The following is a 1,153,433-nucleotide window of genomic DNA, read 5'->3' as shown; positions in this document are numbered from 1 at the left end:
TCAAGAAATGGCTTTCATGTAATTTGAAAAAAAGAAAAAAAAAGAATACAAGAATACTCACAAACAGCTAAAATAACTAATTTATGATCTTCAAGTATGAAAAGGAAGCATACCTTGATTGCCACTGCCTTTTTCACTTTTTTTCTCTAATTCATTTTGGAATTGCCTCCATTCATTTTCGCTCTGTTAAAAAGCAGATAGGGAAAATGGTAACTAAAAAACATGAAGAGGAGAAAAAAGGAAAATTATTTTTAAAATGTGCAGAAATGAAGGAAGATTCTCTTATACGTTTTCACATTAGGTAGAAAATGTACTAGGAAACATTCAGAAAGAACTCTTTGCTGAAAAGGGATAGACATACATTGACAGAATGCAACAGAAAAGTCTTTGAGGCCATGCTGTGATAAAGCAATCTTAGCTGACTAACATCTCTCTGTCTTTCTTGTGACCTTTCATGAACCAATAATCCATTTGATTGAATATCACCATTCTACATGCAGAGCAGGTTTTGTTAATGTGGATTCCTTTTGTTGCATGGTTATGAAGATATTTATTATTGCTAAGTTCAGCATAAGGAATTTGCTTCTAGCTTTTAACAAAAAGCTTTATTGTTAAATTTGATTATTTGGAAAAATGTGAAAGTATCTAAGTGTCTGAAATGTAAGGACATGGCAATAATAATATTTGCATAATTTTCAGATGCAAAGGTAACCTTGCTCACTAGTGTTCTCTGAGGTATGAAACATGTGTGATTCAATGTGAAAATGTGCTATTGCATTAGCATGACTCCTGAAGGCATGCTTATCTATTTTTAAGTGCACCAAAGCACTTGTCACACCAATGGGAAATACACAGGATTCAGCAATGCTTTCAAATATGATGAAGTCTACCTTAATTGCCTTGCAGCCAAAATTTGAACTTTAGTTTTCTATAATGAGCTAATATTCCATAGTGATCCAATATTAGCTCATTTCACTAAAACCTTGTCAGTAGCAGTCACAAGTTTGTCTCAGCTTTGCGTGACATGAGTCTTTAATTAGTTTGGGAAATTAAAGGTGGCCACAACCCCTCCTAAGCAAGGAAGTCCTTGGTTTACTACTAAGGCATGTAGCTGGGTGGGCATCTTCACATATCTTCAGAGAAGAGGGAAGCAAAATGAAATATTAATGTTTTCTTTATTTTCATGTGTGGAGAACAATCAAGATGTTGATTTTTTTTTTCAAGCTAGGAGCAGGTGATGATCGGTTGGAGGGTAGGAGATCCCTGCAGAGGGACCTAGACCGGCTGGATGAGTGGGCAGAGGCCAGTGGGATGAGATTGAACAAGGCCAAGTGCAGGGTTCTGCATTTTGGCTTCAACAACCCCAAGCAGTGCTACAGGCTGGGGACAGAATGTCTGGAGAGCAGCCAGGAAGAAAGGGACCTGGAGGTACTGGTAGATAATAGGCTAAAGATGAGGCAGCAGTGTGGCCCAGGTGGCCAAGAGAGTCAATAGCATCCTAGCCTGGATCAGGAACAGTGTGGTCAGTAGGAAAAAGGAGATTATTCTTCCCCTGTACTCAGCACTGGTCAGGCCACACCTTGAGTACTGTGTCCAGTTCTGGGCTCCTCAATTCAGGAGGGATGTTGAGATGCTGGAACATGTCCAGAGAAGGGCAACAAAGCTGGTGAGGGGCCTGGAGCACAAACCCTATGAGAAGAGGCTGAGGGAGCTGGGGGTGTGCAGCCTGCAGAAGAGGAGGCTCAGGGGTAACCTCATTGCTGTCTACAACTACCTGAAGGAAGGCTGTAGCCAAGTGGGGTTGGTCTCTTCTCCCAGGCAGCCAGCAATAGAACAAGGGGGCACAGTCTCAAGTTGTGCCTGGGGAAGTCTAGGCTGGATATTAGGAGGAATTTCTTCACAGAGAGAGTGATTGACATTGGAATGGGCTGCCCAGGGAGGTGGTGGAGTCACCGTCCCTGGAGGTGTTCAAACAAAGCCTGGATGAGGCACTTAGTTCCATGGTCTGGTTGATTGGCTAGGGCTGGGTGCTAGATTGGCCTGGATGATCTTGGAGATCTCTTCCAACCTGGTTGATTCTATTATTCTGATATCAAATGAAGCTTCAAACACAGTAGTTTAAGCTTGAGCTTTAAAGATTCAAATAGATTCTCTTCCTGAAGTACGTGGATTTTGTTGGTACCTTACAGGTGATGGAGTTGCCATCCCTGGAGTTGTTTAAGGGGAGAGTGGATATGGAGAATGAACTTTTTGAAAACCAATATTTTCAGTAAAAAGTGATCTAAAGATTTGCATTGCATGCTTACTTGCAATGATTATGTATAACTAGAGCTACGGATAAGAAAAAAGGAAGATAGGATTTGCTGTGCTGAGAAGGAACAAATTAGATATGTTACATATTAAAGCTAGCTGAAAAATCAGTGATTTTGTTTTTAGTTAGTAATTTAAGACTAAATTTTATTAGCAACAAACCCGGGAAATTTACAAGTTAAATTAGCATTTTGCCTTACATTCTTGGTTTTGTCTTAATTGCTCTCTATGTGTAAGAATGGAAGTAGTTGCACCGTTTTCAATGATATACACAAACTAATGTTATTCACACACTAAGATGCTGGTCATGTTATTTTTGTATTCTCCTGTGGTTTATTTAAAGAAAGTGATTACACAGGAATAAATGACAATTAACTAGGCAGTGTCTAGAATTTATTTAATTTGCTAAATCTCCCAATTTGTCATGTAAACATCTCCAGTTGTGCGTGTCCAGCAGGTTTAGGGAGGTTCTCTTCCCCTTCTACTCTGCCCTGGTGATACGATACTGTTGTGTTATACCCGATGGGCCAGAAATAGACTTATACATGTACTGGCTTGCCTAGGCATGTTTTTCTCATGTGGCAAACAAGATACATACACTTAGCTTGTGCCTGCCTTGTGCAAGGCCTATGCTTTTGCCACATTTGTGTAAAGCAAGCCTACAGCTTCATCTAATACTGTCAGGCTTTGCTAATGTCCTGGAGTCCTGTATATTCCAAAATTCCTCTCCCTCTGTGGTTTGAGTTGGAGAGGAAAAGGTGCGAAAAGACCTGTTTCATCCCCCCCCCACCCTGCAGACATGAAGGGGGGGTGAACAAGGGGCCCTTCTGGCATGAGGGGTGCCCATTAAGTGCCCGCACTGGAATTGGGTTGGGGATTGGCTGTGGTCTTTGCACCTAGGAAGAGGTAACTCTGCTCTTTGTCTAGGGAGGGTATAAATATTGGGGAACTTTCTGCTCTTGGGGTTCCCGCCTTAGAATTTGCCCCTGCCTGGGATGTGCCCGCCTGAGACTTCCCCCCCTCGGATAGACTGGCGTTCTTCTCCGAAAGATGGTTTCCCACCATTAGCACCCTTTATGCAGGCTCTTAAGGCCTTAATGACCCTTGATAGCTTCTGGAGGAGAAGCAGCTGGACCAGCCTTTCATTTCAGCCAGCCCAACTCTGAGTTATTTTGGCTCAGCTTTATTATTAAGTGAGAAATGCTAATATTTAATACCTCAACAAGCCTTTTCCAACTACTGACTTCCAAAATAGTCAAATTACCTAAGGCATCCTGTAGATTTTCTCAAATGAGCTGAATCTGCTAATTAAAACTAAATTATTTTCTGTATGTAGTTTTGGGGGTGGGTTTTTGGGAAAATAAAATAACTCTGTTTTTATATAAATTCCTGACTTGGCCACATTAATTCCCTGCCTACACAACAGCTAACTGTCATTCTGATTGGCCACTTTGAAAAAAAGAGATACGCAAGCCAACACGGTGTGCTCTGCCCTGCTGTGCCATTCTATTTGTCCCTGCTGTTGCCTGCTGCTGTTGCTTAATGCCTTATTGCCTGCCTGGAAACTCCACAGTCATGAGTTTACCAGAATCTGACTCTAAATGCCTCCATGTGATCAGCCTGCATAGCCAGTGTGACATCATGCTGAGACTGCACATCGCAAGACATCCTGCCTACATCTGAAAGTCTCCTGCCAAGAGGAGAAGTCCTGGAGATACACAGATTGTCCAGAGGAGCCAGGAGACAAGGTCAGAGACAGTCTGCCTCCTTTCCCCAGAAGCCTGGGAAAAATCACATCTCAGCAGCCGAAAAGACAGAGTTCCCTGAAAGTATTTGGGCATTGTCTGGGACGGTGGCTTGTTCTGCAAGTCAGGTAATAATAATTTTGTGTGCAAATACTTAGAAGCCTTTTTTTAATTCTCTATTGCCTTCTGCCATAAGCAGAAAAGAGCTCCTTGAGTCCATCGAGTGGACAAGAGGTGTATTGAGCACAAGTGACATTTAACTGCAGGAATCTTCTCTTCCAGTTCAATTAATGTCTATATATTTTGCTGGTTATTACTAGATCTAGTTATTATCTCTACAATATTTCCATGACCACACAAATAACCAATTATTACTATTAAAATTAGTGGTCAGGATGGTGAGAGATCTGAATATCAAAATTAATAAACAACATTCATTTTGGAAAAGATATAACCGCACATTAATTAATTTCCCCTTCATAACACTGATATAGCCCAGAATTGTCACGATATGGTACATTTAAGTTGTTTTGTTGTTGTTTGCATTTTTTTTTTTAATGTATGGCTAGATGTCACAAGGCAAATGAAATTACCTTGGAGCCACCTGACAGCAAATGCTGAACTGCTTATGTGCCAGGTGTCAACTGTTCTCCAGTTCTAAAGAAGAATGGGCCAAGGATCTGGCTCACATATTTTTCCGTGCAAAGTGCATCTCAACATCCCATATCAGATGAGGAGGCTCAGGGGTGACCTCATTGATGTCTACAACTACCTGAAGGGAGGATGTAGCCAGGTATGGGTTTGTCTCTGCTCCCAGACAACCAGCAATAGAACAAGGGGACACAGTCTCAAGTTGTGCTGGGGAAGGTCTAGGCTGGATGTTAGGAAGAAGTTCTTCCCAGAGAGAGTGATTTGCCCTTGGAATGGGCTGCCCAGGGAGGTGGTGGAGTCACCGTCCCTGGAGGTGTTCAAGAAAAGACTGGATGAGGCACTTGGTACCATGGTCTATTTGACTCGGTAGGGCTGGGTGCTAGGTTGGAGTGGATGTGCTTGGAGGTCTCTTCCAACCTGGTTGATTCTATGATTCTATGATTCTATGAATACTAATCTACAATTACAAGTCTGTTAAGAATCTCATGGAAAAGTGAGTTGGTTTTCACTGGAATTCCCAGCCCCTCACACTTCCATTTTTGTCTTTCAATATATATTGATTAAGCACATGAATTCTAAGGAACATATTGCACACCTGCAATTTGCTTTATTTTTAAAAGAATCTTCAAATATTCATTAAATACTACCCATGCCTAAATCAGTACAGCTAGTTTTGCAGACAAGTATTTCAAATTATTATGAAAAGTGTTAAACTCTTCTAAACTCTCCAACCAAAACAGAGTCATTGAATGCTTTCATTTTTTGCACAGTATTGGTGCAGGATTCCAATTCATCCTTAGTGTTGATCTTGGAGAACTAATTTATTTTCAAGTATTAGTTAATGCAGCATTTTAATGCTTTCATATGCTCAGAATAGCTTTGTTGTGGATACAAATCTGCCTGGATTGTGCTTGCAATGGACAATCATTTTAGTGGATTATATGATAAGGTAATGAAAATCTTTATAAATCAGTAGTCAGTAGACTATCTGACAGATCAGAGAAGGCTTTTTGATCCAACTCTAACTCACTAAAGCTACTGTAAATCCCACTGAACTCTGCCAAAATTAGCTTTATGTAAACTCAAGTGACTTAAAGAAAATTAGTAAAAGTTTTCCAGAGATCTTCATCAAATCCTAATGTGGATGGGTTTTCCCCCTATTTTTATGAACTGACATGGGATGGAGAAGTGTTCTTTCATTTACCTGAATTGTGCTCAAGCATAGGCAGAAGACTGACATTTGAAAATAAGTTAGTGAACAAATTTGACTGAGCATTAGGTCTGATGTATGACTAGTTCTGAACACAGCCCAGACCCTATTAGGACCAAAATCTGTGACCCGAAGCCCATTAAAGTCAAAGAAATTACTCTTATTATATCAATGGCTATTAGACAAATCCACAAGCAGGAAAATATCCACTGAAAACAGTGGGAGTTCTGGCTGCATAAACTCTCCTTCAAAGCTACTAGAATGTTTCCATCTTTCAATTCTTCATAAATATTTTATGCAGCCAATAGAGAATTACAAAAAGGCTTCTAAGTATTTACACACAAAATTATTATTACCTGACATGCAGAACAAGATCATTTGTTTGCTTAGAAACATTTAATATCTCTTTTAATTTATTTTTGTATTTGTATCAGGAGTGTAAATTATCAGTATTGCAATCTAATATACTTAATGACACTAGAAAAAGTTTGTTCTTCTAAGATGGCATGGGTAGGGATTATTATGTAGTGATGGTTTTCTACAAGACATACTGCTTTGATGGCTTGTTTGAGGCTTTGCTTTCACCATGTAATCATAATCCATGGACTTGACTAATGCTAAGTTCTTGTTTACTCTCCCACCTGCTGTAAGGCACAGGTGCATCTAGAAATAGGCTACACATTTCTCTGTCAAAGTCGGTGCTTTAACAAGCTCCTTTGCTCAGGTGCATGCTGTACTTCTGGATTGATGTATGTTAAAGTTTTAACAAGAAAACAAAATAAAAAAAATTATAAATGCTTGAGGTTTTCTCTCACAAGGCATTTCCCACAAAACGAAAAACTCTTGTGCCTTTCGTCTGCATTGAAAACCGTGCCCCAAAAATGCTACGGGACTAGGCAAGACAACCATGTCAAATAGTCTCCTGCAAAAATCTACTGAGATGCAGAATGGAAGTGGAAAAAGCAGGCCAGCTGAAATCATAAAAAAATACTGTCAGTGTGTGCCAGCCTTTTCAGTTTGACTAGTAAAGAAGATTAATCAAAGAAACGGGGACACTGACATCCTTTACTTAGCTCTCTGCAGAAATCCCTATTGAATATTGTGATGGTTTGGGCTCTTACCCACCCCCTACACTTTTGGAATTGCCCCAGCTAACTCAGACGGCCTCTGGGAATATAAATGAAGCTATTTATTTTACAGCAGCAGATATACAAGCAGCTATTTACAATATATACAGTTATATACAGAAATATACAAAGGATAAACAATACAAAAGCACAACTCCCCTCCCAAAAACCTGAGTCCCCAGGCGGGGCTCTCAAACCACCCCAACACCTCCCCTTGCCCTCTCAACCTTACCCCAGTTCTCAGGAAGAAGCTTGCTTCAAACTAGCACAATCCACCTCTGTCTACCTCGCTCAGAATATAGCTGAGAATTATCTGATCTAATCTAAACCAATATTTACACCAAAACACTTCAATCAGATGTAGGTGACTCAAAAGCTCAGAACAGGGACTCCTAGGTGACGTCGGGTTCGTGCTCACTTACTGTAGATTCTCTTGTAGATTCTTCCAATGTTGGGCGCTGATGTTACCTAGAATAGAAAACTCCTAACAACTTGTATTATACACTCTGAATTTAAACTCTCTCAGCTAAGGTTAGATTTCTCTGTGGAATACACTGGATTTCACCATTCTCTTGCATTACCCAGTATGTATGACCAGGACCTTCAGCAGAAACCACCCCTCGGACAGGTTTCCCTTCACCCGAAGGAGAAAATACCCAAACAGTTTTCTCTAACAGATTATTTTCACACACAACAGGAACTTTATCACCGTCTACTGTTTGGACCAAATCTGATTGTGCAGGTCCTGCTCTGTTTACTGAACCCCTACTATTTACCAACCAGGTATCTTGTGCTAAATGTTTGTCCCAGTTTTTCAGAGTTCCACCCCCCATGGCTTTGAGGGTGGTTTTCAGCAAACCGTTGTAGCACTCAATCTTCCCTGCAGCTGGTGCATAGTAGGGTATGTGATAGATCCACTCAATAACATGCTCTTTGGCACAATTTCACAAGATTGTTCTGGAAATGAGTGCCATTGTCTGACTCGATTCTCTCTGGAGTTCCGTGTCTCCACAAGATCTGTCTCTCCAAGCCAAGAATGGTGTTGCGTGCAGTTGTGTGTGGAACTGGATAGGTTTCCAACCATCCAGTGCTGGCCTCTACCATTGTCAGCACATACTGCTTGCCAAAACAAGATCGAGGTAAAGTGATGTAGTCAATCTGCCAGGCTTCACCATAATTGTGCTTTGACCATCTCTCACCATACCATAAGGGCTTGATTCACTTAGCCTGCTTAATAGCAGCACAAATGTCACAGTCATAGATGACTTGGGTGATAGCGTCCATGGACAAGTCAATTGACCTATCGTGAGCCCATTGGTATGTTCCCTCTCTGCCTTGATGTCCAGATGAGTCATGGGCCCACCAGGCTAAGAACAGTTCACCTCGGTGTTTCCAATCAAGGTCAATGTCAAGATCAGAGTTGGTATCAACTTGAGCAATCTTAGCAGCTTGGTCTGCCTGCTGGTTATGTTGATGTTCCTCAGTGGCTCTGCTCTTAGGCATGTGTGCGTCTACGTGCCGCACCTTCACTGGAGTTTTCTCCAGCCGTGCATCAATGTCCTGCCATAGATCAGCACACCAAATAGGCTTTCCTTTCCTCTGCCAACCATTCTTCTTCCAGTCCTTTAGCCAACCCCATAGAGCATTGGCTACCATCCACGAGTCGGTGTAGAGGTAAAGGATAGGCCATTTCTCACATTCAGCCACATCAAGAGCAAGTTGAACAGCTTTTACCTCAGCAAACTGACTGGATTCTCCTTCTCCATCTTTCGCTTCGGTAACTCTCCTGGTAGGACTCCAAACCGCTGACTTCCATATTCGCTTGTTCCCAACAAGACGACAGGAACCATCTGTGAACAAAGCATAGTTCTTTTCCTGATCAGAGAGATCACCATAGGGAGGAGCTTCCTCAGCACGAGTTATTTTCTCCTCTGGAGGTTTGGAACAGTCTGTGCCTTCCGGCCAGTTGGTGATCACCTCCACCAGACCAGGTCAGTCAAGATTACGCATTCGTGCTCGTTGGGTTATCAAAGCCATCCATTTAGACCAGGTTGCATCTGTGGCATGATTTGGTGCTGAACCTTTGTCTTTGAACATCCAGTTTAGAACTGGCAACCTAGGAGCTAAAAGCAATTGTGACTCAGTTCCAATCACTTCAGAAGCTGCTTTCACTACTTCATAGGCTGCTAGAATCTCTTTCTCTGTTGCGGTATAATTTATCTCTGAACCTCTGTAACAACGTCCCCAGAAACCAAGTGGACGACCACGTGTCTCATTCGGAGCTCTCTGCCAGAGGCTCCAAGTTGGACCATTGTTACTGGCAGCCGTGTACAGAATGTTCTTAATGTCCAGACCAGATCGCACAGGTCCCAAGCCCACTGCATGGACTATTTCTTTTTTGATCTGATCAAAGGCTGCTTGTTGTTCAAGTCCCCACTTGAAATTGTTTCTCTTACGAGTCACATCATGCAGAGGTTTGACAATCTGACTGAAACCAGGAATGTGTAGTCTCCAAAATCCCACCACACCAAGGAAAGAAAGTGTGTCCTTCTTACTGGTGGGAACTGCCATAGTAGAGACTTTGTTGATCACATCCTGAGGATTGTAACGACGACCATCTTGCCACCGCACTCCCAGAAACTGAATTTCTCTGGCAGGTCCTTTGACCTTGTCTCTCTGAATGGCAAAACCTGCTTGCAACAGAATGTCAATGATTTTGTTGCCTTTCTCGAAGACTTCCTCAGCAGTTTGGCCCCACACAATGATGTCGTCGATGTACTGGATGTGCTCTGGAGCTTTACCTTTCTCCAGTGCATTGTGGATGACTGAGTGACAGATGGTTGAGCTGTGTTTCCATCCCTGAGGCAAACGGTTGAACTGGTACTGGATTCCTCTCCAGGTGAATGCAAACTGAGGCCTGCACTCCTTTGCTATGGGAATAGAGAAGAAAGCATTAGCAATGTCTATGGTTGCATACCATTTAGCCTCCTTCGATCCCAGCTCGTACTGGAGTTCCAGCATGTCCGGCACAGCTGTGCTCATGGGTGGAGTCACCTCGTTGAGGGCACGAAAATCAACTGTCAGTCTCCAGTCGCCATTAGCTTTGTGCGCAGGCCAGATGGGACTGTGGAAAGGTGAATGAGCTTTCTCGATGACAGCCTGACTCTCCAATTGACGAATCAGCTGATGAATGGGCAACAAAGAGTCATGGTTAGTTCTGTACTGCATATGATGAACAGTTTGAGTTGCAATTGGCACTTCCAGGTCCTCTATGTCATGATGTCCCACAACTGCAGATTCATCAGAAAGTTCAGGTCTAATGGACAATTTCAATTTACCATCCTCAGTCTCTACAGATGCTATTCCAAAAGCCCATTTGTGACCCTTAGGATCTTTGAAACAACCTTGTCTCAAAAAGTCAATTCCCAAAATGCAAGGCACATCAGGACCAGTTACAATGGTATGTTTCTTCCACTTTTTACCAGTTAAACTGATCTCAGCCTGTATCTTAGTTAACTCTTGAGATCCACCAGTGATTCCAAAAATAGATATGGACTCTGTCCCTTTCCAATTGGATGGCAATAAAGTACATTGAGCACCTGTGTCAACTAAAGCCCTGTATTTCCGAACTCTTGAACTGCCAGGCCACCTAATGAATACATTCCAATAGATTCAGTTCTCTCCACTATCCTTTTCCTCCTGCTGGATGGAGGCAGGGGACCTCTAATGCTGAACATGGCATGTGGGGTGTACACAGTGATTGGTGTTGTTGTGAGAGGAATTGCAACTGTTGGAACAATTGCAGTTGCTCTCGGGAGCTGAAGAAGTGACAGCTACTTTCCTGGCATTGCTGCCTCTGTTTCTGCCACTCTGCAGATCCCTGACTCTCTTTGAAAGAGCTGAAGTAGGTTTACCATCCCATTTGTTCATTTTCTCCCCATATATGTCACGCAGATTTATCCACAGTGACGCACGTGATTGCTGATGTCTGGGTGGAATTTGTCTCCTCCTGGGCTGGAATTGCCTTGCAGGAGGTGGACGTCTGTTCCTGATTGCAGAAAGATGAGCCCATTCAGATGATGCAGGAATGGTATCCTTTACCAGATTGGAAATGTTTTTAAGATCCTCCTTCAGTTCTTTCATGCTCTCTTTGATGCCTTCTCTAACACCATCTTTAAGCTCTGTAGTCATAGTCTTTATGGCACAAATTATACCAGAATGGGACAAGCTGTCCTCTATCTGCCTGAGCTGATCAGTGAATTCACCAACAGTGAAAGACCTTCCATTATCACTCCTTGCTAGAAACTTAATGGCCAAGATTTTAGCATAGGATGAAGGAGCAAGCTTAATAAGTTTCTTCATGAGACCTGTTCCCAAAGGAATATCATCAGGCTCATGAGTGCCATGATCTCCATAAAGCACTTCCTTCACAGAAAACTCCTTCAGAAGCTTAATTCCCTGCTCAATGGTGTTCCACTTCTTGGCAGCCCATGGCAAATCATCTCGGGAAGGTTATCTCATAGCCACAGCCAACAGAAGGTGTGTCCACAAGCTAACCCTACCAAGAGGACTTGCTAGGTATTTGTCCAGTCCACTCTCCTTAGTGAGTGGTCCCAGCTGCTTGGCAGACTTGTCTCCTACCTGCAGAGCATTAGCACCAATGCCACGGCATCTCACTAGCCAGCTTAGGATTGGCTCACCTGATTCCCTTGAGTATTCCTTTCTAACCTCCCTGACTTCTCTGAGAGGATCATTGGAGTCCTAGATATCATCTCCCTCCTTTTCCTCCTGTTGATCTGGTGGTACCGGGCCTAACAGAACCTTCCTCATAGCACTCTTAAACTTATTGGAACCATCCTCTCTCTTGGCAGCCAACCTCACAATGCTCCTCTCATTTGAGTATTGGTGTCTCAGCACATTTGCGAGGTCTCGCAGACTAACTATCTCCTCTTCCTCTTCTTGCTAATCTACAGAGGTCCCCTCTCTTATATCCTCTTGTGAACCACACTTTGTCTTAGCTTTTGCCTTAGCAGGTGCCAGAAGGGCCTGAGCAGCAACAGACTTTGACGTGTCTGCTGGAGGGTTTGAATCATTAGGGGTCTGACCTGGAGGGTTTGAATCATTAGGGGTCTGACCTGGAGCTTGTGAGTTCAGATCTGCCTTACTTTTAGCAGCAGGGCTCTGATTCTGGTCTGCTGGATGGGGATTTGAATTGGCTGAGCTGGTGTCATTAGGATTTGGACTGACTGGGCTAGCGTTACCAGCATTAGTGTTATTAGCATTAGTGGGATTATTTGCCTGTCCTCCTGGGATGCCTGCCAACCCTGATGTGTTATCATTGTTGCTAGGAACATTCTGATTTTGGGTACCTGCCTGTGCTCCTGGGACTCCTGCCAAACTCTGCCCATTGTTATTGTTATCCTTGTTGTTTATATTACTGGTGGGAGCATTGGCCGTGTACCCAGAAACTGGAGAAGGAGGGGCAGAGACTGGCAGGGGGGAAACAGATAACTGTGTTCCCTTGTTTTGCTGTGAAAGAGACTGCTTTTGAGACACAGAATTTTTCCTAGTTCTTACAGAAGCTAGTTTTGAATTTTTCACAAATAATGCCAAAATTAATATGAATATTAATCCCATGAGACATACATTACAAATTGAGAGAATTAGAACAGTTTTGCAGGAGCAATTTCCTAGACAAACCTCTGGAATCCCAGTCTTAGGCTGAATTATTCGCATCAAAGACATAGATAAAGCAGAATTTTGATTGATTGTAACATTATTGATAAGTGCTCCTGTAATATTACTTGTAATATTCTCAGTGACACTAAAACCAGCATAACCAAGGATAAAATCACCCCAGGCCCAGAACATGCTTGAAACTTTGGTTTTAGCCTTCTTATAATCTAAATCAATGAAATAAGCAACAATTTGAGCCTTTATCCAACTAAATGCCAAGAAAACAAAACCAGACCAGAGTAATGCCCCACACAAGTACAATAGCTACTTTATTAGCTTCATCTTAATTCCCAGAGTTAATGAACAGTCACTCAAATAAATCTAGCCCCATGTTGGGCGCCAATTAAAAATGTGATGGTTTGAGCTCTTACCCACCCCCCCACACTTTTGTAATTGCCCCAGCTAACTCAGATGGCCTCTGGGGATATAAAAATGTGATGGTTTGGGGGTTACCCCGCCCCCCCACACTTTTGTATTTGCCCCAGCTAACTCAGACGGACCCTGGGAATATAGATGAAGCAATTTATTTACAGCTAGCAGAATTTACAAGCAGCTATTTACAATATATACAGTTATATACAATTATATACAGAAATATACAAAGGATAAACAATATAAAAAGCACAACTCCCCTCCCAGAAACCTGAGTCCCCAGGAGGGGCTCTCAAACCACCCCAACACCTCCCCCCGGCCCTCTCAACCTTACCCCAGTTCTCAGGAAGAAAAGAGGTGCAGCCAAGAGGTTAGGGAGCAAGGTTAGTAGGAGCAGGGTTAATGAGATGTGACCAGGTCTAAGGCAAAAGCAAGAGTGAGAAACAAAATGGAGAATGTTTTCTTCTTCTTCCCAGAGTTCTCAGCGTGACTGTGAGAGAAGTAGACACAATTGTTTTTCATTTCACTGCCCGTTATCTAGTTCTGTTACCAAAACATTCCAGCTTGCTTCAAACTAGCACAAAATGAAGCTATTTATTTTACAGCAGCAGATATACAAGCAGCTATTTACAATATATACAGTTATATACAGAAATATACAAAGGATAAACAATACAGAAGCACAACTCCCCTCCCAGAAACCTGAGTCCCCAGGAGGGGCTCTCAAACCACCCCAACACCTCCCCTTGCCCTCTCAACCTTACCCCAGTTCTCAGGAAGAAGAGAGGTGCAGCCAAGAGGTTAGGGAGCAAGGTTAGTGGGAGCAAGGTTAATGAGATGTGATAAGGTCTGAAGGCAAAAGAAGAATGAAAGACAAAATGGAGAATGTTTTACTTCTTCTTCCCACAGTTCTCAGTGTGACTGTGAGCGAAGAAACACAACCATGTTTTCATTTCACTGCCCATTATCTAGTTCTTTTACCAAAACATTCTAGCTTGCTTCAAACTAGCACAAATATGAAAATTTGGTTTATCATAGAATCATAAAATGCCTTCAGTTCAAAAGAACTTTAAAAATCATATAGTTCCAACACCGCTGTTGTAGGCAAAGACACTTCATACTAGACCAGAACACTGAAAGTCTCATCAGTCTGATCTTATACATTTCCAGGAATGGCACAACTTCTCTGGGCAAACCGTTGCAGTGTAACACCACCCTTTGCTGTAAAAAATTTCTTTCCAATGTCCAATCTAAATCTACTCTTCTCTATTTTAAAACCATTGTCCCTCATCTCATCACTAATTGCTTTTACAAGAAGTCCCTCTCCAGCTTTCCTTCAGGCCCCCTTCAGGTACTATAAGGCTACTACGAGGTCTTCTTGGAGTCTTCTCTTCTTTAGGCTGATCAATCCAACTCCCTCAGCCTGTCCTCACAGGACAGTTTCTCCAGCCCTCTGATTATCCTTGTTGCCCTCCTCTGGACACTCTCCCATAGGTCTTGAGTAAGGCTAGAAATGCCTCAAGTTGTGCCAGGGCAGGTATAGGCTAGATGTTAGGAGGAAGTTCTTCACAGGGAAAGTGATTTGCCATTGGAATGGGATGCCCAGAGAGGTGGTGGAGTTGCCATCCCTGAAAATGTTCAAGAAAAGCCTGGATGAGGCACTAGTGCCATGGTCTAGTTGATTGGATGGGGCTGAGTGCTAGGTTGGACTGGATGATCTTGGAGGTCTCTTCCAACATGGTTGATTCTATGATTCTATGCATTTTGTACTGGCACAGGAAGTGTGTACAAGAAATGAAAATGTGAGTATGACTGAAACGAGAGTCAGCTGCTGTGATGGCAGCTATCAGTGTCAAAAAAGAGATAGTCTTGTGTACTTTATTGTGATTAAAAAACACCAAAAAGGTAACGTTACTGTTTCTTCATATTCCTCAAAATTTACTGGTCTGCAAAGAAAGCCCCAAAGTCAGTCTGTAAAGAATCTTGCTTAGACCGAAATATTTTGCTTCACTTTAATTTCATCGTGCAAAATGCAAATAATGCCTATTTAGATGTTGTGAGATGAAAAATGATGCATAAAAGAAAATACATTAAAAATAATATTGCTCTGGTTTAAATTGAAAAGAAACTTGTATGAGTTTGAGAACTCAATTTTCCTTGTAAAAATAATGAATTGAGCATATATTAGCAGAAATCAAAAGACTCTCAGAGTTTTCTTTCATCATGCAGGCCTTGCTGGTTACCATCTCCTGTTCGTAGTCCTACTAAAAGCCTATTCAACTGCTACAGTGATGGGCTAGAATCGCTTTGCCATCTGAAAATCTCTTATAGATTTGTTAATCCAACTTTCTTCTCTCCCCTAAATTGCAGAAGTGAAGGAGAGAAATTGATGTCCTTTGTGAATCTTGCCCAGTATCTTCTCAGGCTCCTTTGATGAATTCCATTATCTGCAAAGTGACCTTTGCAGTTCACAGCTCTTTTGCACTTAATGCAGTTATACTCCATTCTGTTATAATGAAAGTGTTACACGGATAACTATCAAGCATTATCTTCCAGAAGGAGAACTAATTTGAGAAAGAACTTAAGTATTTTGACATGAAACTTGATTTATTTTTTTAACCTTGTAGGTGCCTGAGAGCGCTTAGCAAGTTCACAGACATAGTATAAATACTTTGAAAGACCTATGTACTACAAAGGTAATCTCCATTTCAGAATTTACGGACAGATGAATCAATTCCACTCTTCAATTACAACACTTGTGTGAATAGTTTGCACTGATAGATATACTGAAAATAGATGTGTTTGACTTTTTGAAGTATATAATCATGCAGATTATATACAGATATTAATATTCCTCAGATGTATGATCCTTGACATGACATTTTCGCTTTTGTGAGCAGCATCAAAGAAAATAGTACCTGCAGTAATTATTAATTTTATACCTTCTTAAGCTTCAGATTGTTTTGAAGTATCTATGCAGCACAGTGGAATTTGTTCCATAAAGAATTATGAATCAGGTAAAATTTAGGCTGTGCAGGTTTATGTTGGTACAGATGCTAAGTTGTAGCTTGACTTCAGCTGGTTGGCTTAGGAGAGATGAGAGTGTGTCTCACTTCTCATGTAATTTACTCCTCTGTGAAGATAATTAATAGTATCCAGGAATTTCTAGGAGGGATGAGTCACTGTCAATTGACATAAATATGAAGGCAAGCCTGAGTACAGGACAGAATGAGCAATTATGTGAAGTCATTACATGAGATACTCTTATGCATTTTGGTGGGTTGAAATTACCTCCAAAATAAAATAACTATCTCAGACTAGCTCAGAAGGTTTGGAAGTGAGACGAAGCTGTATTTTACTAGCAAGGTAAAATTTAAAAGCATAAAATACAATGTATATGTGCAAAATGTACTTACATATATGTGTAATTATTTACAATTCAGAAATGACAAAAAGACTCCAAATTGTTCCTCCACCCCTTTGGGGAAGGGAACAAAGGAACAGCTCTCCTCCCAGAGAGAAAACAGGCCTATTGTTGGTACTCAGCCATAACAAGAGTCTCAGCCAAGGTCAGCGTAGCAAAAACACCAGCCAGAGCAGAGAAAAGAAAAGGAAGAAAGAATAGTTTGTGCAGCAAATTATATAGTAAACCAGCAAGTGAGTGGAATGATATAGACTCATCTATTTTTTTTCTTTTGTATACAATCCCTTATTTTATTTACTTCTTTTTCCTTTTTTTTTTTTTTTTTTTTTTTTTTCTATTCAAAGTCTTTGGAATTTTTCTGCTTCTAGTTCATAATTTAGAATCAGGCTACAGGATTAGCTTTAAACCACCTCAGCAGTGAATTACATGGATCATACTTCTCTGAATAATAATTTTCTTTTTTTTCCACTTGGATGGAAGTTGGCTAAAGACAAAGTAAAACTGTCACATTGTACCATTTGATAAAAAACTTCAGTCGTTCCATACTCCTTTTGTGATTTTCCCATCTTAAGCACAAGATATTAACTGATCATCACTAAAATGGTAGAATTATCTGCTATGTAAGGACCAGAGGATAAAGTCCCTCCCATTTTAATGGAAGATCAGGTTTGTCACCACCTGAGGAACTTGAACACACATAAATCTATGGCACTTGATAAGATGCGTCCTAGAGTCCTAAATAAATTGGTTAATGTAGTCACAAATCTACTCTCCATGATATTCAAAAAGTCACAGCAGTAAGGTGAAGTCCCTGGTGACTAGAAGAGGGGAATTATGATGATCATTTTTAAAAAGGGTAGAAGAGAAGACCCTGAAAATTACCAGCCTGTCAGTCTCGCCTCTGTGCCTGGGAAGGTCATGAAACAGAAACTCCTGGAAGCTATGTAACAACGTACGGAAGATGCGGAGATGATTTGAGACAGCCAGCATGTATTAGCCAAGGGCAAATTCTGACTCACCATCCTAATGGTTGGGACAGATTCACTCTGAAATTGGTCAAGAACTGGCTGAAAGACCAGGCCCAGAGAGTGGTGGTGAATGATACCACGTCCAATTGGGAGCCAGTCACTAGTGGTGTACCCCAAGGATCAGTGCTGGGCCCAGTCGTGTTCAACATCTTTATTGATGATCTGGATGAGGGGATTGAGTCCAGCATCAGTAAGTTTGCAGATGACACCAACCTAGGAGCAGGTGTTGAGCTGTTGGAGGGTAGGAGAGCCCTGCAGAGGGACCTAGACAGGTTGGATGGGTGGGCAGAGGCCAATGGGATAAGATTTAAGAAGGCCAAGTGCAGTGTTCTACACTTTGGCCACAACAACCCCAAGCAGTGCTACAGGCTGGGGACTGACACCAACCTAGGAGCAGGTGTTGAGCTGTTGGAGGGTAGGAGAGCCCTGCAGAGGGACCTAGACAGGTTGGATGGGTGGGCAGAGGCCAATGGGATAAGATTTAAGAAGGCCAAGTGCAGTGTTCTACACTTTGGCCACAACAACCCCAAGCAGTGCTACAGGCTGGGGACTGAGTGGCTGGAGAGCAGCCAGGAAAAAAGGAACTTGGGGGTACTGGTAGATAGTAGCTGAAGATGAGCCAGCAGTGTGCCCAGGTGGCCAAGAGAGCCAATAGCATCCTGGCCTGCATCAGGAACAGTGTGGCCAGTAGGACAAGGGAGGTTATTCTTCTCCTGTACCCAGCACTGGTCAGGCCACACCTTGAGTACTGTGTCCAGTTCTGAGCTCCTCAATTCAGGAGGGATCTTGAGGTGCTGGAAGGTGTCCAGAGAATGGTGACAAAGCTGGTGAGGGGCCTGGAACACAAACCCTATGAGGAGAGGCTGAGGGAGCTGGGGGTGTTTAGCCTGGAGAGGAAGAGGCTCAAGGGTGACCTCATTGCTGTCTACAACTACCTGAAGGGAGGCTGTAGCCAGGTGGGGGTTGGTCTCTTCTGCTGGACAACCAGCAACAGAAGAAGGGGACACAGCCTCAAGTTGTGCCAGGGGAAGTATAGGGTGGGTGTCAGGAGGAAGTTGTTGGCAGAGAGAGTGGTTGGCATTGGAATGGGCTGCCCAGGGAGGTGGTGGAGTCACTGTCCCTGGAAATGTTCAAGAAAAGCCTGGATGAGGCACTTAGTGCCATGGTCTGGTTGATTGGTTAGGGCCGGGTGCTAGGTTGGCCTGGATAATCTTGGAAGTCTCTTCCAACCTGGTTGATTCTATGATTCCACGATTCTGTGAGGGTAATGCAATACCTGAACATGTTGCACAGGAAGATGGTTGAGGCCCTATCCCATTCAAGGTTAAACTTGAAGGGGCCTTGAGTAACTTGATCTAAAGAGGTTTTGCTCTCTGCAGGGTGGTTGGACAAGATGACCTTTGAGGGTCACTTCCAACCCAAGTGCATTCTATGTCTCCTAAGGTAGGGTTATCAAATACTAGCACAGGCTCCCCAGGGAGGTGATTGTATCACCATTCCTAAAGGTGTTCAAAAGACTCAGAGAATCACAGAATCATAGAATCAACCAGGTTGAAAGAGGCCTCCAGGATCATCTAGTCCAACCTAGCACCCAGCCCTCTCCAATCAACTAGAGCATGGCACTAAGTGCCTCATCCAGTCTCTTTTTGAACACCTCCAGGGATGGCGACTCCACCACCTCCCTGGGCAGCCCATTCCAGTGCCAAAGACTTTGTGGAATGTAAGAGCTGGACCTTCTACTGTCTCAAACAATGTGTGGCAGTGCCTGGTCTTCCAAGGTTCTTGATGACCCTTGGTGGCTTTCGATGTTCCTGAGAGATGCTTTTTAAAAAAGAAAGAGATAAGTTCTTCTGAGGTGGAGTTCCTTCTTTCTCTGCTTTAATCCTTTGCAATAGACATGAACTGGAGGGCTCTTGTGCAAATCAGCATGACCTGTCTTTGAGAATAAGGGCGGGAGGAAGTTAAGGTAATGAAAGATCTGTGCTCTGGCATGTTTCGAATGGCTGTGCTATTTCTTAGACCCATTTTAGCATCAATTAGCCAACATGGCCTTTGCTAACCTGGTAAAACAAATAAGAAAATAAAAAGTAGCAAAGAATCAGATGTAATGGACATAAACTAAATGGAGCATCACAGACAGGCACTAAATAGGAGACATGGATGTGCAAGATACTAATTTTTTGAAGTCTTGTTTCACTAGTTCATAAAAAACAGCAGCATAAACAAATTAAATATACTGCTGAAACCTGCCAAATTTCTCACTATAATCATCTTCAGAGAATCAGTTGTTTGTTGATAGGGCACATTGAATCTTTCAATCTGCTGTTATGCCTAATTTCAACAACTAGAAAAAGTGTTTACCAATTCTTCTGTGAGATTGTCAAACTGTTGCTTCCACTAATACCACTGTACTTTTGAGAAGAAACAGAGTCTCAAGATGATATTTTAAAATTCTTATAAATGGTATTTTTCTGTATAATTAATATTTTTATCTTTTTGGCAATTAATCTGAGAACTAAAACATTATTTGGATTTGTCTCAGCAAAATGTTCTCTTTAATACAAAACAGAACATTTCATTTGTAGACATTTGAAAAGAAAAATAGATTAAAAGATGGTTTAAAAATACTGGAAAATGCAGATCTCTTTCTTCTCAGTCTTTAGGACTCAGAAAAGTTGCTGGAGAGCAAAGTTCTTTCTGCCTGAGCCTGAACTCCTCAAGGAGTGTCCTAGTAGTCAGGCCACTGAGCAGTCAGTTCTGAGGGTAGTATCCATTTCTTCTGATGATGATTTTCTCTTTGGCATAAACAAAAAACTGATGTGATATTAGCAATCCTCTTTAAAGTTATATATTCCCCAGTGAAAAGTGTGAGGAAGAGAGAGACTGAAGAAGATGTTTTCTCAGCAGTAAATTGTGTTCTGAGAAGAGCTTATACTTCAGCAAGTAGAGATGACAGCAGGGCATTATTCTGGTAGCTCAGGTGTCATTCAGCACAGCAGGAAGCTTGGATCAGGTCAACAGAAACCAAGGAGGAGAATGAATTTTGGTATCATCTCACAGACAAAGGTTTAAACCTCAGACTTACTTTGTCAATGAGGCAGTATTGATTTTTCTTAAGGGTCCTCTTTCCACCACTCATTTCTTTTTCTCAGTTAGAAGAGACTGATGAATTTACAACGATATCTTATCTTCAATATATTTTCTTAGTGCCTGATTCTGCAACGGTAGAGACAATTATGTTGTTCTATCATACCAAGTAAGGACTTGGCAGGGACCACAGGAGACCACATTTTGTTTTGCAGCACTCATGTCTGCTGCTTCCACATGGGATTTTTGCAGATCCTCCACACAGTCCCTCTGAAAAATCATGTTGACTTCATGGTGCTTTCTTTTATTGCAGATACTGTAAAGTTAGACCCAAGTTAAATGCTATGATGAATGAACAAAATAATGACTCAGTAGATGCTACTTGCATTTCAGTAACCAAATAGGCCACTTTCCTGGTATGCGTTCTCAAGTGCTGAATATTTTCTCTTCGTGCTGTAACAACTGCATGTTAAATACTCTCCTCAGCAGCTTTAATGATGCTTATTCATGTTTCTGACACTTCTATTTTATGTATGGCTCTTTGGAAACAGAATTACAAGAGGGCCAATGGGATCTTGGGGTGCATTAAGAAGAGTGCATCCAGCAGATTGAGGGAGGTTCTCCTCTGACCTCTATTCTGCCCTGCTGACACCCCATCTTGAGTACTGCATTCAATTTTGGGCTCCTCAGTTTAAGAGAGACAGACTCTCTCTGCTGGAGAGAGTCCAGAGGACAGCTACGAGGATAATTAGGAGACTGGAACACTGCCTTATGAGGAGAGGCTGAGGGACCTGAAGCTTTATAGTCTGGAGAAGAGAAGACTGAGAGAGGATTTAATAAACGTCTGTAAATATCTGAGGGCTTGGTGATCAGGAGTGGGGGAACAAGCTCTACTCACTTGCTTCCTGTGATAAGACAAGAAACAATTGATATAAGCTGCAGCACAGGATGTTCCACCTCAATGCAAGGGGAACTACTTTACCGTAAGGCTCTGGAGCCTTTCAAGGCCCATCTGGATGTGTTCCTCTGTGACCTAAACCAGATTGTGTGGACTTGCTCTAGCAGGGAGGTTGGACTCGATGAACTTTTTGGGTCCCTTCCAACACTTGACATCCTGTGATCCGGTGAATCACATAATATATAAGATTGTAAGAGACCTCAAAGATCACCCAGTCCAACCCTTCACCCAACAATGAAGGCTCAACATGGAGCCATGTCCCTAAGCTCCAGGTCCATACACTGAATGAACAAGCCCAGAGATGATGATGAAACCACTGCCCTGGGCAGACACTTCCAATCTTTGCTAACCTTTTCAGTGAAGAAGTACTTCTGTAGTAGTTTAGAACTCATCCTCTCTCCTATTTTTAAATTATAAAGATAAAATAGGAAAATTTTAAAGATGCTGAATAGAAAAAAATAATAGTAAAATTGCAAAAAGTAAATAAAATAGGACATTTGATGCAAAAGAAAAACATTAGATAAATCTATATCATCCCTATCATTTGCTGGTTCAGGATAAAATGTGCTGCACAAACTGTTCTGTCTCTTTCTTGCTCCTTCTCTGTGACTCTGCTTCACATTGCTTTCTTATTTCTTTCCTGATCTGCTGTCTTATCATGTCTGCGAGGTACTGAGAAGGGAAGGAGGTGAGGACAAGAGAGCAATTACCTTGTTCCCTTGTCCAGAGAGGTGGGGGAACAATTTGAGTGTTTTTTTTGGTGTTACTTTTGTATTTATAAATAATCGTAAATATATTTAAATACATTATGTACATCAATATTGTATTCTATGCTTCTAGATTTTAGTTTGCTATAAATGTGTGCTAGTTTGAAGCAAGCTGGAATGTTTTGGTAACAGAACTAGATAATAGGCAGTGAAATGAAAAACAATTGTGTCTAATTCTCTCACAGTCACGCTGAGAACTCTGGGAAGAAGAAAGACTTATTCTCCATTTTGTCTCTCTCTCTTGCTTTTGCCTTAGACCTGGTCACATCTCATTAACCCTGCTCCTACTAACCTTGCTCCCTAACCTCTTGGCTGCACCTCTTTTCTTCCTGAGAACTGGGGTAAGGTTGAGAGGGCCGGGGGGAGGTGTTGGGGTGGTTTGAGAGCCCCTCCTGGGGACTCAGGTTTCTGGGAGGGGAGTTGTGCTTTTATATTGTTTATCCTTTGTATATTTCTGTATATAATTGTATATAACTGTATATATTGTAAATAGCTGCTTGTAAATTCTGCTAGCTGTAAATAAATTGCTTCATCTATATTCCCAGGGTCCATCTGAGTTAGCTGGGGCAAATACAAAAGTGTGGGGGGGCGGGGTAACCCCCAAACCATCACATTTTTAAATTGGCGCCCAACGTGGGGCTAGAGATTTTTGAAGGACTGGAAATTAGCTCTGGGAATTAAGATGAAGCTAATCAAGCAGCTATTGTATTTGGTTGGTGCATTGCTCTGGTCTGGTTTTGTTTTCTTGGCATTTAGTTGGTTAAAAGGTCAAATTGTTGCTTATTTTATTGATCTGGCTTATAATAAGGTTAAAGCTAAGGTTTCAGATATGTTCTGGAGCTGGGGCGATTTTATTCTTGGTTATGCTGGTTTTAATATCTCTGAGAATATTACCAAGGACATTACAGGAGCTCTGGTCAATAATGTGACAATCAATGGAAATTCTGCTTTAAATATGGCTCTAATGAGAGTTATTCAGCCTAAGACAGGAATTCCAACTGTTTGCATAGGTACATGCTCGTGTAAAACTGTTTTTCTTCTCACAATTTTTAATATTTGCCTCATGATTTTAATATTCATATTAATTTTGGCATTATTGGTGAAAAATTCAAAACCAGTTTCTGTAAGAGCTAGGAAAAATTCTGTGTCTCAGAAGCAGTCTCTTTCACAGCAAAACAAGGGAACACAGTTATCGGCTTCCCCCATGCCAGCCTCTCCACCCTCCTCTGTAGGTTCTGGGAACACAGCCAGTGTTCCTGCCACTAACGTAAACAATGATAAGGATAACCAAAACAAGCCACAGAGTTTAGCAGGAGCCTCAGGAGCACAGGCAAATACCCAAAATCAGAATGTTCCCAGCAAAAATGATAACACCTCAGGGTTGGCAGGAACCCCAGGAGGACAGGCAAACAATCCCACTAATGCTAATACTACTACTAGTGCTAGTAACGCTAGCCCAGTCAGTCCAAATCCTAATGACACCAGCTCAGCTAATTCGAACCCCCAGCCAGCAGACCAGAACCAAAATCCTCCTGTTAAAAGCAAGGCAGATTTGAACTCACAAGCTCCAGGTCAGACCCCCAGTAATACAAATGCTCCAAGTCAGACCTCCAATAATTCAAATGCTCCAGGTCAGACCCCTAAGGATTCAAACCCTCCAAGTCAGACTCCTAAAGATTCAAATCCTCCAGCAGACACATCCAAGTCTGTTGCTGCTCAGGCCCTTCTGGCACCTGCTAAGGCAAAAGCTAAGACAAAGAGTGGTTCGCAGGAGGATGTAAGAGATGGAACCTCTGGTGATCAGCAGCAAGAGGAGGAGGATGAGATAGTTAGTCTGCGAGACCTTGTAGATGTGCTGAGACAACAATACTCAAGTGAGAGGAGTGCTGTGAGGTTAGCTGCCAGGAGAGAGGATGGTTCCAATGAGTTTAGGAATGCTATGAGGAAGATTGTGTTAGGCCCGGCACCACCAGAACAACAGGAGGAAGAGGAGGAAGATGACATCCAAGGCTCCAAGGATCCACTCAGAGAGGTCAGGGAAGTTAGGAAGGAATACACAAGGGAATAAGGTGAGCCAATCCTAAGCTGGCTAGTGAGATGCCGTGGCATTGGTGCTAATGCTCTGCAGGTAGGAGACAAGTCTGCCAAGCAGCTGGGACCACTCACTAAGGAGAGTGGAGTGGACAAACACCTGGCAAGTCCTCTTGGTAGGGTTAGCTTGTGGACACGCCTTTTGTTGGCTGTGGCTATGAGATATCCTTCCCGAGATGATTTGCCATGGGCTGCCAAGAAGTGGAACACCGTTGAGCAGGGAATTAAGCTTCTGAAGGAGTTTGCTGTGAAGGAAGTGCTTTATGGAGATCATGGCACTCATGAGCCTGACGATATTCCTTTGGGAACAGGTCTCATGAAGAAGCTGATTAAGCTTGCTCCTTCATCCTATGCTAACATCTTGGCCAGTAAGTTTCTAGCAAGGAGTGATAATGGAAGATCTTTCACTGTTGGTGAATTCACTGATCAGCTCAGGCAGATTGAGGACAGCTTGTCACATTCTGGTATAATCTCTGCCATACAAACTATGACCACAGAGATGAAAAATACTATGAAAGAACTGAAGGAGGACCTTAAAACCTCAATTTCCAATCTGGTAAAGGATACCATTCCTGCATCATCTGAATGGGTGCATGTTTCTGCAATCAGGAACAGACGCCCACCTCCTGCAAGGCAATTCCAGCCTAGGAGGAGACAAATTCCACCTAGACAGCAGCAATCACGTGCATCACTGTGGATACTTCTGCGTGACACATACGGGGAGAACATGAACAAATGGGATGGTAAACCTACTTCAGCTCTTTCAAAGAGGGTCAGGGATCTGCAGAGTGGCAGAAACAGAGGCAGCAATGCCAGGAAAGTCGCTGCCACTTCTTCAGCTCCTGAGAGCAACTGCAATTGTTCCAACAGTTGCAGTTCCTCTCACAACACCACCAATCATTGTGTACACACTACATGCCATGTTCAGCATTAGGGGTGCCCTGCCTCCAGCCAGGAGGAGGAAAGGGATAGTGGAGAGAACCGAATCTATTGGAATGTATTCATTAGATGGCCTGGCAGTTCAAGAGTTCGGAAATACAGGGCTTTAGTTGACACAGGTGCTCAGTGTACTTTATTGCCATCAAATTGCAAAGGGACAGAGTCCATTTCTATCTTTGGAATCACTGGTGGATCTCAAGAGTTAACTAAGATACAGGCTGAGATCAGTTTAACTGGTAAAGAGTGGAAGAAACATACTATTGTAACTGGTCCTGATGCGCCTTGCATTCTGGGAATTGACTTTTTGAGACAAGGTTGTTTCAAAGATCCTAAGGGTCACAAATGGGCTTTTGGAATAGCATCTGTAGAGATTGAGGATGATAAATTGAAATTGTCCATTAGACCTGAACTTTCTGATGAATCTGCAGTTGTGGGACATCATGACATAGAGGACTTGGAAGTGCCAATTGCAACTCAAACTGTTCATCATAGGCAGTACAGAACTAACCGTGACTCTTTGTTGCCCATTCATCAGCTGATTCGTCAGTTGGAGAGTCAGGCTGTCATCGAGAAAGCTCATTCACCTTTCAACAGTCCCATCTGGCCTGTGCGTAAACCTACGGGCGACTGGAGACTGACAGTTGACTTTCGTGCCCTCAACGAGGTGACGCCACCCATGAGTGCAGCTGTGCCGGACATGCTGGAACTCCAGTACGAGCTGGAATCAAAGGAGGCTAAGTGGTATGCAACCATAGACATTGCAAATGCTTTCTTCTCTATTCCCATAGCAAAGGAGTGCAGGCCTCAGTTTGCATTCACCTGGAGAGGAATCCAGTACCAGTTCAATCGTTTGCCTCAGGGGTGGAAACACAGCTCAACCATCTGTCACTCAGTCATCCACAATGCACTGGAGAAAGGTAAAGCTCCAGAGCACATCCAGTACATCGACGACATCATTGTGTGGGGCCAAACTGCTGAGGAAGTCTTCGAGAAAGGTAACAAAATCATTGACATTCTGCTGCAAGCAGGTTTTGCCATTAAGAGAGACAAGGTCAAAGGACCTGCCAGAGAAATTCAGTTTCTGGGAGTGCGGTGGCAGGATGGTCGCCGTTACATTCCTCAGGATGTGATTAACAAAGTCTCTACCATGGCAGTTCCCACCAGTAAGAAGGACACACTTTCTTTCCTTGGTGTGGTGGGATTTTGGAGACTACACATTCCTGGTTTTAGTCAGATTGTCAAACCTCTGCATGATGTGACTCGTAAGAGAAATAATTTCGAGTGGGGACCTGAACAACAAGCAGCCTTTGATCAAATTAAGCGAGAAGTAGTCCATGCAGTGGGCTTAGGACCTGTGAGATCTGGTCCGGACATTAAAAACATTCTGTACACGGCTGCCAGTGACAATGGTCCAACTTGGAGTCTTTGGCAGAGAGCTCCAAATGAGACACGTGGTCGTCCTCTTGGTTTCTGGGGACGTTGTTACAGAGGTTCAGAGACGAATTATACTGCAACTGAGAAAGAGATTCTAGCAGCCTATGAGGGAGTGAAAGCAGCTTCTGAAGTGATTAGAACTGAGTCACAATTGCTTTTAGCTCCTAGACTGCCAGTTCTTAACTGGATGTTCAAAGGCAAAGGTTCATCACCACATCATGCCACAGATGCAACCTGGTCTAAATGGATGGCTTTGATAACCCAACGAGCACGAATGGGTAATCTTGACCGACCTGGTCTGGTGGAGGTGATCACCAACTGGCCGGAAGGCACAGACTGTTCCAAACCTCCAGAGGAGAAAATAACCCGTGCTGAGGAAGCTCCTCCCTATGGTGATCTCTCTGATCAGGAAAAGAACTATGCTTTGTTCACAGATGGTTCCTGTCGTCTTGTTGGGAACAAGCGAATATGGAAGTCAGCGGTTTGGAGTCCAACCAGGAGAGTTACCGAAATGAAAGATGGCGAAGGAGAATCCAGTCAGTTCGCTGAGGTAAAAGCTGTTCAACTTGCTCTTGATGTGGCTGAACGTGAGAATTGGCCTATCCTTTACCTCTACACCGACTCGTGGATGGTAGCCAATGCTCTATGGGGTTGGCTGAAGGACTGGAAGAAGAATGGTTGGCAGAGGAAAGGAAAGCCTATTTGGTGTGCTGATCTATGGCAGGACATTGATGCACGGCTGGAGAAAACTCCAGTGAAGGTGCGGCACGTAGACGCACACATGCCTAAGAGCAGAGCAACTGAGGAACATCAACATAACCAAAAGGCAGACCAAGCTGCTAAGATTGCTCAAGCTGATACCAACTCTGAACTTGACATTGACCTTGATTGGAAACACCGAGGTGAGCTGTTCTTAGCTCGGTGGGCCCATGATTCATCTGGACATCAAGGCAGAGATGGAACATACCGATGGGCTCGTGATAGGTCAATTGACTTGTCCATGGACACTATCACCCAAGTCATCTATGACTGTGACATTTGTGCTGCTATTAAGCAGGCTAAGCGAATCAAGCCCTTATGGTATGGTGATAGGTGGTCAAAGTACAAGTATGGTGAAGCCTGGCAGATTGACTACATCACTTTACCTCGATCTCGTTCTGGCAAGCAGTATGTGCTAACGATGGTAGAAGCCAGCACTGGATGGTTGGAAACCTATCCAGTTCCACATGCTACTGCACGTAACACCATTCTTGGCTTGGAAAGACAGATCTTGTGGAGACATGGAACTCCAGAGAGAATTGAGTCAGACAATGGTACTCATTTCAAGAACAATCTTGTGAAAAACTGGGCCAAAGAGCATGGTATTGAATGGATCTATCACATACCCTACTATGCACCAGCTTCAGGGAAGGTTGAGCGCTACAACGGTTTGCTGAAAACCACCCTCAAAGCCATGGGGGGTGGAACTCTGAAAAACTGGGACAAACATTTAGCACAAGCTACTTGGTTGGTAAATAGTAGAGGTTCAGTAAACAGAGCAGGACCTGTACAATCAGATTTGGTCCAAACAGTAGACGGTGATAAAGTTCCTGTTGTACGTGAGAAGAATCTGTTAGGGAAAACTGTTTGGGTATTTTCTCCTTCGGGCAAAGGGAAACCTGTCCGAGGGGTGGTTTCTGCTGAAGGTCCTGGTCATACATACTGGGTAATGCAGGAGAATGGTGAAATCCAGTGTATTCCACAGAGAAATTTAACCTTAGCTGAGAGAGTTTAAATTCAGAGTGTATAATGTAAGTTGTTAGGAGTTTTCTGTTCTAGGTAACATCGGCGCCCAACACTGAGAGAATCTACGATAGAATCTACAGTACGTGAGCACGAACCCAACATCACCTGGGAGTCCCTGTTCTGAGCTTTTGAATCACCTACATCTGATTGAAGTGTGAACTGAACTTGTATATATTGTTTTAGTGTAAATATTGGTTTAGATTAGAGTAGATAATTCTCAGCGATACTCTGAGCGAAGTAGACAAGGGGTGGATTGTGCTAGTTTGAAGCAAGCTGGAATGTTTTGGTAACAGAACTAGATAATAGGCAGTGAAATGAAAAACAATTGTGTCTAATTCTCTCACAGTCACGCTGAGAACTCTGGGAAGAAGAAAGACTTATTCTCCATTTTGTCTCTCTCTCTTGCTTTTGCCTTAGACCTGGTCACATCTCATTAACCCTGCTCCTACTAACCTTGCTCCCTAACCTCTTGGCTGCACCTCTTTTCTTCCTGAGAACTGGGGTAAGGTTGAGAGGGCCGGGGGGAGGTGTTGGGGTGGTTTGAGAGCCCCTCCTGGGGACTCAGGTTTCTGGGAGGGGAGTTGTGCTTTTATATTGTTTATCCTTTGTATATTTCTGTATATAATTGTATATAACTGTATATATTGTAAATAGCTGCTTGTAAATTCTGCTAGCTGTAAATAAATTGCTTCATCTATATTCCCAGGGTCCATCTGAGTTAGCTGGGGCAAATACAAAAGTGTGGGGGGGCGGGGTAACCCCCAAACCATCACAAAATGTCACTTTACTTTTCTTCAAAACCATCTGATCTAGTCTGATGATTTTATTTTGGGGGTAATTTTCAATTCTACCACATTTTTACTGGCGCCCAATGTGGGGCTAGCTTGATTGATTTATTAATCATCAAAAAGGAATCAAAGATGAAGCTATTCTGGCTTCTTTGGCATCTGATTTATCCAGTTGTGCTATAGCTGCTTTGTAAATGGATTGTTTCCTCATCCTGTGACTGTACTTGCTGGTATGTTTATAGAAGGCTGTGGAATTTGATAATGGCAATGTTTGGGAAATTTGGTTAATTACTACCTTGGTTATGTGCTACTGTAAGTGTCCCACATGAGTTTATTGAGTTTGCTGTCCTGGTAACTAAGAGCTTTGTGGAGGAGCTAAGTCTTACAGGTCTTAAAGCAGTCTGTATTCTATGCCTGAATTTGCTGTTCTTTGTTGCTATAATAGCTTTAGTTATCGTTTTGTAGTAGAAGAAATTCTACACTGTTACTTTAAGGACAAACTCACCTTCTTCATGCAGAAGGCATAAGAAGTCTGAGTCTGAATCTAGTGAGGTAGAAAGAGTAGAGGGGGCAGCAATCGGCAACATGGCCATTGGCAGCACTGAGCTGTGTTGGGGGGCAGTTGCAGGCTGCAGCAGATAGTGACACCACCAACCCCACCTCAGGAGGTGTGCAGAGGGAGAAGACAGAGTAGGGTAATGGCACAGTTTGAGAGATACATGCAAATTGTCCCAGGTGCAGGGCCAAGCTGCACTTGTCACCCTCAAGCACCAGCATAGAGGTTAATGAGGCAAAGCAGCTTCTGCCTGCAGCAGATTTGGGGACAGCCAGTCTGAGAGCTGAGGCAGGGTCCACCCAGGACACACCAGTTTCATCTGACTCTGCTGGACCAGCTGCGACTGTGGTTAAGGCTCCCTCAACTCCAGTCCCCACTGCTGCTAAACCTTCTCCTGTTCCTCCACTGACAAAGACTAAGCAGAAAAGAGACAGAGTAGTGTTAGATGACAACGACCCCCTTAAGGGTATTTCTAAGGCTACAGCTTTTCTTGATCATTAAAGGGAAAGACAAGACAGCAAACTCAGAAAGACAGTAATTCTCAGAGCAAAGAGGATGCAGGAGAGAGTACATTTGAAGACACAGCTAAGGACAGTGAGAAAATTAGCCTCAGGGACATTGCTGAAGTACTGAAATCACAATATAATAATGAAGACCAGAGGAAAGTCTATTTTAGAGACCAGTTAAAATGAAGGTTCTGAGGAGCTCAAGGAGATTCCTCAGAGATTTGTAGCACCAAACTAAGCAGAACATGACTCAGACAATGAGGATCATATTCAGAGTTCTAAGGGGTCTAGAAAGGAAATAAGTGAGAAAAGACGACTTGAAAAATTATAATGAACAAGTACTGGGTTGATTAGGGAGATGTTATGACACAGGAGCTAGTGTTCTAGAGGTAGATGACAAGTCTGCACAACAAGTTCACTTGCAAAAGAAAGCAGAATTGATAAACACATAAAGGGTGCTCTTGGTAAATTCACCTGTGGACATGCCTCTTATTGGCTGTGCTAATCAGGTACTCTTCCAGGAATGATTAGTGATGGAACTGGTATGGGGTAAAACTGTTTTTGAGAAAGGTAACAAAATAATTGACATTCTGTTGAAGGCAGATTCAACTGTAAAGAAAGACAAGGTAAAAGGTTCTACCAAAGAAATCTGATTTCTGGAATTGTGATGGCAAGATAGTCACCATCACATTCCACATTCTCTCTTTGGACACTAGTTAGGACCTAGAACAGAAAACTCCTAACAACTTGTGTTATACACCCTGAACTTAAATTCTCTCAGCTAAGGTTAAATTTCTCTGTGGAATACACTGAATTTCACCATTCTCCTGCACTACCCAGTATGTATGACCGGGACCTTCAGCAGACACCACCCCTCAGAAAGGTTTCTCTTCCCTTGAAGAAGAAATACCAAAATGGCTTTTCCTGGTGGATTCTTTTCATGTACAGCAGGAACCTTATCACCATCTACTGTTTGGACCAAGTCTGATTGTGCAGGTCCTTCTCTGTTCACATAACCCCTACTATTCACCAAGCAGATTGTGCTAAATGCTTGTCCCAGTTTTTCAAATTTCCACCCCTACCATGGCCTTTAGAGTGGTTTTCAGCAAACCATTGTAGCACTCTTCTCTTTCCTGAAGCTAGTGTATAGTAGGGTATGTGGTAGATCCACTCAATACCGTGCTCTTTGGCCCAGTTTTTCATGAAATTGTTCTTGAAATGAGTGCCACTGATTGATACAACTCTTTCTGGAGCTCCATGTCTTCCTATGATTTGTCTTTCCAAGCTAAGAATGGTGCTGGCCTCTACCATCATAAGCACATACTACTGGCCAACATGAGAACAAGGTAAAATAATGCAATCAGTCTGCCACATTTCACCATACTTGTACTTTGACAATAACTCACTATATCATAAGGGCTAGATTTGCTTAGCCTGCTTAATAGCAGCACATATGTCACAGTCTTGTATGACTTGGGTGATAGCATCCATGAATAAGTCAACTGACCTATCATGTGCCTGTCAGTAGGTTGCATCTCTGCAATGATGTCCAGATGAATTACCAAGCTAAGAACAGTTTGCCTTGCTGACTGTGACCATCCTGCCACAGCACTCCCAGAAACTGAATGTCTCTGAAAGGTCCTTTGACTTTGTCTTTCTTAATGCAAAACCTGCTTGCAACAGAATGTCAATTATTTTATTACCTTTCTTGAAGACTTCCTCAGCAGTTTGGCCCCACACAATGGTGTTGTTGATGAATTGGATGTGCTCTGGATCTTTACCTTTCTCCAGTGCATTGTGGATGACTGAGTGACAGATCACTGAACTGTGTTTCTGCCCTTAAGACAAACGGTTGAACTGGTACTGGATTCCTCTCCAGGTGAATGCAAACTGAGGCCTGCACTCCTTTGCTATGGGAATAGAGAAGAAAGCATTAGCAATGTCTATGGTTGCATACCATTTAGCCTCCTTCGATTCCAGCTCATACTGGAGTTCCAGCATGTCCAACGCAGCTACGCTTATGGGTGGAGTTATCTCATTGAGGGCATGGAAGTCCACTGTGAGATGCCAGTCTCCTTTAGGCTTGCACATGGTACATGGCAGACTGTTGACAGGTGAATGAGCTTTCTTGATGACAGCCTGATCCTCCAGTTGATGAATCAGCTGATGAATGGGCAACAAAGAGTCACGGTTAGTTCTGTACTGCCTGTGGTGTACAGTTTGAGTAGTAATTGTCAGTTTCAGATCCTCTATGTCATGGTGTCCCACAACTGCAGATTCATCTGAAAGTTCAGGTTTAATAGAGAATTTCAATTTACTATCCTCAGTTTCTACTGATGCTATTCCAAAAGCCCATTTGTGACCCTTAGGATCTTTGAAACAACCTTGTCTCAAAAAGTCAATTCCCAGAATGCAAGGCGCATCAGGACCAGTTACAACAGTATGCTTCTTCCACTCTTTACCAGTTAAACTGATCTCAGCCTGCAACTTGGTTAACTCTTGAGATCCACCAGTGATTCAAAAAATAGATATGGACTCTGTCCCCTTGCAATTTGATGGTAGTAAAGTACACTGAGCACCTGTGTCAACTAAAGCCCTGTATTTCCGAACTCTTGAACTGCCAGGCCACATTCCAATAGATTTGGTTCTCTTCACTATCCCTTTCCTCCTGCTGGCTGGAGGCAGGGCACCCCTAATGCTGAACATGACATGTGGGCTGTACACAATGATTGGTGCTGTTGTGAGAGCTGTTGCTCTGGGGAGCTGAAGAAGTGGCAGCTATTTTTCTGGCATTGGTGTGTCTGTTTATGCTACTCTGCTGTTCTTGACTTTCTTCAAAAGAACTGAAGTAGATTGACCATCCCACTTGTTCATGTTCTCACCAAATTGGTCATGCAGGATTTTCCAAAGTGACACACATGATTGCTGATATCTAGGTGGAATTTGTTTCCTGAGCCTGAATTGCCTTGCAGGAGGAAAACATCTGTTCCTGATGGCAGAAACATGCACCCATTCAGAAAATGAATGAATGGCATCCTTTGCCAGATTGTATATGGAAGTTTTAAGTTCCTCCTTCAGTTCTTTCATGCTATCTTTCATCTCTGTAGCCACAGTTTTTATGGCAGAGACTAGGACAGAATGCGACAAGCTGTTCTCTATCTGCTTCAGTCGGTCAGTGAATTCACCAACAATCAGAAGCCTGCCATTTTCACTCCTTAATAGAAACTTGCTAGCCAAGATGCTAGTATAGGATGAAACAGCAAATTTAATAAGCTTCTTTGTGAGACCTGCTCCAAGAGGAATGTCATCAGGCTCACTTGTACCATGATCTCCATAAAGCACTTCCTTCACAGCAAACTCCTTTAGAGGCTTAATTCCCTGTTCAATTGTGTTCCACTTCCTAGCTGCCCATGACAAATCGTCTTGGGAAGAATATCTCATAGCCACAGCCAACAGCAGGTGTGACACAAACTAACCTTACTGAGAAGTGTTGCCAGGTATTTACCCATTCCACTCTCTTTTGTGAGTGGCCCTAGCTGTTTAGAAGACTTGTCTCCTATCTGTAGGGCATTTGCACCAATAGCATGGCATCTTGCCAGTCATCCTGACTCCCTTCAATATTCCAACTTCCCTGTTCTCTTTGAGGGGATCATTGGAATTCTGAATATCATCCTCCTGCTCTTCCTCTGGTTGTCCTGGTTGTCCTTGGCCTAGAAATAGAACTTTCCTAGGAGCACTCTTAAATTCCTGATAACTGTCATCCTTGGTAGCAAATCTCACATAGCTTTTCTCATCACTGTATTGTGATTAAAGTGTATTGGCCAAATCTCTAAGACTGTTTTTCTCCACTTCTTCCTCTTGTGTACCAGTGGTCCCCTCCCCTAATTCCTGTCTTGAATCACTCTCTGTCAAATGTTTGGCCTTAGCTTTATCTTTTGTGGGAGCAAGAAAGGTGGTAGATGTTCCTTCTAGCCAGTCTGAATTACTGAAGGTCTAAGTGATGCCTGTGAGTTTGAATTTGGTTTAAGGGTTAGAAACTGCTGCCTGTGAATTTGAAATAAGTGAAGAAACAGCAGACACTTGAAACACTGGATGTGGTCTTTGGCTGCTTGACACATTATTGTCAAAAACCAAGACTTTGGCAGTTGTCCCAGAACCTGTGGGAGGAGCTGCACTCTTGGACGTGGCAGCCTTCCCATGCTCTCCTCCCCAACAGATTTTCTTGTGAGAAAGTTGTCTGTTATCAGTTCTGGAACTCTGGACAAGTGCTCCTAACTCCTTTTCCCCAACTTGCAAATTCTTTGAACACTGCCTCCTGCCTCTCCCAAGATGTTTTTTTTAGGAGATGACAGCTGAATTCTTGATACATAATGCAGCGATTAAACATAAACCCAGAATTATTAGGGCTCAAATGACATATTGTGCTAGTTTGAAGCAAGCTAGAATGTTTTGGTGAGAAGAACTAGATCATAGGCTGTGAAAGGAAAACAATGGTGATGTCTACTTCCCTCAGAAGTCTCGCTGAGGAGTTTGGGAAGGAGAAATGAAAACATTAGATAACACTCTGGGCATTTTTTTTCTCTCACTCTGGCTGGGCTGCTGACTTAGCTGCATCTCTCTAATACACCCTACACTCACCTTTGCTTCTTAACCTCTTGGCCGAACCTCTATTCTTCCTTGGGACTGGGGTATGGTTGAGAGGGGCAGGGGTAAGGCACAGGGGTGGTTGGGAGCCCCTCCTGGAGACTCAGGTTTCTGGGAGGGAAGTTGTGTTTCTGTATTACCTTTTTACCTTGTATATTTCTGTCTATAACTGTATATACTGTAAATATCTGCTTGTACATTGTGCTAGCTGTAAATAAATAGCTTTATTCATATTTCCAGAGCTGGCTGAGCCTAGTCTGGGTAATTTCTAAAGTGGGGGGGGGGGGGGGGGGGGGGGGGCAGGCAATACCCAAACCATCACACATATGATAAATATACCAATGTATTACTCGTGTAGAACTCACTACAAGTTCTGGAAGTTCAGTTTTGGGCAGAGTTACTCTCATCAGTGATCATAGAATCATAGAATCAACCAGGTTGGAAGAGACCTCCAAGATCATCCAGTCCAACCTAGAACCCAGCCCTATCCAATCAACTAGACAATGGCACCAAGTGCCTTATCCAGTCTTTTCCTGAACACTTCCAGGGTGTTGACTTATTAAAAACAGAGTTGGTAACAGTTTTACTAATATTAAAGACAACCCATCTGAGACAATAATTTTCAAAGTCTAAGAACATCCCTTGAATTTTAAATCAAGCAGAAGGGAATCAAGCTTTGCAACAATCCAGTGATGGAGGTACCATAGACCCAATGGATAAAATATACTACCAACTAATCAGAGAAGCTTAATCTTAACTACCAAACTTAGTGAGCAATCAATCGGTTTGAATTAGCCCCACACAGGGTGCCAAAATAAGATGTTATGGTTTGGGAGTTATGCCCTTCCCATATGAATTCACCAGACTAGATTTAGTCATCTGGAAGTTAAGGAAGCTGTATTTACAGCTTAGCACAATTTACAAAAGTATTTATATGATATACACAAATATTTATGGTTGTATACAAGTTAAAAGTAATACAGAAACACAAAATCCCTCCTGACACAGTCAGACTGCCAGAAGGTCTCTGACCCAAACCTCCTGTCCCTTTCCCCTCTTTCCCTCCCTTCAAAAATAACCACATCAATCCTCATATATCTCACATGATAAATCTGCAGAGATCTGAGGTGAGGTGTCAAAAAGATGACAAAAGGTTATAGGAAAAAAATGGGTTAGGTCAGATTAAAGAGTTAAGGTAGATGCAACCACACAGACTGTCAGAGAGAAGGAAAACAATTGGGAACTAACTGAGAAGTGTGTGAGAAGTCAGTGACATCTATATCTTGATTAGTTGTGTTTCTCAGCAGAATGAGTGATATAGGTCACTGTTTTCTCCTCACAGACAAAGATTTAATTTCTCTCAGTAAAATATTCCATTTAGCCTCAAACCAGCAATCCCTCCCTTGTTGTGATATACCTAATGATAATGTTTCTCATTTACAAGGGCATATGGAAATTCCTTATTGGGGAAAAATCTTTTAACTACATTGTACTGGGTACAATTGATAAGTTGTAGAAACCAACAAGATGGAGCAGTAAAGTAACCAGATTTTCATAACACATAAATAACATACCCAGAATTTAGTCAAAACATTTACTTTTAAAGGATCTTTACAGTAATACATATTTCTCTGGAAATTAATGTAGAGGGAAAGTAAGATAATTCTCTGCCTACAAACATATATGAAAACGTGCCCAGTGTTCAGTGCTACCAACTGGGCTGTGGAAACTTTTGTAGCTGGTTGCAGCAGAGTGGGGTAGAGTATATGGGCCAAGTGCATGCTGGAAAAGTGAAGATAAAAGGTGATAACATATCACATTATGACAGGAACCTCAGCAACGTAATATATCAGAACCACCGTGGACAGTAGAAAAAGAGATGAAAACAAGAAATCTCTCTTCTCTGCCTAAATCTCTTCTGGGGAAACTGAGAGCAAATATGTTTTGAAATGAGATAAGCCACTCAATAAAAATGGAATGAGATGACCTGAAAGAGCCATGAAGCAATCATCTGCACCTGAAATTGACTCTGGAATAGCAGGTGGGTGAAATTACATGAGCTGATAGGTGAGTTATCTAAACAATCTGTAGATGATTTTTGAAAGAGGCCTATGGCCTTTACCTCAAAATTAAAATGAAGGAACTAATCTATGGATTGGGTTACACGTAATAAAGTAGAGGGTGTTTATGCCAGAGAATCATGGTTACTTATGGCTGAGATTTAATGGAATTTTAGAACAAAAGCTGTTTGGAACTCTAGGTACCAAGTTTGACTCACACCAGTGTAACCACCAAACCCATGATTTTAATACATTTTAAGTGTAATATATGCAAAGATAGTTGATGTTGCCCAAGGTATGTAGGGCATATACCAGAAGCAAAAAAGAGAGATATTTACAAGGTAAATGATACTAGGTATAACTGGCAGTGTAATACACAGCTAATATTTTCTAGATAAAACTTGTTTCAGAGTTAGTCCACCTTCCCTACAGAACGTATCTGAAAGCGAGTTCAGCACCTGGAGAAAGCTGTACTGAAAAAGGGAGACTTAGCTATTAAGTGCCAGATAAGACTCAGGACTGATGCCTAATATTCAGTCTTATTTGATATTTGTAATGAAAAAGTGAATAATATGGGGTAGTTCTAGTATGCAATAATAAGACTGACTGTGTTATGGCAAAAGACAGAATGACAGGTCTAATCAGTTTTTATATGTTTCTGACTTCCAATCTGTCCTTCCATCTTTCACTTAAGTGGTCATTTCAGGCACTTAAGTGCAGAAATTAAGACTGGTGAAGAGGCAGGATCATGGTGCAAGGCTGTGTTGTTGCAAGACAGTGAGGAGGGTTGTTTTCTAAGTAAAACTTAATTGGAGAACAGAACTTTTAAAACTCTGAGCTTTTGTGTGGATTCTGGTTTTTTTTTTTTCTCAGTTCTACCTCTCAGTTTTAATATCTGATTCTCAGTAATTTTTAATTTACTTGGGGTATGTGGTATTAAACAAAAATATTAACAGATGACTTTAAATTATTTTAGAAACAGTTAAAATATCAGGTGAGTTTTTTTTAATGTGTTTATAAAATGTTTCAGGTGGTAGAAACTTTTTTTTAGGTAAAGAAGTGTAAGGAATTTTTGGTAAACAGGTTGATTCTACCTGTAGAGGCAAGAATTTTACCTTTTTTTAATTTTTTTTTTAAAAAATAGTACCCTTTCCATCTAAAAGATTTCGACCCTTCTTGGCTGAGTGATCAAAGTAATTGCACATGATACATGGGGTAAAGGTTAGGAGAATATTTGTGAATTAAAACAAAATCTGGAACTAATGATGGGATCTATTCTTGCTAATATAATGAATAAGACACTTGAAAACTTGCAGCTGGACCACATACTTGTGAAAATGATAAAATTTGATAACTTTAACATTCTCAAAATCTTTCCACGTTCTATTGTGGTAATTTTGGGTAAAATATTTGTGAACTTTAGCAGGAAGCAATGTTAGTTGCAACCTTGTAACAAGATGACCTGATTGAAACACCAAACTCCTGAATTCCTTTGCCCCATAGAGCTATTAAGTCTCTTTACAGAATTCTGCATCTTATTGATGCTAACATTTCAAGGCATAAAATCTTACTACAGGAGATGCAGTCAGAAGGACACAAGAAAACACAGCCTAAGGTTTTTTTGTGCATGTGTGTTTTGCCCTTTTTTGTTTGTTTGTTGTTTTTTTTTTTTTTTTAAGCAATTTTTTTTTTTTTTTTTAGTATCTAGATGTGATTTTTTTATGTGGGTATTAAAAAGTTAGTTAGCACTAACACTGCTGTCCTTTTCTTTCTTTTACTTGACAATATACAGAATAGACAGAAAAATGGCTAACCAAAATGTCAGAACCTGTCTAGCCTGATAGTTGCTGTATTGCACCTGTAGCTATATGATGGAAAACAAAGATTCAAAGAAACCGACAAAAATAGTATGGTAAAAATCTATCAGAATTTGAAGGAATAAAGCTGAAGGGTAAAACACAACTTTTTATTTCTACTTGAGGATTAGTATTTATCACTATATAATTTACTTAGAAAGAGAAGTAGTAGTGAATTAATATTTCCTGTACTTTGTAGAGCAACAGTATTTAAAAACATATTTTAGATTAATAACCTATTGTCTGTATTGTGGTTAAACAAGTTTCCTACTTGTTTTAATTAAAAAAAAATCCTCTTCAAACATAGTGCCATGTGGTAACAGTACAGACATTCAAGGTCCAACTGTGAGGAAACTACTTTAACAATTCTTGGCAAATAACTAGGTCTTATTATTCAGTAAAAATGAAGAAGAAATATAATAGTGTGAGCTTCTAACCTGAAAATCAAACTAAATACCACTGTAAAGGTTTCAATGCTCCAAAAATTACCTCAAGCCTTCTTTCTGTTGGGAAAATTTACAGGGCTTATTTCTCGTGTGAAGATGTACTTCATACTTTTTCAAGTATCCTCTGACAGCAACCTCACCGAAGTGCTTCCTAGATATGAAACTATACCACAATTAATTTTGCTTCTCTAATAGGTTCAAAGCAGACTGCTGAACCGGACAAGAGAATAATATAATTTCTAAGTTAAAATCCTTGTTGCAAGTACTGATTTGCAGTCAATATTTGGAGTAGTATTTGCATGAAAAGCCTGTAATCTTCTTCATCCATCAACTTATTAGGCTGGTGATCTGGCAGGGTAGGATTCCTTTACCCTTCACTAATGCAGGTTTCTGTCTTTGAAAGGGTGAAATGTTTCATGGAAGTGTCCAAAAAAAACAGCATGGTATTCAATGTCTGCAAGAGAGGGCCAAGGACAGTAAAAGAAGAAATAAGGCAGAACTTAATGAGGGAAACTTTTACTCCTCAGATCTGAATTTTCAGCAAATTTTAGAAAAAATAAGAGGTTAGAGCTTCAGTCTGAAAAAGACAAAGGATAAAGCTGTGAGAATTCTCTATTTTGTGCTTAGAAGTTTTAGAGGTTGTGAATCTTTGGCCCAGATCTCCACCTGGTGTTAATTCCACAGAACTGAAAGGAAATATTCAAGACTGCATGAGAAAAAGATTTAAGACTGTATTCTTGAAGAAGAATATGAGTTCAAAGAAACAGAGCATGTCTAGACAAATAGATTTGCAGATTCACCAACTGTACTGAGGGACTCTCAAAGGTCATCTTGTCCAACCACTCTGAAGTCAAAACGGATGTTTCCAACTAGATCAGGCTGCTGAGGGCCACTTCAAGTTGTGAAGGTTTCTGGTGACAGAGCCTCAACCACACACTTGGGCATTCCAGTATTTTACCACTCTTCATAGCAAAGAACTTCTTCCTTGTGCCCAATCTAAATCTACCTGGCTCCAGTTTAAAACCACTGCTCCTCATACTATTTTCACTTCTTGTAAACAGACTTTTCACCCCCTTTCTGTAGGTCCCCTTCAGATATTGAAATGTAACTAAAAGTTTTCCCTGAAGCCTTCTTATCTCCAGTCTGTCTTCATGGGACAGGTGCCCTCTAATCATATCGCTTGTGTTGGAGGCCCTAGAGCTGGACACAGTGCTACATGTGAGGTCTCATCAGAGCAAAGGGGCAGAATCACCTCTCTTGAGCTGTTGGCCATGCTTCTTTTGGTGCAGCCCAGGATTCTATTGCCTTCTGGTCTACAAGAGTGCATTGTTGGCTCATGTCGACCTTTTTGTCCATTGGTAGCCTCAAGTCCTTTTCTGCAGGACTACTCTCAATTTTATCCTCCCACAGCCTGTATTGATATTGAGGGTTGCTCCAACATATGACCTCTTTGCCTCCTTGAACCTTATGAAATTCTCTTCAGCCCACTTTTCCAGCCATCCTGGTCCCTCTAGATGGCATCATTCTGTCTTATCAACATCTTCTTGTCATCTGCAAATTTGCTAAGGCTGTACTCAATCTTGCTATCTCTATCATTGATGAAGGTGTTGAACTGTACTGGTCCCAGTACAGACACCACTTGTCACCTCTATCCATCTAAATATTGAGCTATTTCCCACTACCTCTTGGATGCAATCATCCAACCAATTCCTTATCCTGGACCGTCCACAAGTCAGATTCATAACTCTCCATCTTCAAGAAAAAAATTGCAGGGGACTGTGTCTAAGGTTTTACAAAAGTGCAGATAGATGACATCTATTGATCTTTCCTTGTCCACTGACATAGTTACACCATCATAGAAAGTTACAAGTGTTGTCAGGCAGGAAATATCGATGGTCAAGCCATGTTGCTGCCTCAAATCACCTCCTTGTCCTGCGTGTGCTCCAATATAGCTTCCAGGAGGATCTGTTCCATGGTCTTTCCAGGCACAAAGGTGAGCTTGACAGCTTAGTAATTTTCAGAAGATTTTTTTTTAACTCTTCTTCCTGTCTTCAGAAATTTCACTGGACTTCCAGAACTTCTCAAATACTATTGGAGAGTGAGTTCTACTTCAGACAATTCTTTTGGAACTCTTGGATGCATCTCATGAGGTCCCATAGATGTTGGTTATGTATGTTGAGGATGCTCAGGTGGTCCTGAACTTAATCTTCCCTTACACTGGGAGGGACTTTACACCACTGGTCTGTACTCAGTTGTAATAGGGCATTCTAAACTCCCTTTGCCTTGGCCTCTGTCAGCGAAGATTTGAATGGGGAAAAATGAAGGCATGAAACTGCTTTCCCTCACCTCTATGGGATTGAACAGAGAATGGCAAAAGGCATACTTTTCCCACATGTGTAGGAAAGCCTATGCTAGAATCTAGAGTTGTGATTGGCTGGATTCTTCACACCCACTTTATATTGTCACTGGACACATTGTCTAGGAAAGGCATAAACAGAGTCACCAAAAAGTGTGAGCAGTCATGCAAGTCCAGTAGGTCCATTTGAGAGAGTTGTCTGGGGCACCCAGACCTGGCTTCTCCTTGGATCGGCCTATCCTGGCTTCCTGCTCACAACCCCCAAGCTGGAACAGCCTTGCCTCTGCCATAAACTGACACTGTTCTCAGGAACATGCCCACAGTACTGTTTTCCTCTGTGCCTCTAAGGCAATGACACCCCTCAAGATTTGCCTCGTGGAAGCTGTGTCTGGAGATACTGTGGCAGATTCCATTCATGATGGATTTTTGAGCTATGGTTCCACAATTGGATTGTAGCTTGCAATTTCCAGAAGCTGCTGCAAACGAGATCCAGGGACCACCTTCAAATTCCTACTCCATCCTTGTGAGTAAATTGGTGTTCTCTTGGCCTTTCCCTAGGCTCTCTGCTCTGCTTAGGATTTCTAAGTGGTGTAAAGCTATCTTGTGGCTTAGCCTTTTCTATTTTCTGACTTTCTTAAATTATCAAAATTTGATGATAAACATCCTTGAGAAAATCCCTGACTGAATTCGAACCTATAAATGTACAAAATTGGTTTTGTATATAGTTCTGTGGTGGGGATTTTTTTGGAAAATAATAAATAACTATGTTTTTGTAATTCCTGTCTCATCAAATTATTCCAAGTCAAATCACTTGTGCTCCATCAACCCTGGAGCAAGATTACCAGTGAAGATTGAGGCAAAAACAGATGAGGGCTCTCCTCATCTGTTGACATTGACTCTCCATAGATAATTATAAGCAACTAGTTATTGTAATGTTCAACATAATGTTACCTAGTACTGCAATGTTTACTGTCGCTTGATGTTAACAGGGTAACTGCTTTAATTATGTATCTCTTAATTCCCTTTAAGCTTTATCTTATTCTCAGATGGGTGGAAATAAACCTTCTATTATTACCGCATATGCGTCAATCCTTGGAGATATAGAAAAGAAGAAAGTGCTAGCTAGAGCATATATGTGTGTATCAGTACTTTCATCATAGGGCTTTGCTAGATCTTTATATACGACTGTTCACTTATCCAAGGGAACATGTGAAAAACACATTAATACATGCTATACATACATAAAAGCATTCAGTTGAGCTTTCCTGAGTTTGCTATGTGTTTTTAAGCTTTTACTGTTTGTTTTCTTTCCTCTTAGTTCTTTCTCACACAGAAGCAAACAGAACATAAACATTCTGACTTTTAGGACAAGATTTTGTCCTAAATTTGCATTATTAAACTCTACAAACTATCTAGATAAAATGTTGGGTTGTTTTTGTTCTTTTGGTATTTTTTTGGTATGTGCTTTTTTGGGTGTATTTTTAATATAGTTTTCATTTATTTGCTTAGGTTTGTTCTGTTGTGTTTTGGGTTTTTTTGTTTTCAATTTTTGCATTAGTAACAACAGATTTTGATTACTGTGGATGCCTTCTGGAGTGTGCATTGAATTTTGACTTTATCTTGTCTTTATATACACTATTTCTGTTTTCTTCCTTTCTTTATAGACATTCAAGTGTTTTATAGAATATCACTATATGAGTTAAAAAATTTATATGCATTAAAATTGTCATTGTCTAACTCTGTGAAATCTGGTGTTAAACCATGTCCCTTGACACCACATCTCCACATCTTCTAAACAGATTCAACCACTTCCTTTGTGAGCCCATGCCAGTGTTTAACTCAGCATCCTGGAGTCTGGTATACCCCAAAATTCCTCTCCCTCCGTTGTTTGAAAAGGCTGTGGTGTTTGTGCCTAGGCAGTGGTAACTTGACTCTTTGTCTAGGAAGAGTATAAATATTGGGGGACTCCCTGCCTTGGGGTTCCCGCCTTAGAGTTCTTCCCCACCTGGATAGCTCCTGCAGACAGAATCCCCTGGCACTCCCAAGGACAAGCTCCTGAGGGACAGGACCGTCCCCACTTTGGATGGCTTCCCACCATAAGCACCCCCTTTATGCTGGCTTGATGGGCCCTGGACGTCTTTTGAAAGAGAGCAAGGGGACAAGCATCTGCATTGCCCTTTCTCTCAGCCAGCCTGACTCACTTGTAAGTTTTGGCTCAGCCCTCAGCTAACATTTACAAAACAGGTAGTATAGAATTACTCTTCTTAGCACTTTTTTTTTCACCCAGTAGGGAATCAGCTGCTATTGAGAGCAAAGGTGAAGCATTATTGTAGTCTTTGTAGTGTCTCATGGGTAGAACTTAGCTAGGTTTCACTAACACAAACACAGCTATCCTGATTATGGCAGTAACACTAAGAATTTAGTGGCATTTTTTTCTGAATATTTTCACAAGCATATTTGTTCATGAGATGAAGCATATTTGCTCAGCCTGAAGTATTTTTTCCATGTATTCTACCGCAATACTTTCAGAAAGAGACAATTTAATCAAGACAAGTACAGGTCAAGATGCGGGGAAATGCTGAAACTGATGAAATTATTTTCCCAACATTTTTTCTGCTCAGTCCACAGCTACAAACTTGCAGTTTCATCTGCATGGATAACAAAAGGATATGTTTGCAACTGCTGGGCATTTCTTGATTTCAGTTAGTTACAAGAAGTCCACCTCACAAGAAAAAGTCATATGAATTATGTCAGGTGTATTGACAGTGTGTATTATAGTGAAAAGGGAACTGGAAGTTGGAGGGGAAAGAAAGAGAAGAGAAAGGGCAGAAAATGAAAGATGGAAGAGTAATCATGGTGGAAGTGACATTGGCTGTGCTGACAGCTTGTAGTGACACAGAAGGGGAATGTTGGCTGGAAGTGGGTAGAAAGGTCCCTACTTTAGAGGCCCTTGAATGGCCTTCTGATAAAAAAATATCATGGGGAATAAATAACTTCTAAGATGAAGTTCAGTAAGACTATGAAAGTGATTAGGTGATAATAAAGGAGTGGAGGTGATGATTCAAGGAATTAATTTATTTTCATTACTGTAACTTTCAAAATTTATTTCTTTCTTGTAATTGTGACATAATTTTGAACAATAATAGACTGTTTCATGCCAGGAAATGTGAGAGCATCATTCTATTCATGTGATTTTTTTTTTGTCTTTGACATGAGACATCACAATGCTTGTAAAACATAGGAAATTGCTCTTGCACTATTTAAAGGAGCAAAGCTCCTTGTATGTCAAGTTGTTTTGTCTATTTGGGAACATGCTGGGTTAGGCACTTCTCTCCTCCCTCCCCCACTCCTATCCCACAGATTAAAATTTACCAGACCCTCTCAGATGGCTTGGAAGTAAGATTAAGCTATATTTACAGCAAAGCTAAATTTGCAAGCATATATACAAAATATATTTACATGTATTTACAAGTACATACAATTTAGAAATACAGAAATCAAATCTTCCCCCATGAGCAAAGAAATCCTAGAAGGGACCAACATCACCCTTTCTCTCCCCAGTTAGAAAACCAGCAAGGCTTACACGTTTTCTGGAAAATGTTAATGTAGGAGTTAGAGAGAAATGAAGAAGAGAGCAGATTCAGTGCCCAAGAGCTAAGAAGAACAAATTGTTCATATATCGGCTTTTTATTCCTCTTAACAAATGAATGAATGATACAGACTTTATCACTATTATTCTTTTATAACCAATAATCTATTTTCTCTTATTAGAATATTCCAATAAGCCTTGAACTATGACAAGGAAATACAGAAATGTCTGTCCATGCAATTTTTTTTTAATTAGTAAAAGATGGTTAAATAGCTTGCAACTTGTAACTGTCAAAAACAAAGGGGAAATGTAGCCATGTCCATTTGTTATCCAATATTGTGTTTTCCACATCTTGCAGAGTTTATATCAGCTCATTACCTCACTTGCTTCCTACTTCACATACATCTGCAGGGCCTGGGTCAAATGCAGTTTTTTAATTATCAAAATTAATTTTTTTTTTCATGCCACTGAATTCTGCAGTGGAGAGGTTTTTGTACAAAACCATAGACTTAGGCAAGAACAAAAGCCTCATTAGACAAAAGTATCATTATCTTCTACCTGTAGCTTTTTTGTCCTATAGTTGTTGACTGATTTGGGAAATAATTTGATAAGGCAGGAATTAGAAAAGTATAGTTAGTTTCTACTTTCCCCAAAAGCCCCGCCCCAAAACTATATGCAAAACTAGTTAAAAAATTATTTACAACTTATAATTTGATTGGGAATTTTCATAAGTATGCTTATGGGCAATTTTCACAATTTAGAAAGGTAAAAAATGGAAGAGACTAAGGCACAAAATAGATTTACCCACTTAGAAAACAGAGCCACCAGGACCCTGGGGAAAAGCCAAGAATGACAAACTACTCATGAGGGTGGAGTAGGAATTTGGAGGTGGTCCCTTGATCTCCTTTGCTTCAGTCTCTGGAAACTGTAAGTTATAATACAGTTGTGAAACCATGCAGCATAGATGCAATGTGAATGGAACCCACCAAAGAGGAAGCATCTTCAGACACAGTTTCCATGAGGCAAATCTCATGGAGTGGACCTGCCTTAGCAGTGTAGGCACAGCTGCACTGCTGGCATGTTCCTGTGAACAGCAGCAGCTTACAGCAGAGCCAGGATTGTTGCAGCTCAGGGGTAGCAAGCAGGAAGTCAGTGTACATCAGTCTGATGAGAAGCCAGGAGTGCTGCAAATAAATCTCTCGAATGGATCAAATGGACCCATGCATGCTTCTGGTCACTATATTTAAAATCATCCCTAGACAACGTGTTCTGTGTCAATATATACTGGGCATGAAGAACCCATCCAATCACAATTCGGGATCCCAGAATGGGCTTTCCCATGAGTGGGTACACAGGTGAGACCTTTCTCACGCAGGGCCCACAGGCCCAAAAATAGGCTTATATATGCCTTGTCTTGCCTGGACATGTTTTTCTGCCCAAACCAGAGGTAAACACATAAAGTAAACACAAAGGGGCACAACAGACCTGGTGTCATAAAGTCTGTCCTGCCCAGGGCTCCTGACTGTATAACATGGTTGTATAAGCCCATGTGCCTAGCTTGTGGCCCATCGGGTGCTATGCCCATGCTATCCCCATATTTGGGAGGTCCAAGCCTACGGGTCTTGCCTGTTCTGGTATTGCTTTGGCTAACTGCCAAGCTGATTGGTCATTTTAGTGGCCAAGGGGCAATTAATCTCAGCCCACATTTGATAAATAGAGGTACACAGGTAAACAACATTCTCGCTCACTCTCATTATCCTGCTTAGGCTCACCTGCACTGCTTTTGCCTGCCTTGATGCTTGTCTGCTGGCCTACTCATCCACAGTGCTCACTCTAACACCTTGTGGTGGTTTGGCTGTTACCCGCCCCCCCCACACTTTAGAAGGTATCCCAGCTAACTCAGCCGGACTCTGGGAATATAAATTAAGCTGTTTATTTACAGCAGCACAATATACAAGCATCTATTTGCAGTATATACAATTATATACAGAAATATACAAGGTAAAAGTAATACAGAAACACAAGAGCCCTCCCAGAAACTTGAGTCCCCAGGAGGGGCTCTCAACCACCCCTGCACCTTCCCTCTGCCCCTCTCAACCTTACCCCAGTCCTAGGAAGAAAAGAGGTTCAGCCAAGAGGTTAAGAAGCAAAGGTGAGTGGCAGGAGATGTTAGGGAGATGCAGCTCCGTCCAAGCCTAGCCAGAAAGGGAAAAAAAATGGCGAGAGAGTTATCTAATGTTTACATTCTTCTTCAGCGAGACTCTGAGGGAAGGAGACATCACCAATGTTTTCCTTCCACAGCCAATTATCTACTTTTTCTTACCAAAACATTCTAGCTTGCTTCAAACTAGCACACACCTGCTTGCTTCCCGCATGCCACTGCAGTGAGTTACTAGGACTTGATCCTGTATTGCTATTCTCTATGGAGCTCAGTTTCCTGTGCAGATGTGCACAGGAGCCTCGTAAGCTCCACTGCCACCAAGTTACCAGGAGCAGACCCTGGATTGTCTGCACGCAATCAGCCTGTGTGGTCAGCGTGACACCATGCTGAGACTGCAAGACATCCTGCCCCTGCTCCTGAAGGTCCTGCCTAAGAGTCCCTGGACAGAGCATCCAGAAGAAGCCAGGAGAACAAGGTCAGAGACTGTCCCTTCCCCCAAAGTCAGGAAGATTCCAGCCTCAGAGTCCACGAACAGAGTCCCCTGAAGACTGGACATTTGTATAGGCTGTGACGTAGCCCCAGAGGGTGACTGATAATAGGAATTAGTAAGAATTTGTGACTACATGCTTTAATGCCTCTGTAATTCTCTACTGTCTTTTGCCATAGAGCAGAAAGAGCTTGGGCCCATCTACTGGGCAAACAACATATTGACTCCAATATGTCTTCCATAACCGTGTAAGATCCATATTAATATTAAAATTCAGTGGTTGGGGGTGGCAAGAGTTTAGAATATTTAAGTTAATAAATCATATATTTTTATAGAATATCCTCTTGCACCGAATAATTTTTTCCCTCCACCACAATTGGCATAGGTGGCAGAATACCCTCCATGACAGCCTTAGATATTAACAGGAGAACAGACAGAAGGGAAAGGGATTTTTGAGCACTCTATGACATTGACTTTTTTATCCGTCTCTGAATTAAGATAGGAATCCTTTGCAACACCATTTTGTATTGTTATTGTATGGCAATCTACTTCTCAATGATTTGCAATTATTTGAAAAACAATTATTAGGAGTTAGGCAGACATACATAAAAGTTGGAGTGGAATACAGAACTTTTCTTAGACCAAATATTTTCACTGTGTCTGACAGTAAAGTAAGTAAGCACAGCTGGATGGAAAGGCTACTTTGAAAACTGCTTTCAACCCATAAGATGAATACATTATAACTCAGATAGTGGATATGCAAGCAACTAAAATAATGTATTTTTGCCAGCAAATTTATTTTTCTGAACAATTTTTTGTTCAGAAACATGTATATACATGAGAAGATAAAAGGTGTGGCAACTAGTCAAGTTCAATTTGTTAGAAATTACTAACTTGATTTATATTAATGGAGAGAAAAATCCAGAAGCATTTGCTTAACTGAGATGTTGTACAATTCATATTTTCTGCCAACTGTTTATAAGTGTGAGAGTCTAAATCCTCTCTCCCTTGTTCATTAACAAAGATAAAGATTGCCTTTGTTAACCCCCTGGGCTCAGATGAGGTGCCTGGCTGAAAGCTCAGAGATGTAAATAAACAGATTTGCAAAATTTGTCAAAATTCCTGGACCTCAGCCTGGCTTGAATGCCCAGCATGTGTACATGTTATGTCAGCTACTCATAAGAGAAAAGGCTTATGTATATTTGAGGTATGGACAGGTAAGAAGCTCAGGGAGGGGATGGAGGTCCTCCTCTGGTGCTGCCAGAGACCCCTGCGAATGCATGAATACACAGGAAGATTTCCTGGGGAGCTGCACCTGACACCAATCTAAAAAACTGTGTAAAAAGACATGAGCAATGCCTGCCAAAGTGTGGGCCTCCATGCGTGCACCTCCACGAGAGCACCACTGGAGCTGCACATCCACCAAAAGAACTCCTGATGGACCCCACAGAAGAACAACCCTGGGCCATGGATCCATCTCTCTCTCATCCCCATCTGTGGCTGATGGTAGTATAATCCCTGCTGTTTTCCTTCCCTGCTTCTTCTCTTTTTCTCCTTTGTTCTCTCTCTTTCCCTGTCCCCTTCTCCCTCTCTCCCTCTGTTTTGTTCAAATTTATCCTTTAATAAATAGTTTTGTGGTGATATATGGTCTTGTTTGTACCTTAATTTCACAACATGGAAATCTATAAGAACAGATCTTGCTCTTCTGGACAGAGATATTGTTAATCTCTGTTCTCTGGACCTTGAAAATAGGGGAATATTTGTGTCGTTCTGAAGAACTAGTTTTTCATAGGCTGACTTTTTGAGAACTTGAAGGTCATTCAGTCCTTACCACAGGTCAGTTTATGGTATAGAGGTCATTTATTTTATTTTAGTTTTGTTTTAAACCACACATACTCACACTGTCTTGAGAACCACCAGATTTAGATACAACAGAGTGTTTCTGTATAATATTGTTATAAAAAATGTTGGATAATTCAGATCTTGACAATTTAACAAAAATATTCTCAGGATTTAGAGGGTTCCCTGACAGTTGGCTGTTTCTTTTCCAGGTGGGGTGTTGCATTTTTTTCAGTGTGGTTTGGTATTTTTTGTTACTGCCTGCTTTTTTTTTTTTTTTTTTTTTTTTTTTTTAAATAATCTTAGTTCTGTAACTTTATTTACTACTACATAATACATGTCAATGTGTGCTTATAGTATTTGTATTTAAGGATGCTAACCTGTCTGAGCTGTCTGTGGATGAGCTAATAGGCCAAAATAGGCCTTCTGTTCTCCTTCTCTCTGCTGTGGGGAAAAGCAACCACGGCAAAGAGGACGAAGAATCTGGAGCCATTGAGTCTAAGGATTTTGGCTTGCCCACACTTGTTTTACCCCTTGTCCTGGGTTGGGGGAGGTTCCCTCTGGGGAGAAGTGGACTCAGCACAACACAAAACCCTTCTTTTTGAAAAGTCAGGGAAAGATGAAATTGTATTTTCTTATAGTATAAGTATAACAATGTAAAGAGAGATGATAACTAGAGAAGGAAGGAAGGGAAAAAAACAATACAATAACCTTAAGGGAGATGGGGAAAGGGTCAAGCGGCGGCGAAGCAGCAGAAGCAGCAGTAGCCAAAACAGCAGCTGGGGAAGATAGGCGAAGCTGAAGCAGCCGAAGCCAGTGGGAGAAGGGGGAGAAGAAACTGTGCTTCTAGACATTAAGCTCTTGATGCTCCAATGAAATTATATTAATTTATCTATTGTTGCCATTTATGTGGCCTATCCCTGGAATGTTCACCTCTCTGCTATGTCTGAGCTAGAGGATCAGCTCAAACGGCCACACTCCTGTTTACCTCCTGCGGTAAACAAGGTACATACACTTGGCTTGTGCCTGCCTCATGCAAGACTTATGTTTTTCCCAAATTTGGGTAAAGTAAACCTATGGTTTCACCTAAGAAAGTCAATCTTAGCTAATTTCTATTCTGATTAGCTAATCTGTGTCCAAAGGCACATTAGGTCTCGGGTGACATTGATAAAAGAGATGATCAATTAGAGACAACAAGCTTCTGCTCCTGCCACTGCATGGTTGCTGTTTGTGCTGCTGCCGTTGTTCCTGCCTTATTATGCTCTCTGCTTCTGGCAGTGCTATGCCTCACTGCTTCAATGTGCATCCTGCCATTGCCTTCTGCAGCATTATGCTATGCTAAGTTATAAGTTAGCCCTGATGCATAAGAAGCCCTGATGCTTTGGGCTTATCTGTCTGGAAACTGCCTGCTTTGAGTTTTCCAGGAACAGGCATAATTGCCTCCATATGACAGGCTTACTTAGCCATCATGACATTGCGCTAAGACTGCACATTGCAAGACGTCCTGCCTACACCTGCTGAGAAGGCCTCTAAGGGACACATAGATTGTCCAGAGAGGCCAGGGGTCAGAGATTGTCTGACTCCTTTCCCCACCATCCTTTGAAGCCTGGGAAGAATCAAAAAACTCAGTGGCTCACGAGATTGACAGAACTATTTGAAAGTTTTTGGATACTGTCTGAAACTGTAGCTAGCTTTGCAAGTGGGGGGCTAATTTTTGTGAGTAAATACTCAAAGTCTCTTTAGTAAAATTCTGGTATTGAATCTAATTGAATCCTAGCCTTCTGCCTTAAAGCAGAAAGAATCTTCCTGAGTCCATCTAGTGGACAAGTGGTATTTTGACTGCAAGAATTTCTCTTGCAGTTCAACTCAATTAATGTTATATTATTGCTAGTTATTTCTTAAACATTCTAGATCCTATGCTATTATCTGTAAAATGTTTCCATGACTGTTGCAGAAGAACATGATTATTATTAAAATTAGTGGTTGGGGGGGCAGGACTCCTGAATACTGAAAATTAATAAACAGTATTAATTTGGAAAAAATAACATCTCACATTAATTAATTAATTATCCTTCCATTACACTCTCCTAGACATGTTCCTGAGTGATTTACTCTAGGTGATTCTGCTCTAGCAGTGAGGATGGACTAGATAATCTGCAGAGATCCCTTCTAACGCCTACCTGCTGTGACTGTGGTTGTGTTAGTGCTGTTTTCTATAAGACAAGCTAACAGAGCCTGATTGTAGCACTATGAAATTGATTTATTCTCATTGTTTACTATCTATTTGTGCTTTAACAAAAAATAGGGGAGGTTTCTTACTTGGGGTTTGGCTACCAATGCAATGGTAGCTTATATTTTGGGTGATTTGGTACAATCAGCATGTCTTCACCAAGGGCAAATCCTGCCTGAAAAACCTGGTGGCCTTCTATGACCACGTCACAACATTCATAGATGAGGGGCGAGCAACTGATGTCATTTACCTGGACATGAAGCCTTTGACACTGCCCTCCACCACATCCTGGTCTCCAAGTGGTGAAACATGGGTTTGATGAGTGGACCACTAGATGGATAAACAACTGGCTTGATGGCCACATCCAAAGAGTGGCTGTCAATGAGTTTTTGTCCAAGTGGAGGCCAGTGACAAGTGGAGTCCCTCAGGGATCAGCCCTGGGACCAGTCTTGTTCAACATCTTTGTCGGTGCCATGGACAGAGTCACTGAGTACACACTCAGCAAGTTTCCTGATGACACCAAGCAGCGTGGTGCAGCAGACACACTGGAAGGAAGGGATGCCATCCAGAAGGACCTGGACAGGCTGGACAGGTGGGCACAAGCCAACCTCATGAGGTTCAATAAGACCAAGTGTAAGGTCCTGCATCTGGGTGGAGGCAATCCCAAGCACAAATACAGGCTGGGCAGTGACTGGCTCACAGCAGCCCTGAAGAGAGGGACTTGTGGGTGCTGATGGACAAGAAGCTCGACATGAGTCAGCAGTGTGCGCTTGCAGCCTGATGAGCCAACCATATCCTGGGCTGCATCAGGAGAAGTGTAGCCAGCAGATCAAGGGAGGTGATTTTCCCCCTCTACTGCACTATGGTGAGACCCCATCTGGAGTACTGCATCCAGTTTTGGAGCCCCCATTACAAGAACGATGTGGACATGCTGGAGTGTGTCTAGAGAAGAGCAAATGGGATGATCAGAGGGCTGACTGAAAGAATTGGGGCTATTCTGTCTGGAGAAGAGGAGGCTCCCAGGTGACCTTATCGTGGCCTTTCAGTGTCTGAGAGTGGCCTAAAGGGGGTCTGCGGAGGGATTTTTTTAGGCTGTCAGGTAGTGACAGGACTAAGGGGAATGGAGCAAAGCTGAAGGTGGGTAGATTCAGACTGAATGTGAGGAAGAAGTTTGTCCTGGAGTCCTGTACCCCTAAATTCCTCTCCTGCCCGGACTTCGGGGGGAAAGGGGAAAAGCCGCCTGGTTCCCCCCCCCCGCCTCGCCTGCCCTGCAGCCGTGAAAGGAGGGTGGGGACTGCCCCGTGAAGGGGGTGACTGCCCCGTGAGTTCCCGCGCTGGAGCCAGGCTGGGATTGGCCGTGCGCTTTCGCGCCTAAGGTGTGGTAACTCTGCCCTTTGTCTAGCGAAGGTTATAACTATTGGGGGTCTTCCCACCTTTGGGGTTCCTGCTTTGGAGTTTGCCCGTGCCTGGACCTATGTGTCTGCCTGAGCTCACACACTCCCCTGTACCTGGACTGCAGAGAGACCAAGGATTTGCTTTCCTGTTAAGCACACCTTTGTGTGCCTAACGACCCTTAACGACTCCTGCAGCTGCTGGAAAGGAAGAGGAACACAGACCGCACAAGCCAGCCTGAGTGAGTTATTTGGCTTAGCTTAATTTAGTAAGAAACCGCTATTAATTAATAGCTGAGTCCTTTTCCAAATTCTGACTTCAAATATAGTCAGATTATTGATGGTATCCTCATAGATTAATTCTCATGTAACTGAACCTGTTTATCAAACGAAATTAATCTTTGTATATATAGTTGTGGGGGCGGGTTTTTGGAAAAATAAAAAAAAATCTATTTTTGATAAATTCTCGACTCAGCCACGTATTACTGCCCTCTGCAACATTATGGCGCAGCGAGCAAGGCAGTTCAGTCATAGAATTTCTACATGAAAAGGGATGCCTAATCACAGGACTTGATTTAATTTGGGCTCAGCAAAATTGTAAGAATCTGGAGAAAATCCTGGAGAAATTAGCTGAGTGCTCAGACCCTGTGTTTACTGAGTCTCCAATGGAGCATTTCTCTGTTGTTCTGGGGTCAGTCGTGACTCAGACTCTGGCCGAATTTGAAAACTATGAAAAAAGAATTCAGGCCTTGGAAAAGGATTTATTAGCAGAAAAAGCTAAGAGCCAAAGTATCTGGGAAAGCATGCTGGCGCAGACAAAGAGCCTGACCGCGGCACTGACTGCCCGGATGAAAGAAAGGCTTGTAACGCCTGCAGACACTACCTCTTCAGTCTCCGTGTCTGAATTTGAATGGAGTGATTCGCGGGAATCGGGGAGAAAGGCAGAGAATGCCCCGAGGGGCTCTTTGGGGGAGAGGAGTTCCCCGAAACCAGGCACAAAAGACTCTGCTAGAGACTCAGAGAATTCCTCTGCACATGCCTCTGTGCAGCAGAAAGCCTCAAAGCCATGCAGAAAGCACAGGTCCCGACCGGACTCCCCCGTGGCTAGCGGCGAAGAGAGCTCCGGTGAGGAGGGTGCCATGGTGCAGAAGCACGTGCTGCCTGTAATAAGGACTGAGTCCGTGAAGGGCAGGAAAGGCGGTGCAGGGACCACCGTGATCAAAAAGCAGTTCACAGACGCACAGCTCAGTGACTTACAAGTCAAATATGCGAGAGATCCTGGGGACTCAATCGCTGACTATGTGTATCAAGTGTCCCGAGCCAGTGGGGACCGGGTCCTTCTAGACTCGCAGGAAGCGGCTGGAGGCTGGGGGGACGATGTGTTCCTGACACGTGAACCCGAGGGGACACACAGCCTCACCGCCCGGATAGCTTACTGGGCAAGCAGTGTCCGCCCAGCCTACCGGGGGGAGCTGACGGAACTAAAGGTCATCAGCTCCTCTGAGCTCATCACTGCTCCCCGCAGACTCGCCTGTGTCCAGGCTATCTATGATAAGGGACATTATGATTGCCCGTTTTATGCCCCTGTGGACCCGGAGAGACTGCACCCTATTCTGAAGGGTTTGCTAGCAACTCTGCAAATCCAAGTAATGAAGAATGTTGAGAAAATTGAACGTGTGATTGCAAAGAATTCAGAGGATGATGCTACAGAGCATGTAATGACTTGGGCTGAACTGTTAACTGACTTAAATGCCTACGGGTTGCAGTTTGGGTTCGGGTCTCCTGAAAGAAAAGGGGATGGGGAGAGACAGTCTCGTGCTTCTCCCCCAGAAAATTCCAGGACTCTGCGCAGGCAAGTCCGGCCAGTGCAGGACTGCCCCCCCGGGGGGACGGTTCTTGCAGGCTTCTCCCCGAGGGGAAGGGGCAGAGACCAACAGAGTGACTGGAGACCCAGAGGAAAGAACAGTTGGTATCTACAAGCCCTGACTTTAGGGGTACCAAAAACTGTTTTAAGGCATCTGGCAGACTGGCAGCTGAAGGATCTAGTGCGGTGCCTTCAGAAATCAGCTGCAAAATCCAGAGGCAGCCGCGAGAAGCCCAGGGCCAGCGGCAGTGACACGCCCAGCAGTGGCTCCAGGAGCGGCTCACCCAGAAGCAGCAGCCCCCCCCCCGCTGGGAACTGCAGCTCGCCCCCATACAGAAAGGTTAACCCTTTCTTGTCTCCCATACGGGAGGCAAAACACTGAATTAGTGTAATAGTGGCTCGGCAGCTTTTAATGGTCAGCAGTCATGGGGAGAGCTACAGAAGCCCCCAGAATAAAGACCTGCTGCCTAGGTGAGCCACATGGTCACTGACCACCTGCCCCAGTACAAAAGGCCACCGGATTAGTGCACGGTGGATCGTCCCCAATTATTAATTGTCAAGCCTGGCCTTTATAGGCCGAGGCAGGTTTTGTCTCCTTACAGGTTAAGGTCGAGACAGAGGACCAGTTCCTGACCACCTGACCAGCACCTGGGAAAGGGAGAGCCAGCTACACGAGAGATGGAGTCATATCACCGGGGTGGCCAGTGGATGATGGCATCAGGACCCACGGACTGTGACCTCCAGCCATGGACTCAGAGCATCTAAAGCTCTGCCATGAACTTGGTTGCTCTACCAGGAACAGAGCAATCTTCAAATTGACTGTGTAGCTTTATTTAATACTGTTTGAGCTATTGTTAAGCCTTGTTAAGTGTTGTTAAATATTGTTGGGGCGATTAATGTGTTATATATTGTTGATGTTGGAAAAGGCTAAGCTATATATATATATTAATAGGTTACTAAATTGAAGGGGGATCATCTATCACTCAAGTTCTAGACAAAGATGCTCATTACCACTGGGGTGGGATGTCCTGGAGTCCTGTACCCCTAAATTCCTCTCCTGCCCGGACTTCGGGGGGAAAGGGGAAAAGCCGCCTGGTTCCCCCCCCCCCTCGCCTGCCCTGCAGCCGTGAAAGGAGGGCGGGGACTGCCCCGTGAAGGGGGTGACTGCCCCGTGAGTTCCCGCACTGGAGCCAGGCTGGGATTGGCCGTGCGCTTTCGCGCCTAAGGTGTGGTAACTCTGCCCTTTGTCTAGCGAAGGTTATAACTATTGGGGGTCTTCCCGCCTTTGGGGTTCCCGCTTTGGAGTTTGCCCGTGCCTGGACGTATGTGTCTGCCTGAGCTCACACACTCCCCTGTACCTGGACTGCAGAGAGACCAAGGATTTGCTTTCCTGTTAAGCACACCTTTGTGTGCTTAACGATCCTTAACGACCCTTAACGACTCCTGCAGCTGCTGGAAAGGAAGAGGAACACAGACCGCACGAGCCAGCCTGAGTGAGTTATTTGGCTTAGCTTAATTTAGTAAGAAACCGCTATTAATTAATAGCTGAGTCCTTTTCCAAATTCTGACTTCAAATATAGTCAGATTATTAATGGTATCCTCGTAGATTAATTCTCATGTAACTGAACCTGTTTATCAAACGAAATTAATCTTTGTATATATAGTTGTGGGGGGGGGGGGGTTGGAAAAATAAAAAAATATCTATTTTTGATAAATTCTCAACTCGGCCACGAATTTCTGCCCTCTGCAACAAAGTTGTTCAGCATGAGAGTGGTGAGAGCCAGGAATGGGTTGCCCAGGGAGGTGGTTGAGGCCCCACCCCTGGCAGTGTTCAAGACCAGGCTGGACGGGGCTCTGGCCAGCCTGCTCTAGGGTAGGGTGTCCTTGGCCATGGCAGGGGAGTTGGAACTAGATGATCCTTGTGGTCCCTTCCAATCCTGACTGATTATATGATTCTATGATTTAGAACTTCAAGGTACAGAGAAGTATTATGAATTATCTGTGATAGGTGTCTATGCCTCATCCCACAGCCCAAAGGTTGTGAGGCTCCATTCCCCAGATCCAACCAGCAGCAAGTCTTACAACATCATTCCACTAGGTGAATAAACACAGAACAAATGCATACACTGCTTAGAAATTTGTATATATATATGCTTTTACAGATAATTCTAATTGCACATACCACAAATGTACACATTGAGCACTCAGATGAACTCAAATAGCACAAATGCACACTACTTCTCTCTGTGACACATCAGAATCACATAATGTTAGGGGCTTGAAGTGACCTTGAAAGATCATCTAGTCCAACTGCCCTGCCAGAGCAGGATACCAGAATACGGTGGAATACATCCAGGTGGGGTTTGAATATCTCCAGAGAGGGAGATTCCACAATATCCATGGGCAGCCTGTTCCAGTGTTCTGTCACCCTCACAATGACAAACTTTTTCCTTCCTATGCTTCAGCTTTCACCATTGCCCTTTGTCCTGTTATTAGGCATCACTGAGAAGAGCCTGGCTCCATCCTCTTGGCACTCATCCTTTACATATATAAAAACATTAATGATGTCACCCCTTAGTCTTCTCCTCTCCAAACTAAAAAGATCTAGTTCCCTCAGTCTCTCTTTGTAAGAAAGACGTTCCACTCCCTTAATTATTTTTGTAGCTCTGTACTCGACTCACTCAAGCAGTTCCCTGTTCTTGAATTAAGGGGCCGAGAACTGGACACAATATTTGAGATGCAGCCTTACCAGGCCAGAGTAAAAGAAGAGGAGAATTTCTCTCACCCTACTAACCACATCCCTTCTAATACACCCCAGGATGCCACTGGCCTTCTTGGCTACAAGAGCACATTGGTGGCTCTTGGTCAATCATCCATCTGCTGGGACTCAGAGATCATTTTCCCCTTCACTGCTCTCCAACAGGTCAGTCCTCAACCTATATGCATACATGAGGTTGTTCTTTCCCAGGTGCAAGACTCTACACTTGCCCTTGTTGAACATTATTAAATTTCTCCCTGCCCAGCTCTCCAGCTGGTCTAAGTCTTGCTGAATGGCAGCACAACCTTCCAATGTGTCAGCCACTCCACCCAAAATGAAGGTACCTTGATGAAAGAATATGCACGGCTACAGTGTGTATCTGTCCACTAGCTGCCACAGGATCTCAGTCTCCTTAGTCGCTGGTGCTGAAGCACCAGAGCCTCTGAGACCTCTCCTTCTGCTAATTCAGACCATCGTACTCACCTGCTGTGTTGATTGAAGATGACCACAGTCTCCCCATGAGTTGTCACCTGGAACAGTCCTGGGAGGGCCTGGACAGGATGTTCTTCTGAGAACCCTGGGTTCCCACATTTGTATCTCTGCACTCTGCTTGGCTAGTGCAGGTGGTTGTTTGAGGGACTGATGGGCCATGTGCAGATGGGCCTAGGATTAATTTGTCAAAGGGGAAGGGAACTTCCTGACCTCACATTGTGTATACGCTCCTTCATGGATATGGAGGCTAGCTTTTAAATCACATAATCTAAGTTTGTCCTATTAATTTCCCCAGATTGCCAACTCTAGGCAGTCCCTAAAGTGACACAGTTTAATAAGTCTTGTTATTTCAGTCAGAAATTGAGCCCAAGTTAGTTAAATATACCAACACCAGAGATCAATAGCTCAAGATCTGTGCTCAAGATCCCAGGGGAAGACCCTGGGAGGAAAATGACAGGCAATGTGGCTGAATGTAACCATTGAAATTGGATGTGTGCATGAGTCAATTAATTGCCCATCAAGAACAAAAGGCTTTTAAGTAGCTGTTGCGGACAGGATTCTGCTGCCTACGCCATTTGTGGCGGAGGTGAGAAATTAATTGGTGTAGAGATGATATTCTATAAAAATATATGATTTATTAACTTAAATATTCTGAACTCTTGCCACCCCCAACCACTGAATTTTAATATTAATATGGATCTTACACGGTTATGGAAGACATTCCAGGAATAATAGCAAACAGTAACTTGTTAGTAACTAGCATACATTCAAACTATAAACAGTGAGGAATTTCCCCACAGTCAATTGCCATTTGGGGTCAATATGTTGTTTGCCCAGTAGATGAGCCCAAGCTCTTTCTGCTCTATGGCAAAAGACAGTAGAGAATTACAGAGGCATTAAAGCATGTAGTCACAAATTCTTACTAATTCTTATTATCAGTCACCCTCTGGGGCTACGTCACAGCCTATACAAATGTCCAGTCTTCAGGGGACTCTGTTCGTGGACTCTGAGGCTGGAATCTTCCTGACTTTGGGGGAAGGGACAGTCTCTGACCTTGTTCTCCTGGCTTCTTCTGGATGCTCTGTCCAGGGACTCTTAGGCAGGACCTTCAGGAGCAGGGGCAGGATGTCTTGCAGTCTCAGCATGGTGTCACGCTGACCACACAGGCTGATTGCGTGCGGACAATCCAGGGTCTGCTCCTGGTAATTTGTCAGCAGTGGGGTTTACCAGGCAATAATAAGGCCTATGGACACAGGTTTCTGGGAGGGCTGTTGTGTTTCTGTATTACCTTTTAACTTGTATATTTCTGTATATAAATGTATATGTTGTAAATATCTCCTTGTATATTTGCGCAAAGCTGTAAATATAAAGCTTCATTCAATTTCCTGAGCTGACTGAGTCTAGCCTGGGTGATTTTCAAAGTGTGTGTGTGGGGGTAAGACCCAAACCATCACAGAAGTGAACATCTATTTTTGTTCTAGACCCAAATGGAATGTTCTGCTCCAGAGTACCAAACTAACAGTAAACCCCACAGTGTTTAATCAAGCTAAAGAAAGGAAGTACAGAGTAGATTAGTGGAAGTTGAAATTTGAACATCATAAGATATAGCAGATAGAATTTTTAGAGATAAATATGCTGAATTTTAGAGAACTGTTATAATTGTTATGCACCTCACTGTGAATGTGACTACTAAGAAGGAACTTAAAAATTACTTACAGTAATTACTGTAAGTTAGGTGTTGCTAAAATTAAAGCTTTATCTTATCTTAGAGAAACACATCTGTGAAAAAGATGCCATGTAGTGTTCTTCACAGATACCTGTTTACAGGGTGAGATATATGTTCAGACAGATGTTTTGACAGGGTAGATTACTGACTTTAAAGAACACTCAATTTATCAGTAAACACTATTAGTCAAATAGAAATTACTAAAGCTTTAAATGCCAAATAATGATTGCCAGATTCTTTAAATCTTACATACTTATTGCATTCTTACAATATTTAAAGTGTGTATTTACTTCTAGAAGACAGAATAAAACTGAGCATCCTTGAGCAAGAATATCTGTGTAAAGGCTTAAAGCTGTTGTCCCAAATGTAACAACAGTCTCTTTCATGAGTATCTGTCTTTTACTATGCACTGCAAAAATGAGATTTCAGGTGGTAGGAGGTCCAATTTGCATAAGTACAGCATACAGTGTAACTTATAAATTTTGAGATTCATTACTGGATCAAAATGTTACCTAGTCTTGCTCAGTTGTGCAATCCAGAGCAGCCTTGTCACCCACTGGTAACATTTTTCTGCATTATCAGCACTATACTCCCACAATCAGTACATTTTTCTAGAGTCCTTGTACTTACTTTGCTCAAGATCTTGCTTTCAACTGTTCCCAGAAACTCCACGAGGCATTTATTGATCTCCCTCTGACTTTTCATTGACTCTTCCTACCTCTGGATGAGAAGGACACTGATTTTTGCCAATTCTTTTTGATCTCTCTTGCGTAGCTTTCCCACTGAAGGAGTCACAACAAACATGGTGTATAGGCAGAAACTGTTTTCAGTGATACTCATAGTCCCATGAGTGCACTTGCAGGCATGATAGATGAGTAGAAGCACAGTCAGAATTTTTATAGCAGGGATAAAATAGCTTGTTCTCCAGGGACTGTTGTTGACTGTTGTGATGAAGGGCATTATGTAACACTTGTTATTCTATGGGAGCTGAAAGTCATCAAAATGGCTTTTGTCACATTGATGCAAATTCTGCAAATCAGATAGTAAAGCAACAACATACCTTGAAGAAGCAACATGGGTTGTTTTCTTGCTGGTCTGAATTAAATTGAGATCAAGACTTCACAGAGAATGTGAAAAAAAACATGCAGGAAATGTCTAGTAACAATCTCTTGAATTTAATGACAATAAAGAGTCTTGGGTATAAACTATTATATAGTCAAATCCCAGCCCTTCACTTTGTAGTGAAAGGTGTTTCTTGGAGTCCTTTTTGCTTTGAAGTAGATAGAAGATTTATGAGATGCAAATGCACTATTAATTGTCTTATGTGTGCCAGCATATGCGCTATTGGGAAGATCGTACATTATGAGCTGCTTATGCCATAGGGTTGTTTCTATGTGAAAAACAGTTATCAATCCTGTAAATACTGAACATATTCACTAATGTTTTCTTCCTTCCTTCCTTCCTTCCTTCCTTCCTTCCTTCCTTCCTTCCTTCCTTCCTTCCTTCCTTCCTTCCTTCCTTCCTTCCTTCCTTCCTTCCTTCCTTCCTTCCTTCCTTCCTTCCTTCCTTCCTTCCTTCCTTCCTTCCTTCCTTCCTTCCTTTTCCTTTTTTTCTGTTTGATTTGCAAATTGGACTCTGAGGTAAGGTTGCAAGGTTGCATTTCTGGAAACTGGCGTTTGTCTTCTTGCTAACTGAAGAAATCGTGGTCTTCCATTGTGTTATGGTTAATTAGGTGACATAGTTTAAAGAGGTAAACTGCTATTAACTTCTACAGTGATTGAAGATTCTTTGTTCCTGTGCTAGTTTGAAGCAGGCTAGAATTTTTTGGTGAGAGAAAGTAGATAATTTGCTGTGAAAGGAAAACAATGGTTATGTCTCCTTCTCTCACAGTCTCACTGAGAGGTATGGGAACAAGAAAGTAAACATTAGATAACACTTTTCGCCATCTTCTCGCTCTGCTTCTGGCTTCAGACTGAGCTACATCTCCCTAACCTCACTGCCACTAACCTTGCTTCTTAACCTCTTGGCTGCACCTCTATTCTTCCTTGGGACTGGGGTAAGGTTGAGAGGGGCAGGGGGAAGGTGCAGGGGTGGTTGAGAGCCCCTCCTGGGGACTCAGGTTTCTGGGAGGGGAGTTGTGTTTTTGTATTACTTTTAACGTGTATATTTTTTGTATATTTCTGTATATAACTGCATATACTGTACATATCTGCTTGTATATTGCGCTAGCTGTAAATAAATAGCTTCATTTATATTCCCAGAGCCTGTCTGAGTTAGCTGGGGTTCTTTCTAAAATGTGTGTGGGGGGCGGGTAACAGCCAAACCACCACAGTTCCTCATAAGATTGCTTTAATGAAAATGAAATTCCATTAATACAAGTTAAGGAGAGGGCCTCAGTCTTATTCTTGTCAAAATGTGCAGATAGGCAATAAATTACAGTGGAGAGAGGCCATAAGAAACACCAACCTTACAAAAATCCCTAAGTGCACTGTTGAACAGTTGTATATGATTGCTGTGTGAGTTTATGATAAAGAATCAGAACCTGCTTTCTAAAACTCATTTGATTTCTTTTTGAATTCTTTTTAAAGTCCAAATGAAAACTGGTAGAAAAGTATTTCCAAAATTTGACCCACCCTTTCAAGCCAAGAGAGACTGCCTGACACATTAGCACAATCAACAGTTTGAGAGAGGTAGCACACTCAACCTGTTGAGACCTTTTGTGTTCCTTTTTTTTTTCTGCTTTTAAATTGCAGAAGATTAAGTAGGCTGAAATTCTTATCCTACCAACAAGAAGGTTTCTGTTTATTTTTAGTTTATTTTCTATAAAATGCATTAGGCTTTGTTTGAAACTATCTCAGTAGACAAACCAGAAAAGAATCCATGCCTTGTGAATCTGTCAATCTAACCTCTCTCCTGTAAAGTTAATGACATAAGTCTTCTAGAGAAGTCATTGTGAATGAAGACATATTGATGGACTTTTAATCAAGTAACTAATAAAACAGACAAGAAAAGTGTGATGGCAAGAAAGGCAGTATGAGAAAACCACTGTTTACAGAGATATTTTGTTTCTGAGTTTGTCAGGAAACTTTCTAGACATAAAGACAAGCCCTGTTTTCATGAAGTTTTGGTAAGTATTTGATAAGGACCACAACAGTTTCTTGTATTGCAATGTGAGAAAGGCTCTTTTTGCCTATCTGACCTGGGCATAACCAAAGTATTTCCATTCCTTGGAAGTTACTCTGTCCTGATCCTCAACGGGATAACACCAGAGCTAGGATGGATTATTCAGCTGATGATGAGGAGGCATCCTTCATTTTCAGTTATTTATTCCTATACTAGAGAAAGTGTTCAGTGTTAGCCAGTGAGTATGCCACAAGAAAGGCTATAGAAAAGCATTACTTTGGGCAGGGTAACTTTAGGTTTCTTATAAGCAGGCTTACTTTTAATAATTCTGTACCATGATTTCAGGAAAAAAAATTGTTCCATATGACAGAATTGGTTGCTATGAGATATTGTAATGTTTTTAAGCATGGCTTTAACAAAAAAGTAGGTGAAGCCCTGGTCTGACCAAGAAGCCTCTTGGACAATGGCAGCACTGTGATCACATCTCTTGACGCAGATTCATGAGCCAGAGCAGCTGGTGGTAATGGGTAAAGAGGTGACTAGAGGACACACACTGCCCGAAGAGTGCTGAGGGAACTGGAGGACATTGCCGATCTGCTTTCCATCATCTATCAGATGTTCTGGTTGACAGGAGAGATGGGGCCAAAAGGAAAATGTGGAGAATTACAGGCCTGTCAGCCTGACCTTGATACCAGGGAAGATTATAGGGTGCCTCACCTTGGGTGAAATGACAGGGCAAGCACAGGATGATGGTGGGATCAGGCTTCAGCAGCATGGACTCATGAAAGGCTTATCTCCTCCTTTGACCAAGTGACCTGCCTAGTGGATGAGGAAAAGGCTGCAGACTTGTCTACCTGAACATTAGTAAAGCCTTTGACACTGTCTCCCACAGCTTTCCTCTTGAGAAACTTGTGGCCCATGGCATAAACAGGTGGTCTGCTTGCTGGATGAAAGCTGTCTGGACCCAGAGAGCTGTGTTAAATAGAATTAAATCCAACTGGCAGCCAGTGATAAGCAGTGGCCCTCAGGGCTTGGTATTTGGGCCAGTTCTGCTTAATATCTTTATTGATGATTTAGATGAGAGGATAAAGGGCACCATCAGCGAGTTTGCTGATGACACTAAACTGAGCAAGTGTGTTGATCTGCTTAAGGGTAAGAAAGAACTGCAGAGAGACCTAGACAGGTTAGATCCACGGGGTTGGGCCAGTGAGATGAGATTTATCAAGACCAAGCACTAATTTCTGTGCTTTGATCACAACAATCCCAAGCAACACTACAGGTTTGGAGAAGAGTGGCTGGAAAGCAGCCTGGTGGAAAAGCATCTGGGGGTGCTGGTAGATGGCTGACTGAACATGAGCCAGCAAAGTGCCTAGGTGGCCAAGAACGCTAACAGAATCCTGGCCTCTATCAAAATAAGTGCATCCAGCAGGAGTAGAGAAGTGAGAGTGCCCTTACACTCCACCCTGGTGAGGTCACAGCTTGAGTACTGTGGTCAATTCTTGGAGCCGCAGTATAAGAAAGAAACTGTGGATAATCAGAAAAGGGTAACAAGGCTGATGAGGGGTTGGGAGGGCATGCTGTACAAGGAGCAGCTGAGGGAACTGAGGTTCTTCAGTCTGGAGAAGTCTAAGTGAAGATCTTTATCTCGGTAATTACCTGAAAGAGGGTTGTAGTGAGGCCAGTGTTAGTCTCTTCTGTCAAAAATTAGTGACACAGATAACAAATGGACTTAGGTTGTGTCAGGGGAAGTTTAGATAAGCTATTGGGGAAAATTACTGAAAGAGTGAGGCCTTGGAATAGGCTGCTCAGGGAGATGGTAGAATTACCATCCTTTGAGGTGTTCAAGAAGTGTGTAGATGTAGCTCTTCAGGATATAGTTTAGTGATGTCTTGTCTTGCCTTGCCTTGCCTTGCCCTGTTCTGCCCTGCCTTGTCTTGTCTTACTTTGCCGTGCCCTTCTTTGCCTTACCTTGCTTTGTTTAACCCTGCCTTGCCTTGCCTTGCCCTGTCTTGGCTTGCCTTGCATTGACTTCTGAGTTAAAAATACTTAGTTTCTATTTACAAGACATTCTATTTATTCTGATTAGTATTATCAGCCAATATACTCTAAATTATTCAAAAGAAAATGTGACATAGTCCTATATGACATAGTTGAAGGGAAGAAACTCTGTGATTTTTGTGTGGGTCTAGTGGTTTTGGTATATTTCCACTTTTCACAGTTTGAAGAAATTTTTTTTAGAACTCTATCCATATTCACCCTTAGAACAAAAAGTCATTGGTGTGCTTTAGAAAGAACTCAAGGTTACATGGTAACTTAACAAAGGGTGCAGATCATAAGATAAAATTTGAAGGATTCTCATTGACTGGCTACTAGGAGCTTTGGTTTTGGAACTTGGTTAATAATGAATCCAATTCAAATAAAACTTTGCTACATGTTTTTAGTATGTATAAATAGAGTGAAGTGAGCTTCTAACTTAAAAAAAGTAATTCACAGAATCACAGAATTATCAGTGTTGGGAAGGGACTTCAAGGATCATCTAGTACATGCAGGGACACTTTCCACTAGATCAAATTGCTCAGAGCCCCATTCAGCTTGGTCTTAAAAACATCCAGGGTTAGGGTTTTGACTACTTCCCTGGGCAACCTGTTACGTTGTCTCATCACCCCTACGTTGGGGAACTGTTTTCCAACCTCTAATCTAAATTTCCCCTCCTCTAGCTTGGATCCATTCCACCTAGCCCTGTCACTACCCAGCACCCAAAAGGTCCCCATCAACTTTCTTGTAGGTACCCTTCAGATATTGGAAGGTGACAATACAGTCTCCTCATAGCTTTCTCAGGTATACAGAGTGCTCAGACCCTGATGGCTCAGACCCCCACGCTTGGACTCCATTGCACAGCTCTGCTACTCAGAGGCTCAGACCCTCATGCTCTGACCCACTTGCAGCTGTCTGCCTGCATATCTTAGTTGCAGAGCTCATTTAAGCCTGCCTATACATATATATGCGGAGCCTATAGTCTCCTAGCCAGCTGTGCACATCTGCACACCACTGTGTTATCAGGACGAGATCCTGTCTTGCCTGTCTTTACCTACGGAGCTCAGATTCCCAGCAGCCATGCACAGCCTGCATGCCTGCTGCCTATCAATGCCTGGTAAGTGCCGTTGCTGCTGAGATAACCAGGAAGCAGACTCTGAATTGTCTGCACACACGATCGGCCTGCTAGCCATGTGAGAACCGTGCTAGAGACTGCGTGATATCCTACCTGAGACCCTGCCTAAGAATCCCTGGACAGAGCATCCAGAGGAAGCCAGCAGCACAAAGGCAGAGATTGCATCCATCGCCAGGAGAATCAGCTCAGAGATCACCATTTCCCCACAAGCCGGGAAGATTCATTCTTTCCCCTGAAGACGGGAGGATTCCAGCCTCAAAGTCCACAAGCAGAGATCCCCTGAAGTTTGGACACCAGGCATAGGCTGTGACGTAGCCCCAGAGGGTGATTAGTAATCTATAAGACTTGTGAGTAAAAGCTTTAATTCCTCTGTAATATAAGTTTCCTCTGCCATAGAACAGAATCAGTTTCATCCCACTCTGCTGGGCAAATAGTACATATACCCCAAGTGGTATTTGCCGTGGGGAAAACTCCTCTCTCTGTTTATAGTTTGAATGTTTGCTAGTTATTAACAAGTTTCTGTAGATATTTTATCCTAGAATGTTTTCATAACTGTGTAATAATCCTTTTAATATTAATATACAGTGTTTGGGGGTGTTGAGAGTCCAGAATTTTGAGTTTGACAAATATATTTTTTAATAACATTATCTCACCCCAATTAATTTCTCCCCTCCACCAAAATTGGCGTAGGTGACAGAATACCCCTCCGCAACACCAGGCTTCTCTTGATGCAACCCAGGACCTGGTTGGCTTCCTGGACTGCAAGCATACACTGGTGGCTGATACTAAGGTTCTCATTCACCAGCACCCCCAAGTCTCTCTCCCTGGGGCTATTCTCAAATCAGTTACTGCCCAGCCTATATCAGTGCCTAGGATTGCCCCAACCCAGATGCAGGACCCTGCAGTAGGTATTGTTGGACCTCATGAGGTTGGCATGGGTCCACCTCTCCAGCATGTCAGGGTCCCTCTGGATGGCATCCCTTCCTTTCAGCATGTCAGCCACATCACACAGTTCCTACGATATGTATTTTTAGTAGAACTGTGTGTGCGTAGGATCCTGACCATAGACAATGGCTCCTGGAGACAATGGTAGACAAGGTTCCTAGAATGTATGGAAAATGGCTTCTTATCTCAGCTGTTATGTGAGCTTACCAGGGGTGCAGCCCTGCTTGACCTGATATTCACAAATAAAGAGAGCTGTTGGGAGATGTGGTCAGAGGATATCTGGGGTCCAGTGACCATGAAATTATAGAGTTTTCAATATACGGTGAAACCAGGAGGAGCATCAACAAAACCTCCAAACTGGACTTCTGGAAGGCAGACTTTGGCTTATTTAAGGAACTAACTTGAGAAGTTCCTTGGGAAACAGCCCTTAGAAACAAAGAGGTCCGGGAAGGCTGGACCTACTTCAAGAAAGAACTCTTCAAGGCACAGGAGCAGGCTGTCCCATTGTCATGGAGGGCCTGTAGGCCCGAAAATAGGCTTATTTATGCCTTGCCTTTCCTGGACATGTTTTTCTGCCCAAACCAGAGATAAACACATTAAATGGATAAAAGGGCCACAATAGGTCTGGTGCCACAAAGTCTGGTCTGCTCAGGAGCCCTGATTGTAAACATGCTGTGTAAGCTCCCACCCAGCTCATGCCTGCCTGGTGTGATCCCATGTGATTCACCATATTTGGAAAATGCAGACCGGTGGCATTTGCCTATTATGGTAAGGTTTGGCTGACTGCCAACCTGATTGGTCATTCCAGTGGCCAAGAGGCCATTAATCTCTGCCCACATTATTGAATAGAAGCACACAGGTAAACAACGTTCTTGGACTTTCCTGATTGCTCAGACTCCCCACATTGCTTGCCTGCCTGAGTACTCACTTGCAGAGCTCACTTAAGCCTGCCTATATATATGTGGAGCCCATAATCTCCCAGCCAGCTGTGCACACCTGCATGCCACTGTGGTGAGTTACCAGGACCAGATCCTGTATCATCTGCCTTTACCTATGGAGCTCAGACTCATGAGCAGTCGTGCACTCCTTGCACACCTGCTGATTTACCATTGCCTGACAAGCGCCACTGCCCCTGAGTTACCAAGAAGCAGACCCTGGATTGTCTGCACGCGATTGGCCTATGTAGCCAGCATTACATTGTGCTGAGACAGCACGACATCCTGCTCCTGCACCTGAGATCCTGCCTAAGAATCCCTGGACAGAGCATCCAGAAGTAGCCAGGAGACATGTGGTGGAGGGGCAGCAGCCCCAAAACTGAGGCTTCTCTATGCCTCTACATGCCTGGACATGTTTTTTCTGCCAGGACCCATGGCAGTAAACAGGTTGTGTAAAACACGCACAGTCCGTGTACCCCTGGGGTCCTCCCAGGTAATTCCTTATTAGGGAGGGTCCAGGCAAACATCTACTGCCTATTAAGGTAAGGTTTGGGCTTACTGCCAACCTGATTGATCACTTTAGATGGCCAAATGAGCCATGAATATAGGCTCAGTGTCTATAAAGAGCAGTGCAAAGGAGCACCATGTGTTCAGAGGGTTCAGACTTAGAGGTTCAAGCTCAGCTCTCCGATCCACATAGCAGCACAGATCTGCTTGCATGGCCAAGATACAGGATCAGGCCCTCACTCGCTTGTAGACTCACTGAGGCTCAGACCTTTTGAATTGATCTCAAGGTGCAGTTATCCTGTCTGTGTACCCTTTGAGAAGCAGAGCACATGCATGCCTGCACTTGATACATATATAGGGAGCCGAGAGCCCCCTGCCTAAGCCTAGAGCTATCTTGTATTTATCTACGGAGCTCAAGTTTCCCTGCAGCCCGGCAGACCCTGCTTGCCAGCTGCCCCGTATAACCTGAAGAATCCAGACTCAGCAGACCTTCCAGATTGTCTGCAAACCACAAACACAGCCTGCTAGCTGTGAGACGACCGTGTCAGAAGTTGCACGGACAAATCCTTCTCCTGCACCTGGATTCCTGCCAGCTGATCATCCCTGGATACATGGCATCCAGAAGAAGCAGCAGCACCAAGGCAGAGACCACTTCACACCAGGAGTGAAGGTCAGAGAAATCCTGTTTACCCCAGAGACTGGGAATACTCATCATTCTCCTGCAAACAGGGACAGATTCCAGCTTCACCAAGACCTGAATACTGGGCACACGCTGTGACACAATCCCAGGAGGGTGATTAATGATTAATACTTAGAAGCAACACATTTAAGCAAGTTTTAATTCCTTTGTAATATAAGTTACTTCTGTCTTATGAGCACACATAGCTTTCAGCCCCTACTGGGCAGACAGTATAGTTGTTAAGAGGCATTAAGCCTAAGGGAATCTTTCTCTCTGTCTATAGTTGTTAATTTGATAATTAATAATCCAATCCCTGTAAATATATCCCAACTGTTTTCAAAACTTTGCACAAAAGAACTATTCAGTGGTTGGGGATGGTATAGATTTGTCAATATTAATTTTAATAAATAATTTTATAAAAAAGTAATACCACCTCAAATTAATTTCTCACCTCCCCCTAGTAGGGAAGGAATAGAGAAATCCTCTGCATTACAAGACAAGAGCAGAGATTGCATCCGTTGCTAGAACAAGGTCACGCCACAATCAGCGTAGGTGGCATAATACCCCTCTGCAACACCCATTGTACTGGAATATGAGCTGACGAGGGAGACATCCAGACTGGATGGGCAAGGAGCTTCTAAAGAAATTCAGGAAAAAAAGAGGGTGTATCACCTCTGAAAAAAAAGGAGAGGTATCCCAGGAAGAGTTCAAGGATGTTGCTAGGTCTTGTAGGAAAAAAATTAGATAGGCAAAAGCCCATTTAGAACTTAGACTGGTGGCAGCTGTTAAGGAGGACCTGTTACAGCAGAATTTGTGTTGAAAGGCCCAAAGCTCCAGCTCAAGCTTTTTATTCACCAGTACCTTGAAATTCTTCTTACGTGAAGGGCCCATAGGCCCAAAATAGGCTTATACATGTTCTGCCTTGCTTGGACATGTTTACCTAACTGCCACACCAGAGGTAAACACATTAAAAGGACACAAACGAGCACAAAAGGGGCACAATAGACCTGCCGCCATAAAACCTGGCCTGCTCAGGGCCCAGGTTGTGTAACATGATTGTATAAGCCCATGTGCCTAGCTTATGGCCCACCGGGTGCAAGGCCCATGTTATCCCCATATTTGGTGGAACCAGACCTGTGGACCCTTCCTAAAATGGTATGTTTTGGCTGACTGCCAAAAGCCGATTAGATGATATTGTGGGCAAATGGCTGTTATCTCAGCCCACATCTGATAAATAGGACAATTCAAGAGCAACACGATGCTCTATGCTCTCCGCTCACTGCTCACCGCTCATGTCTTCTTGCCTGCCCACTGCCTGGGGCTACTATCTTAGTTTGATTTACATGCTTCTTTGTTCTGTAACACTTCACATCGATCCAGCGGATGATCAAACTACATATTCCTGGCCAGCTCGCCAGTCCAGCCCGCTGTGCCAGTCCAAGGGCTGCCTCCTTGCTGTACACAGCACTCAATCAGACTGCTCCAGCCCACAAACCTGGAACCCTGTTTTGCCCAGGTGGCTGACCACCCGATGACGTCCTGAGAACCATGGAAGACCTCTCTTGTGCCTGTGAAACCTTCTCAGACAGCATGCCCCAATTTGAATCAGACTAGCAGCTTCACATAAAATCAACCACATGGCTTTCACTGTATATATTTGGGGAACACAGAAATTTAGACTTCCGACTACTAGTATTTGAAATCTCTTTATTCAAGTTGCTAGAAGAATTTCATTAACTTTACCAGCAGCAGTTCATGCCACAAGACTCTGTAATCAGAAACATTTCTAAAACCTTTACCAAATTGCTTAATTTGGTTATATATAGACATTCTGCAAAATGGTTTTACCAACCACATCAAAGAATTTGTGTGGGTTAGTTGTATGTAACTCCTCTTTGTATATATTAATAAATTATTCCATAACCTCTACATAAGCATCATTATATCTTACCCCAAACCCAGACTCAAACCCCTCTATAACACCTTCCCTGTAGTGCTGATCTCCATCACGTCATCACTCAGCCTTTATTGATAACTGATTGTACCTACCCAGGTGTAAGACCTTGCACTTGGCCTTGTTAAGCCTCATGAGGTTCACCTAAGCCCACTTCTCTAGCTTGTCCAGGTCTCCTAGGATGTTATTTTGTCTCTCTGACATATCGACTGCACCATTTATCTTGGTGTCACCTGCAAAATTGCTGAGGTCATGTTGAATCTCCTTGAATCTATATTATTGAGGAAGGTACTGAGGAGCCTTGTCCCAGTATGCATCCCCGAAGGACACTACTTGTCACTGTCATGGAGGGTAGCAGAAGCCCTTAGCAGGCCTCCCTGCTGTAAAAGTTGCAGTGTCTCACATTAATGCCAAGAAGCATCGTAAACCAAAACAGTCCTTCAGCCCTATGAGAAAGTCTCTCCCTAGTCGAGATAAAAGGTAAACAATGGCCACTGTTTTGGCTAGGGGGAACGGCAGTTCTCATGCCTGCTCGACACCTGGTGTGGGCCGAGCTTTGGGTGGTCCTACAGGTTGTTTTGGTAAGAACTATCCAATTATATAGGTTAATTGTAATTTTGTGCCAATCTGCAAGAATAACGTAAAGTAGCCTGGACTGGAGGGTTACACCTCTTTTGAACATTATAAAAATGGTGTGCCTTCCTGGATCGGGGCGCTTGCTGGCTTGAGCTTGCTGGTATCTGCTCCTACCGCTCGCTCGCTAGCCTGCCTGCCTGCCTCGCTCCTGCCGCGGTGCCCTCACGTTCCTGATCGGCCCTGCCCGACGAGGGGCTCGCAGAGGCCTGAAACCTGCTTGGGCCCGATCCTGACGAACAAAGGGATACCGCCCAAAACCTTCGAACTTTGCTGAACTGAACTACGAACAGTGAGTAAATTGGAGAAAGAACTCTTTACCTAAAGACTGAGTAACTTTAAAGACTCAAAAGAACTCTAAAGAAATCACAGACTCTCTTTTATCTGCTATTTTCTGAACTGTTATTTTACAACTTCAATCCAAAAGAACTCACGTGGGGAATTTAGTTCGGGAGGGGGATCTCCGTGTTTGAGCAATAAATCACTTGAAAATCCACAAGTGAGTCTCCACGTATTTTCCCCGCAGCCTCCCAAACTACCTTCCGTGACAGTCACCCATTTCCATATGTACATTGAGTAATGACCACCACCCTCTGGATGCAATCTACTGGCCAATTCCAGCCAGCAAATCCATATATTTCCAGCTTACAAGGATGATGTAGGGGTACTATGTCCAAGGCTTTGCAGATGTCCACATGTAGTTAGATCTCATATAGGTCTATTTGAAATCATAAAAGCTTAAGATATAGGCACTAGGTCAGATGAAGCAGTTTTCTGATTCTCCACTGAGGCAATAAAACCACAGGAGCTTTACTTAGATTTGCTTTGTGTGATTGACAATTTTCTCCTACCTCAAGTTAATACTGCATTTTTATGAAGTGAAAGACCTTGATGTTCATTTTATTGTTTAAAGATTGTAATGTGGAAATTAATGTAAATGTGAAATATCATGCTCTTTGTAAACCTATTTCTAAACTAGAAAATACTACAGGAGCTTTTCACCAGCACCTTGTGAATTCATCTCTTTCTACGTCCAGTCGCTTTGGATATACATTTTTGCTTTAATTCTTCTACTTAATATTTTAGCCTCAGTCCCTCTAAAATAACCTGTTTTCTAAACAGTGAAGCTCTGGATTTATGTTATGACATGGACATTACAGAATCACAGAAACACAGAAACATTCAGGTTGAAAAAGACCTTCAAGATCACCAAGTCCAATCAATAAACCCACTCTTAAAAGGTTCGCCCCTAAACCATATCCCCAGGCACCACATCCAAATGACCTTTACACACATTCAGGGGTGGTGACTCAACCACCTTCCTGGGTGCCCATTCTAATGCCTGACCCCTTTCCATGAATTTTTTTCCCCCAATATCCAGTCTAAATCTACCCAGTCTCAGCCTGAGATAATTTCCTCTTGTTCTATCACTAATTACTTGTGAGAAGTGACCAGCACCAGCCTCTCCACAACACCCTTACACATAGTTGTAGAAAGTCTTCCTGCAGCCTCTTATTTTTCAAACTCAACAGCCCCACTGTTCAAAAGATATATTTTCCAGGCCCTTTACCAGCTTTGATGCCCTCCTCTGCACTCACTCCAATACCTTGATATCTCTCTTGCACTGAGGTGCCCAAAACTGAACACAACACTCAAGGTATGCCTTCACCAGAGCTGAGTACAAGTGGACAATCGCTTCCCTACTCCTGCTAGACACAGCATTTCTAATACAAGCCAGGGTGCCATTGGGTTTCTTGGCCACCTCAGCACACTGCTTGCTCATACTCGATTGCTTGCCAATGAGAATCCCCAAGTCCCTTTCTGCTAGACAACATTCCAGCCACAAGAAAGAGCAGGAGAGAGGAATCAAGATTGAAATGGGGCTCACTATAGTGAAAGCATACACAAAATTTGATGAATATAATATAGTAGATAGGTATTCTCAGGCAATCATCAAAACTAAGATAATATTTTATCTCATCTTGCCAAAATATCAAACACTGGAATGTAGATGTGAGTTTAGAACTTAACAATAGCATAGGAAGTGAAACAGGAAATTTTCTACAAATTATCAGAACTATCTGTCTTCATTTAAAGGGGCAGTGGGGGGAAGACAGAGTGCTAAAATTACTCTTAAATAATTAAAGAACACCCTCCTTTCCGTGCAAGACTTGATAGAAATATGGAACATATTTAAAGATTAAACAGAAGGTGTTACTAATAACAGCAAACTACAATGCAAAGCAGTGTAGAAGCATATGAACTACACACAGAATCCCATCAAGTCCAAGCATTCTCCAAAACCTCTCACCAGGCAGACCAAAACCAAACTCCCAGAGCCACTTTTATTTTCCCACCTGGGGTTCACTTAGTATTCTTTCTTGCCCCCACCCCCTCTACTGCTAGGCTAGCTCAGGCTGTCTAGGCCTGAGCTGCCCTCCTGCTTTAGTCAGGACAAACAGGCTTGTGATACTCCCCTATCATTACCAGATAGGAGAGCATATCTCCCTGGTAGGAGAGGGAAAGAAGAGAAAGAACTGGCTTAATTGTCAGACATTATAAGATAAAAGAGTTATGGAAGTGAAATAATATCAACACTACAATTTCCTGTGTACTCCTGACCACTCTGGAGCTCTTGGAGATTTGTACCTCAGTGAGATGTAAGGCTCAATGCAAGACACTGTCCTTTTACCTAGTGCAACAATTATATTTGTACTATCTGAAACAATGCGCTAGGGGAAATTTAGGCTGGAGGTGAGGAGAAAGTTCTTCACTGAGAGAGTCATTGGACACTGGAATGGGCTGCCCAGGGAGGTGGTGGAGTCGCCGTCCCTGGAGCTGTTCAAGGCAGGATTGGACGTGACACTTGGTGCCATGGTCTAGCCTTGACCTCTGTGGTAAAGGGTTGGACTTGATGATCTGTGAGGTCTCTTCCAACCTTGGTGATACTGTGATACTAAATTGGTTTTTGCATGTGTTAGACCTAAAATAAAGTTTATACCTCTTAAAGAACTTCCAACCTAATGTTAATACCTGCCTTTTAAAGTTCTGGCTCTGTTGTATTTGGCTTCAGTAGAAGACCACAAAGTCCCTCTGTTTAGAGCCTGATACTAGTAAAAATGTGTTTCTTCCTAAACCTGAACATATGATACCACATAAAGAAACAGGCAAATGTGTCTGATAGCTCCATCTTGTGACATCTGTTTTATTATCTTTGGTTGTGTAGTTGGAAGAATGTCTGTGACACTTTGAATGACCTCCTATACATCTTACATTTGATCATTGTTACTCCTTGGGCTTATGACTCTGGAGTTTCATCACCAAAAATGAAATTCCCTTTCTGCTGAGATTTTTTTTGTAAGAGAAACAATAAGCTATTGCCTGAGTTTCTATCCTTGCCATTTATATGTCAATGAAATGAGTTTTATGAGGAGCATTTGGAAGCAGCTAGGTCAAATAAAAGAAAGCAAGATTAAGTTACCTATAATTTATCTTGAACCATTAAAACAACCAGGAAATGGTCCTGTCTCCCTCCGCCCCTTTTTTCTGGAGAATGCATTTTATTCTGTATAATAATCTTTTTTTTCAACTTGACATGAACCTAAGTCTTTGAACATAAATAAATGAGACAAAGTTTTTATATGTTTGTGTATAAATCCATAAAGAGAGATGTTCTGATGGAGTAGTTATTATTGACCGTATTAGGAATTCACATGCACTGTGGCCTCCAAAATTCTAAATAACTATGCAGCCCTGAGCAGTGTGGTGATCAATCTGTGAAGAATAATAAATATACTATCTAAAACATTTTTGTTTATTTTATTGTTGTCAAATATATATAAAAAAGATATTTCCTTCTGTGCCAACACCTAGACTATTCTGTTTTGCTAAATACATAACTTGAATCTAGTCACATCTGAAAAAAAGAAAACTGAGTTTTATGACTAGTTTTCCCGGTAATGAAATAACTTACTACTTGAATTACCACCTGATTGACTCTTAGAAATGACAGCCTGCTTCACAGCCTTGCATGTCTTCATTGATTGCTTCAGCAAAATGAGTGGATGAGCTACAGTGACACAATAGGATAAAGGTAGTTAGGAAAGTAGCATTTTTTCTTTAAACTATAGGGTACATCCTCAGATTGATATAGTGTCCATTATTTCTCAGACATGAACTATATATTTGTTGAAGAGAGAGATGTTAGAAAAGACTGGAAATGTTCATGATACAGGTCTGCTTATGAGAACTGTCAAGAATCAGCATCCTTTTGCTTGTAGCAAACATATGAATGACTGGGACATATTTTGTATCATGAGATAAAAATGAGATATTAATGCTAAGAACATAATTGTTATGGATTAAAAAAACATTTTAACATCATCTTTTCATTGATCTAAATCTGCTTCGAGGAATTAATGCAACTAAGATTTATCCTCAGCTGAGTTTAAGTGAAGTTTCTGATACTACAAATTAGAACTAAATGGGAGACTGATATAAAGAAACTAGAACCTTCTCAGCTGTACTAATAATGAATCAAGTCTCTGAGATGAGACTTCTGCAGGTGTGAGAGATGGGTTTGGAATATAAGTGTCTGTGTTATTATTAACAAATCCACTTCTAAAAGCAGGTTTGTAACTGATATTTACAGTATCACAGTATCACAGTATCAACAAGGTTGGAAAAGACCTCACAGATCATCAAGTCCAACCCTTTACCACAGAGCTCAAGGCCAGACCATGGCACCAAGTGCCACATCCAATCCTGCCTTGAACATGCCCAGGGACGGTGACTCCACCACCTCCCCGGGCAGCCCATTCCAGTGTCCAATGACTCTCTCAGTGAAGAACTTTCTCCTCACCTCCAGCCTAAATTTCCCCTGGTGTAGCTTGAGGCTGTGTCCTCTCGTTCTGGTGCTGGCCATCTGAGAGAAGAGAGCAACCTCCTCCTGGCCACAACCACCCCTCAGGTAGTTGCAGACAGCAATAAGGTCAGCCCTGAGCCTCCTCTTCTCCAGGCTAACCAATCCCAGCTCCCTCAGCCTCTCCTCGTAGGGCTGTGCTCAAGGCCTCTCACCAGCCTCGTCGCCCTTCTCTGGACATGCTCAAGCATCTCGATGTCCCTCCTAAACTGGGGGGCCCAGAACTGAACACAGTACTCAAGGTGTGGTCTAACCAGTGCAGAGTACAGGGGCAGAATGACTTCCCTGCTCCTGCTGACCACACCATTCCTGATGCAGGCCAGGATGCCACTGGCTCTCTTGGCCACCTGGGCACACTGCTGGCTCATGTTCAGGTGGGTATCAATCAGCACCCCCAGATCCCTCTCTGTCTGGCTGCTCTCCAGCCACTCCGACCCCAGCCTGTATCTCTGCATGGGGTTGTTGTGGCCAAAGTGCAGCACCTTGCACTTGGAGCTATTGAACGCCATCCCATTGGACTCTGCCCATCTGTCCAGGTGGTCAAGGTTCCACTGGAGAGCCCTTCTGCCCTCCAACCCAGCCACATCTGCCCCCAGCTTGGTGTCATCTGCAAACTTGCTGATGACTGACTCGATGCCCTCATCCAGATCATCTATGAAGATGTTAAAGAGGATGGGGCCCAGCACTGATCCCTGAGGGACACCACTAGTGACAGCTGCCAGCTGGATGTGGCACCATTCACCACCACTCTCTGGGCTCTGCCCTCCAGCCAGTTCCTAACCCAGCACAGAGTGTTGCCATCCAAGCCATGGGCTAACAGCTTAGCCAACAGTTTGCTGTGGGGGACAGTGTCAAAGGCCTTGCTGAAGTCCAGACAGACCACATCCACAGGCCTCCCCACATCCACCAAGCAGGTCATCTGATCATAGAAGGAGAACAGATTGGAGAGGCAGGATCTGCCCTTCCTAAACCCATGCTGGCTGGACCTGAGCTCTTTGCCATCCCTCAGGTGCACTCTTATCACCCCCAAGATAACCTGCTCCATCAGTTTCCCTGGCACTGAGGTCAGGCTGACAGATCTGTGGTTCCCAGGTTCCTCCATCTGACCCGTCTTGTGGATGGGGACCACGTTGGCAGTTTCCAGTCTCCTGGGACCTCTCCGGTGAGCCAGGACTGCTGGAAAATGATGGAGAGTAGCTTGGCCAGCTCAGCTGCCAGCTCTCTCAGCACCTTGGGATGGATCCCATCTGGTCCCATGGACTTGTGGGTGTCCAGATGGCTCAGCAGGTCCTGAACTAATTCCTCATGAATTTCCAGGGCAACACACCACTCCCCGACCCCATCCCCCAGTTCAAGAGGCCACTTGCCTCCTCCTCCCTCCTTACTGTTGAAAACTGAGGTGAAGAAGGCATTCAGGACCTCAGCCTTTTCTTCATCATCAGTTATAGTGTTCCCCTCCTGGTCCAGTAAGCAGTGGAGGCTCTTCTTGCCCTTCTTTTTAGCATTGATACATTTATAAAAGTGTTTTTTTGTTATCTTTCATGGAAGTGGCAGCCTAAGTTCTAGCTGGGCCTTGGCCTCTCTAATTTTTCTTCTGCATAATCTGGCTACCTCCTTAAACACGTCAGGAGAAGCCTTCCCCTCCTTCCAGAGGTGATACACCCTCTTTTTTCCCCCCAATTCCTTCGGGAGCTGTTTACTCATCCAGGCTGGTTGCCTTCCCCGCTGGCTCATCTTTCAGCACATGGGAACTGCCAGCTCCTGTGCCTTCAAGAGCTCCTGTTTAAAGTAGGTCCAACCATCCTGGACCCCTTTGTTCTCAAGGACTGCTGCCCAGGGGACTTTGGAAATAATTTTCTTGAGCAAACTGAAGTTTTGCCCTCCGGAAGTCCAAGGTGTGGGTTCTGTTATAGTTCCTCCCTACCTCCCTGCATATTGAAAACTCCACTATCTCACGATCACTACACCTCAGGCAGCCTCCCACTGTCACATGTCCCACCAGACCTTCTCTGTTGGAAACTGAGCTCTCAAAGAGATAAAGCGAAGTCTGTGTAGGGAAGCTGAAATATATTTCTTTGTCTGCAGCTACTCTAATTGAATAGTTCGACATAAATATATTTATAAATGAGAAAACCACATTAAAAAAGGTTATTAAGACTTAAAGTCAATACAGAAAAAATAGGTAAGGCATGAAAATAATATCCCTGTGGCATATTTGCACAATGAGGTGGTTTCTTGTCAAGTACTGCTGTCTGACAGTACATTGCTCCTGTTAAAATGGTGATTGATACCACTCAATGGAGAGTTGTTCAACTTTTTATCTACATGTGTTATGCAAAACTGTAATTTGCCTATTATATATTCTCCAAATTCTGCTTTAAAGAGTTTTTACTTCCTTCATTTCTACTCAAGAAGGGTATTTGCATTTATGCAAGGGCAACAGAGGCACAGACACAATAAGAAAAATATCTGTTATCTGCTAATTTTAGAGAATATAAAAGGATCAACACATTTTTCCCCCAATATTGTCATGTTCATTTTTATCCATCTGTGGTGGAGGGGCTGCAGCCCCAAAACTGAGGCCTCTCTATGCCTCTACAGGCCTGGACATATTTTCTGCCAGGACCCATGGCAGTAAATATGTTGTGTAAGAAACACACGCCCAGTTTGTGTACCCCTGGGGTCGACCCAGGTAATCCCCTAATCAGGAGGGTCCAGGCAAGCAGCTACTGCCTATTAAGGTAAGGTTTGGGCTTACTTCCAACCTGATTGGTCACTTTAGATGGCCAAATGAGCCACGAATCTCGGCTCAGTGTCTATAAAGAGGAGCGCAAAGAAGCACCACGTGTTCAGAGAGTTCAGAGTGTTCAGAGGATTAAGCTCAGCTCTCTGATCTGCATAGATGCCCTGATCTGCTTGCATGGCCTAGACACAGGATCAGGCCTCACTTGAAAACATTACTGAGGCTCAGCCCTCTTGCATTGATCTCAAGGCACAGTTAAGCTGTCTGTGAACCCTTTGAGAAGCAGAGCGCCTGCACGCCTGCATTTGGTACATATACGGGGAGCTGAGAGCCCCCTGCCTAAGCCCAGAGCAGCCGTACATACTGGCTTGCTACCCTGCATTTATCTATGGAGCTCAAGTCTCCCTGCAGCCTGGCAGACCCTGCTTGCCAGCTGTCCTGTTAGCCTGGAAAGATCCAGGCTCAGCAGACCCTTCCAGACTGTCTGCTTACCCACAGCCTGATAGAGTGTGAGACGACCGTGTCAGAAGTTGCACAGATAAATCCTTCTCCTGCACCTGGAAACCTTGCCAGCTGAGCATCCCTGGACACGGCATCCAGAAGAAGCAGCAGCACCAAGGCAGAGACGACTTCACTCCAGGAGAGAAGGTCAGAGAAATCCTGTTTACCCCAGAGACTGGGAACACCTTATCATTCTCCTGCAAGCTGGGACAGATTCCAGCTTCACCAAGACCCGAATACTGGGCACAGGCTGTGACACAGTCCCAGGAGGGTGATTAATGATTAATACTTAGAAGCAACACATTTAAGCAAGCTTTAATTCCTTTGTAATATAAGTTATCTCTGTCTTAAGAGCAGACACAGTTTCAGCCCTTGCTGGGCAAACAGTATAGTTGTTAAGAGGCATTAAGCCTAAGGGAATCTTTCTCTCTGTCTATAGTTGTTGATAATTTGATATTTCCATTTAATAATCCAATCCCTGTAGATATATCCCAACTGTTTTCATAACTTTGCACATTGAACTTGATTACATAGTGGTTGGGGATGGTACAGATTTGTCAATATTAATTTTAATAAATAATTTTATAAAAAAGTAATATCACCTCAAATTAATTTCTCACCTCCCCCTAATAGGGAAGGAATATAGAAACCCCCTCCATAACACCATCACTCTAGATACTTAAAATACAATTCCTAGTGACTTCACTTGCAGTTCTGAAAATTCAAGGGGGAACAGCTTTTTTGTGCTACTGTGTGAGTGATAGAATAAAGAAAATATGAAGTTGTTATGTGGGGTTGCTTTTCTCCTCAGTAAACTAGTTGAATCCTTTTAGCTCTTTCATGAGGAAGGACAACTGCCATCTTTTGCTACTTCAGTTAAAATAATCCACTGACCTTTTGCTCAAATTTGTGTGAAACTTTTGTGGACTGTTAAGTCTAGCCATGGTAAAGTAGAGCCTGTGGAAAAGCTTCCCATGAGGAGCAATATGATGTGATATTAATGTTTTATAACCGGCATTAGTGCCTGTCTGTGACAGGAGAAGACTGAATTCAATGAGGAGAATAAAAAATGTTTCTATAAATATATTAATGATAAAAGAATGGGCAAGGGCAACCTCCAGTCCTCATCAGATGGCGAAGGGAATATAGTAACAAAAGATAAGGAAATGTCTGAGGTACTTAAGACCTTCTTTTCCTCAATCTTCAATGGTAGGGCAGGTTGTCTCCAGGACAACCGGCCTAAACTGGCAAATGGAGCCAGGGACCAGTACAGTGCCCCTGTAATCCAGGAGGAAGCAGTAAAAGATGTGCTGAGCCACTTGGATCCTTACAAGTCCATGGGACCAGATGGGATCCATACTAGGGTGCTGAGAGACTTGGCAGATGAGGTGGCCAAGCAGCTTCTCAATTCAAGAGAGATGTTGAGGTACTGGAATGTGTCCAGAGAAGGGTGACAAAGTTGGTGAGGAGCCTGGAACACAAACTCTATGAGGAGAGACTGAGGGAGCTGGGAGTGTACAGCCTGCAGAAGAGGAGGCTCAGGGCTGACCTCATTGCTGTCTACAACTACCTGAAGGGACATTGTAGCCAGGTGGGGTTGGCCTCTTCTCCCAGGCAACCAGCAACAGAACAAGGCGACACAGCCTCAAGTTGTGCTGGGGGAAGTATAGGCTGGATGTTAGGAGGAAGTTGTTGTCAGAGAGAGTGATTGGCATTGGAATGGGCTGCCCAGGGAGGTGGTGGAGGCACCATCCCTGGAGGTCTTCAAGAGAAGAATGGATGAGGCACTTAGTGCCATGGTCTAGTTGACTGGATAGGGCTGGGTTGGCCTGGATGATCTTGGAGGTCTCTTCCAGCCTGGTTGATTCTATGATTCTCTGACTGCAAATTTCTTCCCAATCTGTGCTCTTCTATTCACCATGTTTTGTGAATATTTCCTAGATGAAGTGCTTGAAAGAACTGGGGTTCAGCAGCACCTTCTTTACAGGCTTAAACTGACAAAACTGACAATACAGAACACAGGGAAAAGTTAAGTTGAACTACATGTGGCATGCAGGTATTCCTAGTGTTAAAAAGTTACTAACTATAGAACATTCTGGGTTTTTTTCAGTTTTGCAGATTTAATGTTTATACTGAGTCTGTGTGGGATGAAGTTATGAAATTTGCTTTGCATTTATGGATAAAACAATGATGATAACATGTCAATGTTTTCAGTGCTCCTGAGCAGTGCTGCAGTTTTATCTCTTTTGCTACCCTGCCCAAATAAGAATAAGCTGGTTGTGAGCAAGAGACTAGGAAGGGTTATTATCAAAACAGCTGACATGAGCTGACCAAAGGGATATTCCATACCATATGGCATTGTGCTCAAGCAGTTAAACATCAGGAAAAACGAGAGGAAAAAGGCATATGGGGGTTATGGCATTTGTCTTCCCAGTTCTGTGTACTGAGGCCACACTTCACAGGAAGTGTCTGGACATCTGTCTGACAACGGGAAGCAGTGAATTAATTCCCCTTTTTCACTCTGCTTGCATGCATGACTTTTATCTTCCTCATTAAACTACCATTATTTTGATCCATGGGTCATTTTGTTTTTTCTTTGAATTTTTTCACCCTGGGAGAGGGAGGGAATGAAAGAAAAGCTACATTTTCAGCTGCTGGCTGGTATCAGTCTTTCACAGTTTTTAAGATAAGCATCATACTTATTTTTTGCCTTTAAAAAATATAATTATAAAATTATAATTTTAAAACTAATTATAGTGTCAGCTTCTTGCTATTCTGTACTTAGGTAGAAGATAAAATAAGCGTGGATTAGGTGTCTGGTTTCCATTCAGAATTAGAACTGTAAAGTGATATTATTTACACAAATAATGTAACTAATGTATGGCTTCCTGTAAAAGTTGTAGAAATGTTTGAAGCTTTCTTTTTTCCCCCTGAATTTCACTTTGCCTGGACTAATACTGAATCTTGTCATGGCCGCAAGCAGAAGACTGTAAATTCTTCCTACACTTACAAATTTTTGATCAGATGAAGGGAGTGAAAGTGAGAGCATGGGAGAAAGCTTACATGATGTCATAAATAATTTATACATGCTCCAAGCAAAGGTGATATGGGTATGTAAGTATGTATATTTTAACAAAAGCTCCCTTTTAACTAGCTGTGTAGGCAATCTTTTTTCAAAGCCTTGTGGAAATATTTAATCACAGAACTAGCCTATTACCATATGTTCTCAGCTTTCTTGATCTAGATATTCTGAGTAAATTCTGCATGCTTTCATTGATTTTAAAATAGTTTAACCTGATGTCATCATCAGGTCTTAATAATCAAGTGTACTTATGTCTCGATGCCTTACTCTGAATGGCAGTGTCTAAAGATGTCTCCTTATGATCATAGGGTCACAGGATGTTAGGGGTTGGAAGGCACTCAAGGACATCTTCGAATCCAACATCCCACTGCCAAAGCAAGTCCATGCAATCTAGTTCATGTCACAGAGGAACACATCCAGACAGGTCTTGAAAGTCTCCACAGGAGGAGACCCCACAACCTCTCTGGGGAGCCTGTGCCAGTGCTCTGTGACCCTTACAGTAAAGAAGTTCCTCCTTGTGTTGAGGTGGAACCTCTTTTGTTGCAACTTCCACACATTGCTCCTTGTCCTGTCCCAGGGAGCAGGGAGCAGTGAGCAGAGCCTGTCCCCCCTCTCCTGACACCCAGCCCTCAGGTATTTATAAACATTTATCAAATCCCCTCTAAGTCTTCTCTTTTCCAGACTAAAAAGTCCCAAGCCTCTCAGCCTCTCCTCATAAGCTATGCCCTCCAGTCCCCTAATCATCCTTGTAGCCCTCTGCTGGACTTTCTCCAGCAGATCCCTGACCCTCTTTGGGCTTTGGGGAGCCCAAAACTGAAGGCAGGATTCAAGATGAGGTCTCACCAGGACAGAGTAGAGGGGGAGGAAGACCTCCCTTGATACACCCCAGGATCCCATTGGCCGATTTTAGATTCCTTTAGTGATCTAATACTGATACTACTATGACTCAAGTAAATTAATCCATTAACCAATTATTAAGTTAAAAGACTTCAAATTTGCAGTATTCTCTTTTATTAAACATTATTTTGAGTAAGCATCCAATGATTTTTTTAATCCAAACATTCATTTAATACTTTATACAGTGTTTTATCAAAAGATGTGTGACACTAGTATGAATTTTAATCTTACTATTTATCAACATCATTTTAATTGTTTTTACTCAGGACATCTCACGAACTCTCACAATATGGTTAATAGTTATGTAACTATGAGTTGCTTAGATTCCACACGACACATACAGGAGGTTAAATATCATATCTGCCATTGTGCAGTCTGCATGCGTAGCTGAACAGAAAGTTGCATTATCACTCTGATCATTAGTTCTCCCAGGAAGAATGTTTGGACAAAATCTGCTAACTAGATAGGTTTTTCATTCCTAGGATGGCATAGATTTTTTTTCTTGGGCATTTAGCTATAGCTTGATGTGATAGTGAGTGAAGTGTGCTGGATTCTGTTTGAGTTTGTTCCGATGTGTGTGGTTTTTTGGTGGTTTTTTTTTGTCTTTTTTTGGTGTTTTTGTTTTGTTTTGTTTTGTTTTATTTTTAAAGAAAGGAATTAGTTGCCTTTTCACATTTTACCAGAGTAGCTCATATGTAGCTGGAGCATGCTAGTGAATACAAATCGTGTCATATTCTTCTAGCTTTCACAATCCAATGGCACAGAGAAGTAAGACATATGAAGCACAGAAGTTTTCTTTATGTGTTTCTGGTAGGACTGTCTATATTCATAGAATCAAACAGGTTAGAAGAGACCTCCAAGATCACCCAGCCCTATCCAGTCAACTAGAACATTAGAGCAAATCACCTTGCATTTTATATGTCCTCCTACTCCCTCATTTAGATAAGGTGGAGATAAGTCTCATTTGTCTTCAGATATTTGATTGGTACACACATTGTCCTCTGTAGTTTATATTTTAATATTCTGACATCAGCATGCATAATTTTCAACAACAAATAACTACTGTATGTACTAAATTCTATATGAAAATAAAATAGAAAAGAATAGAACTGACCAGGTTGGAAGAGACCTCCAAGATCATCCAGTCCAATCTAGCACCCAGCCCTGTCTATCAACTACACCATGGCACTAAATGCCTCATCCAGGCTTTCGTCAACACCTCTAGGGATGGTGACTCCACCACCTCCCTGGGCAGCCCATTCCAATGCCAATCACTCTCCCTGCCAACAACTTCCTCCTAACATCCAGCCTATACCTCCTCCGGCACAACTTGAGACTGTGTCCCCTTGTTCTATTGCTGGTTGCCTGAGAGAAGCCCCACCTGACTACAGCCTCCCTTCAGGTAGTTGTAGACAGCAACAAGGTCACCCCTGAGCCTCCTCTTCTGCAGGGTGCACACCCCCAGCTCCCTCAGCCTCTCCTCATAGAGTTTGTGTTCCAGGCCTCTCACCAGCTTTGTCACCCTTCTCTGGACACGTTCCAGCACCTCAACATCTCTCTTGAATTGAGGAGCCCAGAACTGGACACAGTACTCAAGGTGTGGCCTGACCAGTGTTGAGTACAGACGAAGAATAACCTCCCTTGTCCTATAGGACACACTGTTTCTTTATTTTGATGTAAAATCAGTTGTGAAAAAAACAAATCCAGGTTCAGTATGTGTTTAATTCTCTAAATACATTCATATGCATACACTGTTTTACTTTAGATGTCTTGTCTGTGTAACTGTATGTATGCGAGAAGTGTAAATTCAAACCAGTTTTGTGTAGCATAAATGTAAAAAAGGATCACTTGCAAACACATTGGCATTAATTCCTGTATGTATTCTAAGATGCTTTAACAATTCATGATCCAAGCATTGTTGAAAACAGCCCAGTCATTTGCTCACACTGGCAAGTTTTGGTACCAGTAGGTTATAAGTTGATTAAAATTGAATATCCTGAAATGGTTCCTTTTCCAAATGAATCATGACTCATCTTTCATGTCTTGTAATTTATTACAAGTTTGTATCTGGCAGAGGTCATAGGTCAGATGTCAAAGTTCATAAAGTCGCCACAGAAAAGCTAGGTCTGCATTTTCCCTGATACATAAAAAATGTCCCCAGGATGAGCTCAGAATTCTAACTGTTGCCTAAATGAACACATTCACTTTGCTGTGACAGTCAAAAACATAGAAAATCTGGCCTATTTTTTAACCAATGCAGACTGTTGGATGGAAGATAAGGACAAATGAGGTTTGATTTGTTTGTGTAACAGCTGTGACTGAGGATAGCCTGAAGAAGGAGCCAGAGTCTGAACAAATTATGCAAATCATTATTATTATTTTCCATTTGTTGGAAACATAAAATACATCTTATATACAAATGTACAATGAAATCACTCTGTCTTTATTTTGTGAACTTTTCTGTTACAATTTCTATGTTTGTCTTAATCCCAGTGCTCCTTGGCAGCAGTGAATGCATTCCAGGACAAAGTTGTGGATGATGTACTTGTATTTGGTATACCTGGTGAATGCAGGTAAGATCTCACTACATAATTCAGTTAAAGAGATTTAGTAGAAGTTCTTACTTTACCTTTCTGATGTTAGAAAACTTTTAAATTTGATTTTGTGTTTTGTTTCTGGAATATTTCTGTTCACATTCTCTTCACTATTCTGAAGAAGCATGCAAGTAGAAGCTCATACAGTTTAAAACAAAATTAATTCGATTGGACAAAGCCTCCAACATCTACTTGATCCGGAATCAGGAAATGAAAGCTGCAGGCTGGAATCAGTCTATACAATGATTTCAAACAAACAAACAAACCCCAAAACAAAACTATTTGCATCTGTTTTGTAGTTCAAGCTGGTTTTGTGTCCAACACCCCTTAGAATTTAATTTGTACTCATTTTCAGTTTTGACTACGTTAGAATTTAATTTTAGTAGTCTCGGCACTTACCAGTCATTAAGCTCTTTTGTAGCCAGCGTTCTCACAGAGCTTTCAAATGTGGTCTTTAGTTTCACTGGCAATTTATTAGAACTTGATTGCACAAACACAAAAACAGTTGTAAGCATTAAAGTTTGCTTAATGTTGACATAAACTGAATTTATTCTGACTGTGTTGGGAACTGGCTAGAAAATGGGGTGCATGAGCCCCTGGAAGCTTGTACAATCAAGCCTTGGATGTGAGGTCTGAGTGTTGGAACTGCAGTAGACCACAGCGCTGTGTGTGTGAAGAAGCTCAGAGGAATTTGTCCTTGAGCCTTCTGATAAACAGCTTCTGTGGGACTGTGTGCAGAGCAGGAGGCAAATAGGAGGAATATTGAAATTCCAGTATTTAGGTGCACTAAACACTTTTGCAGTAACTGTAAGTAGGGAGGATCATGCATATTCAAATATTTAGATGTGCCAAAGCTAGTGAAAAGTAGCACATTGCATGCTGCGTGTACTCACTTTTCTCACCCTAACTGAAAAGTATGTTCTTTGTAACTGGAAGTCTGATGCTCTCAGTAAAGTGTGGATTGCTTGGACAGCTAAATCAGATTGAGTCATCTCCTTGCTTTCCCATTCCCTTTTGCATGAGCGTCCATACATCTGAGTGAAGTATGGGCAAATATACATCAAGGCAAACAGATCTCTCTGTTTAATCTTTGTTATCCTTTGTTTCATAAATTCATAAATTAAAAGCAAATTGATTTTTTGTGGATGTTATATGCATCTATTGTATATGATTCATACTAAAATGAATTCTACTGGGAAACAAATGCTTGATATGTTTTTGTTATTAAATTATACCAACATTATACTTTTCTGATGTCATAGAGGACATGATACTCCATATCGGAATAATTAAAAAAAAGTATGGAAAACCCACCTATTGCCTCTTTTAGAAGAATAGCATGGATCAAATCTCTGTCTGAGGGTTTGTTCTCTTCATTGAAGGCACTTTTAAACAGCTCAAATCTATAACAGAATACGTAAGAGCTCACACTGACTGACTTTTGACCGTATGCAGAAGCCTGCTTTGTCTCCCTGTAAGCAACTGTCAGAAAGAAAGAAGAACAAATGGAAAGTGTTTCAGATAACAGGACAAAAGCTGGTAGTGATATATTGCATTTTGTGCAATGATATGTTACTCAAAAGGCCAGGGACTATATCTAGCATTTTGAGAAAAATGATGCTGCATGACATCATTAAATCACAGTGACTTAGATTAGGTAATAATTTGCTTACTTGCAGGGCAAAATATATTTTATTATTGCATAATAAATATCTTCATAAAGTAACGAAATGTTGTTGCTCAGATTTCCTTGTGTTTATTTGACTAGTTCCAAATAACTCAAAAGAAAGCTACTTGTAAAAAGAAGTTTGAAAATCATGGCAGCTCTTTAATTCAAGAGGAGTTCACCTTGGAATTGCCTTGCATAATCCCTATTTTACTATGCTTGATAAACTTTACATTTTCTGTGGAAATCAGGACATTACCCACTGAAGCACATATTATAAATAAAAATAAAGTTTTGCTGAGGATGTAGGTGTGATGGTTTGGGCATTAATCTGCCCCCCCCCACTTTGTAGGTACCCAGCTAACTCAGATGGGCCTCCAGGAATATAAATGAAGCTATTTATTTTACAGCAGCAAATATACAAGCAGCTATTTACAATATATACAGTTATATACAGACATATACAAAGGATAAACAATACAGAAGCACAACTCCCCTCCCAGAAACCTGAGTCCCCAGGAGGGGCTCTCAAACCACCCCAACACCTCCCCTTGCCCTCTCAACCTTACCCCAGTTCTCAGGAAGAAGAGAGGTGCAGCCAAGAGGTTAGGGAGCAAGGTTAGTGGCAGCAAGGTTAATGAGATGCAGCTTCGTCAAAGCCCAGAAGCAAAGTGTGAGACAAAACGGCGAAAGTGTTATCAAATGTTTTACTTCTTCTTCCCAGAATTCTCAGCGTGACTGTGAGAGAAGGGGATACAAGTATTTTCATTTCACTGCCCATTATCTAGTTCTTTTACCAAAACATTCTAGCTTGCTTCAAACTAGCACAGTAGGTAACTATAAGTTTCTGCTTCTATGGTCTAATAACCAACTATTGCAAGTTACAAAGTAAGAAAAAAACCACAAGCATTCTTATGCAAGTAAAAATTCTGCCATCTTTCTCTTATGATGCTATAATTAGCATCAGCTTTCACTATACTGGGTATCATATATAAGATTAGAAACTGTTCCTGGCAGTAAGTCAATGACAGTACAGTCTTGAAAAAGGATATAGAAAATTCTTATCACAGGTAATGATTTCAGTTATTTTTTTCACTTTGCAGATTGGAAATTCTTTAATTACTGTGGCAAACTTGCTCAGTCACAGGTTGCTCACTTATTCTAAAAACCTACAATACTCTTTTTGAAGAGTGTTTCATGTGTTCAGAGTCATAAGAACAACAGAGAACAGAAAAAAAACAGCTGGCTGTGAACTGCTGAGGCTGTGTTCAACCTTAACATGGAAAACAAAAATGCCAAGCTGTTTTTCAGCCTTCTCTTTCTCTGCTATTTCCTACAATGTCCTGGCCTCCCTGCTCAAATTATTTAGTATATAATTTGCCTATTGGTAAAGGTGTTTACCATTCTTACACTTACTTATCTGCTCCTGACTTGTTTGAGTCTAATTTTATAATGCAAAAATAGAGATTTATAAACCAAATACGCCCTTGCTATGCAGTTATAGTTTCCCACTGCTGTTGAACTTAGGACTGATGTCCTTGACCTTCTTGTACATTTAGTTCTCTATTTCCCACATACACGATCCTAAGAAGGGAGATACTAAGTAAGGACAGTTCAAAGTCATTATGCATTTGATGGCCATACCCTTTGTCGTGGAGGGGTATTCTGCTGTCCACGCCAATAGCTAGCAAACATTCAAACTATAAACAAGAGAGAGGACTTTTCCCTGCACCAAATACCACTTTGGGTCAATATGCTGTTTGCCCAGTAGAAGGGCCCAAGCCCTTTCCGCTGTATGGCAGAAGGCAATAGAGAATTACAGAGGCATTAAAGCGTTTACTCACAATTTTTTATTAAGTTATCAGTCACCCTCCAGGGCTACATCACAGCCTATTACAAGTGTACAATCTTCAGAGGACTCTGCCCGTAGACTTTGAGGTTGGAATTCTTCTGGCTTCAGGGGAAAGGAGAATCTTCCTGGCTTCTGGGGAAAGGACAGTCTCTGACCTTGTTCTCCTGGTTTCTTCTGGATGCTCTGTCTAGGGATTCTTAGGCAGGACTGTCAGGTGCAGAAGGAGGATGATGCCATGCAGTCTCATCATGTCACACTGGCCATACAGGCCGGTCGCATGCAGACAAGTGGGGTCTGCTCCTGGCAACTCAGAGGCAGTGGCGCACACCAAGCAATAATAAGGCAGCGGATGTGCAATAGGGTGCATGGCTGAATGGGAGACTGAGCTCCATGGATAAAGGCAGGCAATGCAGGATCTAGTCCTGGTAACTCAGCACAGTGGTGTGCAAGTGTGCACAGCTAGCTGGGAGCCCATGGGAGACTCTGTCTCTGTAGAATAAAGTAGATGCACTGTGGATGAGGCTTCAGGCATGCATAAGCAGACATAAGCAAAAAGCAGTGCTGGTGAGTCCAAGCAAAATAATGAGAACGACTAAGCACCTTGTTTACCTGTGTATCCTTATTTATTAAATGTGGGCCGAGATTAACGGCCTCTTGGCCACCAAAATGACCAATCAGTTTTTGGCAGTCAGCCAAACCTTACCATAATAGGAAAAAGCCACAAGCCTGGACCTCCCAAATATAAGAATATCATGGGCCTAGCACACGGTGGGCCATAAACTAGGCTCGTGGGCTTATACAACCACTTACACAACCACATTGCACAACCTGGACCCTGGGCAGGCCAGACTTTATGGTACCAGGTCTATTGTGATTCTTTGTGCTTGTGTATCCATTTAATGTGTTCACCTCTGGTTTGGGCAGGAAAACATGTCCAGGCAAGGTAAGGCATATGTAAGCCTATGGGGCCTCCACAGCACCCTTACAGATGGAACATAATTAGATTCGGGTTCTTTTTCATCTGTGTTCAGTTTATCTTGTAATGATACTGTGTCTTAGGCAATAGGAATGAACATACATTACCAGTCCAGTGGCTGGCTACTACAGCCCAATGCATGCCATTGTCTTCTTTTTCTTCATCTAAAATGCTATGCTTCACTCTCCTCTAACTTTCTTTACAGTCAAAAGACTTTACTGAGGTGTCTGTACCAGTATTGGTATTTTCTTCCCTTTCACGCTATTGAACTTTTTGAGTTTTCTTACATTTTCTTCAAATAGTAATTCCCTTTTGAAAGAAAAGTATAATTATAAATTAAGTATCTAAGTTTAAGATCACAGAATTATAGAAAATAATAATACAATTATTTCATTTGGAAAAGACCTTTAAAATCATTGAGTCCAACCATTATCTACCTACCAAGGCTGGTGATAAACCATGTCCCTTGACACCATATCTATGTTTTTTAACCACTTCCAGGGATAGTGATTCAACCACGTCCCTTGGGAGTCTGTGCCAGTGTTTAATAACTTTTTTATTGAAGTAGTTTCTTTTAATTTCCAGTCTAAATTTCCCCTGTCACAACTTGAGGCCATTTCCTCTTGTTACTTGTTACAAGAGAGAAGATACTTGACATGTTACTACAGTCTTCTTTCAGGGAGTTGCAGAGAGTGCGAAGGTCTCCCTTCACCCTCTTTTTCTCCAAATTAAAGAACTTTGGTTCCCTCAGACACTCCTCACAAGATCTATTCTCCACAACCCTCATCAGCTTCATTGGCCTTCTATGGATCCCTTCCAGCACCTCAATGTCTTTCTTATAATGAGAGCTCAAAGACTGAGTACAGTACTCAAAGTGTGGCTTTTTCAGTGGTGACATCTGTGTAAACATATCACTGAAACAGATGGAAATTCCAAGGTTGGAGTTTTGGGATATACGAAGAGTAATAGCCTTTATAGCTAATTTTAAGTTTAGAACAGATTTTAGTCAGTGTGATCTTGTATAAATCTATAGTAAAATTAACTGAACTTTCTCACATATAAAAATGAAACAAAACTCCATAATCAGGAGTTAACATTATGCAAATCATTTCCTCTCCCCTTCCTTCCCTTTTCTGCTTTTATAATCTCAGAAAAATTCTTGGGGTGAAACCTGCTTATAGTAGGCCTTGCATGAGACATTTTTAGCCTGACTTAGGAACTCAGTTTCCCTTTACAGCTGCAAATATTCTAAATATGCACTTTTTTAACAGTTCAGATTGTCAGAGTTGGATATTTACCTGGACCTAATCAAAGTTTTCAACATGTTCTCACGTGATATCCTGATTTCCAAACTGGTGAAACATGGGTTTGATGGACCACAAGATGGATGAAGAATTGACTTGATGGCTAGATGGCAAAAGAGTGGCTGTTAATGGCTCCATGTCCCAGTGGAGGCCAGAGACACTTGGAGTCCATCAGGGATCAGTCCGGGAATCATGTTTTTTTAACATCTTTGTAGGTGACACGGACAGTGGCATTGAGTGCACCCTCAGCAAGTTTGCTGAGAACATCAACCTGTGTGGTGCAGCAGAGATGCTGGAAGGAAAGGATCCATCCAGAGAAATCTAGACAGGCTGGAGAGGTGGGCACAAGCCAACCTCATGAGGTTCAACAAGACCAAGTGCAATGTCCTTCATCTGCTTCGAGGCAATCCCAAGCACTAACATAGTGTCTGGCTTGAGAGCAGCCCTGATGAGAGAGACTTGGCAGTGGTGATGGATGAGAAGCTCAGTATGAGCCGTCAATGTGTTCTTGCAACCCAGAATGCCAACCAGATCCTGGGATGCGTCCAGAGCAGTGTGGCTAGCAGGTCAAGGGAAGTGAACCTCCCCCTCTACATTGCATTGGTCAGACCCCACCTAGAATACTTCATCAGGATGGAGCACCTCTCTGATGAGGAGAGACTGAGGGAGTTGAGGCTGCTCAGTCTGGAAAGAAGAAGGCTCTGAGGTGACTGAGGTTGAGAGACATTCTGCCTCTCTACTCTGCCCTGGTGAGGCTGCATCTGGAGGACTGTGTTCAGTTCTGGGCCCCCCCATTCAAGAGGTACATAGAATGCTTTAGAGTGTCCAGCACAGAGCCACAAAGATGCTGAAGTGCATGGAACATCTCTCTTACAAGGAGAGACTGAAGGAGCTGGGGCTCTTTAGCTTGGAGAAAAGGAGACTGAGAGCTGATCTCATCAATGTTTATCAATATGTAAAGGCTGAGTTCCAGGAGGATGGAGCCAGGCTCTGCTCAGTGATGCCTAATGACAGGACAAGGGGCAATGGGTGGAAGCTGAGGCACAGGAAGTTTCATTTAAACATGAGGAGGAATTTTTTCCCTTTGAGGGTGACAGAACACTGGAGCAGGCTGCCCATGGGAGTTGTGGAGTCTCCCTCTCTGGAGATATTAAAACCCACCTGGACACGTTTCTGTGTGATCTGGTATAGGTGATCCTTCTCTGGCACAGGGGTTGGACAAGATGATCTTTCGAGGTTCTTTCCATCCCCTGACATTCTATGATTCCATGACCTTATCGTGGCCTTTCAGTATCATAAGGGGGCCTACAAGAAAGCCAGGGAGGGATTTTTTAGGGTGTCAGGTAGTAATAGGACTGGCGGGAATGGAATAAAGCTACAAATGAATAGATTTGGACTGGATGTTACAAAGCTCTTCACCATGAAGAGCTGAAGGGAGGCTGTATCCAGGTGGGGGTTGGTCTTTTCTCCCAGACAACCAGCAACAGAACAAGGGGACACAGTCTCAAGTTGTGCTGGGGGAAGCATAGGCTGGATGTTAGGAGGAAATTCTTCACTGAGAGAGTGATTTGCCATTGGAATAGGCTGCCCAGGGAGGTGGTGGAGTCACTTTCCCTGGAGGTGTTCAAGCAAAGACTGGATGAGGCACATGGTGCCATGGTCTAGTTGACTGGATAGGGCTGGGTGCTATGTTGGACTGAATGCTCTTGAGAGCAACTTGTTTGATTCTATGATTCTATGAGCGTGGTGAGACCTTTCAATGGGTTTCTCAGGGAGGTGGTTGAAGCCCCATCCCTGGAGGTCTTTAAGGCCAGGCTGAATGAAGCTCTAGACAGCCTGGTCTGGTGTGAGGTGTCCTTGCTTACAGCAAGTGGGTTGGGACTAGATGATCCTTGTGGTCTCTTCCAACCCTGACTGATTGTATGATTCTATTTTATGATTCTATGATTTTTTGCTCTTCTATTTTTATATTGGAATTGACAAATATGGATATATTGATTCTTAGGAACAGATTAAAGACAATGCATGTTAACGTGATAGCGAAAGTGGGTAGTCATACTCAGACCACTTACATTATTATGGTTTTCTTGTTTAATCTGAGCAAACTTAATTGTTTTCTATATAGTCATGGTAAGATAGAACTGTGCTTCAGAAATGAAACATCATTCAGAAATTACATGAGCTGCAGTTTAGAAGCCTTCTAACTTGAGAAGGATTGGCATATTGACAAAGAATATAAAAACACAAGTCTGACTTCAAGTGAAAAAGTTACTGTCATGATCTGGTTATCCCGCACCAGCTCTGGTCAGTAGGAGGTCTAAGGGAGTCATGCTAAGGTTCAAATAATTCCCTTAGAGTAAATAAAAGCAGGATGATGTCAAACAGTTGATGAACTGTATTTGTTAGACTGGACCAGAGAAAAGTAAAAATGGGAAAGAAAAGTAGTGGGAAAAATATATATCAAAGAAAAGTAGTGGGAAAAATATATATCAAAGAAAAATAGTGGGAAAAATATATATCAAAGAAAAAGGGTATCACCATTTCCCTGGCTTGAAACCATGGCATTGTTGGAGAAGCAGTCCCAAGTTTCTCAGCATCAGGCACACATGCTGCTAGGAGCTGCACTCAGAGCACAGGACCAGGTCTGTGCCACACGATCTTCTCTGGGTTGCAGGCAGCATGAAGTGAGGCTGTGCCATGTGACTTTTCTCCAGGATGCAGGCAGCAATGGGAACAGAGTGGGGTGGGGCTGACAGTACTGCCTGCCTGCTATGAAGTCCTCTAGGCTTGCGGGCAGCTGGAGGAATGGAGGGGTTTGGGGTCATGAGGAGTAGGCAGAGCAGAACAGAATGGAGACAGGATGCTGTGGCATGGCTTCCTCTGGCTGCCTGCTCCCTCTGAAGTCCCCATTTTTCCCTCAACCATCATGTGGCAGGCACTGAGGATGGTGACACCTGCAGAGCTGTGCAGAGTGTTGTGTCCACACCCATCCTTCAGTGGCATGGTTTGAGACAACTAAAACTCTTGGAGTTACATTTTTTTTTCTTTTTGGTGTGTGTGCTTGTTTGTCATTTCAAATATGTGTTTTTGATTTACAATACTCTTTCAGTATTGTGGTGGTAGGCCAAAACAGGTTCAATATGAGTCCTGGCATGTTCAGGCATGGTCTTGCCCTCCCTCAACCACTTCCAGAGTTGGGAGAGATCGGAAGGAGGAAAAGGGACCTGGAGCCCAGGAAGTCTAAGTTAGGGCTTGCCCAGACATGTTTTGTTCCTGTTTACACCTTGAGGTAACCAAGGCACACACACCTGGTGTATGCTTGCCTCGTGCAAGGTCCATGCCTTCCCAAATTTGGGTAAAGCTTGGTTCATGCCTTCACCTAATACAGTTAAGCTCTGCCATCTTACTGGCTAATGGTTCTGTTTATCTCAGTTGCTAATTGGCACAATTGATCCTCACGCAATGGGTAAAAGTAGGCCAGAGTTGTAAACAACTTGGTTTGCTGCTTAATACCAAGCCTTGTTACTTCAAGCTATGCTTTAAGCTATGTTTCCCAGAATTCTGACATACTTCAGTTTACCAGAGAGAAGCATAAAAGCCCTACATTACCATAGCATGTAGCCTTGCATCCTAGACCTCACTTCTTCAACACGTAGTGTGAAACAGGTCACTTCCAGCAGCCTGAATCCCACTGGAAGGTAATGACCATTCAGCCTAGACCATGTAAAATGGATAAGACCAGGAGAGCCAAGGGCCTGTCCTGGAGTCCTGTATACCCCTAAATTCCTCTCCCTCCGTGGATTGAAATGGGAGAGGAAAAGCCGCCTGGTTCCCCTCCCCCCCCCACCCCCCCGCCTGCCCTGCAGGCATGAAGTGGGTGAGCAAAGGGGTTCTGCCCGCACGAGGAGTGCCCCGTGCAATGCCCACGCTGGAATCGGGCTAGGATTGGCTGTGCCCTTTCATGCCTAAGGAAGTGGTAATTCTGCTCTTTGTCTAGAGAGGGTATAAATACTGGGGGCTTCCCACCTTTGGGGGTTCCCGCCTTGGAGTTCGTTCCACCTTGGAGTTCATTCCTGCCCGGACGTTCGTACCTACCTGAGAGTTCTCCCCCCCTCTCTCCTGACCTGGATACAGAGAGAGGTTCAAAGAACTGCTTCACCCATTGACACCCTTTGTAAAGTCTAATGACCCATCTGCAGCTTCTGAAAGGGAATGAGAGGGAATGAAGTCAGCCTGATCGTGAGTTATTTTGGCTCAGCTTTATTAGTAAGTGGGAAATGCTATTAATTAATAGCTAAAGCCTTTTCCAACTTCTGACTTCCAAAATAGTCAGATTATCGATGGCATTCTTGTAGATATTCTCAAACGAGCTGAATCTGGTAATTAAAACTAAATTAATCTTTGTATATATAGTTTTGGGGGTGGGTTTTGGGAAAATAAAATAACTCTATTTTGTATAAAAATTCCTGACTTGGCCACATTAATTCCCTGCCTCCACAACAGTGCCCCTTGAATAAGCTGCACTACTGCCACTCACAGTTACAGTCATTGAAAGTGATAAGCCCCTTCCAACCTGAGCCCCTGCTTAAACAGACCTCACCACAGTCTGTGCTGAGAGAGAAAACAGGTTATTGCCTGCAGCCTAGGACACAGTTGGCTATTTGGGATGCAAGTGCACATTGCTGGCTCATGTTGAGCTTTTCACCAACTAAGACCCCCAGGTCCTTTTCCTTGGGGCTGCTCTCCAGCCATTTGTCACCCAGCCTGTATTTGTGCTTGGGATTGTGCTGACTCAGGTGTGAGACCTTACACTTAGCCCCTCCAGCCTGTCCAGGTCCCTCTCAATGACATCTTTTGTCTTGTTAGTTAATACATTCATTTGACCTCATAATGTACATTCTAAATAATTTTGGAGAGCTGAAAACACAAACAAATATCACTATCTTACAAAAATGTGTTGCTATACACTGAATCCTCTTTAAACACCACAGGAGGCATTAATGTCTTGCAATCATTACAGTGATACTGAAATTCTAAGGTTATTAGGGAGAGGAACTGCTGGGTCCATTACAAAATGAAATTATGATATTATAATAGCCCATTGACAGTGAGAGAAAGAATGTATTAAAACAGAAAGGATTTTTAACTTCTTAAATGGAAAAGTTTGTTGTGTTTTTTTTTTTAATAGTGAGGCTGAGGGAGCTGGGGGGTTGTTTAGCCTGGAGAAGAGGAGGCTCACGGGGGACCTCATTGCTGTTTACAACTACCTGAAGGGAAGTTGTAGCCAGGTGGGGATCAGTCTTGTCTCCCAGGCAACCATCAACAGAACAAGGGGACACAGTCTCAAGTTGTGCTGGGGGAGGTCTACACTGGATGTTAGGAGGAAGTTCTTCAAAGAGAGACTGATTGGCATTGGAATGGGCTGCCCAGGGAGGTGGTGGAGGCACTGTCCCTGGAGATCTTTAAGAGAAGACTAGAAAAGGCACTTAGTGCTTTGGTCTAGTTGACTGGATAGGGCTGGGTGCTAGGTTGGTCTGGATGATCTTGGAGGTCTCTTCCAACCTGGTTGATTCTATGATTCTATTTGTCCAGTTGAATGAGCACGTTTCTGGAGAACTGAATGAGTTTTAGATTCTGCACCATCTTCTGAACAGAAAATGCAAAAAAAGATGCATTTACTTTTATCTATCTTTATAAACATCTAAGATTATTTTATGAACTTCAGATGACTTCATTAACTTTCATCATAAAACTGTTTATTATTCAGTTAATGGTACACCAAGGGTCAACTGAACAAATTATTGATTTGGGAGTTTATTTTGTAGTTAATGTGCTGATTTTTTCCATCACTGTGTATACTTCTTCTGTCAATCAGAAAGCATAAAAAAATGTAAGATGGTATTTACATATCATGTAGAAATACACAGATCAGTATTTCTGTTTTTGTTAGATGAAAATAATTTTTGCATGTTGTCAAGTTTCTTTACTTAAATAAGTACTAGCAACTTCAGAATAGAAATGCACTTACTTTAATAGATATTCATAGAATAAATTAAACAATTTCCTCCAAAGCTTCATGATTGGCTTAAACCCTGATATTTATTAGCCCTCATCCATTTTATTGTTAAAAAAAATAGACTGAGTGTAAATCTAGGGCATTTTGTCATTGACAAATCTACAGACATACAATCTTGTGAATCCTACTGAGCTACTTGCTGCAGTTATACATTGTGGTGGGATAGTACATGCATAAACTTGCCTTTGGATTGGGCTGTCTAAGGAGGTGGTGGAGTCACTGCCCCTGAGGTGTTCAAGAAAAGCCATGGTCTAGTTGGCTGGACAAAGCTGGGTGATAGGTTGGACCGGATGATCTTAGAGGTCTCTTCCAACCTGGTTGATTCTAAGATTTCAACTATACTGATATACTTTCCCATGTAATGAAGTTTTATCTAAGTCACCTAAAGCAATATTTTTGATATTTAAGAAAGTTAAACAAACAACTAGCAATAATAAAGGACATTATTTAATTTGTAATAAGGGAGCACCTTAAGAACTGTTTGCACATGGAAATACACTGATGCTATTAATAAGAGTGTAGTGTGGTAGTTTCCCTGAAACTCTTTCTCAAGACATCCTTGTTTTGAAATAAGAACACCTTTTCCCAGATAAGGAAAAAATTCCTTCCACCTGCACAAACAATTGTACAATTATGTTGTGTATTTTAGTTAGACTAGATTTATGTTGTACATTTTAGTTGGACTAGATGACCTTTGAGGTCCCTTCCAACCTAAATCATTCTATGATTCTGTTCTGGCAAAGATCTTAATCTCTACTAATATCTTAGTGTGATGGTTTGGGTGCTACCCACCCCCCACACTTTAGAAAGTACCCAGACTAGACTCAGACAGACTCTGGGAATATAAATGAAGCTATTTATTTACAGCTAGCACAATATACAAGCAGCTATTTACAATATATACAGAAATATACAAAAATATACAAGGTAAAAATAACACAGAAGCACAACTCCCCTCCCAGAAGCCTGAGTCCCCAGAAGGGGCTCTCAACCACCCCTGCACCTTTCCCCTGCCCCTCTCAACCTTACCCCAGTCTCAAGGAAGAAAAGAGGTTCAGTCAAGAGGTTAAGAAGCAAGGTTAGTGGTAGTGAGGTTAGGGAGCTGCAGCTGAGTCCGAAGCCAGCCAGAAAGAAAAGACAAAATGGCGAAAGTGTTATCTAATGTTTTCATTTCTTGTTCCCATACCTCTCAGCGAGACTGTGAGGGAAGGAGACATAACCATTGTTTTCCTTTCACAGCCAATTATCTACTTTCTCTCACCAAAACATTCTAGCCTGCTTCAAACTAGCACACTTAGTTATAAGGCTTAATATATCTCTTTTGATGTTAGTGGTAAGATTGTAACTTACATATGAAAAGCAATTTTAATATTTAAAATTATTTTAAATATTCAAATTGAAATCCTTTGTAGGTCTTAGGAGCAGTAAACATTCCTAGTGTATTTTAAATTTTTAAAATGTGATCTGAGGTATTGAACGTGACATTGTACACAGGTGTGAATACAAATATCTGATCATATCTGACCAATTTTTTCCTGCTCTTATTTAAGGAGACAATATTTTTTTCCTAAGTCTACATAAATTTTGAAATATGTATTCCTATGTTCAAGGTGTAATATTTGGTATTTTGTGAGGTTAAACGGATAATGAAAATAGGCAAATGTAACAGAAGATGTAGGTTTTGTCACATAAGTTTAATACTGGCAGAATTCATAGAATCATAGAATCATAGAATCAACCAGGTTGGAAGAGACCTCCAAGATCATCCAGACCAACCTATCACCCAGGCCTGGCCAGTCAACTAGACCATGGCTCTAAGTGCCTCATCCAGGCTTTTCATCAACGCCTTTAGGGATGGTGACTTCACCACCTCCCTGGGCAGCCGTTTCCAATTCCAATCACTCTCCCTGCCAACAACTTCCTCCTAACGTCCAGCCTATACTTCCCCCAGCACAACTTGAGACTGTGTCCCCTTGTTCTATTGCTGGTTGCCTGGGAGAAGAGACCAACCCCCACCTGGCTACAGCCTCCCTTCAGGTAGTTGTAGACAGCAATGAGATCCCCCCTGAGCCTCCTCTTCTCCAGGCTAAACACCCTCCCAACTCCCTCAGCCTCTCCTCATAGGGTTTGTGTTCCAGGCCCTTCAGCAGCCATGTTGCCCTTCTCTGGACAAGTCCATCACCCCAACATCTCCCTTGAATTGAGGAGCCCAGAACTGGACACAGTACTCAAAGTGTGGCCTGAGCAGTGTTGAGTACAGGGAAAGAATAACCTCCTTCCTCCTACTGGCCACACTGTTCAAATCCTTAATGACATATAGAACAGAGTTAGAAGATCTGGTGCGGCAAAGGCTTTATATATGCTTCAAAATAATGAAAAACACCTATTGGAAAAATGTCATGTATTTAATCTTATCTGTACAGATATGCAAAATATCTACCAACCACAGTTCATCTTCTCTGTTGTTAAGATATTATATTAATATCTGCAAATTAAGGTTGATATGTAACTCATATGTAACAATGGCTTTAACTTGAAGTATATGAAAATAGTTGGCAGAATGATCAAGGGAGTGTGGAACACTTATTTTATTCTTTCACTTTTGTATGCAATGGAAGAACAGCAGTAAAAAGGGTGAATTTTCTAATGACAAGTGTATGTTGTTACAAATCTTAGATATATAGTTATGAATTTAGAATATTTGATATCTGTATTCATTATTCTTTTACTATTTTGAGAAGAAAAATATTATGACTTTGGTTTTTTTGTCTATCCATAGCAAAAGATTGTTTACACTGACACTATTAGAGGAAGGTGATTTAGTTGTGCCAATTAACGAGGCAGCAATTATAAAATATGTAGCTAATTTTATTTCTGGAAAGCCCCATCCACAACTACATACAAATTAGTTACATTTGGGTTCCAATTTGGTTACAAAAATCTTCACAAGGATGCTTATGGGCAATTCATTCATTTAGGAATATCAGAAAACTTGGAAAAGTTTAGCATCAAAATGGGTTTGCCCCATGAATAGGCAGCCTGGAGCCCTAGGGAAAGTCTGTTCTACTCACTGCAGTGGAGTAGAAATTTCAGTCACTGCCTGACTCCTTTGTGGCAGTGTTGGAACTACTCAGACATTGAGAGGCTTCTAGATCTTCCCAGGGTGCTGGGAAAGAGGCAGATGATCTCTGACCTGATCCTGGTTCCTCTTGGCATGGAGGTTTGCAAAGGTGCCGGTAAGATCTCTTGCAGATATGCACTGAGCACAATGCTGGTGTCACTTCTTGTCATATTGTGAGGCACTTAAATGCCGCCTTCTGGGAAACTTGAAGCACTTAAGTTTCCAGGTAGTTCAAGCTCAAAATATCAGGGTGTGCTAGTTAGAAGCAAGCTGGAATGTTTTGGTAAAAGAACTTGATAACAGGCAGTGGAATGAAAACAATGGTGTCTCCTTCTCTCACAGTCACGCTGAGAACTCTGGGAAGAAGAAGTAAATTTTCTCCATTTTGTTTTTCACTTCTGCCTTTGCCTTCAGACCTAGTCACATCTCATTAACCTTTCACCTACTAATCTTGCTCCCTAACCTCTTGGCCGCACCTCTCTTCTTCCTGAGAACTGGGGTAAGGTTGAGAGGGCCGGGGGAGGTGTTGGGGTGGTTTGAGAGCCCCTCCTGGGGACTCAGGTTTCTGGGAGGGGAGTTGTGCTTTTGTATTGTTTATCCTTTGTATATTTCTGTATATAATTGTATATAACTGTATATATTGTAAATAGCTGCTTGTAAATTCTGCTAGCTGTAAATAAATTGCTTCATCTATATTCCCAGGGTCCATCTGAGTTAGCTGGGGCAAATACAAAGTGTGGGGGGGTGGTTAAGAGCCCAAACCATCACACAGGGCTAAGCTGGTCTGAAGTACGAGGCAAAGTGGAACACATCATCCAAGAAGCAGCTTTGAGAGGCAGCAAGGCAGAGGCAGTTCAACTGCTTGCAACTTAGCTCAATTGATATTATTTGCCTGAGTGTAATGGCTCCTTTGGAGACAGAGATTCACCAATCAAAATGGCATTTTCAAAACTGACCATATTAGGTGAAACCAGGGCTTACTCACCCTTATTTGGGCAAGACATCAACAAGTACCTAAACACCTGTTTATCACTTTGAGAGGGAATATAATGGCTCAAGCCTTTGCTTTCCTCCCACCCTTGCTTTCACCATCAGCAGAAAGGTGGGGCAAGCCAGGACATCTAATAGGCCTTCCAGGACAGAAGGTAAATTAATTTCTTGTTTCATCTGTTATCAAACACGATATTTATACAAGAAAATAAGGGTGAAAAAAAATCACACCATTTTAATTTTTTTTTTCATGTTGTCCCTTTTGTAAAAATTAGAAAACAAAGTACAGAATTAAAGAGAAGTTTTTTTTTAATAAGCATGAGAATTTCACTTTAACAAAACAAGAAGCCATTTCATTATATTCTCAAACAGGTTTATCATCTCAAATATAGGAGGTTTAAACAATTACACATTTTATCTATGAGTCAACAGTAATTCTGAAATTTGTCACCCAGCAAACAAAATGTTCAGAAGTTATTCTGCATATGTCCTGGCTATGTTCTAAGGCATGTTAATTGTCAGTGAGAAGTCCTTAGTTAATGGCTATAGAACAATGCAATTGAATAATACACACTAGCATATATTTGAAATAACAAACTTTTAAATGGAATTAATGTTTTAGTCATTCTCTAATTCATTGGTTTCAGATAAAGGAAAAAACAGACAAAAGTAGCATGTTTTACTCCTTAGAAAGACAAAGCAAAAGTAGCACAACTGAACCTTCTTTCATCCAACTTGTTTTCAAATAAAAAAATGGAAAAGTGAGAATGAGATGAAATAAAGAAAGTAAATACAAAGGTAGCATCAAGGAAAAGACTATCGTTTTGTACTACACAGAGTTAAGTGGGCAGGACATATATATATATATATCACAGTATCACAGTATCATCAGGGTTGGAAGAGATCTCATAGATCATCAAGTCCAACCCTTTACCACAGAGCTCAAGGCTAGACCATGGCACCAAGTGCCACGTCCAATCCTGCCTTGAACAGCCCCAGGGATGGCGACTCCACCACCTCCCCGGGCAGCCCATTCCAGTGTCCAATGACTCTCTCAGTGAATAACTTTCTCCTCACCTCAAGCCTAAATCTCCCCCGGCACAGCCTGAGGCTGTGTCCTCTTGTTCTGGTGCTGGCCACCTGAGAGAAGAGAGCAACCTCCTCCTGGCCACAACCACCCCTCAGGTAGTTGCAGACAGCAATAAGGTCACCCCTGAGCCTCCTCTTCTCCAGGCTAACCAATCCCAGCTCCCTCAGCCTCTCCTCGTAGGGCTGTGCTCAAGGCCTCTCCCCAGCCTCGTCGCCTTTCTCTGGACACGCTCAAGCATCTCAACGTCCCTCCTAAACTGGGGGGCCCAGAACTGAACACAGTACTCATATATATATATGCTTGCATGATGAAGGCAGCAAACTGTCCATAGAAACAAATTACAGTGTGACATGAAAAAGTCTGTAATTATACTATTAGGCAACTAAGAAAAGCCCAGTAATGAAATATATTTTACAATCTTGGAGTAAATAGGCAGAAACAGCAGGAGAAGGTGCTATTAAATTAGTTCATCACTTACGAGCAAAACTTATGAATATGCAAATGAATGCAAAGAACATATGTTTTGACCAGTGTGGAAGATATGTTCAGATGAAATCTTGGAAGTGCATATATTGTGAATGAAAAAGTTTATTAATATTACAGAATCACAAATGAAAGTTTAGTAAACACCTACTTAAAGCTGGTGTTGTTTCCCAATGACTTCTTGGAATAAAGGCCATGGGTTGGTGTTGGATATTTTTTTGTTTGTATTGTTTTGGTTTGGGGCTTTTGTTTGTTTATTTATTTAAATTTTTGATTGTTTTGGTTTTGGGTTGTTTTGTTTTGTTTTTTTTCCCCCTCCAGATTAGGAAATGTATGGAATAAGCACACGTTTGCTTCACAAATTTTGAACATTATATGGTGAAAAGTCAGAAGTTCAACATTTTAAGTGCTATTTTCCCTTTTTAAACCTCTAGTAAAACTGCTCCGTCATAGTATAAGTTGACAGCAGTGCACTTTTAACTGGAATGTTTTAGAGAAAGAGATAGGAAGCTTTGACATGATTAAAGATGACTATCATGTAGCCATCCACTTATTCAGTGTTCATCTATCAGTATCTGAGCAGAAAATTCACTTGAGTACAGATATGTAAAATATACAAATAAAAATTAAAGAAAAATATATATAATTAAGTATCTCTAATAAAATGACAAGCAGAAGTCAGCTTTTCTGTGTGCAGGAGATTGAGATAAAGACCTCAAAGTTCCCTCCAGTCTAAAACATTCTGTGATTCTAACTTACATGTCATTATAGTAGCAATATTAATATAGAGATATAAAAATATATATGTGTGTGTGTCATGGGGTGCATGAAACTCCCTTTCTCCTCCCCTTTCAGCGGAGGTTTGAATGCAGGAAGATGAAGGCGTGAAATTGCTTTCCCCTCCCCCTGAAGACTTGAACAGGGAAAGGCCAAAAGTGCCCTTTTTGTCCCACTCCCACATGTGTATGCACTCATGGGAAAGCCCACTCTGGAATCCGGGATTGTGATTGGCTGAATTCTTTGTATCCAGTATATATTGGCACTGGACACATTGTCTAGGAAAGACTTTCAATAGAGTGACCTAAAATTCATGCAAGTCCATCAGGTTTGTTAGGTTGTTTCTGATTCATTAGAGAGATTTGTGTGCAGCACATGGACCTGGCTTGCCCTTGGACCAGCATATCCTGGTTTCCTGATCCTTATGTCTGAGCTGAAATGACCCTGCCTCTGCCATAAACTGCTTCTGTTTGCAGGAACATGCCAGCAGTGTGGCTGTGCCTGTGCTGCCAAGGCAGTTTTGCTCCATGAGATTTGCCTTGTGGAGCTGTGTCTACAGACGGTTGACTTTGATGGGTTCCATTCACATTGGATTTACACCACATGGTTCCACAACTAGATTACAATTTGCAGTTTCCAAAGGTTGCCACAAAAGAGATCCAAGGACCATCTCCAAACCCCTGTTCCACCCCACAAGTAAATTTGGTACTGTCTTGGTCTTTTTCCAGTGCTCTGCTCTGCTTCTGATTTCTAAGTGGGGTAAAGCTATCTTGTGGCTTAGTCTTTTCCATTTTCTGACTTTCATATATTATCAAAAATTGTCCATAAGCATCCTTGTGAAAAATCCCAACTGAATTAGAACTTGTAAATAAATTTTAATTAGTTCTGTATATTTTTGGGGAGCGAGGCTTTTCAGGAAAATAAAAACAACTATTTTTTACAATTCCTGCCTCATTAAAGTATTATCAAGCAAATCAATCTGTTAAAGATACAGTTTTCTGTAAGTGTCACATAGGTAATTCCTGTTTCAATGGAGATTTTATAGGTTGTAGTGAAGAAGGTAGAAAACCATGAAATAACAACCAGTTCCAGACACCAAGTAACTAATTGTCAAAGAAATGTAGGAGATTTCATACCAATTTAAAGAAGATGTGTGGTTAAATATATCACAGTACAATTAAGGAGCTAAGCTGACAGGAAAATGAGATTTAGATGGATGTTGCATAATTGAAATTTCCTCTAGGCTATTAGGGATAAAACAAATGCAGCATTATCAGTAGCAAAAAGCCCAGCTTTACAGTTCATGTAAAAACTTAGCATTGTGTCTCCTGCTAAAACTTTGTCAGTATTTAATAAAAAGGAACCAATTCCAGATGGAATATTCAGAAATGTGCTAAGTTTTCTGCTTCATATCACAGCTACGACAGATTATTTTGAATGTCCTGACAGAAGTTATGATTATAATATCATTCACTTTACAAGGCTCCTTTTCTGGGACGTTGGGATGCAGTTATGCAGGTCGTTTGTTGGACAAGCCCACTGTATTTGACTAAAAAAGAGAGCAATATACATCTGATTCCAGGTCATGAGATATCTAGACTTTATTAATAGATAGACTTTTTTTAGGCATTGTAGAATCATAGAATCAACCAGGTTGGAAGAGACCTTGAAGATCATCCAGTCCAACCTATCGCCCAGCCCTGTCCAATCAATTAGATCATGGCACTAAGTGCCTCATCCAGCCTTTTTTTGAACACTTTCAGAGAGAGCAACTCCACCTCCTCCCTGGACAGCCGATTCCAACGGCAAGTAGTCGGGGTCCGGAGGCTGGCGAGAGCCGAGATTGGGGCACTGATGACTCGAGATAGCAGCTTCTATGCATCAGTACAATTTATTAAGGTAGTGCAGTGTCTTACATAGTGCTCAGAGGAGGTGTACCCAGCCAGCCTGGGGCTGGCACAAGTGGGCAATACAGAGTGGCTCAAAGTTATGTGCAAGGCACAGATAGGTTATTCCTTATCAAAACAGCCCATGGTTCCACCTCAGGGGGCTGGCAGGGTCAGCCCCCTGGAGCTGTGTCTGCCCCAGGGGCCGGCAGATTCCAGCCCCCAGCAGGTGTGCGTGGGTTGCTCACAGTGCCTTCCAGCTCAAGGACTTTCTCCCATCAAAAGTTCTCATGTTTACAGCTCATGCCCCGCTGTGGGAGAAATTCTCCCACAGCAAGTCACTCTCTCTCTGAAGAACTTCCTCCTAACACCCAGCCTATACCTCCCTTCAGACTGTGTCCCCTTAGGCATTCAACATACAGTTAAAGAGTGTTGAGGAACGTTTTGGCCTCTAAAGCCTGCTAATTGGCTCTGTTGAAATCAAAGCTGTGGTGGAGGGCCACATAGGCCCAAATAGGCGTGTTTACAGGCCTATGCTTGCCTGGACATATTTTCCCGCCAAAAGGTGTTTTTCTGTCTAAACCAGAGGAAAACAAATTAAGCAGACAAAAGAGCACAATAAGCCTGGCGCCTTAGAGTCTGGCCTGCTCTGGTTGTAAGGTTGATGTAAACAGGTTTCATAAGCCCATGCGCTTAGCGTGTGGCCCACCTGTGCTCTTCCCATATTTGGGGGTACCAGGCCTGTGGACTCTACCTTATTTGGCATGTTTTGGCCTGCTGCCAGACACTTATTGGACAGTATTGTGGCCAAAGGACCATCAATCTCGGCCCACATCTTATAAATAGGGCAATTCAGTGCTCCTGCCATCCTCCTCCGCCCACCGCTCCTAGCTTCTTTGTCACCTGGGGCCACTATCACTGTATATGACTCTATCCCATGGTACTTTGCACAATCGACCAAGGTGCTCTCGACCAGACGCCACTCCCAGCCTGTCACCGCTCCAGCTCACCGTTCTCAGCCCAATTGGGCCTGTAGAGCCTTCTCAGACAGCATGCCCCAATATCCGAACTGAACTATTTAAATCCATGAGGATCAACCACGTGGCTTTCACTACGCATATTTGGGATCACAGAGGCTGTGATTCCAATTAATGAGTGGCTGAACATTCTTGATTTGAGCAGCTAAGAAATTTCAGTGACTTTACCAGTGGCACTTTATGCCACAAGACTCTCTATCCAAAACCTTTCCAAACCTCTGCCAAATTCCTTAATCCTGCTGTAAATAGACATTCTGTAAAATAATCTCGCTAACCGCATACAAAGAATTTGTGTGGGTTAACTGTATATAAGTTTGGGGGAAATTCTCTTTGTATATATTATTAAATTATTTTAAAACCTTTCAAAATTTGGCCTCATATCTTACCCAAATGCAGACAAAACCCCTTCACAACAAAAGCCTAAGCATGGAGGTAGAGATAATACATAGTTTACAATAAGTTGTCCTGGAGTCCTGTATACCCCTAAATTCCTCTCCCTCTGTGGTTTGAATGGGAGACGAAAAGGTGCAAAAAGGCCTGTCTCCCCCCTGCCCTGCAGGCATGAAGAGGGGAGAGTAAGGGGCTCTTCTGGCATGAGGAGTGCCCCGTGCAGTGCCCGTGTTGGAATCATAGAATCATAGAATCATAGAATCAACCAGGTTGGAAGAGACCTCCAAGATCATCGAGTCCAACCTATCACCCAGCCCTATCCAGTCAACTAGACCATGGCACTGAGTGCCTCATACAGCCTTTTCTTGAAGACCCCCAGGGACGGTGCCTCCACCACCTCCCTGGGCAGCCCATTCCAATGGGAAATCACTCTCTCTGTGAAGAACTTCTTCCTAACATCCAGCCTATTCCTACCCCGGCACAACTTGAGACTGTGTCCCCTTGTTCTATTGCTGGTTGCCTGGGAGAAGAGGCCAACCCCCACCTGGCTACAATGCCCCTTCAGGTAGTTGTAGACAGTAATAGGATCACCCCTGAGCCTCCTCTTCTCCAGGCTAAACAGGCCCAGCTCCCTCAACCTCTCCTCATAGGATTTGTGTTCCAGGCCCCTCACCAGCTTTGCTGCCCTTCTCTGGACACATTCCAGCACCTCAACATCTCTCTTGAATTGAGGGGCCCAGAACTGGACACAGTACTCAAGGTGTGGTCTGACCAGTGCTGACTACAGGGGAAGAATAACCTCCCTTGTCCTACTGGCCACACTGTTCCTGATGCAGGCCAGGATGCCATTGGCTCTCTTGGCCACCTGGGCACACTGCTGGCTCATCTTCAGCTTACTGTCTATCAGTACCCCCAGGTCCCTTTCCTCCTGACTGCTCTCCAGCCACTCAGTCCCCAGCCTATAGCACTGCTTGGGATTATTGTGGCCGAAGTGCAGAACCCTGCACTTGGCCTTGTTAAATCTCATCCCATTGGCCTCTGCCCACCCATCCAGCCTGGCCAGGTCCCTCTGCAGGGCTCTCCTACCTTCCAATATATCCACACTTGCTCCTAGCTTGGTGTCATCTGCAAACTTACTGATGTTGGACTCAATGCCCTCGTCCAGATCATCAATAAAGATATTGAACAGGACTGGGCCCAGCACTGATCCTTGGGGAACACCACTAGTGACTGGCTGCCAACTGGATGTGGCACCATTCACCACCACTCTCTGAGCTCTGCCATCCATCCAGTTCTTGATCCAGCACAGAGTGAATCTGTCCAAACCATGAGCTGCCAGCTTGGCTAGGAGCTTCTTGTGGCAGACAGTGTCAAAGGCTTTGCTGAAGTCCAGGAATCGGGCTGGGGATTAGCTGTCATCTTCGAGCCTAGGAAGTGGTAGCTCTGCTCTTTCTCTAGGAAGGGTATAAATATTGGGGGACTTCCCGCCTTTGGGGTTCCCATCTTAGAGATCGTGCCTGCCTGAGCGTTTGTGCCTGCCTGAGAGTTCTCCCCCCCAGCCTGGATAGCCTACAGCTTCTGAAAGTGAACCCAAGTAGACAAGCACCTGGACCACCCTTTTCAGCCAGCCTGACTGTGAGTTATTTTGGCTCAGCTTTATTATTAAGTAAAAAATTTTATAATTTAATAGCTGAAGTCTTTTCCAACTTCTGACTTCCAAAGTAGTCAAATTATTTCTGGCATCCTGTAGATTTTCTCAAATGAACTGAATGTGGTAATTAAAACTAAATTAATTTCTGTATATAGTTTTGAGAGCAGGTTTTTGAGAAAATAAAATAACTCTATTTTTCTATAAAATTCCTGTCTCTGCCACATTAATTCCCTGCCTCCACAACACAAGTGGACTAAAAATTAGCAAAACCAAACCAACCAACCAGAAACAACAAAATTGTAGACTTCAGAGTTTCTTTTGGAGAAGAGCATTTAACTGCTACAACAAAATGAGTCTTGATAATGAAAGGTATTAAGTCCATGACGAACAAGGCGACATACAGTAGAAAAAATCATATGCATCCTTTGGAGGTGCAATTTCAGTAAAGATTTTCTATGCATGGAAAACATGACCATTTAAAGATGAATATGCTATTTATTGATCTATGGTTACAGCTTAAAGACTTTGTCTTTTTTTTTTTTTTATTTTTGAACTACATCTCAAAAGATAAACATTTACAGTTTAAAGAATAAAATAGTAATTATTAAATCTCATAGGATAGCTCTGACTCAAACAGATATTTATTGTAAGCACCAGTATTTTTTTAGACTTTTGTTTGTTACTTGTGGTAAGAAAATTATGAAATATTTTTACAATAAAATATTTTTTATTCAGCCATACATAATTTTGTTAAACACATGCATCTATCTCCTGAATTTATGGCTGAATTTTAAAGTTTTGATAAAGGTCTATTCTGGCAAAGAAGGTCTTTCACATAGTTCAATATTGTGATACCCTGAATGATGTTGATAACAATAGAACAGCTGTAATAAGTTAAGCATGTGAATGTTTATAAATGTACATCAGAGATAAAACCAGTAATCTGGGATGTCACTACCAACACATTTTTGGGGCTTTTGGTAGTTTGTTCAGTAGCATTACTCCTTGTTTATAGTAGCATGAAATAAGAATTACAGCTTGGGCACTTCCGTTTGAATGACTGCCAGGTTCCTCAAAGTCCGTACAGGAGGCTTGAAAGACGTGAGCTTATACCAATGTGATACATAGAAGGTCAATCTGTTTATTGAAGCTAAGAGTGGCACTTATATAGTGGATTTGATACAGACGTGTGTACTTTTGATAGGTTCTGAAACAGAAACATTCAGTGGCTCCTAGGGATGGCCAGCTTTCCCCCTTCAGGTACCCCTCATACAACTCAGCTACAGATAGCAGCTAACTTTCACAGCTTCTCTGCTAGCCTTCCCAAGGCTGCTTCCCTGCAGCTGTGCTCCTTATCAGAATGACCTTTGCATTACCCTTTTCTTTTTCACTTCACTTCACTTCAGCCTTCTTAATTCTGTCCAAATCCCAGAAAATGACAATTTTTCCTTCACAAAAATCTGTATTGTGATCTCAAAGAACAAACCCAGTCACACATACTTTTGCGTACCGTGTCATGTGAAACTGATGGACTTGTTTTTTTGTGGTTCCTTGTAGAATAGGGGAAAAAATCCACAAAAAATCAATTGGTTGAAGTTTACAAGCAGTGTATTTTATAAACTGGTTTTAGGTTTCACTAGAATACTCGTTGAGAAATGCAAACTTAAAAAAAGCTTTAAATAAAATTCAACAGACAGTTAAAATGTAGTGAACAATTGCTTATTACCTTTGTAAACAGATAATTTCAATAAAAATTATTGCAGAGGGGGTTCTCTATGCCTACACCTATTTGGCAGAGGTGAGAAATTAATTTGAGGCAATATAAATTTTATATAAGAGTATGATTTCTTAAAATTAATATTTATGAACTCTTGCCACCCCCAACCACTGTGTATTAAAACTTAGTCCTGTGCAAAGTTATGAAAACAATTTGAGATATAATATATACAGGGATTTGGTTAATAACTGTGAAACATTCAAACTATAAACAGAGAGAGAGGTTTCCCTTCTGGCTTAGTGCCACTCGGGAACTTAAAGCTCTTAGTCCAGCAGAGAAACTGAAACTCTTTCTGCTCTATGGCAGAGGCAACTTATATTACAGAGGATTTGAAGCTTTACTTATAAGTGCTGTTATTAATTATTAATCACCCTCCTGGGGTTGTGTCACCCTCCCGGGCACAGCCTGTGACCAATGTCTGGACTTCAGGGGCTCTTTGCCCATGCACCCTTGGATGCCGGAATCTTCCCGGCTTGAGGGGAAATGGTAAATCAATCTTCCCAGTCTCTGGGGTCTTAGGTTTCTCTAATCTTTTGTTCTCCTGGCGTGGAATGATGTCTGCCTTGATGCTGCTGTCTTCTTCTGGATACTGCGTCCAGGGATTATCAGCTTGGTAGGATTCCAGGAACAGGAGAAGAATATCTGTGCTGGCTCCGGCATAGTTCTCTTCACGGATTCAGGCCATGTGTGTGTGTGTGTGTGCAGACAATCCAGAAGTCTGCTTTCTGGATCTCTTAGCTACAATGGCTTTAACCAGGCAATAAGCTGGGAGTCTGAGTTCCATAGATAAATGCAATATAGCTTGCAGATATGCACAGCTGATGCTGGTTTAGGTTTAGGAGGCTATCGGCTCCATATATATATAAACATGTGCAGGATTGAATGAGTCCTGCATCTAAGGTATGCAGACAGGTTAGCTGCAAATTGAATCAAAGCATGAGGTCTGTGCCTCAGTGAGCATCGGAGCTATGTGATGGCATCCGTGCGCATGGGTATGAGCGGCTGAGCACTTCAGATGAAGGTCAGACTCCGTGTCTGATCCTTGCAGGTGGGTCAGAGAGCTGCTCTGAGCTGAGCTGAATCTGAACACGTGGCTCTCCTGTGTACTCCTCTTTATGGACTGTGGGCCAAGATTAATGTGCCCTTTGGCCATCAGAGTGACCAATCAGGTTGGTGGCAAGCCAAACCTTACCATAATGGGCAGGAGGCTCTTGGCTGGACTCTCCCAAATATAAGGATCACATGGGCTTGCCCCAGAGATACACGAGCTGGGTGTGTGTGGCTTACACAACGTGTTTACAATCAGGGGTCCTGGCAGAAAAACACATCCAGGCATGTAGGGGCATAAATAAGCCTCTGTTCGGGCCTAAAGGCCCTCCATGACAAAATATATTTAAAAAAAGGGGAAAGGGAGTTAGAAATATCTTCATTTAAATTTAAAGGCATCAGAAATTGAATTATTATTATTATTATTATAATCAAGGACCATTCCTACTTAACCATTACCTAGAATCTTTTTGTATCTCTTATGATAGAGATCATCTATATAAATGTGCAAGAAACAATCTGAGTTTAGATTTTTAAGGGACTACATTTCAATACTCTCTTGAGAAATCTAAATTTTGTTATCTGGTATCTCAGTTACTAAATACCAGTAGAGTTGATTTGAAAAGTAATTAATGTATTTATTTAACAATTAGAAGACTTATACTGTGGGATAATGTTCACATGTAGGGCTGGTTGAAAGATATGTTCATGTTACTTAATAGAAATTCAGAGAACAGTTCTTGTTATTCTCAGGACACACATTCTTTTCTTGGTCATGTACTTGTTAAGGAGGGGTTTGAATCTGGGTTAGGAGTGAATTGTAATGAGGTCAATGTAAAAAAATATTAAATAGTCTATTAATTATACAAAGAAAATTTCCACAAACTTATTTACAATTAACACAGGCAGATTCTATGATGCAGTTGGTAAAACAGTTTTGCAGAATGTCTATACAGTCAAATTAAATGATCAAGGAAAAGTCTTTAGAAATGTTTATAACTAGAGAGCCTTGCAGCACAAACTGCCACTGAAAGGTTAAAGTGTAAACTTTTACAAACTTGAGTGAAGAGAGTTTGGCTGCTTACTGGTCAGAAGTCTCAATATCTGTGGTCCAAAAGCATAAACAGGAAAATATATATAGTGAAAGCCATGTAGTGGACTTCATGTGGTAACGAAGTGATGGGACTTTGCTGCTTTTTCAGTCCAAATTGAACATGCCATCTGAGAAGGGCCACAGACACAAGGGAGGTCTTCAGTGGATCTCAGGAAGTCATTGGGTGGTCATCAGCCACCTGGGAAAAGCAGGGTCCAAGTTTGCAGGCTGGAGCAGTCTGATTGAGTGCTGTGTATAGCAAGGAGTCAGCCCTTGGACTGGCATGGTGGGCTGGAGTAGTGGGCCGGTAAGTCCCAGTGTTGAAACTTATTGCTAGGTCATTGCTGGGTTGTGACCTATATTCGGGCTCTATCAGGCAGGGTTAGGCTACCAGTTGTAGTCAAGTCCTCACACATGATGCAAAGTGTGCTGGTACACAGAGGCAGTAAGGCAAACAGGTAGCCAACAAAACAAAGCAGCAGCAGCACATAAGCAGTTTGCAGGGTTTGAAGCATTTTGGCAAATGTCTTCCACCAATAGTAACAGGTAAAACCATCCCTGGAACCAATCCTGAATTATTTCTCCAAGAAAGGAAGAAGCACAGGCCTAGGATTGTGACCTATGTTTATCACAAAACAAAGCAAGCTGAAAAACAAGGCCAAATATGGAGTCTGTGATAGACTGAGAGGTATCAAAGCTTTTGTCTGCTTTCCTGCTCTTCCACCTGGCAAGAAGTGGGAAGGCAGGGGCAAGGTGGGTGTTTAGACAAGTGTTTAGGGCATGTGATGGATTTGTGTTCTAGGCAAAATTTGGACCTTCCGCCACAGTGCTGCATTAATTAACTCCTGCATTTTACAGATGGGGGAGGAAAATGTTCCTTATTATCCAGTGAACCCATTAAATAGGCCTTCTTAAAATTGTTAATTTTAAAATGTAACATGTTGATTCTCCCTCTCTCTTTTTGGGAGGGGATATTGATCATAACTGTTACAAGTTTATTAACTTGGATGTTTCTCCTAATTTTCAGTTTATATTAGCAGCCTCCTTAACCTAAGAGCCTATATGCTTCTATTCATCTGGTTCACATAGCATACCTGGTTGATTCTATGATTCTAAAGAATATCTCTCTGTCTGAATGAGCTAAATGCTGCATGAGTTGAACAAGCTAGATGGGCTGAATGTACGAGTATGTGAACCAGGGAATACCAAGGAGAATACTGCATCCAGTATAAGTTGCTAGAAATTGTAACAATCAACTAAAGCAAGATTTGTTTCTCTTTTAAATAGGGATTTTTTTTTTCCCAATTCCTTTGTCACCACCCTGACACGTGTTGGAAGGACAACACAGCAGAGCACTAGCAATCTAAGAAGTTCCTAGAATTCATTGATAATAACTTCCTCCTCCAAGAAGTAAAGGAATCCACAAGAAAAGGTGCTATACTGCACCTAGTCCTCACCAACAAGGAGGGGCTGGTGAGTGAAGTGAAACTGAAGGGTAGCCTTGGCTGCAGTGACCATGAAATTGTAGAGTTTAAGATCCCAAAGACATCAAGGAGGGTGCATAGCAAACTCACTGCTCTGGACTTCAGAATAGCAGATTTCAACCTCATTTTGGACCTTCTTGGCAGAGTGCCATGGAAAAAAACCCTGGAAGGAAGGGTGGCCCAGGAAATCTGGTCAGTGTTCAAAGAATACCTCCTCCAGGTCCAGGAAAGAGAAGGAGGCAGGTAAGAATGCCAGGAAGCCTGCATGGATGAATGAAGAGCTCTGGAACACACTTAGATGCAAGAAGAAAGTCTACAAAAAGTGGAAGCAAGAACATGTAACCGGGGATGAATACAAAGAAATTGTCTGCTCAACCAGAGCTCAGGTTTGGAAAACTAAAGGACAGATGGAATTAAATCTGGCTGGGGACATTAAGGGGAACAAAAAGAACTTACTCAGGTATATTAGTGAGAAAAGGAGGACTAGAGAGAATGTGGGACCCTTCCAGAAGGAAAACGGAGAGCTGACAACAAAGGATATGGATAAGGCTGAGGTGCTTAATGACTTCTTTGCCTCGGTCTTCAACGGCAAGGGCTCCAACAACAATGTCCAAGTCGCAGAGAGCAAAAGTAAGGACTGGGAGAAGGAAGATCTCCCCACTATAACTGAAGACCATGTTCATTATCCTGAAGTCCTGTATACCCCTAAATTCCTCTCCCTCTGTGGTTTGAATGGGAGGGGAAAAGGCGTGAAAAAGACTTCTTACTCCCCTCCTCGGCCCTGCAGGTGTGAAGGGAGTGAGCAAGGGGCCCTTCTGGCATGAGGGGTGCCCGTGCGGTGCCCGCGTTGGAATCGGGCTGGGGATTGGCTGTGGTCTTCGAGCCTAGGAAGTGGTAACTCTGCTCTTTGTCTAGGAAGGGTATAAATATTGGGGGACGTCTCGCCTTTGGGGTTCCCACCTTAGAGATCATGCCTGCCTGAGCGTTTGTGCCTGCCTGAGAGTTCTCCCCCCACATCCTGGATAGATTCTACAGAAGCAGCCTGGTGCTCAGGATGGCTTCCACCCATTAGTACCTATTAAGGCCTTAACGACTCTCCTACGGCTTCTGAAAGAGAACCCGAATGGACAAGCAGCTGGACCACCATTTTCAGCCAGCTTGACTGTGAGTTATTTTGGCTCAGCTTTATTATTAAGAAAAAAAAAAAAAGCTATAAAATAATAGCTAAAGCCTTTTCCAACTTCTGACTTCCAAAATAGTGAAATTATCTATGGCACCCTTGTAGATTTTTCAATTAGAATCATAGAATCATAGAATCAACCAGGTTGGAAGAGACCTCCAAGATCATCCAGGCCAACCTAGCACCCAGCCCTAGCCAGTCAACCAGACCATGGCAGTAAGTGACTCATCCAGTCTTTTCTTGAAGACCCCCAGGGACGGTGCCTCCACCACTTCCCTGGGCAGCCCATTCCAATGGGAAATCACTCTCTCTGTGAAGAACTTCTTCCTAACATCCAGCCTATACCTACCCTGGCACAACTTGAGACCGTGTCCCCTTGTTCTATTGCTGGTTGCCTGGGAGAAGAGGCCAACCCCCACCTGGCTACAATGCCCCTTCAGGTAGTTGTAGACAGTAATATGATCACCCCTGAGCCTCCTCTTCTCCAGGCTAAACAGGCCCAGCTCCCTCAACCTCTCCTCATAGGATTTGTGTTCCAGGCCCCTCACCAGCTTTGTTGCCCTTCTCTGGACATGTTCCAGCACCTCAACATCCTTCTTCAATTGAGGGGCCCAGAACTGGACACAGCACTCAAAGTGTGGTCTGACCAGTGCTGACTACAGGGGAAGAATAACCTCCCTTGTCCTACTGGCCACACTGTTCCTGATGCAGGCCAGGATGCCATTGGCTCTCTTGGCCACCTGGGCACACTGCTGGCTCATCTTCAGCTTACTGTCTATCAGTACCCCCAGGTCCCTTTCCTCCTGACTGCTCTCCAGCCACTCTGTCCCCAGCCTGTAGTGCTTCTTGGGGTTGATTTGGCTGAAGTGCAGAACCCTGCACTTGGCCTTGTTCAATCTCATCCCATTGGCCTCTGCCCACCCATCCAGCCTGGCCAGGTCCCTCTGCAGGGCTCTCCTACCTTCCAACAGATCAACACCTGCTCCTAGCTTGGTGTCATCTGCAAACTTACTGATGCTGGACTCAATGCCCTCGTCCAGGTCATCAATGAAGATATCGAACAGGACTGGGCCCAGCACTGATCCTTGGGGAACACCACTAGTGACATCTGCCAACTGGATGTGGCACCATTCACCACCACTCTCTGAGCTCTGCCATCCAGCCAGTTCCTGATCCAGCACAGAGTGAATTTGTCCAAACCATGAGCTGCCAGCTTGGATAGGAGCTTCTTGTGGCAGACAGTGTCAAAGGCTTTGCTGAAGTCCAAGTAGACTACATCCACAGCCTTCCCCACATTCACCAGGCGGGTAACCTGATCATAAAAGGAGATCAGGTTGGTGAGACAGGACCTGCCCTTCCTAAAGCCATGCTGGCTGGGCCTGATCCCTTGGCCATCCTGTAGGTGCTTTGTGATGGCACCCAAGATGACCTGTTCCATGACCTTGCCTGGCACTGAGGTCAGGCTCACAGGTCTGTAGTTTTCTGGCTCCTCCTTACGACCCTTCTTGTGAATGGGTATCACATTGGCAGCTTCCAGTCTTCAGGGACCTCTCCAGTGAGCCAGGTCTGCTGATAAATGATGGAGAGTGGCTTGGCCAGCTCAGCTGCCAGCTCTCTCAGCACCCTAGAGTGGATCCCATCCGGTCCCATGGACTTGTGAGGATCCAAATGACACAGCAGGTCCCTTACTGCTTCCTCATGGATTATAGGGGGACTGTACTGGTCCCTGACTCCATCCACCACTTCAGGAGTCCAGCTGTCCTGGAGACAGCCTGTCCCACTAGCGAAGATTGAGGCAAAGAAGGTGTTAAGCACCTCTGCCTTTTCCTCATCCTTTGTCACTATGTTCCCCTGTCTATCTAATAAGGACTGGAGGTTGTCCTTGGCCCTTCTCTTGCCATTCATATATTTAAAGAAACACTTATTTTCTCAATGAACTGAATCTGGTAATTAAAACTAAATTAATTTCTGTATATAGTTTTGGGGATGGGTTTTCAGGAAAATAAAATAACTCTTATTTTTATATAAATTCCTGACTCGGCCACATTAATTCCCTGCCTCCACAGCATTCATGAGCACCTAAGGAATCTAAATGTGCACAAGTCCATGGGACCTGATGAGATCTACCCAAGGGTCCTGAGGGAACTGGAGGATGAAGTTGCTAAACCACTTCCCATCATATTTGAAAAGTCATGAGAGACTGGTGAAGTTCCTGCTGATTGGAAAAGGGCAAACATAATCCCTATCCTAAAGAAGGAAAAAACCTCTGAGCCTGGCAAGGTCATGGAGCAGGTCCTGCCGAAGGCTCTGCTAAAGCAAACGGAAAACGAAGTGGAGGTGATTGGTGGTAACCAGCAATGGATTACCACCATGGAATGGAATTTTCAGGCATCACGAAGGGCAAGTGATGCCTGAAAAATTTGGTGGCACTTTATGATAAAGTCACGGCAACAGTGGACAAGGGAAGGACAACTGACATCATCTACCTCGATCTGAGTAAAGCATTTGACTCTGTCCCACATGACATCCTGGTCACCAAACTGGAAAAACATGAACTTGGTGGGTAGACCACTTGCTGGATAAGGAATTGTCTGGATAGTTGTACACAGAGAGTAGTGATCAATGGCACAATGTCCATCTGGAGACCAGTGACAAGTGGCATCCCTGAGGGGTCAGTGCTAGGATCAATGCTATTTAACATTGTCAGTGATATGGACAGAGGAATTGAGTGCATCCTCAGCAAGTTTGCAGAAGACACCAAGCTGTGTAGCACAGTTGACTTGCTAGAGGGAAGGGATCCATCCAGAGAGACCTGGATGGGCTGAAGAGGTGGGCCCAGGCCAACCTCATGAAATTCAACAAGGCCAAGTGTAAGGTCCTGCATTTCTGTTGGCACAATCTCAAGCACAAATACAGGCTGGTACCAAATGGCTGAGAGGAACCCTGTGGAAAAGGACCTGGGGGTCTGGGGTGATGAAAAGCTTAATATGAACTAGCAGTGTGCATGTGCAGCCCAGACAGCCAACCATGCCCTGGGCTGCATCAAGAGAAGCATGGCAAGCAGAGCAAGGGAGAGGATTCTCCCCTTTTACTCTGCTCTTGTCAGACCCCACCTGGAGTACTGTGTGCAATTCTGAACCATTGGAGGGAGTCCTGAGGAGTGCCATGAAGATGATCAGGGTGCTGGAGTACCTCTGCTATGAGGACAGGCTACAAGAGTTGGGGGTCTTCAGCCTGGAGAAGAGAACTCTTTGAGAAGACCTTGTAGAAGCCTTCCAGTATCTGAAAGGTCTTTTAATGACACATTGAGGTCTTTTAATGACAGGTTGAGGGATAATGAGTTTAAACTGAAAGAGGAGAGATTCAAACTAGATGTTAGGAAAGAGTGGTGAGACACTGGAACAAGTTGCTCAGGGAGGTTGTGGATACTCCCTCCCTGGAGGTGTTCAAAGCCAGGTTGGATGAGGCCTTGAGTGACCTGTTCTAGTGGGAGGTGTCCCTGCCTATGGCAGGGGCTTGGAACTGGATGATCTTTGAGGTCACTTTCAACTTAAACCATTTTATGATTCTATTTGTGATTTGTAAGTTGACTGTCAGAACTGTAATGAGTACATGTTACTACAGGGTAAGATTTTAAAATCCGCCTCAAAGTTTTTAGGATATCTTTTAATGCAGAATGCACTGACTTCAGTGCTGCAGTGCCTGCCCTGGGCAAGGTTAGTGGGACCTCTGCACAGGTAGAGTAGCCCTGCCTTTCCTCCATGCTTAGTTTGCTGTCTTTTTCCATTTTGATACCTTAAAGATGTGTTTAGTATTTATGGGAGTAATAGGGAGTAACTATTTTATATGAACATATACAGATTCAGGTTGAATTCCTTACAAATCAAAGCTGCTAACATAATCCCAAGACGGCTGTGGAGGAAGACGTGATTCATTCACAATCTCTAGTAAAATAGATGAAGTTTCAAAATGTCCAAACCAAGTATGAATGCAAGTTAATTTTCAAATATTCTCTCTCCATCCCTCCATCCCTGTTTTTATTGTAGAGTAGTGTAAAATTCGATGGTAGAAAAGATCAAGTCCTTTCTTCAAATACTATACAGTAAATGCAGCTCTTTTTAAAAACTCAGGCACAGAAATCTCCATAACATGAAAAGAAATTAAATGAAATATTAGTGGATGCAGACTCTGTTTCTGACATGAAGTCCTAAAAGATCTCTTGGATACTGACTCCTTTATAATCTCATTTTCTTCATCGGTTCTGTGTCACATAAAATAATGACGTCTATAAAAATAAATAGGTATTATCAACTTACAAGTTCATTTTTCATCCCAAGTCTAATACGTGAAACAACAATGTTGGTGTACATGTGCAAAGTCTGCCAATCCAACCCAGAGGGTCTAACTGTAACTGCAATTTGAATATGGAATTGAGCTAGTTTGAAGCAGGGTAGAATGTTTTGGTGAAAAGAACTAGATCATAGGCTGTGAAAGGAAAACAATGGTGATGTCTACTCACCTCAGAGTCTTGCTAAAGAAGAAATGAAAACATTAGATAACACTCTCGCCATTTTGTCGCACTCTGCCTTGGGCTGCTGGGTGTGCAACATCTTACTCCCTAACCTCACTTTCCATTTGGACTAACCCACATTTGCTTCATAACCTCTTGGCTGAACCTCTATTCTTCTTTAGGACTGAGGTAAGGTTGAGAGGGGCAGGGGGAACGTGCAGGGGTGGTTGAGAGCCCCTCCTGGGGACTCAGGTTTCTGGGAGAGGAGTTGTGTTTCTGTATTACCTTTCATTTGTCTATTTCTAACTGTATATACTGTAAATATCTGCTTTTATCTTGTGCTAGCTGTAAATAAATAGCTTCATTTATATTCCCAGAGCTGGTTGAGACTAGTCTGGGTGATTTCTAAAGTATGGGGGGGCAGGTAACACCCAAACCATCACAGGAATATATAATCAGAAGAAATAATTATTTAACAAATTGCATGTCTAAATGCCATATAATTTAATATTTGCAAGTGAGGCACAACCTAGCCAAAGTATTTGTTGCCTGAAACTACTGCTTTAGTAGTGCAGGGCTTGTTTTTCTGTTTCTGTAGAAACTGTTAGAGACAATATCTTTTTGTCAGTCCTAGCAATTCCTTACTGTGGCCGTTTGAGCTGATCCTCTAGCTCAGACATAGGGGAGAGATGAACATTCCAGGGATAGGCCACATAAATGGCAACAATAGATAAATTAATATAATTCCATTGGAGCATCAAGAGCTTAATGTTTGGAAGCACAGTTTGTTCTCCCCCTTCTCCCGCTGGCTTCGGCTGCTTCAGCTTCACCTGTCTTCCCCGGCTGCTGTTTTGGCTACTGCTGCTTCTGCTGCTTCGCCGCTGCTTGACCTCTCCCCCATCTCCCTTAAGGTTATTGTATTGTTTTTTTTCCCCTTCCTTCCTTCTCTAGTTATTATCTCTCTTTACATTGTTATACTTATACTATAAGAAAATACAATTTCATCTTTCCCTGACTTTCAAAAAAGAAGGGGGTTTGTGTTGTGAATTTTCTTCCCGGGGAAGGGATCAGCCCAAACCTGGGACAGGATTTCTTGGCACCTTAACGTGGGGCACGATCTTGGCTTGTTGTTTTTTTTTCTTTCCCCCTGTTGATTGATAATCAGAACAAGAACATCAGGGAAAAATGAAGTTGTTTGATATATTCTGGCCTATTATTGCCTCAATTCTGACTCTATCGGTTCAGCAGTGTTTTACAGCTATGGTGCACTACCAGGTGTATTCATTCTTCACTAAGATGGTCTGGGACTCGGTAAAAGCTGTGCTAATGAAGGTTGGAGATGTTGTTAGGAATATTTTAGGGTTTAGGAATGTCGTTGAGGGTGTGCCATATGTGACATTGGTGTCAGAGACTAGGAGTTATTTGGAAGAGATGAGCTACCCAGTAGCCTGCCTAATATGTGTGAACTTGCTTTTTTTGGCTGCTATTGTAGGTCTGGTTGTAGTGTGGAGACGAGAGAGATGCAGGAATAAACAGGCTGTAAATGAGGTTTTTACCTTCTCTGGAGGCAATAGCAGGGAGCTAAGGGTTAAAGAAACAGTCTGCAATGGAAGCGGGGGAGGGAGGGCCACGGCACCGGGCAGATGGACTGCTCACAGGGTAGTAAAATGTCCTGCCTCGGAGCCTTTGAGAGGAGGAAAAATGGTTGGACATGGCCCGTACCCCACTGACCCTGAAGCATGGAGGCAGGAAACAATCTGGTTCCCATTCGTACCTAATAGAATGGAGGAAAGTAAAGGTAGAGGCGATGGAACCCCTGCAGAAGTGCAGTCACAAAGGGCTGCTGCGGCGGCGGCAGATTTGGCTGCAGACGGTGTGGGCTGTGGCAAAGTTCCTCGGACAGATAAAGTTGAGGAACTGGTTTGTGGAAAATGCGTCTCGAATGTTTTGATCTGTAGGAGGGTCGCTGACACCAGAGCCTCTGCCAGCAGAGAGGCTGCTGAGGCAAAGACTCTTTCACCTGCAACCAGGGGACTGGAAGCGGTCCCAGGGGAGGCGGCGAGGTCCTCGGAAGGCGAACCACTAACGCCATCGAGCCTGCTAATGCCACTGCTCCTGCCTTAGCCCTGTTTGTCTCTGCTGAGCCGGCTGCTGTTGCTGCTGTGGGGAAGGGTCCTTCTGCCTCAGCCTCAGCCCCACTACCACGTGAGGAACAGAGCCAGGCAGACAAACAAAACTCAGATGATTCAGTGAAAACCACATCCCAGAGTAAGACACAGTTTAACTTAGATAAGGTCTCCCTTGTCCCGGTTAAAACTAGGAGAAAAATGGCAGCTAGCCTTGGGGGTCGAGATAGCTCAGAAGATGATGGGGATAAACCAGAGCAGGGTGAACAAAAGGAAGAGGATCCAGGAGAAGGTACATCGGCTGGTGTGAAGGCCAGTACCCTTGTGGGCACAAGGAGTGGAAAGACAAATCCTGTGGTGACATGGCACTCCAGAAAGAATTGAATCAGATAATGGTACCCATTTTAAAAACAATCTCATAAAATCTTGGGCCAAAGAGCACGGCATTGAGTGGATCTATCACATCCCCTACTGTGCACCCACCTCAGGCAAAATTGAACGTTACAATGGCTTGTTGAAAACAACTTTAAAGGCAATGGGGGGAGGAACCTTAAAGAACTCAGAGAAACATCTAGCCCAAGCCACTTGGGTAGTGAATAGTAGAGGTTCCACCAACCGAGCTGGCCCAGCTCATTCAGAGGTCTTACAAAAGGTGGAAGGTGACAGGGTTCCTGTCATTCATGAAAAGAATTTGTTGGGCAAGTCTGTGAGGGTATTCTCCCCTTCGGGGGAGGCTACACCTGTCCGAGGGGTGGTTTCTGCTGAAGGACCTGGTCATACATATTGGGTTATGCAGAAAAACGGTAAAATACAATGTGTGTCACAAAAGAATCTGACATTGGCAGAAAGAATGTAGATATGTTGTTATGAGTTCTTTTGCAGATGATTGTGGTGCCCAAAAGCCATGAAGAGCCCGCTATCCATGAGCATGAGCCCTGAGAGTGCCAAGAGTCCTGCTCTGTTCCACTCATTGAAAAAAAACATTGAGCTAGCCAATGCCTGAGACAGATGGAAATAAGAAGATGAATAACCGAAAATTGAAGAAAGATGCTTGAAGCCTGGAAAATGACCATCGACGATACTGATGTTATTCCTAGTTACATAGAATGACTTGATGCTGCAATGGTAAATTATATTAAAGGGGTGAATTGTGGCCATTTGAGCTGATCCTCTAGCTCAGACATAGGGGAGAGATGAACATTCCAGGGATAGGCCACATAAATGGCAACAATAGATAAATTAATATAATTTCATTGGAGCATCAAGAGCTTAATGTTTGGAAGCACAGTTTGTTCTCCCCCTTCTCCCGCTGGCTTCAGCTGCTTCAGCTTCACCTGTCTTCCCCGGCTGCTGTTTTGGCTACTGCTGCTTCTGCTGCTTCGCCGCTGCTTGACCCCTCCCCCGTCTTCCTTAAGGTTATTGTATTGTTTTTTTTCCCCTTCCTTCTTTCTCTAGTTATTATCTCTCTTTACATTGTTATACTTATACTATAAGAAAATACATTTTCATCTTTCCCTGACTTTCAAAAAAGAAGGGGGTTTGTGTTGTGAATTTTCTTCCCGGGGGAGGGATCAGCCTAAACCCAGGACAATTACTGGTTTAGAAAATCTCCCCTAAACCTTCAAACCCAGCCACAAATCAACATCTCAAATCCTATGTAATAATCTCAAGTAGTTCTGCTCAGCTGTGGGCTTGTTATTTTTAAAAAGAGAAAAAAACCCTGTGCTGTTATTTTTCACTGCCCCTCACTACAAGAAAGACATTGAGGTGATGGAGAAGGTCCAGAGAATGTCAGCAAGGCTGATGAGGAGACTTAGATACAGTTCCTCTAAGGTGTGGCTGAAGGAGATGGGGTTGTTCTGCCTGGAGAAGTAGAGGCTGAGGGGAGACCTAATTGCTCTCTACAATTACCTGAAAGGGGATTACAGTAAAATGGGGGCTGACCTTTTCTTCCAGTATGAGAGGTTGTGATAGGTTGAGAAGAAATGGACTCAGGTTGCATCAGGGAAGGTTTATATTGAATATTAGGAAATATTTCTTCATCGAAAGTATCACTGGGCACTGGAAGATGCTGCCCAGGGAAGTAGTAGAGTCACCATCCATGGAGGTGTTTAAAAGACATTTGGATGAGGTGTTCAGGGTGGTCTAACAGCTGTGCACAGGGTGATGTTAGGTTATGGTAGGATCTTAAGGTCTTTACCAACTAGGTGGTTCTATGAACAAAGCAGAATTTAGATAGATATTAGTTGATTATGAAACCACAGACTTAGATGAAGAGTTTACTATTTATATATCTCCTGTTAAAGAATTACATGTTAGAATGTACACTTTAGTTATTTAAAAAAAAAACAACAAACCCACATATTTTGTCCTTATTTTTGGGGTTAGAAGTTGAGGAATAGAAATAATAGGCACTTAGTGCCATGGTCTAGTGGATTGGACAGGGCTGGGTGATAGGTTGGACTGGATGATCTTGAAGGTCTCTTCCAATCTGGTTGATTCTATGATTCTATCATGTCTGTAGAGATCAGCACCGTATGACTTAATGTAGTTTAGTGGGAAGTTGTAATGGTAGGCCGATGCAGGCCAAAATAGATTTATATATGTCCTGGCTTGCTCAGACAAGTTTTCCTGCTCTCATTCCCTTTGCCATGGGGAGAAGCAACCACAAGAAAGAGGACAAAGAACCTGGAGCCACTGAGTCTAAGGACTCTGGACTACCCAGACTTGTTTACACCCTGTGATAAACAAGATACACATGGTTAGCTTGTGCCTGCCTTGTGCAAGGCCTATGTTTTTCCCAAATTTGGGTAAAGCAAGCCTGTGGTTTCACCTAATATGGTCAGGCTTGACTAACTGCCATTCTGATTACCTATTCTGTGCCTAAAGGCCAATTATTCTTGGGCTGTATTGATAAAAAGAGTTGAGCAGGTAATGCAATGTGCTCTGCCATTGTATTCATGCCTGCTGTTGCTTGCTGCTATTGCTCTCTCTTGCTGGCATTATACTGCCTTACTACCTTATTGCATCTTGCCATGCTATGCTAAGCTATAAGCTAGCTCTACCACAAAGTAACAAACTCTGAATCTCTGAGTTTATTTGTGTGGAAACTACACTGCCTCAAGTTTACCAGGAACAGGCTCTAAATGCCTCCATGAAATTGGCCTGCACAGCCAGCTTGACATTGTGCTAAAACTGCACATTGCAAGACATCCTGCCTACACCTGAAAGTCTGCTGTCAAGATGGGAAGTCCTGGAGATATACCAATCATCCAGGACCAGGCCAGAGATTGTCTGCCTTCTTTCCCAGCACTCTGTGAAGCCTGGGAAGAATCACAAGTCTCAGCAGCTGAAAAGACAGACATAATTCCCTGACAGTGTTTGGGTACAACCTGAAGCTGCAGCTAGCTCTGCAAGTTGGGAAATAATATTTTGTGAGTAAATACTTAAAGCCTCCTGTAATTCTGTTGTGGAGGGGTTTTCTCTATTCCTTCTCTGTTAGGGGGAGGTGAGAAATTAATTTAAGGTGGTTTTGATTTTTTATAAAATTATTTATTAAAATTAATATTTACAAATTTATATCACCCCTAACCACTATGAAATCCATTTCATTGCAAGTTTATGAAAATAGCTTAGGATATATATATTTACAGGGATTGACTATTAAGTGGAAATATCAAATTATTAACAATTATTGGCAGAGAGAAATGTATCTTAAGCTTAATGCCTCTTAACCACTCTAGTGTTTGCCCAGCAAGGGCTGTAACTGTGTGTGCTCTTCAGGTAGAGATAACTTATATTACAGAGGAATTGAAGCTTACTTAGGTGTGCTGCTCTTGAGTATTAATCATTAATCACCCTCCCGGGAATCTGTCTCAGCGTGTGCCCAGTATTGAGGTCTTGGTATAGCTGGAGTCTGTCCCGGCTTGCAAGGGGAATTGATAAGAGTTCTCCCAGTCTCTGGGGTAACAGTATTTCTCTAACCTTCTCTCCTGGGGTGATCTCTTCCTTGGAGCTGCGGCTTCTGGATGCTGTGTGTGTCCAGGGATGATCAGCTGGCAGGAATTTCCTGATGCAGGAGAAGGATTTGGTCCGTGTAGCTTCTGACACGGTCACGCAGCTACCAGGCTATGTTTGTAGGTTTGCAGACAGTCTGAGGGTCTGCTGGGCCTGTGTCTTTCCAGACCTACAGGATAGCTGGCAAGTAGTATTTATGCCAGGCAAGCAGGGTCTATGCCGTGCTGCATGCAGATTTAACTCCGTAGATGAATCAAGATAGCTCTAGGCTTTAGGCAGGGGGGCTCGTCTCCCCATATATGTATGGTGCAGGCATGAATATGCTCTGCTTCTCAAAGGGCTTGCAGATAGCTTGGCTACGCCTTGAGGTCAATGCATAAGGTCTGGGCCTCGGTAATGCTTGCAGGTGAGCGAGGCCTGATCCTTTGTCTAGGCCAATGCAAGCAGGTCAGTGCAGCAAGGTGGATCAGAGCTGAGTCTAAATGTTCTATGCTTCTGAACTGGTAAACAGTCCGGACTGTCTGAACAGACTGAACACGTGGTGCTGCTATGCACCCCTCTTTAAAGGCTCTGGGCCGAGATTCGTGGCTCGTTGGACATCTAAAACGACCAATCAGGTTGGCCATAAGCCAAACCTTGCCCCAATAGGCAGTAGAGATATGCCTGGACTCTCCCAATGGGGATTACCTGCCCAGACCTCAGGGGTACATGGGCTGGGCGTGTGTGTGTTATGCAACTTGCTTACTGCCTCGTGAGTCCTGACAGAACAACATGTCTGGACATGTAGAGACATGATGAGGCCTCAGTCTTGGGGCTGCTGCCCCTCCACCACAAATTCACCATTGCCTTCTGCCATAAATAGAAAGGACCTTCTTGAGTCCATCTAGTGGGCAAGTGATATATTGATTGCAGGTGGTGTATTGACCACAGGAACCTTCTTTTCCAGTTGAATTATTGTTTATATATTTTTGCTAGTTATTTCTAAATCTATTTATTTCTTTGTATAATGTTTCCATCACTGTGTGATGAACTGATTATTATTAAAATTAGTAGTCTGGAGTGGTGAGAGTTCTGAATATCAACATTAATAAACAATATTACTTTTGGAAAAATATATCATATTAATTAATTACTCCTCCATTACAGAAGTCAAAGCAGTCATCTAGTAATAACAGTCTAAACCCCAAAATCATTAATAATCTCAGTACATTTTTTTCTGTATTCAAATTTGCTTATTCAATATTAATTGAGATAAAATGGAATGCTTTATTACCAAATTATACTTCACTTTAGGCTTCTGTTTTACAGTATCACCTGGTTTTGGTTTAATAATGCCATCATATTTCTCAAAATAATCCTATTGTGCTTATTCATTTTTGGTTGCTCCTGTTAGCATTTATACTACAAATTTCTCCCTGAATTTTGCTCTCCTTTTGAAATCCTGCATGTGTCACAGCTACTTACAAGTGTAATTGTGGCTTTTGTAGCATTTCTAGTCTGCTGCAGCAGTCATGAAACTTAGATGACAGGTTGAATTTCTACTTGAATTCTGTATAGGGTTAACCCTCTTGGGGGAGTGGTATTGAACCTGACCCCAGGAGGTCTTGACCCCTCCCCAGGGGTGGGTCTGAACACTACTAGGTGATGATGGTTTGCCCACTCTCCCTTCCTGTCTAAGATCCATAAAAGCAGGGGGACTTCTTTTTTTTGCTCTCTCTCTTCCCTGCATCTCTGCTCAATAGCAACCACCATCCTGTTCCTGGCTCTTTTGTCTCACCACGTGGCCATTACTCATGAGGCAGACAAAACCCATTGCCGTCAAATCTGCTTGTATATTTACATATTTTGTATCTTGTTTCTCCTTCCCTCTATCTTTGTAACTTACCTGCCTCATATACCTTTTATTTATTTTTATACTTTCTTCTTTTAACTTTCAAATCACAGTGAGATTATTTATTTGGGTCTGCATACTTTTTCCTCTCTCTCCATCTAATTCCTTTGCTTTTGAGAAAGAAGGGGGAAGAGCTAAGTGCATCCTATAAAATGTTATTGGTTCTATCAGCTATATTTGAGTCTCTGGGAAATTTAAATTAGAACTGAGATAAATTCCATTTTTAGATACTCCCCGAATAATAAGTAATAGAGGAAAGTGACAGATCAGAATGTAAGTCCTGAGAAGCAGAAGCTCTTCAAAGCTAGTCAGTATGTCACTTTTTAAAAAACACTAATTTTTCAGTGCCTCACAACATGGTAAGAAGAGCCACTGACATGTTGATCTCTGCACATCTGCAAGAGATCCTGCCTGCACCTCTGCAAACCTTCATGCCAAGAGGAACCGAGGTCAAGGCAGAGATGATCTGCCTCTTTCCCAGCACCATGGAAAGATCTAGAAGCCACTCAACAGCTGAGCAGTTCCAACGCTACCACAAAGGAGCCAGGCACTATCTTGACATTTCTACTCCACTGCTGTGAGTAGAACAGATTTTCCCTAGGGCTCCAGGCTTCCTATTTATGAGTGAGGCAAAGCCATTCCTAAATGAATTAATTGCCTATAAGCATTTTTGTGAAGATTTTTCCAACTGAATTAGAACCCAAATTTAACTAATTTGTATATAGTTGTGGGTGGGGATTTCCCAAAATTAAATTAGCTACATATTTTATAATTTGTAGCAAAACAGAGTGATAAGTGAATTAGATGGGGCAATGAATTATAATGAATTATAAAAGATGTGATAGTTCTATTTCCAAAATGTCCAGCCCACAAACTAAATACAAACTAGTTAAATTTGGGTTCTAATTTGGTTGGGAAAATCTTCGCAAGGGTGCTTATGGGCAATTCATTAATTTCCAAGAATCAGAAAATAGGCACCCTGGAGCCCTAGTAAAGTCTGTTTTACTTACAACAGTGAAGTAGAACTTGGTGATAATCCCTTGGCTCCTTTGCAGCAGTGTTGTGACTGCTCAGCATCTTGGTAGCCATTGAGAGGCATCTAGATCTTCCCAAACTCAAAGAGGGTGCTGGGAATGAGGCAGATAATCTCTGACCTGATTCTGGTTCCTCTTGGCATTGAGCTTTGAAAAGGTGCAAGCAGGATCTCTTACCAATGTGCAGATAGCATGACGTCGGTGGCACTTCTTGCCACGTTGTGAGGCGCTTAATGCCTTCTCCTGGTAAACTCAAAGCACTTAGGTTTCCAGGTAGTTCAAGCCCAAAACGTCAGGGCTAAGCTGGTCCAAAGCACAAGGCAGCGTAGAACATGTCCAAGCTGAGAGCAGGGAGACAGAGCATGTTGTCTGAACAGAGCACAACATACATCAGAGCAGCACACAGTAGGCAGAGCTGTGAGGCAGATGAAGCACAACTGCTCATGACTTAGCTCAATGTATATTATTTGTGTGAGTGTAATGGCTCCTTTAGCCACAGATTCACCAATCAGAATGGCATTTGGAAAACTGATCATATGCGGTGAAACGAGAGCTTGCTTACTCTTATTTGGGCAAGGCACTAACAAGTACCTAAACACCTGTGGGTACTTGTTTATCACTTTGGGAGGGGACATAATAGCCCAAAACTTTATTTTCCTCCCACCCTTGCTTCCTCCATCAGCAGAATTGTGGGACAAGGCAGGACATGTTTTAGGCCTATCAGCCTTCCATGGCAATAAGTAAAATTTCAACTCTGGACTTTAAGAGGTCTAAGTTTGCCATCTTCAAAACACTACTTAGATGTATGCAGTGGGCTAGGGCTCTAAAATGAAGGGGGTGCCAAGAAAGCAGTTAATATTCAAACATTACCTTCTCCGAGCTCCAGAAAAATGCATTTCCTTGACAAAAAAAAAAAAAAAAAAAAAAAAAAAAAAAAAAAAAAAAAGTGAGGGAGGCAGAATATTTGCAGATAAGCAGGGAGCCCTTGGAGAAAAACATAAAAAGAAAAAGCAGGTTTACAATACTTGGGAAAAAAGGTCAGGGCAGTTGGGAAGAATATAGAAATATTGTCAGAGAATGCAGTGATGCAACAAGAAAGGCCAAGGCCCTCTTGGAACTGAGTTTTGCCAGACAGGTGAAAGAAAACATGAGGTTTTTAAAATACATCTGTAACAAAAGGAAGATCAAAGAATCAAAGAATCAGCCCTCTGATTATTACCCCTTACTGGTAATACAGGCTGGCAGGGATGAAATCGAGAAGAAGGGCACCAGGGCAATTAAAAAGGAATTCAAGGCCCTGGGGAAATTGATAGATGGGGCAGGAGCACAGGTGGTGTTCTGCTCAGTCCCCCCTGTGGCAAGGGAGTTCACAGGGAGGAACAGCAGAACCTATGACATCAACAGCTGGCTCAAGGGATGGTGTGAGAGGAGGCACTTTGGCTTCTTCCACCTTGGGGGGGGGGAACTTTTACTGAGCCAGACCTGCTTGATCATGATGGGGTTCAGTTTTCTAAGAGGGGCAGGAGAGTCCTGGCACTGGAGTTGTCAGGGCTCGTTAGGCGGGCTTTGAACTAGATCTGAAGAGACTGGGTGAGGCAATTACTCTCTGTGAGAAGGAGAGAGTGGGAAGGAAACTAGGGACAATTGGGGAATCGAGAGCCCAGCTGAAGTGCATTTACACCGATGCATGCAGCTTGGGTAACAAGCAGGAGGAACTGGAAGTCCTGGTCCACCAGGGTGACTATGATATAGTTGCCATTTCAGAAACTTGGTGGGATGACAGGCATGGTTGGAGTACTATACTGGGGGGATACAGCCCCTTCAGGAGAGATAGGCAAGGGAGAAGAGGAGGAGGAGGGGTGGCCCTGTATATTAGGGAGTCACTCCTTGCCACAGAGCTTGAGGTGAGGGACAAAGGGGTTGAGAGCTTGTGGGTTAAAATCAGAGGGAGGACTAACAAATCTGACATCCTGGTTGGAGTCTGTTATAGACCACCCAACCAGGATGAGGAAACAGATGAGATATTTTACAAACAGTTGGAGGCTGTCTCAAGATCATCAGATCTTATCCTTGTGGGTGACTTTAACCTGCCAGATATCTGCTGGGAACTTAATTCAGCAGAGAGGAGGCAGTCCAGGAGATTTCTAGAGTGCATGGAGGACAGCTTCATGACCCAGCTGTTAAGTAAGCCTACTAGGGGTTTGACCTGCTGCTGTCCAACAGAGAAGGGCTGGTGGGAGATGTGACAGTGGGAGGCTGCCTGGCGTGTAGTGATCATGAGAGAGTGGAGTTTTCAATATGCAGGGAGGTAGGGAGGAGCTATAACAAAACCCACACCTTGGACTTCCGGAGGGCAAACTTCAATTTGCTGAAGAAACTTATTTCCAAAGTCTCCTGGGCAGCAGTCCTTAAGAACAAAGGGGTCCAGGATGGTTGGACCTACTGTAAACAGGAGCTCTTGAAGGCACAGGAGCTGGCAGTTCCCATGTGCTGAAAGATGAGCCGGCGGGGAAGGCGACCAGCCTGGATGAACAAACAGCTCCCGAAGGAATTGGGGGAAAAAAAGAGGGTGTATCTCCTTTGGAAGGAGAGGAAGACTTCTCCTGACGTGTTTAAAGAGGTAGCCAGATTATGCAGAAGAAAAATTAGAGAGGCTAAGGCCCAGCTAGAACGTAGACTGGCCACCTCTGTGAAGGATAATAAAAGCACTTTTATAAATGGATCAGTGCTAAAAAGAAGGGCAAGAAGAGCCTCCACTCCTTACATTATAACTGATGATGAAGAAAAGGCTGAGGTCCTGAATGCCTTCTTCGCCTCAGTTTCCAACAGTAAGGACGGAGGAGTTCAAGGCAAGTGGCCTCTTGAGCTTGGGGATGGGATTGGTGAGCGGTGTGTTGCCCTGGAAATTAATGAAGAATTAGTTCAGGACCTGCTGAGCCATCTGGACACCCACAAGTCCATGGGACCAGATGGGATCCATCCTAGGGTGCTGAGAGAGCTGGCAGCTGAGCTGGCCAAGCTACTCTTCCTCATTTTCCAGCAGTCCTGGCTCACCGGAGACTGGAAAGTGGCCAACGTGGTCCCCATCCACAAGAAGGGTTGGAGGGAGGAACCTGGGAACTACAGACCTGTCAGCCTGACCTCAGTGCCAGGGAAACTGATGGAGCAGGTTATCTTGGGGGTGATAACAGCACACCAAGGGCTCAGGTCCAGCCAACATGGATTTAGGAAGGGCAACCTGATCTCCTTCTATGATCAGGTGACCCACTTGGTGGAAGTGGGGAGGCCTGTGGATGTGGTCTATCTGGACTTCAGCAAGGCCTTTGACACTGTCCCCCACAGCAAACTGCTGGCTAAGCTGTCAGCCCATGGCTTGGATGGCAACACTCTGTGCTGGGTTAGGAAGTGGCTGGAGGGCCGGACCCAGAGAGTGGTGGTGAATGGTGCCACATCCAGCTGGTGGCTGTCACTAGTGGTGTCCCTCAGGGATCAGTGCTGGGCCCCCTCCTCTTTAACATCTTCATTGATGATCTGGATGAGGGCATGGAGTCAGTCATCAGCAAGTGTGCAGATGACACCAAGCTGGGGGCAAATGTGACTGGGTTGGAGGGCAGAAGGGTTCTGCAGTGGGACCTTGACTGCCTGGACAGATGGGCAGAGTCCAAGGGGATGGGGTTCAATAGCTCCAAGTGCTGGGTGCTGCACTTTGGCCACAACAACCCCATGCAGAGATACAGGCTGGGGTCAGAGTGGCTGGAGAGCAGCCAGACAGAGAGGGATCTGGGGGTGCTGATTGATACTCACCTGAACATGAGCCAGCAGTGTGTCCAGGTGGCCAAGAGAGCCAATGGCATACTGGCCTGCATCAGGAATGGTGTGGTCAGCAGGAGCAGGGAGGTCATTCTGCCCCTGTACTCTGCATTGGTTAGATCACACCTTGAGTGCTGTGTTCAGTTCTGGGCCCCCCAGTTTAGGAGGGACGTTGAGATGCTTGAGCGAGTCTGGAGAAGGGCGACGAGGCTGGTGAGAGGCCTTGAGCATAAGCCCTATGAGGAGAGGCTGAGGGAGCTGGGATTGGTTAGCCTGGAGAAGAGGAGGCTGAGGAGTGACCTCATTGCTGTCTACAACTACCTGAGGGGTGGTTGTGGCCAGGAGGAGGTTGCTCTCTTCTCTCAGGTGGCCAGTTCCGGAATGAGAGGACACAGCCTCAGGCTAAACCGAGGGAAATTTAGGCTGGAGGTGAGGAGAAAGTTCTTCCCTGAGAGAGTCATTGGACACTGGAATGGGCTGCCCGGGGAGGTGGTGGAGTCATCGTCCCTGGGGCTGTTCAAGGCAAGGTTGGATGTGGCACTTGGTGCCATGGTCTAGCCTTGAGCTCTGTGGTGAAGGGTTGGACTTAATGATCTATGAGGTCTCTTCCAGCCCTGATGATACTGTGGTTGCAAGGGACCGCAAGGATCACGTAGTTCCAACCCGCTTGCCATGGGCCACCTGACCCATTATCTTAGTTCTTCCTCTATTCCTCTCTCACAGGGAAGCCTCTCTAACTCCTCAGAAGCAAAGCGATTCACAGCTCAAGACAGCTCATTATTTTTCTTTCTTGTGTTTCTTTTTCTTGCATTCCCACAGTGGAGCATCAGCACAGGTTGCCGAAGAAGGTGGTTGAGGCCCCTTCTTTGGAGGCATTCAAGGTGAGGCTTGATGGGGCCCTGTGTGACCTGATCTACTGGGGATGTCCCTACTGACTGTAGGGGGTGCAGACTAGATGACCTCTAAAGGTCCCTTCCAGCCTGGACCATTCTATGATTCTATGATTCTGCTGAAGGTCCTGGTCATACATAGTAGGTAATGTGAGAGAATGGTGAAATCTAACTTTATCTGAGAAAGTTTAAATTCAGAGTGTATAATACAAGCTGTTAGGAGTTTCTGTTTCAGGTAAAGCATGGCATCCAAAGAAAGAGTCCACAAGGAATCCACAGTACACAGGTGCAGACTCTAAGTCACCTGGGAGTCTCTGTTTTCATGTTATCTGTGAAGAGACAAACCATTTCCTATTTTCTGAGCTTCTGAATCAGCAACATCTGAGATAGCTGGAATGAAGAATGAACTGAAAATATGGACTTTACTATTCATCACTGTAAGTATTGTTTTAGATTAGACAGCTAATTTTATGCAAACAATGAATGATGTAGAAGGGGAGAACTGTAGTAGTTTAAGGCAGTATTGGAAAATTCCAGTAAGACAAATTGGGACTTTCCTGAAAGTTCAGTGCAGAATGTAAATTAATTATAGCATTGATTGTAAAAGAATGATAATGATAAAGTCTGTATCATTCATTGGTTTGTTAACAGGGTTAAAATTGCAATGTATAAACAGTTTCACCTTCCTGGGCTCTGTCACTGTTCCTTCACCTTTCTACTCCTTCACACCATGTACTAACATTTTACTGATAACATGTTAGCCTTGCTGGTTTTCTATCTTAGAGGAGAGAAGGTGGTGACCTTGGCCTCTTCTGGGCTTTCTTTTTCCAGGACGTATCATTGGACATTTGTATTATTTCTAAATTATGGGTAATTGTAAATACATGTAAATGTACTTTGTAAACATGCTTGTAAATATAGCTTGCTGTAAAATAGAGCTTTATCTTACATCCAAGCTGTCTGAGATGGTCTAATAAATTTTATTTTGGGGAGTGATTTCCAAACCCACCACACTTAGTCATGCTATGTTAATCATTGGATTTCTAACCTAAATGACGTTATAATCCCGTAATAAAATATGACTCTGATGTAACTGACATAGTAGATTACACTGTTTCTTGTAACACATTATTTACTGTGAAAAAAAGTCTTTAGGAAGTGTAATAGATATTGTATCACTGTTTATTTCACTAATACTCACTGGGTAATACTACGCAATCTTTACACATTATGCTGGAGTAATGCAAAAGGGATTAGAACTCTTCCATTGCTATAGATAACAAACATATGAGTGAGCATCCCTGTTATGGAGATGTGGTGTCAAAAGTATTTTTTGTTTTAATATGAAAAATAAATTTTCCTCTTTCTTTCCAAAGATGCCATCATGTACCATATTTTCCTTAGTTTTATTTAAAAGGGCTAGAATTATTTCTGATTGCACTGTTTGTGTATTTTCTTGAGATATCAGAGTCAATTATACTATAGTAAAGAAAATTATTGTGCATTTGTTATCTTAAATATTTTTAAAATTAAAACACATGGCATATTATGACGCACTGCATATTAGTAGTTTACGTCAAACAGAGCTAAGATGAATCAGTGAATTTGGGATGACTAATTCTTTCCTAATTACACTCTGTTATCCTCACTAAATAGAACAGAATTGCTTTTATTGTATATGCATGCCAAATTCGTCAAAGAGATTGACACTATATTCTACTGACATCAGATCAAAATCTTCCTCTGTTAAATAGAAATACTGATATTCTGTGTTGAATTCTGCAGTCAGATGAAGTGCTTTAGTTTTAATGTCGAACTCAACTTCAGTGTACTGCACATACTTTCAGTAGAAAACATAATTAAGAAAAATGTATCTTAAAAAAATAAATAAATTGAGGGCCATGTCCTGCCATTATTGAGCAGACCAGACAACTGTTTAACACTATGACATTCACTCAAGATACCTTTTCTACTGTCTGGGTGTGAGATAAATTCCAACCCAACTTTTGCACAAACAGTACGTGGTCTGGCAAGCTGGTGAGTCAGTCAGACCAGACCTGACCTAATCACATAGTGGTGAGATGTCTCAGCTTCTCCCAGATGATCTTAAACTCTCTCCATGGTTTTTCAGTATTGTCTCTGTGCAGCAAATCTGGTTCTTTTACATTTCATAGGTGCAGTAGCAGTAGCAGAACCATTTGCAATATCTGGAATAATCACAGCCTAACTTGTTCAAAACCTAAAATGCCTCTGTAATTTCTGAATTATTGCCACTTCAATTGCTTTGTTGTCTGCCAAAGGTTGTATGTGATCTGACTACTTTACTCCCATTTTTCTGTGTCCAGTTTCTACTTTTGCTACAGTGGAAGTGAATTTACCATATGTTGCTTCCCATAGGATGTTGTTTCTTGATGCATAAAAGATGATGGTTCAAAAATGTCTCTAATCTGAATGTCCAACTATGATGAGGAGTTGCTAGACACAAACTCTCGCAAACCATGTTGCATTTTAGAGAGTGTCTGCAATCAAAAGTTCCCATATTGTATGCCAAATTGTGGTTTATGGTCTTGTGTAGGTACAAACTGAGAAAAAAAAATGCTGAAAAAAAGCTATTAATATGAACTTTTGGCAGTACTTTGCTTTATTTTTTATATGTTTACTAAGTAGTGAATCTTTAGCTAAAGAAGGTATTGTTGTATCCATTCTTGAAGATGGAGAAGTGACTAGGAATTATGCTATTTTGCTGGAATACATAGCTTGTGGAGCGGGATGTTGGGAGTCTCCAGTTTTGAATTACTTTTAATCACATGACAATTAATTATCTTAAAAGCTTTAAAAAATCTCCCTCCATGTTATATTTTTTACTTCTATGGTTAGAGTGGCTAGGAAAAAGAGTAGTTCACAGTTCCTAAGAGACTTCTAATTTTCAGTTCCTATGAGTCTCATGATCTCCTGCAATTCTTAGGCATCTGTGCATCTTACATGCCGCACTTTCACTGGAATTTTCTCCAGCCGTGCATCAATGTTCTGCCATAGATCAGCACACCAAATAGGCTTTCCTTTCCTCTGCCAGCCATTCTTCTTCCAGTCCTTTAGCCAACCCCATAAAGCATTGGCTACCATCCATGAGTCAGTGTAGAGGTAAAGGATAGGCCAATTTTCACATTCAGCCACATCAAGAGCAAGTTGGACAGCTTTTACCTCAGCGAACTGACTGGATTCTCCTTCTCCACCTCTCACTTCAGTAACTCTCCTGGTAGGACTCCAGACTGCTGACTTCCATCTTTGCTTGCTCCCAACAAGACGACAGGAACCATTTGTGAACAAAGCATAGTTCTTCTCCTGATCAGAGAGATCACCATAGGGAGGAGCTTCCTCAGCACGAGTTATTTTCTCCTCTGGAGGTTTGGAACAGTCTGTGCCTTCCGGCCAGTTGATGATCACCTCCACCAGACCAGGTCGATCAAGATTACCCATTCATGCTTGTTGGGTTATCAAAGCCATCCATTTAGACCAGGTTGCATCTGTGGCGTGATGTGGTACTGAACCTTTGCCTTTGAACATCCAGACTGGCAGTCTAGGAGCTAAAAGCAATTCACTTCAGAAGCTGCTTTCACTCCTTCATAGGCTGCTAGTATCTCTTTCTCTGTTGCAGTATAATTTGTCTCTGAACCTCTGTAGCCATGACCCCAGAAAACAAGTAGACGACTATGTGTCTCATTTGGAGCTCTCTGCCAAAGGCTCCAGGTTGGACCATTGTCACTGGCAGCCATGTACAGAATGTTCTTAATGTCCGGACCAGATCACACAGGTCCCAAGCCCACTGCATGGACTACTTCTCGCTTGATTTGATCAAAGGCTGCTTGTTGTTCAAGTCCCCACTCAAAATTGTTTCTCTTATGAGTCACATCATGCAGAGGTTTGACAATTTGACTGAAACCAGGAATGTGTAGTCTCCAAAATCCCACCACACCAAGAAAAGAAAGTGTGTCCTTCTTATTGGTGGGAACTGCCATGGTAGAGACTTTGTTGATCACATCCTGTGGAATGTATTGGTGACCGTCCTGCCATTGCGCTCCCAGAAACTGAATTTCTCTGGCAGGTCCTTTGACCTTGTCTCTCTTAATGGCAAAACCTGCTTGCAACAGAATGTCAATGATGTTGCTACCTTTCTTGAAGAATTCCTCAGCAGGTTGGCCCCACACAATGATGTCGTCGATGTACTGGATGTGCTCTGGAGCTTTACCTTTCTCCAGTGCATTGTGGATGACTGAGTGACAGATGGTTGAGCTGTGTTTCCACCCCTGAGGCAAACGGTTGAACTGGTACTGGATTCTTCTCCAGGTGAATGCAAACTGAGGCCTGCACTCCTTTGCTATGGGAATAGAGAAGAAAGCATTAGCAATGTCTATGGTTGCATACCATTTAGCCTCCTTTGATTCCAGCTCAGAATCGTAGAATCACAGAATCATAGAATCAACCAGGTTGGAAGAGACCTCCAAGATCATCCAGTCCAACCTATCACCCAGCCCTAGCCAGTCAACTAGACCATGGCACTAAGTGCCTCATACAGTCTTTTCTTCAACACCGCCAGGGATGGTGCCTCCACCACCTCCCTGAGCAGCCCATTCCAATGGGAAATCACTCTCTCTGTGAAGAACTTCTTCCTAACATCCAGCCTATACCTACCCTGGCACAACTTGAGGCTGTGTCCACTCCTTTTATTGCTGGTTGTCTGGGAGAAGAGGCCACTCCCCACCTGGCTACAATGCCCCTTCAGGTAGTTGTAGACAGTAATAAGATCACCCCTGGGCCTCCTCTTCTCCAGGCTAAACAGGCCCAGCTCCCTCAACCTCTCCTCATAGGGTTTGTGTTCCAGGCCCCTCACCAGCTTTGTTGCCCTTCTCTGGACATGTTCCAGCACCTCAACATCTTTCTTGAATTGAGGGGCCCAGAGCTGGACACAGGACTCAAGGTGTGGCCTGACCAGTGCTGAGTACAGGGGAAGAATAACCTCCCTTGTCCTACTGGCCACACTGTTCCTGATGCAGGCCAGGATGCCATTGGCTCTCTTGGCCACCTGAGCACACTGCTGGCTCATCTTTAGCCTGCATTCTATCAGTACCCCCAGGTCCCTTTCCTCCTGGCTGCTCTCCAGCCACTCAGTCGCCAGCCTATAGCACTGCTTGGGGTTGTTGTGGCCAAAGTGCAGAATCCTGCACTTGGCCTTGTTCAGTCTCATCCCATTGGCCTCTGTCCACCCATCCAGCCTGGCCAGGTCCCTCTGCAGGGCTCTCCTACCTTCCAACAGATCAACACTTGCTCCTAGCTTGGTGTCATCTTCAAACTTACTGATGCTGGACTCAATGCCCTCGTCCAGGTCATCAATAAAGATATTGAACAGGACTGGGCCCAGCACTGATCCTTGGGGAACACCACTAGTGACTGGCTGCCAACTGGATGTGGCACCATTCACCACCACTCTCTGGGGTCTGCCATCCAACCAGTTCCTGATCCAGTACAGAGTGAATCTGTCCAAACCATGAGCTGCCAGCTTGGCTAGGAGCTTCTTGTGGCAGACAGTGTCAAAGGCTTTGCTGAAGTCCAAGTAGACTACATCCACAGCCTTCCCCACATTCACCAGGCAGGTAACCTGATCATAAAAGGAGATCAGGTTGGTGAGACAGGACCTGCCCTTCCTAAAGCCATGCTGGCTGGGCCTGATCCCTTGACCATCCTGTATGTGCTTTGTAATGGCACTCAAGATGACCTGTACCATCACCTCGCCTGACACTGAGGTCAGGCTCAGAGATCTGCAGTTTTCTGGCTCCTCCTTACGACCCTTCTCGTGAATGGGTATCACGCTGGCCAGCTTCCAGCCTCTGGGGACCTCTCCAGTGAGCCAGGACTGCTGATAAATGATGGAGAGTGTCTTGGCCAGCTCAGCTGCCAGCTCTCTCAGCACCCTAGGGTGGTACTGGAGTTCCAGCATGTCCAGCACAGCTGCACTCATGGGTGGAGTCACCTCGTTGAGGGCACAAAAATCAACTGTCATTCTCCAATCACCGTCAGGTTTACACACAGGCCAGATGGGACTGTTGAAAGGTGAATGAGCTTTCTCAATGACAGCCTGACTCTCCAGTTGACGAATCAGTTGATGAATGGGCAACAAAGAGTCATGGTTAGTTCTGTACTGCCTGTGGTGAACAGTTGGAGTAGCAATTGGTACTTCCAGATCCTCTACGTCATGATGTCCCACAACTGCAGATTCATCAGAAAGTTCAGGTCTAATGGACAGTTTCAATCTCTACTGATGCTATTCCAAAAGCCCATTTATGACCCTTAGGATCTTTGAAACAACCTTGTCTCAAAAAGTCAATTCCCAGAATGCAAGGCGCATCAGGACCAGTTACAATAGTATGTGTCTTCCACTCTTTACCAGTTAAACTGATCTCAGCCTGCCACTTAGTTAACTCTTGAGATCCACCAGTGATTCCAAAAATAGATATGGACTCTGTCCCTTTGCAATTAGATGGCAATAAAGTACACTGAGCACCTGTGTCAACTAAAGCCCTGTATTTCTGAACTTTTGAACTGCCAGGCCGCCTGATGAATACATTCCAATAGATTCGGTTCTCTCCACTATCCCTTTCCTCCTCCTGGCTGGAGGCAGGGCACCCCTAACACTGAACATGACATGTAGGGTGTACACAGTGATTGGTGTTGTTGTGAGAGAAATTGCAGTTGTTGGAACAATTGCAGTTGCTCTCGGGAGCTGAAGAAGTGACAGCTACTTTTCTGGCATTGGTGCCTCTGTTTCTGCCACTCTGCAGTTCCCTGACTCTCTTTGAAAGAGCTGAAGCAGGTTTATCATCCCACTTGCTCATGTTCTCACCGTATTGGTCACGCAGAAGTATCCACAGTGACACACGTGATTGCTGATGTCTAAGTGGAATTTGTCTCCTCCTGGGCTGGAATTGCCTTGCAGGAGGTGGGCGTCTGTTCCTGACGGCAGAAACATGCACCCATTCAGATGATGCAGGGACAGTATCCCTTACCAGATTGGAAATTGAGGTTTTAATATCCTCCTTCAGGATATTGGTATATTTAATGTCCTTCCTTATCTCTTTAATTTCTGTAGTCATAGTTTGTATGGCAGAGACTAGGCCAGAATGTGACATGCTGTCCTCTACCTGCCTGAGCTGATCAGTGAATTCACCAACAGTGAAAGACCTTCCATCATTACTCATTGATAGGAACTTGCTGTTGGGCGCCAAATAAAATATGTGGTTGTTTGGATGTACCCCGCCCCCCATACTTTTAGAAATACCCAGTTAGACTCAGCTGGCTCTGGGAATATAAATGAATCTATTTATTTACAGCTAGCACAATATACAAGCAGATATTTACAGTATATACAGTTATATACAGAAATATACAAGTTAAAAGTAGTACAGAAGCACAACTCCCCTCCCAGAAACCTGAGTCCCCAGGAGGGGTTCTCAACTACCCCTGCCCCTCTCAACCTTACCCCAGTCCTAAGGAAGAATAGAGGTGCAGCCAAGAGGTTAAGAAGCAAAGGTGGCAGGAGAAGTTAGGGAGATGCAGCTTAGTCAAAGCCCAGCCTGAAAGTGAAGCAAAATGATGAGAGTGTTATCTAGTGTTCACTTTCTTCTTGTTCAGCAAGACTCTGAGGGAAGGAGACATCACCATTGTTTTCCTTTCATAGCCTATAATCTAGTTCTTTTCACCAAAACATTCTAGCCTGCTTCAAATTAGCACAGGGAGGCCTCTGTTTTGGGGCTGCAACCCCTCCACCAGAACACCAAAGACCCCAAAAAAAAAAAAAAAAAAAAGATATCTTCTTTTCCCTCTCCCCCCAGTGTAGATCTTGTCTCTAGTTTGTCAGTTGCAAAATAACTTCACAATAATTTAATTTGTTATGAATCCAAGCCCTGTTTCTGCCTTCTCTGTATCTTTATTTTACTGTTAAAATAACAGTGTTATAGAACAAGCCTGTGTTTTCTGTTCTATTGTATTGAAAAATGAAGAAATATGTCTTGATTACCTTACAGATAAATCTGGTTAACTGTTACATTAATTAAAATGCTTGGTTTTGATGCTACTCTGAACTATTTATATGTGATTTAATTCGTATCAGCAGCTAATTTGTATTTAGAGCAAACTAATGGGTTTTATGTAAATGAAGCATGTAGCAGTCTATTAAAAAAAAAAAACAAAAAAACAAAACCCAAAAAGAACCAACAAATTATCTGTAGTCCCATTTCAGTTATTTCAATTAAATTTATAGTGTGTGTGCAGTGAGGATGGATAAAGGATATGTTATATTCAAAGTGTTGATGATTAAAACCAATTTAAATATATAGAATAAGAAGTAAGTGATTCTCTTAGCAGAAGCTAGCATTCATTTTCTGACTGTGCTGGTTTGAGGCTAATTGGAATATTTTAATGACAGAAAATAGAATATTGGTTATAAAAAGAAAATAATGGTAGAATCTGTATCATTCATTGGTTTACTATAAGAGCTAAATAGCCAAAATGTAAAACGTTTGTACCTCTTTGGTTCTTGTCCTTTGTTCAGGTTTAATATCTTCCACTAACAGATAACAAATATGCTTTGCTAATTGTTTACTCTTTCTTTGGGAGAAAGAGTGGCTTTGAGCCCTTTCTGGGCATTTCCTTTACCTGGGAGGGAATTTGGATTTCTGTATTATTTCTAGTTTACATATACTTGTAAATACCTGTAAATACATTGTGTATATATGCTTGTAAATCAAGCTTTGCTGTAAATATAGCTTTACGTTACTTCCAAGCCATCTGAGCCGGTCTGCTAAATTTTAAAAGTGAAGTTCCTTAACCCATCACACTCTTTATTTGACATGCCAATGTGTGGGGCCAGCTTGAGTTGATTTATTATTAATTAATTCTGGAAGCTATTATGGCTATCCTGGCATTTCTTTTGCCAGGAGGTATTGAGGAGATTCTACAAATGTATTCTTTCAAATCTTTATCAGAAAATTGGCTGGCATCTGATACAATATATGTGGAATGGAGTGAAATCTATTTTGCAAAGTTTGCAAATTATTGTTTTGGTTGGATGGGCCATACATCTACTGTTCATGAGAATGCTACTGTGAGTGTTTCATTTGAATTAATGGATTTGATTCTCCCTGTGAGTGCAGGAGATTTTGTGGGACAGCTGGACTTTAACCTGCCAGAGCAGGACCGCACAATCTAGCACAGCTCACAGGGGAACACATTCAGACAGGCCTTGAAAGTCTCCAGGGAAGGAGACTCCACAGCCTCTCTGGGGAGCCTGTTCCAGTGCTCTGGGACCCTTACAGTAAAGAAGTTTCCCCTTGTGTTGAGGCAGAACCTCCTGTGCTGCAACTTACACCCATTGCTCCTTGTCCTATCACAGGGAGCAAGTGAGAAGAGCCTGTCCTCTAGCTCCCGACCAGCCCTCAGGTGTTTATAAACATTTACTAAATCCCCTCTCAGCTTTCTCTTCTCCAGACTAAAAAATCCCAGGTCCCCCAGTCTCTCTTCATAAGGCAGCCCTCCAGTCCCCCAATCATCCTCGTAGCCTTCTGCTGACCCTCTCCAGCAGATCTCTGTCCTTAAACTGGAGACACCAAAACTGAATGCAGCCCTCTGATTATTACCCCTTACTGGTAATACAGGCTGGCAGGGATGAAATCGAGAAGAAGGGCACCAGGGCAATTAAAAAGGAATTCAAGGCCCTGGGGAAATTGATAGATGGGGCAGGAGCACAGGTGGTGTTCTGCTCAGTCCCCCCTGTGGCAAGGGAGTTCACAGGGAGGAACAGCAGAACCTATGACATCAACAGCTGGCTCAAGGGATGGTGTGAGAGGAGGCACTTTGGCTTCTTCGACCTTGGGGGGGGGGAACTTTTACTGAGCCAGACCTGCTTGATCATGATGGGGTTCAGTTATCTAAGAGGGGCAGGAGAGTCCTGGCACTGGAGTTGGCAGGGCTCGTTAGGCGGGCTTTAAACTAGATCTGAAGGGAGTGGGTGAGGCAATTACTCTCTGTGAGAAGGAGAGAGTGGGAAGGAAACTAGGGACAATTGGGGAATCAAGAGCCCGGCTGAAGTGCATCTACACCAATGCACGCAACTTAGGTAACAAGCAGGAGGAACTAGAAGTCCTGGTCCACCAGGGTGACTATGATATAGTTGCCATTTCAGAAACTTGGTGGGATGACAGGCATGACTGGAGTGCTATACTGGGAGGATAAAGCCCCTTCAGGAGAGATAGGCAAGGGAGAAGAGGAGGAGGGGTGGCCCTGTATATTAGGGAGTCACTCCTTGCCACAGAGCTTGAGGTGAGGGACAAAGGGGTTGAGAGCTTGTGGGTTAAAATCAGAGGGAGGACTAACAAATCTGACATCCTGGTTGGAGTCTGTTATAGACCACCCAACCAGGATGAGGAAACAGATGAGATATTTTACAAACAGTCGGAGGCTGTCTCAAGATCTTCAGATCTTATCCTTGTGGGTGACTTTAACCTGCCAGATATTAATTCAGCAGAGAGGAGGCAGTCCAGGAGATTTCTAGAGTGTATGGAGGACAGCTTCATGACCCAGCTGTTAATGGAGCCTACTAGGGGTCAAGCTCAGCTTGACCTGCTGCTGTCCAACAGAGAAGGGCTGGTAGGAAATGTGACAGTGGGAGGCTGCCTGAGGTGTAGTGATCATGAGAGATAGTGGAGTTTTCAATATGCAGGGAGGTAGGGAGGCACTACAACAAAACCCACACCTTGGACTTTTGGAGGGCAAATTTTATTTGCTTAAGAAACTTATTTCCAAAGTCCCCTGGGCAGCAGTCCTTAAGAACAAAGGGGTCCAGGATGGTTGGACCTACTTTAAACAGGAGCTCTTGAAGGCACAGGAACTGGCAGTTCCCATGTGCTGAAGGATGAGCCGGTGGGGAAGGTGACCAGCCTGGATGAACAAACAGCTCCCGAAGGAATTGGGGGAAAAAAAGAGGGTGTATCACCTCTGGAAGGAGGGGAAGGCTTCTCCTGACGTGTTTAAAGAGGTAGCCAGACTATGCAGAAGAAAAATTAGAGAGGCTAAGGCTCAGCTAGAACTTAGGCTGCCACTTCCACGAAAGATAATAAAAAGCACTTTTATAAATTTATCAATGCTAAAAGGAAGGGCAAGAAGAGCCTCCACTCCTTACTGGACCAGGAGGGGAACACCATAACTGATGATGTAGAAAAGGATGAGGTCCTGAATGCCTTCTTCACCTCAGTTTTCAACAGTAAGGAGGGAGGAGTTCAGGGCAAGTGGCCTCTTGAACTGGGGGATGGGATTGGTGAGCGGTGTGTTGCCCCGGAAATTTATAAAGAATTAGTTCAGGACCTGCTGAGCCATCTGGACACCCACAAGTCCATGGGACCAGATGGCATCCATGCCAGGGTGCTGAGAGAGCTGGCAGATGAGCTGGCCAAGCCCCTCTCCATCATTTTCCAGCAGTCCTGCCTCACCGGAGGGGTCCCAGGAGACTGGAAAGTGGCCAACGTGGTCCCCATCCACAAGAAGGGTCGGATGGAGGAACCTGGGAACTATATACCTGTCAGCCTGACCTAAGTGCCAGGGAAACTGATGGAGCAGGTTATCTTGGGGGTGATAAGAGTGCACCTGAGGGATGGCAAAGAGCTCAGGTCCAGCCAGCATGGCTTTAGGAAAGGCAGATTCTGCCTTTCTAACCTGATCTCCTTCTATGATCAGGTGACCCGCGTGGTGGATGTGGGGAGGCCTGTGGATGTGGTCTATCTGGACCTTTGACACTGTCCCCCACAGCAAACTGCTGGCTAAGCTGTCAGCCCGCGGCTTGGATGGCAACACTCTGTGCTGGGTTAGGAAGTGGCTGGAGGGCCGGACCCAGAGAGTGGTGGTGAATGGTGCCACATCCAGCTGGCAGCTGTCACTAGTGGTGTCCCTCAGGGGTCAGTGCTGGGCCCCATCCTCTTTAACACCTTCATTGATAATCTGGATGAGGGCATGGAGTCAGTCATCAGCAAGTGTGCAGATGACACCAAGCTGGGGGCAGATGTGGCTGGGTTGGAGGGCAGAAGGGCTCTGCAGCAGGACCTTGACCGCCTGGACAGATGAGCAGAGTCCAATGGGATGGCGTTCAAAGCTCCAAGTGCAAGGTGCTGCACTTTGGCCACAACAACCTGTGATGGTTTGGGGGTTACCCCGCCCCCCCACACTTTGTATTTGCCCCAGCTAACTCAGACGGACCCTGGGAATATAGATGAAGCAATTTATTTACAGCTAGCAGAATTTACAAGCAGCTATTTACAATATATACAGCTATATACAATTATATACAGAAATATACAAAGGATAAACAATACAAAAGCACAACTCCCCTCCCAGAAACCTGAGTCCCCAGGAGGGGCTCTCAAACCACCCCAACACCTCCCCCCGGCCCTCTCAACCTTACCCCAGTTCTCAGGAAGAAAAGAGGTGCAGCCAAGAGGTTAGGGAGCAAGGTTAGTAGGAGCAGGGTTAATGAGATGTGACCAGGTCCAAGGCAAAAGCAAGAGTGAGAGACAAAATGGAGAATGTTTTCTTCTTCTTCCCAGAGTTCTCAGCGTGACTGTGAGAGAAGTAGACACAATTGTTTTTCATTTCACTGCCTGTTATCTAGTTCTTTTACCAAAACATTCCAGCTTGCTTCAAACTAGCACAATCCACCCCTTGTCTACTTCGCTCAGAGTATCGCTGAGAATTATCCAATCTAACCTAAACCAATATTTACACTAAAACAATATATACAAGTTGAGTTCACACTTCAATCAGATGTAGGTGATTCAAAAGCTCAGAACAGGGACTCCCAAATGATGTTGGGTTTGTGCTCACGTACTGTAGATTCTATCGTAGATTCTCTCAGTGTTGGGCGCCGATGTTACCTAGAACAGAAAACTCCTAACAGCTTGAATTTAAACTCTCTCAGCTAAGGTTAGATTTCTCTGTGGAATACACTGGATTTCACCATTCTCCTGCATTACCCAGTATGTATGACCAGGACCTTCAGCAGAAACCACCCCTCGGACAGGTTTCCCTTCACCCGAAGGAGAAAATACCCAAACAGTTTTCCCTAACAGATTCTTCTCATGTACAACAGGAACTTTATCACCGTCTACTGTTTGGACCAAATCTGATTGTGCAGGTCCTGCTCTGTTTACTGAACCTCTACTATTTACCAACCAGGTAGCTTGTGCTAAATGTTTGTCCCAGTTTTTCAGAGTTCCACCCCCCATGGCTTTGAGGGTGGTTTTCAGCAAACCGTTGTAGCGCTCAATCTTCCCTGAAGCTGGTGCATAGTAGGGTATGTGATAGATCCATTCAATACCATGCTCTTTGGCCCAGTTTTTCACAAGATTGTTCTTGAAATGAGTGCCATTGTCTGACTCGATTCTCTCTGGAGTTCCATGTCTCCACAAGATCTGTCTCTCCAAACCAACAATGGTGTTACGTGCAGTAGCATGTGGAACTGGATAGGTTTCCAACCATCCAGTGCTGGCTTCTACCATCGTTAGCACATACTGCTTGCCAGAACGTGATCGAGGTAAAGTGATGTAGTCAATCTGCCAGGCTTCACCATACTTGTACTTTGACCATCTCTCACCATACCATAAGGGCTTGACTCGCTTAGCCTGCTTAATAGCAGCACAAATGTCACAGTCATAGATGACTTGGGTGATAGCATCCATGGACAAGTCAATTGACCTATCGCGAGCCCATCGGTATGTTCCATCTCTGCCTTGATGTCCAGATGAGTCATGGGCCCACCGAGCTAAGAACAGTTCACCTCGGTGTTTCCAATCAAGGTCAATGTCAAGTTCAGAGTTGGTATCAACTTGAGCAATGCACCAACCAAATACAATAGCTGCTTGATTAGCTTCATCTTAATTCCCAGAGCTAATTTCCACTCACTGAAATATCTGGCCCCACGTTGGGAAAGCCAATTAAAAATGTGATGGTTTGGGGGTTACCCCGCCCCCCCACACTTTGTATTTGCCCCAGCTAACTCAGACGGACCCTGGGAATATAGACGAAGCAATTTATTTACAGCTAGCAGAATTTACAAGCAGCTATTTACAATATATACAGCTATATACAATTATATACAGAAATATACAAAGGATAAACAATACAAAAGCACAACTCCCCTCCCAGAAACCTGAGTCCCCAGGAGGGGCTCTCAAACCACCCCAACACCTCCCCCCGGCCCTCTCAACCTTACCCCAGTTCTCAGGAAGAAAAGAGGTGCAGCCAAGAGGTTAGGGAGCAAGGTTAGTAGGAGCAGGGTTAATGAGATGTGACCAGGTCCAAGGCAAAAGCAAGAGTGAGAGACAAAATGGAGAATGTTTTCTTCTTCTTCCCAGAGTTCTCAGCGTGACTGTGAGAGAAGTAGACACAATTGTTTTTCATTTCACTGCCTGTTATCTAGTTCTTTTACCAAAACATTCCAGCTTGCTTCAAACTAGCACACAACCCCATGCAGAGATACAGGCTGGGGTCAGAGTGGCTGGAGAGCAGCCAGACAGAGAGGGATCTGGGGGTACTGATTGATACCCGTCTAAACATGAGCCAGCAGTGTGCCCAGGTGACCAAGAGAGCCAGTGGCATCCTGGCCTGCATCAGGAATGGTGTGGTCAGCAAGAGCAGGGAGGTCATTCTGCCCCTGTACTCTGCACTGGTTAGACCACACCTTGAATGCTGTGTTCAGTTCTGGGCCCCCCAGTGTAGGAGGGACATTGAGATGCTTGAACGTGTCCAGAGAAGGGCAACGAGGCTGGTGAGAGGCCTTGAGCACAACCCTACGAGGAGAGGCTGAGGGAGCTGGGATTGGTTAGCCTGGAGAAGAGGAGGCTCAGGGGTGACCTTATTGCTGTCTACAACTACCTGAGGGGTGGTTGTGGCCAGGAGGAGGTTGCTCTCTTCTCTCAGGTGGCCAGCGCCAGAATGAGAGGACACAGCCTCAGGCTGCGCCAGGGGAGATTTAGGCTGGAGGTGAGGAGAAAGTTCTTCACTGAGAGAGTGATCGGACACTGGAATGGGCTGCCCAGGGACATGGTGGAGTCACCGTCCCTGGAGCTGTTCAAGGCAAGATTGGACGTGGCACTTGGTGCCATGGTCTAGCCTTGAGCTGTGTGGTAAAGGGTTGGACTTGATGATCCAACCCTGATAATACTGTGATACTGTGTGATACTGTGATAAATAGGAGGTCTCACCAGGACAGAACAGAGAGGAAGAAGAACCTCCCTTGATCTGCTGGACACACATTGTTGTCCCATAGTTAATTTGTTACCCACCAGGACTGTTGTATGCCTTTGTGCTGGTTTAAGGCTAATGGGAATATTCTAATCAGAAAAAAAAAATAGATCATTGGTTATAAAGGAATAATAATGATAAATTCTATATCATTCATTGGTTTGCTAAAAGAGATAAACAGCCAAAATGTAAACAACTTGTTCTTCTTCATTCTTTGCTCCTAAGCATTGAATCTATTCACTTGCCCTTTATTTTGCATTAACATCTTCCACTAACAGATAGCAAGTAGGCTTTGCTAACTGTCTGTCTGGGAAAGAAGAGGAGGCTTTGGCAGTTTCTTTGTCTGGGAGGTAGTTTGGATTTTGGTATTATTTCTAATCTGTATGTAACTGTAAATACTTTTAAATATATTGTGTATATATGCCTGCAAATTTTGCTTTGCTGTAAATATAGCTTCATCTTACTTCCAAGCCATCTGAGCTGGTCTGGTAAATTTTAATAATGTGCAGGGAGGGCAAGTTCCTAACACACCACTGCCTTTTATGTTTAAACCTAGTCTTTGTAAATGTAATAGTTGGGCTATTTATAGCGTGGTGTGTAGAAAAATCATATAATGCTACTTTAAGAATGTCCTCCTCTCTCAGATGGCAGAGAAGCAGGACTTCTGAGACTAGTGAGGTAAGATTACTGGAAGACCAAGGTCAGAGGCAGCAACAACAGGCAGTTTCTAAGAGCGGCTGTGAAAACCCTGCAGTGGGGTGAAGGGGAGATTCAGCCATTAAAGAGGAACAATCGTATGAGTCAGACATTACTAATGAGGCATGGACACTTGCCCTCAGCTGCTAGAACAGAAACAGAGCTAAATGGAAACTAATGGAAATGGCAATAAATCTATGAGTTATTTATAACAACACTGTGAAGATTAGCTGATGCAAATTTATAAAATGCTTTGAAAATTATTGCCAAATTACTCTCTGAATATTCTTGAATATTGGACTGAAGAAACTGTTCCAAATGCAGTATGCAAGCTCTAGGTTTTACCTTATAACTAATGAGGCCTACTATGCAAAATGTCCATCAAGGGTGATGTCAGTTAAACATGATGCCAGAGAAATCTCACAGGTGACCCTTCTCATAAATAGGACAGGTTGTTGTCACCGAGACATGAAATTAAATGTTGAAAAGTCAAATAAACAAGCAAAAACTACTAAAGATGAAAAGGTGTTCCTCCATGGAAGTTACTGGAAGCAGTGATCTTTGAGATCACATCTTTTTATCTTCTCTTGACCTATCACTATAAGATATAATTAAGCTAAGTTGGTCTATATCAGGTCTATAACAGGACTGCTGGATTTTATTTCTTTTCAGAATGTCATAAAGCAATCACATAATCGCAGAAATGTTCAGGTTGGGAAAAAACCTCAGGAAAGAGTATCGCTGTACATTACTAAAGCTCCAAACATAGGATGTGGACATGATGGAGCATGTCCAGAGAAGGGCCATGAGGATGATCAGAGAGTTGGTTTGGCAGGAGAGCAGGACCCAGGCTAGCTCAGCTGAAACGCGCTTTCTCGCAGCCTTTTTTCTCCTCTTTTCTTGAGGCTCTCTCGATCTGAGGAGCCCAGAGGGAGGCAGGGAGCGGCAAGCAGGCGCTAAGTGCTCGCAATAAGGTGAGTCAGAGGGCGGTGCCTGGCGAGCGGCGCATTTAAACGAGGAGTGGCAGAGGCGAAGACACAGCCTGGTTCGGCAGGAGAGCAGGACCCAGGCTAGCTCAGCTGAAACGCGCTTTCTCGCAGCCTTTTTTCTCCTCTTTTCTTGAGGCTCTCTCGATCTGAGGAACCCAGAGGGAGGGAGGGAGCGGCAAGCAGGCGCTAAGTGCTCACAGGAAGGTGAGTCAGAGGGCGGTGCCTGGCGAGCGGCACATTTAAACGAGGAGCTAGGTGTCTCTGCTGAGCGCAGCGCAGCGCGCGCCACTGGGAAAAAAACAAAACAAAACAAAACAAAAAAAAAAAAAAAAACCCAAAAAACCACCACCACACCTAACAACTCGCACCGGACCTTCAGGATAGCAGACATGGTTCGAACTAGGTCCAAGCTGTATAATACTTGTAAAACTGTGGGCACCCAAACAGAGCCCACCTGTAGGAGTGCAGGCGTCCAGACGTCTGGATATGAGGAGTGCTGGAGCCTGGCACTCGACACAGGCAATGGCTGCATTAGGTGTGAGCAGATTGATTGTCTGCTTAACCTGGTGGCTGAACTCAAGGGAGAGGTGGAATGACTGAAGGCTGAAAGGGAAGGTACAAAAGAGCAACATGCTCTGCAGTCCCCCTTGCCAGAGGGAGATGAACAGAGCAACCAAGAAGAATGGATGCAGGTGCCTGCCAGAAGGGGCAAGGGAAAACCCTTCCAGCCATCATCACATCCCCAGCTGCCCTTACATAACAGATATAGGGCACTAGAGGTTGAGGATGAGGTGATCCTGGAGCAGGCAGAAGCATCACCGGCTGGGAGGGCAACTGAGACAAATCAGTTGCCCCCTCGCATCAGAACAAGTACCCAGAAGAAAAAGAGGAGGGTAATTGTTATTGGTGATTCCCTTCTGCAGGGAACAGAGGGCCCCATATGCCGGCCAGACCCCTTCCACAGGGAGCTCTGCTGCCTCCCTGGAGCCCGGGTCAGGGATGTTACCAGGAGGCTGCCTACTGTAGTGCAGCCCTCTGATTACTATCCCTTATTAGTTATACAGGCAGGGAATGATGAGATTAATAACAGAGGGCTAAAAGCTATCAAAAGGGACTTTAAGACACTGGGGAAAGCAGTTGAGGGAGTAGGGGCACAGGTAATCTTTTCATCTATACCCTTAGTCACAGGCTGGAATACAGAGAAGAATAGGAAAGCATATTTGATGAACAAGTGGCTCAGAGGTTGGTGCATCCAATATTCTTTGATATTGGGGAACTTCATCTTGCCACAGGTCTGCAATCAGCAGATGGGACACAACTATCACAGAAGGGGAGAAGGATCCTGGCTGGCTGGGCTTGTTGAGAGGGCTTTAAACTAGAATGGAAGGGGGAGGGGGTTAAACATGACAGCACCAGGGATAAATCAAAGGAAACTGAGGATGGTAGGCTAGAGCTAAGAGTAAAAGCAGCAGCCCAGCTGAAGTGCATGTACACTAATGCACGCAGTATGGGTAACAAACAAGAGGAGCTGGAAGCTCTGGTGCTGGAGGAAAACTATGATATTGTCGCCATCACTGAAATGTGGTGGGATAGCTCACATGATTGGTGTGCTGTAATCAATGGCTACAGACTCTTCAGGAGAGACAGGCAAGGGAGAAAGGGCGGGGGAGTGGCTCTGTATATTAGGGATGCTCTGGATGTCGTGGAGGTAGAAATCAAAGATGTTCAAGTTGAGTCATTATGGGTGAGACTTAAGGCGAATGCTAACAAGGCTGATATCCTGGTTGGAGTCTGTTACAGACCACCCAACCAGGAAGAAGAGGTTGATTTATTACTCTTTAAGCAACTGGAGGCTGCCTCAAGATCACCTGCACTTGTTCTGGTGGGCGACTTCAACCTACCAGACATCTGCTGGGGCTTAAACACTGCAGAGAAGAAGCAGTCTAGAAGGTTTCTGCAATGTGTGGAAGACAACTTCCTATCCCAGCTGTTACGTAAGCCTACCAGGGGGGCAGCCCTGCTTGACCTGCTGCTCTCAAATAGAGAGGGGCTGGTAGGGGATGTGGTGGTTGGAGGCTGCCTGGGGTCCAGTGACCATGAAATTATAGAGTTTTCAATCCATGGAGAAACCAGGAGGGGCATCAACAGAACCTCCACACTGGACTTCCGAAGGGCAGACTTCAGCCTATTTAAGGAACTAATTCAGAAAGTTCCTTGGGAAATAGCCCTTAGAAACAAAGGGGTCCAGGAAGGTTGGACCTGCTTCAAGAAAGAACTCCTGAAGGCACAGGAGCAGGCAGTGCCATTGAGCCGGAAGATGAGCCAACGAGGGAGGCAGCCAGGCTGGATGGGCAGGGAGCTGCTGAAGGAATTAAAGATTAAAAAGAGAGTGTATCACCTTTGGAAAAGAGGGGAGGTGTCCCAGGAGAAGTTCAAGGAGGTTGCTAGGTCTTGTAGAGGAAAAATTAGAGAGGCAAAAGCCCACTTGGAGCTCAGGCTGGCCACGGCTGCCAAGGAAAATAAAAAGTGTTTCTTTAAATATATGAATGGCAAGAGAAGGGCCAAGGACAACCTCCAGTCCTTACTAGATAGAGAGGGGAACATAGTGACAAAGGATGAGGAAAAGGCAGAGGTGCTTAACACCTTCTTTGCCTCAATCTTCGCTAGTGGGACAGGCTGTCTCCAGGACAGCTGGACTCCTGAAGTGGTGGATGGAGTCAGGGACCAGTACAGTCCCCCTCTAATCCATGAGGAAGCAGTAAGGGATCTGCTGAGTCACTTGGATCCTCACAAGTCCATGGGACCAGATGGGATCCACCCTAGGGTGCTGAGAGAGCTGGCAGCTGAGCTGGCCAAGACACTCTCCATCATTTATCAGCAGTCCTGGCTGACTGGAGAGGTCCCCAGAGGCTGGAAGCTGCCAATGTGATTCCCATACACAAGAAGGGTCGTAAGGAGGAGCCAGAAAACTACAGACCTGTGAGCCTGACCTCAGTGCCAGGCAAGGTCATGGAACAGGTCATCTTGGGTGCCATCACAAAGCACCTACAGGATAGCCAAGGGATCAGGCCCAGCCAGCATGGCTTTAGGAAGGGCAGGTCCTGCCTCACCAACCTGATCTCCTTTTATGATCAGGTTACCCGCCTGGTGAATGTGGGGAAAGGCTGTGGATGTAGTCTACTTGGACTTCAGCAAAGCCTTTGACACTGTCTGCCACAAGAAGCTCCTAGCCAAGCTGGCAGCTCATGGTTTGGACAGATTCACTCTGTGCTGGATCAGGAACTGGCTGGATGGCAGAGCTCAGAGAGTGGTGGTGAATGGTGCCACATCCAGTTGGCAGCCAGTCACTAGTGGTGTTCCCCAAGGATCAGTGCTGGGCCCAGTCCTGTTCAATATCTTTATTGATGATCTGGATGAGGGCATTGAGTCCAGCATCAGTAAGTTTGCAGATGACACCAAGCTAGGAGCAGGTGTTGATCTGTTGGAAGGTAGGAGAGCCCTGCAGAGGGACCTGGCCAGGCTGGATGGGTGGGCAGAGGCCAATGGGATGAGATTTAACAAGGCCAAGTGCAGGGTTCTGCACTTCGGCCACAATAATCCCAAGCAGCGCTATAGGCTGGGGACTGAGTGGCTGGAGAGCAGCCAGGAGGAAAGGGACCTGGGGGTACTGATAGACAGTAAGCTGAAGATGAGCCAGCAGTGTGCCCAGGTGGCCAAGAGAGCCAATGGCATCCTGGCCTGCATCAGGAACAGTGTGGCCAGTAGGACAAGGGAGGTTATTCTTCCCCTGTACTCAGCACTGGTCGGGCCACACCTTGAGTACTGTGTCCAGTTCTGGGCCTCTCAATTCAAGAAAGATGTTGAGGTGCTGGAACATGTCCAGAGAAGGGCAACAAAGCTGGTGAGGAGAGGTTGAGGGAACTGGGCCTGTTTAGCCTGGAGAAGGGGAGGCTCAGGGGGGATCTTATTACTGTCTACAACTACCTGAAGGGGCATTGTAGCCAGGTGGGGGTTGGCCTCTTCTCCCAGGCAACCAGCAATAGAACAAGGGGACACGGTCTCAAGTTGTGCCAGGGTAGGTATAGGCTGGATGTTAGGAAGAAGTTCTTCACAGAGAGAGTGATTTCCCATTGGAATGGGCTGCCCAGGGAGGTGGTGGAGGCACCGTCCCTGGGGGTCTTCAAGAAAAGACTGGATGAGTCACTTAGTGCCATGGTCTAGTTGACTGGCTGGGGCTGGGTGATAGGTTGGACTCGGTGATCTTGGAGGTCTCTTCCAACCTGGTTGATTCTATGATTCTATGATTCTATGAATTATCCAATTAATCTGACCTCTGCTATAAGGACAGACTGAAAGAGCTGGGGCTGTTCAGTTTGGAGAAAAGGAGGCTCTGAGGTGACCTTCTTGTGGCCTTTCAGTATTTGAAGGGGGCTTACAAAAAAGCTGGGAGGGACTTTTTAGGCTATCAGGTAGTGACAGGGCTAGGGGTAATGGGGTAACACTGGATATGGGTAGGTTCAGACTGGACATGAGGACAAAGTTCTTCACCATGAGAGTAGTGAGAGCCTGGAAGAAAGCCACTCCAGGGAAGTGGTTGAGGTCCCATTCCTGGAAATGTTTAAGGTCAGGCTAGATGAGACCGTGGCCAGCCTGATCTAGAGTAAGGTGTCCCTGCCCATGGCGGGGGCATTGGAACTGGAAATTTCGGCTCGAGGTGAGGAGAAAGTTCTTCACTGAGAGAGTCTTTGGGCACTGGAATGGGCTGTCCGGGGAGGTGGTGGAGTCGTCGTCCCTGGGGCAGTTCAAGGCAAGGTTGGATATGGCACTTGGTGCCATGGTCTAGCCTTGGGCACTGTGGTAAAGGGTTGGACTTGATGATCTGTGAGGTCTCTTCCAACCTTGGTGATACTGTGATACTGTGATACTGTGATCTTTGTGATCCCTTCCAACCCTGACTGATTCTATGATTTTATGAAATTGAGAAAAATATCTAATAGGATATCTGTGACTCGTGGTTCTTCTGCTCTAGCCTACCTTCCAGATAGCTGAAATTTTCCTTCTTTGAATTTTTTCTTATCTCATTGATGACTTCTTCATCACTTCTGTCAGTCTTATGATTTTTTTTTTGTTGTCATTTTTTTTTTGTGAATTGGGAGATTGGATTGGATGTATTGCAAAATGACTGATTTGTTGGTTCCAAACCAATGACATATCGAAACGCTTACTTCGAATAATGGGATTTGCTGATATTATTCATTATTTCATAGATTTACAAGTCATACTGAGTTGGACTCTGTTCCAGTTATATTCTGGGTTAATTTTTTGTGCTGCCTCTGCTGTCTTAGTTTCAAACTGGTGTTTAGTAATGAATGAGGTATAATTAACTTTTCTTTTTTTCTTTTTGATTGTGTGTGCTATGATATTATCAGATATTGTAAACATGTAAGACAAATCCTTATCTGCTCCTACTCCACTGAGGTAATTGGTTTTACAGTTGACATACCTGCTGTATACCTGAAGTGTTCCTTAGATCTTAGGCACTATTTTATCTGTATTAAACTATTTTACTAAGAAAGCTGTGCTTAAGAATTAGATTTTTAATTGCACAACTTGTTTATTTTGGCCCTAGTGAAACCATATGCTCAGTCCATCTCTGTATTTTATTCATATGTTTAAAATGTCAATCTGTGTGTTTCAAATATATGAATCATAGTCTCATATTTTATCAAGTTTTTTTTTTTAATGTATTTCAAAACATTCATATATGCTTTAATATCTTTACTGGACCATATAATAAGAGATGGCAGCCTTGTATGCATTTTTGCAGGCTCCATACTCCACCATTTCAAATGTCTTAATTTCTGATGTGGGGAAACCCTTTTTATCCAGTGAGAGATATTTAGGCAACTTGGTAGCTTTCCTTAGTCTCTTAATTTGGATAATGTTAAAAAAAAAAAAAGTTATTATTTTCAAAGATAGGGCCCCTTAAGAATTAACCATCCAGTAGTTAAAACATTGCTATTTTGCTAGTAAAAAATTAAAGAGATTGATACAGTTTCACTCCAGATACAAATAAAAAAATAATTGACAGCGTAAAGAGATTAAATTCTCTCTAGCAAATATGCGAACCCTTTGTTTTCCGCACTATCGTGAGGTAACTTCTCATTTATCACCTTCTGGTATATCATATTTCTTTGATGTCATAGAAAGAGATAAATCTAGAACTTTTTGATTTCCACCTTGGGATTATCAGAGTTAACAGTGATCTGAGAGAGTATCTTGATTCTCTGGTTTATCTGATGATAAAAGTAAGTGTGAAATTACATAGCTTGGAGCGCACACTCCACAAATGTGACTGTTTTCCTTTGGCATGGTAAAATCATTGAAACTTATATCAATGTCTCCATTTTCATGAGAGTCATGTGGAAAAGCAGTTGAGAATGAAAATGTCTGGGTAGCTGTGAGAAAGCTGAACAAGGTCAGGTAAGTATAAAATACAAACAAATTATATAACATCATGACTGTCATTATCTGGGCTACCAGAGGAGACACAAATCACTGAGGAAAATGCAGGAGGTTGTTGTCAGTATGCATATAACTTGCAGGTATGGGTCATAGCTCCTACTAGTTTCAGCGTTTTCTTGATATTAGGCTGAAAATGTCTCACTTGGTACATTATTACGGAGTCAAGAAGAGATATGCAATTAACTTTGGGATATTGGAATATATGAAGACAAGTCATGAGACAGTTCAATTTTAAGGACCAGATACAGAAAAAATGGATCCAAAAAGTGATAATTTCCACCCTGAAGGCATTGTCAAGATAATCCTAAGACTTACATTGCAGTAGAGTTACAGACTCAGACTTCAGCCCAAAGTGCAAGTGAAGATCAGCAGTGAAGGTGCGAATTTTATGTCTGCAAATTATGTTGTCTAAAATAAAGCCAAAAATGTACTAAGTTTTTGAAAAAATATCACTTTGCTGAAAAATTACCAGATTCACTGATATGCCCCAGGAACATTTTACAACTTATATCTTAAGAATTAAACTGTTGCTATGATTTGATTCCCTTTTCTGTGTATTTTTATTTTGCTGATGGTTTCCACTAAACTGAAATGCAATAAAAAATGTTAAATATTCAACAAACCTTCACTGTGTTTAAAAGTAAAGGTACAATAATCATCTCTAAAGAGAGGAAAAAACAGATATGTGGGAGAATTTCTCCCGCAGTGGAGCATGAGCTGTAAACATGAGAACTTGTGATGGGAGAAAGTCCTTGAGCTGGAAGGCACTGTGAGCAACCCATGCACACCTGCTGGGGGCTGGAATCTGCTGGCCCCTGGGGCAGACACAGCTCCAGGGGGCTGACCCTGCCAGCCTCCTGGGGTGGAATCACAGGCTGTTTTGATAAGGATAACCTATCTGCACCCTGCACGTGGCTTGGGGCCAATCAGTACTGTCCACTTGTACCAGCCCCAGGCTGGCTGGGTACACCTCCTCTGAGCACTATATAAGACACTGCATTACCCTAATAAAATCGTACTGATGTTCTGATGCATAGAAGCTGCTGTCTCGAGTCATCAGTGCCCCAATCTCGCCTCTCGCCAGCCTCCGGACCCCGACACAGATATTTGCTTCTATCCACATTATTTGCAGTGAATATATATTTAAACAGTTTGAATTGAAAACTAGAAATCTGGAAAGCAAAGTAGTAACTATTAAAAAAAACCCCAAAACACTCTTATTAAAAAGAAAAAAAAAAAGGAAATAATTACATTCTTTCCTGTCTGTCTAATATATGTACAGACTCAACTACTTTAATGGTTGTTCTGTGGTGATGCAAGTTGCATAGCATTTTTTTTTTTATTATTATGAGATACTAGATCATAGAGAATCTCACTTGTACAGAGGATTCTGAACCATATTGCAATAGTGTGCTAGCCTAACGTACAGCACAGAGGTGAGGGAAAGTAACACACACAAGAAACACCTCCGTGTCAAGTTAAAGAGTTGAGAGAAGCGATTAATATAAATGAGACAACATAATGCAGGATGGCTTTAGCCCATCTGTAGAAAAAGTGAAACATAAAGCTGAAAAGCATAAGGTGAACTACCCAAACTCCGCTTGCCTCACTGCCATTCCTGCGGGAAAAATACAACACCTAAAACTCAGAACCCAAAAGCAGCAACTGCAACAGGAAGCCTCTCATGTTAAAATCTGAACTTCACACCCCATAATACTTTGCTCCAACCAGCATTTTAACTTTGAAGCTGGCATGACAGCAGCATGGAATTGAATACTAGCAGCACATTCAATTTAACCCATGACATACCATAATCTTAATTGGGATCCAGTATGGACCTGTGCTATATCTGCTATACAGCTTTCTTAATCATAAAAAGGGGAAAAAGTATTGCTGCATTCCTTTAGTCTGCGTGCTTGTTCGAGTGAAAACATCTAAAATCTCTGTCTGGTTTCACTTAAGGAAATTAATGCTTACGTATCTTTTGGGACATATACACCAAAGTTTTGTTTAAGTGAGTAAAACTCCTTCTGGACTGTTGCAGTGTGTATCTTGAGGACTCAAAATAGTCACCATTTGTGGAAAAAGGATGATGGAATTGTTTTCCTTGAGCTGGCTTCATGGATGCACCCAAAGAATGGCTGTCAATGGCTCCATTTCTCAGTGGAGGCCAGTGACAAGTCAAGTCCCTCAGGGACCAGTCCTGGGACCAGTCTCATTCAACATCTTTGTTGGTGACATGGAGAGTGGCACTGAGTGCACCCTCAGCAAATTTTCCAAGGACATCTAGCTGTGTGGTATGGTTGACAAGCTGGAAGGAAGGGATGTCATCCAGAGGGACCTTGACAGGCTGGAGAGCTGGGCTCAAGCCAGTCTCATGAAGTTCAAGAAGACCAAGTGCAAAGCCCTCATCCGGGTCAAGACAATTCCAAGCACAAATCCAGGCTGGGCAGGGACTGGCTGCACAGCAGCCCTAAGGAGAGGAACTTGGGGGTTCTGGTGTACAAGAAGCTCAACATGAGCCAGCAGTGTGCACTTGCAGCCTGAAGAGCCAACCAGATCCTGGGCTGCATCAGAAGTATGGCCAGCAGGGTGAGGGAGGTGATTCTCCCCCTCTATTGTGCTCTGCTGAGACCCCACCTGGAGTACTGCGTCCAGTTCTGCAAACCCTATTACAAGAGGAATATGGTGTGGTGGAGGGTTGCACAGGCCTCAAATGACTATGTTTACAAACCTATTCATGCCCGGACATGTTGTCCCCCCAAAGGGTGTTACCCTGCCTATACCTGGGGTATACAAGTTAAGGGGACAACGGGACACAATAGCCTTGGTGCCTTCCAGTCTGGGTTGCCTCCTCGAAGGTTGAAGTAAACACGTTGCATAAGCTCACATGCCTAGGGTGGGGAATCCACCTGAGCCCTCTACCATATTTGGGGGTACTGGACCCTCAGACTTCACCTTATTTGGTATGTTTTGGCCTGTTGCCAAGCCCTCATTGGAGAGAATTGTGTCCCAAGGACCATCAATCATGGGGCCAAATCTCATAAAAAGGGACAATTCAGTGTCCCTGCCATCTCGCATCTCTCGCATCTCTCGCATCTTGCCTCTTGCTCCTTGCTCCGCTCTACCACCAATCTGCTACTCCTAGCCACTTCTAGCCACTTTTGGGGACCACCACCGCTGCATGACTCCGGCCCACGGCACCAGCCCAGGGAAACTGACCAAGGCACTCACAGCCAGCCACCGCTCCAGCCGCCGTTCCCAGCTTCACTGTGCCGGTGGAAGCCCCAGACAGCATGCCCCAATAACCCCTGAGTTGAATTATTCAAACCCATGATATTTGGGACCATGGGAACTGACTCCAGCCAGTGAGTAACTGAATGAACTTGATCTAAGGCAGCACAAACTCTCAATAATTTACTAGTGGCACTTTCATACCACAGACTCTCTTCCTAAATCCTTTCAAACCTCTGCTAAATTCCCAATTTCACTGTATATAGACCTCTTGTAATATAGTCTCGGAACCATATACAAAGAACGTATGTGGGACAGCTGTAAATAAGTTTGGGGAAGGGGGGGAATTCCTTGTGTATATAATATTAAATTATTTAAACCCTTTTAAAATTCGGCCTCATATTTCAGTCTCCCAAATCCTGGTCGAATCCCTCCATGACATACAGATGTGCTGGAACATGTCCAGAGAAGGGTCACAAGGATGATCAGAGGGCTGGAGCCCCTCTCCTACAAGGAGAGACTGAGGGATTAGGGCTGATCAGTTTGGAGAGGAGAAGGCTTTGAAGTGACTTATTGTGACCTTTCAGTATCTTAAAGGGGCCTACAAGGAAGTTGGGGAGAGGTTTTTTTAGGAGCACAGGATGTCAGAGGTTGGAAGGGACCCAAAGCGATCATTGAATCCAACCCTGATGCCAGAGCAGGACCATACAATCTAGCTGAAGTCACAGAGGAATGCATCCAGATGGGCCTTGAAAGTCTCCAGAGAAAGAGACTCCACAGCCTCTCTGGGGAGCCTCTTTCAGTGTTCTGTGACCCTTACAGTAAAGAGGTCTCCCCTTGTGTTGAGGTGGAACTTCCTGTGCTGCAGTTTACACCCATTGCTCCTTGTCCTATCACAGGGAGCAAGTGAGCAGAGCCTGTCCCCCCCTTCTGACACCCAGCCCTCAGATATTTATAGACATTTATTATACTCCCTCTCAGTTTTCTCTTCTCCAAACTAAAAAGCCCCAGGATGTCAGGCAGTGATAGGACTCGGAGGAATGGAGCAAAGCTAGAAATGGTTTGATTCAGACTGGATGTTAAGAAGAGGTTCATCACCATGAGGGTGGTGAGACCCTGGAATGGTTTGCCCAGGGACGTGGTCAAAGCCCCATCCCTGAAGGTGTTAAAGGTCAGACTGGATGAGGCTCTAGACAGCCTGATCTAGTGTGAGGTATACTTGCCCATGGCAGGGAGATTGGAACTAGATGATCCTTGTGGTTTATTCCAACCCTGATTGATTATTTGGTTCTATGGTTCTACGTTGTACAAGAAAGATTTGTAAACAGAGTGGAACCACTGCCTTGACTCACAAATTGAGTAATACATCTGTGAATACCTTTACATAGCCTTTGAAACAATTCTTACCCAAAGGACTTGTCTGGTAGTATTAAACAAGATAGAAAAGACTTGATCTAATTTTAATTCTTCAGATAAAGGCAGTGACAATACTGTATCCCAGTCTTGTGTAAAACAAGTATCTCATATCTTTATTTTGGTCTGATTAACTCTCTTCATTTAATAGTAGCATTTATTGACAAATAACCAAGTATGCTTAAGTGTGGTGAGACAGAGTAGAATACATTAAGTGGTAGAGCTTCTAGATACTTATACTAAAGATAAGTAGCAACCTGTTAAATGCAAAGCCTTATTGATAAAGAATGGTGATTTCCCCTGGCAGGAAGATTTTTATAGCAGATTTTCATTTAGGATGGTGTCACTGTCTCATGGAACAATGATTACCTTAGCTAGAATGCTGTTTTTTCTCAGAGCTGACCAAGTGTAATTAGAGTGATAGTTAGCTACAATGGGACATGAACTGTAATTGATATTAGAAAGTTGGCAGAGAGCTGTTTGGAGAGGGTACAAACCAAAACCCCAAACTGTGATGTAAGGTCATGTTTTATATGTAGGGTCACATTTTCTCATGACAAACACATGACTTGACAGATGTATAAAGACTCATCTTTCCAACTACTTGGAAGCAATGCAGATACTGTTTTGTGTTACGATTTTTGAAGCATCTAGCCCTTGCTTGTATTTGACACACCTAGGTGATGATGAGTTGAATATTACTTGATGATATGCTGCTACAATGTAGCTGTATCTACAGCCAGTGTATTATGAATATCTTTTTTCACCTGAAGTGATTATCTTATTTTATGCTCTCACTGGCGTTTTGGTGCTACTTTTTTTTTCAGAAACTGGATAGAATCACGTGCAAATCTGTGGGGCATGCAGGTCCTTGTGATCCTATCTCTCAACAGCTAGCTTTCATAATTTTCAAAGTCACTGCTGCCATGGTGGTAATTTCAAATGAGCTGCAACTTTTAAAGTAATGCAAAATTTTGCTGATTGATCATAAGACTCAATCTTGTAAGTCAATAACAGACTATCAAGAAGCTTTTGCAGAGGTTTTGGCAACACAGCCAGATAAATTAATGACTGTAGCTGCAGTTGGAAAAAAATGGGGAGGATGAGAAGGACACTAACCAGCTGCTTAGATCAGTTTCTCAGATTGGTTTATCCTGGTGCAGCAATGTTTATGGGCTCACAAATGAAGAACTGAACAGAATGAAAGGCCATGATATAAACCAGTAATATACACAGCATTTCAGGATGTTTAACAGAACACATTTTGAGGGTTTTACGTTAATTCCTTCATAGTATCCTGGTGCATGTAAGCACACTGGACTGAAAGTCTTCACCTTGCAGGTGTTACCTTGTGAATTCTGTCATCTTGTATTGCAGCTACTCAATAGATCATTTATTTTGGGCAGATAAACTATTGGGGTGGTTGTGATAGAGGCTATTGCATAACTTATTAAGGAAAAACTGTTATTGTGTACTTCAAAGCCTGATGGGTTTTGGAGATTATCAATACATTATCTGACTAGGACAGTTGATTCCATACTGTTCTTCTGCTTCGGTCTGTTGTTGTGGAGAGGAGTTTTGGGGAATGATATTGCGAGGCCGATTTTTATGAAAGTTTAAATGATTTATTACTGAAACACTAGAAATTCCCTTCCCCAAATTTATTTATAACTATCCCACGAAAGTTCTTGGTTTGCGGTTGTGAATTAAAATGCAGAATGACTAAATGAAGAGAGCCTACTATTTAAGAGAGTTCATTGGAGTCTTGAGAGATTATTCAGTCTTTAGATTAAAATTTTGTCAGTTAATCACTGTCCGAATGCAGTTCTGAAAAGTCTTATAGTATTATGAATTGAGGCATGTTGCCCAAGCCTCCACGGACCCGGGCCGAGCTGGACACTGGCTTCCGAGGCTGGCGAGGATCGGGGCACTGCCAAGTTCCGTGCCGTCCCGAGCCAGCTGTAACTTGAATGCTGCAGTGCGAATGCCGAGTGAGTGTTGATGTGTGCGTGTGCAAGCAAGCAGGGTAACAAGCAAAAGTGCAAAAGGGGAGATGCCCAATTAAGGTAAATGCAGTATTTTTATAGTGTCCAGAAGAGGTGTGTTCAGCCAACTCAGGTGGACTTATGTGAACTTTACAGATTGGTACAAAGTTATAATTCATACATTAGATAATTTTTACCAAAAACAACCTGTGGTACCACCCAGGGGTCAGCCCCCAACAGGTGTTCATTGGGTGGTCAGAATGCATGAGAACCTAGGTCCCTTATTGCAAAACAATAGCCTATGTTTATATTTTTGCCCCTCTGGGGGAGAAAACTTCCCAGAGGCTGTGCAGCTGCTGGGACAGCGGCTGCCATCATACAGGCAGATAGAAAGCAATGTTTTGACTTTTTCGATGGCTGGCCTTTATGTGAGCCACAACCCTATGTACAAATGAGGGTTTTGCAATAGGGCTCTGCTACCTTCCACGACATCTGTGCCAAGCTTATGATTTCAAAGTCAGAATGAGATACTCCTTAATTAAGCTTCATATCCTGTGACTGGATAATTAATGTCAATGGAGGTTCATACAGAAGGGGTCAAGAAATCATAGGTGGATTTATGAAATGTAGGGTATTATAAAGCAAATCTTTTCTGCATATCACAGCAAGAGAATGTAATGGTAATAGACTGTGATAGCCTGGCACATGAGCTATTAGATATTGCCCTAGCTAACAAGTCACATGTCACAGAAAGATATTATTTTACTTTACCTAGTTGTGTAATGTGTCTTGGGGGTGTAGGAGTCAAAGGATGAGATGTGTCATGGTAAGACTAAAGCCTGGACACCACCTTCCATGAACGAAGGAAATGAACTGTCTTCTATGCATCCTATATATGAGAATCATAGAATCATAGAATTAACCAGGTTGGAAGAGACCTCCAAGATCGTCCAGTCCAACCTAGCGCCCAGCCCTATCCAGTCATCTAGACCATGGCACTAAATGCCTCATCCAGGCTTTTCTTCAACACCTCCAGGGATGGTGCCTCCACCACCTCCCTGGGCAGCCCATTCCAATGGGAAATCACTGTCTCTGGGAAGAACTTCCTCCTAACATCCAGCCTATACTTCCCCTGGCACAACTTGAGGCTGTGTCCACTTGTTCTATTGCTGGTTGTCTGGCAGAAGAGACCAACCCCCACCTGGCTACAGGCTCCCTTCAGGGAGTTGTAGACAGCAATGAAGTCACCCCTGAGCCTCCTCCTCTCCAGGCTAAACAACCCCAGCTCCCTCAGTCTCTCCTCATAGAGTTTGTGTTCCAGGCCTTTTGCCAGCTTCGTTGCCCTTCTCTGGACACCTTCCAGCACCTCAACATCTCTCTTGAATTGAGGGACCCAGAACTGGACACAGTACTCAAGGTGTGGCCTGATCAGCGTTGACTACAGGGGAAGAATAACCTCCCTTATCCTACTGGACACACTGTTCCTGATACAGGCCAGGTTCTGTTCTTACTGTTATAAATTGAGAATGACTCAAAGTCAAAGTTTCCAGATTACAAATTTATTCATAATATTAAGCAAGTAGAATATGAGCAAAGTTGCAGCGCTGGACGACAGGGGAGTCACCGCTCCTGCCAACTGTCGTGTCAGGTTTCTCAATCAGCCTATATTTATACTATGTTGTCTGCTTTGTTCCACCTATAAATCCATCCTTTCTGCGCATGTTCCTTCTTTTGGGTTAGGGTCTTCCTTCCCTTCTGGTGGTCGTTGAGGATGAAGTAAGCGGTCCTCCTCAGGTGTCCTCTGGTTAACCCATCTCAAATATGGGTTTCCTTTGGCTGGTTAACGTCCCAAATCCCATATGTGGCATGTTTTCTCAAAATTAAGGATGTACCTAAAGCTTAGTCCTTGAAATTTTTAGCAATTAGCTAGCTTATTCTTTGCACATTACCATATATAGCATGACCTCTGCAGTTAGGCATATTTCCTGATTTGCAACAGCTGTATCTACACTGCCGTTTGCGGCTAGGCATACTTAACACTCTATTAAAATGTTTCTTGATTAAACAATTACAATTACCTATTACATTACAAATCTTCAGCCTACTATCTACCATTATCACCAGGTCCCTTTCTTCCTAGCTGCTCTCCAGACACTCTGTCCCAAGCCTGTAGCACTGCTTGGGGTTGTTGTGGCCAAAATGCAGAACCCTGCAGTTGGCCTTGTTCAGTCTCATCCCATTGGCCTCTGCCCACCCATCCAGCCTGGCCAGGTCCCTCTGCAGGGCTCTCCTACCTTCCAACAGATCAACACCTGCTCCTAGCTTGGTGTCATCTGCAAATCTGTCCAAGCCATGAGCTGCCAGTTTGCCAGGAGCTTGTTGTGGCAGATGGTGTCAAAGACTTTGCTGAAGTCCAGGTAGACTACTAGGATGATACTCATGACAAGTTGGAATATGTGAAATTTTGGAAGATCTCAGGACTCTAGACTTTGTGCATTGTAGATGCATCCTGCCTAATTGAAGTATCTTCTCCAAGATGACAATGTTGTGGCAGGTATGATGTAGGAAGTTTTGTAGCTTTACTTTTTTTTTTTTTTTTTTTCTCTATTAAACAGCAAAAAATCAGTGGGTGCACAGTTTCTGCTGTGCTCTATCAAATATTCTTGTGTACCTGGTGATAATACAACAAATCATTCCATTGAATGTTGAAATTATGAAGAGTGTAATTCCTCTGTGTGCAATAAGGTGTGATTATGCTTTCTGTACCTTTTTTTTTTTTTAAATGTGTTTCTGTCAAAAAATGCTGTTTTTAGAGACTCAACTTGCCATGGAAGGGTAATAGGCCTTCTGACTATACACAGAACATTAAAAAAATAAATAGCAGTGCTCATTGTTCTATTCATTTGCTTTACTATGAGAAATTTACCATGGATACATCAAAAAATAAGGTGGTTTAGGAATAACGATGATGGTAGTAATGGTATTTAATTATAAGGTTATGAGGACCTTTAATTAAGATGCTCATTAAAAAGTCACCTATGAGAATACAAGCTACTCAGTATTGCTTGCTCTTAAAGATCAGACAATGCCTAGTGCACAATGAGCCTTACCATCCTTCTTAGAATCTTCTTAGTTTGAAAAAGACCTTTAAGGTTGTTTTGGTCTTGGCTAGGATATAGATAAATTTTTTGTTTATTTCACTAGAATCTGGGAAAGAACATAATCAAGACAGACAGTTGAACTAGAAGATGGGGTATTCTGTATATGTCCTCATGCCTGCTATATAAGGTGTGAGAGTGTGAGGTATTTCCTACCTTAGAGACTAATTGTAAATGGAAAATTACTAGAGTTTTTGAGTAAAAGGTAAATGACTCTAGCAATGGCACATAAAATGACAATAGGTAAGTTAATATAATTCCATTGGTGTTTTTCATAGAATCATAGAATCAACCAGGTTGGAAGAGACCTCCAAGATCATTCAGGCCAACCTATCACACAGCCCTAGCCAATCAAGTACACTACGGCACTAAGTTCCTCACCCAGTCTTTTCTTGAACACCTTCAGGGATGATGACTGCAGCACCTCCCAGGGCAGCCCATTCCAATGGCAAATCACTGTCTCTGGGAAGAGCTTCCTCCTAATATCCAGCCTATACTCCCCCCCGCACAACTTGAGACTGTGTCCCTTTGTTCTATTGCTGGTTGCCTGAGAGAATTTAAAATCATGTATCTTGCAGCATAGTTTGTTTTTTCTCACTGCTACTCTTACTGTGCTTTGCTCTTGGCTGTTCATTCTGCTACTGGTGTCTGGACTGTGCTTTTTCTTTTGACCTTGGTGGCTTCTCTATTTTGACTTATTTCTTAGGTAAAGAGGGGGTCCTGTGTTGTTACTATGCTATATACGAATATATGTACATAAACTCTGTATAAGTTTATTACTTTTGGTTTATTTTTATATTTAGGGATTTTTGTAAATACAATTTCATTTTGACCATCCAAATTCTGAGTTGTGGTGGATTTGCTCTCTGGGGAAGATTTACATAAAGTTATTGGAGGGGATCCAGTCCAACCATGTGCTGTTTTGAACCTAATTGGAATATCTTTTCTGAGATAAATTAAATCCTTAACTGTGAGAAATAAAAAAAACAATACCCAACAGTAATCTATATCCATCAGTTTTCTGCTGAGAAATGCACCTAGTTAAAATATAAATAGCATGGTCACTTCTCACACACTTCTTAGCTCTCAGTTCTGGCTGTGCCTTCTTTCTGATGGTCTGGTCTTTGTGGCTGACTCTGCCTTTAACTCTCTAATCCGCCTAACCCTTTTTTCTCTAATCTCCTTGTCATCTTTGTCTGACATCTCACCTCAGATCTCCAGATTTATCACGTGAGATATATGTGGGTTGATCTGTTTATTTCTGAAGGGAGGGAAAGAAAGAGGGGGAAGAGGATTTGGGTCGGGAGCCCTCCTGGAGACTTTGATTGTTTCTGGGAGGGGTACTGTGTTTCTGTGTTACTTTTATTTGTATATAACTGTATTTATTTGTTTGTATGTGCTTGTACATTTGTTAAGGAGGGGATTAGGTTTGAGCCTGGGTTTGAGGTGAAATGTAATTAGGCCGATGGAAAAGTTATTAAATAATTTATTAATATATTACAGAGAAAACTTCTCCAATCTTATTTACAGCTAACCCACACAAATTCTATGATGCAATTGGTAGAACTATTTTTGCAGAATGTCTAAATACAATCAAATTATGCAATTTGGAAGAGGTTTTTGGAAATGTTTCTAATTAGAGAATCTTACAGCATAAACTGCCCCTGGTAAGGTTAATCAAATTCTTTTAGCAACTTGAATAAAGAGAGTTCAGATACTCACTGGTTGAGAGTCTTAATATCTGAGTTCCAAGAACATATGCAGGAATATGTATATATACATATATATATATATATATATATATATATATATATATATATATATATGGTGAAAGCCGTGTGGCTGAGGCTCCATGTGTGTGTGGCTGTGTGGCTGCTGTGATGTGGCTTGTTGCCAATTCAGTCCAAACTGGGGCACACCATCTGAGGATGGTTCACAGGTATGAGAGGAATCTTCTGTGGCTCTCAGGAGGTCATCAGATATTCAGTCGGATGGGCAAAAACAGGGTCTGGGCTCGCAGGCTGGAAATAATCCAACAGGGTGCTGTGTAACAAGGGGTTCGGCAGCTCTCAGGCTGGCATGGCAGACTGGAGCGGCAGGCCAGCCAGGAATACATGGTTCAATCTTCCACTGGATTGTTACCGGTATTTAGGCCTGGTTACGATGCAAAGTGTCACATCACACAGAAGCATGTAAAGTGATAGCAACGGCAAACAAACAAAGGTAACAGCATCAGGCAGTGAACAAGTAGGGAGAGGTGAGCAACTTGTTTACCTGGATTGTCCTATTTATCAGATGTGGGCCAAGATTAATGGTCCTTTGGCCACGATATTATCCAATAGGCTTTGGCAGTCAGCCAAAACACACCAAATTAGGAAGGGTCCACAGGCCTGGCTCTCCCAAATATGGTAAGAGCACAGGCCTTGCACCCAGTAGTCCATAATCTAGGCGCATGGGCTTACACAACCGCGTTACACAACCTGGGCCCTGGACAGGCCAGACTTTATGACGCCAGGCCTTTTTTGTCCCTTTGTGTCCGTTTCCTGCGCTTGCCTCTGGTAGGGCAGATAGGGAAACATGTACAAGCAAGGCAGAACATGTATAAGCCTATTTTGGGCCTATGTGCCCTCCACAACAATATAGTGCTAAGCAGTAAATATAGATTCATTCCCTAATTTCCAGCATGGCTAAGACTATTCTGGGTGATTTTCTAAGAGTGAGGGGGCAGGTAACTCCCAAACCATCACAAGCCCTTTAATGTATTTTTGATGCTATTTCAAATGTGGGGCTCAACTTTGGTTTGTGTTTTTGGGTTTTTTTTGATTGATGGTTGGGGTAAAGAAGTAAAAAATTATATAGTTTGAGATACTGTGGTCCACTATTGTGTCTATTCTGACTTCAGCTATTTATCAGTGATTCATTTCATTGCTATAATACCATGTTGTGATGGTTTGGGTGTTATCCGCCCCACCCACACTTTAGAAGTCACCCAGAGTAGTCTCAGCCGGCTCTGGGAAAATAAATGAAGCTATTTATTTACAGCTAGCACAATATACAAGCAGATATTTACATTATATACAACTATATACAGAAATATACAAATGAAAAGGTAATACAGAAACACAACTCCCCTCCCAGAAATCTGAGTCCCCAGGAGGGGCACTCACAGTATCACACAGTATCACAGTATTATTAGGTCTAACCAGTGCAGAGCACAGGGGCAGAATGACCTCCCTGCTCCTGCTGACCACACCATTCCTGATGCAAGCCAGGATGCCATTGGCTCTCTTGGCCACATGGGCACACTGCTGGCTCATGTTCAGGTGGGTATCAATCAGCACCCCCAGATCCCTCTCTGTCTGGCTGCTCTCCAGCCACTCCGACCCCAGCCTGTATCTCTGCATGGGGTTGTTGTGGCCAAAGTGCAACACCCTGCACTTGGAGCTATTGAATGCCATCCCCTTGGACTCTGCCCATCTGTCCAGGCGGTCAAGGTCCCGCTGCAGAGCCCTTCTGCCCTCCAACCCAGCCACATCTGCCCCCAGCTTGGTGTCATCTGCAAACTTGCTGATGACTGACTCCACGCCCTCATCCAGATCATCTGTGAAGATGTTAAAGAGGATGGGGCCCAGCACAGATCCCTGAGGGACACCACTAGTGACTGGCCAGCAAGTGGATGTGGTACCATTCACTACCACTCTCTGGGTCCGTCCCTCCAGCCACTTCCTAACCCAGCACAGAGTGTTGCCATCCAAGCCATGGGCTGACAGCTTAGCCAGCAGTTTGCTGTGGGGGACAGTGTCAAAGGCCTTGCTGAAGTCCAGATAGACCACATCCACAGGCCTCCCCACATCCACCAAGTGGGTCACCTGATCATAGAAGGAGATCAGGTTGGAGAGGCAGGATCTGCCCTTCCTAAATCCATGTTGGCTGGAACTGAGCTCTTTGCCATCCCTCAGGTGCACTCTTATCACCCCCAAGATAACCTGCTCCATCAGTTTCCCTGGCACTGAGGTCAGGCTGACAGGTCTATAGTTCCCAGGTTCCTCCATCCAACCCTTCTTGTGGATGGGGACCACGTTGGCCATTTTCCAGTCTCCTGGGACCTCTCCGGTGAGCCAGGACCGCTGGAAAATGATGGAGAGTGGCTTGGCCAGCTCATCTGTCAGCTCTCACAGCACCCTGGCATGGATGCCATCTGGTCCCATGGACTTGTGGGTGTCCAGATGACTCAGCAGGTCCTGAACTAATTCTTCATGAATTTCCAGGGCAACACACTGCTCCCCGACCCCATCCCCCAGTTTAAGAGGCCACTTGCCCTGAACTCCTCCCTCCTTGCTGTTGAAAACTGAGGTGAAGAAGGCATTCAGGACCTCAGCCTTTTCTTCATCATCAGTTATAGTGTTCCCCTCCTGGTCCAGTAAGGAGTGGAGGCTCTTCATGCCCTTCTTTTTAGCATTGATAAATTTATAAAAGTGCTTTTTGTTATCTTTCATGGAAGTGGCAGCCTAAGTTCTAGCTGGGCCTTAGCCTCTCTAATTTTTCTCCTGCATAGTCTGGCTACCTCTTTAAACACGTCAGGAGAAGCCTTCCCCTCCTTCCAGAGGTGATACACCCTCTTTTTTTCCCCCAATTCCTTTGGGAGCTGTTTGCTCATCCAGGCTGGTCGCCTTCCCCGCCGGCTCATCTTTCGGCACATGGGAACTGCCAGCTCCTGTGCCTTCAAGAGCTCCTGTTTAAAGTAGGTCCAACCATCCTGGACCCCTTTGTTCTTAAGGACTGCTGCCCAGGGGACTTTGGAAATAAGTTTCTTAAGCAAATAAAATTTGCCCTCCAAAAGTCCAAGGTGTGGGTTTTGTTGTAGTGCCTCCCTACCTCCCTGCATATTGAAAACTCCACTATCTCATGATCACTACACCCCAGGCAGCCTCCCACTGTCGCATCTCCCACCAGCCCTTCTCTGTTGGACAGCAGCAGGTCAAGCTGAGCTTGACCCCTAGTAGGCTCCATTAACAGCTGGGTCATGAAGCTGTCCTCCATACACTCTAGAAATCTCCTGAACTGCCTCCTCTCTGCTGAAATAATTTCCCAGCAGATATCTGGCAGGTTAAAGTCATCCACAAGGACAAGATCTAAAGATCTTGAGACAGCCTCCAACTGTCTGTAAAATATCTCATCTGTTTCCTCATCCTGGTTGGGTGGTCTATAACAGACTCCAACCAGGATGTCAGATTTGTTAGTCCTCCCTCTGATTTTAACCCACAAGCTCTCAACCCCTTTGTCCCTCACCTCAAGCTCTGTGGCAAGGAGTGACTCCCTAATATACAGGGCCACCCCTCCTCCTCCTCTTCTCCCTTGCCTATCTCTCCTAAAGAGGTTATATCCCCCCAGTATAGCACTCCAGTCATGCCTGTCATCCCACCAAGTTTCTGAAATGGCAACTATATCATAGTCACCCTGGTGGACCAGGACTTCTAGTTCCTCCTGCTTGTTACCCAAGCTGCATGCATTGGTGTAGATGCACTTCAGCCGGGCTCTTGATTCCCCAGTTGTCCCTAGTTTCCTTCCCACTCTCTCCTTCTCACAGAGAGTAATTGCCTCACCCACTCCCTTCAGATCTAGTTTAAAGCCTGCCTAACGAGCCCTGCCAACTCCAGTGCCAGGACTCTCCTGCCCCTCTTAGATAACTGAACCCCATCATGATCAAGCAGGTCTGGCTCAGTATAAGTTCCCCCCCCCCTCAAGGTCGAAGAAGCCAAAGTGCCTCCTCTCACACCATCCCTTGAGCCAGCTGTTGATGTCATAGGTTCTGCTGTTCCTCTCTATGAACTCCCTTGCCACAGGGGGGACTGAGCAGAACACCACTTGTGCTCCTGCCCCATCTATCAATTTCCCCAGGGCCTTGAATTCCTTTTTAATTGCCCTGGTGCCCTTCTTCTCAATCTCACCCTGCCAGCCTGTATTACCATCAGGGGGTAATAATCAGAGGGCTGGATTAGGTTAGGGAGTCTCCTGGCGATGTCCCTAACCCAGGCACCAGGAAGGGAGCAGGCCTCCCTGTGAGATGGGTTGGGACGACAGATGGGTCCCTCCATCCCACTCAAAACTGAGTCCCCAACGACCAAGACTCTTCTCTTTTTTTTTTTTTTTTTGTCGAGCTAGTAACCACAGTTGGTGGGGACTGCTCTACCCTAGGCATCCTGGCTGGATGCTCCTCAGCTCTCCCATCTTCCCTGCTCTCTTCGTGAAGCGCCTCATACTTGTTATGCAAGGGCAGTGGAAGAGGAGGAGAGGGCCGGGGTGGACTTCTCTTACTGCCTTTGACAGGGATTTGTATCCATCCCTCCCTGTTTCCAGGGGCAGTTCCCTCATCAGGGGCGATCTGCAGAGCCTGCTCCCACAGATCCAGCTCCCATTCATTTTCCCTTATCGACCTGAGCCTAGATACAGCTCAGCCACCTCTTCTTTCAATTCTGCAACCAAAGTGAGCAGAAAGTTCACCTGCTCACACCTGGTGCAATTGTTCTCCCCTTCCCCTTCTACAGTGAGTGAGAGGCTCCAGCACTCCCTGCATCCAGTAGCCTGGACTCCCATGTGTTCCAGGTTTGAGTCTGTGTGCTTGCACACGCTTTTCCTGCCCTTCGTAGTGCGAGTTGCAGGCATAGTGCACAGTGATACTGACAGTCAGAGACAGAAGGAAAAAAAAAAAGCAGGCAGCTAGCTCTGCAGCCAAAATGGCGGCAGGTGCGGCACGCAGCGGGGTTTTAAATCTCCCACGGCTGACGTCACTAGCCTCCGTCACAGCCTCGCTCTCTCAACCACCCCTGCACCTTCCTCCTGCCCCTCTCAACTTTACTCCAGTCCCAAGGAAGAATAGAGGTTCAGCCAAGAGGTTAAGAAGCAAAGGTGAGTGGCAGGTGAGGTTAGGGAGCTGCAGCTCAGTCAGAAGCCCAAGCCAGAGTGTGACGAAATGGCGGAAGTGTTATCTAATGTTTTCCTTTCTTCTTCAGCAAGACTCTGAGGGGAGTACACATCACTATTGTTTTTCTTTCACAGCCTATGATCTAGTTTTTCTCACCAAAACATTCTGCACTGCTTCAAACTAGCACACGTTTAGTACCATGTTTGTTCCCTTCTTGCTAAAATGCTGTGGCAGTTGTCCTGGAGTCCTGTACCCCTAAATTCCTCTCCTGCCCAGACTTCGGGGGGAAAGGGGAAAAGCCGCCTGGTTTCCCCCCCCCCTCGCCTGCCCTGCAGCCGTGAAGGGGGCGGGGACTGCCCCGTGAAGGGGGCGACTGCCCCGTGAGTTCCCGCGCTGGAGCCAGGCTGGGATTGGCCGCGCGCTTTCGCGCCTAAAGTGTGGTAACTCTGCCCTTTGTCTAGCCAAGGTTATAAATATTGGGGGTCTTCCCGCCTTTGGGGTTCCTGCTTTGGATTTTGCCCGTGTTGGGCGCATGTGTCTGCCTGAGCTGCTCACTCTCCTGTGCCTGGACTGCAGAGAGACCAAAGGATTCACCTTCCTGTTAGGCACACCTTTGTCTGCCTAACGACCCTTAACGACCCTTAACGACTCCTGCAGCCGCTGGAGGAGGAAGACAGACCGCACGAGCCAGCCTGAGTGAGTTATTTGGCTTAGCTTAATTTAGTAAGAAACCGCTATTAATTGATAGCTGAGTCCTTTTCCAAAAACTGACTTCCAAATATATATAGTCAGATTATTAATGGTATCCTTGTAGAATTCTCATGTAACTGAACCTGTTTATCAAACGAAATTAATCTTTGTATATATAGTTGTGGGGGCGGGTTTTGTAAAAATAAAAAATATCTATTTTTGATAAATTTTTCGACTCGGCCACGAATTATTACTGCCCTCCGCAACAGCAGTGAATGCTAATACAGAGATAACAAGATATGAATCTCTTGTCATTTTTCCTGTGGTAGGGTCTGCATACGTATCTGTGATATTTGAATCTGTGGTATTTCTATTGTTTGGAGAATATTCTGAAAAGGCATTTATCCCATTAAGACAGAAAAATAAAACATGTAAGAGTTGAGGGTTTTTGTTTGTTTTTTTGTTTGTTTGTTGCTTCTTTTTTTTTTTTTATCAAGATCCTTGTGTCTTCTTTATGTAACTGTAAGATGTTAATGTCTCTTTTCACACTAAACCATTGTCATGGAGGGCCCACGGGCCCAAAATAGGCTTACACATGCCTTGTCTTGCCTGGACATGTTTTTCTGCCCGCACCAGAGGTAAACACATAAGAAGCACAAAGAAACACAACAGACCTGTTGCCATAAAGTCTGGCCTATAATCTCGCACCAATTAATTTTCCTCCCTCTGTGACAACCATTTACTGAAACTTCGCAAAGTTTAATAAATAACAATTAGACTTTGACTTTTCAGAGGAAACTCAGAAAACCTTTAGTCAGGGGTGATTTTTACTCTGCATGGAACCATTTTATGCTTTTTCTTCTTTGTCCTGTCTTCAAAATTTTTCATCAACCCTCTCTTCTACCTGTTCACTTAGTGTGATTTTTTCGTTGGTTGTTTTTTTTTTTTTTTCCAAATTGACATCATCCTTTTCAGAGCATGCCTAATGTTTACCCTGCCTTCAGAATCATTGCATCATTGTAATTTTGAAATAACCTTTTATGGCCTGACTGAAGACTGAAAAACATAACCAAAATTGCATAGGGATGCTGTTACTAGAGAAGCCTGTATTATTTTAATATATTTATTTTTATAAATTTAAATCTCCATTTTACTTTTCATCTCATTACCTTGACTGTTCCACTTTCAGCTGTGAGGATAAAGTGTGCATAAACAGCAGCAGATTCTGACAAATATTGTTGTAATTTCTCTTTCATAAAGCAAAGTGATGAGGTCTTGTAGTGAACTGGATTTTTTGACTTTTTGAACAGGTAGATGTAATGCTTACATCTTGGAGAGGAAACTGCTCATACTTTTAAGACAGAAATATTCCTGTAATAAATAGATGTGATCTACTGAAAGGCTGCAGAAAATCTATGATCTCTGTTTATTTCAAACACATTTCCTTAGATATTGCAGTTTTGCAGAGCTACATTAAAACAGAAATAAAGAGAAATGAAGAAAATCAGTTAGGTCAGCCAGACTGCCCCTTAGAATTTCAGTATAGGATTGTTCCCTACGGTGTACAATAATAATTGTACTGAATTATGCAGCTTAACATCCAATCACAAGCTGCTCAACTAATGAAGCATTCTATGAGTCTTTTTCAATACATTGGAGAGTTTTGATTCCTAAGGGAGGTACTATAGTTGAAGGAAAAAACCAACATTTTGAAACAAACTTTTTACAAAGATCAAGGCTGCTTTGAAATTATTTTCAGGTTTAAGGACAAGACTGCATGAAGCACTGCAATATTGTGTAATTATGTGTATTAAGTTGTGAATCAAGTATACAACTGAGAATGAACATTTTTCTTCCTCTTATGAAAGGAGATTTCTAAATTACATGTCTGACAAGAAGAATCCTCAGTTCTGGACAGTTTGATGTTTAGCCTTTCCAAGTTGTAATTTACCACAGAAAGTGTATTCTCAGTGTACACTTTTAGTAACTATTTTAGAGCTGATTGAAGCTGATACGAATTAAGTAAGTGCATGGCTTGGGTGTTACCTATATTAATCACAATCACAAATCACCTTTTGTCTTAACAGGATCTTATTAACTGTTCTGTTATTAGTTTCCAAACGAGTTGTACTCTATTTGCTCATCTACCAGCTTTCAGATTTATTTTCCTCCATTTTGAATATTAATTTCCCAGTTGAATTAGAGAAGTTAACATAGAAGAAGCTATGTTAATTTTATTGTCTAAAGCAGGATGCATTCTTGCAAATAACTGAGATTTAGTCATCCATATCTATCACCTTTTGTTACTTGATGACAATGTAACCACTTCTCTTGCTTTACTAAACATTCTGTTTAGTTGTCATTGTGACTTAATGAAGTTTCCTCTTCTAATCAGATCTTTCTATAGATTGCTTTCCCTTTGAACAGGAACCCAAACTGAAGAAAATTTACTGCGCAACTGGACTGATAATCTTTGTCCTCAGTTCTATTTAAGGAAGCTATATATTTTTCCTACTAATGTAGTTGGGTATTGTGCTAGTTTGAAGCAGGCTAGAATGTTTTGGTAAGAAAAAGTAGGTAAGTGGCTGTGAAAGAAAAACAATGGCTATGTCTCCTTCTCTCACAGTCTCGCTGAGAGGTATGGGAACAAGAAAGTAAACATTAGATAACACTTTTTGCCATCTTCTCACTCTGCTTCTGGCTTCGGACTGAGCCACAGCTCCCTAACCTCACTGCCACTAACCTTGCTTCTTAACCTCTTGGCTGAAGCTTTCTTCTTTCTTTGGACTGGGGTAAGGTTGAGAGGGGCAGGGGGAAGGTGCAGGGGTGGTTGAGAGCCCCTCCTGGGGACTCAGGTTTCTGGGAGGGGAGTTGTGTTTCTGTATTACCTTTTCATTTGTATATTTCTGTATATAACTGTATATACTGTAAATATCTGCTTGTATATTGTGCTAGCTGTAAATAAATAGCTTCATTTATATTCCCAGAGCCCGTCTGAGTTAGCTGGGGTACCTTCTTAAGTATGTGTGTGGACAGATAACAGCCAAACCACCACAGGTATTTTGTCTTAGTCATAGAATTATAAACTGTTTTGAGTAGGAAGGACATTTAAAGTTTATCTAATTCAACTCCACTGTAATAAGCAAGGACATCTTCCACGAGACCGGGTTGCTCAGAGTCCAATCAAACCTGACCGTGAATGTTTCCAAGGATGTGGCATGTAATGCCTGTCTGGACAACTCTGTTTCAGTGTTTCCCTACCCTCATTGTAAAAACATTCTTCCTTATATTTGGTCTAAATCTATCTTTTAGTTAAAAACATTACCATTTTTTCCTCTTCAACAGGCTCTTCTACAAAGACTCTTCCCATCTTTCTGAGGAGCCTTTTTTAATTACAGAAAGGTAGCAATAAGGGTTTCCTGGAACTTTCTGTTCTCCATAAGAGAACAACCCAAACATTCTGTCTTTCTTCACAGGAGGGGTGATCCAGATCTTGAACCATTTTTTTCAGTCCTCCTCTGGACTCACTTGTTTGCTTTCACCTGAAGAGGTGTCCAGTACACATTCAATCATTTGCCCCAGAAGTGGAAACACAGTTCAACGATTTGTCATGTGGTAATCCATGATGCATTGGATGGAGCTCCAGAACATCTGCAGTTCATTGATGACATCATAGTGTTGGGTGAGACTGCTGAGGAAGTCTTCAAGAAAAGTGACAAAATAATTGACATTCTGTCAAGGAATGATTTTGCCATAGAGCAAGACAAAGTAAAAGCATCTGCCTGAGAAATTCAATTTCCTGGGGTGTGAAGGCAAGATGGTTGCCATCACATTCCAGAGGATGTGATAAATAAAGTCTCCACCTTGGCAATTTCCACAAATAAGGACAGTCTATCTGTCTTGGGTGCAGTGGGATTTTGGAGACTACATATTTCTGGATACAGTCAGATTGTTACACTTCTTTATGATGTAACTTGTAAGAGAAAGGGTTTTGAGTGGGGACCTGAGTAGCAATCAGCCTTTGACCAGATAAAGCAAGAAGTTGTCCATGCTGTGGATTTTGGACTTGTTCAAGCTGGTCCAGACATTAAAAACATTCTGTATACAACTGCAAGTGAGAATGGTACAACTTGGAGCCTACGGCAGAGAACCACAAGGAGACATGTCAACCAATTGGTTCTGGAGTCATAGATACAGAGGTTCAGAGAAAGAAAAAAGCCTGCAAAGAAGGAAAAGTGGCTTCTGAAATAATTGAACTGAGTTGCAACTTCTTTTTCCTCCCAGATTACAAGTTCTGAATTGGATGTTTAAAGGAAAAGATTCATCTCCACATCACGGTACAGGTGCAATGTGGTCTAAATGGATGGTTTTGATAACACAATGAGTTCAAATGGGAAGTCTTGAACAACCTGATCTTGTGGAATTCATTCTGAATTGTCCTGAAGGCACAACCTGCACAAAAACCTGCAGAGAAGAGATTAACTTGTACTGGGGAGGCTCTTCCTTACAGTGATCTAACTGATGAGGAAAAGAACTATGCTTTGTTTAGAGGTGGTTCCTGTCATCTTTTTGAAAATAAACAGAGATGGAAGCCTGCAGTTGGGAGTCTTACAGTACTTCACAGATTCATTAGTATCACTAAACCAGCTGCAGTTAAAAGTAAAGTTGATGGAGGACTTGGTAATGAGCACCTCTTTTTTGTTCTCTCATATGTCTGTGTCCTGGAGACCTGTCACCTCCCCCCCCCTGCCATGCAGGTGTGAAGGGGGTGAGCAAGGGGTCCTTCCAACACAAAGGGTGCCTGTGCAGTGCGCGCACTAGAATTGGGCTCTAATTGGCTGTGGTCTTCGAGCCTAGGAAGTGGTAACTCTGCTCTTTGTCTAGGAAGGGTATAAATATTGAGGGACTTCCTGCTCTTGGGGTTCCTGCCTTAGAGATCATGCCTGCCTGAGCGTTCTTGCCTGCCTGAGACTTCTCCCCCCTCCCTCACCTGGCCTGGATAGATTCTACAGGAAGAACTCAGAGCTCCGAAGGACGGCTTCACCCATTACTTAATGAAGTAAACACTTAAAGCTTCTTGTAATTCACCGATTCCCTTCTGCCATAAGCAGAAAGGAGCTCCTTGAGGTCATCTAGTGGGCAAGTGGTATATTGACTGCAAGAGCCTTTTCCAGATCAATTAATGTTGTGCTATTGCTAGTTATTTGTTAAATGTTCTAGATCCTATGTTATCATCTGTATAATGTTTTCATGGCCATGCAAAGAACCAATATTATTAAAAATTAATGGTCAGGAGTGGTGAGAATTCTGAATAGCAATTTAAGAAACAATATTAATTTAGAAAAAATACCATCTTGCAGTCCATCAATATCCCTCAATTACAACAGCCCTAGGGGAATGGGCGGTAGTTGAGGCATAGGAAGTTTCATTTAAACTGAGGAAGAAATTTTTCACTGTGAGGGGGGTCAGAACACTGGAACAGGCTGCCCAGAGAGGTTGTGGATTCTCCCTCTCTGGAGATATTCAAGAGGTGCCTGGATGTGTTCCCGTGTGATCTGGTATAGATGATCCTGTTCTGGCAAGGGCATGAGATGATATTGTGATATCAGTTCCAGCCCCTGATATTCTGTGATTCTGTGAAGCCTAAGGACACCCATGAGGATAAGTTGATCCATTATCTTTCTGGGGATGGAGGTAAGGCTGACTGATCTATAGTTACCTGAGTCCTCTAGTACCCAGACACCTCTCCTGTCTGCCATGACTTACCAAAGCTGGTGGAGAGTGGTCTGGCAATGGCTTCTTCCATCTTTCTCAGCACCCACAGGTGCGTGCCACCAGGACACATGGATTTATGGATGTTTGGATTACTTGTTGACTAACCCAATCCTCATCAACACAGTCCTCTTCAACCAAACAAAACTCCTTTTTTCATGTTTTTTTCATGTCATGTTTTCTTCTGAAGCCTCATGGGTCTGGGGCTCCTGAGGAGTCTCCAGCAATATAGATCAAGAAAAAAAAAAGCATTTAGTAACCGCCTTCTTTGTATCCTCTTGTGACCAAGGCACCCACCTCATTCAGCAGTGAGCTGACATTGTCTCTAGTATTAGTTATTTCTGCAGTATGTTTGAAGAAGCCTCTTCTGTTTTCCTTGACCTGCATTGCAAAGTTGAATTCCACTGAGGCTTTAGCCTTCCTGGTTGCTTCTCTGTTGTCAAAGAGTCTTATACTACTCCAAATTGGCCATCTCCTCCTTTCATGTGTAGTAGAATCTTCTTACACTTGAATTTGCTCAGAAGTTCCATACTTGACCATGTGGGTGTCATGGCTCCCTTTCTCAATTATTAACAGTCTCTATCTGGACTTTGAGCCATTGACCACGGTTCTCTGGATGTAACTATCCTGCTAATCTCTTATCCATCAAACAATTCACCCATCCAATTAATATCTCTCCAATTTAGAAAGAATGATATTGTGGGTCTTGCGCCTGGATTGGAACAATGCTCACTATTAATACAGGCCAGGGGATAATGTGATAGAAAGCAACCCTGTATAAAAGGACTTAGACAAGAATGTGGACATGAGAAGACAGCATGTATTTGCAGCCCATAAAGCAAATGACATCCTTAGCTCAATCAAAAGAACTGTGTCCTGTAGATCAAGATAGCTGCCACTTTACTGTGCTCTGGTGAGACCTCATCTGGAGTACTGTGTCCAGGTCTGGGACTCTCAATACAGAAAGGACATCAACCTGGTGGAGAGGGTTCAGAGGAGAGCCAAAAGCTGGATCAGAGGAAGACTTCTCCCATAAAGACTGGCTGAGGGAGCTGGAGATATTCAGTCTGGAGAATAGAAGGCTCTGGGAAGACCTAATAGTGACCTTTCAATATTTGAAGTGAGCCTACAACAAGGTTGGAGAAAGACTGTCTACAAAACCCTCTACTGGTAGGATGAGGAGCAGTGGTTTCAAGAGAGAGAAAAGTAGATTTAGATTGGGAGTTAGGAACAAATTCTTTACCACGATGATGGTGAAACATCAGAATGGATTGCCCAGGGTTGATGCCCTACCCCTGAAGGTATTCAAGGTCAGGCTTGACAATGTTTTGAGCAACTTTATTGTGGGAAAGCAGAATGCAGAAGAGTTGTGGGGTGCAGGTGCAGGAGAGCTGTGGGAACAGAGTAAAGAGAAACGACAACAGGAAGATTCTTACAATAACAGACCTTGGTTCTCACATGCAGTTGGCCATTTTATCTCAGAAGGAACAGATAATGGGGACTTTGCTAACGAGAATAACAAGGCATGTATGTATGCAGATGTGGTGGGTTGTCCTTGACTAATTATGCTAATGTGTAGGTGTGCGCTCTACTGGTTGAGTATATATATGTTTTGGGCTGTATGTAATAAAGTGTCTCTAGCATAATTCACATTGAATCATCTGGAGTTCCATCATGGTGACCTCTGACCATACTGGTCAATAAGTTTGTTTACCACAGTCCTACCAGCAAGCAGAGATAGCAGGTAGAGTGGCCTGCAACACCTTATCTAGTGGAGGATGTCCCTAGTCACTTCAGGGTATTTGGACTGGATGATATTTGGAGGTCTCTTCCATCCCAATCCATTCCATGATTCTATGATTCTATGACATCAAAGGCCTTATGGAAATCCGGTTGGATCACATCCATAGCTCTTTCCTTGTCCTCATCCACCACAGAAAGCCAGAAGGTTGATCAGGCAACCTTGGTAAAGCCATACTGGCTGTCTGGCATCACCTCTGTATCTTCCACATGCTTTCGCATAGCTTCTGGGAGGATTTGTTCTATGATCTTCCCAAGACCTTTCAAATACCATGGAGTGTTCAACTATGTTAGCCAATTCACTCAAGATTCTGAGATGCATCTCAATGGGTCCCATTGACTTACATGTGCTCTCATTCTTCAGGTTATCACAAATTTATCTTACAGTGAGAGGGATTTTGCTTCCCTACTCTCTGTTTTGTAATCCATTGACTTGGAAGCTGTGAGAAGAGTTTGCCAATGAATACTGAGGAAAAAATGGTTTTGAGCACATCAGCCTTCACCTTGTCTGTTGTTACAAGCTTGCCAGTCTTGCTCAATGAGTCAGGAATGTTTTCTTTCACCTTCTGGTGAAGGTGAAAGAAGGCCTTACTATTCTTTGCATCCCTTCCTAAGCTCAGTTTCAGCTACATCTTGGCTTTCCTGACCCCATCCATAGATTGGACAGTGTCCCTACACCCTTCCCAGACTACCTGCTCCTGATTCCATTGCTATTTATTTTCCTTTTTGCCGATTAGTCTGACCCATCAGGTCTTGACTTAGTCATGTTTGTCTCTTGGTTTCCTTGTATGATTTCTTACACTTCATGATCAAGATCTCTTCTGCTCTAAGGAAAGTGCCCTTAAACATCTGCCATCTCTATACTGCTCTCTTGTCCCTGAGGACACTTTCCCAGGAGATCATATTGACTAATTCCTTGAGGAAACAGAAGTGTGATTTTATAAAATTTGGGGTCCAGACTATACCCTTTGTCCTATTCATATACCTTAGGACTGGAAACTCCACCAGTGTGTGATCAATCAGTGTAGCCCAGGCTGCTGCTAATGTTGATGTCACAAATTTTGCATTGGTGGCCATTGCGCCCAGTATTGGATCCAGTCTGGTAGATGGCTTAACAGACAAGTTATTCTCCATGCATTCTTTCAATATTTGCACTATTTCCACTATGAATCCTAATTTCTCTGTGTGTGTGTATCCTGCTGATGTTTATGATGTAACTTTACCAACACTATCACGAGTCCAGGTAATACTTAAATACATAGAATCTCAGGAGATTTTTAAGGTCCTTTTCAACTTCAATATTTCTATGAATCTATGACCCTATGAAATAATTCTATCCCAGCAACTGGTCTTTTACCTGCTTCTGAAAGCTTCAATCAGTGTCTTTATCCTTTATGTTTTTGTTTATCTGTGGCAAGGCTAGCTTGTGTAATCATTTACATTTTCTGTATCTTTCTGTGGAGATGGATGAAGAATTCCTGAAGAATTCAACAAATGTGGGTATCATTTCAAAGGCCACCACACCATGAATACTTAATAAAAGTATTTAATTTTATTTCCATCTTTAAAGATTCTGAAGATTGTTTAATATGATTTGTTTATTCCTCACTTTTTTTAAGTGCAATGTTAACACTTTAAAAACACTTTCTGTGAAGAGGTATCTCCCAGCATCCAGTCTGAATGTCCATTGCTTCAACTTGACCCCATTTCCTCTAGTCCTGCTGCTTGCCACCAAGGAGAAGAGGCTGTGCCCTCCTTGCTCCAACCTCTCTTTGAGTAACTGTGGAGAGGATTGCGGTCTCCTCTAAGCTTCCTTTTCTCCAGACTGAAAAACTCTAGCTCACTCAGATTCTCCTTGTAGGCCATGGACTCCTGGCCCTTCATGAGCCTTGTTGCCCTTGTCTGAATGTGATCCAGAGCCTCAATGTCCTTCCTGCAGTGAGAGGCCCAGAACTGAACACAATATTCAAGGTGTAGCCTCACCAGTGCTAAGTATAGTACCTCTCTGTTCCTGTTGGCAATAGTGTTTATAACTCAAGCCAGGATACCATTGGCTTTCTTGGCCAGCTGGGCACACTGGTGACTCTTATTTAATTGACTGTCAACCAGAACCCCCCGGTCCCACTTTGAGTCATAGCTTTCCAATCACATATCTCCAAGCCTATAGCTTGCCATGGGTTTGTCGTGACTCTAGTGGAGAACTTTGGACTTGACCTTGTTAAATTTCATACAATTATCCTTGGCCCATCAGTCTAACCTGCCCAGGTCCAACTGCAAAGCCTCTCTACTCTCTAGCAGATCAACACAACCACCCAACTTAATGCCATCTACAAATTTACTGAGGGTGTACCCTCATACAGATTGTGCTGGTTTGAGGCTGATTGGAATATTTTAATGAGAGAAATTAGATCACTGGCTATGAAAAGAAGATACTAGTGATGTCTATATCACCACACAGATCATTGATAAATTTATTAAAGAGGACAGGTCTCAGTACTGAGCCTTGGGGGATGCCACTAGTAACTGGGCATCAGATAGCTTTAACTCCATTTACCACCACTCTTTGGGCCCAGTTACCCAGCCATTTTTTTTATCCAGTGCAGAGTGAATGCACTTATCCAAGCCTTGTGCCTTGACTTTCTGAAGAATGCTGTGGGAGACTGTCGTGGAATGCAGTTTCACGGGAAATTTATGGGGAAAACACACGAGGCTGACTTGTAAAGATCAAGTGATTTATTGCTAAAATACGGAGATCCTCTTCCCAAAACTAAATTACTCATATGAATTCTTTGATGAGGTTGCAGAGTAACATTTCAGAAAATGGCAAATAAGAGAGAGTCTATGAATTAAGAGTTCTTTAAGTCTTCAGAGGTTTACTCAGTCTTTAGATAAGAGTTCGTTGGTTACTCACTGTTAAGCAGTTCAACAGGGTCAAAATATTATGGAGTTCGGACGTGGTCCCTTTCCCTAGTCAGGATCGGGCCTAAGCGGGCCCTCAACCTCTGAGGATCGAGTGTTGCCAGTCTGGTGCCGAGCAGGCCAACCAGGAGCAGGAGCGAATGCTAGCTGGAGCTGAGGCTGGAGCAGGCTAAAGCAGGCAGGCAGGCTGAGGCAGGCGAGCAAGTGTCCCGATCAAGGCAGATACACCATTTTTATAATGTTCAAAAGAGGTGTGCTCACCAGTTCAGGCGATTTTTACGTTATTTTTACAGATTGGTATAAAGTTATAATCAACCCGCACAATTGGACAATTCTTACCTAAAACGACCTGTAAGACCACCCAAAGTTCGACCTATCAGCAGGTGGTCAGCGTACATGAGAACCAAGGCCGGTAGCTGGAAAACATTGGTCAATTTTATCTCCACTAGAGAGGAAACTTCTCATGAGTACTGAAGATTGTTTTGTTTTTTTCGATACTTTGGCCTTCAGTGTGAGACACTGCAATATGCACAGCATGGAGACCTGCTAGGGAGCTTTTGCTACCCTCCATGACAGAGACAGTGTAAAATTCTTTACTAAAGCCCAGACAAACAATGTCCATGGCACTTCCCTCATCCACTAGGAGGGTCACCTTATTGTAGAAGGTGATGAGAGTACTCAGACAGAACCTGTCTTTCATAGCTTCATGCTAACTTGTCTTTATCATCTGGCTGTTTGGTAACCACCATGTGATGACACTCAAGATGCCCTGCTCCATGACCTTTCCAGGCACCGAGGTCAGACTGACACACCTGTAGTTCCCTGGATCATCTTTTTAGCTCTTCTTGTAGATGAGCATCACGTTTGATAACCTCCAGTCAACTGGGGCCTCCTTGGTTAACCAGGACTGTTGACAAATAATGGTGAGTAGCTTGATGATCACATGTGCTAGTTTGAAGCAAGCTAGAATGTTTTGGTAACAGAACTAGATAACGGGCAGTGAAATGAAAACAATTGATGTCAACTTCTCTCACAGTCTCGCTGAGAGCTCTGGGAAGAAGAAAGACTTTTTCTCCATTTTGTCTCTCACTCTTGCTTTTGCCTTAGACCTGGTCACATCTCAGTAACCTTGCTCCTACTAACCTTGCTCCCTAACCTCTTGGCTGCGCCTCTTTTCTTCCTGAGAACTGGGGTAAGGTTGAGAGGGCCGGGGGGAGGTGTTGGGGTGGTTTGAGAGCCCCTCCTGGGGACTCAGGTTTCTGGGAGGGGAGTTGTGCTTTTGTATTGTTTATCCTTTGTATATTTCTGTATATAATTGTATATAGCTGTATATATTGTAAATAGCTGCTTGTAAATTCTGCTAGCTGTAAATAAATTGCTTCATCTATATTCCCAGGGTCTGTCTGAGTTAGCTGGGGCAAATTCAAAAGTGTGGGGGGGCGGGGTAACCCCCAAACCATCACCTGTCTTTCATAGCTTCATGCTAACTTGTCTTTATCATCTGACTGTTTGGTAACCACCATGTGATGACACTCAAGATGCCCTGCTCCATGACCTTTCCAGGCACCGAGGTCAGACTGACACACCTGTAGTTCCCTGGATCATCTTTTTAGCTCTTCTTGTAGATGAGCATCACGTTTGATAACCTCCAGTCAACTGGGGCCTCCTTGGTTAACCAGGACTGTTGACAAATAATGGTGAGTAGCTTGATGATCACACCTGCCAGCTGCTTAAGTAGGCTTAGGTAGATCCCATCCAGTCTCATGGACTTGTGCACAACTAAATGGCACAACAGTCCATTGATCATTTCCTCCTGGACTGTGGGGGCTGGTTTGTGCTCTCCATCTCTGCCTTTCAGTTCCAGTGGCTGATCTGTCATGGAACAGCATGAAGTCACCTGGTTTAAGAGGTTACCAAAATCAGGTATTCTAGATGTGCAGAAATGCAATGGAATTAAAATTTTGTACCTAGGAAAGAAAAGCTAGTGAAAATATTCTTTATGAAGATCAGAACATTTATTATTACTGATGAGGATTTCTGTCTGTGACTGTAGTTTCTTCCTTTTATTTCATATTGCTTGAATTCCTTATATTTCCCAATGCATATATAATAGTATCTTTTTAAATTAGATACAAATTACCTTATGTTTCTTGGATATTGTAGCTCCATTTGTTAATGTGTTTTTCAAGTGGGCTAAGATCTGTAGAATTGAGATGTCAGGCACATTCACAGATGTCTTTTCTTCTGAGTGACACTTTCATTGTCAGTAAAATTACTACTTGATGCTGCTTTCCAGAATGGGTGGCAAGGGTCAGCTAAAAAAGTGGGATTGGAACTGAGTGAGTGATAAACCAATTATATCCTCAAAGATTCATTGTATTTCCATCACAGCAGTAAGTTTTCATATTTTATGTAAATTTCATGTTGAACATTAGAATTACATGCTGCTCAGCTGTCCATGTTTTTAAATAAAAGAAAATACACCGTGATGTATGATGATATGAATCTATTCTACAGATTACAATCTTTCTCTTTCAACATCCTTTCATCTCTTGCAGGCTGGAAGTCCTTAATGTGAATTGGAAGTGCAGTCATTGTACTCATCAGATTTTTTTTCTAAACCAGAAGAAATGTCTCCAGTACACAAATAAGAAACCTTTCCTACCCACTGAAGTGCAGATGCAATAATAAGGAGAGATGTTTTTATTTTCATTTAACTTGGGGTATCTGTTGTGACAAAATAAGTATAATTTTCAGGCATTATTTAAGATTTATTCTAAAACTTTTCCATTTCTTGCTTCCAATTCACATGAAATTTACTATTAAAAAATAAGAAATGAAGAAACTGAACAGAAATTCATGTGCAAAGAAAGAATACAGATTCTGCAGTGTTGTTCTAGTTTAAAAAAATAATTTTTATTACCTTGTAAAAAATCAAGTATATTAAGCTATAGGAACTGAGAAATATTCTGCTAGTTAAGGGATTCAGCTAAGAAACCCTGTCGATGTGTAGCTTGTAGATGTATTTTCATAGATATTGTTAAATGTCAATTTTGAAGCAGATTTTGTTGAATAGCACTCATATTTTTTGTGATCTTTGTAAAGTTACAGAATTTCTTTCTGCCATAGTTGTTTCCATTTAATTATAGCACCTTGAGAAAGAAAAAACTATAATCTGTCTTTAAGTGTAGGTTGGTACTTTGCTATTCTTGTTGTTGTTGTTGTTAAATAAGTAAACAGGGTAATTTATAAAACGAAGCAAACCAACCCATCAACAAACTTTCTGTCTTTCCCTTGCAAGATACTCACTAAATGGAAGAAATACATGTTTTTTCAGTTTTGTCACTTTGGTTGAAAGAAAACCAGCAGTGGGTATGTTAACAAAAATCACAAATCCTCTAAAGATTGGAATTTGGCTATTGACAATGAGACCAACATGGATCACAAGAGGGAAAGACACTGCATGGTGTAGGAAACACCTTCACTTCTTTGAAGTGATCTCTTCCTCAAATGCTTTGTCTTGCAAGAATTAGGAAAATTAGTTGAAATGTGACTTCTGAGAATTGGAAGTACAAAAACATTGGAAAGGTAGCAAAAAACCACCTGATTGGAATTCTGGTTAGAAAACTTGCTGTGATGCTGGCTACCACATATATATATATATATATATATATATATATATATATATATATATATATATATATATATATTTAACTTCTCAATCTCTGAGGTATGCATATGTATAAGATAAATAATTTATATTTTCTGTGAATATTATGGTTTATAAACTACAAAATCTCCAAAGACCTGCAATAAAACTGTTTCATTAAATGAGTAGTAACATTTAATAGGGGGAATTACATATGGAAAATCCCATTTAAAAATAGAAATAAAAATATATTCCTATAAAGCTGGAGTCAATACTTACTTTCTCTGAATTTCTTTCAGAAATTAAGTTCCACTGTTATTTGTTTGGCTTTGTTTTGTCTGCATAAGCCCATCTGCTGATGGAGATGCATGGAGGAATAGTCCTGTACTACTTACAGCTTACTCATAAACAGGAGGTAGACAAAGATTAACAACACCCTGGGAATTCTACCTTTACTCTTGAAGACAAACAAGTCTGACTCATAAAAGCAAGTTTTGGTACTAAAATGCTACCTATTCTCACAGAATTACAGCAAATCTTTATTATCACAACTAGACAACTGGCTGTTTTTTTTCTGAGGTGCAGATTCTGCACTCAATTGCAAGGGAAAAAAGAGAAGGGTGAAGACAGAAAAATGAAATCTTTCACTATCAGAGATAAAATTATTCAGATTTGTTAAAATCAAACCTGGGGTATATCCAGGGACTTTTGAGTGGAAAAGAAGTTTCAGAAATTGCTCAGTTCTAGATCAGACAAGAACTTTTTTTTTTTTTTTGTAAAATTGAAAATCATGTTTCAGTGATGCAGTTTTAAAATGAATAGATTTTTTATTTCAATGAAATCAAATTTACAGTGAAACAGTTTTTTTTTCCCACAATGCAATGTCAGTGTAGACTGTACAGTATAAACAACAAAAAATGTGTTTCAGATGATGTTTTATTATGTAAATGTGAATTTTTTTATTTTTAAAATTTTAAACTAGTGCTAACTCTCATTAGGAAACTGCCTTTCAAATCAGGTCTTATGGGTGGTAGAAGGGTCACTTTTGCCTTAGAAAAAAATTGTTAATTAGTACTTACATCTAGTGGTTCCACGGTACAGTTTAATGTATTCCCATAACACACCAAGTTGTGCAGAGATACTGAAATAATGTTTTTGAAACAACACAGACCAAATGCTGTATACAATTGTGTTGGTTTGAGGCTTATTTGAATATTTTATTGAGAGAAACTAAATCCTTAACTATGAGAAGAAAGAAAATAACAGTGACCTATATGACTCATTCTTCTGCTGAGAGAAGTAAGTAGTCAAAATATAAAATAAAGCATTCACTTCTCACACACTTCTCAGTTCTCAGTTCTCAATATGTGGCTGATGGCATCTGCCTTGTCTCCTTTGCATGAGATCTTTGTAACCCAACCTAACCTTTTTGCCTCTACCTTCCTTGTTGTCTTTTTGACATCTCATATCTCTGCAGATATATCATGTGAGCTCTACAGAGATTGATTTGGTTATTTCCGAGGGGAGAGAAAGAAGGAGAGGCACCATCCCACCTGAGGGATGGCAAAGATCTCAGGTCCAGCCAGCATGGGTTTAGGAAGGGCAGATCCTGCCTTTCTAACCTGATCTCCTTCTATGATCAGGTGACCCGCTTGGTGGATGTGGGGAGGCCTGTGGATGTAGTCTATCTGGACTTCAGCAAGGCCTTTGACACTGTCCCCCACAGCAAACTACTGGCTAAGCTGTCAGCCCACGGCTTGGATGGTAACACTCTGTGCTGGGTTAGGAACTGGCTGGAGGGCCGGACCCAGAGAGTGGTGGTGAATGGTGCCACATCCAGCTGGCGGCCAGTCACTAGTGGTGTCCCTCAGGGATCAGTGCTGGGCCCCATCCTCTTTAACATCTTCATAGATGATCTGGATGAGGGCATGGAGTCAGTCATCAGCAAGTTTGCAGATGACACTAAGCTGGGGGCAGATGTGACTGAGCTGGAGGGCAGAAGGGCTCTGCAGCGGGACCTTGACCGCCTGGACAGATGGGCAGAGGCCAATGGGATGGGGTTCAATAGCTCAAAGTGCAGGGTGTTGCACTTTGGCCACAACAACCCCATGCAGAGATACAGGCTGGGGTCGGAGTGGCTGGAGAGCAGCCAGACAGAGAGGGATCTGGGGGTGCTGATTGATACCTACCTGAACATGAGCCAGCAGTGTGCCCATGTGGCCAAGAGAGCCAGTGGCATCCTGGCCTGCATCAGGAATGGTGTGGTCAGCAGGAGCAGGGAGGTCATTCTGCCCCTGTACTCTGCACTGGTCAGACCACACCTTGAGTATTGTGTTCAGTTCTGGGCCCCCCAGTTTAGGAAGGACACTGAGATGCTTGAGCGTGTCCAGAGAAGGGCGACGAGGCTGGTGAGAGGCCTTGAGCACAGCCCTACGAGGAGAGGCTGAGGGAGCTGGGGTTGTTTAGCCTGGAGAAGAGGAGGCTCAGGGGTGACCTTATTGCTGTCTACAACTACCTGAAGGGTGGTTGTGGCCAGGAGGAGGTTGCTCTCTTCTCTCAGGTGGCCAGCTCCAGAACAAGAGGACACAGCCTCAGGCTGCGCCAGGGGAAATTTCGGCTCGAGGTGAGGAGAAAGTTCTTCACTGAGAGAGTCATTGGGCACTGGAATGGGCTGCCTGGGGGGGTGGTGGAGTCCTCGTCCCTGGGGCAGTTCAAGGCAAGGTTGGATGTGGCACTTGGTGCCATGGTCTAGCCTTGGGCACTGTGGTAAAGGGTTGGACTTGATGATCTGTGAGGTCTCTTCCAACCTTGGTGATACTGTGATACTGTGAATGGGGGAAGGTTTGGTTTGGCAGCCTCCTGGGCAGTCTGACTGTTTCAGGAAAGGTTTTTGTGTTTCTATATTGCTTTTAACTTGTATGTAACTGTAAATATCTGTGTATTAGATCTATATTCTTTTAAATTGTGCTAAGCTGTAAATATAACTTCCTTAACTTCCAGTCAACTGAGTTTAGTCTGGATATTTTGGGGCGGGGGGCAGGTAACTCCCAAACAGTTGTTTTCTAACCTAATATTATTCATTTAGATGGCATGATTTATTTTGTTTGCATAATTGTTTCCCAGTGAACACACTTGTGATCACTGTATCTTGATTTAATTTAGTCTGTAACCTTCAATTACTGAAAAAATTCCTATCAGGAGGATTGGTGTCCTAAAGATATGGTCGAGAAGCCACAAGTATTTTTTAGTCCAGTGATTTCAGTACTGCATGAATACTTTTTAAGTTAAGATTTTCCATCGAGGGTGACTCGGAAGGCAGGAAAATAAAGAGGAAAGGGAGAAAACATGGAAGAGTAGGGAAAAAATATCTTTAAATGAAATTTATTCTATTTGAAAACAGCAGATGAAGAAGACAATATTGTAATGGTAAGCCTTTATAAATGTGATTGAAATAAGGAGAAAGAAGAGAAGTAGAGAAATATTTACAAGGAATAAACAAGCTCTTCAACAGTTGATGCAATAGTTGGAAATTGATAGATCAGCCAAGCTTGTGAAGTCTTTTTGGAGAGAGTTGTATGAAAAACTGATTAGATTGATGAGTAACAGATTTGTCAGATACTGATTGATACCGAATTCTTTAGCATGCATTATAAATGTTATTGATGAATGACTCTTCTGTTATTCACAATGGAGAAAAACATTATTTTGATTTATTTATAGTCAACTGAAATTATATTTATAGATACATTATTAGAAGTTTCAGGAAGTCAACTGTATGTTAAATTTTCCAGAGATACTACCATTAAACTTCTGTAATCCAATGTTAAATTTAGCAAAGGAAGAGTGTTTGACACAGATTAAAAAAAAATACTAGTAAGCCCTCTTGGCTTAGTATGTAGACTTTATGATAAATTTGTATTTATGATTTCAGATGACAGAGGCCCATTTTCATTAAAGTTTACTGCAATTATGGAAAGGCTGTCACAATAACCATTAAGTTTGATCCATTTCAGTCCATTTCCACTTTTTTTCTGGCCCCCAGAATTTTCACTCCAGCCACGATTGCTAGTGTTCCTTAGTTATACATCTGGTACAGTGTTCCTGACACCAAAATCATTCCAAAGGGACTGAATGTGCCATCTGTATGACATACTTAGTATCTAATTGTTTAAGAGATGGAGACTCACAGCTGCTCCAAAAAATTTCACTTTCCATGATTCTATTCTTTTTGGTCTGGGATCTACATTTTTGCAGAAAAGTATTTATTATCCAATGTGACAGCTCAGTGTTTCCTTCTTTTAAAGTATGAGAAATCAGGAGAGGAAGCACCTCTGACTTTATCATCCAGGACATCCTTATTATGTTTAGCTGAAGACAAAAGTAAAAGAAAGGTTCTAAAAGACCTTGCCAAATAGAATATCAAGAGATACCTGACAAGAAGTGTATTGTGAAATCATCTTGTGATTAAACAGCCTCAAAACAATTTTTTAGCACTGCCTGTAAAACCTGCAAGTGTTGCTTTAAACTACAGTGCTCCAAAAGATGAACCACCATTTCCCAAATAAAAAACTTTTTAGATTCAAAATTAAAGTAATAATAAAATATACATTAGTAGACATACCTTACTCCTACAACCAAGATTTCTGCAAGACTTTTGTACTTACCTGAATTTCAGAGTGACTAGGAAGTGGGAAAGAAGATCTATGTAAATCAGAGTCTGATGTAATTTTATAGGAAACATTTTCTTCACCAATTTCACTTTTTTTTTTTTTTTTTTTTTTTTTTTTTTTTTTTTAGAACAAGAAGAAAATGTCATTTATAAAGCTCTAGTCAGATAGAGGGGAAAGTACTGATTAGTTAGCAGACCAGCTGAACTATAGGCAAAGGAAATATGTATTACTGGAAGGTAGGAAGTTTTCTGATGGCCTTTTAGGATTTTGCTTGTTTTAATTCTCTTAAATTCCCAGTGTTCATTAAGGAACTCTTTCTATACATTGTTTTCAGTAAGGTTTATAGATACATAATTAAAAAAAAAATTAAAAAAAGCTTAACATTTCTTAACATTTGAGGTTAAATCTTTTTAAGTTAGTAATGAAATTCACATAGAAGCAGTCCTGGACTACTGTATTTTTCTCATTACTCCACCTGTGGCTTATTTTCACCTTTAGTTTAGACGATAAAACAAGGAACCTTTTTTTTTTTTTAATACATGTCTTAGATGCTTGTGACTTTGTTTCATTGAGAGAAATTTACAATAATTGAGTCAAAAGACAGACATTTCTTTACAGAACATGTAAAAGTTTTATTTGTTGTGATTTGCTTGTCAATAGTATTACTATTTCACAGGTATTTGTAATGTAAGAAAAAAAAAAGAAAAAGAAAGATGTAATGGAACTGAGTTAGGGGCTAATGTAATGTGATTTTCACTACCTCTCTCCTGTCCTCTCCAAAAGGCCCAGAAGGTAGAGTTATTAATTGACATAATTTACTACTGTATTTCTGACGTAAGCAGAAAGGCGATTCTCGAGGCCCTCTAGTGGGCAAGTGGTATAATTGACTGTAAGAACCTCTTTCCCATTCTAGTTCTTTCTAGTTCTACTATTGCTAGTTATTCTTAAGTGTTCTAGATCCTTGGTTCTCATTTATATAATGTTTTAATGACCATTGCAAAGTACATGTTATTGAAATTGTGGCTGGTAGTGAGAGTCATGAATATCAAAATTGATAAACTACATTAATTTTGAAAATCCTATCTTGTACCATAACACCTGTTGATACACCCAGTTAGACTTATTTTAGCCTGCAACTTAGCTTACTATTACGACCCACCAGTGATTCCTAAAACAGCTATATACTCTAGCCCTTTACAATTTGATGGTAATAGGGTACACTGAGGACCTTGAGTACTGTGTTCAGTTCTGGGCCCCCCAGTTTAGAAGGGACATCGAGATGCTTGAGCATGTCCAGAGAAGGGCGACAAGGCTGGTGAGAGGCCTTGAACACAAGCCCTACGAGGAGAGGCTGAGGGAGCTGGGATTGGTTAGCCTGGAGAAGAGGAGGCTCAGGGCTGACCTTATTGCTGTCTACAACTACCTGAGGGGTGGTTGTGGCCAGGAGGAGGTTGCTCTTTTCTCTCAGGTGGCCAGCACCAGAACGAGAGGACACAAACTCAGGCTGCACCAGGGGAGATTTAGGCTGGAGGTGAGGAGAAAGTTCTTCACTGAGAGAGTCATTGGACACTGGAATGGGCTGCCCGGGGAGGTGGTGGAGTTGCCGTCCCTGGAGCTGTTCAAGGCAGGATTGGACGTGGCACTTGGTGCCATGGTCTGGCCTTGAGCTCTGTGGTAAAGGGTTGGACTTGATGATCTGTGAGGTCTCTTCCAACCCTGATGATACTATGATACCTGTGTCAGTCAATGGCCTGTAGTTCTGAACTCTTGAGGTATCAGGACACCTAATGAAGACATTCCAATAGATTCTATTTTCTCCATCATCCTTCTCCTCCACCTGTCTGGAGGCAGGGCCCCCCTAATGCTGACCATAGCATGTGGGAAGCTTTCTCCTGCAACGAGGTATGGAATGTAAACATCAGGCCCTGTGATGGGAAGTGTCCTTGGAGCCTTACTGATTCCCAGAGGCCTAGGCTGACAACAGTGAGCAACCCACGCACAGCTGTCAGGGGGTGAAATCTGCCACCTCTCCTTCCCCCCCTCCCCCCACCCCGCTCCCTCTTCCCCCGCCTCCCTCCCCTGGCACGGGCGGTGAGCTTGGCTCACAGCCCTCCCCCCACCCCTGCACTTCCTCAGCGGGAAACGAACCACTTAGTTCTTACTGTAACAAACTCGTATTTTTGTATCTTGCTACCTATATGAACTATTGACGTCAATATTAATGCTGTTTTCTTTTTTTGATTGTACTGGATCTTACAGGTTAGGAGTTTACTGAATAGGATGTTAAATGATTGTTAATTGCATCAGAATTTCTAGGAAGATCTTCTTTTCCCCTCTGTTCTGATTCTGACTCTCCTGTGGTACCACACTTCTTGAATTTTTCTTTGCCTTTTTTTCCCCTATTTCTTTCATTTCCTAGACCTTTAAGCTGCTACAATAGTATAGTTAAGGCTAAGAGTTTGTAAAGTGACAATTATGGGACCTTTTTTTTTCTGATATGGGGAAATCATGGGATGTTTTGGTCTTGGGTTCTTTCGGTATATCTGGTTTTTTTCCTGGAGAAAAAAAGAAAAAAAAAAAAAAAAAAAAGGAGGGGGAAAAAGGGGGTAGAAAGACAAGGGAGCAGGTATAAAAAATTTCTGCAGACAAGATCAATGGGTCTGTTAGCCTAGGCACTCAATATGTTTGTGTTTGTTTCTGTATTTGTTTCTGTATTTGTTCACTTGCATTTGTCTCTGTATTTGTTTGTGTTTGATCCCTTATTTTCACAGGCATTGTAAGATGGGGGTCAGCTTGAGTATGATTAGCCTGTCCTTTCTTAAGGTGAGCAGAAATCCTGCTGAGATGGCAGAATTGTGGTGAGATCTTGAGAGGAGTATTGAAATAATGGCTATATGTGTCTATGGATGATAAGGTCTGATCATGGTTACTGAATTTGGGTATTTTCATGAGTTTCAGTGATTGTGGTTTAATGGAATAGATTCAGTTTAGCATCCTTTTGTAAAGGCCAAAGCCCACTCAAATTGGCATAAGATGGTAATGTGACCTTTCATCTCTTGCAAGGGCCCTGCAAAAGATAAAAGACACTGCCCTAAATTCTTAAAGTAGATGAAGAACTGTGGGAAAAGGCCTAAGCAGAATACTCTGAATGCAATATCTAAGGCATATCTTTGTACCGTATTTAGAGGCTAGTAGTTCTTAAAGCACAATGGACAGACGCAACTCATAGCTAAGAAGTGTGATTAGAACATCGAGATTTCTGAGAACTACAGACTGAATCCAGAACTGTGGGAGTCTGAGGAGAAATACTGGACAGTTTGGTGCATCTGCAGCTCTACAATATCAGCTGCCATGCTGAACCAATGAAGACAACGGATTTGCACTCTCCAGTGACTGTGATGTTTGTCTGGACTTTTGGGTTTTTGAACATTTGACTCACTGTCGCTTACAGGAATAGCTTTTGGGATTGTTAGCTAAGCTTGGGTTGTTAGTTTGCCAGACTATTGCCACTAGCAAAAAGGTTCTTAACAGATGCATTCTCTTAACTTTAGCATTGTTGACCTGCACTTGTATCATCCATACCTGTATCAAACACGGCCTGTATAAGATCGAACGTGGGTTGCTCAAAGAAAAGAAGGGGGTATTGTGGGAAGCTTTCTCCTGCAACGAGGAATGGAATGTAAACATCAGGCCCTGTGATGGGAAGTGTCCTTGGAGCCTTACTGATTCCCAGAGGCCTAGGCTGACAACAGTGAGCAACCCACGCACAGCTGTCAGGGGGTGAAATCTGCCGGCCCCCGGGGCGGACACAGCCCCAAGGGGGCTGACCCTGGCCAGCCCCCTTGGGTGGTAAGGCAGAGATAGGTACCACAGGTAACCTATCTCTGCCTTACACATAACTTGGGGCCAATCTGTACTGTCCACTTGTGCCAGTCCCAGGCTGGCTGGAAACACCTCCTCTGAGCACTATATAAGACGCTGCACTACCCTGATAAAGTTGTACTGATGTACTGATGCACAGATGCCTAGAAGCTGCTGTCTCGAGTTGTCAGCACCCCGATCTCTCCTCTCGCCAGCCTCCGTACCCCAACAATAGCATGTAGGGTTCACAGTGCTTAGTGTTATGGTGGGAAGAATTGCAATTGTTAGAATGATTGCAGTTGTTCTGGGAAACGGTGGTAGTAACAGCTACTTTTCTGGCATTGTTACTTCTGGTTCTGCCACTCTGCAGTTGCCACACTCTTTCTGAAAGAACCAAAGTAGGTTGACCATCCCACTTATTCGTGTTCTCACCAAATTGGTCATGCAGGATTATCCAAAGAGATCCACATGATTGCAGTTATCTAGGTGGAATTTGCCTTCTAGGCTGTGGTGGAGGGTAGCAGAGCTCTCTTGCAAGACCCTCATTTGGACAGAATTATGGCTCAAAATGCCTTCCATCGAGAAGTCAAAATATTGCTTTTATCTGCTTGCATGATGACAGCTGCTGTCCCAGCTGCTGTTTTCTAGCCATGAGAGAGCTTCTCCCTGGTGGGATACAGGCTGTAAACACCTAGTTTGTTTTGGGAAAAGGACCTTGGGGTTTTAGACACTGTGAGCACCCATGAACATCTGTTGGGGGCTGACCCCTAGGTGGTGCCACAGGTTGTTTTTGGTAAAAATTAGCCAATGTGTGTATTAATTATAACTTTGAACCAATCTGTATTATTCACATATATTCATTCGAGTTTGGATAAATACACCTCTTCTGGACACTATAAAAATGCTGTATTTGCCTTAATTGAGCCCCCCTTTTTCTGCCCTGCTCGCTCTCCTTCTGACTGGTACCCTTGCTCGCACGCACGGCACAGCTCGGCACTCGCTCGGCATTTGCAGCAACCAAGCTACAACTGGCTCGAGACGACACGGTTACAGGCAGCACTTCCATCCCCACCAGCCTTGGAAGCCAATGCCCAGCTTGGCCTGGACCCGCAGAAGCTCAAACAGTGCGCCCCAAATCCACGATATTTGAGACTTTCCAGAACTGAACCCAGTGAGTAACTGAAAACTTGATCTGAACCAAAATAATCTCCCAATAAGCTTATCAGTGGCATTTTCAAGACACAGACTCTCTTCCTAAATTCTTTTAAACTGCTGCTAAAATTCCTGATTTCTTGTACATAGTCATTCTGTGATTTAATTCGCAAACCTCATATAAAGAACTTACGTGGGGTAGTTGTAAATAGATTTAGGGAGGGGGATTTCTAGTGCATATAATATTAAATCATTTAAACTTTTATAAAAAATGACCTCGTATTTTCATTCCCCCAAAAACCCAGACAAACTCCCCCATAACAAGGCCGTGTTCTGAAGGGCCAATTAATTAACGCAAGATGGTCTTTTTCCAAAATTAATATTGTTTATTCATTTTGACATTGAGAACTCTCACCATTCCCAACCATTAATTTTAATAATAATGGGTTCTTCTCATTGTCATGGAAGCATTATACAGATAATAACTAGATCTTGAAATAACCAGCAAAAACATAAACTTTAACCTAGCTGAAGAAGATTTTTGGGGCCAAATACTGCTTGCAGTCAGTATATCGCTTGCCCACTAGATGGACTCAAGGAGCACTTTTCTGCTTATGGCAGAAGGCAATGGGTGAATCACAAAGAGACTTTAAGCATTTGCTCACAAAATATTATTACTCCAGTCACAGGGCTAGCAACAGCTTCAGACAGTAACCCAAACGCTTTCCGGGAAGTCTGTCACTGTCAGCAGCTGACACTTTTGACTCTTCCCAGGCTTCTGGGGAAAGGAGGCAAACAATCTCTGACCTGATCCTCTAGATGGTCTGTGTATCTCCAGGGCTTCCCATCTTGGTAGGCAAGATGTATTGAGATGTGCAGTCTCAGCATGATGTCATGATGGCTATGCAGGCCAATTGTGTGAAAGCATTTAAAAGCCTGTCACAGAATCATAGAATCATAGAACCAGGTTGGAAGAGACTTCCATAATCATCCCTGGTAAATTCATGACAGTGGAGTTTCCAGGCAAACAATAAGGCTGTAAGCAATGGCAGCAGGCAACAGCAGCCACGAATAGAAAGGCAGAACACATTCTGTTACCTGCTCAACTTCCTTTATCAATGTAGCCAAGACTAGTGGGCTTTTGTACACAAAACAGCCAATCGGAATGGTAGTTAGGCAAGCTTGACTGCATTAGGTTAAGACATAGGCTTGCTTTACCCAAATTTGGCAAAAGCATAGGCCTTGCACAAGGCAGGCACAAGCTAAGTGTGTGTACCGTGTTTACCACAGGACAAAGCCAAGTCTGGGCAAGCCAAAGTCCTTAGACTCAGTGCCTCCAGGTTATTTTGTCTTCTTTACCATGGTTGTTTCTCCCCAAAACAGAAAGAGGGAGAGCTGAAAAACATGTCTGGGCAAGCCAGTACATGCATAAGCCTATTTTTGGCCTATCAGGCCTACCATGACATGCTGAAATTGTGTTCTGGGAGGTGAATGTCTGTTTCTGATGACAAAGACATTTAAGCACTGATAAGATGAATGAATGGTATTTATTTTCTTTGCCAACTTGGATATGGAGGTAGGTATGGAGATTTTAAGTTCCTCATACAGCTCTTTCACACCATTTTTTGTTCTGTCTTTTCTCTCTATAGCCAAATTTTTTTATGGCAGAAACTATAGAAGCCTGGGACAGACTGTCCTCTGTCTGCCACATTTGGTCAGTAAATTCACCAACAGTAGGAAGCCTTCCATTATTGCTTTTTCCCAGAAATCTGCTTGCTAAGATATTAGCCTAGGATGGAGGAGCAAGTTTAATAAGCTTCTTTGAAAAACCCCTTCCAACAGGAATTTAATCATCATTCTGTGTACCATGAGCTCCATAATGTATTTCCTTCACAGTAATCTTCCTCAGAAGCTTAATTCCCTGCTCAATTGTGGATCATTTCCTAGACACCCATGGCAAATCATCTCTGGAAGGGTACATCATTGCACAGCCAAAAAGGGGCATGTCTATAGAGTAACCTTACCCAGAGAGTTTGATGTGTATTTTCTTTTGTGAGTGGTCCTATTTGTTTTGCAGATTTGTCATCTGTCTCTAGAGTGCAGGCACCTGTATCATGGCAACTTCCTAATCAGCTCAGAATTTGTTCTTCCATCTCCTTCTGGTATTCTTTCCTCAGCTGTCTGATTTCCTTCATGGGATCTTTAGAACTCTGGATATTAATCTGCATCATCTTCCCCTTGGTTTGGAATTAAAAGTCTCTTAAGGACATTCTTAAACTCCTCAGAACCTTCATCTTTTTAAATGTTGTTGCTTGGGTGTTTTTTTTTTTTTTTTTGTGTGTGTATGTTTTGATTTTTTTGTTTGTTTTCCCCATTAGCCTTTCCCTTTGTTCTCATCACTACACTGACTTCAATACCTTAGCAATATCTCTGAGGCTTTCTCATCCTCCTTCTCTGTCTGATCTTGTCTGCTAGATATACCTTCTCCTGTATCCCCTTCCTCCTTACAATGACTGTCTGTCTGAGTCTTATCTTTTGCTTTTGCCTCTGCGGGATCTAGGAAAGCTGTGGATTTAGAAGTACCCGCTAGGGGATCATATAACACAGGTTTATCTCTTTACTGTTTCACATTCCTGGGAGGAGGAATAGGAGCAGTTTAGTAGTAGCGGAGATAGAAGTAGCATCAGCCCTACCACAGCTGCAGCTGGACCAGCAGACACAGATGCTGCTTGGCAGTCTGCCACCTTATGAGTTCTGGACAAACTTCTTCTCATCTGCTGATCTCATTTCCGTATCAGCAGCTGCGGGTGGAAATGCCTTTGCCTCACTCATAATGACTGCCTCAGCTGGACACCTGTGCCTCTTTAATGGCTGCCCTCCCACCTCTACCTGACTTTCTGCCCTTCCACAGGAGTTCTGCAGCTGCTGCTGCTGTCTCTGACCTTGGTCACCTAGTGATGCTATCTCACGTGTCTCCGAACTTAACCTCTTATGCCTTCTGTGCTGGCAGCAGAAGTGGCTTCTCCATATGCAAAGCTACAAACACCCCTATTATTACAATAACAAGGACCAGAATTAAAGACAAAGGCATAGAATGATATTATTTCTAAAAAACTCATCTTCCAGTTGTTCCACAAAATCTCCTGTACTCACAAGGATAATGTTGTGGAGGCAGGGAATTAATGTGGCCGAGTCAGGGATTTATACAAAAATAGAGTTATTTTATTTTCCTGAAAACCCACCCCCTAAACTATATACAGAAATTAATTTAGTTTCAATTACCAGATTGAGTTCATTTGAGAAAATCTACAGGATACCATAGATAATTTGACTATTTTGGAAGTCAGAAGTTGGAAAAGGCTTGTTGAGCTATTAAATGAATAGCGTTTCCCACTTAATGAATCTGAGACAAAATTACTCACAGTTGGGCTGACTTTATCCAGTGGGCCTGTCTTCTCTCACTCTTCTGATGCCATTGTTAAGAGAGTTGTTAAGAGGTATTTAGGTGCACAAAGGGCGTTAATGGGTGAAGCCGTCCTTCGGAGCGGAGTGCTGGGCTCTTTCTGTAGAATCTATCCAGGCTTGGGGAAGGGGGGGAGTCTTAGGCAGGCATGATCTCTAAGGCAGGAGCCACAAGAGCGGGAAGTCCCCCAATATTTATACCCTTCCTAGACAAAGGGCAGAGTTACCACTTCCTAGGCACGAAGACCACAATCAATCCCAGCCCAACTCTCAGGTGGGCACTGCATGGGCACCCCTCATGCTGGAAGGACCCCTTACTCTCTCTCCTTCACGCCTGCAGGGCAGGGGGGGGAAACAGGTCTTTTCGTGCCTTTTCCTCTCCCATTCAAACCACAGAGGGAGAGGAATTTAGGGGTATACAGGACTCCAGGACAGATAACTGTGGTAATACAATGTGAGAAGAGATAATAATAAGCAAAATGGAAAATGACAACCTTGGTTCCCACAGCTGGAGGTTATATTCTGTCATGTAGGGTAGCAAGGCCCTCTAGCAGGCCCCTGTTGTGCATGCTACAGTGTCTCACATTGAAGGCCAAAGCAATTGCAAAAACAAAAACAATATTTCCAGCAGCTACAGTACCCATGAGAAGATTCCTCCCTAGGAAGGGTAAAAGGTAAACATTGGCTTTGTTTTGGTTTGGGGGGACCTTGGTTCCCATGTCCGCTCAACACCTGTCAGGGGCTGATCTCTGGGTGGTCTTACAGGTTGTTTATGGTAAGAATTGTCCAAATATGTGAATTGGTTATAAATTTGTACCAATCTGTAAAAATAACGTAACCAGTTAAGCACACCTCTCTTAAAAATTATAAAATGGTGTGTCTGCTTTGATCAGGAGCTCTCTCTCGCTCCTGCCAGTTCCCGCTCTCCAGCTCTCTTGCTCCTGTGATCTCTCACTCTCAACCCTGCTGAACCTGCTCGGCATGGAATCAACAATGTCCGACCCTCAGAGGCCAGGGGGGCCCACCTTGGCCCAAACTTGCAGGAGGCCCGGACAACACTCTGAACTCAATCATAGAATCATAGAATCATAGAATCAACCAGGTTGGAAGAGACCTCCAAGATCATCCAGGCCAACCTATCACCCAGCCCTAGCCAGTCAACTAGACCATGGCACTGAGTGCCTGATACAGTCTTTTCTTGAAGACCCCCAGGGACGGTGCCTCCACCACCTCTCTGGGCAGCCCATTCCAATGGGAAATCACTCTCTCTGTGAAGAACTTCTTCCTAACATCCAGCCTATACCTACCCTGGCACAACTTGAGACTGTGTCCCCTTGTTCTATTGCTGGTTGTCTGGGAGAAGAGGCCAACCCCCACCTGGCTACAATACCCCTTCAGGTAGTTGTAGACAGTAATAAGATCACCCCTGAGCCTCCTCTTCTCCAGGCTAAACAGGCCCAGTTCCCTCAACCTCTCCTCATAGGATTTGTGTTCCAGGCCCCTCACCAGCTTCGTTGCCCTTCTCTGGACGTGTTCCAGAACCTCAACATCTCTCTTGAATTGAGGGGCTCAGAACTGGACACAGTACTCAAGGTGTGGCCTGACCAGTGCTGAGTACAGGGGAAGAATAACCTCCCTTGTCCTACTGGCCACACTGTTCCTGATGCAGGCCAGGATGCCATTGGCTCTCTTGGCCACCTGGGCACACTGCTGGCTCATCTTCAGCTTACTATCTATCAGTACCCCCAGGTCCCTTTCCTCCTGGCTGCTCTCCAGCCACTCTGTCCCCAGCCTATAGCGCTGCTTGGGGTTATTGTGGCCGAAGTGCAGAACCCTGCACTTGGCTGTCATGGAGGGTAGCAGAAGCCCTTAGCAGGCCTCCCTGCTGTAAAAGTTGCAGTGTCTCACATTTTAAGCCAGAAGCATCGTAAACCAAAACAGTCCTTCAGCCCCATGAGAAAGTCTCTCCCTAGTCAAGATAAAAGGTAAACAATGGCCACTGTTTTGGCTAGGGGGAACGGCAGTTCTCATGCCCGCTCGACACCTGGTGTGGGCCGAACTTTGGGTGGTCCTACAGGTTGTTTTGGTAAGAACTGTCCAATTATGTAGGTTAATTGTAATTTTGTGCCAATCTGTAAGAATAACGTAAAATAGCCTGGACTGGAGGGTTACACCTCTTTTGAACATTATAAAAATGGTGTGCCTTCCTGGATCGGGGTGCTTGCTGGCTTGAGCTTGCTGGTATCTGCTCCTACCGCTTGCTCGCTAGTCTGCCTGCCTGCCTGCCTCCTGCCGCGGTGCCCTCACGTTCCTGATCGGCCCTGCCTGACGAGGGGCTCGCAGAGGCCTGAAACCTGCTTGGGTCTGATCCTGACGAACAAAGGGATACTGCCCAAAACCTTTGAACTTTGCTGAACTGAACTACGAACAGTGAGTAAATTGGAGAAAGAACTCTTTACCTAAAGACTGAGTAACTTTAAAGACTCAAAAGAACTCTAAAGAAATCACAGACTCTCTTTTATCTGCTATTTTCTGAACTGTTATTTTACAACTTCAATCCAAAAGAACTCAGGTGGGGAATTTAGTTCGGGAGGGGGATCTCCGTGTTTGAGCAATAAATCACTTGATAATCCACAAGTGAGTCTCCACGTATTTTCCCCACAACCTCCCAAACTACCTTCCGTGACATTGGCCTTGTTAAATCTCATCCCATTGGCCTCTGCCCACCCATCCAGACTGGCCAGGTCCCTCTGCAGGGCTCTCCTACCTTCCAACAGATCAACACCTGCTCCTAGCTTGGTGTCATCTGCAAACTTACTGATGCTGGACTCAATGCCCTCGTCCAGATCATCAATAAAGATATTAAACAGGACTGGGCCCAGCACTGATCCTTGGGGAACACCACTAGTGACTGGCTGCCAACTGGATGTGGCACCATTCACCACCACTCTCTGAGCTCTGCCATCCAGCCAGTTCTTGATCCAACACAGAGTGAATCTGTCCAAACCATGAGCTGCCAGCTTGGCTAGGAGCTTCTTGTGGCAGACAGTGTCAAAGGCTTTGCTGAAGTCCAAGTAGACTACATCCACAGCCTTTCCCCACATTCACCAGGCGGGTAACCTGATCATAAAAGGAGATCAGGTTGGTGAGGCAGGACCTGCCCTTCCTAAAGCCATGCTGGCTGGGCCTGATCCCTTGGCTATCCTGTAGGTGCTTTGTGATGGCACCCAAGATGACCTGTTCCATGACCTTGCCTGGCACTGAGGTCAGGCTCACAGGTCTGTAGTTTTCTGGCTCCTCCTTACGACCCTTCTTGTGTATGGGAATCACAAGACTCAAAGAACTCTCTTAAAAAATCAAAGACTCTCTTATTTTAGTCATTTTTATGACCGCAGACCAAAGAATTTATGTGGGATAGTTATAAATAAGTTTGGGGAAGGGGATTTCTCATACTTTAGCAATAAATCATTCAGTTTTCTTTTATATTGACCTCGCATGTTTTTTTCCCATAAATTTCCCCAAGCAACATTTTGTGACACCTTCTCTGGGGAAGGATAGCTAAGTGGACATCTCATTAATGAGAAAAACAAGGCATGGTGTATGTAAAAGACTGAGTTGTTCTTGCCTAATTATGCTAATGTGAAGGTGTGTGCTCTATGCTCAAAACTGTATAATGAGAACCAGAATGATTAATAAAGGTCTCTGGTAGAATTCACATTGAATCATGTGGAGTCCATGTGGCATTGCTCTGATCACACTAATCTGTGTGGGCCTTGTTTGCGTTCTCCTGCAAACTGCTACAGATAACTAACTGAATTAATTATGTGAGACATTAACAACAGTAGCATTTAAATAAGCATTAGAATTATAGTTCATAAAGCCAAAATAGGGGCTCAAAGCCACCCTTTCTTTCAGATAGACAAACAATCAGCAAAGCTTGCTTGTTATCTGTTACTGGAGGATATTAGAGTGGAGCAAAGGAGAAGTGAAAGGAGCAGGGCTCTGAGGCAAAAGAGGGACAAATCATTTACTCTTAGGCTTTTTATCCCTTTTAGCAAACCAATGTATGATATAGACTTTATAATTATTATTCCTTTACAACCAATGATCTAATTTCTCTTGTTGGAATATTCTAAGTAGCCTCAAACCAGCAAAAAATGGGAGTCTCTATCAATCTGGTACCCATGTTTCCTGTACTGGTGCATGGTAATAAATTCTCCCCTAAGACTTCTCAATGCTGAACAAACTCAGTCCTCTCAACCTTTCCTCATACAACATATCTTCCAGTCTTTCTTTCCTCATATGTCAGGTCTTCCAGTGCTTCCTTTCTTCCACCTTCTTCTCTCTTGCTGCTCTTTATATTCTTTAACATAAAGTATAAATGCACATTAAACTGGTGTGAGGAGTAAATATTTTGTATTTGGAAGGAGCTAATGATCTCAATAGAAGTTTATTGTTGCTCTCTATCTCATTTGCATTTGGCCTGTCATTCAAGGAGACTGGAGACACATACATATAACTGTTACTGGAGAAATGAAATTGCTGCGTTGACTGAACAAGACAGAAATGTTCATTCACCCTCCTAATGTGAAGGACAGCCTAGAAGTCATGGTCTGGCTGTCATTCTGCTGTATATAAAGTGACAGTATGCCATACAGCTTTTTGCAAGAGCAGAAAGACTGGCTTTTGTAATGACAGGAGTAGATGGAAAATTGCTCACCTTGTAATTTGATTAGGTTAGCGTGAATGCACTTTGATTAGTCTAGAATAGAATAAAATATGAAACTGTCCAACTACAGTATTTCTAATAAGCCTTCTAATGCTGGATAACCAATAGTAATGAAGTAATGGAATACATTGTTTCTAATCCCTGATATCATCTCAGCAGCTAAAGAGAGTTTTATTTTCAAAACAATCACTCTTTTAAAGCAAAAGTATTAAACTTTATTTTCCAGTATTAATAGCGCCTTGTGCAGCAGCCTTCAGAGTAACAGGTGATCTGGTACTGAGTGGATCACACACCAGATGTAGTTTAGAAATAACAATGCATGCCAGATTTAGCCCACCTTAAAGTGCAATACACTGAAGATGAACTGTCTCTAGGGTTTGATATAGCACTGATCACTGGCAGTGCATTTTTCTAGGTATGTTCAGTTTCTCTCTTGGATTTAGCTGTGCTATCTCTGGTTTGATCTTTTGTTACTGTGCCATAGTCACACCTAGGGGAATAGTCAGGCTGTAAAACATGAGAAAAAACAGGGCCTTTGGAAGATGGTTAGAGTCGTCTTGACTCACCTAGTAAATACCTTGACTTGTATTGAAGAAAGAAGCTGAGAACATTTTCTATCACCCATGTGCAATGGAGGCGAGGATGTAAATATTAAAGTTGGTTTTATGCCATTAGCCTGATGCAGGAAATAGAGAAAATTTTAGCACATTCTTGGATATGGTTGCTTAGCCTCAAAGTAGCATATAAAAGTAGTAGAAATCAATTTAACCCTAGACTGACCCATAATGAGTGGTTTGTCCTAGAGGGAATAAATAGCAGGAGTAATGGCGCCTAATATGCATTGAAAAAAAAAAAAACCAAAGGAAGAAATTGACTCAGGAATTTGTAGCAGTGTTAAAAAGGCAGATTCTCTTTTCCCTTGCTGTATCTGTAGCTGTATCTGTTCCCTATGTAACTGTAGGTGTCTAAAATCCAACATCTTATCCAACCTAGGCTAGAGAGTGTTCTCCTGAGAACAACTTCTGAATTACTGCTGAGAAACCCTTTTAGCAGAAGTGGATACTTTCTAGAGGCTTTTCAATGTCCTAAAAAAAGTGTTACAGTTTAGGTCCAGTGCCGTAGCTTGGCGTCTTAATTGTAAATAAGTTTTTCCAGAGAATTCTGGTCTAAACAGCTTTAGTGACTGGATGTAGAATAATGTAAGGTAATTTTATCTGATTCCATTGGCCTCCTGAAAATTTTACGTTTTGCAGCACAAGCTTTTTTCTACTTTCTCTGTCTGCTTCCTGCCTGGCTTCTGGCTGCTCTATCTTTGTTCTTCACCTTGTATGCAGGCTGACTTCATTCTGGTTTGGCTTTGTGAGGTTCAGGGGGAGAGGTGGAGTTAGAGACAGTGTGCTGGCTGCAAATAACCTCTCTGGACATCTTTGAAGTTCACAGAGGTGGCTTTTTGTGCCACTGTTGAACTGTAAATATATGTAAATGTATTTAGTACATATTTATGGCTTTTTATGCTTTTATATTTAGTTTACTTTTGCAAATATAATTTAATTTATCTTCAAAAATTCTGAGTAAATGTGGCAAATATACTCTGAAGGCTAAATTTCCAGCTCATTGGAACACAAAAACACAACAAAAAAGAACAATACATTAGATGTACATGTCAATATATCCTGAACAATTTCCCATCAACTGAGAATAAATGTTGAAGCATTACAATTTATTTTTCATGAGGAAAAATCTATTGCATGTGAAGAACTCCAGTCATATTCTGTTAAAGACAATTATTATTAGAGTTTCTTATGTCTGAAATAGAAAGACAGAAAGTTTCTTGTACTTAGGGTATTACACTTTGAAAACTGATAATGAAGAATGAGTTTCATCATTATGCTGAGGTCCAGAATTTTTGTGGGAATGTGGTGGAGGGGCAGCAGCCCCAAAACTGAGGCTTCTCTATGCCTCTACATGCCTGAACATGTTTTTTCTGCCAGGACCCACGGCAGTAAACAGGTTGTGTAACAAACACACACCCAGTCTGTGTACCCCTGGGGTCTGCCCAGGTAAACTCTAATTGGGAGGGTCCAGACAAACAGCTACTGCCTATTAAGGTAAGGTTTGGCTTACTGCCAACCTGATTGGCCACTTTAGATGGCCAAATGAGCCATGAATCTCAGCTCAGAGTCTATAAAGAGGAGTGCAAAGGGGCACCACGTGTTCAGAGTGTTCAGAGAGTTCAGACTCGGCTCTCTGATCCACATAGCAGGACCCTGCTGCCCTAACCTGCTTGCATGGCCTAGACACAGAGTCAGGCCCTCACTTGAAAACATTACTGAGGCTCAGCCCTCTTGAATTGATCTCAAGGCGCAGTTAAGCTGTCTGCAAACTCTTTGAGAAGCAGAGCGCCTGCACGCCTGCATTTCATACATATAAAGGGAGCTGAGAGCCCCCTGCCTGAGCCCAGAGCAGCCATACATACTGGCTTGCTATCTTGCATTTATCTATGGAGCTCAAGTCTCCCTGCAGCCTGGCACACTGCTTGTCAGCTGTCCTGTAAGCTTGGAAAAATCTAGGCTCAGCAGACCCTTTCAGACTGTCTGCTAACCGGCAAACACAGCCTGCTAGGGTGTGAGATGACCATGTCAGAAGCTACACAGACAAATCCTTCTCCTGCACCTGGAAATCCTGACAGCTGTTCATCCCTGGACACACACGGCATCCAGAAGAAGCTGCAGCACCAAGGCAGAGACCACTTCACTCCAGGAGAGAAGGTTAGAGAAATTCTGTTTATCCCAGGGACTGGAAACACCTTATCATTTTCCTGCAAGCCTGGACAGATTCCAGCTTCACCAAGACCCGAATACTGGGCACACGCTGTGACACAATCCTGGGAGGGTGATTAGTGATTAATACTTAAGAGCAACACATTTAAGCAAGCTTTAATTCCTTTGTAATATAAGGTACCTCTGTCTGAAGATCACACACAGTTTCAGCCCTTGCTGGGCAAACAGTGTAGTTGTTAAGAGGCATTAAGCCTAAGGAAATCTTTCTCTCTGTCTATAGTTGTTGATAATTTGATATTTCCATTTAATAATCCAATCCCTGTAAATATATCCCAACTGTTTTCATAATTTGCACATCGAACTTGATTACATAGTGGTTGGGGGTGGTACAGATTTGTAAATATTAATTTTAATAAATAATTTTCTAAAAAATTAATACCACCTCAAATTAATTTCTCACCTCCCCCTAACAGAGAAGGAATAAGAGAAACCTCTCCACAACAGGGAAATACAGTGAAATATTTATTTGGAAAACCTAAGTGATTTCTGTGAATAAGTGTCATAGCTTAGCTATTCATACTTCCTTCCAGTTTTCATTAATAAGGATCCTAGAATCAAAGAGAGTGTTATTCCTGTGTTTCACTCTCTGATGCTATTTTCCATTTCGAGGCATCTGTTAGTTATGTATTTATTATATTCTTCTAAGGTAAGAGGTAAGACTTTCAGGTGGGTGTAAACAACAATGTAAGAGGGACTTACATCTCTCACCATACAAAACAAACAAAAAACATTGTTAACTGTTCTTTCCAGTTTCTTCCTTCCAAATTCATTTATTTTTCCCACAAGGTATTAACTAGTGATAAGATGTACTGGGTTGGAAAACTGGAACGATTAGGAAAAAGATGGTCTCTCAAACAAGCTCAAGTAGCTTTTTATGTTGCTGTTACTAAAACCTTAAGTATGAGAATGAGTAAATATAATTCAGTGAAATATCTGACACTGACACTGAGCTAATCTGCAAGAGAAAGTTCTAAAACTCTCTTGCATTTGGCTATGGTGTGCACTTATTTGAATTCTATTTACGTACTACTACACAGCACAGCTGAATCAGAGGATGATTTTCTTGGGGAGAGTAGAGCCTGAGTTTTCCCTAAAATTGATGCTGGGAAATTCACAATAATGCTACACCAGTTATTTCTATCACTAAATTTGCCCCATAAGAAAGCATTTGTTTTGTTTTAGAAGAAAGGAGATGTGGACTATCAAGTTGTTATCGTGTGTGCCTGTTCTGATACTTTCTGACACAAGGGTAAAAATGATACTACAAACACAAGGTTAGCATGTCAGAAAGATACCAGATTGAAAAGCCAGATATCTAAAATTAATTTCCTGCCTATTAACCATTACATTTTGAACATTTAGCCATTGTATGTTTTACAAAAGTGTCTGATGATATAACTGCACATGCAAGTAGTGGAAACTACTTTTTATCTTTACAGATGCTGTAAAGATATATCTGTAAAGCTGTACGAAAAATGTCCAACGTACAGAGAACTGCTTTCTGAAGTGCAGTTCCTAGCAGTACAATGTGATATATATTTAGATTTAATTATTAAGTTTTTTTTTATTTTTTTTTTATTCAAACTTTGCACAGGAATGCTAACTACCAAAAAAATTATAACCAGGGCTTAAAAAATAATTCAACAATGCTATGTTTGTGTATAATGTAAGTGGTTCAGATTATAGAGTGTTGGTTTTGCTTTGCTTTATTTGTATTAGATTGTGTTATGAATTTTTGTAAATAATAAAACCAGAAGCAATGAAGAAAATGGCTTTCTAATGTTCAATAGCTTTTGTACAGAATATTACATTTTAAAAAAAATCATAGAATCATAGAATTGAATCATAAAATCAGTCAGGGTTGGGAGGGACCACAAGGATCATTTAGTTCCAACACCCCTGCCATGGGCAGGGAAACCCTATCCTAGATCAGTGTCTTGGGTTCAAATGCAGGTTCCCAGAGACTCTAATAAATTTAATAGACCCAATGACAATTTATAGAATTTATAGAGTGCCCTCCCCTTTCCCCCTCCTTTTCCCAAAAGACAGGGAGAGAGAGAAAGGTAGGGACACCCAAATAAATCAATCTCACTCGATTTGGAAGTTAAAAAGGAAAAGTTTAACAATAACTTAGAAAAGGTATTGGAGGTAGGGGAGTTTACAAAGGATAAGGAAGGGAAAACAGCAGAATACAAAAAGGGATGGATACAACCTGAGCAATGTGATGGTGTCTCTGCCTCGTGGCTGCCACGTGGTGTGCTGGTATGCTGTATGAGTGTGTGTGTGTCAAGAGGGAGCCAAGGCAAAAGAGGATGAGGAGCAGGAAGTGCTCCTCTTTTATACCACAGGAATTGGTGAGAGTGGGCTAACCATCACCTGGAGTGTGGCCCACCCCTGGGGAGGGGCCAAGACCCCTAGGGTCAGGTTCAGGGTTACTCCCCCAGGAGTGTTAACCTTATACAATCAGGCTGGCAAGAGCCATCATCCAGCCTGGGTTTAAACACCTCCAGGGATGGGGGCTTCAACCACCTCCTTGGGCAACACATTCCAGGCTGCCACCACTCTCAAGGTCATCTAGTCCTAAACTCCTGTGATGGTTTGGATACTACTCACCCCCCCCTTCCCCCACTTTGGAAATCACCCAGACTAGACTAAGCCAGCTCTGGAAATTGGAAGAAGCTTATATTTACAGCTAGCACAATATACAAGCAGATATTTACAGTATATACAGTTACAGACAGAAATAGACAAGGTAAAAGGTAATGCAGAAACACAACAGCCCTCCCAGAAACCTGAGGAGCTCCCAACCACCCTTCTACCTTCTCCCACTCTCCTACCTTACCCCAGACATTACCTTGTACGCCAATGAAGAATGGAGGGTCGGCCAGAAGGGGTTAGGAAGCAAGTGGATTAATCAGGAAGACAGAGGGTGAAGTTAGAGAGAAATGCAGCCCACAGCCTGGACAAAGAGCTACTCCCTTATCTAGGTTTGGATTCTTGCACTTATACCTCTCAGCAAGCCTATGAGTGAAGTAGATATCACCATTGTTTCCCTTTCACAGCCTGTAATCTAGTTCTCCTCACTAAAACATTCCAGGTAGCTTTAAACTAGTACAACCCCTCTGCAGTAAGCAGAGACATCCTCAATGACATCAGATTGTCCAGAGCCCTGTTGAGTCTTACTTTGAATATCATCAGGGATGGGATCCTAATCACCTCCCTGGGCAACATGTTCCAGTGTTCCACTAACGTCATGGTAAAAAACTTGTTGCTAATACCCAGTCTAAATCTGCTCTTCTGTAGTCTGAAGCCATAGCCTCTTGTCCTGTCAATGCAGGCCTTTGTAAACAGTCTCTCTCCACCCTTCTTGTAGGCTCTCTTAAGGTACTGGAAGACTGCTGTTAGGTCTCTCTGGAGCCTCCCCTTTTCCAGGCTGAACAACCCCATCTCCCTCAGCCTGTCTCTGTAGCAGATGTGCTCCAACCTTCTGATAATTTTCATGGCACTCCTCTGGACCCATTCAATCAGGCCAGTGTCCTTCCTATAATGAGGACTCCAGACCTGGATGCAGTGCTCCAGGTGAGGTCTTACCAGAGCAGAGTAAAATGGCATAATCATCTCACTCAATCTGCTGGTGATGCATTTTTTGTTGCAGCCCAGGTTGTGTCTGGCCTTTTAGGCCAGAAGTACACACTGTCTGCTCATGTCTAGTTTCTCATCTCTCACAAAGTCTTTTCTCACGGGGCTGCTTTCTAACGCCTTGTCATCCAGTCTGTTTTGATAATGAGAATTGTTTCAACCCAGGTGCAGGACCCTGCACTTGATCATTTTGAACCACATGATGTTTACTTGGGATCACTTCTTCAGCTTGTGCACATTCTTTTGAATGTCATCTCTTCCCTCTAACATATCAACCGCACCACTCACTTTGTTGTCACTTTCAAGCTTTCTGATGGTGCACTTGATCCCACTGTCTATATCATGAATAAAAATATTAAATAGTAGTGGTCCCTGTATGGACTCCTGAAGGACACCACTTGTCACCAATCGCCATTGACCACTACCCTCTGGATACAACCATTCAAACAATTCCCTATGCACCGAACAGTCTACCTCTCAAATCTGTATCTCTCCAACCTTGCAAGTTCAAGACCACGTCAAAGGCCTGGCAGAAGACCAAATAGACAATATCCATAGGTCATCCATTGTCCACTAATGTAGGTACTCCATCATATAAAGCCACTAGGTTCATCAGGCAGTATTTACCTTTAGTGAAGCCATGTTGGCTCTCTGCTATCCCCTCCCTGGCCTCTACGTGCCCTGTGTTCTGAAGAAAAGAGGGGGTGAGGTGAATAATTAAGGTGTTGGGAGAGAGGTTGTCAGTGAGAAACACAGCCTTCTCTTCATCTGTTATTACTAGCTCACCATTCTTGGTCTTCATGGAGAGTATGTTTTCTTTAACCTTCCTTTTCTTAATTGATATAGCTGTAGAAACCCTTCATGTTGTTCTTTGCATCCCTTGCCAAGTTCAGTTCCAACTCTGACCTTCCTGACATCAGCCCTGCACAATTGGACAGCATCCCTATACTCTTCCCAGGTCCTTTCTTCCACTGTCTGTGCAGCTACTTTTTGTCTTTTAGCTTGACCAGTAGGTCTCTTACCTTCCTGATTTCTTATACCTGGGAATCAAGATCTCTTGCATAGTATGGGACATGGCCTTAAAGATCTGCCAGCTCTGTTCTGCTCCTTTTTCCTGAGAACTGTTTCCCAGTGTGTCCTACTGACTAGTGCCCTGAAGAGCTGGAAGTATGCTTTTCTGAAATTCAGAGTCCTGACTCTACTCCTTGACTGATTTGTGTCCCTTAGTACTAAGAATTCCACCAGTGCATGATCACTGCAGCCCGAGCTGCCTCCAGTCTTGACATCTAGGACAAGCTAGCCTGGGTTAGTGACCAATGGATCCAGTATTTCATCCTCCCAGCTAGGGTTGTCTATTTCTTGCTTCAGGAAGTTACAATTATGGCAGTTCAGGAGCCTCCTGATGTTAGTATGCTTTGGAAAACTGTGATACAGCTGTGATTCACCAGAATCATGACAAGTGATCTAGTGAAGAGGAACAATGAGGTCACGGGAAGCCAGTGGAGGCGGGAGGATCGGGGTACTGATGAAAGGACTCGATATGAGCTAGTTGCAAGCAGTATGCTTTATTGAGGCAATACAATGCCTTATGTGGTACTTGGAAGAGGTGTGTACAACTAACATAATTTGAGATTGGTACAAGTGGAAAGTACAGATTGGCTCAAGGTTTTGTGTGAAACACAGACAGGTCAATCTATGTCAACAATACTGTCATGTTCACCCCCTGCAGCTGGCAGGCTCTGCCTCCTGCAGCTGCATGTGGAGGGGGTGCCACCAACCACCTGGTATCCTGAGTCTGAGATGGACTTAAGGACACTTCACAGCACGAGTTTGCTTATTGCTTACCAGCTCATGTCCTGTTAGCAAGAAAATTCTCCCACAGAACAACAAGGTACAGTTGCACAAAAGTTCTGTGTTTCTGTTAGTTAATGCAAACCAGAGGGGCCTAGTCAGTTTGGATTTTTTGTGTGTTTAGCCAGGTCTTCACAAACTTTCTGCTAGAGGACTGAGTATCTGTAAGTAAAGGCATCTTAAAATTTGCACTCATGTCCTAGTTCAGCATTAATCATTAAGTCATTAAAAAAGTAAAGAAGCAGAGAATAGAAAACAATGACCTTGATCTTGAGAACATTAATGTGGTTTATGTCAATTCTTCAGTTTAAATACACACACTAACTTCAGGGGACAGGATAATTACATAAACATATGCAGACTTGAAGGATGATGGTCTCTCTTGGAGATTAAAGATGTGGTGCTCATTTTTATTAAATCCAACTAAAAATAAAATGTCTAGAAAGTTGTCTAATTAAAGGAAGTCAAAATGGTCTTGTATTTGTTCAATGTTTCCACAATTCCAATTATTGATATACCAATAACAATGGCTTTCAGTAGCAAATTAGCTACAGTACAAAATCCAACAGGAAGTTGTAAAAAATGTATTATCAAAATAATAAAAACAGGGGGGAGGGGGGAGAAGTGGTAGAATAACAACTTTTTTTTTTTTTTTTTTTTTTTTCAGTGGGAAGAGCACACAAAACCAAAAGCAATATTGAATACTGATAAAGTGTCAGCAAAGAAGTGAAATTCTGGAATTACCTTCAGCTACCATGGACCATAAAGGAATTGTTACCTAGAGGTGCCTTGCTTATCTTATTCTTTTTCAGCTATCCATGTTGACAGCCAGGAAGAAAGGGACCTGGGGGTATAGGTTGATAGTAAGCTGAAGATGAGCCAGCAGTGTGCCCAGGTGGCCAAGAGAGCCAATGGCATCCTGGCCTGCATCAGGAACAGTGTGGCCAGTAGGACAAGGGAGGTTATTCTTCCCCTGTACTCAGCACTGGTCAGGCCACACTTTGAGTACTGTGTCCAGTCTGGGCCCCTCAATTCAAGAGAGATGTTGAGGTGCTGGAAGGTGTCCAGAGAAGGCCAACAAAGCTGGTGAGGTGCCTGGAACACAAAGCCTATAAGGAGAGGCTGAGCGAGCTGGGGTTATTTAGCCTAGAGAAGAGGAGGCTCAGGGCTGACCTCATTGCTGTCTACAACTACCTGAAGGGAGGTTGTAGCCAGGTGGGGGTTGGTCTCTTCTGCCAGGCAACCAGCAATAGAACAAGTGGACAGTCTCAAGTTGTGCCAGCGGAAGTACAGGCTGGATGTTAGGAGGAAGTTCTTCCCAGAGAGAGTGATTTGCCCTTGGAATGGGCTGCCCAGGGAGGTGGTGGAGTCACCATCCCTGAAGGTGTTTAAGAAAAGGCTGGATGAGGCACTTAGTGCCATGGTTTAGTTGACTGGATAGGGCTGAGGGATGGATTGGACTGGATGATCTCGAAGGTCTCTTCCAACTTGGTTAATTCTATGATTCTTGCAGCATCTCTACTTGCATGTTTTATCCAGGGCAGTGGGTATATGGATAAATACATGGATATTTGTCATGTGCTTTTAATTTGTATACCAATATTCTGTTTTTTAAGAAAACATCAATCAATACCTATGAATATGTCATGAAGTCTAAAAGATACACATTTAGTTAACCTTTGTATTCATAAAGGAACAGCAACATAAAATATGGTCCATCAAGGCTACCTATCTAAACTTGGAGATCAGAAAGAGATTACTGTAAAATTGCAGTGATAGTAATGAAATGATTTATCCTGAAAAACATCCATGGGTTATGACACTGGATATAGGACTTTGCTATTCTACTGCAGAAGAGCTGAATCTATTTTCAAGATGAAAACAAATAAATGCAATTACTAAAATAAGATTTAAAAATCTTTGTCATGACAGAAATCACATAAACTTCAGAAATTATTTTGAATATGAATGTTTCATGTATACATAACTATCTTTTTGAACAAAGCCATTCTGGGCAATGTGAGCTATTAACAGTGAAGTACAACTCTATGACTTCATTTTCAGAAATTAATCTTTACCTGGATGCAGTGCCAAAAAAAACCTATTTTTTCTGAATAACTTTTTAAAACAAATACGTAGATACATCTTACTTTGTGGGTGTTTGCACTGAAAATAAACACAGTAAAAGAAAGGGTACATTTACCATAGAGGCACTGTTACAATGAGAGATTTTAGAGTAGTAGAAAAAAATATAGCTCTTTGGAACATCTGTGTCCTGTTCAAAAGGAAAGTAATGCACTAATGGTTGGTTGTATACCCTGTAAGGAAGTGTTTGGGAATAATAGGTCTGCCCAAGCTAATAGCAAACATATGTATGGATTTTCATTTGTGATAGCTAACTGCTTAAAGCAGAAGGTAAAACAAATTTTGTGCTACATTTGCAGAATGCATGAAGACACTTTACTTTTGTTTTTCCTGGTTTTCTGACTCCATTTATTGCATCACTGAGATCTATCAGAATCCACTTGGGAAACATGGATGGAATCATTGTTAGTTCTCTCAAAGTTAGCATTTGATTTGGAGCTAATGTCTTAGTTACTGAGTTTTGGTTCAATTTACAAAACTTTTGTGTGAAGTATTTTTTTTTTTTACAAAAAACAGACAACTATAATCTTCTCTCAGAGTGTGAACCAGATGTGTTTCAGCTTTTCAATAAAATTTTAGAGTTTGGCTGTTGGGGTTTTTTGTACACCATGGCTACATTTGTACGGTATGCTATACCAGGAGATCAGACTAAATGTGTCTGAAGAAAGGGCCTGGAGCTGCAAATAATGTAATTGTGGCAATCAAGCACCAGCTGCTTCAACCTACTGATCAGCTCATATTTAACTAAATTATTGTAGACACAATATACACATACCACAGGATAACTTAGGACAGTTTTAGTCAATCAAACATATCAGGAAATAAATTGCAGGTTGAGGTGCAGCTGAAATTTCTACATTCAATAGCACACCAATCATTCTGATATCTGAAACTGTATGTCTAGATTTGCTCCCTTCAGTTGCAAAATTAGTTTCAATATCACAAATCAGAAATACGGGAATGAAATCTAGTCTCACTGAGTGCCTGGAGTATATACTTTAAATGTCATTTTTGCCCTCAATACAGAAAGGATGTGTACCTGGTGGAGTGGGTCCAAACAAGGTCGTGAAAATGACCAAGGGGCTTCAGCACCTCTGCTACAAGAACAGGCTGAAAGAGCTGAGATTGCCCAGCCTGGAGAAGAGAAGGTTCTAGGCAGACTAAATTGCCACCTTCCAGTACTTGAAGGACAAGAGACAATAGTTTTAAGTTATGGAAAAGTAGATTTAGATTGGGTGTTAGGAAAAGGTTGTTTAAAATGAGGGTGATTGAGCATTGGAACGGTGTGATGGGTTCGAATGGATCCCTCCTCCAGCAGAGTAAATTCACTACAACTCAGAATTTGGAAAAGTCAAAAAAGAAAATGAAATTTTGTTTTTACAACAGTATAAGGAGAATAAACTACTACAGAATATAACAACCTTAGAGAAGATGGGGACAGCAAAGCAGCAAAGCAGCAAGCCCAAAGAGTGTTAGGGGAAGATAGCAGTGGGCACAGCAGAAGCAGCACGGAGGGAGGAAGATACAAACTGTGCTTCCAAACATAAAGCTTTTGATGCACCGATGAAATTATATTAACTTATCCATTGTTGCCATTTTATGGCCCATCCCAGGAATGTTCACCTCTCCACTCAGAGACTCCAATACTCTTCCACTTCTGAGTTTCTCTGTTCCCATTTTTTTTATGCCTGAGCTAGAAATCTAGCACAAACAGCCACAAACAGGTTGCCCAGAGAGGAGATTGAGGCCCCATCCCTGGAGATACTCAATGTTAGGATTGATAGGATTCTGGGCTGTAGTTGAGGATGTCCCTGTTCACTACAGGGGGATTGGACTAGATGACCTTTAGAAGTCCCTTCCAACCTGGGTGAATCTCTAATAATATGATTACTTTGAAGACGGCAAAGGTTATTACTCTGATATATTCACATTTCAGATAAAATCAGTTTAGATAGTATTTCAGTTTTAGAGTAGTGATCCTGGAGAATAAAACACTGTTCAGCACCAAAACCCTCAGTTTAGTGAGGGATTCAGCAGGCTTCCAATGAGAAACACATGCTTCAATTTGACACTTTTACGAGTGAGAAGCTAATTTTTGTTTTTTTAAATATTCAAGATTTAGCACTTTTGTCATGCATTGCCACAAGAAGCTCCTAGCCAAGCTGGCAGCTCATGGTTTGGACAGATTCACTCTGTGCTGGATCAAGAACTGGCTGGATGGCAGAGCTCAGAGAGTGGTGGTGAATGGTGCCACGTCCAGTTGGCAGCCAGTCACAAGTGGTGTTCCCCAAGGATCAGTGCTGGGCCCAGTCCTGTTCAATATCTTTATTGATGATCTGGACGAGGGCATTGAGTCCAGCATCAGTAAGTTTGCAGATGACACCAAGCTAGGAGCAGGTGTTGATCTGTTGGAAGGTAGGAGAGCCCTGCAGAGGGACCTGGACAGGCTGGATGGGTGGGCAGAGGCCAATGAGATGAGATTTAACAAGGCCAAGTGCAGGGTTCTGCACTTTGGCCACAATAACCCCAAGCAGCGCTATAGGCTGGGGACTGAGTGGCTGGAGAGCAGCCAGGAGGAAAGGGACCTGGGGGTACTGATAGATAGTAAGCTGAAGATGAGCCAGCAGTGTGCCCAGGTGGCCAAGAGAGCCAATGGCATCCTGGCCTGCATCAGGAATAGTGTGGCCAGCAGGACAAGGGAGGTTATTCTTCCCCTGTACTCAGCACTGGTCAGGCCACACCTTGAGTACTGTGTCCAGTTCTGGGCCCCTCAATTCAAGAAAGATGTTGAGGTACTGGAACATGTCCAGAGAAGGGCAACGAAGCTGGTGAGGGGCCTGGAACACAAATCCTATGAGGAGAGGTTGAGAGAACTGGGCCTGTTTAGCCTGGAGAAGAGGAGGCTCAGAGGTGATCTTATTACTGTCTACAACTACCTGAAGGGACATTGTAGCCAGGTGGGGGTTGGCCTCTTCTCCCAGGTAACCAGCAATAGAACAAGGGGACACAGTCTCAAGTTGTGCCAGGGTAGGTATAGGCTGGATGTTAGGAAGAAGTTTTTCACAGAGAGAGTGATTTCCCATTGGAATGGGCTGCCCAGGGAGGTGGTGGAGGCACCGTCCCTGGGGGTCTTCAAGAAAAGACTGGATGAGGCACTCAGTGCCATGGTCTAGTTGACTGGCTAGGGCTGGGTGATAGGTTGGACTGGATGATCTTTGAGGTCTCTTCCAACCTGGTTGATTCTATGATTCTATGATTCTATGATTCTACATGTTGTGAAGTGTATTAAAGTCTCCCAAAAAGACAAGTGAGACAACCAAATTAATTTTTTTTCAATGAGAAGAAATACAGTAATAATTTTGACAACTTCCATTGAATTTGTGTATGAAAATATTTCTGTATGTTAAACTGTCTGCTATGATTAATCTCTCAAAAAATCTTGTCTTGGAAGCCAAGCTGGAAATTAAGAATGAAGCTTTATATCTGCAGCTTAGCACAATATACAACCAGATATTTATGATAAATACAGCTATAAAAAAGTTAAAAGTAATACAAACACAATACCCCTCCCAGAAACAGTCTCCAGGAGGGGTCCCAGCTCAATCCCCCCTTCTCCTTTCCTCTTTCCCTCGCTTCATAAATAACCAGATTGACCCACGTATATCTCATGTGATAAATCTGGAGATCTGAGGAGATATGTCAAAAAGACAAGAAGGTTAGAGGAGAAAGAATTAGGTGGATTAGAGAATTAAGGCAGAGATGGCCACAGAGACCAGAAAGCAGTCACAGCAAGAAGTGTGTGAGATGTGACCATGTCTTATCTATATTTTGACTGGTTGTGTTTCTCATCAGAAGACTAGGTGATATAGGATAAATGTTCTTTTTTTCTTTCTTCTCGCAGCTAAGTATTTAATTTCTCTCAGTAAAATATTTCAATTAGCCTCAAACTAGCACATACACTTAGAAAATTTTTAGATCATTTACAAGTTATGCTCAAATATTAATCTGATAAAGAATTGTCTTGTCAAAATATCCTAGATGAGTTTTCAGACCACCTTAAACATTCAAGAGCATCTTCTGCCACAAGCTTTCCAGCGTAGTGAGGAGGACTTTAAACTAGGATTGCTAGGGAAAGGGCTCCCCAGTCCATCCCACATCAAAGTAAATAGACACCCTGTCCTAAGGCTTGGGCCTTTGGAGTGCTGACTGATTAAGAAAACATGAGCTGTCAATGTGTGCTTGCAGACCAGCAGACCAGCTATATCCTGGTGTGCATTAAAAGAAGAGTGAATAGCACGAGAAATTACTTGATTGTTTCTCTCTATTCTGCTCTCAGGAGACTCTACCTGGAGTAGTGTGTCCAGTTCTGAGGCCTGCAAAACAAGAAGGACCTCAAACTGCTGGAACAGATCCAGAGGAGGACCATGAAGACAATTAGAGGGCTAGAACACTGTCCCGTGTGGGGACAGGCTGCAAGAGTTGGGTCTGTTCAAGCTAAACAAGAGAAAGCTCTTAGAAGACTTTATAATGGCTTTACAGTACCTGAAAGCAGGCCTACAAGAAAGCTTGAGGAGGGCTTTTTACAAAGATTTGTATTGATAGGATAAGGGTGAATAGCCTTAAGCTGGAAAAAGTTGGATTTAGACCAGATATTGGAGAGACCTTTGCAGTGAGAGTGGTGTGACAATTTCATACTAACTTAGTAACAGACAATGTCATTCCATTAATATGCTGCTCAAATCTGTACTAAAATCTCAAATCTGTACTAAATTACCTGTACCAGAAACTTGAAGGTATAACATGGAATATAGCACTTAGATAACAATGTTGTCCAGATTTTGCTCGAATATTTAACTTAGTTTATAGTATTTTAGGAATTAATGTGACAAATTAGAAAGGATTTTTTTTTACCATGGAGGGTCAAGGAAGCTGGCTTTTACTTTTAACAATGACTGGCCATACATTAACAACAATTTAGGGGATTAAATTTATGTCATTTGTGATTTTGGTGAATGGGTGCTGTTCTCTTCTCCTCAGCTAAACTAGAGGGATTCTGCTTAAACCGTTGATTTCCAGCTGACTGAAGCAACAAACTAGCTTTAGGCTAAAAAGAAAAATGTTGAGAAATTATAGTTGAATAACATAATCAGCTTTCTTTGAAATTTGACTTTTTTTTTTTTTTTTTTTGGTCTGAGATGATTTCTAAAAATAAGAAAATAAAGTGTCATTCTTAGGATCAGCGACTCTGTAGTCATTTCATCTCATGGGTCATCTCTTCACCCAAGTGAATTTATTGAAAACATTGATTTTTTTCAAGAAACACTCAGCCTCCTTGAGATTATAATCTGCTTTCTTTTACCAAAATAATTTTAAAAGTGATGATGTGAATAGTTTAAATAACTGAGTATTTTCCCCCCATGATTAAAGTATCACTGACATTAACCCTTATTTATAACCCCCAAAAAAGAGCTTAAGTTTTCTGGAGAGGAAAATGCTTTAGATTTTTAATCCCCCATCTCACTAAATTATAACCCACAGAAACTCATTAGAAAAACTACTGTCCTTTCAGCTATTGAAATTTCTGAAAACTATTTTCTGAAGTGATAATTACCTTAAGATAGAATCATTTGGCAAAAATGCATTGAAGGTAGTTCTCAGTACAAAAGATAGACAACACAAGTGTTCTAACATGAGTGACTACTTACAAGCAAAACTAAGCAGCAATGAGAGAAGAAGCAACATGACAGCACCTCATTGAGTGCCAGCCTGGAATACAAGGGGTAGCTCTTTGGTTAGTTCCTCTGATTACCTGATGTTCAGGGTTTTTAAGGTTGCTCTAAACAACTCACTCATGCAAGTCAGAAAAACAGTGAGGGTTATGCTGATGACCTTCACTGTAAGGCTAAGAAAAAGTGTGCATAGTCTTACAGTTGCATAATTGTACTTTAGTACAAACCATGTTGTTTGCAGCAGCTGTAATACTTAGGAAAGTGACTGCTTTGTTAAAGTACATAAAACATTTGGCTGTGGGAGTTGTCATTTTTGTAAAATAAATCCCTATGTAGCTGTGAAAGTTAAATGTTGACACAGGAGGAGTGGTTCCACTTCAAATCACTTAATTAATTTGTTGGGAATTCTATTTTAGGACTCTACTTACCACATAATGAGTGAAACGCACTTCACCAAATGAAAACACAGCATCTCTGGGCTTACTTTTCCAGCTAGTCTAGGTCCTTATGGGTGAAATCCTGTCACTCTAACATGTTGTCCACAACAATGACTGCCATGATTTTTCAAATATCATGAAGAGTTTCTTGGGAACTGCATCAGACAATTCCACCAGGTCTCTGGGATGCATCTCTGCAGCCCCAAAGACTTGTGTATATTCACATTCTTCAGGTGATCACAAATCTTGTTTTCACTTACAGCTTGAAGGACATTGTCCCATGTGTCCTCATCCTGTGAACCTTCAGCCTTGGAGGTATAAGGAGAGAGGCTGCCAGAGAAGAATGAGGAAAAATTTGCAGAGAACCTTAGCCTTCTCCTTCTCTGTGGCTACCTACTCATCATTCTTTCTCATTGTGAGTTGTACATTTTGTCTAATATTCCTTCTCTGATTGACATACCTGTAGAAGCCCTTCTTGTTATTCTTTGCATTTCATGCCAAGTTTAGCTCCTGACATGCCTTTTCTGACCTCATCCCTACACAAAGTAAAGAGTGTTCTTCTGCTCTTGCCAGGTTACCTGTCCCTGCATACTCTGTGTGTGAAGTTCGCTCTTGCTCTTTATTTTCACTAACAGAACTCAGCTTAGCCACTCTGATCTCTTCCTTGCCTGTTGCGATGGGTTAGAAACTTCCACCCCCATCACTTCTGGAATTTACCAGACTAGCTCAGATGGCTTGGAAGTAAAATGAAGCTATATTTACAGTAAAGCAAAATGTACAAGCATATATGCACAATACATACAACAGCATTTGCAATTATATACAAATAAGAAATAATACAGGAATCCAAACTCCCTCCAGGACAAATTAAGCTGCCAGAAGAGGCTTAAAACTACCCCCTTTTTTTCCCCTTTACTTTCCCAGGCAGACAAACTAAATAACCAGCAAAGCTTACATTGTTTTCTGTTAGCCAAGATTAGTAGAAAAGATATAGGAGCGGAGTTAGGAGGAAGCGAATAGATTCAGTATCCCAGACCAGAGTGAGAGAGATTATTTATATTTTGTCTTTTTATCCCTCTCAGCAAACCAATGAATGATATAGACTTCATCATTATTTTCTTTTCAAAAACAGTGATATTTCTCTCATTTAAATATTCCAATTACCCTCAAACCAGAACATTTGTTTTCTCATGCTTGGGGACTAAGAGCTCTTGTGCTCTATGGAATGCATTCTTGAAGGTCTACCAGCTCTTTTCTGATCCCCTGTCTCTGAGGACTATTTCACAGTGTACTGTTGACTAACTCCTTGAAGAGCTCAGTGTTTGCTTTTCAAAAATTCAGGGTCCTGATTCTGCTCCTTGTCTGATTTGTATCCCTTAGGACTTTGAACTCCACTAGTGCATGATCACTACAGCCCAGGCTGCCTCCAGTTTTGACATACCTGATGAGCTCACCTGCATTGGTAACAGGCAGATTCAGCATCACATCCCATCAGATAAGACAGTCTATTTCCTATCATTTTTTCAAGGAACTCCAGGAGTCTCCTTGGATTGCCTACAGTTTGCTGTGCTTCCTTTCCAGTAGATGTTAAAATGGTTGAAATCCCCTGGCAGCATGAGAGACTGTGAGCACAATAAATAGACCCCCTTGCTCTATGAACTCCTTCAGAAAAAGGTTAGATCTCTCCCAGTTCTAGACTTGGTCAATGATTTGTGACTAAGAGGATTGGAGTATTTCCCAATAGTCACTTCAATTAAATGTTTTAACGTAGTACTGTGCATCTTATGGAAAACTGAGATGACAATAATTTAAAGAGATGTCAACATTTGCGGTGAATAGTCCTAAAGGACATAAAATGGGCTTAAGCATGTCCTGTCTTATTTACCTGCCTGTCTGCATTGCAGCCAGAGGTGGGAAAACAGGACAAAGAGACCCAGGCAACCCAGCCTGGTTTAATCTGGTTGCCTGAGAGGGGTTTCATGGGGACCACGCCCCTGTGGCATGGTAGGTTTATGCAACCAACCATTTTTTTGGAAGACAACAGCTTGTGGGTTCTTCCGTTTTTGGGTCTACTTGGGTGATTGCCAGAGGTGATTGTGTGATTGTGTGGCCAACAAGACCATTAGCCTTGGCCATTACCCTATAAATGGGGGTGAACAGGTGAAAAAGGTCTGCTTACCTTTCCTCTCTCTCCATCTAATTCCTTTTCTTTTGGCAAAGAAGGGGAAACAGGGAAGGGCATCCTATAAATTGTTATTGGTTCTATCAACTAAATTTGAGTCTCTGAGAAATTTAAATTAGAACTGGTACACTTATGATTAGAATGAGTCTTTCTGCTGACTCTGAAAAAAGACTTCAAAATTTTCAGATTAAGTTGCAGATTCTCTAGACAAGTATCAATCACAATGGCCTCTTATATTTCTTAAGCCTTCTCATTTTCCTTTGATGAGCCATTTAAATTTGCATGTGTATGTGAGTTGCAACACTATATATAACAGATTATGCTATGGTGTGCAAAGTGTTCTTTCCATTCAGCACTGCAAGGAAGAAGTAGCATTTTCCAACCAAGAAGGATTTTAAACCTGCTACAAACATGTAATCTTCTTGTTTTCGTAAGTCTTTTAACTTGGTGCAAAGGGGGAGGCTATTACTGCTCTTCACTCCAGTGAGACCTCACCTGGAATGCTGCGCCCAGCTCTGGGATTCTCAGCACAACAATTAAATCTGTTGGAGCAGATCCAAAGGAGAGCCACGACAATGATATAAAGTGGGTTGTAGCACCTCTTCTGTGAAGGAAGGATGAGAGACCTGAGGTTGTTCTCTTCTGGAGAAGAGAAGGCTTCATGGAAACCTTATTATGTCCTTTCAGTACTTAAATGGGGCCTGTGATAAAGACAGGGACAGTGTTTTTAGCAGGTCAAAGGTACAATTTTAAATTAAGAGGTAGATTTAGACTAGACATAAGGAAGGTTTTTTTTTTTTTTTTTTTGTTTTTTTTTTTTTTTTTTTAGTATGGTAGATGCCATATTCCTGGAAATATTCAGGTTCAGGTCAGACAGGGGTTTGAACAGGGCTCTGGTGTAGTTAAAGACGTCCCTTCTTACTATAGTGAGGTTGGACTAGATGATTGTAAAGAACCCTTCCAACTTACTCATTCTATAACTCTATGTCCCCAAAGAGTAATCTTCTCAATGTGGGATACTCCTCCCAAAGTAGCAAAAGCAACAAAGAGAAGAGGACATTTTACACTGATTTTAAGCTACAGCATCAATAAAGTCAGGACTTCTAAGTGCACTGCAGGAACAGATTTTTGGGTTTTATGTCCCCAAGAATCATGAGTGTCTTGAACATAATTGTTGTGAAGGCAGGGGATTAATGTGTCCAAGTCAGGAATATGTATAAAAATAGAGTTATTTTATTTTCCTGAAATCCGCCCCCAAAACTATATACAGAAATTAATTTAGTTTTAATTAGCAAATTCAGTTTAAGAGGATCTTACAAGAATACCATATGTAAATTTGACTATTTTGGAAGTCAGGAGTTGGAAAAGTCTAAGCTACTAAACATAGAGTTCCTCACTATTAATCAGGCTGAGCCTAAAGTTTACTCACAGGTGAGTCAGGCCAGCTGAGAGAAAAGGCGCTTCAGATGCTTGCCCATTTGTTCTCTTTCAGAAGACCTCCAAGGCTCATTAAGGCCTACCAAGCTGCATAAAGGGCATGCTTATGGTGGGAAGCTGTCCAAAGCAGGGACAGTCCTGTCCCTCAGGAGCTTGTCCTTCGGAACACCAGGGAACTCTTTCTGCAGGAGCTATCCAGGCGGGGGAGAACTCTAAGGTGGGAACCCCAGGGCGGGAAGTCCCCCAATATTTATACTCTTCCTAGACAAAGAGCTGAGTTACCACTCCTAGGTGTGAAGACCACAGCCAATCACCAGCCTGATTCCAGCAGGAGCATCTGCTCAGGGCACCCCTCGTGCCAGAAGGGCCCCTTGCTTCCCCCCTTCATGCCTGCAGGGCAGGGGTGGGAAACAGATTTTTCATGCCTTTTCCTCTCCCATTCAAACCACAGAGGGAGAGGAATTTTGGGGTATACTGGACTGCAGGACAATAATTAGTGTGCCTTTTCTGAAGTTCAGTACGATTTCTACAGGAGCTTGAATTTAGCTAATTTTAGAACTACATGCCCAGCTGTTTTATAAACTTACCCTCCATATGTTTTATCATTCACATTCACAGTACACTACTAGCATAATTTTCCCATCTTCTTTTGAATTTTACAAAGTATTGGAGTTTACATTTAATAATAAGTTATATATTGTGGAGGTTTGATGGTGTTTATATTTCATGAATTGGAGTGGGTTGTTAAGGATAAACTCATGTGAGGGTGAATGAATTCTTCCATATATATATATATATATACACAATTTTATTTTACATTTTTTTGCAGAGTGATGCAGATGTAAAACCTGGCAGCCTTATTCTTCACAGCTTCAGAGACATGGTGAATGTGGCTTACGGTTCCTGTGTGCATTTTCTAACCTTGCTCGGGCATTGAAAGCCTAAAATGTGATGTATTAATTTTGTGAAGATAGGCCTTCATTTATCTAGTGTCTTCTCAGTTACTGTTCTTGGAGTTTACGTTTGGTTTTGTTTCTACTTATTTCAAGAATGATTCTATTTTCTTTGTGTTGCACTAGAGCTCTACAAATTAACTAACACCACACCAAAGGGTCTTTAATCAACTCTACTAGTACCTTCTGTAGAGCTATTGTGACTTTCAAGTTCAAACTAAATGTAGCATCATTAAACACTTCTAGCATTTTCAGATATATTTCCAGAGTATTCTGCACAACTACTTTCTTTCATTGATGACATTAATGCAGTCCTCTATGTTAAGAAATAAAACTGCGAATAATATTTTTTTTTTATATTTAGTGTCTTAATGCATTTCAATTTTTACGTAGTTGACAGTTTAAGGCACAGATTTAAGACCTTCCTTCTTCTGAGGCCTCAGGGAGAAATGCAAGTAGAATTAAGTTAATCTTTACACAAAATTAAACCTCTCTAAGATGCTAGGCTAAAATTCAAGGGAACTTCTTTGCTAGCATGAGGAAGCTATGATCAGCACATCTGTGTCATCTTTCTCTAACTATCATGAGCATCAACTAAACTGAAGCAGAATGAGCAAGGTGTCATTATGCACCAGCAAGCACAGTATAGAGTCAGCGATTCAGGAAGAATTAGTTTCCTGGATACCAGTACATGTAGAAACACACCAAAGCACTTCACAGTATTAAATCATCAGTGCTGTACTACAGTGACACATTAATTTTGCTGTAGTGACTTTATATCACATGTCAAGAGTCGAAGGATTGATACTGCCAGCAGAAGACATTCATTTATTGTTCACTGTCCCTGAAGCAAAAATTTCTTGCTTCAGGCCTTTTTGTAGTCTATTATCTTAATACAGCTCGACAGGCTGGGCAATGACTTTACCCTCCAAATCCCAATTTCAGCAGATGGATCCCCATGTGACCAATGAACCCAGATGAAAATTGTTACTAATAAAGCAAACTCTGTAATTCCCCCTTTCCCTGTTTGAATACAATGCTGTAAGTTACCTTTCATCACATATATTTAGTGAAATAATGCCGCGAGGCAGCACACTGCATCTTACTATATTATTGAAAAGCTCATTTGAAAAACCTATTAGACACAGCCCAAACTATTACAAAAGGCTACTGAACAATTATCTTAAATTGGAATAGGCTCACAGTACATTTTACTGCAGAGGATACACTGACTTGTAACAGAATCCGACACTAATATTATTGTATTACATTAGCACTGTTAGAGAGGTGGAGGGATTTTTTTTTTTTTTGTGATTTTTTTTTTTGGTTGGTTGTTTGGTTTTGGTATGTTTTTGGTTGGTTTGTTGGTTTTGGTTTTTGTTTTATAGAAAATTGAGGTAAAAGCTGTGTTCATACACATATAATAGTTCACATACTCAGAGCCTAATAAACAACACTATTCTTCAAGTTATATCACATATTTAAAAGCTTTCTTTTTTCCTCCTGTAGAAATAAAAACTTAACCAAGATATTTTACTCAACAAAACAATAAAATGATAATCAGCTGTATATGAAAATGTCAGTAATATTAAAGAAGATTCAATTATTACTTTAGTATGTTTAATATAAATTACTTCACAGTTGTAAATGAGTTTGTTTCCATAGTAGCTAAAGTTTACAAATCCTACATCTTCACGACTTTTTGTGAATCTCTGGTCACTTTGTCTTGGGATGGACAACCGGATTTCTTGAACAGAGAAGGCAATTCCTTTAAATGCTATCTGCCATTATGAGCTTTTTCAGACTTCTTCTAGAATCCCCTCATAGTGAATAAAGGGTGAAAGTAAAGAACAAAAAAAGGTAAAAATCAGAATCTCAGAGAGAGCAATTGTCGGGGTCCGGAGGCTGGCGAGAGGCGAGATCGGGGCACTGAAGAGTCGACTCAGCAGCTTGCTATGCATCAGTACGCTTTATTGAGGCAATACAGCAGCTTATATGCTACTTGGAAGAGGCGTGCACAACTAACTTAGTTTCAGATTGGTACAAGTGGAAGGTACAGATTTGCTCGAAGTTATGCGTAAGGCACAGATAGATTATTCCTTATCAAAACAGTCCGTGGTTCCACCCTAGGAGGCTGGCAAGGTCAGCCCCTTGGAGCTGTGTCCGCCCCAGGGGCCGGCAGGTCGAACCCTCTGCAGGTGTGCGTGGGTTGCTCACAGTCCACAGCCTAACTTCCTTGGAGCCTGCGAGACTCCAAGGACATCTCCCATCACGAGGTCTCATGTTTACAGCTCATGCCCCGCTGCAGGAGAACTCTCCTACAAGCAATGATACTGACTATCAAATGACTAAGCTTTTATTTTTATAATGGATCATAGAATCATAGAATCAACCAGGTTGGAAGAGACCTCCAAGATCATCCAGTCCAACCTATCACCCAGCCCTAACCAATCGACTAGACCATGGCACTAAGTGCCTCATCCAGTCTTTATCACAGATCATGAGATGATCTGTGATAGAAAGCACATTCATAATAATGTACTTTAACATTTGCTATGGACATTTGCTTTCACATTTACAGTAATGATTATATGGCTTACCATCAACAATTCAATATTTGTCAGCAACTGTCACATCAATGCAACTGAAATTATTTAACATTTATCTTTGCCATTGGATTGGGCTGCCCAGGGAGGTGGTGGAGTCGCCATCCCTGGAGGTGTTCAAAATAAGACTGGATGAGGCATTTAGTGCCAGGGTCTAATTGATTGGACAGGGCTGAGTGATACGTTGGACTGGGTGATCTTGGAGGTCTCTTCCAACCTGGTTGATTCTATGATTCTATGAAATAGATTATATCTGTGGCATCTTTGTGATAAAGAGAATACCACACGGCCCCCCTGTTATTGCAGAGAAAAAAAATGCAATTTGAGATCTGATCCTTCTCTTACTGCTGCAGAAAATTTTCATTCACAACTAATGATACTATTGAAATAAGTATGAAGTTTGGGCATGCCCTGTAACACACCTTTCTTTGCTTATGGTAGTGCCATTCAATATAATAAGTAACTGGGCCTGATGGATTTCTTCCAAAATTATTGTGGATTTAGGTGTTATTGCTGTAAGTCTACTGTTCTTCCTTCAAATTCTCTTCTGATGAAAATGAACATGTTACTTGTTGGACTCTAGTATTTCTCTCTCTCAGAACTAAACTGGAAAGAGATTTTTAAATTTTAATTTCTTTACAAGATCATGATAATACTCCATACTTAGGGGTCTGCGCTGATTTGCAGAGAGTTAGAAGTTCCTCTAGCTCTACATTCTAATTATTTTGTTTACAAGAATACCCATCATCCCAGATGTCAGAAGTACACGGCGTACATAAAAGCATGAGGTTGTCTAAATGAGACACTATAGACTATATTCTAACAGTAATACAATAATGGTTTGAAGATATGTCTCTGGTGTCAATTGTTGGTATAAAAAGGTTTGAGAGATAGATTAAATGTGCATCAATTTAAAAATAGTTTATGTTGATAGATTAAATGTGCATCAATTTAAAAATAGTTTATGTTATACTGAGAAAAAGAAAGAGATTTTGAAACAATGGAGCTTTTAGCAATGTTTTATCCACAGATTGATTACCCACTAAAGGATTTCAGTGGATATTTACATCTTGTTGCCTGAAATATTAAGTGATTTACTTACATGCATGATCTTGACAGCAATTACAAGTATTAAAGAAGGAAATACACAACTACAGTTCTAGCTTCTAAGTACCAGCGGATTTTGTTTCCAATAACATAGGAAGAAAGTAATGTTTCCTTCTAGCGTGATAGTTGATGTCAAAGACATTTCTGAAACTTACTTTGGCATTTATGTATAAATGTTTATGAAACTTCATTAATTATGAAAAATATGATTTTTTTCCTTATGTTTGACTTTTGTTTTATAAATGATCATCAGTTGAGTTAGCACATATAAAATGTTAAATAGCATTGTGGTTTTGACTCAGCTAACAGCAGCATTCCAACAGCTGCTCTCACAAGGATCTCACATCCACCCCTTTCTACCTCATGTGGGATAAGAAGGAGGGTTGGGAGCAAAAGAATAACAGAAAGCCCTGGGGGGTGAGTGACATAGGTTAGGAACGTCCCACACATGCCATTTGAAATATACCAGACTAGCTCAGATGGCTAGGAAATAAGATGAAGCTATATTTTCAGCATGGCAAAATTTGCAAGCATATATTTATATAGTATTTACAAGTATTTACTAGTGTTTACAAATATATACAAATTAGGAATAAATCAGAAATCCAAACTCCCTTATGGACAAAGAAACCACCCAGAAAGTCTCAAATCTACCCCCACTTCCTCCCCCTCTATCTCAGACAGACAAACAAAAAACCTACAAACCAGCAAAGTTTACGTGTTAGTTGTTAATCGAGATTAAAGAAGAGCTTAGATCAGATCAAAGGAGAAATAAAAAGGGCAATGTCCCAGAACAGAGTGAAGAAACATTATTCTGGCTTTTTATCCCTCTCAGCAAACCAATGAATGACATAGACCTTATAATTATTTTCTTTTCACAGCCAATGATCTAATTTGTCTCATTAAAATATTCAAATTAGCCTATGGCCAGCATAGGTGAGATAAGGGGACTTTAGTGGAATAATGAAAAAAAAAAACCGAACTACTAGATTTTGGTAGCAAGCAAGGGAGAAGATAAACCAAGCCAATACACCAGCAAGTGGAAAAGGGACACATTCAAGACTGGAAGCAGAAGATCCAATGAAAAATGTAAAGAGAAAGTGTGACTTATCACAGTCTAAACTCCAAGTTCCATCACCTTTTGCCCCGGCCAGCCCTTTCCTTATACAGTGGGCATGACATTAGCATGGTATCAAATATTCATTAGCTGATTTAACTGGCTGTTCTCTGTTAACTGAGTAAGCAGATTAAAAAAAAAAAAAAAGTCAGAATTTTTTTTTTTCTTGTAAATCATTCCAATCTTCTCAGATTCTCTGGAAGGATCCACTGGTGGCCTTGAGAATTACAAGACCAAAGATGATGGTGAATAGAGTATTCTCTCCTAATTCCTGGAAAATGGCAGCCAAATTAGTCATTAGCAAGTGAAAAACAGCTTATCATTGTTACATTCTTTCTGCCACAACTTGAGCTCTTGGAAGCATGCTTTTCTGTGGATAAATCATAGCTTCCTAGAAAATGGCAGACACCAGAGAATGAGTTGTTGGACAATTGTGTGAAACCTCTTTCTCCCTGCTCAAAAATGAAATCATGATTTTAAGCATTGAATTACTTATACTCCTTGAGAGTGGTCATCTAGTCAATTCCTTATCCAGTGAGATGTTCATACATCAAATCTGTGTTCTTCCAATTTAGAGACCAGGATGATATGTGTGTGGAGTATTTCCCACAAGTCAGTTGCTCTTCCTTTATTCTCTGATGTCATAGCCCACAGAGTCACAGAATTTTAGGGGCTGGAAGGGACCTCGAAATATCATCTAGCCCTACCCCCACTGCCAGAGCAGGATCATCTATATCAGATCACCCTGGACCACATCCAGGCAGGTCTTGAATATGTTCAGAGAGAGAGACTCCACTACCTCCTTGGGTAGCCTGTTCCAGTGTTCTGTCACCCTCACCGGGAAAAAAAAATTCTCACATTTACATAGAACTTCCTATGCCTCAACTTCCACCCATTGCCCCTTGTCCTGTCACTGGGCATCACTGAGAAGAGCCTGACTCTATCATCTTGTCACTCACCATTTACGTATTTATAAACATTAATGAGATCACCCCTTAGTATCTTCCTCCAAACTAAAAAGCCCCAGCTTCCTCAGCCTTTCCTGAAAAAGAGAATATTCCACTCCCTTAGTCATCCTTGTGTCTCTGAGTTACACTCTCTCAAGCAGTTCCCTGTCCTTCTTGAACTGAGGGGCCCAGAACTGGACACAATGTTCCACATATGGCCTCACCAGGGCAGAGTAGAGGGGGAGGAGAACATCCCTCAACCTACTAGTGACACCCCTTCTAATACACCACAGAATAGCATTGGCCTTCTTGGCCACAAGAGCACATTACTGGCTCATGATCAACCTTCCATCTGCTGGGACTCCCAGGTCCTTTTCCCCTTCACTGCTCTCCAGTAAGTCCACAACCTATACTGATACCTGGGGTTGTTCCTTCCCAGGTGCAAGACACTACACTGGCCCTTTGTGGTGAAGGGCCACATAGGCCCAAATAGCCTTGTTTACAAGTCTATACTTGCCTGGACATGTTTTCCCTCTGAAAGGTGTTTTTCTGTCTAAACCAAGGGAAAACAAATCAAGTGGACAAAGGAGCACAACAAGCCTGGCGCCTTCAAGTTTGGCCTGCCCTGTTTGCAAGGTAGAGGTAAACAAGTTGTATAAGCTCACGTGCCTAGGGTGTGGGCCCATCTGAGCCCTCTCCATTGTTGGAGTAATGGACCTGTGAACTCTATCTTATTTGGCATGTTCTGGCCTGCTGCCAGACACTCATTGGACAGTATTGTGGCCAAAGGGACCATCAATCTCAGGCCCACATCTCAGAAATAGGGCAATTCAGTGTTCCTGCCACCTTCCTCCACCCACCGATCCTAGCCTCCTTGCCGCCTGGAGCCACCACCGCTGTATGTTTCCAGCCCACAGTATTTTGCACCTATCCAGAGAGACCATTGACCAAGGTGCTCCCAGTTAGCCACCACTTCAGCCCATCGTTCCCAGCCTGATCGTGCCCGTGGAGCCTTCTCAGACAGCGTGCCCCAATAATACCCAAACTGAATTATTGAGACCCACGAGGGTCAACAATGTGGCTTTCGCTACACATATTTGGGACCACAGAGATTGTGACTCCAGCTAGTGAGTAATTCAACAATCTCAATTTAAGCAGCAAAGAATTTCAGTGACTTTAACAATGGCACTTTTATGCCACAAGACTCTCTATCCAAAATCTTTCCAAACTTCTACCAAATTCCTGAATCCTGCTGTAAATAGACATTCCGTAAAACAATTTCCCAACTGCATACAAAGAACTTTTGTAGGTTAACTATATATAAGTTGGGGTGGGGAATTCTCTTTGTATATAATATTAAATTATTTTAAACACTTTTAAATTTGGCCTCATATTTAATCCCCTAAAACTCAAACAAACCCCCTTCACAACACCCTTGTTGAATTTCATCAAGTTTCTCTCTGCTAAACTCTCCAGTCTATCTAAGTCTCACCGGATGGCAGTACAATCCTCTGATATGTCAGCTCTTCACCCAGTTTTGTGTCATCAGCAAACTTGCTCACAATGCACTCTGTTCCCTCATTCAGGCGGTTGATGAATATATTCAATAGAACTGGTGTGCTGGTTTGAGGCTAACTGAAATATTTTACTGAGAGAAATTAAATCCTTAGATATGAGAAGAAAGAAAAGAAAACATGTACCCTATATCACCCATTCTTCTGCTGAGAAATGCAACTAGTCAAAATACAGATAAGACACTTGTCATACACTGCTCAGCTCTCACTTCTGTCTGTGCCTTCTTTCTGGCATTCTGGTCCCTGTGGCTGCCTTTGCCTTAAGTCTGATCCCTTTTTTCCCCCCTCTAACCTCCTTGATGTCTTTTTGACATCTCACCTCAGATCTCCAGATTTATTATGTAAGATATATGTGGGTTGATCTGGTTATTTCTGAAGGGAGGGAAAGAGGGAGGGGGAAGGGGAGATTAGGCCAGGAGCCCTCCTGCAGACTCTGTTTCTGGGAAGGGTATAGTGTTTCTGTGCTACTTTTAACTTGCATATAACTGTATATATCTGTGTGTATCTGCTTGTATATTGTGCTAAGCTGTAAATACAAAGCTTCATACCTTAATTTCCAGCCATCTGAGTCTAGTCTGGGTGATTTTCCTAAGTGTGGGGGTGGGTAACTCCCAAACCTTCAAAACTTGTCCTAGTAGTGACCCCTGAGGTTACAGGGGCCACTGGTTACAGGCCCCCAGCTAGACTCTGTCCTATTGGTCACAACTCTCTTCCTGTAAGGATGCTGTGGGAGATAATGTGAAAAGCCTTATTGAAATTCAGATAAACTATATCCACTGCTCTACCATCATCTATCCACCTGCTTCTGTCCTCATGAAAGGCTATCAAGTTGGTGAAACATGACTTAACCTTGGTAAAGCCATATTGACTGCTCCTAATGACCCTCTTGTCCTTGATATGCCTTAGAAGCATGCTGAGGTGTGATGGTTTGGGTGCTCCCCGCCCCTCCACACTTTAGAAATCACCCAGACTAGACTCAGCCAGCTCTGGAAATATGAGTGAAGCTATTTGTTTACAGCTAGCACAATATACAAGCAGATATTTACAGTATATACAGTTATATACAGAAATATACAAATGAAAAGGTAATACAGAAGCACAACTCCCCTCCTAAAAACCTGAGTCCCCAGGAGGGGCTCTCAACTACCCCTGCACCTTCCCCCTGCCCCTCTCAACCTTACTCCAGTCCTAAGGAAGAATAGAAGTTCAGCCAAAAGGTTAAGAAGCAAAGGTGGATGTGTTAGAGAGATACAGCTCAGTCAGCAGCCCAAGTGAGAGTGAGAGAAAATGGTGAGAGTGCTATCTAATGTTTTAATTTCCTCTTCCCATACTCCTCAGTGAGACTTCTGAGAGAAGTAAACATCACCATTGTTTTCCTTTCACAGCCTTTAATCTAGTTCTTCTCACCAAAACATTCTAGCTAGCTTCAAACTAGCACATGAGGATAAGCTGCTCCATTGCCTGTCAAGGAAGGGAGGTGAGGCTGATCAGTTTATAGTTACTTGAGTCTTTTTATCCTTTTTCAAGATTAGGGTGACATTTGCCTTCCTCCAGTCCCCAGACACCTCTCCTGTCCACCGTGACTTACTAAAGAGCATGGAGAGTAGTCTGGCAATGACCTCTGCCAGCTCCCTCAGTACCTGCAGGTGCCTGCCATCATGACCCATGGATTTATGAATGTTCAGTTTACTTAACTCTAACCTGATCTTCATCTAAGCAATTCACATCAAGCAAACCTCCCCTTGTATCATGTCCTACAAGGCTCCAGAGGTCTTGGGCTCATTGTCCCATCATAAAAAGCCACTAAATTTGTCTGGCAGGCTTTACCCTTGCTGAAACCACAGTGGTTGCCACTAACCACCTCTTTGTTTATTATATGCCCTAGCATAGTCTTTAAGAAGTTCTCCATTGCCTTGCCAGGCACTGGAGTGACATTGCCTTGTAGTGCTATGCACTTGAGGTCTGTAGTTGCCTGTGTCTTCCTTATCTCCTGTAGATGGGGTTATATTTTCCCTTTTACTCTTAATAGAAACCTCACAGACTGTCATAACTTTTCAAATATGATGGGAAGTCACTTTGCTACTTCTACTAGTTTCCTCAAAACCTGCAGATGGATCTTGCAAGCTTCCATGGACATGTGTAATATCAGGTCCTTTAGAAGGTCTTGAACCTGGTCTTCACTTACAGTGAGAAGATCTTCATAGTTCCAGCCCCTGTATCTGCCTTCTGCAACGTGGACAGTGTAGTTAGAGCCTTTATTGTTGAAAACGAAGGCAAAAAAGTGGCTGAATATCACAGCCTTCTCTGAATACCATGTGACCAGGTGTCCCACTTTGCTTTGGAGAGGCCCCACATTTTGCTGGTTTTTCCTTTTGTCATTGATGTACCCATAAAAACTTTCCCTCTTATCCTTATATTGTTTCTTATACATACTGTATACTGTTGGAGACAGGAAAGTAGTGAGAGGCGAGATCAGGGTACTGACGAGTCAACTCAGCAGCCTCCTATGCAGCAGTACAATTTACTAGGGCAGTGCAGATTCTTAAATCGTGCTCAGAGAAGGTGTGTACAATCAATTTGGGGCTGGCACAAGTGGACAGTACAGATTGGCTCAGAGCTATGCGCAAGGTGCAGATAGGTTGCCCTGTGTCAAAACAACCTGCAGTGTCCACCCCAGGAGGCTAGCAGGCTCAGCTCCCTGTAGGTGTGTCCACCCCAGGGGGCCGGCAGGTCCAGCCCCCTGCAGGTGTGTGTGGGTTGCTTACTGTCCGGAGCTCAGCTTCCAGCTCAAGGATGTGGGAACGCAGGTTGTTAATGAAGAACAATGGTCAATCAGGGTCAGTGTCAACACAAGCCTTGGCTAAACTATCTGAGTTAGAGTGATCTGATTAGAAGAAGCAAGGAGACTGTCCTGCCATCTGATGAATATGTCTGTCCTTCTTATCTAATGAATATGCTAAGATCACTGCTCCACGGGGAAGCAGATGTGGCAGACAAGAATTTAGATTAGAAGAAGAGACGGTTTTGCATGTGATAAAATGACTAATCAATATGTAAAAATGTTAAGCCTTCTGATGCCTTCTAACAAAGTATATAAGTCCTGTATGTTGCCTAATGAAGTTGGAACTTAGCTTGCATCAAGCTGCCTCCCCGTCCCTTTGATGCAGCAAAGGACACCTCCCAGCATGAGTTCTCATGTTTACCAGCTCACATCCTGCTGTGGGAGAATTCTCCCACAATACCCTTTTTTTTTCCTTTTGAGCAACCCACGTCTGATCTCACATAGGCCGCGTTTGACACAGGTGTGAATGATACAGGTGCAAATCAATAATTCTAAAGTTAAAAGAGAATACATCTGTTAGAGCCTTTTGCTAGTGGCAATAGTCTGGCAAGCTAACCACCCAAGCTCAACTAACAATCCCAAAAGCTTGATCTGCAAGCGACAGTAAGTCATATGTTCAAAAACCCAAAAGTCCAGATGAACATCACAGTCACAGAAGAGCGCATATATGCCATGTCTTTGTTGGTTCTGTGTGGCAGTGTCCTGGAGTCCTGTATAACCCTAAATTGCTCTCCCTTTGTGGCTTGAAATGGGAGAGGAAAAGCCACCTGGTTTCCCCCCCTTCGCCTGCCCTGCAGGCGTGAAGGGGGTGAGCAAAGGGGTCCTGCCTGCACGAGGAGTGCCCCGTGCAGTACCTGCACTGGAATTGGGCTGGGATTGGCTGTGCCCTTTTGCACCTAAGGAAGTGGTAACTTTGCTCTTTGTCTAGAGAAGGTATAAATATTGGAGGCCTCCCGCCTTTGGGGTTTCCACCTTGAGGTTCCCGCCTTGGAGTTCGTCCCGCCTTGGAGTTCGTTCCTGCCTGGACATTCGTGCCTTCCTGAGAGTTCTCCCCCCCCTCTTGCCTGGCCTGGATACAGAAAGAGCTTCAAGGACTGCTACAGCCATTAAGGTCCATTGTGAAAGCCTAACAACTCTTATTGACCCTCCTGCAGCTGCTGAAAGGGAACAGAGAGACAGATCGCATGACGAAGTCATGCTGATTGTGAATTATTTTGGCTCAACTTTATTTGTAAGAAAACCACTATCAATTAATAGCTAAAGCCTTTTCCAATGTCTGTCTTCCAAAATAGTCAGATTATCAATGGCATCCCTGTAGATATTCTCAAGCCACTGAATCTGTTAATTAAACTAAATTAATCTTTGTATATATAGTTTTAGGAGTGGGTTTTGGGAAAATAAAATAACTCTATTTTTGTATAAAAATTCCTGCCTCGGCCACATTAATTCCCTGCCTTCACAACAGGCAGTCGATGTTGTAGAGTTGCAGATGTATCTGTTCTCCAATATTCTTCCTCAGACTCCCATTGTTCTGGTTTCACTCCATAATTCTCATAAATCTTGATGTTCTCATTGTATTCCTTAGCTATGAGTTGCATCTGTCCACTGTGTTTAAGAACTACTAATTTCTAAATATGATACAAAGATATGCCCTAGATGTTACCTTCAGGCTTCCTATTAGGCCTTTCCCCACAGTTCTGTATTTATTGTAAAAAAAAATTAAGGCAGTGTTTCTCATCTTTTTGCAGGGCCCTTTGCAAAAAGATAACAACCATGTTGCCATCTGTGCCAATTAAGTGGGCTTTGGCCTTTACAACAGGTGCTAAAGTGAACCTCTATTTGACTGTTACCTATTCCATTAAACCAGAATCACTGAAAACTCATGAAAATACCCAAATTCGTTAACCATGATCAAAACCTTACAATCCATACACATGTAACCATCATTTCAATACTCCTTTCAAGATAGTGCCACAATTCTGCCATCTGAGAAAGATTTCTGCTCACTTTAAGAAAAAACAGGCTTGTCATAATCAATTTGGTCTCCTCTTTAAGGCCTGTGAAGATAAGTAATCAAACACAAACAAATACAAAAACAAATGCAAACATATTCAGTGCCTAGGCTAACAAATCCATTGATCTTGTCTGTGTGATGTGTCTAGAGAAACTGCAGACTTTCTTCGTACCTCCTTCTTTGTCTTTCTACCCCCCTTCTCCCCCCCCCTTTTTTTTTTCTTTTTGTGATCCCAGTCATATACAGGAAAAAAACAAGAAAAAAATCCCATGATATCCCTATATCCTAAAATCCCACAACTGTCATATTACAAACTCTTAGCCTTAACTATATTATCTTAGCAGCTTAAAAATCTAGGGAATGAAGGAAATAGAAGAAAAAGCAAAGAAAATTCAAGAAGTGTGGTACCACAGCTGAGTCAGAATCAGCACAGAGGGGAGAATAAGATCCTCCTAAAAATTCTGATACAATTAGTAACCATTTAACATCCTATTCAGTCAACTCCTAACCTGTAAGATCCAGTACAATCAAAAGGATAGAAACATCATCAAGATTGTTGTCAATAAACATATAGGTAGCAAGATACAAAAATACAAATCTGTCACTTTAATAATCAAGCCGCCCGTCTGCTGCCAGGGGAGGGAGGGGTGTAGGCGGGCCGTGCTGACCTCACGTCAGAGGAGGGAGGCAGGGGGGGCCTCTCAGTCCCATGGGGAAGGAGGAGGGAGGAGGGGGAGCACACTGCTCCAGCAGACACGGGGGGAGGAGGGGGCATGTGGGCATGAAACCGACAACAGAACCACAAGTGGGGGGGAAAGGGGGAGGCTGCTTTGCTGATCTCCAACTCTGTAAGCGGGGAGAATGGGCTTGGCTGAGTTCCACAGGCATAGGAGGTGGGGGAACAGGGCTCTGCTGAGCTCTGCAGGCAGGGGTGGGAGGAAGAGGGGGTGGCTCTGCCGGTGGCAGGGGGCTCACATTCTGAGCAGATTCGCAGCTTGTCTGGACCACCCGCTCTCCCAGACCCCACGCCGTACAGTCTCCGCTGCTTGTCCCTCTGTCTCTTTGCTGTTTTCCTTTTCCTGTGAATATGACCGGTGGGAGCACGGGGGGCCGTACCTCCAGACAGTGAACCAGACCATCAGGGTCCTCAGCAAAGTACCTGAGTGGGTTATTAGTGGCACCTAGCAAGTCAGTCAGTACGCAGGGCTGTAGGATTTCTTAAGAAACAGTTTAAACTGAGAGAATTCCTGTTGCTTTCACCGGCCGCCATTACTTAAGCAGCTGGAACGGACCCTGGTCACGTGTGGCGGCCATAGAGATGTGTCACCAACCACCATGTCCCCTTTGTCTTCCTGCAAGTCCACGTTTTTCTAAAAAAAGGCTTAAGAAGAGAGAGAGCCACTTCTTCATCCATCGGTGTTTATCTAGCTTTGACCACATATTCCCTGGAAGGAGCCGCCCGTGTGTTACGGCAGCGACCCTGGAAGGTGCTGCCCGTCTTTACAATAGTTGCTGCTTCTGAAAGGCGCCTGTCTCTATTGCAGCTGCCCCAGAAGGCACCCGTCTGTACTTTAATAGCCCTATTTTTGTAGAAATTGCTGGATTTAATGGCTCCTCCCAATCTAATATCAGGATGCCTGAAAAAAAAACCAAAACTCTCCTGGCAAATCCCAGGCCGCCTGCCAGCTGCCCACCACCAGCAGGGCACGCCTGAAAAACGGCTCTCCCTCCAGTAGAGGGCACCTGAGAAAGAAAAAGGAATAAAAATGGCATTCACCACCAGGGGAATCCTAGCATCTGATCCCTCCCATCTGTGCCAGCTCCTTACCACATGGAGGTGAAGTAATGTTTCAGGCCCTTATTGGTGCCCCAACGGCCTAACGGCTGGGCTTAGGGCTTTGTTGATCATGGCCTGGAGGCCTCTTGATGGTCTGGGATGCAGGCCTCAAGGCATGGCCACGCAGCGATACGATGGTTCAATCAGCCCGTTCGGGCACCATTTGGTGGAGAATGTGGGCAGGAAGGTGGTGAAAGGCGGGATCGGGGTACTGACGAGTCGACTCAGCAGCCTCTATGCAGCAGTACAATTTACTAGGGCAGTGCAGATTCTTAAATAGTGCTCAGAGAAGGTGTGTACAATCAATTTGGGGCTGGCACAAGTGGACAGTATAGATTGGCTCAGAGCTATGCGCAAGGTGCAGATAGGTTGCCCTGTGTCAAAACAACCTGCAGTGTCCACCCCAGGAGGCTGGCAGGCTCAGCCCCCTGTAGGTGTGTCTGCCCCAGGGGGCCAGCAGGCCCAGCCCCCTGCAGGTGTGTGTGGGTTGCTCACTGTCCGGAGCTCAGCTTCCAGCTCAAGGACATCTGCCAGCATGAGTTCTCATGCTTACCAGCTCACATCCTGCTGCTGGAGAATTCTCCCACAGTATACTATATAAAAACTATCACTGTTACCTTCATATTCCTTGGTTTTTGATCTGCCTTTTCCTTCTAGAAAGGAAAACTTCTGTGTACAATTCAAAACGATTTTTCATAATGTGACAGGTTAATGCAAAATGAACAGGTTAACTTGCATGCTTTCCTTCCCACTTTCACCCTCCTCTTTCTCTGCTAACAGGGGTTAACAGAAGGAAAAGTAAAGACTTTCAGTTGAGATGTACAAATTGATTTAGTACTCTGTTACAAGGATATGAGATTACAACAAAAGAGACAGAGGAAAACCAAACCAACCAACCAAAGCAAAACAAAACAAAACAAAACAAAACAAAACAAAACAAAGTAAATACTTAGCCAAAATCTGTACAGGAACCCATGCCATGTTACCTGCATGAAAACTCAAACCAGAAAGAAAAGAGCCCTGCCCACACTCTGAATAAGGAATTTTACAAACTACACATTCAGAAAGCTACATAAATCCATCAATGCCCACTTCTATCATATAGCGAGCATTGCTTAGAATGGTGTAGGACATATACATACATGATTTTTTGTCTCAAACCATTACCTGTAATGAACAATTTAGAACTGCTAAGGCATAACCTATGGAAATTACAGATAACATGTTCTGGAGCTCAAAAGTTGTGCTTTTTAATGACCTTGGTTTAGTAAAAAGTGAGCTTCTGGAAATATTTGCCTCTAAAGTAGGCAAACTATTTTAGTTTAAGGAGCTGATGTTCAGTTTTAATTTGTGTAACTGGGAAATTAATAGGTTTTTGGAACCATACTTGAATTCTTCAATTGTGATTTCATGCTACCATTGTTTCTTTCAGCTTGAAGTATTTATAAATCTTTACAGAAAGAAAGGAACGAGTTCATCATTCTTACATGCTGTCTGACCTGGTAAGCCAATACGCCTACACATGTACACATGCCAAAAGGAATAACTACCTAGTGCCATTTTGAGATTACAGCCTAGAGTTTGTTACATCAGACTTAAAAACCTAATTAGGTCAAAATGTAGTTTTGTTTGGTTGCTTCATTGTTCATAAAATCATAGAATGGTTTAGGTTGGAAGAAACCTCAAAGATCATCTAGTTCAAACTCCCTGCCATGTCACTGCTGTCATTACTGCCTCCTTATCTCATTGCCTGCATTCTCCACTACTTGTTGCTGCTTGGAATCTGACAGATGCAGCAACACACTTTGGATTGAAGCAGATGCTCCATGCTCCATACAGGACAGAGGATCAAAAGCATAAGAACCAAAAAGGCCCAAAAGAAGGCCCCTGTCACTCTAGTGCTAATTCCTTTTATCCCATCCTACAAACAATGTATTAGCATAATCTAGGTGAGTACAGCCAGTCTTTTACATACATCACGTCTTGTTGGGCCAGATGTCCCCCTATCTTTTCCTTCTTCATGGGAGGCATCTTGAAGCTGTGGGAACGAAGGCCAAGTGCTCATACACTGCTTATTATTTTTCTTTCTTATGTTGGATTCCCACACGACCATAGGCAGGGACACGTCTCACTAGAGCAGGTCATTCAAGGCCTCATCCAAACTAGCCTTGAACACTTCCTGAGAGGGAGCATCCACAATCTGCCTGGGCAACCTGTGACAGTGTTTCACCATCCTCCCTGTAAAGAACTTCTTCCTGACATCTAGTCTAAATCTCCTGTTTGACAATTTAAACCCATTGCCCCTTGTCATTACAAGACCTTGTACAAGGCCACTTCAGATACTGGAAGGCTACTACAAGGTCTTCTCGAAGCCTTGTCTTCTCCAGGCTGAGGAGCCCCAACTCTTGTAGCCTGTCCTCATAACAGAGCTGCTCCTGCCCTTCAATCATCTTTGTGGCCCTCCTCTGGACTTGGTCCAACAGTTCAATGTCCAATTTGTGTTGGGGGCTCCAGAAGTGCACATAGCACTCCAGGTGGGGACTTGGGAGAGCAGAGTAAAGGGGGAGGATCTCCTCCCTTGCCTTGCTGGCCACACTTCTCTTGATGCAGCCCAAGATACAGTTGCTGTCTGGACTGCATGTGTACACTGCCAGCTTTGGTTGACCTTTTCACCAAGCCAGACCCCCAGGTCCTTTTCCTCAGGTCTGGTCTCCAGCCTTTCACCACCCAGCCTGTATTTGTGCTTAAGATTGTGCCAACCTAGGTGCAGAGTCTTACACTTGGCTTTGTTGAATTTCATAAGGTTGGCCTGGGCCCACCTCTCCAGCCTGTCCAGCTCTCTCTGGATGGATCCCTTCCTGTTAGCAAGTCGATTGCCACACAGCTTGGTGTCATCTGCAAACATACTGAGGGTGCACTCAATTCCTCTGTTCATATCACTGACAAAGATGTTAAACATCACTGGTCCCAGCACTGACCCCTGAGGGATGCCAATTGTCATTGGAGTCCAGGTGGACATTATGACATTGATCACTACTCTTGGAATGCAAACATTCAGCCAATTCCTTATCCAGAAGTGTTCCACTCATCAAGTCCATGTTTTTCAGTTTGGTGGATGTCAGTTTTTCCAGGATGTCATGTGGGACAGAGTCAAATGCCTTAGGTAGATTGCATCAGTTGTCCTTCCCTTGTCCACTGTTTCTGTGACTTCATCATAAAAAGCCACCAAATTTGTCAGGCATGATTTGCCCTTGGTGAAGCCATTGCTGGTTACCACCAATCACCTCTGCTTTGTTTTCGATTCACCTTAGCAGATCATTTAGAAGGATCTGCTCCATGATCTTGTCAGTCATAGAGGTGAGACTGACAGGTCTGTAGTTCCTGACATCATCTTTTTTTCCCTTCTTGAGGATAGGGATTATGTTTGCCCTTTTCCAGTCAGCGGAAACTTCACCAGTCTGTCATGACTTTTCAAATATGATGGGCAGTGGTTTAGCAACTTCATCCTCCAGTTACCTCAGGACACTTGGGTAGACCTCATCAGGTCCCAAGGACTTGTGCACATTCAGATTCAATCCTTTAGATGCTCACAAACATGGTCTTCAATTTTAGTGGACAGATCTTCCTTCTCCCAAGTTTTGCACTTTGGCCACACCAACCCCAAGCAGTGCTACAGGCTGGGGACAGAGTGGCTGGAAAGCAGCCAGGAAGAAAGGGACCTGGGGGTACTGGTAGATAGTAGGCTCAAGATGAGCCAGCAGTGTGCCCATGTGGCCAAGAGAGTCAATGGCATCCTGGCCTGCCTCAGGAAGAGTGTGGCCAGTAGGACAAGGGAGGTTATTTTTCCCCTGTACTCAGCACTGGTCAGGCCACGCCTTGAGTACTATGTCCAGTTCTGGGCTCCTCAATTCAAGAGAGATGTTCAGGTGTTGGAACATGTCCAGAGAAGGGTGACAAAGCTGGTGAGGGGCCTGGAACACAAAGCCTATAAGGAGAGGCTGAGGGAGCTGGGATTGTTTAGTGGAAGCAAGCACTGGATGGCTGGAAACCTATCCAGTTTCCCATGCTACTGCACATAACACCATTTTGGGCTTGGAAAGACAAATCCTGTGGCGACATGGCACTCCAGAAAGAATTGAATCAGATAATGGTAACCACTTTAAAAACAATCTCATAAAATCTTGGGCCAAAGAGCACGGCATTGAGTGGATCTATCACATCCCCTACTATGCACCCGCCTCAGGCAAAATTGAACGTTACAATGGCTTGTTGAAAACAACTTTAAAGGCAATGGGGGGAGGAACCTTAAAGAACTGGGAGAAACATCTAGCCCAAGCCACTTGGGTAGTGAATAGTAGAGGTTCCACCAACCGAGCTGGCCCAGCTCATTCAGAGGTCTTACAAAAGGTGGAAGGTGACAGGGTTCCTGTCATTCGTGAAAAGAATTTGTTGGGCAAGTCTGTTTGGGTATTCTCCCCTTTGGGGGAGGCTACACCTGTCCGAGGGGTGGTTTCTGCTGAAGGACCTGGTCATACATATTGGGTTATGCAGAAAAACGGTGAAATACAATGTGTGCCACAAAAGAATCTGACATTGGCAGAAAGAATGTAGATATGTTGTTATGAGTTCTTTTGCAGATGATTGTGGTGTCCAAGAAAAGCCTTGAAGAGCCCGCTATCCATGAGCATGAGCCCTGAGAGTGCCAAGAGTCCTGCTCTGTTCCACTCATTGAAAAAAAACATTGAGCTAGCCAATGCCTGAGACAGACAGAAATAAGAAGATGAATGACCGAAAATTGAAGAAAGATGCTTGAAGCCTGGAAAAATGACCATCTACGATACTGATGTTATTCCTAGTTACATAGAATGACTTGATGCTGCAATGGTAAATTATATTAAAGGGGTGGATTGTGGCTGTTCGAGCTGCAGACATAGGGGAGAGATGAACATTCCAGGGATAGGCCACATAAATGGCAACAATAGATAAATTAATATAATTTCATTGGAGCATCAAGAACTTAATATCTAGAAGCACAGTTTGTTCTCCCCCTTCTCCCTCTGGTTTCTGCTGCTGCAGCTTCGCCTATCTTCCCCGGCTGCTGTTTTGGCTGCTGCTGCTTCTGCTGCTTCGCCGCCACTTGACCCCTTCCCCATCTCCCTTAAGGTTATTGTTTTTTTTTTTTTTTTCTTCCTTCCTTCTCTAGTTATTATTTCTCTTTACATTGTTATACTTATATTATAAGAAAATACAATTTCATCTTTCCCTGACTTTCAAAAAGTAGGGAGGTTTGTGTTGTGAATTTTCTTCCTGGGGGAGGGATCAGCCCAAACCTGGGACAATGGCCTAAACCTACTCTGCTCTAGTTTAGAACCATTGCCCCTTATCCTGTCACTACGTACAGGGTTAATCCTCCTGTGGGGGAAGTGATCTTGAAGCTGACCCCAGGTGGGCTTGACCCCTCCCCAGGGGTGGGTTTGAACACTACCAGGTGATGGTTATTCCACTCCCCCTCCCTATCTAAAGATCCAGAAAAGCATGGGGACTTTCTGTTCTCTGGCTCTCACTTCCTGCTCATGAGATATCACCATTCCTGTTTCCCTGCTGGTCTTTTGGTTTACCACGTGGCCATCATCACCACGAGGTGGACAAAACCCATTGCCATCAAATCTGGTTGTATATTTACATGTTTTATATCTTGTTTTCCCTTCCCTGCACCTTTGTAACTTCCCTACCGCATATACTTTTTATTTATTGTTACACTTTTCTTCTTTTAACTTCCAAATTACAGTGAAATCATTTATTTGGATCTGCTTTACCTTTCCTCTCTCTCCATCTAATTCCTTTTCTTTTGGGAAAGAAAGGGGAAGAGGGAAGGGCATCCTATAAATTGTTATTGGTTCTATCAACTATATTGGAGCCTCTGGGAATTTAAATTAGAACCGAGACATGCTACAAGATGTTGTAAATAGTCCTTTGCCTGTCTTCCTGTAGGTCCCTGTGGGCAGCTAGGGCCCAGTAGCTGGAAGATATCATGCTGTATGGAAATATAGGGCCCCTCTCCATATTGCCATAACCAATAATATTCAGTTTATGATGTAAGCAGATGGAAATGATGTATCAACCCACACTATATAACCCAGTGTTGCCCACTAATAAACGACATTTACTTTCCACCGCATCGGAGTCTGTGAGCTGATGGTCCGTGCGGCCAAGGGCTGGTCATTGTGCCGTTCCTGAATGTTGTGGAGGCAGGAATTAATTTGTGGCTGCGTCAGGAATTTTATACAAAATAATTATTTTATTTTCCCAAAAACCTGCCCCCAAAATTATATATACAAAGATTAATTTGGTTTAATTAGCAGATTCAGTCGCATGAGAATTATCTACAGGGATACCATCAATAATCTGGCTATTTTGGAAGTCAGACATTGGAAAATGTTTTAGTTATCAATTAATAGTGGTTTTCTTACTAATAAAGTTGAGCCAAAATGACTCACGGTTAGGCTGGCTTCCTGGTGAGGTTTGTCTCTCTCGTTCTCCTGCAGAAGCTGTCGGAGAGTCGTTAAGAGGTATTCAGCTCTTACAAAGGTGTCAGTGGGGAAGCAATCCTTTGAAGCTTTCTGTATTCACCTTAGGTGAGTGAGGCGGGGTGGAGTCTCAGGCAGACACGAACATCTAGGCATGGACAAAATCCAAGACGGGAACCCCCAAAGGCGGGAAGACCCCCAGTTTATACCCTTGCTAGACAAAGGGCAGAGTTACCACACCTCAGGTGCGAAAGCGCACAGCCAATCCCAGCCAGATCCCAGCTCGTGCACTGCACGGGGCACTCCTCATGCGGGCAGGACCCCTTTGCTCACCCCCTTCACGCCCGCAGGGCAGGCGAGGGGGGGGGGGGGCTGTAACCAGGCAGCTTTCCCCCTCCCATTCAAGCCACGGAGAGAGAGGAATTGAGGGGTACACAGGACTTCCAGGACACTGAACCAGGTTGCTGCATGCCCTTCCAGGGCAACAGGTCCCCTTCAGATATTGATAGTTCTCCCCAAAGCATCCTTTCAAGGATGAACCGCTGAAATTCTTTTAGACAGCCATTCTGGATATATGCTGGTAATTCCCTCTGAAGCAGTGAAGCATTCCAGACATCCCTAATCCTGCTCAGTTATGTGTACTCCTGTCATCTCTATCCATCCTGTGAAGATGTTTTGGTAACTTCTCGCATTTCAAATACTAGTAGATACCTCTGTTCACGGAGACTGAATCCTGTCACTCTGGCCATGATTCCTTCCATATGAAGGAAGAACTATTTGACTCATTGTGAGGATCAGTGAAGGTTTTCACTTTCATCATGGTCACTGGTAACCTGTGGCTGACTTCCATGGAGTCAGTATAATAGTATGTTCTAATGTTTTATAAAACCAATGAACTAATTAAATTCAGTGATACCGTAAATCACCCAGTGGGGCAAATTGCTTCTGCAGAATCTCAGTGACAAATGTGTAGATTGCTTGTTGTAACAGAACTTGTTCATTTGAATCCTGCATTTCTTTGAAGTGTGAACCTCTGCATAGATCGACAAGCACTTAAACTTTGTAGAAGTAAATTTAGGTGAAGATAATTGTGGGTGAAGTTTAATTAGCAGTCTTCTTAGAGTAGAATAGGCTTCTTATCAACTTCTTATCAACAGTTAAACAATGCTCAAAAAGAATAAAAACAAGTACAAAATTTCCTGTATTTGTGAGGAAAATAAACAGGCTATAAATCAGAAAATGTGCAAAGAAAGATTAAGCTGCAGAAAGGAATTTTTTGCAAGGCTGACAATAAAAATATCAGCTTGCTGAATTGTTAATTAATTTATTTTTATCTCAGAATAATCTATTTTTTATCTCAGAATTTCTTTTGATTCACACCCCTCACTTTTTCACCCTAAATACCACCTTTTCTTCAGGAAGTTCAAAGCTCACCTCCTGAATGTGAAAATTTAATTATCAACTCAAACTGTAGATTTGGTGTTTAGAACATGACCAATAGATTGTGAACAAGTACTTTGTATGAGACAAGAAAGAAAACTGGAAATTTTTAGGCAGCTAGGTGAATTGTGGGAACTCTGATAAATCCCACAGATGGTTTTAGATATCTGTCTGCAGATAGGAGACTTATATTTTTTTTTCACTAGAATATGTATATAAACTAGTTTTTTAGATAACATATGCTGAATAACTGTAATTTTTCATATCGCTGACAGTGGAAAACAAGAGTATTCTAAGTGTCCTACATGTGAATTACACATAGAATCATAGAATCATAGAATCAACCAGGTTGGAAGAGACCTTCAAGATCATCTAGTCTAACCTATCACCCAGCCCTATCCAATCAATTAGACCCTGGCACTAAGTTCCTCATCCAGTCTTTTCTTGAACACCTCCAGGGACTGTGACTCCAGCACCTCCCTGGGCAGCCCATTCCAATGGCAAATTGCTCCCTCTGTAAAACACACAAAAGCTAAATGCAAATAAACTTATTTCACACTATGCAGTTATCTGAAGGCATTTCTCTCCAATCGATGAAAAAGAGATCAATAGTTTTCAACAATGCATCAATTTCCCATGTCTACTGCTTCAGTTTCTACTCTGTTTCTATGCATTTGTTGTGACTTTTCTAAGGTATTCCTAAATATGTGTGTCTTTCCAAATGAGACATAACATCAGTTATGGAAGTTCCCAGAGGGGATACTCCACAGAAAAACAGAGAAGCTCTCAAGCTGAAAAGAGGCAGAATTTTTAGACTACAAGAGTACTAAAGTACTAAACTTCCCTTCCATTGGGTGACATATAGGGTGTTTAGTCTGACAATATCCTATCATTGCAAAATAAAGGACAGGCATCTCCGCAGATTTTCTCAATCTCTCTCTGAATTGTCTTCCTGTCTCTCAGACTCTTGGCCATTTTTGTTAATAGTGTTACAGAGACTGGAAAATATGTTCATGCTGAGGAGGGAGGGAAGGGTGAGGAAGGATTTTCCATTATTTTTAACCACAAGAAGTCCTTTCGTTTCCTTCAGTTCTCCAGTTTATTAAGTGCACATGTTCCAGCTTTTGAAATGAACGAGGCACTGTTCTGCCTGCTGAAGTGTTGAGAAATGGAGGAAGGGTTAATTTACAAGCAGAATTTACCTCCAGAAACATGATATTTACCCCACATGCTTTCTATAATGTCAGAAGCCAAGGATGAATAAAGTAGGACATTTGATATATTCTTGGGGTTCAGGTGATGTAGTATGTTGTGTTAGGTTTATCGGACAACATTTTGGTTGGAAGAGGAGAATAAAAATATGTGAGAGAAACAAATATGTGGACACTGAAGTCAATGAAGAGAGGAAGGAGGTGTTTCAGGCACTGGAACAGAGATTCTCTTGAAGCACATGATGAAGACCATGGTGAGGCAGGTTGTCTCCTTTCACCTCATTGAGGTACACAGTGAAATAGATATCCACACTGTAGCCCATTGAGGAACCCACTAGTTGATGTGTCCTGATCTAAGCTGTGACCTCATGGATAGCCCATGACTGGGGAGGCTCCTTTCAGGACCTTTGATCTCATGGGGCATATGCTGAGGACATTTTCTGGCAGGACCTGTGATCTCATTGGGGATGCATACTGGAACAGTCTTCTGAAGACTTACACTCAGTGAAAGGACCCATGGTGGAATTGTTCATAAAGAACTGCACTGCATAGGATGTACCTTCGGTGATGTAGTTTCGGAGAGACTGTAAGAGGCAGAGGGGATCCATGCTGGAGCAGAGCAAGAGTGTGAGAAGAAAGGTGTGACTGAAACAACATAAGATGAATTGACTGCACCCATCATTTTTCTTCCCACTGGGCCACTCAGTGGAAAGAGACAGAAGAGAGGTAAATGAAATTGAACCCATTAATAAAGGAGAAATGAGAGTAGATGGTTTTAGATTTGGGGTTAGTTTCTTACCAACAATTTATTTTCTCTAATTTGAGTCTATTTTTTCCCTGTGACACTGATTAGTGAACAATGTGTCTCATCTTGACTAATAAGCTATCAGCTGAGAAGGGGGAATGATAGAGTGGCTTGGTAGGCAAGGAAAACTCACTACATCTCTAGATGGCAATTTATTGTCATACTGTGTGAGATGAGATGAAAATGGATGCAGTAAGTACATCATCATAACTTTGAAATGTCCCAGGACAGCTCCTCATTATGACATAGACTTAGCTTACCACTCTACACTGCAGAGCAGATGCTTGTTTGTATCATATACCTCTGCAGTACAATACAGCAGCTCTGTTGATAAGTAGAAACTTCAGTCTTCAAGCAAAAGGAGGCTCATTTAGGTATTACCACTTCTATTGAAGAAACATTTTGACCGAGAATCTGAACAATCAACCATATTTAGTCAATGCAAATTAAACTCTATGAAGTTGTACAGGCATTAATGTACAATTTGGAATATATATATATATATATATATATATATATGGGGAATGTGAATATTTATACTTGCTATAGACAAACTGAAGAAGGAAATAATATAAGGAAGAAAATAGGTATGATCTTAACAACAAAACTGTTCTGGAAAACAATACTCATATTGTAATTATAAAAAATATACTGCAAAAGTAATAATGCTGCAAAGTCTTTCGTTTGTTTTACTGTTATATCCCGTGGCAAGCACAATGGACAGAAAGCTCTATAAATTTTCATTTTACTAGCTTTCCTTGAACAACACCATGTAAAACCTAGCTTTGTTTCTATATCATTTGTATTAAGTTTTCATGAAAGTAATTCACTTTATGTTGCATTCTGCTTTGTGGTAATAGTTTCATCCCCACTTTTTCACAAGCCTAGCAAGTATTTGTTTACCACCATCATATTTTCTGAACTGCTTCTAAACTTGAAATTCTTTTTGCCTAAGCCACAAGACAGTATTCCTAGGAGTGTGACATTGAATATCCAGAGGTTATTAATTGTATACAGACCATCATTTAATAGAAGGTTGCTATAGGATTACCACATGGAATTTTCCCATACTTAAACTACATTGAAATATCCAATTAGTGTATTAGTAGAGAGGCATGAATTTCATCATGGTTAAACATTTGATGACAGGCTGGCCTTTCAGTTTAGCTTTGTGTTTTGAGAGAAGAAATCTGATCTCATCTGGTTTTCTTTTGAGAAAATTCTCAAAATCCTTCCCCATTAGATGCACTCCCTTCTAAGAAGCCTTTATATGTGAACAAGAAGAATCCTTCATATTCTCTGATCTTATTGTTTGCAAATACCGTCTCTGAAAGGAAAGTATATTACTTGCATTCACCATTCAAAGCAAAAATCTCTTGAAGAGAAAATAGAAGACGTGGTTTGAATTGAATGCTTGCATACTTCTAGCTGAAGTTTTTAAAATGGTATTATGCTAAATTAAGTTTCAAAGGAATAATACTACAACACATTTTCTGGCTTTTTTTTTTTTTCCTTCCCTTTTTAAAACCATATTTTAAATATTTTAATATTTGACTACTATTTACAATTTAAGTCTGAGTATTTTCCTGAACAAGGTTTGCCATGTGAAATCGAAGAGATACAGCAATTTCCCAAATTTTCTTTAGGCAGTATACTTAAATAGATCTTTTTTTTTTCCCCTTTTTCTTCCTTTTTTGTTTTCAGTGTGGACGATCATCAAGAAAGTAACTGTGTTCTTGTCTTGGAGTTACCAAATATCAAATAGGATAAAAAAGGTATGTTTTGGGTCTTTGTTATATCTCTAAAAATAAATATTTCAGACACATTTATATAGTGAATAGTCAAACCCTGAGGTTGGAATATTCTTTAACTTGTTTAGTTGGAGTTAGTTCTTTTGTTTTTTTGAATGACAATGTATTTTGGTCTAGAATTACTCCACAGAAAAGCTTTTTTGTGAACACATGTGGGGAAAGTCTGTTTAGTGAGTGTAAGTAAGTCAGCCAAGTGAAATCTCTGAAGTCTGGACTTTAAGGAACAAAAGCTCAGGTAAGTCTGTGTTCCTCATTTTAAATTTTACTTTTAAATAACTCTGAAATGTTTTTTTGACTGATAGAAATTTTCTCTCATGTCCTATCTCACCTAAAATTATATAAATTGATGGATTTTTCTTTATTTTCATAATTGCTTTGAAAATACAATTTATGTTTTAAGGCATGTTAGCAGCTTATGCATTTGTATGTTTCAGCAGACTAAATTATTGACAGAAGATATTATGCTTGTGAACATTAATAAGTTTCATTGAGAGTTCAGTTATTCACTTAATCTAACATAATGGAAGGATGCATTATATTATTTTTTTTATTTAACATAGAGCTAAATATTACAGGTCTTTTATATTATTGTTTTTTGGTGATGTAGTTTAACTTTAATTGTACACTTGGTACTCTAGGATATTAGATATAAAAATTTTAGTTCCATCATTTCCTATGACCAAAAACTTTTCATATATGGAAAAAAATGTTATTTTTTCCATTTTTCATTGAAGGAGAACGTTGAGTTAGGCTAGTCTTCAGACTGTTCAATAGATAATCCATTATCTGTAATCAGATTTAGAGCTGAGGTTAAATATGCAAAACTGCATAATAGCAGACTTCAGTTTCTGTTCCTGCTCACTCAAATGTATGTCAACAATGGAAGAATATAATGAATAATGATGCTCTTGCAAGTCACTCACCACCATAAGTAATTAATGTGCAAATGTGGTCAATGCTGGGAAGTCTTAGGCATAATTTTTTGTATTTGATTGTGACTGTATTTTATCCTAATATTTTATTGTTAACAAATTGACAGCCTTGGCAACATCACTGAGCATTTATTTAGTTGCACAGAGATTATATGAAATTGTCCTTTTTTTTTAATATATATAAATATATACACATTATATCAGTGTGGTAAAAGGGAACAATTGTATATCTTCAAATACTTTCCATATTGTCAAACATACTATTGCTGGTCTTATTGATTTCTTAACTTGTTAACTAGAACAGCTGGACACAATACTGCTGTCTCATACTTCCCCATCTGAGGGTACTAATCTTTACTTTTGGAGGAAATTAGTATATATTTTATTGATTACTCAAGGTGATTGTTAAAATGCTTCAGAAGCAGCCATTTATGGTATCTATTGTCAGTGAGCTATGAGCTGATCACTGTTGCTTTATTGTTGCTTCAGTATGGAGTCATGTTGCAGATCTGTCAAAGTCCAGTTCAGTCAGTGCCTGCAAACTGGTATGGTTATGGATCCTTGTGTTTATGAGACTTTGTTCTCTGAGCACTGTGCATTTTGTAAAGCCTCAGTATAATCTCTTGTTTACTTGAAATAAGCTAATTATGAACAGAAAGGTGAGAAAGCACCTGCTACTTTTTTGTTTGCTTAGGTGTTTTTTGTTTGTTTATTGTTAAATTTAGAACATAGTCCCTGACTAAGCAACATCTCTTACTGCAGTAGATGAATAACATGAATGTCTGTAATATCCAAGATCTTCAAAATCATTAATTATTTTTCAAAGAATGATTTGTTTGTAGAGGAGAAATATTATATAAATTTTATAGGCAGATCGTTGAGACTCAGATTTCCAGCTCTGTGAGAGAGCTGAAAGGGAAGCACTTATCTTCTGTATTGAAGAACCAGTGAAGATTTTCCAACCTTTCATTTAAGCTGAATGCTTACATTTCAATGCTTGAAATAAAATTTCTGTTGCTGACAGATACAAAGTCAGACCACTGCTAAGCAACAGGAATTTCATCAGACTCCATACTTCAAGCCCTATCACAATCTCCAGCAAAATATAGCAGAAAAGAAGATGCATCTTCCATTTTACCTGAGTGCAGTTAGACGAACTTCAAGTACCAAGTTCTAATCTACTCTGTTTTGAGACAGAATTTGACTGTTTTCCTTTCTGGTAGGTGGGAAAATGAGGTTCATCTCTTGGTCCAAGTCAAAAGAATATCTCTTCTGTCCTAGACTGAATGATTGCCCTGAAAGACCAAAACAGGCCAATTTAGGCCTGACCATGTCCTGGCTTGCCCAGGCATGTTTTTCTGCTCTCCCTCCTTTTGCTGTTGGAGGACGCAAGTGCAGTGAAGGAAAACAAAAGGCCTGGTACCTTTGAATCTCCTTTATGTTCCCTTCCAAACTTGTAAGCAGAGCACCTCATGTGTTTATACATTTATTTGTGTTCTGCCCTAAAAAAGAAAAAGTAAGCCCTGATTTTACCTAATATGGTCAGTTTTGGCAAAATGCCATTCTGATTGGCTGATCTGTGGCCAAAGAAGCAGTTAGTCTCAGGCTACATTGGTAAAAAGAGATGAGCAAACAAACACAATGTGCTCTGCCTTAATGTGATTCTGCCAGTGCTTCTGCTTCACTGCCATTGCATCCTGATATGCTCTGCTAAGCTGTAAGCTAGCTCTGCTATGTAATAACAAACCCTGATACTTTGGGTTTGTCTACCTGGAAATTACCTTGTCTCAGTTTACCAGAAGATTGGCTTTAAAGGCCTTCACTCAATAGATGTACTTAGCCAGTGTGACATCATGCCTGCCCACACCTCTGCAAGCCTCCAAGCCAAGACTGCACACTTGCAGTCTTCTGCTGAGACTGGGAGCTCTAGAAGGAGCACAGATCATCCAAGAGGAACCAAAATCAGGTCAGAGATTGTCTACCTCTCTCCCAGCACCCTTGTTAGAGCCTGGGAAATTCTACAAGCCCAAGTGTCTAAGAAGACATCAACAGAACTCCCTGCAAGTGTCTGGGTACTGTCTGGAAACTGTAGTTAGCCCTCAGAATCCAGAGATTCTGTATTTTGTGAGTAAATACTCAAAGTCTCTTTGTAACTGAATCCAAATGCCTCCTCCCTTAAACAGAAAGGAGCTTCTTCAGTCCATCTAGTGGGCAAGAATCTCTCTTCCAGTTCTAATAGTTTAATGTTTGTTATATTATTGCTAGATATTTCTTAAGTGTTCTAGACTCTGTTTTCCTATGTGTAATGTTTTCATGGCTGTTACAAACAACCCATTATTAAAAATACTGGTGGGTAGCAAGAGTCCTAAATACCAAAATTAATAAACAAGATTAATTTTTGAATATAAAACCATCTTGCAGCCGCACTTGCTGCTACAATAATGCAACACATTTCACAGAATAGACCCTCTTGAGGTGCTGTGAGACTATTTACTAAGCAAAGCCTTGAAACACAAATTAAATATCTTCCATGGACAGAAAATTGTCGATAGGGTTGCAGAATGTTAAGATTTAAGAGCATTTTTTTCAATGTATTTCTTCAGAAACTGAAGTCATATGGAGATTCACATGCTTCAGGGCTGTGTGCATTCAGAGATTCGTATGTCACTTCAGTAGTACTTAAAGAACCTGAGTGACATCCCAATACTTGTTGTGAAGGTTTGGGAATTACCTGCTCCCCTACTCTTATGAAATCATCCAGACTGGACTCAGCCAGATAGAGGTTAAGGAAATTTATAATATCTGCAGCTATAGACAGAAATATACAAATTAAAGGTAATACAGAAACACAACATCCCTCACAGAAATCAGAGTCTCCAGAAGAGTCTCCCAACCACCCTTCTGCCTTCTTTCCACCTCTCTACCTTATCCCAAAGTTTGCTTTACATGCAAGGTGAGTTTGGAGGATCAGCAAGGTGGGGTTAGAAAGCAGAAGGATTAGTTACACAGAAGCAGCCCAGAGAGAAAGCACAGGCTCCAACAGAGATCCACACACAGTCTTATTTATGTTTTGTGTTTTTGTTTTTATATGTCTCAGAAAGCCTATGAGTGAAGTAGACATCATCACTGTTTCCTTTTCACAGCCCATAACCTAATTTCTTCCACTAAAATATTCCAGTCAGCCTTGAACTAGCACACTTGTGTTCAGCACTAAGACTGTGAATTTAGCTGTATGTCTCTTGCTGGAAGGGGAAAGAACCATTTTTTAGGTCTCTCACTTTTACAACAGTTGCAACTTAAGAGGTTGTAGGTCTACAGAGGCAATAAGCTCCATTCTCCTATACATATATACTTGTAAGAGACAAGATTATCTAGGCAATCTTTTTGCATTACTTCCAATTTCTTGTAGATTTTTGTATTCTATTACTTGAAAGCTAAAAATACAAATTGTCATTCCATCAAGTTTTAGAGCTATTAGCCCAGACTGTTCTTGTTTTACTCATTATAACATTTCAACCATTTTACCAGTATTTAATGTAAAGTACCTGTTAGAGCACCTAAAAAACTATGACACTGAATCAACTAGGCATCAAAAGAAGCATGGCCAGTAGGTAGAGAGAAATGATTCTGCCACTCTACTTTCCTCTGGTGAGACCTTTTCTGGAGTACTGTGTCCAGCTCTGGAACCCCCAGAACAAGATAAACATGGCCCTGTTGGAGAAGATCCAGAAGAGAGTCACTAGTATAATCAGAGGGCCCCTCCCTGTGAACACAGTCTGAGAGAACTGAGACTGTTCAGCCTGCAGAGCAGAAGGATCAGGGGAGACCTAAAAGCTGCATTTCCATATGAAGGGGAACTACCGGTAGGGGAAGGACTATTTGAAAGGGATTGTAGCAGTAGGGTAAGAGGCAACGGCTTTAAACTGGAGCTGAGTAGATTTAGATTAGGCACAAGGAGGAAGTTCTTTACAATGAGAGTGCAAAATGCTGGAACAAATTATCCAAGGATATGGTTGAGGACTCATCCATGAAGATATTCAACATCAGACTTAATGTGGCTCTGTGGAGCTTGATGTAGTTGGAGGTATCCCTGTTCACTTCAGGGGGATTGGCCAAAATGGCCTTTGAGGGTTTCTTCTAACTCAATGGAATCTGTGAATCTATGAACTATTGACCTGACAATTTAATAAAAAAAAAAAAAAAAAAAGAAACCCAAACCTACTTGCTTTATTGCATAATTCTTCTGTATCAAAATATTTTCTAAATAGTCTAATTCCTAAGGAAAAAAAAATTGCTTTTCCAGTAGGCCATTTGTCACAGGGCAGCCCTGACAAGTGGGTCCTCTGGTGATAGAGTATATTTGACCATTGATTGCTACCAGCTGCACACAGTATCATTTGTTGTAGTGTTTGTGCAGATGTAGATCTCTTTGATTTTATCTTTTTTATTTTTTTTCTTTTTTTTACCTACAGCATATAAAAACCTGTGCTTCCTGGAATTTGATTTTAGAGAAGATAATTTTAACAAAAACATCAAAAGAAAATCACATTAATTCTACAACATTTCAAAGAAAATAAGTATGGTGTTGTATTGAGAGTGCTTGTATCGCTGAAACTGCAGACCAGAGGGGCTGATGTGGTTTGTAATGTGACAAATGATGTTAAGATTTGGATTTTCTGTAGAGCACTTAGTGCAGGCTCAAGGTAGAGCTGTTCTGTAGCCTGTACAACAAACGCATGGAAAAAATTCTAACAATACAGGTAGGTACCTAACATTACAGAATTGTTGATTAGACACTTCCTACCTTTTTTATTTTGTTATGTTTTTGCTCATTTACACTCTTCTCTTGAAGTGTGAGCTCTATCAATTTTCCTGAGACAACTGACATTTTAGCATGCTTGCTTCTTAAGCAGAAATTGAGGACATATCAGTATATTAGATCTGGAATATTCACTTGAAGAACTTCAGTAAACTTGAGAAAATAGACCTTAGGAACATGAGAGAAACACATGTCTCCTGTTTGCATTAAACCCACCATAATAATAAAAAAAAAAAAAAAAATCAATCAATCCTTTGTTGGATTATTTAATCTTTTAAAAGCAAATTACATAGGGCAGGCAAAAGGTGATTCTCTTTGATGTTACTACCAACAGATCTCACAATGAAGTTATTGCCAGTACTTCAGCCAGGATTTGGGCTTACTGTGACCCACACATAAAATGAAAGCATATATATATATATATATATATATATATATATATATATATATATATATGAGTACTGGAATGTCATTCACTATTCAGAAGTTATTGCAAACTATGCAAGTTAATTACATAAAAGCATTGAAATAAAAATTATGATAAGGAAAATCTCTTCACTCAAAATTCTGATCAGCAAAAAGAACAAACTTAACCCACAGAAAGTAGGAAAGTATGCAAGTCTTTTCTTGGTAGACTAGTGTGTACAAATTATTCTGCTGAATGTCCCTCATTCTCAGTAGAGGATACTATTTCTTGCTACCAACTCTTCTCACAAAATATGTTTTCTGCAGTATTCCTTTTTTTAAGATAGAAAAGTAACGTTTTTCATGAAAACACAGCACTAGTTCCTCAAAATATGGTGGAAGTAATGGCTCATGGAAAAGCAGTCCAAGTTTTTGAGGAAAATGTGATATACGAATGGGAAAAAAAATCATGTCTATTTTTGCCACCACCAAGTGAATTGGAAGAACCCATTTAAGAGATAACACGTATAAACTCCTTCTGTATTATAAAAAGCATGTATTTGTGGTCTTTCAGAAGACCTTTTGAGTTTTGAAGTATGAAGACTGAAGTACAGACCACAGATATAATGATTTGAACCACATCATGTCACAGTACCACACAGTATCACACAGTATCATCAGGGTTGGAAGAGACCTCATAGATCAGGAAGTCCAACCCTTCACCATAGAGCTCAAGGCCAGACCATGGCACCAAGTGCCACGTCCAATCCTGCCTTGAACAGCTCCAGGGATGGCGACTCCACCACCTCGCCAGGCAGCCCATTCCAGTGTCCAATGACTCTCTCAGTGAAGAACTTTCTCCTCACCTCGAGCCTAAATTTCCCCTGGCGCAGCCTGAGGTTGCGTCCACTCATTCTGGTGCTGGCCACCTGAGAGAAGAGAGCAACATCCTCCTGGCTACAACCACCCCTCAGGTAGTTGTAGACAGCAATGAGGTCTCCCCTGAGCCTCCTCTTCTCCAGGCTAACCAATCCCAGCTCCCTCAGCCTCTCCTCGTAGGGTTATGCTCAAGGCCTCTCACCAGCCTCGTCACCCTTCTCGAGACATGCTCAAGCATCTCAACATCCCTTTTAAACTGGGGAGCCCAGAACTGAACGCAGTACTCGAGGTGTGGTCTAACCAGTGCAGAGTACAGGGGCAGAATGACTTCCCTGCTCCTGCTGACCGCACCATACCTGATGCAGGCCAGGATGCCACTGGCTCTCTTGGCCACCTGGGCACACTGCTGGCTCATGTTCAGGTGGGTATCAATCAGTATCCCCAGATCCCTCTCTGTCTGGCTGCTCTCCAGCCACTCCGACCCCAGCCTGTATCTCTGCATGGGGTTGTTGTGGCCAAAGTGCAGCACCCTGCACTTGGAGCTATTGAACCCCATCCCATTGGACTCTGCCCATCTGTGCAGGTGGTCAATGTCCCTCTGCAGAGCCCTTCTGCCCTCCAACCCAGCCACATCTGCCCCCAGCTTGGTGTCATCTGCAAACTTGCTGATGACTGACTCGATGCCCTCATCCAGATCATCTATGAAGATGTTAAAGAGGATGGGGCCCAGCACTGATCCCTGAGGGACACCGCCAGTGACCGGCCGCCAGCTGGATGTGGCACCATTCACCACCACTCTCTGGGTTTGGCCCTCCAGACAGTTGCTAACCCAGCACATAGTGTTGTCATCCAAGCCGTGGGCTGACAGCTTAGCCAGCAGTTTGCTGTGGGGGACAGTGTCAAAGGCCTTGCTGAAGTCCAGATAGTCTTATGTGTGTATGTATATACACACGTAACCCATACTATTGCGAGCAATGTTGGCTGCATGGTATGACACTAGGGGGATGCTATGTTGGAGGGTGAGGACTGGGGTCTCTCTCTCTTTCTGGTTTCAATTTTCACAAGGCATAAGTTCCTATACAGATTTTGGTCAGGTGTGGTTTTTTTTTTTTTCTTTTTCTTCTCCCTTGTCCTGCAAGAGTTGTAAACTGGTATCTCTGCAGTAGAGTAATAATTCATTTTGTGTAATACAACTAAAACTCTCCACATTCCTTCTTTTTATCTCCCACCAGTAGGGGAAAGGGAAAGGGAAAGGGAAAGGGAAAGGGAAAGGGAAAGGGAAAGGGAAAGGGAAAGGGAAAGGGAAAGGAAAAAGGAAGAGGGGGAGGTGGAGGTGGAGGTGGGAGGTAGTCAGGTTAACCTGTCTGTTAACCTGTTACATTCCTTTTTCAGGGAGGTGACCAGTTGGCCAAATACTGTCATGGTGCACCTACTTTGATAATCATAGTTAGATAAATAGAAAAGTGTGTTTATGTTGATAAATTCATTGAATCTATTGAAAAAGCTACTCTTCCTTCCTTATATATAGTGTTCTTAGAGAGATTATGCTTTTGAAAATGTTATTTATATTTCTTAAAAGAATTAATCAATCACATCCGTTCTGTACTTAATTTTCTATAGACAGAAGAGAAATTATGAAATTAACTTATCATGGATAGTATTGGCTTGACATGTCCACATAGGCTGTTTTTTTGTTATGTTCGTAAGATTACCTCTCAAAACTTCTGGCAATTACAAATCCAATGTAAGTTTCTGTCAATGTAGTGACTTCTAGAGTTTGAAAAATATTTAGCCTGGTTTTAAGTGTGGAGTTAAACTAAAAGAAGATGTCTCAAAATGCTTGCTTTTATGAGGCTCAGTGGTTTGTTAGTATTTATTAGGCTTAAATCTGAAATTGTATATATGAAATAATGCTTTGATTCTGATACTCTACTAGCTTACTTAATTTACTATAACAGTTTGTGAATAGTCTGAACTGTCTAATGATGTTGATGTCATAGTGTGAATACTATCATTCTTAAGATGCTAAAACGCTATAGTCATTCAACTATGAAACATTTTATTCAGGATGAACAGAGAGAAGCATAAGGTTTAAATGCTAATTTTGTTTTTGCTTATAAAACAAAATATTAAATGTAAATTACTTAAGCTATGACTTTTCTGGTATCACAGCATAAATGAATAGAATTGCTAAATAAATGGAGAAATAAAATGAGAAGAGTTGCTTAAAAAAAAAGTAATTAACAAATCACATATTTCTTCCACCAGGGTGTCTATTGTGTCCTAGATCGGGAATTATTCCAATGAGTGATATTAGTCAACTAAGGACAACAAAAACTGTTTTTCTAAGACTGTGTAAAAGCAAGAGAAGGAGATACTCTTACTATGAAGATTCCTGATATCAAAATACACAAAAGCAGTAAGTCAAATTTAGGAAAAAATCAGTGTTCAAATCAAGAACAGATGAGTGCAAACCTGGCTCTGAATTTGGCAAGGTTTCTACTAATGCCAATAAGACTGATCATACTTACAGAACAATGCTTCATCTGTAAAAAGCATCCTGCATTTCTTTAGCAGTAGGCCAAAAAATGTTCTTCAGACTTTGATTCTGTGTAAAAAAATGCTCACTTTAATTTACTTAAACTTAAAAAAAATACACAAACGAAAAACATCCACTCCACAGGGTGATCAGACACTGAAACAGGCTGCCCAGAGTGGCTGAGAATGCTTTCCTCTGCCACCTGATCTAGGCATACCTGTGTTAGCAGGGACATTGGACTGTACCATTTCCTGAAATCCCTTCCAACCTCTGCCATTCTGAAGTTCTGTGGTTTTCTGACTCTGTGATTGCAACCTGCTCAGTGATTTTCCAAGATCACCCTGAAAATATAGATGGTCTTCTTGTTTTAGAGAGGAAAAGGAAGAGAATAATTTCCACCTCTGCACACACAGATCTGACACCATTGATGTAAAGTGTTTAAATTATTATGTTTAGAAATATCTTCTTGCAAAAATGTTGTGGAGGCAGGAATTAATGTGTGGCTGAGTTGGGAATTTATACAAAATATTTATTTTATTTTCCCAAAAACCCACCCCCAAAACTATATATACAAAGATTAATTTAGTTTAATCAGCAGATTCAGTCGCATGAGAATTATCTACAGGGATACCATCAATAATCTGACTATTTTGGAAGTCAGAAGTTGGAAAATGCTTTAGCTATCAATTAATAGTGGTTTTCTTACTAATAAAGTTGAGCCAAAATAACTCGCGATCAGGCTGGCTTCCTGGTGAGGTTTGTCTCTCTCGTTCTCCTGCAGAAGCTGTTGGAGAGTCGTTAAGAGGTATTCAGCTCTTACAAAGGTGTCAGTGGGGAAGCAATCCTTTGAAGTTTTCTGTATTCACCTTAGGTGAGTGAGGCGGGGTGGAGTCTCAGGCAGACACGAACATCTAGGCATGGACAAAATCCAAGGCGGGAACCCCCAAAGGCGGGAAGACCCCCAGTTTATACCCTTGCTAGACAAAGAGCAGAGTTACCACACCTTAGGTGCGAAAGCACACAGCCAATCCCAGCCAGATCCCAGCTCAGGCACTGCACGGGGCACTCCTCGTGCGGGCAGGACGCCTTTGCTCATCCCCTTCATGCCTGCAGGGCAGGCGAGGGGGGGGAACCAGGCGGCTTTCCCCCTCCCATTCAAGACATGGAGAGAGAGGAATTTAGGGGTACACAGGACTTCCAGGACAAAAAAGTAGTCTGTATAAAAGATATAACAATTTCTCAGCTATGTAACATGGCACAATTATGAATGATTTTTCCTTTGCTGTGCTTGGAACACATTCCAGATTCATGAATGTTCTCCACAAATGTCCTGTTGTTGATGAAGATTTTTGAGAAATATTTAGTAAATATAATGTAATATACTTGATTTTGAGCTAGATATCTCAACACTGAAATTATTCTATCACTCTGGCCATATAAGAAAAGAGTTTTAGGGAGCCTTTTTGAGGAAACTTACATTGCTAGTAACTTCAGGTAACAAGTCAATGGAGGATCCAAGGATCAAAACTGACGTGGATAATATGCCTGAAACAAATAACCAAAGGCAGGAGGGAGATAATGGTGGCAGTAAGAGAACTGCTAATCATCATGTGCATTTTCAGGCAACTTCACAGTCCTACACTTTGGTTTCTGTTAATGGACATGTCTGCCCTTTTACAATCTTAGCTGATTCAGGGAAGAAAGTGTTGGTAATACATCTAAGATGACACTAGAGTTATTTTTATAGTATTGAAGGGATTCTAAGTGCATAAGGTTATAAAAATTTTGTCTGAACTTCAGGAAATGCCCTTTAATTATATTTATGGCAGCAATGCTATTAATTATATACCATTATCTATAAATAAGCTCTTACTACAATATTTTGCTTCAAAACAAAATCTGCTAACAAAATGATTAATTCTTAATTTCCCACTCTCCCTTCCATTCCTACCACCCTACCCACCCCTCACACTTTATTATCTCCTTACAGGATGCACAGAATATAATTTGCATGTAATTTGTAGTGACTGCCTTTTTAGTGTTTCTATTCAAACTTTCTGATAAATGCTTTCTGAGGTCTGTCTCTGCTTTGCAAAAGTAATAGATGAATAAAACTGTCTTTCTCTAGTGGATGATATTGATTAGACATTACCAAGTCTCTCAAGTCTTTCAGTTAAGCAGTTAACCAGGAAAAGTTGATATTCCTGCCTAAGATATTGATAAACCAGATCTTTGAAATCTTTCTATAATGATACAGAACTCTTTTCAGAAAGAAGGGATGTAGATGTCAGAAATCATATGGCTGCTTCTTCTAAATCTCATTGAGTGTGAAAACAGTAGGAATCTCTATGCTTTGGCTGTCAGATATATTCATGTTCACATTCTGTGATAACCAAAAATTACTATCATTGAGATTCTTCCATCCTTTATTATTATTTTTGCCTTTGTGTGAATTTCTACAGTTGAAGGTGCATTGCATTTTTAGTTTCTATCTTCCCCATACAAATGAGGCAATTGTAATTGTTATACTAGTAATACTTAGAAAGCAAATTGAAATATGTGTCAATTATTAACAAATAATTATTGTTACTTAGCACAAGATTAGGATCAGGTTGGTTTAATTCCTTACTTTGTAGTTTTTTGAAAAGTCCATAAATCATTAGCAGAAAATACAAAAATAAATTTTATGGATATTCAACAATATGTAGCCAGAGGCCAAAAAAACATGCAGCAATGCTGATTATCTGGTTTCTCATGAGAAGCATCTTGTGGAGTTTATCATAGGTGTTTGAAATAAGAGATTAGCAAAATAGATGAATTGTTTTAATTGTTGATTATGCATTTCATTTTGTCAACAATGACTTACACTAAGGGAGAAATTATTCATCTCTAGCATTTGACCTGGAAAGATACATGTAACATGTAGAACAGTCAAAAAATTTTGCTCCTTTGTAGAGGAGAGATGGATAATTAATATTTTTCAGTAGCAGCGTCACATAAAAAGTGAAAGATTACCTTCAAAGGATAAACACGCTTAGCAGAGATGTCAAAGTAGATTGCACAACTATAGTCTTTTTGCCAGATAAAAGATCTTTTTGTTCTCAGATAAATATCCCTTAATGACTACTGTGCATTTAGTATTTGTAATTGAAAGAGTTTTCCTTTCCTTTGTACACAAATTCATCATACCTCTTTGGTCACTATAGAGAGCAGCTCTATCGTGTGAGATATGGGAGAGGGAAGGAGAACAGAATACAAGTAAATGCTATTTCTGTGTTGTGCTATTGCTGCTGTTCCACGTGTGGTGTGATGCCTGTGAAATCTGTCCCCTACTTGACCTGTATACCATATGGGTACTGGTGCATTTGAAGATGTCACAGAGGAGTATTCAGCCTCCTGTGCCGTATTTGGTGGAGGGTAGAAATTAATTGGGGCGAGACTATATTGTATAAAAATATATATTTATTAAACTCAATATTCTGAACTCTCGCCACCCCTTACCAGTGTATATTAATATTAAAAGTATTCTTTACATGGTTATGAAAACACTCTAGGATAAAATATGTACAGTAACCTATTAATTAATTAGCAAACATTCAAACTATAAACAGAGAGAGAAGTTTTCCCTACGGCAAATACCGTTTGGGGTCTGTACACTATTAGCCCAGCAGAATGGGCTGAAAACTCTTTCTGCTCTATAGCAGAGGCAGCTTATATTACAGAGGTATTAAAGCTTTTACTCACAACTCTTATTAATCAATAATCACCCTCCAGACTCCGTCACAGCCTATGCCAGTGTCCAAACTTCAGGGGAGCTTTGCCCGTGGACTTCGAGGCTGGAATCCTCCTGGCTTGAGGGGAAGGGATGAATCTTCCCATTTTGTGGGAAAAGGGTGCTCTCTGACCTTGTTCTTCTGGTGATGGATGTAAACTCTGTCTTGGTGTTGCTGGCTTCTTCTGGATGCGTTGTCCAGGGACTCTAGCAGGCAGGATCTCAGGTATAGGAGGAGAATATCATACTGTCTCTGGCACAGTTCTTCACAGCTAGCAAGCTGTGTGTGTGCAGACAATCCAGAGTCTGCTTCCTGGTTTATCTCAGCGGCAATGGCATGCTTACCAGGCAATGATAGGCAGTGGGCATGCAGGATGTGTGTGGCTGCTGGGAGTCTGAGCTCCATAGGTAAAGCAAGCAATACAGGATCTGGTCCTGATAACACAGTGGCGTGCAGATGTGCACAGCTGGTGGGAGACTATGTTCTTTATATATATATAGGCAGGCTTAAGTGAGCTTCTGCAAGAAAGGTATGCAGGCAGGTGAGTTGCGCGTGGGGCTCTGAGTGTGAGCAATGGCATCCAAGCCTGGGGGTCTGAGTGGCTGAGCTATCAAGGTAGTGTCTGAATGGCTGAGCATCTGAGCTGCAAGTGAGGGTCAGAGCACTTTGTTTACCTGTGCACCCCTATTTATTGAATGTGGGCCAAGACTAATGGTCCCTTGGCCACTAGAATGACAAATCAGGTTGGCAGTCAGCCAAACCTTACCATAATATGCAAAAGGCACTTGCCTGGACTCTCCCAAATATGGGGATCACATGGGCTTACACCAGGAAGACACAAGCTGGGCATGTGGGGACTTACACAACCTGTTTACAACCAGGGGTCCCGGCAGAAAAACATGTCCAGGCAAGACAAGGCATACATAAGCCTCTTTTCGGGCCTACAGGCCATCCACAACAGAAGATTTCAGCAACATGCAGAGAAGCCTGCTTAATCCATTGTCCTGAAAGTCTTGTGTACCCCTAAATTCCTCTCTCTCTGTGGCTTGAATGGGAGGGGGAAAGCCGCCTGGTTACAACCCCTCGCCTGCCCTGCGGGCATGAAGGGGGTGAGCAAAGGGGTCCTGCCCGCACGAGGAGTGCCCCGTGCAGTGCCCGAGCTGGGATCTGGCTGGGATTGGCTGTGCGCTTTCACACCTAAGGTGTGGTAACTCTGCCCTTTGTCTAGTGAGGGTATAAATATTGGAGTCTTCCTGCCTTTGGGGGTTCCCGCGTTGGATTTCATCCATTCTTGGATGTTCTTGCCTGCCTGAGACTTCTCCCCCACCCTCGCTCACCTAAGGTGAATACAGAAAGCTTCAAAAGGATTGCTTCCCCATTGACACCTTTGTAAGAGCTTAACGACTCTTAACGATCCACCTGTGACTGCTGAAAAGGGAACGAGAGAGACAAACCTCACCAGGAAGCCAGCCTGATCGTGAGTTATTTTGGCTCAACTTTATTAGTAAGAAAACCACTATTAATTAATAGCTAAAGCCTTTTCCAATGTCTGACTTCCGAAATAGTCAGATTATTGATGGTATCCCTGTAGATAATTCTCATGCGACTGAATCTGCTAATTAAACTAAATTAATCTTTATATATATAGTTTTGGGGGTGGGTTTTTGGGAAAATAAAATAACTACTTTTGTAAAAAATTCCAGACTTGTACACACATTAATTCCTGCCTCCACAACATCCATGTTTGCAGTAATTTGCTGCAAACGTTTCTCTGCATAGTGCATTTTTATTTTGTTAAGCTGCTCATCTGTTGTTTGCATATAGGTAAGGATAGGACATACATTAACCTCTGAATAGCTCTAGCTAGTGAGTGTGTCCAGGGAAGAAGTGAATCTGCAAAGACATTATGAAATCACAAAATAATGGAGTGGAATGTAGTCTGTCATCTTCCATGCCACTGAACTTCAGGTATCCTTCTCAAAGGGCAATTCCATGCATTACCCTGCTGTATGAGTCCCATCTACAGTCTAGCTCCACATTGTAACAATAACTTTTGTTCCATTCATGGCCTCTCTTAGGAAGAGTAAGTGATAGCATGCACGATGACCTTGTGGTCTTCGAGGCACTGTGTTGGTACAATGCACACAATTATTAAGGCTGGCAGAAAACATACTTTTTTATATTTCAAATACTCTATTTTGTGTTGTGATACAGAACATCAGAAATCTGCCTATCCTTGCACTCTTATATTACTCCCTTTTCCTCTGAACAATGTGACATCTCACATTGAGTATCTAGATACTTTACCTTTTGAGTCAGATGTCTTTATTTTGTGGAGGAGGAGATTGAGAGGTGACCTTATTAATGTTTATAAATATGTGAAGAGCCAGTGTCAAGAAGATGTGTCAAAATCTGTTTACATATATAGGGGGAAAAAAAAATCACACCATGTATACTAAGAAGGCTTTTCTTATTTCCTCAGCTAGGACCTCACACTTTGATTACCTCATAACAATTATAGAAAGGAATAGCCTTTGAAAAATCGTATTCTGTAGGCAATTTTACATTGGTTGAGACCAAGTTTGATATACAAAGTCAATTTATCTCTCTTCTAAATCTTTGTGCTGGAATTTCATTTCCCTGATGTAAAAACACAAGTGTCACGGTAGCAGCATTTTTACAAAGGTCATGCTAGCACCATATTTTTAAAAGGTTTCTAACTTAGCTATAAAATTAAAAAAAAAATACCTTAGGACAACATCTGTGGTTCACAATGCTGTTCAAAATTAAAATTATATATAGTCATGCATGGAGTTAAAGACGGGACAAGCAAAGACAGGACAAGCATTGAGAGATATTTTTCTCTGGTCATAAGTTTATTTCCTTTTAGTAAGTGAAAAAGAGCTGTAAGTGTTTTTTGCAAAATTATTTCTTTATAATATTCTAGGAAAAAAAACCACATATTTCACACTGTTAAAGCACACACACACACAGTAGCTGATTTATTTTATTCTTAAGTGATGATTACATTTGGTCTTGCCATTGTTCATGTGGTAGTTTGATGAAAGATTGCGTTTATGGAAAGAGATGTGTGAGAGTGGGGTGCAAAGTCCAATGAAAGTTTGGAAGACAAGAAAGTGAGATAAATGATGAAAAATAAAAACAAATTAAAAAAATAAAACAAATAAAGCCAAATAAATCAAACCAACAAATAGGGAGGGAATGTAGAAAAAGAAAGTAGCCTTAAATTTTATTGTTAAAAAGAGTGAAAACAATATGAAATAGTGAATGACAGATTAAAAAAATTGGAAACCTGATCAAAAGCAATCAAATATCCAAACATGGATATCCAAATACATTTGAGTCATATATATAATAGCATTAACCCCCCCAAAAATAATAAAATTGGGCAAGAAAAAGAGTGTATTTGAAAATTAGAAGTGAAATATAGACTACATATTTCCAATCTAATTCTCTCTCTACAATACATTGTGTGGTGGAGGGGCTGCAGCCCCAAAATTGAGGCCTCCCTATGCCTCTACATGCCTGGACATGTTTTTCTGCGAGGACCCATGCTAGTAAACAGGTTGTGTAACACACACCCAGTCCGTGTATCCTTGAGGTGCGCCCAGGTGATCCCCATATTTGGGAGGGTCCAGGCAAACTGCTCCTGCCTACTAAGCTAAGGTTTGGCTTACTGCCAGCCTGATTGGTCACTTTAGATGGCCAATAGGGCCACAAATCTCAGCCCACAGTCTATAAAGAGGGGTGCAAAGGAGCACCACGTGTTCAGAGTGTTCAGACTTAGGTGTTCAGACTCAGCTGTTCAGACTCAGCTCTCTGACCCTGCCTGCAGCACAGCTCAGTTCTCTGATCCACATTGCAGCATCCTGCTGCTCTGACTTGATTGCAGAAGCCCAGACATGGAGTCCGGCCCTCACTTGCATGTTCACTGAGGCTTAGACCTCTTACTTTGATCTCAAGGTGCAGTTAACCTGTCTGCAAACCTTTAGAAACAGAGCACATTCAAGCCTGCACCTGAGACATATATGGGGAGCCGATAGCCCCTTAAGCTGAGAGCCAACCGTGCATACCAGCCACCTATCTAGCATTCATCTATGGAGCTCAGATTCCTAGCTTCGCTCTGGTAAGAAGGACTAGGACGGCAGACCTTCTAGATTGTCTGCAAACCCACAAACACAGCCTACTAGCTGTATAGAAGACTGTGCCAGCAGCTGCACGGACAAATCCTTCTGTTCCTGGAATCCTGCCAGGTGATCATCCCTGGACATGCAGCATCCAGAAAACCAGCGGCATCGAGGCAGAGACCACCTCACACCAGGAGAAAAGGTTAGAGAAAACCAGTTTACCCCAGAGACTGGGAGATTCATCTAGTTTCCCCCTTGCAAGCTGGGAAGATTCCAGCCTCACGGAAATCCGGACACTGGGCACAGGCTGTGATACAACCCCAGGAGGGTAATTTATAATTAAGAGCAACACTTCTAAGTAAAGCTTTAATTCCTCTGTAATATAAGTTATCTCTGCCTTAGAGCAGACACAATTTCAGCCCCTGCTGGGCAAACAGCATAGTTCTTAAACAGGCATTAAGCCTGAGGGAAATCTCTCTCTGTCAATAGTTGATGATATTTAACAATTATTAACCAAATTCCTGTGTGTATATATATATATACATATCATATCCTAATTGTTTTCATAAATTTGCACTAGAACAAATCAGTGGTTGGGAGTGGCAAGAGTTTGTAAATATGAATTTTAATAAATAATTTTTATAAAAAATTAATACCTCCACAAATTAATTTCTCACTGCCCCCTAATAAGGGAGGAATAGAGAAACCCCCTCTGCAGTACATTGGATCTGTAACAGTTACAGCCAGAATAACAAAACTACTGATTATTCCAGAATTAACCAATATACTTGATCTGGAAAAAAAATGATTAAAAGCTTTTGCTTTTTTTTTTTTTTTTTTTTTTTTTTTTTTTTTTTTTTTTTTTTTTTTGATGCCAAGCTTGCACTAGCAATATTTCAATTTCCAAAGTTGGTGGGCTGGGGGAGGATGCAGGAAGTTTCTAAGCCACCACATTCACTGTAGAAAGAAAATTCAAAGACTATTTTCCTGAAAAAGCAAATGACATCCTTGTAAACACTAATGCAAAGTCTGAATAACTTTAATTTATATTTTTCAGATTATTTACAAAGTGGCCATCTTTTCTGCTGTCAGGTCCAATGACTCATTTAATCAATTACAATATCCACTATATTATCATACTATTAATTTGGGTTGATGTTAGTGGTCATGTATGATACTAGATGCCTTAGAAAATGATGGTTAGGTAGAGGAATTCACACAGCAAATATATTTCATGAGCCCAAGCTCATGAAATTCAGTAAGGCCAAGTGTAAGATCCTGCACCTGAGTTGGCACAATCCCAAGCACAGCTACAGGCTAGGTGGCAAATGGCTGGAGAGCAGCCCTGAGGAAAAGGATCTGGGGATCTGGGTTGATGAAAAGCTCAACGTGAGCCAGCAGTGTGCACTTTCAGTCTAGACAGCCAAGTGTGTCCTGGGCTGCATCAAGAGAAGTGTGGCCAGCAGGGCCAGAGTGGATTATTCTCCCCCTTTACTCTGCTCTTGTGAGACCCCACCTGGAGTACCATGTACAGTTCTGGAGCCCCTGACACAAGAAAGGCATTGAACTGTTGAGTGAGTCCAGAGGAGGGCCACAAAGATGATCAGAGGGCTGGAGCAGCTCTGCTATGAGGACAGGCTACAAAAGTTGGGGCTCTTCAGCTTAGAGAAGAGAAACTTTGAAGAGACCTTATAGTGGCCTTCCAACATCTGAAGGAGGCCTACAGAAAGGCTGGGGAAGAAGTATTTATGAGATCCTTTAATTACAGGACAAGGGGTAACGGGTTTAAACTGGCAGAGGGGAGATTTAAACTAGATGTTAGGAAACGGTTCTTTCCATTGAGGGAGGTGAGACACTGGAACAGGTTGCCCAAGGAGGTTGTGGTAGCTCTCTCCCTGGATGTGTTCAAGGTCAGGTTGGATTAGGTCTTGAGCAATCTATTCTAGTGGGAGATGTTCCTGCCTATAGCAGGGGGTTTGAAGTGGATGATCTTTGAGGTCCCTTCCAACTTAAACCATTCATAAACTCTACGATTTTATTATTAGAGAAAGAATTCTAATTTCTCTACTAGGTATTTTATCAGAAATTTTAAGGCTCTGAAGACATTAAATTGTAAAAGTAAAAAAAAGCTTTAGCTGCTCATTAATACGATCTGAAGAGTCTAATGCCATATAGTAGAAATTATATATATTACTATTCTATCAAAAGAGAAAACTTTTTAGGCATGTTAGAGTGAATGGAGATAAAGTTAAAATGAATATATGAAGTAAAAAATTATGTTACTTTGCTTAGAAATGCAACAGAACTTTTGGCATTGGGTTTGATTTTAATTATCTAAGGACATATTTATAATTGTTAAAGCAAATAGTGAAAAATTTTGGCAAGAGTGAATTTATTTTTTGTTGAAGATTTTTTTGTAAGCAAGATAGATAAGAAAGACTGACTTCATGATCTTTGTAGAGAATATCAGCTCTTCTGCTTTAGAATATATTTCAAATATTTCATACAAATAAGTAAAAAACATTTAAAAAAATAAGTTAATTTTATCATATCTCTTTAAATCTGTAGTATTTGTCTCACTTATCTTTTCACCAGAAGCCTAGTGTTAGTAACTCAGGCAGTCTGCTGCAGCCAGATCATCAAATAGGGGAGTGGTAATGATATCTCTGAATTCCATGGAGACAGCTTGAAACTCCTGACAGTTGTTTAATGAAATGAATACTTACTTTTTTTTTTTTTTTTTTTTTTTTAATTTTATTTATTTCACTAATTGGACTGTATTTTATGGTCAGGTAATAGATGATTCAAGCTTCATCTGTATTGTGCAATTTCTAGTTTCAAACTCTATGTTCTTAATCTGTTTATTTACCAAGGACAGTTGTTATGTGTTCTCAATAGCTCAATTGGCTCTTTGAAGTTAAAAGAATCTACTTTTCTATCAGATTGACAACAATTCCTATCTGATAAAATTCTGACCATTAACTCAAAGGTGGAGTTTGTTCTACAGGAAAGGTTGATACATGTCACTGAGTACCATGAATGGATTTACAAGTAGCTAATTGTTCCATTTTTCTTAACCCAAATAATTAGAAGATTTGGTCACTAGGTCTGCCCGCTGTGAAGTAGCTTTTTGTCCACTGCAAGATGCAGTGTAACAAGAACAGAGATTTGGAGCTGATATTCATTCCACAAATAAAGTCAGTGCATCCAGATTTGGAAAATGACAGCAGTAACATTCCCTTAGTAAAGCTGGAGCTCTCATACTTATTAAAAACCCTATTCATAAAAATTAAATCCATTCCATATCCTAGCCTCTGATGGCAGTTCCATTTTTTTTCTTGTCTTTTTGGAATTACCTCAAGTTTGTACCCAGAAAGAATTTATTCCTTTCAAGAGACTTCTTCAAGCCCATAATAAATTCACATGGGTTGTCCCTTCAATGCAGTGAATTTGCATTATTATTTCATTATGAGAAGGAATGAAAGAGGATTAGATCTCTTGCAGCATTGGCAGTGTCTAATTCAGCCCAAATACATGATTAAAGCTGGCATTTATGACTTCAACTGTCAAAGAAAACTAATTGTAAACTGAGAGCTGTGGATAATTATGGCCTTTGCTACTAAACTATTTTTCTCCTATTTATCACAGGATAAACTACAGAGAATATTACTGTCTACATTTAGCTCTCAGTTACTTGGAGCCTGTTTATGCAAATGAAAATTGATCTGCACTCTCTCAAACGAACAGCTTTATGCAAACCTAGTTTCAATCATGATGTAAAAAGCATGAATAAAGGTGGCACTTAGGCTGCAATATCAATGACACTACATTTTGTGCTGTCTCATTTGCAAGTTCCCTTGATTTTAGCATTTGCCTGGTTAATTTGTCTCAAATGAATGCTTTGGAATTAGCAAGTTACTTAAACTACCTTCTCACTGCAGATGTTTCCCTTTGTCTACCAGGACTCAGGCTGCTTGCATGGATTTATTATCTTGCAGAGCTGTATGCAATGTGGTTTAAGTGGTTGTCATGGAGGGTAGCACAGCCCTCTTGCAAAACCCTCATTTATACAAAAAATCGTGGCTCAAAAGGCCTTCCATTGAGAAGTCAAAATATTGCTTTCATCTGCTTGCGTGACGGCAGCCGCTGTCCCAGCGGCCGTTACAGCCTCTGGGAAGATTTCTCCCCCAGAAGGCAGAAACTGTAAACATAGGCTATTGTTTTGGGAAGAAGGCCTTGGGATTTTAGACATTGTGAGCACCCGATGAACACCTGCTGGGGGCTGACCCCTGGGTGGTGCCACAGGTTATTTTGGTAAACATTAGCCAATTATGAATTAATTGTAACTTTGTACCAATCTGTAAAGTTCACGTAAGTCCGCTTGAGTTGGCTAACACACCTCTTCTGGACACTATAAAAATGCTGCATTTGCCTTAATTGACCACCTTTCTGCTCACTCTCCTTTTGACTGATACCCTTGTTCGCACACACACACGCATTGGCACAGACCAGCACTCGCTCGGCATTCACACTGCAGCATCGAAGCTACGGCCGGATCGGGACGGCACGGTCACAGGCAGCGCTACGATCCCCGCCAGCCTCGGAAGCCAGCGTCCAGCTCGGCCCGGACCCGCAGAGGCTCAGACAACGTGCCTTAATCCATAATATTCTAAGACTTCTCAGAACTGAGTCTGGACAGTGAGTAACTGATAAAACTTAATTTAAAGACTGAATAATCTCTCAAGACTTCAATGAACTCTCTCAAATTACAGATTCTCTTCATTTTAGTCATTCTGTACTTTAATTCGCAACTGCGGACCAAGAACTTAGGTGGGATAGTTATAAATAAGTTTGGGGAAGGGGATTTCTAGTGTTTATAGTAATAAATCTCTTAAATTCTTTCAAATTCGGCCTCACATTTAATTCCCCAAAACACAAACAAGCTTTTCCCTCTGCAACAGCGGTGGAAGTCCCACCTCTTGCTGTTTCTAAGGCCAGGCTGGAGGCACCTCTGAAGTAACAGCCTGATCTAATGTCAGGTGTCTCTGCCCATGGCAGATTGGGGGTTGGAATGAAATCATCCTTGAGGTCCCTTCTAGCCCTAACAATTCTATGAATCTATGAACTCTACAAGCCTCCTCATTTGTTCTTGGGGGATTAAACCTGTCACTCTCAAAGACTTTTTAAGAAAACATGATAAACCGTTATCTGGCTGTTTGTAAAGTCTCAACAAGTTTTAATCAACACAATCTGCTTCTAGCATGATGCTGCAAGTCTTGAAAATACCAGAAGGATACTCACAATTTTCATAGGCTAAAAATAGTATTTTTTTTTTTTAGTTTCCCAGTATGATGCTTTAGAATACTTATTCAAGATTTTGATAGTTGCTTCCAATATTCCAGAAACATTCTTAACTATTCTTGCTTGATTTTTGTGGTGGTGCTTATATTTTCCATTTGCAGTATTTGCAAATTATTTATTTTCTAATTGCCATGGTGAAAATTATTTTGACATGTGATGATAGATGACTGCGTATTTTAAAGCTGCAAAAAAAAAAAAAATTTCAACAGAGAAGAGCAAAAATAAATAACTTTGGAATAAGTTACTGGTGACTGAAAGTTGTAGTCTGCATTCAAGTGTGTGATGGTTCAGGCTCCTACCCGCCCCCCCACACTTTTGAATTTGCCCCAGCTAACTCAGACGGCCTCTGGGAATAAAAATGAAGCTATTTAATTTACAGCAGAAAATATACAGGCAGCTATTTACAATATATATGGTTATATACAGAAATATACAAAGAATAAACAATACAGAAGCACAACTCCCCTCCCAGAAACCTGAGTTCCCAGGAGGGGCTCTCAAACCACCCCAACACCTTCCCCAGCCCCTCTCAACCTTACCCCAGTTCTCAGGAAGAAGAGAGGTGCAGCCAAGAGGTTAGGGAGCAAGGTTAGTGGGAGCAAGGTTAATGAGATGTGACTAGGTCTGAAGGCAAAGGCAGAAGAAAGACAAAATGGAGAATGTTTCCTTCTTCTTCCCAGAGTTCTCAGAGTGACTGTGAGAGAAGTTGACACAATTGTTTTTCATTTCACTGCCCACTATCTAGTTCTTTTACCAAAACGTTCTAGCTTGCTTCAAACTAGCACAAAGTGACAAAATATTCTGGTCCCACTGTCCCAAAATATTCTGGTTCCACTTTATCCAAGATATATCAATGAATGTACAGTTAGTTTAGTAAAACAACATCTAAATGAGATCTTTTTGAACTCGTGCACAACCTTTGGTCTCTCCTCCTCATTCCCTATACATATTTCCACACTAGAAAATAAGTACCCTCTGGAACTTGGTTGTGAGTTGTGAATAGAAATTAATTACATGACAGAGCAGGCATTGCAAACTTGGCAGTGATGAACACCACTGGAACATGGGTTAGAAACCTTAAACCTTGACCCTTGTCTTGTGTGTTTCGCTGTTAGCCTTCATCAGTCTCATTCTGACTCTGTGCAGTCCAATAGTCTTTAGCTTTGCCTAGACTGAGATGCTTTCAAAGTACTCTAACAGAAGAAGACTCATCTGTTTTTTGCAGAAATTTCAAGTAATAGAGTGGCTGAGGAATCCACTGTAGTTTCCTTTTTTTCTGTTTGATGTGATTAAAAGTGATTTTGATTCACATGGAAACCCAGTGCCATAGACATACTTTTCACTTATCGTATTTGCAAATCAGAAAGAAAATATTGCTTCTCTTTTAAAAAATATAAAATCCCAACATAATCAATACATATGACTTACTTTATACACAGACAACCCTTTTCCTCCAGTAGAAATCAGTGACTGAGGTTTTTTTGTTGTTGTTTTTTTTTTACCTATCACAAAAAAATATTTCTACACTCAGTTGTCATTGATTTTAATCATAATTGAAGTTGTATGTCAAAATTAGGGTCTGAATACCTTGGCTGAATTCAACCTGATTTTTCTCATCTCTTTATAATGAAAGACATCTTTAGTCACTGCCACTCTGAAACTTGAGTATGAGAAAACAGCTTGAAATTTCTGTTAAAAAACTCCAGAAAATGCAAGTACAAGTGTGGTGGAAACAACTTGAAAATGTTAGAACTAGTGGGTAGTTTTCTAGCTATAGATGCTTCTCTAAGATGGAAAACCTTAAGAAAATGTAAGGAATTAAGATGAAGGTGAGAATGAAATCATTACTATAACAGAATATTGCTGCTTTCTCTACGTGCATTTCCAGATCTATTGAATTTTCTGTCACCGCTCTGCATAAATATGTTCTGACTATACAATGGACTTTGGCAGGGCCATAGCTTTCTTGATTTTTTGTAATTCACTCAAATGTTGGCTCAACGACATTAAGCAGAAAAGTAGAAAAAATGCCTTCATTTCTCCACAGAGACTATTTTGAAAACACATTTACATGAAAAATAAAGAAGCATTAAAACCAGTTCAAATCTGCAGGTGAATACATAAATCTGAAAGCATAATTTTATTTTTTTTATATAGCACAATACAAGCTGTTATTTACTTCCTGAAAAGGCTAAAGTGTTCTGGGTTCTGTGGAAAGGGGCTGTCTTTCTAATGTGGTAAAATTACTGTCTAAATACTTTTTGATTTTATTTTTTTATTTAAGAAAATAAATATTAAACAAAAGCTTTAATGAGAGTTTTAAAAACTCAAGTATTACTTTTTATTAGATAGCTTTTAATTTTTATTAGTTAATGATAATGTTTCTCAGATTGTTCATTTCTTGAAAGGGTGTTGTAAGAGTTTCACTCCTAAAGGTCATTTTCCACTTGCCAAGCTGCAGAGCTCAAATGAATGTTCTGTAAGACGTTTTGCTGAATGTTATTATTAACAACACAGTTAAGGCAGAAAAATATTTTTGTACTAAGAGGAAAACAGCTAACCAATTTCAGTTCAATAGAAGAAAGTAGAAAATACATTTATTAATATTGCAAGTATTTAGTAAAACTCTGCTTGGTGCTAACCTGAACTCAAGTGATTCAATGTGGGAGCTTCTATCTGGCTAGCACTAGTGAAAGCATATTTCAGTGGCTTGGGTACATCTGTCAGTTCCCAAGAAACAGATCATAAAATCATACAGTCACAGAATGGCTTAGGGTGGAACAGACCTTGGACACCATCTGCTCCAGCCTCCTTACCACGGGCAGGGATGCCACACAACTAGAACTGGTTGCTCAATGCCTCCTTCAACCTGGCCTTGAACACCACTCTGGGCAACCTATTCCAGAGACTCACCATTCTCTTTCTCTAAGCTTAAAATCATTCCCCTTTGTCCTGCTGCTGACACCCTTACGGAAAGTCCCTCTCCAGCTTTACTGTAGATACCTTTCAGGTGCTGGAAGGCATCTATAATATCACCCCTAAATACCTTGCATCTGATCCTGTCTAGGCTGAACAACTCCAACCACCTCATAGCAGAGGTGCTCCAGACCTTGGATCATCCTTGTGACCCTCCTCTGGACTAGCTCCAGCAGGTCTGTATCTTTCTTATGATGGAGACATCACAATTGCATACAGTATTTGAGGTAGGGTCTCACAAGAGCAGAGCAAATGAGAGAATCCCCTCTCTTGGCCTGCAGGCTACACTCCTCTTGCTGCATCCCAGGATATGGTTTGCCCTCTGGGCTACATGAGCACACTGCTGGCTCATGTTAAACTTCTCATCAATGAGCACCCCTGAATCTTTTTGTTTGGGGCTACTCTCAACTCTGCACACTCACCCTGTATTTGTGCCTGGGATTGTCTGAGCTCAGATGCAGGATATTGCACTTGTTAAATCTCTTGCACTTCACACTGGCCCAGTCTGCTGAGAACCCTCTGGATTGCATCCCTTCTGTCAAGTGAGTCTGCTACAACAGACATCTTGGAGTCATCAGTAAACTTGTTGAGGGTGCACTCAATAATATGTGTTACTGACAGATGATAAACATTACTGGATGAAGAACAGACTACTACAGAACTCCACCCCTCACTGGTCTCTACTTGGACATCTAGCCATTGAAAAAACTCTTTGAACAGACCATTTAACCAGTTCCTTATTCACTAAGTAGTCTATTCATCAAGTCCATGTTTCTCCATCTTAGAGACAAGGATGCCATGAGGGATAGCATCAAATGTCTTGCAGTTAAAGAGCTTGTAGATTTTCTTGAAGATCAAAAAAGTTAGGGCTTATTTCCTTATATTCCAGGTGGACATTTTTTGTAGTGTTATTTATATGTTGCTCTGAAAAATGAATTTGTACACCCATAATAGCAAAGAAGCATTGTGATGGTTTGGGTGTTACTCATCCCCCCTCCCCCCTCCCTTAAAGAAAATCACCCAGACTAATCTCAGTCAATCTCAAAACTAAAGAATGAAGCTATATTTACAGCTTAGCACAATATATAAGCAGATATTTACAATATCTACAGCTATAGACAGAAATATACAAGGCAAAAAAGGTAATACAGAAATGCAGCAGCCCTCCTAGAAACCAGAATCCCCAGGAGGGGCTCCCAACCACCCTTCCACCTCCTTTCTGTGGCTCTACCTTATCCCAGACTTTGCCTTATGGTTAAGGTGAGTTTGGAGAATTGTCCAGGGGGGTTAGGAAGCAGAAGGATTAGTCACTGGATAGCAGGTTAGAGAGTGAGAAGAGCATACAGGCAGAGCCCAGAGAGCAACTCTGTTATCTATATTTATGTTCTTCTTTGTATGCATCTCAGCAAGCCTATGAGTGCAGTAGCCATCACCACTGTTTCTTTTTCACAGCCTATCATCTAATTCTTCTCACCAAAATATCCCAGCTAGGTTCAAACTAGCACAAGCATGGACAACGTACTTACTAAGGTGTCTTGTACCAATGCCAAAAGATCTGAGAGATACAACAGTTCTGCCTTCTCTGAGTTCCTGTATCTTGGTTTTCCTTGAAGGACCTGGAGAATGTGATCTTGTCCTTCAATGTTTTAAACTCGATCATTTGTCTTGGAGAAGTTTTATCAATAAGGTTGCATGAAGTGTAAGAAAGACTGCTTTCAATAATAAATTGAAAGTCAGTATTGGCACTTAGATTGAAGTCCCAACAGTTTCAGTTTTGAATATTCATAAAATTAGATTTGTCTTGATGCAAAAGTTCTGTATATATTCCACATCAATTAAATCCCAGACTAAGAGGAAAATTTTCAAAACATGAGAGAGGGGGAAAAAATTGACACTCACAAAGAAGGCAGCATTAATACAAGCATTCAACCCAAAATTTAGCTTCAGCCATTAATATTAATATCAATTAAATACAGAATTATCTCCTAATGGCAAATAAAAAGTACTTAAAAGACTAAGGAATGAGACACTCTCTGTGCCTTTCTGGGATTTTGCTTCAGCCAGCTGAGAAACAGTCATATCCCAGCACCACACACAGAGTAATATTTATGGTTGTGATTGTAGAGTAGTATGGTGGTAGTGATAGAAAAGTGAAAAACCTTAAAATAGAACAGTGAATTTTTTGTCAACAACAAGAGATGGAATATTAAAGTGGAAAAGGTGACATTTTTTTTTGTCTGATATTTTTCTTAAAAAATCACAGAATCACCAAATTGTCAGGGCTGAAAGAGACCTCAAGAATCAGCTGGTTCCAGCCCTGTCACCACGTGCAGGAGCACCTCATACTAAATCAGGTTGCCCAGAGCTAAATTCAGTCTGGCCTTAAAAACATCCAGGCGTTTCCATCACTTCCGTGGACAACCTGTTCCAATGTCTCACCACCCTTATGGTGAAGCACTTTGTCCTAACATCTAATCTAAATCTACATTTCTCTAGCTTGAAGCCATTCCCCCATGTCCTTTCATTACCCAACACCCTAAAAAGACTCTCACCAGCCCTCTTGTAGCCCCCTTCACATATTAGAAGTCCACTATAAGGTCATCTCTTCTCCAAACTGAATAGCCCCAACTCTCTCAGTCTGTGTTCATAGGACAGGAGTTCCAGCCCTCTGATCATTCTCATGGCCCTTCTCTGGAAACATGCTATCATGTCCATATCTTTCTTGTAGTAGGATTTCCAGAACTGGACACAATATTCTATGTGGGATTTCACAAAGTGGAATAGATGTTGGAGAATCACCTCTCTTGAACTGCTGGCCACACTTCTCTTGATGCAGCCCAGTATACAGTTGGGTTTCTGGGCTGCGAGTGCGCACTGTTGACTCATGTTGAACTTCTTGTCCACCAGTACTCCCAACTCCTTGTCTTTGGGGCTGTTTTTAAGCCAGTTACTGCTCAGCCTATATCAGTGTTTGGGATTGCCATAACTTAGGTGCAGGACCTTGCGCTTGGTCTGGTTGAACTTTATCTAGGGACCAGGGAGACAGCAGAGCTCCCTACAGAGTGAGTTCAGTCTGCATATTGGGCCTTTCACTCCTCTCAGCAGAGGATCTCCTATTACAATGACTCCTTAAGGGACGTGCCTTCTTAATGGAAAACAGTGACTCTAATATGGTTTCAAAATGTGTTTTCTGTTACTATTTCATATGAAATAATGTTTAGAAACAGTTCATTAGGTAACAACTGTGACTTTTTTTTTTTAAATACTGCCACATTATTTTTACTGGGCAGCCACTTACACTGCAAAAGTGCAGGAAACCAAGCTCCTATATACAAAGAGAAGATTCCAGATTCTGATATGTATTTTATACCAACAAGGCCATGAGAATCCAGCAGTTTGCCTTATTTTCTTTCATATTTAAGCTTTTGTTTTTGCAGCAGCCAAGTTGCATTCTCTTTCTACTTTTGCATTTGTTCTCCTTTAAGAACTTATTTTGTGTCCCCCTTTCTAGAGATGGTAATGAAAACACATGGTGATTGTTATTTAGCCAAACATTGCTATGGGAGTGTATCAAGTACGTAATTATTTTCATCTGGCATAAATCTGGAAATTAAGAACTTTCCAAGTGGCACACATAAAAGGTAATCAGGTATTTATTCATCCATATTAATGTAATAATTACATGCAAGTGTAAACATGAATCAAAAAGAAGAAAATTCTTCTCATGGTTCATTGGCTGCAGCAAGAATCAACAATTGATAAGTCTTGGTATTCAAGAGGGTTACTTATTGCTAGCAACCTAAGCATGATAACATTTCTAAACATGTTATTTGTGTCTACTTTCAAGAGATTGAGTGTAAATGATCTGCATAAGACACAAACTTTGAAAAGATTCTTAGTTCTGTCTAAACTCCTGATTGTCGCCATTCATGGATGAATTCCTTCCATAGTGACTTAGTCATTTTTTTCTGACTTTTATTTTTTTTCCAAGTTATTTTCCTTCTCTCTCAGAAAACTACCAACACTGCAATTTTTTTGGGGGACAAAAAGATCTTCTCACATTGGGACTTTGGAACACTAACACATGCTCCATGGCTGCAGGTCCTGTATAACTTTGAAAGATGCACATGATGTGTACACATGATGTTTTTAGTGTGGGTTTCCTTGCATATGAAAGGACAGAAAGATGGCATGACAGCAGCTTCCATTCAATCACACACAGCACAGACAGCAGATGCTCCAGCAATTTTCAGTTCTTGCTCTGCTTAGTTTTTCCCAGCAGTAGCAATGGCAGAAGCACTATGAGTCAAGTGTTGAAAAACATGATCCTCTGGAGAAATCTGGCACAAAATGTTGTTGCACCAATTCAACTAAGACACAGGGCAGCTGCTGCCTGAAATGGTTCTCTCCTACCTTGCTGCACTATTGACAGAAATCAGAAACTATCCAGCTGAAAAACTTTCTGCTGGCCTGATCTTGCCAGTTTAGCCTGTTGGATTGTTCATTTACATATCCAAAAGCATACAGACATTTGGTATGAGTGGATATGTTCAGTATGACAGGAAGTATTATAACAGACAAGAGATTCATACTCCTACTGCAAAATGCAGAGCATTTGGTGGATATAGAATCATAGAATCAACCAACCAGGTTGGAAGAGACCTCCAAGATCATCCAGTCCAACCTAGCACCCAACCTTATCCAGTCAACAAGACCATGGCACCAAGTGCCCTATCCAGTCTTTTCTTGAAGACCTCCAGGGACGGTGCCTCCACCACCTGCCTGGGCAGCCCATTACAATGCCAATCACTCTCTCTGACAACAACTTCCTCCTAACATCCAGCCTAGACCTACCCTGGCACAACTTGAGACTGTGTCGCCTCATTCTATTGCTGGTTGCCTGGGAGAAAAGGCCACCCCCCACCTGGCTACAGTGTCCCTTCAGGTAGTTGTAGACAGTAATAAGATCATCCCTGAGCCTCCTCTTCTCCAGGCTAAACAGGCCCAGCTCCCTCAGCCTCTCCTCATAGGGTTTGTGCTCCAGGCCCCTCACCAGCTTTGTTGCCCTTCTCTGGACATGTTCTAGCACCTCAGCATCTCTCTTGACTTGAGGAGCCCAGAACTGGACACAGTACTCAAGGTGTGGCCTGACCAGTGCTGAGTACAGGGGAAGAATAACCTCCCTTGTCCTACTGGCCACACTCTTCCTGATGCAGGCCAGGATGCCATTGGCTCTCTTGGCCACCTGGGCACACTGCTGGCTCATCTTCAGCCTACTATCTATCAGTACTCTCAGGTCCCTTTCCTCCTGGCTGCTCTCCAGCCACTCAGTCCCCAGCCTGTAGTGCTGCTTGAGGTTGATTTGGCCGAAGTGCAGAACCCTGCACTTGGCCTTGTTAAATCTCATCCCATTGGCCTCTGCCCACCCATCCAGCCTGTCCAGGTCCCTCTGCAGGGCTCTCCCACCTTCCAACAGATCAAAACCTGCTCCTAGCTTGGTGTCATCTGCAAATTTACTGATGCTGGACTCAATCCCCTCATCCAGGTCATCAATAAAGATATTGAACAGGACTGAGCCCAACACTGATCCTTGGGGCACACCACTAGTGACTGGCTGCCAACTGGATGTGGCTCCATTCACCACCACTCTCTGGGCTGATCCCTCCAGCCAGTTCTTGATCCAGCACTGTGGTGGTTAGGGCTCTTACCCGCTCCCCCACACTTTGTATTTGCCCCAGCTAACTCAGATGGACCCTGGGAATATAGATGAAGCAATTTATTTACAGCTAGCAGAATTTACAAGCAGCTATTTACAATATATACAGTTATATACAATTATATACAGAAATATACAAAGGATAAACAATACAAAAGCACAACTCCCCTCCCAGAAACCTGAGTCCCCAGGAGGGGCTCTCAAACCCCCCCACACCTCCCCCGGCCCCTCTCAACCTTACCCCAGTTCTCAGGAAGAAGAGAGGTGCAGCCAAGAGGTTAGAGAGCAAGGTTAGTAAGAGCAAGGTTAATGAGATGTGACTAGGTCTGAAGGCACAGGCAGAAGGGAAAACAAAATGGAGAAAGTTTTTTTCTTCTTCCCAGAGTTCTCAGCGAGACTGTGAGAGAAGTTGACATCAATTGTTTTCATTTAACTGCCCACTATCTAGTTCTTTTACCAAAACATTCTAGCTTGCACAATCCACCCCTTGTCTCCTTCGCTCAGAGTATCGCTGAGAATTATCCAATCTAATCTAAACCAATATTTGCACTAAAACAATATATACAAGTTCAGTTCACACTTCAATCAGATGTAGGTGATTCAAAAGCTCAGAACAGGGACTCCCAGGTGATGTTGGGTTCGTGCTCACATACTGTAGATTCTATCGTAGATTCTCTCAGTTTCGGGCGCCGATGTTACCTAGAACAGAAAACTCCTAACAGCTTATATTAGACACTTTGAATTTAAACTCTCTCAGCTAAGGTTAGATTTCTCTGTGGAATACACTGGATTTCACCATTTTCCTGTATTACCCAGTATGTATGACCAGGACCTTCAGTAGAAACCACCCCTTGGACAGGTTTCCCTTCGCCCGAAGGAGAAAATACCCAAACAGTTTTCCCTAACAGATTCTTTTAATGCACAACAGGAACTTTATCACCGTCTACTGTTTGGACCAAATCTGATTGTGCAGGTCCTGCTCTATTTACTGAACCTCTACTATTTACCAACCAGGTAGCTTGTGCTAAATGTTTGTCCCAGTTTTTCAGAGTTCCACCTCCCATGGCTTTTTGGGTGGTCTTCAGCAAACCGTTGTAGTGCTCAATCTTCCCTGAAGCTGGTGCATAGTAGGGTATGTGGTAGATCCATTCAATACCATGCTCTTTGGCCCAGTTTTTCACAAGATTGTTCTTGAAATGAGTGTCATTGTCTGACTCGATTCTCTCTGGAGTTCCATGTCTCCACATGATTTGTCTCTCCAAACAAACAATGGTGTTACGTGCAGTAGCATGTGGAACCGGATAGGTTTCCAACCATCCAGTGCTGGCTTCTACCATCGTTAGCACATACTGCTTGCCAGAACGAGATTGAGGTAAAGTGATGTAGTCAATCTGCCAGGCTTCACCATACTTGTGCTTTGACCATCTCTCACCATACCATAAAGGCTTGATTCGCTTAGCCTGCTTAATAGCAGCACAGATGTCACAGTCATAGATGACTTGGGTGATAGTGTCCATGGAAAAGTCAATTGACCTATCACGAGCCCATTGGTATGTTCCATCTCTGCCTTGATGTCCAGATGAGTCATGGGCCCACCAAGCTAAGAACAGTTCACCTCAGTGTTTCCAATCAAGGTCAATGTCAAGTTCAGAGTTGGTATCAACTTGAGCAATCTTAGCAGCTTGGTCTGCCTTCTGGTTATGTTGATGTTCCTCAGTGGCTCTGCTCTTAGGCATGTGTGCGTCTACATGCCGCACCTTCACTGGAATTTTCTCCAGCCGTGCATCAATGTCCTGCCATAGATCAGCACACCAAATAGGCTTTCCTTTCCTCTGCCAACCATTCTTCTTCCAGTGCTTCAGCCAAACCCATAGAGCATTGGCTACCATCCACGAGTCGGTGTAGAGGTAAAGGATAGGCCAATTCTCACGTTCAGCCACATCAAGAGCAAGTTGGACAGCTTTTACCTCAGCGAACTGACTGGATTCTCCTTCTCCACCTCTCGTTTCGGTAACTCTCCTGGTTGGACTCCAAACCGCTGACTTCCATATTCGCTTGTTCCCAACAAGACGACAGGAACCGTCTGTGAACAAAGCATAGTTCTTTTCCTGATCAGAGAGATCACCATAGGGAGGAGCTTCCTCAGCACGAGTTATTTTCTCCTCTGGAGGTTTGGAACAGTCTGTGCCTTCCGGCCAGTTGGTGATCACCTCTACCTGACCAGGTCGATCAAGATTACCCATTCGTGCTTGTTGGGTTATCAAAGCCATCCATTTAGACCAGGTTGCATCTGTGGCATGATGTGGTGATGAACCTTTGCCCTTGAACATCCAGTTAAGAACTGGCAGTCTAGGAGCTAAAAGCAATTGTGACTCAGTTCCAATCACTTCAGAAGCTGCTTTCACTCCTTCATAGGCTGCTAGAATCTCTTTCTCAGTTGCAGTGTAATTTGCCTCTGAACCTCTGTAACAACGTCCCCAGAAACCAAGTGGGTGACCACGTGTCTCGTTTGGAGCTCTCTGCCAAAGACTCCAAGTTGGACCATTGTCACTGGCAGCCGTGTACAGAATGTTTTTAATGTCCGGACCAGATCTCACAGGTCCCAAGCCCACTGCATGGACTATTTCTCGCTTGATCTGATCAAAGGCTGCTTGCTGTTCAGGTCCCCACTCGAAATTGTTTCTCTTACGAGTCACATCATGCAGAGATTTGACAATCTGACTGAAACCAGGAATGTGTAGTCTCCAAAATCCCACCACACCAAGGAAAGAAAGTGTGTCCTTCTTACTGGTGGGAACTGCCATGGTAGAGACTTTGTAGATCACATCCTGAGGAATGTAACAGCGACCATCCTGCCACCGCACTCCCAGAAACTGAATTTCTTTGGCAGGTCCTTTGACCTTGTCTCTCTTAATGGCAAAACATGCTTGCAACAGAATGTCAATGATGTTGTTACCTTTCTCGAAGACTTCCTCAGCAGTTTGGCCCCACACAATGATGTCGTCGATGTACTGGATGTGCTCTGGAGCTTTACCTTTCTCCAGTGCATTGTGGATGACTGAATGACAGATGGTTGAGCTGCGTTTCCATCCCTGAGGCAAACGAGTGAACTGGTACTGGATTCCTCTCCAGGTGAATGCAAACTGAGGCCTGCACTCCTTTGCTATGGGAATGTGATGGTTTGGGGGTTACCCCGCCCCCCCCACACTTTGTATTTGCCCCAGCTAACTCAGACGGACCCTGGGAATATAGATGAAGCAATTTATTTACAGCTAGCAGAATTTAGAAGCAGCTATTTACAATATATACAATTATATACAATTATATACAGAAATATACAAAGGATAAACAATACAAAAGCACAACTCCCCTCCCAGAAACCTGAGTCCCCAGGAGGGGCTCTCAAACCACCCCAACACCTCCCCCCCGCCCCTTTCAGCCTTACCCCAGTTCTCAGGAAGAAAAGAGATGCAGCCAAGATGTTAGGGAGCAAGGTTAGTAGGAGCAGGGTTAATGAGATGTGACCAGGTCTAAGGCAAAAGCTAGAGTGAGAAACAAAATGGAGAAAGTTTACTTCTTCTTCCCAGAGCTCTCAGCAAGACTGTGAGAGAAGTTGACATCAATTGTTTTCATTTCACTGCCCGTTATCTAGTTCTTTTACCAAAACATTCTAGCTTGCTTCAAACTAGCACAGGGAATAGAGAAGAAAGCATTAACAATGTCTATGGTTGCATATCATTTAGCCTCCTTCGATTCCAGCTCGTACTGGAGTTCCAGCATGTCTGGCACAGCTGCGCTCATGGGTGGCGTCACCTCGTTGAGGGCACGAAAGTCAACTGTCAGTCTCCAGTCACCTGTAGGTTTACGCACAGGCCAGATGGGACTGTTGAAAGGTGAATGAGCTTTCTCGATGACAGCCTGATTCTCCAATTGACGAATCAGCTGATGAATGGGCAACAAAGAGTCACGGTTAGTTCTGTACTGCCTATGATGAACAGTTTGAGTTGCAATTGGCACTTCCAGGTGCTCTATGTCATGATGTCCCACAACTGCAGATTAATCAGAACGTTCAGGTCTAATAGACCATTTCAATTTATCATCCTCAATCTCTACAGATGCTATTCCAAAAGCCCATTTATGACCCTTAGGATCTTTGAAACAACCTTGTCTCAAAAAGTCAATTCCCAGAATGCAAGGCGCATCAGGACCAGTTACAATAGTATGTGTCTTCCACTTTTTACCAGTTAAACTGATCTCAGCCTGTATTTTAGTTAACTCTTGAGATCCACCAGTGATTCCAAAGATAGAAATGGACTCCGTCCCTTTGCAATTGGATGGCAATAAAGTACACTGAGCACCTGTGTCAACTAAAGCCCTGTATTTCTGAACTCTTGAACTGCCAGGCCACCTAACGAACACATTCCAATAGATTCGGTTCTCTCCACTGTCCCTTTCCTCCTCCTGGCTGGAGGCAGGGCACCCCTAATGCTGAACATGGCATGTAGGGTGTACACAGTGATTGGTGTTGTTGTGAAAGGAACTGCAACTGTTGGAACAATTGCAGTTGCTCTCAGGAGATGAAGAAGTGACAGCTACTTTCCTGGCATTGCTGCCTCTGTTTCTGCCACTCTGCAGTTCCCTGACTCTCTTTGAAAGAGCTGAAGTAGGTTTAGCATCCCATTTGTTCATGTTCTCACCGTATGTGTCACGCAGAAGTATCCACAGTGACGCACATGATTGCTGCTGTCTAGGTGGAATTTGTCTCCTCCTGGGCTGGAATTTCCTTGCAGGAGGTGGGCATCTGTTCCTGACTGCAGAAACATGCACCCATTCAGATGATGCAGGAATGGTATCCTTTACCAGATTGGTAATGCTTTTGAGATCCTCCTTCAGTTCTTTCATACTCTCCTTAATGCCATCTCTAATACCATCTTTAAGCTCTGTAGTCATAGTCTTTATGGCACAGATTATACCAGAATGGGACAAGCTGTCCTCTATTTGCCTGAGCTGGTCAGTGAATTCACCAACAGTGAAAGATCTTCCATTATCACTCCTTGCTAGGAATTTGCTGGCAAAGATGTTAGCATAGGATGAAGGAGCAAGCTTAATCAGATTCTTCATGAGACCTGTTCCCAAAGGAATATCATCAGGCTCATGAGTGCCATGATCTCCATAAAGCACTTCCTTCACAGCAAACTCCTTCTGAAGCTTAATTCCCTGCTCAACGGTGTTCCACTTCTTGGCAGCCCATGGCAAATCATCTCGGGAAGGATATCTCATAGCCACAGCCAACAAAAGGCGTGTCCACAAGCTAACCCTACCAAGAGGACTTGCTCGATATTTGTCCACTCCACTCTCCTTAGTGAGTGGTCCCAGCTGCTTGGCAGACTTGTCTCCTACCTGCAGAGCATTAGCACCAATGCCACGGCATCTCACTAGCCAGCTTAAGATTGGCTCACCTGATTCCCTTGTGTATTCCTTCCTAACTTCCCTGACCTCTCTGAGTGGATCCTTGGAGCCCTGGATGTCATCTTCCACCTCCTCTTCCACCTGTTGTTCTGGTGGTACTGGGCCTAACAGAACCTTCCTCATAGCATTCCTAAACTCATTGGAACCATCCTCTCTCTTGGCAGCTAACCTCACAGCACTCCTCTCACTTGAGTATTGTTGTCTCAGCACATTTGCGAGGTCTCGCAGACTAACTATCTCCTCTTCCTCCTCTCCTTGCTGATCACCAGAGGTCCCCTCTCTTACATCCTCCTGCGAACCACTCTTTGTCTTAGCTTTTGCCTTAGCAGGTGCCAGAAGGGCCTGAGCAGTAACAGACTTGGATGTGTCTGCTGGAGCATTTGAATCATTAGAGGTCTGACTTGGAGGGTTTGAATTATTGGGAGTCTGACTTGGAGCATTTGAATCATTAGGGGTCTGACCTGGAGCTTGTGAGTTCAAATCTGCCTTGCTTTTAACAGGAGGATTTTGGTTCTGGTCTGCTGGCTGGGGGTTCGAATTGGCTGAGCTGTTGTCATTAGGATTTGGACTAACTGGGCTAGTGTTACTAGCACTAGTAGTATTATTAACATTAGTGGGATTATTTGCCCATCCTCCTGGGATGCCTGCCAATCCTGACGTGTTTTCATTTTTGCTAGGAACATTCTGATTTTGGGTACTTGCATGTCCTCCTGGGGCTCCTGCCAAACTCTGCCCGTTGTTTTTGCTATCCTTATTATAAGGATATTATTGCTTCTAACTAGCACAAGCGCAGAGTGAATTTGTCCAAACCATGAGCTGCCAGCTTGGCTAGGAGCTTCTTGTGGCAGACAGTGTCAAAGGCTTTGCTGAAGTCCAAGTAGACTACATCCACAGCCTGCCCCACATTCACCAGGCAGGTAACCTCATTGTAAAAGGAGATCAGGTTGGTGAGACAGGACCTGCCCTTCCTAAAGCCATGCTGGCTGGGCCTGATCCATTGGCTATCCTGTAGGTGCTTTGTGATGGCACCCAAGATGACCTGTTCCATGACCTTGCCTGGCACTGAGGTCAGGCTCACAGGTCTGTAGTTTTCTGGCTCCTTCTTACGACCCTTCTTGTGTATGGGAATCACATTGGCAGCTTCCAGTCTCTGGGGACCTCTCCAGTGAGCCAGGACTGCTGATAAATGATGGAGAGTGTCTTGGCCAGCTCAGCTGCCAGCTCTCTTAGCACTCTAGGTTGTATCCCATCCAATCCCATGGTCTTGTGAGGATCCAAATGTCGCAGCAGGTCCCTTACTGCTTCCTCATGGATTAGAGAGGGACTATACTGGTCCCTGACTCCATCCACCACTACAGGAGTCCAGATGTTCTGGAGACAACCTGTCCCACTAGTGAAGATTGAGGCAAAGAAGGTGTTAAGCACCTCTGCCTTTTCCTCATCCTTTGTCACTATATTCCCCTCTCTATCTAACAAGGACTGGAGGTTGTCCTTGGCCCTTCTCTTGCCATTCAGATATTTAAAGAAACATTTTTTATTTTCCTTGACAGCCGTGGCCAGCCTAAGCTCCAAATGGGCTTTTGCCTCTCTAATTTTTCCTCTACAAGACCTAGCAACTTCCTTGAACTTCTCCTGGGACACCTCCTCTCTTTTCCAAAGGTCATATACTATCTTTTTAATCTTTAATCCCTTCAGCAGCTCCCTGCCCATCCAGCCTGGCTGCCTCCCTTGTCGGCTCGTCTTCCGGCTCAATGGCACAGCTGCTCCTGTGCCTTCAGGAGTTCTTTCTTGAAGCAGGTCCAACCTTCCTGGACCCCTTTGTTTTCAAGGGCTTTTTCCCAAGGAACTTTCTGAGTTAGTTCCTTAAATAGGCTGAAGTCTGCCCTTCGGAAGTCCAGTGTGGAGGTTCTGTTGATGCCCCTCCTGGTTTCTCCATGTATTGAAAACTCTATAATTTCATGGTCACTGGACCTCAGGCAGCCTCCAACCACCACATCCCCTACAAGCCCCTCTCTATTTGTGAGCAGCAGGTCAAGCAGGGCTGCCCCCCTGGTAGGCTCACGTAACAGCTAGGATAAGAAGTTGTCTTCCACACATTCTAGAAACCTTCTAGACTGCTTCTTCTCTGCAGTGTTTAAGTCCCAGCAGATGTCTGGTAGGTTAAAGTCACCCACCAGAACAAGAGCAGGTGATCTTGAGGCAGCCTCCAGTTGTTTAAAGAGTAATAAATCAACCTCTTCTTCCTGGTTGGGTGGTCTATAACAGACTCCAACCAGGATATCAGCCTTGTTGGCCTTCCCCTTAATTCTCACCCATAATGACTCAGCTTGATCATCCTTGATTTCTAACTCCATGACATCCAGAGTATCCCTACTATGAAAGGGAACTGCCAAGAATACAATTCTCAAATTGTTTTCTTTTCTTCCACAACTGGGGCTTGATATTTACTGCAGTTTTGGACCACTGCATTTTAAAAGGAACAATAATAAAGCATTAAAGAGGAGTTTTTCAGAAATGCTTTATTAATGACAATACACAAATTCACAAAATGATAGTGTAGGAATAATGAGATGATGTGTCTGTTACTGGTTTGTGTTGGGTGAGTTCTGTTATAAGATTGAATCCATCATTTACTGCAGTTTACAGTCCACTGAGTTGCATTTTAGTTTTTCTTACATTGTATTTCCGAATCTACTACTATTACTGATAATTATATCTATAACCTTAAGATGTTCTACCACAAAGAAGTTAAACTGATCTAAGTACAAAGAATATAAATCATATGTTTGTCATTAAGTAATTTACAAAGGGCATAAATAGATAAACCAGGTGTTTAAAAGCATGTCTCGGGGTTCTGCTTTTTGCTCTATGACAGCCTGAGTAACACTGACTGTGTACCATAGTTGTTCCATATGACAAGATGAAGAGTTAGTGGAAGGATGATTGTGGCCATGGTAACCTAAGAAAGACACTTTTTCTGACCAACAAAAAAGTGTGAGTGTGAGCAAATGAAAGTCTTCATATTTATTGTATGGCATAACCAGCCTACAGAAGGATTTGAAGTATTTTCTTGCACACCTTCTCTGGTGTCACCACACACAATGATGTCATGAGTGTACTCAGGTGTTCTATATGTCATCATTGTATTTCATGTGTCTCAGAGCTCCGCTCTTTTTCAGTACAGTCTGGATCAGTCCAAAACAAGTGGTGGGGCTGTGTTTACACTTCTGAGACAGTCTGTTCCAGGTGTACTGGGCATCCTTCCAGGTGAAAGCAAACTGTAGCATGTATTCTGATGCTATAGGAATAAAGATGTATTAAGGACATAATTTGTGGTGTACCACTTGGTTATCTTTGACTCCAGTTATCACTGAAGCATTATAATTTCACACTGGCCATATAAGGCTGTTGAAGGACAAGGACATTTTACTGATCACCCCTTGGCTTTGGTCCTTGAAATACCTGTGGCTTTTGGATAACCACCACATGCTATGTACAACACCCATTCCTGCTTAGACTCTGTCATGACCCATCTTCCCAAGCCAGTCCTGGGCAGAGAGGGGCATCATGTTAACATTCAAGGACCTCAGACAGTCCTGGATTTGCATGGCACACAATTTCAAAGTGTCAGGAAGGCCTCTGTAATGGGCTAAGGAACAAACAAAAATAAGCCCAAAAAGGGGCTCAATGCTGCAATCTCTCTCTCTCTCCAAGTGGAAGGAGGTTTATATCTCAGGGGTTGGCTGGGATCACTCATCATGCTTTAAACTAAGTTGGAAGGCGGGGAGGGTGGAAGCCAGGCTTACTACAAGCAAGCCTGAGACAACTGTGGGGCCATGTGTCAGCTCCACTGGAGGCTAACAAGAGCCTTCAGCGTATTATTCTGAAGCACACTAGGAACTCATTAGAACTCTTTAAATATTGCAGAGGTGGACCACGGGGATCAAGCAATGAGGAATCAGTACATGCAAAGCTTACTGCTAGGTTTGGGGCCATGGAAGGGGCTGGGAATGGCAGGACAGAGAGAGTGGAAGCTAATGGAGTAGCTCCGTCAGTGAAATGCTTATACACCAATGCACAGAGCATGGGGAATAAGCAGTAGGAGCTGGATATCTGTGTTAGGCTGAATGACTATGATATAATTGCCATCACTGAAACATAGTGGGACAATTCCCACAGCTGGAATGTTGACATGGATGGCTTTGTACTGTTCAGGAAAGGTAGCCCAGCAAGATGAGGTGGGGGGAGTTGCTCTCTATGTGTAAGAGCAACTGAAATATGCTGAGTTCTATCCAAGGGGGGAGGTAGAACAGGTTGAAAGCTTGTGGGTAAGAGTTAAGGGATGTGGAAAAGGAGATGAAATTGTTGTGGGCATCTACTATAGACCACTGGACTAAGAGGAAGATGTCAATGAGGCCTTCTACAGACAACTGGAGGTAGCCTCTAGAGCTAGCTCCTTGGTACTCTTGGGTGACTTCGATCACTGATATTTGCTGGGAAGCTCACACAGCCAGGCACAGACAGTCCAAAAGGCTCTTGGAGAGTGTCAGTGATAACTTCTTGATGCAGGTAGTGGAGGAACCAACAAGGAGAGGTGCACTTCTGGGCCTTGTATTAACTAATAAAGAGCGACTGGTTAAGGACATTTAGGGTTGGGAACAGCCTTGGGGACAGTGATCATGACATGGTGGAGTTTAGTATTCTACAGAGTAGAATCAGAGCAACAAGTAGAATTGCAACCCTGGACTTCTGCAGAGTTAACTTTGTGCTCTTCAGAGACATGCTTACAGAAATCCCATGGGCTAAGGCTCTAGAGGGGAAAGGAGGCCAAGAAAGTTGGCTAATTTTCAAAGACCATTTCCTCCAAACCCAAGCCAGGTGTGTTCCCCTAAGTAAAAAAACAGGTAGCCATGCTAGGAGACCTGCATGGTTGAATAGGGACCTCCTGAAGGAAATCTCAGGGAAGAAAGAAACTTACAATTCATGGAAGAAGGGATTGGTACAGGATGGGAGGTGATCTGCTGTAAAGCAGTCCTGTGGAGAGAGACCTGGGGATCCTGATGGATAACAAGTTGACCATGGCACAGCAGTGTGCCCTTGTGGCCAGAGGGCCAATGGGATTCTGGGGTGTATTAGGAAGAGTGTACAGCAGATCAAGGGAGGTTCTCCTCTCCCTCTACTCTGTCCTGGTGAGACCTCATCTTGAATACTGTGTTCAGTTTCGGGCTCCCCACGATAAAAGGGAGAGGGATCTGCTGAAGAAAGTCCTGCAAAGGGCTAGGAGGATGCTTAGGGGACTGGAAGTCATGGCTGATGAGGAGAGGCCGAGGGACCTGGGGCTTTTTAATTTGGAGAAGAGAAGACTGAAAAGTGATTTGATAAATGTTCATAAAATCTGAGGGCTAGCCAGGACCAGGGGCACAGGCTCTGCTCACTGCTCCCTGGGATAGGACCAGGAGCAATGGGTGTAAATTGCAGCAGAAGAGGTTCTGCCTCAACACAAGGGGAAACTTTTTTGCTGTAAGGGTCCCAGAGCACTGGAACAGGCTCCCCTGAGAGGTTGTGGAGTCTCCTTCTCTGGTGACTTTCAAGGCCTGTCTGGATGTGTTCCTGTGTGATCTGTGTTGGATAGTATCGTCCTGCTGTGGCAGGGGGGTTGGACTAGATGATCTCCTTGGGTCCCTTCCAACCCATAACGTCCTGTGATCCTGTGATCCTGTGATCCTGTGATATTGTTTGCCAGAATGAGAATAAGATAAAGTGATGTAGTCAATCTGCCACACTTCATCATACATGCTTAGTCTGCTTAATAGCAGCACAAATGTCACAGACATGTATAATTTGCATGATAGGGTCCATATGTATGTCAATTAGTCTGTCACTTGCCCATCTGTATGTTGCATCTCTATGGTGATGTCCAGATGAATCATGAGCCCATTTAGCTAAATAACAACTCACTTCAGTGTTTCCAGTCAAGGTCAAGATCACAATTTGTATCAATTTCAGAAATCCTAGCGCCTAAATCTGCCTGATGATTGTGTCAGTGTTTCTCAGTAGCTTTGCTTTAAGGCATGTGTACGTCTCTGTGTCACACCTTTACTGGAATTCTCTCCAGACATGCATCAATGTCCTTCCACAGATCAGCACACCAAACAGGCTTTCCTTTTCTCTGCCAACCATTCTTTTTTCAGTCCTTTAGCCAACCCCATAGAGCATTGGCAACCTTTTATGAGTCAGTGTAAAAGTAAAGGATAGGCAAATTTTCACATTCAGCCACAACAAGAACAAGTTGGACAGCTTTTAACTCAGTGGTATAGAATAAGGAGTGGAGAAGGTCATGCGTTGAAATAAATATGCTGATGAATATTCAATCCCATGCAGCTGTCACACCAGCTTCAAAATGGAAGTGCTGGACGGAGCAAAGTACCATGGAGCTTGAAGCTCAGATTGTAACATGAAAGGCTTCCTGTTTCTGGTTGCTGTTTCTGGTTTTTAGGGCACTGGTCTTTTCTGCTATGTTGCCTGCTTCTGCTTCTTCTTTTGCTAAGGTAATTGTGCATCAATTGTGCATGAAACTGCTTAGCTCTGGTTTTTTGGTTGCTTTTCCTCCCATCAGTATGTGAAGGAGGCTTGTGGGAATGGATTGTATTAACCCAGGACATGTTTGCAGTGAAAATATGGTAAGAATTATAATAAAATCAAGGGTGTTTTTATAGTATTGTTTCTGTACTAAAAAACGATCCTATGTTTTTATGCAATAGCAAAGCAAGACTGCAATAAAGTTGAAGTCTATAAATATTAAACAGTTGAAGCCTATAAATAGAGAGCTGTAGACAGCAGTGAGGTCTCCCCTCAGCCTTCTTTTCTCCAGACTAAACAGTTTAGACTCCTTCAGCCACTCCTCATATGACATCTTGTTCAGAGCCCTCACCAGCTTCATTGCTGTTCTCTGGACCTGTTCCACCAACTTGTTATCATATACTGTGATGCCCAAAACTGAACACAGTATTTGAGGTAGAGCCTCACTGGCAACAAGTACCGGGGCACAATCACTTGCATGATCCTGCTGGCCACAATATTTCTTGTCTAGGCCAGGATACTATTGGCCTTCTTGGCCAGGATACTATTGACCTTCTTGGACACACTGCTGGGTCATATTCAGCTGGCTGTGAACTAACAATCCCAGGTAATTTTCTTCTGGGGAGCTCTCCAGCCACTCACCCCCAGGCCAGTAGTGCTGCTTGGAGTTCTTGTGATCAAAGTGCCAGAACCAGCATTTTGCTTTGTTTGTTCAACCTCATGCCCATCATTCCGTGCATCATTCCAACCTGTTCAAAAGTGCCATATTTGGTGCTTAATGTAGTCATGTGTGACACAAAGAGCAGAAATATTTAGGAACTTTAAATCACACAGATCATTAAATGCTTTCAATACTGCAATAAATTGCTTCAGCCTCCCCATGGAAAGTTAAGGAGGAAGAAGGCAAAAATTGCCTAATTAAGGAAGATGATGGACTATATTCTGAAATCTGAAACTGTTCAGCTTTCTTAACTTATAGTCTTCCTATGACAATGTTATATTAATATGTTTTCATTCACTGGTCCTAATACAAATTTAAGTCAGGAAGTAATCAGAGAATACAACAGGACTTGGCTATTCACAAACAAAAACCTTATAACTTACTCAAGTGGGTCCAAGCTATTTTCTCTCTAAGAAAATTCTCTAATTTACTGGATATTCTGTTTCTGTATTTCTTTTTACTGAAGTAATCTTCAGTGTTTCAGCTGACACTTTTACCCAGAGTGGTCTCTTCAGAAAATTCCACAAGCTCCTAACTTTGCAATCTTTGAGAGACATTCCTGCACAATTATTCTTTGAAGTCTTTGAATTTCCTCTATTAGTCACCAGAAAAGTTAAATATCAGAGAACTGGGTTTAAATTTGTAAACTGCTAATATGTAAAGATAGATAGAATAAGGGAATATGAAACATTTCTAGAGGTCTCCTTGAAATAGAAAACAGAAATCTCAAGCTAATGCTGACTGAAGCATACAAGCTAGACATTCACAGAGGCTCAAGTAATATACAGCCAGATTCCCTTCTGGTAGCACTATATAGACCATTGACGAGCTCCTGCTGCATTAAAATGCTCCTAGAAACATAGATTCTCTAATAGAATCATGGAATCAACCAGGTTGGAAGAGACCTCCAAGATCATCCAGTCCAACCTAGCACCCAGCCCTATCCAATCAACTAGACCATGGAACTAAGTGCTTCATTCAGTCTTTTTTTGAACACTTCCAGGGATGGCAACTTCACCACCATATGGGTCAAGAACTGGCTGGAGGGCCAGGCTCAGAGATTGGTGTGGAATCGTGCAACATCCACTTGGCAGCTGTCACTAGTGGCATTCCCCAAGGATCAGTGCTAGGCCCAGTCCTGTTCAATATCTTTATTGATGATCTGAATCAGGAAATCGAGTCCATCATCAGTAAGTTTGCAGATGACACTGAGCTAGGAGCAAGTGTGGAGCTGTTGGAGGGTAGGAGAGCCCTGCAGAGGAACCTGGACAGGCTGGATGGGTGGGCAGAGGTCAGTGGGATGAGATTTAACAAGGCCAAGTGCAGGATTCTGCACTTTGGCCACAACAACCTCAAGCAGCACTGCAGGCTGGGGACTGAGTGGCTAGAGAGCAGCCAGGAAGAAAGTAACCTGGGGGTACTGGTAGATAGTAGCTACCTCTCACAGTACAGCCAGTGAAATCAAGAAGCCCTTCCAACATGAGTGCTTGTTTACAGAGACCTTGCTGCATCTTGTGCTGAGAAAGCAGGTTATTGCCAAGCAACAAGTCACTGTAATTGCTTGCACACCTGGGGAAGTCTGTGCAGAGCCCAGAGGCCTGATAGGATACAATTAGTCTGAGAACAGACCAAGACTCAGTCAGAGGACCTTGCACGATCTGGACAGCCTGTGAGACTGCTTGGGAAGCTGTAAGAGCTTTTACTGATTACCAGACAGGTGACAGCACCCCTCTAAGTGTTTTGAGTATTGTTAAGTGCAACTCTAGTTGTGCCAGGGTAGGTATAGGCTGGATATTAGGAAGAAGTTCTTCACAGAGAGAGTGATTTCCCATTGGAATGGGCTGCCCAGGGAGGTGGTGGAGGCACCGTCCCTGGGGGTCTTCAAGAAAAGACCGGATGAGGCACTTAGTGCCATGGTTTAGTTGATTGGTTAGGGCTGGGTGATAGGTTGGACTAGATGATCTTGGAGGTCTCTTCCAACCTGGTTGATTCTATGATTCTATGATTCTATTCTAGTCAATTCTGGAAAATTCAGTAGTGAGTAAACTGATTCTTTCCTCCTTGTAATTGAAATTTGTTTGCTTTAGCTCTATTCCTACTCTGTACCTAGCCAATTTCAGCAGAAAGGAGCCTCATGAGTCTGCCTAGAGGGCAAATGGCATATTGCACCACAGGGAAATCTTTCCAAAATTTTACTGGTTTGCATCTTCCTAGTTTTGTTAAATTGTTTGAAATTGTTTTTACTGCCCTATGCATCATACATATCCTGTAATCTCTTTGCACAAACAAGCACAAAAGACCCTTTAAATAAGTTTTAAAATAAATTCTTTTAATATTAATAATAATTAATAATCTAATAACAATCACATTAGAAGTACAGCAGCATTTCCCTGTTTGAGTCAGTGAAGTATCCAAACTGAATCATGTCCACTCTGTTTTATAAATAATATGCTGGAAGATAAACCTGTATGTCTAGAACAGCTGAATTTATTATGCAACAGCCTATTGGGTACAAATTTGCATCATCTTAAACAATTAAAAAATGTAATATGTTGAAATCTCTAAAGTGTATAATCTAATTATCTAGATCAACAGTCTATTGTGTGGTTTTCCAAGTAGTAAGCTCCTTGAGGATGCCTACATGCAGAGATACAGGCTGGGATCAGAGTGGCTGGAGAGCAGCCAAACAGAGAGGAATCTGGGGGTGCTGATTGATACCCGCCTGAACATGAGCTAGCAGTGTGCCCAGGTGTGCAAGAGAGCCAGTGGCATCCTGGCCTGCATCAGGAATGGTGTGGCCAGCAGGAGCAGGGAGGTCATTCTGCCCCTGTACTCTGCACTGGTTAGACCACACCTTGAGTACTGTGTTCAGTTCTGGGCCCCCCAGTTTAGGAAGGACATTGAGATGCTTGAGCATGTCCAGAGAAGGGCGACGAGGCTGGTGAGAGGCCTCAAGCACAAGCCCTATGAGGAGAGGCTGAGGGAGCTGGGATTGTTTAGCCTGGAGAAGAGGAGGCTCAGGGGTGACCTTATTGCTGTCTACAACTACCTGAGGGGTGGTTGTGGCCAGGAGGAGGTTGCTCTCTTCTCTCAGGTGGCCAGCTCCAGAACGAGAGGACACAGCCTCAGGCTGTGACTGGGGAGATTTAGGCTGGAGGTGAGGAGAAAGTTCTTCACTGAGAGAGTCATTGTCTACTGGAATGGGCTGCCCAGGGAGGTGGTGGAGTCACCGTCCCTGGAGGTGTTCATGGCAGGATTGGACGTGGCACTTAGTGCCGTGGTCTAGCCTTGAGCTCTGTGGTGAATGGTTGGACTTGATGATCTGTGAGGTCTCTTCCAACCCTGATGATACTGTGATACTCTGATACTGTGATACATGGTGAATGCTTTTGTCAAAAAGGCTACAACACATCTCAATGCAACTCTCTCAGAGCCAAGGAATTCAGAAAATTTTGAGCATATTATGATGTAAAACTAGTTATTAGAAGTTTCAATTAATATTTATGAGACTGATTTTAGATTTTTTTTTTTCAGCCTTGGTGAGATTTAAATCTGAGAAAAAGCTCAACAGTCATCTTAGTCATGATATTCAGTCTTATTGGAGTCAATTTTGTACTAAACCAAGAATTTGAACCCCTGCTTCTTTTTTTTTGTGTCCTTAGTTTCAAGCTTTTGAATGCTTGTATGAAGTGAGAACACTAATGAAAAGTAGAATGTGCTAAGGCTAATAATAATTATATTGTTGCTTTCTCTACTTTCTAGAAATCGAAGAACCTGAGTGACTTGCTAGGTTGAAGGCTATCAACTTTACAATATGTTCAATGGAAAACGTACTCCTAGATATTGTCCTATTCCTGTATTTGGTGAAAAAAAACAGGGATCCTGGCTGTCATATTCAAATTTCAGAATATTCTGTGTTTAAGTCTTTTGCTGTCATTGCTCCAGTACCAACAAAAGCCTCAATGACATGCTTATTGAAATCCACAAGGAATTGATATGAAATGCATGATGCGTACTACTACTAGAGATCACACCAGCACCAAAATCTTTGAAAGCAGTTGTGTTGTTTTTGTTTTGACTGAGCTAGTTTGAAGCTAGCTAAGACGTTTTGGTGACAAGAACTAGATCATAGGCTGTGAAAGGAAAACAATGGTGATGTCTACTTCCCTCAGAGTCTTGCTGAACAAGAAATGAAAACATTAGATAACACTCTCACTATTTGTCTCTCACTCTTGCTTGGGCTTCTGGCTGATCAGCATCTTACTACCTAACCTTACCTTCCATTTGACCTAATCCACCTTTGCTTCTTAACCTCTTGGCCAAACCGCTACTCTTCTTTAGGACTGAGGTAAGGTTGAGAGGGGCAAGGGGGGAAGGTGAAGGGGTGGTTGAGAGCCCCACCTGGGGACTCAGGTTTCTGGGAGGGGAGTTGTGTTTCTGTATTACCTTTTATCTTGTGTGTTTCTGTATATGACTGTATATATTGTAAATATCTGCTCGTATCTTGTGCTAGCTGTAAATAAATAGCTTCATTCATATTCCCAGATCTGACTGAGTCTAGTCTGGGTGATTTCTAAAGTGTGGGGGGTGGGGGGAACACTCAAACCATCACAGTGACTCATGTTCAAGCTGCAGGTGAAAAAAACTTTCAACAGTCACAAAACAACCACAGATTGTCTTGTCACTGTTAATTTGAAAATATTTAAATTATTTATGTTTAAGACAATTTTATAAAAAAGTTGCTTAAGTTCATTGCCTGATTTTCTATAAGCAGAAGATCCGTTTTAAACACATGTTGTACTAAGAAAAAGCAACCAGGAAAAACATGCTAAAGTCTGCTTAGCGAAATGAAACTGAGAGAAAGTAGACACAATGTCATAATCAAACATTGCGTTATCATACTGTGGCAAACAGGATTTCAATATGTTTAGGCTTCTTGTCCAAAATAATTTTGCACAATTCCATAATGGTTTGAGGTTAGTACAAAAAGCAAAGTTTTGGCTTTAAAAAAAAAAAAAAAAAAGAGCAAAACCAGCAAAAGACCAATACAGACAACATTTGCTTCTTCAGCTTCATAAGTAAATGTTGGTTGGATTGGTCTTTTGCTGTTCTTTATTGCAAATTAGACAAATTTTGCAAACTTTTAAAACATATTTATTTTTTCCTCACATTGTTCCTGTGTCCTGTCCTGCTCCATAACATCTTTTAAATAGAATAGAGGAGGAGCTAGTGGTCGATTTGCTGTCAGGCAATCCACTTTGTCCCCAGAAGGAATTCAATAGTTAGCTGCAATTCTTGGTGCAGGCCATGTACAGACACCTGAAAGAATTGCAGAAAAGCAAAGACAGAGAATTCACTTTGTATCATTCTAATGTCATTGGAACAGGTTCCTTCTGTTGCATCTAGAAGCAATTAAATTGAAAAATATGTATTTCTGTCACTTGTGCACTTCCAAAAGCAAACACAGAGCTGCAGTACGAATCATATGATAAAGAAAGGCAGTGCTGAGCTTCTTTGTTTCCTACCACTAAATGAGGACATGGCAGCTTCTTTAAAATGGAGTCTTGTGCTAGTTTGAAGCTATCTAGAATGTTTTGGTGAGAAGAACTAGATTACAAGCCTGTGAAAGAGAAACAGTGGTGATGTCTACTTCCCTCATAGTCTTGCTGAGATGTATAAGAGCAAGAATATAAACATAGATAAGGTATTCACACTTGGGGCACTGCCTATCTCTGGGCATTTCTCTCTCTAACCTCAGCTGCTGTCTCTCTGATTAATCCACCTGCTTCCTAACCCCCCTGGCTGACCCTCCATTCTTCCTTGGGGCACAAGGCAATGCCTATGGGAAGGTAGAGGGGTGGGAGAAGGTGGAAGGGCGGTTGGGAGCCCCTCCTGGGGACTCACGATTCTGGGAGGGGAGTTGTGTTTCTGTATTACCTTTTATCTTGTGTATTTCTGTCTGTAACTGCATATACTATAAATCTCTGCTTGTATATTGAGCTAAGCTGTAAATATAAGCCTCATTCAAATTTCCAGATCTGTCTGAGTCTAGTCTGGATGATTTCCAAAATGTGTGGGGAGTGGGTAACACCCCAAACCACCACAAGTATAAAGCATGAATATAAGCAGCTGTATGTCTTTCTCTTTTCTCCTGTGCTTTCACGAAGAATGGGTCAGAATCTACTATCAAATAACGAAATGTCTCTCTCTCTCTTTTTTTTTTTTTTTTAATTGTAACGATTACAGAGGTAAGAAAATTACTAAGTTCTGAATGGTTTTGTGACTCACATATGCCTCAACTGTGATTTCCCCCCTCCTTTTTAGCAAGCTCTGTAAGCGTTTTTCTTCTACTTTTCCTCCAATAATATTTCTCTTTCAGTAGCTGGCTTTATGTCACCTCTGATCCCAGCACCTTCTAACTCCAAACTCAGACTCCCCCCAGGGGGGTTGTGGAGTCTCCTTCCCATAGGTATTCAAAACCTGCCTGGATATATTCCTCTGTGGTCTGGTATTGATGATCCTGCTCTGGCAGAAGGGGGCAGACTAGATGATCTTTTGAGGTCCCTTCTGTCAGAAGGACTAGTTGGTAGGTGTTTGATCAGAAGTTACAATGAGCTGATAATCACTAGGTTACTAGAGAAAAGCTCTGGGAGAAATGGGGCTTGCAAGTATGCACATGAGCAGTAGGGAAAGATGGTATGTAGCATATCCCAAAATAAAGGAGGATCTCTGTTCTCCTTTATTCAGCCTTCTGTGTCTTTCTGGCCATACTTCACAGAATTCTGAACCCATATATATTAAGATCCTAGGTAGCTGGGTTGAAGTGGAACCAGCCTTACCATCATGATGGTGTGGTTCCCAGTGGGAACACCTACCTTAAGAATCTAAGTGCCTGCCAGCCCTGAGATCTATGCATTGCAGGAGTTTTGCTAGTCAGTTACACAGGTGAGTATAACCTGCTCCTGGATCAATAGAGTTACTTGGAATTCCTTGTCATATACCTTTCTCTCTATGATTTTAGAATTTGAGCTATAAGCATAGTATTTTCCAGTATACCTTTCTTTTTATGGTTTTAGTATTTGAGCTATAATAAAATCTTGAAACTGTACCCAGAGAGGGATACCCATGTGTGAGAGCTTTCTCTGGTCCCCAAAGAACTCACTGGAACACTTTCCAGCCCTTGACATTACATGATTCTGTGAACCAGGGCCATCCGTGGAACAAGAAAAAGAGCCAGGGCTAATCATTTGGTCTTTATCCCTGGATGAGTTGCTGGACATACAGAAGGACTATGGTTGCCATCTGGACAAGTCCATCATCATCTGACTGCTCTGATGCAGGGATAGTGCTGCTAATAATTTGGAATTAGAAGGCAGGGAAGCCAAGCAGCTAAGATTCCTATCTAGGGAATGGGGCCTTGACAAGTTATTAGAAAACTGGTACAAATCCTCAACCTCTGGAGATGGCTTCCAGCAGGTGTAAGAGATAGGTACCCCTTCAAGGACGATGTGATGACTCATTTTGAAAATTGGATCACCATGAAGAAAAGCATCCAGTAATTGAAGGAATTGGCTATTCTAGAAAGGCTTTCTAATGAGACAACTTACAATCCTCAGCCTGTAGACCCAGATGTACACCAACCATGGGTAGAAAACTTCTACGAGGTGCACCAGCTCATTGGCAATGTCAAACTGGGCAATGAGGGATGGTCAAGGAGAAACAGTGGATGAACTGGTTAGCCTATCCAGCAATGAGGGACTGTCCTGAAGAGTCAACAAACTCTGAGAGAATATGTCCACCTTACAGTCTAATATTTTGACTATTAGAAGCAGGCATCTCCCTGTCCAAGAGAGAGATTCTGGGAAGCATGCATCACAAAGTATCCTCTGGTTTTACTTACATGGCTGGAGCAAGGACATGAAAAAGTGGGGTGGAAAGTCTACTTCAGCCCTTGCTGCATGAGTGTGTGAATTGCAAAGAAACTATTCTTAAATGAATGTTGCCTCAGTTTCCAGTAGAAAATATTTTTTAAAAGATCAAATGAATTGATACTGTTTTGATCCTCCCAAAGGTACCTCTAAAGCATTCTTAGAACAAGCAAGTGATTCTGATTAGGGTTAGAGTTGCCCTAACTCCAAAAGGTAGTGTAGAGGAACAGTTTGTTCTATCGGACTGTATGGGTCAGACGGTCTGGTACACCAAAACCACAAGAATATAAAGCTTTAGTAGATACAGCTGCACAATGTGCTCTGATACCATCACACTATGAGGATGTGGAACCTATTTGGATTTCTTGTGTGGCAGTATTATGAAATTTTAAAAATATGAATTATAAGGGAAATATTAATAAAATTATTAATTATTAATTATTATGCATTACTTAAAAATATTAACTTATTTACAACATCATTCATGTTCAGTTGTGCAGACAGATCACAGGATATGCCTAGTGTGTAGGGCAGTATCAAACAATTTCAAACAATTTTGAAAAGCCAGGAAAACTCAAAACTGAACTTTCGGAAACTGTATTCTGTGGTGCAATATGCTGCTTGCCCTCTAGTGGACTCAAGAGGCTCCTTTCTCCTAAAGGCAGCTATAAGGTACAGAGTAGACAGCAAGCTTTAATTTCAAAGAGGCTTTATAGAAATGTCTTTGCTGTGAGGGTGGTGGAACCCTGGAGAAGGCTGTCAAGAGAGGTTGTGGAGTCTCCTTGTCTGGAGAAATTCCAAACCCACCTGGCCGTTGTGATGCTGGGCAAGCTGCTGTAGGTGCCCCTACTTTAGCTTTTCATTACATCCAGCGTTGAGGAGGGAAAATGAATTGATGTGAGATGCTATTTTTCCAAAATTAATATTGTTTATTAATTTTGCTATTCAGAACTCTTGCCAGTTCTTACATGATCATGGAAACATTCTATGGATAATATCTAGATCTAGTAATAACCAACAAAATATATAAATGTTAATTGAACTGGAAGAGAAGATTCCTGTGGTTGAAGGCTGCTTGCCCACTAGATGGGCTCAAGGGCTATTTCTGCTTATGGCAGAAGGCAATGGAGAATTACAAAGAGGCATTTAAGTATTTACTTGCAAATTATTATTACCTACTTGAGGGGCTTAGCCACAGTCCAGACAGTGCCCAAACACTTTCAGGGGACTCTGTCTTGTTGGACACTGAGACTTAATTCTTCCTGGTTTCTGGGGAAAGAGGCAGACAATCTCTGACTTTGTCTCCTGGCTTCTCTGTGTATATATCCAAGACTACTAAGCAGGATTTTCGAGTGTAGAGGCAGATGTTGTGCAGTCGCAGCATGATGTCAGGCTGACCACATATGCTGATTGTGTGCGGGCATCCAGGATCTGCTCCTGGTAATTCGTGGTAGTGGAGTTTATCAGGCAAACAATAAGGCAGCAGGCAATGGCAGAGCACAGCTGAGCTCAGCAGAGAGAGCAAAGCAGGGAAGCAAAGCCCATTGTTTCACTGCATATCTCCTTTTATCAATGTGGGCCAAGATTAATTGTCCTTTGGACACAGAATAGTCAATCAGGGTGGCAGTTAGCCAAACGATACCATATTAGGCAAAGTCATAGGCTCACTTTTCCCTAATTTGGGAAAAGCACAGGCCTTGCACAAGGCAGGCACAAGCTAAGTGTGTGTACCTTACCACAGGACCCTGGGCAGGGCAGATTCAGTGGAGTGAGCGTCTAAATCTTCTCTCTTGTTCATCAACAAAGACAAAGATTGCATTGTCTCTCCCTAATCAACAAAGATAGAGTGCCTTTGTTAACCTCAGGGACTCAGACTAGGTGCTTGTCTGAAAGCTCAGGGATGCAAATCAATGGACCATGCCTTGGAAATTCCTGGACCTCAGCCTGGATGGAATGCCCAGGATGCCTACATCTTATGTCACCTACCCCATAGAGAAAACGCTTATGTGCAATCAGGGTATGGACAGGTACAGCCAGGGAGGGGGCGGAGGTCCTCTCCCTGGCGAATGCTGCCTGACGCCTGTGAATGCATGAATACACAGGAAGTTTTATGCAAGGCAGGAGGAATGTCTGCCAAAGTGTGCACTTCTACCAGACTATCAAGAGTGGACCTCCAGCAGACTACCAAGTGTGCACCTCGGCTACACTACCAAGTGGACCTCCAGCAGACTACCAGAGCTGCACCACCACCAGAAGACGTCCTGATGAACTCCACAGAACATCATCCCTGGGCCATGCACCTGTCTCTCTCCCCCCCATCTGTGACTGAGGGTAATATGATGCCAGCTCTTTTCCTTCCCTGCTTGTTTTTTTATTCTCCATCATTCTCTTTATCTCTCTTTCTCCCCCTTCTCTCTCTCTCCCTCTGTTTTGTTCAACTTTATCCTTTAATAAATAGTTTTGTGGTGATCTCTATTCTTGTTTGCACCTTAATCTCACAACACAGAAACCTCTAAGAACAGATCTTGCTCCTCTGGACCTTGACAAGTGGCTACAGGTTCTTTTGTGTCCATTTCCCATGCTTGTCTCTCTGGTGGAGCACAAAAACCTGCTTGGGCAAGGCAGGACATGTATAAGCCTATTTTGGGCCTATGAGGCCTACCATAATGCCCAAGAAGACAGAAACTTGAAGCCTGTCTTAAACCACCTAGAACTCTGAGAATATCTTCAGCTGGGTGGAATCCACAAGACCCATGGAACTGTTTTGATTGGAAGAGACCTTCAATATCAAGTCCAGCTATTAACTCAACACTGCCAGGTCTGCGTTCTTCCAAACCATGAGTGAAGGAGTCAAAGGAAAACTGGGAACAGCTCAGTTTTCCCACCCAGGCTTCCAACAAGTCCTTTCCTCAATGACCAAAGAACTTCTTGGAGCAAAAGTGAGGAGGGGTTACTCACTGCCTGAATTCTCTAGAAGTTGTCAGGGTTTCCTTAACAGTATCCAAAACATTTGGAGGAGTGCTGTCATCAGTCTGGTGACTGGTAAAAGCTTTTAGAGTTTTCCCAGGAGTCTCACAGGATCCTCTGATTTGGTCTTAGTCCGTTTGGTAAACCGAAGCATGCCAGATTCCAGAAAACATGGCTTAAAACATCACGGCACAGCTTGAAGCCACAAGGCTTTGTATTAAGCAACAAGGCTGTTTACAACTCTGGCCTACTTTTATCTATTACCTAAGTATCAATTGGTCTGATTGGCAAGTGATATAAATAGATCATTAACCAATAAAAAGGCACTAAGTCAAAGCTAACCATATTAGGTGAAGGCACAAGCCAAGCTTTACACAAATTTGGGAAGGAATGGGCCTTAAATGAAACAAGTACATGCCAGGTGTAAAAAAGATGTAAACAAGAGCAAAACATGTATGGGCCCCATCCTCTTTAACATCTTCATAGATGATCTGGATGAGGGCATCGAGTCAGTCATCAGCAAGTTTGCAGATGACACCAAGCTGGGGGCAGATGTGACTGAGTTGGAAGGCAGAAGGGCTCTGCAGCGGGATCTTGACCACCTGGACAGATGGGCAGAGTCCAATGGGATGGCGTTCAATAGCTCCAAGTGCAGGGTGTTGCACTTTGGCCACAACAACCCCATGGAGAGATACAGGCTAGGGTCGGAGTGGCTGGAGAGCAGCCAGACAGAGAGGGATCTGGGGATACTGATTGATACCCGCCTGAACATGAGCCAGCAGTGTGCCCAGGTGGCCAAGAGAGCCAGTGGCATCCTGGCCTGCATCAGGAATGGTGCGGTCAGCAGGAGCAGGGAGGTCATTCTGCTCCTGTACTCTGCACTGGTTAGACCACACCTTGAGTATTGTGTTCAATTCTGGGCCCTCCAGTTTAAAAGGGACATTGAGATGCTTGAGCGTGTCCAGAGAAGGGCGACGAGGCTGGTGAGAGGCCATGAGCACAAGCCCTATGAGGAGAGGCTGAGGGAGCTGGGATTGGTTAGCCTGGAGAAGAGGAGGCTCAGGGGAGACCTTATTGCTGTCTACAACTACCTGAGGGGTGGTTGTGGCCAGGAAGAGGTTGCTCTCTTCTCTCAGGTGGCCAGTGCCAGAACAAGAGGACACAGCCTCAGGCTGCGCCAGGGGAAATTTAGGCTGGAGGTGAGGAGAAAGTTCTTCACTGAGAGAGTCATTGGACACTGGAATGGGCTGCCTGGGGAGGTGGTGCAGTTACCGTCCCTGGGGCACTTCAAGGCAAGGTCGGACATGGCACTTGGTGCCATGGTCTAGCCTTGAGCTCTGTGGTAAAGGGTTGGACTTGATCTGTGAGGTCTCTTCCAACCCTGATGACATTGTGATACTGCGATACTGTGATGTCTGGGCAAGCACTGGTCCTTAGACTTCATGGCTCAAGGTCCCTTTGTCCTCCTTCCTGCATCTCCCTAGTACAGGAGGGATGTGGGAGATCATGCCTGGACATGCCAGGACTTGTATTGGGCTTGTTTTGCCCTACAACCACAGGCAGGGGGATCCCAATATCTGAGTGTGTTAGAAGCTGAGGTGGCCCTAACCAGAAATTAAGGGCACAAACATCTCATTGCGATTAGTCCAGGGGCCTCATGCATCCCTGGAAAAGATTGATTAGGAGAGGGTATTTCAAGGATCTAAAAGGATACCAGTGGGAGTTTGGTATAGTGTAAATGAAATTGAATGTCTTCTTGAAAGCATTCCCAGAGTCAGAAAATTATTCTGTTTCCAAACTGTGGGCAAATGCCCCCTCCCCAGCTTGTTCAAACCCACAAGCCATCTGGAAAAGATTTTGCTGAGGCAAAATCTTTTGAATTGCTAGCAGCCACAGATATACTGATTCTGCAAGCTATCCCAGGAACTGTACGTAGTTTTGAGGACCTCCATGCTACGTATTAAAAAAAAAAAGTTTTACTGAAAAAAAAGCAAGCTCTGATTCAGCTTTACTGCATGTCAGAGACTTGTTCAGCTAATCTAATTGCTCAACACAGCTTGAGTTAGTCCATGCACTGCAAATTGAAACATAAACCACAGAAAAATGGCTGTGACTCAGCCATGCCAAATGCAATGGGTTAGAGCAGATCCCTCTCCCTGTAGTGTAAATTCACTACAATCCAGAATTTGGAAAGTAAAACAAAACAAAACATCTGTATTTTTTTTATAGTTTAAACTAAATATAACAGCATAAGGAGAATAAACTACTGCAGAATACAGTGACCTTAAAGAAGATGGGGATGGGGTCAAGTGGCGGCAAAGCAGCAAAGTAGCAAAGTAGCAGGGAAAGATAGCAGTGGGCACAGCAGAGGCAGCAGGAGCAGCAAAGGGGAAGATACGAGCTGTGCTTCCAGATATAAAGCTTTTGATGCTCCAATGAAATTATATTAACTTATCCATTGTTGTCATTTTATGGCCTATCCCTGGAATGTTCACCTCTCCACTCAGAGACTTCAGTATTCTTCTCTACTCCTCATGTAACTGATGCCGCACAGAGCAAGTGGCTCGCATTGATAATACAATGGGCTCAAATAGGGAGTCCAAACCACCTTAGAATTCATCCCAAAATAGCCAGAAGGCAAAGATTTTGGGATGTTACTGAGAGAAACAGAGGTGACATATGCTGAAGAGGCTCCCTCAAACAACAAAATGCCAGAAAATTAAAAGCTCTGTTTGCTGACAGGACCTGCTGTATGGACATCTACATGATTGGTTGCAGAAGCCGCTGAGAGAGAAGGTGAATTGAGTCCATTTGCAAAGGTGGATGACATTCCACTGGTTTCAGACATCATTGAACAAGAAAGGTGGTCAGTGATCTATTTCTGTACAGACTTGTGGATGGTGGAAAGTGCTTTGGTGGGGGGGTGGCTACACAACAGTGGAAAGAAAACAACTGGCAGCACAGAGGTAAACTTGTCTGGACTGCTGACTTATGGCAAGATATTGCTGCTTGAGCAGAGAATTTAGTGATTGAAGTATATCACATGGATGCCCACGTTCCAAAGAATTGAGTTACTGAAGAACATAATAACAACCAACAGTTAGATCAAGCTTCTAAGAGCAGAGTGACTCAGGTGGATCTTGACTGAAAAAGTAAGAGTTAATTATTTCTAGCTTGGTGGCCCCATGATGCCTCAGGCCATCAAGCAAGGGATGTGACATACAGATGGGCTTGAGATTGAGGGATGGACTTAACCATGGACATGACTTCACAGGTTATTCAAGAATGTGAGATGTGTACTGCAATGAATCAGACCAAGAGGGTAAAGCTTCTGTGGTATGGAGGGGGGCAATGGTTGAAATATAAATATGGGAAACCCTGGCAAATTGATTACATCAGTTTGCCCTTGTGACCTAGAAGGCCAAGGGGATCCTGGGATGTATTAAGAGCAGTGTGGCCAGCAGATGAAGGGATGTTCTCTTCCCACTATACTCTGTGCTGGTGAAGCCTCACCTGAAATATTGCATTCAGTTTTGAGTTCTCCAGTTCAAGAGGGACAGGGATCTACTTGAAAGAGTCTAATAAAGGCCACAAAGATGATTAAGGGTCTGGGGCACTTGCCCTGTGAGGAGAGGCTGAGGGACCTGGGGCGTTTTGGTCTGATGAAGAGAAGGCTTAGAGAGGATCTAATCAATGTTTATAAGTATATGAGGGGTAGGTGTCAAGAGGGAGGGGGCAAACTCTTCTCAGCTGCACCTTGTAATAGGAAAAGGAGTAATGGGTATAAACTACAGCACAGGAAGTTCCGCCTCAACATCAACAAGACCTCATTTACTGTAAAGGCCACAAAGCACTGGAACAGGCTCCCCAAAGAGATGGTGGAGTCTCCTTCTCTGGAGACTTTCAAGACATGTCTGGATGCATTCCTGTGTGACCTGAGCTAGATTCTATGGTCCTGCTCAGGCGGGGTGGTTGGACTCAATGGTTTATGGAAGTCCCAGAGACTGGGATGTACCTGATGGGTAATGTGAGGGGATGGAGAAGTTTGTTGTGTGTTACAAGATGATCTCACTTTGGGTGGGATTACACAGTAAATGATACATGCTGTGTGATGCTAATTGCTGCTAGGCATGATATGGGTGGTGCAGAATAAGGGGTGAATAATATGTTGGTTTAAGCTGACTGGTCCCACTACTGGGGCTTAGTGATGGAGAGATGGGGCTGCTGGTGGTTCAGGGCAACAGAGAAACCTAGACCCTATATTATACACCATACTGAGCCATGCCCACTGCCTGTCAGGAAAGCAGTTTCCTGATGTTTGTGTGATTTTCAATATGCTATGTAGTTTAAAATAAATAGGTGGTGGTTTGTTTGTCTTTTTTTTTTTTTTTTTGGGGGGGATGGGGGATGAGATGGTTTGGGTGTTATCCATCCCCCCCCCCCCCCTACTTTAGAAGGTACCCAGACTAGTCTCAGCTGGCTCTGGGAATATAAATGAAGGTATTTATTTACAGATAGCACAATATACAAGCAGATATTTACAGAATATACAAAAATATACAAGGTAAAAAGTAATACAGAAGCACAACTCCACTCCCAGAAACCTGAGTCCCCAGGAGAGGCTCTCAACCACCCCTGCACCTTCCACCTGCCCCTTTCCCAACCTTACCCCAGTCCTAAAGAAGAATAGAGGTTCAGCCCAGAGGTTAAGAAGCAAAGGTGAGTGGCAGGTGAGGTTAGGGAGATGCAGCTCAGTCAGCAGCCAGAGAGAGAGTGACAAAAATGGCGAGAGTGCTATCTAATGTTTACATTTCTTGTACAGCAAGACTCTGAGGGAAGTAGACGTCACCATTGTTTTCCTTTCACAACCTATGATCTAGTTTTTCTCACCATAACATTCTAGCCTGCTTCAAACTAGCACAATCCACCCCTGCCTACTTCACTCAGAGTATTGCTAAGAGCTATATGATCTGATCTAAACCAGTATTTACACTAATGAATATTACAAGTTCAGTTCACACTTCATTCCAGCTATCTCAGACGAATGTGATTCAAAAGCTCAGAACAGTTTGTCTCCTCACAGATGAGACAAGAACAGGGACTGCTAGGTGACATTGGGTTCGTGCTCATGTACTGTAGATTCTCTCGTAGATTCTTTCAGTGTTGGACATCGATGGTACCTAAAACAGAAAACTCCTAACAGCTTGTATTATACACTCTGAATTTAGACTCTCTCAACTAAGGTTAGATTTCTCTGTGGAATACACTGGATTTCACCACTCTCCTGCATTGCCCAGTAGGTATGACCAGGACCTTCAGCAGACACCGCCCCTCGGGCAGGTTTCCCTTCACCTGAAGGAGAAAATACCCAAACAGTTTTCCCTAACAGATTCTTTTCATGTACAACAGGAACTTTATCACCATCTACTGTTTGGACCAAATCTGATTGTGCAGGTCCTGCTCTATTTACTGAACCTCTACTATTTACCAACCAGGTAGCTTGTGCTAAATGTTTGTCCCAGTTTTTCAGAGTTCCACCTCCCATGGCTTTTAGGGTGGTTTTCAGCAAACCATTACAGCACTCAATCTTCCCTGAAGCTGGTGCATAGTAGGGTATGTGGTAGATCCACTCAATACTGTGCTCTTTAGCCCAGTCTTTCAGTAGATAGTTCTTGAAATGAGTGTCATTGTCTGACTCGATTCTCTCTGGAGTTCCATGTCTCCACATGATCTGTCTCTCCAAGTCAAGATTGGTGTTAGGTGCAGTAGCATGTGGAATTGGATAGGTTTCCAGCCATCCGGTGCTGGCCTCTACCATCACTAGCACATACTGCTTTCCAGAACGAGATTGAGGTAAAGTGATGCAGTCAATCTGCCAGGCTTCACCATACTTGTGCTTTGACCATCTCTCACCATACCATAAAGGCTTGATTCGCTTAGCCTGCTTAATAGCAGCACAAATGTCACAGTCATGGATGACTTGGGTGATAGTGTCCATGGAAAAGTCTATTGACCTATCACGTGCCCACCGGTATGTTCCATCTCTGCCTTGATGTCCAGATGAGTCATGGGCCGACCGAGCTAAGAACAGTTCACCTCAGTGTTTCCAACCAAGGTCAAGTTCAGAGTTGGTATCAACTTGAGAAATCTTAGCAGCTTGGTCTGCTTGCTGATTGTGTTGATGTTCCTCAGTGGCTCTGCTTTTAGGCATGTGTGCGTCTCTGTGCCGCACCTTCACTGGAATTCTCTCCAGCCATGCATCAATGTCCTGCCATAGATCAGCTATCAAATAGACTTTCCTTTCTTCTGCCAGCCATGCTTCTTCCAGTCCTTTAGCCAACCCCAGAGAGCACTGGCTACCATCCATCGGTGTAGAGGTAAAGGATAGCCACTTTTCATGTTCAGCCACATCACGAGCAAGTTGAACAGATTTTACCTCAGCGAACTGACTGGATTCTTCTCCATCTCCTCTGCCTTTGAATATCCAGTTTAGAACTGGCAGTCTAGGTGCTGAAAGCAATTGTGACTCAGTTCCAATCACTTCAGAAGCTGCTTTCACTCCTTCATAGGCTGCTACAATCTCTTTCTCTGTTGCGGTGTAATTTGCCTCTGAATCTCTGTAGATATGACACCAGAAACCAAGTGGATGACCACGTGTCTCGTTTGGAGCTCTCTGCCAAAGACTCCAAGTTGGACCATTGTCACTGGCAGCCATGTACAGAATGTTTTTAATGTCTGGACCAGATCTCACAGGTCCCAAGCCCACTGCATGGACTGCTTCTCGCTTGATTTGATCAAAGGCTGCTTGCTGTTCAGGTCCCCACTCAAAATTGTTTCTCCTGTGAGTTACATCAGGCAGAGGTTTGACAATTTGACTGAAACCAGGAATGTGTCGTCTCCAAAATCCCACTGCACCCAAGAAAGGCAGAGTGTCCTTCTTATTGGTGGGAACGGCCATGGTGGAGACTCTATTGATCACCTCTTGTGGAATGTAACGGCGACCATCTTGCCATTCTGCTTCCAGAAACTGAATTTCTCTGGCAGGTCCTTTGACCTTGTCTCTCTTAATGGCAAAACATGCTTGCAACAGAATGTCAATGATTTTGTTACCTTTCTCGGAGACTTCCTCAGCAGGTTGGCCCCACACAATGATGTTGTCGATGTACTGGATGTGCTCTGGAGCTTTACCTTTCTCCAGTGCATTGTGGATGACTGAGTGACAGATGGTTGAGCTGTGTTTCCACCCCTGAGGCAAACGATTGTACTGGTACTGGATTCCTCTCCAGGTGAATGCAAACTGAGGCCTGCACTCCTTTGCTATGGGAATAGGGAAGAAAGCATTAGCAATGTCTATGGTTGCATACCATTTAGCCTCCTTCGATTCCAGCTCGTTCTGGAGTTCCAGCATGTCTGGCACAGCTGCGCTCATGGGTGGAGTTACCTCATTGAGGGCACAAAATTCAACTCTCAGACTCCAGTCTCTGTTAGGCTTAAGCACAGGCCAGATGGGATTGTTGAAAGGTGAATGAGCTTTCTCGATGACAGCCTGACTCTCCAGTTGATGAATCAGCTGATGAATGAGCAACAAAGAGTCACGGTTAGTTCTGTACTGCCTGTGGTGCACAGTTGGAGTAGCAATTTGCACTTCCAAATCCTCTATGTCATGATGTCCCACAGCTGCAGATTCATCAGAAAGTTCAGGTCTAATGGACAATTTCAATTTACCATCCTCAATCTCTACAGATGCTATTCCAAAAGCCCATTTGTGACCCTTTGGATCCTTGAAACAACCTTGTCTCAAAAAGTCAATTCCCAGAATGCAAGGTGCATCAGGACTAGTTACAATAGTATGTTTCTTCTACTCTTCACCAGTTAAACTGATCTCAGCCTGCATCTTAGTTAACTCTTGAGATCCACCAGTGATTCCAAAGATAGAAATGGACTCTGTCCCCTTGCAATTTGATGGCAAGAAAGTACACTGAGCACCTGTGTCAACAAAAGCCCTGTATTTCCGAACTTTTGAACTGCCAGGCCACCTTATTTGCAAAGTCCCCTGGGCAGCAGTCCTTAAGAACAAAGGGGTCCAGGATGGTTGGACCTACTTTAAACAGGAGCTCTTGAAGGCACAGGAACTGGCAGTTCCCATGTGTGGAAAGATGAGCTAGTGGGGAAGGCGACCAGCCTGGATGAGCAAACAGCTCCTGAAGGAATTGGGGGAAAAAAAGAGGGTGTATCACCTTTGGAAAGAGGGGAAGTTTTCTCCTGACGTGATTAAGGATGTAGCCAGATTATGTAGGAGAAAAAATTAGAGAGGCTAAGGCCCAGCTAGAACGTAGGCTGCCACTTCCATGAAAGATAATAAAAAGCACTTTTATAAATTTATCAATGCTAAAAAGAAGGGCAAGAAGAGCCTCCACTGCTTACTGGACCAGGAGGGGAACACTATAACTGATGACAAAGAAAAGGCTGAGGTCCTGAATGCCTTCTTCGCCTCAATTTTTCAACAGTAAAGAGGGAGGAGTTCAAGGCAAGTGGCCTCTTGAACTGGGGGATGGGGTCGGGGAGTGATGTGTTGCCCTGGAAATTCATGAAGAATTAGTTCAGGACCTGCTGAGCCACCTGGACACCCACAAGTCCATGGGACCAGATGGGATCCACCCTAGGGTGCTGAGAGAGCTGGCAGCTGAGCTGGCCAAGCTGCTCTCCATCATTTTCCCGCAGCCCTGGCTCACCAGAGAGGTCCCAGGAGACTGGAAACTGCCAACGTGGTCCCCATCCACAAGAAGCATTGGATGGAGGAACCTGGGAACTACAGACCCGTCAGCCTGACCTCAGTGCCAGGGAAACTGATGGAGCAGGTTATCATGGGGGCAATAACTGCACACCTGAGGGATGGCCAAGGGACCAGGTCCAGCCAGCATGAGTTTAGGAAGGGCAGATCCTGCCTCTCCAACCTGATCTCCTTCTATGATCAGGTGACCCGCTTAGTGGATGTGGGGAGGCCTGTGGATGTGGTCTATCTGGACTTCAGCAAGGCCTTTGACACTGTCCCCCACAGCAAACTGCTGGCTAAGCTGTCAGCCCATTGCTTGGATGACAACGCTCTGTGCTGAGTTAGGAACTGGCTGGAGGGCCGAGCCCAGAGACTGGAGGGATGAGTGTCACATCCAGCTGGCTGATGGTCACTAGTGGTGTCCCTCAGGGATCAGTGCTGGGCCCCATCCTCTTTAACATCTTCATTGATGATCTGGATGACGGCATCGAGTCAGTAATCAGCAAGTGTGCAGATGACACCAAGCTGGGGGCAGATGTGGCTGAGTTGGAGGGCAGAAGGACTCTGCAATGGGACCTTGACCACCTGGACAGATGGGCAGAGTCCAAGGGGATGGTGTTCAATAGCTCCAAGTGCAAGGTGCTGCACTTTGGCCACAACAACCGCATGGAGAGATACAGGCTAGGGTCGGAGTGGCTGGAGAGCAGCCAGACAGAGAGGGATCTGGGGGTGCTGATTGATACCCACCTGAACATGGGTCAGCAGTGTGTCCGGTTGGCCATGAGAGCCAGTGGCATCCTGGCCTGCATCAGGAATGGTGTGGTCAGCAGGAGCAGGGAGGTCATTCTGCCCCTGTACTCTGCACTGACTAGACCACACCTTGAGTACTGTGTTCAGTTCTGGGCCCCCCAGTTTAGGAAGGACATTGAGATTCTTGAGCATGTCCAGAGAAGTGCAACGAGGCTGGTGAGAGGCCCTGAGTACAAGCCCTACTAGGAGAGGCTGAGGGAGCTGGGGTTTTTTAGCCTGGAGAAGAGGAGGCTCAGGGGTGACCTTATTGCTGTCTACAACTACCTGAGGGGTGGTTGTGGCCAGGAGGAGGTTGCTCTCTTCTCTCAGGTGGCCAGTGCCTGAACGGGAAGACACAGCCTCAGGCTGCGCCGGGGGAGATTTAGGCTGGAGGTGAGGAGAAAGTTCTTCACTGAGAGAGTCATTGTCTACTGGAATGGGCTGCCCAGGGAGGTGGTGGAGTCGCTGTCCCTGGGCATGTTCAAGGCAGGATTGGATGTGGCACTTAGTGCCATGGTCTAGCCTTGAGCTCTGTGGTGAATGGTTGGACTTGATGATCTATAAGGTCTCTTCCAACTTTGATGATACTGTGATACTGTAATGAATACACTCCAATAGATTCGGTTCTCTCCACTATCCCTTTCCTCCTCCTGGCTGGAGGCAGGGCACCCCTAATGCTGAACATGGCATGTAGGGTGTACATAATGATTGGTGTTTTTGTGAGAGAAATTGCAACTGTTGGAACAATTGCAGTTGCTCTCAGGAGCTGAAGAAGTGACAGCTACTTTTCTGGCATTGCTGCCTCTGTTTCTGCCACTCTGCAGTTCCCTGACTCTCTTTGAAAGAGCTGAAGTAGGTTGACCATCCCACTTGTTCATGTTCTCACTGTATGTGTCACGCAGAAGTATCCACAGTGACGCATGTGATTGTTGATGTCTGGGTGGAATTTGTCTCCTCCTGGGCTGGAATTGCCTTGCGGGAGGTGGGCATCTGTTCCTGATAACAGAAACATGCACCCATTCAGATGATGCAGGGACAGTATCCCTTACCAGATTGGAAATTGAGGTTTTAAGATCCTCCTTCATTTCTTTCACACTCTCTTTCATCTCTGTGATCATAGTTTTTATGGCAGAGACTAGGGCAGAATGTGACAAGCTCTCCTCTACCTGCCTGAGCTGGTCAGTGAATTCACCAACAGTGAAAGACCTTCCATTATTACTCCTTGATAGAAACTTGCTAGCCAAGATGTTAGCATAGAATGAAGGAGTAAGCTTAATCAGATTCTTCATGAGACCTGTTCCAAGAGGAATGTCATCAGGCTCATGTGTGCCATGGTCTCCATAAAGCACTGCCTTCACAGCAAACTCCTTCAGAAGCTTAATTCCCTGCTCAATGGTGTTCCACTTCTTGACCGCCCATGACAGATCATCTCGGGAAGGATATCTCATAGACACAGCCAACAGAAGGCGTGTCCACAAGCTAACCTTACCAAGAGGACTTGCTAGGTATTTGTCCACTCCACTCTCCTTAGTGAGTGGTCCTAGCTGCTTGGCAGACTTGTCTCCTACATGCAGGGCATTGGCACCAATGCTATGGCATCTCACTAGCCAGCTTAGGATTGGCTCACCTGATTTTCTTCAGTATTCCTTCCTAACTTCCCTGACCTCTCTGACTGTATCGTTGGACCCCTGGATGTCATCCCCCTCCTCTTCCCCTTGTTGATCTGGTTGTCCCTGGCCTAGAAACAGAACCTTCCTAAGAGCACTCTTAAACTCATTGGAACCATCCTTTTTCTTGGAGGCCAACCTCACAGTGCTCTTCTCATCAGAGTACTGGGATCTGAGCATGTTCGCCAAATCCTGAAGACTATATGCCTCCTCTTCCTCCTCTTGCTCACCAGAGGTCCCCTCTCTTACATCCTCTCTTGAATCACACTTCATTAAAAGCTGTGTCGTGGCTTTTGTTTTAGCAGGTGCCAAAAAAGCTTGCACAGCGACAGACTTTGATGTGTCTACTGGAGGTTTTGAATCATTGGGGGTCTGGCCTGAGGTCTGCGAGTTCAGATCTGCCTTACAGCTAACAGGATTCTGGTCTACTAGCTGTGGAGGATTCAAACTGGCTGGGTTAATGTTACTAGTATTATTAGTATCATTATTTGCTGTGTTCCTGGGACGCCTGACAATCCTGTCTTGTTGTCATTCCTGCTAGGAGTGTTGGCAGCATTCCCAGAATCTGAAGAGGGAGGTGCAGGGGCTGCTGTCCCTGAATTTTGCTGGGAGAGAGATGGTGTTCCTGAGTTATCTGTGTTTTGATTTGGTTGCAAAACTGTCCCTGAATTTGGCTGGGGAGAAGGTAGTTGTTGTTGAAACACTGTCCCTTTCGCTTTCGAGACAGAGACCTTCCTAGTTCTTACAGGCATTGCATTCGAATTTTTTCACACATAATGCCAGAATGAATATGAAAATCAAAATTACAAGACATAAATTGACAGCCACCAGACATGTCACAGTTTGCCTTGAGTAAAATTCTAAACCAGGGTCTGGCATCTCAGTTTGGGGGTAAATTACTCTCATTAATGCAGTAGTTAAAGCAGTATTGTGATTGGATGTAATATTATTGGTAAATACCCCTGTAATGTTACTGGTAAGATTTTCAGTGACATTAAAACCAGCATACCCAAGAATGAAATCACCCCAGGACCAGAAAATGCTTGTGAGTTTAGCTTTAGCCTTCGTATAAGCTACATTAAGAAAGTAATAAACAATCTGGGCTTTGATCCAATTGAATGCAAGAAAACAGAAAACAGAACACATAAGAGACCCCACCAAGTATAATAGCTGGTTCATTAGCTTCATTCTGATTCCCAGAGTTAATTAACAGTCACTCAAATGACTCTGCCCCACGTTGGGGAAAGCCAAATAAAGTATGTGATGGTTTGGCTGTTACCGCCACCCCCCACACTTTAGAAATCACCCAGACTAGTCTCAGCTGGCTCTGGGAATATAAATGAAGGTATTTATTTACAGATAGCACAATATACAAGCAGATATTGACAATATATACAGAAATATACAAAAAATATACAAAGTAAAAAGTACTACAGAAACACAACTCCACTCCCAGAAACCTGAGTCCCCAGGAGGGGCTCTCAACCACCTCTGCACCTTCCACCTGCCCCTTTCCCAACCTTACCCCAGTCCTAAAGAAGAATAAAGGTTCAGCCCAGAGGTTAAGAAGCAAAGGTGAGTGGCAGGTGAGGTTAGGGAGATGCAGCTCAGTCAGCAGCCAGAGAGAGAGTGACAAAAATGGCGAGAGTGTTATCTAATGTTTACATTTCTTGTACAGCAAGACTCTGAGGGAAGTAGACATCACCATTGTTTTCCTTTCACAACCTATGATCTAGTTTTTCTCACCATAACATTCTAGCCTGCTTCAAACTAGCACAGGGGGGCAAAAGGGGGTTGTGTGGGAGGGAGTGGGTGTCTTTCTTCTATCTGGTCTGGAGTTTGTTCTGATTTTACATTTTATTGTGTCTGGGACTATATCAAAAGCAGGGTATAGAATCATATAATCATAGAATTAACCAGGTTGGAAGAGACCTCCAAGATCATCCAGTCCAACCTAGCACCCAGTCCTAGCCAGTCAACTACACCATGGCACTAAGTACCTCATCCAGGCTTTGCTTGAACACCTCCAGGCACGGAGACTCCACCACCTCCCTGGGCAGCCCATTCCAATGCCAATCACTCTCTCTGTGAAGAACTTCCTCCTAACATCCAGCCTATACTTCCCCCGGCACAACTTGAGACTGTGTCCCCTTGTTCTATTGGTGGTTGTCATAACATTGTTATGAAGAACTAGCTATAAAATTTGTGCCTTTGTTTTTACCCTCTGAACTGTATGTAATGTTGTTACTGACTCATCTAGTAACCTTGAGATGTTATTTGTATCCATCAGGTTTCTTTTTAGACCAATTAGAAAAATAAATCATTTCTATTTTGTATGAGGTGTTGATATTTTTTGATTTAATGTTCCTATGATGCCTTCTAGGGAAGTAGTTGTAAAATACAAAGTCAAAAGACTGGAAATTGAGAGGTAACACTGTAATGGATTTAGAAAAGTTCACGGGATCACAGAAACACAGGATGTCAGGGGTTCGAAGGGACTCAGAGATCATCAAATCCAACCGCTCTGCCAGAGCAGGACCATACAATATAGCTCAGGTCACAGAGGGATGCATCCGTACAGGCCTTGAGAGGCTCCAGGCAAGGAGAGTCCACAGTTTCTCTAGGGAGCCTGTTCCAGTGTTCTGGGACTCTTACAGTAAAGAAGTTCTCCTTTTTGTTGAGGTGGAACCTTTCATGCTGCAACTTAAATCCATTGCTCCTTGTCCTATTACAGAGAGCAAGTGAAAAGAGCCTGTGTGTTCCCCTCACCTTGACCTGCAGCTCTCAGATATTTGTAGATATTTATTAAATCCCCTCTCTTTCTTCTCTTCTCCAGACTTAAAAGCCCCTGATCCCTCAGCCTCTCCTCATAAGGCATGTGCTCTAGTCCCCTAATCATCCTTGTAGCCCTCTGCTGGACCCTTTCCAGCAGATCCCTGTCCCTCTTAAACTGAGAAGCCCAAAACTGAATGCAGCAGTCAAGATGAGGTCTCACCAGGGCAGAGTAGAGGGAGAGGAGAACCTTCCTTGATCTGCTGGATACACTCTTCTTAGCATACCACAGGATCTCATTGGCCACAAGGGCACACTGCTGTCCCATGCATAACTTATTATCCACCAGCACTCCCAGGTCCCTTTCCACAGGGCTGCACTCCATAAAGTTATCATAAAAACTACAGAGAAATAGCTAAATAAGACAGATTTTCTGAATATATATAGCATCCTTGCTGATAAACTTAGATTTTTTTACATTTTGCTTTAGAGTGATTTACTTTTTTATGTGGGTTTGATTGGTTGGTTTGATTACTGAGGGTTTTGTTTGGTTTGCTTGTTTGTTTTTGTTATTGTCTTGAGTTGGGTTAGAATGTTTTCCATAGAAAATAATAATTTCATTCTACTTTACAATATCCATCTTAATAATGGGAGTCAGAATTCTGAAACACCTATTGAAAAGCATAACCAGCCCACTGGAGGTGTGTATTATTTCTTACCATTTCACTGTGAAAAGTTTAAATGAAAAGTGGCAGGAAATTAAAGTAGTAAAAAATTTAGAGTGAGAAGGTAAGAAAAGATTAATTGACCATAAAACACTGCCTTTGGATTCAGAAAGTTTCTGCTTTGCTTCTGGCAAAGGCTGCATCCTGAGCAAATCAATTAGATGCACTATATTCACTTTTTTATGTCTGCAGATTTAAGGTCTTCCCATAACACAAAATTTATCCAAGTAGTGATGAAAAGCAACAAAGTAAACTATCATTGTACAAGACATTATTTTATAAGAATTCATTTTTATATGTGTATACTCATATAGACATGTACTTAGAAGATATGTTAGATTTTTTTTTCCAACGTCTTTTCCACTTTTTACAAGAATATGAATTTTTAATCTCTTTCACTTGCATAAATATTGAACACAATTCACCCAAAGAAAGAATGCTTGGAAGCTGTATTGAAATATCAGTCATAAGGAATCAAGAGATTAACATTCTTAAGGACTCTGAGATACTAGACATTATTAATAGTACCATTTTTAACTATATAATGTTTCAAAAACATAATGATGGATTCCTACAGGTAATTAAGCTATTTGCTAGTCTTTGTATCTTTCATATTCTTAATTCTGTATGATCAACTTTGTACTGACAGCTCTTATCTGCTGAAGAGATTCTTTCTTTTGAATTTTTATAGGGGGTGTTTGTCTTTTCCCCTAATACGAAATTTTCTAGTTTTACCTTTAGGGCAAAGCACTGATCCAGGTGTATGGGCACTTTTCTAATCATCATGTAGCTGTGGTGAGTCTACTTTTTGAAAGCAATATTTTCCATGCTTTTTGTTTTTAAGTAACATCTGAATTCTTGTAGCTGAGGCAGAGAAAATTACCTGAAAACTTGTAGTAAAAAAATAAATTGTTCCTTTTTAAAATTCCTATTGGTCATGCTGCTTGAGTAGTGTTCAGAAAATGGAGTTTTGACAACTTATCTGCATTCTCAAAATAACCACTTCTTTACCTGAAATTGATTAGAAATACTAGCTTGAAGGCATTTCTGACTTCCCTACTTGCATAAATTTATTATATGGAGGAGAGGAAGAGGTGCTTATATTTTCTTCTCCTTTTTATAGACATTAACCTGTACTTAAATTTTAAGTGCAGGATAAATGCTTCAGTCACCTCCGCTCTCAATTTAACACAGACATACACAAAACAGAAGAAATGTTGTACAGTATTACTCATTTTCACACTAGATAGGGAGAACAGGTCCTGAGGTGAAAACTGAAGCCAAGCTGAGCACCAAATGCATTTAAAGGTTTGGATGGGAGGACACTTTGCTGGGTAAAACAATTAGCTGGATTACAGAGTCAAAGAGTGGTAGTGAATGGACATAAACCCAGATGGTGGCTGGTGTCAAGCGGTGCTCCCTGAGTCTCAGTATTTGGAACAGTTCTTTTTAAAATACTGTTATGATTTAAGGCTTAGCTTAGTTTTTTGTGTCTAATTGTAAACAAGGGATAGACTTTCCAGAAATGTTGAATAGAAATAAAAAAGGTTTAAAAAGTAAATTATTGCCTATGGGATGCAAAAAGAATAACAAAGATAAATTTGTCTAATTCCTTTTGCTTGCTGATGGTGATAAAATTCAATTGCATGAACAATTCTCTCTCTTCCTTCTTCACTCCTCTCCTTTGCAAAATTCTGCTTTGGATAGCCCCTTATCTCTGACCTTCTTGCTAGCACAAACTGTCTGGAAGGTGACAGGAGATGTAAATAAGGGGGAGGGGAAAGAAGGAGGCTTTTGGAAGCTCCTCTGTGTTTGCCCAGAGGCATGAATGTGGTCTTTAAGAAGGCCTTTTTGTTGTGTCTTGTTATGGTTATCGAATATGAATATTAATACAAAAATTGTTTTTTATTTATTAATTTGAAATATTTTCTTTACTTACAGCGTCTTTATGCTTGGTTATGCCACTAGATTACAGAATGTGTACAGTGCATAGGGCAATATCAAACCATTTCAAACAATTTAGTAAAAGTAGCAAAATATGAACAGTAAGTTTTTGGAGATTCTTGCTGTGCAATATACCACTTGCCTTCTAGGGGGACTCGAGAGGCTCGTTTCTGCTGAAGCAGAAGGCACAATGACATTTATAGAGCAAACAGATCTGAAGGAAAGTGCTTGAATTACAAAGAGGCTTTCTAGAGTATTTACTCAAAAATTAGTATCTCTGAATTTCTGGTACTTCATTATAGACCAGATAGTACCCAAAACACTTGGAGTGGTATTGTCAATGGTACAATAACTGTTCTCAGGCAGATGATGTCCTTCTAGGGCTCTGGCACAGACATTCACAGGTGTGCAAGCAAGTATGATGTCTTGCAGCTTGGCAGCAACCTGCTCTCTCTCACCACACATGCTGCAGTGAGGTCTGTGTAAGTGAGCTCTCCATCTGGGAGCAGCCTAATTGCTTTCAATAGCTGTAACGGCCAGTGACAATAATGCAGCTTGCTTGGGGGCATTTGGCTCCCCCCATCTTACTCTTTCTGCATGGTCTAAGCTGTCATTACTTGCCAGTGGGATTGTTCATACTAAGGCTGGACCATGAGTATCAGGCAGCTTTTGGCAATGATTATTGCCTACAGCATGAAGGGCACTTATGCTTCTCCCTGCTAAACTGAGGCACGATGAAGTTTCCGGGTAGACGAGCATGAAGCTCAAAGCTTGGTATAGCAGTAAGGGTGAGTATTAAGCAACAAGGCTTGGCAAGGCTAGGCAACATTTATCAAGACGAGTTGATTCATGACGTGGCAAGCTGTTTGCATTTTTGGTCTACTTTAGTCAATTGCCTGAGTCTTAATTGCTCCAATGGGCAACTGAGACTACCACATCCCTTAACCAATCAGAATGACACTTTGAAAGAACTAATCATATTAGGTGGAGCTAGGGGCTTGCTTTACCAAAAATTGGGAAAACATAGACCTTGCATGAGGCAGGCGCCAGTTAAGTGTATGAACCTTGCTTACCACAGGATGTAACCAGGAGAAAAACAAGTCTGGGCAAGCCATGGTCCTTGACTCAGTGGCTCGAGATTCCTTGTCCTCTTTTCCACATCTGTCCCCACTCCAGAAGGGGAAGTGGGAGTGTGGGACCATGCCTGGACATGCCAGGACACATATTAGGCCTATTTTTTTGCTTAGCACAACATCTCTGCTTTTTAAGTAATTGTAAATACATGTAAATATATTTTGTGTATATACATTGTATTTTATGCTTTTATGTTTTACTTTGCTGTAAAATACAGCTTCATTTTGCTTCCAAACCTTCTGAACTAGTCTGATGATTTTATTTTGGGGATAAATTTCACCTTGCGTATATGGCTATCTGTGCTCTGGATGAGGGGATTGAATGCACCCTCAGCAAGTTTGCACATAACATTAAGATGGGAAGGAATGTTGATCTACTAGATTATAGAAAAATTGGATCAATGAGTTGAGGCTAATTGTATGTTTAACAAAGCCAAGTGAGTACAGCGCTTGAGCTGTAACAACCCCATGCAGCTCTACAGGCTTGGGGAGGAGTGGCTGGAAAGTTCCTAGATGAAAAAGATCTAGATTTTTTGATTGACAGCCAACTGAAAAAGGTCCAGCAGTGTGTCCAGGTAGCCAAGAAGGTGAATAGTATCCTGGTCTGCACCAGAAACAATGTAGCCAGCAGTACTAGGGCAGTAAGACCTAGGGCAGCGCAAGACATATCATTCCGCACACATAAGAATCAGGCAAGGAAGGCAAGAGACTACCATGGCTGAGCCATGACCTGCTGGTCAAACTATAAGGTAAGTTGGGATTACACAATAAATGGAAGAAGGGACAGGCATCCTGGGAAGAGTACAGAGACATCACCTGTTTGTGTAGGTATGAGGTTAGGAAGGCCAAGGCATAACTAGAACTGAACTTGGCAAAGGATGCAAAGAGAAAATAGAGTTTGGAGAGGAGAAGGCTTTGAGGAGACCTTGTAGTGGACTTCTAGTATCTGAAAGGGGCCCACAAGAAGGCTGAGGAGGGACTATTTATGAGGTTTTGTAATGATAGGATGAGGAGTAATGGGTTTAGATTGGAAGAGGAGAGATTTAAACTAGATGTTAGGAAGAAGTTCTTTACAGTGAGAGTGGTGAGACACTGGAACAGATTGGCCAATGAGGTTGTGGATGCTCCCTCCCTGGAGGTGTTCAAGGCCAGATTGGATGAGGCCTTGAGCAATCTGTTCTAGTGGGAAGTGTTCTTGCCTATGGCAGAGAGGTGGAACTGGATGATCTTTGAGGTCTTTTCCAACCTAAACCATTCTAAAGACTTCTACAGGTACATTAATCAGAAAAAGAAGGTTGAAGATAGCTTACCTACCATGATGAGTAACAGTGATGAATTAGTAATAAGAAATGATGAAAATGCAGAGATTCTCAGCAACTTTTTTGCCTCAGTCTTCACAGAGAAGATCAAGACCAGTCAGCATGAGTTGATGATGGGCAAGTCCTGCTTGACCTACCTGATCTCCTATTTCAAGGTGACCCACTTAGGAGACGAGAGAAACGTTGTGGATGTTGAACTAGATTTTAGTAAAGCCTTTTCCACAGTCTTCCACAGCACCTGTTGTGGAGGGGATTTCTCTATTCCTCCTCTGATAGGGGGAGGTGAGAAATTAATTTGAGGCAGTTTTGATTTTTTATAAAATTATTTATTAAAATTAATATTTACAAATGTGTACCACCCCCAACCACTATGAAATTGGGTTCTTATTCAAGTTTATGAAAATAGCTTGGGATATATATTTACAGGGATTGATTGTTAAATGAAATATCAAATTATTAACAATTATTGACAGAGAGAAAGATTTCTTAGGTTTAATGCCTCTTAACAACTCTAATGTTTGCCCAGAAAGGGCTGAAACTGTGTGTACTCTTTAGATAGACATAACTTATATTACAAAGGTATTAAGGCTTACTTAAGCGTGATGCTCTTGAGTATTAATCATTAATCACCCTCCCGGGAATCTGTCTCAGTGTGTGCCCAGTATTGGGGTCTTGGTGAACTGGAGTCTGTCCCGGCTTGTAGGGAATGATAATGTTTTCCCAGTCTCTGGGTTAAATAGGCTTTCTCTAACTTTGTCTCCTGGGGTGAAGTGGGCTCTGCCTCGGTGCTGCGGCTTCTGGATGCTGCACAAGTTCAGGGATGGTCAGCTGGCAGGAATTTCCCAATGCAGGAGAAGGATTTGTCCGTGCAGCTTCTGACACGTTCTCACAGCTAGCAGGCTGTGTTTGCAGGTTTGCAGACCATCTGGAAAGGGGTCTGCTGGCTCTGGGTCTTTCCAGAGTTACAGAACAGCTGGCAAGCAATATCTATGCCGAGCAAGCAGGATCTATGCCATGCTGCATGGAGACGAGCTCCGTAGATTAATCAAGATAGTTCTAGGCTTAAGTAGGGGGTTCTCGGCTCCCCATATATGTATGGTGCAGGCATGAATGTACTCTGCTTCTCAATGGATTCACAGATAGCTTCACTGTGCCTTGAGATCAATGCATGAGGTCTGAGCCTCTGTAATGCTTGCAAGTGAGTAAGACCTGATCCTTTGTCTAGGCCATGCAAGCAGGGTCAGGGCAGCAGGATGCTGCTGTGGATCACAGCTGAGTCTAAATGCTCTAAGCTTCTGAATGGTTTGAACCTCTGGACGGTCTGAACGGACTGACCACGTGGTACTGCTGTGCACCCCTCTTTATAGGCTCTAGGCTGAGATTCGTGGCTCGTTGGACATCTAAAATGACCAATCAGGTTGTTCACAAGCCAAACCTTGCCTCAATAGGCAGTAGAGACATGCCTGGACCTCCCAATAGGAGATTACCTGGGAGGACCCCAGGGGCACACGGGCTGGGCGTGTGTGTTTTACACAATTTGTTTGCTGCCTCGTGGGTCCTGGCAGAAGAACATGTTTGGGCATGTAGAGGCATGGTGAAGCCTCAGTTTTGGGGCTGCTGCCCCTCCACCACAGCATCCTCTTGTAGAAAGTGGCTTCTTATGACTTGGATGAGTGGACACTTTATTGGGTTAAAAGCTAGCTGGATGGCATGGCCTGAAGATTCTCATAGATGCCATGCTAAGGCACATGGAGAACAGAGAGGTGACTCAAGTTAGCCAGCATGACTGTACTAGGGACAAATCCTGCCTGACAAACCTAGTGGCATTCTATGAAAAAATGATGATATCAATAAGGGACAACATAGGTATGTGATCTATCTGGACTTCTGTATGGCCTTTGACACAGTCTCCCACAATATTGTGCTTGGAAAGTTGGAAAGATAAAGATTTGGTGGGTGGACTGTTCAGTGGATATAGACTTGGAAGGATGGTTGCATCCAGAAGATGGTGCTCAATGGCTTCAAATCCAGATGAAGAATAGTGACAAGTGCTATTTCTCAGGGGTCCATACTGGGACCAGTACTGTTTAATATTTTTACCAGTGATTCAGACAGTGGGTTCGAGTGCACTATTGTCCATTTGCAGATGACAACAAGCTGAATGGTGCTGTCAATCCACCAGAGGGATGGGATGTCATCCAGAGGGACCTATCCAAGCTGGAGAGGTGGGCTCAGATGAACCTTATAAGGCTCAACAAGAGCAAGTGCAGGGTTCTGCACCTTGGATGGAAGAATCCTCACTATCAATACAGACTGGGGGATGAGGTGGTAAAAAGCAGCCCTGAGGAAAGGGACTAAGGGCTGCTGATGGAAGAGAAGCTGAACATGAGGAGACAGTGCACACTTGCAGTTCAGAAGCCAAACCACATCCTAGGCTGCACCTAAAGATGTATTGCTAGCAAATGCAGAGAGGTGATTCTGCCACTTTGTTCTTGTGAGACCTGGAGTACTGCATCCAGGTCTGGAACCTTCAATATAGGAAAGACACTGGCCTGATGGAGTGGGTCCAGAGGAGGGCCATGAAAAGGATCAGAAGGTTGGAGCACCTCTGCTACAAAGACAAGCTGAGGGAGCTAGAGTTTGGCCTAGAAAAGAGGAGGCTCCTGGGGGACCTTAGTGGCCTACAAGAAGTATGGAGAGAGATTGTTTACAAAGGCCTGTGGTGATAGGACAAGTGGCAATAGCTTCAAACTAAAGAAGAGAAGATTTAGATTGAATGTTTGGAAAAAGTTCTTTACTGTGAGGGTGGTGGAACACTGTAACAGTTTGCCCAAGGAGGTGGTGGGAGACCCATCCCTGCATATATCCAAGTTGAGGTTCCATGGGTGTATAGGGTTAACACTCCAGGGGGGCGTAACTCTGAACCTGACCCTAGGTGTCTTGGCCCCTCCCCAGGGGTGGGCCACACTCCAGGTGATGGTTAGCCCACTCCCCCCCACTTCCTGTCCTATAAAAGACAGAGAGGCTTCCTTGCTTGCTCTCTTTTCTTCGCTCCCTCTCGACACACACACACACACACTGCATACCAGCACACCATGTGGCAGCCACGAGGCAGAGACACCATCACATTGCTCGGGTTGTATCCATCCCTTTTTTGTATTTTGCTGTTTTTCCCTTCCTTATCCTTTGTAAACTTCCCTACCTCTAATATCTTTTCTAAGTTATTGTTAAACTTTCCTTTTTAACTTCCAAATCGAGTGAGATTGATTTATTTGGGTGTGCTTACCTCTCTCTATATATATATATCTAATTCCCTATCTCTGGGAAAGGAGGGGGAAGAGGGGAGGGCACTCTATAAATTCTACAGATTGTCATTGGGTCTATTAAATTTATTAGAGTCTCTGGGAACTTGCAAGTGAACCCAAGACAATTTATTTGGCGCCCAACGTGGGGCTAAGTAGAAAGAATTCTTTCAGAGAAGATTTGGAAGTTAAAAAATGGATATTCTGAGAGTCTTAATCATTCACGCTTTTGGATGGCTGTTTTGGTCCTTGCTGTTAAAGTTTATAAGTTACCATGTCTTCTGGATTGTCATTGATATGGTCTGGGAATATTCTAAGCATTTACCTGTCCGAGTCTATGCCTATTTCCTGAATTCTGTTAGTAATCTAACTGTGTTTAGAAATGTTTCTGGAACATGGAATCAATCTGAGTATATGTGTTGGGATACAGAAGCTCCAGATATTTTGGGGGAGAAATGGTACTGGATAGCAGTTATTTCACTGTGTTTAAATGTGGTTTTGGGAATTTACATTGTAGCTCTGAGCTGGAACACGTGGAGACCTCTTGTGGGCACCACCATTAGGATGCTTAGGGGGAGGGGTGCACACTGCCCTGGCTGCAGCTGCAGGGGGTGGGAGACAGGTCAGACCGGTCCGACCAGTCAGGCAGCCCTGAGCACAGGCACCACCCATAGCGCGGCTCCGCCCTGAACTCCACCCCCGGTCCCACCCAGAGCAGCCCCCCGGACCCTCCCTCCACAGCCCAGCCCTGTCCACCTTGCCCCCATTACCACACGGCAAGTTAGATCACACCCGAACCCTGCCTCAGACACAGATCCAGGGCAAGGTACCTCATCAGGAACCAGCACCCCCTAGCAACAGCAACCAGCTGGAAATGGACCTGATAATGGAGTTATCTTTATCAGCTCCACACCCAGAAAGGAAATCAGGCACACAAGGCAGGAGTATGCAAGGGCAAACAGACAATCCCTTTTAGCCTGCCTTTTGAGATGTTGGGATGCAGGAGCAGAAACCGTGGACCTAGATTAGAGGGAGGCAAAGCAGCTGGGATCCTTGTCAAGGGATGGGGGTGTAGATAAAAAGCTGGGGAGGCTCGATGGTACCCACTCACTTTGGGCCAGGCTTCTCATAGCTGTGAGATACCGATATCCCACCAAGGATGACATGATTTTCCATCCCCTTAAATGGACAGATATGGAACAGGGTATCTCATACCTGAGGCAAATGGCTGTACAGGAGATAATCTATGGAGCCAGCCAGATGCCCTTGGACTCTGATGATGTCCGCATGAAGCCAGCCCTCTTAAAGAAACTGACCCAGTGTGCCCCTTCCACATATGCCCCTACACTGGGAGCACTGCTGCTGGGCAGAGACCCCAACAACCTTCCCACAATCAGGGAGTTTGTGAATGACCTGAGACAGTTTGAAGACAGTTCATCGAGGAAAACCTTAATTGCCACTGTAGAGACCCTCACCCAAGAGGTGAACGAACTGAAATCCTCTTTCTCTGAACTGCAGAAGGCAGAGGACGACTGCTCTTCACCTTCAGAATGGGTGCAAGTCTCAGCTGCAAGGACCACATGTCGCCGTACTCCTCCTCCTCCTCCCCACAGGAGACTAGCCCAGAGCAGACAGGGTACACATAGGGGTTCACCTTGGAGAACACTGTGTGAGCATGGGGAAAACATGGACAGATGGCATGGCCAGCCCACCTCAGCTCTATGGGCCAGAGTAAGGGAACTGCAGGGGACAAACACAGGGAATAACTCCTCCAGAAGAGGGGTTGTCCCAGTGTCCTGCAGGCAGCCCTCTTGCCCAAGGGGTGGTGAGGCCAGTAACTCAGGTCCATGTGCCTCATGCGGTCACACTGCTCAGCATTAGAGGTGCCCTGTCTCCAGCCAGGCGGAGGCCAGGGATAAGAGAGTATATTGGGATGTGTTTGTGAAATGGCCTGGCACTTCTGAAGCCGAGAAGTACAGAGCGTTGGTAGACACCAGTGCCCAATGCACTCTGATCCCCTCCAGCCACAGGGGGACAGAAACTATTACAATTGCAGGAGTCACAGGGGGGTCTCAGGAGTTGACTGTGCTGCAGGCTGAGATAAGCCTCACCGGGAATGTGTGGGAGAAGCACACTATAGTAACTGGTCCTGATGCACCTTGCATCCTGGGGATCACCTTTCTCCAGGAAGGGTACTTTAAAGATCCGAAAGGGAACAAGTGGGCATTTGGCATAGCAGCTGTAGAGACTGCCAATAAAGAGCAGCTGTCTATCGTGCCTGGCTTGTCAGATGACCCTTCCGTGGTTGGTACCCACAAGGTGGAAGATGTTAAGTTACCTGTTGCTTCTCGTGTAGTTCATCGTAGGCAATACCACACCAACAGAGACTCCCTGCTACCCATACAGCAGTTGATTCTCTGCCTGGAGCAGCAGCTTGTCATCAGCAAGATCCACTCACTCTTCAACAGCCTGATATGGCCAGTGTGGAAGGAGAATGGGGAATGGAGACTGACTGTGGACTTCCGAGGCCTGAACGAAGTGACTCCTCCAATCAGCGCAGCTGTGCCTGATATGTTGGAGCTGCAGTATGAACTGGAAACGAAGGAGGCCAAATGGTATGCCACAATCGACATTGCTAATGCTTTCTTCTCCATCCCCATTGCAGAAGAATGTAGGCCACAGTTTGCCTTCACCTGGAGAGGAGTCCAGTACCACTGGAACAGACTGCCTCAAGGGTGGAAGCACAGCCCTACAATCTGCCATAGCATCATCCAGACTGCACTGGAGAAGGGTGGAGCTCCGGAACATCTGCAGTACATCGTTGACATCATTGTATGGGGTGAGACAGCAGAGGAGGTCTTCGAGAAGGGTGAGAAGATCATTAATATCCTGTTGGATGGTGGCTTTGCCATTAAGAGAAGCAAAGTGAAAGGGCCTGCCAGAGAGATCCAGTTCCTGGGAGTTCGATGGCAGGATGGCCGACGCCACATCCCTATGGATGTGGTGAATAGTGGCCACTATGGTGGAACCCACTAACCGGAAGGAGACACAATCCTTCCTGGGGTTTGTGGGCTTTTGGAAGATGCACATTCCCAGGTACAGCCAAATTGTGAAACTCCTCTTTGACATTAGAAGAAAGAGGAATAACTTTGAGTGGACACCTGAGCAGCAGGTGGCATTTGACCAGATCAAATGAGAGGTGGTCCATGCCATGGCCTTGGGACCAGTTCGAACCAACCCAGAGATTAAGAACATTCTCTACACAGCAGCCGGTGAGAATGGTCCTAGCTGGAGCCTATGATAGAAAGCTCCTGATGAAACACGAGGCCACCCACTCGGGTTCTGGAGCAAGGCATACAAAGGCTCAAAGACCAATTATGCCCCCACAGAGAAAGAAATCCTAGCTGCCTATGAGGGAGTTAGAGCTGCCTCTGAGGTGACTGGGACAGAGTCACCACTCCTTTTAGCTCCAAGGCTTCCAGTCCTGACTTGGATGTTTAAAGGGAAGGGTTCAACTCTGCACCATGCCACAGATGCCACTTGAAGTAAGTGGATGGCTCTGATAACTCAGAGGGCTAGGATGGGGACTCTCGAGCACCCAGGCATTGTAGAGGTCATCACCAACTGGCCGGAGGGCACTGACTTTGGAAAACCAGCAGAAGAGAAGGCAGTGACCCGTGCTGAGGAAACCCCCCCATACAGTGACCTCCCTGAGGAGGAAAAGGCATATGCTCTGTTCACAGATGGATCCTGCTGCCTGGTAGGCAGCAAGCAGAGATGGAAGGCTGCCATCTGGAACCCCACATGCAGGGTTGCAGAGGCAAGGGATGGAGAAGGTGAATCCAGCCAGTATGCTGAGGTGAAAGCCATCCAGCTGGCCCTGGACATTGCAGAACGAGAGCAGTGGCCCATGCTATACATCTACACCGACTCATGGATGGTAGCAAATGCCTTATGGGGGTGGCTGAAGGAGTGGAAGAGAAATGATTGGCAGAGAAAAGGGAAGCCTATTTGGGCTGCTGATCTCTGGCAAGACATTTCTGCACGCCTGGACAAACTACCAGTTAAAATCCGACACATCAGTGCTCACATCCCAAAGAGCAGAGCCACTGAAGAACAGCAGCATAACCACCAAGCTGACCTGGCTGCCCACATCTGCCAGATTGATCTGGACTGGAATCACAAAGGTGAACTGTTCTTAGCTCGGTGGGCACATGACTCTTCTGGCCACCAAGGAAGAGATGCCACATACCAATGGGCCCGAGACAGATCTGTGGACATATCCATGGAGGCCATAACTCAGGTTATCCATGAATGTGACATCTGTGCAACCATAAAGCAAGCTAAGTGAACGAAGCCTTTGTGGTATGGGGGACAGTGGTCAAAGTACAAGTATGGGGAGGCCTGGCAGATCAATTACATCACTCTGCCTCGGTCTCGCAGTGGCAAGCAGTATGTGTTAACCATGGTGGAAGAAACTGATGCTCCTGGAACACAGTTATCTGCTTCCCCCCTGCCGGCCTCTGCCCCTCCTTCTCCAGTTTCTGGGAACATGGCCAACGTTCCCGCAGGGAATGTAAACAATAAAGATAACAATAACAACGGGCAGAGTTTGACAGGAGTCCCAGGAGTACAGGCAGGTAAAATCAGAATGTTCCTAGCAACAATGATAACATATCAGGGTTAGCAGGCATCCCAGGAGGACAGGCAAATAATCCCACTAATGTTGGTAATGGTAGCCCAGTCAGTCCAAATCCTAATGACAACAGCTCAGCCAATTCGAATCCCCAGCCAGCAGACCAGAACCAAAATCCTGCTGCTAAAAGTAAGGCAGATGTGAACTCACAAGCTCCAGGCCAGACCCCTAATAATTCAAACCCTCCAGCAGACAGGTCAAAGTCTGTTGCTGCTCAGGCTCTTCTGGCACCTACTAAGGCAAAAGCTAACACAAAGTGTGGTTCAAAGGAGGATATAAGAGAGGGGACCTCTGGTGATCAGCAAGAGGAGGAAGAGGAGATAGTTAGTATCACAGTATCACAGTATCATTAGGGATGGAAGAGACCTCACAGATCATCAAGTCCAACCCTTCACCACAGAGCTCAAGGCTAGACCATGGCACCAAGTGCCACGTCCAATCTTGCCTTGAAGTGCCCCAGGGACGGCGACTCCACCACCTCCTCGGGCAACCCATTCCAGTGTCCAATGACTCTCCCAGTAAAGAACTTTCTCCTCACCTCAAGCCTAAATCTCCCCTGGCGCAGCCTGAGGCTGTGTCCTCTCGTTCTGGTGCTGGCCACCTGAGAGAAGAGAGCAACCTCTTCCTGGCCACAACCACCCCTCAGGTAGTTGTAGACAGCAATAAGGTCACCCCTGAGCCTCCTCTTCTCCAGGCTAAACAATCCCAGCTCCCTCAGCCTCTCCTCATAGGGCTTGTGCTCAAGGCCTCTCCCCAGCCTCATCGCCCTTCTCTGGACACGCTCAAGCATCTCAGCGTCCCTTTTAAACTGGGGAGCCCAGAACTGAACACAATACTCAAGGTGTGGTCTAACCAGTGCAGAGTACAGGGGCAGAATGACTGACCTCCCTGCTCCTGCTGACCACACCATTCCTGATGCTGGCCAGGATGCCACTGGCTCTCTTGGCCACCTGGGCACACTGTTGGCTCATGTTCAGGTGGGTATCAATCAGTACCCCCAGATCCCTCTCTGTCTGGCTGCTCTCCAGCCACTCCGACCCTAGCCTATATCTCTGAATGGAGTTGTTGTAGCCAAAGTGCAGCACCCTGCACTTGGAGCTATTGAACCCCATCCCATTGGACTCTGCCCATCTGTACAGGCAGTCAAGGTCCCGCTGCAGAGCCCTTCTGCCTTCCAACTCAGTCACATCTGCCCCCAGCTTGGTGTCATCTGCAAACTTGCTGATGACTGACTCGATGCCCTCATCCAGATCATCTATGAAGATGTTAAAGAGGATGGGGCCCAGCACAGATCCCTGAGGGACACCACTAGTGACTGGCCGCCACTAGTGACTGGTCTGTGAGACCTCGCAAATGTGCTGAGACATCAATACTCAAATGAGAAGAGTGCTGTGAGGTTGGTGAGCCAATCCTAAGCTGATTAGTGAGATGCCGTGGCATTGGTGCTAATGCCCTGCAGGTAGGAGACAAGTCTGCCAAGCAGCTAGGACCACTCACTAAGGAGAGTGGAGTGGACAAATACCTGGCAAGTCCTCTTGGTAGGGTTAGCTTGTGGACACGCCTTCTGTTGGCTGTAGCTATGAGATATCCTTCCCGAGATGATTTGCCATGGGCTGCCAAGAAGTGGAACACCGTTGAGCAGGGAATTAAGCTTCAGAAGGAGTTTGCTGTGAAGGAAGTGCTTTATGGAGATCATGCCACACATGAGCCTGATGATATTCCTTTGGGAACAGGTCTCATGAAGAAGCTGATTAAGCTTGCTCCTTCATCCTATGCTAACATCTTGGCCAGCAAATTCCTAGCAAGGAGTGATAATGGAAGATCATTCACTGTTGGTGAATTCACTGATCAGCTCAGGCAGATAGAGGACAGCTTGTCCCATTCTGGTAAAATCTGTGCCATACAGACTATGACTACAGAGCTTAAAGATGGTATTAGAGATGGCATCAAAGAGAGTATGAAAGAACTGAAGGAGGATCTCAAAAGCATTACCAATCTGGTAAAGGATACCATTCCTGCATCATCTGAATGGGTGCATGTTTCTGCGGACAGGAACAGACGCCCACCTCCTGCAAGGAAATTCCAGCCCAGGAGGAGACAAATTCCACCTAGACATCAGCAATCATGTGCGTCACTGTGGATACTTCTGCGTGACACATACGGTGAGAACATGAACAAATGGGATGCTAAACCTACTTCAGCTCTTTCAAAGAGAGTCAGGCTGGGGACTGAGTGGCTGGAGAGCAGCCAGGAGGAAAGGGACCTGGGGGTACTGATAGATAATAAGCTGAAGATGAGCCAGCAGTGTGCCCAGGTGGCCAAGAGAGCCAATGGCATCCTGGCCTGCATCAGGAACAGTGTGGCCAGTAGGACAAGGGAGGTTATTCTTCCCCTGTACTCAGCACTGGTCAGACCACACCTTGAGTACTGTGTCCAGTTCTGGGCCCCTCAATTCAAGAAGGATGTTGAGGTGCTGGAACATGTCCAGAGAAGGGCAACGAAGCTGGTGAGGGGCCTGGAACACAAATCCTATGAGGAGAGGTTGAGGGAACTGGGCCTGTTTAGCCTGGAGAAGAGGAGGCTCAGGGATGATCTTATTACTGTCTACAACTACCTGAAGGGGCATTGTAGCCAGGTGGGGGTTGGCCTCTTCTCCCAGGTAACCAGCAATAGAACAAGGGGACACAGTCTCAAGTTGTGCCAGGGTAGGTATAGGCTGGATGTTAGGAAGAAGTTCTTCACAGAGAGAGTGATTTCCCATTGGAATGGGCTGCCCAGGGAGGTGGTGGAGGCACCGTCCCTGGGGGTCTTCAAGAAAAGACTGGATGAGGCACTTAGTGCCATGGTCTAGTTGACTGGCTAGGGCTGGGTGATAGGTTGGACTCGATGATCTTGGAGGTCTCTTCCAACCTGGTTGATTCTATGATTCTATGATTCTATGATTCTATGAAAGAGTGGCAGAAACAGAGGCACCAATGCCAGAAAAGTAGCTGTCACTTCTTCAGCTCCCGAGAGCAACTGCAATTGTTCCAACAGTTGCAATTCCTTTCACAACAACACCAATCACTGTGTACACCCTACATGCCGTGTTCAGCATTAGGGGTGTCCTGCCTCCAGCCAGGAGGAGGAAAGGGATAGTGGAGAGAACTCAATCTATTGGAATGTGTTCATTAGGTGGCCTGGCAGTTCAAAAGTTCAGAAATATAGGGCTTTAGTTGACACAGGTGCTCAGTGTACTTTCTTGCCATCAAATTGCAAGGGGACAGAGTCCATTTCTATCTTTGGAATCACTGGTGGATCTCAAGAGTTAACTAAGATGCAGGCTGAGATCAGTTTAACTGGTGAAGAGTAGAAGAAACATACTATTGTAACTAGTCCTGATGCACCTTGCATTCTGGGAATTGACTTTTTGAGACAGGGTTGTTTCAAAGATCCCAAGGGTCACAAATGGGCTTTTGGAATAGCATCTGTAGAGACTGAGGATGGTAAATTGAAATTGGTCCATTAGACCTGAACTTTCTGATGAATCTGCAGTTGTGGGACAACATGACATAGAGGATCTGGAAGTGCCAATTGCAACTGAAACTGTTCATCATAGGCAATACAGAAATAACCGTGACTCTTTGTTGCCCATTCATCAGCTGATTCATCAACTGGAGGATCATGCTGTCATCGAGAAAGCTCATTCACCTTTCAACAGTCCCATCTGGCCTGTGCGCAAAGCTAACAGTGACTAGAGACTCACAGTAGATTTTTGTACCCTCAACGAGGTGACGCCACCCATGAGCGCAGCTGTGCCGGACATGATGGAACTCCAGTACAAGCTGGAATCGAAGGAGGCTAAATGGTATGCAACCATAGACATTGCTAATGCTTTCTTCCCTATTCCCATAGCAAAGGAGTGCAGGCCTCAGTTTGCATTCACCTGGAGAGGAATCCAGTACCAGTTCAACCGTTTGCCTCAGGGGTGGAAACACAGCTCAACCATCTGTCACTCAGTTACCCACAATGCACTGGAGAAAGGTAAAGCTCCAGAGCACATCCAGTACATCGACGACATCATTGTGTGGGGCCAACCTGCTGAGGAAGTCTTCGAGAAAGGCAACAAAATCATTGACATTCTGTTGCAAGCAGGTTTTGCCATTAAGAGAGACAAGGTCAAAGGACCTGCCAGAGAAGGACACACTTTCTTTTCTTGGTGTGGTGGGATTTTGGAGACGACACATTCCTGGTTTCAGTCAAATTGTCAAACCTCTGCATGATGTGACTCATAAGAGAAACAATTTCGAGTGGGGACCTGAACAACAAGCAGCCTTTGATCAGATCAAGCGAGAAATAGTCCATGCAGTGGGCTTGGGACCTGTGAGATCTGGTCCGGACATTAAGAACATTCTGTACACAGCTGCCAGTGACAATGGTCCAACTTGGAGTCCTTGGCAGAGAGCTCCAAATGAGACACGTGGTCGTCCACTTGGTTTCTGGGGACGTGGTTACAGAGGTTCAGAGACAAATTACACCCCAAGAGAGAAAGAGATATTAGCAGCTCATGAAGGAGTGAAAGCAGCTTCTGAAGTGATTGGAACTGAGTCACAATTGCTTTTAGCTCCTAGACTGCCAGTTCTAAACTGGATGTTCAAAGACAAAGGTTCATCATCACATCATGCCACAGATGCAACCTGGTCTAAATGGATGGCTTTGATAACCCAACGAGCACGAACGGGTAATCTTGATCGACGTGGTCTGGTGGAGGTCATCAACAAACCTCCAGAGGAGAAAATAACTCGTGCTGAGGAAGCTCCTCCCTATGGTGATCTCTCTGATCAGGAAAAGAACTATGCTTTGTTCACAGATGGTTCCTGTCGTTTTGTTGGGAACAAGCGAATATGGAAGTCAGCAGTTTGGAGTCCAACCAGGAGAGTTACCGAAGCGAGAGATGGAGAAGGAGAATCCAGTCAGTTTGCTGAGGTAAAAGCTGTTCAACTTGCTCTTGATGTGGCTGAACATGAAATTGGCCTATCCTTTACCTCTACACCGACTCATGGACGGTAGCCAATGCTCTGTAGGGTTGGCTAAAGGACTGGAAGAAGAATGGTTGGCAGAGGAAAGGAAAGCCTATTTGGTGTGCTGATCTATGGCAGGACATTGAAGCACGGCTGGGGAGAACTCCAGTGAAGGTGCGGCATGTAGATGCACACATGCCTAAAAGCAGAGCTACTGAGGAACATCAACATAACCAGAAGGCAGACCAAGCTGCTAAGATTTCTCAAGTTGATACCAACTGTGATCTTGACATCAACCTTGACTGGAAACACTGAGGTGAACTGTTTTTAGCTTGGTGGGCCCATGACTCATCTGGACATCAAGGCAGAGATGGAAAATACCGATGGGCTCGCGATAGGTCAATTGACTTGTCCATGGATGCTATTATCCAAGTCATCCATGACTGTGACATTTGTGCTGCTATTAAGCAGGCTAAGCGAATCAAGCCCTTATGGTATGGTGAGAGATGGTCAAAGCACAATTATGGTGAAGTCTGGCAGATTGACTACATCACTTTACCTCGATCTCATTCTGGCAAGCAGTATGTGATGGTGATGGTAGAAGCCAGCACCAGATGGCTGGAAACCTATCTGGCTCCACATGCAACTGCACACAACACCATTCTTGGTTTGGGGAGACAGATCTTGTGGAGACATGGAACTCCAGAGAGAATTGAGTCAGACAATGGCACTCATTTCAACAACAATCTTGTGAAAAACTGGGCCAAAGAGCATGGTGTTGAATGGATCTATCACATACCCTACTATGCACCAGCTGCAGGGAAGATTGAGCACTACAACGGTTTGCTGAAAACCACCCTCAAAGCCATGGGGAGTGTAACTCTGAAAAACTGGGACAAACATTTAGCACAAGCTACCTTATTGGTAAATAGTTGGAGTTCAGTAAACAGAGCAGGTCCTGTACAATCAGATTTGGTCCAAACAGTAGACGGTGATAAAGTTCCTGTTGTACATGAAAAGAATCTGTTAGGGAAAACCGTTTGGGTATTTTCTCCTTTGGGCGAAGGGAAACCTGCCTGAGGGGCAGTGTCTGCTGAAGGTCCTGGTCATACCTACTGGGTAATGCAGGAGAGTGGTGAAATCCAGTGTATTCCACAGAGAAATCTAACCTTAGTTAAGAGAGCCTAAATTCAGAGTGTATAATACAAGCTGTTAGGAGTTTTCTGTTCTAGGTGACATCGGCGCCCAACACTGGAAGAATCTATGAGAGAAATCTACAGTACGTGAGCACGAACCCAACATCACCTGGGAGTCCCTGTTCTGAGCTTTTGAATCACCTACATCTGATTGAAGTGTGAACTGAACTTGTATATATTGTTTTACTGCAAATATTGATGTAGGTTAGATTAGATAATTCTCAGCGATACTCTGAGCAAAGCAGACAAGGGGTGGATTGTGCTAGTTTGAAGCAAGCTGGGATGTTTTGGTAAAAGAACTAGATAACGGGCTGTGAAAAATGAAAACAATGGTCATGTCAACTTCTCTCACAGTCTCACTGAGTGTTCTGGGAAGAAGTATAGCATTCTTCATTTTGTCACTCACTTTGCTTCTGGGCTTTGATGAAGCTGCATCTCATTAACCTTGCTCTCATTGACCTTGCTCCCTAACCTCTTGGCTGAACCTCTCTTCTTTCTGAGAACTGGGGTAAGGTTGAGAAGGCAAGGGGAGGTGTTGGGGTGGTTTGAGAGCCCCTCCTGGGGACTCAGGTTTCTGGGAGGGGAGTTGTGCTTCTGTATTGTTTATCCTTTGTATATTTCTGTATATAACTATATATATATTGTAAATAGCTGCTTGTATATTTGCTGCTGTAAAATAAATAGCTTCATTTGTATTCCCAGAGGCCATCTGAGTTAGCTGGGGCAATTCCAAAAGTGGGGGGGGGGGGGGGGGGGGGGGCAGGTAAGAGTCCAAACCATCACATTTAACCATCACAGTTAACCATGGTGGCTGGAAACCTACTCAATACCTCATGCTTCTGCCCGTAACACCATTCTGGGCCTGCAGAGCCACATCCTGTGGAGACACAGTACCCCAGAGAGAATTGAGTCAGACAACGGGACCCATTTCAAGAACCACCTTGTAAGCAACTGGGCAAAAGAGCATGGGATAGAATGGGTTTACCACATCCCATACTACCCACAAGCTGCAGGAAAGACTGAGCGTCACAATGGCCTGCTGAAAACCACCCTGAAGGCTATGGGAGGTGGAACTCTCAGAAACTGGGAGAAGCACCTTGCAGAAGCCACTTGGCTGGGGAATAGCAGGGGACCAGTTAACAGAGCTGGTCCTGCTCAGTCTGCCCTACTGCCCATAGTTGAGGGAGATGGAGTTCCTGTAGTTTGTGAAAGGAATCTACTGGGAAAGGCTGTGTGGGTTGCTCCCGCTTCTAGTGGGGGAAAACCTATCAAAGGGGTGGTATCTGCAGAGGATCCTGGTCACACATACTGGGTAATGCTGGAAACTGGTGTTATCGAGTGTGTCCCTCAGAGAAATCTCTCTTTAGCTGAAAAGGTTTGAAATCTCAGAGTTGATTCCATATGTTCCAGATATTTCAGGTTATCTTGTATTATAGTTGTATAATAGTTGTATTATAGTTGTATCATAGTTGTGTAATACTTGTATTATAGTTCATAAGGGGTTACAAGTTGTTTTTGTAGTTGTACCCTCACCACTACACGGTGTTCAACAGAATCTACATCACAGCAGCAGCTATCCAGAGTCCTACAGCATCGCATCACAATGAGGCATTCAACCAGAACCCTGCATCTGATTTGTCACTGATGCCCTACAGTGAGAGACTGTTCCTGATTTCCCTCCAGAGGATGTCTACAGCCATCTCACCTATACATGTTCCCCTGATGCCAGACACCAAGAGACTGTTCCTGATGTTTTCTTCACAGAGGGAAAAGACTCTTTCCTGAGTTCCAACAAGAACTGTTTCTGTTTCACTGACTTTTCTTCCGTTCCTGTCCTGCTCACACCTCACCAACCTGCACCGGACCAGAGGAGCACATCGCCTTGGGATACAGCCGGGGACCAAGAAGGACTTTAAGAACTCTTAACCCATGGACACTTTTTCCCATCTTTGGAGAAGAAGACTGTTCGTAGGAAGGTGGAAGTGGTCTAACCAAGGGGTGGAATGTATAGGGTTAACATTCCTGGAGGAGTAACCCTAAACCTGACCCTAGGTGTCTTGGTCCCTCCCCAGGGGTGGGCCACACTCCAGGTGATGGTTAGCCCACTCCCTCCCACTTCCTGTCCTATAAAAGATAGAGAGGCTTCCTTGCTTGCTCTCTTTTCTTCACTCCCTCTCGACACACACACACACACACACACACACACACACACACACACACTGCATACCAGCACACCACGTGGCAGCCATGAGGCAGAGACACCATCACATTGCTCAGGTTGTATCCATCCCTTTTTTGTATTTTGCTGTTTTTCCCTTCCTTATCCTTTGTAAACTTCCCTACCTCCAATACCTTTTCTAAGTTATTGTTAAACTTTCCTTTTTAACTTCCAAATCGAGTGAGATTGATTTATTTGGGTGTGCTTACTTCTCTCTATATATATATCTAATTCTCAATCTCTGGGAAAGGAGGGGGAAGAGGGGAGGGCACTCTATAAATTCTATAGATTGTCATTGGGTCTATTAAATTTATTAGAGTCTCTGGGAACTTGCAAGTGAACCCAAGACAACAGGGCTCTGGGCAATCTGGTCTAGCTGAAGGTATCACTGCTGACTGAAATGGGGAGTTGGATGAAGATAGCCTTTGGAGGTCCATTCCAGCCCGAATCACTCTATGATTCAATGACTGTCCCCTTGTATGCAACAACGATTAGGCCATACTTAGAGTATTATTCTCAGCTTTGGAGCCCTCACTTCAAGAGGGCCATTGAGTTGCAAGAGTGTGTGCAGAGGACAACAAAGCTGGCGAAGAGCCTTGAGAACAAATCTTATGACAAGTGGCTGAGGGAACCTGGATTGTTTATTCTGGAGAAAAGAGGGTTGAGAGATATTATTTGTCACTACCACAGTTAGATACACACGTTACTGAGCTGGAGCTCTTGGACTGCATGAGATCTACAACTACCTGATGGGAATCTGTAGCCAGATAGTGTTGGTCTCTTCTGCCAGGCAACCAGCAACAGAACAAGGGGATACAGTCTCAAGTTGTGCTGGGGGAGGTATAGGCTGGATGTCAGGAGGAAGCTCTTCCCAGAGAGAGCGACTGGCATTAGAACAGGCTGCCCAGGGAGGTGGTGGAGTTGCTGTCCCTAGAGATGTTCAAAAAAAGAATGGATGAGACAGTGCCATGGTCTAGTTGATTGGACAGGGCTAGGTGATAGGTTGGATTGGATGATCTTGGATGTCTCTTCAATCTGGTTGATTCTATGATTCTTTCTGAGGTCTATGCACCTCTCCTATATGGGTTTGCATAACTACCATAACAACTGAAATGTCATTTATCTATGATAGAAAATTCTCTATATAGAGTGAAAGTTATGAACAAATTCTTACTTCTATCCCCTCAAATTTGATACTGCTTGGTAATAACTTGAACACTGGATGAATCATCTTGCTTATTAAAACTGGAACCATCAATAAAACTGACACAGAAAATGGAGTCCTTCAGGGAAGCACAGACAGAGTCAAGCATGGTCTAAGCCATACTATTCAACTTAAAACCGGAAAAAAAAGTATTCAGGACTACTGAATCCAGGCTTTTAAAATGTGGAAGTACCGATTCTATGTGGAATTACTACTCTGTGTATCACAGAATCAATCATAGAATCTCAAAATGCTAGAGGTTGGAAGCGACCTCAAAAGATCATCTAGTCCATTCCCCCTGCCAGAGCAGCACCACTTACAGTAGATCACACTGGAACACATCCAGGTAGGTTTTGAATATCTCTAGAGAAGGAAACCCTGCAACTGCCTGGGCAGCCTGTTCCAGAGCTCCATTGCCATCAAAGTGAAAAAAGCTTCTCATGTTTACATGGAACTTTGTATGCCTCTGTCGTGGAGGGGTATTCTGCTGCCTACGCTGATTTTGGCAGAGGTGAGAAATTAATTGATGCGAGATAAGATTCTATAAAAATATATATTTATTAAACTCAATATTCTGAACTCTCGCCACCCCCAACCACTGTACATTAATGTTAAAAGGATTCTACATGGTTATGAAAACATTCTAGGATTAACACCACACTATAACTTATTAATAACTAGCAAATAGTTAAAACTATAAACAGAGACCCCTGAGGCTTAATGTCACTTGGGGTCTATATACTATTCCTCCAGCAGAGTGGGCTGAAAACTCTTTCTGCTCTATGGCAGAGGCAACAGACATTACAGAGGCATTAAAGCATTTACTTACAACTCTTATTAATTATCAGTCACCCTCCGGGGCTATGTCACAGCCTATTACTAGTGTCCAAACTTCAGAGGAGTCTTTGCCTGTGGACTTTGAGGCTGGAATCCTCCCAGCTTGAGGGAAAATAGTCTCTGACTTTGTGCTGCTGATTTCCTCTGGGTGCTCTGTCCAGAGATTCTTAGGCAAGATCTCAGGTGCAAAGGTAGGATGCCGTGCTGTCTCAGCATGATGTAACACTGGCTACTCAGGCCGATCATGTGCAGACAAGTGGAGTCTGCTCCTGGCAGCTTGTGGCAATGGTGCACACCAGGCAATGATAAGGCAGCAGGTGTGCAAGGTGTGCACGGCTGCTCGGGAGTCTGAGCTCCATAGGTAAAGGCAGGCAATACAGGATGTGGTCCTGATAACTCACCTCAGTGGAGCACATGTGTGCACAGCTGGCTGGGAGACTATGGGCTCCACATATATATAGACAGGCTTAAGTGAGCTCTGCAAGTGAATACGCAGGCAAGCAAGCAATGTGGGGAATTTGAGCAATCGGGAGAGTCCAAGCACATTGTTTACCTGTGAACCTATATTTATTGAATGTGGGCCAAGATTAATGGCACCTTGGCCACTAGAATGACCAATCAGGTTGGCAGTCAGCCAAACCTTACCATAATAGGCAAAAGCCACAGGCCTGCATTCTGCAAATAGGGTGAATCACATGGGCCTAGCACCAGGCAGGCATGAGCTGGGTGTGTGGGGCTTACACAACATGTTTACAAACAGGGGTCCTGGGCAGACCAGACTTTATGGCACCAGGTCTATTGTGGCCCTTTTATCCATTTTGTGTTTAGCTCTAGTTTAGGCAGAAAAACATGTCCAGGCAGGGCAAGGCATAAACAAGTCTATTTTTGGGCCTGCAGGCCCTCCACAACAGCCTCAACTTACACCCACTGCACCTTGTCCTGTCATTGGACATAACCAAGAAGAGCCTGACTCTATCATCTTGGAACTCATCTTTATATTTTTACAAAATATTCATGAGGTGACCCCTTAGCCTCCTCTTCTCTGGGCTAAAGAGACTCAGTTCCCTCAGTCTCTCCTCATAAGAAAAAAGTCTACAGAATTCAGTAAGTGGACATAACCTAAGTTATCTCATGTTCACTGTCAGAAATCCCTTGCTTAAACCCTGGCTGTTTATATGCTGTTGCCATATCACCACAACATACTAGCAATCTTTGTTAAAATCTATCCAAGTATGATGTCTTTCTCACATTCTTCTCACTAACAGGTCCCCAAAAGCTTTGTGCATACTTGTAATATTTTTAGTCTGCTGCTATTTATACCATCTTGCCTCATGCCAAATTAAAAAATGAATGTTCTGGCTGGAGCAAAGTAATATGTGGCTTGAAGTTCAGACTGTAATGTGGGAGGCTTCCTGTTTTGGTTGCTGCTTCAGAGTTCCATGTTTTGTTTTGTTTTTTTTTTTCTGAGTGTTGGTTCTTCCACTGGGATAGTTGCAAGACAGAGAGGGATGAGGCAGTAGTTTTCTGTCTTGGGATTTTAGCTGCTTGCTTCTGCTTGCTGCTGTTTTCTACCATGCTTTTTCTGCAAATAGGCTAATGTAATTATACATTTTGTACTATGAGTATCTGATTTGCTCATTAAATTCTTCTTGTCTCAATACACATATGTTGTTTTTTCCCCCCCCTTCTTCTGTGTTGGGGAAAGTAGACAAGTTAACTCACTGGCTTGCATTAAGCCATTACAATATGCTAGAAAATTGAACTTTGATGCAGATAACCATAAGAGCAGCTGAACACCTCAATGACCACACAGAGAGGGGTTGCTTATTAGGTTGCTCATCTTCTTATAGATCAAGTCAGAGAAATCAAGATGTGGACAACATGGTAGTGGTTAACAAGAAGAATGAAGTATATGACCTTTTAATAAGACTGTACTTATCCATGAGAATTTTTCCCAGCCATCTTTATGTCTTACTTGGGTTTGGAATATCTAATGAGTCCTAGTGAGCCCTTACAAGTATCTTCATTGAACCTATTGCTAAAGATAACCACCAGAAGCTCTTGCAGCAGCTGTGGCTGATCTGGTTGTCCCATACTTCTTCATGGATTTCTTACAGTGTTCTCTTCCAGACTCTCTGTACTCATATGTTTCAATGGCCAAATGTACCTCCAGTAATGGTGCTACTTTCTTTCCACCTACCTGCCCTTCTGGAATTCCTTTACTCTATGGTATTTCTGGTCTCCGTGGCAGTAGTAGGAGTAATAGACTGTTGTGGAGGGCCCATAGGCCTGAGAATAGGCTTATTCATGCTTTGTTTTCCCTGGATATGTTTTTCTTCCCACACCAGAGGTAAACACATTAAATGGAGAAGAGGGACACAATAGGCCTGATGCCGTAAAATCTGGCCTGCCTAGAGTTCAAGTTGTGTAATGTGTTTGTTTAAGTGGTTGTATAAGCCCATGCACCTAACTTATGGCCCACCGGGTGCTAGGCCCATGCTATTCCCATATTTGGGAGGTCCAGGCTGTGGCTTTTGCATATTATGGTATGTTTAGCTGACTGCTAAAGCTGATTGGTCATTTTGGTGGCCAATGGGCCATTAATCTGGGCCCACATTTGATACATAGAGATACATAGGTAAACAACATGCTTGCTCACTCTCTCTCATTATTATGCTTAAGCCTGCTTGTATCTGCAGAGCTCAGTCTCCCATGCAGCTGTGCACCCTACTGCATGCCCACTGCCTTATTATTGCCTGGTGCGTGCCACTGCCGCTGAGTTACCAGGAGCAGACCGTGGATCGTCTACATGCAATTGGCCTGTGTGGCCAGAGTGAGACTGTGATGAGACTGCATGGCATCGTACTCCTTCTGCACCTGAAAGTCCTGCCTAAGAATCCCTGGACATACATACATATCATCCAGAAGAAGCCAGGAGAACAAGGTCAGAGACTGTGTGTATATCTGCGTCCTTTCCCCTGAAGCTGGGAGAATTCCAGCCTCAAAGTCCATGGGCAGATTCCCCTGAAGATTGGGAATGTGTATCAGCTGTGACGTAGCCCCGGAGGGTGATTGATAATTAATCAGAATTTGTGAGTAACTGCTTTAATGCTGTTGCGGAGAGCAGGATTTGATACGTGGCCGAGTCAAGAATTTATCAAAAATAGTTATTTTTTTTATTTTTCCAAAAACCCGCCCCCACAACTATATATACAAAGATTAATTTAGTTTAATAAACAGGTTCAGTTGCATGAGAATTAATCTACAAGGATACCATCAATAATCTGACTATATTAGAAGTCAGAAGTTGGAAAAGGACTCTGCTATTAATTAATAGCGGTTTCTTACTAAATTAAGCTAAGCCAGATAACTCACTCAGGCTGACTCGTGCGGTCTGTGTTCTTCCTCCTTTCAGCGGCTGCAGGAGTCGTTAAGGGTCATTAAGGGTCGTTAGGCACACAAAGGTGTCGAAAGGAAAGCGAATCCTTGGTCTCTCTGCAGTCCAGGCAAGGGGAATGTGTGAGCTCAGGCAGACACATACGTCCAGGCACGGGCAAAATCCAAAGCGGGAACCCCAAAGGTGGGAAGACCCCCAATAGTTATAACCTCCGCTGGACAAAGGGCAGAGTTACCACACCTTAGGTGCGAAAGCGCACGGACAATCCCAGCCTGGCTCCAGCGTGGGAACTCATGGGGCTGTCGCCCCCTTCACGGGGCAGTCCTCCCCCCCCCTTCATGGCTGCAGGGCAGGCGAGGGGAGGGGGGAAACCAGGCGGCTTTTCCCCTTTCCCCCCGAAGTCTGGGCAGGAGAGTAATTTAGGGGTACAGGACTCCAGGACAAATGCCTCTGTAATTTCTATTGCCTTCTGCCATAGAGTGGAAAGGGCTTGAGCCCATCTACTGAGCAAACAGCATATTGACCTCAGGTGGTATTTGCCACAGGATAACTCCTCTCTCCGTTTATCATTTGAATGTTTGCTAGTTAGTAACAAGTTACTGTTTGATATTATTCCTAGAATGTCTTTCATAACCATGTAGAACAAATATTGATATTACAGTTCAGTGGTTGGGTGTGGTGAGAGTTCAGAATATTGAAGTGAATAAATTATATATTTTTATAGAATATAATCTCACATCAATTAATTTGTCCCCTCCTCCGCACTTGGCATAGGTGGCAGAAACCCCTCCATGACATAGACTCGTAGGCAAAATGTTATATTGTGAGAGATATGAAACATAGAATCCTGGACATTGAGATCTGAGTAGGCTTGAGAGCCGAGAGAGGGCAAACTTTGTGAAGTTTGATAAGGACAAGTGCAGGGTCCTGCATCTGAGGAGGAATAGCAACAAGTACCAGAACATACTAGGGGCTGCCATGGTGGAAATCAGTTCTATGGAGAAAGACCTTGGATCCCTCATGGACAGCATGTTCACCATGGGACAGCAATATGCCCTTGTGACCAAGAGAGCCAATGACATTGTAGGCTGCATCAGAAAATGTGGCCAGAAGGTCTATGAAGATTCTTCTCTCCCTCTGCTCTGCCCTGGTGAGACCAAACCTGAAATACTATGTTTCGCGCTTCCCAGTTCAAGAGAGACAGGAACCTGCTGGAAAGAGCCCAGCAGAGAGCTGTATGAATAACTGGGGTACTTGAATATCTTCCTATGAAGAGAGACTGAGAAGCCTGAGGCTGTTTACCATGGAGAGGAGAAGACTGAGAGGAGATCCGATCAGTGTATACAAATATCTGAGGAGTTGGTGTCAAGTGGATGAGTCCAATCTCTTCTTGGTGGTCAGCAGCAACAAGACAAGGAGCAATGGCTATAAATTGGAACACAGAAAATTTCAGCTCAACATGAGGAGAAACTTCTTTACAGTGAGGGTGATGGAACACTTGAACAGGCTGCCTAGAGAGGTTGTCAAGTCTCCTCTTCTGGAGACTTTCAAAAACCATTAGGATGCATTCCTCTGCAAACTACTCTAGGTGATCCTGCCTTGACAGGAAGGTTGGACTTGATGATCTCTGGAGGTCCCTCCCAGCCTCTAAAGTTCTGTGATTCTGTGATGCTGTGACCCTCACAGTGGTGAATCTGGTCTGTGCAAGAACTGAGAATGATGCTGCATGTGGTGAATATAAGTACATAATATTTGAACTATGTTACATCCCTATGTCTCTGTATAAACACATGCATGATAGGAAAAATTGTCTGGTGGATTCCAACACTACACTTCTCCCACCATGCCTCTCCCATATGAGTCAGCAGCAAACAGAAATAAGGAAAAATAAAATTTGTAATATTTGGCCTCATTGAAGTACTGTTTGCAAAGAAGGTTCTAAAGCTTGGCCAGCTTGCCCAGAGAATGATGGTGTCCACCCAGAAAAGGGCTGTGACATCCCTGGCCACTGCACTCATCAAGTCTGATGAGCCATGACATCTCTGACTGCTGTACCCATCAAGCCTGATGTATCTTTTCAGATGGAGCTCTGGTGGGAACATGCCATCACCCAGGTATCAGGCTGCAGTGTGTGCTCCACACTTGCACCACTGTTCAGATGGCAGCAGTGAGTTTACATCTTCATAGACTTATAGACCCATAGAACTGTTTAGGTTGGAAGGGACATTCAGTTCCAACCCTCCCCACTATAGGCAAAAACACCTCCCACTAGTACAGTGGGTGTGTTCAGGCAGAGGACCTCCTCTGCTTAGTGATGAAGCTCTGAGAGAAGGTAAGCAGGCTGAGGACCATCAGAAAATGTAAGAAGATAGAGTCTTGAAGTCACACCCTGCCTGCCATAAAAGAACCTCAAGAGGCAAATGGAGCTCATGCTACAGAGTGCTCCTTGTCTGCTCCTCTCTTGACTAGATGTGGTAATTCATAAGGTAGTGGATAATGACAGCAAGTTTCTGGCTGGTGCAACAGGCATCTCATGCATGTCTGCCAGTAACTACATCACCTTCCTAGATGCCTTTGGAAAGCAGGTACAATGCTCTACAAAGGAAAGCAGACAATGACAAGAGTGGAGAACCTGCCAAGTTTTAGTCAGTCTAGACCTCACATCAAAATCTCTTTAGTTAAGAATTAAAAAAGGGTCATGGCTGACTGACTTTTGTGTCTGCTGGCTCCTGAATGAAAGCAGACTCTTGAACAGAGGACCTGTGTCCTTGTCTGGTCATCAGCTGTTACTTGCAGATAAATAGTTGTTCTCCTAGGACAATTGTGAGCTTAACTCATTACAGACTTCTCACAACAAAAAAGTGGCAGAACCTTCAGACTAAATGAAGTGCATATACGCAAATGCACACAGCATAAGAAACAAGGAGGATGAGCTGGAAGCCATTGTGTATCAAGAAAATTATGATATAGAGGGCACCACAGAAACATGCTGGGATCTCTTTCAACACTGAAATGCCACAATCAATGGCTACAAATTGTTCAGAAAGGATAGACAGGAGGAACAAGAGGTGATGGACTGATTTTGTATATCAGTGAGTGGTTTGTATTGAAAATAATGATGCTGATAGAGTTGAATGTTTACAGATAAGGATTGAGGCTAGCAGTCCTTTGAATTAAATAATGCAAGAGCAATTTCTTTTAATTCAAGATTCTTGAGTTGCTTAAAAATGAATTTTCACAGAATGTTCAGTCCCTGTATAGAAGATTCCCTTTATTATTTGTGGGAAACTGTAAAACTGAACTACACTGTAGGTTAACTGGAGAATGTGACGGTTTGGAAGTTATGTGCCCACATACACAATGAAACCATGCAGACTAGACTCTGCCACTGCAAGTTAAGGAATGAAGCTATACTTACAGCTTAACACAATTTAAAAGCATATACATACAAATATATACATTTATATACAAGTTAAAAGTAATATAGAAACACAATATCCCTCCCAGAAAATCAGGAGGGTTCCCAATCCAAACCTACTCTTCCCTCCCCTCCCTTTCCCTCCCTTCAGAAATAACCAAATCAACCCATGTATATATCATGTGATAAATCTGTAGAGATTTGAGGTAAAATGTCAAAAAAAATGACGAGGAGGTTATATATATATATATATACATAAAATTAAAAATAACCTGATGTAGATTTCTATTTTATTTCCTATTTTTATTCATAGATTGAATTACTTTAGTCCTTAAGATTCAGGGCTGAATATAGTCCCTTGAGATTTTGGAAACTAATCTCTGTTTTTATATGGCTCAGAGTTTCTCAACAAGATGTAATACAATAATGAAAATGAAATGTAGTTGATTTGTGCATATAGTTGTTTGCCCTTCTGAAATACAATTAAAGTAGACTGTATTGGAGCAGTAGAGCTCTTATTAATGGTGATACTCATTATAGTGAGAGTGAGATCAAATTGTGCTATAGCAGGTACTGCTGCCACCCCCATTTTAAAGGGATCTAAATTAGATTGTGTTGAAGACAGGGATTTTAACACCTTTTTTCCTCATAGTGAGTTCTAGTGAATGTGAAGCAGCATGAGACACTGGAACCTAAAATGACATCAAGAAAGATCCTCTTTTCTGCTTTGTTCAGAAATTACTGTAGAGGTAGTGTTTGCATTAGTTTCTGTGAGTCTATGTAACAGTGGTTTTCTGAGCAGGTTTTGAAGTATATGTTTATTCCAGTGAGGTATCTTCTGCATGAAAACTGTAATAACACCTATTCATGCTGCAGTGGGCTATGCCCTGCATGAACAGGCTTTCCATTTGAAGTGTCTGTATCTATGTGTCTGATTGTTGAGCTGAGGCTGAATTACATTTCCTCTTTTTTTTTTTTTTTTTTTTTTTTTTTGTTAAAAAATGAGTGTAGAAGCTACATTCAACTATTCCTAAGACACTACTCATGAAATTTAAGCTCAGTAAAGCTCAGAATTACAGAAGCAATAAATTTCTATGTGGCCAAAGGTTTGGGAAGATAGAATTATGGCCTAGATGTGATAGACTAGAGTATATGAAGCCTTTTATGAGATTGTTGCCACTGTCAGTTGAGGCACTTTCAAATCCTTTGTGTTTTACGTGTGGTATATAATGATCATGTGATTAACATACAGGCCTTTTGGCCCTTCTTTGAGATCTGTTGCTAAACATTTATTACAGTCCTCCTGTGAGGACTGGCTGAGGACATAAATTGTTATCTTCAGCTAGAGAGCCTGGATATTAATCTTAGGCAGCACTGGTTTGAGATTCTCTGCAGCTGCAGGAAACGGCAGGATTGGGGTACTCAAGAGATGACTCGTTCTGAGTTAGCTGCAAGTAGTATGCTTTATTGAGGCAATACAGCAGCTTGTATGCTACTTGGAAGAGGCATGCATAACTAACTTAGTTTAAGATTAGTACATGTGGAAAGTACAGATTGACTCAACTTTATGTGTGTGGTACAGATGGTTAACTTTACAATAACAACCTGCAGAGTCAGGCCCCTGTGGCTGTCTGGCTCTGCCTCCAGCAGCTGCATGTGGGGGGTGCCACCCTCTGCCTGGTTTCCTGCCTCCGAGATGTATTCAAGGACATATCCCAGCGTGGGTTGCTCATTCTTATCAGTTAGCAAGAAATCCTTCCACAGTTCTCTATGAGATTAAACTTCTGTGTGATTTTCCGGGAGAGTGTCTATTTCATCAAGTTGTCTGCCTATCTTTGTGCTTCTGATGGCTGTACTTGCAGATTACATCTGTTTCACCAAGGTGCTGATCCATTTTTGTTCTGTCTTCATGTTAGGGCAAATTAGTAAATTAGTAAGAAAGTAACTTTTTTAATTCATCCTTCTAAGCTAAAATGATGGAATGAATTTTTTTTTTCTTTTCTTTCCTTATTTTTTTTTTATCTGGTTGGTTGGTTTGTTTTGTTTGTGTGCAGTTTCTTGTGCTAGGATGACTCTTGAGGAGAAATGATTAACCTAAAGAGGTAGTCTACAACTTCCTTGAAGGAAGTAACAAAACTCAACATGCTGACCTCTCTCTGATCGCCAACAGGACACAAAGAAATAGAATGAAGCTCTGTTATGACTGGTTCAGATAGTCCTGCAAGGAGCAGGGAGATGGTCAAGTTGGATTCTTTGTGTATTCTGAGATTCTACAACTCTAGGTGGTAAAAAACCTCTGAGACTGCATAGCAATGACTTTCCTTCCTTATCACATTTTTACTTCTTTTTAGAGCAAAAGGGAAAAAATGCAAGAAGACACAGTCAAATTAGATTTGTTTGCAATATACATTTAATTATGACATGTATTTAACATACTTGTGTATGTAATATTTTACATCATATATGTTTAATATACTATATTTTAATATAACAAACACATATTAATTTGTTAATTCATTAATCTATTAATATATGTCTAATATATATACTTACATAATCCTAGTGTTAGTTGTCATTTAAGCTATTAAAGCAAGGTCAAAAGCAAATCAGGAGTACTGAAAATAAACTCAAAAATAGTGATGAAAGAGGTGTTACGTAGATTGCAATATTAGCTCAATAACTGGACATGTGCAAATTCACCTGTTGCCTATTTTGATTGGGAGGATAAAGATACCATGGCTCTGTTTTCACTTTTATCACTTCTTCGCATACTATATATTGTGCAGGAGTATATATTAGGTGATGAGTGAAGATGTATTAAAAAAAAAAAAAACAGCACCACTTCAGTAGTGACAGGATAGATACCTGCTTTTAAGGCACAGAGTAAAAAAAGCCCTATTCTTTCAATAGTTAAACTGTTTCAGCATTGTGCTGATGCCATAATGTGGGCATTTTTTTCCCTTTTTCTGGGATGGAACTGTTGCTATTCCACCTGAACATGCTTTCAAAAGAAAAATACAGTGACAAGAAAAACAGTAAGTAACTGCATGTAAAAATGCAAAAAGGTCATTTTGCTAATAAATCTGTCTAGATTGTGACTTAATTCACCACTATCAGCGTCCTGAGGTTGAAAATTGTGCTCTTGTTATAATAGATTAATCTTCATTCCAGTGCATTCAAAGTCAACCTACTTAATCAATGCTTTTGATTTCTTCTTTTCCACCCTTGGATGCAGGAACATATGTAGAAGAGTGTAGCCCATTTCAAGATGACTGTTTTGAAGGCATACTCAAAGAACTTGGAAATTTATTGAAACTTTTATATGAATTATCATAATCTTGGGGCTTCCCCAGACTTAATAAAAAATGTATTAAGCTCTATTCCTCTTCCACTGGCAAACCTCTTGCATTTCTGGGCCGTAGTAAAGATGTCCTTGCTCCTTTTGAATCAAAGGTAGCTCCTGTCTTGTCAACATGAAGTACAGGCAGAGCAACCTTATGTCTGTCTTCAGCGATCATAGTGTTTTAGAAAAAGTGTCATGGAAGGCCAAATTAGGCCTAAACATTGCGTAGACATGTTTTCTGCTCTCCCTCTCTCCTGTTATTGGGGGAAGCAGGGACCAGAAAGGAAAACAAAGGCCCTGGTGCCTCTGAGTCTTTCTCTCCTTTGAAACTTGCAAACAGGGTACTGGCACGTGTTTATACACTTGTTTGTTTTCTGCCCTAAAAGGGTAAAAGTAAGCCCTGGCTTTACCTAATACAGTTAAGTTTGGCAAACTGTCATTCTCATTGGCTAATCTGTGGCCACAGAACCATTAGTCTTGGGCTACATTGATAAAAAGAGATGAGCAGGTAAATACAACATGCTCTGTCTCATTGTGCTTTTGCCATTACTTCTGCCTCATAGTGCTCTCTACCACTGCATCCTGATGTGCTCTGCCTGCTACATAATAACAAACCCTGATACTTTGGGTCTCTCTACCTGGAAACCTGCCATGCCTCAAGTTTGCCAGGGGAAGGCATTGAGTGCCTTCACATGATTGGCTTGCTTAGCCAGTGCAACATTGTGCCTGTTCGCACATCCACAAGATATCCTGTCTACCTGTCTACCTCCTTGCCAAGACTACACATCTGAAAGTCTTCCGTTGAAACCAGGAGTCAAAGAGGAACCAGGATCAGGTCAGAGATTATCTGCATCTCTCCCAACACTCTGTTACAGTGTGGGAAGATTCAGAAGCCTCAACAATTGACAAGACATTGAGAGAACTCCCTGCAAGTGTTCAGGTACTGTCTGGAAACTGTAGTTAACCCTGAGAATCTGGAGATAACTTTTCTGAGTAAATACTCAAAAGCCTCTTTAAGAAAGCTCTGTAACACTTTATAATTGAATCCAAGTGCCCTCTGTCTTAAGCAGAAAGGAACTTCTTGAGTCTCTGTAGTGGGCAAAATCTATAATTGTCTGCCGAAACTTCTTTCCAGTTCTAATAGTTTAATGCTTCTTATATTATTGCTAGTTATTCCTTAAGTCTTTGTGATTTTGCCTTTTCCTCTGTGTAATATTTTTCATGTTCCTGCAAACAGCAGCAGTTTATGGCAGAGGCAAGGTCATTCCAACTTGGGGGTAGGGAGCAGGAAACCGGAATATGCCAGTTCAAGGAGAAGCTGGGTCTGGATGCCACAGGGAAATCTCCTGAATGGATCTAATGGACTTAATGCACCTAATGGACTTGTGGACTTGTTGGACTTGCATGCACTTTCTGGTCACTTTGTTTAAATCTTTTCTAGACAATGTGTCCAGTGCCAACATATACTGGGTGCAAAGAAACCAGCCAGTCACAATCCCAGATCCCAGCACAGGCTTTCCCATGAGTGAGTACATGTGTGAGAGCAGGAGGAAAAGGGCACCTTCCAATGTTTCCTATTCAAGCCCATAAGGAGGGGGAAAGTAGTTTTGCCCCTTTGTCTTTCTCTATTCAACCCCCCACTGGCACAGCAGGGTGGTGCCCTGAGGGAGCTTGGAGTGCCCCATTACAGTCGTGGTTTCAGGTCTATCTGCACTTGAGCCCCACAAGACCACTCATACAACTGTCATCACCTCCCATCTTTAGCAGGATGAGAAGGAGAAATTTTCAGCAAAGTGCAAAACCCTGTGCACTGAGATAAGGAGAGTTTAATAAAACAATACAACAAAACAAGCAGGAATAACAATAATAAAAGGATAACATACAAAATGTGTAATTTACCCACTGCAACTTCGCCTTTCACATGAAAACCTACTGCCAGAAAATGATCATGTTGACCTCACCAGCACCTCTTAATATAGTAGGCATGACATTTATGTTATCAAATACCCCACTGGCTGCTGGTGTCTTGATCTGGAAGTCAGGAGGGAGAAGTGCTTCTTTTGAACATTCCCATGAATGAAGACACAAATGAGGTCATACATAAAAGTGAGACTATTTATTAAAATACAGGAAAAAAAGGGAGGGAGAAAGAGAGAGGAAGAGAGAGAGAATGGAGGAAAAAAAGAGAAGGTGAGAAGGAAGGAAAGAAGGAAAGAAGGAAAGGAAGGAAAGGAAAGAAAGGAAGGAAGGAGGGAAGGGAGGAAGGGAGGAAGGAGAAAGAGAAGAGGAGAGAGAAAATGGAGAAAGAGAGAGCAAGAGAGAAACTTACTACCCCATGGACCTTCATTGACAAAGTGGAAAGCAGATATTCCTGGGCTACTGCCTCCATCCTGAGATGTCCCAGGTGACTTTTCACTATCCCTCACCCCAGCCTCTCAGTTGGGTGACTGACATGTATGCAGAACTGGCAATATCAGGAGGGTAGTTCGTGATAATCCTTATGTTCTTAATGTAATCATGTTCACAAGGTGATTTCTACAGCTGGCAATACTTTTATGTGAAGAAAATTAACCGTTTCCTACCTGTACCCATAACATCATCCACTTCTTATTCTATATCATCTACCAGTAGAGTTATTTAACAGTTGTCATCATACAATTTAATTCACTGTCCCTTCTCACCCAAATTTAAATCCGTACAAAAAGATTCTCCACCCTCCCACATCACCTACTATGTGCACCCAGATCCTTGGACAAAAGCAATTCAATGGATGGATTTGGATTTGTCTGCAGCAGGATCAAACTGGACCATCAGCACTAACCTGTTCTTCATCTGCACTAGTAGGACACTGTTCTCTTCAGCTGTATGTGGGAGTTTGGATCAAGCAGGATTACCTGCTCTCTGGTGTTACCTAACCATGTAACTTGTTCCAATTTTTCAAGGTCTCAATGCCCCTTTGCTTTCAGTATAGATTCTAGTGTTCCAATGTAGCATTTGATCTTCCTGTCTTCCAGTACATGATAAGAAGTGAGATTCACTCAATACCATGTCCTTAGGCTCAGGTGTGTATGAGGTTGCTTCAAAAATGAGTTCCTTTGGCTAAGTTCTTTCTGGGGTGCCAGGTCACCACAATATTTGATTTTCAATGTCAAGGGTAGGTTTCCAGTCACCCAGTGGTTGCTTACATCATTGTGAAAGCATGGTGCTTGCCTTGGCAAATTTGCATAAAACTGACAGTCAGTCTACTAAGCTTATCTAGATTTGTGTTACAGTAATCATCTTCTATCCTATGAAGGCTTTAATCACTTGGCTTGCTTGATTGTAGCACATTTCATATTCACAGATAGCGTGAATGGTTAAGTCCACCCCTCCTTATTGTATCTACCTATGTGTTTCATCTCTTCCTACCAAGCTATAAATAGTTCACACTTCCATTGTTAGTGCAAATCCACTTGATTTACTTCAATGTAAGCAGTTGTTAAATCTGCTGCTTGTTTTGATGTTGTTCTGTGGCCTGACTTTTGGCTACGTAGGCATCCATGTGACATACTTTAGCCACCAGATTCTCATATCTTGCCATAATTCAGCAGCCCAGATGGTGTGACAAAAAGACTTGACTGCAAGGCTCAAGCAAAAAAAAATATCTGAACTTGACTTTGTTTAGCCACGTGGCCCAAGCAAATGTTCACTTCCCTGCTTGGACTTGCCAAAGTGTTACAGCATGCAGAATCTCCTGTTTAGTTTCTTCAAAGGCTTGGACTTGCCAAAGTGTTACAGTATGCAGAATCTCCTGTTTAGTTTCTTCAAAGGCTTGTTGCCATCCAGGACTTAATTTAAAAGCATTTTTCTTCCAGGTCACTTGGTGGACAGGGCTCACCATCAGGCTGTAGTCTGGGATATGCAACCTCCAGAAACACACAATGCCCAAGAAAGCCTGGATTTTCTTTCTATTGGTGGGCAGAAACATAGCTACTACCTTTCAACAACCACTGGGGTAATCTTTCCATTTTTCTGTTTTACACCTGGATACTGGATCTCCTGTGCAGGACCCTTAACTTCCTTTGGAAGGAATTTAAATATTTTCTTCCCTTTCTCAAAAACTTCTTATGCTGTGCTGGTGATGAAGTCATCACCACATTGCAGATGTTTTCAATTCTACCTTGTTTCAGTGCAGTCTGGACCCATTCATAGCAAATAGTGAGGCTGTGTTTCCACCTCTGGGACAACAATTGCAGACATATTGGATGCCCCTTCAAGTGAAAGTAGACTGTGGCCTCTATTTTTGTGCTGGAGGAATAGAGAAGTATGCATTAGAGATGCATTTTGTATTAAAGTCTCAACATGTCTGGAACAGAAGCACTCATTGCTGCCACAACTTCATTCAGGTCACAGTAGTCTGGTGTTGGTCTTCATTCTCCATGAGAGTTTTGCACTGGTCACATGGGCCTGTTGAAGGATGAGCAGGCTTGCTAGTCATCTGTTGGGTCTCCATTTCACAATTCAGCCCAAGGAGAGAAATCGGTGTGTCACCTTAATTGGAGCTTACATTCCACAGTCTCACATTTCAAAGGCTTCAGTCCTGTGTTTCAAAGCAAGGCTTTGTTTTCCTTGCATACTGGTTCATTCTCAGGACCTTAATAACTGTATTGGAATATCTAAATAGATTCTAATAATCTATAGCATAAAAATATTTCTTTCACATGCTGTTTTTGGGAGGTTTTTCTTCTGTTAGTATAAGGTAAACATAGATAAGAAAGTGAACTATGCTCTTTAAGGGTATGAGAATTGCCTTATAAGAGAGTCTGTGGGGCTCTCTGTGTGGGTGCATATGAAAAACTGCTTCAATGAGTGGTATTCCATGAATGTGCATCAGGTTGGAAGAACAATTGTATTAGGCAGATGTGACTTTGTGAAAGCTCTTTTATAAATAACTGTAAAAAATTCACCTTGGCCCCTTGGACTTTCGGGAGTAATCCAGACAGGGGGCCTTATTTTTTAGCACTAAATAAATGGAAATGCCCCTTCTTATCTAAGAAGGATTTTGATTCTGGCATCAGACGGTACTATATCACTTCTGGTGCACTGTTGTAGTAGTGATTAGTACCTGCTGTTTTTCAACCCTCAGCAGCTTTACCACAGAAAGTTGTTCAAGAAATTGGGTAAAAAAGATAGCGTTCCCTCCATCTTCAGAGCAGCTATACCAAAGACCTATAGGTACAGTATTTTGGTCATTGAAATACCCTCTCTTGAGTTAGTCAATAGCAGGGATATATGAGGGTTTTGGGCTAGTCACCTCAGGTGTTTATTCCACTCATTCCCAGTTAGATACCAGTTATTAATACAGAATCACAAAATCACAGAATACATTTGAGAGGAAGAGACCTCAAAGATCATTCAATCCAACCCTTGACCAGTCACTGAAGGGTCAATACTGAACCATGTACCTAAGTGCCAGGTCTACATGCCACTCAAACACTCCCAGGGATGGTGACTCTGCTGTTGCCCTGGGCAGACCATTCCAATGCTTGATAATCTTCTGAGTGAAGAAGTATTTCTTACTATCCCCTGGTGCAACTTGTAATAATTTCCTGTAGTCCCATTGCTTACCATCAAGGAGAGTAAGATAGCCTCCTTCTCACTCTGACTGCCTTTCAGTTGGAACAATAAAGTCTCTCTTCAACATTCCCTTCTCCAGACTGAACATCCTCAGCTCCCTCAGATGCTCTGGGTCAGATATCCTGAGGGAGTTTTCCTGTATAAGGATGCTTCCAAAAACCCATGATTATAGTCCTGAGGGTAAAAATACAATATATTCCAAAGGCAGAGGGCAGGAGAGAAAAACTGGACTGCTCAGACATGCAGCCACTGTGAAACAAAAGCTATCAATTCTATGAATCATGCTGCTGTGGGCACGAACCCAATTGATGAGCTGGTGATGGAGGGGGAGAGCTGCTAGGAATTCACTAAGGGAATCATCCTAGAAATTACTAGAAAATCACCTCAGAGTGAGTTGTAGAATCATGGGCCTCTTCTAATCTGATTGTTAATTAACTCTGGTAATCAGAATTAAGCTAATGAAGCAGCTATTTTACTTAGTGGGGGCTACCGTGTGGCCTGTTTTCTGTTTCCTTGTGTACAACTGGATCAAAGCCCAAATTGGTTATGTCTTGCTTAATGTAATTTTTAAGAAGGTCAAAGCTAAACTCACAACCTTCTTCTGGAATTGGGGCGATGTCATTCTTGAATATACTAATTTCAATGTAACTGAAAATTTTACTAGTAATATTACAGAGGTATTTACCAATAATATTACGGGTAATCAAAGTACTTCTACTGCTTTATCTACTGCATTGATGAGGGTTATCTTACCAAGAACTGAGATGCCAGACTCTTGTTCAGAATTTTATTCAGGTCACACTGTGGCATTTCTGGTGTGTGTGATCCTAGGTGTTATAATATTTGATTTTATAATACTTTAACATTCTGTGTGAAAATTTCGAGTGCAATGACTGTAAGAACTAGGAAACTTCTGTGTCCAAGAAGAAAGATAAACACCGTACCTGTCCAAACCAAAACAAAGATAACTCAGGGGTACAGCAGGGAGATACCACTACATCTCTCTCTCCAGATTCTGGGAAAGCTGCCAATCCTCTTTGTTGGAATGATAACATGGCAGGATTGGCAGGAGTCCCAGGAGTACAGGGAAATAATCAAAGCCATGATGTTCTCTCTATTAATAACACTAACTCAGCCAGTTGGAATCCCCAGCCATCAGCAGACAAGAACCCTATTAGCTCTAAGGCAGATCTGAACTCACAGGCCTCAGGTCAGACCTCCAGTGATTCAAACCCTCTAGTAGACCTGTCAAAGTCTGTGGCAGCTCAGGCCATTTTGGCACCAGCCAAAGCCCAAGCAAAGACACCACAGTTGACAAAGTGTGATTCAAAAGAGGATGTAAGAGAGGGGACCTCTGGTGAGCAAGAGGAGGAAGAGGAGGCATATAGTCTTCGAGATTTGGTGAACATGCTGAGATCCCAGTACTCTGATGAGAGGAGTGCTGTGAGGTTAGCTGCCAAGAAAGAGGATGGTTCCCATGAGTTTAGGAGTGCTCTTAGGAAAGTTCTGCTTCTAGGCCAGGGACATCCAGATCAACAAGTGGAAGAGCAGAAGGATGACATCCAGGGGTCCAACAATCCTCTTAGAGAGGCCAGGGAAGTTAGGAAGGAATACTCAAGGGAATGAGGTGAACCAATCCTAAGCTGGCTAGTGAGATGCTGTAGCATTGGTGCCAATGCCCTGCAGGTAGGAGACAAGTCTGCCAAGCAGCTAGGACCACTCACCAAGGAGAGTGGAGTGGACAAATACTTAGCAAGTCCTCTTGGTAAGGTTAGCTTGTGGACACGCCTTCTGTTGGCTGTGGCTATGAGATATCCTTCCCAAGATGATTTGCCATGGGCTGCCAAGAAGTGGAACACCATTGAGCAGGTAATTGAGCTTCTGAAGGAGTTTGCTGTGAAGGAAGTGCTTTATGGAGACCATGGCACTCATGAGCCTGACGATATTCCTTTGGGAACAGGTCTCATGAAGAAGCTGTTTAAGCTTGCTCCTTCATTCTATGCTAACATCTTGGCTAGCAAGTTTCTATCAAGGAGTAATAATGGAAGATCTTTCACTGTTGGTGAATTCACTGATCAGCTCAGGCAGGTAGAGGACAGCTTGTCACATTCTGGTATAATCTGTGCCATAAAAACTCTAGGTACAGTGACAAAAGATGACATTAAAGACAGCATTAAGGATGGCATTAAAGATGGCATGAAAAAACTGAAGGTGGATCTCGGAAACATTTCCAATCTGGTAAAGGATACCATTCCTGCATCATCTGAATGGGCTCATCTTTCTGCAATCAGGAACAGACGTCCACCTCCCGCAAGGCAATTCCAGCCCAGGAGGAGACAAATTCCACCTAGACAGCAGCAATCACACGCATTACTGTGGATAATTCTGCGTGACCAATACGGTGAGAACATGAACAAATGGGATGGTCAACCTACTTCAGCTCTTTCAAAGCAAGTCAGGGAACTGCAGAGAGGCAGAAACAGAGGCAGCAATGCCAGAAAAGTAGCTGTCACTTCTTCAGATCCTGAGAGCAACTGCAATTCTTCCAACAATTGCAATTTCTCTCACAGTAACACCAATCATAGTGTACACCCTACATGCCATGTTCAGCATTAAGGGTGCCCTGCCTCCAGCCAGGAGGAGGAAAGGGATAGTGGAGAGAACTGAATCTATTTGAATGTATTCATTAGGTGGCCTGGCAGTTCAAGAGTTTGGAAATACAGGGCTTTAGTTGACACAGGTGCTCAGTGTACTTTATTGCCATCAAATTTTAAGGGGACAGAGTCCATATCTATTTTTGAAATCTCTGGTGGATCTTGTTGTGGAGGCAGGGAATTAATGTGGTCGTGTCAGGAATTTTATAGAAAAATAGAGATATTTTATTTTCCCAAAAACTCGCCCCCAAAACTATACACAGAAATTTATTTTTAATTTCCATATTCAGTTCATTTGAGAAGATCTACAGGATGCCATAGATAATCTGACTATTTTGGAAGTCAGAAGTTGGAAAAGGCTTTATCTATTAATGAATAGTGTTTCCCACTGAATAATAAAGCTGAGCCAAAATAACTCATGATCAGGCTGACTTGGTCCTGTGGCCTGTGCTCTCGCTCTCTTCTGATGCCATAGAAGAGTCGTTAAGGGTTATTAAGGTCTGCACAAAAGATATTAATGGGTGAAGCAGTCCTTTGGAGCACTGGGCTCTTTCTGTATCCAGGCCAGGAAAACAGGGGGAGAAGTCTCAGGCAGGCACAAACGTTCAGGCAGGCACGATCTCTAAGGCAGGAATGAATCCAAGGTGGGAATCCCAAAGGCAGGAAGTCCTCCAGTATTTATGCCCTCTGTGGTGGAGGGTTGCACAGGCCCCAAATGACTGTGTTTACAAATCTATTCATGCCCGGACATGTTGTTCCCCCAAAAAGCGTTGCCCTGACTAAGCTTGGGGAAAACAAGTTAAGGGGGACAATAGAACTGGTGCCTTCCAGTCTGGCCTTCCCTGCTTGAAGGTTGAAGTGAACACGTTGTGTAAGCGCACGTGCCTAGGGTGGGGATCCGCCTGACCCCTCTCCATATTTGGGGGTACCAGACCCCTGGACTTCACCTTATTTGGTATGTTTTGGCCTGCTGCCAAGCCCTTATTGGACAGAATTGTGTCTAAGGGCCCTCAATTGGGATCAGACCTCATAAAAGGGGCAATTCAGTGTTTCTGCTATCTCACCCCTCGCTACCTCTCCTGCCACCCTCTACCACCCACCACTTCTAGCCACTGTGCCGCTTTCAGGGACAACCACCACTGCATGACTCCAGCCCATGGCGCCAGCCCAGGGAAACTGACCAAGGTGCTCCTGGCCAGCCGCTGCTCCAGCCCACCGTTCCCAGCTTGACTGTGCTTGTGGAAGCTCCAGACAGCATGCCCCAATAATCCCTGAACTGAACAATTCAAACTCATGATATCTGGAACCATCGAAACTGACTCCAGCCAGTGAGTAACTGAGCAAACTCGATTTAAGCCAGCATAGACTCTCAGTAATTTTACCAGTGGTGCTTTCATGCCACAGGCTCTCTTCCTAAATCCTTTCAAACCTCTGCTAAATTCCCAATTTTGCTGTATATAGGCATTCTATAATATAATTTCGAAACTGCATACAAAGAACATATGTGGGATAGCTGTAAATAAGTTTGGGGAAGGGGGAATTCCTTGTGTATATAGTAAAACATTTAAACTCTTTTAAATTTGGCCTCATATTTCACTTCCCCAAAACCCAGGCAAACCCCTTCACAACATCCTCCCCAGATAAAGAGCAGAGTTACCACTTCCTAGGCACAAAGACTACAGCCAATTACAGCCCGATTCCAGCACAGGCACTGCACGGGGCACCCCTCGTGCCAGAAGGACCCCTTGCTCTCCCCCTTCACACCTGCAGGGCAAGGCGGGGGGCAGGGGGAAACAGACACTTTTCCCTCTCCCATTCAAGTCACAGAGGGAGAGGAATTTAGGGGTATACAGGACTCCAGGACAGATCTCAAGAGTTAACTAAGTTGCAGGCTGAAATCAGTTTAACTGGTAAAGAGTAGAAGAAACACACTATTGTAACTGGTCCTGATTCACCTTGCATTTTGGGAATTGACTTTTTGAGACAAGATTGTTTCAAAGATGCTAAAGGTCACAAATGGGCTTTTGGAATAGCATCTGTAGAGATTGAGGATGGTAAATTGAATTTGTCCATCAGACCTGAACTTTCTGATGAATCTGCAGTTGTGGGACAACATGACATAGAGGATCTGGAAGTGCAAATTGCTACTCCAACTGTGCACCACAGGCAGTACAGAACTAACTGTGACTCTTTGTTGCCCATTCATCAGCTGATTCATCAACTGGAGGATCAAGCTGTCATCGAGAAAGCTCATTCACCTTTCAACAGTCCCATCTGGCCTGTGCGTAAGCCTAACAGAGACTGGAGTCTGAGAGCTGATTTTCGTGCCCTCAACGAGGTAACTCCACCCATGAGTGCAGCTGTGCCGGACATGCTGGAACTCCAGAACGAGCTGGAATTGAAGGAGGCTAAATGGTATGCAACCATAGACATTGCTAATGTTTTCTTCCCTATTCCCATAGCAAAGGAGTGCAGGCCTCAGTTTGCATTCACCTGGAGAGGAATCCAGTACCAGTTCAGCTATTTCCCTCAGGGGTGGAAACACAGCTCAACCGTCTGTCATTCAGTCATCTACATTGCACTGGAGAAAGATAATGCTCCAGAGCACATTCAGTTCATTGACGACATCATTGTGTGGGGCCAAACTGCTGAGGAAGTCTTCAAGAAAGGTAACAACATCATTGACATTCTGTTGCAAGCATGTTTTGCCATTAAGAGAGACAAGGTCAAAGGACCTGCCAGAGAAATTCAGTTTCTGGGAGCGCAATGGCAGGATGGTCTCCATCACATTCCACAAGAGGTGATCAATAGATTCTCCACCATGGCCGTTCCCACCAATAAGAAGGACACTCTGCCTTTCTTGGGTGCAGTGGGATTTTGGAGACGACACATTCCTGGTTTCAGTCAAATTGTCAAACCTCTGCCTGATGTAACTCACAGGAGAAACAATTCTGAGTGGGGACCTGAACAGCAAGCAGCTTTTGATCAGATCAAGAGAGAAGTAGTCCATGCAGTGGGCTTGAGACCTGTGAGATCTGGTCCGGACATTAAAAACATTCTGTACACGGCTGCCAGTGACAATGGTTCAACCTGGAGCCTTTGGCAGAGAGCTCCAAATGAGACACGTGGTCATCCTCTTGGTTTCTGGAGTCATAGCTACAGAGGTTCAGAGACAAATTACACCGCAACTGAGAAAGAGATTCTAGCAGCCTATGAAGGAGTGAAAGCAACTTCTGAAGTGATTGGAACTGAGTCACAATTGCTTTTAGCTCCTAGACAGCCAGTTCTAAACTATCCAGTAAAAAGGTTCATCACCACATCATGCCACAGATGCAACCTGGGCTAAATGGATGGCTTTGATAACCAAACGAGCACGAATGGGTAATCTTGATTGACCTGGTCTGGTAGAGGTGATCAACAACTGTCCGGAAGGCACAGACTGTTCCAAACCTCCAGAGGAGAAAATAACCCGTGCTGAGGAAGCTCCTCACTGTGGCGATCTCTCTGATCAGGAAAAGAACTATGCTTTGTTCACAGGTGGTTCCTGTCGTCTTGTTTGGAACAAGCGAAGATGGAAGTCAGCAGTCTGGAGCCCTACCAGGAGAGTTACGGAAGTGAGAGACGGAGAAGGAGAATCCAGTCAGTTCGCTGAGGTAAAAGCTGTCCAACTTGTTCTTGATGTGGCTGAATGTGAGAATTGGCCTATCCTTTACCTCTACACCAACTCATGGATGGTAGCTAATGCTCTTTGGGGTTGGCTAAAAGACTGGAAAAAGCATGGTTGGCAGAGAAAGGAAAGCCTATTTGGTGTGCTGATCTATGGCAGGACATTGAAGCACGGCTGGAGAAAATTCCAGTGAAGGTGCGACACGTAGATGCACACGTGCCTAAGAACTGAGACACTGAGGAACACCAACACAACCAGCAGGCAGACCAAGCTGCTAAGGTTTCTCAAGTTGATACCAACTGTGATCTTGACCTTGATTGGAAACACCGAGGTGAACTGTTTTTAGCTTGGTGGGCCCATGACTCATCTGGACATCAAGGCAGAGATGGAACATACCGATGGGCTCGCGATAGGTCAATTGACTTGTCCATGGATGCTATCACCCAAGTCATCTATGACTGTGACATTTGTGCTGCTATTAAGCAGGCTAAGCGAGTCAAGCCTTCATGGTATGGTGAGAGATGGTCAAAGTACAAGTATGGTGAAGCCTGGCAGATTGACTACATCACTTTACCTCGATCTCATTCTGGCAAGCAGTATGTGATGGTGATGGTAGAGGCCAGCACCGGATGGCTGGAAACATATCTGGTTCCACATGCAACTGCACACAACACCATTCTTGGCTTGGGGAGACAGATCTTGTGGAGACATGGAACTCCAGAGAGAATCGAGTCAGACAATGGCACTCATTTCAAGAACAATCTTGTGAAAAACTGGGCCAAAGAGCATGGTATTGAATGGATCTACCACATACCCTACTATGCACCAACTTCAGGGATGATTGAGTGCTATAATAGTTTGCTGAAAACAACCCTAAAAGCCGGGGGGGGGGGGGGGGGGGGGGGGAGGGGGGAAAGGGGGAGGGGGAGTGGAACTCTAAAAAAAATTTAGCACAAGCTACCTGGTTGGTAAATATTTCAGTAAACAGAGCAGGACCTGCACAATCAGACTTGGTCCAAACAGTAGACGGTGATAAAGTTCCTGTTGTATGTGAAAAGAATCTGTTAGGGAAAACTGTTTGGGTATTTTCTCCTTTGGGTGAAGAGAAACCTGTCTGAGGGGTGGTGTCTGCCAAAGGTCCTGGTCGTACCTACTGTGTAATGCAGGAGAATCGTGAAATCCAGTGCATTCCACAGAGGAATCTAACCTTAGCTGAGAGAGTCTAAATTCAGAGTGTATAATACAAGTGTTAGGAGTTTTCTGTTCTAGGTACCATCGGTGTCCAACACTGAAAGAATCTACAAGAGAATCTACAGTACATGAGCACGAACCCAATGTCACGTGGGAGTCCCTGTTCTCGTCTGATCTTTGAGGAGACAAACTGCTGTTTTCTGAGCTTTTGAATCACCCATGTCTGAGATGTGCCAGAATGAAGAGTGAAGTGAACTTGTAGTATTCATTAGAGTAAATATTGTTTCATATTAGATCAGTTCAGTAGAAGTAGACAGGGGTGGATTGTGCTAGTTTGAAGCAGGCTAGAATGTTTTGGTGAGAATAACTAGATTACAGGCTGTGAAGAAAAAACAGTGGTCATGTCTAGTTCCCTCACTGTCTTGCTGAGGAGTATGGGAAGAAGAAATTAAAACATTAGATAACACTCTCACCATTTTCTCTCACTCTAACTTTGGCTGCTGGCTGAGCAACATCTTACTCCCTAATCTCTCCCTCCATTTGGAGTAACCCACCTTTGCTTCTTACCCTCTTGGCCGAACCATGACTCTTCTTTAGGACTGGAGTAAAGTTGAGAGGGGCAGGGGGGAAGGTGAAGTGGTGGTTGAGAGTCCCTCCTGGGGACTCAGGTTTCTGGGAGGGGAGTTGTGTTTCTGTATTACCTTTTACCTTGTATATTTCTGTATATAACTGTATATACTGTAAATATCTGCTTGTATATTGTGCTAGCTGTAAATAAATAGCTTTATTCATATTTCCAGAGCTGGCTGAGTCCAGTCTGGGTGATTTATAAAGTGTGTGTGGAGGGCAGGGAACACCCTAACCATCACATATGTCTATGTAAATTAGACACTTTGAGAGACTGGCTTTAAAGTGAATCTGATGCATTGAGTTTTCAAAGTTACACATACTATTTTTTAGAAAATGTAATGTTGATTCTCATAAAATGCTCTTCTAATTCACATCAGCCAGCCAGCCTCTGAAGAGTTAAAAAATAACAACTCAGAACTAGTCTTGGCAACTTGTTCCTGATCAAGGAATGGTTTCCTCTAAGTGAAGTTATAGGGCTTCAGATCCTTCTCATTCCTTCAGAGTTGCTGGTGTTTTCATTACTCCCCTCTCGTGTCTAGTGTTAGAAAAAGATGAGTCTATGATGAGAAGGCATGTAATGTACGGTTAGGCAGCAGATTACACTTTCCTATTCAAACCTGTGACAAAACACTTTCTGCATGCAAGATCTATGTGGGAGTTCAGAAGACTGAAGTAATGTTCTAAGAAAGGGAAAAAGTGGCAAAGGCTCTGAAAAAAGCGTAAGAAACACAGAAGAAACAAAGAACTTGAGCAAGAGGGGAAAGGAAATGAGCATAGAAAGTACAAATAAGAATCTTAAACACAAGAGAAGAAAAAGACAAGGAAGAATAAAGACAAAAAAAAAAAAAAGAACAGAAATTGGGAAGAAAATAGCAAAAAATAGAGATTGGAGAAAGAAGTCTGTGTATCATGCTGAAGATTAGATGTTCAGGTATTGTGTCTATGCTTTCAGAGAAGGAAACAGAAAAGCGTACTGCCGTGTAGGTGGTTAATGTTCATTCACACCTTTTTTTCCCCAGTATTATGAGATACTTTTGTGGTTTCTCTGGAGTAAAAGGATGGTTATCTAGAAATAAATGAGTTTTGGCTATTAGTGACTGAAACAGTGGTTCTCAAATGCACATTTGCTAAGTGGGATTTAGGAGTCACTTCCCTTCACAATGCACTTGCAACAGCAGAGAAATTACAAGCTTTCAGAAGTTGAGAAAAAAAAGTGTTATCAATTTTAATAGTTCTGATTATTGACAGTGATGATAGTTTTTGTTGGAAAGTGTTTTCTTTTGATAGTTTTTTTTTTTTTGTGTGTGTGTATCTAACAGATATGTGGTCATGGTACTATAAAATATTAGTTTTTTTTTTTTTTTCTTGAAGTGTTGAACTGAATTTGAAACACTGATATGCCTGTTTTAAACATCATGTGTTGTTATTTTCAAATTTGTTTTTGAGAGCTCTCTTGATTATGAAATACAGAATATTTTATAGTTTGTGAAAATGAGGATTCTGGAAAATGCATCTCCCTAACAAACTTAGGTAATGCAAATTTGGTCTAGAAAATCTTTGACTTTAAGAAAACTCTACAAGCACTCTGCCAGGAACCCCTGACAAAGTGACAACAGGATAAAAGGCAAGGCAACATCTGGCACAAGTCACAGCTAGGATTTTTTCGTGTTGCAGCACAGCTATCTGAGCATGATTTGAGGTAGGGCTTTTAAATAACCTATCATTCAAACCAGGGCTGTAGTCATGTTCTGACAAGATGTCACGTGTATCCACAATTTCCTTAATTGTTAAACATGAACTGCATTTGCGAACTTAACTCTTAGGGAAGTAAGCAAACTTTAATAAAGAAAAGAATATGTTTGAAACTGTGAGGAGAAAAGAAAAAAAAGTAATGCTAAGTCTGAATGTTACTTGGGATATGAGGGAGTATAAAAGATATTCCTAACATCAGAGTGTACAAGGTAGCCTTAACCTCAGTCTTCTAATAACTGTGCTCTACTACACCCTCTATGTTACAGATATAATTTTGTTAATAGCTTTTATTCAGGCATCATATATTTCCACTATATAACTATATTCATGTAACAAATTACCAGTTGTAAGTGTTACCGGTACAAGAGGATCTCAATCTTCTTGTTATCTGCTTAATCCTCAGTCAATGTTGAGATTACAACTCATACAATTTACATATTAAAAAAACCCAAACCCTTACACCCTACTCAGTCATTTTATGGATTTGGAAAATAACCTGGTCCACAGTGAATATCTAACAGTTAGGATTACTAGATTCCCACTGCAGTATCTTTCTGAGGCGATGCAGAGTGGACATGTGTACTAAAGTTGAGTTTTTTGTATGTGTTAAGGAGGATGTTTTTTTTTTTTGTTTTTTTGGTTTTTTTTACTAGAAACATCAATAGCTATTATTCAAAGTGTTGGAAATAAAGCTTACAGAGTAAAACATAAAACATTAATAAAATGGATAAAATTAAATATGTTCAAATACCGTCTTTCAGATACTCTGATCTCTTAAGTAAGGAGAGACATGGTGTCATGGTCTAGCCTTGAGCTCTGTGGTAAAGGATTGGACTTGATGATCTATGAGGTCTCTTCCAACCTTGGTGATACTGTGATACTGTGATAGTTTTGGATGGAAACATTTCTGATATGAGCAAACCCAATTTGCTTTATAGCTTATCTCCTCTTATCTCTATATTGCAAAGAGTTGCCTGATGTGGGAAGAGTTCTCCACTGGTAGCACCATCTATGCAGGGACAATTTTCACTAGACCAGTTGCTCTAGTTCTCATCCATTCTTTTCTTGAACATCTCCAGGAATGGCAACTCTACCACCTCCCTGGGCAGCCCATTCCAATGGGAAATCACTCTCTCTGGAAGGAACTTCCACCTAACATCCAGCCCCTTGTTCTGTTGATGGTTGCCCGGCAGAAGAGACCAATCCCCACCTGGCTGCAACCTTCTCTCAGGTAGTTGTAGACAGCAATGAGGTCACTGTGGTGGAGGGTTGCACAGGCCCCAAATGACCGTATTTACAAATCTATTCATGCCCGGACATGTTGTCCCCCCAAAAGGTGTTACCCTGCCCAAGCTTGGGGAAAACAAGTAAAGTGGGACAAAGGAACACAATAGGACTGGTGCCTTCAAGTCTGGCCTTACCTGCTTGAAGGTTGAAGTAAACACATTGTGTAAACTCACACGCCTAGGGTGGGGATCCGCCTGACCCCTTTCCATATTTGGGGGTACCAGACCCCTGGACTTCACCTTATTTGGTATGTTTTGGCCTGCTGCCAAACCCTTATTGGACAGAATTGTGGCCAAAGACCAAGAATCTCGGGGTCATACCTCATAAAAAGGGACAATTCAGTGTTCCTGCCACCTCTCTCCTGCCCCTCTCCTCCACCTACTGCTTCTAGCCTCTTTGCCGCTTTTGGGGACCACCACTGCTGCATGATTCCAACCCATGGCACCTCGCACCAGCCCAGGGAAACTGACCAAGGCACTCCTGGCCAGCAGCCGCTCCAGCCCGCCATTCCCAGCTTGATCGTGCCCATGGAATCCTCAGACAGCATACCCCAATAATCCCTGAACTGAACTATTCAGACCCATGAGGGTTAACAACGTGGCTTTGCCGCACATATCTGGGATCATTGAGACTGACTCCAACCAGTGAGTAACTGAGCAACCTTGATTCAAGAAGCATAAACTTTCAGACTTTACCTGTGGCACGTTTATGCCACTAGACTCTCTCTATCCAAGCCTCTCTATAACCTCTGCTAAATTCCTGATTTTTGCTGTAAATAAGACATTCTGTAAAGTTATTTCATAACCGCATACTGAGGACTTGTGTAGGTTAGCGGTATATAGTTTGGGGAAGGGGGGAATTCCTTGTGTATATAATATTAAATTATTTAAACCCTTTTAAGTTCAGCCTCATATTTCATTCCCCCAAACCCAGACAAACCCCTTCACAACAGTCACCCCTGAGCTTCCTCTTTTCCAGGCTAAACAACCCCATCTCCCTCAGCCTCTCCTGTGCTCCAAGCCTCTCACCATCTCCGTTGCCTTCCTCTGGACATGTTTCAGTACCTCAACATTTCTTGAATTGAGAGGTCCAGAACTGGACACAATAATCATTCTACAATCCATTCTCTCTCATTCTTTCATTACAAGCCCTTACAAAATGTCTCTTCCTGGCCTTCTTGTAGGTCCCCTTCAGATAGCAGAAAGCCACTATAAGGTCTCTTCAGAGCCTTCTTCATTCCAAGCTGAACAACTGAAACCCTTTCAGTCAACAGGCAAGGTGCTCTAGCCCTCTAACCATTTTCTTGGCCCTCCTCTCTACTTGCAGCAGTTTGACATGTTAGATGCATTACTCCAAATGTGGTCTCATAAAGGCAGAGGAGAGAGATAGAATCACCTCCCTCTTCCTGATGGTCACATTTCTTTTGGTGCAGCTCAGAATATGGTTTACTTTCTGGGCTGCAAATGCATTTTGATGATTTATGATGAGTTTTCCATCAACTGACACTCCCAAGTCATTCTCAGCCTGTATAGTGCTGTGATGGTTTGGGAAATCACCCAGACTAGACTCAGACAGCTCTGGAAATTGAATGAAGCTTATTATTTACAGCTTAGCAGAATATACAAGCAGATATTTACAGTACACACAGTTATAGACAGAAATATACAAGGTAAAAGGTAATACAGAAACAGAAGAGCCCTCCCAGAAACCTGAGTCCCCAGGAGGGGCTCCAGACTGCCCCTTCACCTTCCCCCTACCCCTCACAACCTTACCCCAGTCCCAAGGAAGAATGGAGGTTCGACCAGGGGTTTAGGAAGCAAAGTGGATTAGTCAAAGAAACAGCAGAAAGGGGTGAGGTTAGAGATGCAGCTCAGCCAGTTCCCCAGCAGAAGCAGAAGTGAGAAGTACCTTATCTATGTTTTGATTCTTATTCTTGTACATCTCAGCAAGCCAATGAGTGAGGTAGACATCAGCCTTGTTTTCTTTCCACAGCCTATAATCTAGTTCTTCTCACCAAAACATTCTAGCTAGGCTCAGACTAGCACATGTGCTTGGGATTGCCCTGACCCAGGTGTAGGATCTTACACTTGGCCTTACTGAACTTCACGATTGGCTCAGGCCTGCCTCTCAAGCCTGTCTGGATGCTGTCTAGGTGATGTGCCTTCCCTCTAGTGAATCAGCTGGACACAGCTTTGTGTTGACCACAAACTTGCTGACAGTGTACTCAATACCACTGTGCATGTCACTGGTGAAGAAGTTAAGCAGCACTAGTCCCAGTACGACCACCTGAGGGATGCCATTTGTTACTGACCTTCATTCAGATACTGACCTGTTGGCTGTAATAGTGGTTATCCACTCAATTCATTATCCAGCAAGGTGCCTTCTAGAAAGATCAAAAGGAGGTTATCTTTTTTCAGGGTTTTTGTTTGTGTGTGTTCATGCTTTTCTTCTCCCTCCCCAACTTAAAATGTTCTCGCTGACCTTGGCTTACACAGTTGCTTTTCTTTAAGTGGAATTGGACAATACCATCACACAATTGCATTTTTCTGAGTTTAAAAGCAGAAGTCAGGGTTAAATTTACTGTCAAGAATTGTACATTAATTACATCAGTGAAAAATGTCATAGTCTGGACCAACTCCTGTCATGATTCTGGGCCAGCAGTCTAAGTGAAAACTGATTGAGCAGCAGTTAAAGGGAAAAGATTGATCACTTAATAAATTACAAAATGTTCTGTCTCTGAAAGATAAATTAAAATGTAAGATCAGATTAAATGCATATATAATAACATTTGAAAATCAATCTTTAAAAATGTATTATTTTTTAAAATGGTAGTAGCTAGGAATAAAACTTCAATTAAACATTCTATGATTTAAATACTGAAAACTTGGATCACAGGTTTCTACAGTGAACTATGTGCATTAGTAATTTTCTATCACAAGTACAACTGTGCTGATAAACACAAAAGCTTGACAGACATCTTACTAAGGGCTGAGTCTTGCTAGGAGCAGATAAAGGTTATGTGGGCTCTCAGAAATTAACTGGCACCTCCACCCACAGAGTCTTTCTTACCTTGCTTTTGTCTGGTTCTCTCTAGTTGATCACAATGCACCATTGACTTAGGGTATAAATGGAGTCCGGTTACAAAGGTATTTTGAGTTGGTCTCCATACAACAAGCGATTTGGCAGTTAGTTCCTTTTCCTTTAGAATGGGATGCAATCTAAGAATGCTTCTGCAGACTGAATGAGTCCTTATCCCCCATTTGGTTGGTGTATAATTTGGATACATTTGAGCCTGAAGCTTCCCCTTTAGAAGTGTGAGTGTATTTTGGATCATGTTTCTAGAAAGAATATTCCTTAAAGCTTAAGGCTGAAGCTTACTTAGTTGTGTAGTAGTACATTCCTGGCTGACGTCTGAACTTTTGTAATACAATTGTGTCAGAAGGAGTGCTGAGTTATTCTAGTTACAATAAATGCAAAATTATGGGTGGTTGTGGGCATCTGTTTTGTGGGTGATATTTATGTAAGTCTTTATGAAACACAGTGTCCTGGAGTCCTGTATACCCCTAAATTCCTCTCGCTCCATGGCTTGAATGGGAGGGGGAAAGCTGCCTGGTTCCCCCCCCTTGCCTGCCCCGCAGGCATGAAGGGGATGAGCAAAGGCGTCCTGCCCGCACGAGGAGTGCCCCGTGCAGTGCGCGTGCTGGAATCAGACTGGGATTGGCTGTGCGCTTTCGCGCCTAAGGTGTGGTAACTCTGCCCTTTGTCTAGTGAGGGTATAAATATTGGGGGGCTTCTCGCCTTTGTTGGTTCCCGCCTTGGGGTTTGTCCCTGTCTGAGCCTTCGTGCCTGCCTGAGACTTCTCCTCCCCCCTTGCCTGGTGCTCTGCTCCAAAAGGATTGCTTCACCCATTGAAACCTTTTGTAAGAGCTGAATACCTCTTAACGACTCTTCGGCAGCTTCTGCAGGAGAACGAGAGGGGCAGACCGCACAAGGAAGCCTGATCTTGAGTTATTTTGGCTCAACTTTATTGGTAAGAAAACCGCTATTAATTAATAGCTAAAGCCTTTTCCAACTTCTGACTTCCAAAATAGTCAGATTATTGATGGTATCCCTGTAGATAATTCTCAAGCAACTCAATCTGCTAATTAAACTAAATCAATCTTTGTATATATAGTTTTGGGGGCGGGTTTTTGGAAAAATAAAATAACTATTTTTGTATAAAAATTCCCAACTCGGCCACACATTAATTCCTGCCTCCACAAGACAGAGGAATAAAAATTAGTTTTAATTAAGAAAAAAGTTAGTTAATAACTGTTACAGGAGGAAAAATAACAAAAAATGATGTTACTGACAAAGAAAATCTTATCTATTTCTTTCTTCATAAGATTGCTATTACAGTTACTTGAAAGCAGAATTTTTCTAGAAGTTTTGGTCAGTTTGAGAGAGGTGGACTCCTCAGAGTTCACATTATAAGTTAAATTAATCTCACTCAATTCGTCCAAAGAAAACCTTCATATATTCTGAAATAGTTTATTTTCTGTGGAAAAAGCTACTATCTGTCTATTTTCTCACTGCTCCACTTGGCTTTGGGCTCTGCTTTCCTCCCTCTGATGTTGCAGTTTCTGTTTTGCATTTTGTAAGAAAGAGTGGGAACTGAAAATGGAGCAAGTATGGTAAAGCCTTTGGGGCCTTTATTCCCAGAAGGGGATAAAATGCTGAATTAAGGAATAGTGGGGTCTGTGCTGGTGTGCAACTGTGTGTATGTATATATATATATGTAAACACTTCGTACATTTGTTATTACTTTTTGAATTCTTTTATTTATTTGGTTTTGTAAACACAATTCTATTTTTTGCTTCCAAGTTCTGAGCACAGTGAAATTGCTCTTTGGAGAGCAGATATCCAGAAAAGATTGTTGTGGAGGGGATCCAGTTGAACCCATAACAAGTGCTTTCCAGATTCCATAATCCAAGATGAAGGTGGGTTCTTATGTATTTTCTAATTTCCAACTATCAAAATTCTTAAATCCTAAAAAAATATACTGTAATTAGAAGAGGTTACAAATATGCTAAAATACCAGTCAGAAGTTATATTATGAGAATGAATAATAAAAAAAAAGTAAAAAAAAAAGTCAACAAATATATTTTTATACCTTTTTTGCCTTATGTTCAGAGTTAGGAAGAATTTGATTAAACAAATCTTCAACTTTTTTTTTTTTTTTTTTTTTTTTTATTTTAATCTGGGAGCATCAATGTAGTACACTTATCTGTGAAGCGAACAGAGGAGACAACCATAGATTAAGTGGTCATAATATCATCTAGATATCTATAAAGGAGGAGATGTTTGATGGACAATTAGGCAGCAGCAAATTTTTTAATTTCATTTGTAATTCTGGCAAGGCAGCCTAGATGAGGGATAATGTAGACGTGCAGTATGATACCTTCGTTAGCTAAACATTTGATGTAGTGTTTAAAATATTTATTCAAAAAGATTAAGTATACTTTCTCCTACATATGTTTAATAGATAAAATATAAGGTTACTTGCCTGGTTTGTTCTGATCTACGTCTTAAAAAAAAATGGAGAAATTACTGTTCAATGATTTGACAATATCTGAGATATTTAAAATATCTAATTCCAAGAAGACAACAAATTCACAGTTCAAAACAAAACAAAACAAACAAACAACCACCACCACCAACAACAAAAAAACCCACACATCTTTTTGAAGTAGTTAAGCATAATTTTAAATTTGATCCACTGTGGCAGTACAATGCGTATTTAATCCACTTTCATATATCTTGAAAATTAAGCACACTTCACAGAAACATTAAGGTTGGAAAAGACCCTCCAGATAACCAAGTTGTGCTAGTTTGAGCCTAACTAGAATGTTTTGGTGAGAAGAATTAAATTACAGGCTCTGAAAAGCAAACAATGGTGATGTCTACTGCACTCATAGGCTTGCTGAGATGTATAAGAACAAGAACACAAACATAGATAATAGAGTCACTCTCTGTCTCGGCTTTGGGCTGAACTCTCTCTAACCTAAATTGCTGTCTGACTAATCCATCTGCTTCCTAACCACCCTGTCCGACCCTCCAAACTACTTTGAGCTTAAGGCAAAGTCTGGGTTAAGGGAGAGGGGTGGGAGGAAGATGGAAGGGTGGTTGGGAGCCCCTCTTGGAGACTCAGGTTTCTGGGAGGGCTGTTATGTTTCTGTATTACTTTTTAACTTGTACATTTCTGTATATACTGTAAATACCTGATTGTCTATTGTGCTAAGCTGTAAATATAAAGCTTCACTCAATTTCCTGAGCCACTGAGTCTAGTCTGGGTGATTTTTCAAAGTGTAAGGGGGCAAGTAACACTCAAACCATAACAAAAGTCCAACCTATAACCCTACTGTACAAGGTTCAACCTAAACCATATTTCCAAGCACACATCCAAGCAATTTTTAAATGCATCCAAGGTTGGTGACTCAACTACCTCCCTGGGCAACCCATTCCAATGTCTGACCACTCTTTCTGTGAATTTTTTTTTCTTAATGTCCAGTCTAAACCTACTCAGTTGCAGCTTGTGGCCATTCCCTCTTGTTCTGTTACTAAAGACCTCTGAGAAGACATCAGCACCAACCTCTGAACAACATTTTTTCAGGTAGCTATAGACAGTGATGAGGTCTCCCCTCAGTGTCCTCTTTTTCAAACTAAACAGCCCCAGCTCCTTCAGTCACTCTTCACAAAATTCATTCTCCAGATCCTTCACCAGCTTCATTACCCTCCTCTGTACTTGCTCCAGGACCTCAACATCCTTCTTGTATTGAGGTGACTGAAACTGAACACAATACTTGAGATGTGCCGTCACCAGTGATGAGTACAAGGGGACCATCACCTTCCTACTCCTGCTGGAAACAGCATTTCTAGGACAAGCTAGGATGCTACTGTTTTAGTTTGCCACCTGGGCATGCTGCTTCCTCATATTGAGTTACATGTTGATTAGGAGCCTGTGATGGTTAGGGGGTTACCCCGCCCCTCCCACACTTTGTATTTGCCCCAGCTAACTCAGACGGCCTCTGGGAATATAGATGAAGCAATTTATTTACAGCTAGCAGAATTTACAAGCAGCTATTTACAATATATACAGTTATATACAGAAATATACAGAAATATACAAAGGATAAACAATACAAAAGCACAACTCCCCTCCCAGAAACCTGAGTCCCCAGGAGGGGCTCTCAAACCACCCCAACACCTCCCCCCAGCCCTCTCAACCTTACCCCAGTTCTCAGGAAGAAAAGAGGTGCAGCCAAGAGGTTAGGGAGCAAGGTTAGTAGGAGCAGGGTTAATGAGATGTGACCAGGTCTAAGGCCAAAGCAAGAGTGAGAGACAAAATGGAGAATGTTTTCTTCTTCTTCCCAGAGTTCTCAGCGTGACTGTGAGAGAAGTAGACACAATTGTTTTTCATTTCACTGCCTGTTATCTAGTTCTTTTACCAAAACATTCCAGCTTGCTTCAAACTAGCACAATCCACCCCTTGTCTACTTCGCTCAGAGTATCGCTGAGAATTATCCAATCTAATCTAAACCAATATTTACAATAAACCAATATATACAAGTTCAGTTCACACTTCAATCAGATGTAGGTGATTCAAAAGCTCAGAACAGGGACTCCCAGGTGATGTTGGGTTCGTGCTCACGTGCTGTAGATTCTATCGTAGATTCTCTCAGTGTTGGGCGCCGATGTAACCTAGAACAGAAAACTCCTAACAACTTATATTAGACACTCTGAATTTAAACTCTCTCAGCTAAGGTTAAATTTCTCTGTGGAATACACTGGATTTCACCATTCTCCTGCACTACCCAGTATGTATGACCAGGACCTTCAGCAGAAACCACCCCTCGGACAGGTTTCCCTTCGCCCGAAGGAGAAAATATCCAAACAGTTTTCCCTAACAGATTCTTCTCACGTACAACAGGAACTTTATCACCGTCTACTGTTTGGACCAAATCTGATTGTGCAGGTCCTGCTCTGTTTACTGAACCTCTACTATTTACCAACCAGGTAGCTTCTGCTAAATGTTTGTCTCAGTTTCTCAGAGTTCCACCCCCCATGGCTTTTAGGGTGGTTTTCAGCAAACCATTATAGCGTTCAATCTTCCCTGAAGTTGGTGCATAGTAGGGTATGTGATAGATCCATTCAATACCATGCTCTTTGGCCAAGTTTTTCACAAGATTGTTCTTGAAATGAGTGCCATTGTCTGACTCGATTCTTTCTGGAGTTCCATGTCTCCACAAGATTTGTCTCTCCAAACCAACAATGGTGTTACGTGCAGTTGCATGTGGAACTGGATAGGTTTCCAACCATCCAGTGCTGGCTTCTACCATCGTCAGCACATACTGCTTGCCAGAACGTGATCGAGGTAAAGTGATGTAGTCAATCTGCCAGGCTTCACCATACCTGTACTTTGACCATCTCTCACCATACCATAAGGGCTTGATTCGCTTAGCCTGCTTAATAGCAGCACAAATGTCACAGTCATAGATGACTTGGGTGATAGCGTCCATGGACAAGTCAATTGACCTATCGCGAGCCCATCGGTATTTTCCATCTCTGCCTTGATGTCCAGATGAGTCATGGGCCCACCGAGCTAAGAACAACTCACCTCAGTGTTTCCAATCAAGGTCAATGTCAAGATCAGAGTTGGTATCAACTTGAGCAATCTTAGCAGCTTGGTCTGCCTTCTGGTTGTGTTGATGCTCCTCAGTGGCTCTGCTCTTAGGCATGTGTGCATCTACGTGCCGCACCTTCACTGGAGTTCTCTCCAGCCGTGCATCAATGTCCTGCCATAGATCAGCACACCAAATAGGCTTTCCTTTCCTCTGCCAACCATTCTTCTTCCAGTCCTTTAGCCAACCCCATAGAGCATTGGCTACCATCCACGAGTCGGTGTAGAGGTAAAGGATAGGCCAATTCTCACGTTCAGCCACATCAAGAGCAAGTTGGACAGCTTTTACCTCAGCGAACTGACTGGATTCTCCTTCTCCATCTTTCGTTTCGGTAACTCTCCTGGTTGGACTCCAAACCGCTGACTTCCATCTTCGCTTGTTCCCAACAAGACGACAGGAACCATCTGTGAACAAAGCATAGTTCTTTTCCTCATCAGAGAGATCACCATAGGGAGGAGCTTCCTCAGCACGAGTTATTTTCTCCTCTGGAGGTTTGGAACAGTCTGTGCCTTCTGGCCAGTTGGTGATCACCTCTACCTGACCAGGTCGGTCAAGATTACCCATTCGTGCTCGTTGGGTTATCAAAGCCATCCATTTAGACCAGGTTACATCTGTAGCATGATGTGGTGATGAACCTTTGCCCTTGAACATCCAGTTTAGAACTGGCAGTCTAGGAGCTAACAGCAATTGTGACTCAGTTCCAGTCACTTCAGAAGCTGCTTTCACTCCTTCATAGGCTGCTAGAATCTCTTTCTCAGTTGCAGTGTAATTTGTCTCTGAACCTCTGTAACAACGTCCCCAGAAACCAAGTGGACGACCACGTGTCTCATTTGGAGCTCTCTGCCAAAGACTCCAAGTTGGACCATTGTCACTGGCAGCCGTGTAGAGAATGTTCTTAATATCCGGACCAGATCTCACAGGTCCCAGGCCCACTGCATGGACTACTTCTCGTTTGATTTGATCAAAGGCTGCTTGTTGTTCAGGTCCCCACTCGAAATTGTTTCTCTTTCGAGTCACATCATGCAGAGGTTTGACAATCTGACTGAAACCAGGAATGTGTAGTCTTCAAAATCCCACCACACCAAGAAAAGAAAGTGTGTCCTTCTTACTGGTGGGAACAGCCATGGTAGAGACTTTGTTGATCACATCCTGAGGAATGTAACGGTGACCATCCTGCCACCGCACTCCCAGAAACTGAATTTCTTTGGCAGGTCCTTTGACCTTGTCTCTCTTAATGGCAAAACCTGCTTGCAACAGAATGTCAATGATTTTGTTACCTTTCTCAAAGACTTCCTCAGCAGGTTGGCCCCACACAATGATGTCGTCGATGTACTGGATGTGCTCTGGAGCTTTACCTTTCTCCAGTGCATTATGGATGACTGAGTGACAGATGGTTGAGCCGTGTTTCCACCCCTGAGGCAAACGATTGAACTGGTACTGGATTCCTCTCCAGGTGAATGCAAACTGAGGCCTGCACTCCTTTGCTATGGGAATAGAGAAGAAAGCATTAGCAATGTCTATGGTTGCATACCATTTAGCCTCCTTCGATTCCAGCTCGTACTGGAGTTCCAGCATGTCCGGCACAGCTGCACTCATGGGTGGCGTCACCTCGTTGAGGGCACGAAAGTCAACTGTGAGTCTCCAGTCGCCCGTAGGTTTGCGCACAGGCCAGATGGGACTGTTGAAAGGTGAATGAGCTTTCTCGATGACAGCCTGACTCTCCAATTGACGAATCAGCTGATGAATGGGCAACAAAGAGTCACGGTTAGTTCTGTACTGCCTATGATGAACAGTTTGAGTTGCAATTGGCACTTCCAGATCCTCTATGTCATGATGTCCCACAACTGCAGATTCATCAGAAAGTTCAGGTCTAACAGACAATTTCAATTTATCATCCTCAATCTCTACAGATGCTATTCCAAAAACCCATTTATGACCCTTAGGATCTTTGAAACAACCTTGTCTCAAAAAGTCAATTCCCAGAATGCAAGGCGCATCAGGACCAGTTACATTAGTATGTGTCTTCCACTCTTTACCAGTTAAACTGATCTCAGCCTGTACCTTAGTTAACTCTTGATATCCACCAGTGATTCCAAAGATAGAAATGGACTCTGTCCCTTTGCAATTTGATGGCAATAAAGTACACTGAGCACCTGTGTCAACTAAAGCCCTATATTTCCGAACTCTTGAACTGCCAGGCCACCTAATGAATACATTCCAATAGATTCGGTTCTCTCCACTATCCCTTTCCTCCTCCTGGCTGGAGGCAGGGCACCCCTAATGCTGAACATGGCATGTAGGGTGTACACAGTGATTGGTGTTGTTGTGAGAGGAACTGCAACTGTTGGAACAATTGCAGTTGCTCTCGGGAGCTGAAGAAGTGACAGCTACTTTCCTGGCATTATTGCCTCTGTTTCTGCCACTCTGCAGATCCCTGACTCTCTTTGAAAGAGCTGAAGTAGGTTTACCATCCCATTTGTTCATGTTCTCACCGTATGTGTCACGCAGAAGTATCCACAGTGACGCACGTGATTGCTGCTGTCTAGGTGGAATTTGTCTCCTCCTGGGCTGGAATTGCCTTGCAGGAGGTGGGCGTCTGTTCCTGACTGCAGAAACATGCACCCATTCAGATGATGCAGGAATGGTATCCTTTACCAGATTGGAAATTGAGGTTGCAAGATCCTCCTTCAGTTCTTTCATGCCATTTCTAATGCCATTCTCAATACTATCTTTCATCTCTGTAGTCATAGTCTTTATGGCACAGATTATACCAGAATGTGACAAGCTGTCCTCAATCTGCCTGAGCTGATCAGTGAATTCACCAACAGTGAAAGATCTTCCATTATCACTCCTTGATAGAAACTTACTGGCCAAGATGTTAGCATAGGATGAAGGAGCAAGCTTAATCAGCTTCTTCATGAGACCTGTTCCCAAAGGAATATCGTCAGGCTCATGAGTGCCATGATCTCCATAAAGCACTTCCTTCACAGCAAACTCCTTCGGAAGCTTAATTCCCTGCTCAACGGTGTTCCACTTCTTGGCAGCCCATGGCAAATCATCTCGGGAAGGATATCTCATAGCCACAGCCAAAAGAAGGTGTGTCCACAAGCTAACCCTACCAAGAGGACTTGCCAGGTGTTTGTCCACTCCACTCTCCTTAGTGAGTGGTCCCAGCTGCTTGGCAGACTTGTCTCCTACCTGCAGAGCATTAGCACCAATACCACGGCATCTTACTAGCCAGCTTAGGATTGGCTCACCTGATTCCCTTGTGTATTCCTTTCTAACTTCCCTGACCTCTCTGAGTGGATCCTTGGAGCCTTGGATGTCATCTTCCTCCTCTTCTTCCTGTTGTTCTGGTGGTGCCGGGCCTAACACAATCTTCCTCATAGCATTCCTAAACTCATTGGAACCATCCTCTCTCCTGGCAGCTAACCTCACAGCGCTTCTCTCACTTGAGTATTGTTGTCTCAGCACATCTACAAGGTCTCGCAGACTAACTATCTCCTCTTCCTCCTCTTGCTGCTGATCACCAGAGGTCCCCTGTCTTACATCCTCCTGTGAACCACTCTTTGTCTTAGCTTTTGCCTTAGCAGGTGCCAGAAGGGCCTGAGCAGCAACAGACTTGGATGTGTCTGCTGGAGGGTTTGAATCTTTAGGAGTCAGACCTGAAGGGTTTGAATCCTTAGGGGTCTGACATGGAGCATTTGAATTATTGGAGGTCTGACTTGGAGCATTTGTATCCTTAGGGGTCTGACCTAGAGCTTGTGAGTTCAAGTCTGCCTTGCTTTTAACAGGAGGATTTTGGTTCTGGTCTGCTGGCTGGGGGTTTGAATTGGCTGAGCTGGTGTCATTAGGATTTGGACTGACTGGGCTAGCGTTACTAGCACTAGCAGTGTTATTATTTGCCTGTCCTCCTGGGATGCCTGCCAACCCTGACGTGTTTTGATTGTTGCTTGGAACATTCTGATTTTGGGTACTTGCCTGTGCTCCTGGGGCTCCTGCTAAACTCTGCCCATTGTTTTTGTTTTTGTTATCATTGTTTAAGTTAGTGGCAGGAACACTGGCTGTGTTCCCAGCACTTGGAGAAGGAGGGGCAGAGGCTGGCAAGGGGGAAGCCGATGACTGTGTTCCCTTGTTTTGCTGTGAAAGAGACTGCTTCTGAGACACAGAATTTTTCCTAGCTCTTACAGAAACTGGTTTTGAATTTTTCACCAATAATGCCAAAATTAATATGAAATTTAAAACTACAAGAGCCAGTATAATGCCCAGCAACCATGCCATGCTCTGTTTCGAGTAGCAATCCTTGCAGGGATTTGGCATTTCAGTTTGGGGCTGGATGACCCTCATGAGAGCAGTAGATAAAGCAGACTCTCGATTGATTGTAACATTATTGACAAAAACTCTTGTAATATCACTAGTAATATTCTCAGTGACACTAAAACCAGCATAACCAAGGATAAAATCACCCCAGCTCCAGAACACGTTTGAAAGCTTAACTTTAGCCTTCTTAAAAACTACATGAAGCAAGAAATAACCAATTTGATCTTTGATCCAATTGTACACAAAAAACCAGAAAACAGGCCACACAGCAATCCCCACCAAGTACAATAGCTGCTTGATTAGCTTCATCTTAATTCCCAGAGCTAATTTCCGACACTCAAAAATCTCTAGCCCCACGTTGGGCGCCAATAAAAAATGTGATGGTTTGGGGGTTACCCCGCCCCTCCCACACTTTGTATTTGCCCCAGCTAACTCAGATGGACCCTGGGAATATAGATGAAGCAATTTATTTACAGCTAGCAGAATTTACAAGCAGCTATTTACAATATATACAGTTATATACAGAAATATACAAAGGATAAACAATACAAAAGCACAACTCCCCTCCCAGAAACCTGAGTCCCCAGGAGGGGCTCTCAAACCACCCCAACACCTCCCCCCGGCCCTCTCAACCTTACCCCAGTTCTCAGGAAGAAAAGAGGTGCAGCCAAGAGGTTAGGGAGCAAGGTTAGTAGGAGCAGGGTTAATGAGATGTGACCAGGTCTAAGGCCAAAGCAAGAGTGAGAGACAAAATGGAGAATGTTTTCTTCTTCTTCCCAGAGTTCTCAGCGTGACTGTGAGAGAAGTAGACACAATTGTTTTTCATTTCACTGCCTGTTATCTAGTTCTTTTACCAAAACATTCCAGCTTGCTTCAAACTAGCACAGAGCCCCAGGTCTCTTTCTGCCTGGCAGTCCTCCAGCCACATTTCCCTCAACCTATATAGTTTTTTGGGGCTGTTGTGACTCAAGTGCAGGACCTGGCATTTGGCCTTGTTGAAGTTCATGCCATTAGCATTGGCCCATCAATCCAATCTATCCAAGTCTCTCTGTGGAGCTTCCCTACCTTCATGATGATCAATATTGCCACTTTACTTGGTGTCATCTGAGAACTTACTGATGACACTCTATATGTCACTTACTGCACATCCTTTTATTTAATTACAAATCACGACTTTTAGTTAGCTACATCTTCTGTTTATGTAATTACATGCACAATACTAACTTTAATTTATTAAGATATGTAAATACAATGTACAGGTGTCTATTTGAAGATATTAATGAAAATCTGTTCTTAACATTAAAAGTCCCTTAAGTGGTAATCCATTAAAGACAGTTTTGGGAGTAATAATATTTTTTATTACATATGAACCAAAACATGTTAAGTCATTACTCTGGTAAGTCCTGTTCCCATTGAACTGTTTATGTGTAAAGGGACATATTTATGAAAATTATTTACTGGATTGATATTTGGTCATCTTCTGGAATTTCTACATTTCATAATGCTATCCACTTAATTTTTAGATATTCCTGGTTTATTTGTTTTTCTCTTTTACATAAAAAAAAAAAAAACCCCTTACAAATGTCAGAGGTATCTGCATTATTTATGCATGACTGTTTGTTTGTAAGAAGGTAGTTGCACAAAATTCAGGATGAGCAAAGGGAGTAAGGCTCATAGAAGAAGCATATTTCATATAATTTGATACATCAAGAGATACTCAACAATACTTATCAGAGTAACTCTGATAAATACTAGTGGGTTGTAGGAGATTGTAGGGGTTCTGAGTGTCACACCCCCACCCAACCAATGAATTCATGCAGGCTAGACTCAGCTGACTGGAAGTTAAGGAATGAAACTTTGTGTATACAGCTTAGCACAATTCACAAACAGATATTTACAATATATTGCAAGTATTTACAACTATATACAGTAATACGTAAGTTGAAAGTAATACAGAAACACAAAACGTTTCCCAGCAGCCAGAGTGCCCAAAAAGGGCTCCCAACCACCCTTCCACATTCTTTCCACCCTGCTCCCCTATCCCAGAGTCTGCCTTACATGCAAGGTAAGTTGGAAGAATCAGCAAGGAAGGTTAAGAGGAAATTATTTAGTTGGGTTATGTGCAGGGTCAGGCAGAAGCAGTTAATATAGCAGAAGCCTGGGAGAGATACAGTTTTATATATGTTTGTGCCCTTGCTCAGTAAACCTACGAAGAAATAGACATTACCATTGTTTTTTTCAGTCTATAATCTAATTTCTCCAATTAAAATATTCCAATTATCCTCAAACCAGTACAGAGATGTAGCTAAAAAGGGAATTCACACTGTTAAAGAAATATCATTCCATGGAAAGAAAATATTTCAAATAGAGCAATAGAAACAAATATATGTGAAACTTTGATTCTTTTTTCTTTTGGTTTATTTTGGTTTGGAGTTGGTTTGTTTGTTTGTTTGTTTTGGTGGTGCAGGTGATTTTGTGGTATTTGTTCCATTTTGACAATGGAATGTTGGTTCCTGGTTGCCAAATTTCTCAGAAAATCTTTTTTTTCCAAGCAGACGATGCACTGGAGATTTGGGCAGCATGGTCATACAACTACTAAGAATGTACCTTCAGTTCCAAGAGCTGTATAACCTTTCCTTTATCTTTCTTCTTTACAGATGTAATGTTGAAATTGGGTAATTTCCTGTAGAAGCATGCTTCAGTGGAAACACTGGTCAGTCATGCATAGAATGCATTGCAGTACTTTTACATGCGGTCAACTCTTAATTACTGTGAATTTTAACATATAAGGAAAAAGTGTCATTTTAAATAGTCTTTCTGAGACACACTGTTAGTGAATGATATAATTATGCTGCTGTTGCTCAAGCAGGAATTCTTGATGGGCAAAAATTATGTTACTTGTTATATATTGTAGAAATGCTGTCTTTATCTCTTTAACATCTTCATAGATGATCTGGATGAGGGCATTGAGTCAGTCATCAGCAAGTTTGCAGATGACACAAAGCTGGGGGCAGATGTGACTGAGTTGGAAGGCAGAAGGGCTCTGCAGCAGGACCTTGACCTCCTGTACAGATGGGCAGAGTCCAATGGGATGGGGTTCAATAGCTCCAAGTGCAGGGTGCTGCACTTTGGCTACAACAACCCCATGCAGAGATACAGGCTAGGGTCGGAGTGGCTGGAGAGCAGCCAGACAGAGAGGGATCTGGGGGTACTGATTGATACCCGCCTGAACATGAGCCACCAGTGTGTCCAGGTGGCCAAGAGAGCCAATGGCATCCTGGCCTGCATCAGGAATGGTGTGGTCAGCAGGAGCAGGGAGGTCATTCTGCCCCTGTACTCTGCACTGGTTAGACCACACCTTGAGTACTGTGTTCATTTCTGGGCTCCCCAGTTTAAAAGGGACGTTGAGATGCTTGAGCATGTCCAGAGAAAGGCGACGAGGCTGGTGAGAGGCCTTGAGCACAAGCCCTATGAGGAGAGGCTGAGGGAGCTGGGATTGTTTAGCCTGGAGAAGAGGAGGCTCAGGGGTGACCTTATTGCTGTCTACAACTACCTGAGGGGTAGTTGTGGCCAGGAGGAGGTTGCTCTCTTCTTCTCTCAGGTGGCCAGCACCAGAATGAGAGGACACAGCCACAGGCTGCGCCAGGGGAAATTTAGGCTCAAGATGAGGAGAAAGTTCTTCCCTGAGAGAGTCATTGGACACTGGAATGGGCTACCCGGGGAGGTGGTGGAGTCACTGTACCTGGGGCACTTTAAGGCAAGGTTGGATGTGGCACTTGGTGCCATGGTCTAGCCTTGAGCTCTGTGGTAAAGGGTTGGACTCGATGATCTGTGAGGTCTCTTCCAACCCTTATGATACTATGATACTATACTATGGTACTATGACATTTCACTGCTCAACTATGTATGTATGCACGAAATCTAGCTCCTAAGATGTGGACAGCTAGGGTCTGGCGTCCGGAAGATAACGGGATGTACAGAAAGACAGGGGCCCCTCTCCTTACTGCCATAACCCATAATATTTAGTGGTGATGCAAGCAGACGGAAATGATGTTTATCTTCACACTATATAACCCAGCACTGTACATGAATAAACGCCATTTGTTCTCCACTGTATTGGTGTGTGTGAGCTGTGGTCACGAGTGGCCAAGGACTGCTCACCGTCTCGTTCCTGAACCAGGTCGCTGCTTGCCCCCACAAGGGCAACACTAAGAGCTCACTTATACCAACTGTATAAATGCAAGGCAACCTGGTTTCTGACATGAAAATTTGTTGCTGTGGATATGATCATGCCACAAAGCTTCAGGTAGGATGAAAAGGCATATTCAGTAGATTAAAAAAATTGTTATTTTGATTAACAATTTTCTTGTTGGAGAGTAGGAAATGTTTATAAAATATAACTGATGTCAAGATCAGAATATAAGGTTGTGATGGCCTTTGCACTTTGAAAAAAGCACTCACAATCACATGAAATTCAGCAATGGCAAATAAGAAGTACACAAAATACAGCAGAACTTCAGAAAAAAGGGGCAAAAAGGATGTAAATAACACTGAAGTGTAATGATTATTCTATTTGTGTGTCCTTTTGTGAGACTTTTGACTCCAATTGTTATGGCTAGCTAGAAATACATTTTATAATAACTTTGAAAGCATCGAGAAAGAAGAAAGGAAAAAAAAAACCAAACCCAAAACACTTACAGATTTTAAAGCATAACTTGTAAAGAAAGACTAGAAAAACTGGCATTTTTACTCCAGTATAAAAGATGAAAGAGGAACATAACTGTCTTCCAAAAAGGTGCAGCATCTTTGCATGAAGAACAATGAGGATACATTTAATTTAGACAAAAGAATATTTAACTTAGGTGCTATGGGAGCAAAAAATAACCATTAAAATCAGCCATTATGGTGAATTCTTGGAAAAAGATGCCCATCCAGGTAGGATTATGTGATACTCTTCTCTAGGTTCTTAAAAAGTGGATTAGGAAAACAACTGTTATTTTTGATCTTTCTTTCATTTGTTTATTTAAATGCTTTTCAAAGGCTTGTCTAGACAGATGCAAGGACCATCTCCTTTCTATTATCCAGAAAAATGTTATTGCAAAGCTCCAGAAAGAAAAGGAGAGATAAAGAAACTATTCGCTTTGAGGTGTTTACCAACGAAAGGTAACACCAAAGTACATATTTAATGTGCCTTAAACACTTCCTGGAATCCCTAAACTCTACATGATTCTGGATTTTATCAACTCTTCAGTTATAAAAGAAAGTTGATAAAGTATAAAAATACAAAAAGTGTATGAAATTGTAGAAACATCTACAATCTGATTTTTAATTTTTTTTTTTTTAAATATAGTCCTAATGTGTTCTGGTTTTAGTATGTGATTACATTTAATAACAACAGAACATAAATTCTTAGATTTTTGTCTGAGCCTTAGGCCCCAAAATGTAGCATGGAATTTGTAGGTAGGTATATTTTGTGATTTTTTTCAACTACTCTCCTCTAATGCAATGATAAATTTTGCCAGTTTTAGACTGCAGAAAACATTGTTCAAGACTAGAATTTTTAAATCAGAACCTAGGTTTTACTCATGATTTTATTAAGAGAAAATAATTTTCCAATACTTTGGTGGAGAGTTGATCATTAAGAGGATGTTTCAGTGTTTCTCATTATGTACCACATGTTCTATATTTACTGAATCAAACAAGAACAAGCAATAGCTTAATTTCTGCATCTTTGTTGAAAGAGTAGCAGTTAGTAGTAGCAGTAAGTCAAGGAATTAATGTTCCATCAGTACATAAATTACTAATAAATGAAACACTAAAAGCTGTAAGAAAGGCAACCTCTCTTTCATATGGGAGAAATGAAGGGCCAAGTATACTAAAGTTTTTATATAAAGTTGGCATCAGTGACCAACCATCTTTTAAAGCAGAAAAAATATGTTGCCAACTGATTCAAGAGATCTAGCACTGGATTACTGTTCAGGAAACATCTGTTCTGAAGGATGATTATAATCATTAAAGCTGTGTTTACTGTCAAATAATTTGTAGATGAAGAATTAGCACTAGTTTACAAGAAGAGTATAATTTCATTCTAAGTAGTGTTGCGGAGGGGGATTCTCTGTACCTACGCCTATTTGGCGGAGGAGAGAAATTAATTGGGGTGATATAAAAGTTTATATAAAAATATATATTTATTAAATTCAATATTCTGAACTCTTGCCACCACCAACCACTGTATATTAATACTCATGTTCAGTACACAGTTATGAAAAAAAATTAGGATAAAATATGTACAGGGATTTGTTATTTAAGTAGCAAACATTCAAACTATAAACAGAGAGAGGAGTTTTCCCTGTGACTTAATGCCGTTTGGGATCTTTATGCTATTTGCCCAGCAGGGCAGGCTGAAACTCTTTCTGCTCTGCAGCAGAGGTAACTTATATTACAGAGGTATCAAAGCTTCTACTTACAATTCTTTATCAATTATTAATCACCCTCCAGGGCTGTGTCACAGCCTGTGCCTAATGTCCAGGCTTCAGGGTCTCTGCCTGTGGACTCTTTGAGGCTGGAATCTTCCCGGCTTGAGGGGAGAGGATAAAACTTTGTTCTCCTGGCGAAGGATGATTTCTGCCTTGATGCTGCTGTCTTCTTCTGGATGCTGTTTCCAGGGGTTATCAGCTTGGCAGGATTTTGGGAGCAGGAGAAGAATATTGGTGCTGCCTCTGGCATGGTTCTTAATGGCTTCAAGCTGTGTGTGTGGCTGCTAGGAGTCTGAGCTCCATAGGTAAAGCAATGCAGGATCTAGTCCTGATATCAGGATAGTGTGCAGATGTGCATAACTGGATTAGGAAGCTATAGGCTCCTTATATGTATATTATGTGCAGGCTTAAACAAGCTCTGCATCTAAGGTATGCAGGCAGGTGAGCTGCGAATAAATCAAAGCATGAGGTCTGAGCCTCTGAGCATTGGAGCTGTGCAATGATATCTGAGCATGGGGGTCTGAGTGGCTGAGCGCTGCAGCGGAGTCAGAGCTATGTCTGAAGCATGCAAGTGAGTCAGAACAGCAGGGCACTGCAGTGTGGTCCGAGCTGAGCTGCGGGTGGGGTCAGAGCAGCTGCGGGTAGGATCAGAGCACGTTGTTTTCTGTGCACCCCTATTTATTGACTGTGGGCCAAGATTAATGGCCTCTTTGGCTACTAGAATGACCAATCAGGTTGGCAGTAAGCCAAACCTTACCATAATAGGCAGAAGGCTCTTGCCTGCACTTTCCCAAATATGGGGATCACATGGATTTGCCCCAGGGAGACACGAGCTGGGTGTGTGGGGGCTTACACAACCTGTTTATAACCAGGGGTCCTGTCAGAAAGACATGTCAAGGCAAGGCAAGGCATAAGCAAGCCTCTTTTGGGGTCTACAGGCCCTCCATGACAAGTAGGTAATCTTGATTTTTTTCTGTAATACATGACGTTTTCAAATATATGTTTATGTTTCACATATGAAGCCTATACTGACTTTGACAGATACAGTAAAAGATTGAAATGATCTCTTAGTTAAAGGAATGTAATGCGAGTTGTAATGGCATGTACTTTGCATGGTACTGATAATCATGAAGGCAATGAAATTTGCATTTGGCTAGAACAAGGCCTCTCTGAGTACAGATACTTTGTTACTGCTCTTTTGAATACGTGGAGAAGACAAAATGTGCCAATATGGCTGGCTTCATTGAGATACCTGCTGCTGTTAGAAGAGATTAAGCCCCACTCCATAAGCAGAGAAGGAGCACTAAAAGAGACCTTAGACAGGCAGTAGTTGCTTCCTTGGTTTTATCTGTCTGCCATTCTGGTCATCTCAAAATTTTGGACTAATTTTGCCAAAGTAGTGTGCTAGTTTGAAGCTAGCTAGAATGTTTTGGTGAGAAGAACTAGATTACAGGCTGTGAAAGGAAAACAATGGTGATGTCTACTTCCCTCACAGGCCTGCTGAGATGTATAAGAGCAAGAAATAAAACCATAGATAATCACTTCTCTTCTGCTGCTGAAGAGCTCTGAGCTGCATCTTACCCTCTAACCTCACCCTCCATATTTTCCTAATCCACTTTGCTTCCTAACCTCCTGGCTGAACCTCTATTCCATTCTTGGGAATGGACAGAGGTAAGGTTGAGAGGGGTAAGGGGAAGGTGAAGGGGCAGTTCAGAGCCCCTTCTGGGGACTCAGGTTTCTGGGAAGGTTGTTGTGCTTCTGTATTACCTTTTACCTTGTATATTTCTGTCTGTATCTGTATATACTGTAAATATCTGCTTGTATATTGTGCTAGTTGTAAGTATAAGCTTCATTCATATTTCCAGAGCCGACTGAGTCTAGTCTGGGTGATTTCTAAAATGCAGGGAGGTGGGGAACACCCAAACTGTGGGAGAATTCTCCCGCAGCAGGACATGAGCTGGTAAACATGAGAACTTGTGCTGGAAGTGTCATTGAGCCACTGTTAGCTCAGGAAGCTAAGCTGTAAACAGTGAGCAACCCACACACACCTGCAGGCAGCTGAGCCTGCCAGCCCCCTGGGGTGGACACTGCAGGTTATTTTGACACAGGGCAACCTATCTGCACCTTACACATAACTGAGCCAATCTGACTGTCCACTTGTGCCAGCCCCAAACTGATTGTGCATGCCTTCTCTGAGTACTATATAAGCTGCACTGCCCTAATAAAGTTGTACTGCATTGCTAGCTGCTGGGTCGACCTGTCAGTACCCCAATCTCGCCTCTCTCCAGCCTCCTGCTGACTGCATCAAACCATCACAATACTCCATTAAGTATTTCTTTAGAACTCTGTACCATGAGGTTTGCTATTTCTAAATTGCAGAGCATGTGGATCCATCATTGATATGTGACACAAGCCCCTTTTGTGATTTGCAAGCCAGATCCATCCCACAAGGATGTCTACTGCTTTGCCTGTGGCATAGGTTACAGACATTTGTAAGAGATTTTCCAGTCTGGTGCAGCCACCAGACTATTACCCACTGCTGGCTATACAGACTGGGAGTAACCAGGCAGTGGATAGGAGTACAAAAATAATTGAAAAAATCTTCAGGACTTTGGGGAGATCACTTGAGTGCTCAGGAGCACAAGCGATGTTCTCCTCACTCCCTCCAGTGACAGGAGGAGAGACTGAAGGAAGGGAAAAAAGCCATGTGATTAATACATGGCTTAGAGGTTGGTGCCGCCAACAGAACTTTGGGGGTTTTGACCATGGAGAAGTTTTCTTGGCACTGAGTCTAGTGGCAACAGATAAGGTTCATCTGTCCCATAAGGGGAAAAGAATTCTTCAGTATGAATTGGCTGGTCTCATTGACAAGGCTTTAAACTAGTCTTGATGGGGGATTGGGACGTAGATGTCCTTGCCACTGAGAAACCTGGATGTAGTAGCCCAACACTTGTGGAGCAGTGTGTTGGCATCTCAAATAACCTCCCTTCAAGGTTGAAAACTACTATTTGCTCAACTTCATCCCTGAAATATTTATATAGCAATGCATACATCGTGGCTAATAAACAGGAGGAGTTGGAGGCCATTATGCAACAGGAAAACTATGATGTAGTAGCCATCACAGAAACCTGGGAGGATGATTTCCACAACTGGAGTGCTACAATCAATGGATACCTACTTTCTGGAAGGAATAGGTAAGGAGTGGCCCTTTATGTTAAGGACATATGTGAAAGTCTACAAATTAATGAAGGTTTGTATTGTTTAAGCTTCATGAAGGCCAAGCCTAACAGAACAATGCAATAATAGGATGCCTTCCAGTCTCCTCCCTTTGGAGAGAAAGGAATTAGATGTAGAGAGTGAAGAATGGTGAAATACCCAAAGAATAGCCTAGCTTCAAGTTGAAAGTTAAAAGAAAAACTTTAACAATAAATAAAACATATTTAAGGTCAGTGGAGTTACAAAAAGGTATGGGGAAGGGAAATAATATACAAAATATATATACATCAGATTGATGGCTATGGATGGAGGTAGATTCAGGAGGTGATTGTTCCACCACGTAGTAGGGTGGAACACATGGTAAAGCATGAGCAGCAGGACAAGGGTGATGCTATCAGGCAGGCAGGGTAGAGAGAGAAAGAAACAGGAAGTACCTCTGTTTTTATAAGGGATCTAGACAGAAAGTGGGAGTGGGCTAGTCATTGCACTTGGGGTCAGGTTCAGACCACCCCAAGAGAGGAGTCAGGAGGACCTGGGGTCAGGTTCAGACCACCCCCTGGAGGGGTTAACGCTTTACATGGTTGAGTCTCTATGGGTAAGAATCAGAGGTGAGGCCAGCAAGAGTAATATCATGGTGGGAATTGATTACAGACAACCCAAATAGGGTGAAGATGTTGATGAATTTTTTTATAAGCAGATGAAAGAGGTCTCACAATCATTCCCTCAGGTTTTCATGGGACACTTCAACTTTCTGGATATCTGCTCAAAATACAATAGAACAGGCAGAGAACAGTAAATGGAGGGCAGTAAATGTGACAACTATCTACAAGAAAGGAAGAAAGGAAGAAAGGAGGATCTGGGAAACCATAGACCTATCAGTCTGACCTTGGTACCAGAGAAGGTCATGGAGCAGGGTATCTCAAGCACCATTACACACCATATAGATAACAACCAGAGCATGATCCCCAGTTAGCATGAGTTTATCCTGCCTGACAAACCTGATCTCCACTTATGACAAGATGACCTGATTATTGGATGAGGGAAAGGCTGTGGATACTGTCTACTTAGACTTTCAGAAAGCCTTTGGCACTGTTCCCCACAGAGTTCTTGGGGCCAAATTGACTGCTCATGGCTTGGATGAGCACAGCTGTGCTGGATAAAGCACTGGCTGGATTAAAGGGCCCAAAAGGTAGTAAGTAGAGTTAAATCCAGATGGTGGCTAGTCACAAGTGGTGTGCTCCAGTAATGTCATGACCATTTCTGTTTAACACCTTTATTGATGACTTTGATGGAGACATACAACGTGTCATCAGTAAGTTTGCAAATGACACCATGTTAGGTGGTAGTGTTGATCATCATGAGGAAGGCTCTACAGAGGCACTTGCATAGATCAGAGTGATGGGCCAATGTTAATGGCATGAGCTTCAGCAAGGCCAAATGCCAGGTCCTGCATTTAGACCACAACTCCAAGCAATGCTACAGGCTTGGGGAAGTGTAGTTGTAAACTGTTTAGCTGAAAGAGATACGAGTTCTAACCAACAAGCAACTTAACATGAGCAAGCAGTGTGCCCAGGTGGCAAAGAAACTCAATGGCATCCTGGCTTGGATATTCTTTTCACCCTCACTCTCCTCTGAGCCCCTTTTCTGGACACACTCCAGCAACTCAATGTCTTTACTGTAGTGATGGCTCCAAAACTGAGCACAGTACTCAAGGTGTGGACTTTACACTGCTGAGTACAGAGGCACAATCACTTCCTTGGTCCTGCTTTGTCACACTGTTCTTGATACAGGCCATATTTTTACCTAGCAAAGCATCCACCCATCCAAGCAGTGAGCCACCAGTTTCTCCAGAAGGATGATGTAGAAGACAGTGTCAAAGGCTTTACTAAAGTCCAGGTAAGCAAAAAATGAAACTTTTCCTCACCCACTAAGCAGGCCATTTTGTCACAGAAAGAGATCAGGTTCATTGAGCAAGACATTGTGAACCCATACTACCTAAGCCTGATCACTCAGGTATTCTGCATGTGATGCTCAATGGGACTCAAGATGATCTGCTCAATAACCTTCCATGGCACTGAAGTCAGACTGACGTGTCCATCATTCCCTGAATCTTCCTTCCAGCCCTTCTTTTATACAGGTGTCACATTTGTCTCCAATCAAATGGGACCTCTTCAGTTAGCCAGGACTGCTGATAAGTGATGGAAAGGGGTTTGGTGAGCACTTCCATCAGCTGTTTCTGTGCTCTTGAGTATATGCCATCTTGCCCCATAAACTTATTTATGTCTAAGTGTTTCAGTAAGATGCTAACCATCTCTCTTGAATTATGTGGGCTACATTCTCCTCCCCATCCTTACCATGTAGTTCATAGATGTTGATATCCAGTAAACAAACCACTAAAGACCTGAGGCAAAAAAGGTATTAAGTACCTCAGCTTTCTGCGTACCTTTGATCACCATGTTCATCTTTGCATCCAATAAAGGATAGAGATTTTCCTTAGTCATCTGTTTGTGACTAACATGGCAGCAAGAGCATTTCTTCTTCTCTTTAACAGCTGGAGCCCACCTAATTTGTAGTCACTGTCCTCCTGAGTGATCTGCCCCTTATTCCAAAGACCATAAATTCTTGGTTTTCTCTAAGATGCAACCAAATCCTTCTATTCAGTGAGTCTGGTCTTCTTTCTCACAGCCTTGTCTTTAACATATGAACACAGCTTGTTCCCGTGACTTTAAGACTTCCTTCTTGAAAAATATTCAGCCTTCCTGGACAACACGGGCCTTCAGAACTCCCTCCCAAGGGACTTCCTTGACCCATCTATTCTTCTTTATTGAAGTAGTTTTAATGGAAAGTGTAGAACAAGTAAATTTCTTCAACTCTTCCCATTTGGGTGATTCATCATCTTTGTCATCATTCACTTCACATTATAAAGATTATATTTGTTTTGCAAGAGGAGCTGAGAAGGTGGGGTAATTACTGGGACACACACCTTGGTGCCTTCTCCATCAAGCAAGAATTTGTTGCCATTGCCTACTATCCCTAAGCTGCCATGTTTAGTTAGGTGGAGAGTGGACTGGCAGCTCTTTGTATAATGGCTCCATCTGCCTGCTGCATTTGCTTTAGGGAGGTTAGGGTATGAACCCAGAAATCTCTCTCACACTCATTGCCTGGTAGTCTTCAACATAATTACTTCCTTCTAGAGTTTCCTCGTTAGGAGGATGAGTTCCTTCATCAGACTACATATCAAACAGGTGTGCTCATTGCTCCCACCTGTCTCAGTTCTAATTTAAATTTCCAGAGGCTGAAATAAATTTGATAGAACCAATAACAATTTTTTTAGAGTGCCCTTCCCTCTTCCCCTTTCTTTCCCAAAAGAAAGGGATTAGATGGAGAGAGAGGAAAAGTTAAGCACACCCAAATAAATAAATCTCACTCGATTTGGAAGTTAAAAAGAAAAGTTTAACAATAACTTAAAAAAGGTATTTGAGGTAGGGAAGTTACAAAAGGTAAAGTGAAGCGAAAGCAAATACAAAATGTATAAATACAACCCAATTTTGATGGTGATGGCTTTGTCTGCCTTGTGGGTGATGGCCACGTGGTGAAACAAAGAGAAACCAGGAACAGGATGATGATGGTGGTAAGCACAGAGGCAAGGAGTGCAGAGAGAGAAATAGGAAGTCCCCCTGCTTTTATGGATCTTTAGATAGTGTTGTGGAACGTAGTTTAGGGGAATTGATGGGGAAAGACATGTGAGGCCATTTTTTAAAAGATTAAAGGATTTATTACTAAAATATGAGAAATCCCCTTCCCCAAACTCATTTATAACTATCCCACATAGATTCTTTGGTTCACGGTTGCAGATTAAAATGCAGAATGGTTAATATGAAGAAAGTCTGTTGTTTGATAGAGTTCTTTTGAGCCTGAAGAAGTTGTTCAGTCTTTAAGTAAAAGTTCATCAGTTACTCACTGTCTAATGCAGTTCAGCAGGGTATCGGAGTATAATGAAGTTCAGGGCACTGCCCCTTTGCCTGGACCTTCTGCAGGACCAGGCCAGGCCGGGCCCAGGCCTCCGGGGATCAGGCGTTGCCGAGTAGGCTGTAATTTTTAGGCTCTGGTGCGAATGCCCAGCGATATACAGGCAGGGTGTCATTGAAGAGGGTCTCGAGGTGTAAAGAGTAGAGATAGCAAAAGAGCGCTCCCGATTAAGGCAGACACACCATTTTATAATGTTTAAGAGGGGTGTGCTCAACCAGTTCAGGCAATTTTACATTAAATTTACAGATTGGTAGAAAATTATAGTCAATCTATACAACTGGACAATTCTTACCATAAACAACCTGTAAGACCACCCAGGGTCAGCCCTGAACAGATGTCCAGCGGGCATGAGAAGCAAGGTCCCCTTAATTCAAAACAAGGCCAATGTTTACCTTTTACCCTTCCTAGGGAGGAATCTTCTCATGGGAACTGTAGCTGCTGGAACAACGGTTGTCGCCATACAGACAGATAGTAATTGTTTTGACTTTGCGATGTCTTGGCCTTCATGTGAGCCACTACTTTGTGCAGAAATGAAGCCTGCTAAAGGGCTTTGCTACCCTTCATGACAGATAGGAAGGGGGAGTGGGCTAAACATCACCTGTTAGTGTTCAGACCCACCCCTGGGGAGGGGTCAAGACCACTTAGGGTCAGATTCAAGGTCACTTCCCCTGGAGGGTTAATTCTATACATCAACTAACATTGGTACGAGAGTGGGACACACCCTGCAGCCCAATACCTGGATTGCAGCATGTTGCCACTGGACCCCTGTTTGAGAAGCTGCATCAAACTTGGTGGGTGCAAGAATGAGAGATGACATGGTGGATATTAGCAGTCCCTGGTTAAACAGACCAAGCTTCTGTACCTTACCTGGGTGCCTTTCTGACTGACATCTTGCATCATGTCCTGCTGCACCCCAGCTAGAATACCACACTCTGTTTGCCCCTTGAGATACAGTCACTGTACTCCCTGATGACTTTGTTTAAAGGTGTGGGTATGGTTGTGGTCATTGGCAGGGCAATGGCAACTTGCCAGACGGTCCCACGAGACCTGCTGGCCTCTGTTAGGTCTCTCTGCTTCGTTGGTGCTTACCTACCAAGGATCAACCTTAACAAATCCTCTAGACAGAGATCTATATCTCTGCTGCTGGCCAGGAAGGTTCTGAAGCAGCTGCTTTAGAAGTCTGGCTAAAAGCAGTATGTTTTCAATCTATTACCCACTTGCTGATGACTTCAAGTTTGGAAGACTTTTCATTAGAGTCTGATGTTTGAGACTTGTTTCAGAAATTATTGTCTGAGGGTCCTTGCATTCATCTCTATATCTAAATCATAATAATAATTTCTTCTGATCTGGAAAACTAAAAAGCTTTTTACAAAATAAATGTGCAACCAGAGAAATTATGCAAAAATAGTAATAATAATCTCACTATATGTTGAAGGACCAGATTTAAAGTGAGAACAGTATATTTGACCTTCTTTCAGAAGGGACTGCTCTGCAGTGTGTTACTTAGATTTGTATAAACCAATTATACTATAAACTAAAATTATCCAGAATCTATAATCTATTAATTACCAAAAAATGCTTGTTATAACTATAATTCACTTTAATTTGTCAGTCTTGAACATAACTAGAACAAATCATTGACAATATTATTGCCAGGAGTAAAGAGTGTTTGCTGCTCACATCATAAAAACAGTGCAATGTCTGTAGGTAAGGTACTAAGCATTTTACAAATATTGTTGTATGAAAAGTTATCTTCCCATACTTTTTTCTAAAACTTTGAAATTAGAGAAATGTGCATTTTCAGATAAAATAAAATACTTATCTTCAACTTCAATTTAGAGCAAACCAGATTTCTTGTTTTACTGATTATTTAAAGTGATTAATATTTCTTGCCCTTGCTGTTATGCAGTCGTCTCAGTCAATCCTTGATCAAAAATACATAAAAAACTTAACGAGGAAACTATATAAAATCCTATCTGGAAAAGGAAAAAGATTCCCCAGATTGCAAATTTTGAAATGATCAAAACACACTTCTGGTGAAAAATCACTAGATTTTTCTGTGATGACTTATCTCACCTGCTTCCAGATTTCCTACAACTTCTTTGATTGCCCTCCCAGATGGTTATTTTTTCCTACTTGGAAAAGTTATGCCTTAACTCTCATGATGGTTATAGAACACCTTAATGAAGTCTACCATCTGCAGCATATGTGGGTAATGCATAAGCATATCACATATTTAGATCACATACTGAAATATTACCATCAGTAAATGCTAGTCCTCATCACATTGGAGTGTAATGTCTTTATAAAGTTCCATGTACATGTCATTTTGATTCCAATAACACTTAGCTAATTAAAGTACTTCATATATGCCATTTAAGTAATTTCTAGTGTTGCAGTGTCAACAAAAGCATATTGTGCACTATATTACCTATGACAAACTATAATTTCTCATGTTTGGACAAATTATTCTAGACAAGTTCCTGCATCTTACTCTGTTCTAACTGGATCTTCAGCTTCATTCCAAAATGTGTTTCTGTCTTTCAAGCTATGATAGTGAACTTAACACATTGATCTTTGCATAATAATCTTAACAGGCAGAATCATCAAGCAGCAATGTTCCTTCACTGACTGTTGAGTAATCAGAAAATATTTGAGTCAGGAAACTATCCCTGTGTTGAGGAGACAGCTGAGACTGTTTATATTAATCTCAGGTTTGTGTTCTGTCCTTTCCAGTGATTAAAGTGATTGGAGAAAAAAATAAAATAAAATTTTAAAAATAAAGGGCAGACAGCAGGGCATTGAAGTAGTTTTGATACATGTATAGGGTTAACACTCCTGGGGGAGTGACCCTGAACCTGACCCTAGGGGTCTTGGCCCCTCCCCAGGGGTGGGCCACACTCCAGGTGATGATTAGCCCACTCCCCCCACTTCCTGTGGTATAAAGACTCTGAACCTGACCCTAGGGGTCTTGGCCCCTCCCCAGGGGTGGGCCACACTCCAGGTGATGGTTAGCCTGCTCCCCCCACTTCCTGTGGTATAAAGACCCTGACCCTGACCCTAGGGATCTTGGCCCCTCCCCAGGGGTGGGCCACACTCCAGGTGATGGTTAGCCCGCTCCCCCCACTTCCTGTGGTATAAAAGAGACGGGAACTTTGCCTCAGTGGTAGAATTCTCACCTGCCATGCAGGAGACTCAGGTTTGAATCCCGACCAATGCACGTAAGAAGAGGGAGCGAAGTGAGAGAGAGAGAGGAAAAAAAAAAAAAAAGACCTAGAAGCAGGAAAGTGCCTGTCTCTTTTATACCACAGGAAGTGGGGGGAGCGGGCTAACCATCACCTGGAGTGTGGCCCACCCCTGGGGAGGGGCCAAGATCCCTAGGGTCAGGGTCAGGGTCACTCCCCCAGGAGTGTTAACCCTATACAATACAGTTAAGCAATTTCTAAATACGGGAAGTATTGATAGAACAAAAATTCATCTGAAGTCACAGGATTCTTCAATCCATAGGATATCATCATTCATGTTAACAAATCAAAATGTCAGAAGATTTTAAACACTTTCTGTATTATTCAAGGTGAAATATTTTATACTTTGAACTGCAAGATGTTTATATGCTGTAGGATTTCACACATTTCAAGCTGACTCTACAGGACTAATGTCTGAAAAACATCGGTTGTTTACTTTTGAGAAGAAATCTAAAACTGTTTAGCCACAAATAGAATGGACTTAACACTGTTTTCTACTTGCAGATCTGTTCCTTCCCAGGAAATTAAGGAAGGGAGAGATCCCTGCAGGAATTGGCAGGGAAATCCCTGCTGCAACCATGCATGGTTTATGGGTCTCCTAAGTCCCAGTATGACAAGGATGCACGAAATCTCTCTTTACAGAGTGAATAGTCAGACACAAGAATTAATCCAATTATGAAAACTATATTATTGATCAAGTAATATTCTAAAGTAACTGAAACAACAATAAACCCCCCGAGTTCATATATATTAATCTTTGTCTTTCTCAGAATATGTTCAGCAAGGTATTTGATCAGACATTGCATGACTCTGATCCACAGATTTCAACAACAGGTGATAGATTACATAATAAGCTTTTAGTGCATGCTGAAGTATTTTATTTTTTTTTCTCTTCAGATCAGTGCATATCATAACTTGGATATTTTATTCAGATACTTCCTCATATTCATACAGCTGGGATATGTTTTATTCAATTTCAAACTTTAATTGAAAAGTAATATAAACTACTTTTTCCTGCATAATTTTCCCACCTTAGCAACATCTGATTATTAGAGAAAAAGTCAGACCTGGCTCTCATCAGATTAAACCAGAATTTTGCTGATGTGGTTGGACCAACCAGGATTCACAAACAAGGTAATTTAAAGGTAGTTTGGGCAGCTTTGCATAACAAAGCAGTCAGATTTGGCCACCTAAATCTGGCAAACACAGTTATAAAATTGTTATACTTTTTTTTTTTTCAGTCCTTGGATTCTCATTCCTAGTTAGAGAACTGTCAGTAAATAGAGTAATTTGAGTATCTGCATCTAAGATTCTCCAGATGTCATTAATTTAATATGATGTAACTGACACATACCATAATTTTTATTGTCCTCTAGGACATGCAGGAAGAAAACAAATTGTATTTCCTGGGGGAAGGAGATGGAAGAAAAACATTTTAATGAGAAAACAGAACAGTATAAAGCAGAGTTTTAACACCATAATCGTGACCACATTTTTATGTTTTATAAAACATATCACTTCTGTGGTGTAAAATAGAAAATTTAAATAGGATATTTGAACTGTGGTTTGTTCAAATACAAAAATATAAAACAATACAGACAGTTGGGCACTCAAGTGAGACAAATACAACTCCATAAAGAGATACTCATAACATGGAATAGTCTGTCTGTTCACAAAGCACTTGTCAATGCATACCTCCAGAGATGCACTTCACTTGTTAAAAACAATTTTAAAACTGAGATGAACTAGCAGAACTATTGAATGTTTTCTGCTTTCACTGTGAAATGATGACAATCCAAGGAAATACTGTGCTTGCACTGAAGATAAATGTAGTGAATGCAGTGCAGCAGTGATGACATTCTATCTTGTAAGAATAGCATTACTTTTCAAATTTCTACTGGCTTCAAAGTGGCAAAAATTATTATGTTGTCTAATTCATATCAATTCAATATCTGACCCAAGGTTTGCTTTAGAAACCCAGGGAAATATACAAAAAGAGAGACAGTTGCACTGATGAAAAAAAGAAGAAAAATTAACAGAAAACAAACCAGACAAATTACAAAGTCTCAGATGCATGCTGGAAGATATATCAGATTTTTTGGGTTTTTTTTTTGGGGGGGAGCGGTGTACAATTAAAAATAAATGTCCCAAGGAAATTTTTTATGGTGAATTTTCTGTATACCATCAGTGCTCCAGGGAAGTCTGTACTTTCTTATAATGAAAAATTCAAAATATGTCATGTATTCAAAGATCATATGCTGCATTAGTTAGTATCTAACAGGTTCCCAAACATGTACAAAATTAAAACTTTAGTTCCTGCTTCTAAACAGTTACAATACCAATAGACCAATGCTAATGGGATCAGCTTCAACAGGCCCAAGTGACAGGTTTTGCACTTTGGTAACAACAAATCCAAGCAATGATGCAGGCCAGGGGAAATGTGTTTGGAAAGCTGTCTAACAGAAAGGGACCTGAAGGCTCTAATTTATAAACTGCTTAATAGGAGCCAGCAATATGCCCAGGTCAAGAAAGCCCATGGCATCCTGACTTGTATTAGAAATGCTGTATCAGCAATAAGGAGGTGATTGTCCACTTATACTCTGGATTTATGAGGCCACACCTTGAGTATTGTGTTAGTTTTGTGATTGAGTACTGAAGTGGGTGCAAAGGAGGGCAATGAAGCTGGTGAAGGGCCTGGAGAATAAATCTTAAGAAAAGCGACTGAAGGAGCTGGAGTTGTTTAGTTTGTAAAAGATGATACTGAGGAGAAACCTCATGATTTTCTACAATTAGCTGAAAGTATGTTGTGGAGAAGTTGAGGTTGACTTCTTCTCATGGGTACCTGATAATAAAACAAAAGGGAACGGACTCAACAGGGTAGGTTTAGATTGGGTGTCATTAAAAAAAAAAAAAAATCACAGAGAGGGGTCAGACGTTGGAATTGGCTGCCCAGGGAGGTGGTTGGGTCATTGCTCCAGATGTGTTTAAAGGTCATATAGATGTAATGCTTGGCAATATGATTTAGAGGTGAACTTTACAGAGCAGGGTTATTAGTTGGACTTCATGATGCTTAGGGTCTTTTACAACCAGAATGTTTCTATAATTCTGTAATTCTCTAATATGTTAACTTCAAATGTAAAACATCCATTTTATAGAATGGCTTTAATGGGGAATCACATTCAATAAAGTGCTGGCTTTCAAATTAAATGGTTAACTCCATGTGACTATTTCTGTTCAGTTGCTCACTGTTTTGCTGCCTTTCTGAGACCCACAGTCTGTTACTACATTTTTTATGAAACTACTACCTACAACTTTGAAATCACAGAGGTGGACAGGAGGAGATAGAAAGTTCATTCTCCATCACCCCATGCAATAAATCTGTAACCAATAGAATATTCTGTAAAAGACTGATGCAGAAAACCACCTCATTTCACCTGACTATGTTTTCTGAATGACTGACTGCCTCCAACTAAATTTTTAAAAAGTAAACTGTCTATGTTCTAATGGTTTTATGTACTGTGTGTGTCTGATTAGTGGAAAGGCCACAGCTGCATGCTGTCTCCTATGCATTAGCTTCCCAAATCTTTCTCATGTTGAAGTAACTCTTACCTGAAAATTTGGCACAAAGACCAAGAAACATTCTTAATAGTTTCACAAACAGAATTAAGATGGCTCCTTTAGCCTGTGCTAGTCTCTTAGCAGCCTGAATATGAACTGTTCTCACAAAGTATCTTTCTGCATGGCATTCACAGGAGCATTACAGTGAAAGACCTAGTGCTCCACAGGATCCATTTCCAGGACTTTACAAATTACTTGCACCAAGTAAGATAATTAGCTCAAATAAGGATGTGCTGAGTTTGCAGCAATGAAGCTGAGTACTCAATACTTGAAGAACAAATATTAAAATGACAAATATATAACTGAGTTCTCACCTACCACTAAGTCAGCTCAGCTCTGGCAGATACTTGACATACTCCATTTTACTAGGATGAGAAGGCACACATAAGGGTCTAGGATCAGTAGTAAAGTGTTATTTGTAAACAAAAGATTCAATTCATACAACAAAATATCAGCACAAACAAACTCCAACTTCTACAAACCATGTCCACTTATGTCCCTTTCCTAAGCTAACTCACAAAAGACCAGCACACAAGAAAAAGGTCTGAACAATGGTCCTTGAAGGCTTCACTTCTAACAAATATTCTGTTAGCTCGCTGTCTAAAGATGAGCTTCATTTAAGATCCATGTAAGATTTATACATGAAAAATAACTCATTCCAACACTTCAGCCAAAAAACAGACAAGGAAGATGCTCTCTAATGCCTCTTAACATTATGTACTGGGCTAGCACTGCAAGGTTGTGATAGTGGGAGACTAGAGGTGTGGTTTCTGTGAGAAGATGTTAGTAACTTTCCCCATGTCCAACAAAGACAGCGCCAGCTGGCTCCAGGATGGACTGACCCACCACTGGCCAAATGTTCCAGAGTACTTCAAATTCCTTTCTTCTCCATCACCTCCCCTTCCCTCTCCCCTGTTTGAATGGGGAGAAGGCATGGAAACTGCTTTGCCCCCACAACTTGCAGGCATGAAGGGGGAACAGCAAAACTGTCTTTCTGCACATGTGCTGACCTGTGTGGAAACTCGCACTGGAATTGGGCTGATGGTTGGCTGGGTTTTAGTGCCCAGTATGAAATGGCAAGGGGACACTTTGGCTTGAAAAGCATAAATAGAGCAAGACCGAAGGCTAAGAGATTCCCACCTTGACAAAGGTTCCTGCCTTGAAAGAGTTCCCACCTGAACAGTGTTCCAAACAGGACAGGTTCCTGCCATGACAGAATTCCCATTTTGGACCATTCCCACTTTTGGACAGCTCCTACCTTTTTGCACGGCTCTTGGTTTTACATTATCCCTCCTTTCAGACAATTTGTCCCACTTTTGCACCATTCAGTGCAAACTTGCAAGCTTGGCAAGCCCTGCAGTCTTTTGAGAGAGCTTCCAGTGGCACCTGGACCAGCTACTCTCAGACCATATCAGCAGCCAACTTCCTGGCTGCCTTCCAGACCAGGGGACCATAGCAGTTTGGCTCTCCCTTTCCACTGATAAGACAGCATCACCTCCACAAATCCCTGTGGAAGCTGTGACTTGAGATGTTTCTGACTTTGGCGGTTTTGCCACTTGCCTTGGGCTTCTGCCACGTGAATCCAGACCGTTGGATATTGCTTGCAGTGTCAGGAGGCAGCTGAGAGCAGAGAAATCCAGAAAGGGATCACTGCCGAGTATCTATCTCATCTCCATGAGTAAAGGCTGCTGTTCCCTTAATTCTCTGCTCAGTCTGATTGATAGTGGCATAAAACTGTGTTTATAGCTTAGTCTTTTCCTTTTCCTGACTTCCTAAATCTCTAAATTTGTCCATAACGTCCTTTGGAAGAATTCTCAATCAAACTAGTATCTGTAAATAAACCAAAACTAGTTTTGTATATAGTTTGGGGACAGGGTTTCAGGAAAATAAAGCAATTCTGATTTTTATAATTTCTGACTTGGCCACATTAATTCCCTGCCTCCACAACACCAAGGCAATCAGTGATGGTGGTGGGTTTTTTTTTAAAATATATTTAAGAAAGAGGAAAAACTACAGTGCAATGGTGTGCAGAAAAGAAGTGAGAATATGTGAAAGCAATAACTCTGCAGGCACAAAGTTCAGTGAAGGAGGGCATTAGGTACTCCAGGCACCAGAGCAGAGATTCCCCTGTAGCCTGTGGTGAAGACCATGGTAGAGCAGTCTGCCTCTCTGCAACACATGGAGATTAACAGCAGAGCAGATATCTACCCACAGCCCACAGAGGACTCCATTCTGCATCTGAAGGAGACTGTAACCCTGTGAGAAACCCTCACTGGAGCAGGATCCTGGCAGGACCTGTGGACTGGTGAAAAGGATTCAACATTAAGTCGGATATCTTGTCAGGACTAGTGACCCTGTGGAAGACTTCTGTTTCTGAAGGACTGTACTCTATGGAAGGGACTCACTTTGCAGCAGTTCATGAAGAATTATAGCCTGTGGGAAGGACTCACAGAAAAGTCAGTGGAGAACTGTTTCCTCTGGAACTGACCCTACACTGGAACAAGGAAATAATATGAGTACTTTCCCTGAGGACCAAGGAGCAGGAAAAACAATATGTGTTGAAAGGACCACAACTCTGATTCTCTTCCCATTGTGATCCTGGAGTAAAAGAGGAGGGGAAAAAATGGAGTAAAGTTGCACTTGGGATAATAGGATGAGGGTGGATAGGGTGCTTTTAAAATATAGGTTTATTTCCCATTATCCTAGTCTGATTTAACTGGTCATAATGAAACTATTTTTTTTTCCCCGAGTCATTTTTGCCCATGACAGTAATTGGTGAGTGGTTTCCCTATCCTTATCTTGACCTATGAGCCTCTTATTTCCTCTCCTTTGTCAGGCTTAGGAGGGTGAGTGATAGAATGGCTTTAATGGACACCTGGCATCCAGTTAGGGTCAATCCACTATACCTTTGTACCATGACATTGGCAATGCAGGCAATGAGAGATAGATGTGACTGGAAGTTTGAACAGCAGATGTTCACACAAAATAAAAATCTGCACTTCTTCTACTGATCATAAGACTTGGTTCATTCTCTTTAATTCTTTTTCTTTTTACATGTTATATGGGTATACAATAGGTAATTAATTTGTTTCCAGATAAACAGGGAACCAGAGAAGTTTTTCTTCCAAATTTTGGCTACATTGCTAGTATATTATCATCTATAACATATATGAACCACCTGAATTGTCATCCTTCACTCTGTTAAACATTCCTATTGCATCAAATACTGCTTTTGTGGAAAAAATAGCTACACTCTCAATCTTCTACTGTATGATAGGTGGTTTTTTTTTTGTTTGGTTTGTTTTTTTCTTTTGGGGGGGGTTGGGTTTGTTTGTTTTTTTTTTTTTTTATTACAAGTCCATCTCTTTCATTTAAATTACTATTTCTCCATTTTTGGCAGTGGAATGATGTGAAATAGAGAAAAGTGGGGAGGTTAGATATATCTTTAAACTCTATGCTAGGATGAGAAGTTAGATTTTGAAGATCTCATGTTGGAAGAGGAAAATAGTTGTAATTTACATGAATAATATGAGAAATAATAAAATTAAAACCATATATACATTTATACATACAGAAATCCCCAGATTTAGTATCTTTTTTTTGTCATATACACGAAGGAAGAATAAGAAAATATTACCATTTTTCAGTTATACATATTTGTTGTATCATGTTTCAACATAAACTTTTAAAGTGTGAGATGGACAAACAGATAATCTGTTTCTGAGAGCTTTATCACGGTGAAGGTATAGAAATAGTTGCAATTATTCTTCTACATTTCTATTTCTTTCTACAAGAAATAAAAATAACAGTTTACATTGCATAACCACACAGTTTTGCCACTTCTGCCCTGCCTTTTTCCTCTCTTTTTCCATATTTTCCCTTTCTTTCCTGGCTGTGTATAATACGGGTTTATTCCTCTGTATTATATCTCACTATCTCTTTGACAAGATATCACATTTTTCTGAGATTCAATACCTTTTGATGAGATTTTTCATTTGAATTAAAAAAAAAAAATATACATATATATGTTTAGATCCAAACCTTGTATTTGAAAAAAAAAAAAAAAAAAAAAACCAAAAAACAACAACTTCATTTATCACACAGTATCATACAGTATCATCAGGGTTGAAAGAGACCTCACAGATCAAGTCCAACCCTTTACCACACAGCTCAAGGCTAGACCATGGCACCAAGTGCCACATCCAACCTTGCCTTGAACAGCTCCAGGGACGGCGACTCCACCACCTCCCCGGGCAGCCCATTCCAGTATCCAATGACTCTCTCAGTGAAGAACTTTCTCCCCACCTCCAGCCTAAATTTCCCCTGGCGCAGCCTGTGGCTGTGTCCTCTCATTCTGGTGCTGGCCACCTGAGAGAAGAGAGCAACCTCCTCCTGGCCACAACCACCCTTCAGGTAGTTGTAGACAGCAATAAGGTCACCCCTGAGCCTCCTCTTCTCCAGGCTAAACAATCCCAGCTCCCTCAGCCTCTCCTCGTAGGGCTGTGCTCAAGGCCTCTCACCAGCCTCGTCGCCCTTCTCTGGACATGCTCAAGCATCTCGATGTCCCTTCTAAACTGGGGGGTCCAGAACTGAACACAGTACTCAAGGTGTGGTCTAACCAGTGCAGAGTACAGGGGCAGAATGACCTCCCTGCTCCTGATGACCACACCATTCCCGATGCAGGCCAGGATGCCACTGGCTCTCTTGGCCACCTGGGCACACTGCTAGCTCATGTTCAGGTGGGTATCAATCAGCACCCCCAGATCCCTCTCTGTCTGGCTGCTCTCCAGCCACTCTGAGCCCAGCCTGTGTGTCTCCGTGGGGTTGTTGTGGCCAAAGTGCAACACCCTGCACTTGGAGCTATTGAAAGCCATCCCATTGGACTCTGCCCATCTGTCCAGGTGATCAAGGTCCCGCTGCAGAGCCCTTCTGCCCTCCAACTCAGTCACGTCTGCCCCCAGCTTAGTGTCATCTGCAAACTTGCTGATGACTGACTCGATGCCCTCATCCAGATCATATATGAAGATGTTAAAGATGAAAGAGGTAAACTGGAAAGGAAACTATGGATCATGTAACAAATGTCTGCCATATGATTCTCTGGATTTCCTTGTCCTTTTGAACATGTGATGGTTTGGGTGATATCTGCCCCACCCCTCCAACTTAAGAAAATCACCCAGACTAGACTCAGACAGCTGGAAGTTAAAGAATGAAGCTATATTTACAGCTTAGCACATTACACAAGCATATATACACAAGCATATATACAGTTATATATAAGTTAAAAGTAATACAGAAACACAATATCCTTCCCAGAAACAATCAGAATCCCCAGGAGGGCTTCTGACCCAGCCCTCCCTTCCCCATCCTTCTTTCCCTCCCTTCAGAAATAACCAGCTCAATGCACATATATCTCATGTGATAAATCTGGAGATCTGAGGTGAGATGTCAAAAAGACAACAAGAAGATTAGAAGAAAAAGGATTAGATCAGATTACATTTAAGGCAGAGACAGCCACAGAGACCAAACTGCCAGAAAGAAGGCATAGCCAGAAGTGAGAGTTGAGCAGTGTGTGAGAAGTTACTGTTTTATCTATATTTTGACTAGTTGCATTTCTCAGCAGAGGAATGGGTGATAAAGGGTTCTGTTGCTTTTCTTCTTTCTTCTCACAGTTAAGGATTTAATTTCTCTCAGTAAAATATTCCAAATAGGTTCAAACCAGCACAGAACATTTAAATTTTACTATGATTTTCTTTTATTATGATTGATATTTTTATTTGTTTTATAGAAAGTGTAATCCCTACAAAATCTCAATTTATTGAACCACAAGGGTTACCACTATATGTTTATCTATAAGCATCTACCATGCTGACTGATTAAATGCTTACCCCCAAAGAATTGCTATACCTTTTCTCTCTGTCTGCTCTGCTGTTCTGAAAGTGCATAGGATTCAGGTTCACAAGCCATCTAAGTGATATTCTTCTGCCATGGTCTAGTTGATTGGATAGGGCAGGGTGATAGGTTGGACTGGATGATCTTGGAGGTCTCTTCCAACCTGGTTGATTCTATGATTCTAACAGATGTTATGGGAAAAAATAACAAAGACATTGTATAGAAGTTTCTATATCACAAAAATTGCCCTGCATTTCAAATGAATGTCTAGCCTACTTCAGACCTGTAGTAAACTGTGAGTCATAGAAGGGCTATTTCATTTTCCTCTCTGCCCTAGCACTGTCCAGTTCTTGAACAAGGACACCAAGATGATGGATCACTTCTTACAGAATCACAGAATTATAAGAGAGCTCCGGACATCATTGTGTGCTATGAAGAGCATACCAGGATCTCGTGGGGTAGGAACAGGATACTAAGCTGGACCACAACATTGGACTTTATCAGAACCAATTTTGGCCTTTTTAAGCAATTACTAATGGAAATCTTGTGGGATAGGGTACTAGAAGGAAAAGGAGCCCATGGCAGTTGGCTAATATTCGAGAATCACATCTTCCAAGCCCAAGATCAGAGCATTCCAACAAGTATGAAATAGAGAAAGGGAGACAGAAGACACATGTGATTAGGTAGTGAATGCTGATCAAACTCAGTGGGAGAAGAGAGTCTACAGATCATAGAAAGAGGGGCTGGCCACGTGGGAGGAGTATGAGATTATTGTCAGAGGATGTAGGGAGGTAACTAAGAAAGCTAAGGCCTCCTTGGAACTCAACTTTGCAAGGGAAGTCAAGGACAACAGAAAGGAAAAAAACTAACACTAGAGGCCCACTGCTGAATGAGGTGGGTGCCTTGGTGACAAGAGGATACAAAGAAGGAAGAGCTACTAAATGCCTTCTTTGTATCCATCTACACTGCTGGAGACTCTCCTCAGGAGTCCCAGAAAAAATGTGACAAAGGAGGAGTTTTCCTTTGTTGATGAGGACTAGGTTGATAAGGACTGATTTAGGAAACAGTTCAGTAATCTGCTGTGACAGTTTGGGAGTTACCTTCCCTCACACTTTTATGAAATCATCCAGACTAGACTCAGATGGAAATTAAGGAAAGAAGCATTATATTTACAGCTTAGCACAATATACAAGCAGATATTCACAATCTATACAGCTATAGACAGAAATAGATAAGTTAAAAATAATACAGGAACACAACATCCATCCCAGCAATCAGACTCCTGAGGAGGTACTCCCAACCACCCTTCCACCTTCTTTCCACCACTCTATCTTATTCCAGAGTTTGCCTTATGTGCAAGGTGATCTTGGAGGGTCATCAAGGGGAGGTTAGAAAGCAGAAACATTAGTTATGTAGAAGCAGCCCAGGGAGAGAGAGGCACACACACATTGACTCTCCCACTTGGCCTTATCTATGTCTATGTTCTTCTTATACATCTCAGCAAGCCTATGAGTGAAGTAGACATCACCATTGTTTCCTTTTCACAGCCTGTAATCTAATTTCTCATTAAAATATTCCAGCTAGCCTCAAACTAGCATATCTGAACATTCAGAAATCCATGGGTCCTGATGGGATGTACCCTCAGCTGCTGAGGGAGCCGGCAGAGGACATTGTCAGACCACTCTCCATTATCTTTGGTAAGTCATGGCAGAGGAGGTGCCTGGGGACTGGATGAAGGCAAACATCATTGTGATCTTCAAAAAGTGTACGGAGCAGGGCTCAGGTAACTGCAGACCAGTCAGCTTCAAATCCATCCCCCAAAAGGTAATGGAAAAACTTACCCTCAGTGTTGTGCTTAGGTATATCAAGGACAAGAAAGTCATTAGGAGCAGTTAAGATTGTTTTACCAAGGGGAAGTCATGTCTGACCAATCTGATAGCCTTTCATGAGGACATACCCAGGTGGGTAGATGATGGTAGAGCAGTGGATGCGGTTTATCTTCATTTCAGCAAAGCATTCGACACCATCTCCCACAGCATCCTTGCAGCTAAACTGAGGCAGTGTGGTCTAGATGATCACACAGTGAGGTGGATTGCAAACTGGTTGAAGGAAAGAAGTCAGAGAGCTGTGGTCAATGGGATGGACTCTAGTTGGAGGCCTGTATCTAGTGGAGTCACTCAGGAGTCTGTACTGGGACCAGCACTATTCAATATATTCGTCAATGACCTGGATGAGGGAACAGAGTGCACTGTCAGTGAGTTTGTTGTCAACAGAAAACCGTTCTCCATTTTTTAACTGGAGTCCTGGCTAACTGGGGAGGTGCCAATGGATTGGAGAGTAGCAAATATAACACATATCTACAGAAAAGATGAAAAGGAGGATCCAGGAAACTATAGACCTGTCAGTCTGACCTCAGTACTAAGGAAGGCCATGGAGCAAGTAATCTTGAAGGCTACTCCATAGCATATAGAGAACAAGCAGGCGATCAGGCCCAGTCAGCATGGATTCATGAAGGGCAAGTCCTGCCTGACATATCTGATCTCCTTCTATTACAAGGTGACCTGGCTACTGGATGAGGGAAAAGCTGTGGGTATTGTCTACCTAGACTTCCAAAAAAGCCTTTGGCACTATTCCCCACAGAATTCTTATGGAGAAACTAACTGCTCATGGCTTGGATGAGCACAGCTCTACTGGATAAAGCACTGGCTAGAAGAAAAGGCCCAAAGGGTGGTCAGTGACGTTAAAGCCAGCTGGTAGCTGGTCACAAGTGACATGCCTCAGGGCTCAGTGTCAGGACCACTTTTGTTTATTAACTTTATTGATGACCTGAAAGAATGTGTCATCATTAAGTTTGCTGATGACACCAAGTGAGATGGCAGTGTTGATTTGCAGGAGAGTAGGAAGGCTCTACAGAGGGACTAAGATAGATTGGATTGATGGGATAATGTTAATGGCAAGAGCTCCAATAAGTCCAAGTGCCAACCAACGATACAGGTTTGGGGAACTGTAGCTGGAAAGCTGTTTGGCAGAAAGAAACCTGGGGCTTGTAACAGACAAACAAGTCAATATGAGCAAGCAGTGTGTCCAGGTAGCAAAGAAAGCCAATGGCAACCTGGCTTGCATTACAAATGCTGTGTCCAGCAGGAGTAGGGAGGTGATTGTCCCCTTGTACTTGTCGTGGAAGTCCCATAGGACCAAGATAGGCTTATAAATGCTTTGCCTTGCCTGGACATGTTTTTCTGCCTGCACCATAGGTAAACACAAAAAGAAACACAACAAACCTGGCACCATGAAGCCTGGCTTGCTCAGGGCCCAGGTTGTGTAACATGGTTGTGTAAGATACACACAATTGGCTTGTACCTGCCTAGTGCAAGGCCTGTGTGATTGCCATATTTGGAAGGTCCAGGCCTGTGGCTTTTGCCTATTATGGTGTGTTTTGGCTAACTGCCAAGCTGATCGGTCGCTCTGGTGGCCAAAGGGCTGTTAATCTCATCCCATATTTGATAAATAGAGGTAAACAACTTGCTCTTGCTTATGCCGTGCTTACCAGTTTATGCTTGCCTACCTGCCTGCATGCCTGCTTGCTTTGCTGCTATTTGCCTGTGTGATTTACATTCCTCTACGGAGACAGAGTCTCCCGTGGGCTCCCAGCCAGCCGTGGACACCTGCCTGCCACTGCAGTGAGTTACCAGGACTAGATCCTGTATTGCCTGCCTTTACCTACAGAGCTCATTCTCCCATGCAGTCGTGCACCCTATTGCACACCCTCTGCCTTATCACTGCTGGGTAAGCACCACTGCTGCAAGTTACCAGGAGCAGACCCTGGATTGTCTGCATGCTATCAGTCTGTGTGGCCAGCATGACACTGTGCTGGGACCGTACAGCATCCTGCTTCTGTAGCTGAAGGTTCTGCCTAGGAATCCCTGGACAGAGCATCCAGAAGAAGCCAGGAGAACAAGATGTGGTGGAGGGTTGCAAAGCTCTTATTTGGACAAAATTGTGGCTCAAAGGACCATAATCGCGAGGTCAAAAGCCCATGGCACCAGACCTGGGAACTGACTACAGCCGCTGTTTCTAGCTGTGGGAAGATTTCTCCCCCAGAGGGGAATAAGCTGTAAACATAGGCCGTTGTTATGGGAAAAGGACCTTGAGTCGAAAACACTGTGAGCACCCTACGCACACCTGCTGGGGGTTGATCCCTGCCAGCTCCTGGGGTGGTACCACAGGTTGTTTTGGTAAAAAATAGCCTATCTGTGCCTTACACATAACTTTGAGCCAATCTATATTGTTCACTTGTGTCAGCCCAAGTCTGGCTGGATACACCTCTTCTGGACACTATAAAAGATATTGCATTGTCTTAATAAAGCACTTGCTCTTGCTCTCACTCTCGCACTCGCACACACACATGGCACTAGCATTGTACTGATCACACGGCTCGGCATGGCATGGTTACACAGCCTACTCATCAGTGCTTCAATCCGCGTATCGCCAGCTTCCGGACCCAGCACCCAGCTTGGCCCGCACCCGCAGAGGCTCGGACAGCGCACTCTAATAATCCCTGAACTGTTCCAATCCATGATATTTGGGACCTTCAGAATTGACTACAGCCAGTGAGTAACTGAAAACATGATATAAGCCAGAATAATCTCTCAAAGCTTTCCAGTGGAAGTCTTTCAAGCCACAGACTCTCTTCCTAAATCTTTTCAAACCTTTGCTAAATCCCTAATTTGTTATACTTAAACATTCTGTAATAATAATCTCGCAAACCGCTTACAAAGAACTTGTGTGGGATAGTTGCAAATAGGTTTGGGGAAGGGGATTTCTAGTGTTTATAATATTAAATCTTTAAATTCTTTCAAATTTGGCCTTGTATTTCATTCCCCCAAACCCAGACAAACTCCCTCCGAGACAGAGAACAAGGCCACAGATAGTCTGCATCCTTTCCCCCTGAAGTGGGGAGGATTCCAGTCCCGGAGGGTGACTGATAATTAATCAGAATTTGTGAGTAAATGCTTTAATGCCTCTGTAATTTCTATTGCCTTCTGCCATAGAGCAGAAAGAGCTTGGGCCCATCTACTGGGCAAACAGCATGCTGACCCCAAGTGGCATTTGACCTCAGGGAAATTCCTCTCTCTGTTTGTTTGAATGTTTGCTAGTTATTAACAAGTTACTTGTCGGGGTCCAGAGGCTGGCGAGAGGTGAGATCGGGGTACTGAAGACTCGACAGAGCAACTTGTATGCATCAGTACAATTTTATTAGGGTAGTGCAGTGTCTTATATAGTGCTTAGAGGAGGTGTACCCAGCCAACCTGGGGCAGGCACAAGTGGACAGCACAGATTGGCTCAAAGTTATGTGTAAGGCACAGATAGGTTAATCCTTATCAAAACAGCCCATGGTTCCATGCCAGGGGGCTGGCAGGGCCTGCCCCCTGGAGCTGTGTCTGCCCCAGGGGCTGGCAGGGTCCAGCCCTCTGCAGGTGTGCATGGGTTACTCACAGTGCCTTCCAGCTCAAGGACATCTCCCATCACAAATTCTCATGTTTACAGCTCATGTCCCTCTGCGGGAGAAATTCTCCCACAATACCCCCTTCTTTTTCTTTGAGCAACCCACATCCAATCTTATATAGGCCGTGTTTGGTACAAGTGCAGGTCAATAATGCTAAAGTTAAGAGAATGCATCTGTTAAGAACCTATTTGCTAGTGGCAATAGTCTGGCAAACTGACCACCCAAGCTCAGCTAACAATCCCAAAAGCTATTTCTGCAAGTGACAGTAAGTCAAACGTTCAAAAACCTAAAAGTCCAGATGAACATCACAGCCACTGGAGAGTGCAAATCCGCCACGTCTTCGTTGGTTCAGTGTGGCAGCCGATGTTGAAGACGAGTTGGCTGTCCAATATTTCTCCTCAGACTCCCATAGTTCTGGTTTCACTCTGTAGTTCTCAGAAATCTCGACGTTCTCATCACACTCCTCAGCTATGGGTTGCGTCTGTCCATTGTGCTTTAAGAACTACTAGCCTCTAAATACAGTACAAAGATATGCCCTAGATGTTGCTTTCAGGCTATTCTATTAGGCTTTTTCCCACAGTTCTTCATTTGCTTTTAGATTTTAGGGCAGTGATTTTATACCTTGTAGAGCCCTTGCAAGAGACAAAAGTCACATTGGCATCTTGTGCCAATTTGAGTGGGCTTTGGCCATTACAAAAGGATGATAAACTGAATCTATTCCATTAAACCACAGTCACTGAAAACTCATGAAAATACCCAAATTTGTTAACCAAGAACAAAAACCTTATCATCCATACACACATAGCCATCATTTCAGTACTCCCTTCAGGATCTTGTCACAATTCTGCCATCTGAGCAGACATCCCCTCTGTGGGAGAAATTCTCCCACAGTTATTGTTTGATATTATTCCTAGAATGTCTTCTGTACCGTGTAAGAACAAATAGTAATATTAAAATACAGTGGTTAGAGGTGCTGAGAGTTCAGAATATTGAAATTAATAAATTGTATATTTTTATAGAATATCCTCTTGCACGAATTAATTTCTCCCCTCTGCCACAATTGGCATAGGCTGCAGAATCCCCTTCGCAACAGTACTTTACTCTGGTGAGGCCACATCTTGAGTATTGTGTTCAATTTTGGGCACTTCATTACAAGAAGGATGTTGAGGTGCTGAAGTGAGTGCAGAGGAGGGCAACAAAGCTGGTGAAGGGCCTAGAGAATAAATCGTATGAGGACTGACTGAGGGAGCTGGGGCTGATTAGTTTGAAAAAGTGGAGGCTGAGGGGAGATCTCATTGCTGTCTACAGCTATCTGAAAGGATGCTGTGGAGAGGCTGCTGCTGGTCTTGGACTAGACACTGGGAAGCATTTTTTCACAGAAAGAGTGGTCAGGAATTGGAATGGGCTGCCCAGGTAGGTGGTTGAGTTGCCAACCTTGGATGTGTTTAAAGGTCATTTGGATGTAGTATTTAGGGATATGGTTCAAGGGTGAACTTTGTAGAGTAGGGATAGAGGTTGGACTTGGTGATTCTGGGTGTCTTTTCTATATGGAATGCTCCTGATTCTATGATTCCGTGATTGTGGCCAAGAAGGTGAATACCATTCTTGGATGTATTAGAAGTGCCATGGTTAGTAGGTCAAGGGAGGCTTTCCTAGCCCTCTGCTCCACCCTGGGGAGGCAGCATTTGAAAGAGCATGTCCAGTTCTGGGCCACTCAGTTCAAGAAAGACATGAAACTACTTCAGACAGTCAACACAGTACCATAAAAATGTTTAAGGGAATGGAACATCTTCCTTATGAGGAGGGGTTTAAGGGGATGAGTCTCTATAGCTTGGAGAGGAGACTGAAGAGTGACCTCATTAATGTTTATAAATATGTAAAGGATGAGTGCCAAGAGGAGGGAGTCAGGCTTTTCACAGTGACATCCAGTGACAGGACAAGTGGCAATGGCTGAAATTGAGGCACAGGCAGTTCCATGTAAACATGAGGAAAACTTTTTTCACTGTGAGGGTGAAAGAACACTGGAACAGACTGTCCAGGTGGTTTGTGGAGTCTCCTCTGGATATATTCAAAGCCTGCCTCCCTGTGTTCCTGTATGATCTACTCTAGGTGATCCTGCTCTGTGATTGAGCTTACATCTACTGCTCCTCATCCTGTTTCTGAGTATCACTGAAAAGAGACTTGCTCCTTCCTCATGACAGCCACCCTTCAGCTATTTGTTGGTATTGATAAAGTCCTCTTCAAATTTCTCTTTTCCATACTAAACAGCCCCAGGTCTCTCAGCCTTTCCTCATGGGAGAGGTGCTCCAGTCCCTTAATCATCCTTACTACCTCGCCACTGAATTCTCTCCAGTGGGTCTCTATTCCTCTTGAACTGGGGATCCCAGAATGACATAAAATATTCCAGATGAAATCTAATTAGGGATGTATAGACAAGGAGGACAATCTCCCTCAACCTGCTGGATTGACTCTTCTTAATGCACCTGAATAAAGCATTTGCCTTCTTGGACATTGGGGATCATTGTTGTCCAATGGATAACTTATTATCACCAAGGACTCAAACGTTCTCTGTGGAGCTACTCTCCAGCATGTCAATAGCTAACCTGTACTGATTTATGATGTTAGTCATTCTCCTGGAGTCCTGTATACCCCTAAATTCCTCTCCTGCCATGACTTCCGGGGAGAGGGGAAGCCGCCTGGTTCCCCCCCCCCCCCCCACCTGCCCCACAGGCGTGGAAGGGGCTAAGCAAAGGGGTCCTGCCCGCATGAGGAGTGCCCCATGCAGTACCCACACTGGAATCGGGCTGGGATTGGCTGTGCGTTTTTGTGCCTAAGGAAGTGGTAACTCTGCCCTTTGTCTAGCGAGGGTATAAATATTGGGGGGCTTCCCGCCTTTGGGGGTTCCCGCCTTGGCGTTGGTCCTGCTTGGAGTTGGTTACTGCCTGAACCTTCGTGCCTGCCTGAGATTTCTCCCCCCGCCCTTGCCTGGTGCTCTGCTCCAAAGGGATTGCTTCACCCATTGACACCTTTTATAAGAGCTGAATATCTTTTAATGACTCTTTGGCAGCTTCTGCAGGAGAACGAGTGGGACAGGCCGTGATGAAGTCAGCCTGATCGTGAGTTATTTTGGCTCAGCTCTGCTTTATTAGTAAGAAAACCACTATAATTTAATGGCTAAAGCATTTCCCAACTTCTGACTTCCAAAATAGTCAGATTATTGATGGTATCCCTGTAGATAATTCTCAAGCAACTGAATCTGCTAATTAAACTAAATTAATCTTTGTATATATAGTTTTGGGGGTGGGTTTTTTGAAAAATAAAATAACTATTTTTGAATAAAATTCCCAACTCGGCCACACATTAATTCCTGCCTCCACAACAGTCATTCCCTAGTGCAAAACACTTAACCTTGCTGAACTTCATCAGGTTTGTCTTTGCCCATCTCTCCAGTCTGTCCAAGTCTTGCTAAATGGCAGCACAGATTTCTGGTGTGTCAAACACTCCTCCCAGTTCTGCATCATGAGCAAATTTGCTGAGGGTGCACTTTGTCTCTTCATCTAGGTCATTGATGAACATGTTGAACAAGGCTGAATCCAGCACTGACCTCTGGGGAGCACCACTAGCTACAGGTCCCCAGTTGGATTCTGCACCATAGATCACAATCCTTCAGGTTCTGTTGTTTAGCCAGTTCTCAATGCACCTCATCATCCACTCTTCTAAGACATGTTTTCTGAGCTTTCCCATAAGGATGTTATGAGAGACAGTGTCAAAAGCCTTAGTAAGTCAAGGAAGACAACTTCCACTGTTCTCTCTGCATCCACACATTCAAACACACCATCATAGAAGGCTTCCCCTTGGTAAATCCTTGTTGGCTGCTCTTGATAAGCCTTTTTTTTTTTCTTCCATGTGATTAGAGATGACATCCAGAATGAGCTGCTCCATCACCATTCCAGGGATGGAGTTGAGGCTGACTGGCTTTTATTTTCTTGGATCTACCTTCTTATAATTTTGAAGACTGGAGTGACATTATCTTTCTTTCAGTCCTTAGGGCACCTCTCCCATTCCTCATGATCTTTCAAAGACGATGTCCTGTGTATTTTCTGAGATACAGAAGGACAAGATAATTTGTTGACAGAGTGTGTTACTGGAAAACAACAAAAGAGACACTAAAATTATTACCTTAAATCTATATCTCAAATAGAGGTGTGCCTAAGAAGCAGGTGTATTTCTGTCCTTTTGCTTATAGCTTCTCTTATTGTAATTTCCCTCTGTCTCCTGTTCCAGTCCAACTGCTGCCCTCATCTGCTTTCTTTATCAATAAATTTCATGAGTTTTCATTATGCCACCACTTGACAACACGTATTCTGCCTTTGCATGCTCCACTTAGCAAACACCTCACTGATCAATACAGCAGCCAGCCCTCTGCATAGATCTCACTAGACAGAACAACCTTAAACCAATTTCAAGTTGCTCAACTACTGCCCTGCATCTCTTTGGAATCTAGAAGGAAAATTATAGAAAAGGCCTTGCTTGTTTCCTGAACAGAAAATGTCTGCTTCACCCAGCCCATGATATCTCTTTGGAAACTCAGCATGTACATGACAATTGATAGCGTAAAAAAATGTAGGAGTCAGTCTCTGATAATTTTTTTTCTGATGTCCCATGTCCTGAAATTTCAGACAGTTGTACTTTATTAAATCTGGACAACATTTTTTTGCAGTCTCAGAGGAAATTCACTCTGTGATTATTAGCTGGAATGTTAGCAAATGGCACCTCTTTTCTATACAAACATCTGAAATGGCATAACTGCATGAAGTTTGTCTGTCGTCTCATGCCCTTAAACACAGGCATAGACCCATGCACAAAGGCACTCACATACGCACTCAAATAAGCAGAGTGTACAGTGTACCCTTTTATTAATTCCCAGCATGAACATTCCATCCAGAAGCTGAGGTTGAGGGTCCCATAGTAGACATCATTAGAAAATTAATATTAAATATCATTGCCAGTGTCATCTGTTGCTTAAAACACTATTAGAAGAAAATAAAAATGCAATGCTGATGCAACATTATGTTTTAGGTAGAAATAGATCATGATACGAATGTCAAAACAAAATGTTTGAGGTGTGGGTTTCTTCCTTTTTTTCCCCCTTACTCTGCAGAAACATCATTCTTTCCATATATACCTGTCTCAGAAGCTCATGAAGCTCTTTGCCTGCCAATGCAACTTTGAACATCTTCAATAGTATACTCCTCAACTAGACATGGCACTTAAAGATAGAAGCTGAAGTTTTCTGACTTCTACAACTTCAATTTCACATGTACATCAGATTTCATCCCAGCTACAAACTCCAAACACAGTGTGTCACTTCAGTGTTGTCTAGTGCTAGACTCTGCATGAGCCATACAGATCTAATTTATTTCTTTTTGTCAGTTTAGTAATTGAAAATAACTCAATTACAGACAAATAACTCTTTTAGATTTGTCTGGTAGGAATTTGGTAGCAGGTGAGGAGTCTACCAGCAAGGCTTATGTAAGCAGCTTTGAGAAGCTCCCTCTATACTCCAAGTTGTCTTCTATGATCAGATGACCTGCCTAGTGGATGAGGGAAAGAAAGGTTGTGGGCATTTCAGCCTGGGCTTTTGTAAAGCCTTTGGCACCATATCTAACAGCATTCTTCTCAGGAAACTCATAGCCCACGGCAGAGACAAATGAACTTTTTGCTGGGTTAAAAACTGTCTGGAAGTCTAGTCTAAGAGTTGCTATATATGGAGTTATATAATAAAATCACAGAAATGTAGAATGGTTTAGGTTGGAGAGGAACTCAAAGGTCATCTAGTTCCAACCCTCCATCATAGACAAGGACACCTCCCACTAGAACAGGTTGCTCAAGGCCTCATCCAACCTAGTATTGAACACCTCCAGGGAGGGAGCAGCCACAACCTCCCTGAGCAACCTGTTCCAATGTTTCACCACCCTCACTGTAATAAACTTCTTCCTAGCATCCAGTTTAAATCTCCCTCTGCCAGTTTAAAACCATTACCCCTTGTTCTGTCATTGCAAGACCTTGTGAATAGTCCCTCCCCAGCCTTCTTGTAGGGCTCCTTCAGATACTGGAAGGCCACTACAAGTTCTACTCAAAGCCTTCTCTTCTGCAGGCTGAAAGCCCCCAACTCTTGTGGCATGTTCTCATAGGAGAGCTGCTCCAGCCTTCTGATCATCTTCATGGTTCTTTTCTGGACTCACTACAGCAGTTCAGTGTCCTGTGTTGAGAGCTCCAGAACTGTACACAGTACTTCAGGTGGGGTCTCACCAGAGATGGCAGCCAGTCACAAGTGGCGTTTCCCAGTTCTGTTTAATATCTTTATCAATGATTTGGATGAGAGGATCAAGTGCACCCTCAGAAAGTTTGCTGGCTACACTAAATAAAGCAGAAGTGTTGATTTCCTCAAGAGTAGGGAGGCACTGCAGAGAGGCCTGGAGAAATCAGTGCACTGAGAGCAAAGCAATAAAGTTTAAAAAGACTGAGTGCCAAGTCCTGCACTTTGGTCACAACAATCCCAAGCAACACTACACGCCTGGGGAAGAGTGGCTGCAAAGCAAGATGGTGGCAAAAGAACTGAGTGTGCTGGTGGATGGCTGGCGGATCATGAGCAAAACCAGTCTGGCCCTGTTGAAGCCACAGCTTGAGTACTGTGTCCAGTTCTGGAAGCCACAGTATAAGAAAGTTAGTGAGGTGCTGGAGCATGTCCAGAGATGAGCAAAAAAGCTGGTAAGGGATTTAGATATGTCATATGAGAAGTAACTGAGGGAGGTGGCATATTTTAGCCTGGAGAATAAAAGGCTAAGTGGAGATCTTATTGCTTGCTACCACTACCTGAAAGGAGGGTGTAGGGAGGGTGATGTTGCTCTCTTCTCCCAAGTAACTAGAACTAGGATGAAAGGAAATAGGTTAAAGTTGTGTCAGGAGAGGTTTGGATTGAACATTAGAAAAAAACTTATTTACAGAGAGTGAAGAAGCACTACAATAGGCTGCCCAGGGAGGTGGTGAAGATGACGTTTGCCGAAGCGTTCAAGAAGCATGTGGATGTGGTGCTTGAGGATATAATACAGTGACTATGGTAGCTAGGTTATGTTTGGATTTGATGGTCTTCAAAGTCTTCACTGATTGTAATGATTCTATGACTCTATAATTCTGTAAGTCAGACCTGCCTCTGGCCAAGATTAAGTCAATCAGCAGATCTGTGACAAAGTATTTAAAAGTATTTTTGTTTTGGAGTTTCTGTTTGGGAAAGGAGTGAGATATGAGAGAGGCAACAATGTGAATACCCAAGTCATGTAGTTGTGGAAAGAGAAGGAGATGTGTGCTGAGGAAGCCATTGATCTTTAGATCATGGTGAGAAAGCAGACTGAGCCCTTGTAATCCTTTGTTCTCAGATTCCAAAGGGGGTCTGTTCCCCATAGACCCATGCACAAAGGCACTCACATACGCACTCAAATAAGCAGAGTGTACAGTGTACCCTTTTATTAATTCCCAGCAGTTACATGTATACCTACCCAAATGCAATCATAGAAACAAAGATCCACTAGAAGTTACTGCTTTTCTCCATTGTAGCTATGCTGATAGGATGTTGGTAGGAGTGATTCTTCACAGGCGTCCCCATGGAGGTAATCATGGCCCTCAATACCACACTGCCCAAGCTCCTGGGGAGAAGTCTCCCATTTTATTGTATTATGGTCTGTCTTGGGTTCAAATGCAAGTTCCCAGAGACTCTTATAAATTTAATAGACCCAATGACAATTTATAGAATTTATAGAGTGCCCTCCCCTCTTCCCCCTCCTTTCCCCAAAAGACAGGGAGAGAGATAAAGGTAGGGACACCCAAATAAATCAATCTCACTCGATTTGGAAGTTAAAAAAGGAAAAGTTTAACAATAACTTAGAAAAAGGGATTGGAGGTAGGGGAGTTTACAAAGGATAAGGAAGGGAAAAACAGCAAAATACAAACAGGGATAGATACAACCCGAGTGTGTGATGGTGTCTCTGCCTCGTGGCTGCCACGTGGTGTGCTGGTATGCAGTATCAGTGTGTGTGTGATCATGAACACAGGAAAAAGAGAAAAAGGGAAGAGACAGGAAACTCCTGTCTCTTTTATACCACAGGAAGTGGGGGGAGTGGGCTAACCATCACCTGGAGTGTGGCCCACCCCTGGGGAGGGGCCAAGACCCCTAGGGTCAGGTTCAGGGTCACTCCCCCAGGAGTGTTAACCCTATACATGGTCCAACCTCTGTCCCTGCACGTATGGCCAGCATGCGCAGGAAGAGGTGCCAAACTCCACCTCCATGCACATAAGACCAAAGATTTATAGTAATCCCCCGTTTTGGGGTTCAATTGGGTAATGAATATATGAATCCCATTTGCATGCAGAATTTCAGAAAAGCAGAGAGAAGAGAATCTCAGAAGTCCTCTCAGAAGTCCTTTATTGCAGCATTGCAGAATCCCCAGCACTACAAAGTATCTATAACAGAATCTTAATCCATCCCTTACAGAAATAATCCCAGAAGCCTTTAGCAGAAGAATTAGCTAGCAGATGTAGAAGTCCCAAATATATCCCTACCAGAATCCCTAACCCTCAAATTCTACCCATTTAAATACACTTTCTTATCTTGCAATTAACCAGTAGAACCCAGCCCTGTATACAAATTCAAGCATTCCCCTATCAAAGATGCCAGTATGTCTGGAATGCTGGCTTCTGCAGGATATTTTGCCTGGCTCATGCAAACAAATTTTCAGATTGTAGTTGGTTTGCTAGGAAATATTTTGAAATCCTGTGTGTTCTGCATGTGTCCCTGAAGTTCATGTTTACAGAAGAGCAGATGAAACAAAGGCTCTTGTGCATGCATCCATTTTGTCTGGGAAGGGTGGGGGTGCTGCAGGCGCTAGTGGCATTTGTTACTAAATTCCCAGCTGTTGTTTCCCAACCAGCCTTGCATGTTTTCCCAATCAGCCTTTCCTCCAATGCTGTCTCCTGTCAGTTTCTTATCTTCAGCCTACACATTCTAAAGTATTTGTCAGACAACGGTGTACCATTTGTCAATTAATCCATTCTAATACATGGCCTGTTAATTTGTCCTAATATATCCTTAGAGACCAACACTGGAGCAAAATCCTGTCTACAGCCTGTGGAGGTGCCAACACCAGAGAAGGAAACTGCCTGAAAGAATTTGCATCTGAGGGGGAAGCCTGTGTGAGTAGTCTGTCTCCAAGAGTAACACAGTCTGTGGAAAATACCTATGCAGGTAGGAATAAATCAGTGAGACCTGGAAAAGACAGAGAAGTAGGCCCAGATGAATCTCAAGAGGTTCAACAAGGCCAGATGCAAGGTCCTGCACCTGGGTCAGACAATTCCCATTGTCAATACAGTCTGGGGGATGATTTGATAGAGAGCAGCCCTACAGAAAACGACATGGGGATACTGGTGAACAAGAAACCAGACATGAGCCAACAATGTATACTTGCTGTCCAGGCCAGTTATATTTTGAGCTGCATCAAAAGAACTGTGGTCAGGAGATCAGAAGAAGTGATTTTGCCACTCTATTCTGCTCTGAGGTTGCTTTGTTACCAGCTGAATGGGCTTAAACCAGAACAGTAAGTCAAAGGCTTAGAAACCTGTAAATGAAAGGAGAAAATGTTGGATTTATTTATTAATTTTATTGAAGTGTTGTGATTTCACTTGCTATTTGAAACTACTTTTAGTGACTTTAGAAACTATTTGACTCTAGAGACATAGATGGAAAACAAAAGCTACTAGAAAATATTTTATTAATGAAAGTGATGATTACCAGTGCTATATAACTCCATTTCTACTTTTCCCCAGAAAATATAAATGATCTTATACAGAATAGGCAGTTAATAACATTACAGGGATAAATGGTCCAATTTTTCTATCTGACATCCTTGTTAACTGTATGAATCCAATCAAGTACTCAAGATCCTTGTAAATGAACTATCACAGACTAACCTGGGATTTCAACATTGCAAACATAATGATTAGCAACTTCCTGGAACCTCTAGGAAAAAAAAACACACACACACAAAAAAAAAAAAAAAAAAAAAAAAAACCAACAAAACCAAAAGCCTACAAGAAACCAAAACCTTTCTTTAATTCTGTATTTTCATTGTGTAAATTAAGCCAACATGCTTTTATCTTTCTCTGCCTAACAAAACACAAGTGGAAAGGAGTCAAAGACAGAAAAATGAAAGCAAAAGAGGTAACTATCATTCTGGTGCTTATTTGGGACGTAAGTCAGTCTCATAAAACAATAAACACTAAGTCACTGAGTTTCCATAAACCGTCATGTTGCCAAATAAAAAAAAATACTTGGTTTATATCACCCTCCTCCTTGTCTTTTAAAGTAACCCCATACACAATTAAGTAGATAATGCCATATACCATAGCAAGACTGTGTTATCAAAATACTCTATTTAGGTCCTAAACGGCACCTACTCTGTTCCGGAAAACTAAATCTCTTCTTTTAATTTAACTCAATGTATTCATTTAAAATAATGTTGTGGGTTTAAGTGGAACAGATTGCTTTTTTACCTCCTCCAAACAGGCAAAAGAAAACTTCTCACTCAGAGAATTGGATAATTGGAAAATTTAAATGGAGAAGCAATTCTATAGCGATACAATGCTATAGCGATATAGTGCAAAGCATATAAAATACAAAGAAATGCATAGTCTAGCCTTAATGGGGCTTAACACAGAAGCTCATTAAGCCAAAACTTCACACGAAATTCCCTTTACACCAGGCCAAAATCCCCAAGTTTCCATGCTTTTGCCCTGCCCCTCTCCCTCCTGTTCCAGTACCACTCCATTTGTGACACAGCACAAAATTCAGCTAGACAACTCCAGGCCCCAGTTAGGCAGCTCCAGCCCTAATTGGTGACATTGCCATGGTTGAATAGGCCTTATTCCCCTGCCAGAGAGATAAGAACCTGCTCATAATTCCCAGGAGGAGAAAGAAAGGAAAAAAGGAAAGAATATAACTTTTCAGATGTATTTATAGGGAAGCAGGACTTAAGGGTATGAAATCGAAAGATTACACTTTCCAATACACCTCCTAGACTTTTCTAGCTTCTGGAGGTCTGAAACTCTGTGGTGCTCTTAAAGGCATCTAGCCTCAAACGGCCACAAATAAGAACAAATTTTGTGCAATGCAATGACAGTAAAAGGCAACAGAAATTTACAAAGTCCTAATATTTATTAATATTGACATGCAAAAACATGTATTTGTTTCCTTGCTGTGAATATTCTACCCACTCCTTTATATTTAACTTGAGCTCTTGCAATCAGAGAGACTTATTTCTGCTGAATGAAATTTGAATTCTTCACACCTCTCTTGTTAAAATGTATGATCTGACTCAGTTCAGTCTTCAATTATTACAAAATCTAGACATAACCATCCTTCTACTTAGCCAAGCCTATTTGATATGATAAAGAAACATAGGCTAGATGAATACAGTGCTCATTTACATCAGTGGATGACAGGATGAAGTCAAGATAGTCTTACAACTAATAGAGTTTCACCCCCTTATATCTCTGATTAAGAGAATTCTCGATAATAGGTGGCTACTGCTGCGTTCAGTTTAAGTTTTAAACATTCTTCTGCCGTACAAAATCCTGACTTTCAATACAGACACCTACAGACACCTTGACTATAGATCAGAGCAGAATTTGATGTCTGAAAATGTTGGAGAATTTCTTGCTAACAGGACATGAAATGGTAAACATGAGCAACCCGTGCTGGGATGTGTCCTTGAGCCCATCTTGGGAGTTAAGATACCAGGCACACGGTAGCACCCCCCACATGCAGCTGCAGGGGGTGGAGTGCCAGCTGCATGTGGGCAGAGTTAGCCAGCCCCAGAGGCTGACCCTCAGATCGTTATCACAGAAGCAGATGTAGGCATCAGGCCAGGTTGGTGTGGTAAAGGTCAGGCTGGTTTGGCTCCATGCAGGGAGAAGATCTAATGCAGTGTCCCCCTTCAGTCCCCTGTCACCTGCGTGGCTTGGCCGTCTGAGGTCTGGTTGGTGGACTGGATGAACATGGGCTGGGTGATGTCCTGGCCTGCAGGCATGGTCACTTGCTGGATCTGGTAAAGTTGCTGTCCATCTGTGAACTGGCTGAACTGCTGCTGTCCTTGCTGGACTTCTGTCTGTGTTATTGGGATCTGTTTAATCTCCCCAGTGTTGGTGATGATTTGCTGCATGACCTGCATGGTCTGCCCAGTGCTGCTCTGTGCCTGCTGGCTCTGCCCTTGGGGTTGGGCCTGCACGATCTGGACCTGTTGACCTTCTCCAACCTGCATGGTCACAGGGGTGCTCTGTCCCTGCTGAGGCTGGGCAATGATGATCTGTCCTGGCTGGATGGTTGTTGTAGAGGTGGTGGTCTGCTGGCCCTGCTGCTGGCCCTGAACCTGCACTGCAGCAGGCTGCTGAGCCAGGGTGAAGTAATACTGCACAGGCTCGGCAGGGGTGACAGCCTGACGGACTTCCTCCTGTCTCTTTGTAGGCTTCAGCTCATCTCTTGGGATGATGTCGATGAGGAAATCGAACTGATCAAACTTCGTGATGGCCACAGCGATGTCGTTCCTCTGCAGAGTCCTCGTCTTGTTGTCTTCTGTGTGTATCCAGGCTCTCAAAGTCAGTTCTGTTATGAATATCTGAGCTGCCTTGGCAAACAGCACAGGAGCTTCTGCACTGATCATCTTCACATCTTCATCCAGCTTCATGATCTTCTTGATGCGAGCCAGAGGCAGCTCCTGGACTCTGAAGTCTTTCACGGTCAGGTTGCGGATCTCCTCCATGACTCATGGACAGAAGGACTGGAGGCTTTGCTGGGCATCACTGTTGCCAGCTGTGCCAAAGCCACCATCTGTGGACATCCTGGTAGCCGGTTCCTCCACCTGTAGCCGTTGGGCTGTGGAGCCGCCGTGACCGGGCCACAATCACCGCTAGCCCTGCCTGACGATCGGGGGGAGGTTGCGGCAGGGGGCGGTATATGGTATATTACCTTATCCATGCCTCACATGTAACCCTGTACCCTCTATATGTAACCAATCTTAGTTGAGCACGCCTCTTGCAAGAAAGCATATAAGTCTCTGCATCACAAAAATAAAATGGACTATGATCATCTAACCATATTGGTGAACAAAGAGTCGTTTTACACAGGTGCTCCACCGGCAAATGGCTCCTGAACAGTGAATCAGGCATGCGGGCCAGACCACAGCAGGCCTGCAGGGGGAAAGACCATGTTCAAGAGGGCCGGCGTTGGCAAACATGCCAATCACCCTGCAGACATTTTTGTATCGAAATCTAATGTCAGCCAATAACACCAGACCGGAGGGTGTTGCCCGAGCAAGGGGGGCAATAGCTGGATGCTCAGGGCCGCAGCTGGGCACTCCAAGTTAAACAGGTAAGGCCGCTATGGAAATGGACGTGGCACTGTCCCCGCTGATGTGTTTACTCTCTGAGAGAGACGTTCCATCAGACGTGAAAAAGCTCCATGAGCTGAGCACATAGGAGGTTAGAGGACTCTGTGTACCGGATCTAGCCAGAGCACTGGAGAGACATGGGAGACTCACTAGGGACTGAATTGCTGATGACAGTAGAGCTGTTAAAATTGCTCAAATGCACAAATCCGCCTGGCAAGATGTAAATCATTGCCTTAGCAGACAAAAAAATGCTGCTGACAGGCAAAATGGCTGCCTCATTGTCTCATTAATAGCATATGTGCCCTCTCCTGGGTCATATTCCTTGTGGTTTAGTTGTTTCATTAGCCAAGTAATATCCTCAAGAATTAATTCACCTTCTTTGGTACACCCTGTCCCAGCTTTCCCTCCTCAACATCTGAACCACCATTATCTTCTGTCACTGCCTTCTGTTTAGCTTTCACTGGGGAAAACAAGTCTATAGCCTTAGAAGTTCCTTCATGTGGATCATCTGGGTCATCCAACACTTGTCTATTTGTCTTCTCTTTGTGTAGAGCAGGGACTAGACCTGTGGCTGCAGCTACAGCTGAAGCAACTGGATCAAGTGGGATCTCTCCTGCTGCTGGTGCAGCTGGGGCTAGACCTGCAGCAGCTGGAGCAGGCCAGGGCTAGGAATCTGTGGCTACTGCCATGACTGGAGCAGGCAGGACTGCTGCTATGGGACCAGGTACAGAAGAGTGTATACTTGCAGCAGCATCAGCAAGCACAGCTTCTGCTGACCCCATATGCAAATACATTTATGCATATAGAAGTAGACAATAGTCCAAGAAGTAGATGATAGCCCAGCTAATTCCCCTAGTCCAGAAGTCCAGACCCTCTGCCCTGTACAATTCCCAGCTAACAGAGTATTTTCTGTTCCCCACTATCAGCATTCTTACCAGCCTAAATAATTCTCAATACAGAGAAGCAGTCAAGGCCACAGGGATAGACAGAGGGAAGAAACAAGCAAGCAAGGGAGACTGAACATGAGAAAACTAGAAAACTCTGAATCTCAAATTACATAGGTAAATAACAACCCAATGAATTGGCAAAAATTTATAGCTGATGTTCTGTTCAGCCCCTTTTTGAGACATAGTTTTCAGTCCTCTCAAAAATATTATTTACTATTTATAATTAAGACACTAGGCTTTAAAGTAGTAAGAAGTTACTACCTATTTTTCTCAGCAGAAAACAATTAGTAAATCCACTGTATTTAATATGGTGAGAATATTCAAATGTGATTAACACATTAATGGAACACTCCACTCTTAGAGTAAGGTATTAGTAACGGGAAGAGCATATTCTCCAAATTCATATGGAAATTCAACTGTGCAATTCAAGCCTGATCTAGGGTAGGGTGTCCCTGCCCATGGCAGGGGGGGTTGGAACTAGATGATCCTTGTGGTGTCTTTCAACCCTAACTGATTCTATGATTATATAATTCTAATTTCCATAACCAACAAGACTCAAGCAATAGGTTTCAAATCAACTCAGCAAATCTATGAGCCAATTCAGCACAGATGATGGCACACGGAAACATAGAACCACTTATAAAGCAGATAAGTCACAACAAGATAAAGCAGATGTCAAAAACCCCAGAATAACATCATCTTAGCATCCTAATTCTGATTATCAATCAATCAGTCTCTAAATTATGATCAAGCCCCCACATTGGGAACACCAAAATTGTTGTGTGGTGGGTTTACACCACTCAGAACTTGGGATTTAGCCCCACAGATAAATAACCAAACTACTCGGAATTTTGGAAGTAAAATGAAACTATTATTTACAAAGTTGGCTGAATATAAAAGGTACTAAACATATACAAATACATATATGTTGGAAACTGGCTGAAGGAGAGGGGACAAGAGTCAGCTTGTACAATCAAGCCTTTGGCATGAGGTCTGAGTATACTGAAATGCAGCTGCAGTAGTGTATGTGAAGAAGCTCAAAGGAATTTGTCCTTGAGCCTTATGATAAACAACTTCTGTGGGACTGTGTCCAGATTAGGAGAGAAGTTATCTTCAGCAGAAACCACAAGTAGGAGGAACATGCAAATTCCAGTCTTTAGATTTGCCAATCACTAATTAACAATACTGTATTCCATTCTGGGTTTGCACTAACTGGGGTCACACTAACCTAAAAGTTGATGCTCTGTAACTTGAAGCCTGATGCTCTCAATAAATTTTGGATTGTCAAGCAAGCTAACTCATATTGAGTGGTCGCTGAATTTCCTGCCCCTGCACATATATACAATTGCAACTAGACAAAACCCCAGTTAATCCTCTTGTGCAAAAGTCCAAACATCTCTCTCTCTCGCACTTTGGACACTGTTGCTTGCAAGGCCATGTTGTATTATCTCACCACTGCAATGTAACCCAAACAATGTTTTGGCACTGAACAAGCCCAGAGGGCCAGAAACAGTGGGAAAAGGCAAGCAAGCAGGCAAGCAGGAGAACACTCTGAACTTCAGATTGTATGGAAAAATAATAGGCCATGAAATGAGATAAATATATCCCTTATGTTCTGTTCAGCCTGAATTGGAACATATCTTTGAATTGTCTCAAAATTCATGATTTGCAATTAAATCCCTAATCTTAAAACTGTAACAGAGAAGAATTACAGTGTAAAAGTCTTGCATGTTAGCCAGTCATGAGTTGAATTCATAGTGCAAAACCTCCTCAGATAAGTAAGCATTTTAGAGAACTCTTCAAGTCATGGGCAGAACATGTACAGATTGTAAGCTCTTGAAAGAAGTAAAATGGGGAAAAAAAAGGAATAAAGATCTTCAAAATAAATTTCCAAGATCACAGCATGATTAAGAGAGGTCTGATAATTTGTCTTCATTCTCTATGAAGTTTCTTTCATAGAATGTAATTTATTCCTTAGTCTGATGGTTTGGACTCTTACCCACCCCCCCACCCTATTGAAATTTTCCCCAGCTAACTCAGACGGCCTCTGGGAATATAAATGAAGCTATTTAATTTACAGCAGCAAATATACAAGCAGCTATTTACAATATATATAGTAATATACTATATATATATTAGAAATATATATTAGAATATATATATATATATTAGAAATATATATATATATTAGAAATATAATAGAAATATACAAAGGATAAACAATACAAAAGCACAACTCCCCTCCCAGAAACCTGAGTCCCCAGGAGGGGCTCTGAAACCACCCCAACATCTCCCATAGCCCTCTCAACCTTACCCCAGTTCTCAGAAAGAAGAGAGGTGCAGCCAAGAGGTTAGGGAGCAAGGTTAGTGGCAGCAGGGTTAATGAGATGTGACTAGGTCTGAAGGCAAAGGCAGAATGAAAGAACAAAATGGAGAATGTTTTACTTCTTCCCAGAGTTCTCAGCGTGACTGTGAGAGGAGACACAATTGTTTTCTTTTTCACTGCCCATTATCTAGTTCTTTTACCAAAACATTCTAGCTTGCTTCAAACTTAGGAAAGACAAATACTATCATTCCAGAGTAGGACAAAACTCAGTTAAAAAAAGTTATCATACTAGTGAAATTTGTGCTAGAATATCTGATGTCAATTCCATCCTATGTCAGATAAATCAAGAGATGACTTAAATAAGCCCATCTTTAGTTAAAAAAGTTGTGCAAGTATGATTTTAGACCTTTTTCATCAGCACTGAAAATACTTCCTCTGACTCACATATTTTTCCCTAAGTTCTCTCTCGTAAGAAGGCGCACATTAAAGACTGTTACTTGGCTACTAAGGCTCTGAATCAAGTGATGCTGCATATTAAGTGTGAACTCTCATTCATTTCCAACATTTCACTAGGGCCTGCAACTTTAATCTAAAGAAGTGAAATACAGAACAAGGGGGCACAGTCTCAAGCTGTGCCAGGGGAAGTGTAGGCTGGATGTTAGGAGGAAGTTCCTCACAGAGAGAGTGATTTGCCGTGGGAATGGGCTGCTCAGGGAAGTGGTGGAGTCACTGTCCCTGGAGGTGTTCAAGAAAAGCCTGGATGAGGCACTTAGTTGTCGTGGAGGGCCTGTAGGCCCAAAAATAGGCTTATTTATGCCTATCCTTGCCTTGCCTGGACATGTTTTTCTGCCTAAACCAGAGGTAAGCACATTAAATGGATAAAAGGGGCACAATAGGCCTGGTGCCACAAAGTCCAGTCTGCCCAGGACCCCTGTTTATAAACATGTTGTGTAAGCCCCACATGCCCAGCTCGTGCCTGCCTAGTGTAAGGTCCATGTGATTACCATATTTGGAAAGACCAAGTCAGTGGATTTTGCCTATTATGGTATTGTTTGGCTGACTGCCAAAACCTGATTCTAGTGGCCAAGGGGCCACTAATCTCGGCCCACATTCAATAAATAGGGGTACGCAGTTAAACAACATGCTCAGACTCCCTGCATTGCTTGCCTGTCTGCATACTCACTTGCAGAGCTCCCTTAAGCCTGCCTTGCACACTTGCACGACATTGTGGTGAGTTGTCAGAACCGGATCCTGTATTGCCTGCCTTTACCTATGGAGCTCAGATGCTCGAGCAGCCGTGTATGCTATTGCACACCTGCTGCCTTATCACTGCCCGGTAAGCGCACCACTGCCACTGAGTAACCAGGAGCAGACTCCACTTGTCTGCATGTGATTGGCCCCTGTAGCCAGCATGAGACTGTGCTCAGACCACATGGCACCATACTACTCCTGCACCTGAGGTCCTGCCAAGAGTCCCTGGACAGAGCATCCAGAAGAAGCCAGGAGACAAGGGCAGAGATTGCATCTGTCGCTCCGAGAACAAGGTCAGAGACCATCATTTTCCACAGAAGCCAGGAAGAATATCCTTTCCCCAAAGCCAGGAGGATTCCAGCCTCAAAGTTCATGGGCAAAGACACCCCTGAAGTTTGGACACTAGTAATAGGCTGTGACATAGCCCCAGAGGGTGTTTGAAAATTAATAAGAATTGAAAGTAAATGCATTAATGTCTCTGTAATCTTATTGTCACCTGCCATAGAGCAGAAAGAGCTTTCAGCCCACCTGCTGGGCAAATAGCAAATTGACCTCAAGCGGTATTTACGGCAGGGAAACTCCTCTCTCTGTTTATAATTTGAACTGTTTGCTAGTTGTTAATAAGTTACTGTTGATATTAATCCTAAAATGTCTTTCATAACCATATAGAATCCTTTTAATATTAAATTACAGTGGTTGGGGTTGGCGAGAGTTCAGAATATTGAGTTTAATAAATATATACTTTATAGAGTATTATCTCACACCAATTAATTTCTCCCCTCCACCACAATTGGTGTAGGAATCAGAATAACCATCCGTGACATTAGTGCCATGGTCTAGTTGAATGGATAGGGCTGTGTGCTGGGCTGGACTGAATGATCTTGGAGGTCTCTTCCAACCTGGTTGATTCTATGATTCTATATGTCTTATTTCTATAAATCATAGAATCAGAGAATCAACCAGGTTGGAAGAGACCTCCAAGATCATCGAGTCCAACCTATCACCCAGCCCTAACCAATCAACTAGACCATGGCACTAAATATCTCATCCAGTCTTTTCTTGAAGACCCCCAGGGATCGTGCCTCCACCACCTCCCTGGGCAGCCCATTCCAATGGGAAATCACTTTCTCTGTGAAGAACTTCTTCCTAACATCCAGCCTAGACCTCCCCTGGCACAACTTGAGACTCTGTCCCCTTGTTCTATTGCTAGTTGCCTGGGAGAAGAGGCCACCCGCCACCTGGCTACAATGCCCCTTTAGGTAGTTGTAGACAGTAATAAGATCACCTCTGAGCCTCCTCTTCTCCAGGCTAAACAGGCCCAGCTCCCTCAACCTCTCCTCATGGGATTTGTGCTCCAGGCCCCTCACCAGCTTTGTTGCCCTTCTCTGGACATGTTCCAGCACCTCAACATCTCTCTTGAATTGAGGGGCCCAGAACTGGACACAGTACTCAAGGTGTGGCCTGACCAGTGCTGAGTACAGGGGCAGAATAACCTCCCTTGTCCTACTGGCCACACTCTTCCTGGTGCAGGCCAGGATGCCATTGGCTCTCTTGGCCACCTGGGCACACTGCTGGCTCATCTTCAGCTTACTATCTATCAGTACCCCCAGGTCCCTTTCCTCCTGGCTGCTCTCCAGCCACTCAGTCCCCAGCCTATAGTGCTGCTTGGGGTTGTTGTGGCCAAAGTGCAGAACCCTGCACTTGGCCTTGTTAAATCTCATCCCATTGGCCTCTGCCCACCCATCCAGCCTGTCCAGGTCCCTCTGCAGGGCTCTCCTACCTTCCAACAGATCAACACCTGCTCCTAGCTTGGTGTCATCTGCAAACTTACTGATGCTGGATTCAATGCCCTCGTCCAGATCATCAATAAAGATATTGAATAGGACTGGGACCAGCACTGATCCTTGGGGAACACCACTAGTGACTGGCTTGCAACTGGATGTGGCACCATTCACCACCACTCTCTGAGCTCTGCCATCCAGCCAGTTCTTGATCCAGCACAGAGTGAATCTGTCCAAGCCATGAGCTGCCAGCTTGGCTAGGAGCTTCTTGTGGCAGACAGTGTCAAAGGCTTTGCTGAAGTCCAAGTAGACTACATCCACAGCCTTCCCCACATTCACCAGGCGGGTAACCTGATCATAAAAGGAGATCAGGTTGGTGAGACAGGACATGCCCTTCCTAAACCCATGCTGGCTGGGCCTGATCCCTTGGCTATCCTGTAGGTGCTTTGTGATGGCACCCAAGATGACCTGTTCCATGACCTTGCCTGGCACTGAGGTCAGGCTCACAGGTCTGTAGTTTTCTGGCTCCTCCTTACGACCCTTCTTGTGAATGGGTATCACATTGGCCAGTTTCCAGTCTTCAGGGACCTCTCTAGTGAGCCAGGATTGCTGATAAATGATGGAGAGTGGCTTGGCCAGCTCAGCTGCCAGCTCTCTCAGCACCCTAGTGTGGATCCCATCCGGTCCCATGGACTTGTGAGGATCCAAATGACGCAGCAGGTCCCTTACTGCTTCCTCATGGATTATAGGGGGACTGTACTGGTCCCTGACTCCTTCCACCACTTCAGGAGTCCACCTGTCCTGGAGACAACCTGTCCCAATAGTGAAGATTGAGGCAAAGAAGGTGTTAAGCACCTCTGCCTTTTCTCATCCTTTGTCACTATGTTCCCCTCTCTATCTAGTAAGGACTGGAGGTTGTCCTTGGCCCTTCTCTTGCCATTCATATATTTAAAGAAACACTTTTTATTTTCCTTGGCAGCCGTGGCCAGCCTGAGCTCCAAGTGGGCTTTTGCCTCTCTAATTTTTCCTCTACAAGACCTAGCAACTTCCTTGAACTTCTCCTGGGACACCTCCCCTCTTTTCCAAAGGTGATACACTCTCTTTTTAATCTTTAATTCCTTCAGCAGCTCCCTGCCCATCCAGCCTGGCTGCCTCTCTCGTCGGCTCCGCACCACCAGAAAACCTCTGGAAAAAAGAATTATTTCTCAGGATCTGTTACTGAGTTGAATTTGTTCAGAAAAGTATATTTGGTGGATTTAAATTATCCCCAAAATAAATTCACCAGACTAGCTCAGAAGGTTTGGAAGCAAAATGAAGCTATGTTTACAAGCAAGCTAAAATCTAGAAGCATAAAATACAATATATATTTACAAAATGTATTTACATGTATTTACAATTATTTAAAAAACAGAAATGATGCAAAGACCTCCTCAAATTGTTCCCCCTTTCCTCTGGACAAACCCAGAAGGGGCTACCAGCAACCTCCCTTCCTCCCCTCCCAATATCTCACATATGGCATCAGCAGAAGGTCAAGAAAGAGATAACGGAGCAGTGCAAAGCAGATTCACAGACAAAAGAAAGCAATAAAGGAGAAGGAACAATTTGTGCAGCAAATTGTATGTTAAATCAGCAAACAAATGGAATGATATAGAATTATCTATTATTTTTCTTTTGTATGCAGTCCTCTATTTTTTCCTTTTTTTCCAAATATGTTCAGAAAGTTTCTATGCCTTGTTTATAATTTAAAACAATGCTAGGGGGTTAGTTTAAGCTACCACAATATATTAAACAGATTGTAAGCTATATCTGTAAAGGGAAAGATATGAAATTAGGTATAGAGAGAGGTACTGAAAATCTAGTAGTTATTCTAAGAATCAAAAGGGACTCTGTAGGAAATACTTGCAAAACTACAGTAACGAGACAGTTTGGATGTTATTTTTTCAATTACTAATGAAAGCATCATGTAGTTAAAATGTAATGGTTTTTGTCTTAAAAGCCAACATATTATGATACTTCATTAAGGTGCCTGATGCCTCCATGTAAAATACATACAAGGAAGTGCAGAGAAATTGGAGGGCTCAATTCTTTGTTTCTTAAGATTGATGACAATGGTAACTCTGAGTATAGAAAAACTGGCTTATGTCACAACAGAGGGACGGGGAGACTCTTGGATGCCAAGAAAGTTCCATTTATTGTAACAAATCTACTATCTTTTATAGTCAATACAGTTCTGACTCCATACAGAAGGCTCTCAGTGATTGGTTCATTAAGCTTCTCACGTATACTGCTGATTGGCTATTCCAACTCAGCTTCTTGCTAAAATTTCACAATTTCTGCTTAGCTAAGATCTCTTATCAGTACAAGAAACCATACGTTCTGACTCCTTGTTAGTACAACAGACCCTGCAATAAAATTAGGTCAATGTGTCGTAAATTCCTCTTTCTTATCAGTTAAGTAGGTGTTATTTTGCGCAGCTCTAGCCCAAGGTTTATGGTGTAACTCCTCCAAGGTTATCAGTTGTTCCTGGCTCACAGCGCGCGACCCTACATCTCCCCCTTTCTGTTGTACAACAAAGATCTTAGCAGTAGCTCTATCAATCATTCTTTGCATGCATTGGAATATACAAGGCAATAATAAAAGCATTACTAACACTACAATAATAACATAGCAAAATGTTTTTACAAGACTTCTAATCCATCCCGAAAGACCCCATCCCAGAAATAGTTTGTCAAGCCAGTCCCAATTATCTTCCTGTTGCAGTCTCGTCACTCCATCCCGTATTCTTTGTATGCTGGCGTGGATCGATTCAGAGTGATCGGACAAGTTCATGCAGCACATTCCTTCGAAGTCTTCGCAACCATGTCCTTGAGCTAAAAGCAAGAAATCTATAGCAGCGCGATTTTGTAATGTAGCATGCCTAACACTATCTACATCCACTAGTAGTCCTGACAGTGCAATGCTAGTTGCATTGCTTTGTTTTGCAAGCCAACAGCCTAATTTATTTAAGGTGGCTAATGATTTGCTAGAGGCAACTCCTGGTGCAAAAATTGATGCAGCAACTATTTCTCCTCTATTCCAAAAATCAACATTATCATCGCAAGATTGATCAAAAGCATGTGTAGCTCTTTTATCTCTAATTTGCGGGTGCCTCTGATACTGTTTCCGCCACCGCAGAACAGTAGTGTCATTGGGTGTTAAAATTGTTAGCCTACCAATTGTACAGGGTCCTCCTATAATACGAGAAGGGATAGATTGCCAAGCTCTATCACCACAAATAAAAAAGACACCAGGAGGTAATTTAAGAGGCTTGTTGGAAGATTTAGAAATGTTTTTTGTTGTGTAATTACACCAAGCTGATTCATTCCTAAATATACCGTGAATTGGGGTAACATTCCAAGCTTTAGTTTTGTTTTGTCCCGTGTAGTTAAACCTAAGGCAATAATCTGCTTATATTGATCCCAATAATTCAAGTTCTTGGGGTTCTAAGGATGCCGGAGGTAAATATGGCACCCATCCATCCCAATTATCTACAACATCATTGCCCTGAATCATATCTCTCAGCGACTCAGGGACTGGCCATTGATCTACTGGTACCCCTACTAGACATGTAGAGAAAGGATTCTGAGGTGTGGCTGTAGCCAGACACAACGATTGTGATCCAGTAAGATTGGCCAGTGTGAACCAAACATTAGTTTTGGACAGGGTAAAAATACCAACTCTTAACTCAATTCCCCATATACAAATTAAAAATACTGTAACATTCTTCATTTCGTCGATGATGTTTGTGCATCAGATGAGGGTTCTATATATGGGTGTATGTTCTTTGCCGGAAACCACTTGGGTCCTGAATCTGTGGAAACACAAGCATAACCCCTTCCCCATGTTATTAGAGGGAATGGTCCTTCTATTTTTCCTGATTCCATGTTTCGTACCAAGACGGGGGGTTTTTCCTGAAATTTGAAAAGGTGATTACTTGCAAAACGCCGTGCAATAGGGGGGGGTATCTTCTGCAAAGCAATTAAAAAAATTGAAAGTGTACATGGCTTTCTGTAACCGTTCCTCCGGTGTGTCTATCATACCCCCTCCCCCTTTCTGTTTTCCTAATAGTGTTTTTAGTGTTTGGTGTGATCTCTCAATGATGGATTGCCCTGTAGGCGAGTGCGGGATGCCAGTAACGTGGCGTATCCCCCATTCCATAAAAAAGTTCTTCAAACACTGGGATGAGTAAGCTGGACCATTATCAGTTTTTATCATTTTTGGTACGCCTAAAGTGGCGAATGCTTTTAAGAAATGTCGTTTAGCATCTTTAGCTCTTTCTCCTGTATGACAGGAGGCAAAAAGTGCGCCTGAAAAGGTATCTATGGAGGAATGTATGTATTTAAGTCGGCCGAATTCAGAAAAATGTGTAACATCAGTTTGCCATAGCTCAAGGCTCTGTAAACCTCTGGGGTTGATCCCTGTGGCTTGAGATTGTACACTGAAGCACTGGCACTCTGGGCAGGCAGAGATGATATCTGCCGCCTGTTGTGCGGTTAGATCGAACTGCCTCCTTAATCCTTTCGCTTTAGTATGGAAAAACGCATGGCTTGCTCGCGCCTGCCCTAACCTATCAGGTAGGGGAGAGGCTGTCAAAACCGGCATGGCTAAAGAGTCAGCAACTCTGTTGCCTTCGGCTATAAATCCTGGAAGGTTTGTGTGAGATCGAATGTGCGTCACAAAAAAGACACATTTTCGGTTGTTAATAAGCGTGATCAAATCTTTAAGCAGATGGAATAGCTGTAAATTAGAAACTTCTTTAAGGGCAGAAGCCTCCACCCTCATTACAATACCTGCTACGTACACAGAGTCCGTTACCAGGTTAAAAGGCTGATCGTGGAACAAAGTAAAAGCTCGAACAACTGCAGCCAATTCCACGATTTGTGGAGAGCCTGGATGAAAAGTAATGTCAGATTGCCAATTCTCATCAGTAGAGCACTTCCAAGCGACAACTGCTTTATGAGAGGCTCCTGACCCGTCTGTAAAAAGAGTAACAGCCTCCAACGGTGTTTCACTTCTTTTCGGATGTTCAGTTAAAGTAAAAGATAAGTGGAAAAGTTTATGTGGCAAGGGATGATTAGAGAACTGTCCTGAAAATCCTTGAATTGCAATCTGGAAAAGGAATGAGTTCTGCATGAGAAAAGAGAGGTATGAGTCAACCACAGGCACATAAATAATTGCAAAGTCTTGGCCGGAAAGAGATAACATTCGGCTCCTGGCTTTCATAACAATGTGTGAAAGCATTTCTGGGAGTTGCCAAATTGCCTTTGAGGACTGATGAGGCAAGAAAACCCACTCTATTATCAACAAAGGATCTTTCATCTTAACGTCCCATTGGAAAATCATCCCTGAAAATTTGTCATCATCTTTTAAGACTATTAAGTTAACAAGTAAATCAGAATCCCACCGAAAAGCTTTTCGTTCTGAAATTGCATCATGAACCTTGCTCAATGCTGTTTCTGCAGAAGGCGTCAGTTTCCTCTGGGCTAACAAGTTAGTAACCCCTTTCAATAGGTCAAACAATGGGGCTAATTCCTGATTAGAGATCCCTAAGAGAGGTCATATCCAATTTATAGAGCCCAAAAGTTTTTGAACATTATTAAGGGTCTTAATTTGGACATCTATGTATATTTTTTGTGGTGTAATTGACTGATTTGTGATCCTCCACCCCAAATAATTGTACGGTTCTGTCTTTTGGATCTTTTCTAAAGAAACATGTAGATCTGCCCCCTGAATTGCCTGCATAGTAGCTTGTGTAGCATTTTTTAACTTGTCTTCTGATGCTGCAGCAATGAGCAAATCATCCATGTAATGATACAATATAACAGTAGGGTACTCTGAACGCACAGGAGTGAGTATCTTTGCCACATACCATTGACATATAGTGGGACTATTTTTCATGCCCTGAGGTAACACAGTCCAATGATAGCGTTTTAGCGGCTCACCCATGTTAATGCTTGGCACTGAGAATGCAAACCTAGGAGCGTCCTCAGGGTGCAGTGGAATGTCAAAAAAGCAATTTTTTTAAATCAATCACCATTAAATGCCAATCTCGGGGAATCATTGTTGGAGAAGGGAGACCCGGCTGTAAGGGTCCCATGGTTTCCATTGTTTCATTTATTTTTCGCAGGTCCTGAATTAAACGCCAATTTCCTGTTTTCTTCTGTATTACAGAAACAGGGGTGTTCCAAGGACTAAAAGTAGGAATCAGATGTCCTTTTTTCAATTGAATTTGGACTAGTTGTTCCAGGGCGCTAAGCTTTTCTTTTGATAAGGGCCACTGATTAACCCACACTGGGTCTTGTTTTTTCCATTTTAATTTTGAGGTCTCATGCCCTTCTTCAGTGGCCCCTATTAAAAAAGCGATTCCAATTGTATTCCCCATTGAGACAAAACATGTCTTCCCCACAAGACCAGTGGTATGGGCATTACATATGGTCGAATGTTAGCTATTCTACCCTCAGGTCCAACAATTTGAACAATCCCCACACTTTGATAGCTGTTTCCCACACCCCCCACCCCCACTAATGGCTGAGAGGTATGAGTGAGTGGCCACTGACGAGGCCATTTAGCTCGAGATATTACTGTAACATCTGCTCCAGTATCTATAAGTCCTGTAACAGAAACCTGCTGACCATCCTGTTTCATTATACACTGTTTCAGAGGTCGATCTTTTGATATTGTTTGTGTCCATAGAACCTGGGGTTGGCCCGTGGAACCAAAAGCACCTTGTCTGATAACACCTGTGGACGGAGAAACACTGTCCAAGGGAAACAAAATAAGTTGTGCGATCTTACTGCCTGCTGGTACCTCACAGGGCGGTGTAGGTGTCCATGCCATGATCTTGATTTCCAAGGCATCGTTGTCGATAATGCTGGGCAGCACAAAAAGACCCGTTAAAGTAGTCAATGATCTCCCTATTACGAGGGCGAACATCCCCTCTGGCAGTGGTCCCTGAAAAACTGTCTCTAAGAGATGCACAGAAGAGTCAGTTATGACAACTGTGTACTGGGTTGACAAATCCAATCCGGCACTGCTGCTGGTTGCTCGTTCGAGACCGAGTTTATCAGCGGTAGCTGTGTTGTCTGCAGCTGAGGGATTTGTGTCTGAGCACGGCGCCATCCCGCGCTCTGCCTCCAGTTTCCCTGCTGTGAGATCAGCTGACCTTGCTTGTTAAATTTCGAGCGGCATTGACTAGTGAGGTGTCTGCCCTTATGCATCTACTGCAGATGGGTGTTTTAAAGCAATTCTTTTTTATGTGGCCTCTTTGTCCACACCCATAGCAAGTCAACTCTTCTTTTGCTGCTTGTATTGGCCCCCTCATTGCCGCAAAGGCATTTGCCATTGTTTCAAATTTATATTCTGAAGTTCCGAAGCGGTTACATGCCTCCATCATCTCCACCAAGGTAGGATTTGGATTTGGTAGAGACTTTAGGAGTCTTTCGCAATCTGCATTGGCATTCTCGACTGCCAGCTTAAGCAGCAGAATATTTCTGGCTTCCAGATTATCGATCTGTTTCTCCAGAGCCTCTTGCAGTTTTGAAATAAAGTCCATGTAAGGCTCTTTAGGTCCCTGCATGATTGTAGTGAAGGCCCTCTGCGGTTTATTTACATCTGGAATTTTTAAGAAGGCTCTCTTAGCCTCTTGTGTGGTAGCGATTAAGGCTTCTCTTGGGCAGTCTCTCGCCTGAGCTGTCGGGTCCAAAAACTGCCCCGTTCCCAGGAGGTGGTCTGCGGTCATAGCCTGCAGAGCCTGATTGTTGCCGGCGGCAAATTGTTGCAGCACCTTCTCTACCCCCTGCCTCCAGGCAGATTCCCTGTGATGGTTTGGGGGTTACCCCGCCCCTCCCACACTTTTGTATTTGCCCCAGCTAACTCAGACGGCCTCTGGGAATATAGATGAAGCAATTTATTTACAGCTAGCAGAATTTACAAGCAGCTATTTACAATATATACAGTTATATACAGTTATATACAAAGGATAAACAATACAAAAGCACAACTCCCCTCCCAGAAACCTGAGTCCCCAGGAGGGGCTCTCAAACCACCCCAACACCTCCCCCCGTCCCTCTCAACCTTACCCCAGTTCTCAGGAAGAAAAGAGGTGCAGCCAAGAGGTTAGGGAGCAGGGTTAGTAGGAGCAGGGTTAATGAGATGTGACCAGGTCTAAGGCAAAAGCAAGAGTGAGAAACAAAATGGAGAATGTTTTCTTCTTCTTCCCAGAGTTCTCAGCGTGACTGTGAGAGAAGTAGACACAATTGTTTTTCATTTCACTGCCCGTTATCTAGTTCTGTTACCAAAACATTCCAGCTTGCTTCAAACTAGCACAATCCACCCCTTGTCTACTTCGCTCAGAGTATCGCTGAGAATTATCCAATCTAATCTAAACCAATATTTACACCAAAACAATATATACAAGTTCAGTTCACACTTCAATCAGATGTAGGTGATTCAAAAGCTCAGAACAGGGACTTCCAGGTGACATTGGGTTCGTGCTCACATACTGTAGATTTTTCTCAGTGTTGGGCGCCGATGTTACCTAGAACAGAAAAACTCCTAACAGCTTGAATTTAAACTCTCTCAGCTAAGGTTAGATTTCTCTGTGGAATACACTGGATTTCACCATTCTCCTGCATTACCCAGTATGTATGACCAGGACCCTCAGCAGAAACCACCCCTCGGACAGGTTTCCCTTCGCCCGAAGGAGAAAATACCCAAACAGTTTTCCCTAACAGATTCTTTTCATGTACAACAGGAACTTTATCACCGTCTACTGTTTGGACCAAATCTGATTGTGCAGGTCCTGCTCTGTTTACTGAACCTCTACTATTTACCAACCAGGTAGCTTGTGCTAAATGTTTGTCCCAGTTTTTCAGAGTTCCACCCCCCATGGCCTTTAGGGTGGTTTTCAGCAAACCATTGTAGCGTTCAATCTTCCCTGAAGCTGGTGCATAGTAGGGTATATGATAGATCCATTCAATACCATGCTCTTTGGCCCAGTTTTTCACAAGATTGTTCTTGAAATGAGTACCATTGTCTGACTCGATTCTCTCTGGAGTTCCATGTCTCCACAAGATCTGTCTCTCCAAACCAACAATGGTGTTACGTGCAGTAGCATGTGGAACTGGATAGGTTTCCAACCATCCAGTGCTGGCTTCTACCATCGTTAGCACATACTGCTTGCCAGAACGAGATCGAGGTAAAGTGATGTAGTCAATCTGCCAGGCTTCACCATACTTGTACTTTGACCATCTCTCACCATACCATAAGGGCTTGATTCGCTTAGCCTGCTTAATAGCAGCACAAATGTCACAGTCATAGATGACTTGGGTGATAGCATCCATGGACAAGTCAATTGACCTATCACGAGCCCATCGGTATGTTCCATCTCTGCCTTGATGTCCAGATGAGTCATGGGCCCACCGAGCTAAGAACAGCTCACCTCGGTGTTTCCAATCAAGGTCAATGTCAAGATCAGAGTTGGTATCAACTTGAGAAATCTTAGCAGCTTGATCTGCCTTCTGATTATGTTGATGTTCCTCAGTAGCTCTGCTCTTAGGCATGTGTGCATCTACGTGCCGCACCTTCACTGGAGTTTTCTCCAGTCGTGCATCAATGTCCTGCCATAGATCAGCACACCAAATAGGCTTTCCTTTCCTCTGCCAACCATTCTTCTTCCAGTCCTTTAGCCAACCCCATAGAGCATTGGCTACCATCCACGAGTCGGTGTAGAGGTAAAGGATAGGCCAATTCTCACGTTCAGCCACATCAAGAGCAAGTTGAACAGCTTTTACCTCAGCGAACTGACTGGATTCTCCTTCTCCATCTTTCGTTTCGGTAACTCTCCTGGTTGGACTCCAAACTGCTGACTTCCATATTCGCTTGTTCCCAACAAGACGACAGGAACCATCTGTGAACAAAGCATAGTTCTTTTCCTGATCAGAGAGATCACCATAGGGAGGAGCTTCCTCAGCACGAGTTATTATCTCCTCTGGAGGTTTGGAACAGTCTGTGCCTTCCGGCCAGTTGGTGATCACCTCCACCAGACCAGGTCGATCAAGATTACCCATTCGTGCTCGCTGGGTTATCAAAGCCATCCATTTAGACCAGGTTGCATCTGTGGCATGATGTGGTGATGAACCTTTGCCCTTGAACATCCAGTTTAGAACTGGCAGTCTAGGAGCTAAAAGCAATTGTGACTCAGTTCCAATCACTTCAGAAGCTGCTTTCACTCCTTCATAGGCTGCTAGAATCTCTTTCTCTGTTGCAGTGTAATTTGTCTCTGAACCTCTGTAACAACGTCCCCAGAAACCAAGAGGACGACCACGTGTCTCATTTGGAGCTCTCTGCCAAAGACTCCAAGTTGGACCATTGTCACTGGCAGCCGTGTACAGAATGTTCTTAATGTCTGGACCAGATCTCACAGGTCCCAAGCCCACTGCATGGACTACTTCTCGCTTAATCTGATCAAAGGCTGCTTGTTGTTCAGGTCCCCACTCGAAATTGTTTCTCTTACGAGTCACATCATGCAGAGGTTTGACAATCTGACTGAAACCAGGAATGTGTAGTCTCCAAAATCCCACCACACCAAGAAAAGAAAGTGTGTCCTTCTTACTGGTGGGAACTGCCATGGTAAAGACTTTGTTGATCACATCCTGAGGAATGTAACGGCGACCATCCTGCCACCGCACTCCCAGAAACTGAATTTCTCTGGCAGGTCCTTTGACCTTGTCTCTCTTAATGGCAAAACCTGCTTGCAACAGAATGTCAATGATTTTGTTACCTTTCTCGAAGACTTCCTCAGCAGTTTGGCCCCACACAATGATGTCGTCGATGTACTGGATGTGCTCTGGAGCTTTACCTTTCTCCAGTGCATTGTGGATGACTGAGTGACAGATGGTTGAGCTGTGTTTCCACCCCTGAGGCAAACGATTGAACTGGTACTGGATTCCTCTCCAGGTGAATGCAAACTGAGGCCTGCACTCCTTTGCTATAGGAATAGAGAAGAAAGCATTAGCAATGTCTATGGTTGCATACCATTTAGCCTCCTTCGATTCCAGCTCGTACTGGAGTTCCAGCATGTCCGGCACAGCTGCACTCATGGGTGGCGTCACCTCGTTGAGGGCACGAAAGTCAACTGTCAGTCTCCAGTCGCCCGTAGGTTTACGCACAGGCCAGATGGGACTGTTGAAAGGTGAATGAGCTTTCTCGATGACAGCCTGACTCTCCAATTGACGAATCAGCTGATGAATGGGCAACAAAGAGTCACGGTTAGTTCTGTACTGCCTATGATGAACAGTTTGAGTTGCAATTGGCACTTCCAGGTCCTCTATGTCATGATGTCCCACAACTGCAGATTCATCAGAAAGTTCAGGTCTAACAGACAATTTCAATTTATCATCCTCAATCTCTACAGATGCTATTCCAAAAGCCCATTTATGACCCTTAGGATCTTTGAAACAACCTTGTCTCAAAAAGTCAATTCCCAGAATGCAAGGCGCATCAGGACCAGTTACAATAGTATGTGTCTTCCACTCTTTACCAGTTAAACTGATCTCAGCCTGTACCTTAGTTAACTCTTGAGATCCACCAGTGATTCCAAAGATAGAAATGGACTCTGTCCCTTTGCAATTTGATGGCAATAAAGTACATTGAGCACCTGTGTCAACTAAAGCCCTGTATTTCCGAACTCTTGAACTGCCAGGCCACCTAATGAATACATTCCAATAGATTCGGTTTTCTCCACTATCCCTTTCCTCCTCCTGGCTGGAGGCAGGGCACCCCTAATGCTGAACATGGCATGTAGGGTGTACACAGTGATTGGTGTTGTTGTGAGAGGAACTGCAACTGTTGGAACAATTGCAATTGCTCTCAGGAGCTGAAGAAGTGACAGCTACTTTCCTGGCATTATTGCCTCTGTTTCTGCCACTCTGCAGATCCCTGACTCTCTTTGAAAGAGCTGAAGTAGGTTTACCATCCCACTTGTTCATGTTCTCACCGTATGTGTCACGCAGAAGTATCCACAGTGACGCACGTGATTGCTGCTGTCTGGGTGGAATTTGTCTCCTCCTGGGCTGGAATTGCCTTGCAGGAGGTGGGCGTCTGTTCCTGATTGCAGAAACATTCACCCATTCAGATGATGCAGGAACGGTATCTTTTACCAGATTTTTGAGATCCTCCTTCAGTTCTTTCATGCCATTTCTAATACCATTCTCAATACTATCCTTCATCTCTGTAGTCATAGTCTTAATGGCACAGATTATACCAGAATGTGACAAGCTATCCTCTATCTGCCTGAGTTGATCAGTGAATTCACCAACAGTGAAAGATCTTCCATTATCACTCCTTGCTAGAAACTTGCTGGCCAAGATGTTAGCATAGGATGAAGGAGCAAGCTTAATCAGCTTCTTCATGAGACCTGTTCCCAAAGGAATATCATCAGGCTCATGAGTGCCATGATCTCCATAAAGCACTTCCTTCACAGCAAACTCCTTCAGAAGCTTAATTCCCTGCTCAACGGTGTTCCACTTCTTGGCAGCCCATGGCAAATCATCTCGGGAAGGATATCTCATAGCCACAGCCAATAGAAGGCGTGTCCACAAGCTAACCCTACCAAGAGGACTTGCTAGGTGTTTGTCCACTCCACTCTCCTTAGTGAGTGGTCCCAGCTGCTTGGCAGACTTGTCTCCTACCTGCAGAGCATTAGCACCAATGCCACGGCATCTCACTAGCCAGCTTAGGATTGGCTCACCTGATTCCCTTGTGTACTCCTTCCTAACTTCCCTGACCTCTCTGAGTGGATCCTTGGAGCCTTGGATGTCATCTTCCTCCTCTTCTTCCTGTTGTTCTGGTGGTGCCTGGCCTAACACAATCTTCCTCATAGCATTCCTAAACTCATTTGAACCATCCTCTCTCCTGGCAGCTAACCTCACAGCACTCCTCTCACTTGAGTATTGTTGTCTCAGCACATCTACAAGGTCTCGCAGACTAACTGCCTCCTCTTCCTCCTCTTGCTGCTGATCACCAGATGTCCCCTGTCTTACATCCTCCTGCGAACCACTCTGTGTTTTAGCTTTTGCCTTAGCAGGTGCCAGAAGGGCCTGAGCAGCAACAGACTTGGATGTGTCTGCTGGAGGATTTGAATCTTTAGGAGTCTGACCTGAAGGGTTTGAATCCTTATGGGTCTGACCTGGAGCATTTGAATTATTGGAGGTCTGACTTGGAGCTTGTGAGTTCAAATCTGCCTTGCTTTTAACAGGAGGATTTTGGTTCTGGTCTGCTGGCTTGGGGTTTGAATTGGCTGAGCTGGTGTTATTAGGATTTGGACTGACTGGGCTAGCGTTACCAGCACTAGTAGTAGTATTAGCATTAGTGGGATTATTTGCCTGTCCTCCTGGGATGCCTGCCAACCCTGACGTGTTTTGATTGTTGCTAGGAACATTCTGATTTTGGGTACTTGCCTGTGCTCCTGAGGCTCCTGCTAAACTCTGCGGCTTGTTTTGGTTATCCTTATCATTGTTTACGTTAGTGGCGGGAACGCTGGCTGTGTTCCCAGAACCTACAGAGGAGGGTGGAGAGGCTGGCAAGGGGGAAGCCGATAACTGTGTTCCCTTGTTTTGCTGTGAAAGAGACTGCTTCTGAGACACAGAAATTTTCCTAGCTCTTACAGAAGCTGGTTTTGAATTTTTCACCAATAATGCCAAAATTAATATGAATATTAAAATCATGAGGCAAATATTAAAAACTGTGAGAAGAAAAACAGTTTTACACGAGCATGTACCTAGGCAAACAGTTGGAATTCCTGTCTTAGGCTGAATAACTCTCATTAGAGCCATATTTAAAGCAGAATTTCCATTGATTGTCACATTATTGACCAGAGCTCCTGTAATGTCCTTGGTAATATTCTCAGAGATATTAAAACCAGCATAACCAAGAATAAAATCACCCCAGCTCCAGAACATATCTGAAACCTTAGCTTTAGCCTTATTATAAGCCAGATCAATGAAATAAGCAACAATTTGAGCTTTTAACCAACTAAATACCAAGAAAACAAAACCAGACCAGAGCAATGCACCAACCAAATACAATAGCTGCTTGATTAGCTTCATCTTAATTCCCAGAGCTAATTTCCACTCACTGAAATATCTAGCCCCACGTTGGGCGCCAATTAAAAATGTGATGGTTTGGGGGTTACCCCGCCCCTCCCACACTTTTGTATTTGCCCCAGCTAACTCAGACGGCCTCTGGGAATATAGATGAAGCAATTTATTTACAGCTAGCAGAATTTACAAGCAGCTATTTACAATATATACAGTTATATACAGTTATATACAAAGGATAAACAATACAAAAGCACAACTCCCCTCCCAGAAACCTGAGTCCCCAGGAGGGGCTCTCAAACCACCCCAACACCTCCCCCCGTCCCTCTCAACCTTACCCCAGTTCTCAGGAAGAAAAGAGGTGCAGCCAAGAGGTTAGGGAGCAGGGTTAGTAGGAGCAGGGTTAATGAGATGTGACCAGGTCTAAGGCAAAAGCAAGAGTGAGAAACAAAATGGAGAATGTTTTCTTCTTCTTCCCAGAGTTCTCAGCGTGACTGTGAGAGAAGTAGACACAATTGTTTTTCATTTCACTGCCCGTTATCTAGTTCTGTTACCAAAACATTCCAGCTTGCTTCAAACTAGCACATTCCCACAGCATGTATTGCGATGAGTTTAAGAGAAGACGAGCCAAAGTTTTTAAATTGAAAGGAGTAAGTACCTGACCTTCACAAACTGATTCTAACAGTCCCGTGAAGTAATGCGAGCCCAAGCCGTTCTCAGCAGCAACTCTCCTCAGTTCTTTTGTGATGGAAAAGTTAAGCGGCCCCCAGACAGGGTCTCCTCTGGCAGGGTATGTTACCGGGGCTACAAAGGGATTATTTCGGCCAAACTTACGGCGTGGAGGACGTGGGGGAATTTGAATGGCAGAAGCCATGTCCACGTCCCCAGCCTCCAGAGCTTGCTTTTTAATCGTAGCCCATATCATGCCTGGGTCGTAGTCATCGGGAAACAAGTCTGGCTCTTGGTCAGGATCAAAGGGATCGGGTTCGAAGGGATCCTCACTAGGAGGTGTTGATTGAGCTGCAATAGTTGTATTTATGTGTTTGGTCTCTTTCTTTTTCTCCGGGGGGTTTAGAGCCCCACTCGGACTTTCATCGTTTAAAGGAGAAGCTGACGGTGGTGTCGCCTCCTTTCCTAGAGTCTGATGTTTAACTCCTTCATACACTTTCCGCCATGGGGAAAGCAGCTTTAGAGCATCAGAGTCTCCCCTCATCCCAAGGTCCCATAGTCGAACCCCCACACGATCCCAAAAGTCATGCTCAAAGATGTTTACCGAGATGACATCTGAAAATTTATCCCGGACCCAGTTTAGTATCAATTTCAGTTCATGGCCCGATATGTCCTTATTATGTTTCTTCATTAATTCTTTCATCATTTTATAAACGTCCCTTTCTTCATGGGAACTATGATTACCCATATTAAACGGTTTCTCCGAGCTCACCTGCCAATCCTTGGCGGGGACAAGACAGGTGGCCACCCTTTAAGACTTCTTTCAGTCTTCCTCCTCGGTCCTCGGACACTTGTGACCGGCCGCCTTATTTTCGCAGTTGATAGCCTGTCGTCACGTCAAGCTCCCTTCGTAATCACATCGGGGGTCACCATTTGTTGCAACAGAGGGACAGGGAGACTCTTGGATGCCAAGAAAGTTCCGTTTATTGTAACAAATCTACTATCTTTTATAGTCAATACAGTTCTGACTCCATACAGAAGGCTCTCAGTGATTGGTTCATTAAGCTTCTCACGTATACTGCTGATTGGCTATTCCAACTCAGCTTCTTGCTAAAATTTCACAATTTCTGCTTAGCTAAGATCTCTTATCAGTACAAGAAACCATACGTTCTGACTCCTTGTTAGTACAACAGACCCTGCAATAAAATTAGGTCAATGTGTCGTAAATTCCTCTTTCTTATCAGTTAAGTAGGTGTTATTTTGCGCAGCTCTAGCCCAAGGTTTATGGTGTAACTCCTCCAAGGTTATCAGTTGTTCCTGGCTCACAGCGCATGACCCTACAGGCTTAGACTTCCAGTGAGTTGGGTTCAAGGTTCATTGGTATAGTGGGAAACTGGGCTAGAAGAGGGAGAGGGGTAATGACAGACTTATCTGTGACAAGCCATGGGAAGACACTGTGTTGTTAGATGGACAAAGTGCAACAAGGGCCATCAGTCTATTGCTTCAAGCTATTCTGGGAACAATGCAGCACACTCCGTGTCTTACAGATGTGAACTGGAGTAAACTGGAGCCAACAGGGAAATATTGGTAAAGTCCTTCCAAAAGGTACATGGGAAGATTTTACAAGAAGGTGACATGGCTGACAACCCAGTTGAAGTCTCTCTATGTGAGCACATGCAGCATGGGCAACAAAGAGCAGAAGCTGGAAGCCACAATGCAGCTAGAAAGCTATAATCTGGTTACCGTTACTTAAACTTCATGGGACAGCGCCTATGACTGAAGTGTGGCTATGGTGACTACAGGATGTTCAGAAAAGAAGAGACAATGAGAAAGGATGGGCATAGGTATTACCTTCTATGTAAAGAAACAGGGTGTGAAGAGCTGTCCATGGAGAACAGTCATGAGCAGGTGTAAAGGTTGTAAGTAAGAATTAGAAACTGAGATAAAAAAGGAAGTCTGTACTTGAGATCTCTCCTACAGGCTTCCTGATCAGTGGGAGCTTATTAATTAAGAATTGTCACTCCAGCTGAAAGAAGTTTCACCTTTGCATACTCTCATCCTTCTAGGGATTCTCAATCAGAGAATCAAATCATCATTTTGGTTGGAAAAGAACTCCAAGATCACCAAGTGCAACCATCAACCTAACACCACGACTGTAGCTACTAAATTTTGCTGGTGAAATTGATACCTCAGCTCAAGTTCATCTACCCTAGTGTATGCATCATTAGCAGCAAATAGGAGGAGCTGGAAGCCATTGTGCAGCAGGATAGCTCTGGCTTAGTTGCCATCACAAAAGCATGGTCGTATGACTTTGTTGACCCGCGTGCTGCAGTGGGTAGATATAAGCTCTTCATAAGGGAAAAGTGAGGAGGGAGAGGCAATGAGGTAGCTCTATTTGTTAGGGAGTGTTTTGATTGTATAGAGCACAATGAATGTGATGGTAAGGTCCAGTGTTTGTAGCTAAGGATGAGGAGGAAGGCAAACAAGGTAGGTATCTGGCTGGAAGTCTGTTATAGACCATCCAACTGGGATTAAGAGGCAGTGAAACATTCTACAATCATCTGACAGAAGTCCCAGAGTCAATAGACATTGTCCTCATGGAGGATTTAAGTTTAGCAGATGACTACTTGTAGTACTTTGGGTGTTACCCGCCCTCCACACTTTGGAAGTCACCCAAACGAGACAGCTGGCTCTGAAAATTGAATGAAGTTTAATATTTACAGCTTAGCACAATATACAGGAGCTCTTGAAGGCACAGGAACTGGCAGTTCCCACGTGCCGAAAGATGAGCCACAGGGGGAGGCGACCAGCCTGGATGAGCAAAGAGCTCCTGAAGGAAGTGGGGGAGAAAAAGAGGGTGTATCGCCTCTGGAAGGAGGGGAAGGCTTCTCCTGATGTGTTTAAGGAGGTAGCCAGACTATGTAGGAGAAAAATTAGAGAGGCTAAGGCTCAGCTAGAACTTAGGCTGGCCACTTCCGTGAAAGTTAACAAAAAACACTTTTATAAATTTATCAATGCTAAAAGGAAGGGCAAGAAGAGCCTCCACTCCTTACTGGACCAGGAGGGGAACACTATAACTGATGATGAAGCAAAGGCAGAGGTCCTGAATGCCTTCTTCGCCTCAGTTTTCAACAGTAAGGAGAGAGGAGGAGGAGGCAAATGGCCTCTTAAACTGGGGGATGGGGTCGGGGAGCAGTGTGTTCCCCTGGAAATTCATGAGGAATTAGTTCAGGACCTGCTGAGCCATCTGGACACCCACAAGTCCATGGGACCAGATGGCATCCATCCCAGGGTGCTGAGAGAGCTGGCAGCTGAGCTGGCCAAGCCACTCTCCATCATTTTCCAGCAGTCCTGGCTCACCGGAGAGGTCCCAGGAGACTGGAAAATGGCCAATGTGGTCCCCATCCACAAAAAGGGTCGGATGGAGGAACCTGGGAACTACAGACCTGTCAGCCTGACCTCAGTGCCAGGGAAACTGATGGAGCAGGTTATCTTGGGGCCAATAACTGCGCACCTGAGGGATGGCAAAGATCTCAGGTCCAGCCAGCATGGGTTTAGGAAGGGCAGATCCTGCCTTTCTAACCTGATCTCCTTCTATGATCAGGTGACCCGCTTGGTGGATGTGGGGAGGCCTGTGGATGTAGTCTATCTGGACTTCAGCAAGGCCTTTGACACTGTCCCCCACAGCAAACTGCTGGCTAAGCTGTCAGCCCGCGGCTTGGATGGTAACACTCTGTGCTGGGTTAGGAACTGGCTGGAGGGCCGGACCCAGAGAGTGGTGGTGAATGGTGCCACATCCAGCTGGCGGCCAGTCACTAGTGGTGTCCCTCAGGGATCAGTGCTGGGCCCCATCCTCTTTAACATCTTCATAGATGATCTGGATGAGGGCATCGAGTCAGTCATCAGCAAGTTTGCAGATGACACTAAGCTGGGGGCAGATGTGACTGAGCTGGAGGGCAGAAGGGCTCTGCAGCGGGACCTTGACCGCCTGGACAGATGGGCAGAGGCCAATGGGATGGGGTTCAATAGCTCAAAGTGCAGGGTGCTGCACTTTGGCCACAACAACCCCATGCAGAGATACAGGCTGGGGTCGGAGTGGCTGGAGAGCAGCCAGACAGAGAGGGATCTGGGGGTACTGATTGATACCCGCCTGAACATGAGCCAGCAGTGTGCCCAGGTGGCCAAGAGAGCCAGTGGCATCCTGGCCTGCATCAGGAATGGTGTGGTCAGCAGGAGCAGGGAGGTCATTCTGCCCCTGTACTCTGCACTGGTCAGACCACACCTCGAGTACTGCGTTCAGTTCTGGGCCCCCCAGTTTAGGAAGGACACTGAGATGCTTGAGCGTGTCCAGAGAAGGGCGACGAGGCTGGTGAGAGGCCTCGAGCACAAGCCCTACGAGGAGAGGCTTAGGGAGCTGGGGTTGTTTAGCCTGGAGAAGAGGAGGCTCAGGGGTGACCTTATTGCTGTCTACAACTACCTGAAGGGTGGTTGTGGCCAGGAGGAGGTTGCTCTCTTCTCTCAGGTGGCCAGCTCCAGAACAAGAGGACACAGCCTCAGGCTGCGCCAGGGGAAATTTAGGCTCGAGGTGAGGAGAAAGTTCTTCACTGAGAGAGTCATTGGGCACTGGAATGGGCTGCCTGGGGAGGTGGTGGAGTCGTCGTCCCTGGGGCAGTTCAAGGCAAGGTTGGATGTGGCACTTGGTGCCATGGTCTAGCCTTGGGCACTGTGGTAAAGGGTTGGACTTGATGATCTGTGAGGTCTCTTCCAACCTTGGTGATACTGTGATACTGTGTGATACAAGCAGATATTTGCAGTATATACAGTTACAGACAGAAATACACAAGATAAAAGGTGTAAAAGTAATACATAAACACAACAGCCCTCCCAGAAACCTGAGTCTCTGTGGTGGAGGGGCAGCAGCCCCAAAACTGAGGCTTCTCTATGCCTCTACATGCCTGGACATGTTTTTCTGCCAGGGACCTATGGCAGTAAATAGGTTGTTTAACAAACACACGCCCAGTCCGTGTACCCCTGGGGCCCGCCCAGGTAATCCCCTATTGGGAGGGTCCAGGCTAACAGCTACTGCCTATGAAGGTAAGGTTTTGGGCTTACTGCCAACTTGATTGGTCACTTTAGATGGCCAAATGAGCCACGAATCTAGGCTCAGAGTCTATAAAGAGGGGTGCAAAGGAGCACCACGTGTTCAATGTGTTCAGAGCGTTCAGAGGATCAAGTTCAGCTCTCTGATCCATATAGCAGCACCCTGCTGCCCTGACCTGCTTGTATGGCCTAGACACAGTGTCAGGCCCTTACTCTCTCGTAAACATTACTGAGGCTCAGCCCTCTTGAATTGATCTCAAGACGCAATTATCCTGTCTGCAAATCCTTTGAGAAGCAGAGCGCATGCACGCCAGCATTTGGTACATATATGGGGAACCGAGAGCCTCCCGCTTAAGCCTAGAGCAGCCGTACATACTGGCTTGCTATCTTGCATTTATCTACAGAGCTCAAATCTCCTTGCTTGCCAGCTGCCCTGTAAGCCTGGAAAAATCTAGGCTCAGCAGACCCTTCCAGACTGTCTGCTAACCCACAAACACAGCCTACTAGCTGGTTGACAACTGTGCTAGAAGCTACATGGACAAATCCTTCTCCTGTACCTGGAAATCCTGCCAGCTGACCATCCCTGGACACACACTGCATCCAGAAGAAGCAGCACCAAGGAAGAGACCACTTCAAACCAGGAGAGAAGGTCAGAGAAATCCTGTTTACCCCAGAGACTGGGAACACCTTATCATTTTCCTGCAAGCCAGGACAGATTCCAGCTTCACCAAGACCCGAATACTGGGCACACGCTGTGACACAATCCCGGGAGGGTGGTTAATGATTAATACTTAAGAGCAACACATTTAAGCAAGCTTTAATTCCTTTGTAATATAAGGTACCTCTGTCTGAAGAGCACACAGAGCTTTCAGCCCTACTGGGCAGACAGTATAGTTGTTAAGAGGCATTAAGGCTAAGGGAATCTTTCTCTCTGTCTATAGTTGTTGATAATTTGATATTTCCATTTAATAATCCAATCCCTGTAAATATATCCCAACTGTTTTCATAACCTAGAACAGAAAACTCCTAAGAGCTTGTACTATACACTCTGAATTTAAACTTTCTCAGTTAAGGTTAGATTTCTCTGTGGAATACACTGGATTTCACCACTCTCCTGCATTACCCAATAGGTGTGACCAGGACCTTCAGCAGACACCACCCCTCAGACAGTTTTCCCTTCACCCGAAGGAGAAAATACCCAAACAGTTTTCCCTAACAGATTCTTTTCACGTACAACAGGAACTTTATCACCATCTACTGTTTGGACCAAGTCTGATTGTGCAGGTCCTGCTCTGTTTACTGAACCTCTACTATTTACCAACCAGGCAGCTTGTGCTAAATGATTGTCCAAGTTTTTCTGAGTTCCAACGCCCATGGCTTTTTGGGTGGTTTTCAGCAAACCGTTGTAGCACTCAATCTTCCCTGAAGCTGGTGCATAGTAGGGTATGTGGTAGATCCATTCAATACCATGCTCTTTGGCCCAGTTTTTCACAAGATTGTTGTTGAAATGAGTGCCATTGTTTGACTCAATTCTCTCTGGAGTTCCATGTCTCCACATGATTTGTCTCTCCAAACCAACAATGGTGTTACGTGCAGTAGCATGTGGAATTGGATAGGTTCCCAGCCATCTGGTGCTGGCTTCTACAATCATTAGCACATACTGCTTGCCAGAACGAGATCGAGGTAAAGTGATGTAGTCAATCTGCCAGGCTTCACCATACTTGTGCTTTGACCATCTCTCACCATACCATAAGGGCTTGATTCACTTAGCCTGCTTAATAGCAGCACAAATGTCACAGTCATAGATGACTTGGGTGATAGCGTCCGTGGACAATTCAATTGACCTATCACGTGCCCACCGGTATGTTCCATCTCTGCCTTGATGTCCAGATGAGTCATGGGCCCACCGAGCTAAGAACAGCTCACCTCGGTGTTTCCAACCAAGGTCAAGATCAGAGTTGGTATCAACTTGAGAAATTTTACCAGCTTGGTCTGCCTTCTGGTTGTGTTGGTGTTCCTCATTGGCTCTATTCTTAGGCATGTGTGCGTTTCTGTGCCGCACCTTCACTGGAATTCTCTCCAGCTGTGCATCAATGTCCTGCCATAGATCAGCACACCAAATAGGCTTTCCTGTCCTCTGCTAACCATTCTTCTTCCAGTCCTTTAGCTAACTCCATAGAGCATTGGCTACCATCCATGAATTGGTGTAGAGGTAAAGGATAGCCACTTTTCACGTTCAGCCACATCAATAGCAAGTTGGATAGCTTTTACCTCAGCGAACTGACTGGATTCTCCTTCGTCATCTCTCACTTTGGTAACTCTCCTGGTAGGACTCCAGACTGCTGACTTCCATCTTCACTTGTTCCCAACAAGATGACAGGAACCATCTGTGAACAAAGCATAGTTCTTCTCCTGATCAGAGAGATCACCATAGGGAGGAGCTTCTTCAGCACGAATTATTTTCTCCTCTGGAGGTTTGGAACAGTTTGTGCTTTCCGGCCAGTTGGTGATCACCTCCACCAGACCAGGTCGATCACGATTCCCCATTCATGCTTGTTGGGTTATCAAAGCCATCCATTTAGACCAGGTTGCATCTGTGGCATGATTTGGTGCTGAACCTTTGCCTTTGAACATCCAGTTTAGAACTGGCAGTCTAGGAGCTAAAAGCAATTGTGACTCAGTTCCAATCACTTCAGAAGCTGCTTTCACTCCTTCATAAGCTGCTAATATGTCTTTCTCTGTTGGGGTGTAATTTGCCTCTGAACCTCTGCAGCTACAACCCCAGAAACCAAGTGGACGACCGAGTGGCTCTCTGCCACAGACTCCAAGTTGGACCATTGTCACTGGCAGCCGTGTACAGAATGTTCTTAATGTCCAGATCAGTTTGCACAGGTCCCAAGCCCACTGCATGGACTACTTCTCTCTTGATCTGATCAAAGGCTGCTTCCTGTTCAGGTCCCCATTCGAAATTGTTTCTCTTATGAGTCACATCATGCAGAGGTTTGACAATCTGACTGAAACCAGGAATGTGTAGTCTCCAAAATCCCACTACACCCAAGAAAGATAGAGTGTCCTTCTTATTGGTGGGAACTGCCATGGTGGAGACTTTGTTGATCACATCCTGAGGAATGTAACGGCGACCATCCTGCCACCGCACTCCCAGAAACTGAATTTCTCTGGCAGGTCCTTTGACCTTGTCTCTCTTAATGGCAAAACCTGCTTGCAACAGAATGTCAATGATTTTGTTACCTTTCTCGAAGACTTCCTCAGCAGTTTGGCCCCACACAATGATGTCGTCAATGAACTGGATGTGCTCTGGAGCTTTGCCTTTCTCCAGTGCATTGTGGAAGACTGAGTGACAGATGGTTGAGCTGTGTTTCCACCCCTGAGGCAAATGGTTGAACTGGTACTGGATTCCTCTCCAGGTGAATGCAAACTGAGGCCTGCACTCTTTTGCTATGGGAATAGAGAAGAAAGCATTAGCAATGTCTATGGTAGCATACCATTTAGCCTCCCTTGATTCCAGCTCGTACTGGAGTTCCAGCATGTCTGGCACAGCTGTGCTCATGGGTGGTGTCACCTCGTTGAGGGCACGAAAATCAACTGTGAGTCTCCACTCTCTGTTAGGCTTAAGCACAGGCCAGATGGGACTGTTGAAAGGTGAATGAACTTTCTCAATGACAGCCTGACTCTTCAGTTGACGAATCAGCTGATGAATGGGCAACAAAGAATCACGGTTAGTTTTGTATTGCCTGTTTTGCACAGTTGGAGTAGCAATTGGCACTTCCAGATTCTCTATGTCATGATGTCCCACAACTGCAGATTCATCAGAATGTTCAGGTCTAATGGACAATTTCAATTTACCATCCTCAATCTTTACAGATGCTATACCAAAAGCCCATTTGTGACCATTTGGATCTTTGAAACAACGTTGTCTCAGAAAGGCAATTCTCAGAATGCAAGGCGCATCAGGACCAGTTACAATAGCATGTTTCTTCCACTCTTTACCAGTTAAACTGATTTCAGCCTGCAACTTAGTTAACTCTTGAGATCCACCAGTGATTCCAAAAATAGATATGGACTCTGTCCCTTTGCAATTGGATGGCAACAAAGTACACTGAGCACCTGTGTCAGCTAAAGCCCTGTATTTCTGAACTTATGAACATTTATGAGCATTTTGGCTGCCGAGCCGAGAGAGTGAAAAACTCCGCAGGGATTGCTGCTGTGTTCGGTTTTGCTGCTCCATTCTGCTGCTCTCCGTGGCTCTGAGACATGATAAGGTAAGCAGAGGGGACGGCTGGGCTGTGGTCTCGCACGAGAGAGCGAGACTGTGACGGGGCTGGTGACGTCATCCGTGGGAGATTTAAAATCCCGCCGCCTGCCGTGCCGGATGTCATTTTGGCTGCCGAGCCGAGAGAGTGAAAAGCCAGCCTGCCTGCGACTGGGAGCTTTTTTTTTTTTTTTTTTTTTTTTTTTCCTGTTTCTGACTGTCAATATCACTGTGCACTATGCCTGTCACTCGAACTACGAAGGGCAGGGGAAGTGTGTGCACACAGACTGACATGACCTGGGAAAGCACAGGAGTCCAGGCTACTGGATGCAGGGAGTGCTGGAGCCTCTCACTTGCTGCAGAAGGGGAAGGGGAGAACAATTGCACCAGGTGAAAGCAGGTGAACTTCCTTCTCACCTTGGTGGTGACGGAATTGAAAGATGAAGTGGCCGAGCTGAAGGATGAAGTGTCCAGGCTCAGGTCAATAAGGGAGAATGAAAGGGAGCTGAATCTGTGGGTGAGGGCTCTGCAGATCCCCCCTGCTAAGGAAGCTGCCCCTGGAAACAGTGAGGGATGGGTACAGATCCCTGCCAGGGGTAGTAAGGGAAATCCACCCTGGCCCTCTCCTCCTCTTCCTCTGCCCTTGCACAACAAGTATGAAGCCCTGCATGCAGAGGGCACAGAGGATGAGAGTGCTGAGGAGCATCCAACTGCGACATTGCCTAGGGTGGAGCAGTCGCCACCAACTGTGGTTGGACACTGGAATGGGCTGCCCGGGGAGGTGCTGGAGTCGCCGTCCCTGGGACTGTTCAAGGCAAGGTTGGATGTGGTACTTGGTGCTATGGTCTAGCCTTGAGCTCTGTGGTTAAGGGTTGGGCTTGATGATCTGTGAGGTCTCTTCCAATCCTGATGATACTGTGATACTGTGATAACTGCCAGGCCACCAAATGAATACATTCCAATAGATTTGGTTCTCTCCACTATCCTTTTTCTTCTCCTGGCTGGTGGCAGGGCACCCCTAATGCTGAATATGGCATGTAGGGTGTACACAATGATTGGTGATGTTGTGAGAGAAATTGCAATTGTTGGAATAATTGCAGTTGCTCTTGGGATCTGAAGAAGTGACTGCTACTTTTTTGACATTGCTGCCTCTTTTTCTGCCACTCTGCAGTTCCCTGACTCGCTTTCAAAGAGCTGAAGTAGGTTGACCATCCCACTTGTTCATGTTCTCACCGTGTTGGTCACGCAGAATTACCCACAGTGACACACATGATTGCTGATGTCTGGGTGGAATTTGTCTCCTCCTGGGTTGGAATTGCCTTGCAGGAGGTGGGTGTCTGTTCCTGACGGCAGAAACATGCACCCATTCAGATGATGCAGGAATGGTATCCTTTACCAGATTGGATATATTTCTTTGATCCTCCTTCAGGTCTTTCATGCTGTCTTTGATACCTTCTTTAAGCTCTGTAGTCATAGTTTGTATGGCAGAGACTAGGCCAGAATGTGACAAGCTCTCCTCTACCTGCCTGAGCTGGTCAGTGAATTCACCAACAGTGAATGACCCTCCATTACCACTCCTTGACAGAAACTTGCTAGCCAAGATGTTAGCATAGGATGAAGGAGCAAGCTTAATCAGCTTCTTCATGAGACCAGTCCCAAGAGGAATGTTATCAGGCTCATGTGTGTCATGATCTCCACAAGCACTTCCTTCACAGCAAACTCCTTCAGAAGCTCAGTTCCCTGCTCAATGGTGTTCCACTTCTTGGCCGCCCATGGCAGATCATCTCAGGAAGGATATCTCATAGCCACAGCCAACAGAAGGCATGTCCACAAGCTAACCTTACCAAAAGGTCTTGCTAGGTATTTGTACAATCCACTCTCCTTGCTGAGTGGTCCCAGTTGCTTGGCAGACTTGTCTCCTACCTGCAGGGCATTAGCACCAATGCTACAGCATCTCACTAGCCAGCTTAGGATTGGCTCACCTGATTCCCTTGAGTATTCCTTTCTAACTTCCCTGACCTCTCTGAGAGGATCATTGGAGTCCTGGATGTCATCCTCCTCCTCTTCCTCTTGCTGATCTGGTTGTTGCTGGCCTAGAAACAGAACTTTCCTCAGAGTACTCTTAAACCCATTGGAACTGTCCTCTTTCTTGGCAGCCAACTTCACAGCGCTCTCCTCATCAGAATACTGGGATCTCAGCATGTTCACCAGGTCCTGAAGACTAAATGCCTTCTCTTCCTCCTCTTGCTCACCAGAGGTCCCCTCTCTTACATCCTCTTTTGAATCACACTTTGTCAAATGCTGTGTCTTGGCTTTCGCTTTAGCAGGTGCCAAAAAGGCTTGCACAGCAACAGACTTTGACGTGTCTACTGGAGGTTTTGAATCACTGGGGGTCTGTCCTGAGGTCTGTGAGTTCAGATCTGCCTTACAGCTAACAGGGTTCTGGTCTGCTGGTTGGGGATTCGAACTGGCTGAGTTAGTGTTACTAGTATTATTGGTAGTAGTGGGAACATTCTGACTTTGATTATCTGCCTGTACTTCTGGGATGCCTGCTAATTCTGCTGTGTTATCATTCCCACTAGGAGTATTGGCAGCATTCCCAGAATCTGGAGAGGGAGCTGTCCCTGATTTTTACTGGGAAGGAGATGGTGTTCCCCCTGAGTTATCTTTGTTTTGATTTGGATTGCTTTGTTTTCGTGATACTGCCCCTTTCGTTTTGGACACAGAGACCTTCCTAGCTCTTACAGGCACTGCATTCGAATTTTTCACACAGAATGTTAAAAGTATTTTAAAATCAAAAATTATAAGACCTAAGATCACACACACCAAAAATGCCACAATCTGACATGAACAATATCCTGATCAAGGTTCTGGCATCTCAGTTCGTGGTAGGATAACTTTCATCAGGGCAGTAGATAAGGCAGTGCTTTGATTGCTTGTAAAATTATTGGTAAATACCCCTGTAATGTTACTAGTAAAATTTTCAGTGACATTAAAACCAGCATACCCAAGAATGAGATCACCCCAGGACCAGAAAACTTTTGTAACTTTAGCTTTAACCTTCTTAAAAGCTACATTAAGAAAGAAATAGACAATTTGGGCTTTGATCCAGTTGTACTCAAGAAAACAGGAAATTGGCCACACAATTGCCCCCACCAAGTAAAATAGCTGCTTCATTCGCTTCATTCTGATTCCCAGAGTTAATTAACAATCACTCCAAATGAATTAGCCCCACGTTGGGGGAGCCAAATAAAAATATGTAATGGTTTGGTTGTTACCTGCCCCCCCACACACACTTTAGAAATCACCCAGACTAGACTCAACTGGCTCTGGGAATATAAATGAAGCTATTTATTTACAGCTAGCACAATATGCAAGCAGATACTTACAATATATACAGTTTTATACAGAAATATACAAGGTAAAAGTAATACAGAAACACAACTCCCCTCCCAGAAACCTGAGTCCCCAGGAGGGGCTCTCAACCACCCCTGCACCTTTCTCCTGCCCCTCTCAACCTTGCCCCAGTCCTAAAGAAGGATAGAGATTCAGCCAAGAGGTTATGAAGCAAAGGTGGGTTAGTCCAAATGGAAGGTGAGGTTAGGGAGATGCAGTTCAGTCAGAAGCCCAAGGCAGAGTGCGACAAAATGGCCAGAGTGTTATCTAATGTTTTCGTTTCTTCTTCAGCAAGACTCTGAGAGGAGTAGACATCACCATTGTTTTCCTTTCACAGCCTATGATCTGGTTCTTCTCAACAAAACATTCTAGCTTGCTTCAAACTAGCACATGGATTAATCAGAGAGATGGAGGGTGAGGTGAGAGAGAAAAATGCAGCCCAGAGCTCAGGCAGTGCCCGAATGCCGAATGCCTTATATGTGTTTGTACTCTTGTTCTTATACATCTCAGCAAGCTTATGAGTGATGCAGACATCAACACTGTTTCTCTTTCACAGCCTGAGATCTAATCCTTCTCACCAAAACATTCTATCTAGCTTCAAACTAGCACACTACTGGAAATACACCACTGCACAGGGAAAATAGTCTAGGAGGTTCCTCAACTGTATGGAGTATGACTTCTTGACACACCTGGTGAGCAGGCCTGCCAAGGGAGGTGGCTCTCGTGACCTGCTGGGTTGGAAATGTGATCAGAAGGTATCTTAGAGACCATGAAATGATACGTTCCTTGATTCTTAGTGAAGTAAGAGAGAGGATCTGTAAAACCACTACCATGAACTTCCAAATAGCACTTTGGCCTGTTTAGAACAGAGGTTGAGAGACTTCTTTGGGGGACACTCCTGAAGAAGAAAAAGAGTCCAGAAAGGCTAGATAGTCTTCAGGAAGGATGTCTTAGAGGCACAAAACCAAATTACCAGTGTACCATAAGATGAACTAGAGAAGACAATCAGCTTGGCTGAGTAGGGAGATTTTTCTGGGATTCAGAAAAGGAGAGTTTACTATCTGTAGTAGAGTGATTCAGAACTCCCTTCCCCCATCTCTGTCTGTGGAGGTTTTAATGGAGGAAGAAAAAGGCATGAAATTCCTTTACTCTCCCCCTGTGAGCTTCAAAGGGGAAAGGCCTTGCCAGTAACAAAAGTCCCACATGTGTGCTCACGTGTGGAAATGCCCATGATGGGATCTGGAATTGTGATTGGCTGGGTTCTTCATGCCCAGTGTATATTGGCACTGGACTCACTGTATAGGGTAAAATTTAAACAGTGACCAGATAGCTCACGTGGATCCATTTTGATCCTTTGGATTCAAGAGATTTTTCTGCAACACCCAGACCCAGCTTCTCCTTGGGCCTGTGTGCACTGGCTTCCTGTTTCCTATCCACAAGCTGGAACAAGCCTGCCTCTGCTGTAAACTGCTGCTGCTCCCTGAAACATGCCAGCAGTATGTTTTTCCTAGCACTGCTAAAGCAGTGCTGCTTCCATGGGATCTGCATGATAGAAGCTGTGTCTGGAGACACTTTAACTTTGTCGGGTTCCTTTCTGATTGGATTTATGTCGCATGATTCACAAATTGGCTTATAAACTGGCAGTGTCCCGAAGGTGCCACAGAGGAGATCTAGTGACTGTTTCAAAATTCCTGCTTTGCCCTCACAAATAAATCCATCTCTCTCAGCTTTTCCCTAGGGTCTTGGTTCGTCTCTGATTTTTAAGTGAGGTAAAGCTATTTTGTGGCTTAGCCTTTTCCATTTTCTGGCTTTTCCAAATTTTCATCATTGCTTATAACCATCCTTGTGAAAATCCTGATCAAATTAGAACCTGTAAATAAAATTCAACTGCCTTTTATATTGCTTTGATGTGAGGTTTTTCAGGAAAATAAAATGATTATATTTTTACAATTCCTGTCCCATCAAATTATTTCCAACCAAATCACCACCTGTGGAAGAACATGGAGGTCTTGTGTTATAGGTTTAGGACTAATGTATTGTTGTAAATTAAAGTTTTCCAGAGTATTCCAGAATACAGGAGGATTGGACAGGATGTTATGAAATATTTTTCATCCTGTCTCATTTTCCTGCAAATCTCTGTATAATCTGAAGTTGTAGTTTGGTTTTAGTCTCTTTGTTCTCTCCTCTCCTGCAGTTCTCTCTTGCACTCTTGATCCTTCCTTGCTTATCTTTGTTTGGGTGTGGGAAGTAAGGCCTGGTGCAGTGGGAACAGAGAGGAAATGTTTCAACTGTGTAACACAGTCTCCAGGCCTTGTCCAGGGGGATCTGGGCTATTGTTGGGTTATGTTTGTATATATTTATATGTACATATTTATTACGTTTTTGCATTTACTCTGCTTTTGTAAACAGTAATTTCATTTAACTTCCAAATTCTGTGTAAGTGTTGCTATTTTATTCCTCTGGGGTAAATTCTACATTTTATCTGGTGCAGAACCACATATCTCATTAGGTTATGCAGGAAGATAATAAGGAAGGTAAAAGCCTGTATAGAGTGAAGTTTGGTCACTGTCATAAGAGATAATAAGTAAGGGTTTTCTAAATACATTAACATCAAAATGAGAGACAAGGAGAATATTCATCCTTTATTGAATGAGGCAAGGACAGCATTGCAACCAGGGATGAAGAGAAGGATAAGATGCTTAATGCCTCAATGCTTTAATAGTCATATCAGTTATACTCAGGGTGTTCAGCTTCTTGAGCAGGAAGATGGGAACAGAGAGCAAAATAAACACCCCACAATTCACAAAGAAGCAGTTAACTTGCAAAAGTCTTTGAGGCGGTATAGAACTGAGGCTGTAGAGACTTGACAGAACAGATTTCCAGGCCACTATCTCTGTCATTTATCAGCAATCCTAGCTCACAGAGAAGGTCCCAGGTGACTGGAGGCTTGCTAATATGTCAGTCATCTACAAGAAAGGGCAGAAGTAGGATTCAGGAAACTAAAGGCCTGCCATCCTTACCTCAATTCTGAGGAAGCTGTAGTGGTTTAAGGCTATTGGAATGTTCTAATAAAAGAAATTAGATCATCAGTTGTAAAAGAATCATGATAAAGTCTATATCATTCACAGGTTTGCTAAGAGGTGTAAAAAGCCAATCTGTAAACAATTCTTCCTTCTTTGCTTTTAGGCACTGGATACCTTCACTTCCATCTCTAATCTCTTCCACTAACCAGATTGTACAGGAGATTTACTAGGGGCAAATCCTGCCTGACTAACCTAGTAGCTTTGTATGAAAAAAATATTAGTAAGGGATGACATATAGATGTGATCTAGCTGAACTTCTGGAATGCCTTTGATATGATGCCTCATAATATCCTGTTGCCAAGTTGGAGAGATATGGATTTGATGAGTGCACTGTTCAGCGGATAAAAAAATCAGCTGGATGGCTGCATCCATCCATCCAAAAATCCTCAATAAAGCACTTAGTGCCATGATCTAGTTAATTGGAGAGGGCTGGGTGATAGGTGATAGGCTTCTTTCCAGCCACTCACTGCCCAGCCTGGATTTGTGCCTGACATTGCCTTCTCCCAGCTGCAGGACATTGCACTTGGTCTTGTTCAAGCTCATAAGGCTGGCTTGTGCCCACCTCTCCAGCCTGCCCAGGTCCCTCTGGATGGCATCTCTTCCCTACAGCATGTTTGCTGCACCAGACACATAATGAAGTTGATGGAGTGTGTACAGAGAAGGACAACAAAGATAGTGAAGAATCTGGGGGACAGATCTTCTGTGGAGCAGCTGGAGAGACCTGGGATTGCATAGTGTGGAGAAGACAAGACTAAAGGGAGATGTCATTGCTCTCTATAACTACCTTAGGTTATCATGGGATCAGTGTCAGTCTCTTCTCCTAAGTAACTAGGAACAAGTGGAGAGAAAATGGCCTCAAGTTGATGTGGGGAAATTTAGATTGGATATTAGAAGAAGCTTCTTCACTGACATTTGTTAAACACTGGAGCAGGATGTCCCGAGTGGTTGTGGAGTCGCCATCCCTGGAGGTGTTCAAAAAATGTGTAGCTGTGACACATGGTTAAATGGCCATGGTAGTGTTGTTCCAAAAATGGATTCTTCACCCGGTATGTAAAGTCCAATCCACACACAGAGATGAGACAGCAAGTTCTAACAGGTTAATAATCCTCCTGTTTCCCAACATCTGAGAAGAGAGTGAAAAGTAACAAACAAAAAGACTATAGGTTGAGATAGAGAGCTGAGATAAAAAGAGTTTGATAGAAATGAGATAATATAACTCAGAATTACCGTGACCTATTTGTAGAAAAAGCACAGCGAGATGCAGAAAATCAGCAGTGTGAAGTAGAAAACAAACCTAACCTTTTTCCACCTATCCCACCACCATTCCCAGGGAAAAGAAGCCAGTGTCCAAACCTAGAATCCAAAAGCAGCAACCTTAATGATTCAATGGTTCTATGATATTTTTGGCAGAGTCTGTTGTGACTGGACTGGGGGTGATGCTTCTAAAAAGAATAGAGATTCAAACTAGATATAAGGAAGCCATTTTTAACAATGACGGATGTGGAACACAGGAATAGGTTGCCTAGAAGACTGGTAGATGTCCATCCCCGAAAATATTCATGGACAAGTTAGATGGGACTCAGCATCCTGGTGTAGGTAAAGATGTCCCTGATCACTGCAGTGAGGTTAGACTAGATGAGCTTTAGATATTATTTCTGGTCTAAACCGTTCCATGATTCAACAATTCAATTCTGTAAACAAGCCTTTGCATAATGTAAGGCTGGCAGTTACTAAAAATGAAAGATAATTTGGTAGAAAATAGCACCTTCAAACTGTATTTTTAAAAAACAGTTATCAGTATTTTGTAAGATTTTCTCTATTTTTAATATTTGAATTTTCATAATTTATGAAACTGAAAATGTTCTGAATGCCTGGTGCATAGTGCACTGGCAAAAGAAAATTAATTTGATGAAATTTGCATGATTATTTCATTCTTGCAATTATATTGAATATATAACTTTGAATATATTGATATTATTGTGATTAAACTGAATTAAAAGATATTTCAAAACAGGAATGTTCTAAAAAAATAAACTCAGTGAAGACTTTTTTAATTACAGCAATGTTTTCATTAACTACAACTGACTTTTGTGAAACCATTTGTTATGATATGTCACTTTCTGAAAGAATACACCATTGGGAACTTCCAGTCAGCTACACTACAAATTTAAATAATCTTTAACCAATTTACATTAACACAACCCAGATGAAAAAAATGAACAACTTTCCATGTTTTCTGTCTATCCCACTAATAATAATACTACCAATGCTGGTAACGCTAGCCCAGTCAGTCCAAATCCTAATGACACCAGCTCAGCCAATTCGAACCCCCAGCCAGCAGACCAGAATCAAAATCCTCCTGTTAAAAGCAAGGCAGATCTGAACTCACAGGCTCCAAGTCAGACCTCCAATAATTCAAATGCTCCAGGTCAGACCCCTAAGGATTCAAACCCTCCAGGTCAGACTCCTAAAGATTCAAATCCTCCAGCAGACACATCCAAGTCTGTTGCTGCTCAGGCCCTTCTGGCACCTGCTAAGGCAAAAGCTAAGACAAAGAGTGGTTCACAGGAGGATGTAAGACAGGGGACCTCTGGTGATCAGCAGCAAGGGGAAGAGGAGGAGGAGATAGTTAGTCTGTGAGACCTTGTAGATGTGCTGAGACAACAATACTCAAGTGAGAGGAGTGCTGTGAGGTTAGCTGCCAAGAGAGAGGATGGTTCCAATGAGTTTAGGAATGCTATGAGGAAGATTGTGTTAGGCCCGGCACCACCAGAACAACAGGAAGAGGAGGAGGAAGATGACATCCAAGGCTCCAAGGATCCACTCAGAGAGGTCAGGGAAGTTAGGAAGGAATACACAAGAGAATCAGGTGAGCCAATCCTAAGCTGGCTAGTGAGATGCCGTGGCATTGGTGCTAATGCTCTGCAGGTAGGAGACAAGTCTGCCAAGCAGCTGGGACCACTCACTAAGGAGAGTGGAGTGGACAAACACCTAGCAAGTCCTCTTGGTAGGGTTAGCTTGTGGACACGCCTTTTGTTGGCTGTGGCTATGAGATATCCTTCCCGAGATGATTTGCCATGGGCTGCCAAGAAGTGGAACACCATTGAATAGGGAATTAAGCTTCTGAAGGAGTTTGCTGTGAAGGAAGTGCTTTATGGAGATCATGGCACTCATGAGCCTGATGATATTCCTTTGGGAACAGGTCTCATGAAGAAGCTTATTAAGCTTGCTCCTTCATCCTATGCTAACATCTTGGCCAGCAAGTTTCTAGCAAGGAGTGATAATGGAAGATCTTTCACTGTTGGTGAATTCACTGACCAGCTCAGGCAGATTGAGGACAGCTTGTCACATTCTGGTATAATCTGTGCCATAAAAACTATGACTTGTGAAATAAAGGGCATGAAAGATGGTTTTGAGAATACCATGAAAGAACTGAAGGAGGATATCAAAAATCTGGTAAAAGATACCATTCCTGCATCATCTGCATGGGTGCATGTTTCTGCAGTCAGGAACAGACGCCCACCTCCTGCAAGGCAATTCCAGCCCAGGAGGAGACAAATTCCACCTAGACAGCAGCAATCACGTGCGTCACTGTGGATACTTCTGCGTGACACATACGGTGTGAACATGAACAAATGGGATGCTAAACCTACTTCAGCTCTTTCAAAGAGGGTCAGGGAACTGCAGAGTGTCAGAAACAGAGGCAGCAATGCCAGGAAAGTAGCTGTCACTTCTTCAGCTCCCGAGAGCAATTGCAATTGTTCCAACAGTTGCAGTTCCTCTCATAACAACACCAATCACTGTGTACACCCTACATGCCATGTTCAGCATTAGGGGTGCCCTGCTTCCAGCCAGGAGGAGGAAAGGGATAGTGGAGAGAACCGAATCTATTGGAATGTATTCATTAGGTGGCCTGGCAGTTCAAGAGTTCGGAAATACAGGGCTTTAGTTGACACAGGTGCTCAGTGTACTTTATTGCCATCTAATTGCAAAGGGACAGAGTCCATTTCTATCTTTGGAATCACTGGTGGATCTCAAGAGTTAACTAAGGTACAGGCTGAGATCAGTTTAACTGGTAAAGAGTGGAAGACACATACTATTGTAACTGGTCCTGATGCGCCTTGCATTTTGGGAATTGACTTTTTGAGACAAGGTTGTTTCAAAGATCCTAAGGGTCATAAATGGGCTTTTGGAATAGCATCTGTAGAGATTGAGGATGATAAATTGAAATTGTCTATTAGACCTGAACATTCTGATGAATCTGCAGTTGTGGGACATCATGACATAGAGGACCTGGAAGTGCCAATTGCAACTCAAACTGTTCATCATAGGCAGTACAGAACTAACCGTGACTCTTTGTTGCCCATTCATCAGCTGATTCGTCAATTGGAGAGTCAGGCTGTCATTGAGAAAGCTCATTCACCTTTCAACAGTCCCATCTGGCCTGTGCTTAAACCTATGGGCGACTGGAGACTGACAGTTGACTTTCGTGCCCTCAACGAGGTGACGCCACCCATGAGTGCAGCTGTGCCAGACATGCTGGAACTCCAGTATGAGCTGGAATCGAAGGAGGCTAAATGGTATGCAACCATAGACATTGCTAATGCTTTCTTCTCTATTCCCATAGCAAAGGAGTGCAGGCCTCAGTTTGCATTCACCTGGAGAGGAATCCAGTACCAGTTCAATCGTTTGCCTCAGGGGTGGAAGCACAGCTCAACCATCTGTCACTCAGTCATCCACAATGCACTGGAGAAAGGTAAAGCTCCAGAGCACATCCAGTACATCGACGACATCATTGTGTGGGGCCAAACTGCTGAGGAAGTCTTCGAGAAAGGTAACAAAATCATTGACATTCTGTTGCAAGCAGGTTTTGCCATTAAGAGAGACAAGGCCAAAGGACCTACCAAAGAAATTCAGTTTCTGGGATTGTGGTGGCAGGATGGTCGCCGTTACATTCCTCAGGATGTGATCAACAAAGTCTCTATCATGGCAGTTCCCACCAGTAAGAAGGACACACTTTCTTTCCTTGGTGTGGTGGGATTTTGGAGACTGCACATTCCTGGTTTCAGTCAGATTGTCAAACCTCTGCACGATGTGGCTCGTAAAGGAAACAATTTCGAGTGGGGACCTGAACAACAAGCAGCCTTTGATCAGATCAAGAGAGAAGTAGTCCATGCAGTGGGCTTGGGACCTGTGAGATCTGGTCCAGACATTAAAAACATTCTGTACACGGCTGCCAGTGACAATGGTCCAACTTGGAGTCTTTGGCAGAGAGCTCCAAATGAGACACGTGGTCGTCCACTTGGTTTCTGGGGACGTTGCTACAGAGGTTCAGAGACAAATTACACTGCAACTGAGAAAGAGATTCTAGCAGCCTATGAGGGAGTGAAAGCAGCTTCTGAAGTGATTGGAACTGAGTCACAATTGCTTTTAGCTCCTAGACTGCCAGTTCTAAACTGGATGTTCAAAGGCAAAGGTTCATCACCACATCATGCCACAGATGCAACCTGGTCTAAATGGATGGCTTTGATAACCCAACGAGCACGAATGGGTAATCTTGACCGACCTGGTCTGGTAGAGGTGATCACCAACTGGCCGGAAGGCACAGACTGTTCCAAACCTCCGGAGGAGAAAATAACCCGTGCTGAGGAAGCTCCTCCCTATGGTGATCTCTCTGATCAGGAAAAGAACTATGCTTTATTCACAGATGGTTCCTGTCGTCTTGTTGGGAACAAGCGAATATGGAAGTCAGCGGTTTGGAGTCCAACCAGGAGAGTTACCGAAACGAAAGTTGGAGAAGGAGAATCCAGTCAGTTCGCTGAGGTAAAAGCTGTTCAACTTGCTCTTGATGTGGCTGAACGTGAAAATTGGCCTATCCTTTACCTCTACACCGACTCGTGGATGGTAGCCAATGCTCTATGGGGTTGGCTGAAGGACTGGAAGAAGAATGGTTGGCAGAGGAAAGGAAAGCCTATTTGGTGTGCTGATCTGTGGCAGGACATTGATGCACGGCTGGAGAAAATTCCAGTGAAGGTACGGCACGTAGACGCACACATGCCTAAGAGCAGAGCAACTGAGGAACATCAACATAACCAGAAGGCAGACCAAGCTGCTAAGATTGCTCAAGTTGATACCGACTCTGAACTTGACATTGACCTTGATTGGAAACACCGAGGTGAGCTGTTCTTAGCTCGGTGGGCCCACGACTCATCTGGACATCAAGGCAGAGATGGAACATACCGATGGGCTCGCGATAGGTCAATTGACTTGTCCATGGACGCTATCATCCAAGTCATCTATGACTGTGACATCTGTGCTGCTATTAAGCAGGCTAAGCGAATTAAGCCCTTATGGTGTGGTGAGAGATGGTCAAAGTACAAGTATGGAGAAGCCTGGCAGATTGACTACATCACTTTACCTCGATCTCGTTCTGGCAAGTAGTATGTGCTGACGATGGTAGAAGCCAGCACTGGATGGTTGGAAACCTATCCCGTTCCACATGCTACTGCACGTAACACCATTGTTGGTTTGGAGAGACAGATCTTGTGGAGACATGGAACTCCAGAGAGAATCGAGTCAGACAATGGTACTCATTTCAAGAACAATCTTGTGAAAAACTGGGCCAAAGAGCATGGTATTGAATGGATCTATCACATACCCTACTATGCACCAGCTTCAGGGAAGATTGAGCGCTACAACAGTTTGCTGAAAACCACCCTCAAAGCCATGGGGGGTGGAACTCTGAAAAACTGGGACAAACATTTAGCACAAGCTACTTGGTTGGTAAATAGGAGAGGTTCAGTAAACAGAGCAGGACCTGCACAATCAGATTTGGTCCAAACAGTAGACGGTGATAAAGTTCCTGTTGTACGTGAGAAGAATCTGTTAGGGAAAACTGTTTGGGTATTTTCTCCTTCGGGCGAAGGGAAACCTGTCCGAGGGATGGTTTCTGCTGAAGGTCCTGGTCACACCTACTGGGTAATGCAGGAGAATGGTGAAATCCAGTGTATTCCACAGAGAAATCTAACCTTAGCTGAGAGAGTTTAAATTCAGAGTGTCTAATTCAAGCTGTTAGGAGTTTTCTGTTCTAGGTAATATCGGCGCCCAACACTGAGAGAATCTACAATAGAATCTACAGTATGTGAGCACGAACCCAACGTCACCTGGGAGTCCCTGTTCTGAGCTTTTGAATCACCTACATCTGATTGAAGTGTGAACTGAACTTGTATATATTGTTTTAGTGTAAATATTGGTTTAGATTAGATTGGAGAATTCTCAGCGATACTTTGAGCGAAGTAGACAAGGGGTGGATTGTGCTAGTTTGAAGCAAGCTAGAATGTTTTGGTACAAGAACTAGATAACAGGCAGTGAAATGAAAAACAATTGTGTCTCCTTCTCTCACAGTCACGCTGAGAACTCTGGGAAGAAGAAAGACTTTTTCTCCATTTTGTCTCTCACTCTTGCTTTTGCCTTAGACCTGGTCACATCTCATTAACCCTGCTCCTACTAACCTTGCTCCCTAACCTCTTGGCTGCACCTCTCTTCTTCCTGACAACTGGGGTAAGGTTGAGAGGGCTGGGGGGAGGTGTTGGGGTGGTTTGAGAGCCCCTCCTGGGGACTCAGGTTTCTGGGAGGGGAGTTGTGCTTTTGTATTGTTTATCCTTTGTATATTTCTGTATATAATTGTATATAACTGTATATATTGTAAATAGCTGCTTGTAAATTCTGCTAGCTGTAAATAAATTGCTTCATCTATATTCCCAGGGTCCGTCTGAGTTAGCTGGGGCAAATACAAAAGTGTGGGGGGGCGGGGTAACCCCCAAACCATCACAGCAGACTTATGCATTCAATATTCTTTTAAGAAGACGTTTGGGTCTGTATACAAGATTAATTTTGCATAGTCAGATGACTAAGATGACTATTACTACTTCATAATTTAAAACTTCTTTTTTGGGACCTAGTCTTCACACCATTGACACAAGTAAGTAGATATCTGATGAACTAAATAATTAATTGTATCATTTCTAACATTGCATTGTTTGGGTAAGATACTTTAATATTTGAGTGTATGGGCTTAACGTTGAAAATAATGCTGAGAAGAAAGAACAGATTTCAGGTTTACAACTTTTATAATGCCATGTTTGTTTCACTAGATCCAAACTGCTATGCCATCTCTACCAGATTCCCTGATAGTGAGGAGCTTCTATGCTTCAGCTGTGGCTATGTGGAATCATGGAATCATTTCAGTTGGAAAAGATGTCTACACCACAATAAATCCTACAGTTATAGGCAATAGAATGGATTACAGCATGACATGGCTCATGATGCTTTGTAGGAATAATCCTGATAATTCAGAAACCCAGCAAAGAGAAAGTAATAAGAATTATTTCTCTGAGGGTTGTATCAGAGCTTCAGTTACATTGTGGAAGAGGGTAAGATCAAATAACAGTCTCTGTATTTCTGTAATGACTTTTCTCTCCATGCTTTAGTCATCATGGGATCACGGTATGTGTAATTTTTATTAAACAAAACCCTGCAATTTTGATATTCCAGACATTTTAAAATTGCTTATATCAATATATGACCAAGCTTAGTTTAGGAAAGCATTTTCTTTTGGAATCACTGTTGCTTTGACTGCAAGTGGTCAGTTTTATTTGTTCAAGCTACAACAAAATCAGGTATCATTACCTATGCATAGTGAAATTTTTTAACTATATTCATGCATGAACCACTGCAACAGCAACAAAAGGTAGGCATTTCACTGTATTCTAACCAGCTAAGTCTTGGTACATTCTAGCAGTAAGAAAATCATTGTCCATGCCTACTTGGCTCAAGATTGTTACCACAGTAGTAAAATATGGGCCAGTTAACTTAGTTCCTTTGTTTCTCACAAGAGAAATAATAATATTTTGGTAAAAACTTGTGATGAGAACTCCATGCATTTTACATGTCCTGTTTTTCTACACAGATTTTAAATCTGGAACATTTGCTGGAATACAATTCATTTCAGGTCTCCAAAACAGAAAAATTCACCTCAACCTGGCTGATAAGCAAACCTTCCAGTGTTCTTTTGTTTCATAGTGATTTACTAATACAAAAATTTGAAGTGCCTACCAAAATAAAGGTTATCAATATTCACAGTATCACACTATCACAGTATAATTGAGGTTGGAAGTGACCTCATAGATCATCAAGTCCAACCCTTTACCACCAGAACTAATTTTTCTGTCAATATAGTTCGGTCTCTCATACTTTCCTTCTCATTTCAGTATGCTAAAAGGGCACTTCATGTAGACAGATTCATCTATTCTGCCTATTCTAGTAATCTAACTTGGTTCTTCTTGGCTGTCTTCTGTTTCTTTTGGCTCACTCCATAAAGGGCATTGGTGTAACAACGCTCTCCTGTGAGCTGCAGCTAAAATGTGAAACATATTTTAAAAACTTAAATCAATATTTTTTTTCCCTAGGAAAAAATTAACACAAACTATCTAGTCAAACAGAATAACATAGAATCACAAAATGTTAGGAATTGGGAAGGTACTCTAGAGATCTTATCATCCAACTCCCCCCCCCACCCAGAGTAGGATCACCTAGAGTAGAATCATAGATTCATAGAATGGTTTAGGTCGGAAGGGACCCCAAAGATCATGTAGTTCCAACCCCTTGACAGAGGCAGGGACACCTCCCACTAGAACAGGTTGCTCAAGGCCTCATCCAACCTGGCCTTGAACACCTCCAGGGAGGGAGCAGCCACAACCTGCCTGGACAATCTGTTCCAGTGTTTCACCACCCTCACTGTAATGAACTTCTTCCTAATATCTAGTTTAAATCTCCCCTCTTCCAGTTTAAAACCATTATCCCTCATCTTGTCATTACAAGACCTTGTAAATAGTCCCTCCCCAACTTTTCTGTAGGCCTCTTTCAGATACTGAAAAGCTACTATAAGGTCTCCTTGAAGCCTTCTCTTCTTCAGGCTGAAGACTCCCAATTCCTGTAGCCTGTCCTCATAGTGGAGCTGCTCCAGGCCTCTGGACACACCTCAACAGTTCGATGTCCTTCTTGTGTTGGGTGCTCCAAAACTGCACACAGTACTCCAGGTGGGGTCTGATGAGAGCAGAGTAAAGGGAGAGAATCACATTCCTTGCCCTGCTGGCAACTCTTCTCTTGATGCAGCCCAGGACATGTTTAGCTGTCTGGCCTGCACATACACAGTGCCAGCTCATGTTGAGCTTTTCGTCAACCAGACCTCCACTAGAATGTCTCTCCCTAGTGTGTCTGCTTCCTTGAGGGCCAAATCCAAACTGTAGCCTGTGAGCATTTAAGTCCATTAAGAGTTCAGCCCACACCATTACATGCTCCTGTACATTTTTCAATCTACAGTTTCCTGCATTCACCCTTTTAATTGTCTCTATGTTTGCTGATGCTTGGAGCTGCAAACTTGCTGGCAACCCCTTCATGAGAGGATGAAATGGGTCAAATGGGGCACTTAAGGGACAGTCATACATTGCTTGCACACAGGCAAGTTTACAGAGTGCCATAGTTAGCTCAGACAAGCTGTTGACTTCCAACTCCATCAGTTAGAGCAGCACTGTCTCTTCCACCTGATTTGGTGGGGCTCCCTTCCCTTGAATTGTCCACTGGGACATTCTCTTCATTTTCCCCTGGTTCCCTCAGTTCCATATCACTTAGTTCATATGCAGAGAGAGGGGTTGCTGAACGGGCATCTGAGGACACTACGATTTTTCCTTCCACCCAAGCTCTTAAGGCATCTGTGAGGCTTCTAGACTGAATGAGCATATTTTCCCAAACATTCTGTCTCCTTGCCTTTTCCTCTAATAAATGCTTTTCCGAGGTCTGAATTCTTTTCTCATAAATTTCAAGTTTGACCTGTGCCTGCGTCATGACTGAACCCAATGCAATGGCATAATATTCTGCCATGGACTCACAAATCACAGTCAGAATTCTCAGCTAATTTATCTTCTTCATTTTTTTTTTCTGAATTTTTACAGTTTTGTTGAGCCCAAATGAAATCAAATAATGTGATTATGAGTCCTCCTTTGCAAAGAAATTCCACTATGGAATTATCCTGCATTAGCTGCATCATAATGTCATGGAGGCAGGAAATTAATGTGGCTGAGTCAGGAATTAGAACAATAGAATTATTTTATTTTCCCAAAATCCTTCTCCAAAATTATATACAAAACTAGTTTAGTTTTATTTACATATTCTAGTTCAATTGGGAATTCTTCAAACGGATTTTATGGGCAAATTTAGAGATTTCAGAAGTCAGGAAATGGAAAAGGCTAAGCTATAAACACAGTTTTACCCCACTATCAATCAGGCTGAGCAGAGAATTAAGGAAACAGCAGGTTTTACACAGACTTGAGATAGGAAATTTGAAATGATCCCTTTACTGGACTCCTCTGTGGCTCAGCTGCTTTCTGAGCTGCAAGCAATATCCAACAGTCTGGATCCACATGGCAGAAGCCCAAGGTGAATGGAAAAGCTGCCCAACTCAAAAATATCTCTGGACATGGCTTCCACAAGACAGGGATTCATGGAAGAGTCTCTTCCTCAGCAGTGGCAGGGGAGACTCAAACTGCTAGAGTTTGAGGGAGTAGACAGAAAGTTTGCTGTGATGCGGCCTGAGAGTAGCCAGGTCCAGGCGCCACCAACAGCTCTCTCAAAAGGATCCCAGAACTTGCCAAGCTTGCAAGTTAGCACAGAATAGTGCAAAAGTGGGAGAACCATCCAAGTGTAAAACCAAGAGGTGTGTAAAAAGATAGGATCTGTCCAAAAGAGAGGATGGTCCAAAATGAGAATTCTGTCACAGCAGGAACCTGTCCTGTCAGGAGGACTGTCAAGGCAAGAACTCTTTCAAGTCAGGAACCAACTCACACTTTCTCCCTTGCTCTATTTATGTTTTTCTAGACAAAGCGTCCATTTGCCATTTTATACTAGGCATGAAAACCCAGCCAACCACCATCCCAATTCCAGCATGGGCTTTCACATGGGTCAGTACACATGTGGAAAGGCACTTCCTGCTGTTCCCCCTTCAAGCCTACAGGGCATAGGGGGGAAAGCAGTTTTTGCATCACTTTCTTCTCCCCATTCAAACCCGTGGGGTAGGGGGTGGAGTAGAAAGGAATTTGGAGTGCTCCAGAACAATGACCAGTCTATAGTACCTGGGCCCTCCTTATTATACTCATGATGATCCACACTGCCACCTACTTTGGCATCAGCTGCTAGCTTGTTGATGACACATTATGTCTCCATCAAGGTCATCAATAAAGATGTTAAATAGAAGTGATCCTGACATTGACCCCTGGGGCGCATCACTTGTGACTGACCACCAGCTGGATTTAAATCCACTGACCACTCTCTGGGCCCTTTCATGCAGCTAGTGCTATGCTCATCCAAGCCATGAACAGTCAATTTGACCCTGAGAATTCTGTGTGGAGCAGTGCCAAAGGCTGTTTGAAAGTCTAGGTAGACAGTATCCACAGCCTTTCCCTCATTCAATAGCTGAGTATTCATATCATAAAAGCAGATTAGGTTTGTCAGGCAGCACCTTCCCATCATAAACTCATGCTGATTAGGCCTGATCCTCTAGTTGTTATCTATATGGTGTGCAATGGTGCTTGAGATACTCTGCTCCATGACCTTCTCTGGTACCAAGGTCAGACTGACAGATCTATAGTTTGCTGGATCCTCTTTTCTTCCTTTCTTGCACATAGGTGTCACATTTGCTGACCTCCATTTACTGTTCTCTGTCTGCTCTACTGTATTTCCAGCAGATATCCAGAAAGTTGAAGTGTCCCATGAGAAACTGGTGGAATGATTGTGAGACCTCTCTCATCTGCTTATAAAAAAATCATCAATATCTTCACCCTGTTTGAGTGGTCTGTAACAGATTCCCACCATGGAATCACTCTTGCTGGCCTTACTCCTCATTCTTACCCACAGGGACTCAACCTTATGATCACCTTTATTAATTTGTAGAGTTTCACATATGTTCTTAACATAGAGGGCCACTCCACCACCTCCTCTTCCTTGCCTATTCCTTCTGAAAAGTTGGTATCCATCAATTGTAGCACTCCAATTGTGGGAGTCATCCCCCAAGTTTCTGTAATGGCTAATACATCATAGTTTCCCTGTTGCATAATGGCCTCCAGCTCCTCCTGTTTATTAGCCACGATGCATGCATTGCTATATAAATATTTCAGGGATGGAGTTAAGTAAATAGATTTCAACCTTGAAGGGAGGTTATTTGAGATGCCAATACACTGCTCCACAAGCTACACCCAGGTTTCTCAGTGGCAAGGACATCTTCGTCCCGATCCCCCATCAAGACTAGTTTAAAGTCTTGTCAATTAGACCAGCCAATTCATACTGAAGAATTCTTTTCCCCTTATGGGACAGATGAACCTCATCTGTTGCCACTAGACTCAGTGCCAAGAAAACTTCTCAATGGTCAAAACCTCCAAAGTTGTGCTTGTGGCACCAGCCTCTAAGACATGTTTTAATTACATGGTTTTTTTTTCCTCCCTTCAATATCTCTTCCTGTCACTGGAGGGATTGAGGAGAAGATCACTTGTGCTCTTGAGCACTTGAGTAATCTCCCCAAAGCCCTGAAGTCTTTTTCAATTATTTTTGTACTCCTATCCACTGCCTGGTCACTCCCAGTTTGTATAGCCAGTAGTGGATAATAGTCTGGTGTCTGCATCAGACTGGAAAATCTCTTACAAATGTCCCCAACCCATGCCACAGGCAAAGCAGCAGCCATCCCTGTGGGATGGATCTGGCCTAAAAAACAAGAAAAAAGGTTTGGAAAAAATAATGGATCCAAATGCTCTGCAATTTAGAAAGAAGAGCAAACATCATGGTACAGGGTTCTAAAGAAATACTTAATGGAGGGTATGCTAAAAAATTATCAGTCGTCAAAAGGTTAGGACACGTTGAAAAGGAAATGCTTCAATTATGTTATGCGTGTTGGAAAACCAAACAGCAGATGAGTCCTCAGACTAAAACCTAAAGATGCTTAGATTTTTGTTTTAACATTGAGGCAAATCATGCAAGCTATTATATTGCGCTGTAGGATAGTTTCAATAACAATCTTGCTTTTATATTTCCTTTTTATAGGAGGCATATCACAGCAAAGGAGACTGAAAAGCTAAGAAAACAGTTTACATTTACCTGAACTTTAGTTATAAGAAGCTTATATTTGAAAACACAAAGAAACATAGTGATTGGATCAGCTTAATTGAAAACTGTCTTTTAAAAAACATTCAATAATACTGATAGGTATGTAACTGGCATGTTTGAATAGAGCTAAATTCTAAACATTCACTTAGTTTATGTATCTGGTTAGATTAAAGAGGTGTTGATGCATAACATTTTAAAAGAAAATGATGGATATATGATTAGTACATTCCAAGTCACTTTATGCATATTTTTATGCTACAAAAGACAAAACAAAATGAACAAAGCCAAACCAACAAAATAGACAAACCCCAATAAACAAGGAACCAAACCCCCCCCCCCCCCCCCCCAAAACCACCAGACAGTCTGTATCAAGGATTAAGTAATCATTTATTCCATGAACCAAAGATTGCTTTTTTATTTGTTGTTTCACTCTCTCTGTGAAGAACTTCTTCCTAACATCCAGCCTAGACCTCCCCTGGCACAACTTGAGACTGTGTCCCCTTCTTCTATTGCTGGTTGCCTGGGAGAAGAGGTCAACTCCCACCTGGTTACAATGTCCCTTCAGGTAGTTGTAGACAGCAATGAGGTCATGCCTGAGCCTCCCCTTCTCCAGGCTAAACAGGCCCAGCTCCCTCAACCTCTCCTCATAGGGTTTGTGTTCCAGGACCCTCACCAGCTTTGTTGCCCTTCTCTGAACACGTTCCAGTACCTCAACATCTCTCTTGAATTGAGGGGCCCAGAACTGGACACAGTACTCAAGGTGTGGCCTGACCAATGCTGAGTACAGGGGAAGAATAACCTCCGTTGTCCTACTGGCCACACTATTCCTGATGCAGGCCAGGATGCCACTGGCTCTCTTGGCCACCTGGGCACGCTGCCGGCTCATCTTCAGCCTACTATCTATCAGTACCCCCAGGTCCCTTTCTTCCTGGCTGCTTTCCAGCCACTCTGTCCCCAGCCTGTTTAGAGCTAGTATTTTAGTCTAGTTGCACACAAGAATTTTTAGAAATTTTGAGTAGAAAGTAAATAATAGTAGGGATAGGACACAAAACAATAATAACTGATTTATATAATCCAATTTCTTTACTGGCTATGTTGTACTTGGTAGTACAAACTCACTCTGCCCTTTTTCCTTCACTCTCTTTCTGCTGCTTCTTGACACTTTTGACCTTGCTTGCTGGTTATTTTGGTTACTGGGTTACTGGTAAAGATACAGGAAGATGGGGGATGTAGAGACAGCAGGCCCTCTAGGCCTCTTTGTGTCCAGAGGTAGGGAGAGTTGAAATATTGTACAAGGGGATATTGTGTTGGTTTTGAACTGTAAATATATGTAAATTTGCCTTGTTTATGTTTATTGCCTATTATACTTTCATATTTAGTACATTTTTGTAAATATACTTCCATTTTTCTTCCAAAATTTTGAGTATCGTGCTAAGTTTATGCCAAGGGTAAATTTTCCAATTTGTTGGGGTGCAAGTCCAAAACACAACTGGTTATTAAATTAAAATTATTTTAGATAAATATCAGCTAGATAACCTGTCTGACTCCAAAAAACTGCCAGAATATAGTTGTGGTTGAAGTAGCTCATTGTATCTGCAGTATATTCAGTCTGTTTAATTTTTGTTACTCAAAGATCTGTCATATTCCAGAGAAGTACTTCAGTTGTTTCATTGTAATCAGTGACTCTATGCACATGAAGAATTCGTTAAATACACTCTGATTAAAAGCTTGAATGGCATTTGAGAGCTTTCTATGCTGATTGCATTTCATGCAAAGTTTCCAATTCACAATAATAAGCACAGGGCTAAAGTTACAATGGGGAGGTAGAGAAAATATGCATTTTCCTGTGATTTAGTACTGTCCCTCCTGCCATGTGACCCAAAAATACACTAGTATTTTAAAAAAGATTATGTTTTTCCTTTTTTTTTCCCCCTAAGGAATATTTGGTATATGCATTTGTATGAAAGCAGGAGGATATTCTGTCTCAAAATTGAGAAGGTACTGGAAAATATGAAGAACTCTGCATTTTTTCTCCATTTAAATATCTGATTTTTAATCCGTGCTTTAGGAAAATCTTTCCCAGTGACAGTGAATAAACATTAGACTTTATTCCATTTAAAATATCTTTATCACATTAAAGAATTGGGTTATAAAGAATGGTCTGTAAGTTGTGTGCCTTTTACCTCTGTTGTGATGATTCCTAGTAAAAAACATAGAACCATAAGGTTTGCAGTTTGATGACATGTGTTCTATTTTTTTGACTGTTAATGCAGAGACAAAGTTGCTACAAAATCAAATGAATCTGAGGTATGAAACCCTGTTTACTAGCTAAAGTGAGTATATGCATCCAATCATTATGACTTAAAATCATCTGATCAGATGAAAAAATTTGAGCTTCCATTTAATTTTTTATGCAGAGAATCAAGTCATTCATCTGTTTATAAAAGTATATAAAAATAATTTGTTTTATATTGTCACATAAAAAGCCCAGTAGACAAGTATTTTTTAGGGACCAATACTTAGGAAAGATGGTGAAAACAAAGAAAGTTAAAAATATTTCTTTAGTGTATGCCATGATCCATGAAGGATTTTGTGAAATAGAGATGATCTCTTTGCAAATACTTTTTAGTAGCATGCAAAATTGAGAGCATAAATTACTGCTATGGTTTTGATAAAATGCTGGTAATGGAAGATGATACTTGGCTTACAAGAGACTTACAGGGTGCTCATTTAACTGCAGATTTTAACAGCACCCAAGTGCACAGACCTCTACTCACAAATGTTTCATGATGTTATAGAAGAATTTGGATAATTCACTATTTTTCCTAGCTCTCTTCTTGTCCTGGTCAGTTTGGAGCTTTTAAATTTATATGACAATCTATTCTGTAAAATAAACATCAATTTATGAGCTCATCTGATTAAAGAAGTGACAAATCAAACAAGGGATCAATTTTGTAGTGATTGTTGAAAGGACTCATAACAGCCCAAGAATATTACTCAAGTGAAAGTAAGTAGATTTTGGAAATTCTCATTAGTATTGTCTTTCTTATACAAAGAAAATGCACTTACATGTTTAAATGTATTCTATGTACGCATTGCTAGAAGTAAATTTGTTCTAGAATCACTTTTATGTTTAATCAGTCCCTTTTATTCCTAAGATAATGCACACTATATTTTTGACTTGCAGGGGAATGAACAAAGTAACATTGAAGGAAATAAATCTGGTAGTAGAATTACCATTGAAATAAAGGGCTTCTTCTGAGCCTATAGTTCTGTACAGACTTGTGTTTTGCACTAGGGGAAAGGAATGTCTTGGGAGAAAAACTGGAATTAACTGAAATTCCCTGTGAATATATGTATCTCTAGGAAAATCTATTAGAAATATCTTAGCAGTGTATATCGGGAATTTCAAAATAAGAGAAAATCAACATGCATATTTTTTTGTGTCATATAAACAGAAATTACCTGTAGAATTCCAGGTATAAATACTTCCTAGATCCTCTGATGTCAGATACCTTCCTCAATTAAGGGATTAAATGAGACGTAAATATCCTGTCTTTTCAGGATCTTTTATAAAGTGTCATGGAAGGGAAATCACCATGATCAGAAGTTCTTTCCCAGTTTCACTTATACAGCAAAAACATCAACAACAGGATCATAATTAGGTAATTTTCTTTACTTATGCAAGAATTACATGAGAGAGAGAATGGAACTTGCAAATAATAAACTCTGCTGTAATAACTCGATTGTACTGAAGAACTTCCACTAATCTTCCATTCTTCTGAAGAAGATACTGGCCTGCTGTATTGACTCTGCTCCTATTTTGGCCCTGAATATCTACTCTATTATTATTAAAAATAATAGAGAACCCAGATGTAATATATGACTTTAAAATCTATGGGAAACAACTATTTTTCATCATATTTCCCCTGATACAACCTCTGTTACAGTAGTTTTCATCAGTTTTATGTCATAGATATTCACAAAGGCACTAGGAGAAAAAAAAATAGAACCTCTCACAACTCTTTATTTTTTAACTAAATTAAGAATGAAATTAAATGGTTTAAGTGCACTTAAATATGACAAGCCAATGTTACTATTTTTTGTGATGTCTTTGATCTATCTATAGGTCAAAAGAAAAAAAATTCCTGGTCGTTGTCACCTGTTTGTGCTTTGGTGAACACTTTGTCTGAGCATACCTCCTAAAATCCTGATATAGGGTGATGCTTACTCAATAGCGTACAACAATCATGTTAAAGCAGGGTGGAGAAGCAGTTTACTACGTGGCACAACATTAAACATCTGGGAGAACAGCTTGCTTATTCTGATGATCTTGGTGCTGTCAGTAGCCTCTGAAAAAAAGCTTGCATGCTTCTACTGTTGCCACTTTGTGAAGTTGAGCATTGCCATTTGTATTGTCATTCTATGCCAAAAAATATTCTTCTTCCTTTAATGTGGAACATAAAATCAGGTCATGGAACTCTAGACATAGCTCTGTAGGATTGAAGTCTGTTAAGTAGAATAGAAGGAAAGAAAGAAAGGATCAGAACTACATTTTTTATATAAAGGTATTTATGCCCATTTTAAAACAGCAAATGTGTCACTAAGATCTCACTGCATTATGTATGTCAATATACAGAGACATTTTTTTTGTCTTCACATTCTTTGTTGGTATAGAAAAGCATGATGTTGGAAAACAAATATTCAGAAGGAAACCATATTTGTGCATGGCATGCTGGAGACACTTCTAAAGAACAGTGGAAGTAAGCAAGATTTCTGACAAAATCACTCTCTGTGTGAATTATCTCTGCATTTGGTAGTCACATAAATATAAAATTCACAGAATATTTTATTAACAATGGTGAATCACAGTTTGTGCTGGTTTGAAGCATCGTAGAATGTTTTGTTGAGAAGAACTAGATTACAGGCTGTGGAAAGAAAACAATGGTGATGTCTACCTCACTCACTGTCTCACTGAGGAGTATGGGAAGAAGCAAAAAAAAAAACACATTAGATAACACTCTTGCCATTTTCACTCTCACTGGGACTATTGGCTGAGCTGCATCTCTCTAACACACCCTCCATTGTGGGCTACCTCACTTTGCTTCTTACCCTCTTGGCCAAACCTCTATTCTTCCTCAGGACTGGAGTAAAGTTGAGAGGGTTAGGGGGAAGGTGAAGGGGCGGTTGGGAGCCCCTCCTGGGGACTCAGGTTTCTGGAGGGGGGTTGTGTTTCTGTATTATTTTTTACCTTGTATATTTCTGTATATGACTGTATATGCTGTAAATATCTGCTTGTATATTGTGCTAGCTGTAAATATAAGCTTCATTCATATTTCCAGAGCCAGCTGAGTCTAGTCTGGGTGATTTTTTGAAGTGTGGGGGGCGGGGAACACCCAAACCATCACACAGTTGCATCAAATTTTCTTAAGAAATCATATTCAAACAGATACCATCCATGGGTCCAGAAGACTTTTTAAAATCATTTTTTTGAATGGTTTGAGAGATTCAGAATTTATCTTTAATGAATCCCACAACAGGTTTAAGCACTTTCATATATAGGCTAAGAATCACTTTTCAAATTAATATGTATTTTCTTCGCAAGAAGAAAAAGTAAGACATCACACTCATTTGGCTTTTCTTTTAGAATAGAAAGAACAGTATACTCTAATTTTCACCACTTTTTCAATGTGGACAGCAGATGGAAACAATAGGATAACTAGTTTGTTAAATATAAATAATAAAATATGCAGCTTCACTGTGTGGAATCATTTGAAAAGAGAATACAACATTTATATATATTTTTATTACTATTTAATTTCATTATTCCAGAGCGTATTGACTTTGGGAATTTAGAGCACTAGGACACTTGAGAGGAATGACTTGCAATGCTGACTTTTATGATAAAGGATTGAATTTTTCAATTGTTTTGACTTCTAAAATTTTTAATGTTCATTCAGCATGACATTGATAATGGTTATTTATTATTTAGAAAATACTACTTGGGTTTATAGAATTTATTCACATTTTTAATCATTGACTAGCACATCTAGAGTGATTTTAATTCTAGCAGCATATGCTTCTGGAACAAAACCTACTGGCATTCCCAATAAATAAATGTAATTAAAATCACATTCTTTTGTATAATAAGAGACACTGACATATATGCACACAAGAATACACATATCATGCTATCTCAGCCTTGCCAGAAGGAGTACATTTAAAGATTCCATCAGTAACAATTTTCCTGGAACTACTGTCCTCTGGGAGTGTGGTTAGAGTTAGGGCCATAAATAACATTTGAAAGTTACTACACCTAATAAAGAGAATGAAGTTCTGATCACAAGCAGAATCAGCCTAACTCATACCAGCTAACTGCATGACCCAAATCATACTATATTAGCTCAACTTAGGCAAGAGTAAAGTTTTCCTGTTTCCAGCCTGTCACCTCCTGCCAGACGTGTTCTAGTGCTCCCAATTAAACAGAGTATTGTTACTGTCCAAGTAATAGTGACTGAGAATGCCAATTTTTGGGAATCTTGCCAGCAGCATAACTAATTTTTATTACTATTTTTTCAAAGAACCAAAATGTAAAACAAGCAAGTCATACAGAGGAAAAATCAAAGTTGAGTCCTGTGTCTTCTGTTTTTCTTATATAGTCTTACAGTAACTTTTTTTTCCCTTTGAAACATACACTCTGAAATATCATATGAAACTAACCTGAAGACCTTTAGAGAGGAGCCTCTCTAAATGTATGGTCAGCAATCTAAGGAAACTGATACACATAATTCCTGTTGATATGGATCCTTTAACTCATACTTTAAAATGTTATTATATTTTAATTTTTATTTTGTTAACTTTTCCCCACCTCTCAATGCCTGTAGAGAAAGAATATCTGGAAGGAAATAGTAATCTCTACAGTTTACAAAGAGTCCCTGAAGGAATTTGAGTTTTGGCTTGAGGCCTTGATAGGTAAGACAGAATTGTATGTTTGAAATGTTGATTAGATTGACAAGCAAGAGTTCAGCAACTTGTTCCATCACATAAATCATGTGTGACCATGGGCAAATTGCACTGCATCTCAGTTCTGTTTGTGAAATATGTAGTTTATAGTAGTTCTTTGCCTCACAGGGGCACTGTATGGGCCAATGAATCAATAATAATGAAACATAAAAATTTTCTAGCAACAGATGTCAGAAAGTATCATGGTTATTTTCTCCTCAATGTTAAAACCATTTTAACCACTAGCCCCTTAGTCTTATTTCAGATGCACTCCATTTCCACAAGCATCATCACCAGGTAATCAGTCTATGCTGTGTGTCAATAATGCTTTTCCAAAATATTTCACTAAGTAAACACTCCCTTATGCTGAGGTTTCATAAATATTATTCAATTACAAATGAAAAATAGAATTCTGGGAAATCAGTAAAAGTAAAGAGTAAAAACAACAAGACTATAGACAATTGAAATATTGTATGAAATTAATTCTAACAGTGTAGAAGTCTGCTTTTCATTGACATTAATCTCTTCACAAACTGGTTCCCTAGGCAACTTCAGAATTTTAACTCTTTCAGGATTATAACCTGTTACTCAAGTAAGAATTTCTTTCTCTTTTTATCTTCCAGAATGTTCATGTTCTAGGACAATACACAGGATTTTCTCTTTTCCTCAATGACAGAAAAAACAACTTATTTGGATTCTTCTCTACTGTCTCAGATTGAAAACTATAGGGTTAAAAGTCCTCTGGAAACTACAAGACTGTTATTCAATCCCATAATTCTGCTATCTCTTTATAAACTCACAATAAGGCCAGCTTGTGCTGCTTTTCTCCCCCTTCTGCCTTGTGTCAAGCACAAGTGTGATCGTTTGGGTGTTACCTGCCCCCCCTGCATTTAGGAAATCACCCAGACTAGACTCAGCCACTCTGGAAATTGAATGAAGCTTTTATATTTACAGTTTAGCACAACATACAAGCAGATATTTACAATATATACAGTTATAGACAGAAATATGCAAGTTAAAAGGTAATACAGAAACACAACAGCCCTCCCAAAAACCTGCGTCCCCAGAGGGCCTCACCAGCCACCCTTCCACCTTTTCCTACCCCTCTCCTCTTACCACAGACACTGTCTTGTGCCCAAGGAAGAATGGAGGGTCAGACGGGGGTTTAGGAAGCAGGTGGATTAATCAGAGACAGCAGGTGACGTTAGAGAGAAATGCAGCCCACAGCCCAGACAGAGAGTGAATGACTTATTTATGTTTATACTCTTGCTCTTATACTTCTCAGCACGTCTATGAGCAAAGTAGACATCACCATTGTTTCTCTTTCACAGCCTGTAATCTCATTCTTTTCAAGCAAACATTCTAGCTAGCTTCAATCTAGCACAATCCACCCCTGTCTATTTCACAGAGAGTATTGCTGAGAACTATCTGATCTATTCTAAAACAATATTTACATTACTTAATATCACAAGTTCAGTTCAAAATTCTTTCCTGCCTCCTCAGATGTAGGTGATTCAAAAGCTCAGAAAACAGCAGTTTGTCTCCTCACAGATGAAACGAGAACAGGGACTTCCAGGTGATGTTAGGTTCATGCTCCTGTACTGTAGATTCTTATGGGAATGCAGAATGAAGAAGAGTTGTGGGGTGCAGGTGCAGAAGAGTTGTGGGAAAGGATGTGAAGAGAATAACAACTGAAGCACTGGGAATTACAGGTTTAGTTTTAGGCTGGGGGAAAATTCAAGGGGATTTGCAATGCCTGTTGTATCTGCTTCTGTAATTTCTGTGTCTCTCCAAATATACTTCTGTGTTTTTTTCTCCAACTTGAGAGTTTCATTTCTGTTGGGTCTCTTTAAAACCACAATGTCTACCTCTTCCAACCAGAGATCTTCACAATCGTCCTGGTTTAATAACAATAATACTAATGAAAAAGAATATAACCCAATGAAAGGAAATAAAACCAAAGACAAGTGATACAGAATTTGGTTGTTCACCACTTACTGATATCCAAGCAATGATCTGCCTCTTCATCTGATTCTCCCCAGTTTACATAGAAGGTATGGAATATTTGTGTATGGCATGGAATATTTTTTCTACTGCTTTATGTCTGCTGTCCTCGCCATGCTGTATTCCATTTTCTCATGCACCTGCTCACTGACAGAGCATAGGAAACTGAAAAGTCTTTTATATAGAACAAGTCATAACTAAGACATCAAGTTGTCATCAACATTCTTGTCACATTAAATCCAAAATATAGCACTGTAGCAGCTACTAGGAAGAAAACTAATTTTATCCCAGCATAGCCAAGACAACTGTGCTCTTCACGATTCAGAACTCCAATTTTTAAGCAGGCCTCTTCTTTCCTACTCTATTTTACCATTAAATAGTTTCTCTTCATATGTGTTCCTCACTGTTTGAGGCTAATTGGAATATTGTAATGAGAGAAATTACATAATTGGTTGTAAAAAGAAAATAATGATGAAATCTATATCATTCACTGGTTTTCTGAGAGAGGGAAAAAGCTAAAATGTCAACAATTTGTCCCACTCTGGTCTGGGACACTGGAACTATATGCTTCCTCCTCACCTCTCTCTAATACCTTTTCTACTAATCTTGGCTAATAGAAAATAATGTAAGCTTTCATGGTCATTTTGTTAATCTGTCTGGGAAAGTAGATGGAGAAAGAGACGTACCTTTGAGCCCTTCGCATCAGCTTTATTTATCCAGAAGGGTGAGTACTCTTGTGTACATATGCTTGTGAATTTTGCTCTGCTGTAAGTATTGCTTCATCTTACTTCCAAGCCATCTGAGCTAGTCTGGTAAACTTCAGTAGTGGGGGTAGGGAAAGTTCCTAACCCACCACACTCAGCTTTCTTTGAACTGCATCATCAGTTATAGGTCCTTCATAAAATTTTTGTTTTGGACTATCAGAAACATATTTCCTTCTATATTTAATGAGAAACATATTTTGTTCCATAGTTCTTAATTCTTTTTGTTATAAAGAAAATCAGTATGCTGCATAGTCCACCTGATCTGTTTTTGCAGGTATCTTGACTTCAGGCCAGAAGTTAGAAGACATTGGCCTAAGAATGGGTTACAATGGGATAGCACAGGTCTAGTAGAACTTTAGATAATCATCTCTTTGAAGGTTTTCTCCTTTTTTTGTCCTTTACTCCAATTCTTGAATTAAGTCCCTTCTACACAGTAAAGTTTTACAGATGGCATCTACATTATCCTCTCTTTATTATGAAGCTTTTATTTTTCAGACACCTTCAAGCATGTGTGAAATGTTCCAGATGCTGGCTACAGGGATATAATGAGACCTAATTTCCCTATTTTAAATTATTAATTTCTCATTGGAAAAATTTAAATTATCTCTTATTGAAGTTGTATAATTTGATACTCAGACAAGTGACTAAAATTCATTTTGAACAGGTAAAAAATTAAGCATGTGTTTTATCCCTAAGTGTTATAACTTGGATTCACTCTTAATGCTGAATTCTGTGAGCAAAATGAAGCATAATTACAACTGTGTGATGCTGTGCCTGCCAATTGGTAACCAGACGCTATTACAGACTTTTCTAATTATCAAAGTTGCTTTTAAGTATATTTGCTTACTACACACAAATTAAGCCAAAAGTACAACTGACTCATATGGTTTGCAAATGTACCTGGGAAGCAAAAAATGTAGTCACTCTCTGTGTGTGTTGAGCTGTATTCACTATACTGTACAGAACATTGAGAGGCTTAGATTTTCTATTTCTACTCCTGTTAAAATGAACTAAATCTGGAATCGCACTACTGAACTCAGAGAAACTGATTTGTGATCTTCCAATATATATTTGACTATTTTGAGAAAGCTTTACATCTCTCATTCATCTACATCATTCACTCTAAATAAAGGCCTAACTATAGTTTTAAGAAAAAAAAATCTATCCTTTTAACTGTGTACATGAAATATATAACCCTGTGAGGTAGTTTGGTCCTGGCTGGGGACTAGATGCACACCAAAGCATCTCTATCACTCCTCTTTTTTAGATGGACAAGGGAGAGAGAACGTATATAAAGGGCTCATAAATTAAGACATAAGCTACTTAAAATGAAAAGCAAAAGCGAAGTCTGTGTGTGGATTCAAGGGTATTCAAGGGTAAACAAAGACATTACTCTTCACTTCCTATCAGCAGATGATGCTCAGTCACTTCCTGGGAAGCAGGGTTTCAATATGGGCAGTGGTTGCTCCAGAGGACAGATGCCACCAATAAATACCCCACACACTTCCTTCTTTCATTTAGCTTTTGTATCTGAGCTGACTTAATATATCATTAAATACTTCATTGGTCAATTTGGTTCAGCTGGCCTGGCTGTGTCCCCTACCGAGGTCTTGCCCGTCCCTCAGCCTGTCAGTGGTGGTGGAAATGCTCAAAAAGCACAATCTTTCAGACAAAACAGTGTTACCAACACTAGAAAGGTGTTCTGGGGAGAATTAATAGCAGCTCAGACAGCCTAATACACCTTAAAAACTTGTAGACTAATTATTCACAGTCACACTTATAATTAACAATGATGGAAAAGTTTATTTAATATTATCATGCATAAATGAAAGACTGATGGCAAAAATAATTAAGCAGTGTTAGAATCAGAAAGAGTCATTGGTGGCCAACATCAGATTGAGAAGATTTGATTTACATATTATAGAAAAAAGAAGTTGTAGAAAAGTTCTGAGGGTGCTTAAATTTTTATTATGTAGAATGACTGAGTCACTAAAATATGTCGGAATTCATCAGAAATTAAAAGACATAGGAAAAAATTATAAGGAAAGATAAATAAAAGCAAATGACTAGACAACAAGTTTGTTAATTAAATATGAGTAAATACACACCGCTCCTCTTTGCTGGTGTACTACATTTGAACTATGTTTAAATTATTTTATCTCAAGCACAACTTGTAACTTCAGGAGGATACATTGCAAATTGCCATCATGTCTAAGAGGGAAGATTGATACAATCCTACAGAATACATTCTTAATAGCATCATGGCATCCCCTAATACTCAGAAAGTCACATCAGCTGTTAAAATTGGTATGAAAAATACACAGGTGAAAGTGACCATATTTGTACACATATATATGTTTGGTTTTCAGATATCATGAAAATTCAGAACACCAGGGCAATATATGTAGTCCTCAAAAGTACCTCCTCACCATGTAGTGTCATTAATAGGATCATGTAGGGGCATCACATCTGTAACTTTAGAATAGAAATGAAAACAAAGTATTTAAGCTTTTGTGACTATTTGTCATGGAAGGTAGCAGAGCCCTTTTGCAGGCTCCATTTGTGCACAGGGTCGTGGCTCACATGAAGGCCAAGCTATCTCAAAATTAAAACAATATTTCTATCTGTTGTCCCAGCAGCTACAGAGCCTCTGAGAAGATTTCTCCCCCAGAGGGACAAAAGGTAAACATAGGCTATGTTGTGGAGTGAAAGACCTTGGTACCCATCACTCGATGAACATCTGTTGGGGGCTGACCCCTGGGTGGTTCTATAGGTTGTTTTTAGTAAGAATTGTCCAATTATATGAATTGATTATAACTTTGTACCAATCTGTAAAATTAACGTAAGTCCGCCTGAACTGTCTGAACATACCTCCTTTGAACACTATAAAAATGCTGCATTTGCCTTAATTGAGCATGCCCTTGCACCCATCTTCCAACTGATACCCTGCCTGCACACACATCACTCAGCATTCGCACCGCAGCATTAAAGTTACGGCCAGCTCGGGACAGTATGGCTGCACCCGACTCTCGTCAACTTCGGAAGCCAGCACTCAGCACAGCCCGGACTCGCAGAGGCTCGGACAACGCGCCTTAAATTCATAAATACTCTAAGACTCTTCTCTGAACTGCATTTGGACAGTGAGTAACTGATAAACATTATTTAGAGACTGAATAATCTCTCAAGACTGAAATGAACTCTCTTAAAATCACAGATTCTCTTAATTTTAGCCATTCTGTATTTTAAATCTGCAACCGCGAACGAAGAACTTACGTGGGATAGTTATAAATAAGTTTGGGGAAGGGAATTTATAGTGTTTTAGTAATAAATCATTTAAACTTTTTTATACATCGACCTTGCATGTTATTCCCTGAAATTCCCCTAAACTCTGTTCCACGACACTATTGCATACAGATTGAATTAAAAAAGAATGGAAGATTTTTCTACCAGAGGGATCAGTGAAGAAAAGTTCTCAATATAAACACCTGTCTGTGGTAGAAGAGGGATTCCCTGTGGCAGGAAGAGCAAATTTAATAATTAAATAATTATTAAATGTATTGTCACCTGGCATTCAGTAATGTATAAACCGTACCAGAAAAATGAATGCTTTTCTTGCAATGATGTCACTGGAATGTACTTCTACTTTGAAAAGCTATGATTTTAGTATGGGGTTTTTTTACTGGTTAAAATGTCCAGCCTATGTAGTTCCAAATTCATACCTTATTCCTTCAGCAAGCTTTTATTCAGATTTTAGCTTCACAAGCTTTTGTTCAGATTTTAATCTCAGAGCTGTCTACAATCAAAAAAGCTTAACGTTTTGTTGTTCTTTTTGTTCTGTTTTGCTCCGCTTTTTTTTTTTTTTTTTTTTTTTTCTTGGACCACAAGGTTTTTAATACTTCTTTCTTTACCTTAACCTTCCTGATGAGAAATCTGATTCTGAACATACTCTGGGCAGCTAGAAGTATCTTCAACTAACATGATAGGTATACTAAAAAATTTCCAGAGGAACAAAAAGTTCAGCAAATTATTATACACTTGCTGTCAAAAGGAGGCATTGATTTGTACCTGAAGCAAGAATGTAGTAACCTGTCTTTTGTATCTTCCATTATGTTGCTTTTCATCATCCCTCTCAAGATTTTAATCTCCTGAATGTATATAAATGCATTTTAAACACTTATGAGTGGTGCTCAAAACCAGTGCTGCTTGCCACCTATTGCTCTCTTATAGTCCTTGAATATTTCCTGTATCAGCAAATTGCTTCCTGTCAGAGACTAAAATAAACAATATGTCCCAACATCTCAGAAAAAAAACCTTGGTTTGAGCTAAATTTCTGAGAAGTGCTAAGTGAGCATCCTGTTTGTACTCACTGTCCTTAAAATCCCCTCCTGCATGAGCTTAGACCCCCAGGAGCTCTCAAATATGCAACAACTGGACAAGAAACCAACCAGGGAACAAAGTGAGCTTGTGTGTGCTACTATGAGACCGCCTGCCTGACTGCTCAGCTTGCGTGGACTGAAAGACCATTATTCTGAACCACCACACCTGGAACTGAGCTCCTGTCACCTATCACACATAGAAGGTGAAGGCTTCCTGTTGTGACAGATGATGCCAATTCTGACATAACCACAGTCTAGCAGCTCCTGGTTTATCAACAGCAGTGATCATTTTGGAGAAACCAGGCAGACAAGGAGAGCTCAACCCTGGAAACCCCCTACCACACTGATCATGCCCAACACCACTGGACAGTGGGCCTGGATAAGCAAATCATTCCTAGAAAATATTAAGTAATTATTAGAAAAACATGCATATTCATGAAGTAGCCGGGGAAAAGGAGAAGTTCTGACCTGCAGACAAAATGTTTCCCACCCGCTCTCTTCAAACAGTTTTTCAGGATGCTGAATGACTCTGGGGTGAGCTCTCTTCTCTCTGCATGGGAATATTTTTTTATTTTCTTTCTCTTTTCCCACCCCGAATCTCTTATTTTCTCCTCCTCCCCATCTCTATCCATGTGTGTGTATGTCGTGCACATGCAATAAAGCTAACCTGTGTGTTTGACACCATTTGTGCCTTAATTCTATTCCTGAGAATCCAAACCTCCCACACCAGGGATTCCTCTGGACTGGGACGCTGCCTTTAGTAAATTACTAATATTTGACTGTCATTCAAAAAAACAGAAATTGTATTCTTCTAAAGGATGCAGAGGAGCCCATGTAAGATGTAACACTATCTTTAAAATAGCTGGTAATTGATGTGGTGAGTATCATGCAAAAATAACAATTTAACAACTGGAAACACATAGCATGTCACACTAATATGACTCACTTGCTATTTTGCAACTAAACTCTTTGAAATGACTTCACAGATGGCTGTAGAAGCAGCTTATCAAAAGCCCTCAAAACCAGTTTTGAATAGAAATGTGCGGTGTAAATACATCCAAGCAATTTTGGCTGATCTGGGAAAGAAACATCAAAAAAACCAACACAAAATGTATTATTGTATGTATTTTAAAACTGTTTACAAGAAAACATGGAAAGATTTAAATCTACATATTTTGAGAGACATTTTGCTCTTGAAAAGCAATTTGTCTACAATAATAAGCAACTCAGTATTATCAAAACATACCACTCTTACTTTTTATTGAATGGAATATTTTTATCACAGAATTACACAGGGAATTAACCAGGATGGAAAAGACCTCTGAGATCATTGAGTCCAAATTGTCACTTAACCCTTCTAATTAACTAAACCATAGCACTGAGTGCCTCATCCAGCCTCCTCTTCAACACCTCCAGGGATGGTGATTCCACCTATCCCTGGGCAGCCCATTCCAATGGGCAATCACTCTTTCTGTGAAGAACTTCTTCCTCACAACCAGCTTAAATCTGCATTCATGACATTTTTTTTTTTTTTTTTTTTAGAGAAAGCACGTTAGTTTGTTCTATAAACCAAAGCTAAAAAACAGGAATCAATATGACACATTTGAATTGCATAAAAAGGTGGCACTTCACTGGCATTACTAGAACCACTTTGGCAGATGCATTTCCATTTTGTGGAAGATTTGGACTTCTTTGGGAATGTTTTTCAGTTGTGTGTTTGTCGCTGAGGAGCTTCTACAACCTGTGCCAGTTTGGGCGGAGGAGAGAAATTAAGCGGTGTGAGATGATATTCTATAAAAATATATAATTTATAAATTCAGTATTCTGAACTCTTGCCACCCCAACCACTGAATTTTAATATTAATATCTGTTCTGCATGGTTATGAAAGACATAACCTACCTCTACAACCTGATCTCCTTCTATTATCAAGTGACCCGCTTGGTGTATGTGGGGAGGCCTGTGGATGTGGTCTATCTGGACTTCAGCAAGGCCTTTGACACTGTCCCCCACAGCAAACTGCTGGCTAAGCTGTCAGCCCATGGCTTGGATGGCAACACTCTGTGCTGGGCTAGAAACTGGCTGGAAAGGTGAGCACAGAGAATGGTGGTGAATGGTGCCACATCCAGCTGGAGGCCGATCACTAGTGGTGTCCCTCAGGGATCAGTGCTGGGCCCCATCCTCTTTAACATCTTCATTGATGATCTGGATGAGGTCATGGAGTCAGCCATCAGCAAGTTTGCAGATGACACCAAGCTGGGGGCAGATATGGCTGGGTTGGAAGGCAGAAGGGCTCTGCAGTGGAACCTCGACTGCCTGGACAGATGGGCAGGGTCCAAGGGGATGGCGTTCAATAAGTCCAAGTGCAGGGTGCTGCACTTTGGCCACAACAACCCCATGCAGAGATACAGGCTGGGGTCGGAGTGGCTGGAGAGCAGCCAAACAGAAAGGGATCTGGGGGTGCTGATTGATACCCGCCTGAACATGAGCCAGCAGTGTGCCCAGGTGGCCAAGAGAGCCAGTGGCAACCTGGTCTGCATCAGGAATGGTGTGGTCATCAGGAGCAGGGAGGTCATTCTGCCCCTGTACTGGTTAGACCACACCTTGAGTACTGTGTGTGGACAGATAGGGCCCGGCAGCCAGAAGATATCGCACTGTAGGGCAAGATAGGGCCCCTCTCCATATTGCCATAACCAGTAATATTCAGCTTATGATGTAAGCAGGAAGAAATGATGTATTAACCCACACTATGTAACCCAGCATTGCCCACTAATAAACACCATTTGCTTTCCACTGCATTGGTGTCTGTGAGCTGATGGTCCGTGTGGCCAAGGACTGGTTGCCGTGACGTTCCTTAACCAGATCGCTGCGCACCCCTCAAGGGCAACAAGTAGTGCCGAAACCCCGGGAACATTGCCTGGGTTTGAGTGAACGGCGGTCACGGCAGCGGGACTGTTGTGAAGGGGTTTATCTGGGTTTTGGGGGGAAGAAATATGAGGCCGAATTTAAAAGGGTTTAAATAATTTAATATTATATACACAAGGAATTCCCCCCTTCCCCAAACTATATACAGCTACCCCACACAAGTTCTTTGTATGCGGTTGTGAAATTATATTACAGAATGTCTATATACAGCAAATTGGGAATTTAGCAGAGGTTTGGAAAGGTTTAGATAGAGAGTCTATGGCATAAATAAAAGTGCCATGGGTAAAGTTACTGAAAGTCTATGCTGGTTTAAATCGAGTTTGCTCAGTTACTCACTGGCTGGAGCCAGTTTCGGTGATCCCAAATATGTGTGGCAAAGCCACGTTGTTAACCCTCATGGGTCTGAATAGTTCACTTCAAGGATTATTGGGGTATGCTGTCTGAGGATTCCACAGGCACGATCAAGCTGGGAATGGCGGGCTGGAGCGGTGGCTGGCCAGGAGTGCCTTGGTCAGTTTCCCTGGGCTGGTGCGAGGTGCCATGGGCTGGAATCATGCAGCGGTGGTGGTCCCAAAAAGTGGTAAAGCGGCTAGGAGTGGTGGGTGGAGGAGGGTGGAGGAAAGAAGAGAGGTGGCAGGAATACTGAATTGTCCCTTTTTATGAGGTATGACCCCAAGATTGATGGTCTTTGGCCACAATTCCATCCAATAAGGGTCTGGCAGCAGGCCAAAACATACCAAATAAGGTGAAATCCATGGGTCTGGTACCCCCAAATATTGAGCTTACATAACGTGTTTACTCCAACCTTCAAGCAGGCCAGGCCAGACTTGAAGGCACCAGTGCTATTGTGCTCCTTTTTCCCCCTTAACTTGTTTTCCCCAAGTTTGGGCAGGATAACACCTTTTGGGGGGACAACATGTCCAGGCATGAATAGATTTGTAAACGTGGTCATTTGGGGCCTGTGCAACCCTCCACCACAGGGACCCACCCTGGCAGGGGTGAGAAGGGAGGACGCTCCCAGGACCCACAAGGAGGATGGAAGCTCTTGTGAAGGTTGTATCTCAATTACATAAACAGTGGCGTATTGACTGTAAACTCATAGATTTTACTCTCACAGTTGTGAGGCATTTACAAATTGGGAGTCGGGATCCCCTACGACGGGGATCCCTATGCGAGTGGCAAGCTCGGCAGCAAAAGCTCAGATATGGGTGGAGGTGAGAAAGTCTTCTCAATCAGAATTTCCATCACCGCCTCCTTCCCCAGAACCACTGGACTCAGGCTCCTTTGTGTCTCCTGTATCTGAGGAGCTCGATGAGAGCCTGGAGTGCAGAAGCTGGTGTAAGACCACACATAAAAAGGTAGCATTGTCTCACATGGAAGCAGGCACTTAGCCAGCAACAACATCGAAAGATTTCTCAGTTTAAAACGTTTCTCAGAACTCCTGCAGCTGTGCATACCAACTTTGATGAGTGTCACTGGTGAGCCACCCACAAGACTCTGCTAAGCATCTGACAATGCAGACCCCCCGTGCCTCCACCAAGAGTAACACAGGAAAAAGAAAAAAACACCAGAGAGACAGAGGGACGATCAACAGAGAAGCACCCTCCCCTTCTTCCCTCCCTCTCTCCATGTTTTTCTTTCCCTTGCAGTTGCTGTGAACAAAACTATTTCATTTCTTAAATAAACAGGCTGAATTTGTGCTGGCTATTTTGTGACTTGATGAGATGTTTATTTTAATAAGATAAATTTTACAATACTTTTAGAAGGGTAATTGTGATAAGACTTAAGTAATTAAAATAGAGTATGTTAAGTAGTTGATAGCTGCATGTTTAATAGTTAATATAATAGAATATTATAGTAAGAGTTATTTGTAAGTGTATTAGTTCTAATTTAAGATTCTTTTCCTTTTCTGGTACCAGAGTATTTTCACAGGAGCTCCATGAATGTAATATCTTCTTGATTTTCTTTTTTTTTTCTCAATACTGAGTTAATGGTTTCATTTCCTTTAGTTGATGTATTTTTTAAGTTGATGGATAATATAATTAAGGATAAGAGTTTGTAAATATAATTGTAGAATTTTAGGATATAAGGATATTGTAGAATATTTTAAAATATTTTTTCTGTATATTTAGATAGCACTAGGATTATGTATAACTCACAAAAAACAAAAAAAAAAAAAAGAGGGGAGAATATAGAGGAAGGAAGGAAAGGAAAGTAGGAGAAGGAAAAGAGAATGTTGAAGCTGTTGAGGTTTCTGTGGTTGCATTGTGTGGACAGGGTCAATGGATTTGTTAGCCTAGACAATGAATAATTGTGGCAGTGGTTGTATGTGTATAGATTATAAGGTTTTGATCACGGTTAATGAATTTGGGTGTTTCACAAGGTTTAATGGAATAGATAATTGTAAAATAAAGATCAGTCAAGCACCTGTTGTAAGGGACACAACCCACTTAATTGGCACAGATGGCAATGTGCTTGTTATCTTTTTGCAAGGGCCTTGCAGAAAGATGAGAAACACTGCCTTAAATTTTTAAGACAGATAAAGGACTGTGGGAAAAAAGCCTAATAGAATAACCTGAAAGCAACATCTAGGGCATATCTTTGTATCATATTTAGAAATAGGTAGTTCTTAAGCACAATAGACAGATGCATCTCACAGCTTAGGAGTGTGGTGAGAGCATCAAGATTCCTGAAAGTCATAGATTGAATCCAGAACAATGGGAGTCTGAGGAAGAATATTAGACATCAGCTACTCCTGTGAATCTACAACATCGATTGCTACACAGAGCCAATGAAGACATGGCACACCTGCACTCTCCTGTGACTGTGACATTCATCTGGACTTTTGGTCTTTTGAACAAATGACTTATTGTCACTTGCAGAAAAAGCTTTTAGGATTGTTAGCTAAGCCTAGGCTATTAGCTTGTCAAACTAATGCTACTAGTGAAAGCAAGCTCTAACAGGTTTATTCTCTTTCTGATTTTAGCACTATGGATTTGTAGCTGTATCATTTACCCCTGTGTTGAACAGCCTATGCAAAGTTGAAGATCAAGCCTGGGTTGCTCAAAAGAAAGAAAGGGAAAAAATGTTGGAGAGATTCTTGTTAGCAGAGGACACTAAATGATAAACATGGGCAACCCGTGCTGGGAAGTGTCCTTGGGCCCATCTTGGGAGTTAAGATACCAGGCGCTGGGTAGCACACCCCACATGCAGTTACATGTGGGCAGAGTTAGCCAGACCCAGAGGCTGACCCTCAAATTGTTACATCGATTTTTGTTTTCTAAGCAAGTTTGTGATATGTGCATTTTAGATTGTTGTAAAGCATAGAATAAGAACAGAATATTTTAGCTGGTTTAGTTATGCATTTAGCATGTTTTTATTCAAGATTATGATCTATATCTTCTTTGAGATTGTTATATTTCAGCCAATCCAAATTAAGCATAGGGAAGGGGGAAATATGGGCAGCTAGGGCCCGGCAGCCAAAAGATATTGCACTGTACGGAAAGATAGGGCCCCTCTCCATATTTCCATGACCAATAATATTCAACTTATGATGTAAGCAGATGGAAATGATGTATTAATCCACACTATATAACCCAGCATTGCCCACTAATAAGCGCCATTTGCTTTCCACTGCATCGGTGTCTGTGAGCTGATGGTCCATGCGGCCAAGGGCTGGTCACTGTGCCATTCCTGAACCAGCTCACTGCGTGCCCCTTAAGGGCAACAACTGTGTCCAGTTCTGGGCCCCTTAATTTAAGAAGGACATTAAGATGCTTGAACATGTCCAGAGAAGGGCAGCAAGGCTGGTGAGAGACCTCGAGCACAAGCCCTACGAGGAGAGGCTGAGGGAGATGGGATTGGTTAGCCTGGAGAGGAGGCGTCTCAGGGGAGATCTTGTTGCTGTCTACAACTACCTGAAGGGTGGTTGTAGCCAGGGGGAGGTTTCTCTCTTCTCTCAGGTGGCCAGCACCAGAATGAGAAGACACAGCCTCAAGCTATGCCAAGGGAAATTTAGGCTTGAGGCTAGGAGAAAGTTCTTCACTGAGAAAGTCATTGGCTACTGGAATGGGCTGCCCGGGGAGGTGGTGGAGTCGCCGTCCCTGGAGCTGTTCAAGGCAGGATTGGACGTGGCACTTAGTGCCATGGTCTAGCCTTGATCTCTGTGTTAAAGGGTTGGACTTGCTGATCTATGAGGTCTCTTCCAACCTTGGTGATACTGTGATACATTCTAGGAATAATATCAAACAGCAACTTGTTAATAACTAGCAAACATTCAAACTATAAACAGAGAGAGAAGTTTCCCCACGGCAAATACCGCTTGGGGTCAATATGCTGCTTGCCCAGTAGGTGGGATGAAGCTCTTTCTGCAACAGCAGGAAGTAATAGAAATTACAGAGGTATTAAGGCATTTACTCACAAATTCTTACTAATTATCAATCACCCTCTGGAGCTACATCACAGCCTATACAAATGTTCAATCTTCAGGGGAGTCTGCCCGTGGATGTTGAGGCTGGAATTCTCCCAGCTTCAGGGGAAAGGATGCAGATATGCAGACAATCTCTGATCTTGTTCTCCTGGCTTCTTCTGGACACGCTGTCCAGGGATCCTTAGGCAGGACCTTCAGGTGCAGAATGAGTACAATGTCGTGCAGTCTCGGCACGGTCTCACGCTGGCCATATAGGCCAAATGCTTGTGCAGACAAGTGGAGTCTGCTCCTGGTAACCTGTGGCTGGGGTTTACCAGGCAATGATAAGGCAGCAGATGTGCAATGGAGTGCATGGCTGCACAGGAGACTGAGTTTCGTAGATAATAGGATCTGGTTCTGGTAACTCACCGCAGTGGTGTGCAAATGTGAATGGCTGGCTGGGAAACTCTGTCTCCATAAAAGTAGATGCACTGTGGGTGAGCCCTGTGAGTGAGGCTTCAGAAGGCATAAACAAAAAAGCAGTGTGGGTGAGTCTAAGCAGGATAATGAGAGGAAGCAAGCATGTTGTTTACCTGTGTATCTCTATTTATCAAATGTGGGCTAAGGCTAATGGCCCCTCGGCCACCAAAATGACCAATGAGCTTGGCAGTTAGCCACAAGCCTAGACCTCCCAAATATCAGGATAGCATGGGCCTAGCACCCGGTGGGCCATGAGCTGGGCGCATGGGCTTATACAACCACTTACACAATCAGGGGTCCTGAGCAGGCCAGACTTTATGGCACCAGGTTTGTTATGCCCCTTTGTGTTCATTTAGTCTGTTTACCTCTGGTGTGGGTAGAAAAACATATCCAGGCAGGACAAGGCATAAATAAGCCTATTTTTGAGCCTACGGGCCCTCCATGACAGTGTTCTCTCTCAAGAAATATAATTCGAGTCCTGAAAAAAGGATCACCTGAGCAACAGCCAATCAAAATGTTGGATAGAAGAAAAAATATGGAGAGAACAAAAAGCACTACATTTGAATTTCACAATTGAATTTCCATAATTATTATGCTTTAGTCTGCTACTGTATTTTATATATATATAAATATAAATATATATATATATTTTTTAACTTGCACTTAGAATTGCCATGTTATTTTATTATTTAGGTGGAATTAAAGTTGTTTCCTTTCACCTGACTTCAAGTGTAATAATAAACAATGGGAAAAGATCTCAAAAATCTTCTAGTGTTTTAGATAGAAATGTGATCCTACTTTTATTTTTTTGTTCTGATAGAATTATGAAGTATTCCTTGCAAATCAGTTATTGTTTCGTTACTTCATTTCCTATCACATAAAATAAGGAGAAAGGACTTTCAGTTACTAGTAAAGTCATACTGGTATTAAGTGTTATGGGCATTCATATACAAGATACCCTGACAAAGAGCACACATGATAAAAATTAAACCAAATTGTGTGATGTAATCTTGAGCTTTTTAGTACATACAGTGCAAATTTGAGACTCAAATTGCTGGTGGCTGTTGAAGCATCATATGCACTACCATTAATAGCAGAAGTAACATATGTCACAGTCACTTCTTACTGCTATCTACAGAATCTGAATGATGATGATTTTGTGAGAATGAAGACAAGACATATATGTAATTTTCAGTGAAGGCTGACAAGCTGTTACCTTTAAATTATGATTAATTTGAGTAAAGTGGAATGCAATTAATGTTACATTTTGTATGTGTTGTTTTAATCAATTTGAAATTGAGTAAAAATTGCAGTTGAGCCAAATCCTGAGATTGCTATATTGATAGATTCCAGTTAAAGAGTACTTTTCCAAGGTTTTTATTATTCAGCTTTCACTTTAATTACTTTTGTAATCACAGAATCAGAGAATGTTAGTGGTTGGTGGAGTCCTCTAAGAGATCATAGAGTTCAACCCCCATGTCAAAGCAGGATCACCTTGAGCAGGCTGCACAGGAACACATGAAGGTGGGTTTTGAAGGTCTCTAGAGAAGGAGACTCCACAACTTCTCTGAGCAGCCCATTGCAGTGCTCAATCACACTCACCATAAAGAAGTTTCTCTGTTTGCTGAGAACACAGTTACTCTTTGAGCATGGAACCTTCTGTGTTCCAGCTTGTAGTTTTTGTTCCTTGCCCTACTACTGAGCATCACTGAAAAGAGAATATCAACTTTGTCATGGCACCCACTCCTCATATGTTTATAGACATTTTTAAGATGCCCTCTCAGCCTTATCTTTTCAAGACTGAACAGCCCAAGTTCTACCAGTCTTTCTTCAAACGAGAGATGTTCAAGTCCCCAAATCATCCTGTAGCTCTCCATTGGACTGTCTCCCATAGGTCTCTGTCCCTCTTGAATTGGGGAACTGGAAACTGGACATAGTATAACAGATACAGCCTCATAAGGGCAGATCTAAGCAGGAGGAAAACCTCCCTAGACCTGCTGGACACTCTTTTCTTGATACACCCCAAGGTATCATTGGTCCACTGGCCAGAAGGACACATTACTATTCCATGGATAACTTTCTGTCCATTAGGACTCTGAAGTCTTTCTCCATGGAGATGCTTTCCCAAAAAACAACTCCTAGTCTGTTCTGGTGCCTTGTGTTTTTCCTCCCCAGATGCAGAACCCTACACTTGTCCTTATTGAACTCCATTAGTTCACCTCTGCCCAGCTCCACAGCCTGTCCAGTGTTGCTGTGTCATTATGTCATTGCCCACATTCTCCACCAATTGTCACTGCCAGTAATCAGACAAATGCAATGCTCATCTTTAGATTGAAGCAGGTGCCCCTTATTCCATGTAAGTGCAAGCATAAGACCCATGTGAGACAAGTGTAACAAGTGTCAGTCAAGTGTTCCCCTATTACATCACAATGATTCATTTTATACCCTCATACAAACACCACAATAACAAGGCCAAGTGCAGGGTTCTGCACTTTGGCCATAACAACCCCCAGCAGTGCTACAAGCTGGGGACAGAGTGTCTGGAGAGCAGCCAGGAAGAAAGGGACCTAGGGGTACTGGTAGATAGTAGGCCGAAGATGAGGCAGCAGTGTGCCCAGGTCACCAAGAGAGCCAATGGCATCCTGGCCTGTACCAGGAACAGTGTGGCCAGTAGGATGAGGGAGGTTATTCTGCCCCTGTACTCAACATTGGTCAGGCCACACCTGGAGTCCTGTGTCCAGTTCTGGGCCCCTCAAATCAAGAGAGATGTTGAGGTGCTGGAACGTGTCCAGAGAAGGGAGACAAAGCTGGTGAAAGGCCTAGAACACAAACCCTATGAGGAGAGGCTGAGGGAGCTGGGATTGTTTAGCCTGAAGAAGAGGAGGCTCAGGCATGACCTCATTGCTGTATACAATTACCTGAAGGGATGTTGTAGACAAGTGGGGGTTGGCCTCTTCTCCCAGGCAACCAGCAATAGAACAAGGGGACACAGTCTCAAGTTGTGCTGGGGGATGTATAGGCTGGATGTTAGGAAGAAGTTCTTCACAGAGAGAGTGATTTGCCATTGGAATGGGCTGCCCAGGGAGGTGGCGGAGTCACCGTCCCTGGAGGTGTTCAAGGAAAGCCTGGATGAGGCACTTAATGCCATGGTGTAGTTGACTGGCTAGGGCTGGGTGCTAGGTTGGACTGGATGATCTTGGAGGTCTCTTCCAACCTGATTGATTCTATGATACTATGATCATCCAGATGATGTACCGCCCAGTCTTTAACATACTTCATGTCTTGGGTTTCATTTGGGCCAGGTGGCTCACTACCTCTCCTCCACTATGGGAAGCATCCTGAAGCTGTAAGAATGAAGGTCGAATGTTCATTACTTTTCTCACATGACTTCTTGCATTCTCATAGTCCAGATCATGTTGAATGGCAGCACAGTCTTCCAGCTGTCAGCCACATCTTTCCCCCACTGCCTAGTTTTGTATCATGAGCAAACTTGCTGAAAATACACTCAACCCTCTTACCTAGGTAGTTGATAAATATATTGAACAGAACTGGACTAACACTCAAAATTAAATTAATCTAAATAGCTGGTAGTTATAAACAGAGATGTTAAATACAGAAGCAATAATTAGCATGATTAAAACCTGTCTTCTGTGACTTTGTTTTACAGTCCAGAAACTATGATTAATGGAGTTTGTATAGGGTGAAAATGCTAAAGCCAGTGTACAATCCACAGAGCAGTTAATTTACATTTTATTAGTACTATACAACCTGTCAAATACTGTTATTCTTATCAAAGGTTATATTGAATATTATTATGTAGTGTGAATCCACTGGCTATAGACCTATTCACCAGTACTTTTTCTTCTCAAATACTTGTAGACAAATTGTTGCAGTCTTTTACTTCCAGAAATCAGTGCTTTGATTATATGTCCTTGGAAGAGACAATCAAATCCTATGTTAAGGATAATTTTGTCCCTGCTATCACAACTACAAATGATTTGACATTTCTTGCTATCATCTTTCTATCAGTGTCTAGCACCTTCTCCACTATTTTCTGGATCTTCTGTATCTCAATATGCTTGTCAACACACTTTGTTTCAGCAAAAGGGTAGAATGGATCAGTTGTCCTCTGAACAATTGTTGTACATACCTTCACTCTGACGAGAACTCTGTATGTTACTGCACATATCTACTGGACTTTCAGAGTGAGGAGAGAAGAATTGAATGGTGTCTTGGTGTACTGGTTTGAGGCTAACTGGGATATTTTTATGTGAGAAATTAGATTATTGGTTGTGAACAAAAAATAATGATGAAGTCTATATCATTCATTGGTTTCCTGAGAGGTATAAAAAGCCAAAATGTCACAATTTGTCTTACTCTCTGATCTGGGACTTTTCCCTGTTTGCTTCTTCTTCACTCCCCTCTAATATATCTCCACTAACAAATAACAAGTAAGCTTTGTTGACTGGTTGTTTTTGTTTCTCACTAGAAAGGGAGGTGAAGAGGGAGAGAGAGAGGGTATCTTTGAATCCATTCTAGGCAGTTTACTTTGTCCAGGAGAGAATCTAGATTTCTGTATAATTTCTAATTTGTATATAATTCTAAACACTTGTAAATATATAGTATATATATGCTTGTAAATTTTGCCTTGCTGTAAATATATCTTCATCTTACTTTCAAACTCTCTGATCTAGTCTGGTAATTCCAATAGTGGTGGTGGGGAAAGCTCCTAACCCATATTGCTTGTGATCCCATTTCCTACACATTTATATTAAAGAAATTATATAGACATCAGTGACAGTATTTCAGTCATGTGAGCTATCACACTGTGTTTGTGTAATTGCAATGAGATCTTGTCTATTCCTCATGCTGTGTGCATTTGCATATCAGCATTTCAGGAAGGGAATCGAGAGTGTAGTTTCCAAGCTTGAGAGGTGGTAATCCTTGTTTCTCAAAAATATGAGAACACTGCTCCACAAGTACTGAGCTACAATGCCCAGGCACATCTCTGGCAAACTCAGTTACATCCTCATTCCCCTTCAAATCTAAAGTTCTCTCAGCGAGCCCTGCCAACATTTGTCCTAACCCCCTTGAGCTTTCCTCATCTGTTACCAGCAAGTCTGATATATAGAAAATAAATCCATGGTCAGAGAACCCACAGTCCTTTTGTTAGCATCCGACTCAGAGTCAGGCACTGATCTCCTGGCTCTTGTTTACCACCTCATTATTCCCCACAACTAGAAGGACAGAAGATAATATAACTTGTGCTCCTGATTCTTGACCAGTCATCCTGAAGCCTTGAAATCTTTCTTCATTGTCCTTGGACTCTTCTCACCTCTTTATCACAGCCTAACTGAAAGAACAGAAGTACAACACAAGACAACAGAACTCACTAAGTTTTTATAGCTCTACTCTTAATGATCACATCTCTGAGTATTATTAAAGCATGGATAGTATACCAGCTGGCATTACCAATTATTAGTGCAAATAATTAATTTTTAAATTAACTCTTCTATTTTTCTTGTCAGCCTGTGCTGCAAACAAAAACTTTCAGTCAAATTTCTGTTCTCTAGCAATTGTATCATCCACTTTCTGATAAGGCAAAGAGTAATTCATGTTTATTGCTTGAGTTCAGCAACACAATTCCCTGATGATGTTTTGTCAATGTAATACATAACTCATAGTTATATAAATTTACATGTTTTGTGTAATGCTGTTTCTATGAAATATGAATATATTCAAATTAAATTTGCTGGTATTTGCAAGTTTTTTGCTTTTGTCAAATTATCTTTACAAGGTCTTGTTAAGAAGTTTTATTTGCCTGTAAAAATAGAGGAAGCAACTTGAGCTTTATTGCCCCCTTTTATGAATTTGTTATACAGTAACTAGTTAATCATTATTCTTAATATTCCACTTCACATTTCTGTTGTAGTCTTGTATTTATGAAATTTGATAGTTAAAGGTAAACCACAGTCCAGAGAAGTCCTGTATCTCACTCTCATTGCTACACAAGAAAGCACAATTGGTAGAAAGTAGTAGTATTTTTTAGTAAATATAAGCATCATGACAGATGTGAGTTTTGGTCCCTGTGCTTATTCCAGGCTCTGCTACCAGTCTATGGGGGCACTTCAATCAAGACAAAATTATTGGCCTTCATAGTCAGTAGGGAAGAAATAAGGGTTGGAATTCAGTAGAAATAATGCCTCCTTCAAGAGAAAGCTGTCCCACTTGTAGTACAATCAGAAAAATATGTTCTGACTTCAAAACTTTTATTCAACACATGCACTGCATAGAGATGCGAGATGCAAACAAATTTAAGACAGATATATAACTCAAATAGACAAATGTTGCTGCTTTAGAAATGTCATGTTCAGAGAGGAATGGGCATCCAGGATCTGTGGGCAAAACAGCAGGTCTGAAACTGCAATTTTCTCATGCCAGGAATAAACTGAAGATTGTTGCTTTTGGGAAGCAAGAACTGGAAGGCTGTGATTATGTAGTACTACAGAATGTAACTTGGTAGCTTCATCTAAGGCATACTATCCTTGTTCTGTGGGATGCAGATGTAATGAGTTTTTATCCTTTCTGTCATGCTGTGTAAGAACTTACCTCCATGTACAAAACCCTGTAACTCTTATCTCCTGAAAGGCTAGCAATGGTTTGTTTTGTTTTTTTGTTTTTTTTTTTTTGTTTTTTGTTTTTTTTTTTTTTTTAAGTGTTCATGAAGCAGTGCTACTTCAAATGTCCACAGTAGCACTCTAAGAACTGGAAGGGGAAACACAAAGTGAGTCAGCACCTTCCTTAGAATCCAGGATGCTATCAATGGTCTGCCAAGGCAGTGCACTGAAGCAATATATATCATGAGCAGACTTTTCTGGTGTGATTTCCACAGATTAAGTCAAAGATTTTCTTTTAAACAGAATCCATCCCCTCACATCAGAAAATAAAATAAAATAATCCAGAGGACTTGCCTGAGGAATAGCAAGAGATTCAGTCCATTCACACTGCTCTTTAATAGCTGATGGGTAGTAGGTAGGTGTGTCAAGGGCATAATGCAGCCCCTTACTGTCAGTTTGGAACAAAGATTTCTTCTGGTTCTTGATAAAAGCTGTTTCCATTTAAACTGAGCAATTTTGACCTTTAATCTTTTTTTCCACTGTGTTGAAAAGTGTAAGTCACAGAACCATGCAGAATGATCAAATACAATCTGGACTGAATTAAGTGTGGAGAATTTATCTTCTTTTTATTAAAGAAGAAACCTGATTCTTTAAAACTGTCAGGATTCTCTCCTCCCCCTAAGTAAATAATGGTAAGCCATAATAAAAACATTGTCATTTAAAGCATAGCATTCATATAGATGTGCATAATAAATTATTTCTGGCTGAACAAAGTCCCTAGATTATTCAAAACATATGCCTGTGCTGAATTTGATATTTTCTTTGCAGTGGACACAACTCTTTACTGACAGCTGTGGTTGAAAAGTACATACTTGGTACACAATTGTCATATTTTGCAAGTAACATACCAAGTATTTAAAACTAGAGACTTATGGCTCTAGCTATAAGACATTTACAGAATATTTCATTGAAAAAGCATCATCAGTCCCCTTCTTTTCTTCTCTCTTTAGATTTCTTACATCCTTGTTGTGGAGTTGTTAACTGCTTAGCAAATCAAAATGCTAACTGTCTCATGCTGTTTTCTGTAAAAAAAAAAAAAAAAAAATCTATATTTTCCATGTTGGGATGGCTTAAATGCTGTAGGATTAATTGTCATTACAGGATCAGAGAGCATTCATGGTAAAAAAATAAATACAATAGAGATTTTGTCTGAAACTAGTCATGGAAGATAGTGAATGGTACCTGAAAGAATTTGGGCCCAAGACAATAAAAGTGCTCAACGCTTTCAGTGATTGCTCTTTTACATAGGTCACACAAAAAGATTAACACAAAGATCAGTAATGTGTTTGATTTTCATGGTTTTCTGCTGTGTTTCATCTCAACTATGACAATCTATGTGTGCTTTACTTGTGGTTTTCTGTCCTTTATTTTGCAAATCCTCTATCTAATGTTCTGCTTCTGATAATTTTACTGTGTTCCTCAGTGGTATGTTAAGCCAGTAGTGTGCTAGGATGTGTTGCAGGATGTTCACAGGCTATTAATTGAAGACTTTATAAAAAAAATATTCTTTGTGAAAAGTAAACTACAAGGTGTATGTAAATGACTGTAAAAGATCCTATATCACTCTTTTATCATGTCAAACTTCCTACATTGCAATACCAGAGCCAGTCCTGAGAACACTGAATGCCATAAAAATAAGAGTATGACAGCATTTTAATCAGCTGATAAGTCTTCACTAACTGACTCTTACTTGTTTTTACCCTTGGTACAAATATAATAATTAACTCCTTGGGGTTTTTTTCAACAATGACACTTGAACAGCACTGATATTCACCTCTGTCTGCTTCAGGCTCTCTGTCTCATTTTCGGCTTTAATTTGCTATTGGAAAGTTATTAATATGATGTACTTTTGTAAACAAAAGTTTATTCAAGAATGTACTACAAGATCATAAAATAGAAATACGTGGTGGTTTGGGTGTACCCCCCCACACTTTAGAAGTCACCTAGCTAGACTCAACCAGCTCTGGGAATATAAATGAAGCTATTTATTTACAGCTAGCACAATATACAAGCAGATATTTACAGTATATACAGTTATATACAGAAATATACAATGTAAAAGTAATACAGAATCACAACTCCACTCCCAGAAACCTGAGTCCCCAGGCGGGGCTCCCAACCACCCCTGCACCTTCCCCCTGCCCCTCTCAACCTTAGCCCAGTGCTAAGGAAAAATAGAGGTTCAGCCAAGAGGCTAAGAAGCAAAGTTAGTGGAAGGTGAGGTTAGGGAGATGCAGTTCTGTCCGAAGTGAAGGAAAAAAATGGCAAGAGTGTTATCTAATGTTTACAATCTTCTTCAGCAAGACTCTGAGGAAAAGTAGACATCACCGTTGTTTTTTTTTTTTTTTTCCCTTCCCAGCCTATGATCTAGTTTTTCTCACCAAAACATTCTAGCCTGCTTCAAGCTAGCACAAAATAGAATAGAAAATCTTTCTGCTTTGTAAAAGTCTGGGCTTCTCTTCTTTCTTTGTTTCAGCTGTGTTGTGGAGGAGACTCTGCTGCCTATGCCAAATGTGGTGGAGGGAGAAATTAATTGGTGTAAGAGGATATTCTATAAAATATATAATTTATTAACTTCAATATTCTGAATTGTTGCCACTCCCAACCACTGTTTTAATATTATTTTGGATCTTACATGGTTATGAAAGACATTCTAAGACTAAAATCAAACAGTAACTCATTAGTAACTAGCAGACTTTAAAAATACAAACAGAGAGGAATTTTCCCATGGCAAATGCTGCTTGGGGTCATGTCATGGAGGGGTTTTCTCTAATCCTCCCCTGTTAGGGGGAGGTGAGAAATTAATTTGAGTCAATTTTTATTTTTTATAAAATTATTTATTAAAAATTAATATTTACAAATTACACCACCCCAACCACTATGAAATCCAAGGTTTGTTTGCAAGATTATGAAAATAGCTTTGGGATATATATATATTTACAGGAATTGACTGTTAAATGAAAATTTCAAATTATCAACAATTATTGACAGAGAGAAATATTTCTTAGGCTTAATGCCTCTTCACAACTCTAGTGTTTGCTCAGCAAGGGCTGAAAGTGTGTGTGCTCTTTAGATAGAGACAACTTATATTACAAACGTATTAAAGCTTACATAGGTGTGATGCTCTTGAGTATTATTCATTAAATCACCCTTCCAGGAATCTGCCTCAGCTTGTACCTCAGTCTCTGGGGACTTGATGGAGCTGGAGATTAGTCCCGGCTTGCAAGGGGAATTGATAAGGGTTTTCCCAGTCTCTGGGGTAACAGTATTTCTCTAACCTTCTCTCCTGGGGTGAAGGTAGTCTCTGCCTCAGTGCTGCCTTTCTTCTGGAAGCCGTGCATGTCCAGGGATGATCAGCTGGCAGGTTTTTTCCTGATGCAGGAGGAGGATTTGCCCGTGTTGCTTCCGACACGGACTGGCAGCTAGCAGGCTGCGTTTGCAGGTTTGCAGACCATCTGGAAAGGGGCCTGCTGGCTCTGAGTCTTTCCAGAGTCACAGAGTAGCTGGCAAATAGTATTTATGCAGGGCTGCAGGGTCTATGCCGTGCTGCAGGGAGATTTAACTCCATATGAATCAAGATAGTTCTAGGCTAGGCAGGGGGTTCTCGGCTCCCAATATATGTATGGTGCAGACATGAATATACTCTGCTTCTCAAAGGGCTTGCAGATAGCTTGGCTGCGCCTTGAGATCAATGAATGAGGTCTAAGCCTCTGTAATGCTTGCAAATGAGCGAGGCCTGATCCTTTGTCTAGGCCAATGCAAGCGGGTCAGTGCAGCAGGATGCTGCTGTGGATCAGAGCTGAGTCTATGTGCTCTAAGCTCCTGAACTGATACACGGTCTGGATCGTCTGACCGGACCGAATGACCACGTGGTCCTGCTATGCACCCCTCTTTATAGGCTCTGGGGCTGAGATTCGTGGCTCGTTGGACATCTAACATGACCAATCAGCTTGGCCATAAGCCAAAGGCAAATGTTGCCCCAATAGGCAACAGAGATATGCCTGGACACTCCCAACAGGGGATTACCTGGGCAGACCCCAGGGGCACACGGGGTGGGCGTGTGTGTGTTATGCAACTTGTTTGCTGCCTCATGGGTCCTGGCAGAAGAGCATGTCTGGGCATGCAGAGGCATAGAAAAGCCTCTGTTTTGGGGCTGCTGCCCCTCCACCACAGGTCAATATGATGTTTGCCCAGTAAATGAGCTCAAGCCCTTTCTGCTCTATGACAGAAGGGAATAGAGAACTACAGAGGCATTAAAACATTTACTCACAAATTCTTATTAACTATCAAACACCCTCTGGGGCTATGTCACAGCCTATACAAGTGTCCAATCTTCAGGGGACTCTGCCCGTGGACGTCACGGCTGGAATTCTTCTGGCTTCAGGGTGAAAGGACAGTCTCTGACCTTGTTCTCCTGGCTTCTTCTGGATGCTCTGTCCAGGGATTCTTAGGCAGGACTTTCAGGTGCAGAGGCAGGATGTCATGCAGTCTCAGCACTATGTCATGCTGACCACAGAGGCTGATCGCATGCAGACAATCTAGGGCCTGCTCCTTGTAATTTGGCAGCAGTGGAGCTCACCAGGCAGTGATAAGGCAGCGGGCATGCACGTCTGCACAGGAGACTGAGCTCCATAGATAAAGGCAGGCAGTACAGGATCTAGCCCTGGTAACTCACCCCAGTGGTGTGCAGGAAGCAAGTAGGCATTAGAGTGAGCACTGTGGATGAGTAGGCCGGCAGGCAAGCAGGCAGGCATAAACAAAAAGCAGTGCAGGTGAGCCTAAGCAGGATAATGAGAGCAAGCAAGCACTATGTTTACCTGTGTACCTCTATTTATCAAATGTGAGTGGAGATTAATGGCCCTTTGGACACCAAAATGACTAATCAGCTTGGCAGTTAGCCAAAGCAATACCATAATAGACAAAATTTGTGTTGGTTAAAATCATAGAACCATAGAATCAACCAGGTTGGAAGAGACCTCCAAGATCATCCAGTCCAACCTAGCACCCAGCCCTAGCCAGTCAACTACACCATGGCATTAAGTGCCTCATCCAGGCTTTCCTTGAACACCTCCAGGGACGGTGACTCCACCACCACCCTGGGCAGCCCATTCCAATGCCAATCACTCTCTCTGTGAAGAACTTCCTCCTAACATCCAGCCTATACATCCCCCGGCACAACTTGAGACTGTGTCCCCTTGTTCTATTGCTGGTTGCCTGGGAGAAGAGGCCAACCCCCACCTGTCTACAACATCCCTTCAGGTAATTGTAGACAGCAATGAGGTCATGCCTGAGCCTCCTCTTCTTCAGGCTAAACAACCCCAGCTCCCTCAGCCTCTCCTCATAGGGTTTGTGTTCCAGGCCTTTCACCAGCTTTGTCTCCCTTCTCTGGACACGTTCCAGCACCTCAACATCTCTCTTGATTTGAGGGGCCCAGAACTGGACACAGGACTCCAGGTGTGGCCTGACCAATGTTGAGTACAGGGGCAGAATAACCTCCCTCATCCTACTGGCCACACTGTTCCTGGTACAGGCCAGGATGCCATTGGCTCTCTTGGTGACCTGGGCACACTGCTGCCTCATCTTCGGCCTACTATCTACCAGTACCCCTAGGTCCCTTTCTTCCTGGCTGCTCTCCAGACACTCTGTCCCCAGCTTGTAGCACTGCTGGGGGTTGTTATGGCCAAAGTGCAGAACCCTGCACTTGGCCTTGTTATTGTGGTGTTTGTATGAGGGTATAAAATGAATCATTGTGATGTAATAGGGGAACACTTGACTGACACTTGTTACACTTGTCTCACATGGGTCTTATGCTTGCACTTACATGGAATAAGGGGCACCTGCTTCAATCTAAAGATGAGCATTGCATTTGTCTGATTACTGGCAGTGACAATTGGTGGAGAATGTGGGCAATGACATAATGACACAGCAACACTGGACAGGCTGTGGAGCTGGGCAGAGGTGAACTAATGGAGTTCAATAAGGACAAGTGTAGGGTTCTGCATCTGGGGAGGAAAAACACAAGGCACCAGAACAGACTAGGAGTTGTTTTTTGGGAAAGCATCTCCATGGAGAAAGACTTCAGAGTCCTAATGGACAGAAAGTTATCCATGGAATAGTAATGTGTCCTTCTGGCCAGTGGACCAATGATACCTTGGGGTGTATCAAGAAAAGAGTGTCCAGCAGGTCTAGGGAGGCGATACACTCTCTTTTTTAAATCCTTCAGCAGCTCCCTGCCCATCCAGTCTGGCTACCTCCCTCATCAGCTCATCTTCCGGTACAGTTGCACAGCCTGCTCCTGTGCCTTTAGGAGTTCTTTCTTGAAGTAGGTCCAACCTTCCTAGACTCCTTTGTTTCTAAGGGCTCTTTCCCAAGGAACTTTCTAAGTTAGTTCCTTAAATAGGCTGAAGTCTGCCCTTCAGAAGTCCACTGTTGAGGTTCTGCTGATGCCCCTCCTGGTTTCTCCATATATTGAAAACTTTGTGATTTCATGGTCACTGGACTCCAGGCAGCCTCCAACCACCACATCCCCTACCAGCCCCTCTCTACTTGTGAGCAGCAGGTCATGCAGAGCTGTCCCCCCAGTAGGCTCACGTAACAGCTGGGATAAGAAGTTGTCTTCCACACACTCTAGAAACCTTCTAGACTGCCTCTTCTGTGAAGTATTTAAATCGCAGCCTATGTCAGTTGCCCACAAGAACAAGGGCAGGTTATGTGTTTACCTCTGGTGTGGGCAGAAATACACGTCCAGACAAGACAAGACATATATAAGGTGTTCATCGTTGGAAGGTAGAAGAACCCTGCAGTGGGATCTAGACAGGCTGGATAGGTGGGCAGAGGCCAACGGGATGACATTTAACGAGGCCAAGTGCAAGTTTCTGCACTTGGCCACAACAACCCCCAGCAGTGCTACAGGCTGGGGACTGAGTGGCTGGAAAGCAGCCAAGAGGAAAGGGACCTGGGGGTACTGATAGATAGTAGACTGAAGATGAGGCAGCAGTGTGTCCAGGTCACCAAGAGAGCCAATGGCATCCTGGCCTGCATCAGGAATAGTGTGGCCAGTAGGATAAGGGAGGTTATTCTGCCCCTGTACTCAACATTGGTCAGGCCACACCTGGAGTCCTGTGTCCAGTTCTGGGCCCCTCAAATCAAGAGAGTTGTTGAGGTGCTGGAACGTGTCCAGAGAAGGGAGACAAAGCTGGTGAAAGGCCTGGAACACAAACCGTATGAGGAGAGGCTGAGGGAGCTGGGATTGTTTAGCCTGAAGAAGAGGAGGCTCAGGCATGACCTCATTGCTGTCTACAACTACCTGAAGGGATGTTGTAGACAGGTGGGGGTTGGCCTCTTCTCCCAGGCAACCAGCAATAGAACAAGGGGACACAGTCTCAAGTTGTGCCGGGGGATGTATAGGCTGGATGTTAGGAAGAAGTTCTTCACAGAGAGAGTGATTTGCCATTGGAATGGGCTGCCCAGGGAGGTGGCGGAGTCACCGTCCCTGGAGGTGTTCAAGGAAAGCCTGGATGAGGCACTTAATGCCATGGTGTAGTTGACTGGCTAGGGCTGGGTGCTAGGTTGGACTGGATGATCTTGGAGGTCTCTTCCAACCTGGTTGATTCTATGATTCTATGATTCTAAGCCTAATTTTGGACCTATGGGCCCTTCATAACAAGTTATTGAAGTCTGACTTTTTTCTTAGATCCCTGCTTGAAGACCCATTCCTTTAGATTACTGTGGATTGTTTGGAAAATATTGTTAAACACTTCAAATTCCACCATTATCTCCTCAAAAATGGTAGTATTTTATAAAAACTTGTCAGATGTCCAAGAATTATTTCTGAACAAACCTATATTTAGGAATAAACATATACTAGGTGCAGTCAGAATTCTCGCTGTACTCCCTCATTATTCACAAACTCATACTTGAAAAAGTTCATTGTACTCTGTCAGTAATATTCCTACAAAGGAATTGTAGGATCCACACAAAGTTGTGATTATTCACATTCTGGGAAATAAATATATATATGTATAATGTACAAATAGAGAGGTTAAATTTACTTTTTAAGATACCATCTCTTTGTCTTGAAATGTGTTCTTGTAAAACTAGTTTCTTTATTTGAAACTCTTATTTCTCTGGGGATTTATTTGAATGAACAAAATTTTTTTAAAGGTTCATTTAAGCATTTTGGATTCTTTGGCACCAATGCCAGTATTTTCACAGTATCACAGTATCACCAAGGTTGGAAGAGACCTCACAGATCATCAAGTCCAACCACAGTGCCCAAGGCTAGACCATGGCACCAAGTGCCACATCCAACCTTGCCTTGAACAGCTCCAGGGATGACGACTCCACCACCCCCCCAGGCAGCCCATTCCAGTGCCCAATGACTTTCTCAGTGAAGAACTTTCTCCTCACCTCGAGCCGAAATTTCCCCTGGCGCAGCCTGTGGCTGTGTCCTCTTGTTCTGGAGCTGGCCACCTGAGAGAAGAGAGCAACCTCCCCCTGGCAACAACCACCCTTCAGGTAGTTGTAGACAGCAATAAGGTCACCCCTGAGCCTCCTCTTCTCCAGGCTAAACAATCCCAGCTCCCTCAGCCTCTCCTCGTAGGGCTTGTGCTCGAGGCCTCTCACCAGCCTCGTCGCCCTTCTCTGGACACGCTCAAGCATCTCAGTGTCCTTCCTAAACTGGGGGGGCCCAGAACTGAACGCAGTACTCGAGGTGTGGTCTGACCAGTGCAGAGTACAGGGGCAGAATGACCTCCCTGCTCCTGCTGACCACACCATTCCTGATGCAGGCCAGGATGCCACTGGCTCTCTTGGCCACCTGGGCACACTGCTGGCTCATGTTCAGGTGGGTATCAATCAGCACCCCGAGATCCCTCTCTGTCTGGCTGCTCTCCAGCCACTCCGACCCCAGCCTGTATCTCTGCATGGGGTTGTTGTGGCCAAAGTGCAGCACCCTGCACTTCGAGCTATTGAATGCCATCCCATTGGCCTCTGCCCATCTGTGCAGGTGGTCAAGGTCCCGCTGCAGAGCCCTTCTGCCCTCCAACTCAGTCACATCTGCCCCCAGCTTGGTGTCATCTGCAAACTTGCTGATGGCTGACTCCATGCCCTCATCCAGATCATCAATGAAGATGTTAAAGAGGATGGGGCCCAGCACTGATCCCTGAGGGACACCACTAGTGACTGGCCGCCAGCTGGATGTGGCACCATTCACCACCACTCTCTGGGTCCGGCCCTCCAGCCAGTTCCTAACCCAGCACAGAGTGTTACCATCCAAGCCGCGGGCTGACAGCTTAGCCAGCATTTTGCTGTGGGGGACAGTGTCAAAGGCCTTGCTGAAGTCCAGATAGACCACATCCACAGGCCTCCCCACATCCACCAAGCGGGTCACCTGATCATAGAGGAGATCAGGTCAGAAAGGCAGGATCTGCCCTTCCTAAACCCATGCTGGCTGGACCTGAGATCTTTGCCATCCCTCAGGTGCACAGTTATTGGCCCCAAGAGAACCTGCTCCATCAGTTTCCCTGGCACTGAGGTCAGGCTGACAGGTCTGTAGTTCCCAGGTTCCTCCATCCGACCCTTCTTGTGGATGGGGACCACGTTGGCCATTTTCCAGTCTCCTGGGACCTCACCGGTGAGCCAGGACTGCTGGAAAATGATGGAGAGTGGCTTGGCCAGTTCAGCTGCCAGCTCTCTCAGCACCCTGGGATGGATCCCATCTGGTCCCATGGACTTGTGGGTGTCCAGATTACTCAGTAGGTCCTGAACTAATTCTTCATGAATTTCCAGGGGAACACACTGCTCCCCGATCCCATCCCCCAGTTCTGGAGGCCACTTGCCCGGAACTCCTCCCTCCTTACTGTTGAAAACTGAGGCGAAGAAGGCATTCAGGACCTCTGCCTTTGCTTCATCATCAGTTATAGTGTTCCCCTCCTGGTCCAGTAAGCAGTGGAGGCTCTTCTTGCCCTTCCTTTTAGCATTGATAAATTTATAAAAGTGTTTTTTGTTAACTTTCACGGAAGTGGCCAGCCTAAGTTCTAGCTGAGCCTTAGCCTCTCTAATTTTTCTCCTACATAGTCTGGCTACCTCCTTAAACACATCAGGAGAAGCCTTCCCCTCCTTCCAGAGGCGATACACCCTCTTTTTCTCCCCCACTTCCTTCAGGAGCTCTTTGCTCATCCAGGCTGGTCGCCTCCCCCTGCGGCTCATCTTTCGGCACGTGGGAACTGCCAGTTCCTGTGCCTTCAAGAACTCCTGTTTAAAGTAGGTCCAATCATCCTGGACCCCTTTGTTCTCGAGGACTGCTGCCCAGGGGACATTGGAAATAAGTTCCTTGAGCAAATTGAAGTTTGCCCTCCTAAAGTCCAAGGTATAGGTTTTGTTGTAGTGCCTCCCTACCTCCCTGTATATTGAAAACTCCACTAACTCGTGATCACTACATCCCAGGCAGCCTCCTACTATCACATCTCCTACCAGCCCTTCTCTGTTGGAGAGCAGCAGGTCAAGCTGAGCTTGACCCCTAGTAGGCTCACTTAACAGTTGGGTCATGAAGCTGTCCTCCATGCACTCCAGAAATCTCCTGGACTGCCTCCTCTCTGCTGAATTAAGTTCCCAGCAGGTATCTGGCAGGTTAAAGTCACCCACAAGGACAAGATCTGAAGATCTTGAGACAGCCTCCAACTGTTTGTAAAATATCTGATCTGTTTCCTCATCCTGGTTGGGTGGTCTGTAACAGACTCCAACCAGGATGTCAGATTTATTAGTCCTACCTCTGATTTTAACCCACAAGCTCTCAACCCCTTCATCCCTCACCTCAAGCTCAGTGGCATGGAGTAACTCTCTAATATACAGGGCCACCCCTCCTCCTCTTCTCCCTTGCCTATCTCTCCTGAAAAGGTTATATCCCTCCAGTATAACAGCCCAGTCATGCCTGTCGTCCCACCAAGTTTCTGAAATGGCAACTACATCGTAGTCCCCCTGGTGGACCAGGACTTCCAATTCCTCCTGTTTGTTACCCAAGCTGTGTGCATTGGTGTAGATACACTTCAGCTGGGCTCTCGATTCAATTGTCCTTAGTTTCCTTCCATCTCTCTCCTTCTCAGAGAGAGTAATTTCCTCACCCACCCCCTTCAGACCTAGTTTAAAGCCCGCCTAATGAGCCCTGCCAACTCCATTGTCAGGACTCTCCTGCCCTTCCTAGATAACTGCACCCCATCACAAGCCAGCAGGTCCGGCGCAGTAGAAGTTCCCCCATGGTCAAAGAACCCAAAATGCCGCCGCTGGCACCATCCCTTCAGCCATTTGTTGATATCGTTGGTTCTGCTATTCCTCTCTGTGAACTCCCTTGCCACAGAGGGAACTGAGCAGAACACCACCTGCGCTCCCGCCCTGTCTATCAATTTCCCTAGGGCTTTAAATTCCTTTTTAATTGCCCTGGTCCCCTTCTTTTCAAATTCATCCCTGCCAGCCTGTATTACCAACAAGGGGTAATAATCAGAGGACTGGATTAGGTTAGGGATTCTCCTGGTGATGTCCCTAACCCGGGCACCAGGACATCACCAGGAGAATTTTCTAAGATTCTTACCTTCACAGTATTATCACATGCGAAGACCTCTTTTATTAACTAAAATACCATTTTATTACACACTTCTCTGTAGCAACACCCATCCTCACTTGGGTTCTAGCTTGCATGGTCTGTAGAACAGCCACAAGAGACTCACTACATACTTTTTAAGAAAAAAAAAAGTTGGTTTTAAATGCTATAATTTGTTTAGTTCTTGACGTTTCTTATTTCTTGGAGCAGTTTCTAACATGACCATTTTCTATGTTTCTGTGTTCTGAAAACTTTTTTTCTTGTTTGTGTGTAGTCTTTTGTGGCTTCTTTGATACTAAAAGAACTAGCAATTTTTGAAGTACAAGCATAAAAAAAAATTGTCAAAACTTGCTAGTCTACTATTTTTTTAAAACTTGTTTAGCTAGGGTTCTGCTTAGTAGATACTCTATGGACAAATATTTTGACTGAATTGCATAGCTTTACTAAGTATCCTCCCCCTTAGAAAGATAACTTCAAAGACCGTATTATAAATACACTCATTTTAGTTCTAAGAACCCACAGAATTTTTTTTAAGCCAAATTGTATCATAGAAATACTTCAGAAGTTTTTAAATTCTCCAGAGCAAAATCCTACCATAGAAATATTTCAAGAATATTACAGATATTTTAGCATTTTCTGAAGTATCCTTAATGTTGATACACTGAACTTTAGAGTTTCGAGACATAGCCACTTCATAAACTAATAGTTTTTCATTTTTTTTAAACAAATATAATAATATAAATAATTAATACTTGTAGAATTTATGGAAAAACATTAATTTTTGTAAAAAATATTTTACTCCACACTGTTCCAGAAGATCCTTTCTCTGGTTGCATAAAAATATGTCCTTAAATCCTCTATAAGTCAATCTTGTCAACCTTTTTTCACTTTTTAAAAAACTTCTACACATATAAATGTTACTGATTTTACATTGTGTCTCTGTGTGAATATTATATAAATATCATAAAAATATAAAGTGCCTCTCTGTCTGACTATGTCTGAGAAAAGGAAAGGACATTAACAAGAATAACTCAAGGCAAGAAAGAGAGCAATCAAAATGACTCCTATGAACAATATTAAAGATTTTTACTAGGAGGTAAGCTTTTACATTTTCAGATTTAACAATCTAGGTATTACAATGAGATACATAGAAACTAACCTAACTGTGGTGGTTTAGGTGCTACCTGCCCCCCCCACACTTTAGAAAGGTACCCACTAGACTCAGACGGTTCTGGGAATATAAATGAAGATATTTATTTACAGCTAGCACAATATACAAGCAGATATTTACAGTATATACAGTTATATACAGATATATACAATATAAAAGTAATACAGAAACACAACAGCCCACCCAGAAACCTGAGTCCCCAGGAGGGGCTCTCAACCACCCCTGCACCTTCTCCCTGCCCCTCTCAACCTTACCCCAGTCCTAAGGAAGAATAGAGGTTCAGCCAGAGGTTAAGGAGCAAGGTTAGTGGCAGATGAGGTTAGGGAGATGTACCTCAGCCCGAAGCCAGAAGCAGAGTGAAGACAAAATGGCAAGAGTGTTATCTAATGTTTACATTCTTCTTCACAAGACTCTGAGGGAAGGAGACGTCACCATTGTTTTCCTTTGACAGCCAATTATCTACTTTTTCTCACCAAAGCATTCTACCCTGCTTCAAACTAGCACACTAACAGAATTGTATATTAATCACAGAGTTAACCAGGTTGGAAACGACCTCTAAGATCATTGAGTCCAACCTATCAACTAATACCTTCTAATTAACTAAACCACGACACTAAGTGTCTTATTCAGTCTCTTTTTAAACATGTGCAGGAATGGTGAATCCACTGCCTCCCTGGGTAGCCCATTCCAACAGCAAATCAGTCTTTCTGTAAGGAACTTCTTCCTAACATCTAGCCTAATCCTGCCCTGGCACAGTTTGAGACTGTTTCCTCTCATTCTGTCACTGATTGCCCAGGAGAAGATACTGTCCCCCATCTGACTACAACCTCTGTGTTAGTTTGAAGCTAGCTAGAATGTTTTGGTGAGAAGAACTAGATTACAGGCTGTGAAAGAGAAACAGTGGTGATATCTACTTCATTCATAGGCTTGCTGGGATGTATAAGAGTAAGAATTCAAACATAGATGAGACAGTCAGTCACTGCCTGGGCTTTGAGCTGCATTTCTCTATCTCTAACCTAACCTGATTAATCCACCTGCTTCCTAATCCCCCCTGGCTGACCCTCCATTCTTCCTTGGGCACAAGGCAACATCTGGGGTAAGGTAGAGGGGTGGCAGAAGGTGGAAGGGCAGTTAGGATCCCCTCCTGGGGACTCAGGTTTCTGGGAGGGCTGCTGTGTTTCTGTATTGCCTCTTAACATGTATATTTCTGTATATAGCTGTATATACTGTAAATATCTGCTTGCATATTGTGCTCAGCTGTAAATATAAGCTTCATTCATATTTCCAGAGCCGGATGAGTCTAGTCTGGATGATTTCTAAAGGGGGGGCAGGGGGGAAGGTAACACCTAAACCGTCACAAACCTCCCTTCCAGTAGTTGCAGAGAGCAATAAGTTCTAACCTGAGCCTCCTCTTCTCCATTATGAACAACTCCAGCTCTCCTCGTAGGGCTTTGCTCCAGCCCCCTCACCAGCCTTGTTGCCCTTCTCTGGACACATTCAAGCACCTCAACATCTTTATTCAATTGAGGAGTCCAGAACTGAACATGGTACTCAAAGTGTGGCCTAACCAGTGCTGAATACAGGTTGTTTATAGCATCTAGTAGAGTCTGTTCTACTTCTCATCCAAGGTTACCTGTAAAGTTCTTAAAAGAATTTAGTTCCGAGGGCTAGATGTGTGAACAAGATGGTCCTTTAGCTTTGGTTCCTAGGACAATGTTATCAATTTTCTCCAATTGTTTTCCTGAAAGACAACATATATTTGTAGATAAGAATTCCCCACTTGATAACCCACAAAATATTTCAAAATGAACTTAATTCCTTTTTGATCCTCATGCTCCAAGTAATGCAATTTGGGCTATGTTTTCTTTGACATATGATTACATGTCTTTATTTGCCCACTGGCCTGTAATTTATAAGGTACGTGCAATCACCAATTAGTTTTCAAAATTATCTACCTGTTGCATTACTTGAGTACAGGAATGAGGACCTCAGTCTGAGGAACTGACCATAGGTGTCCTAGAGAAAACCTCTGAAAAGATTATATGAAAAATATACCATCTGAAAAGGGTATAAGTGATCACTAAAAGATACATATATCCCCTTTCTTTGACAAACTCCCAAGTTACTCATTTTTTTAAATGCTGTTTCTATTATTCCAGGTCAAAGAGTATCCCTTCAATGTGTTTTCTGCTGTCTTTAGTCTCAGAATCAGCCAATCTGTGACTCTTTTCCTGGATCAGTATTGCCCTTTGGTGTGCTTAACAAAGCATAGAAGCAACCTCGACCTGTGATAGGACAGCTTCCAATAGATAGAGTTTGCTTTTCCTCAAGCTGCTAATCATCCTTCAAAACTTGTTGGTGACAGTTTTGGTGAAATGTCTCCAGATGTCCTCTGCATTCTTCAAGGCCCTTCCCCAGGTCTGGTCTGCTCCAGTATACAACTTCTGTAGTTTTTGAGGCAGCCATACCACTAGGGAAGGAAACTAGATTTAGAATGTTAGTATTTTAATCATGTGATAGTCAGTGACTCTCCTCCTGTTCCAAAGCAGCTGAATTAAGTGAGCTGCTGCCCATTTGTGTGGTAAAGCAGCCAGAGAAATTCAGATTGTATCACCACTTCCAGAAAGGCTCTCGGGTTCTGTTACCATCACCATCCGGAAAAAAGTTCTTTGTCAGCTGTTTCCGATGCTAGGTGGATTGCTTGCTGCTGCAAGAGACAGACTTGAGATCTATTTAGTTCAGAAAGTTTACTTGTGCTTCAGTTTCCTGACCTTAAATTCTAATTCTAAGTTCCCAAAACTGTAGGGCTTGTCTTAAACCCTTAAAGTAACACTGTTCAGGTAACTGATTTTTCTTACCCATCATAAGGCTTTTGCATTCAAATGCAAATTCTCACAAGTCAAGACAGACAGACAAACACATCTTTAGATCTATCTTCATAAATGCCCTACAATCTACTGGACATCTATAAATTCCTTAAAACCAAACTTAAAGCATTCAGTGACTATTCTGCACCTTAGTATTATTCTTCCCTGCTTAAAGATTATCACAGCGTGCAGCTGTTCTAACAGTTCCTTGCCTAACAATAGACTCATAGAATCATAGAATCAATAGTTTGGGAAAAAATCATAAATATAAAGCTGATCCATTTCAATATGTTTTTCCACTTATATTTTTAAAGTTTTAAGGAAAAAAAACTCTTTCCTTCTTGCCTTTTAAAAAATAATTACATACTTCAAAGAAAATAATTCTTTTACAGTCCTCCTTTTTATCTCAAGGTCTTACACCAGCTTCAGCTTCTCAGCCTCCCCATATAGGAAGGGAGAAAAGTGAAAACCGTGTTTTGCGTAACACAACAAAAGATAAACCAGACTTTTCAGGCTTAACACTGCACAAATTCACGCTCTTTTCTCCAGCAATTTCAACATAGTAAAATACAATTTTAATACTTTTGTCAGGAGGCTAGAAAGAGCCCACAAGCAGCTTCCCCCTCTCCTGCACTAGGAGTAGAGAGGAGGAAGCCACATGATGCTTCTCCCCACTCTCCTCACTTTTTCAAAAAAATATTTTTACTATTTTCTTTTTACTTTTTCCTATTTTCTTAAAGCAACAACCCAATAAACTAAAATAGCATTACAAAGCAATAAACAAGACATAAAACAAATGGTTACTTACTATAATACTATAATTACAATCAATTCACATGCAAAAGCAATCAGCAAGAGCCAGCCTATCTGTGGTACAGAAACTGTGAGAGATTGCATTCTCAATCACATACTTCCCACAAACAACAAACTTTGTACAGAGGACATATATATACTGGTGGCATGGCTGTAGGCAGCTTAAAGCATCTTGTTGCATTGGGGGTGCAAGAAGCTCTTCTCTCAGCTCCCTCTGGTTCATAATCCAGCAGGAGCCTTCACTGATTCAAAGATCACACACCAGGTACTCAGGAGTGACACAGCTCCTTTTTGTCTTGGTATCAGCATCACAAAGCTGTGATCCCCATAGGATCTCAGAGATGACCTCAGGGTTGTTCTTAGAAAGCCGTAACAATATCTTTTGTAGAGCATCGTTACCGACAGTTTTCCCTGTTCTTTAACAGTATCCTTGTTATTATTTATACAAAAATTAATATGTTATATTAATATTGATATTCAGGCAAAATATTAATAACTATGAAAATTGTTTATTAATATTAAATCTCACAGGAAAACTTATTTACAAGGTTCAAGCTCATGGTTGTATTTTTACACACAGGAAAAACAGGAATTTAGAACAATTAAGGAAAGCTGGGAATAATAAACATTTTAAACAGTTTAAAAGAGAATCTTGTGATCTATATGCTGCTTGCCCTCTAGGGAGACCTGAGAGGCTCCTTTCTGCTAATGCAGAAGGCATTGTAGAATTTAGTTACAAAATGAGGAATTTAATTACAAAGAGGCTTTTTAGGATATTTACTCACAAGCTAGTATCTCCAGATTTCAGGGGCTGCACTATAGTATCAGTACTCAAAGCACGTGGAGGCATTGCTGTCAGTGGTTTCAAAGCCATTGGAGGCTTTTACAGTTTCTCCAGGGCTCTTCTCTCAGGAAGCTGGGGTTTTATCACAGTCTCTGACCTGTTCTTGACTTCCTTCCAGGATGGACAGTGTGCAGGCAGACACAATGTCTTGCTGGTGGCTTATTCTTACCATGGAGTGAAGGCACTTAATGTGTAAGCACTTACCCCAAAATAGGTTTATGAAACCTCACTTGTAGGGATGTGGACAAAACTTTGTCGTGGAACCAGCTAGAAACTTTGAGAACAACTTGTTGTATTTTGTCATAACATACTATTTCCTAAAATAGCTCTTCTGGAGTGTTGTGGCCTGAAGCCATTGAAGTGAAACAATCTATGCAGGGAGTAGTCAAAAGTCTTGCTTTTATGTTTATTGCTTTAATGTGATAGGTTGCCAGTAGGATCTGAAAGTTATGTTGCGTTTCTGAAACTGTGGAGCACTACTAGCATAAACATACAGGTCACATTTTTCTCTATTCATGATTCACTCATTCAAATTTTATTACCATAAAAGTCATATTGACATGGCTGAAGCAAATTCAGTCTTACCACTAAGCACTTGTAAAGCTTTCTTTGATATAAAGCTTTAGCCTATCTGCATTTATCATTTCACATGTCCCTAAATCCTTTGTTTGCCCCTGAGAGAATTCGCTCTTGAAAGTGTAAATCACCTCTCGATCTTGACAATTACATTAAGAATTGAGAAGCGTCTCAACAAAGATGAGATCATCCTGAATAGCTTGTCTAATGTGTCATCTCTGCCCACTGAGACAGGAACTGCTCAGGGGGTTGGTGGACAGCGGACAGCAAAGAGGGATGAGGGATGGAAGCCTCTCAGCACTGATTGTCTAGGGTACTCAAAAAATCCCTTCCCCTGGCCTCTCTCTGCAGAGGTTTGAATGGGTGCAGACAAATGCATGAAAGTTCTTTCCCCTCTGTGCTAGTTTGAAGCAAGCTAGAATGTTTTGGTAAAAGAACTAGATAATGGGCAGTGAAATGAAAAACAATTGTGTCTCCTTCACTCACAGTCACGCTGAGAACTCTGGGAAGAAGAAGTAAAAACATTCTCCATTTTGTCTTTTATTCTGCCTTTGCCTTCAGACCTAGTCACATCTCATTAACCTTGCTCCCATTAACCTTGCTTCCTAACCTCTTGGCTGCACCTCTCTTCTTCCTGAGAACTGGGGTAAGGTTGAGAGGGCAAGGGGAGGTGTTGGGGTGATTTGAGAGCCCCTCCTGGGGACTCAGGTTTCTGGGAGGGGAGTTGTGCTTTTGTATTGTTTATCCTTTATATATTTCTGTATATAACTGTATATATTGTAAATAGCTGCCTGTATATTTGCTGCTGTAAAATAAATAGGTTCATTTATATTCCCAGAGGCCATCTGAGTTAGCTGGGGCAATTCCAAAAGCGTGGGGGGGCGGGTAAGAGCCTAAACTACCGCATTTTTAATTGACTTTCCCAACATGGGGCTCGATTTACTTGAGTAATTGGTAATTAACTCTGGGAATTAAAATGGAGCTAATAAGGTAGCTATTGTACTTGTGTGGGGCGTTACTCTGGTCTGGTTTTGTTTCCTTGGCATTTAGTTGTATAAAAGCTCAAATTGTTGCTTATTTCATTGATTTAGCTTATAAGAAGGCTAAAGCCAAAGTTTCAAGCATGTTCAGGGCCTGGGGTGATTTTATCCTTGGTTATGCTGGTTTTAATGTCTCTGAAAACCTTACCAGTAATATTACAGGAGCTCTTGTCAATAATGTTACAATCAATCGAAGTTCTGCTTTATCTACTGCTCTCATAAGGGTCATCCAGCCCCAAACTGAAATGTCAAGTCCATGCAAGGATTTTTACAGAAAAGAAACCGTGGCGGGATTGCTGTGCATTAATCTGGCTCTGATGATTTTAATTTTCATATTAATTTTGGTATTATGTGTGAAAAATTCAAAACCAGTTTCTGTAAGAACTAGGGAAAATTCTGTGTCACAATGCAGTCTCTTTCACAGCAAAACAAGGGAACACAGTTATCTGCTTCCCCCCTGCCAGCCTCTCCTCCCTCCTCTGTAGGTTCTGGGAATTCTGCCAATGTTCCTGCCAGTAATGTAAACAATAATGATAACAATGGGCAGAGTTTGGTAGGAGTCCCAGGAGCACAGGCAGGTACCCAAAATCAGAATGTTCCTAGCAACAATGATAACACATCAGGGTTGGCAGGCATCCCAGGAGGACAGGCAAATAATCCCACTAATGTTGGTAATGCTAGCCCAGTCAGTCCAAATCCTAATGACACCAGCTCAGCCAATTCGAATCCCCAGCCAGCAGACCAGAATCAGAGCCCTGTAAAAAGTAAGGCAGATTTGAACTCACAAGCTCCAGGTCAGACCCCTAATAATTCAAACCCTCCAGCAGATACGTCCAAGTCTGTTGCTATTCAGGCCCTTCTGGCACCTGCTAAGGCAAAAGCTAAGACAAAGTGTGGTTTGAAGGAGGATGTAAGAGAGGGGACCTCTGGTGATCAGCAAGAGGAGGAAGAGGAGGTAGTTAGTCTGGTAGACCTTGCAAATGTGCTGAGACACCAATACTCAAATGAGAGGAGTGCTGTGAGGTTGGCTGCCAAGAGAGAGGATGGTTCCAATGAGTTTAAGAGTGCAATGAGGAAGGTTCTGTTAGGCCTGGTACCACCAGATCAACAGGAGGAAGAGGAGGAAGATGATATCCAGGACTCCCATGATCCTCTCAGAGAAGTCAGGGAGGTTAGAAAGGAATACTCAAGGGAATCAGGTGAATCAATCCTAAGCAGGTTAATAAGATGCTGTGGCATTGGTGCTAATGCCCTGCAGGTAGGAGAGAAGTCTGCCAAGCAGCTAGGACCAGTCACTAAAGAGAGTGGAGTGGACAAATACCTGGCAAGTCCTCTTGGTAGGGTTAGCTTGTGGACACGCCTTCTGTTGGCTGTGGCTATGAGATATCCTTCCCGAGATGATTTACCATGGGCTGCCAAGAAGTGGAACACCATTGAGCAGGGAATTAAGCTTCTGAAGGAGTTTGCTGTGAAGGAAGTGCTTTATGGAGGTCATGGCACTCATGAGCCTGATGATATTCCTTTGGGAACAGGTCTCATGAAGAAGCTGATTAAGCTTGCTCCTTCATCTTATGCTAACATCTTGGCCAGCAAATTCCTATCAAGAAGTGATAATGGAAGGTCTTTCACTGTTGGAATTCACTGATCAGCTCAGGCAGATAGAGGACTGCTTGTCACATTCTGGCCTAGTCTCTGCCATAAAAGCTCTAGGTACAGAGATAAGGGATGGCATCAAAGAGAATATGAAATAACTGAAGGAGGATCTTAAAAATATTACCAATCTGGTAAAGGATACCATTCCTGCATCATCTGAATGGGTGCATGTTTCTGCCATCAGGAACAGACGCCCACCTCCTGCAAGGAAATTCCAGCCCAGGAGGAGACAAATTCCACCCAGACAGCAGCAATCACATGCGTCACTGTGGATACTTCTGCGTGACACATATGGGGAGAACATGAATAAATGGGATGGTAAACCTACTTCAGCTCTTTCCAAGAGAGTTAGGGATCTGCAGAGTGGCAGAAACAGAGGCAGCAATGCCAGGAAAGTAGCTGTCACTTCTTCAGCTCCTGAGAGCAACTGCAATTGTTCTAACAGTTGCAATTCCTCTCACAACAACACCAATCATTGTGTACACCCTACATGCCATGTTCAGCATTAGGGGTGCCCTGCCTCCAGCCAGGAGGACGAAAGGGATAGTGGAGAGAACCGAATTTATTGGAATGTATTCATTAGGTGGCCTGGCAGTTCAAGAGTTCAGAAATACAGGGCTTTAGTTGACACTGGTTCTCAGTGTACTTTATTGCCATCAAATTGCAAAGGGACGGAGTCCATTTCTATCTTTGGAATCACTGGTGGATCTCAAGAGTTAACTAAAGTACAGGCAGAGATCAGTTTAACTGGTAAAGAGTGTAAGACACATACTATTGTAACTGGTCCTGATTCACCTTGCATTTTGAGAATTGACTTTTTGAGACAAGGTTGTTCCAAAGATCCTAAGGGTCACAAATGGGCTTTTGGAATAGCATCTGTAGAGATTGAGGATGATAAATTGAAATTGTCCATTAGACCTGAACTTTCTGATGAATCTGCAGTTGTGGGACATCATGACATAGAGGACCTGGAAGTGCCAATTGCAACTCAAACTGTTCATCATAGGCAGTACAGAACTAACCGTGACTCTTTGTTGCCCATTCATCAGCTGATTCGTCAATTGGAGAGTCAGGCTGTCATCGAGAAAGCTCATTCACCTTTCAACAGTTGCATCTGGCCTGTGCGTAAACCTACGGGCGACTGGAGACTGACAGTTGACTTTCGTGCCCTCAACGAGGTGACGCCACCCATGAGCGCAGCTGTGCCGGACATGCTGGAACTCCAGTACGAGCTGGAATCGAAGGAGGCTAAATGTTATGCAATCATAGACATTGCTAATGCTTTCTTCTCTATTCCCATAGCAAAGGAGTGCAGGCCTCAGTTTGCATTCACCTGGAGAGGAATCCAGTACCAGTTCAATCGTTTGCCTGAGGGGTGGAAGCACAGCTCAACCATCTGTCACTCAGTCATCCACAATGCACTGGAGAAAGGTAAAGCTCCAGAGCACATCCAGTACATCGACGACATCATTGTGTGGGGCCAAACTGCTGAGGAAGTCTTCGAGAAAGGTAACAAAATCATTGACATTCTGTTGCAAGCAGGTTTTGCCATTAAGAGAGACAAGTCAAAGGACCTGCCAAAGAAATTCAGTTTCTGGGATTGCGGTGGCAAGATGGTCGCCGTTACATTCCTCAGGATGTGATCAACAAAGTCTCTACCATGGCAGTTCCCACCAGTAAGAAGGACACACTTTCTTTCCTTGGTGTGGTGGGATTTTGGAGACTACACATTCCTGGTTTCAGTCAGATTGTCAAACCTCTGCATGATGTAACTCGTAAGAGAAACAATTTCGAGTGAGGACTTGAACAACAAGCAGCCTTTGATCAGATCAAGAGAGAAGTAGTCCATGCAGTGGGCTTGGGACCTGTGTGATCTAGTCTGCACATTAAAAACATTCTGTACACAGCTGCCAGTGACAATGGTCCAACTTGGAGTCTTTGGCAGAGAGCTTCAAATGAGACACGTGGTCATCCACTTGGTTTCTGGGGACGTTGTTACAGAGGTTCAGAGACAAATTACACTGCAACTGAGAAAGAGATATTAGCAGCCTATGAAGGAGTGAAAGCAGCTTCTGAAGTGATTGGAACTGAGTCACAATTGCTTTTAGCTCCTAGACTGTCAGTTCTAAACTGGATGTTCAAATGCAAAGGTTCATCACCGCATCATGCCACAGATGCAACCTGGTCTAAATGGATGGCTTTGATAACCCAACGAGCATGAATGGGGAATCTCGACCGACTTGGTCTGGTGGAGGTGATCACCAACTGGCCGGAAGGCACAGACTGTTCCAAACCTCCAGAGGAGAAAATAACTCGTGCTGAGGAAGCTCCTCCCTATGGTGATCTCTCTGATCAGGAAAAGAACTATGCTTTGTTCACAGATGGTTTCCGTCATCTTGTTGGGAACAAGCGAATATGGAAGTCAGCGGTTTGGAGTCCAACCAGGAGAGTTACTGAAGCAAGAGATGGCAAAGGAGAATCCAGTCAGTTCGCTGAGGTAAAAGCTGTCCAACTTGCTCTTGATGTGGCTGAACGTGAGAATTGGCCTATCCTTTACCTCTACACCTATTCATGGATGGTAGCCAATGCTCTATGGGGTTGGCTGAAGGACTGGAAGAAGAATGGTTGGCAGAGGAAAGGAAAGCCTATTTGGTGTGCTGATCTGTGGCAGGACATTGATGCACGGCTGAAGAGAATTCCGGTGAAGATGCGGCACGTAGATGCACACATGCCTAAGAGCAGAGGTACTGAGGAACATCAACGCAATTAGAATGCAGATCAAGCTGCTAAGATTTCTCATGTTGATACCAACTCTAACCTTCACATCGACCTTGATTGGAAACACCGAGGTGAACTGTTCTTAGCTCAGTCGCCCCTTAACTCATCTGGACATCAAGGCAGAGATGGAACATACCGATGGGCTCGTGATAGGTCAATCACTTGTCCATGGACGCTATCACCCAAGTCATCTATGACTGTGACATTTGTGCTGCTATTAAGCAGGCTAAGCGAATCAAGCCCTTATGGTATGGTGAGAGATGGTCAAAGTACAGGTATGGTGAAGCCTGGCAGATTGACTACATCACTTTACCTCAATCTCGTTCTGACAAGTAGTATGTGCTGACAATGGTAGAGGCCAGCACTGGATGGTTGGAAACCGATCCAGTTCCACACGCAACTGCACACAACACCATTCTTGGCTTGGAGAGACAGATCATGTGGAGACATGGAACTCCAGAGAGAATTGAGTCAAACAATGGCACTCATTTCAACAACAATCTTGTGAAAAACTGGGCCAAAGAGCATGGTATTAAATGGATCTATCACATACCCTACTATGAAGATTAAACGTTACAACGGTTTGCTGAAAACCAACCTAAAGGCCATGGGCGGTGGAACTCTGAAGAACTGGGACAAACATTTAGCACAAGCTACTTGGTTGGTAAATAGGAGAGGTTCAGTAAACAGAGCAGGACCTGCACAATCAGATTTGGTCCAAACAGTATACGGTGATAAAGTTCCTGTTGTACATGAAAAGAATCTGTTAGGGAAAACTGTTTGGGTATTTTCTCCTTCGTGCGAAGGGAAACCTGTCCGAGGGGTGGTTTCTACTGAAGGTCCTGGTCATACATATTGGGTAATGCAAGAGAATGGTGAAATTCAGTGTATTCCACAGAGAAATTTAACTTTAGCTGAGAGAGTTTAAATTCAGAGTGTCTAATTCAAGCTGTTAGGAGTTTTCTGTTTTAGGTAACATCGGCGCCCAACACTGGAATAATCTATGAGAGAGTCTACAGTATGTGAGCATGAACACAACGTCACCTGGGAGTCCCTGTTCTGAGCTTTTGAATCACCTGCATCTGATTGAAGTGTGAACTGAACTTGTATATATTGTTTTAGTGTAAATATTGGTTTAGATTAGATTGGATAATTCTCAGCGATACTTTGAGCGAAGTAGACAAGGGGTGGATTGTGGTAGTTTGAAGCAAGCTAGAATATTTTGGTAACAGAACTAGATAATGGGCAGTGAAATGAAAAACAATTGTGTCTCCTTTGCTCATAGTCTCGCTGAGAACTCTGGGAAGAAGAAGTAAAAACATTCTCCATTTTGTCTTTCCTTCTGCCTTTGCCTTCAGACCTAGTCACATCTCATTAACCTTGCTCCCACTGACCTTGCTTCCTAACCTCTTGGTTGCACCTCTCATCTTCCTGAGAACTGGGGCAAGGTTGAGAGGGCAAGGGGAGGTGTTGGGGTGATTTGAGAGCCCCTCCTGGGGACTCAGGTTTCTAGGAGGGGAGTTGTGCTTTTGTATTGTTTATCCTTTATATATTTCTGTATATAACTGTATATATTGTAAATAGCTGCCTGTATATTTGCTGCTGTAAAATAAATAGCTTCATTTATATTCCTAGAGGCCGTCTGAGTTAGCTGGGGCAATTCCAAAAGTGTGGGGGGGTGGGTAAGAGCCCAAACTATCACACCCTCCAACTGTGGGCTTGAACAGGGAAAGGCAAAAGCTGCTAAGGTATCACACATGTACTCACTCTTGGGAAAGCCTGCACTACGATTTGGAACTGCATTTGGCTAGGTTCTTCACAGCCAGTATATATTGGTACTGGACACATTCTCTAGTGAAGGTTTTAAAAAGAGTGACCAGAAATTTGTCTGCAGCACCCGGACTTTTTGCTTTTTGAAACAAAGAAATTTGCTCTTACTGAGCAGTAGAGAACCTAGCAAAACTCTCTGTGCCATATGCTTACCAGTGCTGTGTATTTTGGGATTGTGATTCTTCTTTAAACTCTAATGCTGAAGATTCCAGTCACCAAGATCAAGATTCCTTGATGGACCATCAGAAGAGGACTTGTCTTCTAACAATATAAAAGCCCTCTCAAGATTTACAGGCTGCCACTCCTTGGAATTTCCTTATAACATAATCAAATCCATGAATTCACAGAAGATACATTTGAAAGACTGTCCTCCCCTCACATCCTTGATCTTAGCAGAAATCATATCCACCAGATCCACAAGGAAGCTTTACCTAATTTTCAATGAACTCACTTCAGTTCCTGAAGGGGACAGACCTGGGAGGGCTGGGATATGGACTTGTTTCTCTGGCTTCCTGGAGGACCATGGGCAAAATGAATTTTGTTCTGTTTGTTGATTTGGCATTGTTACTCTTTTCTTTGTATAATTCCCTTTTTATACAGTTGATTTGACGTGCAGTTTCTAATACACATTTTGTACCCACTGTTTTACCTGTCAGTGTAAAACAGATTTATGCCATCACATGAATATTGTAAAAATGGCATAAAACATTTTTATCTTTTTTGAAACTGTTTTCTTTAGACAGCACCGTTGCTAATAAAACACATTCTTCTTAATTATGGGTGTTGAATCCACCATGGATCATCCTGTAATGATCTGACATGATTCAGTCTGGGTATGAGATCTATGGACAGTGGCTGGATCAAGGTGCAAAAGTTTCATCCTTAGAGTGAGACGAAAGGGATCTACAGGAAAGAGTCTAATGAAGAGGATCAAGAATGATTAAGGGACTTGAAGTTCTGCCCTATGAAGAAAAACTGAGACTTGGGCTGTTTAGACTTAAGAAGAAAGACTTAGAGGGGATCAATGTCTATAAATATCTGAGGGGTGGGTGTTGCATGGATGGGGCCAATCACTTTTTGGTGGTGCACAGTTGACGTGGAGGGGGTATTGTCCGTACGCCAGTTGTGGCGGAGGGGAGAAATTAATTAATGTGAGAGAATATTTATAAAAATATATTTATTAAACTCCAATATTTTCAAATCTCGCCACCCCCAACCACTGAACTTTAATATTAAATTGTTCTTTACATCAGAGTATCACAGTATCACAGTATTATCAGGGTTGGAAGAGACCTCACAGATATCAAGTCCAACCCTTTAACACAGAGCTCAAGGCTAGACCATGGCACTAAGTGCCACGTCCAATCTTGCCTTGAAGTGCCCCAAGGATGGCGACTCCACCACCTCCCCAGGCAGCCCATTCCAGTGTCCAATGACTCTCTCAGTGAAGAACTTTCTCCTCACCTCTAGCCTAAATCTCCCCTGGCGCAGCCTGAGGCTGTGTCCTCTCATTCTGGCGCTGGCCACCTGAGAGAAGAGAGAAATCTCCTCCTGGCCACAACTACCCATCAGGTAGTTGTAGACAGCAATAAGGTCTGCCCTGAGCCTCCTCTTCTCCAAGCTAAACAACCCCAGCTCCCTCAGCCTCTCCTCGTAGGGCTTGTGCTCAAGGCCTCTCACCAGCCTCGTCACCCTTCTCTGGACACGCTCAAGTATCTTCTAAACTGGGGGGCCCAGAACTGAACGCAGTACTCGAGGTGTGGTCTAACCATTGTAGAGTCCAGGGGTAGAATGACCTCCCTGCTCCTGATGACCACACCATTCCTGATGCAGGCCAGGATGTCATTGGCTCTCTTGGCCACCTGGGCACACTGCTGGCTCATGTTCAGGTGGGTATCAATCAGCACTGCCAGATCCCTTTCTGTTTGGCTGCTCTCCAGCCACTCTGACCCCAGCCTGTATCTCTGCATGGGGTTGTTGTGGCCAAAGTGCAGCACCCTGCACTTCGAGCTATTGAATGCCATCCCATTGGACTCTGCCCATCTGTCCAGGCGGTCAAGGTCCTGCTGCAGAGCCCTTCTGCTCTCCAACCCAGCCACATCTACCCCCAGCTTAGTGTCATCTGCAAACTTGCTGATGGCTGACTCCATGCCCTCATCCAGATCATCAATGAAGATGTTAAAGAGGATGGGGCCCAGCACTGATCCCTGAGGGACACCACTAGTGACCATCAGCCAGCTGGATGTGGCACCATTCACCACCACTCTCTGGGTCCAGCCCTCCAGCCAGTTCCTAACTCAGCACAGAGTGTTGCCATCCAAGCCATGGGCTGACAGCTTAGCCAGCAGTTTGCTGTGGGGGATAGTGTCAAAGGCCTTGCTGATGTCCAGATAGACCACATCCACAGGCCTCCCCACATCCACCAAGCGGGTCACCTGATCATAGAAGGAGATCAGGTTAGAAAGGCAAGATCTGCCCTTCCTAAATCCATGATGGCTGGACCTGAGCTCTTTGCCATCCCTCAGGTGCACTCTTATCACCCCCAAGATAACCTGCTCCATCAGTTTCCCTGGCACTGAGGTCAGGCTGACAGGTCTGTAGTTCCCAGGTTCCTCCGTCTGACCCTTCTTGTGGATGGGGACCACGTTGGCCATTTTCCAGTCTCCTGGGACCTCTCTGGTGAGTCAGGACTGCTGGAAAATGATGGAGAGTGGCTTGGCCAGTTCAGCTGCCAGCTCTCTCAGCACCCTGGGATGGATCCCATCTGGTCCCATGGACTTGTGGGTGTCCAGATGGCTCCTGAATTAAATCTTCATGAATTTCCAGGGGAACACACTGCTCCCCGACCCCATCTCCCAGTTCAGGAGGCCACTTGCCTCCTCCTCCCTCCTTGCTGTTGAAAACTGAGGCGAAGAAGGCATTCAGGACCTCAGCCTTTTCTTTGTCATCAGTTATAATGTTCCTCTCCCGGTCCAGTAAGGAGAGGAGGTTCTTCTTGCCCTTTGTTTTAACATTGATAAATTTATAAAAGTGCTTTTTATTATCTTTCATGGAAGTGGCCAGCCTAAGTTCTATCTGGGCCTTAGCCTCTCTAATTTTTCTCCTACATAATCTGGCTATCTCCTTAAACACGTCAGGAGAAGCCTTCCCCTCCTTCCAAAGGCAATACACCCTCTTTTTTCCCCCCAATTCCTTCAGGAGCTGTTTGCTCATGCAGGCTAGTCGCCTTCCCCACTGGCTCATCTTTGGGCACATGGGAACTGCCAGCTCCTGTGCCTTCAAGAGCTCCTGTTTAAAGTAGGTCCAACCATCCTGCACCCTCTTGTTCTCAAGGACTACTGCCCAGGGGACTTTGGAAATAAGTTCCTTGAGCAAATTAAAGTTTACCCTCCAAAAGTCCAAGGTGTAGGTTTTGTTGAAGTGCCTCCCTACCTCCCTGTATATGGAAAACTCCACTAACTCGTGATCACTACATCCCAGGCAGCCTCCCACTGTCACATCTCCTACCAGCCTTTCTCTGTTGGAGAGCAGCAGGTCAAGCTGAGCTTGATCCCTAGTAGGCTCGCTTAACAGCTGGGTCATGAAGCTGTCCTCCATGCACTCTAGAAATCTCCTGGACTGCCTCCTCTCTGCTGAATTAAGTTCCCAGCAGATATCTGGCAGGTTAAAGTCACCCACCAGGACAAGATCTGATGATCTTGAGACAGCCTCCTAATTGTTTGTAAAATATCTCACGTTTCCTCGTCCTGGTTGGGTGGTCTGTAACAGACTCCAACCAGGATATCAGATTTGTTTGTCCTCCCTCTGATTTTAACCCACAAGCTCTCAACTCCTTCATCCCTCACCTCGAGCTCAGTGGCATAGAGTGACTCCCTAATATACAAGGCCACCCCTCCTCCTCTTCTCCCTTGCCTATCTCTCCTGAAAAGGCTGTATTCCCCCAGTATAGCACTCCAACCATGCCTGTCATCCCACCAAGTTTCTGAAATGGCAACTATATCATAGTCACCCTGGTGGACCAGGACTTCTAGTTCCTCCTGCTTGTTACCCAAGCTGCGTGCATTGGTGTAAATGCACTTCAGCTGGGCTCTCGATTCCCCAGTTGTCCCTAGTTTCGTTCCCACTCTCTCCTTCTCAGAGAGAGTAATTGCCTCACCCACCCCCTTCAGATCTAGCTTAAAGCCTGCTAATGAGCCCTGCCAACTCCAATGCCAGGACTCTCCTGCCCCTCTTAGATAACTGCACCCCATCGTGATCAAGCAGGTCCGGCACAGTAAAAGTTCCCCCATGGTCGAAGAACGTGTTTGGGAATATATATCTACAGAAACTTATTAATAACTAGCAAACATTCAAACTATTAACAGGGAGATAATTTTTCCCCACGACTTAATGCCGCTTGGTGTCTTACACTATTTGCCCAGCAAAGCTGAGCTGAAAGCTGCTCTCTGCTTTATGACAGAGGTACTAGAAATTGCAGAGGCATCTACTCACCATTCCTATCAATCACCCTCCAGGGCTGTGTCAGCCTGTGCCTAGTATCTAATTCTTCATGGTCTCTGCCTGTGGACTTTGAGGCTGGAATCCTCCAGCATCAGGGGAAATGGCAGTCTCTGGCCTTACTGCTGCTGGATTCTGCTGGCTGCCCTCTCCAGGGGTACGCAGGCAGGATCTCCAGGTGCAGAGACAGGATTCCGTGCAGTCTGAGCACGCAATCCTCAGGCTGAACGAATGTAGAGAAGTGGGTCTGCTCCCGGCAATCCACGGCAATGGTGTACACCAGGCAATCATACAAAAGCAGGCATAAAGCTGCAAGGAAGTACGCAGGCAGGCAAGCAAGCATGTGGCAGAGCCGCAAGTAATGTGAGGAAGGCTGCACATGAGCCTGTGCACCCCTATTTATTAAATATGGGATCATTGGCCACTCGAATGACCAATCAGGTTAGCAGTCAGCCAAACCTTACCACACTAGGTAAAACCCACAGGTCTGGACTCCAAATATGGGAATAACGTAGGCCCAGCACCAGGCAGGCACAAGCTGGGCATGTGGGGACTTACACAATCAGGTGTCCTGGGCAATTGACTTTATGGCCCTGGTCTGTTGTGCCCCTTTGTGCTCGTTTATCCCTAGTGCAGCAGACACGTCAAGGCAGAGCAGGCATAAATAAGCCTGCTTTCGGGCCTATAGGCCCTCCACAACAGCAGTAACAAGACAAGGAACAATGGATACAAACTTGAACATACAAGGTTTCACCTTAACATGAGGAGAAATTTGTCAAGGTCCAGAGAACAAAGATTAATAATATCTCTGTCCAGAGGAGCAAGATCTGTTCTTATACATTCTTGTATTGTGAAATTAAGGTGCAAGCAAGACCATATATCACCACAAAACTATTTATTAAGGATAAAGTTGAACAAAACAGAGGAAGAGATAGAAGGGGAGAGAAATAGAACAATGGATAAAAAGAGAAGAATCAGGGAAGAAAAAAAGCAGGGATTATATTACCATCATCTGTAGATGGGGTGGAGCAAGACAGACAGGTGTGTGGCCCAGGGATGTTCTTCTGTGGAGTTTGTCAGGAGCTCTTCTGGTGGAGGTGCATGGATGGAAGTGCATGGGTGAAGGTGCACACCTAGAGGTCCACCCTTTGGCAGGCATTACTCATGTCTTTTTATACATTTTTTTATATCAGTGTCCAGGTGCAACTCCACAGGAAATCTTTCTATGTATTCATGAATTTCCAAGGTTACGGTGGCAGCACTTGGGAGGGCCTCTGCACCCTCCCTGCGCTGCTTACCTGTCCATACCCTGAATACACATAAACCTTTTCTTTTTAGGGTAGCTAACATATCCTCAGCATTAGAGCCAGTCTGAGATTCGGGAAGTCCTCAAAGGAACTGCATGTTGATTTTGCATCCCTGATTTTTTTCAGAAGGTTAACAAAGTCAGTCTTTATGTTTGCTGATTTACAGGGGAGAGACCATATCTTTGTTGATTAACAAGGGAGAAATGATGGCAATCTTTGTTGATGACCAAGAAAGAGAAGATCTAGCCTTTCACAAAACTTATTTACAGTGAGAGTGATAGAGTACTGGAACTGGCTGCCCAAGGGGGTTTCAGAGTCTCCTTCTCTGGAGACTTTAAAAACCCTTCTGGACGCAAACTGCCCTAGGTGATACTGCTTTTAGCAGGGAGATTGGACTCAATGCTCTCTGAAAATCCCTTTGAACCTGTAATATTCTATGTTTCTATATGTGAGTAATATGTGCCATTTGTCAAATGAGTCCAGCTTGGGCACAGAGTGAAACAGCTTGACTGCAGGGCTGAACAATGCAGCAGAGAAATCAGAGATTGTGCTAGTTTGAATCAGGCTAGAATGTTTTGGTGAAAAGAACTAGATCATAGGCTGTGAAAGGAAAACAATTGTGATGTCTCCTTCCCTCAGAGTCTCCCTGAAGAAGAATGTAAACATTAGATAATACTCTTGTCATTTTGTCTGCACTCTCGGGCTGGGCTTTGACTGAGCTGCATCTCCCTAACCTCATCTGCCACTAACCTTGCTCCTTAACCTCTTGGCTGAACCTCTATTCTTCCTTAGGACTGGAGTAAGGTTGAGAGGGGCAGGGGGAAGGTGCAGGGATGATTGGGAGCCCCTCCTGGGGACTCAGGTTTCTGGGAGTGGAGTTGTGTTTCTGTATTATATTTTACCTTGTATATTTTTGTATATTTCTGTATATATTGTAAACATCTGCTTGTATATTGTGCTAGCTGTAAATAAATAGTTTCATTTGTATTCCCAGAACCGGCTGAGTCTAATTTGGGTACCTTCTAAAGTGTGGGGGGGTGGGGAACACCTAAACCACCACATATTTTAATTTGGCTTCCCTAACGTGGGGCAAATTCATTTGAGTGACTGTTAATTAACTCCGGGAATCAGAATGAAGCTAATAAAGCAGCTATTACTTGGTGGGGGCTATTGTGTGGCCTGTTTTCTGTTTTCTTGTGTCCAATTGGATCAAAGACCAAATGGGTTATTTCTTGCTTCATGTAGTTTTTAAGAAGGTCAAAGCTAAACTTACAAGCATTTTCTGGTCCTGGGGTGATTTCATTCTCTGGTATGCTGGTTTTAATGTCACCGAAAATCTTACTAGTAACATTACAGTGGTATTTGCCAATAATATTACATCCAATCAAAATACTGCTTTAACTACAGCCCTCATGAGGGTAATTAACCCCAGAACTGAGATGCCAGATATTTGTTCAGGATTATGTTCATGTAAGAGCATGTTGTTACTCTTAAGTGTCAATTTATGTCTTTTAGTTTTAATTTTCATATTAATTCTGGCATTATGTGTGAAAAATTCAAATGCAATACCTGCAAAAACTAGGAAAACCTTTGTGTCAAAGCGTCTCAAATACAATCTAATTCCCAGCCAAATTCAGGGGCACAACAATCTCCTTCCCAGCCAGGGACAACTTTGCAGCAACCAAACCAAAGCACAGATAATAAAGGAAAAAAATCTCCTTCCCAGCAAAATTCAGGGGCACAGCCAGAGACAGTTATGTCTTCCTCTTCAGATTCTGGGAAAACTGCCAGTGTTCCTAACAAAGATGACAACAAACAAGGTTTGGCAGGCATCCCAGGAGTACAGGCAGGTACTCAAAATCAGAATGTCCCCTCTACTAATAACAATACAAAAAACAGCTCAGCCAGTTCAAATCCCCAGCCCCAGCCACCAGCAGACCAGAATCCTATTACTTCTAAGTCAGATCTGAACTCACAGACCCCAGGTCAGACCCCCACTGATTCAAAATCTCCAGTAGACATGTCCAAGTCTGTTGCTGTGCAGGCCTTTTTGGCACCTACTAAGGCAAAAGCCAAGACACGGTTTTTGACACCTGTGGTGAGCAGGAGGAGGAAGAGAAGGCATTTAGTCTTCAGGACCTGGTGAACATGCTGAGATCACAGTACTCAAATGAGAAGAGTGCTGTGAGGTTGGCTGCCAAGAAAGAGGATAGTTCCAATGAGTTTAAGAGTGCTATGAGGAAGGTTCTGTTTCTAGGCCAGGGACATCCAGATCAACAAGAGGAAGAGGAGGATGATGACATCCAGGAGTCCAATGATCCACTCAGAGAGGTCAGGGAAGTTAGAAAGGAATACACAAGGGAATCAGGTGAACTAATCCTAAGCTGGCTAGTGAGATGCCGTAGCATTGGTGCTAATGCCCTGCAGCCAGGAGACAAGTCTGCCAAGCAGCTAGGACCACTCACTAAGGAGAGTGGAGTGGACAAATACCTAGCAAGTCCTCTTGGTAAGGTTAGCTTGTGGACACACCTTCTGTTGGCTGTGGCTATGAGATATCCTTCCCGAGATATCTCATATCTCGGGATATGAGTAGGGGGTGCATCCATAAGTTCCTTGACCTATTGTCAAATATTTAGCCAGTCCTGATCCTGGTTTCCAATATGTGGCTATAGTTTCACACCCCCAGTAGGCACAAAAGTGATGATTGGGAAGGTTAAAATAGGGTTTGCCTGGGTTAGAGCTGGGGCAAACATAAAAGATCACCTCTTGATAACATGGACTAACTGGAATTAACTTGCACAAAGAGACCTGAAAGCTAGGGGGTCCTGGGGCAATCTTCTTTTGTATTACCTTTTGATCCTCGCACCTCATCAGTACCCACTCCCATGGTTGGTGGTCATATGAGCCATTGGATTGTCTTACCATACCCAGAATCAGAATCACACAGAGACATTGCAACCCTCCCTTTTGAGGGCCTTCTTGCTGTTGCTTGGATCTTGTTGGTTCAACACTTTCTGGTGTGGGTGAAGCGCCTTTCGGGTTGTCATCATCCTCTACTACTAGGACGTATGCTTTACAGGGGTGCCCAATCAAGTGGTCCTGTGGACAGAAACTCACAGTTTTCTTTAGTTTTATTCTGAAGGTCTGGTTTAATAGACTTACGTGGACATCACTTAACCTTGCCATCTTTTTTGACCGTGTCATACCCTCACTCTGTTAGAGCTAGTTTCCATCCTGATTCCCATTCTCCTAACTCATTTCTAACTATGACTGGCAGACCCTCTTCTAATGCCCGAGTGGTCCAATGTTTCTGTGAAGGGCTGTTTGTTTCCTCCCCTCTGGGGAATTGGTTTAATGCTAATAAGGCAGTTGCCAGTAGGTGTGCTTAATCTCCTGAGGAAATAGCATTGTCAAATCCTTCTGAGTTCTCTAACACCTCTAATTTTGTTTTCACGGTTTGATTTGCTCATTTGACTATAGCCTGTCCTGTGCTGTTATACGGAATGTCATGAATTAGACTAATATTCCATTTTGAAACAAACGTTTGAACTGACTTGGAGACAAAATTTGGACCATTGTTTATTTTGATCTGACTGGGGGTACCAAGCCATGCCATGGTTGTTAAACAGAATGGTTGCTTTGGAGTAGCTTTAAGATATTGTGTGGCTACGATCATTCCACTGTAGGTCTCTACAGTCACTACCAGTGATGCTCGTGGCTTCAGTAATTGGCAAAGTGTGAAGTCTGTTTACCATATTTTGGAGGCTTTAAACCCTCTGGGGTTGACTCCGCTTGACCACAGTGGTGTTTTTTGACAGTGAGGGCATGTAGCTACTACATGTTTAGCATCTGTGATTGAGATCTCGCACTTCTTTGCTAGTGCTTTGGCTCCGATGTGAAGACACTCATGCAGTTCGCGTGCATCTTTTAATGTCCACAATCCTTTCACTGTGGCATCTGCTCTGTCATTGCCGGTTTGAAAAAATCCTTTTATTGGGTTGTGGCTATTGACATGGATGACTGATGTAGTGCCTTTTCTGGAGAATAGTGCTTTTCCCAGCATCAGTGTTGCTGGAGATGTTGTTACACTGGGCCCTGACATGGCTAAGCAAAGTTTTGCCGCAAACATGAAGTCAGTTAAGGTGTTCTGTTGGGAATAGTCCACATGCTAATACTTTGGCTGTTACCTCTAGCTGCTGAACTGAGAGTGTATTGCCAGTTGCTTTGACACTGTGCCATTCTTCTCCCAACTGCCACACTGCTACCACAGTGAAAGTTGTTGAGGATGCACCTGTGAAAACTGTCGGTCCCTCTAACAGCTGGTCCATGACTTTTTGCGGGAGATTGACATCAACAATTGACAGCATTTGGGTCCAAGGAGGTTTTGTAGCTTACTGGATTTCTCCGCCAAATCCTACAAGAGCCATGGCTAGATGCTCTGACATTGCCACTGATTGTGTCGGAAGCTGTTTTCGGAAGGGCAGATATATTATGGAACGTTCTGTGCCCAGATGTCTTAGGGCAAACTTTCCTTCTTTCATGATGAGGTTACCAAGGCACTCAACCCCTGGAGAAAATGCACGTGACACCTTTCCCAGAACTACCCACTGAATTGGTTGAGCTTTCTCAGGGGGCCCTTGGCCTAGTGCTCCTATTCCCCCGCCGTCTGTGAAATGTATGTACAGATCGAGTGGTACATCTGGATTCCATCTGGTGAGCATGCTTGATGATATTTGTCGCTCGATAAAGTCAAGGGAATTCACTGCTTCTGTTGTCAGGGTCTTCTCCTCCCATGGATTTTTTCCTTTCACTAGATCGTAGAGGGGGGCCATGACTTCGGGAGGAATCATGACAATATTCCTAAGCCACTGCAGGGATCCTACCAGTTGTTGCATATCATAAAGTGTCTTGGTGTTTTGGTGGATCTTCATTTGAGGGGGGTCACATATGATCTTGTGATTCCAACTCCCAAGAAACTCACATGTGGTCCTTTCTTAACTTTAGAATCTGTGATTTCGAATCCATTTGACTTTAAGTTTTCTGATACGGTGGACACCAATTGATCTACTTGATTTTCTGATGGTGCGGCGATCAGGATATCATCCATGTACTAAATGATGGTTGTGTTTGGGTTGTCTTGCTGAACTGGTGCCAATGCCTGATCCACAGAAATTTGGCAGATAGTAGGCAAATTAATCATTCCTTGAGGTAGTACTTTCCATTGGAAGCACAAATTGGGCGCTGGCTGTTCGGAAACACAACTGAAAAGGCAAACTGCTCTTTGTCTTCTTCATGCAGAGGTATCAAGAAAAAACAGTCTTTAATGTTGAGGATGGCACAGGGTTGTTCTTTTGGTATCGTCAAATTCATAGGCAGCATTGTTTGGAAGGGACTCATAGGCTGGATTCTCTTATTTACCTTGTGCAAATCATGCAGAAGATGGAATCCTTTGCCACTCCTTTTTGATAGTACGAAAACTGGGGTGTTCCATGGGCTGGTAGAGGGTTGTATGTGGCCTCGTTGTAATTCACGATCTACTAGTTCCAAAAGAGCATCCATTTAAGGCTTTGATAAGGGCCACTGCTCGATCCACACTTGGTCAGATAATTTCCATGTTAGCCTGATTGGTGGGAGTGGGAATGAGGCAGTGGCCCTTATGGTAAATTTGTCACCCTGGCTTTTAGTAGGACTAGAGCATCTCTTCCCATCAGGGGTGGGATTCCAGACATGACATATGGCAGGATAGTAATACTTTTCTCTGGTCCTTTTTTAGTGTAGAGTGTTATTGCTATCAGTCCAGCACTCTTCTGAGCTTTTGACAAGCCCCCCACCCCTCCCACCATGGGGGCTTCCATCAATTTCCACTTTGGTGGCCAATTTGCTTCAAGGATGACTGTAACGTCTGCTCCAGTATCGATTAGGAAGGGGATACTAATGGTAACACTATTTGGAGTATTGTGAAGAGAACAGATTCCCCAAAGTACTGGTCGATCACTATATTTTATTATCAATGCCACCCTGAGGTCCCTTCCCCAGGACGTGGTTGTGTCTGCCTCTCGTATGGAGGTGTTTGGGCTGTTGGCTGAGCTGTGAAACTGGGGGGCGACGGGTATGTGATAGGTGGGCTGGGGTACGCCTTGTCCCATGCTGGGTAGAGGTAGTTGGGCTGCCTCATGCTCCAACCGGGAGAGGGCTGGATGCAGCCTGGGTGCCCTCTCCTTCCCCTGTTTCCCAAATTCTTTAGTCTACAGTCTTTAGCAAAGTGTCCTTTTTTTACTGCAGTTCCACCTTATCCCTCTAAAATGGTTACTGCGTGGGGAAGGTGTTGGTGATGATTCCCTATTTTGGGGGCAATCTGCTTTTACATGACCCATCTGGCCACATTTAATACACACCATTGTATTGGTCACCGTACTATGTTTAGCATTCACAGTTTCCTGTGTCTTAGCCATCTCAGTGCGTACAACCTCTTGGGTTGGAAGCTCTTGTTCTTCCTTCACGACGTGCTTGATCATATCTGCAATAGTTTCTGTCTTTGGCAGTGATCACAATATTTCTTTGGTTGTTGGACCTTTTGCTTCTGCGGGTAGGGCTGAGGAATCGATCGCGGCTTGAAGGCAATCCACAAATTTTTTTAAACTTTCATTTTCACTTTGCCTTATTGTAGTCCGTGCTGATGATTTTGTGACAGCTGCAAAAGTTGTGCGGAGAGCTTCTCTGGTTGCACAAGTAGTTGTCAGGACTTCATGAGGCTGCATGCCTGCAGCTTGCAGCTGGGGGGAGGGTGTCACGGAAGGTAGTTTGGGAGGTTATGGGGAAAATACGTGGAGACTCACTTGTGGATTTTCAAGTGATTTATTGCTCAAACACGGAGATCCCCCTCCCGAACTAAATTCCCCACGTGAGTTCTTTTAGGATTGAAGTTGTAGAATAACAGTTCAGAAAATAGCAGATAAAGGAGAGTCTGTGATTTCTTTAGAGTTCATTTGAGTCTTTAAAGTTACTCAGTCTTTAGGTAAAGAGTTCTTTCTCCAATTCACTCACTGTTCGTAGTTCAGTTCAGCAAAGTTTGAAGTTTTGGGCGGTGTCCCTTTGTTCGTCAGGATTGGGCCCAAGCAGGTTTCAGGCCTCTGCGAGCCCCTCGTCAGGCAGGGCCGATCAGGAACGTGAGGTCACCGCGGCAGGAATGAGGCAGGCAGGCAGGCTAGCGAGCGAGCAGGTAGGAGCAGGTACCAGCAAGCTCAAGCCAGCAAGCGCCCCGATCCAGGAAGGCACACCATTTTTATAATGTTCAAAAGAGGTGTAACCCTCCAGTCCATGCTATTTTACGTTATTCTTACAGATTGGCACAAAATTACAATTAACCTATATAATTGGACAGTTCTTACCAAAACAACCTGTAGGACCACCCAAAGCTCAGCCCATCAGCAGGTGGTCAGTGTGCATGAGAACCAAGGCCAAAAGTTGGAAAACAAGGCCGATGTTTACCTTTTATCTCCTCTAGGGAGGAAACTTCTCATGGGACTAGAAGATTGTTTTGGTTTTACGATGCTTCTGGCTTAAAATGTGAGACACTGCAACTTCTACAACAGGGAGGCCTGCTAAGGGCTTCTGCTACCCTCCATGACAGAGGGCATTGTTGGGTCTCTGCCCATTAGCCACTGTACATTGGAGCCATGTAACGGGTGATCTGCCCCTGTTATTTCAGCTATTTTATTTGTACAATTCTCCGCCCATTCTTGTTTAAAAACAATCATCTCTAATCCATCAAGCATCATTCTACAGGCTTGTCTTATATCAAATGGGATCATGCCATCATTCCCAAAGAGACCATCTATGAGGTTTGTGTCGTGAAGGGCCTCTAGGCCCAAAAAGAGGCTTGCTTATGCCTTGCCTTGCCTTGGCTGGACAAGTTTTTCTGCCAGGACCCCTGGTTGTAAACAAGTTGTCTAAGTCCACACACACCCAGCTGGTGTCTCCCTGGGGCAAATCCATGTGATCACCATATTTGGGAAAGTCCAGGCAAGAGCTTCTGCCTATTATGGTAAGGTTTGGCTAACTGCCAACCTGATTGGTCATTCTAGTGGCCAAAGAGGCCATTAATCTCAGCCCACAGTCAATAAATAGGGGTCCACAGGTAAACAACATGCTCTGACCCTACCCACAGCTCAGCTCTGACTCACCTGCACAGCTCAGACACAGCTCTGACCCTCACTCACAGCTTACCTGTCTGCGTACCTTTCTTGCAGAGCTCATTTAAGCCTGCACATATATATATATATATATATATGGAGTCTATAGCCTCCTAAGCCAGTCGTGCACATCTGCACGCTATCGTGCTACCAGGACCAGATCCTGCATTGATTTACCTATGGAGCTCAGACTCCCAGCAGCTGCACACACTTTGCATGTCCGCTGCCTATCATTGCCTGGTAAGCACAGTTGCCGCTGAGATAACCAAGAAGCAGACTCTGGATTGTCTGCACACATGGCTGGAAACTGTGAAGAACCATGCCAGAGATAGCACCGATATTCTTCTCCTGTTCCTGAAATCCTGCCAAGCTCAGAATCCCTGGATGCAGCATCCAGAAGAAGTCAGCAGCACCAAGACAGAGACCACATCCTCGCCAGGAGAAAAGGTTAGAGAAAACCAATATTTGCAGCCTCAGAGTCCACAAGCAGATATCCCTGGAGAACTGGACACTAGGCACAGACTGTGACACAGCCCTGGAGGGTGATTAATAATTGATAAAGAGTTGTGAGTAAAAGCTTTGATACCTCTGTAATACAAGTTGCCTCTGCTGTAGAGCAGAAAGAGCTTCAGCCCACTCTGCTGGGCAAATAACATAAAGATCCCAACTGGCATTAAGCCTTGGGGAAAACTCCTCTCTCTGTTTATAGTTTGAATGTTTGCTAGTTAAAAAACAAATTCCCTGTATATATTTTATCCTAAATTGTTTTCATAACCGTGTACTGAATGTAAATATTAATATACAGTGGTTGGGGGTGGCGAGAATTCAGAATATTGAATTTAATAAATATATATTTTTATATAAAATTTGTATAACCCCAATTAATTTCTCTCCTCTGCACTGAGAAATCACCCTCTGCAACAGGTGGACACCATGGCTGAGTTAAGGCCTTTGTCTGTGATCGCTTTAACAATCGCTTGCATCTCCTTGGGATTCACCGGAGAGTAGGTTCTTTGTCCCCCCTCTGCCACCTGGACCGGGTATGCTAACTTGGATGGTGGGACCCACTTGGCACATACGGCATTCACTTCTCTCCAGTTTGTGACAGGCAGTTGTTTCCCTAACACCTCTTTTTTATTTTGATTAGGAATCTCTTGATGTTTATTTTTATTTATTTCCACCTCCTCACTCCCTGGGTTCGAATCACTGGACCACTCGTCCTCTCTGGTGTCTTTTGCCACCCCCAGACACTGCGTATCAATATTTAGTTCTGTGCAAGATTATGAAAACAATTTAGATAGGATATATACAGGGATTTGGTTAATAACTAGCAAACATCAAACTATAAACAGAGAGAGGAATTTCCCTTTGGCTTAGTGCCACTTGGGAGCTTATGCTATTTGCTCAGCAGAGGGGCTGAAATTCTTTCTGCTCTAAGGCAGAGGCAACTTATATTACAGAGGTATTAAAGCTTTACTTATAAGTGTTGCTATTTATTATTAATCACCCTCCCGGGGCTGTGTCACAGCCTGTGCCCAATGTCCGAACTTCAGGGGCTCTGCCTGTCAACTCTTGGATGCTGGAATCTTCCTGGCTTGAGGGAAAATGACAGATCTTCCCAGTCTCTGACATCTCAGGTTTCTCTAACCTCTCTCCTGGCAATGGACGATCTCTGCCTCAATGGTGCTGTCTTCTTCTGGATGCCATGTCCAGGGATTATCAGCTTGGTAGGATTACAGGAACAGGAGAAGAATATCCATGCTGGCTCCGGCACAGTTCTCTTTATGGATTCAGGCCGTGGGTGTGTGGGTATGCAGACAATCCAGAAGTCTGCTTCCTGGTTCTCTCCAGGCAATAAGCTGGGAGTCTGTCTTGGGTTCAAATGCAGGTTCCCAGAGACTCTAATAAATTTAATAGACCCAATGACAATTTATAGAATTTATAGAGTGCCCTCCCCTCTTCCCCCTCCTTTTCCCAAAGATAGGGAGAGAGAAAAGAGATAAGTATACCCAAATAAATCAAGCTCACTCGATTTGGAAGTTAAAAAGGAGAAGTTTAACAATAACTTAGAAAAAGGTATTGGAGGTAGGGGAGTTTACAAAGGATAAGGAAGGGAAAACAGCAAAATACAAAAAGGGATGGATACAACCTGAGCAATGTGATGGTGTCTCTGCCTCGTGTCTGCCACGTGGTGTGCTGGTATGCAGTATGAGTGTGTGTGTGTGTCAAGAGGTAGCCAAGGGAAAAGAGAGGATGAGGAGCAGGAAGTGCTCCTCTTTTATACCACAGGAAGTTGGGGGAGTGGGCTAACCATCACCTGGAGTGTGGCCCACCCCTGGGGAGGGGCCAAGACCCCCAGGGTCAGGTTCAGGGTCACTCCCCCAGGAGTGTTAACCCTATACAGAGTCTGAGCTCCATAGATAAAGCAAAGTAGCTTGCAGATATGCACAGCTGGTGCGGGTTTAGGCGACTATTGGCTCCATATATATATTATGTGCAGGCTTAAATGAGCTCTGCATCTAAAGTATGCAGACAGGTTATCTGCGATTGAGATCAGTGCACGAGGTCTGAGCCTCAAAGAGCATCAGAGCTATGCAATGGCATCCAAGCATGTGAGTATGAGTGGCTGAGCGCTTCAGGTGAAGGCCAGAGCTGAGTCTGATCCTTGCAGGTGGGTCAGAGAGCTGAGCTGAGATGAACTGAACTGAACTGAATATGTGGTTCTCCTGTGCACCCCTCTCTATGGACTGTGGGCCAAGATTAATGGCTCTTTGGCCACCAGAGTGACCAATCAGGTTGGCAGTAAGCCAAATCTTGCCATAATAGGTAGGAAGCTCTTGCTTGGACTCTCCCAAATATGGGGATCACATGGGCTTGCCCGATGGAGACATGAGTTGTGTGTGCGTGTGTTACACAACTTGTTTACAACCAGGGGTCCTGGCAGAAAAACATGTCCAGGCATGTAGAGGCATAAAGAAGCCTCTGTTCGGGCCTACAGGCCCTCCACCACAGCACCTTCGCCCCTCCCTTCCCCTTGCCACTCAGCGCCATCTTTAGGAGCATAGGTTGGTGGCTTAGCCCAGGTTTCTTCAGACTCTCCTCCCGCCTCCACATTCCTAGCCTCCTGAATCAGCTTGTCCCAGAAGGACTTCGCTGGCAACTGTTCCTCCTTTGGTGGGTCAGGGTTTGGCAGTTGAGGGGGGGTTGCAGAGGGATGTTACCCTCTCAACCATTAGACTCAGCAAGATTATTTTCGCTGAGGGGGTCTGTGATCTGTGTGACCACCCTGACTCCCAATTTCAGACTGGCTAACAGATACTCCTTAGTCGCCTTCCAAATTTCACAGTATCACAGTATCACAGTATCATCAGGGTTGGAAGAGACCTCACAGATCATCAAGTCCAACCCTTTACCACAGAGCTCAAGGCTAGACCATGGCATCAAGTGCCATGTCCAATCTTGCCTTGAACAGCTCCAGGGATGGTGACTCCACCACCTCCCTGGGCAGGCAGTTGTAGACAGCAATAAGGTCATCCCTGAGCCTCCTCTTCTCCAGGCTAAACAAGCCCAGCTCTCTCAGCCTCTCCTTGTAGGGCTTGTGCTCAAGGCCTCTCAGCAGCCTTGTCGCCCTTCTTTGGACATGGTCAAGCATCTAAATGTCCCTTTTCCTCAACCCTATAGATGTTTTGCACTGCCCATGGACTTAGTTTCATCAGCTAATGCCGTAGCACGCCTAAGCCACACCTCTGTGTGGAGGATAGCCAATAGATGGTCAATGATCCCAATTTGCAAAAGTCTTGCAATGGTGAGAGTAAAACCTCTAGCCTTATAATCTATACGCCACTGTTTTTGTAATTGAGATACGACCTTCACAAGAGCTTCCATCCTCCTTGTTGGTCCTGGGAGCTGCCGGGTGGGTCCCGCTGCTCTGACTGCCATTCACTCAAATCCAGACAACGTTCCCGGGGTTTTGGTACCACTTGTTGCCCTTGAGGGGTGCGTAGTGACCTGGTTCAGGAACGGCACGGCAACCAGTCCTTGGCCGCATGGTCCATCAGCTCACAGACACCGATGCAGTGGAAAGCAAATGGTGTTTATTAGTGGGCAACACTGGGTTATATAGTGTGGGTTAATACATCATTTCCATCTGCTTACATCATAAGCGGAATATTATTGGTTATGGCAGTATGGAGAGGGGCCCTATCTTTCCCTACAGCATGATATCTTCTGACTGCCAGGCCCTGGCTGCCCACAGGGATAACATACATGGCCTGATGCCTCCCTCGTGTTGGATTTGTCCCACTGGAAAGTGAATTTCACCTGTGAGTTCCACAGTTAACTTTTAACCTACAACACCAGACCAGCTAAGATATGTAAGGGTGAGCGTGCACGTTTATTTTTGTTGACTTACCATCAACTCAAGACAACAAAGATGAATACAAGGATGGATTCTCCTCTGTTTTTGGATAGATGTCACCTTGATTATTCTAATTTTTTATATAAGAAAAGAACTCTGATTAAGTGCCTTTATCCATAACACTTAGATAGTCATAGATAGTAAAAAAAAAAAAAACAAATTCATTGTTTAGCATTTTTCCTCAAGGTTGTGGTCATGACTCTACTACTGTTTTGTTCCCTGCTGAGCAAGAAGAACCCTTTTTCAGCCAAGTGGAAAGGTATTTGATATAGGTATTGTTCCTCAGAGTCATCGTTGTGACTCTTAACCACCATTGTGACCCTGACAAGTAGGGTTAACCCATTCAGGTTACAAAGATTCACCTCCCTTCTTGCTCACTGAGTAGGATGAGGCACAAGGCATTCTTTAAGCAAACAGGGTTGAGCACCTGTGTTTAGCTGCTGCTTTAAAAAGTGTTAAAGTGACAGTAAAGATAAACCATCATGATCTCCAAAATGTCCAAGCATTAGTGACCAAAGACTTCATGCAAGGCACTTTCTGGAATCACAGTGATGCACAGGGAATTAAACAGAGGAAAACAAGAGACCTAAATCCCAAAGAAAGTTTAATGGCTAGGCTGAGTATTGCCCTATAAACTCTCCTACTGCTGCCTGTAGGGATGGTCTAATTTCTGAAATTCCATATTCATTTTACTTCTAGAAGATTGCTCAGACTATCTTTGCAAATACGAGTTTATATTTGTAGGAAATAATTAACCAAAATGAACCAATATGCACAGCTGGAGGATGTTCTTTCCCCAGGCTGGTCACATTGTTATTTCTCTCTATAAATATCCCTTCCTTTTACAAATCTGTGGAACACTTTCAAAGACATGATGCAGTGAAGATTAGAGTGATGAGACATACAGTGAGAGGCAAATAGCCACAATTCAGGTTCCTAGCTCTGGAAATTGTCATGCAAGTGCATCTAATTGAAAAGGCGAAATAGCACAATTTAAGAACACTCCCTTCCTGGACTGGTGAAAGAGTATGATTTTACACTTTTTAAAACTGTGCAAACCAAATTGTAGGCAATTTCTATATTTATTCTACTGTAAGAAAGCACCCACCTGGAATTCTCAGTGAAAGTAACATAATAGAATAGTAGAGCAATATAGAAATTGTAGAGTTGGAAGTCATCTCTGGAGCTGGAATGATACACTTCTGAAGAAATCTCTGACAGCACAAAGCAAGTGACCTAATTGTTAGTAAAAGAATCCTTTCTGCTGCACACTTGATGGCTGACAGTTTAAGTCATCCTTACTCACCTTTTCACTCTGTCAAATAGACTAGAAAGCTGAATGAGTAACCTGATAACAACCTCTGAAGTAAGACTGTGAAAGTGGCATTTTCTAGGGCAACAAAGAACCAAACCATTTGACCTTTTAAAGATCAGATTTAATGTCAGTAAGAAACCAGTTGGAAGCCATGAAGGAGAGCTGTTATGCCTCCCTATGAGTGCACCTCAAAGTAGATGGATAGTCCTGTTTTTTTCACTAATGTATGTCCATAGAACAGGTATAACTTTTCCTCAAGTATACAGGAAACAATGGAGAAATCCAAATTAAAGAGGAAAGTGATTGTAAACCCAATATTTTTCACAGTTTTAGTTATTTAGTAGCTAAACAAAGTCGTTGAAAAAAATGTTTACAAATAAAAGAAGTTCAGAACATTTCTACACAGTACAAAATACCCTCAATTAAGAAGCTCATCATTTAAATGAGTGTACTCTAGTAAAGTCTTTAGTATTTTTTTCTTTTGCTTCCTCTGCTATTTAAAAACCCAAGAGGAGAACAGTTGTAGATGTAGCCATCTAAAAGATACCTAAAGTTATCAAGTTTACACACCAAATTTTCATTGTTTTCCATCAAATTCCATTTCAAAGACTAAGTTTAGATTTGACATCTCTATATTTTCTATTATTTCAAAGACTGAGTTGAGGAATAGATGAGGATAGTTAGGCCTCATGCTAAATATAAAATTATGTGAAGCCACCTGTTTTCATTCCCATTTTATTTAACGATCCTTGAGACTTGTATCTTTGTAAGAGGAATAAGAAAACAATACCAAAGGTAAAGAAGCCTGTGTTCTAACATCAAATGAAAATGGTAGTGTCAGAGAGTAATTGTTTTTCTTTTTTACCCAAATTTCTAAGTTGTCCATATTTCCTGTCCCTTCCTTTTTCTAGAATCAGACATATGGGAACCTGATAATTTTAATAATTAATGTATCTAAGAAATTTTTTTTAAATCTCCAACCTGAACTACATTCATGTAATTAAGACACACAGATTATTGACTTGCTTCATAATGTAATTTTCAGTTTTGTTTAGTTACACGGTTTTATTGTATTCTGCTATTATCTTTTCCTGTTGTGGTTTTTAAAGAGCCAACAGAAATGAAACTCTCAGATGAATTGGAGAGAAAGCTGAATTATATTTGGAAAGAGAGATACAGAAATAGATTACAAGGCAGATACAAAATCCTTAGCAACTCCCTTGAATTTTCTCCTAACCCAAAACTAAGTCTATAATCCCCAGTGCTCCAATCTTCCCTTCCCAGCACCTCTGTCATCCTGCTTTATTACAGGCAGAACTACTTTTCATACTATAACATGGACAGAGCATTAATATAATAGAGATGATGTACAACCTTGTTTTTCTAACACACTTTTCCTTTTCATCTCCTGTTTTCCCACACCATCTGGCCTGTTATCTCTTTCTCTACTTCTCTTCCACGAAGGAGGCATCCTGTAATGTTTGGGAACCAGCACAGCTTACTTTCTACACAGATAATTAGTCTTCTTCTTTGCATTCCTCTTTCTTGCATTCCCACATAGGAGATGATTGTCCTGACTATCAACAGTTGCATCATTGCCACTGGCTGAAGCACAAAGGGCTTCTTCATTTATCAGCTGTATCTGTTTTGTGAGTAATTTAATTATTCCAAACAACGTGAAAGAAAGAAGAAGTAAAGTCTGCAATCATATTTCAGAATGCAAATGATAGCAAATGTGCACAAGGGTAGGGTAGGATGTTTTGAATTGATTTAATTTTGTTTGGTTTTCCTATAGATATCATAAATTAAGCCTCTGGTCTATCCAGTGCAATATACTTTCTCCAACAATTATAAGATGATTATGGAAAAGAAACTGTGTAACAAATGAGGATATTAGTTGCAAAGCAGTTTCTCATTTGAAATTATTTTGCCCTCCAAGCCTTCTTTTGTTGTTAAGTAAAGAACTTGAAAAGATTGATTCCATAACCTGTGACAATGTTTATCCACTCATGTTAATGGAAACTTGTATGGAGTTGAGGTAGCTATCATAATTTTGGCCTTAAGCTTTATAAACAGTTGCAGCATGTCAGATTGTGTTTCTAAACTAAGAACATGGTATTTTTTTTTTTTGTCTTTAGTAACCTGTGGATCATTATGTTGCATGTACAAGATCTTGTTACTTGCAATTTGTACAACAACTTCACCATGAGAGTAGTGAGAGTCTGGAATGGGTTGCCCAGGGAGATGGTTGAGGTCTCATCCCTGAAGGTGTTTAAGGCCAGGCTGGATGAGGCTGTAGGTAGCCTGATCTAGGGTGGGGTGGAATTAGATGATCCTTGTGGTCCCTTTCAACCCTGACTGATTCTTTTATTAAGCAAAGCTTATTTCTATGCACTTAGTGGTCCAAATACGGTTTCACTGCTTGGTTCTATGTTTCATTTTATTTTCCCCTGAAGGTAATGAAGGTGTTTTGTCAATTTTTTTCTTGGAAGATTAAATTTAGCAGACAACTTTCTACAAAGTATACATCTCCCTACTGAACTTGGTATTGGCTTACTCTATGTAGCCACAGCGACCACATTCAAGTGATTCTTCCCTCCTTTAGTTTCTGTGTTTTCCAACATAATCAGATTATGATTGAGTGTAACATTAGTTCAAGTTGTATTAAAGCTTAAGAAGTATTCAAAATCAGTCAAATCAAGCTGTGTATCCATTTCAGTCATGCTAAGCTACTTCTGTAGGCAATAATAGTTTTGTTCTTTATAACAGGTATAATAACGTTATGTTTGTAACATTGAGGGAAGCATGGTGCAGGAAAGATAACACATGGAAAAATTTCATAGACTTTTCTTTCCAGCTTTTAAAACTGTTTAGGGTTCTAATTAAAATTCCCAGAGACTCTAACCAATAACAGTTGTTATTGTTGATCAATAACAATTTGTAGAGTACCCTCCCCTCATCCCCCTCCTTTCCCAAAGAGAGGGATTAGATATAGGGAGAGAGAGAGGTAAGCACACCCCAATAAATCAATCTCACTTGATTTGGAAGTTAAAATGAACTGTTTAACAGTAACTTAGAAAGGTATCTGAGGTAGGGAAGTTTACAAAGGGTAGGGAAGGGAAAATAGCAAAATACAAAATGTATAAATACAACCCGAGTTGTGTGATGGTGGCTTTGTCTGCCTCGTGTCTGCCACGTGGTATGCTGGTATGCAGGCAGAGATGTGCAGAGTGAGGTGCAGGGTGAGAGAGAGAGAGGAACAGGAAGTCCCCTCCTTTTATGGGACAGGAAAGGGGGAGTGGGCAAACCGTCACCTGGTGGTGTTCAGACCCACCCCTGGGGAGGGGTCAAGACCCCTAGGGCCAGGCTCAGGATTACTCCTGGAGTGTTAACCCTATACAAAAAATTATTCAGTATAAACATAAAACTGCCTTCATTCTTTGCTTGGCATCAATGCCATTTATGTTAGTCACCGACATGACACTAGGTCATAGGAGATAGCCACAATCACCAAAACACTATGGATAGGTGGTCTTTAAAAAGGCATACAGCAGGGAATTTACCTGCTGTCTTTGAGGAATCTGGGAATTGTCACAACTGAGAGCAAGCAATGCATCAGCCATGAAAATCAGCATTTCTAATCTGGGAACAGTGTCATGGTCGGCCTAAACAGGCCAAAATAGACTTATATATGTTCTGGCTTGCCCAAACGTGTTTTTCTGCTCTTCCCTCATGTTTTGGGGAGAAACAACCACAGGAAAGAGGACAAAGAACCTGAGTCTAAGGACCCTGTCTTGCCCAGACTTATTTTGCTCCTGTTTACATCCTGTGGTGAACAAGGTAGGTACATTTGGCTTGTGCCTGCCTCGTGCGAGGCCTATGTTTTTCCCAAATTTGGCTAATGTAAGCCTATGGTTTCACTTAATATGGTCAAGCTTGTCTAACTGCCATTCTGATTGGCTATTTTGTGTCCAAATGTCTATTAGTCTTGGGCTACATTGATAAAAAGAGATGAGTAGGCACCACAATGTGCTCTGCTGTCATATTCAAGCTTGTCACTTGCAACTGATAGCTGTTGCTTGCCGCCATTGTTCTTTGTTTCTGGCAGTGCTCTGCCTCACTGCGTTGTTGCAACCTGAAGTGTATGGAAACTGCCTGCCTCGAATTTACCAAGAACAGATTCTAAATGACTCCACATGATAGGTCTGCATAACCATCATAACATCCATGATGTGATGGTTTGGGTGTTCCCCCCACACACACACTTTTGGAAATCACCCAGCCTAGACTCAGCCAGCTCTGGAAATATGAATGAAGCTTATATTTACAGCTAGCACAATATACAAGCAGATATTTACAGTATGTACAGTTATATACAGAAATATACAAGGTAAAAAGGTAAAACAGAAACACAACTCCCCTCTCAGAAACCTGAGTCCCCAGGAGGGGCTCTCAACCTTACCCCTGTCCCAAAGAAGAGTGGAGGTTTGGCCAGAGGGTTTAGGAAGCAAAGTAGATTAGAAAAGAAATGGAGGATGAAGTTAGAAGAGCAGATGTGGCTCCAAGCTTGCCAGCAACAGAAGAGAAGACTCCCTTATCTATGTTTTGCTTTTATTCTTACACATCTCAGCAAGCCTATGAGCGAAGTAGACATCACCTTTTATTTTTTCCTTTCACAGCTTGTAATCTAGTTCTTCTCACTAAAACATTCCATCTATCTTCAAACTAGCACACATGATAAGACTGCACATTGCAACACATCCTGCCTACATCTGTCAAGATGAGGATCCCTGGAAGCAACACACAGATTGTCCAGAGATATAAGGACCAGATCAGAGATTGTCTGCCTCCTTTCCCCAGCACCCTGTAAAGCCTGGGAAGAATAGGAAACCTCAATGGATGACCAGACACCAACAGAATTCCCTGAAAACATTTTGCCACAGGCTGTGATACAACAGTATCAGGGGGTAATAACAGACAGGGCAAAGGCCTGATACAAGTCAATCCAAATCCATTTATTGCACCCCAAGCTTAGGTTTATATACTTTTCTATCAGAAGGCTACACAAGAAGGTTCCAAATAATCTCAGACTCGAATTGGTTACATGCACCTGTGTTAGAACTATGTTAGGATTACACACTACTTGGCGTAGACATTCTTCATATTCTTTCAACAGTACGTATATTGTGTCTGGCAATTCTACATCAGCAGAGAGAGGCAAAAAACACAGGCTCCAGGCTTACACTTGTTTACATTTGCTACACCAGTCTCTAAAGTCATTCCAACCTTCCATTTTATCTCTAACTCAGCACTTACTGAACTCTCTCCTGTCCATAGCTGGACAATAGCTGCACCACAATCACACAACTCTATAAAATCACTGCATTTAATATTACTATATCCAACATCTCCCCTTTTTCTGTTTTGTTTGTTTGTTTGTTTATTTTTGCCTTTTTTTTTTTTTTTTTTAATAAAGGCAGTGCTTTCTATCTCCTTGCAAGGTGACTTTTACCAAAAGATAACAAGTACAGCACTTTAAGCATTGCTACCAAAATAGTTGTTTCCCATCTTTATCTATGAGTAGGAATTGTTGAAAACTCAAGAAAATACCTAGATTCATTAAGCATTACATATGCAAGCACAACCATTATCTCAGCGTTCAAGTTCTTGCCACAGTATCTGTCTTCTGAGCTGTTATCCATCAGAAGCCTGTAAATATACATGAACAATTGCATAAACCAGAAAAAGAGAATCTAGGGTTAATCTCTCTGCATGGTGTGACCACAGAATTTTCGATTTTTTTATTCTCTCTCTCTTCTTAAAAGAATTGTTGGCATTACAATTTCTGATAATCAGGGGTTGTTATCCATAAGAAAGCAGTTTTAAAAAGTAAAAATGTATAAGGTTTTCTTTTTGCAGTTCCTGTTTCTTGTACCCTCTTTTTTTTAAAAAAAATTGTTTTTATATAATCCTTATCCTATAATGCTATGTTAATATACAGAAAAGACTTAAGAAAAAATATTTTATAATATTCTTTTAAAAACTCTTAACTATATTATCAACTTAAAAAATCTAAACCAGTGAATCATTACTGAGGAAAGAAAGCAAGAAAATCTAAGAAGATGATACATTCATGGAGCTCCTTGAAAATACTATGGTAAAAAGAAAAGAACCTTAAATCAACATAAAGGAGATAATCATTAGCCTATACATCCATAAAACAAATTCTTTTCACAATATTCCTTTATATTCCACCACTTACTTAGTTAAACTCCACCAGTGCTGCGTATAGGGGCACAACCACTTCCCTACCACTGCTGGCTACAATGTTCTTGATGAAGGCCAGGATGTTGCTTGCCTTCTTCGCCACCTGAGCACGCTGCTGGCTCAAACAGCACTTAGCAGGAGAGCATCTTCTATGTAATTCATGCTCATTGGTATAATATACACTGCTGTCTACAGATCTCCCTGGCCTAAAAAAGTGCCTTCTGTACTTCCCGTAACACAACCACGCTGATTCGGTACCTTGCTGCTTTGATGGTTTTGAAAAGCCGAGGGATAAAAAAAAAACCAAATAAAAAAAAAATCTTTGTGAAGAAATCTTTGTGAAGAAAAAGAGACCAACAAAATAAGGATCCTCAGTACAACATTCATTATGAATTATTAATGTTGTTTGTGATATGCTTTATGAGAATGTAAATATAGGCAACAGAACAACTGCATGAAAAGAAATGCAAAGAACTCCTTCACTGATGAATATGACTCATTTAACTGACTACCAAACCAACTACCTCTCTCATGGGTGGGATGATTCATGTTGGCACATGTGAGCAAAAAAGCTTTTTCCTGTTAAACATTTGTGTTTGGGGTTGTCGGGGATGATACAATTCACGCCTAAAACAAATCAAGTTCCCAGTCTGACATGCATCTTTGGGGCTAGCCACAATCTATTTCTTAATGGGAACTTGATCCTGGCTCCTCAGACAGGATTTTTCTGGAGATTGTGATATTTGAAATAAGGAGGTACAGGAGAAAAAACTGCAGGCCCTGAGAGATGGGGTATCTGCTCCTTTGTGACAGAATCATCATCTTCTTTATGAGGTTTGAGCTAGAGCAGAACCAGGCACTCAGTCCCCAGCCTGTGGCGCTGCTTGGGGTTGTTGTGGCCAAAGTGCAGAACCCTTCACTTGGCCTTGTTCAATCTCATCCCACTGGCCTCTGCCCACCCATCCAGCCTGTTTAGGTCCCTCTGCAGGGCTCTCCTACCTTCCAACACATTCACACCTGCCCCTAGCTTGGCGTCATCTGCAATCTTATGGATGCTGGACTCAATCCCCTCGTCGAGATCATCAATAAAGCTATTGAACATGACTGGGCCCAGCACTGATTCTTGAGGCACACCACTAGTGACAGCTGCCAACTGGATGCGGCACCATTCACCACCACTCTCTGGGCCCAGCCCTTCAGCCAGTTCTTGATCCATATCAGAGTGAAGCTATCCAAGCTGCCAGCTTTGCTGGGAGCTTCTTGTGGCAGACAGTGTCAAAAGCTTTGCTGAAGTCCAGGTAGACTACATCTACAGCCTTCCCCACATTCATCAGGTGAGTAACCTGATCATAAAAGGAGACCAGTTGTCAAGTTCAGGGTGGGTTTGCACAGGCAGTGGCTGCTTCTAGCAATGAGAGCACTGATAAGGAGTTACTGTCAAGGGCTGGGCTGCAGACTATGTGCAGACCAAAGGCACTGGCACGTCTTGTGCCCCACCCTGGGCAGCAGGTGGTCAGAGGTGGCACCACTGGGGAGGAGTGGACAGGACAGGTGACGATCAACTGACCAACAATGGATCCCACGGATGTCATCTTCAGGATCAAGCTGAAAGATGACCCAGGTCAAGTCAATAGCTGGTGTCCCAGGAGGACTCTATCCCTTCCGCTTTCAATCCTGATCTGTGTGCTCCTGAATCCAATTCCAGGATCTAGGTCATGGACCTTGTGACTCAGTTCCAATCACCTCAGAAGCTGTTTTCACTCCTTCATAGGCTGCTAATATCTCTTTCTCTGTTGCAGTGTAATTTATCTCTGAACCTCTGTAGCAATGTCCCCAGAAACCAAGAGGATGACCACGTGTCTCATTTGGAGCTCTCTGCCAAAGACTCCAAGTTGGACCATTGTCACTGGCAGCCGTGTACAGAATGTTTTTAATGTCCGGACCAGATCTCACAGGTCCCAAGCCCACTGCATGGACTATTTCTCGTTTGATCTGATCAAAGGCTGCTTGTTGTTCAGGTCCCCACTCAAAATTGTTTCTCTTACGAGTCACATCATGCAGAGGTTTGACAATCTGACTGAAACCAGGAATGTGTAGTCTCCAAAATCCCACCACACCAAGAAAAGAAAGTGTGTCCTTTTTACTGGTGGGAACTGCCATGGTGGAGACTTTGTTGATCACATCCTGAGGAATGTAACAGTGACCATCTTGCCACCGCAATCCCAGAAACTGAATTTCTTTGGCAGGTTCTTTGACCTTGTCTCTCTTAATGGCAAAACCTGCTTGCAACAGAATGTCAATGATTTTGTTACCTTTCTCAAAGACTTCCTCAGCAGTTTGGCCCCACACAATAATGTCGTCGATGTACTGGATGTGCTCTGGAGCTTTACCTTTCTCCAGTGCATTGTGGATGACTGAGTGACAGATGGTTGAGCTGTGTTTCCACCCCTCAGGCAAACGATTGAACTGGTACTGGATTCCTCTCCAGGTGAATGCAAACTGAGGCCTGCACTCCTTTGCTATAGGAATAGAGAAGAAAGCATTAGCAATGTCTATGGTTGCATACCACTTAGCCTCCTTCGATTCCAGCTCGTACTGGAGTTCCAGTATGTCCGGCACAGCTGCGCTCATGGGTGGCGTCACCTCGTTGAGGGCACGAAAGTCAACTGTCAGCCTCCAGTCACCATTAGCTTTGCGCACAGGCCAGATGGGACTGTTGAAAGGTGAATGAGCTTTCTCGATGACAGCCTGACTCTCCAGTTGACGAATCAGCTGATGAATGGGCAACAAAGAGTCACGGTTAGTTCTGTACTGCCTGTGATGAACAGTTTGAGTAGCAATTGGCACTTCCAGATCCTCTATGTCATGATGTCCCACAACTGCAGATTCATCAGAAAGTTCAGGTCTAATGGACAATTTGAATTTACCATCCTCAATCTCTACAGATGCTATTCCAAAAGCCCATTTGTGACCCTTAGGATCTTTGGAACAACCTTGTCTCAAAAAGTCAATTCCCAAAATGCAAGGTGAATCAGGACCAGTTACAATAGTATGTTTCTTCCACTTTTTACCAGTTAAACTGATCTCAGCCTGCAACTTAGTTAACTCTTGAGATCCACCAGTGATTCCAAAGATAGAAATGGACTCTGTCCCCTTGTAATTTGGTGACAATAGAGTACACTGAGCACCTGTGTCAACTAAAGCCCTGTATTTCCGAACTTTTGAACTGCCAGGCCACCTAATGAATACATTCCAATAAATTCGGTTCTCTCCACTATCCCTTTCATCCTCCTGGCTGGAGGCAGGGCACCCCTAATGCTGAACATGGCATGTAGGGTGTACACAATGATTGGTGTTGTTGTGAGAGGAATTGCAACTGTTGGAACAATTGCAGTTGCTCTGGGGAGCTGAAGAAGTGACAGCTACTTTCCTGGCATTGCTGCCTCTGTTTCTGCCACTCTGCAAATCCCTAACTCTCTTGGAAAGAGCTGAAGTAGGTTTACCATCCCATTTATTCATGTTCTCCCCGTATGTGTCACACAGAAGTATCCAGAGTGACGCACGCGATTGCTGATGTCTGGGTGGAATTTGTCTCCTCCTGGGCTGGAATTTCCTTGCAGGAGGTGGGCGTCTGTTCCTGATGGCAGAAACATGCACCCATTCAGATGATGCAGGAACGGTATCCTTTACCAGATTGGTAATATTTTTAAGATCCTCCTTCATTTCTTTCATGCTCTCCTTAATACCATCTCTAATACCATCTTTAAGCTCTGTAGTCATAGTCTGTATGGCACAGATTATACCAGAATGTGACAAGCAGTCCTCTATCTGCCTGAGCTGATCAGTGAACTCCAACAGTGAAAGACCTTCCATTATCACTCCTTCATAGGAATTTGCTGGCCAAGATGTTAGCACAAGACGAAGGAGCAAGCTTAATCAGCTTCTTCATGAGACCTGTTCCCAAAGGAATATCATCAGGCTCATGTGTGGCATGATCTCCATAAAGCACTTCCTTCACAGCAAACTCCTTCAGAAGCTTAATTCCCTGCTCAATGGTGTTCCACTTCTTGGCAGCCCATGGCAAATCATCTTGGGAAGGTTATCTCATAGCCACAGCCAACAGAAGGCGTGTCCACAAGCTAACCCTACCAAGAGGACTTGCCAGGTATTTATCCACTCCACCCTCCTTGGTGAGTGGTCCCAGCTGCTTGGCAGACTTGTCTCCTACCTGCAGGGCACTAGCACCAATGCCACGGCATCTCACTAGCCAGCTTAGGATTGGTTCACCTGATTCCCTTGAGTATTTCTTTCTGACCTCCCTGACTTCTCTGAGAGGATCCTTCGAGCCCTGGATGTCATCCTCCTTCTCTTCCTCCTGTTGATCTGGTGTTACCGGGCCTAACAGAACCTTCCTCATAGCACTCTTAAACTCTTTGGAACCATCCTCTCTCTTGGCAGCCAACCTCACAACTCTCTTCTCATTTGAGTATTGATGTCTCAGCACATTTGCAAGGTCTCGCAGATTTACTGCCTGCTCTTCCTCCTCTTGCTGATCGCCAGAGGTCCCCTCTCTTACATCCTCCTTTGAACCACACTTTGTCTTAGCTTTTGCCTTAGCAGGTGCCAGAAGGGCCTGAATAGCAACAGACTTGGACGTATCTGCTGGAGGGTTTGAATTATTAGGGGTCTGACCTGGAGCTTGTGAGTTCAAATCTGCCTTGCTTTTAACAGGAGGATTTTGGTTCTGGTCTGCTGGCTGGGGATTCGAATTGGCTGAGCTGGTGTCATTAGGATTTGGACTGACTGGGCTAGCGTTACCAGCATTAGTGTTACCCGCATTAGTGGGATTATTTGATGTCCTCCTGGGATGCCTGCCAACCCTGATGTGTTATCCTTGTTGCTAGGAACATTCTGATTTTGGGTACCTGCCTGTGCTTCTGTGACTCCTGCCAAACTCTGCCCGTTGTTATTGTTATCATTATTGTTTATATTACCAGCAGGAACATTGGCCGTGTTCCCAGAATTTGGAGAGGAGGGAGGAGAGGCTGCAGGGGGGAAGCAGATAACTGTGTTCCCTTGTTTTGCTGTGAAAGAGACGTCATTTGAGGCACAGAATTTTTCCTAGTTCTTACAGAAGCTGGTTTTGAATTTTTCACAAATAATGTCAAAATTAATATGAATATTAAAATCATGAGACATACATTAAAAATTGAGAGAGCTAAAACAGTTTTGCACTAGCAATTTCCTAGACAAACCCCTGGAATCCCAGTCTTGGGCTGAATTATTCGTATCAAAGAATAAAGCAGAATTTTGATTGATTGTAACATTATTGATAAGTGCTCCTGTAATATTACTGGTAAGGTTTTCAGGGACATTAAAACCAGCATAACCAAGGATAAAATCACCCCAGCTCCAGAAAATGCTTGAAAGCTTAGCTTTGACCTTCTTATAAGCTACATGAAGCAAGAAATAACAAATTTGATCTTTGGTCCAATTGTACACAAAAATCCAGAAAACAAGCCACACAATAATCCCCACCAAGTACAATAGCTGCTTTACCAGCTCTATTTTAATTCCCAGAGTTAGTTACCAGTCACTCAAATAAATTTAGCCCCACGTTGGGAAAGCCAATTAAAAATGTGATGGTTTGGGCTCTTACCCGCCCCCCCACACTTTTGGAATTGCCCCAGCTAACTCAGACGGCCTCTGGAAATATAAATGAAGCTATTTATTTTACAGCAACAAAGCAGATATTTACAATATATACAGTTATATACAGAAATATACAAAGGATAAACAATACAGAAGCACAATTCCCCTCCCAGAAACCTGAGTCCCCAGGAGGGGCTCTCAAACCACCCCAATACCTTCCCTTGCCCTCTCAACCTTACCCCAGTTCTCAGAAAGAAGAGAGGTGCAACCAAGAGGTTAGGGAGCAAGGTTAGTGGGAGCAAGGTTAATGAGATGTGACTAGGTCTGAAGGCAAAGGCAGAATGAAAGACAAAATGGAGAATGTTTTACTTCTTCTTCCCAGAGTTCTCAGTGTGACTGTGAGTGAAGAGACACAATTGTTTTTCATTTCACTGCCCATTATCTAGTTCTTTTACCAAAACATTCTATCTTACTTCAAACTAGCACAGACCTGATTCATGCTGCTGAATCCAGTTTAGGATTTCCCCACTGCCTGCCCCCAGTATCAATGGTGACATCATTACCATCAGTATTTGGTTTGGATATTCATTTGTATGTCTTTGTCTCTGTTTCATTGGATTATTCTCTCTACCCCAGATGGTTTAGTTTCTTTCCCAATCCATCAGTCTCCTTATTCCCTTTCTCTTCCCTTTGGGAAGGCAGAGGGCTTCATAGAGAGCCTCTGACACTCCTCTGGTGGCCAGCCCAGACCTAACCCCTGACAACTTTTCTCCTAAGTCTTCTTTTCCCCTTTTCTCTTATTGAAGGAAATTTAAATCAGTAAAATGCATAAAGTAAGATTCTTACTGGGGGAAAGAAAGTGTAATTCCTCATGCTTTGATAGCACTGAAATCATCTTTAAAGCATGCTCAAAAGTTACACCACAACCAGAAATTAAAACCAAGAACATACCAACATGGTGTACTTCCTTCTTGCAGATAAATAATTTCCTGAGAGAAAAAAAAAAATCTGTTCTTTGGAATGTCAAGCTTTAAAATGAACATACATGGTTGCCACACACACTTTAGTCTATTTCATGGAGAAAAAAACCCCAAACTTGTTACTTATTTATAAATTGCCAGCAGATCACCTCACAGCCTGCACCAGTATAGGCTGAGAGGTGATCTGCTGGAGAACAGTCCTGTGGAGAGGGACCTGGGGGGTCCTGGTGGATAACAAGTTACCCATGGCACAGCAATGTGTCCTTGTGGCCAAGAAGGCCAATGGGATCCTGGGGTGTATGTATTAGGAAGAGTGTGTCCAGCAGATCAAAGGAGGTTCTCCTCCCCCTCTACTCTGCCTTGACGAGACCCCATCTTGAACACTGTGCTCAGTTTTGGGCTCTCCAGTTTAAGTGGGACAGAGATCTGCTGGAGAAGGGTCCAGCAGAGGGATAGAAGGATGATAAGGGGACTGGAGGGCATGGCCTGTGAGGAGAGGCTGGGGCTGTTTAGTCTGGAAAAGAGAAGACTTAGAGGGGATTTGATAAACGTCTATAAGTATCTGAGGGCTGGCCAGGCGGGGGGGACAGGCTCTGCTCACTTGCTTCCTGGGATAAGACAAGGAGCAATGGGTGCAAATTGCAGCAAAAGAGGTTCTGCTGCAACACAAGGGGGAACTTCTTTACTGTAAGGGTCACAGAGCACTGGAATAGGCTTCCCAGAGAGGTTGTGGGATCTCCTTCTATGGAGACTTTCAAGGCCTGCCTGGATGTGTTTCTGTGTGATGTGTGTTAGATAGTATTGTCCTTGTCATGGTTTGGGCTCTTAACCCACCTTTGTAGGTACCCAGCTAACTCAGACGGGCCTCCAGGAATATAAATGAAGCTATTTATTTACAAGCAGCAAATATACAAGCAGCTATTTACAATTATGCAGTTATATACAGAAATATACAAAGGATACACAATACAAAAGCACAACTCCCCCCCAGAAACCTGAGTCCCCAGGAGGGGTTCTCAAACCACCCCAACACCTCCCCTTGCCCTCTCAACCTTACCCCAGTTCTCAGAAAGAAGAGAGGTGCAGCCAAGAGGTTAGGGAGCAAGGTTAGTGGCAGCAAGGTTAATGAGATGCAGCTTCGTCAAAGCCCAGAAGCAAAGTGAGAGACAAAATGGAGAATGCTATCAAATGTTTTCTTCTTCTTCCCAGAACTCTCAGCGAGACTGAGAGGAGGAGATACAACCATTGTTTATCTTTTCACAACCTGTTATCTAGTTCTTTAACCAAAACATTCTAGCTTGCTTCAAACTAGCACAGTCCTGCTCTATCAGGGGGATTGGACTCGATGATCTCCCAGGGTCCCTTCCAACCCCTAACATCCTGTCAGCCTGTGTGAGCCTGTGAACTCTATTTAACTACTTAAGCCTTATTACTATTATTCTACTGAAACTATTCCTAAACTTAATATTGTTATACAATTATGATATGCTATTGCAATTCATAACTATTTAATATCTTATCCTATTGCAATTAAAAACTTACCCAGTAAACTCCTAAAACTCTAAGGTCTATTACAATCAAAATTAGAAACATTATCAGGATTTTAATTTGCAAAGAAGCTATCAGAAATGCAGTCTGGTCCCTTTAAGAAAAGACGTTTATTCTTCCCCCCGGAGTCTGTAAATAAAAAAAATTAGGAGAAGGTATGGTGAGCCCCCACAAGTTCGGCCAGCAGGTGGGCAAGCAGGCAGGCAGGTGGGGGAGTGGAGGGTAGGGGGGCTGTGGCAGTAGCCATAGCTGTCCTGAAAGCTCAAAGCATCCCACACAGAGGTCCCAGATCCCATCCATACTCAGCCTCCTGGGGGTCTGCCTGAATCTTTAGCTGTGCGTCTCTTAGTCCTGGGGGATGAGCCACAAAGTCTGGGGAATGATAAGAGTCAATCTGAGACTGCTTCTTTCTTGGAAGTTCTGTGATCGGAAGAAGGTGATGAGCAGTAATGGCATGCAGCTTCTGTGTCCTGTCACTTTTTCCTTCTTCCTTTCCTCTTCTTCGTCCCAATGCTCCATTTTTGCAACTCGAAAGAAAAGCTTCTTAAGTAGACACTTTTTTAGAGCTGCAGATGCTTAAAGGAGTTGGCAATTAATCTTGTAAGACTTTTTAAGGCATTCACCTAATTAGAAATTCTTCAAATACCTCTGCTTTGCTAACTGTGTTACTTTCCTCTGTTTTGCTGTTCATTTCTTCTCTTATCAGCAGGTTTACGAGCCTTTTGAAGATTTTTCTCACCACATCTCAAGTGAATTAAAAAGCAGACTTTTTGAACTGCAAAAATAACTTTTAAAGCTTCAATGTCCATCTCTCACAGAGAGAAAAAGTTCTGAGCTCTTTTTTTTTTTTTTTTTTTTTTTTTCTTTTGGTCTCTTCCTTCTCAGACCTCAGCAGATTTATGACTTTCAGCCAATACAGCTTTCCTGATGTTTATCCCTGTCATAAATCTTCTGCTTTCATGCAGACCTCTGTTGTTAAAACAGCTGGCTTAAGTCCTTTAAAAGTCTGAAACAGTTCATAACAGCAACTTTTCATGCTTCTTAATGATCTCTTTTCATAAGTAATATGTCTCTTTCTGCAGAAGAAGCTTGAATCCCCACAGTACAACCTCTAGCTCACCTTTTCATTCAGCGGTTAAGATGTCAATTAGATTCAATTCGGGCCCGATTCTGCTTCCTTTCAGCAGACTGATCCAGAGGTGCCCTATGACTGGCTGTCTTTCTGACAGTCAAATTTCCCCACAAGTAGGGGTCACCATTTGTCACAGGCTGTGATACCATAGTATCAGGGGGCAATAAGAGATGGGGCAAAGGCCTGAGGCAAGTCAATACAAATCCTTTTATTGCACACCAAGCATGAGTTTATATAGAATCATAGAATCAACCAGGCTGGAAGAGACCTTGAAGGTTCCAAATCATCTCAAACTCGAATTGGTTACATGCACCTGCATTGGGACTATGTTAGGATTACATGCTACTTGGCATAGACATTCTTCATATTCTCTCAATAACATGTATATTGATTCTGGCAATTCTAAGTCAGTAGAGATAGGCAAAAACCACAGGCTCCAGGCTTACACTTGTTTACATTTGCTACACCAGTCTCTAAGGTCATTCCAATCTTCCATTTTACCTCTAACTCAGCACTTACTGAACTCTCTCCTGTCCATGGCTGGACAATAGCTGCACCACAATCACACAACTTTATGAAATCACTGCATTTAATATTACTATATCCAACAACATTTGGGGTACAGTGTGAAGCTGTAGCTAGCCCTCCAAGTAGGGAAACAGTATTTTGTGAGTAAATACTTAAAGCCTCTTGTAATTCACTAATTGCCTTCTGCCATAAGCAGAAAGCTGCTCCTTGAGTCCATCCAGTGGACAAGGGGTATAATTAACTGCAAGCAGTAACCTCTTCCAATTCAAATGAGTTCAAATAATATTGCATTATTGCTCATTATTTAATCTAGATCCTACATTATTCCTCTGTATAATGTTTCCATGACCGTTGCAACAGAATCCGATTATTGTTAAAATTAGTGCTTGGGGAAGGCAAGATTTCTGGATATAAAAATTAATAAACAATACTAATTTTGGAAAAAATGTCATCTCACATTAATTACCCTTCCATCACAAACAGTCAAGAATTGAGTGGCTTAAAGTATAGGAATCAAACAAAATCTGATGAAAGCCAACAATGAAACTTGAAGTCTTACTGCAATACCATCTGCAAAAATTAGCAGAATAATTCTCTTTCCCTGTATATGAAAGTGATGTTGTCTACCAAAAGGTGAGAATGTTGTGAAGATTGTGCTGTTCCTCATCCCTGCAAGGAAGAATTTTTTTCCAAAGAGGGCTGGCATAACCTGAAACTACTTGTTTCCATCCTCGGTTAAGTTTTTGTTCTAGCAATAATAAAGTCCTTGAGGTACTTGAGTGATGATTGAAATTACTTCTTTTGGAAAGGTCTTTAGGAAGGATCCAGCAAAGAGCAGTCTTAGACTGCTAATGGATGTGGCTAAAGTGGATCTGTGGGTCACTCTGTTATATTTTTACAAGTCATCATCGAGGTGAATATTAGCTTCTGTTGTTGGCATCTGCACAATCAACACTTTCAGAAAGCTGAGGAACCTCTGATCTCACAAGCAGGAGATGTCTGAAACACCCTTTTCTGACAGTCATTCATATACTCCCATCTTTAAGTCAATACCTGAACTCTTGGTGTGACTCAGAAAAATTGCTCTGTTCTGTTGAAGATGATTTGAAAATAATTATGTTTTATGTTTATTATTTACTCATGAAAATCTATTTAGAGACCACAAACAGCAAACGTTGTTATCTGTAGTTCAATTGCCAGAACCAGTAGCTCAGCTCCTCAAAATCAAGACATTTATCTAAGAGCTTTAAGAATGAGTAAAGCTATCCAGCATCAGCCCAAATTTTGACTTTTCTTTCTAACTGCTTTTTTATTTTGTTGTAAATGGATGTTTCAAAATGCCAACTCACACTCTGTCCTGGAAGTCCTGTGTACCCCTAAATTCCTCCCTCTCCGTGGCTTGAATGGGAGGGGGAACGCTGTCTGGTTCCCCCCCCCACCCACCCCTTGCCTGCCCCGCAGCCATGAAGAGGGTGAGCAAAGGGGTCCTGCCTGCACGAGGAGTGCCCCGTGCAGTGCCCGCGCTGGGATCTGGCTGGGATTGGCCATGCGCTTTCGCGCCTAAGGTGTGGTAACTCTGCTCTTTGTCTAGCAAAGGTATAAACTGGGGAGCTTACTGCCTTTGGGGGTTCTCGCCTTGGACTTGGTTACTGCCTGGACATTTGTGTCTGCCTGAGACTCCCCCCCCACCTCGCCCGCCTAAGCTGAACGCAGAAAGCTTCAAAGAACGGCTTCCCCATTGACACCTTTGTAAGAGCTTAACGACTCTTAACGATCCACCTACAGCCGCTGAAAAGGGAGCGAGAAAGACAGACCGCAAGAGGAAGCCTGATTGTGAGTTACTTTGGCTCAACTTTATTAGTAAGAAAACCGCTATTAATTAATAGCTAAAACCTTTTCCAACTTCTGACTTCCAAAATAATCAGATTATTGATGGTATCCCTGTAGATAATTCTCATATTGTATCACAGTATCACAGTATCACCAAGGTTGGAAGAGACCTCGAAGAACTAGATAATAGGCTGTGAAAAGGTAAACAATGGTTGTGTCTCCTTCCCTCATCAGTCTCGCTGAGAGTTCTGGGAAGAAGAAGGAAAACATTTGATAACATTTTCCATTTTGTCTTTCATTCTGCTTTGAGCTTCAGACCTAGCCACATCTCCTTAACCCCACTGCCACTAACCTTTCTTCTTAAACTCTTGGCTGCACCTTTATTCCTTTCTCAGGATTTGGGGTAAGGTTGAGAGGGACGGGGAAGGTGTTGGGGTGGTTTGAGAGCCCCTCCTGGGGACTCAGGTTTCTGGGAGGGGAGTTGTGCTTCTGTATTGTTTATCCTTTGTTTATTTCTGCATATAACTGTATATATTGTAAATAGCTGCTTGTATATTTGCTGCTGTAAAATAAATAGCTTCATTTATATTCCCAGAGGCCGTCTGAGTTAGCTGGGGCAATTCCAAAAGTGTGGGGGGGCGACCGAATGTGACCGAATCTACTCATTAAACTAAATTAACCTTTGTATGTATAGTTTTGGAGGTGGGTTTTTGGGAAAATAAAATAACTATTTTTGTATAAAATTCCTGACTCGGCCACACATTAATTCCTGCCTCCACAACACACTCACATTATGCATTGTCACGGAAGGTAGTTTGGGAGGTTGTGGGGAAAATACACGAAGGCTCACTTGTATAGTTCAAGTGATTTATTGCTCAAACACGGAGATTCCCCTCCCAAACTAAATTCCCCACATGAATTCTTTTGATCTGAGGTTGTAGAATAACATTTCAGAAAATAGCAAATAAAGGAGAGTCTGTGATTTCCTTAGAGTTCTTTTGAGCCTTTAAAGTTATTCAGTCTTTAGGTAGAAGAGTCTTTTCTTTGATTTACTCACTGTTCCGCAGTTCAGTTCAGCAAAGTTCGAAGTTTTGGGCGGTGTCCCTTTGTTCATCAGGATCGGGCCTAAGTGGGCTTTAGGGCCTCTACGGCCTCTTCATCGGGCAGGGACGATCAGGAGCGAGAGGTCACCAGGGCAGGAACGAGGCAGGCAGGCAGGCTAGCAAGCGAGCGAGCAAGTACCCTGATCCAGGCCGGCACACCATTTTTATAATGTTTTCAAAGAGGTGTATCCCACCAGTCCAGGCTATTTTACGTTATTCTTACAGATTGGCACAAAGTTATAATCAATCCATACAATTGGAGAATTTTTACCAAAACAATTTCTAAGACCACCCCAAGTTCGGCCCACACCAGGTGCACAGCGGGCATGAGAAGCAAGGCCAACAGTTAGGAAAACAGTGGCCAATGTTTACCTTTTATCTCAACTAGGGAGAGACTTTCTCATGGGACTGAAGGACTGTTTTGGTTTTGTGATGCTCTTGGCATTAATGTGAAACACTTAACTTTCACAACAGGGAGGCCTGCTAAGGGCTTCTGCTACTCTCCATGGCATGCATTTAACTATATCAACACATCATCTGAAGTAGGGATTTTTTCAAATTGCCTTTCATTTTCCTTCTTCATAGTTAGTGAGATTGCATGCTATTTCAAAAATTAACAACAGCTTCTAACCTGCTGATTCATTTGCAAGGGCAAAAGGTGAATGTTCAATGACTTCCATCATAGTTAACCAAACCATTGACCTGTTCAACTGCAATGCTCTCTCTGTGCCACAGCATAGCCACAGATTCATCATTCCTGCCTCAACTTTGACCAGAATATTGACTAAAAAGCCCAGACCAATGTCTGCTTTTATCTTCTTGTTCTGATTTTCATACTGCAGCACTTTACTAGACCTGTACTCATGCCCACCTGCTACAAAAATTCCCTTGTATATCAATTCTTACCTTCATTTCTAAAGAATTTAATATGACAATAATGACATAATAGAAATTTCCAAGTCAGATGTAAATGCCTTTGCTAAAACAAAGTTAGGTCTGTAAAATCTGATACAATGAAAACATAGAATAATTCAAAACATATATGACAAGGATAACAAACTGGAATTTGACCTGTTATTATAGATATTTTCAACAATATTCAACATTGACCTTTCAAGTCTGTATAAATCATGGTTTCAACATTCTATAACTGGTAGCAAGGTCAGGTCACCTATAAACAATTTTGAAAGTCAAGGTACTTTCCATTTGAAAATCCTTGTAACTAACTAATAATTATATTTTACTTGATCAATTCATGTAATAGCTAAACAAAAAAGTGTTAACCAAAAAGGGTACGTTTCATTATTTGCAGCACAAACTAACAAACACCTACATTAAAATGCCACCTTATTGCATTACACACTCAGATCAAATTAATAATCCTAAACAATGTAATCTTTTATTTATCATACATCCTTTAATGCTAGAGGGTATGTTTTTATGTCTTGACCCTGTAATACTATCTTAGTGAAAAACAAATCCTGACCATAATTTGTTGGTTTTTTTTGCTATGTCCTTACTAGCTGAAGAGACAACAGTGATGTGAGAGCTCTAGTTTAGTAAGCACCAATGAGTGGAAATTTAAATCAATTAAAACTGTAAAATAAATTAATTTGTTGGAGCAGACAATAAATGAACAATCTAACAGTTAAAGGTTTAAATCACAGAATCATAGAATCAGCCAGATTGGAAGAGACCTCCAAGATCATCCAGTCCAACCTAGCACTCAGCCCTAGACAGTCAACTAGACCATGGCACCAAGTGCCTCATCCAGGCTTTGCTTGAACACCTCCAGGGACAGTGACTCAACCATCTTCCTGGGCAGCCCATTCCAATGGCAAATCACTCTCTCTGTCAAGAATTTCCTCCTAACATCTAGCCTATACTTCCCCCAGCACAACTTGAGACTGTGTTTTCTTGTTCTGTTGCTGATTGTCTGGGAGAAGAGACCAACCCCCACATGGCTACAACCTCCCTTCAGGTAGTTGTAGATAGCAATGAGGTCACCCCTGAGCCTTCTTTTCTCTAAGCTAAACAACCCCAGCTCCCTCAGCCTCTCCTCATAGGGTTTGTGTTCCAGGCCCCCACCAGCTTTGTTGCCCTTCTCTAGACATGTTTCCAGTAAATGTATTTCTTAATTATATACAGCAATTTAATAGCACATTTAAAGCTGGAACCTTTGGATGTTGAAAGTGAGCCAACTAATCTATAATGCATAATAATCCAATGTGTAGTGTTTACTAAACATATCTAACTAAAGCAGTTCAGTTGTAGTAATGTGTTTTTGTTAATAAGTTAAGTGGCTGAACTCAAGGGAGATGTGGAACACCTCAAGGCTGAAAGGGAATGTAAAAGAGAGCACCATGCTCTGACGCCCCCCTTGCCAGAGGGAGATGAACTAAGTAACCAAGGAGAATGGATGCAGGTACCTGCCAGAAGGGGCAAGGGTAAACACTTCCAGCCATCCTCACATCCTCAGTTGCCCTTACATAACAGATATAGGGCACTAGAGGTTGAGGATGAGGTGGCTTTGGAGCAGGCAGAAGCATCACCGACTGGAAGGGCAACTGAAAGAAATCAGTTGCCCCTCGCATCAGAGCAAGTACCCAGAAGAAAGAGAGGAAGGTAATTGTTATTGGTGATTCCTTTCTGAAGGGAACAGAGGGCCTCATATGCCAGCCAGACCCCTTATAGAGGGAGGTCTACTGCATCTCTGGGGCCCGGGTCAGGGATGTTATCAGGAGGCTGCCTACTGTAGTGAAGCCCTCTGATTACTATCCTTTATTAGTTATACAGGCAGAAAATGATAAGGTTGATAACAGAGGGCTAAAATCTATCAAAAGGGATTTTAAGGCACTGGGAAAAGCAGTTGAGGGAGCAGGGGCTCAGGTAGTCTTTTCATCTTTACCCTTAGTCACAGGTTGGAATGCAGAGAGGAATAGGAAAGCGTATTTGATGAACAAGTGGCTCAGAGGTTGGTGCCTCCAACACAACTTCAGATTCTTTGATATTGGGGAAATTCATCTTGCTGCAGGTCTGCAAGCAACAGATGGGCTACAACTGACACAGAGGGGGAGAAGGACCCTGGCACATGAGCTGGCTGGGCTTGTTGAGAGGGCTTTAAACTAGAGTAGAAGGGGGAGGGGGTTAAACATGACACCACTAGAGATGAATCAAAGGAAATTGAGGATGGTAGGCTAGAGATAGGGGTAAAAGCAGCAGCCCAGCTGAAGTGCAGTACACTAATGCACGCAGTATGGGTCACAAACAAGAGGAGCTGGAAGCCTTGGTGCTGGAGGAAAACTATGATATTGTTGCCATCACAGAAAAGTGGTGGGATCAATGGCTACAGACTCTTCAAGAGAGACAGGCAAGGGAGAAGAAGTGGGGGAGTGGCTCTGTATATAGGAATGCTCTGGATGTCATGGGGGTAGAAATCAAGGATGATCAAGTTGAGTCATTATGGGTGAGAATTAAGGGCAACAAGACTGATATCCTGGTTGGAGTCTGTTACAGACCACCCAACCAGGAAGAAGAGGTTGATTTTTTACTCTTTAAGCAGCTGGAGGCTGCCTCAAGATCACCTGCCCTTGTTCTGGTGGGCAACTTTAACCTACCAGACATCTGCTGGGACTTAAACACTGCAGAGAAGGAGCAGTCTAGAAGGTTTCTGCAATGTGTGGAAGACAACTTCTTATCCCAGCTGTTACGTGAGCCTACCAGGGGGGCAGCCCTGCTTGACCTGCTGCTCACAAATAGAGAGGGGCTGGTAGGGGATGTGGTGGTTGGAGGCTGCCTGGGGTCCAGTGACCATGAAATTATAGAGTTTTCAATACATGGAGAAACCAGGAGGGCCATCAACAGAATCTCCACACTGGACTTCCGAAGGGCAGACTTCAGCCTATTTAAGCAACTAACTCAGAAAGTTCCTTGGGAAAAAGCCCTTAAGAACAAAGGGTTACAGGAAGTTTCTTCTGTTTCAAGAACTCCTGAAAGCACAGGAGCAGGCAGTGCCATTGAGCCTCAAGATGAGCCGACGAGGGAGGCAGCCAGACTGGATGGGCAGGTTGCTGATGAAGGAATTAAAGACTAAAAAGAGAGTATATCACCTTTGGAAAAGAGGGAAGGTGTCCCAGGAAAAGTTCAAGGAAGTTGCTAGGTCTTGTAGAGGAAAAATTAGAGAGGCAAAAGCCCATTTAGAACTTAGGCTGGGCATGGCTATCAAGGAAAATAGAAAATGTTTCTTTAAATATCTGAATGGCAAGAGAAGGGCCAAGGACAACCTCCAGTCCTTGTTAGATAGAGAGAGGAATATAATGACAAAGGATGAGGAAAAGGCAGAGGTGCTTAACACCTTCTTTGCCTCAATCTTCACTAGTGGGACAGGTTGTCTCCAGGACAGCTGGACTCCTGAAGTGGCAGATGGAGACAAGGACCAGTATAGTTCCCCTCTAATCCGTGAGGAAGAAGTAAGGGACCGGCTGAGACATTTGGATCCTCACAAGTCCATGGGACTGGAGGGGATCCACCCTAGGGTGCTGAGAGAGCTGGCAGCTGATCTGGCCAAGCCACTCTCCATCATTTGTCAGCAGTGATCTCAGGGGTGACCTCATGTGGTGGAGGGGCAGCAGCCCCAAAACTGAGACCTCTCTATGCCTCTACATGCCTGGACATGTTTTTCTGCCAGGGACCCATGGCAGATAACAGGTTGTGTAACACACACATGCCCAGTCTGTGTACCCCGGGGGTCCGCCCAGGTGATCCCCTATTGGGAGGGTCCAGGCAAACATCTACTGCCTATTTGGGTAAGGTTTGGCTTACTACCAGCCTGATTGGTCACTTTAGATGTCCAAATGAGCCATGAATCTAGGCCCAGAGTCTATAAATAGGGGTGCAAAGGAGCACCACGTGGTCAAACGGTTCAGACTGTTCCTTAGTTCAGAGCATTCAGAGCATTCAGACTCTGCTCTGATCCACAGCAGCACCTTGCTGCCATGACCTGCTTACATGGCCTAGACACAGGATCAGGCCTTACTCACTTGCAAGCATTACTGAGGCTCAGACCTCTTGCATTGATCTCAAGGCGCAAACCTGCAAACGCAGCCTGCTAGCTGTGAGACCAGGTCAGAAGCTGCATGGACAGATCCTTCTCCTGCACCTGGAAATCCTGCCAGCTGATCATCCCTAGACACAGCATCCAGAAGAAGCAACAGCTCCAAGGCAGAGACCACTTGACCCCAGGAGAGAAGGTTAGAGAAATCCTATTTACCCCAGAGACTGGGAACACTCATTCCCCCTGCAAGCTGGGACAGACTCCAGCCTTCACCAAGACCCCAAATACTGGGCACATGCTGTGACAATCCCGGGAGGGTGATTAATGATTAATACCTAAGAGAAACACATTTAATCAAGCTTTTATTCCTTTGTAATATAAGTTACCTCTCCCTTTAGAGCATACACAGTTTCAGCCCCTACCGGGCAAACAGTATAGTTGTTAAGAAGCATTAAGCCTAAGGGAATCTTTCTCTCTGTCTGTAGTTGTTGATAATTTGATATTTCCATTTAATAATCAATCCCTGTAAATATATCCCAAGCTGTTTTCATAACCTTGCAATATGAACCTAGATTTCGTAGTGTTTTGGGGTGGTACAAATTTGTAAATATTAATTTTAATAAATACTTTTATAAAAAATTCATACAGCCTCAAATTAATTTCTCACTTCCCCCTAACAGAGGAGGAATAAGAGAAACCCCTCCACAACACCTCATTGCTGTCTACAACTACCTGAAGGGACATTGTAGCCAGGTGTCATGGAAGGTAGCAGAGCCCTCCTGCAAAACCCTCATTTGTACACAGGGTTGTGGCTCACATAAAGGCCAGCCATCAAAAAAGTCTAAACATTTCTTTCTATCTGCCTGCATGATGGCAGCTGTTGTCCCAGCAGCCGTACAGTCTCTGGGAAGATCTCTCCCCCAGAGGGGCAAAAATATAAACATAGGGTATTGTTTTGGAAAAAAGGCTCAGATTCTCAGACATTGTGACCACCCATTGAACACCTGTTGGGGGCTGACCCCTGGGTGGTGCCACAGGTTGTTTTGGTAAAAATTATCCAATGTATGAATTGATTATAACTTTGTACCAATCTGTAAAGTTCACGTAAGTCCACCTGAGTTGGCTGAACACACTTCTGGACACTATAAAAATGCTGCATTTGCCTTAATTGGGCACCCTTCCACCTCTTTTGCTTGTTACCCTGCTCTGCTTGCTCTCCTTCTGACTGATACCCTCGCACATGCATCGGCACAGACCAGCATTTGCTCAGCATTTGCAGCATCAAAGCTACAGCCAGCTCGGGACGGCACGGAACTTGGCAGCATCCCAATCCCCGCCAGCCTTCGGAAACCAGCGTTCAACTTGGCTCGGACTCACGGAGGCTTGGACAATGCGCCTCAATCCATAATACTCTAAGACTTCTCTGAACTGCATTTGGACAGTGAGTAACTAATGAATTTAATTTAAAGACTGAAATAATCACTCAAGATTCCAGTGAACTCTCAAAAATCACAGACTCTCTTCATTTTAGCCATTCTGTATTTTAATTTGCAACCACGGACCAAGAACTTATGTGGGATAGTTACAAATAAGTTTGGGGAAGGGGATTCTTAGTGTTCATAGTAATAAATAATTTTAAACTTTTTTATAAAATTCGGCCTCACATTTAATTCCCCAGAAAACCCAAACAAACTTTTCCCCTCTGCAACACCAGGTGGGGGTTGGCCTCTTCTCCCAGACAACCAGCAACAGAACAAGGGGACACAGTCTCAAGGTGTGCCGGGGAAAGTATAAGCTGGATGTTAGGAGGAAGTTCTTCACAGAGAGAGTGATTTCCCATTGGAATAGGCTGCCCAGGGAGGTGATGGAAGCACCGTCCCTGGAGGTGTTCAAGAAAAGACTGGTTGAGGCACTTGGTGCCATGGTCTAGTTGACTGGCTAGGGCTGGGTGATAGATTGGACTGGATGAGCTTGGAGGTCTCTTCCAACCTGGTTGATTCTATGATTCTATGATTTCTGTGACAGCAAACATTTAGTTAAGATTTATTTTTGATTGGAGAGGGAGATTCTTAGGTGACCTACATCAGTAGAGAATGTAGGACTCTCAGTTTATGCCTCTAGAGGTAAAAAGATTCTCTTTTTAGTCCTATATGACATACCAGGTATATGAAGAGCCTTTGAAAGAGTAATAGGAAAATGCCTGTGGAGGCTGAAGTAGACATCAAAACTTTTTTTTTTTTTTTTTTTTTTTTTTATGGCAGAAAGTGTTTTATTTGATAAAACTAAAATATTTGTGATGGACTTCTGCTTTCCATGACATTCTTTAGTTAATCACAATATAATTGAAAATAAGGAACAATTATGTCTGCTAAATGATGTCCCAGGTTGAGACTATAGGGTTAAAAAATCTTCTGAGTACTAGAAGTTTGTTATTCTATCTCATGATTCTGCTATCTCTTTATAAACTTGCTCAAGTCAGCTTGATCTCCTTTCCACCTCCTCCTGCTCTGTGTCTGGTGGGAGCCATTTCATGGGGAAGAACATGTAAGCTGTAGACCTGTTTTGAGGCCTCCAGAGGCTCGTTTAGGCCTCTTGGATGGTGGAGGCATTGGAGGGGGGAGGATTGGAGCAGTGGAGAGTATTAGCTTTAGTTCTTGGGTTGGAGAAAAATTCAAGCAGGTTTGCCAGGGTGTGGTGGAGGGGCAACAGCCCCAAAACTGAGGCTTCTCTATGCCTCTACATGCCTGGACATGTTTTTCTGCCAGGGACCCATGGCAGATAACAGGTTGTGTAACACACACATGCCCAGTCCGTGTACCCCTGGGGTCTGCCCAAGTAATCCCCTATTGGGAGGGTCCAGGCAAACAGCTACTGCCTATTTGGGTAAGGTTTGGGCTTACTACCAGCCTGATTGGTCACTTTAGATGTCCAAATGAGCCACGAATCTCGGATCAGAGTTTATAAAGAGAGGTGCAAAGGTGCACCACATGTTCGGAGTGTTCAGAGCATTCAGAGCCTTCAGAGCCTTCAGAGCGTTCAGACTTAGATGTTCAAGCTCAGCTCTCTGATCCATATAGCAGCACCCTGCTGCCATGACCTGCTTGCATGGCCTAGACACAGGATCAGGCCTCACTCACTTGCAAACATTACTGAGACTCAGCCCTCTTGCATTGATCTCAAGACACAGTTATCCTGTCTGCGAACCCTTTGAGAAGCAGAACGCATGCACACCTGCAATCCAGGACAGATTCCAGCTTCACCAAGACCTGAATACTGGACACACCCTGTGACACAATCCCGGGAGGATGATTAATGATTAATACTTAAGAGCAACACATTTAAGCAAGCTTTAATTCCTTTGTAATATAAGTTACCTCTCCCTTCAGAGCACACACAGTTTCAGCCCTTAATGGGCAAACAGTATAGTTGTTAAGAGGCATTAAGCCTAAGGGAATCTTTCTCTCTGTCTACAGTTGTTGATAATTTGATATTTCCATTTAATAACCCAATCCCTGTAAATATATCCCAGCTGTTTTCATAACTTTGCACATCGAATTTAATTTCATAGTGGTTAGGGGTGGTACAAATATGTAAATATTAATTTTAATAAATACTTTTATAAAAAACTCATACAGCCTCAAATTAATTTCTCACTTCCCCCTAACAGAGGAGGAATAAGAGAAATACCCTCCATGATACAGGGATGCAGTAATTCCTTTGTAATCATAGAATCATAGAATCATAGAATCAACCAGGTTGGAAGAGACCTCCAAGATCATCCAGTCCAACCTATCACCCAGCCCTAGCCAGTCAACTAGACCATGGCACTAAGTGCCTCATCCAGTCTTTTCTTGAAGACCCCCAGGGACGGTGCCTCCACCACCTCCCTGGGCAGCCCATTCCAATGGGAAATCACTCTCTCTGTGAAGAACTTCTTCCTAACATCCAGCCTATATCTACCCTGGCACAACTTGAGACTGTGTCCCCTTGTTCTATTGCTGGTTATCTGGGAGAAGAGGCCACCCCCCACCTGGCTACAATACCCCTTCAGGTAGTTGTAGACAGTAATAAGATCACCCCTGAGCCTTCTCTTCTCCAGGCTAAACAGGCTCCCTCAACCTCTTCTCATAGGATTTGTACTCCAGGCCCCTCACCAGCTTTGTTGCCCTTCTCTGGACATGTTTCAGCACCTCAACATCTTTCTTGTATCCCTGTACAAATATAATTCTGTATTTCTTTCTCCAATTTCATTTGAGAGCTTAATTTCTGTCAGCTGTCTTTAAAAACCATGACAGTTGATTACTCCATACTTGAAAAATTAGTAACAAGTAGTAATCAGAGGGCTGAGACAGAGTGAAAGTTTTGTTTTTACATCCTTGACCTCATGAGGCAGCAGACTTACCAAAGAAGTGGATCTGGTCTGCAAATAGGACTATCGTTTCTCTTCAAAAGGGAGTCCCCTATGACAGGGACACAGTTTTTTCTTTTTACTGAAACGGTTTTGATACAATGCTTAGTCCAACAGAGTGTGGTGACTCCATTAAGTTAAGTGATTAGAAGGTGTTTGATTGTGCCTGCAGGGCAGTGTATCTATTTAGCAAGGGCACCTGTGGAGGTGCAATAGGTACTGAGGTGACACGTATACCACACTTGACAGGAATTTTTTGACACTGTTTCCTGTCCTTTAAGTTAGCCTATACAAGAAGATGGAGAGAAGATAGGGAGACTTCTGAATCCTTAGTGGTCTGTGCCAGTTAGGACTGTTTCAAAGAAGAGTTTGGGTGCACCTCTCTATCTCTCTCTCACACTTCCCTATAGTCCTCAGCCTTTCAACCTTTCAGACAAAACTATAGAAGGAAGGTTAATATCCAAACATAATTTCTTCCAGGCTTAGAATAGGTACATTATTTTGAGTGAAAAATCAAATAGATCAGACAGGAGACCTGCATGGATAAGAATAGAACTGTTGAGAAAGTTTGTGGAACAAAGAAGTTCACAGTATGTGGAAAAAGAGACTGTTCACTTAGGACAATTACAGGTATGTAGGCAAGGTATGTAGAGATGCAACAAGAAATACCAAGGCCCTCTTAAAATTAAATCTGGCAAAGGAAGTGAAAGGGAAAAAAAAGGGTGCTGAGCATTGCATCCACAGTAACACATGGACTTTTGTTATTGTCAGAACCATCTCTAGGGTGATTTGAGTCACCCTAGGAAATTGAGGCATCTATCCCTTCAGTAGTGTTACCTCTGGTGTTGCTACCTTGCCGTTCCTACATTCTTTTCAAAAGATCAGAGGCAGCCTGACTATTTATTCATGTTCTCAACATGTTCATGCAGAATTCTCCACAGTGAGCCATGTGATTGCTTGAACTACCTAGTTTGCACTGGTATTCTAGGAGGTCATCTGTTTCTGATGTCTGAGTATCTCAATCTGGAGGACAGAGACTAAAAATGTCTCTTTCCAGAGAAGAGAGATTTGTTCTTATACATTCCTGTATTTTGAAATTGAGGCATTAGCAGGGCCAAATATCAAAAGCAAGACTGTTTATTAAAGAATAGAGCAAATGGAACAGGGAAAGAGAGAAAAAAAAAAGGGGGGGGGGGGGGGAAATATCTGAGAAGAGTAAGAAAGGAGCTATATTACCACCCTCCTCAGCTAAGTCTCTTTCTTTAGCTGGAGGAGGCCCAAAGAAGAATGCTGCTGCTTTGGCTTGGACAAGGTGTTTCCAGGTTCATCCTTGTTAGCATGTACTCTGTTCAGCTGGAGGAAGGTGTGGACAGATTTCTTGCAAACAAAGGACATGAATTGATAAACAATGAGCAACCCGTGCTGCAAAGTGTCCTTGAGTCCACCCCCACATGCAGCTGCAGGAGGCGGGATCTGCTGGCTGCAGGAGGCTGACCCTACAAGTTGTTTAAGTTTAATCTACCTGTACCTCACACATAGCCTCAAGCCTATCTGTGCCTTTCACATGTACCAATGTTAACTAAGCTAGCTATGCACACCTCTTCCAAGTTGTCATATAAGTCACTGTACCATTGCAATAAAGAGATTATCTGGAGAACGATATCTAACCACATTGGTGTTACAATTGTTACTCTGGGGGTGCAACATCAGCAGAAGGGGAGGCAGAGACCATCTGTGATGGTCATCCCTTCTCTGAGCAGTTTCCAACATGTACAGTTTCTAAGTGGAATTCTCTCTTCTCCAGTAGATTTTTCCTTCTTACAGCAGGCAAAACCTAGGGCATGGCATGGTTGGTCATAGTGGTGGAGAGAATGCTCCTGGGTTGCTGTTTTCATGCTGGATGTTCATAACAATGTCTTCTCCCATTCATTCATACACTCACTCACTCTCTAAAGCTGGTATAGGCTCAGTGTCTTTTATTAATTTTTTGCAGTTCCCCCTAGCCACCCTAGTCACATTAATGCACAAGTGACTCCCAGGTATGTGGAGAAAGTGGGCAGAGCTGACACATCAGGCAGGTCATTTACAGCAATTGCTGCACAATTGTGCCTGCAAGGGATCAATGCTGGCAGTAGGATTTCGCCCCTCACCCCTCCACCTTTCATTTCTCCAATATGCATCCCTGGGCATTCAGGCAAACCACCACGCCTCCTGAGCAGCTGTTGTTTCAGGGGAGCAAAGACGATTTTATCTTTGTTGATTTACACATACAAGAGAGACAAGATTTAATCTCTCACATTGAGACAGTGTGATAGTTCGAAGCAAGCAGGAATGTTTTGGTAGAAGAACTAGATAACGGGCAGTGAAATGAAAACAATTGATGTCAGCTTCTCTCACAGTCTCGCTGAGAGGTCTGGGAAGAAGAAGTAAACGCTCTCCATTTTGTCACTCTCTCTTGCTTTTGCCTTAGACCTAGTCACATCTCATTAACCCTGCTCCTACTAACCTTGCTCCCTAACCTCTTGGCTGCACCTCTTTTCTTCCTGAGAACTGGCGTAAGGTTGAGAAGGCCGGGGGAGGTGTTGGGGTGGTTTGAGAGCCCCTCCTGGGGACTCAGGTTTCTGGGAGGGGAGTTGTGCTTTTGTATTGTTTATCCTTTGTATATTTCTGTATATAATTGTATATAACTGTATATATTGTAAATAGCTGCTTGTAAATTCTGCTAGCTGTAAATAAATTGCTTCATCTATATTCCCAGGGTCTGTCTGAGTTAGCTGGGGCAAATACAAAAGTGTGGGGGGACGGGTAAGAGCCCAAACCATCACATTTTTAATTGGCGCCCAACGTGGGGCTAGAGATTTTTGAGTGATTGGAAAATTAGCTCTGGGAATTAAGATGAAGCTAATCAAGCAGCTATTGTATTTGGTTGGTGCATTGCTCTGGTCTGGTTTTATTTTCTTGGCATTTAATTGGATAAAAGCTCAAATTGTTGCTTATTTTATTGACCTGGCTTATAATAAGGCTAAAGCTAAGGTTTCAGATATGTTCTGGAGCTGGGGTGATTTGATTCTTGGTTATGCTGGTTTTAATATCTCTGAGAACATTACCAAAGACATTACAGGAGCTCTGGTCAATAATGTGACAATCAATGGAAATTCTGCTTTAAATATGGCTCTAATGAGAGTTATTCAGCCTAAGACAGGAATTCCAACTGTTTGCTTAGGGACATGCTCGTGTAAAACTGTTTTTCTTCTCACAGTTTTTAATATTTGCCTCATGATTTTGATATTCATATTAGTTTTGGCATTATTGGTGAAAAATTCAAAACCAGCTTCTGTAAGAGCTAGGAAAAATTCTGTGTCTCAGAAGCAGTCTCTTTCACAGCAAAACAAGGGAACACAGTCATCGGCTTCCCCCTTGCCAGCCTCTGCCCCTCCTTCTCCAAGTGCTGGGAACACTGCCAGTGTTCCCGCCGCTAACATAAACAATAATGATAACGAGCAGAGTTTGGTAGGAGCCCCAGGAGCACAGGCAGGTACCCAAAATCAGAATGTTCCTAGCAAAAATGGTAACACCTCAGGGTTGGCAGGCATCCCAGGAGGACAGGCAAATAATAACACTACTAGTGCTGGTAACGCTAGCCCAGTCAGTCCAAATCCTAATGACACCAGCTCAGCCAATTCGAACCCCCAGCCAGCCGACCAGAACCAAAATCCTCCTGTTAAAAGCAAGGCAGATTTGAACTCACAAGCTCCAAGTCAGACCTCCGATAATTCAAACCCTCCAGGTCAGACCCCTAATGATTCAAATGATCCAAGTCAGACTCCTAATGACTCAAATGCTCCAGGTCAGACCCCTAATGATTCAAATCCTCCAGCAGACACATCCAAGTCTGTTGCTGTTCAGGCCTTTCTGGCACCTGCTAAGGCAAAAGCTAAGACAAAGAGTGGTTCGCAGGAGGATGTAACAGACGGGACCTCTGGTGATCAGCAGCAAGAGGAGGAGGAGGAGATAGTTAGTCTGCGAGACCTTGTAGATGTGCTGAGACATCAATACTCAAGTGAGAGGAGTGCTGTGAGGTTAGCTGCCAAGAGAGAGGATGGTTCCAATGAGTTTAGGAATGCTATGAGGAAGGTTCTGTTAGGCCCAGTACCACCAGATCAACAACAGGAAGAGGTGGTGGAAGATGACATCCAAGGCTCCAAGGATCCACTTAGAGAGGTCAGGGAAGTTAGGAAGGAATACTCAAGGGAATCAGGTGAGCCAATCCTAAGCTGGCTAGTGAGATGCCGTGGCATTGGTGCTAGTGCCCTGCAGGTAGGAGACAAGTCTGCCAAGCAGCTGGGACCACTCACCAAGGAGAGTGGAGTGGATAAATACCTGGCAAGTCCTCTTGGTAGGGTTAGCTTGTGGACACGCCTTCTGTTGGCTGTGGCTATGAGATATCCTTCCCAAGATGATTTGCCATGGGCTGCCAAGAAGTGGAACACCGTTGAGCAGGGAATTAAGCTTCTGAAGGAGTTTGCTGTGAAGGAAGTGCTTTATGGAGATCATGGTACTCATGAGCCTGATGATATTCCTTTGGGAACAGGTCTCATGAAGAAGCTGATTAAGCTTACTCCTTCATCCTATGCTAACATCTTGGCCAGTAAATTCCTATCAAGGAGTGATAATGGAAGGTCTTTCACTGTTGGTGAATTCAGTGACCAGCTCAGGCAGATTGAGGAGAGCTTGTCACATTCTGGTTTAATCTCTGCCATACAAACTATGACCACAGAGATTAAAGATACTATGAAAGAACTGAAGGAGGATCTTAAAAACATTACCAATCTGGTAAAAGATACCGTTCCTGCATCATCTGAATGGGTGCATGTTTTTGCAGTCAGGAACAGACGCCCACCTCCTGCAAGGCAATTCCAGCCCAGGAGAAGACAAATTCCACCCAGACAGCAGCAATCACGTGCGTCACTGTGGATACTTCTGTGTGACACATACGGGGAGAACATGAACAAATGGGATGGTAAACCTACTTCAGCTCTTTCAAAGAGGGTCAGGGAACTGCAGAGTGGCAGAAACAGAGGCAGCAATGCCAGGAAACTAGCTGTCACTTCTTCAGCTCCCCAGAGCAACTGCAATTGTTCCAACAGTTGCAATTCCTCTCACAACAACACCAATCATTGTGTACACCCTACATGCCATGTTCAGCATTAGGGGTGCCCTGCCTCCAGCCAGGAGGAGGAAAGGGATAGTGGAGAGAATCGAATCTATTGGAATGTATTCATTAGGTGGCCTGGCAGTTCAAGAGTTCGGAAGTACAGGGCTTTAGTTGACACAGGTGCTCAGTGTACTTTATTGCCATCCAATTGCAAAGGGACAGAGTCCATTTCTATCTTTGGAATCACTGGTGGATCTCAAGAGTTAACTAAGATACAGGCTGAGATCAGTTTAACTGGTAAAGAGTGGCAGACACATACTATTGTAACTGATCCTGATGTGCCTTGCATTTTGGGAATTGACTTTCTGAGACAAGGTTGTTTCAAAGATCCTAAGGGTCACAAATGGGCTTTTGGAATAGCATCTGTAGGGATTGAGGAGGATAAATTGAAATTGTCTATTAGACCTGAACTTTCTGATGAATCTGCAGTTGTGGGACATCATGACATAGATGATCTGGAAGTACCAATTGCAACTCAAACTGTTCATCATAGGCAGTACAGAACTAACCGTGACTCTTTGTTGCCCATTCATCAGCTGATTTGTCAACTGGAGAGTCAGGCTGTCATTGAGAAAGTTCATTCACCTTTCAACAGTCCCACCTGGCCTGTGCGTAAACCTACGGGCGACTGGAGACTGACAGTTGACTTTCGTGCCCTCAACGAGGTGACGCCACCCATGAGTGCAGCTGTGCCAGACATGCTGGAACTCCAGTACGAGCTGGAATCGAAGGAGGCTAAGTGGTATGCAATCATAGACATTGCTAATGCTTTCTTCTCTATTCCCATAGCAAAGGAGTGCAGGCCTCAGTTTGCATTCACCTGGAGAGGAATCCAGTACCAGTTCAACCGTTTGCCTCAGGGGTGGAAACACAGCTCAACCATCTGTCACTCAGTCATCCACAATGCACTGGAGAAAGGCAAAGCTCCAGAGCACATCCAGTACATCGACGACATCATTGTGTGGGGCCAAACTGCTGAGGAAGTCTTTGAGAAAGGTAACAAAATAATTGACATTCTGTTGCAAGCAGGTTTTGCCATTAAGAGAGACAAGGTCAAAGGACCTGCCAAAGAAATTCAGTTTCTGGGAGTGCGGTGGCAGGATGGTCGCCGTTACATTCCTCAGGATGTGATCAACAAAGTCTCTACCATGGCAGTTCCCACCAGTAAGAAGGACACACTTTCTTTTCTTGGTGTGGTGGGATTTTGGAGACTACACATTCCTGGTTTCAGTCAGATTGTCAAACCTCTGCATGATGTGACTCGTAAGAGAAACAATTTCGAGTGGGGACCTGAACAACAAGCAGCCTTTGACCAAATCAAACGAGAAATAGTCCATGCAGTGGGCTTGGGACCTGTGCGATCTGATCCGGACATTAAGAACATTCTGTACACGGCTGCCAGTGACAATGGTCCAACTTGGAGTCTTTGGCAGAGAGCTCCAAATGAGACACGTGGACGTCCACTTGGTTTCTGGGGTCGTAGCTACAGAGGTTCATAGACAAATTACACTGCAACTGAGAAAGAGATTCTAGCAGCCTATGAAGGAGTGAAAGCAGCTTCTGAAGTGATTGGAACTGAGTCACAATTGCTTTTAGCTCCTAGACTGCCAGTTCTAAACTGGATGTTCAAGGGCAAAGGTTCATCACCACATCATGCCACAGATGCAACCTGGTCTAAATGGATGGCTTTGATAACCCAACGAGCACGAATGGGTAATCTTGATCGACCTGGTCTGGTAGAGGTGATCACCAACTGGCCAGAAGGCACAGACTGTTCCAAACCTCCAGAGGAGAAAATAACTCGTGCTGAGGAAGCTCCTCCCTATGGTGATCTCTCTGATCAGGAAAAGAACTATGCTTTATTCACAGATGGTTCCTGTCATCTTGTTGGGAACAAGCGAATATGGAAGTCAGCAGTTTGGAGTCCAACCAGGAGAGTTACCGAAACGAAAGATGGAGAAGGAGAATCCAGTCAGTTCGCTGAGGTAAAAGCTGTCCAACTTGCTCTTGATGTGGCTGAACGTGAGAATTGGCCTATCCTTTACCTCTACACCGACTCGTGGATGGTAGCCAATGCTCTACGGGGTTGGCTGAAGGACTGGAAGAAGAATGGTTGGCAGAGGAAAGGAAAGCCTATTTGGTGTGCTGATCTATGGCAGGACATTGATGCACAGCTGGAGAGAACTCCAGTGAAGGCGCGGCACGTAGATGCACACATGCCTAAGAGCAGAGCCACTGAGGAACATCAACACAACCAGAAGGCAGACCAAGCTGCTAAGATTGCTCAAGTTGACACTAACTCTAATCTTGACATTGACCTTGATTGGAAACACCGAGGTGAGCTGTTCTTAGCACGGTGGGCCCAGGACTCATCTGGACATCAAGGCAGAGATGGAACATACCGATGGGCTCGTGATAGGTCAATCGACTTGTCCATGGACGCTATCACCCAAGTCATCTATGACTGTGACATTTTTGCTGCTATTAAGCTGGCTAAGCGAATCAAGCCCTTATGGTATGGTGATAGATGGTCAAAGTACAGGTATGGTGAAGCCTGGCAGATTGACTACATCACTTTAGCTCGATCTCGTTCTGGCAAGCAGTATGTGATAACGATGGTAGAGGCCAGCACTGGATGGTTCGAAACCTATCCAGTTCCATATGCTACTGCACATAACACCATTGTTGGTTTGGAGAGACAAATCTTGTGGAGACATGGAACTCCAGAGAGAATCGAGTCAGACAATGGTACTTATTTCAACAACAATCTTGTGAAAAACTGGGCCAAAGAACATGGTATTGAATGGATCTACCACATACCCTACTATGCACCAGCTTCAGGGAAGATTGAACGCTACAACGGTTTGCTGAAAACCACCCTAAAAGCCATGGGGGGTGGAACTCTAAAAAACTTGGACAATCATTTAGCACAAGCTACCTGGTTGGTAAATAGTAGAGGTTCAGTAAATAGAGCAGGACCTGCGCAATCAGATGTGGTCCAAACAGTAGACGGTGATAAAGTTCCTGTTGTACGTGAGAAGAATCTGTTAGGGAAAACTGTTTGGGTATTTTCTCCTTCGGGGGAAGGGAAACCTGTCTGAGGGGTGGTTTCTGCTGAAGGTCCTGGTCACACCTACTGGGTAATGCAGGAGAATGGTGAAATCCAGTGTATTCCACAGAGAAATCTAACCTTAGCTGAGAGAGTTTAAATTCAAGCTGTTAGGAGTTTTCTATTCTAGGTAACATCGGCGCCCAAAACTGAGAGAATCTACGATAGAATCTACAGTACGTGAGCACGAACCCAACATCATCTGGGAGTCCCTGTTCTGAGCTTTTGAATCACCTACATCTGATTGAAGTGTGAACTGAACTTGTATATATTGTTTTAGTGTAAATATTGGTTTAGATTAGATTGGATAATTCTCAGCGATACTCTGAGCGAAGTAGACAAGGGGTGGATTGTGCTAGTTTGAAGCAAGCTAGAATGTTTTGTTACAAGAACTAGATAACGGGCAGTGAAATGAAAACAATTGATGTCTACTTCTCTCACAGTTATGCTGAGAACTCTGGGAAGAAGAAGTAAACGCTCTCCATTTTGTCACTCTCTCTTGCTTTTGCCTTAGACCTAGTCACATCTCATTAACCCTGCTCCTACTAACCTTGCTCCCTAACCTCTTGGCTGCACCTCTTTTCTTCCTGAGAACTGGCGTAAGGTTGAGAAGGCCGGGGGAGGTGTTGGGGTGGTTTGAGAGCCCCTCCTGGGGACTCAGGTTTCTGGGAGGGGAGTTGTGCTTTTGTATTGTTTATCCTTTGTATATTTCTGTATATAATTGTATATAACTGTATATATTGTAAATAGCTGCTTGTAAATTCTGCTAGCTGTAAATAAATTGCTTCATCTATATTCCCAGGGTCTGTCTGAGTTAGCTGGAGCAAATACAAAGTGTGGGGGGGCGGGTAAGAGCCCAAACCATCACAGACAGGAAACCATTCAGAAGGGGAATGGGTGGTATTATTCCCTGTCACCAACGTGGATATAGAGGTCTTAAATTCCTACTTCAGCTCTCTTGTGACATCCTTTATCTCTACAGACAAAGTTTTTATAGATGCGATCACTGCATTTTGTATATCTTATAGTTACCTCATTTTGTCAGCAAAATCACCAATAGTAGGAGGTATTCCTTCACCATCTTTTCCCACAATTCTGCACTCTAAAACATGAGCATAGTGGGGAGGAACAAGCTTAACAAGCTTCAGATCCTTTGTGACAGAATTTTCCTAAATTATCTCTCTCACAGCTAGTTGTCACAAATGCTTGATACCCTCCTCAATAGTGGCCCACTGTGGAGGATTCCAAGGTAGATAATCTCTGGAAAGTTGCCCAATTAGCATAGTCAGTAGAAGGCATGTGCATAGTGCAACTTTACCAATAACAATCCCTATATTCTTTTCAATTCCAGCGCCTCTGCCTATGGAACCCAGCTGCCTAGCTGACTTGTCATTCATTTCTGTGGCTTCTGCACATGGCAGTTGTGGTGGAGGGTTGCAAAGGCCCCAAATGACCGTGTTTACAAATCTATTCCTGCCCGGACATGTTGTGCCCCGTCAAAAGGTGTTGTCCTGCCCAAACTTGGGGAAAACAAGTTCAGGGGGACAAAGGAGCACAATAACACTGGAGCCTCTGAGTCTGGCCTGTGCACTTGAAGGTTGAAGTAAACATGTTATGTAAGCTCACGTGCCTAGGGTGGGGATCCACCTGACCCCTCTCCATATTTGGGGGTACCGGACCCATGGGTTTCACCTTATTTGGTACGTTTTGGCCTGCTGCCAGACCCTTATTGGATAGAATTGTGGCCAACGATGATCAATCTCGGGGTCAGACCTCATAAAAGGGACAATTCAGTGTTCCTGCCACCCCTCCTCCACACACTGCTTCCAGCCGCTTTTGGGGACCACCACAGTGCCTCGCACCAGCCCAAGGAAACTGACCAAGGTGCTCCTGGACAGCCACCACTCCAGCCTGCCATTCCCAGCTTGATCGTGCCTGTGGAATCCTCAGACAGCACACCCCAATAATCCCTGAACTGATTAACAACGTGGCTTTGCCGCACATATTTCGGATCACCGAAACTGACTCCAGCTAGTGACTAACTGAGCAAACTTGATTTAAACCAGCATAGACTTTCAGTAACTTTACCCGTGGCACCCTTATTTATGCCACAGAACTCTATCTAAACCTCTCCATAACCTTTGCTAAATTCCTGATTTTGCTGCAAATAGACATTCTGTAATATAATTTCACAACCTCATACAAAGAACTTGTGTGGGGTAGCTGTACATAGTTTGGGGAAGGGGGGAATTCCTTGTGTATATAATATTAAATTATTTAAACCCTTTTAAATTCGACCTCATATTTCTTCCCCCCAAAACCCAGACAAACCCCTTCACAATAGCAGTTTACTAACCAACTCATTACTGATTAATTTTTTTCTCTTCAAATAATCTCATCTCATATGTCTCAATTCCTTCCTAGGTATAGCTTGTGCGTCACCATCATCATCACAGCATCACAGTGTCACCAAGGTTGAAAGAGACCTCATAGATCATCAAGTCCAACCCTTTACCACAGAGCTCAAGGCTAGACCATGGCACCAAGTGCCACATCCAATCCTGCCTTGAACAGCTCCAGGGATGGTGACTCCACCACCTCCCCGGGCAGTCCATTCCATTATCTAGTGACTCTCTCAGTGAAGAACTTTCTCCTCACCTCAAGCCTAAATCTCCCCCGGCACAGCCTGAGGCTGTGTCCTCTGGTTCTTGTGCTGGCCACCTGGGAGAAGAGAGCAACCTACTCCTGGCCACAACCACCCTTCAGGTAGTTGTAGACAGCAATAAGGTCACCCCTGAGCCTCCTCTTCTCCAGGCTAAACAATCCCAGCTCCCTCAGCCTCTCCTTGTAGGGCTTGTGCTCAAGGCCTCTCACCAGCCTCGTCACCCTTCTCTGGACATGATCAAGCATTTCGATGTCCCTCCTAAACTGGGGCGCCCAGAACTGAACACAATACTCAAGGTGTGGTCTAACCAGTGCAGAGTACAGGGGCAGAATGACCTCCCTGCTCCTACTGACCACACCATTCCTGATGCAAGCCAGGATGCCACTGGCTCTCTTGGCCACCTGGGCACACTGCTGGCTCATGTTCAGGCGGGTATCAATCAGCACCCCCAGATCCCTCTCTGTTTGGCTGCTCTCTAGCCACTCCAACCCCAGCTTGTATCTCTGCATGGGGTTGTTGTGGCCAAAGTGCAGCACCTGGCACTTGGAGCTATTGAACACCATCCCATTGGACTCTGCCCATCTGTCCAGGTGGTCAAGGTCCCACTGCAGAGCCCTTCTGCCCTCCAACTCAGTCACATCTGCCCCCAGCTTGGTGTCATCTGCAAACTTGCTGTTGACTGACTCGATATCCTCATCCAGATCATCTATGAAGATGTTAAAGAGGATGGGGGCCCAGCACTGATCCCTGAGGGACACCACTAGTGACTGGCTTCCAGCTGGATGTGGCACCATTCACCACCACTCTCTGGGCCCAGCGCTCCAGCCAGTTGCTAATCCAGCACAGAGTGCTGTCATTCAAGCCATGGGCTGACAGCTTAGCCAGCAGTTTGCTGTGGGGGACAGTGTCCAAGGCCTTGCTGAAGTCCAGATAGACCACATCCACAGGTCTCCCCACATCCACCAATCGGGTCACCTGATCATAGAAGGAGATCAGGTTGGAGAGGCAGGATCTGCCCTTCCTAAATCCATGTTGGCTGGACCTGGTCCCTTGGCCATCCCTCAGGTGCGCAGTTATTGGCCCCAAGAGAACCTGCTCCATCAGTTTCCCTGGCACTGCGGTCAGGCTGACAGGTCTGTAGTTCCCAGGTTCCTCCCTCCAACCCTTCTTGTGGATGGGGACCACGTTGGCCACTTTCCAGTCTCCTGGGACCTCTCCAGTGAGCCAGGACTGCTGCAAAATGATGGAGAGCAGCTTGGCCAGCTCAGCTGCCAGCTCTCTCAGCACCAGCATCATCATCCTGTCACCATTCTTATTTTAGTCTCCAAAGTATATCCCTAAGACTAAAATCAGATTCTCTGCTACGTGGTCTCTCAAGTTTAAAAGCATCCTAATCTCTATATGTGCCCTCTCCTGGATCAAATTCCATATGTTTTAGTTGTTTCACTAAGAGAGGCATATCCTTAAGTGTCAATCCACCTTCCTTGGCATTGGTATTGCCCTGTTTTTACTTATCCTCCTCAATATCTAAACCACACTTACCTTCTTTTACTGTCTTTTTTTTGAGATTTTGCTGGGATAGGTAAGGCTGTAACATTAGAAGTTCTTTCAGGTGGATCATCTGGGCCATCCAGCACTTGTCTATTTATCTTCTGTTTTGCCTTGCATGGAGCTGGAACTGTATCTGGGGCTGTAGCTACAGATGAAGCAATTGGATCATGTGGGACCTCTCCTTCCACTAGCACAGCTGGAGCTAGAGCTGAAGCAGCTGGAACAGGTAGGGGCTGAGACACTGTGGCTGCTGCCACAGCCAGTGCAGGCAGGCCTGCTGCTATGGGACCTGAGCCAGAGGCGTGTGTACTCACAGCAGCATTGGCAGGCATGCCTGCCACTGCTGCCAACCTAGCTCCTGGTCCATCTGCCATGGGTGAAAATGCCTTTGCCTCAGTAGCCTCAGTAATGTACTGGAGTGCCATATAGTTGTGGATGCAACTGCTTATGTCAGATGCAGCACTACTCTGTGCTCCGTACAGATCACATGCATCACTGGCACTGTGCCATTGCCGCCATTTTCTGCTTGTCCCTCTTCAGCTTGCTCTCCAATCTGGGATTTTGCTACTGCTGCAGCCCTGACCCATGTCGCCTGCCACTTCTACCTCAGTGTTGTGGTATTGTTATTTAATACGAATTATGCTAAGACAAATATAAAATTATTAAATATTACTTACTAGTATAAAATAATTTCCTCGAACTTATTTACAGTTAATACACAGATTAAGAGATTAGGTTGGAAAAGCTATCTTTGCAGAATGCATATGCATGCAATCAGAACAACTCAAGCAACATTAGAAAATTTAGAAACCGTAATCAGTTTGAAAGAGATTCCTTTGATGCAATATGCTGCTTGCTTATAAGAATGCTACTGTGAGTGTTAAATGTGATTTAATATAGTTGTGTGATATATGGAGATTTGGCTTTTGTACAATAAAGTAGTCATAGGAATTAATTAGTAAAATGACAAGGTAGCTGGTGGTGGTAGGAGTTGCCTGGGGTGTCCTTGACTGAAGTAACAGTGTTGCAATGAAGTCGGGCGGAACCAGGAGGCCCCTCTGATTGATGTTCAAACCAAAGACAAGAGGGCAACTTCATCTTGTAAAGAAAACCAGCTGTTGCTTTGATCAAATGGACCCATGGGTGGGGGTTATGGAGGTTAGGGGTAGTGCTTAGAATATGTAAAAGAATATTAATGAGTATATATAAAGCTAACCATAGAATCATAGAATCAACCAGGTTGGAAGAGATCTGCAAGACCATCCAGTCCAACCTATCACCCAGCCCTATCCAATCAACTATACCATGGCACTAATAATGTAATCTTATCTAGTTCTTATCCTATATAAGCAGTATTAACTCTCATTAGGGTGTGCCTCTAGTAATTTTATTATTTGCTATGCATCCAGCACTGTTTGCTGGTATATTATAATAAACTTGTTATACTTAAATTTTAGAGTGAGTGAATTTCTCACAGCTGGTTCTTCCCGTGAATGCAGGAGATTTTGTGGAACAGCTGGACTCCAATGTTTTTTGGAAGTAGTACTGTTGTGTGCCTTTTATGTTTAATCCTAGTCCTTATAATTTTAATAATTGGATTATTGGTAGCTTATTGTGTAGAAAAATAATGTAATGCCACTTTAAGGAATGGCATTAACTACAGACCTGTGAGCCTGACCTCAGTGCCAGGCAAGGTCATGGAACAGGTAATCTTGGGTGCCATCACAAAGCACCTACAGGATGGCCAAGGGATCAGGCCCAGCCAGCATGGGTTTAGGAAGGGCAGGTCCTGCCTCACCAACCTGATCTGCTTTTATGATCAAGTTATCCACCTGGTGAATGTGGGGCAGGCTGTGGGTGTAGTCTACTTGGACTTCAGCAAAGCCTTTGACACTGTCTGCCACAACAAGCTCCTAGCCAAGCTGGCAGATCATGGTTTGGACAGATTCACTCTGTGCTGGATCAAGAACTGGCTGGATGGCAGAGCTCAGAGAGTGGTGGTGAATGGTGCCACATCCAGTTGGCAGCCAGTCACTAGTGGTGTTCCCCAAGGATCAGTGCTGGGCCCAGTCCTGTTCAACATCTTTATTGATGACCTGGACGAGGGGATTGAGTCCAGCATCAGTAAGTTTGCAGATGACACCAAGCTAGGAGCAAGTGTGGAGCTGTTGGAAAGTAGAAGATCCCTGCAGAGGGACCTAGACAGGCTGGATAGGTGGGCAGAGGCCAGTGGGATGAGATTTAACAAGGCCAAGTGCAGGGTTCTGCACTTTGGCCACAATAACCACGAACAGCGCTATAGGCTGGGGACAGAGTGGCTGGAGAGCAGCCAGGAGGAAAGGGACCTGGGGGTACTGATAGACAGTAAGCTGAAGATGAGGCAGCAGTGTGCCCGGGTGGCCAAGAGAGCCAATGGCATCCTGGTCTGCATCAGGAACAGTGTGGCCAGTAGGTCAAGGGAGGTTATTCTTCCCCTGTACTCAGCACTGGTCAGGCCACACGGTGAGTACTGTGTCCAGTTCTCGGCCCCTCAATTCAAGAAGAATGTTGAGGTGCTGGAACATGTCCAGAGAAGGGCAACAAAGCTGGTGAGGGGCCTGGAGCACAAATCCTATGAGGAGAGGTTGAGAGAGCTGGGGTTGTTTAGCCCGGGGAAGAGGAGGCTCAGGGGTGATCTTATTACTGTCTACAACTACCTGAAAGGGCATTGTAGCCAGGTGGGGGGTGGCCTCTTCTCCCAGATAACCAGCAATAGAACAAGGGGACACAGTCTCAAGTTGTGCCAGGGTAGGTATAGGCTGGATATTAGGAAGAAATTCTTCACAGAAAGAGTGATTTCCCATTGGAATGGGCTGCCCAGGGAGGTGGTGGAGGCACCATCCATGGAGGTGTTCAAGAAAAGACTGGATGAGGCACTTAGTGCCATGGTCTGGTTGATTGACTAGGGCTGGGCGATAGGTTGGACTGGATGATCTTGGAGGTCTCTTCCAACCTGGTTGATTCTATGACTTGGGCACCAAAGGCTTCTATGACTTCACCTTCTTCCCACCCCTCTACCCTACACAAGACTTTGCCTTATGCTCAAGGTAGTTTGGAGGGTCAGCCAGGGGGTTAGGAAGTAGATGGATTAGTCACACAGATGGCAGGTTAGGTTAGAGATTGAAGTTCATCCCCAGAGAGGCAGAGAGTGACTCTGTTGCCTAGGTTTGTGTTCTTGTTCTTATACATCTCAGCAAGCCTGTGAGTGAAGCAGACATCATCATTGTTTCCTTTTCACAGCCTATAGTCTAATTCTTCTCACCAGAATATTCTAGCTAGCTTCAAACTAGCACAGGTGCCAGTGTTCCAGAGGTTAGTGACAGGTCTGCAAATTAAATGAGACCACTCACAAAAGAAAGTGGAATTGACAAATACACATGCCTCCTGTTGCTCCTGCGTTAATGAGGTATCCTTCAGAGATTACTTGCCTTGGGCATCTAGAAAGTGGACCACAAATGAGCAGGGAATTAGACTTCTGAGAGAGTCTGTTGCAAAGGAAATACTTTATGGAGATCATGATACACAGAATCCTGATGAAATTGGTGTTGGAACAGGTTTCAAAGAAGTTTATTTAAACTTGCTTCTCTATCTTATGCTAATATTCTGGCAAGCAGATTTGTGGGAAAGAACAATGATTGAAGGCTTTCTACTGTTGGTGAATTTGCAGATCAAATGAGACAACTAGAGGACAGTTTGTTTCACATTTTCATTGTTTATGCCATAAAAACTATGTCTGTTGAGATAAAAGATGGCATAAGAGACAGCATGAAAGACATGAAGGAGGAACTTAAAACTTCCATATCCAAGTTGGCAAAGGAAAAAGACACTACTCATTCACCTTCTAAATGGATGTATGTTTATTCCGTCAGAAACAGACGTTCACCTCCTAGAAGGCAATTTCAACCTAGGAGGCAAATTCTACCTAGACATCATCGATCACGTGGGTCTCTTTGGATAATCCTGAGTGACCAATTTAGTGAATAGAATGCGAGAACTGTAGAGAGGCAGAACCAGAGGTAACAATGCCAGAAAGGTAGCTGTCACTATCTCAGTTTTCCTAAAACAACTGCAATTATTCTAACAACTGCAATCATTCCCACCATAAGACTAATCACTGTGTGCTAAATTCAATATTGATGGTCCCTGTCTGCATCTGAGAAGAGGAAAGGGATGATGAAGATGACAAAATTGATTCGAATGTATTCATTAGGTGGCCTGGCAGTTCAACAGTTCAGAAATACAGGGCTTTCATTGACACAGGTGCTCAGTGTATTTTATTGCCATCAAATTGCAAAGGGACAAAGTCTATAACTATTTGAGGAATCACTGATGGATCTCAAGAGTAACTAAGCTGCAGGCTAAGTAAGTCTAACTGGGAAAGAGTGGAAGAAACATACTGTTGTAACTGGTCCTAATGTGCCTTGCATTCTTTGAATTGACTTTTTGAGACAAGGTCCTTTCAAAGATCCCAAAGGTTACAAATGGACTTTTGGAATAGTGTCTCTAGATATTGAGGATGGTAAATTGAAGTTGGCTATTATACCTGAACTTTCAGAACAAATCTGCAGTTGTGGAACATCATGACTTATAGCATATGAAACAGCCAATTGCTTCTCAGACTGTGCATCTGTTCTGGTAGGCCTGATAGGCTGAAAATGGACTTATACATATCCTGTCTTGCACAGGCTATGAGGATTTGCTGAAAGCCACCCTAAAAGCCACGAGGGGAGGAACTTTGAAAAACTGTAGTAACCTGGTTGGTAAATAGCAGAGGTTCAGTAAACAGAGGAGGACCTGTACAATCAGATTTGTTACAAACAGTAGTCACTGATAAAGTTTCTGTTGTATGTGAAAAGAATCTCTTAGGAAAAGCTGTTTGGATATTTTCTCCTTTGGAATGAAGGAAACCTGCCTGAGGGGTGGCTTCTGATGAGGATCCTGGTCATACATACTGGGCAATGCAAGAGAAGAGTAAAATTCAGTGTGTTCCACAAAGAAATCTAACTTCAGCTGAGAGTGCTTAGTACAAGCTGTTAGGAGTATCTGTTTCAGGGACAAGAGGGCGTCTAAGGAAGAAACTACAAGGAATCTCTGGTGCACTAGTATGAACCCTAAGTCACCTGGGAGTCCCTGTTTTCACTTCATCTGTGGAGAGACAAAGTGTTTCTTGTGTTCTGAGTTTTTGAATCACCTACCTCTGAGACAGCCAGAATGAAAAATAAAAACATGGACTTTACTACTCATCATTTCAAATATTATTTTAGATTAGACAAATAATATTATGTAAAATGATTAATAATATAGAGGGATGGATTGTGTTGGTTTGAAACTAATTGGAATATTTTAATGAGAGAAACTAGGTCATTTGTCATGAAAAGATAATAATGGTGAAGTCTATATCATTCATTGGTTTGCTGAAAGACATAAAAAGCCAAAATGTAAATAATTTGTCCCACTCTGCTCTGGGATGCAGCTTTCTTTTGCTTCTTCATTCTCCTGATTGCATGGGAGAAGAGACCGACCCCTCTCTGGCTACAACCTCCCTTCAGGTAGTTGTAGACAGCAATGAGGTCACCCCTGAGCCTCCTCTTCACCAGGCTAAACAGGCCCAGCTCCCTCAGCCTCTCCTCATAGGTCTTGTGCTCCAGGCCCCTCAATAGCATCGTTGCTGTTCTGTGGACACATCCTAGTACCTCAACACCTCTCTGAAGTGAGAAGCCCAGAACTGGACACAGGACTCAAGATGCGGCCTGAGTACTGCTGAATAAAATGGAAGAATACCTCCCTTGTCCTATCGGCTACACTGTTCCTGATCCAGGCCAGGATGCCATTGGCTCTCTTGGCCACCTGGACACACTGCTGGCTCATGTTCAACCTATCTACCAGCACCAGGTCACTTTCTGCCTGGTTGCTTTCCAGCAACTGTCCCCAGTCTGTAGCGCTGCTTGGGACTGTTGTGGCCAAAGCGTAAAACCCTACACTTAGACTTGTTAAATCTTATCCCACTGGCCTCTGCCCACCCATCCAGCCTGTCCAGGTCCCTCTCCAGGGCCCTCCTACCCTCCAGCAGATCAACATCTTCTCCTAACTTGGTGCCATCTGCAAACTTAATGATGATGGACTCAATCCCCTCATCCAGATCATCAGTAAAGATATTGAAGGATCAACACTAAATCATGGCCCTAAGTGCCAGGTCTACTTGCATCTTGTGCACCCTCAGGTATGGTGACTTGAATGCAGATGATTCCAATGTTTGATAACCCTTTCAGTGAGGAATTATTTCCTAATATCTATCCAGGGGAGAATTCTTGTAATAATTTCTTCTAGTCTTGTTTCTTGCCATTGAGGAGAAGAGGCTGCCCTCTCCTTGCTGCAGCTTCCCTTCAGGTAGCTCTAGAGAGCAATACAGTCTTCTCTCAGTCCTTCAATTTAAAACATTCCTTACCATGTTGATTACGTCACTGCCAAAGATTTCCCCACCTCTTTTAGAGAGGTGAATTCCATTCCTTCCTTGTAGTTTGTAGTCATAGAATCATAAAATCAACCAGATTGAAAGAGATCTCCAAGATCATCCTGTCCAACCAATCATCTAGCCCTATTCAGTCAACTAGACCATGGCACTAAGTGCTTCATCCTCATAGAAGGTCCCAATATCATAAAAGTCAAAACACTCACAGGAACACCAACTTTGTAATTTGAAGTTGATCTGCATTATGTGTACAGTTTTGGAGCCCCCAACACAAGAAGGACATCAAACTGTTAGAGTGTCCAGAAGAAGACCATGAGGATGATCAGAGGGCTGGAGCACGTCTTTTATGAGGACAGGTTACAAGAGTTGGAGCTCTTCAGCCTGGAGAAGGGAAGGCTTCAAGGAGACCTTGCAGTAGCCTTCCAGTATCTGAAGAGGACCTACAGGAAGGTTGGAGAGAGACTATTTACAAGATCTTGTAATGACAGGATGAGGGGTAATGGGTTTAAACTGGAAGAGGGGAGATTCAGTCTGAATGTTAGAAAAGGATTCTTTACAGTGAGGGTGATGAGACACTGGAATAGATTGCCCATGGAGGTTGTGGCTGCTCCCTCCCTGGAGGTGTTCAAGGCCAGGCTGGATGAGGCCTTGAGCAACCTGTTCTAGTGGGAGGTGTCCCTGCCTATGGCAAGGGGTTGAAACTGGATGATTCTTAGGTCACTTTCAACCTAACCCATTCTATGACTCTATGTGTCTATTTCTGCCTTCCCTCAATCCTTGAATTGGTAATACAAAAGAAAGGATGGTTTGGGTGGCAAGATCCTTCACTTTCTCCTCTAGGGCCTTAAAATGTATCTTGATTTTGCCTGAGTATGGTCTTATAGTGTCATTCATGACAATGTGAAAGAGTAATAATGGATAGTAGTCCGTGCTTTTGATGAGTTGTGGCACTGTCTTTGCAATGTCATGGACATTAACTCTGAGAAGTCATCAGCCATCGCGTGACTCTACTAGGTCTACAGATAGGTACTCTGGTGCCTTTTAATAGGGAATTTCTCACTATGAACCCACTTCTTTTTGTGATATCTGTCATGTGCTGTTGGTTTATTTGCACCTTGTGGATCTTGCTCCTGTGTCTGTTGTGCAGTTAAACTTCAAATCTGTTTTCATCTGAGATGATAGAAGGTAGAGACAGTGGAAGAGATCTGCATTTGTTTGATACCAGAATCCAAAATGCTTTATCTTCATTTGTGTCTGTTATGGGAACTTGGTTTTGAAACTATCTATCGATCTCTGCCTCTGCTCCTCTAATGCTGCATATCCTAGTTACTGTTTCCTGTAATTCTGCCACTTGAAATAACAGGTCATCCACCTGTTTGCAGCTTGTGCAATCATTTTCCTTTTCACAGGAGAGGGGTTTTGGCAATCACTTCAGCTTATGACTTGCACTGAAGTTACCTCAGTTTCCAGTTCCATCTTGGAGGATACCTCAGATACTACTGGGTCTTTCACTGAAGAAGCAGAGGTTTAAGACTTGAGGCAAGTTTGCTCTGTTCAGGAGAGAATTTGGATTTCTGTATTGTTCCTAACTTGTACATAATTGTAAATACTTTTATATATTGTATATATATTCTTGTAAATTTTGCCATGTTGTAAATGTAGTTTCATCTTGCTTCTAAGCCACCTGAGTTTCAAATAGTGGGGAGAGAAGGTTCCTAACCCATGACACAAACGTATGGATACTTTGCAGAGCAGAGGGAATTTTACACTGGGTTAATCTATTTAATTTCACATGGAAAAAACATTGGCAATGGATCTTGCAAGCAAGACAAGCATGTACAAAATGTACAAAACCTTAGTGATGTTTTAGGAGTAGATTGTGAATCTTACTGCTTTTATCTGTATTTTTCTGAATATTGGGCAGAATGTAAAAGGATGAAAGGATGAGTTTATGGAAGCTTTTTAAAGGTATTCAGTTTGAAGGATTTTGAAAGTAGGCATGTGAATTTCCAACATTTCTCTGAAGAAGGTTTTGTTTTGTTTTGGTTTGGTTTTGGTTTTTTCCTGAGTTGAATTGAGCTGAATAAGATGAAAAGAGATCTTGTCCACTCAGCTCTGAAAACATTCACATCTTACCAGCAGCTAGCATTAAGCCTGTAGTTGCCGAGGAAGTCTGAATTTCAAGTTTGTAGGGTTACATCAAACTTTTTTCTCTGACCCTCGGTTATGTGACCAAAGTGTTTCTAACCACTTCAGTTGTGACAGCAGCTTAAACAGCAGCCTAACCTAGGAAAGGAGAGATAGTGTCTTTTTGGGAAATAAGTTGATGGAGCGCTATGGAAAAATGACTCTTTGTTCATCAATATGGTTTAGATGGTCAAATCCACTTTATTTCTGTGATACAGTGACTTATATGCATTCTAGCAAGAGGCGTGCTCCACCAAGATTGGTTACAGTCAGAGGGTCCAGTGTTACTTGTAATGCGTGCATAGGTTAATATATCATAACAATCTGAGGGTCAGTCTCTGGGGCTGGCTAAACTCTGCCCACCTGCAGCTGCACTCCACTCCCCACAGCTGCATGTGGGGGGAAACTCCCTGTGCCTGCTATCTAAGCTCCCAAGATGGATCCAAGGACGTTCCCAGCACGAATTGCTCATGTTTATCAGTTCTTGTATGCTCTGCTAACAAGAATTTCTCCAACAATGTCTCAGACAGGTAAAGGCTAAGTCATCCACTGTTATCAACAGTTGGATTATTATCAGCATAAGCTGATTATTGATCCTAGCTGGGACCATGGCAAGAAATAACTATGATGTTTCTCTTCCTGACTACAGAGAGAGAAAGGACAGAAAGAGAGAAAAAAGGGGGAAAGAAAGAAAGAAAAATAAAAGGAGAAAGAGTAAGAAAGTGAAAAAAAAATGGCAGAAAGACAGGGGAAGAGAGGAAAAGGAGAAATTGAGGAAAAGGTGGGAAATGACGAGTGAGCAAAAGGAAAAAAAATCAAGAAGGAAGAACAGGGAGAAAGTCAGAAGAGAAAAAAGGATATTTGTACTTAACAGAATTTTATTTCCCCCCCCCTCATAGTTCTGTGATTTTATAGGAGAAAAATAAATTCCTTCCCTCTTTGATTCTCTCGTTAATCTCATTCATTCTGTTTCTTCAGTTTCTCTCAAAATAAAACTCATTCTGTAAGTGATAACAGAAGCAGTTACCTTAATTCATATTTGGATGGATCCAGTTATTTTGGTTCAAACCTGTGCTGTCCAAGGTAGGAGTTAACTATTATAATTTAATTATCTTTTCCATTTGAATCTCTCAAAATTTGTGATGCAGATTTTGCATTTACATATGTGACAAAACCAGAAGTTAATACACCCTTCCTTCTCTGTGCTATGCTATTCAGGTTGATGATGTAAGGCAGCCACAACCACTTTCTCACCCAATCACCTTTGGCAATCACCCAAGTATACCCAAAAAAGGAAGAACTCATAGGCTGTTCTCCTCCAAAAATGGGGGCCACATATGCCTTGCACGCAACAGGGGTGTGGGTCTTATGAAAGCCCTCTTATGCTACTGGATTAAACCAGACTAGGTTGTTTAGGTTTCTTTTGTCCTGTTTTCCCGCCTCTAGCTGCAGAGCAGACAGGCAGTTAAATATGTCTGGACAAGACAGGACATGCGCAAGCCCATTTTGTGACGCCTGGGACTCTACACCACACCAGTGCACTGAAGCATACATCTGCCATAGGCCACTTCAATTCCATCTCAGTATTAACTAATAAACAATAATAGATATTTAAAAGAAAAAAACCCAAACAAATATTTATCCTGTATAGTTTAGAACTACTTTTTGTCTTTAGAACTTTCTTTAACATATGTCTGAAATTAAAAATTTGTAAACAGATTTCTGTTGTAAGAGAGACAGACCTAAAGCCATAAATGTTTATTTTGTTTAAAAACATCAGTTATCATAAAAAAGTATTTAAATGACAATTAAAAAAAACAGTTAGTAAGTAACAATGGGAATATGGAGAAAGACTGAATAATTTATTTTAAAATATGTTTATTCTTATGTAAAAAAAAAAAAAAAAGACTGACTAGACATCCTAGAAAAACAGAAAAGAGAAAGGTGTATTGAAGAAAAGTTTCAACACTTAAAAGAATAAGATTGGCTCATAATTAAAATCATTAGAAAACAGAAATTACGCCTGTGGTTTTAGTTTTCTATTTTAAGGTCACAGGGAAAACATAACCCTTATCTCCTTTTCAAAGATGGGGGGAGGAGACCAAAAGAAAAAAAAAATCAAATAAAGATGTCTTGACTGTTTCTAGACACAAAAATTAAAAGCAGAGAGATGGTCAAATTGAATTAACAGAAACAGAACAAAAGGAAAATCCCTAAAGGAACAAGAAAACAACCACCCAAAAAAAGGACAGAAATTACTAAGAATAACCACAATAAAGATCTAACAATATGATAAATTATTCATTAATTTTACATAAAAGAATGTGTTTGACTATCAGAGAAACTGCTCTCTCCATAAGACATACATTTTCTCCAAAACTATGCCATTTATATATATTGTTTTAACGATTTAAAGATATTTATTCAAAGCTTATTAGTTACACTGAATTTCTCAGAGATGTATTTCCATCAGGTATTTAACGAAGTCTCTGCATCAGTTTCAGGAAGCTTGTACTTAGAACTCTGTTACTGAAGGTGAAAGACATGTCATGATTTTAAGATCTATCATTCTCATATACCTCTCCTAATGTGCACAGTCTAGAAGGGAGAAGAAAAAAAAAATAAGAAGAGTAATAGCTGGTTGTGAAATAGCTGCAAGAGAGAATATGAACCCATTTTTTGAAGGTCCTCCTCAGTCGAGCAGATAGTGAGCTAATTGAATTTTCTTAGTGCATACTTCCTCTAGTTCTGTGTCTTAAAGTTGCTGAAGCACTAGGAGTGTGATTTGCCAGGTGACACAGTAACTAATCCAAAACCATTTTTATAGGAGACAAATGGGCCTCATCTAACTTTCAGCTTTCTCTGATCATCAGTCGCTTCAGGGATGTCTTGCCATACAAATACTATGTGAGACTGAGGCAGTGGATTGGTCAGAAAAATAGGGGGGGTTCTGCTCCAACCCCAACCGGACTCAAAAAATGTTTGTTAACACTGTTTTCATTTACTTTTTCAAGAGCAGTCTTTGATTTCTGCTGGACACAACAGGTGCAAATGCAGATCTACTTTGAAGGAAAAAATTTATCTTAACCTTTCTGTGTTTTAGAGCAGTCTCAAGACCTGACTGACCCTTCACTCCCACTGAGATTTGCTAAAAGAATACATATTTTGAGTAGCAGAGATGGTTATTAGAAATATGTGCTCCATTAACTCAGTATATTTTTTTTTTCCATTATTGTTTGCTGAGGAAAGAATTTTCTCATTAAATACTATACATATACACTTCTAAATTAATCTCACTCTTCAGTATTATGCAAGGAATAAGTATGTTTGGTTTCTTTTTAATCATGGTGCATGTTACATAAAGTTACTAAGATTTCCTCCTTAGTAATTGTTTTTTATTTCAACAGAAACCATATTAGTAATTCAGAAAGAGGAAGAAGAAAAAAAAAAAGAAAACAAAGACTTTGTGTTTGCTAACCCTACACTAATTATGGCGGCAATTAGCCACCATCACCACTGATGTTCTGGCAGAAGTCTCAGAGAGGACTCAGCAGCAGACAGGAATTGGATTCAAGAGATAGATTCTAGAGCTCGATTTAGGATTAATTTAGGATGGCTTCCGTATTGACTGGAGTCAAGGGCAGAGTAGATTCTTCCTTGGATTCCATCCAGTGAAAAGGAAGAAGAAGAGAGCTTGATTCTCATTGACCCATCAACTTTCTACTAAATATGACATATATGAAATGGAGTCACCATCCCTGGAGATGTTTAAGCAACCTCTGGATCTGACATTTAGGGACATGGTTTAGTGTTGACCCCTCTGAGGGCTGGACTGGATGACTTTTGAGGTCTCTTCTAATTGGATATATTCTGTGATTCTGTGAATACTTCACTGGTCATTTTAAGGTCATCTGAACTATTTACTCCTTGGACCTGCAACCTTTTACTCTGCACACCCAATATAGTACATGAGATTTAACAATGTTATTGGACTGTATGTCAACCCATGGTACTAACAAGAAATATTGAGCATTACCACTACTAGGTGCCAACACAGTCTGTGAAAACATGTTATTCAATGCAGAAAGTGCAGTTATTTAGAGGAGATTGAACTGAACTGGCTGAAGCACTTAGTGCCATGGTCTAGTTGATTGGATAGGGCTGGGTGATAGGTTGGACTGGATGATCTGGGAGGTGTCTTCCAACCTGGTTGATTCTATGATTCTATGAATTAATTCTGTTCTAACTCAAACTAGGACAGCTTGGAATGAAGAAATGCATTACTAGATAGAGTTTGATTTTTCCATGCTTTTTTTTTTTTTTTTTAATTGCTTTAAAAGATAATGTATTGTACACTAAAAGTGAAGTATTTTGTGCCTCTTTGTGAAGAAGTTTCTTTACATGCATACACTTAAATTCAATCAGGCTTTTAATTAATTCTTTACATTTAAAATGAGTCACACAGCAGTGGTGTAAAATGTTATTAGCAACATGCAGTTGTCACTGTATAGAAAGTATTTTATGTAGTGTTTGAAAACTGGTTGAACTAAAGAGATATGTCTTGTTATAGTAAATGAAAATATGTAAGACAGATAGGTTAAGGATTATCAATTGTTTCTTTTAACAATAAAGTACAAGCCATTTACACTACAGCTATTCAATGAGCTACAAAAACTGCATCAACATGTGTTGTCACCTACTAAAACATGCAGGGTTACTAGCTTGTCTTCTATCAGTTGCATATACCATTTCAATGCCTAAATACTCCCTAACTCCCACTCCACATGCTCTCTGAGGGGGTGTCTTGGGTTCAAATGCAGGTTCCCAGAGACTCTAATAAATTTAATAGACCCAATGACAATTTATAGAATTTATAGAGTGCCCTCCCCTCTTCCCCCTCCTTTTCCCAAAAGACAGGGAGAGAGAGGAAAGGTAGGGACACCCAAATAAATCAATCTCACTCGATTTGGAAGTTAAAAAGGAAAAGTTTAACAATAACTTAAAAAAGGTATTGGAGGTAAGGGAGTTTACAAAGGATAAGGAAGGGAAAACAGCAGAATACAAAAAAGGGATGGATACAACCCGAGCAATGTGATGGTGTCTCTGCCTCGTGTCTGCCACGTGGTGTGCTGGTATGCAGTATGAGTGTGTGGGTCAAGAGGGAGCGCAGGAAAAAAGAGAAAGAGACAGGGAGCTCCTGTCTCTTTTATACCACAGGAAGTGGGGGGAGTGGGCTAACCATCACCTGGAGTGTGGCCCACCCCTGGGGAGGGGCCAAGACCCCTAGGGTCAGGTTCAGGGTTACTCCCCCAGGAGTGTTAACCCTATACATTCCACCCCTTGGTTAGACCACTTCCACCTTCCTATGAACAGTCTTCTTCTCCAAAGATGGGAAAAGTGTCCATGAGTTAAGAGTTCTTGAAGTCCTTCTTGGTCCCTGGCTGTATCCCAAGGTGATGTGCTCCTCTGGTCCGGTGCAGGTTTGTGAGGTGTGAGCAGGACAGGAACGGAAGAAAAGTCAGTGAAACAGGAACAGTTCTTGTTGGAACTCAGGAAAGAGTCTTTTCCCTCTGTGAAGAAAACATCAGGAACAGTCTCTTGGTGTCTGGCATCAGGGGAACAGGTGTAGATGAGATGGCTGTAGACATCCTCTGGAGGGAAATTAGCAACAGTCTCTCACTGCAGGGCATCAGTGCCGAATCAGGTGCAGGGTTCTGGTTGGACGCCTCCTTGTGATGCGATGTTGTCGGACTCTGGATAGCTGCTGGTGTGATGTAGGTTCTGTTGGACGCCTTGTAGTGGTGAGGGTATAACTACAAAAGCAACTTGTAACCCCTTATGAACTATAATACAAGTATTACACAACTATGATACAACTATGATACAACTATGATACAACTATAATACAAGATAACCTGAAATATCTGGAACACATGGAATCAATTTTGAGATTTCAAAACCTTTTCAGCTAAAGAGAGATTTCTCTGAGGGACACACTTGATAACACCTGTTTCCAGCATTACCCAGTATGTGTGACCAGGACCCTCTGCAGATACCACCCCTTTGATAGGTTTTCCCCCACCAGAGGCAGGAGCAACCCACACAGTCTTTCCCAGTAGATTCCTTTCACAAACTACAGGAACTCCATCTCCTTCAACTATGGGCAGTAGGGCAGACTGAGCAGGACCAGCTCTGTTAACTGATCCCCTGCTGTTCACCAGCCAAGTGGCTTCTGCAAGGTGCTTCTCCCAGTTTCTGAGAGTTCCACCTCCCATAGCCTTCAGGGTGGTTTTCAGCAGGCCATTGTGTCACTCAATCTTTCCTGCAGCTTGTGGGTAGTATGGGATGTGATAAACCCATTCTATCCCATGCTCTTTTGCCCAGTTGCTTACAAGGTGGTTCTTGAAATGGGTCCCGTTGTCTGACTCAATTCTCTCTGGGCTACTGTGTCTCCACAGGATGTGGCTCTGCAGGCCCAGAATGGTGTTACGGGCAGTAGCATGAGGTACAGGGTAGGTTTCCAGCCACCCCGTGCTTCCCTCCACCATGGTTAACACATACTGCTTGCCACTGTGAGACCGAGGCAGAGTGATGTAATCAATCTGCCAGGCCTCCCCATACCTGTACTTTGACCACCGTCCCCTGTACCACAAAGGCTTCATGCGCTTAGCTTGCTTTATGGTGGCGCAGATGTCACATTCATGGATAACCTGAGTTATGGCCTCCATGGATATGTCCACAGATCTGTCTCGGGCCCATTGGTATGTGGCATCTCTTCCTTGGTGGCTAGAAGAGTCATGTGCCCACCGAGCTAAGAACAGTTCACCTTTGTGTTTCCAGTCCAGGTAAATCTGGCAGATGTGGGCAGCCAGGTCAGCTTGGTGGTTATGCTGCTGTTCTTCAGTGGCTCTGCTCTTTGGGATGTGAGCACTGATGTGTCGGATTTTAACTGGTGGTTTGTCCAGGCGTGCAGAAATGTTTTGCCAGAGATCAGCAGCCCAAATAGGCTTCCCTTTTCTCTGCCAATCATTTCTCTTCCACTCCTTCAGCCACCCCCATAAGGCATTTGCTACCATCCATGAGTCGGTGTAGATGTATAGCATGGGCCACTGCTCTCGTTCTGCAATGTCCAGGGCCAGCTGGATGGCTTTCACCTCAGCATACTGGCTGGATTGACCTTCTCCATCTCTTGCCTCTGCAACCCTGCGTGTGGAGTTCCAGACAACAGCCTTCCATCTCCGCTTGCTGCCTACCAGGCAGCAGGATCCATCTGTGAACAGAGCATATGCCTTTTCCTCCTCAGGAAGGTCACTGTATGGGGGGGGCCTTCCTCAGCACTGGTCACTGCCTTCTCTTCTGCTGGCTTTCCAAAGTCAGTGCCCTCTGGCCAGTTGGTGATGAGCTCCACAATGTCTGGGCACTCGAGAGTCCCCATCTTAGCCCTCTGAGTTATCAGAGCCATCCACTTACTCCAAGTGGCATCTGTGGCATGGTGCGGAGTTGAACCCTTCCCTTTAAACATCCAAGTCAGGACTGGAAGCCTTGGAGCTAAAAGGAGTGGTGACTCCGTCCCAATCACCTCAGAGGCAGCTCTAACTCCTTCATAGGCAGCTAGGATTTCTTTCTCTGTGGGGGTATAATTGGTCTCTGAGCCTTTGTACGCCTTGCTCCAGAACCCGAGTGGGCGGCCTCGTGTTTCATCAGGAGCTTTCTGCCATAGGCTCCAGCTAGGGCCATTCTCACTGGCTGCTCTATAGAGAATGTTCTTAATCTCTGGGTTGGTTTGAACTGGTCCCAAGGCTATGGCATGGACCACCTCTCGTTTGATCTGGTCAAATGCCACCTGCTGCTCAGGTCTCCACCCAAAGTTATTCCTCTTTCTTGTAACGGCAAAGAGGGGTTTCACAATTTGACTGTACCCGGGAATGTGCATCTTCCAAAAGCCCACAAACCCCAGGAAGGATTGTGTCTCCTTCTGGTTAGTAGGTTCCACCATGGTGGCCACTTTATTCACCACATCCATAGGGATGTGGCGTCCGCCATCCTGCCATCGAACTCCCAGGAACTGGATCTCTCTGGCAGGCCCTTTCACTTTGCTTCTCTTAATGGCAAAACCTGTATCCAACAGGATATTAATGATCTTCTCACCCTTCCCGAAGACCTCCTCTGCTGTCTCACCCCATACAATGATGTCATCGATGTACTACAGATGTTCCGGGGCTCCACCCTTCTCCAGTGCAGTCTGGATGATGCTATGGCAGATTGTAGGGCTGTGCTTCCACCCTTGAGGCAGTCTGTTCCAGTGGTACTGGACTCCTCTCCAGGTGAAGGCAAACTGTGGCCTACATTCTTCTGCAATGGGGATGGAGAAGAAAGCATTAGCAATGTCGATTGTGGCATACCATTTGGCCTCCTTCGTTTCCAGTTCATATTGGAGCTCCAACATATCAGGCATGGCTGCGCTGATTGGAGGAGTCACTTCGTTCAGGCCTCGGAAGTCCACAGTCAGTCTCCATTCCCCCGTCTCCTTTCGCACTGGCCATATCGGGCTGTTGAAGGGTGAGTGGATCTTGCTGATGACAAGCTGCTGCTCCAGGCAGCAAATCAGCTGCTGTATGGGTAGCAGGGAGTCTCTGTTGGTGTGGTATTGCCTACGATGAACTACACGAGAAGCAACAGGTAACTTAACATCTTCCACCTTGTGGGTACCAACCACGGAAGGGTCATCTGACAAGCCAGGCACGATAGACAGCTGCTCTTTATTGGCAGTCTCTACAGCTGCTATGCCAAAAGCCCACTTGTTCCCTTTCAGATCTTTAAAGTACCCTTCCTGGAGAAAGTCGATCCCCAGGATGCAAGGTGCATCAGGGCCAGTTACTATGGTGTGCTTCTCCCACACATTCCCGGTGAGGCTTATCTCAGCCTGCAGCACAGTCAACTCCTGAGACCCCCCTGTGACTCCTGCAATTGTAATAGTTTCTGTCCCCCTGTGGCTGGAGGGGATCAGAGTGCATTGGGCACCGGTGTCTACCAACGCTCTGTACTTCTCAGCTTCAGAAGTGCCAGGCCATTTCACAAACACATCCCAATATACTCTCTTATCCCTGGCCTCCACCTGGCTAGAGACAGGGCACCTCTAATTCTGAGCAGTGTGACCGCATGAGGCACATGGACCTGAGTTACTGGCCTCACCACCCCTTGGGCGAGAGGGCTGCCTGCGGGACACTGGGGCAACCCCTCTTCTGGAGGAGTTATTCCCTGTGTTTGTCCCCTGCAGTTCCCTTACCCTGGCCCATAGAGCTGAAGTGGGCTGGCCATGCCATCTGTCCATGTTTTCCCCATGCTCACACAGTGTTCTCCAAGGTGAATCCCTGTGTGTACCCTGTCTGCTCTGGGCTAGTCTCCTGTGGGGAGGAGGAGGAGCACGGCGGCATGTGTTCCTGACAGCTGAGACTAGCACCCATTCTGAAGGTGAAGAGCAGTCGTCCTCTGCCTTCTGCAGTTCAGAGAAAGAGGCTTTCAGCTCATTCACTTCCTGGGTGAGGGTCTCTACAGTGGCAATTAAGGTTTTCCTCGATGAACTGTCTTCAAACTGTCTCAGGTCATTCACAAACTCCCTGATTGTGGGAAGGTTGTTGGGGTCTCTGCCCAGCAGCAGTGCTCCCAGTGTAGGGGCATATGTGGAAGGGGCACACTGGGTCAGTTTCTTTAAGAGGGCTGGCTTCATGCGGACATCATCAGGGTCCGAGGACATCTGGCCAGCTCCATAGATTATCTCCTGTACAGCCATTTGCCTCAGGTATGAGATACCCTGTTCCATATCTGTCCATTTAAGGGGATGGAAAATCATGTCATCCTTGGTGGGATATCAGTATCTCACAGCTATGAGAAGCCTGGCCCAAAGTGAGTGGGTACCATTGCGCCTCCCCAGCTCTTTATCTACACCCCCATCCCTCGACAAGGATCCCAGCTGCTTTGCCTCCCTCTGATCTAGGTCCACGGTTTCTGCTCCTGCATCCCAACATTTCAAAAGCCAGGCTAAAAGGGACTGTCCATTTGCCCTTGCATACTCCTGCCTTGTGTGCCTAATTTCCTTTCTGGGTGTGGAGCTGATAAAGATAACTCCAGTATCAGGTCCATTTCCAGCTGGTTGCTGTTGCTAGGGGGTGCTGGTTCCCGAAGAGGTCCCTTGCCCTGGATCTGTGTCTGTGGGAGGGTTCGGGTTTGATCTGACTTGCCGCGTGGTAAGGGGAGACAGATGGAGGGGGCTGGGCTGTGGTGGCAGGGTCCGGGGGGCTGCCCTGGGCGGGACCGGAGGCGGAGTTCAGGGCGGAGCCGTGCTAGGGGCGGTGCCTGCGCTCGGGGCTGCCGGACCCTTCGGACCGGTCTGACCTGTCTCCCACCCCCTGCAGCTGCAGCCAGGGCAGTGTGCACCTCTCCCCCTAAGCATCCTAATGGCGGCACCCACCCGGGGTCTCCACGTGTTCCAGCTCAGAGCTACATTGTAAATTCCCGAACCCACATTTACACACAGTGAAATAACAGCTATCCAGTACCATTTCTCCCCCAAAATATCTGGAGCTTCTGTGTCCCAAAACATATACTCAGATTGATTCCATGTTCCAGAAACATTTCTAAACACAGTTAGATTACTAACAGAATTCAGGAAATAGGCATAGACTCGGACAGGCAAATGCTTAGAGTATTCCCAAACCATATCAATGACAATCCAGAAGACGTGATAACGTATAAACTTTAACAGCCAGGACCAAAACAGCCATGCAAAAATGTGAATGATTAAGACTCTCAGAGTATCCATTTTTTAACTTCCAAATCTTCTCTGAAAGAATTCTTTCTACCTAGCCCCACGTTGAGACGTCAAATAAATCAATCTCACTCGATTTGGAAGTTAAAAAGGAAAAGTTTAACAATAACTTAAAAAAGGTATTGGAGGTAGGGGAGTTTACAAAGGATAAGGAAGGGAAAACAGCAGAATACAAAAAAGGGATGGATACAACCCGAGCAATGTGATGGTGTCTCTGCCTCGTGTCTGCCACGTGGTGTGCTGGTATGCAGTATGAGTGTGTGGGTCAAGAGGGAGCGCAGGAAAAAAGAGAAAGAGACAGGGAGCTCCTGTCTCTTTTATACCACAGGAAGTGGGGGGAGTGGGCTAACCATCACCTGGAGTGTGGCCCACCCCTGGGGAGGGGCCAAGACCCCTAGGGTCAGGTTCAGGGTTACTCCCCCAGGAGTGTTAACCCTATACAGGGGGTTGGACTCTTCTGTGAAGTCTTTTAGGGACACATGGAGTAAACTAGATGCTCAAATTAATAAAAGCATTTGCAAGACCCTATTAACAACAAATATTCATAAAGTCAAATATTTTCATAGAAAAACTTCTTGAACATTTCACTGGCACCTACTGAACAGCTAATAATGGAAATGAAAACTATGCTTTTCATTAGTAGACATCTTATGGTTTCTATAGTGTGAGCTGTAAATCAGCTTTACACAACATCCAACAAGTAATAAGTAGAATACGCAATCATTATGAATAAAGGGGTGTAAACGGGGAATTAATAAAAATATAAATTATTTTATCTCTGAATTTATAAATCCTGCCACCCATGTAACTTGCATACAAAATGTTATATACTGGTTCACTGCTTGGTTGCATAATATCTCAGGATACAGGAATGGGTATCAAGACTTTAAAGATCAGTATTTGGAAAATGATGGAATCCATGAGCAGTATATTGTCCCTCTGTAAGAGGGAAGAGTTAGTATGTGTTTGATCAGACTTTGCAATGGATCAATAGTTGCTAGATTACCAAGAGATAAAACTGAGGAAAACAGGGCCTGCAACCTCTAAAGAGACAAAACTAAGAAAAGTACAGCCTGCAAGTGTGCACACGAGCAGTAGGAAAAGATATTATGTAACAAATTGTGAAACAATGGAGGATCTCCACTCTCCTTGGTTCTGCCTTCTGGGACATCCTAGCCATACAGCACAGAATGCTGAGCCCATGTACATCAAGAGCCTTCTGTCATGGAGGGCCTGTAGGCCCGAAAATAGGCTTATTTATGCCTTGCACGGATATGTTTTTCTGCCCAAACCAGAGGTAAACACATTAAATGCACAAATGGGCATAACAAATCTGGTGCCATAAAGTCTGGCCTGCCCAGGATCCCTGCTTGTAAACATGTTTTGTAAGCCCCACATGCCCAGCTCCTGCCTGCCTAGTGTAAGGCCCATTTGATTTACCATACTTGAAAAGTCCAGGCCTGTGGCTTTTGCCTATTATCGTATTGTTTGGCTGACTGCCAACCTGATTGGTCATTCTAGTGTCCAAAGGGCCATTAATCTCAGACCACATTTGATAAGTAGGGTTGCACAGGTAAACAATGTGCTCGGACTCCCTGCATTGATCACTTGCTTGCACAGGGTCCCTTGCTCACACTCACTTGCTCTTTACTAGGCTTAGCAGAGTTCAGACTCCCAGCCAGCTGTGCACATTTGCACGCCACTGCAGTGAGTTATCAAGACCAGATCCTGTAGTGCCTGCCTTTACCTATGGAGCTCAGACTCCTGTGCAGCCTCATATACTGTTGCACACGTGCTGCCTTGTCATTGCCTGGTAAGGGCCATTGCTGATGAGTTACCAGGAAGCAGACTCTGAATTGTCTGCATGTGATTGGCCTATGTAGCCAGCATTACATTGTGCTGAGACAGCACGACATCCTGCCTCTGCACCTGAAGGTCCTGCCAACAGTCCCTGGACAGGTCATCCACAAGAAGCCAGGAAACAAAGGCAGAGATTGCATCCTTCACCAGGAGACAAGGTCAGGGACTGTCATTTCCCCAGAAACCGGGAAGATTCTCCTTTCCCCTGAATCCAGGAGGATTCCAGCCTCAAAGTCCCTGGGCAAAGACTCCTCTGAAGTTTGGACACTTGTAATAGGCTGTGATGTAGCTCTGGAGGGTGATTAATAATTAATAAGAATTGTAAGTGAATGCTTTAATGCCTCTGCAATTTCTATTGCCACCTGCCATAGAGCAGAAAGAATTTTCAGCCCACCCACTGGGCAAACAGTATATAAACCCCAAGCAGCATTAAGCCGCAGGGAAACTCCTCTCTCTGTTTATAGTTTGAACTGTTTGCTAGTTATTAGCAAGTTACTGTTGATATTATTCCTAGAATGTCTTTAATAACCGTGTGTAATTATTTTAATATTAATGTACAGTGGTTGGGGGGGGTGAGAGTTCAGAATATTGAATTTAATAAACATATATTTTTATAGAATATTATCTCACACCAATTAATTTCTCCCCTGTCCTGGAGTCCTGTACCCCTAAATTCCTCTTCTGCCCGGACTTCGGGGGGAAAGGGGAAAAGCCGCCTGGTTTCCCCCCCCCCCCCCTCATCTGCCCTGCAGCCGTGAAGGGGGGGAGGACTGCCCCGTGAAGGGGGCGACTGCCCCGTTAGTTCCGGCGCTGGAGCCAGGCTGGGATTGGCCGTGCACTTTCGCACCTAAGGTGTGGTAACTCTGCCCTTTGTCTAGCGAAGGTTATAACTATTGGGGGTCTTCCCGCCTTTGGGGTTCCCGCTTTGGATTTTGCCCGTGCCTGGACGTATGTGTCTGCCTGAGCTCACACACTCCCCTGTGGCTGGACTGCAGAGACCTTCAGGAATTTGCTTTCCTACTGACACCTTTGTGTGCCTAACGACCCTTAACGACTGTTAATGATTCACCTGCAGCTGCTGGAGGAGGAACACAGACCGCATGAGTCAGCCTGAGTGAGTTATTTGGCTTAGCTTAATTTAGTAAGAAACCGCTATTAATTAATAGCTGAGTCCTTTTCCAACTTCTGACTTCCAATATAGTCAGATTATTGATGGTATCCGTGTAGATTAATTCTCATGCAACTGAATCTGCTTATTAAACTAAATTAATCTTTGTATATATAGTTGTGGGGGGAGGTTTTTGGGAAAATAAAAAATAACTATTTTTGATAAATTCCCGACTCGGCCACGAATTAATTCCTGCCCTCCACAACATCCCCTCCGCCACAAATTGTCGTAGGCAGCAGAATACCCCTCAGCGACACCCCCACATCTAGGTTGAGCAGCATCAATCTTACCAGCAGGACTGTGTTGTTTCCAGTGGGGATCCCTGCCTTAAGATGAGTGCTGACGGGCATCTCAGGAGTATTACTGTCTGGTTGGTTAGGGCAAGTATAATCTGTTTGTTGACTAATCACAGAATGGTCTAGTCATAAAGGACCTCAAAGATCATCTAGTTCCAACCTCCCACCAGAGACAGAGACATATCTCATTAGAACAGGTCACTCAAGGCCTCATCCAAACTGGTCTTGAATACCTCCAGGAAGAAAACAGCCTCAACTTCCGTGGGCAACTTGTTCCAGTGTTTCACCACCCTCCCTGTAAAGAACTTCTTCCTAACATCTAGTTTCAATCTCCCCTCTTTCAGTTTAAACCCATTACTCCATGTCCTGTCATTACAAGGGTAAATAGTCCCTCTCAAGCCTTCCTACAGGCCCCCTTCAGAGACTGTAAGGCCACTATAAGGTCTCCCTGAAGTCTTCTCTTCTCCAAGCTGAAACACCCCAACTCTTGTAACCTATCCTCATAGCAGAGGTGCTCCAGCTGTTTGATCATCTTTGTGGCCCTTCTTTGGGGTTGCTTCAACAGTTTGATGTCCTTCTTGTGTTGGGAGCTTCCAAATTGCACACAGTATTCCTGGTGGGGTCTCATGAGAATCACATCCCTTGCCCTGCTGGCATCACTTCTCTTGGAACAGCACAGGACATGGTTGGCTGTCTGGGCTGCACACACACACTGCTAGCTCATGTTGAACTTTTCATCAACCCAGACCCCCAGGTCCTTTTCTTCAGAGCTACTCTCCAGCCATTCACCATCCAGCCTGTATTTGTGCTTGGGATTGCACCAACTTAGGTGCAGGACCTTACACTTGGCCTTGTTGAGTTTCATGAGGTCGGCCTTGGCCCACCTCTCCAGCCTGTCCAGCTCCCTGTGGATGGCATCCCTTCCCTCTAGGAAGTCAACTCGCAGGTTACTTGGTAGTCTTTATCATATTCCATTCAGTATTTTAGTTTCCAGTATATGTCTCTCTTAATTATTCTACTATTTGAGTTATAATAAAGTGTTGTAATTGTACCCAAAGGGCATTTGTGTGCTCGCTTCCTGGATCCCAAAGTACTCATTGGAACATCCTACTAACAAGAGAAGGCATTTGCCAGAGTTGGGTAAATTCCATGTATATTTGCAATGCTGCTTCCAGTTGTAAGAAGTCCTCTTGGTGTCTCTGTTTCTCAAACTGGAACTCCAACTGTGATGTGTGACCCACATGTGCAGGGGGAGAAAATCCCAAGAAGAGCCAGCATTCTCTCTATCAGACCCATTTTATATCAGCTCATGACTCAAATGATCTACGTCATGGACACTACAAATCGTATTCTACATGCAAAAAAAGGCAGAAAACTGGTCAGCATCAGAGTCTGCATTGTCCACTTTGCCCTTAACATGTGGCATGAAGGAAGGGGCTCAGGTGTCAGCTGATGTGGCCTTCAAAGGAGAAGGTGTCTTCTTCCTTGTCCATTTTCCTACACTTCTGATCTTCACCCTCATCCTAGCTCCGCAGGAACAGGGGAAGGGGTTTTCCATGCATTGCTACAACAACCTGAAAGAAAAATATGTTTAAGTGTATTTGGAGGCCTCCATACTTTAAACATGTAAAGCTCCTGTGTTTCTGAATATGCAGCTTATAATTTTCTTAGTTTAAAGTAAAAATAAATTTGATCATTGTTGTTGTAAAGGAATAAGTGCATGTATTGATTTAATTCAAGGGTTAACCTGCTTGTTTGCCCAACGCAAAGGCGAGTGTAGGGTTTTACACCTTGGCCAAAACAATCCCAAGAAGCACTACAGGCTGGGGACAGAGTGGCTGGAGAGCAGCCAGGTAGACAGGGTCCTGGGGACGCTGGTAGATGGTAGGCTGAACATGAGCCAGCAGTGTGTCCAGGTGGCTGTGCATGACAAATACGGTGACAACATGAACAAGTGGGATGGTCAACCTACTTCACCTCTTTCAAAGAGAGTCAGGGAACTGCAGAGTGGCAGAAACAGAGGCATTGATGCCAATGCCAGGAAAAGTAGCTGTCACTTCCTCAGCTCCCGAGAGCAACTGCAATTATTCCAACAGTTGCAATTTCTCTCACAACAACACCAATCATTGTGTACACCCTACATGCCATGTTCAGCATTAGGGGTGCTCTGCCTCCAGCCAGGAGGAGGAAAGGGATAGTGGAGAGAACCAAATCTATTGGAATGTATTCATTAGGTGGCCTGGCAGTTCAAAAGTTCAGAAATACAGGGCTTTAGTTAACACAGGTGCTCAGTGTACTCTATTGTCACCAAATTGCAAGGGGACAGAGTCCATATCTATTTTTGGAATCACTGGTGGATCTCAAGAGTTAACTAAGATACAGGCTGAGATCAGTTTAACTGGTAAAGAGTGGAAGACACATACTATTGTAACTGGTCCTGATGCGCCTTGCATTTTGGGAATTGACTTTTTGAGACAAGGTTGTTTCAAAGATCCCAAGGGTCACAAATGGGCTTTTGGAATAGCATCTGTAGAGATTGAGGATGGTAAATTGAAATTGTCTGTTAGACCTGAACTTTCTGATGAATCTGCAGTTGTGGGACATCATGACATAGAGGATCTGGAAGTGCCAATTGCTACTCCAACTGTGCACCACAGGCAGTACAGAACTAACTGTGACTCTTTGTTGCCCATTCATCAGCTGATTCGTCAACTGGAGAGTCAGGCTGTCATCAAGAAAGCTCATTCACCTTTCAACAGTCCCATCTGGCCTGTGCGCAAAGCTAATGGTGACTGGAGGATCACAGTTGATTTTTGTGCCCTCAACAAGGCGACGCCACCCATGAGCACAGATGTGCCAGACATGCTGGAACTCCAGTACGAGCTGGAATCAAAGGAGGCTAAACGGTATGCAATCATAGACATTGCTCATGCTTTCTTCTCTATTCCCATAGCAAAGGAGTGCAGGCCTCAGTTTGCATTCACCTGCAGAGGAATCCAGTACCAGTTCAACCGTTTGCCTCAGGGGTGGAAACACAGCTCAACCATCTGTCACTCAGTCATCCACAACGCACTGGAGAAAGGTAAAGCTCCAGAGCACATACAGTTCATCGACAACATCATTGTGCGGGGCCAAACTGCTGAGGAAGTCTGCAAGAAAGGTAACAAAATCATTGACATTCTTTTGCAAGCAGGTTTTGCCATGAAGAGAGACAAGGCCAAAGGACCTGCCAGAGAATTTCAGTTTCTGGGAGTGCAGTGGCAGGATGATCGCCGTTACATTCCACGGGATGTGATAAACAAAGTCTCTACCATGGCAGCTCCCACAAACAAAAAGGACACTCTCTCTCTCTTAGGAGTCTACACATTCCTGGTTTCAGTCAAACGTCTGCACGATGTGACTCGTAAGAGAAACAATTTCGAGTGGGGACCTGAACAACAAGCAGCCTTTGATCAAATCAAGCGAGAAGTAGTCCACGCAGTGGGCTTGGGACCTGTGCGATCTGGTCCAGATGTTAAGAACATTCTGTACACAGCTGCCAGTAACAATGGTCCAACTTGGAGCCTTTGGAAGAGAGCTCCAAACGAGACACATGGTCATCCACTTGGTTTCTGGGGATGTAGCTACAGAGGTTCAGAGACAAATTACACTGCAACTGAGAAAGAGATACTAGCAGCCTATGAAGGAGTGAAAGCAGCTTCTGAAGTGATTGGAACTGAGTCACAATTGCTTTTAGCTCCTAGACTGCCAGTTCTAAACTGGATGTTCAAAAGTAAAGGTTCATCACCACATCATGCCACAGATGCAACCTGGTCTAAATGGATGGCTTTGATAATCCAACGAGCATGAATGGGTAATCTCAACCGACCTGGTCTGGTGGAGGTGATCACCAACTGGCCGGAAGGCACAGACTGTACTGTTGCAGAGGGCAGGAATTAATTTGTGGCCGAGTCGAGAATTTATCAAAAATAGTTTTTTTTAATTTTATTTTCCCAAAAACCCACCCCCACAACTATATATACAAAGATTAATTTAGTTTAATAAACAGGTTCAGTTGCATGAGAATTCATCTACAAGGATACCATCAATAATCTGTCTATATTAGAAGCCAGAAGTTGGAAAAGGACTCAGCTATTAATTAATAGCGGTTTCTTACTAAATTAAGCTAAGCCAAATAACTCACTCAGGCTGGCTCGTGCGGTCTGTGTTCCTCTTCCTTTCCAGCAGCTGCAGGAGTCGTTAAGGGTTGTTAAGGGTCGTTAGGCACACAAAGGTGTCAGTAGGAAAGCAAATTCCTGAAGGTCTCTGCAGTCCAGCCACAGGGGAGTGTGTGAGCTCAGGCAGACACATACGTCCAGGCACGGGCAAAATCCAAAGCGGGAACCCCAAAGGCGGGAAGACCCCCAATAGTTATAACCTTCGCTAGACAAAGGGCAGAGTTACCACACCTTAGGTGCGAAAGTGCACGGCCAATCCCAGCCTGGCTCCAGTGCCGGAACTCACGGGGCCGTCGCCCCTTTCATGGGGCAGTCCTCCCCCCCTTCACGGCTGCAGGGCAGGCGAGGGCGGGGGGGGAAACCAGGCGGCTTTTCCCCTTTCCCCCCGAAGTCCGGGCAGAAGAGGAATTTAGGGGTACAGGACTCCAGGACACGTACCAAACCTCCAGAGGAGAAAATAACTCGTGCTGAGGAAGCTTCTCCCCCTATGGTGATCTCTCTGATCAGGAAAAGAACTATGCTTTATTCACAGGTGGTTCCTGTCATTGGGAACAAGCGAATATGGAAGTCAGCGGTTTGGAGTCCTACCAGGAGAGTTACTGAAGCGAGAGATGGAGAAGGAGAATCCAGTCAGTTTGCTGAGGTAGAAGCTGTCCAACTTGCTCTTGATGTGGCTGAACGTGAAAATTGGCCTATCCTTTACCTCTACACCGACTCATGGATGGTAGCCAATGCTCTATGGGGTTGGCTGAAGGACTGGAAGAAGAATGGTTGGCAGAGGAAAGGAAAGCCTATTTGGTGTGCTGATCTATGGCGGGACATGTTAGTTGTTAGCCAAGATTAGAGAAGAGATATTAAAGCAGATTGAGGGTGAAATGAATAAGGCAACATTCCAGGACAGAGTGGGGGGAAAATTGTTTACATTTTGGCTTTTTATGCCTCTCAGCAAACCAATGAATAATATAGAGCTTATCGTTATTTTCTTTTCACAACCAGTGATCTAATTTCTCTCATTAACATTTTCCAATTAGTCTTAAACCAGCACACCGTGGCAGGGGAGTTGGACTAGGTGGTCTTTGATGTCCCTTCCCCTTTTGTAATCCCATCATCCTTGTCCTTGCCCACAGTGAGTCAGAACTTCTCTTACCAGGGGAAGGGGGGTGGGGTACTCTCTTTCTCTCACATTTTTCAGTTTGTTCTTTGACCAAAGTCTGCCACTCTATGATGGTAGCCCCACCACAATCCTCTGCTCTGGAGTCCTTTGCCTTGGTGATATGATGTGGAAAACATCATGAAGCAAGAAAGCTATCAGTTTGATGAACTAGATTCTATTTTTTTAATTGTTTTGTTTTTGTGGATTTTTTCCTGTTGTTTTGTTGTTGTTGTTTATTTTATTTTTTGTTTCTTTGTCTGTTTTGGCAATACAATAGAATCTATTCCTTGAGAAGGGAATTTTTCATTAAAACCTGCAGGGATTTTTGGAGACATTTTCAACACAAAATCTTTCCAATCTACCCACATCAAGAAAATAAAAAAAGTTCAACAATGTACCTAGATGTTTCCATTTTTTAATATTGGTGAGAAAAATGTTTTGACTGAGTTATTTTGCAACTATTTTTCAAATGGCATGCTGTGTAATTAAATATAGTTCACTTAGAACTTGATCTTGTTTTATTTTAATGTATATGTGGGGACTAGTCAAAGTGCTGCCTGTCCAGATCTCATTGAATGACAGCATAACCTGATGGGCTGTCAGCCACCCTCACAGTTTTGTATCATCAATCAACTTGCTGAGGGTACACTCAATGGCCTCATCCAGGTCACTGATAAAGATATTGAACAAAACTGAAACCAACATTGATCCCTGGGAAACACCACTAGCTACAGACCTCCAACTGGATTCTGTGCTTCTGAAGACAACTTTCTGAACTCTGTTGGGGAGCCAGTTTTCAATCCTCTTTACGGACAAGCCATCTATGCCACATTCCTTGAGCTTATCTATGATGTTATGGGAGACAGTATCAAAAGCCTTGCTGAAGTCAAGGTAGATGACATCCATAGTCCTTCCTTCATCTCTCCATTTGGTTATGGGATCACAGAAGGCTATCAGATTAGTCAAGCAAGACCTCCCCTCAGTAAATCTGTGTTGGTTACTCCTGATAGCCATCTTCTATTCCATATGGTTAGAGATGGCCTCCAGAATGAGCTGCTCTGTCACCTTCCCAGGGATGGAGGTGAGGCTGTTCCTGTTCTCCATGACTTTTCAAAACTGGAGAGAGGCTCTGCAACAATAGCAGCCAATTCTCTCAGCACTCATGGCTACAACCCATTGAGGAAAATGGATTTGTGTGTTCAGTTGGTACAAGTGATGTCTAACCTAATCCTGACTGACTAGTGGAATGTCTTCTCTCAAGCTGTCGTGGAACGCAGTTTCATGGGAAATTTATGGGGAAAACATGCGAGGCTGACTTGTAACGACCAGGTGGTTTATTGCTAAAATACTGAGATCCCCTTCCCGAAAACTAAATTACCCACGTGAATTCTTTGATAAGGCTAGAGTAACATTTCAGAAAATGGTAAATAAAAGAGAGGCTATAATTTTAAGAGTTCTTTGAGTCTTTGGAAGTTTCTCAGTCTTCAAGTAAAGAGCCCCTTGGTTACTCACTATTAAGCAGTTCAGTTCAGCAAGTTTGGAGCTTGGGCGTTGTCCCTTCTTCTATCAGGATCATGCCCAAGCGGGCCTCTGGCCTTTGAGACTCAGACGCTGCACGGGAGCGAAAGCGGCAGGCTGAGGATGAAGCAGGCAGCAGGCTGGAGCAAGTAGGGCAGGCTGAGCAGGGTGAACAGGCTGAACAGGCTCCCGATCAAGGCAGACGCACCATTTTTATAATGTTCAAAAGAGGTGTGCTCACCAGTTCAGGCCACTTTTATGTTATTTTTACAGATTGGTACAAAGTTATAATCAACCTGTATAATTGGACAATTCTTACCAAAACAACCTGTAAGACCACCCAAAGTTCGGCCCATCGACAGGTGATCAGTGTGCATCAGACCCAAGGCCGATAGCTGGAAAACATTGGCCGACGTTTACTTTTTATCTTCACTAGGGAGGAAACTTCTCATGGGTATTGAAGATTGTTTTGGGTTTTATGATGCTTTTGGCTTACAATGTGAGACACTGTAACTTTCACAACATGGGGACCTGCTAGGGGGCTTTGCCACCCTCCATGACACAAGCTCTGCTACTTCGCTTCCAGAGACTGAGTTTGCTGAGGGCTGGTCTTAGCAGTAAGGACTGAGGTAAAGAAGGCATTCAACAACTCTGTTATTTCTGTGTCTTTGGTTAACATATTTCCTGTGTTGTTGTGGCCGTTTGAGCTGATTCTCTAGCTCAGACATAGGGGAGAGATGAATATTCCAGGGATAGGCCACATAAATGGCAACAATAGATAAATTAATATAATTTCATTGGAGCATCAAGAACTTAATGTCTAAAAGCACAGTTTGTTTTCCCCTTCTCCCGCTGGCTTCTGCTGCTGCAGCTTCGCCTATCTTCCCCGGCTGCTGTTTTGGCTACTGCTGCTTCTGCTGCTTCGCCGCCACTTGACTCTTCCCCCATCTCCCTTAAGGTTATTGTATTGTTTTTGTGTTTTGGTTTTTTTTGTTTTTTTTTGAAAGTCAGGGAAAGATGAAATTTTATTTTCTTATAGTATAAGTATAACAATGTAAACAGAAATAATAACTAGAGAAGGAAGGAAGGAAAAAAAACCAATACAATTAAAAAAACCCCACAAAACTGCAGCAGCAGAAGCCAGCGGGAGAAGGGGAAAACAAACTGTGCTTCTAGACATTAAGTTCTTGATGCTCCAATGAAATTATATTAATTTATCTATTGTTGCCATTTATGTGGCCTATCCCTGGAATGTTCATCTCTCCCCTATGTCTGAGCTAGAGGATCAGCTCAAAAGGCCACAGTTGTTCAGTATTTGGTCCATTTTGTCCTTGACCTTCCTTCTGTTATTAATGTATTTGAAAAGGCTTTTGTTTTCTTTCAACTTCCTGATAAGTCTCAGCTCCAAGAGGACCTTGGCCTCTCTTGTCCCATCTCTACATTCTCTGGCAATATTTCTATAATCCTCCCAATTGACCAGACCTTTTTTCCACATATTGTAAACGTCCTGTTTCTTTTTTTACTTTTTCCAAGAGCTCCTTGTTTATCCATGCGGGTCTTCTGCCTCCCTTACTTGATTTCTTTTTCAATGGAATACATTTTTTTTGAGCCTGGAGGAGGTAATGCTTGAATATTAACAAGGTCTCTTAGGTCCCCTTTCCTTCTAGAGCCCTAGTCCCCTGATATTTGTGAGTGAGTTTTGAAGAGGACAAAGTTAAGCCTCATTAACTCCAGAGTTGAAATTTTACTTATTATCTTGCTTCTTTCTCTAGTGATACTAAACCCTAACATGTCATAGTCACTATAGTCAAGATTACCCCCCATCTTAATATCTACGACCAGACCTTCATTTTTTGTTAAGACAAGGTCCAGTATCACATTTCTCCTTGTTGGTTCTTCCACAACCTGCAGGAGAAAGTTGTCCTCAATGCACTGCAGGAAACTTTTAGACTTTTCACACTTGGCTGTGTGGTCATTCCAATTTCCAATCAGAGTGATTGAAGTCACCCATGAGCACCAGAACACTTGATCTTGAGAATACTTCCAGTTGCCTGTAGAAGACCTCAGCAGCAGATTCTTCTTGGTTTGAAGTAAATGCACAAAACCATGTAATTTGTGTTTGCATGTCCCTCGTCTCTTACCCATAAACTTTCAATGCTTTCATCATCTTCCTCTGGGTTAAGCTTAATATATTCAAGTTGCTTACTCACATAGAGAGTAATTCCACTACCTCATCTTGTCAGTCTATTCTTCCTGAAAGGTACGTAGTCATCCATTACAACATTCCAATCATGCGAGCTGTCTCACCGTGTCTCTATAAATGCGATGAGATCATAGTCTCATGACTGCTCTCAGATCTCTAATTCATCTTGTTTGTTTCCCATACCTCTTGCATTGGTATAGAAGTACTTCAGAGACTTACTAAAGGAGCATCTGTTACCATTGTGGGTATAACATAATCCACCATATCCTATGTTTCAGTGGGTTATTTGGGGTCCAGGAAGCACACACACACACACACACACACACACACACACATGGGTACCCCCCCTCTGAGTACAGTTGCAACACTTCATAGCTCAAATACTAAAATCATAGAGGGAAAGGTATATTGTAAACTACAACACTGAATAAGATATGACAAAGAATGCTGGGTAACTTCCTTGATCAAAGATCAGGTTAGACTCACTCTATCCAACTGCCTAGAAAAACTCCTGATATGCACAGATAGCAGAGCTGGCAGGCAATTATCTTCTTAAGATAGTTGTCCCCACTGGGAACTGCACTGTCATGGTGGTAAGACTGGTGCCACTCAAGCCCGTCTACATAGTGTCCTGTTAGGGCATAAATCCTGTCAGGTAGATGTAACCCTGGCTCTCCTTCTCCTGTCATGCTGGGGTCTGAGAGTGAGTAGATGAGCAAAGCCTTGAGGGTTAGGGGGCTTAGCACCTTGTGTTAGCTGTCTTGTCCTGCCCTCACCATGCCTGCGTGGTCAACGGAGGCACAAAGCTTTGAATTCATTGGCCAGAGCAATGGTGCAAGAGCCTATTGGCCAGTTTTATTTCAAAGATCAAGTATATAAAGGGGGATAATTTAAAAAGCATGCCTTTTTACACTAGCCTTTTCCACAGTAGCCTTTCTACACTAGCCTTTCTGTGTCCTGCTTTTCTGCACCGTGTCTTTGCCTGCAGGGAGGCTCTCCTTGTTTGCAGCTTGTTAGCAGGCAGACACATGTTGCAGCAAACATTACTAAGCTAGCAGCATCTCCTTCCTCCTCTGCCTGAAATATTTGTATATTACCCTGGGATCATAATGAGTTTGAAAACATCTTTCATACAGGACACTTACTCAGGGACCAAAGAGTCTTGAGTACATATGCTGGAGTGAATGCCAAGACTCCATAAACATACCTAGATTTTTTCCTGGTTTTGCATTACCATTTTCCAAATTCTGGTTGCTTAAACTGTTTAATTCTGTGCAATTGCTTCCTGTGGACTGAGAATCTAAAGAACCTCAGAGAATTTGCCCATTTAAAAAATTATTAATAACAAAAATATACATACATGAATTAATAGTAATAATTAATAACTGATTATTAATTTCTGATACTCCTAGGCTCTCAGTATATATGTGTGCAGGACTCTGTGATGTGTGGCCAATGAAGGCTGAACGAAGGAGAATGGAGCTCATTTATTTTGGAATCTATTACATAACATCTTTCCCTACTGCTCATGTGCATACCTGAAAGCCCTGCTTCCCCTAGGTCTTATCTTTTGTTAACCTAGTGACTACTGGCCTGTAGTAACTTCTGATCAAACACATATAGACTCTTCCCTCTTACATTCTACCACCTCTGGGATAGCAGTGGAGCTGGTACCCTGCCTCACAATTGTCTCAGGTTTTTCTTAAGCGGACCTGTTTTTTTCCTGTACCCCTTTCAAAATTAGTTTAAAGAACTATCAATCAGCCCTGATAGTTCTTGCCCCAGAATTCATTTTTTCCCTTAGACATAAACATTTCCTATCTGTGATCAGTAGTCTGAGGGTTTTATGGAATAACTTGTTATCAAAGAACCCAAAATTTTGCCTTCAGAACCAATCCCATGTCCAGGCATTTATCTGCTGTGTTTTCACATCCATGCCCTCATCAGGCACAGGTGGCACAGGTCATGCGCTCCACAACCTTCACAAGTCTTGTTGCCTTTCTCTGGACATGCTCCATGACTCCAACATCCTTCCTATACAGAGAGACCCAGAACTGAACATAGTAGTTGAGGTGTGGGCCACACCAGCACTGAGTGCAGGGACATAGAATATAATCACAGAATCATAGAATCAGTCAGGGTTGGAAGGGACCACAAGGATCATGTAGTTCCAACACCCCTGCCATGGACAGGGACACCCTACCCTAGAGCAGGCTAGCCAGAGTACCATCCAGCCTCGCCTTAAACACCTCCAGGGGTGGGGCCTCAACCACCTCCCTGGGCAACCCATTCCAGCCTCTCACCACTCTCATGCTGAAAAACTTCCTCCTCACATCCACTCTGAACCTACACATCTCCAGCTTTAAAAAATGACATAAATCATGACATGATCATCCCTGTACCTTCTGGTCACAGTGTGCCCTCAGAAACAGATTTTTGTTTGTGAAAGACCAGCAGAAAAGAGGCATATTATGTGAAGATATAGTCAAAACAGTTGTGCCTAGGTTCATGTATACTGACTTCATCTCTACCTGAGCAATCCTCCATGCAAAATGTTTTCAAAGCACAGAAAAAGAGAAGAGATTCCTTCCAATCTGTCTCACCATCAGTACACCTCTGTGCTGTCTTGACTAATTGAAATACTTTAATGAGAGAAATTAGATGAATGGTTGTGAAGAGAAAATTATTGAGTCTGTATCATTCATTGGTTTGCTGAAAGGGATAAAAAGCCAGAAAGTGAACAAATTGTCCCACGACAAACAGCTTTGCTGGTTGTTTTTGTTTGTCTGGGAAAGTAAAGGAAGAGAGGGTAGAGAGGGCAGCTTTGAGACCCTTCTGGGAAATTTTTTTTAATCTGGGAAGGAATCTGGATTTCTGTATTTCTTATTTGCATGTAATTGTAAATACATTTAAATATATTATAAATATATGCTTGTAAATTTTGTTGTGCAGTAAATATAGCTTCATCTTAGTTACAAGCCGTCTGAGCTAGTGTGGTAAATTTCAGTAGTGAGGTGACCCATCCTGACCCACATATTCTTTATTTGGTACCCAAGGTGGGGCTAGCTCGAGTTGATTTATTGCTGACTAATTTCAGACGATAAGAGGAAGCTTTTATGGGTCATGTGGCATTTCATTTACCCAGCAATATTGTGGTTATTCTATAAATGATTGTGATCAAATGTTTATTAAAAATGGTTACTTTTTTATTAATTTAATATGGGAAAAACTGAATCCATGTTTGCAAGGTTTAGTAATTATTGTTTTAGTTTCTAGCTCATCACAACCTCAAATATCAAAATCATGATACCTTAAGGAGGCATCAAAGATGTCAATATAACCATCCTTGCTACAGATTTTTCTTTCATTAAATCCACTATTGATTGGCTGAATCAGAAAAATATTTTTGCCAGAATCAGCATATTTCAGTGTAGTTGATCCAGGAGGTTCATTTTAGAAGGGAGAGGTGAAATATGGAAGACCATTACCAGAAGTTTCTTTTGTATTTTTGTCCCAAATTCTTTTTCCATACACAACCAACTGATCCAAAATGCCTCTAGAAGATATATTACAAAATCACATAATCACAGAATTATTGAGACTTGAATACATGTTTGAGATTATCAAGCCCAGCCTATGACCTAACATCACCACATCAATTAGACAATGTCACTAAGTGCCACATCAAATCTTTCCTTAAACACCTCCAGGGATGGCGACCTCACCAGCTCCCTTAGCAGTTCACTCCAGTATATAATTACCCTTTCCATCAGGAAATGCTTCTAAACATTCAACCTTAACCTCCCCTGCCACAGCTTCACGCCATGCCCTGATGTCACAAGTTGCTGGCAGAAGAGCCCAACTCCCATCTTTCTACAACTTCCTTTTGCATAGTTGTAGTGCATGATAAGGTCCCCCTTGAGTCTCCTCTTCTCCACGATAAATAACCCCAGCTCCCTCAACCTCTCCTCATGAGATTTTACCTCCAGTTCCTTCACCAATCTCACTGCTCTCCTCTAGATTCACTCCAGCATCTCACTATCTTTCTTGAAATGAGGGACGCTGTGGTGGAGGGCCAAACAGCCCCCAGATAGTCCAAAATATGTCCACACTGTATTCAGGACACATCTCTGCATGTCACAAACAAACTCCCCTTCCCCTCTCTCTCTTTCCCAGGTCCGGGCAAGGTGGGAAACAGACAAAGGAGTTTGGTATCTAGGAATCTGAATAAAAAGGTCTAGATTGGACTTGCTTTAGAACCTACCTTTGTGTTGGTGGTAAACAGAGATCATGCAATGTACCTGTGGATGGCCTGAGGTTGAACTGCATCTTCTATTGTGGGTAAAAATAGCTCACTGTTGGAGGCCTGTGACTAGTGGGGTCCCACAGGGGTCAGTACTGGGACCATAGAATCATAGAATTAGAATCAACCAGGTTGGAAGAGACCTCCAAGATCATCCAGTCCAACCTAGCACCCAGCCCTAGCCAGTCAACTAGACCATGACACTAAGTGCCTCATCCAGTCTTTGCTTGAACACCTCCAGGGATGGTGACTCCACCACCTCCCTGGGCAGCCCATTCCAATGCCAATCACTCTCATTGTCAAGAACTTCCTCCTAACATCCAGCCTAGACTTCCTCCACTACACCTTGAGACTGTGTCCCCTTGTTCTATTGCTGGTTATCTGGGAGAAGAGACCAACCCCACCTGTCTACAACCTCCCTTCAGGTAGTTGTAGACAGCAATGAGGTCACCCCTGAGCTTCCTCTTCTCCAGGCTAAACAACCCCACCTCCCTTGGCCTCTCCTCAGTTATGTTCAATATATTCATCAATGACCTGGATGAGGACACTGTCAGCAAGTTTGTTGATGACACCAAATCTGCCTTTTGAAGAGCTAAAGAAAGGAACCTTATGAGGATTAGACAGCCCTATTTTCAATGAAGCTGATGAAGCAAGGCTCAAATAACATAAATGCCCAACTTCAAGGGAACTTTCAAGGGTTAGAATGTCAAAACCACAACCTTTTCTTAATACCCCTCTACATATTAATCAGGAATATCTAATACATTTTAAACATATGTGACTATACTATTCAACATTCTTCCCAAGTCATGCTAGAAAGAAGGGATATTCTGTGCCGGGGTGTAAAATCTATGAGGGGAACTTTTCAGGGTGCTGCCTCTGTCATCAGAAAGCGCACATACACAAATATTTTTTTCTCTATACAGAACTTTCCAGAAGAAATTCCAGAATGAAATTCCAGCAGTGACTTCAAGACAAAAAAGCTAATTGTGACCAAAATGTCATCCCTTAATTCACACAGCTGTGTAAATATGAACTGATTAATACATAATTCAAAACTTGAGACACATGACTTCAAACTATCTGTTCCCTTGAGAAATAATTAGTTGTATATTAATTGTGCACTCTGGGACGGAGAGCACAATGTCAACAAATCTTTGAGATCTTGAGAGCATTATTACAGAAGCATGTTATTTCTCCTGAAAATTACTGGGAGATCATTATTCTAGATGAGTATGACATCCTATCAAGTTCAGTAACCTATGTAAGAGGCTAAATAATTCAGTAAGGGGCTAAATGAGTCTTCAGAATTGTGAGTATCCACTCTATAAGAGAAAAACATTAGTAAGTAGTTGACAATATGTAGACATAGAAAAATATTCCCGCTTGTTCCATGACACCTTATAACTGGTGGTTGGATATTCATATTTCTTTTTTTTTTTTTTTTTTTTTAATCAAATCCTGTTTATTATTTTTAGTGTGGTAATTCAGGATATTGACTTCCTAAATCTGGTTCTATGATAACAGCAATTGTGATGGTTTGAATGTTCCCCACCTCCACACACTTTAGAAATCACCCAGACTAGACTCAGCCAACTCTGGGCAACAAAGCTGGTGAGGGGCCTGGAGCACAAACCCTGTGAGGAGAGGTTGAGGGAGCTGGGCCTGTTTAGCCTGGAGAAAAGGAGGCTCAGGGGTGATCTTATTACTGTCTACAACTATCTGAAGGGGCATTGTAGCCAGGTGGGGGGTGGCCTCTTCTCCCAGGCAACCAGCAATAGAACAAGGGGACACAGTCTCAAGTTGTGCCAAGGTAGGTATAGGCTGGATATTAGGAAGAAGTTCGTCACAGAGAGAGTGATTTCCCATTGGAATGGGCTGCCCAGGGAGGTGGTGGAGGCACCGTCCCTGGGGGTCTTCAAGAAAAGACTGGATGAGGCATTTAGTGCCATGGTCTAGTTGATTGGATAGGGCTGGGTGATAGGTTGGACTGGATGATCTTGGAGGCCTCTTCCAACCTGGTTGATTCTATGATTCTATGATATAAGTGAAGCTATTTATTTACATCAGCACAACATACAAGCAGATATTTACATTATATACAGTTTTATACAGAAATATACAAGGAAAAAGGTAATACAGAAACACAACTCCCTTCCCAGAAACCTGAGTCCCCAGGAGGGGCTCTCAACCACCCCTGCATCTTCCCCCTGCCCCTCTCAACCTTACCCCAGTCCTAAAGAGGAATTGAGGCTCAGCCAGAGGTTAAGAGGCAAAGAGGGTTAGTCCAAATGGAAGGTGAAGTTAGGGAGTAAGATGTTGCTCAGCCAGCAGCCCAAGTGAGAGTGAGCAAAAAAATGGCGAGAGTGTTATCTAATGTTTTCATTTCTTCTTCAGAAAGACTGCGAGTGAAGTAGACATCACCACTGTTTTCTTTTCAGAGCCTGTAATTTACTTCTTCTCACCAAAACATTCTACTCTGCTTCAAATTAGCACAGTAATAATAATTTCAAAGTTTTACTCATACCCATAACTTACATCACAAGTAAGTAGGTGCTTTACAGCAGAGTGAAATATATACATATTTTAACATAGGAGTTGGAAAAGATGTCAAAGACCAGAGTTACTTAGGTATTTTTTTGCTGACAGATTCTTTTCAATGATGTCAGTAAAATGAAAGCTCTATGCAGATTTTTTTTTTTAAGAAGGTGGATAGTAATAACCTTGCATTATGAATAGGCAAAAGAAATTTTAAAATGCAATTTTATTTCCTCTTGAATTCTCAATCAGGGAAGGAGCAAAGTGTCTTGAAAAGTATGGAAATTCAAATCATTTGAGTACCTTTCTTTCTGCCTCTTACACAGAGTTTTAGAAGGATATGAAATTGCCTGATTGAGTCCAGCACAGATCCACAAAGATAATTAAGAGAGTGGAACATTTACCTTGTGAGGAAAGGCTAAGGGAGCTGTGTCTCTTTAGGATTGAGAAGAGGAGACTGAGGGGTGACCTCAATAACATTTGTAAATAGATGAAGAGCAAGTACTCAGAGGATGCAACCAGGCTCTTCTCAGGGAGGTCCAATGATAAGAGAAAGGGGCAACAGGTGCAAGCTTAAGTATAGGGGGTTCCACATTTTCATAGATTGAGTTGAATCTACTGTTGTTATTTATATCACGCTGCAGTCATGCCACCTTAAAAAGATGCCTGGAGAATAGCATTATGGGACTTGAACTTCAGATTGTAACATGGGAGGCTTCCTGTTCCAGTTGCTGCTTCTGGGTTCCAAGTTCTTGGGTGTTGGTACTTTCAACACCCAGAAAATTGTCAATGGGACAGAGAGAAGGAGAAGTTAAGCTGCTCTTTAGGTTGGACTCATTTTGTTTTAATTTAAACCATTATGCTTATTAACGCAAGGAAAAATGTTTTCACTGTAATGGTGACAGAGTACAGGAATTTGCTGCTTAGCAGTAGGTGCTACTTTCTGTTAGAGAATTTGCCATAGGATCAATGTTTTTCGTATTCTCTGTTGAGTTTTTAGTGCCATGAGAAGTACACTAATAACATAGAAATCATACAGCATTAGTGACTTTCCGTCATGTCGGAGAAATGAATTCTTGTGTCATCAAAGACAGAATTCCGATTGCCACAGCAACTGGCAAAAATGGGAAAAAAAACCGAACAAACTCTTATAAAAATCAGGGGAGAGTCTTTGTACTTGTATTTTTTGTGGTTTCCCAGCTAGCATGGGTTTAGGAAGGGCAGGTCCTACCTCATCATCCTGATCTCCTTTTATGATCAGGTTACCCACCTGGTGAATATGGGGAAGGCTGTGGATGTAGTTGACCTGGACTTCAGCAAAGCCTTTGACACTGTCTGCCACAACAAGCTCCTAGCCAAACTGGCAGCTCATGGCTTGGACAGATTCACTCTGTGCTGGGCCAAGAACTTGCTGGATGGCCGAGCCCAGAGAGTGATGGTGAATGGAGCCACATCCAGTTGGCAGCCACTCACTAGTGGTGTTCCCCAAGGATCAGTGCTGGGCCCAGTCCTGTTCAACATCTTTATTGATGATCTGGATGAGGGGATTGAGTCCAGCATCAGTAAGTTTGCAGATGACACCAAGCTAGGAGCAAGTGTGGAGCTGTTGGAAAGTAGAAGATCCCTGCAGAGGGACCTAGACAGGCTGGATAGGTGGGCAGAGGCCAGTGGGATGAGATTTAACAAGGCCAAGTGCAGGGTTCTGCACTTTGGCCACAATAACCACGAACAGCGCTATAGGCTGGGGACAGAGTGCCTCGAGAGCAGCCAGGAAGAAAGGGACCTGGGGGTACTGATAGATAGTAGGCTGAAGATGAGCCAGCAGTGTGCCCAGGTGGCCAAGAGAGCCAATGGCATCCTGGCCTGCATCAGGAACAGCGTGGCCAGTTGGATGAGGGAGGTTATTCTTCCCCTGTACTCAACAGTGATCAGGCCACACCTTGAGTCCTGTGTCCAGTTCTGGGCTCAATTCAAGAGAGATGTTGAGGTGCTGAACATGTCCAGAGAAGGGCAACAAAGATGATGAGGGGCCTTGAACACAAACCCTTTGAGGAGAGGCCAAGGGAGGTGGGGTTGTTTAGCCTGGAGAAGAGGAGGCTCAGGGGTGACCTCATTGCTGTCTACAACTACCTGAAGGGAGGTTGTAGGCAGGTGGGGTTGGTCTCTTCTCCCAGATAACCAGCAATAGAACAAGGGGACACAGTCTCAAGGTGTAGTGGAGGAAGTCTAGGCTGGATGTTAGGAGGAAGTTCTTGACAATGAGAGTGATTGGCATTGGAATGGGCTGCCCAGGGAGGTGGTGGAGTCACCATCCCTGGAGGTGTTCAAGCAAAGACTGGATGAGGCACTTAGTGTCATGGTCTAGTTGACTGGCTAGGGCTGGGTGCTAGGTTGGACTGGATGATCTTGGAGGTCTCTTCCAACCTGGTTGATTCTATTATATGATTCTATGACTTTTGTGATTTTTTTGTATGTTTGTTTGTTTTGTTTTGTTTTGTTTTGTTGTGATTTTTTTTGTTGTTTGGGGGATTTTTCTGTATTTGTTTGGGGTCTGTGGGTATGTTGTTTTGTTGTTTTGTTTTGTTCTTTTTCTTTTTTTCCTGGATAGTTAATACAGACCTTGTGTTGTCAAATTCAATGCTCTCTGGAATTGTATTTGTACATTTTTTTTTCTTTTTAATCAATAGCATTTCGATCTTGAGGGACTCTTAATCATGAGCTGATTTGTTAATAAAGATGTTTTAAAAATTCCAGCAAAATACTCAATTATGTGAACAAATTTGTTGTAATATTTTATCAGCTGCCCTTCTAAATTTTTGCTATGATTGATCCCTGTATAGGGTTAACCCTCCGGGGGGATTGTGCTATTTTGAAGCAGGCTAGAATGTTTTGGTGAGAAGAACTAGATTACAGGCTGTGGAAAGAAAACAATGGTGATGTCTACTTTGCTCATAGGCTTACTGAGAAGTATAGGAATAAGAAATAAAAACATGGATAATCACTCTCACTTGGGCTGCTGGCTGAGCTGCATCTTACTTTCTAGCCTCACCCTCCATTTTGGACTAATCCATTTTTCTTCCTAATTCTCTGGCCGAAACTCCATTATTCCTTGGGACTGGGATAGGGTTGAGAGGGGTAGGGAGAAGGTGAAGGGGTGACTGGGAGCCCCTCCTGGGGACTCAGGTTTCTGGGAGGGGAGTTGTGTTTTCTGTATTACCTTTTACTTTGTATATTTCTGTCTATAACTGTATATACTGTAAATATCTGCTTGTCTATTGTGCTAGCTGTAAATATAAGCTTCATTCATATTTCCAGAGCTGGCTGAGTCTAGTCTGGGTGATTTCTAAAGTGTTGGGGGGTCAGGGAACACCCAAACCATCACAGGGAGTAACCTTGATCCTGACCCTAGGTGGTCCTGACCTCTCCCCAGGGGTGTGCTTGAACACTACCAGGTGGTGGTTAGCCCACTCCCCCTTCCTGTCTAAAGAACCATAAAAGCAGAGGGACTTCCTGTTTCTCTCTCTCTACACTCCCCGCCTCCATGCTTTACACCATCACCATCCTGTTCCTGTTTTCTCTTTGTTTTACCACGTGGCCATCACCCGCAAGGTGGAGAAAGCCATCACCATCAATATTGGGTTGTATTATACATTCTGTATTTGATTTCCCTTCCCTATACCTTTCAACTTCCCTACCTCAGATACCTTTTTTAAGTTATTGTTAAACTTTTCTTTTTAACTTCCAAATAAAGTGATATTCATTTATGTGGGTGTGCTTACCTTTTCTCTCTTTACATCTAATCCCTTTCTTTTGGGAAAGAAGGAGGGAGAGGGAAGTGCACTCTATAAAATTTGTTATTAGTTCTATCAAATTTATTTCAGTCTCTGGAAATTTAAATTAGAACCGAGACAATCCCTTGCATGGATAGAAAGTTCTTGTTTGTGACAAACACCACTCTGCTATGGAGTTTTGATTGGTTTATAAACTGCACATTCATTTTTCATACAAGAAATAAGGAACAAGCTGTAGTAATGTGAGATGAATATTGGAGGAAATACAGAAAGCACAACACTTCTTGTATTCTTTGTAATATGATTAATCAGTGTGTGTCCATCTGGAATTGCTACATAGTGTTGCAAGTCATGCAGAGAACATTTAGTCACACAGCTGTCCAATAATGCAAAGTTTTGATCGATTTTTTTGTTTTAACTCTAGCACATCATCATATAGTGAAGTAAAAATTCTCAATTCACCACTCATTCTGATCACATCATTGTGTTTTAGTACAGAATCTTAAATTACCTAGATTAAGTTCATATTGACTGACTCTGTGTGTGTAAGTGAATCTTTGCATGTGTAAACACAAGTGTAGTACATGTTGTACTACTATACATTCCTCTAAACTTCGGCTTCTTACTATTCTTCCTGTTTCAACTGAGAATATATTTCCATCAGGTACCAGCTGGAGCAATTATATTGCTCAGAAAATTCCAAGTATCTGCTCATACTTACTCAAAATAGTTTGGAAATGTTATGGAAAGAACATCTTGTGGTTTGTCAGAAATTAATTTCTAGTTAGAATACTAGCATTGCAAAATTTGAGAGTAAGGAGTCATAGGGTACTCCAAACTCTCTCTCCCCTCTGTCAGTGGTGGTTTGAACGGGGGAACATGAACGTGTGAAATTGCTTTCCCCTCTCTCCTGTGGGCTTAAATGGTGAAAGGCAAAAGGTGTCCTTTTCCTCCCACTCCCACATGTGTAATCACTCATGGGAAAGCTTGCACTGGAATCTGAGATTATGATTGTCTGGGTCCTTCATGCCCAGTATACATTGGCACTGGACACACTGTCTAGAGAAGACTTCAAATAGAGTGATGATAAAGCACACAGGTCCATGCAATTCCATTCAGATTCATTTGGAGGGATTTGTCTGTGGCACCAAAGACCTAACTTGTCCTTGGACTTGCGTACCCTGTCTTCCTGCTCCCTACTCCTCAGCTGGAACAACCCAGCCTCTATCGTAAACTGCTGCTATTCACTGAAACATGCCAGCAGTGTTGCTTTCCCTGCGCGGCTAAGGCAGTGCAGCTCCACAAGATTGTCCTAGTGGAAGCTGTGTCTTGATACATTTTGACTTTGATGGGATTCATTCTCATTGGATTTATGCTGTGTGTTCCACAACTGGATTACAACTTGCATTTTCCAGAGGCTGCCATAGAGGAGATCCAAGGACCATCTCCAAACTTCTACTCCACCCTTGTGAGTAAATCTGACACTCTATTGGCTTTTCCCTAAGCCTCTGGTTTGCTTCAATTTCTAAGTGGGATAAAGTTATTTTGTGGCTTAAGTTCTTTCCATTTTCCAGCTTTCTAAATTATCAAAATTGTCCATAAGCATCCTTGTGAAAATTCCTGACCAAATAGAAATGGTAAATAAAATTTATCTAGTTTTGTATATAGTTTTCAATTGAGGGTTTTCAGGAAAAATAACTGTATTTTTATAACTCTTGCCTCATCAAATCATTCCCAATGAATTCACATATGTTCTGACATCATATTGTATCTTATACATTCTGACATCAAAGTATTATTCTAAAAAATCTGAAGTTTGAAAAATAAATATGCTCTAGCTCACTGAACAGCATTTATGAATTGGATTTTAATAATGGAAATGAAAAACCCACCATAACAATAAGCTCAGACGTCTTAATGCTCTTATTTCTACATGTCTTTATTTGGTCAAATCCCATGTTATTTGCTGAGACATTCTTTACTCCATTGCAAGGGTCAGCAAGAGCATCAGCAAGATTACCATTTCCAGATCTCCTTCGACTGTCTGCTACTCATTTTCTCACATGATGAAGTTTTCCACTAAGCGATGTTTTCACAGCTTATGTGAGAAACACTCTGTTTTTCGCACATTTTCACACATGCACGTGCCTCACACTTCCTGCTTCCAAAACTTCTTTATTAACTTCATATTTTGCACATGTCTTCTTGAGTGTTCTGTTCTTGAAACATACAAGATTCTCACAACTTCTGCTAGCCTAAGACACACACTTGTACAGACTGCTTCATATTCTTCAGCCATACTATCATATCTGCTTCTTTAGCTAGTTTCACATTGATCTTGTTAAGACGTTTTCCTTTAAAATGGTAAGTTATATACAGCATGGTTCTATGAAAAGTTAAGAATTGATTTATATAATATTTATATGTTAAATTGTACAATATGATTTTTCAGTGTCTGCAGACAACACAAAAAAAAAAAAAAAGATCTTGCATATAAACAGGTATTATTTAGTAAGTTGCATTTCCTATAATGAAATGCAAGTGTACCAGTGCTATTAAGTGATTTAATAACTACCTGGCTTGACTCTGAAATAGCTGATCTACACAGAAATAAGCAGGTAGTAGGATTTATAACTTCCAACATCATTACAGAAGTCTCTTTTGGAAGCAGTGTCAGGCAAAGTAAAGAGTTCTATTGTTATCAGAGGTATTCAGTAGTACAAAGTAGAAACACAACTTACTGTAACTGAAAATAAAAACTTTACAACCCAGACATTCCTTCATCTTGTGAATTAATATTTTGAAAGCTACTATGAAACCAATGTGAGTGTTTATTTCTACAGTGCATGTTAGCAAAGCTCAGAATGAAAAAAAAAAAAGAAGCTGAAACTTCTATTTAACATGTTGTGATATAATGGCTGACAGTCATAGTTCAATAGAACAGGGAGTGATAAATAGATCCTGCATCAGAAAGTTAGTAAGCATTAGACAGACAACTCTGTGTGTATCATGACTATAGTTCTTTCTAAGAAACAGAAGTATATTTTGATAGTTTAAAGGCAAATAATGATAGAACATTAATGACCTAATGATAGGTCTTGTAGAGCAAAAATTAGAGGCAAAAGCCCATTTGGAGCTTAGGCTGGCCACGACTATCAAGGAAAATAAAAAATGTTTCTTTAAATATATGAATGGCAAGAGAAGGGCCAAGGACAACCTCCATTCCTTATTAGCTAGAGAGGGGAACATAGTGACAAAGGATGAGGAAAAGGCAGAGGTGCTTAACACCTTTTTTGCCTCAATCTTCAATAGTGAGACAGGTTGTCTCCAGGACAGCTGGACTCCTGATGTGGTGGATGGAGTCAGCGACCAGTATAGTCCCCCTCTAATCCATGAGGAAGAAGTAAGGGACCTGCTGAGATACTTGTATACTCACAGGTCCATGGGACCAGATGGGATCCATCCCAGGGTTCTGAGAGAGCTGGCAGCTGAGCTGGCCAAGCCACTCTCCATCATTTATCAGCAGTCCTGGCTCACTGGACAGGTCCCCGAAGACTGGAAACTGGCCAATGTGATACCCGTCCACAAGAAGGGTTGTAAGGAGGACCCAGAAAACTACAGACCTGTGAGCCTGACCTCAGTGCCAGGCAAGGTGATGAAACAGGTCATCTTGAGTGCCATCACAAAGCACCTACAGGATGGCCAAGGGGTCCTGCCCAACCAGCATGGGTTTAGGAAGGACAAGTCCTGTCTCACCAACCTAATCTCCTTTTATGATCAGGTTACCTACCTGGTAAATGTGGGTAGTAGTCTACCTGGACTTCAGCAAAGCCTTTATGACACCGCCTGCCACAAGAAGCTCCTAGCCAAGCTGGCAGCTCATGGTTTGGACAGATTCACTCTGTGCTGGATCAAGAACTGGCTGGATGGCTGAGCCCAGAGAGTGGTGGTGAATGGAGCCACATCCAGTTGGCAGCCAGTCAATAGCGGTGTTCCCCAAGGATCAGTACTGGGCCCAGTCCTGTTCAACATCTTTACTGATGGTCTGGGTGAGGGGATTGAGTCCAGCATCAGTAAGTTTGCAGATGACACCAAGCTAGGAGCAAGTGTGGAGCTGTTGGAAAGTAGGAGATCCCTGCAGAGGGACCCAGACAGGCTGGATAGGTGGGCAGAGGCCAACGGGATGACATTTGACAAGGCCAAGTGCAGGGTTATGCACTTTGGCCACAATAACCCCAAGCAGCGCTATAGGCTGGGGACAGAGTGGCTGGAGAGCAGCCAGGAGGAAAGGGACCTGGGGGTACTGATAGATAGTAGGCTGAAGCTGAGCCAGCAGTGTGCCCAGGTGGCCAAGAGAGCCAATGACATCCTGGCCTGCATCAGGAACAGTGTGGCCAGTTGGATGAGGGAAGTAATTCTTCCCCTGTACTCATCACTGGTCAGGCCACACCTTGAGTCCTGTGTCCAGTTCTGGGCCCCTCAATTCAAGAGAGATGTTGAGGTGCTGGAACATGTCCAGAGAAGGGCGACAAAGCTCGTGAGGGGCCTTGAACATAAACCCTACGAAGAGAGGCTGAGGGAGCTGGGCCTGTTTAGCCTGGGGAAGAGGAGGCACAGGGGTGACCTCATTGCTGTCTACAACTACCTGAAGGGACACTCTAACCAGGTGGGGGTGGGCTTCTTCTCCCAGGCAACCAGCAATAGAACAAGGGGACACAGTCTCAAGTTGTGCCAGGGTAGGTATAGGCTGGATGTTAGGAAGAAGTTCTTCATAGAGAGAGTAATTTCCCATTGGAATGGGCTGCCAGGGAGGTGGTGGAGGCACCGTCCCTGGGGGTCTTCAAGAAAAGCCTGGATGAGGCACTTAGTACCATGGTCTAGTTGACTGGCTAGGGCTGGGTGCTAGGTTGGACTGGATGATCTTGGAGGTCTCTTCCAACCTGGTTGATTCTATGATTCTATGATTCTATGAACAGGAGGGAATGGCCTCAAGCTGTGACTAGGTAGGTTTAGATTAGATATTAGGATTTTTTTTATTTCCCAGAAAGAGTGGTCAGGCATAGGAATGGGCTGTCTGTTCCAGTAAGTTGGATCACCAACCCTGGATGTGTTTAAAAGTTTTTTTGATGTGGTGCTTGAGGATATGGTTTAGGGTGCACCTTCTAGAATAAGTTTATCAGTTAGACTCAGTGATTCTGAGGGTTTGTTGCAGAGGGGGGTTTTCGGTACCTACGCCTATTCTGGCATAGGAGAGAAATTAATTGGAGTGATATAATTTTATATAAAAATATAGATTTATTAAATTCAATATTCTGAACTCTCACCACCCCCAACCACTGTATATAAATATATATTTCACAATGTGGTTGTGAAAACAATTTAGGATAATATACGTACAGGTGTGATGGTTTGGGGGTTACCCTGCCCCTTCCACACTTGGTATTTGCCCCAGCTAACTCAGACGGACCCTGGGAATATAGATGAAGCAATTTATTTACAGCTAGCAGAATTTACAAGCAGCTATTTACAATATCACAGTATCACAGTATCACAGTATCACCAAGGTTGGAAGAGACCTCACAGATCATCAAGTCCAACCCTTCACCACAGTGCCCAAGGCTAGACCATGGCACCAAGCGCCACATCCAACCTTGCCTTGAACTGCCCCAGGGACGGCGACTCCACCACCTCCCCAGGCAGCCCATTCCAGTGCCCAATGACTCTCTCAGGGAAGAACTTTCTCCTCACCTCGAGCCGAAATTTCCCCTGGCGCAGCCTGAGGCTGTGTCCTCTTGTTCTGGAGCTGGCCACCTGAGAGAAGAGAGCAACCTCCTCCTGGCCACAACCACCCTTCAGGTAGTTGTAGACAGCAATAAGGTCACCCCTGAGCCTCCTCTTCTCCAGGCTAAACAACCCCAGCTCCCTCAGCCTCTCCTCGTAGGGCTTGTGCTCGAGGCCTCTCACCAGCCTCGTCACCCTTCTCTGGACACGCTCAAGCATCTCAGTGTCCTTCCTAAACTGGGGGGCCCAGAACTGAACGCAGTACTCGAGGTGTGGTCTAACCAGTGCAGAGTACAGGGGCAGAATGACCTCCCTGCTCCTGCTGACCACACCATTCCTGATGCAGGCCAGGATGCCACTGGCTCTCTTGGCCACCTGGGCACACTGCTGGCTCATGTTCAGGTGGGTATCCATCAGTACCCCCAGATCCCTCTCTGTCTGGCTGCTCTCCAGCCACTCCGACCCCAGCCTGTATCTCTGCATGGGGTTGTTGTGGCCAAAGGGCAGCACCCTGCACTTTGAGCTATTGAACCCCATCCCATTGGCCTCTGCCCATCTGTCCAGGCGGTCAAGGTCCCGCTGCAGAGCCCTTCTGCCCTCCAACTCAGTCACATCTGCCCCCAGCTTAGTGTCATCTGCAAACTTGCTGATGACTGACTCGATGCCCTCATCTAGATCATCTATGAAGATGTTAAAGAGGATGGGGCCCAGCACAGATCCCTGAGGGACACCACTAGTGACTGGCCGCCAGCTGGATGTGGCACCATTCACCACCACTCTCTGGGTCCGGCCCTCCAGCCAGTTCCTAACCCAGCACAGAGTGTTACCATCCAAGCCGCGGGCTGACAGCTTAGCCAGCAGTTTGCTGTGGGGGACAGTGTCAAAGGCCTTGCTGAAGTCCAGATAGACCACATCCACAGGCCTCCCCACATCCACCAAGCGGGTCACCTGATCATAGAAGGAGATCAGGTTAGAAAGGCAGGATCTGCCCTTCCTAAATCCATGCTGGCTGGACCTGAGATCTTTGCCATCCCTCAGGTGCGCAGTTATTGGCCCCAAGAGAACCTGCTCCATCAGTTTCCCTGGCACTGAGGGAAATATACAAAGGATAAACAATACAAAAGCACAACTCCCCTCCCAGAAACCTGAGTCCCCAGGAGGGGCTCTCAAACCACCCCAACACCTCCCCCCCGGCCCTCTCAACCTTACCCCAGTTCTCAGGAAGAAGAGAGGTGCAGCCAAGAGGTTAGGGAGCAAGGTTAGTGGGAGCAGGGTTAATGAGATGTGACCAGGTCAAAGGCAAAAGCAAGAGTGAGAAACAAAATGGAGAAAGTTTACGTCTTCTTCCCAGACCTCTCAGCGAGACTGTGAGAGAAGTTGACATCAATTGTTTTCATTTCACTGCCCGTTATCTAGTTCTTTTACCAAAACATTCTAGCTTGCTTCAAACTAGCACAATCCACCCCTTGTCTACTTCGCTCAGAGTATCGCTGAGAATTATCCAATCTAATGTAAACCAATATTTACACTAAAACAATATATACAAGTTCAGTTCACACTTCAATCAGATGTAGGTGATTCAAAAGCTCAGAACAGGGACTCCCAGGTGATGTTGGGTTCGTGCTCACGCACTGTAGATTTCTATCGTACATTCTCTCAGTGTTGGGCGCCGATGTTACCTAGAATAGAAATCTCCTAACAGTTTGAATTTAAACTCTCTCAGCTAAGGTTAGATTTCTCTGTGGAATATACTGGATTTCACCATTCTCCTGCATTACCCAGTATGTATGACCAGGACCTTCAGCAGAAACCACCCCTCGGACAGTTTTCCCTTCGCCCAAAGGAGAAAATACCCAAACAGTTTTCACTAACAGATTCTTCTCACGTACAACAGGAACTTTATCACTGTCTACTGTTTGGACCAAATCTGATTGTGCAGGTCCTGCTCTGTTTACTGAACCTCTACTATTTACCAACCAGGTAGTTTGTGCTAAATGTTTGTCCCAGTTTTTCAGAGTTCCACCCCCCATGGCTTTTAGGGTGGTTTTCAGCAAACCATTGTAGCGCTCAATCTTCCCTGAAGCTGGTGCATAGTAGGGTATGTGATAGATCCATTCAATACCATGCTCTTTGGCCCAGTTTTTTACAAGATTATTCTTGAAATGAGTACCGTTGTCTGACTCAATTCTCTCTGGAGTTCCATGTCTCCACAAGATTTGTCTCTCCAAACCAACGATGGTGTTACGTGCAGTAGCATGTGGAACTGGATAGGTTTCCAACCATCCAGTGCTGGCTTCTACCATCGTTAACACATACTGCTTGCCAGAACGAGATCGAGGTAAAGTGATGTAGTCAATCTGCCAGGCTTCACCGTACTTGTGCTTTGACCATCTATCACCATACCATAAGGGCTTGATTCGCTTAGCCTGATTAATAGCAGCACAAATGTCACAGTCATAGATGACTTGGGTGATAGCGTCATTGGACAAGTCAATTGACCTATCGCGAGCCCATCGGTATGTTCCATCTCTGCCTTGATGTCCAGATGAGTCCTGGGCCCACCGAGCTAAGAACAGTTCACCTCGGTGTTTCCAATCAAGGTCAATGTCAAGATCACAGTTGGTATCAACTTGAGCAATCTTAGCAGCTTGGTCTGCCTTCTGGTTATGTTGGTGTTCCTCAGTGGCTCTGTTCTTAGGCATGTGTGCATCTATGTGCCGCACCTTCACTGGAATTTTCTCCAGCCGTGCATCAATGTCCTGCCATAGATCAGCACACCAAATAGGCTTTCCTTTCCTCTGCCAACCATGCTTCTTCCAGTCCTTTAGCCAACCCCGTAGAGCATTGGCTACCATCCACGAGTCGGTGTAGAGGTAAAGGATAGGCCAATTCTCACGTTCAGCCACATCAAGAGCAAGTTGAACAGCTTTTACCTCAGCGAACTGACTGGATTCTCCTTCGCCATCTTTCGTTTCGGTAACTCTCCTGGTTGGACTCCAAACCGCTGACTTCCATATTCGCTTGTTCCCAACAAGACGACAGGAACCATCTGTGAATAAAGCATAGTTCTTTTCCTGATCAGAGAGATCGCCACAGTGAGGAGCTTCTTCAGCACGAGTTATTTTCTCCTCTGGAGGTTTGGAACAGTCTGTGCCTTCCGGCCAGTTGGTGATCACCTCCACCAGACCAGGTCGGTCAAGATTACCCATTCGTGCTCGTTGGGTTATCAAAGCCATCCATTTAGACCAGGTTGCATCTGTGGCATGATGTGGTGATGAACCTTTGCCTTTGAACATCCAGTTAAGAACTGGCAGTCTAGGAGCTAAAAGCAATTGTGACTCAGTTCCAATCACTTCAGAAGCTGCTTTCACCCCTTCATAGGCTGCTAGAATCTCTTTCTCAGTTGCAGTGTAATTTATCTCTGAACCTCTGTAACAACGTCCCCAGAAACCAAGTGGACGACCATGTGTCTCATTTGGAGATTTCTGCCAAAGGCTCCAAGTTGGACCATTGTCACTGGCAGCCGTGTACAGAATGTTCTTAATGTCCGGACCAGATCGCACAGGTCCCAAGCCCACTGCATGGACTACTTCTCGCTTGATTTGATCAAAGGCTGCTTGTTGTTCAGGTCCCCACTCAAATTTGTTTCTCTTACGAGTCACATCGTGCAGAGGTTTGACAGTCTGACTGAAACCAGGAATGTGTAGTCTCCAAAATCCCACTGAACCTAAGAAAAGAAAGTGTGTCCTTCTTACTGATGGGAACTGCCATGGTAGAGACTTTGTTGATCACATCCTGAGGAATTTAACGGTGACCATCCTGCCACCGCACTCCCAGAAACTGAATTTCTTTGGCAGGTCCTTTGACTTGTCTCTCTTAATGGCAAAACCTGCTTGCAACAGAATGTCAATGATTTTGTTACCTTTCTCGAAGACTTCCTCAGCAGTTTGGCCCCACACAATGATGTCGTCGATGTACTGGATGTGCTCTGGAGCTTTACCTTTCTCCAGTGCATTGTGGATGACTGAGTGACAGATGGTTGAGCTGTGTTTCCACCCCTGAGGCAAACGGTTGAACTGGTACTGGATTCCTCTCCAGGTGAATGCAAACTGAGGCCTGCACTCCTTTGCTATGGGAATAGAGAAGAAAGCATTAGCAATTTCTATGGTTGTATACCATTTAGCCTCCTTCGATTCCAGCTCGTACTGGAGTTCCAGCATGTCTGGCACAGCTGCACTCATGGGTGGCGTCACCTCGTTGAGGGCACGAAAGTCAACTGTCAGTCTCCAGTCACCTGTAGGTTTACGCACAGGCCAGGTGGGACTGTTGAAAGGTGAATGAGCTTTCTCGATGACAGCCTGACTCTCCAATTGATGAATCAGCTGATGAATGGGCAACAAAGAGTCACGGTTAGTTCTGTACTGCCTATGATGAACAGTTTGAGTTGCAATTGGCACCTCCAGGTCCTCTATGTCATGATGTCCCACAACTGCAGATTCATCAGAATGTTCAGGTCTAATAGACCATTTCAATTTATCATCCTCAATCTCTACAGATGCTATTCCAAAAGCCCATTTGTGACCCTTGGGATCTTTGAAACAACCTTGTCTCAAAAAGTCAATTCCCAAAATGCAAGGTGAATCAGGATCAGTTACAATAGTATGTGTCTTCCACTCTTTACCAGTTAAACTGATCTCAGCCTGTACTTTAGTTAACTCTTGAGATCCACCAGTGATTCCAAAGATAGAAATGGACTCTGTCCCTTTGCAATTAGATGGCAATAAAGTACACTGAGCACCTGTGTCAACTAAAGCCCTGTATTTCTGAACTCCTGAACTGCCAGGCCACCTAATGAACACATTCCAATAGATTCGGTTCTGTCCACTATCCCTTTCCTCCTCCTGGCTGGAGGCAGGGTGCCCCTAATGCTGAACATGGCATGTAGGGTGTACACAATGATTGGTGTTGTTGTGAGAGGAATTGCAACTGTTGGAACAATTGCAGTTGCTCTCAGGAGCTGAAGAAGTGACAGCTACTTTTCTGGCATTATTGCCTCTGTTTCTGCCACTCTGCAGTTCCCTGACCCTCTTTGAAAGAGCTGAAGTAGGTTTACCATCCCATTTGTTCATGTTCTCCCCGTATGTGTCACGCAGAAGTATCCACAGTGACGCACGTGATTGCTGCTGTCTAGGTGGAATTTGTCTCCTCCTGGGCTGGAATTGCCTTGCAGGAGTTGGGCGTTTGTTCCTGATGGCAGAAACATGCACCCATTCAGATGATGCAGGAACGGTATCTTTTACCAGATTGGTAATGTTTTTAAGATCCTCCTTCAGTTCTTTCGTAGTATCTTTAAAACCATCTTTAAGCTCTGTAGTCATAGTCTTTATGGCACAGATTATACCAGAATGTGACAAGCTGTCCTCTATCTGCCTGAGCTGGTCAGTGAATTCACCAACAGTGAAAGATCTTCCATTATCACTCCTTGCTAGAAATTTGCTGGCCAAGATGTTAGCATAGGATGAAGGAGCAAGCTTAATCAGATTCTTCATGAGACCTGTTCCCAAAGGAATATCATCAGGCTCATGAGTACCATGATCTCCATAAAGCACTTCCTTCACAGCAAACTCCTTCAGAAGCTTAATTCCCTGCTCAACGGTGTTCCACTTCTTGGCAGCCCATGGCAAATCATCTCGGGAAGGATATCTCATAGCCACAGCCAATAGAAGGCGTGTCCACAAGCTAACCTTACCAAGAGGACTTGCTAGGTGTTTGTCCACTCCACTCTCCTTAGTGAGTGGTCCCAGCTGCTTGGCAGACTTGTCTCCTATCTGCAGAGCATTAGCACCAATACCACGGCTCTCCTGATTCCCTTGAGTATTCCTTTCTAACTTCCCTGACCTCTCTGAGTGGATCCTTGGAGCCTTGGATGTCATCTTCCACCTCCTCTTCCTGTTGTTGATCTGGTGGTACTGGGCCTAACAGAACCTTCCTCATAGCATTCCTAAACTCATTGGAACCATCCTCTCTCTTGGCAGCTAACCTCACAGCACTCCTCTCACTTGAGTATTGTTGTCTCAGCACATCTACAAGGTCTCGCAGACTAACTATCTCCTCCTCCTCTTGCTGCTGATCACCAGAGGTCCCATCTCTTACATCCTCCTGCGAACCACTCTTTGTCTTAGCTTTTGCCTTAGCAGGTGCCAGAAGGGCCTGAGCAGCAACAGACTTGGATGTGTCTGCTGGAGGATTTGAATCTTTAGGAGTCTGACCTGGAGGGTTTGAATCCTTAGGAGTCTGACCTGGAGCATTTATATCCTTAAGGGTCTGACTTGGAGCTTGTGAGTTCAAATCTGCCTTGCTTTTAACAGGAGGATTTTGGTTCTGGTCTGCTGGCTGGGGATTCGAATTGGCTGAGCTGGTGTCATTAGGATTTAGACTGACTGGGCTAGCGTTACCAGCACTAGTAGTGTTATTATTTGCCTGTCCTCCTGGGATGCCTGCCAACCCTGAGGTGTTACCATTTTTGCTAGGAACATTCTGATTTTGGGTACCTGCCTGTCCTCCTAGGGCTCCTGCCGAACTCTGCCCATTATTGTTTTTGCTATCCTTATCATTGTTTATGTTAGTGGCGGGAACACTGGCTGTGTTCCCAGCACTTGGAGAAGGAGGGGCAGAGGCTGGCAAGGGGGAAGCCGATGACTGTGTTCCCTTGTTTTGCTGTGAAAGAGACTGCTTCTGAGACACAGAATTTTTCCTAGCTCTTACAGAAGCTGGTTTTGAATTTTTCACCAATAATGCCAAAACTAATATGAATATCAAAATCATGAGGCAAATATTAAAAACTGTGAGAAGAAAAACAGTTTTACACGAGCATGTCCCTAAGCAAACAGTTGGAATTCCTGTCTTAGGCTGAATAACTCTCATTAGAGCCATATTTAAAGCAGAATTTCCATTGATTGTCACATTATTGACCAGAGCTCATGTAATGTCTTTGGTAATATTCTCAGAGATATTAAAACCAGCATAACCAAGAATAAAATCACCCCAGCTCCAGAACATATCTGAAACCTTAGCTTTAGCCTTATTATAAGCCAGATCAATGAAATAAGCAACAATTTGACCTTTTAACCAATTAAATGTCAAGAAAACAAAACCAGACCAGAGCAATGAACCAACCAAATACAATAGCTGCTTGATTAGCTTCATCTTAATTCCTAGAGCTAATTTCCAGTCACTCAAAAATATCTAGCCCCACGTTGGGCGCCAATTAAAAATGTGATGGTTTGGGGGTTACCCCGCCCCTCCCACACTTTGTATTTGCCCCAGCTAACTCAGACGGACCCTGGGAATATAGATGAAGCAATTTATTTACAGCTAGCAGAATTTACAAGCAGCTATTTACAATATATGCAGTTATTTACAATTATATACAGAAATATACAAAGGATAAACAATACAAAAGCACAACTCCCCTCCCAGAAACCTGAGTCCCCAGGAGGGGCTCTCAAACCACCCCAACACCTCCCCCCCGGCCCTCTCAACCTTACCCCAGTTCTCAGGAAGAAGAGAGGTGCAGCCAAGAGGTTAGGGAGCAAGGTTAGTGGGAGCAGGGTTAATGAGATGTGACCAGGTCAAAGGCAAAAGCAAGAGTGAGAAACAAAATGGAGAAAGTTTACTTCTTCTTCCCAGACCTCTCAGCGAGACTGTGAGAGAAGCTGACATCAATTGTTTTCATTTCACTGCCCGTTATCTAGTTCTTTTACCAAAACATTCTAGCTTGCTTCAAACTAGCACAACAGGGAATTTGTTAATTAACTAGCAAACATTCAAACTATAAACAGAGAGAGGAGTTTTCCCTGCAGCTTAATGCTGTTTGGGATTTTTATGTTATTTGCGCAGCAGAGAGGGCTGAAAGTCTTTCTACTCTATGGCAGAGGCAACTCTTATTTATAGAGGTATTGAAGCTTTTACTCACTATTCTTATCAATTGTTAGTCACCCTCCGGGGCTGTGTGACAGTCTATGTCTAATGTCCAGACTTCTGGGGTGTCTGCCTGTGGACTTTGAGGCTGGAATCTTCCTGGCTTGAGGGGAAAGGATAAATCTTCTCATCTTCTGAGGAAATAGGTTTTCTCTAACCTTTGTTCTCCTGGTAAGGGACGATCTCTGCCTTTGATGCTGCTGGCTCCTTCTGGATGCTGTGTCCAGGACTTCTCAGCTGGCAGGATTTCAGGAGGATATCATGCTGTCTCTGGTACGGTTGTTCATGGCTAGCAGGCCGAGTGTGTATGCAGACAATCCAGAGTCTGCTTCCTGGTTATATCAGAGGCAGTGGCTTTTACCAGGTGATGATAGGCAGATGGCATGAAAAGTGTGCATGGCTGCTGGGATTCTGAGCTCCGTAGGTAAAGGCAATGCAGGATCTGGTCCTGATAACACGATAGCATGCAGATGCAGATGTGCACAGCTGGCTGAAGGCTATAGGCTCCTTATATATATATATATATATATATATATATATATATATATATATATATATATATATATATATATATATATATATATATATATGTGTGTGTGTGCAGGCTTAAATGAACTCTGCAAGAAAGATACGCAGGCAGGTGAACTGTGAATGAGTCAAAGCATGAGGGTCTGAGCCCCTGAACATCGGAGCTATGCAATGGCGTCTGAACGTGGGGGTCTGATTGGCTGAGTGCTGCAAGTGAGGGTCAGAGCACGTGTCTGAGCCATGCAGGTGAGTCAGAGAGGCAGGGCGCTGCAATGGGGTCCGATCTAAGCACGTTGTTTACCTGTGCACCCCTATTTATTGACTGTGGGTTGAGATTAATGGCCCCTTGGCCACTAGAATGACCAACCAGGTTGGCAGTTAGCCAAACCTTACCATAGTAGGTAGAAGGCTCTTACCTGGACTTTCCCAAGTATGGGGATCACATGGGCTTACCGCAGGGAGACATGAGCTGGGTGTGTGGAGGCTTACACAACCTGTTTACAATCAGGGGTCCTGGCAGAAAAACATGTCCAGGCATGCATAGGCATAAATAAGCCTCTTTTCGGGCCTACAGGCCCTCCACGACAGGGTCTTTTTCAGTCTGAATATTTCTGTGAATCTGCGATACAGAAATCTTTATATTATCTGAGTCTAGAAACTTGAAGGTGGTTATCTTCAGTGTAATGCTTGCTTGTTGATAGTAAAATATTGCTTTATTACTTTAGCATAATGTCTGCAGCAAGAAAAGCCTATAGAGAGGGGAGTATGAGATGTGGGAGCGAACTAATGTAATCTTTAATGTGTAAAAGAGTGTGCTAGTTTGAACCAGGCTAGAATGTTTTGGTGAAAAGAACTAGATAATTGGCTGTGAAAGGAAAACAGTTGTGATGTCTCCTTCCCTCAGAGTCTCGTTGAAGAAGAATGTAAACATTAGATAACACTCTCATCATTTTGTCTGCACTTTAGGGCTGGGCTTTGACTGAGCTACATCTCCCTAACCTCACCTTTGCTTCTTAACCTCTTGGCTGCACCTCTATTCTTCCTTAGTACTGGGGTAAGGTTGAGGGGGGCAGGGGGAAGGTGCAGGGATGATTGGGAGCCCCTCCTGGGGACTCAGATTTCTGGAAGGGGAGTTGTGTTTCTGTATTACTTTTACCTTTGTATATGCTGTAAATATCTGCTTGTATGTTGTGCTAGCTGTAAATAAATAGCTTTATTTACATTCCCAGAACTGGCTGAGTCTAGTTTGGGTACTTCTAAAGTGTGGGGGGGGCGAGGTATACTCAAACCACCACATATATTTTAATTTGGCTTCCCCAATGTGGGGCAAATTCATTTGAGTGACTGTTAATTAGCTCTGGGAATCAGAATGAAGCTAATAAAGCAGCTATTGTACTTGGTGGGAGATACTGTGTGGCCTGTTTTCTGTTTTCTTGTGTCCAATTGGATCAAAAACCAAATTGGTTATTTCTTGCTTCATGTAGTTTTTAAGAAGGTCAAAGCTAAACTTACAAGCACTTTCTGGTCCTGGGGTGATTTTACTCTCAGGTATGCTGGTTTTAGTGTCACTGAAAATCTTACCACACAGAACCACACAGAACCACAGAACTTCTTAGATTTTGTGGTTCTGTGTGGTTCTGTGTGGTAAGATTTTCAGTGACGTTAAAACCAGTAACATTACAGGGGTATTTGCCAATAATATTACAAGCAATCAAAATACTGCTTTCTCTAGAGCACTGATGAGGGTAATTCAACCCCGAACTGAGATGCCAGACATTTGTTCAGGATTATGCTCATGTAAAATTGTGATGCTTCTCTCACGTGTCAACTTATGCCTTATAGTTTTGATTTTCATATTAATTCTGGCATTATGTGTGAAAAATTCAAATACAGTGCCTTTAAAAACTAGGAAAATTTCTGTCTCGAAAGGAAACGGCTCAGTGTCTCAGAAACAGTGTACGAGTGGAAACCAAAACAAAAGGACACAACAATCTCCTTCCCAGCCAAATTCAGAGACAGTTTCTCATCAACAAACTACCAATGGAAATATAAACAAAGATAAGCAAGGGGCACAACAAGAAACACCATCTACTTCACAACAGGGAGCTATTATTATAGTCCCTATACCTCCTTCTCCAGATTCTGGGAAAACTGCCAATGTTCCTAACAACAACGATAACAAACAAGGATTGGCAGGCGTCCCAGGAGTACAGGCAGATACTCAAAGTCAGAATGTTCCTAATAACAATGATAACAATAATGACACCAGCTCAGCCAGTTCGAGTCCCCAGCCAGCAGACCAGAACTCTGTTAGCTCTAAGGTAGATCGGAACTCACAGACCCCAGGTCAGACCCCCAATGATTCAAACCCAGCAGTAGACACGTCAAAGTCTATTGCTGTACAGGCCTTTTTGGCACCTGCTAAGGCAAAAGCCAAGACACAGTTTTTGACAAAGTGCGAATCAAAGGAGGATGTAAGAGAGAGGACCTCTGGTGAGCAAGAGGAGGAAGAGGAGGCATTTAGTCTGTGAGATATGATGAACATACTGAGATCGCAGTCCTCAAATGAGAAGAGCGCTGTGAGGTTGGCCTCCAAGAAAGAGGATGGTTCCAATGAGTTTAAGAGTGCTATGAGGAAGGTTCTGTTTCTAGGCCAGGGACAACCAGGTCAACACGAGGAAGAGGAGGAAGATGACATCCAGGACTCCAACGATCCACTCAGAGAGGTCAGGGAAGTTAGAAAGGAATACTCAAGGGAATCAGGAGAGCCAATCCTAAGCTGGCTAGTGAGATGCCGTAGCATTGGTGCTAACGCCCTGCAGGTAGGAGACAAGTCTGCCAAGCAGCTGGGACCACTCACTAAGGAGAATGGAGTGGACAAATACCTAGCAAGTCCTCTTGGTAAGGTTAGCTTGTGGACACGCCTTCTGTTGGCTGTGGCTATGAGATATCCTTCCCGAGATGATTTGCCATGGGCTGCCAAGAAGTGGAACACCATTGAACAGGGAATTAAGCTTCTGAAGGAGTTTGCTGTGAAGGAAGTGCTTTATGGAGATCATGGCACACATGAGCCTGATGACATTCCTCTTGGAACATGTCTCATGAAGAAGCTGATTCAGCTTGCTTCTTCATCCCATTCTAACATCTTGGCCAGCAAGTTTCTATCAAGAAGTAATAATGGAAGGTCTGTTGCTGTTGCTGAATTCACTGACCAGCTCAGGCAGATTGAGGACAGCTTGTCACATTCTGCCCCAGTCTTTGCTATAAACACAATGACAACAGAGATAAAGGGAATGAAAGATATCATGAAAGAATTGAAGGTGGATCTTAAAACCTCAATTTCCAAACTGGTAAAGGATAACGTCCCTGCATCATCTGAATGGGTACATGTTTCTGCCATCAGGAACAAACGCCCACCTCCTGCAAGGCAATTCCAGCCCAGGAGGAGACAAATTCCACCCAGACAACAGCAATCACCTGCGTCACTGTGGATACTTCTGCATGACCAATACAGTGAGAACATGAACAAGTGGGATGCTCAACCTACTTCACCTCTTTCAAAGAGAGTCAGGGAACTGCAGAGAGGCAGAAACAGAAGCATTGATGCCAGTGCCAGGAAAGTAGCTGTCACTTCTTCAGCTCCCGAGAGCAACTGCAATTGTTCCAACAGTTGCAATTCCTCTCACAACAACACCAATCACTGTGTACACCCTACATGCCATGTTCAGCATTAGGGGTGCCCTTCCTCCAGCCAGGAGGAGGAAAGGGATAGTGGAGAGAACCAAATCTATTGGAATGTATTCATTAGGTGGCCTGGCAGTTCAAGAGTTCGGAAATACAGGGCTTTAGCTAACACAGGTGCTCAGTGTACTTTATTGCCATCCAATTGCAAGGGGACAGAGTCCATATCTATTTTTGGAATCACTGGTGGATCTCAAGAGTTAACTAAAATACAGGCTGAGATCAGTTTAACTGGTAAAGAGTGGAAGAAACATACTATTGTAACTGGTCCTGAAGCCCCTTGAATTCTGGGAATTGACTTTTTGAGACAAGGTTGTTTCAAAGATCCTAAGGGTCACAAATGGGCTTTTGGAATAGCATCTGCAGAGACTGAGGATGGTAAATTGAAATTGTCTGTTAGACCTGAACTTTCTGATGAATCTGCAGTTGTGGGACATCATGACATAGAGGATCTGGAAGTGCCAATTGCTACTCAAACTGTTCACCACAGGCAGTACAGAACTAACCGTGACTCTTTGTTGCCCATTCATCAGCTGATTCATCAATTGGAGAGTCAGGCTGTCATCGAGAAAGCTCATTCACCTTTCAACAGTCCCACCTGGCCTGTGCGTAAACCTACGGGTGACTGGAGACTGACAGTTGACTTTTGTGCCCTCAACGAGGTGACGCCACCCATGAGCGCAGCTGTGCCAGACATGCTGGAACTCCAGTACGAGCTGGAATTGAAGGAAGCTAAATGGTATGCTACCATAGACATTGCTTTCTTCTCTATTCCTATAGCAAAGGTGTGCAGGCCTCAGTTTGCATTCACCTGCAGAGGAATCCAGTACTAGTTCATCTATTTCCCTCGGGGGTGGAAACACAGCTCAACCATCTGTCACTCAGTCATCCACAACGCACTGGAGAAAGGTAAAGCTCCAGAGCACATCCAGAACATCGACGACATCATTGTGTGGGGCCAAACTGCTGAGGAAGTCTTCGAGAAAGGTAACAAAATCATTGACATTCTGTTGCAAGCAGGTTTTGCCATATAAGAGAGACAAGGTCAAAGGACCTGCCAGAGAAATTCAGTTTCTGGGAGTGCGGTGGCAGGATGGTTGCCGTTACATTCCTCAGGATGTGATCAACAAAGTCTCCACCATGGCAGTTCCCACCAGTAAGAAGGAGACTTTGTCTTTCTTAGGTTCAGTGGGATTTTTGAGACTACACATTCCTGGTTTCCATCAGATTGTCAAACCTCTGCATGATGTGACTCGTAAGAGAAACAATTTCGAGTGGGGACTTGATCAATAAGCAGCCTTTGATCAAATCACATGAGAAGTAGTCCATGCAGTGGACTTAGGACCTGTGCGATCTGGTCCAGATGTTAAGAACATTCTGTACACGGCTGCCAGTGACAATGGTCCAACTTGGAGCCTTTGGCAGAGAGCTTCAAATGAGACACGTGGTCGTCCACTTGGTTTCTGGAGTCATAGCCACAGAAGTTCAGAGGCAAATTACACTGCAACTGAGAAAGAGATATTAGCAGCCTTTGAAGGAGTGAAAGCAGCTTCTGAAGTGATTGGAACTGAGTCACAATTGCTTTTAGCTCCTAGACTGCCAGTTCTTAACTGGATGTTCAAGGGCAAAGGTTCATCACCACATCATGCCACAGATGCAACCTGGTCTAAATGGATGGCTTTGGGAACCCAACGAGCGCGAATGGGTATTCTTGATTGACCTGGTCTGGTGGAGGTGATCACCAACTGGCTGGAAGACACAGACTGTTCCAAACCTCCAGAGGAGAAAATAACCCGTGCTGAAGAAGCTCCTCCCTATGGTGATCTCTCTGATCGGGAAAAGAACTATGCTTTGTTCACAGGTGGTTCCTCTTGTTTTGTTGGGAACAAGCAAATATGGAAGTCAGCAGTCTGGAGTCCGACCAGGAGAGTTACCAAAGCGAGAGATAGAGAAGGAGAATCCAGTCAGTTCGCTGAGGTAAAAGCTGTCCAACTTGCTCTTGATGTGGCTGAACGTGAGAATTGGCCTATCCTTTACCTCTACACCGACTCATGGATGGTAGGCAATGCTCTATGGGGCTGGCTAAAGGACTGGAAGAAGAATGGTTGGCAGAGGAAAGGAAAGCCTATTTGGTGTGCTGATCTATGGCAGGTCATTGATGCACAGCTGGAGAGAACTCCAGTGAAGGTGCGGCATGTAGATGCACACATGCCCAAGAACAGAGCTACTGAGGAACATCAACACAACCAGCAGGCAGACCAAGCTGCTAAGATTGCTCAAGTTGATACCACCTCTGATCTGGACCTTAGTTGGAAACACCGAGGTGAACTGTTCCTAGTTCGGTGGGCCCATGACTCATCTGGACATCAAGGCAGAGATGGAACTTATCGGTGAGCATGCGATAGGTCAATTGACTTGTCCATGGATGCTATCACCCAAGTCATCTATGACTGTGACATTTGTGCTGCTATTAAGCAGGCTAAGCGAATCAAGCCCTTACGGTATGGTGAGAGATGGTCAAAGTACAAGTATGGTGAAGCCTGGCAGATTGACTACATCACTTTACCTCGATCTCGTTCTGGCAAGCTGTATGTGCTGACAATGGTAGAGGCCAGCACTGGAATGGCTGGAAAACTATCCAGTTGCACATGCTACTGCACATAACACCATTCTTGGCTTGGAGAGACACACCATGTGGAGACATGGAACTCCAGAGACAACTGAGTCAGACAATGGCACTCATTTCAAGAACAATCTTGTGAAAAACTTGGCCAAAGAGCATGGTATTGAATGGATCTATCACATACTCTACTATGCACCAGCTTCAGGGAAGATTGAGCACTATACCGGTTTGCTGAAGACCACCCAAAAAGCCATGGGGGGTTGGAACTCTGAAAAACTGGGACAAACATTTAGCACAAGCTACCTGGTTGGTAAATAGTAGAGGTTCAGGAAACAGAGCAGGACCTGCACAATCAGACTTGGTCCAAACAGTAGACACTGATAAAGTTCCTGTTGTACGTGAAAAGAATCTGTTAGGGAAAACTGTTTGGGTATTTTCTCTTTCGGGCGAAGGGAAACCTGCCTGAGGGGTGGTGTCTGCTGAAGGTCCTGGTCACACCTACTGGGTAATGCAGGAGAGTGGTGAAATCCAGTATATTCCACAGAGAAATCTAACCTTAACTGAGAGAGTTTAAATTCAGAGTGTCTGATGTGACACAAGATAGAGAATAAATAACATACTTCTCTTCTGAATTCATGAGCCCAGTTGCTCAACAATAAAACTTAATTTGATCAATTGTGGTGGAGGGGCATCAGCCCCAAAACTGAGGCTTTTCTATGCCTCTACAGGCCTGGACATGTTATTCTGCCAGGACTCACAAGGTAGTAAACAGGTTGTGTAACACACACACACACAGTCCGTGTACCCCTGGGGTCCGCCCAGGTGATCCCCTATTGGGAGGGTCCAGGCAAACATCTACTGCCTATTAAGGTAAGGTTTGAGTTACTGCCAACCTGATTGATCACTGTAGATGTCCAAATGAGCCATGAATCTTGGCTCAGAGTCTATAAAGAGGGGTGCAAAGGAGCACCGCGTGTTCAGAAAGTTCAGAGCATTCAAGAGTATTCAGAGGATTAAGCTCAGCTCTCTGATCCACATAGCAGCACAGACCTGCTTGCATGTCCTAGACACAGGATCAGGCCCTTACTTACTCACTTGCAAGCATTACTGAGGCTCAGACCTCTTGCATTGATCTCAAGGCGCAGTTAAGCTGTCTGCGAATGCTTTGAGAAGCAGAGCGCATACACACCTGCATTTGGTACATATATGGGGAGCCGAGAGCCCTGTGCTTAAGCCTAGAGCAGCCGTACATACTGGCTTGCTATCTTGCATTTATCTACGGAGCTCAAATCTCCCTGCATCCCGGCAGACCCTGCTTGCCCAGCATATACTGTTTATCAGCTGTCCTGTAAGCCTGGAAAATTCTAGGCCCAGCAGACCCTTTCCAGATAGTCTGCAAACCTACAAACACAGCCTGCTAGCTGTGAGATGACACAGACAAATCCTTCTCCTGCACCCGGAAATCCTGCCAGCTGATCATCCCTGGACACGGCATCCTGAAGAAGTAACAGCTCCAAGGCAGAGACCACTTCACCCCAGGAGAGAAGATTAGAGAAATCCTGTTTATCCCAGAGACTGGGAACACCTTATCATTCCCCTGCAAGCCGGGACTTCAGCTTCACCAAGACCCGAATACTGGGCACACACTGTGACAGAATCCCGGGAGGGTGATTGATGATTAATACCTAAGAGCAACACATTTAAGCAAGCTTTAATTCCTTTGTAATATAAGTTACCTCTGTCTTAAGAGCAGACACAGTTTCAGCCCCTGCTGGGCAAACAGTATAGTTGTTAAGAGGCACTAAGCCTAAGGGAATCTTTCTCTCTGTCTAGAGTTGTTGATAATTTGATATTTCCATTTAATAATCCAATCCCTGCAAATATATCCCAGCTGTTTTCATAATCTTGAACAACGAACCTAAATTACATAGTGGTTGGGGGTGGTACAAATTTGTAAATATTAATTTTAATTAAAATAATTTATAAAAAATTAATACCACCTCAAATTAATTTCTCACCTCCCCCTAAGAGAGGAGGAATAAGAGAAACCCCTCCACGACATAATGGCGCAGCGATTGGGTTGCATAATGTTGAAAATATTTCATAATTTGGGATATGATTTGAAGGGATATGATTTGCAGTGGGCAGCCCAGATTTCAAGGCAGCCTGAGCTTTTGTTTCAAACCCTATCAATTAATGCTCATGAAACACATGCCTTAATCTTAGCCACATGTCTGGCACAAACATTGGCAGAGCTGAAAATTGCCGTTGAAAATATTATTTGCTTAGAGGGAGAGAATGAAAAATTGCAATTTCAAAATCTGAGGTTTCTGGACCTAATATCTGTATGCTTAATAAGAGATGCAGCTCTGCTGCAGCAGGGAGGAGCCCTTGACGGGCCATTAACTGACATAATAGGTCACAGAAAGGACCTGCCCGAAAGTAAGGCAGAGTCGTTAGCAGAGACAAAGGAACGGCCAGGCTCATTAGCATTCCATTCAGAGCCCAGGCTAGAGCAATTAAGCTTCTATAGAAAGTGGGTGCAAGTCACCGCCCACTCCTCACAGGAAACCCAGAGTGTACACAGCTCTGAGCAGGGAGGGAACAGCCTCCAAATCCCAGCTGCCCTTGCCAGTGCAGCACCGGAAACGGAACACTGCCATCTTGGCGCAGGACTGGGATACCGGAGCTGCGGGACCCAGACCGGCACAGTGAATGGAGCCACGCCCAGCAAATCTAAGCCAGATAAATGGCATATAGACATTTGTGCTTTCGCATGCACAAAGCCAGCGCCCGTGCCGTGCAGCAGCCACGAGCAGTGAGTCCCACTCCACCGCGAAGGCGAGCACAGCGCAGCTGCCGCGCCGAGTGGTAGAACATCACACGGCGACCGCACAGCTGCCACCAGACGCGGGCAGAATAAACTGACAAACGGCAAGCCCCATAGACACCGCCACACCGAGGGAACCTCACCAGCAACTGGGAGCCAGCCGCCGGTCCGTGCCATGGTCCAGCGTGCCAGCCGAGCAGCTGCGGAGATACCAGGGCAGACCCAAGCCATGATGCAGGTCCACGGGTAAGAATCGCAATGCTCCACCATATAACCCTAAGGCAGAACCCCAAAGGGAAGCCATGAGCCCCCAACAGCACAAAGATGATGAGCCAGCTGCAGCCCCAGCCATGGCAGGGAACATAGGCACAGACAAAAGCCGTGATGCAAAGCCACAAGGCGGGAAGCAGATCTGCTTCAGAAATTCATCCCCAGATCACTCGGAACCTGGGGAGCAGCACCACCAGCAGGACGAGAAGGCACATCGCACCATGAGGATCAGTGACAGCGACCCCACCTGGCCAGACTACAGCAGTGACAATGATTCCTGCCATTCAGAGGAATATATCTCCAGGGAGGATTTTCTGCAACTAGCTATTGAGGTGCAGATGGTGAACGACAGGTATAAAGAGATGATTGACATATTAAGCCCCATAATGGACCAATCAGAAGCTCAACTCGGCGGTCTAGACTCCAGCTGTCCATATTTCAGCATGAGCAAGGAGGAGTTCCTAAGCTGCCTTCGAGGGAATGGTCCAATGAGAGAATATTGCATTGAAGAACTCCGTGATCTTGCTTCATTTGGTGGAATAAAAAATTTTGAGACAGAGAGAATAAACATGAGGCTGTTGAAGGCATTAGCAACACATTTCACAAGAGAAGCTCACCTCAACAACGACGACGAATACCCCAGTTCATGCTACTCAAGTGACTATGAAGAGAGCTATCCAGAATATCAGCTCAACAACAAGAAGTCCTCAAACCATCTTAAATGGTGCCACGGATCAGAATTCAATCATTGGTGTTCAGAAAGAGAGCAACTGTCTCCTCAACTTAATATTGAGAAATAGCTGTCACTGACAGTATACCCACTTCATCAAAGCACAAAGCTTTGAATTTGTTGGCCAGAACAATGATGCTAGTGCCTATTGCCCAGTTTCAATTTCAAAATGACATATTTATTGAGGAGTGATTTAGAAACTGCGCCTTTCTACACTGATCCTCCACCGAGAGCAGCACCCCATTCGTGGCTCATTAATGATCTCAGCAGCAGCATCTCAGTTCTTCTCTCCTTCCTTCTGCCTGGAATATTTTGTATTTTACCTCGGGATCATTATCATGAGTTTTTGAAGATTTTTTTACAGAAAATTTATGCTAGAGTTAATACTAAGTTAATAATAAGCATAGTTAGAATTTTTCTGTTCTCACATTCCAATTTTTCCCAAGTTCTGATTCTTTAAACTGTTTAATTCCATGTCCATAAATACACCTGGTGCAGTTAATTCCTGTCAACTGAAAATGCAAAGAATCTCAGGGAATTTTCCAGATTTTAAAAATTTTATTAATAGAATTAATATGCATACAGAAATTAATAATTTATAACCAATTATTAATTTCCATAACAATCTTGTGGAAACAGGACAAGAAATAGATAAAACAGCCCATTTATAGAAGCAAGTATACAATGCAAATGTGACATTTTCAGGCACAAATTAAGTCATTGGCCCTTTCTCACTGCTTCTATCTGCAGATAAAGGTCTATAAACAATAATGCAACAAACAGTGAAAAGAAATTGAAAACGACAGAGTTCTTGCTTTGACTGTCTAGTTTCAAAATCTAGTTTGCTCAAGCTGAGTCATAATTACTTGTACTTTCAGGCTTTGCATACAAATCCAAATGTTTCTGTTGCCAAGTTTGAAAGTAAGACAGGCCACATGTATGATGTCTGGCATTTTTAGGCTGATAATATAGACATATTTCCTGTAATAGGAACCTTGTTGGTAGTTATATATCTTTGTTGGGAAAAAGTACACAACTAGATCATAGTGAGTAGCTATATTGTAACAAAAAATCCTTTGTCTTGACAGTTGTCCATGTTTATTTCATGATCCTTTTTTTTTTTTTTTTTTTTTTTTTTTTTTTTTTTTTTGTGATAGAAAGTGGATTATTTCACCTGGTCCAGAAGTCAGTTATCCGGTTTAATTTGATTCCAGAGATTAGTCTCTGGTGACATATGAAATACTTGACTTTGCACCTGAATTAAAAAGGTAATTGGCCAGTTTTTCATTGTGAGGTTGGCTGTATTACTGCAGAATAGAGTATTACTGCTGGCAGTACAACAGGTCATTTGAAAGGCTTCATGAGAAGGATGACATATGAGAGGCAAGAACAGCAGCTGCAGTTCTGTGGAGTAGCACCATGCTCTCTTTTACCAGAAGAGTGCTACAGACACCCAACTTAGTTTTCCCACCAAAATGGATTACCACAGGCAACAAATAAACTCATGAGGGAAACATAAAGGAATATATTTATGTCCAGTGATACCAGAAAATGACATCATGGTCTTCCCTCCATCATATACATGAACATTTTATAGGAGGTGGATTTCAAAAGGAGCAGGGACTGGTTTAAGTTCAGCTCTTTACCTTAGCAGATCTATGTCAGATACCAAACTCTCCACAAAACCTGTATCTGGACTCTGAACGAGTAAGTATCATACTCTTCAGAGTTACAGTTTAAAAAAAAAAAAAAGGAAAAATAAAGAAAAAATGACTTTTTGAAAGACAAATCTAGAAAAAAAATAGGAATACTTATTATATTTATTATAACTTGCATGGTTTAGTGCACTTTCAGATGTAAAAGATGTGTGTAATAATTTGCAGTAACTCTTGGCATGTATTTCTGTAGTAGGTTTGGGCTGTTCTCCTCAAAACATCTAATGCTGTGTTTTGCAGTGCTGTAAGGGAGTGTTGATAACACAGAAGTGTTTGGGCTATGGCTGAGCTGAGCACCTATGCTTTTTTTATTTTCAGCACCCCTTGCCCTAAGATGCTGAGACAACACAGTCAAACCAGCTGACCCAGACAGGCCAAAGGGATATTCCATGTCACATGATGTCAGCTTGGATATAAGAACACAGTGAAAGAAGGAAGTTTGGAAAGGTTCATCTATGGAATCTGCTCTCCAAAAGTAACTACAAAGTATAGAGAGTTCTGCTTCCCCGAGACCAAACATCATCTGCTGATATGAAGAAGAGATTAACAACTTGCCCAGGTGGGCAAGACAGCCAGTGGCATCCTGGCCTGTATCAGGAACAGTGTGGCCAGTAGGATGAGGGAGGTTATTCTGCCCCTGTACTCAGCACTGGTCAGGCCGCACCTTGAGTACTGTGTCCAGTTCTGAGCCCCTCAATTCAAGAGAGATGTTGAGGTGCTGGAACATGTCCAGACAAGGGCAGCAAGGCTGGTGAAGGGCCTGGAACACAAACCCTATGAGGAGAGGCTGAGTGAGCTAGGGTTGTGCAGCCTGCAGAAGAGGAGGCTTAGGGGTGACCTCATTGCTGTCTACAACTACCTGAAGGGACACTCTAGCCAGGTGGGGGTTGGTCTCTTCTCCCAGGCAACCAGCAATAGAACAAGGGGACACAGTCTCAAGTTGTGCTAGGGTAGGTATAGGCTGGATGTTAGGAGGAAGTTCTTGCCAGAATGAGTGATTTGCCATTGGAATGGGCTGCCCAGGGAGGTGGTGGAGTCACAGTCCCTGGAGGTGTTGAGGAAAATACTGGTTGGGTCACTTAGTACCATGGTGTAGTTGACTGGCTAGGGCTGGTGCTAGGTTGGACTGGATGATCTTGGAGATCTCTTCCAACCTGGTTAATTCTATGATTCTATGCTTCTGTATGATCTATTGCTTTGCTTATTGTTATTACTAAATTGCTTCTATCTTATAACTAGTTTTTATCATCTTTCCCCCCTCTCCTGCCCATTTAAGAAAGGGAGTGATAGAGTGACTTTGGTGGGCATTTGGCCTGCAACCAGGGCCGAATCACCACACTTTCACCTTAAACCATTCCATTTTATTATATAAATCAGTACTTGCAGATATAAATACAAATGTCTGCAAAAAATGTCGTAGTGAAGGTCACTGTCAGAGCATAAAGCTTTGACAGATCATGCATATAGATTATGCAAGGAAAATGGTCATGAAAACTCCTGCATTGATAGAAATGTATGAGGAACAACTAATAAGTGTGGAATCTTTATCCTCTTTCTGTTTCCTTCATAAAAAACATCACTATCACAAGCAACATAAAATGCAAATAGTGGCTAAGAGCAGTAGACATAATTACTTTAAAATAATAATTTATGTTGTTTACCATGTGATTTAGAAAGAGTGTTAGGGGATATTTTATTACTAAGCTTCCAATACTTATCTTTCAAATTCTTTTGAGCTTTAGGAATTTAAACCTATGCTATACACTGGAATTAAATTACAGATTAACGTCTTTTACAGTGAGTTGGACTGTTTCTGCACTAGCATCTGCCATTTCCTCCTCTGCCCTTGCCCTATGAGTTTATTAGTGTAGTAAGCGGACAATAACTGAATATATGATAGGACAAATGTGGTGGTTTGAGAGGTTCTAGATTATCTCAGACTCCCTAAAAAGTTATATTTACAGCTTAACACAATTTACAAGCTTATATATATACATACACACACAATATACATAGATATTTACAGTTATATACAAGTTAAAAGTAATACAGAAACACAAAATCCCTCCTGAAACAGTCAGACTGAAGAGAAGGCTCCCAAGCCAACCGCTCCCCCTCTTCCTCCCTTCTTTCCCCCCAAGACATATCCAAATCAATCTCTGCATAGCTCACATGACAAATCTGCAGAGATCTGAGATAAGATGTCAAAAAGACAACAAGAAGGTTAGAGGAAAAGGGTTAGATCAGGTTACATTGGTTCTTATGGAAAAGGAAAGAATGTCAAGATGCAGCCAGACCCATGCAGACTGAGAAAAAGGACTGAGAACTAAAGACGTATGTTCGTATGTTAGAATTAAGTGCCTTATCTATGTTTTACTATTTGTGTCTCACAGCAGAAGAATGAGAGATATAGCCATTGCTGTTATTTTCTTCTCACAGCCAAGGTTTTAATTTCTCTCAGTAAAATATTCCAATTAACCTCAAACCAGCACAACAGCCTGTGATCCTGTGAATGTATACAGGGAACTCAGCTGCACACTGATTCACAAAGTATGGTTTTCATGGACCATGTTCTTGGTGTAAGTGTATACACTTTTAATAGAACAATTGCAATTTAGTAACCTGAAGATAATATTAAAATTAGAAGCATACCTCATTTTTAAGTTGAAGTTATTTTTATAATCATATTAACAAAAATAGTCTTGCATGTGGGAACTTACTTGTATGTGATTTTGCTGAGATGGATTTAGTTCTCCCCACAATATTTTCTATAGTAATGTGTTTTGTAGTGGTAGCTCGAAGAGTGTTGATGACACACCAGTGTTTTGGTTACTGCTGAATAGTGCTCACACAGCATCAAGGCTGTGCTTTTCCAGCATTCCCCAAGTAACAGTAGGCTGAGAAGTAGACAAGTTCCTGAGAGGGGACAGAGCTGGGTCAGCTAACCCAAACTGGCCAAAATGGTATTCCATGCTGTATGACATCATCTCCAATACAAAAACTGTCAGCACAGAAGTAAATTTTAATTCAATTTTTCACAGTATCACGGTATCACAGTATCACGGTATCACATTATCACAGTATCACCAAGGTTGGAAGAGACCTCACAGATCATCAAGTCCAACCCTCCACCACAGAGCCCAAGGCTAGACCATGGCACCAAGTGCCACGTCCAGCCTTGCCTTGAACTGCCCCAGGGACAGCGACTCCACCACCTCGCCAGGCAGCCCATTCTAGTAGCCAATGACTCTCTCAGTGAAGAACTTTCTCCTCACTTCGAGCCTAAATCTCCCCTGGCACAGCCTGAGTCTGTGTCCTCTTGTTCTGGTGCTGGCCACCTGAGAGAAGAGAGCAACCTCCCCCTGGCCACAACCACCCTTCAGGTAGTTGTAGACAGCAATAAGGTCACCCCTGAGCCTCCTCTTCCCCAGGCTAAACAACCCCAGCTCCCTCAGCCTCTCCTCGTAGGGCTTGTGCTCAAGGCCTCTCACCAGCCTCGTCGCCCTTCTCTGGACATGCTCAAGCATCTCAATGTCCCTTCTAAACTGGGAGGCCCAGAACTGAACGCAGTACTCGAGGTGTGGTCTAACCAGTGCAGAGTACAGGGGCAGAATGACCTCCCTGCTCCTGCTGACCACACCATTCCTGATGCAGGCCAGGATGCCACTGGCTCTCTTGACCTCCTGGGCACACTGCTGGCTCATGTTCAGGTGGGTATCAATCAGCACCCCCAGATCCCTCTCTGTCTGGCTGCTCTCTAGCCACTCCGACCCCAGCCTGTATCTCTGCATGAGGTTGTTGTGGCCAAAGGGCAGCACCCTGCACTTGGAGCTATTGAACACCATCCCATTGGACTCTGCCCATCTGTCCAGGCGGTCAAGGTCCCACTGCAGAGCCCTTCTGCCTTCCAACTCAGTCACATCTGCCCCCAGCTTAGTGTCATCTGCAAACTTGCTGATGACTGACTCCATGCCCTCATCCAGATCATCTATGAAGATGTTAAAGAGGATGGGGCCCAGCACTGATCCCTGAGGGACACCACTAGTGACTGGCCGCCAGCTGGATGTGGCTCCATTCACTACCACTCTCTGGGTCTGGCCCTCCAGCCATTTCCTAACCCAACATAAAGTGTTGTCATCCAAGCCATGGGCTGACAGCTTAGCCAGCAGTTTGCTGTGGAGGACAGTGTCAAAGGCCTTGCTGAAGTCCAGATAGACCACATCCACAGGCCTCCCCACATCCACCAAGCGGGTCACCTGATCATAGAAGGAGATCACGTTGGAGAGGCAGGATCTGCCCTTCCTAAACCCATGCTGGCTGGATCTGAGCCCTTTGCCATCCTTCAGGTGCGCTCTTACCACCCCCAAGATAACCTGCTCCATCAGTTTCCCTGGCACTGAGGTCAGGCTGACAGGTCTGTAGTTCCCAGGTTCCTCCATCCAATGCTTCTTGTGGATGGGGACCACATCGTCCATTTTCCAGTCTCCTGGGACCCCTCCGGTGAGCCAGGACTGCTGGAAAATGATGGAGAGCAGCTTGGCCAGCTCAGCTGCCAACTCTCTCTGCACCCTGGGATGGATCCCATCTGGTCCCATGGACTTGTGGGTGTCCAAATGGCTCAGCAGGTCCTGAACTAATTCTTCATGAATTTCCAGGGCAACACACCGCTCCCCGATCCCATCCCCCAGTTCAAGAGGCCACTTGCCTCCTCCTCCCTTCTTGTTGTTGAAAACTGAGGTGAAGAAGGCATTCAGGACCTCATCCTTTTCTTCATCATCAGTTACAGTGTTCCCCTCCTGGTCCAGTAAGGAGTGGAGGCTCTTCTTGCCTTTCCTTTTAGCGTTGATAAATTTATAAAAGTGTTTTTTATTGTCTTTCATGGAAGTGGCAGCCTAAATTCTAGCTGGGCCTTAGCCTCTCTAATTTTTCTCCTGCATAGTATGGCTACCTCCTTAAACACGTCAGGAGAAGTCTTCCCCTCCTTCCAAAGGCGATACACCCTCTTTTTCTCCCCCACTTCCTTCAAGAGCTGTTTGCTCATCCAGGCTGGTCGCCTTCCCCGATGGCTCATCTTTCAGCACATGGGAACTGCCAGCTCCTGTGCCTTCAAGAGCTTCTGTTCAAAGTAGGTCCAACTGTGCTAGTTAGAAGCAAGGTGGAATGTTTTGGTAAAAGAACTTGATAACAGGCAGTGAAATGAAAACAATTGATTTCAACTTCTCTCACAGTCTCGCTGAGAGGTCTGGGAAGAAGAAGTAAACTTTCTCCATTTTGTTTTTCACTCTTGCTTTTGCCTTAGACCGAGACACATCTTTCTAACATCACTGCTTTCTAACCTTGCTCCCTAACGTCTTGGCTGTACCTCTCTTCTTCTTGAGAACTGGGGTAAGGTTGAGAGGGCCGGGGGAGGTGTTGGGGTGGTTTGAGAGCCCCTCCTGGGGATTCAGGTTTCTGGGAGGGGAGTTGTGCTTTTGTATTGTTTATCCTTTGTATATTTCTGTATATAATTGTATATAACTGTATATATTGTAAATAGCTGCTTGTAAATTCTGCTAGCTGTAAATAAATTGCTTCATCTATATTCCCAGGGTCCGTCTGAGTTAGCTGGGGCAAACACAAAGTGTGGGGGGCGGGTGGAAGCCCAAACCATCACATTTTTAATTGGCTTTCCCAAAGTGGGGCTAGATATAATTGAGTGATTGGAAATTAGCTCTGGGAATTAAGATGAAGCTAATCAAGCAGCTATTGTACTTGGTGGGGATTATTGTGTGGCCTGTTTTCTGGGTTTTGTGTACAATTGGATCAAAGATCAAATTGGTTATTTCTTGCTTCGTGTAGTTTTTAAGAAGGTCCAAGCTAAGCTTTCAAGCATGTTCTGGAGCCGGGGTGATTTTATTCTTGGTTATGCTGGTTTTAGTGTCACTGAGAATATTACTAGTGATATTACAAGAGTTTTTGTCAATAACGTTACAATCAATCGAGAGTCTGCTTTATCTACTGCTCTCATGAGGGTCATGCAGCCCCAAACTGAAATGCCAAGTCCATGCAAGGATTTTTACAGAAAAAAGACTGTGGCGGGGTCGCTGTGCATTATCATGGCTCTTATGATTTTAATTTTCATATTAATTCTGGTATTATTTGTGAAAAATTCAAAACCAGCTTCTGTAAGAGCTAGGAAAAATTCTGTGTCTCAGAAGCAGTCTCTTTCACAGCAAAACAAGGGAACACAGTTATCGTCTTCCCCCTTGCCAGCCTCTGCCCCTCCTTCTCCAAGTGCTGGGAACACGGCCAATGTTCCCGCCACTAACATAAACAATGATAAGGATAACAAAAATAATCCCACTAGTGCTGGTAACGCTAGCCCAGTCAATCCAAATCCTAATGACACCAGCTCAGCCAATTCAAACCCCCAGCCAGCAGACCAGAATCAAAATCCTCCTGTTAAAAGCAAGGCAGATTTGAACTCACAAGCTCCAGGTCAGACCCACAGTGATTCAAACCCTCCAAGTCAGACCCCTAATTATTCAAACCCTCCAGCAGACACATCCAAGTCTGTTGCTGTTCAGGCCTTTCTGGCACCTGCTAAGGCAAAAGCTAAGACAATGAGTGGTTCACAGGTGGATGTAAGAGAGGGGACCTCTGGTGAGCAGCAAGAGGAGGAAGAGGAGATAGTCTGCGAGACCTTGTAGATGTGCTAAGACAGCAATACTCAAGTGAGAAGAGTGCTGTGAGGTTAGCTGCCAAAGAGAGGATGGTTCCAGTGAGTTTAAGAGTGCTATGAGGAAGGTTGTGTTTTTAGGCCAGGGACAACCAGGTCAACATGAGGAAGAGGAGGAAGATGACATCCAGGACTCCAATGATCCACTCAGAGAGGTCAGGGAAGTTAGGAAGGAATACTCAAGGGAATCAGGTGAGCCAATCTTAAGCTGGCTAGTGAGATGCCATAGCATTGGTGCTAATGCCCTGCAGGTAGGAGACAAGTCTGCCAAGCAGCTGGGACCACTCACTAAGGAGAGTGGAGTGGACAAATACCTAGCAAGTCCTCTTGGTAAGGTTAGCTTGTGGACACGTCTTCTGTTGGCTGTGGCTATGAGATATCCTTCCCGAGATGATTTGCCATGGGCTGCCAAGAAGTGGAACACCATTGAACAGGGAATTAAGCTTCTGAAGGAGTTTGCTGTGAAGGAAGTGCTTTATGGAGATCATGGTACTCATGAGCCTGACGATATTCCTTTGGGAACAGGTCTCATGAAGAAGCTGATTAAGCTTGCTCCTTCATCCTATGCTAATATCTTGGCCAGTAAGTTTCTAGCAAGGAGTGATAATGGAAGATCTTTCACTGTTGGTGAATTCACTGACCAGCTCAGGAAGATAGAGGACAGCTTGTCCCATTCTGTCTAATCTGTGCCATACAAACTATGACTTCTGAAATAAAGGGCACGAAAGATGGTATTAGAGATGGCATTAAGGAGAGCATGAAAGAACTGAAGGAGGATCTTAAAACCTCAATTTCCAATCTGGTAAAGGATACCATTCCTGCATCATCTGAATGGGCGCATGTTTCAGCGGTCAGGAACAGACGCCCACCTCCTGCAAGGCAATTCCAGCCCAGGAGGAGATAAATTCCACCCAGACAACAACAATCACGTGCGTCACTGTGGATACTTCTGCGTGACACATACGGGGAGAACATGAACAAATGGGATGGTAAACCTACTTCAGCTCTTCCAAAGAGGGTCAGGGAACTGCAGAGTGGCAGAAACAGAGGCAATAATGCCAGGAAAGTAGCTGTCACTTCTTCAGCTCCCGAGAGCAACTGCAATTGTTCCAACAGTTGCAGTTCCTCTCACAACAACACCAATCACTGTGTACACCCTACATGCCATGTTCAGCATTAGGGGTGCCCTGCCTCCAGCCAGGAGGACGAAAGGGATAGTGGAGAGAACCAAATGTATTGGAATGTATTCATTAGGTGGCCTGGCAGTTCAAGAGTTCGGAAATACAGGGCTTTAGTTGACACTGGTTCTCAGTGTACTTTATTGCCATCCAATTGCAAAGGGACAGAGTCCATTTCTATCTTTGGAATCACTGGTGGATCTCAAGAGTTAACTAAAATACAGGCAGAGATCAGTTTAACTGGTAAAGAGTGGAAGACACATACTATTGTAACTGGTCCTGAAGCCTCTTGAATTCTGGGAATTGACTTTTTGACACAAGGTTGTTTCAAAGATCCTAAGGGTCACAAATGGGCTTTTGGAATAGCATCTGTAGAGACTGAGGATGGTAAACTGAAATTGTCCATTAGACCTGAACTTTCTGATGAATCTGCAGTTGTGGGACATCATGACATAGAGGATCTGGAAGTGCCAATTGCAACTCAAACTGTTCACTGCAGGCAGTACAGAACTAACTGTGACTCTTTGTTGCCCATTCATCAGCTGATTTGTCAACTGGAGAGTCAGGCAGTCATTGAGAAAGCTCATTCACCTTTCAACAGTCCCATCTGGCCTGTGCGTAAACCTACGGGCGACTGGAGCCTGACAGTTGACTTTTGTGCCCTCAACGAGGTGACGCCACCCATGAGCGCAGCTGTGCCAGACATGCTGGAACTCCAGTACGAGCTGGAATCGAAGGAGGCTAAATGGTATGCTACCATAGATATTGCTCATGCTTTCTTCTCTATTCCTATAGCAAAGGAGTGCAGGCCTCAGTTTGCATTCACCTGGAGAGGAATCCAGTACCAGTTCAACCGTTTGCCTCAGGGGTGGAAACACAGCTCAACCATCTGTCACTCAGTCATCCACAATGCACTGGAGAAAGGTAAAGCTCCAGAGCACATCCAGTACATCGACGACATCATTGTGTGGGGCCAAACTGCTGAGGAAGTCTTCGAGAAAGGTAACAAAATCATTGACATTCTGTTGCAAGCAGGTTTTGCCATTAAGAGAGACAAGGTCAAAGGACCTGCCAAAGAAATTCAGTTTCTGGGATTGCGGTGGCAGGATGGTCGCCGTTACATTCCTCAGGATGTGATCAACAAAGTCTCTACCATGCAGTTCCCACCAGTAAGAAGGACACTCTTTCTTAGGTGCAGTGGGATTTTGGAGACTACACATTCCTGGTTTCAGTCAGATTGTCAAACCTCTGCATGATGTGACTCGTAAGAGAAACAATTTCGAGTGGGGACCTGAACAACAAGCAGCCTTTGATCAGATCAAGCGAGAAGTAGTCCATGCAGTGGGCTTGGGACCTGTGAGATCTGGTCCAGACATTAAAAACATTCTGTACATGGTCCAACTTGGAGCCTTTGGCAGAGAGCTCCAAATGAGACACGTGGTCATCCACTTGATTTCTGGGGACGTTGTTACAGAGGTTCATAGACAAATTACACTGCAACTGAGAAAGAGATTCTAGCAGCCTATGAGGGAGTAAAAGCAGCTTCTGAAGTGATTGGAACTGAGTCACAAGTGCTTTTAGCTCCTAGACTGCCAGTTCTTAACTGGATGTTCAAGGGCAAAGGTTCATCACCACATCATGCCACAGATGCAACCTGGTCTAAATGGATGGCTTTGATAACCCAACGAGCACGAATGGGTAATCTTGACCGACCTGGTCTGGTAGAGGTGATCAACAACTGGCCAGAAGGCACAGACTGTACCAAACCTCCAGAGGAGAAAATAACCCGTGCCGAAGAAGGTCCTCCCAATGGTGATCTCTCTGATCAGGAAAAGAACTATGCTTTATTCACAGATGGTTCCTGTCGTCTTGTTAGGAACAAGCGAATATGGAAGTCAGCGGTTTGGAGTCCAACACCGAAACAAAAGATGGAGAAGGAGAATCCAGTCAGTTCGCTGAGGTAAAAGCTGTCCAACTTGCTCTTGATGTGGCTGAATGTGAAAATTGGCCTATCCTTTACCTCTACACCGTCTCGTGGATGGTAGCCAATGCTCTACGGGGTTGGCTGAAGGACTGGAAGAAGAATGGTTGGCAGAGGAAAGGAAAGCCTATTTGGTGTGCTGATCTATGGCAGGACATTGATGCACGGCTGGAGAAAATTCCAGTGAAGGTGCGGCACGTAGATGCACACATGCCCAAGAACAGAGCCACTGAGGAACATCAACACAACCAGAAGGCAGACCAAGCTGCTAAGATTGCTCAAGTTGATACCAACTGTGATCTTGACATTGACCTTGATTGGAAACACCGAGGTGAGCTGTTCATAGCTCGGTGGGCCCAGGACTCATCTGGAAATCAAGGCAGAGATGTAACATACCGATGGGCACACGCTAGGTCAATTGACTTGTCCATGGATGCTATCACCCAAGTCATCTATGACTGTGACATTTGTGCTGCTATTAAGCAGGCTAAGCAAATCAAGCCCTTATGGTATGGTGAGAGATGGTCAAAGTACAAGTATGGTGAAGCCTGGCAGATTGACTACATCACTTTATCTCGATCTCGTTCTGGTAAGCAGTATGTGCTAACGATTATAGAAGCCAGCACTGGATGGTTGGAAACCTATCCAGTTCCACATGCTACTGCACGTAACATCATTGTTGATTTGTAGAGACAAATCATGTGGAGACATGGAACTCCAGAGAAAATCGAGTCAGACAATGGTGCTCATTTCAAGAACAATCTTGTTTGCTGAAAACCACCCTAAAAGCCATGGGGGGTGGAACTCTGAAAAACTGGGACAAACATTTAGCACAAGCTACCTGGTTGGTAAATAGTAGAGGTTCAGGAAACAGAGCAGGATCTGCACAATCAAATTTGGTCCAAACAGTAGATGGTGATAAGGGTCCTGCTGTACGTGAAAAGAATCTGTTAGGGAAAACTGTTTGGGTATTTTCTCCTTTGGGTGAAGGGAAACCTGTCTGAGGGGTGGTTTCTGCTGAAGGTCCTGGTCATACGTACTGGGTAATGCAGGAGAATGGTGAAATACAGTGTATTCCACAGAGAAATTTAACCTTAGCTGAGAGAGTTTAAATTCAGAGTGTCCAACATAAGCTGTTAGGATTTTTCTCTTCTAGGTAACATCGGTGCCCAACACTGAGAGAATGTATGATAGAAATCTACAGTACGTGAGCACGAACCCAACATCACCTGGGAGTCCCTGTTCTGAGCTTTTGAATCACCTACATCTGATTGAAGTGTGAACTGAACTTGTATATATTGTTTTAGTGTAAATAATAGTTTAGATTAGATTGGGTAATTCTCAGCGATACTCTGAGCAAAGTAGACAAGGGGTGGATTGTGCTAGTTAGAAGCAAGGTGGAATGTTTTGGTAAAAGAACTTGATAACAGGCAGTGAAATGAAAGCAATTGATGTCAACTTCTCTCACAGTCTCGCTGAGAGGTCTGGGAAGAAGAAGTAAACTTTCTCCATTTTGTTTTTCACTCTTGCTTTTGCCTTAGACCAAGACACATCTTTCTAACATCACTGCTTTCTAACCTTGCTCCCTAACCTCTTGGATGCACCTCTCTTCTTCTTGAGAACTGGGGTAAGGTTGAGAGGGCTGGGGGAGGTGTTGGGGTGGTTTGAGAGCCCCTCCTGGGGATTCAGGTTTCTGGGAGGGGAGTTGTGCTTTTGTATTGTTTATCCTTTGTATGTTTCTGTATATAATTGTATATAACTGTATATATTGTAAATAGCTGCTTGTAAATTCTGCTAGCTGTAAATAAATTGCTTCATCTATATTCCCAGGGTCTGTCTGAGTTAGCTGGGGCAAACACAAAGTGTGGGGGGCAGGTGGAAGTCCAAACCATCACACCAACCATCCTGGACCCCTTTGTTCTCAAGGACTGCTGCCCAGGGGACTCTGGAAATAAGTTTCTGTGATGGTTTGGCGGTTACCAAACACAGAAATATACAAAGGATAAACAATACAAAAGCACAACTCCCCTCCCAGAAACCTGAGTCCCCAGGAGGGGCTCTCAAACCACCCCAACACCTCCCCCCCGGCCCTCTTAACCTTACCCCAGTTCTCAGGAAGAAAAGAGGTGCAGCCAAGAGGTTAGGGAGCAAGGTTAGTAGGAGCAGGGTTAATGAGATGTGATCAGGTCTAAGGCAAAAGCAAGAGTGAGAAACAAAATGGAGAAAGTTTACTTTTTCTTCCCAGAGCTCTCAGCGTGACTGTGAGAGAAGTTGACATCAATTGTTTTCATTTCACTGCCCGTTATCTAGTTCTTGTACCAAAACATTCCAGCTTGCTACAAACTAGCACAGTTTCTTGAGCAAATTGAAGTTTGCTCTCCGAAATCCAAGGTGTAGGTTTTGTTGTAGTGCCTCCCTACCTCCCTGTATATGGAAAACTCCACTAACTCGTGATCACTACATCCCAGGCAGCCTCCCACTGCCACATCTCCTACCACCCCTTCTCTGTTGGAGCGCAGCAGGTCAAGCTGAGCTTGACCCCTAGTAGTCTTCATTAACAGCTGGGTCATGAAGCTGTCCTCCATGCACTCTAGAAATCTCCTGGACTGCCTCCTCTCTGCTGAATTAAGTTCCCAGCAGCTATCTGGCAGGTTAAGGTCACCCACAAGGACAAGATCTGATGATCTTGAGACAGTCTCCAACTGTTTGTAAAATATCTCATCTGTTTCCTCATCCTGGTTGGGTGGTCTATAAAAGACTCCAACCAGGATGTCAGATTTATTAGTCCTCCCTCTGATTTTAACCCACAAGCTCTCAACCCCTTCATCCCTCACCTCAAGCTCAGTGGCATGGAGTGACTCCCTAATATACAGGGCCACCCCTCCTCCTCTTCTCCCTTGCCTGTCTCTCCTGAAGAGGTTATATCCCCCCAGTATAGCACTCCAGTCATGCCTGTCATCCCACCAAGTTTCTGAAATGGCAACTATATCATAGTCACCCTGGTGGACCAGGACTTCCAGTTCCTCCTGCTTGTTACCCAAGCTGTGTGCATTGGTGTAGATGCACTTCAGCTGGGCTCTCAATTCCTCAATTGTCCCTAGTTTCCTTCCCACTCTCTCCTTCTCAGAGAGAGTAATTGCCTCACCCACCCCCTTCAGACCTAGTTTAAAGCCCGCCTAATGAGCCCTGCCAACGCCAGTGCCAGGACTCTCCTGCCCCTCCTAGACAACTGCACCTCATCACAATCAAGCAGGTCTGGCACAGTAAAAGTTCCCCCGTGGTCGAAGAACCCAAAATGCCGCCGCTGGCGCCATCCCTTGAGCCATTTGTTGATATCGTAGGTTCTGCTGTTCCTCTCTGTGAACTCCCTTGCCACAGAGGGAACTGAGCAGAACACCATCTGCACTCCCGCTCCATCTATCAATTTCCCCAGGGCCTTAAATTATTCCTTTTTAAATGCCCTGGTCCCCTTCTTTTCAATTTCATCCCTGCCAGCCTGTATTACCAACAAGGGGTAATAATGAGATATATATTTTTATATATGTAAACCAGTTAAATCACCTTCTTGTCAATTGTTGATTTTTTTTAAAAATGTCTCTAACTAAAATTCCACGTGTAACAGACAATATGTTAAATAAACAGTGTTAACCTCTTCACAAATCCATTATGTTTATATATTGCTCATTCTGCCTTATCAGAATGGAGTAGACTCCATCTATTAACTGTATGTGACACTTAGCCCAACTAATAAAATTTTATTGTTACAGTACTCTTATGCACTTCACATGCATTTGGGAGATTGAAATGTAGATTGTTGTAAACTAAATCTGTCTTGTTATAGACTTCTGAGAAAATGAAATTTACATAATTGAAAAAAATAGAAGTATTCTCTCAATATATGAAGAGCTATCATTTTCCCCACCATGATCATGGAATTTCAGAAGCAAAGGAGGAGAAAATGAGTCCTTAATCTTCTTCACAGACTGCAGTACTGCTTTTATTTATGAAATTTCTCAGTAATTAATATTCTTCTGATTTTTTTCCATGTTAATTATTCAAGATGATCAGTAAGTCATAATAACAACAACGCTGAAAAAGTAACTATAAAAGGTGATACTGGTGCTTTATGTAACAGTTTGGCAGTTCAAAAAAATTGCATCTGTTCTTCCTCTACTTCATTCTAGACATGGTGCAAGTGAAATTAATGTAAACCTGTACCACTGTGAGTGTTGCCTTGAAAAAGAATGGAGAGGGTGGAGAACATACTTTAGAAAGAATGCCACATGTACTAGCACATGAGTCATAGCTGTATAGTACTTATAACAGTGACATATCTGTAGAGCTTTTATGACAGTGAATTTCAGTAGGTTCACTTGGTATATGGAAGCTATTGTAGGGAATGGAAAACATATCTATAAATAATAAGGAAATATCTGTACTATAATGAGCACAGTTCATTAATTCTAAAGATCTTGCACTATTGATACTTATAAGCTATCTTGCTCCCATCATTATTCATAGAATCATAGAGTCGACCAAGCACCCAGCCCGAGCCAATAAACCAGACCATAGCACTAAGTGCCTCCTCCAGTCTTTTTTTTAAACACCTCCAAGGATGGTGACTCCACGACCTGTGTGAGCAGCCCATTCCAATAGGAAATCACTTTCTCTGTGAAGAACTTCCTCCTAATATCAAGTCTATACCTCCCCCAGCACAGCTTGAGACTGTGTCCCCTTGTTCGGTTGCTGCTTGCCCGGGAGAAGAGAACGACCCCCACCTGGCTAGAACCTCTCTTGAGGTAGGTGTAGACAGCAATGAGGTCACCTCTGAGCCTCCTCTTCTCCAGGCTAAATAACCCCAGCTCCCATAGTGCATAGTCTCAACCTATTGCCTGCCTTCACATTAGGTGGCTTTTTCAATGCGGTGGTTTGGCTGTTACCCGCCCCCCTCCCCACTTTAGAAATAACCCCAGCTAACTCAGACGGGCTCTGGGAATATAAATGAAGCTATTTATTTACAGATAGCACAATATACAAGCAGATATTTACAGTATTTACAGTTATAGACAGAAATATAAAAAGTAAAAGTAATACAGAAACACAACTCCCCTCCCAGAAACCTGAGTCTCCAGGAGGGGCTCTGAACCACCCCTGCACCTTCCCCCTGCCTCTCTCAACCTTACCCCAAATCCTAGGAAGAAAAAGAGGTTCAGCCAAGAGGTTAAGGAGCAAAGTTATTGGCAGTGAGGTTAGGGAGATGTAGCTCAGTCTGAAGCCAAAAGCAGAGTGAAAAAAAAAATGGAGAAAGTGTAATCTAATGTTTACTTTTTTGTTCCCATACATCTCAGCGAGACTGTGAGGGAAGGAGACCACCAGTGTTTTCCCTTCATAGCCAATTATCTACTTTTTCTTACTAAAACATTCTACCCTGCTTCAAACTAGCACAATCCACCCCTGTCTACTTCGCTCAGAGTATCGCTGAGAATTAATTGATCTAATCTAAACCAATATTTACACTAATGGATATTACAAGTTCAATTCACACTTCATTCCAACTATCTCAGATGTAGGTGCTTCAAAAGCTCAGAACAGTTTGTCTCCTCACAGATGAGACAAGAACAAGGGACTCCAAGGTGACATTGGGTTCGTGCTCACGTGCTGTACATTCTCTTGTAGATTCTTTCAGTGTTGGACGCCGAAGTTACCCAGAACAGAAAAACTCCTAACAGCTTGTATTATACACTCTGAGTTTACACTCTCTCAGCTAAGGTTAAATTTCTCTGTGGAATACACTGGATTTCACCACTCTCTGGCATTACCCAGTAGGTATGACCAGGACCTTCAGCAGACACAACCCCTCGGACAGGTTTCCCTTCACCCAAAGGAGAAAATACCCAAACAGTTTTCCCTAACAGATTCTTTTCACATACAACAGGAACTTTATCACTGTCTACTGTTTGGACCAAGTCTGATTGTGCAGGTCCTGCTCTGTTTCCTGAACCTCTACTATTTACCAACCAGGTAGCTTGTGCTAAATGCTTGTCCCAGTTTTTCAGAGTTCCACCCCCCATGGCTTTTAGGGTAGTTTTCAGCAAACCATTGTAGCGCTCAATCTTCCCTGAAGCTGGTGCATAGTAGGGTATGTGGTAGATCCATTCAATACCATGCTCTTTGGCCCAGTTTTTCACAAGATTGTTCTTGAAATGAGTGCCATTGTCTGACTCATTTTTCTCTGGAGTTCCATATCTCCACATGGTGTGTCTCTCCAAGCCAAGAATGGTGTTAGGTGCAGTAGCATGTGGAACTGGATAGTTTTCCAGCCATTCCAGTGCTGGCCTCTACCATTGTCAGCACATACAGCTTGCCAGAACGAGATCGAGGTAAAGTGATGTAGTCAATCTGCCAGGCTTCACCATACTTGTACTTTGACCATCTCTCACCATACCGTAAGGGCTTGATTCGCTTAGCCTGCTTAATAGCAGCACAAATGTCACAGTCATGGATGACTTGGGTGATAGCGTCCATGGACAAGTCAATTGACCTAGCGTGTGCCCATCGGTATGTTCCATCTCTGCCTTGATGTCCAGATGAGTCATAGGGCCACGGAACTAGGAACAGTTCACCTCGGTGTTTCCAACTTAGGTCCAGATTAGAGTTGGTATCAACTTGAGCAATCTTAGCAGCTTGGTCTGCCTTCTGTTTGTGTTGATGTTCCTCAGTAGCTCTGTTCTTGGGCATGTGTGTGTCTACATGCCGCACCTTCACTGGAGTTCTCTCCAGCTGTGCATCAATGACCTGCCATAGATCAGCACACCAAATAGGCTTTCCCTTCCTCTGCCAACCATTCTTCTTCCAGTCCTTTAGCCAACCCCATGAGCATTGCCTGCCATCCATGAGTCGGTGTAGAGGTAAAGGATAGCCAATATTCATGTTCAGCCACATGAAGAGCAAGTTGGACAGCTTTTACCTCATCAAACTGACTGGATTCTCCTTCTCTATCTCTCGCTTTGGTAACTCTCCTGGTCGGACTCCAGACTGCTGACTTCCATATTTGCTTGTTCCCAACAAGACAAGAGGAACCACCTGTGAACAAAGCATAGTTCTTTTCCCGATCAGAGAGATCACCATAGGGAGGAGCTTCCTCAGCACGAGTTATTTTCTCCTCTGGAGGTTTGGTACAGTCTGTGCCTTCTGGCCAGTTGGTGATCACCTTCACCAGACCAGGTTGGTAAAGATTATGCATTCGTGCTCGTTGGGTTATCAAAGCCATCCATTTAGACCAGGTTGCATCTGTGGCGTGATGCGGTGATGAACCTTTGCCCTTGAACATCCAGTTTAGAACTGGCAGTCTAGGAGCTAAAAGCAATTGTGACTCAGTTCCAATCACTTCAGAAGCTGCTTTCACTCCTTCATAGGCTGCTAATATCTCTTTCTCTGTTGGGGTGTAATTTGCCTCTGAACCTCTGTAGCCACATCCTCAGAAATCAAGTGGATGACCATGTGTCTCATTTGGAGCTCTCTGCCAAAGGCTCCAGGTTGGACCATTGTCACTGGCAGCCATGTACAGAATGTTCTCAATGTCTGGACCAGATCACACAGGTCCTAAGCCCACTGCATGGACTATTTCTTGTTTGATTTGATCAAAGGCTGCTCATTGTTCAAGTCCCCACTGAAAATTGTTTCCTTTACGAGTCACATCATGCAGAGGTTTGACAATCTGATGGAAACCAGGAATGTGTAGTCTCAAAAATCCCACTGAACCTAAGAAAGAGACTTTGTTGATCACATCCTGAGGAACATGATGGTGACCATCCTGCCACCGCACTCCCAGAAACTGAATTTCTCTGGCAAAAGTCCTTTGACCTCGTCTCTCTTCAAGGCAAAACCTTCTTGTAACAGAATGTCAATGATTTGTTACCTTTCTCGAAGACTTCCTCAGCAGTTTGGCCCCACACAATGATGTCGTCAATGAACTGGATGTGCTCTGGAGCTTTACATTTCTCCAGTGCATTGTGGATGACTGAGTGTCAGATCGTTGAGCTGTGTTTCCAACCCTGAGGCAAACAATTGAACTGGTACTGAATTCCTCTCCAGGTTAATGCAAACTGAGGCCTGCACTCTTTTCCTATGGGAACAGAGAAGAAAGCATTAGCAATGTCTATGGTTGCATACCATTTAGCCTCCTTCGATTCCAGCTCGTACTGGAGTTCCAGCATGTCCGGCACAGCTGCACTCATGGGTGGTGTCACCTCATTGAGGGCACAAAAATCAACTATGAGTCTCCAATCGACATGAAGTTTGCACACAGGCCAGATGGGACTGTTGAAAGGTGAATGAACTTTCTCAATGACAGCCTGACTCTCCAGTTGACGAATCAGCTGATGAATGGGCAACAAAGAGTCACAGTTAGTTCTGTACTGCCTGCAGTGAACAGTTTGAGTTGCAATTGGCACTTCCAGGTCCTCTATGTCATGATGTCCCACAACTGCAGATTCATCAGAAAGTTCAGGTCTAATGGACAATTTCAATTTACCATCCTCAATCTCTACAGATGCTATTCCAAAAGCCCATTTGTGACCCTTAGGATCTTTGAAACAATCTTGTCTCAAAAAGTCAATTTCCAGAATTCAAGGGGCTTCAGGACCAGTTACAATAGTATGTTTCTTCCACTCTTTACCAGTTAAACTGATCTCTGCCTGTATTTTAGTTAACTCTTGAGATCCACCAGTGATTCCAAAAATAGATATGGACTCTGTCCCTTTGCAATTTGGTGACAACAGAGTACACTGAGCATCTCTGTCAACTAAAGCCCTGTATTTCCGAACTCTTGAACTGTGAGTCCATCTAATGAATACATTCCAGTAGATTTGGTTCTCTCCACTATCCCTTTCCTCCTCCTGGCTGGAGGCAGGGCACCCCTAATGCTGAACATGGCATGTAGGGTGTACACAGTGATTGGTTTTGTTGTGAGAGAAATTGCAACTGTTGGAACAATTGCAGTTGCTCTCGGGAGCTGAAGAGGTGACAGCTACTTTCCTGGCATCAATGCCTCTGTTTCTGCCACTCTGCAGTTCCCTGACTCTCTTTGAAAGAGGTGAAGTAGGTTGACCATCCCACTTGTTCATGTTCTCCCCGTATGTGTCACGCAGAAGTATCCACAGTGACGCACGTGATTGTTGTTGTCTGGGTGGAATTTGTCTCCTCCTGGGCTGGAATTGCCTTGCAGGAGGTGGGCGTCTCTTCCTGACCGCTGAAACATGCACCCATTCAGATGATACAGGAATGGTATCTTTTTGCCAGATTGGTAATGTTTCTGAGATCCTCCTTCTGTTCTTTCATGCTCTCTTTGATGCCATCCTTAACGCTATCTTTCATCTCTGTAGTCATAGTCATTATGGCATAGATTATACCAGAATGTGACAAGCTATCCTCTATCTGCCTGAGCTGGTCAGTGAACTCACCAAGAGTGAAAGACCTTCCATTATCACTCCTTGAAAGGAACTTTCTGGCCAAAATGTTAGAATAGGATGAAGGAGCAAGCTGAATCAGCTTCTTCATGAGACATGTTCCAAGAGGAATGTCATCAGGCTCACGTGTGCCATGATCTCCATAAAGCACTTCCTTCACAGCAAACTCCTTCAGAAGCTTAATTCCCTGTTCAATGGTGTTCCACTTCTTGTCTGCCCATGGCAGATCATCTCGGGAAGGATATCTCATAGCCACAGCCAACAGAAGGCGTGTCCACAAGCTAACCTTACCAAAAGGACTTGCTAGGTATTTGTCCACTCCACTCTCCTTAGTGAGTGGTCCTAGCTGCCTGGCAGACTTGTCTCCTACCTGCAGGGCGTTAGCACCAATGCTATGACATCTCACTAGCCAGCTTAGAACTGGCTCACCTGATTCCCTTGAGTATTCCTTTCTAACTTCCCTGACCTCTCTGAGTGGATCGTTGGAGTCCTGGATGTCATCCTCCTCCTCTTCCTCTTGCTGATCTTGATTGTCTCTGGCCTAGAAACAGAACCTTCCTCATAGCACTCTTAAACTCATTGGAACCATCCTCTTTCTTGGCAGCCAACCTCACAGCGCTCTTCTCATTTGAGGACTGTGATCTCAGCACATTTGCAAGGTCTCGCAGACTATATGCCTCCTCTTTTTCCTCTTGCTCACCAGATGTTCCTTCTCTTACATCCTCCTTTGAGTCACACTTTGTCAAATGCTGTGTCTTGGTTTTTGCCTTAGCAGGTGCCAAAAAGACCTGTACAGCAACAGACTTTGACATGTCTGCTGGAGAGTTTGAATCATTGGGTTTCTGCCTGAGGTCTGTGAGTTCATATCTTCCTTAGAGCTAACAGGGTTCTGGTCTGCTGGCTGGGGATTCAAACTGGCTGAGCTGGTGTTATCAGTGTAATTATTACTGGGTACATTCTGACTTTGCGTACCTGCCTGTACTCCTGGGATGCCTGCCAATCCTGATGTGTTTTTGTCTTTGTTATCATTCCCGCCAGGAACATTGGCAGTCTTCCCAGAATTTGAAGAGGGGGGTATAGTAACTGTAATAGGAGCTCCCTGTTGTGATTTTGAGACAGAAATTTTTCTAGTTCTTACAGGCACTGCAATCGAATTTTTCACACATAATGCCAGAATTAATATGAAAATCAAAACTATAAAACATAAATTGACATACATCAGTCCTGTCAAAATTTCTTTTGAGTAAAAATCTTTGCAAGGGTCCGGCATCTCAGTTTGGGAGTAAATTAGCCTCATAAGGGCTGTAGATAAAGCACTATTTTCATTACTTGTAATATTATTGACCAATACCCCTGTAATGTTACTAGTAAGATTTTCAGTGACATTAAAACCAGCATACCCAAGAATGAAATCACCCCAGGACCAGAAAATGCTTGTAACTTTAGCTTTAGCCTCCGTATAAGCTAAATTAAGAAAATAAGAGAAAACAAGCAACAATTTGGGCTTTTATCAAATTAAATGCCAAAAAACATAAGCCAGACCAGAGTAGAGCCTCTCCCCCCCTCCCCCCCTCCCCCAGGTACAATAGCTGCTTTATTAGCTTCATTCTGATTCCCAGAGTTAATTAACAGTCACTCAAATGAATCTGCCCTACGTTGGGGAAGCCAAATAAAAGATGTGGTAGTTTGGCTGTTACCTACCCCCCACACTTTAGAAAGAACCCCAGCTAACTCAGACGGGCTCTGGGAATATAAATGAAGCTATTTATTTACAGATAGCACAATATACAAGCAGATATTTACAGTATTTACAGTTATAGACAGAAATATAAAAAGTAAAAGTAATACAGAAACACAACTCCCCTCCCAGAAACCTGAGTCCCCAGGAGGGGCTCTGAACCACCCCTGCACCTTCCCCCTGCCTCTCTCAACCTTACCCCAAATCCTAGGAAGAAAAAGAGGTTCAGCCAAGAGGTTAAGGAGCAAGATTATTGGCAGTGAGGTTAGGGAGATATAGCTCAGTCTGAAGCCAAAAGCAGAGTGAAAAAAAAAAAAAATGGAGAAAGTGTAATCTAATGTTTACTTTTTTGTTCCCATACATCTCAGCGAGACTGTGAGGGAAGGAGACCACCAATGTTTTCCCTTCATAGCCAATTATCTACTTTTTCTTACCAAAACATTCTACCCTGCTTCAAACTAGCACATTCAATAATGTGAACACACAGTCAGCTGGAAAAATTCATATAAACTTGCCTTTACAGTAAAGAAAAATATTAGTCTCTGCAACTCTGTATGTCACATCTTCGAGCAGTCAAGCTTTGATATCTTAAAGTGCAATGCAAAACCTCAGAAGGTCTCATAGACTACACAGGACACTTGGACAACTTTGAATAACACCAAAAAGAGGAAAAAAAATCACTTAGAGAAGACTTACCAGAAATGAAGTTGTTCAAGACAAAGCTAGCTACAACAAACCAAATGGGAAATGCTGAGGATGGAAGAATATCTTAAATTACATTCAAATGCAGGCTGGAAGTCACAGTTTTCTTCCAGATATAAGTAAGGAATTACATATCCTAAAAGAAAACACACATTATTTGAGTTTGATGTACTTATCCAGCTGTAAAGCTAAGTCAGTGATTTAATGATAAACAGCAAGCAGAGAATGGGTCTAAATTTGGGACTTACTGATACATTTTCTTAAAAGAAAAATGTATACAACATACACAAAGAGTACTGTAGAAAGTTATCTTCCAGTACTGAGCTATTAAGATAGCATACAGTTCCAGTGGAAAACAGCATCTGTGTGAGAGAAAGAAAACACAAAAACCTGGGTGTCTTAAGTCTTTCAGGTAAATATTACATTTAAATCTACCCTAGAGCAGGCTGGCCAGAGCCCCATCCAGTGGGATTGACTTGTTGTCTACCTGCTGATATCTTTATGTACTTTGGCACTGAAATTCACACAGCTATAAGAGAGAAATGTCATAGATCATAGCTTACGACTTCACTGCACAAAACTTGTTGTTTGTATTTTTTACTTGTATTGGTCTGATCTAAGCTTCCTGGAGCCCAGAAGCCTAACAGAGCAATAACATAAATAGGATGCCTTCCCCCGCCTTTGGAAGAAAATAGGTAGAGAGACTGAAAAGGGGTTAAATGCCCAAAGAATAGTCTTGCTTTGATTTGTAAGTTAAATGAAAGAAACTTTATCAATAAATAAAAGGTATTTAAGGTAAGGGGAGTTACAAAAGTATAGGGAAGGAAAACAAGATACAATATATATACACAAAACCAGATCGATGACAACAGGTGGAGATAGATTCTGGAGATGGTTGTCCCACAATGTGGTAGGGTGGCCACATGACAAAGCAGGAGCAGCAGGAACTAGGGTGCTGCTGGCAGGCAGGCAGGGCAGAGAGAAAGAAACTTAAGTTCCTCTGTTTTTGTAGGGAGGTCTAGGCAGGAAGTGGAAGTGGGCTAACCATTGCACTTGGGATCAGACTCAGACCACCCCCAGGAGGGGTTAACCCTTTATACTTCTACTCATCAAACTGTAATAGCAGCACAATGTTTTTGCAACCACTGCCATTTTGGTGCAAGAACTCCATGATAACTCATTTATCCATACATTATAAGACACAATGTATAATTCATAGAACACCAAGACAATTTTATAATTTATTTCCATTCACTTTCACCTCTTATTTGTACAACCTGCTTCAGAATTTCTCATCATAATATTCAGTGTCAATAACGTTAACAGACCTCAGCTACACATTTCTTCAGCATGTAACAGCTGTTAGAGAATTTGCAGTGCATGGTGTACAACTACTGATGAGCAACTCAATATCTTTTTAGTCTTTTCACCTGCAGGCAAGCATTACCATTGAGATAAGTGAATGAAGTACTTTTCTGATCTAAGAGCTATTCAATCACACATGGAGAAATAAGTCACTTATAACATGCACACAAGGCAAAAGCTACAGTAGAGATCTTTCAAGATATCTGGAACCGACTTCTTACAACTTCGTTGGAAGAGAAAAGTCTGGATAAGAGGACAATATCTCTTTCTGTCCTCTTTTCTTCCCAACCTTCTAGTCTTTCCTCTGGATTTATACTTTGAGTCTGCAGAACCTCAGAAAGTTCTTTTGCAGTCACACTGAAAACAAACAAAACACTCTCAATTCTAGATTATCTAACAATTTATCTAGTGGCATTATGGGTTTTTTTTTCAGAGAACTACATCACTGCAAGATAATTCATTTCAAGAGAAGCAAAAAAAAAAAAAAAACAAAACCCAAACCCACAACAACAAAACAAAACAAAACCAAAAAACAAACAAAGCCTTGTCAATGTATTGGTCAATAGAATATCAAGGGAGGAATTTGGCTAGAGATAAGAAAAAACTTCACAAATACTCCCTCCTCCTGTTGTGAAGTGTCCTACTGCTGCTGCAAGACTTCTTTAAGTAGACAAGAAAAAAGTGGTGCAAGATATATTATTTCTATCTATGGTGTATCAGGCTTATCAATGTATACATGTGGTGTTTTAAGTGATGCAGAATCTAGTCTTACTGAGGATATGATTAAGCTTGCTCCTTGATCCTCGGTTCCTTCATGGTCCCCATTTGAACTGTACAGAAAACACTAATTACTATGTGAAGTATTTGAAAAAGGAACTTATATTATCTAGGAAATGCTCACAGTTCCAGGATGTCTTTCATGTAGCTGTGATAGAAATGTCTGATGAACACCTGAGAGACATGGGATTGTTTAGTCTGAAGAAGATGAGGTTAAAGAAAGATCTTACTGCTCTCCACAACTACCAGAAAGTAGAGTAGGATAAGCAAAAGGATAAGAAGAAATGGGACATGATTTAGGGGCGTGGTAGGTTTGGGCTGACAGTTGGGTTAATGATCTTATAGCACTTTTCTAAGCTGAAAGTGTGTGTGATTCAATGATTAATTGTTGTGTGTAATTTAATTATGTTGAAAGGACCACTGAATAATTTTGGTTACAATATATACAAAGTTTTGAATGTTTGTCACTGTCTGTTTTATGGGTGCATCAGTAGCAGACAGTAATTAAAGTAAGTTCTTTTATCTGTTCTGTATGTAGCAGAAGAAGAGAGAGGATAGAATTCCTGTTTAACATGATAAATTTGGTTATTTCATGGGTTATTCTACAGAGACAAGGTAAGATATGAGGCAACTCCCGTTTGTTCGTTATGGGAATGGAACAGGTTAATATGCTGTAAATGAGTTAACCTGCCTGGTTCCCTTCCATTGCAGGAGTGAGGGAGAAGTAACACACAAAACTCTGGGCCGAGATATAGGCAGTGAGATTATATAGGATTTTAATATAAGTTAAATAATATAATGAACAGTTATCTTAGCTCGTGATACAATGTACAACTATCTTATGTTATTTGCAGAGAAAGTACAACAAAATGCAGAAAAAATAACCTAGTATAAAGAAGAAACCCCAGTTGCTACCCAACTCACACTTGTCTTGCTGCCAAATCTGGAACCTAAAACCAGCAACTGAAGCAAGAAGCCTCTCATGTTACAATCTGAACTTCAAGCTCCATAACACTTTCCTCCAGTCAGCATTTTCATTTCTAGTGTGGTATGACTGCAGCATAGTATTGCATGTCAGCAGCAGGTTCAACTTAACCCATGACAGTTAATTGTAAAAAAGCATCTCTTGTCTTGTAAAACCAAAACTAATTAAAGCAAGTTGACTGTGTCAGCTTGGAGTTGTAGAAATCATACAAAGCAAACAATGTGCATTAAATCCAAAGTGAATAGTCTTTTTCAGAGAGAAGTGAATTTGGCTTTGATCTTGACTGTGACGTCTCCTGACTTCTATGTATTGAGGACATATGGGAACTCAAGAAGTGTGAATTCATTGAACAAGCAGGGGAGAAATAATTGTTTAACTAAAGTAAGCAGAACAGAAAGCCTTCCACAAGAAAAAGAAGTTAAACTTGTTTATTCTCCTCTCAGACTTTCTTTCTAGTTCAATTATTATAAATGTTATTTCATTTCATGTGGGAATCACAAAACACTAGTTTTTACTCAAATTGTCTGAAATATGAGAATTTAGAAAATTAATTATTCTTTTTTCTTAGAGTTTTGTCCATTCCATGATATCAGCGGGAATTTCTGTGAATTTCTTTTAGTCTTGTTCAACATTTACATTACTTCTGAAGAAACAGGTGAAAGAGCATTAAAGGAAATTTACTTCTGATAAATTTGAAATATATTTAAGGGCAAGCAGTGAATACTGAACATCCTATATTTTTTAAGGTTAACAGAAACAGTTGTCTTTAATTGAAATTCATTCATGACATTTGTGGGTTTTGCATTATAAATTGACACATACTTTTCAAATGTGATTCTAAAATATACACATACATGTGTGTATGTGCTAAATATTTTGTGCAGTTTTGGGCCCCACAATTTAAGAATTAATATAAGGTAGGGGTTGGAAGTGACCTCTGAAGCTATTCAAGACCAACTGCTCTGCCAAAGCAGGATCACCTAAGGCAGGTCACAGAATAAAACACCAGATGTTTCTTGAAAATTTCTGGAGAAGACTGTACAATCTCTCTGAGCAGATAGTTCAGTGCTTCATTACTTTACAATAAAGTTCTTCTTCACGTTGAGGTGGAACATTCTATGTTCTAGTTTGTATCCATTGACCTTTCTCCTATCAAACAACACTACTGAAAAGAGACTTCTACCTTCTTGACACCCACTCTTCAGGTATATATAAACATTAGTAAAATCCCCTCTCAGTCTTCTCTTTTCACAGTATCACAGTATCACAGTATTATCAGGGTTGGAAGAGACCTCACAGATCATCTAGTCCAACCCTTTACCACAGAGCCCAAGGCTAGACCATGGCACCAAGTGCCACATCCAATCCTGCTTTGAACAGCTCCAGGGATGGTGACTCCACCACCTCCCCGGGCAGCCCATTCCAGTGTCCAATGACTCTCTCAGTGAAGAAATTTCTCCTCACCTCAAGCCTAAATTTCCCCTGATGTAGCTTGAGGCTGTGTCCTCTCGTTCTGGTGCTGGCCACCTGAGAGAAGAGAGCAACCTCCTCCTGGCCACAACCACCCTTCAGGTAGTTGTAGACAGCAATAAGGTCACCCCTGAGCCTCCTCTTCTCCAGGCTAAACAATCCCAGCTCCCTCAGCCTCTCCTCGTAGGGCTTGTGCTCGAGGCCTCTCCCCAGCCTTGTCACCATTCTCTGGACATGATCAAGCATCTCAATGTCCTTCCTAAACTGGGGGGCCCAGAACTGAACACAGGACTCAAGATGTGGTCTAACCAGTGCAGAGTACAGGGGCAGAATGACCGCCCTGCTCCTGATGACCACACCATTCCTGATGCAGGCCAGGATGCCACTGGCTCTCTTGGCCACCTGGGCACACTGCTGGCTCATGTTCAGGCGGGTATCAGTCTGCACTCCCACTTCCCTTTCTATCTGGCTGCTCTCCAGCCACTCCGACCCCAGCCTGTATCTCTGCATGGGGTTGTTGTGGCCAAAGTGCAGCACCCTGCACTTGGAGCTATTGAATGCCATCCCCTTGGACTCTGCCCATCTGTCCAGGCAGTCAAGGTCCCACTGCAGAGCCCTTCTGCCCTCCAACCCAGCCACATCTGCCCCCAGCTTGGTGTCATCTGCAAACTTGCTGATGACTGACTCAATGCCCTCATCCGTAGTGAAGATCCTCAAGTCTCTCAGCCTTTCCTCGTAAGGCAAATGTTCCACACTCTCAATTATCCTTGTAGCCTTCTGTTGGACATTACCTATTACATTCCTTCCCTCTTGAACCAGAAAGCCCAGAACTGGACACAATACTCCAGATGTCGTCTCACCAAGGCAGAGTATAGCAGAATATTCATGTCCTTGAATGTCTTCAGGGGTCAACAAAGCTGATGGAAGGGGCAAAAGCAAGTGCTGCGAGGAACATCTAAGGATTCTGGGCTTGTTTAACTCAGAGAAAAGGAAGCTGAGGGATGATCTTACTGTTCTCTACAGCTTCCTGATGAGGGGATGTGCTAATCCTTTCACTATGGGCTTCTGTGACAGGATGTTTGGGAATGGGTCTAAGCTGTTCAAAGAGATGTTTGCACTTGAGGTTAGGAAACATTTCCATCAGTGTGGTAGAAAGCTGGAATAGGCTTCCTAGAGAGAAGTTCAATGTCTGATGCCTGTCAACGTTCAAGAGGCATTTGGATAATGCCCTTAATAGCACACTTCCTCTGGACTTGCTCTGAAATTGCACTAACTCAGGTGCAGGACAAGAACCAGAGCACACAGAAAGCTCTACTATTCTGAATTTCAAACAAGATGCCTATACATGTTAGTATGACAGTGCTGGATGATAGCCTGAAATGCTTCACAAGATAAGGCCTTAAGGAAGCTTAAAAGGAGACAACATATTGTGAACAGGTTAATGGTTTCTCTTACTAATTACAATGTGAATACCCCATCCCTCAGACCCAATGTGTTGTCAAGAGGAGAGGGGTTAACAAGGGATTTCATAACCAGGTGTGGAGAGTGGGAGACAGTATCACACCTGAGTAAACACCAGATGGTCCTGAAAGACAGCAGGAGAGTGATAATGTTGTGTCTTCATATATAAGTTGGCAGTGATGAAGTGGCTTTCTGATTTGTTACTGTTTTCTGTATAAGATGCAGCTTATGTCCTAGAAGGTGTGTTAGTTTCTTGACATCATACTGCCAGTACCCAGTTCTCCTCAGGATCTTAATGAAATTGGTATTTTGTCTGTTTGTGGATTCAACTTTGCACACTGGGTGAAGAACCAATTTTTGGGATGACTGTAATACAGACAAGCAGCGGTCCTTAAGTATGCAAAATATAAACCCGCATCAAGTAACATCAGCACTAGTGATTCACCTGTTCTGAATTACATAGATCTCATTACTGTTATCAATATGCATTAAATCCATGTTATTACAGGATCACAGGATATTAGAGGTTGGAAGGGACCCAAGGAGATCATCAGGTCCAACCTCCCTGACACAGCAGGATCACACAATCTGGCACAGATCACAGAGGAATGCATCCAGACAGGCCTTGAAAGTCTCCAGAGAAAGAGACTCCACAACCTCTCTGGGCAACCTGTTCCAGTACTCTGTGAACTTTGCAGTAAAAAAGTTCCCCCTTGTGTTGAGGTGGAACCTCTTGTGCTGTAATTTACATCCATTGCTCCTTGTCCTATCACAGGGAGCAAGTGTGAAGAGCCTGTTCCCTGCCTCCTGACCAGCCCTCAGATGTTTATACACGTTTATTAAATCCCCTCTCAGTCTTCTCCAGATTAAAAAGTCCCAGGTCTCTCAGTCTCTCCTCATAAGTCATGTCCTCCAATCCCCTAATTGTCCTTGTCTGCCAGACCCTCTCCAGCAGAACCCTGTCCCTCTTAAACTGGGGAGCCCAAAACTGAATGCAGTATTCCATATAAGGTTTCATTAGGGCAGAGTAGAGGGAAAGAAGAACCTCCCTTGATCTGCTGGACACATTCTTCCTAATACACCCCAGGGTCTCTTTGGCTTTCTTGGCCACAATAGGACATTGCTTTCCACAGTTAACTTGTTATCCACCAGGACTCCAAGATCCCTCTCTACGGGGCTGCTCTCCAGCAGATCACCTCCCAGTCTGTACTGGTGCAGTTTATTATTCCTTCCCAAATGCAAGACTCTGCACTATTAGTTTCACGGTAACATCAGAAAAAAGAGACACACGTTCATTCTTTCTAAATTTAATTCTACTTTAAAGCTTCTCTGCAATGTATACTTCAGAACTTCTTAAAACTCCTTGAATTTAATTTAAAATAAATAATTCATGTATTAAATTTATACATTTACATTAAATTATTGATTTGTACAGATCATGAACCAGTCAATATAAAAGTCTCCTATGATTCCTTCAAATCTATTTTATCAATACAGAAGATCCCAAGGGAACACTCATTACAAGAAATACTTTCAGAAAATGGAAAAAGTCACCTTTTGTTAACTTATTTTTAACAATACCTTCTCTAACAAGTGGTCTCTGAGGTAGTGTACAATGTGAAGTCTAAAGCCAAGTGCCAATGTAATTTTATGCACATCTCAAACCTATTTAATATGAAGGATAACATTCCTCAGATGTGTTTAGCACATTGCTATATCTTTCTCATGAAATATATGTAATATACATTTTAGACTGCATTATACTTCACATCCATCTCCTGTGAATCATTTCCCATCCATTTCACTTTCACTGAAAGCATTGACTTATTAAGATCATTGAACAATTACTTGAATTTTAAATACAATAAAGGAGAAATGAATGTGCAGTCAGCCACAGCTGCTGTGATTGTACATATGTAGCCATAGATTTTTTTTTTATTAGAAAAGAATACTACAATTGAGTCCTACCACTGGCCCACCATGGTCATAATCATGAAATCATGTCCCAAAGCACCATGTCAACACATTTTTGTAACACCTCCAGAGACGGTGAAGTCACCACCTCCCTGGGCAGCCTGTTCCAATGGCTGTCCACCCATTCAGTAAAGATTTTTTTCTTAATAACCAATATAAACATTCCTTGGATCAATTTGGGACCACTTCCTCTCTTTTCATCACTGGATTCTAAGAAAAAAAGCTTGATGTAATTAGAAACATAGAAAATGTTGAACACTTCTTCTAAGACAAATTTATAATATATTTTCTTCAGTTGGTTGTAATTTTTTTGTTTGTTTGTGGATTTGGGGTTTGTTTTGTTTCTTGGGGTTTTTTTCCCCCCTTCAGTTTGGTTTGATTTGTTTGTGTTGTTTTTCCTTTGTAAAGAATATTATTGACACTAAATACATGAGTCTGGATGTAGTTATGCAAATGCAATATCAACAAATTTATACATTATCTATTTCTTTAAAAACAAATAAACAATAAAACCAAAACCAAAATGAATTTATCTTCATATGTAACCAAAATGCTGCCTGGATCTTGTGGTGAATTGTCCTAAAGGACATAAAATGGGCTTAAGCATGTCCTGTCTTATTTACCTGCCTGTCTGCATTGCAGCCAGAGGTGGGAAAACAGAACAAAAGAAACCCAGGCAACTTAGTCTCTTTGCCTGAGAGGGGTTTCATGGGGACCATGCCCCTGTCCCGGGTAGGCCTATGCGCACCCCCATTTTATGGAAGACAACAGCCTGTGGGTTCTTCCATTCCTGTGTCTACTTGGGTGATTGTCAGATGTGATGGTTTGGGCTCTTACCTGCCCCACACACACTTTTGAATTTGCCCCAGCTAACTCAGACGGCCTCTGGGAATATAAATGAAGCTATTTATTGTACAGCAGCAAATATACAAGCAGCTATTTACAATATATACAGTTATATACAGAAATAAACAAAGGATAAACAATACAGAAGCACAACTCCCCTCCCAGAAACCTGAGTCCCCAGGAGGGGCTCTCAAACCACCCCAACACCTTCCCCGGCCCCTCTCAACCTTACCCCAGTTCTCAGGAAGAAGAGAGGTGAAGCCAAGAGGTTAGGGAGCAGGGTTAGTGGCAGCAGGGTTAATGAGATGTGGCTAGGTCTGAAGGCAAAGGCAGAATGAAAAAAACAAGATGAAGAATGTTTACTTCTTCTTCCCAGAGTTCTCAGCGTAACTGTGAGAGAAGGAGACACAATTGTTTTTCATTTCACTGCCCATTATCTAGTTCTTTTACCAAAACATTCTAGCTTACTTCAAACTAGCACATCAGAGGTGATTGGGTGATTGTGCGGTCAATGAGACCATTAGCCTCGGCCATTACCCTATAAATGGGGGTGAACAGGGGAAAAGGTGCTGGCCTGCTCGTTCATTCCTCACTGATCTGCCACTTGTCCGCCCGTGCCTCAAGCCACCTCAGCCAGCAGCTCACATGGAATTTGCCCCAGGACTTCTGTTGAATATTTTCCTGCCTATGTTTTTGGGCCACGGACATTAGGACTAATGGGTATTCTCCATTCTTTGTTCAAGTTGCTAAAGGATTTTAATCAACCTCACAAGTGGTGAATGAAGCCAACAGACTCTCTATCAAAGACATTTTCTGAAATCAGTCAAAATTCAATTGTATAGAGACATTCTGTAAAATAGTTCTGCTAACCGCATCCAAGAACTTGTGTGGAGAGTTTTAAAAAAATTTGGGGGAATTATCTTGGGTATATTAATAAATATTTCATAACTTTTAAATCTGCCTCATTGCATTTTACCCCAAACTCAGATTTCAACTAGCCCCATTTACAACAAACCTGCTTTCTCTCACAATGCAAACTGCACTGAAGTCTGTGTAAATGAGCTCTCAAGCTAAAAGCAACTTAATCACTTTCAGTAGCTGTAACTGCTAGTAGCAGTAACACAGTTTGCTTAGGGGCACTTGGCTCCCTTGGTCTTACCCCTTCTGCATGGTCTAGGCTGTTGTTACCTGTCAGAGGGGCTATTCGCGTTTGGGTTGGCTGTAGTTTGGGGCAGCTTTCAGCAATGACTTGTTGCCTACTATATGGACTCTTGTGCTTCTCCCTGTTAAACTGAGGCACAACAAAGTTTCCAGACAAGTTAAGACTTGAAGCATAAAAGCTTGATATAGCAGCAAGGCTGGGTATAGCAAGGCAAGGCTTGGTAAAATAAGGGGAGATGAGGCATAGTATAGCAAGGCAAGGCAAGCTGTTTACAGCTTCTGTTCTGCTTTTATCAATTGTCTGAGTTTTAATTACTCCAACGGGCAATGGAGATTAACAGATCAGAATGGCAATTTGCCACAACTAACCATATTCGGTAAAGCTGTGGGCTTGCATCATCCAAATTTAGGAAAACACAGGCCTTGCACAAGGCAACCACAAGCTAAGTGTATGTAGTCTATTTACCACAGGATGTAAATAGGAGCAAAATAAGTCTGAACAATCTCTGGTCTTTCAACTCTGTGCCTCCAGGTTTTTGTCCTCTTTCCCACATCTCTCTCCACTTTAGAAGGAGGATGGGGAGTGCAGGACTGTACCTGGATATGCCAGGATGCACATTAGGCCTATTTTGGCCTACCATCACAGACTCACATAGTTATTTCAGAATATATTCTCTTTTATCACAAATCAGGAATCTCCCCTTTCTAAATCCCAAATGCAAATCAAATATGTATTGCCAGACTGTTCAATATACAGAATAAGCATAGGTTAATTATTTATGCAATTGAAATTTACATCTTTGTAAGATTATCACAGTATCATAGTATCATCAGGGTTGAAAGAGACCTCACAGATCAAGTCCAACCCTTTACCACAGAGCTCAAGGCTAGACCATGGCACCAAGTGCCACGTCCAATCTTGCCTTGAACAGTCCCAGGGACGGCGACTCCACCACCTCCCCGGGCAGCCCATTCCAGTGTCCAATGACTCTCTCAGTGAAAAAATTTCTCCTCACCTCAAGCCTAAATTTCCACCTGATGTAGCTTGAGGCTGTGTTCTCTCGTTCTGGCGACGGCCACCTGAGAGAAGAGAGTAACCTCCCCCTGGCCACAACCACCCCTCAGGTAGTTGTAGACAGCAATAAGGTCTGCCCTGAGCCTCCTCTTCTCCAGGCTAACCAATCCCAGCTCCCTCAGCCTCTCCTCATAAGGCTTGTGCTCGAGGCCTCTCCCCAGCCTCGTCACCCTTCTCTGGACATGATCAAGCATCTCAATGTCCTTCCTAAACTGGGGGGCCCAGAACTGAACACAGTACTCAAGGTGTGGTCTAACCAGTGCAGAGTACAGGGGCAGAATGACCTCCCTGCTCCTGATGACCACACCATTCCTGATGCAGGCCAGGATGCCACTGGCTCTCTTGGCCTCCTGGGCACACTGCTGGCTCATGTTCAGGTGGGTATCAATCAGCACCCCCAGATCCCTCTCTGTCTGGCTGCTCTCCAGCCACTCTGACCCCAGCCTGTATCTCTGCATGAGGTTGTTGTGGCCAAAGGGCAGCACCCTGCACTTGGAGCTATTGAACACCATCCCATTGGACTCTGCCCATCTGTCCAGGTGGTCAAGGTCCCACTGCAGAGCCCTTCTGCCCTCCAACTCAGTCACATCTGCCCCCAGCTTAGTGTCATCTGCAAACTTGCTGATGACTGACTCCATGCCCTCATCCAGATCATCTATGAAGATGTTAAAGAGGATGGGGCCCAGCACTGATCCCTGAGGGACACCACTAGTGACTGGCCGCCAGCTGGATGTGGCTCCATTCACTACCACTCTCTGGGTCTGGCCCTCCAGCCATTTCCTAACCCAGCATAAAGTGTTGTCATCCAAGCCATGGGCTGACAGCTTAGCCAGCAGTTTGCTGTGGGGGACAGTGTCAAAGGCCTTGCTGAAGTCCAGATAGACCACATCCACAGGCCTCCCCACATCCACCACGCGGGTCACCTGATCATAGCAGGAGATCAGGTTGGAGAGGCAGGATCTGCCCTTCCTAAATCCATGCTGGCTGGACCTGAGCCCTTTGCCATCCCTCAGGTGCGCTCCTATCACCCCCAAGATAACCTGCTCCATCAGTTTCCCTGGCACTGTGGTCAGACTGACAGGTCTGTAGTTCCCAGGTTCCTCCATCCAATGCTTCTTGTGGATGGGGACCACGTTGGCCATTTTCCAGTCTCCTGGGACCTCTCCAGTGAGCCAGAACTGCTTGAAAATGATGGAGAGCAGCTTGGCCAGCTCAGCTGCCAGCTCTCTCTGCACCCTGGGATGGATCCCATCTGGTCCCATGGACTTGTGGGTGTCCAAATGGCTCAGCAGGTCCTGAACTAATTCTTCATGAATTTCCAGGGCAACACACCGCTCCCCGATCCCATCCCCCAGTTCAAGAGGCCACTTGCCTCCTCCTCCCTCCTTGTTGTTGAAAACTGAGGTGAAGAAGGCATTCAGGACCTCATCCTTTTCTTCATCATCAGTTACAGTGTTCCCCTCCTGGTCCAGTAAGCAGTGGAGGCTCTTCTTGCCCTTCCTTTTAGCGTTGATAAATTTATAAAAGTTTTTTTTATTGTCTTTCACGGAAGTGGCCAGCCTAAATTCTAGCTGGGCCTTAGCCTCTCTAATTGTTCTCCTGCATAATCTGGCTATCTCCTTAAACACGTCAGGAGAAGCCTTCCCCTCCTTCCAGAGGTGATACACCCTCTTTTTTTCCCCCAATTCCTTCAGGAGCTGTTTACTTATCCAGGCTGGTCGCCTTCCCCGACGGCTCATCTTTCGGCACATGGGAACTGCCAGTTCCTGTGCCTTCATGAGCTCCTGTTTAAAGTAGGTCCAACCATCCTTTGTTCTCAAGGACTGCTGCCCAGGGGACTCTGGAAATAAGTTTCTTAAGCAAATTGAAGTTTGCCCTCCGAAATCCAAGGTGTAGGTTTTGTTGTAGTGCCTCCCTACCTCCCTGTATATGGAAAACTCCACTAACTCGTGATCACTACATCCCAGGCAGCCTCCTACTGCCACATCTCCTACCAGCCCTTCTCTGTTGGAGAGCAGCAGGTCAAGCTGAGCTTGACCCCTAGTAAGCTCCATTAACAGCTGGGTCATGAAGCTGTCCTCCATGCACTCTAGAAATCTCCTGGACTGCCTCCTCTCTGCTGAATTAAGTTCCCAGCAGGTATCTGGCAGGTTAAAGTCACCCACAAGGACAAGATCTGATGATCTTGAGACAGCCTCCAACTGTTTGTAAAATATCTCATCTGTTTCCTCATCCTGGTTGGGTGGTCTATAAAAGACTCCAACCAGGATGTCAGATTTATTAGTCCTCCCTCTGATTTTAACCCACAAGCTCTCAACCCCTTCATCCCTCACCTCAAGCTCAGTGGCATGGAGTGACTCCCTAATATACAGGGCCACCCCTCCTCCTCTTCTCCCTTGCCTGTCTCTCCTGAAGAGGTTATATCCCCCCAGTATAGCACTCCAGTCATGCCTGTCATCCCACCAAGTTTCTGAAATGGCAACTATATCATAGTCACCCTGGTGGACCAGGACTTCCAATTCTTCCTGCTTGTTACCCAAGCTGTGTGCATTGGTGTAGATGCACTTCAGCTGGGCTCTCAATTCCTCAATTGTCCCTAGTTTCCTTCCCACTCTCTCCTTCTCAGAGAGAGTAATTGCCTCACCCACCCCCTTCAGACCTAGTTTAAAGCCCGCCTAATGAGCCCTGCCAATGCCAGTGCCAGGACTCTCCTGCCCCTCCTAGACAATTGCACCCCATCACAATCAAGCAGGTCTGGCTCAGTAAAAGTTCCCCCCGTGGTCGAAGAACCCAAAATGCCGCCGCTGGCGCCATCCCTTGAGCCATTTGTTGATATCGTAGGTTCTGCTGTTCCTCTCTGTGAACTCCCTTGCCACAGAGGGAAATGAGCAGAACACCACCTGCGCTCCCGCCCTGTCTATCAATTTCCCCAGGGCCTTAAATTCCTTTTTAATTGCCCTGGTCCCCCTCTTTTCAATTTCATCCCTGCCAGCCTGTATTACCAGCAAAGGGTAATAATCAGAGGGCTGGATTAGGTTAGGGATTCTCTTGGTGATGTCCCTAACCTGGGCACCAGGAAGGGAGCAGACCTCCCTGTGAGATGGGTCGGGACGACAAATGGGTCCCTCTGTCCCCCTCAAGGTGGAATCTCCAACATCTATGGCCCTTCTCTTTTTCTTGTTTTTTGTCGAGCTAGTAACCACTGTTGGTGGCGACTGCTCCACCCTAGGCATCATCACAGTTGGATGCTCCTGAGCGCTCTCATCCTCTGTGCCCTCTGCATGCAGGGCCTCATACTTGTTGTGCAAAGGCAGAGGAAGAGGAGGAGAGGGCCGGAGTGGATTTCCCTTACTACCCCTGACAGGGATCTGTACCCATCCCTGTTTCCAGGGGCAGCTCCTTAGCAGGGGGGATTTGCAGAGCCTGCACCCACAGATCCAGCTCCCTTTTGTTCTCCCTTATTGATCTGAGCCTGGACACTTCATCCTTCAGCTCGGCCACTTCATCTTTCAATTCTGCCACCAAGGTGAGAAGGAAGTTCACCTGCTCACACGTGGTGCAATTGTTCTCCCCTTCCCCTTCTGCAGCAAGTGAGAGGCTCCAGCACTCCCTGCATCCAGTAGCCTGGACTCCTGTGTTTTCCTGGGTCAAGTCAGTCTGTGTGCACATGCTTTTCCTGCCCTTCATAGCACGAGTGACAGGCATAGTGCACAGTGATATTGACAGTCAGAAAACAAACAAACAAACAAAAAAAAAACCCAAAACAAAACAAAAGAAAGCTCCCAGTCGCAGGCAGGCTGCTCTCTCCCTCTCGGCTTGGCAGCCAAAATGGCGGCCGGTGCGGCACACGGTGGGGTTTTAAATCTCCCGTGGCTGACGTCACCAGCCCCTGTCACAGCCTCGCTCTCTCTCACGAGACAACAGCCCTGCCGTCCCCCTCTGCTTACGTTATTGTGTCTCAGAACCACGGAGAGCAGCAGAATGGAGCAGAAAAAATGATTCCAGCAGCACTACCAGCAGTGCTCTCTCCCTCTCGGCTCAGCAGCCAAAATGGATATATTAATTTATATTTGTTTTACTCTTTTTGCCATTCTGTAAGTTTATCTTCTTGCTGTCATGTATCAGAGAGTTGCATTCTCTGAAGTCAATGGATCTCATCCTAAATTAACGGCATAATTCTTATTTAACCAATTGAATCTGGTTAGAGTCAAATAGGAGTGCAACACAAATTTCTGACAGCAGAACATAGGCATTAGTTATCGCAATACTGCTAAGTTTTAGCTCTCCCTTTCTGCAACCCACTCCCTTGTAATGCGAGAGCAGTTCTCCTAATACACAAAGTTTTTAACTGAAAAAGAGAAGTTAGTTCCTGCAGACTGGTGTGGTCCTTGACCTTGAGCAGGATTGTCAAAGGAAACAGTAAGTTGAATTTAGAAATAAGAGAAAAACTAGGGCAGCATAACTTGGAGAAAGATCCTTGTAATTATTGACCAAATGTCCATTCCTACACAGACATTCTTCACTAAAGTGATTGTTAATATCCAGCCATATTCCTCAAGTGCAGACTTCTCTTATAGCAAGGATAGAGAGGGAGGAAGCAGGCCTGGAAAGTAGCTTCTGGATTCTGGGAAAAGAGACATTTGGCTTCCCATTGTATCAGATAGTACTTCATAAAATTCAGGTGTAAACAGATGAGAGAAATCTTCACTGGGGAGCATTACTTTGAAGATCAATCCCAATGCACGTTGGTGTGCTGGAGTAAGGGAATGTTACTTCAGCGCTGTGACAGTGTGTAACAAAGTTTGATTCCTGGTTTCAGTGACATATTTGATGACCCAGATGGGACACTGCTTCTGAACCTCAAATACTTAGGATTGAAGGACCTTCAGCTGTCACTGAAGGATTACTAGAGACAACCCCTGATCCTTGACAGAAGATCAAGAGCACAACCCCTGGGAGAGGAGAAGGGATTTCTTTTATTAAAGAGACTGTGTTCCTGTAAGTTCTGTGAAAATCTCCTAAAGTTGGTCTGCTGTATGTATCTCAGAGGGAGACATCCTGCTGTAAGACACAGGAAAAGCTTCATGTGGTTGGATTATAAAGGTACCTAGGGAGGAACTGTCTGTCAGAAAGGAAGAATTTGATCCTACTGAATGGAAGTCTGTAGGGATACACATCTGGTTAAAGGCTTGTTTGCACACTGTTATGAGGATGTCCAGAGTCCAGGCAAGGTATCAGGAAAGAGTTGAAGGTTCAAAAAAGGTTTACAAATTGTTTGCCATAGATCCACTCAAAAGTCTCACTTGGAAAAAGGTGAGGTTTGTAATCTGCTGACAGTGGTATAGGAACTTGAGACTGGTTTAGGGTTGTTGGGTATCTTGTCTGTGTATTTTGTTTTGTGTTATTGGGTCCTGAGCAATCTCAGAGTGAAAGGATTTTGGAAGCTAGACCTTTGGATTTACATTAGGACATGGAAAAGATCTGAGGGAAGACTTGTTGATGCGAAAGCAGTTGATTAAATGCTGAAGTAATTATAGCCAATGTATAAATTGAAGGAACATCAGAAATGGAGGGTTCACAAAGCAAGAAACTGTTAATAATGATAATAATGTAAATAATGTTAATAATGTGAGTACGTTAATAATACATGATACTGTGAACTGTTAATATTGGATTGAAAGATGTTAGTGATCATAAATGGTAATCCACAGCTAAAAATCAACAGGATTTGAGATACAAACTTTTGTAGTGATGTTATTATATGGTAGTAGTAAAAAAACCATAGTTGTTACTGGGAGAATAAAAACTGTCCTGGAAGGAGGGGTGGGAGAGCAGTCCCTCAATCATTCTCATCTCTGCTATGTTATGTGTTTTGCATTTTTTTCTGTATTTTGCCCTGGATGTCTCTGTTTTCTTGTGTTCTGTTTGATTAATTATCATACTTAAGAGTGTAAATTTGGTGTTTGTTTTGAAGTTAATGAAGCAAATGTTATTGCTGTGGCACCATAGCCTGCAGAATTTGTTTTGAAGCTACATGGATTTGGTTGTAGACTTGCTTTTGTGGTTTTGGTTGAACTAGGCCTTCTTCGACTGCTGGTAAATGCCCTATTCCTGAGACAAACAGAATTAAAATCCCCTAGTGAGGAAGAAACTGAAGCTGCTGTCAGTCTAGTGCCTGGAAGAACTTGGGGAAAACAATTTTTGGGGAGATTTGGGGGTTGAGGCTTGTTATTTTTTTGTCATTTCTTTTTTACTGTTTCATATATATTTTTATGGGTCATTTGGCATCGCTGTCGTGGAGGGCCCATAGGCTCAAAATAGGCTTATATATGTCTTGCCTTGCCTGGACATGTTTTTCTGCCCACACCAGAGGTAAACACATAAATGAACACAAAGAGGCATAACAAACCTAGTTCCATAAAGTCTGGCCTGCCCAGGGCCCGGGTTGTGTAACAGTGGTTGTATAAGCTCCACACGGCCAACTCATGTTTGCTGGGTACAAGGCCTATGGGCCTCCCCAAATTTGGGAGGTCCAGGCTTGTGGCTTTTGCCTATTATGGTAAGGTTTGGCTAACTGCCTGTGACAGTTTCGGTCTCCCCCTCCCACCCCCAACTTTAGAAATCACCCAGACTAGACTCAGCCAGCTCTGGAAATATGAATGAAGCTTATATTTATAGCTAGCACAATATATAAGCTGATATTTACAGTATATACAGTTATATACAGAAATATACAAGGTAAAAGGTAATACAGAAACACAACAGCCCTCCCAGAAACCTGAGTCCCCAGGAGGGGCTCTCAACTGCACCTTCACCTTCCCCCTACCCCTCTCAACCTTACCCCAGTCCCAAGGAAGAATGGAGGTTTGGCCAGGGGTGTTAGGAAGCAAAATGGGTTAGGAAAAAAAATGGAGGGTGAGGTTAGAGAGAAAGATGCAGCCCAGCCAGCAGCCCAAGTGAGAGTGGTTATCTGTGTTTTTATTTTTTTGTTTCTATACATATCAGGAAGCCTATGTTTTCCTTTCAGCACCATTGTTTTCCTTTCATAGCCTGTAATCTAGTTCTTACTAAAACATTCTAGCTAGCTTCAAACTAGCACACTGCCAAGCTGATTGGTCATTTTAGTGTCCAAAGGGTCATTAATCTTGGCCCACATTTGATAAATAGAGGTACACAGGTAAACAACTTGCTTAGGCTCATCCTCACTGCTTTTTCTGGCTCTTGCTCTCTGCTTTCTGCGTGTCTGCCTGCCTGCTTGCCTGTCTGCCTGCTCACCCACAGAATCTCTCATGGGCTCCCAGCCAGCCATGCACACCTGCACACCACTGCGGTGAGTTACCAGGACTAGATCCTGTACTGCCTTTATTAATGGAGCTCAGTCTGCCATGCAGCCGTGCACCCTATTGCATGTCCACTGCCTTATCACTGCTTGGTAATCTATCACTGCTGTGAGTTACCAGGACTAGACCCTGGATTGTCTGCATGCGGTTGGCCTGTGTGGTTAGTGTGATCGTGCTGAGACTGCACGACATCTGCCTCTGCGCCTGAAGGTCCTGCCTAAGAATTCCTGGACATACACACAGATCGTCCAGAAGAAGCCAGGAGAACAAGGTTTATAGTTTAAATGTTTGCTAGATAATAATTGTTATTAACAAGTTTCTGTTTGATATTATTCCTAGAATGTCTTCCATAACCGCGTAAGAACAGATATTAATATTAAAATTCAGTGGTTGGGGTTGGCGAGAGTTCAGAATATTGAATTTAATAAATTATATATTTTTTATCTCATACCAATTAATTTGCCCCCTCTTCCACAATTGGTGTAGACGGCAGAACTCCCTCCACGACAATCACAGGATAAAAAGAAACTGCAAAAGGTAGATGGAAGAGGACAAATAAAGTTGTAGAAAGAATCAGAAGAAATGTTAGTGGAAAACTGAAAGGCAGAGGTAGAGGTCATGCAAGCAGTACTGGTTGAGACCTTCATTTAGGAATCAATTAAAGTGCTTACTGTAGAATGGAAAGACATTGGAAAAGAGAATGCCAGTGTCTTTTGGATGGACAAAGAAAAAAAGTAGAGGGAGCAGTTGGAAAAATGGCAGGAATCAAATCAGAATGAAGGAAATTGGATGAATATTTTTACGTCTTCCAACTGTTCCCCTGGTTTCATTTAAGATGGGGAATGAAATAACAAAATTTGCAATAAATATCAGAGATACTAATTTAATATCAAGCACCTTTGAGGGAACTATAAGGAAAAACAAAGTAAATTTTGTTATTGTCCAACATTGATGTAGAGACTCTAGGCCGTTTTTACATCCTATTTTCATCTAGAGACATTAAACTACCACATGGCTTTCTTTGTATGCTAAAATATCATGGAGTCATTTATGTCAGAAAAGACCTTCAAGTTGAATCCAACCATTAACACTACTCTACCAAGTCTACCACTAAGCCACATCCTGAAGTTTCACATCTACATGCTTTTTAAACACTTTTGAGGTTACTGACTCAACCAAATCCCTGGGCAGCCTATTCCAATGTGTGACAAACAAATGCAGTGTCTTAGTGTCTATACTAAACCTCTTCTGGTGCAGCTCAGGACCATTTGCTCATATTCTATCACTAGTTACTTGAGAGAAAAGAATAACACACATTTTACTACAATGTTTTGTCAGGTAGTTGTGGAAAGCAATAATATCTTATCTCAATCTCACCTTTTCCAAACTAAACAATCCTAGCTCCTTCCTTGTTCTTCTCTGGGGACAATCCAGCACTTCAATGTATTTCTTGTATGGGGGTGCTGAAGACTGTACACAATGCCCAAGGTGTACCCTCATTAATGGTGAAAGGGATAATCACTGTTCTGGTTCTGCTTGCTTGTATTCCTGATGCAGGCCAGGATGCTGTTGGTGTTTCTGGCCACCTGGGCACACTGCTGTCTCAAAGTCAGTTTCCTGTCAGTAACCTCTGGGCCCTTCTCACTGGACCTAAGTCCTAAAGAACTAGTACTAGAAATAAAATTTTAAGGCCCTTCATCAAGTCAGATACTTGAATATTCCCTGAATCTCAGAGTAAACAGTTTTAGTATCTGATTAGTCCTGAATCTCACTGATATCTGCATCTGCAAATCACATTACTAAAGTTTTCTTCAAAAACTTCTATTGATGGGAAATTCACATGGCTCTTGTGTATACTTTTTGACTACACTGAAGATTGTTTCCTGAACAATCATACATACATTTCTGCAATGTTGATTTTAAATCTGTAAAAATAATTATTAGATTTAGACTTCTCTTCTTATCCTGCAGAGCTTTTAAAGAGAATAAAAGAGAAATAAATTCTGGTGTTTATTCACTTGACAGAAACACAAAAATAAAAAAAAGTTCAGAAATTCAGATTAATGTTTGCTAATTTATTTGTATCTTCATGTCTTTACCCATTGAAGTAATAATGTCACAATATTAGATGATATTATTCATGGAGCCCTGAATCCAGAAAATCTAGGAGACAGATTGTGTGATAAGAAGATAGCAGTTTATAAAGAACTTTCAGATTTAGCCTTGTTGCCCACAAAACTTTGAAATATTTTAAAGGATGAGATTTACATTATGTAAATATTATACTTTAAAAAAAATTATCCAAAAGTTTGTGTATTTGTTTTTCTACAAGTCTAGAGATGGCAGTAAATGGAGTAAACATTATTTTATGTCTTAGTGCTGATAAAATTATAAAATACACTAAAATCAGTGTTAGGGAGGGGAAATTAATTGATGCAAAATGTTATTTTCCAAAATTAATATTGTTTATTAATTTTACTATTCAGAACTCTCTCCACCCCTGACCAATAATTTTAATCATGTTTTGGTTCTTACACAGTTATGGAAACATTCTATGGATAATATCTACATCTAATATAACCAGCAAAATATATAAACATTCATTGAACTGGAAGAGACTATTCACACAGTCAAATTCTGCTTGCGGTCAATACGCTGTCTGCCCAGTAGCTGGGCTCAAGCTCTTTCTTCTCTATGGCAGAAAACAGTAGAGAATTACAGAGGCATTTAACCATTTACTCACAAATTATTATTATTCACTCGTTGGGGCTAGCCACAGTCTAGACAGTGCCCAAATGCTTTCAGGGGATTCTGTCTTGTTGGACGTTGAGGCTTGAATCCTCCTGGCTTCTGGGGAAAGGATGCAGACAGTCTCTGACCTTGTTCTCCTGACTTCCTCTGGACAATCTGTGTATATGTCCAGGAATTCTACTCAGGACCATCAGGTTCAGAAGGCAGATGTGGTGCAGTCTCAGCACAATGTCAGGCTGGCCACACAGGATGATCGCGTGCTGCCGGAGGGCGGAGACCGGTGCGGCGAGAGATCGGGGCACTGCTGCGCAGAAGCCACAGAGTCGACTCTCAGTGCCCCGATCTCTCGCCGCACCGGTCTCCGCCCTCCGGCAGCGTGCAGACATCCAGGGTCTGCTCCTGGTAACTCGCAGCAGTGGAGTTTACCAGGCAAATCAGAAGGCAGTGTGCAACAGCAGCACAGCTGGGCACAGCAGAGAGGGCAGAGCAAGGAGCAGGGAAGCAGAGCAAGGAAGCAAAAGCATGTTGTTCACCTGCGTATCTACTTTTATGCATGCGGGCTGAGATTAATTGCTGTGCTAGTTTGAAGCAAGCTAGAATGTTTTGGTGAGAAGAACTAGATCACAATCTGTGAAAGGAAAACAATGGTGATGTCTACTTCCCTCAGAAGTCTCACTTTGGAGTTTGGGAAGAAGAAATGAAAACATTAGATAACACTCTGGCCATTTTCTTTCACTCTGGCTTGGGCTGCTGACATTTTACTCCTTAACCTCACCTTCCATTTGGCCTAACCCACTTTGCTTCTTAACCTCTTGGCCAAACCTCTATTCTTCTTTAGGACTGGGACAAGGTTGAGAGAGGCAGGGGGAAGGTGCAGGGGTGGTTGAGAGCCCCTCCTGGGGACTCAGGTCTCTGGGAGGGGAGTTGTGATTCTGTATTACCTTTTACCTTGTATATTTCTGTATATAATTGCATATATTGTAAGTATCTGCTTGTATATTGTGCTAGCTATAAATAAATATCTTCATGTATATTTCCAGAGCTGGCTGAGTCTAGTCTGGGTGATTTCTAAAGTGTGGGGGGGATGGAACACCGAAACCATCACATTTGCCCTTTGGACACAAGAAGTGCCAATCAGGATGGTAGTTAGCCAAACCTTATCATATTAGGCAAAGCCACAGGCTTGCTTTCCCTAATTTGGGAAAAACACGGGCCTTGCACTAGGCAGGCACAAGCTAAGTGTGTGTACCTTGCACCACAGGACTCTGGGCAGGCCAGACTCTCTGGCTCCAGGTCATTTTGTGTCTGTTTCCCTTGTTTGCCTCTCTGGTGGAGCAGAAAAAACATGCCTAGGCAATGCAGGACATGTATAAGCCTATTTTAGGTCTATGAGACTTACCACAACAGCCACCCTCACAGTGAAAAAAATAAGTCTTCTTCATTTTTACATGCCTCAACTTTCACCCATTACCCCTTGTCTTGTCATTGGACATCACCAAGAAAAAATTGGCTCCAATCTCTTGACACTCACTCTGTATTTATAAACATGAATAAAGTCACCCCTCAGTATTCTCTTCTCCAAACTAAAGAGCCCCAGCTCCCTCAGTCTCTCCTCATAAGGAAGATGTTCCATTCCCTTAATCATTTTTCTGGCTCTGCACTGTATTCTTTCAAGCAGCTGCCAACCTTATTGAACTGAGAATCCCAGAACTCAGACAATATTGCAGATATGGCCACACCAGGGCAGACTAGAGGGGGAGGAGATCCCCTCTCAACCTATTAACCACATTCCTTCTAATGTACCACTGAATGGCATTCACGTTTGTGGTCAGAAGAACACATTGTTGGTTCATGGTCTTCATTCCATCCACTAGGACCCCCAGGTCCTTTTCCCCTTTTCCTGGTGTTATGAGAGAGTAGTTTGACATTGGCTTCCACCAGTTCCCTCAGAACCTGTGGCTGTATGCCATCAGGACCCATGGATTTATGGATGTCCAGATTACTTAACTGTTCCCTAAATCTATCCTCAGAAACCCAGTCCTCATTAACCAGGGAAAACTTCTCCGTCATGCCTTCCTCTGGCACCTCAGGGATCTGGGGCTCCTGAGGACAGTCTCCAGCAGTATAGATGGAGAAAAAGAAGGCATTTAGTAACTCAGCCTTTTTTGTGTCCTTCATCACCAAGGCACTTGCTTCATTCAGCAGTGGAACTACATTGCCTCTATCATTAGTTCTTCCTGCGAGGTATTTGAAGAAACCCTTTCTGTTATCTGTGACATCCCTTGCAAGACTGAATTCTTGGGAGACCTTAGTCTTCCTATTTGCCTCCCTGCAAATAGGGTGGCTCGACAAGCATACTCCTCTCACGTGGCCAACCCCTCCTTCCATGATTTATAACAGGGGTCCTCAAAGTACAGCCCACAGGCTGGATACAGCCCCCCAGGGTCCTCAATCTGGCCTGACGGTATTTACAGAACCTCCCCACACCTCCCCTGCCAGGAGTTGGGGAGGAAACCAAGCAGCCACTCCCTGCCACTTAATCCACTCACAAGCCTCCGCAGTCCACCAACACCCTCCAGGACTGGGCTGGAACCAAACTATAGTCTGTCCCCCGACAAACTATAGTCTGTCCCCCAACAGTGTCTGAGGTACAGTGAACCAGCCCCCTGTTTAAAAAGTTTGAGGACCCCTGATCTATAGGCTCTCTTCTTCCACTTGTTTGCTCAGAAGTTCCCTACTTAACCAACTTCTTCATCTTGATCTGGTGATCTGTAATAAACACCTACGACAGTATCAGTCATGATAGCTTTCCCCTTAATTCTGATCCACAAACTCTCAACTCAACCCTCATCCACCCCTGGACAGAACTGAATACATTCTTGTTGCTCCCTCATGTAAAGAGCAGCCCCACCACCTTGCTTCCTTGACCTGTTTTTCCAAAAAGGACATAGTCATTCATGATCACATTCCAGTCAAGTAAACTGTCCCACCACATTTGTTTAGTTGCCACCAGAAGGGAGATGTTCCACTCCCTTAATCAGCTTTGTGGATGTGATCCAGACTCTTTCAACCAGTTCTCTGTCCTTGAACTGAGAGGACTAGGACTCAAGGCAGTATTCCAGGCCAGAGCAGAGAGGGAGAAAAACACCTACTAACCACACCCCTTCAAATGCACCCCAGGATATAATTTGCCTTCTTGGTCACAATGGTACACATTGCTGGTCACCCTTCTGTATACGAATACTCACAGGACCCTCTCCTCTGCACTACTCTCCAAAGAGTTAGTCCCCAACATATTCTGGTACCTGGGGATGTTCTTTCCCAGAACCAAGATTCTACATGTACTCTATATACATTCAAATTAAACAAAAAGTTTTCAGGCAAATATGAAAGGAAAAATGAAAACATACAACTGAAGCTGTATAGCTTAAATATTGATTTATAAATTATTTCAATTATTCCTACTTATCTTAGATATTCATAGATATTCTTCCTCATCTTCTGCTTTAGTTTTTCATTACTAACATTTTTACATTTGCCTTCAAAGAGCTTTTGAGGGACTAGATCAATATTTGTGTAGAGTTTCTGTTGTTCTTGTGGAAAAATATTACAAAAATTGATGCATATTCTCCTATTTTCAGAATATGATCAATATTTGTTACACTCAGAAATAACTGCATAGATTAACATCTGAAAGTTCTGTTCAACTTGAGCACAAAACAAGCTTTGCTCTGGGCGTCCTCTGATAACACTGGATTTACACCTCATACTTTTGAATCAGCTTTTACATTTCAGCACTGATGTCTTTCAAGGAGTTTCTGAAAGGATGTGACCTTGTTGAATTTCCATTTCAGGAGGATAAGGAAAACACATCTAAATTTTTCCAGGTTAATTCTGCTTCTACCAAAATTCATAACATTTCTATATAAGAGTATCAGTGCTATCCTGTATTCATTATGAGATTTCAGTATGGCAGTATGTACTTAACTTTATTAAACTGCTACTTTACATTTTCTGGGTATTCTGATTTTACAGGTGGATTAATTTCAGTGGGTGTTAAGAATGAGCTGTACCTTTAGGAAAACAACTAGGGATCTCAGGGTTCTTTAATAAACACTGTTTGGGGATTGTAATATCATGAATAAAATTAATAATGTGAAAGTCATCCAATACAGTGTTCTTGTAATAAACATTTAACTAGTTTTCTCAGACAAGTATAAGAAAATGGAAAATACAAACTCAGTGAAGAAAATCTCTGATATCCTTACATGAACACAAGGAATAATCTATACAATGGAAAAGTACGTATAGGAATCAACTTGATTGCCAAATAAGCCAAATATGGCCCGAAATTTGTGTAAGGCACGTTGAAATACTTATTTGTCCACAATGATATGTGACAAAATGTACATGAGCTTGTGTCTACCTATTTATCTTTAGATATGGAATTGAGCTGTTCAAGTTATTAGTGTAATTGACATTGTTTATTATTACTGGAAAGGATTAGATTTCTTTACAAAGATTTCTTCCATCTTGAAAATCACATTTTTAGTTTACTGATTTGATAATGTTTGAAATCATAAGAATCTAAATTACAGAAAATAAAACCTTGAGACTTCATGCTAGATCAAATAAATAAATTGTATAAGATTCGAAAAATCTTGCTTTCCTATCCATACAATTGATCTGTCTTTACAAATTTAGTGGCACTAAAGCAACTTTGATTTGCAGAAAAATAACTTCTATTTCTAGATTAGTATCTATAGATTAAATGTGGTTGACATTAGATGAAGACCTTCAGAGTTAGGACTACTTGAATATGGAATAAAACATGAGTAATTACTGACTTCTGCCACAGATGAGACATAAGTATTTTCAAAAATAATTGGAAATATATCCCATTTTTCTTCTTCCTTTTTCTTTCTGATTTTAGAAAGGTTAAAAATTTCCTGTGGATTCAAAAATGACACATATTTTTATATGACAAGTAAAGTTTTGCTTGCACATTAAAAGAGGCAGAAGACATGAACATTCAGCATAACACTTGAAGGTACCCAAATATACATACGGACTGAAGGAGCGTAAATGTAGGACACTTAATGCCTTAGACACCCAGAAGAAAAATGTACTGTGGTGTGAACCACAGGTTTACATCTCACTTGAGGAATAAACGGCACATAAACTAGAAGAGATTCTTCTCTTCTCTTCCAATTCATTCCATTCCATTCTAATTCTATGGTCATTTTCTCTGTTTTAAAAATATCTTGGCTTTCCCACATTTATTACAGAATCACAGCACCACAGAACTTCAGAGGTTGGAAGTGACCTCCAGAAATCATCGAATCCAACCTCCCTGACAAAGCAGCATCACCTAGGGTAATTCACATGGTAATGCATCCAGGTGGGTTTTGAAAGGCTCCAGAGAAAGAGACTCCACAACCTCTCGGGGCAGCCTGTTCCCAGTGCTCTGTCACCCTCACTGGAAAGAAGTTTCTCCTCATGTTGAGCTGAAACCTTCTATGTTCCAATTTGTTGCTGTTTTCCCTTGTCTTATTGCTGCTGACCACCAAAAAGATATTGATCCCATCCACTTGACACCCACCCCTTAGATATTTGTATACGTTGATTAAATCTCTTGTCAGGCTTCTCTTCTCCAGACTAAACATCCCCTGATTTCTCAATCTCTCTTCACAGGGAGACACTCAAGTTGCCCAGTCATTCTCATGTCTCTCTGGACTCTTTCCAGCAGGTCCCTGCATCTCTTGAACTGCGGAGCTCAAAACTGGACACAGTGTTGCAAGCGTGGTCTCACCAGAACAGAGTAGAGGGAAAGAAGAACCTCCCTAGACCTGCTGGCCACATTTTCCTGATGCAGCCCAGGATGCCATTGACTCTTTTGGCCATAAGGGCACAATGCTGGCCCATGCAGAATTTACTGTCCACAAGGACTCCAAGATGTGTTTCTCCATGGAGCTGATTTCCAGCAGGGTATCCCGCAACCTGTACCGGTGCCCATTGGTATTCGTCCCCAGATGCAAAACCCTGCATTTATTCTTATTGAACTTCTTAAGGTTTGCCTTCACCCAGCTCTCCAGCCTGTCCAGTTCTCATTGGATGGTAGCACAGCCTCATGGGCTGTTGGCCACCTCTCATCATTGTGTCCCCCGTCCCCCACCAGTTTCATATCATCAGCACATTTCCTGAGGGTACACTCAATGCCTCATCCAGGTCACTGATAAAGATATTGAACAAAACTGAACCCAATATCAATCCCTGGGGAACACCACTGAGTACAGTCCTCCAACTAGATTCTGTCCTTCTGAAGACAACTTTCTGAACTCTGCTGGGGAGCCAGTTTTCAATCCACATGGAATGGTTTGGGCTCTTACCTGCCCCCCCACACTTTGTATTTGCCCCAGCTAACTCAGATGGCCTCTAGGAATATAGATGAAGCAATTTATTTACAGCTAGCAGAATTTACAAGCAGTTATTTACAATATATACAGTTATATACAATTATATACAGAAATATACAAAGGATAAACAATACAAAAGCACAACTCCCCTCCTGCCGCAATGAAGGGACGGGGCAACGGCTTGATGCAAGCCAAAAATCCACTTTATTAGAAAAATAGGCAGGTATATATTGTATCAGAAGGGCTAGCATGTTACTCACTGATTGGATAGAATTACAGTAAAAGTTAGTAACTACTATATGATTGGCTGATACTCTGCTCAGGCCGAAGATGCTGTTTCTACTTTCTTCTCTGCTCCTTGATATAAGTTGCTGTGCAACTATCTGAGCAGTCCTGACCGCAGGATCTTACTTATCTTACTCTTCTGAGGTCTGTCTGACCCACACATTACATGCCTAATTTTTAGGAATCATTGTGGGAGAGGGGAGCCCTGGTTGCAATGCTCCCATGGATTCCATAGCATCATTAATTTTTCTTAAATCGTGAAGCAAACGCCATTTGCCAGACCTTTTTTGAATCACAAAAACAGGAGTATGCCAGGGACTAAAAGAAGGCACTATGTGCCCTTGCTCTAGCTGCTCCTGTACTAACTGTTCCAAGGCGCAAAGTTTTTCCTCAGGGAGGGGCCACTGATCTACCCATATAGGAATTTGTATTTTCCAAGATAATTTTGGGGTATCGCGCCCATCAGCAGCCCTCTCTAAAAATGTGTTTCCAATGTGAGACCCCATTGCGACAGGACATCTCTCCCCCACAGGACCATAGGTACCGGCAACACAAAAGGTTTAACAGTTGCAATCCTTCCCTCAGGCCCAACAATCTGTATAAATTCCAGCAGGTTGTTTTAAATGGCATTATTGATACTGGTGCTGATGTCACTGTTATTTCTTTGGCCAAATGGCCCCCGGTATGGCCACTGGCAAAAATCTTACAGCCACTGGCAGGAATAGGGGGTGTGGGGAAAAGTCAGCAGAGTGTGGAATGCAGACGAATGCTCCGATTCAACCCTCTGCCCCTCCCTTGCCTTTTGATGCTAACAACTTGCCTACTCTATCGGCGCCTAAGCCGCGAGTGCGATTTAAGCCCGCTGTGGGAACTTCGCAATCAACATCATTTAGCGAAGATCATTTTGAGTTAGATCCCTTTGATCCCAAAAAGGAACCAGACCCGTATCTACTGGATGGTCATGATCCCCGTGTGGTGTGGGCAGCAATTAAACAACAAGCTTTAGACGAAGGGGATGCCGACATGGCAGGGTGTATTACGATTCCGCCCCGACCTGCCACAGTACCAGCCCGCATTATCGCAGCACCAGTGATCTATCCAGGGTGTGGCGGCAACCCCCAGTGGGAAGCTGTCAGCTTTTCAGTTACCAAAGAACTGCGCCGTGTTGCCGCTGATAATGGACTGGGTTCACATTATTTCGTGGGACTGCTTGAGTCCGTTTGTGAAAGTTACGTTTTAACACCTTATGATCTGAAGACAATAGCCAAATTGCTTTTAAATTCTTCTCAATACATGCTTTGGGAGTCGGGATGGCGTCAGAGTTTAGAAACTGTTTTACAAAGGTTTGCAGCGGGGAATAATCCAGCCCTGCAAGCCTTAACTATGGATCATCTGATGGGCACGGGGCCGTTAGCCGATCCCGTTGCCCAGGTGAGAGATTGTCCGAGAGAAGCTCTGGATGCCACTAAGGAGGCTGCTAAGCGAGTGCTCCTTAAGATTCCAGACACCCGTAAACCCCAAAAGGCTTTTACGACTATCATGCAAGGACCAAAGGAGTCGTTTATGGACTTCGTAGCAAGATTGCAGGAAGCTCTTGGAAAGCAGGTTGAAAACGAGGAAGCTAGAGAGATTTTACTTCAACAATTAGCAATTGAAAATGCCAATGTGGACTGTAAGAAGTTGCTGAAATCGTTACCGAATCCAAAACCCTCCCTGGTTGAGATGATGGAAGCTTGTAATCTCTTAGGGATGTCCGATTTTAAATGCGAGACTATGGCGGCTGCTTTTGCCGCTGTGAACTCAGGGGGGAGGGCGACGGTTTGTTTTGGCTGCGGGAAGCCAGGTCACATTAGGAAGAACTGTTACGCTCAAAAGGGGCAAGTGAATAAGCCTGTATCAATATGCCCTCAGTGCCAGAAAGGTCGCCATTATGCAGCTCAGTGCCACTCTAGATACGATAAACAAGGGAAGCCGCTTCAGGGAAACTGGCGGAAGAGCGCAGACCGGTGCCGCGCTCCAACACAAATGATGCAGCCGGCATACCAGCTCTCCGAACGCCAGTCTGCGGCTTGCAACGAGCCACAACAGGCAGTGCAGGACTGGACTTGGAAACCAAATACGCAGTGACTTTACTCGATTCTTCAGTTCACTTATTAGACACGAACTTTCAGGGACCTTTTCCAAAAAATACAACAGCTTTGATTTTGGGAAGATCGTCAACTACCCTGACTGGTCTTTTTGTATTACCAGGAGTTATTGATAGTGATGCAAAGGAAGTGAAAATTATGGTTTGGACACCACTCCCTCCCTGTACGATTGCAAAAAATAGCCGTATAGCTCAGTTGCTTTTACTTCCTAGGGATCCATTTAATCCTCAAACAGTGAAGAAACGTGAAGGAGCTGTCGGTTCAACAGGACTTCCAGAGGTCTATTGGACTCAGTTGGTGTCTAATGAAAGACCTATACAAAAATGCATAATGAAAAAAGCAGACCAGCAGGTTGTTTTAAATGGCATTATTGATACTGGTGCTGATGTCACTGTTATTTCTTTGGCCAAATGGCCCCCGGTATGGCCACTGGCAAAAATCTTACAGCCACTGGCAGGAATAGGGGGTGTGGGGAAAAGTCAGCAGAGTATGGAATTTATACAGATTGTTGGGCCTGAGGGAAGGATTGCAACTGTTAAACCTTTTGTGTTGCCGGTACCTATGGTCCTGTGGGGGAGAGATGTCCTGTCGCAATGGGGTCTCACATTGGAAACACATTTTTAGAGAGGGCTGCTGATGGGCGCGATACCCCAAAATTATCTTGGAAAATACAAATTCCTATATGGGTAGATCAGTGGCCCCTCCCTGAGGAAAAACTTTGCGCCTTGGAACAGTTAGTACAGGAGCAGCTAGAGCAAGGGCACATAGTGCCTTCTTTTAGTCCCTGGCATACTCCTGTTTTTGTGATTCAAAAAAGGTCTGGCAAATGGCGTTTGCTTCACGATTTAAGAAAAATTAATGATGCTATGGAATCCATGGGAGCACCCTCCCAGAAACCAAGGTCCCCAGGAGGGGCTTTCAAACCACCCCAACACCTCCCCTGGCCTTCTCAACCTTACCCCAGTTCTCAGGAAGAAGAGAGGTGCGGCCAAGAGGTTAGGGAGCAAGGTTAGTAGGAGCAAGGTTAATGAGATGTGACTAGGTCTGAAGGCAAAGGCAGAAGAGAAAGACAAAATGGAGAAAGTTTACTTCTTCTTCCCAGAGTTCTCAGCGTAACTGTGAGAGAAGGAGACACCATGTTTTTCATTCCACTGCCTGTTATCAAGTTCTTTTACCAAAACATTCCAGCTTGCTTCTAACTAGCACACCACATTACAGACCAGCCATCTATGCCACATTCCCTGAGCTTATCTGTGAGGATGTTGTGGGAGACAGTATCAAAAGCCTTGCTAAAGTCAAGGTAGATGACATTCACAGCCCTTTCTTCATTTACTCATTTGGTTATGGGATCATAGAAGGCTATCAGGTTAGTCAAGCAAGATCTCCTCTCGGTAAATCCATGTTGGTTACTCCTGATAGCCATCTTTTCTTCCATGTGGTTAGAGATTGCCTCCAGAATGAGCTGCTCCATCACCTTTCCTTGTATGGAGGTGAGGGTGACCGGTCTGTACTTGCCTGGGTCTCCCTTCTTGCCTTTTTTTGAAGACTGGAGTGACACTGGCTTTCTTACAGTTGTCAGGCACCTCTCCCATTCTCCATGTCTTCTGAAAGATGACGGAGAGAGGCTCCGCAACAATATCATCAAGTTCTTACAGCACACATGGATGCAACCCATTGGGGACAGTGGATTTGTGTATTTTCAGTTGGTAAAAGTGATCTCAAACCCAGTCCTGACTGACTAGTGGTGTGTGTCTTCTCTTAAGTTCTGCTCCATTGCTTCCAGAGACTGAGATTGCCAAGGCCTGGTCTTCGTAGTAAAGACTGAGGCAAAGACAGCATTCAGCAGCTCTGCCATCTTTGCATTTTCAGTTCCCATATCTCCCACATTGGTCAGTAGTGGACCCACTTTTTCCTTGATCTTCCTTTTGTTATTGATGTATTTGAAAAAAACCCTTTGACGGCGTTGTACTCCAGAGTAACAAGTTGTTACACCAATATGGTTAGATCATTGCTCTCCAATTTATTGCAGTAATACAAAGACTTATATGTTAACTTGGAAGAGGCATGAATAGCTAGCTTAGTTAAGATTGGCAAATGTGGAGGGCACAGATAGGCTTAAGGCTATGTGTGAGCTACAGATAGGTTAAACTTATATAAACTACTTGTAGGGTCAGCCTCCTGCAGCCAGCAGACCCTGCCTCCTCACAGTTGGATGTGGGGGTTTGCTTCATCATCTTAGTTCCTGCCTCCAGGATGAGCTCAAGGACACTCTGCAGCATGGGCTGCTCATGTTCATAAATTCATGTCCTCTGTTAGCAAGAAATCCATCCACAGCCCTTCTTGTTTTCTTTCACTTCCTTGACAAGTCTCAGCTCCAAAAGGACCGTGGCCTTTCTTGTCACTTCTCCATATTCTCTGGTAATATTTCTATAATCCTCCCAACTGACCAGACGTTTTTTCTCACATATTGTAAGTCTCCTTTTTCTTTTTGACTTTTTTCCAAAAGCTCCCTGCTTATCCATGCAAGTCTTCTGCATCCCTTACTTGTTTGTTTTTTTTTCAAGGGAAGATATTTTTCCTGATCTTGAAGGAGGTAGTGTTTGAATATTAACAAGCTCTCTTTCCCCTCCTTTCCTTCTAAAGCCCTGTTGAGTCTCATTTTGAATATCTCTAGAATAGGGCCCCAACTGCTTCTCTGGCAACCTGTTCCACGACCCTCATAGCAAAGAACCTGCTCCTAGCATCCAATCCAAATCTACTCTTCTCTAGTTTGAAGCCATTGCCCCTCATCCTATCACTGCAGCCCTCTGTAAACAGTCTCTCTTCATCCTTCTTGTAGCCCCCCTTCCAGTACTGAAAGGCTGCTATTAGGTCACCCTGGAGTCTGCTCTTCTCCAGGCTGAACAATCCCAGCTCCCTCAGTCTGTTCTTGGAGCAGAGATGCTTCAACCTCCTGATCATTTTCATGCCCCTCCTCTCAACAGGCTCCATCAGGTCCATGTCCTTTCTATACTGAGGACTCCAGACCTGGACACAGTACTCCAGGTGAGGTCTCACCAGAGCAAAGAGGAAGAATCACCTCACTTAATCTGTTGGTAATACATCATTTGTTGCAGCCCAGAATGTGATTGGTCATACGGGCTGCAAATGCACATTGCCTGCTCATATCTAGCTTCTCGTCCATCAGCACCCCCTATTTGGAATAGTAATATTAAATGTAGTGATTCTATAGAATTGTTTGATTATGGTACACTGAAGTATATATCATGGGCTTGAAAGCAGGACACTGAGCTGGGTGAAAGTGCTGGGTCAAGGTGATCTTAAAGGAATGCGATGTGTGTAAAACAAGAGGCCTCAAGTCTTATCTTATTGTTTTATGGTTTTATGGCTTCACAGCTCAGTACAGTTTGGTGCCTGTCTCTTTTACCTAGACGCTATATCTGTCTCCTTAGGATTAATATGATATATTCTGCTGAAGGACTTGATAGCATATGCTTTTTTAAGAAAATTTATTATGTGTCTTGTTAGGAGACAAGAAATAAGTAATTAATATATCCTAGCAATTAGTGTGTAATCCTAATGTAATCCTTAACACAAAATATGTAACCAATTGCAGTCTAATATGATTTGCAACCTTCTTATGCAGCCTTTTTGATGAAAAGTATATGAAACCATGTCCCGGGTTTGGGCTGATCCCTCCCCTGGGAAGAAAATTCACAACACAAACCCCCCTCCTTTTTGAAAATCAGGGAAAGATGAAATTGTATTTTCTTATAGTATAAGTATAACAATGTAAAGAGAAAATAATGACTAGAGAAGGAAGGAAGGAAGGGAAAAAAAAAAATAACCTTAAGGGAGATGGGGGAGGGGTCAAGCGGCGGCGAAGCAGCAGAAGCAGCAGTAGCCAAAACAGCAGCCGGGGAAGATAGGCGAACCTGAAGCAGCAGAAGCCAGCGGGAGAAGGGGGAAAACAAACTATGCTTCTAGACATTAAATTCTTGATGCTCCAATGAAATTATATTAATTTATCTATTGTTGCCATTTATGTGGCCTATCCCTGGAATGTTCATCTCTCCCCTATGTCTGAGCTAGAGGATCAGCTCAAACGGCCACAAAGCATGATTGGGGTATGTGGCCGTTTGAGCTGATTTTCTAGCTCAGACATAGAGGAGAGATGAACACTCTAGAGATAGGTCATATAATGGCAACAATAGATAAGTCAATATAATTTCATTGGAGCATCAAGAGCTTAATGTCTAGAAGCACAGCTTGTCCTGCCCCTTCTTCTACTGGCTTTCTCTGCTTGAGGTGTGCCTGCCTATCTTCCCTGGCTGCTGTTTTGGCTGCTGCTGCTTCTGCTGCTTTGCCATTGCTTGACCTCCTTCCCCATTTCCCTTAAGGTTATTGTATTTTTTTTTTCCTTCTCTAGTTGTTATCTTACTTTACACTGTTATAGTTACACCATAAGAAATACAATTTCATTTTTCCCTGACTTTCAAAAAAAATCTGTGTTTGTGGTGAGTTTATTTTCCCTGGTGGAGGAATCTGCCCTAACCCGGTACAGGGTACAATAAACGGAACTTGCTTGCATCAAGTGTCTCCCCATCTCTTCTGATACCTGTGGGATCGTAGCCCATGGCAATCCCCTAGCCCTGTTTCCACAGAGATGCTTTCTATCCCCTCGTTCTACAGCCTGTACTGATAGTGAGGATTGACCCACCCTAGGTGCAGAAACTTGCATTTCCTCCTCTTGGATGTCATGAGGTTCAGCTAAGTCCATCTTTCCAGCTTGTCCAGGTCCTTCTGGATGAAAACCCATCCCTCTTGTGTATTGACAGCACCACTCATATTGGTGTCATCTCCAAACTTGCTGATTGTGTACTTGATCCCATTGTCTCTGTCATTAATAAAAATACATTGTCATTTAAGTTTTCCCAGAGCTCACAGGCCCAAAAGTACAGAATTTAGGATGCCTACCCTCTCCTCTTCTCCCCATATGGAAAAAAAAACAGGCAGAAGAAGAGTAAAAGGGGTAAACCAACCAAAGAACAGCTTTGCACTGATTTGCAACTTAAAAAAAAATAATTTTAACAAATATGCGAAGGTATTCAAGAGAAAGCAAGACTAAAGAGATATAAGGGAAGGGAATAAATACAGATACATTAAAAAAAACAGGTTGGATGGCAGTGGATTAACTACACTGGAATGGACTCTCCTTTGTGTGCAGGCCCTAACATGAGGTAACAGATTTGGCCATGTGTTCAGGCCAGCCACATGGTTAAGAGGAGCAGCAGTAGCAAGGAGATGTATCAGAGGTGAAGGCAGGAGCAAAAGAGAGCAGGAAGTTGATTGCCTCTTAAATAGGGTTGTAGACAGGAAGTGGGAGTGGAATAAACTTTGAACTTGGGGGGGATTCCCACCAGGAGGGGACAGATTTCCCTGCCCTCCTGAGGTCAGGTTTCCAGTACACTCCTCCACCTCAGGATAGTCTTAACCCAGCACAAACTATTAAACAGCACTGGTCTCAGTACGGACTCCTGAGGAACACCACTTGTCACTACTCTTCATCTGGACTTCAAGCCATTAAGCATTACTCTGTGAATATTAATTCCTTGTCCACTGAATAGCCCATGCACCAAATGCTTATCTCTCCAACAGGGTGAATAGAGTGTTCTAGGGGACTGTGTCCAAGGTCTTGTAGAAGTGCAGACAGATCACATCCTTAGGTTATCCCATAGACACTGACAGTCACTTTATTATAGAAAGCAACTACATTAGTCAGGCAGGATTTGCCGGTAGTAAAACCATCCCAGCTATCTTAAATCTCTTCCTGGCATCTAAGAGGATCTGTTCGATGATCTTCCCAGGCACAGGGATGAGGCTGACAGGTCAGTGGTTGTCAAGGTCCTCCTTTCTACCATTTTTTAAAATGAGTGTAAGGTTTCATTTTTTCCAGGCCCAGGGATTTTACCTAACTTCCATGACTTTTTAAATGTCATGGAGAGTGGCTTGGCAACTGCATCAGCTAGTTTCCTCAGGACTCTGAGATACAGTTTGTAAGGTCCCATGGAATTGTTTATCTTTGAGTTCATCAGATGATCATGTACCTTGTCTTCACTTACACTGGGAGGGGCTTTGTTTCACTGGTCTCCAACTTGTGGGCTATCAACATGACAGCCATGAGACTAAGAGCTGCCAGTGAAGAGTAAGGCAAAAAAGTTGTTGAGGATCTCTGCTTTCTCCTCTTCCATTGATACTGGTTCACTACCGTTGCTCATCAGGGAGGATATGAGTTCTTTAAACTTCCTTTTATGGTTAATGTATCTGTAGAAGCTTTTCTTGTTTTTCTTTGCATTCCTTACCACATTCATTACCAGCTCTGCCTTGGTCTTGCTGACTTCATTCCTATACAAATAGGCAACGTCCCTACACTCTTCCCAGGATGCCTGTCCCTTCTTCTATTTGCTATGTAGTCCCAGCTTGCCTTTTACTTTGGCCTTTTAATCTGAGTTCTAGAACAACAAGCCTTAATCATCACAGAGATATCTGTCAGATAAAGGAACAATAAAAACATTGTGTTTTGTGGACATGTTGAGCAGAGTCCTATAATATGCTGGGATAGGAATTAGGAAATCACAGGTGGATACAGAATAAATAAACTCTTCCCCTCCCCCACCCCCCTGCCCCTTAAATTTGTTCTTAATTGTCTAGACTGCTAAAGTGCTTAATTGATGTGGGAGATGAGCAAGTAATTTTGAAGGTCATTCATGGGAAGAGCATTTTTTATTTCAACTAGTGTGGAGGAGTCACTGTGGCTGGCTTTCAAGTGCCCTCCAAGCAGCTCTGCTACCCTTCCTCCTCAGTAAGACAAAGCAAGATTATAATATGAAAAAGTTGTCAGTCAAGGTAGGAGACATCACTCACCAATTATTGTCATGGGCAAAACAGACTCGAACTGGGGAAGGCTGATGTAATTTATTACATAGCAGAACAGTGAGGAAACAAAACAAAAAAAAGCACTTTTTACTGAAATTCCCATCCTCTCAGGCTCAACCACACTTCTGATTCTTCTACCTAGTCCCAACAAGCAGCACAGGGGGATGGAGAATCAAAGTTGAGGCCAGTCCATAACTCTTATTCTCTGATATCCCTTTCTTCCCATACTCTTCCAGTACTCTAGTGTGGATCCCATTCACAGGATACAGTCCTTCACAAACTTCTCCAGTATGAGTTGGATGCTGTTCTTCAAGAATTGCTACAACATAGGTCTATTCCACACATTACTGTTTTGACTCAGCTGGCAGCTGAGTTCCAACAGTCCCTCAGAGACTGAGTTTCAGCAGTCACAAAACTCTGTGGCTGTCTTGACTTATATTTCCTTACTGGAAACTGTACCCAGGCCATGTGGATGAAATGCAGGAATCCTAAACGCTAGACCACCAAGGACCAGTCATACTGGCTGAATTCCAAAAGGGTTGCTCATATAAGCCTCCCACTTGGGAGTGAAAGAAATTCAAAAGAAGCCCAGTGGTTTGAGATAATATTTTAATGGGGGAAAAAAATAAAAAAGAAGAAAAAAGTTACCATATTTTCAGCAGGAAGCACAGCAAAAGCAAAAATGAGCCAGTTAGAAAACAACTCCAAGACAACAGCCAGCAGGAAAAAACCAACAGCCCAAGGCCCTAGAAACAGGAAATATCTCCTGTCACGCAGTCTGAAATCCATGCCCCATCATCCTTTGCCTTGGCCAAACCTTTCCTTGTACTGTGGACGTGATGTCACCATAGTATTGAATATTAATTAGCTGGACACAATAAAAAACTGTCCTTCAGGATCAGACTGCTCCAGCGTGAGTGCAGTGCAAGGCTACAAGTCCTGACAGAGAACTGGGCTTGTCTTTACTCCCCTTCTCTGAACTTGGTGCTTGCAGGACTGTTTCTCCCGAGTTTTTCCCACACTACTCTTACAGATATTATGAATTTTTTTTTACCCATTCATGAATATGTTATGACACAGAGGCATCATCTTTATGAAATCAACTATATTAACAGTCCTTAACTTTCATCTTCATAGCATCTACTCACACTCAAGTATTCTTAGTTGAAACCTCAACAACATAAAGGTTATCTTCTTATTTTATCTACTTTATATTGTTTTAGAATTCTCTATCATTTTAAAGTTTAATCTTAGAAAGGAGAAATAAAGTATTACATATGATGAACATTACCAGCTTGGAAATTTAATGATTCAGAATTACTATGCGTGCTTCAAAGAATAATAGTCCTCAAATGAACCTGACTAATCTTTCTTGACAAACAATTAAAGATGGAAATTATTTTTAGTTCCTCTGCTGCAGAGTGCCATTTGTGACAAATGATGCACAAAACCCATTGCTGCTGCACAACAGAATTCCAGAAATGCAGAAAGTAGAGAATCTCAGAAGTCCTCTCAGAAGTTCTTTATTTCAGCATTACAGAATCCCCAGAACCTCAGAGTGTCTCCATTGCCCAAAGTGTCTGAATTTTATAGCATATCTTATCCTACCCATTACCCCACTTACAAATGGAATTCAGCCTTGCAGACAAGCTAAAAATATTCCCCTATACAAAGCACTAAAAATAGTTCCTTAAAAAAGCAAGTCCAGCATGTCAGAAAGTCCAGCCTCTGCATAATGTTTCTTTTGGCACTTATACAATGTTTTGTTTCATCCTCCATAAAAAAATTCTCAGCTTGTAGTTATCTGCAGAAAGAGCAGCTGTTACAATCATTGGTTTATATATCTAAGTGATTATGAAAGAGATTAAACCTCAGGCCTATATCCTAGTGGAAAGCATGACATTAAATCTGTTTTGGCTGACCTCCCATGATGATTTGAGTGGAAGTCAGTGAAAACAAAAACAATTTTACAGAACAGGAACAATTTTTCATCGCATTTGTTCTTATTTATATTAAAATTTAAATCCAATGTAAAAAATACACTAAAAGAGGACCTGTTTTTTTTAAGCTTCTAGTGAGTCTTTTCATTAGAGCCCATTTTGCATAATCCAGTAAAGGACTATAAAAAGTAAATTGTTGCAGAAATCTGTTTAGCTTGCCACAGGAAATGTGGTCAAGGCCCCACAGATCAATGTGGTCAAGGTGATGCCACATGATTCAATGTGAGTTATACCAGAGATGCTTACTGATCATTTTGGCTCTCAATATATACCCTCAGGGCATAAGGCACACACCTACACATTAGCATAAATTGTCAAGGATAATCTACTCCATCAGCATAAACCATGCCTTGTTTTCCTCATTAACGAGGTGTCCATTATCTATCCTTTCTGAGATAAAGTAGCCAGCAGGTGGTGGGAACCAAGGTCAGCATCCACCTGTTATTATCCTTCTTCACTTCACATTCTCACAGTAAGTATTTTAGAAACAATGTAGACAAACATGGAGAAAGAAATAAATGCAGGATAAAACAAGGGTCTGTGTCCCACAATACTGTTTTTCCATTGCAGAGATAATCACACTGAAAAGAGCTAGAGAAGCTACTGACTTTGTGTTGATCATGTGTCTAATACTGAGAATAAGCTTATTCTGTACTTTACTGAATTAAGCCTGGAATATTTTTGTTATAGGCTGTACCTTACATTAAAAATATTGTTCGCAACTGTAATTTTATTGTACTAATAAAAAGGATATGAAAAGGTGCTATAGCCATATTTAATGTCCACTCTTTTATTTTTATTTTTCAAAATCTTTTACTCATAGCATTGCTGGGGAGAAGCTGTATCTACAAAATCTGAGAAATAGTTTAGTTTAACTGCAGAGCCTATAAAGCCCTACATTCTGAAACACTTTGTTTATGTATCTGGTTTTCCTTTTTGCTTAGCAGATGTATGAGAAAACAAAGGAGGAGGTGAAAAAAGAAGATCAAGGTGTGACTGTTGTCTCAACAAACTGAAATTTGATGTCTCAATTCTCATCAGTTTGCATTTGACTTGAAAATCCACATCACAGATCTGCACCATTGAATAACATTCCTCTACCCTATATCTGTGACTTTTCTGATCTATGTTTACACAGAAATGGCAAAATTTGCATCTTGGTGGGAGATGAGAAGCCAGACACTTTTTAAATGTTACAGGCACCTCATTGTCAGTATTTCTGAACTTCCTAGTATCTGTAAAATCTGACTCTGTAAATGTCTGAGTGATAAAACAAAGAAGTTTTTTACGCAAACATTACATAGAAGGGCTACTTTCACTGTCAGAACAGATTAATTATTGACTCCAACAGTGGAAAGACTGTGGATGCCATCTACTTGGATGTCCACAAAGTCTGTCATACAGTCCATAACATTCTTACCATTAAATTGGAAAAGTATGGATTTGATGGGTGGAGCATCAAGAATTGGCTGAGTCTAAAGAATTATAGTCAATGTCTCAGTGTCCTAGTGGAAAACAGGAGCAACTAGTTTCTCTCAGGGTTCTACACTGGGACCAGTATTACTTAACACATTCATCAACAACACAACATAGACAATGGGGTTCAGAGTGTCTTCAACAGCTTTAGCAATGACACCAGGATGAATGGGGCAGCTGATTCTGTGAAGTCAGACAGACAGATCTTGGCAGACATGAGAAGTTGGCATATGTAAGACCATGTGTAAGGTCCTATAAATGAGTTGGAGAGTCTCCAGTATAAAGAGAAACTGAGAGATTAATGGATTGAGAGTAGACTGTAGAGAAGGACTTAAGCATAATAGAGGGTGAAATACTAGACATGATCAGCCAGTGTGCACACTGGTAATATGTGCTCAGAACTCATAAAACAACTATATTTTGGGTTGCATAAAGAAAAGCATAGCCAGTAGTTTGTGAGAAGTGATCCTCCTCCTCTACTCCACTGATGTGAGATACCATGTGAAGTGCAGTGACCAGCCCTGGGGTCTCCAGTACTAGAAAGACATAGATCTGTTAGAACAAGTGTAGAGGAGAGGTATTAAAATGATCACAAGATGAAATATCTCTCCTAGGAAGAGACTGAGAGATGTGGAGTGGTTCAGTCTGCAGAAAAGGGGTTGGTCTCTTTTCCCAGGCACCCAGTGACAGAACAAAAGGGCACAGCCTCAAGCTGCACCAGGGCAGGTTCAGGATGGATGTTAGGAAGAAGATCTTCACAGGAGTGATTGGCATTGGAATGGGTTTTTCAGGGAGGTGGTGGAGTCACTATTCCTCTAGGTGTTTAAAGGGCACCTGGATGAGGCACTTAGTGCCATGGTTTAGTTAATGGCATGGTGCTAGGTGATAGGTTGGACTTGATGATCTTAGAGGTCTTTTCCAACATGGTTAATTCTATGATTCTGTGAAAAGCTTTAAATTAAGGAAGGTTTAAGTTGGATGTGAGAAAGGAATGTTTTACAATGATGGTAACGAGATACCATAATGGGTTTCCCAGAGAAGCTGTGTATGTCCCCTCACTGGTCTTTTTCAAGGTCAAATGGAATGGGCGGTCACCCTTTCAGAGCAATTGTATATGCCACTTCAGATGGCACTAAGGACTGCATAGTAGATCAAAACTAGACCAAGATATATAAGTGGTTTTCCCAGCAATTGACAGGCAGCGTTCTTTAGCATGACATCACCAAGTAGGAAATTGGCAGCACTACCCACAACAGCTGATGCAGCACTGAAGGGGCATTGCTTTCACCCAGCACAAGCTATTTACATGCTCCCAGGGAGCAGCGTGACTGAAAATGCTGGCTGACAATGTAGATGAACAGGGTGTTGTCTTAGTCCAAAAACTGGTAAAGACACTAGGTTCTTTTTAAAACATTCCTGTGTGTGAAATTAAGACACAAATGAGGGCAAATACTAAAAAGTGAGGCTATTTATTAACGGATAAAGTAAATGAAACAGAGGAAGGGAGAGAGAGGGTGAGGGAAAATTGGTGAGAGAGAGAGAGAGAAAGAAATTTCATTAACCCTGCAAGGTCTTCCACCAGAGGAGTAGGGGGAGAGAGGAATATCCTAGGGTTTGTATTTTCTTTTTGCCTTGTGCTGCCTACATTCTTTCCACCTTGTGATATCTTTGGCCAGAGGGGAGAAGACAGAGAGATCTGAGTGGCTTCTGTGGTGTTTTCCCCTCCAGCAGTCTCCAGCAACCTCCATCACGTACTTTTTTTTCACTGGAGTTCTGTTGTCTCTTACAGCAGGCAAAGCTTAGGGCTTTTATACAGCTTATTAATCACAGCTCGCCTTGGTCCCTTGCCATAGTCATATTATTCATATTGTGTCTTCCATGCGTTACCTCCAGAGAGTATTTCCTGTGTGCTTATTGGAGTCAGAAAACAGAGTGGGCCTCTGCCCCCTCCTTTGTCTCCCACTTGTCCACTACACATCCCTGGTCTTATCAGGCCAGGAGATGCTCTATTACACATTCCAGGTTTCTCCACCACACCCCCTCTGCCCAGTGGCAGCTGCTGTCTCAATAAGCAGAGATGATCTTTATCTTTGTTGAGACATTCCTCAGTTTGAAATTCTATCACACCCATCACAAGTCCAAACAGGCATGGAACATCAAGAAGGGCATGGCAAGGAAATTTGTGCAGGCTGGGCAAGCAGGCAGGGCTAAATCTTTCTCCAAGACCTAAGTTCAGCCTCCCACAGCATTCTCCTGGAAAAACTGGCAGCCTATGGCTTGGACAGGTGCACCCTTTGCTGGATTAAAAACTGGCTGGATTAGTGGGCACAGAGAGTGGCTGTGAATGGTGTGACATCCAGTTAGTGTTCAGTGACCAGTGGTGTCTCTCAGGGATCAGTACTGAGCACAGTTCTGTTCAGCATCTTTATTGATGACTGGGATGAGGGGATTGAGTCTGCCATTAGTACATTTGCGGATGACACCAAGTTGAAGGGGAAGTGTAAATCCATGAAAGGTAGGAAGACACTTCATAGACATCTGGACAGAATGAATTGATGGGCTGAGGCCAATGCTATGAGGTTTAACAAGGCCAAGTACAAGGTCTTACCCTTTGGCTATAATAACCATAGCTCTACAGATTGGGAGATGAGTGGCTGGAGAGCGGCCTGGCAGAGAGAGAACTGGGAATGCTGGTTGACAACCAGCTGAACATGAGCCAGCAGTGTGCCCAGGAGGCACAGAAGGCTAATGGTGTCTTGGCCTGTATCAGGAATAGTGTGGCCAACAGGACTAAGGATGTAATTCTGCCCCTTCACTGAGAAGGCCTCACCTCAAGTACTGTGTGTAGTTCTGGTCCACTGACTTCAAGAAGGATATTGAGGTGCCGGAGCGAGTCCAGAGGAGAGCAATGAGACTAGTGAAGAGACTGGAGGGAAAGTCTTATGAGGAGAGACTGGGGGAGCTGAGGTTATTTTAGACTGGAGAAGAGGACACTTAGAGGGTACCTTATCACACTCTATAACCACCTGAAGGGAAGTTGTAGTAAGGTGGGGATTAGGCTCTTCTGCCAGTAGTTTGTGACAAGATGAGAGGGTGTGGGCTGAAGATGTAACAGGGGAGGTTTAGTTTGGATATAAGGAAGCACTTCCTCACAGAAAGGGTAATTGGACACTGGAATGGACTGCCCAGTGAGATGGTGGAGTTGCTATCCCTGGAACTGTTTAAAGACACATTAGTGTTGACCACTTGGTATCTGGAGTAGAGGATATAGAAGGTCAGAAGCAAACTATACACCAACGGAGAAAGAGATCCTTGCTGTTTATGAAGGTGTGAAAGCTGCTTCAGAAGTAATTGGAACAGACTCTCAGATTCTTTTGGCTCCCAGATTGCCAGTTTTGAACTGGATGTTTAAGGGAAAGGGGTCATCGCCACATCACGCAGCCGATGTTACCTGGTCTAAGTGGATGGCTCTCATAACACAGCGAGCACGCATGGGGAGCCTTGAACGACCTGGCATAGTGGAGATGATCACCAACTGGCCAGAAGGTACAAACTGTATAAATCCTCCAGAGGAGCAAATAAATCGGGCTGAGGAAGCTCCACCTTACAGTGATTTTTCTAAAGAAGAAAGGAACTATGCTCTATTTACTGATGGTACCGGTTGCCTTGTTGGAAACAAGCGAGAATGGAGAGCTGCAGTTTGGAGCCCTGTGCGAGCAGTGGCTGAAGCAAAAGCTGGAGAAGGTGAGTCAAGCCAGTTTGCAGAGGTAAAAGCTATCCAACTTGCTCTTGGTGTGGCTGAGCGTGAGAACTGGCCCGTGCTTTACCTCTATACTGATTCATGGATGGTGGCTAATGCCTTATGGGATTGGCTAAAGGACTGGAAAATAAATAATTGGCAATGGAAAGGAAAGCCAATTTGGGCTGCTGACTTATGGCAGGACATTGCTACCCATCTAGAGAAAATCCCTGTCAAGAGTATGGCGCATAGATGCTCACATGCCCAAAAGTAAAGCTACTGAGGAACATCAGCACAACCATCAGGCAGATTTGGCTGCCAAGGTGTTTCAAATCGATGTGAATTGTGATTTGGATTTAGATTGGGAACACCGAGGTGAACTGTTCTTAGCCTGGTGGGCCCATGATTCCTCAGGACATCAAGGCAGAGATGCTACCTACTAATGGGCACGGGATAGAGCAATCAACATCTCCATGGACGCTATAACAGAAGTTATACATGACTGTGATGTTTGTGCTGCTATTAAACAAGCCAAGCATCTGAAGCCCTTGTGGTATGGTGAGCGATGGGCACAGTACAAATACGGTGAAGCATGGCAGATTGATTACATCACTCTACCTCGTTCTCGGACTGGAAAGCAATATGTGCTGACCATGGTAGAAGCAAGCACCGGATGGCTGGAAACCTATCCAATTTCCCATGCTACTGCACATAACACCATTTTATCGTAGTATCATAGTATCGTAGTATCATAGTATCATAGTATCATAGTATCATCAGGGTTGGAAGAGACCTCACAGATCATCAAGTCCAACCCTTTACCACAGAGCTCAAGGCTAGACCATGGCACTAAGTGCCATGTCCAACCTTGCCTTGAAGTGCCCCACAGATGGCGACTCCACCACCTCCCCGGGCAGCCCATTCCAGTGTCCAATGACTCTCTCAGTGAAGAACTTTCTCCACACCTCCAGCCTAAATCTCCCCTGGCGCAGCCTGAGGCTGTGTCCTCTTGTTCTGGCGCTGGCCACCTGAGAGAAGAGAGCAACCTCCTCCTGGCCACAACCACCCCTCAGGTAGTTGTAGACAGCAATAAGGTCTGCCCTGAGCCTCCTCTTCTCCAGGCTAAACAACCCGAGCTCCCTCAGCCTCTCCTCGTAGGGCTTGTGCTCGAGGCCTCTCACCAGCCTCGTCGCCCTTCTCTGGACACGCTCAAGCATCTCAATGTCCCTTCTAAACTGGGGGGCCCAGAACTGAACACAGCACTCAAGGTGTGGTCTAACCATTGTAGAGTACAGGGGCAGAATGACCTCCCTGCTCCTGCTGACCACACCATTCCTGATGCAGGCCAGGATGCCATTGGCTCTCTTGGCCACCTGGGCACACTGCTGGCTCATGTCCAGGCGGGTATCAATCAGTACCCCCCAGATCCCTCTCTGTCTGGCTGCTCTCCAGCCACTCTGACCCCAGCCTGTATCTCTGCATGGGGTTGTTGTAGCCAAAGTGCAACACCCTGTACTTGGAGCTATTGAACACCATCCCATTGGACTCTGCCCATCTGTCCAGGTGGTCATGGTCCCGCTGCAGAGCCCTTCTGCCCTCCAACTCAGTCACATCTGCCCCCAGCTTAGTGTCATCTGCAAACTTGCTGTTGACTGACTCCATGCCTTCATCCAGATCATCTATGAAGATGTTAAAGAGGATGGGGGTCAACACTGATCCCTGAGGGACACCACTAGTGACTGGCCACCAGCTGGATGTGGCACCATTCACCACCACTCTCTAGGCTCGTCCCTCCAGCCAGTTCCTAACCCAGCACGGAGTGTTGCCATCCGAGCCATGGGCTGACAGCTTAGCCAGCAGTTTGCTGTGGGGGACAGTGTCAAAGGCCTTGCTGAAGTCCAGATAGACCACATCCACAGGCCTCCCCACATCCACCAAGCGGATCACCTGATCATAGAAGGAGATGATGTTAGAAAGGCAGGATCTGCCCTTCCTAAATCCATGCTGGCTGGACCTGAGCCCTTTGCCATCCCTCAGGTGCGCTCCTATCACCCCCAAGATAACCTGCTCCATCAGTTTCCCTGGCACTGAGGTCAGGCTGATGGGTCTTGGAAAGACAAATCCTGTGGTGACATGGCGCTTCAGAGAGAATTGAATCAGATAATGGTACGCACTTTAAAAATAATCTCATAAAATCTTGGGCCAAAGAGCACGGCATTGAGTGGATTTACCACATCCCCTATTATGCACCTGCCTCAGGCAAAATTGAATGCTACAATGGCTTGATAAAAACAACTTTAAAGGCAATGGGGGGAGGAACCTTAAAGAACTGGGAGAAACATCTAGCCCAAGCCACTTGGGTAGTGAATAGTAGAGGTTCCACCAACCGAGCTGGCCCAGCTCATTCAGAGGTCTTACAAAAGGTAGAAGGTGACAGGGTTCCTGTCATTCGTGAAAAGAATTTGTTGGGCAAGTCTGTTTGGGTATTCTTCCCTTCTGGGGAGGCTACAATGGTCCGAGGGGTGGTTTCTGCTGAAGGACCTGGTCATACATATTGGGTTATGCAGAAGAATGGTGAAATACAGTGTGCCACAAAAGAATCTGACATTGGCAGAAAGAATGTAGATATGTTGTTATGAGTTCTTTTGCAGATGATTGTGGTGCCCAAAAGCCATGAAGAGCCTGCTATCCATGAGCGTGAACCCTGAGTGTGCCAAGAGTCCTGTTCTATTCCATTCATCGAAGAAAACATCTGACTTTTCTAGAAAACCATTGAGCTAGCCAACGCCTGAGACAGATGGAAATGAGAAGATGAACGACCAGAAATCGAAGAAAGATGTTTGAAGCCTGGAAAATGACCATCTACGATACTGATGTTATCCCTAGTTACATAGAATGACTTGATGCTGCAATAGTAAATTTATATTAAGGGGGTGGATTGTGGCCATTTGAGCTGATTTTCTAGCTCAGACATAGGGGAAAGATGAACACTCCAGGGATAGGCCACATAATGGCAACAATAGATAAATTAATATAATTTCATTGCAGCATCAAGAGCTTAATGTCTAGAAGCACAGCTTGTTCTTCCCCTTCTTCTGCTGGCTTCTGCTGTTTCAGATGTGCCTACCTATCTTCCCCGGCTGCTGTTTTGGCTGCTGCTGCTTCTGCTGCTTCGCCACCGCTTGACCCCTCCCTCAACTCCCTTAAGGTTATTGTATTGTTTTTTTTTTCCTTCCTTCTCTAGTTATTCTCTCTCTTTACATTGTTATACTTATATTATAAGAAATACAATTTCATCTTTCCCTGACTTTCAAAAAAATCTGTGTTGTGGTGAGTTTATTTCTTGCGGTGGAGGGATCTGCCCTAACCTGGGACAATGTGGCACTTAGTGACATATGATGATGTTAGGTCATAGGCTGGACTTGGTGATCTCAGAGGTCTATTTCAGCCTCCATAATTCTGTGATTTATGAAAGGTAAGCCAGCAAGCTCAGCAGGAGTGAGGAAGTTTACTAATGGTGTTCACTTGGAGAAAGGGCACAACCTTCACTGCACTCATCACATGGGATGCATCTGTTCAGACTGGGCTTCATAAAAAAAAAAACAACATAGCTTTCAGGCCTCCAGCTGCAGGGAATGCCGCAGTGCCATGTTTTTTTAAGGAGCAGGCAGAATAATCTTACTCCCCTGTAAGAGTAAAATCAAAATGCTCTCAAATTGGAAAGAAATACAGAAAAATATTTGAAAAAAAAACCCAAACAACAACAAAAAAAAAACCCAAAAACAATCAGAAAAATTACAGAGCATATGCAGGATACATGACAGGCCCCTTAAACTGAAACCAACTAAACTACAACCCCAGTGCTCCTCTTCTTTTCCTCAGAACCTCTGCTGCCTACAGTCCCAAATAGGGCTCTTCAGGCCATAAAGGCCCACTCTCTACATGTTTACATAGATAAGTAACTCCTGCCAGAGACTGCAGGCAGAAGGGTAATATAGGAAAGTGGTAAAGGGGAGATAGAAAATATAGAATGCAGTGACTTAAGTAACCATTAACTGTATAAAGCATCATAAATCAGGTATAAACAAAGCAAGGTGATTTAAGCATGAAGAGACACAGGAACACTTCCATGGAAAGAGTAATACTGTATTTAAAGAGAAAAGTATCAGTAACTTTGGCCAAGAATGTGACCCATAGTTGGTGCCAGATAAGCAAAACTGGTCAAAAGGTAAAAAGGACAAACCAAGGAAGACATCGGGCCTTCATCAGACAGACTCAAAATACAACCACCAGGTGGCAATGAACATGCATGAAGAGGAGGGACATTATGGAAATTAGTTCCAAGAACTAATTGTAATAATCCCACCTATTCTTACCATATCCATGTATTGAATATGTGTGTGTTTGTAGCATAAATAGCTACCTAAGCAGGTGCGCTTTGTGAAGGTTTGGTGGAGAAATCCCCCCTGTCACATCATCTGGCACCGTAATAAACATACCTATTTCATATCTCTCTACGAATTGTGGGGTTCTTTCCACAAGTCAAGAGAGAGAAAAGGGTTGTGAGTCAGCCTTGATGGCAGCTTATAAAGGTGTAGCAGAATTATGGGATTGCATAACTGTATTACACTTTCCTAGGTCCATCTCCTAGAGAATTTTCTTTAACTCTGTAATTCTTAAACCTGCAACACACAGCTTCTCTGAAGAAGCAGATGGAAGTGGATAAATGGTTGTGTGAGATGTAAGAGGGGGAGTATTTTATCAGTCTGTTGGTAGAGCTAAGAGAGGAAGTGGATAGGCTAAGGAATATCAGGGAGTTGGAGAAAGAGATAGGTGTGTTGAACCACAATATTTCCTCCTGGAGACAGGAACATAGACAGGAACAGTCACCAAAAGAACCTCAGAATCAAAGGAATCCAACATCCTTTCCCCACCAGGATATAGATAGGGTCCCAAAAGAAAGTAGGATGTGAAAAAAAATTCCTGTTAGGGAAAGCAAATGAAATCTCTCCTTGCCCACTATTCCTCCCTTGTACCAGTATACAATGGGTACAAGGCTCTAGAAGTGGAGGATCAGTTAGCAGACTATGTGAGCATCAATTCAATCACCCTGAAGTGTTCACAAATATAAAAAATAATCACCTCTACTTAGCAGCACCTGCACGAAGAAGAAAAGGAAAGTTATTGTTATAGACGACTCTCTTCCGAAAGGAACATAGGGCCCAGTATGCCTTACAGATCCTTCTCATAGGGGGGTCTATTTCCTCCCAGGAACGTGGATTAGAGGTATTATCAGGAAACTCATAAATTTAGTGAGGCTCACAGACTACTACCCATTATTACATTCCCATGTGCACAGTGAAATGCAAGGTCATGGAACAGGTAATCTTGGGTGTCATCACAAAGGACCTACAGGATAGCCAAGGGATCAGGCCCAGCCAGCATGGGTTTAGGAAGGGCAGGTCCTGCCTCACCAACCTGATCTCCTTTTATGATCAGGTTACCCGCCTGGTGAATGTGGGGAAGGCTGTGGATGTAGTCTACTTGGACTTCAGCAAAGCCTTTGACACTGTCTGCCACAACAAGCTCCTAGCCAAGCTGGCAGCTCATGGTTTGGACAGATTCACTCTGTGCTGGATCAAGAACTGGCTGGATGGCAGAGCTCAGAGAGTGGTGGTGAATGGTGCCACATCCAGTTAGCAGCCAGTCACTAGTGGTGTTCCCCAAGGATCAGTACTAGGCCCAGACCTGTTCAACATTTTTACTGATGATCTAGAGGAGGGGATTGAGTCCAGCATCAGTAAGTTTGCAGATGACACCAAGCTAGGAGCAGGTGTTGATCTGTTGGAAGGTAGGAGAGCCCTGCAGAGGGACCTGGACAGGCTGGATGGGTGGGGAGAGGCCAATGGGATGAGATTTAACAAGGCCAAGTGCAGGGTTCTGCACTTTGGCCACAACAACCCCAAGCAGTGCTACAGGCTGAGGACAGAGTGGCAGGAGAGCAAATGAGAGGAGAGGGACCTGGAGGTACTGATAGATAGTAGCCTGAAGATGAGCCAGCAGCAGTGTGCCCAGGTGGCCAAGAGAGCCAATGGCATCCTGGCCTGCATCAGGAACAGTGTGGCCAGTAGGACAAGGGAGGTTATTCTTCCCCTATACTCAACACTAGTCAGACCACACCTTGAGTCCTGTGTCCAGTTCTGGGCCCCTCAATTCAGGAAAGATGTTGAGGTGCTGGAACATGTCCAGAGAAGGGCAACAAAGCTGGTGAAGGGCCTGGAGCACAAATCCTATGAGGAGAGGTTGAGGGAGCTGGGGTTGTTTAGCCTGGAGAAGAGGAGGCTCAGGGGTGATCTTATTACTGTCTACAACTACCTGAAGGGACATTGTAACCAGGTGGGGGGTGGCCTCTTCTCCCAGGCAACCAGCAATAGAACAAGGGGACACAGTCTCAAGTTGTGCCAGGGTAGATATAGGCTGGATGTTAGGGGGAAGTTCTTCACAGAGAGAGTGATTGGCATTGGAATGGGCTGCCCAGGGAGGTGGTGGAGGCACCATCCCTGGAGGTCTTCAAGAAAAGACTGGATGAGGCACTTAGTGCCATGGTCTAGTTGATTGGATAGGGCTGGGTGCTAGGTTGGAGTGGATGATCTTGGAGGCCTCTTCCAACCTGGTTGATTCTATGATTCTATGATTCTATGATTTAATTTTGCTTACAAACCTTTTGAGCTAGTCTGGTGATTTATTCTGGGGATAATTTCAATGCACTACACTCAGTCAGCCTAGCAGGCACCCAGCAGACAAGAAGCTCACCCATGATCTGAACCTGGCACAAGGATAAGCTCCCATCACTTAGCAGTGTACATGTGGGAGCTCAAACAGAGCTCCCATGAAAACATATAACTGCCCAGGTGACAGGCTGCAGGAAATGTGAGAGACGCTTACTGGCAGTGAGTGGAGGTTGAGACAGCTACTGTGTGCACTGTGAGCAGATGAATGACCTCTTCTGCTGAATGGCATGGAGGAAATTGAAAGACTGGGGAATATTGGGGAAACTGAACAAGAGATAGATAAATGGAGCCAGGCTCTTCCCTGCACAAGAGAACATTGGAGCAGCCCATGTACCAGACGGGCCCCATGCACTGTCCCTGCCAGACCCGAGGCAGTAACCTGGAAAAGGGGAATGAATGAAGGCAGGTTCATGGCTGAGGCAACAGATGAACTGCTTCCTTGCCCACCTCGCCCATACAAGGGCCACTGAAAAACAGATATGAGTCTCCAGTCAAGAGAGACCAGGCAAATGAAGTTGTGGATGGTGAACAACCCACAACAGAGATATGTCCTTGGTCTACCACTTGCTATAACATTATCCAGAAGGGAAAAAGGAAGAGTTATAGTTGCAGCTGACTCCTTCAAAGTCCAGTATGTAGTATGGACCCTCCCAACAGGAAGATATGCTGTCTTCGTGGAACTCAGATAAAAGACATCACTAGGAAAGTTTCTGGTTTAGTATAGCACTCAGATTACTATCCCTTATTTATCTTCCACATGGATGAGGAGCAAGCTGCAACTAGTAACCTAAAAACAATTAAAAGAGATTTTCATGCCCTGGGATGGATGGTGAGGAATTCAGGGGAGCAGATTGTCTTTTTGTCTCTTCTCCAAGTTCAAGTAGTGATGATGGAATAAACAAATTAATTCAGTCCATTAATACATGACTCCGTAGCTTCTGTAACAATGGGTTAATGTACAGGACACTAGGCATGCTGACAACAGGTAGAGAAAGCTTAAGTTGAAGGGGAAGAAGTACCTCAGGATGATAGTTAGCAGGACTTGTTAAAACTGCTTTAAAGCAGGTTTGAAGGTGGCCGGGGAAACTACAATTACTAGAATCGTGCCTGAAAGAAGCGTGACAGTGATTATACATGAAAATGCTAGCAAGGATTTGCAACTTTCTGTCTTGGTGGAGAATGGTAATCCATTTGGTAGCAAAGACATGAAAGCTAGTGACAGGTTTGTAACTACAGAAGAGTCTGTGTGCCATCAGGTGGAATTTAGGGCTTGTTTCTCCAGAAATGTGGCAGGACAATTAACCCAGATGAAGTGTGTCTATCTGAATGCACATAGCATGGGCAAGAAACAAGAGGATTGGGAGGTCATTGTACAACAGGAGAACTATGATATAGTCGTCTTCACAGAAATGTGGTGGGATGCCTTATACTACTAGAGTGTTGCAATCAATGGCTACCAACTTTTCAGGGATAGGAGGGGAAAAAGAGGAGGTGTGGTGGCTCTCTGTATTACAAATACATACCTATAAATTAATGAGTGATGATGATGATGAGTCCCTGTGGGTAAGGATCAGGGGGAAGACCAACAAAGCAGATATTGCCGTGGGAGTCTGTTATGGATCACCCAACCAGAATGAAGAGGCAAATAAAACATTCTATAAGCAGTTAGGAGAGGTTTAACAATTGCTCCCCCTTGTCCTGTTAGAAGATTTCAATTTCCCAGATACCTGATAGAAATACAATACAATCGAGAGATAAAAGTCCTGAAGGTCCTTAGACTGTGTAGAGGATAACTTCCTAATCCATATGGTGAAAATGCTCTCCTGGACTTACTGCTTGTGAACAGAGTAGAGCTTGTGGAGGAAACTGTAGGAATAGGGGAATGGTCTGTTAGTAAGGAACAGTTGCCCGAGATGAAACAAATAGAGCATAGACCTTGGCATGGAGTGTGTGAGTCAGACAGACCTCAGAAGAGAAAGATAAATAGGATCCTGCAATCAGGACTGCTCAGATAGTTGCAGGAGCAGGGAAAGTAACAAAGAAAGTAGAAACAGCGTCTTTCGCCTGAGCAGAATATGTTAGCCAATCATATAGTAGTTACTAACTTTCTTACTGTAATTTTAACCAATCAGTGATTAACACGCTAGCCCTTCTGAGAAAATATATACCTGCCTATTTTTCTAATAAAGTGGAATTTTGGCTTGCATCAAGTCATTGCCCCATCCCTTCATCGTGGCAGGAAGTGATGGCTGGAGGCTGTCTCTGGCATAGTGATCATAACATTATAGACCTTTCAATTCTTGGGGAAGTGAAGACAGTGGTTAGTTAAAGTGCTGTCTTCTAAAGGGCACACTTTGATTTGCTCAGCAGTCGGATTGACAAAGTCCATGGAAGGACTCTCAAGGGTAAAGGAGTCCAGGAAGGCTGAACATATTTCAAGAAGGAAATATTACAGGCCCAGGAGCAGGTTGTGCCCATGTGCTGAAAGACAAGTTGGTGAAAAAAAAGACTGGCCTGGCTGAACAGACAGCTTCAGCTGGAACTCAGGAAGAAAAGAGTTTATGGCCTTTGGAAGAGGATGCAGGCCTCTCACAAGGACTACAAAGTTGTAGTGAGGTTATGCAGGGAGAAAATTAGGAGCGCCAAAGCCCAATTAGAACTCAACTTAGCTACTGTTGTTAAAGGCAATAAAAAAATGTTTCTCTAGCTGAAGTACTTAACACTGCCTTTGCTCTATTTTTTAGCAATAGAACTATCTGTTTCATAGTCACCCAGCCCCGTGAATTGGAAGACAGGGAGGGAGGCAGAATGAGACTTTCGTAATCCAATCAGTGACTTGCTACACTACTTAAACATGCACAAGTCTATGGGTACAGATGAGTTGCACTCAAGGATACTGAAGGAGCTGGTGGATGTACTCGCCAAGCCACTTTCTATCATTTACCAACAGTCCTGGGTCCCTGGGGAAGTCTCAGTGGAGTGGAGGGTAGAAAATGTGACTCCCATCTTTAAGAACAGACAAAGGGAGGATCTGGGGAATTGCATGCCTATCAGGTCACAGGATCACAGGACATTAGGGGGTTAAAATGGACCTCTGGAGATCTTCAAGCTGAATCCCCCGACAGAGCAGGATGATATAATCCAGTGTGGGTCACACAGGAATGCATTCAGATGGGTTTTGAAAGTCTCCAGAGAAAGAAACTCTTTGACCCTTACAGTTAAGATGGTCTTTCTCATGCAGTGGGTTTCAGACAAGGGCCACAAAAATATTCAGGTGGCTGGAACACCTCTCCTACAAGGACAGGCTGAGGGAGCTGAGGTTGTTCAGCCTGGAGAAGACTGGCGAGATCATTAGGTTTTCCAGTACCTGAAAGGGACCAATAAGAAGGCTGGAAAGGGACTGTTTACAAAGGCCTGCAGTAATAGGACAAAGGGGCAATGATTTTAAATTAGGGAAAAGTAGATTTAGGGTAGATACTAGGAAGAAGTTCTTTGCCATGAGGGTAATGGAACACTTAAACAGATTGCCCTGGGCAGTAGTTGAGAGTCTCATCCTTCGAAATATTCAAGGTCAGACTTAATAGGGATTTGGGCAACCTGATCTAATGGGCGATGTTCCCTGCTCACTGTAGGGAAGTTTGTCTAAGTGACCTCTGGAGTTCCCTTCCAACTCAAACCATTCTGTGATTCTATGAGCAGCCAGATATAGTTAAAGATGTTCCTGCTCACATCAGAGAAGTTGGAGCAGATGATCCTTGAGGGTCTGTCCATTCCAACCCAATCTATTCAGTAGTTAAATACTTGGTTTCTATTATTAAATATTTGCTGTGCATATAGTTAGAGTTTTCAGCTGTTGCAGCATGTACAGTTAAGACACAGAGGGAAAATACAATGAATTGGTGTAGATACATCACCCTATGCAGCCACTTCCGAAAGAGAAAGAAAAGAGCAGAATAGTGCAAAAACACCTTGCTGTTCTTCTTAACACCTCACATCTCAGATGGCTAAAAGGAAGTATTTTAATCTATCAAATTTAAAAAGCGTGTACCAATGTAAATAACATCCAAACACAAACAAGTATTTCAAGTTCAGCTTAAAATAAAAGGCTCACAGTACAAGAAATTTTATCCTGTCCCTGCCTGCCTTCAATTGATTAGAAAAGTTTTTTCCTCATGTGTGTTAGGTGGGCTGTGACATTTTTGTGTGTGTCTCACAGTGAATTCTAATAAGGCATTCTGCACACATAGTGTCTGATTTTTATTTGTGTATCATCCTCGTTAATAATGCATCTAATGAAGACATCCATTAAAAATCAATAACATTAATTTAATGGAAAATTTCTTATAGAGTCCTATTAGGCTTTCCCTGCTAGTTTAACATCACATGACTTTAACAAACACCTTAATTATATGTTGGTAATGAAAAGAATAAGTAAAACTGTCTCATATTTAAAGAGTACTGCTCCTGAGTCCTAGTGTTTCATTTGTCATGAATTATATCTGTATTTGTAAGTTTGAGATACTTGTAATTTTCATTGTCCTCTAGCTTGGCTATCAAACAGGATTCTTTTCCAGGTCAAGAGAAATACATGAGTTCTTTGAAAATAAATTTAGTATGTATTAAGATATATTTACTTGGAAAAACAATTTTTTTAGTTCTTTGGGGAAAAAAATTGCATACATTTAGCATTATGTTTAGAGAGTTTTAAAATTACTGCACAGCTCTAAGGCAGAAGCAAGGAGAAATTATGAGAAGTTCAGAAAAATTCTTGTCCAAAGGATAGTGCCATCAATCCAATTTTGGGTTCTTCAGTTATTGGGAAGTGTACAAAACACCTGACCTTCTGAGAATAGGTGGGGTTCCGATGACTGTGACGGGGAAAGGATCCTGGATCACTCACTGTCAGGAAGTGGAAGGCTTATAATCAAATATGAAGAGGAAAGGGGACAAGAACATCCTGACTAAGGATAGCCTTAGGACAATAAGCAAGAGGAGTGGGAAATATGAGTATGCCTGCAGTGCTATGATTCAATCAGTGTGATTGAAACTTTAATCCTATGGTTGATGTATTATCTAGAAGGGTACAAGCCCTTCAAGAAGTACAGGCAGGGGAGACACAGAGGAGGCGTTGCCCTCTACATCCATGACCAGCTAGAGTGCATAGAGCACACCTGGTAAGTGATGGAGCAAAGATGAAGTGGCTGTGGGCCAGGGTGAGAGGAATGTTAGAGGACATGACAGTGGGGCCCTGATACAGACAACCTAACCAAGAAGACCAAGCAGACAAAGCCCTTCACTGACAGACAGGAGATGTTGCTCATTCACAAGTCCTGGTCTTCGTGGATGATTTTAACCACCCTGATATCAGTTAGAGAGACAACACTGACACTTAAGGGCATAAGCAATCCAGAAAATTCCTGGAATGTATTGATGATAGCTTCCTCCTCCAAACACCTGAATAATTAGCAAAGAGAGGTGCCATGAATGATCTTGTCCTCACCAGCAGAGATGGGCTAGTGGGTGTATTGGAATGCAAGATGGTATGTTTTCAAAATTAATATTGTTTATCAATTTTGATATTCAGGACTCTTGCTATCAGACCATTTTTTTAAATAATATTTAAGTTCTTTGCTATGGTCATGAAAACATTATACATATGATAAACAGAGTCTAGAACATTTAAGAAGTAACTAGCAATAATACAAATATTAAACATAATTGAATTGGAAGACAGGTTCTTGTGGTCAGTTATATCACTTGCTCACTAGATGGACTTGGGAAGCTCCTTTCTGCTTAGGCAGAAGGCACTCAAAATTAAATTTTTACAGAGTTTTGCTATAGAGGCTTATGAATATTTACTCACAAAAGTCACCTCCAGATTTTCCAGGGCTGACTACCATTCCCAGACAGTACCCAAACATTTGCAGGGAGTGTTGTGAAATGTAGTTTAGGGGAATTTATGAGGAAAAACATGCGAGGCCGATTTATAAAAAAGATTAAATGATTTATTACTAACATACGAGAAATCCCCTTCCCCAAGCTTACCTATAACTATCCCACGTAGATTCTTGGTTCGTGGTTGCAGATTAAAATATAAAATGACTAAAATAAAGAGTGTCTATGATCTTAAGAGAATTCATTTGAGTCTTGAGAAATTACTCAGTCTCTAGATAAAAGTTCATCAGTTACTGACTGTCCACAAGTAGTTCAGCAGGGTTTTGAAGTATTATGAAGTTCAGGCTGTTGTCCAAGCCTTCTGCAGGTTCAGGTTGAGCTGGGCCCTGGCCTCCGAGGCTTACGGTGATCGGGCTTTGCTGAATTCATGCCGATCGTGCATTGCGGAGTTCATGTCGAGCTGGCTGTAGCTTTTAATGCTGCGGTGCGAATGCCGAGCGGTGCATATGCAGGAAGGGTGTCATTCAGCAGGGTTGAGAGCGAGAGGGTCTCGAGATGCAGAGGAAGGGTAAGTAGGGTAGAGTAGGGGTCGGAGAGGTGCTCGATTAAGGCAAATGCACCACCCAGGGTTCAGCCCCTAACAGGTGTCCAGCGGGCTATGGGAACCAAGGTCTTTTGGCTCAAAACATAGCTAATGTTTACCTTCTACCCCTCTGAAGGAGGAGTCTTCTCAGGGGCCCTGTAGCTACTGGAACAGTAACTGGAAATATTGTTTTGATTTTGAGATGACTTGGCCTTCATATGAGCCACGACCCTGTGCAGAAATGAGGCCTGCTAAAGGGCTTTGCTACCTTCCATGACAGGGAGTTCTGTTGTTGTCTTATCAGCTGTTGAGAGGCTTATAATCTTCCCAGGCTCTTAACAGGAGTGCTGGCAGAGAAGCAGATGATCTCTGGCCTGATCCTGGTTTCTCTTGGCTCCCAACTTGGCAGAAGACATTTGCAAAGGGGTAGGCAGAGATGTCTTATGGATGTGCAGAAGGGCACAATGTTGTGCTGACTAAGCAAGCCTACCACGTGGAGGCTTTTAAACCCTGGTAAACTCGAAGCAGTTTCCAGTTAGACAAGCCCAAAGTATCAGGGCTTGTTATTATGTAGCAGAGTTATTTTATAGCTTAGCAGAGCATGGCAGCTACAACAGGAGTGAGACAGAAGCACTGAGAGAAGCAAAGAGCACGTTAATGCAAAGGCAATTGTGGGAGCACATTGTGTTAGCTGCTCATCTCTTTTATCAATGTGGTCCAAGTCTAATGGACCTTTGGAGACAGGCAATCAGAATGTTACTTTTCCAAGTTTAACCATATTAGGTGAAGTCAGGGCTTGCTTTTACCTTTTAGGGCCAAACACAAACAAGTGCATAAATGTGTGTGAGTATCCTGTAAAAAAGTTTGGATAGTCATGGAGGCACCAGGCCCTTTTGTCTTCCTTTCCTGCAGTTGCTTCTCTCATCAGCAGAAAGAGGGCGAGTAGAAAACATTTCTGGGTGAGCCAGGACATGTTTAGGCCTAATTTGATCCATTTTTGCCTCCCATGATGGTGGGGAATTGGAAGCTTACAGGCAGCCTTGGCTGCAATGACCACGAGATGGTGGAGTTTGAGGCCCTCAGGGTGGCAAACAAGAGGTTTCAGCTTGATTGAAACCCTTGACTTCAGAAGATGCAACACTGGCCTTCTCAGGAACTTCCTTGGTAGAGTACCACAGTATGAAGACCTGCAGAGATTGGGAGCCCTGGAAAGATGGCCGATCAGATTGTCCAAGCTCAAAGGAAAGGCATTCCTAAAAACAAGAGATCAAGAAAAAATGCCAGGTGGCCTATATCGATGAAAAGGAACTCCTGGTCAAAATCAAACATGAGAGGGGAACCCACAAAGGGTGAAAACAAGGACAGATCACCTGTGACAAATACAAGGAAATTGTTCATGATACCATGTGATGGTTTGAAGCTGGTACTCTAACCAAATTTGTATTTATAAAAAAGAATAGAAACTTTCTGGAGGTCTTTAAGTAAAAGGTAAATAAAGTAAGGAATTGGATACAACAGAACACTAATAGATAGGTCTAAATCATCCCACGGGATTATCAGTTAGAATACATTTTGCTGTACAAACTAGTCTTTTTTTTTTCTCCTCTTTGCTCTGGCTGCTGCTGGATGGTGCTTTTGCATGGCTTTGCTGAGCTTGGCTGCGATTCTTGTTATGGCTAAGTAGCAGTGGGGATTTTTGTTTTCTCTCTCTTTTCCCTTGTAAAGATGTGTGAGGGGAGAGTGATGCTTCCTCTTCCATTATCCAGGAGTGTGTGAATCACAGAACCGTAGAATCAACCGGGTTCGAAGAGACCTCCAAGATCATCCAGTCCAACCTATCCCCAGCCCTAGCCAGTCAACTAGACCATGGCACTGAGTGCCTGATCCAGGCTTTGCTTGAACATCTCCAGGGATGGTGACTTCACCACATCCCTGAGCAGCCCTTTCCAGTGCCAATCACTCTCTCTCGAAAGAACTTCCTCCTCACATCCAACCTGTACCTACCCCAGCACAACTGGAGATTGTGTCTCCTTGTTCTGTTGCTGGTTACCTGGCAGAAGAGGCCAACCCCCACCTGGCTACAATGCCCCTTCAGGTAGTTGTAGAGAGCAATGAGGTCACCCCTGAGCCTCCTCTTCTCCAGGCTAAACAACCCCAGCTCCCTCAGCCTCTCCTCATAGGATTTGTGCTCCAGGCCCTTCACCAGCCTTACTGCCCTCCTCTGGACACGTTCCAGCACCTCAACATCTCTCCTGAATTGAGGGGCCCAGAACTGGACACAGGACTCAAGGTGTGGCCTCACCAGTGTTGAGTATAGGGGAAGAATAACCTTCCTCGTCCTACTGGCCACACTGTTCCTGATGCAGGCCAGGATGCCATTGGCTCTCTTGGTCACCTGGGCACACTGCTGCTGGCTCATCTTCAGGCTACTATCTATCAGTACCTCCAGGTCCCTCTCCTCTCATTTGCTCTCCTGCCACTCTGTCCTCAGCCTGTAGCACTGCTTGGGGTTGTTGTGGCCAAAGTGCAGAACCCTGCACTTGGCCTTGTTAAATCTCATCCCATTGGCCTCTCCCCACCCATCCAGCCTGTCCAGGTCCCTCTGCAGGGCTCTCCTACCTTCCAACAGATCAACACCTGCTCCTAGCTTGGTGTCATCTGCAAACTTACTGATGCTGGACTCAATCCCCTCCTCTAGATCATCAGTAAAAATGTTGAACAGGTCTGGGCCTAGCACTGATCCTTGGGGAACACCACTAGTGACTGGCTGCCAACTGGATGTGGCTCCATTCACCATCACTCTCTGGGCTCTGCCATCCAGCCAGTTCTTGACCAATATGAGACTAAATCTGTCCAAACCATGAGCTGCCAGCTTGGCTAGGAGCTTGTTGTGGCAGACAGTGTCAAAGGCTTTGCTGAAGTCCAGGTAGACTACATCCACAGCCTTCCCCACATTCACCAGGCGGGTAACCTGACCTTAAAAGGAGATCAGGTTGGTGAGGCAGGACCTGCCCTTCCTAAACCCATGCTGGCTGGGTCTGATCCCATGGCCATCCTGTAGGTGCTTTTCAATGGCACTCAAGATGACCTGTTCCAGTACATAAGAATCCTTGTATTGTTTATTAATTGTAAATATAGGTGAATATACCCTGTATATATTTATTGCCTTTTATACCTTATATATTTACTTCACCTTTGTAAAATATTTGCTTCCAATTTCTGAGTTTGCTTGGTAATTTACTCTAGGGGTAAATTCCAATTCATTGAGGCTCAGGTCTATCCCACAACAGACCAGAAACTGGATTAGGAAAACAAAAGCCGTGGGATAATTTAATCTGTCCAGGGGTGTTGAAGGTAGCAGAAAAATTTTTTACAGTTATGTCAAGGAGAAAAAGAAGACAAGAGAAAATGTAGGGCCCCTCTAGAGGGACACAAATGACCTGGTTATTGATGATGTGGGAAAGGCTGAAGTGCTCAATGACTTCTTTGTTACAATCATCACTCGAGCTTCATCAATGAAGTCATGGCATAGGGTGGCAGTGAGGGAGAGGCTTTGGCTCTACTGCCACAGACTCATTAGAGGGAAGGGATGCCAACACAGAGGACCTTGACAGGCTTGAGAACTGGGCTCATAGCAGCTGCATTAAGTTCAACAAGTCAAAGCTCAAGGTCCTGAAACTGGGTTAAACCAATCCCAGGCAGAAATACAAACTGAGTGCACAGTAGGTTGAGAATAGCTATGAAGAAGAGATTTGAGCGTATAAACTGATGAGAAATTTAACATGAGCCACCAGCATGCTTATGCAGCCCAGAAGGCAAATAATTTCCTAGGCTGCATCAAGAAAAATGTGGCCAGCAGGTCAAGAAAGGCGATTGTTCTCCTCTTGTGAGACCTCACCTTGGGGTCACAGAACTGTTGGAGGAAGCTCAATGGAGGATGATAAGGATGATCCAAGGCCTGGAACACCTCTGTTCTAAGGATAGGTTGAGAGAGGTAGGGTTGTTTCACCTGGAGAAGACTTGTGGGGACACCTCATAGCTGCCTTCCAACACTTGAAGGGACCTTACAGGAAGACTGGAGAGGAATTTTTTTTCAAGGATGTCTAGTGATAGGACAAGGCTGAATGTTTTTAAGCTGAGGAAGAGTAAGTTTGAACTGGATCTCAGGAGGAACTCTGGAATAGGCTGCCTAGGGAGGCTGTAGATGCCTCCTCTCTGGGGGTATTTAAGGATGGGCTGATTGCAACCTTGAACACCCAAGCCTACTTGGGAGGCATCCATGTCCATGATGACGAGGTTGGAGTATGTGATCTCCAAGGTTTCTTCCAACATAAAACATTCTATGCTGTTGTGATTAGTGTGTTAAGGTACTGTTTAGGCTGGTATTAAGATTATGCATTTTTAATATCTGCTGGTGCTTCAGTACAGCCAGATGAGTTACTAGGAGTGAAATGGTTAAAATTTTTCTGATTTAGTTTGAAGTTCTAGTTTAGTTTCAAGTAGGAATATAGGATGTTATAAAAAAGAAAATATTTATTTAAAACAGAAATATTGCAAAAGTGCTGTAGCATCATCATAAGAATTAGGAAGAAATAGGGAAGGGAAGGGAAGGGAAGGGAAGGGAAGGGAAGGGAAGGGAAGGGAAGGGAAGGGAAGGGAAGGGAAGGGAAGGGAAGGGAAGGGAAGGGAAGGGAAGGGAAGGGAAGGGAAGGGAAGGGAAGGGAAGGGAAGGGAAGGGAAGGGAAGGGAAGGGAAGGGAAGGGAAGGGAAGGGAAGGGAAGAATGACAATAAGAGTGAAATTATACACTTGTAAAAAAGTAAATGTCATTGCAATTTTATGCATGTCTACCTGGAAGACACATCAACAATCAGTAGGAATTATTTTTAACATAGTTGATACAAAGTAAGGAATAAACACAAGCAGACTTGTAATTTTGCTTTTATTACTTTTAAAAAATTTCTGTCTGTACACATGGGGTATTAATTTTGTGTTACTATCAGTGACAGATGAACTGACAAACTAGATCACATCCCTGCATACCACAAAATAAAGCTTTCATGAAACTACGCTAGCATACACAACATTTTTTTGTTTGTTTTTACTGTACTCAAACCATCATTGAAATACTTAATGAATCAGTCATGTCATGTATTCACCCAATGTACTAGCAGTACTTCTGCTATTTTTCCTTCTTCCTCTTCCTTTCATTGTTGTATATTATTCAGAGTTTTTGTTCTTACTTATATTTTCATAAATGCCTCATCGTGAAGTAGGGTGCTTCAAGACAGACTTTATGGACAGTCTTACTGAAAGTCATGATTATAAAAGAAGAGGAAAAACTTTTTACAAATCCACTTGAAACACAAAGGCAAATCCCATCACTAGTTAGAAAGCATAAGTGACAATACAGAAATTTACAGTGAATGACTACACAACAACCATTGGAGATCATGCTTCTCTAGGCTGTGCAGAACAATTCAAATCTAGAGTTAAAAATAGTATATCTTTCTGTTCCTTCAAGGAATAAAGAAAGATTGAGAAGCTACAAATATTTTGCTTAATTATACTACTGTCCTCCATATTTTATACTTAGCAGGCCATGGTAGCCTTCCTGCTTCCAAGTACTATTTTTGGTCCATTAATGCCTCTTGATCAATATCTGACTGACACAGATTATGCACTGAACTTCTGAGAAGTTATCATTCCCATCTTTCTGGAAAAAATAATAATTATATTCTTTCCAAACCTGTCCAGTAGGATAGCTGTGCTTCCATTGATGAGTTGGTGCACAGCCATGCATGGCTTCAATATTATCCTTAGCCACAGAAAATCTCAGAATTGGTGGTATATCCACAGGGCCCTACAATTTTCTTTCAGGTACCATATTCCTTTTGTCTTTTGTTTTCAGTTTAACTTGAGGTAAATGCTATGATCTGCTCTAGGTGAGGAAGCAGAAGATTGTTTTAATGCCATGTGGAAATCACTGGGTATTAAAATTCCTTTTTGACTTCAACAGTATGCCACCTTGAGAAGTAAAGTAGCATTTCATTATCTCTTGAAGGGTATAAAGGAAAAAAAATCTAAATTATTTTCAGACATCAACATTCTGGTTCAATAGCTGATGATGTTCTGATATTTCTTTCTCTTAGCCAAAAGATTAAAAGTGTATCAGTTTCCTTAACACTAATAAAAAAGAAATATGACAAGCATTTGAAACTGTTCTCAGAAAAATCAGTCACAGGAGGAAAATTGCTCTGAGGATTATTTTATTCAAATAAGAGGAGTATTCAGAGATTATCTGTGCTGAGAAAAAAAAGAACTAGAAAGTCTTAATGTTTTCAGTTTTCTTTTCTGAATAGTATCTACTTAAAAGACCCCAAAACTACATCCTGCCAGAGGAAAGTTCACAACAATTTTCTACAGAATTGGTGCAATAAAATTCTGGTTTGTTCTGTACATCTGAACAACAGAGAAGTTTTTCAATGGGTACTGGAAGATTTTATGAATCAGAGCATATACAGTGACCTGGGTAATATCGTTCCAGTGTTACCTGTATGCCATCAGTCTGAATGTTGCAATGTGTGCCTTTGCTAGTGCACAGGATCTGAGCAGCATGTATGCATGTATGCTATAAAGACAGTAATGATTCAATGGTTTTAAAGGTAATTCTTAACTTTGTATTTGGGTTTGTTTTTCATCTGCGCTTAGCTGGACTATGAGCTTTAGCTCTAGATTTCTGGAGATTCCAGTTGTAATTCTTTCCGTATAATCTAGGTGTACTGCATGCATGGTGTAAGAGTTCTAAACTTAGGAAAGTTTTTGGTTGGTTTTTTGGTGCTTTTTTTTTTTTTTTTTTTGGTATCTTTAATGCCTTTGGAAATCATATTTGTTACAGTAATAGGACCATTAGTTTTGCATTATTATGGAATGATGTATTAAGTTTTGCTATGTTAAAACTTTTTTTTAAAATAATTGTATCTTATCTGTTAAAACAATCTTGGGAATAATTTATTGTCTTGTTTCAGGCCTCTAGGCCCAAAAATAATCTTGTTTATGCCTTGTCCTTCCTGGACATGTTTTTCTGCTCAAACCAGAGGTAAACACATTAAATGGATAAAAGGGACACAATAGGCCTGGTGCCATAAAGTCTGGTCTGCCCAAGACTCCTGTTTGTAAACATGTTGTGTGAGCCCCCACATGCCCAGTTTGTGCTTCCCCTCAAGCCAGGTGCTTGGCCCATGTGATCACCATATTTGGACAATGCAGGCCTGTGGCATTTGCCTATTATGGTAAGGTTTGGCTGACTGCCAACTTAATTGGCCATTCCAGTGGCCAAGGGACCATTAATCTCAGTCCACATTGAATAAATGGGGGTACACAGGTAACCAACGTGCTCGGACTCCCCTGTCTGTGTACTTACTTGCAGAGGTCACTTAAGCCTGCCTATATATATGTGGAGCCCATAGTCTCTCAGCCAGCTGTACACACTTGTGTTATCAGGACCAGATCCTGTATTGCCTGCCTTCACCTACTGTCGTGGAGGGCCTGTAGGCCCAAAAATAGGCTTATTTATGCCTTGCCTTGCCTGGACATGTTTTTCTGCCCAAACCAGGGGTAAACATATTAAATGAGCACCAAGGGGACAACAAACCTGGTGCCACGAAGTCTGGTCTGCCCAGGACTGCTGTTTGTAAACATGTTGTGTAAGCTCCCACACGCCCAGCTTGTGTCTTGCCTGGTGTAGGCCCATGTGATTCCCATATCTGGGGAAAGTCCAGGCAAGTGGCTTTTGCCTATTATGGTAAGGTTTGGCTGACTGCCAACCTGATTGGTCATTCTAGTGGCCAAAGGGCCATTAATCTTGGCCCGCATTCGATAAATAGGGGTACACAGGTAAACAACGTGCTCGGACTCTCCCTGCATAGCTCGGACCCTGTCCATTGATTACCTACTTGTGTACTTACTTGCAGAGCTCACTTAAGCCTGCCTATATATATGTGGAGCTCGTAGTCTCCCAGCAGACGTGCACACCTTGCATGTTCACTGCCTTATTACTGACTGGTAAGTGCCACTGCCACTGAGTTAACCAGGAGCAGGCTCTGGATTGTCTGCACAAGACCGGCCTGCTAGCTGCATGAGAACCGTGCTCAAACTGCACAGCATCCTTCTCCTGCACCTGAGATCCTGCCTAAGAATCCCTGGACAGAGCCTCCAGAAGAAGCCAGAAGACAAGGGCAGAGATTGCAACCGTCGCTAGGAGAACCAGGTCAGAGACTATTTCCCCAGAAGCCAGGAAAATTCATCCTTTCTCCTGGAGACGGGAAGATTCCAGCCTCAAAGTTCACAGGCAAAGCTCCCCTGAAGAACTGGACACTAGACATAGGCTGTGAGGTAGCCATGGAGGGTGATTGATAATTAGTAAGAACTGTGAGTAAATGTTTTAATGCCTCTGTAATATCTGTAGTCTCTGCCATAGAGCAGAATCAGTTTCCAGCCCGCTCTGTTGGGCAAATAGCATATAGACCCCAAATGGTATTTGCCACGGGGAAAACTCCTCTCTCTGTTTATAGTTTGAATTTTTTGCTAGTTATTAATAAGTTACTGTAGATATTTATCCTAGAATGTTTTCATGACCGTGTAGAATCTTTTTAATGTTAAATACAGTGGTTGGGGGTGGGGAGAGTTCAGAATATTGAGTTTAATAAATATATATTTTTATAGAATATTATCTCACACCAATTAATTTCTCTCTTCCACCAAAATTGGCACAGGCAATACCAGCAGAATACCCCTCCACAACACCTACAGAGTGCAGACTCCATGCAGCCATGCACACCTTGCATGCCCACCTCCTTATCATTGCCCGGAAAGTGCCTTTGCCACCGAGTTACCAGGAAACAGACCCAATTGTCTGCACATGATCAGCCTGCTAGCCAGCATTAAATCGTGCTGAGACAGAACGATAGCTTGCCTTTGCACCTGAGATCCTGCCTAAGAATCCCTGGACAGAGCATCCAGAAGAAACCAGCAGCACAAGGTCAGAGACAGTCATTTCGCCACAAGCTGGGAAGATTCTCCTTTCCCCAGAAGCTGGAGGATTCCACCCTCAAAGCTCACAGGCAAAGACTCCCCTGAAGTTTGGACACTAGTAATAGGCTGTGATGTAGCCCTGGAGGGTGATTGATAATAAGAATTGTAAGTGAATGCTTTAATGCCTCTGTAATATCTGTTGCCACTACCACTGCCATAGAGCAGTGTCATGGAGAATAGCAGAAGCCCTTAGCAGGCCTCCCTGTTGTGAAGGTTATAGTGTCTCACATTAATGCCAAGAGCATCGTAAAACCAAAACAGTCCTTCAGTCCCATGAGAAAGTCTCTCCCTAGTCGAGATAAAAGGTAAATAATGGCCACTGTTTTGGCTAGGGGGAATGGCAGTTCTCATGCTCGCTCGACACCTGGTGTGGGCTGAGCTTGAGGTGGTCTTAGAAATTGTTTTGGTAAAATTCTCCAATTGTATGGATTGATTATAACTTTGTGCCAATCTGTAAGAATAACGTAAAATAGCCTGGACTGGTGGGTTTTGAACATTATAAAAATGGTGTGCCTTCCTGGATCGGGAGCTTGCTTGCTTGTTTGCTTGCTCCTACCTGCTCCTACCTGCTCGCTCGCCTGTCTGTCTGCCTCGCTCTTGCCCCGGTGACCTCTCATTCCTGATCAGCCCTGCCCAAAGAGGGGCCCGCAGAGGCCCGAAACCTGCTTGGGCCCGATCCTGATGAACAAAGGGACACCGCCCAAACTTCGAACTTTGCTGAATTGAACTGCTGAATCATGAGTAAATCAAAGAAAGACTCTTCTACCCAAAGACTGAATAACTTTAAAGACTCAAAGAACTCTAAGAAAATCACAGACTCTCCTTTATCTGCTATTTTCTGAAATGTTATTCTACAACTTCAATCCAAAAGAATTCACATGGGGAATTTAGTTCGGGAGGGGGATCTCCGTATTTGAGCAATAAATCACTTTAAATTCACAAGTGAGCCTTCATGTATTTTCCTCACAACCTCCCAAACTACCTTCCGTGACAAGCAGAAAGGGTTTTCAGCCCACTCTGATGGGTGAATAGTACATAGACCCCAAGCGGCATTAAGCCACAGAGGAAAATCCTGTCTCTGTTTATAGTTTGAATGTTTGCTAGATATTAATAAGTTACTGTTGATATTAATCCTAGAATGTTTTCATGACCGTGTAGAATCTTTTTAATATTAAATACAGTGGTTGGGGGTGGTGAGAGTTCAGAATATTGAGTTTAATAAATATATATTTTAATAAAATATTATCTCACACCAATTAATTTCTCCCCTCCACCAAAATTGGTGTAGCTGGCAGAATACCCCTCAGCGACACTTGTCTTTTCTTAAAATCAGATGTTTTATTTTCAGTGAGTGTGACCTTTATTCTCTCAAGTTTGTCTAATCTGTAAGAGTGAAACATGTTCTTTAAAGTGTCAAGAGCAGGCAGAGTGCAAGCACACATGTTTGTAATTTCTACTGTAGAAAGACTGTAACTAGAGCTGGCACCACTCAGCAAGACTAAGACAAAATTGACTAAGTAAAGACAACAGCTAAGTAGAAAAGAGATAGGAGAGTTTAACTGGAAAACATGCCAAGAAATATCATATAAACAACATTAAAATAAATAAACTAATTTCCAAAGCAATATCTAGCTGCTGGTGGTGACTGTCCTGCACCAATATTGTTGAAGGTAACAAAGCGTTGGTGAGTCGTGCTAAAACAGAGTAATGGTAAAGGTTATAAGGAAAGTCGTGTGGTCTCAAAACACATGCAGAGGTAATAGCTTTATATACATTTAAAGTGTTTCCAAGAGCAAGGTAAGAAGTAGTCAGAAGTACCTGCATCATTTGTTTCTTCTATTTTCTTAGATTTCTTTAGCCATCATACATGATATTATTTTCTCAAACATTAAATAAAACAAATACTCAAAGAAAATACCCTAACCAAAAAATCATTTATGGGCAGAACCTTTAGACATTATGCTCAATCCTTACCTTGCATTTATGAAGTCCCACAACATTCAAAGTATTAACCTTCTTCCATGCAATACTAACTGTTCTTGTTAATAACTCTGCCATTTGAATATATAAAATACTTTAAGAATGGTCATTTGTGAGATTAAATATTTCGTGATGGGCAAACAAATGAAGAAAAGTGATGTGGCGAAGATTTCATGTGATAACTCAAACTAATACTGGTTTTGACACAGGTGAAGGACATGAAGTTATTTACTTCACATTCTTATGCCAAGTTAACACCTTCTAACAGAGTCAAATAAGAACATGATCACGATTTTGGGGAACAGGTCTTTAATAATGTATCCATGGCCACATCACATTTTCTATACAAGGTGAAAGGTAATATGCTTTCCTATGATAGAGGTATTTATATTTCTGCAACTATCTATTCACCTTCCCAACTGTTTCCCCTACAAACATAACCCCACCACTAAAATATCAGATATCACACTTGTCTCATGAATAATCTTTTTCAGTCTTTTATCCCAAGATTGTAGCAGCTCACTATGTTTTCTTTCTTACTGATAAACTTCATTTTCTACTCTGTTGGCCAAACTCTGTCTTCTCAGACAATTATGCAATATAAAAATCAACACAATGCATTAGCTGTTACGACTTTGTAGGAAAAAAAGACCACAGACCTGGTAACTAGTTGCAACTACACAATGCCAGAAGACACAGCTTCTTATTAATTAGGCTTTCATGTTGCTAAGGCATGGTTAGGAAAATAAGGAGAAATGAGTTTCTAGATAAATTAATCTTCTCTTTCTGACTCTACAATCCCATGCTTGTGTCCACTTCTTGTTTCCCAATTCCCTTCAGTTATGACCCTTAGACTTACCAATTAAACAACCAAGAACCATTTCAGTAAGCAAAATTTCTTGCACCTATTTCAAATGTACAAAATAATCCACAACTCTATGAAAAAAGACTTCATAAACAAAGTAATAGAAGAAATTCCTTTATTGCTACAATTATGGACTTTTTATTAAAAAGACAGTCGGAAGGAGGTATTATTCATAGTTACTCTGGTGTGAAGAACTGTTCTCATACACATAATGAAACTACACTGTTTCACAACTGCTTGTCTTTCATCGTAGGCCTACATGCATGAAAAAGGTGTACATATAACAATGGTGATTAAAAAATAACAAAAGAGACACTTCACATTAGAATTAATATTCCTGAAATAATATATTTTTCCAGATGGTACTTCCATTTCAAAGCTGTCATGATAACAGGATGGTTTTGAATAACATCAGATTTAAACACAACTCATTACAGACTTAAATAATCTGGCATTTCTTATCTAATTCCCATCTCCCTATCTAATCATAATTGTGAAAATCTAAATCGTCTCTCCTTTGTTCATGTAAAACAACAAAGACAAAGATCTGCTTTGGTGCCTTCCTGGACTCAGCTGCCCAGGTGCCTGGCTTGAATGTCCAGGATATGTATGATGACATCTTACATCAGCTACCCTGAAAAGAAAGGATGGTGTAAAAGGCTTATGGAATATGCAATAGACTTGCCACCTGGCTTCATTAGGCCCTGGGTGTGTATTCAGTGTATGTACAGCTAATTGGTTCAGGAGGACTGTGGAGTCCCTCCTTGGTGCTGCTGAACCTCTGCAAATGCCTCAGAATACATAGGAAGATTCTCTGGTGGGCTGCACCTCGACACCTACCTGTGACTGGGACTAAGAAAACTTATAAAAAAAACTAAGCAATCCCTGAGCAGAAGAGCAACTCCAGAAGAACAACAACTAAGAAGAAAACCAACTCATCAGAAGTCTCAAAGAACATCTCTGGATCACACACATGCTGAGAAGGACTTGGACTCTGGAAACTCCATCTCTCCCCTTGCTCCATCTCCGGCTGATGATAATATAACCCCTGCTCTTATCCTCTCCTCTCTTTTCTCCATTGTTCCCTCTCCCTCCCTCTCCTCTTCTCTTTCTCCCCCTGTTTTGTTCAACTTTATCCTTTAATAAATAGTTTTGTGGTGATGTATGGTCTTGCTTGCACCTTAATTTCACAACAAGGAAATCTATAAGAACAGATCTTGTTCCTCTAGGCAGAGATATTGTTAATCTCTGTTCCCTGGACCTTGACAATAATCTAATAATATTTAGAAATGATCAAAAAAAGTTGTTCTATTTGTGAAGTTAAGAAAATTTTCTAAACTTTTCTAATAAAAAACCACCATAAACCACAAAAAAATTAATACTTCTATTCGCAACAGGTCTCTGCATAAAAATTCTAATATATCTTCCATCCCCATGTGTTAGCTTGGTATCTGCAATATGTAAGTTTTGGGTGGGGGATTGTACGAATGACATTTTTTATCAAGCTATAGTCAGTCTTAGAATCTGAATAAAGTCTTAGTTTCTACTTATAACAGAGCCTTTGCCCCTTTAGCAGTAGATTCTTAACTGGTAGTTACTCTTTTTAGTAGTCAATGATAAATATATCAAATACTCTATTCATATCTTCCTCAGTGATTAATAAGTTCATGATATTATACGACAACATTATCAGAGGCCGCTCCATCCACTGGTTTGACCATCCATTGACATGGATTCTGAGCTATTGTGGTGGAGGGGCAGTAGCCCCAAAACTGAGGCTTCACCATGTCTCTACATGCCCGGACATGTTTTTCTGCCAGGATCCACGAGGCAGTAAAAAATTGTGTAACACACACACGCCCAGCCCATATATCCCTGAGGTCTGGGCAGGTAATCCCCTATTGGGAGGGTCCAGGAATGTCCCTGCTGCCTATTGGGACAAGGTTTGGCTTACGGCCAGCCTGATTGGTCATTTTAGATGTCCAACGAGCCATGAACCTCGGCCCAGAGCCTATAAAGAGGGGTGCAAAGCAACACCACGTGATCAGATGGTTCATTCTGTTCATTAGTTCAGAGCATTGAGAGCATTCAGGCTCAGATCTGACCCACAGCAGCACCCTGCTGCCCTGACCTGCTTGCATGGCCTAGACGCAGGATCAGGCCTTACTCACTTGCAAGCATTACAGAGGCTCAGACCTCTTGCATTGATCTCAAGGCGCAGTCGAGCTATCTGCAAGTCCTTTGAGAAGCAGAGCACATTCATGCCTGCACCATACATATATGGGGAGCCAAGAGCCCCCTGCCTAAGCCTAGAGCTATCTTGATTTATCTACGGCGCTTGTCTCCATGCAGCATGGCATAGACCCTGCTTGCCTGGCATAAATACTGCTTATCAGCTATTCTGTAACTCTGGAAAGACCCAGAGCCCAGCAGACTCTTAGACTGTCTGCAAACCTGCAAACACAGCCTGCTAGCTGTGAGACCGTGTCAGAAGCTACACGGGCAAATCCTTCTCCTGCACCTGGAATCCTGCCAGCTGACCATCCCTGGACACACATCATCCAGAAGAAGAAGCATCATTGAGGCAGAGATCACCCCAGGAGAGAAGGTTAAAGAAAATTCTGTTTAACTCAGAGACTGGGAACACCTTATCAATTCCCCTTGCAAGCCAGGACAGATCTCCAGCTACATCAGGACCCCAAACACTGGGCACACGCTGAGACAGAATCCCGAGAGGGTGATTAATGATTAATGCTCAAGAGCATCACACCTAAGTAAGCTTTGATTTCTTTGTAATATTAGTTACCTCTATCTAAAGAGCACACATAGTTTCAGCCCCTACTGGGCAAACACTAGAATTGTTAAAAGGCATTAAGCCTAAGGGAATTTCTCTCTGTCTGTAGTTATTCATAATTTGATATTTCCATTTAAGAATCAATCCCTGTAAATATATCCCAAAGCTATTTTCATAAACTTGCAATACGAACCTGGATTTCATAGTGGTTGGGGGTGGTACAAATTTGTAAATATTAATTTTAATTAAAAAAATATAAAAAAATCAATACAGCCTCAAATTAATTTCTCACCTCTCCCTAACAGAGGAGGAATAGAGAAAACCCCTCTACGACAGCTATAAAGGCTAAACTTTCTTTCTATTTACAAATAAATTTCAGCAAATACAAATTGTCCAAAAAACTTTTATCAAATGTATTATACTATTTATAGAAGCAATAATATCTATTGAACAAAAGATTTTGACTAAAAAAAAAACATTAAGTTTAGCTCTTAATTTAAAGAGCTGTGTTTTGAGCAAACTTTTCATTCAAAACCTGATAAGCATAAGTCACCCTAGAAAATGAGAATGACATGAAAAAGTCAAGTAGACAATATTTTTAGAAATCATCTGTTACTTTTTGATCTAGACATCAGTTATCAAGGCTAATCTTTGTAGGTATCAGTGGAAAACTACCCACAAGGCATGCATTTTTAAATTAATATGATTCTAGTCTGCTTAATATACCATATTTAAGAATTTCCTGAAATATACTCTTAGCTTACAATTATTCAGACTAAAATTCAGGTGTCTGAGTGTGGAGCATTGAACTTGTTAAGATAAATGTATTGAATCAAAAGTGTGATTTTTTCAAAATAAAATTGCATTCCTTTTCCCTACAACATAAAATAATAATAAAAATAAAATAAAATAGCAATAATAATAATAATAATAATAATAATAATAATAATAATAGCAATAATTATGTGTGTACTGGTTTGAGGCTAATTGGGATATTCTAATAAGAGTAATTAGGTCATTGATTGTGAAAAGAAAATGTCTATTTCATTCATCAGTTTGTTGAAAGATAAAAAGTCAAAACACAAACAATGTCCTCTCCCTTTGTCCTGGGACATTGCCCTGTTTGTTTCTCTGTCTAGTCTATGACTTTCCATCTTATCACTTCCTTTTAACCCTGATCTGCTTTGATATCTCACCTCTAATCTGGGCAGTTAATGCGTAAGCTTCGCTGGCTGCTGCTTTGCTTTTGTTGTCCACTTCAGATAGAGGCGGAGGAGGTGGGAAGATGGAGTGGTAACTTTGAGCCCTTCTGGGAAGTTTACTTTGTCCGAGACAGAGTTCATATTTCTGTATTATTTCTAAATTGTATATAATCAAAATATTTGTAAATACTTGGAAATATGTATTATGTATGTATGCTTGTAAATTTTACCATTCTGTAAAAACAGCTTCATCCTGCTTCCAAACTGCCTGAGTTAGGCTGGGAAATTTCAAATAGTGGGGGGGAAAGTTCCTAATTCACCATAATACAAAGTAAATTAACAGGGAAATTGCATAAGTTATCTTTTTTTCAAGGAGACTGCTTAAAAATTAAGTAGACTGAGAACAAAATAAATATTTGTTCTTTTTATTTTTTTTTTGTGACCAAAAATAAGGAAGTGTGGATTTGGGGGTTTTGTTTGTTATTTGTTTGGTTTTCTGGGGGGTTTTGGTTGGTTGGTTTGATTTGGTTTTTTTCTCATTGCTTTATTTTGAATATTCTTGGAAGTTTAACTGGCACTAAGACCTGGAGCTTGTGAAAAAAATCTTTGTTGCTCACAAATGTATTTATTCTTAAAATAGTGTAAATGTGCTCAAAACAGAGAAAAATATGTAAATAAAAACAAATTAAAAATTGAGCTTGCAAGGCAAAAAGAGATATGTTCATTCTCAGGACATTTCTTTTTATTTTTTTCTTATCTGCTCTACTAACATCTTTTTTTTTTTTTTAAGAGAGAGCTCTAATAATTCATTAAATTAAAAAATAAAAAATGCTCAGTTTGTGATTACGATTGAACCAATTTCAATGAGAATGAGAAATAATTAAGGACATCAGTGTAGTAATCAAAATTTCATTCTTTCTAATTAGTTTTAGTTTTGATCATCCTGTTAGGATGTGTCTGGCTGTTTCAGTGAGTTCTTTGTGGCCAGGGAATGCTCTCACAAATGGGTATCCCACTAGGTCTTGTAATTTCGATTTTCATATTAATCCAAAATAAAAGGATGTGATGATTTGGGTGTCACCCGCCACCCTACACTTTGGAAATCACCCAGACTAGGCTCAGTCGGCTCTGGAAATTGAATGAATCTTATATTTACAGCTTAGCACAATATCCAAGCAGATATTTACAGTATATACAGTTATATATAGAAATATACAAACTAAAAGTTAATATAAAACCACAACAGCTCTCCCAGAAACCTGAGTCCCCAGGAGGGGCTCACAACTGCCCTTCCACCTTCTCCCTTCCCTCTCTACCTTACCCCAGATGTTGCCTTGTGCCCCAAGGAAGAATGGAGGGCTGGTCCGAGGGTTAGGAAACAGGTGGATTAATCAGAGAGACGGAGGGTAAGGTTAGTGAGAAATTCAGACCACAGCCTGGACAAAGACCGACAGCACAGCTGGTCATCTGCTATCTCAAAAGATAGATGTCCCCATCGGGAACCACACTATCATGGTGGTAAGACTGGTGCCACTCCAGAGCCCCTACTTATGCTCTTGGTTTATATGTGTTCAGAATTTTGAGATGTGTGTCCAGTACGTCCCAGAGGTTGAACCAAGGAGAACCAAGCTCCTCCCTTATTTCAAAATTTGTTAGATAAAAACTTTCCCTACTGTCCATGTGCATTGTTGACTTCAGTGGTAGCACGACCCCCTAGCGAGAGGAACCTTCATCATTCTTCAGCTCCCTCTGCAGTTGGTTGCCTTCTGCGGAGCCTTTCGAGGTAATTGCTGTCTGTACATACTGTTTAGCTAGCACTGCATTCTGGCCTCTGATTACAGGGGTGGTACTTGCAGGGTTTATTTATTACTTGAGAACTCAAAGACCCTGTAGTTCTCAGGTCTTGTCTTCTGGTAACCTGGCAAGTATTTGGCCTGTTGTCTATTTCTGATCAAACACATACCAACTCTTTCCTCTTACAAAGGTGGCTAGTAAAGAAGGGTTAAAATATCTTGCAAGGACTTAGTAATTCTAGATATTGATTACTTGTAGACATCATTGAGCTGTGAGAACAAGAAAAGCCCTCTTGCCTCATTGTTTGATCCTTTTATTTCTCAAAAGATTGATGAGTTAATAAACAGGGATCAAACATTCACATAAATTCAGGATCTGTAGTATTTGTCACCTTCTGAATTACTTGGATGAGAGAAATATCTTTTATGTGAAATCACCAGAGAAAGCCAGCAGACCTAATCTGCAACCTGTACTCTCTTCCTGTGATTAATACTGTATTGATGTTTACTGAGGCAGAACCATTAGGTGAATGTAGCATAAATTAATAATCCTTTATGAATTATGAACATTAATTTCTGAATGAACATTATTTTTTTAATATAAAAAAAGGAAAAACTCCTTGAGACTCTTTGGGTTTTCAGTTGACAGGAAGTAGTTGCAGAAAGAGTATTTATAAACACTAAATTAAACAGTTTAATTAATCAGAACTTGGAAAATAGGAACACAAAACCAGGAAAAATTCTAACTATACTTCTGGAGTCTTAGCATTAACCTCAGCATATATACTCACAATGCTTTGGTCCTTGAGTAAGTTTGCTGTACAAAGACGCTTCCAAAATGTGTGATAATGATCTCGGGGTAAAACAGAAAATAATCTAGGCAGAGGGAAGGAGAGAACTGAGTTACTGCTGCTGAGCTGGTAGTGCTAGCTGCAAACACGTGGCCACTGTGATTCCCAGTTAACAAGCTGCAAATAGGGTGCTTGTCTTGGTGAAGGTTCAGTGCAGAAAGGTGCAGTTTCTAAGTCATCACCCTTTAAATATGCCATTTTAAAAAAGAAACTGGCCAATAGATATTAGCATCATTGTTCTGGCCAATGAATTCAAAGCTTTGTGCCTTGTGTGAGCATGCAGGCATGTTGAAGGGCAGCACAAGACACCTGATGTATGATGCTAAGCCCCTAGCCGTCAAGGCTTTGCTAAGGCCAAATCCGCTATTGTTTGTTCATTCAATTCCACTCCTGGACCTAAATCAGGAGGAGGAGAGCAAGGGTAAAACAGTCCTGGCTGAATTTATGCCCTACCAGGACACTGAAAACTCAAAAAAAAGTAATTGTGTTCCTGCAAGTGGGGTCTCCTGCTATGCTATGATGTTTTTCCCTGTTTCTAAAAATGTATATTCTTCATATACTTGCCTGTCATTTTCTATAAACACTGTATCTAACCTCAAACACACAAAACATGCTTCCTAATGTAACTTACTGTTTTTCTTGCATGTTTTACTCCACTTATTTTGGTATAAAATGAATCAAGAAACTGAAATTTATTACATCTATTTAGTTATAAAAGTAATATGTTGCCTCCTGATCTCCCCTATTTTCCCAGTTGCCCGTACATGATGGGTATGGGGCTCTAGAAGCAGATGGCCAGATGAACAAGGCTGGAGATGGAAGACCATCAACATAGTTGCCCAGAGTGTATCAGCCAGTCACAGATTTAGGACCACTACTAACAAGACAAAAAAAAAAAAAAAAAAAAAAAAAAAAAAAAAAAAAAAGATGATAATAGTAGGAATAGTAGGGAGTTCCCTTCTCAAGGGAACTGAGGGCCTCAGAAGCAGTCAGATATGTCCTGCAGGGAGATCAGCTGCCTATCTGGAGCATGAGTTAGGGACATTTCTAAGAAAGTCCCTAATCTGGTGCAGCCATTAGATTATTACCCACCACTGGTTGTGTAGACTGGGAGTAATGAGGCTATGGAGAGGGTCATTAGGAGCAGTCAACATAGTTTTACCAAAGGGAAGTCACATATGACCAAGCAGATAGACTTTTATGAGGACATAACCAGGTGGATAGATGGTAGTAGAGCAGTGGATGTGGTTTAACTTGATTTCTGTAAAGCATTTGACACTGTCTCGCACAGCATCCTTGCACCTAAACTGAGGCAGTGTGGTCTGGATGATCAGGTAGTGAGGTAGAGTGTGAACTGGTTGAAAGAAAGAAGTCAGAGAGTTATGGTCAATGAGATGGAGTCTAGTTGGAGGCTGTTAAGGAGGGATTTGAATCTGAGTTTGCGGTGAAATATAATAAGGCAGATGTAAAAGTTATTAAATAATTTATTAATATATTGTGGTGGAGGGGCAGCAGCCCCAAAACTGAGGATTCTCTATGCCTTTGCATGCCTGGACATGTTTTTCTGCCAGGGACCTATGGCAATAAACAGGTTGTGTAACACACACATGCTCAATCTGTGTACCCCTGGGGTCCGCCCAGGTAATCCTCTATTGGGAGGGTCCAGGCAAACATCTACCACCTATTAAGGTAAGGTTTGGCTTACTGCCAGACTGATTGATCACTTTAGATGGCCAAATGGGCCACGAATCTTGGCTCAGAGTCTATAAATAGGGGTGCAAAGGAGCACCACGTGTTCAGAAAGTTCAGAGCATTCAGAGCATTCAGACAGCTCTCTGATCCATATAGCAGTGCCCTGCTGCTATGACATGCTTGCATGGCCTAGACACAGGATCAGGCCTCACTTGCAAACATTATTGAGGCACAGACCTCTTGCATTGATCTCAAGGCGCAGTTAAGCTGTCTGCGAACCCTTTGAGAAGCAGAGTGCATGCACGCCTGCATTTCAGACATATATGGGGAGGCAAGAGCCCCCTGCTTGAGCTCAAGAGCAGCCGTACATACTGGCTTGCTATCTTGCATTTATCTATGGAGCTCAAGTCTCCCTGCACCCTGGCAGACCCTGCTTGCCCGGCATATACTGCTTATTAGCTGTTCTGTAAGTCTGGAAAGATCCAGGCCCAGCAGACCTTCAGACTGTCTGCAAACCTACAAACACAGCCTGCTAGCTGTACAGATGACAAATCCTTTTCCTGCACCTGCCAGCTGATCATCCCTGGACATGGTTTCCAGAAGCAGCAGCACCAAGGCAGAGACCACTTCACTCCAGGAGAGAAGATTAGAGAAATCAGCTTCACCAAGACCCGAATACTGGGCACACACTGTGACAGAATCCCGGGAGGTTGATTGATGATTAATACCTAAGAGCAACACATTTAAGCAAGCTTTAATTCCTTTGTAATATAAGTTACCTCTGTCTTAAGAGCAGACACAGTTTCAGTCCCTACTGGGCAAACAGTATAGTTGTTAAGAGGCATTAAGCTTAAGGGAATTTTTCTCTCTGTCTATAGTTGATAAGTTGATATTTCCATTTAATAATCAATCCCTGTAAATATATCCCAAGCTGTTTTCGTAATCTTGCACTACGAACCTGATTTCATAGTGGTTGGGGGTGGCACAAATTTGTAAATATTAATTTTAATAAATAATATTTGTAAAAAAATATTACCACCTCAAATTAATCTCTCACCTCCCCCTAACAGAGGAGGAATAAGAGAAACCCCTCCATGACATATATACAGAGAAAATTTTCCCAAACTTATTTACAATTAACCCCCACAAATTCTATGATGAGAACTATTTTTGCAGAATGTCTGTGTACAGTCAAATTAAATGATTTAGGAGAAATCCTTAGAAAAGTTTGTAACTAGTGACACTTGCAGCACAAACTGCCGCTGAAAGGTCAAGCATAAACTTTTAGCAACTTGAGTAAAGAGAGTTAGGTTACTCACTGGTCAATGTCACCATATTTGCGCTCCAAAAGCATAAGCAGGAAAATATACATAGTGAAAGCCACGTGGTGGACTTCACATGGTGATGGTGCAATGGGGCTTTGCTTCTTGTTCTATCCCAGATTGAGCACGCCATCTGAGAATGGTTCATGGGCATTGTAGGGATCTTCTGTGGCTCTCAGGAAGTCATCGGGTGGTCACTAGCCACCTGGGAAAGCAGGGTTCCAGGTCTGTGGGCTGGAGCAGTCCGATTGAGTGCTGTGCACAGCAAGGAGGCAGCCCTCGGGCTGGCACCAGAGGCTGGAGCTGTGGGCCGGCCAGAAACGCATAGTTCAATCATCTGCTGGATTGATGCAAAGTATCGTGGCACACAGAGGCATGTAAAGCAAACAGGTAGCTGTCGTGGTGGGCCTGTAGGCCCAAACAGAAGCTTCTTTATGCCTCTACTTCCCTGGACTTATTTTTCTGCCAGGATCTCTGACTGCAAAGAAGTTGTGTAACACACACACACAGAGCCCGTGTATCCCTGGGGCAAGCTCAGGTGATCTCCATATTTGGGAGAGTCCAGGCAAGAGCCTCCTGCCTATTATGGTAAGGTTTGGCTTACTGCCAACCTGATTGGTCACTGGTGGCCAAAGGACCCCATTAAACTCAGCCCACAGTCCATAAAGAGGGGTGCACAGGGGAGCCACGTGTTGTGTTCAGGTTAGCTTAGCCCTCTCTGGCTCTGCCTGCAAGGATCAGCTATAGTTCTGACCTTCACCTGAAGCCCTCCACAACAGAGGCCTGTATCTAATGGAGTCCCTCAAGGGTCAGTGCTGGCACCAGTACTATTCTATATATTCATCAACAACCTGGGTAAAGGAGCAGAGAGCACTGTCAGCAAGTTTGCTGATGACAGGAAACTGGGTGGAGTGGCTGATACACTAGAAGGTTGTGCTGCCATTCAGTGAGACTTTGGCTGGAGAGTTGGACAGGGAGATATTTAATGGCATTCAACAAGGGCAAGTGTAGAGTTCTGCACCTGGGAAAGAACATTTCCATGTGTTAGTATAGGTTGGAGACTGACCTGTTGGAGAGCAGTGAAAGGGAAAAGGACCTGAGGGTCCTACTGAATAGAGAGTTGAACATGAGTTAGTAATGTGCTTTTGTGTCCAACAAGGCCAATGTTGTTCTTGGGTGTATTAGAAAGGTGTGGTTCATAGGTTGAGAGAGATTCTCCCTTCTCTCTTCCCTAGTGAAGCCACATCTGGAATATTGTCCCCAGGTCTGGGCCTCTCAGTTCAAGAAGGACAGGGAACTGCGTATAAGAGTCCAGCACAGAGTCACAAAAATGTTGGAGAATTAAAGAATGGTCTGGGTCAGAAGAGATGTCCAAAGGTCATCTAGTGCAGCCCACTCTATCAATCAGGGGCATCCTTGACTAGATCAGGCTGCCCAGAGCTCTGTAAACCTTCACTTTGAATATCTCCAGGAAAGAGGCCCCAACCACATCCCTGGCAACTCGTTCCAGTGTTCCACAATCCTCACAGTAAAGAACTTGCTCCTAACATCCAAACTAAATCTACTCTTCTCTAGTTTGAAGCCATTACACATTTTTAAACATTTTTTCTCAATTTTTCATGTAGTCCCCTTTCAGATCACAGTATCACAGTATCACAAAGGTTGGAAGAGACCTCACAGATCATCAAGTCCAACCCTTTACGACAGAGCTCAAGGCTAGACCATGGCACCAAGTGCCACATCCAACCTTGCCTTGAAGTGCCCCAGGGACGGCGACTCCACCACCTCCCCAGGTAGCCCATTCCAGTGTCCAATGACTCTCTCAGGGAAGAACTTTCTCCTCACCTCCAGCCTAAATTTCCCCTGGCGCAGCCTGAGGCTGTGTCCTCTCATTATGGCGCTGGCCACCTGAGAGAAGAGAGCAACCTCCTCCTGGCCACAACCACCCTTCAGGTAGTTGTAGACAGCAATAAGGTCACCCCTGAGCCTCCTCTTCTCCAGGCTAAACAATCCCAGCTCCCTCAGCCTCTCCTCATAGGGCTTGTGCTCGAGACCTCTCCCCAGCCTCGTTGCCCTTCTCTGGACATGATCAAGCATCTCAGTGTCCCTCCTAAACTGGGGGGCCCAGAACTGAACACAGGACTCAAGGTGTGATCACATAAATATCCAGAATGTATGACAAAGTTTGGCAGCCCAGTTAGGCATTATTGGGTTGTTGATTGAGAGCTCACTCAGAGAAAATTCTATTACATATGTTTGTTAAATGTAAAATACATTTACAAGTTCACTTTAAATCAATGTTGAAGTATCAGTTGTAGATGAAAATGTAAATAAAATTTTCTTAACATAATTTCAAAGCAATGAGTGAATAGCTGATTATGCAGTATAAAACTTCGGTGAAACTTGTGTACTGAAGCAAGTTGTGGGGGAGGATATGTTAAAGTCAATTTAATTTAATAAGGTAGCTGCCTCTCTATGTTCCACTTGAGCCTTCTAAGGTGATACTTGTCACCTTCCTTTCTTTCTTCTCAAAACCTTTACAAAAGTCTTCAAAAGCCTTTTTAAAAGCAGAGAAGGATTAGTTTTAGCATATTGTAGTAGTAATAATGAAAATTAAATGTCTTATATATCCTGTTTCATTACATGACCACTGTCAGTAACTCCTTTTCATCTGTTCTAATAAAAGTATTCCTTCAACTTTTAAGAACAGAAGGCAAAGAATTCTGGAGAAGGTAGTGCAGTGGTGAAGTAGGTCACATACTGTGAATGTTATATTACATATCCAGCACCATTTTTTAGTATTCTGTAAAACAGACAGAAGTATATATGCACCTCTAAGTGCATGGAAGAGAAGAAGGTTGTCTGAAGTAGTCAGAATGGACTTTCCAGCAGAAAATCGTGCCTGACTAATCCTGACAAATTCTATGAAAGGGTAGATAAAGGGTGTGATGATTTGGGTGTTACCCTTCCCCCCACCCCCCCCCCCCCCCCCCCCCCCCCCCCCGCCCACTCTTATGAAATCACCTGGACTACATTAAACTGAGCTGGAAATTAAGAGTGAGTTATATTTACAGCTTAGCACAATATACAAGCAGATACACACAAATAAATACAGTTATATACAAATTAAAAGTAACACAGAAACACAATATCCCTCCCAGAAAACAGAGTCCCCGAGAGTGCTCCCAACCCAAACTCCCTTCCCTCTCCCTCTTTCCCTCCCTTCAGAAACAACCAGATCAATCCACGTATACCTCACTTGATAAATCTGGAGATCTGAGGTGAGATGTCAAAAAAAAAAAAAAAAAATACTACAAGGAGGTTAGAGGAAAAAGAGTTAGGTAGATTAGAGAGTTAAGGCAGAGTCAGCCAGAGAGACCAGACCACCAGAAAAAAGGCTCAGCCCAAAGTGAGACCTGAGCAGTGTGTGTGTGTGAAGTGACCATCTTATCTATATTTTGACTAGTTGTGTTTCTCAGCAGAAGTGATAGAGGGCACATGTTTTTCTTCTTTCTTCTCATATATGAGGTTTTAATTTCTCTTAGTATAAATCAGCTTCAAACCAGAACAGAGGTAGACCAATGGATGTAGTCTACCGTGATCTTATCAAGGCTTTTGACACTGTCTCATGTAACATCCTGGTGAACAAGCTCAGGAAGTGTGGGATTGAAGAACGGGTGGTGAAATGGATTAGGAACTGGTTACGCAATAGAGTGCAAAGATTAGTGATCAATGGTGTGAAGTTCAGCTGGAGACCTGCAAATAGTGCAGTCCCCCAGGGATCAGTGAGTCCTGTCCTGTTCAACATCTTTATCAGTGACATTGATGAAAAGACAGTCTTTTCTCAGCAAATTTGCTGACAGTACGAAATGGGGAGGCTTGGCTGATACACCTGCAGATTTTGTGGACATTCAGTGAGACTTGGACAGACTGGAGAGCTGGGCAAAGAGGAACCTAATGAAGTTCAAACAGGATAACTGCAGAGTCCTGTGGGGCAGAAAGAGAGAAACCTTTTTGAATGAGAAGCATAGGTATCGTGGAGGGCCCGTAGGCCTGAACAGAGGCTTCTTTATTCCTCTACTTCCCTGGACTTATTTTTCTGTCAGGACCCCTGGTTGTAAACAGGTTGTGTAATACTCACACTCCCAACTCATGTCCCCCTGGGGTCCGTACATGTGATCCTCATATTTGGGGGAGTCCAGGCAAGAGCCTCCTGCCTATCATGGTAAGGTTTGGCTTACTGCCAACCTGATTGGTCACTCTGTGTCCAAAGGGCACATTAATCTCATCCCACAGTCCATAAAGGTGGATGCACAGGAGAACCACGTGTTCAGATCTGTTCAGCTCAGCTCTCTGACCCACCTGCAAGGATCAGCTATTGCTCTGACCTACACTTGAAGCGCTCAGCCACTCATACTTACATGCTCGGAAGCCATTGCATAGCTCCAGTGCTCACTGAGGCACAGACCTCATGCTTTGATTTAATTTGCAGCTAACCTGTCTGCGTACTTTAGGTGCAGAGCTCATTTAAAGCCTGCACATAATACATATATAAGGAGCTGATAGAACATCCTAAACCATCTGTGCATATCTGCAAGCTATAGTACTATCAGGACCTGATCCTGATCTTGCATTTATCTATGGAGCTCAGTCTCCCAGTTTATTGCTTGGTGAAAGCCATAGCAGCTAAGAGAACCAGGAAAACAGACTTCTGGATTGTCTGCTAACCCACACACACATGGCCTGAACCGGTGTGAAGAGGACCATGCCAAGGGCCAGCACGGATATTCTTCTTCTGTTCCTGGAATCCTGCCAGCTGATAATCCCTGGATTCAGGAGATTTCTAGAGTGCATGGAGGACAGCTTCATGACCCAGCTGTTAATGGAGCCTACTAGGGGTCAAGCTCAGCTTGACTGGCTGCTCTCCAACAGAGTAGGGCTGGTAGGAGATGTGATAGTGGGAGGCTGCCTGGGGTGTAGTGATCACGAGATAGTGGGGTTTTCAATATGCAGGGAGATTGGGAGGAACTATAACATAACCCACACCTTGGACTTCGGGAGGACAAACTTCAATTTGCTCAAGAAACTTATTTGCAAAGTCCCCTGAGCAGCAGTCCTTGCGAACAAGGGGGTCCAGGATGGTTGGACCTACTTTAAACAGGAGCTCTTGAAGGCACAGGAACTGGCAGTTCCCATGTGCCGAAAGACCAGCCGGTGGGGAAGGCAACCAGCCTGGATGAACAAACAGCTCCTGAAGGAATTGGGGGAAAAAAAGAGGGTGTATCACCTCTGGAAGGAGGGGAAGGCTTCTCTTGATATGTTTAAGGATGTACTCAGATTATGTAGGAGAAAAATTAGAGAGGCTAAGGCCCAGTTAGAACTTAGGCTGGCCACTTCCATGAAGGGTAATAAAAAGCACTTTTATAAATTTATCAATGCCAAAAAGAAGGGCAAGAAGAGCCTCCACTCCTTACTGGACCAGGAGGGGAATATTATAACTGATGACAAGGAAAAGGCTGAGGTCCTGAATGCCTTCTTCACCTCAGTTTTTAACAGTAAGGAGGGAGGAGTTCAAGGCAAGTGGCCTCTTGAACTGGGAGATGGGGTTGGGGAGCGGTGTGTTGCCAAGGAAATCCAGGAGGAAATATTTCAGGACCTACTGAGCCACCTGGACACCCACAAGTCCATGGGACCAGATGAGATCCATCCCAGGGTGCTGAGAGAGCTGGCAGCTGAGCTGGCCAAGCCACTCTCCATCATTTTCCAGCAGTCCTGGCTCACCGGAGGGGTCCCAGGAGACTGGAAAATGGCCAACGTGGTCCCCATCCACAAGAAGGGTCAGATGGAGGAACCCGGGAACTACAGACCAGTCAGCCTGACCTCAGTGCCAGGGAAACTGATGGAGCAGGTTATCTTGGGGGTGATAGGAGCGCACCTGAGGGATGACCAAGGGCTCAGGTCCAGCTAACATGGATTTAGGAAGGGCAGATCCTGCCTCTCCAACCTGATCTCCTTCTATGACCAGGTGACCCGCTTGGTGGATGTGGGGAGGCCTGTGGATGTGGTCTATCTGGACTTCAGCAAGGCCTTTGACACTGTCCTCCACAGCAAACTGCTGGCTAAGCTGTCAGCCCATGGCTTGGATGGCAACAGTCTGTGCTGCGTTAGGAACTGGCTGGAGGGACGAGCCTAGAGAGTGGTGGTGAATGGTGCCACATCCAGCTGGTGGCCAGTCACTAGTGGTGTCCCTCAGGGATCAGTGTTGACCCCCATCCTCTTTAACATCTTCATAGATGATCTGGATGAGGACATCGAGTCAGTCATCAGCAGGTTTGCAGATGACACCAAGCTGGGGGCAAATGTGACTGGGTTGGAGGGCAGAAGGGCTCTGCAGTGGGACCTTGACCGCCTGGACAGATGGGCAGAGTGCAATGGGATGGTGTTCAATAGCTCCAAGTACAGGGTGCTGCACTTTGGCCACAACAACCTCATGCAGAGATACAAGCTGGAGTTACAGTGGCTGGAGAGCAGCCAAACAGAAAGGAATCTGGGGGTACTGATTGATACCTGCCTGAACATGAGCCAGCAGTGTGCCCAGGTGGCCAAAGGAGCCAGTGGCATCCTGGCCTGCATCAGGAATGGTGTGGTCATCAGGAGCAGGGAGGTCATTCTGCCCCTGTACTCTACAATGGTTAGACCACACCTTGAGTGCTGTGTTCAGTTCTGGGCCCCCCAGTTTAGAAGGGACATTGAGATGCTTGATCATGTCCAGAGAAGGGCGACGAGGCTGGGGAGAGGTCTCGAGCACAAGCCCTATGAGGAGAGGCTGAGGGAGCTGGGATTGTTTAGCCTGGAGAAGAGGAGGCTCAGGGCAGACCTTATTGCTGTCTACAACTACCTGAGGGGTGGTTGTGGCCAGGAGGAGGTTGCTCTCTTCTCTCAGGTGGCCAGCGCCATAATGAGAGGACACAGCCTCAGGCTGCGCCAGGGGAGATTTAGGCTGGAGGTGTGGAGAAAGTTCTTCCCTGAGAGAGTCATTGGACACTGGAATGGGCTGCCCGGGGAGGTGGTGGCGTCACCGTCCCTGGAGCTGTTCAAGGCAGGATTGGACGTGGCACTTGGTGCCATGATGTAGCCTTGAGCTCTGTCGTAAAGGGTTGGACTTGATGATCTGTGAGGTCTCTTCCAACCTTGGTGACACTGTGATACTGTGATTCTGTAAGTGTTTTGCCAGTTATTGACCAAATCCCTGTATGTATTATAGCCTAATTCTTTTCATAACCTTGCACAAAAGAACTAAATATTAATACACAGTGGTTGGGGGTGGCAAGAGTTAATAAATATTAATTTTAAGAAATTATATTTTTATATAACATTTATACTGCCTCAAATTAATTTCTTACCTCCGCCAAATAGGCGTAGGCATAGAGAACCCCCTTCTCAACAATAGGAAAAGTTGGTCAATGCCTAGATAACAGTTTTCAAGCTTTGATGATCCTAGGTCATGTCTATTAGTTTTAAATGAAAATAAATTTAGTATCATTGGAATACACAATCAGTGAGTGTTTTTTTCTGTGTTGTAAAAGCATAATCTGTCGATCTTAGCTCCTGAATCATAAGAGATATTCTATACATTCTATAAAAGACCTCAAATAATCTATTTAGATATCCCAAGGGAAACATGTGTGAAAGTGAGGGAATTTCTGACAGATTATTTTCCCCTGTCTTTGAAATCACTTTGAAATCTCTGTGTTATGTACTCGTTTATCAGATAAATGTATTCATTTAATGTGCTTTCTCCAGGAGTAACACATCTCTGGAAATCATGATACTTCACTCTGTTTGCAGCATTTTCAATATACTTCATTTTTAATGTCATGTACTACCTTGTCTTTTTTTTTTTTTGTTTAAGTTTCTGTGATTTCTATTGTGAAATTTACATTCTGTGATTTTGTGATAATTCTTGCATTGAAAATTATATAATTTCTGTAAGGTTAACACAGCAGTAGATTGCTGGATAACTAAATATGATTTAAACTTCCTAAAAGCTAATTAGGTGAAATATTAACAGCATTACTTGAACTAATTTTTATGTTAAGCCATGCATTGTTCAAAGTATGTAGCAGTGATATGCAGTAAAATGAGTATCATTTCTTGATAATTCAGCTTTTTAAGTTAAATGCAGACAACCCATTTGCAGATACTGTTGAGTTTAAATATGCCTGGTGAGTATTTTTCATGGTAATTTTCTATACATATTAGACTAATTTAGTGCATGACAACTATACACTATTTTTAATTATCTGAAAAATATTGTGTATATTTTTAAAATTCTTGTATTCATAAAAGAAAAAGGCCAGATATAGAAGAAAGATTATTCTAATCTGCATATGTTAATTAGGATAACATTAATTCAATCATTTAGAAATTAATTTAATAGTATGGTGAAGATATTACAGTATTTGCAATTATTTACATTATATAACTTCCAAATGATGAAGTTTAACAATATTTCTTCCAGAAAATTTTATCATTAATATCATTATGGATTGTTGATTGACCTCTGCTGCATCAATATATTCTTGGTTTGGTGTTAATCTTCCTTCTCCAGAGTCATGACCAGTCATTAATATCTCTTAATGAAAAACACTGAGTATTCCCTTCACTACAGAGCAAAAACTCATTAAAAAAAACACAGGTGAAGTACTTATGAACAATTCTAATTGCTTAGGCATAGTGTTTGAAAATATCAAATAATTTGCCATCAAAATAACAAATAGCATAACCTGCAGTTTTCCATAGTATTTAACTTCTGTCAGTACCATTATTTTTCATTCATTATAGATGAAAGAGAATTAAGGATCATATTCGGGAACAGATGTGTGAAATTGTCTCTGAGATTTTTTAGCTGCACAGGTAGAGAATGTCCAAGAAAGACTGGAAAAATCACATTTATTCAAATTATTGTGTGTGGTATCTAATATTTTAATGAAAAACACCATGATCAATGGGAAAACAAAACACAATAAAACAATATAAAAAAACAAATGGAAACATTTTCTGGCTTATAGCTACAGGAAGTTAGGAAACAACCTGACAGCAAAACTCATTGGGATTTGGTTTTGGTTTTGGCTTTGGCTTTTTTTTTTTTTTTTTTTTTTTTTTTTTTTTTTTTTAATGAAAAACTCTAGCTGCATGCTGTGAAGTGCTATGCCTCAAGTTAATTAAAGACTATTTTATGAAATATTACTTAGCTCCTTAAATGGTGCAGGTTTGGGGATTTTCATAATTGGTTTTGTTTTGTTGTTGTGTTGGTTTTGCACCTTTGTTAAAGGAGATCATTTGGCATGATGAAGGAAAAATAAAATTGTATACTTTCAGATGTTTTCTGTGTTGAGTCCATATCTTCAACAAGTTTGCACTCAAACAATACACAATCAAAACGTATTTTTTTAAATCCTGCAGGATTCTGCCAAATCATGAATCATGTTTTACAAAAGAATATTCAAACTATAGTCCTCTCTGTGCCTTCACCTAAGCTCTTTCCTATGCTATGTTACTTAACTACCTCATGAACATCTATTATATGATTATATTAATAAAACTTAATGTTTTCTAATCAAACCAGAATGATAGATTTATGTTGGTAAGGACTTATGTAGGTATTCTGATCCAATTCCCTGAACAATTTGATTTTTACTTCAGCTATAAATCATGTTCATCAGGGTCCCATCCACATGAATTTTTGGAATCTCCAAAGATTGAAATCACCGATTTCTGAAAAACCTGTGGCAGTACTTAACATCTCCATTGTACATGTCATAAAAATGTGTCATAAAAAGAACTAATGGATGTAGATGATGTTTAGAAGAAATTTACTAAAACTAAACAGCTATATTAAAAAATGATTCAAAATCTCTTTCAAATGGAATGTTTTTATAAGAATAACATTAATATATTTTATATGGCTAGACATTTTCCTACCATTATTAAAGCTTTTACAAAAAGAAAATAATTTTGAAGCAATATTTCAGCTTATGTACACTCTGAGCTAAAACCTACAACCTGAAGTTAGATTTCTGTATAATCAATTTCTAAAATGCTATAATTAATATGCAAACTTTTTGAGATTGCCAATTCTCTGCTTGTGTGTCTCTCTATGTTAGTACATATGCTTCAGCATATACGTGTGTTGTGTTATACGTATATTGAATCTGTAGTCATTCACCTAAGGACAGTAAAGTTAAAGAATAAACCATCAGCCTGGTACTTTATCAGCATTCAATGATGAATGCTTAAACTACAGCATAAACACTCACAGAGCCAGAAAACTTAAAACTCTTTCAAAAGATTTTCAGTCTTAAACCACTAAAATTAGACTCTGAAGTAGTTTAAAAAAAGCAAGTACAAAAGAAACATAAAACATTCATGACAAATTTTGTAATGTGGAAAACATTTCCTATGCACTATTGAAACACAACAATCACTGGGTAAGATGATAACTTTAATAATGTATAAACTTCACATATAATCTTTCTTTATACAACGTTACAATTATATTTAGCTTCTGTTTGTTTGGTTTTGTTCCAAGAATTTTGAACAAAAAAAGGTCAAAAATATTATAAAATACAACAAATGAATAATTTCTGAATGCGTTTGAAAATGGAGGCAAGATATTTCAGGGAATTTTTCGGTAAACTACATGCAATATTCAGCATAAATTAACAGCTCTCATAGCTGTCCCTCTCAAGGTCACTGTCCTTTTTCGGAGAACTCAGATTTTTGTAAGACTTTTTTATGTATGGGAAAATTCTTAAATACTAACTATTTCAAATATATTTATGGATGAAAACAGTTGCTTAAAAAACTCTAGAACATAAATATCAAAAATTAATTAAAATAAATCAAATTATTTAAAAAGAAAGTGATAGTAAAATTTTATTAGTTGTCTTTCCCATGTAATATAATCAATGTTTTTACTTACATTGCTTCAGTTTTCAACTGGTTAACATTTCCTGTCTGTAGAGGTGTGCCTTATTTCCCCTGAATAACTCCAACTTTTGATAAGAAGTCCAGGTAGATTGCATTCATAGGCTATTCTTTATACCATCTCTTTATTACAGAAGACCACTAGTCAGGCAGGATTTGCCACTAGTAAAGCCATGCTGGCTGTTTTAAATCACCTCCCTGTTCTCCATGTGCCTTAGCATGGCATCTAGGAGGATCTGTTCCATGATCTTCTCAGGCACAGAGGTGAGGTTGACAGGTTGATACTTCCCAGAGTCCTCTTTTCTACCTCTTTAAAAAAAATGGGCATAATGTTTGCTTTCTTTCAGTCCCCAGGGACTTCATCTGACTGCCATGACTTTTCAAATGTCATGGAAGAGTGTCATGGCAAATACATCAGCTAGTTCCCTCAGGACTCTGAGATGCATTTTGTCAGGTCCCATGGAGTTGTGTATCCACATGTTCCCCAAATGATCATGCACCTTGTCTTCACTTACATTAGGAAAGACTTTGACTCTCTGGTCTCCAACCTGTGAGCCATCAATATTACAGCCATGAGGAGAGAGGTTGACAGTGAAGACTGAATCAAAAAAGTTTTTGAGATTCTCAGCCTTCTCCTTGTCCACTGATACAAGTTCCCCAGTATTGCTCATAAAAGGCGGTGTGATTACCTTAACATTCCTTGTCTGAGAGTCTTTCTTTTTTTTATTTACATCTCTTGACAAGTCCAGTTCCAGCTCTACATTGGCCTTCCTAACCTTATACCTACACATCCAGAAAGTGTTCCTATAGTCTCCTCAGGATGCCTGTCCCTTCTTCGATTTCCTATTGTAGTCCCAGCTTTCCCTTTAGTGACAAAGAGGTCATAGCTCAGCCATGGTGGTCTCTTGACTTCTTTGCAGATTTCTTACATGTGGGGATCAAGATCTCTTGCACTCCATAGAAAACATCCTCAAATATCTGCCAGTTTTAGTCCATTTCCTTGTCCCTGAGGGCTATTTCCCACAGGGTCCTAATTACTGACTCTTTGAAGAGAAGGAAATTTTTCTTTCATAAAATTTTAGTCCTAACTGTGCTTCTCATGGGCTTCATACTCCTTAGGAAAGTGAAATATACTTGCAAATGATCACTGCAGCCCAGTCTGCCTTCAACTTTGACATCCCTGATGACTTCACTTGCATTATATACAACATTACCACAAAAATGATGTGATTGTCATCTTAATGAAATAGTTTTGCTGCATATATCTTCGGTATTCTGCTAGGTAATGTATTTTGTTTGAAAACAAGTACCATTATTGTAAAATAATGTATGCTTTAAATAAATTTGCTGCAGGGGAATCACGATGGTGAAGAGCATTTCTTTCTATAATTGCTTATGCTTCAAATGCAGCCTAGAATGGACAAAAAATCTTACATAAATAATAAGTGAGTGAGTTACATGAGTCAGTATTTGAATCACAAAAGAACACATAGAAATGATTTCATTATTTTATGTTAAATAAAGATAAATCTCAGAAAACTGTAAAAATGAAAATGTCCCTACAGATGCTATGACACCACCACATATTTTTTAAAAGTATTCTTCAATATTTAAATATTTAATTTGATCTATGTCCTGGAGTCCTGTATACCCCTGAAATTCCTCTCCCTCTGTGGTTTGAATGGGAGAGAAAAAGGTGTGAAAAGACCTGTTTTCTCCCCTTGCCCTGCAGGTGTGAAGGGGTGGAGCAAAGGGCCCTTCCAGCACAAGGGGTGCCCCGTGCCGTGCCCACGCAGGAATCGGGCTGGAGATTGGCTGTGGTCTTTGAGCCTAGGAAGTGGTAACTCTGCTCTTTGTCTAGGAAGAGTATAAATATTGGGGGCTTCCTGCCTTTGGGTTCCCGACTTAGAATTCTCCCCTGTCTGGATATATTCTTCAACAAAGAATCCCCTGACGCTCTGAAGGACAAGCTCCTGAGGGACAGGGCTGTCTCTGTTTTGGACGGTTTCCACCATTAGCACGTTTTATGCAGGCTCAATAGTCCTTAACGATCCTTGGACGGCTTCTGAAAGACAGCAAGGAGACAAGCATCTGGACTGCCCTTCCTTTCAGCCAGCCTGACTCACCTGTGAGTAAACATTAATGGATCAGCCTGATTAGTAGTGGGGGATGCTATAATTAACAGCTTATCCTTTTCCAACTTCTGACTTCCCAAATAGTCAAAATTACCTATGGTATCCTTGTAGATCTTCTCAATCTAACTGAATCTGCTAGTTAAAACTACATTAATGTCTGTATATAGTTTTGGGGGTGGCGTTTTGGGAAAATAAAAGAATTCTATTTTTCTATAAAATTCCTGACTCAGCTGCATAAATTCCCTGTCTCCACAACAATCTGTGGGCCCAATTTTTTGTAGTTTAAACTCAGGCACTTATCTGTAAGTATTGTAGTTTACATCTGCTAAGAAACTGGATTCTCAATAAATTCAAACTCACATTAAGTCATTGGAAGGAGGACTAACAATACTGTCTCATTCATAATCAAGTTTTGACTTTCCCAACTACTTAGGCAGATTGTTCTAGTATCATGTGCATAGCCCATAGGTAGAAGATCTGAGTTTTCCAACAGCTTTGATCAATACATTTATAGAGGCTTTATAATCCTCGTATTGATTATATCTCAGTATTCCAATTCCCTTGTTGAATTCACGTAATTCAATGTCTATTCTCAGCATGATAGAAAAAAAAAAAACTTTGACATCATCTCTCATAGCATCCTCCTGGAGAAATTGGCAGCTTATGGCTTGGATAGGCAGATGTAAAGAACTGACTGGGCGGCTAAACTGAAAGAGTGGTGATCAATGGAGTTTAATCCAGTTGGTGTTTCTCAGGGCTCAGTATTGGTGCCATTTCTCCTTAATATCTTTATCAATGACCTGGACAAGGGAATTGAGTGCACCTTTAGCAAGTCTGCAGATAACATTGAAGTGGGTGAGAGTGCCTATCTCCGTAAAAGTAAGAAAAGAGATCTGGACAGTCTGGATCTATTGGTAAAGGTCTGTTGTATGAGGTTTAACAAATCCAAATTCTGGGTCCTGCACATAGGTCAAATCCACCCCATGTGAAGCTACAGGCTTGGGCAGAGTGTCTGAAAAGTTGCCTGATGGAAAAATATGTAGGCATGCTGATTGATAACCAGTTGAACATGAGGCAGCAATATGCTCAGGTAGCCAAAAACACCAATGGCATCCTGGCCTATATCAGGACTAGTGTGACCAGTGGGAGTAGGGAACTGATCACGCCCCTCTATTTGGCACTTGTGAAGCTACAACTTGAATCCTGTGTTCAATTTTCAGCCTCTTTCTACAAGAAGGGAATTGAGTTGCAGGAAGATGTTCAGAGGATGGTAAGAAAGCTGGTGAAGGGCATAGAGACCAGGTCTTACAAAGAACAGAAGAGGCAAATGAGATTGTTTAGTCTGAAGGACAGCAGGCTGAGGGGAACTACCTAAGGGAAGATTGCAGTGAGGTGAGGGTGGGTGTGGACAGATTTCTTGCTAACAGAAGGACGTGAATTGATAAACATGAGCAACCTGTGCTACAAAGTGTCCTTGAATCCACCCCAGAGGCAGGAACTGAGACGATGAAAACAGTCCCCCACATGCAGCTGTGAGGATGCAGGGTCTGATGGCCACAGGAGGATGACCCCACAGGTTGTTTATGTAAGTTTAACCTATCTGTACCTCACACATAGCCTTAAGCCTATCTGTACCTTCCACATATACCAGTCTCAACTAAGCTAGCTATGCACACCTCTTCCAAGTTGGTATATAAGTCATTATATCATGGCAATAAAGAGATTAATTGGAGAACAATTGTTACTCTGGGGGTGCAATGCCAGCAGGTGGTTCTCTTCTCTCTAATATAGGTGATAGGACAAGAGGAAATGAACTGAATCATGCCAGCCATTGAAAGAGGTTGCCCAGAAATCAAAGAATCATATAATCAACTAGGTTGGAAGAGACCTCCAAGATCATTCAGTCCAACCTAGCAGCCAGCCCTAGCCAGTCAACTAGACCATGGCACTAAGTATGCCAACCAGGCTTTTCCTCAACACCTCCAGGGACATTGTGGAGACACCTCCCTGGGCAGCCCATTCCAATGCCAATCACTCTCTCTGGGAAGAACTTGCTCCTGACATCCAGCCTAGACTTTCCCTGTTAAGACGTGAGACTGTGTCCTCTTGTTCTGTTGCTGGTTGTCTGGAAGAAGAGACCAACCCCCACCTGGCTACAACCTCCCTTCAGGTAGTTGTAGACATCAATGAGGTCACTCCTGGGCCTCGTCTTCTGCAGGCTAAATAACCCCAGCTCCCCCAGCCTCTGCTTGTAGGGTTTGTGTTCCAGGCCTTTTGCCAGCTTTGTTGCCCTTCTCTGGACATGTTTCAGCACCTCAACATCTCTCTTGAATTGAGGGGCCCAGAACTGGACACAGTACTCAAGGTGTGACCCAACCAGTGGACATGGCATTTCAGGATGTGTTTTACAGGTCATGGTGGTGTGAGGTGATAGGACCTGATGTTCTCAGAGGTCTTTTTCAACCAAAACAATTCAATGAGAAGAAATGTAGCAAAATGAAAAAGAGGCACATTCACACATGTTAATATTAGACATCCTTCAGTTTTGCAATACGTGTCTGTTGATCCCCTTTTTGTTTGGTTGTTTGAGTTTTTTTGGCTGTTTGGTTGTGGGGTCTTTTTTGTTGAAACTTATGCCAAATACTTTCAAATACAATTAAAGTAAAACAATAATATCACTTACTGTGAACAGAAAAACATTCTACTTAGGAATGAAATTATAACTACAGGTATCAGCTGTGTCTGCGAAGCACAGAAACATTGTAAACATTGTAAATTGGTTTGATGATTGAACACAATGATGGTCAATTGCTTGATATCTAAGTGAAGAATACTGATGAGTGGTGTTCCTCCGGGGTCAGCGAAGGGATCAGTGCTGTTTAACACCTCTGTCAGTGACACAGACAGTTGGATTGAGTGAGTCTTCAGCAAGTTTCAAAATGACACCAAAGTTTGTGGTGCTGTCAACATTCTTGAAGGAAAGGATGCTGCACAGAGAAAAATTTCAGGATTCTGGTTGCTCAACACAGGCCAGCAATGTGTGCTTGCAGCCCAGAGAGCCAACTGAATTTTGTTCTACATCAAAAGAAGCATGATCAGCAGATTGAGATCCACAGAAGGTCCTCTTGTGAGAATGCGTCTGGAGTGCTGTGTCCAGCTCTTTATCTCCCAACACAAGAAGAACACAGAACTATTTAGAGTGTGTCCAGAGGATGGGTAAAAGATGCTCAGAGATCTGAAACACTTCTTAAATGAAGAAAGCCTGAGCGAGTTAGGATTGCTCAATCTGGAGTAAAAAGGTTTCTAGATCTTACAGCACCCTTCCAATATTTGAAGGAGGCCTACAGGATAAGTGGAGAGTGACAGGATGGCAGTGACAGCTTTAATTGAAAGAAGTTTGTTGGGGAAGCTGTTTAAACTGAAAGACTGTGGACGTCTCAAGACTGGAACTGTGGGAATGAAATGTGAGCTGCAGGTTACCTTATCTAGGGGAAGGATAGATAAGTGGGCATCTCACTAATAAGAAAAATAAGGAATGATGTATATAAAAGACTGGGTTGTTCTTGCTTAGATTATGCTAATGTGTAAGTGTGTGCTCTATGCTAAAGGCTATACAAGGGGAGCCAGAATGACCAATAAAGGTCTCTGGTAGAATTCACATTGAATTGTGTGGAGTCCAAGTGACATCGCTCTGATCATACTGGACTGTGTGGGCCTTGACCACATTGTCCCACAAACTGCTACATGGAACTATTCAAAATTGGACTGCACTGAACTTGGAGCAACCTGATAGAGTGGTGTCCCGGGTTAGGGCAAATCCCTCCCCCGGGGAGAAATAAACTCACAACAACACAGACCATTTTTTTTTGAAAGTCAGGGAAAGATGAAATTGTATTTCTTATAGTATAACAATGTAAAGAGAAATAATAACTAGAGCAGGAAGGAAAAAAAAACAATAAAATAACCTTAAGGGAGATGGGGGAGGGGTCAAGCGGCGGCAAAGCCGCAGAAGCAGCAGCAGCCAAAACAGTAGCCGGGGAAGATAGGCGCAGCTGAAAGCAGCAGAAGCCAGCAGGAGAAGGGGAAGAACAAGCTGTGCTTCTAGATATTAAGCACTTGATGCTCCAATGAAATTATATTAATTTATCTATTGTTGCCATTTATGTGGCCTATCCCTGGAGTATTCATCTTTCCCCTATGTCTGAGCTACAGAATCAGCTCAAATGGCCACAATCCACCCCCTTAATATAATTTACCATTGCAGCATCAAGTCATTCTATGTAACTAGGGATAACATCAGTATCGTAGATGGTCGTTGTCCAGGCTTCAAACATCTTTCTTCAATTTCTGGTCATTCATCTTCTCATTTCCATCTGTCTCAGGCGTTGGCTAGCTCAATGGTTTTCTAGAAAAGTCAGATGTTTTCTTCGATGAATGGAATAGAACAGGACTCTTGGCACACTCAGGGTTCACGCTCATGGATAGCAGGCTCTTCATGGCTTTTGAGCACCACAATCATCTGCAAAAGAACTCATAACAACATATCTACATTCTTTCTGCCAATGTCAGATTCTTTTGTGGCACACATTGTATTTCACCATTCTTCTGCATAACCCAATATGTATGACCAGGTCCTTCAGCAGAAACCACCCCTCGGAACGTTGTAGCCTCCCCCGAAGGGGAGAATACCCAAACAGACTTGCCCAACAAATTCTTTTCACGAATGACAGGAACCCTGTCACCTTCTACCTTTTGTAAGACCTCTGAATGAGCTGGGCCAGCTCAGTTGGTGGAACCTCTACTATTTACTACCCAAGTGGCTTGGGCTAGATGTTTCTCCCAGTTCTTTAAGGTTCCTCCCCCCATTGCCTTTAAAGTTGTTTTTATCAAGCCATTGTAGCATTCAATTTTGCCTGAGGCGGGTGCATAATAGGGGATGTGGTAAATCCACTCAATGCTGTGCTCTTTGGCCCAAGATTTTATGAGATTGTTGTTAAAGTGGGTACCATTATCTGATTCAATTCTCTCTGAAGCACCATGTCACCACAGGATTTGTCTTTCCAAGCCCAAAATGGTGTTATGTGCAGTAGCATGGGAAACTGGATAGGTTTCCAGCCATCCAGTGCTTGCTTCTACCATGGTCAGCACACATTGCTTTCCAGTCCGAGAACGAGGTAGAGTGATGTAATCAATCTGCCACACTTCACTGTATTTGTACTTTGCCCATCGCTCACCATACCACAAGGGCTTCAGACGCTTGGCTTGTTTAATAGTAGCACAAATATCACAGTCATGTATAACTTCTGTTATAGCGTCCATGGAGATGTTGATTGCTCTATCCCGTGCCCATTGGTAGGTAGCATCTCTGCCTTGATGTCCTGAGGAATCATGGGCCCACCAGGCTAAGAACAGTTCACCTCGGTGTTCCCAATCTAAATCCAAATCACAATTCACATCGGTTTGAAACACCTTGGCAGCCAAATCTGCCTGATGGTTGTGCTGATGTTCCTCAGTAGCTTTACTTTTGGGCATGTGAGTGTCTATGCGCCATACTCTTGACAGGGATTTTCTCTAGATGGGTAGCAATGTCCTGCCATAAGTCAGCAGCCCAAATTGGCTTTCCTTTCCATTGCCAATTATTTATTTTCCAGTCCTTTAGCCAACCCCATAAGGCATTAGCCACCATCCATGAATCAGTATAGAGGTAAAGCACGGGCCAGTTCTCATGCTCAGCCACACCAAGAGCAAGTTGGATAGCTTTTACCTCTGCAAACTGGCTTGACTCACCTTCTCCAGCTTTTGCTTCAGCCACTGCTCGCACAGGGCTCCAAACTGCAGCTCTCCATTCTCGCTTGTTTCCAACAAGGCAACCGGTACCATCAGTAAATAGAGCATAGTTCCTTTCTTCTTTAGAAAAATCACTGTAAGGTGGAGCTTCCTCAACCCAATTTATTTGCTCCTCTGGAGGATTTATACAGTTTGTGCCTTCTGCCCAGTTGGTGATCATCTCCACTATGCCAGGTCGTTCAAGGCTCCCCATGCGTGCTCGCTGTGTTATGAGAGCCATCCACTTAGACCAGGTAACATCGGCTGCGTGATGTGGCGATGACCCCTTTCCCTTAAACATCCAGTTCAAAACTGGCAATCTGGGAGCCAAAAGAAGCTGAGAGTCTGTTCCAATTACTTCTGAAGCAGCTTTTACACCTTCATAAACTATACATCTCCATTGATGTATAGTTTGCTTCTGACCCTCTATATCCTCTACTCCAGAAACCAAGTGGTCGACCAGGTGTTTCTCCTGGGGCTCTCTGCCATAGGCACCAGGTTGGACCATTATCACTCGCAGCTGTATACAGAATGTTCTTAATGTCTGGACCAGTTTGAACAGGCCCCAAACCCATTGCATGAACTACTTCCTGTTTTATCTGATCAAAGGCTGCTTGTTGTTCAGGTCCCCACTGAAAGTTGTTCCTATTTCGAGTTACATCACATAAAGGTTTTACAATTGGGCTGTACCCAGGGATGTGCAGCCTCCAAACTCCAACTGTTCCCAAGAAAGACAATGTGTCCTTCTTATTTGTGGGATTTGCCATGGCAGAAACTTTATTTATCACATCCATTGGAATGTGACAGCGACCATCTTGCCAATGAATTCCCAAGAATTGAATCTCTCTAGCAGGTCCCTTCACCTTGTCTTGCTTTATGGCAAAACCTGCCTTCAGCAGAATGTCAATTTTTTTGTTACCTTTCTCAAAAACTTCTTGTGCTGTGTTCCCCCAGACAACGATGTCATCACTGAACTGCAGATGCTCTGGAGCTCCACTTTTCTCCAATGCATCATGGATCACTGCATGACAGATTGTTGAGCTGTGCTTCCACCCCTGGGGCAAATGATTAAATGTATATTGAATCCCCCTCCAAGTGAAAGCAAATTGAGGCTTGCACTCCTCTGCTACTGGAATAGAAAAGAAAGCATTAGCAACATCTATGGTTGCATACCATTTGGCCTCCTTGGATTCCAGCTCATACTGGAGTTCTAGCATGTCTGGCACAGCAGAACTCATGGGCGGAGTCACTTCATTTAGGCCGTGGAAATCAACTGTAAGTCGCCACTCTCCATTTACATTTCACGCAGGCCATATGGGACTGTTGAAAGGTGAATGTGTCTTTTTAATGATGTCCTGGCACTCCAGATGATGAATCAGATCATGTATGGGCACCAAAGAGTCACGGTTTGTTCTATATTACCTGTGGTGTACAATTTGAGTGGCAACTGGCAACTTCACATCCTCTACATTATGCTGCACAACAACTGCAGACTCATCTGAGAGCTCAGGCCTAGCAGCCAACTTCAGTTTATCTCCAACAGCTTCTACAGTTGCTATTCCAAAGGTTCACTTAAAACCCTTGGGATCCTTAAAACGCCCTTCTCTCAGAAAGTCAATTTCCAAGATACAAGGTGCATTTGGACCCGTTACAATGGCATGCCTTCGCCAATGACTCCCAGTCAAACTCATCTCTGCCTCTAACCTTGTCAATTCTTGAGAGCCTCCTGTAATTTCAGAAATAGTAATAGACTCCATTCCTTTACAGTTCGAAGGCATCAATGTGCATTTTGCACCCATGTCCATTAGAGCCCTGTATTTCTGAATTTTCAAGGTACCAGGCCATTTAACATATACATTCCAGTATATCCTGTTGTTTTCCTGGTCCCTGGCCTCCACCTGGTAAGAGATAGGGCCCCCCTAATGCTGGCCGTTACAAGCGCAATTGGCACAGTGTTTAATGGTGTTAGTTGAATCATTGCGAGAACTACCTGAGTCATGCGGGGAAACCAAGGAAACTACTCTTTTAGTCCTCTCACTCTGCAGCTCTTTCACTCTTTTTAGGAGAAGTGAGGTAGGTTTTTGTGCTAGTTTGAAGTAAGCTAGAATGTTTGGGTAAAACAACTAGATAATGGGCAGTGAAAAGGTAAACAATTGTGTCTCCTTCTCTCACAGTCACGCTGAGAATTCTGGGAAGAAGAAATAAACATCTGATAGTATTCTCCATTTTGTCTCTCACTTTCCTTCTGGGCTTTGACGAAGCTGCATCTCATTAACCTTGCTGCCACTAACCTTGCTCCCTAACCTCTTGGCTGCACCTCTTCTTTCCAGGAACTGGGGTAAGGTTGAGAGAGGCCAGGGAAGGTATTGGGGTGATTTGAGAGCCCCTCCTGGGGACTCAGGTTTCTGGGAGGGGAGTTGTGCTTCTGTATTGTTTAGCCTTTGTATATTTCTGTATATAACTGTATATACTGTAAATAGCTGCTTGTATATTTGCTGATGTAAAATAAATAGCTTCATTTATATTCCTGGAGTCCCTTCTGAGTTAGCTGGGGCAATTCCAAAAGTGTGAGAGGGTGGGTAAGAGCCCAAACCATCACATTTTTTAATTGGCTTTCCCAATCTGGGGCTAAATTTATTTGAGTGACTGGTAATTAACTCTGGGAATTAAGATGAAGCTAGTGAAGCATCTGTTGTACTTGTGTGGGGTGTTACTCTGGTCTGGTTTTGTTTTCTTGGCATTTAGTTGGATAAAAGCTCAAATTGTAGCTTATTTTATTGATTTAGCTTATAAGAAGGCTAAAGCCAAAGTTTCAAGCATGTTCAGGGCCTGGGGTGATTTTATCCTTGGTTATGCTGGTTTTAATGTCACTGAAAACCTTACCAGTAACATTACAGGAGCACTTATCAATAATGTTACAATCAATTGAGATTCTGCTTTATCTGTGTCTTTGATGTGAATAATTCAGCCTAAGACTGGGATTCCAGAGATTTGTTTAGGAAACTGCTCGTGTAAAACTGTTTTAATCCTCTCAATTTTTAATATATATGTCTCATGGGATTAATATTCATATTAATTTTGGCATTATTTGTGAAAAATTCAAAACCAGCTTCTGTAAGAACTAGGAAAAATTCTGTGTCAAAAGCAAATGGTACAGTTCCTCATCAATCTTCTTCCCCCCTGCCAGCCTCTGCTCCCTCCTCTCCAGATTCTAGGAAGTCAGCCAATGTTCCTGCAGGGAATGTAAATATAAACAATGGGCAGAGTTTGGCAGGAGTCCCAGGAGCACAGGCAGGTACCCAAAATCAGAATGTTTCTAGCAACAATGATAACACGTCAGGGTTGGCAGGCATCCCAGGAGGACAGGCAAATAATCCCACTAATACTAATAACACCAGCTCAGCCAGTTCGAATCCCCAGCCAGCAGACCAGAATCAGAGCCCTGTAAAAAGTAAGGCAGATTTGAACTCACAAGCTCCAGGTCAGACCCCTAATGATTCAAATCCTCCAGCAGACACATCCAAGTCTGTTGCTGCTCAGGCCCTTCTGGGATCTGCTAAGGCAAAAGCCAAGACAAAATGTGGTTCACAGGAGGATGTAAGAGAGGGGACCTCTGGTGATCAGCAAGGAGAGGAGGAGGAGATAGTTAGTCTGCGAGACCTCGCAAATGTGCTGAGACATCAATACACAAATGAGAGGAGTGTTGTGAGGTTGGCTGCCAAGAGAGAGGATGGTTCCAATGAGTTTAGGAATGTTATGAGGAAGGTTCTGTTAGGCACGGTACCACCAGATCAACAGGAGGAAGAGGAGGAGGATGACATCCAGGGACCCAAGGATCCATTCAGAGAAGTCAGGGAGGTTAGGAAGAAATACTCAAGGGAATCAGGTGAGCCAATCTTAAGCTGGCTAGTGAGATGTCATAGCATTGGTGCTAATGCCCTGCAGGTAGGAGACAAGTCTGCCAAGCAGCTGGGACCACTCACTAAGGAGAGTGGAGTGGACAAATACCTAGCAAGTCCTCTTGGTAAGGTTAGCTTGTGGACACATCTTCTGTTGGCTGTGGCTATGAGATATCCTTCCTGAGATGATCTGCAGTGGGCAGCCAAGAAGTGGAACACAATTGAGCAGGGAATTAAGCTTCTGAAGGAGTTTGCTGTGAAGGAAGTGCTTTATGGAGATCATGGCACACATGAGCCTGATGATATTCCTTTGAGAACAGGTCTCATGAAGAAGCTGATTAAGCTTGCTCCTTCATCCTATGCTAACATCTTGGCCAGTAAGTTTCTATCAAGGAGTGATAATGGAAGGTCATTCACTGTTGGTGAATTCACTGACCAGCTCAGGAAGATAGAGGATAGCTTGTCACACTCTGGCCTAGTCTCTGCCATAAAAACTCTAGGTATAGAGATAAGGAATGGCATCAAGGATAGCATGAAAGAACTGAAGGAGGATCTTACAACCTCAATTTCCAATCTGGTAAAGGATACCATTCCTGCATCATCTGAATGGGTGCATGTTTTTGCAGTCAGGAACAGACGCCCACCTCCTGCAAGGCAATTCCAGCCTAGGAGGAGACAAATTCCACCCAGACAGCAGCAATCACGTATATCACTGTGGATACTTCTGCGTGATACATACGGTGAGAACATGAACAAATGGGATGGTAAACCTACTTCAGCTCTTTCCAAGAGAGTTAGGGATCTGCAGAGTGGCAGAAACAGAGGCAGCAATGCCAGGAAAGTATCTGTCACTTCTTCAGCTCCCCAGAGCAACTGCAATTGTTCCAACAGTTGCAATTCCTCTCACAACAACACCAATCACTGTGTACACCCTACATGCCATGTTCAGCATTAGGGCACCCTGCCTCCAGCCAGGAGGAGAAAAGGGATAGTGGAGAGAACCAAATCTATTGGAATGTATTCATTAGGTGGCCTGGCAGTTCAAAAGTTTGGAAATACAGGGCTTTAGTTGACACAGGTGCTCAGTGTACTATATTGCCATCAAATTGCAAGGGGACAGAGTCCATATCTATTTTTGGAATCACTGGTGGATCTCAAGAGTTAACTAAGTTGCAGGCTGAAATTAGTTAAAATGGTAAAGAGTGGAAGACACATACTATTGTAACTGGTCCTGATACGCCTTGCATTCTGGGAATTGACTTTTTGAGACAAGGTTGTTTCAAAGATCCTAAGGGTCATAAATGGGCTTTTGGAATAGCATCTGTAGAGACTGAGGATGGTAAATTGAAATTGTCTGTTAGACCTGAACTTTCTGATGAATCTGCAGTTGTGGGACATCATGACATAGAGGATCTGGAAGTGCCAATTGCAACTCAAACTGTTCATCACAGGCAGTACAGAACTAACCGTGACTCTTTGTTGCCCATTCATCAGCTGATTCGTCAACTGGAGAGTCAGGCTGTCATCGAGAAAGCTCATTCACCTTTCAACAGTCCCATCTGGCCTGTGCGCAAACTTAATGGTGATTGGAGACTCACAGTTGATTTTTGTGCCCTCAACGAGGTGATGCCACCCATGAGCGCAGCTGTGCCGGACATGCTGGAACTCCAGTACGAGCTGGAATCAAAGGAGGCTAAATGGTATGCAACCATAGACATTGCTAATGCTGTCTTCTCTATTCCCATAGCAAAGGAGTGCAGGCCTCAGTTTGCATTCACCTGGAGAGGAATCCAGTACTAGTTCAACCGTTTGCCTCAGGGATGGAAACACAGCTCAACGATCTGTCACTCAGTCATCCACAATGCACTGGAGAAATCACAGTATCACAGTATCACAGTATCACCAAGGTTGGAAGAGACCTCACAGATCATCAAGTCCAACCCTTTACCACAGTGCCCAAGGCTAGACCATGGCACCAAGTGCCACATCCAACCTTGCCTTGAACTGCCCCAGGGACGACGACTCCACCACGCCCCCAGGCAGCCCATTCCAGTGTCCAATGACTCTCTCAGTGAAGAACTTTCTCCTCACCTCAAGCCGAAATTTTCCCTGGCGCAGCCTGAGGCTGTGTCCTCTTGTTCTGGAGCTGGCCACCTGAGAGAAGAGGGCAACCTCCCCCTGGCCACAACCACCCTTCAGGTAGTTGTAGACAGCAATAAGGTCACCCCTGAGCCTCCTCTTCTCCAGGCTAAACAACCCCAGCTCCCTCAGCCTCTCCTCGTAGGGCTTGTGCTCGAGGCCTCTCACATCCAGTATATCGACGACTGTATAGGATTAACACTCCTGGGGGAGTAACCCTGAACCTGACCCTAGGGGTCTTGGCCCCTCCTCAGGGGTGGGCCACACTCCAGGTGATGGTTAGCCCACTCCCCCCACTTCCTGTGGTATAAAAGACAGAGGAGTTTCGTGTCTCATCCTCTTTTCCTGCGTTCACTCTTGACCCACACACTCATACTGCATACCAGCACACCACGTGGCAGCCACGAGGCAGAGACACCATCACATTGTTCACGTTGTATCCATCCCTTTTTTGTATTTTGCTGTTTTCCCTTCCTTATCCTTTGTAAACTCCCCTACTTCCAATACCTTTTCTAAGTTATTGTTAAACTTTTCCTTTTTAACTTCCAAATCGAGTGAGATTGATTTATTTGGGTGTCCCTACCTTTCTCTCTTTCCCTGTCCTTTGGAAAAAGGAGGGGGAAGAGGGGAGGGCACTCTATAAATTCTATAAATTGTCATTGGGTCTATTAAATTTATTAGAGTCTCTGGGAACCTGCATTTGAACCCAAGACAACGACATCATTGTGTGGGGCCAAACTGCTGAGGAAGTCTTCAAGAAAGGTAACAAAATCATTGACATTCTGTTGCAAGCAGGTTTTGCCATTAAGAGAGACAAGGTCAAAGGACCTGCCAAAGAAATTCAGTTTCTGGGATTGCAGTGGCAGGATGGTCGCTGTTACATTCCCCAGGATGTGACCAACAAAGTCTCCACCATGACAGTTCCCACCAGTAAGAAGGACACACTTTCTTTTCTTGGTGTGGTGGGATTTTGGAGACTACACATTCCTGGTTTCAGTCAGATTATCAAACCTCTGCATGATGTATCACAGTATCACAGTATCATCAGGGTTGGAAGAAACCTCACAGATCATCAAGTCCAACCCTTTACCACAGAGCTCAAGGCTAGACCATGGCACCAAGTGCCACATCCAACCTTGCCTTGAACTGCCCCAGAGACGGCGACTCCACCACCTCCTCGGGCAACCCATTCCAGTGTCCAATGACTCTCTCAGTGAAGAACTTTCTCCTCACCTCAAGCCTAAATCTCCCCTGGCGCAGCCTGAGGCTGTGTCCTCTTGTTCTGGCGCTGGCCACCTGAGAGAAGAGAGCAACCTCCTCCTGGCCACAACCACCCCTCAGGTAGTTGTAGACAGCAATAAGGTCTGCCCTGAGCCTCCTCTTCTCCAGGCTAAACAATCCCAGCTCCCTCAGCCTCTCCTCATAGGGCTTGTGCTCAAGGCCTCTCACCAGCCTCGTCGCCCTTCTCTGGACATGATCAAGCATCTCAGCGTCCCTTTTAAACTGGGGAGCCCAGAACTGAACACAATACTCAAGGTGTGGTCTAACCAGTGCAGAGTACAGGGGCAGAATGACCTCCCTGCTCCTGATGACCACACCATTCCTGATGCAGGCCAGGATGCCACTGGCTCTCTTGGCCACATGGACACACTGCTGGCTCATGTTCAGGCGGGTATCAATCGGCACCCCCAGATCCCTCTCTGTCTGGCTGCTCTCCAGCCACTCCGACCCTAGCCTATATCTCTGCATGGGGTTGTTGTAGCCAAAGTGCAGCACCCTGCACTTGGAGCTATTGAACCCCATCCCATTGGACTCTGCCCATCTGTCCAGGCGGTCAAGGTCCCGCTTGACACTGTCCCCCACAGCAAACTCATGGCTAAGCTATCAGCCCATGGCTTGGATGGCAACACTTTGTGCTGGATTAGGAACTGGCTGGAGGGCCGGACCCAGAGAGTGGTGGTGAATGGTGCCACATCCAGTTGGCGGCCAGTCATTAGTGGTGTCCCTCAGGGATCTGTGCTGGGTAATGCAAGAGAATGGTGAAATTCAGTGTATTCCATAGAGAAATCTAACCTTAGCTGAGAGAGTTTAAATTCACAATGTATAATACAAGTTCTTAGGAGCTTTCTGTTCTAGATAACATCATCATCCAACACTAAAAGGAATCTACAGTACATGAGCACGAACTCAACGTCACCTGGGAGTCCCTGTTCTGAGCTTTTGAATCACCTACATCTGATTGAAGTGTGAACTGAACTTGTATATATTGTTTTAGTGTAAATATTGGTTTAGATTAGAACGGATAATTCTCAGTGATACTCTGAGTGAAGTAGACAAGGGGTGGATTGTGCTAGTTTGAAGTAAGCTAGAATGTTTTGGTAAAAGAACTAGATAATGGGCAGTGAAAAGGTAAACAATTGTGTCTCCTTCTCTCGCAGTCACGCTGAGAATTCTGGGAAGAAGAAGTAAACATTTGATAGCATTCTCCATTTTGTCTCTCACTTTCCTTCTGGGCTTTGATGAAGCTGCATCTCATTAACCTTGCTGCCACTAACCTTGCTCCCTAACCTCTTGGCTGCACCTCTCTTCTTTCTGAGAACTGGGGTAAGATTGAGAGGGGCCGGGGAAGGTGTTGGGGTGGTTTGAGAGCCCCTCCTGGGGACTCAGGTTTCTGGGAGGGGAGTTGTGCTTCTGTATTGTTTAGCCTTTGTATATTTCTGTATATAACTGTATATACTGTAAATAGCTGCTTGTATATTTGCTGATGTAAAATAAATAGCTTCATTTATATTCCTGGAGTCCTTTCTGAGTTATCTGGGGCAATTCCAAAAATGTGGGAGGGTGGGTAAGAGCCCAAACCATCACAGTTTTCCTTTCCATTTATCCATGTTTTCACCAAACTGGTCACGTAACATTAGCAAAGAGACCCACATGACTGTTGTCTATTTTTTAGTGAGTTAGGCTGAATTGGTCTTCTAGGAGGATGCCTATCCCTGACAGCCGAGACATGTACCCACTCTGATGGTGAAGAAGAAAGTTCACTGTCCTTTGTCATGTGGAATATGGAGGTTTTAAATTCCTCCTTGAGTTGTTTCATGATATCTTTAATCTCTTCAGTCATAGTATTTATGGCTGACACCATAGCATTAATGGTAAGACTATCCTCCATTTGCCTCATTTGATCAGTGAATTCACCCACAGTCAGAGAAGTTGTTGCATCATCTTTCCCCACCATCTTTCTTGCCAATGTATGGGCATAATTAGAGGGGGCAAGCTGAATAAGTTTCTTTAGGAGAGCTCGGCTCATAGGTATCACCTCAGGGTTCTCCGTTGTGTAATCTCCATAGATTAGCTCTCTTATGGCCATCTCTCACAAGCACTGAACCCCCTGTTCAATTGTATTCCAGCATAAGGGTCTCCAGGGTAAATCATCCCTATTAGGGTACTGCAGTACCACAACTGTCAATACGTATGACCAGAGGTTAGAGTTGCCACCGAGATGTCCTAAGTGCTTATCTATGCCATTGTCTCTTGAGAAAACTCCCAACTGCCTTACTGTCTGAGGGTTTATTTCTATGGTGTCCATGCCTCCATCCCAGCATCTGTTCAGCCAACTCATCAGCAGTTCTCGCTCTTTCCGGGCATAGTCTTGCCTAATATGCCTGACCTCCTTTCTTGGCAATGGGGTTTTCTCCTCATCATCACTATCATCCGTCTCCTGAGTATATTTTCCCTTCGCTCTAGCCTTTCCATGCCTTGTGTCCACAAGGGTACTGGCCTTCACACCAGCCGATGTACCTCCTCCTGGATCCTCTTCCCTTTGCTTCATGAGTTGAGCAGACTTCTGAAGCTCCTCATCCACAGCAAAAGGGTTACCCTGCTCTGGTTTATCCCCATCGTCATCTGAGCTATCTTGACCCCCAAGGCCAGCTGCCATTTTTCTCCTCCTTTTAATCGGAGCAAGGGAGACCTTATCTAAAGTAAACTGTGTCTTACTCTGGGAGGTGGCTTTTACTGAATCATCTGAATTTTGTTTGTCTGCCTGGCTCTGTTCCTCACGTGGTAGTGGGGCTGAGGCTGAGGCAGAAGGACCCTTCCTCACAGCAGCAACAGCAGCCGGCTTGGCAGAGACAAGCGGGGCTAAGGCAGGAGCAGCGGCATTAGCAGGCTCGATGGCATTAGTGGACTTACCCTCTGAGGTCCCCACCGCACCCCCTGGTACCGCTTCCGGTCCCCTGGTTGCAGGCAAAAGAACCTTTGCCTCAGCAGCCTCTCTACTGGCAGAGGCTCTGGTGTCAGCGACCCTCCTACAGATCAAAACATTCGAGCCTCATTTTCCACAAACCAGTTCCTCAACTTTATCTGTGTCAGGAACTTTGCCATAGCGCACACCGTCTGCAGCCAGATCCGCCGCAGCAGCCCTTTGTGACTGCACTTCTGCAGGGGTTCCATCGCCTCTACCTTTACTTTCCTCCGTTCTATTAGGTATGAATGGGAACCAGATAGTTTCCTGCCTCCATGCTTCAGGGTCAGTGGGGTACGGGCCATGTCCAACCATTTTTCCTCCTCTCAAAGGTTCCGAGGCAGGACGTTTTGCTGCTCTGTGAGCAGTCTGTCTGCCCGGTGCCGTGGTCCTCCCTCCCCCACTTCAATCACAGACTGTTCCTTTAACCCTTAGCTCCCTGATATTGCCTCTGGAAAAGGCAAAAACCTCACTTACAGCCTGTTTGTTCCTGCATCTCTCTTGTCTCCAAACTACAACCCGACCTACAACAGCAGCCAAAAACATCAAATTCACATATATTAGGCAGGCTACTGGGTAGCTCATCTCTTCCAAATAACACCTAGACACCAATGTAACATATGGAACACCCTAAACGACATTCCTAAGCCCTAAAACATTCCTAACAACACCTCCAACCTTCATTAGCACAGCTTTTAGCAAGTCCCAGACCACCTTAGCGAAGAATGAACACACCTGGTAGTGCACCATAGCTATAAAACACTGCTGAACTGATAAAGTCAGAATTGAGGCAATAGCAGGCCAGAATACATCAAACAACTTCATTTTTCCCTGATGTTCTTATTCTTAGTATCAATCAAAAGGGAAAAAAAAAAACAAAACAACAAACAAACCAAGATCGTGCCCCACATTTGGAAAAGTGCCAAAATTAATGTCCCGGGTTAGGGCAAATCCCTCCCCCAGGGAGAAATAAACTCACAACAACACAGACCCTTTTTTTTGAAAGTCAGGGAAAGATGAAACTGTGTTTCTTATAGTATAACAATGTAAAAAGAGATAATAGCTAGAGAAGGCAGAAAAAAAAAACAATAACCTTAAGGGAGATGGGGGAGGGGTCAAGCGGCGGCAAAGCCGCAGAAACAGCAGCAGCCAAAACAGCAGCCGGGGAAGATAGGTGCAGCTGAAAGCAGCAGAAGCCAGCAGAAGAAGGGGAAGAACAAGATGTGCTTCTAGACATTAAGCACTTGATGCTCCAATGAAATTATATTAATTTATCTATTGTTGCCATTATGTGGCCTATCCCTGGAGTGTTCATCTTTCTCCTGTGTCTGAGCTAGAGAATCAGCTCAAACGACCACAAGTGGAAGGTGTTCGAAGACCTTCATGGAAACCTTTTCATGTTTTAAGGCCCTTCCAACACAAAATGTTCTGTGATTCTGTGTTACTCCACCTTGAGTTTTGATTTAATTGCTCCGGTGTGAATAAGATTGGTCTTGTGATGACAGAATCAAGGGCTAAATTTAATTCAGCATTTACAGTGCTGTGAAATACTTGAAAACAGATAAAAAAGTCACAATTACTGATTTTTAAAATACTTTTCCTTTCTTTATTTGAAAAAATGACAGTTATTACTATTGTCCTTTATAAAGTGACAAAGAAGACATTATATTGTATTATCTGTCTCTCAAAACCAGTTTGCTCACCAAGCTCACACTAATATTTAAGCTGCAACACTCTAGTGCTGTGCCTCTGCTACACCACATCTCCTTGCTATAAACTACATAACCTTAACATAGTAGGAGGACATGGCTGCAGATGACACCAAGCTGGGTGGCTGGGTCAATCTGGCAGGGGGTAGTGAAGATTTACAGTGGCATCTAGAATCATAGAGTGAATCATAGAACTATAGAATGGTTTAGGTTGAAAGGGACCTCAAAGATCATCTAGTTCCAAATCCCTGCCATAGCCATGGACATCTCCCATAGAACAGGTCACTAAAGGCCTCATCCAACCTGGCCTTGAATATCTCCAGAGAGCGAGTATACATACTCTCCCTGGGCAGTCTGTTCCAGTGTCTCACTACTCTCACTGTAAAGAGCTTCTTCCTAACATCTAATCTAAATCTCCCCTCTTCCAGTTTAAACCCATTACTCCTTCTCCTGTCATTACAAGATCTTGTAAATAGAACCTCCCATCATTCTCCAATCAACTAGACCTTGGCAATAAGTGCCTCATCCAGTCTTGAACACTTCCAGGGACAGTGCCTCCACCAGCTCCCTGGGCAGCCCATTCCAATGTAAATCACTCTCTCTGGAAAGAACTTCCTCCTAACATCCAGCCTAGATTTTCACCGGCACAACTTGAGACTGTGTCTCCTTGTTCTGTTGCTAGTTGCCTGGGAGAAGAGACCAACTCTCACCTGGCTACAGCTTCCCTTCAGGTAGTTGTAGACAGTAATGAGATTGCCCCTGAGCCTCCTCTTCTCCAGGCTAAATGATGCCATCTTCCTCAGCCTCTACTCATATGGTTTGTGCTCCAGGCCTCTCACCAGCTTTGTCGCCCTCTTCTGGAGACATTCCAGTAAGTCAACATCTCTCTTGAACTGAGGGTTCCAGAGCTGGACATCTGACTCAAGGAATCACCTCCCTTGCCCTGATGGCCACGCTTCTCTTGATGCAGCCCAGAATACAGCTGGCTGTCTGGGCTGAGTGTGCACACTGCCTGATCGTGTTGAGCTTTTCATCAACCAAGACACCCACATCCTTCTCCTCAGGGCTCCTCTCCAGCCATTCAAGACCTGACTTGTATTTGTGCTTGGGATTGCACTGACCCGAGTGCAGGACCTTTACACTTGGCCTTGTTGAGTTTCATGTGGTTGGCCTGGACCCACCTCTCCAGCCTGTTCAGGTCCTTGTGGATGGCATCCCTTCCCTCTAGCAAGTCAACTGTGCCATACAGCTTGGTGTCATTATCAAACTTGCTGAGGATGCACTCGATTCCCCTGTCCATATCACTGACAAAGATGTTAAACAGCACTGGTTCCAGCGCTGACCCCTGAGGGATGCCTCTTGTCTCTAGTCTCCAGGTGAACATTGTGCCGTTGATCACAACTCTACGTGTGACCATCCAGCCAATTCTTTATCCAGTGAGTGCTCCACCCATCAAGTCCATGTTTTTCCTGTTTGATGACCAGGATGTCGTGTGGGATAGAGTCAAATGCCTTACTCAGATCCAAGTAGATGATGTCAGTTGCCCTTCCCTTATCCAGTGTTGCTGTGACTTCATCATAATATGCCACCAAATTTGCCAGGCATGATTTGCCCTTGGTGGAGCCATGATGACTACCACCAACCACATCTTCTTTGTTTTCTATTTGCTTAGTAGAGCCTTCAGGAGGATATACTCCATGATCTTGAATACTGTGTTCAGTTTTGGGGTCCTCAGTTTAAGAGGGACAGGTATCTGCTGGAGAAGATCCAGTGGAGGGCTACGAGGATGATTAGGGGACAGGAGGGCATGACTTATGAGGAGAGGCTGAGGGACCTGGGGATTTTTAGTCTGCAGAAAAGAAGACATAGAGAGGATTTGATAAATGTTTATAAGTATCTGAAGGCTGGCCGGGGAGGGTGGGACAGGCTCTGATCACTTGCTCCCTGTGATAGGACAAGGAGCAATGGGTGTAAGTTGCTCAGGAGAGACAGGCAAGGGAGAAAGGGCGGGGGAGTGGCTCTGTATATTAGGGATGCTCTGGATGTCATGGAGGTAGAAATCAAAGATGATCAAGGATGATCAAGTTGAGTCATTATGGGTGAGACTTAAGGCGAAGGCCAAGAAGGCTGATATCCTGGTTGGAGTCTGTTACAGACCACCCAACCAGGAGAAGAGGTTGATTTATTACTCTTTAAGCAGCTGGAGGCTGCCTCAAGATCACCTGCCCTTGTTCTGGTGGGCGACTTTAACCTACCAGACATCTGCTGGGACTTAAACACTGCAGAGAAGAAGCAGTCTAGAAGGTTTCTGCAATGTGTGGAAGACAACTTCCTATCCCAGCTGTTACGTGAGCCTACCAGGGGGGCAGCCCTGCTTGACCTGCTGCTCACAAATAGAGAGGGGCTGGTAGGGGATGTGGTGGTTGGAGGCTGCCTGGGGTCCAGTGACCATGAAATTATAGAGTTTTCAATACATGGAGAAACTAGGAGGGGCATCAACAGAACCTCCACACTGGACTTCCAAAGGGCATACTTCAGCCTATTTAAGGAACTAACTCAGAAAGTTCCTTGGGAAATAGCCCTTAGAAACAAAAGGGTCCAGGAAGGTTGGACCTACTTCAAGAAAGAACTCCTGCAGACACAGGAGCAGGCAGTGCCACTGAGCCGGAAGACGAGCCGACAAGGGAGGCAGCCAGGTTAGATGGGCAGGGAGCTGCTGAAGGAATCAAAGATTAAAAAGAGAGTATATCACCTTTGGAAAAGAGGGGAGGTGTCCCAGGAGAAGTTCAAGGAAGTTGCTAGGTCTTGTAGAGGAAAAATGAGAGAGGCAAAAGCCCACTTGGAGCTCAGGCTGGCCATGGCTGTCAAGGAAAATAAAAAGTGTTTCTTTAAATATATGACTGGCAAGAGAAGGGCCAAGGACAACCTCCAGTCCTTATTAGATAGAGAGGGGAACATGGTGAACATAGGAAAAGGCAGAGGTGCTTAACACCTTATTTTCCTCAATCTTCACTAGTGGGACAGGTTGTCTCCAGGACAGCTGGACTCCTGAAGTGGTGGATGGAGTCAGGGACCAGTACAGTCCCCCTCTAATCCATGAGGAAGCAGTAAGGGACCTGCTGCATCCTTTGGATCCTCACAAGTCCATGGGACCGGATGGGATCCATCCCAGGGTGCTGAGAGAGCTGGCAGCTGATCTGGCTAAGCCACTCTCCATCATTTATCAGCAGTCCTGGCTCACTGGAGAGGTCCCTGAAGACTGGAAGCTGGCCATTGTGATACTCATTCACAAGAAGGGCTGTAAGGAGGACCCAGAAAACTACAGACCTGTCAGCCTGACCTCAGTGCCAGACAAGGTCATGGAACAGGTAATCTTGGGTACCATCACAAAGCACCTACAGGATAGCCAAGGGATCAGGCCCAGCCAGCATGGGTTTAGGAAGGGCAGGTCCTACCTCACCAACCTGATCTCCTTTTATGATCAGGTTACCCGCCTGGTGAATGTGGGGAAGGCTGTGGATGTAGTCTACTTGGACTTCAGCAAAGCCTTTGACACTGTCTGCCACAAGAAGCTCCTAGCCAAGCTGACAATGGTTTGGACAGATTCACTCTGTGCTGGATCAAGAACTGGCTGGATGTCAGAGCTCAGAGACTGGTGGTGAATGGTGCCACATCCAGTTGGCAGCCAGTCACTAGTGGTGTTCCCCAAGGATCAGTGCTGGGCCCAGTCCCATTCAATATCTTTATTGATGACCTGGACGAGGGCATTGAGTCCAGCATCAGGAAGTTTGCAGATGATACCAAGCTAGGAGCAGGTGTTGATCTGTTGGAAGGTAGGAGAGCCCTGCAGAGGGACCTGGACAGGCTGGATGGGTGGGCAGAGGCCAATGGGATGAAATTTAACAAGGCCAAGTGCAGGGTTCTGCACTTTGGCCACAACCCCAAGCAGCGCTATAGGCTGGGGACAGAGTGGCTGGAGAGCAGCCAGGAGGAAAGGGACCTGGGGGTACTGATAGACAGTAAGCTGAAGATGAGCCAGCAGTGTGCCCAGGTGGCCAAGAGAGCCAATGGCATCCTGGCCTGCATCAGGAACAGTGTGGCCAGTAGGACAAGGGAGGTTATTCTGCCCCTGTACTCAGCACTGGTCAGGCCACACGGTGAGTATTGTGTCCAGTTCTGGGCCCCTCAATTCAAGAAGGATGTTGAGGTGCTGGAACATGTCCAGAGAAGGGCAACAAAGCTGGTGAGGGGCCTGGAGCACAAATCCTATGAGGAGAGGTTGAGAGAGCTGGGGTTGTTTAGCCCGGGGAAGAGGAGGCTCAGGGGTGATCTTATTACTGTCTACAACTACCTGAAGGGGCATTGTAGCCAGGTGGGGGATGGCCTCTTCTCCCAGGCAACCAGCAATAGAACAAGGGGACACAGTCTCAAGTTGTGCCAGGGTAGGTATAGGCTGGATATTAGGAAGAAGTTCTTCACAGAGAGAGTGATTGGCCATTGGAATGGGCTGCCCAGGGAGGTGGTGGAGGCACCATCCCTGGAGGTCTTCAAGAAAAGACTGGATGAGGCACTTAGTGCCATGGTCTAGTTGATTGGTTAGGGCTGGGTGATAGGTTGGACTAGATGATCTTGGAGGCCTCTTCCAACCTGGTTGATTCTATTCAGGGTTGCAGCAAAAGAGGTTCTGCCTCAACACAAGGGGGAACTTCTTTTCTGTAAGGGTCACAGAGCACTGGCACCCAGCCCTAGCCAGTCAACTACACCATGGCACTAAGTGCCTCATCCAGTCTTTTCTTGAAGACCTCCAGGGATGGTGACTCCACCACCTCCCTGGGCAGCCCATTCCAATGCCAATCACTCTCTCTGGGAAGAACTTCCTCCCAGCATCCAGCCTAGATTTCCCCCGGCACAACTTGAAGCTGTGTCCCCTTTTTCTGTTGCTGGTTGTCTGGGAGAAGAGACCAACCCCCACCTGGCTACAACCTCCCTTCAGGTAGTTGTAGACAACAATGAGGTCACTCCTGGGCCTTCTCTTCTCTGGGCTAAACACCCCCAGCTCCTTCAGCCTGTCCTCATACGGTTTGTGTTCCAGGCCCTTCACCAGCCTTGTTGCCCTTCTCTGGACACGTTCCAGCACCTCAACATCTGTCACAGAGGGGGTTTCTCTATGCCTCCCTTATTAGGGGGAGGTGAGAAATTAATTTGAGATGGTATTAATTTTTTATAAAAATACATTTATTAAAATTAATATTTACAAACTCTTGTCACCCCCAACCACTGATTAGTTCTCTTGTGCAAATTTATGAAAACAATTTGAATATGATATATACAGGGATCTGGTTAATAATATAGTCAGAGAGAGATTTCCCTCAGGCTTAATGCCACTTAAGAACTATGATGTCTGCCCAGCAGGGGTTGAAACTGTCTGCTCTAAGGCTGAAGTAACTTATATTACAGAGGAATCAAAGCTTACTTAGATGTGTTGCCCTTAATTATTAATCACCCTCCCAGGGTTGTGTCACAGCCTGTGCCCAGTGTTCGGACTTTGTGGGGCTGGAATCTTCCTGGCTTGAGAGGAAATGATAAATCTTCCCAGTCTCTGTGGTAAACAGGTTTCTCTAACCTTCTCTCCTGGTGTGAGGTGGTCTCTGCCTCAATGCTGCTGGTTTTCTGGATGTTGCGTGTCCAGGGATGATCACCTGGCAGGATTCCAGGAGCAGGAGGAGAATGTTGTCCATGCAGCTTCTGGCATGGTCCTTTCACAGCTATCAGGCTGTGTTTATGGGTTTGCAGACAATCTAGAAGGTCTGTTGTCCTGGCCCTTCTTACCAGGCTAAAGCTGGGAGACTGTGCTCCACAGATAAATGCTAGAAAGGTGGCTGGTATGCACGGTTGGCTCTCGGCTTAGGGGGCTATCGGCTCCCCATATATGTCTCAGGTGCAGGCTTGAATGTGCTCTGCTTCTAAAGGTTGGCAGACAGGTTAACTGCGAGTTCAAATCAATGCAAGAGGTCTGAGTCTCGGAAAGCATGCAAATGAGGGCCAGACTCTGTCTAGGCCTTGCAAGCAAGTCAGGGCAACAGTTTGCTGCTATGTGGATCAGAGAGCTGAGCTGCACTGCAGGCAGGGTCAGAGAGCTGAGTCTGAACAGATCTGACCAGAGCTGAGTCTGAGCAGCTGAGTCTGACTACTCTGAGCAGCTAAGTCAGAACACTCTGAACATGTGGTGCACCTTTGCACCCCTCTTTATAGACTGTGGACCGAGATTCGTGGCCCCTTTGGCCATCTAAAGTGGACCAATTAGGTTGGCAGTAAGCCAAACTTTACGTTAATTGGAGGAGCAGTTTGCCTGGACCCTCCCAAATATGGCAATCACATAGGCGGACCCTAGGGATACACGGCCTGGGTGTGCGTGTGTTACACAACCTGTTTACTACCATGGGTCCTGGCAGAAAAACATATCCAGGCATGTAGAGGCATAGGGAGGCCTCTGTTTTGGGCTGCAGCCCTCCACCACAACATCTCTCTTGAATTGAGGAGCCCAGCACTGGACACGGCACTCAAGGTGTAGCCTCACCAGTGTTGAGTACAGGGGAAGAATAACCTCCCTCATCCTACTGGCCACACTGTTCCTGATGCAGGCCAGGATGCCATTGGCTCTCTTGGCCACCTGGGCACACTGCTGGCTCATCTTAGCTACTATCCACCAGTATCTCCAGGTCCCTTTCTTCCTGGCTGCTTTCCAGCCACTCAGTCCCCAGCCTGTAGTGCTGCTTGGAGCTGTTGTGGCCAAAGTGCAGAACCCTGCACTTGGCCTTGTTCAATCTCATCCCACTGGCCACTGCCCGCCCATCCAGCCTGTCTAGGTCCCTCTGCAGGGCTCTCCAACCTTCCAACAGATCCACACCTGCTCCTAGCTTGGTGTCACCTGCAAACTTTCTGATAATGGACTCAATCCCCTTGTCCAGATCATCAGTAAAGATGTTGAATGGGTCTGGGCCCAGCACTGACCCCTGGGACACACCACTAGTGACTGGCTTGCAACTGGATGTGGCACCATTCACCACCACTCTCTGGGCTCTGCCATCCAGCCAGTTCCTAACCCAGCACAGAGTGAATCTGTCCAAACTATGAGCTGCCAGCTTGGCTAGGAGCTTCTCATGGCAGACGGTTTCAAAGGCTTTGCTGAAGTCCAGGTCAACTACATCCACAGCCTTCCCCACATTCACCAGGCGGGTAACCTGATCATAAAAGGACCTGCTCTTCCTAAACCCATGCTGTCTGGGCATGATCCCTTGGCCATACTGTAGGTGCTTTGTGATGGTGCTCAAGATGACCTGTTCTGTCACCTTGCCTGGCACTGAGGTCAGGCTGACAGGTCTGGAGTTTTGTGGCTCCTCCTTACGACCCTTCTTGTGGATGGGTGTCACGTTGGCAGCTTCCAGTCTTCAGGAACCTCTCCAGTGAGCCATGACTGCTGATAAATGATGGAGAGTGGCTTGGCCAGCTCAGCTGCCAGCTCTCTCAGCACCCTAGGATGGATCCCGTCCAGTACCATGGACTTGTGAGGATTTAAGTGTCTCAGCAGATCTTGCCAGACACAGAGGTGAGACTGTTTGTAGTTCCTGGGGTCTTCCCAGGTATAACTAGACCCAGAAAATTATTTGTAGGGAATTATAACCTAATTAGTGGATTGTTAGCAGTTTAACGTCCTTAAAAACTTAATATCAAAATTTCAGTTCCACCAAGAATACAAAAATTCAAGAGAAATATATAAAATTAACTAAGAAGAAGCAGTAGATGTGTTAAAATCCAAAATGATCTCACTAAAGAGCAGAGCTAATCAGAAAGAAAAACGGGATATGCAGGAGTTTAAATGTCTGTCTGCAAATAAATATGCTTTAGAGCAGTCTGGTTATCTAAGACCTACACTCTGTTGCTGAAGTCTGCTCTTCTGATTAAATTCCACTATACGCTTATTGTCATGTCAACATGTCCTGAATGGTGCAAGTGTGAATCCTGAGTGAAATTCAGGCTGGAACAGCCAGAAAAAAGGAGATAAGGTGCACCTAGAAACAGTCAAGATCTGAACCGGTGATCAAGTAAGGAGTAGTTGTTTAATGGTGTCACGGAAGGTAGTTTGGGAGGTGGTGGGGAAAATATGTGGAGACTCACTTGTGGATTTCAAGTGATTTATTGCTCAAACACGGAGATCCCCCTCCCAAACTAAATTCCCCATGTGAGTTCTTTTAGGATTGAAGTTGTAGTATAACATTTCAGAAAATAGCAGATAAAGGAGAGTCTGTAATTTCTTTAGAGTTCTTTTGAGTCTTTAAAGTTATTCAGTCTTTAGGTAAAGAGTTCTTTCTCCAATTTACTCACTGTTCTGTAGTTCAATTAGCAGGATTCAAAGTTTGGGCGGTGTCCCTTTGTTCGTCAGGATCGGGCCCAAGTGGGTTTCAGGCCTCTGCGGGCCCCTCGTCAGGCAGGACCGATCAGGAACGTGAGGTCACTGGAGCAGGAGTGAGGCAGGCAGGCAGGCTAGTGAGCAAGCAGGTAGGAGCAGGTACCAGCAAGCTCAAGCAAGCTTCCGATCCAGGAAGGCACACCATTTTTATAATGTTCAAAAGAGGTGTAACCCACCAGTCCAGGCTATTTTACGTTATTCTTACAGATTGGCACAAATTATAATTAACCCATGCAATTGGAGAATTCTTACCAAAACAATTTCTAAGACCACCCCAAGCTCGGCCCACACCAGGTGTCGAGCGGGCATGAGAACTGCCGTTCCCCCTAACCAAAGCAGTGGCCATTGTTTACCTTTTATCTCGACTAGGGAGAGACTTTCTCATGGGACTAAAGGATTGTTTTGGTTTTGCAAGGCTCTTGGCATTAATGTGAGACACTATAACTTTCACAACAGGGAGGCCTGCTAAGGGCTTCTGCTACCCTCCATGACAAATGGTTATTAAAGTTACTGAGGGATTTGTGAACAACTGTGTACATACAAAGGAGGCAAAGAGGTTTATGTTTTCAGTGGGCAAGTCAGTATTTACCAGTTGGAAAAAACAAACAGAATTGGACCAAATTACTCATACATAATTTTCCCAAGCGCTGATGAAAGCATTGCTTTCTGCAGGTTTGCATGGGTGACTGTGTTTACAGAGTAACTTTTGATTTTTCTATTTCTTTAGGTGTGGATATCACAATGAACTGTGCAATTTTGAATATGATTGTAATGAAATACCTTTAAAAATATTTTTAAAATAACTGATATGTAAAGAATGATATTCAGAATATTTAGTATAAAACACCTTCCATACATTTATGTACCAGTCTATCACCTCATACATCTGTAAAAGTAAGAAACAAAAGTAAAAATTGAGACTGGATTAAAATTGATACATGATTAAAATCTCCATTACTGGAATTCCCATTGCCAATAACTGTTTCTGAGATGAAGTAGAAATATGTTAATTCTTTTTAATACTCCTGCTACTCTTAAATATTTTGCGGAAATTAACCAAATTCTGTCAACATTTGTTTATTTGACTTTAATGGTTCCTTTTGGAGAATTTCTACAAGTTGTCATATAGTAGCAAAATTTTCATATCACAACACCCTGTGAATGCCTAGCTCAACTTTTGTGTTTTTCTTTCAATTAAAAAAAAGTGTTTTCAGAATCCAATTTTCTATTTAATTCTGTTTATTATTTTCAATACATTTGTTCTATTGCAGTTAAGTAATTTCAAATCCTTCTTTCTCAGTGTAATATACTTCCATTTGATTCTGACTGGTCAAAGTGTCATCTTCAATAGTATTAGGCTTTCATTTCAATATCACAGAATCACAGAATGCCATGTGGAAAGACACCTCATGTATCATCTGGTCTAACATTTCTAAATGATAAGGTAGTTTAAATGAGAAGGCTCAGAACCCTGTCAAGTCTTTAAACTGTCCATTGTAGGGGAATCCAGTACTTCCCTTAGGACATTGGAATACCAGAGTCTAACTGTTCTCATTGTGAACAATTTTCTTATGGAGTCCAATCAGAATATCCCCAGGAATAGCTTGTACTCATTATCCCCTGTCTTTTCTGTAACTCCTTGTAAAAAGAGAGTCTCCATCTGCTGGTAGCCAGCTTTTATATACTGGTACATGGCTCCTCTAAGCCTTACCAGTTCTCTCAGCCTTTCTTCATACAGCAGGTCTTCCAATTATCTGATAGTTCTCATGGTCTTCTGAACAATTTCCAGACTGTATGCATCTTTTTCATATAATGGGCTCCAGAATTGACAGTATTCCAGGTGTGGTCTGACTAGCACTATGTAGAGTGTCATAATGACTTCTTTATCTCTGTTGGTGATGTCCTTGTTGATACAGCACAGCATTCTGTTTGTTTTCTTTGCCATTGCAGCCCACTGTTCATTCATGCTGACCTTGTTGTCCAATAAGACCTTCAGTTCCCTTTCCACAAGTGTCCCTCTCCAGGCAAGTGGATCCCAGTGTGACCTGCACTTCTGGGTTGAGTATTCCCAGGTGCATGACCCACTTTCCCCCCCTGAAATTCACAAGGTTCTTGCTAGCCCACTCCCTTAGCCCACCCAGGCCTTCCTGGAGGGTATTTCTCTCTTTTGGAGTGCCAAGCTCCCCACTCATTTTGTTGTTATATGTAAACTTCATTAGAGTGACCTTGATTCCAACATCCAGATCACTTATGATGATAGCTGTGCTAGTTTGAAGCTAGTTAGAATGTTTTAGTGAGAAGAACTAAATTACAGGCTGTGGAAAGAAAACAATGGTGATGTCTGCTTCGCTCACAGTCTCTCTGAGAAGTATGGGAACAAGAAATGAAAACATTAGATAACACTCTCATAATTTTCTCTCACTCTTGCTTGGGCTGCTGACTGAGCTGCATCTCTCTAACTTCACCTTCCATTTGGACTAACCCACTTTGCTTCTTAACCTCTTGGCCAAACCTCTATTCTTCCTTGGGACTGGGGTAAGGTTGAAAGGAGTAGGAGGAAGGTGCAGGGGTGATTGAGAAGCCTCTCCTGGGGACTCAGGTTTCTGGGAGGGGAGTTGTGTTTCTGTATTACCTTTTACCTTGTATATTTCTGTATATAACTCTTTATACCATAAATATCTGCTTGTACATTGTGCTAGCTGTAAATAAATAGCTCCATTCTTATTTCCAGAGCCAGCTGAGTCTAGTCTGGGTGATTTCTAAAGTGGGGGGGGGGGGGGGGGGGGGGGAGGGGCGAGGAACACCCAAACTGTCACAATAGTAAACATCTTTGATTCTAATATCAATCTACTGAGATTAACAGCACTTGTGACTAGCTGCCAGTTTGAGAAACAACTATTTACTACCACCCTCTGGGTACAGCCTGTCAACCAGTTCCTCATCAAATGCACAGACTCTTACCTAGGTCACAACATGTTAGTTTCTCCAGCAGGAAGTTGTGCAGAACAGCATCAAAAGTCTTGGAGAAGTCCAGGTAGGCAACATCAGTTGTTTGTGCTGTATTGACCAAGAAAGTTACTTTATCACAGGAGGCAGTCGGGTTTGTCAAGCACTATTTGTTCCTGGTGAACCCAGGTTGGTGTGCTGGTTTGAGGATAATTGGCAATATTTTAATAATGGAAATTAGATTATAGGCTGCAAAAAGAAAACAACGGTGATGTCTATTCCACTCATAGGTTTGCTGAGACATATGAAAAAAACAGAATACAAACATAGATAAAGCAGCCAGTATCTCTCCCTGGGTTCTGCCTGACCCTGCACATAATCCAACTAATCATTTTTCTTCTAACTCCCCTTGACAATTCTTCCAACTCACCTTGCACATAAGGCAGACTATGGGGTAAGAGAGGGGGGTGAAAAGAAGATGGAAGGGTGGTTGGGAGCCCCTCCTGGGCACTCTGACTACTGGAAGGGGTATTGTGTTTCTGTATTACTTTTAATTTGTATGTAGTTGTAAATACTTGTTGTATTTGTAAATGTTGTAGTTGTAAATATTGTAAATATATGTTTGTATATTGTGCTAATCTGTGAATATAAAGCTTCATTCCTTAACTTCCATCCAGGTGAGTCTAGTCTGGCTGAATTCATTGGGGGGGGTGAGGGGTGTTGTGTAATGCCCATAAACAATATGCTTATTTTTTAGCACTTCCAAGTAGGGCTAATGAAATTTAATTTATTACTAATTAAGTTTTGAAGTTAGAGATGAAGTTGATCTGGTTACTGGGTAGTATATTTTACCCATTGGGCTTGTGGTACCTACATTGTTGGATTGTTGCCAAGCTAGCTTCCTTGATCTTTGATATGATATGGGGAAAGATAACACTGACATTTCTGGATTTCAGAGACTATTGTCTAGCTGGATTTGCTTTAATATTACTGAAATTATTACCACATCTTTTTTCAATGAGTCAGGAACTGCTGCAACTCCTCCTACATCCCTAAGGAGAAATATTCTGCCAAAAACTGATCTTTCAGACCCTGAAGTGAGTTCTACACATGTAACAAAATGATAATATTTGAGAGCGAGGGTGGGGACACCATGTCCATAACTACACCTCCCCCTGCAGAATCTGGGGTAAGAGAGGAGGGCGGTAAGAAGATGTAGGGGTAGTTGGGAGTCCCTCCTGGGCACTCAGACTTTTGGTAGGGGTATTGTGTTTCTGTATTACTTTTAACTTGTATATTTCTGCACATAGCTGTAAATATCTGTAATATGTTGTAAATAAATGCTTGTATATTGTTCTAAGCTGTGAATAGAGAGCTCGATTCCTTAACTTCCAGCCAGCTGAGTCTAGTCTGGGTGAATTCATTGTGTGTGCGGGCATGTAATTCCCAGAACCACTGAAGATGGCTTTTCCCAATCAAGTGCTTCAGATACATTTTGACAGTTCACAGAAGGATGCGTTTCATAATTTTCCCAAGGACTGAAGTGAGAATAATGGCTCTGTAGTCAACCTTAGCCTTCTTCCAGTCTGAAAGTATGTCTTCTGATCGCTATGACATCTCAAAGATTATGAAGATCAGTCCTGCAATGACATCAGCCATCTCTTTTAACAGCTTTGAATCACAGATTTAATCAGGTTGAAAGAGACCTACAGTCCAACTGTGCTAGTTTGAAGCTAGCTAGAATGGTTTGGTGAGAAGAATTAGATTACAGGCCATGGAAGATAAACAACGGTGATGTCTACTTCACTCGTAGGCTTGCTGCATTGTATAAGAACAAGAATCCAAACATAGACAAGGCACTTCTGCTTGGGAGCTCCAAGCTGCATTTCTCTCTCTAGCCTCTTTGATGCCTCTCTGATGCTTCTCTGATTAATTCACTTTGCTTCCTAACCCCCTGGCCAAACCTCCATTCATCCTTGGGACTGGAGTAAGGTTGTGAGGGGTTGGAGGAGGTGGAAGGGCAGCTGGGAGCCCCTCCTGGGGACTGAGGTTTCTGGGAGGGGAGTTGTGTTTCTCTATTACCTTTTACCTTGTATATTTCTGTATATAACTCTATACACTGTAAATATCTGCTTGCATATTGAGCTAAGCTGTAAATATAGGCTTCATTCAAATTTCCAGAGCCAGCTGAGTCTAGTCTGGGTGATTTCCACAGTAGGGGGGGAGGGGGGGGGGGCAGGTAACACCTAAACTATCACACCAACTTGTTACCCAGACCTGTCCAATTAACTAGACCATGGCACTAAGTGCTTCATCCAGCCTTTTCTTCAACACCTCCAGGGATGGTGCCTCCACCACCTCCCTGGACAGCCCATTCCAATGCCAATCACTCTCTCTGGGAAGAACTTCCTCCTAACATCCAGTCTATACCTCCCCTGGCATGACTTGAGTCTGTATCCCCTTGTTCTATTGCTGGTTGCCTGGCAGAGGAGACCAACCTCCACCTGGTGACAACCTCCTTTCAGGTGGTTTGGATGCATAAGATTTGGGCTCATTGATTTCTGTAAGTCAAGCTCCCACCATAGTTAACGCACAAAATCATCTTTCACTGAAGGTGGGCTTGTGTGCACATCATCCTGTGTTTTTATTCCCATGATCTGGGATCCAACAGTGTTTGCAAAGACAGAGATGAAGAAGGTGTTGAAGACTTCTGTCTTTTCAGTGTTGTTGGTGATGAGATCATCTGTCCTGCTCAACAGTAGATCTGTCTCTTTCTGTTTCTGCCTATTGTTAACACATCTGAACAATCTTCTCTTGAAGTATTTTACATCTCTGTCCAATTTTAGTTCAAACTCAGCTTTTTGCTTCCTGTCTGCATTTATGCATAGTTTTGTAGTGGTCAACACGTAACATTCCACTTGTCCATCACTGTCTAAAGGGTTAGCACTCCTGGGAGTGGTCTAAACCTGACCCCAGGTGAAATGGTTGGCCCACTCCCATTTCCTGTCTAGACCCCTATAAAACCAGAGGAACTCCCTATTTTTCTCTCTCTGCCCTCCCTGCCTGTCATCAGCACCCTGGTTCCTGTTGCTCCTGCTTTGTCACATGGCCATCCTACCACATGGTGGGACAACCCTCTTCTGAATCTACCTCCATTCATTGCCATCAGTCTGGCTGTGTTCATATTTTGTATCTTGCTTCCCTTTCCTATAGCTTTTCGTAACTCCTTTCACCTTAAATACCTTTTATTTATTGTTAAAGTTTTTCTTTCAACTTCCAAATCAAAGCAAGACTATTTTTTGGGTGTTTTACCCCTTTTCACTCTCTACATCTAATTCCTTTTCATTCCAAAGTGGGGACAGTGGAAGGCATGCTATTATTGCATTGTTCTGTAAGGCTTTGATCTCCAGGAAGCTTAAACTAGAACCAGTGAACACTGATACATTTACCTTTTGTTCATAAGCAGACCTAGAAGCTCACAATTAAGCAAAGGGTGACTCTTGTTTCTCTCCTTTTATTTTCCTTAGAGGGGAAGAACAAATCTTTCATGTCTAGGAGAGTGCTCTTGGAAAACTCCCAGCACTTGCTAACTCCTTTGTCCTTATGGAAACTTCCCATGGGACTCCTTACAGCTAAGCCCAGAGTACACTGAAGTTTGCTCCTTTAGCATGCTTAAATTCCACAATACTGTGATCACTGCAGCCAAGGGTGTCTCTAACCGAGATACTGCAAAGCAAGTTTCCTTGGTTAGTGAGCGCAACTCTACATTGTCTTATTCCTGGATAGCACATCTAATATTTGTGTGAGGAAAGAGTTCTCTACGTATTCCAGAAACTGGATGGATTTCACTGATCTGCATATCGACTACTTGTTTATCGTTATCTTTATATATACCTGTCGATTTTTACCAATCATGTTTTCTCATGTGTATTGAGTGGTCTCAGGTGTCTCTAAAATTAGAAATTTTGAGATTATTATGACTACATTTTAAGTTGCTTTAATCTCTTAACCATTAAAATTAAAATGTGACTGCTGGTTCTCAGCTGATTTCCAGTATTTTTCTTCAGAACCATTATGTTGGACCACTGTGGCTGTTTGAGCTAGATTTCTCACTGAGACATAGGGGAGAGGTGAACATTCTAAGGATAGGCCATATCATGGCAACAATGGATAAGCTAAAATAATTTCATCAGTGCATCAAGAGCTTTATGTCTGGAAGCACAGCTTGTACTTTCCCCTTGATGGCTTCTGCTGCTTCAGCTGCACACGCTGCTGTTTTGGCTGCTGCTGCTTTGCGGCTTTGCCACTACTTGATGCCTTCCCCATCATTGTTAAGGCAATTATATCTCTATAGTAGTTTATTTCTCCTCTTACTGTTATATTCAAACTATAAGAAATGCAATTTCACTTTTCTCTGACTTTACAAAAAAATTCATGGTGTGGAGAGTTTACTCTATGGGGGGAGGGATCCATTGTAACCTGGGACAACCACATCATTTTTGTCTATTCAAATGATATAACTACTCAACATTGGTGAATAATAGAACAGTGAAATTAAATGAATACATGAAGCTGAAATCAAAACTATGAGGAAATATTTCCTTCAAATTATTTGAAATAAAATTAGTAGAATAAAAATATAATAGAAATATGGACCAAAAATATATATCTTAGAATCATAGAATCAACCAGGTTGGAAGAGACCTCCAAAATCCTCCAGTCCAACCTAGCACCCAGCCCCAGCCAGTCACACACAGTATCACAGTATCATCAGGGTTGGAAGAGACCTCACAGATCATCAAGTCCAACCCTTTACCACAGAGCTCAAGGGTAGACCATGGCACCAAGTACCACGTCCAATCTTGCCTTGAAGTGCCCCAGGGACGGCGACTCCACCACCTCCCCGGGCACCCATTCCAGTAGCCAGTGACTCTCTCAGTGAAGAACTTTCTCCTCACCTCCAGCCTAAATTTCCCCTGGTGCAGCCTGAGGCTGTGTCCTCTCGTTCTGGAGCTGGCCACCTGAGAGAAGAGAGCAACCTCCTCCTGGCCACAACTACCCATCAGGTAGTTGTAGACAGCAATAAGGTCTGCCCTGAGCCTCCTCTTCTCCAGGCTAAACAATCCCAGCTCCCTCAGCCTCTCCTCGTAGGGCTTGTGCCCTTCTCTGAACATGCTCAAGCATCTCAATGTCCCTTCTAAACTGGAGGGCCCAGAACTGAACACAGGACTCAAGGTGTGGTCTAACCAGTGCAGAGTACAGGGGCAGAATGACCTCCCTGCTCCTGATGACCACACCATTCCTGATGCAGGCCAGGATGCCAGTGGCTCCCTTGGCCACCTGGGCACACTGCTGGCTCATGTTCAGGCGGTTATCAATCAGTACCCCCAGATCCCTTTCTGTTTGGCTGCTCTCCAGCCACTGTAACCCCAGCTTGTATCTCTGCATGAGGTTGTTGTGGCCAAAGTGCAGCACCCTGTACTTGGAGCTATTGAACGCCATCCCATTGCACTCTGCCCATCTGTCCAGGTGGTCAAGGTCCCACTGCAGAGCCCTTCTGCCCTCCAACCCAGTCACATTTGCCCCCAGCTTGGTGACATCTGCAAACTTGCTGATGACTGACTCCATGCCCTCATCCAGATCATCGATGAAGATGTTAAAGAGGATGAGGCCCAGCACTGATCCCTGAAGGACACTGCCAGTGACTGGCCGCCAGCTGGATGTGGCACCATTCACCACCACTCTCTGGGTCCGGCCCTCCAGCTAGTTCCTAACCCAGCACAGAGTGTTGTCATCCGAGCCATGGGCTGACAGCTTAGCCAGCAGTTTGCTGTGGGGGACAGTGTCAAAGGCCTTGCTGAAGTCCAGATAGACCACATCCACAGGCCTCCCCACATCCACCAAGCGGGCCACTGTCATGGAGGGTAGCAAGGCCTTTTAGCAGGCCCCTGTTGTGCATGAAGGCCAAAAGCAATCGCAAAACCAAAACCAATATTTCCAGCAGCCACAGGGCCTCTGAGAATGTTCCTCCCTAGGAAGGGTAAAAGGTAAACATTGGCCTTGTTTTGAATTGAGGGGACCTTGCTTCCCATGCCCGCTGGACATCTGTTGGGGGCTGACCCCTGGGTGGTCCTACAGGTTGTTTTGCCTTAGGAATTGTCCCATTGTATAGATTGATTATAATTTTTGTACCAATCTGTAAAAATAACATAAAGTCGCCTGGACTGGCTAAGCACACCCCTTTCAAAGAATATAAAATGGGGTATTTTGCCTTAGTCGGGAGCACTCTAGCTGTCTCGCCCTTCTCTTCCTCTGCACCTTGATGTCCTCTCAACTCTGCTGAAGGACACACCACCTGCTCGGCCTGCTTGACACAAGTCCAGCGGACACCCGATCCTCTGAAGCCAGTGGCTACCTAGGCCCAATCCTGCGGAGGGCTCGGACAACACCCTGAACTTCATAAACACTTCGAAACTCTGCTGAAACTGCTTTGAACAGTGAGTAACCAATGAACTTTTACTTAAAGACTGAGCAACTTATAAAGACTCAAAGAACTCTCTTAAAATCACAGACTGTCCTTATTTTGCCATTTTCTGCATTTTTACCTGTGACCGCAGACCAACGAACGTACGTGGGATAGTTATAGATAAGTTTGGGGAAGGGGATTTTCTGTATCTTAGCAATAAATCATTTAATCTTTTACAAATCGTCCTTGCATGTTCTTCCCCATAAATTCCCCTAAACTGCATTCCCTTAACAGTCACCTGATCATAGAAGGAGATCAGGTTGGAGAGGCAGGATCTGCCCTTCCTAAACCCATGCTGGCTGGACCTGAGCCCTTTGCCATCCCTCAGGTGCACAGTTATTGCCCCCAAGATAACCTGCTCCATCAGTTTCCCTGGCACTGAGGTCAGGCTGATGGGTCTATAGTTCCTGGGTTCCTCCATCCGGATGGAGGATCACGTTGGCCAGTTTCCAGTCTCCTGGGACCTCAAGGTGTTGCCTGACCAGTGTTGAGTACAGGGGCAAAATAACCTCCCTTGTCCTACTGGCCACACTGTTCCTGATGCAGGCCAGGATGCCATTGGCTCTCTTGGCCACCTGGGCACACTGCTGGCTCATCTTCAGCCTACTGTCCACCAGTACCTCCAAGTCCCTTTCTTCCTGGATGCTTTCCAGTCACTCCATCCCCAGCTGGTAGAGCTGCTTGGGGCTGTTGTGGCCAAAGTGCAGAACCTTGCACTTGGCCTTATTAAATCTCATCCCACTGGCCACTGCCCACCCATCCAGCCTGTCCAGGTCCCTCTGCAGGGCTTTCCTACCCTCCAACAGATCCACACCTGATCCCAGCTTGGTGTCATCTGAAAACTTTCTGATAATGGACTCAATCCCCTTGTCCAGATCATCAATAAAGTTATGGAACAGGACTGGGCCCAGCACTGACCCCTGGGACACACCACTAGTGACTGGCTTGCAACTGGATGTGGCACCATTCACCACCACTCTCTGGGCTCTGCCATCCAGCCAGTTCCTGACCCAGCACAGAGTGAATCTGTCCAAACCATGAGCTGCCAGCTTGGCTAGGAGCTTGTTGTGGCAGACAGTGTCAAAGGCTTTGCTGAAGTCCAGGTCAACTACATTCACAGCCTTCCCCACATTCTCCAGGCAGGTAACCTAGGAGATCAGGTTGGTGAGACAGGATCTGCACTTCCTAAGCCCATGCTGTCTGGGCATGATCCCTTGGCCATCTTGTAGGTGCTTTGTGATGGTGCTCAAGATGACCTGTTCCATTACCTTGCCTGGGATTGAGGTCAGGCTCACAGGTCTGGAGTTTTGTGGCTCCTCCTTACGACCCTTCTTGTGGATGGGTGTCATGTTAGCTAGCTTCCAGTCTTCAGAAACCTCTCCAGTGAGACAGGACTGCTGATAAATGATGGAGAGTGGCTTGGCCAGCTCAGCTGCCAGCTCTCTCAGCACCCTAGGATGGATCCCATCCAGTCCGACAGACCCAACCTGTCCCGCTATTGAAGATTGAGGCAAAGAAGGTGTTAAGCACCTCTGCCTTTCGCTCATCCTTTGTCACTGTATTCCACTCTCCATCTAATAAGGACTGGAGGTTGTCCTTGGCCCTTCTCTTGCCATTCAGATATTTTTAGAAACATTTTTTATTTTCCTTGACAGCCATGCCCAGCCTAAGCTCCAAATGAGCTTTTGCCTATCTAATTTTTTTCCAACAAGACCTAGCAACATCCTTGAACTCTTCCTGGGACACCTCCCCTCTTTTCCAAAGGTGATATGTGGGAAGCTTTCTCCTGCAACGAGGTATGGAATGTAAACATCAGGCCCTGTGATGGGAAGTGTCCTTGGGTCTTACTGATTCCCAGGGGCCTAAGCTGGCAACCATGAGCAACCCACGCACAGCTGTCAGGGGGTGGAATCTGCCGGCCCCCGGGGCGGACGCAGCCCCAAGGGGGCTGACCCTGGCCAGCCCCCCTGGGTGGTACTCACAGGTTGTTTACCACAGGTAACCTATCTCTGCCTTACACATAACTTGGGGCCAATCTGTACTGTCCACTCCTGCCAGCCCCAGGCTGGCTGGAAACACCTCCTCTGAGCACTATATAAGACACTGCACTACCCTAATAAAGTTGTACTGATGTACTCATGCACAGATGCCTAGAAGCTGCTGTCTCGAGTCGTCAGTACCCCGATCTTGCCTCTCGCCAGCCTCCGTACCCCGACAAATGGTGCTCGAACAGGCTAATTGGACCACTGTATCACTGCGGCCAAGCACTGAGGCCTGCATAGTGACCACCGGCAGGCCTCCAGGCCGCGATCGACAGAACTCTAAGCCGGCCCTTGAGCCGCTGGGGCTCCGGGGAGGGGCCGAGACATTGCTTCACCTCCGTGCGTAAGGAGCTGGCAGAACCGTAAGAGATCGGACACTACTATACACCCTGCTGGGGAAACGTGCTGTTTTCCTCTTTTTTTTTTCTTTTTTTTTCTTTCTTTTTTTTTTCTTCTCTTCCCCTTCGCTTAACCCGTTACTAACCACGAGGGATAGGTGTCTGCTGATACGGGCGGCCTATATAGATAGGCGTTTATTAAAGAATAACGCCACTCATAAATATGAGGGTGCTTTAATAACGGTAACTGTCATGACGACGGGTGTGACCATATAGATGGGCACTTCTGGGGGCAGTGATCGTGCATAGTCAGGTCCCCCCCGGAGCAGTTGTTGCCGGAAGGCAGGAACACACACCCATCCCCCCCGCCCCCCTCTTTCTCGCTTACAGAATTTTTCCGGGGAAGTGCGCTGGTTTTCCTTTTTTTATCCCCTCCCTAACCACGGGGGACAGTGTCTGCTGGTACGGGCGGCCTATAGAGATAGGCGTTTATTAAAGAGTAACCCTGCTCATAAATATGGGGGACTTTAATAACGGCAACTGTCGTGACGACGGGTGCGACCATACAGATGGGCACTTCTGGGGGCGGTGATCGTGCATAGTCAGGTACCCCCTGGAGCAGTTGCCGCTGGAAAGCAGACCACCCCCTTCCCCCCCCCTTCCCTTTTTTTTTTACTTTCGGCGGAATAGCGACCGCGCGGCGCCGGTGGCCGCTCCCACCACCCCGTGATGGCAATTGCCGAGGGCCGTCCGGCGGTGGCAAACTGCCAAAGTTTCTCAGCCTGTAAAAGTTTTTCGGGACTGCCATCCAAAGTGGCTGCTTCCAGCCGCCACTGCCAGCCGCTACGGCGCTTTCCTTCTGCGTTCCGTCATCAGGATGGCAGCTCCCCCACCACTGTGTCCTCGATACAGAAAGAACGAAAAGCAGACAGAGAAAGCAGAAACGGCAGCAGCGCCCGTGCTTCCCGAGTCTCGCCGCCGGCGGGAAACGCCCCTCCTCAACTGTGGAGCCCGGCGGAACCCAAACCCCCCCCGTGCCCCCCACCAATCGTGGGTACAGGACATGAGAACACCAAAGAGACAGACGGATGAACAGAAAGACTCTGGGGGACCGAGCTCGAAGACCAGCCTGCGGAGATCAGCGAGAAGTCGTCTGGAAGTCTGAGCCGCCCTCTCCTTTCCCCCCCCCACCCCCGGCCGGCAGCAGAGTTCGGCAGGGTCCCTTTCCCGTCCCGGCTTGGAAGGTTTGAAAATGGCGTTGGCTCCGCAGGTCACGGGACACACCCCCCCCCACTCCCCCACACCTCCCCTCCTTCTTCCCCCGCCTCCCTCCCCTGGCACGGGCGGCGAGCTTGGCTCACAGACCCCCCCTCCCTGCACTTCCTCAGCGAGAAACAAACAGCTTAGTTCTTACTGTAACAAACTCGTATTGTTGTATCTTTCTACCTATATGAACTACTGACGTCAGTATTAATGCTCTTTTTTAATTGTACTGGATCTTACAGGTTAGGAGTGTACTGAATAGGATGTTAAATGATTGTTAATTGTATCAGAATTTCTAGGAAGATCTTCTTTTCCCCTCTGTTCTAATTCTGACTCTCCTGTGGTACCACACTTCTTGAGTTTTTCTTTGCCTTTTTTTTTTCTCCTATTTCCTTCATTTCCTAGACCTCTCAGCTGCTACAATAGTATAGTTAAGGGTCAGAGTTTGTAATATGACAATTATGGGATTTTTTTTTCATATGGGGAAATCATGGGATGTTTTGATTTTAGGTTCTTTCCGTATATCTGGGTTTTTTCTGGAATAAAAAAAAAAAAAAAAAAAAAAAGAGGGGGAAAAAGAGGTAGAAAGACAAGGGAGCAGGTATAAAAAATTTCTGCAGACAAGATCAATGGGTCTGTTAGCCTAGGCACTCAATATGTTTGTGTTTGTTTCTGTATTTGTTTCTGTATTTGTTCACTTACATTTGTCTCTGTATTTGTTTGTGTTTGATCCCTTATCTTCACAGGCATTGTAAGATGGGGACCATCTTGAGTATGATTAGCCTGTCCTTTCCTAAGGTGAGCAGGAATCCTGCTCAGATGGCAGAATTGTGGTAAGATCTTGAAAGGAGTACTGAAATGATGGCTATATGTGTCTATGGATGATGAGGTCTGATCATGGTCAGTGAATTTGAGTATTTTCATGAGTTTCAGTGATTGTGGTTTAATGGAATAGATTCAGTTTAGCATCCTTTTGTAAAGGCCAAAGCCCACTCAAATTGGCATAAGATGGCAATGTGACCTTTCATCTCTTGCAAGGGCCCTGCAAGAGATAAAAGACACTGCCCTAAATTCTTAAAGTAGATGAAGAACTGTGGGAAAAGGCCTAAGCAGAATACCCTGAACGCAATATCTAAGGCATATCCTTGTACTATATTTAGAGGCTAGTAGCTCTTAAAGCACGATGGACAGATGCAGCTCACAGCGAAGAGGTGTGATTAGAACATCAAGATTTCTGAGAACTACAGACTGAATCCAGAACTGTGGGAGTCTGAGGAGAAATACTGGACAGCTTGGTGCATCTGCAGCTCTACAACATCAGCTGCCATGCTGAGCCAACGAAGACGACGGATTTGCACTCTCCAGTGACTGTGATGTTCGTCTGGACTTTTGGGCTTTGAACATTTGACTCACTGTCACTTACAGGAATAGCTTTTGGGATTGCTAGCTGAGCTTGGGTTGTTAGTTTGCCAGACTATTGCCACTAGCAAAAGGGTTCTTCACAGATACATTCTCTTAACTTTAGCATTGTTAACCTGCAGTTGTATCATCCATACCTGTATCAAACACGGCCTGTATAAGATCGAACGTGGGTTGCTCAAAGAAAAGAAGGGGGTATTGTGGGAAGCTTTCTCCTGCAACGAGGTATGGAATGTAAACATCAGGCCTTGTGATGGGAAGTGTCCTTGGGTCTTACTGATTCCCAGGGGCCTAAGCTGGCAACCATGAGCAACCCACGCACAGCTGTCAGGGGGTGGAATCTGCCGGCCCCCGGGGCGGACGCAGCCCCAAGGGGGCTGACCCTGGCCAGCCCCCCTGGGTGGTACTCACAGGTTGTTTACCACAGGTAACCTATCTCTGCCTTACACATAACTTGGGGCCAATCTGTACTGTCCACTCCTGCCAGCCCCAGGCTGGCTGGAAACACCTCCTCTGAGCACTATATAAGACACTGCACTACCCTAATAAAGTTGTACTGATGTACTCATGCACAGATGCCTAGAAGCTGCTGTCTCGAGTCGTCAGTACCCCGATCTTGCCTCTCGCCAGCCTCTGTACCCTGACAGTGATACACTCTCTTTTTAATCTTTTAATTCCTTCAACAGCTCTTTGCCCATCCAGTCTGGCTCCCTCCCTCTTTGGTTCGTCTTCCGGTGCAGTGGCACTGCCTGCTCCTGTGCCTTTAGGAGTTCTTTCTTGAAGTAGGTTCAACCTTCCTGGACCCCTTTGTTTTCAAGGGCTCTTTCCCAGGGAACTTTCTGAGTTAGTTCCTTAAATAAACTGAAGTCTGCCCTTTGGAAGTCCAGTGTGAAGGTTCTGTTGATGCCCCTCCTAGTTTCTCCATATATTGATGTGAATGTTTGGATGTTCCCCACTCCCACACACTTTAGAAATCACCCAGACTAGACTCAGTCAGCTCTGGAAATATGAATGAATCTTACATTTACAGATAGCACAATATATAGGCAGATATTTCCAGTATATATATATATATATATATATATATATATATATATATATATATATATGCAGAAATGTAAAAGGTAATACAGAAACACAACTCCCCTCCCAGAAACCTGAGTCCCCAGGAGGGGCTCTCATCCTCCCATTTACCTTCCCCCTACCCCTCTCAACCTTACCCCAGTCTCAAGGAAGAATGGAGATTCAGCCAGAGATTAAGAAGCAAAGTGGATTAGCACAAAATGGAGGGTGAGGTTAGAGAGATGCAGTTCATCCAGCAGCCCGAGCGAGAGTGAAGTGCTGAGTGTGATTTTCAAATGTTTTTATTTCTTGTTCCTATACTTCTCAGCAAGACTGTGAGCGAATTAGACAACACCATTGTTTTCTTTTCACAGCCTGTAATCTAGTTTTCTCACCAAAACATTCTAGCCTGCCTCAAACTACCACAATTGAAAACTATAATTTTGTGGTCACTGGACCCCAGGCAGCCCCCAACCACCACATCCCCTGCCAGGCCCTCTCTATTTGTGAGCAGCAGGTCAAGTAGAGCTGCTCCCCGGTAGGCTCACGTAACAGCTGGGATAAGAAGTTGTCTTCCACACATTGCAGAAACCTTCTAGACTGCTTCTTCTCTGCAGTGTTTAAGTCCCAGCAGATGTCTGGTAGGTTAAAGTCGCCCACCAGAACAAGGGCAGGTGATCTTGAGGCAGCATCTCATTGTTTGAAGAGTAATAAATCAACCTCTTCTTCCTGGTTGGGTGGTCTATAACAGACTCTAACCAGGATATCGGTCTTGTTGGGCTTCCCCTTAATTCTCACCCATAATGACTCAACTTGGTCATCCTTGATTTCTACCTCCATGACATCCAGAGCATCCCTAATATACAGAGCCACTCCTCCACCTCTTCTCCCTTGCATGTCTCTCCTGATGAGTCTGTAGCCATTGATTACAGCACTCCAATCATGTGAGTCATCCCACCACATTTCTGTGGTGGCGACAACATCATAGTTTTCCTTCAGCACCAAGGCTTCCAGCTCCTCTTGTTTGTGACCCATACTGCGTGCATTAGTGTACATGCACTTCAGCTAGGCTGCTGCTTTTACCCCTATCTCTAGCTTACCATCCTCAATTTCTTTTGATTTATCTCTAGTGCTGTCATGTTTAACCCCATCCCCCTTCCACTCTAGTTTAAAGCCCTCTCAACAAGCCCAGCCACCTCATGTGCCAGGGTCCTTCTCCCCATCTGTGTCAGTTGTACCCCATCTGCTGCTTGCAGACCTGTGGCAATATAAAGTAGTTGTTTTTTTTTTCTCCATTAACTCCTCTGCCTGAATCTGCACATCTCCAACTAATCATTCTGCTTCTAATAACCCTTGCTGACCTTTCTGGCTCACCCTGCACATAAGAGAGATTCTGAGATAAGGGAGAGGATGAAAAGAAGGTGGAGGAGTGGTTCAGAGACCCTCCTGGGTGCTCTGATTGCTGGAAGGCAGCCTTGCATTCCTCTGTTACTTTCAACCTTTGTATTACTGTATATAATTCTATATACCTCTAATATAGTATATACATATGTGTGTATATATATATATATATATATATATATATACTTGTAAACTGTACTAAGCTCTAAATATAAAGCTTCATTCATTAACTTCCATCCAGCTGAGTTTAGTCTGGGTGAATCCTTGAAGGTGGGGGCAGCAGGTAACACCCATAACCACCACAGGTGTGTTCCATTGTACACAGTAAGTCTCAAAGGAATAGACTGAGGGTGCTTACTAGCACACTGACATTATTCCTTTCCCCTTTTAAGTATAATTTAAAGCTCTTAAAACTAGCTTCACTAGTCCTGAGCAAAGGCCTTCCTTCAAGAAAGGTCAACCCCATTTGATATCAGTAAGTCTTGTGCTGTGTAGACAATCCCATTTTCACCCCAGCCCACCAGAAAACAAACAAACAAACAAACAAACAAACAAACAAAACAACAGTGGTGGTGATACAAGCTACAAGGCCATGTAATAGTAGATAGAGTCCATCATCTATTTCTTCCAGTATTACTTTGCACAATTGAAAGGGTAGAGGAAAAAAATTAATATGTCTCAGTAGCTGTACATGAATGATGTCTGAGGAAAGGACATAAAACCTTTTTTTTACCTCAAGACATATGTAATGGGAAATGCAATATTTTTATCCTATGGGCTTTTATATCAATACTAGCACAGTAACATTCATATGAGTGATACCTCTGTTTTCTCATTAGAAATCATTTTGTCATGCATTTCTCATTAAGATAATTGATGTTTAAAACACCAGGAATAAAGTTAACTCAAAAAATTCCAGATTATGCTACAAATATTGTAAATTATAATCAACTTTATTCTGTAAGTAGCCTACTATATCTCAATTAACAATTAACTATTTACCTCTTTCTAAATTGAACAATTATATTGAACAATTACAAAACTTAATCTTTGAAACTATTCAAAACTCTTAGTCAAAATGAGGTTTCTCTAAGACCTCTATCTCATACAAATAGTTAAATGACCATATATTATCATATAAATATTCCCAGAACTGTTCAATGTTTTTATTTATGGTATAGACATTGGGATCAAGTGTGCCATCAGCAAGTTTACAGGTGATACCAAGATGAGTGGTGATGTTGATATGCTAGAGGGATGGGACATCATCCAGAAGGACCTGGAAAAGCTGAAGAGATGGATCCAGATGAACCTCATGAGGCTCAAGAAGGCCAAATGCAGTGTTTTGCATCTGAGTCAGAACAACTGTCATTGTCAAACAGGCTGGTGGGTGAGGGTGGGAAACAGGCTTGTGGAAAACAACTTGGGAGTTCTGGTCACTAAGGATCTGGACATGAGTTGATAATGTGCACTTGTAGCCCAGAAGGCAAATCACATTCTGGTCTGAGTCAAAGGAAGTGTGACTAGATTCTGGCGCTTTACTATGCCCTGGTAAGATATCATCTGGAGAACTGTGTCCAGCTCTGGAATCCTTAGCACAGGAAGGACATGGTGGTTGAGTCGCCATGCCTAGATGTATTTAAAAGCCATATAGACCCCGTGCTTGGGGACTTGGTGTAATGACAGACTTGATAGAGTGAAGAGATGATGGGACTTGATGATCTTGGAGGTCCTTTCTGACCTGGATGATTTTGTGGTTCTGTGATTCCATGACCTCATCTGAAATATTGTGTTCAACGCTGGAGCCCTCCACACAGGTGTTGCGGAGGGGTATTCTGACACCTACACCGATTGTGGCGGAGGGGAGAAATTAATTGATGCGAGAGGGTATTTAAAAAAAAAATAAATATATATATATATATATTTATTAACTTCGATATTTTGAGCTCTCACCACCCTCAACCACTGAATATTAATATTAATATGGATCTACACGGTCATGGAGGACATTATCGGAATATCTCAAACAGTAACTTGTTAATAACTAGCATACATTCAAACTATTAAACAGAGAGAGGATCTTCCCCGTGGCTTAATGCCTCTTGGGGTCAGTATACTGCTTGCTCAGCTGAAGCACTTTCTGCTCTGTGGCAGGAGGCAGTAGAAATTACAGAGGCATCAAAGAATTTACGCACAATTTCTGCTTAATCAATAATCACCCTTTGGGGCTACATCACAGCCTGTATGAGTGTCCAATCTGCCCTTGGACATCAAGGCTGGAATCCTCTGGCTTCAGAGGAAAGGACAGTCTCTGACCTTGTGCTACTGGTTTCTTCTGGATGCTCACTCCAGGGATACATAGGCAGGATCTCAGGTGCAATGGCTGTACAATGCTGTTGTCACGGAGTGGGGTTCTCAGAACCTACGCTGGATTTGGCAGAGGGGAGAAATTAATTGGGGTGAGATAATATTATACAAAAATATAGATTAATTAAACTCAATATTTTGGACTCTCACCAACCCCAACCACTGTATATTAATATTAATATTCTTCTACAAGGTTTTGAAAGCATTCTAGGATAAATTACGTGCAGGAACTTATTAATTACTAGCAAACATTCAAACTATAAACAGAGAGAGGAGTTTTCCCGTTTAGGGTCTGTACACTATTCGTCCAGCCAAGAGGGCTGAAACAGATTCTGCTCTACGGCAGAGGCAACAGATATTTACAGAGGTATTTAAGCTTTTACTCACTATTTTTATTAATCATTAATCACCCTCTGAGGCTACGTCACAGCTTATGTCAGTGTCCAAACTTCAGAGGATCTCTGCCTGTGGACTTTGAGGCTGGAATCCTCCTGGCTTGAGGGGATTGGATGAATCTTCCCAGTTTGTGGGGAAATTGTGGTCTCCAACCTTGTTCTCCTGGTGAGGATACAATCTCTGCCTCTCTGCTGCTGGCTCCCTCTGGATGCTTCTGTCCAGGGATTCTCAGCTGGCAGGATTTCAGGTATAGGAGGAGAATATCGTGCTGTCTCTGGCATGGTTCTTCACACAGCTAGCAGGCCGTGTGTGTGTGTGCAGACAATTCAGAGTGTGCTTCCTGGTTAACTCAGCGACAGTGGCATGCTTTCCAGGCAATGATAGGCAGCGAGCATGCAGGATGTGTGTGGCTGCCAGGAGTCTGAGCTCTGTAGGTAAAGGCAACCAATACAAGATCTGGTCCTGATAACACAGTGGCATGTAGATGTGTACAGCTGGAGATATATATATATATATAAGCAGGCTTAGGTAAGCTCTGCAAGAAAGGTACGCAGACAGGTGAGCTGTGAGTGAGGTCAAAGCATGAGGGTCTGAGCCTCTGAGCATTGGAGCTATGCAATGGAGTCCGAGTGTGGGGTTCTGAGCGGCTGAGCTATCAAGGTAGCATCCGAGAGGCTGAGTGTCTGAGCTGCAAGTGAGGGTCAGAGTGGCTGAGCTAGCAAGGTAGCGTCTGAGCAGCTGAGCTATCAAGGTAGCATCTGAGCAGCTGAGCAGCTGAGCTGCAAGTGAGGGTGTGCTAGTTTGAAGCAAGCTAGAATGTTTTGGTAAAAGAACTAGATAACGGGCAGTGAAATGAAAACAATTGATGTCAACTTCTCTCACAGTCTCGCTGAGAACTCTGGGAAGAAGAAGTAAACTTTCTCCATTTTGTCTCTCACTCTTGCTTTTGCCTTAGACCGAGACATATCTTTCTAACATCACTGCTTTCTAACCCTGCTCCCTAACCTCTTGGCTGCACCTCTCTTCTTCCTGAGAACTGGGGTAAGGCTGAGAGGGCTGGGGGAGGTATTGGACTGGTTTGAGAGCCCCTCCTGGGGACTCAGGTTTCTGGGAGGGGAGTTGTGCTTTTGTATTGTTTATCCTTTGTATGTTTCTGTATATAATTGTATATAACTGTATATATTGTAAATAGCTGCTTGTAAATTCTGCTAGCTGTAAATAAATTGCTTCATCTATATTCCCAGAGGCCGTCTGAGTTAGCTTGGTACCTACAAAGTGGGGGGGGCGGGTAAGGGCCCAAACCATCACATTTTTTAATTGGCTTTCCCAACGTGGGGCTGGAGATATTTGAGTGATTGGAAATTAGCTCTGGGAATTAAGATGAAGCTAATCAAGCAGCTATTGTACTTGGTGGGGATTTTTGTGTGGCCTGTTTTCTGTTTTTTTGTGTACAATTCAATCAAAGATCAAATTGGTTATTTCTTGCTTCATGTAGTTTTTAAGAAGGTCCAAGCTAAGCTTTCAAGCATGTTCTGGAGCTGGGGTGATTTTATTCTTGGTTATGCTGGTTTTAGTGTCACTGAGAATATTACTAGTGATATTACAAGAGTTTTTGTCAATAATGTTACAATCAATCGAGAGTCTGCTTTATCTACTGCTCTCATGAGGGTCATGCAGCCCCAAACTGAAATGCCAAATCCCTGCAAGGATTTCTACTCAAAACAGAGCATGGCAGGGTTGCTGGGCATTATACTGGCTCTTGTATTTTTAAATTTCATATTAATTTTGGCATTATTGGTGAAAAATTCAAAACCAGCTGTAAGAGCTAGGAAAAATTCTGTGTCTCAGAAACAGTCTCTTTCACAGCAAAACAAGGGAACACAGTTATCGTCTTCCCCCTTCCCAGCCTCTGCCCCTCCTTCTCCAAGTGCTGGGAACATGGCCAATGTTCCCGCCACTAACATAAACAATGATAAGGATAACAAAAACAATCCACAGAGTGTGGCAGGAGCCCCAGGAGCACAGGCAAATACCCAAAATCAGAATGTTCCTGGCATGGAGGACATTATCGGAATATCTCAAACAGTAACTTGTTAATAACTAGCATACATTCAAACTATTAAACAGAGAGAGGATCTTCCCCATGGCTTAATGCCTCTTGGGGTCAGTATACTGCTTGCTCAGCTGAAGCACTTTCTGCTCTGTGGCAGGAGGCAGTAGAAATTACAGAGGCATCAAAGAATTTACACACAATTTCTGCTCAATCAATAATCACCCTTTTGATAGCTTTTAGCCCTCTGTTATCAACCTCATAATTTCCTGCCTGTATAACTAATAAGGGATAGTAATCAGAGGGCTTCACTACCATAGACAGCCTTCTGATAACATCCCTGACCGATGCCCCAGGGAGGAAGCAGAGCACCCTGTGGGAGGGATCTGGCTGGCATGATTCCCTTCAGAAGGGAATCACCAATAACAATTACCCTCCTCTTTTTCTTTTGGGTACTTGTTCTGATGCGAGGGGGCAACTGATTTGTTTCAGTTGCCCTCCCATATGGTGATATTTCTGCCTCCTTCAAAACTACCTCACCCTCAATCTCTAGTGCCCTATATCTGTTGTGTAAGGGCAGCTGAGGATGTGAGGATGGCTGGGAGGGTTTTCCCTTGCCCCTTCTGGCAGGCACCTGCATCCATTTTCCCTTGTTACTTGATTCATCTCCCTCTGGTAAGGGGGACTGCAGAGCATGGTGCTGTAGGTCCAAGTTTCTTTTACATTCCCTTTCAGCCTTAAGCCTTTCCACTTCGCCCTTGAGTTCAGCCACTAGGTTAAGCAGACTATTAATCTGCTCATATGTAATGCCGCCATTGCTTCTGTCTCCCTCAACTTCGAGTGCCAGGCTCCAACACTCCTCACAGCCAGTTGCCTGAACATCTGCATTCCTATGGGTGGGTTCTGTTTGGGTGCCCACAGTTTTACAAGTCTTTACACATATTTGCTGGGAATCATAGGATTTTTAGTGCTGTACAGCTGCTTGATCTTGATACACTGGAACACAAGCCATGGGTTCAGAATGTGTAAGTTGAAAAGTACTGAGTAAAATAGAAGGTCAAAATGACCTTAGAGCATGTTGCAACAGATGAAACAATGTAAAGCATGAACCTGTGGTTTTCGTTAATCCTTGTTTATCTAGTTGCTAAGGTATGATGTCTGTCTTGATGTCTGTACTGACGTCTGTACTGAGGTCTGTCTTAATGACCAATTAGAATTTGGCATGATTTTTTAGCGTGTATGTGGAGGTATATAACCAAGTTCTGAAAGTACAATAAACGGAACTTAGCTTGCATCAAGCTGCTCACTGTCTCTCCATCACGACACATATTCAATACTCACCTGACTGTTCCAAATTCTTTCTTAGACAGCTGCCATTTTTATCACCAAAGTTACCATTTTGTCCTGTGTTGAACTGTTTTCTTCATTATTAAAGATATCAAAATCTGAGCTAAACTCTTAACCACATTGCTAAATCACATGCAATTTGGTTAGAAGTTACTGTATAATTAGTATATCTTAATTTTAGCTATTGAGTTCCACATGTAAGAAATATACATGCAAGGCCAATTTTCAGCTAGTTTATTTCACTAGTAGGAGTTTTCCTTGTGCAATATTAAAATACTATTTCTAAATTAACCTTTGTAAAGAGGACTGTATTAGTCTACTTTAAGTTAAAATGATCACATCTAATCTTGTAGAAATATTTATGAGGCAATAGGGACAGAAAAATGTAAAAGCACCTGCTTGAAACCAAGAAAATTGATTCAGAAGACTAATTTCAGTAGGCACGTGCACATGCATGTGTATGTCTCCATGGAGACATATGGAAATCATAACAACAACAAAATCTCATTTCATGAAGACTGGAATCCCTCAGGAAGAGTAGCTTTGTACTGAGAAATTTTCTGGTTTTATTCAGACCTACAGGAATGTTTAAAAATTACTCCTTATAGTCTCAGTAACCTTTGCAAGCTTCTGTGTTGTAGAAACAGGACACATTTTAACGAACTGGTCTTCCAAGCAGATAGCCTTTGGAGGCAACATAAATCAGTCTCTGCATTTTGATTGTACTTATTTGCCCATGGGAAACCCGAAAGAACAATCCTGTTCCTGTTAGGAAAAAAAAAATGTAATGTCAAATCTGAGTAGCCAGGGCAGGTTCATTATCTAGTATTGTGATTTTCCCTTCCAGGGTAAGGAACCAATTTATTTTTACCAAAGTTTTAACTCAGAAGTTTGATACCTACATGAACTAAACAATTGATAGAAGCAATTAGAGGAAAAGTTGCATAGGTCACAGCAATCCGAAAGTCAGAAAACAGACAAAGGAATTGGACAGAAGGAAATAAGAAAAGAGAAAGCAAAAATGAGCAAAATAATGAGCCCATCCAGAGCTCAAGGAAAGGGATTGAGTCTTTGAAAGAGAGGGAAATGTTTTTATGTTCTCCATTATCAATTGCCTTTAGCTTAACTCACAGACACACATGCGCCACACTTCAGAATGTCCTTCTGGAGCATCTGCTGCAGATGGCCCACTCAGCAGCCTCTCAACTGGTTTTTGCAGATGAGCCAAGACCAGGGCAGAAAATTCCCATATGCAGTCAGTTACTTACTGTCAGTCAAGTGACACATACAGAAACATGACTTCATGTATGCAGGTGCACAACACATCCAGAACTAGACTTCTGTTCTACAAATGTTATTTAAATATATTTTTGCATTAATGCTTTTTCATAATTACATTGCTAATGAAGATAAATTATTTTTATATTAATTTATCTCAGCTGGATTTTGAATCATTAATGTGATTTATGAGCTCACACTAATTTTTGCTCCTGCCCAGAATAAAGGAAGCAAATGCAATTTGACTTGATGCCCTCTTTTAAGGGCAAATAGAAGCCCACAACAAAACAGAAAAAAAGGTGGGGTTTTTTTCCAGCAATTTGTCATAATAAAACTAATGAGAAACTGAACAGAAAATAAAGTAAAATTTCTTCAACACCATCCTTAATAATTCAGTGTCAAAATTTAGTTGGAACATAAAGCCACAAGATAAGCAAAAACATAAAAATATTTGTGTCTTTGTTCAGAGTTAGACAATATTAAGTACTAGGGAGATACAGAAAGATGCTATTTAGTGGATGAAAGAGGCCAGGCTTTTCAAGAGAGAGGTTATTTATGGGTTAAAGCGGATCTCTCCCCCAATAACTTAATGTAAATCTGCTCCAGAGAGCAAATTCACCACAACTCAGGATTTGGAAAGTCGGAAAATTAATTTGTATTTTTACAACTGGACTAAATATAACAAATAAGCTTTTACAGAATATAGTCAGCCTGGAGGGAGTAGAGATGAAGTAAAATAGTGCAGCAAAGCCAAAACTGCAATTGCACAGTGATAGAATTGAGCAGAAGCAAAGTCAGAGAGAGATACACGTTGTGCTTCCAGATATAAGGTTTTAATGTTTCAATGAAATTATACTATCTATTGATGCCATTTGATGGCCTATACTTGGTATGTTTACCTTTTTGCTCAGAGACCCCAGTACTTTTCCTCTTAGACACTTTACAGTGTCGAAGTTTCTCTATTCCTAATTCTTTTGCATCTGAGCTAGAAATCTAGCTCAAATGGCACAAATCCCCACCTTTATTATTCCATTGAAGCATCATGTCATCCATCTAATTAAAGACAGTATCAATGTGATGAGCAGTAATCATCCAGGCTTCAGGCCAGTCTCCATTCTGGCCATCACTTCTCCATCAGGGCTACTTCAGATCACAGGATTACAGGATCACAGGATGTTAGAGGTCTGAAGGGACCCAATGAGATCTTCGAGTCCAACCCCCCTGCTGGAGCAGGACAACACTATGTAGCACAGATCACAGAGGAACACATCCAGACAGGCCTTGAAGGTCTCCAGAGAAGGAGACTCCACAACCTCTCTGGGGAGGCTGTTCCAGTGCTCTGGGACCCTTACAGTAAAGAAGTTCCTCCTTGTGTTGAGGCAGAACTTCTTTTGCTGCAATTTACACCCATTGTTCTTGTCCTATCACAGAGAGCAAGTGAGCAGAGCCTGTCCCCCCCCTCCTGGCCAGCCTTTAGATACTTATAAACATTTATCAAATGCCTTCTAAGTCTTCTCTTTTCCAAACAAAAAAGCTCCAAGCCCCTCTGTCTTTCATCATAAACCATGCCCTCCAGTCCCGTAATCATCCTTGTAGCCCTCCACTGGACACTCTCCAGCAGATCCCTGTCCCTCATAAACCGAGGAGCCCAAAACTGAACACAGTATTCAAGACAAGGTCTCACCAGGGCAGAGTAGAGGGGGAGGAGAACCTCCCTTTATCAGCTGGACACACTCTTACTAATACACCCCAGAATATCATTGGCCTTCTTGGCCACAAAGGCATATTGCTGTGCCATGGTTAACTTGTTATCCACCAGGACCCCCAGGTCCCTCTCCACAGGACTGCTTTCCAGCAGATCACCTCCCAGCCTTCACTAGTGAAGTTCGTTATTCATCCCCAGATGCAGCATTCTTCGCTTGTCCTTGTTGAACTTCATCTGGTTCTCTAGTCTGTCCAGGTCTCTCTGGATGGCCACACAACCTTCAGCTGTACCAGCCAAGCCTCCTAGCTTGGTGTTTCCAGCAAACTTGCTGAGCAGACACTCTCTGCCCTCATCAATGTCATTGATGAAGATGTTGAACAGGACCGGCCCCAGCATTGATCCCTGGGGAACACCACTAGTCACAGCTCTCCAGCTGGACTTGGCATCATTGTTCACCACCTTCTGAACTCCATTTTGCAACCAGTTCCTAACCCATCTCACTGTCTGCTCTTCCATCCCACACTTTCTCAGCTAAAATGTCATGGGAGACGGTGTCAAAGGCCTTGTTAGGGTCAAAGTCGACTATATCCACTTGTTTCCCTGAATCTACCCATTCAGTTATGGCATCATAAAATGCCATCAGGTTAGTTAAGCATGACTTTCCCCTGGTAAATCCATGCTGAAGACTACTGATAACCTTCTTCTCTTCCAAGTGCCTTGAAATGCCCTCCAGCAGGAGCCACTTCATCATTTTTCCAGGGATGGAGGTGAGGCTGACTGGTCTATTAGTTAGAGATTCAGGAAACAGTCAAGTGATTCTTCAGCGAAAAGGACAAAACAGGGCTCTTTTGGGACCATAGGGTTCATGCTTATGTATCGTGGGTTCTTCATAGGTTTTACAGGCACCATGACTATCTGTGAAAGAACTCATGACACCTATGCATACTCTGAATCTAGGTTCTTTCAGCTAAAGTTTTTTTTTTGTGGAATACATCATATATCACCATTTTTTTTTGCATATCTCAATATTCATGACCAGGTCTTTCAGCAGAACCTATCCCCTGTACAGGTGTAGCCTCATTTCAAGGAGAGAATACCAACCAGTCTTTCCCAACAGACAGTTTTCTTGAATGACATGAACTCTGTCATCTTCTACCTTTTGCAATAGATCTGAGTGTGTGTTGTGGAGGGGGTTTCTCTATTCCTCCCTTATTAGGGGGAGGTGAGAAATTAATTTGAGGTGGTATTAATTTTTTATAAAATTATTTATTAAAATTAATATTTACAAATTTGTGTCACCCCCAACCACTATGTAATAAGTTCTAGTGCAAATTTATGAAAACAGTTAGGATATTATATATATATATATATATATATATATATATATATATATATATATGTACAGGGATTTGATTATTAACTATCAAATTATCAACTATAGACAGAGAGAGATTTCCCTCAGGCTTAATGCCTCTTAACAGCTATGCTGTTTGCCCATCAAGGGCTGAAACTGTGTCTGCTCTAAGGCAAAGATAAGTTATACTACAGAGGAATCAAAGCTTACTTAGATGTGTTGCCCTTAATTATTAATTACCCTCCCAGGATTGTGTCAAAGTCTGTGCCCAGTGTTCGGATCTCTGTGAGGCTGGAATCTTCCCAGCTTGAGAGGTGAAATGATAAATGTTCCCAGTCTCTGGGCTAAACAGGATTTTCTAACCTTTTCTCCTGGTGTGAGGTGGTCTCTGCCTTGATGCTGCTGGTTTTCTGGATGCTGCTCTGGATGCTGCATGTCCAGGGATAGTCAGCTGGCAGGATTCCAGGAACAGGAGAAGGATTTGTCCGTGCAGCTTCTGGCACAGTCCTTTCACAGCTAGAAGGCTGTGTTTGTGGGTTTGCAAACAATTCAGAGGTCTGCTGTCCTGATTCTCCAGGCTAAAGCAGTGGGTATCCAGTGTGTGCCAGGCTGCTGGGAGACTGAGCTCCGCAGATAAATCGAGATAGTTGGCTGGTATGCCTGGCTAACTCTAGGCTTAGGGACTATCGGCTCCCCATATATGTATCAAGTGCAGGCGTGAATGTGCTCTGCTTCTAAAGGTACACAGACAGATTAACTGCACCTTGAGATCAAAGTAAGAGGTCTAAGCTTCAGTGAGCATTGGAGTGGTGCTTTGGCTTCCAAGCATGTGGGTGTGAGCGGCTAGATGCTTCAGGTGCAGGTCAGAGCTGCAATGTGGATCAGAGAGCTGAGTCTGAACAGCTAAGTCTGAACACATGGTGCACCTTTGCACCCCTCTTTATAGACTGTGGGTTGAGATTTGTGGCCCTTTTGGCCATCTAAAGTGACCAATCAGGCTAGCAGTAAGCCAAACCTTACCTTAATAGGCAGGAGGTGTTTGCCTGGACCCTCCCAAATATGGGGATCACCTGGGCGGTCCCCAGGGATACACGGACTGGGTGTGTGTTACACAATCTGTTTACTACCATGAGTCCTGGCAGAAAAACATGTCCAGGCATGTAGAGGCAAAGGGAGACCTCCGTTTTGGGGCTTCAGCCCCTCCACCACAGTGTGTTAGTTTGAAGCTAGCTAGAATGTTTTGGTGAGAAGAACTAGGTTACAGGCTGTGGAAAGAGAAACAATGGTGATGTCTACTTCACTCATATGCTTGCTGAGATGTATAAGAGCAAGAATCCGAACATAGATAAGGCATTCAGGCACTGCCTGGGCTTTGAGCTGCATTTTTCTCTCTCTAACCTAACCTGATTAATCCACCTGCTTCCCAAACCCCCTGGCCGACCCTCCATTCTTCCTTGGGCAAAAGGCAACATCTGGGATAAGGTAGAGAGGGGTGGGAGAAGGTGGAAGGATAGTTGGGAGCCCCTGATAGGGACTCAGGTTTCTGGGAGGGGTGTTGTATTTCTGTATTACCTTTTAACTTCTATATTTCTGTGCATACTGTAAATATCTGTTTGTATATTGTACTGATCTGTAAATATAAAAGCTTCATTCAATTTCCAAAGCCAGCTGAGTCTAGTCTGAGTGATTTCTAAAGTGCGTGTGGGGGCAAGTAACACTCAACCACCCCACATCCTTTTATTTTGACACTCCAATGTGTGGCAAATTAAATTTGTATGATTGTTAATTAACTCTGGGAATCAGAATGAAGCTAATGAAGCTATTGTACTTAGTGGGGCTATTGTGTGTCCTATTTTCTATAATAGGATCAAATCCCAAATTGGTTACCTTTTGTTTAATCTAATTTTGAAGAAGATTAAATTGAAGATTAAATCAATGATTACATCAATTTTTTGGAATTTTGGGGACTACATCATTGGATATGTTGGATTTAATATTACAGGGTCTTCTACCAGTAACAGTACAGGAAATGGTACATCTACTGCTTTATCCACAGCTTTAGTGAGAGTAATTTTGCCTAAGACTCAGGTACCTAACACTTGCTCTAAATTTTATTCACATAAGACTATGTTATTTCTGTTGTGTGGGATCTTAGGTCTTATAATTTTTGAATTTATTATAATTTTGACATTACATATGAGAAACTTGAGTGTGATACTTTTAAGAAACCAAAAGAAGAAGCAGTGTTCCCTGGCTAGAGAAATAAGCAGCAGCCCAAGCAATGTAAATATTCCTGGCATGGAGGGAGAGCAAGTGGGGGCTGCTGCTACATCTCCTCCCATAGATTCTGGGAAAGCTGCCAAAGTCTCGAGTAATAACAATAACACGGCAGGCAGTCGATGAACAGAGATAACTACTCAGGCTCAAGATGTTCCTTCAGCTAAATTCACTTCTCAGGCAGAAGAAACCCCTAACTCTAAGCCAGATTCGAACTCACAGTCCTCAGGTCAGACCCTCAAAAATTCAAACCTGCAAGAAAGGTCATCAAAGTCCATCTCAGCTCAAATTATCTTGGCCCCAGCCAAAGCCCAGGAAAAGATAAAACATTTGTCAAGGAGTGATTCAAAAGAGGACTTAGGGGAGGAGACCTCTGGTGCACAAGAGAAGGAAGAGGAAACATATAGTCTTTGAGATTTGGCCAACACACTTAGATCCCAGTACTCTGATGAGAGGAGTGCTGTGAGGCTGGCTGCCAAGAAAGAGGATGGTTCCAATGAGTTTAAGAGTGCTCTCAGGAAAGTTCTGTTTCTAGGCCAGGGACAATCAGAAGAATAAGAGGAAGAGGAGAAGGATGACATCCAGGAATCCAACGATCCCCTTAGAGAGGACAGGGAAGTTAGAAAGGAATACTCCAGGGAATCAGGAGAGCCAATCCTAAGCTGGCTGGTGAGATGCTGTACTTTTGGTGGAAAATGCCCTGCAGGTAGGAGACAAGTCTGCCAAGCAGATAGGGCCACTCATCAAGGAGAGTAGCCAAATACCTAGCAAGTCCTCTTGGTAAAGTTAGCTTGTGGACACACATCCTGTTGGCTGTGGCTACGAGATATCCTTCCCAAGATGATCTGCAATGGGCAGCCAAGAAGTGGAACACCATTGAGTAGGGAATTAAGCTTCTGAAGGAGTTTGCTGTGAGGGAAGTGCTTTACTGAGATCATGGCACACATGAGCCTGATGATATTCCTCTTGGAAAAGGTCTCATGAAGAAGCTGATTAAGTTTGCTCCTTCATCCTATGCTAACATCTTGGATAGCAAGTTTCTATCACGGAGTAATAATGGAAGATTTTTCACTGTTGGTGAATTCACTGATCAGCTAGCGCAGAGAGAGGACAACTTGTATCATTCTGAAATAATCTGAGCCATAAAAACTCTGGGCACAGAGACGAAAGAGATAAAATATGGCATTAAAGACAGTATTAAAGATGGTATGAAAGAACTGAAGGAGGATCTTAAAACCTCAATTTCCAATCTGGTAAGAGATAACATCCCTGCATCATCTGAACGAGTGCATGTTTCTGCCATCAGGAACAGATGCCCACCTCCTACAAGGCAATTCCAGCCCAGGAGGAGACAAATTCCACCCAGACATCAGCAATCATGTGCATCACTGTGGATAATTCTGTGTGACCAATACAGTGAGAACATGAACAAGTGCAATGATCAATCTACTTCATCTCTTTCAAAGAGAGTCAGAGAACTGCAGAGTGGCAGAAACAGAGGCAGCAATGCCAGAAAAGTAGCTGTCACTTCTTCAGCATCCCAGAGCAACTGCAATTATTCCAACAATTGCAATTTCTCTCACAACAACACCAGTCACTGTGTACACCCTACATGCCATGTTCAGCATTAGGGGTGCCCTGCCTCTAGCCAGCAGGAGGAAAGGGATAGCAGAGAAAATAGAATCTTTTGGAATGTATTAATCAGGTGGCCTGGCAGTTCAACAGTTTGGAAATACAGGGCTTTAGTTGACGTAGATGCACAGTGTACTTTATTACCACCTAATTGCAAAGGGACAGAGTCTTTCACTATTTCTGGAATCACTGGTGGATCTCAAGAGTTAACTAAGTTGCAGGCTGAGATAAATTTAACTGGTAACGGTCACAAGTGAGCTTTTGCAATAGCATCTGTAAAGGTTGAGGATGGTAAATTGAAATTGTCCATTAGATCTGAACTTTCAGATGAATCTGCAGTTGTAGGACATCATGACATAGAGGATCTGGAAGTGCCAATTGCAACTCAAACTGTGCATCACAGGCAGTACAGAACTAACCGTGACTCTTTGTTGCCCATTCATCAGCTGATTCGTCAACTGGAGAGTCAGGCTGTCATCGAGAAAGCTCATTCACCTTTCAACAGTCCCATCTGGCCTGTGCGCAAACTTAACGGCGATTGGAGACTCACAGTTGATTTTCGTGCCCTCAACAAGGTGACGCCACCCATGAGCGCAGCTGTGCCGAACATGCTGGAACTCCAGTACGAGCTGGAATCAAAGGAGGCTAAATGGTATGCTACCATAGACATTGCTCATGCTTTCTTCTCTATTCCCATAGCAAAGGAGTGCAGGCCTCAGTTTGCATTCACCTGCAGAGGAATCCAGTACCAGTTCAACCGTTTGCCTGAGGGGTGGAAACACAGCTCAACCATCTGTCACTCAGTCATCCACAATGCACTGGAGAAAGGCAAAGCTCCAGAGCACATCCAATTCATCAATGATATCATTGTGTGGGGCCAACCTGCTGAGGAAGTCTTCGAGAAAGGTAACAGAATCATTGACACTCTGTTGCAAGCAGGTTTTGCCATTAAGAGAGACAAGGTCAAAGGACCTGCCAGAGAAATTCAGTTTCTGGGAGTGTGGTGGCAGGATGGTCGCTGTCACATTCCACAGGATGTGATCAACAAAGTCTCCACCACGACAGTTCCCACAAATAAAATGACACTCTGTATTTCTTGGGTGCAGTGGGATTTTGGAGACTACACATTCCTGGATTCAGTCAAATTGTCAAACCTCTGCACGATGTGACTCATAAGAGAAACAATTTCGAGTGGGGACCTGAACAGCAAGCAGCCTTTGATCAGATCAAGCGAGAGATAGTCCATGCAATGGGCTTGGGACCTGTGCAATGTGGTTCAGACATTAAAAACATTCTGTACACGGCTGCCAGTGACAGTGGACCAACTTGGAGTCTTTGGCAGAGAGCTCCACATGAGACACGTGGTTGTCCACTTGGTTTCTGGGGTCGTGGCTACAGAGGTTCAGAGGCAAATTACATCCCAACAGAGAAAGAGATACTATTTGGTGTGCTGATCTATGACAGAACATTGATGCACAACTGGAAAGAATTCCAGTGAAGCTGTTGTATGTAGGCGCACACATGCCTAAGAGCACAGCTACTGAAGAACATCAACACAACCAGCAGACAGACCAAACTGTTGGGAATGGCAGGACTTGACAGCTGTTTGATCCTGACACACTGGAACGTAAGCTATGGGTTCAGAATGTATAAAGGCGAAAAGTACTGAGTTAAGTAGATAGAGGGTCGAAATGACCTTGTAGAATGATTATAGCAGACAAAACAATGTAAAGCATGAAGTCACGTTTTTTTGTTAGTCTTTGCTTATCTAGTTGCTAACATACAAGGTCTGTCTTGATGAAGTATGTACTGAGGTCTGTCTTAACAACCAATTAGAATTTGGCATGATCTTTTTCTTGTATGTTAAGATAAATAACCAAGTGCTGAAAGTGCAATAAACAGAACTTAGCTTGCATCAAGCTGCTTCACCATCTCTCATCACAGCACCAAGCTGCTAAAATTTCTCAAGTTGATATCAACTCTGATCTTGACCTTGATTGGAAACACCAAGGTGAACTGTTCCTAGTTCGGTGGGCCCATGATTCATCTGGACATCAAGGCAGAGATGCAACATACCAATGGGCACGCAATAGGTCAATTGACTTATCCATGGTTGCTATCACCCAAGTCATTCATGACTGTGACATTTGTGCTGCTATTAAGCAGGCTAAGCCAATCAAGCCCTTATGGTATGGTGAGAGATGGTCGAAGTACAAGTATGGTGAAGCCTGGCAGATTGACTACATCACTTTACCTCGATCTCGTTCTAGCAAGGTAACAATAGTAGAAGTCAGTGCCGGATGGCTGGAAACCTATCCAGTTCCACATGCTAGTGGGCGTAACACCATTCTTGGCTTGGAAAGACAAATCATGTGGAGACATGGAACTCTAGAGAAAATCAAGCTAGACAATGGCACTCATTTCAAGAACAATCTTGTGAAAAACTGGGCCAAAGAGCATGGTATTGAGTGGATCTACCAAATACCCTACTATGCTCCAGCTTCAGGGAAGACTGAATGCTACAACAGTTTGCTGAAAACCACCCCCAAAGCTATGGGACGTGGAACTCTGAAGAACTGGGACAAACATTTAGCACAAGCTACCTGGTTGGTAAATAGTAGAGGTTCAGTAAACAGAGTAGGACTTGCACAATCCGATTTGGTCCAAACAGTAGACGGTGATAAAGTTCCTGTTGCATGTTGAAAAGAATCTGTTAGGGAAAACTGTTTGGGTATTTTCTCCTTTGGGTGAAGGGAAACCTGTCTGAGGGGTGGTGTCTGCTGAAGGTCCTGGTCATACCTACTGGGTAATGCAGGAGAATGGTGAAATCCAGTGTATTCCACAGAGAAATTTAACCTTAGCTGAGAGAGTTTAAACTCAGAGTGTATAATACAAGATGTTAGGAGTTTTCTGTTCTAGGTACTATCGGCATCCAACAATGAAAGAATGTATGAGAGAATCCACAGAACGTGAGCACAAACCCAATGTTACCTGGGAGTCTCTGTTCTTGTCTCACCTGTGAGGAGAGAAAGTGTTTGCTGTTTTCTGAGCTTTTGAATCACCTACATCTGAGATAGCTGAAAGGAAGTGTGAACTGAACTTGTAATATTCATTAGTGTAAATATTGATTTAGATTAGGTCAGCAATACTCTGAGTGAAATGGACAGGTGTGTATTGTGCTAGTTTGAAACAGGCTAGAATGTTTTGTTGAGAAGAACTAGATTACAGACTGTGAAAGGAAAACAAAGGTGATGTCTCCTTACAGGTTAAAGACAGTCAAGGGCCAGTTCCTGACCAGCACCTGGAAAAGGGAGAGCCAGCTACACCAGAGATGGAGGCATATCACTGGGGTGGCCAGTGGATGATGACATCAAGACCCATGGACTGTGACCTCCAGCCATGGACTCAGAGCATATAAGGCTCTGCCATGAATTTTGTTGCTCTACCAGGAACAGAGCAATTTTCAAACTGACTGTGTAGCTTTATTTAATATTGTTTGGGCTATTGTTAAGCCTTGTTAAGTATTGTTAAATATTGTTGGGGCGATTAATGTGTTGTTATATATTGTTAATGTTGGAAAAGGCTAAGCTATATATATATTAATAGGTTACTAAATTGCAAGGGGGATCACCTACCACTCAATTTCTAGACAAAGATGCTCATTACCACCAGGGTGGGATGTCCTGGAGTCCTGTGTACCTCTAAGTTCCTCTCCTGTCGTGACTTCGGGGGGAGAGGGAAAGCTGCCTCAACTACTTCCCTGGGAATCTGTTCCAGTGTTACATCACCCTCATGGTAAAGAACTTGTTCTTAACATCCAATCCAAATCTACTCTTCTCTATTTCAAAACCATTATCTCTCATACTAGCACTACAGGACCTTGAAAACACCTTTTTTTTTTTTTTTTTTTTTTTTTTCCCCCATTTCAGGTATTGGAAGGCTGCTACTAGGTCTCTGGAGACTTCTCTTCTCCAGCATGAACAAACTCAGCTCCCTCAGCCCATTCTTGCAGGACAGGTGTTCCAGCCTCCTGATAATTTATGGTCCTCCTTTGAATCTTGCTCCACCAGGTCCATGTCCTTCCTGTTGTTGGGGAGGGCCCATAGGCCCAAAAATAGGCTTATGTATGCCTTGCCCTTCCTGGACATGTTTTTCTGCCCATAACAGAGGAAAACACATAATGAGCACAAAGTGGGATTGCAGACCTGGTGCCATGAAGTCTAGTCTGCCCAGGGCCCCTGATTGTATAAGGTGTTGTGTAAGCCCCCACACACCCAGCTCATGCCTGCCTAGTGTAAGGCCTGTGTGATTGCCATATTTGGGACATCCAGGCTTGTGGCTTTTGCCTATTATGGTAAGGTTTGGCTGACTGCCAATCTGATTGGTCATTCTAGTGGCCAACGAGCCATTAATCTCGTCCCATATTTACTAAATAGGGGTACACAGGTAGACAATGTGCTTGCTTCCCCACATTGCTTGCCTGCCTGCATACTCACTTGCAGAGCTCACTTAAGCCTGCCTGTATATATGTGGAGCTCAGACTCCAGTGCAGCCATTCACCCTATTGTATGCCCGCCGCCTTACCATTACCTGGTAAGCATGCCACTGCCACTGAGTTAACCAGAAGCAGGCTCCATTTGTCTGCATACAATCGGCCTATGTAGCCATCATGAAATTGTGCTCAGACTGACTGCACAGCTGTTGTGGAGGGCCTGTAGGCCTGAAAGCAGGCTTATTTATGTCTTGCCATGCCTGGACATGATTTTCTGCCAGGGGTCCTGGTTGTAAACAGATTGTGTAAGCCCCCACACACCCAGCTCGTGTCTCCCTGGGGTAAGTCCATGTGATCCCCATATTTGGGAAAGTCCAAGCAAGTAGCTTTTCCCTATTATGGTAAGGTTTGGCTAACTTCCAACTTGATTGGTCATTCTAGTGGCCATTAATCTCAGTCCACATTCAATAAATGGGGGTACACAGGTAAACAACATGCTTCGACCCTCTAGTGATGGTTTGGGCTCTTACCCGCCCCCCCCCACTTTGTAGGTACCAAGCTAACTCAGACGGCCTCTGCGAATATAGATGAATCAATTTATTTACAGCTAGCAGAATTTACAAGCAGCTATTTACAATATATACAGTTATATACAATTATATACAGAAACGTACAAAGGATAAAAAATACAAAAGCACAACTCCCCTCCCAGAAACCTGAGTCCCCAGGAGGGGCTCTCAAACCACCCCAACACCTCCCCCGGCCCTCTCAGCCTTACCCCAGTTCTCAGGAAGAAGAGAGGTGCAGCCAAGAGGTTAGGGAGCAGGGTTAGAAAGCAGTGATGTTAGAAAGATGTGTCTCGGTCTAAGGCAAAAGCAAGAGTGAGAGACAAAAAGGAGAAAGTTTACTTCTTCTTCCCAGAGTTCTCAGTGAGACTGTGAGAGAAGTTGACATCAATTATTTTCATTTCACTGCCCGTTATCTAGTTCTTTTACCAAAACATTCTAGCTTGCTTCAAACTAGCACAATCCACCCCTTGTCTACTTCGCTCAGAGTATCACTGAGAATTATCCAATCTAATCTAAACTAATATTTACACTAAAACAATATATACAAGTTCAGTTCACACTTCAATCAGATGTCGGTGATTCCAAAGCTCAGAACAGGGACTCCCAGGTGATGTTGGGTTCATGCTCACGTACTGTAGATTCTATCGTAGATTCTCTTAGTGTTGGACGCCAATGTTACCTAGAACAGAAAACTCCTAACAGCTTGAATTACACACTTTGAATTTAAACTCTCTCAGCTAAGGTTAAATTTCTCTGTGGAATACACTGAATTTCACCATTCTCCTGCATTACCCAGTAGGTATGACCAGGACCTTCAGCAGAAACCACCCCTCAGACAGGTTTCCCTTTGCCCGGAGGAGAAAATACCCAAACAGTTTTCCCTAACAGATTCTTCTCACGTACAACAGGAACTTTATCACCATCTAATGTTTGGATGAAATCGGATTGTGCAGGTCCTGCTCTGTTTACTAAAGCTCTACTATTTACCAACCAGGTAGCTTGTGCTAAATGTTTGTCCCAGTTTTTTAGAGTTCCACCCCCCATGGCTTTTAGGGTGGTTTTCAACAAACCGTTGTAGCACTCAATCTTCCCTGAAGCTGGTGCATAGTAGGGTATGTGATAGATCCATTCAATACCATGCTCTTTGGCCCAGTTTTTCACATGATTGTTCTTGAAATGAGTACCACTGTCTGACTCGATTCTCTCTGGAGTTACATGTCTCCACATGATTTGTCTCTACAAACCAACAATGGTGTTACGTGCAGTAGCATGTGGAACTGGATAGGTTTCCAATCATCCAGTGCTGGCTTCTACCATCGTTAGCACATACTGCTTACCAGAACGAGATCGAGGTAAAGTGATGTAGTCAATCTGCCAGGCTTCACCATACTTGTACTTTGACCATCTCTCACCATACCATAAGGGCTTGATTGGCTTAGCCTGCTTAATAGCAGCACAAATGTCACAGTCATAGATGACTTGGGTGATAGCGTCCATGGACAAGTCAATTGACCTATTGCGAGCCCATCCGTATGTTCCATCTCTGCCTTGATGTCCAGATGAGTCATGGGCCCACCGAGCTAAGAACAGTTCATCTCGGTGTTTCCAATCAAGGTCAATGTCAAGATCAGAGTTGATATCAACTTGAGCAATCTTAGCAGCTTGGTCTGCCTTCTGGTTATGTTGATGTTCCTCAGTAGCTCTGCTCTTAGGCATGTGTGCGTCTACGTGCTACACCTTCACTGGAGTTCTCTCCAGCCGTGCATCAATGTCCTGCCATAGATCAGCACACCAAATAGGCTTTCCTTTCCTCTGCCAACCATGCTTCTTCCAGTCCTTCAGCCAACCCCGTAGAGCATTGGCTACCATCCACGAGTCGGTGTAGAGGTAAAGGATAGGCCAATTTTCACATTCAGCCACATCAAGAGCAAGTTGGACAGCTTTTACCTCAGCGAACTGACTGGATTCTCCTTCTCCATCTCTCGTTTCGGTAACTCTCCTGGTAGGACTCCAAACTGCTGACTTCCATATTCGCTTTTTCCCAACAAGATGACAGGAACCATCTGTGAACAAAGCATCGTTCTTTTCCTGATCAGAGAGATCATCATAGGGAGGAGCTTCCTCAGCACGAGTTATTTTCTCCTCTGGAGGTTTGGAACAGTCTATGCCTTCTGGCCAGTTGTTGATCACCTCCACCAGACCAGGTCGGTCAAGATTACGCATTCGTGCTCGTTGGGTTATCAAAGCCATCCATTTAGACCAGGTTGCATCTGTGGCGTGATGCGGTGATGAACCTTTGCCCTTGAACATCCAGTTTAGAACTGGCAGTCTAGGAGCCAAAAGCAATTGTGACTCAGTTCCAATCACTTCAGAAGCTGCTTTCACTCCCTCATAGGCTGCTAGAATCTCTTTCTCAGTTGCAGTGTAATTTGTCTATGAACCTCTGTAGCTACGACCCCAGAAACCAAGTGGACAACCACGTGTCTCATTTGGAGCTCTCTGCCAAAGACTCCAAGTTGGACCATTGTCACTGGCAGCCGTGTACAGAATGTTTTTAATGTCCGGACCAGATCTCACAGGTCCCAAGCCCACTGCATGGACTAATTCTCTCTTGATCTGATCAAAGGCTGCTTGTTGTTCAGGTCCCCACTCGAAATTGTTTCTCTTACGAGTCACATCATGCAGAGGTTTGACAATCTGACTGAAACCAGGAATGTGTAGTCTCCAAAATCCCACCACACCAAGGAAAGAAAGTGTGTCCTTCTTACTGGTGGGAACTGCCATGGTAGAGACTTTGTTGATCACATCCTGAGGAATGTAACAGCGACCATCCTGCCACTGCAATCCCAGAAACTGAATTTCTCTGGCGGGTCCTTTGACCTTGTCTCTCTTAATGGCAAAACCTGCTTGCAACAGAATGTCAATGATTTTGTTACCTTTCTCGAAGACTTACTCAGCAGGTTGGCCCAACACAATGATGTCATCGATGTACTGGATGTGCTCTGGAGCTTTGCCTTTCTCCAGTGCATTGTGGATGACTGAGTGACAGATGGTTGAGCTGTGTTTCCACCCCTCAGGCAAACGGTTGAACTGGTACTGGATTCCTCTGCAGGTGAATGCAAACTGAGGCCTGCACTCCTTTGCTATGGGAATAGAGAAGAAAGCATTAGCAATGTCTATGGTTGCATACCATTTAGCCTCCTTCGATTCCAGCTCGTACTGGAGTTCCAGCATGTCCGGCTCAGCTGCACTCATGGGTGGCGTCACCTTGTTGAGGGCACGAAAATCAACTGTGAGTCACCATTCTCTGTTAGGCTTGCGCACAGGCCAAATGGGACTGTTGAAAGGTGAATGAGCTTTCTCGATGACAGCCTGACTCTCCAGTTGACGAATCAGCTGATGAATGGGCAACAAAGAGTCATGGTTAGTTCTGTACTGCCTATGATGAACAGTTTGAGTTGCAATTGGCACTTCCAGGTCCTCTATGTCATGATGTCCCACAACTGCAGATTCATCTGAAAGTTCAGGTCTAACAGACAATTTCAATTTACCATCCTCAATCTCTACAGATGCTATTCCAAAAGCCCATTTATGACCCTTAGGATCTTTGAAACAACCTTGTCTCAAAATGTCAATTCTCAGAATGCGAGGCTCATCAGGACCAGTTACAATAGTATGTGTCTGCCACACTTTACCAGTTAAACTGATCTCAGCCTGTATCTTAGTTAACTCTTGAGATCCATCAGTGATTCCAAAGATAGAAATTGACTCTGTCCCTTTGCAATTAGATGGCAATAAAGTACACTGAGCACCTGTGTCAACTAAAGCCCTGTATTTCCGAACTCCTGAACTGCCAGGCCACCTAATGAATACATTCCATTAGATTCGGTTCTATCCACTATCCCTTTCCTCCTCCTGGCTGGAGGCAGGGCACCCCTAATGCTGAACATGACATGTGGGGTGTACAAAGTGATTGGTGTTGTTGTGAGAGGAATTGCAACTGTTAGAACAATTGCAGTTGCTCTCAGGAGCTGAAGAAGTAATGGCTACCTTTCAGGCATTACTGCCTCTGTTTCTGCCACTCTGCAGATCCCTAACTCTCTTTGAAAGAGGTGAAGTAGGTTTAACATCCCATTTGTTCATGTTCTCCCCGTATGTGTCATGCAGAAGTATGCACAGTGATATACATGATTGCTGCTGTCTGGGTGGAATTTGTCTCCTCCTGGGCTGGAATTGCCTTGCAGGAGGTGGGCGTCTGTTCCTGACCGCAGAAACATGCACCCATTCAGATGATGCAGGAATGGTATCTTTTACCAGATTGGAAATTGAGGTTGTAAGATCCTCCTTCAGTTCTTTCATGGTATTCTCAAAACCATCTTTCATGCCCTTTATTTCAGAAGTCATAGTTTGTATGGCAGAGATTAGGCCAGAATGTGACAAGCTGTCCTCAATCTGCCTGAGCTGGTCAGTGAATTCACCAACAGTGAAAGATCTTCCATTATCACTCCTTGCTAGAAACTTACTGACCAAGGTGTTAGCATAGGATGAAGGAGCAAGCTTAATCAGCTTCTTCATGAGACCTGTTCCCAAAGGAATATCGTCAGGCTCATGAGTACCATGATCTCCATAAAGCACTTCCTTCACAGCAAACTCCTTCGGAAGCTTAATTCCCTGCTCAACGGTGTTCCACTTCTTGGCAGCCCATGGCAAATCATCTCGGGAAGGATATCTCATAGCCACAGCCAACAGAAGGCGTGTCCACAAGCTAACCCTACCAAGAGGACTTGCCAGGTATTTATCCACTCCACTCTCCTTGGTGAGTGGTCCCAGCTGCTTGGCAGACTTGTCTCCTACCTGCAGGGCATTAGCACCAATGCCACAGCATCTCACTAGCCAGCTTAGAATTGGCTCACCTGATTCCCTTGTGTATTCCTTCCTAACTTCCCTGACTTCTCTGAGTGGATCCTTGGAGCCCTGGATGTCATCTTCCACCTCCTCTTCCTGTTGTTCTGGTGGTACCTGGCCTAACACAATCTTCCTCATAGCACTCCTAAACTCATTGGAACCATCCTCTCTCTTGGCAGCTAACATCACAGCGCTCCTCTCACTTGAGTATTGTTGTCTCAGCACATCTACAAGGTCTCGCAGACTAACTATCTCCTCCTCCTCTTCTCCTTGCTGCTGATCACCAGAGGTCCCGTCTCTTACATCCTCCTGCGAACCACTCTTTGTCTTAGCTTTTGCCTTAGCAGGTGCCAGAAGGGCCTGAGCAGCAACAGACTTGGATGTGTCTGATGGAGAGTTTGAATCATTAGGAGTCAGACCTGGAGCATTTGAATCATTAGGGGTCTGACCTGGAGCTTGTGAGTTCAAATCTGCCTTGCTTTTAACAGGAGGATTTTGGTTCTGGTCTGCTGGCTGGGAGTTTGAATTGGCTGAGCTGGTGTCATTAGGATTTGGACTGACTGGGCTAGCGTTACCAGCATTAGTAGTATTGTTTGCCTGTCCTCCTGGGATGCCTGCCAACCCTGAGGTGTTATTGTTGCCAGGAACATTCTGATTTTGGGTATTTGCCTGTGCTCCTGGGGCTCCTGCCACACTCTGTGGATTGTTTTTGTTATCCTTATCATTGTTTATGTTAGTGGCGGGAACATTGGCCATGTTCCCAGCACTTGGAGAAGGAGGGGCAGAGGCTGGGAAGGGGGAAGACGATAACTGTGTTCCCTTGTTTTGCTGTGAAAGAGACTGTTTCTGAGACACAGAATTTTTCCTAGCTCTTACAGCTGGTTTTGAATTTTTCACCAATAATGCCAAAATTAATATGAAATTTAAAAATACAAGAGCCAGTATAATGCCCAGCAACCCTGCCATGCTCTGTTTTGAGTAGAAATCCTTGCAGGGATTTGGCATTTCAGTTTGGGGCTGCATGACCCTCATGAGAGCAGTAGATAAAGCAGACTCTCGATTGATTGTAACATTATTGACAAAAACTCTTGTAATATCACTAGTAATATTCTCAGTGACACTAAAACCAGCATAACCAAGAATAAAATCACCCCAGCTCCAGAACATGCTTGAAAGCTTAGCTTGGACCTTCTTAAAAACTACATGAAGCAAGAAATAACCAATTTGATCTTTGATTGAATTGTACACAAAAAAACAGAAAACAGGCCACACAAAAATCCCCACCAAGTACAATAGCTGCTTGATTAGCTTCATCTTAATTCCCAGAGCTAATTTCCAATCACTCAAATATCTCCAGCCCCACGTTGGGAAAGCCAATTAAAAAATGTGATGGTTTGGGCCCTTACCCCCCCCCCCCACATTGTAGGTACCAAGCTAACTCAGACGGCCTCTGGGAATATAGATGAAGCAATTTATTTACAGCTAGCAGAATTTACAAGCAGCTATTTACAATATATACAGTTATATACAATTATATACAGAAACATACAAAGGATAAACAATACAAAAGCACAACTCCCCTCCCAGAAACCTGAGTCCCCAGGAGGGGCTCTCAAACCAGTCCAATACCTCCCCCAGCCCTCTCAGCCTTACCCCAGTTCTCAGGAAGAAGAGAGGTGCAGCCAAGAGGTTAGGGAGCAGGGTTAGAAAGCAGTGATGTTAGAAAGATATGTCTCGGTCTAAGGCAAAAGCAAGAGTGAGAGACAAAATGGAGAAAGTTTACTTCTTCTTCCCAGAGTTCTCAGCGAGACTGTGAGAGAAGTTGACATCAATTGTTTTCATTTCACTGCCCGTTATCTAGTTCTTTTACCAAAACATTCTAGCTTGCTTCAAACTAGCACACCCTCACTTGCAGCTCAGCTGCTCAGCTGCTCAGATGCTACCTTGATAGCTCAGCTGCTCAGACGCTACCTTGCTAGCTCAGCCACTCTGACCCTCACTTGCAGCTCAGACACTCAGCCTCTCGGATGCTACCTTGATAGCTCAGCCGCTCAGAACCCCACACTCGGACTCCATTGCATAGCTCCAATGCTCAGAGGCTCAGACCCTCATGCTTTGACCTCACTCACAGCTCACCTGTCTGCGTACCTTTCTTGCAGAGCTTACCTAAGCCTGCTTATATATATATATATATCTCCAGCTGTACACATCTACATGCCACTGTGTTATCAGGACCAGATCTTGTATTGGTTGCCTTTACCTACAGAGCTCAGACTCCTGGCAGCCACACACATCCTGCATGCTCGCTGCCTATCATTGCCTGGAAAGCATGCCACTGTCGCTGAGTTAACCAGGAAGCACACTCTGAATTGTCTGCACACACACACACGGCCTGCTAGCTGTGTGAAGAACCATGCCAGAGACAGCACGATATTCTCCTCCTATACCTGAAATCCTGCCAGCTGAGAATCCCTGGACAGAAGCATCCAGAGGGAGCCAGCAGCAGAGAGGCAGAGATTGTATCCTCACCAGGAGAACAAGGTTGGAGACCACAATTTCCCCACAAACTGGGAAGATTCATCCAATCCCCTCAAGCCAGGAGGATTCCAGCCTCAAAGTCCACAGGCAGAGATCCTCTGAAGTTTGGACACTGACATAAGCTGTGACGTAGCCTCAGAGGGTGATTAATGATTAATAAAAATAGTGAGTAAAAGCTTAAATACCTCTGTAAATATCTGTTGCCTCTGCCGTAGAGCAGAATCTGTTTCAGCCCTCTTGGCTGGACGAATAGTGTACAGACCCTAAACGGGAAAACTCCTCTCTCTGTTTATAGTTTGAATGTTTGCTAGTAATTAATAAGTTCCTGCACGTAATTTATCCTAGAATGCTTTCAAAACCTTGTAGAAGAATATTAATATTAATATACAGTGGTTGGGGTTGGTGAGAGTCCAAAATATTGAGTTTAATTAATCTATATTTTTGTATAATATTATCTCACCCCAATTAATTTCTCCCCTCTGCCAAATCCAGCGTAGGTTCTGAGAACCCCACTCCGTGACAACAGCATTGTACAGCCATTGCACCTGAGATCCTGCCTATGTATCCCTGGAGTGAGCATCCAGAAGAAACCAGTAGCACAAGGTCAGAGACTGTCCTTTCCTCTGAAGCCAGAGGATTCCAGCCTTGATGTCCAAGGGCAGATTGGACACTCATACAGGCTGTGATGTAGCCCCAAAGGGTGATTATTGATTAAGCAGAAATTGTGCGTAAATTCTTTGATGCCTCTGTAATTTCTACTGCCTCCTGCCACAGAGCAGAAAGTGCTTCAGCTGAGCAAGCAGTATACTGACCCCAAGAGGCATTAAGCCACGGGGAAGATCCTCTCTCTGTTTAATAGTTTGAATGTATGCTAGTTATTAACAAGTTACTGTTTGAGATATTCCGATAATGTCCTCCATGACCGTGTAGATCCATATTAATATTAATATTCAGTGGTTGAGGGTGGTGAGAGCTCAAAATATCGAAGTTAATAAATATATATATATATATATTTATTTTTTTTTTAAATACCCTCTCGCATCAATTAATTTCTCCCCTCCGCCACAATCGGTGTAGGTGTCAGAATACCCCTCCGCAACACCTGTGTGGAGGGCTCCAGCGTTGAACACAATATTTCAGATGAGGTCATGGAATCACAGAACCACAAAATCATCCAGGTCAGAAAGGACCTCCAAGATCATCAAGTCCCATCATCTCTTCACTCTATCAAGTCTGTCATTACACCAAGTCCCCAAGCACGGGGTCTATATGGCTTTTAAATACATCTAGGCATGGCGACTCAACCACCATGTCCTTCCTGTGCTAAGGATTCCAGAGCTGGACACAGTTCTCCAGATGATATCTTACCAGGGCATAGTAAAGCGCCAGAATCTAGTCACACTTCCTTTGACTCAGACCAGAATGTGATTTGCCTTCTGGGCTACAAGTGCACATTATCAACTCATGTCCAGATCCTTAGTGACCAGAACTCCCAAGTTGTTTTCCACAAGCCTGTTTCCCACCCTCACCCACCAGCCTGTTTGACAATGACAGTTGTTCTGACTCAGATGCAAAACACTGCATTTGGCCTTCTTGAGCCTCATGAGGTTCATCTGGATCCATCTCTTCAGCTTTTCCAGGTCCTTCTGGATGATGTCCCATCCCTCTAGCATATCAACATCACCACTCATCTTGGTATCACCTGTAAACTTGCTGATGGCACACTTGATCCCAATGTCTATACCATAAATAAAAACATTGAACAGTTCTGGGAATATTTATATGATAATATATGGTCATTTAACTATTTGTATGAGATAGAGGTCTTAGAGAAACCTCATTTTGACTAAGAGTTTTGAATAGTTTCAAAGATTAAGTTTTGTAATTGTTCAATATAATTGTTCAATTTAGAAAGAGGTAAATAGTTAATTGTTAATTGAGATATAGTAGGCTACTTACAGAATAAAGTTGATTATAATTTACAATATTTGTAGCATAATCTGGAATTTTTTGAGTTAACTTTATTCCTGGTGTTTTAAACATCAATTATCTTAATGAGAAATGCATGACAAAATGATTTCTAATGAGAAAACAGAGGTATCACTCATATGAATGTTACTGTGCTAGTATTGATATAAAAGCCCATAGGATAAAAATATTGCATTTCCCATTACATATGTCTTGAGGTAAAAAAAAGGTTTTATGTCCTTTCCTCAGACATCATTCATGTACAGCTACTGAGACATATTAATTTTTTTCCTCTACCCTTTCAATTGTGCAAAGTAATACTGGAAGAAATAGATGATGGACTCTATCTACTATTACATGGCCTTGTAGCTTGTATCACCACCACTGTTGTTTTGTTTGTTTGTTTGTTTGTTTGTTTGTTTGTTTGTTTTCTGGTGGGCTGGGGTGAAAATGGGATTGTCTACACAGCACAAGACTTACTGATATCAAATGGGGTTGACCTTTCTTGAAGGAAGGCCTTTGCTCAGGACTAGTGAAGCTAGTTTTAAGAGCTTTAAATTATACTTAAAAGGGGAAAGGAATAATGTCAGTGTGCTAGTAAGCACCCTCAGTCTATTCCTTTGAGACTTACTGTGTACAATGGAACACACCTGTGGTGGTTATGGGTGTTACCTGCTGCCCCCACCTTCAAGGATTCACCCAGACTAAACTCAGCTGGATGGAAGTTAATGAATGAAGCTTTATATTTAGAGCTTAGTACAGTTTACAAGTATATATATATATATATATATATATACACACATATGTATATACTATATTAGAGGTATATAGAATTATATACAGTAATACAAAGGTTGAAAGTAACAGAGGAATGCAAGGCTGCCTTCCAGCAATCAGAGCACCCAGGAGGGTCTCTGAACCACTCCTCCACCTTCTTTTCATCCTCTCCCTTATCTCAGAATCTCTCTTATGTGCAGGGTGAGCCAGAAAGGTCAGCAAGGGTTATTAGAAGCAGAATGATTAGTTGGAGATGTGCAGATTCAGGCAGAGGAGTTAATGGAGAAAAAAAAAACAACTACTTTATATTGCCACAGGTCTGCAAGCAGCAGATGGGGTACAACTGACACAGATGGGGAGAAGGACCCTGGCACATGAGGTGGCTGGGCTTGTTGAGAGGGCTTTAAACTAGAGTGGAAGGGGGATGGGGTTAAACATGACAGCACTAGAGATAAATCAAAAGAAATTGAGGATGGTAAGCTAGAGATAGGGGTAAAAGCAGCAGCCTAGCTGAAGTGCATGTACACTAATGCACGCAGTATGGGTCACAAACAAGAGGAGCTGGAAGCCTTGGTGCTGAAGGAAAACTATGATGTTGTCGCCACCACAGAAATGTGGTGGGATGACTCACATGATTGGAGTGCTGTAATCAATGGCTACAGACTCATCAGGAGAGACATGCAAGGGAGAAGAGGTGGAGGAGTGGCTCTGTATATTAGGGATGCTCTGGATGTCATGGAGGTAGAAATCAAGGATGACCAAGTTGAGTCATTATGGGTGAGAATTAAGGGGAAGCCCAACAAGACCGATATCCTGGTTAGAGTCTGTTATAGACCACCCAACCAGGAAGAAGAGGTTGATTTATTACTCTTCAAACAATGAGATGCTGCCTCAAGATCACCTGCCCTTGTTCTGGTGGGCGACTTTAACCTACCAGACATCTGCTGGGACTTAAACACTGCAGAGAAGAAGCAGTCTAGAAGGTTTCTGCAATGTGTGGAAGACAACTTCTTATCCCAGCTGTTACGTGAGCCTACCGGGGAGCAGCTCTACTTGACCTGCTGCTCACAAATAGAGAGGGCCTGGCAGGGGATGTGGTGGTTGGGGGCTGCCTGGGGTCCAGTGACCACAAAATTATAGTTTTCAATTGTGGTAGTTTGAGGCAGGCTAGAATGTTTTGGTGAGAAAACTAGATTACAGGCTGTGAAAAGAAAACAATGGTGTTGTCTAATTCGCTCACAGTCTTGCTGAGAAGTATAGGAACAAGAAATAAAAACATTTGAAAATCACACTCAGCGCTTCACTCTCGCTCGGGCTGCTGGATGAACTGCATCTCTCTAACCTCACCCTCCATTTTGTGCTAATCCACTTTGCTTCTTAATCTCTGGCTGAATCTCCATTCTTCCTTGAGACTGGGGTAAGGTTGAGAGGGGTAGGGGGAAGGTAAATGGGAGGATGAGAGCCCCTCCTGGGGACTCAGGTTTCTGGGAGGGGAGTTGTGTTTCTGTATTACCTTTTACATTTCTGCATATATATATATATATATATATATATATATATATATATATATATATACTGGAAATATCTGCCTATATATTGTGCTATCTGTAAATGTAAGATTCATTCATATTTCCAGAGCTGACTGAGTCTAGTCTGGGTGATTTCTAAAGTGTGTGGGAGTGGGGAACATCCAAACATTCACATCAATATATGGAGAAACTAGGAGGGGCATCAACAGAACCTTCACACTGGACTTCCAAAGGGCAGACTTCAGTTTATTTAAGGAACTAACTCAGAAAGTTCCCTGGGAAAGAGCCCTTGAAAACAAAGGGGTCCAGGAAGGTTGAACCTACTTCAAGAAAGAACTCCTAAAGGCACAGGAGCAGGCAGTGCCACTGCACCGGAAGACGAACCAAAGAGGGAGGGAGCCAGACTGGATGGGCAAAGAGCTGTTGAAGGAATTAAAAGATTAAAAAGAGAGTGTATCACTGTCAGGGTACAGAGGCTGGCGAGAGGCAAGATCGGGGTACTGACGACTCGAGACAGCAGCTTCTAGGCATCTGTGCATGAGTACATCAGTACAACTTTATTAGGGTAGTGCAGTGTCTTATATAGTGCTCAGAGGAGGTGTTTCCAGCCAGCCTGGGGCTGGCAGGAGTGGACAGTACAGATTGGCCCCAAGTTATGTGTAAGGCAGAGATAGGTTACCTGTGGTAAACAACCTGTGAGTACCACCCAGGGGGGCTGGCCAGGGTCAGCCCCCTTGGGGCTGCGTCCGCCCCGGGGGCCGGCAGATTCCACCCCCTGACAGCTGTGCGTGGGTTGCTCATGGTTGCCAGCTTAGGCCCCTGGGAATCAGTAAGACCCAAGGACACTTCCCATCACAAGGCCTGATGTTTACATTCCATACCTCGTTGCAGGAGAAAGCTTCCCACAATACCCCCTTCTTTTCTTTGAGCAACCCACGTTCGATCTTATACAGGCCGTGTTTGATACAGGTATGGATGATACAACTGCAGGTTAACAATGCTAAAGTTAAGAGAATGTATCTGTGAAGAACCCTTTTGCTAGTGGCAATAGTCTGGCAAACTAACAACCCAAGCTCAGCTAGCAATCCCAAAAGCTATTCCTGTAAGTGACAGTGAGTCAAATGTTCAAAGCCCAAAAGTCCAGACGAACATCACAGTCACTGGAGAGTGCAAATCCGTCGTCTTCGTTGGCTCAGCATGGCAGCTGATGTTGTAGAGCTGCAGATGCACCAAGCTGTCCAGTATTTCTCCTCAGACTCCCACAGTTCTGGATTCAGTCTGTAGTTCTCAGAAATCTTGATGTTCTAATCACACCTCTTCGCTGTGAGCTGCATCTGTCCATCGTGCTTTAAGAGCTACTAGCCTCTAAATATAGTACAAGGATATGCCTTAGATATTGCGTTCAGGGTATTCTGCTTAGGCCTTTTCCCACAGTTCTTCATCTACTTTAAGAATTTAGGGCAGTGTCTTTTATCTCTTGCAGGGCCCTTGCAAGAGATGAAAGGTCACATTGCCATCTTATGCCAATTTGAGTGGGCTTTGGCCTTTACAAAAGGATGCTAAACTGAATCTATTCCATTAAACCACAATCACTGAAACTCATGAAAATACTCAAATTCACTGACCATGATCAGACCTCATCATCCATAGACACATATAGCCATCATTTCAGTACTCCTTTCAAGATCTTACCACAATTCTGCCATCTGAGCAGGATTCCTGCTCACCTTAGGAAAGGACAGGCTAATCATACTCAAGATGGTCCCCATCTTACAATGCCTGTGAAGATAAGGGATCAAACACAAACAAATACAGAGACAAATGTAAGTGAACAAATACAGAAACAAATACAGAAACAAACACAAACATATTGAGTGCCTAGGCTAACAGACCCATTGATCTTGTCTGCAGAAATTTTTTATACCTGCTCCCTTGTCTTTCTACCTCTTTTTCCCCCTCTTTTTTTTTTTTTTTTTTTTTTTTATTCCAGAAAAAACCCAGATATACGGAAAGAACCTAAAATCAAAACATCCCATGATTTCCCCATATGAAAAAAAAATCCCATAATTGTCATATTACAAACTCTGACCCTTAACTATACTATTGTAGCAGCTGAGAGGTCTAGGAAATGAAGGAAATAGGAGAAAAAAAAAAGGCAAAGAAAAACTCAAGAAGTGTGGTACCACAGGAGAGTCAGAATTAGAACAGAGGGGAAAAGAAGATCTTCCTAGAAATTCTGATACAATTAACAATCATTTAACATCCTATTCAGTACACTCCTAACCTGTAAGATCCAGTACAATTAAAAAAGAGCATTAATACTGACGTCAGTAGTTCATATAGGTAGAAAGATACAACAATACGAGTTTGTTACAGTAAGAACTAAGCTGTTTGTTTCTCGCTGAGGAAGTGCAGGGAGGGGGGGTCTGTGAGCCAAGCTCGCCGCCCGTGCCAGGGGAGGGAGGCGGGGGAAGAAGGAGGGGAGGTGTGGGGGAGTGGGGGGGGGTGTGTCCCGTGACCTGCGGAGCCAACGCCATTTTCAAACCTTCCAAGCCGGGACGGGAAAGGGACCCTGCCGAACTCTGCTGCCGGCCGGGGGTGGGGGGGGGAAAGGAGAGGGCGGCTCAGACTTCCAGACGACTTCTCGCTGATCTCCGCAGGCTGGTCTTCGAGCTCGGTCCCCCAGAGTCTTTCTGTTCATCCGTCTGTCTCTTTGGTGTTCTCATGTCCTGTACCCACGATTGGTGGGGGGCACGGGGGGGGTTTGGGTTCCGCCGGGCTCCACAGTTGAGGAGGGGCGTTTCCCGCCGGCGGCGAGACTCGGGAAGCACGGGCGCTGCTGCCGTTTCTGCTTTCTCTGTCTGCTTTTCGTTCTTTCTGTATCGAGGACACAGTGGTGGGGGAGCTGCCATCCTGATGACGGAACGCAGAAGGAAAGCGCCGTAGCGGCTGGCAGTGGCGGCTGGAAGCAGCCACTTTGGATGGCAGTCCCGAAAAACTTTTACAGGCTGAGAAACTTTGGCAGTTTGCCACCGCCGGACGGCCCTCGGCAATTGCCATCACGGGGTGGTGGGAGCGGCCACCGGCGCCGCGCGGTCGCTATTCCGCCGAAAGTAAAAAAAAAGGGAAGGGGGGGGGAAGGGGGTGGTCTGCTTTCCAGCGGCAACTGCTCCAGGGGGTACCTGACTATGCACGATCACCGCCCCCAGAAGTGCCCATCTGTATGGTCGCACCCGTCGTCACGACAGTTGCCGTTATTAAAGTCCCCCATATTTATGAGCGGGGTTACTCTTTAATAAACGCCTATCTCTATAGGCCGCCCGTACCAGCAGACACTGTCCCCCGTGGTTAGGGAGGGGATAAAAAAAGGAAAACCAGCGCACTTCCCCGGAAAAATTCTGTAAGCGAGAAAGAGGGGGGCGGGGGGGATGGGTGTGTGTTCCTGCCTTCCGGCAACAACTGCTCCGGGGGGGACCTGACTATGCACGATCACTGCCCCCAGAAGTGCCCATCTATATGGTCACACCCGTCGTCATGACAGTTACCGTTATTAAAGCACCCTCATATTTATGAGTGGCGTTATTCTTTAATAAACGCCTATCTATATAGGCCGCCCGTATCAGCAGACACCTATCCCTCGTGGTTAGTAACGGGTTAAGCGAAGGGGAAGAGAAGAAAAAAAAAAGAAAGAAAAAAAAAGAAAAAAAAAGAGGAAAACAGCACATGCTGAGAGAGCTGGCAGCTGAGCTGCTCACAAATAGGGAGGGGCTTGTAGGGGATGTGGTGGTTGGAGGCTGCCTGGGGTCCAGTGACCACGAAATTATGGAGTTTTCAATACATGGAGAAACCAGGAGGGGCATCAACAGAACCTCCATGCTGGACTTCCAAAGGGCAGAGTTCAGCCTATTTAAGGAACTAACTCAGAAACTTTCTTGGGAAAAAGCCCTTGAAAACAAAGGGGTCCAGGAAGGTTGGACCTGCTTCAAGAAAGAACTCCTAAAGACACAAGAGCAGCTGTGCCATTGTGCCAGAAGACGAGCTGATGAGGGAGACAGCCAGACTGGATGGGCAGGGAGCTGCTGAAGGAATTAAAGATTAAAAAGAGAGTATATAATCTTTGGAAAAGAGAGGAGATTTGCCAGGAAAAGTTCAAGGACGTTGCTAGGTCTTCTAGAAAAAAAAATAGCTAGGCAAAAGCCCATCTAGAAGTTAGGCTGGCCACAGCTGTCAAGGAAAATAAAAAATGTTTCTCTAAATACATGAATGGCAGGAGAAGGGCCAAGGACAACCTGCAGTCCTTGTTAAATAGAGAGAGGTAACAAAATAAGCCTTGGGGTTAGTATCTACTACAGGCTGCCTGGTCACGGCATGTCTGTTAAGGAAGCTTTATTACTGCAGCTACAAGAGGAACCATGCTTTCAGACACTTATCATACTGGGGAACTTCAAACGTGCAAACATCTGCTGCAAAAATAACATGATTAATTGCAGGCAACCTATGGAGTACATCAAGGACTTCTTGTAGGGTCTGTAGTGACAGGACAAGAGGTAATTGTTTTGAATTAAGTAGAGTAAATTCATATCAGGAATAAAAAAAATCACAACCAGAATGCACCTCTTCCCTTCTTTCAGTACAACAGATCTCTCTGACTTTGTAAAACAATTCCATATGCACTCCTGAATTTTACAGGCAATAAGTATAGTTTACTACACAAACAATGATTTGGTCATTTGAGACACAATAAACAGGCCATTTCACAAAAAATTGTGCTGGGATAGATTTTTTTTTTTAAATTTTGCTGTTGTTTTTTTTTTAAATGTGCTGTAAATGAAGTAATCTATTATGTTTTAAGCACTGGGGAAAGCAATTAATAGTATAATGCAATGGCTTCATAAATACAATTTTGCACAGGCAGTGTGCAAGAAAGCAGTGGAAAGCAGATCTCTATGACTGGCATTTGTATTGATAACTGTAATGTTACAACTGTCTTGCCATTGCTATTCCTTTTATTGCTTACAAGACTAAAATAAAAGCAAGTTAGAAAAATACAACATGCCTGTATTTTGATATGTTGATATTTTGATACGAGATATGTTGACATATTATTTACAGATGACTCAAAAATCAACTAAAATATTGCCATTGAACAATGCTGCATTATTTAAAGAAACAAACACATTAAAAGTGAATCACATAGAGTAGAAGTATTGCATTCATTATTCTAAAGGATAGGCAACCTGCTTTATGTTATCCGGTGTCTTGGGAGTATTTTCACAGTTTCCTTTGGATAATTCTAGTTTTAACATTATTTAGATTTTTGAGGAGATTTCCCCTAGTCCAGACCCAGACAATGAAGAACTGATCTATGTATGTATTGTAACCTCTGTGCCAATTAAAGGAATATTTATTATAACAGAAGATAACACATAAGCAGGACAACTCCAGGCTATTTTAAAGTACTGAAACTTCAGTACACTTTTCGTTTTTCCTTTCTTCCTCTTGTTTTAGAAAGGTGTTCAGCAGAACCTATTTAATTTTTAAAATTTCTAAGTATAAAAACCTTCAGGAATTCTTTCTGGAAGACCAAAACATGTTTGAAACATTAACTTTACTTAATAAAGACAACTAAATAATTTTATTAATCAAAAGTATTAAGCAAAGCACTATTTTTTTTTCTTCCCAGAAAGTGTATATGTATGCAAATCTGTACATTTCTGTAGAGTCATAGGTGAAGGCATATAACATTAAACATGAGATCTGCATGAATGGATGAAAATCAAGCTCTGAAAAAGGCCAAAAAATGCCTTATTTCATATACTGATGAACCACAAACTAATTTCCTAAGGTATAAGTAGGTGAATCAAACCTTAAAAGTCTTTCATAAGAATCTTTGCAAATATTTTCAGGAAACACTTCCAATTCCTGAATTTTGTTAATTTGTTTTCTCTCTTAAAATATTGAGATGGGGGGGGGGGGGGGGGGGGGGGGGGGAGGCGGAAATAGACATGTAAACAAGATAAAAAATGCAACTCCTTAGAGCTATTGTTCAGTCTTTTACATAGCCCTATTAATATATCACAGTCACAGTTCTGGTCTGATGTGTTTCTATCACTGCTGAAGAGAAGAATGGATACTTCAACTCTTGCAAAAGCATGCCATCTTCAGGGAATGTTTGCCATGTAGATGGATTTTTAGGAAGGTAATTGTGTTTTTTTTTTCAACTGAAGTGAGCATCTGAATCTATCTTGTTGGTGCTAAAATCCTTTAAGAACAATAAATCGTCAGAGATATTAATCCACTAGTTCCTGGATTTTAAAATATTTTGCTTAACAGAATGCTATCTTTCCCTATGAAAAGCCAATTGTTTATATAACACATTCAAAAATTATTCATTACAATGTCAACAGCAATGTGTTCGCTGGGTGAGAGAGAAAACACTGCACTCATTCCTATTGACATGTGCGAACTTTGCCTTTCATTTCAGAGGTATTTAATTTATGTTCCCGTACTATTTATTGTCTGAATAGGTCAAGGTTTCTGCAAGCATAAGTTTCAGTGTTTAGCAAACACAAATACTTCAAAAGTTTTTTTTAAATTTAGAATTCTTTGTGAAAACAAATCAGGCAAGGGAATGTTATAATGAGTGTTGGCTTGATAAAGATTCATTTTTACTTAAAATATACAGGGAATTTCCATTTATTATGTCAAAGACTACAAATAAGATTTATAAGTTGGACTGGATGATCTTGGAGGTCTCTTCCAACCTGGTTGACTCTATGACTCCATGATTTATTCTAGTTATTGTCACATGACCGAGTTTGTTATTTTGCTGTAAAATCTATTTCTGCTATTTTGTTGTGGCTTGAAAATTGTAAAGATGCTGAGAAACCTAATTTTTTTTCTCTTGCTATACCATGTGTGAAGCCTCAGAGGTGCTTCACACTAAACATATAGCTACCACCATGTTACACTCAGCTTTTTAAATCGAATAATAGAATATTTAGAAATTAACTTCTTAATACTAATGTGAGTGACACTTCAGTCCTTTTGTTAGAAATAGTTGTGTCATGCATTTTTTTCATTAGGATAACTGATGTTTAAAATACCAGGAATTCTGAAGTTATGTTGCAGGCCCCTCACCAGCTTCATCTCTCTTCTCTGGACATATTCCACTACCTGAACATTTCTCTTGAATTGAGGAGCCCAGAACTGGACACAGGACTCAAGGTGTGGCCTGACCAGTGCTGAGCACAAGGGAAGAATAATCTCCCTTGTCCTATGGGCCACACTGTTCCTGATGCAGGCCAGGATGCCATTGGCTCCCCCTGGCCACCTCGGCATACTGCTGGCTCATCTTCAGCCTACTATCTATCACTACCTCCAGGTCCCTTTCCTCCTGGCTGCTCTCCATCCACTGTCCCTAGCCTGTAGTGTTGCTTGGGATTATTGTGGCCAAAGTGTAGAACCTGCACTTTGCCTTGTTGAATCTCATTCCACTGGCTTATGCCCACCCATGCAGCCTGTCAAGATCTCTCTGCAGAGCCCTCCTACTTTGCAACAGATCGACACCTGCTCCTAACTTAATGTCATCTGCAAACTTACTGATGGTGGACTCAATCTTCTGGTCCAGATCATCAATAAAGATATTTAACAGGATTGGACTGTATTGGAAATTAATAATAAGTTATCAATTGTTAATATTAATTTCTGTATTAATATAAATTTTACTATTACTATTCAATAATTTGGGAAAATTGCCTGAGATTCTTCAGATTTTCAGTTGACAGGAAGTAATTCCATAGAATTAAACAGTTTAAACAATCATAACTTGGAAAATAGGAATGTGAGAAGAAGAAAAATTCTAATTATGCTCATGGAGTCCTGGCATTAACTCCAGCATATATGCTCACAATGCTTTTTTGGTCCCTGAGTAAGTCTTCTGTACCAAGAACACATGACAATGATCCTGAGATTAAATGCAAGATATTCCAGGCAGCAGGAGAAGAATTGAGTTGCTGCTAAAGCGGTGGGTGGGAGCTGCATACATATGGCAGCCTTGATTCCAGTTAACAAGCTGTAAATGAGGAAAGGCAGAGAGGCTCAGTGTAGAAAGGCTGAATGCAGAAAGGTGTGGTTTTTAAATCAGCCCCCTTGAAATACTTCAATTTGAAAATCAAACTGGCCAATAGGCACTAGCATCATTGTTCTGGCCAATGAATTCAAAGCTTTGTGTCTCGTTTGACCACGCAGGTATGTTGAAGGTGTTATGGAGGGTGGCAAAGCCCCTGAAATGGTCCCCATGTCATGAAGGTTACAGTGTCTCACATTTAAGCCATAAGCATCGTAAAACCAAAACAATCGTCTAGTCCCATGAGAAGTTTCCTCCCTAGAGGACATAAAAGGTAAACATTGGCCTTGTTTTCCAACTTTCGGCCTTGGTTCTCAGGCACACTGACCACCTGCTGATGGGCTGAGCTTTGGGTGGTCCTACAGGTTGTTCTGGTAAGAACTGTCCAATTATATAGGTTAATTATGACTTTGTACCAATCTGTAATAATATCATAAAAATTGTCAGAACTGGTGAACACACCTCTTTGGAACATTATAAAAATGGTGTGTCTGCTTGGATCGCTGTTCGGACCGTTCTGATCACTCGGACTGTTCGGAATCGTTCGGATTGTTCAGATCGGCTGGTGAAGTTAGTATGCTACCAACCTGCCTGCGGCCCGTTCCACTTTATCAGCCTGCTCCAGCGTGCTTGCCTGCTTCGGTCTGCCTGCTTGCTTCGGTTTCAGCCCGGCGTAAGACTGCTGACGCCTGACTCTCAGAGACTGAGGGCCTGCATGGACTCGATCCTGGCCAGGGGAAAAGGGACAACGCCCTAGTGGTGCACCGAAACCCTGCTAAGCTGCTGACTGTGAGTAAACTGATGAACTTTTAAATCGAAACTGAACAACTTCAAAGACTCAAAACTTTTCAAAGAACCATAGACTCTCTTTTATTTACCATTTTCTGAAATGTTACTCTTGCCTAATCGAGAATAATTCACGTGGGTAATTTGGTTTTTGGGAAGGGGATCTTCACTTTTAGCAATAAATCACTTGGTCTCTACAAGCCAGCCTCGCGCGTTTTCCCCATGAATTTATTGTGAAACTGCATTCCATGACAGAAGGGCAGTACAAGACACCTGACATGTGGTGCTAAGCCCCTAGCCTTCAAGGCTTTGGTCATCTGACTCAGCTTCCCAGACATTGAACAGGAGGAGGAGACCAAGGGTTAAACTGGCCTGGCAGGATGTGTGCCGTACTAGGACACGAGCCCAACACCAGTCCCTGGGACACACCACTAGTAACTGGACACCAACTGGATGTGGCACCATTCACCACCACACCCTGGGCCTGGCCAGTTCTTGATGCATTTCCGAGTGAATCTGTCCAAGCCATGAGCTGCCAGCTTTGCCAGGAGCTCCTTGTGGCAGACAGTGTCAAAGGCTTTGCTACAGTCGAGGTAGAATACATCCATAGCCATCCCCACATTCACCAGGTAGGTAACCTGATCATAGAAGGAAATCAGGCTGATCAGGCAGGACCTGCCCTTCCTAAACTCATGCTGGCTGAACCTGATCCCTTGGCCATCCTGTAGGTGCTGTGTGATTGCACTCAAGATGACCTGTTTCATCACCTTGCCTGGCACTGAGGTCAGGCTGACAGGTCTGTAATTTCCTGGTTCCTCCTTCTGGCCCTTATTATGGATAGATATCACATTGGCCAGATTCCAGCCATTAGCAACCTCTCCAGTGAGCCAGGACTATAAATGATGGAGAGCATCTTGGCCAGCTTATTTACCAGCATCTTGATCTGATGATCAAGATTACCCTTATTTTGCATTGTAGATGTTATTTTGCATCTAGAATTAACCTCATCTCAGAAACAAAACAATATCAAAAAACACACTAGAGTGAAGGTATTTTACAGTAAACAGTGATCACCTATTTTTGCATTATCACATGGAGCTTACCAAATGCCTTCTCATGCATCAATAGCAGGAAGAATACTGGAAAGAAATGTGGCCTGTAACTTGATGAACAAGGATAATCCTTTCTGAACTCCAGAGTTTGTAATCACTCATCTCTTAGAGTGAATAAACAAGGCTGTTGTATTAACAGTTAAGACAATTAAGACTCTAAGGCTGCTAACATTCCTCCTGATGCTTCCTTTGTTTTTTTTTGGGAGTTGGTTTTTTTTGGGGGGTTTATTTACCTTTTTTTGTTTGTTTGTTTGTTGTTGTTGGGTTTTTTTGTAATTAAAGATGCTCTTTCCTTTTATGTAACTTAAAAAGGTGGCATTCCCTATCATTTAACTATAAGCTCAAACAATTATTTCAAAGTAAGCACTAAATTCTCTTATCTTGAAGCTACTATCCTGGAATTAAGATTATTAACATTTAATTTAATTTTAAATTTTAGTAGAAGATTCATTGGTTAAGGTTCTATAGTGGTCTCTGCTCTCACAATTAAAATTAACAACAGACTGTGAGTTTAGGACTCTGTTTACTGAGATTGAGACATTATTTTCCATTAAATTCTTTTCCATTCTGACACTCATACTAATCAGTTCAATGACTGATCAGTTTTGCATTATGGTGGCTATTCAGGCTAAAAATTATAAATACAGAGGTACTTAGTGGCCCAAGGCACTACTGTGTTTCTACCAAGCTAATACAAACATTATTAATATCTTAGCCCAGCTGCAAAATAGCAAAATTCATTTGCGTAAGCAATGTCACCAGAAAACACATCCCCAAAATTAACTTAAAATAGTTATTTTCACAGCAGGAGCAAAGACATGGCAACATCTTCATGTCTTTCTGTAGCATCTTAAACTACTAACTGATGGCACATAGATGAACACAGCAGTAGCAGTTAGAAAATTTCAGTACGTGTGCTCTGGATTTTTTCAGTCACATCAAATGCTTATATTTTATATTATTAAAATAGTAAACTTGGAATTACAACAATAAATTCAGAGACAAGAATTTCTAACCTTGCTGTAGGGAATCATCTGTAGTGTTTCTTGTCTCCTATCTAATAAAAATGACATTTGACTAAAAGGTTAGAAAGCTACTCTCTTTAGGCTGCTTATATAGTGTGAAGAGCCTACATCGTTGGATATAATTATTCATTAATTTATAACTCAGTGTTATGTATTTGTAATGTTTCACTGTAGTCACAACAGTCACCTTGCTGTAAGAAGAATAAGAAACCCCATGTACTCCACACTCACATCACAGGTAACAAGCATCTTGTTTGGTACATAGCTAATTCCTAACAGGATGAAAATCATGAGGTATGCTCTTCATGCATTTCAGAACCCTAAGATTCTGGAACCTGTTATGGACTAAGGATTAACTGATGTGCCCTGAGGAGGAATTCAGCACCAGTGGGCAAGTGGGAGTTATTGGATCATGTTATTCCCTTCCCTTTCCTGCCTACCATCTATTTAAGGGGCAGCAACTTCTGGGGAGTTGCCTTTCTGGCATTTTGCCTTCCTGCCTGGTGGAGAGTTGTGGGGGTTTGGATTTTTGATTTTTCATTTGTTTGTTTTGAGATTTTTTTTGTTGTTGTTTTTGCTGTGCAGCTAGGCCTAATTCATCAGCATCTGTGATTTGGTTTTGTAAGGATATATGTATATACACATATATATGTATATATCCCTTTCCCCAATATTTCCCTTTTCCCTTAATACCTCCTATTTTTGTTAAAATTACTTTCTTAACTTCCAATTTTGTACAAATAATTTTGCTTAACCCTTTTCTTCCCCTGCTTATTTTTTCCCAAACTGGGGAGACACAGGGGACATAGGGGGGTGATATACATTCTGTCTAATGAGGTTCTTGCCCTGGGAGTCTTGAACATCAACACAGTAAGTTGATGCTCAAAAAACCATGGGTCTTGAACACAAAATAATATTTCTTTGTATGGGAAAAAAAAAAAGAAAAAAAGAATTGGAAGTTTAATTGAAACTTCAGTTTCTGTACACTGTGGTGTTTCATGCTGCTAGTGTTTTTTGTTTTGTAACTGATTGACTTCCTCTGTGTACTACTACGTTTTGGCTAATCATGAATACGGGATATTAAGATGGATTAGAGGTATGCCTGGGGATGTATTTTGTGGGTGCCATCAGCAGGGGGAGCTGATAAGTTTTCTTACTAATTTGTTTTCCCAGAGGAGATGATGTCAGGGAGAGATGGCATTATATATTAGTGTTTTCCCTTGTGTTTGAATGTAATCTAAACAATGGTTATAATCATATGGATTATGGCCACATTGGGCAAGAGTAGTGCTGGGTCTTTAATATCTTCCCCCACTAGCTGTGGTGGTGGGTTGGCCGCTGCCAGCCATGTAGGCTGTGGTTTCTCTTTCTCTGGCTGCTCCTGCCATGGTTTGCCTTACCTGAATTACTACCCACAGGAAATGGTTAAGAAAAATAGATTGACAGTTAAAGATACCTCACATGGTGAGGCTGAGGAAGGTACATCTGCAGGGCTGGGCACATCTCAGAAAATACCATCAGATGACAGTGATTCAGATGCTGAGATGATTGTAAATTCCATTCCCAGGAAAGAGCTGAGACATGTCAGACAAGATTACACACGAGGGGATGGTGAATCTTTAATGTCTCGTTGTTGGGACAGAGGGGCAGAAACCCTAGAACTTGAGGACAGAGGTCAAGCAGTTGGTATCCATGTCCAGGAATGGGGATATTAATAAACACCTATGGAGGCTTGATGGCATCCATACCCTCTGGGCACATCTCCTTGTTGCAGTGAAACATCTTTACCTTTCCAAAGATGACATGGTATGGCACCTTTCAAAATGGACCATCGTACAGCACTGTTTAAGTGAGATGACCATGCAAGATATAATCTACAGAAATGGCCAGATCCCTCTGGAATCTGATGAGGTATCACGTCAGTGGTCTTTCTTAAAGAAATTTATTCGGCGTGTCACTCCTACATGTGCTTACACTTTGGGAGGGAGGATCTTGGGAGGAGATGGTGGAAATCCCCCAACTATCAGTGAATTTGCCAACTGGCTGACGAAATTCAAAGATGGAAGGTGTCTCATGCACAGCATGAATTTCAGCTATAGAGACTCTGGTTGAGGACATGAAGTAGTTTAAGGCAAAGGTGTCCAAACTGGAGAAGCGGAATAGTACCTCTCCTTCTGAATGGACCCATGTTTCAGCCATTAGAAATAGATGTCCTCCTAGGAGACCATCTTGAGCTGGGTAAGGGGTTGTTAAGGAGGGATATGAATCTAGGTTTGGGGTGAAATGCACTGAGGCCGATGTAAAAGTTATTAAGTAATTTATTGGTATATATAGAGAAAATTTCCCCAGACTTATTTACAAGTAACCCACACAAATTCTATGATATCATTGGTAGAAGTGTTTTGCAGAATGTCTATATACAGTCAAATTAATTGATTTCGGAGAAATCTTTAGAAACATTTATAACTTGCAGAGAGACTTGCAGCACAAACTGCTGCTGAAAGGTCAGGCATAAACTTCTACCAACTTGAATAAAGAGAGTTAGGGTACTCACTGGTCAAAAACCTCAATATTTGCACTCCAAAAGCATAAGCAGGGAAAATATAGATAGTGAAAGCCATGTGGTGGACTTCTTGTGGTAATGATGTGGTGGGGCTTTGTTGCTGGTTCAGTCTAAAATGAGCAAGCTGTCTTAGAAGGCCCATGGGCATGAGAGAGGTCTCCTGTGGCTCTCAGGAAGTGATCGGGTGGTCAGCAGCCACCTGGGCAAAGCAAGGTCCCAGGTTTGTGGGCTGGAGCATTCTGATTGAGTGCTGTGCATGGCAAGGAGTTGGCCCTCAGGCTGGCACGGCAGGCTGGATAGGCGGACCGTCAAGTCCCAATGTCAAAACTCTTTGCTAGGTTGTTGCTGGGTCGTTACCTGTATTCAGGCTCGATTAGGCAGAGTCAAGCTGCCAGTCATAGGCAAGTCCTTACTGTCGTGGCACATGGAGGCACACAAGGCAAACAGGTAGTGAACAGAGCAAAAGCAGCAACTGGCAGTGAACAAGCAGGGAGAGGTGAGCGGTGAGGATCTTATTTACCTGGATTGTCCTATTTATCAGTTGTGGGCTGAGATTAATGGTCCTTTGGCCATGATGTTATCCAATTGGCTTTTTGCAGTCAGCCAAAACATACCAAATTAGGAAGAGTCCACAGGTCTAGCTCCCCCAGATATGGGAAGAGCACAGGCCTTGCACCCGGTGGGCCATAAGCTAGGTGCATGGGCTTCCACAACCACATTACACAACCTGAGCCCTGGGCAGGCCAGACTTTATGGTGCCAGGCCCTTTGTGCTCCCTTATGTCTGTTTGTGTGTTTACCTCTGGTATGGCAGTTTGGTAAACATATCCAGGCAGGGAAGAACATGTATAAGCCTATTTTGGGTCTATGGGCCCTCCATGACAGGGATAACACAAGGGTCACTGTGGTGAACCTTGTGTGGCCATGGTGAGAACATGAAGAGGTGATATGGTCAACCTACCTCTGTTCTTTGGGCAACAGTACAGAAACTTCATAGTGGCAACAATAGAAATAATTCTTGCAGGGGAGTGGCTGCCTCAGTTTCCCAAGGAAATTCTATTTGACCAATGGATGGTCCTCAGAGACAAATGTGAACAGAAGAGAGGGCTCTGGCAGTGATCCAAGTCCATGTGTTATCTGTGGACACCATTCTCAGCATTAGAGGAGCCCTGACTCCAGGCTGAGGAGAGGAACAAGAGTCTATTGAGAGGTACTTTTTAGATGGCCTGGTTAAATAGAGGTAAAGAAGTACTGAGCTCTGGGGGACACAGAGGCACAACGCATCCTGATGTCTTTGACTTAGAGAGGGGCAGAAGCTGTGACTATCTCAGGAGATACAGGAGGGTCACATCCACAAGAAGGGTCATAAGGAGGAGCCACAAAACTACAGAGCTGTCAGCCTGACCTCAGTCCCAGGCAAGGTGATAGAACAGGTCATCTTGGGTGCCATCACAAAGCACCTACAAGATGACCAAGGGATCAGGCCCAGCCAGCATGGGTTTAGGAAAGGTAGGTCCTGTCTCACCAACCTGATCTCCTTTTATGATCAGGTTCCCTGCCTGGTGAATATGGGGCAGGCTGTGGATGTCATCTACCTGGACTGCAGCAAAGCCTTTGACACTGTCTGCCACAAGAAGCTCCTAGCCAAGCTGGCAGCACACGGTTTGGACAGATTCACTCTGTGTTGGATCAAGAACTGGCTGGATGGCAGAGCCCAGAGAGTGGTGGTCAATGGTGCCACATCCAGTAGGCAGCCAGTCACTAGTTATGTGTCCCAGGGGTCAGTACTGGGCCTAGTCCTGTTCAACATCTTTATTGATGATCTGGACAAGGGGATTGAGTCCAGCATCAGAAAGTTTGCAAATGACACCAAGCTAGGAGCAGGTGTTGATCTGTTGGAAGGTAGGAGAGCCCTGCAGAGGGACCTGGACAGGCTGCATGGGTGGGCAGAGGCCAATGGGATGAGATTTAACAAGGCCAAGTGCAGGGTTCTGCACTTTGGCCACAACAACCCCAAGCAGCAATACAGGCTGGGGACAGAGTGGTTGGAGATAAGCTGAGAGGAGAGGGACCTGGGGGTACTGATAGATAGTAAGCTGAAGATGAGCCAACAGCGCAGCAAATGCCACCATCACCACTGTTATCACCGCAGGTGATTATCCACCACTCTGCCCCAATTCAGACCAAAACCGACCATCAGAACGGGCAGCCGCCATCTTCAGAGCTGCCAGCGCCTTCCCAACCAGCGCCATCTGCTGAGTTGTCACCATTACAGAGTGAGGGAAACCACACGCCTGCACAGCCCCACCCCAAGTCGCCGCTGAGAGATCACGTGTCTGTGCCGTCATGCCCCAAGTTGCCACCCAGAGATCCCACACTTGCGCTGCCTCACCAGAAGGAGAAAGACCTCGCGCCTGCGCAGCACCACCCTAAGTCACCACCCGGAAACACGCCGATTAGCAGAGACATGTAAATGGAGGAGATATGTGGAAGCATGAAATCATTCTCCCTGAATCCTGTCTTCAAGTCAGAAACTGTTCAAGGCAAACGGGGGAAATGCACCACGACCACATGAATCTGACCATACACTACACTGCAGATTCGTGAGTTAAGGGAAATTTATTCTCGTATGCCTAATGAGACTATAACTGATTATGTTTATAGGGTGGTGGACAATGGTGCTGATTCAATAATTGTGTCCCGCAATGAGGTATGGGGAAGCACTTGGGGACCTGAAGTGTTCCTTGGGGGTGGTCCCGAGGGGGATCTTGCCTTAAGTTCTATAATCTTTTATTGAGCTGGTTCTTTCGATCCTACAGATAGAGATGAACTGACAAAATTTCGTGTTACAAATAGTGATGAATTGAATGAAACAGTTACAAAGCTGGCATGTATGCAGGCTATGAGCCAGAGAAGGATTCATCCAAATCCTATGGATGCCCTGATAAAACCACACAGGCTAAGACCTTTAGTAAAAGGACTGCCAGGAGTTTTAAGGGGTGCATGTAATGCAAGAAGAGAGCAAATTGAGGAGGTATTGCAAGAGAGTATGCAATCAGGGGAGAGCTTATCCCATCACACTATGTGGGGGGAGATGCTGGAGGAATTAACCACTAAAGGGTGAGATTTAGGTTATTCTGATACTACGCCTTTACCACCATCCTTCTTTAAAAAGAAGACATCTGAAAATAAGAGCAGCCCTGCAGTCGCCTCACATGGAAAGAAACAAGAAGTGAGACATGCCAAGGCATCTGGTAGTCCTAAAGGGAGCCCCAAAGGGAGTCCAGGAACAAGCTTACAGTCGAGTCCCAGGGGAAGCCCTGAGCTCAATCGTTGCTTCAGTTCGGGAATATCCTGGGGGCAAAGTTCCTATTATGGGTCAGGTGTACTCCTAAAGCAAGAGCACAAATACAGGATAAAACCTCGTGATTTGTTGAAAAAGAGCCGGGTAGAATACAACCCTATGAAGGCTGAATTCAATACTCTGAGTAAAATCCTCATTGGTGAGATGAAAAAACTATTAGATCAGGCATTTAAAGAAGGGACTGCAACAAGGCTTCCAGAGCCACCTCTCCTAACATGTCTGGTCAGCCTTTCACTTCTGATCAGCAGGGGGCTAAAAGCAAGTCAAAAAACTAGAAGTAGCGATGAATGCTTCAGGCCTCACTCATTGCTTTATTTTTGCCTGCCAGTGGTCTGAAAAACCTGAACCCTTCATTATGATTCCAAGAGGACTGGACAGAACTGCTGTGAAGTACCTGGTAGATACAGGTGCACAGATTACAGTGCTAAATGTGCAACTGGCAAAGCATCTGAGAATCCTGCCATCCAGAAGGAAGGTAAAAATAACGGATGTCACAGGACAGCCCGACATATGCCACTTAGCTAAAACAAGACTGTGGCTACCTGGGGAGAAAAGAAGCACCCTGGTAGAGGTGGCATTAGGTACCTGTCAACAGAATATTCTTGGATTTGATGTTTCAGCAGGTAGAAGGTGGCATCTTCCAGATGATACATTATGGAGCTTTGGTTGTTATGGAGTGGGGAGTAAAGGGGCAAAATCAGCCCATGCTCGTGTTCATTTGTTGCAAACCCCTCCTCCATTACCAAAATCACAAATTAGTTGTGTTGCACAATATCCATTACCAGCAGCAGCTAGGCAAGGCATTACTGACGTGATAGTTGACCTGGAGAAAAGAAAGATTATCACCAGAACTCATTCTCCTTACAATTCACCTGTCCGGCCAGTTCAAAAACCAGATGGCAGGTGGAGACTGACTATTGACTTTAGGAAACTTAATAATAACACCCTTCCTCTCACTGCAGCAGTTCCAAGTCTCTCATCCACAGTGACAGCAATTCAAGCAGCTTCCCATGCCTGGATGGCAACTTTGGATGTGAAGGACATGTTATTCATGGTGCCGCTTAGAGATGAGGACAAACCGCAATTTGCATTCACTTGGCAAGGTATTCAATACATATTCAACAGTCTTCCACAAGGGTACAAACACAGTACAACTATTGCACATAACACACTGGCAGCCTTGCTTGACACCGTTCAATTTCCTAAAGATGTCAAGGTGTATCATTACACTGACGACATCTTAGTGGGACGGAATGACAAGGAGCAAGTTGCTGCAGTAGCTGAGGACATTTGAAAGTTATTGACTGATGTGCTAGTTTGAAGCAAGCTAGAATGTTTTGGTAAAAGAACTAGATAACAGGCAGTGAAATGAAAAACAATTGATGTCAACTTCTCTCACAGTCTCGCTGAGAACTCTGGGAAGAAGAAAGACTTTTTCTCCATTTTGTTTCTCACTCTTGCTTTTGCCTTAGACCTGGTCACATCTCATTAACCCTGCTCCTACTAACCTTGCTCCCTAACCTCTTGGCTGCACCTCTCTTCTTCCTGAGAACTGGGGTAAGGTTGAGAGGACCGGGGGAGGTGTTGGGGTGGTTTGAGAGCCCCTCCTGGGGACTCAGGTTTCTGGGAGGGGAGTTGTGCTTTTGTATTGTTTATCCTTTATATATTTCTGTATATAATTGTATATAACTGTATATATTGTAAATAGCTGCTTGTAAATTCTGCTAGCTGTAAATAAATTGCTTCATCTATATTCCCGGTGTCCGTCTGAGTTAGCTGGGGCAAATACAAAAGTGTGGGGGTGGGCGGGGTAAACCCCAAACCATCACATTTTTTATTGGCGCCCAACGTGGGGCTAGATATTTCAGTGAGTGGAAATTAGCTCTGGGAATTAAGATGAAGCTAATCAAGCAGCTATTGTATTTGGTTGGTGCATTGCTCTGGTCTGGTTTTGTTTTCTTGGTATTTAGTTGGTTAAAAGGTCAAATTGTTGCTTATTTCATTGATCTGGCTTATAATAAGGCTAAAGCTAAGGTTTCAGATATGTTCTGGAGCTGGGGTGATTTTATTCTTGGTTATGCTGGTTTTAATATCTCTGAGAATATTACCAAGGACATTACAGGAGCTCTGGTCAATAATGTGACAATCAATGGAAATTCTGCTTTAAATATGGCTCTAATGAGAGTTATTCAGCCTAAGACAGGAATTCCAACTGTTTGTATAGGCACATGCTCGTGTAAAACTGTTTTTCTTCTCGCAATTTTTAATATTTGCCTCATGATTTTGATATTCATATTAATTTTGGCATTATTGGTGAAAAATTCAAAACCAGCTTCTGTAAGAACTAGGAAAAATTCTGTGTCTCAGAAGCAGTCTCTTTCACAGCAAAACAAGGGAACACAGTTATCGGCTTCCCCCTTGCCACCCTCTGCCCCTCCTTCTCCAAGTGCTGGGAACACAGCCAGTGTTCCCGCCACTAACGTAAACAATGATAAGGATAACCAAAACAAGCCGCAGAATTTAGCAGGAGCCCCAGGAGCACAGGCAAATACCCAAAATCAGAATGTCCCTAGCAAAAATGAAAACAAGTCAGGGTTGGCAGGCATCCCAGGAGGACAGGCAAATAATCCCACTAATGATAATAACGCTAATGCTGGTAACGCTAGCCCAGTCAGTCCAAATCCTAATAACACCAGCTCAGCCAATTCAAACCCCCAGCCAGCAGACCAGAACCAAAATCCTCCTGTTAAAAGCAAGGCAGACTTGAACTCACAAGCTCCAGGTCAGACCCCTAAGGATACAAATGCTCCAAGTCAGACCTCCAAGGATTCAAATGCTCCAGGTCAGACCCCTAAGGATTCAAACCCTCCAAGTCAGACTCCTAAAGATTCAAATCCTCCAGCAGACACATCCAAGTCTGTTGCTACTCAGGCCTTTCTGGCACCTGCTAAGGCAAAAGCTAAGACAAAGAGTGGTTCGCAGGAGGATGTAAGAGATGGGACCTCTGGTGATCAGCAGCAAGGAGAAGAGGAGGAGGAGATAGTTAGTCTGCGAGACCTTGTAGATGTGCTGAGACAACAATACTCAAGTGAGAGGAGTGCTGTGAGGTTAGCTGCCAAGAGAGAGGATGGTTCCAATGAGTTTAGGAGTGCTATGAGGAAGGTTCTGTTAGGCCCAGTACCACCAGATCAACAACAGGAAGAGGAGGAGGAAGATGACATCCAAGGCTCCAAGGATCCACTCAGAGAGGTCAGGGAAGTTAGGAAGGAATACACAAGGGAATCAGGTGAGCCAATCCTAAGCTGGCTAGTGAGATGCCGTGGCATTGGTGCTAATGCCCTGCAGGTAGGAGACAAGTCTGCCAAGCAGCTGGGACCACTCACTAAGGAGAGTGGAGTGGACAAATACCTAGCAAGTCCTCTTGGTAAGGTTAGCTTGTGGACACGTCTTCTGTTGGCTGTGGCTATGAGATATCCTTCCCGAGATGATTTGCCATGGGCTGCCAAGAAGTGGAACACCGTTGAGCAGGGAATTAAGCTTCTGAAGGAGTTTGCTGTGAAGGAAGTGCTTTATGGAGATCATGGCACTCATGAGCCTGATGATATTCCTTTGGGAACAGGTCTCATGAAGAAGCTGATTAAGCTTGCTCCTTCATCCTATGCTAACATCTTGGCCAGTAAATTCCTAGCAAGGAGTGATAATGGAAGGTCTTTCACTGTTGGTGAATTCACTGACCAGCTCAGGCAGATAGAGGACAGCTTGTCACATTCTGGTTTAGTCTGTGCCATACAAACTATGACTGCTGAAATAAAGGGCATGAAAGATGGCTTTGAGAATACCATGAAAGAACTGAAGGAGGACCTTACAACCTCAATTTCCAATCTGGTAAGGGATACCATTCCTGCATCATCTGAATGGGTGCATGTTTCTGCAGTCAGGAACAGACGCCCACCTCCTGCAAGGCAATTCCAGCCCAGGAGGAGACAAATTCCACCTAGACAGCGGCAATCACGTGCGTCACTGGATACTTCTGCGTGACACATACAGGGAGAACATGAACAAATGGGATGGTAAACCTGCTTCACCTCTTTCAAAGAGAGTCAGGGATCTGCAGAGTGGCAGAAACAGAGGCAGTAATGCCCGAAAAGTAGCTGTCACTTCTTCAGCTCCCGAGAGCAACTGCAATTATTCCAACAGTTGCAGTTCCTCTCACAACAACACCAATCATTGTGTACATCCCACATGCCATGTTCAGCATTAGGAATGCCCTGCCTCCAGCCAGGAGGAGGAAAGGGATAGTGGAGAGAACAGAACCTATCGGAATGTATTCATTAGGTGGCCTGGCAGTTCAAGAGTTCGGAAATACAGGGCTTTAATTGACACAGGTGCTCAGTGTACTTTATTGCCATCTAATTGCAAAGGGACAGAGTCCATTTCTATCTTTGGAATCACTGGTGGATCTCAAGAGTTAACTAAAATACAGGCTGAGATCAGTTTAACTGGTAAAGAGTGGAAAACACATACTATTGTAACTGGTCCTGATGTGCCTTGCATTTTGGGAATTGACTTTTTGAGACAAGGTTGTTTCAAAGATCCTAAGGGTTACAAATGGGCTTTTGGAATAGCATCTGTAGAGATTGAGGATGATAAATTGAAATTGTCTATTAGACCTGAACTTTCTGATGAATCTGCAGTTGTGGGACATCATGACATAGAGGATCTGGAAGTGCCAATTGCAACTCAAACTGTTCATCATAGGCAGTACAGAACTAACCGTGACTCTTTGTTGCCCATTCATCAGCTGATTCGTCAATTGGAGAGTCAGGCTGTCATCGAGAAAGCTCATTCACCTTTCAACAGTCCCATCTGGCCTGTGTGCAAACCTACGGGCGACTGGAGACTGACAGTTGACTTTCGTGCCCTCAACGAGGTGACGCCACCCATGAGTGCAGCTGTGCCGGACATGCTGGAACTCCAGTACGAGCTGGAATCGAAGGAGGCTAAATGGTATGCAACCATAGACATTGCTAATGCTTTCTTCTCTATTCCCATAGCAAAGGAGTGCAGGCCTCAGTTTGCATTCACCTGGAGAGGAATCCAGTACCAGTTCAATCGTTTGCCTCAGGGGTGGAAACACAGCTCAACCATCTGTCATTCAGTCATCCACAATGCACTGGAGAAAGGTAAAGCTCCAGAGCACATCCAGAACATCAACGACATCATTGTGTGGGGCCAAACTGCTGAGGAAGTCTTCGAGAAAGGTAACAAAATCATTGACATTCTGTTGCAAGCAGGTTTTGCCATTAAGAGAGACAAGGCCAAAGGACCTGCCAAAGAAATTCAGTTTCTGGGAGTGCGGTGGCAGGATGGTCGCCGTTACATTCCTCAGGATGTGATCAACAAAGTCTCTACCATGGCAGTTCCCACCAGTAAGAAGGACACACTATCTTTTCTTGGTGTGGTGGGATTTTGGAGACTACACATTCCTGGTTTCAGTCAGATTGTCAAACCTCTGCATGATGTGACTCGTAAGAGAAACAATTTCGAGTGGGGACCTGAACAGCAAGCAGCCTTTGATCAAATTAAGCGAGAAATAGTCCATGCAGTGGGCTTGGGACCTGTGAGATCTGGTCCGGACATTAAGAACATTCTGTACACGGCTGCCAGTGACAATGGTCCAACTTGGAGCCTTTGGCAGAGAGCTCCAAATGAGACACGTGGTTGTCCACTTGGTTTCTGGGGACGTTGTTACAGAGGTTCAGAGACAAATTACACTGCAACTGAGAAAGAGATTCTAGCAGCCTATGAGGGAGTGAAAGCAGCTTCTGAAGTGATTGGAACTGAGTCACAAGTGCTTTTAGCTCCTAGACTGCCAGTTCTTAACTGGATGTTCAAGGGCAAAGGTTCATCACCACATCATGCCACAGATGCAACCTGGTCTAAATGGATGGCTTTGATAACCCAACGAGCACGAATGGGTAATCTTGATCGACCTGGTCTGGTGGAGGTGATCACCAACTGGCCGGAAGGCACAGACTGTTCCAAACCTCCAGAGGAGAAAATAACTCGTGCTGAGGAAGCTCCTCCCTATGGTGATCTCTCTGATCAGGAAAAGAACTATGCTTTGTTCACAGATGGTTCCTGTCGTCTTGTTGGGAACAAGCGAAGATGGAAGTCAGCAGTTTGGAGTCCAACCAGGAGAGTTACCGAAACGAAAGATGGAGAAGGAGAATCCAGTCAGTTCGCTGAGGTAAAAGCTGTCCAACTTGCTCTTGATGTGGCTGAACATGAGAATTGGCCTATCCTTTACCTCTACACCGACTCGTGGATGGTAGCCAATGCTCTATGGGGTTGGCTAAAGGACTGGAAGAAGCATGGTTGGCAGAGGAAAGGAAAGCCTATTTGGTGTGCTGATCTATGGCAGGACATTGATGCACGACTGGAGAAAACTCCGGTGAAGGTGCGGCACGAGGATGCACACATGCCTAAGAGCAGAGCCACTGAGGAACATCAACATAACCAGAAGGCAGACCAAGCTGCTAAGATTGCTCAAGTTGATATCAACTCTGATCTTGACATTGACCTTGATTGGAAACACCGAGGTGAACTGTTCTTAGCTCGGTGGGCCCATGATTCATCTGGACATCAAGGCAGAGATGGAACATACCGATGGGCTCGCGATAGGTCAATTGACTTGTCCATGGACGCTATCACCCAAGTCATCTATGACTGTGACATTTGTGCTGCTATTAAGCAGGCTAAGCCAATCAAGCCCTTATGGTATGGTGAGAGATGGTCAAAGTACAAGTATGGTGAAGCCTGGCAGATTGACTACATCACTTTACCTAGATCTCGTTCTGGCAAGCAATATGTGCTAACGATGGTAGAAGCCAGCACTGGATGGTTGGAAACCTATCCAGTTCCACATGCAACTGCACGCAACACTATTGTTGGTTTGGAGAGACAGATCTTGTGGAGACATGGAACTCCAGAGAGAATTGAATCAGACAATGGTACTCATTTCAAGAACAATCTTGTGAAAAACTGGGCCAAAGAGCATGGTATTGAATGGATCTATCACATACCCTACTATGCACCAGCTTCAGGGAAGATTGAGCGCTACAATGGTTTGCTGAAAACCACCCTAAAAGCCATGGGGGGTGGAACTCTGAAAAACTGGGACAAACATTTAGCACAAGCTACCTGGTTGGTAAATAGTAGAGCTTCAGTAAACAGAGCAGGACCTGCACAATCAGATTTGGTCCAAACAGTAGACGGTGATAAAGTTCCTGTTGTACGTGAGACGAATCTGCTAGGGAAAACTGTTTGGGTATTTTCTCCTTTGGGCGAAGGGAAACCTGTCCGAGGGGTGGTTTCTGCTGAAGGTCCTGGTCATACCTACTGGGTAATGCAGGAGAATGGTGAAATCCAATGTATTCCACAGAGAAATTTAACTTTAGCTGAAAGAGTTTAAATTCAAGGTGTTAGGAGTTTTCTGTTCTAGGTAACATCGGCGCCCAACACTGAGAGAATCTACGATAGAATCTACAGTACGTGAGCACGAACCCAACATCACCTGGGAGTCCCTGTTCTGAGCTTTTGAATCACCTACATCTGATTGAAGTGTGAACTGAACTTGTATATATTGTTTTAGTGTAAATATTGGTTTAGAATAAATTGGATAATTCTCAGCGATACTCTGAGCGAAGTAGACAAGGGGTGGATTGTGCTAGTTTGAAGCAAGCTAGAATGTTTTGGTAAAAGAACTAGATAACAGGCAGTGAAATGAAAAACAATTGATGTCAACTTCTCTCACAGTCTCGCTGAGAACTCTGGGAAGAAGAAAGACTTTTTCTCCATTTTGTTTCTCACTCTTGCTTTTGCCTTAGACCTGGTCACATCTCATTAACCCTGCTCCTACTAACCTTGCTCCCTAACCTCTTGGCTGCACCTCTCTTCTTCCTGAGAACTGGGGTAAGGTTGAGAGGACCGGGGGAGGTGTTGGGGTGGTTTGAGAGCCCCTCCTGGGGACTCAGGTTTCTGGGAGGGGAGTTGTGCTTTTGTATTGTTTATCCTTTATATATTTCTGTATATAATTGTATATAACTGTATATATTGTAAATAGCTGCTTGTAAATTCTGCTAGCTGTAAATAAATTGCTTCATCTATATTCCCAGGGTCCGTCTGAGTTAGCTGGGGCAAATACAAAAGTGTGGGGGTGGGCGGGGTAAACCCCAAACCATCACAACTGATCAAGGACTGACTATCCCAAAGGAGAAGTGCCAAGGCCCAAGACAGGAGGTTAAGTTCTTAGGATCCTGGTGGGTAGCAGGTGCAGTGTCAGTACCAGAGGATACCTTACAAGAAATTGAAAAGGACCAGATACCCCAAAACAAAAAGGAGTTACAACAACTGTTGGGCACCTTGGGTTACTGGAGGAAACACATCCCAGGTTTCTCTGTAGTTGCTCATCCTCTGTATGATTTGGTCAAGAAGCACAAAGTTTGGGACTGGACTCCATGACATTCTGAGAGCCTGAGAGTTCTCAAAGATGAGCTGAAGGCATATCAGAAGTTGGGGCCCCTGCACCCAAAGGGTGCCCTAAGGGCTGAATGGGTTTTTTCCGAGCATGCCTCGTACTGTGGAATATTCCAAAGGGGACCCAATGGTCCTAGCAGATCTCTTTTGTTTTAATCAACAGCATTCAAATAGACTGAGACATGGTATTCAGAATGGGAAAAGGGACTCCTTTCCCTAACTCGGGCTGTCAAGGAGGCAGAGAAGCTTCGCACAACACAAGACATTGTGGTGCAAGGCCCGTTTCCACTGTGGAAATTGATCCTTAAAGGATCTCCTCTACCAGAAGGAATTGCCCAAAAGGCCACTGTAAGGAAGTGGTATGCCTACCTAGAGGGAATCTCACAGCTTTTGCCACTGAAAGAGGGACCTACAAAGGTATCCAAATTACAGCAGCCCATAAACCCTGATAAAGCACTGCTTGGTCAGCCATATAAACCTTCTCATATGACCGCAGACTCAGATAAGTCAGGAGTGTGGTTTACAGATGCATCCTCTCAGAGGGTGGGGTCCAAATGGCATTATAAAGCCGCAGCCCTGGAGATTGGTACAGGTCAAACCATCGTTGAAGAGGGTGATGGTAGTGTACAGATAGGGGAATTACGTGCTCTCATGCTAGCAGCAGAGCATGGAGCAACGACTATTTACACTGATTCCTACTTCACTTTCAAAGGCGCCACTGAGTGGATCTGCTAGTGAGAAGCAAATCAGTGGAAGGTTTCAAATGTGGAAGTTTGGAGGGCAGATGACTGGAAAAGGCTATTGGAAATAGGCCGATCCAGACCCCTTAAAGTAGGTTGGGTTAAAGGGCATTCCAAACAGCAAACTCCAGCTGCAACCTGGAATGATCAGATAGATTACTTGGCAAAAATAAACATGGTCAATGATGAAAAAGATGATTGGTGGAGATTAGCTGAATGGCTACATATTAAAAGAGGCCATTCAGGAAAGGCAAACCTCTACTACGAATGTAGATCTAGAGGATGGCCAATTTCTATGACTACCTGTGAGGAAATCATTTCAACCTGTCCACAGTGCAAGATTAGGCTTAAAGCCAATCACCCCAATTTAGCACCAGCTCAACACATCAGAGGAGACAAGAAGTTATGGAGCACATGGCAAATTGACTATGTGGGCCCATTTAAACCCTCACATGGGAAGAAATACATACTGGTGGGGGGTGCAAGTGATCTCAGGATTGGTCATGGCTACAGCAACTAGTGCTGCCACAGGCACTCAAACTATTGAGGCTTTGAAGCAGTGGTTTAGTTTTCTGCCAATGCCAGAATACATTCACAATGATAGTGGATCTCACTTTACAGCATCATCTGTACAAGACTGGGCTAAAGGTGAGGGAGTTACATGCATATTCCATACTCCCTACTATCCTCAAGTTAATGGTATAGTAGAAAGAACAAATGCTCTAATTAAGAAGCATGACGTCATATCAAAAGGTAACTGGAATAAACGTTTACCACATGCAGTCTTCATTGTGAATAACCAATGGAGTAATTATGGTAGTCCAAAAATCAAAGCATTTTGTCCTGATAAACCAATGGAAAATGTTAACCAGCCACCAGATAAACCTCAACACCCTCAACAATCATTACACAAGTTACAGGTGAGAAAACCAGTAATGGTAAACTTACCTTCGATTGGAGTTGTGCGTATGACTTTAACAAAACCGAATGGGTTGTATGCGTGGGAAGTGACCGATGTAAGTGGGAAAACTCATCGCATCAGTGTACGATGGATTCTCCCAGACTTCTGAAGTTGCTTTTACATATAACAGGTTTTCCTTGCTTTGTAAATACTTAATAAAGTTATCTTGTTATTCAGGGGGTGGGTATATGGGATTGATCTGTCTTAAATTGGTTTAGGTTATAGTTATGCTTATGTACTAGTTACCTTGTTTATATATTTTAAGGTTTAAAGGTATTGTATGTATAATGGTGAAGGTATAATCTGAGTATTTCATCTCATTTTTCGATTTTTGGCTTAATGTGAGCCAGGGGGTGGAATATGTCATGGAAGGTAGCAGAGTCCTTTAACAGGCCTCATTTCTGCACAGGATCGTGGCTCACATGAAGCCAAACTATCTCAATAACCAAAACAATATTCCTATCTGCTAATCTAGCAGCTACAGGGCCCCTAAGAAGATTCCTTGCCAGGAAGGGTAAAAGGTAAACATTAGCTCTGTTTTGAGCCAAAAGACCTTGGTTCCCATAGCCCGCTGGACACCTGTTGAGGGCTGACCCCTAGGTGGTCCTGTAGGTTGTTTTGGGTAAGAATTGTCCAATTGCATGAATTGATCATAATTTTGTACCGATCTGCAAAAATAACGTAAAATTGCCTGAACTGGTTTGATCACACCTCTTTTGAACACTATAAAATGCTGCATTGACCCTACTCTACACTCTCTCTGCACCTCGAGACCCTTTCGTTCTCAACCTGCTGAATGACACCCTGCACACGCATTGATCGGCAGCATTAAGAATTGCGGCATGCTTGGCATGAACTCGGCAACACCCGATCCTCGGAGGCCAGGGCCTACCTTGGCCTGAATCTGTAGGAGGCTTGGGCAATGCCCTGAACTTCGTAAATACCTCAAAACCCTGCTGAACTTCTTTTGAACAGTGAGTAACCAACAGGCTCTTTATCTAGAGACTGAATAATTTCTGAAGACTCAAAGAACTCTCTTAAAATTACAGACTCTATTAATTTTTGCCATTTTCTATTTTAATCTGCGACCATGAATCAAAAACTTATGTGGGATAGTTATAAATAAGTTTGGGGAAGGGGATTTCTCATATTTTAGTAATAAATCATTTAGTTTCCTTTATATATCGGCCTCGCATGTCTTTCCCCATAAATTCCCCTAAACTGCGTTCCTCAACATCTGGTGTGCACACTGCCGTGGGTTGCCAGGAGCAGACCCACTTGCCTGCGTTCGATCGGCCTGAGAAGTCAGACTGCATGGAATCCTGCCTCTGCACCTGGAGGTCGAGAGAAGCCAGCAGAATCCAGCAGCAGTAAGGAGCAGAGCCTGCCATTTCCCCTGACACCGGGGGATTCCAGCCTCAGTCCACAGACGGAGATTCTGAAGAACTGGACACTTGCAATAGGCTGACGCAGCCCCAGAGGGTGATTAATAATTGATAAGAATTGTGAGTAGATGCCTCTGCCATTTCTATCGCCTCTGCTATAAAGTAGAGAGCAGTTTCAGCTCAGCTCTGCTGGGCAAACAGTATAAGACCTCAGGTGGCATTGAGCCACAGGGAAACAATCTCTCTGTTCATAGTTGAATGTTCGCTAGTTATTAATAAGTTTGCTGTAGATTTATATCCTAGAATGTCTTCATAACGGTGTAAGAACCCTGTAAAATCAAAGTTCAGTGGTTGGGAGTGGCAAGAGTTGAAATATTGGAAGATAATAAATACTTATACTTTTATAAATCCTCTCACATTAATTAATTTCTCCCCTCCGCCATATCGGGTGTAGACGCTGAGAAACCCATCTGCAACACTCAGACTCCCGTGCAGCTGTGCATCCTATTGCACGCCCACTGCCTTATGATTGCCTGGTGTGCACCATTGCCACAAGTTGCCAGGAGCAGACTCTCTTATCTGCACACAATTGGCCTGAGTAGCCAGCGTTACATCGTGCTGAGACAGCACAGCATCCTGCCTCTGCACCTGAGATCCTGCCTGTGTATCCCTGGAGAGAGCATCTTCCAGCATCACAAGGTCAGAGACTATCTCCCCTAAATCCAGAGGATTCTAGTCTCAAAGTCCACTGGCAGACACCCTGAAGAATTGGACACTTGTATAGGTTGTGATGTAGCCCCAGAGGGTGATTATTGATTAAGCAGAAATTGTGAGTAAATGCTTTATTGCCTCTGTAATTTCTATTGCCTCTGCCTAGAGCAGGAAGAGCTTTCATCCCACCTGCTGGGCAAATAGTATAGGACCCCAAGTGGCATTAAGCCACAGGGAAAAATCTCTCTCTGTTTAATAGTTTGAATGTATGCTAATTATTATAATAGTTAATGTTTGATATATTCCCATGATGTCTTCATATCCGTGTAGAGCAAATATTAATATTAAAGTTCAGTGGTTGGGGGTGGCGAGAGTTGAAAATATTTAAGTTAATAAATACATCTTTTTTATAAAATATCCTCTCACATCAAATAATTTCTCCTCTCTGCCACAATCGGTGTAGGTGGCAGAATACCACTCCACGACACATGGTTACTGGTCCAGACACACCTTGCATCCTCAGAATTGACTTTCTGTGGGAGGAGTACTAAGAGCACCCAAAAAGGAATAAGTGGGCTTTTGGGATAGCAGCTGTGGAGACCAAAGGAGGAGACCAGATGTCTACTGGGACCAGCCTTACAGATGACCCTTCTGCAATGGGCCTACATAAGGTGCAGGATTTGAAACTACCAGCTGCTTCTTTATTGTACACTGCAGGCAATACCAAACTAACAAGACTCCCTGCTCCCTATACATCAACTGATCTGGTGACTAGAGTGTCAAGATGTCATCTGCAAGACTCACTCACCCCTCAACAGTCTGATATATCCTGTGCAGAAGCCAGATTGAGAATGGAGATGAACAGTAGATTAACATGGCCTGAATGAAGTTACTTCTCAGATCAGTGCCACTGTACCAGACATACTGGTATGAAGTGGAGTCCAAGAAGGGTAAACAGTATGCCACAATAGATGTAGCTAACACTTCCTTCTCTATTCCCATCTCAAAAAAATGCAGGTTTCAGTTTCTTTCACTTGGAGAGGCATCCAGTACACCTGGAATCCATTACCCCAGGGAAGGAAACACAGTCTGACCATCTGTCATGAACTGATCCAGACTTCACTGGAGAAGGGTGGAGCTCCAGAACATCTGCAATATGTCGATTGCATCACTGTATGGGGTAATACAGCAGATGAAGTCTTAGAGAAAGGTAACAAGAGAACTTATATTTTATTGGAAGCCAGTTTTGCCATAAAGAGAAGTAAGGCAAAGGGACCTGTCAGAAAAATCCAGTACCTGGGAGTTTGGTGTTTTTTTATGATTCTAAGATGGTCGGCGTTGGTAAATAAGGTAGACTTCTTGTCTATTGTGTGAAAAATTGGAGAAGAGGTCTTCGCAGTGAGAGCATAAATAAGTCTGATTTCATGGTCCAGTAAATGTGATGTCCAGATGTGTTTTAAGTAGTAATACAACACCCCTTTAAAATGCATTTTCTTCTTCACACTGACTATGATTATGTGATTTTCTCTGGAATTAATTCAAGTTTAATTTCTTGTTATTTTTTTAATTTCATATTGTCAGCAGAAGACTGACTGTGCAGTTTTATGAAATATCACTCTGTCTGAAGAAATACCATAACCTGTGTCAACCTGACTCTACAAAATTATTAACAAGGAGTTAATAGTTTTCTTATGATTCCTTATCGTTACATTGTGTACCATTGTAATATATCTCAGTGCTTTGTTACCGAAGTTGTTAAGTATAAAAACATGCAGAATATCTGTACCTTGGGAACATGAGCATGAGGAAGAGAATCATGGCTGGGGTCCAGTTTGGGTGTTGAAGTGTTGTGAGAAACAAGTTAACAAATTTGAACTAATGAGGTAAGCCTGTCTCCTGGCTAGCATTAATGAAAGTGCTCCTTTACAGTCTAGTTAGTAACTGTAAGGTGAACTGCACAGAGAAATCATACAACTGTTATTTCATTGAGACAGTAGTTATTTTAAATCTCCAATTTAAATAATTTTTTCTGCATAAGACATATTCAACAGTGTTTGATGGAATATAAAAAACAGTTCTGAATTATAAGGCTCTGCATGAAAAATACCTTTCTATAACTTCTGATAGAGTCACTGTGGTGGAGGGTTGCATAGGCCTCAAATGACTATGTTTACAAATCTATTCATGCCCGGACATGTTGTCCCCCCAAAGGTACCCCTGCTTATACTTGGGGTAAACAAGTTAAGGAGGACAAAGGGACACAAAAGCGTTGGTGCCTTTGAGTCTGGGTTGCCTGCTTGGAGGTTGAAGTAAACACATTGTGTAAGCTCACGCACCTAGAGTGGGGAATCCACTTGAGTCGTCTCCATATTTGGGGGTACCGGACTCTCGGACTTCACCTTATTTGGTATGTTTTGGCCTGTTGCCAGGCCCTCATTGGACAGAATTGTAGCCCAAGGACCATCAATCACGGGGTCAAAACTCATAAAAAGGGACAATTCAGTGTCCCTGCTATCTCTCGCATCTTGCACCTCACTCCTCTCCTGCCACCCTCTACCACCCACCTGCTGCTCCTAGCCGCTTCCAGCCACTTTTGGGGACCACCGCCGCTGCATGACTCCAGCCTATGACACCAGCCCCTGGAAACTGACCAAGATGCTCCCAGACAGCCGCCGCTCCAGCCGCTGCTCCCATCTTGACTGTGCCCATGGAAGCTCCAGACAATGCACTCCAATAACCCCTGAGCTAATCTATTCAAACTCACAATATTTGGGACCATCGAAACTGGTTCCAGCCAGTGAGTAACTGAGCAAACTCGGTCTAAGACAGCATAAACTTTCAAACTTTACCAGTGGCACTTTCATGCCACAGACTCTCTTCCAAAAATCCTTTCAAACTCCTGGAGGTTCCTGGAGTGTGCAGAGGATAACTTCTTGGCACAACTGGTGAGGGAGCCAACCAGGCCAGGGGCCCTCCTGGACCTCCTTCTTCTGAACAGGGAAGAACTTGTGGGAGAAGTAAAGGTCGGTGACCATCTGCAGCTCAACTATCATGAGATGATTGTGTTCTCTATCCTTGGGAAACAAGGAGAGGGGTTATTAAAACTGCCATCTTTAATTTCCCGAGGGCAAACTTTGGCCTGTTCAGAAGACTGATTGACAAAGTCCCTCGGAAGGCCACTCTGAAGGATATAGGATTCCAGGAAGGCTGGATATACTTCAAGAGGGAAGTCTTAAAGGCACAGGGGGTGGAACTCTGAAAAACTAGGACAAACATTTAGCACAAGCTACCTGGTTGGTAAATAGTAGAGGTTCAGTAAACAGAGCAGGACCTGCACAATCAGATTTGGTCTAAACAGTAGACGGTGATAAAGTTCCTGTTGTACATGAAAAGAATCTGTTAGGGAAAACTGTTTGGGTATTTTCTCCTTCGGGCAAAGGGAAACCTGTCCTAGGGGTGATGTCTGCTGAAGGTCCTGGTCATACCTACTGGGTAATGCAGGAGAATGGTGAAATCCAGTGTATTCCACAGAGAAATCTAACCTTAGCTGAGAGAGTTTAAATTCACAGTGTCTAAGATGAGCTGTTAGGAGTTTTCTGTTCTAGGTAACATCGGCGTCCAACACTGAGAGAAATCTACAGTACATGAGCACGAACCCAACGTCACCTGGGAGTCCCTGTTCTGAGCTTTGGAATCACCGACATCTGATTGAAGTGTGAACTGAACTTGTATATATTGTTTTAGCGTAAATATTGGTTTAGAATAAATTGGATAATTCTCAGCGATACTCTGGGCGAAGTAGACAGGGGTGGACTGTGATAGTTTGAAGCAAGCTGGGATGTTTTGGTAAAAGAACTAGATAACGGGCAGTGAAATGAAAAACAATTGTGTCTCCTTCTCTCACAGTCACGCTGAGAACTCTGGGAAGAAGAAGGAAACATTCTCCATTTTGTTTTTCACTTCTGCCTTTGCTTTCAGACCTGGTCACATCTCATTAACCTTGCTCCCACTAACCTTGCTCCCTAACCTCTTGGCTGCACCTCTCTTCTTCCTGAGAACTGGGGTAAGGTTGAGAGGGCAAGGGGAGGTGTTGGGGTGGTTTGAGAGCCCCTCCTGGGGACTCAGGTTTCTGGGAGGGGAGTTGTGCTTTTGTATTGTTTATCCTTTGTATATTTCTGTATATAACTGTATATACTGTAAATAGCTGCTTGTATATTTGCTGCTGTAAAATAAATAGCTTCATTTATATTCCCAGAGGCTGACTGAGTTAGCTGGGGCAAATTCAAAAGTGTGGGGGGGCGGGTAAGAGACCAAACCATCACATAGGTGCCTATTATGTTTATATATAGTAGATTCTCAAATATTGTGGGCCAAAGATGCTCACAGATACGTTACATGTATAAATCTTCAAACAAATTGTACAAGAAAGGTAACAGGCCAATTGTCAGTAGAATGTGTTCAAAACACAAAGAAAGTGCTATGATATTAACTTACTGCACTTTTGAAAGTAAAGTTAAATGAAATTTCCAATAAATTAAACTTTCTTTAAACATGATTGACAGATAAGAATAACTCCTTTTAAGCCATATTTATTACACTGTAAATATTGAGGAAGGGGGAAGGTGCTTTTCTTTATTGCCATTACAGTTAATTAATCTTGTTACAAAGGTCACAGTAACTACCTAGTAGCCAGAGCCTGAGTTTTCTGCCTTAAACACTTTATTCTAGGAAAGTGAAGCCAAATTTCCTTCTGTTTGAAGATGGGTTGCATAGTTTAGTAAAGAATGAAGTTTTGATACATCAAATATCCATTTGGTCTAATAAGTCTTTTAACTGAGTTGAATTATTTATGCTACAATATGCCTAAAAGAATGTGCTAGTTTGAGGCTGGCTAGAAGGTTTTGGTGAGAAGAACTAGATTATAGGCTGTGAAAGGAAAACAATGGTGATGTCTACTTCCCTCACAGGCTTGCTGAGATGTGTAAAAATAAAAGCACAACATAGATAAATTGGTCTAACTTCTGCTGGGGAAGTGGCTGAGCTGCATCTTACTCTCTAACCTCACCCTCCATTTTGGACTAATCCATTTTACTTCCTAACCCCCTGGCCAAACCCCCATTCTTCCTTGGGACTGGGGTAAGGTTGAGAGGGGTAGGGGAAGGTGAAGGGGTAGTTGAGAGCCCCTCCTGGGGACTGTGGTTTCTGGGAGGGGAGTTGTGTTTCTGTATTACTTTTACCTTGTATATTTCTGCATATAACTATACATACTGTAAATATCTGCTTGTATATTATGCTAGCTGTAAATATAAGCTTCATTCATATTTCCAGAGCTGGGTGATATCTAAAGTTGGGGGGGGGGGCGGCGGGGGGGGCGGGGGAGGGTGCTGCAGGGAACACCCAAACCATCTAAAGAGGCTCAATGACAATTTTTTAAACATATTGCTATTAATGCAGGAAGTTGTTACAGACTTCTGAAAACCGAGGAATTTAAAAGTGTTAGGCTTCTGCCTCAAACTGTGTAATGCTAAAGCCCAATCACCATAAATATAAATTAGCTCCAAGGCAGTATTCATAGAATCACAGAATCAACCAGGTTGGAAGAGTCGTCCAAGATCATCCAGTCCAACTTAGCACCCAGCCCTAGCCAGTCAATTAGACCATGGCACTAAGTGCCCCATCCAGTCTTTCCTTGAAAACCTCCAGGGATGGTGACTCCACCACCTCTCTGGGCAGCCCATACCAATGGCAAATCACTCTCTTTATCAAGAACTTCCTCCTAACATCCAGCACAACTTGAGACTGTATGCCTGTCATTGAGGGCCTGTAGGTCTGAAAAGAGGCTTATTTATGCCTATGCATGCCTTGACATGTCTTTCTGCCAGGACTCCTGGCTGTAAACAAGTTGTGCAAGCCACACACACCCAGCTCGTGTCTCCTTGGGGCAAATCCATGTGATTCCCATATTTGGGAAAGTCCAGGCTAGAGCCTTCTGCCTATTATGGTAAGGTTTGGCTTACTGCCAACCTGATTGGTCACTCTAGTGGCCAACGGGCCCATTATTCTCGGCCCAAAGTCAATAAAGAGGGGTGCACAGCTAGACACGTGCTCAGCTCTCTGACTCACACACATGGCACAGATCCTGCAAAGCTCAGACATAGCTCTGACCCTATCCGCAGCTCAGCTCAGACCCACACTGCAGCACTCAGTCGCTCAACTCACACGCTTGGATGCCATTGCATTGCTCTGATGCTCAGAGGCTCAGATCTCATGCTTTGACTCAATTGCAGCTCACCTGCCTGTGTATCTTAGATGCAGAGTTCATTTAAGCCTGCACATATAGATAAAAGAAGCCTATAGCCTCCTAAGCCAGCTGTGCACATCTGCAAGCTGTATTGCTATCAGGACCTGATCCCACATTGATTTACCTATGGAGCTTAGACTCCTAGCAGCCACGCACACATTGCATGCTCGCTGCTTATCATTACCTGGTAAAAGCCACTGCCACTGAGATAACCAAGACACAGACTTTGGATTGTCTGCACACACACATGGCCTGCTACCCATGTGGAGACCTGTGACAGAGACAGCATAGATGTTCTCCTGCGCCTGAAATACTGCCAAGATGATATCCCAGGACACAGCATCCAGATGAAGACAGCAGTATCAAAGGCAGAGATCATCCCTCGCCAGGAGAACAAAGGTTAGAAAACCTAAGACCGCAGAGATTGGGAAGATTTATCATCTCCCCTCAAGCCAGGAAGACTCCAGTGTCCAAGTTCACGAGCAGCGATCCCCTGAAGTCTGGACATAGGCTGTAACTCAGCCCTGGAGGGTAATTACTAATTGATAAAGAGTTGTGAGTAAAGCTTTAATACCTCTGTAATATAAGTTATCTCTGCCATGGAGCAGAAAGAGTTTCAGCCCACCCTGCTGGGCAAATAGCACAAAGATTCCAAGCAGCATCAAGCCACAGGGAAAACTCGTCTCTCTGTTTATAGATTGAATATTTGCTAGTTAAATAACTAATTCCCTGTATATATTTTGTCCTAAATTGTTTTCATAATTGTGGATAGAACATTATTTTAATATACAGTGGTTGCGGGTGGCGAGAGTTTATAGATATTGAATTTAATAAATTATATATTTATATAAAATTTATATCACCTCAATTTAATTTCTCACCTCCGTCAAATAGGTGTAGGCATTGAGAACCCCCTCCCCGACAATGCCTTTGTCCTATTGCTGGTTGTCAGGGAGAAGGGACCAACCCCCACCTGGCTACAATCTCCCTTCAGGTAGTTGTAGACAGCAATGAGATCCCCCCTGAGCCTCCTCTTCCCCACGCTAAACAAACCCAGCTCCCTCAGCCTCTCCTCATAGGGTTTGTGCTCCAGGCCCCTCACCAGCTTTGTTGCCCTTCTCTGGACACGCTCCATCACCTCAACATCTCTCTTGAATTGAGGAGCCCAGAACTGGACACAGCACTCAAGGTGTGGCTTCACCAGTGTTGAGTACAGGGGAAGAATAACCTCCCTCGTCCTACTGGCCACACTGTTCCTGATACAGGCCAGGATGTCATTGGCTCTCTTGGCCACCTGGGCACACTGCTGGCTCATCTTCAGCCTACTATCTATCAGTACCTCAGATCCCCTTCTTCCTGGCTGCTTTCCAGCCAATCAGTCCCCAGCCTATAGCACTGCTTGGGATTGTTGTGGACAAAGTGCAGAACCTTGCACTTGGCCTTGTTCAATCTCATCCCATTGGCCTCTGCCCACCCATCCAGCCTGTCTAGTTCCCTCTGCAGGGATCTCCTATCCTCCAACAGATCAACACCTGACCCCAGCTAGGTGTCATCTGCAAACTTTCTGATGCTGGACTCAATCCCCTTGTCCAGATCATCAGTAAAGATGTTGAACAGGTCTGGGCCCAGCACTGACCCCTGGGGCACACCACTAGTGACTGGCTGCCAACTGGATGTGGCACCATTGACCACCACTCTCTGGGCTCTGCCATCCAGCCAGTTCTTGATCCAGCACAGCGTGAATCTGTCGAAACCACAAGCTGCCAGCTTAGCTAGGAGCTTCTTGTGGTAGACAGTGTCAAAGGCTTTGTTGAAGTCCAGGTAGACTACATCCACAGCGTTCCCCATATTCACCAGGCAGGGAACCTGATCATAAAAGGAGATCAGGTTGGTGAGGCAGGACCTGCCCTTCCTAAACCCATGCTGGCTGGGCCTGATCCCTTGGCCATCCTATAGGTGCTTTGTGATGGAACTCAAGATGACCTGTTTCATCACCTTGCCTGGCACTGAGGTCAGGCTGACAGGTCTGGAGTTTTCTGGGTCCTCCTTTTGACCCTTCTTGTGGATGGGCAACACATTGGCCAGCTTCCAATATTTCGGGACCTCTCCAGTGAGCCAGGACTGTTGATAAATGATGGAGAGTGGCTTGGCTAGCCATCTGCCAGCTCTCTCAGCACCCTAGGGTGGATCCCATCCAGTCCCATGGACTCGTGATGGTCTAAGTGTCTCAGCATATCCCTTACTTCTTCCTCTTGAGTTACAGGGGGAGTGTAGTGGATCCTGACTCAATCCGCAACTTCATAAGTCCAGTTGTCCTGCAGACAACCTGTCCCACTAGTGAAGATTGAGGCAAAGAAGGTGTTAAGCACCTCTGCCTTTTCCTCATCCTTTGTCACTTTATTCCCCTCTCTATCTAATAAGGACTGAAGTTTGTCCTTGGCCCTTCTCTTGCCATTCATATATTATTAGAAACATTATACAGAAACAGGATTAACAAGCCAGAGAAAATACTTTTAAATGAACACAGAATATATAGCATCAGACAAATTCCAGTGAATCAGAATGAGGGAAACATTTTCTTCATGAATGAAAAATCTGTATCTTCTGCTGGAGATCTCTGAAAAAAAGATGTTCTTTCAGTGATGTAGTTTATTTTCTCTTCTGAGAGAGGTGATCTGGTGACTGTATTTGTTTATAAGGTATTTTGAGCAGGATGCCCAGAGAAGTATCTCTGACACTTTCCTTTACAGGAAAGTTGTCCTGTGTTATACTTTGATGTATGCTTCTGTTAATATGCTGGATCGAGGAGAACCAGACAGAAACTAAAATAAATATCACAAAGAAGACAGAAGGAAATGAATAGCAGGCAAAGGTAAATTAATGAGCGCTTAATAAATCTAAATCCTAGAACTCAGTATATTTAAAAGCAGAAAGAGAAATCAGGGAAAGAATAGGACATGTAATGAATACAGATTAAGAGGTTTGCTAATACCAAAGGCAGTAGATTAACCTCAAACTTCCAACATTTGAAAAAATGTGTAAGTGTATTGAAAATGAAAGGAAAATCATGCAAGACAAGAGGACACATAATGAAGGATTTTCCAGGCTCATCAGAAACATAAATTGGAGGAGACTGTAAGCTCATTAAGAAAGAAAAAGACCCTTCTAGCAAAGAATATGTGCGCTTCTTAGAAGCAGTGCTTGTTTTGCTTTAAGCCAGGGAGACAGTGAGGTCTAGTGAATTACAAGTTAAAAGTTTCGTATCTTGGACCATGAAAGATAGTGTGGAAGTGCAACAAGATTTTGATTTTTTTTTTGTTTTATTATTATGATCCTTATTATTATTAATTAGGAAAGACTTTGCAGTCTATGATATGTCTAGAATAATTATATATTAAGATTATGCTTTGGGTCCAGTTCTGTCCAACCAGAACACCTTGCTAGAGGTACAGCTGAAGTACTACAGTACTACAGCAGTTGCTTAGTCTGAGTTGTCATACATTTTTGTTTCTAACTGCAGGAAAACTGAAGAACTGAAAACACACACATACATGCAGAGACCCCACAGTTTAAATCATTCTGCTATAACTACAATTCAGTTAGACCCCTGTGCTAGTTTGAAGCAGGCTAGAATGTTTTGGTGAGAGAAAGTAGAAAATTGTCTGTGAAAGGAAAACAATGGTTATGTCTCCTTCCCTCACACTCTCGCTGAGAGGTATGGGAACAAGAAAGTAAACATTGGTGTGATGGTTTGGGCTCTTACCTGCCCCCCACACTTTGTATTTGCCCCAGCTAACTCAGACGGCCTCTGGGAATATAGATGAAGCAATTTATTTACAGCAAGCAGAATTTACAAGCAGCTATTTACAATATATGTAGTTATATACAATTATATACAGAAATATACAAAGGCTAAACAATATAAAAGCACAACTCCCCTCCCAGAAACCTGAGTCCCCAGGAGGGGCTCTCAAACCACCCCAATACCTCCCCCGGCCCTCTCAGCCTTACCCCAGTTCTCAGGAAGAAGAGAGGTGCAGCCAAGAGGTTAGGGAGCAAGGTTAGTGGGAGCAAGGTTAAAGAGATGTGACCAGGTCTGAAGGCAAAGGCAGAAGAGAAACAAAATGGAGAAAATTTACTTCTTCTTCCCAGAGTTCTCAGCGAGACTGTGAGAGAAGTTGACATCAATTGTTTTCATTTCACTGCCCGTTATCTAGTTCTTTTACCAAAACATTCTAGCTTACTTGTATATATTATTTTAGTGTAAATATTGGTTTAGATTAGATTGGATAATTCTCAGCGATACTCTGAGCGAAGTAGACAAGGGGTGGATTGTGCTAGTTTGAAGCAAGCTAGAATGTTTTGGTAACAGAACTAGATAACGGGCAGTGAAATGAAAAACGTTGTGTCTCCTTCGCTCACAGTCACGCTGAGAACTCTGGGAAGAACTTTCTCCATTTTGTTTTTCACTTCTGCCTTTGCCTTCAGACCTGGTCACATCTCATTAACCTTGCTCCCACTAACCTTGCTCCCTAACCTCTTGGCTGCACCTCTCTTCTTCCTGAGAACTGGGGTAAGGTTGAGAGGGCCGGGGGAGGTGTTGGGGTGGTTTGAGAGCCCCTCCTGGGGACTCAGGTTTCTGGGAGGGGAGTTGTGCTTTTGTATTGTTTATCCTTTGTATATTTCTGTATATAATTGTATATAACTGTATATATTGTAAATAGCTGCTTGTAAATTCTGCTAGCTGTAAATAAATTGCTTCATCTATATTCCCGGTGTCCGTCTGAGTTAGCTGGGTACCTACAAGTGTGGGGGGGCAGGATAACCCCCAAACCATCACACCCCCACTCGAAATTGTTTCTCTTACGAGTTACATCATGCAGAGGTTTGACAATCTGACTGAAACCAGGAATGTGTAGTCTCCAAAACCCCACCACACCAAGAAAAGAAAGTGTGTCCTTCTTACTGGTGGGAACTGCCATGGTAGAGACTTTGTTAATCACATCCTGAGGAATGTAATGGTGACCATCCTGCCACCGCACTCCCAGAAACTGAATTTCTCTGGCAGGTCCTTTGACCTTGTCTCTCTTAATGACAAAACCTGCTTGCAACAGAATGTCAATGATTTTGTTACCTTTCTCGAAGACTTCCTCAGCAGTTTGGCCCTACACAATGATGTTGTCGATGTACTGGATGTGCTCTGGAGCTTTACCTTTCTCCAGTGCATTGTGGATGACTGAGTGACAGATGGTTGAGCAGTGTTGCCACCCCTGAGGAAAACGATTGAACTGGTACTGGATTCCTCTCCAGGTGAATGCAAACTGAGGCCTGCACTCCTTTGCTATGGGAATAGAGAAGAAAGCATTAGCAATGTCTATGGTTGCATACCATTTTGCCTCCTTCAATTCCAGCTCGTACTGGAGTTCTAGCATGTCCGGCACAGCTGCACTCATGGGTGGTGTCACCTCATTGAGGGCACAAAAATCAACTGTGAGTCTCCAGTTGCCCGTAGGTTTGCGCACAGGCCAGATGGGACTGTTGAAAGGTGAATGAGCTTTCTCGATGACAGCCTGACTCTCCAATTGACGAATCAGCTGATGAATGGGCAACAAAGAGTCACGGTTAGTTCTGTATTGCTTGTGATGAACAGTTTGAGTTGCAATTGGCACTTCCAGATCCTCTATGTCATGATGTCCCACAACTGCAGATTCATCTGAAATTTCAGGTCTAATAGACAATTTCAATTTACCTTCTTCAATCTCTACAGATGCTATTCCAAAAGCCCATTTGTGACCCTTAGAATCTTTGAAACAACCTTGTCTCAAAAAGTCAATTCCCAAAATGCAAGGCACATCAGGACCAGTTACAATAGTATGTGTCTGCCACTCTTTACCAGTTAAACTGATCTCAGCCTGTATCTTAATTAAAACTTGAGATCCACCAGTGATTCCAAAGATAGAAATTGACTCTGTCCCTTTGCAATTAGATGGCAATAAAGTACACTGAGCACCTGTGTCAACTAAAGCCCTGTATTTCCGAACTCTTGAACTGCCAGGCCACCTAATGAATACATTCCATTAGATTCGGTTCTCTCCACTATCCCTTTCCTCCTCCTGGCTAGAGGCAGGGCACCCCTAATGCTGAACATGGCATGTAAGGTGTACACAGTGATTGGTGTTGTTGTGAGAAGAATTGCAACTTTTGGAATAATTGCAGTTGCTCTTGGGAGCTGAAGAAGTGACAGCTACTTTTCTGGCATTGCTGCCTCTGTTTCTGCCACTCTGCAGTTCCCTGACCCTCTTTGAAAGAGGTGAAGCAGGTTTACCATCCCATTTGTTCATGTTCTCCCTGTATGTGTCACACAGAAGTATCCACAGTGACGCACGTTATTGCTGATGTCTAGGTGGAATTTGTCTCCTCCTAGGCTGGAATTGCCTTGCAGGAGGTAGGCGTCTGTTCCTGACTGCAGAAACATGCACCCATTCAGATGATGCAGGAATGGTATCCTTTACCAGATTGCTAATGTTTTTAAGGTCCTCCTTCAGTTCTTTCATGCTGTCTTTAATGCCATCTCTAATACCATCTTTAAACTCTGTAGTCATAGTCTGTATGGCACAGATTATACCAGAAGGGTACACACTGCTGGCTCATGCTGATCTTTTCACCAATCAAGACCCTCCAGTCCTTCTCCTTAGGGCTGGTCTCCAGCCATTTGCCACCCAGCCTGTATCTGTGATTGGGAATGTGTTGACTCAGGTGCAGGATCTTACACTTGACCTTGTTGAATTTCATGAGGTTGGCCTGGGCTCACCTTTCCAGCCTGTCAGGTCCCTCTGCATGGCATCTCTTCCCTCTAGCAAGTCAACTGTGTCACACAGCTTGGTGTCATCATCAAACTTGCTGAGGGTGCACTCAATTCCTCTGTCCATATCGCTGACAAAGATGTTAAACAGCACTGGTCCCAGCACTGACCCCTGAGGGATGCCTCTTGTCTCTGGTCTCCAGGTGAACATTGCGCCATTGATCACAATGATGATGCAACCATCCAGTCAACTCCTTATCCAGTGAGTGGTCAACCCATTAAGTCTGTGTTTTTCCAGTTTGGTAACCAAGATGTCATGTGCGACAGAGACAGATCATGACACTAGTGGAATTTACAGTCCAAAGGCATACAAGCAGCAGAGTCAGGACACTTAATTTTAGAAAAAAAAAAATTTCATCTCTTCAAGGAGTTAGTTGATAGGATGCTTTGAGAAACAGGCCTCAGGAATAAGGGAGCAGAACAGAGCTGGCAGAACGTTAAGGAGGAATTCCATAGAATCTAAGAGCACTTGATCTCTGGATGTAAGAAATCAGGTAAGTAAAGGAAGAGACCACCATGGCTGAATGGAAACCTGCTGGTCAAACTTAAAGGCAAGAAGGAACTGCACAAGCAGTTCAGGCAATTGTAAGTTAGCAACATCAAATGAGGCAAAGTTTGTGGTTCTTGACAACAGTTTTCCCTTGGTCTTCATGGGCAACCTCTCTTCCCACACTTTCTGAGTCCAATCACCACAAGATGGGGACCAGGGGGAAAGAGTCCCTCCCATTATAAGTGAAGACAAAGTTCATGACTTACTGAGAGACCACCCAAGGAAACTTCCTGTCATAGAATTCATGTAATATGAAACACTGCTGGGCACACTCATCTTAATGCACCCCACAATATCACTGTCTGCTGTGGCCACAGAGGGGCATGTTGCTGGTTCACAGTGCATTTGTCCACCAGCACTTCCAAGTCCTCCACAGAGCTGCTCTCCAGCAGGTCAATCCCTAACCTGTACTGATACATCAGGCTATTCCTCCCCAGATGCTGGCCTCTACATTTGCCCTTGTTGAACTTCATGAAGTTCATTGTTGCCCAACTCCCCAGCCTGGATAGTTCTCACTGAATTGTAGCACAGCTTCTGGTGTGTCAGCTGCTCCTCCCAGGTTTGTATCAACAGCTGTTTTGTTGGTTCTCTGTATATTAATGTTCAAAGTGCCATGGTTGTTGCCTTATTGCAAGGGCCCTGCAACAGATGATAAATGCTGCCTTTGTTGTAAAACAAAAAGGGTGAATTGTGGGAATGCAGTGTAAGAAGGAATAATATCAAGCAGTGTATAAGCATTTGACCTTCATTCCCACAGCTTCAGGATGCCTCCCGTGGGGGAGGAAAGATTGTGAGACAACTGGCTAAGAGGAAAACCAAGGTGTGATGTAAAAGACTGGACTGTACTCACCTAGATTATGCTAATGTGTAGGTGTGTGTTCTATGCTCTATGTGTGCAGAGCCAGTAATCGATGTCTCTGGTGGGACTCATATTGAATCGTGTGGAAACTCTGTTTTCTCGCACCCACAGAACCCTGTATCTGTTGTCAGGGCAACCTTTTCTCTTCACTCATTTGCTGAGGTTTAGCCACTTCAGGAAACAAAATTTTTATATTAAAAAAAAAATAATTGAGCCAGCAGTGTGCCCAGGTGGCCGAGAGAGCCAGTGGCATCCTGGCCTGCATCAGGAATGGTGTGGTCAGCAGGAGCAGGGAGGTCATTCTGCCCCTGTACTCTACACTGGTTAGACCACACCTTGAGTACTGTGTTCAGTTCTGGGCCCCCCAGTTTAGAAGGGACATTGAGATGCTTGAGCGTGTCCAGAGAAGGGCAACGAGGCTGGGGAGAGGCCTTGAGCACAGCCCTACAAGGAGAGGCTGAGGGAGCTGGGATTGTTTAGCCTGGAGAAGAGGAGGCTCAGGGGTGACCTTATTGCTGTCTACAACTACCTGAAGGGTGGTTGTGGCCAAGAGGAGGTTGCTCTCTTCTCTCAGGTGGCCAGCACCAGAACGAGAGGACACAGCCTCAGGCTGCACCAGGGGAGATTTAGGCTTGAGGTGAGGAGAAAGTTCCTCACTGAGAGAGTCATTGGACACTGGAATGGGCTGCCCAGGGAGGTGGTGGAGTTGCCGTCCCTGGGGCACTTCAAGGCAAGGTTGGACGTGGCACTTGGTGCCATGGTCTAGCCTTGAGCTCTGTGGTAAAAGGTTAGACTTGATGATCTGTGAGGTCTCTTCCAACCCTTATGATACTGTGATACTGTGATACATGCAGTTTGGAGTTTTAAAGCTACTTTCTAAAAGTCAGATCCTGAAAATATGCTAAATCTTACTGCATCCTTTTATTGAATTAACACTAATATTTTCTTTCATTGATTTATCTGATTAGTTTCTGAACCAGTGTAAGCTTTGTACATTTGTAAGATTCAACACATGGTGACAAGCTCTACCAATTCATCCCCCTACATAAAATGGCATTTGATTTTTGTCATTTTAAAATGGATAATTTTGTGTGATTACTGTTTATTCTTGTACAACAGAATGAACATAATTTATAAGTAATTTTCTTCACAATGCTTGTGATTTTTTTGTACATTTTTCCGGAGTTATTTCTCATGAATGGAGAAATGGGAGAGGTCATACAGCAATTGTGAAAAACTAGTAAAGATTCATGATGAAAACAAGTTAGTAGAGAAAATGTGTCATGATTTTGACCTTTTAAGTCTTTTCTGATTCGTGCAGCTTTGCTTTAGATAAATGTCCAAATAAAGACTTTATTATCTGCTTCAAAACACCGTTTATGCAATGTTCATGGAGGAAAGGAAAAGAAGTCTTCATTTGTTCTTTTTTTAACAAGAGACCCCTTTCTACTTTTAAGAAAGAAGTAATTCAGTCATATTTCCATCTTTGGGAAGCCTGTTTCCCTTCCCTCTTTGTCTCCTCCTGAGACCTTCTTTGTAGTTCTGAGTTTAGGAATACAATGTGAAGATTACAGAAGAGTTGGGTACAGCATTTTTAGATGACTACTACATATATATATAATATTGTACATTCTCACACATTGTAGGCCATAGACACTCACAAATATGTTACATGTATAAATCTTCAAACAAATTGTACAACAGGAAAGATAACAGGCCAATCATCAGGAAATACCCTTTAATTTCAAAATAAAGCCCAATCAGTAGAATGTGTTTAAAACACAAAGAAAATGCTGTGATACTCACTTGAAACTTTGAAGCTTATAATTTTGCATGATTACTGCTTATTCTTGTACAACAAAATAAACATATTTTGTAAGTAATTTTCTTCACACTGACTGTGATTTTTTTATACTTCTTTCAAGAGCTATTTCTCATGAATAGAGAAATGGGAGCTATCAGATATAATCTGTGGCAAACTAAAAAAGATTCATGATGAGGAGAAGACAGTGCCGAAAAAAAATCATGATATAATGAAGTTCTTTACTACAAGGATGGTGAAACTCTGGAACTGATTACTCCAGAACCTAGTGGAGATCCATCCCTGGAAATATTGGACATCAGGATTGATAGAGCTCTGAGCAGCCTGATGTAGCTGGAGATGTCCTTGCTTAGAGCATACTTGGACTATATGAGCAGTGGTGGTCACTGCCAACTACTGTATTCTATAATTCTATGATTCTATGGTATATGGCCACAACTGAGTACAGTTCTGGGCTACTCAAGAGAGATGTTGAGGTACGCAGGGGGCGTTTAACCTGAAGAAGAGGAGGCTCAGGGGTGACTTCATTGCTGTCTACAACTATGTGAAGGGAGTCTGTAGTCAGGTGGAGGTTGGTCTCTTCTCCCAGACAACCAGCAAGAGAACAAGGAGAAACAGTCTCAAGTTGTGCTGAGGGAGGTATAGGCTGGATGTTAGGAGGAAGTTCTTCAAAGGGAGAGTGACTGGCATCGGAATGGGCTGCCCAGGGAGGTGGTGGAGGCACCGTCCCTGGAGGTGTTCAAGAAAAGAGTGGATGGGGCACTTAGTGTCATGGTCTAATTGACTGGCTAGGGCTGGGTGCTAGGTTGGCCTGGATGATCTTAGAGGTCTCTTCCAACTTGGTTGATTCTATGATTCTAGGACATATATGCCATGCATGGAATGGAATACCATTATTCTCTCTCTCTCTCCGCCCCTTTTTTTTTTTTTTTTTTTTTTTTTTTTTTTTTTTTGGTGGTGGCACAAAGAATAATAGTCTGCATTAGTCACACAACTGCCATGCAGATTTAAACTGTAACATGCATCCCTGCTTTTGGAAAACTTAGACACTGACTAATGTTTATGTTTGTTTTTGTTGTTGAGTTAAAAACAAAGCAAAACAAAACAACAAAAATGCAACACCTGGAAATACCCCAAGACTAACAAACAAACAACAAACAAAACACAAAACACTGTATTTGGATATTGAATTCAATGTACCTCAGTGAAAAGAACTGTCTTCTGGTATAAGCTAATCCATCAGATGACTGCCATGAGAAGCAACATCCTTATTTTAGTTTCTTTCTTTCCCTTAGCTGATACAGAGATTTGTTTGGCTCTATAGTAAGCTGAGCACTAAGAAGCCTAGGGAGATTTTTGAGCTTTCTTGTTTTGGCTTAGAAACCTGAACCAGATGATTACTAGGCAGTGGGAAACAACAATTTCAACAGTTTAGGGTTTCATAAAGCAGAGTTATATACGTAAAAGAAAACGACAAGAAGGTAGAAAGAGCCATTCTTTTCCCTCTTTGCTCTTCTTTCCTGTTGCAAAGAATGAGATACTTTTACTGAGAGCAGTCCTATCTCTTTTTTTCCCTGTAAAGAATTTATCACCTGGCTCACACTGTTTTGTGGAATAGTTGCCTGACATTTAGGAGAAAAGTAGATTTATTAATATTTTTTTATGAAGTTTTGCTTTCTATGGGATCTGAACTTAAGCAGTTTTTATTCTGAATATAAGTGACTCCAATTTGATTGTACCAGTGTGACACATAGTCTACTGTCCTGCAACACAGAAGTGCAAGGAGTACACATGAAAAAAAAAAAAAACTTCAGGCTGAGATAATGAGCTTTAATGAGAAAAATAAGATAATGCAAAGCACAATCATCTTAACCTATTTGCAAAAAAAAAAAAAAAATCTCAGCAGAATGCAGAAAGTACCTGCAAGTAGAATCCAGTGAGCTAGCCCCCCCACCCCTTGCTGTCCTATCAACATTCCAGGGGACAAGACCAACACTCCAAACCCAGAAGTCAAAAGAAGCAATCAAAGCAGGAAGTCTCTCATGCTACAATTTGAACTTCAAACCTCATAATACTTTACACCAGCCAGCACTTTCATTTTGAAGGTGGCATGACAGCAGTATGGTATGAATATCAGCAGCAGATTCAGCTCAACCATAACACTAATTTTTTGCCCTTAATGATGAAATGATCTCCTAAGAGTATTTAGATATTTGTTCTTTAACAAAATCTGAGATGACTCTGTTTACTTAATTCTGTGTCAGTTATGTTGGAAGCATAATTTGTACTTTTTTGTTGTAATGCTGGATGCTCACAGCTTAGACAGGTGAACACTTTGCAGACTTAAAAATCTGTCTGGATAGCCAGACCCAGAGTGATGCTGAACAGTTAAATCCCCCTGTTTGCCAGTCACGAGTGGTGTTCCTATCTGGTTTCCATCATTAGATTGGAGAAATCTAATTGCTCAGACTTAGAAATATAGCCTGTTCTCGAATTAATGATACAAGCATGCATTTAGTAGGTATTAGCCACAGGTATTCATTATTGGAGGAGATTTATGTAGATAAAATATCCTCATGGGGAAAGTAACACAGTTTAATCATAGGTTTCTTTTAGTGAGAGTCCTGCCGTCTGGTAAAGGCATCACTTATTTCTCACTACCCTGAAGGCTGCCTAAGAAAGACCTCCTTGCTTGGAAAACTCTTTAATATTAATCACGTACTCATTACTGGGTTTTTTTTACATTAGTTTTACCTCAGCTAAACAAATGAGGCTATTCCAGGAGTATTTCAGAATTTGTAATATAGTCAGCATTTTCTGTCATCTTCTATATGAAATTGATAACAAACACAGGAAGAGTAGATGCTTATTTAAATTGTAAAATCATAGAACCATATAATAGTTTGAATTGGAAAGGAACTTACAGGCTGTCTAGTTCCAACACTCTTACAATGAGCAGGAGCACCTTCCATTAGATCAGGTTGTTCAAAGCTCATCCAACTTGACAACAAACACTTCCTGAGAGGTGGCTTTCACAACTTCTCTGGGCAATCTGTTTCAGTGCCTTATCACCCTTATGGTGAAGAACTTCCTAATATCTAATCTAGTTCTACCTTCTTTCAGTTTAAAACCATTACCTGTTGTCTTGCCACTACATACCCCTGTAAAAGAAGGAGAATGGTCAAAATTTAAAGCTTACTTTCATATGATGCAGCAAATTATACTGTATCACTGAGTATTATGAGTATCACTGAAGTAGACCAAGTCATACAGGTCTGGGAATAGAAGCTACAAATTTTTCACAGCTGCAGGATGGCATTTTGTTGTGTGTCTAATGCATGGACACAGATATTGATAGCAAAAATACTATCTGCTCCTGTCATAATGGCTAAATTACCTATTTTTTAATGATGAATAATGAAGGCTGTACTTTAGTGTTTGCACGATTATTTGTTCAATTTCCCTCTGAAAATTAATATTACAGGATACTTTAAAAACTATTTCACAGCAAATGAAATGCCAAAAACAATATATTATATTTCATAAGTCATACTCCTAAAATCTTAATGCTGATTTATTGCTCTGATCTACTATTTAAAGCCTGAACAAGAGCTATTAAACTCATGTTCCAGAGGGGCTGTTTTATTGCTAACAGATGCATGCTCACTGCAAAGTCTCACTCAAATATGAAACTTTAATCTTATTTCAACACACCTTTAGTGATTATACACCTACTGGAATTCAAAGATGGGTTCATTGTCAGCTGAGGCCTTAAATTTTTGACACATGTTGTCATCAGATCTGTACTTTCTTCTGGTCATGTTGTCTGACTATTGTTATCAGACTTTTTCTTGTATAAATAAAAACTATTCTGCTTCCCTTAAGAGTACAAGTTTTTTTCTCTTCTTTTTTTGTTGTAGTTGTTTCAATAAAAAATGCCTTTTTTTTTTTTTTTTCTAAAATGGGAGGACATTTTCTTCCCCACATAATTTTTAACAACAGAATCATGGCATTTCAAATTTTTTACATAAACAAAAATTTCTATTTTTCATACTGACATGAAAGAGCAGTGATGCATGAACCTGAAAGCATTACCCATGATGATACTTCAAAAAGTCTTCATATATTTTTTAAGCAAGTCAAAATAGTTTCTTTTGGCAATGCATCAAAATCCTTGTTTTTCATGTTGCAATGTTTTGGGTTGAATTTCTATGGTGTGGATCTATCTTTACAGATTAGAATTGTTTGGGTTTTTTTTAAATGCAGTAAGAGGTTTCACAGTAGGCAAAGTAGTTTTAAAATGTTAATGTTATTATCCCTTTATTTATGTCTAAGTAGTGGTTTCCATTCTGAGCTACGTCTATTCACAGAAATTTGCATTTAGTGTTAGTTAACCAAGCCTAAATTGTACATCATATTAATGAGAAATTTATTGCAAAGTTTGTGGCACATACTGTTAAAAAATATAATAGCATCATCCTTAAATTTCAATTAAAAATGATTTAACCATAAAAGAAACTAGGAAAAGTTCATACTTATTAGATGTGTATTAATTTATTTAACTGCTTCACTTTCAATATATCTCTTAGTGCTTCTTATAAGAGCAAGAAGTGATGAAAATGAAACACCGATTAAATAAATATGAAAATTAAGCTCATAAGTGCTGGCACAAAATCCTTGTCATAAATAAATGTTCATCTGTTCTGTATCAGCTTTTTTTCTCTCCACTCTTTTCAAAGAGCAGTATGACGTGAGACAGGGATGTCACTTACAGTTCTGTCCATGATGGCATCACTCAGCATTTGATGATTTTGTCAAATTGATTTACTCCTAAACTTGAATATCAGTTCCATAATTCTCCAGAAAATTTTTAGATGAATACTTTGCAGTCAATTCCTTCCTTAGCTGTAAGTGTGGGGTACGATGTTTACATTTCTGTAATACATTCACACATTTGGAAAAAAAAAAAAAAGTGAATGTCTCTGCTGGACTTATCAACTTTAACCTAAGGTCTGAGGGCTGGAACTAAAATGTGAAATGGTCTAAAACTAAATAAAACATTCATGCTACACACAGACAACTAGCAAAAAAAAAAAAAAAAAAAGAAGTGTTAAAACAAATTCTGATTAGAAACTGACTTATCAGAGTAGTTACTAGTTGCCAAAATCACTTGGAATATGAGCAATAAGGAAATAAATATAACTCCTGTTCGCATTTAGCTGAGATTCTGAGACTGTGATCTTTGGTTGTTTTTGCTTTCAGAGTACTTTTGCATTTATATAATGGCAGAGTTACAGAGGGATTCAATGACATTAAATGTTATGCTTGGATTTGAGAGTCAGTATTACAGATTTAAGAAGGAATGGTACATTACTTAGAACATAGCATTAGTCAGGGGGACAGGGAAAAGAAAGATAGAATGAATAATACTCTGACTCTCAAGATGCCCAGACAAACAGAAAAATAGTTCAGAATGATTGCTGTCAATACAGCATTTGGAGAAGCTAAGATTTCTGAGGCAGATGATACTATACAGTTCCCTGTCAATGCAGCTGTCATCTGATATTGTTTCTTTGTGAAGAGTATGTCACCTGAGAAAGCAAAAATCATGTCATGGCAATTTTTAATTTACCTTGGTAAAGAACTGCACTTATCTGAACTAATACAAAGGACATCTGTATAACACCTTGAACAGAGCATCCTGCAGTTTGTGGCAATTAGCAGTGGTATCATGAAAACAGTCAAAAATAAAGAGCCCTTATTTCACTTGTAGAAAGTCTCTCTATTTTTCATAAATGTGTGGGAAATAACCGTAATGTTAGTAATAACTGTGCAGATAAATTAGACTGGAAACAGTCAAAGGAAACAAGGTAAGTACAAAGATACCTGGAATAACACATCCTACTAGGGCAGTCAGAAAACTGGTAACAGAGTTGTAGAAAAATAATCATACATTTTTAAGGCAATTATTTCCATACATACTGAAACCTCTTTAATTCCTGATATTAATAGTATAGATGACTAGTAACTTCTATATTCTGTCACACTCAAAATATCTGAATTACTAGGGACAGGTAGTTTCTGTTCTGAGTTTGTAACCAAGATCTTTACCAATGAAGGGAAGGGGAAGGTGGAAAGGAGCTGGTAACCCTGTAGCAACTTACATGGAGAGGCAGGAACTGCAGGCCAGCTGTTTATTGTCTTCTGCATATTGCAAATTTATTTATGATTTCCCAACAATATTGGGAGGCTGATTTAGAGGAAGCCATTTAGAGAAATCTTGTAGGGTGGAGACTCTTATATTCAGTTTATTATGAACATTCTTGCCTTTCTGAAGGACTTGGAGGATTTAGGCAGTGTGGTAGGGGTATCTTATAGTGGTATTTTACCACATAATCTGTGCCATAATACATATTGGCCTAATTAAACAAACAAACAGAAACAATCCCACCTCCATGCTTTATTTTTATATTCTCACACACATCCAAAATATCACATAACTTTGTAAATTCACATGAAGGAAGTGCTCAGCATGTATTTGAAACAGTATAATAAATGCTTTAGGTGTTTTGTTGTTTGTTTTGTTTTGTGGTTTGTTTTTTTTTTTTCGAGTCTTATACTTAAGTGGTGACATTTACAAAGGACTCTTCACTTTATAAGGGTAAGGACCTTTATGACATCATTTTCTTCTCCAGATGCTAATGAAGAGCACTTTTTCCATCCTTCAAACTAAAGTCCTTAGTACTGCATCCATTAAGAGCATAATTGTAAACAGGTGTTACTTTAAGAAATAGAAACCATACGTATCTTCCTCTTTCTCTGCTGCTATTACAGTGTTCTTAATTCCTTCTATCTTCTTGAAGACAGATCAATGATCAGGAAAAAAAAATTAAAAAAACAACCTTTTTAGGTAGATAGTGTGATCCTGTCCTATACTGTATAATACACGATTATACTCCTATAAATAGTTGCTTAAAAGATCAGAGAACTCTCATTCTGTTTCATGAAATCAGTAAAAATGTTGAGGCATAATTAAATGCAAGTATATGAACAGTATACTGTCCTGGAGTCCTGTATACCCCTAAATTCCTCTCCCTCTGTGGCTTGAATGGGAGAGGAAAAACCTCCTGTTTCCCCCCCCCCCCCCCCCCTCCCGCCTTGCCCTGCAGGCATGAAGGGGGAGAGCAAGGGGCCCTTCCAGCATGAAGGGTGCCCCGTGCAGTGCCTGCGCTGGAATCGGGCTGTAATTGGCTGTAGCCTTTGTGCCTAGGAAGTGGTAACTCTGCCCTTTGTCTAGGGAGGGTATAAATATTGGGGGACTTCCCGCCTTTGGGGTTCCTGCCTTGGAGTTCATTCCTGCCTGAGCGTTCATGCCTGCCTGAGACTCCTCCCCCACCTCTCACCTGGCCTGGATACAGAAAGAGTCCAACGCTCCAAAGGACTGCTTCACCCATTAACATCCTTTGTGCAGACCTTAACGACCCTTAACGACTCTTCCATGGCATCAGAAGAGAGTGAGAGTACAGGCCATGGGACCAAGTCAGCCTGATTGTGAGTTATTTTGGCTCAGTTTTATTATTAAGTGGGAAACGCTATTCATTAACAGCTAAAGCCTTTTCCAACTTCTGACTTCCAAAATAGTCAGATTGTCAATGACATCCTGTAGATCTTCTCAAAGGAACTGAATCTGGTAATTAAAACTAAATTAATTTCTGTATATAGTTTTGGGGGCGGGCTTTCAGGAAACTAAAATAACTTTATTTTTGTATAAAATTCCTAACTTGGCCACTTTAATTCCCTGCCTCCACAACATGCACCTATTGAAATAATTATTACAAGGCAGCAGAAAAATTGCATATATATTGGATAGTACAGAGTAGAATAGAATACAATAGAAAATAGAAAATAAATAGTCAATATATGGCTTTTTAACATATAAATTTATTATAATGATTATTCGGTTTTGTAGTATATCTTCTATCATATTTCAAGTAAAATTACACTTACATAATATCTGTCAAAAGATATCAAAGAAAGTCACGTACCATTACTGCTGTGGTAGGTCTGATAGGTCCAAAATAGGCTTACATATGTCCTGCCTTGCCTAGGCATGTTTTTCTACTCCACCAGAGAGGCAAGCATGGGAAACGGACACAAAAGAGCCTGTAGCCACTGAGTCTGGCATGCCCAGGGTCCTATGGTAAGGTACATACACTTAGTTTGTGCCTACCTGGTGCTTTTCCCAAATTAGGAAAAAATGAGCCTATGGTTTTGCCTAATATGGTATGGTTTGGCTAACAGCCATCCTGTTTGGCTATTCTGTGTCCAAAGGTCAATTAATATCAGCCCATAGTGATAAAAGGAGATATGCAGTTAAACAATGGGCTTTGCTTTCCTGCTCTTTGCCATGCTTCTCTGCTGTGCTCAGCTGTGCTCTGCCATTGCCTACTGCTTGATTGTTTGCCTGGTAAACTCCACTGATGTGAGTTACCAGGAACAGACCCTGGATGCCTGCACACAATCGTCCTGTGTGGTCAGTGTGACACCATGCTGAGACTGCACAACATCTGCCTCTACACCTGAAAGTCCTGCTTAGCAGTCCTGGACATGTATACAGATAGCCCAGAAGAAGCCAGGAGACAAGGTCAGAGATTGTCTGTCTCTTTCCCTAGAAGCCAGGAAGAATTAAGTCTCAATGTGTGCTAGTTTGAAGCAAGCTGGAATGTTTTGGTAAAAGAACTAGATAACGGGCAGTGAAATGAAAACAATTGATGTCAACTTCTCTCACAGTCTCGCTGAGAGCTCTGGGAAGAAGAAGTAAACTTTCTCCATTTTGTCTCTCACTCTTGCTTTTGCCTTAGACCGAGACATATCTTTCTAACATCACTGCTTTCTAACTCTGCTCCCTAACCTCTTGGCTGCACCTCTCTTCTTCCTGAGAACTGGGGTAAGGCTGAGAGGGCCAGGGGAGGTGTTGGGGTGGTTTGAGAGCCCCTCCTGGGGACTCAGGTTTCTGGGAGGGGAGTTGTGCTTCTGTATTGTTTATCCTTTGTATATTTCTGTATATAATTGTATATAACTGTATATATTGTAAATAGCTGCTTGTAAATTCTGCTAGCTGTAAATAAATTGCTTCATCTATATTCCCGGGGTCCGTCTGAGTTAGCTGGGGCAAATTCAAAAGTGTGGGGGCGGTGAGTAAGGAGTAAGAGCCCAAACCATCACACAATGTCTGGCAAGATAGAGTCCCTTGAAAGCATTTGGGCACTGTCTGGACTGTGGCTAAGCTCAGCAAGTCAGGACATAATAATTTGTGAGTAAATGCTTAAATGCCTCTTTGTAATTCTCCATTGTCTTCTGTCATAGAGCAGAAAGAGCTACTTGAGTCCATCAACTGGGCAAGTGGCATATTGACCACAAGTGGCATATGACTGTGGCGACCTTCTCTTCCAGTTCAAGTAGTGTTTAAATATTTTGCTAGTTGTTATTAGGTCTAGATATTATCCATAGAATGTTTCCATGACTGTGTAAGAACCAAAATATTACTAAAATTAGTGGTCAGGGGTGGCCAGAGGTCTGAATAGCAAAATAAATAAACAATATTAATTTTGGAAAAATAGTGTCTTGCATTTAATTAACTTTCCTCTCCACAACAATTACCTGTATTATGTCATTACACCTGTTTCACTAATCTACGTAACAAAAGAAAGTATTAGCTTGAATTTGAGTTCTGAAATAATTAGAAACAATGCCATTGCAGTATTAACACCAACTCCAGTGTGTCCTTTGACCTTCTTATACCTTCCTGTGATACCCCTTCAAATTCTTTCATCCTTATATTTCCTTGTTTATTTTTTCATGAGGAAATTAAATTTCCTTCCTTAACTAAGATGGCCTTGAAATGATGCTTGGAGTAAAATATGTTGGCAAGTACTTATGCTCAGACTCTGTGCACAGTTTCAAGCACACTCAGAAATAGAGGGCTTACCTCAGAAAACCTGCTATTTTTTTTTTCAGTAGGTGAATAATAGATCTCTTTTTCAGTATTTAAATCTGGGTTAGGTTGAACAGAAATAAACTTGGATTTTTTTTCTCTCATAGTTTCTTCCTAAAGGCTGTTTACATTAAAGTTTTCTCTAAGTCAATAAGTTTTCATATTACTTTCATTTCTAAATACTGTTTTTATTAGTGTTTAAATGAAAACAAGCAAAGAGACAACAGAGATTTTTCAATGGAGATACCAGTTTCTTGTTTTAGAAATTATCAAAACAAAAGATTACATTGCTCAAAGCCACATGCAACATGACTCTGAACTTTCGTAGATTTGTAGTGTGATTTTGGCTAGAAGGGAGCTTAGAGGTCGTCAATTTCCAGCCTCCCTGCCTTTGTCAGTGACACTTTCCACTAGGCCGTGTTGCTCAAGGCCTTATCCATCCTGCTTTTGAACATCTCCAGGGAAGAGGTGTCCATGACCTCCCTGGGCAACCTACTCCAAGGTCTCATCATCCTTGCTATAAATATATACATATGGTCAAAATCTGCCCTCCTCAAGCTTAAAGCCATTCCCTTTCATGCTATTACTACAAGCCATTATAAAAAAGTCCCTTTCCAGTTTTCTTGTAGGGGCACCTTTAAGACACAGGAAGGCTACTATAAGGTTTCCCTTGAATCACCTTCTTGCTGGGTTGAACAGCTTCAACTCTTGCAGCTTGTGCCTATAGGATAGATGTTTCAGCCCTCTAATTATATCTATGTAGCCCTGTCACGGAAGGTAGCAAAGTCCTTCAGCAGGCTTCTTTTCTGCACAGAGCCATGGCTCACATGAAGCCAGCAATCGCAAAAATCGAAACAATATTTCCAGCTACTATTCCAGCAGCTACAAGGCCCCTGAGAAGATTCCTCCCTAGGAAGGGTGTCACAGAAGGTAGTTTGGGAGGTTGTGTGGAAAATATGTGGAGACTCACTTGTGGATTTTCAAGTGATTTATTGCTCAAACACGGAGATCCCCCTCTCGAAATAAATTCCCCACGTGAGTTCTTTTGGATTGAAGTTGTAAAATAACAGTTCAGAAAATAGCAGATAAAGGAGGGTCTGTGATTTCTTTAGAGTTCTTTTTGAGTCTTTAAAGTTATTCAGTCTTTAGGTAAAGAGTTCTTTCTCCAATTTACTCACTGTTCGTAGTTCAGTTCAGCAAAGTTCGAAGTTTTGGGCGGTGTCCCTTTGTTCGTCAGGATCAGGCCCAAGCAGGTTTCAGGCCTCTGCGAGCCCCTCGTCAGGCAGGGCCGATCAGGAACGTGAGGGCACCGCGGCAGGAGCGAGGCAGGCAGGCAGGCTAGCGAGCGAGCGGTAGGAGCAGGTACCAGCAAGCTCAAGCCAGCAAGCGCCCTGATCCAGGAAGGCACACCATTTTTATAATGTTCAAAAGAGGTGTAACCCTCCAGTCCATGCTATTTTACGTTATTCTTGCAGATTGGCACAAAATTACAATTAACCTATATAATTGGACAGTTCTTACCAAAACAACCTGTAGGACCACCCAAAGTTCGGCCCACACCAGGTGTCGAGCGGGCATGAGAACTGCCGTTCCCCCTAGCCAAAACAGTGGCCATTGTTTACCTTTTATCTCAACTAGGGAGAGACTTTCTCATGGGACTAGAGGATTGTTTTGGTTTTACGATGCTTCTGGCTTAAAATGTGAGACACTGCAACTTTTACAGCAGGGAGGCCTACTAAGGGCTTCTGCTACCCTCCATGACAAAGGGTGAAAGGTAAACATTAGCTCTGTTTTGAACAAAAGGCCTTGGTTCCCATGGCCCACTGGACACCTGTTAGGGGCTGACCCCTGGGTGGTCTTACAGGTTGTTTATGGTAATAATTGTCCAATTGTATAGATTGATTATAATTTTGTACCAATCTGTAAATTTAATGTAAAATTGCCTGAACTGACTGAGCACACCTATTCAGAACACTATAAAAATGGTGCATTTACCTTAGTCGAACACCCCTACCCTACCTTACTCTCTCTGCACTTCGAGACCCTCTTGTTCTCAACCCTGCTGAATGACACCGTGTCTGCACATCGCTCGGCATTCGCATCACAGCATTAAGAATTACGGCTGGCTCGGCATGAACTAGACAACGCCCGATCCTCAGAGGCCAGGGCCCAGCTTGGCCTGAACCTGCAGGAACTCAGACAACGCCCTGAAATTCATAATACTTCGAAACCCTGTTGAACTACTTGTGGACAGTGAGTAACTGATGAACTTTTTACTTAAAGACTGAATAACTTCTCAAGACTCAAAGAACTCTCTTAAAACCACAGACTCTTTTATTTTTAGCCATTCTGCATTTTAATCTGCAACCGCGAACCAAGTATCTACGTGGGATAGTTATAGATAAGTTTTGGGAAGGGGATTTCTCGTATGTTAGTAATGAATCATTTAATCTTTTTTATACTTCGGCCTCACATGTCTTTCCCCACAAATTCCCCTAAACTACATTCCACAACAAGCCCTCCACTGAGGCTGCTCCCACAGTTCCATGTCCTTCTTTTGCTGGAGGCCCCAGAAGTGAATACAGTATTCTAGACTGAGTCTCACAAGAGCAGACTAGAGAGGGACAATCATCTCTCTCTTCCTGCTGGCCATAGTTCTTTCGATGCAGCCCAGGCTACACTTGGCCCCATGAGCTGCAAGCACACATTACTGGATCATGTTGAGTATTTCATCAACTCACACGCTTGAGTCCTCCTCTTTGACATTGGTCTTGAGACACTCCTCACTCAGCTTATATTTGAGATTGCCCAGATCTAGATATAGGACTTTGCATTTGGCCTTGTTGACCTTCATAAGGTTGGCTTAGACCTACCTTTCAAGCCTGTCCAAGTGGCTCTGGATGGCATCCCTTCTCTCAAGCATGGAGTATGCACTGAATTTCACTGTCCATATAGCTGACAAGGATGTTAAACACCACTGGTCCCAGTACTGACCCCTGAGGGACACCACTTATCACCAGTCCTCATTTGGATATTAAGACATTGACCACGACTCTCTGAGGGCTGTCATGTAGTCAGTTACTTACTCAGCAAGTGGACCACCACTCAAGTTCATACTTTCCTGATTTGGTGACCACGATATCATGTGCAACAGTGTCATATTGTTTGCACAATTCCAGGTAACATTAGTTACTTTTCCCTTATCCACTAATCCTGTAACTTCATTACAGAAAGACACCAAGTTTATAAGGTATGATTTTCCTGTGGCAAAGCCATGTTGGATACCACTAACCACCTCTTCTTTATTTTCTGTATGCCTTAGCAAGGCCATCAGGTAGATCTGCTCCATGATCTTCTATGATTCTATGATTTCAGGTTGAAATGAATTGTTACCCAAGATTATATATCATATTCTCTGTCTTCGAATTGTATATTAAATGAAATGGGAATATACAATATCAAGAAGTGTAGGCATTATAGAAAGTATTTTTTATTTAAATTTGCACTTAGAAATATTCACAGAACAGAAGCAACTGAAAGTTGTTCCTGGATAATATGGGTTTTTTTTTTCATCTTCAAAGAAGGAAGGTGTGAAAAGACTGATATCTCCTTGCTAAGTACATTTTTTTGGTGAAAATATTTTGGTATTTGTCGCCAAAAACCAGTATAAGTGTTGATCATAACATTAGCAAAGTATGTTCATACTGTAGTGAGATTGTGTTTCCTAGAAAAAGACAATTAAAAAGATCAAAAAGTGACCAGATAAAATAAATAGAACTACAAAGGAACAATGAAACATTAAATGCCGTAAAAGAAAAAAAATGCCACACTTAGTTTGTACCCCCTTTTTATGTTGACTTTTCCAAAATCATAAAGCATAAAGTGCTTTAACACATAAAACACTATCAAAGTGTCTCTGAAAAACTATGAGCAACATTTTAAAGATTAACTGGAAGAGGAAAATGACCAGGAAGACTGTAGTAAGAAACATGGTTTATGAATTTAGTAGTGCAGCTTTGGTATGGCATCTCAGAACTCCCAGAATCTCAAAGTTATTTTGGTAAAAAATTAGATAGAGTATTTGGTGAAATACTGTATAACAAATTACACAAATGTAGTAAAATTACACATATGAAAGTAAATGTATTTTCAAAACATTAATATAGTGATAGAAAGATTATAGATTCTAGAATAATTATGAAATTCAATATTGTGTTCCGGTGTGGCCTGCCCTAGGCTTTGGCAGGGGGATTGACTCCATAATATCTGGAGGTAACTTTCAACCTCTAAAATTCTGTGAATATGTGATTCTGTGATTATCTCACTCATTTTGACATACTAGGAAGGATTTAATCTACATGGTAAACTATTATTTCATCATTAAAACAGTGACCTGAATACATATTATGTGTAAAATTGAAGATTGAAAAAACAGGCTGTATTGTTAGTTACATCACTGGCAGAGAAGGAGGAAAAAACCCAGCTAACAGTATCACAGTATCACAGTATCACCAAGGTTGGAAGAGACCTCACAGATCATCAAGTCCAACCCTTTACCACAGTGCCCAAGGCTAGACCATGGCACCAAGTGCCACATCCAACCTTGCCTTGAACTGCCCCAGGGACGACGACTCCACAACCTCCCCAGGCAGCCCATTCCAGTGCCCAATGACTCTCTCAGTGAAGAACTTTCTCCTCACCTCGAGCCGAAATTTCCCCTGGCACAGCCTGAGGCCGTGTCCTCTTGTTCTGGAGCTGGCCACCTGAGAGAAGAGAGCAACCTCCCCCTGGCCACAACCACCCTTCAGGTAGTTGTAGACAGCAATAAGGTCACCCCTGAGCCTCCTCTTCTCCAGGCTAAACAACCCCAGCTCCCTCAGCCTCTCCTCGTAGGGCTTGTGCTCGAGGCCTCTCCCCAGCCTCGTCGCCCTTCTCTGGACACGCTCAAGCATCTCAGTGTCCTTCCTAAACTGGGGGGCCCAGAACTGAATGCAGTACTCGAGGTGTGGTCTGACCAGTGCAGAGTACAGGGGCAGAATGACCTCCCTGCTCCTGATGACCACACCATTCCTGATGCAGGCCAGGATGCCACTGGCTCTCTTGGCCACCTGGGCACACTGCTGGCTCATGTTCAGGTGGGTAGCAATCAGTACCCCCAGATCCCTCTCTGTCTGGCTGCTCTCCAGCCACTCCGACCCCAGCCTGTATCTCTGCATGGGGTTGTTGTGGCCAAAGTGCAGCACCCTGCACTTTGAGCTATTGAACGCCATCCCATTGCACTCTGCCCATCTGTCCAGGCGGTCAAGGTCCCACTGCAGAGCCCTTCTGCCCTCCAACTCAGTCACATCTGCCCCCAGCTTAGTGTCATCTGCAAACTTGCTGATGACTGACTCCATGCCCTCATCCAGATCATCTATGAAGATGTTAAAGAGGATGGGGGTCAACACTGATCCCTGAGGGACACCACTAGTGACTGGCCGCCAGCTGGATGTGGCACCATTCACCACCACTCTCTGGGTCCGGCCCTCCAGCCACTTCCTAACCCAGCACAGAGTGTTACCATCCAAGCAGCGGGCTGACAGCTTAGCCAGCAGTTTGCTGTGGGGGACAGTGTCAAAGGCCTTGCTGAAGTCCAGATAGACCACATCCACAGGCCTCCCCACATCCACCAAGCGGGTCACCTGATCATAGAAGGAGATCAGGTTAGAAAGGCAGGATCTGCCCTTCCTAAACCCATGCTGGCTGGACCTGAGATCTTTGCCATCCCTCAGGTGCGCAGTTATTGGCGCCAAGAGAACCTGCTCCATCAGTTTCCCTGGCACTGAGGTCAGGCTGACAGGTCTGTAGTTCCCACGTTCCTCCATCCGACCCTTTTTGTGGATGGGGACCACGTTGGCCATTTTCCAGTCTCCTGGGACCTCTCCGGTGAGCCAGGACTGCTGGAAAATGATGGAGAGTGGCTTGGCCAGCTCAGCTGCCAGCTCTCTCAGCACCCTGGGATGGATGCCATCTGGTCCCATGGACTTGTGGGTGTCCAGATGACTCAGCAGGTCCTGAACTAATTCTTCATGAATTTCCAGGGGAACACACTGCTACCCGACCCCATCCCCCAGTTCAAGAGGCCACTTGCCTCCTCCTCCTCTCTCCTTACTGTTGAAAACTGAGGCGAAGAAGGCATTCAGGACCTCTGCCTTTGCTTCATCATCAGTTATAGTGTTCCCCTCCTGGTCCAGTAAGGACCCAACTCAACAAACAGAAAACAGAACCAGGTGATTTAAATAGCTAAGCAAATCCTGGTGAATGAATCAATGCACATTCAGAACCTGAAGGTGATGTTCCATATGTGTAACAACTCAGGTAAGGTACATGCTTTACTTATTAATTGAAATAAGGACTAGACTCATGAAAACTCATCCTAGCTACACTGACAGAGAAATCTGTGTGGTCATGTGTAAGCATACTTTCTTAAAATACCCTTCAGATAGAAAATATTCTGTAAAGTGTTTCATCTGTGATCAGAACTTGTGGGTTTTTGGGGTTTTTTTGTTTTTTTTTGTTTTTTTTTTCAAATGGACTTGAAACTCCGATCAGTTTTCCTGGAAATTACTTCCTGATTTGGGAACCCGTCAGAGACAGCAAAGTGTAACTTACAGAGAACATGTATCTTCTTATGGTTTTGCAAACAAATTCTGAACTCAGTTGCACTGAGTGTAGGAGCAAAGGTGCTGGCTGGAGGGAGAGAGACAGAGATTGCCCCAAAGTGGACACATTCAGTTCCAAAAAGCTCAAATGGGTCCAATACAGGACACAGTTTGGGTGTTCCCCGCCCCCCTTCCCCCCCCCCCCCCCCCCCCCCCCCCCCACACACACTTTAGAAATCACCCAGACTAGACTCAGTCAGCTCTGGGAATATGAATGAAGCTATTTATTTACAGCTGGCACAATGTACAAGCAGATATTTACAATATGTACAGTTATATACAGAAATATACAAGGTAAAAGGGTAATACACAAACACAACTTCCCTCCCAGAAACCTGAGTCCCCAGGAGGGGCTCTCAACCACCCCTGCACCTTCCTCCTGCCCCTCTCAACCTTATCCCAATCCTAAGGAAGAATAGAGTTTCGGCCAAGAGGTTAAGAAGCAAAGTGAGTGAAGGGTGTGTTAGAGGGACACAGCTCAGCCAGCAGCCCAAGTGAGAGTGAGAGAAAATGACAAGAGTGTTATCTAATGTTTTCATTTCTTCTTCCCATACTTCTCAGAGAGATGATGAGTGAAGTAGACATCACCATTGTTTTCTTTTTTACAGCCTTGTTGTGAAGGTGTCTTGCTGGTGTTCAGGGGATTGATTATGAGGCCGAATTTAAAAAGGTTTAAATAATTTAATATTATATACACAAGGAATCCCCCCCTTCCACAAACTATATACAGCTAGCCCACACAAGTCCTTTGTATGTGATCATGAAATTACTTTACAGAATGTCTATTTACAGCAAAAAATCAGGAATTTAGGAGAGGGTTTTGGGGAGGCTTGGATAGCGAGAGTCTAGCGACATAAACATCCCATAGGTAAAGTCTAGACGTCTATGCTGCTTGAATCCAGGTTGCTCAGTTACTCACTGGCTGGAGTCAGTCTCGGGGATCCCAAAATAAGTATAGCAAAGCTGCGCTGTTGACCCTCGTGGGCTTAAATAGTTCAGTTCAGGGACTATTGGGGTGCACTGTCTGAGGGACTCCATGGGCACGGTCAAGCTGGGAACGACGGGCTGGGGTGGCAGCTGGCTAGGACCGCCTTAGTCAAATTTTCCCTGGGCTGGTGTGAGGCACCGTGGGTCAGAATCATGCAGCGGCGGTGGTCCCCAAAAACGTCAAAGCGGCTAGGAGTGGTAGGTGGAGGACGGTGGCAGAAACACTGAATTGTCCCTTTTATGAGGTCTGACCCCGAGATTGATGGTCCTTGGCCACAATTCTGTCCAATAAGGGTCTGGCAGCAGGCCAAAACATACCAAATAAGGTGAAATCCATGGGTCTAGTACCCCCAAATATGGAGAAGGCTCAGGTGGATCCCCACCCTAGGTGCATAAGCTTACATAACATGTTTACTTCAACCTTGCAAGCAGGCAGGTCAGACTCAGAGGCACCAGGCTTATTGTGCTCCTTTGTCCCCCTTAATTTGTTTTCCCCAGGTTTGCGCAGAGCAACACCTTTCAGGAAGACAACATGTCCAGGCATGAATAGATTTGTAAACATAGCCATTTGGGGCCTGTGTAACCCTCCACCACAAGCCTGTAATCTACTTCTTCTCACCAAAACATTCTAGCTAGTTTCAAACTAGCACAGGAATTAAGAAAGGGTAAGCTGATGAACAGGAAATAAGAAGTAAGGAAAAAAGTGTTGGGAAATAACCCCGTAAGCACCAAGGTGAGAGGTGAAGGAGAGATGTTCCAGGCACTAGGGCAGAGAATTCCCTGCAGCCATGAGGGTCTCCATGCCAGAATAGGTGGATATTCTCTGAAGGAAATGCAGAGCATGGAGACAGCCCATGCTGGAGAAGTTTTACCATGAAGAACTATAGACCATGAGAAGGAATCACAGTAAAGCAGGGAAACAGTATGAGGAGGCAGCAGCTGCAGAGGGGAGCTGTTGCGTATTGATCACAACCACTATTCTCTATCCCTCCGCATTACTCTTGTTGGAGAGGGAGATAGAAGAGCTGGAAATTGAGTGAAATTGAGCCTGAGGAAAGGTGTATTAGCTTAATCTTTGTCTTTCACAATTCTTCTCTACCATAATTGGCAGTAACATTTCATTTTCCCCAAGCTGATTCTGTTTTGGCTGTGACAGTAGTTGATGAGTGATCTGTTTGTCCTTATTTCAGCCCATGAACTTTTCCATGTTATTTTCTCTTTTGTGTCTTGTTGAAGATGGGGAGTGAGATGTAACCATTTAAACTGAAAATAAGTACTGGAAGAAATTCACAGTAGTATTTACCTTAACTAGCCAGGATTGCCACCAAAGAACAGGGATCTTTATTCTCAGATGTTTAAATGGAAAGTTGGCTCAAAACTTAGGAACTAATTAAAAAAAAAATGACTCCATACTGGGGAAGGTTTAAAAAAAAAAAGGTTCAATGTTGATGTTTATTATCACTACAAATTTGTCAGAGTTCTCCAGGAACATTGTTCAAAATACATGTACATATGACAACTCATCTGTTTATTTTTGGCTGCAAATTCAGCCCTAATTAATGAAGCTAACTTCTTTCTCCACACCAAAACAACATTATATCTAATATTTTTCTTCTTTCTTCCTATATATTAGTGGAAAATCAGTTCAAACACTAAAAGTAACTTTGTGACACATGATCTCTGTTTGCCCATCTGTGTGATGGGCAAAACCGCTGAACTGAGAGTCTTTAACGTAAACTCTGAAGCTTTCCTAAGGAAAAGTGTAATTTCTGGACAGAGTAACAACACTAGTTCCTTTTGGCAGTTTGTTATCTCAAATCTGCATTCAAACACTCTTTCCTCACTACTGTTGTTGAATACAGTAAGTTATTTTGGGTTTAGTTTGTTTATGTAATGTTTAAAGCAGACTTTAAGGTAGGTAAATCTTTTGGTTCAGTGACTGTTATGGCACTGCCCCACTCTAAGATTTCACATTATTGAGCTCTGGGATATATACAAGGAAATCTCCCTGCAAATAGCCACAGGCAGCTAGCGCTGAAATATATCTGATTCCTTCTCTGCTGTCATTTTAAAAAGCCATGCAAGATCCTGTCTTCATCTACTGAGTCACTTATGCATGTGCATATACACACTTATGATCAAGGAAAGCAAAATACAAACATTTGCACAAAATACTGTTTTTGTTTTGCTGAGACCGTATTTTACATATCCTAAAAAATCACATAATGGAAGTTTTTGGAGAGATTTTTCACCTGCATCTAGTATTACAAAATGCAATGCATTTTTTAATGGAGTGAAAATGAAAGAATATCTCCTTATCTTAAATACTATTATGAATAGGAAACTAGCACTATATATGTTGATTCAATCAGATCAAAGGCTTGTACCAGAAAGGAAACACAAGACACTCTGTATTGAAGTTATCATTTACATGTGATTTTGCATTATCACAGACTTTTCCTACAGCTGGCACTGAACAGAATCTACAAATATTTTGTTTCTTTTGAGAATAATATAGCATAAAATAGTATCTGTAGCATATATAATATGCATTTATTTAGGTGGCATTTATGGAATTATTAGCATATACAAGAAATAAATTCAGCCATTTCAGTTCTCTCAATTCATACCAAAGATTTTTTCCAATCACTATTTATTTTTTAAAAGTGCATTTTTATTATTCCCCAAGACAAGGGAAATTGTAACATTCCTGTCATTTTCATTGATAGTTTTTATTCCTTTAAATTGAGGATCTTTTCATGGACAATGTTCAGTTTGGTTTTGCTACGGATCTTGAAGCATCATCACCAGAGATATGGAAATGCAGAATATGCAACTGAATATGCATTTTTTTATTATTTTAAAGATTTAAGGAACAGTAAAATTGCAGAGTAAGATAGAAACTTCGCTGAACCTCAGAGTTAGTCTCCAATCACTATTATTAATATGGATATCTGAGGAAGAAATACTCAACTATAGTTTTGAAAGTTATTCAAAGGGCAGAATAGAGCTCCAACACAATATAGGAAAACACAACTCTAAGAGAAAAATACATTTTTGTTGCTTCTAGTATTAGTCCATTATTTAGAGTTCCCCTACTTCAAGTGATCATTGAAGTAGCAAAATTTCTTGGATGAGGTAGTGCACTCTAGAGATCTAGTTATTACAGATGGTAAGAAAAAAGGTGCCTTTTAATTATTATCTGAGACTAAGAGGCTGGTATATGAAGTGCTGAGACTTTTTTTTTTTTTTTTGACAGCAAAGAAATCACAAGAATAATAGTCTTCTAAGTATTACAGCACTAACTTTCAGAAATCAACAATTATGCAAATCACAATATCAGAGTATCACAGTATCATCAGGGTTGGAAGAGACCTCACAGATCATCAAGTCCAACCTGTCACCACAGAGCTCAAGGCTACACCATGGCACCTAGGGCCACGTCCAATCTTGCCTTGAACAGCTCCAGGGACGGCGACTCCACCACCTCCCCGGGCAGCCAGTTCCAGTGTCCAATGACTCTCTCAGTGAAGAACTTTCTCCTCATCTCCAGCCTAAATCTCCCTTGGCGCAGCCTGAGACTCTGTCCTCTCGTTCTGGCACTGGCCACCTGAGAGAAGAGAGCAACCTCCTCCTGGCCACAACCACCCCTCAGGTAGTTGTAGACAGCAATAAGGTCACCCCTGAGCCTCCTCTGTCTGGACACTGGGCATAGCCCTGGAGGGTGATTAATAATTAATAATAAGACTTGTGAGTAAAGCTTTAATACCTCTGTAATATAAGTTATCTCTGCCATGGAGCAGAAAGAGTTTCAGCCCACCCTGCTGGGCAAATAGCACAAAGATCCCAAGCGGCATCAAGCTGCAGGTAAAACTCATCTCTCTGTTTATAGTTTGAATATTTTCTAGTTAAATAACAAATTCCCTGTATATATTCTGTCCTAAATTGTTTTCATAATCGTGGATTGAACATTATTTTAATATGCAGTGGCTGGGGATGGCGAGAGTTTATAAATATTGAATTTAATAAATTACATTTTTATATAAAATTTATATTGCCTCAAATTAATTTCTCACCTCCGCCAAATAGGCGTAGGCATTGAGAATCCCCCTCCGCGACAAAGACATGGATAGCATATTGAGACACCAATACTGTTGACCTTTTTAATGATATTAAAAGTTAAGTAAATAAAAGAAAGTAAAATAGTGAGGTAGGACTGTAAAAACATAAGTAATTATTCTTTTAAAACACTGGCATACAGAATCTATTTCTTGGAAGTTGTCAACTAGTGAGTGGATACAATAATTTCCCATGGTAAATCTCATTGAGCTAAGTCCTAATGAAACAGGATCTGATGTTTGTAATACTTCTCAGTATGAATACAAACATTACATGTTTGAGCTCTTCCAGATTTATGACTTGTCAGAAAAAAATCTTTGTAGAGAACATTTGGAGCCTGATATGTAAGTTAAACTTCTGTCTTGTGTATGCAACCTCGTAGCCTATAAAATTATTGGTTTTCATAGTATCACAGTATCACCAAGGTTGGAAGAGACCTCATAGATCATCGAGTCCAACCCTTCATTTTGCAGTTTGAAGGCTCTAGGTAACGGCATTCAAATTTCTTATTTTCACATTCTCTTTTTCCTTTTCTTCAGCCTTCCTTTCACTTCAGGAATTTTTCTTCACTGAATTGTGTCCTGTCACAATGCAGACTTTAGTGAATTGTCTCTTCAACAACTCAACTCTCTAGTTAGTGATTCTCTTTCCCTCCCAGTCTATTGAACACGTAGTCTGCACCTGTGGTACTGTTACCTCAGTTTTGCCTCAAGCTCTTCACCTCCATTGATTGTATGTCTAATGTCTTGGCTTCAAATGTCCTTTGACAAAGCAGTTTTCTACTCATTGTAACATTTTCTATTTTGCCATTCTAAAAAATGTCCACAAATTGCTTCTGCAATGATTACCACCTTTAAAAGTGCAAATGAAATGTTTTACCTTGCCTGAGAAAGTTTCTTCTATCAGGAATGGCAGCTTGTAAGCAGGTACTTGACCAAAATGAAATAATGGTTGCAGTCATTCTTTAAGCTTTATTATTCTATTTCTTACCAGACCATGCAATTCAGCATGCAAGTGGAAGAATTATACAAGAATCAGTATTTTTATGCTAATAAAATCAACAAAAACATAATAAAAAAGAGACAAAAGTAGACCTGCTGATTTTGATGATGTTTCTGGATCATCTCTGCATAATCTTCAGAGTAGATAAATCTGCTGGTTTGAGGCTAATTGAACTATTTTACTGAGAGAAACTAAATCCTTAGTGGTGAGAAGAAAGAAACAAAATAACATGTACCCTATATCACCCATTCTTCTGCTGAGAAATACAACCAGTCAAAATACCAATAAGACACTTCTCACACACTGCTCAGCTCTCACTTCTGGCTGTGCCTTCTTTCTGGTGGTCTAGTCTCTGTGGCTGTCTCTGCCTTAACTCTAATCTGATCTAACTCTTTTTCCTCTAACCTTCTTCTCAACTTTTCTTGACATCTCACCTCAGTTCTCCAGATTTATCAAGTGAGATATACATGTGTTAATCTGGTTATTTCTGAAGGGAGGGAAAGAGAGAGAGAGGGAAGGGGTCAGGAGCCCTCCTGGGGACTCTGATTGTTTCTGGGAGGAGTATTGGGTTTCTGTATTAACTTTAACTTGTATATAACTGTATATATCTGTGTATATATGCTTATATATTGTACTAAGCTAGAAATATAGCTTCATTCTTTAATTTCCATCCGTCTCTGTCTAGTCTGGGTGATTTTCTTAAGTGCAGGGGTGGGTGGGTAACTCCCAAACCATCACAATAACTATAACTCCCAAACCCTCACAATAACTGACAGATTGTTTAAGTAATAATCTCATGTGTTTATTTAAACTTTTTTAAAGATCATCCAATGATAATGTTACATTACACACTCTTTTGTTTGTTTGACTAAGCACCTCATCAAAAAAATGCATTCTGATATCTTTCAGCAATTAACATTCTGCCTGTGTAGCTTTAGCACAAGCATAAATTAGTAGTAGTAACAAGTAACTCTGATGGTACATGGGAAATTAATACCAGGGTGCCTTGGAGGGGCCATAGGCCCAAATAGGCTTATACATGCTTTGCCTTGCCTGGACATGTTTTTCTGCCCACACCAGAGGTAAACACATAAACAAACACAAAAGGGCATAACCATCCTGGTGCCATAAAGCCTGGCCTGCTGAGGGCCCCTGGTTGTGTAACGTGGTTGTATAAGCCCATACGCCCAGCTTATGGCCCACCGAGTGCAAGGCAAGGGTTATTCCCATATTTGGGAGGTCCAGGCCTGTGGCTCTCGCCTATTATAGTATGCTTTGGTTAACTGCCAAGCTGATTGGTTATTTTGGTGGCCAAAGGGCCATTAATCTGGGCCCACATTTGATAAATAGGGGTACACAGGTAAACAACTTGCTCATCCACTCTCACACATGCTTGCCTGCCTGCCTGCTTACCTACCTGACTGTTCACCTGCAGAACATCTACTTTACTCTACGGAGACAGAGTCCCCCATGGGCTCTCAGCCAGCCGTGCACACCTGCATGCCACTGCAGTGAGTTACCAGGACTAGATCCTTTATTGCCTGCCTTTATCTATGAAGCTCAGTCTCCCATACAGCTGTGCACCGTATTGCACGCCCGCTGCCTTATCACTGCCAGGTAAATTCCACTGCCGCCAAGTTACCAGGAGCAGACCCTGGATTGTCTGCACACGATGGGCCTGTGTGGTCAGCGTGACATTGTGCTGAGACTCCATGACATCCTGCCTCTGAACCTGAAGGTCCTGCCTAAAAATTCCTGGACAGAGCATCTAGAAGAAGCCAGGAGAATAAGGTCAGAGACTGCCCTTTCCCCTGAAGACAGGAGAATTCCAGCCTCAAAGTCCACGGGCAGAGTTTCTGAAGATTGGACACTTATAATAGGCTGTGACATAGCCCCAGAGGATGATTGATAATTAATAAGAATTTGTGAGTAACGCTTTAATACCTCTGTAATTCTCTACTGCCTTCTGCCATAGAGGAGAAAGAGTCTGGGCCCATCTACTGGGCAAACAGCATATTGACCCCAAGTGGCATCTGACCATGGGGAAATTCCTCGCTATGTTTATAGTTTGAATGTTTGCTAGTTATTAACCAGTTGCTGTTTGATATTATTCCTGGAATGTCTTCCATAACTGTGTAAGATCCAAAATAATATTAAAATTCAGTGGCTGGGGGTGGCAAGAGTTCAGAATATTGAAGTTAACAAATTATATATTTTTATAGAATATCATCTTGCACTCAATTAATTTCTGCCCTCCGCCACAATTGGCATAGGCAGCAGAATCCCCTCCACAACACAGGGAGTGCAGAATTCTTTTGGATGGATAAGCATACCGAAAGTATTAGAATACAAACTAGTTCTTGTTCAGAAATGAATTTACAGCACAACTTTAATTTCATTCTCTCTTAATAATTTTTTTTAGACTTCATTACACTAACGTCACACATGCTAAGGGTATATAGAAGCATACTGATATCCCTGAAGCAATATGAATTCTTATTTTGTGCTTGAGTTACCGATAGTCTTGATTGTACTTGCTGAGAATGAAATGCTAGTAACAAGTTGCCTTGGACATTTTCTTTGTTGATTAATACCTGTTTTGTTTCAGTGTCTTTCCTTAATTTCTGTGGCTATATTTTCTTAGCAAATTTAGACTGTCTGTTCTACTTACTATTGTAATAATAATGTTTGTGCTTTCTTCTGCCAGTTTCATATTCCGCCATATTCATATTTCAACATGTTTACTGCAGCTCATGACATATGTATGAGAACACTACCTTCTTTCCTTTGTCTCTTAAATTTTATTTGTTTGGTTTTTTTGTTGTTTCAGTTTTGTTTCTTTTTTTTTTTTTTTTTTTTTTTTATTTCTTATTAGTGGTTTTGCTATCTCATTTTCAGGGTTCTGGTTGGTTGCAACTACAGGTTTTCCAGTTGGGACTTTGTTTCATCTTCCTTGGTCTTTGTGACAGACTGTTCTTTTTGCAAGTGTAGTTCAAATTGTTTTGACTCTGTATTTCAAATTTTCTCCATACACAGTATTAATGATGACACTGCAGATCTTCTTCTGTTCAGAGTTTTGGATTTAAACAGTAATTATAAAAACTGATAATACTCTGTGATATGTTATATCACAGAGAAGAGATTCCCAAATGGGGTTTGCAGAAAAATGTCAATGTCTATAATCTACAGGAGGCCAGAAAACTCGAAAAAGCTACTCAAGCTGTCATTACATTACACAGAAAAAAAATCTACTTTGAGTGTGGGTGATAAGTGTAGATCTCAAGAATTGTAAATTTCCATTTAGTTTTGTACTTTTAACTTTGAGTAAGATTTTTTTACTGTCATTATAATTGAAAGTTGTTGCAGTCCTCTAAGCTTGTAATGTCATCATCTTGGGTACAGCAACTGCTTTGTCTAAGTCTGGAAAGCGATGTATTTGATGAGCCTTACTCTATTAAGGTTGTCTCCAGGACAGCTGGACTCCTGAAGTGGTGGATGGAGTCAGGGACCAGTACAGTCCCCCTCTAATCCATGTGGAAGCAGTAAGGGACCTGTTGCGTCATTTGGATCCTCACAAGTCCATGGGACCGGATGGGATCCATCCTAGGGTGCTGAGAGAGCTGGCAGCTGAGCTGGCCAAGCCACTCTCCATCATTTATCAGCAGTCCTGGCTCACTGGAGAGGTCCCTGAAGACTGGAAGCTGGCCAATGTGATTCCCATCCACAAGAAGGGTCATAAGGAGGAGCCAGAAAACTACAGACCTGTGAGCCTGACCTCAGTGCCGGGCAAGGTGATAGAACAGGTAATCTTGGGTGCCATCACAAAGCACCTACAGGATAGCCAAGGGATCAGGCCCAGCCAGCATGGGTTTAGGAAGGGCAGGTCCTGCCTCACCAACCTGATCTCCTTTTATGATCAGGTTACCCGCCTGGTGAATGTGGGGAAGGCTGTGGATGTAGTCTACTTGGACTTCAGCAAAGCCTTTGACACTGTCTGCCACAAGAAGCTCCTAGCCAAGCTGGCAGCTCATGGTTTCGACAGATTCACTCTGTGCTGGATCAAGAACTGGCTGGATGGCGGAGCTCAGAGAGTGGTGGTGAATGGTGCCACATCCAGTTGGCAGCGGTCACTAGTGGTGTTCCCCAGGGATCAGTGCTGGGCCCAGTCCTGTTCAATATCTTTATTGATGATCTGGACAAGGGGATTGAGTCCAGCATCAGTAAGTTTGCAGATGACACCAAGCTAGGAGCAGGTGTTGATCTGTTGGAAGGTAGGAGAGCCCTGCAGAGGGACCTGGACAGGCTGGATGGGTGGGCAGAGGCCAATGGGATGAGATTTAACAAGGCCAAGTGCAGGGTTCTACACTTTGGCCACAACAACCCCAAGCAGCGCTATAGGCTGGGGACTGAGTGGCTGGAGAGCAGCCAGGAGGAAAGGGACCTGGGGGTACTGATAGATAGTAAGCTGAAGATGAGCCAGCAGTGTGCCCAGGTGGCCAAGAGAGCCAATGACATCCTGGCCTGCATCAGGAACAGTGTGGCCAGTAGGACGAGGGAGGTTATTCTGCCCCTGTACTCAGCACTGATCAGGCCACACCTTGAGTACTGTGTCCAGTTCTGGGCTCCTCAATTCAAGAGAGATGTTGAGGTGCTGGAACATGTCCAGAGAAGGGCAACAAAGCTGGTGAGGGGCCTGGAGCACAAATCCTATGAGGAGAGGTTGAGGGATCTGGACCTGTTTAGCCTGGGGAAGAGGAGGCTCAGGGGTGATCTTATTACTGTCTACAACTACCTGAAGGGGCATTGTAGCCAGGTGGGGGGTGGCCTCTTCTCCCAGGCAACCAGCAATAGAACAAGGGGACACAGTCTCAAGTTGTGCCAGGGTAGGTATAGGCTGGATATTAGGAAGAAGTTCTTCACAGAGAGAGTGATTGGCCATTGGAATGGGCTGCCCAGGGAGGTGGTGGAGGCACCGTCCCTGGGGGTCTTCAAGAAAAGACTGGCTGAGGCACTTAGTGCCATGGTCTAGTTGATTGGATAGGGCTGGGTGATAGGTTGGACTAGATGATCTTGGAGGTCTCTTCCAACCTGGTTGATTCTATGATTCTATGACTCCATGATCAGAGTTATGAACTGCTGTTCATGAGTATGTGCATGCTGTAATTTATGAAGAGATATATAATTTAGCAACACAAGATAAAGAGAGTTACGGAAGAAGGCACAGACCTTGTTGGGGGGTTTCTTTTATTTTGGTTTATTTTTTCCCCAAAGAATGCAGCTTGACAAGCACTAAAAAGCACTCACTATGGCTCTTGGTTTCAAGTCTTCAGTCCAAATGCTCATTACTCTGTTTAATCGTGGCCAGCTAGTCAGAGGAAGAGACTTTTTTAGATGGACATGATATGAACACTTGTGGAAATGTAAGATTCAATTTATATGTGTCTTCAAAAGTCTGGTCTTGCAAAGGCTGTTTTGAAAAACAGTGGGAGTTTTTTCAAAAACTTCATTTGGATTTGGAGAAGGTACATAGATCAATCATAGTGTATAGATTTGTTAAAATTTATAGGATTGTAGTAGGATATGCCCCTGCCCCCACTACCAAAATTTACCAGACCAGCTCAAATGACTTGGGAGTAAGATAAAGCTATGTTTACAGCAAAGCTAAATTTGTAAGCATATATACACAATATATTTGTAAGTATTTACAATCATATACAAACTAGAAATAATCCAGAAATCCAAATTCCTTCCTAAACAAAAGAAACTGCCAAGAAGGGGCTGTCTCTCAAACAGAGTCTCTCCCAAATCAGCAAAGCTTATTTGCTATCTGTTAGTGGAATATATTAGACTGGAGCAAACGAAAAGTGAAGAAACATCCCTGGGCAAAGAAGGACAAAATATTTACATTTTGTCTTTTTATACCTTTTAGCAAACCAATGAATGATAGAGATTTTATCATTATTTTATTTTTACAACCAGTGATCTAGTTTCTCTAATTAAAATATTTCAGTTAGCCTTACACCAGCACAAGGGCAAAAGGTCTTAAAACGCAGGATAGAATAAAAAAGTATAAACATACATAATGTCATAAAATAATGAACTATATGATGTCTTATTTATTTATCCAGTTTGGGTCCATGTTCCATAGTTCTGCTAGATAGTGGAATTTCAGTGAATATTGTCAATTGTAATCTTCGCTAATCTGCATTAAATTTCAGTAGAAGCAAATCTAGTTCTACAATAACAAGAATAGTACCAGAGATGCTTACAAGTGTCCAAATATTTCTGATTTTTTTACTTTCAATCTGTGCAAGTGGCTTAGTTCCAGGAATTTGTGCAATACAATACATAGGCACTGTATTTGCCTTTCTTTCTAAGAATTGCATGCCAAACAGAGTTACAAGTCAGTTGTGTCAAAATTTAGTTCAATAACACTGAAAAGATGACGCAAGACAAAAAAAAAAAAAAAAAAAAAAGAAAAAGAAAAAGAAAAAGTATTTTCTAGTTATTTTAATCCTGTTATTTTAATCCATTAAGTTATTTTAATCCATGAAGTGAATTGTGAACTTTTACTCACTTTCTTGGAGTCTCATGGGAGTCACCCTTTAATATACAATGTAAGAGTGTACATATAGCACAAGATAATCAGTCTTTTGGGTTTACTCTTGCACGATTCAATTCAGGTGCAACTTTGTTTATGATTCTGCACTTTATGTGGGATATAAGAGACATTAATTTTGATAAAAGACAATATTTAGTTGAATGTCTAATTTTAAAGGGAGATATGATGTATGCTTTGACACTGTCACCAACTAATGAGCTGAGAGAGTACTTGTGTTCAAACATAGACAGTTTACGGACATATAATTAGGAGAAGTTTACTTAAGCATTTGATTTAGGATTCTGCTGTTGTAAGAAACTAGACAGCACTCTCATCTAGATTAATTTTAAAACTACCTAAAGGTTTTTCCTCTGTTACTCTGATTAAAGGCCAGTCCTTAATCTTAGTCTTCTAATGATTAGTAACTTTCATCTAATTTAAATTCTAAATATATTCATGATACTTTTATAATCATGTGCTCTTGTGTCAATATTGCCTTTTGGCTTAACTAGTTTTATTCTTTCCCCAGTTTAACTGCTAGTCTGTTTGTAGCAGGTAATCACATCCCCACTTTTTGTTTTCCAGTCTTTTGGAAAAGAGTGTTTTTTGTCTTCTCTTGGAAATCAGTGCAAATCAGTGTTAGATGTTATACAAAGTCAGGTTCAGACCTTCAGCATTAAAATACTGTGTATGGAAATCTAAGCAATATTATCAGTAGTGTTTTTTGTTCCAGAGAATAACAGACTCACACCAGAACTTATCATGATGGTACCGGAGACTGAACTAGTTAGACCGGTACATGAGGGTGCTAAGATAATCATTAACTCACTGCAATACCAGTGTGACATATATGACTGCTATAAAGAAAGAGCTGCTCATTATTTTTACTTATAAAACAATATTTCAGAAAAATGTGCCATTCTAAAGCATATTTTCAAGGCCCAAATCATGCATCCTAAATCGTGCCATTCATTACATGAACATGGCTACATATGAAGCCTGGCTATATCTCATAGAAGAATTAAGCACTATTCCCTCAATTCTTCCATTTCTATGGAAAAAAGCATTATTATTTAATGTGACAAATTAAATTATTTATGGAGGCAGAGTGATTTATATTTATACACATATATTTTCCATGCATATATGTATCTTTATATTTTTTTCAATGAACTTTTATATATGCTGTATAGTGATGCTTTGATTGTTACTAACAGATGAGAAAAAATATTCATATCAGGATGAAAAATTAAATAGATAATTTTAATATCATTTTTTTTTCTGTCATCTAAAAGGCAAGCTACATTTTGCACAGGTGAATTCAAACAGAGTACATTTATTGTAGGTACTGTAAAAAAAATCAAAGCTCCCTCTTTTGTTTACTTGTGAGATTAGTGCTTTATTTGGGTACCAGCAGGCCAGAAGAAAGGAATCATGAATGGGACTGAAATAGAGATAGAGGGACTATATGGTCTACAAGTTACAAGAAAAGATTCTAACAAAGAAATAGAATCATAGAATCAGTCAGGGTTGGAAGGGCACAAGCATCATCTAGTTCCAACCCCCCTGCCATGGGCAGGGACACTCTACCCTAGATCAGGCTGCCTAGAGCCCCATCTAGGCTCACCTTAAACACTTTCAGGGATAGGGCCTCAACCACCTCCCTGGGCAACCCATTCCAGCCTCTCACCACTCTCATGCTGAACAACTTCCTCCTCATGTCCAGCCTGAACCTATCCATCTCCAGCTTTGCTCCATTCCCCCTGGTCCTGTCACTCCCTGATATCCCGTAAAGTCCTTCCCCAGCTTTTCTGTAGGCCCCTTCAGATACTGGAAGGCCACGATAAGGCCACCTGGGAGCCTCCTCTTCTCCAGGCTCAACAACTCCAACTCTTTCAGTCTGTCCTCATGATTCTTGTATTTAAAGTATGTTGAAATTGTATGGGGGGTTACTTTTGCATTTTACTTTCTTCTCTCTTTTAGTTTCAATCAGACAGAAATAAGCTATAGTATCATGTGTGGCTAGGATATCTGATAACAATTGGTAGTTAAAAATTCTGTATAACTATGAAGAACTCTTGAAATATCTTCTTTATGCCTATGAATATTCCTTCATTCCTCATTCTATTTTTACATTCCTCTGGTTTAAATGCAGTTTTTGTACTTCCTCAACAAAGGTGGATATATTTAAGGAACACATCCTTGCCTCACTGTGCTTTGTAACATCCGGTAATTTAGAAAGTTAATGTGTTATTTCTACCATTGGAAACCAAATGTATACTTTGAAATCTCACCAAACATATTACAAATACTTTAATGTATTTCCTCAAGGGTTCCTAAGAATAAACTAGGTCACAAGATCTGGAAAACTAATTGGAAAACATGGAAAAGTGTTAGCTTAAGATTAACGACTTTTACTTACTTATTATCAACATTTATATTTAATTTTTCTACCTTTCACATCATATTATATTTAAAAGCCACCATCTTGATTACCCTGTTTTTTTGTTTGTTTGGTTGGGGTTTTTTTGCCTGTTTTTTTTTTCTTTTTTGTCTTTCAATCTTTCGCACCTATGGTTCCCTACAAAAGTGATCAGTTGTGTCTGATTAACATTTCATTTTCTTCAGATGAAGAAACTTCAGGTTTTCTAAACTTTTCATGTAGTTGAAACATCCTGGATGTTTTATCATTCTGTACAATATATTTTTTTTCTTTTTAATATACTTATAGTAAAACATGATAGATAGATATATAAAATAGACATAAGCATTAAAATATCAATCTGTACAATATTTATCTTTTTCTTTTTCATATACTTATATTAAAATACAATATATATTACATATAATACATTATATATATTACATATAAAAGTATTAAAATAAATACTTGTATTCCCTTTTAATATACTGTGCTAGTTTGAAACAGAGTAGAATGTTTTGGTGAGAAGAACTAGATTATAGGCTGTGAAAGGAAAACAATGGTGATGTCTACTTCCCTCAGAGTCTTGCTGAAGAAGAAAGGAAAACATTAGATAACACTCTCGCTGTTTTGTTGCTCTCTGCCTTAGGCTTCTGACTGAGCTGCATCTCCCTAACCTCGCCTTCCACTCACCTTTGCTTCTTAACCTCTTGGCTGAACCTCTATTCTTCTTTAGGACTGGGGTAAGGTTGAGAGGGGCAGGGGGAAGGTGCAGGGATGGTTGAGAGCCCCTCCTGGGGACTCAGGTTTCTGGGAGGGGAGTTGTGTTTCTGTATTACTTTTACCTTGTATATTTCTGCATTTAACTGTATAGACTGTAAATATCTGCTTGTATATTGTACTAGCTGTAAATAAATAGCTTCATTTATATTCCCAGAGATGACTGAGACTAATCTGGGTGATTTCTAAAGTGTGTGAGGGGCGGGTAACACCCAAATCTTCACATATACTTATATATAAAATAGAATCAGTTGAAATTATGACAGAATAACATTTCTTCTAACAACCTTGTAATTCATGAAACCACTTTGGTTCTGGTAGCAGAAAAATGTTATAATCAGAAATATTGTTCAAGATCACATGCTTACTTTAAAAAAATACTTGTAGGAAATTTTTTATTTTAAATTTTATACCTTTATTTTTTACAAAGACAATTACTTTTATTTTTTATTGCATTATCTTTATTTCAGTGCCTAGAATCACTGTTTGGCATATTTGTTAAAATAAAAAGATTAGTGGAAAAATAGTTTGGGGAGCAATATAGGAAGGTAATGGAATAGACTAATAATCTTGAGCTAGAAACAAACTAAATCATTCCTGTGTGAGGTTTGTCTCAGGTCATAAAATTTTCTAATAGTAGAAACTCCACATTCTCCCCGAACAGCAAAGTTGACCTAATGCCATTAGAAAGTTTATCTTGCTGTCTGGTTTAAATCTATTTTTCTGCAATTTGAGACCATTGTTCTCTCTCATTGACAGTGGACATGGAGGAAAAAGAAATCACTCCTGCTTAAAGATTGAGGTTTTTTTTTTCACTTCAGTATATTTCCCTCTGAGACAATATATATCAAATAGCAATACAATTCAGTTCAGAAAAGTCAGTTTTATGTGGTAAACAAAATAATATATATACTGTACTGTATTATTAATAGGTCCTAAATATGGCCAATGACTTTTCATTATCATTTCACATAAAGAAATAATTCCATACTCATAAATATACTGGCTATATGCCAAATAGGCACTATTCTCCATCATCCCTCTTTGTGTATCCCTTTGTGATCAGGCTAGGAGACATGACTTCAACTAATGCTTTGAAAGTAGGCAGCTTTTTATAAGAAGACCTTCCTTTTTACAGAATGATAGAAAGACTGGCTAACCAATTCAATAGCTGTGAACTGCAGTGTTAAAATAGACATTATTTTGCAGAAAATCTTACGTTACAGTTCTGGAAGCAGTAAGATTGAGAGTTCATTTATATTAAATAGTCTTGTCTTTGTTTGCTTCTGCAATAGACTGCACTTAAAAATGCAAAACCCATAAATGTATTTGCATATATATGAATTCATATGACCAGCAACTGGATAATATTTAAGCTACCAAGTTACAAAAGAATTACTAGTTCATGTTCAGCTGGTTTATATCAGTGTGTATATTTCAGCAAATGCCAGTCTGTTCTACTTTCCAAATGCTCTAAGATTAAAGAAATTCCCAAAAATCTGTCCTAAGAATGTAGTACAAAACACAGAAACACACATCAGATCATTATTTTGACATCTCAATGGCAGAGATACTCACAAAACCCTGTAGGCACTTTAAAAATCCTTCCTTGTGTCTGAATGGAGAAAAGTTCTTTTTCACTGAAGGACAACCACATGAGGGATGTGGTCTTTTTAGATGTGGTGCTTAGGGATATGGTTTAAGGTGAATCTTGTAGAGTAGGGTTATAGATTAGACTTGGTGATCCTGAGAGTCTTTTCCAACTGGGGTGTTTCTGTAGGATTCTATGATTCTGAGGGATTCAGATGCCAAAGTTTGAGCTATGTGAAAAATACAACATACCACACCTGCAGTTCTATTAACATTTATAACTGTGTCCCGGGTTAGGGCAGATCCTTCCCTTGGGGAGAAATAAACTCACCACAATACAGACCCCTTTTGTTTGAAAGTCAGAGAAAGAAGAAATTGTATTTCTTATAGTACAACAATGTAAAGAGAGATAATAACTAGAGAAGGAAGGAAAAGAAAACAATACAATAACCTTAAGGGGATGGGGGAGGAGTCAAGCAGCAGCGAAGCAGCAGAAGCAGCAGCAGCCAAAACAGCAGCCGTGGAAGATAGGTGAAGCTGAAGCAGCCGAAGCCAGCAGGAGAAGGGGCAGAACAAGCTGTGCTTCTAGACATTAAGCACTTGATACTCCAATGAAATTATATTCATTTATCTATTGTTGCCATTATGTGGCCTATCCCTGGAGTATTCATCTTTCCCCTATGTCTGAGCTAGAAAATCAGCTCAAATGGCCACAAACTGTTAATAATTTTTACTTTTGTTAAGTCGTGTTTAAAATACAAAAATTCTTATATATTTATATGGCTCTTTACCTAAAGATGTCAGTATTTTTTGCCTCAAAATCAGCATTTTTGTAAACTTCTATTATCCATCAAGGCAGAATTTATTCTTTTTCTGTTACTGCTGTGTGATTTTTTTTTCTCTCAGTAATTTTGAGGAATGAAAATGTCAACATTTCTGCCTTTTCCAGATTATATCAACTACCACTGTTTCAATATCACATTGTCATTAAAAATCTGGCAATCATTCCCATAGGTATGCTATGTTTGTACACAAAGACCAAAATATGTATTTTGAATTTAAATAGTTTACTAGTATGCATTGAAGAAAATTACAAGTTAAAATAACAGTTACAAAATATACAAAATCTATAACCGACTGCAGAAATATTAAAAGTTATATGTCTGCTGTCTCAACACATCAACAAAATTAAGGATGAAATTAAAAAAAATAGCAATATGCATTTTCAGGTTACACACAACACAAAATCATTTTTCAGAATTAGTTGCTTTATAGGTGTTCTGTGGTTTTTTGCTTTGGAGGATTTTTTAGATTTTTTTTTTTCTGAAACATCTGTCAACATTATTATTGTAGACAAAACATTATTTCCTCCATTATGGCATTTCTTATGGTCATATACAGGCCTTAAAAATTATTGTTATCTTGGTTCCTATGATAGTTTGGGTGTTACCTGCCCATCTCCACTTAAGTAAAATCACCCAACTAGACTCAGTGTCTGGACAGTTGGAAGAATGAAGCTGTATTTACAGTTTAGCAGAATATACAAGCAGATATTTACAATCTGTAGAGCTATAGACAGATATATACAAGTTAAAAAGTGATACAGAAACACAACACTCCTCCCAGAAATCAGAGTCCCCAAGAGGGGCTCTCAACCACCTTTCTACCTTCCTCCTACCCCTCTACCGCAGACTTTGCCTTAAATTCAAGGTGAGTCTGGAGAATTGACCAGGGGGGTTAGGAAGCAGAAGGATTAGTCAGGCAGGTTAGAGAGAGACATGCAACCCCCCTCCTCCCCCAAAAAAAAAGCCCAGAGAGAGACTCTGTTATCTATGTTTGTGTTCTTGTTATTATACATCTCAGCAGACATCACCATTGTTTCCTTTTCACAGCCTATAATCTAATTCTTCTCACCAAAATGTTCTAGCTAGGCTTAAACTAGCACAGTTCCTAAAAGAAATAGCCAGACCAATATTGATATTGCCTGCCCTTCTTTTCTATTTTAATTGTGTTCCTCGCTGTATCCTAAATGAATGATGGAGTTTGTTTCGTATTCCCAGCAACAAGAACGTACTGGTTTTATGATTCATTTCAAATGCCACAAATTTCCATTTTCCATTGTTCTCTTTCTGGATAATATTAGCAACATTCTTAATTTCACAACAGAATAAAACAGCACATTTCAAAGGAAAAAGAAAACTAATCATTCAGACATGGAAAGACTTCCTTAATAGACTTTAGCTCTGATTTTTAGAAAAGACTAGTTTTGTGAAGGAAAATAACACCATCATTACACTTAGTGGATTTTTTTCAGTTTGTAGTCAACTTGAAGCAAAGTCTTGAATGAAGACTTTGTTTTTACGTCAAATATGAGATAATAAAATATGAAGAACACAGTGTGTTTAATGGAACAAAGTTTCTAAGAAAGGGAAAAATACATATTTATTGACAATTGCTGCTTAATTTGTTTAATGTCTAACAGTGTATGACAGCACTGAAGGGTGTATGTCATGGAGGGTCCATAGGTCCAAAAATAGGCTTATATATGCCTTGTCTTGCCTGGACATGTTTTCTGCCCATACCAGGAGTGAACACATAAACAAGCACAAAGAAACACACCAGACCTGGTGCCATGAAGTCTGGCCTGCCCAGGGCCCAGGTTGTGTAACATGGTTGTATAAGCCTATGCACCCACCTCATGCTTACTGGGTGGAAGGCAAATGCTATCCCCATATTTTGGAGGTCCAAACTTATAGATTTTGCCTATAATGGTATTGTTTCGTTAACTACCAAGCTGATTGGTCGTTCTGGTGGCCAAGGCACCATTAATCTCGGCCCACATTTGGTAAATAGGGGTACAAAAGTAAACAATTTGATTTTTCTCTTGCTTTTGCTTCTGCTTTTGCTAATGCCTGCTTATGCTTGCCTGCCTACCTGCATGCCTGCTTGCTTTCCTGCTATTTTTCTGTGCATCTACTTTTCTCTACGGAGACAGTCTCCCATGGGCCCTCAGCCAGCTGTGAACACCTGCATGCCACTGCAGTGAGTCACCAGGACTAGAACCTGTATTGCCTGTGTGCTAGTTTGAAGCAGGCTACAATGTTTTGGTAAGAAAAAGTAGATAATTGGCTGTGAAAGGAAAACAATGGTTATGTCTCCTTCCCTCACAGTCTTGCTGAGAGGTATGGGAACAGGAAAGCAAACATTAGATAACATTTTTGCCATTTTGTTTTCACTCTCGGGCTAGGCTTTGACTGAGCTGCATCTCCCTAACACCTCACTGCCACTAACCTTGCTTCTTAACCTCTTGGCTGAACCTCTTTTCTTCTTAGGACTGGGGTAAGGTTGACAGGGGCAGGGGGAAGGTGCAGGGGTGGTTCAGAGCCCCTCCTGGGGACTCAGGTTTTTGGGAGGGGAATTGTGTTTCTGTATTACTTTTAACTTGTATATTTCTGTATAAAACTGTATATACTGTAAATATCTGCTTGTATATTGTGCTAGCTGTAAATAAATAGCTTCATTTATATTCCCAGAGTCCGACTGAGTTAGCTGGGGTACCTTCTAAAGTGTTGGGGGGGTGGATAACAGCCAAACCACCACAGCCTGCTATTTATCTACACAGCTCACTCTCCCATGCAGCTGTGCACCCCATTGTATGCCCTCTGCCTTATCACTGCCTGGTAAGCTCCACTGCCATGAGTTACCAGGAGCAGACCCTGGATTGTCTGCAGGTGATCACCCTGTGTGGCCATTGTGCTGTGACATTGTGCTGGGACTGCATGGCATTGTACTCCCTCTGCACCTGAAGGTGCTACCTAAGAATCCCAGGATAGAGCACCCAGAAGAAGCCAGGAGAATAAGGTCAGAGACTGCCCTTTCCCCTGAAGCTGGGAGGATCCACATCCTCAACATCCACGGGCAGAATTCCTTGAAGATTGGACACTTGTAATAGACTGTGATGTAGCCCCAGAGGGGGATTGATAATTAATAAGAATTTGTGAGTAATGCTTTAATACCTCTGTAATTTCTACTGCCTTCTGCCATAGAGCAGGAAGAGCTTGAGCCCATCTACTGGGCAAACAGCATATTGACCCCAAGTGGCATCTAAGTGCGGGGAAATTCCTCTCTATGTTTATAGTTTGAATGTTTACTAGTTATTAACAAGTTACTGTTTGATATTATTCCTGGAATGTCTTCCATAACCACGTAAGAACAAATATTAATACTAAAATTCAGTGGCTGGGGGTGGTGAGAGTTCAGAATATTGAAGTTAATAAACTTCAGAGAGTGGTGGTGAATGGTGCCACATCCAGCTGGTGGCCAGTCACTAGTGGTGTCCCTCATAGATCAGTGCTGGGCCCCATCCTCTTTAACATCTTCATAGATGATCTGGATGAGGACATGGAGTCAGTCATCAGCAAGTTTGCAGATGACACTAAGCTGGGAGCAGATGTGGCAGGGTTGGAGGGCAGAAGGGCTCTGCAGCGGGACCTTGATCGCCTGGACAGATGGGCAGAGGCCAATGGGATGGCATTCAATAGCTGAAAGTGCAGGGTGCTGCACTTTGGCCACAACAACCCCATGCAGAGATACAGGCTGGGGTCGGAGTGGCTGGAGAGCAGCCAGACAGAGAGGGATCTGGGGGTACTGATTGCTACCCACCTGAACATGAGCCAGCAGTGTGCCCAGGTGGCCAAGAGAGCCAGTGGCATCCTGGCCTGCATCAGGAATGGTGTGGTCATCAGGAGCAGGGAGGTCATTCTGCCCCTGTACTCTGCACTGGTTAGACCACACCTTGAGTACTGTGTTCAGTTCTGGGCCTCCCAGTTTAGAAGGGACATCGAGATGCTTGATCATGTCCAGAGGAGGGTGATGAGGCTGGTGAGAGGCCTTGAGCACAAGCCCTACAAGGAGAGGCTGAGGGAGCTGGGATTGTTTAGCCTGGAGAAGAGGAGGCTCAGGGGTGACCTTATTGCTGTCTACAACTACCTGAAGGGTGGTTGTGGCCAGGAGGAGGTTGCTCTCTTCTCTCGGGTGGCCAGCTCCAGAATGAGAGGACAGAGCCTCAGGCTGCGCCAAGGGAGATTTAGGCTGGAGATGAGGAGAAAGTTCTTCCCTGAGAGAGTCATTGGACACTGGAATGGGCTGCCTGGGGAGGTGGTGGAGTCGCCGTCCCTGGGGCTGTTCAAGGCAGTATTGGACGTGGCCCTAGGTGCCATGGTGTAGCCTTGAGCTCTGTGGTGACAGGTTGGACTTGATGATCTGTGAGGTTTCTTCCAACCCTGATGATACTGTGATACTGTGATACTGTGAAATTATATATTTTTACAGAATATCATCTCGCACCAGTTAATTTCTCCCCTCCGCCACAATTGGTGTAGGCTGCAGAATCCCCTCTGCAACAGGGTACTGTTTAGATACACTCTCTTAAGTACTTAAGTTCAACAACAAAACTTTTTTTCTGGATATAAGATATTAGCACACTTTGCAGCCTCAAGTGGCAGTAGACTCAATAATTCTCAGACATCTTGATTCTGCAAAGCTATGCTCTGGTTCTACGAGGAGGCGGCCAGGCTGATGAATCACTGTCCTTGAAAGGAAGAACATAGGTTGCAGGATTTCTGGTAGGGTGTAGAAAATATAAAATTCTTATCCAAGTCAGCTGAGATGACAAAGTTCCTTGAAATTTTATCAACTTGGAACTACAGACTGGTATGTTTATTTAAATAAAATTGAGATTAAAGTCAAAACATAACACTTCATTATTTTATTTCAAATGTTAAAGAGGTTCTGTTAGCACTCATCTAGAAATGTGATTTATTGTAAACACAGGTAAACCGGGAAATACAAGAAAAATATTGAAGACAGCTATTTGTAGGAGATTCTCAGTGTGATTTCTTGAAGTGTTGTAGGGGGTATATTTATACTGCCTTGAGAATACTTTGGACAGAAAATAAAATGTGATTCAGGGAACCTAAGTGTACAAGTTTCAGTTCTGCAGTCAAGAGGTTCTTCTACAGAGCAACTTGGAGCGTGAACCCCTCATTCCCTCAAAGAAGGGTACGCATAAAAATTAGTCTCAAAGGCATGCCAAGGAGACAACACTTGGGAGCTAAAGCAGCATTCAGAGTGCTTCACTGTTGAAACTGCCCATGAGGGACAGGTTTCTATGAGTAAGAGGTGAAAAGCTCTACTTCTGAAAGTGAGTTCTCTGATTCTGAAATCACCCCGAATTATTGCTATCAATTTTGGTATTTCTCAGGATTATTTTTATTTTCATTTCTCTTTACAGTTTTTGTTATTTGTAAAGTGGCAAATATGTACATTTTAATATTTTGTACATAATTTTAGTCAAGATGTGGTGGAGGGCCCATAGGCCTGAAAATAGGCCTATTTATGCCTTGCCCTGCCTGGACATGTTTTCTACCCATAACTAGAGGTAAACACACAACGAGCACAAAGGGGTACAAGTAGGCCTGGTTCCATAAAGTCTCGCCTGCTCAGGACCCCTGATTGTGTAATGTGGTTGTGTAAGCCCCCACATTCCCAGCTCATGTTTACTGGGTGCTAGGCCCATGTGATAGTCATATTTGGGTGGTTCAGGCTTGTGGCTTTTGCCTATTATGGTATTGTTTTTACTAACTTCCAACCTGATTGACCATTCTAGTGTCCAAAGAGCCATTAATCTCAGCCCACATTAGATAAATAGAGGCACATAGGTAGACATCATGCTCAGACTCCCATGCTCACTTGCTCATTATTAGGCTTTTGTTTATGCCTTCCTGCATGCCTGTTTGCTTTGCTGTTATTGAGACAGAATCTCCCATAGTCTCCCAGCCAGTTTGAACTGTTTGCTAGTTATTAATAAGTTATGGGTTTATGTTAATCCTAGAATGTCTTTCATGACTGTGTAGATCCTTTTAATATTAAAATTCAGTGGTTGGGGGTGGCGAGAGTTCAGAATATTGAAGTTAATAAATTATATATTTTTATAGAATATCCTCTCACACTCAATTTATTTCTCCCCTCTGCCACAACTGGTGTAGGCAGCAGAATACCCCTCCATGACACAAGAAAACTACGAAAAAGTATAAATCTGAATTTATATTGCTTGCATTGTAAGACTTAAAATGTATTTAGTTTATATATCTGATTTAACTATTTTCATTAAGATCAAGATGAGAAAAAATACAACACATACCTTCAGCAAACTAAAATGAAAATACATATTTATATTAGATTGTCATATTAATAATTGTTGGCCTCTAATATCTGATAATTCTGGTGAAAAATGTGTACTAAATTAACTGGGAGATAGAACAAAGAATAAAAAATGTAAACACATATCTGCAGGCATCCCATGACCTCAGACTTATTTAATTAAATATAGATTGCTGTATAAAGAAATTATATTTTGGAATGTATTATTTTATGTTTGAGCTCAGAACTGCATTAGTTCTGTTTACTTGTGCTCTACCAAAATTTTACTAAAGATTGTATTTGCAAGCTGAAATACACTTCTGTTCTTTGAAATACAAAATCTTTGGCAACTGATTTGTACATGATGAGCAAATCTGTAATGTGCAAAAATGACAAAATGATGATAAGCCTTTTTACATTCATACACTGTAGTTAAGAGGACTAGTCCATACACTAGACAAGTGACAGATGTCTTCTATTAATCCCTTTCCCTTTCCAAAGAGGAAGAAGAAGGAAATAAAGGAGATGACTTGTTACATATAGAAAACCTAATCCAGCTTTGATGAAAATAAGAGTAAAATGAAGTATATACAAACATAATACTGAACCCAACCACCCTAATGGCAATTACATCATCATCACCTCTGATGCTGTGAAAGGCACTAGACTCAGTGGCAGAGGAGAACAGGATTTAAGAAAACATACTTGGGAACTGAAGGCAAAACCAATGTAGCTCTCCTCAGACACAGGTCATTGAGAAAGAGAATTTGACCCTGATGATCCCTCAGCTTTATACTGGAACTGAATACTTTGTTGGTCAGTTAAAGATAGCCTGTCCTGTTCATTTCTCCTCACAGCTGTAGCCTTTTTCTTTCTGTGCCCTCAAGGTGGCACACAGGATTTAGCAGAGACCTTGACAGATCCTTGATATTGACTATAAACATTGAGTATTATCATTACTAGAAGCAGATGTTGTTTGTGAAAATATGCTGTGAACTCCAGAAAGTGCAGTTACTTAAAAGAGAATAAGCTGAAAGGTAAAATCACTGAATAGAATTTGGTCTGTTCTAATTCAGACCAAGACGACTGCTTTTCTTATTGCTCATATAAAAGATATACAATGGAAAGTTGCAATAACTACCTCACAAAGAAGGAGTAGCAGATTCTAGATTAATGCATGGACACATGGAATTGCAGGGTCTTGAACTCAGTTGTGCAGCAGTTTACAGCTGCCTTGCTTTGTAAAATTGGTGCAAAACCCAACCAACCAAAAATAATCAAAACAAACAAACAAACGAAAACTCCAAACAAAACAACAGCAGATTGAAAAGGTGAAGAGCTGATGTTGCCTTTGTAACCCTTTGTAGCCAAGAAACAGGACTCAAGGGATTAATGTATACCTACTTGAAAATAAAAACTGAAGCACAACCAGGATCCTCAGACTTTCTGGATTTTGTCCAAAGGGCTACAGTCAAAGCATATAGCCAGGAGCAGTGTTTGTGTGCATGTGTGTGTACAAAGGTGTGAATGTGCATGTGCAAGAGACAGTTCAAAGTAATGGTTAGGTGCATAAATACAAGGAAAAGCAACTGAAATAATACCAGCAAGATAACAGGCATGCCTATGCTTGCTAAAAACTGTAAGTAGTTTATTTCCAGCCATGTCACAAAAGAGCCCTGTGAATGGAGTCAGATTCTCATTAAATTATCATTTTTTCCCTACCTCAGTCTTCCAATCTATATGCAATCATGCAGGCCCCAGTACCTGAAAAAACATCACATACAGAGATATGTTTTGGCTGTTTGCAGGATTTGTTTCATTTGAGATGGGACATTATGGAAGAGGGATTATCACCTGAGCTTCCCTAACTGAGAGAGTGAACTTTTATTTCTGAATGATGAATATGACCAAGTAGAACTAATGTATTAAGATAAGCTGTGAGCATTGCTTTCAGAATGTCTGTGTTTTCTCTCACTTTTGAATTTGTCTGCACAAAATATTTTGTTTTCTTAGGAGCATCTGGTTTATTTGTCTGAATAAATTCACAAACTGATATGGAAGAAGCTAGGTGTCCAAGAGTGGGTTGTCACACTTCTTTTGATAAATCAGATTTCAATAAACACAATTTTTAACAATTTTATCACTTTCAGTACTTGGCAGAGCAGAAACAGTGCCTTTCCCCCACTGCATAATTATTATTAAAGGGGAGGACAGAATCATTGAAGAAATTGCCATTGTCAACAAGTTTGCTGACAGGTGACAACTCTGTTACAAAGCGAGGAAGATGAATGAAGACAGGTAACAGATTGTAAAAGATTCACTAAAAAATATAAGTGATAATATAAGTGTACTCTTAATCTTCCCACTGCATGCTTGGTCGAATGGGATTTCATTCAATAAAAGATACTAAAGCATGAGAGATCTTTTGTGTAGTACATGTATTAGTCTATGAGAAAAACTAGTTAGAAAACACAATTTTGACTCATGTTCTATATACGAGTAATACAAAAAGACATTGAAAAGGAATGGGGAAATGAAAAACACTCTACTTTGGAAAGCAGCAATTTTGAGAAGAGGAAATAAGTTTGAAAACTTTGGACAATTCACATGGAAGAGCTCTATATCTGACTCATCAGTGGAGGACCAGAGCAGTAAAAATAAAGCTAAAACTATCATCAGAAGTTAAGTTTGATTTGTGATTTTGGAGTCCAAATATATAGTTCAATTTTAGAGCCCAAATGCATATTTCAAACACAGTTTCATGAACTGCAAACTCAGAGGGATGGAATCAAAAGGTAATGTTTGCACAAAGCAAGTACAAAATTAAACTTATCCTTATACTGGTGCATTATTGGAAAGAAGGAAGCATTTGCTCAAGAAGCATTTGCTGTGTTTGGTTTTAGTGTATTTATTTGTGAATTATCATTTATTTAGGATTCTATTAATGAACAGAAAAACATTTTCATTTCAGATAATGTGCATATTTGTGTCCAGTTGGTATATGTATGTATGCTTGGGAAATAAATTCAAATGGATATGATACATCAATATCTCTATAAAATTGTAATATTAATTATAATTTGCAAACAAGTAGTAAAATATGAATTTAGATCAAAATTAATTCAATCTATTTGGTTATTATCTAAAAATGTTTTTCATTTTACAACATAAGTTTTATAGACTCTTATTAGCACTTATTTACCAGCACACTCCACATTCATTCGTGTTCTATCTCCTTTAAGCATACTAGAAGCACTACACACTTGTGAGCATTACAATGTATCTTGGTTGCACCAACAATGTTGTACATCTGAAAAAAAGAAATGATTTTAATTTTTATTTTTATTTTCTATTCTATTTGAAAAGAAAATTCCATCTAGGTTAAAAAACAAACAAACAAACAAACTTTTATTAATAAATCAATTTATTTCTACATACAATTAGAAAACTCTAATTTTTATGAAGAAAGGGGACCTAAAAATAGACAGATTTTTGTACAAAAAAATCAGCTATATTTTGAATCCATTTGCATATAATAATCTTCAATTAAGCCTATTTCAAATTCTTTTGCAAACTGGTCTTACAGGATCATAGGATGTTAGAGGTTGAAAGGGACCCAAGGAGATCATCGAGTCAAATCCCTCTGTCAGAGCAGGACTATACTATCTAACACAGATCACACAGGAGCACATCCAGGCAGGCCTTGAAAGTCTCTATAGAAGGAGACTCCACAACCTCCTTGGGAGGCCTATTCCGATGCTCCATGACCCTTATAGTAAAGAAGTTCCCCCTTGTGTTGAGGCGGAACCTCTTTTGCTGCAACTCATTTCAGTCAATTTTACTGTGACAAAATTGTTAGTTATAAACCTACTGTTCCAAAAAAAATGCAGTCAATTTTGCACTTCACCCCATTTCTGTGTAGAAAATATTTTCAAATACATTCTTCTAAATGCAAACATTTATTTTGAGCAAATTGTTTGAAAATGTTATAAAAACAATAAATCCATATTATATTACTGTGTCTCTAAGAAACATTTTATTGTTGCAAGTACATTGTAGTTTCCTCAGGTACCTGTCCTGTTTGTCATGATTTTGCAAAAAAATGTAGGGAATGGTAGAGTGACAACATCAGGCAATTCTTTCAACATTCTTTGCTGCATCCCACCAGGGCCCATGGACTTGTGTATATTCAATTTGTGTAACTGATCCCAAACCCAGTCTTCAATGACACTTCATCCAGTGTCTATAGTTCACAGCAGCTGGTCTTCGGAGTAAAGACTGAAGTAAAGAAGGTATTTAGCAACTCTGTCTTCTCTGTATCTTTGGTTATCAGAGTTGCCACATGATTTGATTTGGAATAATTTGATGAGGCAGGCATTACAAAAATGTAGTTATTTTTATTTTCCTGAAAAGCCTTGACCCAAAACTATATACAAAACTCATTAAATTTATTTTATGGATTCTAATTTAGTCAAGAATTTTCACAAGGATGCTTATGAGCAATGTTGATAATTTAAGAGAGTCAGAAAATGGTAATGGCTTAGCCACAAAATAGCTTTTCCCTACACAGAAATCAGAGGTTATCCAGAGCCCTAGGGAAAAGCTGAGAGAGTGCTGGATTTACTCACGAGGGCAGAGAAGGAATTTGGAAACAGTCCCTAAATTTCCTTTGTGGTGGCCTCTGGAAACCGCAAAGTTATAATCCAGTTTGGGAACCACGTGGCATAAATCCAATGTGAATGGAACCCACAAAAGTCACAATGTCTCCAGACCGCTTTCATAAGGCAAATCTCATGGCATGGCACTGCCTTAGTAGCGCCAGGAAAGCAGTGCAAGGAAACTGCTGAAGTGTTTCTGCAAACAGTGGCAGTTCACAGCAGAGGCAGGGTCATTTCAGCTTGGGAGTAGGGTATAGGAAGCTAGGATATACTGGTTCCAGGACAAGTCCGGTCTGGGTGCCACAGGGAAATCTCTCCAAATGGAAACATGTGGACCAAATGGACCAAATGGACCTAATGGACCTGTGTGTGCTTTTTGTTCACTCTATTTAAGATAAAGTCTTTCCTAGACAATATGTCCAGTGCCAATATATATTGGGTGTGAAGAATTCAGCCAATCACAATCCCTGATTCCAGTGTAAGCTTTCCCATGATTGAGTATGCATGTGGGAGTGGGAGAAAAAGGGCAATTTTTGCCTTTCCCTGTTCAAGCCCACAGGGGGAGGGGGAAGCAATTTTGTGCCTTCATCTTCCCTCATTCAAACCTCCTCAGACAGAGAAAGGGGGAAGCACTCAATGATTTGGAGCACCCAGTGACACACCTCATTCAGCAGTGGGCTAACAGTTTCCTTATTCCTCCTTTCTCTACTGATATGTTTGAAGAAGCCCTTATATATGCATATTAGGAAATGACTGATGATACTTTCAATTATTTATAATGAAAGTAACAAAAATAAACAGTAACTATACCTATTATTGATATAATTATGCATATGCAATGCATCATTTTATGTAACCATTCTACTAAAACGGGCCAAACATAGAGCCACTGTGCTATTTTGTGGCTAATTCAGTTGACTGCTGTGGTTTAACTCCCAGCAGAAAATAAGTACCCAGCTCTCTCAGTCTTCCTCCTCCCAGTGTAGTCGGAGCAAAATTAGGAAAAAAAACAACAAAACCAACACAAAAATGTTGGGAGTTGAGATCAGAGCAGTAAACTAACCTAAAGTAAACTGTAATAACAACCAAATATTGTAATGATAACAACAATAACAATAATAGTAGTAGTGAAAAGGAAGATTAAAAAAAAGAGAGAGAGAGAAAAATATAACCCAAAGAAAAGACAAGTGATGCAATTGTTCAATTGACCAATGCCTGAGCAGCTATTCATCCTCCCAGCCAAATCCTCTGAATTTACATACTGAGCATGGCATTCTATGATAAAGAGTATCTCTTTGGGTAGTTTGGATCTGCTACACTGGCCGTACTTCTTGTACACCTGAACACTGGCAAAGCATGGTAAATTGTGCAGTACTTTATTTCCTAACAACAGCTGGAAACCAATGTATTATTAACATTCTTCTCAAATTCATTCTAAACCATAAATTATTCTAGTTACTAAGAAGGATAATTAAGTCTATCGCAGACACGACCAGGACTTTGACAGAAGGTCCTTTCTCCAAAGATGCATCTTTTAGCACTTAAAAAAATGTTAATACTTAGTAGTTAAATTAGATATTTCCAAAGTCCCCTGCTTATAAATTTATGTCAGAGCCTATTGCAGGGTAAGACATTGCAGAAGAGAAGAAAAATTACACTAATTCTCATATTAGTTTAAAAAATTATGAATGCCAAAGTGCTCTTCTGATATAAAGCATAAATAGCTATACTCTTTTTTTTTTTTCACTTTTTTGTTTCCTGCTTTCAAGTCTGTGCAGTGTTTAGCCACTGTTTTCAGTATGCTGACATAGTTTACTTCTGGCATAAGGACAGTAAGTGAACAAAACAAGCATAGATCAAAAGCATAAAACATTCTAACTGAAGATTTGCTCCCAACTGATTTTATTAGAGAGTAGGATGACCATTAGCCAGAATAAATATGAGATGGTTTGGGCTCTTATCCGCCCCTCCACACTTTTGGAATTGCCCCAGCTAACTCAGACGGACCCCGGGAATATAAATTAAGCTATTTATTTTACATCAGCAAATATACAGGCAGCTATTTACAATATATACAGTTATATACAGAAATATACAAAGGATAAACAATACAGAAGCACAACTCCCCTCCCAGAAACCTGAGTCCCCAGGAGGGGCTCTCAAACCACCCCAACACCTCCCCTTCCCCTCTCAACCTTACCCCAGTTCTCAGGAAGAAGAGAGGTGCAGCCAAGAGGTTAGGGAGCAAGGTTAGTGGGAGCAAGGTTAATGACATGTGACTAGGTCTGAAGGCAAAGGCAGAATGAAAAGACAAAATGGAGAATGTTTTACTTCTTCTTCCCAGAGTTCTCAGCGTGACTGTGAGCAAAGAGACACAATTGTTTTTCATTTCACTGCCCATTATCTAGTTCTTTTACCAAAACGTTCTAGCTTGCTTCAAACTAGCACTAGCACTAGGATTCATAAAGAGGGCATTTGCAAATAAATGTAAAAGAGCTGAAAATGTTGTTTTAGCAGAGGTAAAAAATAGAGTGAAAGTATCTATAGCCACAATGGGCATGAAGCTGTCAGGAATCGATGTGTGAGTGGTGTGAGGGAGAAGTGCATTTGGGTGGGAAGATAGCTCTTGCTGTCAAGTAACTCTGTGCACAAAGGCATGTGCATCATTAAACTATACTAGGCACAGTTAAAAAAAGGTATGTAGAAATTTCTGCATTGACATTAAGTCTTTTAACAGTCTAGCATTTTGGTGCTATCTACTCTGTTACTGATTTGATCCTGAAAATATAGTTCAGTAATTGCAGCTTAAATACATATTGTTAATATAATAAACCACTCTGGTCCTTGATTTGGTTCAAACTACATTACTGAAAGTTTTATTGATGTAACAAATGGTGGAGTTGTAGAACAGGACTAAAAATAACTGTGTTACAGTAAAATGGCTGAAAGGTTGTCCACCCAGACCAGGCAAAACACAAAACTCTCATGTAATAGACAAAAAAAAATCAAAAATGTAAGCTTTAAATTAGTTGTCAGAGTATATTAACGATTATGTGTTCATAGACTAGTCCTTTCTTCAAATTTATAATTTCCAAGTCTTTCTGATGGCATAACAGGAACAAAGATCTTTCTGTCTTTTCAAAACTCACATCAATACTAGAGCTGTGCCTTGATTAAATGAGCCTCGTCACTCAATCGCAGCAGCTCTTAGGGATTTTGCTTATGTTTCTTGCTTTAAGAGAAAATAAGTTTTGTCCAACTAGCCAATACAAACTAACTTATTTCTTTATGAAGCACATTATAGTGTCAAGGTAATCTGATGGGAAAAAAAGTATATATTATTCAGATTGGACATTAGGAAGAAATTCTTCACCATAAGGGTGGAAAGACACTGGAACTGGTTGCCCAGGAAGGTAGTAGAAACCCCATCTCTGGAAGTTTTTGAGACCAAGCTGAATGTGACTCTGAGCAACATGATCTATTTAGAAGTGTCCCTGTCCATGCCAGGAGGATTAGAACAAAATCATAGAATCAGTCAGGGTTGGAAGAGACCACAAGGATCAACTAGTTCCAACCCGCTGCCATGGGCAGGGACACCTCACACTAGAACAGGCTATCCAGAGCCTCATCCAGCCTGGCCTTAAACACCTCCAAGAATGCAGCCTCAACCACGTCCCTGGGCATCCCATTCCAGCCTCTCACCACTCTCATGCTCAATAACTTCCTCATCATACCCAGTCCAAATCTACCCGCCTCCAGCTTTACTCCGTTCTCCCTTGTCGTGTCACTACCTGAGAGTCTAAAAAGTCCTTCCCCAGCTTTTATGTAGGCCCCCTTCAGATACTGGAAGGCCACAAGAAAGTCACCTGGGAGCCTCCTCTTCTCCAAACTGAACAGCCCCAAATCTTCCAGTCTGGCCTCATAGGAGAGGTTCGCCAGCCCTCTAATCATCCTTGTGGCCCTTCTATGGAAACGCTCCAGCATCTCCGCATCCTACTTGTAATAGGGGCTCCAGAACTGTATCACAGTATCACAGCATCACCAGGGTTGGAAGAGACCTCACAGATCATCAGGTCCAACCCTCCACCACAGAGCTCAAGGCTACACCATGGCACCTAGGGCCACGTCCAATCTTGCCTTGAACAGCCCCAGGGATGGTGACTCCACCACCTCCCCAGGCAGCCCATTCCAGTGCCCAATGACTCTCTCAGTGAAGAACTTTCTCCTCATCTCCAGCCTAAATCTCCCCTGGCACAGCCTGAGGCTGTGTCCTCTCGTTCTGGAGCTGGCCACCCGAGAGAAGAGAGCAACCTCCTCCTGGCCACAACCACCCCTCAGGTAGTTGTAGACAGCAATAAGGTCACCCCTGAGCCTCTTCTTCTCCAGGCTAAACAATCCCAGCTCCCTCAGCCTCTCCTCGTAGGGCTTGTGCTCGAGGTCTCTCACCAGTCTCGTTACCCTTCTCTGGACATGCTCAAGCATCTCAATGTCCCTTCTAAACTGGGAGGCCCAGAACTGAACACAGCACTCAAGGTGTGGCCTAACCAGTGCAGAGTACAGGGGCAGAATGACCTCCCTGCTCCTGCTGCAGCACTCCAAGCAGTGCCTCAGCAGGGTGGAGTAGAGGGGGAGAATCACCTCCCTTGACCTGCTGGCCACACTTCTCTTAATGCAGCCCAGGATTTGGTTGGCTTTCTGGGCTGCAAGTGCACACTGCTGGCTCATGTTGAGCTTCTTGTCCACCAGCACCTCCAAGTCACTCTCACAGGGGTGGCTCTCCAGCCAGTCACTGCCCAGCCTGTATTGGTGCTTGGGGTTGTCTTGACCCAGATGCAGGACCTTGCATTTGGTCTTGCTGAACCTCATGAGATTGGTTAGTGTCCACCTCTCCAGACTGTCCAGGTTCCTCTGAATGGCATCCCTTATCTCCAACGTGTCTGCTGCACCACACAGCTTGGTGTCATCAGCGAACTTGCTGAGGCTGCACTCAACGCCTCTGTCCATGTCACCGATAAAGATGTTGAACAAGGCTGTTTCCAGGACTGATCCATGAGAGACTCTGCTTGTCACTGGTCTCCACTTGGACATGCACTCATTGACAGCCACTCTTTGGCTGGCTTGCGGTCCTTGAGGTCCCTTCCAGTCCGGATATTCTATGATTCTATGATTCTAATTTACAAACACACAAACAAACAAACCAAAAAAACCTTCCATTGGAATGGATTGCCCAGGGAGAGAGAGGAGTCATCATCGCAGTAAGTGATCAAGAAACAGGCAGACATGGCACTTTGGGACCTGGTTTAATGGTCATGGTGATGTTAATTATTTTTCAATCAAAACAGTCCTGATTCTGTTGTTCTCACTGACCTTCACTTTTTCATTTCTTATGGCCACTAAGAAAAAGAAAATGCTCATTCTAATAATTTTCATTTTATTTTTATTTACACGTACATGTCAAAAACTTAAAAATTAGTTAGACTTTATGTCTAATGCTGCAGTTGTGAAAGCCAATGATACTGTTCTTTTAAAGTTCTTTATGTGCTAAAGCAAATAGCAAATAATTCTTTAAAATGGATTTGATTTTTTTTTAACAAAATGTGGAATAGTAAAGAGGGAAGACATTTTAAGTTTTGAATAATTCTTAAGCAACTTAAATTCTGACTGCATATTTTTTTCACCTGATTCCTACATCATTTATTTCAAGCTGCCAAAAATAAGTTCAGAAAAAAAAACCCTTCAGAATTTGTATCCTTCCTTTAAATATTTTCTATCTGTACTGGCTTCAAAGTCTTCAGTATTTTTCCAACGATATACATTACAATAAAAACAGAAACAATTTACGGCTCTATCTGAAGCATAATATTATTACTAGAGAAATTATTGTTTATTGGCCAACCTTTTCAAACTTATGTCATCGGTAACGAAAGACTATTTATGTTAACAGTATTGGTATTTTTTTACTTTAATTCCTAGATATTTCCTTGATTTATATGAGTCCCCAGTTAATTTAGTTTGTAAAAGTCCTAGATGTGGATTGTTATAAAGTTTTATAAATTATGCTGTCTCTTTTAATTTATAAAATGTAACATTGCTTTTGCAAAATCATAGAATAATAGAATCAACCAGGTTGAAAATGACCTCTAAGATCATCCAGTCCAAACTAGCACCCAGTCCTAGCCAGTCAACTAGACCATGTGTGATGGTTTGGGGGTTACCCCACCCCCGCACACTTTTGAATTTGCCCCAGCTAACTCAGACCGACCCTGGGAATATAGATGAAGCAATTTATTTACAGCTAGCAGAATTTACAAGCAGCTATTTACAATATATACAGTTATATACAATTATATACAGAAATATACAAAGGATAAACAATACAAAAGCACAACTCCCCTCCCAGAAACCTGAGTCCCCAGGAGGGGCTCTCAAACCACCCCAACACCTCCCCTGGCCCTCTCAACCTTACCCCAGTTCTCAGGAAGAAGAGAGGTGCAGCCAAGAGGTTAGGGAGCAAGGTTAGTAGGAGCAGGGTTAATGAGATGTGACCAGGTCTAAGGCAAAAGCAAGAGTGAAAAACAAAATGGAGAAAAAGTCTTTCTTCTTCCCAGAGTTTTCAGCGAGACTGTGAGAGAAGTTGACATCAATTGTTTTCATTTCACTGCCTGTTATCTAGTTCTTATACCAAAACATTCTAGCTTGCTTCAAACTAGCACACCATGGCACTGAATGCCTCATCCAGGCTTTTCTTCAACACCTCCAGGGATGGTGACTCCACCAGCTCCCTGGGCAGACCATTCCAATGCCAATCACTCTCTCTGTCAAGAACTTCCTCCTAACATCCAGCCTATACTTTCCCTGGCACAACATGAGACTGTGTCTCCTTGCTCTATTGCTGGTTGTCTGGGAGAAGAGCCCAACCCCCACCTGGCTGCAACCTCCTTTCAGTAGTTGTAGAGAGCAGTGAGGTCCCCCCTGAGCCTCCTCTTCCCCAGGCTAAACAACCCCAGCTCCCTCAGCCTCTCCTCATAGGATTTGTGCTCCAGGCCCCTCACCAGCTTTGTTGCCCTTCTCTGGACACATTCCAGACATGTTCCAGCACCTCAACATCTTTCTTGAATTGAGGAGCCCAGAACTGGACACAGCACTCAAGGTGTGGCCTGACCAGTGCTGAGTACAGGGGAAGAATAACCTCCCTTGTCCTACTGGCCACACTGTTCCTGATGCAGGTCAGGATGCCATTGGCTCTGTTGGCCACCTGGGCACACTGCTGGCTCATCTTCAGCCTACTATCTGTCAGTACCCCCAGGTCCCTTTCCTCCTAGCTGCTCTCCAGACACTCTGTCTCCAGCCTGTAGCGCTGCTTGGGGTTGTTGTGGCCAAAATGCAGAACCCTGCACTTGGCCTTGTTAAATCTCATCCCATTGGCCTCTGCCCACCCACCCAGCCTGTCTGTGTCCCTCTGCAGGGCTCTTCTACCTTCCAACAGATCAACACCTGCTCCTAGTTTGGTGTCATCTGCAAACTTACTGATGCTGGACTCAATCCCCTCATCCAGATGATCAATAAAGGTGTTGAACAGGACTGGACCCACCACTGACCCCTGGGGAACATCACTAGTGAGTGGCTGTCTGTGGTAGGGGGGCAGCAGCCCCAAAACTGAGGCTTTTTTATGCCTCTGCATGCCCAGACATGTTCTTTTGCCAGGACCCATGAGGCAGCAAACAAGTTGCATAACACACACACGCCCACCCCGTGTGCCCCTGGGGTCTGCCCAGGTAATCCCCTATTGGGAGGGTCCAGGCATATCTCTATTGCCTATTGGGGCAAGGTTTGGCCTACGGCCAACCTGATTGGTCATGTTAGATGTCCAACGAGCCACGAATCTCGGCCCAGAGTCTATAAAGAGGGTGCACAGCAGCACCACGTGGTCAGATGTTCAATCAGTAAGTCTGGTCAGACGATCCAGACTGTTTACCAGATCAGAAGCTTACAACATATAGACTCAGCTCTGATCCACAGCAGCATCCTGACGTCCTGACCCACTTGCATTGGCCTAGACAGGATCAGGCCTCACTCACTTGCAAGCATTACAGAGGCTTAGACCTCATTCATTGATCTCAAGGCTCAGTCAAGCTATCTGCCAGCCCTCTGAGAAGCAGAGCACATTCATGCCTGCACCATACATATATGGGGAGCCGAGACCCCCTGCCTAAAGCCTAGAGCTATCTTGATTCATACGGAGTTGAATCTCCATGAAGCACGGCATAGACCCTGTAGCCTGGCATAAATACTACTTGCCAGCTATCCTGAAACTCTGGAAAGACCCAGAGCCAGCAGACCCCTTTCCAAATGGTTTGCAAACCTGCAAACGCAGCCTGCTATCTGCCCAGGCCGTGTCAGAAGAAACACGGGCAAATTCTCCTGCACCTGGCATCCTGCCAGCTGATCATCCCTGGACACATAGCATCCAGAAACCACAGCACCGAGGGCAGAGATCACCCCAGGACAGAAGGTTAGAGAAACTCTATTTACCCCAGAGACTGGGAAGATTGGGAAACTTTATCATCCCTTGCAAGCCAGGACAAATCTCCAGCTCCATCAAGTCCCAGAGACTGAGGTACATGCTGAGGCAGATCCCGAGGAAGGGTGATTTAATGATTATTACTTAAGAACAGCACACATAAGTAAGCTTTAATACCTTTGTAATATAAGTTGTCTCTAAAGAGCACACACAGTTTCAGCCCTTGCTGGGCAAACACTAGAGCTGTTAAGAAGCATTAAGCCTAAGAAATATTTCTCTCTGTCAATAATTGTTAATAATTTGATATTTCCACTTAATAATCAATCCCTGTAAATATATATATCTCAAAGTTATTTTCATAATCTTGCAAACGAACCTGGATTTCATAGTGGTTGGGGATGGTGTAAATTTGTAAATATTAATTTTAATAAATAATTTTATAAAAACTCAAAACCACCTCAAATTAATTTCTCACCTCCCCCTAACAGGGGAGGAACAGAGAAATCCCCTCCATGACACTGTCTACTGGATATGGCACCATTGACCACCACTCTCTGGGCTCTGCCATCCAGCCAGTTCTTGACCCAGCTGTGGTGGAGGGCCTGAAGGCCCGTACAGAGGCCTCCCTATGCCTCTGCATGCCTGGACATGTTTTTCCGCCAGGTCGCATGGTAGTGAGTAGGGCTGTGTAACACACACACACACAGAGCCCATGTATCCCTGGGGTCTGCCCATGTGATCCCCATATTTGGGAGAGTCCAGGCAAACAGCTCCTACCTATTAAGGTAAGGTTTGTCTTACTGCCAACCTGAATGGTCACTTTGGATGGCCAAAGGGCCATGAATCTCGGCCCACAGTCTATAAAGAGGGGTGCAAAGGTGCACCATGTGTTCAGACTCAGCTGTTCAGACTCAGCTCTTGTCAGATCTGTTCAGACTCAGCTCTCTGACCCTGCCTACAGAATAACTCAGCTCTCTGATCTACATTGCAGCGTCCTGCTGCCCTGACTTACTTACAAGGCCCAGACACCGAGTCTGGCCCTCACTTGCATGCTCACTGAGGCTCATACCTCATGCTTTGATTCAATTCACAGTTAACCTGTCTGTGTACTTTAGATGCAGGAGCTCATTCAAGCCTGTACATGATACATATATATAAGGAGCCAATAGCCTCCTGAGCCTAGAGCCAGCGGTGCATATCCACCAGCTACCTTGCTTTATCTACGGAGCTCAGACTTCCAGCTTATTGCCTGGTAAGACAACCAGGAAAGCAGACCTTTTGGATTGTCTGCACCCATGAATATAGCCTGCTAGCTGTGAAAGGACAGGGCCAGAAGCTGCATGGACAACATCAATCTCCTGTTCCTGGAATCCTGCCAGATGATCATCCCTGGACACACAATATCCAGAAACAACAGCTTCGAGGCAGAGACCATCCCACGCCAAGAGTACAAAAGGTTAGAGAAACCTGTTTACCCCCAAGACTGGGAAGATTTATCATTCCCCCTCAAGCCAGGAGGATTCATCTAGTTTCCCTCTCAAGCCAGGGAGATTCCAGCCCCTGGAAGTCCAGACGCTGGGCATAGACTGTGACACAACCCCGGGAGGGTGATCAATAATAAGAGCAACACTTATAAGTAAAGCTTGATTCCTTTGTAATATAATTGGTCTCTGCCTTAGAGCAGACACAGGGTTTCAGCCCACCCTGCTGGGCAAACAGCATAGCTCCTAAGTGGCACTAAGCCTGAGGGAAATCTCTCTCTGTCTATAGTTGATATTTCCAGTTATTGACCAAATCCCTGTATATATCATATCCTAATTGTTTTCATAAATTGGCACAAAGAACTAAGTATTACTGAATAGTGGTTGTGGGTGGCAAAAGTTTGTAAATATGAATTTTAATAAATATATTTTTATAAAAAATTAATACCGCCTCAAATTAATTTCTCACCTCCCCCAAATAAGAGAGGCATAGAGGCCCCCCTCCATAACACCAGCACAGTGTGAATCTGTCCAGACTATGAGCTGCCAGCTTGGCTAGGAGCTTGTGGCAGACAGTGTCAAAGGCTTTGCTGAAGTACGGGTAGACTACGTCCACAGCCTTCCCCACATTCACCAGGCGGGTAACCTGATCAGGCTGGCTAGGCCTCATCCCTTGGCCATCCTGTAGGTGCTTTGTGATGGCACTCAAGATGACCTGTTTCATCACCTTGCCTGGCACTGAGGTTAGGCTGACAGGTCTGGAGTTTTCTAGGTCCTCCTTTTGACCCTTCTTGTGTATGGGTATCACACTGGCCAGCTTCCAGTCTTCAGGAACCTCTCCAGTGAGCCAGGATTTTTGGTAAATGATGGAGAGTGGCTTGGCCAGATCAGCTGCCAGATCTCTCAGCGCCCTAGGGTGGATCCCATCCAGTCCCATGGACTTGTGAGGATCCAAATGTCGCAGCAGGTCCCTTACTGCTTCCTCATGGATTAGAGGGGGACTGTACTGGTCCCTGCCTTCATCCGCCACTTCAGGAGTCCAGCTGTCCTGGAGACAACCTGTCCCACTAGTGAAGATTGAGGCAAAGAAGGTGTTAAGCACCTCAACCTTTTCCTTATCCTTTGTCACTATATTTCCCTCTCCATCTAACAAGCACTGGAGCTTGTCCTTGGCCCTTCTCTTGCCATTCAGATATTTACAGAAATATTTTTTATTTTCCTTGACAGCCGTGGCCAGCCTGAGCTCCAAGTGGGCTTTTGCCTCTCTAATTTTTCCTCTACAAGACCTAGCAACATCCTTGAACTTTTCCTGGGACACCTCCCCTCTTTTCCAAATGTGATACACTCTCTTTTTAATCTTTTATTCCTTCAGCAGCTCCTTGCCCATCCAGTCTGGCTGCCTCCCTCGTTGACTCGTCTTCCGGCTCAATGGCACAGCCTGCTCCTGTGCTTTGAGGAGTTCTTTCAACCTTCCTGGACCCCTTTGTTTTAAGGGCTTTTTCCCAAGGAACTTTCTGAGTTAGTTCCTTAAATAGGCTGAAGTCTGCCCTTCCAAAGTCCCGTGTGGAGGTTCTGTTGATGGCTCTTCTGGTTTCTCTATGTATTGAAAACTCTATAATTTCGTGGTCACTGGACCCCAGGCAGCTTCCAGCCCCTCTCTATTTGTGAGCAGCAGGTCAAGCAGAGCTGCCCCCCTGCTAGGCTCACGTAACAGCTAGGATAAGAAGTTGTCTTCCACACACTCTAGAAACCTTCTAGACTGCCTCTTCTCTGCAGTGTTCTACTAATTCTTTAGCAATTTCATAGTAGTGTGACATATTTTTTCCTATTAAATATCTTTTAATCTACTATATGTAAAATCTTTTTAAACATATGTACTAGAGGTCAAGGCTCAGATTCCATCAATATTACCTCTCTGTTAAATCCATTTTCAATGACTACAGCAGTTCTACAAAGTAGAGGTTTCAATTCAAGGGAAAAAAGCTTGAACAAACTGTCCTTATTCTAATTCCATCTCTAACTCATAAAAGGTGATAACCAATCCAGAAATATACTTTTTAAAAACACATAAATTATTCTCAGATAAATCAATTTCTGAAGCTAAACTAGAGATGTGAATATTTAGCCTTTCACATGACTTTCCAATCTTATTTATAGAATAGCAAGAAAATTAGAGTACAAAGAATCGGTATCCAAAACATACATTGCATGTATAAACTTTATGTAAAGTAAATTACTACTCCTTTTAGAATTTGATTTGTTATTAAGTATAGGTGGTGATCATTTTAAGTTATGCTGGTGCTTCAGATGTTCTTAGTTACAGTAAAACAAACCAAATCTGATATCAGATATTTAAGTATTTAGTCTGTGAAGCTACACAGCTAACTAACTGCCATTAAAAGTATTCTGAACACAGATTACATGCAATGGTGTGATGGTTTGGGCTCTTACCCACCCCCCACACTTTGTATTTGCCCCAGCTAACTCAGAAGGGACTCCAGGAATATAAATGAAGTTATTTATTTTACATCAGCAAATATACAAGCAGCTATTTACAGTATATACAGTTATATACAGAAATATACAAAGGCTAAACAATACAGAAGCACAACTCCCCTCCCAGAAACTTGAGTCCCCAGGAGGGGCTCTCAAACCACCCCAACACCTCCCCTTGCCCTCTCAACCTTACCCCAGTTCTCAGGAAGAAGAGAGGTGCAGCCAAGAGGTTAGGGAGCAAGGTTAGTGGCAGCAAGGTTAATGAGATGCAGCTTCATCAAAGCCCAGAAGCAAAGTGAGACACAAAATGGAGAATGCTTTCTTCTTCTTCCCAGAGTTCTCAGTGTGACTGTGAGAGAAGAGTAGACACAACCATGTTTTCATTTCACTGCCCGTTATCTAGTTCTTTCACCAAAACATTCTAGCTTGCTTCAAACTAGCACAATCCACCCCTTGTCTACTTCGCTCAGAGTATCGCTGAGAATTATCCAATCTATTTTAAACCATTATTTACACCAAAATAATATATATACAAGTTCAGTTCACACTTCAATCCAGATATAGGTGATTCAAAAGCTTAGAACAGGGACTCCCAGGTGATGTTGGGTCCGTGCTCACATACTGTAGATTTCTCTCAGTGTTGGACGCTGATGTTATCTAGAACAGAAAACTCCTAACAGCTTATATTATACACTCTGAATTTAAACTCGCTCAGCTAAGGTTAGATTTCTCTGTGGTATACACTGGATTTCACCATTCTCCTGTATTACCCAGTATGTATGACCAGGACGTTCAGCGGATACCACCCCTCGGACAGGTTTCCCTTCACCCAAAAGGTGAAAATACCCAAAGAGTTTTCCCTAACAGATTCTTTTCACGTACAACAGGAACTTTATCACCGTCTATTGTTTGGACCAAATCGGATTGTGCTGGTCCTGCTCTGTTTACTGAACCTCTACTATTTACCAACCAGGTAGCTTGTGCTAAATGTTTGTCCCAGTTTTTCAGAGTTCCACCCCCCATGGCTTTGAGGGTGATTTTCAACAAACCGTTGTAGCATTCAATCTTCCCTGAAGCTGGTGCATAGTAGGGTATGTGATAGATCCATTCACTACCATGCTCTTTGGCCCAGATTTTCACAAGATTGTTCTTGAAATGAGTACCATTGTCTGACTCGATTCTCTCTGGAGTTCCATATCTCCACAAGATTTGTCTCTCCAAACCAAGAATGGTGTTGCGTGCAGTTGCATGTGGAACTGGATAGGTTTCCAGTCATCCGGTGCTGGCCTCTACCATTGTTAGCACATACTGCATGCCAGAACGAGATTGAGGTAAAGTGATGTAGTCAATCTGCCAGGCTTCACCATACTTGTACTTTGACCATCTCTCACCATACCGTAAGGGCTTGATTCGCTTAGCCTGCTTAATAGCAGCACAAATGTCACAGTCATAGATGACTTGGGTGATAGCGTCCATGGACAAGTCGATTGACCTCTGGTGTGCTCATCGATATGTTCCATCTCTGCCTTGATGTCCAGATGAATCATGGGCCCACCGAGCTAAGAACAGATCACCTCGTTGTTTCCAATCAAAGTCGATGTCAATGTTAGGGTTGGTATCAACTTGAGCAATCTTAGCAGCTTGATCTGTCTTCTGGTTATGTTGATGTTCCTCAGTAGCTCTACTCTTAGGCATGTGTGCGTCTACGTGCTGCACCTTCACTGGAATTCTCTCCAGCCGTGCATCAATGTCCTGCCATAGATCAGCACACCAAATAGGCTTTCCTTTCCTCTGCCAACCATTCTTCTTCCAGTCCTTTAGCCAACCCCATAGAGCATTGGCTACCATCCATGAGTCAGTGTAGAGATAAAGGATAGGCCAATTTTCACATTCAGCCACATCAAGAGCAAGTTGGACAGCTTTTACCTCATCAAACTGACTGGATTCTCCTTCGCCACCTCTCGCTTCGGTAACTCTCCTGGTTGGACTCCAGACTGCTGACTTCCATCTTCTCTTGTTCCCAACAAGACGACAGGAACCATCTGTGAACAAAGCAGAGTTCTTTTCCTGATCAGAGAGATCACCATAGGGAGGAGCTTCCTCAGCACGAGTTATTTTCTCCTCTGGAGGTTTGGAACAGTCTGTGCCTTCCAGCCAGTTGGTGATCACCTCCACCAGACCAGGTTGGTCAAGATTCCCCATTTGTGCTGTTGGGTTATCAAAGCCATCCATTTAGACCAGGTTGCATCTGTGGCATGATGCGGTGATGAACCTTTGCATTTGAACATTCAGTTTAGAACTGGCAGTCTAGGAGCTAAAAGAAACTGTGACTCAATTCCAATCACTTCAGAAGCTGCTTTCACTCCTTCATAGGCTGCTAATATCTCTTTTTCTGTTGCAGTGTAATTTGCCTCTGAACCTCTGTAGCAACGTCCCCAGAAACCACGTGTCTCATTTGGAGCTCTCTGCCAAAGACTCCAAGTTGAACCATTGTCACTGGCAGCCGTGTACAGAATGTTTTTAATGTCCAGACCAGATCACACAGGTCCCAAGCCCACTGCATAGACAATTTCTCGTTTGATCTGATCAAAGGCTGCTTGTTGTTCAGGTCTCCATTTGAAATTGTTTCTCTTACGAGTCAAATCATGCAGAGGTTTGACAATCTGACTGAAACCAGGAATGTGTAGTCTCCAAAATCCCACCACACCAAGAAAAGAAAGTGTGTCCTTCTTACTGGTGGGAACTGCCATAGTAGAGACTTTGTTAATTACATCCTGAGGAATGTGACGGCGACCATCTTGCCACCGCACTCCCAGAAACTGAATTTCTCTGGCAGATCCTTTGACTTGTCTCTCTTAATGGCAAAACCTGCTTGCAACAGAATGTCAATGATTTTGTTACCTTTCTCAAAGACTTCCTCAGCAGGTTGGCCCCACACAATGATGTCGTCGATGTACTGGATGTGCTCTGGAGCTTTACCTTTCTCCAGTGCATTGTGGATGACTGAGTGACAGATGGTTGAGCTGTGTTTCCATCCCTGAGGCAAACGATTGAACTGGTACTGGATTCCTCTCCAGGTGAATGCAAACTGAGGCCTGCACTCCTTTGCTATGGGAATAGAGAAGAAAGCATTAGCAATGTCTATGGTTGCATACCACTTAGCCTCCTTCGATTCCAGCTTGTACTGGAGTTCCAGCATGTCCGGCACAGCTGCGCTCATGGGTGGCGTCACCTCGTTGAGGGCACGAAAATCAACTGTGAGTCTCTAGTCGCCATTAGCTTTACACACAGGCCAGATGGGACTGTTGAAAGGTGAATGAGCTTTCTCGATGACAGCATGATCCTCCAGTTGACAAATCAGGTGATGAATGGGCAACAAAGAGTCACGATTAGTTCTGTATTGCTTGTGATGAACAGTTTGAGTTGCAATTGACACTTCCAGATCCTCTATATCATGATGTCCCACAACTGCAGATTCATCTGAAAGGTCAGGTCTAACAGACAATTTCAATTTACCATCCTCAATCTCTACAGATGCTATTCCAAAATCCCGTAGACCCTTAGGATCTTTGAAACAACCTTGTCTCAAAAAGTCAATTCCCAAAATGCAAGGCACATCAGGACCAGTTACAATAGTATGTGTCTTCCACTCTTTACCAGTTAAACTGATCTCAGCCTGTATCTTAGTTAACTCTTGAGATCCACCAGTTATTCCAAAAATAGATATGGATTCTGTCCCTTTGCAATTGGAGGGCAATAAAGTACACTGAGCACCTGTGTCAACTAAAGCCTTGCATTTCTGAACTTTTGAACTGCCAGGCCACCTAATGAATACATTCCAATAGATTCTGTTCTCTCCACTATCCCTTTCCTCCTCCTGGCTGGAGGCAGGGCACCCCTAATGCTGAAGATGGCATGTGGGGTGTACACAGTGATTGGTGTTGTTGTGAGAGGAATTGCAATTGTTGGAATAATTGCAGTTGCTCTCGGGAGCTGAAGAAGTGACAGCTACTTTCCTGGCATTGCTGCCTCTGTTTCTGCCACTCTGCAAATCCCTAACTCTCTTTGAAAGAGCTGAAGTATGTTTACCATCCCATTTGTTCATGTTCTCCCCGTATGTGTCACACAGAAGTATCCACAGTGACGCACGTGATTGCTGCTGTCTGGGTGGAATTTGTCTCCTCCTGGGCTGGAATTGCCTTGCAGGAGGTAGGCGTCTGTTCCTGACTGCAGAAACATGCACCCATTCAGATGATGCAGGAATGGTATCCTTTACCAGATTAGTAATGTTTTTAAGATCCTCCTTCAGTTCTTTCATGCTGTCCTTAATGGCATCTCTAATACCATCTTTAAACTCTGTAGTCATAGTCTGTATGGCACAGTTTATACCAGAATGGGACAAGCTGTCCTCAACCTGCCTGAGCTGGTCAGGGAATTCACCAACAGTAAAAGACCTTCCATTATCACTCCTTGATAATAACTTGCTGGCCAAGATGTTAGCATAGGATGAAAGAGCAAGCTTAATAAGCTTCTTCATGAGACCTGTTCCCAAAAAAATTTCATCAGGCTTATAGAATCATAGCATCATAGTATCAACCACTTTGGAAGAGACCTCCAAGAACATCCAGTCCAACCTATCACCCAGCCCTATCCAGTCAACTAGACCATGGCATGAGTGCCATGATCTCCATAAAGCACTTCCCATGCCCATGGCAAATCATCTCAGGAAGGATATCTCATAGTCACAGCCAACAGAAGGCGTGTCCACAAGTTAACCCTAACAAGAGGACTTGCCAGGTATTTGTCCACTCCACTCTCCTTAGTGAGTGGTCCCAGCTGCTTGGCAGACTTGTCTCCTACCTGCAGGGCATTAGCACCAATGCCACGGCATCTCACTAGCCAACTTAGGATTGGCTCACCTGATTCCCTTGTGTATTCCTTCCTAACTTCCCTGACTTCTCTGAGTGGATCCTTGGAGCCCTGGATGTCATCCTCCTCCTCTTCCTCCTGTTGATCTGATGGCACCGGCCCTAACAGAATCTTCCTCATAGCACTCTTAAAGTCATTGGAACCATCCTCTCTCTTGGCAGCCAACCTCACAACACTCCTCTCATTTGAGTATTGATGTCTCAGCACATTTGCGAGGTCTTGCAGACTAACTATCTCATCTTCCTCCTCTTGCTGATCACCAGAGGTCCCCTCTCTTACATCCTCCTGCGAACCTCACTTTGTCTTAACTTTTGCCTTAGCAGGTGCCAGAAGGGCCTGAGTAGCAACAGACTTGGACGTGTCTGCTGGAGGGTTTGAATTATTGGGGGTCTGACCTGGAGCTTGTGAGTTCAAATCTGTCTTACTTTTAGCAGCAGGGCTCTGATTCTGGTCTGCTAGCTGGGATTCGAACTGACTGGGCTAGCATTACCAGCATTAGTGGGATTATTTGCCTGTCCTCCTGGGATGCCTGCCAACCCTGACGTGTTATCATTGTTGCTAGGAACATTCTGATTTTGGGTATCTGCCTGTGCTCCTGGGACTCCTGCCAAACTCTGCCCATTGTTTATATTTACATTCCCTGCAGGAACATTGGCTGACTTCCTAGAATCTGGAGAGGAGGGAGCAGAGGCTGGCAGGGGGGAGGAAGATTGATGAGGAACTGTACCATTTGCTTTTGACACAGAATTTTTCCTAGTTCTTGCAGAAGCTGGTTTTGATTTTTTCACATATAATGCCAAAATTAATATGAATATTAAAATCATGAGACATACATTAAAAATTGAGAGAATTAAAACAGTTTTACATGAGCAATTTCCTAAACAAACCTCTGGAATCCCAGTATTAGGCTGAATTATTCGCATCAAAGATGCAGATAAAACAGAATCTCAATTGATTGTAGCATTATTGATAAGTGCTCCTGTAATGTTACTGGTAAGGTTTTCAGTGACATTAAAACCAGCATAACCAAGGATAAAATCACCCCAGGCCCTGAACATGCTTGAAACTCTGGCTTTAGCCTTCTTATAAGCTAAATCAATGAAATAAGCAACAATTTGAGCCTTTATCCAACTAAATGCCAAGAAAACGAAACCAGACCAGATTAACGCCCCACACAAGTACAATAGCTGCCTAATTAGCTTCATCTTAATTCCCAGAGCTAAGTAACAGTCACTCAAATAAATTTAGCCCCACGTTGGGAAAGCCAATTAAAAATGTGATGGTTTGGGCTCTTACCCACCCCCCACACTTTGTATTTGCCCCAGCTAACTCAGAAGGGACTCCAGGAATATAAATGAAGTTATTTATTTTACATCAGCAAATATACAAGCAGCTATTTACAGTATATACAGTTATATACAGAAATATACAAAGGCTAAACAATACAGAAGCACAACTCCCCTCCCAGAAACTTGAGTCCCCAGGAGGGGCTCTCAAACCACCCCAACACCTCCCCTTGCCCTCTCAACCTTACCCCAGTTCTCAGGAAGAAGAGAGGTGCAGCCAAGAGGTTAGGGAGCAAGGTTAGTGGCAGCAAGGTTAATGAGATGCAGCTTCATCAAAGCCCAGAAGCAAAGTGAGACACAAAATGGAGAATGCTTTCTTCTTCTTCCCAGAGTTCTCAGTGTGACTGTGAGAAGAGTAGACACAACCATGTTTTCATTTCACTGCCCGTTATCTAGTTCTTTTACCAAAACATTCTAGCTTGCTTCAAACTAGCACAAATGGTGAAACTCAATGACAATAAACCATGTTGCTAGGAGACCAGAACCAGAGAAATTTGAAATAACAATACTTGTTAAATCACTCCCTACTTATAATGAATAAAGGTGTCAGATGTATCTGTTGTGCCAAAGATCACACAGAACATTAATCTGTAAGACAGAGCAAAATAACTCTATGTTTAACAACAGGCAATTCACCATAAAAATGTCAGGATGGGCATGGAAGCTAACAAAACTTTAGACCCTGTTTAGATCAGAGTTGTAGTACATGATATTACAGCTGCAGGAATTCTACATTTATATATTGATGTTTTATCTCTAAGTTAATTTTAAAATTGCTACAGAGACAGCCAGTTCTGTAGTTTAAAGAGCACATACAGGCTCTGAAGAACAAAGATGACCTCAAACTGTAAAAATATTGGCATGAATGTTAAAAATGCATACAAATCATCTCTATTTAAAAAAATAACAATCACTCTTAAGTTCCTTTATTAATAATAATGTATTAACTACATGAATGTATGTATTCATTTATAAATCACAGTAAGCAGAGAAATTCTCACAAAATTTCAAAATTAGAACTTCAAAGAAGTAAATTTTTTGAAGCAGAACTTTGACCCTGTAGTGGTTTAGTGTGTCACTCACCCCTCTACACAACAAATTCATCCAGACTAGACTCAGCTGGCTGGAAGTTAAGGAATGAAGCTTTACATTCACAGTTTAGCACACTATACAAGCAGATATTTATAATATATTACAATTATTTATAACTATATTGGTATTATACTAGTTAAAAGTAAAACAGAAACACAATACCCCTCCCAGCAGCCAGAGTTGCCTAAGAGGGGCTCCCAACTACCCTCCCATATTCCTTCCACCCCCTCCCACCCTCTCCCTTATCTCAGGATCTCTCTCTTACATGCAAGGTGAGTTGGAAGAGGTTGACAAGAGAGGCTAAGAAGGAAATTATTAGTTGGAAAGTGTGAAAGGTCTGGCAGAAGGAGTTAATGCAGTAGAGGTCAGGCAAAGACTGTCTTATCTATGTTTGTCTCCATGTTTTTATACGGCTCAGCAAAACAAAAAGGTAGTATAGACGTCACTTTATTTTTCTTTTTCACAGCCACTGATCTATTTTCTCTCATTAAAATATTCCAGTTAGCCTCAAACCAGCACAGATCCTGAGCAAGAGAACTACAGTATGTGCATTCAGTCACCTCAAATCCAGGAATCTGAATCTCAGATGTTTTGTGTGTATAAACTAAATGCATGGTTCTGCTTTTCCTCATATTTGCTGGTTTAACAGAAATTCTTCTAGTTAAAAGGCACAATTTCCACATTCTCAAAAAGAATATTCTTTTGTCTGTCAAGTTGTCCTCTAGCTGTTTGTTATCTGTCCTTGTATGTTGGATTAAAATATAGAACTTAGAAATTGTAAAGTCTAGATTTTTTTTTTTTCTTTAAGTATGTGCCTGTTGAGGGCTATTCTCTCCAGTATGAGAGTGGGGGGGGGAAAGGTGGGCTGTGTTTGTTTTTCTTTACTGTTTCTTTTTTTATTAATTTTGTCAGAAAGTAGGAATGTTGACACTGAAAGGTCTGAAGATGTTGATTGCTTGCTTTTGGTGGTTTTGTTTTTTTTTTTTTTCTCTTTGCTTGCTTGTTTTTTGTTATGTTAATTCTATTGATGATCCTAGAACTATCATAGACAGGAAAGATGTGAGGCTATTTAATTATAATGTTAGTGTCTGATATAAGATTTCAATCTTTGCCACTAATGTTGTTATATATCATTGTGCCACCAAATATTAAAAAAAATAATTTGCTTGTTTATATTTTTATGGAATATTGCCATTGCTGGTACATGCTAAAATAATTCCAGAAATTTATTGTTCAGAGTACTTCAGATAACTGCAATGGAAATAATTGTTTTCCCATTGAATTCCTTTGTCAGCAATTTTTATTTTGGATTAATTCCAGAATTAGGAAAGACAAAGTGAAAGTCCTTCATCTGGTTATTTTGTGTCAGTGTCTCAGTTCTAATTTAAATTTTCCAAAGACTCAAATATAGTTAATTGAAACAATAACAATTTATAAGTTGCCTTTCTCTCGTCCCTCCCCCCACACCTTTTTTCCAAAGAAAGGGAATTAGATGTAGAGAGGAAAAGGTAAAACAAACCCAAATAAAGTCTCACTTAAATTTGGAAGTTAAAAGAAGAAAATTTTAACAATGAATAAAAAGGTATTTGAGATAGGGGAGTTACAAAAGGTATAGGGAAGAGAAAACAATATGCAAAATATGTAAATACAACCATATTAGTGGCAATGGTTTTGTCCACCTTATGGATTATGGCCACGTGGTAAAACAAAAAGTATCAGGAAACAGGATGGTGATGCTGGCAATCATGGAAGCAAGGTGAGAGAGAGAGAAACAGGAAGTTCCTCTGGTTTTATAGGGGGGCTAGACAGGAAGTGGAAATGGGCTGATAGTGTTTGGAACCACTCCTGGGGAGGGATCAGGAGGACCTGGGGTCAGGGTCAAGACCACTCTGCAGGGTTAACCCTTTTCAGTCAGAAATATATCAACCAATTGTTTGTTGCAAATAAAACCCAGGGGGCTACAGATCAGTCAGTCTCACTTTGTGACAATTTCAATCCATCCCCATTGTCTCAAGCAAAGCCAGGATAGAGGGAGCAGGAGAAGTCAGTTTGCTGGGTCAGGGGGTGATACCTTCCCCCAGAGCCACTTCCAGCAGACTCAAAGGCGCCCCCCTCCCAGTCCAACTGCTGATGTGTGTGGTAATAGAAAGAGCCCATGTTGGAGTGAAAACTAGAGGTTTGGACAGGAATTGATATTTATCTTGTTTCTGGTCCCTCTTTTTGTCTTGTCTTTGAGTGGGCTTGAAATGCTCTCTAATGACTCTGACTGCAGAGCAGATTTGATTCTGGATAAAAATTGAAACATTTCAGAGAACAAAGGCTTTTTTTTGTTTTCTTCACTCTCTCTGATTTCCCATTTGCCTGCTGGATCCTCCTCTCCACATGGCATAGCAGCTATAGCATTTGAGAGAGAATTTCTCCACCAAACAGACTTTAACAGGAATCTCACACTATCAGTGAACTGGTTTTTATGAGTATATATATTTCTTAGTCCCTAGGAAGATTATTTTCCTTTATGACTGGGTTATCATTAGTTTTGGACTCATCTTTTCAAATACTGTTTCTCTAATAATGTATGATCATTATCAATTGTAAAGCAATCTCTCAACCAAACAGCAAGTCAATAGTCTGTATTATATTGCAAGAAGGGCAGATCTAATTGTACTTTAAACAATTTTCCTGGTTTGGTCTTTGCTCTGCTCCCCTTTGCAATACAGCTCTGCACCAGGTGAGATCATGGAGCAAATAATTCTGGTAACAGTGTTAAGGCACATGGAAAATAATGAAGTGATCAATGGCAGTCAACATGGCTTCACGAAGGGCAAATCAAGTCTTACATATCTTCTGACCTTCTACAACAGAGTTACATCTCTTGTAGATATGTGAAGAACAACTGACGTTATCTATCTGGACTTCTGCAAGGCATCTGATGCTGTCCCATATGACACTCTTGTCTTTAAGATGGGGACATAACCTTGATGGATGAACCACTCAGTGAATAAGAAACTGACTGCACAGTCATGCTGACAAAGTTGTGATCAATGTCTTCATGTCCCGGTGGAGACCAGTGATAAGCAGAGTTCCTCAGAGACCTGTAGTGGGTCCAGTTCTGTTTAACATCTTTAACAGCATGTCGTGGAACGCAGTTTAGGAGAATTTATTGGGAAAACACGCGAGGCTAATTTGTAAAGATCAAGTAATTTATTGCTAAAATACGGAGATCTCCTTCCCCAAAACTAAATTACCCATGTAAATTCTTTTGCTCCGAGGTCGCAGATAACATTGCGGAAAATGGCGAATAAAGAGAGTCTGTGTTTTAAAAAGTTCTTTGAATCCTGAGAAGTTACTCAGTCTTTTGGTAAGAATTTGTTGGTTACTCACTGTTCAAAGCAGTTCAGCAGAGTTTCGAAGTGTTTATGAAGTTCAGGGTGTTGTCCAAACCTTTCCACGGGATCGGGCCCAGGCAAGCCTTGGCCTCAGAGGATCTGGTGTCCGCTGGTCTCGTGGCAAACAGGTTCAGCTGGAGCAGCAGGAGCGGCAGGGGCGAGAGCGAGCGAGAGCTAGAGTAGCAAGCTGAAGCAGGCTGAAGCTGAAGCTCCCGATCAAGGCAGACACACCATTTTTATAATGTTTTAGAGAGGTGTGCTTAACCAGTTCAGGTGACTTTACGTTATTTTTACAGATTGGTACAAAGTTATGATCAATTTGTACAATTGGACAGTTCTTGCCATAAACAACCTGTAAGACCACCCATATATCGGCCCCCTGGCAGGTGTTGAGCGCACATGGGAGCCAAGGTCCCCTCAAACCAAAACAGAGCCTATGTTTACCTTTTACCCTTCCTAGGGAGAAACCTTCTCATGGGTACTGGAAAGATGGTTTTGGTTTCACGATTGCTTTTGGCCTTCAATGTTAAGACACCGTAACATGCACAGCAAAGGCCCTACAAAGAGCTTTACTACCCTCCATGACACAGCAACATCGACAGTGGCATTGAAGGCACCTGAATCAAGTTTGCTGATGACTCTAAGCTGTATGGTACAGTGGAACCACTTGAGAGAAGGCATGTCATGTAGAAATATCTTGACAGGCCAGAGAAGTAGGACAGTGCAAACTACATGAGACTCAACAAATCAAAGTACAAGGTCTTGCATTTGGGTCAGGCTAACCCCAGGCACAAATACAGGCTGGGTACAGAGAGGGTTGAGAGTATGCCTGACAGAAAGACTTTGGGGTGTTGAATGATGAGAAGATCAAATTAGCTAGCAGTGCACTTGTATAGCCCAAAAGGCAAATCATACCCTAGACTGAATCAAGAGGAGTGTGGTCAGCAGGCCAACAGAATATTCTTCCCCTTTAATCTGCTCTTGTGGGACATCACCAAGTCTGTGGGTGGGCATACATCCACATGAATTGGCAGGTGACATAATAAAACTGCTCTCTTTTATATTCCAACAGTCATGGCAGTTTGATGAGGTCCCCACTGAATGGAAAAGCGGAAACAAAAGTCCCATTTTTGAAAAGGGAAAGACTGATAATCCAGAGAACTGTAGAACAGTCAGTCTCACCTTGAAGCCTGCTAAGACAATGGAGCAGATAATCCTGGAGGCACTGCTGAGAAATAATGAAGAGGTGATTGGGTGCAACCAACACAGCCTCACCAAGGGCAGATAGTACCTGACAAACCTAGTGGCTTTCTATGACAAGGCACCAATACTGATAAAGAGTGGGTGATCAACTGCTGTCATTTATCTAGACTTGAGCAAAGCCTTTGACAGTGTCCTACATGACGTCTTGATCCCCAAGCTGGTAAAATATGGGTTTGATGGATCAACCACTCAGTGGATAAAGAACTGACTTGACAGTCACACCTGAAGAATGGTTATCATTTGGTCCATGTCCAGGTGGACAGCAGTGATAAATGAAGTACCTCAGGGATCAGTAGTGAGACTGGTAAAGGATGCCATCTAGAGGAACCTTAACAGCCTGGAGAGGTGGGCGCAAGTCAGCCTCATGAAATTCGACAAGACCAAGTGCAGGATCCTGCAACTTAGTCAGGGCAGTCTTAGACACTAATATAGGCTGGGCTTGAGAGTTGTCCTGAGGAAAAGGACTTGGAGGTGCTGGCGGATGAAAAGCTCAATATGAGCCACCAGTGTACACTTCCAACCCTGAAAGCCAATTGTATCCTAGGATGCATCAAGAGAAGTGAGACCAGAAAGTCGAGAGCGGTGATTCTCCTCCCTACACTCCTCTTATGAGACCCCACCTTGAATACTCTGTCCAGTTCTGAAGCCCTTATTACAAGAAAGATATGGGTGTGCTGGAATGTGTCCAGAGAGCAGCCATGAGGATGATCAGAGGCTGGAGCACCTCTTCTATGAGAACAGACTGAGAGACCTGGATTGTTCAGTCTGGAAAGGAGAAGGTTCTAAGGAGACCTTATTGTGAACTTCCAGTATCTGGAGGGGACCTATAAGAAAGCTGATGAGAGACTTTTTTGGATGTTGGGTAGTGATGAAATTAGATGGAATGGATCCAAACTGGAGGAGAGTAGATGTAGATTAGATGTTAGGAAGATGTTCCTAACTACAAGGGTAATGAGATATGGGAAAGAGGTGGTGAAAGACCTAAGAGGTGGTGGAAGCCCCACCCCTGAATATTTTTAAGACCAGGCAGGATGAGGCTCTGGGCAATGTGATATAGTGGAAATTGTCCAAGTCCATGGCAAGAAGGGTTAGAATTAGATGATCCTTGAGGTCACTTTCAACTCTAGCAATTCTGTGATTCCATGAATACTGCATGCATTTCTAATGTCCACATCATAAGGACAGAACTGTTGGAGCCAGTCCAGAGAAAGATTACAAGGATGACTGAAGGGCTGGAGCATATCTGCTGTGGGGACTGGCTGAGAGAGCTGGGATTGTTCATCTTGAAGAAGGGAAGACTCCAGGGAGACCTCATATCTGCATTCAAATACCTGAAGGGAGCCTACACAAAAAGTGGAGATGGACTCTTTGTAAGGATGTCTAGCAATGAGTAGAAGGAATGGTTTTAAACTGAAGAAAAGTAGATTTAAATGAGGTATTAAGAAGTTATTCAGTACAAGGCTTGTGAGATTCTGGAATATGTTGCCCAAAGTGGTCATGGATTCCTCTTCCCTAGATATATTTAAGGCAAGATTAGATGAGGCCTTGGACAACCAAGTCTAGTTTAGATATGTTACTGCTCATGGCAAGGGGTAGGTGGTCTCTGTGTTCCCTTCCAATTTAAGCCATTCTATGATTACATGACATTTCAGACTTGAAAGAAGTTATGGAGTTTATTGCAGAATACATGCTCTTCACAACCCTCGCTACCATTGCCTAGACACTCTCCAGCACCTCAATGCCCTTCTTATAGAGAAGGGCCCAGAACTGAACACAATGTCACAGCTGTGGCCTCAGCAATGAAAAGGATCAATCACCTCCCTGTTCCTAATGGCCACAGTGTTTCTAATACAAACTATTGGCTTTCTTTATGCACTGCTGACTCGTATTCAGTTGACTATAAATGCAATAACCTCAAGTCCCTCTCCAAGCTGAATCTTTGAGGGGGAGAGAGAAAACATGAGAGAGTGAGAAAGAAGAATGGTGAGAAAAATGAACTAAGATCAGCAATGGGAAGAGAAAAGTATCACCACTCTAGGTTCCAGCAATGTCCATCATGCTCCATGTCATCTTGGTGGTGGGTGTGCTTGCTTACAACTTGTGGAGCTCTATTTTATTCATAGAATCATAGAATCAACCAGATTGAAAGAGACCTCCAAGATCATCCAGTCCAACCTATCACCCAGCCCTATCCAGTCAACTAGACCATGGCACCAAGTGCCTCATCCAGTCCTGAATTCCTCCTCATTTCCCACCAATGGGTAGTTGATAGAGGTGTTTCCTAACCAGGGCAGATTGTGTGATGATGAGGCATACTGGGCACAGTAGTGGTCTCAAAACATTAAATGCCTCTAATATTCTGGGTGACTATTGCTTCACTTTTTCTTGTGCAAGCTCAACTGTAAAGCAATGGCCTTGAGCCAGTGCAGATTAGGTGAATGCACCCAAGAGGTGCCTGAACTGCAATGTACATGAGCAGCTTACCACAGATGCTTGAATACAGGGAAAGGGAAGCAAAGAAGCAGTGTTTGAGACAAACTTCTGTGATAACAGTGAAACTGTTTGTACATAGCAAACTTCTCTTGTTTGTTGTTTTTCATCACGGTGGTTCTGTTTGGTTCAGTTTAGTTTAGTTTGGCTTGGCTTGTTTTTTTTAATTGAGATGGTAGTTAAAATATAAGTGCAAAGTGGATCCCCTAGTCAAAAAATGGGTAGAAGAACTAGTGGTTAGGATATACAGATAAGGGGAAAGAACACTGTTTAGGCTAAGCTCTTTTCCCTCAGTAATGCAGTTTGGCCTGCAGTAGTGCAGCCACAAGACTTTTACAAAGAACTGGTGATCCATGTGCTTGATTTTTCATGTATACAGATTCAGTTTGAATAGCCTATGAAAAGTTGCTAGGTTCCCATATGATGGATAGCATGTGACTGCTCTATATGATGGTGTAGTTAAGTGACACACAGCGAAGCAATGCATTTACCCAATGTGTACTCATTCATAAGGTATATGGATAACACTTTGTCTTGCTGATTTGAAGCATTATATGCACCTGATGAGGAACAGTAACTTCACTGTTTTATTATCCAAGGCTCTCTTGAAAGTTGCATCCATATTCCAGACATGTCTGCTATCAGTGACTGATGAATCTGTGATGTGCATGAGACACTATAAAACTGCTAGAACAGTTGCAGCTGGTGTACCTCATTAAGGATGGGAACCCTCTGCAGTAGGTCACAATCTGTGAAAAGGAAATTACCTGCTGTTATGACAGTCATGATTCACAGCAGCAGAAGGCAATTGGGGTTGCTATTATATTTTCTACATGTTACATCCCTTAGCTAATAAATTAGTAAGGTATTTTTGAGTATCTGTGCTTTTTTACTGAGAAGTGACACTTCTGCAGTGTAAAGCAGTCTCTCAGAAACTCTGAAAGAATGTTAATTCTGTGAAACATGCTCTTCTTGAGTAAACCAGAGTAGAAAGTATATGCCTCAGTAGGCTTTCTTAAAAGTTTGTTACCAGGTTGAATTTAGTTAAAATTTGAAATATTTCCCATACTAATAACTATAGAAAAATACAGTGCAATTTTCAAGACCTAAGTTTAACAACCAATTATTTTATGTCTATCTAATGTTGCTGAAAGCAGCGCTCATTTTCGCTTCATGCTCTCAAGGCATATAAAAACAGACTTGATAAGTTTTTTTTCTTAGGTATCAAAGGCTAAAAATAGATAATGTCCAGCTAAATAAGGCTGAGAATGCCAGAAATTTTATTTCTCTTCTAAATTGTGGCAAAACTTTTTTTACAACTAAGCACAATATATGGCTTAGTACAATATATGGCTTAAGTATATCTTGTTATTAATATGCCAGCACTAAAGCACTATAAGGACATTAGTTAAAAATCATCAGAATATACTCCATTTTCCTCTTCCCACTCAGAAGTGTCTGCAACAAATGGTTCCCTGTTCTTCAACAAATGTGCAATCTGAACTGAGAAACATGCAAGAAATTAAAGAACTGAGTTTTCATCAGCTCTGGTCCCTGTATTCCCACTTGCATTTTAAGACATAGTACTTTGACTGAGAAATGGATTAATACTTGCACAAGATCAGAGAGAGAAAATTTACACCTTGCATAACAGATAACAAGTTGAGGAGGAGGAGGGAATGTTGAGATTTCAAGGTCCACATTTAAAGTCTGTCCTGTGGTGGCAACAAATATCAGAAAATTAGCACAGTGATATTCTCTTTTAATGCAGTAAGACTCGCATAATGTGTAAGAGTTTGAAAATATGAATGTTAATATTCACATTAATTAAATAATGTCCTTGATTTTACTTGTAGGTGACTTTTCTGCATGTTTGATAGGTTATTCAAAGATATACTGAAAGAAAACTTCAACCAGCTGTTCCTTTCCCCATCATATTTGCTGGGAAGGTTTTGTGAAGTAGCGGGAAGAGAAGGAAAGTTATGGCAGTTATAGTCTTAAGCATGAGAGAGTGGCCTTGGTGGAGGGGGTTTGTGTGGAGGGGGCCTTGGTGGGTGCATGTGTCCAAATACTTCACTGAATCACACTCCACGAGTATGTAATAGGTAGGAGAAATAATTGTCTTAGGTAGACGTGACTTTGTGAAAGCTCTTGCATAAGTAACTGTGGAAAGCTCACTTTAGAGCCCATGGGACTTTTGGGAATGATGTGCCTTATCAAACACTAAATAAATAGGAATGCCACTTCATGTCTATGAATTTTTTTCAATTCCAGCACTCATCTGGATGGGACACAAATTCTCAACAGCTCCATGGAATTGAAGGACCTCCAAAAAAACCTGTGAACCCAGAGTTCTTGGAGAGAAACTTTGATACCCAAGAGCACTGGGAACTGAAGAAAGACTCTTGGAAGAAGTAAAGGCATTGACTAAAGAGAAATCTTGCTCTTAAATCATGTGAAATGTAAAGTCTGTAGAGTCACGGTTGTTATATACCTGCAGTGGGGAGCGCTCACCTCAAATAAGAAGGGAGTGGGGAGGCCCAAATCTGCTCCTTAAGTCAGTGACAAAAGCTGTGTGTGGGTGGCAGAAAAGACAATGTTGAAGAGAAACTGCAGGGTGGGGGTGAAAGTAGTTTTGTGAAGCCCAAAAAGGGAGGTTGTATTTGAGTATCAGTCAAGGTATTGGAAGGCGGTTTGTGAGCACTAGTCTGAAGGAGGCTGGGGAGAGTGAGTTCAGGTTCCACCAGAGGGTCCAGTATTAGCAGAGCCTAAGGGGTTAAAAGAATCTAAAAGTTGATATTTGGGACCTTCTGAAAGTTGTCATAATATTCCTTGAATGTCTAAAAGGGAGAGGGTATTGTCTAAAGTAGTATATTGAGGACTCCCTTGCAAGTCTGAAAAGTGAGAGGTAGAGGAGTTTACAATCTGACTTGTCTCATTTGTGTATTCTGTTCATCTTACTAACTTGCTAAATATGTATCTCATTCTGTGTTCTGTGTAAGATTGCAGCTGTTCAGCTGTGCATTCTAGACAATTTCAGTTTAGAGGAGTTTTGAAAACTGTCCCTCTGAGGTCTATACTGCATCAGCAAGATCTGGGGATGGAGGATGTTAGCACCACATGTCATATTTTACTTTGCAAAAACATAATTTGATTATATCAGACCTGATTGTAATAACATTGGAAAGAGAGGAAATGAGGAGATTAGCAAATGAAAAGGTGTTGTTTTTCTACATATGGTATTGGGAAAAGGTATACTAGACATGCAAAGGCTGTGGATTTCATGGTCAGCCCAAGAGTTCCAGCCCCAGATATGGGCAGTCTTGACAAGGAATGTCAGACCCATAGAGGGAGTTCAGGGATTCAGGGAAACAACAGAGGGAAGAGAGACAGAGAGTGCTGTAAAGGCACATAGAATCATAGAATCAGCCAGATAACACTCTTGCCATTTGTCACTCTCTAGCTGGGCACTGACTGAGCTGCATCTCCCTAACTTCACCTGCCACTCACCTTTGCTTCTTAACCTCTTGGAGGAACCTCTGTTCCTCCTTAGGGCTGGGGTAAGGTTGAGAGGGGCAGGGGGAAGGCGCAGGGGTGGTTGAGAGCCCCTCCTGGGGACTCAGGTTTCTGGGAGGGGAGTTGTGTTCCTGTATTACCTTTTCATTTGTATATTTCTGTATATAACTGTATATACTGTAAATATCTGCTTGTATATTGTGCTGGCTGTAAATAAGTAGCTTCATTTATATTTCCAGAGCCAACTGAGACTAGTCTGGGCAATTTCTAAAGTGTGGGGGGTGGGGTACACCCAAACCATCACATATTTTTTATTTGGTGCCCAACGTAGGGCTAATTCATTTGGATTGATTGTTAATTAACTCTGGGAATCAGAATGAAGCTAATGAAGCAGCTATTTTACTTGGTGGCAGCTATTGTGTGGCCTGTTTTCTGTTTTCTTGTGTACAATTGGATCAAAGATCAAACTGGTTATTTCTTGCTTAATGTAGTTTTTAAGAAGGCTAAAGCTAAACTCACAACCATTTTCTGGTCCTGGGGCAATCTCATTCTTGGGTATGCTGGTTTTAATGTCACTGAAAATCTTACCAGTAACATTACAGGAGTATTTACCGATAATATAGCAATCAATGGAAGTATTGCTTTATCCACTGCATTGATGAGAGTAATTTACCCCAGAACTGAGATGCCAGACACTTGTTCAGTATTTTGTTCATGTAAAACTGTGATGTTTCTCTCAGGTGTCAATTTATGCCTTGTCATTTTGATTTTCATATTAATTCTGGCATTATGTAAGAAAAATTTGAGTGCAATGCCTGTAAGAACTAGGAAGGTCTCTGTGTCGAAAGAGAAAGGGACAGAGTCACAAAAACAATGTACCAGTGGAAACCAAAACAAAGATAATACAGGGGCATAGCAACTACCTTCTCCCCAGCAAGATTCAGGGATAGTCCCTACACCTCCCTCTGTGGATTCTGGGAACACTGCCAACACTTCTAGCGGGAATGATAACACGGCAGGATTGGCAGGCATCCTAGGAGGGCAGGCATCCTAGGAGTACAGGCAAGTAATCAAAGTTAGAATGCTCCCTCTACTGATAATACTATTAACACTAACTCAGACAGTTTGAATCCACAGTCAGCAGACCAGAAACCTGTTAATTCTAAGGCAGATCTGAACTCACAGACCCCAGGTCAGACCCCCAATGACTCAAACCTTCCAGTAGACACGTCAAAGTCTGTCGCTGTGCAAACCTTTTCGGCACCTGCTAAAGCAAAAGACAAGACACAGCATTTGACAAGTGTGACTCAGAAGAGGATGTAAGAGAGGGGTCCTTTGGTAAGCAGGAGGAGGAAGAGGAGGCATATAGTCTTCAGGACCTGGTGAACATGCTCAGATCCCAGTACTCTGATGAGAAGAGCACTGTGAGTTTGGCCGTCAAGAAAGAGTATGGTTCCAATGAGTTTAAGAGTGCTATGAGGAAGGTTCTGTTTCTAGGCCATGGACAACCAGATCAACAAGAGGAAGAGGAGGAGGAGGAGGATGACATCCAGGACTCCAACAATCCTCTCAGAATGGTCAGGGTAGTTAGAAAGGAATACTCAAGGGAATCAGGTGAACCAATCCTAAGTTGGCTGGTGTGATGCCATAGCATTGGTGCCAGTGCCCTGCAGGTAGGAGACAAGTCTGCCAAGCAGCTAGGACCACTCACTAAGGAGAGTGGAGTGGACAAATACCTAGCAAGTCCTCTTGGTAGGGTTAGCTTGTGGACACGCCTTCTGTTGGCTGTGGCTATGAGATATCCTTCCTGAGATGATTTGCCATGGGCTGCCAAGAAGTGGAACACCATTGAGCAGGGAATTGAGCTTCTGAAGGAGTTTGCTGTGAAGGAAGTGCTTTATGGAGATCACGGCACACGTGAGCCTGATGACATTCCTCTTGGAACAGGTCTCATGAAGAAGCTTATTAAGCTTGCTCCTTCATCCTATGCTAACATCGTGGCCAGCAAGTTCCTATCAAGGAGTGATAATGGAAGGTCTATCACTGTTGGTGAGTTCACTGACCAGCTCAGGCAGGTTGAGGACAGCTTGTCACATTCTGGCCTAGTCTCTGCCATAAAAACTATGACCACAGAGATCAAAGATAGCATGAAAGAACTGAAGGAGGACCTCAAAACATCCATTTCCAATCTTTTAAAGGATACCATTCCTGCATCATCTGAATGGGTGCATGTTTCTGCCATCAGGAACAGACGCCCACCTCCTGCAAGGCAATTCCAGCACAGGAGGAGGCAAATTCCACCCAGACATCAGCAATCACGTGTATCACTGTGGATAATTCTGCGTGACAAATATGGTGAGAAAATGAACAAGTGGGATGGTCAACCTACTTCAGCTCTTTCAAAGAGAGTCAGCGAACTGCAGAGGGGCAGAAACAGAGGCATTGATGTCAGGAATGTAGCTGTCACTTCTTCAGCTCCCCAGAGCAATTGCAATTATTCCAACAATTGCAGTTTCTCTCACAACAACACCAATCAATTTGTACACGCTACTGTCATGGAGAGTAGCAGAAGCCCTTAACAGGCCTCCCTGTTGTGAAAGTTATAGTGTCTCACATTAATGCCAAGAGCATCGTAAAACCCAAAACAATCCTTCAGTCCCATGAGAAAGTCTCTCCTGAGTACAGAGAAAAGGTAAACGCTGGCTATTTTTTGGAACTATTCATCCTTGCTTCCCAGGCACGCTGGCCACTGTTTTGGTTAGGGGGAATGGCAGTTCTCATGCCCACTCAACACCTGGTGTGGGCCGAGCTTGGGGTGGTCTTAGAAGTTGTTTTGGTAAAAATTGTCCAATTATATGGGTTAATTATAATTTGTGCCAATCTGTAAGAATAACGTAAAATTAGCCTGAACTGGTGGGATACACCTCTTTGAAAACATTATAAAAATGGTGTGCCTCCCTGGATCGGGCTCTCACTCACTCACTCGCTCGCTCGCCTGCCTGCCTGCCTTGCTCCTGCCCCGGTGACCTCTCACTCCTGATCGGCCCTGTCCGACGAGGGGCCCGCAGAGGCCTAAAGCCCGCTTGGGCCTGATCCTGACAAACAAAGGGACACCGCCCAAACTTTGAATCTTGCTAATCTGAACCGCTGAATCGTGAGTGAACCAAAGAAAAGACTCCTCACCTAAAGACTGAATAACTTTAAAGACTCAAAAGAACTCTAAAGAAATCACAGACTCTCCTTTATTTGCTATTTTCTGAAATGTTATTCTACAACCTCAGATCAAAAGAATTCACGTGGGGAATTTAGTTTGGGAGGGGGATCTCCATGTTTGAGCAATAAATCACTTGAATTATACAAGTGAGCCTTCGTGTATTTTCCCCACAACCTCCCAAAGTACCTTCCGTGACAGCCACATGCCATGTTCAGCACTAGGGGTGCCCTGCCTCCAGCCAGGAGGAGGAAAGGGATAGTGGAGAGAACCGTATCTATTGGAATGATGTCCTGGAGTCCTGTACCCCTAAATTCCTCTCCTGCCTGGACTTTGGGGGGAAAGGGGAAAAGCCTCCTGGTTTCCCTTCCCCATCGCCTGCCCTGCAGCTGTGAAGGGGGGGAGGCCTGCCCCATGAGTTCCCGCACTGGAGCCAGGCTGGGATTCGCCATGAGCTTTCACGCCTAAGGTGTGGTAACTCTGCCCTTTGTCTAGCGAAGGTTATAAATATTGGGGATCTTCCCACCTTTGGGGTTCCCGCTTTGGAGTTTGCCTGTTCCTGGACGTATGTGTCTGCCTGAGCTCACACACTCCCCTGTGACTGGACTGCAGAGAGACCTTCAGGGATTTGCTTTCCTATTGACATCTTTGTGTGCCTAACAACCCTTAAAGACCTCTTAACGATTCACCTGCAGCCGCTGGAAAAGAAGAGGAAGACAGACCGCACGAGTCAGCCTGAGTGAGTTATTTGGCTTAGCTTAATTTAGTAAGAAACCGCTATTAATTAATAGCTGAGTCCTTTTCCAACTTCTGACTTCCAAAATAGTCAGATTATTGACGGTGTCCTTGTAGTTTAATTCTCAAGTGACTGAATCTGCTTATTAAACTAAATTAATCTTTGTATATATAGTTGTGGGGGCGGGTTTTTTGGGAAAAATAAAAATAACTATTTTTGATAAATTCCCGACTCAGCCACGTATTAATTCCTGCCCTCCACAACATTATGGCGCAGTGTATACAGGGTAGTTCAATCGTAGAATTTCTACATGAAAAGGGATGCCTAATCACAGGACTTGATTTAATCTGGACTCAGCAAAATTGTAAAAACCCAGAGAAAATCCTGGAGAAATTAGCTGAGCGCTCAGACCCTGTGATTACTGAGTCTCAAACAGATCATTTATCTGTTGTTCTGGGGTCAGTCGTGACTCAGACTCTGGCTGAATTTGAAAATTATGAAAAAATATTTCAAGCCTTGGAAAAGGATTTATTATCAGAAAAAGCTAAGAGCCAAAATATCTGGGAAAACATGCTGGCACAGACAAAGAGCCTGACCACCGCACTGACTGCACAGATGAAAGAAAGGCTTGTAATGACTTCAGACGCTACCTCTTCTGTCTCCATATCTGAATGTGAATTGACTGATTCGTGAGAATCGGGGAGAAAAGCAGAGAATGCCCCGAGGGGCTCTTTGGGGGAAAGGAGTTCCCCAAAACCAGGCAGAAAAGACCCTGCTAGTGACTCAGAGAATTCCTCTGCATGTGCCTCTGTGTGACAGAAAGCCTCAAAGCCATGCTGAAAGTGCAGGTCCCAAACCGGACTCCCCCGTGGCTAGTGGAGAAGAGAGCTCTGGTGAGGACACTATGGTGCAGAAGCACATGCTGCCTGTAATAAAGACTCAGTCTGTGAAGGGCAGAAAAGGCAGTGCAGGGACCACCATTACCAAAAAGCAGTTTACAGACGCACAGCTCAGTGACTTACAAGTCAAATACGTGAGAGATCCTGGGGACTCAATTGCTGATTATGTGTATCGAGTGTCCCGAGCCAGTGGGGACCGGATCCTTCTAGATTCACAGGAAGCGGCTGGAGACTGGGGGGATGATGTGTTCCTGACACATGAACCCAAGAGGACACACAGCCTTACCGCCCGGGTAGCTTTACTGGGCAAGCAGCGTCCGCCCAGCCTACCGGGGGGAGCCGACGGAACTAAGGGTTACCAGCTCCTCTGAGCTCATCACTGCTCTCTGCAGACTTGCCTGTGTCCAGGCTATCTATGATAAGGGACATTATGATTGCCCGTTTTATGCCCCTGTGGACCCGGAGAGACTGCACCCTATTATGAAGGGTTTGCCAGCAACTCTGCAAATCCAAGTAATGAAGAAAGTTGAGAAAATTCAACGGGTGATTGCAAAAAATGCAGAGAACAATGCCAAAGAGCATGTAATGACTTGGGCTGAACTGTTAACCAACTTAAATGCCCATGGGCTGCAGTTTGGGTTTGGGTCTCCCAAAGGAAAAGGGGCTGGGAAGACACAGTCTTGTGCTTCTCCCCCAGAAAATTCCAGGACTCTGTACAGGCAGGTCCGTCCAGTGCAGGACTGCCCCCCCAGGGGGATGGGTCCTGCAGGCTTCTCCTCGAGGGGAAGGGGCAGAGACCAACAGAGTGACTGGGGACCCAGAGAAAACAACAGTTGGTATAGACAAGTCCTGACTTTAGGGGTACCAAAAACGGTCTTAAAGCAGCTGGCAGACTGGCATCTGAAGGATTTAGTGTGGTGCCTCCAGAGATCAGCTACGAAGCCCAGAGGCAGCCGTGAGAAGCCCAGGGCCAGAGGCAGTGGCACGCCCAGCGGTGGCTCCTGGAGCGGCTTGCCAGGAGTGGCAGCGCCCCCGCTGGGAACTGCAGCTCACCCCCAGACAGAAAGGTTAACCCTTTCTCGTCTACCACACGGGAGACAAAACACTGAATTACTGTAATAGTGGCTCAGCACCTTTTAATGGTCAGCAGTCATGGAGAGAGCTACAGAAGCCCCCAGAATAAAGACTTGCTGCCTGAGGGAGTTATTTGGCTTAGCTTAATTTAGTAAGAAACTGCTATTAATTAATAGCTAACGCCTTTTCCAACATCTGACTTCCAATATAGTCAGATTATTGATGGTATCCTTGTAGGTTAATTCTCATGCAACTGAATCTGCTTATTAAACTAAATTAATCTTTGTATATATAGTTGTGGGGGCGGGGTTTTGGGAAAATAAAAAATACCTATTTTTGATAAATTCCCGACTCAGCCACATATTAATTCCTGCTCTCTGCAACAAATGAATTCATTAGGTGGCCTGGCAGTTCAAAAGTTCAGAAATACAGGGCTTTAGTTGACACAGGTGCTCAGTGTACTTTATTGCCCTCCAATTGCAAAGGGACAGAGTCCATATCTATTTTTGGAATCACTGATGGATCTCAAGAGTTAACTAAGATACAGGCTGAGATCAGTTTAACTGGTAAAGAGTGTAAGACACATACTATTGTAATTGGTTCTGATGCGCCGTGCATTTTGGGAATTGACTTTTTGAGAAAAGGTTGTTTCAAAGATCCTAAGGGTCACAAATGGGCTTTTGGAATAGCATCTGTAGAGATTGAGGATGGTAAATTGAAATTGTCCATTAGACCTGAACTTTCAGATGAATCTGCAGTTGTGGGACATCATGACATAGAGGATCTGGAAGTGCCAATTGCTACTCAAACTGTGCACCACAGGCAGTACAGAACTAACTGAGACTCTTTGTTGCCCATTCATCAGCTGATTTGTCAACTGGAGAGTCAGGCTGTCATTGAGAAAGCTCATTCACCTTTCAACAGTCCCATCTGGCCTGTGCGCAAGCCTAATGGAGACTGAAGACTCACAGTTGATTTTTGTGCCCTCAACGGGGCGACGCCACCCATGAGCGCAGCTGTGCCGGACATGCTGGAACTCCAGTACGAGCTGGAATCGAAGGAGGCTAAACGGTATGCAACCATAGACATTGCTAATGCTTTCTTCTCTATTCCCATAGCAAAGGAGTGCAGGCCTCAGTTTGCATTCACCTGGAGAGGAATCCAGTACTAGTTCAATCGTTTGCCTCAGGGATGGAAACACAGCTCAACCATCTGTCACTCAGTCATCCACAATGCACTGGAGAAAGGTAAAGCTCCAGAACACATCCAGTACATCGACGACATCATTGTGTGGGGCCAAACAGCTGAGGAAGTCTTCGAGAAAGGTAACAAAATCATTGACATTCTGTTGCAAGCAGGTTTTGCCATTAAGAGAGACAAGGTCAAAGGACTTTTGCCAGAGAAATTCAGTTTCTGGGAGTGCTGTGGCAGGATGGTCACCGCCACATTCCACAGGATGTGATCAACAAAGTCTCCACCATAGCCATTCCCACAAATAAGAAGGACACTGTCTCTTTCTTGGGTGCAGTGGGATTTTGGAGACTACACATTCCTGGTTTCAGTCAGATTGTCAAACCTCTGCATGATTTGACTCATAAGAGAAACAATTTCGAGTGGGGACCTGAACAACAAGCAGCCTTTGATCAAATCAAGCAAGAAGTAGTCCATGCAGTGGGCTTGGGACCTGTGCGATCTGGTTTGGACAGCAATAACATTCTGTACACAGCTGCCAGTGACAATGGTCCAACCTGGAGCCTTTGGCAGAGAGCTCCAAATGAGACACGTGGTCGTCCTCTTGGTTTCTGGAGATGTGGCTACAGAGGTTCAGAGGCAAATTACACCACAACAGAGAAAGAAATTCTAGCAGCCTATGAGGGAGTGAAAGCAGCTTCTGAAGTGATTGGAACTGAGTCACAATTGCTTTTAGCTCCTAGACTGCCAGTTCTAAACTGGATGTCCAAGGGCAAAGGTTCATCACCACATCATGCCACAGATGCAACCTGGTCTAAATGGATGGCTTTGATAACCCAACGAGCACAAATGGGGAATCTGGACTGACCTGGTCTGGTAGAGGTGATCATCAACTGGCCGGAAGGTACAGACTGTACCTAACCTCCAGAGGAGAAAATAACTCATGCTGAATAAGCTCCTCCCTATGGTGATCTCTCTGATCAGGAAAAGAACTATACTTTGTTCACAGATGGTTCCTGTCGTCTTGTTGGGAACAAGCGAAGATGGAAGTCAGCAGTTTGGAGTCCAACCAGGAGAGTTACCAAAGTGAGAGATGGAGAACGAGAATCCAGTCAGTTTGATGAGGTAAAAGCTGTCCAACTTGCTCTTGATGTGGCTGAATGTGAAAATTGGCCCATCCTTTACCTCTACACTGTCTCATGGAGGGTAGCCAATGCTCTATGGGGTTGGCTGAAGGACTGGAAGAAGAATGGTTGGCAGAGGAAAGGAAAGCCTATTTGGTGTGCTGATCTATGGCAGGACATTGATGCACGGCTGGAGAGAATTCCAGTGAAGGTGCGGCACGTAGACACACACATGCCTACAAGTAGAGCCACTAAGGAACACCAACACAATCAGAAGGCAGACCAAGCTACTAAGATCTCTCAAGTTGATACCAACTCTGATGTTGACCTTTATTGGAAACACCGAGGTGAACTGTTCTTAGCTCGGTGAGCCCATGACTCATCTGGACATCAAGGCAGAGATGCAACATACCGATGGACTCACGATAGGTCAATTGACTTGTCCATGGACGCTATCACCCAAGTCATCTATGACTGTGACATTTGTGCTGCTATTAAGCAGGCTAAGCGAATCAAACCCTTATGGTATGGTGAGAGATGGTCAAAGTACAAGTATGGTGAAGCCTGGCAGATTGACTACATCACTTTACCTCGATCTCATTCTGGCAAGCAGTACGTGCTAATGACAGTAGAGGCCAGCACCGGATGGCTGGAAACCTATCCAGTTCCACATGAAACTGCACGTAACACCATTCTTGGCTTGGAGAGACAAATCTTGTGGAGATATGGAACTCCAGAGATAATCGAGTCAGACAATGGTACTCATTTCAAGAACAATCTTGTGAAAAACTGGGCCAAAGAGCACGGTATTGAGTGGATCTACCACATACCCTACTATGCACCAGCTTCAGGGAAGATTGAACGCTACAACGGTTTGCTGAAAACCACCCAAAAAGCCATGGGGGTTGGGACTCTGAAAAACTGGGACAAACATTTAGCAGAAGCTACCTGGTTGGTAAATAGTAGAGGTTCAGTAAACAGAGCAGGACCTGCACAATCAGACTTTGTCCAAACAGTAGATGGTGAAAAAGTTCCTGTTGTATGTGAAATCAATCTGTTAGGGAAAACTCTTTTGGTATTTTCTCCTTTGGGCGAAGGGAAGCCTGTCCGAGGGGTGGTGTCTGCTGAAGGTCCTGATCATACCTACTGGGTAGTACAGGAGAATGGTGAAATCCAGTGTATTCTACAGAGAAATCTAACCTTAGCTGAGAGAGTCTAACTTCAGAGTGTATAATACAAGCTGTTGGGAGTTTTCTGTTCTAGGCACCATTAGCGTCCAATGAAAGAATCTACGAGAGAATCTACAGTATGTGAGCACGAACCCAACGTCACCTGGGAGTCCCTGTTCTCATCTCATCTGTGAGGAGATAAACTGTTCTGAGCTTTTGAATCACCTACATCTAAGATAGTCGGAATGAAGTGTGAACTGAACTTGTAATATTCATTAGTGTAAAAATTGGTTTAGATTAGATCAGTTCTTAGCAATACTCTGAGTGAGGTATACAGGGGTGGATTGTGGTAGTTTGAAGCAGGGTAGAATGTTTTGGTGTAACGAACAAGATCATGGGCTGTGAAGGGAAAACAATGGTGATGTCTACTTTCCTCAGAGTATTGCTGAAGAAGAAAGGAAAACATTAGATAACACTCTTGCCATTTGTCACTCTCTAGCTGGGCACTGACTGAGCTGCATCTCCCTAACTTCACCTGCCACTCACCTTTGCTTCTTAACCTCTTGGAGGAACCTCTATTCCTCCTTAGGGCTGGGGTAAGATTGAGAGGGGCAGGGGGAAGGTGCAGGGGTGGCTGAGAGCCCTTCCTGGGGACTCAGGTTTCTGGGAGGGGAGTTGTGTTTCTGTATTACCTTTTCATTTGTATATTTCTGTATATAACTGTATATACTGTAAATATCTGCTTGTATATTGTGCTGGCTGTAAATAAGTAGCTTCACTTACATTTCCAGAGCCAACTGAGACTAGTCTGGGCAATTTCTAAAGTGTGGGGGGTGGGGTACACCCAAACCATCATGCAAGGTACCACAAGGATCATCTAGTTCCAATATCCCTTCACAGGCAGGGATACTTCACTCTAGATCAGGCTGTCTAGAACCTCATCCAGCTTGGTCTTAAACACCTCCAGGGATGGGGCTTTCACCACCTCCCTGGGCAACCTATATCAAGGTCTCACCATCTGCATCATAAAGTGTTTCTTCCTAACATCCAGTCTGAATCTAACCATTTCTAGCTTTGTTCCATTACCCTTAGTCCTATCTCTACCTGACACACTAGAAAATCTCTCACCAGATTTCTTGTAGGCCTCGTTCAGACACTAGAAGGCTAAAATAAGGTCACCTCAGAGCCTTCAGTCTCTCCTCATAGGAGACGTGCTCCAGCCCTCTAATCATCCTCATGGTGCTTCTCTGGACACATTCCAACACATCCATATCCTTCTTGTAATAGGGGCTCCAGAACTGGATGTAATACTCCAGGTGGAGTCTCATCAGTGTGGAATAGAGGGGGAGGATCACTTCCCTCAACCTGCTGGTCACACTTCTCTTGATGCAGCCCAGGATCTGGTTGGCTTTCTGGGATGCAAGTGCATACTGCTGGCTCATATTGAGCTTCTCATCCACCAGCAACTCCAGATCACTCTCACCGGGGCTGCTCTCCAGCCAGTCACTGTCCAGCCTATATTGGTGCTTGGGATTGTCTTGACCCAGATGCAGGACCTTGCACTTCATCTTGTTGAACTGCATGATGTTGGCTTGTGCCCACCTCTCCAGCCTGTCTAGGCTCTTCTGGATGGCATCCCTTGGTGTCATCAGTAAACTTGCTGAGGGTGCACTCAATGCCTCTGTCCACATCACCAACAAACTTATTGTACAAGATTGGTCCCAGGACTGATCCCTGAAAGACTCCACTTGTCATTGGCCTCCACTAGAACAAGGGGCCATTGACAGATGCTTTTTGGGTGTGGCCATCAAGCCAGTTCTTTATCCACCTAGTGGTCCATTCATCAAACCCGTGTTTCACCGGCTTGGAGATCAGGGCATCATGTGGGACAGTGTCAAAGGCTTTGCTCAGATCTAGATAAATGACATCAGTTGCTAGCCTCTCACTGATTAATATTGTGACATTTTCATAGAAGGCTACCAGGTTTGTCAGGCAGGATTTGCCCTTGGTGAAGCCATGCTGACTGTACCTAATCACCTCCTCACTGCTCTTCTGTCTCAGTAGTGCAATCAGGAATATCTGCTCCATGATCTTACCAGGCACAGAAGTGAGACTGACTGGCCTATAGTTCCCTGGTTCTTCCTTCTTACCTTTTTTGAGAATGGGGGTGTTATGGAGGGTGGAAAAGCCCCTGAAAGGTCCCCATGTCATGAAGGTTACAGTGTCTCACATTGTAAGCCAGAAGCATCATAAAACCAAAACAATCTTCTAGTCCCATGAGAAGTTTCCTCCCTAGAGGAGATAAAAGGTAAACATTGGCCTTGTTTTCCAACTTTTGGCCTTGGTTCTCATGCACACTGACCACATGTTGATGGGCCGAGCTTTGGGTGGTCCTACAGGTTGTTTTGGTAAGAACTGTCCAATTATACAGGTTAATTATAACTTTGTACCAATCTGTAATAGTATCATAAAAACTGTCAGAACTGGTGAACACACCTCTAAGCTGCTGACTGTGAGTAGACTGATGAACTGTTAATATCGAAACTGAACAACTTCAAAGACTCAAAGAACTCTTTAGAGAATCACACACTCTCTTTTATTTACCATTTTCTGAAATGTTACTCTAGCCTAATCAAAATAATTCACGTGGGTAACTCGGTTTTTGGGAAGGGGATCTTCACATTTAGCAATAAATCACTTGGTCTCTACAAGCCAGCCTCGCGTGTTTTCCCCATGAATTTCTCGTGAAACTGTGTTCCACGACAGGGGGTTATGTTCCCCCTTTTCTAGTCAGTGAGGACTTCACCAGACTGACATGACTTTTGAAATATAATAGAGAGGAGTTTAGCAATCTCAGCTGCCAGCAACCTCATCTGCCACTTACTCGAATGAGTGAGTGTGGGTAGCAGTAGCTGTCTGATGGATCGCATGTATTAATGGGTCGTTAAAGTTTCTTTTTCTCTGACTGAACTTAATGTTTGGAAAGAGGTATTAGTCACAGGGTAAATCCTGTGCCAAGGACTAAAAGAAATCTAAACTGGTAGAATATACACATGGGATTGGATGTCTTATTAGATAGTATGGGAAACAGATAGTGATTAACACCACCTGGTGATCAGTTGAGATTTTGTTAGTGGAAGTGAGAGGGAGGCACTTACAAGGAGTGTTAGACACCAATTTCCCTTCATCAGAGCCCTGGTGGGACCCAAATAAAATGAGAAGGAAGCTTTAAGGAGATATATAGATTATGTATGGGGTCAGGTATACTATGAGGCAATGGATTGTTTTGAAATCTGAGGCCCCAGGAGTCCCCCACCCAGTCTTTCTGGAGGTCAAGGAAGCTATCTGAAAGTATAGCATGCCTGACTTGGACCTGTCAGAAAACAGACCAGTGGTGACATTAAGTTTTATGGAGCAAATCAGCACCAGATATCCAACAGGAATTACAAAAGTTACAGGGGGAAAACTTTGAGGGATTTAAGCAAATTGCTAGATGTAGCATGGACTGCCTTTAGTAAGGGTAAGAAGGGGCACAAACTAACTCAGAAATGGATTGGACCTTTAACTACACTTAGCCAGGCCCTGAAGGGGTAGGGGATATGGGTAAACCAAACTTCAAAATAAGAGCCAAGACTCAACATTTTGAAACAAGCCTGTAGAAGAGCACCAGTGCATACTCTGAAAGAAGAAGGGACACTGGAAAAGAGAGTGCCCACATAGGGAATTGGACTTCATTTTGAGTAAAGCAAGTCACCAAAGCGAGGTTCTCAAAGTGTGAGAATAAGTTGCTCTTGTTACCAGTGAAATAAAAGATGCCAACCTTAGATAAATGTGCAAATTACCTTAACTATAAAATCAAGAAAAAAACGTGAAGATTGTACCTCGAAGCCAAGACTAACAGGCCACTTACAGACCACACTGTGCTGGTTTGATGCTAATTGGAGTGTTTTAATGAAAGAAATTAGATCATTGGTTGTAAAAATGTAATAACAATGATGTCTATATAATTCACTGGTATGCTTAGAGGGATAAAAAGTCAAACCATAAACAATGTCCTCTGACTTTGTCCTGGGACATTGTCCTGTTTGATTCTCTGTCTAGCTTGTGTCATTAGATCTAATCACCTCCTTTTTAACCCTGGTATGATCTGATATCACACCTCTAATCTCAGCAGCTAGGACATAAGCTTTGCTTTGTTTGTGTTTGTCCATCTGAGATAGAGGGGGGAAGGAGCAGAGCGGGGGCTAACTTTGAGCCCTTCTGAGCAATTTTCTTTTTCCAGCAAGGAATTCTAATTTCTCTGTTATTTCTAACTTGTATATATATTGTGTTTATATGCTTGTACATTTTGCCATGCTGTAAATACAGCTTCATCTTACTTCCAAACCACCTGAGTTAGTCCGGGATATTTCAAAAAATGGGGGGAAAGTTCTTAATCCACCACACACACAAGGCCAGTCCAGACAGTAAAAGAGCAAATGCCTCCAAAAAGATCAACTGCTCAGTCCTGGTGAGGAGCCTTGAACTACAGGAGTATTTGCAGCATCCTTGCTGGGCTTGTGGGTGATGGCTTATGACATAGACTATCAAAAGGGGGTTCTCTATGTCTATAGTCCATGAAATGTGATCTAGCTGCTGCTAAAAAAAAGACGATGGGCTGTGTAGTAGTACTGGAAAACGTAATATAATAGTTTGAGAGACTTGTTTTGGTGAATCTTCATGTAAGCCGTAACTCTACAGCGAGGCACAGCATTTGGATCTGTGAATAAAACAGAGAATAGGAGGAGGAGCTTTGGAACTGAACACTACTACTGCAAGGAGAGCAGCTGCATACACAGAAAAGTATAACCTCGAGTCTAGGAAGCATCTCTGATAGGCAGCAAGAAGTGGGGAGCACCATCCCACTTGGGAAATCATCATGGGATGTACTAGACTCTGAAGCTGAGGAACACTGAAGGTGGGTATAGGGCAGAGACATTTCAAATTAATTCTGTCTGGAAAAAAAGCTGGAATCACCACACTGGAGTGTGAGACAGAGGATCTCCACAATCACCATCATGCTACTTGAAAGCAAAAGGACCAGACTGAAATGATAAGGTAACTGCAGTCATCAGTGAAACATGAGAATGAGGGAAATAAGCCAAGATTCTGCACAGGGTGCAGGAGGAAGGCACCTGGAGATTCTCAAAAGTCTGGAACTGGATGTCATTGTGGATTCCTGATTTACACTTTAGTTGAAACAAATTAATTGACTCAATATTCCTGAATTTCAATTAATATATGTTGTAACATAGTGCATATGTAAGTATTGTTCTGCTTTAGGGAGCACAAAATGAAACAGAACATATAAGGGAACAGTGTATATATATGTATATATATATATATGTATATATATACATATATATATATATATAAATAAAAGTATATACAATAGCATATATATTAAGAGAATACTATATATAAATAGGTGAGATCTCTCTATGAAACAAAATAACCCCAAAAGAGGGGAAACACCATCTTAAAAAGCAGGCCCTAAGACCCTGAACTTGCATTACTCAAGCTCTCATTTCAAAGGCATGGGCCCTACATTTCAAGAATCATATAATCAACTAGATTGGAAGAGACCTCCAAGATCATCCAGTTCAACCTAGCACCCAGCCCTGTCCAATCAACTAGACCATGACACCAAGTGCCTCATCCAGGCTTTTCTTGAGCACATCCAGGGACGGTGACTCCACCACCCCCCTAAGCAGCCCTTTCCAATGGCAAACAACTCTCTCTGAGAAGAACTTTCTCCTAATATCCAGCATATAACTTTGAGACTGTGTCCCCTTGTTCTGTTGCTGGTTGCCTGGGAGAAGATATCAGCTCCCACTTGGCTACAGCTTCCCTTCAGGTAGTTGTAGACAGTAATAAGATCACCTCTGAGCCTCCTCTTCTCCAGGCTGCACATCCCCAGCTCCCTCAGCCTCTCCCCACAGGGCTGTGTTCCAGGCCTTTCACCAGCTTCATTGCCCTTCTCTAAACATGTTCCAGTAATTCAACATCTCTCTTGAATTAAGTAGACCAGAACTGGATCCCAGGCTTGTATATTTTTTCTCTTTGCTCTGTTCTTCATCAGCTCTGGAAATATCAGACATATTCCCATGTTTTGTTGCTTGTTTTGGAATGTATTGGGTTGGTTTGTATGGTTTGTTGAGGTTTTGTTTTTTTTGTTTTTTTTTTTTTTTTTTTTTGTCACAAGAATTTTCTTTTGTTTAGTATGTAAGTTAAACATGGATAAGAAAGGAAATTATGGTCTTATGTGTGAGAGAGTGGCCTTGGTGGAGGGGAGTTGAAGAATGTCAGTCTGTGTGAGTGCATTTGTCTATATACTTCAATGAGTCATACTTGATGAGACATAATAGGTAGGAGGAATAACTGAATTAGGTCAATGTGACTTTATGAAAGTTCCTGTATAAAGGACCACAAAAACGTTGTTTCAAAGCCCATGTGACCTATGAGAATGATCACCCCATGTACTTTATCTAGTGTTAAATAAATGGGAATGCCACTTCTTGTCTAAGAAATTTTTAAATTCCAGTGTCAAATCAAGAAAAACTTCAGCTTTACTAATTCGGTTCAGTTTAAATAGTGATTTGGCTTTATATGGTGATAGGTTGGACTGGATGATCTTGGAGGTCTCTTCCAACTTATTTGATTCTATATGACATATGATTTTTATAGAAACCAAATTCACATGAACAATTTTATGGGGAAAGTAAAGGTGTTGAGAAAAAAGGCACTGGTTCTCCTAATGAAGTAATAGAATCTAGAAAATAAGCAGTGGATATAACATTTCACAGAGGTTGATGACTGTTGTTTCATAGGAGCATATTTCTTATGCCGTAAATCACATACATTTCAAATGCCTTGTGACAGAGATATTTTTTTTTTTAAATGGTTTTAAATGGATACCTGATTGAATGTGATGGTAGTTTTTAATTTCTGCAAATAAGGCAATTGTCAAGTAAGAACAAGGAAGGAAATGAACAAGAAAAACAACTAAAAGCGTTCTAGTCTTTTTAAAATAAGCACAATAATTGTGCTATTTTTCTTTTAATATTGTTTTGAAAGTGAAATATATTCTATTATATTTGAGATAATTATTGTCTTTCCCCAAGCCATCTGAAGCTTTTAAACTGAGAGATGGAACAGTTAAGAAAGCAAGGGTTCATAGTAGTGGCCACTAAGCTTTACACTAAGGGACTAAGCAACTGCTCTCAGTGATGTGGAATTCCAGAGTTAAGTTCTCCAGCATGACTTGGAAGATTTAGGCTAATTTTGTTCTAGCTGGAACAATTTAAAACTTTATATGTGAGACTATTGCAGCCTGAGATTAAAATCAACTAAGGATCAGATAGTCCTTCCTGAAGTCTAACCACAATAGAAAAGGGAGCTTTTTGTGTCTGTGCTCCGTACTGTGATTTGCTCTTTGTTGGTATAAAGAAGATCTTTATAACTATTAGAATACATAAAATCATCAGAAAAGCCAGCTTGCACTACTTCTAGCACTTTTGGCTTTGTTTATCTTTCTACATTTTATGTAGGAAACATCATTTTGATTCCTGTTGTCTGAAGAACATGACATTCCAGTAAGTGAGATATATACAAGTGAATACATGTATGCATGTGTTAGAATTCACGTAGACTTTAAAGTGCCATTAGTTATCATATTGAGACTGTACTACTTTTTTCTTCATATGACTGCAGAACTACCTAACAGTATGTACTTTACAGTAGTTCTTCAAATGCACTCATTTCTATTGATTGAGACCTATCTGTAGAAACTCATACAGAGAATTTCCCATAACATGGGTAGAGATTACAAAAATGCATATCCATCCACACGTAAGTAAAATCACCTAGACTAGACTCAGATGACCTGGAAATTGAATGAAGCTTTGTATTTTCAGCTTAGCACAGCACAATATGCAAACAGGTATTTACAATATCTACAGCTACAGACAGAAATAGACAAGTTAAAAAGTAATGCAGAAACACAACAACCCTTCCAGAAGCCAGAGTCCCCAGGAGGGACTCTCAACCACCCTTCCATCTTCTTTCCACCCTTCTACCGTACCCCAGACTTTGCTTTACACTCAAGGTAGTTTTGAGGGTCGGCCAGAGTGGTTAAGAAGCAGGAGGATTAGTCAAGCCAGTTACAGAGAGCAAAGTGCAGCCCCAAAGACAGAGAGAGACTCTGTGTTATCCATGTTTATGTTCTTGGCCTTATATATCTCAGCAAGCCTGTGAGTGAAATAGTCATCACAGCCTATAATCTAATTCTTCTCACCAAAATATCCCAGCTATGCTCAAACTAACACAATCATTTTTTTCTGTAGCAAAGCCTAATCAGGCTTGAATCTTTGAATGGAAAATTACTGTGTTAATACAGTTAAACTATTTTAAAACAATGTTTCTGAAAGTAAATGTTACTTCATATTTCCTAGTCACTCCCATAAATTAATATTCTCATTAATAGAAGTAATTATTTTATTTTTAACAGTTTTTCTCACATACTGTCCTGATAGGGCATAAATCCTGCCAAGCAGTTTTAACCCTGACTCTCCTTCTCCTGTCATGCTGGGGCCCAGGAGTGAGTAGATGAACAAACAATAAGGGTTTCACCCTAGCAAAGCCTTGAGGGTTAGAGGGCTGTGCTAGTTTGAAGCTAGCTAGAATGTTTTGGTGAGAAGAATTAGATTACAGGCTGTGAAAGGAAAACAATGGTGATGTCTGCTTTACTCATAGGTAGGCTTGCTGAGATGTATAGGAACAAGAAATAAAAACATGGATAAGCACTCTCACTTGGGCTGCTGGCTGAGCTGCATCTTACTCTCTAACCTCACCCTCCGTTATGGACTAACACACTTAGTTGCCTAATCCCTTGGCCGAACCTCTATTCTTTCTTGGAGCTAGGGTAAGGTAGGAAGATGAAGAGGGGTAGGAGGAAGGTGAAGGTGCAGTTGGGAGCCCCTCTTGGGTACTCATGTTTCTGGGAGGGGGGCTGTGTTTCTTTTTAGCTTGTATATTTCTGTCTATAATTGTATATACTGTAAATATCTGCTTGTATATTGTGCTAGCTGTAAATAAATAGCTTCGTTCATATTTCCAGAGCCGGCTGAGTCTAGTCTGGGTGATTTCTGAAGGGGGGGGGGGAGGGAGGGGAGGGGCAGAGAACACCCAAACCGTCATAGGGTCTTAGCACCCTGCGTAAGCTGTCTAGTGCTGACCTCACCATGCCTGCATGGTCAAAGGAGGCACAAAGCTTTGAATTCATTGGACAGAACAATGGTGCTAGTGCCTATTGGCCAGTTTAATTTCAGAAACCAAGAGGACGACCACGTGTCTCATTTGGAGCTCTCTGCCAAAGGCTCCAGGTTGGACCATTGTCACTGGCAGCAGTGTACAGAATGTTTTTAATGTCCAGACCAGATCCCACAGGTCCCAAGCCCACTGCATAGACAATTTCTCATTTGATCTGATCAAAGGCTGCTTGTTGTTCAAGTCCCCACTCGAAATTGTTTCTCTTACGAGTCACATCATGCAGAGGTTTGACAATCTGACTGAAACCAGGAATGTGTAGTCTCCAAAATCCCACCACACCAAGAAAAGAAAGTGTGTCCTTCTTACTGGTGGGAACTGCCATGGTAGAGACTTTGTTAATCACATCCTGTGGAATGTAACGACGACCATCCTGCCACCGCACTCCCAGAAACTGAATTTCTTTAGCAGGTCCTTTGACCATGTCTCTCTTCATGGCAAAACCTGCTTGCAACAGAATGTCAATGATTTTGTTACCTTTCTCGAAGACTTCCTCAGCTGTTTGGCCCCACACAATGATGTCGTCGATGTTCTGGATGTGCTCTGGAGCTTTGCCTTTCTCCAGTGCATTGTGGATGACTGAGTGACAGATGGTTGAGCTGTGTTTCCATCCCTGAGGCAAACGATTGAACTGGTACTGGATTCCTCTCCAGGTGAATGCAAACTGAGGCCTGCACTCCTTTGCTATGGGAATAGAGAAGAAAGCATTAGCAACGTCTATGGTAGCATACCATTTAGCCTCCTTCGATTCCAGCTCGTACTGGAGTTCCAGCATGTCTGGCACAGCTGCACTTATGGGTGGAATCGTCTCGTTGAGGGCGCAAAAATCAACTGTGAGTCTCCAGTCGCCATTAGCTTTGCGTATGGGCCAGATGGGACTGTGGAAAGGTGAATGAGCTTTCTCGATGACAGCCTGACTCTCCAGTTGACGAATCAGCTGATGAATGGGCAACAAAGAGTCACGGTTAGCTCTGTACTGCCTGTGGTGCACAGTTTGAGTAGCAATTGGCACTTCCAGATCCTCTTTGTCATGATGTCCCACAACTGCAGAGTCATCTGAAAGTTCAGGTCTAATGGACAATTTCAATTTACCATCCTCAATCTCTACCGATGCTATTCCAAAAGCCCATTTGTGACCCTTGGGATATTTGACACAACCTTGTCTCAAAAAGTCAATTCCCAAAATGCAAGGTGCATCAGGACTAGTTACAATAGTATGTGTCTTCCACACTTTACCAGTTAAACTTATCTCAGCCTGTATCTTAGTTAACTCTTGAGATCCACCAGTTATTCCAAAAATAGATATGGACTCTGTCCCTTTGCAATTGGATGGCAATAAAGTACACTGAGCACCTGTGTCAACTAAACCCTGTATTTCTGAACTTTTGAACTGCCAGGCCACCTAATGAATACATTCCAATAGATTTGGTTCTCTCCACTATCCCTTTCCTCCTCCTAGCTGGAGGCAGGACAGCCCTAGTGCTGAACACAGCATGTAGGTTGCACACAGTGATTGGTGGTGTTGTGAGAGGAATTGCAACTATTGGAATAATTGCAGTTGCTCTCCGTTGCTGAAGAAGTAATGGCTACTTTCCTGGCATTGCTGCCTCTGTTTCTGCCACTCTGCAGTTCCCTGACTCTCTTTGAAAGAGCTGAAGTAGGTTGACCATCCCATTTGTTCATGTTCTCACCATGTGTGTCACGCAGAATTATCCACAGTGATGCACATGATTGCTGCTGTCTGGGTGGAATTTGTCTCCTCCTGGGCTGGAATTGCCTTGCAGGAGGTGGGCATCTGTTCCTGACTGCAGAAACATGCACCCATTCAGATGATGCAGGAATGGTATCACTTACCAGATTGGAAATTGAGGTTTTAAGATCCTCCTTCAGTTCTTTCATGGTATTCTCAAAACCATCTTTCATGCCCTTTATTTCAGAAGTCATAGTTTGTATGGCAGAGATTAGGCCAGTATGTGACAAGCTGTCCTCTACCTGCCTGAGCTGGTCAGTGAATTCACCAACAGTGAAAGATCTTCCATTATCACTCCTTGATAGGAACTTGCTGGCCAGGATGTTAGCAGAAGATGAAGGAGCAAGCTTAATAAGCTTCTTCATGAGACCTGTTCCCAAAGGAATATCATCAGGTTCATGTGTGCCGTGATCTCCATAAAGCACTTCCTTCACAGCAAACTCCTTTAGAAGCTTAATTCCCTGCTCAATGTGTTCCACTTCTTGGCAGCCCATGGCAAATCATCTCAGGAAGGATATCTCATAGCCACAGCCAACAGAAGGCGTGTCCACAAGCTAACCCTACCAAGAGGACTTGCCAGGTATTTGTCCACTCCACTCTCCTTGGTGAGTGCTGCTTGGCAGGCTTGTCTCCTACCTGCAGGGCATTAGCACCAATGCCACAGCATCTCACTAACCAGCTTAGGATTGGCTCACCTGATTCCCTTGAGTATTCCTTTCTAACTTCCCTGACTTCTCTGAGTGGATCCTTGGAGCCCTGGATGTCATCCTCCTCCACTTCCTCCTGTTGATCTGGTGGCACCGGCCCTAACAGAACCTTCCTCATAGCATTCCTAAACTCATTGGAACCATCCTCTTTCTTGGCAGCCAACCTCACAACTCTCTTCTCGTTTGAGAATTGATGTCTCAGCACATTTGTGAGGTGTCGCAGACTAATTGCCTCCTCTTCCTCCTCTTGCTGATCACCAGAGGTCCCCTCTCTTACATCCTCCTGCGAACCACAGTTTGTCTTAGCTTTTGCCTTAGCAGGTGCCAGAAGGGCCTGAGCAGCAACAGACTTGGACGTGTCTGCTGGAGGGTTTGAGTCATTGGGGGTCTGACTTGGAACTTGTGAGTTCAAATCTGCCTTACTTTTATCAGGGCTCTGATTCTGGTCTGCTGGCTGGGGATTTGAACTGGCTGAGCTGGTGTTATCAGAAACATTCTGATTTTGAGTCTGCTCTCCTGGGACTCCTGTCAAACTCTGCCCGTTGTTATTGTTATCATTATTGTTTACATCCCGGTGGGAACATTGGCAGATTCCCCAGAATCTGGAGAAGGAGGGGCAGAGGCTGGCAAGGGGGAAGCAGATAATTGTGTTCCCTTGTTTTGCTGGGAAAGAGACTGCACTTGAGACACAGATTTTTTCCTAGTTCTTAATTTTGGCATTACATTTGATTTTTTCACACATAATGCCAAAATTAATATGAAGATTAATCCCATGAGACATATATTAAAAATTGAGATAATTAAAACAGTTTTACATGAGCAGTTTCATAAACAAACCTCTGGAATCCCAATTTTAGGTTGAATCATTCTCATTAGCGCAGTGTTTAAAGCAGAATTTCTATTGGTTGTAACATTATTGATAAGTACTCCTGTAATGTTACTGGTAAGGTTTTCAGTGACATTAAAACCAGCATAACCAAGGATAAAATCACCCCAGGCCCAGAACATACTTGAAACTTTGGCTTTAGCCTTCTTATAAGCTAAATCAATAAAATAAGCAACAATTTGAGCCTTTATCCAATTAAATGCCAAGAAAACGAAACCAGACCAGAGTAACGCCCCAACTACATACAATAGCTGCTTTATTAGCTTCATTTTAATTCTCAGTGTTAATGAACAGTCACTCAAATCAATTTAGCCCCACGTTGGGCACCAATTAAAAATGTGATGGTTTGGGCTTTTACCCCCCCCCCCCCCCCCCCCCTCCACTTTTGGAATTGCCCCAGCTAACTCAGAAGGCCTCCGGGAATATAAATGAAGCTATTTATTTTACATCAGCAAATATACAAGCATCTATTTACAGTTTATACAGTTATATACAGAAATATACAAAGGATAAACAATACAGAAGCACAACTCCCCTCCCAGAAACCTGAGTCCCCAGGAGGGGCTCTCAAACCACCCCAACACCTTCCCCGGCCCCTCTCAACCTTACCCCAGTTCCCAGGAGGAATAGAGGTGCAGTCAAGAGGTTAAGAAAGAAGGTTAGCAGTAGTGAGGTTAAGGAGATGTGACTAGGTCTGAAGGCAAAGGCAGAATGAAAAACAAAATGGAGAATATTATCAAATGATTTCCTTCTTCTTCCCAGAACTCTCAGCGGGACTGTGAGCAAAGAGACACAACCATGTTTACCTTTTCACTGCCCGTTATCTAGTTCTTTTACCAAAACATTCCAGCTTGCTTCAAACTAGCACATATGCTATTCACCCAGCAGAGTGGGCTGAAAACTGTTTCTGCTCTATGGCAGAGGCAACAGACATTACAGATGCATTAAAACATTCACTTACAATTCTAATTAATCATCAATCACCCTCCGGGCCTATGTCACAGCCTATTACTAGTTTCCAAATTTCAGGGAAGTCTTTGCCTGTGGACTTTGAGGCTGGAATCCTCCTGGCTACAGGGGAAAGGAGATTCTTTCCAGCTTCTGGGGAGATGACTGTCTCTGACCTTGTTCTCCAGACGAAGAGTGCAATCTCTACTCTTGTCTCCCCAGATGCAGAGGGAGGACGCTGTGCTGTCTCACAGTATCACCAAGGTTGGAAGAGACCTCACAGATCATCAAGTCCAACCCTTTACCACAGTGCCCAAGGCTAGACCATGGCACCAAGTGCCACATCCAACCTTGCCTTGAACTGCCCCAGGGACGACGACTCCACCACCTCCCCAGGCAGCCCATTCCAGTGCCCAATGACTCTCTCAGTGAAGAACTTTCTCCTCACCTCGAGCCGAAATTTCCCCTGGCGCAGCCTGAGGCTGTGTCCTCTCGTTCTGGAGCTGGCCACCTGAGAGAAGAGAGCAACCTCCTCCTGGCCACAACCACCCTTCAGGTAGTTGTAGACAGCAATAAGGTCACCCCTGAGCCTCCTCTTCTCCAGGCTAAACAACCCCAGCTCCCTCAGCCTCTCCTCGTAGGGCTTGTGCTCGAGGTCTCTCACCAGCCTCGTCGCCCTTCTCTGGACACGCTCAAGCATTTCGATGTCCCTCCTAAACTGGGGGGCCCAGAACTGAACGCAGTACTCGAGGTGTGGTCTGACCAGTGCAGAGTACAGGGGCAGAATGACCTCCCTGCTCCTGATGACCACACCATTCCTGATGCAGGCCAGGATGCCACTGGCTCTCTTGGCCACCTGGGCACACTGCTGGCTCATGTTCAGGCGGGTAGCAATCAGTACCCCCAGATCCCTCTCTGTCTGGCTGCTCTCCAGCCACTCCGACCCCAGCCTGTATCTCTGCATGGGGTTGTTGTGGCCAAAGTGCAGCACCCTGCACTTGGAGCTATTGAACCCCATCCCATTGGCCTCTGCCCATCTGTCCAGGCGGTCAAGGTCCCGCTGCAGAGCCCTTCTGCCCTCCAGCTCAGTCACATCTGCCCCACATCTGTCTCAGCATGATGTAACGCTGGCCAGACAAGCCAATTGCATGCAGACAATTCAGAGTCTGTTGCCTGGTAACTTGGTGACAGTGGCACTTACCAGGCAATGATAGGTCAGCAGGTATGCAAGGTGTGCACAGCTGCTTCGGATTCTGCGCTCCATATGTAAAGGCAAGCAATACAGGATCTGGTCCTGATAACACAGTGGCGTGCAAGTGTGCACAGCCATCTGGGAGACTATGGGCTCCACATATATATAGGCAGGCTTAAGTGAGCTCTGAAAGTAAGTACACAGGCAGGAGAGTCTGAGCTATGCAGGGGAGTCCGAGCTAGCAAGGGAGAGTCCGAGCATGTTGTTTACCTGTGTACTCCTGTTTACTGAATGTGGGCTGAGATTAATGGCCCCTTGGCCACTAGAATGACCAATCAGGTTGGCAGTCAGCCAGATCTTACCATAATAGCCAAATGCCACAGGCCTGGACTTTCCCAAATATGGTAATCACATGGGCCTACGCTAGGCAGGCATGAGCTAGGCATGTGGGGACTTACACAACCTGTTTACAAACACATCATACAACATAGACCGTGGGCAGGCCAGACTTTGTGGCACCAGGCTTATTGTGCCCCTTTTTTCCATTTAATGTGTTTACCTCTGTTTTAGGCAGAAAAACATGTCCAGGCAAGGCAAGGCATAAATAAGCCTATTTTTGGGCCTACAGGCCCTCCACAGCACTAACATGAAGAACACTTTAGAGGTAAAGCCTATTCTGTATAGTCTAAGCACCCTAAAATTATATGAAAAAATCTAATTCAATAGTATTCCAGTCCCTGCTGACAACCTCTTACAGAGATTAGTTAAAAATGTTAGAAATTTAAGATGCTTATGACTAGACACCCAGCTTCTTATGGAATAAGTCTTACATCTATTTGCTTGTAATTTGGATTTGGATTTAAAATAAATCAAATAAGTGTAACTAGTAACTTTAAAATTAAAGCTTCATATTAACTCATTGTTCTTGAGTACAGAAGAGTGTGAGTCAATGTTTTCTCATCTTCCATATTCATGTTATGTCTGCACCTATGTAATTTAGCCTGGTTTTATAAACAGATTTAAGGAATTGAAAAAACAAAACAAAACACTTTTTTTTCTTTTGATTGCAGCAGATGCAGCATAGAAATAAGCTTCATTTGAAGTACATGAGAAACATTAATACCATTACTTCTATAAAATATTTAATTAATAATAAGCTTATAGACTGATGATTTACTAGGGTTGAGAAAGGGACACTTAAATAGGCAATATGCAGTTGTGCTAACCAAGTCAGATGTCCTAATAAGAATTTCTTTCCATCATTATAGTACATAGTAATTCTACAAAGTACATTAGTCTCTGAAGAACTGACAGCAGATTATTATTAAAGACATGATTAGTTACCCATTTGTGACTTTTGCAGTGTATTTGAGAAAAAAAAACCAACAAACCGGATAATTAAACAAAACCAGAACCAAAACCAACCAACAAACTAAATAAGTCAGAGAAAATGCCACTGAGCTTGTAAAGTTGCTGAAATTAATAAACTTGAGCTTAAATCTTGGCACAGGGAATATTAGATGCTCAGTATCTTTGGGAATAACCTAGGCTCGATCTATATCTGTATCATTAGAGTTTGTAGAAAATTGAAAATTAAGATCTATGAAAAATGAAGAACTCTGCAGCATCCCTACGGAACTCATCTCTGGGACAAATACAGAATTCAGAACTCTGTAGTAATACGTCATTTTTCTTGAGGCTACGGGGTAGATCTGTGTGAATCTACTGTCCCTGCAAGTGTTCCTATGAGTTGACAGTATAAATAGGCAATTAAGCTCCACTGAAATTCATCTTAGTAGTAGAAAGTAATGGGAACATCTCTCCTATGAGGACGTGATGAGGAAGTCAGGTCTGTTCATCCTGGAGGAGAAGACTCCACAGGGACCTTATAGTGGCCTTCCAGTGTCTGGAGGGTGCAGGAAAGCTCTTTATAAGCACCTGTGGTGATAGGACAAGGGCCAGTGGTTTCAAATTAAAGCAGGGTAGACTTAGATTAGATACTAGGAAGAATTTCTTTTTTTTATGAGAAAGGGTGAGGCACTGAAGCAGGTTGCTCAGAGAAATTGTGGATGGCTTATCCCTGGAAGTGTTTAAGATCAAACCGGATCAGCAGCTTTCAGCATCGTGGTCCAGTTGCAGATGTCCATGCCCATGGCAGGTGTGGTGAAACTAGACCACCTTTAAGGTCCCTTCTAACTCAAGCTATTCTACAATTCCATGAAAACTTATCGAAGAAAACATGTATTTTTATGGCCAGGGCCACAATCATCCTTACTCAGCTGTGACACTTTGAAGGAACCACATCTACATATTTGAAGTATTCTGTGCAGAGCTGGAGTAATTTCTAATAGATTTTGTGTAGATGTGGCAGTTTTAGCATGAACACTCTAGTTTCATTTGAAATTTTAAATAAGGTATTGTATAGGATGCAGAAGAAAAAAAATAAGATAAATCTATATAATTTCTTTTTTTTTTTTATGGACTAGTATATAATCTGCTGTATAAATAATTTCCTTCCATTTGCCTTTCTGCCTCCTCCTTTGCTTTTGCTCTTCCCTCCTTCATTCTGCACTAACCTTGGCTGAGAAGACAACAGTTTGGGTCTTTCTGGTTTTCTCACTGCCGAAGGAAGAAGATGGTCCTTGGCCCCTTCTGGAGTTTGTCCAGAGGGATTTTAGTGTTATTTCTAAATTGTAAAAAATTGTAAATATATTTTTGTACACATGCATTGTATTATATTCTTTTAGATTTTAGCTTGCTGTAAGCACATATCTTTGTTTGCTTCCAAGACTTCTAATCTATTCCAGTGATTTTATTTGGGGTTAATTTTCAATCCACCACAGTATAGTGAGAGTATTATAAGCAAAGTATTTAGGGATTATATACCTGATCTTTTAAAATGCCATTGGCCTACCATCGTCTCTGGGAATACAACACATCTGTTCCTTGCATTTTTTCAATAAAATGCTTTTAAGCATATTCTTGAAGTCTCAAAAGAGTAGCCAATTTTTTAATGTCTCTCAGCTATTCTGACCTATAAAAAGTAGGGTATTTTTTAAATGTAGCATGTAGCATTTACTTTTTAAGAGTTTGATGAGACTTTTATAATGTGATTATCTAAACCATTGTTTATAATCTAAATTATTATATGCTCCATGTAAACTGCATTAGTTACAGATTTCTAAGACTGAGGCACACTGCATCTTCTAATGAGAAAAAAATGTTTTTGCTCTTTCAGTCAAAGAATATTCAGATACATAATAATATTTCTGGATTAAACAAGGAAATGATACCTACTGATGTTTGCCTTCCTCTTGTTTCAGCTTCATTTATAATCATTGACTACATTCATAAGCAGTGAACAGAAAATGCTTTTATGCTTGAGATGTCTCCTAAATAGAGCAATTTATGGGACAGTAGATTTCAGTTGTATCGGTGGATTTTTGTCGTTGACATGTCCTCTATAAATTGGATAAAGGCTATAAGCTTGCTTTACATTTGTGCCGAGTGATAACAAAAACATTATTGAAATGGTAATGAATTGCTGTGAGTACATCATGTGTCATACTCATATCTGTGCATGGCTGTTTCTACTCTTTTGAGCTACATGTCCCTTGATGATGAAAGCAAAATGTTCCCTTTCATTATTTATACATTTAATAAATAATTCAAGGAAAATGACACTTTGTATCTTTTTTGTCTAGTCAATAAATGACACTTTGTACTTGTGTTGTCTAGTCAATAAATCTGCTTTATAAAAATGTAGAAGCAACCTATGCTTACTCTCCAATATACAAGACTCTCAAGTATTTTATATTTTTACAATCCCAGAATAGTATGTCCAGAATTTGGGGCAGTTTGCTTTGTCTGTGAGGGATTCAGGAGTTCTGTATTACTTCTAACTTGTTATAATTGTAAATACTTGTACATATTGTGTATATACTCTTGTAAATTCTGCAATGCTATAAATAGAGCTTCATCTTACTTCCCAAACCATCTGAGTTAGTCTGTGTAATTTCAAGTATTAGGGGGAAGGTTCCTAACCCTTAATGTCCAGATGAATCATGGTCCCACTGAACCAAAAATAGTTCACCTCGGTGTGTCAATCAAGGTCAAGATTACCATTTGTGTTGATTTGAGAAATTCTGGCAGCTAGATCTGCCTGATGGTTGTGTCAATGTTCCTCAGTAGTTTTGCTCTTAAGCGTGTGTGTTGCGCTTTCACTGGAATTTTCTCAAGATGAGGATCATCTTGCCACAGATCAGCACACCAAATGAACTTTCCTTTCCTCTGCCAACCATTCTTATTCCAGTCTTCTAGTCAACCCCACAGAGCATTGGCTACCATCCATGAATTGGTGTAGAGGTAAAGGATAGACCAATTTTCACATTCAAATACATCAGGAGCAAGTTGGACATCTTTTACCTCAGTGAATTGGCTGGATTCAACTTCTTCAACTCTTGCTTCTGTAACTCTTCTCATTGTACTCCACAATGCAGACTTCCATCTTCACTTATTTCCAACACATACTTTTATATCTGTCTATCCATCCATCCATCCATCACTATTATTTTCTTTTCATAGGAAATGATCTAATTTCTCTCATTAAAATATTCCAGTTAGCTTCAAACCAGCACACTAACCTTCACAAATAACAGTAAGAATGGATTAAAATAAAAGGCAGTTGATAATAGGCTCATTTACTTCTCCCAATCAGAGGGCAGTTTGGAACAGCAAATATGCTGTAAAGCTGATAGCCTGACTTGAAACTGTGCAGGTGTTTCGTGTTTCTGAAGGTTAAACTATATTTGCCTTTAGTGTGATTTTCTCTTCAGTATGAAGTTATATGTAGAGGGACATCTGGGTAGTCAAGGGGGAAGTTCTGTACTGCTGATGCAGGACATAAACATCTTGATTCTGGTGGTAAAAATCCTTGGGAACAGCAAACAGATGTAGCTCAAGGTGTAAGAAAATTACATAATGCTTTGTCTTGAGGAAATTGAGCAAGACAACAATGTAACTGTTGAGCAACTAGTGGATAAATCCCCTTGTTGTAGTATCAATAAATTTGTCTCTGTGTTTGCATCATGTCAGATTCCCATCTCTCAATCTCCATCAGTTATATTTGATCTAAACTCTGGGATTTACTCTTCATAAATCAGCATTTTTTTCACATTTTGAGCAACTGAAAAATGTAGTTTAATTTTATAGGTTCCTAAGCAGAGGATTTTGTTCTCCACCCAAGAAGGAGCTTCTGAGCTACTAAAAATATCCAAAGTGCCTATCTGTAAAGAAAACATTTATATACAATAATGACATTATCAACTCTGGTCACATATTTTTTGTGCTTCTGAAATGGTAGGAGAAAGTAAACTTTTCTAACTGACAGTTGTTAGTGCGTATCATAATACACTTGTGGTAATGTACCTCCTCATCTTCACTGTCCCAGCACACAAACAAGTGGCAAGGAGCAGAGTGAAATCAGTAAGGCAGTATACAAAAATACATGGATGTTCAGAAAATTTTCTGTGTGACATATATATTCAAGACAGTTGTCATCACGTAGAGGAGCCTCTAGGATAACGACAAGGTGCTTTGGGAACCAGGAAGACAACACCTATTCCTGTCTGACTACTGATTCCCACCTCTTACAGAGCTTATCCTAGTGGTGGTAGTCATCAGCCTTCTAATTTTTCTAGCAAGTATTTCTCTTGGAGCTGTGTGTGGTGGAGGGCTGCAGGACCGAAAACAGAGGCCTCCCTATGCCTCTACTTGCCTGGACATGTTTTTCTGCCAGGACCCATGGCAGTAAACAGGTTGTGTAACACACACACACACACACACACAGAGTCCGTGTATCGCTGGGGACTGCCCATGTGATCCCCATATTTGGGAGGGTCCAGGCAAACAGCTCCTGCCTATTAAGGTAAGATTTGGCTTACTGCCAGCCTGATTGGTCATTTTAGATGGCCAAAAGGACCATGAATCTCAGCCCACAGTCCATAAAGAGGGGTGCAAAGGAGCACCACATGTTCAGAGTGTTCAGACTCAGCTGTTCAGACTCAGCTCTCTGACCCTGACTGCAGCACATTTCAGCACTCTGATCCACATTGCAGCTCTGACCTACACCCGAAGCACTCAGTCGCTCACACCCACATGCTTGGAAGCCAAAGCACTGCTCCAATGCTCACTGAGGCTTAGACCTCTTACTTTGATTTCAGCACGCAGTTAACCTGTCTGCATACCTTTAGAAACAAAGCACATTCAAACCTGCACCTGATACATATATGGGGAGCCCATAGCACCCTAAGCTGAGAGCCAGCTGTGCATACCAGCCATCTGTCTGGATTTATCTACTGAGCACAGACTCCTAGCTTCGTCCTGGTAAGAAGGACTAGGATAGCAGACCTTCTAGATTGTCTGCAAACCCACAAACACAGCCTGCTAGCTGTACAAAGGACAGTGCTAGAAGCTGCATGGACAACATCCTTCTCCTGTTCCTGGAATCCTGCCAGCTGATCATACCTGGACACGCAGCATCCAGAAAATGAGCAGCATCGAGGCAGAGACCACCTCACACCAGGAGAATAAAAGGTTAGAGAAAACCTGTTTACCCCAGAGACTGGGAAGACTTATCATTTCTCCTCCAGCCAGGAAGATTTCAGCCCCACAAAGTCCAAACACTGGGCACAGGCTGTGACACAACCCCGGGTGGGTGATTATTAATAAGAGCAACACTCCTAAGTAAAGCTTGATTCCTCTGTAATATAAGTTGCCTCTGCCTTAGAGCAGACACAGTTTTCAGCTCCTGCTGGGCAGACAGCATAGTTCTTAAACAGTCCTTAAGCCTGAGGGAAATCTCTCTCTGTCTATAGTTGATGATATTTAACAATTATTAACCAAATCTCTGTACATATATATATCAGATCCTAACTGTTTTCATAACCTTGCACAAAAGAACTAATCGGTGGTTGGGGGTGGCGAGAGTTTGTAAATACTATTTTTAATAAGTAATTTTTATAAAAAATTAATACCTCCTCAAATTAATTTCTCACCTTCCCCCTAATAAGGGAGGCATAGAGAAATCCCCTCTGTAACACTGTGGTATGGTGTAAATAGAGGTATTGTTAAAACATCGTTTTGATATTTGCAAAATGAAGCTGAAAGACAAATAAGGCAAGCTTAGAAAAACTCCATTCGTATTCTTTTTTTTCCCAGTATCATAGCTGTTTTTATTGTGAAGCTTCTTCTAAAAAACAAACAAACAAACAAAAAATTCTTTCCAAACTTCTTTGCCTGTTTTGATTGTACTCTCTAGCTAGTGAAAAAAACATCCTCTTCCATACAAATGTAAAAAACTAATATCTATTAAATATATCATCATTTTATTTTTTTTAATGTACAACCTGTGGACAAAAATAGATATGGTTATAACACACTTAACAAATTACAAAACAGACAGACTCCTTTTGTGGAAGGAAAGGCCTAACTGCCCGTCCAGTCATACTCAGAGGGAAATTATGCCAATATTTTGCTTCTGCATAGCTGTAGGAACAAAAAGATTATTTCACTGTTGTTGTCTTGTGCAAATGTTTTTGCAATCAATTGAAGGCACATCTCACATGTAATTTCATTTTATCTGGTTTGAAAGGGAAAAGAATATTCAGTGTTCTATTTTTTTCTTGAAGATAAGGACTATGGTGTGTGTGTAAAAATACTTATTATGGAACCAGGGGCAACAAAAATATTTCCACTGATAATTAGACTGTGTTATGTGTTTCTATGAAACAAATATGTTCTGTACATTCCACTTCCTTACTTTTTTTTCCCCTCCCATAATGCACCTATTCACAGTGAACAAACTGAAATGCCTTCTGAAGAACAACATAGTGAAACTATGTCTGCACCATGTACTTCAATGATACTTTGATGCAGGACTGCTATTAATGAATTTATAATGATGCACAATTTAGCATGCCTAAATATTTTTCACAGTCCCATACACAAACACATACTTTGTAATGGTTTCTGATTGTTATAGTTATATGTGTACTTAATAAGATAGATATTAACATGATATTAACTATTGTTATTAATTAAAAAAAAAAAAAAACAACTTTACTTGTTTATAGGATTGCTGTCCAGTTGTGAAAGACATTTACAATGGATATGTGCAATACATGGACAGTATTAAACAATTAAAACAATTTAAACAAAACCAGAAAATGTAAATAGTTAACTAGGGAGGTTATCTGTGGCACAATATACCTCTTGCCCTCTATGGGAAGACTCAACAAATTGAGATAGCTATGCACAAGTCAAACAGAGAACCTTTACAAAGAGGCTTTGTGGAAATTATTCCATTTTACTCACAGATTAGGGTCTCTGGAAGCTTTCTGGGGCTGCAATTATAGCCCAGATACTATACAAGGTAGAAGTGAGTTCCACCCATGTGTAGGCTTGGCTACGGTCCAGGAGGCTGTGCCAGAGAGTATGTAGGAAGCAAGTGGTGACTCCTCTCTCTGCTTAGTTTAGTTGGTGGCACAGTTTCAAACACCTGTTCATTGTTGTCTGAGTTTCCTGGGACTCGTAGGATGTCCAGGGTCTCAGACTCTTGAATGGTAGACTGATACATTCAGCACTTGATTGTGATGAGGTCTGGGCACAAAGCTCCTTCTGCTTGTGGGTTGTAACTGAGAGTTGCAGCGACACAGCTTCCTGGGGTGCTTGGCTCTCCCAATCTCTTGGCTCTCCCTTTCTGCATGGCAAGACACTTGCACCTACTGGAGGGGGCTGGATCATGTTGAGTCTGTTGTAAATACAGCTTTCATTAAGGCTTCTTACCTATGGTGCTGGAGTATCAATGTCTCCTTTCAGCCCAGCAAGATGATTCTGTCTGCTCCTGAGCTTTTACTAGTTGCTGTGGCTGGCCATGGTTTTGGACAGCATTTGGCAAAGCCTACTTCCCAAAGTATTCTTGTTCTTTTCTGGGTAAACTGAGACACATCAAAGATTCTGGGTAGACAAGAAATATTGTTTGCAACCTTAGGTTATACTAATCTGTTACCCAAAAATCAATTTGGCCAATGGCAACTTGGAGTAAACAAAAACAGTAACCAATGGAATAGCATTAAGCCAGACTTTAACCATATTTGGCAAAGATGTGAGCTTTCCACAAGATGAGCACAGGCCAGGTACCTACACCTTGTTTACTATAACATGTGGACATGAGCAAAACATGGCCAGGCAAGTGCTTCTTTATCAGACTGGATAGTGCTTCATCCTTTGTCTGTTTCCTGTGTTCCTCCAGACCCCAGAAATGAGGAGGAGGAAAGGGAGATTGTTCTTGGACATGCCAGAACTTGTTTTTGACTTATTTAGGGCCACTTTGTCCCTACCACCACACTAGGTTATGGTGATTTTTAGAGCTAGCCAGGTATGCTGACAGAAGCTACAATCTTACTTCTCACAACAGTACAGACAGAATCATAGAATGCATCAGGTTGCAAGTTCATTTTGCTCAATGGTCTGCAGTGAGAACATTTTTAACTAAATCAGATATCCTGGTTCACATGCTTGCTTACATATTCTGGAGGAATTTAAAAGTGGAAATTGAAAAATAACCAACAAAACAAAAATTCCCACTAAAAACTGTAGGAATAGGGGAATGGCCTGTTAGCAGGGAACAGCTGCCCAAGAAGAAACAAAACACAGTATAGACCTTGGGCATGTAATGTGTGGGTCAGACAGACCTCAGAAGAGTAAGATAAGTAAGATCCTGCGGTCAGGACTGCTCAGATAGTTGCATAGCAACTTATATCAAGGAGCAGAGAAGAAAGTAGAAACAGCATCTTTGGCCTGAGCAGAGTATCAGCCAATCATATAGTAGTTACTAACTTTTACTATAATTCTATCCAATCAGTGAGTAACATGCTAGCCCTTCTGATACAATATATACCTGCCTATTTTTCTAATAAAGTGGATTTTTGGCTTGCATCAAGTCGTTGCCCCGTCCCTTCATTGCGGCAAATGGTGACTCCCGATGTGATATCGGTGCTTATCGTCCGGGATATGAGGACGACCGGCCGCAAGCCTCTGGGAACTGAAAGCTGCTGAAAGGAAGCAGATCGCGGGCCTGCACTTCATCACCTCCTCGAGATTGGTAGGTGAGCTCAGAGGAACTTAAACATGGGGAATCAAACCTCATATGAAGAAAGGGACGTTTATAAGCTCATGAAAGATTTTGTACATGAACATAAGAAAGACGTATCTGGTTATGAGCTGGAATTACTTATGAGATGGGTCAAGGATAAATTCCCTGACACTACAGAAATTATGGTTTTTGAGTCGAAACTATGGGACAATGTAGGGGTCTGTTTATGAGATCTTTCTACAAATGGTGATTTAGAAGCACAGTGCTTGCTTGCACCGTGGCGAAAGGTGTTTGAGGCTGTTAAAGAACAGGAGGGGAAGTCGGGGAGAGCATTTAATCCCTTAGACTTAAAGAAGAAGGGAATGCAGACGAATGCTCCGATTCAACCCTCTGCCCCTCCCTTGCCTTTTGATGCTAACAGCTAGCCTACTCTATCGGTGCCTAAGCCGCGAGTGCGATTTGAGCCCGCTGTGGGAACTTCGCAATCAACGTCATTTAGCGAAGATCATTTTGAGTTAGATCCCTTTGATCCCGAAAAGGAACCAGACCCATATCTACCGGATGGTCATGACCCCGTGTGGTGTGGGCAGCAATTAAACAATGAGCTTTAGACGAAGGGGATGCCGACATGGCAGGGCGTATTACGATTCCGCCCCGACCTGCCACAGTACCAGCCCGCATTATCGCAGCGCCGGTGATCTAACCAGGGTGTGGTGGCAACTCCCAGTGGGAAGCTGTCAGCTTTTCAGTTACCAAAGAACTACGCCGTGTTGCCGCTGATAATGGACTGGGTTCACATTATTTCGTGGGACTGCTTGAGTCCGTTTGTGAAAGTTACGTTTTAACACCTTATGATCTGAAGACAATAGCCAAATTGCTTTTAAATTCTTCTCAATACATGCTTTGGGAGTCGGGATGGCGTCAGAGTTTAGAAACTGTTTTACAAAGGTTTGCAGCGGGGAATAATCCAGCCCTGCAAGCCTTAACTATGGATCATCTGATGGGCACGGGGCCGTTAGCCGATCCCGTTTCCCAGGCAAGAGATTGTCCGAGAGAAGCTCTGGATGCCACTAAGGAGGCCGCTAAGCGAGTGCTCCTTAAGATTCCAGATACCCGTAAACCCCAAAAGGCTTTTATGACTATCATGCAAGGACCAAAGGAGTCGTTTATGGACTTCGTAGCAAGATTGCAGGAAGCTCTTGGAAAGCAGGTTGAAAACGAGGAAGCTAGAGAGATTTTACTTCAACAATTAGCAATTGAAAATGCCAATGTGGACTGTAAGAAGTTGCTGAAATCGTTACCGAATCTAAAACCCTCCCTGGTTGAGATGATGGAAGCTTGTAATCGCTTCGGGACGTCGGATTTTAAATGCGAGACTATGGCAGCTGCTTTTGCCGCTGTGAACACAGGGGGGAGGGCGACTGTTTGTTTTGGCTGCAGGAAGCCAGGTCACATTAGGAAGAATTGTTAGCTCAAAAGGGGCAAGTGAATAAGCCTATATCAATATGCCCCCGGTGCCAGAAAGGTCGCCATTATGCAACTCAGTGCCACTCTAAATACCATAAACCAGGGAAGCCGCTTCAGGGAAACTGGCGGAAGAGCGCGGACCGGCGCCGCGCTCCAACACAAATGATGCAGCCGGCATACCAGCTCTCCGAATGCCAGTCTGCGGCTTGCAACGAGCCACATCAGGCAGTGCAGGACTGGACTTGGAAACCAAATACGCAGTGACTTTACTCGATTCTTCAGTTCACTTATTAGACACGAACTTTCAGGGACCTTTGCCAAAAAATACAACAGCTTTGATTTTGGGAAGATCGTCAATTACCCTGACTGGTCTTTTTGTATTACCAGGAGTTATTGATAGCGATACAAAGGAAGTGAAAATTATGGTTTGGACACCACTCCCTCCTTGTACGGTTGCAAAAAATAGCCGTATAGCTCAGTTGCTTTTACTTCCTAGGGATCCATTTAATCCTCAAACAGTGAAGAAACGTGAAGGAGCTTTCGGTTCAACAGGACTTCCAGAGATCTATTGGACTCAGTTGGTGTCTAATGAAAGACCTATACAAAAATGCATAATGAAAAAAGCAGACCAGCAGGTTGTTTTAAATGGCATTATTGATACTGGTGCTGATGTCACTGTTATTTCTTTGGCCAAATGGCCCCCGGTATGGCCACTGGCAAAAATCTTACAGCCACTGGCAGGAATAGGGGTGTGGGGAAAAGTCAGCAGAGTGTGGAATTTATACAGATTGTTGGGCCTGAGGGAAGGATTGCAACTGTTAAACCTTTTGTGTTGCCGGTACCTATGGTCCTGTGGGGGAGAGATGTCCTGTCGCAATGGGGTCTCACATTGGAAACACATTTTTAGAGAGGGCTGCTGATGGGCGCGATACCCCAAAATTATCTTGGAAAATACAAATTCCTATATGGGTAGATCAGTGGCCCCTCCCTGAGGAAAAACTTTGCGCCTTGGAACAGTTAGTACAGGAGCAGCTAGAGCAAGGGCACATAGTGCCTTCTTTTAGTCCCTGGAATACTCCTGTTTTTGTGATTCAAAAGCGGTCTGGCAAATGGCGTTTGCTTCACGATTTAAGAAAAATTAATGATGCTATGGAATCCATGGGAGCATTGCAACCAGGGCTCCCCTCTCCCACAATGATTCCTAAAGATTGGGCTTTAACTGTCATAGATTTGAAAGATTGCTTTTTTAGCATTCCTCTTCACCCTGAAGATGCTCCTCGATTTGCCTTTTCCATCCCAAGTGTTAATATGCGAGCACCTCTAAAGCGTTATCAATGGACTGTATTACCACAGGGAATGAAAAATAGCCCCACAATTTGTCAATGGTATGTGGCTAAAGCATTGTCTCCAGTACGTGAGCAATCTCCTCAGGTATTGCTGTATCATTACATCGATGATTTGCTTATTGCTGCCAAAGATCCATTTGACATGGAACGGGCGGTACAGGAGGTTTGTACAGCCATTGAAAAAGCCTGTCTTTGTATCTCTAAAGAAAAGATACAGAGATTTGAACCTTGGCAATACCTGGGATGGAAAATAAGAGCTCAAACAATAACACCTCAGAAGGTTCAGCTGCAAACTCAAGTGAGCAATTTGCATGACATTCAAAAACTACTAGGTTCTATAAATTGGCTACGGCCTCTTCTGGGTATTTCTAATTCTGATTTGGCCCCACTATTGGAACTCCTAAAAGGTGACATTAACTTGTCTGCCCCCCGTTCTTTGATTCCAGAAGCAAAGAAAGCCATTCAAAAAATCTGTGAAGCCATACAATCACGACAGGCTCATCATTGGGACCCTGACCTGCCACTGTTTCTGATAATTTTGTGGGATGATGTTAAACCTTTGGGTCTCATCTTTCAATGGGATTTGAGCCTGAAAGATCCATTGCTGCTTCTTGAGGGGGTCTTTTTACCCCATCAGCCTTCAAAAACTATTTATTCCCAGCCAGAAATGTTTGTTCATATTATCATGAAAGCCAGGAATAGGGTAGTTACCCTAACGGGCAAACAATTTTCAGTCATTTACACCCTGCTTACAGATGCTTATTTTATCTGGCTGATGCAGAATTCCTTACCATTTCAAGTGGCAGTCCAGGGGTATGTGGGTCAGTTTTCAAATCACCCGCCACCCCACAAATTGTTTCATTTATCTTTTGCTCTGGCAGAGGAACCTAAGAGAAGCTTTCAACCACTGGATGCAATTATCTTTTTTACAGATGGGTCAGGAACATCACAAAAGTCAGCAATAGTTTGGTGGGATGTTAATATGCAAGGTTGGAATTCAGAAGTTTCTTTATGTCCAGGTTCCCCTCAAATAGTGGAATTAGCAGCAGTAACACGTGTGTTTCAATTACATCATGATAAGCCTTTCAATTTAGTCACTGATTCTGCCTATGTGGCAGGGATTGTTATACGTGCTGAAGCTGCTGCACTTAAAGATGTTTCCAATCCTCACCTTTTTGATTTGCTGCAGAAATTGATTTTTCTTTTAAATAACAGACAACATTCATTTTTCATTATGCACATTAGATCTCATACTGACCTCCCAGGATTTCTTGCAGAAGGGAATCGTCAAGCAGATTTACTAACTTTACCAGTTTTGACTTTACCTGATCGAATGGCTCAGGCCAACCTCAGTCACATGTTTTTCCATCAAAATGCAAAAGGCTTAAGAAGGCAATTTGAATTGTCTGCTCAACAAGCAGCAGATATCATTGCATCCTGTCCAGATTGCCAACGTACCATTGTACCTACAGGTAGCGAAGGTGTTAACCCTCATGGATTAAACAGCTTAGAAATCTGGCAATCAGATGTGACCCATGTTCCAGAATTTGGATTGTTTAAATATGTACATTCTTCTATTGATACCTTTTCTGCAGCATTATATGCCTCCTGTCACAAAGGAGAAAAAGCAAAGGATGCAAAAAAGCATTTTCTTAGAGCCTTTGCCATGTTAGGAGTGCCTCGAGCTATTAAAACTGATAATGGCCCTGCCTATATTTCTCAATTCTTGCAAAGCTTTTTTTCAGAATGGGGAATTCGGCATGTCACTGGGATTCCATACTCCCCTACAGGGCAATCTATCATTGAGAGAGCACATCAGACTTTGAAATCTCTTTTGCAGAAACAAAAAGGGGGAGGAGGGATTTCAGTGACACCTGAAGAAAGATTACAAAAGGCTCTTTATGTTTACAACTTTATGAATTGCACAAGGACAGATAATAATCCACCAATAGTGCGGCATTTTGCAAATAATTGCCTTTTTGAGCTTCAGGAAAAGCCACCAGTTTTAATTCATGATTTAGAATCAGGTAAAGTCAAAGGTCCTTATCCTTTAATAACATGGGGAAAAGGATATGCTTGTGTTTCCACAGAGTCAGGTCCTAGATGGATACCAGCAAAATATGTTCGTCCTTACTGTCACGGAAGGTAGTTTGGGAGGTTGCGGGGAAAATACGTGGAGATTCACTTGTGGATTTTCAAGTGATTTATTGCTCAAACACGGAGATCCCCCTCCCGAACTAAATTCCCCACGTGAGTTCTTTTGGATTGAAGTTGTAAAATAACAGTTCAGAAAATAGCAGATAAAAGAGAGTCTGTGATTTCTTTAGAGTTCTTTTGAGTCTTTAAAGTTATTCAGTCTTTAGGTAAAGAGTTCTTTCTCCAATTTACTCACTGTTCGTAGTTCAGTTCAGCAAAGTTCGAAGTTTGGGCGGTGTCCTTTTGTTCGTCAGGATCGGGCCCAAGCAGGTTTCAGGCCTCTGCGAGCCCCTCGTCGGGCAGGGCCGATCAGGAACGTGAGGGCACCGCGGCAGGAGAGAGGCAGGCAGGCAGGCTAGCGAGCGAGCGGTAGGAGCAGATACCAGCAAGCTCAAGCCAGCAAGCGCCCCGATCCAAGAAGGCACACCATTTTTATAATGTTCAAAAGAGGTGTAACCCTCCAGTCCAGGCTATTTTACGTTATTCTTGCAGATTGGCACAAAATTACAATTAACCTGTATAATTGGACAGTTCTTACCAAAACAACCTGTAGGACCACCCAAAGTTCGGCCCACACCAGGTGTCGAGCGGGCATGAGAACTGCCGTTCCCCCTAGCAAAACAGTGGCCATTGTTTACCTTTTATCTCGACTAGGGAGAGACTTTCTCATGGGGCTGAAGGACTGTTTTGGTTTACGATGCTTCTGGCTTAAAATGTGAGACACTGCAACTTTTACAGCAGGGAGGTCTGCTAAGGGCTTCTGCTACCCTCCATGACACTTACAAGGGATCGATTCAAGAAGATCAGACGGACAAGGACAAAGTAACAGCTTTGACTCTAGGATGAAAGTTGCAGTTATTGTGATCTTGGGATTGTTAGTTTACTTTAGTTAATGTCACTGAATTAGAATTGCTTTGTTTAGTTATGGTCACTTTTTAGAATTTATTTTTTATAAAATCTTTTGTGGGATGGGGACTAATTGGATTTATTTGTAGTGTGTAAAAATGCTTTGTTATGTATTGCTTATAATATTCTTGCTACTTATATTGCTATTATGTATTTTGCTGTGTATTTAACGAATGACCGGTTGTGCTACTGTTAGGTTCTCCTTTGTATAACAAAAAGGGGGAGATGTAGGAATAGGGGAATGGCCTGTTAGCAGGGAACAGCTGCCCAAGAAGAAACAAAACACAGTATAGACCTTGGGCATGTAATGTGTGGGTCAGACAGACCTCAGAAGAGTAAGATAAGTAAGATCCTGCGGTCAGGACTGCTCAGATAGTTGCATAGCAACTTATATCAAGGAGCAGAGAAGAAAGTAGAAACAGCATCTTCGGCCTGAGCAGAGTATCAGCCAATCATATAGTAGTTACTAACTTTTACTATAATTCTATCCAATCAGTGAGTAACATGCTAGCCCTTCTGATACAATATATACCTGCCTATTTTTCTAATAAAGTGGATTTTTGGCTTGCATCAAGTCGTTGCCCCGTCTCTTCATTGCGGCAAAAAACAACATTCTAAAAACAGCCATCATGGACTGTGTATTTCTGTCTTTAGCTACATAATTAGATTTTTTTTCATAAACTGATAAAATTTTCACAGTGCTTTTGAATATCCTTTCAAAAAAGGTGTGACATGGAAAGTAGAAAAAGAAGTGTAGCTTTAGAATTATATAACTGTCCCTATTTTATTATGTTATCTTTTATCGATCATATATTTGTAAGTTTGGTATTTAACAACATCATTCTTTCATGGAATGATAACTATAAAGAATTCAGGTTCCATATTAAAACTTTACATTCCATGCTAAGGTGGAAGAAAACGCCTTGAGCTCCATTTTTCTAGGTTCAATAAGTGGATTTAGCACTTCAATTCTTATTACCAATAAATTTCTTGTTTGTGTATCTAAGATGGTTATGCATTTCTAGTACTTTATGAGGGGTATATGTGACAATGTGTATTTGGAAAAGAAGGGGATAGGGGTTTAGAATAAAAGCACATAGAGACAAATTTGCAACATACACTTTTAAAATAAATAAAAAATGTCAACAGTTAGAATCAAGACGATGAAAAAAACTTGCTTTTGAACAAATTTTAACAGATGTCAGCCATCTTATTTACCACTGAACAAGCCACATTTGAACTAAGCAGCTCAGTATCACATTGGGGGATGTGGCTGCTGATTGAACACAGGTGAAATGGTTGATATTCCATCATATGGTCTGATGTTAAACCTAAGATATTTGTTGAAATACTTATTACTTATGACATGAAATGTAATTGCAATTTTTTTGCCTGAATGACTACATATTTTCTCCAAATATTAGGTATTATTCATTCTTTTTCCACTACCCATTTCTCAGAGTTTAAGACAGAGGCGTCACTGGTCAACAGACCAGTAATTGAACCTGTCACTTGCAATCTACTGACTTCATCCCTCAGACACGTATCCAATGCTTCATTCATTTTCCTGTTTATTTTTTTGTAGGCATCAAATGTTCAACTTAAACCAATGCTAACAGATAGTCACTGCTTACCTTGCAGATTTCTGGTCACAGAGCAAAGCATTCAGGAACTATCTGGGCTGATTATTGCTTTATATTCATCACAAAAATGCTTGTTTAAAATAAGCTGTCCATTAAGAGGGTGATTTTAGCAAATTAATCAATCATATTTCAGGAGTTAGAGTAAAGCAAACTGGAACAATATGCACAACTAAATGACTACATAAAATTCAAACCCATTGAAATGTCATTGATTCTTCCCAAAACAATGTGGATATAGGAATTTGTATCCAATGGATAACTAAAGTTACACAGCTTCAGTAATCAATGCTTTGAAGATAGTACAAAGAACAGGTCTGTCTGCAGAAACTTCTAAAGGGAGTGCTGCAAAAGAGTCAGCATCACACTATAAAATAATCTTGAAATAGGTTATTAGCTACATAGTAATATTGGGTGCTTTCAGGTCCTAGTGTGTAGATGTATGTATGGATATCTTAGTAAATGTACCTGTGATAGTATTCATATAATCAAGGCCAAGTAGCTGGAAAAGCAGGAGTAACTGGTAACATATTATTGAAGCACTTAAGTTTCCAGATAGTTCAAGCCCAAAACATCAGGGCTAAGCTGATCTGAAGCATGAGGCAAAGCAAAACACATTGTCCAAGAACAATGATGCAGAGACAGCAAGGCAAAAGCAGCATGTACTGAGGCAGAGCAATGAGGGAGAAGCAGCTCAGCTGCTTGCAGCTTAGCACAATTTATATTAGTTGCCTGAGTATAATGGCTCTTTTGTCCACAGAGCTTCACCAATCAAAATGGCATTTGCAAAACTGACAATATTAAGTGAAATCAGGGCTTGTTCATTCTTATTTGGGCAAGACACCAATAAGTGCCTAAATCCCTGTGAGTACCTGTTTAACACTCTGGGAGGGGATATAATGACCCAAGCCTTTGTTTTTCTCCTGCCTTTACCTCCCCCCTCAGCAGAAAAGTGGGGCAAGCCAGGACATATAATAGGCCTATTAATCTTACAGGACAAGAGGTCTACAATTTCCTTTGCTATTCTACTGTTGCCACGAGTGGTGCTATAGTGAGGTAGGATGTTTTCTTCTAACATTTGTGTCATAAGTAAACAGATAGTCTCCATAAATCAGTGTCTGCCTGTACTACTGTCGTGGAGGGCCTGTAGGCCCAAAAGCAGGCTTATTTATGCCTGCTCTTCCTGGACGTGTCTCTCTGCCTGCACCAGGGGTAAACAAGACCAAAGGGACATCTGATTGTGTAAGTCCCCACACACAGAGTTCGGGCCTGCCTGGTGCTGGGCCCACATGATTCCCATACCTGGTGTCCAGGCCTGTAGGTTTTACCTAGTGTGGTAGAGTTTGGCTGACTGCCAACCTTATTGGTTCATTTGAGTGGCCAATGAGACCATTAACTCTCGGCCCACATTTGATAAATAGAGGTGCACAGGCTCATGTGCAAAGGCCTTCTCCACATTACTTGCATCTCTGCCACATGCTTGCTTGCCTGCCTGCCTGCATGTGTGCTTCCTTGCAGCTTTATGCCTGCCTTTGTATGAGTGCCTGGTGTGTACATTGTCGTGGGTTGTCGGGAGCAGACCCACTTGTCTGTGTTCGATCAGCTTGAGGAGCAAGCATTGGACCCGTGCTCAAACTGCACGAATCCTGCCTCTGCACCTGGAGATCCTGCCTGTGTAACCCTAGAGAGAGCAGCCAGCAAGATCCACCAGCAGTAAGGCCAGAGCCTGCCATTTTCCCTGATGCTGGAGGATTCCAGCCTAGAAGTCCACAGGCAGAGATCCTGAAGAATTGGACACTTGCAATAGGCTGACACAGCCCCGGAGGGTGATTAATAATTGATAAGAATTGTGAGTAGATGCCTCTGTAATTTCTATTACCCCTGCCATAAAGCAGAGAGCAGTTTTCGGCTCAGCTTTTCTTAGCAAACAGTACAAGTCCTCAGGCAGCATTGAGCCATGGGGAAACTCTCTCTCTGTGTTAATAGTTTGAATGTTTGAATATTTGCTAGTTATCAATAAGTTTTCTGTAGATTTATATCCTAGAATGTCTCCATAACAATGTAAAGAACCCTGTTAATATTAAAGTTCAGTGGTTGGGGGTGGCGAGAGTTGAAATATTGGAAGTTAATAAATACTTTTTTTTATAAGTATCCTCTTGCATTAATTAATTTCTCCCCTCCGCCAAATAGACACAGGTACTGGGAAACCCCATCTGCGACAACTACTGAGGTATTTTTCGAGATCAGGTGAGTATTATTCAAAAGGTCCTGAGAGCTCCTGTGAATTGCGCACACAGCTCTGAACTCTGGATTCCTGATTTGTCAAATGGCTCTTTTTTTTTTTCCTGAAAAAAAAATATAGTGTGTATTAACTTGTATTCAACTAATGTGGCAACACAGCACTCTCCAAGAAGTTTGAAGGGGAAATTCTTAGCAGTAGTAATTTGTGACTGAGAAATGATCTAGCATGGAGGTCAAGAAGATTGAACTACAAGCGGGAGTTAAACTGAATGGAAGCAGGAGTGTCAGAAACAGAACAGATTCCTTCCAAGGAAGTGAAATTTCCCTCAGTGATAAGAAACATTCTCAGTATTGTGTTGTACTCATCCTGGAATGAAGGCATTCAGAGGATAAGGCTTAGGGCACAATTTTGGGCAGCAAAGCTGGGCTGAGGTGTCACATGCAACGATGGGAACCAAGGAAAGGAGTCATCTAGAATGAATCCCTGTCTACCCTTGAAGCAGGAAGATTAAGGTTAGAAACATAGTAAATTTGTATACCTGCATTTGCGTAACACCTGTATAGAGACATAGTAAACTGGTATGCTTGCCTTGTGTAACATTTGTACAGAAACTTAGTAAATTTAGAACAAAGAACTGAAAGTAGTCTGTGCCAAGATAGCAAAAACCTCACTGCTCTCCAATAAGAACGTTAAAAACAGTATTTTATCCAATCATTGTATTCCACAAGTCGTAGAGTTACCACAATCTGTAGAGTGGCATACAAAGAGGCTGCTGCTATAGCAATAAATGGCTTTGGCTACTTTGACGTCCACATATCCTTGTCCTTGTATTGCTGTTTGTGTCTGTCACTAATACAACAGCAACAAACAGCTTCTCTTGTGATCAGTGCTGCTGCGAGTGTACAGAAGGAAATTGCCTGTGATGCCTCTTTGAAGACTCCATGTGGAGGCAGGTATTGTAATAGGATGATGCTGATGCATTGTTTGTTTGTTGTTTTTTTTTTTTCTTTAAACACAGATGTGGTTTTAGTTCACTTCAAGGGGCGCCATATGAATTTCCCAAAATTTCATAGGTCATGGCTAAATCACACTGTTTGTGTTCTGCCTGTCTTTACAGGCTTTGAGGATGCCAAGAACCCCTCTAGATGCCAGCTCCAAAGCTCTCTCTATATATAGACCTCTGAGATCATTGAGTTCAGCCTATGACCCAATACCACCACATTAACTAGACCACGTCATAAAGTGTCACAACCAGTCTGTCCTTAAACACCTCCAGGGATGACAAGACCACCACTTTCCTGACAGTCCATTCTGGTAACTAATTACCCTTTCCATGAGGAACTGCTTTTTAACATACAACATAAACCTCCCCTGGTGCAGCTTTAGGCCATGCTCTTTTGTCTTGTCACAAATTGCCTAGGAGAAGAGCCTGACCCCCACCTTACTACAGCTTCCCTTCAGGTAGTTCTAGAGCATGATAAGGTCCTCCTCTTCTCCAGGCTAAAAAAAACCTGTACATCTCAACCTCTCTTCGTAAGACTTTTCCTCTAGTCCCTTCCCCAGTCCCATCACTCTATTCTGGAGCCGCACCTCAATACCTTTCTTGAAGTGAGGCATCCAGAACTGCACACAGGTGAGGCCTCATGAGTGCCAAGTGCAGGGACAGAACTACATTCCTAGTCCTGCTGTCCATGCTATTCTTGATAAAAGCCAAGATGGCCACAACAACCCCAAGCAACACTACAGGCTCAGGACAGAGTGGCTGGAGAGCAGCCAGGAAGAAAGGGACCTGGGGATACTGGTAGATAGCAGACTGAACATGAGGCAGCAGTGTGCCCAGATGGCTGAGAGAGCCAATGGCATCCTGGCCTGGATCAGGAAGACTGTGGCCACACAGGACAAGAGAAGTTATTCTGCCTCTGTACTCAACACTGGTTAGGCCACACCTTGAATACTGTGTCCAGTTCTGGACTACTCAATTCAAGAGAGATGTTGAGGTACTGGAATGTGTCCAGACAAGAGCAATGAAGCTGGTGAGGGGCCTGGAACACAGCCCTCTGAGGAGAGGCTAAGGGAGCTGGGGTTGTTTAGCCTGAAAAAGAGGATGCTCAGGGGTGACCTCATTGCTGTCTACAACTACCTGAAGGGAGGCTATAGCCAGGAGAGGGTTTGGTCTTTTCTGCCAGGCAACCAGCAACAGAACGAGGGGCCACAGTCTCAAGTTGTGCCAGGGGAGGTGTAGGCTACATGTTGGGAGGAAGTTCTTCCCAGAGAGTGTGATTTGCCATTGGAATGGGCTGCCCAGGGAGGTGGCGGAGTTGCCGTCCCTGAAGGTGTTCAAGAAAAGCCTGGCTGGGGCACTTAGTACCATGGTCTAGTTGACTGGCTAGGGCTGTGTGCTAGGTTGGACTGGATGATCTTGGAGGTCTCTTCCAGCCTGGTTGGTTCTATGATTCTATGCCATTTGCCTTCTCTGCTGTCTGGGCACACTGCTTGCTCATGTTCAGCTGTCAATCAGCACTCTCAGGTGCCTCTCTGCCAGGCTGCTCTCCAGCTACTCATGACCCAGTCTGTAGAGATGCATAGGGTTATTGTGGTCGAAGGGTAGGACCCTGCACTTGGTCTTGTTAAACCTCATACCACTGGCCTCAGCCTTTTGACCCATCCAGTATAGGTCTCTCTGAAGTATCTTTATCACTCCCTTCCAACTTAGCAATAGATTAAATCCCTTCATTAAAATCATCAATAAAGATGTTGAATAGAACTGGGCCCAGTACTGATCCCCGGGGGACACCACTGGTCACTGGACACCAACTGGATGCAGCACCATTCACAATAACTCTGTGTGCCTGATCATCCAGTCAGTTTTTAACCCAGCAAAAGGCGTGCCTGTCCAAGCCATGGGTTGCCAGCTTTTCATGAGGATGCTGTGGGAGACTGGACTGTCACAGCCTTTGCTGAAGTCTAGGTAGACCACATCCACAGCCTTGCCCTTAAGTAGCATGTGGGTCATTCAGTCATAGAATGAGATCACACTGGTTAGACAGGATCTTCCTTTCCTAAACTCATGTTGGCCAGGCCTAATGCCCTGGTTGTCTTGTACAGCCACTCAGTAGCACTAGAGATGACCTAGTCTATAACCTTGCCAGCCACTGAGGTCAGGCTGACAGGCCTATGGTTATGTGAATCTTCTTTTGGTCCTTCTTGTGTTTGGGCATCACATTGACCAAATAGGTAGATGAAGGCAGGGTTGTGGATGCCATCTACCTTGACTTCAGCAAGGCTTTTGTTACTGTCTCCCACAACATCCTGGACTTTATGATCTTGGAGGTATTTTCCAATTGATAGAATTCTGTTTCTATGATTTTATAATTTGTTTCAAGTATTCAATTTAAAGGTAACTTTTAAAATATATAGTTTAAAGTAACAGTTGAAATATCAATAAATTAGGGCAAAAGAGAATTTCTTATATTTTCAAATTGCTTTTAAAACTCAGATTATTCTGATATGCCTGACATTCTTGTGGGACAGGGAACCTGGATACTGCTGGTACTGTAGTTATCCAGTTAATCTTCAGTTTTACCTTGCAATATTTCCACTTTCATATTGTTCAAAGACACCTTAAATTAAATTAATTACAAATAGTTCAGATTACTATTTTGCTAAGGACTTACTTTCAAGTCAGGAAAGTAATTTTCTGGTGAGTTGGTGAGACATAAAATCTGAGGCTCTGTCATTGAAACCAAAAGTAGTATACTTGTTAGCACCACATGTTGAAATGTGCTATGATGTAACTTTTAGAATAACCTGAACTGTCTCTCAGTTGTGAGATCTTATGAAGCCATAATACAAAGGTTTTCAAGACCAAAGTACAGCTAACAAACTTAATCACTTTTTGTTTCCCAAAATGATCTGACAAGATTTGGACAAAATGGTTACTTTGAGAGAGTTATGCAGTTACTGAGACAGTTTGCAATGTTATTCTTCTGTGTAGCTGTCTGTAGCATCATGAAATATGAGCCCAAGATGGAATTGTAACTAGATAATGAGTAAATGATTAGTGATTGGGACTTCTGATTGAATAAGTTAGCATCACACTACAGAAAAAGATCCCAGAGAAAGAAATAGTTGTGAATTCATAACTGTATCCAGATTAAGCTGAAAGAAAATGGTGTTACCATTCTGAATTCCTCATGATCTAGAAGGTTTATCAGACAAGTGGAAAGACAGGTTCAGAGGGAAACGCACCTGACAATGCTGACAAATCCAGATCTTTGTGTAAAAAAAAAGTAGGGAAAAAAGCCCAAACCCAACCCATATTCCTCACTCTGGTAACTGCTGCAGTAATTGACACTTGTTAGGAAATTTCACTTCGGATACAGTAAACTTAAAATCATACTGAATTGCATTTTGCAAAGAACTACTTGTAACAATGCCATAAAAATGAAGATCTTGCTCATTTTGTCAGCTATTTTGAAGATTGTGATAAAAGCAGCAGGTGTTTGAAAGCCTCTATATGTTATCTCCATGATCTGGAGCACTGAAAGAGCTCTCTACAGCATCCTCACTTATTCTAGGTATGTCCCAGACTTTTTAAGTACCATCTGGTTGCAATCAAGTCTCTCAGTGAGTATGACTGCACAGACTCACAATGTTTGTGTGGGCAGATGTCTAACATGTAGAATTATCGATAAAACGTGGGACCTCAAATGATTCTATTATATCTGGTTCTTATAAATTATAAAGCAGCTCTCAGGAGTCAGCAAACCCCAAATGCTCAGTGGCTTTTGGCTGTCAACATTCCAGAGGAACTGGTGATAGCTAAGATATTAAGTCATAGGCAGAAATCTCATCTAGCTTTAGCTACAGGTATTCTTCCTTTTAGCATATATTCTGTCTCAGACACTACAGTAATTACACAGCCATAATACTCCCCAGAAAACAATGAGATTCTGCTTTCATTGAAGATTAGCAGAACTTGACTGTGTACTGTCAAGCTAAGACAGGAACTGTGAGAAATTTAAAACGTTCTTTAAACATGTCAAAGAAGAATGAAGTTTTCGTTTCAGAATAACAAAAACAATGACAGTTGGATATCTGGTCATTTTGGAAGAAAGCTCTCAATTCAACTTGTATAGTTTATTGCAGGACAGATACTAAATGGAAATTAATACTTCAAATGATCCGAATCCTATTTTTCATCTAACAAGATAAAATACTTCTTTAACATTTATTGCTGCAAGGTCATGAACATCCTGATTTTGTTACACATGAGTTGCAGAAATAGTCTTTGGCTCTGCAGCCCACCATCTTTTCAAACTCATTAAAAAAGGCTGCAAGGAATAGCAACACCATCTGCAACAAAGGAAGAGGTCAGTAACGTTATTCTCAGACCTTTTTGCAGGTCACTATATTTGAGAATTATGTGGCTAAAAGAACTTAGCAAGACTGTTGATCTGTGCAGTATTATTGATCAGTACATCACAAAAGTGATCCACACAATGGTGTGAGGTAGTTCTGAAAAGACATGCAATAGTGGGACATAATCCATATGTGATTATATTTTTACTAATGTAGTACTTACTTTATTATTACTAATGACATTTGATGTGGGTTAGGTACTCTTACCCCCCACTATTGAATATTAATTAGACTAGCTCAGATGGCTTGGAAGTAAGATGAAGCTGCATTTACAGTGTGGCAAAATTTACAAGCATATACATATAATATATTTACAAGCACATACAATTATATACAAATTGAAAAAAATAACACAGAACTCCAAACTCCCTTCCAGACAAAGAAATTTCCCAGAAGGGGCTCAAAGCTACCCCCTCTTTTTACTTCTCTATCTCCCATCCCAGACAGCCAATCAAAAGCAGAAAATCTTACACTGTTATTTGTTAGTGGAGAAATTAGAGTGGAGTGAATAGCAAAATGTCCCAGGACAGAGGGAAGATTATTTACATCTTAGCTTTTTATCTCTCTCAGCAAACCAATGGATGATATAAACTTCATCATATTCTTTTCACAACCAATGATGTAATTTCTCTCATTAAAATATTCCAATTAGCCTGAAACCAGCATACATTATTATTACTAATTACATTTTGTTATTGTTAATTTATATTGCCCTAGGGATGTACACATCATTCTAACTGTTATAGTTTTTTTATGAGTTTCTTTTTGGAAGGAGACTTTATCTGGATGTTCTTTCTGTGGATGACAATAGAAATTCCAGGAAAAATCTGGAAATCAAACAAAGTAACTTCTAATTCAGCTCAGGGATTAAAAACAGAGCAACCAATCCCCCCACCCCCCCAAAAAAATAAAGAAAAAAAAACACCAATTAAAAAAAAAAAAACCCAAAACACCCAACCAAACAAAAAATCCAAGCAAACACATACATAAAGAAAACTCCTTACATGTAGGAATTAATAGAGTGAACTGTTATTCATAGCAATTCTTAGCTAGTAAGCTAACTAATATCATATAACTGCAGTTGGTCCTTGATTAATTCTATATATAAGAATACTGCTGAGGCACAAACTCTGTTTAGGCAGTTCACAGGCCATCTCTTTACTCTTTCCTTTTTTGCAGTTCCTCTATCCATAATAGTTCAAAGGAGACATACATTTTTTTCAGATATGACAATGTAACTGTGGCTGCATATACATGGAAAAAGATTATCCAGTGGAAGCAAGAATTAGCTGAAGGTTTGAGATAGCACTGCTGAGCTATGATTCTGGGACATGTCAATGGAAGCTGTAACAAGACCTGTAGAGATGAATAATTTACCTCTAAATAATGGTATAGTAAAGTAGTTTTAGTATCCATGTCATAATGACAGAAGAGTCTGCAATTGACTAACACTCTGATAAATTTACAGAATGTAGAGAAGTCCAGTTAAGACCTACAGGATCATGACCACCAGACAGGCAGGAAGATCAGACTGCTGTGAAGGGGTTTTGTCTGGGTTTTGGGGGGATGATATATGAGGCTGAATATAAAAGGGTTTAAATAATTTAATATTATATACACAAGGAATTCCCCCCTTCCCCAAACTTATCTACATTTACCCTACACAGGTTCTTTGTATGCAGTTGTGAAATTATATTACAGAATGCCTATTTACAGCAAAAATCAGACATTTAGTAGAGGTTTGGAAAGATTTAGATAGTCTTGTGGCATAAGAGTGCCAGTGGTAAAACTGCTGAGAGTCTATGCTGCCCTAATCGAGATCACTCAGTTACTCACTGGCTGGGTTCACAGTTTCGGTGATCCCAAATATATGCTATGGCACATAGAGAACAGGGAGGTGATTCAAGACAGCCAGTGTGGCTTTACTAGGGGCAAATCCTGCCTGACCAACCTAGTGGCTTTCTATGATAAAGTGACTATAACAGTGGACAAGAGACGATCTACGGATGTGATCTATCTGGACTTCTGCAAAGCCACAATTAACTAAGCTTTCATATCAGAGAAGAAATACAAAGAATTTATTAAAAAATATATGGTTTTGTTCAGAACAAAATTTTCTTCTGTCCTATTAGTGGGTTAGTTTGTTTGTTTTTCATTTTGCTTTGGTTGGTTTCTTGGTTTTGGGGTTTTCCCCATCTGCTAGGGCCTTTCAAGTCCTCTTGTCAGCTTTCTTTCTATGATTTATTCAGTTAGAAAGGAAAGTGTCAGGAATTAAATAGATTTTAAGCAGTATGGAAAAATAAAAATTACTTTGATAAACACAACACTCTGCAACTTAGATAAATCTCTATACAGCTGAATGTTGATCTGTAAAGGTCAGAGAATCATACAATCATAGAATCAACCAGGTTGGAAGAGACCTTCAAGATCATCCAGTCCAACCTACCACCCAGCCCTAGCCAGTCAACTAGACCATGGCACTAAGTGCCTCAGCCAGTCTTTCCTTGAACACCTCCAGGGACAGTGACTTTGCCACCTCCCTGGGCAGCCCATTCCAATGCCAATCACTCTCTCTGTCAAGAACTTCCTCCTAACATCCAGCCTATACATCCGCCAGGCAGGTGATGTGATGATACAACCACACATGTGATGGATGTTTTTGCTTTGTATTTCTTCTGAAGAATATATCATACCAAATTTAAAGAGAGTCTGATTTTACTGTCCAGGAAGCCTCTACATGGGTGTATTTTTAACATTGGCTTTTGTCTGACTAAGGAACATGGGCTAAAATTTTGCTCTCATGCGTGCACATCAATCACAAATAGACCGTGGTATCATCTAACTTCTCAGATCTTATATTTTGTTTTCAGAATATGTAGGCATAAAAGGGGAAAGACTAGAAGTGAATTATTCCCTTCCCTCAATACAAAATAGTCCTCTACTTGCTGACACCAAGCTCTGTCAAGCAACTAGGCTGAATTCTCTAATAACACCATGTCCAAACATCTGCTCCTGCACCCTGTAAAAATGATCCATACACTCTCTCAGTGCGACCTGCTTCCTCTTCTGCTGCAGTGCTCCCAGCTCCTGCCTGTAGTCCAGCTGCTCTTTTCAAAATGCTGAGAATTATTTTCAATGTTTCCTGGCTGGCAGGAAGTAACTAACCAAAGCCTGACTGCAGAGTAACCAGGTAGTACATACATACATACTAGCCAGGAGGTTAAACCAAGTTACTGTACATCCTAATCTTTCATTTTCAGCAGCAGCAGTTGACAGTTAACATTAAAAATACAGGGACTTGTAAAGACCTCACTTCCACTGCTGAACACAGTTCAAATAGTGAACTTTTCAAAAGTTACTGAAGAGCACTGCAAAAATGGTCATATGAAACACACACCTCAGTAAACCAGGCTAAAAGCAAGACTACTGATTAATCTCACATTTTTCATCTTAAAATCATCTTAGAGTCTGCTTAGTAGGCAGATTTTTTCTCTGTTCTCTTTTGCCACTGTACTTGAAAGATTGCACATTTCAGCATGATGTGTAATTCAGCTTTCAATATTTTCTTAGTTTTACTCAAATATGCATTTTTTTGTTGATCCTATTCTTTACCATGTAATGTGTGTATGTGTGTTTTTAACACTTTTCAGTTCTTATTTATTATATCACATTACTTAATAATGTTGGCCTTTTCCAATCTTTAAATTTTATGGATTTCAATTACAGTCTGTTAAAGTATTTCTTAAATATTTACAACTTCTACTCAGTACGTTTGCCATGCGTCACAGAATTTTTACAAAAAATTACACCAGGTACTTTATATGGTTTCAACATAGCCTTTCCAGAATTTAAAACAAACAAACAAACAAACAAACAACACCAACCTGTATATTTTTCTAGAAGTGCTTACCTGATTTTAAAATCCATTAATGCTATAATTTCAGTTCTTATATTGTTTTGAGTTTGCTATAAATTACAGCGTTAATTTTGAGTGAAAATCTTAAGAAGGTCAAAGAATCAATTTGTCTACTTTTTTTCCTGATTGTGGGGCTAAGTATACTTGATAATATAAATCCTATCCCTTTTCATATCACATACACTTTAGGAAATGTTCTTTTAACTATTGCTAAGTATCCAACACAATTTATACATTTTTACATCAGTGCACTTTTCAGTGGCTTTAAAATAGGAAGAAACTGATAAGGCCATCAGTGGTTGCAGACTTAACGCAGAAGTCTGAAACACAATTGTGAAATCTAGAATTCAATTATGACTTCATTTTAAAACTGTATTTTTCAATCATAGATTGTTTTCTACTTGGCTACTGTTATGAAATTATTAATATTTATTCAGATGAAGACATTAACAAAATTATAACTAGAAAAACTCTTCTCATAACTTATTTGCAGATTCATTTATTTAGTAACCTATGTGGTTAGGTCTTTACACAAAATATACATATAAAACAATTTAAACAATTTAAGTAAACCCAGTAATTCCCAAACAGTAATTTAAGTTAGGAAAGAGATTCATGGCAACATGCCATCTTACTTACAAGAGAATTCTATGGCTACTAAGCAAAGGTGGCTGGCACAAACCTGACCTGCAAAATAACCCTTACATCTTTTGCAGAGTTATGAAGCAGAAATGTTTATTACAGCACCAGATGACAGGGGAGATATCTCTGCCAATCCTGCACACCCCATGCTGGCACAAGCCACAATTTATGTTACAAGTGCATACATATTCACAATAAGAGGTAGAGTTATTAAAATTATTTTTTGGAACTCATTAACATAGGTGTTTTCTCATTCTCTGCCCCAGTTCTACCCCTGCAGTGGTCTTGGGTGGTCATCTTGGACGAAGGCCAGCAGTCTTCCTCACAGAGTTTTTTCATCTTTGATCAGCAGGTCTCCCTTAATTGTTTTATTGGTCTGAAGTCAGGGTATCTCTGCTCCTCCTTATCTCCTTGCTGTTTTCCTTAGTCAAAAGAATGGAGACTTGGACCTTTTCAAATTTACATATCACAAATCTTCAGCTAGTAGCTACGAACTGCTGCAAATGTTGTTGTTTGTGGTTACATATTACAACTGTTCAACTGTCCGATATAAACAAACACTTCTACAAAGTTTGGTATTTATGATTTCCTACAGACCTCTTCAAGAATGTGCATGCGGTCTGTAAGGCTCTTTACCAGCACTCCTTGATTTTATATTTTTCTTTAATCAAACCTTTACAGAGATTTTATAGACAAAATATCTCATTTACTCACAATCTTAGTTTTCAGAATCTTTCCAGAGCCGCAATATTTTATAGTCAAAAACTCTGTGCAGTTGCACAAGTAAACAAAGATGCTGTCCACCATGTGGAGGCTATGCTCCATGGAGGCTGCATGCTGGAGAAAACTTTGCCTTACAGATAGTCTGCAGCTTTGCTTTTTCTGTAACGGTCTTCCTATTGAAGTGAGAGTAGTCTTGACGGAAAGCTTTACCATTGAGGGCATTGTAGAGCATGGCGAGGTGTCCTTGTGGGCTGCAGATGATGCTCTTGGATGATACTCTGTACCCACAATTTGTATGGCAGAGACTAGGGCAGAATGTGATAAACTGTCCTCTATCTGCCTCATTTGGTCAGTGAATTCACCAACGGCAAGGGGCCATCTGTTATCATTCTTTACTAGAAATATGCTAGGCAAGTTATGAGCACGAGATGAAAAAGCAAGTTTAATAAGCTTCTTTGTGAGATCTGTTCCAAGAGGAATGTCATCAGGATCCTGTGTACCATGATCTCCATAAAGTACTTCCTTCACAGCAAACTCCTTCAGAAGCTTAATTTCCTGCTCAATCTTGTTCCACTTCCTAGCTGTCCATGGCAAATCATCTGGGGAAGGATATCTCATTACCACATTCTACAGGATCTGAATCTCTGAGGGTCTGAGCTGCTATGTGGGGATTTGAACTGAGTACAGATTCAGAAACATCAGAGACCTGGTGTGTGGCTCTCTGACATGTTACTGTCAACAGAAAAGACTTTGGCAGTTGTCCCAGAATATGCAAGAGGTGTCTTTGCCACAGTGGAAGTGAGTGACCCCCATTTGACTTACTCTGCAGAGCTTGTTTGAGAAAGTTGCTCATTATCTCCTCCAGGACTTTGGCCAAGTCCTCTGGTTATCTCTCTCTCCCAGACACTTGCAAGCCTTTAGAAACCTACTTTCTACCTGCCAGTGGAGCACCTGGGTAGAAATGACTCTTGGTTCACCAATTTAGTTAGATGGTCATTCTCCGATTTATTTCCATATTACAGTGAGTTATATGCTTACTTGGAAGAGGCGTGCATAGCTAACTTAGTCTAAGATTGGCACACATGGAAAGCACAGATTGGCATAGGATTGTGTGTGTGGTACAGATAGGGTGATTTACAATAACAATCTGAGGGTCCATCCCCTCTGGCTGGCTAACCCTGCCCCCTGCAGCTGCATGTGGGATGCTTACTGTTTACTGCTTGGGGTCCTGTGCCCGAGATGGGCCCAAGGACACTTCGCAAAATGAGTTGCTCATGTTTATCAATTCGTATCTGCTGCTGGCAAGAAATTCATCCACATCTACCTTTACATAACTGCTTTTCTCAAGCAACCACACTCAATTTTTTTCACATATAATGCTGCAATTAGACCTAAATCTAGAATTTGACACAGTCTGCCACAACAAGCTCCTAGCCAAGCCGGCAGCTCATGGTTTCGACAGATTCACTCTGTGCTGGGTCAAGAACTGACTGGATGGCAGAGCCCAGAGAGTTGTGGTGAATGGTGCCACATCCAGTTAACAGCTGTCACTAGTGATGTTCCCCAAGGATGAGTGCTGGGCCCAGTCCTGTTCAATATCTTTATTGATGACCTGGACAAGGGGATTGTGTCCAGCATCAGTAAGTTTGCAGATGACACCAAGCTAGGAGCAGGTGTTGATCTGTTGGAAGGTAGGAGAGCCCTGCAGAGGGACCTGGACAGGCTGGATGGGTGGGCAGAGGCCAATGGGATGAGTTTTAACAAGACCAAGTGCAAGGTTCTGCACTTTGGCCACAACAACCCCAAGCAGCGCTACAGGCTGGGGACTGAGTGTCTGGAGAGCAACCAGGAGGAAAGGGACCTGGGGGTACTGATAGATAGTAGGCTGAAGATGAGCCAGCAGCAGTGTGCCCAGGTGGCCAAGAGAGCCAATGGCATCCTGACCTGCATCAGGAACAGTGCGGCCTGTAGGACAAGGGAGGTTATTCTTCCCTTGTACTCAACACTGGTCAGGCCACACCTTGAGTCCTGTGTCCAGTTCTGGGCCCCTCAATTCAAGAAAGATGTTGAGGTACTGGAACGTGTCCAGAGAAGGGCAACAAAGCTGGTGAGGGGCATGGAGCATAAACCCTGTAAGGGAAGGCTGAGCGAGCTGGGGTTGTTTAGCCTGGGGAAGAGGAGGCTCAGGGGGGACCTCATTGCTGTCTACAACTACCTGAAGGGGCATTGTAGCCAGGTGGAGGTTGGCCTCTTCTCCCAGACAACCAGAAACAGAACAAGGGGACACAGTCTCAAGTTGTGCCAGGAGAAGTATAGGCTGGATGTTAGGAGGAAGTTCTTGACAGAGAGCATGATCTCCCATTGGGTTGGCCTGCCCAGGGAGGTGGTGGAGTCACCGTCCCCGGAGGTGTTCAAGAAAAGACTGGGTGAGGCACTTGGTGGCATGGTCTAGTTGACTGGCTAGGGCTGGGTGATAAGTTGGACTGGGTGATCTTGGATGTCTCTTCCAACCTTGTTGATTCTATGATTTTATGATTTTATGATTATTAGGGCTACAATTAGATGAACAGACTACCATGTTACATGTGTAGAACAGGCTACAGAGATCTGGAAGTTCTCTTTTTTGGCCAGATAATTTTCATTAGAGATGTAGAAGGAGGTATAGAAATTGTAACATTTCCTGACTTAGTAAATGGAGAATTGGTAATTGTTTCAGTAATATAAACCCAAATCCAACCAAGACAACAGTTTCCAAAAGCCACAAATGTTGTTTTTATCCTTCTCCAAAACATCAAAAATTAAGGCTTCAGTTTTGACTGTCAATCAACAATGGAAGTGAAAGAGGAAAAGTGGCCATAGGACTGCCCAAAGTATATAAAACAACTTTGTCTTTACATCCAAATACAATTGCAAAACTCTAAATTGAATTAGCCCCACGTTGGGTGCCAAAGTAACTATGTGCAGGTTTGGGAGTTACAGTATGTGCTCTCCCCTCTAACTGCTAGGAATTTGCTAGACTAATTCAGCCAGCTGGAAATTAAGGAATGAAATGGTATTTATAGCATGGCACAATTTACAAGCATATATATATATATATATATATATACACAATATATACAGATATTTACAACCAGATACCATAATATACAAGTTAAAAGAAATACCAAGATAGAAACCCCCTCCTGGGCAGCCAGAGTGCCCAAGAGGCTTTCAAACCAACTCTTCTCTTGCTTTCCACCCTTTCCACCCCTTATCTCAGAATCTGTTAAGTGCAGGGGGTGAGAATGCAGGAAGCCAGATAAGAAGTTAAGAGAAGATTGATTAGTTTAAATTATGCAGGTCCAACCAGAGATAGCGAAGCAGTGGCAGCAGCAAGAAACTGACCTATCTTTCTTTGTGTCCTTGTTTTTATATCCCTAAGCAAAACCAATGAGTGAGTTAGACATCATTATATTTTCTTGTCACAGCCAATAATCTAATTTCTCTCATTAAAATATTCCAATTGGCCTCAAACTAGCACACTATGTCTACCAAAGCTTTGTACTTTTGTACTTTGAACTACCAGGCTACATAATGAACACATCCCTATAGACTCTGATGCCTTCAAGGTGTCTCTCCTTCACCTAGCTAGAAGGAGGGCCCCTCTGATTTTGAGCATGGCACGCACAATTAACACAAGAACTTGCGTTAGTGTGAGAATCATCTCTTTGATGAGTAGAGTTGCTCCAGAAAACTGAGGCAGCCACTGCCTTGGTAGTATTACCTCTGGTGTTGCCACTTTGCAGTTCCTGAACTTTTGCTAAAAGACCAAAGGTGGGCTGGGCATGCAATCTGTCCATGTTCTCACTGTGGTCATGCAGAGTTCCCCAAAGAGACGATTGTGATTTCTTCTGCCTAGCTTGTACTGGTCTCCTAGGAGGATATCTATTTCTAGTGTCTGAATGATACCTTCCATTCCCCTTCTGAGTGGATTCACTCAGAAGGGGAATGGAAGGTATCATTCCCCATCAGTAATCTGGATATGGCGGCCTTAAACTCCTCCTTAAACTCTCTTACACCATCCTTTATCTATTCAGCAGGAATCTTTATGGCTGACACCATAGAGATGCTGTCTTCTAGTAGCCTCATTTGGTTGGCAAAATTACTGACAGTAGGAGGGACTCTCCTATCAGCTCTTCCCACAATTCTATTTGCCAAAGTATGAACACAGAGAATGTAGAATTTATCTCAAAAGAGGTACAATAGCAACACTTGCACAGAATTTGGAAGTTAAATGAAAATAATATTTACAAAAGCACATAAAAACACAAAATGTAATAAAAGAAAACAAAATGTATATACAGTCCTGCAAAGTTCTAGAACAGACCCATATCCAGGCCACATAGTGCAGTAAAAATTATCTCTCTCTGTCCCTGCCACACTAGCCCTACCTCCCACAGAGCAGACTCAAAGAAAGATAAGAATAGAGAGCAAGAAGCAAGGGAGAATACAAAGAGCAAGAGCGAGATACTTGGAAGGTTGTATAGGGAAAATACAAGATAAGAAATGTCATAATGAATTATGATATCCTGTTCCTTCTCTCTGGTACTCTGTCCCCTTGGAGGAGTTTTCTTCTCTACAGTTTTACAATTACTCTCTAACTTACAACAACAATCTACAGGAAAAAGTGACTCTGGCAAAGGGAATGCCCACAGGTGGAACTGGACCCTGCTTTGAGAGCAATTAAATTAATGATGATGGGGGAGATGAGAAGTAATGGGGACTGGGGCATTCAACCCCAGCTGAACATCTACTTACCTTAAAGCTGAGGATTTAAAATGTACCTTTCTTGGCTGACACAAAAGCTCCATACTTGTTACTTCACAAATGTAAAGGAACAATTAATAAGGATAAAAAACAAAGTTATTGGTGCTGTTGGGAAAAATCAAAATCTTTCTGGAACCCCTCCAGGTTATGAGTAGCTAAGCACCAATTTTTATATGTGCCTAAATGCCCGTGAAATTTGTTGGAGTGAGAGATGCATTCAATAGAGAAAAGTATAATATGAAATACTGAGGTAAAACTGGCTAAGGACAGAGTTTTTATGTCATAGGAGAGAATACAGACTGATGTGCCCTTGGAGATGGGGAAAGAAGTGAACTCTGGTTTTAGGGCAACTCAAGTGTCAGGAAAATCAAGAAAAGAGTTAACAGTTGAACTGCAGCCTGGGATTAAACCAATAAGATTAAAACAATATCCTATTCACAGAATGGCTAAAGAGAGGTTGTAAGAATTGATAGATATATTTCTTAATTATACTCTCTCAGCAGAGTGTGAATCCCCTTTCAATATCTCAGTACTGTCTGCTTAAAAGCCCAGAGGAAGCTATAGAATGATGAGGGATTTATAGACTCTAAAGAAGATAACAAATTATTTACCCTGTAGTAACAAACCCCTTTTTTGAGTGACAGCCAAGAGCGATTCTCAGTATTAGACCCTAAGGATACTGCCTTCTAAATATCCATTAGCCCAGAAAGCCAGCTAGTATTTTGAGTGAGAGAACTGTAACACACCATGGAAGATGCTGATCACTTGATCAGTGCTGATGCTAGGATTCAAAACCAGCTCTATCCTATTTGTTAACCATCTGGTGAAGGAACTGGAGATCTGGAGACTGAAGAATACACAAGGAGTTTTACTCCAATATGTGGAGAACATCATTACCGCAACACAGGAAAGGAGCCAGTGCTGGTTATTAACCATGAGTCTCTTGAATTTTTTGAGCCAGTCAAGATACAAGGTATTAAAAAATAAAGTACAAATACTCAAGACTATGTTGTATAACAGGATTTAAATTAACATAGGGAGAAAGAAGACTGGGACAGGGCTGGAAAGAGGCCATTTGTCAGACTCCTGAGCCCTCCTCTCCTAGAGAACTCAGGGCATTTTAGGGGTGACTAGGTGGTGTAGATTGACACTTCCAAACAATGGGCTCATTGCAAAAACCCTCTGTGAAGCACTTAGTGGAGCAAGTCTTTGCTTGGAGTGGACCGAAGAGTCTCTATAGGCATTTAAAGAACTGAAGGTTACCTTGATGAAGGCCACAGCTTTAGGATTGTCCAGTTTAAATAAGCCATTTGAATTGTACGTTTGGGAAAGGTCCCACCTAGCTCTGGGAGTTTTTATGCAGTATCTTGGGAGCTATAAGAGATCAGCTGGATACTTCTCCAAACAACTGGATGTGGTAAGCCAAGGTTGGCCACGATGTCTGTGAGCAGTAGCTGCAGCCATCCTCCCAATAGAAGAGACTTGGAAATTAACTATGGCACAAAAGATTACCAGTTTTGTCCACACATGCTAGCATCTGGGTTAGTGCAAAATGGGGGGTGATTGGCTATCTCCCAGTGCTAATGTGGAATTAAAACCAACATGATGTAAACTCTACCATGTTTCTGGCTTCTACACATTGCAGATCTGGCACATAGAATCATTCAGGTCAATAAGGGCCTCTGAAATCATCAAACCCAGCTATTTCTCCTGCTCCATCAGCCTCTCACTACACAATGTTCCCAGTCACTTAATCTATACAGCTTTTAGTTGTAGAGAGTTGTAGCCCACACAGCTCCAGTTCCCCCAGCTGCTTCTTACAGAACTTGTTCTCTACACCCTTCACCAGAGTAGTAGCCCTTCTGTACACCTACTCCTGTACTGCGGTGCTCAAAACTGAACACAGTACTCTAGGTGAGGCCTTGCCAATGCTGAGTACAGAAGGAAAATTCACTTCCCTGGTCCTGCTGGCCACAATTTTTCTAATACAAGCCAGAATATCTTCGCCTTCCTTGGCCACCTGGGCACACTGCTGGCTCACATTCATCCACTTGTCACTCAGTACTCCCAGAAATCTCTAGCCATCACAGAAATCTCTAGCCATTCTTCCCCAAACTTGTAGTGTTGCATGGAGTTGTTCTGGCTGAGGTGTAGGACCTGGCACTTGGCCTTGTTGAAGCTCATACAGTTGACCTCAGCCCATTGGTCAAGTGTATTCACGTCCCTCTATAGAGCCTTCCTACTCTAAAACATATCAACAGTTCCATCTAATTTTGTGTCATCTACAAAATTACTAAGGGTGCATTCAATCTCCTCAACCAAGTAACTGACAAAGAAATTGAACAGGACTGGTGCCAGTACTGAGCCTTGGAGAACACTACTCATGACTGGCCTGTGGGTGTATTTAACTACATTGATCACTACTTTCTGAACCCAGCCATCCAGCCAGTGCTTTACCCAACAGAGCATGTGCCTATCTAAGCCATGAGAAGCCATTTTTTATGCCATGCCGTGAGAAACTGTGTTAAAGGCCTTACAGAAGTCCAGATAAACAACATCCACAGCATTTCTGTCATCCGCTAAGCAGGTGGTCTTGTCATAGGAGATCACATCTGCCGAGCAGGACATATTCTTCATAAACCTATACTCACTGGACCTAATTATCTGGTTGTCTTGTATATCGTGTGTAATGGCACTAAAAATGAACTTCTTCATGACCTTCCCTGGTACTGAGGCCAGACTGACAGGGCTGTAATTCTCCAAATCCTCCCTTTGTCCCTTCTTGTAGATGGGAGTCACATTTGCTACCCTCCAGTTCACTGGGACTTTTCCAGAAATCCAGGTCTGCTCCTTCAGTACCTTTGGTGCAAGCCATCTGGCTCAATAGACATGTGTTTAAGTCGTGTAGCAGGTCACTGATCATCTCATTTTGGATTGTGAAGGTTTCATTCTGCCCCTCCTCCCTGTCTGCCATCTCAGAGGGGGCTAGATGACTAAGAAACAGCTAGTTCTACTACTGAAGATTGAGGCAGCAGTGGTATTAAGTACCTCAGCCTTTTCCTCATCCTTTGTTGCTATGTTACCCACTGCATCCAGTAAAGATGAAGATTCTCCCTAGTCTTCCTTTTGTTGTTAATATGTTTATGGAAACATTTTTGCTGTCTTTAACACTAGTAGGTTAAGTTCTAATTGGGCTTTGGCCCTCCTAATTTTCTCCCTGCATAATCTCACCACATCTTTGTTGTCCTCATGAGAGATCTGCCCCTTCTCCTAACAGGACAAGGGGAAGTGTAACAGTTTAACACAAGGGCTAAACTCCCCCAGTTCTTCTCCTGTCTCCTCTCTCCTTACCAGGAGATTAGAAAGGGAGGGGGGAAAAAATCCATAGGAAAAATTTTCAGTTGATTTACACAGAATATTTTACTCACCTGATACAATCTATGGGACTACACATATAGAGAGAGAACAGAAGGAAAAGGGAAATGAATACCCATCCAAATCCTGGAGCAAGCAAAAATGCAGCTGCCTGCTTAAGGACTGGAAAAGCCAGAAGGCTACCAGTCCCCCATCTCCAGGGATGTAAATGCACAGCTGTAAATGATGGAGTTGTAAATTCATGATTTTGATAGTGGAGAATATACATATACCCCATGTCACTGCACTTAGACACTTCTGTAGTTATCAACCTATCACTAGCATTCATGTCTTTGATTCTAAATAGATCACCATCCTCTGCCAAAACAACAGTCTACAAGTCCTTGGTAGCCCTTTTACCTACAACCACTTGAATGTTACTCCCAGGCCCCCCTCTAGTAATGGTGGTTTTATCCTGAATCTTTCTCAAACCTAGCTTAATGCCATTTTAGTGAACCCTGCTAACTCATCTTCAGATCTTTCTTCCCCTTTGGGTTAGGCATTCTCCACCTGTTGCCAGCATACCTGGTGTCCTGTATATTAACCCGTTGTCAAAGAAGACAAAAGTATTGGAGTGGCTCCAGCTATAGAGCCATGTATTATCAGGCCGGATTTGGCTGTTTATTCTACCATCACTCCCTACAACAGAGAAGAGATAAAAAGATAACCTATACCCCTGAAATCCTCACTACCCATCTCAGAATGTGAAAGTCTCTTTTGTTTGTTTTTAGGTTACCAGTCACAGTCTGCTCCCCATCCACATGGAAGATAGGTAAGGATAGTAATCTAAGGGCTGCAGTGATATCCTTTACCTGACCTCCAGGAAGACAGCACACCTCCCTGTTGGGAGGGTCCACTTGGCATATTGGACCCTCTGTTTCCCTCAAGGAGGCATCACCTGAGGCTATAACCTTTCCTTTCTTCCTTCTGGATGATGTTGTAACAGGAGCAGTAGGACTTTTTTGACTGAGGACATACCTCTGGTATGGGTTGCCCACCATCCAAATCTTGATTTGCCTGGTCTCTCTTGACCAGAAACTCATATCTACTTTTCAGTGGTGCTTGGTGGGGTGAGGTGGGCAATGTAGCAGTTTGTCTGTTGCCTTGGCCAGGAGCTTGACTCCATTCAATCCCCTCATGAGGCCTCTGGTCTGGCAAGGAGAGAATGTGGGGCCTAGCTGTTCCTGTGTTCCTGTTGATAGCTCCTCCCAAGCTTTTCTCATATAGAGCAGACTGTGACTCCACCAATCTATGTATTGTTCAGCTTCCCTGATACTCCTCAAGCATTCAGTTTCCCAATGCAACTCTGCCACTTGGCAGAGGAGGTCATTCATCTGCTCACAGCAGACACAGAAGTTGTATAACTACCACTTGCTGCCAGGAAGAAGCTTTCATATTCCCTGCAGCCTGTCACCCAGATATCTGCATGCTTCTGTGGGAGCTCCGTCTCCATATGTACCCTGTCAAGTGATGGGAGCTTATCCTTGTGCCAAGTTGAGAACATGACTGAGATCCTTGTTTGCTGTGCACCTGGCAGACTGGCAGAACCTCTGTATCTTTGTATGTGCCCCTTCCCACTGTTCAAACAGCACCCACATGTGCAACTTCACTGCACACACAGCTGCTCACATTCCAGTGGCTGAGAAGTTGAGATGTCCTGCTTTTTGCAATCTGAGAGCTGCTTTTGGTTTTACCATGCTTAAATCTCTCACGGTGTCCCTGACAATGCCCCCAGCCATATCTCACTCTCATGCTCACCCACAAGAGATGCCAGCTGCTGCTGGATGTCTAGTTTCTCAATCAGACTTCCCTGGTTCAGGTAACCCGTTTCCAGCATTGCTGCTGTCCTCCCATCATTCACAATCTGAGAATAGTTTCCTGTTTAACCATGTTTAAATCCACTGTGATTTCCCCAGCAGACTATGTATCTGCAGACTATAGAAGCAGTTTATGCTATCCAATTAGACTTCAGGGACCTGTAAATAAAAAGTGTTTCTTTAAATATAAGAATAGCAAGAGAAGGGCCAAGGACAACCTCCAGTCCTTATTAGATAGAGAGGGGAACATAGTGACAAAGGATGAGGAAAAGGTAGAGGGTGATTAGCACCTTCTTTGCCTCAATCTTCAATAGTGGGACAGGTTGTCTCCAGGACAGCTGGACTCCTGAAGTGGTGGATGGAGTCAGGGACCAGTACAGTCCCTCTCTAATCCATGAGGAAGCAGTAAGGGACCTGTTGCATCATTTGGATCCTCACAAGTCCATTGGACCGGATGGGATCCATCCTAGGGTGCTGAGAGAGCTGGCAGCTGAGCTGGCCAAGCCACTCTCCATCATTTATCAGCAGTCCTGGCTCACTGGAGAGGTGACTGGAAGCTGCCAATGTGATTCCCATCCACAAGAAGGGTCGTAAGGAGGAGCAACAAAACTCCAGATCTGTGAGCCTGACCTCAGTACCAAGCAAGATGATGGAACAGGTCATCTTGAGTGCCATCACAAAGCACCAACAGGATGGCCAAGGGATCAGGCCCAGCCAGCATGGGTTTAGGAAGGGCAGGTCCTGCCTCACCAACCTGATCTCCTTTTATGATCAGGTTCCCTGCCTGGTGAATGTGGGGCAGGCTGTGGATGTAGTCTACTTGGACTTCAGCAAAGCCTTTGACATTGTCTGCCACAAGAAGCTCCTAGCCAAGCTGGCAACTCATGGTTTGGACAGATTCACTCTGTGTTGGATCAAGAACTGGCTGGATGGCAGAGCCCAGAGAGTGGTGGTGAATGGTGCCACATCCAGTTGGCAGCCAGTCACTAGTGATGTGCCCCAGGGATCAGTGCTGGGCCCAGTCCTGTTCAATATCTTTATTGATGAGCTGGACAAGGGGATTGTGTCCAGCATCAGTAAGTTTGCAGATGACACCAAGCTAGGAGCAGGTGTTGATTTGCTGGAGGGTGGGAGAGCCCTGCAGAGGAACCCAGACAGGCTGGATGGGTGGGCAGAGGCCAATGGGATGAGATTTAACAAGGCCAAGTGCAGGGTTCTGCACTTCGGCCACAATAACCCCAAGCAGTGCTACAGGCTGGGGACTGAGTGTCTGGAGAGCAGCCAGGAGGAAAGGGACCTGGGGATACTGATAGATAGTAGGCTGAAGATGAGCCAGCAGTGTGCCCAGGTGGCCAAGAGAGCCAATGGCATCCTGGCCTGCATCAGGAACAGTGTGGCCAGTAGGACAAGGGAGGTTATTCTTTCCCTGTACTCAGCACTGGTCAGACCACACCTTGAGTCCTGTGTCCAGTTCTGGGCTCCTCAATTCAAGAGAGATGTTGAGGTGCTGGAACATATCCAGAGAAGGGCAACAAAGCTGGTGAGGAACCTGGAGCACAAATCCTATGAGGAGTGATTGAGGGAGCTGGGCCTGTTTGCCTGGAGAAGAGGAGGCTCAGGGGTGATCTTATTACTGTCTACAACTACCTGAAGGGGCATTGTAGCCAGGTGGGGGGTGGCCTCTTCTCCCAGGCAACCAGCAATAGAACAAGGGGACATAGTCTCAAATTGTGCCAGGGTAGGTATAGGCTGGATATTAGGAAGAAGTTCTTCACAGAGAGAGTGATTTCCCATTGGAATGGGCTGCCCAGGGAGGTGGTGGAGGCACCATCCCTGGAGGTCTTCAAGAAAAGACTGGCTGAGGCACTTGGTGGCATGGTCTAGTTGATTGGATAGGGCTGGGTGGTAGGTTGGACTGGATGATCTTGGAGGTCTCTTCCAACCTGATTGATTCTATGATTTTATGATTCTATGACCTGATATGGAACTCTACAATGATAGGAGCAGCCTTGTTAAAAACAGAACACAGATGGCTTGCTTTGCAGTGGTAACTACAGAAAGGGTAATAGAGGCTGGGAAGGTTCCAAACAGCAATTTCATACAGAAGGTAGAGCTGATAGTTCTAACCAAATCATTGTAATTCACAGAAGAAGAGTGGGTAAATATCTGAACAGATTCAAAATATATTTTTGAGGTAGTCTATGGTCATGGGATAGAGGTGTACTTTCTACTCAAAGCTCACCAATGAAGGACTGTGAAGAGAGTCTGAAGTTGCAAGTTGTGAAGAACCTGAAATGAATGGCTGTCATGTTTTGTAAAGCACATCAAAAAGGTAAATATTGGTAGTCTTCTCCAGATATTATGGCTAAAAACATAGCAGAATAAAGAATTTTATCTTTAGAGACAGTACAAGTTCAATAAATTCCCAAAATAAAGTTTAAAATCTCAATGTAGTGACATAGGTGATCACCTAGCTGAAACATTAGGAGCCAAAACAGAAGGGGAATGGTGGATAGTCAAAGCATAAAAAGTCATAATTCCTCCTCCCTTATGGTTGAATTAACAAGGCAAAACATGAAAAAAACACACTGGGAAACCAAATAAATGTTCATTGAATTACAGAAACAAACAATAAATGTAGGGATGATGAAAATTATTTAATCAATAGTAGGGAAGCATGAAATATGCCTAATAAATAAGCCCCTAAATCTTAAAAGACCTCCCTATTGGATAGTGTGTCCCATAGAAACAAGGAAATTCACTAGGAGCCTATTGGCAGGTGGATGTTACTGAATTACCTCAAAGGGAGTTTAGAAATATCTTTTGATGTTTGTAGACACCTTTTCAGAATGATCAGAAGCTTCTCCAACTACCACCACCAAAGCTTAGGAAGTAGTAAAATCTGTTTTGAAAGAGATAACACCTAGGCTTGGAGTCCCTTTAGGAATGTCATCAGGCATCATTTTGTTGCTGAAATTGTATGAGACGTGTAGACAGATTTTAAATAGGATTTACATGCTCTATGGAGACCCCAATGTAGTGGGAAAGTGAGGAGAATGAATTATACTTTGAATCAACAGATAAGTAAAATCTATCCAGAAACTTCACTAAGCTAGATGAAGGCTTTTCCGTTAGCTCTCCTGATAGTGAGAATTCAACTGAAATATAAACTAAAGCTTAACCCACACAAAATTTCATCTGAGAGGCCCTATCAAACAGTAGTGGTGCCAGGAGAAGAAGGAATAAGAGGTCCAAAGGATTTGAAAGAACACGTTATCAAAATAGGTAAAAATCTAAATGAGTTTGGAAAACATGCAGCATGAACTGCATCCCTAAAGTTAGATCACAAAGTTTAGCCTTTTGAATGTGGAGATTTGGTGTATATTAAAATAGAGAATCAGTATTCCCTTTCAAACAAAATGGAAAGGACCATATCAAGTTCTATCAAGAGCTTACACTTCTTTGAAGGTAGTTGGACTTTCTGTGTAGATACCTTATACAAGACCAAAGAAGAACCCAACAGGTCAATGGGAAGCACCTGCAAAAGGACCCTTGAAGATCAAGATCAGACACACTTCATGCTTTGTTATTTCATATCAGGATATCAGGATATCCTTTGCATTCAGAGATGTGTGACAATTGTTACATAAGTATTTGAAGTTTTATATTATTCTGTAAATATGTGTTGTTCAAACTTCCTCTGCTTAATCCAAGGCTCCAAAGATTTTCAGGGTATTCCTCTTAATCATATGCATACTATCCCACTCAATCATAGGTACCCTATCCCATCAGGTGCAGAAGTAATTCTATACAGAAAATAAGAATAAAGGGAACTTAAAATATCATTACCTAAATCTGGAAAGAAGACGATAGAAAGAAAATGTCTCTTATGAATTGATGTAGAAAACAACGCAAATAGTTGATAAGAGCAGTTGTTGGGTACAGATCCATTTCCCTGAAAATGCTAAGAAAAGCCATATAGGTGTGAAGAAAAGTGTGAAGAAAAATCTTACCAGAAAGCTTAGCACGTATTTTCCCAACAAGCTGTCATCTCAGGTTCTAAAACAGTGATTACAGTACATTCTAAAACTATAATTACAGTAAAGTAATTACTGGTAAACAGTCTGGGTCCATATAATACTGTAACAATTAAATATAATTCATGAATATAATCTGTACCAAATTACTTCTGTAAAAAAAGAAAAACCAACATAAGTCAGTTCAGCCTTTAAATACTTTTTCATACATATGCAGAGAACAGTCAAAATGCAGGGAAAGAATGTTCTTGTAAGAAGAAAGAACAGTGAAATAGAAAGGGCTGTGAAAAAAATGTTTACCTACAATGACTTATTAAAAAAAAAACACATGCATGTACATAATTACCTCTTTTTTCTTCTACTTCTTGTTTTTTTCTTAGCATGAGAACTTTTAAGAGGTGAAAGCAAAGCACTCTATGTGAAGATGTTTTCCACTCAGTGAAATATCTATATTTAGCACAGTTCTTGACCTAAAGATGGAAAAAAAAAATGTATTTAATAGAAAAAGAAGCTCATCTGGATAAAGAGATTGCTTTGTCTTATGTACAATATTGAAAAGCAAGAAGTTTCCATTTTGCAACCAATGTTTTTAGAAAAAAAGTTCAAGAAGAAGGTCTTCTGTGTATTATTTTATTTCAAATGAGCTCTAATAGTTCCCAGATGTTTCAAAAACATTATGATGCTATTTCAATTTTTACCCGCAAAGCCTTCTATTAATCTACTAAATATTTACATGAGCTAAATAATTTGAGAAATTAGAAGAAATAAATTCCCACTTAAAAATAAATTACTATAAATACCTCCTCGAAGAGCTTCTATAAAATACAATTTATTAACCAACCATAAAAGGATCATTAAATGTTACAATACAGTCTTTTTTAAAATGTCTCTATATTTCAGGTAGCTTATAGGATTTAACTCTTATTTGGCATAAAATTCTGAAGTTAACTACAAACTAAAACATCATGTAAGTTGTTTAAAATACATCTATTTTATTTGATTTCTTCCCCTCTTGAGTATAACTTGTAAATTTTGCATTGTTACACCAATATTAGAATGCAGGCCAATGGAACTTCTCCTTCTTTTGGAGAAATTTAAATTGTCTTTTTAATGTGATATGAAAAGATGAAAATAATGCTTTGAAATACACTATACAAGAGCGTTATACAAACCAAGCCAATCATTCATTGTGCAATAAAGTAGAAACTGAAAAAAAAAAAAAATTACCAGTATCTCTCAGAATATTTAAACTCATGCCTACTTTTGATCCAATTTATAGTTAAAAACACACTAGAAGAGCCTATTGACTGATAAAGCATATGAGCAAACCACTGAAAGAGAAAGCAACTTTAAAAAATGCCTTCATTTAAATTTTTATATTGATGAATTAGAGATATATAGAAAAGACATTTTTAATGAATTATATTAGCAAAATGTTTGTGAAGTATGCAATGACAAATTTCCCCATACAACTGGAAGAGAAAGTTTCCTTTTCATGTCTCAGAACATATTCATTTACATAGTATGTATTTAGATAATTAGTTCCAAATTAACATAAAATGTTAATTTGTGAAAGATGACTGTAAATTAAGGCACTCACAATAACACCTCAGAAAAAGTTCTTCTTAAATCTAAAGCAGTTAAAAGGCGATTAGAAAAAGTCTGCTTTATTTATGGCACATCTTTGTGTTTCAGCATACAATAAGTATTTTGCATGGTACATGCTGGGCCCCACATAGGCAAAACTAGTCAAGAGATTAGCTGGTTGAAATACTACTGTGCTTTTTACTTTTTACACAGATTTTTGTATGTCAACAGGCCTGTCCTGAGCAAACTTTTTTTTTTTTTCCCTTTTTGTTTAGTCTACATGTGAAGTCATTATGTGGGTATAGAATCCATGTTTACCGAATCTACCTTTTCCAGGACGCTTCTTTAGAAGCAGGACTGACATACCTACAAACAAAATATGGGACAAATTCTGAACAATAATGACCTTGCATAGCAGATTTTCCTTAGTATTTCTTATCCCAACTTCAAGAACAGCACTCAGAAAACTCTAAATCAAAGTTGATTAGGTGCAGCTACATGAATGTATATGTTTCTCACTTTTATAATGTCAGCAAGTTATCTCTGAGTCTTTGGTATCAGTTACTTTTCTATGAAAGTCATTGAAATAGTTAATTGAAGGAGAACAGATAATCGCTTTTTTTCACTTAGTGTATACTATCTTATTACATGGATAGCATACTAAAGTTAATCAGCAATAACAGACTAGTGCTGTTTTTTTCATCACAAATTCTGTCATGCCTCTCGGTTGAATAAAAAGAACCTTTCCATGGAAAACTACTTGATTATACTGAATAGATTTATATTTTAATTAAAATATATTATTGCCATTCACTGCAAAATCACTTTTTGTGGTAGGTTTCTTCCTTCCTCCCAACTTAGAAACTTTGTCCTTCTCATTATATTTGAAATTGCTTTATTACACCAAAGATAATTTGATTTTAGATAATGAAGCACAATTCCTGTAGGCTTTTTTATGAGATTTTATCTTGCGCTTAAAACTTCCATATCAGTTCTCCAGTGGAACTAACAGTAAGAGGTAATATTTAAACAGCACTCTCTGCAATAGAACAACTTTTAATCAACTAAATATGGCAAATTTCTTATTGAAACTGAAGATATGTGCTTGCCACTGATTTATGACACTTTCCAATGACCCTGAAATTGCACTAGCTATCATACCTTCATTTCTTCGTAGCAGCTCCGTTGATATAAACCCGTATGATATGACATCTATATTAACCCATTTTAGCTTCATGGAATCAAATAGGTTGGAAGAGACCTCCAAGATCATCCAGTCCAACCTAGCAACCAGCCCTAGCCAATCAACTAAGTGCCTCATCCAATCTTTTCTTGAGCACCTCCAGGGATGGCGACTCTACCACCTCCCTGGGCAGCCCATTCCAATGGCAAATCACACTCTCTGTGAAGAACTTCCTCCTAATCTCCAGCCTATACCTCCCCCAGAACAACTTGAGACTGTGTCTCTGTGTTTTGTTCCTGGTTGCCTGGCAGAAGAGACCAACCCCACCTGGCTACAGCCTCCCTTCAGGTAGTGGTAGGCAGCAAGGAGGTCACCCCTGAGCCACCTCTTCTTCAGGCTAAACAACCCCAGCTCCCTCAGCCTCTCCTTACAGGGCTGTGTTTCAGGCCTCTGACCAGCTTCGTTGCCCTTCTCTGGACACATTCTAGTATCTCCCCATCTCTCTTGAATTGAGGGACCCAGAACTGGACACAGCACTCAAGATGTGGCCTGACCAGTGCTGAGTACCGGGGAAGAATAACCTTCCTTGTCCTACTGGCCACGCTGTTCCTGATACAGGCCAGGATGCTGTTGGCTCTCTTGGCCACCTGGGCATGCTACTGCCTCATGTTCAGCTACTATGTAGCAGTACCCCCAGGTCTCTTTCCTCCTGGTTGCTCTCCAGACACTCTGTCCCAGGCCTGTAGCACTGCTTGGGGTTGTTGTGGCCAAAGTGTAGAGCTCTGCACATGGTGTTGTTAAATCTCATCCCTTTGGCCTCTGCCTACCTATCCAGACTGTCAAGGTCCCACTGCAGGCTTCTGCTACCCTCCAACAGATCAACACCTTCTCCTAGCTTGGTGTCATCTGCAAACTTACTGATGCTGGACTCAACCCCTTCATCCAAATCATCAGTAAAGATATTTGGATGGGCCCAGCACTGATCCCTGGGGACTGGGCCCAGCACTGATCCCTGGGGAACACCACTAGTGACCGCTGCCAACTGGATGTGGCACCATTCACCACCACTCTCTGAGCTCTGCCATCCAGCCAGTTCTTCATCCAGCACAGAGTGAATCTGTCCAAACCATGAGTTGCCAGCTTGGCTAGGAGCTTCTTGTGGCAGACAGTGTCAAAGGCTTTGCTGAAGTCCAAGTAGACTACGTCCACAGCCTGCCCCACATTCACCAGGCAGGGAACCTGATCATAAAAGGAGATCAGGTTGGTGAGGCAGGACCTGCCCTTCCTAAACCCATGCTGGCTGGGCCTGATCCCTTGGCCATCCTGTAGGTACTTTGTGATGGCACTCAAGATGATCTGTTCCATCACCTTGCCCGGCACTGAGGTCAGGCTGACGGGTCTGGAATCTTCTGGTTCCTCCCTCTGACCCCTCTTGTGGATGGGTACCACACTGGCAGCTTCCAGTCTTTGGAGACCTCTCCAGTGAGCCAGGACTGTTGTCAAATGGTGGAGAGTGTCTTGGCCAGCACATCTACCAGATCTGTCAGCACCCTAGGTTTAATCACATGTGGTCCCATGGACTTGTGAGGATCCAAATGATGCAGCAGGTCCCTTACTGCTTCCTCATGGATTAGAGGGGGACTATACTGGTCGCTGACTCCATCTGCCAGCTCACAGAGACCTGTCCTACCATTTAAGATTGAGGCAAAGAAGGTGCTAAGCACCTCTGCCTTTTCCTCGTTCTTTGTTACTATATTCCGCTCTCCATCTAATAAGGAGTGGAGGTTGTCCTTGCCCCTTCTTATGCCATTAATATACTTGCAGAAAAAAACCCTATTTTCCTTACCAGTAGTGGCCAGCTTAAATTCTAAATGGACTTTTGCCTCTGTAATTTTTTTCCTTCAAGACCTAGCAGCATTCTTGAACTTTTCCTAGGATACCTCCCCTTTTTTCCAAAGACGATACACTCTCTCTTTTTTTTTTTCCTTTAATTCTTTTAGAAGCTCCTTGCCCATCCAGTCTGGCTGCCTCATCTTCCAGGACAATGGGACAACCTGCTCCTTCAGGAGTTCTTTCTTGAAGTAGGTCCAACTTTCCTGTACTCCTTTGTGTTTAAAGGCTATTCCCCTTTCCAAGTTAGTTCCTTAAATATGCTGAAGTATGCCCTTTGGAAGTCCAGTGTGGAGGTTTTGTTGATGCCCCTCCTGGTTTCACCATATATTGAAAACTCCATGATTATTATTTGTCTATGAAATAGACAAATTATTAATCTCTGAAATAAAGGAGAAAGGGCGCATCAAATTTAACTATGTTCTGTGCACATGACACTATATTGTTTGTGTTATTTAATTCTGGAAATCTTTTAAAATAAAATTCACTTTCATTTGTCCTCTCTAAGCCTTTGTAGTTTTCAAACTACTGAAATATGTGAAATATTTTAATTAATTCTTATTAAATATATTTGAGTTCTGACCTAAGGTGTTACTTCCTGCCCAATTTTAATATAATTTATAGCTTCTCTATTTTTTTTCCTGCAATGCTTGTACTTAAAGGAGAACTAAAATATGGAAAAAGCAACACAATTGCAAACCTCAGTCCTAATGCTCTTTCACTTGCTTACAGAGCTTTTCAATAGCTCTGGGATGAGCATCTGAGTAATAAATTTGCTGAGATCTTGAGCAAAACATGAATGGAATAATTCACAGTCTTTCCCGGCAAGAATACCTTGAGACTTTTTTTATCACTTAAGTCTCTTCAAGGGGGAATTAATTATACAATGATATTCTCCAAAATTTTCAGGTCTTCTTTTAATGTAACAATGATTCAGTCCTAGCAGAATAAACCCCACTGGCTTGTAAGAACTTTTTTTTTTTTTTGAGCTGGAAGTCCTTTTCTAGGATTGTTTCACCCTCTGTAAACCCCTACAAACTCTGATACATGCTTAAACCTCCCATGAAGGTTTCTGGACAGGGCATGTTGAGGTGTTAACTGTTCTCTTCTTAAGAGATTAAAAAATCAGGAAAAAGAACAGAAAGTTTCTCAAATAGGCTACTTTCCTCTCATTTCCAGAGAGACTAGGACAGGAAATCTCTGCTGGTAGATTTTCTCATTCCATAATGCACCAACAGGGAAACAGCTGGTCGTGCTTTGTATTTGGTAAGGAGCATAATGACCAGATCAAGACTAGAACTGCAGATACAGAAACATCTTAGCAGGAAAAGGGTGCTGTAATCAATTCATAGTTAGTCTTAGGAGCAGGAAAGGATTAAAAATTGTTGTTTCCTCTACACTGAATAACTAGTGCTCAATCCTTGTCAAAATTAACATATGTGCAGATTCATGCTAGTTAAATACTTCACTGCTTTTTACCCCAATTTGTAGATACACTCATCTCACATGGTTACTCACTAAAACTATGAAATATTACCTTCAAAGTAAATCTAAGTAATATTTAGCATACATAGTACAGGAAATTACATAATTCTTTGGGGAATACTGTATACTCTGGATATTTGGTCACATATGTGCATGAGCCAACTGCTGAATAATTCTATTAATTTAGAACTAATATTTCACTAAGGCCCTTGTTTCTCTGTTCCCAAAATTAGAAAATTCTTGCTCTCAGAATTACATGATTCTATATAAAATTCCTGGGAAAAAAAAAGAAAAAAGAACAAAAACCAAAACTACGATAAGTGTCTGGATTCTTGTCCACAAACAAGCATATTCCTACTATCAATTTCCACTAATATCTAGGTTTGAGCTTTAAGATTCTTTATCCAGAAACATTATTATTAAATCAGCTTCAGTTATTTCTGCATAGTTTTGTGGTTTGTTTTTTGGTGTTTTTTTGTTTGTTTGTTTGTTTGTTTTTAATTTATTGACCTCTACAGGGCATGGATAAGACATTTAGTACATTATTCAGGAGTAGCACTCATTTTAGGAACAAATGTTGGCATTTAATTCCCCCTAACCAAATCTTCATTGTCAGTACAGTGATGGAACATAAAGGTTCTGGCTCCTGGAGATAGGAATGTTTGAGAAAATTGTCTTGAAAATGTGACCATCTGGCATTTAATTTGATAACACTTCAGCAGACTAGATGAGTTTCTGAAAAAAATATTTTGCATATTTCCATAGGAAGAGACAGTAGATGTGCTACCACATTACTGAATTTTCCCTGTTCCGCAGCTCACATACGTAAATAACAAATACATCCAGATCTTGGTTTTCTGAAGTCAAATTAGTATTTACTTAAGTATAAAGAATCAGTCCTACAACAGGACAGGAATGGTTCCTGCTATAGGTATAAGAATGTGGAAAATATATACAGAACAAGTGTCCTGAAAGCATTAGGTATCTCTAGATAAAAATACTATGTAAAACCAATTATGACTGGTAGGAGTTTTGCAGATGCAAAAGCTAATCTAGGAAAAAAAAGAGAGAATATAAATATTTCATAATTTACCTGAACTGAGAAATTGAGTGGGATGGTAGGATGTTTCAATTAAATAAGTTTTGCCTTGGATAACTATAAACTCTCCAGAAGTGATAGGCCAGGAAGGAGAAGCAACAGAGTGACTCTGTACAATAGTGAGTTTTGCTTGTCTTAGTGATGGTGATTACAGAATCATAGAATGGTTAGGTGTTACGGAGGGGATTTCCTATGCTTCCCTTATTAGGGGGAGGTGAGAGAGTAATTTGAGGCTGTATTAGATTTTTATAAAAATATATTTATTAAAATTAATATTTACAAACTCTTGCCACCCCCAACCACTGTGTAATAAAATATAGTTCTAGTGCAAAGTTATGAAAACAATTAGGATATGATATATATATAGGGATTTGGTCAATAACTGGAAATATCAACTATAGACAGAAAGAGATTTCCCTCAGGTTTAGTGCCCCTTGCGAACTATGCTGTCTGCCCAGCAGGGGCTGAAACTGTGTCTGCACTAAGGCAGAGGTAACTTATATCACAGAGGAATCAAGCTTCATTTATAAGTGTTGCTCTTAATTATTAATCACCCTCCCAGGGCTGTGTCTCAGCCTATGCCCAGTGTCCGGACTTCCAGGGGCTGGAATCTTCCCGGTTTGAGAGAGAAACTAGGGGAATCCTCCTGGCTTGAGGGGAAATGATAAATCTTCCCAGTCTCTGGGGTAAACAGGTTTCCTCTAACCTTTTGTCCTGGTGAAGTTATCTCTGCCTCGACGCTGCTGCTTCTGGATACGGTGAGTCCAGGGATGATCAGCTGGCAGGATTCCAGGAACAGGAGAAGGAGGTTGTCCATGCAGCTTCTGGCACGATCTTTCACAGCTAGCAGGCTGTTTATGTGGGTTTGCAGACAATCTAAAAGGTCTGCCATCCTGGTCCTCTTACCAGGCAAAGCTGGGAGTCTGAGCTCCATAGATAAAGCAAGGTAGCTGGCCAATATGCACAGTTGGCTCTAGGCTTAGGGGGCTATCGGCTCCCCATGTATATAAATGGGTGCAGGCTTGAATGTGCTCTGCTTCTAAGGTACGCAGACAGGTTAACTGTGAATTGAAATCAATGCACGAGGTCTAAGCCTCAGTGAGCATGTAGGTGAGAGCCAGACTCTGTGTCTAGGCCTTGCAAGTAAGTCAGGGCAGCAGGACACTGCAGTGTGGATCAGAGAGCTGAGCTGCGCTGCAGGCAGGGTCAGAGAGCTGAATCTGAACAGATCTGATGAGAGCTGAGTCTGAAGCTGAATCTGAACACATGGTGCTCCTTTGCACCCCTCTTTATAGACTGTGAGTCGAGATTCATGGCCCTTCGGCCATCCAAAGTGACCAATCAGGTTGGCAGCAAGCCAAACTTTACCTTAATAGGTAGGAGCTGTTTGCCTGGACCCTCCCAAATATGGCAATCACCTGGGCGGACCCCAGGGATACACGGACTGGGTGTGTGTGTTACACAATCCTATTCACTGCCAGGGGTCCTGGCAGGAAAACATGTCCAGGCATGTAGAGGCATAGGGAGGCCTCTGTTTTTGGGCCTATGGCCCCTCCACCACAGAAGGGACCTCAAGGATCATCCAGTTTCAACCCCCTGCCACAGGAAGGGACACCTCCCGCTAGAACAGGTTGTTCAAGACCTTATCCAACCTGGCCTTGAACACTTCCAGGGAGGGAGCATCCACAACCTCCCTGGGCCACCTGTTCTAGTGCCTCACTACCCTCATTGTAAAGGACCTTTTCCTAAAATGTAGTTTGTATCTCCCCTCTTCCGTTTAAACCCATTACACTTCGTCTTGTCATCATAAGACCTTGTAAATAATTCCTTCCTTCCCATCCTTCCTGTAGGTCTTTTTCAGATACTGGAAGGACTTTTATTCTCCAGGCTGAAGATCCCCAACTCTTATAGCCTGTCCTCACAGGATAGGTGCTCCAGCACTCTAATAATCTTTGTGGCCCTCCTCTGGACTCACTTCAACAGTTTGATGTCTTTCCTGTGTTGGGGGCACCAGAACTTCACTCAGAACTCCAGGTAGGGTCTGACAAGAGCAAAGGGGGAGAATCATCTCGCTTGCCCTGCTGGCAATGCTTCTCTTGAATGCAGCTCGGAGCATGGTTGGCTGTCCGGACTGCATGTGCACTCTGGTGGCTCATGTTGAGCTTTTCATAAACCCAGACCCCCCAGGCCCTTTTCCTCAGGGCTGCTCTCCAGCCATTCGCTACCCAGCCTGTACTGATGCATGGAATTGTGCCGACCCAGGTACAGGACCTTACAATTGACCTTGTTGAATTTCATGAGGTTGCCATGGCCCACCTCTCCAGTCTGTCCGGGTCCCTCTGAATGGCATTTTTTCACTCTAGCAAGCTGACTGTGCCACACAGCTTGGTGTCATCTGCACACTTGCTGAGGGTGCATTTGATTCCTCTGTCCATATCACTGACAAAGATGTTAAACAGCAGTGGTCCCAGAACTGACCCCTGAGGGATGCCACTTGTCATTGGTCTCCAGGTGGACATTATGTCATTGATAACCACTCTTTACATGCAATCATTCAGCCAATTCTTTATCCAGCAGTGCTCCACCCATCAAGACCATGATTTTCCAGTTCACAGTATCACAGTATAGCAGTATCATCAGGGTTGGAAGAGACCTCACAGATCATCAAGTCCAACCTGTCACCACAGACCTCAAGGCTACAGCATGGCACCAAGTGCCACGTCCAATCTTGCCTTGAACAGCCCCAGGGACGGCGACTCCACCACCTCCCTGGGCAGCCCATTCCAGTATCCAATGACTCTCTCAGTGAAGAACTTTCTCCTCACCTCAAGCCTAAATTTCCCCTGCCGCAGCCTGAGGCTGTGTTCTCACGTTCTGGTGCTGGCCACCTGAGAGAAGAAGTTCAGTGACAAGGATGTCATGTGGGATAGAGTCGAATGCCTTACTCAGATCCAAGTAGATGATGTCAGTTGCCCTTCCCTTGTCCACCATTGCTGTGACTTCATCATAAAAAGCCATTATATTTGTCAGGCATGATTTGCCCTTGGTGACGCCATTGCTGGTTACCACCAATAGCCTCTGCTTTGTTTTCCATTTCCCTTAGCAGAGCCTTCTGGAGCATCTGCTCCACAATCTTGCCAGGCACAGAGGTGAGACTGACTAGCCTGTAGTTGCTAGGGTCATCCTTTGTTCCCTTCTTAGAGTCATAGATTAATAGAATCAAGCAGGTTGGAAGAGACCTCCAAGATCAGCCAGTCCAACCTAGCATCTAGCCCTGTCCAATCAACCAGACCATGGCACTAAGTGCCTCAGCCAGGCTTTTCTTGAACACCTCCAGGGACAGTGACTCCATCACCTCCTTGGGCAGCCCAGGTGTCCCGGGTTAAGGGCAGATTCTTCCCCCGGAAGAAATAAACTCACCACAACACAGACTTTTTTTGAAAGTCAGGGAAACATGAAGTTGTATTTCTTATAGTATAACAGTGTAAAGAGAGATAATAACTAGAGAAGGAAATAAAAAAGAAACCAATACAATAACCTTAAGGGAGATGGGGGAGGGGTCTAGTGACGGCAAAGCAGCAGAAGCAGCAGTAGCCAAAACAGCAGCCGGGGAAGATAGGCGAACCTGAAGCAGCAGAAGCCAGCGGGAGAAAAAGGGGAGAACAAACTGTGCTTCTAGACATTAAGTTCTTGATGCTCCAATGCAATTATATTAATTTATCTATTGTTGCCATTTATGTGACCTATCCCTAGAATGTTCGTCTTTCCCCTATGTCTGAGCGAGAGAATCAGCTCAAACGGCCACACCAGAATTCTTGAAGATGGGCATTATATTTCCCCTTTTTTCAGTCAGCAGGAACTTCACCAGTCTGTCAAGACCTTTCAAGTATGATGGATAGCGGTTTAGCAACTTCACTTGCCAGTTACCTCAGGACTCATGGGTGGGTCTTGCCAGACCCCATGGGCTTATGCACATGCAAATTCCTTGGGTGCTCACGAACATGATCTTCAATTATAGGTGGCAGATCTTCCTTCCCCCAGTCCTTACTTTTGCCCTCCGGGATTTGGACATTATGGTTGAAGTCCTTGGCATTGAAAACTGAGGCAAAGAAGTCATTGAGCACCTCAGCCTTGTCCACATCCGTTGTCACCATTTCTCCATTCACCTTCTGGAAGGGTCTCTCATTCTCCCTAGTCCTCCTTTTCTCACTAATATACCTGAAGAAGCTCTTCTTGTCCCCATTAATGTCCTAGTTAGATTGAATTCTAGCTGTGCTTTAGCTTTCCTAACCTGAGCTCTGGTTGCATAAACAATTTCTCTGTATTAATCCCCAGGTTACCTGTCCTTCCTTCCAATGTCTGTAGGCTTCCTTCTTGCATCTAAGTGTGTTCCAGAGCTCTCTATTCATCCATGCAGGCCTCTTGGCATTCTTACCTGCCTTCCTCTTTTTTGGGATGCATTACTCCTGGGCCTGGAGGAGGTGATCCTTGAACATTGACAAGCTTTCCTGGGCCCCCCTTCCTTCCAGAGTTTTTTTCCCATGGCACCCTGCCAAGGATGTCCCTGAAGAAGTTGAAATCTGCTTTTCTGAAGTCCAGAGCAGTGAATTTGCTATGCACCCTCCTTGATTCCTTGAAGATCTTAAACTCTACCATTTCATGGTCACTGCAGCCAAGGCAACCCTTCAGCTTCACTTCACACACCATCTCCTCCTCATTGATGAGGACTAGGTCCAGCATAGCACCTTTTCTTACAGGTTCCTCTACCACTTGGAGGAGGAAGTTATCATTAATGCATTCCAGGAACCACTTAGATTGCTGGAACCCTGCTTTGTTGTCCTTCCAACAGATGTCAGAGTGTTTGAGGTCCCCTATGAGGACCAGGGCCTGTAATCATGAAGATTCTCCTATTTGTTTGTAAAGGGCCTCACCTGCTTCACCTTCCAGATCAGGAGGTCTGTAGCAGACTCCTTCTATGATGTCACCTTCCCCTGCCTTCCCTTTAACCTTTACCCATAAGCTTTCTGGTTTTGCATTGCACATCCCCAGGTGGAGCTCCATGGACTCTAGTTTATCGTTAATGTAGAAGGCAACACCCTCTTCCCTTCTCCCCTGCCTATCCCTCCTGAAGAGTCTATAACCATCTGTCCCCAAGCTCCAATTGTGAGATCCATCCCACCAAGTCTCAGTGATGTCAATGACTTCATAACCCTGTAGGCTTTCACATATTTGCAATTCTTCCTGTTTGTTCCGCATGCTCCTTGTGTTAGTGTAGAGGCATTTCAGTTGTGCCTTTACTGGAGCTGAACTTACTGGCTGCCTGATCTTTGAGATCTCTTTTCTCAGTCTGTACTCAAATCCATGTCCATGCTCAGGCACCTCTGTAGCTACCAACATATCTCTACCCCTCATGTCATCACTACCACATGATGTTTTCCTGTTGGCAGCTACTGTTTGAAGGGGATCTGGCTCATCTCTGCAAGACTTTCACTGCATTATTTTGTCCCCTGCATGCTTCTGGGCAGCAAGTTGAGAGCCCTTACTAGTCCCCCATTAGTCCCACACTGGTGTGTCCTTCCACATACCTTGCCACATAGAAGTCTGATTACTTTATTCCCTTCCCCCTTCATATCTCTTTTAAAGCCCTGTCAGCTAGCCCTGCAGTCTCCTCTGCAAATATCCTCTTCCCCCTTCAAGAGAAGTGTCTCCTGTTTGGTGTCAAAAACCCTAGTGCTGTATAGATCATACCACTGTCAAAGAACTTAAATTTATGGTGGCAACACCATCCACAGAGCCATGTATTAAAAGACTGTAAGTGTCTGTTTAATCCAATGTCTCTGGCATCGGTTGTAATAATGGAAGAGATGATTTGTGCCCCTGAGTCTTGTACCATTTGTCCCAAAATCCTGAAGTCTTTTATTGATTGTTCTGAGACTAGCAGTCATTATTTCTTCTCCTCTTACATGGAAGATCAATAATGGGTAGTAGTCCGTAAAGCACACTAGGCTAGGAATTTTCCTAATAACATCCCTAAGTTGGGCTCCAGGTAGGCAGCACACCTCCCTATGAGAGGGGTCTGCCTGACATATTGGTTCCTCTGTTCCTTTCAGAAGTGAATACCCTACAACTATCACTCTCCTTTTTTTCTTTGTTGCACTAGTCCTAATTCTTGGTGCTGACCAATATGCCCTGAGCAACTGAGTAGATGGACTTTCCCCTCCATCCTCCTCTACTCAATCCTAAGTTTCTAGTGCCCCATATCTGTTGTGCAAGTAAGACTGGTAAGCTGGTAAGTAAGACTGGTAAGCTGGTAAGACTGAGAAGACCAGGAGGAGGCTCTTCTGTCTCTGAAATGGGGGGGGGCACCTGTATCCACTCCCCCTTATCTCCTGGGTCTCCTTCTTTACCCATTTTGTCTGGGTAGCAAGAAGAAACGGAATCCTCCACTACTTGTGTAGCCCTCACCTGCTGCCCCTCTGTTGGGGATGGTATAGCCTGGGTCCACCAGTCAATTTCCCTTCCACAATCCCATACAGACCTTAATCTCTCAACTTCCTCTTTTAGCCCAGCCACCATACTGAGCAGTTCACTCACCTGCTCACATCTCACACAGATTTCATACCCATCATCTTCAATTCCAAAGGCTAGGCTCAGGTATTCTGTGCAGCTAGGGGTCTGTTTACTCACATAGTTGCATGAGGCATCAGTCTGGGTGCTCACAGTTTTCTTAGCCACAGTATTTGCCTGGGTTACAACCATGGCTAATAATTTGTTGTTTACCAGCCATGTTTTGGTGTTACTAGCCATACTGGTTAATCATGTAGGAGTTAGTTCACTGGAAATCAACAAATTTGACACCCATTTATAAGAAGGTCTGGAAGCAGGACCTATGAAACTACGAGACTATCAATGTGACCTTGGTGTTTGGGAAGGTTATGGAGCAGATGATCTTGAGTGTGATCACATGGCATGTACAGAACAAGCAGAAGACGGACTAGTAGGCATAGTTCTATGAAAGGCAGGTCCTGGTTGACTAACTTGATCTTTTACAAGGTGACATGCTTAGTAGATGAGGGAAAGGTTGTAGACAACTTAGACTTCAGTGAAGTCTTTGATACTGTTTCCCACAACATTCTCCTGTCAAAAATGGCTGACATGGCTTCGACAAATCCACTATTTGTTGGGTTAAAAAAAGAGAGCTGAGCTCAAAGAATAGCCATGAATGGGAGTAAATCCAGGTGATTAGCCACATAGCTGTGCTCCCCAGGGCTACTAGGATAGGTTTTTTGAGTTTAATGCCTCCTCAGTATGACATCAAGTTGGGTGACAGCTTTAATCTGCTTAAGAGTAGGAAGGTTCTACACAGGAATCTGAATAAGGTAAATGAATGGGCTGAGGTTCAACAAGTCTGAATGTTAAGTCCTACACCTGGGTCACAACAACTTCATGCAACACCATGGAACTGAGGAAGAGAAGATGGAAAGCTGCTTGACAGAAAAGGACTCACATGATGGATGACAGTCAGCTGATTATGAGCTGACAGTGTGATCAGAAGGCCAGTAGCATTATGGTTTGTATCAGAAATAGTGTCACAAGAAGGACTGGGGAAGTCCCCCTTCACTCCACATTAGTGTGGCTGCAACTTAAATACTGTGTTCAATTTTGGGCCCCTCACTGCAAGAATTATGTTGAGTTGCTCAAGCCTTCCCAAAAAGCAACAAAGCTGGTGGAGGATTAGTCTTATGAGGAGTAGGAGAACTGAAGTTCTTTAGTCTGGAGAAAAGGAGACTCCAGTGAGACTATACTGCTCTCTACAAATACCTGAAAGGATGTTGTAGTGAGATGGCTGTCAGTCTTTGCTCTGAAGTCACAACAAATAGGATGAGATGAAAAGTCCTCAAGTTACACCAGAGGCAGTTTGGGCTGACTGGGAAGAAAAATTGCTTTTACTTGTCAAGTACAGAAACAGGTAGCCCAAGGAAGAAGCTGACTCATCATCTGTCGTGTCCTGCCTATGGGGAACGAAGAGTGACTAAAACTCACAAATCATTTTCTTATAGATTAGGGTGAACTAACACTCAAGGTTCCTGAAAAAAAAAAATCAGTTTTAGAGGAAGACCTCTACAGAAAAAAAATATTACATAATTGTTGGCACTGTCACAATTTTATCCACCTAAACTATGCTCTTTTATGAGAATTTGAGCTATAATTATGTTACCTTGTTTTAGAGAAAGAAGAGAGAGAGAAAAAGAGGACACTTTTCCTTCCCTTCCCTTCCCTTCCCTTCCCTTCCCTTCCCTTCCCTTCCCTTCCCTTCCCTTCCCTTCCCTTCCCTTCCCTTCCCTTCCCTTCCCTTCCCTTCCCTTCCCTTCCCTTCCCTTCCCTTCCCTTCCCTTCCCTTCCCTTCCCTTCCCTTCCCTTCCCTTCCCTTCCCTTCCCTTCCCTTCCCTTCCCTTCCCTTCCCTTCCCTTCCCTTCCCTTCCCTTCCCTTCCCTTCCCTTCCCTTCTCTTCTTCCCCTTAGTAACTTTTCCTAACTCTAATCCTATCTGATTTAAAGGAATTCCTTGTCACACCTCAGAAACCTCAGAGCATTAGCACCCGCCCCCAGTTCCTGAAGCATGATTTCTTTCAGAGGTACTTTTTCATTAAAGTGTCTGTGCCTTGAAGCTCTTCTAGATGCTTCAATATCTCATGGCTCTTTGGAATAGAGTGCCTTGCTGGAAAAGGTTAATGACTTATCTCAATCAGATATCCTACCTGGTTCATACTTTCCAGAGGCAATAATCCTTTTGACTGGCTTGGCAACTCACTGATAATTGTGCTAAGCTGAGACTAATGAGTGAAGAGGAGATAAAAAGGAATCAGGCAGATATTGTTTTTCTGCCTTTTGAAAATGAAACTTTGAGTTAGACCTCCTGTAAAGACAAAAGTATTAAAAGGTTGTATTGGTTTAATCTGACTGGCCTCACTAGAAGGCACAAGGGACAGAGAATGGGGGATGGGGCTATCTCCCCAACCTCTCAGTGGCACATAGCAATACAGCATGGTGAATCATCTATTCCACGCTGTGTCTATGTCATGCTTACTGTATGAAAGGAAAGGCACAGGTGAGGGTTTATGGGACTTGTAGTATATTTTGTAGTTTATATAGCTTGCTGTTCCAGGTCTTTTGTGTTTATTCCCGTTTCTGGGCCAGGGTACTGCCTTTTTGTTCTACTTTTGGTTTGGAGTGTTTCCTGGCAGATTTTGTTGGATGATGGATTTTTTTTTCTTGTTTTCATTTGTGTGATCTGCTCTCCCTGTATTAGTCAATTGTCCTTATCTCAGCTAACAACTCTACATCCTAAGCCACTTCTCCCTGTCAGCAAGGGTAGAGGTGTGGAGGGTGTGAGATCAGCTGTGTTAACCCAGGGCAAGGGTATAGTGTTATGGTATGAGGCAGGTGCTGAGGGGTATATACCACCCTTGTTTATAACTTGTTTTTTGAATTGTATGTTGAGGTGGTTAGGATGTACCCCACCACCCCACACTTTAGAAGTCACCCAGACTAGACTCAGACGACTCTGGGAATATAAATGAAGCTATTTATTTACAGCTAGCACAATATACAAGCAGATATTTACAATATATACAGAAATATACAAAAAATATACAAGGTAAAAATAATACAGAAGCACAACTCCCCTCCCAGAAACCTGAGTCCCCAGGAAGGGCTCTCAACCTTACCCCAATCCTAAGGAAGAACAGAGGTTCAGCCAAGAGGTTAAGAAGCAAAGGTGAGTGGCAGGTGAGGTTAAAGAGATGCAGCTCAATCAAAGCCCAGCCCGAGAGTGAAGAAAAATGGCAAGAGTGTTATCTAATGTTTTCCCTTCTTGTTCCCACGCCTCTCAGCGAGACTGTGAGGGGAGTAGACATAACCATTGCTTTTCTTTCATAGCCTATGATCTAGTTCTTTTCACCAAAACATTCTAGATTGCTTCAAACTAGCACATATGCTGTAGTTTTTTTAATTCAGCAGCATAAATGCAGAATGTGACCTCACAAGTGCATAACCTCACAAGTTTATGGGACCAGATGCGATCCAACATAGGATGCTGAGAGAGCTGGCAGATGAACTGGCCAAGACACTCTCCATCATTTATCAACAGCCCTGGTTCATTGGAGAGGTCTCCAAAGACTGGAAGCCGGCCAATGTGATACCCGTTCACAAGAGGGGTCATAAGGAGGAACCAGAAAATTCCAGATCTGTCAGCCTGACCTCAGTGCCAGGCAAGGTGATGGAACAGGTCATCTTGAGTGCCATCACAAAGCACCTACAGGATGGCCAAGGGATCAGGCCCAGCCAGCATAGGTTTAGGAAGGGTAGGTCTTGTCTCACCACCCTGATCTCCTTTTATGATCAGGTTCCCAGCCTGGTGAATGTGGGGCAGGCTCTGGATGTCGCCTACCTGGACTGCAGCAAAGCTTTTGACACTGTCTGCCACAAGGCAGACAGCCAAGGGAGAAAAGGCGGGGGAGTGGCTCTGTATATTAGGGATGCTCTGGATGTCATGAAGGTAGACATCAAGGATGATCAAGTTGAGTCATTATGGGTGAGAATTAAGGGGAAGCCCAACAAGACCGATATCCTGGTTAGAGTCTGTTATAGACCACCCAATCAGGAAGAAGAGGTTGATTTATTACTCTTTAAACAACGAGACGCTGCCTCAAGATCACCTGCCCTTGTTCTGGTGGGCGACTTTAACCTACCAGACATCTGCTGGGACTTAAACACTGCAGAGAAGAAGCAGCCTAGAAGGTTTCTGCAATGTGTGGAAGACAACTTCTTATCCTAGCTGTTACATGAGCCTACCAGGGGGGCAGCCCTGCTTGACCTGCTGCTCACAAATAGAGAGGGGCTGGTAGGGGATGTGGTGGTTGGAGGCTGCCTGAGGTCCAGTGACCATGAAATTATAGAGTTTTCAATACATGGAGAAACCAGGAGGGGCATCAACAGAAACTCCACACTGGACTTCCGAAGGGCAGACTTCAGCCTATTTAAGGAACTAACTCAGAAAGTTCCTTGGGATAAAGCCCTTGAAAACAAAGGGGTCCAGGAAGGTTGGACCTACTTCAAGACAGAACTCCTCACAGCACAGGAGCAGGCAGTGCCATTGAGCCACAAGACGAGCCGAAAAGGGAGGCAGCCAGACTGGATGGGCAAGGAGCTGCTGAAGGAATAAAAGATTAAAAAGAGAGTGTATCACCTTTGGAAAAGAGGGGAGGTGTCCCAGGAAAAGTTCAAGGAAGTTGCTAGGTCTTGTAGAGGAAAAATTAGAGAGGCAAAAGCCCACTTGGAGCTTAGGCTGGCCACGGCTGTCAAGGAAAATAAAAAATGTTTCTGTAAATATCTGAATGGCAAGAGAAGGACCAAGGACAACCTCCAGTCCTTATTAGATAGAGAGGGGAATATAGTGACAAAGGATAAGGAAAAGGCAGAGATGCTTAACACCTTCTTTGCCTCAATCTTCACTAGTGGGACAGGCTGTCTCCAGGACAGCTGGACTCCTGAAGTGGTGGATGGAGTCAGGGACCAGTATAGTCCCCCTCTAATCCATGAGGAAGCAGTAAGGGACCTGCTGCGACATTTGGATCCTCACAAGTCCATGGGACTGGATGGGATCCACCCTAGGGCGCTGAGAGAGCTGGCAGCTGAGCTGGCCAAGCCACTCTTCATCATTTACCAAAAGTCCTGGCTCACTGGAGAGGTTCCTGAAGACTGGAAGCTGGCCAATGTGATACCCATCCACAAAAAGGGTCAAAAGGAGGACCCAGAAAACTCCAGACCTGTCAGCCTGACCTCAGTGCCGGGCAAGGTGATGGAACAGATCATCTTGAGTGCCACCACAAAACATCTACAGGATGGCCAAGGGATCAGGCCCAGCCAGCATGGGTTTAGGAAGGGTAGGTCCTGTCTCACCAACCTGATCTCCTTTTATGATCAGGTTCCCTGCCTGGTGAATGTGGGGAAGGCTGTGGATGTCGTCTACCTGGACTGCCTTTGACACTGTCTGCCACAAGAAGCTCCTAGCCAAGCTGGCAGCTCATGGTTTCGACAGATTCACTCTGTGTTGGATCAAGAACTGGCTGGATGGCAGAGCCCAGAGAGTGGTGGTGAATGATGCCACATCCAGTTGGCAGCTGTCACTAGTGGTGTTCCCCAAGGATGAGTGCTGGGCCCAGTCCTGTTCAATATCTTTATTGATGATCTGGACAAGGGGATTGAGTCCAGCATCAGTAAGTTTGCAGATGACACCAAGCTAGGAGCAGGTCTTGCTCTGTTGGTAGGTAGGAGAGCCCTGCAGAGGGACCCAGACAGGCTGGATGGGCGGGCAGAGGCCAACGAGATGAGATTTAACAAGGCCAAGTGCAGAGTTCTGCACTTTGGCCACAACAAGCCCAAGCAGCGCTACAGGCTGGGGACTGAGTGTCTGGAGAGCAGCCAGGAGGAAAAGGACCTGGGGGTACTGATAGATAGTAAGCTAAAATGAGCCAGCAGTGTGCCCAGGTGGCCAAGAGAGCCAATGGCATCCTGACCTGCATCAGGAACAGTGTGGCCAGTAGGACAAGGGAGGTTATTCTTCCCCGGTACTCAGCACTGGTCAGACCACACCTTGAGTCCTGTGTCCAGTTCTGGGCCCCTCAATTCAAGAGAGATGTTGAGGTGCTGGAACATGTCCAGAGAAGGGCAACAAAGCTGGTGAGGGGCGTGGAACACAACCCCTATGAGGAGAGACTGAGGGAGCTGGGGTTGTTTAGCCTGGAGAAGAGGAGGCTCAGGGGTGATCTTATTACTGTCTACAACTACCTGAAGAGACATTGTAGCCAGGTTGGGGGTGGTCTCTTCTCCCAAGCAACCAGCAATAGAACAAGGGGACACAGTCTCAAGTTGTGCCAGGGTAGGTATAGGCTGGATGTTAGGAGGAAGTTCTTCAGAGAGAGTGATTTGCCATTGGAATGGGCTGCCCAGGGAGGTGGTGGAGGCACCGTCCCTGGAGGTCTTCAAGAAAAGACTGGCTGAGGCACTTGGTGGCATGGTCTAGTTGACTGGCTAGGGCTGGGTTCTAGGTTGGACTGGATGATCTTGGAGGTCTCTTCCAACCTGGTTGATTCTGTGGTTCTAAGAAGCTCCTAGCCAGGCTAGCAGCTCATGGCTTGCACAGATTCACGCTGTGCTGGATCAAGAACTGGCTGGATGACAGAGCCCAGAGATTGCTGGTGAATGGTGCCACATGCAATTGGCAGTTCTCACTAGTGGCAATTCCCAGGGATCAGTACTGGACCCAGTCCTGTTCAATATCTTTACTGATGATTTGGATGAAGGGGTTGTGTGCAGCATCAGTAAGTTTGCAGATGACACCAAGCTAGGAGAAGGTGTTGATCTGTTGGAGGGTAGCAGAAGCCTGCAGTGGGACCTTGACAGTCTGGATGGGTAGGCAGAGGCCAAAGGTATGAGATTTAACAGGGTTCTACACTTTGGCCACAACAACCCCAAGCAGCAATACAGGCTCGGGACAGAGTGTCTGGAGAGCAGCCGGGAAGAAAGGGATCTCGGGGTACTGCTACATAGTAGCTGAACATGAGGCAGTAGCATGCCCAGGTGGCCAAGAGAGCCAACAGCATCCTGGCCTGTATCAGGAACAGCGTGGCCAGTAGGACAAGGAAGGTTATTCTTCCCCGGTACTCAGCACTGCTCAGGCCACATCTTGAGTGCTGTGTCCAGTTCTGGGTCCCTCAATTCAAGAGAGATGGGGAGATACTAGAATGTGTCCAGAGAAGGGCAACGAAGCTGGTCAGAGGCCTGAAACACAGCCCTGTAAGGAGAGGCTGAGGGAGCTGGGGTTGTTTAGCCTGAAGAAGAGGTGGCTCAGGGGTGACCTCCTTGCTGCCTACCACTACCTGAAGGGAGGCTGTAGCCAGGTGGGGTTGGTCTCTTCTGCCAGGCAACAAGCAATGGAACACGGGGACACAGTCTCAAGTTGTGCTGGGGGAGGTATATGCTGGAGATTAGGACAAAGTTCTTCACATTGGAATGGGCTGCCCAGGGAGGTGGTAGAATCGCCATCCCTGGAGGTGTTCAAGAAAAGATTGGATGACACACTTAGTGCCATTGTCTAGTTGATTGGCTAGGGCTGCATGCTACGTTGGTTTGGATGACCTTGGAAGTCTCTTCCAACCTATTTGATTCTATAAATCTATTAATCTATTATTTTATCTTCTTCCACTGTTGCAGCCACCCCCAGAAGGTATTAGCTACAATCCAGGAATCTATATAAAGGCAAAGTACTGTCCATTTTACTCTCTCAGCAATGTTAGAGCCAGTTGGATAGCTTTTGCTTCTACACAGTGACTTGATTTATCTTCTTCAGTGGCCTCAACAACTTGTCATTTAGGAATCCAAACCGTAGCCTTCTGCTTCCAATGGTTTCCTACCACCGGCATTATCCATCATAGAATCAACCAGATTGGAAGAGACCCCCAAGATCATCCAGTCCAACCTAGCACCCAGCCCTGTCCAATCAACTAGACTATGGCACTAAGTGCCTCATCCAGTCTTTTTTTAACACCTTCAGGGACTGTGATCCACCTCCCTGGGCAGCCCATTCCAATGACTAATCACTCTCCCTTCACCTTCATTGTGTGGTGGTGCATCCTGGGCATGCACAACTTCCTTAGAAAATACTCCAAAATCTCTACCTTCTGTCCAGTCCATAATCTCTTCCAGAATCTGTAAGTTGTTGGGTTTCCCCAGTTGAGCTTGTTGTATAATCAGTGCTACCCAGTTGCTCCACGTAGTACTGGTCACATGATGTGTAGAGAGGTCATTTCCTCTTCACATTCTGTGCAGCAGAGGCAACCTGGGTGCTAAGAGGAGAGATGATTCCGTACTCACTACTTCTGAAGCAGCTCAAACTCCTTCATAGGTGCTAAGATCTCCTCAGTTGGTATAGAATGGGCTTATGTTTTGTTTGATCTGCTCAAAGGCTTGTTGCTCACTGCCTCACTCAAAATGTTTCTTTTTTTGGGTTACTCAATAGAGGGCTCACAAGCTGACTATAACCTGGAACATGTATTCTCCAGAACCCCATGAGGCCTAGGAAAGACTCTGTATCCTTTTGTTAGATTCGCAGAAACTGAATATCCTGAATATGCTTTTCTTTATGACAAATCTAGCCTTCAGGAGAATCTGAGTGATTTTTTGTCCCTTCTCAAACACTTCTTCTGCCTTGCTGCCCCACAAGATGATGTCATCAATTTACTGTATATAGTCAGGGACATCACCCTCTTCCAGTGTGATATTGATTAGTCTGTGACAAATCGTGGACCTTTGCTTCCACCACTGAGGAAGTCAATTCCAGGTGCATTGCACACCTCTCCAGGTGAAAGCAAATTGTGGCCTGCACTCTGCTGCTAATGAAATCAAGAGGAAAGCATTGGTGATGTGGGTTGTATCTTACCACTTGACTGCCTTCAACTCCAGCTCATACTGGAGCTTCAGCATGTCTGGTACAGCAGTATTCAGTAGTGGCATCACCTTAGCCAGGCCATGATAGTCCACTCTTAATCTCCTCCCTCCATCAGATTTCTGCACTGGCCACAAGGGACTGTTGAAAGTTAAGTATGTTTTACTGATCACTCCCTGGATCTCCAGATGGTGAATCAGTTCATGGATGTGAGAAAGGGAGTCTAAATTTGAGCACTATTGCCACTGGTACACTGTCTTGGTAGCAACTTGCACCTGATGTTCTTCAACTTGCAACAATCCCACAGTGAAAGGATTCTCTGAAAAACCACACAGAGTAGCCATCTGTTTGATATTGTCTGTATTCACTGTGGCCACATCAAAAGCCTATCAATAGCCCTTTGAGTCCTTGAAGCATGCTCTCTTGAGATGATCTATACTAAGAATACAAGGGGCCACTGAGCCAGTCACAATGGGATGCTTTTCCCACTTGTTTCCTGTTAGGCTGGTGCCAGCTTCTAATACAGACAACTCCTAACAAAGTTCCTGTTACTCCAGAAAACCAGATGGAATCAGTGCCTTTGTGCCTTGATGGCATCATTGTGCACTGGGCACCTGTGTCTATCAATGTCTTATACTTCTCTGGCTCCAATGTGCCATGCCACCAAATTCACTCAATCAGTATACTCTGTCATGCCTTTCCTCCTCCTGGCCAAAGGCAGGGACCCTCTACTCTTGGTCCACATCAGAGCATTCACTGTCTGATCTTGGTGGTGCCTGACCAGGGATCCCCTCATCAGGATCAAGGGATGCAAGCTCAGTTGTTTTTTTCCCTGGAAGATTCTTGATTACCCTTTTGGCTCTCTACAGCAGCTATCTTTGCTGCCTTCTTAGATAATCCCTTCTTAACTGTTGTCTTCCCTGTCAGTTCATGTACATAAGCTTCCAGTTTAGGAGTGGATTCACCACTTCTCATACCCACTTCCTCATGTCCTCTTGGTCACACATGAAGAACCAGAGTATTCCATGTGGTATGCACCTGAAGCAATTCTTCCCTGTGACTGGGGCAGGAGAAGACTGACTTCTTAGGGTATATCTTGTAGGTGAGGCATTGAATCATGAGAATGAGTTGCTACAGAGGTTATCCTCAAAATTCTGGAGCCAGGCTGACACTACCTCCACAGGCCATGTATCCCCACCCAGATACCACATCATCATTAAGCTATTTAAGTATTATACTGGGACATCTTGGATCACCTTCCTCCACATGGCCCATGTGCATTGGAGGTCCTTTGGATCTGTGGAGACCCTCAGACCATCTAGGTTACCATAGATAAATTTCAGCACCTCTACTTCTCTTGGACACTGGATGCCTTCATCTACATTGTTCCAATTCCCTGGAAAACTCACAAGGTCCTCCTTGCATGGGTATCCTGCCCTCACACTTAACAGGAGACGTCTCCAGAGACTCCATATTTTGGTTTCTCTTTCAATTGTTTTCTTGATCCCTCTCTTTCTGACAATGGGTCCTAATTGTTGGGCCTCTTTCCCTTCTAGCAATTGACTATCAGCTCCATTATCTCAGCACCAGAGTAGCCAACCACTCTACTGGTTGGAAGCTGTAGTCCTTGAGAATCAATTAGCTCTGCTGACATTAAAGACCAAATAGTCTCTGCTTCCTGCTTGATGTCACTCCCTTTGATCTACCAGTTGATGGACCAGCCCCTTGATCAGAATCTTCCTCATCCTTTACTAATCAATGATAAGGACCTGTTGACTTTCTCATCCACTATTTCTTTTTGACTACTTGGGCAATCACTCTGGTTGCTGTTTGGGTCTCCAACTCAACCATGCAATCTTCAGGACATGTTTGAATGCCTGCCTCAGTCACAGTCCCCTTAGAATATTGAACTGTGGGTTGGTAAGCACAGAACAGGCCTCAACAGAATGCAAGAAGTTGCTGCTTTTCATTGGGGTAGGCAAGGCAACCTTCTATTATATGCCAAGTTAGTTTCACAGAATTGCTTGTCACCTATGGGGTAAAGTCCCAGACTATGGAAAGTGATAGCTATGCTAGGAATCTGCCTAAATCCTTCCACACCCCCCACCATACAGAGACCAGCCACCTTAGGGCACATTTTAATATATGCCCACCCAAGGGCTGTCTCCTTTCATGCCATGATAGCACCATATTCCACAAAGCTTTTAATATGCCAGTGATATTGATTAGCAGTATTAAAAAGCTTGGATAAGGATGAATCAAAGGCTTTGGGGGGTTGCATAATAAAATTATCTTTATTAATTTCAGACAGGAGGAAGAATAGCAGGCCTACAAGGATGAAAGATAAACACATTGCCATTATTGCCATTTAGGAAGAGAGTCTGTGGCATGAAAGTGCCACTGGTAGGCTTTTCAGAGACTATTCTGGCTTAGACCGAGTTTCTCAGTTACTCACTGGCTGAAGTCAGTTTGAAGGTCCCAAATATCGTGGATTGGAACAATTCATGGGTTATTAGGGCGCGCTGTCTGAGCTTCCCCGGGTACGAGCCAAGCTGGGTGTTGGGCCGCCCCGAGGCTGGCCAAATGCGGATTGGGCCACTGGCGAGTCGATCAGTACGATCAGGGCAGTGCGATGTGATGTGATGCAGTACGGTGCGGTGCGGTCAGTGCAGTGCGAGTGCGAGTGCCCCTTTATCAAAGTAATGCAGTGTCTTATATAGTGTTCAGAGGAGGTGTATCCAGCCAAACTGGGGCTGGCACAAGTGGACCATACATATTGGCTCAAAGTTATGTGTAAGGCACAGATAGGTTATTTCTTACCAAAACAATCTTTGGTTCCACCCAAGGGCCCTGGTAGGGTCAGCCCCCAGCAGATGTGCATAGGTGCTCACAGTGCCTTCCAACTCAAGGACTTTTTCTCATAACAAAGTCTCATGTTTACAGCTCATGCCCTGCTGGGAGAAGTTTTACCACAGCTAGGAACAGCAGCTGGTGCCGTGGGCTGTAGTCAAGCAACGGTGGTGGTCAGGCAAAGCAAGGTTTTGACCCCACTATTGATAGTCCTTGGGGCACAATTCTGTCCAAATGGGGGCTTGGCAACCCTCCACCACAAGGCCTTTGACCTCTCTTGTGCCTTTACCTGTCCATACACCAAATACACATCTAGGGCTAGTCAGGCCAGACGCGAATCTATTCCATAGTCCAGAAGCCTTCCTATCCAGGGTATCACACAGTATCACAGTATCACCAAGGTTGGAAGAGACCTCACAGATCATCAAGTCCAACCCCTTACCATGGAGCTCAAGGTTAGACCATGGCACCTAGTGCCACGTCCAATCCTGCCTTGAACAGCTCCAGGGACGGCGACTCCACCACCTCCCCGGGCAGCCCATTCCAGTGTCCAATGACCCTCTCAGTGAAGAACTCTCTCCTCACCTCAAGCCTAAATTTCCCCTAGCGTAGATTGAGGCTGTGTCCTCTCGTTCTGGTGCTGGCCACCTGAGAGAAGAGAGCAAACTCCTCCTGGCCACAACCACCCCTCAGGTAGTTGTAGACAGCAATAAGGTCACCCCTGAGCCTCCTCTTCTCCAGGCTAAACAATCCCAGCTCCCTCAGCCTCTCCTCGTAGGGCTGTGCTCAAGGCCTCTCCCCAGCCTCGTCACCCTTCTCTGGACACGCTCAAGCATCTCAGTGTCCCTCCTAAACTGGGGGGCCCAGAACTGAACACAGTACTCAAGGTGTGGTCTAACCAGTGCAGAGTACAGGGGCAGAATGACCTCCCTGCTCCTGATGACCACACCATTTCTGATGCAGGCCAGCATGCCATTGGCTCCCTTGGCCACCTGGGCACACTGCTGGCTCATGTTCAGGCGGGTAGCAATCAGCACCCCCAGATCCCTCTCTGTCTGGCTGCTTCCCAGCCACTCTGACCCCAGCCTGTATCTCTGCATGGGGTTGTTGTGGCCAAAGTGCAGCACCCTGCACTTGGAGCTATTGAACCCCATCCCATTGGACTCTGCCCATCTGTCCAGGTGGTTAAGGTCCCGCTGCAGAGCCCTTCTGCCCTCCAACCCAGTCACATCTGCCCCCAGCTTGGTGTCATCTGCAAACTTGCTGATGATTGACTTGATGCCCTCATCCAGATCATCTATGAAGATGTTAAAGAGGATGGGGCCCAGCACTGATCTATGAGGCACACTGCTAGTGACTGGCCGCCAGTTGGATGTGTCACCATTCACCACCACTCTCTGGGCTCGGCCCTCCAGCCAGTTCCCAACTCAGCACAGAATGTTGCCATCCAAGCCGTGGGCTGGAAGCTTAGCCAGCTGTTTGCTGTGGGGGACAGTATCAAAGGCCTTCACTCACAATAGGCAGGTCTTTCTTCCAGCCCCTGCCGGTATCTTCCATGACTTTGGGAGTACAGATGGAGCCCTTACCAGTGAAGACTAAAGTAAAGAAGTAGTTTGTACTGATTATGTACAAAATTTGCCAGTAAAAATTTACTAATACCTTTTTCTTAGTGGCAGACTAAGAAATAAATCCTATTGAGTATTTCAAGCTGTAGTGCTTACCAAACTTTATTCTCTACAATATACAGAAAAAGTGTTCGTATCACTGCATCATAATGGAATAGTTCAAAATAATAAAAGGAGATCCTCACATTTGCAGTTTTATTCAGATGAGATAGTATGTTGAAGTGTTGAGACTTAAGTCCAGGTTAATTTACATTAATTATATTAACTCTCCTTGATTTTTTTTTTTCATCAAAAATTATACCCATATGCTCCATTATTAGCTTCAGGAACAATATCAAGCTGACAGACCTTTAATTAATCAAATCTATTAACCATGTTAATTTACCGTTTCTAAATATTGACACACCATTAGCTTTCTATTAGTATTCAAGAATTTCCACAGTTCTCCAAAACTTGCCTAAAACTAATACAAATAAGTGAGCTCATTTAAACATGTTTAATATTAGTAAGTGGTGCCTAACATGCTTTAGCATTAGTAGTAGCATTAAATTGTTCATTACTATTACCATTTTAATACTATATCTAGATCTTCCGGAAATACAGACATACTAAGCAAACATTTCTGCTTTCACTTTATTGTTACTGTCAATGCTAGAATGTCCTTCTATAATAGTCCAGTATCATGCAGGAAATTCTTAGTGCATGTCAACAACAGATACGCCAATGAAGATCAGAGATTCTTGTACTTATCTTCAGAGATTCTTGTACTTATCTGTGCAAGTTCATGTGGCAAGAGTTGGTGTAAATTTACTGAAATAGACATGTAGTATTATTAAACTACTATTAACCTGAATGTTAGCAATTAAAAATAATAAGCAGTGAAATTTAAAACATAACTTTATGATAGTTCAGACTGAGCTGTGAAAGAAAATGAAATTCTTTCTTTTTTTAACTCCTAAGCAGGCATTTTCCAGCTGTTGCACTCCACCATTGAAGGTAAGGCTTACTAGCTAACAAATGGTCTACAGTGTTTGTGTATTCAAGCTGAGTTGTAACTAAATTTGTTGACACCAATGGAATTTATTTCTCTTAACATTGCAGGCAGTTTAGGTGGGTGGGTGTTTACTAGCTATTTGTTTTATTTATGAATTTCTACAGTCCAAGTTTTCTCAGCACTGTCAATTTTTCTTTTCCTTCCCATCATTTGCTGTATTGTAAAATTTCACTTTTTCTTTTTGACACATGTTTTCTTTTTAGTGTAATGATTCTTTTCCCACTTTTCGCTTGTATCTAGGGTGGGATTCACTTGCTTATTGTCCTACATGCTTCTGCATGAAATAATCTCTAAGAGTGGACATCCACGCTCTTTTTTGCTATGAGCTATGTTTAGTGGCAGTTTTAATTTCAAACATACTACATCTGATTAAGTGATTCCTATTCCAGTGATAATACTGTCCTTAAACTTTCACATTATCTAATGTCAAATCTCCTTAGGTTAGAAACAATAGTCTATTAGAAAACCAAATAATGTTTTTAGAAACAGTAGCACCATTTTCTAAAAAGGTCATCCAGTGCATGTCATGTGTATTGCAACATAAAGGCACTCTTATTCAACAGATTATTTCAGAGTTTTTAATGCTTCATAATTGATTAGTATAGTATCTGAAATTATACTCCTCCTATTTTATTAATTTAAAATATAAGTGACTTAGGATCATTGATTTTAAAGTCCTACAATGTGAATCCCACAATTTTTAGTACTACAAATTAAGGCAAATTCCTGATTGTAAATATGCAGTACTAATTCTTCTTGTTTGTCACCTACACTCTTGGCCTAGGCATGTAGGGAAACACAAATTTATTCCCTTCAAGCTTCTAGGTATCTTGATTAATTTTATTCTTGACACCTTGATTTTATGCTAAATGAATTCTCATTTTTTCACCTTTTATCTTAACTTAGCATGTTCTCAAGTGGTTAGTTTAACTTATTGTCTATTTAGTTATCCTACTGCTAAAATAGATGCCAATGTCACTTTTCTCAAAAATAAAGAGGGGTAAGCACATCAAGACTTGCCATTTGATGGGAATAGCAGGAGTTAAAATAGTAACAAGAGGAAATTGAAACCCAAGTTTGTAGTGAATTCCTGTGACAAGCTGCTGAATATTTGATGAGTGTAAAAAAAATCCTACTATATTCCTTATTTATAACTAATTACACATATGAATGGTCTCATAATATCTGGAGTTCATAAATAATGCTATAGTAGAAAAAAACCAGAAGAGGCAATGTTATACAGATTGCACTATTAATTCTAAACTAATACAGAGTTCTAAAGTTGCATTTCGAATACAATTAATTCCATTAGGCCTGAGCCTCTACAGAACACAGTATGACTCTGAGGTATAGCATACAGTACCTTGAATTGCATGGAACAGGTCTTGATTGGAAGATATTACTATTCCAATTAAAATCAAAAGGTATAAATTTTTGGTTTCCTCAGAATAAATCTAGTTGTAATTTTATAGTTTCTATACTGTGAAATGTTTTACTTGATCAGCATTTACCCTAAAATTTAGATCCTCAATCTGAATATAGTTTCTAAGTACAGATTTTTTTTTTAGTGATTTGTTCAAATTTATTGCAACAGCTGGTGTAAAATATTATTTATTGATAAGTTTCTACAGACGTTCATCCTCTCTGAATCTGAAAACAAATTAATTAAATACTTTTGAAAAAATATGCATGTGATATCTTCTATAGTATCTGTTCAACTCAAGTAGTGACCTTTAAAAAAGTACAAGTAAACACTTCTCTTGCCTTGATTGACATTGGTGTCCTATTAATCAGGCATTGATTTATACTGTAATACTAAGAATCAAAATCCAGGTTCACAACTCTCCCTTTGGTTCTTCGTTCTTTCCCCATTGATGAACCTAGCAGGGCAGCTATAAAATATCAGGGGTGGACTTGAGCTCCCTATGTAGGGCAGAGTTGCAGCCCAGATTGTACTCTCAAGTTTTCTTGCACATTTGAAAGCACCTGACGCTGTGCAAAATGTTCAACTTTGGCAGCCTTCTTATAACATCCACGTTCTAACAACAGCTTTTTGTGGTAATAGGCATAATTCACTTCCCAACTATGAGGAAGGTCCATTAACATTCATGGCTGTGTATTGCCTCCTGTGACACACAACTTAATGGCAGAACATCCTTGATTTTACAGCATTTGTTTTGTTGCAGGCCCATGACTCTTACTGCTTCCCTTTCAAAACCACACAACCTTGAGCAAAAAAATACAGATTAGAGATCAATTAATATATTTGTCGAGATTTGCAACAGATGAAAAATTAGTTGCAGAAAATTACCCTAATGGCCACTATAAAATATTTTAATGTTCTTAGAGTGACTGTAAGTTATCTCCAAAGCAATGATACTAATATTTCAAGATACAGATTGTCTGTAACATTTGTTGCACAAACTGGTGATTTAGTGTGCATAATTCATGCTATGTCATATTTCCTGATAGTCTCTCAAATTGGTGCCTTTAAAGCACCAGTTGTTAATGAGCTGCAGCTGTAAAACCCCTAGGTTTGAACTTAGCTCTTTGTTCAAAATTTGCAGTTAAAAAAAGCATACAGATTTTACCCACTATTTAACAAAACTGACATAATGCATGCAGTTTGATATAGATCTTCAAACCATAACTATTGATCAATAGAATTTAAAGAAATAGAGAATATAATGTCCTTGTTTCTTTTCTGAGTACTATCAAAATTTTGAAGTATGAAAGCCTAGACTGTATTTACATAATCTGTTTTATACCTTTGCAAGGCATTAGGTACAGATAAATAGGTTAAATCATCTCTGTTGTTAACACTGATGTGCATGACACAAAACAAATGTAATTAAATAAACTACACAAGAGATTAACAAGAGGTATTGTGTTCACATTTAGATGATTTTGAGCTTCAGATGAACCATTTCCCTTGAGTTACACTCAGCCTGACTAAAGGACTTGAAATTGCTAAGACTTTCAGTAAAAGTTCTTCCTGTAAACACATTGTACAAAAGTATAATGATATAATGGAAATTACTTTCAACAAAGGACTTTTGTCATTAAAGGTCTTAAGGTAAACTAAAAGGTAGGTTTGGAAGAATGAGAGTAACATTACATTGTGTATCCTTATTTGTGGAGTTTTGGGGGTGCATTTTATATATTTTTACATTACCATGTCTAGACTAGTCAATATGTACTGGAGACAAATAGATATGGAAATGATGTGCTTTACTCCTTAGTTTATTTGCCAATACCATCAAATCCATTACTCTAATTAAGGATTATAAAGAAACACAATAATAAAAAGATTCAGTTGCATTTTTATGGACACAGCTTTCTTAGTCATAAGAATATGAAGAGGTTTTGTGTTTCATTTGGGTTACTTTAAGGAAGCAGGACTGACTTCCAGATCATTATAAAGACGTTATTCGGTATATTATGGAAAAAATGCACACAATATTCCAGATTCTTTCCATTCTTGTCATTTAGACATACAAACCTTTCCTGATACACATATAAGACATTAAAAAAATAAAGTGTAATATGCCCTTTACATCATTTTTCTGTTTCCCTTCTGAATAACTACATTTTTTACTATTGAACTGACTCATAAGAAAGAAAAGCTTCCAAAATAATACTGTAATGCAGTCTGCAACAGCCTGCTTCTTTCTTGCCATCCCCTCAAAGTGTAACTCACAGAAACACATAATTGTCAGGGTTGGAAGGGACCTTAAAGATCATTTAGTACCAACCCCGTTGTCATGTGCAGGAAGGGACCTCAAAGATCATTTATTTCCAACCCACTTGCCATGTCCACGCACACTCATCTGTAGCCAACTCTACGGAGGGCATTCTTTGTTTCTAAAAGGTCAGTCACATTTAGAAGTTTATTCATTTATTGGTAAATTATTCCCTCGTGGAATTTACAGTATCCTTTAAAGCCATTAGACACTTAAATGTCTGTCTATCATTCATGTATAGTTCAAAGCTTTCATTATTCCTTTCATTAATATAATAAGTGCCTGTTTTCAGATACGTTTCCTTCTCAGTAAATGTAAATACATTGTCTCTTCCGGTAACATTTTCATATGCTTTCTGATATTGTTCACAGAGCTGATTTAGAAAATTTACTGTTTGAACACCTTAAAATGCAGGCTCTCTTTCTGTTAAGCACATCATTAATCTCCATTCACACAGCAACATTTTCCAGGAGTTTTTCCCTGTTGTGTGCATCTGCTTGTCAGCATCTTTACAGATATTCACAGCCTTCATCCTTCCAGAGGTGGTGAGATATGAAGACTGGTTGATCAACTGAAAGTACAGCTGCAGGATGTTTAAAAAAAAAAAAAAAAAAAAAAAAAAAAAAAAAAAAAAAAAAAGTGGCTAATCAAAAGAGTATATAAAAAAAAGCAGAAGAGTAATAGAGCAGAGCCTAATTCAGATCTCTTTATCTTGACTTCTCTTATTTTCTCTTATCTCCTTCATCTTGCATTCAAATTCAGATCTTCATCTTAAGTCAATGACATGAGCTATCAGCAGTGGGGTGTCTTAAGCACTGCAGAAAGAGATTTTGTAATTTTGAAAGCTCCAACAAAAGGTCAAGTTCAGTAAGAAAGATTAGCACAAGGCAAGGGGTGGCTTGAGAGCAGAGTAGTAGAGTGAGCCTCAAGCTAATTGTCTTAACTTTTCTGAAGGGGTTCTTTATGGCCCTGATCTGTAAAATTTCTTGGCATGAATGTACTTTTTGTTACATGACTAGTTCAATTTCAAATATTTGAAGTGAGACAGATGCTAAATGACACTGTTCAAGACAGGCCAATTACAGAAAATAGTTATTTGGTATATATATTTAAACTCAGCTGATAATCAGGTGCAACACAGATAATTGCTGCAGTACTGAAGGGCCACAATTAGGTCACCTCAGATCCTTCCCCTCTCCAGACTGAATAACCCAAATGCTCTCAAGCTGTCTCCAGAAGAGAGGTGCTTCAGCCCTCTTATCATCCTCATGTTCCTCCTCTGGACACGTCCCAGCATGTCCGTATCTTTCCTGTAAGAGGGATTCCAAAACTGGATGCAATACTCAAAGTGAGGTCTCATCAGAGAGGAGTAGAAGGGGAGAATTACCTCTCGCAATCTGCTGGCCACTCTTCTGTTCATATGATTAGCTTTCTGGACTGCAAGGGCACACTTATGGCTCATGTTGAGCTTTTCATGTACTATTACCCCCAACTCCTTTCCTTCAGGGCTTCTCTCAAGCCAGTCACTGCCCAGCCTGTATCAATGCTTGGGACTGCCGCAACCCAGATGTAGAACTTATATATATATAACTTGAGAAGATGATTTTGTGTTATATTGTTTCCTTTCCATAAAGTACTAGACTAAACAACACATTTGGGATGAAGAGTTGGTTTTTTTTAAAATTTTATATTTAAATAATCTTCATCATTTTCTGAGAAGGAAAGACACAGCTAGAGCTGGACCTGGCAAGGAACTCAAAGAATAACTTTAAATTTTGCAGGAGATGGGGTCCAACATGGAAATGTGTGTGTCATTGCACCCAATGGGCAACTGAACAAAGCTCATCATAATGGTAACAGATGCTCCTCAACTAAATCACTGAAGTGTCTGCATACCAATGCAAGAAGCATGGAAAATAAATAGGAAGAATTACAAATCTGGATATAGTCAAAGAGCTATGACCTCATTGCAGTCACAAAGACATGATAGGATTGGTCACATGATTACAATGTGATGATGAACAGCTATGTACTTTTTAGGAAGAGCAGATTGATAAGGTGAGGTGATGGAGTTGCTCTTTATGTGAGTAAGTAATTAGAATGCATTGAGCTTACTCCAGAACAAGAGATTCCACCTCAACACAAGGAGGAACTTCTTTGCTGTAAGGATCACACTAGAATGGGGTCCCCAGAGAGGTTGTGGAGTCTCTTCCTCTGGAGATTTTCAAGGTTCATCTGTATGCATTCCTGTGTGACCTGAGCTAGATTGTGTAGTCCTGCTCTGGCAAGGAGGTTGGACTCAATGATCTCTTTGAGTCCCTTCCAACTCTTGACATCCTGTGATCCTGTGATTCAGGAGAGACTAAAAAAGTGGTTAGAAAGCTTAGGAGTAAGAGTTAGGGGACACAAAAATACTATTGTGAGTGTCTGTTACAGACCACCTAATCAAGAAGTTGTTGATGAGGCCTTCCACAGGTAACTGGAAGTAGCCTGAAGATCTAGTGCCTTGGTGCTCATGGGTGACTTGAGTCACTCTAATATTAATTGGAAGGATCACACATCCAGATATAACCACTCTAAAATGTTTGTGCTATGTGCTGATGATGAGTTTCTGCTGCAGGTGGTTGTAGAATCAATTTGAAGAGGTGTCATATTGGACTTTGTATTAACTAACAAAGAAGATCTGGTCACAGAAGTTAAAGTTGAGGCCAATCTTGGCTGTAGTGACCATCACGTGTTAGAGTTTAGTATTGTTAGGGAAAGAAGCAGAACAATAAGCAAAATTTCTAATGTGGATTGAGGGTGCTAACTTTGACCTCTTCAAAGACCCACTTAGAAATATCCCACGGGCTCGACCTCTAAAGGCTAGGGGGTTTTCCTGGTAGAGCACAAAACCTGCCTGGCCAGTTTAGCCCTTGCTCTCCTTCTCTTCTTGCTTGTCCAGAAGTGGAGTTAGATGAGCAAACAATAAGGGTTTGTTCCCAGCAAAGCCTTGAGGGCTAGGAACTTAGCACCACGTGTCAGGTGTCTTGTGCTGCCCCTCAACATGCGTACATGGTCACATGAGGCACGAAACTTTGAATTCATTGATCAGAACAATGACGCTAGTGCCTACTGGCCAGTTTAAGTTTCAAAATGAGGTATGTAATGGAGAGTTATTTAGAAACTACCTTTCTGCACTGAGCCTTTCTGGGTTGTGCCTTTCTGTCTTTCTGCACTGACCCTCCACTGGGAGCAGCACCTCATTCGCAGGTCGTTAACTGAGAATCATGCGGCCATGTGTATGCAGCTTGCCCTAGCTCAGCAGCAGCATCTCAGTTCTTCATAGAATCAACCAGGTTGGAAGAGACCTCCAAGGTCATCCAGTCCAATCTATCACGCAGCCCTTTCTAGTAAACTAGACATGGCACTAAGTGCCTCAGCCAGGCTTTGCTTGAACACCTCCCGGGATGGCAACTCCACCACCTCCCTGGGCAGCCCATTCCAATGCCAATCACTCTCTCTGGCAACAACTTCCTTCTAACACTCAGCCTATACCTCCCCCAGCACTTGAGGCTGTACCACCTTGTTCTATTGCTGGTTGCCTGGCAGAAGAGACCAACTCCACCTGGCTACAGTCTCCCTTCAGGTGGTTGTAGGCAGCAATGAGGTCAGCCCTGAGCCTCCTCTTCTCCGGGCTAAACAAGCCCAGCTCCCTCAGCCTCTCCTCATAAGGTTTGTGTTCCTGGCCTTTCACCATCTTTGTCGCCCTGATGTGCAGAAATGACTCTATAACTCAGAAGTTATAAAGTAGGTATGTTTATTGCATGCAGATGCACGGGGGATCTTTCCACCACAGATATGCATGCCTGAAGCAGCAAGCCATCCCACATTTATGCAATGAGACCATGCATATTCATAAGACACCTATACATATTCACTACTTTAACCCACCTACTCATGCTTCATATGCTAATTAGCTTATCAGTCCTCTGCGCCTGCATATTTCCCTCCAGGAATCATGGGCAGGCACCCATCCCCTAGATGCAAGCTGTGGTCTCTGGGAGGAAGGCCATGTGTGTACTTTTCACCTCTTGCCTGGAACTTGGTGACCTTGCAGGTTTGCAGTATCCTTATAGGTCTAATTTATGCCCTTGATGGTCATCTGCTTCTCCTCATCAAGGAGGCTTACTGACGGGTTGATGACGGATGTTACCCAGTTCTTCTTCTTTATGGCCTCTTCTCTTAGATAGCACTGGAATGTCTTGTTTCTTTAGATAACATTGGAATCACTTATGCTATTACTTGTAAATACCCTGTTAGTCATTTTTCTCTAAGTGATTATACGACTACCTGTTTCATTTCTATTCCAGTGTTGCACCCTCAGAGTAACAATTGTAACACCAACGTGGTTAGATAATTGTTCTCCAGAATCAACTTTATTGCTGCAAGGTCCAGATAGGTTAAACTTATATAAACAACTTGTAGGGTCAGCCTCCTGTGGTCAGCAGCTGTATGTGGGGGGCTGTTGTCACCGTCTTAGTTCCTACCTCTGGGATGGACTCAAGGACATTTTTCAGCAAGGGGGTTGCTCATTGTTTATCAATTCATGTCCTCTGTTAGCAAGAACTTTGTCCACATTTCTATGTTCTCAGTATTGGTTATAATGTTCTATTCTATGCTATCTCCTGTTTCCCCATATCAGCCCTTCTCTGGAAAAGTTCCAGCACCTCAACATCTCTCTTGAACTGGGGGGCCCAGAATTGGACACAGTACTTAAGGTGTGGCCTGACCAGTGCTGAGTACAAGGGAAGAATAACCTCCTTCATCCTACTAGCCACACTATTCCTGCTACAGACCAGGATGCCATTAGCTCTCTTGGCTGCCTGAGCACATCGCTGGCTCATCTTCAGCTATTATCTACCAATACCTCCAGGTCTCTTTCTTTCTGGATGCTTTCCAGCCACTCTGTCCCCAGCCAGTAGCTCTGCATGGGATTGTTGTCGTCAAAGTGTAGAACTCTGCACTTGGCCTTGTTAAATCTCATCCCATTGGTCTCTGCCCACCCATCCAGCCTGTCCAGGTCCCTCTGCAAGGCTCTCCTACCCTCCAACAGATTGACACCTGCTCCTAATTTGGCATCATCTGCAAATTTACTGATGAGGTCCAGTGACCATGAAATTCTTCTCTCCTTCTTTCTGCCTGGATCATTTTGTATTTTACCTCGGGATCATTATTGTGAGTTTTGGAAGTGTCTTTGTACAGAAGAATTACTCAGGAACACAAAGCATCATGAGTACATATGCTGGAGTTAATGCTAAGACTCCATAAGCATAATTAGAATTTTCCCTGATTTTGCATTCCTATTTTTTCCAAGTTTTGATTGTTTAAACTATTTAATTCTGTGTTTATAAATACTCTCTGTGCAACTACTTCCTGTTGACCAAAAATCCAAAGAATTTCAGGGAATTTTCCTGAATGTTTGTATATTAATATTAAAATTAATATACATTGAGAAATTAATATTTATAATGCATAACTGATTATTAATTTCAGAACAGGAGCTCAAGAGAGCTGGTTAATAATTGAACACTACAACCTCCAAGCTCAGGACAGGATATTTCCTTATTGAAAAAAAAAATTAAAATCAAGTAGCAGGGGCAGGAGACCTGAACAGACAAGCAAGAAGCTCCTAAAATATCTCAAATGGAAGAGGGAAGTATACAACATGTGGAAAAAGGATCTGGTCAGTTAGGAGGATTACAGAAATGCTGCCAGAATATGTAGAAACAGAACAAGAAGGGCCAAGTTTCTCTTGAAACTTAGTCTGGATAGAGAAAGAAAAGAAAAACTATAAGAAACTCTTCAAATATTTCAATGAGAAAAGGGAGAATAGGAAAATAAATTAAGCCTGCTGCTAAATGAGGCAGGAGATACAATAACAGATGATACAGAGATGGCAGAATTGCTGAATGCCCTCTTTACTGCAGTCTTCACTCCTAAGACCAGCCTGAAGGAATCTGAGTAGAAACAAGTAGATAGAATAAATCAATCAAAGGGAATTTATTTCAAAGAACAGTGGAAACTTAATAAATATGAAAAGTAAAGAGGTGTAAAAGATGAAGAAAGTACTACATATAGTGAAGAAACCCTATTCCATTTACTCAAGAAGCCTGGAAATCACAAGGTCCCTGTAAATGAGTTAGGATAACAGCTGAACCTACTTCTCAGGAAAGTCTGCTTCTCTCTGGTGCCTGGGTTAAAAATGTGAGAAGACTTCATACCTTATTATCCATTACTCATTTTTCACTTACACAGAGATGAAGTTGCAGTAAAAAGTCCAAGGGCCATCAAGAATTACCTTTGGGCCTTGAGACAACTGGTTAAGAAATCACAAATAGCAGTGTGTCCCCCCATCCTTTCAGCCACAGAAAATAAGGTTGGAAGAAATACGAAGACTCAGCAATTCATTATCTAGCTCCATGAATAAAACCCGGTTTTGGTACAGATAAGCCTGGGGGTAGTACACATATGTTTCAGAAATTCTGTACAACCAAGCTCCTTCTTGAGATGGCTGTCTCAGTGGGGACAAGAAATGGTTAGTCATCCAGTAGCATGTGTGTGAGGGTTCTTTATATGTTAGTGACCACAGAACCCCCTGAGAACAGTCACATAAGAATTACAGCTCCTCCCTTAAGGTGATGGTATCTATAGTGAAGGTACCGGCTGTGGAGGCAGGAATTAATGTGTGGCCAAGTCGGGAATTTATACAAAAATAGTTATTTTATTTTCCCAAAAACCCGCCCCCAAAACTATATATACAAAGATTAATTTAGTTTAATTAGCAGATTCAGTCGCATGAGAATCATCTACAGGGATACGATCAATAATCTGACTATTTTGGAAGTCAGAAGTTGGAAAAGGCTTTAGCTATTAATTAATAGTGGTTTTCTTACTAATAAAGTTGAGCCAAAATAACTCGCGATCAGGCTGGCTTCCTGGTGAGGTTTGTTTCTCTCGTTCTCCTGCAGAAGCTGTTGGAGAGTCGTTAAGAGGTATTCAGCTCTTACAAAGGTGTCAGTGGGGAAGCAATCCTTTGAAGCTTTCTGTATTCACCTTAGGTGAGTGAGAGGGGGGAAAGTCTCAGACAGACATGAACGTCCAGGCAGTAACCAAGTCCAAAGCGGGAACCCCCAAAGGCGGTAAGCCCCCCAGTTCATATCCTTGCTAGACAAAGGGCAGAGTTACCACACCTTAGGCGCGAAAGCGATTGGCCAATCCCGGCTTGATCCCAGTGCGGGCACTGCATGGGGCACTCCTCGTGTGGGCAGGACCCCTTTGCTCACCCTCTTCATGCCTGCAGGGCAGGCGAGGAGGGGGGGAACCAGGCGACTTTCCCCCTCCCATTCAAGCCACAGAGAGAGAGGAATTTGGGGGTGCACAGGACTTCCAGGACAGTACTATGGGGAAACAAGAAGAGGGGTCAGTAAAATGATCAACTTAGAATTCCAGAGGCCTGTTTAGAAGGCTGATGGAGAAACTCCCTTGGCAAGCTATCCTGAAGAATTTAGGAGTCCAAGCAGGTTTGACTCACTTTGAATTATAGAATCAAATAATAGTTTAGGTTTGAATGGACCTCAAAGATCAACTAGCTCCAACTCCCTGCTATAGGCAGGCAGGAACACCTCCCACTAGAACAGGTTGCTCAAGGCCTTATCCAACCTGGCCTTGAACACCTCCAGGGAGGGAGCATCCACAATCTCCCCAGGCAACCTGTTATAGTGTTTCACCTTCCTCCCTATAAAGAATTTCTTCCTAACATCTAGTTTAAATCTCCCCTTTTACAGTTTAAATGCATTACCCCTCATCCTGTCATTACAAAACCTTTTAAATAGTCCCTCTTCAGCCTTTCCGTAGGCCCCCTTTAGATACTGGAAGGCTACTATAAGGTCTTCTCAAAGCCTTCCTTCTCCAGGCTGAAGAGTTCCAACTCTCGTGGCTTTTCTCCATAGGAGAGGTGCTCCAGCTGTCTGATCATCTTTGTGGCCCTATTCTAGACTTGCTCCAACAGTTTGATGTTGTTCCCATGTTGTGAGTTCCAGAATTGCACATAGTACTCCAGGTGGGGTCTCACAAGAGCAAAGCAAAGGGGAAGAATCACCTCCCTTGCCCTGCTGGCAACACTTCTCTTGATGCAGCCCAGGACACAGTTGGCTGTCTTGGCTGTGAACACGCATTGATGGCTCATATGGAGCTTATTGTCAACCAAGGCTTCCATGTCCTTTTCCTCAGGGCTGATTTCCAGCCATTCACCATCCAACCTGTATTTTTGCTTAGAATTGTGCTGACCCAGGTGCAGGATGTTATACTTGGCTGTGTTGAATTTCATGAGGGTGTCCTGAGCCCACCTCTTCAGCCTGTCCATGTCCCTCTGGATGGCATTCCTTCCCTCTAGCAAGTCAACTCTGCCACACAGCTTAGTGTCAAGAGGGAAGTCTTAAAGATACAGAAGCAGGCTGTGCCTGTGTGCCAAAATACAGGTTGGCAGGGGAGGTGTGCAGCCTGGCTAAATAAGGACCTTTGGCTGGATCTCAAGAACAAAAGGAGAGTCCAAGAGTCCATGGCCTTTGGAAGAAGGGGCATGTGTCTCATGAAGGCTATAAAGATGTAGTGAAACTACGTAAGGAGAAAATTAGGAGGAGCAAAGCACAGCTAAAGCTTAACCTAGCTTTAGCTGTTGAAGATAATAAAAAATGTTTTTATAAATTCATTAACAGCAAAAGAAGATCTAGAGAATATCTCCATCCTCTATTGAATGCAGAGGGATGCCTAGTGACTAAGGCCAAGGAGAAGACTGAGGTGTTGAATAGCTACTTTACCTTGGTTTTCAGCACTGGATCCAGCAGTGCCCTGGGCACCCACACTTATGAAGCAGGAATCACAGAAAGGAATGAGAACGAGGACCTCACAATAAATGAGAAAGTGCTCATTGACCTGCTGTGCCACTTAGACATACACAAGTCTGTGAGGCCGGGTGAACTGTACCCAAGGGTGATGAGGGAACTGTCTCACCAAGCCACTTTCCAATATTTACCAAAAGTCCTGGCTAAGTGGGAAAGTGTCAATGAACTGCAGAGTAGCAAATGTGACCCCTATCTACAAGAAGGGTAGAAAGGAAGATCCAGGAAACTGTAGATCTGCTGGTCTGACCTCAGTACCAGGGAAGGTCATGAACCTTCAAGGCCTGAATACTTTTCTCATAATTTTCGAATTCAGCCAGAGACTGGGTCACCACTGACCCCAAAACAACAGTATAACACTCTGTTGGAGACTTGGTAATCACAGGGTCTGAGCTCTCATCTGATTTCTCCAGGACTTTCTCCAGATTTTTACAATTTTGCTGAGCCCAAATTAAATCAAGTCCTGTGATTAGGCATCCCTTTTCATGTAGAAATTCTATGATTGAACTACACTGCTTTCACCGTGCCATACTGTTGTGGAGGCAGGGAATTAATGTGTGGCCGAGTCAGGAATTTTTATACAAAAATAGAGTTATTTTTATTTTCCCAAAACCCACCCCCAAAACTATATATACAAAGATTAATTTAGTTTAATTAACAGATTCAGTTGCTTGAGAATATCTACAGGAATGCCATCGATAATCTGACTATTTTGGAAGTCAGAAGTTGGAAAAGGCTTTAGCTATTAATTAATAGCATTTTTCTTACTAATAAAGTTGAGCCAAAATAATTCATGATCAGGTTGACTTCCTCGTGCGGTCTGTCTCTCTTGTTCCCTTTCAGCAGCTGCAGGTGGACCATTAAGGGTAGTTAAGCTTACAGAGGGTGTCAATGGATGAAGCAGCCTTTGAAGCTCTCTCTCTGTATCTAGGTGAGGTGAGGAGGGGGGAGAACTCCCAGGCAAGCATGAAGGTTCAGGCAGTAATGAACTCCAAGGCGGGAAGCCCCAAAGGTGGGAAGCCCTCAATATTTATATCCTCTCTAGACAAAGAGCAGAATTACCACTTCCTTAGGCGCGAAAGGGTACAGCCAATCCTAGCCCATTTCCAGCATGGGCACTGCATGGGGCACTCCTCGTGTGGGCAGGACCCCTTTGCTCACCCCCTTCACGCCTGCAGGGCAGGCGAGGGGGGGGGAACCAGGCGGCTTTCCCTCTCCCATTTCAAGCGACTGAGGGAGAGCAATTTAGGGCTATACAGGTCTCCAGGACAACCAGAAAATCTCAAACACCATCATATGTCATATAGACAACAACCAGGGGATCAGGCCAAGTCATCATTGGTTTATGAGGGGCAGGTCCTGCCTGACTAACCTGATCTCCTTCTATGACAAGATAACTCGTCTACTGGATGAGGGAATGGCTGTCAGTGTTATATTCCTAGACTTTCAAAAAGCCTTTGATACTGTTCCCCACAAAATACTTGTAAGCAAATTGGCTACTCATGTCTTGGCTGAGCATATTATCTGTTGGATAAAGCACTGGCTGGACAAGAGGGCACAGAAAGTTGTGGTCAGTGGAGTTAAACCCAGTTGGCAGCTGGTCACTAGTGATGTTCCTCATCTGTGACCTGTGTTGGGATCACATCTTTTTAACATCTTTATTGATGACCTTTAACATCTTTATTGATGATCTTTATTGATAATCTTTATTAATGACCTTGATTCAGATATAGAGACTGTCATCAGTAAGTTTGCAGATGACACTACGTTAGGTGGCAGTGTTGATTTGAATGAGAGTAGAGAGGCTCTTCAGAGGGACTTAGACAGGCTAGATATAATGAGCCAACATTAAAGGGATGAATTTCAAGAAGACCAAATGCCAGGTCATGAACTTGAGTTACAACAACCCCATGGGCAGTGTGGCTGAGGAGCTGCCTGGCAGAAAGAGATCTGGGAGTTGCAATAGACAAGCATCTGAATATGAGCCAGTGGTGTGCTCAGCCAGCCAAGAAAGCCAATGGCATCCTGGCCTATATTAAAAATATTGTGGCCAGTAGGATTATGGAAGTGATTTTCTCCTTGCACTTGGCTTTGATGAGGCCACACCTTGAGTACTGTATTGAGTTTTGGGCACCACAATACAAGAGAGATGTAGAGGTGCTGGAGTGGGGCCAAAGGAGGACAACAAAGCTGGTGAAGGGCCTAGAGAATAATCACTCAGAGGAGTGATTGAGGGAGCTGGGGCTGTTTAGTTTGAAAAAGAGGAGGCTGAGGGCAGACCTCACTGCTGTCTACAGCTACCTGAACGGACACTGTGAAAAGGCTGGTGCTGGTCTCTTCTCACAGGTAACTGGAGACAGAACACAGGGGAATGGCCTCAAGCTGAGACTAGATAGGCTTAGATTAGACACTAAGATAAAGTTTTTCATGGAGAGAGTGGTCAGGCACTAGACCCGTCAGCCTGACCTCAGTGCCAGGGAAACTGATGGAGCAGGTTCTCTTGGGGCCAATAACTGCGCACCTGAGGGATGGCAAAGAGCTCAGGTCCAGCCAGCATGGGTTTAGGAAGGGCAGATCCTGCCTTTCTAACCTGATCTCCTTCTATGATCAGGTGACCCGCTTGGTGGATGTGGGGAGGCCTGTGGATGTAGTCTATCTGGACTTCAGCAAGGCCTTTGACACTGTCCCCCACAGCAAACTGCTGGCTAAGCTGTCAGCCCGCGGCTTGGATGGTAACACTCTGTGCTGGGTTAGGAACTGGCTGGAGGGCTGGACCCAGAGAGTGGTGGTGAATGGTGCCACATCCAGCTGGCGGCCAGTCACTAGTGGTGTCCCTCAGGGATCAGTGCTGGACCCCATCCTCTTTAACATCTTCATAGATGATCTGGATGAGGGCATCGAGTCAGTCATCAGCAAGTTTGCAGATGACACTAAGCTGGGGGCAGATGTGACTGAGCTGGAGGGCAGAAGGGCTCTGCAGCGGGACCTTGACCGCCTGGACAGATGGGCAGAGGCCAATGGGATGGGGTTCAATAGCTCAAAGTGCAGGGTGCTGCACTTTGGCTACAACAACCCCATGCAGAGATACAGGCTGGGGTCGGAGTGGCTGGAGAGCAGCCAGACAGAGAGGGATCTGGGGGTGCTGATTGATACCCGCCTGAAGATGAGCCAGCAGTGTGCCCAGGTGGCCAAGAGAGACAGTGGCATCCTGGCCTGCATCAGGAATGGTGTGGTCATCAGGAGCAGGGAGGTCATTCTGCCCCTGTACTCTGCACTGGTCAGACCACACCTCGAGTACTGCGTTCAGTTCTGGGCCCCCCAGTTTAGGAGGGACATCGAAATGCTTGAGCGTGTCCAGAGAAGGGCGACGAGGCTGGTGAGAGACCTCGAGCACAAGCCCTATGAGGAGAGGCTGAGGGAGCTGGGGTTGTTTAGCCTGGAGAAGAGGAGGCTCAGGGGTGACCTTATTGCTGTCTACAACTACCTGAAGGGTGGTTGTGGCCAGGAGGAGGTTGCTCTCTTCTCTCAGGTGGCCAGCTCCAGAACAAGAGGACACAGCCTCAGGCTGCGCCAGGGGAAATTTCGGCTCGAGGTGAGGAGAAAGTTCTTCACTGAGAGAGTCATTGGGCACTGGAATGGGCTGCCTGGGGAGGTGGTGGAGTCGTCGTCCCTGGGGCAGTTCAAGGCAAGGTTGGATGTGGCACTTGGTGCCATGGTCTAGCCTTGGGCACTGTGGTAAAGGGTTGGACTTGATGATCTGTGAGGTCTCTTCCAACCTTGGTGATACTGTGATACTGTGATACTGTGATACTGTAATGAGATGCCTTTGGAGGTGCTTGGGTCACTGACCCTGGATGGGTTTAAGGGTCGTTTGGAAGTGGTGTTTAGGGCTATGGTTTAAGATGAACCTTGTAGAGTAGGGTTATAGGTTGGACTTGGTGATCCTGAGGGTCTTTTCCAACCTGGATGTTTCTGTGATTCCATGATACATGGTTTACATCTTCACAGAGCATGAAGAAAACCATCTGTTCTGAAGTATGCTGTGTCGTATATCTTTTTTCAGAGTAACAAAACCAGAAAGCCTCCAAGAAGCTTCCTTTGTTTACCCACTTACAGAATAAATAAATAGGGGAGGAGAAATATGATCAAAAGTGTACCCCACCTGGTTTACTGTTCCCACTGAAACTTAGTATTTGACCCTTAAATAACAACGCAGTATAAACTCTACACAGAAAAATTAGAGAGCATATTTGAGTATAAATAAAAAGTAAGTATGTTTGAATTCTACATAGCTAAAACAATCAAGATAGCAGTAACAAACAGGCTGTCAAACTAGGATGTTACAACACACATAGTTATCCTTCTGTTGACTCACTAACAAAGTGTTTGTATATCTATACTATTTCTGTCAATAAAATATACTAAAAATGTCTAAGTCCCTTTTAGGTTCTCATGTTTCAGAGGATACCTCTAAGGACTCAACTGTATTGACATACTATATAAGTATATGTCATGGTAGGCCTGATGAGCCAGAAATAGACTTATACATGTACTGGCTTGCCCATGCATGTTTTTATTCCTGTGGTAAACAAGGTATACACACTTAGCTTGTGCCTCCTTGTGCAAGGCCTACACTTTTCCCAAATTTGGGTAAAACAAGCCTATGGTTTCACCCAGTATGGTGAAGCTTGGCTAACTGCCATTCTGATTGGCTATTCTGTGTCTGAAGGTCCATTAGTCTCAGCTACATTGATAAAAAGAGTTGAGTAGGTAACATGGTGTGCTCTGCTGTGCTCTGTCATTGTATTCATGCTTACTATCTCAGTGAATCTTGTTTGCCTGGAAACTCCACTGTCTCGAGTTTACCAGGAATAGGCTCTAAATGCATCTATGCAATTGACCTGCATTAGCCAATCGTGCTAAGACTGCACATTACAAGACATCCTGCCTGCACCTGAAAGTGTCCTGCCAAGAAGGGAAGTCCTAGGTACACAGATCATCCAGAGGACCAGGTCAGAGATTGTCTGCCTTCTGGTTGTGGCACCATTCACCACCACTCCCTTGGCCAGCCTTCCAGCCAGTTCTTGACCCATATCAGAGTGAATCTGTCCAAGCCATGAGCTGCCGACTTTGCCAGGAGCTTGTTGTAGCAGACGGTGTCAAAGGCTTTGCTGAAGTCCAGGTAGACTACATTCACAGACCGCCTCATATTCACTAGGCAGGTAACCTGATCATAAAGGGAGATCAGGCTGGTCAGGCAGGACCTGCCCTTCCTAAACCCATGCTGGCTGGGCCTGATCCCTTGGCCATCCTGTAGATGCTTTGTGGTGGCACTCGAGATGACCTTTTCTGTGACCTCATCTGGCACTGAAAGGAAAGTCCTTCATAGTATGCAACAAGCCATCTCTCCTTCTAGAGAAAGAATGATGCATTGAAGTTGCTAGCTGGATACACTGTCTCAGAAAAACAATGGATGTGTGACATGCTTCTACTGAGAATCAGGAAAGATTTTTTTAAAACGTTACTTGATTTGAAGCAATTTATTTAGAGGATGAAAGTGTTTTATGATCTCTGGTAGCAAGTGTGAAAAATCCTCTAAATTCTAATCTATGTTTACGTTCACAGTCCCAGGCAGAAATATCTTTGGTGTCATTTTGCAGGTAGGCAGTGTTCACCTCCTAGTTTGTATAATTATTTAGGAAGAGCTGATTAGAAGTTTACTTATACTTACTTCCAATCAGATGGCAAAAAGAAAAGCAACATCAAAACAAGATAATGGAAGGAATAATACAGTTTTTGAAAAGAGACTTTCTGTCATGGCATTACTACATGGGCATGCATAAATGGAATCTTCTACTTGCCTCAGTTGCAGACTAGTCACAAAAAGACATGGAAATAGGATAATAGAAAAACGGCTACCTTCTCTGTCATAATTTCATTTTTATATAGTTTGCTTCATTTCCTCAACACATTTTAATAGTCTTATATGACAACTTTGTTTGCTTAGGCAGAAGAGTATCATTAGTGTGCCACATCAGCAACAGAACTGTATTTGCATATTTCTTTTTTTCAGGGGTAAATTACATACTACACAATTAAGTTCTCATACGCAAATTACAGATTTTCTTTCTCTGCTCCTCTCTACACACTTCTCAAGTAATAGATTTTATTGTATTGTATTTTTTAATGCAGAAAAGGTAAAGGTTTGTTTATTTATTTGAAACAAAATATCTGCTTAAATTAGAAAGTTTTGATGTGGAGCCAAATATCACCTATACTTGTGATCTTCCCTGGATAATGTACTATCTAACAGTGGACAACAACAGTAATATTTGTAAGCACTCAAAAAGCATTTATGTAAAAGGTTATATAGCCCTTGTGTGTGAACTATTTAAATAACTTGAAATGCACATTTCTAGTTTCAGGCAGAAAAACTCTTGAGAAGTAGAAAGTTGAAAGCATTTGCATTATGACCCAAGCTGGTTCATTACAGGTGAAGTGATATAGTCACAATTATCATTTGATATGCATAATATGAAGGCAAATAGCCTATATTCTTGGAATAGTGAACAACAGGATAACTGAATTGCCATCACTTCTTGGTCTAGTTAGTGCACACTTTAATTGCAGAACAGAAATTCCTGTTTATAGTGTTTAAAAATTCAGATCCCCTAATGAAATAAAAATTGGTACAATGAAGCAGCTCCTATGTTACTTTATTACCTCTGATCTGAGAAAATAATACGCGCATTGAGAAAGATTTTTCTCCTGCATTCATTTTCTAATACTGTCACAGCTGATCAGAGATAATAAAAAATGTATTTATCGTATTATATTCTCTCCATTAAGATGGAACTTTCTGTTTGAAAAGTGCTGAGCATCACTGAGTTCAACTGCAATTCAGGACTGTACTTTTCATAACCATCTTCTTACCTTCTTGATAAAGTTCTCTGCATTTTATGTAACACTCGATCTATGAATTGTATTCTGAGAATTGGTATGAGTTTTTTGGGTTTTTTGTTTGGTTGGTTGGTTTGGTTTGGTTTGTTTTTTTTTCATACCAAAACCATTCACATCCCTGAAACAACACAAAAGTACTTCTACTGCTGTTTTGTTGTTGTTGTAATTGAGTTTTAGGATGGATTTTTGTTTTGTTTTCAGCAAAGATTCAAGACCCAGGAGGGTTAACCCTTTACACAAACTAATTTACTCCAGGATTATTTTTTCGTATGTGTCTATGGGACACCGAATGGAGAAAGATATAAACTGGAATTTAAAGAACATTTAATTTAAACAATGTTTTTATAGTCATGTGTGTGTGTGTGTGTGTGTGTGTATGTATATATATTTAGCAACAGAAAGCCATTTTATAATTGAATCTTCAGTAAAGTAGGTGCTACTGAAGCAATGTAACAGATAGATATATCATGTATTAATAGGCTGGTTATTTTCTTTTTTTTTTTCCCCTACTTAATGCACAATGTTTTAGTTGCTATTTTATAATTCATTTTAAGATTTTATGAATATATGTATATATTTAGCCAGGAAATAGGACTCTATTGATTTTGTCAAGTATAAGGGGAAGTTTTTCTGGGTTTTAATTTGTAGCAAAATATGCCTATGGTTTAAACAGTACTGACATTTTATAAACATTCCTGTATCTACAAAAACATTGTTACTAGGTAGTGTCTATCTTTATTTTTTTATTACTTTACAGTTTAATTATACTCAGTTGTATTTACAGCTATCTTTCCCCTTCAGGTCTGAGAGCAAAGGTCAAATAAAGGTGAAGCATATAAGGTCCAAAAATATGTACAAATATTAGATTGCATAATTAACTAATAGGCAAATAATGCGGTATTGACCCAGATTTTCCTAAATAACTGGAAAATCACCCAGACTAGACTCAGCCAGCTCTGGAAATTCAATGAAGCTTATTATTTACAGCTTAGCACAACATACAAGCAGATATTTACTATATATATATATATATACTGAAATATAGAAGTTAAAAAGTAATACAGAGACACAACAGCCCTTCCAGAAACCAGCATCCCCAGGAGTGGCTTCCAACCACCCTTTCACCTTCCTCCCACCCCTCTACCTTACCCCAGATCTTGCCTTATATTCAAGGTAAGTTCGGAGGGTTGGCCAGGGGTGCTAGGAAGTAGATAGATTAGTCAGGCATATGGCAGGTTAGGTTAGAGAGAGAAGTTCAGCCCCAGAGACAGAAAGTGACTCTGTTATCTATGTTTGTGTTCTTTTTCTTATACATCTCAGCAAGCCTGTGAGTAAAGTAGACATCATCTTTTCACAGCCTGTAATCTAATTCTTCTCACCCATCAATTTCACTCAGAGTATAATGTATATTCAGTCTCAACAACAAAATAATTCCAACCATGGTGAACCCTTGACTGTATGTATTAATTTTGTTATACTATTGAACATAATGTGGTTTGAGCACTTTAATAAGTGGTACATCAAGCAAGTGCCATCTCTATGACAAGGGAAACAGGAGAGTACGTGATTTGGAAATTGTTAATTATACTTTAAATGCTGTGTTATCAAGCAAATATTGTCTTCTTGTCATGAAGAAAACAACCTTTACATATACTTTCTTCAAAATACTAAGAAGAGCCTAAATGCCTTGATTAGTTTCTTGGTAGTGACATTTCTCTAAGTACAATTAGTCTTTGTTGTTCATAATAGAAAATCATATCCTTCAATCAAAAAGATATAAAATAACTTGCTAGCTTGATGAGCTATTCCTATGACAGTGTTTGAACAGTAATAGTAATTTCCATGACTAACACATCCTAATTTTCTTTTAAAATAGTACCTTTTCCTGTGTGATATCACAAGAAAACATGCTTATTCAATGCCTATCAGCCTGGTAGTTTTTTTCAGAGTGGAAGACTGCTTTTCAAACTTACTGAAATCTATACTGTTATATTTTATCATACTGTATACAAAATATATAGAGACCAAAACAGAATTCTGAAAACCAAAATATTTCATCTCACACTCTGACAAGAGAGTTACTGGAATGCAGTGGTTTTTTTTTTTTTACTCAAATTATTTTCTTTCAGAAATATAAACCATAAGTTTTAGTTAGAGTTATCTAGCTAATATTGGATTATTTAGACTTTTTGGAAACCCTCAGTCTAGAAAAAAAAGTATTTTAAATCCTGAATGTTATTTACTTGTAGGCACAGAATAACAGAATCACAGAATGTCAGGGGTTGGAAGGGACCTTGAAAGATCTAGTCTAACCACCCTACCAGTGCAGGATCACCTATGCCTGAACACACAGGAAAGCATCCAGGTGAGTTTCAAATATCTCCAGAGAGTGAGACTCCACAGCCCTCCTGAGGAGCCTGTTCCAGTCTTGTGCCATCCTTGCAGAGTAAAAAAATTTCCTCATGTTTACATGGAACTTTCTATGCCTCAACTTGCATTCATTGTCCATTGTCCTGTCATTGGGCATCACTGAGCAGAGCCTGGCTCCACCCTTCTGGCACTCACCCTTTCCATATTTATAAACATTGATGAGATCACCCCTCCTCCTCCTCTACTCCAGACTAAAGAGACCCAGCTCCCTCAGTCTCTCCTTGTAAGAGAGATGTTCAATTCCTTTCATCATCTTTGTGGCACTGCACTGGACTCTCTCAAGCAGTTCCATGTCTCTTTTGAAAGGAGGGGTCTGGAACTGGACAATCAATCAATTTCTTTTTCTAAATGAAAATGGGGAGAAACTGCAGTGTACTGCAAGGCAAATATTTTCTAATTTATGAAGTCTGAAAAACATCAAATTTCTGTTTGCAATATTCTAGGGCATTAACTTTTCTTTCCTCCACACATACGTTGCAATAAATACACTGAATTTCTTTTACAGCAAATTTCTTTGCAGTAACTTCTAACATGACAGACTGCAATTACTGTCTGATATCAAGTTATAGCAAGATTTATCAGTTTGATTAGAGTTTGTGTAATGTTTCTAGACAGGCATTTTATTTGAAAAATATGGCCACTTTTTTCCTCAGCAAAAATATACAGAATAAATACACTTTTTGTGTTTTAAGTGCTCATTATTTAAAATTATGCACCAGATTATATATACTGAAGCATACTAAAGAATGGTTAACTCCTTAATCTTGGCACAGTAGTTTCAGCTGCTGGTTTTCAGCATGTACAGCTATCCAAGGTGCTTACTTTAATTTTTCTTCTTTCACCCAGGAAACTTTCAGATACTCTACTAAGAGCCTCACACATTCACATGGGATGACATTTAACAAGTAGCAGAAGCCCTCAGCAGGCCTCCCTGTTGTGAAAGTTATAGAATCATAGAATCATGGAATCAACCAGGTTGGAAGAGACCTCCAAGATCATCCAGTCCAACCTATCACCCAGCCCTAGCCAGTCAACTAGACCATGGCACTAAGTGCCTCATCTAGTCTTTTCTTGAAGACCCCCAGGGATGGTGCCTCCACCACCTCCCTGGGCAGCCCATTCCAATGGGAAATCACTCTCTCTGTGAAGAACGTCTCACATTAATACCAAGAGCATAGCAAAGCCAAAACAGTCCTTCAGTCCCATGAGAAAGTCTCTCCCCAGTCGAGATAAAAGGTAAACAATGGCCACTGTTTTGGTTAGGGGGAACGGCAGTTCTCATGCCCGCTCAAGACCTGGTGTGGGCCAAGCTTGGCGTGGTCTTAGAAATTGTTTTGGTAAAAATTCTCCAATTGTATGAATTGATTATAACCTTGTGCCAATCTGCAAGAATAACGTAAAATAGCCTGGACTGGTGGGTTACACCTCTTTTGAACATTATAAAAATGGTGTGCCAGCCTGGATCGGGAGCTTGCACTTGCTTGCTTGCTCCTACCTGCTCGCTCGCTAGCCTGCCTGTCTGCCTCACTCCTGCCCTGGTGACCTCTCATTCCTGATCGGCCCTGCCCGACAAGGGGCCCGCAGAGGCCTGAAGCTGCTTGGGCCCGATCCTGATGAACAAAGGGACACCGCCTAAACTTTGAATCCTGCTAATCTGAACCACTGACTCGTGAGTAAACCAAAGAAAGAACTCTTCTACCTAAAGACTGAGTAACTTTAAAGACTCAAAAGAACTCTAAAGAAATCACAGACTCTCTTTATCTGCTACTTCAAACCTAAAAGAATTCACGTGGGGAATTTAGTTCGGGAGGGGGATCTCCGTGTTTGAACAATAAATCACTTGAAATCCACAAGTGAGCCTTCGCGTATTTTCCCCACAGCCTCCCAAACTACCTTCCATGACACAAGGCCAAATGAAGGGTTCTGCACTTTGGCCACAATAACTCCAAGCATTGCTACAGGCTGGGGACAGAGTGGCTGGAAAGCAGCCAGGAGGAAAGGGATCTGGGGGTACTGATAGATAGTAGGCTGAAGATGAGCCAGCAGTGTGCCCAGGTGGCCAAGAGAGCCAATGGCATCCTGGCCTGCATCAGGAACAGTGTGGCCTCTGGTCAGGCCACACCTTAAGTCCTGTGTCCAGTTCTGGGCTCCTCAATTCAAGAGAGATGTTGAGGTGCTGGAACGCGTCCAGAGAAGGGCAACAAAGCTGGTGAGGGGCCTGGAGCACAAACCCTATGAGGAGAGGTTGAGGGAGCTGGGGTTGTTTAGCCTGGAGAAGAGGAGGTGATCTTATTACTGTCTACAACTACCTGAAGGGACATTGTAGCCAGGTGGGGGTTGGTCTCTTCTCCCAGGCAACCACCAATAGAACAAGGGGACACAGTCTGAAGTTGTGCCAGGGTAGGTATAGGCTGGATGTTAGGAGGAAGTTGTTGCCAGAGAGAGTGATTGGCATTGGAATGGGCTGCCCAGGGAGGTGGTGGAGGCACCGTCCCTCGAGGTGTTCAAGAAAAGACTGGCTGAGGCACTTAGTGCCATGGTCTAGTTGACTGGCTAGGGCTGGGTGATAGGTTGGACTGGAAGATCTTGGAGGTCTCTTCCAACCTGATTGATTCTATGATTCTGTTATTCTATTCTTTACACAGGAGTAATCAGGCCACTCTATTCAAACCAGCTTGTGAACAAAGTTTCATTTTCAGAAATGTGGGTGTTTGGGGGATGAATATGAGAAGTAGGAAAAATCCAAATAAACAAACAAGAAAACACAGACACACACACACACACAAAATGTCTCTGCTTTGCTGAAGATCATGGTTTGCTGGATTAGTAGTAGCCCTTGAAACTGCTCTGCCTCTGTGGTTCATCTGGACACTCCTGGCTCGAATCTGGCCAGATTTCTTTTGCGCAGCCTCATTACAGGAACTTCTTTACCCCCACTATATCCACAGACACAGAAAAGAACACAGAGTTTAAGTCTGGATTTCCAGTAGTACTTAGTAAAGCTGGAGGAGACCTTCCCAAAAGATCAGTAAAACAAGTGGTAAGCTGCATATACAGTGCTGTGTTGCATCCTAAAACAACCTCAACATAGTTCTCCCAGAAGCTGCTATTCTGAGATATTAATATATTGGTATTGATCAGGAAGCATTTTTGTGGAAGTGCATCTTTCCATATTGTGCTAGTTTGAAGCTAGTTAGAGTGTTTTGGTAAGAAGGATTAGATCACAGGCTGTGAGAGGGAGCAATGGTGATGTCTACTTCACTCATAGGCTTGCTGAGATGTATAAGATCAAGAGTAAAACATAGGGCATTTGGCATTCAGGCACTGCCTGGGCTCTGGGCATTTTCTCTCTAACCTCACCCTCCATCTCTCTGATTAATCCACTTTCTTCCTAAACCCCTTGAACAACCCTTCATTCTTCCTTGGGGCACAGGGCAACATGTGGGGCAAGGTTGAGGGGTGGGAGAAGATGGAAGGGTGGCTGGGAGTCCCTCCTGGGGACTCAGGTTTCTGGGAGGGCTGTTGTGTTTCTGTATTACCTTTTAACTTGTATACTTCTGTATATAGCTATATATATTGTAAATATCTGCTTGTATGTTGTGCTAAGCTGTAAATAATAAGCTTCATTGAATTTCCAGAGCTGGCTGAGTCTAGTCTGGGTGATTTACAAAGTTGGGGGCATTGAAGGGGGGGCAGGTAGCACCCACACCACTGAGCACATTCCCAAGGGATACATGTTTAATTTCTATTTCAGTAGCTCTTGACTGATAAAGATAATTGAATATTTTATTAAGTTAAAGTCATACACTGTTTCTACAGACTACATAGCCCAGTTCTCCAAGCCATTTTATTTTCTTGCTAATTTTAAAGCCCAGTATTTGTGCTGTTTTGGTAGTTTCTCTGTGTGCTAGTTTGAATCAGGCTAGAATGTTTTGGTGAAAAGAACTAGATCATAGGCTATGAAAAAAAAAAAAACAACGGTGATATCTACTTTCCCTCAGAGTCTTGCTGAAGAAGAATGTAAACATTAGATAACACTCTCGCCATTTTGTCTTCACTTTCTAGCTGGGCTTCTGACTGAGCTGCAGCTCCCTAACCTCACCTGCCACTCACCTTTACTTCTTAACCTCTTGACTGAACCTCTATTCTTCCTTAGTACTGGGGTAAGATTGAGAGGGGCAGGGGGAAGGTGCAGGGGTGAGAGCCTCTCCTGGGGACTCAGGTTTCTGGGAGGGGAGTTGTGTTTCTGTATTACTTTTACCTTGTATGTTTCTGTATCTAACTGTATATACTGTAAATATCTGCTTGTATATTGTGCTAGCTGTAAATAAATAGCTTCATTTATATTCCCAGAACCAGCTGAGTCTAGTTCGGGTACTTTTAAATTGGGGGGGGGGGGGGGGCCGGGGTACACCCAAACCACCACATATTTTATTTGGCTTCTCCCAAAGTGGGGCCAATTCATTTGAGTGACTATTAATTAACTCTGGGAATCAGAATGAAGCTAATAAAGCCACTATTGTACTTGGTGGGGGCTCTTATGTGGTCTGGTTTCTGTTTTCTTGCATTCAATTGGATCAAAGCCCAAATTGTTGCTTACTTTCTTAATCTAACTTATACAAAGGCTAAAGCTAAAGTCACAACCATTTTCTGGTCCTGGGGTGATCTCATTCTTGGGTATGCTGGTTTTAATGTCACTGAAAATCTTACCAGTAACATTACAGGGGTATTTGCCAATAATATTACAAACAATCAAAATACTGCTTTAACTACAGCCCTCATGAGGGTAATTTATCCTCTAACTGAGATGCTGGGCCCTTCTAAAGACTTTTACTCAAAACAGACCGTGGCAGGTCTGGTGTGTGTCATCCTGGGTCTTATAGTTTTGATTTTCATATTAATTCCGGCATTATGTGTAAAAAATTCAAATGTCATGCCTGTAAGAACTAGGAAACTCTCTGTCTCGAAAGTGAAAGGGACAGTGTCTCAACAAACTACCAGTGGAAATATAAACAATGATAAGCCAGGGGCACAACAATCTCCTTCCCAGCAAAATTCAGGGACAGCAGTTATTATACCTCTTTCTCCAGATTCTGGGAAAACTGCCAATATTCCTAACAACAATGACAACAAACAAGGATTGGCAGGCATCCCAGGAGAACAGGCAGGTACTCAAAGTCAGAATGTACACACTAATAATAACACTAGCCCAGTCACTCCAAATATTCCACAGCCCCAGCCAGCAGACCAGAATCCTGTTAATTCTAAGGCAGATCTGAACTTACAGACCCCTGGTCAGAACCCCAATGATTCAAACCCTCCAGTAGACACGTCAAAGTCTGTTGCTGTGCAAGCCTTTGTGGCACCTGCCAAGGCAAAAGCCAAGACACAGCTTTTGACAAAGTGTGATTCAAAGGAGGATGTAAGGGAGAGGACTTCTGGTGAGCAAGAGGAGGAAGAGGAGGCATTTACTCTTTGGGACCTAGCGAACATGCTGAGATCTCAGTACTCAAATGAGAAGAGCGCTGTGAGGTTGGCTGCCAAGAAAGAGGATGGTTCCAATGAGTTTAAGAGTGCTATGAGGAAGGTTCAGTTTCTAGGCCAGGGACAACCAGATCAAAAAGAGGAAGAGAAGAAGGATGACATACAGGACTCCAACGATCCATGCAGAGAGGTCAAGAAAGTTAGAAAGGAATACTTAATGCAATCAGGTGAGCCAATCCTCAGCTGGCTGGTGAGATGCCTTAGCATTTGTGCTTATGCCCTGCAGGTAGGAGACAAGTCTGCCAAACAGCTAGGACCACTCACCAAGGAGAGTGGAGGAGACAAATACCTAGCAAGTCCACTTGGTAAGGTTAGCTTGTGAACACGCCTTCTGTTGGCTGTGGCAATAAGATATCCTTCCCGAGATGATCTGCCATGGGCTGCCAAGAAGTGGAACACCATTGAGCAGGGAATTAAGCTTCTGAAGGAGTTTGCTGTGAAGGAAGTGCTTTAAGGAGATCACGGCACACATGAGCCTGATGACATTCCTCTTGGAACAGGTCTCATGAAGAAGCTTATTAAGCTTGCTCCTTCATCCTGTGCTAACATCTTGGCCAACAAGTTCCTATCAAGGAGTGATAATGGAAGACCTTTCACTGTTGGTGAATTCACTGACCAGCTCAGGCAGGTAGAGGACAGATTGTCACATACTGGCCTAATCTCTGCCATACAAACGATGACAACAGAGATGAAAGGGATAAAGAATGAAATTAAAGATAGCATTGAGAATGGCATTAGGAATGGTGTGAAAGAACTGAAGGAGGATCTCAGAAATATTACCAATCTGGTAAAATATATCGTTCCTGCATCATCTGAATGGGTGCATGTTTCTGCCATCAGGAACAGACGCCCACCTCCTGCAAGGCAATTCCAGCCCAGGAGGAGACAAATTCCATCAGACATCAGCAATCACGTGCGTCACTGCGGATAATTCTGCGTGACCAATACGGTGACAACATGAACAAGTAGGATGGTCAACCTACTATGGCTCTTTCAAAGAGAGTTAGGGAACTGCAGAGAGGCAGAAACAGAGGCAGCAATGCCAGAAAAGTAGCTGTCACTTCTTCAGCTCCCGAGAGCAACTGCAATTATTCCAACAATTGCAATTTCTCTCACAACAACACCAATCATTGTGCACACCCTACATGCCATGTTCAGCATTAGGGGTGCCCTACCTCCAGCCAGGAGGAGGAAAGGGATAATGGAGAGAACCCAATCTATTGGAATGTTTTCATTAGGTGGCCTGGCAGTTCAAAAGTTGGGAAATACAGGGCGTTAGTTGACACAGGTGCTCAGTGTACTTCATTGCCATCCAATTGCAAAGGGACACAGTCTATAACTACTTTTGGAATCACTAATGGATCTCAGGAGGTAACTAAGTTATGAGATTAAATAAGTCTAACTGGTAAAGAGTGGAAGAAACATACTATTGTATCTGGTCCTGATGCATCTTGCATTCTGGGAATTGACTTTTTGAGACAAGGTTGTTTCAAGGATCCTAAGAGTCACAAATGGGCTTTTGGAATAGCACCTGTAGAGACTGAGGATGGTAAATTGAAATTGTCCATTAGACCTGAACTTTCAGATGAATCTGCAGTTGTGGGACATTATGACATAGAGGATCTAGAAGTACCAACTGTTATTCAAACTGTGCACCACAGGCAGTACAGAACTAACCGTGACTCTTTGTTGCCCATTCATCAGCTGATTTGTCAACTGGAAAGTCAGGCTGTCATTGAGAAAGCTCATTCACCTTTCAACAGTCCCATCTGGCCTGTGCTTAAAGCTAATGGAGACTGGAGACTTACAGTAGACTTTTGTGCCCTCAACAAGGTGACGCCACCCATGAGTGCAGCTGTGGCGAACATGCTGGTGCTCCAGTATGAGTTGGAATCGAAGGAGGCTAAATGGTATGCAACCATAGACATTGCTAATGCTTTCTTCTCTATTCCCATAGCAAAGGAGTGCAGGCCTCAGTTTGCATTCACCTGGAGAGGAATCCAGTACCAGTTCAACCATTTGCCTCAGGGGTGGAAACACAGCTCAACCATCTGTCGCTCAGTGATCCACAATGCACTGAAGAAAAGTAAAGCTCCAGAGCACATCCAGTACATCAACGACATCATTGTGTGGGGCCAACCTGCTGAGGAAGTCTTCGAGAAAGGTAACAAAATCATTGACATTCTGTTGCAAGCAGGTTTTGCCATTAAGAGAGACAAGGTCAAGGGACCTGCTAAAGAAATTCAGTTTTTAGGAGTGAGGTGGCAGGATGGTTGCTGTCACATTCCTCAGGATGTGATCAGCAAAGTCTCCACCATGGCATTTCCCACCAGTAAGAAGGACACACTTTCTTTTCTTGGTGTAGTGGGATTTTGGAGACTACACATTCCTGGTTTCAGTCAGATTGTCAAACCTCTGCAGGATGTGATTCATAAGAGAAACAATTTCAAGTGGCGACTTGAACAACAAGCAACCTTTGATCAAATCAAGTGAGAAGTAGTCTGTGCAGTAGGCTTCGGATCTGTGCGATCTGGTCCGGACATTAAGAACATTCTGTACACGGCTGCCAGTGACAATGGTCCAACTTGGAGCCTTTGGCAGAGAGCTCCAAATGAGACACGTGGTCGTCCACTTGGTTTCTGGGGACATTGTTACAGAGGTTCAGAGACAAATTACACCGCAACAGAGAAAGAAATTCTAGCAGCTTATGAAGGAGTGAAAGCAGCTTCTGAAGTGATTGGAATTGAGTCACAATTGCTTTTGGCTCCTAGACTGCCAGTTCTAAACTGGATGTTCAAAGGCAAAGGTTCATCACCACATCATGCCACAGATGCAACCTGGTCTAAATGGATGGCTTTGATAACCCAACGAGCACAAATGGGGAATCTTGACCGACCAGGTCTGGTGGAGGTGATTACCAACTGGCCGGAAGGCACAGACTGTTCCAAACCTCCAGAGGAGAAAACAATTTGTGCTGAAGAAGCCCCTCCCTATGGTGATCTCTCTGATCAGGAAAAGAACTATGCTTTGTTCACAGATGGTTCCTGTCATCTTGTTGGGAATAAGCGAATATGGAAGTCAGCAGTCTGGAGTCCTACCAGGAGAGGTGTCAAAGCGAGAGATGGCGAAGGAGAATCCAGTCAGTTTGCTGAGGTAAAAGCTGTCCAACTTGCTCTTGATGTGTGTGCTATTTTGAAGTAGGCTAGAATGTTTTGGTAAGAAAAGTAGATAATTGGCTGTGAAAGGAAAACATTGGTGATGTCTCCTTCCCTCAGAGTCTCGCTGAAGGAGAATGCAAAAATTAGATAACACTTTTTTGCCATTTTGTCTCTCTGCTTCTGGCTTCAGACTGAGTTACATCTCCCTAACCTCACTGCCACTAACCATGCTCCTTAACCTCTTGGGTGAACCTCTCTTCTTTCTTTGGACTGTGGTAAGGTTGAGAGGGGTAAGGGGAAGGTGCAGGGGTGGTGAGAGCCCCTCCTAGGGACTCAGGTTTCTGGGAGGGGAGTTGTGTTTCTGTATTACTTTTACCTTGTATATTTCTGTATATAACTGTATATACTCTAAATATCTGCTTGTATACTGTACTAGCTGTAAATAAATAGCTTCATTTATATTGCCAGAACTGGCTGAGTCTAGTTCGGGTACTTCTAAAGTGGGGGTGGGGGCAGGGTATACCCAAACCACCACACTCTGAAATATTTCAAGCATATGTATGAATGTTTTTCTTCATCAGGCACTTACCTCTTTAATAGAAGATATACTGTACAAAAACTTCTGACTTTCTCCCTAACTAATCTATCTGTTTCCTAACCCCTCTGGCCAACCCTCCAAACTCACTTTGAATGTAAGCCAAAGTCTGGGGTAAGGTAGAAGGGTTGGAAGAAGGTGGAAGGGTGGTTGAGAGCCTCTCCTGGCCATTCAGGTTTCTGGGATGGCTGTTGTGTTTCTGTATCACTTTTTAACTTATATATCTCTGTATATTGCCATATATATTGTAAATATCTGCTTGTATATTGTGCTAATGTGGTGGAGGGTTGCCAAGCCCTCATTTGTACAGAATTGTGGCCCAAGGACCATCAATCACGGGGTCAGAAGCCCATGGTGCCAACCGCCGTCCCAGTTGCTGTTCGCAGCTGTGGGAGAATTTCTCCCGCAGTGGGGCATGAGCTGTAAACATGAGACCTTGTTATGGGAAAGGGTCCTTGAGCTAGAAGGCATTGTGAGCACCCCCACACATCTGCTGAGGGCTGACCCTGCCAGCCCCCTGGGGTGGAACCAAAGGTTGTTTTTATAAGGAATAACCTATCTGTGCCTTACACATAACTTTGAGCCAATCTGTATGATCCACTTGTGCCAGCCCCAGTCTGGCTGGATACACCTCCTCTGAACACTATATAAGACACTGCATTACTTTAGTAAAAGGGGGCACTCGCACTTGCACTGCACTGATTGCACTGATCTGACTGATGCACAGAAGCTATAGAGTTGACTCATCAGTGCCCCAATCCACGCCTCGCCAGCCTCCGGACCACCAATGTCCAGCTTGGCTCGTACCCATGGAAGCTCAGAGAGCACAACCTAATAACCTCTGAAGTGTTCCAATCCACGATATTTGGGACTTTCAAACTGACTCCGGCCAGTGAGTAACTGAGAAGCTCGATCTAAGCCAGAGTAATCTCTCAATAAGCCTACCAGTGGCACTTTTATGCCACAGACTCTCTTTCTAAATCTTTTTAAATCTTTACTAAATTCCCAATTTGTTATACATAGATATTCTGTAATATAATCTCGCAACTGCATACCAAGAACTTGTAGGGTAGTTGTAAATAAGTTTGGGGAGGGGGATTCCTACTATATATAATATTAAATCTTTTAAACTCTTTTAAAATTTGGCCTCATATTTCATTCCCCCAAAACCCAGACAAACTCCTCTGCAACAGCTAAGCTGCAAATAATAAACCTTAGTTCAATTTTCAGATCAGGTGAGTCTAGTCTGGGTGATTTTCTTAAGTGTGAGGGGGTGAATAACACCCAAACCATCACAAAATTGTGCATAATTTCAGAGCAATTGTTTTGGCTACACAATGCTATATTATCACATCATTTATAATAAGCCCATGTTAATATATGGCTATGTTTCTTAGACTTTAAATAAGCAGGAATATTAACATAGGTAAGTTTTAAATTAGTACATTAGTTTAGGTGATTTTTTTCAAAAAATAATGTGATAATGAGTCTACTGTGTAGATCTGAGAGCTACACAGCAATTCAAGAGGTGTAGAATTGAGAAAATAGTGTATGTAACACAATCAAAATTCAACAGTTGAGTTGTTGTTATGGGAGAGAGCGTACCGCTTACAAAGCAAGTGTTGCATATTATGGTAAAGTTCAAGTAGTCTTCATTACAGAATCTGGCAGATCTATTTATTGAGTATCCTCTAAAGCAAAAAGACATAATTCTCTCTCTAACCTCGAATTACTCTGCTAATCATGAATGACAGGTGGTAGGAAACAACTTCATGTCTAAGAATACATTCAAATTGTGGTGATATTTTATCAGTCATGACTGAAAACAATTAAGCTGCAAAATTCAGCAATTTGTATTTCTTTCAGAATCTGGTATATTCTGCCTTTGTTGTGAATCTTGCTGCAAGGCTCACATGTGGTAAATAGCACAATTCCAAATGCTCCTTGCTATAACTTCTCCATAATAAAGATTTTTTCCAAGACAAGTAGTTGTATAGCAAATGCAGCAAGTGGATCCCTTTATCTCAGCTTCATTTTCAGACCAAAGACCATAAAACTTCTTCCCAGAGCTGTGTGTGGCTTTAAGCTAGGCTACAAGAGAAGCTGTAATGAACTGTTGGTAACTAGATGTGACACTACATGGGGATCAGTTTTCCAAACAATTTGTCTTTTTCTAATGATTTGCTTAAGAAACAGAAGGAAAGTAGCTTGCCTTTTGTATAGGTTCTGTAAGCATCCTGTATATAAAATACTATTTCCATCTGCTTCTACTGTAGACCTTCCTTTTTAGAACACAGAAACATCTACAGTCAGATTGCATAAGCCTTATATGAAACAAGTACCAAGAATGGAGGAAAACTATTTACTAACAAACCTATTCTGACATAATTTTTTTTTTAATTGCTTCATAGTTTCCCAAACTGTTTCTCCTCATGCATGATCTTATCTAAATGTATTGCACTACACACTTACTGCCAAATTTTGTTTTGCCACAAACTGGTAGCATTTCAGCTCATTTGTGATACCTTGATAGAAGCTAAATTCAATGGCACTTTAAAACATAATTTAGAAAGAGTGACAACTTAGCAAAACCCATAAAGTATGAAAAGATATTTTCTTTTGAAATGTTTTTGTGATGTGTTCATCCTTAATGCTTTCTGTCTTACCACCAGAAGTATCTCCTAGAACAGTCAAGGTAAGTGTTATTTGTTTTACCAGCTCCAGGAGGTCAAAAATTCCAAGATACATCACCAACACCAAACATGCAAGCATACTTAGGAATATCATGGTTTCCATTCAAAACTGAGGCTGTAGTGATTGTATCACTTTCTCTACGTATACCTGAAAAATTCAGGGGTGCAACACATGTAAGTTCTTCCCTTGTCACCCAAAATTAATGCTGAAGAAGAACTAGTAATGAAAGAAGTCTACACTGAGATTATTTTAAGACAGTGAACTTTTAATCATTCTACAAGGAGTCATTGAAGGAGCTGGGGTTGTTCAGCCTGGAGAAGAGAAAGCTTAGGGGAGATCTTATTGCTCTCTACAGCTACCTGAAAGGGAATTGTAGCCAGGCAGGGGATGGTCTCTTCTCCCAGGCACCCAGTGACAGAACAAGAGAAAACACAGTCTCAAACTACACCTGGGCAGATTTAGGCTGGACATTAGGAAGAAGTTCCACATGGAAAGAGTGACCACTCATTAGAATGGGCTGCCTGGGGAGGTGGTCGAGTCAACATCCCTGGAGGTGTTTAAGAGGACGCTGGATGAGGCATTTAGTGCCATGATTTAGTTAATTAGAAGGTGATAGATTTGACTTGATGATCCTAGAGGACTTTTCTAGTCTGGTTAATTCTGTACAGAATTAGTGGAAGAGACCTCTGAGAAACTGCCCTCAGAGATTAAGTAGCTCTGTAAGGACATTATTTGTAGAGTACAAGAGTTCTCAGTTCTCACATTTAAGAAATCAGCCAAGGAAGGTGTAGTGGAGGGCCCATAGGCCTGAAAATAGGCTTATTCATGCCTTGCCATGCCTGGACATGTTTTTCTGCCCATAACCAGAGGTAAACACATACAACAAGCACAAAGGGGCACAACAGGCTTGGTGCCATAAAGTCTGGCCTGCCCAGGACCCCTGATTGTGTAAGGTGGTTGTATAAGCCCCCCACACACCCAGCTCATGCCTGCCTAGTGTAAGGCCCTTGTGATCCCCATATTTGGAAGGCCCAGGCCTGTAGCTTTTGCCTATTATGGTAAGGTTGGCTAACTGCCAACCTAATTGGTCATTCTTTTGGCCAATAGGCCATTAATCTAGGCCTATATTAGATAAATAGAGATACACAGGTAAACAATGTGCTTGCTTGTTTAGACTCACCCACACTGCTTTTTGTTTATGCCTGCCTGCGTGCCCACCTGCAGTGCATCTACTTCACAGAGACAGAATCTCCAGAATCTCCCGCAGTCTCCCACCCAGCTGTGCACACCTGCATGCCACTGTGTTGAGTTACCAGAATTAGATCCTGTGTTGCCTGCCTTTACCTACGGAGCTCAGATTCCCATGCAGCCGTGCATCCTATTGCACACCTGCTGCCTTATTATTGCCTGGTGTCCGCTACTGCTGCCAAGTTATCATAAGCTGACCCCACTTGTCTGCACGTGATCGGCCTCTGTGGCCAGCGTGAGATCATGCTCAGACTGTATGGCATTGTCCTGCCTCTGCACCTGAGCTCCTGCCTAAGAATCTCTGGACAGAGCATCCAGAAGAAGCCAGGAGACAAGGGTAGAGATTGCATCCTTCATCAGGAGAATAAGATCAGAGACTGTCCTTTCCTCAGAAGCTGGGAAGATTCTGCTTTCACCTGAAGCCAGGAGGATTCCAGCCTCAAAGTCCATGGGCAGACCGTCCCAAAGATCTGGACACTGGTATAGGCTGTGATGTAGCCCCGGAGGGTGATTGATAATTAATCAGAATTTGTGAGTAAATGTTTTAATGCCTGTGTAATTTCTATTGCCTCCAGCCATGCATCAGAAGGAGCTTTCAGCCCACCTACTGGACAAGTAGCATATTGACCTCAAGCTGTATCTGCTGTGGGGAAACTCCTTTCTCTGTTTATAGTTTGAATTGTTTGCTAGTTGTTAACAAGTTCCCATTTGATATATTTCTATAATATCTTTTATAACCATGTAGATCCTATTAATATTAAATTCAGCAGTTGGGGGTGGCAAGAGTTCAGAATATTGAAGTTAATAAATTATATATATAGACATCTTTTATAAAATATCATCTCGCACCAATTAATTTCTCTCCTCTGCCATAATCGGCATAGGCGGAAGAATCCTCTCCATGACAGAAGGCAATAACTCAACATGTGTAAAAAGGAACGTTATAGATAATGGGACCAGGGACTTACAGTCAGGGAATAATGTGAGGATGACATTTAGATGTATATAGATTGAATGAGAAAAGCTAAAACACAGCTAATAATGAATGTGTAAGGATCACTAAGAATAAGACAGGATTCTTCAGGTATGCTGAGAGGTAAAGAAAATGGACCCTTGAGTAACTAAAATGGGAGAACAAATGAAATGGAGAAGAAAGCAGATTTTACTCTACCTGAAAACAGCATGGCCAGAAAGGTTAGGGAGATGATTCTCTCACTCTGTCCTGTGCTTGTTAGATCACAAATGGAGTATTCTATTCAGCTTGAGGTCCACCAGCACAAGCAAAACATGGACTTGGAGAGGGTCTACAAAAATGATCAGAGGACTGGAACACATCTTCTATGTAGAGATCATGAGGGAGTTGAAATTGTTCATTCTGCAGAAAAGACTTTTTATAGATCATCTATGCATAAAAATGCCTTGTAAGAAAGCTGTAGAAAGGCTTTTCACCAAGGCTTGTAGTAACAGCACAAAGAGTAACATTTTTAAAATAACAGAGAGTAGATTTATTCTGGATATATTGAAACAAGTTGTTTGGACATGATACTGATGTAATGTTCAAGGTCAGGTTGCACGGGGCTTTCAGTCATCTAATCTAGTGAAATATGTCTCTGCTAATGTCAGGGAACGTGGGTTAGATGATCTTGTAATGTCCTTACTAACCTAGTCCCAGATTTATTGGAAACTAAACATAGAACTTGAAGATTGCAGAGGACAAGCATACAATCCTATAATAAACTCTTTGGCACTGTGAACAGAATTGAGAACTGGAATTTGATGTATTCCATTGCAATTGCCATAGCAAATAATAGGTGCTTTTCCTCACATGGTTTGAGTAACTTAATAGCATTAATTCACTGAGTTAATATTGATATAACTAGTAGTTTCTGTATACCTATGGAGAATGTCTTGTTACTGCTAGATTAAAGACAATGTAGTATTATCATTTCTGAAATCTGTGCAGTTCTTTCTCAATTTGCTATAGAAAAAGAACTTCAAATCAATTAAGTCTTTGTATGAAATATCATTTTAAAAAAAGGTAACTGTAAATGAAGGATTTTTGGAGATTTCAGATGTTTATTAATTGTTGTCTTGTTCTGTTTTGAATTACCCAGCATTTATAAGGAAAAAAAAATGTATAGACAGAATCAATTAAGTCATTGAAGGTGTAGTTCAGAGCTTCACTAATTCCTAGTTATATTGTGTGGAGAGATTTTACTATATATACTTTTTTATTCTAAAGTAAAGAAATCAGAATAAAAAATAGAACAGAAAAAGTCAGAAAAAAAACAGGGAAAGATAGAAGAGCAAAACTGCTGGTTAAGATAAGAAATGAAAAATAAACTCATAAATTTTATGGGTTTTTTAAACAATAAAGTCAAACTTCTTGAAAACTTTACTTAGATTCTGCAGACATCTGGGAAATCTTAATGTTAAGTTCAGATATTTTCCAGTGCTCTACCTCTAAAGCACTTGCAGCATATGAAGGAGTTGGGTAAATATTTTTATTGCAGTGACTCGTTGGGATCAGCATAACTCCATAGCACCCTGACATAAGTTTGAGAGACAACACTGTAGGGCATAAGCAATCTAGGAGATTCTGGGAATGCCTTGATGATAACTTCTTCCTCAAAGCAATAGAAGAAGCAACTAAGAGAGATGTCGTGCTAGACCTTGTCCTCACCAACAGGAAGGGGATGGTTGGGAATGTGAAGCTCATGGACAGCCTTGTCTGCAATGATCATGAGACAGTGGAGTTTTTGATCCTCAGGGCAGCAAAGAAGAGGGTGCTCAGCAAGGTTGAAATCCTTGACTTCACAAGAGCTGATTTTTATTCCCTCAGGAGCCTCCTTGTAGAGTATCATGTGTCACAAGCCAGTTAACATGTACCAACCCTGGTTAGCAGGGGATATTGTGCTAAGATTCAATTAATTCCCTTGGAGTAAATAAAGGCTGACAAGTTTTGTTTATTAGATTTGACAGAAGCAGAAAGAAAATGGGAAGAAAAAGGAGAGAGAGAACATGATGAAGTGAGAGTCAAGAAAGAAAGAGACATGACCATTCTCTGGATTCTGCTTGTAAAACTATCACAGGGACAGTCACAAGTTCTTGATAGTGGGTACGCATTTTGAAAAAGCAGGGCCTTAAGCAACAGCCTTAGAGTAGCAGTGAGAGCAGTACAGGTAGTGAGAAACTGAAGGTGAGGAGAGAGTGGAGGCAGAGGTGGAGGGAGCCATTCAGGTTGTGCAGAAGGCGTAGAGCAGAGTGGTGGTGGGAGACTGGGGACAGTGTTGTGAAGCTTGCAGAACAGCACAGGTGTATGGAGCAGCACAGAGTGGTGCAGAGCAGAGGGAGCAGTGCAGGGGAGGAGGATATGTGGGCATGAGGAATGAGCCCTCAGGTCTACTGCAAATACCCAAATATCCTGAAACTGCCATTCCCGCATCACCCTCCACCTGGCAGAGGTGGTGCCTCCAGTGTTGTGCAGCACTTTGGTTGTCTCAGTGGTGCTGTTGGAGTGCTTTTAAAGAGAGAATTCCTGTCTCTGCAGAAATGGCCTCTTTTCATTGTCAAGCCAGTTGTCCAGCCAGAAGTTTTCTTCCAGAGTTACTGAAGCCACTACTCAGTCTATTCAAGACCAGGTATTGTAAAAACTTGTTTGAGACACTAGACTCATTAAGAGCTATTAACTCTGCCCTGTTACGTGCATTGTTTTGATACAAAGGAGTCATTGGGATCTCACACCACGGGATGAAGCCCTTGAGGCACTTGGAGCCCAGGAAGGCTGGTCGATTTTCAAGTGCCAGCTCCTTCAACCTCAAAGGCAAAGCATCCCTGGAAAGAAAAATATTGGGAAAAGTGCCAGGAGGCCTATATGGATGAACAAGGAATTCTTGGTCAAAATCAAATATAGAAGGGGAGTCCACACCGAGTGGCAACAAGGATAGGTAACAGGTCCTAGGACAAATACAAGGAAGTTGTTTGGGAAACTGGAAAACAGATTAGGAAAGCCCTGACAGAAATAAATCTGTCCAGGGACATTAAAAGTAATGGAAAAAGGAAAAAAAAGAATAAAAGGGAGAAAAGGAAGGTGAGAGAGAATGTAGAGCCTCTCCAGAGGGAATCAGATGACCTGATTACCACTGATACAGAAAAGGCTGAATTACCCCACGACTTATTTGTTTCAATCTTCACTGATAACCACTCAAGCCACAACATTCAAGTAACAGAGGGCAATGGCTGAGTCTAGGAAAATAGAGAAGCACCAATTGTGCAGATCAAGTCAGCGAACATCTAGAAAAACTGAAGGTGCACAAGTCTATGTGATCTGTTGAAGTACATCCACAGGATCTGAAGGAATTGTTGGTCGAGCTTGCTAGGCCACTAGTGGTCATGTTGGAGAGGTTATGGCAAAGTTCCTACAGATTGGAAAAGGGGAAACATACGCCCAATTTTTAAAAAGGGAAGCAAAGACATTTGCCCCATTCTTTCCTATATTGCTAACCATCTCCCTCATAAACACATGATTAAAGTGATTTCCTAAGCCAAATACTTGGTCCCATCTTGGTTTTATTTAGGAAATACCTAAAATAACCTGCTATCCCACCTCAGTGGGTTAAGACAGCAACCCAACTGGTAAAAGACCTGATTAGATGGACGGACTCAAAGGGCTGTGATCAATGGCTCACTATCCAAAGGGAGAACAATGAAAAGTGGAGCACTTCAGCAGTCTGTATTAGGTCCTATGCTGTTTGACATATTTGCCAGTTACATGGACAGCTGTACCAAGCACACCCTCAGAAAGTTTGCTGATGACACCAAGCTGTGTGGTGTGGCAGACTCACTTGAGGGGAGTGTGATGGTTTGGGGGTTACCCCGCCCCTCCCACACTTTGTATTTGCCCCAGCTAACTCAGACGGCCTCTGGGAATATAGATGAAGCAATTTATTTACAGCTAGCAGAATTTACAAGCAGCTATTTACAATATATACAGTTATATACAATTATATACAGAAATATACAAAGGATAAACAATATAAAAGCACAACTCCCCTCCCAGAAACCTGAGTCCCCAGGAGGGGCTCTCAAACCACCCCAACACCTCCCCCCGGTCCCTCTCAACCTTACCCCAGTTCTCAGGAAGAAGAGAGGTGCAGCCAAGAGGTTAGGGAGCAAGGTTAGTAGGAGCAGGGTTAATGAGATGTGACCAGGTCTAAGGCAAAAGCAAGAGTGAGAGACAAAATGGAGAATAAGTCTTTCTTCTTCCCAAAGTTCTCAGCATGACTGTGAGAGAAGTAGACACAATTGTTTTTCATTTCACTGCCCGTTATCTAGTTCTGTTACCAAAACATTCTAGCTTGCTTCAAACTAGCACAATCCACCCCTGTCTACTTCGCTCAGAGTATCGCTGAGAATTATCCAATCTAATCTAAACCAATATTTACACCAAAACAATATATACAAGTTCAGTTCACACTTCAATCAGATGTAGGTGATTCAAAAGCTCAGAACAGGGACTCCCAGGTGATGTTGGGTTCGTGCTCACGTACTGTAGATTCTATCGTAGATTCTCTCAGTGTTGGGCGTTGATGTTACCTAGAACAGAAAACTCCTAAGAGCTTGAATTTAAACTCTCTCAGCTAAGGTTAGATTTCTCTGTGGAATACACTGGATTTCACCATTCTCCTGCATTACCCAGTATGTATGACCAGGACCTTCAGCAGATACCACCCCTCGGACAGGTTTCCCTTCGCCCAAAGGAGAAAATACCCAAACAATTTTCCCTAACAGATTCTTCTCATGTACAACAGGAACTTTATCACCGTCTACTGTTTGGACCAAATCTGATTGTGCAGGTCCTGCTCTGTTTACTGAACCTCTACTATTTTCCAACCAGGTAGCTTCTGCTAAATGTTTGTCCCAGTTTTTCAGAGTTCCACCTCTCATGGCTTTTAGAGTGGTTTTCAGCAAACCGTTGTAGCGCTCAATCTTCCCTGAAGCTGGTGCATAGTAGGGTATATGATAGATCCATTCAATACCATGCTCTTTGGCCCAGTTTTTCACAAGATTGTTCTTGAAATGAGTACCATTGTCTGACTCAATTCTCTCTGGAGTTCCATATCTCCACAAGATCTGTCTCTCCAAACCAACAATGGTGTTACGTGCAGTAGCATGTGGAACTGGATAGGTTTCCAACCATCCAGTGCTGGCTTCTACCATCATCAGCACATACTGCTTGCCAGAACGAGATCTAGGTAAAGTGATATAGTCAATCTGCCAGGCTTCACCATACCTGTACTTTGACCATCTCTCACCATACCATAAGGGCTTGATTGGCTTAGCCTGCTTAATAGCAGCACAAATGTCACAGTCATAGATGACTTGGGTGATAGCATCCATGGACAAGTCAATTGACCTATCACGAGCCCATCGGTATGTTCCATCTCTGCCTTGATGTCCAGATGAGTCCTGGGCCCACCGAGCTAAGAACAGCTCACCTCGGTGTTTCCAATCAAGGTCAATGTCAAGATCACAGTTGGTATCAACTTGAGCAATCTTAGCAGCTTGGTCTGCCTTCTGGTTGTGTTGATGTTCCTCAGTGGCTCTGCTCTTAGGCATGTGTGCATCTACGTGCCGCACCTTCACTGGAGTTCTCTCCAGCCGTGCATCAATGTCCTGCCATAGATCAGCACACCAAATAGGCTTTCCTTTCCTCTGCCAACCATTCTTCTTCCAGTCCTTCAGCCAACCCCATAGAGCATTGGCTACCATCCACGAGTCGGTGTAGAGGTAAAGGATAGGCCAATTCTCATGTTCAGCCACATCAAGAGCAAGTTGGACAGCTTTTACCTCAGCGAACTGACTGGATTCACCTTCTCCATCTTTCGTTTCGGTAACTCTCCTGGTTGGACTCCAAACTGCTGACTTCCATATTCGCTTATTCCCAACAAGACGACAGGAACCATCTGTGAACAAAGCATAGTTCTTTTCCTGATCAGAGAGATCACCATAGGGAGGAGCTTCCTCAGCACGAGTTATTTTCTCCTCTGGAGGTTTGGAACAGTCTGTGCCTTCCGGCCAGTTGGTAATCACCTCTACCAGACCAGGTCGGTCAAGATTACCCATTCGTGCTCGTTGGGTTATCAAAGCCATCCATTTAGACCAGGTTGCATCTGTGGCATGATGTGGTGATAAACCTTTGCCTTTGAACATCCAGTTAAGAACTGGCAGTCTAGGAGCTAAAAGCAATTGTGACTCAGTTCCAATCACTTCAGAAGCTGCTTTCACTCCCTCATAGGCTGCTAGAATCTCTTTCTCAGTTGCAGTGTAATTTGTCTCTGAACCTCTGTAACAACGTCCCCAGAAACCAAGTGGACGACCACGTGTCTCATTTGGAGCTCTCTGCCAAAGACTCCAAGTTGGACCATTGTCACTGGCAGCCGTGTACAGAATGTTTTTAATGTCCGGACCAGATCGCACAGGTCCCAAGCCCACTGCATGGACTATTTCTCGTTTGATTTGATCAAAGGCTGCTTGTTGTTCAGGTCCCCACTCGAAATTGTTTTTCTTACGAGTCACATCATGCAGAGGTTTGACAATCTGACTGAAACCAGGAATGTGTAGTCTCCAAAATCCCACCACACCAAGAAAAGAAAGTGTGTCCTTCTTACTGGTGGGAACTGCCATGGTAGAGACTTTGTTGATCACATCCTGAGGAATGTAACGGCGACCATCCTGCCACCGCACTCCCAGAAACTGAATTTCTCTGGCAGGTCCTTTGACCTTGTCTCTCTTAATGGCAAAACCTGCTTGCAACAGAATGTCAATGATTTTGTTACCTTTCTCGAAGACTTCCTTAGCAGTTTGGCCCCACACAATGATGTCGTCGATGTACTGGATGTGCTCTGGAGCTTTACCTTTCTCCAGTGCATTATGGATGACTGAATGAGAGATGGTTGAGCTGTGTTTCCACCCCTGAGGCAAACGGTTGAACTGGTACTGGATTCCTCTCCAGGGGAATGCAAACTGAGGCCTGCACTCCTTTGCTATGGGAATAGAGAAGAAAGCATTAGCAACGTCTATGGTTGCATACCACTTAGCCTCCTTCGATTCCAGCTCGTACTGGAGTTCCAGCATGTCCGGCACAGCTGCACTCATGGGTGGCGTCACCTCGTTGAGGGCACGAAAGTCAACTGTGAGTCTCCAGTCGCCCGTAGGTTTGCGCACAGGCCAGATGGGACTGTTGAAAGGTGAATGAGCTTTCTCGATGACAGCCTGACTCTCCAATTGACGAATCAGCTGATGAATGGGCAACAAAGAGTCACGGTTAGTTCTGTACTGCCTATGATGAACGGTTTGAGTTGCAATTGGCACTTCCAGGTCCTCTATGTCATGATGTCCCACAACTGCAGATTCATCAGAAAGTTCAGGTCTAACAGACAATTTCAATTTATCATCCTCAATCTCTACAGATGCTATTCCAAAAGCCCATTTGTGACCTTTAGGATCTTTGAAACAACCTTGTCTCAAAAAGTCAATTCCCAAAATGCAAGGCGCATCAGGACCAGTTACAATAGTATGTGTCTTCCACTCTTTACCAGTTAAACTGATCTCAGCCTGTACCTTAGTTAACTCTTGAGATCCACCAGTGATTCCAAAGATAGAAATGGACTCTGTCCCTTTACAATTAGATGGCAATAAAGTACACTGAGCACCTGTGTCAACTAAAGCCCTGTATTTCCGAACTCTTGAACTGCCAGGCCACCTAATGAATACATTCCAATAGATTCGGTTCTCTCCACTATCCCTTTCCTCCTCCTGGCTGGAGGCAGGGCACCCCTAATGCTGAACATGGCATGTAGGGTGTACACAATGATTGGTGTTGTTGTGAGAGGAACTGCAACTGTTGGAACAATTGCAGTTGCTCTCGGGAGCTGAAGAAGTGACAGCTACTTTTCTGGCATTATTGCCTCTGTTTCTGCCACTCTGCAGATCCCTGACCCTCTTTGAAAGAGCTGAAGTCGGTTTACCATCCCACTTGTTCATGTTGTCACTGTATGTGTCACGCAGAAGTATCCACAGTGACGCACGTGATTGCTGCTGTCTGGGTGGAATTTGTCTCCTCCTGGGCTGGAATTGCCTTGCAGGAGGTGGGCGTCTGTTCCTGACTGCAGAAACATGCACCCATTCAGATGATGCAGGAACGGTATCCTTTACCAGATTGGTAATGTTTTTGAGATCCTCCTTCAGTTCTTTCATGCCATTTCTAATGCCATTCTCAATACCTTCCTTAAGCTCTGTAGTCATAGTCTTTATGGCACAGATTATACCAGAATGTGACAAGCTGTCCTCAATCTGCCTGAGCTGGTCAGTGAATTCACCAACAGTGAAAGATCTTCCATTATCACTCCTTGCTAGAAATTTACTGGCCAAGATGTTAGCATAGGATGAAGGAGCAAGCTTAATAAGCTTCTTCATGAGGCCTGTTCCCAAAGGAATATCGTCAGGCTCATGAGTGCCATGATCTCCATAAAGCACTTCCTTCACAGCAAACTCCTTCAGAAGCTTAATTTCCTGCTCAACGGTGTTCCACTTCTTGGCAGCCCATGGCAAATCATCCCGGGAAGGATATCTCATAGCCACAGCCAACAAAAGGCGTGTCCACAAGCTAACCCTACCAAGAGGACTTGCTAGGTGTTTGTCCACTCCACTCTTTAGTGAGTGGTCGCAGCTGCTTGGCAGACTTGTCTCCTACCTGCAGAGCATTAGCACCAATGCCACGGCATCTCACTAGCCAGCTTAGGATTGGCTCACCTGATTCTCTTGTATATTCCTTCCTAACTTCCCTGACCTCTCTGAGTGGATCCTTGGAACCCTGGATGTCATCTTCCTCCTCTTCCTCCTGTTGTTCTGGTGGTGCCGGGCCTAACACAATCTTCCTCATAGCATTCCTAAACTCATTGGAACCATCCTCTCTCCTGGCAGCTAACCTCACAGCACTCCTCTCACTTGAGTATTGTTGTCTCAGCACATCTACAAGGTCTCGCAGACTAACTATCTCCTCCTCCTCTTCTTGCTGCTGATCACCAGAGGTCCCCTGTCTTACATCCTCCTGTGAACCACTCTTTGTCTTAGCTTTTGCCTTAGCAGGTGCCAGAAGGGCCTGAGCAGCAACAGACTTGGATGTGTCTGCTGGAGGATTTGAATCTTTAGGAGTCTGACTTGGAGGGTTTGAATCCTTAGGGGTCTGACCTGGAGCATTTGAATTATTGGAGGTCTGACTTGGAGCATTTGTATCCTTAGAGGTCTGACCTGGAGCTTGTGAGTTCAAATCTGCCTTGCTTTTAACAGGAGGATTTTGGTTCTGGTCTGCTGGCTGGGGGTTCGAATTGGCTGAGCTGGTGTCATTAGGATTTGGACTGACTGGGCTAGCATTACCAGCATTAGCATTAGTGGGATTATTTGCCTGTCCTGGGATGCCTGCCAACCCTGACGTGTTTTCATTTTTGCTAGGAACATTCTGATTTTGGGTATTTGCCTGTGCTCCTGGGGCTCCTGCTGAACTCTGCGGCTTGTTTTGGTTATCCTTATCATTGTTTACGTTAGTGGCGGGAACATTGGCTGTGTTCCCAGAACTTGGAGAAGGAGGGGCAGAGGCTGGCAAGGGGGAAGCCGATGACTGTATTCCCTTGTTTTGCTGTGAAAGAGACTGCTTCTGAGACACAGAATTTTTCCTAGCTCTTACAGAAGCTGGTTTAGAATTTTTCACCAATAATGCCAAAATTAATATGAATATTAAAATCATGAGGCAAATATTAAAAATTGTGAGAAGAAAAACAGTTTTACACGAGCATGTACCTATGCAAACAGTTGGAATTCCTGTCTTTGGCTGAATAACTCTCATTAGAGCCATATTTAAAGCAGAATTTCCATTGATTGTCACATTATTGACCAGAGCTCCTGTAATGTCCTTGGTAATATTCTCAGAGATATTAAAACCAGCATAACCAAGAATCAAATCACCCCAGCTCCAGAACATATCTGAAACCTCAGCTTTAGCCTTATTATAAGCCAGATCAATGAAATAAGCAACAATTTGAGCTTTTATCCAATTAAATGTCAAGAAAACAAAACCAGACCAGAGCAATGCACCAACCAAATACAATAGCTGCTTGATTAGCTTCATCTTAATTCCCAGAGCTAATTTCCACTCACTGAAATATCTCTAGGCCCACGTTGGGAAAGCCAATTAAAAAATGTGATGGTTTGGGGGTTTACCCCGCCCCTCCCACACTTTGTATTTGCCCCAGCTAACTCAGACGGCCTCTGGGAATATAGATGAAGCAATTTATTTACAGCTAGCAGAATTTACAAGCAGCTATTTACAATATATACAGTTATATACAATTATATACAGAAATATACAAAGGATAAACAATATAAAAGCACAACTCCCCTCCCAGAAACCTGAGTCCCCAGGAGGGGCTCTCAAACCACCCCAACACCTCCCCCCGGTCCCTCTCAACCTTACCCCAGTTCTCAGGAAGAAGAGAGGTGCAGCCAAGAGGTTAGGGAGCAAGGTTAGTAGGAGCAGGGTTAATGAGATGTGACCAGGTCTAAGGCAAAAGCAAGAGTGAGAGACAAAATGGAGAATAAGTCTTTCTTCTTCCCAAAGTTCTCAGCATGACTGTGAGAGAAGTAGACACAATTGTTTTTCATTTCACTGCCCGTTATCTAGTTCTGTTACCAAAACATTCTAGCTTGCTTCAAACTAGCACAGGGAGGAATGCCATCCAGAAAGACGTGCCTTAGAATAAGGCCAGTGACAACTGCAGGAGGTTTAACAAGTCAAAGTGCAAGGTCCCGTATCTGGGCCAGGACAATCTCAGGCACAAACACAGTCTGGGTGCAGAGTAGGTTAAGAGCAGGTCTGAAGAAACAGACTTAGGTGTATTGATTGATGAGGAACTCAACATGAGCCAGCAGTCTGCTTATACAGCCCAGAGGGCAATTCATATTGCAAGCTGCATCAAAAATAGTGTGGTCATCTGTCCCAGTCCAGAGAAAGAAAAGAGAAAGAAAAGAAAGAATTACTCCAACAAAGAGAGAAAAGACCACACTGGAGAATCAGTGTCCCAAAAGTCTGTTTGCAGAGTGGGTGGGGGAACATTCCATCTGTAGGTCATCAGCTTCTCTTAGCATTTGCCAAGAGTGACTTGTTAGCCATGCCCACCATCCAATGGTGCTGGGTGTGCTCAGTGTCATCACTGGGAGGGGGCCTTTCTGGACTTGAGCATGACTTCTTTGAAATGGTCACAGTGTTGAGAGACAGGAAGCTGCCAGTCTGCAATTAGGTTGAAATTAACATCACCTTCCAAAACAGGAAGCCTCATCTTCCTGTCTGTGCTAGGCAACAGCAGCTTAGTAGTCCAACATGGTGACCTAGAATAGTGGTCTTTTTGTCCATGAAAGCTGTGCAGTCAGGCAGGTTGTCCCATGGCAACATGCATCCCTCAGGATTGGTCCTCATGCAGGAGGATTTTGGGCCAGTGAGTGTAAATAGGATGCCCACTTCGAGTTACTTTGAGACGTCAAGACATTTTGTTTTCCTTAGTCTCTAACACCAGCATGCCAAGAAAAGTGATTCTTTCTCTTTGCACTGCTCTTGTGAGGCCTCCACCTTGAATATTGTGTCCAGTTCTGGTGCCATCTTAATATGATGGACATAGAATAGTTGGAGTGAGTTCAGAGGAAGGTCACAAATACGATTCAAGGCCTAGAACACTCCTTCTTTGAGGACAGGCTGAGGGCAAAAAGTTGCTCAGCCTAGAAAAGAGAAGGCTCTGTGGGAAGCTTATAGTTGCCTTCCAATACATGAAAGGATCCTACAGAAAAGTTGAAGAGCAACTTTTCATATGGGCATCTAGAAATACAACACAACAGAATGTTTTAAGTCAAGAGAGAGTGGGTTTAGACAGACTCTTAGGAATAAATTCTTCAGTACATGGGTGGTGGGACTCTGGATTATGTTACCCAGGGAAATTGTGGATTCCTTATTCCTAGGAGTGTTTAAGATCAGGTTCAATGAGGTCTTGAGCAGCCAAGTCTTGTCAAGAGGCATCCTTGCCCATGGCAGGGACATGGAATGGATGATCTCTAAGGTATCATCCATCCTAAGCTGTACTATGAATCTACATTTCTCATAGGAAGAGTGACTGACAAAACTATGAGATTTAAATCTAAAAGGAGCACTATGACACTGAAGAAAAGTACTTTCTTTGTACAAGTTTTAGTTTTTTGCCAGAATGAAATTTTGAGGTGAATTATCTATACTTTTCAAAGTTATTCTGAGAGGAAAAATAAAAGCTAAGAACTGACTGTGCTGAACTTCCTTTATGTTCAGACATTTTGAATTTGGACAATATCTAAAATACATATAATTTTCTTTGACATATTTTGCTGTCATTACAAAAGCCCCTACAGGCTTCTCTTTTCTTCCATGGTAAGAGTCGTGAAGAATTTTGATCTGTTCTCATTGGTGTGGCCTTTGGTTTCAACTAGGGTTAATGAAAAGGAGCATTCTATGCCTGATTTTTCTTAGAATTTTGAATAACTGTGTACAAGGCACTACAAGAAAGTAGGACAAGGAATCCTCTCAAACATATTATTAATTTTGTATATCCATTTATACCAAACTAAAAATACATAACAAAATGAACATACAAAAGTATTTTTCTTTACTTTTCCCTTTATTCTTTCTTTAAAATATTATTTTTTGAATATTCAATGATATATGTTTTTCTAGACCATGTGAGTTTGATACTTCTATCAGCATTTTCATCATACTTGTAAAATCCGGACAAAAATTCTGAAGGTGCAGGATTCATGGAATTCTGCAGTCATTTGTTTCCATATAAGATCTTAAGATTGTGGTAGAAACCTAATTTATTGGGGTCCTGTGAAACAGATAGGTGTATGAAAACATATTAACTCTTTTTCTCATTCCACAGAACTTGCTGAAGTTTTTCATCTATCTTGTCAATATATATGCAAAAGAATTAACTATTTTAAACTTTTATTAATAATATACAATTATTAAATAATAATAATTATTTATAATGCTAAATTAGGATTTTAATAACCCAAAACATTCAAACTATCACTGAGATTCTTTTGAATGGAGAGCCTTCTTAAAATAGAGAAAAACTAATTTTATTTATTTTTGCAGGATAGTGACCTAGTTTATCATTATTCATTAACCTGGCTTGGTCTGTGAGTTATATTTGTTAATTATAGCTTTCTAATGAATGCTACTAGTTCAATTCCCCCTCTGTGTGAAGGACAAGCTGAGAGATGACAGGCATCAAAACCATGATTCTGTTTCACTTGAATACATCAGAATTCTTTCTCACTTGAAAAATCACAGGTAAATTAATGCAAAAAGAGAAAAACATTTTTGTCTGCATAGACTTTGATCTCCAGGACTCAACAGTTATTAGTGTCAGGAAATACCAATGGAGTGAATATGTTTTTGTGGGAATAATCATCACCACTATAAAATTCTCATCAGAAAGGAGGAGAAAATGCAAGTAGGTTGGATTTACAGTTGGGCTAACAATTTCTATTCGGATGTCTCAGATGTATGGAAAACATAGTCAAATACTTACAGATGGTTAATGGAAATAAAAATATATGAACAGCAGTAAAGAAACTCATGCAAAATTAAAGAATCCTTTTGCAAATTTAAAGGGTCACTTTGGTTTCACAAAAAAAAAAATTCTCTGCATGAGAAACACCATTTGAAATTGTTTTCTGAGCTAAAAAATGAGCAATCAATAGTGTACTAATTAAATTTGTGACAAATTGTGCACTATTGAAATTTTGAAACACATCTTTGAGAATGCTAAAAATATGAATTCTTGTTGGTTGCAATTTCTGCAAAGTCAATGAATCCTTATTAAATAGAAGCAGAGACAAAAACATTGATCTTATTATTTAGTTCCAATAGGCACAAAACAGATTTTCTTATATATGTTTAATAACTACATAGAGTAAAATGAAAGTTTCTTTGAATGCCTTATAATACCGAGAGATTCAAATACAAAATAAGTAAAGGAGACTGAATGCTTCTTTGTAAACACAATGTAAATAAGCATTTTGCCTCTCTGGATTTGTCTTAAAGACTTAATGTGCTCTCCTAAATGGTATTGGCTCAAATATGGAAGCATCTGTATATTATTCACCAGAATTGTTCACATTACTCTGTTTTTAAATAACAGAGACACAAGACTTCCACAGGAATGGTCAGAAGGAGGACCCAGGAAATTACAGAGCTGTTAGCCTGACCTCAGTGCCATGCAAGGTAATTGAACGGATCATTCTGAGTGCAATCATAGGGCACCTACAGGATGGCCAGGGGATCAGATCCAGGCAGCACAGATTTAGGAGGGGCAGGTCCTGCTTGACCAAATTAATCTCTTTTTATGACCAGATGACCTGCCTGGTGGATGTGGGAAAGGCTGTGGTTGTAGTCTACCTGGACTTCAGCAAGGCCTTTGACATTTCTGCCATAACAAAATCCTGGTAAAGCTGGCAGCCCATGGGCTTGGACAAGGAGCACTCTGTCCTGGGTTAAGAACTGGATGGATGGACGGGCACACAGTGTGGTGGCCAATGGAGCCACATCCACTTGGCAGCTTTCACTAGTGATGTGTCCAGTGATCACTGCTGGGCCCAATCCTGTATAATATCTTCATTGAGGAGTGGATTTTGTCCATCATCAGTAAACTTGCAAATTATACCAAGTTGGGAGCATATGTCAATCTGTTAGAGGGTAAGAGGACTCTGCAGAGGGACCTGGACAGGTTGGATAGATGGGCAAAGACAAACACCATGAGTTTTAACAAGGCCAAGTGCAAGATACTGCACTTTGGCCATAACAATGCCACACAGTGCAAGAGATTGAGGACAGAGTGACTGGAGAGCAGCCAAGCAGAGAGGGACATAGGGGTATTGATTGGCAAGCAAATGAACATGAGCCAGCAATGTGCCCAGGTGGGTAAGAGGGCCAACAGCATCCTGGACTGTATCAAGAACAGTATGATGAGCAGGACCAGTCAAGTAATTCTGCCACTGTACTCAGCACTGGTCAGGCCACACCTTGAGTACTGTGTCCAGTTCTGGGCCCCTCAATTAAAGAAAGAAGTTATGGCACTTGAACGTGTCCAGAGAAGGCCAACAAGGCTGGTGAGGGGGCTGGAGCATGAGCCCTGCAAGGAGAGGTTGCAGGAACTGAGGTTGTTCATCCTGGAGAAGGCTCAGGGGAGATGTTATTGCTCCCTACAACTACCTAGAAGGAAGTTGTAGTCACACAGAGGTTGGTCTCTTCTCCCAGGCACGCAGTGACAGAACAAGAGGACACAGTCTCAAACTATGCCAGGGCAAGCTTAGTCTGGATGTTAGAAAGAAGTTCTTCATGGAAGGAGTGATTTGCCATTGGAATGGGCTGCCTGGGGAGGTGATGGAGTCACCGTCCCTGGAGGTGTTTAAGAGGAGGCTGGATGAGGCACTTAGTTAATTAAAAGGGTTAGGCAATAAGTTGGACTCAATGGTCTCAGAGACCTTTTCCAACCTGCTTAATTCTGTTTTCTGTGATTCTGTGATACTTGCTACAAGAAATAAATGTAACAGAATAATCTATGCAATGCATGTCAAAATAGTAGGATTTTGCTGACTTACTATTCTATATAAATATTTTTTAAATGCTTTTCCTAGTTGTATGGCCATTATTTTTTTAAACATAATTTGTTATACATTTTGCTCCTTCTAATAGAGCTGTTTGTTTATGTGGGGCTTCTTTTTGTTGTTCTGTGTTGTTTATCTTTCCTTACAAACCATGCTCTTAAAAAGAAAAAAAAAAAGTTAATATGAAGCTTTCTTTTCATGGACTAGAAATAACTTGCTGTTATCAATCTTATCATTGAAACAACTTGCTGTTGTCAAGCATGTTTTGCCTCATAAATTGTGAAATTTCATAAGGAACTATTCAGTAGCTTTATACTAATCCTATATCTCTTTTGCAGAGGTATCAAAAATTATCAAAAGCTATTTCAGGCTCTTTAAATTCTTTCATATCCTTCTATTCTGTTCTGGGAAATGACAGTATCCCCTGAGGGTTTTTTTCAGAGTTAGATAGGAAGATTAATTTACAGAATATGCTCCCAGATTCATGCATATTATAAAACAGTGTCATTATAATCTGTACCTGCAGTTTTAAGTTTGTGCATGTTGTGCAAGCAAACAGCAAGAAGAAAAAATTTGGCAGTGTCTGTCACATCCTCTTTACCTTTGACCAAAAATTTTCCCTATCATTGCATACCAAATCCTTTCAAGCTCTGTGGTGAGCCAGATGGCCTGCTTCCATTTGTGACAGGCTGCACTAACACAATTAGATTTGAACCGGGTTGAGGCAGAAATTGTAAGTCAACAGACAGAGGGGGAAACCTGGATATGGCAGAAAAACAATGAAAATTATAATGATTTCAAGCAGCCTAGTTGGCAAGCATGGCAAAGATTCACTGTGCCTAAAACCAAATGGAAAGATGGCAATAGAAGGGGAAATTTTCAAGAATTTGCCAAAATAATGAATCAGGCTGGAGCCATGAAACTGATGATGATGAAAAGCTTGCAGGCCAGGTTAGTAAAAGGGATCATCCACTGCCATCATGTGCAAATTAGACTAAATTTTTGATTATGAGGACAAGAGGCTATAGATGTAGTTCTTGTAAGAAACATAGAGAAGCTACAAATCAGATCCATCTCTGGTAATAGCAGCAGTGGAAGCACCTCTGTAATAACCTTTTTACAAGAGGAAAACTTGCTGGGTGTGCTAGTTTGAAGCAGGGTAGAATGTTTTGGTGAGAAGAACTAGATCATAGGCTGTGAAATGAAAACAATGGTGATGTCTACTTCGCTCACAGTCTTGCTGAGAAGTACAGGAACAAGAAATAAAAACATTAAATAACACTCTTGCCATCACTCTCGCTGGGGCTAGTGGCTGAACTGCATCTCTCTAACCTCACCCTCCATTTTGGGCTAACCCACTTTGCTTCTTAACCTTTGGCTGAACCACTATTCTTCTTTAGGACTGGAGTAAGGTTGAGAAGGATAGGGGGAAGGTGAAGGGGTGGTTGAGAGCCCCTCCTGGGGACTCAGGTTTCTGGGAGGGAAGTTGTGTTGCTGTATTACCTTTTTACCTTTTACATTTCTGTATATAACTGTATATACTGTAAAGATCTCCTTGTATGTTGTGCTAGCTGTAAATATAACATTCATTCATATTTCCAGAGCCGCCTGAGTCTAGTCTGTGTGGGGAGTGGGGAACACCCAAACCATCACATCTTTTTATTTGGTACTCCAACTTGGGGCAAATTCATTTTGAGTGACTGATAATTAACTCTGGGAATCAGAATGAAGCTAATGAAGAAGCTATTTTACTTAGTGGGGGCTATTGTGTGACCTATTTTCTGTTTTCTTGTTTATAATTGGATCAAAGCCCATATTGGTTATTTCTTGTTTACTATAATTTTTAATAAGGTCAAAGCTAAACTCACATCCATTTTTTGGAGTTGGGGGTATTTCATTCTTGGCTAGATGGGATTCAATGTCACTGATACTTTTACTGCTGTGACGGAGGGATGAGAAGGAGCTTGATGAAAGATAAGTTATGACTTTATTAGGCAGCATACAAGGGTATTTATACTTTTCAGAAAGTATCAGAAGGCTTAACATTTTCATCTATTGATTAGTCATTTTATCACATGCAAAATCATCTAATCTAAATTCCGTTGACCACATCAGCTTCCCGGAGAGCAGCAGTCTCAGCATATTCATCAGGTAAGAAGGACAGATATATTCATCAGATGGCAGAACAGTCTTAGCATATTCATCAGATGAGAAGGACAAGGATATTCATCAGATAGCAGATCACTCCAACTCAGACAGTCTGCCCCAGGGCCTGTGTTGCAGTTCCTCTGACCCTACATTTTACCAGTAACGTTACAGGTAATGGAAGTAGTACTTCTACTGCTTTATCTACAGCCCTCATGAGAGTTACCTTATCTAAAATTCAGGCAGATCCTTGTTCAGAATTTTGTTCATGTCATACTGTGGCATTTCTGTTGAGTGTGATTTTAGGTCTTGTAATTTTGATTTTCATATTAATTTTGGTATTATGTAAGAAAAACTCAAGTGTGATGCTGGTAAGAATTAAAAAGAAGGTGCCAGTCTGTCCCAGATGAAAGATAAATAATGTACCAGTGTAAACAAAACCAAAGATAACTCGGGGGCAAAGCAAGGAGCTACCATTACAGTATCACAGTATCACAGTATCACCAAGGTTGGAAGAGACCTCACAGATCATCAAGTCCAACCCTTTACCACAGTGCCCAAGGCTAGACCATGGCACCAAGTGCCACATCCAACCTTGCCTTGAACTGCCCCAGGGACGGCGACTCCACCACCTCCCCGGGCAGCCCATTCCAGTGCCCAATGACTCTCTCAGTGAAGAACTTTCTCCTCACCTCGAGCCGAAATTTCCCCTGGCGCAGCCTGAGGCCGTGTCCTCTTGTTCTGGCGCTGGCCACCTGAGAGAAGAGAGCAACCTCCCCCTGGCCACAACCACCCTTCAGGTAGTTGTAGACAGCAATAAGGTCACCCCTGAGCCTCCTCTTCTCCAGGCTAAACAACCCCAGCTCCCTCAGCCTCTCCTCGTAGGGCTTGTGCTCGAGGCCTCTCACCAGCCTCGTCGCCCTTCTCTGGACACGCTCAAGCATCTCAGTGTCCTTCCTAAACTGGGGGGCCCAGAACTGAACGCAGTATTCGAGGTGTGGTCTGACCAGTGCAGAGTACAGGGGCAGAATGACCTCCCTGCTCCTGCTGACCACACCCAGATTCTGAGAAAGCTGCCAATGTTCCTAGTGGGAATGATAACATGGCAGGATTCCCAGGAGTATAGGGAAATAATCAAAGCCAGGATGTTCCCTCTACTAACTCAGCCAGTTTGAATTCCCAGGCAGCAGATAAGAACCCTCCTAGCTCTAAGGCAGATCTGAACTCACAGGCCTCAGGACAGACACCCAATGATTCAAACCTGCGAGTGGGCTCGTCAAAGTCTGTCGCAGCTCAGACCATCCTGATGCCTGTAAAGGCAAAGTCTAAGACACGATATTTGACAAAGAGTGATTCAAAAGAGGATTTAGGAGAGGGGACCTCTGGTGAGCAAGAGGAGGAAGAGGAGACATATAGTCTCCGGGACTTGGTGAACATGCTCAGATCCCAGTACTCTGATGAGAGGAGTGCTGTGAGGTTGGCTGCCAAGAAAGAGGATGGTTGATATGAGTTTAAGAATCTTCTTAGGAAAGTTCAGTTTCTAGGCCAGGGACATCCAGAACAACAAGAGGAAGAGGAGGTGGATGACATCCAGGATTCCAACAATCCTCTCAGAGAGGTCAGGAAAGATAGAAAGGAATACTCAAGGGAATCAGGTGACCAGTCCCCAGCTGGCTGGTGAGATGCCGTAGCATTTGTGCTTATGCTCTGCAGGTAAGAGACAAGTCTGCCAAGCAGCTAGGACCACTCACCAAGGAGAGTGGAGTGGACAAATACCTAGCAAGTCCTCTTGGTAAGGTTAGCTTGTGGACATGCCTCCTGTTGGCTGTGGCTATGAGATATCCTTCCTGAGATGATCTGCCATGGGCTGCCAAGAAGTGGAACACCATTGAGCAGGGAATTAAGCTTCTGAAGGAGTTTGCTGTGAAGGAAGTGCTTTATGGAGATCACGGCACATGTGAGCCTGATGACATTCCTCTTGGAACAGGTCTCATGAAGAAGCTTATTAAGCTTGCTCCTTCATCCTATGCTAACATCTTGGCCAACAAGTTCCTATCAAGGAGTGATAATGGAAGGTCTTTCACTGTTGGTGAATTCACTGACCAGCTCAGGCAGGTAGAGGACAGCTTGTCACATTCTGGCCTATTCTCTGCCATAAAATCTCTGGGTACAGAGGTGAAAGATAGCACTGTGGATAATTCTGTGTGACACATACGGTGAGAATATGAACAAGTGGGATGGTCAACCTACTATGGCTCTTTCAAAGAGAGTCAGGGAACTGCAGAGAGGCAGAAACAGAGGCAGCAATGCCAGAAAAGTAGCTGTCACTTCTTCAGTTCCCGAGAGCAACTGCAATTATTCCAACAATTGCAATTTCTCTCACAACAACACCAATCATTGTGCACACCCTACATGCCATGTTCAGCATTAGGGGTGCCCTGCCTCCAGCCAGGAGGAGGAAAGGGATAGTGGAGAGAACCAAATCTATTGGAATGTATTCATTAGGTGGCCTGGCACTTCAAGAGTTCGGAAATACAGGGCTTTAGTTGACACAGGTGCTCAGTGTAGTTTGTTGCCATCAAATTGCAAGGGGACAGAGTCCATATCTATTTTTGGAATGGATCTCAGGAGTTAACTAAGTTGCAGGCTGAGATCAGTTTAACTGGTAAAGAGTGGAAGAAACATACTATTGTAACTGGTCCTGATGCGCCTTGCATTTTGGGAATTGACTTTTTGAGACAAGGTTGTTTCAAAGATCCTAAGGGTCATAAATGGGCTTTTGGAATAGCACCTGTAGAGATTGAGGATGGTAAATTGAAATTGTCCATTAGACCTGAACTTTCAGATAAATCTGCAGTTGAGGGAAATCATGACATAGAGGACCTGGAGGTGCCAATTGCTACTCAAACTGTGAACCACAGGCAGTACAGAACTAACCGTGACTCTTTGTTGCCCATTCATCAGCTGAAACATCAACTGGATGTCCTGGAGTCCTGTATACCCCTAAATTCCTCTCCCTCTGTGGCTTGAATGGTAGAGGAAAAGACGCCTGGTTCCCTCCCCTGGCTTGCCCTGCAGGCCTGAACGGGGAGAGCAAAGGGTCCTTCCTGCACAAGGAGTGCCTGTGCAATGCCCGCACTGGAATTGGGCTGGGATTGGCTGTGCCCTTCGCACCTGAGGAAGTGGTAACTCTGCTCTTTGTCTAGAGAGGGCATAAATATTGGGGGACTTCCCACCTTTGGGGTTCCCGCCTTGGATTCATTCCTGCCTGAGCGTTCATGCCTGCCTGAGACTTCTGCCCCCCCACCCCCACCCCCGCCTCCTCACCTGGCCTGGATACAGAAAGATCTCCAAAGGACTGCTACAGCCATTAAGCTCCTTTGTGCAGAGCTGAGTACCTCTAATGACCCTCCTTCGGCTTCTGAAAGAGAGCGAGAGGCACAGGCCACAGGACAAATTCAGCCTGATCGTGAATTATTTTGGCTCAGCTTTATTATTAAGTGGGAAACACTATTCATTAATAGCTAAAGCCTTTTCCTACTTCTGACTTCCAAAATAGTCATATTATCGATGGCATCCTGTAGATACTTTCAAACGAACTGAATCTGGTAATTAAATTAAATTAATTTCTGTATATAGTTTTGGGGGTGGGCTTTTGGAAAATAAAATAACTATTTTTGTATAAAATTCCTGACTCAGCCACATTAATTCCCTGCCTCCACAACACTGGAGAGCCAGGCTGTCATCGAAAAAGCTCATTCACCTTTCAACAGTCCCATCTGGCCTGTGCACAAGCCAAATGGAGACTGGCAACTGACAGTTGATTTTCGTGCCCTCAACAAGGTGACTCCACCCATGAGTACATGGAAGAGAAGGATAATCTTTAACTTGGATCACCCTAGCAAATTTAAACAAATTGCAATTAACAAGAAAACTGACTAAAATGTCTGAGGTATTAATAATTAGGCGGGCTTTAAAACAGATGTGAAGGGGGTGGGTGAAGCAATTACTCTCTGTGAGAAGGAGAGAGTGGGAAGGAAACTAGGGACAATTGAGGAATCGAGAGCCCAGCTGAAGTGCATCTACACCAATGCACGCAGCTTGGGTAACAAGCAGGAGGAACTGGAAGTCCTGGTCCACCAGGGTGACTATGATACAGTTGCCATTTCAGAAACTTGGGGGGATGACAGGCACGGTTGGAGTGCTATATTGGGGGGATACAACCTCTTCAGGAGAGCTAGGCAAGGGAGAAGAGGAGGAGAGGTGGCCCTGTATATTAGGGAGTCACTCCTTGCCACTGAGCTTGAGGTGAGGGATGAAGGGGTTGAGAGCTTGTGGGTTAAAATCAGAGGGAGGACTAATAAATCTGACATCCTGGTTGGAGTCTGTTATAGACCACCCAACCAGGATGAGGAAACAGACGAGATATTTTGCAAACAATTGAAGGCTGTCTCAAGATCATCAGATCTTGTCCTTGTGGGTGACTTTAACCTGCCAGATATCTGCTGGGAACTTAATTCAGCAGAGAGGAGGCAGTCCAGGAGATTTCTAGAGTGCATGGAGGACAGCTTTGTGACGCAGCTGTTAAGTGAGCCTACTAGGGGTCAAGTTCAGCTTGACCCGCTGTTCTCCAATAGAGAAGGGCTTGTGGGAGATGTGAAAGTGGGAGGCTGCCTGGGGTGTAGTGATCATGAGATAGTGGAGTTTTCAATATGCAGGAAGATAGGGAGGAACTATGACAAAACCTACATCTTGGACTTTTGGAGGGCAAACTTCAATTTGCTTGAGAAACTTATTTCCAAAGTCCCCTGGGCAGCAGTCCTTGAGAACAAGGGGGTCCAGGATGGTTGGACATACCTTAAACAGGAGCTCTTGAAGGCACAGGAACTGGCAGTTCCCATGTGCTGAAAGACGAGCCAGTGTGGAAGGCAACCATTCTGGATGAGCAAACAGCTCCTGAAGGAATTGGGGGGAAAAAAGAGGGTGTATCACCTTTGGAAGGAGGGGAAGGCTTCTCGTGACATGTTTAAGGATGTAGCCAGGTTATGCCGGAGAAAAATTAGAGAGGCTAAGGCCCAGCTAGAACTTAGACTGGCCACTCCCATGAAGGATAATAAAAAGCACTTTTATAAATGTATCAGTGCTAAAAAGAAGGGCAAGAAGAGCCTCCACTCCTTACTGGACCTGGAGGGGAACACTATAACTGATGATGAAGAAAAGGCTGAGGTCCTGAATGCCTTCTTCACCTCAGTTTTCAACAGTAAGGAGGGAGGAGTTCAAGGCAAGTGGCCTCTTGAACTGGGGGATGGGGTCGGGGAGTGGTCTGTTGCCCTGGAAATTCATGAAGAATTAGTTCAGGACCTGCTGAGCCACCTGGACACCCACAAGTCCGTGGGACCAGATGGGATCCATCCCAGGGTGCTGAGAGAGCTGGCCAAGCCATTCTCCATCATTTTCCAGCAGTCCTGGCTCACCGGAGAGGTCCCAGGAGACAGGAAACTGGCCCGTGTGATCCCCATCCACAAGAAGGGTCGGATGGAGGAACCCGTGGACTACAGACCAGTCAGCCTAACGTCAGTGCCAGGGAAACTGATGGAGCAGGTTATCTTGGGGGCCATAACTGCACACCTGAGGGATGGCAAAGGGCTCAGGTCCAGCCAGCATGAGTTTAGGAAGGGTAGATCCTGCCTCTCCAATCTGATCTCCTTCTATGATCAGGTGACCCGCTTGGTGGATGTGGGGAGGCCTGTGGATGTGGTCTATCTGGACTTCAGCAAGGCCTTGGACACTGTCCCCCACAGCAAACTGCTGACTAAGCTGTCAGCCCACGGCTTGGATGGTAACACTCTGTGCTGGGTTAGGAACTGGCTAGAGGGCCGAGCCCAGAGAGTGGTGGTGAGTGGTGCCACATCCAGCTGGCGGATGGTCACTAGCGGCATCCCTCAGGGATCAGTGCTGAGCTGTTGGGAGAAGGAAAGAAATGGACACCGCAACCAATCCAATATGGATTATAAGCAGGTGACAACTTTATTGGAGCAGTAGCGTTCTTTTATAGCAAGCAGCTAATGTATTCCACTGTCAGCAATTGCTTATCTGTAGCTCTACGGGATGCACTTGTGTGGTCCTTCCTTCAAAACAAGTATGTGTTCCTTCTTCACAACAGGAAACACTTCCTTTTTCCCCTTGTTTACCACTTTGCCCAAGGACAGTGTCCTTGGTCACTTTGTCACATCAGCATGTTGCAATCTCTTCATTCTGCTGACCCACCAATTTCACATATTCTCCATGCCCATTCTCTCTTAGCCATTCCTCAACAATTCCCCCGTTTTGTTTTTGGGCCAGCAGAATGGGTGCCCGAGTTGCTTTCTCCACGCCACGCAAGATGCATGAGTAGGCTATCCTAATAATCAAGAATACAAGGAGAACTATTCCTAGCAAGCGAAGCCCTTCCTTAATAAGGCTCAGGAGCCATGGTGAAAGTCCACCGACAAGAGACTGGAGCCATTCGTCAAAGGGGCTCGTCTCCTGCTTTATCTTCTGCGTATGTTCCTTCAACCATGTCATTTTTTTGTGAATTGACTCACCATGATCTGACAGGTTAAAGCAACACATATCTTCAAAATCTTCACACCCATGGCCCTGGGCAAGCAATAGGAAGTCTATAGTGGCGCGGTTTTGAAGCAAAGCGTGTCTAAGGCTATTCTGATCTACTAGCAGCTGCTGTAAAATGTCGGTCGTTACATTGGCTTGCTTAACTGACCAACATGCCAGCTTATCTATTTGTCGCAATGTCTGGGCAGCAGCAACCCCAGATGCGAAAAAGGAGGAAAACACCCTAGCGGTGAAAGACCAAAGCTCTACATCATCCTTACAGTCTGGACCTAGCGCGGATATTGAACGCTTCTCCCGCCTTACCTGGCCTGACAGTTTGGTTATGTTCAGCCAATCCTGATGGTGAGGGGCAAAGAGACTAAGCTTCCCTAAATAGCAGGGCCCACCATAGGCATTCCTCGGTATCCCCTGCCATGCTCTGTCACCACATATTCGAAACACGTTGGGCGGTAAGGCCTTGGCTGTCTTGTTGTTCCATAGCAGGGGTATGTTACTTTTCCTAATGTCCTCAGTATTACTGAAGAGAACACTGGTGGCCCCATAAGCTCCTGTACTACAATTATAGGCATGAAATCCACTGTGCGCATTACAAATACTAGTGCCACAGTACCCGCCAAGAGATAAGAAGTCATCATAAGGTGGCCCAGGTGACACGTCTGTCCATTGGAAATTTTTCTCAGGGCTTTTAGACAGTACACCCAGCATTTGGGCTACATGTACAAATACGTTCATACCCCTAAACTTGTCCACAAATACGAAGCAAGTCTTACTCCACCCCTCTTTTTGATGTCCTATCCTTTGGGAGCCCAATAGTTGCAGCTCTTGAGGGTCCCAAGGCATTAAGACATTCAGCCCCTGCAAGAGGGTGGCTGTGCACTCAGCAGGGGTTTTGGAGTTGGTACATCTGCCAGTGGTATAGTTACTAAAATCTCTGGGGTCAAACCCAGGGGATCCTACTAAACAAGTTTTAAATGGTCTAGTCGCCGTCTACATGCTAAGACAGAAGTCCAGGTTACCCATCTGATTGGCCCATGTGACCCACATGTTGGTCCTTTGGTTGATCTTCGCTAGATGTGTCACGCTGGGGGAGATTTGCGTCAGCAGGATCGGGATCCAAAACCACCTTTGTCCATTTCGCAGGTACCCACAATGGGCCTGTTGGTGTAAGCACACACATATAACCCCTGCCATAGTAAATGATCTTGGCAGGACCCATCCAAATCCCTGTTTTGGGATCCTGGTAGGTGACGCTCATAGTAGGCTGCTTTTTTTTACCCACCCCAGCCTGATGGAGTTGCATCGGGGCTTCCTGACTGTCCCCAAAAATACATAGGTGGTTAAGTGTAAAGAGCACGCCGGCTAGCCGTTCCCCTATGTCGGCGATATGTTTTTGTTTCTCTAAATAATTTTTCAGTGTTTGGTTTGCACGCTCTACCACAGCCTGCCCCGTTGGGGGGTTAGGCAATCCACGGATGTGCTTCACACCCCACTGCTGCATAAACTTCCGGACCCTCTCCCCGGCGTATGCAGGACCATTGTCAGTTTTGATTTGTTGTGGCACTCCTAGCACTGCAAAGCAAATAGTTAGATGTCTAACAACATGCAATGCCTTTTCTCCTGCTTGGGCAGTTGCCCATATCATGTGGCTATAGGTATCGATGCAAACATGAACATACTTGAGTCTTCCGAACTCAGCTACATGTGTGACATCCATTTGCCACAATTGCAGGGCTGCCAATCCCTTTGGATTAACTCCTGTGCCTAAACCAGGTCTGTGGTGACTGCAAATTGGACATGTTTGTACTATTTCTCGAGCTTCTCCTACTGATAAGTTAAACTGCTTCTGTAACCCCATAGAGTTTTGATGAAACATGTCATGTGACTGTCGCGCTGCCTGAAATGTATCGACAGGTGCAGGTACTGACACTAGTTTGTCTGCCCTATTGTTTCCCTCCCCCAGACCATCCTGCCACTTGTGACTTCTGATGTGTATGACACAGTATGCAGCAGAACGCTGCTGGAGAGCACTGCGTAGCTGTCTGAGCAGTTCCCCCAATCATAGATTGGCAACGTCCCTAATGTAGGCATCCTCAATTTGTTGTACGATGCCTGCAACATAAAGGGAATCGGTAACAATGTTCAGCGCATGGTGCATCCACTTCATCACTGCCCATACGACAGCAAGTAACTCAAGAGTTTGTAGGGAATCTTGTGGCTCTCCTGGCAAGATCTGATGATGCCACGTTCCGTCCTTATTCCAGGTTGCTGCAGCTCATTTTGTCTTCTTCCCCGCATCTGTATAGACAGTTATCGCGCCCTCAAGTGGTCTCTCAGATCGTCGTGGGCGATGGATCCACTCACCCTGTGCCATCCATTTCAGTGTGGGTGAAGAGAGTGCTGCAGTCTGCAAGATCGCTCCCGAGGACAATAGAGCCAGTTGCAGGGCTGGGGTTTCAGTGATCATATGCTCCAGGTCTGCTCTCCGAATGGGAAGGTGAATGGTTGCCGGTTCTGTACCGCTTATTTGCAGAGTTCGTCTTCTTCCTCTTTGTATTAATTCTGCAAGTAGATAGATTTTTCATTGCAGGGTAGTCTTGGGTTGCAGCAGTACGTGTAGCCATTCCAGGATTCTGGTAGTCTCCCCCTTTTTGTTTTTTGCTTGGGTGACAGCACCAAGCAACGTGTGCACGGCGGGCAGGATAGTAATGTCCACCGGCAGGTCTGGATTGTAGCGACTCACCCATCGGTCTGTGACGAGAGTTGCTAATTTCTGCAGGAGGTTGCTTTGCTGGAGAGACAGAGTTATTGGAGTGGCAGGGTCTGTTCCCTTTAATAGCAGTCGCAGCTGTTCAAGATCAGCATTGGAGAACCCAATGACAGGACGCAACCACTGCAGATCTCCCATGAGTTTCTGCATATCAGTCAGGGTGGAAATTTCAAGATGTAAGGTAAGCTTCTGTGGTCGAATCTGAGAGTCCGTGATTTGCCACCCAAGGTACTTGTATGGTGGCTGTTTCTGAACTTTAGCTGGGGCAATTTGTAGGCCGGAAGTTGCTAGGATCGTGGAAATGGTGGTTACATCTGTGTCGGTAAAGGGTTCCTTTCTACAGAAGAGAATATCATCCATGTAGTGATAGATTAATGTAGAAGGCCACTGTTGCCGAAGGGGCTGCAAGGCTTAATCCACAAATAGCTGGCATAAGGTGGGACTATTTTTCATCCCCTATGGCAATACTGTCCATTCATAACGTTCATTTGGGCTTTGGTGATTGATTGCTGGCAGAGTAAAGGCGAATCTTTGAATGTCGTCAGGGTGTAGTGCAATGGTAAAAAAGCAGTCCTTGAGGTCAATTACTAAGATATGCCAATCCTCTGGCAACATGCTTGGTGTTGGCAGCCCAGGTTGCAGTGCCCCCATTGCTTGCATTTGAGCATTGATGGCTCGGAGATCGTGTAGGAGCCTGTATTTTCCAGACTTTTTTGGTATGGTGAAGATAGGTGTGTTCCAGGGGCTTGTTGATGGCCGCAAGTGGCCAGCAGCAAGTTGTTCTTGTACCAAGAGATGGGCTTGTTGCAGTCTCTCCTTCTTAAGAGGCCACTGTTCCACCCATACTGGGTCGTTGGTTAGCCAGGTCAAAGGTATGGGGAAAGATCGCTCGACAGCAGCCACTGCTAAAAAGGGTTTTCATTAGTTAGTCGAACCCCTAGTTGAGAAAGAACATCTCAGCCCAAGAAGCCGTTGACGCCATGTGGCAGGTGCATGATGGTGATATGTAAGCGGGCACTTCAGCTATCTAGCGTCAAGGTGAGCTGTTCAACTGATTCTTGCACACTGGCTATGCCCCCAACACCTTCAACCCCTTTTACACCTGCAGTGGAAGGCCAGTGCTTGGGCCAGTTTCTGCTTGCCACTATGGTGATGTCTGCACCAGTGTCCATCAGCATGGTGAGCTGCAGTCCATCCCTTCCATTAGAAAGGGTTACTGTGACTTCTGGTCGGTGCCTCATGTTCATTGTCAGCATAGCAGCTGTTCCTGTAGAGCCAAATCCTTGAGCTGCCCATTCTGTCTGTGTCAGGGGTTGGAGGTGACCGGTAAGATGAGGGTACGGTAATAACTGAGCGATGCGGCTTCCAGCTGGTATGTGGATAGGTGGGAACAAGGTATACAGCATGATTTGAATAGTGCCGGTGCAGTCTGCATCGATGACGCCAGGAATAATGCTCAGTCCTTTAATTGCAGAACTAGATTGTCCCAATAACAATGCTCCGACCTGACATCCGTTAATGACCAGGGGTCCGTTTATCCTGGTGGCAATCCTGGTCAGGCGTGTGTCTACTAGGGTACACTCTACTGCCGTTGCCAGGTCCAAGCCGATGCTTCCCCTGGTTGCTGGCTGTAGGTTACCGGGGCTGCTACTTGTGTTGGTGCACGGGGGCTGTTCGCACTCTGCCTCCCATTTCCCGGCGATCGGCATGCTAGCATAGCATGGTTTGAAGTTCAGCAGTGGTCACAGAAGACGCTCTGAGCTCGGCAGCGGTCCTTGTAATGTCCCGGCTGTCCGCACCGAAAGTAGCGCTCTTGCCGTAGCGACCTCCTTGGTGCTTGCACCAGGGGTGTGAGTGCGGCCAGGACTCTCTCAACCTGCGTCTCTACCACCCACTCCAGGGCGTTCCCTGCCCCCACTGTAGCTGGGTCCTGAGCCTGCACTTGGTATGCTCCCGGACCGGACTGGCCCCCCACGCTCTCCAGCCGTTGGACGCGCTCTAACATGTCCTGTACCAAGGCATCTTGTGGCAGAGTGACCAGGACCTCCCGAACCCGTGGCAGGGCATTCTCAAATGCTAACTTCCTACCAAGGGTGTCTGTTACATGTTCAGAGTGACCCGATAGTGCTAGGGCTTCGTGCAGCCTGTCCAGGAAACTGCTATAGGGATCACCTGGCTTCTGTTTGACGGATAGGTAAGAGGGAGAATAGGTCCCTACCTTCACATCCCCCAATGCTACTTGTGCCAGTCTCATAGCTTCCTGCAGCACAGCTGGGGGTAGGACTAGCTGAGCTTGTACCCCTATATAGCGGCCCTTGCCCAGTAATTGTTCTGCCGTCATTCCTGCCAGGGGGTCCCCTTGTGCCCGAGGGATCGTGGCTGTCATCTGACAGTACCTCTCCCACTGCGTTGTGAACTGCATCTGCTGGGAAGGGGTTAGGATCATTTGCACTACTTGCTTTATGTTCTCCTGCACTAATGTCCCACTTGCTGAGAACACATACTGCAACATTCATCGGGCGGGCTCACCGTGCAGCTCCGATTGCCTAACCGTCTCCTGGAGCTGCATTAGCAGCTTCCAGTCAAAGGCTTCATGCTCCTCCCGTAACTGGCCCCGCGTCTGTGGCTGAGCTCCGGCTTCAGCTGCAGTTCGGGCAACTGTTACCAGTAGTCCCAAGGAGGGGGGGCTAGGAGCAAGCAGCTGAAAAACTCCCCCTGGCCGGCCCTTCGGGCCCTCAGGCTTATCTAGCTTCAGTGTTACAGCAGTGGCAAGATCCTTCTCTGCCTTGTATCTCTTAATTGCATTTATCATCTCTCACCAGGGCACTTGGAGCTTCTTAGCCTCCCTCTTATCACTGATAACGTCATCCCATAAATCACTCCTGAATGCTCGCCACTCGGCTTCGTCAAAGTAAGCGTCCCCAGTTTTAAAATAGCCCTTCGTGCAACCATAGGCACACAATCCGGGCAATAACCTTAGGTTATGGTCCACTTTTCGCTTTTCTAAAAAGCTTCTGAGCAAAGAAAGCGCTACCTCTTTATCCATGCTGGCCAGCCTTAATCGCGCCTCCTGCTCTGCGACGGAGTGAGCTGTCTCTCACCCCCGGGCCACTCTGGGTCCCCATCCACCCTCTCGGCCATGGCGTCACCGCACTGGTGCCCGTTAACCGGTCCTGTCTTCTCCCAGTTCTCGGTTAACCCCTCCGACTGAGGAGTCCCTGTTCGGGCACCACTGTTGGGAGAAGGAAAGAAATGGACACCGCAGCCAATCCAATATGGATTATAAGCAGGTGACAACTTTATTGGAGCAGTAGCGTTCTTTTATAGCAAGCAGCTAATGTATTCCACTGTCAGCAATTGCTTATCTGTAGCTCTACGGGATGCATTTGTGTGGTCCTTCCTTCAAAACAAGTATCTGTTCCTTCTTCACAACAGGAAACATTTCCTTTTTCCCCTTGTTTACCACTTTGCCCAAGGACAGTGTCCTTGGTCACTTTGTCACATCAGCATGTTGCAATCTCTTCATTCTGCTGACCCACCAATTTCACATATTCTCCATGCCCATTCTCTCTTAGCCATTCCTCAACACTGGGCCCCATCCTCTTTAACATCTTCATAGATGATCTGCATGAGGGCATCGAGTCAGTCATCAGCAAGTTTGCAGATGACACCAAGCTGGGGGTAGATGTGACTGGGTTGGAGGGCAGAAGGGCTCTGCAGTGGGACCTTGACCACCTGGACAGATGGGCAGAGGCCAATGGGATGGTGTTCAATAGCTCCAAGTGCAGGGTGCTGCACTTGGGCCACAACAACCCCATGCAGAGATACAGGCTGGGATCAGAGTGGCTGGAGAGCAGCCAGAGATGGATCTGGGGGTGCTGATTGATACCCACCTGAACATGAGCCAGCAGTGTGCCCAGGTGGCCAAGAGAGCCAGTGGCATCCTGGCCTGCATCAGGAATGGTGTGGTCATCAGGAGCAGGGAGGTCATTCTGCCCCTGTACTCTGCACTGGTCAGACCACACCTTGAGTACTGTGTTTAGTTCTGGGCCCTCCAGTTTAGGAGGGACATTGAGATGCTTGAGCATGTCCAGAGGAGGGTGATGAGGCTGGTGAGAGGCCTTGAGCACAAGCCCTATGAGGAGAGGCTGAGGGAGCTGGGATTGTTTAGCCTGGAGAAGAGGAGGCTCAGGGGTGACCTTATTGCTGTCTACAACTACCTGAGGGGTGGTTCTGGCCAGGAGGAGGTTGTTCTCTTCTCTCAGGTGGCCAGCTCCAGAACAAGAGGACAGAGCCTCAGGCTGCGCCAGGGGAAATTTAGGCTCGAGGTGAGGAGAAAGTTCTTCACTGAGAGGTTCATTGGATACTGGAATGGGCTGCCCGGGGAGGTGGTGGATTCGCCGTCCCTGGAGTTGTTCAAGGCAAGATTGGATGTGGCACTTGGTGCCATGGTCTAGCCTTGAGCTCCATGGTAAAGGGTTGGACTTCATGATCTATGAGGTCTCTTCCAACCTTGATGGTACTGTGTGATACTGTGTGTGTGATAATGAGAAGTGTTATAAAAAAAGCTTTCTCCATTGCTACAAGAAACTAGATTAATTCCTTAATGTTAATTAAGGCAAACTTTCACTGATTGCCTGTGGAAGAATTTCTCACAAGTCGAGGACATAAATTTATAAACATGAGCAACCTGCGCTGAGAACGTCTTTGGGAGCCCTGCTAGCTCAGGAAATTGAGCGTAAACAGCTGAGCACCCCCCACACAGCTGCAGTGGGCAGAGACTAGATAAACAAAGGGGCTGGAGTGGGTGGTGATGGAGGCTGATCCTTAGAATGTTGTGATAAGCTAACCTATGCACGCCTTACATGTAACTCTGGACCCTCTGACTGTAACCAATCTTGGTGGAGCACACCTATTGCTAGAAATGCATATAAGTCACTGTATCATGGAAGTAAAGTGGATTTGACCATCTAACCATATTGGTGAACAAAGAGTCATTTTCCCATAGCGCTCCACCGAACGTTTCCCAACAATTGCCTTCATGCTAGAAGACAGATGGAAATCCACTGGATATATTTCTTCTAGAAAACAACTTCATCCTATTTCCAATGGCTATTTCTGTGTCTAAGTAGGATGCCACCATCAGAGAAGACACAAGTTACTTTCTTTAAATATAGCAATCATTAATCTCTGTAAGACATCAACCTTTCTTAACCTACTATGTTAGCGAGTTATTGAAGTGCATTTGTGAATTACTTTCTGGTCTTCCCAGTCAATTAACTCTTCTGCAATTGATGAGATTGTGTCTGAGGAGAATGTGGAATGTTTTTTGAATTACCCCTCTAGCTTTACACAGACTGTGTAAATACATGATACTGCCTCTGAGCTGTCAACCTTCTTGCTATTTGCTGGGTACCGCTATGTCATTCTCTGAAACATCTTTTGACACACTCACCATTTCATTCTTTCTGATAATAAAAAATTGCATGATTGACTAGAACTGTAATAGCCTGAGGCATTTCTATCTAAGTTTGAAAATTAATTAAATCTATCACTACGTGGAGTGCCATCATCTGCCAAACAGTAGGGTTAGAAAGCTACTTTTAGAACACTTCTAATTCTCTCCATCTTCCTATTAATATTCCAGGAACTCCTTTACAGGAACTTGGTTAATATTTCCAGAAAAACATAAACATTATTTCTTTCATCTAAGTTCCAAATTATACTTGCTTGGTTTATTATTAAATCCAGAAGGCAAAAGAATAGAAAAATTATCCATAATTTTTGCATCTCTAATTCTATCTCCTATACAGCTTATTTGACAGTTTTATGAAATTTTAGGAAAAAAAAAAAAAAAAGCAACAACCCAAAATTTTTGGTAGAGATCAATACTTTTCATGAACTCTCCAGCCTTCTGGCACTTTGTTGTTCCTCCTTTCATTTTGGAATGTCACCTCACCCACACTTCTTCCATGTTATTGCCTCCCTCTTCAAGTTTCGTACTTCACTTCCTTGATTTTTTTCCCTTTTTTTATTTTGTTTTCTTTAGAACAGCTTTTTTCTTAACAACTACTGAGAGGCTATCTTTGAGAAGTTGTCCACTTTCCAATAGGATGGCTTTCCTGCTGCGTATCTATGACATAGTTTTGATACAAAGACTGCAGCCTTGCTTTTATATTACCTTCATTGTGCACTTTTGATCTTTTTAGTTCATTCACTACTTATTTGCATTGCATGCAAACCACAAGAAAAGTTTTTTTTCCAATACTTTCTTCTATATAAATTTTCATCTTTAATCCTGTTAATACTGAGGCCACTTCCTGAGATATATATTTCAATCTAAATATTCCATTGATTTATAGTGGTTACCAGCTGCATTCAATGAATATCACCTCGAATATCTGGACCTAAATTTCATGCCCCTGCTTGTTCTCCAAAAAGTCAGGTTAGTTTGGTTCCCACACTACTTAGTTCTCTGGTGAACATACTTGGAGTAAGTTTGCTTTGTGACTTTCAGAGAAGTTATTTGTGTTAACAGAATTATGAAATTATCAATAAGTCTGATATTAAGTCTGATACTAAGTCTGCCTACTGTAGTGCAGCCCTCTGATTACTATTCCTTGTTAGTTATAGAGGCAGGAAATTATGAGGTTGATACTAGAGGTCTAAAAGCAATCAAAGGGACTTCAAGGCACTGGGAGAAGTCGTTGAGGGATTGCGGGCACATGTAATCTTTTCATCTGTAACCTTAGTCGCAGGTTGGAATGCTGAGAGGAGTGAGAAATCATAGTAAGTGGCTCAGAGGCTGGTGCCACCAACAAAATTTTGAGTTCTTAAATCTTGGGGAACTTCATATGGCATTGGATCTGCTAGCAACAGATAGGGTACAACTCACTCAGAGAGGTAGAGAAATCCTGGTACATGAGCTGGCTGGGATTGTTGAAAGTGCTTTAAACTAGACTGGAAGGGGAAGAGGGTTACACACAACTGTACTAGAGACAAACCAAAGGAGGCTGAGGGTGGTAGGACAGAGATAGAGGTAAAACCAGAAGCCCAGCTTAAGTATATGTACACTAATGCATGCAGTATGGGTAACAAACAAGAGGAAGCCTTGGTACAAGGGGAAAACTATGATGATTTAAATTTATGTTATCTTCACAGAATTGCAGACTCACAGTACCACAGAACGTTAGGGGCTGGAAGTGACCTCAAAAGATCATCCAGTCCAACCACCCTGCCAGAACAGGATCATTTGTAGCAGATCATGCTGGATCATATCCAGGTAGGTCTTTAATATCTCTAGGGAGGAAGACTCCACAGCCCCCCTGAGCAACCTTTCCCAGTCTTCTGTCACTCTTGCAGTGAAGAAATTTTTCCTCATGTTTACATGGAACTTCCTATGCCTTAACTTCCACCTATTGCTCCTTGTCCTGTCATTGTGCATCACTGAGAAGAGCATCGCCTTTTACATATTTATAAACACTAATGAGACACCTCTCAATCTCCTCTTCTCCAAGCTAAAGAGACCCAGCTCCCTCAGTCTCTCCTAGTAAGGAAGATGTTCCACTCCCTTAATAATTTTTGTGGCTCATCAGGTCAGAGTAGAGGGGGAGAAGAACATCTCTTGACCTTCTAATCACAACCCTCTAATATATCACATAGTAGCACTGCCCTTCCTGGCCACCAGAGAACATTGCTGGTTCATGGTCAATCTTCCATCCACTAGGGGCCCCAGATCCTTTTCCTCTTCACTGGTTTCCAACAGGTCAGTTCTCAACCTATACTGATACCTGGGGTTGTTCTTCTCAGGTGCAAGACTCTACACTTGAACTAATTCTGCTTTGCAGATATATGTATTTCTTCAGGTGATTTTCACACAAGAAATTTGAGAATAATTATTTAGAAGAACATGATTCATCCAATATCACAATTAGATATCTGTGGAAATTAAAAATTATGAGTATGTGTAATGGAGGCATAATTAATGATGTGAAATGGTATTTTTTCAAAATTAATATTGTTTATTAATTTTGATATTCAGAACTCTCACCATCCCAACCACTATTTTTTTAATAATAATTAGGTTCTTCACATGGTCATGAAAAGCATAACAATTGGCAATTGGTGAAGTACAAGAGGCTTTAAGTATTTACTCACAAATATTAATTTCCCAATTACCTGGGACTAACTACCACTTCAAACAGTACCCAAACACTTGCAGAGGGTTCTGTTGATGACTTGGCAGCTGCTGGGGCTTCTGGTTCTTCCCAGTCTTCGCAGAGTGCTGGGGAAAGAGGCAGACAAGCTTTGACCTTATTCTGGTATGTTTGGATGATTTGTGTCACTTACAGAGCTTCCTGCCTTGGCAGGAGACTTTCAGATGTAGGCAGGATGTCTTGGCAGATGTGCTGTCTTGGCACAGACAGCACATCTTTTAGCCTGGAGAAGGGGAGGCTCATGGGTGATCTTATTACTGTCTACAACTATCTGAAAGCACATTGTAGCCAGGTGGGGGGTGGCCTCTTCTCCCAGGCAACCAGCAATAGAACAAGGGCACACAGTCTCAAGTTGTGCCGGGGTAGGTATAGGCTGGATGTTAGGAGGAAGTTCTTCACAAAGAGAGTGATTTCCCATTGGAATGGTGTTGTGGAATGCAGTTTCATGAGAAATTCATGGGGCTTGCAAAGACCAAGTGATTTGTTGCCAAAATGTGAAGATTCCCTTCCCGAAAACCGAGTTACTCACGTGAATTAATTGATGAGGCTAGAGTAACATTTCAGAAGATAGCAAATAAAGGAGAGTCTATGATTCTTTAAAGAGTTCTTTGAGTCTTTGGAGTTGTTCAGTTTCAATTTTAAGAGTTCATCAGTCTACTCACAGTCAGCAACTTTCGGCGTACCACTAGAGTGTTGTCTCTTTTCTCCGGCCAGGATCAGGCCAAGTGGGCCCTCGGTCTCTGAGAGTTGGGCGTCAGCAGTCTTACGCCAGTCTGAGGCCGAAGCAGGTGAGCATGCTGGAGTAGGCTGATCGGTCGGAACGGGCCACAGGCAGGTAGCTGGTAGGTTGGTGGTCCGCAGGGTACAGTAGCAGCAGCGCGCACCGATCCAAGCAGACACACCATTTTTATGATGCTCAAAAGAGGTGTGCTCACCAGTTCTGACAATTTTTACGATATTATTACAGATTGGTACAAAGTTATAATCAACCTGTGTAATTGGACAGTTCTTACCAAAAACAACCTGTAGGACCACCCAAAGCTCAGCCCATCAGCAGGCGGTCAGTGTGCATGAGAACCAAGGCCGAAAACTGGAAAACAAGGCTGATGTTTACCTTTTATCTTCCCTAGGGAGGAAACTTCTCATGGGACTAGAAGATTGTTTTGGTTTTACGATGCTTCTGGCTTAAAATGTGAGACACTGTAACTTCCATGACATGGGGATCTTTCAGGGGCTTTGCTACCCTCCATAACAAATGGGCTGCCCAGGGAGGTGGTGGGGGCACCATCTCTGGGGTCTTCAAGAAAAGACTGGATGGGGCACTTAGTGCCATGGTCTAGTTGACTGGATAGGGCTGGGGGATAGGTTGGACTGGATGATCTTGGAGGTCCCTTCCAACCTGGCTGATTCTATGATTCTATGATTTTATGATTCATGCTGGCAATGCAGGCCTATTCACATGGAGGCATTTATGCCTAATCCTGATAAACTTGAAGAAGGCAATTTCCAGGCATGTATGCCCAAAGTATTAGGGCTGGTTATTATGTGGCAGGGCTAGCTTGTAGCTTAGCAAAGCATAATACTGTAGAGCATTGCAGGATGCAATAAGGTAGTGAAGCAGAACACTTCCAGAAATAGAGAAAAATGGCAGCAGCAGGCAGCAGCAGGCAGCAGTAAGTAGTAAGCAAGCAAGCAAGCACGTAAGCAGGGATATTGTCTCTACCTTCTCATTTTTTTAATCAATGTAGTCCAAGACCTAACGGGCCTTTGGAAACAGATTAGCCAATCAGAATAGCAGTTAGGTGAGCTTAACCATATTAGGTGTGCAATGGTTTGGGCTCTTACCCGTCCCCATACACTTTTGAATTTGCCATCTCTCACCATACCATAAGGGCTTGATTTGCTTAGCCTGCTTAATAGCAGCACAAATGTCACAGTCATAGATGACTTGGGTGATAGCATCCATGGACAAGTCAATTGACCTATCACGAGCCCATCGGTATGTTCCATCTCTGCCTTGATGTCCAGATGAATCATGGGCCCACCGAGCTAAGAACAGTTCACCTCGGTGTTTCCAATCAAGGTCAATGTCAAGGTTAGAGTTGGTACCAACTTGAGAAATCTTAGCAGCTTGTTCTGCCTTCTGGTTATGTTGATGTTCCTCAGTAGCTCTGCTCTTAGGCATGTGTGTGTCTACGTGCTGCACCTTCACTGGAGTTCTCTCCAGCCGTGCATCAATGTCCTGCCATAGATCAGCACACCAAATAGGCTTTCCTTTCCTCTGCCAACCATTCTTCTTCCAGTCCTTCAGCCAACCCCATAGAGCATTGGCTACCATCCACGAGTCGGTGTAGAGATACAGGATAGGCCAATTCTCATGTTCAGCCACATCAAGAGCAAGTTGGACAGCTTTTACCTCAGCGAACTGACTGGATTCTCCTTCTCCATCTTTCGTTTCGGTAACTCTCCTGGTTGGACTCCAAACTGCTGACTTCCATATTCGCTTGTTCCCAACAAGACAACAGGAACCATCTGTGAACTAAGCATAGTTGTTTCCTGATCAGAGAGATCACCATAGGGAGGAGCTTCCTCAGCACAAGTTATTTTCTCCTCTGGAGGTTTAGTACAGTCTGTGCCTTCCGGCCAGTTGGTGATCACCTCCACCAGACCTGGTCGGTCAAGATTCCCCATTTGTGCTCGTTGGGTTATCAAAGCCATCCATTTAGACCAGGTTGCATCTGTGGCATGATGCAGTGATGAACCTTTGCCTTTGAACATCCAGTTTAGAACTGGCAGTCTAGGAGCTAAAAGCAATTGTGACTCAGTTCCAATCACTTCAGAAGCTGCTTTCACTCCTTCATAGGCTGCTAGTATCTCTTTCTCAGTTGCAGTGTAATTTGTCTCTGAACCTCTCTAACAACATCCCCAGAAACCAAGTGGATGACCATGTGTCTCGTTTGGAGCTCTCTGCCAAAGGCTCCAAGTTGGACCATTGTCACTGGCAGCCGTGTACAGAATGTTCTTAATGTCTGGACCAGATCGCACAGGTCCCAAGCCCACTGCATGGACTATTTCTTGCTTGATTTGATCAAAGGCTGCTTGTTGTTCAAGTCGCCACTTGAAATTGTTTCTCTTACAAGTCACATCATGCAGAGGTTTGACAATCTGATTGAAACCAGGAATGTGTAGTTCCACCACACCAAGAAAAGAAAGTGTGTCCTTTTTATTGGTGGGAACTGCCATAGTAGAGACTTTGTTGATCACATCCTGAGGAATGTAACGGCGACCATCCTGCCACCGCACTCCCAGAAACTGAATTTCTCTGGCAGGTCCTTTGACCTTGTCTCTCTTAATGGCAAAACCTGCTTGCAACAGAATGTCAATGATTTTGTTACCTTTCTCGAAGATTTCCTCAGCAGGTTGGCCCCACACAATGATGTCGTTGATGTACTGGATGTGCTCTGGAGCTTTACCTTTCTGCAGTGCATTGTGGATGACTGAATGAGAGATGGTTGAGCTGTGTTTCCATCCCTGAGGCAAACGATTGAACTGGTACTGGATTCGTCTCCAGGTGAATGCAAACTGAGGCCTGCACTCCTTTGCTATGGGAATAGAGAAGAAAGCATTAGCAATGTCTATGGTTGCATACCATTTAGCCTCCTTCGACTCCAACTCGTACCGGAGTTCCAGCATGTCCGGCACAGCTACGCTCATGGGTGGCGTCACCTCGTTGAGGGCACAAAAATCAACTGTGAGTCTTCAGTCACCAATAGCTTTACGCACAGGTCAGATGGGACTGTTGAAAGGTGAATGAGCTTTCTCGATGACGGCCTGATCCTCCAGTTGATGAATCAGCTGATGAATGGGAAACAAAGAATCATGGTTAGTTCTGTACTGCCTATGATGAACAGTTTGAGTAGCAATTGGCACCTCCAAATCCTCTTTGTCATGATGTCCCACAACTGCAGATTCATCAGAAAGTTCAGGTCTAACAGACAATTTCAATTTATCATCCTCAATCTCTACAGGTGCTATTCCAAAAGCCCATTTGTGACCTTTAGTGTCTTTGAAACAACCTTGTCTCAAAAAGTCAATTCCCAAAATGCAAGGCACGTCAGGACCAGTTACAATAGTATGTGTCTTCCACTCTTTACCAGTTAAACTCTGCCTGTATCTTAGTTAACTCTTGAGATACACTAGTGATTCCAAAAATAGATATGGTCTCTGTCCCTCTTTGCAATTTGATGGCAATAAAGTACACTGAGCACCTGTGTCAACTAAAGCCCTGTATTTCCCAACTTTTGAACTGCCAGGCCACCTAATGAATACATTCCAATAGATTCAGTTCTCCCCACTATCCCTTTCCTCCTCCTGGCTGTAGGCAGGGCACCCCTAATGCTGAAGATGGCATGTAGGGTGTACACAGTGACTGGTGTTGTTGTGAGAGAAATTGCAACTGTTGGAACAATTGCAGTTGCTCTCAGGAGCTGAAGAAGTGACAGCTACTTTCCTGGCATTCTTGCCTTTGTTTCTGCCACTCTGCAAATCCCTGACTCTCTCTGAAAGAGCTGAAGTTGGTTTACCATCCCACTTGTTCATGTTCTCACCGTATGTGTCACGCAGAAGTATCCACAGTGATACATGTGATTGCTGATGTCTAGGTGGAATTTGTCTCCTCCTGGGCTGGAATTGCCTTGCAGGAGGTGGGCATCTGTTCCTGATGGCAGAAACATGCACCCATTCAGATGATGCAGGAATGGTATCCTTTACCAGATTGGAAATTGAGGTTTTAAGATCCTCCTTCAGTTCTTTCATGCTCTCCTTGATGCCATCCCTTATCTCTGTACCTAGAGTTTTTGTGGCAGAGACTAGGCCAGAGTGCGACAAGCTAACCTCTATCTGCCTGAGCTGGTCAGTGAACTCACCAACAGTGAAAGACCTTCCATTATCCTCCTTGATAGAAACTTGCTGGCCAAGATGTTAGCATAGGATGAAGGAGCAAGCTTAATAGGCTTCTTCATGAGACCTGTTCCAAGAGGAATATCATCAGGCTCATGAGTGCCACGATCTCCATAAAGCACTTCCTTCACAGCAAACTCCTTCAGAAGCTTAATTCTCTGCTCAATGGTGTTCCACTTCTTGGAAGCCCATGGTGGATCATCTTGGGAAAGATATCTCATAGCCACAGCCAACAGAAGAAGTGTCCACAAGCTAACTCTACCAAGAGGACTTGCCAGGTATTTGTCCACTCCACTCTCCTTAGTGAGTGGTCCCAGCTGCTTGGCAGACTTGTCGCCTACCTGCAGGGCATTAGCACCAATGCCACGTCATCTCGCTAGCCAGCTTAGAATTGGTTCACCTGATTCCCTTGTGTATCCCTTTCTAACTTCCCTGACTTCTCTGAGTGGATCCTTGGAGTCCTGGATGTCATCTTCCTCCTCTCCCTCCTGTTGATCTGGTTGTCCCTGGCCTAACAGAACCTTCCTCATAGCACTCTTAAACTCATTGGAACCATCCTCTCTCTTGGCAGCCATCCTCACAGTACTCTTCTCTTTTGAGTATTGATGTCTCAGCACATTCGCGAGGTCTCGCAGACTAATTGCCTCCTCTTCCTGCTCTTGCTGATCACCAGAGGTCTCCTCTCTTACAT

At 43.0% G+C, this 1,153,433-nt stretch overlaps 2 protein-coding genes across 2 annotated transcripts; both read right to left on the bottom strand.

Annotated features, from left to right (window-relative positions):
* Positions 1-431,983: 431,983 nt before the first annotated feature.
* Positions 431,984-432,979, bottom strand: LOC135193129 (nuclear transcription factor Y subunit gamma-like). The gene has a single exon (XM_064176627.1). It carries the CDS (start codon positions 432,892-432,894, stop codon positions 432,073-432,075), a length of 822 nt encoding a protein of 273 aa, XP_064032697.1. The 5' UTR covers positions 432,895-432,979; the 3' UTR covers positions 431,984-432,072.
* A 703,440-nt stretch (positions 432,980-1,136,419) lies between these two features.
* On the bottom strand, positions 1,136,420-1,137,532 carry LOC135193004 (uncharacterized). The gene has a single exon (XM_064176397.1). It carries the CDS (start codon positions 1,137,530-1,137,532, stop codon positions 1,136,420-1,136,422), a length of 1,113 nt encoding a protein of 370 aa, XP_064032467.1.
* Between the last annotated feature and the right edge of the window lie 15,901 nt (positions 1,137,533-1,153,433).

The sequence above is a fragment of the Pogoniulus pusillus genome, chromosome Z (genome assembly GCF_015220805.1).
Source record: "Pogoniulus pusillus isolate bPogPus1 chromosome Z, bPogPus1.pri, whole genome shotgun sequence".
Taxonomy (NCBI): domain Eukaryota; kingdom Metazoa; phylum Chordata; class Aves; order Piciformes; family Lybiidae; genus Pogoniulus; species Pogoniulus pusillus.
The sequence above is the reverse complement of the archived record's forward strand: the minus strand, read 5'-3'. Positions and strand labels throughout refer to the sequence as shown.

Bases quoted from the DNA above. Each gene is read 5' to 3' on its own strand.
- LOC135193129 (XM_064176627.1), bottom strand. From the start codon at position 432,894: ATGGAGGAGATCCGCAACCTGACCGTGAAAGACTTCAGAGTCCAGGAG.
- LOC135193004 (XM_064176397.1), bottom strand. From the start codon at position 1,137,532: ATGAACGTATTTGTACATGTAGCCCAAATGCTGGGTGTACTGTCTAAA.